The sequence below is a fragment of the Ambystoma mexicanum genome, chromosome 8 (genome assembly GCF_040938575.1).
Source record: "Ambystoma mexicanum isolate Mex_15411 chromosome 8, UKY_AmexF1_1, whole genome shotgun sequence".
NCBI classification, from domain to species: domain Eukaryota; kingdom Metazoa; phylum Chordata; class Amphibia; order Caudata; family Ambystomatidae; genus Ambystoma; species Ambystoma mexicanum.
This window is the reverse complement of record NC_090929.1, coordinates 494,697,171-495,785,697: the sequence shown is the minus strand read 5'-3', so window position 1 is coordinate 495,785,697 and position 1,088,527 is coordinate 494,697,171. Positions and strand designations below refer to the sequence as shown.

Here is a 1,088,527-nt window from a genome sequence, read left to right as displayed (position 1 = left end):
CAACACATGAAGTATTATATACACGCAGAATTATAACAGCAAGTGATCTGCAATGTTGATTCTGTAAAGTTATACCTGAAACTTTGAAACATTTATGTACCGAGTGTCCAGTGTTATTATCTCAGAGAATCATGTTTTTTGACATTTGTTCGAAGGCTATCAAAATGTAACTAGTGCAAAAATGTGGGAATTACTATAACAACTTTTTATATAGTTTAGGTTTGTTAGAAAAATCAGTAATTGTAAGCAAATTATAATCTCTTAATTGCAAAGCATGATTATTATATGCTTTCTTTTTATTTTTTAAGATGTATATTTTATGATATCGTATGATGTATTTTAAAAATTGATTTTTATCTGCTAGATTTTGAACTGCATTAAGCATGTGAAATTTCTTTTAACATATTTGTTCAAGTTGAAAAATCAAGACTTCTTGATTAAAACAGCTAATAATAAATAAAAATGTATAACCATATGTGAATTTTGCTGGCTTTTTAGAAGCTCTTGCTTAAGCTGTTGTGTTTTGTTCAGACAGGGTCATTGTAATATCTGTTAAATGCTGCATTGTAGAGGACTTTCCGAGTACTATCTGGTATGTGTTGTTAGAATTGGCTTTCTATTTGTCCACCATATATCTGGCAGATCTCCAATCCCCCTACTTGGGTGTGCTTGATACTTACTGTTAACTGAATGTTGTTGCCCTGACAAATGTGTTCAGCTCATTCATTACCTGTGTATCTCAATGTTCTCCTATTATCTTTAAGGCCACAACTCGCGTCTCCTTCTCTTCTCTTCAGTGATTGATTTTTCTATTTTTTTACACGTAATTTGTACTTTCTTTTTATAATGCATAGTCTTTCTACTCAAGATTCACGGGCTGGTTCAATTGTAGAATGAGGAATTTGGTCTCAGTGCATTGCCCTATTTTGTATTTGTGCCCTATCCTCTTAGGGCGCAAGTCTTGCATTGCCCCTTCTTTGCTACAAATGTATTCTACCTCCAGGGAATAGGACCCTCGTACTTGTGTGCTGTTTTTATTTAAAGATACACAGTGAAAGGGGTTTTTCGGGCAAACATGCTGTTTTTGGGATGTCTTCTTAGCCAATTGATTTCACTTTCTGCTAGCCATGAAACCATCTTTAAAGGGTATACATTCCAGTTCTGGTTTTGCGACCAAAAAAAGCATTGAATTCTCACATGTCATAGTCCCTCTTTTCCGTGATGTTGATTGATTGATTGTTTATTTATAAAGCGCCTATACACAATGTGTTTCAAAGCGCTTCAAAGAGGGAGGGAAACATAGGAAAATACAGTTACATTCAATTAAAGTCCTTGAAACAATACAGAATGTGAAAAATAACTATCGTAATAGGCCTGTCGACATTTCGGATAGTGCAAGTGCCTAGAACAAATAAGGCAAAGAGGGAGGGGAAAAGAAGGAGAACAAAACAAGCAGTAACATTACTATGCCTGACGACAATTGATGTAGTGCAAGAGGTATACAAGAGGAGGGGTGGGAGGGGAAAACGGGGGGGATAAGAGTGGGGAGAAGGAGATGAACAAGACACGCTACTGTGCAAATTTGTCAGCGACAAATTAATAGAGCAGGGGTGAGGGAGGAAGGAGAAGACAAGGAGGGGAGGAGGAGAGACAGACAAGCTGCTATCAAAAGTCACGAGAACAAATGATAAGAGTAAGTGCTAAGTGGGGGGAGTATGAGAGAAGGGAGAAATATAGTGGGGTGAGGAGTAGGAAGGTGGCAAAAGAAGAGGGATTTGTGGAGGGGGGACGGGGCAGAAGGCAGTTCAAGGGGGGCAAGTTGGGACTGCAGATCACATAAGTGGAGCATTGTGAAGTTACTATTGTAAGCCAACATGCATGCATTAGAAGGCCTCTTCTTGGCCTTGCCACTACAGTGACCATTCACCAATCTTCCCCAATGCAAGTTAAGACCTTATGTTTAACTGAGTGCCACACCAGCTGTGACAATATTGCTTTTTCCAGGTTGTGGAGTTAGTCACTTCCAGTTGGGTTCTCGAGTCCTCTTCAAGTCTGCTGCACATGTATTCAAGCACAAATCAAGTTATCCCTGTCCTCCACTATTCAGTGTCTGATGATATTTGTGTAGTTAGTTCCTTGGTCTAGATGCTGTTTGCATGGCTGTGCACTGTGAAAGGGCTTGCCTTTTTAAATACTAATAATTCTTCAATAGGTGCCCCCTGCCAAATGTTTATCAACTATAGAGGAGAACCTATTAAGAGAAAGCTAAGAATGTATTTCACACCATGCAAAGAGGTTTCACGCTCCATCATTGTAGCTCCAAAGTAGGCAAATAAACTTGGTCCAAGAACCAGCACTGATGCCCTTGTGGCCAGATGTCATTTTATAGTGTCTAGCAGCAGATATAGCAGGGACTATAACCAAGATTTCTGTGGGCATTGTCACTGCTGAATGCTTCAAGATGTCATGAAGACATAATGTTAACATAATGCGGTCTTCTCAGTCTCCTATATTTGTTCTTGCTTCTCATCTTTGGTTTTTTAAATCATGTCACTAGTTACACAAGCACTCCGAAGGTACAAAAAAAGCTAGCAAGAGTACAAAAAAAACATAGCAAGACCAAAGACGCAGAAGAGGTAAACCACCATTATTCCTTTATCGAAGCCTGCCAAAGGTTTAGAAAGTGTTCCTAAGGCTTTTAGGTGATTTGCATGTAGTGGTATGTAGGAATGCTGCTTCGCCTCATTCCTCTGTGAAAGTCAAGATCTGCACTAGTGCTTAGTTATTGATATTGATATTGATATTTTATTTATATCGCGCTCATACACATGTGTTTCAGAGCGCGACCAGGCAAGGGAGGGGAATAGGGGGAGAAGACAAAACAACAATCTTACTAGGCCCAGTGACATTGAGAACGCGCAAGTGCTTGGGAGAGGGTGCTGGGGAAAAGGGCAATGGAGGAGGGAGAAGTGGAAAGTGCAGAGCAAGGGGAGAGCAGAAATAAATACTGATAATTACATGATAAAAACAGCAAACACAGAAAATAGTAGTGCATCAAGCAAGTGCTAAGTTGAGGGAAGCAGACAGGGTAGGTCTGTTAAGTGCAAGGGACGAAGAGGGGGGACTGTGTGGGTACAGATACGGACCCCAGTGCAAAGGGTGGCCGGGAGGTAGTCCAGGAGGGTGGAAAAGATAAGCAGCAGCCTGGGCCCAGTGGACAGAGGGTGGCCAGGTGCACAGTACCAAGGGAGACCAGAATCAGCGGAGGAGAGGGGGGGTGAAAGCAGAAGCAAAGAGGATGGTCTTAAAGTGCTTCCGGAACCGGAGGTGGTTCTCCTCAAGTTTTAGGGCTGTAGGGAGGCTGTTCCAGAGGGAGGCTCCAGCCAAAGAAAGAGATCGGCCCCAAGCTTGTTTCTTAGAAGAGCGTCTGACCCTGAGGGAATTAGAGGTAGAGGAGCGGAGAGCTCGAGAGGGGAGGTATTTGCAGAGGGATAGCTGAAGGTATTTTGGACCCAGGCCCCAGTAAGCCTTGTGGATAATGCAGAGGGTTTTGAATTTAATCCTTGAATCCACTGGGAGCCAACGAAGAGATTTCAAGGCTGGAGAGATACAATCCCAGGGCTTAAGGCCAAGGACAAGTCTTGCAGTCCTGTTTTGAATTAGTTGCAGAGGGTGGAGAGTAGAGGAAGGTAGATTTAGAAAGAGGCTGTTACCGTAGTCCAACCTAGAGAGAACCAGAGCTTGGGATACCATGAGCTTCTGAGGGAAGGAGAGGAAAGGTAGAGTACCTCTGAGGAGATGCAGTATGAAGTTTGACTTTTTAGAGACCTCCGAGATGTGGGCGGAGAAGAAAAGGGTGGAGTCAAAGATGACCCTGAGGTTCTTAGCCACACAGGTAGGGGTTGGTGGAGGGCCGAGGGAAGCAGGCCAGAGAGTGAGGGGAAAGGATGGTGAAGGTGTGCCGATGAGGAGGATCTCCGTCTTGCTGGCATTCAGACAGAGATCATTGGTGGCACAACAATCTTGAATGGCAGTTAGGCATTCAGAGATAAGAGAGGGAGAAGAGGTGGCCAAGGGCAGCCTGAATATTAGCTGAGTGTCGTCAGCGTAACACTGGAAATTTGAGCAGAAGATGGCAATGCAGTGGGCGAGAGTTGCCAGGAATTGGTTGAAAAGCCAGGGTGAGAGACCCCTGAGGGACACCACATGTAGAGGAAGATAGATGATAGAAAGTTCCCAAGTTGGGCCTAGGAGGGTCAGTCAGAGAGGAAAGAGGTCAGCCAAGCCAGAGCCTGATCAGTGATACCCAGGTTATCACGGAGACGGTTGAGCAAGATGGTATGGTTGACTGTACCGAAGACAGAAGAGAGATCAAGGAGGATGAGGACAGAGGGAATGTTAGAGTCAAGGTTGGAGAGCAGATGTTCACGGATGTTCAGGAAAGCAGTTTACGTGTTTCTGGCTGCTCTGAAGCCAGACTGGTGGTCGTGGAGACAGCCAACAGAATTGGAGTGAAGGTTAAGCTGGGAGATGGCCAGCCTTTCCAGGAGGTTGCCCAGAAAGGGAGTGATGGAAATGGGGCGATAGTTAGCAGGATCGGAAGGATCCGCTGCGGGTTTCTTGAGAAGAGGATGCACAAGGGAGTGCTTCAACGAGGAGGGGAAGGATCCAGAGGTAAAGGAGAGGTTGCAGAAGTCGGCAAGGGTCGGAGCGAGGGTGTCAATATGTTCCTTGATGGTTTTGGAGGGACAGGGATGAACCTGTTTTGATGAGTCTTTCATAGATCGGACTTGTCTGGCAACCTCATCAGGGGAGAAAAGAGGAAAGGACGTGAAGGTGGGTGGGGGGGTGTCTGAAGGAGGGTCAGAAAGTACAGATGTAGGGGGGCAGAGGGGATAGGGAGGAAAGAGTGGATAGGATGTCTTGAGTTTTTGAGATAAAGTTGGAGGCAAGGGCATTGCAGAGAGCCTGGGAGGCAATAGGGGGGCGGGGGGTAGAGACTGCAGCAGGGTTGGCCAGCTCCTTGCAGATTTTAAAGAGTTTGGCTGAGTTGTTAGATGCCGCAGAGACACAGGCTTGAATGTGTGCTTAGTGCGAACAGAGAGTCGGTATAGCCTTTTAACCAAGCTATAGAGTGTTAGTCAGATTCTCCAGGACAGTCTGCAACTCATCCTAGCATAGACATTTCAGTGTTTTTTGTTTTTGTTTTTTTGCTCCTCTTATCGAAGTTGGTCTAGATAGCCTTTGTGAACTTTCAATCACAGACTGCAAATCAAAACCTCACTTCAAGGAATTTTAGCTTTATGCTTTCCTCTTCAGGGCATCATACTAAAATAATTTGTTCTACAACATGCATGTTATTCTTGGCAACAATGCATTCAATTTAACAAATTATTCAGAATTCACTAGCCACATAAAGACCTTTTGGTTTTCTTCTGCATACACAACAAGGAATCCAAACTCATGATCTTGGGCCTCATTACGAGTCCGGCGGTAACCTGCTGGTTTTTCCGGCTCGGTTACCGCCGGACTCGTATTACCATTCCGCCTCCGTGATTCCTGGAATTACCGGGGCATTACAACCCCAGTGACCCGGGAATTCCGGAGGCGGAAATCGGTAAATCCACATTCCCATTGAGTCCCGTAGGACTCAATGGGAATGGGGACCATAGAAAAACCGGCACCATCTCATGATGATGCTGGTGTTTCCACGTCCACCTGCAGGCGGGCGGTGTTAAACCCGCCAGGTCAGACCTGGTGGGAATGACACCTCCGCCTGCAGGACTCTAGATCACCCAGTATGGAAACAACGGTGGCGGCGGGTTTAACGCCACAGTTATTTCCATAATGGGGGATTCGTAATGAGGCCCCTTGTCTTCATTGGGAATTATCGCAATGCAATGGAATTGAAGGCTATTTCTTCACAATAGAGAATTGCTGCAATCCCGAAATGTTAATTGTTAACAAGGTCTTGTGACAACTCTTCATTATCAAATGATTCTGTGTTTTAAGGCATCATGTGTTGAGGTAGTTTCTTATGCCAGAAAAATTATGCACATTCAGTTGAATGTGGCAAAGAATACTCTTTACAAGGTCGCCATGCTATAGTGACAATCAGATTGTGTGGTTGTTCATCACAAGTCCTTGTTCCAGTGCTCTGTTTCATATCCCATATAGCTTTTAATTCTGCTCAGATAGTCTTGTGCTGAATATTTTTAGCAGGTACAGGTGCATATCTAAGTTCTACAGATCAAATGTCTTTATTCCATTGATCTATTGATGGAGGCATTTTTATGATTTTCATTTTTATACACCTTTTAAGAAACGCCCTCCTCAGCAGGACTTGAATATAATCTCGTCTGTTATTTCTCACAAACCATTTGATCCTTTACCTACTACGGATATTAAATTGGTCATTTGGAAGTGGGACCCTCTCATCGCTTTAGCATTTGACAAAAAGATAAGCAAAGTGTGCACACTCTACAGTTGAACTGTAAACGATATTTCATTATGATTCACATCTGAAAGCACATATTTGTCCTTTTGTGTAACCTGATATTTAACTAAATGAGGGTATTTATCGTCCGGCCGTTTTAATTTTTTCCTAATTACTACTGTTTCCAAGAGACTTTTACAATTTGTCATTAAGGACATTAGATAGACTGTAACCTTTAGACATCTGAACCTCAGCAGTTGCCTCTCTAACGATTCTGTAACTGGGCAGATGGTTTATTGTAATAATGACTTCTACAGAGTTATTGGTTTATCTCCTGTTGAATGATTGACCATCTGGTCAGAGGCTTCTTCTGAAGTGTACAACTTTTTACTGTAAGTGATTTCAATCCGGCACACACCCAAGTCAAGCCCAGCATGTAGTGCACAATTCAAACCCTTCTTTATTTTTATCAGTAAGTTCAGTATTCTGAACGATATACCACTCATATCACACCCTTCTCCTGGAACCCCCTGCCCTCGGTCACACTGAACCAGGAATCAGGCGTGTTTGCAAAGGTAAATTTTTATGTATGTATTTAGAATTTAATCACAATCTATTTAAATAGGTAACAACAATCACCAATGGGGTGATAGAACACTGAATAATATCTTTAATGCACTAGGAATCAAGTAATGAGCACAAAAACAAATGCAGCACAGAAAATAATACTGCTGAGTTGGTTTACAACAGATGGCACTATGGTTAGAGGTTCCCCCTGCAACACCCCTCAACCCCTCAATAGGCAATGAATAGATGTGAGGAGAGAGCAGGTATTCAGGAATAGCACAAATCAAACAGAATATCACTCACACCTTCCCCCTTCAACACAAGAGAAAAACGGAATTGAATTTTCAGCTGTCAGATGGCTTTGAAATTGTCTTTGGAATTGGCTGGGCAAAAACACCAAATGTGGACAAAAATACTTAAATTGTTATAACTTCCTATGGGAGCCACTTTGAACAGTTGCACACAATCAAAAACAATGATTTAGTCAGCAGAAAACTTTTGAAATCTCAAAGTCCAAGTGGGAAATAAATTAAAGCTATTTCACACGTATAAAATTTCTCAGAATGTAAAATCGTGGCAAACTTTTCCTTGCGCGATATTTGTGATAGTGGAGGAATCGCACTGTTTGGGTTCTATGGATAGCTAAGGATGTTGGGTACAAGTAGGAGTTGAAATTTCGCTTCTATCATGAAAACTGAGGGAGTTATAGAGGTTTTAGTAAAGGTCGTTTTTGAAAAATAGGAACAAGAATGTGAAACAGAAATGCACTTTGAAACTGACACATGGGTTTGATCACACTATATTATGACTATGAAAAAGAGGATGCCACACATGAATCTCCACTGGGCCTCATTAGGACCCTGGCGGTAAGGGGTTTGCGCCAGCGTTAGCTGCGCCGACCCCTTACCGCCAACTACGAGTTCCCATAGCGCCATGGTCATTTTTCCGCCCGCTTTTTGCGGGCGTAAAAATCCATGGCGCTATGGGACCTTGGTGTTAATTACGCCACCGTAATTTACGGTGGCGTAATTAACTCCTTCCCCACTCCCATTATACCCTATGGGGCCGAAATGGGAATGGGGAAGGGTAAATGGGTCAATGGGGACTTACCGCCCCGCCGACCTCGGAATGGGGCGGTAAGTCCACCATCCGCCATGGCGTAAACGGACTTTACGCCATGGCCGGAAAGTCCGTCGATGGCGGAAAAAATCCGCCAGGGTCGTAATGAGGGCCACTGTTACGTGGCCAGCGTAACCCTTCATGTAGTGTATACTCAATTTCTTTCTGGGATTCACTTTAGTTACTCAAAAACACTAATGACTTATGATTGTATAAAGCAAATGAGAGAAAATCTGCAGAAGAAAGGTTCTGACAATACTATGATTCTGAATTTACAGATAGGATGGGTTGAGATTGGGATAAGACAATGCAAATATACTATGGGTCACTGTTCTCCCTATTAATACTTACAGTCCTTTGTAATTAAATGGGACCGTCAGTTCTGGTCATTGGATTGGGTCTGGTCTAGGAAGGACAGCATATCAGGTGCGGAACTGGGTCAGCTAGGCTGGTCACCGGTTTTGCACAGGATCTGCCCCTCTTGTTTCTGGGTCTTTCAATCAGCTGGATAGCGAGTTCCTCAGGCAAGCCTAGTGGTAGCAAGCCAGAGAATTTCAGGATGCTAGTTCAAAAGGCATTCTTACACCACAGCGCTTCACTAGGTTGCAAGAATAAGTTAGAGGATTTAGGCCTTGCAGAAAGTCAATAGTTCTCTACTGCTTGCAAGAGTCTTGGCATCTGGATCTGGAAGGATGTTAAAGGCTGGATTTAGAATGCTGGATCAGAGTGCTTCGCCGGAATCAGGAAAGTTATTGGATCAGTCAGCCCCTATGTGTTGTCAGCTGTCTCTATTTATCCTTTGAAATGACATCACAAAGTGGGTGTATGGGCCGGCTTAGCTAAGATTGCCCCTGTGATCTGGGATTGGATCAAAACTTCATCTCTCCCTTGCATTTGAGTGATTGGATCAAGGCCGGATGATGTCACATTTTATGGTTTGCTTTTCAGTTCTTGGAAACCTCCCTTTAGCTACTGGTCTCAAATTCGGATCTCATCCTAAATACACATTTCTACATTGGTCACCTTTACACAAATCACACACAAAGATTCCATATTTTATGTAGCATCTGTTCCTCAAAACCCTGCAACTGTGGGATCTTGTCTCAACTTTCTACAGAATTTTGTCCCTTTTGCTATGAACACAATGTCCAAACTTTATGCAAATTTCCACAAATGTGTGTGTTTAACATAGGGATGTGTGTGTAAATTCTACGATTAATCCATTTCACATAAAACCACATAAATTGCCATTCCTGTCCAGAACATGTCACCCAGTTCTGCCGCCTCTTAAAACATGCAGCCAACAATTAGACTAACAGATATGTCCTTGGTATATTTTTCACCACTTTGAATCAAAAGTTATGAGTCTTTAAAAATTGTTCTTTGTTCATTCTTAACAGCAGATGGTCGCTTGGCTCCACCCCTTTGTCTCTCCTGGGAGTACAGGAGCATCCCCCTCCTTGGGGAAGTTCCTTCCAGGAGCCATTTACGACCCTCTCACACCTCCGTTTCCTGGGCTGAAGGGTCTGCCATTGTTCATTCCCTTTCTGTAAACAAAAGTCTCGGGTAACCCACTATTATATTCTACCAGTGAGTTTCAGCTGAGAGAATTTCCCTCCCCCTGGGAGAAAACTGTTTGTCCACTTCCAAAGGGTTGCAGCTCAGCCAAGCTAATTTATTCTTCATTAAAGATCCAGGAAAAACCAAACTTGTTGCATCAAACATAAATACATTACTTTCTTAGCTTTAACTCTGTGGGATAAAAAGCAACTGAGATCTGTATTCTTTTTAGCCACAATCCTTTTTCTGTTTACAAATCACTTTGTTGTTTTAGTTTAGATCACTTTGAAGTTTCAACAGTAACTCATCTGACAGCTGTCATTCAGGTAGCCCAAGGTACTGCACCCAGATTTTGACAGGGGCTGTCAGTTTACAGACAATCCAGTTTGTATGATGAATGTTTAGCTCTTCACATTAGGACTTTGTATGTTCGCAATGCTTCATTAGATTACATGAATTGTAGCGCCAAGCAAGATTTTGAATGTTGAGAAGTGTTGTGTTGTAGGCATTTTGGAGTTTTAAGCAACAAAGCAAATGTCATTTATAGGCACATTTTGGAGTTTCATTTGCAAAGCGCTGCTTCTCTCTCTGCACTCTGTTGGCTGGTCATGGAGCCCACGGCACATTTTCCGCAGTTTGTGCTCTATTCCACCACACATGCACCATGGGTGTCTGGTTGTGCATCCATCTTTTTGTGTGCTTGAGAATGCGTTTTTTGTAGTTTTTTGGCGCGCCCAAGAGTTTTGCCGTCATTGTTGCTGTTTCTTGCACCATACTATCAGAGTGATGCCGGATAGCGGAGTGGGTCAATACATCCCACATTACGTTAGACTCTACCTCTAAAGTTACAACTTGGATTCCACATGGTTTTTTTGGAATCATTTGGCCTTAGACACTAGATTAGGTTCAGATGCTGGATTTGGCAGATCTGTTATGCAGGTGTTTTTTTGATGGTGCATTGTCTGCAGTATAGGCCTGCTACAACTATTCTTACAAAATGTGCGTCTTCCAAAGAGTAGGAGGGAAGGGGAACATGGACATGGGAAAAATGTTACTTACTGTTCCCCTAGTTTGTAGTCCTTTGTTCACCATACAACCCTTCGTCCCTTCCCACTGTCTAAATGGATTCATTGAATTTCGGAAAACTAAGGACTGAAAAGAGAAGCCAATAGTCGCTGGAGGTGGCTGGGACTAGAATTGAACAATCATACACATATATGCACATTAGCTGCCACTTGTACTTTTGCCAAGCCCCGCTAAACGGTTTTCCTGCCCCTGGGCTCGAGCATCCTAAGAGTATTGGGCAGTGGGGGGGAAGGATCACAGATTAGATCTGTAGCCTAGCAATTTCCTGTGAGTAACTTCATCAGCTGTTTTCTTTTGGGTTTTGTCAATAGCTCCCTATGCAAACAGTAAACAATAACCTAGCTTACGATGTGAAACCAGAAGAACTGGACATAACCTTGCTATGGGCGGTCTGCTTCAGGTCACTGCAATTCATAAATGGAAAAGGCTGTGGGACAGACCAGCAGAGCCCACACAAATGTGTCAACTTGTGCTCAGGGCAGGTCACGTGCAGGTTGCTCATCTTTCTCGCCTATGCCCTTCTGTCTAAATGCCTGTGCGTTGGTGTACCAAAATAGAATGATCTGTCAATGGCATGCTGGCATGCTGCCATCTTGGAAGGGAGCTTATTGCTGGAGAAAATGTATGAAAGAAGGGGTGGGAGTGTTTCGTAACCTTCATGCACTATGAATTGTTTGAGTGGCTTGCAGAAAAATAATCAGTTATATTGTGCATTATGCCACTCTGTGGAACTGTACCAGTGTAAGTCCCTCCTAATTGGCTCTTCTCCACTGCACACCCACCTGGGCAGCGGGGTAGTGGCAGCTGCCATTCCTTTGTTGTGACCACTCCATCAGCACGTGTCAGACTTTTTTCTTTTGGCTGTCTGCTGCTCAGCTGCCACCTCTGACTTGTTTTCTAATTGGCGTTCTTCAGATGCTTAGGAGCCATGCACAACTATTCAAATTACCTTTGGTGGGGGTGTCACCCCAAAATGGAGGATGGGGCATTCCAGGTAATGCAAGGTCAGCCACAGCTCACCTGCAGTCTACTTGCTGATAACTCTCCCTGCAGCAGCCATGTGCCTTTTCATTGAAAGAATTTATCCTCTCACATATTTTGTGTTGCATATAGTCTCCCTGGCCCTCATACATCTTCCATGCGAAGGTTTTTCCTAAAGGAAAGGTGCCTTATCATTTCTCTCTATTTTGCAAAACATGTGTTAGGCTCCGTGACAAGTATTTTTGCACGGCCAAAAGTGAAAGCTTATCCCACTCTTGGCAATACTATTGTGAGTAAACACAAGTGGGTGCAGGTCCTCTTAAAAGTCGAGGAAGGCAGAGCAATGACCAGTGTTTGGTATTGGGGAGTGCAGAGATGCTTAAAACATTTTCTTTGTGTATGCAATAAGTGGGGGCAAATGAGAGACCACTTTGAGTAGTTGCATTAAAAAGAGACAGAATTGATGGTGACTGGGTCTTTGTGAAGGGTCTTTGACTGTAAAATTGATAATGTGACCATAATGTGACCACCATGCTAATGCCCCTTGCTCAGTCTGTGGCCTGTTTTCAATCTTGTTTTTCCCCTTTTTAATGTATATCGCAAGTGGTATACAGCATTTTCTTTGTGTCTACTCAAACCTCGTCTTTGTGAGTCCATGGCTATGAGCTACTTTTTATTATCCCAAGAGCACTAACAGTTGAATTCACCTCTATTCTTAAAATAAAACCAAAGAAGCCTCTATGTCTGACCAGGCAAAGAAAATGTGGTTCATAAAAACGTTACACGTAACTGTATTGTGCCTTGCAGGGCTTGCTTAATAAACGGTGGGCCTCATAAGTGGTTTTTGAGTGAAACCAAAAATGTGTCTGCGGGGTCCTAGAACCTCTCAGGAAGATCTGCTACATTCCTCGTAAAATGATCCTTCCTGAGGGTTTCCGTAAAACCTGTGGACAATCCTTGATTGGCATCCGTGATTTGCAGCCAAACGCATACGGCCAGCGGAATACAGCGACCCATGGATGCGTAAGCATATATACTATTCCCTGGGGATTGGGCATGAAGGGAAGACTGAGAGCCTCTGTAGTAGGGAATAAAATCGAACTATTTCAGGCTTGACCTAGCCATGGGTCACTTAACGCACATGAAGTAGGCATCTTATTAACGTCTTTCCATTATCAATTTGTTCTCCAAAGGGGAGCGCAAATTGTTTCAAATAAATTGAAATATTTTACATCCTAGTGGATTCCATCTGTGTTTAGTATTGGAAAATATTTTAGTAAAAAAGTGCTCAAAAGGGATGCCGAAATCTTTATTTGTAGCTATCACTTGTGATTAAGTTCTGAGGTTTCCTGTTCAAGTGCTTTTTAATGTGTTCAATCAGATCTTTAACTGCTTGCAACATGGCTTCAGAAGAGATCCAATGGTCGGTGTAATTTACTTCCACTTTTCGGAAGTGGGTATTGTGATCTGTTTTTAGGGAACCAAGAGTGAAGGCCCCATGCTTGATTTGGAATATTTGTATGTATTTTCTATTTCAAACATGCATTTTTATCATAATCGATGCTTAGGTTTTAGATTGTAATGACAATTTTTCATTTAAATGCCCTCCACTCATCTGGCATGAATACCAGAGTGCCTCCTTGTGCAACTGTTCCTTTGATACCACTGATCTGTACATGGCAGCAGAGCATTGTAGGTAATAGCTGGACAAAGTGGGTGAGCTTTGTTGCCTTGGTTCTGTGCAATGGAATGACCAGTACTTTCCTTCTGTTCAGATCTGGCTTGGGCTATGTACTTGTTTTCGAGATGGGGGCAGGGTGGGTGAGAAAAATATTGAACATATACTAAACGTCCTTTGTAAATATTAGTAGCTGCTTCCGTTTAATGTAAGAGTGCAACAAACACTAAAAGCACTGTGTGCTTAAATTGTCTGTGGTTTGTGGAACCTGTGGAACTATTCCTTATCAGAACTATGACGATGAATACAAATATTTTTAAACACAGAACTAAAATGGAGATAGCAGACCTTTCGAAAGGATTGTGGCCTCTGACGTATTCCACATCTATGACAGTTGAGTCCCACAGCTGTGCACTTCGGAAACTTTTCAGCAGAGGGCGTCTTGCATCGATGGCGTCGATCCCATGTCCCTCGAGGGCCTCCGTCGAGGGTCGACGTCACCAGATGTTATATATAGGATGCATGGCACCCGTTGCCTCAGTTCTGTTTTTTCTGACAGCAAACATGTAAGCTTTGTGAAACTCAGCGTGCCTCGTGGATTCTTCGAATCTCTTATGATGTCTATTTCATCGAGCCCTCTGACTCCAAGGTCCGGGTTCAAGACTTGCCGGGACTGCAAGTCCAAGATGCTTTTGACCGACCCACACCGTATTTGCTTATGGTGACTGGATGAGTCGCACGACACCGACGACTGCTCCAAATGCCAGTCTCTTACAGCCAAGGCCTTGCGTGAAGGGAAGGGGAAGCTCCGTGCAGGTAAGCCATCGAAAAGGTCCTGCAAGACCGGATCGAAGTCTAGGTTTTCCACCGATGACTGGAGGGGCGACTCTCCGCGTCGGGAGGAAGCTCGAGATTCCCGGTCCGGGAGTGGTTCCCGCCATTCCTCGTCTTCGCGGCACTCTCGGAAGCGCCGACACTGGTCGCCTTCCCCGTCCTCTTTGGGGGATGGTGCCGTGCATATGGTTGCCTGTCCCACAAAGTCCTCGACGCCGGAGGAGTGGGCGGCATTTAAAGAGCAAATGATGGCGATTTTCCAGTCACAATGCACGGTACCTGTCGCACATTCTCACGAAGCCGGCAGAGAACGTTCTCTATCCACGGCTCGCACGCCTTCGGGCTTGGGCTAGCACCACGACTCGCACTGGGAGCCCTTGAGGTCCCGTGCATATAAGAGCAGTCGCAAGAGCCATGCATCAAGGTCTCGGTCCTCGTCCCCAGTGAGACCGGTGCAGCCTGTGGATGTACCGACGCTGGCGTCGACTCGTTCGGCACCGGTCCAGTCGGACTCGGATGATGCTGTTCCATCCTATCAGCCCACACCTGTAGCGGTGTCGACACCGAAACCTTCGGCATCGATTCTATCAGGGCGGATTCCGGCGTCAAAGCCGTCAGCGGTCTCAACGTCGATGTTCTCGATGCCCTCGGCGTCGAGGCTCTCGGCGCCCTCTGCGTTTTTTGGGCGTACTGTGTTTGGGGAGTTTCCTGGGGCTTCCTCTACGGCTGGAAGGCCGGTATTCGGCTCCAGGCCCTCTTCTGTCGCTTTGTCTGGGTTTTCCGAGCCTTTGCCTGACATTTTTGAAGAGGAGGAAAGATCAGATATTGGAGATCCTGTTTTTCAGGATGAGGCTCCAGGATTGTTGGGTGACAGTCCATTGGAGGAATTGAGGCAGTTCCTACATGACGCCAGTGGCCTGGATACTTCTCCGGAGGTTGAGTTTGGTAGGCTTGAGCCGGGGGCTCATACAAACTCTTCCTACAGGCGGCTCATGTCTAGGGTTTGCGAATACCTGGGGTGGTCCAGTCCTCCTGAGGATTTTATTCAGGATGACCTTATTGACATCTTGGACCAAGGTCCCCCCTCTGACCCGGTACTGCCCTTCCATCTTACATTAAAAAAAAAGGGTTGCATTGGCTTGGCAGGCCCCGGAATTGCTTCCGGCGGTCAATAAGAATTTGGTGAAAAAGTACCGCCCATCAGTTAGGGACCCCAGCTATTTGTCTACTCACCACATTCCTGAGAGTTTTGTGGTTCCCGAGGCTACGGCCACCTCGAGGCAGCAGGCGTTCCCTATCATCCCTCCGGATAGGGACGCAAAGCGCTTCGGCGGATGGGCACGGAAGGTCTTTTCGTCAGGGAGCATGGCACTGAAGGCTGTCAACTCCACATGTGCCCTTGCAAGATTTACACACACTCTGTAGGACCTGTATTTCCTACCCTGCTGAGCATATTCCCGAGGGGGAGGAAAGGAATGGCTTCCTAGCCATCTTGCATGACGGCAAGGATGCTATGTGTGAATCCCTTCAGTCGGGGTTGGACACGGCAGACTGTGTCAGCTGGTCCATGGCTGCGAGCACCGTACTATGCAGGTTTGCGTGGTTGCGGAAGTCGGGGTTTGCTCCTGATGCGCAATCCCGTCTTCTGAACATGCCCTTTGATGGCGTTCATTTATTTGGCAGGAAGGCTGACGAGAGCCTTGAGAGGTTGCAGACCTCCAAAGCTGCAGCAAAGTCTTTGAGCGCTGCAGTACGTCAACCTCTGCCTTTTCGGCCTAGGGGACAGCAATGGAGGGGAGGTTCCTTTCGTTTCTACTCCTCTTTTGGTAGATCGAGAGGAGCTGCCAGTCAAAGGTGCCACTGTAAGAGTACTTGTGGTGGAAAACAGGGTACTCGGGGTGCCAAAGCCGCTCGGGCAGTTGCCTCTTTGCCCTCAGGTACTGCCACAGCCACGCCAGCTCAGTCATGAGGCTATGTCCCATGGTTCGCCGGTTGGGGTCAGACTTGCGCAGCATCTTGGAGAATGGCGTGCCATTACTTCAGATGTGTGGGTTCTGGATATCATAGCCCACGGCTACTGCCTTGCCTTCATTCAGCAGCCTCACGACAATCCCCCGGGGAAGCTCTCTTTAAGCGTCCGGCTCCGCTCCTTGCGCAGGAAATCCTATCCCTGCTGGAGAAAGGCGCCATAGAACTGGTGCCCGTAGCGGAAAGGAGCAAGGGATGGTGTTCCTCTCATTTTTTTATTCCAAAGAAAGACGGGGGCTTGAGACACATCATGGACTTGCGTTGGTTGAACAAGCTTCTCAGGAAGGTCAAGTTCTAGATGGTCACTCTTTCTCAAGTCCTCCAGGCCCTTCAACTTCAGGATTGGTTGGTGTCTCTGGACCTCAAGGATGCTAACTTTCATGTGCTGATTCATCCAAAGCACACGAAGTACCTGAGGTTCGTGGATGGCGACTCGCACTTTCAGTTTCGTGTCCTGCCATTCGGATTGACCTCCGCCCAAGGGTCTTCACCAAGCGGATGGTGGTGGTGGCAGCGTACCTCAGGAGAGGGGGATTCACGTCTACCCCTACTCGGACGATTGGTTGATCACGGCGCGCTCTCCGGAGCAAACCCTGGATCATCTCTCCATCACCTGACATTCCCTTCACAAGCTAGGCTTCTCCCTAAATTTAAAGAAGTCACAGTTGACACCTTCCCAGTGGCTCCAATACATTGGAGCAGTGCTTGACACGTCCCTGGGGCAGTTTCTGCCTCCCCAGGTGAGGGCTGATCACATTCTGCAGATGGTGGACAAGTTTCAACGTGCCCAGAGTCTCCCAGCTTTCGAATTCTTAAGGTTGCTCGGCCTCATGGCATCCTGTATTTTTCTAGTGCCAGAGGCCAGACTGCGGATGAGATCCTTGCAGTGGGCCCTCAACATGCAGAGGTCGCAGTTCTCCGGCAAGATGTCGGATCCTGTTCAGATTCCGATCTCGGTCGCCCAGTATCTTCTATGGTGGGCCGACGAAGGCAATCTGATGAAGTGGGCACCGTTTTGGCACCCATGGCCGGAGGTGACGATCGTGACGGATGCCTCCCTCACAGGATGGGGCGCTCATGCCAAAGAGTTGACAGCCAGCGGCCGTTGGTCTCCGTCGGAGTCAAGACTACGCATCAATCTGTTAGAGCTGAGAGCCATCAGGCTGGCCCTGAAGGCTTTTCTGCCGTCTGTGCGGGGGAAGACTGTCCTGGTTATGACAGACAACGCAGTGGCCATGCATTACCTCAACAAAAAGGGGGGGCAGGTTCACTCCCGTTGTGCAGGGAGGCGATGCAGCTCTGGTTCTGGGCCATTCAACAGGAAATCTTGATCTTGGCAGTTCATCTGGCCGGAAATGAAAATGCTGTGGTGGACGCTCTGAGCAGGCAGAGCGCGGTCTCTCACGAGTGGGAGCTGGCTCATAAAGTCCTCTTGGAGATCTTCGCCCTTTGGGAACCCCACAAGTGGATCTCTTCGTCACCAGTGTCAACCGGAAGTGCGAGAGATTTTGCTTGCAGGAATTTCCCCCAAGAAGAGCCTTAAGGGACGCGTTCGTAGTGGAGTGGTCCTTCCCACTACTGTACGTGTTTCCTCCAGGGCCCGTCATTTCTCAAGTGTTGCGGAGGTTACGGAGGTTCGGTTCCCGAATGATCCTCATTGCTCCGGATTGGGCCAGGAGAGCGATGTACCCGGACCTTCTCGACATGTCCATCTGCCCTTCACGCCGTCTTCCCTAACGAGACGATGTGCTCTCATGGGAGGGGGGTCAAGTTCTCCATCCAGAGGTCACGTCGCTCAACCTTCATGCTTGGTATCTGAAAGGTTGAGATACAAGGATTGGGACCTTCTGGATGACGTGATGGAGCTGTTGCTTTCGGCCAGGCGGCCCGCAACGAAATCCCTGTACCGTTGCCGTTGGCGGAAGTTCTGCGACTGGTGCAGGGGTCAGAATGTGGATCCTTTCCAATGTTCCATTCCTATGGTGTTGTCTTTTCTGCTTTCTGTAGCCCACAAGGGCCTTCAAGTGAGTACCATTAAGGGTTACCTGGCGGCGCTGTCTATATTTAAGCGCTCGTCTGAAGAGTGTTCTTATTTTAAGATTCCTTTGATTTCACAGTTTCTGAAAGGACTACCTAATGTGTTTTCACCGTCCCCTTTCCAGGTGCCGGGTTGGGATTTGAATTTGGTTTTAAAGTTCCTGATGGGAGCTCCGTTTGAGCCATTACACTCTTGTCCGCTGAGACTGTTGTCTTTTAAAACTGTGTTTTAGGTTGTGGTTACTTCCGCACGCAGAGTGAGTGAATTGCATGCACTTTTGCCAAGCCACCCTTTAACTTTTTCAATAAGGACAGGGTTGTCCTTCGGGTGCGACCTTCGTTTCTTCCGAAGGTTGTGTCTGAATTTCATTTGGGCCAGAAGGTGATTCTTCCGGCTTTTTATCCTCCTGCACATCCTGGTACGGAAAAGGAGAGGCTCCATAGGTTGTATCCTAGGAGAGCTTTGAGCTTTTATCTTTCACGGATGTCCCGGATCAGAGTGGACGATCAGCTCTTTGCAGGTTATGCTGGACAATGCTTGAGTCAGGCTGTTTTCAAACAGACCTTGTCCAGATGGATTGTTTTGACTATCACTAAATGCTACCGTTTGGCGGGGAAGGACCCTCTGGTAGGCTTACAGGCTCACTCTACTAGCGGTATGGCCACTCCACTGCTCTACAAAGGGGTGTTCCTATTCACAATATTTGTGAAGCAGCCACATGGGCCTCTGTCCATACTTTTGTTAAGCACTATTACCTGGACTCTATCCTTGGGCAGGATTTGGCCTTTGGTAAGGCAGTCCTCTATTCAGCCATTTGATTGGGTACTCTAAATTTCACATTCTAAATTCTTTCCCTCCTCCATAGTGTGGTACTGCTTTGGGAGTCTGTCATCGATGTGGAATACGTCAGAGGACACAATCCCTTCGAAGAACAAGTTACTTAACAAGCTGGTAATGTTCTTTCGATGGGATGTTCCTCCGACGTATTCCACATTGCCCTCCAAGCATGCCCCTCTGGAGAATTTCCTCTGTGATCACAGCTTCCATTCCGCAAGGCTGTAGGCTGTTATACTGTCCGGAGACTGGTGTCACATGTTCTGAGGGGAAAAAAACTAAACTGAGGCAATGGGCACCGTGGGTCCTATATATAACATCCGGTGACATCGACCCTCGAGGGAGGCCCTTGAGGGACATGGGATCGACGCCATTGACGCAAGACGCCCTATGCTGAAAAGTTTCCGAAGTGCACAGCTGTGGGGCACAACTGTCATAGATGTGGAATACGTTGGAGGAACATCCCATACTTTTGTTAAGCACTATTACCTGGACTCCATCCTTGGGCAGGATTTGGCCTTTGGTAAGGCAGTCCTCTATTCAGCCATTTGATTGGGTACTCTAAATTTCACATTCTAAATTCTTTCCCTCCTCCATAGTGTGGTACTGCTTTGGGAGTCTGTCATCGATGTGGAATACGTCAGAGGACACAATCCCTTCGAAGAACAAGTTACTTAACAAACTGGTAATGTTCTTTCGATGGGATGTTCCTCCGACGTATTCCACTGTGCCCTCCAAGCATGCCCCTCTGGAGAATTTCCTCTGTGATTACAGCTTCCATTCCGCAAGGCTGTAGGCTGTTATACTGTCCGGAGACTGGTGTCACATGTTCTGAGGGGAAAAAAACTAAACTGAGGCAATAGGCACCGTGGGTCCTATATATAACATCCGGTGACGTCGACCCTCGAGGGAGGCCCTTGAGGGACATGGGATCGACGCCATTGACGCAAGACGCCCTATGCTGAAAAGTTTCCGAAGTGCACAGCTGTGGGGCACAACTGTCATAGATGTGGAATACGTTGGAGGAACATCCCATTGAAAGAACAATGACATCAGAGCAAGACTCGACCCTGACATAATAAAACAATGTTTCAATGATTTCAAAGATCAGATGACTGAAATGCTCCAAACACAACTTGCTTTTATAAGAACTGAACTGGCACAGTCAATACAGGAGGTAAAAGATGTCAATGATCTAGCTGAGCGTGCAGAAACAAATGAGACTGTGATTCAGGAACTATCGGAAGACACACGCAAAATAGATTTATTGACTGATCAGTTGGCAACCGTGACTCAAAACATTGAAATCCAGATGGAAGATCTAGAAAATAGATCAAGGAGATCCAACATTCGGGTGAAATTACTTTCAGAAACGATTGAAGATCGGGACTTAAAATTAACAATGCAACAGGTGTTTGGTGATTTGTTAGATGTGGAAAAAGGGGGGGATGTTCTGATTAATTGAATCCACTGTGTGCGCCCGAAACATAGAGATCTGGGAGCAAGGCCTAGTGATGTAATTGTCGCAATCCAAAGGTGTGAACAGAAAGAGGCAATTCTGCTAGCAGCAAGGAAAGCAACTCCCATTAAGGTTAACGTATTAGAAATTCAACTTTACCAGGATCTGGCGCAAGTGACGCTCTTGAAACAAGATTGATGGGCCCGGTAGTACACATTTTAATAAATGACCAGGTTCAGTATAGATGGGCATTTCCTTTGGACTTTTCATGTGGGAAGGACAACAACATAGGGTTAATTTGTGCGAAGAAGGCTTGCAAATTTTGAAGTTAGAAGAAGAGGGACACCATCAGAAGGAATCTTGAAAAACCCAAGATTCACAAAATGGGAGTGGACTAAAACAGCTTGGGATAAAACATTGTGAGTTGTATTTTTAAGGAACCACTAATCATTTACAACATCCAAGGTCACGGAGAGGGTAAATGTGAAGACTATTGTTTTAAGATTACTAATCAATAAAGTGTGGGATCAATGTGTGGGTAGTAATAAATGGTTATGTTGAGGGGGATAAAAGCGTAGAGGTAAGAAGTGGCAGGAGCTAGGGGGTTGTAGTATTCAGCGCTTGGAATCGAGGGGTACTGGGTACAGGTAAACCCACGCAACTAATCTCCGAGTGTGCATTGGGGTTCGACCTCCATGGCTTAATGCCTGAAAGGAAGGGGAATAGGTTGGGTTCAACCGGCGAGAAGGAAGGGAAGGGGTAGGGTGGTTAAGGTTGGGGGGGTTATGGTTTTTACATTGGGGTAAGGGGGTGGCCAGCTGACAGTGATATTAATGGAGTAAATTTACACAGATAGAAGGAGTAAAAACACTAATAGTCCTATCCTTAAACATTAGGGGATTCAATTCTGCAGTCAAGACGTAAAGTTGGGTCATACTTGAGATGGGAAAATCCAGATGTAGTAACGTTACAAGAGACTCATGTGGCAAGAAAAGATGCGAATCAGTTGGAAATATATGGATACCCACATATTATTCAATCGAAAGAAAGGAGGGGTTTTAATAGCCTTGAAAGGATGGGTAGGTCAGAGCATCCTGGCACAGGAACTTGATAAAGAGGGTAGTTATTTATCAAAATACAACTGGCAATAACGAGATATACTATTGCTACAATCTATGCCCCGAACTCGGGACAGGATGTATTTTTGCAACAAGTACTGGGTAAACTCGAGCGGTTTGCAGAAGGACAAATTATACTAACGGGGGATTTTAATATTGCGTTGGTCGCCCAGATAGATAGGAGTAGGGCGAGTCAGACAATCCAATGACTCCCAACAAAAATATTGAAAAAGATCATGACCAATCTATCACTAATAGATGCTTGGAGAGAAACTGTCCGTGACCACTATTAAGGGCCACAAGTTGTGCCACAAAGCAAGCACCCACAATAGCCCTAAGGGCCTTCAAACCTCTGCAAAAGGGCTTTTGGAGCCAGTCCTGGTGCCTCTGGCGCCAGGCTCATATGCTGTAACGAAGACACATAACAGGTTTGCTTTCAATTATAAACATGGGAACTTTAAATCCAACATGGAGGCCACCGCATAGCTCAGTTCTTAAGAACCAAGCCATGCGGTCTAGTGCTTTGGGTGTGGCTGGGCCTGGAACTACCTTGCATGGAACTACTTTACCTGGGCTATTTAAACCACACCCAGACAGCAGAACACGCTTTGCGTTATTCTGCATCTAGCAGCGTGACCCTCACCGTGTTCAGCTCCTGGTCTTCAGCAACTCCCTGCAGTCCTGCAAGAACAAGATTACTCTGCCTTACCTGTGAGTACACGATTCAGCATCTCAACCATCCCTCGCTGGAAGACCGCAACCTGTGGAAATAAAGAGAGAAGAAACGCATCAACATCACTCACCTCTGAGTGCTAGCTGGAGGAATTCCTGCAATCCACTGTCGCAGCCTCCGCTGGAACATCGCAACCTGATATAACAAGAAAGGGAATAATATGAAAACGCGCACGGTTTCAGAGCATCGAATTTCATTAGTCTTACCTGAATTCCGTCACGCTACGTTGCGCTTCTATCCAGAACACCACAGCAGCATCCTGCAAGGAAAAGGGAGAAATATTCAGGTTCGCTTTCAACATTTAACAAACGCGCTGCGCTCTATGCATTACTTACCTTATTGGATTCCTGGGCACAGTGGCGTGTGAGGAGAAGAAGAGGAGAACACAGGTTAGCTTTAAATAGACAATAAAAGAACGCTGCGCTTCGCGCTCTTACCTAAAGCGTGCATCTCCACCCGGCACACCAGCACCAAAAGACTTTCACACCTGTAAAGAAGGAAATAAAGACATTAATGAAACTTCTGCAAACCACCATATAAGAGCAGACAAAGACTGATCAAACATCAAACCTACCTGTCTACAGCAGGCTTGAGGTCACAGCAGGCCTGGACCTGAAGGAAGGTGCACTGAACCAGTGAAGTAATTTGATCGGAGCGCCAGCAACCGCTAAGCGCCCCTGCACAAGAAACGCAGGACAGATAGCTCACCATACTCAAAAATAAGGTGAGAAAGACTCAGTGGGAGGGAGATCGGTTTGAGGGAGGTGGGAGATTCACCCACTAAAGACAGTTATTACAAATCCTTCCTCCTGTATTGCAGATTCATTATTTCCACGTTGGGCCACTACTTATCCAGGGTTCCAGACCTCAGAGCTTTCCAGACACCCCCGGGGATATCAGGTGAGCATAACAGAACGTAAAGCCTTACACCTTATCCACATGTGAAACCGACCAGTTAGCTCAGCCTTTGGGACAATTACGCGCCGAGGTACATTCAGCCCGGCAAGAAACCAATGCTTTGAGAAGTGAATTGATAGTCACGAAAGACCGTACTGATGAGCTAAGCAAACAGCTACTACAATCACAGGCTGGGCAGGCTCCATTGCCCGGACTTGAACCACCAGTTGCAACACCATCATCGGTCAACCCAGTACAGATAACGCTGCCTGGAGCAGTACCTCTGGCACCACCAGAGTGATTTAATGGAGGCCCCAAAAAATATGCAACATTCATGAACCAGTGCCGTCTTAATTTTCTTTGTAGACTCTTTGTAGACCTGGGGCCTTCCCAAATGACCAGTCAAGGGTGGCCTTAGTTTTATCATATTTGAGTGGCAGTGCTGCGGACTGGTCGGTACCTTTAGTGAGCCAGGATGACCCATTACTGCAGGACTTCAGGGGTTTTCAACAGGAGATGCAAAAACTATTTGTTCGAATCTTGCATGGGCAAGCTTTAGATAACGAACTCCTGTCCCTCCATCAAGGAAATTGGTGCTTTTAATAGACTTGTCGTTCAAGCAGGATGGCCTGAAGATAAAAGAACCACATTGTTTCACCGGGGCCTACGAGGAGACCTGAAGAATGTCCTTGCTCAAGTGCTAGACCCACCTAAAGACTGTGCAGAGTTTATTAATCTTGTGGTGCAGTTGGATCGTAGATTGCAGGATCGAAGAATAGATCGAAATAGATTTGAAAACTGTGCCGTGTACGTATGCTCAAATGTTCACCAGACAATACTACAGAACCCATGCAGATCGGGGGAGTGCGACCCCCTTTAACCAAGATTGAAAGAGACAAAAGAAGACAGCTACAGTTATGCCTGTATTGCGGTAAATCAGGTCACTTCCTCAAAGAATGTCCAGTGAAACCTCCAAGGAAGGTAGTAGGCGCTACAGAGAAAGAAGATGATGGGAAGGAGTCGGAAAACTACCAGGCCCGGCAAGCGTAGAGGTCCGTTTGTCGAGCGAGAAGGATAAGTCACAGATCTCACATTTTGCTCTACCAGTAATCTTGATTAATCATCAACGGCCATCGTGGGTGCATGCCATAGAAGCATATATAGACAGTGGAGTAGTTGGAAATTACATGGACCAAGATCTGGCAGTTGAAATAGGGCTTCTCTTATGCACAGAATCAAAAACCGAAAAGGTAACTACTGTTGATGGTACAGAAATAGCCTCTGGTCCAGTAACACAATGCACAACAGAATTAACACTTCTGTGTCAGGGTGGACATCAAGAAGCTATCGCGTTTGACCTCATTAAAGCTCTTCAATTCTGGTTGATTTTAGGGATGCCATGGTTAGTAACTCACAATCCTTACATAGATTGGCGTGCAAAGAGATTGGCCTTTTCTGACGAATGTTCTAGCACTTGCTACCCAAAACTATACCACAATGAAATCCAAAAATATCTGTTCAAGGAATAGTGTCGGTTGTGGGAGCAAAGGATACCTTACCAAGAGAATATCAAGATTTTCTGGATGCTTTTCAGAAGGAACCGGCTAACACTTTACCACCACATAGACCGTACGACAGTCAGATCGACCTTATACCTGGCGCACAAATTCCATGTGGTCGAATGTATGCGCTCATTGAAACCGAAAATCTCCACTTGAAGTCTTACCTGGACCAATACCTGGCAAATGGGTTTATGGTTTATCCGCCTGTCTAAGTCACCGGCAGCCTCCCCCTTATTCTTCGTACCAAAGAAGGAAGGAGATTTGAGAACTTGTATCGACTACCGCGCACTTAATGAAATCACAGTAAAAAAACGCTAGCCTCTGCCTCTTATCCTGGAACTTCTGGACCAAGTCAAGGATGCCAAAATCTACACCAAATTAGACCTTAGGGGAGCATATCACCTTGTACCTGTGAAAAAAGGGGATGAATGGAAAACCACATTTCGCACCAAGTATGGCCTGTATGAATATCAGGTAATGCATTTCGGGCTTTGCAATGCTCACGCAGCATTTCAGTATTTCATGAATGACGTATTACAAGAATTAATCGACGTCTGTTCCCTGGTCTATATTGATGACATCCTGGTGTACTCTTCCTCTGAACAAGATCACATCAAACATGTTTGCTCAGTCCTTGTAAAACTTCGCCAGCACAAACTGTACGCGAAACTTGAAAAATGTTCCTTCGATGTCACGGAGGTTGAGTTCCTCGGTTTTGTCCTCACGCCAAAAGGAGTCAGGATGGATATGCACAAAGTAGATGCCATACTTAATTGGCCGTCACCTTCATCGCTCAAAGGAATCCGAAGCATGCTCGGCTTTGCGAATTTATATCGCCGATTCATCCCAGGTTTCCCACAGATAGTGCACCCAATCACTTCGTTACTACGAAAAAACAACAAGAAATTCCAATTGACCGAAGAAGCAGAACCGGCCTTTCAGGAACTCAAGAGAAGATTCACCTCTGCGCCGATATTACAACATCCTCGCCCAGACCTCCCCTATGTAGTGGAAACAGATGCCTCCAGCGTGGCTATGGGAGCCGTTCTCCTTCAAAGAGATCCAGAAACGGGCCAATTGCATCCCGTGGCCTTTTGGTCACGTAAATTCTCACCACCAGAACTTAACTATGCCATCACAGACAAAGAACTGTTGGCAATAAAATCAGCCCTCAAAGCCTGGCGGCATTATCTATTAGGTGCCAGACACCATCACAGTAATCACAGATCACCGGAACCTTCAATACCAAAAGTCAGCAAAGGCTCAATCTTCACGACAACTGCGATGGGCTTTATTCTTCGCAGAATATGATGACGTAATCACATACCGACCGGGAGTTCGGAATGGTAAGGCCGATGCCTTATCTCGCATGGGGGTTGAAGAAAAAACAAACATTACACCGGACCCTATTGCCATCATTCCAAGTGACAAATTATTAGGACTTACTACCACATTGACTCTAAGCAAACTTCAAGATAAGATACAACTCTTAATGAACCCCGAGGCCTTACATAAATGGAACACCCGAAGTGAAAATCATACAGTGCTGGATGGATTACCCTACTTCAGAGGGCGACTATATCTACCAAATAAAGAACTGCAAGAGTTGGTCATATCTGATTATCACGATTCCCTGATTAAGGGCCACCCCGGAATTGCTAAGACTCTAGCCAAGGTTAAGCAAAATTATTGGTGGCCAACCTGGCGTAAAGACATAGCTCAATTAATTCTATCTTGTGGGGTATGCGCACAGAATAAATCTCAAAAGCAGAAACCATCTGGCCTTGTACAATCAGTGGATATTCCACTGGCTCCGTGGCATACTCTCTCCCTTGATTTTATTACAGACCTACCCCCCAGTCAAGGATTTGACACCATCCTAGTGGTGGTAGACCTGTTCTCCAAAATGGCACATTTCATTCTGTTCAAAGGACTTCCTAAGGCTACCGGTTTGGCTAAGGTATTTCTTGAACAGATTATAAAATTGCATGGTTTCCCATCAATCCTGATCTCAGATCGAGGAAGTCAATTCATGTCTAATTTCTGGAAGAAATGTTGTACGATGACACAAATCGACATTCGATTATCTACTAGCCATCACTCTCAAAGGATGGACAAACAGAAAGAACAAACCAGACATTAGAATATCTACGTTGCATGCTGCATCAAGTGGAAGAGAGTTGGAAGGACTTATTATGGATAGCGGAATACGCATACATACAAGCACAGGACAAAGCCCTTTCTACACAATATACAGAAGACACCCACGTACCTCTGAACTAGATTTCCCCCACGGCCTTGGAAATGCCAGCAGTCAAGACCTTGCACAAAAGTATAACTCAGGCCTTCAGAAAGGCAACCGAACAATTACAGCAAGCCAAAGAAAGACAAAAGAACATTTCTGACTAACATCGAAGGAAAGCTCCCGATTACCAAGTTGGGGACGAAGTCTGGTTAGCATCACAAAATGTGCCCATAAAAGGAACTCAGACCATTCGTCCAAGGTATCTAGGACCCTACACCATCAAATCAGTGACTAATCCAGTGGCCGTCAAATTGGCCTTACCATCAAGCATGCGAATTCATCCGGTGTTCCACGTATCACTTATAAAACCTGTTCAGCCCGGGACCCGAGTCAAGACGCCACCAAAACCAGTGCTGGTCGATGGAGAGCCTGAATTTGAAGCCATCCTGGACTTAAAACGTATTATACTATTTAGTGGATTGGAAAGGGTACGGGCCTCAAGACAGAACATGGGAACCCAGTGAACGTATCCATACACTGCGTTTGATTAAGCGATTTCACCATAATCACCCCACCAAACCAGGACCGGACAGGAAGAATACCCTGGGAGGGGCTTTGGGGGTGGGGGGAGTGTTGTCATGACCACTATTAAGGGCCACATGTTGTGCCACAAGCAAGCACCCACAATAGCCCTAAGGGCCTTAAAACTTCAGCAAAAGGGCTTCTGGAGCCAGGCTCATATGCTGTAAGGAAGACACATAGCAGGTTTGCTTTCAATTATAAACATGGGAACTTTAAATCCAACATGGAGGCCACTGCATAGCTCAGTTCTTAAGAACCAAGCCATGCGGTCTAGTGCTTTGGGTGTGGCTGGGCCTGGAACTACTTTGCCTAGAAGTATTTTACCTGGGCTATTTAAACCACACCCAAACAGCAGAACACGCTTCGCGTTATTCTGCATCTAGAAGCGTGACGCTCACCGTGTTCAGCTCCTAGTCTTCAGCAACTCCCTGCAGTCGTGCAAGAACAAGATTACTCTGCCTTACCTGTGAGTACACGATCCAGCATCCAGCATCTCAACCATCCCTCGCTGGAAGACCGCAACCTATGGAAATAAAGAGAGAAGAAAAGCATCAACATCACTCACCTGTGAGTACTAGGTGGAGGAATTCCTGCAATCCGTTGTCGCAGCCTCCACTCGAACATCGCGACCTGAAATTACATGAAAGTGAATAATATTAAAACGCGGGTGGTTTCAGAACATCAAATTTCAATATTCTTACCTGAATTCCATTGCACTACGTTGCGCTTCCATCCAGAACACCACAGCAGCATCCTGCAAGGGAAAGGGAGAAATATTCAGGTTCTCTTTCAACATTTAACAAACGCGCTGCGCTCTATGCCTTATTTACCTGAACAGATTCCTGGGCCCAGGTTTCATCGTTCTCTCGTCCATTCGTAGCTCCACAGTGGCCTGTGAGGAGAAGAAGAAGAGAGCACAGGTTAGCTTTAAATAGACAATAAAAGAATGCCGCTCTTCGTGCTTTCTCTTACCTAAAGCGTGCATCTTCACCCGGCACGCCAGCACCAAAAGACTTTCACACCAGTAAAGAAGGAAATAAAGACATTAATGAAACTTCTGCAAACCACCATATAAGAGGAGACAAAGACTGATAAAACATCAAACATACGTGTCTACAGCAGACTTGGGGTCACAGCAGGCCTGGACCAGAAGGAAGGCGCACTGCACCAGTGAAGTAACTCGGTCGGAGCGCCAGCAACTGCTAAGCGCCCCTGCACAAGAAACGCAGGACGGATAGCTCACCATACTCGAAAATAAGGTGAGAAAGACTCGGTGGGTGGGGGATCGGTTTGAGGGAGGGGGGAGATTCACCCACTAAAGACAGTTATTACAAATTCTCCCTCCTGTATTGCAGATTCATTATTTCCACGTTGAGCAACTACTTATCCAGGGTTAAAGACCTCAGAGCTTTCCAGACGCCCCCAGGAGTATCAGGTGAGCGTAACAGAAACCCAACAGGGGGAGCAGGGATATACATTTTATTAATCAGTCCATCGGGCGTTTTCAAGAATTGACTGTGGGTTTCGGTATCCTTATTGGGGGTGCAATCAACAGACTGAAACTGGTCCAATAACTTTATCGGATCGTGCACCATTAAAGTTAGAAATTATTGTAGACAAGGAATGGTCAGGTCTATGGCGATGGAAACTTCCAGAACAGGTAATAAAAGAATGGGTAAGAATGGGTAATGGGTTTAGGAATTAAAGACAACATTAAAGAATATTTTGAACTAAACTGGCTCAAGACACACCTGAAAGATGAGGTTGGGATGCTTTTAAAGCAACCATGAGGAGAGAACTAATTTACATTTTTAACAAAGCCCAAAGGGAGAAAGTTTTAATAGCACGCCAACTGGACCTAAAACTAAAATAAAGGCGGTCATGAAGGAAATGTAAACCAAGCAAGGGCCACACAATTCGTAAGAAACTGACTTTTGAGGGGATAGTTAGATCTCCTACAGACACGAAATGCTGAGAGAGCCCTGTTATATTATATTTAAGGCAGCAATACATATGTCAAAGCCAATGAGGTCAACTCCCTACTAGCACAACAGGTCAGAATGAAAGAAGAAACTAGGATTATACATACCATAGAATCCAGCCAAGGTAAAGTTAGTTCCTCTTCCCATCACATAATATAGGCGTTCACAGATTACTACTCAGCTTTACATATTTCTGACAGCCCAGACTCTAAAGTACAAATGTCTTATCTGCAGAAATGTTGGTTAAATAAATTAGATCAAGCTGATAGGGAAGGTTTAGAGGGCGCTATAACACCGGAGGAAGTGCAGAAGCGATTAAATCATTGTCCTTCCATAAGGCCCCTGGTCCAGATGGTTTCACAGCAATATTTTATGAAACCTATACTGAATTGATCCCATTGTTGACAAGGGGGTAGGGTGAGATGACACCCTCAATGGAAGATGCAAAGGTGTTGCTCTTCCCTAAACCAGGGAAAGATAGGACACAATGTGAATCCTACCGTCCTATAGCTCTTATCAACATTGATGCTAAGCTGTATACAAAGATTTTAGCAACAAGGCTGGGAAGGCTACTGCCCGTTTTGATTCAGCCCGATCATTCTGGGTTCGTTGCGGGTAGTCAAACTTTTGACAACAGCAGACGTGTAAGCCATCTGATAGAGAAAATGAACTAGATGAGATTATTGGCTAGTGTATTAACGTTAGACGCTGAGAAAATATTCCATCGGTTGAATGGTCTTTTTTATTTTTAACAATGGAAAATGTGGGATTTGGACCTGGGTTTATGCAGATGGTAAGAGCAAATTATAAAACCCTGATTTTACGGTTGGCTATCAATGGGTACTTATCTAATGAGATTCGAGTAACTAGGGGGACCAAACAGGTCTGATACTGTATGCATTACACCTGGAACCTCTACAATCTAGAATCACGAACAAGGAGAATATTAAGGGCATTCAATTTTGGGGAGAAGATCATAAAGTAATGGCTTTTGCAGATGACTTATTGTTAACACTGATACTCCTTCATCCTTAGAAGTTTTAACATCAGAAGAGATGCAATTTGGTGAGGTAGCGGGTTTAAAAATTAATATGCAAAAATCAATTCTGCTGAAAATTCAAGATCGGCAGACAGGAAAAAGGGAAGGCTTTGAAAACCAATGTATATCAACGACACAGGACATGCGATATCTGGGTGTGCAACTAACAGGCTCCTTGAAGTCAATGTGCAAAGATGAGGCAGACAGCAGCTGGCTTGAAGGAACTTAAAATAGCCTTTATTCAGGATAATAATTAAAATAAAACAAATGATGGCTCAAGGTTCTTGAATAGCCTTCTTTCTTCTTCTGTGATAAGGATGTACAATAAAAAGGTGACGCTTAGTCCTCGTATGCCCAGATCGTCTCAGGTGCGGTTCTCTCTCTCTCTTCCCCGGTGTTCTGCAAGAGAATCGGAAAAACACACTCAGTCCTTCATCAGTTTCACCCTTATATAGGGGTTGGGGCTGTTTGGACCAATCAGGGCTGCTCTGGGCTCTTTTTCTATAAATATTCCCCCAAGCCCTGCTCCCTTTCTCTTTGCCCGTGGTTTGCCATCCAGCCTCTGCTGTCAACACCGGAGATTTGCGGGGTTCCGCTGTCCCCCTGCAGGACGATGTGACCAACCCTTCCGTAGCATTGTTCTTCAAACAGGCAGGTGAGTAACATGTGGGAAATGAGGACCGGGACATGTTCATTACTGCGACTGCATCAGTTACTTGCTTTTGTTTGTTTGTGGGGAAAACCTTGTGGCTCATGGCTGAATGGGAGACGGGAGCGTGCATGAGACAGTGACCCCCTGCCCGACGCTCGCTCTGGTTGGGGCCTGCGGTCACACGCGACGGCTCCCCGTTAGCTGCGTCCTCCTCGTAAAATGACTCGCCGTGAATGAAGGGAGCGGGAATGGCCGGGTCCTCACTGTTTGTTTCTGCTATTAGTTCGGCTCCATACGACAAGGGAGCGGGAACCGCCGGGTTATCACTGCCTGTCTCCTTGGCTCCAAGCGATGTTGGGTTCAGCCCGGGAAGGCGGCGCCGCTGTTCCCTCTCTCGGTGGTTTCCCAGCTGCCTTTTCTCCCCTTCTTCCCGTTCCTCCCGTTCACAAACCCCCCCCGAAGAATCGAGCCGCTCGGGTCGATCCATGCTTCTGGAGAGATAATCTGGGACCACCTGGAATGATGCTGGTTTATGTATAGTCTTGAAGCAAAAAGCTTGAAGGATCAGAAACCATCTCAGAACACGCTGGTTTGAGTCTTTATGTATCGCCAACCACTGTAGCGGCGCATGGTCTGTAAAGACAGTAAATGTCCGACCCAAGAGATAATATCTCAGAGTTTCCACAGACCACTTAATTGCCAGACACTCTTTTTCCAGAGTTGAATAGGATTCTTCATGAGGTAGTAGTTTTCGGCTTATAAAGGCCACTGGGTATAGATCTTCCTCCACTCCCTGGGAAAGAACGGCTCCCAACCCAACTCCAGAGGTGTCAGTCTGTAGGAAGAACTCTTTCTTGAAATCAGTGCAACACAAAACCGGTAGAACTGAAATAGATTTCTTTAGGTGGTTAAAAGCCCTAAGGGCTTCCTGGTCCATGTGGATGGACTTGGTGTAGGTACTTTTCAAAGCTTCTGTCAAGGGTGCGGCTACTGTGGAAAACATGGGAATAAATCTCCTATAGTATCCCACGAAACCCAAAAAGGCCCTGATCTGCTTCCTGTTGTTTGGCATTGGTAACTTCAAAATGGCTTCTACTTTGTCTGGTTGAGGTTGGATTTTTCCACCCCCAACTAGGTATCCAAGATACCGGGTTTGTTGGGCTCCTATGGTCATTTTTCTCAGGTTGATTTTTAAGCCTGCTCCGTCCAATTCTTTGATGACATTTCCTAGATGAATAAGATGTTCTTTCCAACTATTGCTGAATACTATAATGTCATCTAGGTATGCCGAACAATAGGCACTATGAGATCTAAGCACCTGGTTCATCAATGACTGGAACGTGGCTGGAGCCCCATGAAGTCCGAAAGGCAAGACCGTAAACTGTTATAAACCCGATGGTGTGGAGAAAGCGGTTTTGATCTTGTCTTCTTTTCTTAAAGGTATCTGCCAATAACCTTTGGTAAGGTCTATAGTCGTGAGATACTGTGCTCCTCCCAGCCTTTCCAACAATTCATCTATCCGAGGCATGGGATAGGCTTGGTAGGTAGAAATGTCATTTAGCTTACGATAGTCCATACAAAACCGGGTTGAGCCATCCGGTATAGGGACCAGCACTATCGGGGAGGACCAATGACTGGTTGATTTTTCAATGACTCCTAGTTTCAACATCTCTTCAACTTCTGCCTGTACTGCTGCCCTTTTTGTTTCTGGAAGTCGATATGGTCTTATTCTGACATATTGGTTTGGTAATGTCTCTATTCGATGTTCTACTAGGGTGGTTCTTCCAGGGTAGAATGAGAAAACACCACTTAAGGGGTTAAGAATTTCCATTAATTCTTTCTTCTTCTCTTCTGTTAAGCCAGGACCCGACTGAACGGCCTGCAGCGCGGTTGGTTCTGACTCGTTGTTTAGCCCATCCCTGGATAGTGAATTTATCCCTGTTGGTGTTTTATTGGGCTCCTTCCAGGCCTTCAGGAGGTTGACATGATAATTTTAGTTTTTTTCTCTCCTGTCTGGCTGCTCTATTAAGTAATTCACAGGACCAAGCACGGCTACCACTGTATATGGACCTCTCCACTGGGCCAACATTTTATTGTATGATGTGGGTAACAATACTAGTACTTTGTCCCCTTTCTGGATGTTCGTACCCGGGTAGAGCGATTGTAATATTTTTCCTGATTTATCTGTGATCGTCCTAGATTCTCCCTGGCCAGTTCTCTTAACTTTGTTAAGTTGTCTCGAAGATTAATAACATATTCAGTAAGTTGGGTCTCTTCTTCCTGGTCTTCCCATTCGCTTCGGGCTATATCCAGCACTGTCCGAGGCTTGTGTCCGAACAACAATTCGAATGGGGCGAACCCGGTCGAGGATTGAGGGGTGTCTCTTAAAACCATAAGTACCCATGGTAACACTTGATCCCAATTAGTGCCCGTAGGCTCAGTCAGTTTTATTAACATATGTTTAATTGTCTTATTATATCGTTCCACCATGCAATCTGTTTGTGGATGATAAATCATGGTACGAATCTGTCTTACGTTCAGTTGTTGGCATACCATCTGCATCACTCCAGATACAAAATTTCTTCCCTGGTCGGTAATTATCTCGGATGGTAGTCCCACACGGGCAAAGAAAGGTACAAGCAGATTACAGACTTGTTTTGCACTTATACCTCTCATGGGGAAGGCTTCAGGGTATCTTGTGACATAGTCCACAATGACTAGGATGTATTGGTGTCCATGGCTGTTACGTTCCAAGGGTCCAACTATATCCATTCCGATACGGAAAAAGGGTTCTTTTATTAGGGGTAAAGGTTGCAAGGGGGCTTTGGGCGGAATTCGCGGGTTGGTTTTCTGGCAGACTACACATTCTTCGCAATACCTTGTCACATCCCGATAGACTCCTGGCCAATAGAACCTTTTTAGGACTTTTTCTTGAGTTTTGTCTCTTGCCAAATGACCCCCTGTCTTATCATCATGTGCCAGTTTCACTATGGTTAGTCTGAAACTCAGGGGTACTAATAACTGTTCCACTTCGAGGTTTGCTTTGTCTTTGGTTACCCGATATAGTAGACCCCTTGATGATTTAAACCAAGGATAAGACGTACCCTGTTCTGGTGGGATCACGGCCTACTCCCAGGCAGCTCTTAAGGTGGGATCTGTGCTTAACTTGCTTTGAAAAGTAGTTTTTTTATCATCTGGTAACCAGTATATGAACCATGTAAATCTCTTCTCTTCTGCCCATTCTCTTTTTCCCCTTCTTACTTCACTCCTACTTTTCCTTGGAGACCTGGGTTCTACATGATTGAATTCAATTTGTGAAAAGGGAGCTGTCTTCAACCATTCTGCATCTTTTACACAGTCCGGCAAGGAGGGCAGGTCTGTCCCTAACAGTACCGGTGTTGGCAAGTGAGGCATAATGGCGGCCCTCATCTTGGACTCGACCCCTTTTACTTCTATGGTAACCTCTTTGGACGGATATGCCTTCGTGTCCCCATGAACACACTTTATAGGTATGGTAGTTTCCAACCCAAACCCTTCCCCACTTACTTCCGGTCTGACTGCTGTTTGTTCGCTTCCGCTATCGAGTAAAGCCTGCCGGGGAGTGCCATCCACACGTACATCTAGGAAATAAGGATCTCGACTTCTCCGGTACTCTCTTCCTTAGATGAATCCGATTCCATTGGTACTGCAGGTTTAGGTTTCTTGGGGCAAAACCTTGCTATATGCCCCCAGTCTCCACAGTCGAAACACTGTGGCTGTCGGCTTAAGGTTGGCCATGGGGTAGGCTTGGATTCCAATCTTGGTGTCCTTTGTTCCCCTGCTCCCTGATTTTTTAGGGTGGAGTTTCTTGTAAGGGGGAGGTCAGTGGGAGGCACACAAACAGATCCCGCTTTCTGGAAAGCAGAAGCAATATCAATGGCTTCCGCCAGCGTGGGTCGGTGGTGTTGTCGTACCCAACGTTGCATTGAAGAGGGTAGGGCTTCTGTGAACTGTTCCAGTTTTACTCTATCCACTATGTCTTGGATACTGCTACTGCTTGGTTTGAGCCATTTTTCAGTCAGGTCTTGGATACGATAGTACAACTGTCTGGGTGTCTCCCCCAGTTTCAGTTTTGTCTCTCGGAGCCTGATCCGATATGCTTCTTCATCCATGCCCATACGTTCCAGTATGGTCCTTTTTATTTCGGCGTACGCCGTGTCTCCAGCTGGATTGGCGGCTTGCTAGGCCCCTTGCATAGTTCCAGTCAACAAGTGCGCTGTAAAGTGTCCCCACTTTTCAACGGGCCATTGGGCGTTGCAAGCAACTCTTTCAAAGTTGGTAAAAAAAATAGCATGGATCTTCGCCTGGTTGGAACCTCTGTAACACTGCCGTAGGAGCCATGGGGGACCCTCTGCTTGTTGCCATGGCGTCCGTGACTTTCTTCGGTGCATCTTGATTCGCGGCCTGAAGCTGGAGCGCTTGTTGTATGGTTTGACGGTCCGTTTGTGCCTGGTGGGACTGGACCTGGATAATCTGCTGGAGCTGCTGTTGTCCTTCGGCCAGGGTTTTAATGATGCCTTCCATGGCGTGCTGCCTATCCCACCACTGCCACCAAATTTGTAAAGATGAGGCAGACAGCAGCTGGCTTGAAGGAACTTAAAATAGCCTTTATTCAGGATAATAATTAAAATAAAACAAATGATGGCACAAGGTTCTTGAATAGCCTTCTTTCTTCTTCTGTGATAAGGATGTACAATGAAAAGGTGACGCTTAGTCATCGTATGCCCAGAGCGTCTCAGGTGCAGTTCTCTCTCTCTCTTCCCCGGTGTTCTACAAGAGAATCGGAAAAACACACTCAGTCCTTCATCAGTTTCACCCTTATATAGGGGTTGGGGCTGTTTGGACCAATCAGGGCTGCTCTGGGCTCTTTTTCTATAAATAATCCCCCAAGCCCCACCCCCTTTCTCTTTGCCCGTGGTTTGCCATCCAGCCTCTCCTGTCAACACCGGAGATTTGCGGGGTTCCGCTGTCTCCCTGCAGGACGATGTGACCAATCCTTCTGTAGCGTTGTTTTTCATACAGGCAGGTGAGTAACATGTGGGAAATGAGGACCGAGACATGTTCATTACTGCGACTGCATCAGTTAGTTGCTTTTGTTTGTTTGTGGGGAAAACCTTGTGGCTCATGGCTGAATGGGAGACAGGAGCGTCCATGAGACCGTGAACCCCTGCCCGACGCGCACTCTGGTTGGGGCCTGCGGTCACACGCTACGGCTCCCCGTTAGCTGCGTCCTCCACGTAAAATGACTCGCCATGAATGAAGGGAGAGGGAATGGCCGGGTCCTCACTGTTTGTTTCTGCTATTAGTTCGGCTCCATACGACAAGGGAGCGGGAACCGCCGGGTTATCACTGCCTGTCTCCTTGGCTCCAAGCGATGTTGGGTTCAGCTAGGGAAGGCGGCGCTGCTGTTCCCTCTCTCGGTGGTTTCCCGGCTGCCTTTTCTCCCCTTCTTCCCGTTCCTCCCGTTCACACAATGTATCGCACAAATTATCTTCCTCTCCTAGAGTCAATTAGGCAGTGGCTTAAAATACGCAACTTTTTGACAGTATCATGGATGGGAAGAATAAATGTTATAAAAATGATGGTTCTCCCAAAGGTGTTATATGTTTTCCAGGTATTACTAATAAAGGTCCTCCTCAAATTTTTCAAGACGCTAAATAAGATACTGAAGGACTACATCTGGCAGGGCAAGAAATCCAGGGTTGCATAGAAGATAATGATAACATCTGTACAAAAAGGGGGGATGGGATCCAGAATCTACAATTATATTACCAAGCTGCCCAACTGTGGATTATTAGAGAATGGTTCAAATGGGATTTGGAAAAGATTTGGGTACGCATTGACAGAGCAGTAGTTGGCAAACATATACAGATACAGGAAGTGCTATGGTGTCCAAAACATGATCAACCCCTTAATATGTATAAAAGTAAAATAACATCCTTGGTGGCGCAGGTTTGGGATACTGTGGTGAAGCAATCAGAGATTACTATGTTTCCCTCTACTTTCATCCCCTATTTCATAACCCCCAGTTTACCCCGGGATTAGAGCCAAAAGCATTTAAGAACTGGGAGGAAGCGGGATGCTTGAAGATGGGCGATATGTTTGAAGGTCAGGAGATTAGATCATTCCAAGAATGCACACAGGTTTTGAAGTTGAATGAAAAGGAAAGACTAAGGTATGTGCAATTACGCCACTGGCTAATGATTAATAAGCATTTTATATTGAGGGACTTGTCCACATTTGAGAAATATATTACAACACATTTAGGCAATAGTCATATGGTTGGGGCACTGTATAAGATAATTAGTGAGAGTTCGACTCAAATGGAATGGGGATACATAAAACTATGGGAGAAAGATATGGGTGTTTCTATGACAGAGACCCAGTGGCTGATGGCTTGAAAGGGAATCCAAAAACTGATGTGGGCACTTCAAATACCTGAAATGTGCGTGAAGGTACTTGTACAATGGCATTTAACAACGGAAAAACAACATAAGTACTATAGGAATATATGTGATGAATGTTGGCGGGATGTAAAGAAAATGGAACATGGGTTCATATATGGTGGCAATGCCTGAAAATGTGAGAAAACTGGGGAAGAGTGAATGAAGCACTGAAAGAGATTTTTGGTTCTCAACTATGCAGGGACATAGGGGAAGAGGTGTTAGGTTTGGATGGCGTATTGAAGCTACTAACTGGAAAAAAACAAAAGGAAGCATATATGATACTGTCGGTAGCTGCAGTTTCTCTTATAGCCCAAAAATGGAAACAACATGTGGCCCCAACAGAACACGAGTGGCTAATGAAAATTTGGCATTATGTCTCATTGGAAAGCGTCACTTATGTGGTGCAGGTGGAACAGAAGAAATTTAAGAAAGATTGGGGACTTGCATTGGACTTTTTGCACAATGACAATCGTGAAAATTGATGCCCTCAAAGACTACGGATTTTGGACTTGTTTAATTAGAACTTCCACTATCTGTGTTATGAGCCGGGGATGTGCAGGGGGATTGGAGGGAAATGTGTGGGTGTGGGAGGGGGGGGTGATTATGTTGATTTTTGTATTATTTTGTTTTGATAAATGAAAATAGTTGAGAGACCACCAGGGGGCGCAGACGACATGGCTGCCTGAGCCTTCATCATCCTTGGAATCCGCACGATGATGGCGGCAGCTGAGAGTAAATTCAGCTCAACTCATTTGCACAGTGCGGGAAAACAAGGAAGAAGCAACCGTCCACCTACTAGCATCAAGCGAGTCAAACCGGCAGGGAGAAACCGACGAACATCGCCCGGACTTGTGCTCCCCGGAGAGGCCTCCAGACCCTAGTGTGGTGTCACGTGTCCCGAGAAGCAGGGTCACGTGACACACTACAGCCGGATGTAAAAATAAAGGTATCACCGGAACTGGCGTGTTAACGCCAGTCCGGGTTTAGGCACCTAAGAACGTAGTTGTGTGTTTGATTGCTGCGCCGCCCCCGCGCACCGCGACACCAGCGCAACCCCCGCGCGAGGGCCTCGCTCACATCTGTCCCTCCTGCCGTGCCGGCAGGCCTACATCACACTGGCGACGAGGCGGTAAGTGGGTTGCAAGCCCCGACAACAACGGAGGTCTTCGCACCCACGGACCCGCGCTTACACAATCGCGGAGCCGGCAGGATAACGACGCCGGCCCCGCCCACCATCGGAGTCAACCTCCAGCAGCGGCGAAGAGTGGCCCCAGCACCCCAGGGCCCCAACAAGACAAAAAAAAAAAAAAAAAAAAATCACATCTAACAACAGCCCAGGTAGCAGCCTCCTCAGCCCTGGCAGCTGCATCCAGCAGCAAATCACCACCCCACGACAAGGGAGAAGCAATCCACGCAGGCCTACCCTGCCAAGACGCCGCACGTGGGACCACGCACTGCACGCTCACCAGGCCCAACCACCACCACACGGTAAGCTGCAACTCAGCGCCGTAACGCCGCACAACACAACATGTCCGACCCGACGTCCAGCCCATCAGAGACCAGCGCCAGGTCCACATCGAGGAGGAGCCTCACCGAGGAACGCACAGACCCCTCGCTAACCACGTTCATGCCGCCTTTCGACCCGTTCACCAACGGAGCGGCCATCAGATGGGAAATATGGATACAACAGTTCGAGATGCACCTCGACGCGAGAGACATCACTATGCCCAAAAAAAATGCGCACCTTTCTCCTCCTCAACATAGGATCTGCCGCCCTGCGCCTATTCAACGCCACGCCAAACAGAGGTAGTGATGCCAACTACGCTGCAGCAAAAGCCGCCCTTTCCAACATGTTCAAACCAGACCTCAACCCCGACTACGAGCGGTTTCACTTCTGCCTGGCGAGACAACGAGAAAAAGAGACAGTGGACAAGTTTCACGCTCGCCTTCGCGAAATGGCCGTGGGCTGCGAATTCCCAGACGAGGAATTCGCCATCCGCCTCCAAATCATCAACGGTATCTCATCCGAAAAGCTGAGGAGGGCGATACTATCAGAGAAGAATGTACGGCTATCACGCATCCTCGAGATGGCAAGACTCTGCGAGCAAACAGAGGACCAAGTAGCAGTAATGGAAGCAGCCATTTAGAGGCTTCCGCTAGACAACCCGAGACCAACAGAAGACGTAGCAGCCATCTCCCGACACCAGGACACCCGCCCGAAACAGAACCCGAGGATGCAACCACCACAAAGGCGTGACCAATCGTGCAAGTGGTGCGGAGGCCCATGGCATAAAGGGGATTCCTGCCCAGCGTGGGGGTCAACATGCAGAAAATGCAACCGCCTTAATCCTCCGAACAAGAACGACCGTGACGCAGACCCGCGGCCATCACAAGAACCACGTAGGAGATTCGCGCCCAAGGAAACCCGCCAACCAACGCGGAGAGGGAAAGCTAGGGCAGTAGACGAATCACAAAGAACCCAAACCACGAGCGAAAGCGACGAAAGTGACAGCGACTCATCCCCCGAAAGGCAAGGCAAAGAAAGGAGAAAGAAAGGGAAAAGGCGAATACACCGAGTGCACCTAATATCAGCAGTGGACCCACGGAAATCACGACAGAAGAGGAGACCAACATGCACCATCCTCTCCAATGGAGACCCACTGAAAGTTATCATTGACACCGGTGCCACAGTAAATGTCATGCCAGTGACAGCATTCAACAGTCTCAACCCCAGACCAGAGCTCCTCAAGAGGAAAGTCAGGCTATACGCCTATGGATCAAAGAAACCCCTGCCTGTGCGAGGATCGTTCAAATCCAACTTCGCTCACAGTAACGCCAGCTGCCGAGCCCGAATATACGTGGTAGACGCCGGGTGTGAAACCCTCCTAAGCTGCAAAACAGCCGAAAAGTTGGAGCTGATACACTTCGCATTCAGTGCGCAACACGATGAACTTCACGACCTCTTGGGGCGACACAAGAAACTGTTCCAAGGCATCGGGCGCCTAAAAGGGAGAACGGTCAAGCTACACATAGACCCCACCATCGAACCCAAAGCAGTACGGCACAGGCGAATCCCATTCCACCTGAGAGAGGCCGTAGAAAAGGAGCTACTCAAGCTCGAAAACGCAGGGATCATCGAGAAGACGTCTGGACCAACCCCGTGGGTTTCGCCGATGGTAGTAGCCCAGAAGCCAAAACAACCAGGCGCAGTAAGGATATGCATCGATATGCGGCTCCCCAACATAGCTATCGGCCGTGAGCGCCATGTCACTCCCACCATTGACGAGCTCATTGTAGATCTCACGGGAGCGACGATCTTCAGCAAGCTCGACCTCCGGTCCGGCTATCATCAGCTAAAACTATCGAAAGAATCCAGATACATCACAACATTTTCGTCCCATCTTGGCCTGATGCGATACAAGAGACTCAACTTCGAGAGATCATCGGCGGCGGAAGTATTCCAGCATGAGATCCGGAAAGTCATCACGGGCCTTGAGGGAACCACTAACATCAGTGACGACATCCTTGTATATGCATCGAACAAAGACGACCACCACCAACGCTTAGCAGCAGTCCTAAAGAGACTCGAAGATGCCGGACTGACCCTCAACGCAGAAAAATGCGAATTCAACAAAAAGGAACTCTGTTTCTTCGGATACATTTTCAGTGCAGCAGGCGTGTCCCCAGACCCATCAAAAGTACAAGACATAAAAGAATTTGAACCACCAAAATCAGCCTCAGAAGTGAGAAGCTTTATGGGAATGGCCACCTACTGTGCACGGTTCATCCCTGATCTTGCAAGCATCGCCAACCCACTCAGGGATCTAACCAAGAAAGATCGAAAGTGGGAGTGGACGGAGGTTCACCAACAGGCCTTTCAACAGATAAAAGACTCCCTGTCCGCCTCCACCACCATGGCGTTCTTCAACGTAGACCGACAGACCGAACTTCTTGTCGACGCCAGCCCAGTTGGCCTAGGGGCCGTACTGACCCAAACAGATAAAGATGGCACGATATTTTGAAATCGCGTTTGCCAGCAGAGCCCTCACCAAACCTGAACTAAACTATGCTCATATCGAAAAAGAAGCCCTGGCCATTCTGTGGGGATGTCGCCACTTTAAAGTCTACCTGTTAGGGAAACAGGCGAAAGTTTTCACTGACCACAAGCCCCTGGTCCCGATATTCCGAGGCTCCGACCCACACCCTCCCGCCCGCATTGAAAAGTGGATGTTGCAGCTGCAACCCTACAACATTGAAGTAGAATACCGCCCAGGATCGAATAATCCGGCGGACTACCTGTCCCGCCATCCGCGGCCAGCCACTGACAAAGAACAGCACCACGCAACAGAAACGGACGAACACGTCTGTCACGTGATAGCATGCGCCCGACCACGAGCACTGACACTGCAGGAAGTGGTACAAGAAACAGCAGAAGACACAGTCCTGAAACATACAGCCGCAGCCATTCAGTCAGGCAACTGGAAAACCTACCTCATGTCAATGGCTCACCGAACAACCACTGCCCAAGCCAAACTCAGGGCCCTGTTCGGCATCAGACATGAACTATCTGTAGCCCCTGAAGGAGTAATACTGAAAGGACACAGGAACATATTTCCAGAATCCCTCGAGGCCAGGGCGCTCAAGCTGGCCCACAGTGGACACCAAGGGATTGTCAAGTCGACCGCCTACCTAAAGTCCCGAATGTGGATGTCAAACATGCACCAGAGAATTACGGAACTCGTAGAATCCTGCACAGCATGCCAAGCATCACGGAGACCAGCAAACCCCGAACCACTCAGCTGTGCCCCCCGAAGCACAAAACGATGGGAGGCCGTCAGTATGGACCACTGCACCATCGCTGGAAAAGGATACCTGTTAGTAGTAATAGATGAATTTAGCAGGTACCCGGAAGTAGAGCATGTGGCCTCGACAAACACAGAAACCACCATCCTCACATTGGAGAAAATATTCGCAATTCATGGCATTCCCAAGAAAATTAAAAGTGACAATGGCCCATCGTTTGCCAGTCAAGAACTAAGGGAATTTTTCAAAGAGGTCAACGTTAAACACCAACGCACCACCCCAAGATGGCCTCAGGCAAACGGTGACGCAGAGCGTTTCATGGGATCACTGAACAAGATCATCAGGATCGCCAAGGAACAAGGACACCCCTGGTTGAAGGCTGTATATCAGTTTCTGAGGACACACCGACAGACCCCACACTCAGCCACAGGGATCAGTCCGGCGGCCCTCATGTTTGGAGTTCCCATCCAGGCAGAGCTACCGATACACCCAGACTGGACAGCGCCAGACCCGGACATCATCGAGATGGAAGCAAGACGGGAAAGACACAACGAGCGAGAAAGCATTGCTCGACGAGCACACCACAGAGAAATAAACCCGGGGGACACGGTCCTCGTCAGGAACCGGGCAACACCGAAGAAAATGTCCCTCAATTACGAAGCACGCCCGTGGACTGTCACGACCACCAACCACAGCATGATTACGGCAACCCGCGGAAAAGAGACGGTAACCAGAAACGTCTCCCACTTCAGGAAAGTGCCTCAAGAAATGTGGGAAGAGCAACGGTCACCCCAGAGGGGTGAAGTAGTACACTCACCCCAAACACCCGCGCCACAACAGACCACAGAAGTGCCGGAAGAGGCAAATGGTGAAGTGGAGGCCGCCACGGAAGACGCGCCACGAGAAAGAAGCACCCGATACAGTCTGAGAGAAAAGCCAGACCGTCTTCCCGCCTTCAAGGGTATGTGGTAGACGAAATATGCCAAAGAAGACGGCAGCAGAGACAGAGACATTCACCTATTCAGAAGTAAGACTCAATGTAAAATGTCATGTTAACATGTGGGAATTTTGCCTCCAACTTGGGGAGGAATGTGGTGTCACGTGTCCCGAGAAGCAGGGTCACGTGACACACTACAGCCGGATGTAAAAATAAAGGTATCACCGGAACTGGCGTGTTAACGCCAGTCCGGGTTTAGGCACCTACGAACGTAGTTGTGTGTTTGATTGCTGCGCCGCCCCCGCGCACCGCGACACCAGCGCAACCCCCGCGCGAGGGCCTCGCTCACATCTGTCCCTCCTGCCGTGCCGGCAGGCCTACATCACACCTAGTGATGCGGGACCATCCGAGGCAGCAACTCCCGAGTGGCGCAGGTCCTGGAGCGACCTCGGGTGCAGCGGCAGTGGGGAAAAGCAGCTAGGTGACAGCGGGGGACCGAATCCTGCTCTCACACGTCCCTTTTTAAGGGACAGGAGAAAAATGCTTGCAAACCCGGTGCCAGAGTTTATTACAAGCGCAGGCATTCAGTGCGATGTGGGGGCCTAATCTCTGCCGGCACTGAGGCAGAGCCCTCCGCAACAGACAGTGCCCTCCATGCCCTGAAGATCTGGTAACAGGCTTCCCACACCTTCATGGTGCATCGTGCAGCCGACCCAGGAATAGTATGGCGTAAACTCAGCTCTCGCGTGTGAGGCCACCGGACCAAGAGGCACAGCATGCTGCGCAAAGCAACACGTAAGAGGAGCCACATGGGATGAAGGTAGGAAAAGCAGACCAGCCTGCACGTTTAGGGACCGCCAAAACGTACAACTTTCAAGGCAGTGTGACGACTCTAGCGTCACTACAAAAACTGCTATTGACACCCAATGAAAGGCAACACACCAGCAGGCATGATTTTACAGTGGGAATCAGCCCTCATTGGCCTTCACCCGGTGCAGAGATATGAGCTGCAATCTGCCCTCGCAATAAGGTGAGCTCCCAACCGCAGGTCAGTGCACCACCACGCTCCTCTTGTAAGCAGGAAACTGCAACACATGCCCAGGACGTTAAGCAAGGCCAGTTCACCAAGCACACTGTGGGGCACCCGGGGCCTATGTAACACTCCGCCTGACCAGACCGACAGGGCGCCGAGAACTAGCTGTGGGCCGTGGCAGAGGGAGAGGAGAGTGAGCCGGGCTCTCAACGCAGAGAGACCCTGCCGAACCTCACCAGGCACCCAAGGTGACCAACCAAGGGGCTACGCTAAAGACAGGGGTTCTGTCGCACAAATCCAGAAATGGAGTCACCGCCACCCCAGACCCACCAATAATTTCAGGGGGAGATCAGGACACAGCTACAAAAGTGGGCATTCGCCTGCTCCTGGAGGAAATAAGATCGATGAAGAACAGCTTGGCAACACCAGTGACGGCCCTGCAGATGAGTCGACAAGATGGAGGACAAGGCATTGGAGAACTATCAGCAATCCACCGACTTACTTGAGATGAGAGCAGCAGGACGCTTCCAAGATCTGGAGCAAAAAAACCTGGACCTAGCAGCTAAAGTGGATGACCTGGAAAATCGCGAGAGAAGGTCCAATATTTGCATGCAGGGCTTGAAGGAGATGCCAAACGACACACAACTGAGCTTGGAGAGAAAGGTGAAATCTCTGGTGGGCTCCATGTTTGACACCCCCCTTTCGCCAGAATTGGAGTTTGACAGAGTGCATCGGGTAGCCTGACCCCCTAATGGCCCAAGATCAGTCCTGGCAAAGTATCATCATTTTAGCCATAAAATGGAGATCGTGACACAGGCAAGACAGAGAGATCATATTGACTGAGGGCTCTCGCATAAACATTTTCCAAGTCTTATCAGCGGTCACATTGGCCAAAAGAAAAGACTGTCGCCTACTAACCACTTGGCTGCGGGAGCAAAGAATTCACTACAGATGGGGTTCCCCTTCGTACTGTTTTTTGAACATGGCAATGAGGACTATCGAATTGTCTCTGCCGATGAGGCCAACAGCGTACTGCAGGGCCTGACGGCCGGGGCAAACGGTGCAGAGATGGAGGCACACCCATCCTCCGAAGCTCCCAGGAAACCAAAGGGCCCCATGTCCGGAAGAGGGTGCACCAATGGGACCAAAAGGTTCAAGCGGTTAAACACGCCTCGACCAAGAAAGAATGGACTGTCGGACACGGCAAGCAGGCTACCTAGCCCTCGATGAACATCGAGAATCACACAGCCCCTCAGTATTTAGGGATATGTTTGTATTTTAGCTTTCAGGCTGGGCCAGGGCACTCCCCATCTTCAGAAAGCAGATTGCCCGCATCTTGTATTCTAAGCACTCGATGATGGACAGTAAGTTACATCGCCAGCAAAATGTGTGTTATTCAGTAGTTAATCCTGTTGTGGGTTCCAAGGAGTCTCCCACAGTGCGCCCCTATGTTTTCCTTTAGGCGTCTCCCATTACAGGGGGAACACCAGGGTTTCTCCTTTTACAGCTTGAGGGGGGAACAGGGGTAATTTTAAAAGGGACGAGAGGAATAAGGCAAGGCACGGGACACTTCAGCATTGCACGCACTGGCATATAACTTGGGAGTCTTCTGACAAAGCTGACACAAAAGAACAGAGGGAAGGCTGGCAAACAAATAGCGACCCTAGAGGTGGAAAGGCAGGTATCAAAGTCTGAAATGTGGAAATGCATGGCAATATTTGAGGGATGAAACAATGGTAGCTGACGTAGTTCGGTTCGGGTCCCTCAACGTGAAGGGCCTGAACTCTCCCCAGAAGCAATCCCTGTTAGCCAGGGCATTCAAACTATCAGGTTTGGACATCATTTAGACAAGAGACAAAATTCCGGAAAGGAGAAGAGTTTAACTAACATCAAAGGAAGGTAGCTGGGTCGGGGGCAGTGTTGGCATCGGGACCAGAAAAAGGGGGCATGGGTGTGCTATATCGAGCATCACTGGGCGTGCAAATCGCTCAAATCCATAAGAATGTTGATGGGAGGTACCTAGCGATCAATGGGTCATTCGGTCTGAAGCGGTAACATTGTGTTTGGTATATGCTCCAAACAGTCACCAGATCCCCTTCAGTAGAGAGCTCTTGGCCTTCTTGGACGGGTGGAAAACGTCAGTGTTAATCTGTGGCGGGGACTTTAATATGTTGTTGGATCCCATGTTGGATTGGATATTATAGAGAGGGAGCGACACCACCACCAGTGAAAGAGTTTTTTCAAGCCCTCCTTCAAGACAACTTTTTATAGGCACAACACCCATGTACCAGAGCATACACGTTTCATTCCCCCCTGCACTGCACGTTTACCCGGATTCATTATATATTCATAGACGCAGCACAAGAGCATAACATAGTTAAAACGGGCGGCAGGGGTCCGACAATATTCGCAAAACATAAGATCTAATTGCGTCACTAACCACTCAAGACAAAGATCCTACCCTGATCTCGGTCAATGTTGAAAAGGCATTTGACCGGGTCGAGTGGCCATTTATGTTGGCAGTATTCCAAAAGGCAGGCCTGGGTGTGCATTGGATAAGAGGTACACAGGCCTTATAACGACACACAAAGGCAAGGGTAGAAGTCAACGGCATAGCGTCTCGCCCCTTCACCCTTTGTTGAGGGACCAGGCTGGGATGTCCACTTTCGCCCCTAATATTTGCATTGGTCATGGAGCCACTCGCCCAAAGGATGTGGAAGAACGCTGCAATCAGCGGACTTACTAAGTTTGGGAAGGAATATAAACTGGTTTTATTCACAGACGATATGTTGGTGTACCTGTCCCATCCGACCCAGTCCATCCCGGCTCTCCTTGCGACAATCAAGGAATATGGGTCCTATTCAGGCTTTTGCATCAACGTAAACAAAACAGATGTTCTGCCTCTGCTAGGCAAGGCACCTCCTCCGGATAGCTCATTCACCAGCTGGGGTATAAGGCACAGGCACAATGACATTCGATATTTGGGGGTTACCTTCACGAAAACATTTGAGGATCTATACCAAGCTAACTTCACCCCATTATGGGCCACAGTTAAAAAAGACATCCAAAAATGGGCAAAACAAACTTTCCTGGGCTAGGCGGCTGACCATGATCACTTGCTCTCCTTGCCCTGACATCGCCACCATGAGTGCGGGACCTGCCGCATCGGAATTGCGGGCCGCCGAAGAAGCCATCCTGCCACCACCCCAAAGGTAAGCCCATCTGGACTCTACATGCTGCCAAGAGTGTGCTGCTGGAAAATTCCCGCTTAATTCATCTTTGCCCAGATATTGCACAGAAGTGCTCCTGTGATCTGCCCACACACAAATGTATTCTACACCCAACAACCATTGTGGATGTGATCTCAATGGCGCTTTCTGAACCATAGATGTGCCTGCCGTATCTTTCATTACTACAGCCTACCAAAATGACTGCCCGCTTCGCCTGGGTGCAGAACCTTGCCTGACTTCCCGTTTTCAGGCACAAGGCCACTCTGATTGGCCATCTGAACCGCAAAAAGATCACATTGTGAGCCCGCAGGCGTAGCCGGCCACCCACCTAAGGCCCACATACAAGGCCCTGGTAATGCACCTCTTAGCGCACTGGTGCGCGAGGAGCTGACTGGCCTACCCATGTCCCTCTAGGGTAAGTGATACCTAATGCTCCCTACAACCTTTCCTGCACAAACGCTGAGATCTATCATTGTTAGGCAGAATCCTGTGCAGTGCCCTTAGGGACCACTACACACAATTAAGACTACAGGTGGCAATACAAGTTTTACCTTTGGTACAAGCCTGTACTACTATGTCAGAGTGGTAGCAGTGGCGGAGCAGCCAGGCTTATCTCAAGAGTATATGAGCAGTAGCAGAGATTACACAAAGGGACCACAATTACTGTGACTCAAGCAAAGATGACTCAAGGTTTCACGTAAAAAATATAAGTACATTTATTTTTAAACCATTCGTTATAAACACAACACTTCTATTAAACTCAAATAAAAACCACACGTTAAATATACAACTAACCAATTCACTTTGTACAGTAAGTCTCAAGGTAAGTACCCTGTGTTTGAATGACCGGTGTTACGAACAAAACACATTACCGCAAATACAATTGCGATCACTTTTTGACAGTTCGGTCTACTAACTAAACGCGTATCCGTGACATGAAATGCTACCTGGGCAAAAACACACTTAGCACCTGACATACCCAGAGGGAGCTGGAGGCGAAAATCATAGGCAATATTTTGGTTAGGCAGGCAGAATCAAGAAACACTCAGAGACAGGAGTTCAAAAGTCAAGGGGCCGGAGCCAGGGTCGGAAGACACTGGGGCCTGTTGCCAAAGATCACGCAGTCAGACAGTTCACGATTCAACATAGCCAAAAGTACTTCGATATTGTCAATGTTCGGAAGCAAAAGTTATAAGAAGGAGGGAAGACAAGGGCAAGCCTTGGAAAATGAAAAAAAGGGATTCACTCAGTTTCCTCAAGGAGAACACAGTACCTTGTTCCAATGGTGTAGCTGGTGCCCTGGCAGTTGTTCCTGTTGGTTTCCCGCAGACCCACGATTCCTGTAGCTTTGTTGTGAAGGAGGACGTCTGAAGGGGGTCTGCACCACACAGGGATGAAGCCGGCAGCAGCACCGAGGAATAAAAGGTGCGCTTCTTAAAAACAGTAGAGGCTCTTCAGTTGGCTATCCGGACCACTACGGCAGTGTGCAGCGATTTCGACCAAGGAAGAGGATCTTCTGGCTGTAGAAGATGAGTTGGTTGTCCCCACCAAGCTCAAGGGAAGAAGACTCCGGACTGGATCTTCTCTAAGTCGTTGAAGGGAAGATAGCTCAGGACTGCAGCAGGGCTTCGACGGGACTGTGTAGTTGCAGCAGCCATCGTTCTCTCCGCTTCTCTTTGGTTCCTTGTAGTTCCAGTGGCGACTCTCTGACTTCTAGCCCAAGAGACCTGCCTTTTATGCGAAAAAACACCATTCACACAGCCTGGCTGTCAATCACCCAGAAGGGGGTTGTCCAGCCCGGACAACTACCCTGGCAAATCATGACAAAGTGCAACTTGGGTTTCCTAGGATACCCTGTGCAGGGGGTGACTACACCCCTCCCTCACATTCAGCCCACCTAGACACCCAGGAGCCTGGCGGAGGGATTCTGAGCAGAAAGCCTGCCAAAAGACGGTGAACAAAGAAGGTGAACCTAGTTTGCCGCGCAAAGTAAAACACAAGAAGGACTTTAACAAAACGGAATGGCGAATAAACCCAACCAGGGACAAAAGAAAGACGATTTGGTCAAGCAGGTTTCTGTTCGAGGCTAATATAATAGCCAAGAACAGTAACACGTTTATCTAATATAATCGCGGTAGATACCACTGCCACCAGCCAAGTCTAAATGTTAAAAGAGTGAAACAATGGTCTAGGAGGTACAGATAAAAAGGGATAGGAGTTAACCCTTTCCAGTACTCCATGGAAGATGGGGTGTACTGGATCTGTGATAGATTGACTAAGTAAAGTTAATGGTAACTTTACCCTTTCTTGGGGGATGGTAGTCGCCTCAGAAATGGAGTCGAGGGAAGTCTCAAAGACAACCCTGTGCCACGGCACTGAAGGTGCTGTGTGACATACAAAAAGAAGAGGGCTACTGAAGTGATGTACTTCAGAGTCCATAATCACAAAAACAGGTAGAAACACAGCAAAACACAGGTAAGAGTGGGGGAAAAGCTCTCACTCTTGCCAAGTGGAAAAAAATAAACTCCAGAAGTCCAGCAAAGCTGCTGGGGGACTCACTAGGTGAGGGAAATTAGCCATAGATGAGAATTCTCCCTAACACTTGCCCCCCAGACTAAGGGACAGGAGGATTTAATCCACTCCTGGATAGACCTCATACCTCTAGTCGGTTACAAACATCCTAGAGAGACCATCAGCATTTTGGTGGTGACTTCCTGCTCTGTGTTCAATGGAAAAATCAAATCCATGTAGGCAGATTGACCATCTGAGTAATTTTGGGTTTTCCCCTTTTATTTGCACCAGCCATCTCAAGGGTTGGTGGTCAGTCTGAATGGTGAAGGTAGATCCATACAAGTATGGTCTAAACCCCTTTAGTGCCCACACAATAGCAAAGCATTCTCTTTCTATTGTTGCCCAGCTTGTCTCAGGATCCTTTAACTTCCTGCTGATGAAACAAATGGGGTGTTCCCTACCTTTCTCATCCAGTTGACTAAGGACTGCACCTAGACCTACATTAGAAGCATCAGTTTGTACAGTGAAGGGTTGGTGATAGTCAGGAGTTCTTAGGACTGGAGCTTGACAAAGGGCTTTCTTTAGACCTTCAAAGGCTTGATTGCACTCCACCTGACCTTTTTAGGAAGTTTGGGAGAGGAGATGACATTCAAGGGAGAAGCTATGGTCCCATAGTTCTCTATGAAGTTCCTATAATACCCAGTGAGACCTAGGAAGGCTCTCACTTGGGTTTGAGTAGTAGGGGTGGCCCAGTTTTGTACAGCTTGTACTTTGCTAGGCAATGGCCTTATTTCACCTCCGCCTACCTCATGTCCAAGGTAGACCACTGAACTCTGACCAATTTGACATTTGCTTGCCTTGATGGTCAGATGGGCCTGTTCAAGAGCCTGCAATACATAACCTAGGTGTTCAATATGTTCTTTCCATGTCGGGCTGAACACTGCAATGTCATCCAAGTATGCCATGCAGAAGTCCTCCATCCCATTCAGAACTTGATTGACCATCCTCTGAAATGTAGCAGGTGCATTCTTTAATCCAGAAGGCATTACCTTGAATTGGTAGAGGCCAGCTGGGGTGGAGAATGCAGTTTTCTCCTTGGCATGGTCTGTCAGGGCTATTTGCCAATAGCCTGACTTTAGGTCAAATGTGCTGAGGTACTTGGCTGCACCAAGTTTGTCCACCAGCTCATCTGTCCTAAGCAAACGATGGGCATCAGTCGTGGTGACTGCATTTAGAGCTCTATAGTCCACACAGAATCTCAATTCTTTGGATCCTGCCTTTGGTACAAGCACAACTGGGCTAGACCATGGGCTAGTAGAGGGTTCTACTACCCCGAGTTCAAGCATCTTGTTGACCTCATTGCTTATGCGGGTTCTGACATTGTCTGACGTTCTGTACCCCCTGCTTTTGACAGGCAAACAGTCACCAGTGTGTATGTCATGTTGGCCCCAAGGGGTCAAGCCTGGTGAAAGTGAGAACAGGGAGGCAAACTGATTTAACAGTAACTTGCACTCATCCTGTTGGTCATATGTGAGACTGGAAGAGAGATTAACTCCTTCCACTTGCTCATCTAAAGGTAAGCCTCTGAGGAGGTCAGGCAGAGGTTCACTCTCCTCCTCCTCCTGAGCTGAAGCTAGAAGCAAAGCTCCTATGTCAGGTCTGGAGACATAAGCCTTTAAACGGTCGGTGTGAAAGACTCTTGGAGCCTCCTTAGGATTGCCTAAGTCCACCAGATAGTTCACCTCTCCAAGTGTACCCACAACCTTGAAGGGTCCTATCCATTTGTCCTGCAAGGCCCTCTGCCTTGTGGGGACCATAACAAGAACAAGCTGGTCTTGAGTAAACTCAACCATATTAGCCTTCTGGTCATGCCAATGCTTGACCAGAGCTTGACCAGCCCTCAAGTTATCACTTGCCTCTGCCATCATGTGTGACATTCTCCTCCGGAGACCTATCACATAGTCAGTCACTCTGACTGGCTTGGGAGAAGGAGCACTCTCCAACCCCTCCTTAATCAGGGCCAATGGACCTCAGACTGGATGGCCATAGAGAAGTTTGCAGGGACTAAATCCTACTCCCTCCTAAGGGACTTCTCTATATGCAATGAGAAGGCATGGCAGTAGAAGGTCACACTTTCTTCTAAGGGGTTCTTCTAAAGCACCTATCATGTTCTTCATAGTTCTGTTAAACCTCTCTACCAGTCCATTGGTTTGGGGGTGGTAGCAGTTGAGAACTTGTAGGTGACTCCACAGGTTTTCCACATGGTTTGCATGTAGTGGGACATAAAATGTGATCCCCTGTCAGATATCACCTCCTTAGGAAAACCTACTCTGTAAAAATACCAAGTAGGGCTTTAGCCACAGCCGGAGCTGTAACAGTCCTCATAGGTATGGCTTCAGGAAATCTAGTGGCATGGTCCACTACAACCAGGATAAACCTGTTGCCTGAAGTTGTGGGAGGGTCAAGGGGACCGACAATGTCAATCCCAACCCTCTCAAAAGGAATTCCCACCACTGGGAGAGGCACTAAGGGTGCCACATTCTTGGATCCACTCTTGCCAGAGGTTTGGCAAGTGTGGCAGCTTCTGCAGAATTTGTCTACTTCTGTACCCATCTTAGGCCAGCAGAAGGGCAGAGATAGTCTTTCTTTGGTCTTCTTAAAACTTAAATGACCAGCCAAAGGTACCTCATGGGCTAACTGCAGAAACTGGAGTCGGTTCGCTAGAGGTACCACAAGTCTTTTGTAGTCTCCAGGGGTTGACTCAGTTGGTTCACTGTAGAAGAGGCCATCTTCCCAGTGCAATTTATACTTCCCAGGCTCAGTCCCATTGAGCTGAGAAGCTGCCTGTTGGCGAAGACCTTCCAAGGTAGGACACTCTCTTTGTCCTTTACTGAAATCTTCTCTGTTGGGTCCACCTTCTGCCAGTAAAGACTGAAGCTCAGGATGGTCAACAGGGTCAAGATCTCCTACCAAGGTAAGATCCTCTTCTAGATCTGATTCCTCAGTATCTAGTTTGACCATACAGGGTTGAACCTCACGCGCAGCCTCAGCTGGTGTGGGAGTCACAGGGGTGACTTTGGACAATCTCGGAGATGTCCTTCCGGGCACAGGAGTGCTTGCTGTTTTCTTTCTCGCAGACTTAGGTTTCCCCTTAGTTTTTTCTTGCCCTGCAATGGCAGTAAGTAAGTCCTGTGGACTTGGGGTGATAGCTTCCTCTATCATGTCCCCAGGAGAGCCTCTTAAGGTTCTCTCCCATGCAGACCTTGTGAGCTCCTGCTTCCTTCTGCTGGGGGGCCTGGGGTTGCTGGACACAACTCCAAGAGTTTTGAGGTCATTACCCAACAGGACCCTCCCAGGTACGTTATTCTGCACACTTAAAGGTATTCTGACAGTCATGTCATTACACTGGATGAGAGCTGGTAACTGGGGAACCATTTGCACAGGGCCTCCAGCTAACTTGGTTAAGTGTTTGGGTGCCTTAGCAACATCCTCCACTTTGAACAAACATTCATCAACCACAGTTATGCTGGCTCCAGTGTCTCTAATGGCAGGGGTCTCCTGACCATTCACAAGAACACTATCTTTATAATACGCTTTAGTATTATCTGGGATTGAGTTATAGACATCTAAGTTCTGTTGTTCCCAAAGACCCAAGGACACTAAAGAAACACTAGCTGCGACTCTCATGGGCTCATCAGCTAGTAGCTGAAAGTGTCCACTGTTCATAGGTACTTCATTCACCTGGGAGAAGGCTAAGGAGATATGTTGATCCCTAAAGGTTTACCCTTACACTTGGGATCTCCTTTCACATGGCCATGCAACCCACAAACAAAGCATTTCCCAAATGCTCTCTGGAATGGGGGTTTGCCCTGGCCTCCATCTGGTGTGGAACCAGGTGGTACACTAGCCTGATTCGGTTTACCTTGTGACTTACCCTGGTTATGTTTGGGGCCCTCTTTTGGATTGGAATTATTGGAATTCTCTTTGTTGTCTTTCTTTGGCTGCTTCTCCTCATCCTTCTTCTGAGTAGCCCCAGAATCCTTGTGAGTGGCCCTGTTGGCAACCCATAAGTCAGCAGCCTTAGCTAGCTTCTTAGGATCTATCTCATTTGAATCAGCCAAGTGCTGTCTAAACTCAGGAGAGCAGACATCAAAAATAGACTCCAACATTACAAGATTCCTCAAACCTTCATAAGTGTTCACTTTGTAACCCTTAACCCAACCATCTAAGTTTTTCAAACATTCACACACCCAGGTAGCCTAAGGGGTACCATCATGTTTTTTGGTGGTTCTAAACCTCTTAAGATACTGGGAAGGGGTCTTCCCAAACCTAGCTATTAATGCTACTTTCACACACTCATAATCCTGTTTATCCTCCTCCCCCAACTCCATTACAGCATCAGCAACAGGGGGGAGCCTAGAGAAAAGCCAAGGAATCAACTGATTCCCTGAGATACTTTGAATCCCATGATTGTACTCAAACATTGCTAACCAATCCAAAATATCAAGTTTAGTATTATACATACCAATCATTTCCTTTGGCATACAGGGTCTCTTAGGGCTGGAAGACCTAGAAGACTCTGGGAGAGAAGCATTTTCTAGAGACAGTTTCTTTATTTCTAGTTCATGGTTCAGCTCCATTTCTCTGAGCTTTAACTCTTGATGTTTCATGGCAGTTTGTGCATCAATACGTTTCACTTCCAATTCAAGTCTCATTTTCTCAAGTGCAATACATTCAGGAGTAAGTGTAGGACTTGTGGGGGTCCCTGTGGAGACAGACAGGGGTTGTTCATTCTGAGCAGGTAAGGGAGTTGCAGGGTTTCCTAGCAAGGACTCTTCTACTTCTTCACAATTAACACTCTCAGAATCAGAAACATCAAAATCCACATTTGTTGGAGGGGTAGGTCCTTCTGACCCACTCTCCAGACTTTTTCCCATTAACTTTGCAACCAGTTCAGATTTTTTTCCTTTACCAGAGATATTCTTATCCCTACACATGGTTCTCAGAACCTCAGCAGTATAGAGTAAAAGACTCTCTTCAGTGTAGTTTTCCATATTTGACATGATTTTTAGTTAATTAGAATTAGTGGTGTTAGCCTTGTGGTTAGTTGAACCCAAGCAACAGCAGCACTCTAAGTGCAATCACTCTACTTCCAAATCCTTACCGCTGTACACCAGTGTTAGGCAGAAGTGCAGTGCCCTTTGGGACCACTACACACAATTAAGACTACAGGTGGCAATTGTCATGATGCCTGCCCCCGGAAGACCAGACCAGGCCCAGCAGCCCCGGAAGCAGGCATCATGCCACTTGGAGCATGCCCAAAAGCCCCAGTTAGGGGCTGTTTGGGTGTAGTCCTGGCGCCTATGGCGCCAGGCTCATAAAGATAAAGGCAGTCCTGGCGCCATGGGCGCCAGGCTCATTATTGATAACTTACCTGAGGCAGACCATGCTGCATGAAGGCTCAAGCCAAATGAGGCTTAGGAGGGACTATTTTACTGAAGGGACTATTTTGTTACTTGGGTGGGGCTGTGGAAGAATACTTACCTGGATCTTCTTCCAAGGCTATTTAAACCACGCCCGGACAGCCACACGTGCTTCGTGTTATTCTGCTTGCTGCAGCGTAACGCTCACCGTGTTTTCAGCAGCTCCAGTCTTCAGCCACACCCGCTTCAGTCCTGGGACTCCTGAAACAAGAAGAAAAGAAGGATAAAGGTTAGAACAGGAGTTTTAACTTTAATCCTTACCTGAATCCTGATCCATTTCGCCACGGAGCTGAAAGACAGAAGTCTTTGAAGCATCGCTTCGCATTCCTACGGCGCCGCGCTGAACTCACCTGCTTGGCGGTACTTCAGCATTCCATCACGCTTTCTCCATCTCGCGGCCGCCCTCCGACTCCTAAGGAGGCAAAGACAGCAAGGTGAGCAAGGGGACTCTCTAGGCCAGGGGTGCACAACTGATTTTGACAGAGGGCCGAAAGTACCTTACATGAGGGCTATAGTGGGCCGAAAAGTAAATGTGGGCGGGGCGGTAGGCGGGGCGTGGCAGGAGGCTTTTTAAACCCCCAATTTGTACTAAACACATGGAAAAAGAATGTTTTTGAGGGGTAACGATTTTTATTTGCATTTCAAACTTACATTTTGTACTGCACATTTTCCATTGTTATAATTTATTTCTATTTAGTTATTGTATCTCGCCTGTTTAATTAACTTATATATATTTTATTGACCCTAGATACACTATGCCCCATGGCCCCCTCACCCCAACCCAACACTATGCCCCATGTCCCTCACCCCCAACCAAACACTATGCCCCATGGCCCCCTCACCCCCAACCAAACACTATGCCCCATGGCCCCCTCACCCCCAACCAAACACTATGCCCCATGGCCCCCTCACCCCCAACCAAACATTATGCCCCATGTCCCCCTCACCCCAACCAAACACTATGCCCCATGTCCCCCTCACTCCCAACCAAACACTATGCCCCATGTCCCTCACCCCCAACCAAACACTATGCCCCATGTCCCCCTCACCCCCAACCAAACACTATGCCCCATGTCCCTCACCCCCAACCAAACACTATGCCCCATGTCCCTCACCCCCAACCAAACACTATGCCCCATGGCCCCCTCACCCCCAACCAAACACTATGCCCCATGGCCCCCTCACCCCCAACCAAACACTATGCCCCATGTCCCTCACCGCCAACCAAATACTATGCCCCATGTCCCTCACCCCCAACCAAACACTATGCCCCATGGCCCCCTCACCCCCAACCAAACACTATGCCCCATGGCCCCCTCACCCCAACCAAACACTATGCCCCATGGCCCCCTCACCCCCAACCAAACACTATGCCCCATGTCCCTCACCCCCAACCAAACACTATGCCCCATGTCCCTCACCCCCAACCAAACATTATGCCCCATGGCCCCCTCACCCCCAACCAAACATTATGCCCCATGGCCCCCTCACCCCCAACCAAACACTATGCCCCATGTCCCTCGCCCCCAACCAAACACTATGCCCCATGTCCCTCACCCCCAACCAAACACTATGCCCCATGGCCCCCTCACCCCCAACCAAACACTATGCCCCATGTCCCTCACCCCCAACCAAACACTATGCCCCATGGCCCCCTCACCCCAACCAAACACTATGCCCCATGGCCCCCTGACCCCAACCAAACACTATGCCCCATGTCCCTCACCCCCAACCAAACACTATGCCCCATGGCCCCCTCACCCCCAACCAAACATTATGCCCCATGGCCCCCTCACCCCCAACCAAACACTATGCCCCATGGCCCCCTCACCCCCAACCAAACACTATGCCCCATGGCCCCCTTACCCCCAACCAAACATTATGCCCCATGGCCCCCTCACCCCCAACCAAACATTATGCCCCATGGCTCCCTCACCCCCAACCAAACACTATGCCCCATATCCCTCGCCCCCAACCAAACACTATGCCCCATGTCCCTCACCCCCAACCAAACACTATGCCCCATGGCCCCCTCACCCCCAACCAAACACTATGCCCCATGTCCCTCACCCCCAACCAAACACTATGCCCCATGTCCCTCACCCCCAACCAAACACTATGCCCCATGGCCCCCTCACCCCCAACCAAACATTATGCCCCATGGCCCCCTCACCCCCAACCAAACACTATGCCCCATGGCCCCCTCACCCCCAACCAAACCCCCCAACTCAGCACACCCACAAACATGCACCAATACAGACCCGAACCCCCACCCCTCAACTCAGCACACACACAAACATGCACCCATACAGACCCGAGCCCCCCACCCCAGCACACAAACATGCACCCATACAGACCCGAACACCCCACCCCCCAACTCAGCACACACACAAACATGCACCCATACAGACCCGAACCCCCCAACCCCCAACTCAGCACACATACAAACATGCACCCATACAGACCCGAACCCCCCACCCCCCCAACTCCAAACCCCCACCCCCAACTCAGCACACACACACTCAAGCATGCACCCATACAGACCCGAACCCCCCACCCCCCCAACTCAGCACACACACAAACATGCACCCATACAGACCTGAACCCCTCACCCCCCCAAATCAGCAAACTCTCAAACAAGCACCCATACAGACCCGAACCCCCACCCCCCAACTCAGCACACAAAAAACATTCAAATCAAAACATTCATACACATCCGACACACATCCGACACCCCCCCACCCCCGCATCTCAACATACACACAAAATACATTCAAATACAAACATACACACACCCCCCCACATCTCAACATACACACAAAATACATTCAAATACAAACATTCATACACATCCGACACACCCCCCACCCCTGCATCTCAACATACACACAAAATACATTCAAATACAAACATTCATACACATCCGACACACCCCCCCACCCCCGCATCTCAACATACACACAAAATACATTCAAACAGAAACATTCATACACATCCGACACCCCCCATCCCCGCATCTCAACTTACACACAAAATACATTCAAATACAAACATTCATACACATCCGACACACCCCCCCACCCCCGCATCTCAACATACACACAAAATACATTCAAACACAAACATTCATACACATCCGACACACCCCCCCACCCCCGCATCTCAACATACACACAAAATACATTCAAATACAAACATTCATACACATCCGACACACACCCCCCCGCAACATACACACACAAACATAAAGCAAAACAAACCCGACACACAAACACAAACAGACCACTTACCGGAGACGTGCTGGAAGGCAGGCAGGTAAGCGGCAGGTAAGCTGGAACGCTGGAATCGCACTACGACTGGCGTGGTCAAAGGCTGAAATGCCTTCCGGCATCAAGCCTTATGGACCACGCCAGCCGTAGTGCTGGCCCTCCATTGGTGCAGCACACATGCATTACGTGGCTCGTAGGAGCGACGTGATGCGTGTGTGTGCTGAGCCAATGAGGGCCAGTGTTTTCACTGGCCCGGAAGACAACAAAGACTTTCCTAATGGAGGGCGGCCGCGGGCCGCCCTCCATTAGGAAAGTCTTTGTGCCTCGCGGGCCGGTCAAAAGGGCATGGCGGGCCGCAACTGGCCCGCGGGCCGTATGTTGTGCACCCATGCTCTAGGCTATACAAGCTACCCCCAAGGATTTACCTGATTTACCACGGGAGGTACTCACCTCATCTCGGGTCGGCGCAGTCAACTCTGCTTCATCGCCGTACCCCAGCCCCTAAGGGGAGAAAGCAAAGACAATACCAGTTACCCCCCACAAAACTTATCTGATTTACCACGGGGGTCTCACCTCATCTCGTGTCAGCACAGTCAACTCTGCTTCATCGCCGTACCCCGGCCCCTAAGGGGAAAACCACAATAGACTTACCTGAATCTTACCAATTGCCATTTGGAAATCTTCGAGTGGATTAATCGGCAACCTGCAAGGAATCGGACAGAGTGAAGATCAGACATTTGAACTCTTATGAACAATTGGACTTTAGAGTCAATACTGGAACTCACCAATTCCTCTACGCCAGTGAAGTAACTGGTCATCAATGCGCCTCTGCGGTCGACGCAGGATGGAGAGCTCATCCTTCCAAACCATCAGGTGAGACTAAGGAGGGGACATCAAGAGTGATCTGTGGGAAGACAACGGGAGTGGGGAAGGTGGGTTGACACTCAATTCCACGGGTGGTTAATTCCTCTTCTCCTTTGCAGAAGAATATTCTTGTGAGCCAGACAAACTAGGCTGAGCAGGCCAGTCCAGTCAGTCATCTCGGCGCTACACGTCACGCTGGTGGAAACAACAGCGGCCCAGTTCCGGTCGACGCCCCCGTGGGAACCAGGTGAGCGTAACAGCAATACAAGTTTTACCTTTGGTACAAGCCTGTACTACTATGTCAGAGTGGTAGCAGTGGCGGAGCAGGCAGGCTTATCTCAAGAGTATATGAGCAGTAGCAGAGATTACATAAAGGGATCACAATTACTGTGACTCAAGCAAACACTGACTCAAGGTTTCAGGTAACAAATATAAGTACATTTATTTTTAAACCATTTGTTATAAACACAACACTTCTATTAAACTCAAATAAAAACCACACGTTAAATGTACTACAACTAACCAATTCACTTTGTACAGTAAGTCTCAAGGTAAGTACCCTGTGTTTGAATGGACCGGTGTTACGAACAAAACACGTTACCGCAAATACAATTGCGATCCCTTTTTGACAATTCGGTCTACTAACTAAACACGTATCGGTGACATGAAATGCTACCGGTGGAAAAACACACTTAGCACCTGAGATACCCAGAGGGAGTTGGAGCAAAAATCATAGGCAATATTTTGGTTAGGCAGGCAGAATCAAGAAGCACTCAGAGACAGGAGTTCAAAAGTCAAGGGGCCGGAGCCAGGGTCGGAAGACACCGGGGCCTGTTGCCGAAAATCACACAGTCCGACAGTTCACGATTCAACGTAGCCAAAAGTACTTCGATATTGTCAATTGTTAGGAAAGATTTCTTAATTGTGGGTAATTTTCCTTCCATGTGGCAACCCCTAAACTTTTTGCTGTTGTTTTCACCATGATCTAGACTTTGCCAGAGAAGTGCAGCCTTCTGCCGCACTCCTCTGGGCTTTCGCTCCATTCTTACATGGAAACTGACATGCCCTTAAGACAGTCAGTACCGGGAAACCTTGTTTTCCGTAGTTTCTTTATCATGTTGCAGCTTTCGCGCAACATGGCACAAGAGGGCACTGTAAGCTAAGTTACTGCTCTCTTGGGTCTCTAGTCTTCTACAGGCCCTAGATACTCTCTTTGGATTGTAAATGAACGGTGCAAGTGAATCACGGACGGGACTGGTGGCAGCGATCGTTTCTTTGTGTTTTTGAGCTCCTTTTGGCGTTTAAGCGCGTTTCTCGCGCTTAGCCCAAAATGGTGGCCTGACTCCCAAAATGGCCAGACCACGAGGCTCTTTGTCCTGTCCGCTGACCGTCTTGCCCCCTTCACCTTCCCCCAGGTCAAGCCGACTGGGGCCTTCCTTATTTGGGCATGTACTTTCCCGCGAAACACAGATGCTTTTGCGGGCTTCTACAGGCCTTGTGTGTGCCTCCAGGATGTGGGCTGGGATGTCTGGTCCCAATACACATCCTGGGTGCCTGAGAGTCTAGGGTGGTGTGAACGCCTGGGACCTCCGTGGTCCGTGATAGGTCCACGTATGGTGTGAGTGTTTTGTGAGCAGATCTCCCATTGGGTCCCCTCCGTTTTGGTGCGAAGGGAACCGTGGATAAGAGAGGGCTGGAAACACCACTACCATGTCGATCTCCTGAGTTCTCACGAACAAAGGAATACAGGAGCCAAGTATCCTGCAACCACGAGGCTGAACCGAGGAATCGCTGGTGACCTGCTGAAGGACTGCTCCTCTGCACTGCTGTCGCCTTGCGAAACCTTTTCTACCCCGGATCGAACGAGAAGGCCTGTACTGGTACTTCGACCCTTGGAATAGTGGGAACAACTATTCTCGGCATCTTCACCATCTCCTGCACGTAAGCCTTCGGAACTGTCTCTGGGCCATCCAGCAGACTGACCAGCCTACCCAGGAGTCTTGCTCTGTAACCGCCGTCAGGTTGTGTTGTATTACGAGTCCTTGTCACTCTCACACGATTCGTGCACTTGGCATTCCCAGGTCTGAAGTGAGTAGTGTACATTTGGTTAAAATACACACGGCCGCTCCGTTGCCCTGCTGTGGCAACAAACTTTGCGGGTTCACTGCGTTTGAGACCTCCTCAACTCAACTTCTGCTGCTGCGGAATCTACACGACGACGAGACGTCCCCTGCTCGTATCTGAACCTGCACTGAAACTGACGCGGAGAAGCCTGGGTCTGCTTGCATCGGGGACCGGTGAGTAGCATCGCTAGGAACTGGTCGCCCTCCTGCAGGAGCCCATAGCTTTTCCCCGCTGTGTCTAACAGCACGCCTTTCCGTACTCGCGCTCTGCTTCTGCCCACAGTGGAGGCTGCGCTTGAATCGCAGAGCTCTGTTCATCTTCATTTGTTCACCGAACTAAACTGCCTGATTCCCTCGAAGAGACTCCCCTTTTTGCCCGTTGGCACCAGCGTGTGCAGGTACTTTTGAGCACAAGGCTCCACTCTTCGTAGGGCTTGAACTTCCTTTTAGTTAGGTGCCTCAGAAGGCGGACTGGGTCTAATTATTATTCACACTGCCTGTTTTCCTCCCCATCTAGGTGGTCTACACATTTCGTGCGTCTAACTCGTTAGACTCGTTTGTATTTGTATATATATTGTATTAGTTTGGTATGTGTTGGTTTACTTGAGTTTTATTGTGATTTCTCGCTACGGTCAACGTTACAAAGGCCTTGTAATAAATGTGTATATATTTTTTAATATAACACCTGCTTGGAGTAATTTGTAAGTGTCCTTGCTTTGTGTGCTCATTGCGGGCTTTCAGTCACCCTCACCCCTCTTGAGACCTAGTCTTGACCGCCGCGATCGCTACCCTGATTGGTCTGGCTTGTCCAGAGGTTACCCTGTTCCAAGAAACTAGGCTAGCCTTCTGAACCTCTGCCCCTCCAGGACAGAGTTCAGAAATCCGTTTTAACAAATTGGTGTACAGCGGTGGGATACGACTGAAGGTATCCAGTGTTGCGGACGAGCGAAGGCATTTCAAGTTATTCCTACCAGGACACGTAGTGAATTGTCGGAGTATAACTTTTAAAAGGCCATAGTCCTATCTAACAGTATGGAAACAAATACCTTGTTAACTTTAAATGCTTCTAAATCCGAAACATTGAAAAAGATGTGTGCGGAGAGAGGTGTCTCCTCTCAAGGCACCAAATTGGATATGATCCAAAGAATCGTGGCGTGGCAAGAAGCGCAGCTTGACGCTATATCTTCTGAGGACAGTGCGAAAGAAGGTGGGGCTGCTCTCACTGGTAGAACCGACGGTTCTGCCGCTGCACTGATCCACCGCGACCACGAGGAAAGGGAGGATGAGATGTCTAATGTTTCCTCTGCCAGTGTCGATGGGGAGGCCATGCTTGAATTCAAGAAGCAAGAGCTGCTGTTTAGGCAGAAGATGCTTGATTTCAACATAACCAAACTAAGAATCGAACAGGCAGAAAAACAGAAAGACAGGGATCACCAGTTGGAAATGGCCAAGCTTCAGGTTGCAAATGGATCCAAGGGTCCTGGACATGGGTCTGGGGCCTCCTCTCATCCACGGTTTCCAAAAGATCTGCTCAGTGTGTATGAGGAAAAGAATGACATTATGGACTGGCTGAATACGTTTGAGTATGCATGCGAAGTTCAACAATTTGACAATGCTGATAAGATTGCCTGGTTACTCTGCAGACTGCCCCATTCTGGCTGCAGTGCCATTATGGAAATGTCGAAGGCTGAGCGAGCGGATTTCGCAATGTTAAAGCAAACTCTAATTTTAAAGTTTGGAAAGACTCCTGCCCAATATTTAAAACGATTCAGAGAGTACAAGAAAAAAGAAGGTGGTACTTGGGTATATTATGTAACTGAATCAGGGGCGTAGGAGACACATAAAATCTGGGGGGGACAGGGGACATCTTGGGGACTTTTCTTTATTTATTTATTTATTTATTTATTGTGTTTTAGTCAAAGAACTCGACTTTTCACAAAATTAGAATTAAAATAGCAGTACGTATTAAATTACAAATATCACTGTATAAAACAAGAAAAAAGAAGAAAAGAAAACCGAAGAAAATTAAAGGATGCAGCAGCAAAGAACATGTCTTTGTATGTTGCATTTCTGGATTTTTCATCTGACTATGAGCTCATGGTAAGAGAGAGGAAATTAAAATGACTTCCAGTGGGTCACAGCTAGGACGCCAGCTTGTTAAGAAGCAGATCACCTGTAAGTGGACTCCTGACAAATAAAGGAGTTGCAGCCTTTTCTACCAACTGCAAGTTGCTACTTTTTTTGTGTGGGGCAAGGAGACGTGTTTGTGTGTCTTGGAATGGAAAGATGGGTGTTTCAAAGAAAGAGGAAATCTTGTTTGTAACTCTGAGTAAGCCCTGTTATGGGAGTAGAGGGACCAGGTGTGTGATGTTGCTGCTCTGAGTGTCCTCCGGGGGGGGGGTACAGCAAATAAGGAGGATGAGCGATCGCAAGCCCACCCCCTTATAAGCACTCCCCAGGTCTGCGGCTGGATGTGACAGACCCAGGGGATGCCTAGTAGGTGGGGTGTATGTGGACCCAAGGGGGTGGCCAGAGGGGCAGCCCGCTATGTAGGCTGCCCCTCTAGCGCCCCTGCGAGGGCCTGGCCAGCCTCTCACGATGAGTCTGGTCCCTCTTATTACTTCTCATGCTAGCTTCAGAGCCTAGCCTTTCTTTGCCTTTGTTATTCTGAATGCAGAGCTGGACTCTGTTCCTTTCTCGTTTAACATTTTCTGCAAAGCCTGATCTATTTGATTCTCTCATATGTTACTAGGACGGCAGAGCATGGGTCCTCTGCCCTGTTACATTATTCAAAGAGCCCCTCTGGCCTTTCTTTGCCTCTCCCTTGTCTCACTGCTTGCTTAATAGCTACCTCCTTGTTTGAACACTCAACCTATTCTCCCTAACACAGCAATGGCAGCAGCAGTCTGTCTTAACTTCTATTTGTTCCGTGTCTTGAATTGGCCTCTTATTTCCGCTTTTCTGTTTGCAGGGGAAAGGCATTTGCCAGTCACTGCCACAATGGTTCTACCTGGCCATAAGAGGGCAACAGCTAGCCAATATTGGAAGAACATGGGCATATTATGCCAGAGGCTGGCAACTGCTTTCCTAATGCCTACACAAGAGACACAACTCTTTCCTTTGTTTCTAACAGTAATTCAGTGGATGAAGAAACGCGAGAACACACATATTGTTTATAAATGAAGGGGATGATGTCACACTTGGTTAAGACATTTTGATCACGCCAGGAGCTAATTTCCAGCTGCAATTAAGCGATTACCTTTTAGACTTCTGGCTTTAAATAACTTTAGTATCACCTGAAAAGCACAGAGGTGGCTCAACAGGGTTCCTAAAGCACGAGGGCTACCCTACTCGTGGGCATGGATGATTGGCGGGCATTCTTGCCCTGGTTTGGAGCCTAGCCCATACAGCCATGATGTAGGGAGGGGCCTATTACTTTTGGTTGTACGTACCCTTTGAGGGTGGGCAGACATTGCCTCCTGCTTTAGCCCACTAACAGCTCTGCTTTGCAACTTTATCACACATACCTGTCAGGTGACATGTAACTCAATGCTACTAATGTTATCAGCCTCAGAAGTCCGGAATCCTTTGCCACATCAACTAGGGTACAGGCTTGCCACCTGAGACTTACAAAGTCGGCATCTGTCGCCCTGTGGGGAACACACACACAGAAAGAGCAGGGAACAGTTCCCTTGTGGGTTTTTCACACTTCTTCCTCAGGGTAGGCACAATTCACTCTGCAGAGAAAGTGGCACATGCAGGGCAACATTCTCCCACTTTTACAATGTCACCCAAAGAGCAAAATTGGCCATTTGAAATACCTCTGTCGACTTATTATTGCGCAATCCACACTGATGGGTTTAAGCACCTGCTTAACGCGAGATGGCAATTAAGGGCATTTGCCAACGCACTCAAGAAGCACAGGACACCCTCTTACCAGCGACATGCCATGCTCACTCATTCTGATCACGAATTGCCAAGTATCTGAGGTCATGTTAAATGTATTTATTTATTTATTACATGTGGAGCATCACGCAAAACCCCCAAGCATCAAGGCGCAAAGTAAACTGCATGGAGTGGACCACTTCCATTGGCGCACATTTTTACTTTTCCGCCACAAAATGGAAGCTTTTAGCGTAAAAGGCAGGTGAAATCACATTGCTTTTCCACTTTGGAAGAGTGTAATTACCTTGCGCAATTAGTGATTGCTGGCGAAATTGACAATGGCTTCCTCTGGATTCCGTCCGCTTTTACCAGGTTTAATTTCCAAGCAGATCCCAAAGGAATCCCTTTCCTTATTTCCAGCATGAGAATCCATGCTGGCATTAAGGCCACATTTGTCTGGAGGAGTGGGAAATACAGAGGGTCCTGGTGTGTCCACTCGGCTCCCGAATTCCACCCAGAAAATGCACGAAAATGTGGCCATTTAGAAATGCGACAGTAATAGTGTTTTCCACCACTTTTTATGAACCAATTGACCTGGAAAATGCTGTTGCATCGGAAGCTGAATGCATTCACTCTGCCTTTTATCCCACCGGAAGATTAAGCCAGGTGCTGAACACAGGTGTTACATATTCCTGTGCACAATCTGCATTTGGAGCATTTACTAACTGAGCTACCTTACAAATGATATCTCCTCTGGGGCTTTACCGTCTTAACCCCTTAACTGCCATGGGTATTTCCCCCCAGTGCCAAGGCCTTTTTTGGTGATTTCGGTATGTTACCATTCAATCCCTTGGCTCCTTTTTTCCCACATGTAGGCGGTCGTAACGCCACCCAGGAATCCTAGTTTGCTGTAGGGGGCTGAGAGAAAATGACCAAAAAGGAGAACATTTGTTTTTTTTCAGAAAATGGCAATAAAATGTTGTACAAAGAAGCCTGTGGTGTTTTCCTTGTAAGATAATAATTCAAAATGGCAGGTTGCCCTTTAGCGGGGCTGATGGGCCCCCTACACCACTGGGGAATTTTCTAATGTGAAGAGGGCTGCACCTCTCCACCCCCACCCCAATTGGAGGGGTGGCACATCTCATGTAGCCCTCCCCGGGGGCAGATAAGGGGGAAGCTGTCCTGCACTCCTCCCTGGCCTAAGGCGTACCTTCCTAGGAGCATATATCTGGTCCCAGGGAGGGCTGCATGACATGGCACCCACTCCATTGCGGGTGGGGGGGTCAACACCCCATCCTATTAGAAAATTCCCTGTCCCTTTGGGGTGCCCCACAGCCCCTCCTAAAATGCATTCCACCATTTTCCCTTTTTTCCTTTGGTAACCCAACTCCCCTTGGCGTAGAGGGGCACATTGGTGTGCCAATCTGGCCCCGGGGTGCTCAAACCTTACTGCCCCACCCACTGGGGGGCCTGTCCCACCATTTTTGGGGCCCCTCTCCCCCTTACCCCAAATGGGTGGCGGGGCACCTCATGCAGGCCTCCCTGGGCCTCCTACAAACGGCTGTGTGAGGTACACCCCCCTCCATTTTGGGTGGGGGGAGAGGGCTCCCAAAAATGGTGGGACAGGCCCCCCAGTGGGTGGGGCAGTAAGGTGTGGGCACCCCGGGGCCAGGTTGGCACACCAATGTGCCCCTGTCTCCTCATTGTGAAGAGAGAAGGTAAGAAAATGGCTGCCGCTGTGAAATTTACTTTCAATTTCATGTCGGCGTGTGTCACGCACGCCAACGTGAAATTGAAGGTAATCCAACCCCCGGGCAGTGAAGGGGGACCTCCCCCTCACATAGCCCGGGGGTTGGATTACAGTTTTGTGCGATCCCTGCTTTGCAGGGATCGCACAAAACAGAGTGCCTGAAAGGACGAGGTATCTCGTCCTTGGCAACAGGGATGGAATCCCAAGGACGAGATACTTCGTCCTTGGCACTAATGCCGTTAAAGTGGCCAAGGAGGTAAAGACCCTTGGTTTCTATCTCGATTCCACTCTCCTTCACCAAACAAGTGAACGCCATGGCCTCTGCCACCGTTTACACTTGTAAGCTCATTAGAACCGGCAAACCGTTTCTCTCTGATGACAGTTGCATTATCCTGGCCAGAGCCCTCATACTCTCTAGGCTGGACTATTCTAATGCCCTTTACATTGGTGCCAACAAATCGATTAACCAGAGGATACAAATCCTCCAAAACAATGCCCTAAGAGCGGCCCTCGGTGTGGCTAGAAGATCACATAAATCTGAGACTAGGCGTCAAAAGAATTGGCTCTCAACCCTTAACACAATCCAGCTAAAAACTGGATCCCTTACCCACAAAGCACTGAACAACGCTGCCCCCAGCTATCTCAAGGGCAAATTCCACAGATAACACCCATTAGACCTACGAGACTAGTCAACACCAACTGCCTCACCATCCCTAGATTTAAGCTCTCTAAGGTTGGGGGCTGCAGCTTCCCTGTCAAAGCGGCCCAACTCTGGAACTCACTGCCACCCCCAATTAGAGAAGATCAACCCTTTCTGAATTTTAGACTTCGCTACATCAACTGGCTCAAGTCTACCTATCTTTAAGGCCTGCTTGTGTGTGATTTATACTCTTGTACCATATCTGTATACTCTCTTCAGTTTATTTATTGACCGATTCTTGTTCTGTACGTGTACTACCTCTGTTCATCTTGTGTAACTTCTAAGCCTTGCATATCCTGTAATTTCTGCGCCCTGATACCCCCGGGTCTGATGTGCATTATAAATGAATAAACAAACATAAAAATGTACATTCTCCCAAGGTTTCTTTTCTTATTCCAATTGCTCCCAGTAGCACTCAGACTCATACCATGTCGAGATAAAACGCTCCCTTTTGACCTTTTTATGGGAGGTGGAAAAAGCCCTGTTTTGCATCTGAAGCCACTATAAATATGGTAGAACTTTTCAAAATCTGCAAGGAACTCGCCAACTCTACTGCAGTCTCCACTTCTCTCCTGCCCTCCCTGGCACACTGCACTTCAAATGGATTGTGTCCTCCCACGTATTCCTCATCTTATGATATCTCCATATCCAGGTTTAGCTGCTTCAGAGTTTCTTTTCCAGCAGGGTGCACTACGTGTCAATGCCTGTCAACTCTACGTCCCTCGAGGGCCTGCGTCTTGGTGTCAACGCCATCAATGGTATATAGCACGCACAGAGGCCGTTGGCTTCAATTCCGTTATTCTGCGAGAGCTAATGCTTTGGATTATCAGCACGCTTCGGTTCCTTGGCTAAGAAACATTTTGTTTAATGAAATGACATTGTCGTCGGCATCCTCTTCTCTGAGATCGGGGTTCAAGAAGTACCACGACTGTGGGGTGAAAATGCCCCTCATGGACAACCATCGGGTGTGTCTATGGTGCCTGGAATCCTCTCGTTCAACTTCGGAATGTGGGTCTTGCCTATCGATGACAGCGAAGGCCATGAAAGAGCGTAAAGGCAAACTAACTGTAGGTAGGTCCCATAAATCCCCTTCGACAAACCTGTCTGACGTGTCGGGAAATTACTCTCCTCGTCGGAAGAAAGTTAAAAGGTCCCGATCATGCAGTGGCTCACGCCACTCGTCATCTTCCTCATGGTGGTTGAAGAAAAGGTGCAATAGGTCACCATCTTCATTGTCGAGTTCCTGCCCAGAATCGGTCTTCTGCCGGACCAAATTGCAAATTGGTCTCACCAGCCGAGTGGGAGAAGTTCAGACTAAAGATGCTCGAAGTATTCGAGAAAGCGGCCTCGACCCCCTCAAAGAAAGATAAGAACCCTATCAGTGTCGACAAGTGTGACAAAACCTGTGCGCCTTTGGGCCGGGGTGTCCGGGAAAAAACTCCTTGAGAACCCTCAGAGGTTTCCTCGAAGGAAAATGCTCCATCTAAGCCACAATTGATGCAATCGCGCCGAAAGACTCCACGTTGAGTCCTAAGAAAACTTTGATGCCACAACCATCGAAGGAGTTGAAGACTTCAATGCCATTGTTGACGCAAATCCCAAAATCCTCGAAGGATGTCAAGAAAATATACACACCCCTCCAAATCCCTTTCCTCAGTTGGAGGATAATGAACCATCTTCAGGTGAATCTCGTCCATTTGGATTGCAGTATGGGGCACAAAATGTTCCAGAGGCCTTAATTTCTGAGGATTCAAGATTAGGGGATCTACATGACACCCTGCAATCTGCAAGTGGATTGGACACATCCCCAGAAGTAGTTTGGCAGGCCAGATCCCTCTGACAATTGATGTCTTAAGTGATAGAATATCTAGGATGGAGCAGGCATGCAGCACTATTTGAGCAGGATGACCTAACTGATATTCTAGACAAGGGCCCTTAGGAGAACCCTATTCTACCATTCCATGTGGCTCTGCAAAAGAGAGTTTATCCCAGCTGGGAGATGCACGAGTTACTTGCAGCTGTGAACAAAAAAATAACCAGCAAGTACAATGCGTCAAGTAGTGACCCGTACTATCTAACAAAACATCCAACTCCTGAAAGCTTGATAGTTCAGCTGCCACTTCTACACTCAGACAACAGGCATACCCAACCACCCCCCTTGACAGAGATGACAAGCGTTATGATGCTTGGTCTAGAAAGGTTTCCTATGCAGGAGTATGGCCCTTTAATCAGAAAATGCCATGTGTGCACTGGCCAAGTTCACTTTCATAATATGGGATTGTGTAGCAATGGCGGCTGAACATATGCCCGAAGGGGAAGAACGAGACAGGTTTTAAGCATTGTCAAGGATGGGAAAGATGCGATGTGAGAATCCCTCCAAACTGGTCTCGGACAGTATCAGCAGAGCAATGGTGGCTAGCACTGATACTGTCCGAGTTTCCTGGTGGAATCATTCTGGTTTTACACCAGATGTACAGTCCAGACTTCTTAACATGCCCCTTCATGGCCCTCATTTACTTGGCAGCAATGCTGACGAGATCCTGGAGAAGCTGCGGAGCTCCAAATCTGCAGCCAAATCCCTTGGCTCAGGAGTCAGACAGCCACCTACTCGCCCCACTGCTACAGCTTGGAGGGGCAGGTCCTTTCGCCATTACTCCTCAGTTGGAAGAGGGAGAGGACTGTTGAATCAAAGAGGTCAGAAAGGATTCTCCTGTGGTGGATGGGGAAGAGGTGCTAAAACCACCCAGACAGGGGCTGCTTTACCCTCAGCCGCTGCATTAGCCGCCTCAAAACCTCTCTGAGGCCTTCCTCCACAAGACCCCGGTGGGAGGCAGACTCTCACAGCATCTGAATGAATGGCAGGGTATTACTTCAGATGCATGGGCATTGGAAACAGTGGGCCAGGATTACTGCCTTCCCTTTCTAAAAAGGCTGCAGGACCATCCACCGGGGAACAGCTCTTTCAGAGTTCCAGATCCGCTTCTTATGCAGGAAATATTTACCCTGCTAGAGAAAGGTGCTATAGAGCCTGTACCTGTAGTGAAGAAGAACAAGGGTTTGTACTCCCCTTCCCTCTTAATTCCCAAGAAGGACAGAGGATTGAGAACCATCTTGGACAAAGAGACTTGAACAAGTTCCTCAGGAAGGACAAGTTCAAGATGGTCACACTTTTTCAGATCCGTTGGGCCCTCCAGCTTCAGGACTGGATGGTATCATTGGACCTTCAGGATGCTTACTTTCATGTAACAGACTAAAGGATAGGGAATTAAAGCAGGAGTGTGCATACACTGGTGTTTGTTTTGTGAGAAAAGTTATGAAAGGAAGTAATGATATGCTGCAGTAGCAGGGGATCTGGTGACTTCCCTATGTCACCTAATGGGATAAAGTAAGCACGAAAATGAATGTCCACTGCTTCCTGCGCTCTACAACTGAGTTACTAACAGGATACTCAAGAGAAAATGTAATTATAATTGTCGGCCTGTGTGGCTGTGTTTATTTGTAAAAAGCAATCAAACAATATTGCAATTCAACAGAAAGTTCCTGTATTATAACATTTCCTGAGTTGACATCCCCTGTTTCCCAAAATAGTTTACATGCAAAGCATATGGTGAAACCTTGAAAAGTTTCTTTCCCAAGTAAAACTTCAGTTTCAGGTATATGGAATCGTATCACAAATAACTGTAAATGCTTGGCAAGTTCAAAACATTACCCAAAAAATTATTCCAAACAAATTCTCAGTTTGGGATGTATAAACTTAGATTACAAATTGCTGCCTACACGTTTTTCGACCAGCTAAGGTCGTCATCAGGGCTAAGAGAGTATGAAGGACAAGGTTTTCCACCAAGCTAAATCAACCTTGCGGTATGGAAAAATAGGGCTTGTTTAAATATGAAGTCGACTGTTGGATGCCATGTAAGCAAACTTCAAGGAAAGAGGACACTGGACTTTTAAATGTATACTCCTGATACTGAGATCCCAGATTAAAGGGAGCCCAGATCTGTCAGGGGTGAGGTTTCTGACTCTGTAAGCAATATGGGTTGCAGTGGCAGCCAGAGATTCACAGCTTTCAAATGCTTGTCAACAGCATCTAATGTCTATCTAATCTTGTGCTTCTGGCGCACCTGAGCTGGGGTTAGTGTATACGGCTCAGGTATGCCAGTGCTTGAGTAAACAGCCAGACTGCCAGAGGCTCTCTATACTTAAATGGTCAGCTCACAAAATGTACTGCTCAAATTGCAGGCTAGCGCAGTCCACACGGCAAAGACACTGAATTTCATGTACCAAGCCATCTCAAGCACAGAAAGTACCTGAAGTTCGGCCGTTTCATTATCAATTTTGAGTTCTGCCTTTTGGGCTGACTTGCACCTGAGGGTTTTCACTGAGTTGATGGCGCTGGTGGCAACGAGTATGAGGAGACAGGGGGGGGGGGGGCGGTTCACATCTACCCCTACCTGGACGATTGGCTGTTCAGGGCTCGCTCTCCCAAACAGGCCCTGCAACATCTCAGCATAACCTGCCACTCCCACCACAGACTGGGCTTCTCCCTCAACTTCAAGAAGTCCCACATGATACCATCTCAAAGGCTCCAATTCATCAGAGCTGTCCTAGACACTTCCTTGGGAAATGCCTCGCCACCCGAGTTGAGGGCTCAAGACATTCTGCAGATGGTCATCTAATTCCAAATTGCCCACAGTCTTCCGACCTTCCATTTTTTTGAGGTTGCTCTGCCTCATGACATCCTGCATTTTCCTAGTGCCAGAGGCTCGCCTGACAATGAGATCCCTCCAATTGTTTTTCAGGACTCAATGATCACAATTCTCAGGCAAACTGTCCAACCTCCCACGGGTTCCAAGCAGAGTAGCACAAGATCTTCTGTGATGGACCTACCAAGAAAATATTTTGAAGCTAGAAACTTTTTGGCAACTATGGCCAGAGATAATTGTAGTGACAGATGCCTCACTCACGGGGTGGGGAGCCCACACCAACGATCAGCAATCGTCTCCATCGGAGTCCAAACTACACATCAATCTTTTGGAGCTGAAGGGGATCAGACTAGCGCTGAAGGCCTTTCTGCCCTCTGTACGGGAAAGAATGTCCTGATAATGACAGACAACACAGTAGCCATGTACTACCTCAACAAGAGAGGAGGCATAGGGTCACTACCACTGTGAAGAGAAGCAGTGCAGATCTGGTACTTGGTAATTCAGGAAGTAATCTCTCTATCAGCAGTTCACTTAGCCGAAGAGGAGAACACAGCAGCAGACGCTTTAAGCAGACAGAGCACAGTCTCCCACAAGTGGGAACTAACTCAGGAAGTCTTTCAAGAGATCTTCACCCTTTGGGGAACCCCTCAAGTGGAGCTGTTCGTGACCAGTGTCAACCACAAATGCGAACTGTACTGCTCCAGAGAATTTCTCCCAAGCGGAGCTCTAGGGGACGCGTTCATAGTGGACTGGGAGTTTACACTCCTGTATGAGTTTCCTCCAGTCCTCGTCATTCCCCATGTCATCAGGTAGTTGAGAAAGTTTGAGAAATCCATGATCCTAATTGCTCTGGACTGGGCCAGGAGGACGTGGTATCTGGACCTTCTGGGCATGTCCATCTGCCCTCCAATATGTCTTCCACAAAGAGAGGACCTTCTCTTGTGAGAGAAGGGCGGGTTCTCCATCCAGAGGTCAAGACACTGAACCTTCACGCATGGTTTCTGAGAGGTTGAGATATAAGGATTGGGACCTCCCGGACGACGTAATGGAGATATTGCTTTTGGCCAGAAGGCCAGCAACCAAGTCCTTGTACCACTGCCGTTGGAACACGTTCTGCAGCTTGTGCAGGGATAGGAATGTGGACCCTTTTACATGCAGTACACCTATGGTATTATCATTCTTGTTAGACTGACTAATCTGGGGTTTCAGGTTGGTACAATTAAAGGGTGTCTAGCAGTGCTATCTATTTTTAAGCTCTCCTCTGAAAAGGTTTCTTTCTTCAAGATCCCACTGAATACAATTTTTGAGGGTATTGACAAACTCCGGTCCCCTTTGAAGTCCCATTTGAGATCTCATCCTAGTTCTAAAATTCCTAATGTGTGCTCCATTCAAACCTATCCACTCCGGTCCTTTAAGGCTGTTGACTTTATAAAACATTATTTTAGTGGCCCTTACATCAGCCCGTAAGGTGAGTGATCTTCAAGCCTTGTCCCGAAAGCCTCCTTACAGTCTTAAGGTCAACAAGACCCAGGCCAATAGGCACCGTAGACCCGTTCCGGGTTGGGATGTCAGATCTAAAGTACTACTTTCAACCAAATTTTTACCACGATGGGTACGCCCTTCCAGGTTGTCCCCTAAATTCATTGGTCCTTATAAAATTACCCACAAAATAAACCCAGTGGCATTCCGCCTCCAGCTCCCTGCGAGTTTACGCCGAGTCCACCCGGTTTTTCACACTTCTCAGTTAAAACCGTTTGTGGTCGACAAGTGGACTCGCGAATCCAGAAACACCCCTTTGCCCCCAGATTCTTCTAAGGAAGAATACGAGGTGGCTCAGATATGTGACTCCAGGTATCACAGGGGACGATTGGAATATCTCGTACATTGGAAGGGTACCCTTGGTCTGAGAACTCGTGGGAACCCAGATCCCATTTGAATGCCCCAATACTGTTGCGCAAGTTCCACCTGAATCATCCGGGTAAACCCGGGGTTGTAGGTCATGGGAGGGGGCATACTGTCACGATTTGGGGCAGATGGCGGGTTTGGAACCGAAGGAAACATAGTCTGCCATTGAAGTTTCCATCACTTTCCTTGCAGCGTCGTGTGCAGGTCTAGTGTTCAGTTGCTACGCGTCTGACGGCGGTTGTTTTCTTCCCCCACTTCCGGCTATCGGACGCGTTGCAACGTCCCTTGGTTTTCGGCTGCTGCTGTTGCCTGGGCTTCCTGCCCTAGCTTGTGCCCACTCCTGCTCGTCTTCCTACCCTTCCTTGTTGTTCCCTTCTCTCTCTGTTTTTTCTCCCATCCTCCTTGCTGCCCTCGCTCCCGTGTCTCCCATTCCCTCCATTCCTTCCGTCATCCGTTTCATTTCTCTGGTTCCTTCTTGTTATTCTTTCCTTCCTGTGTCTTGTCCGTTTGCCCGTTGTTATTCTTTTTCCCGTCTTCCTGTGTACCGACTCCTGGCCTGCCTTTGGATTTGCTTGGCCTTACCCATTGTTTTCATGCCTCATCTCGTGTGTACCAGACCTCCGCCTGTCCCTGGATTGCTACTTCCTGACCCTTCTGTACTACGTTCAGTTCTTGTGCCTTGATCTGCAGCCGTCTTCCGTTTGGCGGTATACTCACTTTGGGCCGCCTTTCCACAGTCTCATCGCCCTGTGTCAGTTTTTATCTACCAGACTTCTCACGTGGATACACTTCAGAGTCAACCCGGAACCCAGCAACAACATTGAATTCCGTGGAGACTCCATTGGGGTTTTTTGTGCCTCTGGCTTTTTCCCCACATTTGGCTACCGCGGAGGATTGCCCACAGCCCTCCTCTAAGGTGACGCTGTGGCGTCCTTCTGCGGCCGCCCCTATCTACATTTAAAAAAAAGGAGAGACCCGGACCCAAAGGAAAGAAGAAGCCGGCACTCAGGTGGAAAAGTAGAGGTGAGGAGGAGGGGGAGTTGGGAGAGACGGAGTCCTCAGTAGAAGAGGAGGATATTTCTGACCAGCTTGACAAACACTTACCAATGGCGCTGCCATTTATGTGAAGAAGGTTTTGCCTTTTTTCTACTGAACATTTAAACAGAGCAAGGGGTAGCCTCCGTACCTTCACGCGGCAGACAACAGCACTATAGGCGCAGAGAAACTTTTGTTGATATTTCAAGACCCCAATGGTTTCAAGTAGTACCTTGCAGGAAAGTATACCAGGCAGGCACAAGTCTGCAAGTGTGTGTGTAAAGCGAACCACGCTGAAAGCCCTGGCAGGAGAGTATACCAGGCCAAAGCTAAAGTTTGCAATTGTAGAAAAAAAAAACCACCCAAAAAAAATGTCCTGGCACAGGAATACACAAGGTAAAGCCAAGACAGAGAATGAAGTGAAGTTGAAGTGGAAAAGAACCTGGCAGGAGAGAACACCAGGTATCCTGTATAATTGGAACTTATATCTAAAACTGTTTTGGAATACAAAGTGTTTTTGTTATTAACCAAGAAACCTCCAATGAAGTTTTGTGCCTTTTGGAATCTTGAGAAATCTTGAACAGCAACCTGGAGAAGGGAGCCATCCCCTGGAACTGTGCACCTTATCCATTGGGAACGTTTGTGTTGGAGTACATTTATATTTCTTTCAAACTTGAACATGTGTGTACCTTCCAAGACTGGAGATATTGGGCCTCATTACGAGTGTTACTGGCACCTTTTCTGGACCGGTCAGTTGGAGTCTGCCGGTGGGGACACTGAACAACCGGCAGGCCTGACTTGCTGGTAGTTCAGGCCCCTGCCAGCTGAAAATTCACTGAGCGCCAGCACCGTTAACAACAGTTCTGGTGCTTCAGGGTTCTCATTCCCATGGTGCCATACCACTGCCGCCACCTGTGATATTATTTTGCTCTTGCGGCATGCTGTGCGGAAACTGTACTCAGTTGCTTTCAGAATTGTTGCCCTCTCAGACTATAGATCCCTGCTTTCTGAAACCATACACTTATCAGCGGACCCTGTGGATAGAGGAGCTCCCTTAGTGTGTGCCTTGTAGAATCACAGGCTCAGGGGTGGGGTGGGGTGGGTGTTAGGGACAGCCACACCAGAAATACTTTCCACTAAAGTGAGGACCTGCCAATGCCCTCCTCAGGCTCCCTCCCCCAATGTGACAACTGGATTTCTTCCTCAGACAAGCACTGTTTTGAATCTAAGAGTAATTTTTGTCAGTCATGGTTCAGAAACTGTGCCCTGCAGCTTACAGAGCTCAGTGCCCCATTTCCTTTACCTTTAACTTTGTGTATATTTTTTGTACTCTGAGCAGGTTATTCCAAATCCAACCTATCTCCCGTATGCTGCTGGATAAAAGGCCTTGGGACTGTGGAGACCAAATTATAGAATCCTAGAAGTGATGGAATATTAGCACATGGCAGCACATCAGCTGGCAGTTACAATTTCACATCACTTTCCACATAATTGCACTTTTAGACATGAGCGGGATGCAGAGATTGGTCCAGAATAACACCATGCTGATCAGGTACTGAAGCTAGGATTTAAATCGAAGTGTCTACGTGCTAAGCTCAGTAGTGTGGACACTGGGCCACACATCCCTAATCATCATCACTGGAAAGAGCTCCTCAGGCTCCTGGCTGGCTGTCCTTCTCTGTTAGGCAGGCTGCACGCAGCAAAGTGAAAGTGCTGATCGTGGGGGAAAGACAAACAGTAACAGTGGTAGCAACCTGCTTCACCACACTCCAAGGGAGGACAGAGGCAGAGCAGCGGCCTCAGGCAAGCTGCTGCAGTGTGCCAGCCGCACAGGTGGAGGGGAAGCATCCGATCCAAGGCAGGCAGGAATCAGGATAGAAGCCAGGGCCTGCTGCCTCTCAAAGTGTGGGCCCTCGTGGTGCTTTACGCTGATGCTTGTGCAGTTGCGTTCACTCGCTTTTGCAGCCATGGCCACACCTAGCAGTCAAGGAAGGCAGAGAGAACAGTGACAAATGATTGTTGCACTGCAAGGAGTGGTGGAGATTTCTGAAAATCCGAGCACCTCCATTTCAATCATCATTACTGTTTTTTTCTTAAGCACCACCTCTAAGCCGAAACTATTATATTAGAGTGCAGATATGGAAAAATTGCATGTGAGGAGGGACACAAAGCCTGTAGGTGTTGTTTGGTTATTTGAGCACCCATGGACTGCCCATGGTCATGCTAATCACTATGGCAATTCCCACCCTTTTCCTACCCCTCCCCACCCAAAACACCTCATCATGGGAACTCTTTTAGCTCTCTTTAATTAAGCCTTACCATCAAACGTTGCACCTGAAAAACCTGCCAGTGCTTTCTCAAAGTAGTCTTCTGAGATTTAATGACTTTATTGGGGTAATAAACATGCTACTGATGAAATAAAATGTCTTAACCAGGTCTACCTTTAGCCACTGGATTAATAAGCACTATGTGTGTCCTTCACTGAAGGCGTGTTAGAAACAAGTATTGGCAAAGCCAACCGTTTTTTGTCTTCTGTATAAGCATTAGGCATTTACAGGCACTGCTATTAGATGCCCAGGTTCTCACACCATTTTGCACCTGCTACCATCAATAGCCAGTTAATAACACTGTGGCAGTGCCTGGCAAGTACCTTTCCTATGCTTACACAAAAGCCCAAACTGTTGAGCATTGCCAATGCTTGTGTTTTTTATATCTTCCTAGTACCTGGCTGTTGTCCTCACTCTGGCGCCAGCAGTGAGCCGCACGTGTCCAATTCAGCAAACTGATTGGTTGCTGTGTGGTCCGGGCTGCGTGGTCCGATGAGCAATGAGTCATCTTATTAGCTTGGGCTATCAGATGGCAGAAACACCTATAAGCCAAAACTATTGCATTAGAGTACAGGCAGGGAGTAATCGCATCTGAGGAGGGACACAAAGTTTGAAGGTGTTTGGATATTTGCCCACCCATTGACTGCACATGGCTATATTGATCCCTATGGCCATTTCTTCACCGTTCTCTTCCCTCCCCACCCAAAACACCTCCTCATAGGAACTCTTTCACTTCACTTTATTCAAGCCATACCATCAAACTTTGCTCACAAAGCGCATGCCATTGTTTTTTCAAAACAGAGTTAATTACTTAATTTGAGTTGTAAACACGCTACTGGTGTAATAAAAATGTCAAACGGGTCTGCCTTCAGCCACTCAGTTTATAAGCACTATGTGTGTCCTTCACTGGAGTCCTGGTAAAAGCAGGCATTGGCAATACCAACAGTTTGGGCTGGTGGAGGCATGGGAAAGGCATTTGTCAGGCACTGATATTAGATACCCAGGTACTTGCACAATTGTGCAACGGCTACCATTAGTGGCCAGTCAAGTGCCTTTGCCATGCCTACACAAGCCCAAACTGTTGGCATTTCCAATGGTTGTTTTTTGTGTGTGTGACAAAGGTGTCTGACGGCATGCACGCAAAAAGAAAATGTTCTTTTCAGTGTCTAAATGATGTAAATGAGAGAAAGAAAAAAAAGCACCCAAAATGTTTTCTGGCCTCTTGACATGGCCACACATCATGAAGTGCCCCCGCCTTCCAAAAGAGTGCCACCCCTACACCCCCCAACCCCCAAGTTGGGCAGCAGTTGCCCCCCGCACCTCAAAGCAGGGCCAGCCTTAGCATCAGCAAAGCATCAGCACCCTATTCACATGATTACCTCCCCGCTCCTACATGGGAGCCAGGCAGTTTGCCTTGGAATAGGGTGCTTCAGCAGGAGCGTCCCATTCCAGTGATTAGCTCCCTGTGAGGCGCCGGAGCGAGGAAGTAGAAAAAAAACTGGTGCATCCTGCTGCCCCCTGACCAGAGCCACGCCACGGGGGGGGGGTATTGGGGCATGGGCAACTCGCCCAGGGTGCTGCTGCCGCTAAGGCCGGCCGTGCCCCCCAAGGGTGAGGGCCCACGGGAACGTGCCCCGTTTGCCCAGCCCTAAAAACGGCTTTGAATGAGGCCACCTGACTGATGACCATGAAAGTCTGCCAACTATTCTCTGTTGAGTAGACCTTAAGGCGCAATCTATTCTGCTGCTAAGAATATTCCAACAACTTCGCCATTTGTCCTGTCTGTTCCTAGATCTGAATACTATTCTGAACGCTTTGTCTCATGCCTACTGATTTATTTTCGGAGCAAAGTGTCTACAAACGTTTCATGCTGATAACAGTATATCTGATCCTTCAGGCTGACAGCAGACGACCTTCCTTTAGCACCGCAGCCTGGTGCTTCCGGTCAATGAGAGTACTCAAGCTGCAGCTGTAATGGCCAGTGCAAGACAGTGTTCTAAGCATGCCCGCATCTCAACTATCCCACCCGTCAACATCCTGTACCCATCACCTGTTTTATTTCTAAATTAAAACAAATGTGTTTCCACTTATCTTATGCTGTTCCCGCAGCACTCTTTTCATGCCTAACCATGTTTTTTTCATGGCAGCCATTTAGTTTTGTGCTCATTTTTCTATTATGAAAAGACGCTCAAGGGTTTTCATCACAGAAAAATGTTGTTTGTCCAGTAACCATAAGTAACCTGGACATGGTGCCAGAGTGGTTGCTAAGGGCAATAAACCCCTCGGGCAGGCCCCACCATCAAAGGTTCACCAGTGTAAAAAGTTCAGCAACCTTTCTATGCACATAAAACTTGTAATTTTTCTACCTGATCCTGGCATGAAACAAGTGCCTAGATACAAAGGAGTTTGACCAAATGAATCCTGCTCTGCAGGAGTGGAGGGATGAGGAGTTGCGAAACAGACTACTCTGCCTCACACTTCTACAAGCCAACAGTGATCACAATCATAAAGGCGAGACTGGCCCAATTAAAAGATATTCCTCCTTTGCCTCGGCTTCTCAAACGTATCTTAATCTATTCTTGGCAGTTTGACAGCATCAAACTGGGACTCTTGGTTCTGTTCTTGCTGGTTGTACTGGGTTATAGTGCGGGAGTCCCATTGATGTATGCAGTGTGTCAGTGTTCAGTGGGGTTCGAAGCCGAGCTCGATGCAACATCAGAACAGTGTAGTTTGAAGAGTCCAAAGTAGGTTCAATGATCGAGCTGGTTCGAGATGATGGGTATGGCTGGGTCAAGTCGGCAAGTGACCCGATGCTTCCAGCGGTACGGGTCGAGTCAGTGAAAAGATCTTGGCAGTTCCAAGTGCAGTTCAAGCCGTCCGCCTCAATAAGCTTCTCTTTGAGCCGAAGAGGCAATGAGTGCAGCTGGTGCAATGCAGCTTCAAAATGGTTTGAATGATGCAAGCAGACGTTTGAGGTTAGATAAGAGTGCCAAAGGCAGCACTGTGGGTGTTGAGTGGTTTGAATGCTTTGAAACCCGGCTGGAATTGGTTTAAGGACAGTTTAAAGCATAGAAAACGGGAGTCCAGCTGCTTTGGGCTTCTCAGAGTGCTGTGAGTCCCATTCCATGGGTTATCCGTCATGTTGAGCCTGTTTTCTCTTCACACCCAGTCCAGGGAGTTTAGCTGGCACCTTCATGGTCCTTTACCTCCAATGAGGAGCCTGGTTCCAGTGCAGGCCTTGGTCCAACAGAAAGTCGGCACCAATGTTCTCTGGGGATGGTTAGGGGAAAGAGCTCATCTCTACCTCTGAACCACCCTATCTTCACCTCATAACTGGAGAACTCTCAAATGGACTGCACTCCCAATAGAGGTCCAATGAATTCTTCTGATTTTTTTTTAAAGTCCAAAATGGCTCAAAGGAGGAGTAGGATAAACCATCCTTATAAAAGCGAAAGGGCAGTGGGGATTGGACAAAATGAAGCCTGATTTAAGAGATCCGATCCCTGTCACTGTGACAGGGACACTTGTCTTTGTGCATCATACCCAGAGTGCCTTGCAGGAGGTGCAGAATACGGAGAAGTTAGAGAGCCCCATAGAAAAGCAAGATGACAAAAGCCTTCTCTGTCCACTCTGGCTATTCTAAACCTGCAGCTTCAAAAGCTCTTCAGTATGCAAACCCCTGGTCTGAGGCACGCCTTTGCTATGGGGGTGACTCTTTGCTTCCCAGGCGATCTCCAGGTGAGAGCTCCTGTGCTTGAGTACATGTGTTAGCCACCTTCCCAGAGAATCAAAGAAGAACAGCATCCTGCCTTTTGTCACACTTGTTGAAGTAGAAACAGGCAGGCTAGCCATGAATTCACATAGCCTTGCCATAGCTGACCTAAACTCATAGGGTTGACATTTGTATGATAAAAATGTGATGTGCCTTTAATAATAGTGTGCACTATAAACCAGGTGTGGCCTATTCTTGGATTTTCCAATGCCACAGAAATGGCCACAAGTATCATGTTTTGGAGCAGAGGTTAAATTCAGCCTTTGTCTGCAGTGACTTTCTGTCAACAGCAACTGTTAAGAAGGCACATGTGACATTTGACCTTTCCTGTGCCACTGGAGACCAGGCTCTGCAGATGTCAGGAGACTGATGCAGCAGGCCACATGTGTACACTTGGCTTTTTGCATTGAAGTTTAGGAAAGGGGTGTCTGGTCAGCAGGCCACCGTTTCTAACATGGATTACCTGCCTGATTGTATTAGTCATTTATTAATATTTAAACAGTTTAAAAAAATCTCAGGCTATCCCACCATTTCCAGATGGCAGTCTTTTACAAGAAGTCTATGACGTTTAGAGGAATAAAATGAGAAACTAGACCATGGAAAAAATGGTACTCGCGAGCTTGTGGGAAAAAACATTTTAAAAATCAGTGCAAACATCCGAAGTTACAGAATAGGGGCTGTTTTCCATGATTTCGTACTTAAAACACAGTCAACAAACTAAAACCACAGGCTAAAGCAAGCTTTGTCAAAGTAAATAGTTTAGGTGTTTGGGGTATTTGTTGCATTTAACATTTGTAGACATTTCTTTTGTTGGCCCCAAAAAGAACTATCCCAGCAAAAAGAAAATGTAAGCTGAATGGCTGGTCATTAAGAGACTATTATTATGTAAACTGTTAGCCCCCTGCTGCCTGATTAAACACTTCTAACATTTTACATTGGGAGCGGAGGCATGAAGCCTGCAGATCATACAGCTTGTTATGGAGGCCCATAACATTGTTTTGATCTGTAGCCCATCTGCCTTGGCATCATCAATAATGTTAAAGGATAGTTCCGGGACTTTTTTTTTATTGTCCCTACGGTTCGGCCATGTGTTTTTAAGCATAAATCGGTAGATCGTAGAAAACTTTCCTATGGACCATACCCGACTTTTCGTCCATTAACGCACTCGAAATCAGCCGCCATTTTCTGATAATCCTCTCACTTGCCGCATCGCCCTGGCTCACCTGCTTTTGCGGCACTAAATCAAATCCCCCGCCCCTGAGCCTGACATCAGCAGACGCGTACCGCCCATTTCCCAACGCCAAAGCACGTTTCGTGTCAACAATCGCTGCGCCTCAGCTAATGACGTGTCGCCATGGAAATGGCAGGACGCCTCTTTCCTCAATAAGTATAAACACACCGTTTCACAACACACAGCAGCAGATTTTCGATTCCATTACTCTCTCTGTGTTACTTTGAGTATTCTGTGACTCGTTTCTGTGCTCTGGTCAGCTACCTTCGCCACTTCTAGGCCTTGTGAACACCTGTACCATCTCTGTAAATTATTTTACTTTCTTTACCACACAATGGCTACAATAATGCCGTATATGTACGAGCCCGAGTACACCGAGGAAGAACTACTGGAAAGGCAAGCACGCGAAAACGATGGGGATTCGGACGGCAGTTGGGAGGACCAGTCAACGGATGAAGAGCCTGGACCATGTCGCATGGACGGCGTCTCCACCTGGTGCACGTGCAATCGGTGCGAGCTAATGCCAACTGAGGAGGAGAACTGCTGCTGCCGTGAAAATTCCGGGTGCTTGGCCTACATTTCGGAAGGCGAGCCAAGTCCGCAATGCATCACCGAGCTGCCAGAGTTCAGGGAAGCCTGCCTCTCACGGACCGTGTTGAGGATGATGATGGTGCTTATGCACGAACTTCGCGGCACTGTTCGTCCGCGTAATCCGAGTAACGAGTAAGTATACTCTGGTTTTGATGTCAGTGATGCCACTACTATGTCATGGTCGTCTCCCACATATAAAATTACATCTACATATCATTCGAATGCATGTAAATTGGGTCCATATTGTGCATTTTCTAGATAGAATTTTTTTCAAAGCAGAATGATAAGAAAGTTTTGTCATTTTAATACAGTTTGCATCTTTCATTTTCACAGGTGGTACAAGCTGGTGGCCTATCGTTGCTTCACTTGGTGGCTTCACGGGAGGCTCGGACACCGCGTTCGGAAAGTAATACCTGCCTGTGCGGTACTTGCCATTAGACAACATTTCCCAAGCGACAGTGGACAATACCGCGGATTTTCCCTGGATGTGCTGCAACCGGAACTTTACAATGTGTAATGTTTATTATTTATGTTCAATTGAAATTAAGATCTAAAATAAAACCCAACATATATTTTAACAATGGTTGTTTTCATTTTTTAAATGAATCTAGTGTGTCTCCATTGAATAGTCTTCCTGTGCCTTGTCTTGTCACACCACATGTCTCCGGCCAGCATCCTCCCTCACGCTGGCCGCCCACCTTCAATCCACATAACCTTTGCACCCATATATTCTCCTGGGAGGGTGAGGTATTTATAAAGTCACCCCCCTGCCTTCCATGTACTAGATCCTGCAGCCTGCCTCTTACATGCAGTTAGATGGCCTCTCCTTGGTGAGGCCCTGCGGCAAACGAGTCTTGTCTGCACGACCACCGCCCCAATCCACCCCCCCGCCCTATCAAAGGCAGTTCGCACCGGGGTACTTGTGCTGCCAAGTGGAGCTGTCAGGGAGCGATAAAGGCCAAGAGGTGCCAAAGACCATGTACACTTCAAAGTGGTCTATAGAGCATGGGTTGTTGTTCCCATGTCTACCTCCAGACCCTGTGTCTCCTGCCAAGCATCCCCCCTCACGCTGGACGGCCCCCTGCAATCCACATAAGTGTGTCTCCATTCACAAGTCTTCCTGTGTCTTGTCTGCACGACCAGCGCCCCAATCCACCCCCCGCCCTATCAAAGGCAGTTCGCACCGGGGTACTTGTGCTGCCAAGTGGAGCTGTCAGGGAGCGATAAAGGCCAAGAGGTGCCAAAGACCATGTACACTTCAAAGTGGTCTATAGAGCATGGGTTGTTGTTCCCATGTCTACCTCCAGACCCCGTGTCTCCTGCCAAGCATCCCCCCTCACGCTGGACGGCCCCCTGCAATCCGCATAATGCCACAACATATAGACGTCATTCATTCACAAACACACCCCTGTTTCGAATTCTTTATAACCCACTTCATATTTCTAATGAGCACTTCTTTGCGCTTTGCTAGTCAACCCGTGAAGGTGCTGGTTATCTGCTCTTCGTCTCTGTGAACTTCCGTGACCACTCCGAGGAAACTCCTCAGTTTGCAACCGGTGAACTGCTCCCTGTTGTACGACAAGAAAGTACTCTGATCCCTGCATCTAACTGTTTGTTCGTCAAGGTAAGGCCATGTACCATAATCATTTTGCGTCCAATTTCTTTTTGTTCAAGACAGTACATGCAAGGAACTAGTCACATGTTCTGAGTTTACATTGGCATTCATAGAGAATTGTTGATCTTTACTTTTCAGAACTTTCCACAATGCCTGCCTGTTCCATTGGCGGTTGCCCTTCGAAGACCCATAATAAATCTGAAGGTACTATAATGCATGTTTTCCCTAAGACAATAGATCAGATAAGAGAATGGGTCCGATATTGCGGATATCCACCGTCTGAGCTTGAAAGTAGAGTCCTAGAAGTCTTTGCGGACAAGAGGGGTGATCGATACCGCATCTGCAGCAGGCACTTTAGCTCAGACATGTACTCCACATCATTGCTAATAAAGAAGAACACACCGCGAGCGAGGCGAAAATTGCTCTCAACCGCTATTCCCACTCTATTCGTCCACATCCCTCCACTGGTGAGTCAAGTTTACGTATTTATCTCTCGGCCTTGCGGTAGTGTGTAGCATTAGCTAACAATAATTTCCCCATTTATGTATCCACTCAATATGAAGGCGGAAGATTCTCCATCCGTGTCGTTATTGCAGTCATCAGCCACTTTAAGCGCCTATCGGGTAATCTTACTTGGCTATTCTGCCACTGACTTTTTTTAGGCATGTAAATCAATAGTTTTAATTTATCGTGTAATTATTTTACCTAATGGTACACCCTTGTACTCGTCCTCTAGTCTTTGTTTTCAGTTATAATTATTGTTATCCAAAATAATGCAAGTACTGTCTTTCAGGGAGATGCTGAGGAGTCCAACGTATTGACGACAACCGTTGATGTCACTCAGATGCTCGAGGTACGTTTCCGGACAGTTCCTTCGATGGAGATCATCAGATCTTGCATTCTTGTAGCGTGATTGTTACACACAATGTTTCTTTCGTTTTTAGCCATTGATATGTCCTTCTGTTGTCGCCCTCCTATGTGTCTTCTTTTTTCAATATTGTGTTCATTACTAATGAAAGTCCTACGTTTCAGGGAGTCGATGGAGCATTAGTCCAAGAAGAAGGGGGAGCATGCAGTTACGGGTCGGCGCAACAGCTTGCAGAAGTGTGCACCGCAGTTACATCGTCCCTTGATGTTCTTATGCATTTCGAGGTATGGATACTGACAGTTCGATCAAGCGAAATCATATGACGTGATTACATCCGCTATACTTCCATCTTTATTAACGCAAGTACTATGTTTCAGGGAGATGACAGAGCTTCTTCTACAAGGACATCACCCCTAGTAGTTGATGCAGATCTCTGGGTGGTGACACTTCCAACGATCGAGCAAATGGAATCATATTTACATATCCATTATTTATTTTAGACAACTGATCATTTGTGCAGGTCTATTTAGATGAGCCGTTGACGCCTGCACAAAGTTTATGTTCTTTTTAACAAAATAGAAAACCATACTAATGCAATTACTGTGTTTCAGGGAGTTACTGAAGCATCATCTTCAATAATATCATCAATGGAAGTCTATGAGGAGCCCGAGGTATGGATCTTGACAGTTCCATCTAACTAGATCAACAATGCGTGAATAATTGTCGTTTGAATGTTCTACACAAAGCGTTCATTCGTGTTTTGCTATTGAGATGTACGTGGATATTGGTCCCCAAGTACATTTTGTGTTTTCAATATTATTATACATACTAATGAAAGTTCTATGTTTCAGGGAGTCGATGGAGCGTCAGTGCGTGATGGATGTGCTTATCATGAAAATATAGTCGTTGCAGCGCAAGAGGAAGTGGAGACATGCACACACGAGTCGGAGCAACAGCGTCCTGATGTTGAAGTTCGAGGCAAGAAAGTTTCAAAGAAAAGAAAGCAAAAGAAGGTTAGTGTCCTGGTCACTATATTATGTTGTTTTTCACTGTTAATAGTTCAATACTGTAAGTTGTGTTTAAACTGAACATCCCTTTTCCAATCTGTCCTCTAGTTGCGAGTGGGTGTACGAACTAGATCTACACAGACAGTGAAGCGAACGAGAGATGTTGCTTGTCAAACCTTTTGGCAGGGACTTGAGACTGGAGATGCATCGTGCCAATGGGAAGAATATGAAGTGATTGACAACGGAGCTATACCACATCCAGCCATTGATAGTGAATGTCCTCCTGGTAGTTCGGATGCAGTCGGAGATCAGTTCACAGAATCCACACCCGCAAAAACTAAGACCGCGAGAAAGTTGAAGAAATTGTCTTATTCACCCATCGCCGGAGAAGGAACAGATGTTGCAATGGAAGAGAATGAAGTGTACGACAATGAAACACCATCAATATCACTGAACATAGCGGAAGACGATATCATAGATTCTACCTTTCATGTGAGTGACATGTCCTCAACGTTACAGGCCGAACCAGCTGGGATGCAGAGTGACAGTATAAGGAAAGAGGCCAAATTCATTGTATTCGATAGTTGTTTGATTGATATTATTATTCGGATGAAATGTGGGCATTCGGTTGGTGGGGAAGTATGTGGGGAGCCATTGATTAATGTGACTCGTGCAATTCGAGGCACTAACCTTAAAATACATGCCACCTGTACAAAATATCATCCTTTCTCATGGTCTGCACAACCCATGCTGGGGCAACTGCCAGCAGGCAATCTACTTTGTGCAGCGGCTGCACTTTTTAGTGGTTCAAGTTTTAAAAAGTTAGAGTCTTTCTTTCAGTTTGTGGGAATCCATTTCATTGCGAAAACTCAGTTCTACAAATACCAAACCGATTATCTATTTCCAGCCATTAGCGAAGCTTGGAGAATGGAAAAAATGTCTATTGATAGTACATTCGCGGGCAAACGGTTCAGGCTAGCCGGTGATGGACAGTGCGACAGCCCAGGATTTTCAGCCAAGTACTGCACCTACCACTTTCAGGACATGGAAAGTAAGAAAATTGTGAGTTCGGTGGTCGTGCAGGTGTCACAAAGTACATCCTCAGTGGCCATGGAGAAAGTTGGCTTTGTAGCATCATTGCAAGAACTACAATCGCGGGGAATGGTGATCGACCTGATAGCCACGGACAGACACGTTTCAATTGGCAAGACAATGAGAGAAGAGTACAAAAATATAAATCACCAATTTGACGTTTGGCATCTTGCAAAAACAATCAATAAAAAAATGTCTGCTGCAGGTAAAAAAAAAGAAACGCAAGGTATTTCACAGTGGTCCAAGTCAATCAGCAACCATCTTTGGTGGAACTCAAAAACATGTGGAGGGTCGTTGGAAATTCTACTGGAAAAATGGCGGTCAGTAATGCTACACTGTACAAACGTTCACCGTTGGAACACAAACCAACATTTCCACAATTGTGAACATGGCCATTTGTCCACAGAGGAGGCACGGAAGAAGAAGTGGTTGATTCCTTCATCACCCACTCACAAAGCCATTGAAAAGATTGTATTTGATAAAACTATAACAAGAGATTTGAGGGGACTCACGGAATTCTGCCACACAGGAGATTTGGAGGTGTTCCACAATATGTGCCTAAAGTACAGGCCAAAACGATTGCATTTTGGCATGGAGGGCATGATAAATCGGACTCTTCTAGCGATCTTGGCACATAACCATAATGTTGGACGTCAACAAAGTAGGACGACCGGAACTTTAGGGACGCTTCGCTACAATAAGGCCTTCACTAAAAGAAGTAAACAATGGGTGATCAAACCAGTGTTTGAGGATATGCAATATGAGTTTATTGAGAGACTTATTGTTGACGTCCTAGATAGGCACATAAATGGAGTTGTGAACGAACCTGTGCAGGGGACAACTGCATTGCCACCCAACATTGCCTCTGTTCCATGTCCACCTAAAGAAGAGCTCATTGAGAAATACACATCACGGTTTAAATGATTGTAATTTGATTGTCTGTTCTCTCGAGTCTCCTCATGTCGCAGGCCCATTGAATATGTGTATCTATGTAATGTGTAAATTAAAGTGATTGCTCAGTGTACATGCAATGTGTCTATCCAACCTTGTTCATCTGCGCATTAAATTAAACCAAACAGTATTATAAATCATTTTTCAAAAAATATAGAATGTCTCCGTATTTATGGTTCTCTGGGGCTGCAAAGCACACAGACAAAATGCAAAAATGGAGTGTAAATTTCAAGTCCTGTGAGATGGCCTTACACTGAATGTAGCTAAATAGGAATGTGCGCTCGTTCAAAGTGAAGGTCAGCTGCTTTGATTTTTTGCTTGGGTGCCGGAATGGCCCACGACTCAGTATAAGGTTGTATTGTTATTTGACCTTGACAGGCCGGGACCATCCCGAAAGACTTCTTTTTGGGGGTGTGGGGCAATAACGTAAGAAACGATAATGAAGCCATTTCATGTTCGTTCATTACAAGAAATAACGTCGGCATAGAAGGAGTGGTATTTCGGGGCTGCCCTACGCACAGACACAATGGAAAATGCAAATATAATGTAAGTAACTCTTTAGATGAGTTTATACCGCAATTTAATTACTATACAGTAGCTTTAAAGACGGGTTAAGTTGTACTTGTTCGTTCTATGTGGCATATTGTTTTGTACCGCCACTATCTTGAGGAGAACCATCTCCTTTTACGGAAGCACCTCAAAACCTTCCTCTTTGCTTCTGCTTTCTCTCTCCCTCTCCCCTGCTACAACTGGTCCACTGTCTGCGACCTCGGTCCTGGGCCCTTCCACTCTCCACCTGCACTGCCTCCCTGTCAACCCCTGCACTGGGGGACTGTCTCAGTATCCTACAGCCACCCCTTGATGTATAATACCCAGTTGCACTGTCCTAGCTATGAAATAATTTCCCGACCTAATATATAAAATGAATAATTTTAATAAAGATCTGATGGTGAGACTAATTTCATTTTTTATGTTTTTCAAACAGGTACATCATGCATTACTGCATGTGTCACGAGTACCAGACACCGGCGGATGGTTTTTTTAACCGCCAGTTGCTTCTCCGCGTGAACAACGTTACCACCCTGACCATTTTATGGGACGATCGCCAAGTACAAGTATGCCCTTACGCGGTACTAACGGCTAGATGCAACATACAGACCGTTGTGGTGGCCTAGTGCCTCGTTGTTGGAACAGCCATGCGATTATCAGTGCGACCGAAGAGCTTATTTTATCGTAAACCAACACCCTGTGTACTGCACACGAACATAGCTTGCCTCAAGACGAACTATTTTGGATCGAGAGCAAAGAAAAATGCAAATCCCAGAATATTCTCTAAACATTTGATGTCGAATAAATGTACTTTGCCAAATGTACAATCTTGCCGTTTGCTTTTAAACCACAGTTTCATATTCCGAATTGTGGCGCTGTATTGTGAGATGATCTAAGACCCTGTGTACAGCAAAGGAACATCGCGTGCCTCAAAACGAACTTTTTGGAACGTGAGCAAATAAAAATGAAAATCGCTGAATATTCTCAAAACATTTGATGTCAAATAAATGTACTTTACCAAATTTACAATCTTGAAGTTTAATTTAAAAGTACAGTTTCATATTCCCGATTGTGGCGCGCTGTGTTGTGTGAGCTCATCTGTGTGGATTTCCGGGTTCTGTGTGGAGTCGCGTAGAAGACGCCTGGGCGCGTTTGCCTACGCAGCTCAGTCACGTCACGGATAGAGGCGGGGAATATGAATGTTTTGATAAAGTCTGTTTCAGGGGCGGGGGATTTGATTTAGTGCCGCAAAAGCAGGTGAGCCAGGGCGATGCGGCAAGTGAGAGGATTATCAGAAAATGGCGGCTGATTTCGAGTGCGTTAATGGAAGAAAAGTCGGGTATGGTCCATAGGAAAGTTTTCTACGATCTACCGATTTATGCTTAAAAACACATGGCCGAACCGTAGGGACAATAAAAAAAAAGTCCCGGAACTATCCTTTAACAAACACATACAAGCTCTAATTACTCAGGGGCATGAACAAAGGGGTACCAGAATGGGGTACCAGAATAGGGTACCAGTGGCAATCTCTTTACCTCAGGGACCAAAAGTAGGACCAGACAAAATATACTAATAATATTCGATACCCTTTTTAGCTTTGTAGGACGGCTGGGTTGATAACTACAGTATGCAGAAAGATTAGAGTACTGTGCCGTTTCAAGACCCAGCACCAGTTTCCCAGCCATGCTCACGCAAAAGGGTATCCGCAGGTGTGTAAACATGCTAATTATAACTGTTGTAAGATCCTATAGGGCCATATGCCCATTTCTGACTGAGAAACCATTGGGCACCATTCATACATTACCATGTACCTTGGGTACAACTGGAGCAACTACTCCGCTCAAAACCTGTCTGCAAGTTTCACAATTATATTTGTATCCTTCCAACCAAGAGAAGCCTCTCATTTGCAAAATTTAGAAGTGCCACATGCACCCATTTTAATGCTGTGGCGGGTGGGGTGTTTCAGCACAAGGGAGCAAAAATCGTATACATCCAGCATCCAACCCCATTTCAAAAACTCCATGCAGCTTTCAATTTTGTTTTCTCACATCACCTTGCCTTCTGCCATTTCCATCTTGAGCAGCACCACACACCTCTCTGAGGGAGGGAAAGAGAGCAACCAAGGGGGGAAAGTGATAAGGGGAGAGACACAGGGGAAAAATTGACATACGGAGAAGAAAAGAAAAGCTAGCTGAAGTGATGCGGGTGGGGGTGAGAGCCAGGTTGTAACTGATAGACTGAGGCCCTGTGACTCACTGTGACTGGGACTAAGGACAGACTATGACTGAGGGACTGAAACTACACTAACACTAGAACAGAGGGACTGTGGCTAGTACTGATCAAGGACTGAGTTTTCAGTCCTCATCTCAGTCTGTCAGATTGGCTAGGACAGACCAGCCAGGGCTTACATACCCTGTCTAGGTCTTAGAATGTAGGACAGACTAGGGTTTGGGCTTAGATACCCTGACTAGGTCTGAGATTGCAACTAGGCCTTGGATTAGAACTGATAAAACTGTGACTAGGGATGAGGGACTAGCTAGGAATTGGGCTCGGACTGGCCTATAGGGCAATAGGCCCATGGACGAACCAAAAACACAAAATGCTGGTGTGGGACAGTTTTTTGGTCAATGTGGGCCAGTTTGATGAGTTACTTCGCTATGCGGCTAGTAGTTTTGACCAGTGTTGCTGAATAAATATTCTTTAAAATGCACAATTTGCATCACATTTTTTTGAAAATTCAGTTTTATTTAAGTTTTTAAGGTCACAACATCAACAGAACAGCAATAGAACCATTCGAGTCCATACAAAATCAATCACAACCTTTCCTCCCCCAACCCTCCCTCCCCCCTCCCTCTTCCACACCATGGATCTCTGGATAACAATATTGTCAGCGGAGTCCAACACAGAATTTTGTGGCACATTACATGCAAGAGGTAGTTCACATACAAACGCTCAAAACGCAGGGCACCCCAGTTGAAAATCGGGTTCTCCACCACATCGGGCCCCCAAAGTCGCCAGGAAGGGGTGACCTGAGGGCAGTGTTCAGACCTAACAAACTGTCTTACTGTGTTCATGTCCCTCAGGTTGCTCTCCCATATTTGTCAAAGAAGGGGAGCCATAGGGCCTCGATATTAGTTTTAGATTCATCGATCAGATGGGCCAGAAACTCCATGTCATATATGGCTCGTAATTTGGAGACCCATTCTCTTTCCCCGGGGGGTCGGGTGACTTCCATGTTTGGGCCCAACAGGATCTGGCGGCCACTAGCATGACCTGTACCATGTGATCGTGCTCCACCTTCGGCCCTCCCTCCACCTCGATGCCAAACAACATTAGCCAGGGGGATAGAGTTCTTTCGATTCCGTCAACATCCTTTATCCAAGACAGCACCTCACTGCAATAGGTTTGCGCCACATGACACTTCCACCACATATGCACATAGTCCCCCCTTTCAGTGTGACACTTCCAACAGTGAGGATCATAGCCCTTTCTCATCCTAGCTATCCTCTGTGGGGGGGTAATGCCATCTATGAATCAGTTTCAAGGCCTGATGGCGGTATTGAGGCGCAGCTGTGGAGCGATTGCCCTGTCTACAGATCTTGGTCCATCTCCTGTCGGTGATGGTGGTACCTAGGTCTTTTTTCCATTGTATCTGAGCAGACGGGGAATCTCGTGGGGCGGAGAACAGCAAGAAACCGTAAAGTTTCGATTTCACCCCTTGGTCCGCTTATATGAGATTATAAATTTCTCAAAATCTGTTAAGTCTCGCCTAAGAGTATCTCCGCATCTGCTTTCGGTAAGGGCTTCCTTAAGCTGTAAGTATCGGAAAGGAGAGAGGTTGGTGAGGCCCAGGGTGTCTTTCAGGTCTCCCAGGGATATAAACACTCCATCCACCCATAGCTGCCCCGCCCTGCTTAGACCCACCTCGTACCACTGTTGGAAGGCTAATGGTTTGTTAATTCCATCCCAGAGTGGAGGAGCCCAGATGCAGCTTAGGGGTGAGGGCCATGTCGTGAGCCATCTAAGATAACCCCCCTTTTTCCATATGGACCACAGCACCCCCAGGACCGGATGATTCAAAATTCTCCTCGGATATGTTCCTTGGGGACCCACATCCATTTGGCGAGTGTAACCGGGGAAAAGAGCACATTGTCCAATGCCACCAACTGTTTCTTTGGGCCCATCACCAAATGGTCAACCAGGACTCGCAGCTGTGATGCTTTATAATAGGTTTCTAGGTCTGGAAAATTAACTCCCCCCTCATCTTTGGGCCTTATCAATGTTTCGTAGGTGATTCTATGGGATTTTCCTGCCCAGAGATAGCGGAGAAGGGCCCACTTTACCTCTTCAATGAACAGCTTCGGTATCTGGGTCGGTAGCATCTGAAATAGGTACAGGAACTTGGGGAGGATAACCATTTTAATGGAATTGAGGCATGCCAGCCAGGAGAGGCCGGACTTCTTCCATTGCATCACATTTTATCAAAAAACTCCCCCTTGGGTACTATTAAAACAGTGTCACAAAAGGAATGAATAGCCATTTGCAATTGTGGGCCACTTTTTCATTGGCGCCCAAGACACTTTTATGGCCCAGTCCGACCCTGCTAGGAATGAGACATTGACTAGGACTAGTACTGAGAGACTGTCTAGGACTAGGTTTACGAGTGTGACTATGCCTAGACATGAGACTGTGACCTGGACTGAGGGGCTCTTTAGGTCTGAGAGATGGACTATGAGTGAGACTCTGACGCTGTGACTAGGACTGTGAAACTGACTAGGACTGAGGGACTGGGTGGTGGGTGTTAGGCATTAGGACTGAGAGGCTGGGACTAGGACTGAGAGGCTAGGATTGGGACTTCAGAGCCTCGAGTTAATGCAACCAGGATGACCAAGCAAAAGCATTATCCAGCGCTTCTTATTTCTTCATTGTTGTGTCTTTTTAAATGGATCTCCTGCTATTGTTTCTTAGCAGACTTACGGTAAGTCACATACTTCATATGCTTAAGCAGTTTAAATTTCATAGGGTTACAGGAGAACTCTTATCCCCCTCAGGTGCTAGCACTAGTTTCATGAATTTGTACAACTGTAGGTGAATGTCTAATGTTGCAACACAAGTGCTCTCTAAATACATATCAATTGTGACTCCTGAAATGGCAACATTTCAAACATGGGAGATGGGCTTGTATCTAATTCCAAAATCTGATATCTGTGTGAAGTTCAAGGAGCAAAATTACATATGCCCTGGAAAACTGTTCATACTTGATGCAACAAATGCTTTAGGTGGATTACAGGAAGATCAAGGGGGTACAGAAGGATGTGATGGGGCCAATGAGTAATCCAAAACCTGAGATATTAGTGCACGCCAAATTAATCAAGCATAGGTGGTTGGTCAGTACGTGTGTAGAGAATTATACAGTCCCACACCTGTGTCATGGATCATTTGTAGTAAGACCATTGCAGTACAGTGTGTTCTTTATAACAGTACCTAAGGAAACTGTGATAACGGTTGAAGGACTAACATTGCTCTATGTAGATGGAAATGTATGGGAAGGAAGAGTGGATAAAATAGAGTTATTCCAATCAAACAAACTTCCTATGGATCCTCATATAGAGTATCACCTGAAACATAAGGAAGCACATACAATCAAGTTGAATATACAAACGGTTAATATTACAGTAAGTGACCTGAGTTTGGCAAATTAAGATATAGGTGCATGGAAGGAGTTGCAGTGTACAGAGAAATTATTGATAATTGTTGGTGTGTCTATATTTATTATTATAACATGGTTAATGACACTTATAGTAAACATTCATGACAATGCAGCTAGAGTGACAGCCAAAGAAAAAAGAAAATACTTAAATGTGGCGCATGATTTCTAACTATAGAGGCTATCACTCTGCAGAGTCCCCATATTTTGAACAGTGTCATCCGCAGAAAAGGGTACAATGTTAGAGACTTTTATGAGATAAAGTAATGGTGCAATGGATGCATTAACATTTGACATTAACATTTAAAATGGGGAGTAAGTAGAGTGAGGTTAGATGTAATTAGGACCGGGACATGCTAGCATAGCCGCAGGTGCCAAAATATAGGTGCATTTCGGAAACCCAAGTAAAATCAAACATGAAGAACAGTTCCTCGTAAAAGAAAAGAAAGATTCATAGCAGCCAAGCAAGTAGCAGAAGTGAGATTGGCCTTGAAAAAAACAATCATTGTTTGTGTAAGTTATGAAAGGAGGGAAAGAAAGGGATGCAAGAGTGACATTATTCAGCGAGCAGCATGAGATTGTGCTAAATGGAATTCTGTTCAAAAGTCGCTGTGGGTCGATCTAGGAGCTGGAACATTATAAGAGCTGGCACGTGATGTTGTGAAAGGTGACATCATATGAAGAAGGTGGGGATATTTAAAGGAAATGCATAGAGAGGCGTGGAGAAATGAAGGGAGTTGAAATAGAGGGAAAAAAGGGATTTATAAACATGGTGGTTGGAGTCCAAGCTGGCTGACGGCTGGGCTGGAATTTGGAGTTTACTGAAGGCTGTGACTGGGAGAATTTGAGGTCTGGCTCAGGGGCGTAGGCCCAGCAAGGAAGAGCTAAGGCCGTTCTAGCTGCAGGAAAGGAGATTACTGCCTGTGAGTGTGGGGGAAGAAAAAGCCAAAGAGCTGGACGGTCCATCTAAGATGCGGAGAGACAAGAAATCATTTGGATGGTGAGTATAAAAGATAAATAAATAAATAAAATCCCTCTTGCAGAATAATTGGTAAGGTATCAGATTTGACGCAAAGCAGCATTCATTAACCTTTACGGTACCAAAAGGTTAATGATGTAAATTGAATTCAAATTTTGGGTGGGAGATTTTCCCTTTATTGCAGAGAGATAGAGTATAACACGCCATCCAATAATAAGGCATCAGGGGAGGGTCACAGAAGGTTGAAAATTAAATATTTTATTTGCATTAACCAGTGAATGCAGAAATCGAACTAATCGTATATGTTTTGAATGCCTTGCCAACGTAATTGTTGATTTGCATGTGTACCTTAAAATAGCTGTTTCATGTGTGTTGGTGTCTATACACAAGTTATGGAACAAAATTGATTGATTCAAGCTGATGGGATTCCTTATATAAAGTGCATAATTGTGACTGTGTGTAGCAGTCTTTATTTGCAGCTAGAAGTGAATACAGTACTAAGTCTGATGGTGCATAGCTGAAGGTCTAGAATAAAACAATAAGAATAGCAAAATTCAAGAGATAAGCTACTTCCAACATATTGCTGTTTCAAAGCGAAGGGCTCCCCAAAGAGATAGTGACCGACAACGTTGATTGAGATGGCCAAATGTATGCGCAACAACAACATAAGGCAGATCAAATGAGCTTTATATCACCTCAAGCCAATGTGCTAGTGGAAAAAGCAAATTGATTCATTAACGGAGCCATTCAGCTAGCCATGGCATCAGGTATGGACCCACGCAAGACAGTGAAAGAGGCAGTGGCTGCTCACAGATTCCCTCTAAATGGAACCACCATGGTGTAACCATTCTACATGGTGCGAGGCAGGAGAGCTGCATCTATGTTAGTGCCCCAATAGCTGTACAGAGTAAGAGAGGATGACACATCAAACATGGAAGAAGTAGTGTGGGGATCAAGAAAGTAAGGATCACATGAAGAAGTGGCATGACAACCTCAGTGCAGTTCAAAGAACAGAGGTAGAAGGGGGAGGTATTGTAAAAGTCAGGCTACCTCACAAGGACCAGGTGAACCTATTAGGGTTAAGACTATGGGCACAAATCATGTCTGCACCCAAGATGGTAAAAGGTGGAATTTAGAGAGAGTGGCAGTGTTTGTAAAAGGTACTGTGGAAACAAGCAGTGCATCGCGCCACCCCCAAAACAAGCATAAGAAGTGTCACAAAGAGAGAGAGAGGAAAGCAGTGAGAGGTATGAACCAGGTCCGGTTGGCGAACCAATGGACAGAGAGGGGTCTCAGGGAAGAGCAGGTGGAGCCAAGTGACATGGCACACACAGAAAGCAATGAAGGGGTTGATGAAGAATGCACACCCACGAAGTGACTGATGGCGGCGGTCCGCAGCGAGTGAGAAGAAAGCTGATGTAAGTACAATGATTATGTGGTGGAATAAGGACATCACGCTTCTCAAGTAAAGGAGATATGTGGAGCGTTAATCTTGCAAGAGCAACTCCGGCCATACTCTCGCGTGACTTCTTCTGCACCATCGGCAGGAGCTGCGGAAGGCAGAGAGAGAGTAAGCGCCCGGGAGGAGTGCATTCACATGCACAGAACTCCTCCTCCTCACAGGTGCAATCCTATATGAACCTGCAGCATCTCAAGTCAGTGCAGGGGACTCAATTATCTATGACAGTGAATCCAACTGTCCTTGCTGTACATAGTTCAATATGCAGATTAAAAGTGTCTTACTACACTACTATAGCTCTCAACCTTTTGAGGCCCTATAGCGGCTGAAAACACCCTATTTTGTTTTTGGTGGGTGAAAACCCATTGACTTATATATATATATTTTTATTTGTTTAGTTGATAAAATCAACCTTTGCAATTACATTGCAATTTTCCATTTCAATATACATTTAAAACATTTAAAAAACATAAAAACAACCAAATTTTCTATCCACCAGATGGACAAATTATAAAATCATAATTTTCTTCAAATAAATAACACAAGTCATTAAACTGTCCTATGAATTTGCACAATTCATTTGCAATTTTGGCTTCCTGTTTCTGGATAAATTGAATCCAAGAACTGTACAATTGCCACTCTCATGGCCAGTTTTGTGCACAAAAAAATATGTTACCATGCGTCCATTTGCACACTCATATTTTGCTCTCCCATTAGGTTCTTAAAATACAATTTTCGTTGCAAATTCAGCTGGGGCCAGTGTACTATGCAATGTTTCAGAGTTTCTCTTTGGCTTACATTTTTACAAAATCGACAATGGTTTTGGTCTTTTGTAATTTGTTTTCTTCTGGGCAACACATCCAATGTTGGCCATAGATTCAAACGAAAGCGAAAATACTTGTACCGAATCTTTGGTGAAGGGAATTTAACCAAATAGTCTGCGGTTTCTCGATATGGCTTATAACCAAACAATTTCCGGTCAAAGTCTTTATAGTGCAAACATTTGGATTCATTCACACACTGTTAGGCAGAAACCTGTGCTGTTCCCTCTGGGACCACTGCAAAAGATTCAAGACTACAGGTGTTTGGCAGTAAACCCACTTGGTAACAGTCTGCACCACACAGATTCACTTGGTAGCTGTAGCTGAGCAGTCAGACTTCCCTCAAGAAGAGTTAGGCAGTATGCAAAGTATACACAATAGGCACTCAGATACAATAGTACAAGCAAACACTGACCAGAGCTTTGGTATCAAGGTATATAATTATTTATTTAAAAACACACTGATTGAAACACTCCAGCACTATTATTGTAAATCACTCTCAACACAGTGGGCCTCATTACGACCCTTGCGGAAATGGAAAAATGATGGCGGAAATGCAATACCGCCATCGAACACCGCTCGTTGCGATCATGACCCGTCACCGTAAAGTACGATGCCATTAGCGACACCGCAGTGAACGGCAACGCTAACTGCACCAAGTACGCGCACGCGCGCCTTGCAAAACCGGAATCACCGCCATGGCGCAACGGTACGCGAATTCTGACCCTAGCGGACATGTACTGAACGCCATCAAGCACGTCGTAAAGTACCATTCCGCCATGGCGAGAAATACGGCAACGCGAACCAACCGTAAATGGCCCACTGAGTGCCTGTACTCCACTCCCTGGCCTCATTGCACAACTCCTGGCAGGCGCAATGTACTCACACTATGCAACCAGTGAAATCCACAATTCACCCATGCATGCCAACGTAGAAAAGCATGCAGGGGCTCAAAGCGTGGGCATCCATGTACGGCATGTCACCATAGCCGTACTGACGCAGCACAGGCATGTGAAGGTACAATACATCAAAATGAAAATCAAGAACACATGACACAAAACAACAGTAGTCCCCCATCGCTTGCCACCAGCGCAAGGCAACATCCAAAACAGCATCCTGAGGGGGATTGCACCAGCCCTGTACTCATGCCAGTAAACAAACCAACCATCAGCAGAAGCATGTACCACACAAGTCGGCAGAGTGACTGAGCAGCCAGGCTCATCCCAAGAGGGGCCGATGGGAGCTGCAGGGCACAGATGGCATCAATACAGAAGCTATTCCAATGGACATGACCCCAGTCCCCCTCCAACAAACGCACGCAAACACAGTCACCTGTGACCAGCCACATTCTGAACAACCCATCATTCCACCAATCGACCTGGCTGACAGGCACCAGTCGGCCAAAAGCCAATCCCCCGCCCCTGAACAGCACATCATGTAAACAGTCACAATGGCAGCCCCTATCCGTGACCATACTGTGCTACGTAGGCAAACGCGGCCAGTACTGTACCACACAACTCAACTCAGAAGGCGGAACACAATGCAGATCATCACGCAATACATACCGCCACAAAGCGAAAATCGCCACATCACCTGCAAAGAACAACGCAACACGACAAATATCGGAATACAATTTAAATGCACATCCAAATGACAAAGGCCCCACAGCAATTTGCAAAATACCACCAAAACAACCATCATCACCGAGGGCTGCATCTGCAATAATTGACCGGCTTCCACTTGTGTGACGCCCTGTACCATCATGGCACACAGGGCCTACATCAACGTTCCAAAAGGCAACATGGAAGCGGCAAGAACCGCAGGTCCGTCCCATGAGGCAGGCACTAGTCGAGCTGAAAGGCCGAAATGTTGCACCTAGCCACCAGTACAGCGTAAGGGCATGTGGCCCATTGGCGATCGTCCCATATGATCGAAATGGTGCTCCACTGATTCACCCGAAGCTGCAGGAGTCGAGAGTAAAAACCATCTGGAGGAGTGGCGTAGAGATGGCATCTGCAATAGGGCAGGAGATACCTGTCACCCAAAAGAAACACAAATCAACCGATTGCATTACGGGACTCATGATGCATTACAATCTTCATTCAACACACCAAATCCACACCCATATGCATGCTAGCCCACTCCAAAGGAATATACACACCCCTAAATCAGTATCGAATCATAACGAAACCAATCGAGCTAAATACACCATTGTCAACGTCGGTTACTGTGCATGCGTCCGTCAAGATAGAACCCATGACATGGGATTAGTAACGTGCCTAGACACAAGTGTATGAAGGCGCGTCGAGACAGGGAGGATCCGACAAGGGCAGATAGACGTATGTCCCACTATGGCAGCCTTGCATCACATAACGCAGGGGAAGGGGAGTGAATCAAAAAACCCATGTACATGGCAGACCCTAAACGGAATCATCAGTCCATGCATCCACACATCATTCCCTCATCCCGCAATGAAAACGCATGAATATTCACTCACATAATATGTGAAACTTCCATCGCGTCTGTGCGTAATGCAGTCCGCAAAAACCACTGTGCCCCTGGCCGGATCTGTAGTGTTGTGAAGCAAGATGGATTTGGGAACGTCCTGCCTTATCGTCCACTACGCTGTTGCGCATCCCATTCAATTCATATCATTCATTGCCTGCTCGTTATGGGCCATGTCCCAAGGACATTCTACAATAGAACGTTACATTTCCAGCCAGACCTGTGGGCGTATCCTCGCCGCTACTTCAAAACCCAAAATGCTGGCCTTCGAATTCCTCACTTGCAACATTACGTCGAAAAGGCTTCTGTGAACGCTTGCATTCACAATTACATCAATGTAGTGCGGCTGTGTGTCATGATGCTAACTGGCTGCAATCACAAATGGCACGCCACGCCCGTCGGTGAAGTACGTTACTGTGCTGCATGAGGGTCGGCCATCGATCGAGCCCTACATACCACTGACTCTTCACAGGTATGTAAGCGGCTGCAATCATAGCATGTGTAACAATGGGAGCATAGCATGAAGATCAGTCAAAGTACATCACACTGCCATCGGGATTTGATACATGATTCAAATCCCAAGATGCCATGCGGCCAAATGCAGCCTTACGTGCGGGACGTGCTCGGCCAGAAGGGATTGCATCTGCCACAGATTCATTCAATCAGCACAGGTGGAGGCCATACAGGCCGACAGCACATATATTGCAGACCCAAACCCCTCCCACAACCACTCCCACTCCAAAATGCTACCGGCAGGACTAGCGATGTTGGGCCTGGGGTACCAGATAGCACTGCAAGTGCTACAACTACAAGAAGACGACGAACAACAACAGGTACAACAACCGGGCGCACAGGGGAGACGGAGGAGAAGGAGGAGGAGGAGGGCAAGGCAGGGTCAGCAAGGCCCACAAGCACTGCCACTACCACCACGCAGGCGGCCCGCAATCCCACACCTCCGAGCCGATCCGTTCAACCTCACTGCTGAGCAGATCCACACCCTCTACCGTTTGGACCGGGACACCATAATCGCCATTGTGGACATGACACATGCTGACCTCGTGAGCATGATAGATAGCCCAACCGCCATCCCACCCCTACTGAAGGTGGTGTCTGCACTCCACTTCCTGGCCACAGGCACCTACCAGCACACAGTGGGACAGTTGCATGGCATTTCACAGCCACTGTTCTCACGGACACTCTTCCAAGTGCACGATGCCCTCCTGAAGCACGCCGACGACCACATCACACTACCACGCACGTACCAGGAGATTACCAACGCTAAAGTGGGATTCCATGCACTTGGCGGCATCCCGGGTTGCATTGGTGCCATCGACTGCACCCATGTTGAATTGGTTGTCCCACATGCCATGGAGGTCCAGTACCGCAACCGGAAACAATTTCATTCAATCAATGTGCAAATGGTGTGTGACTCCAACAAGATATTTACGCATTGTTGTGCCAGATTTCCAGGATCTACCCATGATTCTATGGTCCTGAGGAACACAAGAATACCACGCTACATGGAGCGACACGCAGGGCACAGATCCTGGCTACTCGGTGAGTCTCATTCCATGCATGACATCGTGGCCCATTTGATGCGTCAATGACCTTGCAGGGGGGGGGGGGGGCTACTTAGCACTATCATTCCACTGACACCCTTTATTCGTCTCATACAGGTGATGCCGGGTATCCACTGAAGAGATGGCTCCTTACACCAATCCGGAACCCACAGAACGAGCATGAGGAGGACTACAACCATGCCCACTCACGTACCCGTGTGGTCATTGAACAGGCATTCGGCCTACTGAAGGCTCGTTTCCGCAGCCTCAGCAGGTCTGGCGGGGCACTCATGTACAGCCATGAGAAGGTTTCTAAGATGGTCATGGCATGTGTCATGCTGCACAACATGTGCATACGTAGGAATGTGCCCATGCCCCCTGACGCTGTACTGCATGCACCTGAAGATGATGATGATGATGAGGGTGGGGATGTGGAGGCACCTCAAGGAGTCCATGAGGCACAGGATGTACGTGCAATCCGACAGAGCATCATAGATGCATGCTTCTAGCAACCACGCATGGTGCCTATTACACGGAAAGGGGACCTGTGGCACTGTGTGTGTGTAGTACAGGCACATTGTGGACTGTACGCCTATGAAGGCCTCGTACGCAAATATCAATGTCCACACATGTCATTGGATGATAATGAGGTGCTGTATTGTTAATGTGATTTGATTTATACACCCTATGGACCCGCCACCCAGTGAAGCCCAACACACCCCCTCCACCCTACTACCTCCCCCCCCAACACCAGTGTCCAAATATGCATGCTGTCCGTGGGTAGACGCTATTGCAAGCCCCCTCTACGGGTATCAGGGGCACCCCTGCCCGTGGAGCGCAGGTTCCTGCCAGATCTGCGTTGGGGGCTGCCCTGGACGGAACTTGCCACGGATGATGTCTCTGCCTGCTCGCGTCCATGCATGTCTCTGAGGGTTTGTGAGAGCTCCGAGAGCACACGGCGCACAGCAGCAAGTTCAGCACAAACGTCTTTGGACGTCGCATGCAGTTCCCCCCTCAGGCTCTCGGTGCTTTTCTCCATTTGTGCTCTCAGGCTCTCGGTGCTTCTCTCCATTTCTCCCCTGAGGCTCTCACTACTTTTCTCTATTTGTGCCCTGAGTGTCTCGGTGGATGTTTCCATGGCTGCCCTGGAACCCCCGCATTCATTTGCATGGTCCTTGAGTAGCGTGGACGCTTCCTGCTGTTGCTCGATCAGCAGGTCGAGGGACTGTTGCCTCTGCTGGGCCATGGACATTTGCGGTGGTGTGACAGGGGGGCTGCTCAACACATGTTGCCTTGGCACAGGACTTGTGGGGGTTGGCCAGTCGTCGTCTTCAGGGTGCCCCTGCGTGGTTTCGTCATGGTGTAGGGGATGGAACATGCAGGGGGATTGGGAAAGGTCATGGATGGTACCTACGTCGCCAGCACTGTTTTCCGTGTCGGAGCATGCTGGCATGACAGCTGTGTCACCTATGGTGCTGCTACCACCAGAGGCAGTGCCATCAGATACGTTCTTTGGGGGGACCTGTGGTGCTGGGGTTGTGGACTTGCTGGCTGCTGGGGTGCCTGTTGCAGTCCCCTCCAGTGTGCTGCCACTTGATTCCTGCTGCTGCCGTGTCTTGATCCTTGCACCTGAGGTGGAGGCTCTTGGGACGTTGGTCCTGGCCCTCTTTGCAGGCGTGCTGGTAGGGGTGTCCTGCAGCTCGTCGTTGGTATCGGACCCTGTGGTGGAGTAAAGAGGGGCGAGCGTTAGTTATGGGTCTGTCGGATTTGGAATGGCAACGTATCAAATGCATTGGGGTGGTACATGAGGCTGATTTGGGACTGGGCCTTGGAGGTGGTCTCATTTTCGTGTGGATTGAGGATGCATTCATTTGGCTGCCTGCAGTTAGGGGGTGCATGCTGCACATGTAGGGGTTGTTTATGGCTTCTTGATTGATTTGTTTGTTCATTCTGACTTTTAGAGGGCGCTGTCAGGGCAAAGTATGTATTGCACTATGGGGTCACATGGTACTGCACATGTTCGTGGTTTGTGGATTTCGCATTGTTTCTCTTGGCCAACCTACCTGATTCTCCGGATGTCGGCACTCCTTTCTCCATCCCTCCGACTCCCTCTATGCTCTCCATTCCTATGGTGGAGGCGCAGATTTCCTCCCAGGGGGTCAACTTGATGGGCGACTCTGAACCCCCCCCGGTAGCTGTGGCGATGTTCCTGTTCGCAGAAAGTATGCTGCGTACGCGGATCCGCAGGTCGTCCCACCGCTTGCGACATTGCTGTGGCGTGCGGGGTGTTGTCCCCACCGCACTTACGCGCTGTGCCACCAGGGCCCATATGGCCTTCTTGTTGGCAAGGGCCGTCCTGGTCATTTGACTGGAGAAGACGACGGCGGAATTTTCCTGGAGGGTCTCGGTGAGCACGGTCAGTTCCTCTCGGGAGAAGTGTACCTGCCGCTTGCGGTCACACGCTTTCTTGGCTACCTTTCCCATATTTATTTTTTTAACTGGGGTTGCTAACGGGTTGGGATGTGTGTCAGGGTCGGATTTTTTATGGTTGTGTTGGGATTCGGATTTTATAGTTGTGCGGCGTGCTGTTTCCCGTTCCGGCCACATGCTTTTACTTCCGTTTCCGTATATTTACGGTGGCCGTAATTTGCGGTGCACGCTCGTTACGGTGACCGCTCATTACGGTGACCGCTAAGATGGGTGGCGGTATTGCACCTGGTGCAGCGTACGGCGGCGGTAAGGGCCGTTTTGGGGTCATTTCCGCCATCGCAGCCTTTCGGATTCCGCCATGGCGTAATGCTCGTGCCCGATGGGTCGTGATTGGCCGCACTTTGCTCCTTCGTGCAATGGCGGAAACGCTATTTACGCTGTTGCGGTCCGGTCAGTCACTTTCCGCCAGGGTCGTAATGAGGCCCAGTTACTATTATTATATATACATCCCTTATTCCTTAGCAGACAAGTCTTAGTTAACACCACTTATTTCCAGACAGAGGTGAGCGCTTAACTATAGATGGCACTCCAATAAGTTAACGAAAAAGGGAGGGAAAAAGGCAGAATGTAGGAAAATACACCACACTAATATTTAGGAACTCTTAAGCAAGGCAGAAAAGTCAAAAGTTATTTGTGAGCCAAAGTCCATAGGCCGGGCCCACTCTTGGAGAGAGCAGGGCACAAATGCACCCAAGATCACACAATGACAACAGGCTTAAAAAGTCTTGCAGGGAGTTCAGAAAGGTTTTAGTTAGGCTCAGAAAAGTTTAGCCAGGGTGTCCCAGGCTAACCCAGGTTCGAAAGCCGGGGGCTAAATCTACCCCGTACAGTCGGTTGCAAGGGAAGCCAGGCAGAACACGGTACCTTATGTGGAAAGGATCCTCCAGCGGGGGCAGTTGTTCCTGGCAGCGGGTGCAAGTCGCAGCGTCGTCCAGAGGAAGAGAAGATCTCGACGTGGAGGAAAGATGAAGGTTGTTGCATTGCCAGGGAAGAAACCAGCCGCAGAGTTTTCCGGTTAAAGGTACTACCCTTTGATTCGCGGTAGTGGTAAAACGTGGTATCCCGGTTGCCGGGGTGCTTGGCACAGGCAAGGCAGCCACGAGATGCTCCAGGAAGCGAAAAAGGAAGCAGACCGGTTATCCCCACCAGTCTAAGGAAGAAGACTCTCCGGGCTGGAGATCTCCTCTGTCGTTGGGAAAAGTGGTGAGTCGGTTCAGCAGGGCTCCACCGGTGGTGTCGTCGTAGCAGGTCGGCTCAGCTTCTCCCTCATCGGATTCTTAGGTCCTGTGGCGACTTCTAAAGTTCCAGTCCCCAAAGCCCTGCTTTTATGCAGAAAACCCCCATTCACTCAGCCTAGCTGTCACTCAAACATGCTAAGTGGTGAGCTGGCCGGCTCACCACGTGGGCCAATCAGGACGGAGTGCGACTTGAGTTGCCTAGGCAACTCAGTCCAGGGTGCCTAAATCCCCCTCCACCCCTCCTAAGTAACCCAGACAGAGTGGCACCACTTTGGAGGGCCTCTGTGGAGATGCCTGCCAAAAAGTGGAACAAAGGGCTCAACTTTAGAACCGAGTTCTGGCAAAAAATACCAACCAGAGAATTAATATTAAATAAATAAACTGGCGGTATGTTCGAGGCTATAGGAATTAAATAATTAAAGTTGGTAGCCTCGAACAATGGGAAACCCCACAGAGATATATTCGCGGTCGAATATAAAAAGTAATATCCACTGCCACCAGCCAAAACTCGATCAGGGGGGACGGAGACGTGCCCCCTCGACTAACAGACCCCGGGGCAATCGAATTGCCCCGGCCAGTACGTCCACAATATGATGGTTTGTACTGGTTCTGTTCAGAATTTGAGACTAGTAAAGTCAATGGTGACTTTACATGCCCTGGGAGACAGTAGTCAGTCCCAGGGTATGGAGTCTATATTGGGGGGGTCACTATGACACCCCTGTGTTACTGCACTGAGGGTGCTGTGTAACACACATCACAAAAACGCATGAAGCCCTATGGAGTAAAAGACCCCATAGCCCATTAAACACATCTAGAGTCAAAGAAACACACTCAAATCATGCCCAAGAGTGAGGGTAAAAGAGTCTCACTCTTGGCAGGAGAAAAAAATAAACCCCAAAAATCCAGCAAAGCTGCTGGGGGACTCACTAGGTTAGGAAATTCAGCCTAAACAGAGAATTCTCCCTAACACTCACCCCCCCCCCCAGACTAAGGGACAGGAGGATTTAATCCACTCCTGGTTGAACCTCATACCTCTAGTCGATGACATACATCCTAGAGAGTCCATCAGCATTTTGATGGTGACACCCTGACCTGTGCTCAATGGTGAAATCAAACCCTTGAAGGCAGATTGACCATCTCAATAGTTTGGGATTTTCCCCTTTCATTTGCATCAACCATCTCAAGGGTTGGTGGTCAGTCTGAATGACAAAAGTAGAACCATACAAGTATGGCCTAAACTTCTTCAGTGCCCACACAATGGCAAAACATTTTCTTTCAATTGTTGCCCATCTTGGCTCAGGATCCTTCATCTTACGGCTGATGAAGCAAATGGGGTGCTCCCTACCCTTCTCATCCAGTTGGCTAAGGACTGCACCTATACCTACATTGGAAGCATCAGTCTGTACAATGAACGTTTGGTGGTAGTCAGGAGCTCTCAGTACTGGTGCTTGGCACAGAGCTTTCTTCAGGTTTTCAAATGCCTGATTGCACTCCTCATTCCATTTGACCTTTTTAGGGAATTTTGGAGAGGAGATTACATTCAGTGGAGAAGCTATGGTCCCATAGTTCTCTATGAAATTCCTGTAATACCCAGTGAGGCCTAGGAAGGCTCTCACCTGGGTTTGAGTAGTAGGTGTTGTCCAATTCTGCACAGCTTCGATCTTGCTGAGCAGAGGCCTTATTTCTCCACCTCCTACCTCATGCCCAAGGTAACCACTTTACTCTGTCCAATTTGGCATTTACTTGCCTTTATGGTCAGATGGGCCTGCTCAAGAGCCTGCAAAACATGTCCTAGGTGGTTCACATGTTCCTCCCAGGAGTGGCTGAAGACTGCAATGTCATCCAAGTATGCCATGCAGAAGTCCTCCATCCCAGCTAGAACTTGGTTTACCATACTTTGAAATGTAGCAGGTGCATTTTTCAGTCCAAAAGGCATAACCTTGAATTGGTATAAGCCAACTGGGGTAGAAAATGCAGTTTTCTCCTTGGTATAGTCTGTCAGGGCTATTTGACAATAGCCTGACGTAATGTCAAATGTGCTGAGGTACTTGGCTGAGCCAAGTCTATCCACCAACTCATCTGTCCTTGGCAAAGGGTGGGCATCAGTCTTGGTGACTGCATTAAGAGCTCTATAGTCCACACAGAATCTCAACTATTTGGATCCTGCCTTTGGTACTAACACAACTGAGCTAGACCGTGGACTAGTAGAGGGCTCTATTACCCCGAGATCAAGCATCTTCTTGACCTCACCTTTGATGTGGGTTCTGACATGTTCTGACATTCTGTACCCTCTGTTTTTGACTGGCAGACAGTCACCAGTGAGAATATCATGCTGGTCCCAAGGGGTCAAGCCTGGTGAAAGTGAGAACAGGGAGGCAAACTGATTTAACATAGATGTGCACTCTTCTTGTTGCTCAGGTGTCAGATCTGAAGAGAGATTAACTCCTTCAACCTTTTCGTCCAAAGGTAAGCCTCTAAGGAGGTCAGGTAGAGCTTCACTCTCCTCCTCCTCTTCCGATGAAGCTAGAAGCAAGGCTCCTACTTCTGGTCTAGAGACATAGGCTTTGAGGCGGTTGGTGTGGAAGACTCTGGGAGCTTCCCTGGGTTTGCCTAGATCCACCAGATAGTTGACCTCTCTAAGTTTTCCCACAACCTTGAAGGGTCCCATCCATTTGTTTTGCAGGGCCCTCTGCCTTTTTGGGAGCATAACGAGAACTAGCTGGTCTTGAGTGAACTCAACCATGTTAGCCTTCTGATCATGCCAATGCTTGACCAGAGCTTGTCCAGCTTTCAAGTTGTCACTTGCTTCTGCCATCATGTGTGACATTCTCCGTCTGAGACCTATCACATAGTCAGTCACTCTGACTGGCTTGGGGGAAGGAGCACTCTCCAACCCCTCCTTGATCAGGGCCAATGGACCTCTGACCGGATGGCCATAAAGAAGCTCAAAGGGAGAATAACCTACTACCTCCTGAGGGACTTCTCTATAAGCAAAGAGAAGGCATGGCAGTAGAAGGTCCCACTTTCTTTTAAGGGGTTCCTCTAAAGCACCTATCATGCTCTTCATGGTTCTGTTAAACCTTTCTACCAATCCATTTGTCTGAGGGTGGTATGCTGTTGAGAACTTGTAAGTAACTCCACAGGTTTCCCACATGGCTTTCATGTAGTGGGACATTAAATTCGACCCCCTGTCAGAGATTACTTCCTTAGGAAACCCAACCCTGGTAAAAATATCAAGGAGGGCCTTAGCCACAGCCGGAGCTGTAACAGTCCTCATAGGAATTGCCTCAGGGTACCTAGTAGCATGGTCTACTACAACAAGGATAACCCTGTTGCCTGAGGAGGTTGGGGGATCAAGGGGACCAACAATGTCAATCTCTACCCTCTCAAATGGGACTCCCACAACTGGGAGATGCACTAAAGGTGCCACATTCTTGGAACCAACCTTACCAGAAGTCTGGCAGGTATGGCAGCTCTTACAATACTTATCTACTTCAGCCCCCATCTTTGGCCAATAAAAGTAGAGAAAGAGCCTTTCCTTGGTCTTTTTGAAACTCAAGTGACCAGCCAAAGGTATCTCATGGGCTAGTTGTAAGAACTGTTGTCTGTTTTCTTGAGGTACTACAAGGCACTTGTAGTCTCCAGGTCCAGACTCAGTTGGTTCACTGTAGAAGAGGCCATCTTCCCAGTGTAACCTGTACTTCCCAGGCTCTTTCCCATCAGCCTGAGAAGCTGCCTGTTGGCGGAGACCTTCCAGAGTTGGACATTCTCTTTGGCCCTTACGGAAAGTTGATCTGCTGGGTCCACCTTCTGCCAGTAAAGACTGCAGTTCAGGATTGTCAGCTGGATCTAAATCTCCAATAAGGTCTTGGCCTCCTACTAGCTCTTCTTGAGAGTCTAGTTCAACCACACAGGTTTCAACCACCCTCTCAGCCTCAGCTGGAGGGGGAGTTACTGGTGTAACTTTGGACAACCTAGGAGAAGTCCTTGTTGGAAGCACTGGAGTGCTTGATGCTGGATTTTTCCTTGGAGTCTTGGGTTGCCCCTTGGCTCCTGATCTGGTAGTCACTGCAGTAAGTTGCTCCAAGGGGAGAGGAGTGATCTCTGTCATCATCTCCTGAGATGACCCTCGCAGGGTTTTCTCTCTTGCAGGTTTAGTGAGCTCCTGTAACCTTTTACTAGGAGGTCTGGGGGTATGTGACACAACTCCAAGAGCGTTCATGTCATTACCCAACAGAACCCTTCCTGGCACCTCGCATTGTACACTGACAGGTATCTTTACAGTCATATAATTGCACTGGATGAGAACTGGTAACTGGGGACACATCTGCACAGGCCCTCCAGCTAACTTGGTGAGGCATTTGGGTGCCTTAGCAACATCCTCTGCCTTGAAAAATGATTCATCCACCACAGTTATGCTGGCCCCAGTGTCCCTAATGGCAGGAGTCTCCTGACCATTCACCTGGACACTGTCCTTATAATACTCTTTAGTATTATCTGGGATAGAATTATACACATCTAAATTTTGTTGTTCCCACAACCCCAGAGAGACTAAAGAAATACTGGCTGAGACTCCGATGGGTTCATCAGCCAGCGGTAGAAAGTTTCCACTTGCCATTGGGACTTCCTCTACTTGAGCGAAGGCTAAGGAGGCAAGCTGGATCCCTGGAGGTTTACCCTTACATCTGGGATCTCCTTTCACATGGTCGGTGGCCTTACAAACATAACAAGAGCCAAAGGCTCTCTGGAATGGAGGCTTGTTCTGACCTCCTTCTGGTCTGGGACCAGAAGGTACACTAGCCTGATTTGGCTTCCCTTATGGCTTACCTTTATGGTTTTGTTTGGGGCCCTCTTTGGAATTTGCAGTATTAGAATTCTCTTTGGAGTCCTTTTTAGGCTGTTTCCCCTCATCCTTTTTCTGAGTTACCCCAGAATCCTTGTGAGTGGCCCTGTTGGCAACCCACAAGTCAGCAGCCTTAGCTAGTTTTCTGGAATCTAATTCCTTTGAATCAGCCAAGTGCTGTCTGAGCTCAGGAGAGCAGGCATCATAAATTGACTCCAACATAAACAGATTTCTCATACCTTCATAAGTGTTCACTTGGTAACCCTTAACCCATCCCTCTACGTTTTTCAACCCTTCACTCACCCAGGTAGCCCAAGGGGTACCATCATTCTTTTTGAGGGTTATAAACCTCTTAAGATACTGGGAAGAGGTCTTCCCAAATCTAGCTATCAAAGCTAGTATCACACATTCATAATCCTTCTTATCCTCCTCCCCTAACTCCATTACCACATCAGTTGCAACAGGGGGAAGCCTAGAGAACAACCAGGTGAGTAAGTCATTTCCTGTGATGTTCTGGAGCCCATGATTATATTCAAACAGAGACAACCAATCCAACACATCCAACCTAGGCTCATACATACCAATCAATTCCTTAGGCATCCGGGGTCTTTTAGGACTGGAACTTCTAGTCAGAGAGAGAAGCATTGTCTACAGATAATTTCTTCATTTCTAGCTCATGCTTGAGCTCCATTTCCCTTAGCCTGAGTTCTTGATTCAGTTCCTGGTGTCTTTGTTCAGCCTGAGTATTCAGTCTCTTGAATTCTAATTCAAGTTTCATTTTCTCTAGCTCAATATATTGAGGGCTAAGTGTGGGACCTGGCAAAGGTCCAGTAGGTACAGCTGGCAGAGCGGACAGAGGCCTAGGGGGGGCAGTCACAGCAGCCTCACCCTCCTCTTCTGACTCTTCCTCCAGATTATCATCATTTTGATCAACATCAATCTCTATACTGTTATCTACAGTTTCTGGCATGGTAGGTTCCTCTGAACCATCATCCAGACTTTGGTTAGCTAACAACCTTTCTATCAATTCCATTTTCTTGCCTTTAGTCAGGAGATTCTTATGCTTACAGAGAACTCTTAAACAATCAGCAGTTTTTGTAGCAAGGGACTCTTGACTATAATTTTCCATAGTTGAAATGTTAGAAAGATTACTTTTCAGTGCTAAGATTTGTGGTTAGTTGCACTAAGGTCTCTTAAAGCACTCTAAAATGTATACTCAATACAAATCCCACCGCTGTACACCAGTGTTAGGCAGAAACCTGTGCAGTTCCCTCTGGGACCACTGCAAAAGATTTAAGACTACAGGTGTTTGGCAGTAAACCCACTTGGTAGCAGTCTGCACCACACAGATTCACTTGGTAGCTGTGGCTGAGCAGTCAGACTTCCCTCAAGAAGAGTTAGGCAGTATGCAAAGTATACACAATAGGCACTCAGATACAATAGTACAAGCAAACACTGACCAGAGCTTTGGTATCAAGGTATATAATTATTTATTTAAAAACACACTGATTGAAACACTCCAGCACTATTGTTGTAAATCACTCTCAACACAGTTACTATTATTATATATACATCCCTTATTCCTTATCAGACAAGTCTTAGTTAACACCACTTATTTCCAGATAGAGGTGAGCGCTTAACTATAGATGGCACTCCAATAAGTTAACGACAAAGGGAGGGAAAAAGGCAGAATGTAGGAAAATACACCACACTAATATTTAGGAACTCTTAAGCAAGGCAGGAAAGTCAAAAGTTATTTGTGAGCCAAAGTCCATAGGCCGGGCCCACTCTTGGAGAGAGCAGGGCACAAATGCACCCAAGATCACAGAATGACAACAGGCTTAAAAAGTCTTGCAGGGAGTTCAGAAAGGTTTTAGTTAGGCTCAGAAAGGTTTAGCCAGGGTGTCCCAGGCTAACCCAGGTTCGAAAGCCGGGGGCTAAATCTACCCCGTACTGTCGGTTGCAAGGGAAGCCAGGCGGAACACGGTACCTTATGTGGAAAGGATCCTCCAGTGCGGGCAGTTGTTCCTGGCAGCGGGTGCAAGTCACGGCGTCGTCCAGAGGAAGAGAAGATCTCGACGTGGAGGAAAGATGAAGGTCATTGCACTGCCAGGGAAGAAACCAGCCGCGGAGTTTTCCGGTTAAAGGTACTACCCTTTGATTCGCGGTAGTGGTAAAACGTGGTATCCCGGTTGCCGGGGTGCTTGGCACAGGCAAGGCGGCCACTAGATGCTCCAGGAAGCGAAAAAGGAAGCAGACTGGTTATCCCCACCAGTCGAAGGAAGAAGACTCTCCGGGACGGAGATCTCCTCTGTCGTTGGGAAAAGTGGTGAGTCGGTTCAGCAGGGCTCCACCGGTGGTGATGTCGTAGCAGGTCGGCTCAGCTTCTCCCTCGTCGGATTCTTAGGTCCTGTGGCGACTTCTAAAGTTACAGTCCCCAAAGCCCTGCTTTTATGCAGAAAACCCCCATTCACTCAGCCTAGCTGTCACTCAAACATGCTAAGTGATGAGCCGGCCGGCTCACCACTTGGGACAATCAGGACGGAGTGTGACTTGAGTTGCCTAGGCAACTCAGTCCAGGGTGCCTAAATCCCTCTCCACCTCTCCTAAGTACCCCAGACAGAGTGGCACCACTTTGGAGGGCCTCTGTGGAGAAGCCCGCCAAAAAGTGGAACAAAGGGCTCAACTTGGGTTGGAGTCACAGAAGCGAACACAAACGCCATTTTAGAACTGAGTTCTGGCAAAAAATACCAACCAGAGAATTAATATTAAATAAATAAACCGGCGGTATGTTCGAGGCTATAGGAATTAAATAATTAAAGTTGCTAGCCTCGAACAATGGGAAATCCCATAGAGATATATTCGCGGTCGAATATAAAAAGTAGTATCCACTGCCACCAGCCAAAACTCGATCAGGGGGGACTGAGACGTGCCCCCTCGACTAACAGACCCCGGGGCAATCGAATTGCCCCGGCCAGTACGTCCACAATATGATGGTTTGTACTGGTTCTGTTCAGAATTTGAGACTAGTAAAGTCAATGGTGACTTTACATGCCCTGGGAGACAGTAGTCAGTCCCAGGGTATGGTGTCTATATTGGGGGGTCACTATGACACCCCTGTGTTACTGCACTGAGGGTGCTGTGTAACACACATCACAAAAACACATGAAGCCCTATGGAGTAAAAGACCCCATAGCCCATTAAACACATCTAGAGTCAAAGAAACACACTCAAATCATGCCCAAGAGTAAGGGTAAAAGAGTCTCACTCTTGGCAGGAGAAAAAAATAAACCCCAAAAATCCAGCAAAGCTGCTGGGGGACTCACTAGGTTAGGAAATTCAGCCTAAACAGAGAATTCTCCCTAACACACACCAATCATATTGATGGATCTTCAATTTTGCATATCCTTGATTGGTTAGAAGAAGTTCCAAATCAATCGAGGCGTCCGCCATCGCATTCAAAGTAAATTGGCACCATGTTCGAGAAAAATGCTGATTCCGATCTAACAAATGGTTCGCCATTATACCCAATATGTTAGGACGGTCTAATCCTAAAAGACATTTTCACAACAATGCACAGTATTTCCAAATTACATAAGAGTACATGGGAAGTAACCCCAATTCAAAATGAATTAATGGTAATGGGGTGGAAGAAGGGAGATGCAGTATTTGCTTCCAAAACAAGGATTCCAATTTATCCCACCACTTGCAATCTTTTGGCTTTAAGGCTTCGGTGCCATAGGTCAGAATCGGGATCACATTTTGGTAATAGAAGATCATGTTACACTCACCTGGCTCCTACAGAGGCGTCGATCGCAACTGGACAGCTGCAGTCTCCACCAATGTGACACTTAGGGCCGAGATGACGGACTGGACTGGCCCACCTAGCTTCGTTTGCTTGGCCCGTAGGAATATTCTTCTGTAAATGGAGAAAGGGAATTAACCACCCGTGGTGTTGAGCGTAAATCCCCCCACCCCCGGTGTTCTCCCCACAGATCACCTTTGATGTCCCCTCTTATAGTCTCACCTGATGGTTTGAAAAGATGAGCTCTCCATCTTGCATTGAGCACAGGGGCGCATTGATAACCAGTTGCTTCACTGGCTCAAAGGAAGTGGTGAGTTCCAGAACAATATTGACTCCGAAAAGTATGTAGTTCGTAAGAGTTCACATGTCTGACTTTCACTCTTGTTCGATTCCTTGCAGTTTGCAGCTTGGCCCCAGCGAAGAGTTCCTCGTGTTAGCTGATGAAGTTCAGGTAAGGATTTGGCCTTTCCTACACAGTTCAATAAAATAAGGCCAGAATGTAACCTGTGGCTTGTTCCCTTATTCAGGTGTGGAGAGAAAAGATGAAGTTCGGGGAATAATGCCTCCGGCGGTAAAATTAGGTAAGTCTATTGTGGTGAAAAGAGTTCCCTTTGTTTGTCCCTTCATCTCACCTTGTTGTTCTTTTGTTCCCCTTAGGGGCCGGGGTACGGCGAGGATGCAATGGAGACTGCGCCGACTTGTGAAGAGGAATAGTCCCCCCGGCGGTAATCAGGTAAATCTAAGGGGGTAGTTACTATTGCCTCTGTTTATTCCCTTGGCTCACCTTTGCTGTTCTTGTGTTCCCCTTAGGTGCCAGAGTGTGGCGGGAACGTGCAGAAGGATGCGGTGGATCGTGAGGATGCTGCGAAGGCCGGTGAGGTCAGCGCGGCGCTGCAGCAGGCGAGGCGGCGCACGTAAAATGCTTCTTTCTTCCAGCTCGAAGGCGCGGTGGATCCGGAATTCAGGTAAGGATCGAAGGTTTTGCTCTTATTCTAACCTCTTCTACTTTTGTTCCTCCCTTTTTCTAGGAGATGCAGACTCGAGGGGGGCGTGGCAGAAGACTGGATGCAGGCTTGCAGACAGAGTGAGCTTTACGCTGCTGGATGCAGAATAACGCAAAGCGTGTGCTGCTCTTCGGGCGTGTTTTAAATAGCCTCCAAAGTAGTCCCAGGTAAGTATTCCTCCCCAGCCCCACCCGAGTGAAAATAGTCCCTAGGTAAAATAGTCCCTTCCAAGCCTCATTTGGCTTAGAGCTCTGCAGCATGGTCTGCATCAGGTAAGCTCAACTCTATGAGCCTGGCGCCTGTGGCGCCAGGACCGCATCCAAACAGCCCCTAGCAAGGGTTTTTGGGCTTGCTCAAAATAACTTGATGCCTGCTTCCGGGGTTGCTGGACCTGGTCTGGTTCCCCGGGGGTAGGCATCATGACAGATCAACACATGCATTACTGAGAATTTACCAAACTTCCCCACTAATATTTTTTGCTTGTGACACCAAGGTATGTAATTCGCCTCTTAATTCTGGCTCATAGAATGTGATTGTCAAAGCATCGGTTAACGTTATTCCCAAAAACCTATATTGGGGTACTTGTAAAAGTTCAACACTCTGTAATTTCCACTTGCATGATTTTACCTTTGTACAAGACTTCGGTTTACAAACCATAATTTGTGTTTTGACTGTGTTAATTGCCAGATGATTTTCATTTACATAAGTATCAAGACCATTCAATAAGTTCTGCAATCCTGCATGGGTTTTGGACACCAGCACTAGGTCATCTGCATATAGCAGGTAAGTGATTTTTTGATTACCTAGGTTCGGCGGATCACTTGGGATCTGTCTTAATGCAACTCCCATATCATATAGAAATAAATTGAATATTGTAGAGGCAAGAATGCACCCTTGTTTTAGACCTCTATACGTGGGGAATATGGATGACATTTGACCTGCCAGTGATAACCTGACTTGCATGGTTGTGTTTGTGTGTAAGAGAGCAATCAAAGCCAACAGAGATTGTGGGCAATCATATTTTACCAATTTATTGTACAAAAGAGTCCGATCAACGGAATCAAAAGCCACCCGGAAATCAACAAATGCAAGGTATATTGTTTGTTTCCGGGCGGCGTAGTGCGATTGGAGCATGTTCAATGTGATAATGTTCGGAATTTTACCCAGACCCACAACGAAGCCTGACTGGAAGGGATCTTTATAATGGGATTGAGAGGACGAGGCATTCAACTCTCTCAGAATAATGTGCGAGAAAATGTTCCCAGGGGCGTCCAACAACGCAATGGGTCTATAGCTGATAGGCTCTTTCCTATCCCCCTTTTTATAAATGGGAACTACTATAGAGTGTTTTCAAATTGGGGGCAGGATTTGGGTCTTGTTGATGATGGAAAATATATCAAACAATATCTTTGCCAAAATTTCCGGATGGTTTTTTAAGATTTTGTTGGACAAGCCATCAGGGCCGCAAGCTCTTGATTAGCTGGCTTTTTTAATATATAGTCTGATGTCATCCAAATCAAACTTCAAAATTTGCAGGGATTGATAACGATTCTAGTTTTTGTCCACCTTCTGGGACCCTGTAGAGGTTAGAAAAATGGTCAATCCAGGAGTGTTCTGCAACTTCGTTAGGTTGTATAATTACTTGTGAACCCACACAAGTTTGATTTAATAGGGTCAAGGTTTTGGCTAGATTCTTGTTTTGCACTGCGCTTAACATTGTCAGGCCATCTGTTTGATATAGTTTAGCGCGCCTACTCTTTAGCCAGTTCTTATATCTAGTTCTGATGTTAATTAGATTTTTCAACCTGATCTCAATCGGTTGGTTCATTGCTTCTCGTTTCTGTGATCTATACAAGCTTTTTCTTAACTTCAGTTTGTGGTCATACACGTGGATCTTTGGTAAAGCATCTGATCCCTCTGTTTTCTGGAGCTTGTGTTCATGTTACTTTGAAAGGCCTGCATCATGTCTGAATATATCACACAATTGGCGCAATCTCTCGAAGGAACTCTTAATAATTCTTGATTCAAACATGACTGAAAGTTGCCCAAAGACTCCTCCGATCATCATAGTCTGTTACAGCCGTTATTTACTGTAAGATATCTTTGATGATACGTATCTCTCTACTGGATAGCATCACTTTGCATTAGCCACCTGGCTGTTAATTGCTTATGATCACTGGCTGTTGTTTCAACAATTTCAAAGTCCGTAAATGCATGAAAGAATTCCTTGTTAGTATAGATGTCGTCAATAGTTGAATAACACGCCCCTCTCTGCCAGGTCACACGGGGGGGGTATCCAACTTGAATGCTCCATTTAACTTATACAAGTTGTGATGTTTTACAAATTGGTTCCACTTAGCGAGTCTGATTTTGTTATTACTTACTTTATCATTTATGCAGTCAAAGTTCAGGTCGCCTGCAATAAGAAATTTCGAAACAGTGGTATCCATTGTGATCAGATTTAACAAATCGCTTAGATCTTTTAAGAAGCATTCATCTGATATTCCCACCGGGTTCCAGTACACATTTATTATGGCATACGTTGTTGCATACAGTTGTAATCGAGCCATTTGCATGTAAACATTTGGTGACACCCAAAGGTTGATGCTAATGTCGGCACTTGCTTGGATGGCTAATAACAGGCCAGAGGTTGGTCTTCCACAGAGGCCTTTTTGGGCAAGGTTCAAAAGCACGTCATGCTTATCCCATATTGGAGGTGATGTTAGCCATGTTTCTTGCAACATTATTACATTGAACTTACATAGGGAGCTATTGTTATTATTTAGCATATGAGAGAATCCCCTAGCATTCCAACTAATTAGGGCAAATTCTCTAACTGTTATTTCTTGTTCTAGTTTATTTTGTCTACTCATGCAATTGCATTCCTTATTTAGTTTCTGGCCACCAGATACACTTTGGTGTATTGCTTGATAGTTTTTCTTTTGTAATTTTGATTGATCCAAGCCTTGATCATCAAGCGCAACTTCTTCAGTTAAATCAAAGCCCATTTCAAACAGCTGTTTTTTTGCTGACCACATAGTGTTTTGGATGACTCTGGATTGCATCCAGATTCTGACAGAATGAAGATTTTGACTAATTGGAAATTCAACTAGTACTATATCATTAGAGCTGATGTCCTCTAATTGAGGAATATCAGAAAAGATGGACAATATGGATCTACGATTTAGATCATATTGTATGATTGGTTTGGATCTACAAGCCAATTTCAAAGAGTAATTGGCTTGTTGTTTTTTGGCAAGGCTGCTAGTTTTTCGTTGTATTGTCATTGAGGGCATTGCTATTGGGTTTGATTGAGGAACTGAGTGCTTAACATCTTTATTCAGCACTGTTTTGTATCAATTGAAGCAGCTCTGGGGCTACTTCTGCTAGAACTGTGCGATTTCTTTCCAAGGAAGTCAGCTGATTTTGATGAGTGGCGCCCCCCCGCAAGTTGTTTATGATCTATGTCACTATGTTTGCAAGGTAGCACCACCACGCTGCTCGCTACTTGTGCCATGCTTTGATGAGTCAAAGGCAAAGCCTGCTTTTGTTGTATTTTTAGCTGCTCCACCATATTAGGTTCTCTATTTGAGAGACCAATGTCTTTCTTGTCAGACAAATGGTGACCAGCCATATATGCATCAACTGCACGTCTAAGTTCTAGGCAATGCAGCTCAGTTACAGAGTGTTCGGAAGCAGCACCTCTTTTAGAGAGTGCGGTCGAAGATTTTTTCATTTGTACGGAGTTTATTAAGATGTTCTGATTTGGGCCAAACGCCGCTGCCTCATTTACCAGAGCATCCAAAGGTGCATATGGTATTACGGGCTTATTTTTATTAGAGTGATTGGAAATAGTGCGAGCGATTGCCAGCTGATGGTATTTCTTTGATACTGCATTTGATGCAATTAAAGCACTTTTTGGAGGAACATTTAAGTGTCGGAAAAAGATTTTAGTTTTCGAAGTGTTGTCCTTCTTCGAATCTTTTTCATTTTTTGTCAATTTCTGTGTAGGGGGCTGCTTGTGACACTTTGTAGCACCCTTGGTAAAAATGGTATAGGCAGTAATCCTAGGGATTGTGTCCACTGCTTGAAGATCCACTGCCCCTCCTTCCACAACGGACGGGGAGCACTGGTCATTAACATTTTTGATGATTCCTTCAATAAGCGGAACTGCCATGTTGTGTATGGGTGTTTTTGTGTTTGTTAACTCATTGGCCCGACTCACAGCAGCTATTTCACCTAAAGCGGTTTGGGTACCAATGTCCGCCGATGGCACCGCCAAACCCTGCACTTTCCCAATTGGAAGCTGGAAAGTCGCTTTTTGTTTTAGTAGCAAACTTAATTCAGTTTGCCAAGACTAATTAGTTTGTCCAATTGTCTTGTTTGTTTAGAAATGTTACCATCTAGGGTTTCAAATCGTTTAAATAGCGACTGCAGCGCAACATTCATAGCATTCAAAGTTGTTTTTACTAAGTTCTTTTCTCCATCCAATTGTTTTTGGGTAAGATGTAATGAGGAGGGACTTTGAGGCCGACGTGGGGTCGGAGCAAAGTATGAGATTTCAATTGCAGAACAATCGAGGTCAATATCAGAAAACATTATGGGCGATTTTGAAAGATTTTTTGACATGTCATTTGATAACAGTTGGGTGAAAAGCCTGATTTACTTATATTTAAATCAATTATCGCAATATCAGGACAAGTGGGAGGATTCAAAATGTTATCACATCTTGGAGGCGCCGTGGTCAATATATTATTGAGGAACACGCTATCTGATCATGAACATGGTTTGTAGAGCCAGCATATCTCATCTTTGATACATTCGAGGTCACAATGATTTCAGTCGTGTTAATTACAACATCATTCAGATTCAAATTCCCTTCATTCACGCCCTTAGACAAACCAATGTTAGGAAGCTGTGTATCCAGAGGCAATCCAGTCTTAGAAGTGGTTTTCTCTTTACTCGAATTAGTAAAGTTGGATTTCAAAGGGTCTTTACAGAATTTACGTATGTCCACCGTGGGGACACCTTTGGGACCGACTCTCGGGACTTTCCCAGCTCGCAAGGCACCGGCGTTGAGCTAGAGTGAGAGGGCGGTCCCCTCCGGCGATTAGGTGTTGAGGAGCTTATGGGGGCTTGATAGAGTACGGGCAGGATGTTAGCCAGCATTCCCGCCTTAAGGGAAGGGAGCCGCGCCTGCATTATTGGTGAACTCACACTATACCCAATTGTCAGTGCCCCATTGAAAACCCATTGACTTATAAGGGTATGTAAGGGGCTTCGCGGGTGAAACAACTGCTTATGTGGTGGGTGACACCCACCAAAAGCATTAGAGATATGCACTACTGTGTGAGGTTCTTCATTGCCAGGACACAACACCTGCTAATTCCAGCATACATGCCAATCCTCCAGATTTAGGTTGGAGGGTCTTGATTTTCATTTGAAAATATTGCTACGTTTTATAAGCCTGGAAGTGTTTTAGTGCAGGGAAGCGGTGAAGGTAAGTGACAGGACGAAATAATGAAAGTACCATAATCATGAGACCAGACAGCCAGGCACGGTGGAAAAACTTTGGCCACAAGCTTTATTGTATAATGAGCTATGTGTATTAAAAAACAACCAAACAAAAAACATAATGATAAAACAAAACAATTTTGGGGAACATGGGATCTGGGGAGCGGGGACCCTACTCGACCATAGGGCCACCTCAAGGCTAATCCCTGCCGCCCTTCATATTAGGTTTGCGACTTTCTAATGACCCAGCGTTGAGCCATGTCTGGTTTAATTTTCGCCACTTGTTTCTTTCTTTTTATGTGGCCTACTTCCCTTTTTCCCCTTGCCTCTTGCAAGGCGTTAGCGCTTCTCTGGGTTTATCCCCTTTCCATTTTGTGTTTTAGTTATATGTTGCCTTCCTTAATTAGCCACTGGCTTCATTCTTTTTGCACAGCTTGTTTCACTTTTACATTGCCTCTTGCGAGGCGTTCGCTTTTTTTTTGGAATTTATCCTTTTTCCATATTTAAGCCTTAGTTAGATGTAGCCTTATTTAATTCTCCATTTGCTTCCTTCATTTTAACCATCATATTTCACTTTTTTGTATAGCCTCTTGCGAGGCATTAGTAGTTTTCCGTACTCATCCATTTGCTTCCTTCATTTTCTCCATCATATTTCACTTTTATATGTAGCCTCTTGCAAGGCGTTCGTAGCTTCTTTCCTTTATATTTCAGAGATTAGACTTTTTAGTGGTGTTTGTTTTACCTCTTTACAGTTATCCCAGCGGTAACTGACGCATTGTGTCATTTATTAAGGGTGCTACCTACATCTTGCACTACTTATGTAAGAGAGGGAGGGAGTTTTTTTATTCCGTTTTGTTTTGACGTGCGCCGTCCTTGGAAGCACAAAGCTCCCGTGCTGGAGGGAAGGAGAGTACTGAAGGGGCTATCTTGCCCTCCTCAGATATTGTCCAAAAAAGGGCCCGAGGGCAGGTAGCCCCCTTTGTTACATCAAAGGCCCTGTGTCCTCCCATCCATCTGGATGGGGGGGGCTTTGATGTAGCTGTCAGGGGCAGGGACCACCTGTTTGAGAGGTGTATGTTAATTGTCCCTGCCACCTTCCAGCCTGCTCGGGCACCCAGTAGTCTGGGTACCCTTTGTCTGGGTGGCCTGGTGTACCCTCCCTGCGCACCTGGGTGCAACTGGACAAGCACCTGCTAAGTGTTGCCCATATCCCCTCTGGAGGGGCCCTTCCTCCTGCAGGCCCACCTCCCACCTTATGCCTCTGGGCCTTCCACCTCCGGGGGCCCATGGGAATAAGCCTGGAAGTGTTTTAGTGCGGGGAAGCAGTGAAGGTAAGTGACAGGACGAAATAATGAAAGTACCATAATCATGAGACCAGGTAGCCAGGCAAGGTGGAAAAACTTTGGCCACAAGCTTTATTGTATAATGAGTTATGTGTATAGAAAACCAACCAAACAAAAAACATAATGATAAAACAAAACAGTTTTGGGGAACATGGGATCAGGTGAGCGGGGACCCTACTCCACCGTAGGGCCAACTCGAGGCTGATCCGTGCTGCCACCATGAGGGGCTGCACGGCCCCTTAGGTCTCCCCAAAATGGACCTCTATGTACAGCCCCTCTCCGCCAAAGACCAAAAGATGTCCCTTGTAAAAATATCCATCCCTTCTATGGAGAGGTGTACCCCATTGCAGATGAATAGTTCTTTATTATTCAATGTGATACCGTGTTTTATGAATTTGAGGCCTGTGAATGTGCAAAAGTTGCATAATGCCTTGTTCAATTTACTTGGTGCTCCTTCACACTTCCACTGTCTCCCCCACCCCATTGTCCCTGTCCTCCTCCACCCCATAGTGCCGCAGTTGTGGCATTCCCAATTTGTTGAATATCTCCTGTCCTTTACCCCTAGCCGGTGCCTTCACTGGTGCTTGAACGACCACCTTATTTATTTTTTTTTCCTCGTCAATTTGCCGCTTCTGGGCTGTCTCTCTGCCCACCATTGGGCTTCAATTCCCACAATTTTATCTAGTGCCTTCTGGACATCTTTTGGTAGTCCCCTCTTTACAATAAAATAGAAAAATTGTACTGTCTCAACTCTCCACATTTCCTGTAACTTAAGAATAAACCTAACTGGGTCCTCATCATCACCCATTGTGCCTTGCATTAGAGAATGTAAGTCAGGAGTATCTGGGTACATCCTTCGTAGGGCAGCCCATACCCTTACCCTCACCTCATCAAAGGCTGCTCCATCATGTTCACTATCTGCAAGACTTAACCCAGCCCTTGCCCATATGTCCCCAGCCTGGCCCCCAACTATGGTGACCAGTAAACAAGTCTCCAACTGCTAAGGCTACCCCGGCTGTTTGTTTTTCAAATTCATAGATCCATTTACTAGCTCTGTCTATAAGCTGGGGGAGAGCTTTAATCAAATTATTTTTGTCCATTTGAGGCCATGGCACATACTGCGTTATCCCTACTTCTTTATGTATTAGAGGCATATGTATATCTATTTTGTTTTCTACCCCTTTAGTATTCTTCTGATCTTGAACTACCATGATTAAATCTGGTCTATTTCTTGGTCTGTCCCTCCTCACTGCCTCTTGTGGCAGGGACGGGTTTCTCCCTGCCTCCTCTCCTTGATCTCCTTCTTGCCCTGCCACTTCATTATTTCTACCTCCTTGATCTTCCCCTCCATTATCCCTTGCTTGTTCTACTTCTTGTCCCAGGACCGTCCCCGTGTTTAACCTGAACAAAAAATCTCCTGACCTCCAATCCCCTGTTTTCTGTACCAGTACCCTTATTTCTGTTGATACTTCTTCAGGTTCTTGTAACCTGACCAACCTTTCCTGCAATGCTCTTAACTCGTCTGTGTCTACTTGTGGACCCTCTGGGTACACCAATGCTATGGGCATATTAGCGCTTGTATGGGTTATATGGAGGTACAAAAGCTCTTGAGTCCCCCCTCCTAGTTGATAATCCTGATAATCCTGTTGACACTCTCTCTACCACTGGAGGCTTATAGACTGGGTTTTTATACCCTACTGCAGGTTTAGGAATTGCGGCGTATATCCCCTTACAATGGATCTCTTTTTCACCTTCCTGACCTTCCATATTCTTAACCAATTGCCTGAGATCTAGAAACTCTTCTCTTTTTTGGGACTTGTTCACTTCATATTTTGCTGCTACAAAGATGGACATTTTTTCTAGCATGTTTCTGTTATGGGAGTCCTGCTCTGGCCAGGAGCAGGACATTCCCCCTTCCTTTGTTTCTACTATCAATTGTTTATTTATTCTGTCACAACACAGTGGCAGAACCCTATGCATGTGTTTTATTGGAGTTTCTTCCTACATAATGTTGCGCGCGTGCCTAATGCTTCACTTAAACCCTACTGCTATGCTGCACGTGCTTCAAAAATATAGATCAAGCCACTTTTTTCCTCCACCCACCGCGTTGAAGCTGGTTGCTGCCAGTTCTGCCATCTTTTCCTGGACCAAGTCCATGCCATGGACTGCTTCTGCTGCCTTGGCCCATTCCAGGAGCAGCGTCTCCTTAAGTCATAGGGCGTCAGCCATCCTTTTTCTAGTTTTTAGCAGGGGATAGGTGGTTCTGCCTGTTGGCTGGGCGCCCTGTGATCTTCCGCTGTTGCTTTTGCCCCAGTGGGCATGCCTGTGTAATCCTCCTTTTCACAGACTTCAGGTGCTGCTTTGCACTACCCCGTTCTTGCTTTTTGTGTTTGGTAGTTGCTCCCGCCTTCATCGGGGTCGACAGGGTGCAGCTTGTTCCCCTCTGCTGGGACCCGTACTTCAGTGAGCCAAATTGTGGAAACCGTATTTCACTGAGCAAAAATTGTGGAATGCTCTGTATACCAGTCCCCGACTTAATAGCCTGTTGGTAATGGCCCAGTGTCGTTGCTCTGCGACATCTTGCTTCCAGAAAATATGCTTCTGGAGCAGTAGCACACCGGAGATGCTCTCCTTATGGGCCAACTGGCGCTGCAGGGTTTGAAAAGACGGTAAACTCGTGGGCTCGCTATATGCGGAGCTGCCGGGATGCAGGAAGCTGTGCCTCTACTCTGATTGTTTTAAATGCACATGTAAAAGTGGGTTGCTCCACTGTCGTTCTGCTTACGGACTGCGCCCAGCTCGCTCCTCTTTTGGGCCGTAGTGCTCAGCACCTCACAATGCTCAACCGCTCACTCAACGGTGCCTGAGGGGCTGCTCCTTGTCTTCCTGCTCCTTATCTCAGACGGCGTGCCCACCCCGGGCGGTGTCGGAGCGTGTTTGTTTTCTGCCACGCTGATGCTGTAATAGTGGCATAGTGTAGTAGTTAAAATTACAGTGTCCGGTGTTGCCGTGCCACCAATTGCAACCTGCTTCTCTGTTCTGTGTCGTCCTTGTTTTAATTGGCGCTCTCCGAAGCTTTTCCTCGACCGTATCTCAGAGTGCCGCGGATTGTGACACAAGTTCCAATCTTTGATCTGGAACTGCCAGGGCCTGAGCGGGGAAATACTTTGCTGCTCAGCGTTTTCAGCACCTTTCTTGCACCTTTCTTGCACCACGGTGGATGCACTCGGAGCAGGTACAGGAGTCTGTTGTATGCCTGTCAGGAGAGAGGCACTGAATGAGAGGGGCTACCTTGCCCTCCGTGCTTATAGGCCTATTTTTGCCTGAGGGCAAGGTAGCCCCTCTTTGAAAATCCGTCCAGATGGGGGGACCTTTGATGTGAGGTGTCAGGGCCTACCTGTTGTCACCTGCCCTGCCACCTCTCTTTCCTGGAGGGCACCCTGAAGTCTGGGTGCCCATTGTTCTCGGGACTCAGCTGCCTGCCCTTACGCCCGCATGCTAAGGTGCCCGACCGAACCCACAACAAACGCCCCACCTCCCAGTTTACGCCCTCGGGTCTCCCATTCGGGAGGGCCCATGTTTATTTCTTTTGACATGCGCCATCCTTGGAAGCATGAAGCGTCTGTGCTGGAGGGAAGGAGAGTACTGAAGGGGCTACCTTGCCCTCCTCAGGTATAGGCCAAAAAAGGGCCTGAGGGCAAGTAGCCGCTTTGTTACATCAAAGGTCCTGTCTCCTTCCATCCTCCTGGATGGGAGGGGGGGCCTTTGATGTAGCTGTCAGGGGCATGGACCACTTGTTTGACAGGTGTATGTTAATTATCCCTGCCACCTTCCAGCCTGCTCGGGCGCCCAGTAGTCTGGCATACACGCCAACATTCCAACGCACCTAGGAGGGAGTTTTGGGAGAGAAAATCGGGAGACCTCGTTTTCCCCATAGGAATGTATTGGAAACAATATTTCTCACTGAAAAGTTGGGAGTCTCCAGCCTAAATCGGGAGGGTTGCCATGTTAAATAGCACTGTTTTGAATGAAAAAAATCAGGAGTCTCCCACCTAAATCGGGAGGGTTGGCATGTATGCATCATGTATGGTCTGGGTCCCCTTTGTTTGGGTGGCCTGGTCCCTCCCTGCGCATCTGGGTGCAACTGGACAAGCACCTGCTAAGTGTTGCCCATATCTCCTGGGGAGGGGCCCTTCCTCCTGCAAGCCCACCTCCCACCTTATGCCTCTCCTGCTTTCTGTTAGACAATCTCCCTCCAAAGTGATGCAGAATGTTGGCATGTATGTTCCACTCTGGATCGCATTTGTAAATCTTTTTGGGAGAAAAAGCTCAATGTATGCTGTACTCAGAGAAACACATCAAACAAATCAAATGGAAACTTTAAATTCTTCAAGTTTCATTCTCAAAATGTTGGCATGTAAAACCTTATATTTTATACACGCTTTAATGCTAGAATTCGGAGTAGAAGGGAGTGACGATCGGCATTTTTTTTTGGCGCAGATACCTCTGGATCCATGGGGTTGTTTTTGTCCACTAGTATGTCGTCTTTGGTTGACACATTCTATGAAAGAATGTTAGCTCTCTAGCTCTTACGTACTCCGTGTGTGTGTGTGTGTGTGTGTTGGCTACGCAGGAAGTGACAACGATTGTTTCGCCGGAAGTTGGTGGATGTGACGCGCTGCTTGGGCGCCCGGCGGCTTCTCTCACTGTTTCGGGGCTGCCGTGGTCCTCTACTGGTGAGTAGTGATCATCATGATGGGAGGGTGCGGGAAAAGGAAACCGGAAATTGTGGTATAGGCAGATGCTCAAGTCATAGCCAACCTCTCGCTGCCAATAACATAAGGATATGCGTTTCCAGCCAGGGTCATACATAAGACGTGTTGCTAGTGGAGCTAAGGCAACTCTCGCTTACAACGAAAGGGTGTGATACAGAGGTGTGGACCTACATTGGAGGAGTAGAGCTGGCAGGCCTTTTATCGCTTTCGGTAGAGGATAGTTGAAAGGCGTCACTCGTTACGGGAGCAGATTGTTCACTCCTTCGGATGGGTTGGCTTATAAATCTTAACTTCTCGTGGGGACGGAGTGGAGTCAAAACGTATTATTCACCTTAGGAGCCTATACATCGCATGATATATTTGTAAACAAAGTTGGTGTTTATTGTGTAAGTACAACAACCAGAAAAGTTAGAAGCACTTTGGGCCAGAGACCATTGTCAGCACCTGTTGTGATTTAAATGCCGCTTTAAAGCTAACTTTAAGTGATCGCTGCCATGGATTATTTTTTTTTTATCGTGAATGGTGCGTTCTCAAGCACACTTTGTTAGTGAAATTAGTCCAGACAGCTCTTTATCCAGTGTAATTATCACCTTACAGTTTAATTAAGCGTGGTTTACTGGCGAGTGTATTAATAATAATTTAGCATTTATATAGCGCTACGAACCCTAAGGCATCTGAGCGCTGCTTATTACCCACGGTGTGTGGTGCTCATTTATCGACCTTGGAAGGATGAAAGGCGGTTTGGCAGGCTCTGCACAGATGTCAAAGCGAGCGCTCTACTCGCTGTGCTATTGGATCGGCTTTGTGGACAAACTGTACCTTGTGACGGTGCCGTAAATGTAAACATGTTTGGGGGGGGAGGGACTGTGGCCACAGGGTATGGCCCCCGGCCAGGTTGCTCATATCTTCATGGAACCCAATCCAAGCGATTTGCATAAAAGCAAGAAGCATTATGGGAACATACTGTGCACCATTTTACATGTTAAATACGTATTTATATTGATTCAGTAAGAAGCCCTTTTAAGTGAATAATGGACTATTCTGTTTTTATCACAATATTGAAGAGAAGTCTGCAAATATCAGTTTGGACAGCTGCAACACTGTTGGTGAGGCTTTGGCAGTTTACAATGCCAAGACTTCATCAAAGCTTGTTGAAGAGCTGGTTACTCGTTCATGCGATAATGCAGCTTCAGATATGCTTGGTAGCTGTTTCTGCGAGCCCCTTTCCCTAGGAAAAAGCAGTACACAGTCGAGTTATAGCAGGCGTGACCCGAGCTTTCACGAGCAGACTGCTTTCAGAAGACTAGGGAGTGCTGCGTGCTGATGTTTAGATAACATTGTAGGTGTAAATGTTTTGCAGTAGTTGTGCGGGTACCGCTTGTTTGATGATTTTACCCAAGGAGGGGACGATGGTGATGGGGCTATGGTTGCCTAGGTTGTCGAGGTCCAGAGTGGGTTTCTTTAGTAGGAGGATTTGCCATGCTTTAGGGTCGATGGTAAGTTGCCTTGAGTAAGTGAGCTGTTGACGCAGGGAGGGTTTTGAGGATGGCTACTGGGAGGATGCCATCTGTATACGATGGATGCTTTGAGGACGGCCAGGATTTCTACCCGGTTCTGTTGTCGAGAGTGTCTTGGATGTTCCTTTCCATGTGGGGATCTTCTTTCACCCCAAACAAAACATGTTATGTATGTTACTTTCAGAAAAAGCTAACGTCTGAAAAAGATAACCCTGATGTGGACCTTTTAAGAAGAGGGGCCTGGAGCCTCCTTATCCATATGCACATTTCCTGTCGGGAATCCTAATGCACGTATTAAAAATATTTGTATTTCACACAATGTTGATTTTAGAGGAATATCCGGGACTCAAATGTGCACTCTTTGATATGAACTGTGCACTATGTTAAATGACCACCACTAGAGGAACACCTACCCTGTCGAACAGAATCTGGAACACATCACCCTCCCTGCACACCATTTTGAGTAATGCATAACCATCGTATGCACTATTTCAGCAGGCCTGTTTTGGAACAGACCCTACAGGTGGCACAAATTTCTCCTTGCCATCTCATTCTTGTCACCACCAAATGTATGGCTGGTACAGGAAGTACATGTGCTTATGAATGTATTGTGCTCAGCAGCAGAGATGAATATAGCGGTAGAGAGCCTGGCACCAGTTCTCTTCAATTTTCTGTTGCAATATCCTACTGTATTCACTATTCTTTTGATCATTTCAACTTGACCCATGGCTTTGGGATGATCTGTAATTGAGTTTTATACCATGATCACTGCTTTTCACAGGGTCTTGGTGTACGGACATACCTGAAAGATGTTTGTGTCTTTTTCTAGGTGGTTACGGACCGAGAGTCCTTGAGGTATGTGTCCAGAGGTGAGCTTTGTATGCCCATAGTGCGATGATGCATTGGTCTGGGCTATGAAATGTAACTTGGTCGTCATAGAGGTGTGTTCAATTTCCTTGTGTGGGTGCCTTAGTTGGTATACATATTGTGTGTTGCGATGCACCCTTGTGTGGGTATTTTACACTGCAAACAATATGCAGTGCCTGTACTAAATCACATTGGAGGAAGACATTTGGGAGCAGGCAGCAGTGGATAGCAATTCAACTGTGGAAGGAATGCCTTTAGGGAAGACACCTGGCAGCAGAATTGCTGTGAGGCCCTGAAGAGCAACATCAAAACAGAACCATTCCAGTGGGGGCGCCCGGGCCAAAATTGTATGCAATATATTAGTGAGGCACCTGGGAGCAAAATCACAGCAGGACAAAATTACATTGAGGCTGAGGAGCAGAACATCCGTGGGGACACTTGACTCGTAGGGTTAGTATAGTTTATGGTTGAGTGGAATAGTTAGCAGGTTAGTGCGGGGTGGAAACAGTTAAGAAGCTGCATGTAGCAAGACATAAGAATGCTTTAAATCATTGCAAGGCATGAAAAGGCCTAATTGGGCAAAATATCTCCCCTCTGCACTGCTACGCTCGGTCTCTGCACACGTCTTCCATTTCTCTTTCTCAACGTGCCACTGATGACTGTCTTTTGTCCTTTCTCCTTGATACACTACTGTCTTTATAAGAATATGGCAATTGGCAGATGAGAGAATAAGGCTGACTGGTGTCTCTTAATATTAACCTAAGCGAAGTGGTAAAGGTTATGGGAGGCATTCACTTTTTAGCTCTGGGGTAGAGCTGCTTGAGATATAAAACCTGGGGATGCCTGTTTCTCCAGGGGTCGAAATTAGGATTTGTTGACCAGGAGCAAAAAAGTAGCTCCTGGGTATAAGGCATCACACGATAGGCAGAAACTACCTCTGGGGAACCAGCAGCTAGTGCGCAACAAATCAATCTTGCGTGCAAGATGTAAACAAACTTTACCATTTTATATTGTGGAATATGCTTCAAATGTCCCTTAGGTGAGTCATTCTTTTTTTTTTTTAATACATATTCCCTAACCCTCACAGTTAATATCACATAGCTATACTATGTTTGTATAGCAAACCTTACATGTGGAGTCAAAAGTAGCTGCTGGTTTCAAGCTAAACAGGCTCCCTCGGTCTATAACCAGGCGCAACATAGCTCCCGTTCTTGGCAATTTCGAACCGTGTTCTCCATCCTTAAGTTGGATGGCAGGCTGGGAGCCCTCTCAAACTTCACTCTAATTTGATCAGGTACTATGCTCAGTAAGGCATGCTGGGGTTTTTGCCCATCAGCACAGCAGGCCATATTTGTTATGTGATCAGGGCAAGGGTCAGAATCCCTGGTCACGCCTCACTGATGCAACCTGCCTCAGTGTCTACACCAGGCCACAAACACCTTTCAGGTGTCGCTCAGTCCTAGGCAACCTACTCCTTTTTGTTTATAGGCGCACCTCCCTCAATAGAAATTTCAAGAATGACATGTTTCAGTAAGGCTGTTACTCCAGAACGTTTCGTCCCTTGGGTAAATATTGCTCGATATGTGAGGGAAACAGGTGGATGCTAAAGGAGAGTGCATTAGATGGGTGGGGTTTATGTATTCCTCTGCTCTTCGGGAAACCCAATGTTTGACCCATTTGCTGCTTGTACTTTGGTGGCTTCTCACGTATGGTTTTCTCAAGCTTGTGAAAACACATTTTCGTTGCCGATTACAAGATGTGCAAAGGCTTCCTTTTTTCTGTAAATCCTGGAGTTTTACTGCCCCTTCATTGAGATTTTGAGGGGAGCTTGAAATTCCGAAAGTAGGCTGTTGTGCTCTCTCTGGGGCCATAGATGTTTTAACAGATTGCTCTCCTGAAAAGCCACTCGACTCCCGCTTGAAAAGGAGGGAGATGGAGTTGAGCACCCTCTTACCGCCTTAGGAAAACAGAGCTTGAATAGTTTACCTTGGACGAGCGGAGTTGTTTCGTCTTTGCTTCAGCCTAGAGGAAGTTGAGCTGCATCTCGCATGCCCCTGCTTCTTTAAGGTAGGATATCTCGCCCTCCTCGGAGTGGGGCAGAATTAAGGAGTCCAACATTTTTCACTTTCGTAGATGGGTACCTGCTCAAGATGTTTTATCCCTTGGGCATCTGTGATGCCTGTCATGTCCTCTGTAGTCAGACCTTGGATATTTTATCTACTTAGAATAAAATAGATGAGGATAGTTTCTCGGTGGTGCAAAATTGAGCCCTTGCCCTTGAACTCTGGCGTATTTAGGGTGGCAGCAAAGTTGTTCCGTTTCATCCATTCCTGTGAGTGTCAGGAATATGTAAGCGTTTGTTAAAAAAATAAATATATACATTTTTTTTGTTGTAATTCTGAAGTGCTTTGTGTCTGTAGAAGAAGCATTGTAAACTCTTGGAGCATGAGGGCAGCAAGTCTGAATAACAGCTGAGATTTGAGTCTATGGCCACAAGATGGGGGCCTGGCATCTCCCAAATTCGCAAAATTGAAAACTAGTTTGCTGGCCTATTCCGATGGGTGGTCTTGGACCACACACAAGTGGGTCTTCAGCGCCTACTATCGGCTTTAGCAAACTATGCCAAGTGTAATGACTTGAAAATTAATCCAGAAAAATCTAAAATCCTTGTATTTAAACATCCAAAAAGGCTACTTAAGTCATTCACCTGGGTGTTGGAAAAACAGGTAATTGAGGTAGTTAATGAGATCACCTAGCTAGGGGCTAGCATTGAATCTTTTCTGACTATGGGCCACATTGTTGAAACAATTGAAGGGAAGGCACTTAATCTGAGAGCACAGATGAAGAACATTCTTTGTAAATTCTGTAAGTTTTGTATCTTGCCTAAGATTAAGTTCTACATAGGCAAAGTAGTTCCGGTCATTGTTTGGTTTGGATTTTAATCCCTTATCTTTTATTATAGTTTGGGACGAAATCGAGGCCAAACTGCTAAAGAAACCGTTGAACTTGCCTGACTGTGTTCCCATCAGTTGTCTAAGATATGAATTGGCTCTGACCTCGTTAATGGCAATTATGGAGTGGAAATGGGTCTCAATGTTGAGGTTAGTCTTGGACCCTCCTAAATGTTCATTATATGGGGATGCAGCACTGATGAGGCAGAGAGGAGGTAATTCCTTCCTCAACAAATTGGAAGCAAAATGTCAAGAAATACTGGCTAATTCGGATTGTTAAGTAGAACTACTTGTCCAGAATCCTATGAAAGTCAAAATGCGTATTCAGCAAGTAGACTGGATTAGGACGATGGACAAAATGAGGCAGGCGAAACTCTCTGCTTCTCATAACAAAACTGCTAAAGCAAGAGCGTTTTTGCCACATTACTTAAATTGGTCATCAGATTCAGCAATTAGATCCATTTTTTTGAGATTCAGACTGAATTTACTTCCCACACGAGAAATTCTATCAATAAGATACAGTGAGGAAGTTCTGAATAGCAGTTGTAATAAATGTGAGGATAAGGACGCTCAGTCTCTTCACCATTTTTCTAAATGCCCAGGGACGGCTTTGAGTGCAAATGGCGATAAGACTGTGGTGCGTATTGTTATTGTTATTTTGCATTTATATAGCGCCTTATATACCATTGGTATGGTCTGAAGGTGCTGGTAGGTTGAACGCCCTTGGGAACCGAAGTTCATATCAGTAGAGAGAGTAGAGATAGTCAAAAGGTGCGTGTGAGCACCGGGTATGTGTACAGCTCGTGCGGCATCGGTGTGATAGCTGTTTTCTAGCGGTGGGTGTGGTGGTTGAGAGGTCAGGAGTATGTGTTAGTTCTGGCCGGATTTATCCAGATCGGATGTGGCTGCGTTAGGCCTGAGGAGAACGCCTCGCTGGGGGGTGTGTAACCAGCAGTGATTACTTAGAATGATGTTGAGTAAGCGGCGAATGTTGATATGAGAACAGTTATACCGAATGGTGTCATAGTATCTCTGTGTTCTAGTTCAGTGGTGATGTAAGGAGAGAGTAAGCGTGTTTGTGAGATATGATGGGTTACATGCCCTTTCGGAGACTTCTAATTCATAGAGAGGCTATTGGGCATGCTTCTAAAATTCACAGAGAGTACATTTCTGAATTCAACTTTCACCGAGAGGCTAATGGGCACATTTCTGAGTTCAGCTTTTCACAGAGAGGCTATGGGGCACACTTTTAATCTCGGCTTTCACAGAGAGGCTTTTGGGCGCACTTCTAAGTGCAACTTTCCACAGAGAAGCTATTGGGCACACTTCTAAATGCAGCTTTCCAATTGTACTTCTGAATTCAACTTTCCACAGAGATGCTATTGGGCATACATTTAATTCAGTTTCACAGGGAGGCTATTGGGTGGACATCAGAATTCAAATTTCACAGGAAGGCCATTGGCCACACTTCTAAATTCAACTTTCCACAGGGAGGTTATTGTGCATACATTTAATTCTGTTTCATCGGGAGGCTATTGGGTATACTTCTAAATGCAACTTCTAAATGTACCTCTAAATTCAACTTTCATACTCTTCAAAAATTCACCGTCTAACTGCACTTCTGAATTCAACTTTCCACAGAGAGGCTATTGGGCATACATTTAGATTCAACTTTCACAGAGAAGCTATTGGGTGTACTTCTAAATGCAACTTTCTAATTGTACTTCTGAATTCAACTTTCACAGGGAGGTTATTGGGCACATTTCTAAAATCAACTTTCCACAGAGAGGCTATAGGGTACACTTCTGAATTCACTTCTAAGTGCACTCCAAATCAACTTTCACAGAGAGGTACACTTCAAATGCAGCTTTTCACAGAGAGGCTGTTAACAGTCACCTTTCTGTCTAGATGCGACGCAAGCTAGGGTTCAGAGTCCCGAGTGAGGGGCATGCTAACAGTCACAGTTCCATTTCGATGCGACGCGAGCTACAGTTCAGATTTAAGTGCTAGTGTGGCACAAGCTAACAGTCACATTTCTGTCTAGTTGCGACACAGGCTAGGTTCGGAATTCTATGTGCGGTGTATGCTAAGAATCATATATGCTAACAATCACATTCTGTCTAGATTTGGCGCAGACTCAACTTGAGAAATTCCATCTAAGTGTGGCATATGCCAACAATCACAATTCTGTCTAGATTTGGCGCAGACTAAACTCAATTCCGTCTAAGTGTGGCATATGCTAACAATCACATTTCTGTCTAGATTTGGGGCAGACTAATCTTTGTGGTTCTCTCGGGGTATGGTACTGGTTAACATTATACTGCAGGCCATTGAAAGGTAAGTTAGAGTGGCAGGAGCTTTTTGGAGTAGAGTAATTGCTCTACTCCCCACCTATGCCAGCACTTACAGTTTTGTCGGTGTCTGGTGGCTTCATTGGCTTCCCCTGCTGACACCTGCAGACACTCTCTGGAGCCGCCATTGTGGGAGCCGCCCTTGGCCTTGGTGCCCTTAGCCGCAGGGGCTGCCGGGCAGAGGGCTGCCCTGGGAGGGTTCAGGATATTGGCCCGTTGACCAATCAGGGGGCGATGGGAGGGTTGGGAGGTGGGATTGGGCTTGGGAAGGAGGGGGAAGGAGGAAGGGGACTAGAGCGCCGGGCGCGCAGGATTCCGGCGCACCAGGCACCAGGAAGAGGGGGCAGCCAATCGGGGAGGGTGTGGGCGGGCAGACAAGGAGGGGAGGCGGGCGGGAGAAAACAAAGGGAAAAAGTTACCGGCGAGCAGCGAGCCGGGCCCAGGGGGCCGCCGGAGGCACACTACGGGTCAGGATGGGGGCCCAGGAGGGTCTTAGCCGTGTTGGAGAAGCTGCAGCACCCGCTCACTCCAGGATGGAAATGGAGAGCGCGGTGCGCAGGATTCCGGCACACCAGGCACCAGAAAGAGGGGGCAGCCAATCAGGGAGGGTGTGGGCGGGCAGACAAGGAGGGGAGGCGGGCGGGAGAAAACAAAGGGAAAAAGTTACCGGCGAGCAGCGAGCCGGGCCCAGGGTGCCACCGGAGGCACACTACGGGTCAGGATGGGGGCCCAGGAGGGTCTTAGCCGTGTTGGAGAAGCTGCAGCACCCGCTCACTCCAGGATGGAATGATGTACTTGAGCTTACCTGGCTCAAGCTTGAGGGCCTTTAATGGCCCTGACTACGCTCGAAAGTGGCACTTGACACTATAATAAACATATTGTATATCCAGGATGGGCAATGGCCATTTTGTTCACCTGAAGCTGACAATTGCCCTGCCTGCTGTGGCACCATACTACATATTAACGCCAGCAGAATATTACAGAAACCTTCTAAATCTATCACTAGCAACTGGAACTGTACCGAGGACCTTCAAATCAGCATATATAAAACCACTTCTGAAAAACACAAGTGGCGACGTAGAAGACCTCTCCAACTACAGGCCGATCTCAAACATCCCCTACCCGGCAAAACTCCTGGAAACCTAGGTATACAAACTAACCCAAGAACGCGTAGAAAAACGCCACCTCCTAGACCAAGCTCAAGTCGGTTTCAGACCTGCAAGAGGAACGGAAACAGCACTACTATCCCTCTGGGACGACCTAAAAACTAACGCAGACTCAAACACAACCTCAGCCCTTATTCTGCTCAACCTCTCCGCAGCCTTCAACACAGTTAGCCATGACACTTTAACCAAAAGACTAGAAGACATGGGCATAACAGACACAGCACTGTGCTGGACTTAATCATTCCTAGCAGACAGAACAGAAACCGTATGGATTAAAACCTTCAAATCCACCCCACGAGTTAACGACTGTGGAGTGCCACAAGGATCTTCACTATCAATCACCACTGTACTTCAACATCTACCAGACCCCAGTTATCAGAATCTTCAAAAAATACAACATTACATGCTGTTAGGCAGAATCCTGTGCATTTCGCTTAGGGAGCACTACAGAAGATTAAGACTACAGCTGAGAGCAATAAATCCCCTTTGGTATCAGTCTGTACCACAAAGACTTAGTTGGTTGCCGTGGCTGAGCAGTCAGACTTATCTCAAGAGGGAGATGAGCAGTATTCAAGGTTTACACAATAGGCCTACAGTACTATGGCACCAGGAAACACTGACCAAAGCTTTGTATTAAAAAGTAGATATATATGTATTTTATACACGTCTAATAAAACACATGTATCACAGCCATCAAGCAAGTTAAATTAAGTCAAAAGAAAAATATACACACTCCCAAGTTAAATTGTAGACCAAGTGGACCAGAGTGAAAACTGAGCAAACATTTTTTTTAATTTTTTTTATTGAAACACCAGTCTGACATGTCTCAATGCGAGCATTGTGACATCAGACTTTTATTACAATGTAATCATATGTATGCAAAAAGAAAAAAAGGACTTCTCCAAAACAAAGCAAAGGTCCATCAGACTATTACCGTCCCCTCGAGCCACCTCAGAAAATCCTGGATGAAACATTGTTTCAAATAAAGTTTGTCGAGACGTAGAGAGTCCATGTAGTCAACTACGGCACAGCTTAATTTTGTACAGTGTCCGGCTGCCGCATATGACCACCAATCTCGATTATTACAGTCCACTGGAATAAAACGTCCCAGATGCGTCATCCGTTTGGCGGTGGTTTCTTTGCATCTAGTGAGATGTTCAGAAGTTTCGGTTTCACAGTGACAGAAACGACATATATTGTCACTCACTTCTTTAAAGTGACGGCTCCACATTTCTTTTGTTTTTATGGCATTTAAACGAAACCTTAAAAACTGCTAACGATGATGTCGAGACGGGCAGTGTTTTAGGTAGTTGCTTGTAACATTTAGCTTAAGTGCCCCAACTCCAGCGTCTAAGGTGGTCGGTTTCAAAAGACGTGAATCATTGTTCGAAATCCAGCACCATTGTTCGTACTTTTTTTTTTGCTAGTTGTGGTCTCTCTAGTAGATCGTTCAGGTTGAGATCAGCAGTGGCTAGAATTGTCAGCATGATTTGCTTCCACTCATCGAGAAGTTTCGAATTCCCTGTGTTGCTTGTCACAGAGAAAATTTGGAATGCAGGGGCTGTCGGAGACAAATTCATCTTTCGCATTACTGTTAAAGACTTCCACATTACATGAGAATGTAGAGAATTCAGTGAAAGTTCGTATCTGATTTGGGTCATTGATATATAGGTCGGAAGCTTCAGAACACGCCGCCAGAAGATTCCTTCCAATTTTTGCCAAAACGAGACATCTATGTTCCAACCGGATTCTGATCCAAAGGTGATTGCTGGAACTACCTTTTGGGCATAGAAAATAAAGACCGGTGTTAAAGTGAACTTGCCAAATGTTTTGTTCAGCAACTGTCCCTGAATGCCAAATTGAGTCATACGATTCACCATGTCAACCTTCCAGTGATGTTCGCGGACTGAGTTGTTAAAGATGATTCCCAAATATCTGATTGAATTGACTGTTTCAAGACAGATGTCGTCAATTTTCCACTTGAAGGTTTTTTTGTCTTTTCGGATGATTTTGGCCAATAATAATCTTAGTTTTTTCAATATTTAGCTCCAGGTCATTTTTGTGCAGGTAGTCATGAAGGTTTGTTAGTTGGCGTTGCAAGCCTATCTCGGTTCTGTCTAGTAAAACCACGTCGTCAGCGTATATTATGCATCCTACTTCGATGTTGTTCAGTTTTGGTGGAAAACATCGCACATCTTTGCGATGAGCAGGGATGTCAGAAATAAACATTTTTAAAGAGTTCAGTAGCTAATGGGCATCCCTGTTTCACACCTATGCTAGTTGTTATCCGCTTGGATAGGGTGCCTTCGTTGTTTAGTCTTATGCTGACGGTGGTTTGCGTGTATAGTGCTCTAATTGGCTCGATGAGGTTTCTTGGACAATTCCAATTTGCCAGTTTTTGCCACAGTTTGTTACGATTAACACTGTCGAAAGCACCCCTCAGATCTATGAAGGCGAGGCATAGTCTTGCCTTTGCCTTTTGGCTTTCTAATTTAACAATGTTTAGGAGCACCAGATTCACCTCCACCCCCACGCCTTTGGTAAAACCTTTTTGTCGGATGTCAGAGATTTGTTCTGACATAGACCACGCAGCCAGCCTTTGACGTAAAAAAGATGCAAAGATTTTACCTATAGTGTCCAACAGGGCAATCGGGCGATAGTTGATTGGATCCGCCCGATTGTCAGGTATCGTTGCTGGTGTAAGCACACGGGCGAACAATAGTTGGATGAAAATTGCCCATTGCTCCTCGTTCTTTTTCAACATCATGTTTGATATTAGATATGGGCCTGCTGCGTGAGCATTTTTCAAAGATCGTATGGCGAGTCTTATGTCTGGTCCTGTTATTCGAGGTTCCCAAGATATTGTCTCTTGTGCAAGTTTACTAGCGTCCTAATTAGATGTTTTGCAAAGAATGTTGCCATAATGCTGTTCCCATGAGTCAGCATCAATCTCGTTCGATGGTAGTGACTGGTGCTTCGAGTTTCCTGCGTTCAAAATTGCCCAGATTTCTCGGGAATTCTTTTGGACTAAATGCCTCATCAGGTACTCAGCTTGATCTTGCTCAATTATCGATTTTCGTGATTTTAACCAGTTACGGTATTTTTGGCGACATATGCGTATGGCGTTGTTGATTGCATTTGTGTCACTGTCCGATTCGTGGGACTTCTTTAGGGTTCTTATATCTCGTCTCATCACTTGTTTTGCTTGTGTCAGGATTGAAGATGAAAGGTGTTTATGTTTAGAGCCCATGTACGATCAGCGGATTTAACTGTGATGAAATCAAATAGTAACGGTGCATAGTTTACAGGCTGTTCAGAGGTCCGCCGTAATTTCTGGCTTATTTTCTCTATCGTTGGTCTATCCATCTTCAGCCGGTTTCCGCCACTGTTTACGGAAATTACGAGATCGTATTTTCTTTGCTCAATCGTCCATTCCACCATACAGGCCAACTGAAGCATATTGTGATCACTACTTGACATTGAGCTTATTGATGGTTTTAATTCACTTTCAAAGAAACTTTTTGATACCCAAAAGTAATTAATTATTGATTGGGCGTTTGGGGATGACCAGGTTTTTTGGGGTGGTTTGTCGCCCGGAACTTGTCCATTTACCATATTGCAATTTCTATTGCATAGCGCCTGCCTCCATTTGGACTCCTGACTTTTTGCATGATCGAATTTGAACCAGGAGCAGTTTAAGTCGCCTGCACAGATTATTGATATATTCTTGTAGTTTAGCAATGTCTGATCAATGCAGGTTATTGAGTCTATGAATTTTTTGGTGCTTATTTTTGCCGGATTCCAGTAACTATTTATAATAAGCAGATGTTTCCTGCTTTCCTGATCTTCATCTTTAGTTTGGAGCAGTGCACTTTGTACGAACGGATTAGGACTGGAGGAATCAACAAGGCGCCACCTGATGTTTATTTTGATCATGATGACCAAACCAGAAGAGGGTCGCCCTTTGCATTTTTTATTGCAGGATTTAATAGAGTCTGGAATCCGTCCCTCGATGGTGGCTCACACAACCATGTCTCCTGAAGACAAATGACAAAGACCTTTTCCAGGTCAGCCTCAAATTTGTTGAATTGATGAGTGAATCCTCTAGTGTTCCATGAAATAAATTCACAAATACACTTTTTACTGCTGACTGATGGCTAACGTCGACCAGAGATGTTAGTGTGGCTGCCATTTTTCACTGGATGATTAAGATTTGTGCATGAGGTTTCTGAGATTGCCATTTCTCTACGAAGCTCAGCACGTCGTTGTTCTTGGGTCCCTTGAAAGGTACCTTTTGTATTGGACATCTGCGTGTCGGACCTGAAGCTCTTAGGTTCCACCGATATGTCGAACCCAAACATTAACAATTCGTCTAGTGCATTCAGAATTGTATTTCAAACTGATACTGAGGAAATGTGTAGCAGAACCTGGTCGCAACACTTTTCAGAAGCGTACTCAACTATTTGAATGTCCTCAGACAAAATCGTTCTGAGGGATGGAATGCAAGAGAACAGTTTCAGTACTTTTTGCGCTTCAGGTTCAAATCATGGTCTTCCCGATGTAGATTTTGTAGTTTCAATTTGCAGTTTAGTGAGCTAGTTCCAGATCTCAAAGATGTGGATGCTTTTGATGAATATCGAACCTGCTTTTTTTAATGTCGGGGATTTTTTGGATTGAGGCATATAGGTAGATTTAAACAGTCCTCAGGCTTTGTCCACCTGTTATCATAAGTTGTCTCCTGTCCCGCTCTTGGATTTAGCCTATGCGGGGATTCACGTTGGATGTCATCGGTGGCCATATTGGAAGGGACGATTGAGTGATCGGCTGTGACTTCATCAGAGTAAGTAGAAAAGTTGGATATATCAATTACTGATCCCGATGACTTGCTCATGGGACTTTCACGGTCTGCGTCAACTCTGTCTCTTGCTTGCCGGAGCGACATGACGGCCTCCTCTACTGTGGTTTGTGACTTCCTGAACAATTTTTTTGGCCATCAGTTTTTGGCTGTTGAGCTCTTTCGAATAAGCCAGCTCTAAAGTCGTGAGTCACGTTTCTGATGAATTTCTGTGACTTTGAATGCTGTACATGTTTTTTAGGGTCTGGCAATTTTTTCCCAGGCTCTGACTGCCTACCTTTCGGTTTCTGGGTTGTTTGAACTTGCCTCGTGGAAACCTTTAACGATTTTGCCAGACCTTCGAAGATTCCAAATGAGGCTGTAGATATTTCGGAAGTCAGTTTTGGATTGAAACAGTTTGCTTGTTCGTTCGGAAAAGACACAGAGCCACACTCGGGAGGTTGCACGACCTGAGCTCTAACTTCTTGCTGGACGGTCGTAGATGAAGATTCACTAGCTGCATCAGTGTTGTTCGAAATTAAAACATTAGCATTTGTATTCTGTTTGAACTTGCAGGTTGTGAGGATCTTTGCTCGATCGTGAAGGCACTTGAAGCTGTGTAGGTTCGATGCTTGGGTTCATCATGGCTGAAGAATGTCTCATCCATTTAGTTATTATGAGTGACGTCTGGTCTTTGTTGGCCTCGTGGAGTCATTCATACATTTTCAAAAACGGAAGGAGTGCCGCAGACGAGGCTGCTAGAACATTATTGTAGATCTGCATTGCAGCTGCTGAGGACAAACTTGGTTTTGACTCAGTGCTGGTTTTGTCTGACAGACTTAAATGTGAACTGTTTGAATTCTCCAAATTGGGATCGTTTGCCGGCGTCGAGGTCGCGGCCGTGGTAATAGGTAATTCCTGAGAAAATTGTAATGTTGTAGACTTTAAGTTCGCATTTCTCAATTTACTGGAGGGGTCCATGTTAAATGTTTGACCTCCAGGCTTGACGTGAGGTGTGCTCGAGGTACTTTCTCCTGTACCATCGCCATTTCGTTTGTCACGTATTGGCGAACAGATTTTGTTGAAATTCCCCTTCTGCATGCGTCCCATGTTGTCAAACGATCTGTGAAGGGAGATCAGCATGGTCGTTGTGATTGCGACTGTCGTTGGAATGTATGTTGCTGACTGCCTTTTGAAGTCGTGTAGCCATGGAGAGACTGAATGGTATTAGACGTCGTATGTTCCTTGGATTGTAGAAACCGAGGAGCTCTCAGCGGCGTGTCGACAATTGCCGGAATGGTTCTTACAGTTGCATGGTCTGTGTCTGAGGTCTGTGTAGTTAATATTATTTCATCAGATTCAAGTAGGCGCCCGTTTCCCTCCTCATCTTGTGAAACTTCCATTAGTTCTGCATCCGTAAGTTCAAAAGGGGAAAAAAAATTATCAGCTGTTTCTGAGGTGATCTGGTTGGGCGTGGCTTGAGATGTATTGTTAAATGAAAATGTTCGTCACAAATTTAGGCCAATCGGAAGTAAGTTGTCAAGAGTTGGTAGTGGCCTTTGTTGAGGTACATTTGTGTGTGGAACGGCCTTCTCTAGAATCGTTTGTTTCGGCGTCCCCAGGCATGAGTGCCGGCACAGATCCCTCAGACCCCGCAACTCCCACTGCCCCCTTAAGGATGGCGTCAAGACGTAGTGTGTCCGCCTCCATCAGCTATCTGATTACCAATAGTTTGTAGTGGCAATACGGGCAGCGCAGGAGGTGGCACAGGAGCAGTAGGATTAGCATGAGCAAGAATTGTCAGGGTAAGAGGATTTTCGGAGTTTCCTGGTGACAGTCATTTGTTACTCGTTCTGCCACCTCTTTGCTGTCTGCTGCGCACGTCGTGTTCGTTGTTGGAGCATCAAAGGATTTATCATGTGAGGGAGAAGTCATAGAGGGATCAGAAGGGGACACAGCAGCTAACATTGATTGCTTTATTCCTGTTAGATCAACAGTTTCAGGTAGCGCTTTAGACTCGTGTTTCCGTGAAGCAGTGCTTACCTTTTGAAGTGTCTGAAGCCACGTCTGCCTTCAAGGCTGTCCACGGATTCTGCATCCGTCGTCGTTGAATCGTTTTTCTCCTTGTTTGGGGCCCCCCCTGGCCTGATTGAGCAGTCATTGCAGAGAGTACAGTAATGCTAGCCGCAAGCAGACCAGCTGGATCCACCTAAAGTACTCCATATAGCCTGTGCGCGCTGCACAGAGAAAGTGGGCGCTCAGAAGGGATCAAAGAGGTAATTCCTCCAGTCTCCCTGATTAACGTGCCACCAGCGCCAAACAACCGCTCAACAGCCTCCTGGCCTTTACCCCTGTCGGGCTTAACGCCGCAAGGGTGGTAGCCTCTGTCCTTTGTAGGAGCCCACAATCACGTGATCAAGTCACGTGTCCGATGTTGCCCCGCCTCCTGGCAGCGCGGTGATGCAACGATGTCGGCAAGAGCCTAGAGGCAGCTCGCAATGCCGGGTGAGTAAATAGCAGCTTCTTGTCAAAACGAAAAGTTCTCTTAGAATGAAGCAGCGCAGAGGGCGGGCGGCAGCCTCTGTCCTTTGTAGGAGCCCACAATCACGTGATCAAGTTACGTGTCCGATGTTGCCCCGCCTCCTGGCAGCGCTGTGATGCAACGATGTCGGCAAGAGCCTAGAGGCAGCTCGCAACGCCGGGTAAGTAAATAGCAGCTTCTTGTCAAAACGAAAAGTTCTCAGGAAAGCGGCGCTGCAAAAAGGAATCAGGATTCTGGGGAGGATGTCTGAATACTGAGCAAAATGGCACAGTGAAAACCACACACAAGGGATTCTCTAGCAATTTCTCACAAGGGAGGGAAAACACAAGTTATTCAGAAATACCTTCTTACACACCCTAGCAACACTTCCCATAAGTTTGTGAACCAGTTTAAGCAAGACGGTGCATCAGTATAGAAAATACTTAAATGAAAATTGAGCAAAATGGCATTTCACAAGGTTTAGAAAGGGGAAGAAAAGGGTACTCATAAGAAGTAGGTGCACCAACACAGTTCTAGTTGAGAATCAATCTAAAGAAGGCAGATCTAACTAATGTAGCCAGAGTCAGTAGGCCTGTGCCAGAGTCAGTTGTACAGGACAAGGGCCCAGGAGCAAAATGTTTTTGTAGCTGCAGTCAAGTCTTTGGTTAACGATTTTGAAAAGGTGGATGCAGAAGGCGAAAGACAATGTTAAGAGAGAGGGGCGGACAACCCAACAGGTAGGTAAAGGATTTAAAATGCCTTTAGTTCTACCGCGAAGAAAGGGCAGCCTGGCGGAACAATGTACCTTCAAAATGAAGTCCTGCGGTGGCGGTTGTTCCTGGTAGTTCCTGCTGGGTGATCCAGCAGAGGAAGAGAGGTTCTCGTCGTGGAGGAAGGTTCGAGTTACTGCACTACCCAGGGATGAAACCAGCCGCGGTGTTGCCCGACGACTAAAATGTACGCTCCTTTAAATCGCGGTCCGGGTGGACTGGTGCCTGGCTATGCGGCCTCCGAGTTCAGGGTACGGGAGATTCGACCAAGGCAAGTCTGGGAAGGCGATTGGCAAACTGGTTGGCCCCACCAGCTCAAGGGAAGAAGGCTCTTTCAGATGAAGATCTTCTCTCGTTGTGTGGAGAAAAGTGGTGAGACGCTGCAGCATGGCTTCACCGGTGGTGGTAGTCGTCGCAGGTGTCTTTGGCTTCTCTCCTGTTCGGCTTCTTAGTTCCAGTGGCGACGTCTTGCTCTTCCAGTCCTCGGGACCCTGCTTTTATGCAAAAAGATCTCCATTCATACAGCCTAGCTATCACTCACACAGTGGAGTGGTCATCTTGGCGGGAGACCCTCCAGCCTATCAGGATAGAGTGCGACATGGGTTGCTGAGGGAACCCTTTCCAGGGGTCCTACCCACACACACAATGCACCCACTCCAGACTCAGTGGCGCCGAAAGGAGGGCTTCTCGGTAGAAGCCGACCAAAACGACGAACAAAGGATCCCCGACCTGGGTTAGGAGTTTAGAGAAAGACACGAGAAAGAAGTTATATTAAAGTTATGGCAAATAAAACCTACCGGAGTCAAGTTAATATTAAAATGCACCGGCGGTATGTTGGAGGCTGTCAGAAAAAGTGGTAGCCTCGAACAATGGGAAAATCCCATCGAGAAATATTCGAATATTTATGGTAGTAACCACTGCCACCAGCCAGAAACTTTTGAGAGAGGGACTGTACGGTACCCTCTCAAAAATGAACATAAGGGAAAAACTATTAACCCTTTCCAGTACCTCCATAGTAAGATGGGTTGTACTGGTTTAGTTCATAGGATCTGACTAGTAAAGTCAATTGGGACTTTACATGCCCTGGGAGACAGTAGTCAGTCCCAGGGTATGGAGTCTATGTTTGGGGTCGCTACAACACCCCTGTGTCACTGCACTGAGGGTGCTGTGTAACACATGTGAATAAAGATGGTTCCTATGGGGTTGAGAAAATCACATAGACATTAAACACTAAAAGTAGCCTAGAACACACATAGCAAAAATGCCTAAGAGTGGGAAAAAGAGTCTCACTCTTAGCAGTAAAAAGAAACAACCCCCTCAAATCCAGCAAAGCTTCTGGGGGACTCTATAGGTAAGGGAAATTAGCCATAAAATGAGAATTCTCCCTAACACATGTTACAGCTACGCAGATGATACTCAAATCTACAAAATCAAAGACACCCACGCAGATCATTCAACCCTAATCGACTGTCTAAAAGAAGTCTTCAACTGGATGAATGCCAACAACCTGAAAATCTGCCCAGGAAAAACAGAAGTCATGATCATATCCAAAGACCAAGAGAACGAAACGCCATCCCGTGGCCAACGGAAATGGGAACCGGACCATCTAAGGTAGTAAAAAATCTGGTAGTCCTGATGGACAACACCCTAACCTTAGAACCACCAATAAATGCATCAGTCAAATGTTTCTTCCTCCTCCACACGGCAAGAAGAGTCCTACTTTTCCTCTCCTTGATGCACAAAACACTCCCTATCGTCGCCCTCATCATGTCAAGAATCGACTATGCAAACAGCCTCTACCTCGGAATACCTCCTGAAGAAACAACGGATCCAAAATACAGCAGCCAGACTACTCCTCAAACTATCCACAACAGACCACATCACTCCTGCCCGAAAAACACTACACTGGCTCCCAGTGAAACATTGCATCACCTTCAAAACACTGTCCATAAAGCACAGGGCATTCTGTGGACAAGGAGCAGAATTCCTACAAAAGAAAATAACAATCTACAAGCCAACGAGACTCTTCGGGTCAAGCAACGAAATCCGCCTGGAACTAAACCCATACCTTAAGAAAAAACTTGGAGGCACCTCCTTCTACCACTTAGCTGCAAAAACCTGGAACAACATCCCAAAAGAAATAAGAAACACCAAAGTTCTCCTAAAATCCAGAAAATTACTAAAAACCTGGTTCTTCAACACCACAGACTCCAACTGAAAACCGAAACAGAAAGGAAAAGAATGACTAAGCCGGAAAGGACACTGACAAGCTCCCAGAACCGACTGAGAAGCACTCGCGGCACCTGGACAGGTGACGCCGGGTATAGTGGAACACAGGCGACACCCATGGAGATGGAGTCAACAACCCCAGCCAATCCCATCCAACATCTTCACTCGCCCCTTAGTTGCTACCAGGTACCACAGTGTTGTGGAATTTGCGGGATCTTGCCAATCACCACGCTAACTGAGTTGTGGACACTGGCAGGTGCACTGGCCATATAAGTGGGAAGGGAGGACAGCTGGGGTTGTGAGGGAGGCTGGAGGAGGTGGGAGCGAGATGTGAAGGGGACCTTGAATCCCGGACAGGCTCAGATCAGGACATAGGCACAGGGTGCACCTGCACCTTGTCTGAAGAGATTACGCAAGCCCAACACGTCAATTCATGATAGAGTTGCCAACTAAACATTTCCACTAACAATTTCCCCTTCTGCATACACCTCTCAAACTCCAAACCAAACCCAACCACAAACCTACAGCACAACAAACCGCACAAACTTCACTACACTGCAACAACAAAACAAAAAAACTCAGACTCGCACAACAGTACATGACGACTACCGGCCGCAAACACCCCAGGCCCAGCCAACGGACCCACCGAGCTGAGGCCTCCAACAGCACATCACTGCTCTCTTGCACTTTTCCAGCTTCCTCCCACTAACTCACCCTTCCTTCCTCTTTCAGAGCCGCCAGGGGACCACTCCGGTGGTGATGGTGCGCGGTACAAATGTCCTTTAACACATTTAGTCTCATGCTATGACATTCCTTTGCCATGGTGAAATTTAATTTGTGAAACTTCTGAACTTCTCCTTACACAGCAGATGCTGGGTCAAGCATACAGTAAACTGGTCACAAAGCCCTGTGCAACACTGACTGCACCTTGCTGCTCAGATCCTTGCACTGAAGACTGTTTTCAGAGCCTTTTTATCATGACGAATTGTGTTATTCATGTAGCTAGCCTTTTGCGTTTTGCAGATGCTAATCTCGCTAGTGATGCTTAGTTTTCAAAGGGGGTAGATGTATCTTCAGCTGGGGCCTCCCTCTGGAATAGCCTCCCTTGCACTCTGAAACTTGAGGAGAACCATCTCTGGTTCCGGAAGCACCTCAAGACCTTCCTCTTTGCTTCTGCCTTCACTCCTCCTCTACGGCATTCTGCACTGGCTTACCCTCTGACCTTCGGGCCCAGGTACCTGCTAACCCTGCCACCCACCCGCACTTCCTGGCGATCCCTTGCACTGGGGTCTGTATTTGTAACCATACAGCCCCTGCCTTTCTTTTTCTGCACTTATAAGACGCAACCTGTCTGTTGCCTTTTCTTTTACTATTTGTTTATTCTGTATGCCTTTGCTCAGCACTTTATACTTCTCCCCATCCCATGCGCTTTCCCCTTTCCCTCTCCCATGCATATGCACGTTCTCAATGTCACTGGGCCTAGTAAGTTGTTTTTGTACTCCCTTGTTCCCTTCCCTCATCGCTCTCTGAAACACTTGTGTATGAGCGCAATACAAATAAAATATCAATAGTGTCTTGCTTCGGCATTGCACAAAAATGTTTTATTGTTCTTTGTGTTATGAGTACAAATGACTTCTGGTGGCATTACAAATATTGGTACAGCGTTGCTGATCAACATTTGTTTGCTAATCTAGAAAAGTTTAATTGGCAAATTCTGCTGATCAATTTCTTTTTAATGTATGCCTTAGTCTGATAACTGATGCAGTGGTATATAAGTGATGAATTGCCATCTGACAGTGGTGTGAAAGCTGTCTTTAAAAAAATAAAATAACATTTAGAATGATAAAATGATGCAGGTAATTCCATCTCTGAAAGGTTAATCTGTTTGGATTTCCCTTTGATGGGCTCCATGCCATGGGAATGATGCGTATCGGTGCCTTGCCTCATCTTTATCCTGATTTGCAGCACCTTCTCTGCCAGTGGCTCAGAGCAGGTGCAGAGGTCATGCCTGCCTCTGCACCTGTCAAATGGACAAATAAGTCTCTGCAGCTCAGAGGCTGTATTTCGGATGTGCACGCCTGTATCGGAGCTAAGATCATAAGCAGCCCATGTTGGTAGCAGGGTAAACATTAAATATAAGCCATGCATGGGTTAATGGTGAATGGCCCTACTCATGAACATTGTGGCCACATCCAGTGTGATATTCCGCATGTTGGCTTCTGTGAGCGAGCTCAGCTTTGAAAGGTGATGTGTATTCTGACCAGACAGGTTGATCCTGCCAGCTTTGAAAGGTGATGTGTATTCTGACCAGACAGGTTGATCCTGCCAATGTGACAGGACAGGAACCTGAATGGCCATGCCTCACTAATGTCTGTCTTACAAATCACTTCTGGCAACATTAAAAATATTAGTACCAAATTGCTAATCACCCAAGCTCTCCCTCACATACTAAGTGATCCCCACTGTCTCTTCCCCTGGTAGCTTGGTGATCCCTTTCTGCCAATTGCCCACCCTCCCCTGTTAGCCCCCCTGCTCCCTTTTCTCCGCTTATCTCTGTGTTTTTCCCCCTGTTTGTTCAGCTCTCCATTGCTTCCCGCAGCTAGTGCTGCGCTTGATAATAACCTAATTCGGCACTTCAAATTGGAAACCAATCCTATGCTGGCAAAGCTGGATCATGAAGGGGGTGTTGAGGAATGGGGGATGTCTTAACAAATGAATATATGGTGAGATTTGCTACATTGCGTTGTAAATTTCACTTGGGAAAGCGTGAACTGGAAACCTATACGACACTCAAACATCTTAACTCATAGGCTGGAATGATCGACTTTCCACTGGCCATCAGGTCGGTACTTTGTAGGACATTTGACTTGCCGCCCCAAATGGTTTCAGCCTTTCTTAACATGATGCCTGTAAAGCCTGCATATGCTGTATGTTGGCACAATTTACGGCAGGTTTGGGCAATGGAGATGAATAGTGATATTTCAATACAGTATTGCGATTACTTAATGAGAGTGGGATTTAAGGCAAAATTGGATTTAAAACTACGAATCATTCAGTGGACAGTCCTAGGACGGCTATACTGGACTCCTGTGCCAATTAATATGTTTGGCTTACTGGACAATGTTGCTTGTTGAGGTTGTGGTAGGGAGAAGGGAACATTACTGCACACATTGTGGGAATTTACCAGGGTTAAGGATTTCTGGAAGAATGTATTGGATAGGCTGGATGTATTTGCCTATTCAGGTTATTTTGTTGTCAGTTATGAACAGATACGAAATTGCTTGTAGTTAAAGGTGGTGGATTGATAAGGCTTTGGTAATGGAAAAGCAAATACTGAGTGTTTGGAAAACTATGAAAAAGCCCCTAGTGGAAGACTGTCTAGCTGAATTACACGTTCTCCCTACTTATGGAAAGGTTGTTTTTTAAACAAGGTAGGGAGGACCTATATTTGGAAATGTGGGCACAGTTTCACGATCTTGTATTGTAGTTGACAATTATGTAGCTCCCATTACCTTTTTATATAGTTTTAATGCGCTATTGGTGGGAACGCCCTTAGTGACCGAAATCCAAAAGGTTGGAAATCAAGGAGTAGATTTAGAATGCGTGTGTGCATTTGGCCACGATAAGATTTAGGAGGGCTGGCTGGGCGCTGCTACAAAGCAACCCACGAGGTCGGCCATGTGACTGGGCGCCAAGAGTGGTCAGGAGAAAGCGTGAGTGCGAGAGACTAGTGTCCAGCTGGCCCAAATTTGTCGTAGGTCTTTGCTGCATACTGCGGTCAGAGGTGTAATTTGGTGTATGTAGGCAGAATAATTGTGACCAATGGGACTGAATCTGTTGTGGTCGTTTCTGTATACTGATGTATGCGTGTTGCCATGCCTGCTGCCAGTGTCCACTGGAATGGTGCGCTTATATGTACTGTGGGGGGCCAGGAATGAGACGCGGACACGTGTTTGTGGTTATACACTTTTATTAACAAAAATAGGGATTGGAAAATACCTCAATATCCCTAATCTAGAAGGAATTTCCCTACCTCCACCAAAACTAATGAATCTGTCCAGTATCACGATGTCCAAACAAAAGGTCTGTCCTGTGTCTGTAATCCTAAAACTCCAAGGTGTAAGGGTTTTGACTCTTGAGTTTTCCAAGTGTTCAAATTCAACACAAAAGTTCCACAAATTGCAACACATTGCCGAACATAAAGTCTTTCCAAGTGCAGCAGGGCTGTAGTTTTATCACATCTTTGATTGTGATTTGCTTGTTTTTTTATACATAACCGGTACATTGACTAATCAATTTTGTGAGATTTCATTGTGTGAAACTGGGGCAGTGAGGGAGCCGGTTATCTTATTGATGCGGTTTGGGTGGTGGGGGCTGTCGTGAGACTTAAAGTTGCTGTGGGCTAAGGCTTTGGAGGCAGTTAGGTTGGATTACCTGACCAACGTAATCCCCTTGAGAGAGGGGCATGTGAGAGGGATTACATTGCCCAGGAAGGGGTACAATGGCAGGCGGTTAGTTAATATTTTCCTAATGCTTAGGGATGTATATCGTGGTATGTAGATGGATTCTTTAGTGGTTTGTGGGTGTTCCTCTGCGGGGCACCACCATGATTGCTTGTGTCTGCCTAGTGGTGCTCGAAAACCAAGATCGGGCTTGGGGTTTGATAGTGTGGGAGGTCGGGTCTGCCGTGATAATGTCTGGCAATGTCTTGTGGTGTGAGATCGGGGCGGATGTGAAGAGTTGTGGTTTGATGTGAGATGTTTTGAATGCCTCTAAGAAGATACCAGACGAGAGAGAGTTATTGATGATGGAGCAGGCAACACTGCCTGCTCAGGTGATAGTAAGGATCCTTTTTTGTACGAGAGGGTGGGCTAGGATCTCCTGGGGAGCCCGAAGGTTGACTTAGCGCTAGTAGATTGTTGAATTCGGAGTGGGAAATAGGTGTGAACGATGAAGCGGCTGGAAGGGTGGGTGTGCAAGGGTTTTGTTCAAGAGAGGGCAGGTCGTCGGACGATCAGAGCTAGTTTGACTATGGTGTGGTGTTCAAGCGCAGTGTTATGAAAGTCGTCAGATAGTTACTTCAGAAGGCTTTTGTATTTCGGAAAGGGTGGGGGGGCGGGTTTACACAGCTAGTGGACCTTTTTCACCTAAGATTTAGTGGAGTTCCCTGCATGAATTGTTGGAGTTGGGAGATTTGGTTCCATAGTTCATATTTTTTTTTTATTTTTTTTTTTTTTGCTCTGTTCAGTCTTGCAAAGGCTGTTTTGTGGAGTGGGGTAGGTCCTCCAAGATAACTCTAGCCAATGGTTGAGGGTTTTGAGAGATTTGAGGGCAGGGGTGTACCACTCGGAGTGTGGGCTTGATTGTTGAGAGGGGCGACAGGTCGGCGTGAGGCGGGGGTCAGAGGTTTGGAGAGCCGTTAATCGAAGAGGTCCGTGGTGTCCTTTCTTGCAAGAGAGATCAGGAAGTGTAAGTAGTAGGGAATTGGCCAGGGCAGGGTTGATCATTTTATTCCATAGAAGGGTGGTGGGGGTTGTTAGAGATGTTTGCTGGAGGTGGGGGAAGTGGGGCAGGAGCAAGAAAAGTATATAGCGTGGTGATCCGTCCAGATAAGAGGAGGAGGCGGGAGTAGAGAGACTAGGTCTGAAGTGCAGAATGTGTTCAGGGTGTGCCCCGCAGTGTCAGTTGGGATATCAGCTGTTAGGCCGAGAGCTTCCAAGTTGTTGGCGAGGGAGCGGCTCATAGGATTGGCAGGAACAAGCAAATGGCCTTGATCTCCTTGAAAAGTGAGCGACGGGTGCTGAATCGGCATGACTGAGAGGGAGTCACAGAAGGAGTTGGCGAAGTTCCGGTCATAGCCTGGTTGCCTATATAGGAGAAGGAAGCTGTGAGAGCAGGAAGAACTGAGGCAGAACTTTGCTAGAAGTGATTCGCGTTCAGTGCTGCAAGGTAGATTCTCGGTGGATATTACTGAATGGTGTTGCTTCTGTAGGAGGGCTAGTCCCCGTCACCCCCCCCCCCCTCTCCCTGCCCCGCTCTTCTGGGCCTGTTTTGGACAAGCAGGGAGTAGTCGGACAGAAAGGCCTAGTGCGTGATGGGGTTGTAGTAATCAGTGAACCAGGTTTCAGTGATGAATAGGATTGTGAAGTCAAAGATGTTATCTATTTTTGGAGACCAATCTGACGTTAATGATTATGCAAGATGGCTTAAGGTAAACGAGTTGGAGGATTGGGCGGGGAGGGGGGGGGTTATGGGAGTGAATGGTGGGATGTTCAGAGGGTGGGAGTTTGAGGGGGATGCTGGTCTGCAAGGGAGTTTTTGGAGGGGAATTGAGTGGCTCAGACAGGGTTGGGAGTGGGGGGGAGAATGCTGGTGAGCATAGCCAGTGGCTCTAGGAGAGAAGTGTGTTGTGATGGTCTGCGATGAGCAAGGCTTGAGCGATTTGTGGGGTGCTTGCGGGGTATAAAGTGTGCTAGATATTTAAGGATTTGTTGATGGGGTTGTATTGGCATGAATGGCTCTTGCTGCACTGAGGGAGGAGGGGAGAGTTGCAACAGTGCCAGGGGAAGGGAACAGGGTGAGTTTGGCAGGGGGTGGGGGAGTTATGGTGCGAGATGTAGGCTGGTGTGTAATGATGGGGGTTCTGGAGTGTTGCACGCCACCAAGCTGCATTATTAGCGAATTGTGGGGTGTAGGATCGGAAGAGTGGTACGTCCAGTGCCAGCATGATGGGGCGATGAGTGAGTCACCAAGCAGTGTGAGAAACTATGCCCTGGCTATCTGAGTGCACCTGGGAGAGCAATGCAACACAATGCATGTGCTTGCACAATGCCTATTACTGAGCGCTGCCAAGACGAGAAATTCAACATTGTGCAAATGTTTACAAAAATTCCTCTCTGAGGGCAGCTGGGAGCCAAAATTCACCCCAGTGCAAATGCTTATTCAATGCCTATCTCTGAGCGCATTAATAGACTTATTAGAATACAACTTTGGCAAAGCAATGAGAACCAATTAGGTTCAACTTCAGGAGAACTGTGAGAAACTGGATAGATGCTACTTTACCAGAGCAATGAATACCAGTTGGATTAAACTTTGGGGAGCAGTGAGAGACACAGGTAAGTTACTAATTTGACGGAGTATCAAACACAATAAAAAATACTTTCAGTGGAGTAGTGGCTTGCAGCAGGAATCAGACTAACGGCAGTACTTTGTAGGTCTGAGAATGGGTAAGGGGTATAGAGCGGGTGGGTGTCCTGGGTGGAGGACTAGTAAGGGGGTCCTTCTGGCACGAGACCCTCCGCTTAGGTCGATATGGATTTGGAGCGGGGAAAAGGAGGCAAATGATGGGCACACGTCTGTATGTAATCAAGGCTATGTGTAACTTGCATCGAAGTGTTAGGTTTGTTTAATTGAAAATATATGGAAGATTTGATGTAGTAAGAGGTGGGGTTTTAATGGAGTACCGTAATGGCTGTACTGCCTACCCACACCACACTTACCTTCTCAGCTGTAGGTTGTCAGTGTCACGGCATCCCGGGCGAACAGGGGCAAACTGGGAAGGAGCAGCTCTTGGCTCTGGCCCTTTGCTAGCTGCCCTGGGGCATCACTGGCGATGGGACCTTCCGGCCACGTGCACAGCTTCTAGACCAATCCGGTTCAGGTGTGTGGGAGGGGGCTTGGAGCAGAAGAGGGCGGGGGGAGTCTCCCCAGGCACGGCAGAAACGAAAAAATGTATAAAACATTACCCAGGTGCGGGAGTTTATCCTGGGGAGCCGAGGGAAAAGTAGATGCCATTGCAGAAAATGTGTTTGGTTAATGTTAAGATTTCATGTTCTATTGTGAGTTTGGAATAAGTAGAGGCCGCATTGTTTTTTGATTGTGTCGTTGTCGGTTCTGTGTTTTGTTAAACTTCGCTACGGGATTGAAGTTTTAGGAATTTACGGATTGTCCTTGTGATGTCATAATTTACTGTTGGAATACTCCTTGGTGCAATGTGCTTTCCTGTTTTCTAAACTATGTACTGTTTATTGTATTCATCATTTGTTCCCCCATAATGAAGTTCCATTGCTTGTTTATTTTAAATGCGAAACATAGTCAACAAATATAAATACCCTAATTAATATTACCACTTTGGTTTCTGTACCCATCCTGTTATTACTGATGGTATGCACATCATCTATAGGATATTGGATGGGTACCAACTAGTTTAATTCTTGGAAGACAAATGGAACTGGTTGAAGACACTGCAGTGTTTATATTTTTTTTTAATTTTATTTTTTACCAACTTTATTTAACCCCTTCAGTGCCAAGGGTGAGATCTCGTCCTTGGAATTGCATGTGCAGTGCCAAGGATGAGATGGCTCGTCCTTTTTGGCACCTTGTTTTGAGCGATCCCTGCAAAGCAGGGATCGCTCAAAACTGTAATTCAACCCCCGGGCTATTTGAGGGGGAGGTCCCCCCTCACTGCCAGGGGGCTGGATTACCTTCAGTTTCACGTCAGCATGCGAAGCCAGCAAGGAAAACGGGGAACCCCATGCATTTCCCAAAAGAGGACACCCGTGGGAATCCAGAGGTTGACTTGTGCAAATCGGCTCAGAATCTACTACCCAGAAACCCCGACAAATTCCAAATTTGCGGGTAAAAAACACAATTTCCTGACATTTCACTCTGCTCAACCACCGAAACACGCTGCCAACAACAGATGTCATACCTTCCCGCATTCCCACAGATGTCCTAACGAAAACGGTACCTCACATGTGTGGGTTCACCAATCTAGCTGCAAAGGGAAAAGGCCACAAAAGGGTTTGGGGAGATACCTACAGATTTGGGTATAGGGTGTCCAAGCCACCAAGGAAAACTGGGAACCCCATGCATTTCTGAAAAGAGGGCATCAGTAGGAATCCACAGAGGTCCAACTTGCGCGAAGCAGACCAGAATGTTTACCCAGAACCCCCGACAAAGTGAAAAATGTGGGGGGGTTTTCGGCACATTTCAGACTTTGCCAGGGCTTCTGGGTAATACATTCTGGGCCGATTTGCACAAATCATACCTCTGCGGATTCCCACGGGTGTCCTCTTTTTGGAAATGCATGGGGTTCCCTGTTTTCCTTGGTGGCTTGGACACCCGAGGCCCATATCTGTATGATGTGCCCGTCTGCAGAGAGTATGACATTCAGGTGTGAAAACAGACTTGGGGTTACTTGTGTTTTAGGCTTTCCCCTTGGCGCCCAGGTAGGTGCACCCACACATGTGAGATACTGTTTTCATCGGGACACCTGTGGGAACGCGGGACGGTAGGCCATGTGGTGTTGGCGGCGTGTTTTGATGGGTGAGCCGAGTGAAATGTGTGGAAAATGCAGTTTTTTTCCCACAATTCGGACTTTGCGGGGGTGTCTGGGTAATAAATTATGGGCCGATTTGCGCAAATCATACCTCTGCGGATGGTGTCCTCTTTTTGGAAATGCATGGGGTTCCCTGTTTTCCTTGGTGGCTTGGACACCCGAGGCCCATATCTGTATGATGTGAGAGTGTGAAAACAGACTTGGGGTTACTTGTGTTTTAGGCTTTCCCCTTGGCGCCCAGGTAGGTGCACTCACACATGTGAGGTAGCGTTTTCATCGGGACACCTGAGGGAACGCATGAAGGTATAACATTTGTTGTGTTTGGGGTTTTCATAACGTTTTGACCCATTTGCTTGTGCCCTTTGTCACACAACCCTTTCATTTCCCAAATGTGACCTACATTTAGTCGCTGCTTTAGGCACCATACAATTTTGTAACCTGCACAAGTCACCTACCCTTGAAAAGGTCTGCCTGTGCTCTTTCAAAAAATGTATGCTTGCCGTTCCTCACCACATTGGTTTTCCGATTTACACATGCTAAGTGTGTCTGTTCAGGCCGTGATCATAAAACTCCTGTGTACCATGGCTCAGTGTTTGGCTTGTGGTATTGCTTGTTTTGTAAAACACTACAAAAAGTGTGTGCTTTCCTAACTGCAAGAGTCGGGGGAATGTAGCGGAACATTGCTTTTCTCAAAATTCATAGAAGCCATTGTCGTACCAAGCCAACCATGTCCAACACAACTTTTTTTTTTGGTCATTTTCCCGCTTTTCCCCCCGATCTATGGCATTTTTCCCTACCTAGTTGTTGCTTGACCTACGCAAATCACCCCTTCCTAAACTTGGAATTTTGTCTTCTTTTCAGAAATATATGCCTTTCTGTCCTCCAATTCGGCTTTCCTACCCTTTCATTCTGTCCATGCATGTCCAATTGGCAAAAATGGCCAAAATCGCCTACCTCTCCCAAAACAGTTGGTAACCACATCAAAATATTTTTTTTTCGTTTCCACTCAACCTGTTCTTGAAAGCCAGGAAATTGGGGAATTCAGCACAGCAAACCATTTGTTCCTAGCTCTTACAAGGAAAAAAACACAGGCTTCTTTGTACATCATTTTATTGGCATTGTTTGAAAAAAACCAACATTTTCTCTCACCCCCCTACAGCAACCTAGGATTCCCGTGTGGCGTTACAACCGCCTACATGTGGGGAAAAAAAGGAGCCAAATTTGGCCGAGTTATCTCATGTAACAAACAAGTTACACAGCATTGAATGGCCACATACCGAAATCACCAAAAAAGGCTCTGGCACTGGGGGGGAAATGCCCATGGCACTTAAAGGGTTAACAATTATATAGAAAATAATACAACTGAGTAACAATAGAATGGGAACAAGTAAAAGATTACTCCATATACATCAGTGCAACAAAATGCAAATTACTACTAAATTAACAGTATTTCAGAAAGAAATCTGAAAACATTCCCACCCTCCTATCCCAGATCCTTCTCTTTGTTCAGGTGAAACTGTGACATCTTGGCTTTTAGCATCCTTTGTTTTGGGGGACGTGCTTTATAGATACTGCGGGTGAACGCGGTTGCAGCAACCTTTTCTCTGTTGAGCATCTTAAAATAATTTCTGTTGCTCTTAAGAAAATAGTAATTGTAGCTGCATTTGGTGCCAGGAAAAAGCCTGCCTGCCGCATCTCCACTTTTATTTTAGGGTTATCCAATGCATATGTAATGCAATGTTCAAGAATGCTCGACGTCCGGCACAGAGCACTGTCAAGCTAAGGGAAGGCATGTTTACATAACCATATTATTGTCTGCGGTCCGCTATTGCTTCAAAGTTGGTTGTATTTCTAAAAATACATTGCAAGTTACTATTGCCACAATCCGACCCTCCCTGAGGTTGCTACCGGACTACCAAGACTCGTTGACTATGGGTTAGTTCCCTCCTGATTTGTCCTCTTCCCTTCTGCGGTCCTTCACTTCCCTCTCTGCTTGTTCTCCCTGTTATGCTCTCAAATGCACTTGCTTCTGCACTCCCGTTTGACTTCTGATTCATACTGTGATTCTATACCTACTGTGCCCTAGCATTTAACTTTGAAATCCAGACGTGGGTGTGTTTTGCATTTAACTTTGGCCATTGATTGTAACCTGCTAGCCCAGTGACTGTTCCATACAGCTGTAAATGAATACTCCTCCCACTCCCTCCTCTTTACTCACCCATGGCGCTTTGTCTGTCCTATCTACTCCAATTGCTTCTCTATCAACTTTCCTTCCCTTCTCACTAAGTCTGGTAAGAAGTTGTTTAAAAAAACTATCTTGGCCTCCAACCCAGGTCTCCCCATCACTAATGCCTATTCCAGCGCCTCTTCTAGACAGACCCTCACCGACATCCTCTTTGTCGTTCCTTCGCCAGATCTATGGGCCCCTCATATGATCTGCTCTGTCCTGTCTCCTCCTCCTCCCATTAATGGCGGCACCCACTGGGAGGTCCTCATAGATTCCTTCAGAGTCATCATTAATGTCTACCTAAATGGCACTTTCATGGCCCAAGGCCCTCGGGCCAATCTCCTCCTCTTTGATATGTGGTTCCCTCGCCTCATCAACTTCCTTTCATCTCCTGCTATTCCCTCCTCTCCTCCCTTGGCTATGTTGCCCTCTCTTCCCTCCTCCTTTGCCTCACCTCGGGCTCCCTCCACACCTCCGCAGGGAGTACCTCTGATTTGTACCCCTTCCCAGAAGGTTGTGAAGGCTGGCAACCTTCTTCATCTTGCCACTCTCAATTCTCGCTCTGCTGTCAAACACTCTTCTGACATCTGCCACCTCTTGAAAGAACTTGACCTTGATGTCCTCGGTCTCACAGAGACATAGTTCATGGCCAGCTCTGTCACTAGCTATGACACTCTCCTCCCTGATGGCTACAAGAACCACCCCCCCCCCCCGTGCCTAGGTCCACCTGGCCCAGAGGGGGTGTAGCCCTCCACTTTCCTGAGTGGATTCCTGCATCTATCATTCCCACTCATATTTACTCCTCTTTCGAATGCCTTGTCTGCAGGCTCTCTCTCCTAGCCACTCACTTACTGTTGCTACCCTTTACCAGCCCCCTGGTCAAATCACGTCGTTTCTGAGTGGGCTGGCCTCAACCACTCAACTCCTTCTCCTTGGTGACCTTAACATCCATCACGATTCTCCCTGTTCCTCATGTGTGCTCTTTTGCGACCTCTGCGATTCCCTTTCTATCCTCCCCTCTGGACCAACTTACTCTGCCCTCCCCCTTCTCTTCCACTCTGACTACTACTCTCTCCTGGAGCGATCACTGCCTCCTCCTGCCTCCCCCACCCCAAAGCAAAGCCTACCCCAACACTGCCACCTACCTTCTCGGACATCCGGTCCATGAAACGTGTGTCAATTGAGGCTTTCACTGCCACCTTCTCTCTCCCTTCACCTCTGGCTGACTCTCACCTGGACACAGCCCCATCCCTGCTCTGCTCTTCTATCTCTGATACTATTGATGCTCTTTCCCCTGTCATGAGGATACGTTTGAAGTCCAAAGCTAAGTGCAGTTCATGGTACGACTCCGACCTAGCTACACTTAAACGTAAGTGTAGGGGGACTGAGAGGAAATGGAGGACTTCTTGTTCATCCTCTGACAAACTGGCCCGTCGCCTGCTCCAAAGGCAATACTGACTGTCTGCACCAAGAAGAGTCCACATTCAAGCCTGTCTCTCTGTGGCATCTAAGAACTTAGCCAAACTCTTTAAAATCTGCAAGCAGCTGTCCAACCCTGCTGCAGTCTCTACCCCCCCCCCCCCCCCCCACTTGCCTCCCAGGCTCTTTGCAATGCCCTTGCCTCTCACTTTATCTCAAAAACCCATCCTGCCACCCTCCCCTCCCCCATCTTTGTCTGAGGTTGCTGTCCCTCCTACAGTCACCTGTCCACCCTCCCTCATACTTTCCTCTTTTCTCCCTTGATGAGGTCGCAAGACAAGTCCGATCTATGACAACTTCGTCAAAACAGGTTCCTCCCAGTTCATCTAAAACCTTCAAGGCCCTTGCCGATTTTTGCAACCTCTCCTTTGCCTCAGGATCTTTCCCCTCCACTCTGAAGCACTCCTTTGTGCATCCTCTTCTCAAGAAAACCACAGCTGATCCATCGTGTCCAGCTATCGGCCAATTTCTATTATTCCCTTTCTGGGTAAACTCCTGGAAAGCTGGCCATCTCTCAGCTTAACCTTCATTCCGGTTTTGTTGGCTCTCTTTATGACCACCAGTCTGGCTTCAGAGCTGCCAGAAGCACGGAAACTGCTCTCCTGAACATCAGTGATGATCTGCTCTCCAACTTTGACTTTAACATTCTCTCAGTCCTTATCTATCATCTCTCTTCTGCCTTCGACACAGTCAACCATATCACCCTGCTCAACCGGCTCCTTGATAACCTGGGTATCACTGATCAGGCTCTTTCCTCTCTGATCGACCCTCCCAGGTACAACTTTGGTCCTTCCTATCCTCCCTCTCTACCTGTGTTGTTCCGCAGGGGTCTAACCTCTTGCCATGGCTTTTCAACCAATACCTGGCAACTCTCGCCCACTACATTGCCATTTTCTGTGCAAATTATAAGTGCTGCGCTGACGACACTTGACTCATTTTCAGGCTGCCCTCGGCCACCTCCTCCTTCTCTCATCGCCTAACTGCCATTCAAAATTGGTGTGCAGCTAACTATCTTTGTCTAAATGCCAACAAGACTGAGATCCCCCTCATCGGTACACCTTCACCATCCTTTCCCCTTACTCTCTGGCCAGCCTCCCTTGGCTGCCCTCCTGCCCCTACCTGCGAGTCTAAGAACCCCGGGGTCGTCTTTGACGCCACACTTTCCTTCTCCGCCCACATCTGTCTCTAAAAAGTCTACTTCCTACTGCACCTCCTCAGTTACTCTTCCTTTCCTCTCCTTCCCTTAGAAGCTCACTGTCTCTCAAGCTCTGCTTCTCTCTAGGTTGGACTACTGTAACAGCCTCTTTCTAAATCTACCTGCCTCTACTCTTCGCCATTTACAACTAATCAAGAACAGGACTGCAAGACTTGTCCTTGGCCTCATTCCCTGGGATCGTATCTCTCCAGCTCTGAAATCCCTTCACTGGTTCCCAGTGGATGCAAGGATTACATTCAAAACCCACTGCATTGTCCATAAGGTTTTCTGGGCCCTGGGTCCAAAATACCTGCAACTATCCCTCTGTGAATACCTCCCCTCTCGAGCTCTTCGCTCCTCTAACTCCCTCAGGGTCAGTCGTTTTTCATAGAAACGAGCTGAGTGTAGATCTTTGGCCTCCCTTTGGAACAGCCTCCCTGCCACTTTGAAACTTGAGGCGAACCATCTCCGGTTCCAGAAGCACCTCAAGTCCCTTCTCTTTGCTTCTGCCTTCGCCCCCCTCTCCCCTGCTGATCTGTTTCTCTCTTGGCACTCTGCACCTGACCACCCTCTGTCCTCCGGGCCCAGGTACCTGTACACACTGCCACCCTCCTGCACTGCCTACGGGCCACCCCTTACACTGGGGTCTGTATCTGTACCCATACAGCCCCCCACCCCCTTGCTTTTCTTTCTGCCCTTATCAGACATACCTTGTCTGCTACCTTAAACCCATCACTTGCCACTTGCTGGCTGCACAGCACTGTTGATTGCCGTTACTATTTATTTCATTTATTATTTGTTTCTCCTCTGCACTTTCCACTAATCCCCCTTCCTTGCACCTTTCCCATGCACTTGCGTGTTCTCAATGTCACTGGGCCTAGTAAGATTGTTTTGTTCTCCCCTGTTCCCCTCCCTTGCATTGTTGCGCTCTGAAACACTTGCGTAAGAGCGCGATATAAATAAAATGTCAATATCAGTTAATAATGTAGGTTGTTGAACAAGTTTAATGTTGGTGCTTCAATGACCATTTACAGTTGTCCTAATGCTAGCCTTCCATGAATGTTCATTGATGCTCAGCTGTGTTTTAGGTCAAGTCATTAACATAAAATATATAATCTTCTAAAGGAAGAAGCAATACAGAAGAGGATGCATCATTGAGTAAACAAGTGTTGGCAAAGCCAAGAGTTTGTGCTTTTGTTTAGGTATGTAATAGGAATTTGCTAGGTACTGATATTATGGTACTAGTTGGCCATAAGATCTCAACTGCTGGCAAATTATGTGATTACCTGGCCATATGATAACAGTGCTTGGCAAATGCCTATTTAATACCTGTACATATGCCCCAGATGCTGGCTTTGCAAATGCTCATTTTTAACAAGACTTCAGTACAAGGAATCAGGCACACTTGTTTATAAGACATGTTTATTACACCATTAGTCATTTAGTGGGAGGGAATGGCCATAAGGATTTGCATTGCGATGGGCAGTCAATGGGTGGGTAAATGACCAAACACCTACAAGCTGTGGGTCCCTCCTCAAATGCCATCTCCTACTTAACTGTACTCTTAATACAATATCTTCGGCTCCCCAACCTACTAAACGAATGTACTGATTAATGGGGTGTTCTGGGCATGTTGTGAAATAGTTTCTTCGGAGGTCTCTAAATCTAGGGATGTGATGTTGATTGATCTCTATAGTAAATGGAGCTTTGTTTCCCCTTGTTTCATGGCATGGAGTAAGCCTGTTTCTGTGTAGTTTTTTCAATGTATGTGTGTTGGGGTGAGCTCTGTTTCCAGTGGAGGCTTTGTTTTTCCTAGTAGTTGCTGTCTGATTCTGATTTGAAGAGCCACATTTTAAGATGTTTTCTGAATTTCAGGTGATCCTTTTGTATTGCGTATGTTTTTATTCGAGGCAATTTGAAGTTTTTGCTGCCAGTTGGGAGAATGATGGCCCTCTAAATGTTATTGTATGATTTTGATTTTAGGTGAAAGTCGTTGCTTGATCCGAGTGGCCTTGCTGGAAGGTAGATGCTTATTTTCTTTTGTAGGAATTCTGCTCCTTGGCCGTCGGTTTCTCTGTGCGTTATGCCCATTGTTTTGAACGTTGTTTGATTTGTAGCCAAGGTTGCATTTTTAGCGTTGGGGTGATGTGTTCCCTTCAAGTTAGTCTGAGCAGGAGTCTGGCCACTGTGTTTTCGATACCTAGTTTCTTTAGCAGGGGTTTCGGCTTTCCAGGGTATAGGCTATTGGCGTAGTATATTCTGGACAGGATGAGGGAGATGATGGTAAATGTTCTACGGGTGAAGGAAAGGAATGGTAGGATCCTTTTTACTGTGTGCAGGAGGAAGATGCATGTCTTGCTTATTGTGTTCACTTGTGGTTCTAGTGTTAAATCGTTGTCCATCAAGGCTCCCAGATTTTTCTGTTGGTGCTGTTCCGAGTTCTGTTGGCATTGGGATGTAGTGGTCTCTTTTCCCCGTTTTTGTATAGAATAATTATTTCTGTCATGCCTGGGTTGAGTTTGAGGCCGTTTTTTTGTTTTCATCCAACCGAGTTCTTGTAACAGTCTTCCAGCTTTGTGTTTTTCATGTATCTGTGTCATCAGCGTAGTTGTAGCATGTTAAGCCGTGTCTTTTTAATTAGCTTGATTAGTGTAGTCCAGTAGATGTTGAAGGGCAGTGGAGATGAGGACGATCCTCGTGGTACTCACCAGGTGGTTTCTCTTGGAGTGGATTTAAATGTTTAATCCAGACAGTTTGTCTGTTAGGAATGATTTGATCCAGGGTAGTGCTAGGTCAGCGATTCCCATTTCTTCCAGTCTTTTGATGAGGATGTCATGGTTGACTGTGTCGAATACTGCAGAGGTCCAGAAGTATTAGAGCTGAACTTGTTGGAGTCTCCCTTTGTGCTTAGATCATGCCAGATTGAGAGGAGTGCCGTTTATGTTCCTCTTTGGTCTGAAGCCGACCTGTGCCTGGTCCAGCAGTTGGTGTTTTTCCATGTGTTTTGTTGTTCTAGAGACATAGGTTTAGATTACATTAGTAATCAACCAAAGATATGACAATAGAGAGGACTTCTCTAGCAGTGGTTTCCAGGAATAAACAGCAAACGTATTGTGAGAAAAATACATGGCTTAATAATTCTTTTGATGTTTTTTTATACCACATAACTGCATGCAAATATGAACAGTTTGACTAGAAAGTGCGCCTTATAATGTGAAACTATGTGATAAATGTATTTATAATTGACACAAACACAGCAAAGTGTTATCAAAAACTGTTACTGACTCTAGTCTGTTTCATGTATGACTTTTGTAGTATTTATTTTTGTTTAGTGCTGTTTTTTTTTGTTGTTTTTTTTAATTCTGCAGTTCAACATTGTCCTTCATTTCTTATCACACAGCTCCCTGGAATTCTCGTTACTGTCCTTCACAGCATTTGAGTAGAATTATTTTGGCAGACATGAAGGCCCATAATATTTGTGCCTTGTTTCTTAATGTATACAAAGTTGATTCCAATAGCGTATTAGTGTACGATTCGAGTTCTTTGATATTGCTGTAATACATAACATTTTTGAAATTATGTACATTTCCAGTTTCCAGAGATCTTTCTGTATATTCTGGGATTGGGGACATTTACACATTTAACTGCAGTCCATGACTTTAAGTAGGTTGTAAATAGCCAGGACAGGACCCCGGGACGCTGCAAAAACCTTGCCTGGGCACGAGCCCTGCATTTCCGTGTGTGTGGGTTTATAGTGATAATATCGAATACAAAAATGTCAAGTCATAATTTCGAAAAAATGTCGGAGAAAAAAAATCGAATTTCTTTTTCACTATTTTTTATTCAAAAAGGGGGGTTCTCCCCATTCCCTTTTTTTTACATTTTTTTTTTATTTTTATTTTTTTTAACTGGCGAACCCCCCCAAAAAATATATAAATAAAAAAATAAAGAATTAGATATTTTTTCGACATTATTTTTTCGAAATTCTTTTGACATTTTTTTTCTCGGTATTATGACTGAACACCGTGTGTGTGTTGAGGAATCTCAGGGCGTCCTCACTTCTCTGCCCAATATAAATCCTCATTACAGGTGGCCAGGGAAAGGCATTCGCTATTGGATCCTGATCCTGGGGGTGGATATGCGAGGGAAGATCACCTGGGTGGTGGTGACTTGGAGTGGGGATGAGGCACACTTGGGTGTGACACAGTATCACCAATTTCGCTTTTTCTAAAGGGTCAAATGTCCTCCAGGCCCTTGTAGGTTACTACCGGTCCCTTCCCTATCTTTCAAATAAATCCTCTCCCAGTAAACACCAGTCCGGTACCGGGACGAGGAAGAGACACACCTGAGACATACATCCTCTCTTTATTGAATCTTATCCACACAAAGACCACTTTGGTGCTGGAACGAGGAAGAAACATCAAACACTGAAGAAAGACTGTTGGTTTGACAAGGAGCGGTCTAGTCTTTCTGAAAACTTAATTTATGCCGGGAACTTTAAAATGAGGACGCGATGGCAAGAGGACGACTTCTTCCTCCTGGGAAAATGGCGGGACGAGAGGCTGCAGCAGCAGAGGAGCGGGAACCAGAGATAAACCAGGTTGAGACTTGCGAGTAAGCCGGGGAAGCGGAATCCGCATTGTGGAATGCTGTAGAGACACCAGGAGCAGAGAAGCTCCCTGGGCCTTTGCAGCTGCAGGACCGCGAAGACCGTGCTTACCGGTGGTCGAGGGAAGGAATTGGGGTGAAGCGAAGTCCCTTAGAAGGGAATCTGAGGCCGTGGATAAGTGGCGCGAAGCAGCGAGAGCCAAAAGGAGGTTTTTCCACATCGACCGAAGCGGCCAGACACGTAACTGGAAACCAGTGAGGCTGGCCAGAACGCAGGGGACCCTGCTGCACAAAAGAAACTAAGAACACTTGAATATAGAAGACGTCCGGTGAACAGGGCACTGTCATAATCACCTCCAGGCTTGAAGGTTTGGGACCAGGTATGCAGGCTAGAAAGGGTTCTTTGGGCCGATCTGTGGGGGCTAGATGGTTACTAGCACAGCGTACCAGGTATTCTTCACAATCCTCAGTATGAGATTCACAGTGGGCTCCCATAGAGATCTAATAGTTAACCAATTCCCTTAAGATGGCCGCCCTGCGGGTCGCAGACTGAGTAGCAACAGAGTACTAGTAGTTTGGCATGGAGGACTATAGAAGCCCCGCCCGCGCACTTCACGTTCGTTCCGCTGACAGCAGTGTAAGGCTCACCGGCGCTCTGCTCACAGACCTGTAAAGACAACAGAAAAGTTATGAATTTATCGAGTGAACAGAAAATCCACAGACCAAAGTTTCAACGTACCTGATGAGAATTTCCGCAGCAGCAGTCCTCCAGCAGTTCGAATCTTCCTCAGAGTTCCGCGGTTCAGTCCGCTACTACTACTTCAGCCGCAGCTTCACTGTGGATCCTTCAACCTCCGTTTAACCTGCAAGACAAGGTATTACAGTTATAGAAAAACATTTAAACATTAGTTGCAAGCGAAAATAAACTATGCGCTTACTTTCCCGAAGCTCCTACAAACTTTTCTGAGCTTTCCAAAACCTGGCCTCTAGAGAGGGAGAATGTTCCTCTTGGTCACGAAGGCACATATCGCTGCGCGCCTTTCCAATTACGTGCGCATACGTACCTCAAGAGAAGACTTCATGTTTTTTCTTCGACGCTGTGTTTCCTCAAGTGCGATTCTCTCCTCATCGACCCTGCAAAAGAAAGATATTTTAGATTTTGTTCAAGAGAAGCGATCTCCATCTCTCCAACACCCAACTGACTACAGCAAAAGCCCAAAGCATGAAGACACTTGGAACAGCTTTTCAACGTTTTCCAGTCTGGAATATTCTTGTGCCTCATTATCAACACACCCCTGCCCGAAAGCAGGACGGAGAGCTTCCTAACAAAAAAAGCACTGGTGAGAAGGGGAACGGGACATTCAGACATTATAAGGGCACTCAGGGTGGAAAGGAGAGAGCCATAGTATAATGACCTGCATTAGATTAATTCCACCCCCACCCCTTTCTCTCTTTTGGTGACTGGGGAAATTCCTGTTAATCCAGTATTTGCAGATCATGAGGATGTTCAGGCCAATTACGCTCCTACTGAGATAAGGTAAGCGTTAACAGGCACCGAGAACTGTTAAAGAAGTCTTGCCAAATGTCAAGCAGACATCCTTAATTATGACTGAAAGAAATGAATGGTTGTGATGAACATTGGAGAGTCAAGCAAGCATTGCAGAGAGTCGAGCAGAAATGAATGGTTGAGAAAAGAAAACCTGTATGCAAGAGTAAAGTACGATGAAACCTGGAAAGGGACGCCAGATGCTTTGAACAAATGAACTTAAACCGGTTTCCTAGCCGTAGTGTGTACTGGGAAGCCTATGTTGGTCTTTGCAAGAAAAAGCTACTAAACCAGTGAATGGTGGCAAAACCAGCAATAATAAAGCATCAAGGGCATGTGAAATGTCAATGTCAAGCCAAACTGTAAAGCTGAAACTGTGGCAAGATACCAATGAAGCAGACACAAGTGAGGTGTTGGTTGCGTGATCTGTAATGGGTGTGCCGTGTGTTGCGACAACTGCGTCTAGAGCAAATACACCCACCTAAGGAAAAGCCACTTTGTGATTGAATAACTGAAAATGTATGTGAACTGAAATTGAGGCACTGAACTTTATAAATTGGTGCAAGGTAACCAAACGATAAGTATCCCAAGAAATTGTTATTTTGGAACATTGACAGACTTGAAAGCCTGGGAAAGGGAATCCTTCTTTGATAACGTGAACTATTTGAAACTTGGGTAAGGGAAACCCCTTTTTCACCCAAGAGGTAAAAGAAGCTCTGTACTTTTATTTGCACACTTCTCATTTGATGCGAACATCCCTAAATATTGCATACAAACAGATGTGAGGGCAAGCATAGGTTTTGCACACAGACAAACTTTTACTTTGGACTTTTTTTGTTCTTGTTGATCTGGTGCCGTGTCTCCATGTGCCCCCAGGCACCACATGCTGCTTTGTTCCCTGACTCTTTTCCCTTCCTCTTTCTTGGCCCTCCCTCCACTTGTGATTGGCTACTTGGACTTGCACTGTTAGAGGCATGGAGCTACACCGTAGGACGCCATTAACAATGCGGTGTTCCCAGGTGAGCTGATGTGACCCCTGTCCCATCTGGCCCTTTTTTTGATCTGGTGCTGTGTCTCCATGTGCCAACAGGCCCCATGTGCTGCTTTGTTCCCAGACTCTCTTCCCTTCCCCCCCTCCACTCGTGATTGGCTACCTCTCCGGTCTTAACTAAACCTCCCAAAGCAGCCCTCTGCCTGGCAGCCCCTGCGGCTAAGAGTCCAAGGCAAAGGGCGGCTCCTACAGAGGAGGCTTCAAGAAGTGTCTGCAGGTTTCTGCGGGGGAAGCCAATGAAGCCAGCAGCTAACAGACACCAACAAAAGAAACTGTAAGTGTGGCATGGGTGGGGTGTAGAGCAATTACTCTACTCGATAAGCCCCTGCCACTCTACCTTACCTTTCAATAAAGTAGAATGCCATAGACTTATACTTGTGACCACCAGCCTAAATCTACTCATGGCTGGACTGTAAATGTTGCCTGCATTACATACTAACATACTTGCCAATGTTAACTAGTGGCACACCTAGAAAGAACTGTGAAGATTAGCCTGCGTCGCATCTACATAGAGATGTGAAAGTTAGCATGTGCCACACTCAGATGACATTCTTAACTTTAGCCTGCGTCACATCTAGATAGAAATGTGAATGTTAGCATGCACCACACTTCAATGAAACTGTGAATGTTACCAAGTGCCGCACTTAGATGGAATCGTGATCACTGGCCTGCCTCACATCTAGATAGGATATTGAATGATGGCAAGCATCACACCTAGGCATAATTGCAAGGACAGCAATGCCAATTAACCAATCCACTAACAATTTCACCCCTCTGCATACACCTCTCAAACTCTAACCATACACAACCATAAGCCTTCAACACAACAATCCGCACAAACTTCACTACACTGCAACAACAAAACAAACCACACATTTACTCACACAACAGCACACGGCGATTACCGGACGTAAAACACCCCAAGCCCAGCCAACGAACCCACCGGGCTGAGGCTGCCAACAGGACATCACTGCTCTCTTGCACTTTTCCAGCTTATTCCCACAAACTCGCCCCCTTCCCTTTTTCAGAGCCCCCAGTGGACCACTCCGGTGGTGATATTGTGCGGTACAAATATCCTTTAACATTAACATAGACTACCATTGGTTTTATTTATGCAGGGAAATCCGTCCTTATCATAGGGCAAGTTGGGCCTTTTTCCAACCCTACTTTTTAGTTAATACAAGTTTATAGCCCAAATTCTCTTTTCTGTGTCTACTTCTTGATGCCCTAACATTGTACAGAAGCACATTCCAGGAGACTTCTGGGAGTTGTGAATTGCATGCACCTCACCCAGTGAGTTATTTACAAGCTGTGAGATGAATGCTATTAGGGAAAGGAAAAGTGGTGCTCTGTTGAAGTAGGACAATCCAAACCTCACTTCCTTGATGAGCTGTGGTGGTCTAAATGGGAATGTGGTTTGTAGGTTGCAGAAATGTTTCTGTTGGGGGCGAGTTTTGTGAAAATTGAAATGAGCTGTGAGCATTACATACACCACATATTGGATTTTTGATCCATTATTACAGATCTGTGAAATATAGCCGGGTGTGTGGTCATTTTTCTGCTACCTGATTTATAATTAATCGATATCAATTTTTTTTTTTTTTTAATGATCCTTGCTGTTTGTCCTCTCATAAGTGATTTATTTACAGAATGCGATAAGAAAGCAGGATAGTTGGGTAAGGTTCCACACTGGAATTGAACTATATTCAAAAGTATATAAGAAAAGGGATTTAGTAATAGAACACGTCTGGCCTTAGGTACTTAAATACAGCCCTAAGTCGACGTAGGCGAAGTAAGCCTTCCTAAGCCAACATCCTCCAAATGTCGGCAGGTGCTAATGTTTCTCCCATGACCAGGCTTTGTCAAGGCATAGCAAAAGAATCAAAACGGTGTAAAGCCAATTCAGCTGTCTACTAGTACAGGTAGCTATGTCCTAGATTTGTTTGTCATACATTGTGCTCTTAGTGTGTATGACATTCCATTGAATGTTTAACCATCCTGACATTGTTACTACACAATTTAAAGATGCCATCAACCATTAGTTTGTCTTATTTTGTCCCCGATTGCTGCATTGTTACATATATTCTTAATACATAATCAGAATACATTCACTTTGATGTCAACCATCCGCATGTATTATTACAAAGTTACTTTAGAATTGGCTATTGCCCATGTTCTAAAGAAACCTATGAAAAGGAGGTAAGGGGGGGGGGGAGAGAAAGATGAAAGATATGAGGGGATATATAATAAGTCTGTACTGTATTTAATTCTTAGCTATTTAAGTTGACTCTGGTGTACAACTAATCATCCTGCTTATCTAGTTTCGTTTCTAAGAGTCTCGTGGGCCATCACAAAATCTCTAGTTTATAGTCTAGTCTTGGGCACCAACGTAAGGATAAATTTGAAAGTGAATGTAACATTATGACATGCAATCTGTTACTATTCTATACTTTTGCATCAATGCATACTGTTGTAGGGGACAAATTATAAAAGTGCTAATACTATTAATTTGTTCCTGTATTAAGGTAAATTGCTGCATAAATCATTAATGACCTTATGCCTCTGGAGTCTTGAATTCTTTTAATTCTGGCGCAGAACCTTACCCAACTACCCTTTCTTATCTTTCTTGGACTAAGTGAATATCGGTCACAGTTTGGTATCTGCAGCCAAGAACCCCCCTTACATGGTACATCAGACCAACTATACGTGATTACTTTCTTAGTGGCGCGCAGACCTAATATTCACTCAACCTTTTGACCCATTTACAGAACGAGTTGAATTGTTCATATACTGAGCGTGACAGTGACTTGTAGGCCATGCCCCTTGTTTGAGCCCCTCTCCTGCTCTTGCCATTTCTAGCACCCCTCAATTTCTGGTGTTACTTGAAGCAATGCTGCAGCCCTCCAGTTCTTGGAGAAAGTGCTGAATGGTAGTCAAGCAGAAATTGGGAACATATATTTTAAATGATTTTATTGAATCCAGCTATGTTATTACTGGATACTAAATTGTCTAATTTGTCAGCAACTACAAAGCCATCGTGAAGGAAACCATACAGCACAACTTTAAATGAATACACGCCAACAGAGAAAATCAAAGAGAAGGCAGTCCCAATCCTACACAAAGAACACATCTGAGCGTCTCAATTCATCCCAAGTGATGTAGAAAACTGTGAATCCCTCCTCATCCAAGACCCAACTCGACTACCAAACCAACATAGGATTCCTTCTGATCTACTGACCACCATCTTACAACCTCGCAACAATTTGCTCTAGCTGCCGCCTTTATCAACCTATCACGACAACCTAGTCATTCTGGGAGACTTCAACATCTGGTTTGAAAAACAAAACCACATCAAACTCGCTCTGCGCACTCCTGGAAACATTGAATATCAAGCAAATAGTAAATGGATTCACCCACAACGCCAGACAGACCTTGGACTCAATTTTCTGCAGAGAAGGACTATGCGCATCCACACCACCTACACCAATGGTATGGAGCGACCATTACTTAATAACATTCTACATCTCACTCCAAACCTGGCTACCAGCCCGAAAGGGTGCTCCATGCCAACAAGTAAAGAAACTGGAAGAACCTAGACCTTGAGGCCGTAACAAACTTACTAGACTCCACCCTTCCAAACAGAACGGAACCCATCGAAACAGCCGTAGATGCAGCAGAAAACGCAACACCTGGATCACCAAGGCCCTAGACCACCTGGCACCAGCAAAACCATTCAAAGCCACACCAAAAAAACCTGACAGCAAAATGGAGAACAATGCAACCGACAAGACAAAGTAAAATACTGAAGGCCGCTCAGACTATATAAATCAAAAAAATACTATCATGCCACAAGAACAGAATCGACAAACAACCACAGAAAGAACTCTTCAGAATCTTAAGAGATTTCTTTAAAAAAAAACTCCTCCTGCAAGAATTCCATCATCCCAACACAAGCACTTTGTGCCGAAATAACCAATCACCTGAAATCAAAAATAGGTGCAGACCATCAACACAAGCCGGGCAAATACAACTTCTGAACCACTGGGTGAAACACAGACTATAGCAAAACCTCACATGCCTAGAACAAATCACGGAAGAAACCTTTGTCACACTGATCAAGGACACCAACCTTGCAGGATCCCCGAGGGACCCCTGCCCCTGACATCTGGGTTCTGTGGTCCTTGACCACAGAAACCCAGCAACACACTTACTGAACCAATTACTCAAACGAGGAATCGTACCGTCCGCCTTAAAGTCAGCATACATCAAATCACTGATAAAAAAAAGGAATCGGAAAGCTCACACGACACGAGCAACTACAGACCAAGATCCAACCTGTCCTATCCAGCAACAATCCTGTGCAAGATCGTACTAAAATACCTTGAAACAAAAAAATACTAGACCGGTCACAATTTGGCTTCAGACCAATGAGAACGGAATTAGCGCACCGGGATGATGGGGGGGGGGGGGGGGGAGGATGAACGCCGACAATGCCCAATCGCCCCTCATACTATTGGACATATCAGCGGCCTTATACACAATCAACCATGCAATACTACCAAAAAGACTAATGGAGTGTGGCATACAGGAATCCGCACTAGGGTGGCTTACCTCGTTCCTAACAAACCACACCAGAGGAACCTACCTACCACCTTTCACCCCCAACACCAAAAATATAGTCTGCAGAGTTCCACAGGGATCCAGCCCCTCTCCTCTGCTTTTCGACATCTTCATGGGCCCACTGATAAATCATTCGAGCCCACATACCAACTCCCTGTAACTTGCAGGCGATGCACAACTGATTGTGAAAACAAACAGAACCCAGGAACAAAATAGTTGCCTCACAGACGTCTACAATTGGATTACCACAAATGACCTTAAACTGAACCTGGAAAAAACGAAAATAAGGCCCTCACCCGCAGGATTCAACACAGGCAACCCTCAAATGGACTAACCGGTGGGCATGGGAGTACAACCGGAGACTACTGATGTAGTAAACAGCCTAGAAATACTAGTGGACAACGGAATATCCCTGGGGCAACAAGTCAATGCAATCATCAAAAATGTTTCTTCCTCCTAAGACTACTCTGAGGATTTCTCCCCTACCCCTCCTTCCCTCACAATCCTATTCCTGATACTCGCAAGAATTGACTACTGAAACAGTCTCTACCTAGGAATGCTGGAATGACTCACCAAGAAACTCCAAAGGGTTAAAAATACAGCATCCGGGATCCTATTAAGACTTAACAGAAGAGACCACATCCCTCCAGCACAAAAAACGCATACAATTCAACGCACTTTGCATCACACACAAAGCCTTGCACAGACAAGGAGCTGAATTCCTCCAAGACGAGATCAGCTGGTACCACCTAAGAAGCGACCTAAGATCCAGCAACGACCTACAAATGGAGACAAAACCATTTAGAGAAAACGAATTTCGGCGGAAGAGCATCATGTTTAATTGCAAACCTCTAACACCATGCACATAGATATTGGAACCCCAGAAGACCACATCACCTTCAGGAAACTACTCAATATCTGGTTATTCAACATACGATGGCAACTGCAGAGGGACACCGTCAGCAATAATCATCATAAACTAACTAGAGAGTAGGCGAGATGGGTCAGCACGCCACAGCTAAGAACGTAGGTAAATGCCAAAAAGCAGCAATCGAAGAGTCGCACCAGAGGCTCCAACAAACCGATTTACGAATCCATTTCCCCTTCCTGCTCCTCTCAGATAACCAATGCTACTATACTAGACCATGGCCTATTCACACTCCACCTCTACACCACACATCCCAATCACTTCAATGTCCACACCCACCGTCTCCGAGATTCTGAAAGCACAACCAGAGTGAACCACCCAACACCTTGTCCATAAAACAGTCAAGACACCAGATGTCGTACAGCAACCGCCACCAGCGAATCTGGATCCCTTATGGACACAATCCAACCAGTGTACACAACCCACTCCAACATCACACTGACCTGAAAAGAAGCCTAATTTAAGACAGTTTTTCATATCTCATGCTGCCTGTAGCCAGTGAAACAATGACAAATGTAGAAGACAGCTTTTTCATATGTCATGCGACCAGCAGCCATTGATGGCCGAAGAATGTTCGTCAAACATACAGCGCACGTTTACACAGAAGGCTAGTGTGCACACTTGCTGGATGAATATTCTTGGCCTCACCGAGGTCCAGGAAGTGGTGCTTTCCTGTTTTTGCAGATGAGCAAACAGCTGCCTGCTTTAACTGCACACCAGTAGGTTGTGAGCGTTGACGTCACACCATTAGGTGTTATCTGAGATCAGCCAATGGACTTTACAAGGGGAAGTGTTATATCTGAAAAGGATTCGCGAACAGACCTATCGCGCACATCTGCCCAGTTAAGGCCCAGGGGGTGCAATAAAAACTAAGTAACAAGTGAGGGAGATGTCTCCAGACAACAGATATATGATGCAGAGCTCCACGGATGCCATAAAGTGCAGTGAAGGCATTCACTGAGGGGCGTGAAAATCCACCTAATGTAGTTTTACATAGGAGACCTAACTCTGCGAACACAGTGACCGGCTCAGCCCTAGGCTTTACTGTTCCAGATAGTGGATATGAAGAACACACACAGGCAGGGAAACCATGTTCCATCATACATATAAGGCCCAAGCAGAAAAAGGGAAAGGAGGAATATTGGCAGATTTGCCAGGACATTGAGGCCTGCAGGGCCGGGGAGGAGTGCCGCGCAGAGGAGTCCTGAGCAGCAGCAAGGAGGAGACAGCCGGGCCCAGCTAAGCAGAACTCAACCCCAGAAGGAGCTGTTTAATTTAAAGCACATTCTGCTCTTAAGCTTGAGTGAAGGGTTGGGGCTTGCTGAGTGCATTTAGACTGATGGCGTGTAGTATAGCTCCATGAGACATAAAGGTTACACATGCTGTTAACCTTAAACCACCACTTGTTCCATTATTTATCTCTTCCAACATTCTCTTTGCCCACATGGCAATCTTGTTCATAGGTGTGTTATGTTATATCTGCTTTTGCTTTAGCTTGTTTAATGAACATAACCCTCAGGAAATAGGGGTCATATTAAATGCTTTACATGATAACTTCTGTGTCAAGTGTATAATTCAGAGTAATGCGTCAAGAGTGATATCTCCTTGTGTCCAAGGACTTTACACTTCCTGGCTGTATATGTTTAATCATGTTGATGAGCACACAAACCTAGGCAGGCCTGTCTTTTAGCGTTGAGACACAGCCTACGGTGAATGTTGACATAAGTGACTGATGATCAATGGTCTGTTTTTACAGCCTCAAACGAGGTGGAGATGAGGCTCATGGTCACGCTTAACTCCTAGGAAATAGTCAGTGGCACCCTGCATAGATGGGACGTCTTGGACATGACCGTAGCATTGCTAATAGTAAAAAAAAACTCATGCCCCAGTCACGATAAATTTACCAGGCAAAAATATGTTTTCTAAAAAGCTTTTTAATCAAGAGGTTAGGTGGGTACAGAAGATGGGCAATCAGGAAATCAATATTCCCATCAATTGTAGGACGGGGCTGTTAGAGTGGGTTAGGGCATCTCACTGTCAGGGCGTTAATAAGAAGTGGCGATAGGGCTACTAGGAGGGCTACCTGCTGAATCACTCTTTACTTACTTGAAAACCCCAGTCAACAAGGTAAATAACATGTATGCAACACTCCTAATAAGGGTAGACTTCAACACCATCCAATATAACCCATACCAATTTCCTGAATTGGCTTTGACACATACAAATCATGTCAACTGGTTTGGAGGTAATCTAGTTTATCCACCAACAAATGCTAGACATGGACCGTTAGCCACACCCCATTTTTAGCCCGGTTTCTCACACACCGCAGAGGCCACTTTTTACAGACAATCAATTACTAGCTACACATTTTGACACTGTGGGTAACCTTGCATTGCAATGTGCTGCGCAGCATGGCATAGCGCCTGCCTGCAGCCACAAGGACAGATAGATGCAGGAGGAGTCAGCTACAGACATTGAGAATTATATTGGGGTCATTCCCTTCCAGAAATGGACACACCCAAGTGGTATTCAGAAAAGCTAAGACAGCTGCAATCCGCCTATACCCAGGTTACACCATAGCATTGGCATAGGGCACTAGCCATGTTCCTTCTCTCTGGCTGCACACCGCCTTTAGCGAGCTGTGACAGCTGGATCTCAATTTATAGCTGGCTTTGTTTACAGCTGATAGGCACTCGTCTATCACATCGCTAGCATTAATATTGGCAGACATTATGGGAACACAGGCCACCATGAACTTAATCTTGTCCATAATCAATGGCTAAAAGCATAATTCTACCCTTATTGAAAGGAGAGCCTGCAAGGTTAGAAGTTCATAGAAAACTGTCCCAGTTAAATGAGCAAGAAAAAATGGAGCAATTTATGGACATGGGGACATCTACTTATCAATCACCAGGCAGAGATCACCTAGGCAGGAGACCTGAAGCGATACGGAAGGAGGCTAACAAGGATAGTAAGGCAGACAAGGAGACATACCAGGAAGGGAAACCTTCAAAAACAAGGGGATTGTTTCAAGGTAAAAAGGGTGGTAGAACACTTTCACCAATGGAGGAAGAAAAATGCCCGGAGCATGAACCAAAGATTGAGAAAACTACAGAAGATGGTGATGCCCCGCAGTGGCAAGGCACTCGCAGGGGTAGACTATCTTGGGGTCAACCTAGGGGGCAGTCCCAGTTTAGACTAGCTGACTATGCAGAAGACACATGAAAAGTCCACAAAAGTATGGCACTGATGAGTTCATCTCGTTCCTCACAGGCAAAGAGGCCATATGGTTCTTAAACTGAGGGGAAGGATGTGAAAGTTGCGAAAAAACATACTGCAGCCCTACGAGTCTTACAACAGAATGCAGAGCCCACACACTCGGCGAGTCACTCACAGGAATAGCTCATTGTGAGGTTACCTTCTTAGGGTTCACTCTTAAATATGAGGGCAGAGACTTGTCTAATTTTGCCGAACTAACTAGTGTATGATTGATAAAACCCAATTTCAAAGTGGCTCATTGGTTGCCAGAGCGCACTCTCATTATGCACCATGTGTACTTGTTAATGACTCAAAAGGTCCTTTGCAAGACAGAAATACTAAAAAGACTTTGAAACTTGTTGATGGGAGATGATGCTTTCACGTGCACAGTTTGTAATCTAGTGGCGAGTTAACCAATTGCATAGATTGTTGCTTGCCCAATGCAAACGCATGACATACTAGATGGATTCCGTGGTCAGCATCTCAAAATGTTCCAGATGTAAAGTATCACATTATAAAGCAGAATTGCTAAGAATGAGTCGATTGACTTGGACAATAATGGACACAGAGCCAGACACCTCACTGCCTGACATGCCATTGTTTGTTTTTTTTTTTCATTTTTTTTTCTTCAAATTTACTGTGATGGCTCTGCCATACCAGCTGTTGTAACATGGTCCAAATATGCTGCTGCATGTATAGCAGTGGTAGGACATTTTTCACATGATATTGCAACAAAGCATCTGGGAGACATGTCTGCCCAGACTGCTGAATTGCATGGATTGTTGCTTTCATTGCGCCAAGCCGACTCGGGAAAGCCCACACTAGTAGTCTTGGATTACATTAGCAGGGTTTATAACACTGATTTGCATTGCTGGATTCAAAATAATTTACGAGACATTAGGCATAAAACTATTGCTTCCAGGCAACTCTGGAAACAAGTTTGGGACCTTAAACAGACTTGCCCTTTGCTATGGGTGATGCACACAAGAGCACATACTAAAGGGCACATTCATAGCATTGACAATGCATTAGCAGATAAATATGCCAAAGAGCACACTGAGAAAAACGATAGTAGCCATAACTCACTCGGCAACTGCAATGGATGAGGAAATAAAAGAAGCTTGTTTAAATATTATACCTCGGCCAAAAGGTTTCCTAAGTAATTACATGTATGACTTTGAGCATAATAAAGCAGTCACATTTGCTATGAAAAAAGGGATCAAATTCAAAGATTAATCCAGAATGGAGCAGACAGGGAAATACTAATTGCAGCCACTAATACTGGACTTGCATCTACCCATTTTGGGGTTACTACAACTGCATCGCTGCTCCTTGATGGGTATTGGTGGCCAGGATTAAGGCAACAGGTTAAAGTATACATGGCGCACTGTGACTCATGTCTGAAGACAACTGTGGACAACAGCAAAAAACCTAAAGAAGCTCCTTTTTTAAGAAAGGAAACCCTCGCCTTTTGTGATTGAATATCTGGATCATATAGGCCCACTACCAGCAATAAATAAGTACAGATATATTCTAGTAACCATGTATTCTTGCACTTGGTTCACCTGAAAGATTCCTCAAAAGAGAGCAAACTGCAAATCGGTCATACAGACACTCTAGGGTGTAGTAGCCATGACAGCAACTCCAACGCTCCATGCTGATGATGGTCCAGCTTTCACAGGGTGGACCCTGAGACGGGCATTAGAGGCTTGGGGATCAAAGCTGCACTTTTCTAAACCCATATTATCTATAGATGAAACAGGCTGATGGGAAAGGCAAACCACTCAATAATGTTGTGCTTGACTAAATACATCATTTTGATGGGGGTTCTGGTGTAACTGGGTAGACCACGTGCATCTAGTTAGCAGAAGTTTAAAAATTTACCACGCCAGTCTCTATGCAACTGTAAGACTCAATTTTGAACTCTAGTTTGGGAGAAAAATGTGTGTCTGCCCTGCACACACTCCCCAGCCTCCTCTCTAGGCAAGAGCAACTGCTGGCGACAACGCTGCTGAGGGAATCCCTCCAGGTGGAAGCTTCTGAGGCCTGTCCTGAGACCACTCTACAAGCAGGAGAAGATCCATGGTAAGACTGTTCGGCCCGTCCTACAAACCAGCAGTGCAAGTAATCCAAGTGAAAGGTTCCAGAACTGCTGTCCTGCCCACAATACCACCCAAGAGAGGTACCAGACAAGTTTGTGGATCACCTAAAACCCGCTACAGATGGTTACTGCAATGTTTCCATGCAATTCTCTTCTTTTTGAGGAGCCTGTAGAAGAAGAGATTGAAAGCAAACATATATGAAAGGCATTATGAATTTAAATGACAGTACAACATTAAGAAAGTTGATACAAATAGAACAGAATCAATAAGTGAAATTATCCAAATATCCCCATTGAAATTTAACAATAATACTTTGTAATGACAGTCGAAAAATAAGTGGAAAATATAATATGTAAAAAACACAATACCACACAAGACAAACATAAAATCATCTCATCAAATTAACCACTCTAAAGTTGAATATAAAACAAACAGAACCTGTTAACACTCATTTCAAGCATAGAGCTCATTAAAAGCATTCCATTTCTCCTTATAAAATTCTTCTCTATTTAAAGCACAATACTTAATCTTTTCAAACTGTGAGAGCAACTGCACCTGCAATAACATTCATCAATACATGGCTTTTTCCTCGTCTTCCAGAGCCGCAAAATTTGATGTCGCCACCAGAAACACTTTAGTAACCCAGAGTCGCATAACTCGGATGGCGCGTGCCAATTGGTGATTTTCAAAAATACTGAGAACGGTGTCCTAGGAAAGGATATGTTCCAAACCAAGTAAACTCGATCTAAAATATCACTCCAAAAACCCCTACGCCTTAAACAATCCCATAACATGTGAAGCATACTGCCTTCTTCCTTAGAGCAACTCCAGCATTTATTATCCTCTCTTAAACCAAATCTATGCATTCTAACCGGGGTCCAAAAAAGACACCTCAGAATCCTCTGCTGAATATACCGTAGATTCAGATAAATCTTCATTCTAACTGGGACTTTCCATAAACCTTCCCAATCCTTCATCGTAATTTCCCCACCCAATTCATCACACCACGCAAGGCGTAGAGCATTCCATGAAAATCTGATCTTTTCCTCTTCCGGGAACAGCTTTAAATAACTAGACCATACACGAGGAGCAACTACAAGAAAACTACACCTTTCCGGTCTTAGTAACAAAGGTTCATCAAGCATTAATAATCAGATATCAAACCTTTCAACAAGTTATATCTCCTTAGTTCCCTGTTATGGAGTGCAAACCTCCCCTTCAGAAACTCAAACGACAACATTCCCGCCTCACCCCAGACATCCCTTTTTATAAGCAATATACCTTTATTCATCCAACTTTTCCAACATATCATCTTATTATCATTCTGCAACCCTGGATTCTGCCAATAGAGGCCTCCTTATATAAATATAGTCCCTTTCCCCCACCTATAATCATTGATGTGACTGCATCTTTGGTAGCAAGCACAGCCTGCAAATTACTGACCGATCTAGGTAATTTACCAAGTGAGTATAAGGATTCAATTCGGAAAGGTCTCATTTTAAATTTTTATCTGAGCCCATATTGGAACCCCTGAATCATTAATCGAAAAATAGATTTACTTTTTTACCACACCACTTGCAAGCAAAGAAGTTGTTCCAAAGCCTTTACGTTCTTCACACATGTTGGAGAAAAGAGATCTCCAAGAGCCAGGAACTCTAGCCTCCATACAAATGTTTCCTCTAACCATGGGTCCTGTGTGGATGCCATCATTTACGACATTTAATGCAAGTTCACCCTTTTTCTGTGATTGATGAATACAGATTGTTTGTACCCAGTAATCCTGTGTCCAGAACATACAAAGAACTGTTAAGAACTAGGCTCCAGACATTTGTGCAAAATGCGTTGCTTGATGTTTTTGATTATAAGGAATCTCCATGAGATGGGGTTCCATGTGTGTTCTGTGCGATATTACAATGCCTTTTTACTTGTCAAGCATGAGCCCATCCTGTGGCCCAAATACACTTTCTGGGAACACTGTGCAGTGTCTCTTCACAGCACATGTATGTTGCAGATTCAGTTACTTTTGACAGTATACTTTTCAAACATGACTGAACAAATATGGCAGGAAACTGTCCCTCTGTGGTCTACTTGGGGTCAACAGATAACACAAATCAAAGGTGTTCACACATTCGACATGGTATGTAGATGACCATATTTGATCTATTTATTATATGCCGTTCCAGGCCACTTGCCGTATTAGGAACTTAATTGAGCTTTTACCCAGATTGGAAGAGGGAAGAAGGTGAGTTCTGGAGTGCATCCTATAGAGAAGAAAAATAACACAATGGCACCAAGCATATTACCTCTGCATCAGGGAGGCCTGTAGTCTGGGCGGTTCAAGAAAATGAATGCAATAAATGAAAAGCAGAAAACAGTGTGGGCCCATATAGGGCTTGGAATACCCATAACACTTCCCTGACGCAAGCAATCAAGTCAACACAACACACTAACACGAAAAACTAGTACACAGCCGAGGCACTGAGTCTTACCCATATGTTTACAACACACTGGGCCTCCCCCACCAACTCCCACAATGAGCCGCCAGCTCCTCCTGGTTCTGAACCTATCCTCTCATTCTAGCCTTACTAACCCCCAAACGTCCCCTTTCTTGCAGAGCCACGTGAGCTCCTGGAGACTGCCTGTGGGTGGTAGCGGTGCGCGGTATATAAATCTGGTTTGTCCAACCTTTTTTAATGTGGGGCTGAAGCATTAACCTTTTTTCACCCAGGGGGCCGACGAGGCAAAATTCAATGCCCTCACCGAAAGCAGTATCACTTTAGGAAGGTATATTGTGTGACCCTTCACACAATATGATAGCACAGGCAGTGATGTGGCATCCATTCTGAAAGATAGCTTTTGGTGTCGGGGGCAGTGAGTATCTAAGTGGGGGCCCATCCATCATAAATGATCAAAGGTCAGTGGCTTGTGATTTCTTTGTGTGTAGGTGTTAATATTCTCCTGAAATAGTTATGTTGATTTATACTATAAATCAACCGAATATAACAACCTATATGAATCGTGCAATATATTGTTGCAACGTTAAAGCTGGAATGGGCAATGTTTAATATCACCTGCAGTCTTGAAAGAATGTTCACTTTTGTATTGGAACATGTTCTTTAAAGTAGATAGTAGCGTTACAGCATTCATCCGTATGCCTGTTTTGCTTGATTCTTCTACCCTGCTCCCCCTCAACCTCCTCAACCTCCTCCAGCCTACTTCTGTAGGAGTCTGTCCTGATACATTCTGGTTTCACCATCACCGTCTTGTGGCCAATGCTGGATTTGACTTTTATGGACTTCATTCATTCACGGTGCGTCACCCTTTCTCAACTCTCATACTGGACTTCCTTTGCATCTTGTATTCATGGTGGCCTTGAATCATGCTGCTCTCATCTTAATCTTGTATCCTGGATTGCAACATTATGTGTTACTGCTGACTTCTGCAATTGTATTCGCTCTCCACTCTTGCTTCTGCACTCTTTTGACTGCTTACTCTCGGTCCTCTCCTCCTTTCCCTTCTCCCTTTTTCCATCTCCTCCCCTTACTTCTATGCACTTACTCTATCAGAATTGTACCTGGACCTAATATGATAGCAACCTCGTCTGTTTCCTCCACCCTCCCATTACTGTTTTTTTCCACCCCACCCCCACTAGCACTATCTGAAATGTCGTCAGGCATAGTACGATAGTCGCTTTTTTGTTCCTCCCCTCCCTTCCTGCACCCCTCTCTCACCTTTTGTTTTCTCCGGCTCTACCAGAAATGTCGTCAGGCCTAGTGCGGTAGTCGCCTGTCTGTTTCCATTTCCTTCCCACTCTCCCCCTCCCTTCCTTATCTATGTCATAGCTCTTGCACGATCTGAAATGTCGTCGGGTCGAATACGATAGTTAATTTCACATCCTTACTGTTCATGGCCTGTAAGAATGTCATTGTATTTTCCCTTGTTCCCTCCCTTGCCTTGAAGCGCTTTGAAACACATTGTGTATAGGCGCTATATAAATAAACTATCACATCCTATGACTCCTATCCGCATTGGCATTCGTTTCCCTGTGGGTTCTGCATGACTGTGCTGGTCTACAGATACTGACTCATTGCACAAGTCTAATGGCTGCTAGTGACAAAATATCTACCATAAACTGTTGAGGCATGCTAGTCTGAGACGTAATAAAGATTTGGTGAGCAGGTGCTGAGCCCAGCTCTTGACAACTACATCCTTCTAATCTAGTCCAGACACAGATGCACTACTTCTGGACAACAAGGTGTTAGTGGATGGAGTGCTTAAATTCTAAGTCTAGACTGGAGGCTCAGATTATGCTTTCTCTCTCTACTTAAATCTCGAGCAGCATATAACAAATACAACTCATTAAAAAAATGACGCATCCATGTGTAGTCCATTTTTTCATATGTCCATATGACACTTCTAGCCAATCGCGTCCCACTGTCCCTTATCTTCCTCTTCATTCCTGTGTCCTTCCTCTTTCTTTGCTGCTCGGGCAGCCAGTTAAGTACTTTCATTGTATTTAAGATCTTGATTATGAGGGATAGTTTAATATATAATGAATTATAGGATCAGGAATGCATGCGTGAGACGTGGAAGCGGTTGGCGGAGCATATCCGCAGTCATTAGTTTTACTACTGGAGTACAAACTTGCGACAGGACTTACGGATATGGCGAGTGCAATGTCCTCTTCTGTGAGGGGGCACTGAGAACACAGAAACAACCCTGAGCCCGACGGGACCGTTTGAAGTTCTGGCGCTCAGTGGTCGTAGTTCAGATAGAGAAGGAGCAAAGTAGCAACACTCCGCTCCGGAGAAACGATCAAATTAGATCAGATCCCAGGGTCCGAACTGGATCAAACGTGCGGCAGTGCATAATCTGGTCAAAGCTGACACGAGTCAGCAGAAATAGTGACCGGAGCGGAGTGGCCAATTAAAAAAATACAGACCAGGAACAAGTCAGTCCAGGGGAATTTCCCTACTGTCATTCAAAAGAGGCAGCAGCTGTCATCTAGAAACGGCAAAGCACAGTATACGGACACAGACCCAGGTTAAACTGGTTAATTAAATAACCCAGATCCACTTGGCTGCAATTTGAGACGGGGGCAGGCCCAGGAACCCTGCAAAGAACCCACCAGCATTAAAATGCACGTCTCCAGTGAAGATTGCGAGGAGCCCCATACCAGCAGGTAGTGGACAGCGTCCAACAGAAGCCGAGCAGTACAATGTGTACTGGGAGCGGGTTGGGGGGGGGTGGGAATTGGCACAAAGTAGGAGCTTGGTGGAGGACTTGATTAAGTTTTCCCAAGGGATGGAAGCCCTGAGGGAATACTGAGGGGCAAGGGGGAAAGAAAAAAGCATGAAAGGACTGCAGCAAGCGAACCGCTGCCCCCCGGGCACACCACATATGAGAAAAGGGGGTGAGAAGAGTGTCATAGGAGAGGCCAGGGGTACACAGAGGATGAGTCTTACTCAGAGGATGTAGAAGAGGCGGAATGGGACGAAACGTCTGAAGTAAGCTCAGAAGAGCGTAATGCATCCTCCTGACAAGCGCAAGGCTGCCAAGAAAAGAAAGACAGAGGAAGAGGAAATGGGCGAGGCATTCGACCCAGACTCTCGTACATCCCAGGTCGGTGAAGTGGGAGCCCCCTGCCAAGATTGCCAATTACATGAAGAGAATCCGTAGCACCCTGTCTAAAGAAGCCAGGAGCAAACTACGGGCAGAATGCTCCAGGTGCCGGAGAACATGGCGGAAACGCCAGAAATTGAGAAGGTGCTATCATTCATGGGGCGCTACGGCAGGGACCTCAAGAAGGGGATAGATGGATCCTGGATCGTGCTAGGATAAACTCCTAGATGTTCTGGGCCCGTTGACAAAAATTTGGCAGATGTCAGAAGAAGCAAGAAGTCTGATCAGAAAGTAGACCCAGAAATGTTAGCGACCTGGGCGCAGAGAGCAGTATGCCTACTCGGCAATGCTAACACCGCCCTAACAACTGAACGACTGAGGTCCATCTCGTCAAGATAGACCCCAAGATGAGCGAACTAGCTACTGCAGAATAAACAGCCAGCAGTAGAGGAGAACTGTTGGGGATGCGTTTGTTAAAGAAATGGCGAAGTTTGCAAAAACGTATGCCGCGATAGACAACGAGCAGGGATCACTGAAGAGAGTCTTTGGCCATAAGGTTTTTGGTAGGGCTGCCAGAGGAAGGAGCCGCTCGGCCAGCCAGTTCGCCTCTTACAGGCCCAACTTCAATACCAGAAATGACTGAAGAAATCAAGAAGAGCGCCGTCCCAATCCCTTCTTCCAGTCGAGGGATAGAGGCAGAGGCTGGAGAGGCAGCACTCGAGGCCAACAGACAAATGCGGGTGAGACTGAACACAGATTTACACAGACACCTGGCGGTAGCAGGCACCCCAGCGGTAGGGGGGGAGAACAGCACAGTTCTTGATGGAGAGAGTTATCGGGAGATGCATGGGTCTAGGAAACGGTACAGGATTTTCACCTAGAATCCTGGCAGGAACCAGTACAAACAGAATGCCCGAGGCCCGTAAGGTTCACCATAGAAGACAAGAGTTATTAGGGAAAGCAATGGCAGAGCTAGAAAAGAAAGGTGCCGTTGCTCGGTCGTCCTACTCCTTGAACGGGTATGTGAGCAATATGTTCTTAGTCAAGGGCAAAAAGGAGAGACCAGTGATAAACATTAGAAGTTTAAACAAGTCCATATTATACAGGCATTTCAAGATGGAGGGCATCCATCTCCTATGGGACATATTACAGAGGGAAGACTAGTTAGTCAGGTTAGACCTCAAAGATGCTTGTCTGACGATCCCAGTAACGAAGGAAGATCAGAGATTACTACAGTTATGATGGGGCGGCCAGACTTGGGAATTCACATGCCTCCCATTCGGTCTAGCATCAGCTCCTTGGGCCTTTACGAAGTTAATGTGGACATTAGTGGGTATCCTCCGAGAACAAGGCATCAGACTCATAATATATTTAGATGACTTTGGTCTGATGGGACCGGACAAGAAGAGACTGGTAGAACAATCAGAGGAGACCATCCAGTTATTACAGGAGCTCGCCTTTTTAATAAATTGGGAAAAATCAATGTTAAAACCGGTATAGTCAATAGAGTTCCTAGGCTTCGTAATAAACACAAAGACAGCCACACCCAGTCTACCGATGGAAAAAGTGAATGCGATCAAGAAAGATCAGCTCAATAATAAGGAAGAGTTGTCCCTCAGCTAGCCAGACTAGTGGGAAGACGAGCATCATCCATTCAGGCGATCTTCTTGGGGCTGTTGCATTACAGGGTTCTCCAATGCCTGAAGATCCAGCACCTGAGAAAAGGGTTATCGTACAAACAAAGGGTGTCGATCTCCGCCGGGATGAGGACGGAGCTATGGTTCAGACACATGGAGGCCTGGAACGGGAGAGCGATATTTGGCTCATCCCTGGACCTCGTCATAGAATCTGATACCAGCCGCTGGGGAGCCTGTTGTTGGGAGATGGCGACGGGAGGCAGGTGGTCAGGAAAGGAGCTGGAACTCCACATGAATTGTCTGGAGCTACTGGCGGGGTCATTTGCAGTGAGATGCTGGACCCAGGACAGGGTGAACTGTTGCGTAATACTAAAGGACGACTGTTCAGCAGTACGGTACATAAACAGGCTAAGTGGGAAAAAGTGCAGGATGCTAGCGGAGCTAGCGAAAGATTTCTGGCACATATGCCTGGAGAACAAGATCAGCATCACGGCAGAGTATCTCCCAGGTCTGCAAAACGAAGAGGCAGAGTGGAACTCGAGACACCCGTGATGCCATGATTGGCAACTGGACAGGACAGTATTTGCGTCCCTAATGGAAATGAGGTTCATGTAGGACAGTTCTGTTTGCATTCAGGTTGAACACACGGCTGCTGCGATTTTTCAGCTGGAGGCCCGATCCAGCAAAAGATGCATTCCTACAGGTGTGGTGGCCGGACAGGGAATACACGTTTCCCCCCCCCTTTGCATTGATTCCGAGAATGATGGCACAGGTCAGGAGACAGCCGGTGACAGTAATTTTAGGGACACCAGACTGGAAGAGTCTGTTATGGTTCCTGGACCTACTCGAACTGTCAATCGACAATCTACTGGTGTTGCCTCAGTTCAGGGATTGAGTCAGAATCCAGTGGGGGAGTATCACCCACTGAACCAGGAAGGGGAATTGAGACTGATCGCATGGGTGATTTCAGGACAACCTGGCAGAAGCCTGGACTTTCAGGAGATGCTGCAAAGTTCGAGGAAGCATGGGCACAAGGTACCAGAAAGGCTTACAGACTGGCCTGGGCAAGGTGGACTAGTTGGTTGTGGAACGGCATATACACCCAATAGAGCGGATGTAATTTAGCGGCATTGGCAGCTCAGGGTAAGGCAATATAGAATAGTAAAGGCATGTAGATCAGCCATGTCTGCCGGCCACCTGAAGATGGAGGACAGGGTGGTGGGATAACACCCACTCGCATGTAGACTCCTTAGAGGAGTGAGACTTCTAAGACCACCGTTACCAAAATCCGCACAGACATGGGACGTGAACACGGTCCACTGGCCAGACAACCATCACTTGACAAGGAAAGCTATATCGGCAAAGCTCATCCCACAGCTCTGCCTCATATCTTGCAAAAGAGTGTCAGACGTAAGAGCACTCGAAATAGACCGGAAGTCATTCAACCCTTCGGGGGGTCACATTTCACTTTAGACTGGTATCAAAACAGTTTCATTTCCGGACCAACATAAGTTATGCCCAGTCTGGTGTCTAAAACAATACGAAGAGTTGACTAGTGCGCTTGGGGCCCCAGGAGTGATGGTTTAGATGGTGTATGCTACAGGCAGGCATTGACATTGAAACATACAGGGAGCATTCCATTAGGGGCACAATGGCGCTTAAGGCCTACAATGCAGGAGCTAGATTGGAGGACATCTTAAGGGCAGCAGACTGGTCTAAGGAGTCGACATTTAAGCAATTTTATTTCAGACCAATAGAGATGTCTGCGTTGCTGGTAGGTAAGCTTAGAAGAAGCATAATCCGAGCCTCCGGTCTTGACATAGAATGCTGATTTTCCATACTAACGTTATAGAAAATCAAGATTCTATTAAAGAGACAGAGGCGAAGGATTATCCCACCCGAGCAATTGTTCTATGGAAATGCAGTTTGGTATTGGTTGAGTTTGTGGCAGACTTGTAATACATATGACCTAAGGTGCTAAAGTAGTGCGGTTTGATGGTGACTTAATGATTAGCCACCCTATTACAGCTAGACTCATATTGTTTGATTACTTTACAGTAATGGAGTTGAAGAATAGAGGAGCTTGAGTAGGAACAGAAGTCCAAGGATAAAGGCAGCGTTTACCGGTTGGGGGGCAGAAGTTCAAGTAGGAGACAGACCAAGAAAGAGGAATGACACAGGAATGTAGAGGAAGGGACATGGTGCGACATGATTGGCTAGCTGTCACATGGTTTTATGGACATATCAAAAAATTGACTACACAAAAAAGACTATTTCTGGGAAATGTAGCTTTTGCATGGCATTTTTTTATATGCGTTGTATTTTTTATATGCTGCTCGAGTTTGATGTAAAGAGAGAAAGCACAATCTTCGCCTCTGTGTCTTTAATAGAATCGTGACTTTCTATAACATTAGTATGGAAAATCAGTATTATAACTTCTATATGATATGCAAACTTGTATAACCTTTATATCTCACCCTTTGTTGGAATGTCTGGCAGGTGTGTCCTAGTGTCATTACGCTTTCCCAGATGTATTATCCTACTGGTATGCAGAATTTTAGAAATCATTTCTTGTCACACTCCAGGGATTGAAATTAAGATTAGGTAAGCAGGCGATAAAAGCCTTCCCCAGCAGTTGCCCCTGGGGAAATCTGTCATAGTGGCGAAAATCTCGCTTCCCCGTGATTTGATGCAACTATACACTTGTTTTTGTGCATTCCATAAGACCTGTTGCGCACCTTTTGCATGCATTCCCAAACACACAGTTAAATGCACCTCTTCTCTGACGGTCTGCTATGCAGGAATTGTGTGCCACCAATGATCTCTGCCTTAATGCCAGTAAAACAGAGATTATGGTCATCGGCACATCTGCACCCTCCTTTCCTGTCACTCCCTGGCCGGCCTCCCTTGGCCCTCTTCCTGCTCCCACCTGTGAGGGTAAGAAGCTCTGGGGTATCTTGGACTTCACACTCTCCTTTGCTTCTCACATCTCTGTCTCTAAGAAGTCAAACTAACAACTGCACCTCCTCAGAAGTATTCTTCCCTTCCTCTCCTTCCCCCACACCCCCCAGAAGCTCACTTTGGAAGGGATTGTGTCCTCCGACGTATTCCTTATCTTAGAATATCTCCTTCCAGCTCTGCTGGCCTCGTAAATTTTTTCTCTAGAGGGCGCTGCGCGTCGACGTCCGACGAGTCCATGTCCCTCGACAGCCGGCGTATCGACGTCGACGTCATCCTGCCTATAAAGGCCGCGCGCAGCGTCCGTTGCTCAGTTCCGTTTTTCCGCGCTTACTCAGTGCCTCGGAATACCGTTGCTCAGTTTTGTCAATTTAATCCTATTTACCTCGAGATATTCGATCCGTACTCAATGGCTTCCTCGTCGGAACCGACAACTCCTCGGTCCGGCTTCAAAAAATGCCGAGATTGTGGGAAAAAGATGTCGCTGACTGACCCTCACAGAGTTTGTGGTGTTTGGGAGCTGAACACCATTGTTCGGAGTGCGAGGACTGTATGTCCATGACAGCTAAGGCCCTGAAGGAGCCTAGGGGGAAGCTGGAGAAAGGTAAGACTTTTAAAGCTTCTTCTTCCTCGACGAAGTCGAGACATTCGTCTCCTCGTCACCATTCGCGCTCCAGGTCTCGGAGTGGGCCCATCACTCCTCGAGATCGAAGCACTCGAAGAGGAGACGTCGAAGATCCCCTTCTCCGTCCTCCTCTTCCTCTGTTTCTCCAAAGAGAATCCTTGCCCCACGAAACATAGTTCCCGTGCTGAATGGGAGGAATTCCGCAAAAATATGATGAGCGTCTTCGAGAAAGCGGCCTCGAACTCTCGAAGACTGCCGAGAGCGATGCTCTGGTTGAAAGACCCGAAGGTCAAAAACGCTGCGAGTCGCAGTACCCGGCGAAGGAAGCTTCTCGAGTGCGTCTCGAACCCTCGAGTAAAGCTATGACCTCAAAACCTTCTTTGAAGGTTCCGTCGACGCCATCGACGAAGATTCTGTCGACGCCGAGGTCGGTGTCTTCCACGCTGTTGTCGAAGGGACCTTCGACACACGGGTCTGTCGACTCGACGCCATCTTCGACAGCGGCGTCGACGCCAAGAAAAGTCACGGTTACGACGCACCCAGTGGCTATCCCCAGGTCCTCGATGACGATGGCGTCGAGGTTGTCGACTTCCTCGAGCAGAATCCCAATTCTGTCAAGGTCATCGAGGCCTCCGCCTTTGTTTTTCGACGCCACGCCCGAAGCCTTCGGCGTCGACGACATCGACGTTTTCGAGGCCGATTATGACAAGTTTGGCACCCTCTGCCTTGGAGATGGGGTTTACACCCTTTGTGAGTTCAGAACAATTGAGAACTATATCCTCAATTATGGAAGAGGGTGAACTATCTGAACAGGAAGACACATTTGAGTTGCAGGGACCTGCAACCCCAGTTAGAGAGGAGTTACCCTCAGAAGAACGCAGGTTAAAAGATCTTCTTGATTCCTTACATGAGGCAAGTGGGTTAGACACTTCCCCTGAGGTGGAGTTTGCTAGGCCAGACCCGGGGGAGCATGCTGAAACCCCCTATAGAGCCTTAATGGCCAGGATCACAGAATTTATGGGGTGGTCTGCACCTTCAGTCTTTCCAACAAGATGACCTCACGGATATTCTTGACAAAGGTCCACAGGAGGATCCTGTAGTGCCCTTTCATAAAGCTCTTCAGAGGAAGATTATGACGAACTGGAACCCCAGATGTCGTCCCGGCAGTAAATAAAAAACTGTCTACAAAATACAGGGTATCTTCTGCAGACCTGGAATTTTTGTCAAAACACCCATCCCCAGAAAGTCTGGTGGTACAGGCAGCATCTTCTACTGACGTCAAGACTGCTTACCCTACCGTCCCACAGGACAGGGACGATAAGAAATAGGATGCTATGGCAAAGAAAGTTTTTTCGGCATGTAGCATGGCGTTAAAATCTGTTAATGCTATTTGCACCCTTGCTAGATTCAGCCATACACTTTGGGAGTGTGCTTCTACAGCGGCTGACTGCATCCGGGAGGGAGAAGAAAGGGAGGCGTTCCTGAATATCATACAGGACGGTAAAGACGCTATGTGCGAATCCCTCCAGACGGGCAGTGATTCGGCTGACCGTATCAGCAGAGCAATGGCGGCAAGTACAACAACCAGGAGATTCGCTTGGTTGAGAAAGTCTGGTTTTGCCCCAGATGTGCAAGCCAGGATCTTGAACATGCCATTCGATGGCTCTTCTTTGTTCGGGAAAAAGGCGGATGACAGTTTAGAGAAACTGCAAACATCAAAAGCAGCAGCAAAATCCCTAGGTGCTGCAATCCGTCAGACACCTTTTCGTCCCACAGGAACCTCTGAGAGGGGCAAGTCCTTTCGCTTCTACTCCGCATACGGAAGAGGTAGAGGACGACCGGCTCAAAGGGGACAAAGAAGAACTACCCGAGGTGGACGGGGTAGATATTCAAAAGCCGCAGCAACAGCAGGTGCCTCTTTACCATCGGCATCTGCATCAGCTGCCCCAAAACCACTCTGAGGACTTCCCTCACAGGACACCTGTAGGAGGCAGGTTAACTCAACATCTGGCAGAATGGCAGGCTATCACGTCAGATGCTTGGGCATTGGAAACAGTTGCCCAAGGTTAATGCCTGCCTTTCCTACGCATACCTCAGTCATCCACCGGGGATCAACTCTCAGAAAGCTCCAGATCCGCTCCTCTTGCAGGAAATTTTTGACCTGCTAGAGAAAGGTGCCATAGAACCGATACCTGTAGCGGAGAGGAACAAGGGCTGGTACTCCCCTTACTTTCTCATTCCAAAGAAAGACGGAGGACTGAGACCCATCTTGGACTTGCGAGAATTGAACAAATTCCTCAGGAAAGACAAATTCAAGATGGTAACTTTCTCAGATCCTTCAGGCCCTTCAGTTCCAGGACTGGTTGGTATCTCTGGACCTTCAGGATGCTTATTTCCATGTGCCTATCCATCTCAAACACAGGAAATACCTGAGGTTCGCAATTGGCAACTCTCATTATCAATTTCGAGTGCTGCCATTTGGGCTGACCTCCGCCCCGAGGGTCTTCACCAAGTTAATGTCGGTAGTGGCGGCAAGTCTAAGGAGGGAAGGGATTCACGTCTACCCCTACCTGGACGATTGGTTGATCAGGGCTGTATCTTCGGAACAAGCTCAGATCCAGCTAAATCACGTTTGCCACTCCCTTCACAGACTGGGCTTCTCCCTCAATTTAAAGAAGTCACAAATGATACCATCGCAGAGACTCCAGTTCATCGGAGCGATCCTGGACACTTCCCTGGGAAAAGCCTCGCCACCAGAGGTGAGGGCTCAAGATATTCTACAGATGGTTACAAAGTTCCAAGTTGCCCAACGTCTCCCAGCCTTCGACTTTTTGAGGTTGCTAGGCCTCATGGCATCATGCATTTTCCTAGTGCCAGAGGCTCGCCTGAGAATGAGAGCCCTCCAGTGGGCACTGAGGACTCAGTGGTCACAATGCTCAGGGAGAATGACAGATCTTATTCAGGTTCCCGACAGGGTGGCTCGAGACCTTCAGTGGTGGGCCTGTCAGGAGAACATTCTAAAAGGAGAACAGTTTTGGCAACCCTGGCCGGAGATAACAGTAGTCACGGATGCCTCACTCACTGGGTGGGGAGCCCACGCCAACGACTTGACTATCAGCGGTCGTTGGTCTCCATCGGAGTCCAGACTACATATCAACCTGTTAGAGCTGAGGGCCATCAGACTTGCGCTGAAGGCGTTCCTGCCAGCTGTACAAGGGAAAAATTTCCTGATAATGACGGACAACACAGTGGCCATGCATTACCTCAACAAAAGAGGAGGCGTAGGATCACTACCCCTGTGCAGAGAGGCGATGCAGCTCTGGTTTTGGGCAATCCAAGAAGGAATCTCTCTATCGGCAGTTCACCTAGCCGGAGAGAAGTTCTTGACAGCGGACGCTCTGAGCAGGCAGAGCACAGTCTCCCACGAGTGGGAACTAGCTCAGGAAGTCCTTCAAGAGATCTTCTCCCTTTGGGGAACCCCTCAGGTGGATCTATTCGCCACCAGTGTCAACATGAAGTGCGATCTGTTCTGCTCAAGGGAATTTCCCCCGAGAGAAGCTCTGGGAGACGCGTTCATAGTGGACTTGGAGTTTCCGCTTCTGTACGCGTTCCCACCGGTCCCTGTCATTCCTCAAATGATCAGGAGGTTGAGAAGATTCCGGAGAACCATGATCCTAATTGCCCCAGATTGGGCCAGGAGAACGTGGTACCCGGACCTTCTAGACTTGTCCATCTGCCCTCCAATTCGACTTCCACTCAGAGAGAACCTACTCTCACAGAAGGGAGGTCAGGTTCTCCATCCAGACATCAAAACCCTCAACCTTCACGCTTGGCTTCTGAAAGGCTGAGGTACAAGGATTGGGACCTCCCTGATGATGATATGGAGGTGTTGCTTTCGGCAAGGAGGCCAGCAACAAAGTCTTTATACCGCTGCTGTTGGAACAGATTTTGCAGCTGGTGTAGAGAAAAGAATATCGACCCCTTTTCATGTGGTACACCAATGGTTTTGTCCTTCCTACTCTATTTGGCGAACTCAGGCCTTCAGGTTGGCACCATTAAGGGCTATCTCGCAGCGCTATCCATCTTTAAGCGCACTGCGGAAGAACCATCCTATTTCAAGTTACCCTTGGTAATACAGTTTCTAAAGGGGTTAACCAACGTTTATCCCCCAAGACCATTCCAGGTTCCCCTATGGGATTTAAACTTAGTCCTAACTTTGCTGATGGGCACACCTGTCGAACCACTCCATTCTTGTTCGTTAAGATTTCTTACCCTTAAAACTGTTTTATTAATAGCACTTACATCTGCTAGAAGGGTGAGCGAGTTACGCGCTCTTTCTTGTAAACCCCCTCATACAATCTTTCACAAAGACAAAGTTGTCCTGCAAGTAAAGCCTAATTTCCTCCCAAAGGTGGTTTCTGAATTCCATATCACTCAGAAGATTACCCTGCCATCTTTCTATCCTCCTCCTCATCCGGGGAAAGAAGAGAGGTTACACAGGCTGGACCCTAGAAGGGCTTTAAGTTTTTACATCAGTAGACTAGCCAGGATAAGACAAGCAGACCAGCTGTTTGTAGGCTACACAGGTCACAAGCTGGGGTTACCAATAACTAAGCAAACCATTTCCAGATGGATCATTCTAGCCATTTTGGAATGTTATAAACTGGCAGGAAAAGAGCCCCCTCAAAACCTTAGGGCTCATTCGACCAGAGGTATTGCAGCTTCATCAGCCCTCAAAAGAGGCGTGCCGGTTAAAGACATTTGTGCGGCCGCCACATGGTCGTCTATCCATACCTTTACACAATTTTACACCTTGGATTCCTCCTCCAGTCAAGAGACTAGGTTTGGAAGGGCTGTATTGCACTCTATTCATCAATAGAAGACCGCGTGAAGTCAGTACTCCCACCTCCAATAATAGAATACTGCTATGGGAGCCTATCTAAGATGAGGAATAAGTCGGAGGACACAATCCCTTCGAAGAACAAGTTACTTCTTACCTTGTAACGTTCTTTCGATGGGATGTTCCTCCGACGTATTCCTTATCGACCCTCCCATCCATCCCCGCAGTTCTACTTCCCTTGTTGTTGCAGCTTACGCTCCTTCAGGGTGATTAGTCTAGTCCAGACAGAAATACTGTGGACTACAAAACGGAACTGAGCAACGGACGCTGCGCGCGCCCTTTATAGGCAGGATGACGTCGATACGGCGGTTGTCGAGGGACATCGACCTGGCGGACGTCGACGTGCAGCGCCCTCTAGAGAAAAATTTCCCGAGGCCAGCAGAGCTGGAAGGAGATATTCTAAGATAAGGAATACGTCGGAGGAACATCCCATCGAAAGAACGTTACAAGGTAAGAAGTAACTTGTTCGTCTCTAGAGCTCTGGTTCTCTCTAGGCTGGACTACTGCAACAGCCTCTTTCTAAATCTGCCTGCTTCTACTCTCTGCAACGCCTCCAGAACAGGACTGCAAGACTTGTCCTTGGCCTCAAGCCCTGGGATCGTATTTCACCTGCCCTGCTTTCTTACTCGAGCTCTTCGCTCCTCCAACTCCATCAGGGTCGGTCGCTTCTCCAAGCAACAAGTTGGGGTAGATCTCTATCCTCGGCTGGGGCCTCCCTCTGGAACAGCCTCCCTGCCTTTCTGAAACTTGAGAACCATCTCCGGTTCCGGAAGCACCTCAAGACCTTCCTATTTGCTTCTGCCTTCACGCTCCCTCTCCCCTGCTGATCTCTCTGCTTCGGCAACGGGCACCTCGTTACCCTCTGATTTTCGGGCCGAGGTCCCTGCCCACCCAGCCACACACCCTCACTGCCTCCTGGCAACCCTTGCACTTGGATCTGTATCTGTAACCTTAGTCACCTTACCCGCACTTATCAGACACCCCTTGTCTGCACTTCTGCACTTTAACCTTGCACTGCCACCTTGCTGGCTGCACTACCAGTTGTTTTATCCCTTGCTCAGCACTTTTCCACTCCTTCCCTCTCCCATGCACTTGGGCGTTCTCAATGTCACTAGTAAGATTGTTGTTTTGTTCTCCCTTGGTCCCCTCACTCTGCAACACTTATGAGCGCGATACAAATAAAATATCATCATATCTGACATGATGGATAATCTTATCTGTATGTTACCTGTTGGCGGAGTACAAAGTTGCATCTGGTAACTCTTGGTGTCAAGCTAATTTAACTGTTTGAAACATCAGCTAACTAGCGGTCCTTGATTTTGATTTATGCTTGCTTAACTTTTCATTTTTTTTGGGTCGCAAAATACTCCTTGCCCTGTTGCATACTGGTGAGGAAACCTTTCAGGTTATCAATGCCTTTAACATAAGAATGTGTCATGTGATGGAATACTCATTTGTTTTTATAGGAATAAAACAAGGATATAGTTTTCCAATGTGTACATTATGTTTCTGATATTTAAGTATTTAATTTTCACTAGCCCAATGGCCAGTGTCAAGTGCACATTTTGAGGTCTTGCTCAGTTAACTTCCATCCAATTTCTGAGCTTATACTCCAAACCATCGGGTTCCGCCCACGTATAGACAGTTTTGTGCACCATTTTGAATGACCTGTACGCCACCTTGAGTGGCGTACAGGTAGTGTTGCGACTTTGATCTTATTAGACCTTTTTAGCTGCATTGCAGAGTCGACAATCTGCTTTTAGTATTTCCCCTTTCTCAACTAGGTGTAGGAGGATTGGCTCTTGAATGGATTCAATTCTTTTTATCTGGCTGGTCAGTCTTGTTTCGTTACCCCCTTTCTCCACACATTGTTGCTATGTGTGGGGTATCAGAGGGGGGGCTGTTCTTCCACTTTTATATCATTTGTTACTCCACTGGCTTTACTGGTTGTTTCCTTTTGGGTTTCATTTTGTGATGAATGCTAATGACATCCACATTTTGGTGCACCTGGATGCAGAGCGGCACATGCCTTTAAACGTTTGTTGTGTATGAGCTATTGACATCTGGATGTGCCCCTTCCGCTTAAACTGAAATGCTCCCAAATGAAGATTCATGCTCCGTTTGAGCATCCCGCTGCCACGTCTCCAGCCTTTTTGCCTCTTTGCTTATAATCTTGCCCCAGTCGGTAACCTTGAAGTACTGTTTGACGCTTCCCCAACTCTGTTTACAAACTTTTCTTCTGTGATCCAAGTGTGCTTTTAAACAATTTTTATTATTTTATAACACACCAAACATTACAATAATTAGGACTTTCATGTTCAAGTTTAACAATAGAACATTACAAATTACGTTCTTCAGTCCCACTCCCTCCCATCCTTTAACTTGAGCCACTGTGTCCGTGTCATCAGCCTGTACTTCTTCAGTCGGGTCTATCGTCATCATGTTATCCGTATCATTGTCACTGTGATTGGGCTGGGGGGGGGGCCACCATGGTCGCCACCAACTGCCTCCATTCGATTAGGGGCCCTACCTCCTCCTCCTCCCCCCCTCCCCTGCAGACCACTTCAAACCAAGCAGCCGTTTCTGCCTCAGCCCATTTCATGAGGTCAGCCCACCACAACTCCATCCTCTGCCCATGGGCTGCCTTCCAGCACGTTGCAATCCTCCGTTTGGTCAGGATGCATGCCAGGTCTTTCATTTTGCTCTTAGGTTACGTGGCCTAGGGAACCCCCCCCCCCCCCCCCCCCCAGCATGCATGCCCAGGCCGACTGCACCTCCAGCGTGATGCCTTTTCCTGCTAAGCGTGTCTTCAGTTCTGACCCAAATGTTCCCACCGCCGGACAGGCCCAGAACATATGTAACATCCAGGCTTCCTCCTCCCCACACCTGGGGGCACCTCTGAGCCGTCTGGCCACCAAACCTGGTGATCTTACTGGGGGTCAGATATGCTCTATGTGTGACATATAATTGGATCTGCTGGAGCCTTGCATTCCGGGACACTTTCTTAATGATATCTTTGGGCTCTATCCCTTCTCTAAGGAAGTAGGGAGCCGGTTCCATGCACAACAGCCTGGTTTCAGCCGTTTCTTCTTCAGACAGCCATTTCTTCTTCAGACAGCCATCTCGCAACATATTGCAGCTCTCCCGCCAAATATAACTCAAAATTCGGCAGGTTTATTCCCCCCCCTATCGCACGAATTCTGTAGTTTCCAAAGAGCCACCCTGTTCCTGGAGCTGTGCCATATAAAGCCCTTGCACAAACTGTGGAGACTAGTGAAGAAGCGACTAGGGATCACGTGCGGGATATTTACAAAGAAGTGTAACAGTCTGGGCAGCACTACCATCTTAAGTAGAGCAGCTCTCCCCATCATGGCCAGGGGTAGTCTGGACCAAAATCCCATGCTATTTTTAATGCCTTCTACTGCCTTTTCCGTTTTGTATTTATGTTCTTCTCCTGTCGTGTGGTATATGTCAATTCCGAGATATCTGAACGACTTGGTTCGCCATGGTATTGGCAATGTCGGCAAGCCCCTAGGTAGGACAAATCTATATCTCCCCAGGGGGAACATGCTAGATTTCTTGGGGTTTACTGCTATGCCAGAGAGGGCAGCATATTGTTCCATCACCTCCAGAATGTATTGTATGTTCTCTTCTGGGAAGCGCAGATACAAGAGTATATCGTCAGCCTATAATGAAATGAGATGCGAACCACTTGCAGTGTTGATCCCTTTTTCCGCATATTGTTGTCTAAGACAGACGGCCAGTGGTTCCAACGCTAATATATAGAACATGGGTGACCAAGGGCAGCCCTGCCTAGTGACCCTGCTAAGTTCCCATTTGTCTGAGATAGTAGCCCCCGTTTTAACCCTCGCAATTGTAGCACTGTATAACCATTTAACCCACCTGAGATACCCCGGCCCCATTCCATAGCCTCCCAAAGTCGCTAACAGCCAGGGCCATCTTACTTAATCGAAAGCCTTGGCTGCGTCCAGCGAGACGATCACCAGTTCACCCGGGTCCTTCTTTGTTTGATCAATAATGTAATGTGACGCGCATTTAGCTGAAGTGCATTTCGCTCAAGTGTTTTTGAGCAACTGCTGTCTTGCTGTTGGGCCGAACCGTTTCTGCTTGCTCCCTGCTAACTGAAGTGGACGATTTTGGAATAGCATACAACGGACTCATGTGATGCTGCCAGTGAGAGCGAGCATCCAATAGGACTGTGCGACGCTGCCGTGCACTATCCCCAGAATTCTACATAAGCCTAACGCATGCTCATTTGCGCGCGCGCATTTAGCTGAAGTGCATTTCGCTCAAGTGTTTTTGAGCGACTGCTGTCTCGCTGTCTAGCGAGATTAGTGAGAGGCGTGAGGGCTATCTATCTATTTTTATTTATATTTGTATTTGCTTGTATTTGTTGACTTTTTTAATTTTTATTTTGGTGTATATTTGTATATGCTTTGTGTTCGCTCTCTGAGCTCATAATAGTACTCTGTTTGCACAAACGAACTTTAACTCTATGAAAACAGGAGTTAAAACAGAATTCGTTGTTTATATTGTAGTTTATGTAATCTAGTTGTTATTGTCATTTCATATTGATTTGGCTCGTTCTCTTGGGGAACTCATTCTCCAGTGTAAAGAAAGGTGCATACCGCCTGAGGAGTTTTTACAGATATTCACTGACTATATCATAAGCAAGTGAAATCATGTCATTTACCTTGAAAACAGGAATGCCAGTAATAAATTTAACGTTAGTTAAAGATGGAGCAAAAGTAATTCATACCCCTTTGGTTCACGCCACGGCTACTCCATTAAAACAGCAAAGGAAAAATCCTGCGATTCGCATGGGTGATAGGAAAATGGCAAATAAAGCTAGAAACCTTTCTGTCACCAAAGGATGCGATATTCGCCAATATTATAATTTGGGGGCTGACACTGGCGCAAGGGATAACTAATTGCTCCCAATTAAAGCTATGACTGGTAAACTTGCTAACCTCGATGAATTAAACACCCGTCTTGCTTTTGAAGTGGCTGCCATCAAAAACAGTGCTCAAACAACTGAGTGCACAAAGGGAGCAAGTATGATTTCAGACACTACAATGGAAAATGAAAGCAAACGTTGTGAGAATGATATTCAAGGTCTAGGTAACAGACTTGGTACAATTGTTGAAAATCCACTTAAGGCATGTACTGTGGCTGCTCAGCATAGACTAAGGGGGAGGCCTTTCATAACACACGTATAACTGGTCAAGTAGATGAGGATGCTCTTAACTTTATGAACCTATCAGGGATGTCTTCTAGTGAAGAGGAAGTGGTCTTTGTGCATTCTAACACAGGTGATCTTATGCAGATTGATAATTTGTCGCCAATTAGGATGCAAAACATAAGTAATCAGGTTCCACCAGAGGTGTATGATGAAGTATGCGAACCTCAAAGTCCGACAAACAAGATCCCTCAGGCTTCCCCTGATACATCACTAGTTTCTGACAAAGATGCCTCCATAGGTCCATCATCATTGTCCTACCTACTCCGAGACAAGTAAAGAAACCCTGGGAAGGACATACTGCTGTGGGATGTAGTAATATCCATTTGGAGGAAAGTGTTGTACATGGTAAAATGAGCTCAACCCTTCTGGCAATGAACTCGGCCATACTATCACTGGCTAAATTTATATGAAGCCATGGATCAAAAAATTATCAGACGATATTATTGACTAATTTAACAAACACATTCAATGAAAGAGAGGGCGTGTCCAATTCTAGAGCTTGTGAACCCCAATTTAAGATTTTCAGACACTGTAGTGTAAAAGATTGAGTCACAAACTGAGAGTCTGATTGGTAATGGCAGCCAAAGGCAAGCTCAGCCTAAGCATATTGTTTTTGGTGAATGCAAAGTTGTTACAAATGGGAGTCTACAGTTGGAGTCAGAAATTCAGACTGACTCAAATTGTGAGGGCTTGAAGAGTATAGTGACCGGCCCAACTGCAGTGATATCCAAAGATGCCTTCAATAACGTGGGAGGCCAACCTGAGCTAACTGATGTACCAATACGAAAGTTGGCAGGTGATCCTCTCAGCAGTAAAAAAACTGATCCCATCAAAAAGAAAAAAATCAACAAATCACGGGCAAAGCCCAGACGATTCTTAAAAATAACTAATGATAAGCATGATGAGGTTCTGAAGGTTGGGAAGAATGATGGCTGTAAAGTCCAACTAAACTAGCCGTTAGTGGCAAATAAGGGGAAACTCTTCTTTGGGTTATGTTACAAACCTTTGGATGACTTGGTAGCTGCAGGTGAGGAGGCTAAAGTGAAGGAAGGTGTTAAATTGAAGTCCTCTCCTGTCAACCCGCCCTCGTCAGTACAATCGGAGGATGACGGGTGTGGGCGGCTTGATGCGCAGATGCGTGAGGAAATAAAAAGGGCAATTGAACGGTACATTGCAGAAAGGCAATTGGAAAATTGTAAAAAGGACTCCGATCAGGCAAATCCAATGTCGTGGAAATCTAATCCTGCTTCCGTGCCCTCCCCTCACAATAATGAAAGGGACTTGGTGGAGACAGGGAAAACGACCCAAGGAGGACAGTGGCAAGCAAGTATTAGATCTGCCCGCTTACACTCCCCAAAGCCGAGAGTAATGGGTCAAAACAACTATCACGGTTTCATTCTAGAATGTAGAGAACACCCCCATGATCAATATGATCTCAATCGTTCATGTATCCATAACATCTGTGAAGAAATACCTGAATTGAGAAACATATTCCAGTCTGACATTGACAGAGTGGAATTTTTGAGTGACAAAGATCTGGATCATGTTTCGATCAATAGTTTTGGCTGATATAGTATGGGAGGCCAGAAACTCATTTTTCCATATGGGTTTCAATATCTACAGAGAAGAGTGTCGGGAAACAGGAAGTGAAAGGATAGGTTCAAAAAAATGGGCTCTGCACATTTTTGGATTAAACAATAGAGGCCAAAATACCCACAGAAATGAAAGATTTGACCGTGCATAACAATCCATCACTAAAGAAAAAACAACCTTGTATGCTGGAATACCCGGGGTTTCAAGCATTTCATCAATACGAATAGTTCAGAGCTCGATGAGTTTGATATTGTAGTATTACAGGAAACTTGGTTGATTTGCCCATCTGGAATGGATTTGATATAGTGCTAGAACCTGCAATTTTACCACCTAGGGGAAGGCCTATGGCTTGTTTACTTGTAGCTATAAGGAAATCCAAAGGTTTTAAAATTGCAAACTTGAATTCTGGTACACCCTTAATTCAATTTATCAAATTGTCAAGTGAGGCCCATACCTTCTTGTTAGTCATTGGGGGAAAGCTAATTTGTCATCAGAATGTTTCTTCGATCATCTAGGGGAAATCTTTTTGAGAATTGCATTAGAAAAAAATGTTAACTTTGTGCTAGTGATGGGAGACATTAATCTGCATTTGACGCTTCAAAATAAGAGAAAACTAGCGAATGATGAAATAAGGTGGAATCAATGTATGGAAAATATACAATTGGTTATGGTCAATGGTGCTGTGGAGGGTGATATCCCCTCTGTTAGTACATGGCATAATGGTCTATTCGAGGCTACTCTTGACTACATTTTTGTAAACAAAGCAATGATGAACATGATCCAGTCCCTGAATATAAGATCTAATATTAAAAGTGACCATCATCTTTTTTTAAAGTGGGAATTGGAGATTGAACCCTCGGTAAAGCATGGGGGAACTTATAATGGCAACATAATTGCCAATAACGCAAGAAATCGATTGAAATGGTCTGATTCTTTAATATGCTTTGATAAACATCTGTCTTGCAATTCAGGGAGGGATTATGTTTCCTCAATGCTTCAATATGTGTCAATTAAAAACTCTGTACAAGGTCAAAGCCATAAACATACACATACATTTGATATAGAGGTGAAAGATAAAAAATCAGAGCTACGACATCAGATTCATATGTTAAAACATCTACCGAGGGAGGAAAGGATGCTAAAAACTAAGCAACTCCATAATGAGATACAGAAACTGGCAAAAAGGAAGGAAAGCATTGTGCTTTCAAAGAGATAGTGAATTCATGTTAGGAAAGATCGCCTCCAAATCGACGGCTGAAATATGGGGTGTGTTAAATGAGGCTACCTATATGGACCAAAATTCTATTCAGATAAACTCCATTCCAGCTGAAACCTGGTGTGTGTACTTCCGCCAGATATATCAAACTCCTTTGAGAGATAGCCAGTTTGCCCTTGAAAGAGAAAGCAAACATTGGAATCATCTATTTGCATTTGACCGGGACGACATATTGATGTATATAGCAAAACTTACCAGCTCGAGGGCTGCGGGTCCTGATGGACTTAATAACAAAATGCTTATGGAGAATCCCAAAATATGGTCAAGTATACTCACACAAATATTTAAAGAAGCAATGAGATCTGGGGTCGTGCCTCCCTCATAGAGAAAGTCCATTCTTATACCGTTATATAAAAAAGGCAATAGATTAGACCCGGCCTCTTACAGGCCCATAGCCCTCCTTGACTGCCCGGGAAAATTCTTGGCACGTTTAGTGCTTTGTGAGTTTAATGGATGGCTTGATGGCGAGGGATTAAGCGATCCATGGGAAACGGGATTTTTAAAGGGTCTAGGCACAGGAATCAACTTGTTATGCATACATGCGATCATTGCTAAGCATGCCAAGTTAAAATCTCCATTGTATGTGGCTTTTGTAGATTTTAGAACCGCTTTTGATGCGTTTCCAAGGGAACCTCTCATTATGAAGTTGATGAAAAATAATTGCCCTTGGAACATTCTTAAATGGATCATTGATCTACACTCTCAAACCTCATTACAAATTAGACTGTCCAACGATGGGAGCTTATCCGATTTACAGCTCCAGAGGTCCTAAGCAATGGTGCATCCTTGCAACATCTATTTTCAACTTCTTTATCTTTGATATTGGTAAAGACTTTGATGACATCATGACTGACTCCCCAAAGTTGGGCTCGTGTGAGGTTAAATGGTTGTTATATGCCGACGACCTCCTGCTGTTATCCAAAACGCCAATGGGTCTCAGAAACATGCTTTGTGTCTTGTAGAACTATGCAACGTGTTATTAATACCAAGAAAACCCAGGTGATCCAATTTAGCAGTTGTAAACAACAAAACAAAAAAATAGAGTGGAAATTGTATGGAGAGACTGTAGAATCAGTATCTGAATACGTATACTTGGGCATAAACATCAGTAATAATCCCCTTACGATTCCAGTCTAAACTCAAAGTGGGAAGAGCCTGATATCCCAGTCAAAAATCATTAGGGGTAAATATTGTAAGTTTACTATTGCCCCCCTTCTAGTTTTCTATAAGAAAAAAGCTTTGCCAATTCTGTTATACGGTGCAGAAACTAAACCAATTCAAACCAACAGCTTTTGGGACAAGAAGGAAGGGTTCTATTGGAGATATGTATTATGTCTGCCTCAATCTGTACCTTTTGCCCTGATAAGGCATGAATTGGGGTTAACATCTTTATATGCCACCTACAAATGGAAAGCGTGTATGCTTTATCCTGGATTCGCACCGGAACGGTCTTGTTGTGCAACTGGCTCGTTACATACAAACTTCTAATGAGCCTACATTCTTCAATGGAAACTACAGGTGCAGAAATGTATGCAAGATGCAGATATAACAGACAACCTACTTATCTCCAATCCTGACAAAGCCAAATGTAAAATGTGAGATGGATTGGATAGAGAATCGTGCCATAAGTACACATTTTTCATCCAAAATCCCTTTGCCCTTAAGCTTATGGTAATACTGAGATGTACCTTTTAAAAAACCCCAGTATCATGCATCGCGCAGGACTTTTGCGACTAAGACTGAATTTATGGCATACGAGAGTAGTAACAGCTAAATGGGCTAAAGACATAACAGTGACTACTACATGTCGGTTTTGCAATGTTGAGGATGAATCCTTAGGAGCACATTACGAAATGTGATATGTTAGAGGGGTTAAGAAATAAGCATTTTAAAACCTTATTTGAATACAAACTACACATGGGAGCAGAAGATCTATGGAAGTACATATGCCATGTGTACTCAAAAACAGTTGGGTATGCATCAATAAACTTTTTGAATGAGTTCAAACTTGATACAGATGATATGGATGACAAAAAGGAAACTTCCTCATAGTGACAAAACAGTTAGGTCAGATGTAAGTGGCCCAAAGTTTTTAGTCATACTTTGTGGTGATAGTTTGGAAAGTCTGAAAAATGTTGGTTTTTTATTTTTTTTAAATAAATATGTATTTTTTGGTTCTATGTACATGATGTAAATAATTGTTTTGTAATGAGTGTTAAATTGTATTTAAATGACATGTAAAAATAAACCTATTGGAACCCCCAGCACACAACATGGGGGGAAACAATAGACAAGATCTAGGAGACCTACGACAAAATAGACATCGTCATATGCGGGGACTTGAACGCAAACTGTTCCAAAGCCACAGACGATCCCTCTTACTTGATTCCACAAGGTCCAGCAGCAGATAGAGGAAAGGCTTGGATAAGAATAACCAATCCAAGAAATCTTCACAACATAGCTTCACTGTTTCCTCAGCAAACCAAAATCCCGATGTGGGAATGGTCAAACTCAAAAGCCACCTTGAGGAAAGGCTTGGATAAGAATAACAAATCCAAGAAATCTACACAACATAGCTTCACTGTTTCCTCAGAAAACCAAAATCCGGTCGTGGGAACGGTCAAACTCAAAAGCCACCTTGGATTATATCTATGTGAGCCAAGGTCTTCTCCCGACGGTAAAAACCTTCAATGTACAGAGAACTGTGCACAGTGACCATAACCTCCTCCATTGTGCATGGCAAGAAAAGCCACTACCGAAACAGTCATACAAACACATCGCTATAAACAACCAGCTATCAAGGCTTCGTCTCACCTCAACAGATGTGAGGAAGATAAATGCCAACTACAACGCAAAGGGTTTCTTGAAGGAACAAGAGGACAAGTCCGTAAAACGCAACTATCTTCCATTCCTACTGTCCCACAGAGTCTCAGTACCTGGACAGAAAAAGCAAAAGGAACAACCAAAACATGTATATGACAAATTGGTAGTTGAGAAAAGGAAAGTTTTGTGGAAATTGAAGAGAAGGGCCATGAAAACGAACACAGCCGAAGCCTGGAGAATTTGGCAAGAAGCTAAAACATACACCAGCTGGTTAAAACCTCGAAGAGCGGCATTATATCAACACGACTCTGAAGAAATGCTGAGAAGACTGAGCACTAAAAGATCCAGCGACTTCTGGGCTTTGATCAAAACGATGACCAGACAACAAGATCTCGAACTTTGTCTCGGAAGCACAGTGGATAACACATTTCACTGCTCTTTGACTCCCCCAACTCTAGCCTACCTATTACCAACCGGGAATCCACCACTTCATGGGCAGATGTGACAAATGCAGACAAGATCGAAAAGCTGATCGCCAAACTCAAAAAGTCGCGAGCACCTGGCCCAGACGGTTTGACTAATATAGACCTGAAACAGTCTCCGAAAGCATGGGCAGCAGTTATCAGCAAAATCTTCAGTCACTGTGGTGGAACTAAAATGATCCCAGAAACATGGCTGAGGGTCATCATTGTACCAATTTTCAAGAAAGGAAGAAGAGAAGACCCGGAGAGCTATAGACCAATAGCTCTCTTAGACATCATAGGAAAGATCTACGCTTCGAGCCTACTTGAACTCTTTAGAAGGTGGACAATAAATGCACCATGTAACGATCATTTTCAAACCGGCTTCCAGAAAAATGGCAGTACCACCGTCAACATCTTGCTACTAAATATTCTGAAACTCAAAGTTAAAGGCGTGCCGAAAGTATACCTAGCCTTTGTGGATCTATCAAAAGCTTTTGATAAAATCGACAGAGATAAACTTTGGGCCAAACTAGAGAACTGTGACTGCCCCAACGAGATTCTGGTGCCAATCATCGCCCTGCACGCAGACACGAAGATCCGGATAAAACTAAACGGGCAAGGCACGCTGTCGGAGGAAATACCAGTCAACAGAGGAGTCAAACGGGGTTGCCTCCTTGCCCCGGCGCTTTTTCTCTCTTTTCTAGGTGATTACCAACAGTGGGAATCAAAAATAAGGGGTTACTCCCCTAAAATAGGGACAACATCTATACCAAGAGTGCTGTATGCAGACAATGTGATCTTAATAGATCAAACCCAAATTGGTCTGCAAAGAAAATTAGAGAGTCTGTCCAGATACATCGAAGAATACAATTTGGAAATTAATAAAACAGGAAAACAGGCACCGAAAAAACCAAAACTGGTATCTTGACAAAACAAAAATTGAAGTGGTAAGAAACATCAAATATCTAGGAGTAACAATCGCTGGTTCAGCCAGAGAAAACACAATGCAAGACCTGCTCTGGGAAAAAACAAAGTGGCTGACAGCACAGACCAAACTGGTTAACAACAAATTTAGAACATTTTCACTCCTTCCTTCCATCCAATTTTATAGAACAAAAGTGGTGCCGTTGTTAATCTACGGAATGGACGCTTCTTTAAACATGCCCCAAACCGTATGGAACAAACTGGAAGGTTATGTTTGGAAAGCGGTCTTGGGTTTACCGAAATCAACACAAATGGCAGCAATTAGAGGGGAATTGGGCCTTGTCTCCTTGGCAGGCCTAGTGGACCAAAGTGCAATGCTACTCTATAGGAACATCTTAGTAGCAGACACACTGCCTATAATACAACAACATTGCCAAAGAAGTTAAAACCGAAAAATGTAAGGCCCCAAAGACATGGGCAGCCCGACAAAAAGAAACATTGAGTGAGGTGGACTGCTCGGAGGACGATCTGAGATGTAATCCGCAAAGAGTAAAAAAAAAAAAATGGACCTTAAAGACTGGATCGATACCATCGAAAAGGCAAGCGCAAACAAACTGCTGGCACATCTTCCTCCTACTTTTAACAAAGTTAAAGTGCTGCTAAACTATTGTATCAAATTTTCAAAGAAACGTTTACGGATACTGTTTATGAAAGCAAGACTAAACCTGCTACTAACACGGAAAATCCTGTCAATCAGAACATCATCGGCTAAAAACGGCTGCCGCCTGTGCAAGAATCGGGAGTGTCCCGAAACACTAAACCACCTGGTGCTGGTGTGCCCGGAGACAAAACAGAACCATTACATCTACCTGAAGCCATTACTCATCGACACTGTAGCGGTAGACTTTGATTCTGTATGGAACAGACTGATATCCGGTGAAACCAAAAGATGGACCATAGCAGCTGTTAAATTAATAGATCTAGCGCTAAAAATGACATACCAACCCACGAAAGAAACTACGGGTTATGGAGCACCCCAGAAGTCTCCATAGGTCTAGAGTCGACTGATGAGAAACTAAATAAGCGGACAAACTCCTAATTTGTCCTCACTTGGAGGGAGAGTCGCCTTTACGAAACCTTGTAAAAATCTTTTTCTTTTGATTAAAATCAAGTAAATAAAAAATAAAATAAAAGTCCACATTTTCTGGTTATAGTACTCCAATTGATTCACCTGGAAGCCAAGACTTGCGTGCGCTCTGTCCTCCAAGCCATTGTTCTTGATTTTCGGTGGAGTTTGGGGTAAGACAGGGTTCTGTACTCGCACCACTACTTTTTTCTTTGCACATCAATAACTTATGAGACGTTACTTAACTGTGAGGCATATGTTCCACATTTTGGTAATCTAAGCATTCCAGTACTTGTGCTTATGCAGGCGATACAGTGTTGATTACGAGAACTTACATTTCTCTTCAATGCCTTATAAACAAGTACTGGGAATTGATAAACAACTTAGTTTCAAAATCTGCAGTCATAGCTTGCTCACAGCGCAGCAGGGCTTAGAAGGTACCAAACCTTTATGTCGGGAACAAAATAATTCAACTCCCTTCTGCCGATGAATATCTAGGCGTTCAATTTATTTCAAAGCCCGAGGGAGATCCACACTTTGAAAAACAATCCACGAGAATAGCTGCTAATAGGGAATATTTAGGTTTCAAAACCAATATAAGGATAGTCCAGTGGACATTTTGTTGAGAATATATCTAGGTAAAGTAAAACCAGTGGTGGGATATGGAGCTGAAATCTGGACAATTCGAGAAACTCTTGATGCTACAGACTCCCAGATTCTGCAACAAACTTTGCAACACAACTAGTTGAGCTTACCATTTTAATCATTTTTGAGAATGAGCTATGAATTGAACCCATAAATCTGTGGAGAGTTGGGCCAAATAGAAAGGCACTATTGACTAATTAAATATTACACCATACCGTCTCATCAGACATCAGAACATAATCTGCTACGCAACCCTTGCCTTTTGTGCATGAATCTGTTACAGAAAGTCAATTTTGGCTGATGTTTTACCATCCCAAAGAGCAGTAATAAGGCATATGATGCTCTTATTAAATCCAGCCTCTTTGAATGTATCTCTAGTGGGGGAGCAACCCATGAAATTTGGAAACCTTTCAACTGTTTGCATGTCATAGTGGTTAGTGACTGAATACAAATATATCTGATCTGCACTAAATATAAAAATGAATTATTAATTAAGGGAGCAAGACTACATTTAATTCCCTTGTGAGTAATTACAGCAGGATGGGTAAACTCATTGAATAGTGATTATAAATGCACATTTTGCTGCACGGTTCGGAAGAAAAGCTGCACTTTGTTTTGCCCAGTATACCAATCTATTTGACGCAAAACCATAATTCTTTTATTTTGTGACTTGTATTTTAGCTAGTGTAGACCTGCGTTAGTTATATTTGCTTTCTGCTGGCTCGCCGGTAGTGGCTTGGACACCTTTGACTGATCTACAGCAAGCCTGGAAACTCGGGGAATCCATTTCTAATCTGATTGTATAGACATTGTTCTGCTTGATTAGACAGTGGTTGTTTTTAACTATTCACAAATGATTTTTCCTTTATTTTTTATGTATTTGAGTTTAAGTTAATGATTCCTTTCAGTGATTACAGTGTATTTATTGTTATCTAGAACTTTGATAGCACCTGCACTTTGACTTATTAGAATTCTAACTTGGGCTTATTTAATGGGAAATTACATGTTTGTGATGCTCCAATAACTTATATGCGTTGCTGGCTTTGCTGAAATAAAGTACTGTGACTATATAAGATATAACATCGATTTTAATAAATTGCCCATATCCACAAGCTGGGACCATTTCATACTACTAACATTTGGAATTTATGCCCTGCAGAATTGCTAAAGTAACACATGTTGGCCACTTTCACTTTTCATTCTCTGATCACCTGACCAATGTCATGAAAGGCAGTGCCATAGAGAAACACCACACACGTACACATACGCGTAAATGACTGACAGTTTGAGCTCTGCTTCCATTGTAATGGATTGTGTGTTACACCTGTATTATGATGTGGCATTTATAACGTACCTGTACACAAGTGTTTCTAGGCGCGACAAGGCAAGGAGGGGAAAACCAAAGGAGGACAAACTAACAGTCTTACTAGGCCTTGTGTGATTCAGATTGCGCAAGTGCAGGGAAGATGGAAGGGGAAAAGCGGCAGGGGGGCTGGCAAGGGGGAAGTAGTTAAATCTCGTGCATCCAGTGGGTGGCTCATAAATTCAGCGAGAAGGGACTGTAGGGATCCAGATACAGACCCTTAAGTGCTGGGGAGCCCAGAGGCAGTGCAAGGTCAACTTGACATGCAGGAACCTGGGCCCGAGTACAGAGGGTGACCAGGTGACCAGTGCGCAGAGCCGTCGGGTGCATCAGCAGGGGATAGGAAGAGGGAAAGCGGAAGCGAAAAGGTAGGTCTTGAGTTGCTTCTGGAACCGGATGTGGTTCTGCTCAAGTTTGGGAGAGGCATGGTGGCTGTTCCAGAGGAAGGCCCCAGCCGAGGAGATATATCTGCCCACAACTCTGATTGGAGAAGTCCGACAGTCGGACGTGGGTGAGCAGAGAGCTCGAGAAGATGTTTTGGAAGAGAAAGTTGGAGGTAGTCGTCCCAGGCCCCAGAAAGCCTTGTGGACGATGCAGAGGGTCTTGAAGTTGATCCTTGCAGGCAGTGAAGAGATTTCAGAGCTGGAGAGATAAGATCCTGCGCTTGAGGCCAAGGACAAGTATTGCAGTCCTCTTCTGGTTAAGTTGTAAAGGTAGGACGTTTTAGAAAGAGGCTGTTGCAATAGTTCAGCCTAGAAAGGACCAGAGCTCTGGAGACGGTGAGCTTCTGGTGGAAAGTGAGAAAAGGAAGAATACCTCAGAGGAGTTGCAGCTGATAGTTTGACTTCTTAGAGACGTCCGAGATGTCAGGAGAGAAGGAGAGGGTGGAGTCGAAGATGACACCAAGGTTCTTAGCCTCACAGCAAGAGAGCCCTGAGTGGGCGGCCAGAGAGCGAGTGGAAAGGAGGGAGCAGGTGCCGCAATGAGGATCTCCGTCTTACTGGCATTAAGGCAGAGATCATTGGTGGCATACCATTCCTGAATTGCGGCCAGACAGTCTGGTATATGAGAAGAAGCAGAGGTGGCTGAGGGGAGCCTGAAAGAGAGCTGAGTCATCCGCATAATATTGGTAATTGGAGCAGAAAGTAGCGATGTGGTGGGCAAGAGGTGCCAGGTAGTGGTTGAAGAGCCAGGGAGTGAGGTTGGAGCCCTGGGGAACATCGGAAGTAGAGGGAGAGATAGAAGAGAGGAGAGCCCCCAGTTGGACCTGAGAGGGTTGAACGGTGAGAAAGGAGGTCAACCAGGCCAGGGCCTGATCAGAAATACCAAGGATGTTGCGGAGGCGATTGATCAGGATGACATGGTTGACCTTGTCAAAAGCAGAGGATATATCGAGGAGGATGAGGACCGAAGGTAGTCAAGATTGGAGAGCATATGAAGTGTGCTTATTGCGACACGCACTATTTTACAAAAAGCACTGGTAAATATTTTGTCACCAGTAACCTCAGGGCAAGTGCATTTCTCTTATATTGAGTATTTTTAAGAATTTGCAAGGCCTGCAACAGATTCAGTATATAGATTAAGGTGGGAGATGGCCAGCTTTTCCAAGAGTTTGCCTAGGAAAGGGGGGATGAGATCGGGCGATAGATAGCCGGAGAGGAAGGATATTTTGAAGGCGGTGCACAAGGAGTGCTTAAGGGGGAGGGGAAAGTTCTAGTGGAAAAGGAGTGATTGCAGACATTGGCCAAGGCTGGAGCAATGGTGTCGATGTGGACCTTGATGGTTCTCGATTAGCAGGGGCAGAACCTGCTTTGACAAGACTTTCATAGATCGGACTTGTGTAGAAACATCGTCAGGGGTGAACAGGAGGTAGAGGAAAAGAGCGTGGACGGGATCTGGTGAGTTTTTAGTAGTGAAATGAGAGGCCAAGGCTGTGTAGAGGGTGTGGGAGGGTACAAGAGAGGTAGAGACTGCAGCAGGATTGGCTAGCTCCTTGCAGATTTGGAAATGTTTGGCAGAGTAGGCTCTCTTCTTAGAGAGGACAGAACAGAGTCTGTATTGCCTTTAGAGCAGGCGACAGGCTATTTTGTCAGGGCCTGATGCCCTCTGCTTCATCTGCGCCGCCCTACACTTGCGTTTAAGGGCATTGGGTTGGAATCGTTTCACCCCAACAAAGGACCCCTGGGTGCCTGCACCACAGCCAAAGTCCAGGAAAACAAATGTTGAACCTATCTCCAACAAACTGCAGGGCCCCTTCTCTCGTGCCAAGCGGAGGATAGTGTCCCGATAATTCAACAGGTGTGCCATGATGGGGAGGAGGGCTGGTGGGGGGTTCCGGCACAGACCTCAACGCCGGGACCCGATGTGCGCTCTCAACAAAAAATGGGGACGAGAGCTCCGCTTCTTTGAAAACCGCGCTGCAGAGAGACTCGACAAATCCCTCCATTCTGGACTGGCCCTGCTTCTCACGGATCCCAACTAATGTGATGTTGTTCATCGGCCTTCCAAGTCCTCATTCTTGACTGAGACAGACTTGAGCTGTGCCTCCAGCGTCAACACCTTGCCGAAAGCCCTGCTGCCCCGTCTTCCAGACCAGACACCCTGTGCTCGACCTCATCCAGGCGATCGCCATGCTTGTCTAGCTGGTGCTGCAGAATATCCACCTTTGGGGAAAGTGAATCCAGTTTAGAGTCCAGTCCCCCCATGCCGGCCTTGAGATCAGGCAGGGTCATCCTAATTTCCAACTCCGACTCCAGGGCCGCCCCCCACCACCCCATCAGTGGCATCCACCAATTTTGGGTCGACCTGCTGGGACTGGATGGAGGGTGTCTTGGAGCAGGACCCCACCTCAAAGGAGAGTTTTTTTTTTCTGTTTTATCGGTTTTCCCCATCTTGCAGAGCACTGGGTCCAAACAACAAGAGCAGCAGGGCCGCAGACCCCAGCCAAACGGAGGACCGTCAACTTCTTTTGTAGTAAGGAGAAAACCTACCACCAACCGCAGGGCTCATTCTTCCACCCGACACTGGTTAAACAGTCCCTTACTCAGATGGGCCACCACACCTCATTCCAGGCCTCCAACGCTCCACAGCAAAGATTCTCGGTGGCCGGTCACCGACCAGCAGAGGCCACCACGCCCATAGGCCAGTGAGCCAAACACCACCCAGCCAGCACCTCGCTGATCAACGGGCCTGCAGGGACCACAGGAGCTGCGCCAACCCACGCCAGCCAGGACTGCCGTTACACACACACAGACCCCCCCCTCCAATGCTCCAGTGGTGCAGGGGGCCAGCAGTGGCAACAAGCCCAAGAAAATAGTTTGCCCCACTTCTAGTTCACAGCCAACAGGCACCGGGTAGCTGCAGGCCACGGGCTCCAGACCACCCCTGCCTGCCACTGCAGAGTCCTGCCAGCACAGGGCCCCACCCAAGTTGCAGGCAGTCGCTGCCCCAGCCCGCCGCTGGGAGTCCCACGTTGCACAGATGGAGCTCACTGTTGGGCGTCCAGGAGAGCCAGCCCGCAGCACCAGCGCCAGGGGTGCGCAGCCAACACAGGCACCAGAGTACTCAAGTAGACAGATTCTTTACTGCCTCTGTCCACCACAGGGGCTCCGTTACCTCCTCCAGCCCTGCAGGGCTCAGTCCGTGCACCGCCAACATTCCCGCAATGAGCTGGGGCGCGATTCTCCTTTCCACCAGCCAGACCGCGGGTCGCCCCTACAACCAGCTCTTGCGCTCCTTATATCACTGCGGGTTGACTGCGCTCCCCCACCGGGGGCTGTCCTCTTGAGTGCGGCCCCAAGAAGGCACCTGCAAACAGCCAGCAGTTCAGGCCCCCTCCTGCTGCACAACAGGGCGGTCAAGCAAGCCCCAAGTGAGATGTAACTGGCACCCCGCAACTTCCGACCCCCTCTGACACCGGCAAATAGTGTTGGTTCACCCCGGTGCCAGAGCAAACAAAACTGCTCTTTAGGTCCTATTGGACCCCAGTCAGATTGTTTAAGACAGCTCATGGACAATGAACTCGGTTGGAAGTGTAAGGGCACTAGAGGTTCCCTCAGTCATCTGATATGGCTCTGTCCTAAAACGAAGAAATTCTGGGAGTACATTTGTGAGAGGTTGGGACTGGGTTTGAGCTGTACGATTCCCCTCTCTGCTACCTTACTGATTCTAGGGGATGTATCAAAAATTGATATCATCTCCTTTGGGCAGGCGACCTGGATACTAAGAGCCAGTATGATCGCTAAGCGGATGATATTGAGATCGTGGAAGTCGAGCAGCTCCTTTTAACATTGATGAATGGGTGGATGAACTTTTGACTGTTTCTATTTACGAGAAGGCAATTTGCAAGAATGCGAATGATATTGAGAAATTCTGGGACATTTGGAATAGGTTCCTGGAGGTCTAGTTTTAATTTTATTTTCTGTACACAATGAGCTGTTTCTGTAGTTGGAAAGTGTTCTTGCAGTGTTAATACTTGTACTTTTTTGGTTCAATGTTTCATTGATTCTGCATTGATGATAACTTTGGCTAGCCAATTGTTTTCTGTCCTTTCCTGGTTTCTGACTTTCTTTCTTCTATCCTCTTGTTTTCTTTTCTTTTTTAATTTCCTTCATCTGCAGATTTGGTTTTTCTATATGCTGTTAATTATTTGTCTAGAAAATGTATTGCTCGCTTGTGCTGTTTGTATTTTGTAGTGTTGGAATAAAAACTTAAACAACGACATGTGGGGGAGGAGGAGACGCATACAAATCTGGCTCCTGCTCTGGGAGCTCCCAGGGAGTCGGCCATTCATGGTCGGGTTCTCTAGCACCACCTCACTTGTCTCTTAATGTAATCTGGAAATAAAAGGTGCTTTCCCCTGATGCCCTTGTCAGTCTGTCTGCACTCATGGAGGATACCTGAGAAGAGCACATCCATGTTTTTTTCAGTAACCTCAAACTAAATTAATTTGGTTATAACTCCCTTACCAGCCACCCAAGTACCCTTGTGCATGGCATCCCACCCTCATTCAAGAGCATTTATATCCCCACTAACAAAGTGGATACATACTCACTAGTCACTTTATGCTGTAGCACCCAACCCTCTCTCTGAGAGCAGGCCACTTGGCTTGAATCCCCTTTAGTGTTGAATCCACCAATCCTTTTTAAGGAAAAACTACTACCGGTATCCATCCTAATTGGTTCACGGCAGTGTTGATGAATGTGGCATCCCCCTCGACCAGAACTAATTTCTCTCCATAGCAGGCAGATAATGTTGCATCTGGATCGAGTGATTTCTCTGCTTCCTTTTTGGTACTTTGCATGAGGGCCAAAGAGCAGGAGCCAAATGGTATGACTGCGTGCATCTTTCACACACCTGTACCATCTTAATTGGACTGAGATTATGATTATCGATAGGCAGCCACCAAATATCATCAGAGCTGGAGTGATGTAAATGGGAAAAATCCTGTATTCTTCATAAGGCTTCTCCTGACATGGAAGTAGAACATATCTCGTTCCATCATGGAAAATATTTGGTTGCATCCTTTTGTTAGTTGTGAGTGAAAATCCTGAGGCTCTAAGTGTAGGGTCAGATAGCGTTGGAAGGACGAGCACAGGACGTGTAACGCCGGTCTCCCGCTAGAGCACGACGTTACACGTCCTGTGAAGTACCGGGTCCCGGACGCGGCCCCCCTGTGCCTCCGGGCGCAGCCTACCCCGGACTCCGTCGTCTCCGCGGCGGCCAGGAAGAAAGCGGGGGGGGGGGGTGCGGCCTCCACATCGACTTCCCCACCGGACGGCGAGGGAAAGAAATTGGACGCTATGGGACGCAGGGTCATCTCGTCTGCAGCGACGACGATTAAAGCGGCCAACGCCTTGGCTATCGTGGCCCGCTACGACAGGGAGCTATGGTACAAACTGGCTCCCCTGCTGGACTTCCTACCGGACGACAAGAGGGCGGATGCCCTGGAGATCCTACAGGAAGGTGAGGTGGCGTCGGACCACGCCATCACTATTGCGACGGACATCGCCGACACTGGGTTTCGCCAGTTGGGCAACGGCGTGTGCCTTAGGCGGCGTGGATGGCTCAAGGCTACGGACTTCCGTCAAGACGTACAGACCAGAGTCCTGGACAGGCTGTTCGATGGGAACAACCTGTTTGGGAAAACAGTGGACGATTCCCTTCAGGCAATTAAAGCGGACACTGAGACGGCCCGGGCCCTTGGGGTTCTGCAGCAATGACAGACGCCCTTTCGGAGCAGCGGAGGCAAGGGCGCCTCCAAAGGTTCCGGCGGCGGTTTCTCCACCTACCGTCAAGCGGCCCGCTCGTCGTCTCAGGAGGCCTACAGAGGACGAGGCAAGTCTGGCGGACCCCGCCGTCGTCGCCAAGGAGGTCAAGGCGGCAAAGCCTTGTCGAAACAGGATTGAACCGGCCGTGGGGTCGGGCCCCCACCGAAGCACCCCGGTGGGAGGCCGGCTGGCGAGCTTCATCAGCGCGTGGGAGTCCATCTCCACCGACCGTTGGGTGCTGGACGCCTTAGCCCGGGGCCACGCGCTCGAGTTTCAAAGAAGGTGCCCGCGCGTCCCCTCCGTGGCCAGGAAAGAGCTTCACGTCCCTCAGCTTCTCCTGGAGGTAAAGGCGATGCTCAGGAAGGGCGCCACCGAACTCGTCCCAAAGAGGCTTCGGGGCTCCGGAGTTTACTCGAGATACTTCCTCGTGAAGAAGAAGACGGGAGGATGGCGCCCCATCCTAGACCTGCGACGTCTGAACAAGTTCATCAAGGCGCAGAAGTTCCGGATGGTCACCCTCCAGCACGTCCTGGGTCAGCTGGCGGAAGGAGACTTCCTGTCGTTGGATTTGGAGGATGCCTACTTCCATATTCCCATCCTAAAGGGGCACCGAAAATTCCTCAGGTTTGTGGTCCAAGGACACTACCAGTTCAAAGCCCTCCCCTTCGGACTACGGTCGGCACCCAGGGTGTTCACCAAGTGCCTTGCACCGGTGGCGGCGCAGCTGCGCCGCGAGGGGATCCACGTCTACCCCTACCTGGACGACTGGCTCATCCGAGCCAAGACGAGGGAGCTCGCCGTGGAGCACACGGCAAGGACCGTCCAACTTCTCACGGACCTGGGATTCTCCGTGAACTACGCCAAGTCCCACCTGGTACCCGCGCAAAACGCACTGTTTCTGGGAGCGAAGCTCGACACAGTGTCCCTTCTGGCCTCCCCTTCGGAGGAAAGGACCAGGTCCATCCTGGGCAAGGTACAGCGGATGTTGGTTTCCGACGCGGCCAAGGTGAGGTCCATCAAGTCCCTCCTCAGAATGATGTCTTCTTGCATCTACCTCATTCCCATGTGCAGGCTCCGGATGCGCCCGTTGCAGGAGTTCCTGGACGCGCGCTGGATCCAAACGACGGGCGGCTTCGAGGAGAGGATCACACTCGACGAGAGTTTCCGCCGAGCGGTCCGGTGGTGGGGCAACCGCGAGCATTTGACGGCGGGCATGGACTTCCAGACCCCAGACCACCAGGAGACAGTGACCACGGATGCCTCCCTGGAAGGGTGTGGAGCGCACACCGAAAATCTGCACGCGAGAGGCCTTTGGCTCCCGATGAGAAGTCCCTCCATATCAACGTCCTGGAGCTCCGTGCAGTGTTCTGGGCCCTCAGGTCCTTCCTTCCGTCCCTCAAGGGCAAGGTGGTGAGGATCTTCACCGACAACACCACCACCATGTTTTACATCAGGAAACGGGGCGGAACCAGGTCCCCAGCACTGTCCAAGGAGGCGCAGGACCTGTGGCATTGGGCCGTCGCCCAAAGGATGTTTCTGGTGCCGTTTCATCTGGCAGGGATAAAAAACACCATCGCCGACTCACTCAGCAGGGAGCTGCGCTCGTGCCACGAGTGGGAACTACGGCAGGATCTAGTGGATCGCCTCTTCTGACGGTGGGGCACACCCCAGATCGACCTGTTCGCGACGGCGACGAACTCCAAGTGCCGGAGGTTCGCCAGCAGGTTTCCCCAGGCGAGGAGCATGGGCGATGCTTTCTCGTTCCCTTGGGAGGGCCTGTTCCTCTACGCGTTCCCTCCTTTGCCACTGCTAATCCGGCTCGTCAACCAGCTCAAGAGGTCATGGTGCAGGATGATCCTCGTCGCACCTGCGTGGCCGAGGCAGATATGGTTCCCGGACCTTCTGGACTTGTCGGCGTCCCCGCCAATCAAGCTGCCGGTGGACGCGGATCTACTCTTCAGGGAAGGAGGCGCCATCCTCTACCACGACCCGAAATCGCTGAACTTGCAGGCCTGGCTCCTGCAGCGCTAGAGTTTGGAGGATACGACATACCGGCCGACTGCAGAGAGGTTCTTGCAAAGGCCAGGGCGTCCTCGACTCTTAAATGCTACGGACACAAATGGAAGAGGTTCTCTGTCTGGTGCCACGCACAGATTAACCCTCTACGGATTACGGCTCCCCAGGTACTGCCGTACCTGCTGACGCTGGCCAAAGCTGGACTGGCACATGCGTCCATCAAGATTCATCTTGCTGCGATCTCCCGATACACCAGAACCACGGGCCGGACGTCCTTGTGGTCTCATCGTCTGGTGAAAGAGTTCATGAAGGGACGGTTCAGATCGTTCCCGCCGGAGAAGGCTCCGGCCCCGGCGTGGGAGCTCAACGTGGTGCTGACCGAGCTCATGGGACCTCCGTTCGAGCCTCTGCACTCGGCCCCGTTGAAGTTTCTGTCGTGGAAAACAGCGTTTCTTGTGGCCATCACCTCCGCACGACGGGTGGGAGAGATCCAGGCCCTTTCCTGCAAGGCCCCGTACTTGACTTTTCACGACACGAGGGTAGTGCTCAGGACGCACCCCTCCTTCATGCCCAAGGTACCGTCGGACTTCCATCTCAACGAACCCTTGGTGTTGCCTGTGTTATTCCCGTCGCCTTCGTCGCCGGCTGAGAGGACTTTGCACTCGCTGGATGTGGCTAGAGCGCTGAAGTTCTACGTGGACCGCACGAAGTGTTTTCGGAAGACGTCACAACTCTTTGTGAACTTTGGACCTGTCAATCAGGGGAAGGCTCTTTCGAAGGCTTCCATTTCCAGATGGCTCTCCGGCTGTATCATGTACTGTCATCGGTTGGCAAACCGACCGCTGCCTGGCAGTCCGAGAGCCCTTTCCACCAGAGCGATCGCAGCTACCACAGCGTTCCTTTCTGGTGTGCCCCTGCTGGACATATGCAGGGCTGCTACGTGGAGGTCGACGCACACCTTCACGAAATTCTACTGCGTCGACCGGGATTCCAGGGAGGAGTCCAGGGTCGGCCAAGCAGTGCTGCGCAACCTGTTCGCCTGAGGTGAGCCTGGTGAGGAGGTAAGATGCTTAATGTTGAGTTTGATGTAATGCTTAATGTTGAGCCTTTGCCACCTCCCGTGGTTGTGCATGTGTGTACTGCTATGTATTCTTTATTCATGAGCATGTGAATCCATGCCAGACCCCATGCTGGAGAAGGAACAAGTTACTTACCTGTAACTGTTGTTCTCCAGCATGGGTCTGGCATGGATTCACATGCGAACCCTCGCGCCTACCCCTCTGCGGCTCTTCACTTGGTCATACTGCCACTTCACGTGCTTCCAAATCTGAAGATGGCTGCCAGAGGCGGTGCTTAGGTAGAGGGCAGTCATTGGCTGTGGTCAGTATGACGCAGAGACCAGTGATTGGTTGTTACTACGAAAGACAGATCAGAAACAAAACTGATACTGGTTTTTTCTTTACCGAGGATTCCCAGCCTGACGACGGGGAATATTCATGAGCATGTGAATCCATGCCAGACCCATGCTGGAGAACAACAGTTACAGGTAAGTAACTTGTTCCTTATGCCCTTACCGAACCTGAGAACCTGCATTTGAGATAATATTTGGATTAATACCTCGCCAATGGTTTTATTCGCCCTTCAAAGTCCCCGGCATCCTCGGCTTTGTTCTTCGTGCCTAAAAAAGAAGGCGACCTTAGAACTTGTATCGATTACCGCGCATTGAACCAGATAACGGTTAAAAACCTTTTTCCTCTGCCTCTGTTTCCTGAACTCCTTGACCAGGTGAAGGACGCTTGCATATACACCAAGTTAGATCTCCGGGGGGCATATCATCTGGTGATAGTAAAAGAAGGCGACGAATGGAAAACAGCCTTCCGTACGAAATATGGATTATTCGAATACCAGGTAATGCCTTTCGGGTTGTGCAATGCACCTGCTGCCTTCCAATTCTTCATGAATGATGTCCTTCGGGAACTCATCGATGTTTGTGTTGTCGTCTATATCGATGACATTCTAGTGTACTCCTCTTCGGAATCAGATCACAGAAAACATGTTAGGGCAGTTCTGGAAAAACTGCGCCAACACAAACTATTTGCTAAACTGGAGAAATGTGTTTTCCATACCACAGAAGTTGAGTTTTTGGGTTTCATCCTGACACCCAAAGGAGTCCGAATGTACTCAAGAAAAGTGGATGCCATCCTCAAATGGCCATCACCTAGCTCTGTAAAAGGGGTTCAAAGCATGCTCGGCTTTGCCAATTTCTATCGCAGGTTTATCCCGGAATTTTCACGCATAGTACAACCCATTACTGCACTCTTGAGGAAAAATAAACGTTTTGAATGGTCTGAAGAAGCCGAGCAGGCCTTCCAGGATTTAAAAGCTAAGTTTACCTCCGCACCTATATTGAAACACCCACGTCCAGATCTCCCGTATGTCGTCGAAACTGACGCATCCAGCCTAGCCATGGGAGCAGTTCTGTCTCAAAGAGATCCTGAAACCAACCAACTGCATCCCGTAGCATTTTGGTCCAGAAAATTCTCGGCACCAGAGATTAATTACGCAATCACTGACAAAGAACTGTTAGCCATAAAGTCCGCTTTGAAAGCCTGGCGGCATTACCTGCTTGGCGCTCGACATACCATCACGGTGATCACTGATCACCGGAATTTACAGTATTTGAAAACCGCCAAGGCTCAGTCATCACGGCAGCTCCGATGGGCTTTGTTTTTCGCTGAATTTGATTTCGTGATCACCTGTCGACCTGGCTGCAAGAACGGCAAAGCAGACGCCTTATCCCGAATTGGAATGGGAGAATCTGATACAAACTCAGAACCAGTACCAATAATTCCCGAACAGAGAATTCTAGGCATGACTTCGTTACAGACGCTTGAAGACATTCAAGTCAGAGTGAAACAACTCCTGGACCCTACAGTCCTACAGGATTGGATACAAAAAGGATCAGACTTTACCATAGATAGTGGTTTACCTTATTACCAAGGACGCTTATTCCTGCCGCACAAGGATTTACACGAACTAGTTATTTCAGGTTATCATGATACATTAATAGAGGGACACCCCGGAATTGCCAAGACAATGGAAAAGGTGAAACAACAATTCTGGTGGCCCTCTTGGCGAAAAGATGTTAAATCTTTTTTGATGTCCTGTGGTGTTTGCGCCCAAAATAAAGGTCAAAAGAAAAGACCAGCCGGTCTCCTTCAACCTCTAGACATACCGCCAGCACCCTGGCACACCCTATCAATGGATTTTATTACGGACTTGCCTCCTTGTTCGGGATACAATACCTTTCTGGTAATTGTGGATTTGTTTTCCAAAATGGCCCACTTCATTCCTTTGAAAGGTTTACCTTCAGCTTCTATCCTAGCCAAAGAATTCCTCGAAAATATTGTTCGGCTACATGGATTCCCATCTATACTAATCTCTGACCGGGGAAGCCAATTCATTTCCCACTTCTGGCGCAAATGTTGTCAAATGGCACAAATCGACGTAAGATTATCGACCAGTCACCACTCTCAGACCGATGGTCAGACCGAGAGGACAAATCAGACCCTTGAGCAGTACTTACGGTGTATGTTACAGCAATCTGAAAGCAACTGGAAAGACATTCTTTGGATAGCCGAATACGCATATAATAATTCGGTACACTCTGGAACTGGCCATAGTCCTTTTTATACCTTGTTTGGACATCACCCTCAAACCTCAAACCTCGACTCACCTCAGAACCTCGGAGTGCCCGCAGTAGAACATCTGCGTTCTACCATTACCCGAGCCTTCAAAGAGGCAACCACGCATTTACAACAAGCCAAGAGAAAATACAAGGAGAATGCTGACCTACATCGGAGTGAAGCACCTGCGTATCAGATTGGGGATCAAGTGTGGTTAGCTACCAGACATTTACCGCTCAAAGGGCCTCGAACCTTTAACCCAAAATATCTGGGACCTTACTCTATTACGGCAATAATTAACCCAGTAGCGGTTAAACTTGATTTACCAGCTAATATGCGAATTCACCCTGTTTTTCATGTGTCACTTCTGAAACCAGTGGTCCCCGGAACCCGACTACTCAAACCTCCAGAACCTATTCAAATAGATGGGGAACCCGAATTTGAAGTGAAAAACATTTTAGATTCAAAAATGTTTAGGTCAAAGATTTTCTACCTAATTGATTGGAAGGGGTACGGACCTCAGGAGAGGTCGTGGGAACCCAGTGACCATGTGCATGCACCTCGATTAGTCAGGAAATTCCATCGACTCTTCCCAAACAAACCAAAACCCCCCGGAGGGAGGGGCCTTGGGGGGGGAGTGCTGTCACGATGCCCGAAAGCGGACATCAAGTCCCCGGGGAAGGTCCCAGCAACCCCTTATAGGGGCCCTTTGGACAGCTTCCTGGCGCCTATGGCGCCAGGCTCATAGAAAACGTCAGTCCTGTCACCATAGGCACCAGGCTCATTATGAAAGTGTTTGGGTGCACTTACCTGATGCAGATCGTGCTGCAGAACCCCGGCCTCCTTGAGGCCTGAAAGGAACTACTTTACCTGTGGGACTCATTTACCACCCGGGCGTGGTCGGGGAAGGATACATACCTGATTGGAGGAAGGACACATTCTAGGAACTTCTTCCAAGGCTATTTAAACCACACCCGATCAGCCACACATGCTTCGCGTTGTTCTGCATCTAGCAGCTGGACGCTCACCGTGTCTGCTCCTGCATCTTGACTTCTGCCACACCTGCCAGCATCCTGAATCACCTGCAAAGGAAGGGAACAAGAGAACCGAAGAAGGAAAAGGCCTCGCCTGCTAAATCTGCATCCCAGAGACATTTCGCTGACAATCCTGAAAAGGAAGACATTTATTTTTAAAAGCACATCGCATCGATCGCTGCAGCGCCGCATTCTACTCACCTTTACAGGGCGCCTCCATGTTCAGCAGCGACCATCCGGATTCGCAGTCGCGCCCCCCCGCCTAGGGAGAAAAAGACAAGAACAAAGGTGAGAGAAAGAAGGGAAAAGGGAAGCTAAAACTCCATGTCAAGACTTACCTGTTGGGTCATTCCCTTTTCATTTCGGGTCCGCGCCGCTTCCAGGCATTTTCGGACCCCGGCCCCTAAGGGGAAAAAGACATCAGCGTTAATGGGTGAATGAAAAGACATTACCAAAACACTCATTAAAGACTTACCGGATTTCCAATAGGATTTCACCGCTCACCTCGGGTCGGTGCCTGTTCCCCGGCATTCCGTACCCCGGCCCCTATGGGGAAAAAGACACTAGCATTAGAACATTAATGCATGGACACAAGGGGAACCACTTATAGAAAAACTTACCTGGAAGCCAAGCAAGTTTGGTTCTCACCCATCCGAAAATCCAGTGACGTAATTGAATACCAACGCGCCCCTCCATCAGAAGCAGGATGGAGAGCTCGTCCTTCCAGACCCTAAGGTGAGACACGGGGAATCCCAGAAGGGTTTTGAGGAGGGTGAGAGGGGTAAGTGGGAGGCCGATTGCATTACCCCGCAGACAGTTAACCCCCTATTCTCACCTACAGAAGGATACTTCTGCGAGTCAGACAAGTTAGATCTGGGGCCCGGTCCAGTCCGTCTTCCGAACCCTGCGCATCACCTTAGACGAGGTCACAGCAGCGCGAACCAGGCCAGCGCCCCCGTGGGAGTCAGGTGAGCATTACACAGATCGACCAAACCGTCACATTCCGCGATTAAGTGAGCAGTTGTCTCGGGCTCATTTTCGCTTTTACAGAATCTGCAGTCTGTCGACAACACATGTTCCTTCGCATATATTGCCAATCTAGCTTTAGTTGGTAGAAGGTTAAAGCGAAAGCGTAAAAATGTATCTGCATAAACTCTATCGGAAAATAGTTGGATGTACAGCGGTATTATGTTCAGTGTTTTACATAAGAAGGAGCCAGCTCTATAAACATTATATTTTGAGCATCTAATTCCAGTCTTGATCCAATCATTCCTGTAGATCTTTAGTTTGGCTTTATTTGGAAATTGCATTAGTAGATCTAATTTAATATCTACAGCATCTAAAAGCGATTCACACTGTACTTCCCACTTTGACAACAGAGTGTTACCGCTATTTTTTAAAATATTTTTTAGAACAGGGAACAAGTTCTTTGCTAGGGTAGGAGGAATGTGTATTTTCCTATAGAGGGCGACCATTGCCCAATGCACTACCACTTCTAGCGATTTCAAACCCATTTCATAGTGGATTAGGGCAATCGGAGTGCTCGCAGGAACTGGTAAAATCATTTTCCCCAAAATTCCTTCTAAAATATCCCAGTTCACAGCTTTGTCAATTATTTTAGTCTGGGCACCATAAGTAATACTAGGAACGGCTTTTTGTAGATGTTTCGAGCAGGCAACAAGGAGAATTTACCAAATTTCCTCTGAATAGCTTTCGCCTAGATTGCCAGCATTCTCATTCTCGTTAACAAGTCCTCTTTTTATGATTTCTCAAAAGGGTATGAGTTAACATTGACTCCAAGATATTTATATGAGGTTGTATGGGCCAGAGACTGTTTGGCCAGGATCCAGTTAAATTTATTTTTGGATCTTTTCTTGGCATTGCTGAATATCAAAACATTCGACTTTTTTGCATTTATTTCCAGGTTATTTTGTTCCGCAAATGACAGGGCCGTTTGCTTCCTTTGGAGCCCAATCGGAGTCAAGTCGAAAAGAACCAAATCGTCTGCATAAAGCAAGTTCCTGGATGTGGTTGGAAGGAAGGAGCGAGTATTCTTCAGGGAATGATAAAAATCGCTAATATAAAAACTGAAAAATGGCGGCAAAGGGACAACCTTGTTTCAGACCTATATTCGTTTCAATGGATTCAGACAGGAGGTCTTTCGTTGTGAGCTTAATTTTGATCGATGTATTAGAATAAAACTGTTGAATTAAAAATAAAATGTAAGAAGGACAATTAGCTAAAATAAGTTTATCCCATAAAATGTGTCTCTGAACTGAATCGAAAGCTTGTTTAAAATCACCAAGAGCAACATAGACTGGGTGTCTATCTTTTATTGCTTGCGCTTTAATCGCCGAAATTGTTAGGTTTAGCTCAGTCCCGATCCCTGGGACAAACCCAGATTGATGTGGATCTAACAAGTCATCGTTAATAAGCCAGTTAGTAAAATCAACTAATAAAAGCCTTGCTAAAATCTTGCCTGGGGCATCTAAAAGTGCAATAGGACGGTAATTACAGGGGTTAGTTCCATCCCCCTGTTTAAAAATAGGAATTACAATAGCAGTCTGCCAAGATGGTGGAATTACCTTGGTCTTAATTACAATTTGAAAGATTTGATATAACACCTTCGCCCACGCCTGGGGATTGGTTTTAAAAATAAAATTTGTGAGCATATCGGGGCCTGGAGCCCTTGAGGGACTCAGTTTTTTAATAATTAATAGAATATCTGTGGAATCAAACTTAAATCGATAGGTCAGGCTGCTCGCAGGTTATATTTAAAGGGATTAAATCTTGATTAAAAAGATTTTGATAGTGCGCTTTCCAAGTGATCTCATCAATACCATTGAGTTGATTTAAAGGCATTCCCAGGAACCAAATTAATTATTCTCCAAATCTCAGAGGCGGATTTCTGTAATAAAGCTTTGAGCATTGATTCAGCTTTTTGTTTCAAGGTATGGGTAATTTATCTAATTTTATTTCTATGTCACTTTCTATGACTTTTTTTGTTGCAAGCTTCCTATTTTGGGGAGTTTACGAAGCGCTATACGTAATTTTTTAAGATCATAGATGGAAGAATTCCATTTATATTTGTACGTAAATCTTGGTTCGAGGGGGATTGGGTCCTCCGTATTCCATATCTATGACAGTAATCACCACAGCTGTGCTGCTTCGGAAAATCTTTTGGCTCCTGGGTCGATGACGTCGATACGCCGCCCTCAAGGACCTCCGCCGACGTCACTGGATGTTTTAAGTAGGATGCACGGCGCCCGTAGCCTCAGTTCTGTTTTTTCCGCGAATGTGTTCGCTTCGGAGATCTCGGCGCGCCTCGACTCTTTGGAGTTTTTTCTCGGTTCTTCGAACCTGTTTCGTTTTGTGAGTTCTTTCTTCGTGAAGATGTCTACCTCGTCTTCCACACCCCGTACGGGCTTTAAGAAGTGCAGGGACTGTGGGTCCAAGATGTCGATTACGGACTCGCACAACGCCTGCCTCTGGTGCCTCGGGGAGGCCCATGACACGGATGACTGTGTCGACTGCCAGTCGCTCATGTCTAAAGCCTTGCGGGAGTGAAAGAAGTTATCGGTAGGTAAGGTGTCTAAGCCACGGAAGTCGAGGTCTGCGGATCTTTCGACGGACGATTCGAGGGGCGACTCTCCACGTCGTCGTCAAGTCCAGTGGGTCTTGGTCCCAGAGTCGGTCCCGCCACTCCTCTGCCTCTTTGAGGCACTCCCGGAAGCGCCGTCATCAGCCGCCTTCCCCGTCCTCTTCCGAGGACTCTGCCCGTCGGCGGGTAGCTTACCCTTCCAAGCAGGCGACGCCGGAGGAATGGGCTTCCTTCGGGAAAAGAATGTTAGCGATTCTCGAATCGCAGGGCACCGGTCCGTCCGTGCCTCCGAGTGCGGTCGGTCGTGATCGGTCGAGAGACATTGCTCGCACGCTTTGGAGCTCGGGTGGTCGGCACGATTCGCGGGAGAGGTCCCGCTCGGACAAGGGGAATCGTTCTCGTCATGCCCGGTCGAGACCGTGTGAACCTGTGATGTCTTTGAGGAAGATGTTGACGCCGAGGTCGTCGACAGACTCTTTCGAGGCCCCGCCTCCGAAGAAGTAGTCGAGCCATCGGCGCCCAGGCTGTCGAAGGACACGCTCGGGGCTACGGCCTCGAGGCCTGTGTCGACGCCATTGATGCTGTTGGCGCCGCGTTCGGCGTCTACACCGATTCACTCGATGCCCTCGACGCCTTTCGAGGCTGTCAACTGGGTTACCCCGAGGCTCGGTGGAACCCCCTAGAAAGGCTCTGGCCAAGGTAAAGCATGGTTTTGGTTCACATTCTGTGCCTTCTTACCACCATCTTGAGTTTATTTCAGAGGTGGATGAGGGCTCTGATGGTGGCATGGTTCCTAATACAGTGCCAGACGAGATTCTCTCGGGCCATAGCCAATTTGAGGACCTGAGGCAGTCCCTGCACGATGCTAGTGGGCTGGACACCTCTCTGGAGGTGGAGTTTTGTAGGCCTGAGCCTGGCACTCATGCCGACTCCTCGTACCGGCGCCTTATGTCGAGGGTCACAGAGTACTTGGGATGGTCTGCTCCCCCGGAGGAGTTTCTTCAGGATGACCTTGCGGATATCCTCGACCTTGGTCCACCAACTGACCCGGTACTGCCGTTTCATATGGCTCTACAGAGGAGGGTGGCGGTGGCTTGGACTGCTCCGGAGAGTCTGCCGGCAGTGGGCAAGTCTTTGCCGCGAAAATACCGCCCAGCCAGTAGCGACCCCTGCTACTTGTCCAAGCACCCCACTCCGGAGAGTTTGGTGGTGCAGGCGGCTACGGCCCCAGCAAAGCAGGCGTCGTATCCTACCATCCCTCCTGATAGGGACGACAAGCGTTTTGACGGCTGGGTGTAGAAAGTGTTTTCTTCAGGGGTTATGACGCTTCAGGCGGCCAACTCCGTATGTGCCCCGTCACGTTTCACGCACACTCTGTGGAACTGTTTCCTTAGTGGCTGAACATATTCCCGAAGGGGACGAACGGGATGGTTTCCTTGACATGGTTCAGGATGGCAAGGATGCCATGTGTGAGGCCGTTCAGTCGGGTTTGGACATGGCAGATTGCATCAGCCGGGCCATGGCGGCGAGCACCGTGATCCGCAACCACGCAAACCTGCGTAAGTCGGGGTTGGCTCCTGATGTGCAGGCCCGGCTCCTCAACATGCCCTTTGACGGGGAACATCTTTTTGGCAGCAAGGCTGACGAGAGCCTTGAGAGGTTGCAGACCTCAAAAGCTGCAGCGAAGTCGTTGGGTGTTGCAGTTCGACAACCTCCGCCTTTTCGTCCTAGGTGACAGCAATGGAAGGGAGGTTCCTTTTGTCGTTACTCATCCTTTGGTAAAGCGGGAGGAGCTGCCAGTCAAAGGGGCCACCATAGGAGTGCCAGAGGTGGAAAACAAGGTACTCGAGGTGCCAAGGCTGCTCGGGCTGTTGCCTCTTTGCCCTCAGACAACGCCGCAGCCGCTTCAGCTCAGTCATGAGGCCAGGTCCCATGATTCGCCGGTTGGGGGAAGGCTGCCGCAGCATCTTGTAGAGTTGCGCACCATTACTTCAGAAGTGTGGGTTCTGGAGATCATAACCCACGGCTACTGTCTTACTTTCCGGCAGAGGCCTCAAGACAATCCATCGGGGAATCTCCCTTTGAAGAGTCTGGATCCGCTCCTTGCGCAGGAAATTCTATCCCTGCTGGAGAAAGGCGCAATAGAACTGGTGCCTGTAGCGGAGAGGAACAAGGGATGGTATTCCCCTTATTTTTTGATTTCCTCGAAAGACGGGGGATTGAGACCCATCATGGACTTGCGCGGTTTGAACAAACTCCTCAGGAAGGACAAGTTCAAGATGGTTACTCTCTCTCAAGTCCTCCAGGCCCTTCAACTTCAGGACTGGTTGGTGTCTCTCGACCTCAAGGACGCTTATTTTCATGTGCCAATACATCCAAAGCACAAGAAGTACCTGAGGTTCGCTGTTGGCGACTCGCACTTTCAGTTTTTGATCCTGCCATTCGGATTGACCTCCGCCCAAGGGTCTTCACCAAGCTCATGGTAGTGGTGGCAGCGTATCTCAGGAAAGGGGGGATTCACGTCTACCACTACCTGGACAATTGGTTGATCAGGGTGCGCTCTCCCGAGCAAGTCCTGGATCATCTGTCCGTCACCTGCCACTCCCTCCATAAGCTGGGCTTCTCCCTCAACTTAAAGAAGTCCCATTTGACACCAACTCGGAGGCTCCAGTACATCCCTGGGGTAGTGTTTTCCTCCCCAGGTGAAGGCTCATCACATTCAGCAGATGGTGCACAAGTTTCAACTTGCCCAGAGTCTCCCAGCGTTTGAGTTCTTGAGACTGCTCGGCCTCATGGCAACCTGCAGTCTTCTGCTGCCAGAGGCCAGGTTGCGGATGAGATCTTTGCAATGGGCACTCAAGCTCCAGTGGTCTCAGTCCTCTGTCAGGATGTCGGACCCTGTTCAGGTGCCGTCCTCGGTCTCCCAGGACCTTCTGTGGTGGGCCGACGAAAGTAATCTGATGAGGGCGGCTCCATTTTGGCTGCCCTGGCCGGAGGTGATGATCGTGACGGACGCATCCCTCACGGGATGGGGAGCTCATGCCAACGAGTTGAAAATAAGCGGTCGGTCTCCGTCGGAGTCCAGACTCCATCTCAATCTGTTGGAGCTGAGGGCCGTCAGGCTAGCCCTGAAGGCTTTTCTGCCAACTGTGCGAGGGAAGAATGTCCTGATCCTGACGGACAACATGGTGGCCATGCACTACCTCAACGAAAAGGGGGGGGGCAGGGTCACTTCCTCTGTGCAGGGAGGCGATGCAGCTCTGGTTCTGGGCAATCCAGCAGGAGGTTTCGATCTCGGCAGTTCATCTGGCCGGAGACAAAAATAAGACGGCGGACGCTATGAACAGGCAGAGCGCGATCTCTCACGAATGGGAGTTGGCTCAGGAGATTCTCCTGGAGATCTTCGACCTTTGTGGGGACCCCTCAAGTGGATCCCTTCGCCTCCAGTGTTAACCGGAAGTGCGAGAGGTTCTGCTTGCGGGAATTTCCTCCAAAAGGAGCCTTAGGAGACGTGTTCGTGGTGGAGTGGTCATTCCCACTGCTGTACGCGTTTCCTCCAGTCCCTGTCGTCCTGCAAGTACTGCAGAGGTTACGGAGGTTCGGTTCCCAGATGATCCTCATTGCTCCGGCGTGGGCCCGGAGGACGTGGTACCCGGACCTTCTCGACTTGTCCATCTGCCCTCCACGTCGTCTTCCCTACCGAGACGATCTGCTCTCATGGGAGGGGGATCAGGTTCTCCATCCAGAGGTCAGATCCCTCAACCTTCACGCTTAATTTCTGAAAGGTTGAGGTATAAGGATTGGGACCTCCCTGAAGACGTGATGGAGATGTTGCTCTCGGCCAGACGGCCCTCAACAAAGTCCCTGTACCATTGGCGTAAGTTCTGCGACTGGTGCAGGGTTAAGAATGTGGATCCTTTTGCATGTGACATTCCCATGGTTCTGTCTTTTTTGCTTTCTTTGGCCCACAGGGGCCTTCAAGTGGGTACCATTAAAGGTTACCTGGCGGCGCTGTCCATATTTAAGCGCTCGTCTGAAGAGTGTTCCTATTTCAAAATTCCTTTAATTTCTCAGTTTCTGAAAGGGATCAGTAATGTGTTCCCTCCGTCACCTTTTCAGGTGCCCGGTTGGGATTTGAACCTTGTTATCAAGTTTCTGATGGGTGCTCCGTTTGAGCCTTTGCATTCATGCCCTTTGAGACTGTTCAGTCTTAAAACTGTATTTTTGGTTGCGGTCACTTCTGCTCGCTGAGTGAGTTACAGGCACTTTCAGTTAAGCCACCCTTCACAGTGTTTCATAAGGACACGGTTGACCTTAGAGTTCGTCCTTCCTTACTTCCGAAGGTGGTGTCGGAATTTCATTTAGGCCAGAAAGTTGTTCTGGCGGCGTTTTATCCTCCTCCACATCCTGGTAAGGAAGAGGAGAGGCTCCATAGGCTTGATCCTAGGAGAGCGTTCAGCTTTTATATTTCACGCATGTCCCGGGTCAGAGTGGATGATCAACTCTTCATTGGTTACGCTGGAAAGCGTTTGGTACAAGCTGTGACGAAACAGACTTTCTCGCTGGATTATTTTGGCTATTTCTGAGTGTTACCGCTTGGCGGGTAAGGACCCACCGGTCGGCTTACGGGCCCATTCTATCAGGGATATGGCTGCCTCTACTGTGCTACAGAGGGGTGTTCCTATTCGTAACATCTGTGATGCAGCCACCTGGGCTTCGGTACATACTTTTGTACGTCACTACTCCCTCGATTCCATCCGGGGGCAGGATCTGGCCTTTGGCAAGGCAGTCCTTTACTCCGCAATTCTATTGGGCATTCTAAATTTCTGTTTACTAAATTCTTTTCCCACCTCCTTGCATTGGTACTGCTTTGGGAGTCTGTCATAGATATGGAATATGTCGGAGGACCCAATCTCCTCGAACAAGTTACTCTCTTAACTGGTAACGTTCTTTCGAGGGGATGGTCCGACGACGTATTCCATATCGCTGTCACGACCCACACTCTGAAGACCCCCTGGCCAACCTATGGGCCAGGGAGAGTCTTGATTCCAGTCCCCACTAAACCCAAGAAATTGCAGCCTAGGCTCATGTTTGAATATGGACTTGTGTTTGGGAACTACTTTTCATTAATGCCAGTCATGTGGAGGCACCCTCATAACATGGCTCCTTGAAACCAGGCTTGCAGGGTAGTGTTTTTGGGTGTGGTACCATGGGGACTATTTTACCTGGACTTCTTTCTTGAAGCTATTTAAACCACACCCGAATAGACTGACACGCTTCGCGTTAGTTTGCATTACTGCAACGTAACGCTCACCGTGTTCAGCTTCAGCCACGAACCTCGTAAGAACAGCACCTGCAAAGGACAGGAGAAGACATTGTGAGAAAAAGGCAGCAGCTTTCCTGAACTTCATCGCCAGCGGTCCGCAGCTCTTCCGACCATCATCCTGGAACCAGCGCTCCTTCGGATCGACTGACCTGTAAAAGAGAAGAAACAAGGCATTGGTCTTTGTACAATTAACGAACTGTGCCGAAAGGCTTACCTCGCCAGTCGCTCCTCAATCAGCATCACTATGGAAATTCCATACTCCGGCCGAGTACCGCGACCTGTGGAGAGGAAAAGATAACAGGTTAGCAAGGGCAAGGCATCTTAAGCGCAGCGCATAGCGCCTACTCACTGCATCAAGGCGCTCCAAAAAAACACCTATACATACCGGCAAAACAGAGTCAGCCTTGGCACATATTGGACTTCCGTGTATCTAGGAAGAAAAAGACATTGTTTAAAAGGCATGCAAGAACAGCAATATTCACAGCAATAAGACCTACCTGAAAGACTCAGGACGGGCCGACATCAGTGAAGCAACTCGATCGCCATTGCCCACCAAGCTCCACGCACCCCTGCCAAGACGGCAGGACGGAGAACCCACCAACATCTAAAACAAGGTGAGGAGAAGTCCAGAAGGGTTGCAGACTTCCGGGATGCGGGAGGCCATTTACCCCGGTTGCCCAGTCCTGAACATAGCTTACCTGTATTCCAGGCTGAACTCTTCCGCTGGTCGCATCTGGGCATCGTAGGAGGGACATCTGAACCCCAACTGCTGGGTGGTGCCCCCGTGGAACCAGCTGAGCGTAACAATCTATCCCTCCCTGCCTTCCCCGCTACAGAATTTCTTATGCGATTGCAGCTTACGGTTCCGCAAGGCTTTGTGTGGTCAGACTGGCATAAGACTGGTGCCACACGTTCTGGGGAAAAAAACTACAACTGAGGCTATGGGCGTTGTGCGTCCTACTTATAACATCCAGTGACGTCGGCTGTCGGAGGAGGTCCTCGAGGGCGGCGGTATCGACGTCATCGACGCAGACGCTGAAAGATTTTCCGAATCAGCACAGCTGTGGTGATTACTATCATAGATATGGAATACGTCGTCGGACCATCCCATCAAAATAACGTTGCCAGGTAAGTAACTTATTTATTACCATCATTAAGAGATTGGGCAATGATCACAATACAGTCATTATAGAATGTTCGAGAGATTATTACATTGTCTTCTGCCAAATAAGTTACTTTCCACTGGAGGGAAGCAATTTGTTTAGGATTCCATCTAATCCGGTTCTGGGCATTATTAGTTTAGAAGTTACCCTTAAACACAACGACTTGGTCGACCAAATGGGGGAACCACACAACTTCCAATAACTTGTGGTCACTCGCTTGTGTAAGGATAACTTCAAATGCAGAGACCAGAATATTAGCATGTTTTGAAATGTATACAAGGTCGAGGATCGAATTGGATTGACCTCTAGACCAAGCTGAGTGGGGAGGTGAGTCCTTTGCATGGGAACCATTCAAGTAACAGAACTGTCTCATTTTCATTACCTCAGCCCATTTATCGGGTCTAGAGCCTGGTCCATTTAACAAATTCATATTGAAATCTCCGGCAATGATGGTAAATGCATTATTAGCATCTAACAAAGCTTGGTCCAACGGAGCCCCGATCCTACTTATGAACAGGATTCTGTTGAGGCCAAGGGATTCCAATATATATTCAGAACTGTCACCATTGGGAAGAAAGGATGGTTACTATTTGAATTCCGAATGATGACTGGTTGGATTCCATGGTCAGGAGACTCAAGTTTTTGTATGGATAGTTGCAAGTCCAAACGAACCGCGATTAGGAAGCCAGCTGCAGGTCTACCCCTGGACGCCTTAGAAGCCGGTACTACAGCAACGGAGTGGTCCGGCCAAATAGGAATCTGCATCATCCATGTTTCTTGCAAGAGTATTAGATCATATTTTAAGAGTAATTTTGCTTTAGAGGTTAATAAATGGGAGAATCCACGAGTGTTCCAACATAGCATGGAGCATTCCCGATAAGCTCCTAAAACTGGTAGCTAGCGATTGGACCCTGTTCCCATCTTATTCTGAGCAAGCCAGGCCCATTTAGATGGCTCTTTTTGGGGAGGTATAGACGGGACTGTTTGGCAGTTACAACATTTATGAGCTTCCCCTGACCCGCTGCCCGTGGAGACATCAGCACCCATCAAATTAGGGGCAGGAATTGTGGCCGCACTAGTTGGGGGAGGGTCAACCATGTCTAAAGCTAGACCTTTCTCAAGGAGGAGATGTCTCTGCTGCCAAACGTAGTTCTTGATTATTCTCGACGGGATTATTATGTCAACTAAGTCTTGATATGCAGGCTTCGGGTAGGAAACCCTGGCAATATCTTTAGAATTAATATGGCGAAGGGTAGGGATAAGATGGAATACTGCCAAGATTGTTGATCTGCTTGGAAATGGGTCAGAGTAAACCCGATCTATCATAGTGATTCTTATTATTTCACCCTGCAAATTTTCATGACTAATGGGAACACCCGTTACTGGGCACGAAGTTAGATCAGTTAAGATAGCATTATGATCAGTTGGTTCGGCACTAGGCAGAACTAGGGATACTCAGCCTGTGTTCCACAAGAATTGCCGGAGGCGATTTTATGAACAGAACTCTTAACATTAGGTCATTTTTCTTTTTTGCTCGAGTGTTCTAAAAGCCAGTCCCTCAAAGTTTAAGTTGACACAGAACTTTGGGCTCATAGGTTGAGGAACAGGATTGTTCTCATGTAAACTTTGATGAATCGCCTCTTGCAGACTTGAATTATTAGAATACACTGAGAGATTCATCAGGTCGGCATCGAAGGCATACTCGTCCACTGTTACCGGCATGGGAGAGGCAGCAGTAGCGAAGTCCGACAGCACCTTCTCACCCTCTAATATCCTAGCTTTTGACTGAGGCAATTTAGAGCATTCAAGGGCCTCAACCTGAGGAGGAGGTGGTGAGTTTTTTTCCGAATCCAACTTCTCAGGTGACTCCGGAGGGGAATTTGTATCAGAAAGATTAGCCACAAAGGCTTTAGATTTGATTTTTTTTTGTTTTTCTTAGGGATAGGGAGGTTTTGGTTTTTTTCTGTTTAGGTTGTTTAGGAAGTGGGAAGTGGGGGAAGTGAAATCCAGATCTCTGCCAGATGTTCTTTTTCTATTTCTTTTTCTGCGGTTATTTTGGGGACGACGGCAGAAGACATCATACAATTGGATCTCCGGGACGTGTAATTCGGGGATCACTTCCTCAGGCTCTAGGTTATTCGAAGGAGCTTCCGAGAGGGCAGAAGCAATCACAACCACTGACCTCCCAATATCAGACTTTGTGGATGGGGAGATCAAAAGAGTTTGTTCAGTTTCCGTAGGGGGCACTGGAATCAGATTCCCTACACCAGCATCACAAGCACCCCGTGTGGCATTATCCAAGATATATGGGAGGTTCAATGCCAACTAATCTAGTTTGTTCATCAGGGCCATTGAGATTTCTTGAGGAGAGGCTTTAGCTTCAAGTATTTCAAGTGGCTTTGTAAGTGTAAACATGGAAGTATTGATAGCCGTTAGAGCTGCCTCCAGAGCCTGGTTGTTAACTGCCGGAAAGCCAAATGAAGGACGAGCCAGTGGCTTCGCGAAAGAGGAGTCTGAGAAAACGTTAGATGGAGGGGGAGATGAAATATAATCTGGAGCATCAGTAGGATAAAGGTCTGGAGAGATAGAGAGCGAGAGCCTAGCATCTTTAAGTGACAAACAAGAATCATCTACCATAGAGACGGAGGCCAAAACCATTTTTTGAGTTGATTGGTCTAACGGAGGATTTAAGGTATGAGTTGCAATCTGATATTGAGATGAGGGCATAGCTTGAAGGGACCCAGAATTATTCATAGGAACATTACTGCTAAGAACCTGAGAATATAGTGGGGTAGGAGTCGGAGGGATCATTAGTTGGGAAGAGCTAGCGTCAAGTTCCGCAATAAAAGGAGGTATGGCATCAAGATTCCGATCTCCAGCCACATCATGACACAAATTGCCATCGGATGCTAATTTGTGCATTGTATGATCATAGAGAAATTGTGCTTATGAGGTTTCATTTGAGGCCATTATTCGAAATTCAGAAGGTAACCTTTGTATACCTATAAATGGCAAGAGGTGACGGGCCCCGAACTGAACCGTCCATGACACCCGCAATATGAAGGCCTGGTCTTAAAGATATCGGCATTCGATAGGGGTGACAGGAGGGCATGCCAGTAGTAAGTCTCATTTTTTAGCAAAGTACTTAAGGAGCTTGAGTTTAGTTGGAGCGAAAGAAAATAAGAGTAAAGGAGACAGAAAAGGGAAAAAAAGATAGAAAATAAGTTTATTTTTTAATTTTTTATTAAGTGGGTAAGTGAGAAGAAAAAATAAATTCTAAACAAAAACAGAACGTAAGTTGAGAAGACAATGGTTTTAGGATAGGGACCTAACCAGTATGCGACAGTACAACTATGACTATGTGGTGAAGCATACAATAGAATGATGAACTGTTCACAGGCTTACAACACACTTGTCAAACTAGTATCAAAACAAGGTTTACTAAATATTGGTAGCAAGGCTTGTAGCGGCGCGTGGTCAGTTAATGAGCAGCACTTCGCTTAAATCTGCAGCGCGTGGATATATATTAATCGCGCAAAGGACTGATCAAGTAAGAGTACGTTGATCAAGCCAGGCTGGCAGCACGGGCAAATGTGCTCAGCTACATAAGTATCGATTACACGGGCATAAATGGGTATAGGGAAAGTCCTGGGCAGATTTACTTCAAAAAATGAGAACAAACGGGCACAGTTCGATTAAGCTGCTTACAAAAAGAAAATGTGGAACCAACAAGCCCCATCAGCCACCGAAACAATGAGCTAACACGTAGCAGAAACTGGCGACTAGGATCAGTTTGCAGGCATTCAGGGGAGGTCAAGAATCACAAAGGGGAGTTCTTATAGTTCTAAACACGGCCAACGAATACTAAATGAGCAGAATGACGACGGAACAACGGTCAGCGGACGACAACTGACAGTACTCGCTCGTGGTGCGTGCGCGCCATGAAATTTAAGGCACTTCCTGGTGACGTAGGGGGGTGAGGCCAAAGTCCAGTGATTATCAGCACAGTAGTTAATGATCCATATACAGGCAGAGTAGTCCAGCGACGGGCAGAGACTGCAGCCGGACAGCTGACAGTACTCGTCTAGTGCTCGCTCGTGGTGCGCAAAATAAGAGGCTTGTTCAGGTATTGTACCTAGGCCAAAAGGTTTCCCCAGTAATTATATGTATGACATTGAAAATAGAGCAATAGTCACAATCCCTATGAAAAAGGGGATCCTATTCAAAGATTAATAACAAATAGAACAGACAGAGAAAAGCTGATTGCAGCCACACACGCTGGACTTGCATCTACCCATTTTGGGGTTAGTGCAACTGCACAGCTGTTCCTTGATCGCTTCTGGTGGCCAGGGCATCGACAACAGGTGAACATATATATTGCAAACTGTGACACATGTTTACAGACAACTGTGGACCACAGCAAAAAACCTAAGGAGGTTCCTTTGAGAAAGGCAGCCTCGCCCTTTGAGATCCAATATATGGACCATATAGGCCCACTACCAGCAGTTAACAAGTATAAGTACATTCTAGTAATAGTAGATTCTTGCACTAGGTTTACCTGGATGATTCCTCAAAAGAAAGCAGACTGCAAATCCGTCATACAGCAACTCAAGCGTTCCATGCTGACAATGGTCCGACTTTTTGGGGGCGGCCCCTGAAGAGGGCATTAGAGGCGTGGGGAACAGAGATGCATTTCTCGCACCCATTCTCACCGAAATCAAACGGAATTGTGGAGAGGGCAAACCAGTCTGTAAAAATGGCCTTGACTAAAAGCATTCTGTCATTGGGGGGTGGAGGGGACACTGGCTAGACCATGTACCATTTAGTAATCAGGAGTGAGAATAATTTACCACGCCAGTCTCTATGCAACGGTAAGACCCCATTTGAACACTTGTTTGGGAGAAAGATGTATATGCCTGACCTGCATGCTCTTCCCAGCCCCATACTCGGGAACAAGCGACTGCTGGCGACAATGCTGCTGAGGGAATCCCTCCAGGTGGAAGCTGCTGAGGCCAGTCCTGAGAACTCTCAAAGCAGGAGATTGGGTCCTGGAAAAGATCCATGACAAGACTCCATTTGGCCTGTTTTACAGACCAGCAGTGCAAGTAATCGGAGTGAAAGGTTCCAGAACTGCCATCCTACCTGCAATACCACCTAAGAGAGGTACTAGGCATGTTTCTGTGGACCTCCTAAAACATGTGCCAGATGGTTTCCGCGATGTTTCCACGGAACCTCCCTCTTGTAAGTGATGAGCCCACGGAAGATGAAGAAATGGAGATCCGGCAAATGATGATAGGTGTGCAAGATGGGGAAGAATATGCCAATCTTGATTACACGTCCACAATTCAGGAAAGTACTGCCAAGTCTGCCAATTTGGAAACGAAGCCTTCCAAGTTGCTAAAGGGATGAAAGATTTCTTTTTGACAGACTTCCTAAAACGATGTTCTAAATTGCTGGCAGTGTATTTCCTCCTCCTGTGGTTCAGCCTCATTTTATTCTTCATCTCACAGACTTCTGGCCATTTCCTGAGCAAGGTTTCCACTCCACCTGCAAGCAAATAAGTTGTTCTGAAGCCTTTAAGTTCTTCACACATGTTAGAGAAAAGAGAGCTCCCAGAGCCAGGAACTCCTGTCTCAATACAGATGTTTCTCCTAACTATGGGTCACGTGTGGATGCCATCATTTAAAACCTATAATGGCCCAGCAACACAGCTACAAGTCCACACCTTTTCTGTGATTGATGAATCCAGACTGTTTGCACCCAGTAATCGATTGTCTAGAACATGCAGAGAACTGTTAAGAACTAGGCTTTAGACATTTGCACAAAATGCATTATTTGATGTGTTTGATGTGGAGGACCTCCATGAAATGGGGCCCCATGTGTGTTATGTGCGATATTACAGTGCCTTTTTAATTGTCAAACGTGAGCCAATTCTGTGGCCTAAATACACATTCTTGGAACACTGTCCAGTGCCTTTCCAAACTGATGGTGCTGAATTCAAAGCACAGTTCCCATATATTTCACTGAGACCATATCAAGCAGGGGATTACATGTTTGAAAATCGGTACAAATTACCTCCTGAGCCACATGATGCACAACATATGTATGTTGCAGATTCAGTCATCTTTGACAGAAAATACTTTGCAAACATCACTGAACAAACATGGCAGGGAACTGTCCCTCTATGGTCTACTTGGGGTCAACAGATATGGCAAATCAAATTAAAGGGGTCCACATGTTAGATATGGCTTGTAAGTTTCCACATTTAATGTATTTCTTAAATTATACGCAGTTCCAGACCACTTGGAGCATTAGGGACCTGAGTTGCTACCCTGAATTGGAGAAAACGGAAGGTGAGTTCTGGGGTGCGTCCTATAAAGAAGCAAAAGAACGCAATGGCACGAAGCATATTACTGATGCATCAGGGGGACCTGTGTTATAGGCGGTTCAAGCAAATGAATGCAATATTTTTGAGTAGTGATTCATAATAACGTCTGAGTCGCAACAAACTACACTATTTTCTGGCTGTATTTTTGTTAAGTACGACAAGGGATGCAGAACTCGAACTGTCAAAAGCGCTAGGCCGAACCCCTGAGGCGCCTCTCGTCATGACTCAAGACTTGTGATTCTGTGCCCACCCCACACAGCCCTACCTAGCGGTCGAGGGAGGCGGGCAGGGAATCATGCCCTAAGGGGCAATCCAAGTCATCCTAGCACAGGAATAGACTTCTGCGCTCATGTCCTGTGGGTACCTTTTAACTCCCTGAAGCAGCCTGGATGACATCTTGGGGGTGTTCTTGCTCTGAAGGTTTGGTAGTTGCTTGAGGATATTTGCTTGCAGACCTTCCTGTCAGGTTACACCATCATGTATTTTGTACTCCTTTCTTGTAATGGCATTTGCTGTGTTTCTTCAGGAGAAAGGACTTCAGTTGTCAAATCCCATTCAAGGTTTCCTCACTGAGGTTCCCCTTCATTGTCCACTGAAGGTAGTCTTTTTTTGCAGCTCCCCCAGAGATTGTGGTGAAGTTTACTTACCTTTCCCTAGAACATGGAGCGCGTCATGGGCGTTGCCCTGTTCTTTTGTTACACAAGGAACTTTGTCACTTAAAAACTGTAACAGAAACCCCAAAATATTTTTCTTTTGAAATGAATACCTTTCTGCTTTAAAATGTACTGCATCTTCTGGACACTTCTACTGCAAGACTGCTCTGCCACAATATCGAGGTGGGGGCAAGGACTAACTAATGGAGATGAGGGGAAATCAAATGCACAAAGTTGGTCTTCCTTAGCCAGGGGGCAAAATGCACCACACAAATCCCATATAGTGGGCTTAACTATCCCAAAAGTGAATGGGCTGTAGGGGCTTCAGTGTGTGAATTTGAGTTAAAAAAAAAAAAAAGAACCTGGGTTTTAAGGGATACTTTGTATTTGACTTTTTTAAATTTATTTTTTTATTTTTACAGTAACACAGGATTCTGCAACCTGTAGCTCTCCACATGTTTTCAACTAAAATTCCCATATTTCTTTACGGACAATGCTGCTAGGGCTCATGTGAGTTGTAGTCCAAAACATCTGGGGAGCCAAAGGTTGCAGACCCCCCTGCTAACACACAGCCTATTAACAGCATTACCGCTGACTGACAGAATTTAGGCCACACAACACTTAATCATTAAACTCATGTGACTTGGAGGGCCATAATGTCCTGAAGGGCCACATTTGGCCAATGGGCCGCATGTTGTGCACCACTCAGTCATAAGCCTTCTCCAGAAGACTTTTAAATAATACTCCTTAAACACTCAAACGTTCATTCCTTTGAGCCTTGCTTCCCTCTTCCTTTTACCCATCTTTGCTTTGCCCCCTCCCAACCACTCTCTTTGCTTTGCTCCTGCTGCCCCTTTCCTGTAGGTCTTCATTCTAGACGGGTATTTTCAAGTCAGTGTATTCGTTAACTTTGGCATTTCTTTGGTCAATCTGCCCAGTATTCCTTGCAGCTCTCAAGATGCTGTCCTAGTCCCTGTATTAGAGGTACTTGGAAATATGTGTCTGTCCCCAGAAGCAACATGAGCTGAGTGGAGTGGTGCACCATCTGCACGATAAAAGGAGTCTATTCTCTAGTTTAGTCAGGGAGGTCCTTTTGGGTCACAAATATCTTTTCACGGTTCCTGTAAAGCAAGTTTTTCAGAACTTACTCTGAGGGGTTCTGAGAAGCCAACTTCAGAGCTCAATTTTCCTGTGACCTTGTACGAGAAAACCATCCAGTTCTGTTTTTTTTTTCCCTTTGGGATTCTGGGACTTGTAGTTTTCCTATACTTGAAATGGGAAAGAAAAAAAAACTCATGTCCAGAATTCCAAGCAAAACCATAACTAGGGGGCCGTCTCATAGAGAGCTCTGCAACTTGACGGGCCAACAATGTTTACTGTTCAGTCTTTCCAAACTCCATTTTAGTATAGCGGGGTGGCAAGACTTGCACTCGGGAGGAGGTAGGCTTAGTGTGAGCTATAGTTCAGTTTCAAAACACACTAGCAACGCAAGTAAAATACTCTAAACATAAATAGACTCAATTTAGTAACCCCATGTGGGCTACAGATCACGTCCGGTACTAACGAGCTTAGTGGGGAACAAGAACTATTTTTTTTTTTTATTTTTTTTTTATTTTTTGTATTTAATCAATAGATTTTTACAAAAAGACATTTTGTCATAAAATTCGCATTTAAACAGATGGTCTCGCTAAGTGAAACAGATGGTCTCGCTAAAATGTGCCGTCCTCGCCGACTATGGTCGTGGCAGATTGAATGATTCTAATATTTTGTATGTAGCTATCTGCCATTTTGTCTTGTCTCCTCCCATTAAGCGAGCCCAACAAGTGTCTTCGTCAGCTATGATGAACTCTGAAAAAATATGTCTCAAATAACGGTTTCTCACTTGTTGGTTTGCGGCACATTTTAGCAGTAAATGACGTATTGATTCTGTTTCTTGTGTATTGCAAAAACGACAGAAATTAGATGCAGTTTTGCCTCTTATTGCCAGGATCTCATTTGTAGGCAAAAGATTGAGGCGAGCACGTAGCAGCATGTCTCTCCCCTTCTGCAAGGGAATTTTTTGATGAATTCTTGTAATTCGTTTAGTCTTTTGACATTTGGTGGCAGGTGTGCAGTTAGCTTGTTTTTTTCCGCACTTTCCAGAGTTAGTATCCAATCATATTCTCGTAGTTTTTTGAGGACTTGTTTCGGATTGGTGATTAATGTATCTTCGTTCACCTGTATTTGTTTCAACACCCGGATGTTGTCGTTTTTCCATTTCATTAGGCTTCCGGTAGTAGTTCGTTCAAGTTCCTGATTTATTAAGTTATAAATTGATGGAGGCTCCGCCATCCGGCATTTCCTATAAAGCATCAGTTTTGCCTGTTCTACGGAGCTTTTAAGGGACGGCAAACTAAGCTCTTTACGAATCGAAGCACCCGCTGTTGAATTTGGCAGCATGAGGACTTTTCTCCAAAACTTTGCCTCCATTTTTGTCCAGATATCTAATGGCAAGTTTATCATTAACTATTAAACATTAAATCACAAGCCTTGTCAATTAAAAGGTACTCAAAACACTTTTTTTTAAAATGTATATTTATAGATTATTTAATTACTCTCATATAAGACCAAGGACTAGAGATGCAATACATAAACCTATAAAAAGCCAATTAAGTACAGTGCATCTATTGTAAAAACCGAGTTCTAAATAATCAGGCGAAAAATAGAGAGGAAAGAAGGGGAGGAATAAAGGTAAACGTTAAGCCAAACTTGAACAAAAGGTGCCCATCAGCAGTTTTTTGTTGTTTGTTTTTTTACGTACACTGTATGTCCCATCAGGCAATTAAGCTTCCTTTAATTGTGCCTCACTGAGTCTGGCTGATCCACCTCAACGTTTAAGTGGGTTCCCGCTGTTAGCAGCCGTTGCGTGTGAAAATCTTCTTTAGAGCAGAGAAAAAAGGCACCCGTACTCCCGATCTGCTTTATCTTGAAAAGGAAGGGGGATAAACCAAAATGACGCGCTGTGCGTCTGCAATGCGCTGCAGTGGCCTCGCTGGCCTCTGGGTCCTAGTGCCTGCCAACCCGCCCGCTGACGAGTAGCCATCGTTGGGAGAGTAGGACCGGCTGCCAAACGTGGGCGCCTTCGCTCATGGCTCTGGTCCCGATGTGCACTGAATGGCCACCTGGGGATAATGAATTGCGTCCCTCGATATTGCGCACGCACGCTAAACATGAAGAGCGCTGGTGAGGCAAATTAAATGAGCATTTACTTACGCTTGTATGAAAAATAAGCGGAATTAAGCGAGAACCAAATACAAATATATAATTACATAGAGGTTTCCCTCCCTACTTATCTCCATGAGAGCAGCAAAAAGAACAAGGAAGGGACCCTAGCAGGATGTGAGGTGTTAAGGTGTTCTGACTGCTGATAGGTTCATGTGGAGAGCCTCAGGACTAAAAGAAGCAAAGAACTCTTGGGACTTGATAGCCCTTGGGTTGTGTTTTTCCATTTACCTTTTGTTTAAAAAAAGAAAAAAATGTTGAATACATAAAGTTGATGTTTTGAAGTGCTGGGAGTTGCAGGAATACAGACAGTATAGCATAATGCTCGCTTCTGGTCTTGACATGGAATGTAAAAAGAAAACATTTTACATATATAAATCAATAAATGGACCCCATATAACATTCCAATCATCTAGAGATTTGTTCCACATGAGACAGCTTTTCCTTTGCTGACAATAAAACCATACCATGCGTCCATTCTTCATGCAGCAGCTTATCCAAACGCTTTCGTTTTCTTAAGACATTTTCTGTCAACTAGTATTTAGTCTAATAAGACACATTCGGAATCAATGAGAATTGACCCAAAACAATGAGCATTGGCAACCTAGGAATATTACAATTTGTCACGTCGCCATACTTTTAATAACTTCCCAATAATCTCCAACTTTGCTACATTCCCTAGACATAGGCAAGTTTGTGCCCCTCACAGCTTTTCATGACCAGCATAAATCCATTGGTAACAGTTTAGTCTTGCATCTTTGGTGGCGACCAATACAAACACAAACAATACTCTGATGCAAAACACTGTCCTTAAGACGTCCGGTCGCTTATATTGTAAAGCAGAATTAAGTAGTAAAGTGTTCAGTTTTAGTTTTCTGGCTCTGGAAAATTCAGCCTACCAATTTTTATGTTCTAAGTGACAGTAAAAGAACTCCTGACCCATGATCCATCCACCTTTTGCCCTATAAATATGGTAGCAACTATAAGACTTTTATACCCAGCGTACTCCAGTGGGGATGGGATGGTTAAGGAGATATATGCGATCTCAGCTCAAGTATCCTGCATGAAACAATCTACCCCAGGCAATGGGAGATTCGATGAGGATTGCGGGATACTAGTTTATTCAGCCGCAGAATGCTTAGTCACCGGCTCAAGCAGTCTGTCGATGGTATGATCAGGCTCCTGGTGAAACCCCACCAAATGTGAAGTTGCCTTAATTTCACTGTAAAGGGGGGACTGCTCAGGAACAGCAGATGGAGTCACAGTGGAGACCAAGAACCAGGTTTGGAAGAACCTTTTGGAGTAGTGCCGATTAACTTCAGTCACAGGCAGGCCTTCCTTCATGGTGCATGATGGCAGGAGCAGGCTGGTGAGGTACTGCAGAGAATTCCAGCAGCAAGCCCATCTGCAATACTGGAAGGTGTTCATGCGTCGGTGCTGTCCAGTGCCAGGTGGGACCTGGCAGCTTATACTACTTTAGGGAGGCAAGGAATGCAGAGCAGGGTTTCAGAAGAATGGTTGGTCCCACGAGTTCTGAAGGAGGGATGCATCTGTGTCTGGTCCCCCCCTCACCCCACCCCCCCCCATTGAATTTAGGGAGAGGTTTGTGATGCTGTGGTTATCTTCAGCCAATACAATTCCCTGCAGCAGCCGTCTTCCATTGCTTCTCAAGCAGTCCTTCAGCGTGTGATGCTTGGATCCTGTGGTCCACCCTTGAATGGCTCCAGGTGCCCTCCATTCATCCCAAATTCAGACTGGCGGAGACCCTGGCCCTGCACTGACTGGAGGGGGAGGCTGCCAAATTTAGACATGTAGAGTCTGTTTAATCATGGATCGACAGCCACCCCACAATCTGTCCAGCAACCAGGCCTGTTCTGGATGGGATGTGGATTGGGATAAGAAAGTCCCAATATCCATTTACACAAAACCTTGATCTGGAGCCCTGCTTAAGCCTCCTGTGCAAGTGCGTGTCATTCGATTGTAGGTTCAGAGATGAATAAGTCAGAAGGAAAGCTGGCACAAAGAACAGGGCATACACCACTAGAGGCACCCATTTGAACTATCTGGTACTGAAACATTATTGCGGTAAAATATGCACTCCAAAGAGTAAAAATCAGTTTACTACCACCAGCCTGTCCTATACACATCACAAAAGTAACTAAAATATTAACAAAAAGAAAATGGGACACCGTATCACTGCAACACTTAGCTTAAAGTGGCTTGTGATGTAATTCGAAAATAAAGGAAAAAAGAAATGGGAGAAACTCCCTGAGCTGGGAGTCTGAATGACTCGAAGTGTACCCCAAACAAAAGGGGGTGAGCAGGTGACTGTGGCTAAAAAAAGACTTCCTCAACCCAACATGCTTCTTAATCCAACAATATGATATATATATGTTAGGTTGTGTAGGCGGGTGGGGGATCTGTTGGTGTTTGGGCATGGAAGTTAGTGAGGGAAGAACGTAGAGAGCTTGCCACTTTTTTTTTGTGATGTAACCAAGCCTTGGTTTTTTACACTATTTCAATGTGACACAATATAAAAATACAGTACAGCCATTTCAATTCAGACTTCAATTCCACTTAACAAACTATTTAGAACAGTATATACAGTCGGGTAAATAAAAAAAGAATATAAACAATTCTTTCAATAACAGAAGAACAGCAGCAAGAAGACACAAGGAAATAAAAAAAACACAACCCTAAAGAATAAGTTCGAGAGAGAGAAAATTGAGTTCACATTCCTCACAGGAGGGAAATTTACCAGAATTCCTGTGGAATAAACCCTGTCTGCTGCAGAACTCTTACCACATTGTGTTAATTTCTTCTTGTGTCCTGAGATCATTCTTTCCCGAAACGTATTTGATGAAAGACAAAAACGGTCACTAGTCTTGATGAAAGGGGCCAAATGTTGTACCCTGCTGTCCCAGGTCCTCCGGCAAAACCTCAGTAGGTGAGCCTGTCCTTATCAGGTTAAAACGCAGTCTGAGGAAGTTCTTCCTAGTTTTAACATCAGGGAACTTCGTAAGATATCTAGCCAAATAGCCGTGTTTTTTTTTTTTACCATACATAGAAAATGAGGTAGGGATAGAAGAAGCCCTCATGTTGTCACTTGTAGTAATCCAGTCCCTTAATGAAAGGGCTTTTTTTAACCTTTATAGGATTAGTGAGCAGTGTATGTTTGTTGTGATCACAGTAAAGTAAGATCACTTAAGGTATATGAAGAGTCAAGATTTAGATGGACGTAAAGATCTTCAAAAAGCGTGTTATCAATGGGGTCTGCAATTGATCTAAACAAGGGAAGGAGATTCCAATCCATTTGCATCTTTAGAGATCTTAAGCCCAACTCATACCTCAGTACAACCATTTGTAGGCTTTTGGGCAAACCCAACACCTGCTTCCAGATCACGGCTTCAATTTTCTGCCAGTCAATTGACTATAGTAGTGGTTTAGCCTCTATACCATAAAGTAAAACTGGTACCACCTTTGCCACATAGAATCTAATTAATCTTCACTTGGCACGACTTTTTTAAAGGTATGGTGCGCCAGCGCAAGTTCCCAATACTGTGTGCCATTGGCCCCTTCAGTTCCCTTGCAGGGTTTGAAATTGAGATTCGGTGTGCAGGAGCTAAAACCAGCTCCTTGATGTTCGGCATCACCCTGGAGGCAGGAGCCGCAAAGGGGACCAAGAGCTAACAGATATGCTCATTTAACATTTTGACCATTTTGTATGAACCATTGTGTTTAAATGGGATCTGCGTGAAATGACAGTTTAAAAGTCCGACCACCAAAAGTCTTAATTCCCACCCTCCCTCCCCCCATTTGTTTGCACATATATATGTGAGGGGAGACCCCCACACCTTAAGCCTATACATTTTATATTACCTTTACCCCCCCCCCCCACATATTTCTATGCGAACAAATGAGGGTCAGACTTTTGGTGCTCAGACCGTTTAACCTCTGTCATTTTGGTCATATTAGATGTGTTCTAATTCTTCTTTATTAACATTCTCAAATACTCAGTTAATGTCACACTTACATGTTTGGAAGGCACCAGTTGGCCCTGTGAGCCAAAAGTAGTTCCTGATAGCTATTGGTTTCAAGTTAACCAGGCTCTCCTAGGTTAGCAGCAGGAGCTAAATAGCTCCCAGCTCCCCTCAATGTCGAACCCTGCTTATATAATCCATGTCCCTTACTGTGCCCACCACAGTGCTAATTTTCTCATTAGAGTCCAAGGCATCCTGCAGTGGCAGCCATCCACTACCGTTACTATATTTTGATGCTTAATTCATCTACGTTTCATGCAATATTCTCTCGGATGTCCTGCTCCTCTGTCATTGCAAGTTCTGCTTCATCTTGGTGATATGTGGTCTCCACATTCCTGTCACTATTTACATTCCCACCTGGTGTGGAGGGTTCGCAACTTGAAGATTATTTAAAATATTCCACGTTATCTGCTTCTTCTCAGACTAATACTTTTCCTGCTGAAACACTTTGTTTATCCCCCTTGATGTTTTTACAGGAGGACCAATGTGCACAAGTATTTGCAAAACTACACAATACTGACTAATGCTTCCTAACTGAGCAGAAAGTTTACTGTCGATCGAAGAGTGTTACATCATTACCGAACGTTTTAATGGTTGCACAACATGGTTTGCTGCTGTGAAGTTTAAATTGATTCCTTTGTTTTAATGAAACCTGTTAATTATTTTCTACGTTTTGTGTCCTTAGTGTGTTCTACTTCAAATGGGGGATGAGAAAGACAACTGGAAAGTGAAAACGTTAGATGAGATACTTCAAGAAAAGAAACGCCGCAGGGAACAGGAAGAAAAAGGCGAGATAAAGCACACGAAAAACGTAAGAAATGCTCCCACCAAAAAATTAATTCTGTATTCCATTTAGTGCAGAGACTTTTTGTCGGCCTTATTGAATGTGCTGGTACTTCAGCATGTAACCATTGTTGCCCAGTGAGCAATTTCTTACCATGGTTCTAAGCTTCATGACGTGCTTTGTCATTCGCCTGTTTTAGTGTATGCAGTGCAACAGCATTTAATAACTGTTTTTTGGCATGAAAACTTTGCCACAGTATTTAAATGTGTTTCGTTCAATGGCTCTTTGCCCAGTGTTGTGCTTTCCATCTAGCTGTCCTAAAGTCCTTCTATTTGTATCACTCTGATGGGCCTTGATAGGTGTTCATCTTGTCCTTTCCAGTTGTCTTACGTGAAACATAAATTAACCTTTTTCTGATCACACCTACAAAAGCTGCTTGCTCGCATTATAGCGCATTACAAAATCCCAATAAAATAAGTAAATAAAGCTATCATTCAGCCTGCTTTTAAGCACTAATTTTAACTTCATCACGAGAACTTAGTGTTTTTCTAAGTTAAGACAATGTAGCAAAATGGTTAAACCTACATTAATTTAACTCCACTTGAATATTCACCCTCTCCAAAAGAAATTAATTTGTTAAAGCATTTGAGTTCCTATTTTCTGTTAACTACTGGAGCTTGATGGTTGGCCATTTTTCTACCCTGTGGAATAACTCAGGCACGTGTTGACAACGGGGAAGGTGTTATTTGTCCCGCAGCTATCTGTGACACTACCCAGCAGCACCCTCACAGGACAATTAAGTGCTTTAAGGGTGTGCTGAAGCGGATTGTTAAAGTTTTATACACATTCCAATTTGAGATATGTGGTTAAGTTTTCAGGCCGGAATCCTGCTTCTAATGCTTCTAATTCTTTAAATTAACCAATTTTGTGGTTTCCTACAACCGAATGGTGTTTTCTTGCAATTTATAGATAATTATGGAATACTGGGTAGCGTAGAAACAAAAAGTAGCACGAATGTGGGCTTTTAAGCAACATGTTTTGTTTGGTTATCGTTATTAGTTTGGAAAGGGAGCACTTTACTTATTTCTCATTTGAACGCTGGAGGGTGGTTTCCGACAAGCTGCCTTTCGTTTTCTGTGAAGCTCAGCTGTTAAAATCACTACTCAATTGCTCTAAATGTTCTATAAACGTATGTTGAAAATGACTGTGCTTGTTTCTTTGACCATTCCTATCAAAGTAATCTCATACGTCTCTGTGAAGTGCGTAGGTGCCCTTTAATTTCACCTTTTGTCTGAGGGTCCTTAACTTTGTACCGTTCCAACCCATATGAATTTGAGCTTTTTCATCAGCATGCGGTTAATGTATTCATTTATTTTTAAAGCACTCCGTGCCCTTTTTTACAGGGCCTCTGGGCACTCCACAGACACTGTCCTCCGTTTCTGGAGGGCTGGACTCCCCTCTAAGGAGGGGAAGGGAACCGGTACGGGGAAAAGGCAGTCAGATGATGCTTACTCCTATCCCCAGTAAAGACGATAACGAAAAACAAACCCCGAAGAAAATTATCCTTCCCTCTGACAAAGTAGGTTTGAAGCAAAGTAAAGTTTTTAGCCATAACATAACTAATTCATAATATTGTGTATGAGATTTTGGCTGCCAGAATTGAGTGTATGGAATGCATATTTTGTTTAAAAATCAAATTTTCAGGAGGAAAGTGGTCTTGGACTTGTCCAAGCAAGGCTTGTAGCTTGCTCTGCAACCTGTTTATGATGTAGTACGTTTAAAAAAAAAACGTAGTTTTATTCAGAGTACTTATTTGCATACTTAGTGTTTATTCATGGCAAACATATATTTTTTTGTGAACGCCATTTTTAAGATCTTGTTTTATTGGAGGAAATTACTTTTACTGTAGTATGTTTTCAAATATGGATGACCGGTTTAGTTCATGGTTGAAAATGGTTCTCTGTGCTATAAAATCTAATCTGATAACTCATTCTGGCAGTGATTCTTATTAGATTTATCTTTTCACTAAATGTAATTTCAATACATTAATTACATTTGTTTTTCCTTCATACAAAGGTTCCCTTTCCGCCATTTTTCATGAAATTTCATTAAGTAAAAGTCTGATGCAAAGCCTAACCCCCCTTTTTTTAAAATTTAAAATCAATCTTTTGTGCAAATATTTGTAAGGTGCTCAACAAGAAACATTTGTAAAGCTTTATTTCAATGTATGTTAAGTTTCTAAAACCTAAAGATGTATGCTTTAATGCTAAATTATTTTGATGCTTAGTGTACACAAGGAATGTAATCATTTGTTTTCCCTTTTTATGCATTTCAGTCTGATGATCGGGATTCTAAAAGGGATTCTTTGGAAGAGGGTGAGCTGAGAGATCATAAAATGGAAATCACCATCAGGAATTCTCCGTACAGGAGGGAGGATTCTCTAGAAGATAGGTAGGACAAAGAAGTGAATTTGATGGGAGTGTAATATGGACACAAGTGAGAAAAGGAATGGGCTGTGATCACTTGTCCCCTTAGCCTAATGGTATATCAAGATGCGTTTCCTCCTAGTTCATATTTCCGACTTGGTAGCTCAAGGGTGCTTGTAGCTACCAGGATCGATAAGGCAACACAAGTATTATGACATGGAGGGTCCTCCTTGGTCTACAAAGCCATTGAGCAAGGTCTTCCAGCTTTCCAATAATTCGAATGTTAATGCGGATTACAAAAGTTGACAGTTGCATGCATTATCCTCATGCTAATCTTCTTTTAGGACAGAAATGAAAGATTGACCATTCAAATAAAGAGTTAAGCAGTTTAATTCCTCTTCCAACCTAGTGTGGTCAGCGTATGCTTTTCAGTCGTGTTTGCCCTGGTCTATATAACCTTTAGCAGGTTGCTCCGTGACACTTTGAATCTTGTAAGAATCACTGCCCTGGAATGGAATATTTTCAAGAAGTATTGCTCGACATGCTTCATGGTTAGAAAAAGGACAGTTTTGAGTTTGTAGACTTTACCAGCATGCACTATTCAGCAATACAGTCACACTGTTTGACATGCTCACCACTCCAATACAAGGCATCAAATAAGCAGTGTTGCATAGCGATTTGGTATCTAATTCTGCAGGTTTGCTAATAATTAAATTGACACTTGTTTAGCACAGCTGGCAATTTAAATTACTCTGTTCAATGAAAACACAGCTCCACTTTTACCCTTAGTACTTCCTTCCTCTTTATCTATAACCCAATACAAAACCTAGAAGAACTCTTCGAGGACGACAACCCGAAACCTACACCTCAACAAGATCAGAAGACGACCCTAACAAGGAAAGCCAAACTAAACCACACCTCCAAACTACACTGCAATCTAATAAACACAAGATCCATGTCAAAACACTCTACAGAGATCTTCGACCTACTCGATGACAATGGTATTGACATCCTATTCATCACAGAAACTTGGCTGGACAACAACTACAAAATCACACTCCAAAGCTGCCTGCCAGCAAACTTCAAATGCCTACAAACAAACAGGAAAAACAAAAGAGGAGGAGGCATCGCGATAGCCTTCAAAGAACACCTTACAATAAGAACAGACGAACCACTCAACATCCTCAACTGCGAATCCATGGTCATACACCTAACAGCGAGCCCAAAAACCAACATCACATTCATCCTGGTGTACAGACCTCCAACTTATGATGCATCCTTCGTCGACAACTTCATAGAAGCCATCACCAACATAGCCATCCACCACGAACATCTAATCATCCTGGGGGACTTTAACATCTGGTTCGAAGACGATCACGCCAACTCCCAAAACTCACTGACTGAACAACTCACCACCATGAAACTACAACTAGTAAAAGGGGCAGGACACACTCTGGATGCAAATTTCGCTGAGGAAAAACTCATCACCACTGCACCACCAATACAAATACTATGGAGCAACCATCTCATCATCCCATTCATAATCACTCTGCCTACGCAAGTTTCAATCCAACCCCCTAAACTCTCACCCACCACAAAAAGAAACTGGAAAGACGTCAAAGAAAGCAACCTATTCGAACAACTGGAGTTAACCAAACCGTCAACAGAACTAGAGCTAGCTGATCTAGACGGGAAAGCAGAGATATTACACAAATGGATTGCAGATACAATTGGCAGGATAGCCCCGGAAAAACCGTTTACACAATCAAAAAAGAGAAATGGCTAAGTGGTTCACCCCACTATTAAGCACCATGAAAAAGGAAAACAGAGATGGAACTTGAATGGAGAAAACATTACAACCAAGACAAACACTGTTCTGGAAGCAAATCCGTGCATACAAGAAGGAAATTCTAAAAGCAAAGAGAAGGCACTATGATGACAGAATCACAAAGGCCACCAACACACAAAAAGAAATGTTTCACATCATTAAAGAAATGAGAAACCCACCAGGCTGTTTCAACACCCCAACCCCCTCGGAGAAACTCTGCAATGACCTTGCAGACCATCCAAAATCAGTGACATCCGACAAACCATCCAACAGAGGCCAGCCAACAGCAACATACAACAAAACAAACCTACCTCAGAACCCCAACAAAAACTCAATAACTTTCCTGAAATATCAGCAGAGGCATTCGCAATGCTGGTAAAACACAGCAAGAAAGCGGGTTCACCGATGGATCCCTGTCCCCCGGACATCTACAAATCAATCCTCGCACAAGGAACGCCAGCAGAATACTACAGAAACCTTCTAAATCTATCACTAGCAACAGGAACCGTACCAAGGATCTTCAAATCAGCTTACATCAAACCACTTCTGAAAAACACAAGCGGCGATGTAGATGACCTCCAACTACAGACCAATCTCTAACATCCCCTTCCCGGCAAAACTCCTCGAAACCTACGTATACAAACTAACGCAAGAATACGTTGAAAAACACCAGCTGCTAGACCAAGCTCAAGTCGGCTTCAGACCCACAAGAGGTACAGAAACAGCACTACTATCGATCTGGGACGACCTAAAAACAAACGCAGACTCCAACACATCAGCCCTTATTCTGCTCGACCTCTCCACAGCCTTCAACACAGTTAGCCATGACACCCTAACCAAAAGACTAGAAGGCATAGGCATAACCGACACAGCGCCACGCTGGACTAAATCATTCCTAGCAGACAGAACAGAAACGTTTGGATTAAACCCTTCAAATCCACCCCACGAGTTAACGACTATGGAGTGCCACAAGGATCCTCACTATCACCACTGTACTTCAACATCTACCAAACCCCAGTTATCAGAATCTTCAAGAAACACATCACATGCTACAACTACGCAGACGATACTCGAATCATCTACAGCCGATCATTCAAACCTAACCGACTGTCTAAAAGAAGTCTACAACTGGATGAATACCAACAACCTGAAAATCAACCCAGGAAAATCAGAAATCATGATCATATCCAAAGACCAAGAGAAGGAAAACACCATCCCGTGGCCAACGGATATGGGAATCGCACCATCACCATCTAAGGTAGTAAAAAATCTTGGAGTCCTGATGGACAACACCCTAACCTTAGAACCGCAAATAAATGCAACAGTCAAGAAATGCTTCTTCCTCCTCCACACGGCAAGAAAAATGCTACCTTTCCTTTCCTTCACACACAAAATACTCACTATCGTTGGCCTCATGTCAAGTATCGACTATGCAAACAGCCTCTACCTAGGAATACCACAATACCTACTAAAGAAGCTACAACGGATCCAAAACACAGCAGCCAGACTACTCCTCAAACTATCCAGAAGAGACCATATCACCCTTGCCCTAAAAACACTACACTGGCTCCCAGTAAAACACCGTATCACCTTCAAAACAATGTGCATAACTCACAGGACAATCTGCGGACAAGGAGCAGAATTCCTTCAAAAGAAAATAATCTACAAGCCAACGAGACCCCTCAGGTCAATCAACAAAATCCGCCTGGAACTAAAACCTTACATCAAGAAAAAACTTGGAGGCACCGCCTTCTACCACTTAGCTGCAAAAACCTGGAACAACATCCCAAAAGAAATAAGGAACACCAAAGATCACCGTAAATTCAGAAAATTACTAAAAACCTGGCTCTTCAATACCAGAGACTAAAACCGAAACAGTAAGACAAACGACTAAATGGGAAAGGACACTGACAAGCCCCAGAACCGACTGATAAGCACTCAGGGCACCGGGAGGGGTGACGTCAGACAGAGAGGTACACATGCGAGACCCATGGAGGCAACTACCCCAGCCTATCCTTACCATCCCCTACCGCCCTATAGCTACAACTAGGTACCACTGTGTTGTGGAACTGGCGAGATACCACCAATCACCTCACTAACTGAGATATGGACACTGGCAGGTGCACTAGCCATGTGGGTGGGGGTGAGGAACGTGCAAGGTTGTTGAAGGAACAGGTGGAAGAGGCAGCGAGATGCTCAAGGGGCCTCGAATACAAAACGAGCACGAACCTCCAGAGACGCATGGTGCCCAAGCTCCTCATCAAGCGAGATTACGCGAGCCCAACGGGTCAACCAAGGATAGAGATGCCAACTAACCGATACCACTAACAATTTCCTCCTCTGCATACACCTCTCAAACTCCAAACCAAACGCAACCACAAACCTCCAGCACAACAAACCGCACAAACTTCACCACACTGCAACAACAAAACAATAAACGCACATAGACTCGCACATCAGTACACGACGACTACCGGCCGCATACACCCCAGGCCCAGCCGACGTACCCACCGGGCTGAGGCAGTCAACAGTACATCACTGCTCTCTTGCACTTTTCCAGCCTCCACCCACTAACTCACCCGCCCTCTCTCTTTCAGAGCCGCAAGAGCACCAGGGGATCCCTCCGGTGGTGATAGTGCGCAGTACAAATGTCCTTTAACATTAACATATTTACTGCAAGTTCAAAGGGCTAATGCAGAGCGAGTGCAGCAGTAATCCTCTGCTCTATTCTTAAGTATCAAAGGTCTGTGTGGGTTTGCTAGCCAAGAAAGTTTGGTTCTTGTAAACATAATTGCAAACCAGAAGTAAATCGGGTGATACTTTTATCAACTACATTCAGTTTGGCAAAGTGTTGTCGTTTTTTTTTAAAGACACTCCTACAATTCCATTCCTAAACATTTAAGTGATTACATGATGCATTATTACAGTATTTCTACTGTAAAACTGTTTTTTCCACGTTTTTCAGTAAAGTATAATTTAAATCTCAGTGACGACTGCATTCCATTTTGTTGGGGAAGGTGTATCTTATTGAGTGAACACTTTTGATTGCACAACCATATGCTTTTGATGGGAAAACCTAGTTGTGTGGCCTGCTTGTTGCATACATTTGTGCATCTCATGCTCAACTCATGAGCTGATCCGAAACTCCTCGACATTCTATTTTATCACCCTGTTGCTTTATTCCAGCTACCCTGAAAGTGATGTCGGCAAAATACAGTATTCCACCTAGTTCTCTTCCTGCTATGTCATCTACTCTTAGTCCCTTACTATCTTTGCTTTTAAATAGTGAATACACAAATCTTACTAAATGTTTCCGCAATGTAGTAATCCATAGATCTATTCAGTCTGTACATCTACCGACCTGCAATACCATACACTGAAGTTAGTTTCCTGAGCTTGCTTTGCTCAATGATTGATTGCATTCTAGATTTGCATATGGGGTTGAGATCTTACCAATCAAGGGTCTGGAACCACAAGTGAAATTTGCAAGCAGCTGCCCAAATTTCGTGGAGGCCCACTACTCCTCTGCCTGGCCTTTACCTTGTCCATGGAGGTGGGGGCCTCAGAGCGAGTCTTCACTGGAGTGCCTCACCTTGAATTCGCCTCCTTACAATCCCCCAAGTCACTGCCCCTTCACCTGCACACCACCTGGCCCTCCTCTATGCACTGGAAGTCGTTTTTTCCAATTTTGGACAGATGCGATTTCAGACAAATGCCATGTATTTTTAAGGGCCACATGAATTGTGCAAAACCTTGTTCCCTCAAAAACAAAGAAACAAAAAAGAATCTGCACCCCAGATGGCGGTTCAGAGTGCTAAAAGTGAGAAATACTGCTTTTGTGGTCTTGCAGGGTTGGAATACTGTGATTGGGCCCATCTGGCTTGGGCTTGAGGGCTGTTACCAGCCCTGCCCTCCTGTGAAAGTGGTAATTGAACACTATATTGAAAACAGTTGATATCAATGACTAGCAAGTGCCCTCTTGTCCACCTCAAGTTGACAATTGCCTTGCATGCTGCAATGCCCTATGTACTGTCTCCAGTTATAACTTTCCTTTAACATTGAACTTTTTGTTTTAACTTTTCCTTACACAGTAAGGAAAAGCATACAGTAAATGGGACACTGTGCTATGCAACACCAACTCCACCCAGCTGCACAGAGCCTTGCACTGAAAACCTTTTTTTTTTTTTAAATCAATTTTTGTTGGTTTTTAAGGGCAACAGAGCTTTATACAACATGTCAACATTTGGGCATATGCCCAACATAACTCCAAAAACAAACCATGATTCCCTGATGTATTCACCCCCCCCCTCCACTCCCCCAAACCCATTGTCTCGGGACACAGACAGCTTGTCCATACCAGACCTCCTTGGACGGCTCCGACCCGGCTTAAAACCGTCAGTGGTTAACCGACTGTCATGATTCCTGCCCCTCATGTCCCCAGCCCTCCAAGATGTCAGGCTGGAACCAGGTCACGATCACCTACATGGCCCTCAAGGGCCTCTCCATCCCTCCAAAGACCCACTTGGAGTCAGACTTGGCGCTTGTGGCACCAGACTCACTCACTCTCATAGGATAACATTGGGGATTGGACTTGTAGTGCATTGATGGGGACAAGATGGATGCCCCCACATATTTCGGTTCCCAGAACTGCATGTGCGGTCTAGTCTTTTGGGTGTGGTTCAGCCCAGAGACACCTGGGATACCCAGAGACTATTTAAGCCACACCCAGGCTGAGAAACATGCTTTGCGTTTTCTGCACCTGCAGCGTGACACTCACCGTGTTCGGATCGGTCTCCAGTAGGCCTGCATCTTTCTTCTGCGCTCGGCTCCTGCAAGAACAAGAACACAGTTAGGAACAGCTTTACCTTGCGGCGCTTCTGCCCATCATTCATCGCTCCTTCTGTTCTGCGGGCATCTTCGGCGGTGTCATTCCCATCCCGGCACGCCACTTCCCAAGAAAAGAATTTTAAATACTGTACGAGCTTCAAACGCTTACCTGAATCCCAGCCGCTCTGGGGAACTCTGTCTCTGGAAATTCTCATCCATCTGCAAGAAGGAAAAGACACTCCAGTTTAGCGTGGAAACGTCTAGAGGCGCTGCATACCGCGCTTACCCACTGCATTTCTTCATAACCGGCATCCACGTTGAAAACGTCGCGGCACCTAAAAGACACAGAAAAAGAACTGTTTGTTTTATTATTTAAATAGCTCAAAAGACCCAGGGGTATTCGGGCGCGAAGGCAACAAGAGGGATTGTTCAGCTTAGGTTAAAGGTTACAGATTAAACATAGAGGTACAGCTACGGTTACAATGGTGTAGGCATGTAATGTCAAGGAGTCACAAAGTATTTACAGTAAATTTACAATAAGACAGGAGTGACATATAAGGAAAGCAGAACGGATATACAAAATATACATGAGATCTCAGATGACAGTAGGGTGAGGTTAGGCATCATGTTCTTTTAGCTGTTGGATCAGATTAGATCTGATTTGCCGGTAGGGGAGATCTTCCCTTAGGGCAGGGGGAAGGGAGTTCCAATATTGTGCTGCTTTGACAGTGAAGCTGCTCCCACCAGATTTAGTGAGTTTGAATCTGGGTACTAGTAAAAGGTTGGAGTTGGCTTTGCTTAAGGGGCGAGAGGCTGTTTGTCTGGTGAATCTGTCTATAAGGTATTGCGGGGCTGCTTGGTTAAGGCATTTGTGTGTAAGGGAAGCTGTTTTAAGGAGGATTTTGTCTTTTGTGGAAAGCCAGTTAGTAGATCTCCTAAGGTCTGATGTGGGCGTTTTTAGGGAAGGTTAGGGCGGCTCTCAGGGCGTTCTTTTGAAGTGTCTGTATTTTGGCGGTGATGTGTTTGTTGTTACCTACGTAGAGGGCGCTGCAGTAATCAAGTTTCGACAGGATTAGTGCTCTTGCTAGTGTGACACAGTTAGTAGGAGAGAGGAAGGGCTTGGCTGCTCTAATTAACTTGCAGGTGTAGGAGGTGGCTGAGGCCATGGCACTCACTTGTTTACCAAAGGGTAAGCGTGGAGTCTATATAGAAGCCGAGGGTTTTAACTACTTTGGCCACCGTAATGTTATTGTCAATTATGAAGGAGTCATAGTTGGGGCCTAGTTTTTTGATGTTGGATGAGGTGCCTAGGATGAGGAGTTCAGTTTTGTCATCATTCAGGCATGGACCGTGAGAGGCCATCCATGCCTGGATGATGAGGTAGATTCTATTCACAAAGGCCAAATCCTTGTCATAATCTCCCGTCAACGGGATGAGGATCTGTGTATCATCTGCATAGTTGGTGTAGGTGATACCTAGACCGTCTAGATGAAAAAGGGGCTTTGTGAAAATATTGTAAAGGTTAGGGGATACACATGATCCTTGGGGTACGCCGCATGAAATAGGTGCGGGGTCTGCAGCTGCTAGAGGAGAGAAGACTCGCATTGTCCTGTTTAAGAAGGACTGGATCCATGCGACTGCTTCATGGGAGAAGCAGGCTGCTGTGACCAGGTGATTGCAGAATATTGCATGGTCTACCAAATCGAATGCGGCAGAGAGGTCGAGGAGGAGGAGGAGGAGGAGGAGGAGGAGGAGGAGTAGTAGTAGGAGTGAGGGCGTACCTTTATCTCTTAGTGTCTCTATTTGGGCCTTAAGGTCTAGGAGTGCAGTCTCAGTCCCGTGCTGTGGTCTGAAGCCAGACTGTCGAACTCCTAGGAGATGGTTCAATGCAAATACGAAAGGGGTGCATCGTGCTCTCACTCGCCCTCAGCGCTACTCATCTCGGCAGCACGCCGCCATCCCGGACGCCGGCCATCATTTAAGGAAGGAAAGGAACGAAGTTAGCGAACTGTTCAAAAGACTCATTATACTTACCTGTCGGACTCTTTCCAGTGAAGTAACTAGGCAGCAACGAGCCCGCATCAATCAATGCGCCCCTGTGATGAAAGCAGGACGGAGAGCACACTATCCAAGAAAATAAGGCCCAGTCTCCAGTCAAATAGCCTCCAGGTAAGGGTTCGAGGTCGTAAGAGGTCAGAACAGGCTGAGTGACGTCCCCGTGGATACCAGGTGAGCGTTACACCGACTCCCCCAGGTCTGGAGCAAAATGTAATGTACTATGGCAGGTTTCGGGCCGGGTCGATGGCCCATGTAGTTCTCAGGCCGTGTCCTCCGTATGGCCAAACACCTTTATAAACTGTAGCCAGTCCATCTCTATCTGCACACTAGAGCCGTGTATCGCTGCTCTAAGTCTTTCCATGAAATAAATGTCCTTGGCCACTGCTACCCACTCTCTTCTCGTGGGGAGGGCGGCCCTCTACCATGTTCTAGCTCGAGCTGCCAAGAGTAGAGAGTGTCAGGTCCAGGAGTTTTTCCCTTTGCTGCAATCCAAACATTAACAGGATTGGGTCTTGTGGGTAAACCCCCTCTCCCGCCTCCCTTAGCCAGTTAGGACTTCCGACCAATAAGCTTTAACTTTCTTGCATGACCACCACATGTGCCAATTGTTGGCTTTTTCCCCACATCCATGCCAGCACACCGGGACGACATCAGGGAACATTTTAGAGAGTGTGATCGGGTCATACTGCCACCTATGGAGGAGTTGGATGGCATGTCTTACATTGGCAGGAGATCGATGTCTTGAATGCCCTACTACAGCTTCGTCCCCAGAGACCGTCCCCTATACCACAGCCCAGGTCCCGCTCCCATTTCCTTCTAAGGCTTTTGGTTGTTCCCTCCCGGGGGATCATAAGTGCTCCATAAAGGAGGGAGATGAGTCCTTTCGTTTCTACATGGGAGTCTAAGATTTTTTCGACCGCAGTGAGCTTTCTTTGTATACATGGCTTTAGTTTCAACTTCATTAAGACTCCCTTGAGCCGTAAATATAGGAGCGGGGAGAGTCTACCAATTCCCAGTGCCGCCTCAAGCTCCTGGATGGTTATAAAGGTGTCCTCCCTCACCAACTGGCCGACTCTACATAGTGCAGCGTTGAACCAGGATTGGTAATGTTCATGGCCTGGGATTTCTTCAAGCACCGGCGTGGACCAAATGTGGCTCAGTGGCGAAGGCCAAGTGGTCACCCTCTCTAGTTCCCTTCCCTGCTAATGCTTTCCACATTGGTCCGAGTGTAGGGTGGTCTCTGATCCTTTCTGGTAGCTTCTTTAGTGAGACCCATAGCCATTTCCCTACCGTGACTGGGCGCAGGTAAAGGTTTTCGAGGTAGACCCATTGTTTGTTGGGGTCCTCCCTGAGGTGTGGGGCCAGCGCCCTAAGTTGGGCCGCTCTGTGGTATGTCCGCAAGTCTGGGAACGCTACTCCCTCTCTTTCTTTAGGGAGGGTGAGGGTCTCTCATCCTACTCTAGGTCTCTGGCCCTGCCATATTCGTTTTTTGGCTTCTCTGAGGTAGGGTTCTGGGGCCTCCAGTGGTAGCATCTGGAAAACGTATAGCACCCTGGGGAGGAGATTCATCTTTATGGCGTTTATCCCTCCCATCCATGAGATTTGCCCCTTCGCCCAGGCCTCCATGTCCCTGAACAATTTATCAAACAGAGGGGGGTAGTTTGCCTGACTCAAATCCTCATTGGGTCTTACATTATTAATTCCCAAGTATTTTAATCCCTCGGTGCAAATTTGGAGGCCCAAGGGGGTCAATTCGACCAAATTCCTTTCCATATCTGGTGCAAAAGGGAAGACCATGGACTTGCCTACATTTATCCTGAAGCCTGAAAAGAGACCAAACTGTTCAGTGACCTGCAGGGCAGCTGGGACTGACCTAGCGGGCTCCCTCAGGTGTAGTAAAATGTCATCTGTGTAAAGGCAGAGTTTAAAGGTACGGTCTCCCACGTCGATACCCCGTACCATCGGGGAACCTCTGATGTATTCTGGCAGTATCTCCATGGTCATGGCGAACAGGAGCGGGGAGAGGGGACAGCCCTGCCTCGTCCCTCTTTGGAGGCGTAAAATGCGTGACAGGTGTCCGTTGACCGTGACTCTAGCAGATGGGGCTGCGTATAGGGCCTTAATGGCTTGTCTGATCCCCACTCCAAAACCCAGCTTCTCTAGTACCCCTTGTAAGGACTCCCAGTCGAACGTCTTTTCGGCGTCGATTGACACCAGGACCAGATTATCCCCCTTCAGTGCTGCCTCCCTCATGACATGCAGTGTCTTACGAAGGGTGTCCGCCCCCTGTCTCCCCTGTATAAAGCCCACCTGATCGGAGTGGATTAACCCCGGCATATGCCCATCAAGCCTCGTAGCGATGATCCTGGTGAATAATTTTGCATCTACGTTCAGGAGAGAGATTGGTCTACAGGAGCGGCAGTCTGCTGGATCCTTCCCCCTCCTTCGGAATCACTGTTATTAACGCTTTGCTAAAGGACGGGGGTGCCCTCCCTGTAGTCATAATGTTGGAGAATAGACCTGCCAAGAACCCAGCCAGCTGCCCGAGAAGGCCTTGTGAAAGCCTGCAGTGAACCCATCTTCTCCCGGGGCCCTTCCCAACCTCAGGCCTGATATAGCCTTGAGTACCACCTCCTCTGATATCGGGGCGTCCAAGGCGGATGCTTCTGGGGTGCCAAAGACGGGAAGGGTGACCCCATCTAGATATGCATCAAGTGCTTCCCTGTCTGCCTCCCCCCTCCCATATAGGGTTTCATAGAAGCCGGCTAACTTCTCGGCTATGCCTTCAGGATCTGATCTTTCCCCCTCGTCCCCACTTGCAATTCTTGCCACCCATCTGTCCGCCCGCTGGCCTTGAAGTTTGGCTGCCAACATGGCGTCGGCCTTATCGCCTTTTCCGTAATATCTTTGATGTAGGTGTTGGAGTCCCGCTACAATTTTGCCCATCTCTAGTTCCCTCAGTTCTTGTCTCTTCCCTATTCCAGTACCTAGATCCCTCTCCCTCTCCACCTCACCCTTCCCTTCGGACCTCTCCAGTGAGAGTATCTCTGACTTCAACCTGTGAGCCAGGAGAGTCCTTACCCTTTTTTTGGAAGCCCCTTCACCAATCAACCTACCCCTCCAGGTTGCCTTCGCCACCTCCCATACTATCTCCTGGCCAACTTCTCCAGTATCATTTAGCTCAAAATATTCTCTGATCGCCGTTATCTCCTCTTTAAAAACCACATCTCTAAGGAGGAAGTCGTTATATCTCCATAGGGATTCCCTGGGTTTTAAGCCGATATGCTAATGTCAGACCAGACCAGGTCGTGGTCCGAACAGCTGACTGGGCAGATCTCAAAGCATTCTATTCTACTCATATACTGGTGCCCCGTGAATAGATCTATTCTTGTTCTAGTACCATGGACTGCGGATTAGAAGGTATATCCCTTCCCGATTGGATGGATCTCCCTCCATATGTCCATCAACCCCTGCTCCCACATTAGGTCTCGAAACCCTCCGTAGAGTCGTCCCCCTCTATTACCTAGTGGAGTGGACTTTCCACTGTGGTCCAGCTCCCGGTCCGCCCACATATTGAAATCCACTCTCCCCCCCCCCCCCCAGGAGGAGGAGCCCTTCCACTTTGGCCATCACCTCGCCCAGGATTCCATCTGACCCACATTAGGGCAGTACATGGCAGCTAAGGTGACTCTGGAGTTATGTAAATTGCCACCATGGCTCTCCCATCCGCCCTTCCCCACCAGGTTACCTCGGTCAGCTTTTGGTTCCTGTGTAATATGATTCCGACTCTGCCTCTCTTAGTGTGGCCGGATGCCCAGAAGGTCTGACCCACATGAGATCCCGGGATAGACCTCTCATCCCCCTTCACTGTTCTAGTTTCCTGTACAAAGAGAACACCCACTCTCGCATTTTTCATTTCCTTCCCCAGAAGTGAGCGCTTTGTTGGGGAGTTAAGCCCCTTAACGTTGAGAGAGCCTATTCTGAGTGTCTCGATCCGGCCCTTCCTCTCATTGTCTGCCATTGGTTCTTTGCCTTGTGTTCATCATTTTCCTGGTCCTGTGGTGATTGCCCTGTTCCCTTTTGGAGCTGGATCGATTCTGAGCCCGAGAACCCCTATCCCCACCTCACTCCCCTCCCCGTTTTGGGACGCCTGCCAACAGGCAAGCCACCAGGGTGAATGTATGTCCATCCGCGCAGGTCCCTTAATGAACTCTGTATCCCCGGCCGGGGTTGCCAAACTAGTGCCCTTGCACTCCCTGATGGAAAGTCTTTATTCGCCTAGTCCTCCCCAGCCAACGACGACGGGGTGTTTGGTTTCTTGAATTTTCTTCTGCCCTTAGTCGTCTTTTTTGTGGACCAGGGGCCCTCAGGTTGTCTCCTGGTTTCTGGCCATGCTTGTGCCCGCTTTGTTTCCTTCTTCCAGGGCATCACCCTTGAGCACCTGCAGTACTTGCAAGGCTTCTTTGCCACTGGTCACCCTGTAGTCTACGCCATTACGTTCGAAGGAGAGGGCAAGTGGGAAAGACCACCTGTATCTTATGTCGTGGCTGGTGAGCCACTGGGTGAGCGACCGACACTCTTCTGCGGGTGAGCATGAGGGTGGACAGGTCTTGGTAGATCTTAATTGTATCGCCTTCGAAGATAAAGCTCCCAAGCCATTTTGCCTTCTCCGGGACCTCCATTTTCTCTGTAACGGAGGAACCGCACCACAATGGTCCTTGGGCCTCCTCCTCCACCCCCACCACCTCGATGTGCTCTTTCCGTCTGGTATTCCTTGCCCCCTTCTAATGTAAATTTGGTTGATCAGACCTTGGACTTTCCTCCCCACATCGGCCGTCGTCTCCCCTCTTTGCTGAATCACACCCATAATGCGTAGGTTATTTCGGCGTTCTCTGTTTTCCAGGTCATCCACCTTCAAAATGATGTCCTCTCATTTCTAGGTCTGTTACCCTCGCCTCGCATTTCATGTCCAGCAGGTCTGTCTGAAGGTGGTTGTTTTCCATTCCTTCCATTTTTTTCCTCCAAGATGTCAACTCTTCCTCTGAGGTCCACTATAGAGGCCTGTATGTCGGTGCGGATAGCTTTGATCTCCTGGAGAATGTCCTTGAGATCATCCTTAGTTAGCGCTGCGGGAGGGGGGTCGCTGCCTGAGGGCATGGTGGCTCTGTGGACCTCCCTCAGGGTTGTTTGTGAACGGCGAAAACGTTGGAGTGAGACGATTACCCTGGCGGCCGGGGTCTGCTCCAGGATGTTGCTCTTTTGGTGCCCCTTAGTGTGGTGCCTCTAACGGGACTCTCCTGTTGGAGTCCCAGGGTTCAGTACGGCGACCCCGGCCTCGTTGTTGACCGGGTATCAGATTCCTGGTTATGAGCCTTAGTGTTGTGCCGGGGGCCCTGTGGGGCTTCGAATTCTTGAGGCCGGGCCTACTTTTTACGGCGGGCCTCTGCTGTATGGACTGGGGGAGGCGTGGTGCTTTTGAAGAGGTGGAAGCCGCCTTATCCCTCTTTCTGGGCGAGCTTATCACCAGGTTGTGGCCCTGGAGTGGTTGTGGGGGGATAGGGGGGTTGACACCCCGCCACTATTTCCACACTGTCCCGCTTCCCCCCACGGTCTCCTCACCTCCTCTCGGTAGCTGTCCTCGAGATGGGCCGACACTCTAAGCCTGGACGCCTCCTCTTGTCGGCGCTGCTGTGTAGATCACCGTGCAGGCTTTCCCGCTCAGGGGTAGGTTGGGGGGGGCCCCTGCACAGTTTGAATGGGGGCTCTTAAAGTCCTATTGGGTTCTCGCCTCGACCCCCATGCTCCGGCGTGCTGTCTGCGGGTGAGGGGCCCGGGCTGTGCTCTTCTCAGCCGCCGGTCTCCCACAGAACCTCTTCCAGGCGGGGTCTGGGCCTCCGTTTGGGGCTATGTGCGCAGGGGCGGCACCCCGTGTGCTTGACCCCCAGACGTTTTCTATGGGTGCGGGGTGGGACCCCAACGCTCCTGGCCTTACCGCAGTCCCCCGGGCGAGCCGCCTCCGGGGTCCTTGGCGAGCCCTGTTCCCAGTCGCCGATGTCCTTGTGGGTCCCTGTTCGGGCTGCTCCGCTCAAGGAGTAGATTTGGGGGGGGGAGGGTGCACCCACTCAGCTCAGGTGGGCAGCTCTTGTGGTCCTGTCGGGCGTTCGCCTCGACTCCCCTGCTCTGGTGTGCTCTCTATGGGTGGGGGGCCCGGGATGTTGTTCTCTCCGCTGCCGGGCTCCCGCGGAACTCCCGTCTCGGCAGGGTTTTAGTCGCCGTGCCCTTCGTTCGGGGCGAAGTGCGCAGGGGCATCGCCTCCAGCGCCTGATCTCCAGGTGTGCTCTGAGGGTGTAGGGGGGGGACCCCAGCACTTCGGTCCTCACCGCGGTCCCCCGGGGGATCGATGGCGCAGCCGGGTGAACCGCGCTCGGGGTCCCAGGCGTGGGCTGGTCACGGCCGCCGGCGTCCTTCCGGGAACCTTTCCTTGGCCCCTTGGCTCGGGTCCGTGTTGGGCTGGAACCCTTGGCCCACGCACTCAGTGGAACTAACCACCCGGGGCGCGGGTCCCCTCGTCTTCACTGAATAATCCCGGCCGGGGATTGGAACAAGGCACTAGGCCCTGCGGCGTTGGCGGAGCGCGAGCCTCTCACGTCCGACATGCTCCGCGCCCCCTGGTGGTCTCCTGAAAACTGTTTTAAGATCCTTTTGTATCATATTTATTTAATCATGTGCATTTATGCAACTAATATTTACATTTTACAGACACTCACCTTACTAATGTCTTACTTCAGAGGTGCCCAAATATGCTGTATTGCTGCTCATTTTGTGTCTTGGGTACAAATAACTTTGGTGACATCAAAAAATATGAGTACATAATTGCTAATACAATAATATTGTTCGCTAATAGAATTTTAAATAGCAAACACTGCTAATATATTTTTGAAAACTCATTTATGCCTTGCAGCGGCCTGGCAATATAACAGTTGAATGTATTTTGTCTTTCAAGACTTGTTTCCCAACATGCAACATTCATGCTGAATAACTGTTCAGTGCTTGATTTAAAAAACGTTTGCATCATCCGATATTCTACTCATAAAGCTTTGTTTGGTCATGGTACTTTGGCCTCAGCTATATCTGTTGAGGCAGTTTTGCCTATGCTTTTATGAAGTTCCTGTCTTGCACCATTGCCGCTGGCCTTTCTTTCATCTAATGGCAAGTGGTTGTTGTCGACAAATTTTCCTTAACTGGTTTTTTTTTTTAAGTGGTTCTGGTGCTGCTTCTGTGGTCAGCTGGTCAAGGCAAGCGAAAGGCACAGCTCTTTTCTTGCCACAGGTACTCTTTGTAGGTGATTTATTACTTAATTGGTTTTTAGAGATCTTGTGTAGGTTTGCCCTTGAATTATGCTGTTCTGGTTGAAAGGGCTAGTCCCTTTAACCAGCCTGTTGCAGCCTATTTTGAGTTAAATATATTCTACAACCAGTAATGCAGTGGTCTTCAAAGTTTTGTTGTGCTGAGTTTTTGGGTAATGTTGTCAGTTGGTTAAATGGTTTGTGATTCACTGTATATAAAGGGTGCTGATATTTCGAGAATAACCATAACTGCATCCTTTTGTCTGTCCTCAAAGTGATGACTTCATGCTGTCCTTGTGATGGAATCCAAAATACAGCTTTGCCAAAAGTTTTGGTATTCCAGATGAACATTGAATTGTCCTGAAATGTATACCAATTTTGCGTGGTACATTTTCTGATAAATTAAAGCTTAAAATATTGAAAGGACAGGATAAATCTCCTCCATAATGTTCTGACCTTTTTGTTTATTCCAAAATCCTCTTCCAAAGATGTAGAATTAAGCTAAACAAAATAAACAATTGCATATTCATGAGGCAATGTTGAAAACCCTTTCAACTCAAGGCATTAAATGTGGTAATGTATTGTGACGCATCTGAGCAATTCGTCCCTTCTCCCAGAGGGGAGCCCACCCTCCTTTGAGGCTTGGGAGGTGAGCCCGCTACCCAAGACCCTTCCTAGGGGCTGAGCAAGTGGGACATCGCTGGTAGTTGACTCCATTCTTGGGCTTGGGGGACGAGGACGCCCATTCCAGAATAGAACTCCCAATTCAAACCACCTTGTATGCATATATGAATATAGAGAAGACTTCTCCCCACAGTAAATGGAGTCCTTCTTTACCTCTCTTGACTGCAGACAATCCTGAACACCCTAGTCAACGAATGGACAACACTGTTTCCGCTATCCCTGTGATGTGTATAAGAGGACGGATTGTAAAGCAGCAGGGAATTCCTAAGGAGGTAGGCAAGCTGCTACGCAAAGGCAAGCCTCTGCAGTCTTGACATCCTGGAAGGGCAGAGCCACGTTGTGCCGCGGGGCCAGTGGAAGCAGATGCTTACCGCCCCCTTGCAGGTTAGTGTTCTATCCAATCGAGAAGCCCAGGTCGGAACAGGTGCAAAGGCAGAAAGATAGTTCCCCCGTCTGGTGGCACAACCACAAAGGAGCTGTGGTGGCCTGGAAAGCCGGCAACGGACACCAAGACCAGACTGTAGGAGGGAGCTCTGATCCCCAAGATCTGCACACGTCTGACCGTGGTTGCAAATACATGTAGCCATGGGGAAAGCCGACGAGATTTCAGGAGCCTGAGAAACCTGACGAAAACCTACTGCTACAAGGTACGAACATTGTAAATAATGATTGTAAAGCATATCAAGGTTACGGGAGCCTGAGAAACCAGAGTGGAAAAACCCCATAAAAGGGTATTGAGCGAAATCCAAACCTCAAAATGATTGAATGGTGAAACTATCAGATTACAAGAGCCTAAGCAACCAGAATGTGCAAACTAACTATGAAAGGGGGACTGAGAGTAAGAAGAGTACTGGAAAGACCGCTTGAAAAGCAATTCAGGTTACGTGAGCCTGAGAAATCCAAGAGTAAAAATACACTAAGAAAGGGGGGACTGGGAGAAGCATCAACACTCTGAATAATGGCTGGGAAGCGATCTAGGTTACCGGAGCCTGACAAACTGAGTGAGCAAATACCCTAGAAATGGGGACGAAAGCAAGGATCCGGAGTGTGTGTGCTCCACATGGTGAGTGCCAATCCAGGTGGGACGAGCATGAACACATGGAGGGCGAACACTCCCGCTGAGAGAACGTCTGTTAAGGCAACAAGCTGTGGAGGCAGACTGCTGCAACCATTCCTGGTACAAAAGACTAGGATACGGAAGCAAGCACAAGACCCAGCACAATCTAGAATGAGTGTTGATAACTTTGCATATCAAGGCTGGAGAAGGCACCGGCAATGTGAAAGCCAGAAAGCATGGGATGGGCATGCAGCCCCATGTTAAGAGTGAACGAGACACAAGCGATATCTAAGAAGGCAGCGGAAGCCATATTCAGTATCAGAAAGTAAGATTTATATGGGCTCACAACTTGTGGACCAGTGTGTCAAAGGAATACATGTGATTGTATCCAGGCTGGGATACCAAGAAATGTATTAAAAGGGTTTGAATTGAGAGGTAGCAAACGTATCACAAGCCACTTGACCTTGTGGAGTCCCAGTGACGCAAGGTGAAGCAAAGAAGAATATATGAAAAAGTAATCTTGTAGGGATTTTTGCTGCTGGTAAAAGCTAAATGGATCCTGGAGGAATTTAGCCAGTGGTAAAAAACGAATGAGCTAAAGCAAGAAGAATTGTCTCTTGGTTCCCCAGAGCTGGAGAAGAACAATAACTGTATACAATATACTCCTATTTTAAGTTACGAATTGTACATACGCACTGGATATCTTGTAGGGATATCCTAGTAGTACTTTGAGAATGAAGTAAGTACACCTCCAAGAACCATGCAGAGGTTGTTCTGCAAGCCTTTTTCTTTTGATAGGTTTTTCTAAAGTGGTAGGGCCAACAGGTTTTTCTAAAGTGGTTGGGCCAATTAGGAACTTGGGGAATTTGGCCAAAGGACTCTTTAATTTGGATTACGACGAGCAGTTTGTTTGTGTTTTAGAAGGCAGGGAATATCCCTCATAGTGATGGGCTCTGTTAGGCATTTTCATTTTATTTTGAATAAACTCATATATAACATAACCCATTGTTGTCAGAGTTCTCATTCTGGTTCACCACAGTACATGAGAAATGTCCACCACCCGCCCGGGGAAGTCTTGAACTCCAACATTTCACGGCTTGAGATCTAGTGGGTGGAGGTCGATGATGTTGTTTAGTGTAACTTGCATTCGTACATGTAATAGACACAGGTCATGATGGCAGAGAATCCACTATTTACCTGCAGCTAGGTGACCCTAAAGGACTGGACCATCAACTGGGTCAAAGTCTAAGGACCTGGGAAAACCTACTCGCAAGGCTGACACCGTTGCCCTTCTGAGTGCTATACTTTTAAGCCTAGTTTAAGAAAGTAGTTTTCCATACAAAAGAAAATCTGAAGTCACTAAGATGTTTGACCTGTGTAGGATTGAAACATCAATGGAGGGTATGTTGCAAAAAGCAAACATTTCCTAGTTGGTGGGAGTGGGGGTGGTGAAAGGTGTTACTTCATAGTTTGGGCTTCAAGGAGCTTCTGATAGTAGCAGACGGGGATATCAAAACATAGAGCAATATTAATTAATGGATTTTTATACTGCCCCAGTTCACCATAGTGGCCTCAAAGTGCATGCTGGAGATGCCATTGACATCGATGGAGGGAAAGTTGTAAAATAACTATTTGCTTAACAAAATATTTGGGGGCTTGGGGTGATGTGCTAATACATAGTTTGAACTGTAAGGCGTTTCAGGGACTACCTTCACAATTAACTGGTTTGCGGCAATAAAAGGGGAAAATCCCAGGTTTCTCAGGTGGTTCTTTGGCCGGCGAGGGTTCAACTTCACGGTTACGTGTGTTTTATAAAGACAACAAAAATGACAATTTTTTTGCGACCCCTAAATTAATTTGGCGGGGGAATCCCTCCAATCCCCTGTTTATACAGCTTGTTTACCCCCAAAGTACCCCCACCCATTTCATTGATGAAGTCATGAAAACGTGCGTTAGGAGGAGAAGCTAAAGACTGATAACAGAGCGTCTGCCTTCACATCTTTAAACATTGTTCGAGGAGTCCCGGCCTCACAAGGCAGTGCAGCAGGGCCATCATGCCTTACATTGGAGAGCCACAACCATGGCTTTCCCCCTACCCCCATCAAGGGGAAGATTTGTGCTATGGAGGGAGTTGTTTCCAGTCAGCTGCCAGCAAAATCAAGTGCGAAAAATACAAGTACCAGAATCCTCAGAGCTAATTAACTTGTCACACCTGAAACAGAAATGCAGACCCGCCTGAAAAAACAAAGAAACTCAGCCGCCCTGAAAATTAAGTCATGAAAACGTGCATTAGGAGGAGAAGTTAAAGACAGATAACAGAGCACCTGCCTTCACATCTTTAAACAGAGCTTCTGATAGTAGCAGACAGGGATATAAAAACATATTTTCTGATGTTTGTTAATCTGCTTAGAATCACATGCTGTGCATAGGTCCGACATCCAGTGGTCACTGCGGAGTATTGCATTTTGTTTTTCGTAGTCGAAAAGGGGACGTCGACAAGGCGTGTCTGTAACACTATCCCTATAGTGACGTGCGTTGTACCCACAATCCCTCACGCGTCGAGGTCCCTCAGATTGTTTTTTTCCGCCCAGTTTCTGGTCGCCTTTCGCGGAGCTCCTAGAGAGACATTGCTATACTTACCACGGACCTCGGTCCTTTTGTCATAACTTAATATACTGATAACAATCCCTCCCCCTCGACGTTAGCTGTGAAGCTGTTTCTCCGCCGAACTGATTTTCGACGGAGAGGAAGAGCGGAGGAGATCCTTCGGCGCTGCCGAACACGTGGCCTGGCCTCGACGGCCAACTTACAGTAGGGAGAGTGGGGGTTAGAACTTTGTCTCTTCTCTTTGAGAATGTCTTTCTTTCTCCCTTTTCTTTCCCTTGGGGTTGTTATCGCCAGCTATTATTGCCTCAGCTATGGAGAGGACACCATTTAAGTTTTGCCCACGCTGCAGGGGCAAATATACTTGGAAAGATAAGCACAAGCTCTGTAATCGTTGCTTACCCCTCGATCACATAGAGAACAGCTGCGCAGCCTGCAAGCTCTTAAAACCCAGGACTCTTAAAGAACGTAGGGTTTAAGAGGTGGGCGGACTACGCGATGTCGAAGTCAGTTTCCTCACCCGCTGCCGCTGTTACTGAAAGTGACGAGGAGTGCGATAACTCGACGTCCGTTACGGAAGTCATGAACCCCCAGAAGGAGCGCTCCCGCTCCTCGTCGTCCGTCCCCGGCCCCGACGGGCTCGGCTCACGCCCTGCTTATGGGGATGAACACCCCGGCGACAAGGACGCACACAAACCCCATAAGGCTAAACACACTACCCACGGCTCTTCTTCGTCGAGAACGAAGGATCCATCAGCGCCGAAGGGGACGCAGGGCACTCCGGCGTCTACCGCAGACCATAAAGGTCACAAGCCCCACCCGCAAACGCAGCCGCGACCAGCGATTGGGCTTCCATCTAACACGGGCGCTACCCCAAAAACATCCGACGCAACGCTCCATAGAGCGACCGTCGAGGTACAACGCGCAACGCACACAACGTCGACACCAGAGCCCTCGACGGACAAAATCGTGGCCGAGAGCCTAGCGAGAATTGTCGCCGAGGACAAACGTACGCGGACGACGAAACAAACGTCGAATACCGCGTCGAAAAAACACGAAAGTAGCCAGGAACTGCCCCTTTCTCCAAAGGACGCTTCCGAACTACCTGAAGGCTTTTCAGAAGGAGACGGGAACCTCTCGTCGACGTTGTGGGAGCGTTCGAAACGATTCGAAGGCGAAAACACTAATTTCCCCCCTCTAGACTATTCAGGGGTACCCCATGAGACCCTTGAAAGACTCCATTCTTGCATGGAGAAAATGGAAAGGTTTCTAGGAAACCAAGACCCACCCACTCACAAAAGACAAAGAGAATGGCCACAGGATGACTCTAGAGTCAAGATTCCTAGGCTGGTTGACCTCACTGAGGAGGAGCAATACCTCCAAGAAGATGAGGAGTGTTTGGGTGGAGAAGAAGAGGTAGAACTTGAGGAAGAGGGGTTCGAAGAAGATCCTTACACCACTGCTACAGGGTTTGAAGAGGATACAGCTACCTCGCAGCCCTGGCATTCACCGTCAGTGCAGCCTTGGCAATCCCCATCAGTACATTCAGACCCTGATGCCTTTCTCCCTTCTCCTCTCAAGGATTCACATGGGAACTCCTCCCCCATAGATGACCAACCTTCCCTCAATGCACTATTGCGCAAGGCAGCAGCGCATTTTGAGATTGATACAGGGGAAACGCTTCCAGACATTGACTTTGTAGAAAAAGTCATCAAAGAAAAAGCCCCTGTTAGCCAATCTATTCCACTCCTGGCTTCTATTAAAAGAAGAATTTCTCCTTCCCTTACTAACCCAGCTTTAGTAAGAGGGGTCAACCCTAGAATAGAAAAGCTCTTCAGCCCTTCATCCTCTGACCCTTTATACATCAGAGGACACTCTATTCCTGACTCCATTGTGGTTACCAACACAAGAAAAAGAGCAGGGGTGCCACTATCCACTAGTGAAGCACCTCCAGACAAAGAAGGCAAAAAACTCTACGCACTGGGGAAGAGAATCACGACCTCCGCCGCCTTCTCTACTAGAATTGCTAATAACTCACTTTTAGCTAGCTACGCAGACGCACAGTGGAACAAGCTGCGCAGCGAAGCAGAGGAAGCACCTGAACCTCTGCGTTCTCGCCTGCTAGCTATAATATCAGAGGGCACACTGGTAAACCAGGGCATCGTTAAAAACTCCCTAGGTGCCGCTGAGACGGCTGGCCGCTCCCTAGTGCAGGGAATACTTCTCAAGCGCCACGTTTGGCTACGCAATTCAGGTTTTAAGCCCGAAACCCAAGCCTCCCTCATAAATAAACCCATTGAACAGACGCATCTGTTTGGGAAAGCAGTAGATGAGGCCCTAGAACATGCTAAAAAAGAGTTTGATACCATCAAGACTCTGGATCAAATTTCTAGGCCCCCTAACAGGCGAGGCTATGGTAATAAACGCTCCTTTCGTGGCCAAAGACAGCAGCAGAACCAACAACAACAATATTACTCTGGCTCCAACTGGCCCACTAACCAGGGTAACACCCAGTTCAGTCAAAGAGGCCAACGCCGTGGCAAAGGAAGAGGTCGTGGCTCCAGCCCCAGAGGTTCCACGCCCAATACCAGCAAATGACCTGAAAATTCGGGTCCCCTCCCATGCATCACCGGTCGGGGGCCGGCTAACATCGTTCCTTTCAGCATGGGAGGGAATCACGTCAGACCGTTGGGTATTATCCACCATAGCCCACGGATACTGCATCGAGTTCAACGGTTCCCCAAAGTACAAACCCCCACGGAACCGGCGCATGACACCGCAACACCTCTCCATTCTTCTTCAAGAGGTGGAAGAACTACTGAAGAAAGAAGCTATAGAGCCCGTCCCCCTATCACAGGTAACAGAAGGTATTTATTCAGTGTACTTCCTTGTACCCAAAAAGGACTTAACCATGCGCCCTGTATTAGATCTGCGCCCCGCGAACATATTTGTCAAACCCCAAAAGTTTCGTATGGTGACCTTACAGGAGGTAATCCCACTGTTATCACAAGGGGATTACATGACAACACTGGACATGAAAGATGCATACTTTCATGTTGACATCGCACAGAAAATACCTCAGGTTCAAAATAGAGGACAAACACTACCAGTTCAGAGTACTACCCTTCGGGATAGCATCTGCACCAAGGGTATTCACGAAAGTACTGGCAGTGGCAGCGGCCCACCTGCGCAGATTATCCATCCCGGTATACCCTTACCTCGACGACTGGCTCATAACAGGGGATTCTTACGAAACATGCTTCTCCAATACCCAAAAGACCGTAGACCTTTTGTCCCAACTGGGCTTCTCCATCAACGAAAAGAAGTCCAGCTTAGACCCCAGCCAAACCAAACAATTCCTAGGGGCTCTAATTCGAACAAAGGACGGCCTCGTATTCCCCTCCAACGAGAGGGTCCAAAACATGCTGTTTCATATTCCCCATTATGTAGCAGGCCGAGAGGTGACGGTACGCAAAGCAATGCGCTTGCTAGGGATGATGGCGTCATGTATTTATTTGGTACCTCACGCGCGCCTGCGCATGTGCCCAATGCAAGAGTGGCTCTACAGCCAGTGGTGTCAGGCCAGCGGACAATGGGACGATCTAGTGGTGGTCTCGCAGGCCTTGGTTCTCTCGCTACGGTGGTGGACAAAAGAAAACCTGTTATTAGGGAAAACTTTTGCCACACCCGCAGTGGAACCCACTCTAACCACAGACGCATCCCTTACAGGATGGGGGGCTCACCTATCCCATCAGACGGCACACGGAGTGTGGACTCCGAGTTTAGCATCCAAGCATATAAACCTGCTGGAACTACTAGCGGTGTTCAAAGCACTGAAAGCCTTTCAGGAACACTTACAAGGAAAGACAGTGATGGTCCTCACAGACAGCACCACAGCCATGTACTACCTCAACAAGCAAGGGGGCACTCACTCTCCAGGACTGTCCAAGCTGTCCCAGAATATATGGAAGTGGGCTCTCAAACACAACATGTTCCTACTATCACAACATGTACCAGGGGAACTCAATCTGCTAGCAGACGAACTCAGCAGAGACTTCCCCCTGCCCGAAGAGTACGAATGGCAATTGCACGAAGACATCGTCTTAGACGTCTTCACGCAATGGGGATTCCCGGAAATAGACCTGTTCGCAACCCTGGAGAACTCACAATGCCAAAGTTACGCCTCCAGGTACCCCCAGAACCAGTCCAAGGGGAACGGTCTGTCGATTCAATGGTCAGGGAAATTTGTTTACGCCTTTCCCCCGACTCCCCTTCTCAACAAAGTGGTGCACAAGATGCACCAGGAGCAGGTTACCATGATACTAGTGGCCCCAATGTGGGCCCGGCAGCCATGGTTCGCTCACTTGATGGAGATGTCCCTATCTCCCCCAATAAAACTTCCCTGCCCGTACAACATGCTGTCACAAGACAAGGGCAGGACACTGCATCCATGCCCTCAGACCATGAATTTAGCAGCCTGGCTCCTGAGATCATAGAATTTGGACATTTACAACTCACACAGAGATGTATGGACATCCTCAGGGAAGCCAGAAAACCTAATACTCGACACTGCTATTCTAGCAAATGGAAAAGATTCGTTATCTGGTGTAGAGGTACTAGCATCAACCCAGTTGACTGCTCTCCTACTGACATTATTCTATACTTGACCCATTTACTGGATTCAGGTTTAGTGTTCAATTCCATTAAAATCCACCTAGCGGCACTTTCTGCATACACCACTTCCCAACTTAAAGTGTCGTGGTGGAAGATACCAGTTATCAAAGCCTTCATGGAGGGGGTAAAGAGGATACACCCTCCGATAGCTAACCCAGCTCCCGGATGGGACTTAAATGTGGTACTTTCCAGACTCGTGGGCCCTCCCTTCGAACCCATGCACAAGGCAACTCTTAAAGATATCACCCTTAAGACTGCTTTCCTAATAGCTATCACCTCCATTAGGAGAGTAAGTGAACTACAGGCTCTTTCTGTACTAGACCCCTTCGTAACAGTTCACAAAGATAAGGTGGTTCTACGCACACACCCAAGGTTTGCACCTAAATTCATCTCGAAATTTCATGTAAACCAAACTATAGAACTACCAACGTTCTTTCAAAACCCTTCCAGCTCGGGAGAAAAAAGTCTGCATACACTAGATGTATGCACAGCTGTCATGTTCTACAAGGAAAGAACCAGACCACTGAGAAAGACTAGATCAGTTCTTTGTCTCGGTGGCAGCAGGAAGAGAAGGAGATGCGGTCTCAAAATCCACTATATCTAGATGGATTGTTCAATGCATCACTCTCTGTTACACTCTTGCTAAGAGAGAACTACCCTTCAAGCCAAGAGCACATTCCACTCGAGGCACTGGGGCTTCCATAGCATTCATTGCAAATGTTCCCCTTGAGTCCATCTGCAAAGCGGCTACCTGGAGTTCTGTGCACACCTTTACAAAACACTACTGTCTAGATGCACACTCTAGATCTGACTCCCAGGTGGGACAGGCAGTATTAAGACATCTTTTCTCTACTGTTCCTTCTCATAACCCACCGCCAACTCCGGGTACTGCTCGCTAGTCTATGCACAGCATGTGATTCTAAGCAGATTAACAAACATCAGAAGACAATGCATTACTTACCGTAAAAGCATTTCTGATGGTTGTATCTGCTTAGATTCACATGCGCCCACCCTTCCTCCCCGCTCGGATGGAAGGAACATAGACTTCCTTTTATATCTCTCTTTTCTGTACTCACTCACGTCTATAAGGCTCCCTCAGGGCAGAAAAATACAAACAGAGGGACCTCGACGCGTGAGGGATTGTGGGTACAACGCACGTCACTATAGGGATAGTGTTACAGACACGCCTTGTCGACGTCCCCTTTTCGACTACGAAAAACAAAATGCAATACTCCGCAGTGACCACTGGATGTCGGACCTATGCACAGCATGTGAATCTAAGCAGATACAACCATCAGAAATGCTTTTACGGTAAGTAATGCATTGTCATACTGCCCCAGTTCACCATAGTGGCCTGAAAAAGGGCATGCTGGAGATGCCATTGACATCGATGGAGGGAAAGTTGTAAAAAGGAACTATTTGCTTAACACAATATTTAGGGGGTTGGGGTGATGTTCTAATACATAGTTTGAACTGTAAGGCGTTTCAGGGACTACCTTCACAATTCAAACTGGTTTGTGGCAATGAAAGGGGAAAATCCCAGGTTTCTCAGGTGGTTCTTTAGCCGGCAAGGGTTTAACTTCACGGTTGCATATGTTTTATAACGACAACAAAAATGACAACTTTTTGCGACCCCCTAAATTATTTGGCGGGGGATCCCTCCAATCCCCTGTTTATACAGCTTGTTTACCCCCAAACTACCCCCGCCCATTTCAATCCCTTACACCACACCCCATATATACTTTTACTAAAACATTCGATATTTTGTTCGTTATTTCGGTGTCACTGAAAAAGTGTCATTTATTTTTCGTTAACACTGTATACCAAATTCACTGAGCATAGAGCTGAGATTAGTCATGGGAACACGGGTTGACTTTTTTTGAAAGTTTCTCTAGTTTATTTTTATTTATTGTGTATTTGTAAGGTGCTTGTACATCAAGTAAATTGGGTTTGAAAGCGCCCACAGGGCAACGGGGAGGAAACATGGGAAAGAAAAGCAAATATAACAATGAAAGATAAGAGGCGGACCAACTGGGCCTTGTGAGCATTAAGAGCGTGCAAGTGCAGTGAAGTACAATTAGAACAGTACCACCCCCTGTTGCTAATCAGAGAAGTTGGAGCTGTGATGTTGAAAGTGCAAAGCTGTACCTCGATTTGCCTAATAAGTCCTTATCCAATGCCTCATCAGGGGCACAACTCTGAGGCCCCAAGTTTCTCAGGCATAGAATGTCCCAAATACACGCCATTTCCTTACTTTTTTACTCTATTTAGATTTTTCAAAAGAAAACCAAATGGTTACAATCGAGCAATAAGTTTCAATCAAAATCTGTATTCTATAAGGACCACAATGATGCATCTTTGTGGTTGGTTGGGTCCAAGCTTAAAGGGGCCAAACGGTTTCAGCCTATGTCGTTTGCCTCGTAAACACAATGGGCATACACTTCCAAGGTATGGCCGATGCCAAGCATCATGCACCTTTTTAGGGAGATTTATCATTTTTATGCTTAATGCCCCCCCTCTCTTAGTGAGACCCCGAACACTTTTTTCTGGAATGAGGGGATCCTTTTTCCTTCCTCATTCCTTCTTATTTGCTCTGACCTTTGGAACTCTGTTCTTTGTGTTTACCTTTACTATGGAGTCTGCTTTCCTCCACATCTTTTTAAAGGCAGCTGTGTGTAACTTTTGCTGCACAGAGGACCCTATGTGCAGTGTTGCTGGGAACCCTTTGGGTTCTCCTTTGAGATTCTTTCACTATCCTTAACTACTGTGCTTAAGGATAGAGGGATACTTTGTATCCTTCCCCAAATGTTATCCTATGAGAGATTAGCACACACCACCTTATGTAGAGTGTTAAGGGGATACCTAGTATTCCCCCCGCCCCCCTCTCTCTGCTCCTCTGACTTTTCAGTCACAGTGACAACCCTACAGTTCTAGTTGGTGGCAGTGGACAAGTCCTACCAAGTATTGTGCTATTTTATTTACCGCGGACTGTATTCACAGTTCCATTTATGCACAAGAGGGTCACCTATGTCCTAGCGTGGTGGCTTCTTTCTTTTTTCCACTTAACAGTGAGATGGAGACTGTATGGACAGTTCAAGATGCTGCACAGGTTAATTAATAATCCTTCAGAATATATAAAATATATTTTAGTTAACAAACATCAATGACTGATACATACACATGTTAAAATTACAAGACACTTAAGATTAGTACAACGATCAGCGACTGTGAAATAAGTATGATATAAACAAATGTTAATTTAAAACATGATGGGCTTCTTGTTCAGTACACTCAGAACTCGAAGATCTAATTACAGTTGTTTGTATTCGAAGTCTTATCTCTGTAAAGTCGCAGGTTAGGATCTCGACATGTTTCTGTTCAATTAAAACTACTAATGATCATTCTTCAGTTTTTCACCCAATTTATATTGTTTCGCTGTAGTAATAACAATCATTCAAATCTCATAGTTCTTGTAAGTACTGGCCTGTCAATAAAAACAAACGGAACAGTGCAAGCTTTTATTGCTTAGATTCTATTTAAGTTCTAGCATTGAACATTGACCCTTAGTCTACAGGCAAATTACCTTCACTGGTTCTGTGGGGACGCACAACACTGTTCATAGTTGTTGGGAGGACTACACTGTGTCCTGTTACGTGCCTGTTGCAAGGAAAGCATAAAAAACTGCTTTTAATGTTGCCTTAGTAGTGCTCAGGGGCTCTACCAATATTAAGTAGGAAACTGCCACCTGGCATGTGTTAGGTGGATTCAAATATACCCACATGGTGGTTAGGTTTGCAGATTAAACCTCATGAGGACTTGGCCCGGAGGCTGTTCAAAATAATTCTGTATTCTGAGTAGTCAGACAATAGTCTGGGTTCTCTTCCTCCTGTCTTCCTAATGGCTATTGGCTCAGTGGAGAAATCTCCTGTTAAAAGATGTAGGATGGAATATTTTAGAAGTTGGGGTATACAGTACGGAGTTAGCAGGACTATCCTACCTTTGGTTACTCATACGGTGCAAGTTAGCGTGTTTGTAGTCTACGTCTGTTTATAGCGCTGAATTATAATTGGCTTTGGTGTCCATCTGACTCGAATTCCAGCTGTGCACAAGGCACTGTGTCATCGTGGAACTCGGGTACATGTTTTTCTAAGCGGCAGGCATATGCTGGCTTACATTCTGCGCATCGAGTATTACCTGGAATAGTTTAGCTCTCAGGTCGCAGCGGCTGTCTACGGAGCTGTGTAGTTCAGTCCTCCGTTCCTGCTGTTAGTGCAGTTATACAGCGGGGTCACTGCTGTTCTAATGTTAGTCGAGATAGGGCATTGGTTGCCTAAGAACTGGAAATGCTTTTTTTTAATGTCTTGTCCGTTTTCCATGTTGATGGCTTGTGCCCACGCAGTCTGCCATATTGGAATGCCCGAATTCGATTTTTAAAACCAGTTTTCCTTGGTGGTATTATTCCCAATGAGTTAGTATTCATTCAAAATCGACTGAAACTGGACCTAGTGGTTCTACCGTCCTCCATCGGATGGTTCTAAGTGGACAAGTATGTTAATATTCTCATTCCACTGGGGTCGAGCAACCCTTGGACTCCGGGGAATGATGTTCTATGTCCTAGAGGTGTGCTGAATGCGTTAATTAACTGTTAATGCAGTTATATCCGTATTGTTTCTTTGGCTGGTGATGCGGGCTCAGCATTTTATTTTATGCCACTCAGTGGCCTCATTCAGTCCTCTGTCGCTTTTCATCATATAAATCATCTCTTGTTGTTTCTTAAATAGACTTTCCTCCATTTGGGGTGAATTGTCACCTCTTATGACTTGTAGAACCGTAAATTCTTCTTACCCATGATTCTTCAGCATGAAGTGTTTCACCATTGGCGCTTTGTCTGTTTTGTTACATAGGCGGCTGCAGTGTTTAATTATCCTAGTTTTTACTTTTCTGTTTGTTTTGCCCATGTCTGGTAACCCGCATGGGCATTTGATGAGATAAATCACATGATCTGTATTGCAATTGTAATCGTACTTGGCCTGATGACATTTCAGATAGTGCAAGAGCGAAGACATAGATAAGGAAGGGATGGGAGAGTGGGAAGGAATTGGAAACGACTGCCCTACTAGGCCTGACGATATTTCTGGTACAGCCGGAGAAAAACAAAGGTAAGGGAGAGGGGTGCAGAAAAGGAGGGGAGGAACAAAACAAGTGTCTATCGTACTAGGCCTGACGGCATTTCAGATAGTGCTGGAGGACAAAAAACAAGTGGAAGGGGTAGTGGGAGGAGACAGATGAGGTAGCTATCATACTAGGCCCAGGGACAATTCTGATAGAGTAAGTGCATAGAAGAAAGTAAGGGGAGGAGATGGGAAAAGGGAGAGGAGGAGAGAACAGAGTAAGCAGTCAAAAAGAGTGGAGAAGCAAGAGGGGAGAGCGAATAAAATTGCAGAAGTCAGTAGTAACACATAATGTTGCAAGCCAGGATACAAGATGAAGATGGGAACAGCATGATTCAGGGCCATCTTGAGTACAAGATGCAAAGGAAGTCCAGCATGAGAGTTGAGAAAGGGTGACACACTGTGAGCTATTAGTTCCAATGTCAATGTATTTGCTTTTTCTGGTTAGTTTGCCACAATTCCCACATGGATGGTGTCCCGTGGGTCGGTCCATCCCCCATAGTGTGGTGATGCTCTGTGTATGGACGGGGTTGGTTCTTGGCTTGCTGCAGCTTACCCTATTTCCAATTGAACTACTTTTTTTGTATGCAAAGATGGGGAGTTCATGGGGGTCTTGGTTGTTTCGAAGATTCTCCAATGTTTTTGGATGATGTTCCTTTTAGGCTTAGAACGTTGACTATGTTCACGCATACTATTCTTTCTTCTCGTTTTTCCATTTTGCCTTCTAGGAGTGCGCCTCTATTATTGTATGCCCTTCTGGCTGCCTTCTTAATCATCTTCTTAGGGTAGCCGTTTCGTAGTTTGGGCGAGAGTATTTTTGCTGCTTCATGAGAAACGGACCGACCGGAAGGTTGTCACGTAAATGTCTTCCATGGTCATTGGTGTAGTCTAGTAGTGAGTTTGTATCTGTGGATTTATGGTACAGTCTCACCATTAGTTTTTAGTTTTCCATTCTGTTGAAAGATAGTGAGGTCCATGAAGTTGGTAGTCTGGTTATTCACCATCATGGTGAATTTGAGATGTGGGTTAAGCGAATTAAGCCATGTAAAGAACTCATTTGCTTTGTCTCTAGATCCCTCCCAGATGACTAGTATATCATCGATTTACTGTGTCCATACCTTGATGTTTTCTCTAAATGGATTTGTTATTGTAGATGTTGATTTTTTAAAAATTTTTATGTTTCAACATATAGGTTGGCTAGGCTGGGCCCCATTGTCTGTCCCATCGCAGTTCCTTCGATCTGTTGGTAGAATATTCCTTCGAATTTGAAATAATTTTCTTCAGTGCTCGCTCAATGCACCATAAAATGAAGGATGTGGGTACCGGGTCGTCATCTGTTCTATTGAGGATGATTTCTTCTACCGTCTCAATTGTCGCTTGCTGTGTGATAATCGTGTAGAGTGAGACTATATCGAGGCCCATGAGTAGCAATGTTTTGGGATTAAATTCCATATTTTCAAACTGTCTGATAGCATCTGTAGTGTTTTTTTAAATAGGATTTCATTTTTTCACGTATCGTTTGAGGTAGTAATCCGCAGATTTTGATAGTGGCTCTAGCACTGAATTAATTCCAGACACTATCGGTCTCCCTCGTTGTTTCTCGTGTTTTATGGATTTTGGGGAGGCAGTAGAATGTAGGTATGGTGGGTTTGGCATGCATGAGATATTCTGCTTTTTTCGAAATTCATCCTCTTTCTTGTGCCTTTGAAACTTTATCCGATATGGTTTTCGTAGATCTTTGGTAGGGTCTTCACGTAGTCGTGTGTATAGTAGTTGGTATTGCCTAATTGGCTGTGGCATTCACTAATATCCTCCCGTTTTAGGATCACGATCCTGCCTCCCATGTCTGCTTTTTTAATAAAGATTTTCTGATTTCCTGCTCGCGATTGAATAGCTTCGTTCTTTGGTCCGGTTTTGAAAGGGTTTTTGTTTGTCCTTTTCTAGTTTGTCTAGGTTCGCAAGCACTCTTGTGTTCGAACACCTGGGATTCAGGAGAACGGCTGAAGACTGGTGGGCAGAAGGTAGATGGGTTCTGCGAGCCTGTGATATTGCTTTCTCTTGTGAATGTTCTGTTTTTTTCTCTTTTCTCCTTCAGATGGATTTTACTCCGTTTGTTTAACTCGATACAGAATTGAAAGGGGTTGTGTTCTTTTGTAATGACGAAGCCTAGGCCTTTGAGGACCTGTTCTTCAGTCTTTGTCTGGGTGTAATTGGACAAATGAACTAAAAGCTATTCCTGCTTCTTGTCTGTCGTTTGTCTTCGTCCCAGTTGCCTCTGGATTGGCCCGGTATAAAAAAGGATTTGTGGTTCTCCGGCCACTGTTCCCTTGTCTCCTATTATGTTGACCTCTACCTCTCATGTATGTTTTGTTGTTCGATGTGCCTTCTCCTGCGTCGTCCGGGTCGCTACTGTCATTGCTAATGCTGTGCAACGTACCTCTGAATCTCGCACGTCTATTGTATTTGGTTTGGCCCATTTGTTGTAGTTATTTTTGTAGTCTTCTTTCACGTATGGAAAGGCTGATTCCGGAGGCAGTATCAAAAAGCAGGTTGCAGGCATCCGGGTCCCGGGAGTGAGGAGGAGCACCGCTTTGTCTGCACGTCGCGAGGTACAGGGGGAGGGTAACTCTCCGCGCCCACGATGCCAGCAAGGTCTAGGTGCACTGCGGGCCGCCCCAGGGGAGCCCCTGGAGGAAGCAGGGGCCTGTCGGAGGTGCAGGGCTCGGCGATTGGCGAAGGCTTCAAAGTGATCAGGCCGTCCTCGCTTCCGTCACGGCTCCTGCCGGGCAGCCGGAGCACCGAAGAGTACTTTCATGCGGGATCGTCAGCTGACGTTCCGCTTCGCTATGGCTTTGGTGACGGTTGGCCGAGCCGTTCGGTGATGGAGAGCAGGGGCCCCCCTGGGACTTTACTTAAGATGGGAAGGTTACACTCAGGGCTGGGTCTCTCCCTACTCTCCACTTGTGGCACCTGTCTGCTCCGCACGATGGGGGATCAGCTGCATTCAGGTGATCCGGAGCAGGTTAGTGGCCCAATCCATCACCATCTGTGCCCCCAATGTTCCGGACAACAAGCAGTCTTCTCTGCTGATTTTCAAAGGCAGGAATCGTGTCAATGCTATGCAAACAGCAGGCTTCGCCCGGATGCCATTAGTGGAGCAGCCTCCTCGATGGCGCTCCAGGCCCACGGCCTCCCCCTCAACCCCCCAAGCCTCTCCTTTTATGCAGATTTCTCCCATTCATTCCAGCCTAGCTGTCAGTCACCCAGCAGGGTGGCTGTCCGTGACGGACAATCGCCTACGAGTACATTCCTGTCTCCTAGGAGACTAAGCACAAGGAGTTTCGGGCACCTCCTGTGCCGCCAGACACCCTGGAGCCAGAGGCAGGCTTCACTTGTGAATCCCGCCAAAGGAAAAACTAACAAAGGGACTAAACCTGGTTTGCCGGCCAGAGTAAATCTCAAGAAGGACCTTTCCACAAAGAAATGGCGAAAAAACGAAGACTGGGGCCATTTTGACAAAAATGGCACCCTTGGGTGCTTCACTGCAGCTGCGAACGCAGCCCGCGGTAGAAGCACACCACGGTAGTTAAAAGTAAACAACTGCCACCAGCCATTCATCGAGGAAAGGGTAACATAAAATTGTTACTTGAGAAGCTAGACAAAGAGGGTACTAAGTAACCCCTCCAGCACCCTATTGTAAGAGTGTGTGTGCCTGATCTAGAAAGGTAAAAGTGTAAGTAAAGTCAGTTTCATTTCACTGCTCTTGGAAACAGTATTTTATCCAAGAGAAGGTATTTAAACCTTTGGGAAATCTAAAAGACGTCCCTGTGCCACTACACTGAAGGTGCTGTGTGATGCAATGTATAGATGATGCCTATGGAGTTTGTCAGACTCCATGCTTAACAAAGAAACAGAGTTAAAATCACATTAAAATACATGAGTGGGGAAAAAGGGTCTCACTCTTTCCAGGTTAAAAATTGAAAGTCCTAAAATCTAGCAAAGTTGCTGGGGGTCTTCAAGGTAGAGAGGAATTAGCAAATTTCTGAGAATTCTCCCTAACACTGCGACTAAGTAGCAAGGCCCGTCAATCTCTCCCAGACACGCTGCACCTCTGCGAGAGTCTCGCAAACATCATATCAGTGGCGAGTAGACATAAAGACACGTCAAGACACCGGGATGGTCAGGAAGAATATTCTGATGGTTCCCAACCCCTGTATAAGACCTTGTCAGACAAGGCTCGACAACCTGAAGACACAAGGCCCCAAGAAGAGCCCTTGAACCTCCAGACCCCTCTGGGTCATCCCTATGGACCAGAGACAGGTTTGAGGGGTACATGAATACACTTTCTAAATTTGTGGACTTTTCAGAAAAATGTATCGCCCCTAAAAGGACAAGAGAGGAAGACTATCATCTTACTATGGCTAATCTTCAGAGGACCTCCAGTTATACGCCTCGTGAGAGGTTTGATCTAACAGAACCAGAGGAGAACCCTCAGGCTCCTTAGGATCAGGGTGAGGACCCCTTTGATGAACCTGTAGACAACTCCCCAGACTGGGGTGACGAACAACCTGTGGGTGAGGCACCCTGTCTGTCACCGTCCACTACCCCGGATCCAGATGCACTGTCCATAGATCCTCCCGCTTCACCTCCCACCTCTTAGAAGACCAGCATCTCCCATTGATGGCCAAATGGCATTCAATGTTATCCTTAAAAAAGCAGCTGAACACTTTCAGATTGCCACTCAAGAGGCGGTGCAAGACACTGACTTTGTGGAGGATATTTTGAAAGAGAAACCACCTTCAGTCAGGCGATAGCTCTGTTAAACTCTTATCAAACGGCGTATCGCTCCTTCGTTGCTGACCCCATCGCAAACAAGGGCAGTAAACCCACGGGTTGAAACTGTTTCGCCCCTCGCCTACAGATCCACTCTACACCCGGGGACATGCCACTCCCGATTCCCTAGTGGTAACGACGACTAAGAAAGAGAGCAGGAGTACCCTTGTCTACGGACAAGAACTGCAAGTAGTTGTATGCCCTGGGGAAGCGCATTACAACAGCAGCAGCCTATTCCACCAGGATAGCTAACAATACAACATTGTTGGCCAGTTACAGTGGCATCCAGTGGAATCTGATACAGGAAGGCCTGCAGGAAGTCCCAGAGCCAACACGATCACACCTGCTGGCGATTGTGTCGGAGGGGAGGCAGGTCAATCATAACATTCTTAAAAACACCCTGGATGCTGCAGAGACAGCAGTACGAACACTGGCATGGTTGAAGAATTCGGGATTCAAACCAGAAACACAGGTGTCCCTCATTAACAAGCTGGTAGAAGAATCTAACCTGTTTGTAAAGGCGGTGGAAGAAGGTTTAGAGACTGCAACAAAAGGAACATGAGACCTTGAAGTCACTAAACCAGATAACTCGGAGACCCTATCAGCACTGAGGGGATAGCTACTGCTGTTCCTTACGCTGACAATCTTTCCCATGTCCCCCCCCCCCCCCAACAATTGGAACAGGAAATACATCATGGTCCTCAGGACAGGGGGCAGCTCCCTCAAACGAATATCGGCCAAGAGGACAGCGCTGTGGCAAAGGAACGGGTAGAAACACCACCCCAAGAGACTCCCCGCCCTCAAATCAAAAATGACTTGCCGATCTGGGTCCCATCCCATGCCTCCCCGGTCGCGGGAAGGATGACATTCTTCCATGCATGGGAGGGAATTACCACAAACCAGTGGGTGCTCAAAACCGTCAGCCACGGTTACTGTATTGAGTTCAGCCGACCACCTCGATACCGGCCACCAACGTCCAGGCGATTGTCAGCAGAACATCTGAAGATCCTACTACAAGAGGTTGAGATCCTGCAAGAAAAGGGTGCGATCGAAGTCGTCCCCGTTTTTACAGGTAGATGAGGGTATTTATTCAGTGTACTACCTTGCACCCAAAAAGAATCTCACCATGCGCCCTGTGCTAGACTTGCGCCCAGTCAACAAATTTGTCAAACCACAAGTTTTGTATGACAACACTGCAAGAGGTAATCGCGCTACTAAAACAGGGGGATTGCATGGCAACATTGGACATGAAAGATGCATACTCTCAAATTTCAATGCTGCCAGCGCACAGAAAAAGGTTCATGATAGAGGACAAACACGATCAGTTCAAGGCCCTTCTCTTCGGCATTGCCTCAGCCCCAAGGGTATTTACAAAGGTACTGATGGTAGTAGCAGCTCACCTCCGCAGGCAGTCCATCCTTACCTCGACGACTGGCTAATAACAGGTGATTTGCACGGAACATGCCTATCGAACACCCAAAAGGCAGTAGATTTTCTCTTCAGTCTGGGATTCTCTATAAATGAGAAGTCCAGTCTAGGCCCCTGCCAAGTCAAGCAATTTGTTGGAACTCTTATTCGGACAGAAGACGGCCTCGTCTTCCCCTCCGAGAGGGTTCAAAACATGCTGTTCTAGATCCCTCACTATGTAGCCAGTCGTGAGGTGACTGTACGCAAGTCCATGCGACTGTTAGGGATGATGGCTTCCTGCATTTACTTAGTCCCACATGCACGTTTGCGCATGCGCCCCATGCAAGAGTGGCTCAACAGCCAATGGTGTCAGGCCAGCGGACAATGGGACGATCTAGTGGTTATCTCGGCAGCCCTCGTTCTCCCTCTGCACCACTCCCTCAGTAGAAGCCACTCTCACTACGGACGCATCTCTGATGGGGTTGGGGGCTCACCACCTTCATTGCACGACGCAAAGCGTTTGGTCCCCAGCAGTAGCATCCAACCACATAAACCTGTTGGATTTGTTGGCAGTGTTCAAAGCCCTAAAAGCTTTTCAGACACAACTTCAGGGGGAAGACAGTACTGGTCCTCAAGGACAGCACCACGGCCATGTATTACCTGAACAAACCAGGGGGGCGCGCACACACTCCAGTGCTATCCAAACTGTCCCAGAACATTTGGAAGTGGGCTCTCAAACACGGGATGTTCCTCCTGTTCCAACACGTTCCAGGGGAAGTCAATCTTCTGGCAGACGTGCTCGGCAGACACTTTGCTCTGCCCACAGAGGACGAATGGCAGCTACACAAAAACATAGGGCCTCATTACGAGTTGCCTGGTAAAAGCGGGTTCCTTACCGGCATGCTGGAATGAGCGGGTCCGTGCTCGTATAAACCCGCTAACAACGGGTGATTACGAGTGCGCGAGCACGCGCGTTCCCCCATGCAGGTAGTGGCAATACCGCCATGCCGGTAAAGGGCCACCAACCCCCCTATAGCGGCATTGCGGGGCCCGCCCATAGCGTTACCGCCTCATAACAACCCCTAAATACCAGCACGGTATTACCGTGTTCGCAAAAAACGGACCTGGAAATTACGTCATCGCTCAGGAACGGGAAATGGGCCGGCGACCATCTTTAAAAACACAATCCATTGCCATCCTCCACAACCACCAGTTCTTTCGTCTTGTTCTGTGGCAGAATAGAAGCAGGATGTCCAAGGCTACCAAGAAGGCGACCCAAAGGAAGAGAAAACAGCATTTTTCAGACGCTGAACTAAGCATGCTTGCTGACACCCTGGCCCAGCATGCGGACACGATCAGGAGCACTGACCTGAAGCATGCGGCCCAAACCAAAAAAAAAGTCTGGCAGGAGGTCGTACAGAGGGTGTCGGCAGTGGGAACCACCCCAAGGAGTGTGCGTGACTGTAGGAAGCGGTGGGAGGACCTCCGCCTCAGGATGAGGAAGATCCTGGCAGAGACCAAGAGGGCCGCAATGGCGACAGGCGGGGGCCCACACTCCACAGTGAAGTTGACGGCATGGGAGGAGACCGCCAGTACCTTCATTGACCCTGAATCCATCGAGGGAATTGGAGACCAGGAGGTGGGCGCTGCATCATCCACAGAAGGTGAATGACCCATCACATCCATGTAGGCTAAACCATGATGTGGCACAAGCGATGTGGAAGTGAGAATAGGCAAGGCAATGCATGTCCCAGGCCCGCATCAACATATCCAATCAAGAATGTGTGGCACACCCTGCAACACACGCATGCTGAGTGCCAATCCCAATGCCAACACAAGGGCAACATGACCCAACCGTGCCCATGGAACTCACCACACAGACACCATACCAATGCCATGCCACCAGCCATGCATCAATTGCCCACATGCCCCCTCAGAACACCAAATGCCACACCCCAGAAAAAATGTGATGCATGAATGTATGAACATATCGCAGCGCAATACATCATAGCTGCCATGTGACACCATCACTGATGACCTGCATCTCTTCTATCCCCCAGGCACCGATGAGGAAGATTGAATGCAGGACAGGGGTGCAAGTTCATCCACTGCACGGCAAGGGACCAGGGCCACCGCCACCCCGCAGCCCAAGAAACTGCCCAGAGCAACAGGCAGTGTGCCACACCGGGCAGTAACCCTGCAGGAGACACCTGCAGCCACAGTACAGCAGCAGCCACCCACAACAGTGGGAGGCGTTTCCATTCCCGCTTCGCCAGCCATCGCGGACGTTGTGGATACAGAAGTGGAGAATGAGGGTGACATCATGTCCGACACACCCACCTCAAGCCCCATTACCGCCTACCCCACCCTACAGAGGCCGAGAGCATGGACAATCCCTGCCTCCACGACTCGGACCTTTGAGACTCAGACACAGGCCTCTTTGAGGAGGACTGTGTCCTGGACGTGGGCACAACGCAGGAGCCATCCACCACCCTGCCATCCACCACCCTGCCTACCACCGCCCCGCCCACCAGTACTCCTGCAGCCAACGACTCCTTCGAGGCTCGCCTGTCCAGGGTTGAGGCCCGACAGGAGTCGATGCTCGAACTCAGGCGGCAACAAATATCCAACGGGAATGACTCCATGAGGGCCATTGCTATAGCCATTGCAGCCAACACTGCTGCTGTTGAGGCATCAACACGTGCCTTGAGGGAGTGTATGGGGGCACTTACACAGGCCCTGCTTGCGAATCTACCTCAAACGCAGTGACCACACCCTGGGGCAGGCATGGGACTGATCGACACCTCCACTGCCACAACCCCTTCTACCTCGGCCCAATCGAGCCCTGTGCGGTTGACGCGGAGGAGTGCACGGCGCTTGACCATGGCACCCCCGGATCCCAAAATTGCAAAGAAATAGAGTGGGCAGACAATGACATTTTGAAAATGTACGTTGGTGAAGGGACCAGTGTTTGTTGGACATATGGGGACATTTGGGGTTTGTAGGGTGGGGTCAGGGAGTTTACTTGGGTATTTTTGGGGTTTGTAGGGTGGGTGAGGGAGTTTACTTGGGTATTTTTGGGGTTTGTAGGGTGGGTGAGGGTGTTCACTGGGGGTTGTGAGGGGATTTTGTTCACATTATCACGTGTCTGGAAAATACACCCGTTGTGTGCAAGAAAATCATTGGCTGGACATACTTATTTTTGTGCATGTACATTTAATCTGTGATGGTGTACAGTGGGGCAATTCTAACAAAACAAGTGTGCATGTCCACATGCAGACAGTGTGTCACAGGCACATTACATTTATGGTCCCTGCGTTTCAAAAGTATTCGTCAATTAGTGCTTGGCGTACAGCATGGCCATCCCGTGCACCACGTACTGGCAGGGGGGCTCCTTCGCCTCAGTCTCCATTCCCTTCATCCTCACCCAGCCCATGCATGTCAATGTCAGGTGGCAGTGGTACATTCCTTCGGACGCACATGTTGTGCAGCATGACACAGGCCATGGTGATCTTTGCCACCTTCTCAGGCCTATATAGGAGTGCCCCACCAGACCTGCTTAGGCAGCGGAACCGCGCCTTCAACAGGCCAAAGGTCTGCTCAATCACAACACGGGTACGAGTGTGCACACAATTGTACTCCTCTTCATGGCTGTTCTGCGGGTTCCGTACAGGGGTAAGTAGCCACGGCCTCAAGGGATATCCTCCATCACCTGCAAGCAGATACAAATAGGTGTGCGTCACTCTGAACTGCCACCTTCAGGGAGCACAGTCATGGCAGCAGCTATTTGGTGTGGGCAAGCACGTGTCCCTGTACGTGTACAAAATAGTCACCTAGATGCAGTGTGTACTGTAATGAGGTGTGGCACACTGGATGGGGTTCAATAGATGATGCAGGGTGTAATCATGCATGCTCTGGCAGATGTGCTGTGGTAGTGCGAAAATGTTTGGCCTCCAAATCATGCTGTATATTCTTTACTATGCATGGTCACACTAGCCGCATTGCCACTGTTGCCATCCTATTTAGTCGTGCATTGCTTGCCATCACCAGGGTGCCCTGGTTGTGCTTCTTACTTGTCATCCATATGCAATATTTGTGATATGTGGCCCAGTGATGTGTTAAGCTCCGTTTGGCTGGTTCAGGTGAGGAGTGTTTAGCTCTGCATGCATTCTCCACTCACTGGCTAGTGCCACCCAGGTGCACTATCTCCCACCCCCCCCTTCCAACCCAGGTGCACTATTTCCCCCCCCTTTACCACCCGGGTGCAGTAGCCCCCCGATCGCCCCGTCCCCCCCCCTTCTGCATCTGCACACATCAGTCCCCCACAGCATGGCCATGGCCCTGTTGTGCAACTCACCGAGCAGCCAGGCACATGGTCCAGCATGTCGCTCCATGTGACGGGGTAGCGTGGAGTTGCACAGTACCATGGCATCATGTGTGGATCCAGGAAATCGGGCGCAGCCATGTGTGATGATCTTGCTGGAGTCGCATACCATTTGCACATTGATGGAGTGGTATTGCTTGCGATTGCCGTACACTGCCTCTATGGCATGGGGGACTACCAATTCCACATGGGTGCAGTCGATGGCACCAACACAATTAGGCATGCCTGCCAGTGCATGGAAGCCTACTTTGGTTTCGGCTATCTCCTGGGCAGTCCGTGGTAGGGATATATGGGTGCTTGTGTGCTTCAGGAGGGCATCCTGCACTTGGTTCAGCATGTGTGAGAATAGTGGTTGTGAAATGCCATGCAGCTGGCCCACTGTGTGTTGGTAGGTGCCTGTGGCCAGGAAGTGTAGCACAGACACTACCTTTAGTAATGGGGGATGGCAGTGTGTATTTCTATGTGGCTGGCAATGTCGTTCTGTATCATGTCCACTATGGTGGTGATGGTCTTACGGTCCAACCGGTACAGGGTGTGGATCTGCTCAGGGGTTAGGTTGAATGGGCTGGGTCTGGTGCGAGGGATTGGTGGCTGCCTATGAGGCACTGGTGGCTGCGCTGGTGGTAATTGCTGGGCCTGTCTCACCCTCCTTCTCCTCCTGGGTCACCTCTGTGCTGCCTGTTCTTGATGCTGTAGTTGTTGCTGTTGTTGCTGTAGTTCTATAGGCATGTCCTCCAGCGCCATGATTGCAACTGCTAGCAGTAGCATTTTGGTGTAAGAAGGGGTGTGGTGTGTAGGTGTGCTCCTTTTGTACTGGGCCACTCTACATTGCCTACACCTGTGGGGGACGAAGGGGGGGTTGTGGTGTGTTGATGTGCTCAGTTTATACTGCACAGCCCCCATTGTCTCCACCTGTGGGGATTGTGTGCACCTGTGGCAGCTGCCTTGTATCCTGCTTGCTGTTTGCGGGTGGTCCACGATGCCTGTATGGCCGGCATCGTGCAGCCTGTGATTACCGGCTTCGCGATGCCGGTATTTGCATGTATGCGTGGGTTGGAATTACCCCCTATTACCGGCATGCTGGTATTTGCTCCCTGAAGGGGCGCGTGTACGCGCCTATGCCGCTATTAGCGGCACCGCTGTTTAGTGTGCCGCTAATACCGGGTTTGCGGGTCGGAATGCAATGGGACGGTAAACAATGCCGGTATTACCATGCCGGCATCGTTTTTGCCTTACCGGCATACCTCGTAATGAGGCCCATAGTCTCCACCATCTTTGCAGAATGGGGCTTCCCAGAAATCGACTTGTTCGCAAGTCTGGAGAATGCACAATACCAATAGTACACCTCTAGGTACCCCAAGAATCGCTCCAAGGTCAACGGTCTCTGGATAACATGGTCTGGGAAATTTGTCTACGCTTTTCCGCCAGACTCCCCTACTTAAGATAGTGCACCAGAAACCAGTCACAAGGATTCTGGTGGCCCGCCAACCCTGGTTCTCCCATCTGATGGCAATGTCAATCTCTCCTCCAATGAGATTACCTTGCCCATATAACATGCTCTTACATGTTCTCACAAGGCAAGGGGGAGACACTCCATCCTTGCCTGCAAACTCTGAACTTGGCGGCCTGGCTCTTGAGGTCCTAGAGTTCGGGCATCTCCAATTTTCTCAGAAATGTATGGACATTATTAAAGAGGCAAGAAAGCTTAACACCAGACATTGCTACTTCGATAAGTTGAAACACTTCGTCATCTGGTGCCATTCTAAGAGCATCAATCCCATTGACTGCTCTCCTACTTGCATTGTGTTATACCCGAGTCATCTGCTGGACTCTGGTCTGGTTTTTAATTCACTGAAGGTCCACCCTGCTGCACTTTCAGCATACGCTACGTCCCAAGGGTTGCGGTGGAAGATCCCAGTGATCAAGGCATTTATGGAAGGGGTTAAAATACTTTATCCCCTCTATTTCAAACCCAGCCCCTCGGTGGGAACTAAATGTGGCATTAAGTAGACTAATGGGATCTCCCTTTGAACCTATGCATAAGGCTAGCCTTAAGGCTCTCACTTACAAGACTGCATTCCTAGTGGCAGTCACTTCAATTAGGAGAGTCAGTGAATTAAGGGCCCTTTCTGTTCAAGACCCATTTGCCACAATTCACAATGATAATGTGGTTTTGCGCACTCACCCTAGGTTTGCGTCTACGTTTATTTCAATGTCCCATGTGAACCAATCAATAGAATTGCGCACCTTCTTCCAGAACCCCTCTAACGTGGCAGAAAGAAGCCTACACACACTTGACGTGCGTAGAGCGGTCATATATTATCTGGAAAAGACGAAACCACTAAAAGACCAATCAGATTTTTGTTTCAGTGGCATTTGGTAGAGAAGGGGACCTTGTCTCGGTCAGCCATCTCAAAGTGGATTGTAAACTGCATCACACTCCGCTACTCTCTTGCCAAGAGAGATCTGCCCTTCAAGCCTAGAGCACATTCTTCTCGGAGCACTGGGGCTTCCATAGCATTCATTGCAAATGTTCCCCTCAAGTCCATTTGCAAAGCAGCAACCTCGAGTTATGTGCACACCTTTACACAACACTACTGCCTAGATACCTGCTCATTCTAGGTCTGATTCTCAGGTGGGGCAAGCGCTACTAAGACATCTCTTTATTATTGTTCCTTCTCACACCCCACCTCTGGGTACTGCTCGCTAGTCTATGCACAGCATGCGACTATAAGCAGGTTCACAAGCATCAGAAGACATGCATTACTCACTGTAATAGCATTTCTGATGATTGTATCTGCTCAGATTCACATGTGCCTACCCTTCCTCCCCGCTCGGAGTAGAAGGAACATAGAAATCTTACTACTTTCTCTCTATCTGGACTCGCGTTAGTCGTAAGGCTCCCTCACGGCAGAAAAAACACAACCAGACTGACCTTGACGCGTGAGGGATCTTGGGTACACTACATGTCATGTTAGGAATAGTGTTACAAGCACGTCCATGTCGACGCCCCCTTTTGATCCTTGTAAGACCAGATGTAATACTCTGCTATTACCACTAGATGTCTGACTATATGCACAGAATGTGAATCTACGCAGATACAATCAGAAATGCTATTATGGTAAGTAATGCATGTCTTATGCTAACCTCACTATTATTTTAAATGGCTGGTGGCAGTGGTTTAATCTTCCTACCATTGTGCTTTTCTACCGCAGGCTGAATCCTCAACTGCACGATAGCACCGATGGGTGACCATTTTTGTCACAATGGCCCTGGTCTCCATTTTTTTTCCCGTCATTTTCTGTTTGTGAGGTCGGTCTTGGGTTTTACTCTGTGCGCTGAGGCCCAGTTGAGCCCTTGGTGCTTCAGCCCTGAAGCCCGTCTCTGGCTCCAGTGTGTCTGGAAAGGCAGGATGTGAGGGAGGTTCCCGAAACTCCCCTGTCCTTTGTCTCTAGGAATGCCTGAACGCAACCAGTCCTGATTGGCTGGCTGCGCTTTTAGGACAGCCACCCTACTGTGTGATTGACAGCTTAGGCTGTGCATGAATGGGAGGAACCTGCTTAAAAGGCGAGGGTTTTGGGACTAGTCAGTCGACCACTAGGAGAAACACCCGGCAAAGAAACGGTGAGTGAAGCTTGCTGCATCCTCGTGGACCTTTGAATTGCCCGGTGAAGCCCCGCTGCTGTGTAGAAACTCCTTTTTCTGATCGACAAGAGAAGCTCCGGAAGGGACGACTTCTTCCATTGGGTTAGTGGGACCAACTAACCCCGAGATCAACTCTACTGGACCATCTTCCCTGATTGGCTGTACTACTTCGCTGCTGCAAAAACCGAGTGCCAGGGGTCTAGAAATCCATAGTCTAGTGCAAGGTCTGCAATCCAGCTATAAGCTCCAGGAGTCTCCTAAGGACCATCCAGAAGCTTGAGTCCCCTCACCAAGGTGCAGGAAGCCCAACTGGTATCCGAGATCCGCAGTGGTGCTGTTTACAGAGCGATGAAACCGCAAAGTGCTGTTGATCTGAAAAGAGCCTATAGCTGCCGACGACCTCCAAATTGCTGTCGCAGGAGCCCTCCAGGCGTCCTCCCTCTTGGCCTCACGGCTGAGGCTCGGGAACCCAGGCTCTGCACCGCTACAACAGGACAGAATCCAGCTGGACCACTCTTCAAACCAGAGGTGCTGTTTAGACTTGGGATTCTTACCACAGTGTCTTTTTGAGCCGTGCTTTTCTCAGTTGAGACTTGCATTGGCACACCTTAGAGTTGATTCCAACTCTGCTTTTCATAGGCTTAACAGATTGTGACCCTACAAAACTCTCTAACTTTGTGCAATACTTTCATTATCTAAGAAGTGCCTCAGCTCCATAGACTGTGCTCCAATGGACTTTGGCTGTCCTTGCTCCCTGCAGACTCTTCTAGTCCATTGACTGTGATATTTCTGTCCCTCATAGGTGGTAACTTGTTTTAGACTGTTATTGCTGGGAAAGGCTTGTCTAGGCTTCATTGGAAGATTGAAGTATACTCTCATGCCCTGAGAACCTGTTTAACCTTTTCCTTCCTCTAACCTTTCCGCAACCTCAGAATCTGCGAAGTGTAAATAGTGATATATAAATGCCGTTACTGTCCTTGTGAATGAAGTAACTCCGGGTGTAGGAAGTGTGTAAAAAGCATATTCAAAGAGTATCCACTAAGTTATGCTGATTCTGGAAAAGTATTTTAAAGTATATTTGATTGTTAAATGTCTTGGCCCTTTTTAAAAAAAACGCTTATTTAAAAATGTATGGTAAATGAATACCTAACTATTTATAACAAACCTTGAGTGTAAGTGTTACTTGGCTACTTGTATTTGAACATTTCATTGCTACAGCTCACATTTACCCCTCTTGAGATAGGACTGGCGGCTCGGTCACACTACCAACTTGTGTAGTACAGACCTATAACAAAAGGTGGGTTACCTAATAATGAGCAGATAAGTGTTGTGTAGTGTCACACTGTGTTACTTCATCAATTCTTAGCTTACACCCATATAGTGTCCCATAAGGACCAATATGCTTCTGTTAAGCATGAGGAGCGGAAGAAACAAAAAGAGAAAGAGGGTGGGGACAACTGATAACTTCCTCCCAGAACACCCACAAAATGTTTAAGGGTAAGTCACAAGATGCTGAAATGGGTCGGGTAGTGGGACTAACTATCCAAAGCAAAAAAGTGATTACTCTAAGCCTCCCATGCCCTAAGGTCCAGTGGAACCTGTGGAGCAAGTGACCATGTGAATGGGACACCAGATCTAAGGGAGAGACCTTGGGAGTCCACTCTTTAAATCTGGCCTTATCGCATGATGATGATGATGAAGAAATTATTTGTGCAAGGGCATCCTTCTCTTCAGACTCCTTCCCCTATGGAATAGGATGGAGTTCCTGAGAACCTAGAGTTGCTGAGGCGTATGCTCCATACCTGATAATACAATGCATTACTTTAAGGATAGTGTGCTGGTGGATGGTGTAGACACCTCTGCCATTAGGGACACTGTGGCCTGCAGAACTGTAATTGATTCCATACTGGTAAATTTAAAGGAACTGGCCAGAGCTTCTCTGCCCAATAAGTTGGCTGATGGACCCTTCTCAAGTTTTCAGTTATGCTTGTAACACTTGCTGTGAATACTGGAGTACTAAGGATGCCTGTCGTTGTGCATAGGCAAGTCCCTGGAAATGTTCTGCTAAAGAATTTCCTCAGAGACTCTGGTTTTATGGGGGACACTACAGAACGTCCACACACTAGATCTCAGACCAAGGCTGCCTGGGCCAAGTCCAAGGCCCCGCCAAAGGGGAAAAGTAGTAAACAAATAGAAAAGAGGCAGAGAGAAAATTCTCAGTAGCTCAACTACCACTGAGGTGGAGGTAGTTGGCCAAGCCCCTGAACCAGAAGAGGGACTGCTTGAAGGGCTCAACCCTCATGACCACCCTGAATTGTAAAGTTTGCTTGCAGAATGGGTGGGGTCTATGCAGGGAAGAGTGTAAGGGCCAATGTGAGTGCTCAGCTTTGGAAGCCCTCAGAAGATAGTCCTGTTCTCAACTTGAGGGTGAACCTCATGGGAAATGCAATCTATTAGGAAGGTGGTCTCCTGTACAGTGAGCTCGCAGTCATTTTGTAGGGGACCATAGGAGGTTGGTGGGTCCCCTTCAGGTGAGATCCTTCCTCTTGGAGCTGGCACTTGAAGTGTACTTTGCAAGTAATCTTAGGATCAAGAAGACCAAGGAGAGCTCATCATGCACTTCTATTGGCCGAAGGTGGGAGCCCAGATAGACAGTTGAACTGGAGAGCAGTGAGTGTGCACAGCGATTGTAAATTATTTCTTATGTTGGTAATATAGCATAAACTTCATTCTCAGAGTGGGTTACAAACCCAGTATTAGGTGCCTCCGTGAAAAGCACTCAGTGGGACAAAAAGAAAAACCTTGGCAAGTCATCCAGCGGTGTGGGCTGTACACCCAAATGTCCACTTAGTGGTTTCCAATGCTTATTGTAATTGAAAAGAACGGTACTAGAACTCTAAAAAACCAACAGTCTTGGTTTATTCGCCAATAAATATCATGTTAGTAAATAAATTGCTTGTAATGTAGAGTTAGAAGCGCAATTGGACCTATGCATTTTGGACAATTGTGTCCTTCGTCAGGGCCTATACAATCATCTAGGTAAGTTTGAAAATATATCACTACATCATCCATGGTAAATCCTCACAATGAAATAGCAATACAACGTATCGGCACATAATAATTGCATTGTAAACATTGCAGTTCACACTCATAGTATATTATGACCAGAAGGCTTTACTCTTTCATTTTACTTCAAGCCAGGAAATCTTATTCATGAATCCTGTAAGGCCTAGATCTTTAAAAGGACAAATGGTCGGGTCCTTACAAAGTGGTGGAGAAACTTGGTGAGGTAAACGATTTAGTGGACTTTAGGAGACCTGGTCAGGCTCCTAAAGCGTTTCATGTAAATAGACTGAAGTCATTCATCCCTACGGTTGAAATGGCTGCTCTACTCCTTGCTTCAGACGGGGAGAAAGAGGAATCTGAACCGCTGCCTGATCTGTTACATGGCAGTTCTTCAGATGGCTACGTTGGGGCTGTCAAATTGTCCCCTCAGCTGAGGTAAAAACTTTGCTTAGAGGTTCCCCCTTGTTTTCGCTCATTCCATGTTTGTCAACTTGGCTTTGATACTGGAGACAGTGTGCCTACTAAAAGTAGGAGTTATGGAATGTCAGACCAGATCAGATCCCACATCAAGTCTGAGGTCAACAAAATGTTGGTTCTTGGCGTGATTGAGCTCTCTAGCATTCCTTGGTCTAGTCAAGTGGTTCTGGTACCAAAAGAAGGTACATCTGATTTGAGATTCTGCGTGGACTATAGAGCGCCGAATGCTGTTACCAAGACAGATGCTCACCCTCTACCAAGAACTGATGAGCTGATAGACAAGCTGGGTTGTGCCAAGTACCTGCGCACCTTTGATATCACTGCAGGGTCTTGGCAAATATCCCTGACCGAAGGTGTCCAGGAGAAGACCGCATTTTCAGCTCTTCAAGGTCTTTACCAGTTATGGGTAATGCCTTTTGGGTTGAGGAATGTACCTGCCACATTCCAAAGGTTGGTCAATCATGTTCTGAATGGGTTGGACGATTTCTTCATTGCTCACCTGGATGATATGGCAGTCTTCAGCCCCACTTCCAAGGAACATGTTGCACACCTGGAGATTGTGTTGCAGGCTATTCAGAGGGACTAACTGACCATAAAGGCAACCATGTGCCAGAATGGTCAGGGTTTAGCGTTCTGCCGTGGGCATGAAGTTGGTGGGTGCAAGATTGAGCCTCTTCCCAGTGAAGTACAGGCTGTGCAGAATTGATCAACCCACACTACTATAGCACCATAGCTGCCCCTCAGATTTCCTTCACTACTCCAAAGAAACCTAAGAAGGTGTCTTGGTCTGAGGAGTGAAAGAAGGCCTTCCCGTTGTACATCGGAGGCCATTCTATTCTGGACTCCCTCGTAGTTACTAATACAAGGAAAAGAGCAGGGGTACCACTATCCACTAGTGAGGCACCACCTGACAAAGAGGGCAAAAAGCTCTACGCACTTGGGAAGAGAATCACGACGTCCGCTGCCTTTTCAACTAGGATTGCAAATAACAATTCCCTACTAGCTAGCTACGCAGATGCACAGTGGAGCAAGCTGCGCAGCGAAGCAGAGGACGCACCAGAACCCCTGCGTTCACGCCTGTTAGCTACAATCTCAGAAGGAACTCTTGTAAACCAGGGCATCGTTAAGAACTCCTTAGATGCCGCAGAGACGGCTGGCCGTTCCCTGGTTCAGGGAACACTTCTCAAACGACACGTCTGGCTGCGCAATTCGGGATTTAAGCCGGAAACCCAGGCTTCCTTGATAAATAAGCCCATAGAAGAAACACATCTGTTTGGGAAAGCAGTTGATGAGGCCCTAGAACATGCGAAGAAAGAGTTTGATACCATCAAAACTCTTGACCAAATTTCTAGGCCCCCTAACAGACGCGGCTATGGCAATAGACGCTCCTTTCGTGGCCAACGCCAGCAGCAAAACCAACAGCAATTTTACTCTGCTACCAACTGGGCCTCTAACCAGGGTAACAACACCCATTTCAGTCAAAGAGGCCAACGCCGTGGCAGGGGAAGAGGTCGCGGCTCCAGCCCCAAAGGTTCCACGCCCAATACCAACAAATGACCCGAAGATTCGGGTCCCCTCCCATGCATCACCGGTCGGGGGCCGGCTAACATCGTTCCTTTCAGCATGGGAGGGAATATCGTCAGACCGCTGGGTATTATCCACCATAGCCCACGGATACTGCATCGAATTCAACGGTTCCCCGAATTACAGACCCCCACGGAACCGACGCATGACACCGGAACACCTCACCATTCTTCTACAAGAAGTAGAAGAGCTACTGAAAAAAGAAGCTATAGAGGCTGTCCCCCTATCTCAGGTAACAGAAGGTATTTATTCAGTGTACTTCCTTGTACCCAAAAAGGACTTAACCATGCGCCCTGTATTAGATCTGCGCCCAGCGAACACGTTTGTCAAACCCCAAAAGTTTCGTATGGTGACCTTGCAGGAAGTAATCCCACTGTTATCACAGGGGGATTACATGACAACACTGGACATGAAAGATGCATACTTTCATATTTTAATGTTGCCAGCGCACAGAAAATACCTCAGGTTCAAGATAGAGAACAAACACTACCAGTTCAGAGTACTACCCTTCGGGATAGCATCTGCACCAAGGGTATTCACGAAAGTACTGGCAGTGGCAGCGGCCCACCTGCGCAGGTTATCCATCCCGGTATACCCTTACCTCGACGACTGGCTCATAACAGGGGATTCTTACGAAACATGCTTCTCCAATACCCAAAAGACTGTAGACCTTTTGTTCCAACTGGGCTTCTCTATCAACGAAAAGAAGTCCAGTTTAGGCCCCAGCCAAATCAAACAATTCCTAGGGGCTCTAATTCGAACAAAGGACGGCCTCGTCTTGCCCTCCAACGAGAGGGTCCAAAACATGCTGTTTCAGATCCCCCATTATGTGGCAGGTCGAGAGGTGACGGTACGCAAAGCAATGCGCTTGCTAGGAATGATGGCGTCATGTATTTATTTGGTACCTCACGCGCGCCTGTGCATGCGCCCAATGCAAGAGTGGCTCAACAGCCAGTGGTGTCAGGGCAGCGGACAATGGGACGATCTAGTGGTGGTCTCGCAGGCCTTGGTTCTCTCGCTACAGTGGTGGACAAAAGAAAACCTGTTATTAGGGAAAACTTTTGCCACACCCGCAGTGGAAGCCACTCTAACCACAGACGCATCCCTTACAGGATGGGGGGGGCTCACCTATCCCATCAGACTGCTCACGGAGCGTGGACTCCGAGCTTAGCATCCAAGCATATAAACCTGCTGGAACTACTAGCGGTGTTCAAAGCACTGAAAGCCTTTCAGGAACACCTACAAGGAAAGACAGTGATGGTCCTCACAGGCAGCACCACAGCCATGTACTACCTCAACAAGCAAGGGTGCACTCATACTCCAGGACTGTCCGAGCTGTCCCAGAACATCTGGAAGTGGGCTCTCAAACACATGTTCCTACTATCACATGTACCAGGGGAACTCAATCTGCTAGCAGACGAACTCAGCAGAGACTTCCCCCTGCCCGTAGAGTACGAATGGTGGTTACAAGAAGACCTTGTCTTCGACGTCGTCACACAGTGGGGTTTCCCAGAAATAGACCTGTTTGCAACTCTGGAAAACTCTCAATGCCAAGATTACGCCTCCAGGTACCCCCAGAACCAGTCCAAGGGGAACGGTCTATCGATTCCATGGTCAGGGAAATTTGTTTACGCTTTTCCCCCCCGACTCCCCTTCTCAACAAGATAGTGCACAAGATGCACCAGGAACAAGTTACCATGATACTGGTGGCCCCTATGTGGGCCCGACAGCCATGGTTCGCTCACTTGTTGGAGATGTCTCTATCTCCTCCAGTGAAACTGCCCTGCCCATACAACATGCTGTCACAAGACAGGGGCAGGACACTGCACCCATGCCCTCAGACCATGAACTTAGCAGCCTGGCTCCTGAGGTCATAGAATTTGGACATTTACAACTTCCACAGAGGTGCATGCACATCCTCAGAGAGGCCAGAAAGCCTAACACTCGTCACTGCTATTCTAGCAAATGGAAAAGATTTGTCATCTGGTGTAGAGGGAAGAGTATCAACCCCGTTGATTGCTCTCCCACACAAATTATTCTGTACCTGACCATTTACTGGACTCGGGTCTAGTATTCAATTCTATTAAAGTACACCTGGCAGCGCTTTCTGCTTACACCACTTCACAACTCAAAGTATCGTGGTGGAAGATCCCAGTAATCAAAGCCTTCATGGAAGGGGTAAAGAGAATACACCCTCCAATAGCAAACCCATCTCCCGGCTGGGATCTAAATGTGGTACTCACCAGGCTCATGGGGTCACCCTTCGAACCCATGCACAAGGCAACTCTTAAAGATCTCACTCTTAAGACTGCTTTCCTAATAGCTATTACCTCCATTAGGAGAGTAAGTGAACTAAAGGCCCTTTCGGTTTTAGACCCCTTTGTAACAGTTCACAAGGATAAAGTGGTTCTACGCACACACCCAAGGTTCGCACCGAAATTCATCTCCAAATTCCATGTCAACCAGTCTATAGAACTACCAACGTTCTTTCAAAATCCTTCTAATCTAGGAGAAAAAAGCCTGCATACACTTGATGTGCGCAGAGCTGTCATGTTTTACATGGAAAGAACTAGTCCACTGAGACAGACTAATCAGTTCTTTGTCTCGGTGGCAGCAGGAAGAGAAGGAGATGCAGTTTTAAAAATCCACTATATCTAGATGGATTGTACAATGCATCACTCTGTTACACTCTTGCTAAGAGAGAACTACCCTTCAAGCCAAGAGCACACTCTACTCGAGGCACTGGGGCATCCATAGCATTCATTGCAAATGTTCCCCTTGAGTCCATCTGCAAAGCGGCAACCTGGAGTTCTGTACACACCTTTACAAAACACTACTGTCTAGATGCCCACTCTAGATCTGATTCCCAGGTGGGACAAGCAGTATTAAGACATCTTTTCTCTACTGTTCCTTCTCACAACCCACCTCCAACTCCGGGTACTGCTCGCTAGTCTATGCACAGCATGTGATTCTAAGCAGATTAACAAACATCAGAAGACAATGCATTACTTACTGTAAAAGCATTTCTGATGGTTGTATCTGCTTAGATTCACATGTGCCCACCCTTCCTCCCCGCTCGGATGGAAGGAACATAGACATCCTTTTTTATATATCTCTTTTCTGTACTCACTCACTCACGTCTAGAAGGCTCCCTCAGGGCAGAAAAATACAAACGGAGGGACCTCGACGCGTGAGGGATTATGGGTACAACGCACGTCACTATAGGGATAGTGTTACAGACACGCCTTGTCGACGTCCCCTTTTCGACTACGAAAAACAAAATGCAATACTCCGCAGTGACCACTGGATGTCGGACCTATGCACAGCATGTGAATCTAAGCAGATACAACCATCAGAAATGCTTTTACGGTAAGTAATGCATTGTCATGTTTCATCAGCCGCAAGCTGAAGGACAGAGCTCAGGTGTTTTACTGTTGAAAAATAATTGTCTTCCATTGTGTATGGAGCCTTAGGAAGCCGAGACCCTACCTCAATGGGACTCATTTCACTGTGCAGACTGACTATAGGCCCCCAAAGTGGTTGAATATGAAGGGAGAGAATCCTTAGTTGCTCAAATGGTCCGTAGGTTTTTAAGGCTTTGACTTCACCATTGAGCATAGGCCAAGTGCTCAACATTGCAGTGCTTATGGGCTGTCCATAATGGATTAGTGCCCCCTGCCCCTAGGCTGGAGGGTGCAAATGTTAGGAACATTCTCTTCCATATTCTATGGACCTCCAAACGTTTTGCTTTTGTTTTTACACCGTGTCCTGACTTTTTAGTAAAGTGAAGCCTTTGGCTTCAGTCGACTGACCTTTTGCTCATTTGTTATGTGGAAACTGACTACTCCTTCAGACTCAGAACTGGGAAACGGTTTCTCTTAGTCTTTTGTCTTTGTTAGGCAAGATTTGGAGTAGTACCCTTTTGGGTGCACTACAACAACCTTTACCTCCTGGCAATAGGAGTAGCAACCTTTGTTATAAGTCTGTACTACACAGGTTGGTAGTGTGGTTGATCAGCCAGGCTCCTCTCAAGAGGGGTCAATGTGAGCAGTAGGGTGGTTACACAGAGATTCACAGTGACAAGTTTCCAAATAAACACTTACACTCAAGGCTTCTTGATTAAACCATTATTAATTTAACAGCCCGTTAGAGTACGCCTTCTTCAGAAGGGGCAATATAATAGTAGCACACACATACACACTCCTAATTTCTCTAAATCGGCAAATACGCATTTGGGATGGCACACACACTTCCTACACCCTCAGGTGGCTTAAATAGCTAGGACACTGTGGACATTAATATATCACTGGTACATTTAGAGCAATACTGAGGTGAGTGTTAAAGTAAAGAGATTTCAGAATAAAACCAGAGATCACACAAATATCCTGAAGCAGGTAAGTACTTTTGAACTCCCCCTCCCCCCCAATGCAACATAAATTAACCCTTTCCCGGATTGAGACCAGCCAATGCCAACCCACTTCTGGCTTCCATCACACATGGCCTGCACTAGCCTGCAAATTTCCCGGGCAAATGCATGACCATAAAAGGAAATTCCTGACTTGAGACCGCAGGAAGAAGCGCAAAGAACAGAATGGCCAAACAACAAGCAAGACATTTTGTGGCACGGCCATCTTGGGACACTAGCCACTGTTAGTAGCCAAACGTGGTAAGTGCGAGAAGGCCAACAAAACAAATTGCAAAAATGGTAAAAATGTAACTGCTGCCACTAGCTTGCCTTGAGGCACACTTAAAAGTAATCAACAATCCTTTGAGTGTAGGCCTAGGGTGATACAAAAGTATCACGATCACACTGCACTGTAAGGTGTTCTGTTCAATATGAAAACGTTACCCAAAAAGATACTGTTAGGGAGAATTCTCAGAAATTTGATAATTCCTCTCTACCCTAGAGACCCCCAGCAGGTTTGCTGGACTCAAGGACTTTTTTTAATTTTTAACCTGGAGCGAGTGAGCCCTTTTTCCCCACTCATGTATTGTAATGTGATTTAAACACCGTTTCTTTTTGGTTTTGGAGTCTGACAAACTCCATAGGCATCATCTTTACATTGTGACACACAACACCTTCAGTGCAGTGACACAGGGAAGTCTTACAGATTTCCCCAAGATTTAAATACTGTCTCTTGGATAAACTACTGTTTCCAAGAGCAGTGGAGTGAAATTGATTTTACTTACATTTTGTAACTTTCTAGACCCAGCACACACTATCTTACAATAGGGTGCTGGAGGGGTTACTTAGTATCCCCTTTGTCTAGTTTCTCAAGTAATATTTTTATGTTACCCTTTCTACAATTAATGGCTGGTGGCAGTGGTTTACTTTTTACTACCATTATGTGTTTTTACTCCAGGCTGCATGTGCAGCTGCAGTAACGCACCCATGGGTGCCCATTTTGTCAAAATGGCCTGGTCTTCATTTTTCACCATTTCTTGTTGGAAAGGACCTTCTTGCGATTTACTCTGCGCACCAAACCAGGTTTAATCCCTTTGTTCATTTTGTCTTTGGCGGGATTCACTGGTGAAGCCCGCCTCGGCTCCAGCATGTCTGGCGGGGGCAGGATATGAGGGAGGTGCTTGCTTAATCCCCTTGGTTACAGGAATGCACCCAAAGGTGATTGGCCGGCTGGCTGTCCACTGAGGACAGCCACCCTGCTGTGCGAGTGACAGCTAGGCTTGGAATGAATGGGAGAAACCTGCATAAAAGGCAAGGCTTTTTGATTGGAAGGCAGTCTCGACCACTGGACGAAGGAATCCGAAGAAGAACTTGGAAGAGATGCCTGCTGCAACTCCTGGACCGTTGGTTTGCCCGGTGAAGCCCTGCTGCTGTGCTGAAGCTCCAAAGTCACCTAGACTAGAGCAGCCCTGCAACGGATGACTTCTCCCCTTTGGTTGGTGGGACCAATCAACCCCAAAGTGAACTAGTCTGGACATCCTCTCGGAGCTGGCTGTACATCCATTGCTGATGCAGGAACCGATTGCCAAGGAGATGAACGCCAGATCGAGTGCATCGCTTTTAAGTCAGACCCGAGCTCCCATGAAGCAGGACTGAGCAAGCCGTAGCCACCTCAAAAAGAGTGGTAGACTCAGATGTGATGAAAGTCCATTAAGGTATCCGAGAACCTGCGGTGGTGCTATTTGCGAGACGCGAGGAGCTGAAACCGCGAAGTGCAGCTGATATGAAGTTTGTCCATTGCTGCTGTCGACTTTACATTCATAGTGCAGTAGTCCTCAGACGTCATCCCTCTTGTCCCCACGACTGAGGCCCAGGAAGACAGGATCTGCAGACCTACACAGGAACCTAAGCCAGATGGATCCACTTTTCTTCTAACCAAAGGTACTGTAAAACTAAGGGGACTTACCTCTTGTTGTGTAGCCTTGCTAGCTCTCAGTTGAGACTTGTCTTGGTTACCCTTGCAGACTTGCTTGCAGCTTTGCCCCTTCACAAGCCTCCCAGCTTGTGGCCCTTCAGTGATTTGCTTTCTACAAACCTTTCTATAAAACACTGCAAGACTTTTACTTCCCTGCAAGAAGATTATCGGCTCCCCTAGACTTTGCTCAACTAATATTGGCTGTCCTGGCTCCCCGAGAGACTCTTCTTCTGACTTTGTGCTTTTGCCTTTCCTCCAGGAAAGGGTTAATCTGCTTTGCATTAGAGGGTTCAAAAAGTACTGAACAGTATACACATTATTTGTTAACCTTTTGTTTTATTCCCATATCTAACCTTCTGTGGGGGATATTTTGACCCACTCAGCTGTGCTATGTTACATCACTTTACTGCATTGGTGCAAGAAACAGCACAAAATGGCCACGCTGACTCCTGTGCGCACGCGCCGAGATCTGTAAACTGCGTTTTTGTAACAACCAGAAAATAGCTGCACACCCTGCCTCATACCTTCCAGGTGGGGTGGAACAGAGTACTCACTGCAGGAACGTGCCAGTGTGCTCTGCAACATGGAACATGGAGTGAAGGAAAGAGGCAGCATTATTTTGCTGAAAACCCAAAATGCCTCTTTAAAATGACACTTTCTCAACCTGAAAAGTGCTGTTTGCCACTAAATTCATCAATTGCTCAGGAACCACTGTTTAAAAAGGCCCTGCAATGCCCAGGATCATGCATTGTGTCTCGGAGGAATCGGGCCTCATTGCAATGACAGCTCCTGTCAAATGTATCCTTGAAAAATCAACCAGGGGCCTTTTCATTTTACACTGGAAACGCGTCTATTTTCTTTGCAACAATATCAAGAATCAGATGTCTAGAGAAAGACTCTAGATGCCTGTACCTGTATCCATGTTGCATAACAACTCCAGCACTCAAGAAAAGAACTATAGCTGCGCAAAGTGTATATTTGCTGGAGATGGAAACCGAATTTAAAGAAATAGTAAAATGTGCTTTCTCCTGACTGAAGTGGGAAAATCGCCTATTTAAAAGTACATTGTTGTGTAAAGGCTTGATTACTTAGAAATGTAAAAGGATTTGTTGCAGATGAAAATACACCTGTAAACTGTTTTAATTCTATAGGTTTAAAGTTAAGATTTAAAAGGAGAAATTAAAAGCTAAAACCCAGGCTGAGTTGGCAAACTATATAAAAAAAAAAACTTGCTCTGCCAGTTGCTAGCCCTGAGAAAGGGTGACACCTCATAAACGTCTGGAACAGGAAAGGCTAATTACTAGCTTGGAGGCTTTGAATACCCAGGACAAAGGGACTTCCCAAGGCGTCGTCAGACATTTGTCTTTGCTCCAGGCTGAAACAATAGCAGGCTGAGACTCTCACCTTTCAAGTGTGAGGGGCAGTAAACTTCCATCAAGAGAGAGGCCCCTCATCCTGCTCCAAAGGAATTATTTGCTTGCAGTTGGAGAAAAGAAAAAAACTAAACTGATTAAGTGACAAAAGACTTCCTGTTGGTTTTAAAAAGCCTATTTTGCAACTGAACTTTAAAGACATTTAACTTTGCAGCAAGATTGAGGAAAAATATGAAAAGTTTGTAGTTTTTATATCTAATTCTATGCTCTTTCTGTGAAGACTTGGCAGAACGCCTTACTGCATAAGTAACAGAAGTTTTAAAGAATGACAGATCGCGGGGAAAGTATTGATATTGTGAACATAACGTTTTGTACACACATCCCAGGGGTAAATGCACATCTGTGTACAAAGTTGGGACATTTTTGGCCAAATCTTTCATGGTTAAAATTGCCAAAATGTAGCAGAAAGGCAAAACCAGGTCCCCCAGACTTTGGGTTTGGATTGAAATGTGCCCCACAAAATAGGTAACCCGTGTATCTGATTTTCTCAGGGGTTATAACTGTATAAATATGTATTTGTGGTCAAATTAGATTTTGGTTCCAGTAGCTAGGGGAGGTTTCTAGTCATTGTAAAAATCATCCCATAAACATGACATCCTATTCTGTGATCCAATCAGCGAAGAGCAAGGCGGAAACTATGCTCTTGCCCAATCCTAGCGTGATGGGTGTGGGTAGTAAGCCCTCCCCTGCCATATACTGTGGTGATGCCATTTGGCATGATAAATAAGGGAACCTGACAGCACGAGACTCTGATTTCTGACTTTCTTCCTGACTGGCGTCCTGTTCCTGATTTCTTCATGCTACTTGATCCTGATTCCAGATTTCATTGCAAAGCCAAGGCCTATGCATTGCGAAATCCATACTCAGCTAGCCTCAAATTCTAAAAATCCCAAAAACCCCAAGGGAAGCATCTTGATCCAACCTGGATTGCTACTACTAGATGCATGCCTGCTGCAAACTTGCCATCCCACTGATCTCCAGTAACCAGAAGGGCCATTCCAGTGTAGTTCAGTGACCAGAACAACCTGTTCCGCCAGATTTGCCCAGCTGTCCTTGGTTAGACCCGATCCGTGTGATGACCAGAACCCTTGTCGGTCCAAAATCCTAAATTAAAGTGCACTGTAAGTATTAATAGGAATTATAGAAAACCATAGCCTACCTTGCCTTGCCTCATCCCAATCTCTAAACCAGGTTGGATTCAAATTCTGTCTTCCATTCCTTATTCCGGATTACCTGCTGCTTCCTTATATCTAGTTAGGATTGTTTATTTGTGGGTTGAGGAATATTGCATGGGGACATCTTAACTTTAGTGCCATCTTTCCAAACCAGCCAAAAGTGTTATTTTTCTCTGGTATTTTCCTTCTGTGTTGCTAAAGAGTGAATTTAAGTGCATTGCATACCTTCCTGCCTGTTAGCTGCTCCCTATTCAAAAGTATATGTTTGATTTGAATTATAAATAAATATTACCTTTACCAACCAGCCGGATTCCTGGTCCATCGTGACCCAGGGTATTTGAGAAGAGGTGTGATATGATTGGTATATCACTCAGAATATTGAACCTTTATATATAATAAAATCAGCATTTCAGCTGTGCGCTGCATACTAGGCTTGAGACCAAGGTGTATTACATTATTGAAATACCAACATCTGCACCAAACTCAGTATTGCTCTAAATGTACCAGTGATAAATCAATGTCCACAGTGCCCTAGCTATTTAAGTCACCTGAGGGTGTAGGATGTGTCTGTGTGCCATCCCCAATGGGTATCATCTGATTAGAGAACCTAAGTGTTTTGAAGTATATTTTAAACTGTTACATTTTTTGCTCCCTTCTAAAGAAGGCTTATTCAACTGACTGTGAAATAAATTAATTGTTTTATCAAGAAACCTTGTGTATGAGTGCTTATTTGAATAAAGGACAGTGAAACTGTTACAACCTTGCAGCTCACATTGACCCCTCTTGAGATGAGCCTGGCTGCTCAGTCACTCTACCAACTTGTGTAGTACATGCTTATACCAAAGGTTGGGTTAACTATTGCCAAGAGGACAAGGCTGGTGCAGTCTCCCACAGGGTACTGCATACAATCTTGCCTTACTCCTACGTCACGTCCCCTTTCCTCCAAACTTGTGGGACATTCCGTCCTTCGGGACAGGACCAGATCACTTTTTAATAGCATCAACAAATTAACGTAATGATGTAGCCCACCTTCCTAAGCTCCGGCCCGCGCATCGCCCTTCAGTCCTTTTCTCCGCGCGGTCGGACACATTTACATCACAGGGAATATTTTCTTTTTGTTCCATTGTCCTTCATTCCTGCTCCGGTTCCACGGTCATCTTCTGTCTATGCCAGAGCATCTAGGATTAGTGTGCTGTTCATCGTGCGAACGCATTTTCGTGTGGGCGTGTCCCCACTCTTTGCCTGGAGTGCTTAGGCCTGGAACACGGGTGGGACTTGGGCTTCTACTGCGACTCCCTTTCCATTTGGGCACTCCAGCGACGGCTTGTCAGGTCGGAGGGGGTGTTTCAGTGTGTTCACCCACCACATTTACAGCAGTTCTTTAAAGACAAAAGCAAACAACTGGTATGTTTGTTCCTTTTTAGGGCACCCTGTCCAAGGGACTCCTTCCCGGGGTCTTCTAGGTCCGGGAGGGGCTCAAGCAGCTCTATTACCAGGGATCTCCCTGAGGTGTCCCGAAAGGGACCTAACTGGCGCTCCAAAGAGTCATCTGAAGACCCCTGCAAAGGGCTGCCAAAACCGAATCTTCATCCGAGGTTCCCCTTTTGGGGGCTAAAGTTAGGCCCATTACTTCTGGGGCTGTTGTCACTGGGGGTTAGCCCTGAGGTTTCAACATCTGGTACTAAGTGTACTGATTCTCGGCTTGAGGTCCCTCTCATGGTGACTAAACGTACCGGGGTTACCCCTGAGGTTCCCCTTCTTGGGGGCTAGATCTAAGACCAGCAAGATTGAGGGTTCTGGCTTCAGGGGATGACTCTAAGCCTTCCCACACTTGGGCCTGTGGTGGAACCAATCCTGCTGAGGGGGGCAGAGAAGTCAGTCAAGCTCTAGTACCGGCTCTGCTGAGGTTCCCTCTCTTCGGGCTAATTCATCAGCAGTCCCTAAGGTGTCTCAAACACTCTAGATCTGCTAGCACTGGCTTTGCTGAAGTTATGATGCTGGAAATGGATTGGAGGGACAGGGCCTCCGTATCCTTGTCCTTTACTGCTTTTTATCATGTGTTCTGTCGTGTTTTCCACGCAGGAGTTCATGTGAGACTCCTGGCGGTGCAGCTCTTTTGGTTTTGTTGAACGGACCCATGGGATACCCTTATGGCACCCATGGGTGGGGGTACAACCCTGTGCCCCTAGTGTATGTTTTTGGGCACCTGTGTGCAGCCCACAGAGCAGGGTACGTGCTGGTGGCAGCTCTGTGCTGAATTGACTGGTGCCCTGAGCGTCCTCCATTTTGGGACGCCCTGGCCCTGTCATTGTAATCGGTAGATTCCTGATGGGGATAAGATGGCCCCTGTGGCCTCTTGCCTTCCATCGCCTGTTACCTTGATCTTCCCGAAGTCCCGGGAAGCCCTGACTCTGTCCCTTCCCCCTGACTGGCTGTTGAGTGGGAGTTCCATATATGGTAGTGTGGGGGGGAAGTGCCGACCAGACTGGCCGAAGCCTTCCCAACGACCGTATGTTGTGAGTACACCTGTGGGTGGGACCTGGGTGAATGGGGTGTGACACGAATATGCACTTCTTGTTGTGGATGTCTAGTTTCTGGTGTTTGACACAATGACTGAGACAGCCCTGCCCGAAACTGGTATGAACGTAGTGTTGAATGGCATGGTTCTTGTCCGAATCCACATTCGGTGTTGGGAGTGCCTGGATGGAGAAGAATGGCCTGAATGCACCGTGCGCCTGATTGGCTGACAGACTGCTGAATGACCTTAATAGTGATTGGATGCTCGAGTGTGACCCAGCGGAATGAATGGGAGATCAACAGTATATCTGGGGACCTCTCACTGCTAGGAATCGTGTTCAGAGCTGAAGTCCAAACTACGAAGAGTAACTGGAGTGAAACTGACGCTTGATCTTGAAGCCCTGCTAGAAGAGAAGAATTGCTGTTGCTCTCCTTCATCAATCTGAAAGCTGCTGTGTCTCCAAGGACTGACCCAGAAAGGACCTGGTAAGGCACCCTCTTCCCGAGCTACGAGGGACCATCGTGCACTGGCTGATCTTTGCCAAAGCTCCCTGGTAGACAGACCTATGACAGGGTGCCGACCCGAGACGGGGACTGCCGCAGAATCCCAAAGAGAAGCGCCCGGACTGTTGTCCGCCACTGTCGACGACTGCAGTCGCCGACCGGAGCCGCCGTGCTCCCGTTGCCTAAGAACTTTTGATCCAAGGACGCTCTCGTCTGCATCATCGCCCGTCTGATTCCGCTGGAAAGGCCAGGTGTCGATGCGCCGAGGAGCATCCGTCAGTGGGTTTCCCGCCAGCCAAAGACCACAGACGCCAGCGACTCGACGCCCTTGCTGGGCCTCAGTTCTTCAAACTCTTTGCGGTCCAGAACTATTGACACTGAGGTGCCCCGCACGCCTCTTCCTCGCATGACTTTTACGCTTGTCCGTCGACGAGCACCGCTAGGAATGAAGCTGCCACTTCACCATCGTAGCTCACCCTGCTACCCGTCAGACGTTCGACCCGTGATTCCTGCCTTAAAGGGAGGGCACCCGGGAAGGGCTGTCGATTCCCCGATGAGGAACGCTACAAAGCCAGGTACTTTGGGGTTGCAGAACTATTGGAAAGTCTCTTGTGAACAATATATGGACTGGGCTTGTGATATATCTTTATTCTACAGATTGCCCAGGTGGGGGGGGGGGGTCCTCCACACAGAACTGTGACTCAGTAGCAGGGCCAGTATACTGCCAATTGTTCGAACCAACTGCTTTCTTCTTATATCCATTGTTGGTTTCCTTTACGAACTGATTTGTGTGACATTTAACCATACAGTTGATGCACTTTAAAGTGATCTAATAGTAATTGTGGTACCATGTAGAACTGTATATTTGCCATTATAGATATCCAAATACAAATTAGTTATTGTTATATTGTATATAACCTTGAATATTATATAAAGACTGTGTTTTAACCGATAGTGTGTGGACATTCCTTTGTGGGTGCTTTGGGACTACACTGTACTTAAGAACCAGCCTGCATTACCTCCTGAGAAGCTAGGCCTTGATTGCTCGACCACGTACCAATAATAGAGAATCTTGGCAGGGGTCCTCTGTGCCTCTCCTCTACCATATAGAGAGCGGAAGTACAGACCCCCCCCCCACCCTCCTCCAGTACCTCACAGAAGTTCCTTGTCACAAGGCTAAAATGGAACATAAGACCCCTGATTCTTCATGGTGACCCTGGCCTCACTTACACCTGTGACACAGTTCTCCGGCGTTGACAAAATGGCGGTCCAACCCCCTCGGTCCACGGTGGCCATTTAGACTACCTCTTGCACCAACATTCACCAATGCTGGTGCTGAGGCGCCGGTTTTTGGGCAGAGCATCCTTTTACTCGGTTTGTGGATAATAAAAACATGTTCTGCCCTCCAATGGATTGGGGTGATCGGACTCAGCTGCTCCCTTCTACGCGCCTTTGATCTACAGGGATCCAGTTGGTGGGGCACCATCCTGGCAACATCCTCTTTATGATCCTGGGGCTATGCCCCTTCGGAGAAGCCTCTGCCCATTCCAGTGCCTAGACCTTGGTCTGAGGATGCGTTTTTTGGCAAGTTTCAGACGCTTATGCATTCTGATCCCATGAAGGCGTACTTTAAGGATTCATTTAAGGAAATGTATCCTAAGCTGCCTGAACCGGTCCCTGCTCCGGCAATCCCTATGCAGCTTCCGGTAGTACCACCTCCTCCACCACTCCCTGTGGGGCCGCCTCCTCCACTTTCCCCTGTGGAAAAGACTTCTGCTCCCCCCCTTGCGGCGGATCAGACTTCTGCTCCCTCCTCAGTGGATGAGGACCAGGCGGACCACAACAGCGATGACCCGCCCCACTCTATTAGAGCTTTTCACGACCAGGAGCTGGATATGTTGGCATTGCTAGACATCGCAATACCAGAACCCCCGGCTCCACAAGAGGGGCTAGTTTCTGGAGCCTTCACTCCGTCAACACAGTTCACCGGCCTGTTCCTTCAGAAGGTCTACCTGGCCGAAGCCCTTAAGGTCTGGCAAAAACCTAATTCCGGGCTGCACCTAAACAAGACAATTGACGCTCGCTACAAGCTACTCGCATCTCAGGACATATCCTTGTCTGCATGCCCACCCCTAGCCCCCCGCCCCCATCGAATGTGGTGGCAGCAGCTACGCTCCCGTCGAAACTGGCCTCTACACCCTCCACTGCAGTGTCCCAGATCCTTTGCAAAGGGGACAAGCTTCTTGATGCCATTGGGGAAAAACAGGTTTTTCCAATTCGGCTCTTCAGCTGCGTCAGGCGAATACTGAGCTTATGCTGGTGGCTGCTAATGTCAAACTGTGGAAGGAGTATGCCGAGTTTCAGGAATGTATTCCTCCTGATGGGTTCGAAGACTTTAAGGGCAGCTTATCTGATGCCAGGGTTCTGGCGCAGGATCTACTGGAGGCTTGCGCCCATCATGTAGATGCCGCCGTTTGAGGCCTTATGGTCAGAGTAGACCTGTCCCCCCAAGCGTGGCAGCATGCAACAAAGTATTTGAAGGAGTTTCAGGACAAGGTGCTTGATCTCCCCCTCAAGGGTAAAGAACTGTCCATCTCCTCCACTTAGGAGGAACTCGCGAAGACCAAGGCAAGTACTCAAACTGCTAAGTCATTGTCGGACATTGCGAAAACACCAGCAAAGGCACCTTATACTCAGAGGTTCGGGTCTCAAACGAGGTCCTTCTCTGGTTTCAGAGGCAGTCAGGACCGCTATGCGCGCCGAGCTGTGGCTCCAGCTGGCGGACCCTCCGTAAACATCAATGGCAAGGTGGCCAGTTTTTCTCTCGGCCAACAGCCTCCTCTTCAGCAATGAGTGGGCTCTCCGCCATTAAAACATCTAAATTATATTTTCTATCGGTCGCACAAGACTCCGTTGGGAGGACGAATTTGGTCTCATCTGGAGGCGTGGCAGACAACCACAGAAGACTGGTGCGTTTCGTCAGTCGCTCGTTCAGGCTTTTGCTTGCCCCTCCCCCATCCCACCCTCCTCTCCAGCATACTGGGTCGCCCTCTCTGAGCCGAGCTACAGAAACTTAGACCTCATAGCATTGGAACCTGTTCCCTTGAGGGAGCAAGGGGAGGGCTATTGCTTCCGTCTTTTTACAGTGTCCAAACCCAACCAGGCTGGCCTGCGCACTATCCTCGACCTATCAAAGTTCAATCTCTTTCTACCACACAAGAAATTCAAGATGATTACGCCCTGCCAGATAGTCCTCTCTCCGGAAGGGCGATTAGCTCGGTGTGGTAGACCTTCAGGATGCATACATGCGTATTCTGATCTGGAGCCTGCATCGAAAAATCTGCAGTTGTCAGTCAGAACGGAACACTTCCAGTATTGTGTGCTTCTGTTCAGTCTCAGCTCGGTACCGCATGTCTTTCGAAGATGTCGGTCATCGCAGCATTCCTCACAACTGCAGGGGGTTCATGTATATCCATACTTGGACGATTGGCTCCTGTGCAGTCCTTGCCCACAGACCACTATGGCCAATCTCAGTCACTCCTTCAGCTCCTGTTCCATCCTGGGCTGTCGGTGAACTAGTGGAAATTGTCTGACGGTCGCTCAAGACCAGATCTTTCTGGGTTTCCATTGGGATACTGTCCGTGCCAGAGTGTTCCTGACGGAGGACAGGATTGCAGGGTTCCATGTCATTTCATCGCCTGCCTTTTCATCCCCAGGCTTTTAAACGTGCACATTCCATCGAATGTGCTCATCGTTTTTTGTTTTTTGGGGGGGGGGGGGGGCCAAAACCCGCTCCCACACTTATTTTTTGCCATTTCCCACCCAAACCCTTATCTGCCCTTTCCCACCCTCCTTTAAAAAATTAAATTCGATGAGCACATTCGATGGAATGTGCACTTTGAAAAGCCTGGGGATGAAAAGCCTGGGGATGAAAGGACGTTGTACCAATTGCAGACCTTTCAACCACGTTCCAGCTCTGCCTGCAGTGCTCTTGCATGTCGGCTTGGTGGTTCCAGAGACTCCTGGGCCTCATGGCCTCTTGCATGTTAGCTCTACCTCCTGCATGCCTGTAAATGAGGTGCAGTCAGCTTGCTCTTCGGAGCTGCTGGTCCCAGGCTACGGAACCGAATTCCAGGAAGTCCCATCCTGCATGATGGCGGATCTTCAATGGTCATCCGCCAGCAACCTTTCAGTGGGGACCTCCTTCCAGGAGCCCTGCCCACAAGTAACGGTTACTACAGACTCCTCCCTTCTGGGGTGGGGAGCTACACTGCATCACCTCGAGGTGTACGATTTATGGACACCTCAAGACAGGGGGTTCCATATCAATTACGTGGAGTTCCTGGCAGTTTGTTGGGCGGTCAAGGCTTTTCAACCCTCTATCACCAACAGTGTGGTTCGAATTTGCACTGACAATTCCGTAGCAAAGATCTTAATCAACAAAAAGGGGGGGTACCACGTCTCCCCTCCTCATGGACCTTGCTATACAAATTTGCAATTGGGCTATCCAACACAATGTCTGGATCCAAGCTGTGCACATTCCGGGTCACATCAATGTGACTGCAGACTACCTCATCCGCCTATCTGCGATGATTTACGACTGGAAGAACACCAACCAAGATCTTTCAGCAATGGGGTACTCCAGAGGTGGACCTCTTTGCGATATGATCGAACAGGAAACTGCCTCTTTATGCTTCCAGGGACGGGCTCGGGGTGTCTTCCTTGGGGGACGTCCTCGAGATCCTGTGGGAAACCATGAAAGCGTATGCTTTACCTCCTTTGCCACTGATTCATCAGTCACTTTGGAAACTCAGAAATGCATGAACTGCACTCTCCTCTTCATAGCTCCTTGGTGGCCTGCCAGGTTCTGGTTTTCGGAACTGCAGCACCTGTCTGTGTCTTCCCCGATCAGGTTGCCGCAGATTCCCGACCTTCACGAGAGCAATCGCCAGTTGTGACACCGCTCCCCACAATCGTTCAGCTTGGCAGCCTGGTGCCTGTGCTCCGATCATTAGCGCAGTTCAACTGCTTCGAGGACAACATGCGTATAATTCAAGTGACACGAAAGCCCTCTACAAGAGCTCAACACAGGAGCAAGTGGCTCAGTTTTTGTCATTGGTGTCTAGCCAAAGAGCTTGATCCCAGGCCTGCTTCTATGGACACCGTTTGTCTTTTGTATCTGACCTTGCAGCCTCTGGCATACATGTCTAATCATAGAGGACATATTTGTCTGCCTTTGCGGCTTACCTGTTTACAGACAGTTGCTCCTTTTCACTGGCTAATCCAGTCGTCAAGACACTTTGCAGGTCTTCTTTTTCTGCCGGATCGGGTCCCTCACCCCAAATGGGATCTGTATGTGTTCCTCACCGGGTTGGTCATAAGCCTTTTGAACTCATGGCCACTACCAAACTCAAAAACGTGTCTTGGAAGGTGACTTTTTTGATTGCGGTAACATCTGCAAGGCAAAGAAGTGCGCTTCAGGCTCTTTCTGTGGAACATCCTTACCTAAATTTCCATAAGGATGAGGTTGTGCTTCCTTCCTAAAGTAGTTTATAAATTCCATTTGAAGCAGTCAATATCTTTACCGATCTTCTTCCCAAACCCGGTCTTTGTTGCAGAAAGGGTCCTGCACAACCTAGACGTCAGACAACCTCTGAAGTTCTACCTCGATAGAACGAGCAAACTCAGCTCTTCACAACTCTGTTACGTTTGGTGACCCAAAGGGAAACCAGCCTCAAAAACATCAATCTCCTGCTGGATAGCTTAATTTATTTCCGAGGCCTACAAGCTTTAAGGGTTTCATGTAATAATGTCCCTGCAAAAATGTCTACTGACAAAAAGTTCCTGTTTTTTGCAGAGACATTAGATTGAACATGCGGGGGACACCCACCCTGCAACCCCGAATACATTTTTTTAAAAAAAAATTAAGACGGCGAATAGGGCACATCCCTGACACCCGTCCCCATACATAATGTCACCATATGTCGACAATGGCTATTCCCGGTGACATTATGTATGGGGACATTATTACCTGATACCGATTCAAGGCCTTCAACCATGAAAGAGCATTTATGCACATCTGGTCCGTGGCAAAGCAGCTGCTGTTGCCTTCCAAAAGTACGTCCCTTGGGAGTCCATTGCCAAGGCTGCTACGTGGGCCTCCCCATCGGCTTTTTGCAAACATTACTGGCTTGACCTGAGCTCCCAGGCTGATGCCCAATTTGGCCAGGCAGTTCTTAAGAATTTGATCACATAGTCTGTACTGGGGGTCGTCCGAGTCCAGTTCATTCATCCCTTTCAGATTCGGTTTTCAGTTTGTCTGTGGTGTTGAAGAGCCATGTTTTTAGTAACTTTACTAAAGTTGCATTGGTTCAGTAAGTTTTGTGTTTGTTGCAATAATAGTGAGTTCGTCAGCCTTGGTTCTAGGAGCTGTCTCATTGTGACTGCATGAAGAGGGTTGACCTAAATAGTGAGGTTTTTAGTTTTTTTCTGAACGACCAGTAAGATGTGTCATTTCTAAAATGCATGGGGAGTGCATTCCATATTTTGGGTGCAATCACTGTAAAGCTTAGACCTCCTGCTTTCTGTATCTGGGAATGGCAAGCAGGTTGGTGTAGAAGGATCAGGTGGGTCTATTAGTACACCGCCCTCGAGGACCTCCTCCGATGACTGACGTCACTGGATGTTATAAGTAGGACGCACGACGCTCGTAGCCTCAGTTCTGTTTTTTCCGCGAACGTGTTCGCTTCGGAGATTTCGGCGCGCCTCGACTCTTCTGAGTTTGTTCTTTCTCGGTTTTTCGAACCTGTTTGTTTGTGAAGTTATCCTTCGTGATGTCTACCTCGTCTTGCACCCCGCGTCCGGGCTTTAAGTAGTGCGGGGACTGTGGGTCCAAGATGTCGGTGACGGACTTGCACGACGCCTGTCTCTGGTGCCTCAGGGAGGCCCATGACACGGATGATTGTGTTGACTGCAAGTCGCTTACGTCCAAAGCCTTGCGGGAGCGCAAGAAGAAACTGTCGGTAGGTAAGGTGTCCAAGCCACAGAAGTCGAGGTCTGTGGGGCTTTCGACGGACGATTCGAGGGGCGAGACTCCGCATCGTCGTCGCAAGTCCAGTGGGGTCTCGGTCCCGGAGTAGGTCCTGCCACTCCTCTGCCTCTTTCAGGCACTCCCGGAAGCGCCGTCATCAGTCGCCTTCCCTGTCCTCATCTGAGGACTCCGCCCGTCGGTGGGTCGCTTATCCCACCAAGCATGCAACGCCGGAGGAATGGGCTTCCTTCGGTAAGAAAATGCTAGCAATTCTCGAATCGCAGGGCACTGGTCCGTCCGCGCCTCCGAGTGGGGTCGGTCGTGATCGGTTGAGACACACCGCTCGCACGCCTTCGGGCTCGGGTGGTCGTCACGATTCGCGGGAAAGGTCCCGCTCGGACAAGGGGAATTGGTCGCGTCATGCCTGTTGCAGGTCCTGGTCCTCGACGCGCTCGAGACCGTGTGCACCTGTGGTGTCTTTGAGGAAGACGTCGACGCCTGTGGCGCCGAGGTCAATACTTTCGAGGCTCAAACTCTGAAGAAGTCCACGCCATCGGCGCCCAGTCTGTTGAGGGACACGCTCTGGGCTCTGCCCTCGAGGCCTGTGTCGACGCAGTCGATGCTGTCGGCGCCGCGTTCGGCGTCGATGCCGATTCACTCGACACCTTGCAAGGCTGTTTCGACGGGGGTACGCCGGGGCACGGTGGAACCCCCTAGAAAGGCTCTGGCCAAGGTCAAGCATGGCTTTGTTCCCCATTCTGTGCCATTTTACCGCCATCTTGAGTTCATTTCGAAGGTGGATGAGGGCTCCGATGATGGCATCATTCCTGATATGGTGCCAGATGAGATTCTCTCGGGCCATAACCAAATTGAGGACCTGCGTCAGTCCCTGCACGACGCCATTGGTCTGGACACCTCTCCGACTCCTCATACCAGCGGCGCCTTATGTTTAGGGTCACTGAGTACTGGGGGGGGTGGTCTGCTCCCCCAGGGGGATTTTCTTCAGGATGACCTTACGGATATCTTCGACCAAGGTCCACCAACTGACCCGGTACTGCCTTTCCATATGGCTCTACTGAGGGTGGCGGGGGCTTGAACTGCTCCGGACAGTCTCCCAGCAGTGGGCAAGGCTTTGCTGCGAAAATACCACCCAGCCAGTAGCGACCCCTGCTACTTGACCAAGCACCCCACTCCGGAGAGTTTGGTGGTGCAGGCGGCTACGGCCCCAGCAAAGCAGGCGTCGTATCCTACCATCCCTCCTGATAGGGACGACAAGCGTTTTGATGGTTGGGCGAAGAAAGTGTTTTCTTCAGGGGGTATGGATCTTCAGACGGCCAACCCCGTATGTGCCTTGTCACGTTTCACGCACACTCTGTGGAACTGTTCCCTTAGCGGCTGAACATATTCCCGAAGGGGACGAACGGGATGGTTTACTTGACATGGTTCAGGATGGCAAGGATGCCATGTGTGAGGCCGTTCAGTCGGGTTTGGACATGGCAGATTGCATCAGCCGATCCATGGCGGCGAGCACCGTAATACGCAGGTTTGCATGGTTGCGGAAGTCTGGGTTTGCTCCTGATGTGCAGACCCAGCTCCTCAACATGCCCTTTGACAGTAAACATCTTTTTGGCAGCAAGGCTGACGAGAGCCTTGAGAGGTTGCAGACCTCCAAAGCTGCAGCGAAGTCGTTGGGTGCTGCAGTTCGACAACCTCCACCTTTTCGTTCTAGGGGACAGCAATGGAGGGAAGGTTCCTTTCGTTATTACTCATCCTTTGGTAAAGCGAGAGGAGCTGCCAGTCAAAGGGGCCACGGTAGGAGTGCCAGAGGTGGAAAACAAGGTACTCAAGGTGCCAAGGCCGCTCGGGCAGTTGCCTCTTTGCCCTCGGGCAACGCCGCAGCTGCTTCAGCTCAGTCATGAGGCCATGTCCCATGGTTTGCTGGTTGGGGGAAGGTTGGCGCAGCATCTTGTAGAGTGGCGTGCCATTACTTCAGATGTGTGGGTTCTGGAGATCATAGCCCACGGCTACTGTCTTCCTTTCCGGCAGAGGCCTACCGTCAATCCACCGGGGAATCTCTTTGCAGAGTCCGGATCCACTTCTTGCGCAGGAAATTCAATCCCTGCTGGAGAAAGGCGCCATAGAACTGGTGCCTGTAACGGAGAAGAACAAGGGATGGTATTCCCCTTATTTTTTTATTTCCAAGAAAGGCGGGGGATTGAGACCCATCATGGACTTGCGCGGTTTGAACAAACTCCTCAGGAAGGACAAGTTCAAGATGGTTAATCTCTCTCAAGTCCTCCAGGCCCTTCAACTTCAGGACTGGTTGGTGTCTCTCGACCTCAAGGACGCTTATTTTCATGTGCCGATCCATCCAAAGCACAAGTACCACCTGCGGTTTGCGACTCGCACTTTCAGTTTTGGGTCGTGCCGTTCGGATTGACCTCTGCCCCGAGGTTCTTCACCAAGCTCATGGTAGTGGTGGCAGCGCATCTCAGGAAAGGGGGATTCACGTCTACCCCTACCTGGATGATTGGTTGATCAGGGCGCGCTCTCCCGAGCAAGTCCTAGATCATCTGTCAGTCACCTGCCACTCCCTCCACAAGCTGGGCTTCTCCCTCAACTTAAAGAAGTCCCATTTGACTCCAACTCAGAGGCTCCAGTACATCGGAGCAGTGCTCGACACGTCCCTGGGGCAGCGTTTTCTTCCCCAGGTGAGGGGTCATCACATTCAGCAGATGGTGCACAAGTTTCAACTTGCCCAGAGTCTCCCTGCGTTCGAGTTCTTGAGATTGCTCGGCCTCCTGGCATCCTGCATTCTTCTGGTGCCAGAGACCAGGTTCCGGATGAGATCTTTGCAATGGGCACTCAAGCTCCAGTGGTCTCAGTCCTCCGGCAGGATGTCGGACCCTGTTCTGGTGCCGTCCTCGGTCGCCCAGGATCTTCTGTGGTGGGCCGTTGAAGGCAATCTGATGAAGGGGGCTCCCTTTTGGCTACTCTGGCTGGAGGTGACGATCGTGACGGACGCATCCTTCACGGGATGGGGAGCTCATGCCAACGAGCTGACAGCGGTCGTTGGTCTCCGTCGGAGTCCAGACTCCATATCAATCTGTTGGAGCTGAGGGCCGTGAGGCTTGCCCTGAAGGCTTTTCTGCCGACTGTGCGAGGAAAGAATGTCCTGATCCTGACGGACAACAGTGGCCATGCACTACCTCAAGAAAAAGGGGGGGGGGGGCAGGGTCACTTCCTTTGTGCAGGGAGGCAATGCAGCTCTGGTTCTGGGCAATCCAGCAGGAAGTTTCGATCTTGGCAGTTCAACTGGCTGGAGACGAAAACGAGACGGCGGACGCTCTGAGCAGGCAGAGCGCGCGCGATCTCTCACGAGTGGGAGTTGGCTCAGGAGATTCTCCTGGAGATCTTCGCCCCTTGGGGGACCCCTCAAGTGGATCTCTTCGCCTCCAGTGTCAACCGGAAGTGCGAAAGGTTCTGCTTGCGGGTATTTCCTCCAAGAGGAGCCTTGGGAGACGCGTTCATGGTGGAGTGGTCTTTCCCACTGCTTTATGCGTTTCCTCCAGTCCCCATCATCCCGCAAGTGCTGCGGAGGTTACAAATGTTCGGTTCCCAGATGATCCTCATTGCTCCGGCGTGGGCCTGGAGGGTGTGGTACCCAGACCTTCTCGACTTGTCCATCTGCCCTCCACGTCGTCTTCCCTTCCGAGACGATCTGCTCTCACGGCAGGGGGGGGGGGTCAGGTTCTCCATCCAGAGGTCAGATCTCTCAACCTTCACGCTTTGTTTCTGAAAGGTTGAGGTATAAGGATTGGGACCTCCCTGAAGACGTGATGGAGGTGTTGCTCTCGGCCAGAAGGCCCGCAATGAAGTCCCTGTACCGTTGCTGTTGGCGAAAGTTCTGCGACTGGTGCAGGGTTAAGAAAGTGGATCCTTTTTCATGCGACATTCCTAAGGTTCTGTCTTTTTTGCTTTCTTTGGCCCACAGGGGCCTGCAAGTGGGTACCATCAAAGGTTACCTGGCTGTGCTGTCCATATTTAAGCGCTTGTCTGAAGAGTGTTCTTATTTTAAAATTCCTTTAATTTCTCAGTTTCTAAAAGGGCTCACTAATGTGTTCCATCCGTCATCTTTCCAGGTGCAACTAAGCAGACTTTGTCTCGCTGGATTATTCTGGCTATTTGAGTGTTACCGCTTGGCGAGTAAGGACCCACCGGTCGGCTAATGGGCCCATTCTACCAGGGGTATGGCTGCCTCTAATGCCCTACAGAGGGGTGATCCGATTCGTATTATCTGTGATGCAGCCACCTGGGCTTCGGTCCATACCTTTTGTACGTCACTACTCCCTCGATTCCATCCGTGGGCAGGATTTGGCCTTTGGCAAGGAGATCCTTTGCTCCGCAATTTGATTGGGCATTCTAAATTTTATTTTCTAAATTATTTTCCCACCTCCTTGCTTTGGGAGTCTGTCATAGATATGGAATACGTCGGAAGACCCAATCCCCTCGAAGAACAAGTTGCTCTCTTACCTGGTAACGTTCTTTCGATGGGATGGTCCGACGACCTATTCCATATCGCTCCCTCCCTGCCTTCCCCCGCTACAGAATTTCTTATGCGATTGCAGCTTACGTTTCCGCAAGGCTTTGTGTGGATTATAACATCCAGTGACGTCAGCCGTCGGAGGAGGTCCTCGAGGGTGGCGTATAGACGTCATCGACGCAGGACGCAGACACCGAAAGATTTTCCGAAGCAACACAGCTGTGGTGATTGTCATAGATATGGAATACGTCGTCGGACCATCCCATCAAAAGAACGTTACCATGTAAGAGAGTAACTTGTTCGTCTTCGTCATCGATGCCGACCACGACCCCGAAAAATGCAAATCGTGCGGCTCAAAAATGTCGATTACCGATCCGCACCGAGCGTGCTTATCGTGCCTTGGAGAAGGCCACGACATGGAGGCCTGTATGAAGTGTCGAGCGATGACTGAGAAAGTCTTGCGAGAGAGGAGGGGAAAACTGCATGTAGGTCGTAAGTCCGACCGAAAAGCTTCTAGCGTCGAGTCGAAGTCCCGTGAGGAGAAATCTCCTCTACTCGAAAGGCATCGGTCCAGGTCCCGAAGCGATTCCCATCGCTCGTCGTCTTTGACGAAAAAATCGAAGAAACAACGCCACAGATCCCCCTCCACTTCATCTTCAGACGAATCCCCGAAAAGGATGAAATGTCCCACAAAACATTCATCATCCGAAGAATGGGAAGCATTTGGAGTAAAAATTATGGTGTTCGAGAAAGCGAAGCCTCGGTCTGCGCCTTCTTCGGAAGCCGACCGGGAGCGTTATCGCTCCGACACTCATGCGCCCTCGAGCCTGGGTGATCGAAGGAGGAAGGATAGAGAACCTTCTAGGAGCTCGAGCGAAAAAGATCGCTCGAGTCAACCGCTCAAGGTCACCAACGCCGTCCGAGACCGAACATACCTCGAAGAGCAAGTCTTCGAAGAGTGCCTCAATGCCGTCGAAGTCAGGTACTACGTCAACGTTATCGACGCCTTTGCCGAAGCCCTCCACGCCGAAACTTCCAGCTCGACCAGATGAGCTAGGAAGAGAGAAAGAAAAGGCTAAAACACTTGGGTTGCATTCAGGACTCATTAGCACTACTCCTGTACCACCTCCAGAGAAGGTTTTCAAGCCTCTGCCTAGGAAGGAGTTTTTCAAATCCCTGACCTCAATTTTTGAGGAACAAGAAAGATCTGATGAGGAAAATGTACCTTTTGGGCTTGAATTTGTTAATCCAAATGTTCCTGAATGCCTGATTTCAGAGAAAAGCAGGATGAAGGATTTGGTTGAATCATTGCACAATGCCAGTGGTATTGATACGTCCCCAGAAAATGAATTTGGTAGACCAGAGCCAGGTGAACATGCCAATCCATCATACCTTCGGTTAATGACTAAGGTAGTAGATTATTTGGGCTGGGCCAGGCCTACAGCCCAATTCGTCCAAGATGATCTTACAGACATACTGGACTATGGTCCTACTGAAGACCCAATTCTACCTTTCCATATGTCCTTACAAAATAGGGTGGGCAAAAATTGGGAGACGCCGGATTCTATTCCTCCAGTGAATACATCCCTTACTATTTTTTTATTTGTTTATTGTTCATAGTTAATTAACTTTTACAATATTATTTTCCTATACAAAATTAGAAAAAAATATTTTTCATTTTTACATATTAATAAAATTCAATTTTATTTTTACATACTAAAGAATCACACTTAAAACACACTTCAGATAACTCATAATTCAAAAGAATAATCAAATTAATACAAATTAGAATAAACAGTCAATGCTACAGTCTTAGATCTCAGCTTTCAAGAGTTACAATAAAACGAATAAACAATACAGGAAAAACGAAATTATAAATCGGTGCAAGATTGTAAATTCAGCGCATTCAGGAAGTTTACAGTTGCAATTCTAATTCTCACTAGACGAGCAGAAAAGATAATTTTCCATCTTAACTCTTTGCTAATTTATACTCTTTTCTAGCAGATATTAACCAAGTGTGTTTTCCTCAAGAGAATTAGTTGAGAACAATCCATAATGAGATGTTTAATGGTTTCTTGCTTCTCTGGCAATTTACAGAAGCGACAGATGTCTGCTTTCTGAATTATGCATCTCTCGGCTAGTACTTCCTCTGTTGGCCATAGATTAAATCTTAGACGCATAATTGCTGATCGAACTTTCGGAGATGGACTTTTTACTAAATAAGGTGACCTAGTTCTGAACTTTTTATCAGTCAACATCAAAATGTTTGTCAAGCCTAACTCTCTAGTATGAATCCAATCGGTAGTGAAAATTTGAAGTTTAACTTTCATCGGATTCTTAACTAGAAGATCAATTGACACATTTGCGTTCGCAAGCGTATGATAAATGCATCGCAACCATTTCCTAGCGAACACATTATTGGACGATAACGAGTGAGATGATATCGTCTTCAAAACAGTAGTAGTGTCATTGCACATAAGACACTTCCTAAAGAGTGCACATAGGCGCCAATGGTATTGAGCAGCTAATGAGATCAAGCCCAGTTCATAACGGATCCATACTACTGGAATTCCTTGGGGTAAATGTAATGTCTTTCTCCAGAATAATGCTTCCAGTTTATCAAGGATGTGGTCATCAACTAATTCCAACGCTTCCATTCCATATAGCAAAACTGGAGTGCATTTTTAAGTGTAATAGATCCATGCAGGCATAATTGAGAATTTTCCATACTTTCTCATTATAATTTTCATTTGAGATATTGCTGTTTGTAACTTTTGTTGCAGTCGGTCTAAATGATTTTGATTGCGTTGGCTCATATCAATTATGATACCTAGATAAACATATTGGTTTACAACATCAATTCTGACATTTTGTATGGATTTGTATGAATCCCTTACTTCAAAATACCGCCCTGCCAGTAGCGACCCCGGCTCTGTCTAAACATCCCACTCCCAAAGGTTTGGTCATACAGGCAGCCACAGCTTCTAACAAACTTGCGTACCCGTCTATCCCTCCAGACAGGGAAGATAAGCGTGTGGATGGCTGGGCACGGAAGGTATTTTCAGCTGGGAGCATGGCATTAAAATCAGCCAACTCCACTTGTGCCTTGGCAAAGTTTTTGTACACTCTTTGGGAGTGCATTGCAATGGCGACGGAGCGCATACCAGAAGGGGACGAAAGGGAAGGATTCCTAGCCATTGTTTGAGATGGAAAGGAAGCTATGTGAGCAGGTCCATGGCCACGAGCACAGTAATGCATAGATTTGCATGGTTAAAGTCAGGTTTTGCACCAGACGTACAGAACAGTCTTCTGAACATGTCCTTTGACGGGTCTCACCTTTTTGGTAGCAAGGCTGGCGAGAGCCTTGAGAGGTTGCAGACCTCAAAGGCAGCTGCCAAGTTGTTGGAAGCTGCTATCAGGCAACCTCAGCCCTTTCGTGCGACAAATCAATCTTGGAGAGGACGATCCTATCGTTACTACTCCTCAAATGGAAGTACGAGAGGAATGGCCAGTCAAAGGGGCCAAAGAAAGGCCACTCGCGGTGGACGAGCAAAACGTGCAAAGCCAGCACCAGCATCTTTGCCATCAGTGGATGCAGCAACCGCCACAAAACCACTTTGAGGACTTGCATCACAAAACACCTGTAGGAGGCAGGCTGTCGCAGCATCTGCAAGAATGGTGAGCCATTGCTTCAGATGTTTGGGCTCTAGAAATAATAGCCCAAGGTTACTGCCTTCGTTTTCTAACGCAACCTCAAAGCAATCCATCAGGGAGACACCCTTTGAAGTTTTCGGACCCGCTCCTACAGCAGGAAGTTCTAACCCTGCTGGAGAAAGGTGCTATAGAACCGGTACCTGCAGCGGAGAGGAACATGGGATGGTACTCCCCATATTTTTTGATCCCCAAAAGACGGAGCACTGAGACCCATCCTGGACTTAAGAAACTTGAACAAGTTCCTCAGGAAGGACAAGTTCAAGATGGTCACTCTTTCTCAGATCCTTCAGGCCCTTCAGCTTCAGGACTGGTTGGTTTCATTGGACCTCCAGGATGCTTATTTTCATGTGCCGATTCATCTCAAACACAGAAAATACCTGAGGTTCGTGGTTGGCGACTCACATTATCAGTTTCGAGTCCTTCCATTCGGATTGACCTCCGCCCAGAGGGTCTTCACCAAATTGATGGTAGTAGTGGCAGCACACCTCAGGAGAGGGGGGATTCATGTCTACCCCTATCTGGACGATTGGTTGATCAGAGCACGATCTGCCGAACAGGCACTGGATCACCTGAAAGTCGCCTGCCATTTCCTCCACAGTCTGGGCTTCTCCCTCAATTTCAAGAAGTCACAAATGACACCTCAACGGCTCCAATATATAGTAGCTGTGTCAGACGCATCCCTGGGAAAGAGCTCGCCTCCCAGGTCGAGGGCTCAAGACATTCTTCAGATGGTTTCCAAATTCCAAAATGGCCAAAATCTTCAGGCTTACGACTTCTTAAGGTTGGTCGGCCTCATGGCATCCTGCATCTTTCTGGTGCCAGAGGCACGCCTGAGAATGAGATCCCTTCAATGGGCTCTAAAGACTCAATGGTCCCAGTTCTCAGGTCGAATGACGGATCTTCTCCAGATTCCGAACAAGGTTCACCAGGATCTTCTATGGTGGACTTGTTCAGAGAATATTCTGAAAGGAGAACCCTTTTGGCAGCCATGGCCGGAGATTACAGTAGTGATGGACGCCTCACTAAAGGGGTGCGGAGCTCATGCCAACAATCTGACAATCAGCGGTCGTTGGTCTCCATCGGAGTCCAAACTACACATCAACCTTCTGGAGCTGAGAGCAATCAGACTAGCGCTGAAGGCTTTCCTGCCATCTGTCAGAGGGAAGAATGTCCTGATAATGATGGCCAACACAGTGGCCATGCATTAGCTAAACAAAAGAGGTGTAGGGGCAATGCAACTCTGGTATTGGGCAATTCAAGAAGGAATCTCTTTAACGGCAGTTCACCTAGCAGGGGAAGAGACTATGACGGCAGATGCTCTGACCAGGCAGAGCAGTGTGTCCCACGAATTGGAACTGGCTCAGGAAGTCATTCTAGAGATCTTCGCCCTTTGGGGAACCCCTCAGGTAGACCTATTTGCAACCGGTATAAACCGAAAGTGCGAAAGGTATTGCTCAATGGAATTTCTGCCGAGAGGAGCCCTGGAGGATGCGTTTGTGGTGGAGTGGAATTTCGCACTATTGTATGCGTTCCCTCTGATTCCCGTCTTTCCTCAGGTCATCAGGAGACTGAAACGGTTCGGGAGCCGCATGATCCCAACTGCCCCGGATTGGGCCAGGAGAACGTGGTACCCGGACCTTCTAGACATGTCCATCTGTCCTGCAGTACGTCTTCCTCAGAGAGAAAACCTCTCTCAAATGGATGGTCAGGTTCTCCATCCAGAAGTCAAAACGCTCAACCTTCATGCTTGGTATCTGAAAGGCTGAGATACAAGGATTGGAACCTTCTAGAGGACGTTATGGAGGTGTTGCTTTCGGCAAGAAGGCCAGCAACAAAGTCTCTATACCGTTGCTTTCGGAAAAAGTTTTGCAACTGGTGCAGAGAAAAGAATGCCAATCCTTTTCTATGTTCTATTCCGGAAGTGCTATCTTTTCTTCTGACCCTAGCACATAAAGGTCTAAATGTTGGAACCATTAAAGGTTATCTTGCGGCACTTTCCATCTTCAAGCGCTCGTCGGAAGAATGCTCCTACTTCAACATTCCTTTGATAGTACAATTGTTAAAAGGACTCGCTAATGTGTTTCCTCCTCACCTGTTTCAATTACCGATTTGGGATGTCAATTTGGTCCTAAAATTCTTAATGTGTGCTCCTTTTGAGCCTTTGCACACGTGTCTATTAAGATTTCTAACATGGAAAACTGCTTTCCTACTTGCTTTAACATCTGCAAGAAGAGTGAGCGAATTGCAGGCACTGTCTTCTGGGCCACCCTATTCTGTGTTCTATAAGGACAGAGTTGTGTTGAAGGTTAAACCCTCATTTTTACCAAAAGTGGTATCAGAGTTTCACTTAAATCAAAAAATTGTGTTACATGCATTCTATCCTCCACCCCATCCTAGTAAGGAGGAGGAAAGATTACACAGGTTGGATCCAAAAAGAGCTTTAAGCTTTTATCTCTAGGCTTTCTAGGCTTAGATTGGACAACCAACTGTTTATTGGCTACACAGGAAAAAGAATGGGTCAATCAGCAGCAAAACAGACAATATCACGCTGGATTGTGCTTTGCATTTCGGAATGCTACAGACTGGCGGGAAAAGACCCACCAGAAGGTTTAAGGGCTCATTCCACCAGGGCCATTGCTTCGTCTACAGCCCTGCAAAGAGGTGTTCCTATAAGGTCCATTTGTGAAGCAGCGACTTGGTCATCGCTGCATACTTTTTCAAAGTTCTACAACCTAGATGCTTCCCAATCTAAGGAGCTAAATTTTGATACAGCAGTCCTATACTCGGCCATCTGAAGATATTTAAAAAAAATAAAAAATCTAATCCACTCGAAGAACAAGTTACTTACCAGCTGGTAACGTTCTTTCGATTGGATGTTCTTCCAATGTATTCCTCATCGCCCTCCCAACCTACCCCTCTGTAGACTTTTCCCAGGCTGTTGCCACTCCAACTCTCGCAAGGCAAAATACCCATCTACCGGCACAGTCTGCACAGTGGAAAATCGATAATGAAAGGGGGAAAAACAGAACTGAGGCCAACGCGAGCCGCGCGTGCTACTTATACACCCTATGACGTCACCCTCGACGGAGGCCTTCTAGGGACCATCGACGCACGGTGCACTCGGCCAAAAAATAAATCCGTAGCAGCTGAAGCTGGATGGAATACATCAAAGAGGAGGAATACGTTGGAGGAACATCCAATCGAAAGAACGTTACCAGTTGGTAAGTAACTTGTTCTCCATTGCGGAGGAAACAGTTTAGGCCATGTCTCTGGAATTTCTTTGCAATTTGCAATGAAGGAAGGACTTGCGAAGCTCGTGGACATGTTGCCAAATTGTCAAATAGTTTTTCCCTGTATTGCACAAAGACAAATATGGCTGTGTTCTTCTGCTTTTGGTCCACAAATGGAGAAAGCGAGACGCAATGTGAATAAGGCTGTTTGTGCCTTTTTAAGAGATGTTGGCATGTCCTCATTCCACAATGAAAACATTTTGTTTCGCAGCTCTTTCATTTTCCGCAGAGATGGAGTCATCTCACATATGCTGGCAATCAGATTTTTCTTCGCAGTGTACAAAATGCCTTGCAACCTCTTTTGGATTCACAATAACCTATGTGACAGTCCGTTTTCTCCAATCCACACTTTTGACCCACACAACACACCACCGAAAGGCTCTTTGCAGAGCCACCACTTACTCCCAGCGTACACTTCATTGTGTTTGCTCCCCTTGCACCCTCCTTTTTTTTTTTCCCTACGACTGTCTGCGAGCTTTTCCACAACTTCGCGGGGGTCTACAGCGGTCACTTCATAGTTCTATTGTTAAACTGAGAAAGGCGGCTCTGAAAAGAGCCTTTTCTGTAATTTTTGTTTTCACGTTTATTGCTTCTCAGCACACGACACACTAGGAGAGGAGGCCAAAGGAGGGTAAGGAAGGGACACCAGCCACGGGGATAAGAAAGGGCAAGTGGACAGATAAAGATATAGGGTGAGCTTCACTTAGGGAAGGAACAGATTTTCTGGTGCTCCGTGACCGTAGCCTCAAAAGCACTTCGAAAACTCTCCCCCCTGCAGAGTACTACGTCACAATACATACACACTATTGTCACCTTTTGAAAGGTAAGGGTCAACAGTATTGCGAATGGCTTGTGAGGCAGCTGGAGGGAGGCGCTCCCCCACAGGAGTGTTTCTTGTGGTGGGAAGATCGGACTCGGAGGATGCTGTGGAGGAACTCAATTGACTATGCTCTTCACATGGCACCGCCTTGCGAATGTCCGCAGTGTGGAATGAAGTGAGGTGTCGCTTCATGGTTATCGTACCAAAGCTGTACGCACCAAATCTCCTGTGACTCAGCACCACCTCGCACTGTTTATAACTCACCAGGTTCGCACGTGCTTTTGGTACGTTCCCATAAAGGGAAAACAACCGCCACACCCACGACTCCCAGCCAGTGCTCCTAGTGCGGAGTTCCTCCACTTCATTCTCTTCCTCCTCTTCTTCCTCACTCTACATCCTCACCCGTATATCTCTCTGCAGGCCCTTGGGGAGGTGTGGTGGTGGTGGTGGCGGGTTTGGGGGTGGTGCAGAGGCTAATGAACCAACAGCAGCCATACCGATTACTTTCCTTTTGGTCACTACAGCAGTAAAGGCAATACACCTCAATCTGCTATAGCTAGAAGTATAATGAAGATGCATTCGGGGGTGTGGCCATTTATAGGGGTTTAGGTGTGTGCGCCTCGTGACCGTCTTCATCCCTGCAAAGTCCTCTGGTAAGTTATTGTCTGGGATATGTGAAAAGATATTTTTACACTCATTTTGTCTTGTGTCTACACGTTCTTTTGTACTGCTTTGGAAGCACACGAACTTCGCAAATTAGTCCACACGCTCAGCGTGGGTGCGGTCACATGATGACGCCCTCGACATATCCGCAACAGAAATGGGAGTCCGCTGGACAGCAAATGCAGAGTAACAAACGTGCGCATGCGCGCAATTGTCCTATGGACAGTGTTCGTGTTCCCAAACTAATTCAAAGTGCGACACAAGTGAGACGGACAGTTAGGGACAGGCGAGATGTTTGCTATACTTACGGTTGTACTGCACATGTGCATACATGATATGCTCACTATACGGACAGGTCCAGTGTCCTTAGGACAACTCCATTTTGTTTGACTACGAACTTTCTGGCCATCACATCTGTTCTACGGATGCCACCATATTGGCTGCGGACGATACGGACAGGTATACTGTCCTTAACACACTCCCATTTTGCCCATTTAAAACCATCCCGGACACCTGGCGTGTTCTACGAACATGTTTCCTGTCGTTTGTAAGCTGCACGGCGAGGTATAATGTCCTTAGGACGCCCCTTTCTGTTTCTGTGCGCACAACTTGAACAGATGTTGCGGTCAAACATCAACTCCATCTTACTTGACATTAGCAAAGGTAGGTGTACTGCCTTTACAACATCCACATTCCATTCCTTGCGGACAGGTCGAACAGGCACGCTGTTCGAACATTTTAAGGCCTTTTTAAACAAAAAAAATAATTCCACAAAACTCTACAACTACTATACAAAAACATTCCAAACACACACACACACACTTCAATCCAAAGAAATAGCAGGGTGAAGCAGATACTGACACAAATATAGGGGAATTAGGATTCAACACAGGCTGGTTATGAGGAGAAGATTTCTGAGGGGAAGAAGGGATGGATATTTCATCAAAACGTCTATTTTCTTCTTGAAGGTTTGGGGATGGTTCTCTAGGAAATGGGGAAGCGGGGCAGGTACAGGTGGGACAATGGTAACGTACGTTTCCTCTCACAAAGTCCCTTTAAACTTTTAAAATTCACAGTACATCCATTTTCTGCTCAATCCTTTTCATCCTGTCTTCTTCTGTCTCGTTTGTTGGCCTTTATTTTCTTCTTTTCTGGTCTGTACAAAAAAATATACATATATTAAATTCCTATAAAATAGTATTTTGCCTACGCAGAGCAGTGTGTACCATTATTGTCGCTGTCTTCAGACATTTCCTCATGCGGAAAATTCTCCTCCAGCCACTCCAAAGTACTAGCCATTTGTGTCAAAACAGAAATAAATTATTATTTCTGCACCACATACTAAAAAAATTACACACACATACAAATAAATGACCTCCACTCACTATTTTGATGTCATTTCCCTTCGTCCTACTGCGTCCGTCCACTGTCGGTCCAGGCAGCAGAGTTTCTGTGAAGTGCTTACGATGGAGGCATCCTTTTTTTTTTATTTATGGTACCATCCATTTCATTCTACATGGTTATTAAATGTGTCGTTTTCATTTCACACCTTTAGGTTTCCGTATTTACTTATTACTACTTATGTCTGTGTCTTTCTTCTACGGTGTGTATTTTTTGGGTAAGACAATAATACATTTTCAGATACCCCCTGCATCTTTGGGTAATGTTCATCCCGTCCGCCCCCTGTCCGCAAACAGGTGCTCAGTCCGTCCCTTTCTAATATCAATAGGGGGGGGTTCTGTATGTTCTATGTTAAATGTATATCAAGTATGTACATTATACTACATATCTCCCACAATCACATGATGACAGTGTATATTCAGCACAACAACTTCATTGACACAAAGTTATGGTTAAGTTGCCCTACCAAAAACCTGTGTACTTCATTAAAAAAAAAAACATTCTACCTCCCAATTATGGTTCACACGACAAGGTTACCGTTTTGATATGCAGCACCTTTTCAATTTTTATATTGCGATTGTCAGTGAATAAAACCACCTGGCCACGTAGATGTTGCGAGTTATGGTTGCTGAGCTTACCATAATGGGGGAATGTGCAGTGTTTTCTGGTTTCACTGTTAAGTATAACATCCCTTTAACAAAGTTTTTTTTACTGAATGCTTTCGTTCTCTGCCACACATATATATGTACAAAGAGGCTAAACATGTGATGTCAGTGATGTCATCAATAACATTTGTTATGCCGTCTTTCATGTTCTGGGTGTTAGTGTTAGCAGTGCATAGTGGTGATGGCAGGTATGGGGGCTTAGTTTACCATAACTGGCGAATTTCAGGGGTTTTTCGGTTTTAATTTGAACCATAATGGGGAGGTAGACTTTTTTTTTTTAATGAAGTACACAGGTTTTTGGTAGGGCAACTTAACCATAACGTCCCCTCAACAAAGTTTTTTTTGTAGTGAGATATATATATATATATATATGTATGAAAGGCGGGCAGGCAATTTTCTTCGTTATTTCATTTAATTTTATATTCGTTTAAATCGCATGAAACCGTGTATCAGACTGTTTGCTCTTATTGTTGGCTGTGAGGAAAGTTTGTATTTACACAAAAGAAAACACTTCATAATCATGTAACTCATGCAAAGATATGGCAACTGAATGATTTTCTTTTTTAGAGGGGAGGAAGATGATTCTTTAGCAATCAAACCCCCACAGCAAGCTTCTCGCAAGGCTCATCACAGGAAGGATGAGAAAAGGAAAGAAAAGCGCAGACATCGCAGTCATTCCACAGAAGGAGGAGGTACGATATACTGTGCTCGATGTCTCTTCTGGTATTTTTGCAAACCTTTTATTTCAAAATGAAAGTATTTATTCTGCTATTCAGCCACCAACTGAAATTGCAGCTGGTTGATATGCCATGTGATGCTTTTTGCCTCCTAATGTTATTTAAACAGCTAAACGTTGGCTAAACTCCCCTGCTTACCTTGCACAAATAGTGCATTTGAGACTTATAAAAGGTGCACCTCCAGTAGTCTGTGGCGTAGTAGGTATGTGCTTTATTGTGCATGTCAGTGCAGCCCTTGTGTGGTTGGTTTGTTATTACAAATTCAATTTTGTTTCCCTATTCTTGTGGTAGCTTGTAGTTCATTAATTTTGTCATTTGTTATAGCGCCTTTCATCATAATTGTGGTCCCAACACACTTTTGGTTGAACGCCCTCGGAGGGCCCGGAGTCCAAAAGTTTGGGGAGTGCCATTATGCATGTGCGTTTCAGCTAGGGGGAATTAAGGGGGGGGATAAGTCCCATATTTATTTTAGGGAAAGAAAACTGAAAAATGCAAATTAGTTCAGGCTGCTTGTACTAAGCAAACATGACATGGGTACTATTTGGGATATATTCCAGGTATCTTGGCACATTACTGCTTCTTTGTGAAGACTTTTTTAGCAATGACAGTGGAATTGACAGTTTACTTATTGAATAGTTTTGTTTATTTGTTTTACTCTGCTTGAATTGCTTTGTGAACACCAAATGCGTAGCAAAGGTAGCGCATGGGGGATGTGTCTGCAGTGTTAAGGCAATTTTCAGAAAATGGGCAAACTAGGTGGACATGTCTGTCAAAATCTGGGTGCATAACGTTACTAATGTCTTTGGCAGGTAAACATGGACGATCCAAGGAGAAAGACCGGGACCATGACCGTAGGAAGAGGCAGAGGGAGGAGCAGGACAAGGCCCGCATGGAGTGGGTGCGACAGAAGAGGCGGGATTTGGCCAGGGAACATTCCAGGAGGGAGAGGTGAGTTCAGGCCATCCTATCACTTCTGTGCATGGAAGTGTTTGGGAGCAGCCTCTGTCTGCCCAGATGCTGTTTTAATACAAACTGTAGCATGGACTGTTTACTGCACATCTGCTTATAGATAGGATTGTATTCCATCATTCATTCTTTTCTTTCAAGGTTGTTTCTTTTATTAATGCAAATCCCATTCTGATCTTTCTTGGGATCGTCAAGGATGCAAACTGTTTCTCTCAAAGCAGTGTTGAAGGATTGCTTTGTTTCTTATGGAGTCATAACTGTGGCATAACCACATTCACTGTATCCTCTCCAATTGAAAATCTGCATAAACCCAAGACCCTGACTTTCATGTCACAACCTATAACAATGGGCGATTTTGTGTGTATTCTCTGCCTTTGTCCTCATACAGTAAGCTTAGTTTCCCAAATCAGAGTAACCCTTGTTGACCAACTTCTGGACATAAATTGGTTGAGAATTAAAGGCACTACAACTATTCAGAGTTGTGGGTTTCCCTAAAGTCCTCCACAAAGTCCTTGTCAGGTCTGCGTACAAATTCTGATTGAAAAAACGAGATTCTTGGAGCATTTCAATATCATATGTTTCATTCACCATACATAGCTGCATATTTGGATTTGCTATTCACAATAGACCTTTATCTTTTTAAAACCAAAAAGAGGCTGTGAGTGTTAAGGGAATCTCCCAGCGTAGTCTTCAGAGTGTGGGGTTACTTTCCTCAATGTAGTCGGAAACACAAGCCTTAAGCTTTCTTTGGTTTACCTCGAGAGGAACTTTCCTCTAGCTTTGGTCTCATAATCAAGACCAACTATTAGTAGGGCTGCAGGCAACCCCAGACCTGACTAAGGGCTTTGACATGGTTGACAGTTCTCGACTCTTAACAATCCTTATACACTTGCATTCTGACTTGCATACTAGACTTTGAGCCAGTTTAGATATTAAAGGGTCAGTCTCAAAAGCAATCACTACTGTGATGGGTTTAAGGCAGGGGTGCTTTCTGGCCCCTTGCCCTTTTAATTTCGACATTTCCGACTTGGGTGATTATTTGGAACCCATTGCTTTTATATCCCCGTAGATATCCAATCTAATTTCCTAGCTCCGCTATGCTGATGACGTGCTTTTATTGGATCGCACCCAGGTGGGATTGCAGCAACTCTTAACCAGCTTCCATAAATATACTATTTTGAATAATTTGACAGTAAACTCGCAGAAGACAAATGTGATGTGTTTCATTGTAGTCATCAGATATGAGATGGTGTTGGCATCAATGTGTTCATTTGTGAATTATATAGAAAAATGATGGGATGTGGAAACGGTTTATATCAATTCCTTGGATCACAAATTGAGATGAGTAATCCGGGATGTGTCAACCAATTTTTTGCCAATACCAAACGGATGATGATTTAGTGCTTAAGTTCAGTGTTTCAACTTAATCATAATCCCATTCCTCCCTGTGCAACCAGAAACGATCAATGGTAGTCATAGGAATGTAGGCGGATACTCAAGATCCAGGCTTAGTCCATCAGCTGTTAAGCAAGGTTTCTTCATCTCACGTTCAGGTCGATAAATATTTGTTCAAAGTACAGAAAGTTACGGAGCAAGGCAGGTTTGTGATAGGACTGATCTTTCTCCGATGCAAACTCATGAAATAGGTGCCACATGGTCACACATTTCTGGTATTTACCTGTGGCCAAAGCGAAAAAAATGTCCATGGCCATAATTCCCCACATTGCTACTATCGGGCCTTGTGCATACTTCCAATTATGGGCCAACGTAATCCTTGCAGTGTGCATGTGTGTGATTGCTGTGGCCCGTGGGCCTCTTGCGTCATACAAACACTCTGCCACTGTTCCCAACAATATTCCCTTCAGGTAGAATGGAAGCTGTATCCCCAGAATCTCTCGTATATGACTCGGGATTTCTTTCTGATAAATCCTTGCCTTCTGCCCCATGTCCCCTACCTGATCGCACTCCCTTCAGCATGCAGGTGGAATTTCAGGGTTCATAGTGTGTAGTCTATATGGTGTCATATATCACTTATCACTGCATTTAGATCTTATGCTGATTCCTTAATTATGGAACATCGAGAGCTCTTGAGCGCGTGCATCCAGATCTGCACCCATTCGTCTTCTGTAATCGTTACCCCCAAGTCACGCTCTAATTTACTCATGTATGGTAAATCCTCCCCTGGTTTAGCACCATCTAGTAAGTGGTACAATCTCGAGACACACTTTACCGGAGATCCCTCCTTCATAATAACTTCCAGACCCACTGGTGTTCTGTTGGCCGCATCCTTGTACACCCTATTCATAGCCCAATGTCTAACCTTTGTATAGTGGAACCTTTCTCGTTTGGGAAGCAAAATGTTAGTTCTAAATTCTTCAAACTGTAAGGGCATACCAATTTGGAAAAAGTTGCTCAATGTTAGGGTTGCTTCCTCCAACCTATTCATCCAAAAGGCTGGACATTTCTCTGGTGAGAAATTGAAATGTGTACGTGTACCCCATCGGAGTAAAGGGCCCCAAACCCTGCTTATTTAGCCCGCAGTGCGTTGTCCCAAAAGCGAAATGTATTTGTTGTTGAATCGAACAGTAACGCCCCCCCCCCAATCTCACGTGCCCTTGATTTCAGAAAACCCAAGTGGAATTATGGTAGCGTGCTGCTCTAGCTCACACCACCTCTCCCTGCTGGCCTATGAAGTCCAGTGTAACATTGGGGCATTTATGGAACCCCCTGTTAGGCAAGATTGGGGGCAGTAGTACCCTTTCGGTGAATTACATCAACCTTGACCCCCTGGCCATAGGGACCCAACCTTTGGTATAAGTCTGAACTACACAGGTTGGTAGTGTGACTGAGCAGCCAGGCTTCTCTCAAGAGGGGTCAATGTGAGCAGTAGGGGAGTTACACAGAGATTCACAGTGACAAGTATCCAAATAAACACTTACACTCAAAGTTTCTTGATAAAACAATTATTAATTTAACATTGTTTGAATAAGCTTTCTTCAGAAGGGGCAATATAATAACACACAGATACACTCCAAAATACACACTCTTAGTTTCTCTAAATCGGCAATGACCCATTTCGGATGCAGCACACACTTCCTACACCCTCAGGTGACTTAAATAGCTAGGACAACTGTGGACATTCATTTCTGATGCTTGTTAATCTGCTTAGAATCACATGCTGTGCATATAGTCCAACATCCAGTGGTAACTGTGGAGTATTGCATCTTGTCTTTCGGCGAACGAAAGGGGACGTCGGCATAGGCGTGTCTGTAACACTATCCCTATTGTGACGTGTAGTGTACCCGAAATCCCTCACGTGCCAAGGTCCCTCAGATTGTTTTTTTCCACCCAGATAACTGGTCGCACTATAACGGAGCTCTTACAGAAGAGACATTATTTCTTATAACGACTTGTCGGTTATTCCCCGTTAAATCACTTAGGTCACAAGAACATCTTCGACGAAGACTGCGGGGGATTCGTCTATGGCGGTGGATTTCGGCGCCTAAGATCCGGCGGCCGGATTTTCGACGGGGTCGGGCCCTCTGGCCGACCTTTACAGTAGGGAGAGTGGGGTGGGGGTGGCCATATTTTCGCTATGTCTTTCCGCCTTTCCCCTCTTTACCCTTTTGGTCTGGTCATCTTCCCCTTTGGCTATGGAAAGTACTCCTTTTAGGTTCGGCCCCAAGTGTAGGGTCAGATATCCTTGGAAGGATGAACACAGGACTTGCAACTCCTGTCTCCCCTTAGAGCACGACGAAAAGCGGTGTGCAGCCTGCAAACTCCTTCGGCCTAAGACCCTTAAGGAGCGCTGTGTAAAGCTGTGGGCCGCGTACGGTATGTTGCGGGTGGAACGCCCTTTCCCCACCGCCACACCCGCTGAGAGTGACGGGGGCACCTCAGATGACCAAACCTCCGTTGTGATAGACCTTGAGGCGGACACTTCTAGGTCTGCCACGCCCGTCCCCGACCCTTTAAGGACTGACTCTGGTCTCGCTTCAGGGACAACACCCGACGACAGGGGCATACAAACGCATCACACTAAGAAGACAACCCCTACACCGGTTTCAACATCTTTGTCGAAAAAGGTGAAAGCGCCAACAGGGCCGCCGAAATGTTCGACTGTTTCCTCGGATCGCGCAGATCCAAAGCCTTGCCCACATCCGCAGCAGCGTCTTGCGACTGGGCAATCAAAAACAAGTAAGGGCGCTATTCCAAAAAGTTCACACGTCGAAGCGTGGAAATCTGACGCTGCAACGGTCCCGAAGGCCACGGTAGGCCCGAAAGCTACGACTAGGCCTTTTTGGCGCCGTAGGGCATCCAGGTGGATGTTGAAGTCTCCAAGGAGGATTTGAGTGGTCGAGACCAGGAGGGGAAGAGGAGAGGTTCGCCCATTCAGAGGAAGGAGAGATCTGATCAGGTGGCCGATAGATGTTAGCCACAGTAAGGGAATGGCTAGGAGAGGGAGAGAGCCTGCAGACGAGGCATTCGAAAGAGTAGGGCTGCGTAGGAATGACGGAGGCAGGAATCTACTCAGGGAAGATCAGGGCTACACCCCCTCGAGAGCGGTTGGTCCTGGGCGCAGAGAGAATCTTGTAACCATCAGTGAGGAGAGTGTCAAAGGTAATGACAGCGCTGGCTGTGAACCATGTCTCAATGAGACCAAGGACATAGACGTCAAGTTCTTCAAGGAGGCGGCAGATGTTGGAGGAGTGTTTGACAGCTGAGCGAGAGTTTAGAGTGGCAATATGGAGAAGTTTGCCGTCCTTGAAAGACTTCCGGGAAGGGTTACAAATCAGAGGTACGCCCTGCAGAGGTATAGAAGAAGCCTGTGAGGGGCAGAAGAGGAAGGAGAGGGCAATGTAGCCAAGGAGGAGATAGCAGGGGGGCGGCAGGGAAGTTGTGGAGGGAAGAGAGGAGAGCTGGAGAAGGAAATTGATGAGGCGCGGGAAGCGTCTATCAAAGAGGAGAAGATTGGCCTCGGGGCCTTGGACCAAGAGGATACAGTTCAGGTAGGTAAACATTAATGATGACCTTAGAGGAGTCGAAGGAGGCAAGGAGGGTCTCCCATTGGGTGCCACCATTAATGGGAGAAGAAGAGAAAGCACTGTAAGGGGATTCAATTCAACACTACAGCTAAGTCAACGCCTAGTCTATAATACTGAATGAAAACCCTTATTGATATATCTTTAGGTCCAGTTCATGCGTTCTGGATGACTACCCCTATATAACACCCCTCTCTTGGAATCCCCCTGACCCCACTGAGCCAAGAAGTAGTTCTGTTTTGCAAGTTTAAAAGGTTTATTTGATAAATTAAAATATATATATATATATCACACTTTATAATAAATTAATAATTGACTAGCACACTTAATCTGATATGATAAAGATTAATAACGGAGAATCTGGCACTAACACGCTTCTCTAAAGTCAATAAGGAGTTGAAATGGATAAGGTAGCACACTGGTAAATAGGTACAGAAGTATAATGTGGTAGAGAATGCTTTATAAGGTTCAAGCAAATGCAAGGTTGAATGAATGAAATGCAGTATAGAAAACAACTTGATATGATTTCAGCAAAACAATGTAATCACTTTTCTCTGGCAATCCCCTTCCCCCCTTGATGCAAGGCAAGGAAATGGAAGGAAGCACACAGTTCTCAGAAATGCAATCAAATGTGATTCAGTTCACCCCAGCAAGCTTAGACAACAGAAGTTTAAAAACACAGGCCCAAATTGCTTTGATATGTGCTGGCAATGAATTAAAAAATATGCTAAAATGCTTTTAATTCCCTTTCAGAGGTTCAGGGTGAGTGATAGCTACTCTCTATGAATTCAGGATCACCTTAACAATGCTTTAGTAGTAACGAGCAGGTAAACGAAGTTTTTGGCAAGGAAAAGCAAAACTGCTGTCTTTTTACACGTGAAGAAATTTGCAAATCGCGGCAAAATTCGCGGATGCGCCGAGCGCTATTACAGAGGAACCACAAGGACTATCTCTATCGTTTTGGGGTCCTAGGAAATGAAAGTTACTGCAAGTCTCTAGCACAAACGGTTGCGGAGATATGAGCGATTTTGTGAAGGTCGTTTTTCAGATTTGAAATTTTAAAGTTCAAAAAGACAAGTGCAGCTTGCAACTAGGAAATGACAAGTGACAGCTTTACAAATGACAGGTGACAGTTAGGAGGCAGTTCTACTTAGATTAAATAGATTGAATTATATTATTTTAACTAAGAGATTGGTTCTGCACAGTTTTGCTATGTACTCACACTATATTCTTGAGTGAAATGGGCCTCATCACGGATCTGGTCAGGGTTTTAGACTGGGCTCGGGTCTCTCTCTGGTTCTCTGGTCTGGGTCTCTAGTTCTGGATAGATTGAAGTCTCTAGTTTGGCTCTCTGGAGGTTTGATGGAGGTAAAGTATGGATTTTTCCGGCAGAGCGTCCCGCTGCAGATGGAATTGAAGGTCCCTATCTGTCCTGTCTGTCTGCTTTTATGTGTTTAGAATGTGGGTGTGTTCTAGCATCACTGACCCTACCTCTCTCTCAGCTTCTAATTGGTCAAACTTCCATTTATCATTTGATTGGGGAAGGAAGTGTGTGTCAGCGTGATGTCATTTTATGGCTTGCAGATAGGACACTCCTCTGTCAGATTGCACATATTCTATATTTGATGATAAAAGACATATTTCACAGTTACACAGTTGCTTGAAATTACATATACATGGTGTGGCTGAATTTAGCCATGTCTCTGTCCAAATCTGCTGTTTCTAAGAGCTTGCATTCAGAAATGGCACATAATTGACTTTTTAACTGATTTTTCAATTTCTGACATTGACCCAACTTTACATACATGTGCGCAGGGAGTATGGACATTAACCGATGAAGTTTCAGATTTTTCACATGCACACATTTTGAGTAATATCCTCTTTTCCGCTAAAACCCCCCTGAACACGCCACCGGGTCGAAAAACCTCTTAAAATGTGGGCAGAAAAATCACAAGAATTATGGTGTCATTTATAAAATTTTCACATGTCCGCTCTATGAATGATCCATCTTTTTCTAAACAATATTCTGGCTACAAAGGGGTGTGGTTTCCTCTCAGCACAAGGTAGAAATACTGGTTTTTCCAGTTCTGCCAAGCCAGCTTGCTCTCACAGGCAGTGCCCCTCCCCTTTCCTCAGGAGGAAGCCACTTTTTACGACCATTTACGACTCCTGCCAATAAAACCTTTGCCTGAGCCAGGACAGGGCTTTGTTCACTTTCCTGCAGAGCACAGGTAATTCAATTATCAGATAGATGGCATATCCTTAGTGTGAGCAGCAAAAGGGCAGCTAGGCCTGGGAACACAGCTGTGACTCAAGTTTCACTCCTGATGGGGGTAGTTGCCAGGCAAATTGGAATCTCTTTAAGCTGTCATTTCTGTTCCCCAGTTTCTGCATTCAAATAAAACTAAACATTTTCACATATGCAGCTAGAAGGCTGATTCTAAGTTTAAAACTATGACATTTAAACAGTTACAAAGGCATGTGACACCAAACATAGGTCACTCATTTAATCTAAACATTTTCGATTTTAGTGTCTTTAAATCCAGTGCAACTTAAACTGCTGACTCCATAGCAGTTTTGTTATAAGCATTGTTTTGGGCTCTTCATTTCCCAGATTTTGTAGGCACACAACACTCCATTCTACCAAATGTCTGCTGGTGTCCAGTGAGTTTTTAGATGTGTTGCAATGTTTAAAATAGACATTTTGAGCCTGCCTTCAGAGAAACACAGGGTGGTTTTAAACTGCCGGCTTTTGGATAGTGGTGAGTACTGGTACTGCACCCATTTTTGGGATTTAAGAAAATGAATTCCCAACAATTCTAGGTTGCATTTGGCAATCAGCATTGCCATTCCCAATGGTTTCAGACTACTGTGTGGGTAGTCCAATAGTGGTTTTAGGCAGTTTCCTTCTGTGCCCATAACATCGGCAAAAATGAATGGCAGCCTATTCTTCATGCATTTCCCTGTGCATTTTCTGAGAAGCTCTGGCCATCATGATGTTTTCCATGTCAGTACTGCACAGTTTTGAGGTACGGCTCGGATGCATGGGTAAATACATCCCACAAGCCCCCCTCTTGCGATGGCCCTTCTATTTCACGAATGGGACTCGCAAGACCTGGGATGTTTCCTCATCTTCTTCCAATAGATGACACAGTTCAGCATCTTTTCCTCCATCCGGTACTGATCGATCAGTTCTCCTCGCCGGTCCTGATGGGAATATTGGGCGGTCCACTGGGCCCATTGGATCTTCGTTCCCGGTCTCCGTATCATCCTCCTTGGCCCGTCTTCAGATTTTCTTTCTCCTAGGACGACAAAGGAAGAGCGGCAATACCTACTCATAGACGTTTTTCCACCACTGTTGGGATAGTGGGACAGCATATGCATTTCATCATGACGAAACATTACATTCTTATTTTGATAAAAAACAGTATAACTAAGAGACAGTTTCATGCAAATCACAATATTTTAGAGACTAGATGTGGTATGTTTTATGATTGGAACTGAATTAGTCTGAGACAGTACCCGCTAGGATTCCAGAGGATTCCTCCAGTTGTTGCAGAGTGTGCCTGGGATGGCAACATTTCAACTGGTTTATGTGGACCCACTTGTCTTCCCCCTCTGCCGAACCGCCTTTGGGGATGCGGATCTTGTAGGCCACAGGGGAGATCTTGTCGATGATCTCAAAGGGTCCCTTCCATGTAGGCAAAAATTTGCGCTGCTTGGCCTGGTTCGTTTGGAAGTTGTATAGATAGACCCGGTCTCCCACCTGATATTCCTTCCTGGAAGTTTTCAGGTCATAATGGGTCTTCATGCTATCAGCCGATCTTTCTAGATTCCGCTGAGCATAAGCAAAAGCATGTTGGAGGTGTTTCCTTAAATTCTCTACATACTCATGAGTAGTGGAGGCATTTATCAGTGTCTGCTCTTGAGTCCTGTAGAGCAAATGCTGAGGAAGCACCATCTTGCGCCCAGTCATCAACTCAAATGGTGACATTTTGGTTGCAGATGAAGGGGTAGATCTGATAGCCATTAGGACCAGAGGTAATCGGATATCCCAACTTGGCCCAGAATCTGCCACAAACTTCTTTAATATGCTCACAATTGTCCGATTATATCTCTCTACTGCCCCAGAAGAAGCTGGTCTATAAGCAATATGCAGCTTTCTCTTGACCCCCAGTATCTCCCACATCTTTGTCATTACTTCACTGGTGAAGTGGCTACCTCTGTCTGACTCAATCCTTTGAGGTAGACCAAAACGGGAAAAGATGTGGTTAATCATCAAGGCAGCTGCCGTTTCTGCCTTGCAATTTGGGGCTGGGAGACATTCCACCCACTTGGTAAACAAGCATGTCACAGTCAACATGTACTTATTCCCCCTAGCCGAGCGAATCACAGGGCCTACAAAGTCGATTTGTAAATCTGACCATGGCAGTGTCATCCCCCTCTTTTGTAAAGGCGCCCGGTGCGTGAGGGATGATGGCTGAAATTGTGCACACACAAGACAACCCTTCAAATATTGGTTGAGGTCCTGGCCCATGTGTGGCCAGTATGCAACCTCTCTTAAGATTTCCAGTGTTGTGTGAAACCCCCTATGACCGGCGGTGGCCGCATCATGGGCGTGACTTAACATCAGGCTTCGGAATGAGGTAGGAACCACCCACTGATCGTGGCCAGCTTTTTTATTTCCTTACCAGCAAACCGTCTTGGATTCGGAACATTTTTGGACATTTCATCAACACTCTTAGGTCCTCTTTCCCAATGTAATCGGTATCCGTCAGGGGAAAGTTCTCAGGGTCCTCAAGGTGCTGGTAAAATTTACCAATTATTGGATCCCCCTTCTGAGCAGTAATCAAATCAGCATCAGGGGTCTCCTTACTCCATTGTGCAATTGAAAGGTCATTGTGAGCATTTGTCTGGGACCTAGTGATGGCAGTGACCTGGATTTCCCCCAACAGGGACTCAATCTCAATTAGATCCCCTTGGATGGCTCCGGTTTTGGCCAGCTGATCGGCTAAGTCATTTCCAGTTTTGTCTGGTCCCTCTACTTTGGAATGACCCTTAATCTTTTTCCAGTAGATGGTCATCCCATTCGATGTGACCAGATCATCAATGTTTTGGATCAACTTCCCATGTTTCAAGGGTTTGTTGTTAGCACATAACATGCCTCTGGTTTTCCAATTAACCAGGTGCTCCACGAACCCGTTCCGTACATAATCCGAATCTGTGATTATGACCAGTTCGTGGAGTTGATGCTGGACAGCAGTGAGGATGGCATGATGCACAGCCATCAATTCTGCCACCTGACTACTTCGGGGACCAATTTTGTATCCAGCGGAGGGTTCTGGGGACTCATTCACCCATGCATTCCCTACGCCGGCCACTAGTTCTTTCTCCCCGTCGTTGTCAACATGGTAAGAGCATCCATCCACATACACAGTGGGCATTCCCTCACACTTGTCTTCTTCAAAGACTTTGTGGGGGGAATTAAGGTATGCCTCCATGTTGTCCTTTATTTTTAGACTTTCGTCCTCGAGACAGTTTTCTCTGGCACAATCATGCAAGTCAGCCAGACCTTGCGCGAGGGGACTCTTCTTGTTTTGGCCATATCTGACCTCCACAGGAAAGCCTTGCATTGACAGAATCCAGGAAGTAATTCGGGAATTACTCACATTTCCGGCCCGGATTCTGTCACTTTGGAGATATTGCAGAGGCTGGTGTGGAGTCTCCACTATGATGTGTTCCCCCTGGATAAACGGGCGGTAATTCTTCAATGCCCACACCGTTGCCAGGAGTGCCTTCTCACAATCGTTGAATTTTTCCTCCACAGAGGATAAAGTTTTGCTCGCATAGGAGATTACTTTATTAACCTTGTCATGCTTTTGATATAATACTGCCGTCAAGCACGTATTAGAGAACCCTGTCTCCAGGAAGAACTCCTTGTTTCTGACCGGGTAAGCTAGGCAAGGCGCTTGTGAGAGGCTTCTATTGAGTTGTTTTACTGCCTCGGCTTGTTCTGGACCCCATTCCCACTTGACCCCCACCCCTTCAGGAGATGAATCAGGGGTTTGGTGATCTCTGCGTAGCCCTCAATGAACTTTCTGCTGTAATTAGTCAGTCCAAGGAGGCTCCTTAGTTCCCGCAGCGTTGTGGGGTCTTTCAGTTTCTGAAGTGCTTCCACTTTCTTTTCCTGGGGACAAAGACCCTGAGGAGTAATCTCATGCCCCAAGAAGTTAACACGGGTTTTACACCACTGTGCTTTCTGAAAGGAAAGTTTTGCTCCGGCGGCCCTCAACTGTGTCAGAACATAACGGATCTCCGCTATGTGTTCCTCAACAGTTGAGCTTTTGATGAGGACATCATCTACATAAGCCAGGTTACCCCTTGCACCCAAGTCGGGCATGGCCTTGTGTAGAAAAATGTTGAATTCATTGCCGGAGTTGAGGTATCCGAAGGGAGTCCGGGTCCATGTGTACTGCTGGCCCCAAAGATAAAAGCCAGCTTGTATTGGTCCTCCCTACTGACAGGCACAGTCCAGTATCCATTGGTCAGGTCTATTGCAGTGAATACCTGTGACCCCTGGATCTGGGCCAGCCCTTGGTCAATGTAGGGCAGAGGCCATCGGGAAGTATGGACCCGTTTGTTGAGCTCCCTGAGGTCGGCGCAGAGTCTCCACTGGCCGTTTGGCTTCAATATCCCCAGCACCGGATTATTGAAGGTGCTGTGGACTGGACGGATTATTCCCCGGGACTCAAGGTTCTTAATTATTTCAGTAAGGGACTCCATTGATGCGAGAGGCAAGCGATATTGCTTCACAAACACAGGAGTCATGCCAGGGTCCGTGGGGATTGTGGTTGTGTGGATGTCAGTGCGACCACAGTCATATGAGTCTACCGCAAAGAGATCTTGGAAATCCAAGAAAACTTGTTTCAACTTTTGCTTTTGTTCCAGAGTCACACAGGCATCAGCTAGGTTGACTCTCTCTTCCACCATCTGCCTGAAGCCTGGAAAGACTTCTGGTTTGGCTATCTCCGCGGCCTCCTCCAGCTGGGTGGAGAAGTCCCTGGTCAGAGTGCTGATTTGGACCGGAGGCTTCAGGTGGGAAAGGCAGCCCTCATGGACCTGGAAAATCACCTCATCCCTCCTGAAGTCACACGTCACATCTTCCTTACCATAAGGGCAGGAAGTGTACACCAGGAAGTTCCCCCCATGCCGGGTAAAAATCCTGTCTGGTGTTGTATTGTCATCACTGTCACTGTCAAAACAGTCCTTGGGGATTGGTCCTAACAGTTCATTTACTAAGTCGATGGAAAAATGTCGGTCATCAACCGCCATTCCAATAATGGTGCCTGCGGCTAGAGTAATACTCTTTAAGTCGCTGTTATCCACCTCTATTAGAATGGTGTCATGTTCTATGTTGACTAATGGAGTGGGGTTTACCCCCAACCCTTGCTGTTGGAGAGAAGCATTTAGATGTATGTAAGCATCAGGGTTTTTCAACTCTTGTCCCCTTTTAACTTTCACTTCCAGGGAGAATTGTCGGGTCCTTTCTGGGATGGTGACTTCCTCTTTAACCTGAATTTCAACTGCATAAGGTAGCAATTGAGCTGACCTAAATGCTTTTTCTGGATCATCAAAGCCCACGGGATTATCCGCTAATCGGGACCAAGCTTTGAAGTTTATTAGGTCCAAACTAATGGCAAAGCGATTGAGAATGTCACTGCCTAAGTAAAAGGCGGCAGGGACGTCTCGCACGACCCAACAATTGTGGACTATGCTCTTGTTGCCAATGGAGATTTTGAGCATACACCTGCTTGGCAGGAGATGTTTTGAATTGGGTGCTTCCAGGTCCATTTCCCATTTGTCTATCAGTTTGAAGGTGGGAATGGCTGGATCTTTTGGGAGTTGGCGGAACATGGCTTCGCTGATGAAGCTCTTACCGTTGTTCACACACACTCGAGCGAGAACAGAGTCCTTCCCATCATTTAACTGGACAGGGATGAACAACTGCTCTCCAATTTGCTGAATATCAGCCAGGCTCTGAGCTGATTTCACATCTTTCTGGACTATAGGAGTGGGAGTTTCAGATTGTGGATTGGTATAGAATTTCAGAGTGTTTCCTTCCAGCGTGGAATACCACCTTAAACTGGAAGGAAGGTTGATTTTCAGAAATAGAGAGGACCCCCCATCACCAGTCTGTTGTCCTACTGCTATTACTGTCACGTCTGGAATTTGGCTATTCTGGAAGTGAAATTCTACTTGGTCAGATTTTTGTTCAACCATGTGGCAGGTGCCGTTTAAACTAACATGGTTGACACTCTGTTTTAATTTTATTGGTCGGCTAGTCTGGGTCCAGAGGACCTTGTTTACGCAATCTATTAGGGGTGACAACCTTCTCAGGAGGTCATTCCCTAGTAAACAAGGGGTGCCCTCTGGGGTCACAACTATGACCGGGTGTTTCAACTTGTGTCGCCCGATCTTAATGTCCAAGTCTGCAGTCCCCTCCACGGGAATTTCCTTCCCGTCAAAGTTCTGCAGTTGTCCAGGAAGAGAGGTGAGAGGAATTTGGTAATTCTCTCCCCTTCCTGCATTCAGTTCGTCAAAGGCCCTTCTGGACAGAAGGGTAGCTTGAGATCCAGTGTCCACCAGTGCCGAGATTGTACCCTGCCCCTGTACTTGTACCGGGGCATAATATCTTCCCTCCTTCTCCTCAAAGGGGGCACAGGTAATGTACATTTTTGGACAACTGGTGGGCTAACTTTCTGGTTTTGGACATTGCTAGCGAAGAGATTTGGGCAGAATTCTGTGGAGAGCCTTGGGAATCTGAAAGAAAAATTTGGCAACTGGAGATCAGAGCCATTGTGGGTTCCCCTGGCTCCGGTTCTGGGCCGCCCCCCCCTTTTTGGAGGCAGTCACCAGGATGGGTTTGAACCAGGGGATTTTCTTGCTGTTGGTTCTGGGATGAGATGGTGGGCGGCGGTAGCTCAGTCTCCACATCTCCCCAGTCTGGATTTGCATCCCTAGGGACCCATTTTTCTTTGGGAGGAGTTCCCCCCTCTCTGAAGGAGAAGATCCTTTTCCCAGGATCCTCTGAGGATCCCTCTCCCTCAAATTGGAAGATCTGTACCTCCTCCTCAAACTGAGTCTGTTTGGGTCTTTTGTTTCTCCTACCCCCCCTCTGCTCCTTAGGAGGCAGACTTTCAGGGGCCAGAGATTTTGTTTCCGGTTCCTGGGTTTCCAGGGGCTGTTTACAAGTGAGGAAGGAAGCTTCCTCCAAGGCTTTACACCCCCCTTCCCTTTGTGCCTCCTCCCTGGGAACCGGTGAGTTATCGGGGTGCTGCCCCCGTCATTGTTCTGGAGCACCAGGTCCAGAGTTGGGTGCGTTCTGCGCCGGCACGCCCATCTGAGGGTTCTGCTGAGCCCTCAGTATGTGACCCAGATCCCGCGCCATGTTTTGAACCTGGCGCTCTAACTGGGAAACCCGCTCAGGCTGATACGGGGCCCTGTTTTCTCCCCTGGGCTGATCCCGGGAAGGGTAGCTGTCCCTCCTCTGGTAATACCCCGGGTTGGGAAGATTTGGGTACCCCTCCACCCTTGGCCTCCCCTCTCCCGGATTCAGTGGTCTGGGCTCAGGGAATTGGGGAAAGAAGGATGGATGGTTTTGGGGCTGAAAGTCTGGTGGATATCTGGGGAAAAAGTTCTGCCCAGGGTTTGGTAAATTTCTGCCCTCCTGTGGGAAGTTTTGGAGGGAAGTTCCCTGGGTTAGGTGCTTGGCTGGATCCCCCCCCTTGGGCTGGAGGAGTCCACACATAACCCAGGATGGGTCGATTTCCCTTGTAACGGGGACTTACATAATCAGGAGAGCGAGGGACCCCATTTGCTCCCTGTCTGTGACTGGCCCGAGGACCTTCTGGGCCTAGCATTATTAGGTGCAGGTAGGTTTTTAGGCCCCCCTATCTCCAAATCCAAAACAGGGGTGACCTTTACCTCTGCCACCTTGGCAGCAGCAGGGGTGCTGTTGGCTTTGGGGTTTTTCTGGGCATTACTTTTGCTATCTACCGGTTTCTGCACCTCATAGATCCGGGTAGCCTGTTCAATGACCCAGTCTAAAGATCTTTTCTCGTGAAAATCCCTCACGAGCTGGGTCATGATATATTTGGGCAAGGCATGGAAAAACGTATTAATAAACTCTCTACTATCTGTGCGCACCCTTCTGGTGGTTTGTGCAAAAGCACGCTTTAACTCCTGCACAAATTCTTGTGGGGCCTGATCCTCCCCACATTGCAAATTGTAGGCTGCCCTGCGAGCCTCTTGAGGATTTCTGTGAACAGAAAAATGTTTCAAGATGGCCGCCTTATAGGTGGACCATCTTAAATGATTTTGGTCCTCCAGCCCCGCAAAGAAACTGGAGTATTCCGGGGAGAAGGTCCACTTTACATATTGAATACAGCTTTGGCTGTCCTTCAAATGGAAAGTCTCCATCATTTGTTCAAACAACTCTAAGTGCTCCCAAACAGAATACTTAGCGTTATTATGGTAAGGCGTGATGACGCTCCTGATCGCCTTAATCTGCTTTAAGGGGTCCTTAAGCAAGGCCCTTTTTGCCTTATTGGCCTTTTTGGTTCGGGTAACCCTTGTTCATTCTTCCTCGGACTCAGAGGCACTGCTCCCAGAGGTTCCCGTCTGTTCTTCCAGGTTTTCCCGGATTCTGCGAGCCTGGGAATGGCTGGCAGAATGTGGGGACCTGGTCTCCTGTGTCCTGCGCAGTTCAGAGGAGTCTTCAGATTCCTCCTTGCTGCCAGGATTTGATGGGTACCCCCTCCACTGACCTAACTGGGCAGAGGTTTTCAGGATGCCCTTAATGGGCCTACTCTCCTGGGGTTCCCCATTGAACTGTACTGTACTTGGGTGCCCATACCCGGATGCCCACCCCTCCATTCCTGAGTGGTACTGGCCTATGAGCCCCATACTCTTAGCTGGATAGTAATCTGCCATCCCTGCGGCCCTGTGCTCATGTGCGCCAGGGGACATGGGGGTGGTAGAGTCCACGGACTGGGGGAGATGAAACTGGGGCAAATCGCGGCAAAATTCGCGGATGCGCCGAGCGCTATTACAGAGGAACCACAAGGACTATCTCTATCGTTTTGGGGTCCTAGGAAAGCCTAGGATCTCAGCTTCAAAATGAAAGTTACTGCAAGTCTCTAGCACAAACGGTTGCGGAGATATGAGCGATTTTGTGAAGGTCGTTTTTCAGATTTGAAATTTTAAAGTTCAAAAAGACAAGTGCAGCTTGCAACTAGGAAATGACAAGTGACAGCTTTACAAATGACAGGTGACAGTTAGGAGGCAGTTCTACTTAGATTAAATAGATTGAATTATATTATTTTAACTAAGAGATTGGTTCTGCACAGTTTTGCTATGTACTCACACTATATTCTTGAGTGAAATGGGCCTCATCACGGATCTGGTCAGGGTTTTAGACTGGGCTCGGGTCTCTCTCTGGTTCTCTGGTCTGGGTCTCTAGTTCTGGATAGATTGAAGTCTCTAGTTTGGCTCTCTGGAGGTTTGATGGAGGTAAAGTATGGATTTTTCCGGCAGAGCGTCCCGCTGCAGATGGAATTGAAGGTCCCTATCTGTCCTGTCTGTCTGCTTTTATGTGTTTAGAATGTGGGTGTGTTCTAGCATCACTGACCCTACCTCTCTCTCAGCTTCTAATTGGTCAAACTTCCATTTATCATTTGATTGGGGAAGGAAGTGTGTGTCAGCGTGATGTCATTTTATGGCTTGCAGATAGGACACTCCTCTGTCAGATTGCACATATTCTATATTTGATAATAAAAGACATATTTCACAGTTACACAGTTGCTTGAAATTACATATACATGGTGTGGCTGAATTTAGCCATGTCTCTGTCCAAATCTGCTGTTTCTAAGAGCTTGCATTCAGAAATGGCACATAATTGACTTTTTAACTGATTTTTCAATTTCTGACATTGACCCAACTTTACATACATGTGCGCAGGGAGTATGGACATTAACCGATGAAGTTTCAGATTTTTCACATGTACACATTTTGAGTAATATCCTCTTTTCCGCTAAAACCCCCCTGAACACGCCACCGGGTCGAAAAACCTCTTAAAATGTGGGCAGAAAAATCACAAGAATTATGGTGTCATTTATAAAATTTTCACATGTCCGCTCTATGAATGATCCATCTTTTTCTAAACAATATTCTGGCTACAAAGGGGTGTGGTTTCCTCTCAGCACAAGGTAGAAATACTGGTTTTTCCAGTTCTGCCAAGCCAGCTTGCTCTCACAGGCAGTGCCCCTCCCCTTTCCTCAGGAGGAAGCCACTTTTTACGACCATTTACGACTCCTGCCAATAAAACCTTTGCCTGAGCCAGGACAGGGCTTTGTTCACTTTCCTGCAGAGCACAGGTAATTCAATTATCAGATAGATGGCATATCCTTAGTGTGAGCAGCAAAAGGGCAGCTAGGCCTGGGAACACAGCTGTGACTCAAGTTTCACTCCTGATGGGGGTAGTTGCCAGGCAAATTGGAATCTCTTTAAGCTGTCATTTCTGTTCCCCAGTTTCTGCATTCAAATAAAACTAAACATTTTCACATATGCAGCTAGAAGGCTGATTCTAAGTTTAAAACTATGACATTTAAACAGTTACAAAGGCATGTGACACCAAACATAGGTCACTCATTTAATCTAAACATTTTCGATTTTAGTGTCTTTAAATCCAGTGCAACTTAAACTGCTGACTCCATAGCAGTTTTGTTATAAGCATTGTTTTGGGCTCTTCATTTCCCAGATTTTGTAGGCACACAACACTCCATTCTACCAAATGTCTGCTGGTGTCCAGTGAGTTTTTAGATGTGTTGCAATGTTTAAAATAGACATTTTGAGCCTGCCTTCAGAGAAACACAGGGTGGTTTTAAACTGCCGGCTTTTGGATAGTGGTGAGTACTGGTACTGCACCCATTTTTGGGATTTAAGAAAATGAATTCCCAACAATTCTAGGTTGCATTTGGCAATCAGCATTGCCATTCCCAATGGTTTCAGACTACTGTGTGGGTAGTCCAATAGTGGTTTTAGGCAGTTTCCTTCTGTGCCCATAACATCGGCAAAAATGAATGGCAGCCTATTCTTCATGCATTTCCCTGTGCATTTTCTGAGAAGCTCTGGCCATCATGATGTTTTCCATGTCAGTACTGCACAGTTTTGAGGTACGGCTCGGATGCATGGGTAAATACATCCCACAGCACCGAGACAATATGAAGAGTCCATAGGTCTGGCTAGAGAATGACAAAGAAGGTGTTGTGAGGGTTTGCCTAGAGGAAGCACTGGTATAGGTGTCGGCGATAGGGAGGCCTTGGTTGGAGACAGGATGTCCTTTTTAAACTTCTTCCTACCAGATTTAGTGAGGAGAGCAGGATAGTTCAAATAGAAGCAGTTAGAAAAGATAGAATAGGACAGGGGGTGGGTGAGGTGGGGTATGGGCGGGGAGAGCACTAGGGAAGGACGCAGGGAGGGTTGCAAGCAGACTAGACTATTGAACAAAGCGACAATGGCTCAGTCGTGGAACAGTTTGCTAGGTGAATGCTTTGCTAAGAAGGCAAAAATCAAAGACTGCACTAATTTCACAATGTAGTTTAATGGAGAAAACACACCTAGGACTAAATCCTGTATAGTTTGAGAAAATGCTAAGTTTCACAATGTAATTTAAATACAGCAGACGGCAAAAAATATTCAAGTGTAGGTATGGTTGCTATGTGGCAGGGTTTTCAGGGTAGTGTGAGGCTCTTTTCCTCACCTGGGCCTCTCCTATCTTATTAGTCGCTGATGGTTGACTGCATGCTCATGAATATTCCCCGTCAGGCTGGGAATCCTCGGTAAAAAAGTTTTTTCAGTTTCGTTTCTAAACTCTTTCCCCAATAAACCAATCATTGAGCTCTGGGTCATACTGCCCTCTATCTAAGCCCCTCCTCTGGCAGCCATCTTCAGATTTTTACCGCACGTTCAAGTCGAGTTTTCTGCGTTTTTGGTAGGAAAACTCTGGTTTCTGTTTATTCGAGCCAGTTTGCTCCATCGCTTTCCTTCCGCTTAAAGGGGACCCGTTTTTCGGCTTCTTTAAGCGCTTGTCAAGGGCAGAAATCGTTGAGTGTTCTGCTTGGAAGCTTCAGAACTCTTCAGGCCTACACCGCGCCGGATCATGTTGGAGGAGAAGGACGGAGCTTTTCTTCAAGCTGTGCAGCAGCTGTGGTTTGCGGAATGTTTTTACGGATGACAAGCATTCCCAGTGCCTGTATTGTCTACACCCGACGCATAAATAAGATTGTGAGATCTGCCGTGACTTCACCAAGCACACGATGAAGGATCAACATGTCAGACTGGCGGTGTGGCTCAAGACCAGGGCCTCTACCGCAGGTGATTCACAGGTGCATGCCTCTTCAGATTCAGCCAACATGAGCAAGCTTTTAAGTCCTTTGAGGGCACTCCATCCATGGGGGCCCAAAACAAGGCCAAGCACTGCAAGTCCGTTTCAGTCGGGGTTAGCGCGCATGCGGGTATCACGATGGCCAGGGCGCATTTGTCGGCTCGTCTTTGCCTCGATTTCCAGCCACCGATCCAGCTCTTCGTCCAAGAGGAAGTCGGCTACCCCGGGGAAGCTGCGGGAGAAAACTGAGGGGGCCAAGCAGGACAAGGTATCCATCCTTTCAGCTAAGGGCCAGGCGGTCCTGACTAAGACGTCATCTTCCATTGAGATCGTGGCTGCAGCCCTCTGGAAGTTGGGGGTGCTGACCCAGTCCAGGGTGCCCTAGCGATGGCCAGAGTGGTGCTTCCTCGGAGGTGGGAGGCTTCGGCCAAGCTGGTGGAGAAGACGCTGGAGAAGAAGATGCCGGATCTTAGCCCGGGACCGACCCCCTCAGGACCCGAAGAGGGGGGACGGAAAAGAACACCAAGGCACAGACATTTCTTCATCTGACATACTTTCTGTCCACACCATCCAGGGGGGGGGTGATGACTACGATGGCGACGTCAGGGGTTTGGGGGGGAGGGGTTGGCACCCGCCGGGGACGACATGGGCGCTCGGCTGAGTGACCCTGTTCCCCCAGGTGCCTCCAAGAGCCATATCGCAGGACATCCTCTCAGCCCTCCACGCGCTGGTGTCGGAGATTCAGAGGAAGCCGCTGACTGCACCACCAGCGGTGACCCCATTGACATCGGGGGAAACCCCCCACCTTGCCCCCAAAGGTCATTGGACACGGACGACGACCCAGGCATGGGAGATCCTGCATCACCGCCACCAAGAGATTCTACATCGGACGAAGTGGGATCCTTTCATTCCATGATCGCTCGTGCGTCTGAGCTTTTCCAATTCGCTCCTGAAGAGAAAAAGGAGGGCTTCCTGTACCAGCGCCGGGATGCGGAGAGGAAGACAATCCTGTCAGTCCTGCTCCTGGATGACGTCTGGGATAAAGGACTGGCTCTGCTGAGGAATCCCGTCTCAGCCCCAGCGAAGAGAGACCGCCTTGAAAAGAAGTGTCGGGTGCTGGAGTCTGCACCAAAGTGTCTACCGTCTCAGCTGTTGCCTGACTCTATGGTCTCAGCGGCCTCCAGGAAGAAGTCGTCGAGTTCGTCGTCTTCATCTGCACCTCCGGACAACGAGGGAAAGAAATTGGATTCCATGGGTAGAAAGGTCATCTACTCGGTGACGACGGTCAAGGTGGCCAATCCCTTGGCGATTGTGGCGTGATACGGCCGGGAGCTTGCTCCACTCCTGGATTTCCTCTCCGATGGCAAACTGGTTGGCAAGGTTTTGTCGGACCATGCTATCAGAGTGGCCCCGGACATTGCGTACACAGGCTTCCACCAGATGGGGAAATGGGGGTTTGCCTCTGCCGCTGTGGCTGGCTCAAGGCCACCAACTTTAGACAGGAGGTCCAGCCGAGGGTTCTTGACATGCCGTTCGACAGACAACCTATTAGGGAAGGCTGCCGAAGAATCCCTACAGGCCATCTAGACTGACAAGGAGACGGCCCATGCCTTGTGTACCCTGCAACACCGGTCGTCCTTTCGTTCCTTAGGAGGGATGTCTAGCAGGTCTTCGAAGGGTTTCGGCAGAGGCTTATCCTCTTACCGCCAACCCTCCCGTTCCTCAACCCAGGCCGCTACAAGGCCTTTGGATTTGGCTGCCGTTGTCGAGGCTCCCAGGGTGGTGTGCCAACCACCAAGGAGTACTGAACCGGCCAAGACGTCGGGCCCCCACCCCTGCATCCCAGTGGGAGGCCGGCTGACTAACTTAGTCAGCGTGTGGTAGACCATCTCCACCGATCGATGGGTGCTGGACGCTCTCGCCCACTAACATACTTTAGAGTTTGAACGGTGTCCGCGCGAATACGACCGGTGGCCCGACAGGAACAACACGTCCTTCAGCTGCTGCTGGAAGTTTGGGCCATGTAAAAAAAAAAAGGCCGATAGAGCTGGTTACAAAAACGACTCCGGGGCTCCGGAGTTTAGTCAAGGTACTTCCTCATAAGAAAGAAGACCGGGGGCTGGAGGCCCATTCTTGACATGCGACGGCTCAGTAATTACATAAAGTCCCAGAAGTTCAGGATGCTCATTCTGCAGCATGTGTTCGGCTAGCTGGAGGAGGGGGGACTTTGTCATTGTTGGATCTAGAGGACGTGTACTTCCATGTCCCCATACACAAAGGACACTGCATGTTTCTGCGCTTCGTCGTTCAAGGGAAGCATTATCAGTTCAAGGTTCTCTCCTTCAGGCTGAAGTCTGCACCCAGAGTCTTCAAGTGCCTGGCTCCGGTGGCGGCTCATCTACGACTGCAAGGGATCCATGTCTATCCTGGCCTACCTGCACGACTGGCTCATCCGGACCAAGTCCAGGGACATTGCAGTCAATCACACAGCATAGACTGTCCGACGGCTGACGGACCTGGGGTTCTTAGTGAATTATGCAAAGTCCTGCTTGACTCCATCGCAGGAAGCGCTGTTCCTGGGATCCAGGCACCACACGGCATCCTGCCTGTCGTCACCGTCTGAGGAGAGGATAGTGGCCGTTGGCACTGAGGGTTGCCACGGTGATGACTATCAAGTCGCTGCTCAGCATGTTGTCCTGCATATACCTGATTGGGCTCTGCAGATTGCGGATGCGCCCACTACAGGAATTCCTCGACGCCCTTTGGGTCCAGGTGTCTGGAGGCTTCCAAGGCAAGATCGTGTTCCATTGAGCAATAAGGTGGTGGGGCGTGCACTCCAACCTCGCCAGAGGCACAGACTTCCAGAGCCCCCTGTACCAGGAGACTGTGACGCCAGATGTCTTCACGCCGGAGGTCTATGGCTGCTGGAAGAGAAGGCCCTAAACATCAACATCCTGGAAGTACGGGCAGTGTTTTGGGCCCTCAGGTTATTTTTGCTGTCCTTCAAGGGCAAAGTGGTGAGGGTCTTCACGGACAATAACACCACAATGTTTTACATCTGGGAACAGGGGGCACCAGCTCTCCAAAGAGGCGCAGGACTTGTGGCACTGGGCTGTCGCCCAGGGGATGTTCCTCATCCCGTTTCACCTGGCAGGAATAAAGAACACTGTCGCTGACTCTCTCAGCAGGGAGCTGTGCTCTTGTCACGAGTGGGAGCTTCGGCAGGATCAAGTGGACAACCTTTTCCTCAAATGGGGCAGTCCCCAGATTGATCCGTTTGCGATGGCGACGATCACCAAGTGGCAGATGTTAGACAGCAGGTTCCCCCAGCCGGGGAGCATGGGGGGCGCATTCTCATTCCCCCTGGAAGGCCTGTTTTTGTATGGCTTCCCTCCGTTGCAACTACTACTTCCGAGTCATCAGTCAACTCAGACGGTACCAGTGCAGGATGAGCCTCATCACACCAGCGTGGCCGAGGCAGATCTGGTACCTTTTCTGCATGTCGGCATGTCTGCGTCCCCTCTAGTCAAGCTGCCAGTGGTCGCAGATCTTCTCGCCAGGGAAGGAGGCACAATTCTGCACCATGGCGCAGGATTTCTGAACCTGATGGCCTGGCTCCTGCAAAATTAGAGTTTGGTGGCTACGATCTTCTGGCGGACTGCTGGAAGGTACTCGCCAAAGCCACGGTGTCTACTCTGAAGTGCTAGGTACACAAATGGAAGTGTTTTGCGACTTGGTGCCTGTCGCAGAAGATCAACCCTCCGAGGGTCACGGCCCCTCAAGTACTTCCGTATTTACTGTCATTGGCTAAATCCGGGCTGGCGCGCGCCTCCATCAAACATCTGGCGGCTATTCCTGCTACACCAGGTCTCTGGGACGGTCTTCACTGTGGTTGCACCGTCTAGTCAGAGTTCATCAAGGGACTGTTCTGGTCATTCCCGCCGGTGTAGGCTCAGGCCCCGGTGTGGGAACTCAACGTGGTGCTGACTAGGCTCATGGGGCCCCCATTCGAACCCACGCATTCAGCCATGCTCATGTTTGTCATGGAAGACTGCTTTTCTTGTGCCCATTACCTCTGCAAGACGAGTAGGTGAGATCCGGGCCCTGTCCTGCAAGCTGCCTTAATTGACTTTCCACAAGACGAGGGTGGTGCTGCGGACGCACCCCTCCTTCATGGAATTTCATCTTAACAAGCCCTTGGTGTTACCTGTGTTTTTTCTGACGCCTATGTCGCCGGCTGAAAGGACTTTGCACTCACTGGATTTGGCCTGAACACTGAAGTTTAATGTGATCCGCACAAAGAGTTTCTGGAAAACTTTTCAGCTTTTTGTGAACTTTGGTCCTGTGAACCATGGGAAGGCCCTGTCCAGGGTTTCCATTTCCAGGTGGCTCTCCAGCTGTATCACTTTGACACCGGTTGGCAAACCGACTGCTGCCTGGCCGTCTGAGAGCTCATTCTACCAGAGCGATCGCTGGTACGACGGGATTCCTGTCTGGTGTGCCACTGCTGGACATTCGCAGGGCTGCTACGTGGAGGTCAACGCACACCTTCACAAAATTTTACTGCATCGACAGGGATTCCAGGGAGGAGTCCAGAGTCTGCCAAGCAGTGTTGCGCAACCTGTTTGCTTGAAGGTTATCCTGGTGAGGAGTTAAGAGATTGCTTCTGTTGAGCCTTGCCACCTCCCGTTGTTGTGTATGTCCTGCTATGCAGTCTTTATTCATGAGCATATGAATCATGCCAGGCCCCATGCTGGAGAAGGAACAAGTTACTTACCTGTAATTGTTGTTCTCCAGCATGGGTCTGGCATAGATTCACATGCAAACTTTCCTGCTTGCCCCTATGCAGCTCTTCTCTTGGTTCTACTGCCACTTTACCTGCTACCAAATCTGAAGCTGGCTGCCAGAGGAGGGGCTTAGGTAGAGGGCAGTCGTTGGCTGGGGGCAGTATGAACCAGAGCTCAGTGATTGGTTTATAGGAGAAAGATGGTTTAGAAACCAAACTGACATTGTTTTTTCTTTTACCAAGGATTCCCAGCCTGACGACAGGGAATATTAATGAGCATGTGATTCCATGCCAGACCCATGCTGGAGAACAACAGTTAAAGGAAAGTAACTTGTTCCTTCCCTGTCCTTTGTCTCTAGGTGTGCCTGAGTGAAACGGTTCTGATTGGCTGGTTGGTTGTCCTGGAGGACAGCCACCCTGCTGGGTGATTTACAGCCTAGGGCTGTGAATGAATGGGAACTTGCTTAAAAGGCAAGATTTTTGGGACTAGCGGCAGAGTCGACCACTGGAGGACAACATCCAACGAAGACGTGAATTGATGCCAGCAGCAGTCCTGGACCGTAAAGTGCCCGGTGAAGCCCTACAGCTGTGCTGAACCCGTTTTCGTTTTGACTGAGAAGACCCTTACGGAACAACTTCCTCCCTTAGGCTGGTGGGACCACCTAGCCTCAAGACAAACGCTATGTAGGCGCAACCCCCGACTTGCTGTGACTTTCCAAGGCTGCAGAATCCCAATATCCGGTGTCCCCTGATCATCTGCGAGTGCATTGTCTTCTGAAGTGCAAATCCGTCCAAAACTTTGTGGGCATCCAGAAGCAGGAAATCGCCCAGAGCGTCCTCGCCAGAGTCCAGGACCGAGGAACTTCCTGCTGGAGCTATCTGTTCTTCGTTGGCGCTGAGAAAAAGGCACCAAAACCACAAAGCCGCTCAATCAAGAAGAATCCATTGCTGCAGAGTCCCTCTCTTGAGTATTACCGCAGGAGCCCGCCAGAAGTCCTCCCTTTCATCACCACGACCAAGGACCAGGAACAAGGGTCTGCTGCACTGCAACCGGAAGGCATACAGCTGGAACACATTCTTCAGTTCACAGGTACTGTGGGTCTTGGGGTACATAAACCTTTTGCCATTTGGGTTGATTCCTACCTTTGGGAGGTGCGATTTTACCCTCTTCTGAGGTGACTACCCCCTCAGTTGCTGTGATCTATTTGAACTACTGACTATTTAAAAACATTTTCTAAGAAGAGAGCATCAGAACTTTGAACTGGATAATTGACCTTGGCTGTCCTGGCTCCCTGAGGTCCCCTTTCTGAACCTATTGGTTTTGGCAGTGCTTGTTCCCTTACAGGTTTTAATTGTTGAACACTATTATTGCTGGAATAAAAGATTGCCTGCATCCCTTTGGGAGAATCGAACTGTTTTTGTAGAATACCAGTATGTTCTAATATAACCTTTCCCTCCTTTAAAACTCAATACTGCAAAGGTGATAAATAATTATAACTGACCTCAAATCACGTCACCCTTGGTGCTGAAAAATGTTTAACATACGAAAGAATTACTCACCTGCTTTATTCACTTTTTGAATTGAATCCTAACTTGGTATTAATGTTGCTATTAGTTGCTGCTTTCTAAAGAATGCTTTGAATATCTGTATATCTATATTTCTGAGGCTTGTGGAATCTGCTTAATCTGCTTAGATCACATGCTGTGCATAGGCCGACATCTAGTGGAAGCTGCGGAGTATTACAGTTGTTGTTTTCGAAACTCGAAAAGGGACATCGACAGGGCGTGCCAGTAATACTATCCCTAGTGTGAGGTCCACTGTACCCAGGATTACATGGCAACACTGGATATGAAAGATGCTTATTTTCATATTTTCAATGTTCCCAGCGCACAGAAGATTCTTACTTGGATGACTGGCTCATAACAGGGGAATCGCCTCTGATTTGCAGACAAAACATTCAGACAACAGTCAACCTCCTCTTTCAATTGGGCTTCTCGATCAACGAGAAAAAATAGTCTGGTGCCCAGCACCTCCAAACAGTTCTTAGGAGCTATCCTAAATACAGAGGAAGGATTAGTCTTTCCCTCAGAAGAGAGTAAAGAACTTGTTACTGCAAATACCACACTATCAGGCCGGCCGCCAGATAAGGGTACGCAAAGCAATGCGTTTAATAGGAATGATGGCATCTTGCATTTACCTGGTTCCCCACGTGCGCCTGCGTCCCATACAGGAGTGGTTGGCGAAACAATGGTCTCAGGCAAGCGGTCAGTGGGACGATCTAGTGGTCGTTTCGCCAACACTGGTACAAAATCTTCGCTGGTGGACGAGAGAGAATCTGACCAAGGGGAAACCCTTCTACGATCCACAGATACAAGCAGTGGTCACAACAGATGCCTCACAAGCTGTGTGGGGGGCGCACTACCTGCACCACACAGCTCAGGGTCTGTGGTCTCACTCCACGGCGCAGAACCACATCAACGTGCTGGAACTTCTACCAGTGTTCAAAGCCCTCCAAGCATCCAAACCCCATTAACAGGTCTGTCAGTGCAGATCCTAACAGACGGCACCACAGCAATGTTTTATATCAACAAACAGGGGGGGGGGACACATTCTCCAAATCTATCCAGACTTGCACAGAAAATCTGGAAATGGGCACTCAGACGGAAAATGTTCCTGCATCTCAACCTGTTCCAGGGGAACTCAACGCTCTAGCAGACTCGCTAAGCAGAGACCCCCCTGCCAGAAGTACACGAGTGGCGTCTACACGAAGAGGTCGTAGAACACCTCTTCTCCATGTGGGGTTTTCCAACTATAGACCTATTCGCCACAAGCGAAAATCGTCATTGCCCAGACATAGCGTCCAGTTTCCCCCAACCAGGCTCCAAGGGGAACGCCCTATGGATGAATTGGTCAGGGATGTTTGCCTATGCTTTTCCACCAACCCCACTGGCGAGGAAGGTGGTGAACAAGATCCACAAGGGACCGATGACGCTCATCCTAGTTGCTCTATGTGGGCGAGACAACCATGGTTTCCACACCTACGCAAGTTGGCGGTGTGCGATCACATCAAACTCCCGTGCCGGAACGACCCACTTTCCCAGCACGAGGAGCTAACAGTGCATCCTCAGCCCAACTCAATGAACTTAGCAGCATGGCTCCTGAAGTCATAGAGTTCGGACATCTCAATTTACCCCAGAGATGTATGGATATCTTGAAAGAGTCGAAAACCTAACACAAGGCACTGTTACTATGATAAATGGAAACGATTTATTTGGTGCCAGAATAAGCAAATCAACCCAGTTGATTGTACTCCTTCTAATGTCGTTGCCTATATGCTCCACCTATTGGATGCAGGGTTAGTGTTCAACTCCCTTAAAGTGCACCTGGCTGCTTTATCAGCCTACACCGCTTCTCACAACAAAGTGTCATGGTGGAAAGTGCCAGTGGTCAAGGCATTTATGGAAGGGGTAAAGAGACTCCACCCTCCAATTTCTAACCCACCACCAGGTTGGGACCTTAATGTGGTACTTACTAAGCTCATGGGCCCCCCCTTTGAGCCCATGCACAAATCTAGTATCAAACATTTGACTTATAAAACTGCCTTCTTAGTAGCCATCACTTCCATAAGAAGAGTCTGTGAAATCCAAGCTCTGTCAGTGCAGGATACTTTCTTTACTATACATAAGGACAAACTGGTTTTGCAAACTCACCCTAGGTTCTCACCCAAGTTCATTTCCAAATTCCACGTTAACCAGTTTATCGAGCTACCGGCTTTCTTCCAAGAACCCAAGAGCTCTGCTGAGTTAAAACTCCACACACTAGATGTGAGGAGGGCGGTCCTCTACTACCTAGATAAAACCAGGCCGCTAAGAAAAACAGATCAGCTGTTTGTCTCCATAGCTCCAGGTAGAGAAGGAGATCGGGTCTCTAAAAACGCCATCTCAAAGTGGAAAGTCCGATGTATCCAACTGTGCTATTCCCTTTCAAATAAGACGCTGCCTTTTACACCCAGGGCCCACTCCACCAGAGGTACTGGAGCCACGCTGGCCTTCATTGCAAATGTTACTTTAGACCGTATTTGCATAGCAGCTACATGGAGCTCTATACATACTTTCACTCCGCACTATTGCATTGACACCCATTCCAAGACCGATGCACAAGTGGGACAAGCGGTTCTAAGGCACTTATTCGCTCACGAACCTTCTCACGTCCCACCTCCTTCCACTGCTCGCTAATCTATGCACAGCATGTGATCTAAGCAGATTCCACAAGCCTCAGAAGTGATACATCAGTCACCGTAATCGTATTTCTGATGCTTGTATCTGCTTAGTTCTCCAGCATGGGGTCTGGCATGGATTCACATGCTCATGAATATTCCCCGTCGTCGGGCTGGGAATCCTCGGTGAAGAAAAAAAACAGTATCAGTTTAGTTTCTGATCTGTCTTTCGTAGTAATAACCAATCACTGGTCTCTGCGTCATACTGACCACAGCCAATGACTGCCCTCTACCTAAGCACCGCCTCTGGCAGCCATCTTCAGATTTTTACCGCACGTTCATGTGTTGGGATCCTCGTGCTATTGCTCTCGAGCGTTAGTGCTATTTTTTCACGTTTTTTCTCAAAAACTTCGTTTTTTTCGGTCAAAAGAGCCTCAAGCTCCACCGACTTTCCATCCGATCAACGGGGACCCGTGTCGGATTCGTCTGCGCCCCTCAAGGGTGAAGATTTCGTCGAGCTACGCTTTTGGAGGACTCCAGAAGCTTCTCAGGCCCGGACATGGCCCAGGAGAAGGGAAGCTCGACGCCCGGAAAGCTGTTCAGGGTCTGCCCTGGATGCCAGCTGCAGAACGTCTTTAAGGAGGACGAACACTCCTTTTGTCTCTACTGCTTACATGAGGACAAGACGCACGTGGAGAAGGACTGTGCGTTTCGCGGCAATATGTCGGAGCGGACCATGAAGGACCGCCATCAACGTCTCGCCAACTGGCTGGAAGGGAAGAGCCCGTCAGGCGAGAAGAAGAGGAAGAAATCCGAGCGGTCTTCTAAGACCTTTGAGGACGCACCGGCGACGGGGGTCCAACACAAGGCCAAGCACCACGAGTCCGCTGGCACCGGGAGCGCCGAACGGTCGGGCTCTACGGGCGCCAGGCAGGGCGCACCCTCCCCGGCACCTTCAGCCACGAGCCAACGCTCTGGGTCGGGTAAGAGGAAGGGCGAGCACCCGGCGAAGCTCCTGGAGAGGCCCCGGTCGAGCTCGAAGGCCCCATCGGAGGGGGAGCGAGGCAGTGTCCCCCCCCCCTCAAGGATAAGGCGGTGAGCGCACCTAAGGTGGTGAAGGCCTTAATCCATCCGGCCAAGCCCTCTATCGAAACTGTCGCGGCGGCCCTGGCTCAGCCTGTGGAGGCTACACCAGTGGTGGCGACCTCGGGGCTCAGTCTCCCTGCCACCTCGGAGGGAGTCCTCTTTTGTGCCCATCGATAGGACCCCCGTGAAATCCCCGGCGGGGAAGAAAAAGGGGGGGGCAGGGCGTCGTCGTAGATTCGGCTTCAACCTCGGAGGAAGAGCTGATCGAGGTCTTAAGCCACGGCCTTGGCGTGGAAGAAGACCGGCCCGTCGGGATGGATCCCGACGCAGGTGACGACGACATCGTCGAGGGTGCCGACGGGGCCCCTGATCGCCCGTCGGATTCCCCTCTGCCAGCGCCGCAAGACAACTCGGCGGCCATTTTGTTGGCTATACAGTCCTTATGTTCAGAGATAAGGACGAGACTAAAGTTGCCGACGGAGGAACCTCTCCCGTCGGGGGATCCTGAACCGGGACCTTCTGGTGTTCCCCCGCCCAAGAAAAGGATTCACCCTCCACCTCCTTTTCAGCCGTTGCGCCCCGTCCAGCCCTCCTCCCCGTCCACCCGAGGGGATGATACGGGGACTGACACGGCAGCGACGGGTACGGACGACGAGGTATACGACTAGGATCTACCGTCGTCACCTCCCACCAGGGCTTCTCCGCCCGACGAGATTGGATCGTTCCACTCCATGATCGCCAGGGCATCCGAGCTTTTCCAACTCTGCCCTGAGGAGAAGAAAAAGGAAGGATTCCTTTATCAACGGCGCGAGGCCAAGAGGAAGACGGTCCTCGCGGTGCCTCTACTGGACGACATTTGGGATGAGGGCCTCGCCCTCCTCAAGAACCCTTCCACGACGCCAGCTTGAAGAGACCGGTACGAGAACAAGTACCTGGTCCCGGACGCGGCCCCCCTGTGCCTCCGGGCGCAGCCTACCCCGGACTCCGTCGTCTCCGCGGCGGCCAGGAAGAAAGCGGGGGGGGGTGCGGCTTCCACATCGACTTCCCCACCGGACGGCGAGGGAAAGAAATTGGACGCTATGGGACGCAGGGTCATCTCGTCTGCAGCGACGACGATTAAAGCGGCCAACACCTTGGCTATCGTGGCCCGCTACGACAGGGAGCTATGGTACAAACTGGCTCCCCTGCTGGACTTCCTACCGGACGACAAGAGGGCGGATGCCCTGGAGATCCTACAGGAAGGTGAGGTGGCGTCGGACCATGCCATCACTATTGCGACGGACATCGCCGACACTGTGTTTCGCCAGTTGGGCAACGGCGTGTGCCTTAGGCGGCGTGGATGGCTCAAGGCTACGGACTTCCGTCAAGACGTACAGACCAGAGTCCTGGACATGCCGTTCGATGGGAAGAACCTGTTTGGGAAAACAGTGGACGATTCCCTTCAGGCCATTAAAGCGGACACTGAGACGGCCCGGGCCCTTGGGGTTCTGCAGCAACGACGGATGCCCTTTCGGAGCAGCGGAGGCAAGGGCGCCTCCAAAGGTTCCGGCGGTGGTTTCTCCACCTACCGTCAAGCGGCCCGCTCGTCGTCTCAGGAGGCCTACAGAGGACGAGGCAAGTCTGGCGGACCCCACCGTCGTCGCCAAGGAGGTCAAGGCGGCAAAGCCTCGTCGAAACAGGATTGAACCGGCCGTGGGGTCGGGCCCCCACCGAAGCACCCCGGTGGGAGGCCGGCTGGCGAGCTTCGTCAGCGTGTGGGAGTCCATCTCCACCGACCGTTGGGTGCTGGACGCCTTAGCCCGGGGCCACGCGCTCGAGTTTCAAAGAAGGTGCCCGCGTGTCCCCCCCGTGGCCAGGAAAGAGCTTCACGTCCCTCAGCTTCTCCTGGAGGTAAAGGCGATGCTCAGGAAGGGCGCCATCGAACTCGTCCCAAAGAGGCTTCGGGGTTCCGGAGTTTACTCGAGATACTTCCTCGTGAAGAAGAAGACGGGAGGATGGCGCCCCATCCTAGACCGAAAATTCCTCAGGTTTGTGGTCCAAGGGCGTCACTACCAGTTCAAAGCCCTCCCCTTCGGACTACGGTCGGCACCCAGGGTATTCACCAAGTGCCTTGCACCGGTGGCGGCGCAGCTGCGCCGCGAGGGGATCCACGTCTACCCCTACCTGGACGACTGGCTCATCCGAGCCAAGACGAGGGAGCTCGCCGTGGAGCACACGGCAAGGACCGTCCAACTGCTCACGGACCTGGGATTCTCCGTGAACTACGCCAAGTCCCACCTGGTACCAGCGCAAAACGCACTGTTTCTGGGAGCGAAGCTCGACACAGTGTCCCTTCTGGCCTCCCCGTCGGAGGAAAGGACCAGGTCCATCCTGGGCAAGGTACAGCGGATGTTTGTTTCCGACGCGGCCAAGGTGAGGTCCATCAAGTCCCTCCTCGGAATGATGTCTTCTTGCATCTACCTCATCCCATGTGCAGGCTCCGGATGCGCCCGTTGCAGGAGTTCCTGGACGCGCGCTGGATCCAAACGACGGGCGGCTTCGAGGAGGGGATCACACTCGACGAGAGTTTCCGCCGAGCGGTCCGGTGGTGGAGCACCCGCGCGCATCTGACGGCGGGCATGGACTTCCAGACCCCAGACCACCAGGAGACAGTGACCACGGATGCCTCCCTGGAAGGGTGGGGAGCGCACACCGAAAATCTGCACGCGAGAGGCCTTTGGCTCCCGACGGAGAAGTCCCTCCATATCAACGTCCTGGAGCTCCGTGCAGTGTTCTGGGCCCTCAGGTCCTTCCTTCCGTCCCTCAAGGGCAAGGTGGTGAGGATCTTCACCGACAACACCACCACCATGTTTTACATCAGGAAACAGGGCGGAACCAGGTCCCCAGCACTGTCCAAGGAGGCGCAGGACCTGTGGCATTGGGCCGTCGCCCAAAGGATGTTTCTGGTGCCGTTTCATCTGGCAGGGATAAAAAACACCATCGCCGACTCACTCAGCAGGGAGCTGCGCTCGTGCCACGAGTGGGAACTACGGCAGGATCTAGTGGATCGCCTCTTCCGACGGTGGGGCACACCCCAGATCGACCTGTTCGCGACGGCGACGAACTCCAAGTGCCGGAGGTTCGCCAGCAGGTTTCCCCAGGCGAGGAGCATGGGCGATGCTTTCTCGTTCCCCTGGGAGGGCCTGTTCCTCTACGCGTTCCCTCCTTTGCCACTGCTAATCCGGCTCGTCAACCAGCTCAAGAGGTCACGGTGCAGGATGATCCTCGTCGCACCTGCGTGGCCGAGGCAGATATGGTTCCCGGACCTTCTGGACTTGTCAGCGTCCCCGCCAATCAAGCTGCCGGTGGACGCGGATCTACTCTCCAGGGAAGGAGGCGCCATCCTCCACCACGACCCGAAATCGCTGAACTTGCAGGCCTGGCTCCTGCAGCGCTAGAGTTTGGAGGATACGACATACCGGCCGACTGCAGAGAGGTTCTTGCAAAGGCCAGGGCGTCCTCGACTATTAAATGCTACGGACACAAATGGAAGAGGTTCTCTGTCTGGTGCCACGCACAGAAGATTAACCCTCTACGGATTACGGCTCCCCAGGTACTGCCGTACCTGCTGACGCTGGCCAAAGCTGGACTGGCACACGCGTCCATCAAGATTCATCTTGCTGCTGCGATCTCCCGATACACCAGAACCACGGGGCGGACGTCCTTGTGGTCTCATCGTCTGGTGAAAGAGTTCATGAAGGGACTGTTCAGATCGTTCCCGCCGGTGAAGGCTCCGGCCCCGGCGTGGGAGCTCAACGTGGTGCTGACCAAGCTCATGGGACCTCCGTTCGAGCCTCTGCACTCGGCCCCGTTGAAGTTTCTGTCGTGGAAAACAGCGTTTCTTGTGGCCATCACCTCCGCACTACGGGTGGGAGTGATCCAGGCCCTTTCCTGCAAGGCCCCGTACTTGACTTTTCACGACACGAGGGTAGTGCTCAGGACGCACCCCTCCTTCATGCCCAAGGTACCGTCGGACTTCCATCTCAACGAACCCTTGGTGTTGCCTGTGTTCTTCCCGTCGCCTTCGTCGCCGGCTGAGAGGACTTTGCACTCGCTGGATGTGGCTAGAGCGCTGAAGTTCTACGTGGACCGCACGAAGTGTTTTCGGAAGACGTCACAACTCTTTGTGAACTTTGGACCTGCCAATCAGGGGAAGGCTCTCTCGAAGGCTTCCATTTCCAGATGGCTCTCCGGCTGTATCATGTACTGTCATCGGTTGGCAAACCGACCGCTGCCTGGCCGTCCGAGAGCCCATTCCACCAGAGCGATCGCAGCTACCACGGCGTTCCTTTCTGGTGTGCCCCTGCTGGACATATGCAGGGCTGCTACGTGGAGGTCGACGCACACCTTCACGAAATTCTACTGCGTCGATCGGGATTCCAGGGAGGAGTCCAGGGTCGGCCAAGCAGTGCTGCGCAACCTGTTCGCCTGAGGTGAGCCTGGTGAGGAGGTAAGATGCTTAATGTTGAGTTTGATGTGATGCTTAATGTTGAGCCTTTGCCACCTCCCGTGGTTGTGCATGTGTGTACTGCTATGTATTTTTTATTCATGAGCATGTGAATCCATGCCAGACCCCATGCTGGAGAAGGAACAAGTTACTTACCTGTAACTGTTGTTCTCCAGCATGGGTCTGGCATGGATTCACATGCGAACCCTCCCGCCTACCCCTCTGCGGCTCTTCACTTGGTCATACTGCCACTTCACGTGCTTCCAAATCTGAAGATGGCTGCCAGAGGCGGTGCTTAGGTAGAGGGCAGTCATTGGCTGTGGTCAGTATGACGCAGAGACCAGTGATTGGTTATTACTACGAAAGACAGATCAGAAACGAAACTGATACTGGTTTTTTTCTTTACCGAGGATTCCCAGCCTGACGATGGGGAATATTCATGAGCATGTGAATCCATGCCAGACCCATGCTGGAGAACAACAGTTACAGGTAAGTAACTTGTTCCATTCACATGCAACCCACCCTTCCTCCCCTCGGAGAGAAGGCGCATGGGTGCTTATGAGCTTGTCTGATAAGTATCTGCTTGGATATAGCTGTATTTACGCTACACCTCACCAAAAAGATTCATGGCAACAAAAATTTCTTCTTTATTAGTGTTTATGCGTCAGGAAAGGAAAACATCCTGGTAGAAAAAACGACGCGTTTCGCGGTATGCAAACCGCTTGGTCACGAAGGTTACAAACAACACAGATGATGGACTATAGTTTTAAAGCCTTGACAACTCTGATTGTGTATAGAGAGTGTCTACCTGCTATTAACCGCTTTTTTTCTCGTATTACCGAGCGGACATCTTTAAACATTCAAAAAGATACATGATCATCTTGGGTAGTTACACATAGAGTACATTTTCACATAAACCACAAATCTAAAAAGTATTAAGATGCAGTTGCTGTTTTTTAAACTAGCATGATGAAAATAATGTGAAAGCTGTATATAGATAAAACGACTTTGTTGAAAACATTTGAAAGTATGATGCTAGAGTAATGTATGCTAACCAGCGAAAATGGGCAATGCTAAAAAGGCATGATAATATTGCCCGTTCAGTTCGGCTGCGCAAATATGCAAAAGATAGAAAATACAGAAGTTAGTGCAAAATGCATTTTAACACTGAAAGGGTTTATATTTAATAAGCAGCGAGAAATAAAGTGCATAGTGCTCTCCGTCCATGCATGTAATCCATAAGTATGGTGCTCAATAGACAAATGTTTGAATATAGATACAAATATCCTAATATTTATTTATCTATGGGAGCTATCAATACATGCATGGACTGCTTGCTTTTATTTTTTTTATTTTTTTTTAAAAGAGGGGGGGGAAGAGAAAAAACATTCCCTCTTTTGATAAAGTTCTAAGTGCGTGCAAATGTTGCATTGATCTAAAGTGCAAAGTGCATTACATATCCATATCCATATTCTTTTTAAAAAGGAAAATTGTTTTTGCCTATAAGTCATATTGAATAAATATTTGCCCATATTCATGCATCAAATTGTAAGTTAAAAATACAATAAATCTCGAATGTATTTAAAAATTACCATGTGGTTACGCCCATTGGCAATGATCTCGAATTTTAGCAGTAAGACAACTAAAAACAAGTCCAAAAATCTCTGAGTTGAAAGGGCGCTTACAAGAAGTACCTAAACCTATACAGCTACCTATCTTAAACAGTACTTAAAAAAAGGGGAAAAACACCACTCTATCTATAGAGAAAACAATCCAAACCAACAATGTATATAAGTTCACACAGAATAACTCAAAAATCAAAAAAAGGAAAGTATTCATACATAAAATACTCCAATATAGTTAAAAAATTCATTTCATGTTTCAAGGAACAGCAAAGACTACATTTAACCCAATCTATACCTAGAAAGGAATGAATAATTAGTAGACCACAGTAAGATGCATATAAATACATTGCAAATAGTTCTAAGAAAGATTCTGAAAAAGGCCTCAGGTACCCAGGAAGGTATATAACTCCTCATCGAGGTTGTGACCCATGGGTTTTTTTGTTTCGAGGTCTAAAATACATTTGGTTTCCAAATGTCTTAGTGTAAGTTCACGGTTACCCCCTCTTAGTGGTTTATTGACGGCATGAATTCCAAAAAAGGTGAAACCCTCTAATTTACCACCATGTTTGTTCTTGAAATGGAGGGCCATAGGGTAGGTTGGATCGGCATTCTTAATAGCCCTAATGTGCTGTAGCACCCTCCGTTTCAGTTTACCTTTGGTGCTGCCCACATTCCACTTATTGCATGGGTAGTTTAAAAAGTATACCACAAATTCAGTTTCACAAGTAATCCTAGATAAAATCTTAATGTCCTTGCCTACAATAGGATGTAGGTAGCAACTGGTATTAACAGCGTAAGTACATGCTTTACATTTAGAACATTTTTGGAAGCCTGTCCTTTTGATATTCATCCAACTGGCTCTCAATTGATCGTGAAGAGGACTCGGGGAAACTTGGTACAAGGGTATCTTTAAAAGAGGATGATCTACGGAAAGTGATGTTCGCTTTGGATGCCAGTAGTTCACCAAGGTGTTCATCCAACTGGAGAACATGCCAGTGTTTCTGTATCACCTGGCGAATGTTCTGTGCACCACTGCCTTAGGTCAAAATTAGACGTGTGTCCGTATTGTCAGTGATCTTAGCTTGGACAGATTTGGAAACCAAGAGTAGGGAGCGATTCATGTCGCTTGCTTTTAAAAATGCTCTTTCCAATACTTTGATTTGATACCCGCGGTTTTTAAACCTGTGGGCCATCGGGGCACATTCGCTATCAAAGACGTCAATGTTGGAACAATTTCTTCGAATGCGAACAAATTCTCCATAGGGAATGCTCCACTTCAGGGCCGTGGGATGACTGCTCTTCGCATGTAATTCAATATTGGAGCTAGTGGGCTTCCTATATAGGCTGGTGGTGAGTTCGCCGTTTGCCACAGAGACTTTTATGTCCAGGAATACAATATCCGTCTTACTGTAACTTTCAGTAAATTTAAGGTTGAGCTCGTTAGAGTTTAATACCCTCACAAAGTCCAACCATTCCTGATCAGTACCATCCCAGATGACAAACAAATCATTAATATAGCGTAGCCAGAGTGCGATTTTGTCTGTATATTTGATATTACTGGGATCCCAAACAACAAATTTTTCCCACCAGCCCATAGTCAGATTCGCATATGAGGGGGCAAACGTAGTGCCCATAGCAGTGCCTTGTAGCTGGATAAAAAACTTTGACAAAGAGAAAACAGTTATTGGTTAAAGAGAGTTTAATCATCTCTAGTATCATTAGGTTGTGTTGCAGGTAATTCATGGACGTGGTGTACAAGAAGTGCTCACATGCTTTAAGTCCATCAGAGTGTCTAATTGATGCATAAAGGGAGACTACATCTAATGTTAAAAGAATTCCCATGGTATACTTTCGATCCTACTCAAGAAATCTTTAGTGTCTCTCAAATAGGAAGGTAAGGTGATGACAAAAGTGATCAAGGTTTCATCAACAAAACGTGAGCGATTTTCCAACAATGCCCCACATAGTGTAACTATTGGTCTGCCTGGTGGTTTGGACAGGCTTTTATGGACTTTGGGCAGAAAGTAAATTGTAGGAATGATAGGAAACTTGGGATGTAAAAATGTACATCTGTCTTCATCTAGTAAGTCTTTCCCCTTCCAAGTTTGTAAAAGATGGAATAGTTGAAAACTCATGGCTTGTGAAGGATCTACCTGCAGTTTGACATAGCAATTCTTGTCCATTAGTTGTCTATGGGCCTCCTTAATATAGTCAGTCCGATTCATGACTATATTAGTTCCCTTGTCTGCCGGTTTGATTATATACTCAGTCATTGCACTTAGTTGTTTCACTGTGTGTTGTTGTGCAAGGGTGAGGTTTGTTCTCACTGGGGCCCATTTTTTTCTGGATCTTTTTAAGATCATTGATGACCAGGTCCTGGAATGCCTCTACATGGCCTCCCGGATTAAATTTAGGGTTAAATCGAGATTTAACTTTAAGTGCTGTTTTCCCTGGCCAGCTAACATCAATATTCATTAGTTCAAAGTTTTGATCAATGGTATCAATGTGGTCTGTACATTCACATTCCAAATCTTCAAGATCATGCAAGAGGTGAGTGTCCTGGATCGAGATATCTGTGTATCCCTGATGGCAGACTTTAGGTCTTGGCTTAGGCGGGTACATTGCGAATAATTTTTTTTGCCTGATTTTTCGCATATATTTGTCAGTCTATGCGGGTTTCGGCATAGTCATAAACGGACGTAGGACAGAAGTTTAACCTCAGTTTTAGTACTTGTTTTTAAGCCGAGGTCAGTACATGTGTAGAGAGGTTAATTATGGACATATCTGCTGTTGCAGGAGTGATTAACTTCATTTCTTTGTTGCAGTACGTGTTAAACGCTCCGGTTTTTCCACATTCATTGCGGATACTGCGCCTGCCTCTCATTGTTTTTTTCTTCCTCTTTGGCCTACTGTTTTGCCACGTCCTCTGCCTTTTGTTTTTTTGCCATTGTTTAGTCTGCCTTCCATGCCCAGCAGTCTCATCTCTTTCTGGGTGGTTGTTCGCTCTCACTTTCAGTTGTGTCGATGTCTGAGGATGATGGTTCTGTAGAGCTAGCATTTGTAGTAGTAAGCGGTTGAAAAGGGAGTTTTTTTCTAAATGCGTCAAAGCGTTTTGCAAAGGTTAATACTCTCCCTTGTTCATAATCGTTCTTATCTCGAATGAATTTCCTCTGCTTACGTAGTTTAATATCTTCCTCGAATGTTTTGTATCCCTTTTCCATGTTAATACGCATGTTTTTACCCTCTTCACTTACCTCTATATGCTGCAGCTGTTCCTCAACTTCCTGTATTTTGTCCAGTATCTTATATCTGTCCGTTCTGGCATATTTAATCAAAATATTAAGGAAGTTTACAGAACAGGTGTTGCTGGACTCTCCCCATTCTTGTAACATGGCAGGGTCTTGTTCTCCGAACAAGGGTGTGGTGAGGATATGTAGACCTCTAGGGATGCGTCCCACATCAATGTAGTTTTGAAGAGAGTATTCCTCCCACCATTTACTGATTTCTCTTTTTTGCAGCTTCTCCAATTCTCGTAAAAGTTTAACTTCATTGTTGGGCTGTGGTTCTGATGCTTGTTCCTTGGGTGTGTCTTTATTAGGAATGGATTGCTTCTCACAAAAGAGTGATGCCGCTTGTGCTTTTCGCAGGTTTTCCCTTTCCTGTTGTGTTGTCATAATTGATACGCACTGTGTTGTCAGTGAGGTGCTTGCCCCTTAAAAACTTGAACAAATGTTCGCTCTCATGCATGTACAGCCAACACCAGTGTGCATAGGCTGTATTTTCTTTAACAGACTGCCACGAAGTCTCACGAAGCTTGTGTATAGAAAAACAGGAAGGAAATGCGCGTTTACAGACCTGCCACCTCCGATATGTGCTCCACGTGTCCGTCTAGTGGAAGCTGCAGAGTATTAGTTTGTTTTTCGAAAATGGGCGTCGACACAGGGCGTGCCAGTAATACTATCCCTAGTGTGACGGCCGCTGTACCCATGATCCCACACGCGTCTAGGACTCTCGGATTGGTTTTTTCCGCTATACTGGTCGGAAGCATTCCGCGGAGTTCCCTGGCCTTAGCCATACTTTTGCTAAAATATTGTTATTTCCCCATTTCTCCACCCCAATGTCGAGTCACTAAACATCCACACTCAACGCCGGCACGGAGAAAGAATTGACCGTCGAGAGCTGCACGACGGATTTGGGCCTCGGAAGGCCTCTGGCCTCGGCCCGGGCCTCGGAAGGCCTCTGGCCTCGGCCCTGCAAGTAGGGAGAGTGGGGGGTGGACATACTCTACACTCTTTTGGTATATAGGTACATTCTTACATATTCCTACACTTATTAGCCCGCTGCCACAAGGTGCGTATGGAGGGTACCCTTTTCCAATTTTGCCCCAAGTACCCTTGGGTTGACAGGCACGCCACGTGCAATCTCTGCTTACCGAGGAACCACCCCGAGGCTAACTTCAGAGCGTGTAGTAGGTTCAAACAGAAAACACTCAAGGACTGTTCGATCAAGCGTTGGGCCCACCACGCCAGGCGTCAAGAGGCCATGGCAGCGGAGGGCGCCTTCAGCGATGGCAGCGACGCCGTGCTTTCGGACGGTGAGGGCAACGTGGCGTCAATTGACAGCCAAGCGCAAGTCCCTGACCTCGGAAGGTCATTCGGCAGGGTGGCTATGGGGAAGACCCCCGGCGACACAAGCGCTACCCAAAGCACTTCCACAAAACACATGAAGTCCAACCGAGACTCGACGCGCACGCAGAGTACTCGGAAAGAGGCACATACAGAACGGTCCGATTCGGTGTCCTCTGGGCGTTCTCAATCTAGATCGCCACATGACTCCAGGCAACCATCCACTGTTGCCAGAAGTGCCTCGCTCCCCAAGGTAACGGAGGTTCGATCGTCAGAAGACGAAACAGACCTCTATCCCCAGTCCGCACTCCAGGAGTCGGCGTCAACAGGCCGCGCAACGGCTGCTCCCGAATCCCAACCTCCGCTATACAGAGATAGGGACACTACCCCTGAACCTCGGCGCCAGGCGTCGAAAGACTCCGGGGGGAGGAGGGGAAACAGGGTAAACACTATTCCACACACAGTGAAGGTGAAAAACGACAGAGGAAGCAGTCTCGGCCTACTTCCACAACTCAAAAACTTTCTACCCCACTTAAACAGATGGACAAGTCTCGGTCTTCTTTTACCCCAAAGACCCTTGGTCAAACCCGTAGGTCTAGTCTAGATAAGACAGGGAAAGGCCTTCAAGAAAAAATAATTCCCAGTTCAAGAGAGTGGCCTACTGATGACATACAGTCATGTCAAGGATGTCATCATTGGCAGATTTCTACGCCAAAAACCCTGAACACTTTCTCTTTTACCCCCGACGGGTCAACTCCCTCAGGCTCTAAGGATCCTATACCCCCAAGTAAGAAGTCCTGGGTTGAAGCTCCTACTTCAGACCCCTTCAGTATACAGCCCTATTCTCAATATCAGGGAGATCCATCCCTTTATGAGGATCCAGATTTGGGCATGTTGGAAGAACAAACTGGGACAGGCTACTATGGGGATGACGAGGACCAAGAGGAAGAGGAGGACAACCCAGAAACCTACAGGCTACATTCCCCGGTAGAAAAAGAACCCCCTGTTACCGACTCCCCTGTCGATAACCAGCCTCTTTTGAATTAAGTGCTGTCCAGAGCGGCAGAACACTTCCACATTGACACCCAGGGTGCTCAGAAAGAGAGGGATTTTCCGAGGGGTTAGTCGGAGAGAGGAGACCTGTTGCTCAGGCCATCCCTATCCTTAAGTCTATACAAAGGAGGATAGACCCTTCCCTTGTTAATCCCCATCTCACTAGGGCGGTTAACCCCAGAGTTGAGAAGCTTTTCGGGGCAGCCCAAACAGACCCACTGTACATAAGAGGGCATCTGAAACCGGACTCCCTGGTAGTTACTAACACCCGTAAGAGGGCGGGAACACCCTTGTCATCGTCGGAAGCTCCTCCCGACAAGTAGAGCAAAAAGATTTATGGCTTGGGCAGGAAAGTAGTCTCCACTTCCGCCTACCAGGCAAGGATTGCTAACTCCACCACCCTGCTGGCGAGTTACAACTGCCACCAGTGGGAAGAAGTCGCGGCATTCATAGATTCCGCCCCAGAACCCTAAAAAAGCCAATTGGCACGAGTTTCGGCGGAAAGAGGAGCCGTGTCCGGTTGCATATTAAAAGCAACCTTTGATGCCGCGGATAACGCCGGCAGATTGATAGCAGAAGGTACTGTTATCAAAAGGCATGCTTGGTTGCGACAGTCTGGGTTCAAAGCAGAAACCCAGGCTTCATTGATAGACACACCGGTGGAGCAGGATCTATTGTTTGGAAAGTCGGCCGAGGACGCGCTGAAAAATGCCAAGGACGAGTATGAGACACTCAAAGCCCTAGGCCAACTAACCAATAAACCCCCTAATCAGAGAGGGAATGGCAATTTTCGTCGCCCACGCGAACAAAATTCCCAGAGAGGGTCTAACTATTCCCAGGGGCAGGGTACACAATGGAACAACAGCCAGCAGTCTACCCAGGATTATGGCAGGGGTAATGAGAGCGGGCGGGGTAAGGGTAGAGGCAGCCCCAGTAGAGGCGGCGGCACACCTCCACCGAAAGAGTGACGTTCTGTTCAGGGTCCCTTCTCACACATCCCCAGTAGGGGGGGACACATTTCCAACTTCACCCAAGCTTGGGAAGGGATCACTTCAGACAGATGGGTGCTGTCTACAGTGTCCGCAGGATACTGCATAGAACTGTTAGAGCATCCCCAAAACCACCCTCCACGACAAAGAATACATTCTTTGGACCACCAGAAGATCCTCCTCGAGGAGATCGTCAATCCTCTAGCAAAGGACGCAATATAACTCATCCCGGGATGCTAGGTAAACGAGGGAATTTATTCAACTTACTTCCTTGTGCCAAAAAAAAAATTTGACAATGCGCCCAGTATTGGACTTACGGCCTGCAAACAAGTATGTCAAGCCCCAAAAATGTCGCATGACTACTCTCCAGGAGGTAATCCCCCTCCTAAAAAAGGGGATTACATGGCAACATTGGACATGAAAGATGCCTATTTTCATATTTCCATGTTCCCAGCGCATAGAAAGTACTTGCACTTCAAGGTGGACAGTCGGCACTACCAGTTCAAGGTACTGCCCTTCGGGATAGCCTCGGCTCCAAGGGTATTCCCCAAGGTATTGGCGGTGGCGGCAGCACACCTACGCAGGGAGGCAATCCCGGTGTACCCTTACCTGGACGACTGGCTCATCACGGGGGAGACCCCAGTAATTTGCAGAACAAACATTCAAAGGACGATCAACCTCTTCTTTGAATTAGGCTTCTCAATAAACAAGAAGTCAAGTCTGGTGCCAAGCACCTCCAAACAGTTCCTAGGAGCTATCCTAGACACGCAAGAGGGGTTGACCTTTCCATCAGAGGAAAGAATTTGGAATATACTGCTGCAAATTCCGCAATATCAGGCCGGTCGCTAGATAACGGTACGCAAAGCAATGCGTTTGCTAGGCATGATGGCGTCATGTATTTACCTGGTCCCCACGCGCGCCTGCGCATGCGTCCCATGCAGGGATGGTTGGCGAAACAGTGGTCTCAGGCAAGTGGTCAGTGGGACGATCTAGTGGTCATTTCGCCAACACTGGTACAAAGCCTTCACTGGTGGACAAGAGAAAATCTGTCCAAGGGGAAATCCTTTTACGATCCCGAGATACAGGCGGTAGTCACAACCGATGCATGCCTGACAGGGTAGGGAGCTCACCTCCTCCACCACACAGCTCAGGGTCTCTGGTCTCACTCAGTGGCCAAGAATCGCATCAACCTGCTAGAGCTTCTGGCAGTATTCAGAGCGCTTCAAGCGTTCAAGCCCTACCTGCTGAATCTGTCAGTGCAGATCTGGATGGACAGCACTACAGCCTGTTTTACATAAACAAGCAGGGAGGGACTCGTTCGCCAAATCTGGTCAAGCTTGCCCAGAAAATTTGGATATGGGCACTCAGACGGAAGATCTTCCTGTCATCTCAACATGTTCCAGGGGATCTCAATTCTCTGGCGGATGCTTTGAGCAGAGATTCCCTCCCAGAGGAACACGAATGGTGTCTACACAGAGAAATCGTAGAAGATATCTTCTCTCTGTGGGGTTTCCCCACTATAGACCTATTCGCCACAAGCAAAAACAGACAGTGCCCAGGATTTCCCCCAGCCAGACTCCCAGGGGAACGCCCTGTGGATGAACTGGTCACGGATGTTTGCGTACGCTTTTCCACCAACACCTCATCAGGCAGGTGGACAAGTCAATGACACTTGTCCTAGTTTCTCCCATGTGGGCGAGACAACCGTGGTTTCCACACCTACGCAGACTAGCAGTGTGCGAACCCATCAAACTCCCGGGCTGGTACAACCTACTGTCCCAGCACCAAGGTCAAACAGTGCATCATCAACCCAACTCCATGAACCTAGCAGCATGGCTCCTGAGGTCATAGAGTTCGGATATCTCAGATTATCTCAGAGGTGTATGGACATCCTAAAGGAATCTAGGAAGCCTAACACGAGGCACTGCTACTTTGACAAATGGAAACGATTTATCTGGTGCCAGAATAAGCAAGTCAACCCAGTTGATTGCACTCCTTCCACAATTGTCACATACATGCTCCACCTGCTGGATGCAGGACTGGTATTTAACTCACTGAAGGTACACCTGGCAGCGCTGTCAGCATACACCACATCCCATAACAAGGTGTCGTGGTGGAAGATACCAGTGGTTAAAGCTTTCATGGAAGGAGTAAAGAGACTTCACCCTCCTATTTCAAACCCACCACCAGGATGGGACCTTAACGTAGTGCTATCTAAACTCGTGGGGACCCATTCGAACCCATGCATAAAAGCAGTCTCAAACACCTGACTTATAAGACGGCCTTCTTAGTAGCAATAACATCTATAAGAAGGGTCAGTGAAATTCAGGCTCTGTCAGTGCAGGATCCATTCTTTTCAGTTCATAAAGATAAACTGGTTTTACGTACACACCCTAGGTTCTCACCTAAGTTTATTTCTAAATTCCACGTGAACCAGTCCATCGAGCTTCCGGCTTTCTTCCAAGACCCACAGAGCTCGGCTGAGGTGAAACTACACACCTTAGATGTGCGTATGGCGGTCCTCTACTATGTAGACAAAACCAGACCGCTAAGAAAAACAGATCAGCTGTTTGTCTCAGTAGCTACAGGCAGAGAACGAGATCGCGTCTCTAAAGGTGCCATCTCGAAGTGGATAGTCAATTGTATCCAGTTGTGTTGCTCTCTTTCTGAAAAAAACTCTGCCTTTCACGCCAAGAGCCCACTCTAATAGAGGCATTGGGGCCACTCTGGCTTTCATTGCAAATGTACCGCTTGACACCATTTGCAAAGCAGCTACTTGGAGCTCTATTCACACTTTTACTCAGCACTACTGCATTGTCACCCATTTCAAGACAGATACTCAAGTGGGACAAGCGGTTTTAAGACATTTATTTGCTCATGACCCTTCTCACATACCACCTCCTTCTAACACTGCTTGCTAATCTATGCACAGCATGTGATCTAAGCAGATTCAACAAGCCTCAGAAGAGATGCATTACTCACTGTAATCGTATTTCTAATGCTTGTATCTGCTTAGATTCACATGCAACCCACCCTTCCTCCCCTCTGAGAGAAGGCGCATGGATGCTTGTGGTCTTATCTGCTTGGATAAACTGTACTCGCGCTACTCCTCATGTCAGAAAAAATACAATCTGAGGATCCTACACACGTGAGGGATCATGGGTACAGTGGACGTCACACTAGGGATAGTATTACTGGCACACCCTATTTTGACGCCCATTTTCGAAAAACAAACTAATACTCCGCAGCTTCCACTAGATGTCTGCCTATGCACAGCTAAACAGATACATTACTCACCGTAATCTTATTTCTGATGCTTGTATTATATATATATATATATATTCTCTCTGTATTTACTGATTTCATTGTACAGTTCACATTACCCCTCTTGAGATAAGCCTGTCTTCCGTCACACTACCTACTTGTGCAGTACAGGCCTATATTAAAAGGTGGGTTACCTAATACTAATAGATAAGTTGGACTGCACTCATTCTTACCTAACAAACACCCTGTATCACGGAGGAACAACAATCCGTCATCTGCGTATAATGCATTTTAGGTTTGCTCCCCTTGAAATCCATCCACTTTAGTGCTGGGTCTGATCTAATTCCCTGTGCGAAGGAGCTCCATTTCCATAGCAAAAACAAGGGGCGACAGTGGACAACCCTGCCTGGAGCCCCTCCCAATATGGATGGGTGTCCTTTCTCTGACCCTTTTTCTCCCACTTCCTCCTTTGCTTCCACACTCTCCTCACCTGAGCTGCTTGAGTCGAAGGCTTCGGTGGACAGGTTTTACCTGGCGAGGTAGTCTTTCTCCTTTTTTGATGGTAATTGCCTGTCACGGAGGGAAGTCACAGTGAACGCTGATGGAACAGCACGCCTGTGGCTCCCTCACCGGGAGCAAGCCGATACACAAGGGAAAAAGCCAAGCGGCAGAAAAAACCCTGGTCAGGCGCCGAACTGCACTCTGTCCGACTCCCAAGTAGGAACTTCCAAAGAGATGTAGCAGGAAGAGGTGTAGGCTCAAAACGGCAGGGGTCCGTAGCAAACGTGAAGCCAGAAGGCGTAACTGGTATCCAATGCAGCCCGGCAGGACACAGGAAGTAGGGGACTCAGGTAAGAGAAGAGAAAGCTGAATAATAGGAAGTAGACTGGAATCCAAATTGGAGAGGAACACAGGGTAAACGGAGAGGAGAGAGCAGAAAGAGCAAAGGTACCGGGTCTCAAAGGAGAGAGACGCGGGACGAAGGAACCGGAATGAAACCGGTAAGAGGCAAAGTACCAAAGAGAAGGAAAACTTTGTGCAGAGGACAAAGTTTACAGTAGAACAAAAGCACTGACGATCCAGACGGAGTGTCAGCAGCAAGCGTAAACCCGGAAACTGGGAAAACTATCCAGAGGGGTAGCAACGCAGCGTCCACCGGAAAGAGGAGGAATAAATACTCCCGGCAGGCTCTGCGCTGAGGGATCTGGGACGGCTGCTAGAGCCATTAAAATAGAGAAAGGACTACCAGTCTCTAAACCCATACTGCCAGCCATACCGCGGAAGTATCCGCCAGTCTCGACGGCGGCGGATGACAATGGGTCACGAGAGATTCACGTTAACCTATTGTTTCAAGGTTTGGATTTGAAAATTTGCCAAAATCATTCGCGTGAAGGTTGCACCCACACCCGAACCCCTCCAGTGTAAGGCTAAGGTAATTCCAGTCCATACTGTCCAACGCCCTCGTGGCATCCAAATATAGCATGGACATATTTTTTGGCCCATTCTCCTGCCCCATGTTGTTGGGCTCCCCGCCCTCCGGACGTTATCCTGTGAACCCCACCTGATCTGGATTTATAATTTTGGGCAGGACGTCATCAGGCGAAGGGACCAGACCTTTCTCCCAGAAATAGTTTATCAAGGTGTCCTTTGCATGTGTCCGCAATGGCAAATCCTTTAATAGTAGGGCTTTCAGTTGCCTAGGTTTATGATCCCCCTCTCCCCCCTGGAGCAATCACCAGTGGTTCCAAATGAAGGATCAATGGGTCCAATAGGTACCTCGTCCCAATATACAGATTTGTCATCTGGTGGATGAGAATGTTAGAGACCAACACCATATCAATGCTGGAGAATCCGCTGTGCACTGCCGAATAATGTGTGCATGCCCTGAACTGAGGGTGTAAAAAGCGCCAGGTCCCTGAGGTGCAGTTTCCTAAGGAATTGTGCCAGAGCTATTCTAGGTCTACCATCATCTTGGGTGGGAGAGTCTTGTCCATGGGAGGTTCCCTCAAGCAATTAAAATCCCCCCTCTACCCCATAACCCTTCCACACATACCACCCAGACAATTTTCCCCACAGATTTGCAAAAAGTGTTCTTGCTTCTCATTGGGACCATAAACCGCCACCAACTGGCCTTGTAGAAGCCCCCCACCACCAGAAAATTACCCTCTGGGTCTGTGGGAAAAGTGTTTAGTGGATTCCACCTTCTTAGCATCAGTATTGCCACTCCCCCCATCTTTGTGCCACTGGAGGCGAAATGTTTGGGGAAATGCCCCATGTTAATGTTAAAGGTATTTGTACCGCGCACCGTCACCAACGGAATTGATGCTCAGGCAGATTTGCAAACAAGAAGGTGGGAATGGCTTAGTCAGGTGAAGATGGAGTAGGAAAGTCGTATGCTGCTGATCGTTTCAGTTCGGTTTTCACTGTGCGCTGTGCTTTGATGTGAATATCAGACTGATGCAAGACCTCGTATGCTGTTGGTGCGGTTTGCGTTTGTTGCAGTTTGCGTTTGTTGTTGCAGTGTAGTGAAGTGTGTGCTGTTCAAGAAACGCTCCTCATCTTTAGGGAGCAAGTGTGCTTCCTGCCACTGTGGCGTGCAACTCGGTTAAGTGCCTCAATATGGAGCGTCTCTTGACTGGCGAGTTTAAGCCCTGAACGTTTAAAGAAACCATATGTAGATCAGCCATCACCCTATCCCATTGCGTGTACCGTGAATGAATTTCAGCAATGGCTCCACCCCTCGAGTAATAACCCAAGACTCCCTCACCAACACCACCCCACTACCCCATGGAAACCAATAACTAGAACCCCCCCTTGTCCTCCCCCCACCCCTTCTCCAACATCCCCATAGGTCCTTGACCACCCGCAACTGGTATCGGCACCACACAGAATGAGGACTACTCCGGACAATCTTCCCCTGTCCCCCCTCCCACCGTTTGGAAGTGTCGGGAATCCATCCCAAAGCGCAATGACATAATGTCAAGGCCCATTCTCCATTTGCCAACTGTTCTGTGGTAACTTCAATTAGAATACCTGCCACCTTTCTGTCCTCGATGAGGTCAGAGCAGCGTATGTCTCCCTTGGGCTGTAGGCTACCGACATCTATCGTTCTTTCTTTGCCTGAGGTAGTTTCTTCCTAAGCCTCATGACCCTCTTTCAGTTTTTATGGGTGACCTTCTACACCCCCCTCCAATTCAACCACTTCCTCTTCCCTGGAGATCGAAGATTGTCAACCTTGCAATTCAAACGGCAAGCCTCAGCGGAACATCCATTGGTAACGAGTCTTATTTGAGAGGAGCCAGCTTGTCACCACTCGCCGGTGTTTGTGTCACAAGTGTCGTCTATGCCAGATCCTGATATTGCGCCAGTGGGGTGTATCTGAACCTCACGGGTTCCTGTTTCCCGGCTTCTCTCATTACTTCATTCACCTGGAACAGATGGACTCTGGTCAAAACATCCAGGGCTAGATTCCTGCTTATTTGGAATGAGGAGTACACACTGTGTGCACTGTCAAGCATTATCTCTCGCTGCACCTCCTACCCCACAGGTCCTTCATGTACTCCTGCAGTTTGGCGCCCGCCACTAATTTGGTATAGGTTTGGACTCTTACGTCCCGTCCCTTTTCCTTCATACCGCATAGGCGTCCCTTCCATAAAAACCTTCCCATTTAAAATTGGAGGCGCACAGGGGTGCGGCCCTGGAAACATGTGCTACCCTGACTCTGCCCACCAGTGCTCCTCCTGAGTCCCCTTTTTCGCATCGACGGCAACGGCCGATTTCACCAGCTCTCCTGGGTTTGGCCTTGCCATGGAATTCCACGCGCTCTTCCCCTGATTCTGCTCCTATCTTTTTGTCTTTATTTATCATCTAGGTACTTGGTCCTCCGGCGTCACGCTCCTCCCCGGCGCATGTGAACTTCAGCAGGTGTCTAGCCAGCGAAGAGCTCTTTTCTACGTCTGACCCCCACGCTCTTTGCCTCCGCTGCCTTAGCCCTGACCACGGCCGGGAAGGTTGTACCACGTGTAATGCTCTGATTCCGCGAGCACTGAACACAGTCCAGCTAGGTGGAGGGAGCTCTTCAAAGGGTTGCCTCAAGAGGACTTGAAGTTTGTCAAGCAGAGATTCAGGCCCAAGGGAGGGCCGTTGTTTTCCATCGCATTCCGTAAGGGCGACTCCTTCCTGAGGAAACCCCCAAGCGGGAGGAACCGCTCTGATTCTGTTACCAGCACACGCACCGGGGCTAACCCAGCTACCGGCCTTGCGGCCGAGGGGTCTTCGGATCCTACCGGTATCGGTGCTGAGGGACTGCAAGGTTCTTCTACCAGGTCTACACCCGAGGGGCTATGCCCTAGTACCGGATCTATGGCTGAGGGGGCGTCTGCACCCAGCACTACCGGCAGCAATGCCGAGGTCAACACGCCTTCCAGGCCCAGACCTGAGGTGCAGGGTAGACCTCATGCTCCACAATCAAGAGTCCTGGATGAGGCCAGGCCCAGGGAGCCAGGCACCACGACTTTGGCATGCAGCTTGACAAAATGACTGCCGCACCAGAAAACATGGCTGCTTGTCCGATGCCACTCCTAGGAACCGAGCAGGCGGTTGAACGAGTTTCAAGGTTGGACTGGTGTCAAACAGGTACGTGGCCTACAGTTCATCAGCAGCGCAGGGCAGTTTTCCCCCTGCTACCTAGACAGAGTAAGCTCTGGCCCCAGCAGCCCCCAGCCACTCCGTCATTATCTCCTGCCTCCGAAGACAGGTTCTTCGAAAGGTTCTTGTCGCTGAAGCAAACCCCCCAGATGGGGCCCATCCTATGGGATGCTGTAAGGGACATGCTCTCTCCAGTCATTCCACTGGCGCCCATAGTCATTCCTCCTATGGCTCTGACGCCACAGGCCCCAGCGCAGCCCCCGCTGCCCCTGCCGACTCCTTCGATTCTGGCTCCCCTGCCTCCCACAGTACAGGCGGTTCCACACCAGCCTCTGGCTCCGGTCTACAGTCCGCAGCCCACGGGACCCAGCACTCCACCACCCGCTCCGGACCAGTCATACACTCTGCTGGACACAGACGAGGAGCACCCTGACACGCCGTCAGCGAAGGCCTTCCACGACAGGCTTGCAGGTTTGGCAGAATATTTAGTCCTTCCTCAACCTGAGGTTGAGCAGCCCGAGGAGGGGGTTCCTGGCAGAGGTCCTCACCCTACGACCCCTTACCAAGACGGTATCCCGATGCAGAAGGACGTTGTGGCTCTCGGCAAGACTGGGTGGCTCAAGCCACACTCGGCCCAACGGGTCAATCAGCGCCTCAATGTCAAGCATTGACAGATGGAGGGGATACTCTTGTTATCAACACCCCCCCCCCCAGCCGCATTCTTCAGTGATCGCTGCGGCGTTACTCTACGCCCCAGTAGTTCTCAGTGCTGTTAGGCAAGGAGGAGAAGATCTTGGAGACGTACTGGAAGAAGCTGTACTCGAACGCCTCCCTGCACCTGCATCAGGCCAACGCGGATGCCATGCTTGGTGCAGAGCCGGGCACGGTTCAAAGCGGGTCTAGGAGAATCCAGGCTGGTAGTGCAGGACATCATGGAGTCCACAGTGGCCTACATTGATGCCTCTTTCCATGCCATTTGCATCGCCACGAACATGAGGATGACGGCCTGGCTTTGGGCTACTAAGTTTAACCCCAATGTCCAGGATCGCATATTGGACCTTCCGTTCGAGGCTAGTGACCTCTTCCATGCTACCACAGACGAGGAATTGGATAAAAAGAACAGCTTGCAGACTGCAAAGTCTTTAAAAGCATACACCCATTTGCATCAATGCTCTGACAAGGGGCAGGCGTTTGGTGGGTTCCGGGGCTTCCACGGGGTCGAGACAACCGGACCGCTCGCAGAGTCAACATCGGCGCAAGCAGCAAAAAGTGGGGTAGGGGGAGAAGCGAGGGCTTCTTCCAGTCCCCCTTCTCGGCAGCAGCCTCAGATGGTAAAAATGCATGACACGTCTTTTTGGGTCCACGTGTCTCCAGTGGGTGGCAGACTTGCCTCGCGTGCTTTTCTGGTGCCAGAACTGTACGGACCCCTGGATCCTCTCTGTAGTATCCAAAGGGTTACTGCCCATCGATACCTCCCTCTCCTCCTTCCTCCCCTCCCACAGATTGGCATGGCAACTCTGTTGGCAGAGATCCTGTCGCTTGTTGAGAGCCAAGCAGTGGAAGAAGTACCAGTCTCTGCGAGAGGGTTAGGCTTCTATTCCAGGATTTTCACCATGCAAAAAAAGAACCAGGCTGGCCTGAGAGTTGTGTTGGACCTATCCACCCTCAACCTCTCCCTCCCTCTTAGAAATTCAAGATGGTTACACCAGCACTCGTTGCAGAGACACTAGACAGGGGAGACTGGATGTGCTCCCTGTTTCTGAAGGGCACCTACTTGCGCGTCCCGATTTGGCAACCTCATTGCTCCTTCCTATGCTTCAGGATCACGGGCTGTCATTTCCAGTGCAAGGTACTACCCTTTGGCCTCAACTCAGCCCCCAGGGTATTTACCAGACTCACGAAGGCAGTGGCAGCCCTCCTCGGGGCCCAGGGCCATCAAGTCAACCAGTACCTGGACGACTGGCTCGTCAAGGCGAGATCTGCTTATGAACAGTCTCCACGACCTGGGGTTCACTGTCAACCTCAAGAGGCCTCAGCTGCAGCCCACACAGAGCCTCTCCTTCCTGGGCCTCATCTAGGATACAAGCTCCGCAAAAGCTTTTTCCCTCCGAGACTAAGATTACGCCTCAAGAGGGCTGCAACGCACTTCCTTACCAGAGCAGTGACGCCGGCCTGGTGGTACCAACACCTACTGGGCATCATGGCAGCAGTCGTCCTGGCTGTGCCACATGCGAGGCTCCGGAGGCGGAGACTACAGCTGCACTTCGCAGCCTCATGGAATCAGGAGAAGAGCTCCCAAGCGGAGCTGGTCAGCATACCTCCTTCTCTCCACTCGGACCTCACATGGTGGTCCAGGGACTGCAACCTGCGGAGGGGCAGGCCCTTACGGCAGTCTTCCCCCGCAGGCCACCATCACTACGGACTTCTCCCTAGAGGGCTGGGGAGCCACTCTGGACATCCACACCGTCCATGGAGTATGGACCCGGCAGGAGTCACATCAACTGGCTGGAGCTGAGGGCCATTTGGCTAGCCCTCAGAGCCTTCCTTCCGCTCATTGAGGGCAAGACTGTCCTTATCCAGACTGACAACTCCACCAGCATGTACTATGTCAACAAGCAGGGGGGTACCAGGTCACCTCCGTTGTGCCGCCTAGCAGTCAGCATGTGCGAATGGGCCCTGGAAAACATCTACCTCACAGCCGTCCAGCTCCCGGGGGGAGGCCAACTTGGAAGCGGACAGACTCAGCATGCTGGGAGTGGACAATTACGAATGGCAGTTGAAGGACCAGGTGGTCTTCAACACATGGGGCCATCCTCAGGTGGATCTATTTGCTTCCTTGAAGAGGAAGTGCCATCAGTTTGCGTCTTGGCAGGGGCTGGGCCCTGGGAGACGAATTGCAGATTCAATGGGAGGGCATGACAGCATATGCCTTTTCGAATGGATTGTGTCCTCCAACGTATTCCACATCTTTGACATCTTTGACATGCAATGTCCACAGCTGTGCACTTTTCAGCAGAGGGCGTCCTGCGTCGATGACGTTGGGTCGATGTCCCTCAAAGGCCTCCGTCGAGGACGACATCACCGGGTGTAATAAATAGGACTCACGGCGCCCGTAGCCTCAGTTCAGTTTTGTCCGGAAACGTCTTGCTTCGTGAAACTCGGCACGCCTCGTGTGTTTTATCATTGAGATGTCTTTTTCTTCGACACCTCCGACTCCGCGGTCTGGCTTCAAGACTTGCTGGGACTACAAGTCGAAAATGTCAATCACTGACCCGCATTGTTTGTGGTGCTTGGGCGAGAGTCACGACACCGACGACTTCACAATGCCAGTCGCTATCTGCCAAGGCCTTGCAGGAGCGTAAGGGTAAGCTCCAGGTAGGTAGGGGTTATAAGCCCAGTAAGTCCCGTAAAACCAAGTCGAAATCCAAAGGGGTGTCCACCGACGACTCGAGAAGCGACTCTCCGCGTCAGGAGGCGGCCTGGGGTTCTTGATCCCGTAGTGGTTCCCGCCATTCTTCTTCCTCGTCGCGGCATTCTCGGAAGCGTCGTCGCCGCCGCCATCCTTCTCGGAGGATGGAGCCGCGAGGAAAGTGTCATGCCCGACGAAGTCCTCGACTCCGGAGGAATGGGCTGCCTTTAAGGAGCCAAATGTTGGCAATATTTCAATCGCAGGGCACGGGTCCGGTCCCGCCTTCTACCGAAGCCGGCCAGGATCGGTCTCATACCGTGACTCGCACGCCTCTGGGCTCGGGTCTGCGACTCGCATCAGGAACTTTGGAGGTCCCGTTCGGACAAGACTTCGGATGGTCGCAAGAGACTTGCTTCTGGGACTCGGTCCGCGTCCCCAGCTAGACTGCTGCAACCTCTCAAGGGCTCGAAGCCGGCGTCGACTCAGTCAGCGCCGTCTCCGTCCAACTCGGACGTCGACGCTTTGCCATCTTATCAGCCCACTGCGCCGTCGGCACCAGTGTCGACGTCTACGCCGAAGCCTTCGGCGCTCACAACGCCAAGGTTGTCGACGCTCTCGGTGTCGAAGCCTTCAGCGCCCTTGACGCCCTCAGGGATATTTGCCCGAAATTTGCCATTGGAGTACCCTGATGTGGTGGATCCTCCTAGGAAGGCTACTGGGAAGTCTGTGAGGCCAGTATTGGACTCCAGGCCCTCTTCTGTCCCCAGGCCAGGGTTTCAACTTCCTCTCGACGACATATATGAAGAGGACGGTCTGAATTTGAGGAACCTGGTGAGATGTGGCTCCAATCTTTTCTGTAGACAGTCAATTGGAGGAGTTGAGTCAAACCCTTCATGATGCCACTGGGTTGGACACTTCTCTGGAAGTGGAATTTGGTAGGCCTGTGGCTCATGCTGAGTCTTCATACAGGAGGCTCATGGCTAGGGTCTCAGAGTATCTGGGCTGGTCCAGTCCTCCTTAAGACTTTGTGCAGGATGATCTAACGGACATCTTAGTTCAAGGTCCGTCCTCTGACCCGGTGTTACCGTTTCATCTCACCTTACAGAAAAGGGTGGCAGATGCTTGGCAGTCACTGGAATCTCTTTCGGCTGTTGATGAATCTTTGGATAAATAGCTGGGGTCGCTAACTGAAGGGCAGTACTTTTTTTGTCACCCACCCCACTCCTGAGAGTTTGGTTAAGGTGGCTACGGCCACCTCTAGGCAGGCGGAGTACCCCACCGTTCCTCCTGATGGGGACCACAAACGCTTCGACGGTTGGGATTGGAATGTATTTTCTGCAGGGAGCATGGCATTGAAATTGGCCAACTCACTTGTGCCTTAGCAAGGTTCTCACACATATATGCAGATTTGCGTGGTTGCGGAAGTCGTGTTTTGCTCCAGATGTGCAAAGCTGTCTTCTGAACATGCCCTTTGATGGCGCCCGTTTGTTTGGCAACAAGGCAGACGAGAGCCTTGAGAGGTCAGACCTCGAAGGCTGCAGCAAATTCTTTAAGCGCAGCCATGTGTCAACCTCTGCCTTTTCATCCTAGGGGACAGCATTGGAGGGGAGGTTCTTTTCGTTACTCCTCCTCCTTTGGTAGAACGAGAGGGGCCGCCAGTCAAAGGGGCCAGCGAAAAAGTACCTGTGGTCGTTGGGGGGGGGGGGGGGGGGGAGAATAGAGGTGCCAAAGCCGCTCAGGCAGCTGCCTCTTTGCCTTCAGGCACTGCCGCAGCCACTTCAAACAAGACTGTCTCAGCATCTCGAAGAGTGGCAAGCCATTACTTCAGATGCATGGATTCTGGATACCATAGCCCACAGCAACTGCCTTCGCTTCATAAAGCGACCTCACGACAATCCACCGGGGAAACTCTTTGAAGCTTCCAGATCCGATCCTTGCCAGGAAATCTTAACTCTGCTGGAGAAAGGAGCTATAGAACTGGTGCCTGTAGCGGAGAGGAACAAGGGATGGTATTCCCTTTATTTTTTGATCCCCAAGAAAGACTGTGGATTGAGACCCATCCTGGATTTACGTCGGTTGAACAAACCTCTCAGGAAGGACAAGTTCAAGGTGGTTACTCTTTCTCAAATCCTCCAGGCCCTTCAACTTCAAGATTGTTTGGGGTGTCTGGACCTACAGGATGCTTGCTTTCATGTGCCGATTCATTCCAATCACAAAGTATCTGAGCTTTGCGGCTGGAGACTCTCACTTTCAGTTTCAGGTCCTGACGTTCGGATGGACCTCCGCCCGAGGGTCTTCACCAATCTAATGGTGGTGGCAGCGTATCTTAGGTGAGGGGGATTCACGTCTACCCCTACCTGGACGACTGGCTGATCCGGGCGCGCTCTCCCGAGCAAGCTTTGGATCACCTCAGTCTCACCTGCTGCTCCCACCACAAGCTGGGCTTCTCCCTCAATTTCAAGAAGTCGCATCTGACACCTTCCCAACAGCTCCAGTACATCAGGGCTGTGTTAGACACGTCCTTGGGGAAGTGCTCGACTCCCAAGGTGAGGGCTCATCACATTGTGCAGATGGTGGACAAGTTTCAACATGGCCAGAGTGTCCTGGCTTTCGAATTCTTAAGGTTGCTCGGCCTCATGGCATCCTGCATTTTTCTGGTGCCAGAGGCCAGGCTGAGGATGAGATCCCTGCAATGGGTCCTCAAGATGCAATGGTCGCTCAGGCAAGATGTCGGATCCCGTTCAGATTCCACTCCTGTTCTCCCAGGATCTTTTGTGGTGGGCCACCGAAGGGAACTTGATGAAGGGGGAGTTGTTTTGGCAACCATGGCCGGAGGTGACTGTAGTGACGGATGCTTCCCTCACAGGATGGGGCGCTCATACCGACGACTTGACCGCCAGCGGTCGGTGGTCTCCGGACTCCAGACTCCACATCAACCTGTTAGAGCTGAAGGCAATCAGGCTGGCCCTGAAGGCATTTCTGCCGTCTGTGCGGGGGAAGAGTGTCATGATCATGACGGACAACTCTGTGGCCATGCATTACATCAACAAAAAAAGGGGGGGTGGGATGGAAGGGTCACTCCCGTTGTGCAGAGACAATGCAGCTCTGGTTCTAAGCCATCCAGCAGGTAACTTCAATCTCAGCAGTTCATCTGGCCGGAGAAGAAAATGCGGCGGTGGATGCTCTGAGCAAGCAGAGCACGGTCTCTCACGAGTGGGAGTTGGCTCAGGAAGTCCTTCAGGAGATGTTTGCCCTTTGGGGAACCCCACAAGTGGATCTCTTTGCCACCAGTGCCAACTGGAAGTGCGAGAGATACTGCTCACGGGAATTTCCTCAGAGAGGAGCCTTAGGAGACTCATTCGTAGTGGATTGGTCATTCCCACTGTTGTACTAGTTTCCTCCATTCCTCAAGTGTTATTGAGGTTCCTCATTGCTCTGGATTGGGCCAGGAAAGTGTGGTACCCGGCCCTTCTAGAAATGTCCATCTGCCCTCCTCGCCGTCTTCTCTTCCGAGAGGATCTGCTCTCGTGAGAGGGGGGGGGGGGGTCAGGTTCTTCATCCAGAGGTCAGAACTCTCAACCTTCACGCCTGGTATCTGAAAGGTTGAAATACAAGGATTGGGACCCCCCGGATGACGTGATGGAGGTGTTGCTTTTCGGCAAGGCGGCCAGCAACACAATCTCTGTACCTTTGCCATTGGTGTAAGTTTTGCGACTGGTGCAGAGGACACAATGTTGATCCTTTTCAGTGCTCCATTCCTATGTTTTTGTCTTTCTTACTTTCTTTGGCCCACGGGGGCCTTCGGTAGGTACCATTAAGGGTTACCTGGCGGCACAGTCTATCTTCAAGCGCTTGTCTGAAGAATGTTCTTACATTAAGATTCCTTTTGATTTCCCAATTCCTTAAAGGACTGACTGTGTTCCCGCTGTCTCCTTTCCAGGTGCCGGTTTGGGATTTGAATTTGGTTTAGAAATTTCTAATGGGTGCTCCGTTTGAACCCTTGCACTCTTGTCCTTTGAGATTGTTGTCCTTCAAGACTGTGTTCTGTGTTGCGGTTACTTCCGCTCATGTTTCTCCAACGTATTCAACATCACCCTACCATCCTGCCCCTCTGGAGAATTTCCTATGCGATTGCAGCTTACGTTTCCGCAAGGCAAGATGCAGTCAAGCAGGCATGAGACTGGTGCCACACGTTCAGAGGGAAAAAAACTTAAACTGAGGCTACGGGCGCCGTGCTTCCTATTTATAACATCCGGTGACGTCGCCCTCGACGGAGGCCTTCGAGGGACATCCACGCAGGATGCCCTCTGCTGGAAAAGTTTCCGAAGTGCACAGCTGTGGACATTGCATGTCAAAGGACATTCAGTCGAAAGAACTTTACCAGTTGGTAAGTAACTTGTTCTCGTCCACACCCCTACTCCCCAGGGTACTCCGCAAGATGATGGAAGCTTGTCACCTCAGCATCATCCTAATATCTCCTTGGTGGCCAGCGAGACCGTGGTTCTCCGAACTGCTCAGCCTCACAGACAGCTCACCCTTGCACCTTCCACTGGGCCCGGCCCCCCTCTTGTCCCAGCAGGGGGTGGGCAGGGTCCTCCACCCTGTGCCCCAGAAGTTAGCCCTTGCAGCGTTATTCCTGAGCAGATAACCCTCATGCACCTGAGCCTATCTCGGGCCAACCTGGAGATCCATCAGGGCGCCCGAAGCAAGGCTACCAGAAGCCAATATAAAAGCAAATGGAGCAGGTTCTGTTACTGGACGGACTCTAAGGAGATCGACCCCCAAACGTGCATGCTGGACCGTGTGCTCTCCTCTGCGCTCCTTGCACACTCCGGCATTCAGGTGGACACATGTCGCACTTATCTGGCAGCTATAGGGGCCTACAAAAATCAAATTGTCAAGCATCTAGCGGGATTGTCCAGAGGCCACACCCGGTGTGGGAACTCAATGTAGTGTTGGGTGCCTTGGCGCACAAACCATTCGAGCCTATGGCGTCCCCGGACATCAGGCTGGTCACCATTAAGACTGCTTTGCTGGTGGGACTTGCCTCCACTCGCAGAGTCGGCGAGATCCTGGCTCTGGTGGCCTCAGAACCTTACTCCACTTTCCACAGGGATAAGGTGGTCCTGCAGACCCACCCTGCATTCCTGCCTAAGGTACCCCGCGTCTTTCATCTAAACGAGGAAATAGTCTTACCTATGTTCTTCGCTGACCTGACCCCAAGGACCAGGTTCAGAGAGTCTTGCACTGTCTGGATGTCGGACACGCTCTGAAGTTTTATCTGGACAGGACCAGGGTCTTCCGCAAGTCGGATGCACTTTCACCTTTGGGGGGCTGCAGACCCGGTTTTCAGGCATCCAAGGCTTCCTTTACATGATGGATGGTTGTGGACACCAAAGAGGCCTATGAAGGGCAGCACAAGCCATTGCCAGCAAACATGCATGCTCACGCGGTCGGAGGCAAGACCACGGCCATCGCCTTCCAGCGGCAGGTTCCGTGGCAAGTCATAAGTAGGGCGGCGGCTACCTGGGCCACCCCTTCAGCTTTCTGTAAGCATTACTGTTTGGACGCAGGCGCTAAATCAGACGCGGCCTTCGGACAGGCGGTTCTAAGGAATTTATTTGCTTAAGGAGGCTCTCCGCTCCACCCTGGGGCTACATTCAGTTGTAATCGTCCATGCAGTATCGAGGAAAGGGGACGCGACGCAAGAGTAATTGTTACTCACTGTAGTGACTAACGTACCCTTAGTCCCCTTTCCTCCATGCATCTCACTATCCTGCCCCCTAATAATACTGGTGTAATTAGGCAATGTTAAATATTGTTGACGCATCAATGGGGACTGAGGAGTGGCGCCGGTGGGCGGAGTCATGGTAGCGCATGCTCCCAATGCCGCACCTCTAAATTTAAAGGGGAAGAAGGTTTTTTTCTGGTGAAGAAGGTTCAGTCTACAGTCCCTTGGACTTGGAAGGGAAGCCCTTGCAGTATGGAGGAAAGGGGACTAAGTACGTTAGTCACTACAGTGAGTAATTCATAATTACTACACAAGTTGGTAGTGTGACTGAGCAGCCAGACTTATCTGAAGACTGGTAAATGTGAGCTGTAGCATTGAAATCCACCAATACAAGTATGCAAATAAAGTTAAAATAATTATTTAACGGTTATTTTTCAAAAAATAGTCTTCAAAATACTTTCTCAGAATCCACCCAAAGCAAGTAGATACTCGTTAGAGATGCTTCATACACACTTGCTACACCCTGAGGTGACTTCATGAACTAGGACAGTAATGGCATTTATGTACAGTTTGTAAATTCTGAGGTTGGCAGGAAGGAAAGGGTAAAGGAAGGAATAAGGGGAAACCGGTTTAAACAGAATGTGAGCACTTTATATCTTCCAATGAAGTCTAGATAAAAACCTTTCTCAGCAATATTAGTTTAAAACCAATGCATCACCTATCAGGGACAGTAGGAATCGGTGAATGGAATAGAAGAGACTGCAGGGAGCCAGAACAGTCAGTCAATTGGAACAAAGTCTATGGACCTGAGGCACTTCTTAGATAGCAAAAGTCTTGCACAAAGCTAGAGAGTTTGTTGAATGAAAAAATCACTGTAGTGTCACAAGCTGTTACACTTGTGAAAGTTGGAGCCGAGTTCAAATCTAGAAAACGCAGCTACTGCAAGTCTCAACTGAGAAGAGCAAGCTACAGACAAAGCGGTAAGTACCCCAAAGTCAGAACAGTACCTTTTTGTTAGAAGAAGAGGATCCAGCTGGCTTCCGTCTGGTTGCAGTGATGCAGATCCTGTGTTCCTGGGCCTCAGTCATGGGGACCAAGAGGGAGGATGTCTGTAGGACTCCTGCACAGCAATTCAAAGGTTGGCGTCAGCTACGGCCGTTCTTCGGATCAGCGGCACTTCGCGGTTTCAGCTTGGGTCGTCCTTCTTCCGGAGGGTCCTCGGGAGACTCCTGGAGCTTTTGGCCGGTTTACAGATGTTGCACTGGACCATGTATTTCTCGACGTTGGCACTCATTTCCTGCATCAGCAAAGAAGTACAGCCAGGTGGGGACGGTCTTCCACCAAAGTTAGTCTCTGGGTTAGTTGGTACCACCAACACAAGGGAGTAAGTCCTTTCCGGAGCTTCTCGTTGGAGTTTGAGCACAGCAGCAGGGCTTCACCGGGCAGTTCAACGGTCCAGGAAGATGATGCAAGCTTTGTTCATCTTTTCTTTGTCTGGATGTCCTTCCCAGTGGTTGACCCTGTCCTCAGTCCAAGAAACCTTGCATTTTAAGCAAGTTTCTCCCATTCATGCACAGCCTAGCTGTCACTCCCACAGCAGGGTGGTTGTCTGACAAGGACAGCTGCTAGCCAATCTGGACTGGGTGCATTCAGGTAACCATGAAGACAAAGGACAGGGGAGTTTTGGGCACCACCCTCACTTCCTGTCCTTGTAGACACACTGGAGCCAGAGGCCGGTTTCAGTATTGAATCCCGCCAAAGGCAAAAAGAACAAAGGGCTTAAACCTTGTTTGGGGAGCAGAGTAAAACCCAAGTAAAACTGCACAGACAGAAAATGGCCAAAAAAGACGACCGGCCATTTTGACATAGTGGTCACCTTTGGGTGCTATACTGCAGCTGAGGATTCAGCCTGCGTTAGGAAAATGAAACCACTGCCACCAGCCATTTAAAGTAGTGGGGTGGGGGGGACATAAAAAATGTTACACGAGTAAGCAGGAAAAGGGGCTACTGAGTAACTCTCCATAATAAGATGGGGTGGGCTCGACATACAAAGAGAAGGTAAGTAAAGTCAATTTCACTTTACTATTCTTGGGAACAGTAGTTCTCGCAAGAAAAGGTATTTAAACCTTAGGACAAATCAAAAGGATTTCTCTGTCAGTACACTGAAAGTGCTGTGTGTGTCACCATACAACAAGTAGATGCCTATGGAGTTTGCCAGACTCCAAAAACAAAGGAAACAGAAAATCCAAATCAGATCAAATTACACGAGGGAGAAAAAAGACTCACTCACTCCAGGGTTAAAATTCAAAAGTCCTAAAGTCCAGCAAAAGAGCTAGGGGTCTCTAAGGCTGAAGGGAATTAGCATGGAAATTAGAATTCTCCCTAACACCTCCCCAACCTGCTGTTCTGCACAGGCTCCTCAGTGTCCTGCTCCAGCCCCGGGCACTCTGGAACCATTCCTCACCGCACCCCCCCACTTGTGGGGGATGGGCCATTGCCCAGTTGGTCCCGGCGATGTCCGTTCTGCAACCCCCCCTCACCCACCCCAGTGTGCCTTATTTAACAGTTGCTGTGATGCTCACTGTGACCAGAGCCGTGAGAATGCTGCCCCCTCCTCTGTGCACTCATTCAGATTTGTGAAGCTCCGCCACACGTGATGCACCTTCGCTCCCACGGACCAAGTCCATCTGCCATTTTGAGGGCTCACCGCGGTTACCTTCAAAGGCCCCTTGTTCAGCTGCCGGGAGCCACTCCAAACTTTCCACGGAATGTCCGCAAGCCATGGGTGTGCCTTCCCGTTATTTTGGGGCCTTGACCTGCTCAACGAAGCAGGGGGGATTCAGGGCACAGGAGAGGTTCAAAACCGGAGCTCAGTGGAGAAGCATCTTCTGGTGTCTCTGGCTAGCCACACCCCTCAAGAGCGTCTCACTAGATTTAAATGTATTAATATGTCAGTGAAAATAGTTGAGGAATCCCTCATTCTAAATCCTGAAGATGTGAGGGAGAAAATGTATACTCGTGACTAGATCCAAACGTGATAAAAGGGGCACCCATAAGCTGTGTGGGTATATTGGGCTATAAACTAAACGTCTTGGTATTGTGCCGTTGTGTCCAACTCCATGCTCGTACGGCGTCTAGGTTTTTTTGAGACCAAGGCTTAACTTACTACATACTCATGAGAAATTGAATATTAGGTGCTAAAGTGTACAAAATAATTGTAGATTCTGCACTCTGCTATAGACTCTAAAGCAAGGAAGGATAGCTCAAGGGCAACGCATTTGTATTGGAAGCAGGACAACGCAGCACAACATGTGCTCTGAAGCCACTTGTTGGTATTCAGCGTGTTGTAACTGAACAGTTATAATTATCCATTGTTCCTCAGTACAGTCTCTAAAACAGCATTTTTTGCAGTTTGTACATGTTATTTACCTAAATTAACTTTTCTTTTGGCACAGGATTTTTAATAGTCACTCAACAGCTCTTTTAATTGCTACTGTTTCCTTTTTAAACCTTGAAATTGATTTTTTTAACAGGGATTGATATTTTCTCTTTGGATTGCCTCACACTTTTTTTTAACTTGCTATTCTTTTTGTTCTTGTGGAAATGTATTTTGATGATTGTATACAGCTTTTATTATGCTGTGTACTCTGCATAAGGTTTTTATAAAGCATTACAATAAAAAAAGAATGCAGCATGAGCATCTGTATGATTTGGATTTAAGCAATATCTACGCACTTATGTTGCATTTTGTAATTATTAGAAATTGGTGAAAAGTGCTAATCACAAACTCTTTACAGTAGCTATACAGCATAGAGCAATCCCATTACAGAGATGCTGTACTTTGGTTTTAGTAGGATTTTCCTTGACACAAAGTTTAGTAAGACCAATCCTTTTTATGCTTTACTCTCCAAGGGGTAAAAGTAGCTTAGCAGCCAAGGCAATAACCTTGCAGTATATCATGAAAAATATACATTGAATACAAATATACATTCTATACAATTTTGGCAAAAACTGTTACGCGATTACTTGCATTCAAGTCATTTCATAGGTCGGTGTATTAAGCAGTTGTTACTTGAAGTCGATCAAGTTCACGAAAGTACTTTCAGGCTGAGTTTTCAATGTTTTTAGGTCAAATGTTTTGAACTTGTAAAAGTTCAAATGGGATAAACCTAAATTCAAAGCCTGAGGTTACTGATAAAAGGGGATATCAAAAACCATAAGCAATCAGAATAAGCCTAGGTTGTTCACAGCTTGTGGGGCTGCAAGGTTACTCTGTGGGGGGGAAGCAGGAGCTGTCTCAAGTCCTAATTCAGCTGTGGAGGTGCAGGGTAAGTACCCACTGCAAGGCAGCTGGCAGATGGACTGCAATGTAGTCTCTACACTCAGGGGAGGTGATGTGTTTGTGTACAGTGCAGGAGCTTCCAGCATCGAGATTATAGCCTCTTGGTAAGCAGCACTGCACGTGAAGACAGAGCGGTTCAGTTGCAAACAGATGCTGAAGCAGTCGTAGTTCTTAAACTTGCGATTTAGCAAGGCATCTTCATGGAGAAGATGGTACTGGAGGATTGTAACCCAGTTGTGCCTGCCGGGATTGGTGGAAGGGAGCAGAGACTTCATGATTCCCTCTGGCCTTTCAGTTCGATGTCTACAGAACTTGACCATCATCATGTGATATTAGACCGATGAAGAATCAGAGCTTCCTTGTGGTCTTTGAGTTGGAGATGTCTTTTTAGGTGCTAAGGGATTCCTCCCAGCAATTGACAAAGGTGATGTTCACATTCCACTGTTTTATAGGAATCTTTGGAGCAGAGTGCAAAATGGGCTCCAGTCACAATTGTGCATCCTTTCAAACATTTGTCAACCTCCCAATCACTTGTGTGTGGAGGGGTGGGATCGCTGCCACACTCAAATTTTCCCCAGGTCAAACACACAAGTTTTGGATATGTCATTGTGCCCCAGATATCCTTCTCAGTCGCTGGCAAAATGTGGTCCTGCCTCATGCTTCCTCAGGACATAGTTGCCATGACACACAACTTTGGAACTCCTATTTAGTTTACAGTAAAAGTCACCATCTACAGTTGTTTCAGAAAGCCCTGCTTTGTTCCCAAACTGTGAGTAAAATGTTAAACAGTCACCAGTCTGGGCTGGGCAGGGTTGCACACTCAGGGGAGCACGGCGCCCTTTGTGGCACCCATCCCTGAGAGGATTAAGATCTCTGTGGCTTAGATGAATGGCAGCTCTAGTCGGGTTTTGGTGAAGTACTCGCTGGGGAAATTGGGTTGTTGAACTAGTTTAGATAATCAAGTTCAGAGCTACAGCTTAATTTCTTCTGCTCAAGAGTTTCCACTTGAAACAGCTGGTTCTGACATGAAACTAGAACTGACACTGACGTTTGACTTAGCGAAATTAGGATGTTTTTATTCAGTCACCCAAACTAACTGCTTTTACTGGACAGTGTATGCAAACCTATGGGATTTGTGGCCTATTTCTGAGATTGGACCTCTAGTTAACATGGGTTCTGGAGCATCAGGAACTGTCGTGCTCAGCCAATCTGTAGCCCCTGCATTACTGACAGGGGCTACTGATTGGTACTTGAAAGACTGGTATGATTTTTTTATTTCGGTTGACCCTTACCTGTATTGTCACTACTTTTGCACATTAAAAAGACTGTCTCAAATATTTTGTACCTGTATCATGCACCACATTTTTCTTCTCTATGGAAGATTAAGTATCTCTTAACGTCTTTGTGTGGAAACTCCCTTATTGATCAGTATGTTTCTACTATATATTGAATTGGTTTGCTCCTTTCAAATGCCATTGACTGCTCCGCTTGCACTTCACTAGGCGAGCCACAGCACTCTTGCTGAAGCTGTGATCTAGCCATGATTTAGTGCCTCACTCTCTGAACCCAATACTGATGCAATCTGTCGCAAAAGCGAGGGATGACGAAGATTAAAATGGTTTTGATTTGAGGAGTCGTGGTCTGTACCTCAGTGGGAAGGGATGTTTGAATCCAGCCAGTATGGTTGTGGGCTTTTCTCCAAGGTTATAGGGGGATTTTCTACACAGCCCTTTGGTTAGGGGTCTAAAACAACATATCCTAATAGAAAAACAGGGTTCCAACAATGTTTTGGGTGTTTTCCGAAAGTCCACTTCAGGTAAGACTTCATAAAACTATCCCTTGGCATACAAGTCCCCAACCCTTAGTAGAAGTCTCTACTATTCAAGGAGAAGTCAGGCTTATCATAGGAGGAAGATGTGAGCTGTAGGTAAGTACAGTGAACCCAGTACAGTAAATACAATAGTCTAAAGAAACACTTAAACATAAATTGTTATATTAAAATATACATTTCTTATATTTACACAAGGAAGGTAGATGAATATTTAGTTCACGTAACCAACACGCACAGGAATTCTTATTCTCTGGCATTGTTAGGCAAGATTGTATGCAGTACCTTTCGGGTGCACTACAATAACCTCGACCTCCTGGCAATAGGGACCCAACCTTTGGTATAAGTCTGAACTACACAGGTTGATAGTGTGGTCGAAGAACGGGCTTATCTCAAGAGGGGTCAATGTGAGCAGTAATGTTGCGACAGGGTTTCACAATACAGTTATCCAAATAAACACTTCTACTCAAGGTTTCATGATAAAACAATTATTAATTTATTTCAGTCAGTTATGTCTTCTTCAGAAAGGGAGCACATGTAACACTTAAACATACTTCAGAACACACTTGGTTTCTCTAAATCAGATGATGCGCATTGGGGATGGCGCACACACTTCCTACACCTTCAGGTGACTTAAATAGCTAGGACACTGTGTACATTGATTTATCACTGGTACATTTAGAGCAATTCTGAGTTTGTTGAGAGATAGAATAGAGGAATAAAACAAAGGTTAACAAGTAATAAACAGGGAAGTACTTTTAGAAACCTTTCAATGCAGAGTAAATTAACCCTTTCCTGGGGGAAAGGCCAAAGCACAAAGTCAGAGGTAAAGAGGAGTCTCTCAGGGAGCAAGGACAGCCAATGTTAATTGCACAATCTCAAGGGGAGCTGAAGATCATCGTTTGCAGGTAGGTAAAAAGTCTTGCACAATGTTTGTTGAAACGTTTGTAGAAAATAGAACACTTGAAGGGCCACAAGCTGAGAGGCTTGTGAAGGGCAACGCTTTAGCAACTCTGCAAGGTAACCAAGACAGGTCTCCACTGAGAGCAAATAAGGCTACACAACAAGAGGTAAGTTCTCTTAGACTTTACAGTACCTCTGGTTAGAGGAAATGGTTCCAACTGACTTCTGTTCCTGTACAGCTCTGCAGATCCTGTTGTTCCTGAACCTCAGTCGTGGGGACGAGAGGGAGGACGTCTGGAGACTCCTGCTCTGCAATGGGACAGTCAGCGGCAGTAATGGGCAAACTTCAATTCAGCTGTCCTTCTGTGTTTCAGCTCCTTGTGTTTGACAGCAAATAGCAACACAGCAGTTCTCAGATGCCACTTCAGACTCTCCTCGCATCTTTGGTCCAGCACTCTGTTGAGGTGGCTCAGGCTTGGTCAGTCCTACAACGGGGAAGTCAAGGGGATCTTCCTAGCGCTCGGGTCCGACTTAAAAGCAACGCACACAATCTGGTGTTCCTCTCCCTGGCTCTTTGGTTCCAGCAGCAACTGCAGTGGAAATACAACCAGCTTCGAGAGGATGTCCAGACGGGCTTACTTTGGAGTTGATCGGTCCCACCAACTCAAAGGGGGAGATGTCCTTGCAGGGCTTCTCGAGGCGAATTCGGAGCTTCAGCACAGCAGCAGGGCTTCACCGGGAAAACCAACAGTCCAGGAGTTGCAGCAGGCGTCTCTTCCAAGTTCTTCTTCGGATTCCTCCGTCAAGTGGTCGACACTTCCTTCCAAGCCAAAAAGCCTCTCCTTTTGTGCAGGGTTCTCCCATTAATTCCAGCATAGCTGTCAATCGTACAGCAGGGTGGCGGGCACCTCCCTCACTTCCTGCCCCTGCCAGACATACTGGAGCCAGAGGCAGGCTTCACTTGTGAATCCTGCCAAAGACAAAACTGTTGATTTGCTGCTCAAAGCTGACCCTGCGTTAGTAGTACCTGCAGCTTTAGATTAAGTAGTATCCTCCCATTGGGCTTAGGGAGTTCTCTTGTGGGTGAAGTTTGGACTCCAGCACTGTCTTGGCCCCTTGCACATTTTAGCCCGCTGGGCTCTTTTCTACTCTGCCACACAGTGCCACTTGTCCCTTGGAAGGCACCTCCTCACCAGGGAGCGCTGGGTAGGTCTCAGTCCCTGCTATTCAGAGTTCTCACTGTGGTGATGGCCTACCCCCGTGCTGTTGGTCCCCAAGCGCTCCGCAGGCACTGGCAAGCCCCCCCAACCCCCCCCCCCTCCTGTGCACCTCTTATCAAAATACTCTTATTGCCGTGGGTCCACTCGCATCGTCTCAACTTCAGATTGTGCCACTTCTAAGCAAGGACCCTTCTAAGCCACACAGGGCCCTTCACCATTCTCCTCCTGGCTTCCCCTGCATTACTTTAGGCAGCGTGTTTTGGATGGGGGAGGGCAGACACTGCATTCTATCCAGACTGCTGGTGACACGCTGGGGCCTGCAGCCTCAGATGTTCCGGGGAGGCCGCAGGCCCCCACTGAACATACCAAGCTGCTGGAGGGGCTCCCCCTGCACCAGTTGTCGTTGCCAGCCGCCGGACCTTCTATTGGTCGTGGCCCCATGGCAGCTTTTCCACCCGCAGGTAGAAGATTCCTCTTCCGAGGCAGCTCAAAGCTATGTTGTAGACCTCCTTGTCGGCACCCAATGATATACGAGGCACTCCCTCCTTTTCCACAGGGGTTCTGCAGTTGTACCCTCTGATTAGCCGCTGCACCGGTCCTCTAGCTGTCTCCTTTGCCTCAGCGGCTAGGCTCTGCTGTGCAGAACAGCAGTTTCCGCCTTGGTGGGGGCTTTCCGCTGTGTCCATGGGGTGGGGGGACAATTGCTTTTTTATATACCTTTAGGAGGGGGTGAGCCGTGATTAGCACGTCTTCCCCCCAGTGAGCAGACACCGTGGAATGATTGCTTTGATTTTATGCCAGCCAGGATTTGATGTGCTTTTTCTTTCATCACCATGGCACTTTCCATATGAGATTTGTTTACAAAATGAGGACGATTTTCTCACTGTTTGAAATGTTTATTTACTGAGTGAGAGAATAATTTATGAACAAAAATGTATTAACAAATGTGCCAAAGGAGCATATGTACAATATGCACACTGGATCACACTCCCAAGATCATGCTGAGTGAGCCAAAGTACATGTTAGCCATGTCTCATGGTTTGTGGGTGGTGTGTTGGGGGCAATGTTTTGGGGGTGGGCGATAGTTGTGATGTGTGTGTTTGGGTCAGGTATGTATGTTTCTGATGCTTGTTAATCTGCTTTACGACCACATGCTGTGCATATAGTCCGACATCTAGTGGCAATCGTGGAATATTGCATCTTTCTTTTGAGGATCGAAAGGGGGACGTCGACATGGGCGTGCTTGTAACACTATCCCTAACGTGACATGTAGTGTACCTAAAATCCCTCGCGCGTCCTGGTCCCTCAGATTGTTTTGTTCTGCCCAGCTAGCTGGCGGCCATATGCAGAGCTTGTAAGAGAAATATTGCAAAACATAGAACTACTTTGTTCCACGACCGTTGGTCGTCTTAACTTCGACTGCTGTGGATCCCTATGCCGGAGACGTCTACGACTTTTGGCGACTGGTTCTTCAGTCGACTGTCGACCGCTTGGCTTCGGCCTTCCGGCCAGGCCTATTCAGTAGGGAGAGTGGGGCCCGGGGTTTGATTCTTTAAGAATGTATTTCCTTTTTCCCCTCTTTTCCCTTCTTGTCTGGCTGCTGTCCTTTACATCTACTATGCAGAGGACAGTTCTGTCCGTCTTGTAATGGAAAGTACCTGTGGAAGGACAGTCGTCGAGTGTAACAAGTGTCTGCCTTGTGATCACGACGAGCGATCCTGCAAGTGTTTGAAACTGTTTTTGTCCGGAAGACGCTAAAAGATCAGACGAAGCAGTGGGCGACCTCCACCATGCAGCAGGCTGAGGGTAGTTCCCCCACCTCCCGTCGGCGAAGGTGCCTCGATTGACGAGGACTCAAGCAGCAGCTGTGGCTCTGATGTGGAGGCCATAGACTTACCCGAGGAACCATCCGGTTCCCAGTTGCCCAGACCATCAGGCAGGCTGCTGGTACTGCTATGGGGAGGATACATCCCGGTGACAAGGGCACACCCGCACCACTAGGATATGCACACACCACCACACGCTCCCTCGACGGATACGCCTAGGAAGCAACAGATGACAACAGGCCTGTCAAAGACTTCGACGGTGCCTTCCTAGCCCTTGGATCGGCCGCCCTCCCTGCATCCGATGTCTCGGCATGCATCTGGGGATTCAAGGCATAAGGGTACTTCTGCTAAAAACACGAGGCCACCCACGCGCTAAGAGTGTGTCCATCACAGAGATTTTGGCGGTGCTGAAGACCTCAACGATGCCTACAGGTGTGCCAAAATCTCTCCCGAACCCGCCGGAGCTACGTGAGTGTCTCTAATGTTTTGGTGCAGAATAAGCCAATAACTACATCCACTCGTCGAGGGTAGTATTCAGAGGGATCCCAGCCCCTCTCCAAGACTCTGGCTGATAAGGCTACTTACTCTAGGGACACCTTTTCTCCTGAAGAGCCTTTTCCTCCTTCTGGGCCCTCTCCATGGACCATGGTTAGGTTTGAAAACTGTTGGAAAAGCTGTCCGGAAAAGACGGAGGGAGGAGGATTCCTGCCCTAGTTTTCCAAAGGTACAGAAACTCTCCAGCCCGATTCCACAGGAAGAGGTTGTTGAATACTCAGAACCTGAAGAGGTCTGAGCATCCCTATGACCAACAAGACAATCCCTTTGGCCAGGATTCACCTGAGCCGTGCCCAGATTGGAGCCGAGATCAGCCTGCTGAGCAAACACCCTGGCTTTCACCGACCCAAACACCTGACCCAGACACACTGTCTTGATCCCCCCCACCCTCGCCTCTACCGAGACAAGCTTCACCCATTGATGTTCAAATGGCATTCAGTGCAATCCTAAAAAGGGCAGCAGTACATTTTCACATTGCCACTCAGGAGGCTTTACAGGATACTGACTTTGTGAAGACATCCTAAAGAAAGAAACACTCCAAGTCAGGCAATCCCCCTGCTGAACTCGTTCAAGAAGCGCATTGCACCTTCTTTACTGTCCCCTTCACTGCCAAGGGCTGTTTACCCTAGGGTCAAAAAAACTGTTTTGCCCTGCCCCTTCTGACCCATTGTACATCCGGGTGCATGCCACTCCAGACTCTCTAGTAGTTACTACTACCACGAAAAGGGCTGGGGTGCCAATGTCTACTTACGGAACAGCCACCGACAAAGGCTGAAAGTTGTACTCCCTCGGCAAACGCAACGCAACACAACTTCAACGGCATATTCCACCAGAATTGAGATTAACACTACACTCCTCGCAAGCTATAGTGATGGCCAATGGAATGTACATCAGGAGGGTCTCCAGAAAGTACCCAAAACCTGTACTATCACGCCTGCTGGCGGTTGTCTCGGAGGGGAAGCCGGTCACCCATTACATCCGCAAGAATACGTTGGCGGGGAGGAGCATGGCCCACTCGCTCTTCTGAAAAGGCATGTCTGGCTCAAAAACCCAGGGTTAAAACCAGAAATCCAGGCCTCACAAACAAGCCAGTGGAGGACTCTAATTTGTTTGGGAAAGCTCTGGACGATGCCCTATGTTAGGCAAGATTGTAGGCAGTCCCCTTTGGGTGCACTACAATAACCCTGACGACCTGGCAATAGGGACCCAACCTTTGGTATAAGCCTGAACTACACAGGTTGGTAGTGTGGCTGAGCAGCCGGGCTGATCTCAAGAGGGGTCAATGTAAGCAGTAATGTAGAGTTTCACAGTAGCAGTTATTTAAATAAACACTTACATTCGAGGTTTCTTGATAAAACAATTTATTTCACAGTCCGTTGTATAAGCCTTTTTCAGAAGGGAGCAATATATTTAACAATTAAAATACACTTCAAAAACACGTTTAGTTTCTCTAAATCAGATGATACCCATTGGGGATGGCACACAGACACTTCCTACATCCTCAGATGGCTTGAATAGCTAGGACACTGGGGACATTGATTTATCACTCGTACATTTTGAGCCATACTGAGTTTGGTGCAAAAGTTAGGGGAATAAAACAAAGGTTAACAAATAATTTGCAAACAGGTAAGTACTTTAAAAAACCTTTCAATGTCAAATAAGTTTTAACCCTTTCCTGAGGGGAAAAAATAAAGCACAGAGTCAAAGGTAAGAAGTGTCTCGGGGAGCCAGGACAGCCAATGTTAAGTGCACAATGTCAAGGGGAGCTGAAGTAGTTATTTGCAGGTAAGTAAAAAGGCTTGCACAATGTTTTTAGAAATGTTTGTAGAAAATAGAACACTTGAAGAGCCACAAGCTGGGAGGCTTGTGCGGGGCAAAGCTATTGCAACTCTGCCAGGTAACCAAGACAGGTCTCAAATGAGAGCAAGCAAGGCTACACAACAAGAGTTAAGTTCTCTTGGACTTTACAGTACCTCTGGTTAGAAGAAATGGTTCCAACTGGCTTCTGTTCCTGTACAGCTCTGCAGATCCTGAGCCTCAGTCGTGGGGACAAGAAGTGGGACGTCTGGGGACTCCTGCTCTGCAATGGGAAGGTCTGCAGCAGCAATGGGCAAACTTCAATTCAGCGGTTCTTCAGTGTTTCAGCTCCTTGCTTCTGACAACAAATAGCAACACTGCGGTTCTCGGATACCACTCTGGACTTTCCTCGCATCTGGGGTCCAGCACCCTGTTGAAGTGGCTCAAGCTTGGTCAGTCCTGCAACGGGGAAGTCCGGAGGATCTTCCTGGTGCTCTGGTCTGACTTAAAAGCAACGCACACAATCTGGTGTTCCTCTCCCTGGGTCTTCGGTTCCAGCAGCAGCAGCAGTGCAAGTACAGCCAGCTCAGAGAGGATGTCCAGACAGTCCCACCAACTCAAAGGAGAAGTCGTCCTTGCGGGGCTTCTCTAGTCAAATCGAATTTGGAGCTTAAGTACTGCAGCAACGCTTTACTGGGCAAACCAATAGTCTAGGAGTTGCAGCTGGCGTCTCTTCCAAGTTCTTCTTCGGATTCCTTCGTCCAGTGGTCGACTCTGCCTTCCAAACCAAAAAGTCTTGTCTTTTATGCAGGTTTCTCCCATTCATTCCAGCCTAGCTGTCAATCACCCAGCAGGGCGGCTGTCCTTGCCGACCAGCCGGCCAATCACCCTTTGGATTCATTCCTGTAACCAAGGGGATTAAGCACAGGGAGTTTCGGGCACCTCCCTCACTTCCTGCCCCTGCCAGACATACTGGAGCCAGAGATGGGCTTCACTCGTGAATCCTGCCAAAGACAAAACTAACAAAGGGACCAAACCTGGTTTGGCGCACAGGGTAAATCTCGAGGGACCTTTCCAACAAGAAATGGTGAAAAAAGACGGGGGGCATTCTGACGCAATGGGCACCCATGGGTACTTTACTGCGGCTGCGAGCGCAGCACGCGGTAGAAACACACAGTAGTAAAAAGTAAACCACTGCCACTAGCCATTAATTGTAGAAAGGGTAACATAAAAATGTTAAATGAGAAACTAGACAAAGGGGATACTAAGTAACCCCTCCAGCACCCTATGGTAAGATAGTGTGTGTTGGGTCTAGAAAGTTACAAAATATAAGTAAAGTCAATTTCACTCTACTGCTCTTGGAAACAGTAGTTTCACCAAAAGCAGGTATTTAAACATTTGGGAAATCTAAGAAACTTCCCTTTGTGACACACAGCAGCTTCAGTGCAGTGGCAATGTAAAGATGATGCCTATGGAGTTTGTCAGACTCTAAAGTCAAAGAGAAACAGAGAATAAATTACATAAAAAATACAAGACAGATAAAAAGTCCCAAAGTCCAGCAAAAAGAGCTGGAGGTCTCCAAGGTAGAAGGGAATTGGGACATTTCTGGGAATTCTCCCTTACACCCTAGACTCTGCGAAAAAAGAGCACAAGACTCTTGTCCCTTAACCAAATTACTGCTCGCCCTTACCAACAGCGGGGAGGTAACTCTCGCCGCTCCTTTCGGGGACAATCTCCCCGGCCTCCGCTCAGAAATAACTTGACAGTCCGGGTCCCTTCCCATTCTTCCCCGGTCAGGGGACGTTTAACATCATTTCTTCACGCATGGGAGGGTGGTCACTACAGACCAGTTGGTGCTCAAGACCATAGCCCACAGTTACTGTTTCGAGTTCCGCCGGCAACCTCAATACCGTCCCCAACATCCAGACTCCCATCGCCAGCACACCTGCAGATCAGGGTTTCAAAGCCCTCCATACCAGGAGACGGTCACCACTGATTCTGGTGAGCCCATACCAGACAGCTGCACGCCAGAGGCTTGTGGCTGCCGAAGGAGAAGGATTTCCACATCAGTATCCTGGAGCTACGGGCAGTGTTCTGGGCCCTCAAGTCTTTTCTTCCGTCCCTGAAGGCAAGGTGGTGAGGCTCTTCACGGACAACGTCACTATGATTATCTACATCAGGAAGCAGAGGGGCACCCGATCCCCTGCGCCCTCCAAAGAGGCACAGAACTTGTGGCACTGTGCCATCGGACAAAAGATGATCCTCATCCCCTTTCACCTGGTGGGAGTCTAGAACACCATTGGCGACTCCCTCAGCAGGGAGTTGCGCTCCTGCCATAAGTTGGCACTTCGGCAGGACCAGGTTCACCGCATCTTCATCAAGTGGGGCAAGCCCCAGATTGATCTGTTTGCGACAGCTGCAAACTCCACATGCCAGAAATTTGCCAGCAGGTTCCACCAGCCGAGGAGCATGGTGGACGCGTTCTCCTTTCCGTGTGAAGGCCTGTTTCTATACGGTTTTCCCCCGTTGCCTCTCCTGCGAGTTATCAGTCAAGTCAAAAAGTGCTGATTCAGGATACTAGTCGCCCCGGCGTGACCAAGGCAGATTGTGTACCCAGACCGTCTGAGCCTATTAGCGTTGCCTCCGGTCAAGCTCCCAGTGGTCACGGATCTGCTCACAAGAGAAGGAGGCGCAATCTTGTTGCCCTAGAGTTTGGACGATAAGAGTTGCCGGCAGACTGCAGGGAGTTGCTTGCCAAGGCCAGAGCATTGTGAATTCTACAATGGTATGGTCACAAGTGGAAGCGTTTCACTACTTGGTGCCGGTTGCAGAAGATCACTCTTCTTAGCGTCAGGGCCCCGCAGATCCTTCCGTAATTGTCCTTGGCCAAGGCGGGGCTGATGCACGCCTCTATCATGGTGCATCTGGCGGCTATCTCCCTCTACACCAGGTCTCCTGGACGATCTTCTCTTTGGTCACATCGTCTCATCAAGGAGTTCCTCAAAGGACTGTTTCGATCTTTTCCGCCAGTGAAGGATCCCGCCCCGGCGTGGGAATTACACATGGTGCTGACGAGGCTCGTGGGAGCCCCCTTCGAGCCTATGCATCAGGCCCCTCTCAAGTTCCACTTGTAGAAAACTGCTTTTCCTTGTGGCCATCGCCTCTTCCAGGAGGGTGGGTGAGATTATCTGTCTTTCCACAAATCGAGGGTGGTGCTACGGATGCACCCCTCCTTCATGCCAAAGGTTGTCGGAATTCCACCTCAACAAACCTTTGCTGTTATCTGTGTTTTTTCCAAAGCCTTTGTCTCCGGCTGAAAAGGCCGTGCACTCCCTGGACGTTGCTCAGTCCCTGAAGTTCTATGTGGCATGCATGAAGAGTTTTTCGGAAGGCGTCGCAACTGTTGTGAAATTTGGTCCTGTGAACCTTGGGAAGGCCTTGTCCAAGGCTTCCATCTCCAGGTGGCTCTCCGGCTGTATCACACAGTCATCGGTTGGCCAACCGACCGCTGCCGGCTGGCCGAGAGTCCATTCCACTAGCACGATCACTGCGACGATGGTGTTCCTGTTTGTGAGCCTCTGCTGGACATCTGCAGGGCTGCCACGTTGAGGTCTACACACACCTTCACGAGGTTCTACTGCTCCAGGGATTCCCGAAAGGAGTCCAGGGTCGGCCAAGCAGTGCTTCGCAACCTGTTCTCTTGTAGTGAATCTGTTCAATAGGTAAGAGTTGATTGCTTTTGTTGAGCCTTGCCACCTCCCATGGTTGTGTGATGTGGTACTGCTATGTATTCTTTATTCAGGAGCATGTGACTCCATGCCAGATCCCATGCTGGAGAAGGAACAAGTTACTTACCTGTACCTATTCTCCAGCATGGGTCTGGCATGGATTCACATGCAAACCCTCCCTCCTACACCTCTGCGGCTCTTCTTGGTCATGCTGCCACCTTACATGCTTAACAAATCTGAAGATGGCTGCGAGAGGAGGGGCTTAGGGAGAGTACAGTGATTGGTTTAGTGGAGAAATACAATTTATAAGTGAAAGTGAAACTGTTTTTTCTTTTAGCAAGGATTCCCGGCCTGACGGGCTGATTATTCCTCTTCACATTAGGCCCTGCACATTATCATGAATACTCAACACATGACCCAATGCATAAGTTGTAGCACAATGACCAATTGAAATGTCTGTAACACCAGTATGATGTTCTGTAGTATTCATAATGTATCAACGACCGCCACTATGCCTGTACCTATGTAACTAAGTTTTTTGCAAGTAACAGCGCCTCATGCCCATGGGCTGCTTGTACGCTATATAAAAATAAATAAATGCATGTTAATGTTAAAGGATAATTGTACCGCGCACTATCACCACCGGAGTGGTCGCCTGGCGGCTCTGAAAAAGGGAAGGGGCGGCGGAGTTAGTGGGAATAAGCTGGAAAAGTGCAAGAGAGCAGTGATGTGCTGTTGGCGGGCTCATCCCGGTCACTCTGTTCACTGAGCTTAGTGTGTTCTGGTCGATAGTCGTCTTGTGCTGTTGTGGGAGTCTGTGTGGTTTGTTTTGTTTCAGTGTAGTGAAGTTTGTGCGAATTGTTGTGTTGTAGGCTTGTGGTTGTGTTTGGTTGGAGTTTGAGAGGTGTATGCAGAGGGGTGAAATTTTTAGTGGATTGGTTAATTGGCATTGCTGTCTGGAAGCGAGGCGCTAAACTTCTGCATTCTCTCCAGGTGGGGTGCGCGGGCATCTCTGCATCTGCGTCCAGATCTTGGACCGTCCGACACACACAGTCCCTATCATGGCATCCACTCATTCATAACCTTGCCCAAGTTCGGCCCCGGCCACCTACGTGATGCCTGTCTGTATGAGGGGCAGGCAGGCGTTTGTGCGTCCCTTCAAATCCGGCCCAGAGAGCATTTCTAATCCAGTGGTGCGCTGCATCGGTCGGCCAAGGCTACTCCATCCATATGTGGTGGCTGGTCGGCATTCATCATCTTATTCAGTTGCTCATGCAGGCTACCGCTCCCAGTCCCTTCGAGACGTGGCACATGCCAACGCTTTCAATTACGTCCAGGGCGGCACCTGCCTTCATTCACAACTCCATCCGGTCGATTCCCATGCCAATGTCCAAAACTTAGTTCAAGTGTGGCAAGTGCTAACATTCACACAACTCTATACAAGTATGATACCTGTTGGCAATTATGGAGCGGGTGAGGTTGTAGGCTGGAGTTGGTTAGTGATGTCGATTTCTGTCCTCATGGGTGTCGCTGTGTCCTATTCGACCGAGCATCATATCTCTTGTTTTAGTAGGGAGTTTCCTTTTATAGTCGGTTCTGGATGTTGTCGGTGTCATCCTACATTTGTCATCCTTTTCTTTGTGTTTCCCGTTCAATTGTTTTATTTTTATTCAGTTTGAATCTGTAATGTTGAAGAGCCAGGTTTTTAGTAATTTTCTGAATTGTAGATTGTCTTTGGTGTTCCTTATTTCTTTCGGGATGTTGTTACAGGTTTTTGCTGCTAAGTGGGAGAAGGCGAAGGTTTTTGTTCCAGGAGGATTTCGTTGCTTGATCAGAGGCGTCTCTTTGGCTTGTAGATTTTCTTTTGTAGGAATTCAGCTCCTTGTCCGCTGATTGCCCTGTGTGTTATGCACATTGTTTTGAAGGTGATGCAATGTTTGACTGGGAGCCAATGCAGTGATTTTAGTGCTGGAGTGATGTGGTCTCTTCTGGATAGTTTGAGGAGCAGTCTGGCTGCTGTATTTTGGATCCGTTGTAGTTTCTTCAGGAGGTATTCTGGCATCCCGAAATGGAGGCTGTTTGCATAGTCGATTCTTGCCATGATGAGGGCGACGATTGTGAGTTTTGTGGGTGAAGGAGAGGAAAGGTAAGATTTTTCTTGTTTTGTGAAGGAGGAAGAAGCATTTCTTGATTATTGCATGTATTTGTGGTTCGAAGGTTAGGGTGTTGTCCATCAGGACTCCCAGATTTTTTTTACTAGCTTAGATGGTGTCGGTGCTGTTCCCATTTCCGTTGGCCATGGAATGCATGTGGTGTTCTCTTGGTTTTTGGATATAATCAAAATTTCTGTCTTTCATGGTTTGATTTTCAAGTTGTTGGCATTCATCCAGTTGAACACTTCTTTTAGACACTCAATTAGGGTTATCGGCTTGAGTGTCTTCGATTTTGAAGATGATTTGAGCGTCATCTGCGTAGTTGTAGCATGTAATCTCGTCTTTTTTGAAGCTTTGATTAATGGAGTCTGGTAGATGTTGAAGTACCGTGGTGATAGTGAGGACCCTTGTGGTACTCCACAGTCGTTAACTCGTGGGGTGGATTTTAAGGGTTTTATCCATATGGTTTCCGTTCTGTCTGCTAGGAATGATTTAATTCAGAGTAGGGCCATGTCCGTTATGCCTATGTCTTCTAGCCTTTTGGTTAGGGTGACATGGCTAACTGTGTTGAAGGCTGCGGAGAGGTTGAGCAGAATCAGGGCTGAGGTTGTATTGGGGAGTGGGTTTGTTTTTAGGTCGTCCCAGATGGATAGTAGTGCTGTTTATTTTCCTCTTGCGGGTCTGAAACCGACTTGTGCTTGGTCTAGCAGGTGGTGTTTTTCTACATGTTCTTGGGTTCATTTGTATATGTAGGTTTCAAGGAATTTTTCTGGGTAGGGAATGTTTGAAATCGGCCTGTAGTTGGAGGGGTCGTCTACGCTGCCACTTGTGTTTTTTAAAAGCGGTTTGATATATGCTGATTTGAAGGTTCCTGGTACAGTTCCTGTTGCTAGTGAGAGATTTAGGAGGTGTCTGTAGTATTCTGATGGCGTTCCTTGTGCGAGGACTGATTTGTAGATGTCAGGGGGGCATGGATCCATGGGTGATCCTGCTTTTTGTGGTGTTTTACCAGCAAGACTAATGCATCTGCTGATATTTCAGGAAAGTTTTGGAGTTTGTGCTGTGGCTCTGTGTTAGGTCCGGTTGGTTGAATGTTATGGTTGGTCTGTTTTGTATGATTTTTCGGATGTCGTTGATTTTGTTCTTGAAGTGGTCTGCTAAGTCATTGCAAAGTTTCTCTGAGGGTGTTGGGGTGTCGCAGCCTGGTGGGTTTCTCATTTCTTTAATGATGTTGAACATTACTTTCTGTATGTTGGTGGCATTGGTGAGTCTGTCATCATAATGCCTTCTCTTCGCCTTTTGTATTTCCTTCTTGCATGCGCGGATTTGTTTCTGGAGCAGTATTTTCTTGCCTAGGTTGTATTCTTTCCTCCATTCAGACTCCATCTTCTTGTTTTTTTTTTCATGGTGTTTAGTAGTGGGGTGAGCCATTTTGCCATTGCCTTTTTTTTTTGATGGGGTGAATGGTTTTTCCGTGGCGATGTTTTCAATTGTATCAGCAATCCATTTGTGAAGTAGCTCCGCTTTCGCGTCTGGGTCAGCCAGCTCTAGTTCTGTAGTTGAGGGTTTGGTCACCTCCAGTTGTTTGATTAGGTGGATTGCTTTGACGGTTTTCCAGTTTCTTTTTGTGGTGGTTGTGAGCTTGGGCGGCTTGATGCAGACTTAAGTTGGTAGTTTGATCATGAATGGGATGATATGGTCGCTCCACAGCATTTGTATCGGTGGTGCCGTGGTGATGAGTTTTTTCCTTGGCGAAGATTGCGTTGAGGGTGTGTCCTGCCGAGTGTGTTGCCCCTTTGACCAGCTGTTGTGGTTTCATTGTTGTAAGTTGTCCAATCAGTGCGTTTTGGGAGTTGGTATGACTTTCTTCAAACCAGATGTTGAAGTCCCCCAGGATAATTAGATGTTCGTGCTTGATGGCTATGATGGTGATGGCTTCTATGAAGTTGTTGATGAAGGTTGCATCATATGTCGGTGTGATGTTGGTTTTTGGGTTCGCTGAAAGGTGTATGATCATGGTTTTGCAGTTGATGTTGAGCGGTTCGTCTTTTTTAAGTTTTAGGTGTCCCTGAATGCGATTGCTAGGCAGCCCCCTTTTTTATTTTTTTGCTTACTTGAAGGCACTTGAAGTTGTTTGGGAGTCAGCTTTGGAGTGTGATTTTGTAATTGTCCAGCCATGTTTCTGTGATGAATAGGATGTCTATTCCATTGCCATAGAGAAGGTCAAAGATGTCTGTTGAATGTTTTGACATGGATCTTGCATTTATTAGGTTGCAGTGGAGTTTATAGTTATAGTTTGATTTGAGCTTTATTGTTGGGGTCGTCTTCTGATCGGTATTGAGGTTTCCTTTAAGGTCTATCGCTAGTTGAGGTGTTGGCACAGGTGCGTCTGTGTCGTCAAAGTTCTTCTAGGTTCAGTCTTGTTTTTTTTTTTATCCGGTTCTTCTTCCAGGAGTTGTGGGTGTCGAGTGGAAGTTCCCCTTGTTTTGGTGATGTATGGTGTTATTGCGTCAGTTATGTTTTTGTTATTTCTAGTGTCGTCCGTTCTTCTACGTGTTTGTTGGGTTGTCTGCTGTTGCTGATTCTCGTGTTGGGTTGGTTCGTTCTGGTGACCAGTTGTTTGCGAGGTATGGCGTTTAGTAGAGGGATTTGTCTCTTCTCTCGGCGTTGGCTCGGTTGTCGTAACTGTGGGAATGTGTTCTGCAGCTGTGACTCTCTGGTGCTATTCTAGTGTGTTTTCTTTCTGCTCTTTTTTTCTTTCCCTTGGTCCAGGTCGTTTGCGCAGCATTTTGAGCTTGAGAGTTGTATTGGTCTTTATTTTGTTTGTTGATCCCCAGTTGATTTTGGTCCGGCTGTCTTGTGGTGTAGTATTGGCTATAGGGAATTGTCCGCTACAAGTTTGGGCTCCGTCTGTAGGTGGTCTTGTCAGCTGGTATTCACAACTTGTTCAGTCGCTGTCTTGAGTAAGGTTGGGGAGGATTCTTGGGGTTTTATCGTTGGGTGTTATCGGTGGCTGTCCTTAATGTGCGTCTCCCTAGACGAGGTTCACTGCGGTGAGCCAACTATGTGGGGTTAGGAAGGATAGCTAGTAACTACAGAGTTGTCCTAATGGGCGTAACTGACAATCACTGTGTCCTCTCATGAGGCACGAGCCCATAATCATGGTATCACTCCACAAACATTAGCCGGTGATCTGTCTCACTCCATAGTGATGATCTCTAGATGTGAGTTATTCAGACACAAATGAGCATCCTGTACAGTGGGTGAGAGGCCTACAATCAACAATGCAACTTAAATAGGGAACAGTCAGATTTGTGCGTCCCGCATAGTGGGAGAGAGGCCCACAATCAATGAAATTTATAATAGGGCACCGCTAGATTTGAGCGTCCTGTATAGTAGCGGAAAGGCCTATGCCTGACAGATCAAATGGGTGCAGTGCTAAACAGAGTTAGGTTTGAAACACAGGTGACCAAATGATTACTATACTAATGAGGCAGTGGAGAGCTATTGAGTGACACATTGTTGTGAGACCGTTCCTAAATTGCTGGGGATAAGGAGAAAAATATTTGTTTCAGCAAAAAGGTGATGGTGAATTTCAAAGGATGGGATAAGCCTTCCTAGGGCAGAGGTCAAGAGGAGAGGTCCAAGAACTGATCCTTGTAGGATGCAGACAGGTAGAAGGGGTCAGGGTCAGAGGTTTGCGAGTTCCAGCAGATTTTAAAGGATCAATTTTATGGATTACCGTTCATACCGTTCATACCGTAAAGTGTGCTTTTCAATCTGATTTGGAAAGGCTGCAGCAAGCAAGTGCTGCGCAGTCTTGGTCTTGCACTTTTGGATGTGCCGTCTGCCAAGTAGTTTCAGTTGGAGCAGTTTTTAATGCCATTCCATAGACCACACGTGCCTGACACAAAATCAATATGTTAGCAATAGGAAGAATAGATTCAGTGCCAAGAAGGAAAAGGGTCTACTTTGGGTTGGCGGCTTTGGGGTTTATATATTTATAATGGATAATGTTCTCTAAACATATGGCAATGGGGTATTTCTCAGGTTCTATCATTGAATTTACATATAATAAGTCACACTGCAAAATTCACTCATCTCTGTGGGTATTCCCTGCTGCCATACCAAAGGGTAACACGTCCGTGATTACTGAACACCTTTTGGCCCGCAAGTAAACTAAAGGCTGTAACGTAAAGAGAATGCGCGCGCATGTGTGTGTGTGTGTGTTCGTTCATCTTCACCAGTAGCCAGTGGGAGAGCATAAAGCCTAAATGACCACTTAAGAAAAGCTATTCAGTTTGCTTTGCCAGTTGCAGCAGGGCTCCCCCTCTCCTCCTCTCCACACGTGTGTTTGGTGGAAGCAAGGCATTTCAGTGGAAAGTATGTTGAAAAGCCCAATTCCTGGCCCTGGTTGCCTGGTTTTGTTTGTGGTGATAAATCTGTCAATTTATGACCTTTTAGAAAATATTTGTTAATATTAGTTAACTCCACCTGCTGTACCGCGATAACCATGATATACCGTCATTTGGCAAGAAGGTGATCGTACCGTCATAAAACTAATACCGTGACACCCCTATTGCTGGAATGTTTGGGTCAGCAGTGTGTGTCTTCAATAGGGGTCAAACATTTGCAGGTTTGAGTGAAACAGTGAAGAGTCAAGCTGAGAGAGAGGTTAAAGGGCTCAGAGATGAGAGCAAGTTGTTATCTTGCATTTGTATAGCAGCTCCCTTTGTCTGCCAGAGAGGCAAAGGAGTATGGTGGAACATTCAGTAGTGGTAAGGAAGAGCAAAGACTGGTAGATAGTTGGGGTGATGGTGAGGGATAGATAAGATTCTCAGGAAGGCATGGGAACAAAAAAGGTAGAGGAACTGTGTACAATTGGCTGAATATATCATGGGACTCAACTGTGTTCTAGGGGGTACAACTTTGAAAGGAGAGATGGCTAGATAAAGTTTGCCATACAAGCGGTTATGTCTGGAATTCTCATCCAATAGTGAGCCCATGTATGTTGAAGCCATGCCCCAGAAGACACAAATGGCAAAGCCTGTCTACCTACTTCTTTTCCTATGCCCCAACAAACATTTGAGGGGGGGGGGGGGCTTGTATGTCAGAAATCCAAATTTCCCAAGCTTGTAAAAAAGCTCCCTGAAAAGAGTAAAAACAACCTTTTATTTTTTGGGGGATTGTGGGGAGACGGATGGGGGAAAGAGTTCTGTATTTATTTAGGTCATGATTCCCAGAAGGATTTTCCCACCTTAGGCTTATGATTCTATGTATGGTGCATAAGGATACAAATTCATACACAAAGTATGGAGAGTCCCATAAGCAACAGTGGATTGGGACATTAAAGTAAGGAAAACACTAAGATCAATTATGCAATAGAGGTACTTTGATTATTTAAATTAACTTCAAATTGATATGTATCTACTAGGATATCGCAAATATTTAGAGCCTTTTACATGCTGAAATCAATCAAAAGGATATTTTACACATTTTTCAATTTATTTGAATAAGAGACCAGAGAATTTTTGTTTAAAATGGAAATACATGTATGAATAAGCAATGAAATCCAAGGGGGGGAAAAAGACAATTTTGAATGTCAGCAGGAAACGTAAACCTCTGTTTCAAAAGTATGAGTAAAAAATATTTGTAAAGAAATAGATTTGGGCCAACATTGCTAGGTGTGTAGAAAAAAGATTGCAGGTAACAGATTGTTACAAGTGTCCTTACCTGAACAAGATCAGGCTGGAAAGGCTGAAAATGGACGTGCTGCGCACAAATGAAATGCTTTGCGCACAAATGAAATGCTTTGCGCACAGAAGAGTAATCCTTGTTTATGTATCGTGGCCGTGTGTCCATTAACATCACTTATAGGAGCAACATAAATTATGATTGAGACCAATTCCTGTGAAAAGTGAGAGGAAATGATGATTTAGGCACCCCCGGAACAGATTGCTACATGTCATTTTTCGCATGTTGAATGGAGTTTCACTCGCGACTAAGAAGCGGCCATACAGTCTCAAACTTTTCCTGTAGGTCTTGCAGTTGCCGTGGGTGACGGGGAAGCCTGGCTTGTAGCGAACACACAGATTTGTTCCAACTGGAAGGTATTTCGGCTTGACACGTTAGATACGTTTTGTCGGCCTTTCCTCTAACGAGTAACAAAGACAGTAGTCGAGGACCTACCTACTTTCGGAGCTCCAGTGATTGAAGTATTGAAGGTGACGGCGTGGACCCTTCCCCCAAGCTCTGGGCTCGAGCCCTGGCAGGTGACCTGAGGCGGAAGGCGGAGTTCAGTGCAGAGTCCAGTCTGCCTCCAGTCCGCCTCCGCTGCCGGCGCTCGGACGAACGTCTTTGTTTTCTGGCTTCTGGTAAGAAACAAATATGGTGATTGAGACAAGGCCGCAAACTCGTCTAAAGACAATGAATGCTCGCAGCCGCGGCAAACTCTCTAAATACTGAGTCCATGGCACTCGCAGTGACTGGCGAAATTGACTTGTCTCCTCTCAACCCTCCTTCCTTTGTCCCCCCTCCCTTCCCTCCTCACCCTTCCCTTGCTCCCACTGTCGATGTCAGCCAATCTGCCAGCTTGCAAACAATGGTCGGTGTGGACGCTGAGGCTCGCCTAGATAAAAATGTTACAGCTCTTACAGCCGCTGCGTTAGCAGCTGATGTGTATGCTAGACATAGCACATCTAGCATTGGAAAGCGAAGCATGTGAAAAGTCTGTGTGTGCAGCGGCAAATGCAAAACGGAAATACATGCCACCGTTTTAACAGCTGTAGTGCTGCTGGCCGACGAGAATGTGGCAGGCATAGCAAATTTAACACAGAGAAAAGTGTGTGAAAAGCCAGTATATGCGGATTTAAACGGAAATATAAATGAGCTTTCAAAAGCTGCAAATGATATTCTGACTGTGACTGAACCTAAATCACCATCGCTTCCAACCAATCTACATACAGTCGACATTGGAAGTAATATAGCTCAGACATTAGAGATGAGCGCTATGGTGGAAATTGACACCGCTTCCTTGCAAACGTCCTTTGATGTTACAGACACCAAACTTTTGGCCCTAAAACTACCGAATGGATTGGGTAATTATACAAACTTTACTTTTGTTCCTCCACTAACCACTGGCAGAAAAATCTCCATCTCAAATGTTGATTGTAATAATTCACATCTACCTAGTAGAATGATAAATCAAACTGCAAAATAGCGTGGGTGTATATCTGAACCAACAGGCATTTTACTAAATGAGCATTCTCAAAATTCAAACTGTAATAACAATGTTGCACATGCTAATGTTGAGGTCATCATACATGACCAAGTGGCTAGAGATGCCCCACCAATGGCTGCAGTACAAACTTTACTACCTGGAATTGTTGCCGCAAGATCATAAAGCGTGATTTATACTGGAGACCAGCCTTCTGGTGTGCCAGCATGGCCAAATGCTGCAGACGAAATCATGGTAAACAGAGCGATGTCAGATTCTACCGACGCTTGTGCAGCACGCCCTATCACAAATTGTTCATCTCAAACTTTTCAGCCGTCAAACATCTTAAAAAAAAAAAAAAGTTATAATATAGATCTGGCAGGGCGAGAAGCACGGTTGACAGAACGTCTTACTGCTGACTATCAGATTGTAAAAGACAAACTGAGTCATAGCTTCTCCAATGCCTCATTAGGCATGTCGATTGTAAAAGATAATTATCTCTTCATTCTGAGCAAGGTGAGAAGTCTCTTCAGCAACAAAGGGCCGAGACTTAAGTCTCGAACTAGTACACCTCATCAAAAGGAAGCTCATTGCCAGTTAAATATGGTTAATGCCTCAACGGTAAATCAAAACTCTAAATCTACAAAATAGCGCACCTGTTCTCGAGATCACGGAAATACAAAAGCAGTGCTACAACCATCTACAAATGACAGTCGCTTGAGCCAACGGGCAGAACCTTCGATTCAGGAACCAGATGCGGAAACAGTCGATAAAGAAAATGTATCAGTGGCAGCTGGGATACAGATCCAAAACAATGTACTAGCAGCAACATCATTAGCCCTGGTACCATTCATTAAACTATATGAAACACTGAGTGAAACAGCAAAGGATCAAAATGCCCTGCTGCACAATTTGGTCTCGAAAATATCACTTGAAGAATCTAATGTTCATTTATTGGCAAGAGTCGAACGGGAAGCAGAAATTTCGTTTCAATGGCAAAATCGCCAAGGTGACCTTGCAATGAGAGACCACACTGATAAAACAGATTTAATGGAAGCCATCCTTGAAAGACTTAAATGGGTTCGGCATTCCAAACAAGTGAGATCGACGTCCTTGGACTGTGAGCAAGAACAGAGACAATTGCTACATACAGTGAGCAGAAGTGCAAACTCAACAAAAACCATTCTAGTATCATGTGAGAAGAATAAAACTAAGAAAATTAGTGCTCACGAAAAGAATAACGGAGATTGCCAAACTATTGAGGCAGGTTGTGTGCCCACCGTTGCACCTGAGCAAAAGGAGGCCGAAATGTTAAATGTTCCTTCTGAGGATGTTCTCCTGTCAGGAAATCAATCCCTGACCTGCGACTCAGCAACAATAAATAACTTACCAAATGTTGCTCCTTTGAAAGACCAACTGAATACCGCCGCTGCACCTCTCCTGATAGGGAAGTTGAACACTTTTGGTATCTTCATGGGGTCTGCAAAAACACTTGATTCCACACATCAGACAAAATCATGTGAAAAGGTGACAAATGCATCGACCAGTAAAAAAAAATCTGAGCAAGAGAAAATCCAATGTGAGTAAAAATAGACTAAAAACTAAAGTTTGTTAGGAATCTTTCCTCTCCACAGAAGCTTGGTCTCTTGTTCTCATTGTCCACAAAATGCTCAGTTGGGCGGTACAGGGAAAGACGCATCAGTTGTGTCAATGCCAAATGCGACTGTAAACCCAACTGTGGTGGAAAATAGTAATCCACACAAGAGTCAGACTCGAGTTTAGATCGAAACGACCTAAGTGTCACCGATTTATGTGATCTACATATTCAGTTGAATCGGATGAATTGACATCGCCTTCCCAAGATCCTGAAATTCCACACCTTACCATGAAGAACACCCAACCACCTGTTAAAAAAAATCCAGCAAGCCACTAAGGTAAAAGGTTATCTAGATAATACAGTAAAGCGTCCAACTTCAAGCCCTTCTCTTGGCAATGTAGTAAGTCAAAAACAGAAAATGGTTGGGGACTTCGATCAAAAAATAAGAAAGATCTCGACAAAGTTAAATCCTAAGATGACAGCCGCACAATGGCGTAAACAAAATCTAACCAAACTAACTCAGTTACTAATTCCATTGTAGACAAAAGATCACATGCACTGGAAGATCAGGCTGGAGAACATTTTTCCTGATGAGAATGAGGTGAATTTAAATCGCAGAAATGTGATCTGTCTCTTGCACAACTTTCCCTCATTAAGAACGATAACTTCTAAAGATATAGCAATCGTCGAATACATTACTGAGGTCTCACTAGACAAGGTCTACTTACACATCAATTCCCAAGCTGTTGAGAATACATTAATCACAGCAAAAGACGAATTGCTGTTGTATGGCTTCGATCTGACATTAGAAGCCAAACCAATTAAAGAAATAATTGGGAATGGAGCATCAGAAGACCGTGATCCCACACATGGTCAAAGAGGAGAAGCTCTTAGGAAACAATTTAACATAAATAAAAGAGCAGATCTTGAAAGGAACTCACCTTTGTCTGCGCAGAAAATGCCCTCACTGTATGCCATGCAAAACAAATCTCAAAGATGTTAGCTAGCTCCAATAAGTAAAGAAGAAGAAAATGTGCTGATATCATGGAACACCAGAGGTTTTCGACATTTGTTTCAGAATTTTGAAGTACCGTTGAAAAACAACTTTGCTACACGTCTCCAGGAGACGTGGCTGCGAGAGGTGCCATCGGGGGACGGATATTCCATGATATTGAATCCAGCAGGGAAAAACCAATGTGGCCGTCCTTATTCTGGACTGTTGACAATGATAGATAATGCAGGCGGTTGGGAGATCATGCAGTCCTTTTCCCCAAACCTATTTGTCCAAGGTGCAATTCTGCGGAATAAAAATGGTTATGGTATAAAACACAGATATATGTTATTACTTAATACATAGTGGAATACTGCAATGATCTCCTCTTGTCATTTCATACAGTCGATAACAAAACTGATTGATGAGAGCATGGAAATTTATATTGATCTAAGTGTGATCCTGTGTGGTGATTTAAATTTCTCTTGGTTTGATGATCGTGGGACTATTATAAAGCCTAAGCATCAAACTATTGACACATGCAGAGGTTACCAATTCCAAACAGCAATGACTGCCAGGAACTGTCAGATGCTGAACGGTCAAAGGGAGATATCCCCCCCGAATTACACGTGGCACTGAGATGGGTGCAAAAAAATTGATTACATCTGGGCCTCAAACACGATGTGCAATGAGATTGAATATCTGAAGATTTTGGTTTCAACGCTCAGTGATCACAATCTGTTAGAACTAACTTGGACAACGCCATCAATAATACCTGCAGCAAAATTTACTCAATCTTTGGAAATAAATCGGAGAGGAAATATACTTAAAATAAATACTCAACAAATCATGATAACAGAAAATATGTCTTCAGAAGTAGTATCCGCAAGAGATGAACTAAATTACACTTCACTGCTGTCAAAATTTCAAATCAAGTTTAATCATTTGAACAACTGTACCTATGTAAAGAAATATGAATTCAGTGTAATGGTATCAACAAAAAAAAACAATTGCATAAAGATCTTCGAAAACTGAAAAAAGGATCAGATCCTTATGAGCCAGCTTTAATAAAACATCATAAGATGAAATACCGCAATTGGTCGAAGTGCTTTGCAACTACGAGAGACCAAGAACGTGGTGAGCGAATCCTAAAATTGATTATTTGCTACCAGACAAACTAGCTATGGAACGTAATAAACAACAAAGCTGTATTTCAGAATGCAAAGATTCATCAAGGTAAATCAAAAGTAAGTTGGCAACATTTTGCGAAGGACTTTAAAATTGACGAAAGCAGAAAATTTGACAATTCCTTCCTTCATTCGTTCATTCTTGGGGGACAATAGAATCTAGAGAAGACATTATAACAGCAATCAAACATCTAAAGAACTCTCGAGCTGCTGGCCCCGATGGCCTAATGAATGTGATGCTAAAAACTAATAAAGGCCGCCTTCATTGAACACTTGTTTCGCTTGATAGCAACTATTAAACTGCTTCCACAATCATGGAATTCTACCATCATAGTTCCTATATTCAAGAAGGGTAATCTGGACGATCCGGCAAACTATCGCCCCATTGCCCTTCTGGACATTATAGGCAAAATATTTGCAACCTTCCTACAGTAAAAGCTCTCAAAGTGGGCATTAGTATCGAGTCACTTTGATGTACGCCAGACTGGATTCACCAAGGGTGTTGGCACGGAATTGAATTTGATCATACTTAATGTGTTGAAGTTGGAAGCACTTAAAGTAAAAATCTGTTTATTACATTCATAGACATGAAACAAGTATTTGATTCACTTAACCGACATAAATTGTGGGCAAAATTGAAGAAATGGTCATGCCTGTCAGAATTACTGCAGACAATAATGGCACTTCTGGCCGCCCTTCTTTTCAAACTCTTCATATCCGATGTCCCAGACGCATTTTCACAAGTGCGATGTTTCCCACTAAAAATAAATGGCCAGACCATTAGTTGGACCATCTATGCTGATGACATTGTTCTTTATTTTATTTTTTTTATTTTATTTTGCATTTTTAAAGCGCTCACACAGCCCGCGGGCACGGAGGCGCTGTTACAGGAATTGTTTGTTTTTTCAGTTGCGTAATTTTTTTTTTCTGTTGTCTTAGTTGCGTATTTATAACGCGCTTAAACACCCAGAGGTTTCTAAGCGCGGACCCGGGGATCGAACCTGTGTTGCTTTGTGTCGTCTTGCTTCCAAGGCGCGCACGTTGCCGTTAAGCTATCCTCCCGGGACAATAGATTCAACACCAATTGGTCTTCAAAGACTCTTATTGGCTTTAGAAAGGATATTTAAGTGATAACGACTTGGAAATTAATATAGACAAGACAAAGATCATGGCAATTGGAAACTCATCCAAAAGAATAATTAAGAATTTCAGATGGAAACTTGCCGATGTTGAAATTAAGCGTGTTCCAGTGGTACGATATTTAGGCATACAACTTAATATCTCAATCAGAGAACACGAATGGATGAAAGACCTAAAACAACGCATGGTGACGTTCTCGCTGCAAGGGGCAAAGCTACATGCCGAATACGGGAAATTTACTCTGAAACCTGTAATCATTTTCTACACTCAAAAAGTGATTCCATCAATCACATTTGGCGCTGAGGCTGGGTGGAACCTAAGTCATAAACTATGGTTGTCTCTTGAAGGAATATTCTGGAGACGTATTCTCAAATTGCCCACAGCTGTCTCAATGATTGCTATAAAGCACCAGCTGGGAATCGAATCCATGTACAATATAGTTGTTTGGAAATCGCTGGCTGTCCTACGGAAGATGTCGCTAGAAGATCAAGCTCCCGCATACCGTAATGTTATTATCAGACCCACCAAACCAACATCAGGGCATCTTGCTGGAATGGGCAACAAGATTAAAATTGATACTGGACTATGCGGACATAAAGTGGGAAACACTTTTAGCAATGCCACAAATTACTAAAAAAAAAACTGAGAGAATGGAACTGGATTAAAAATCTGGAGCAAAGAAATCTTCTGAAATCTTCAATTGATTTGGGACTTGCAATAAATAGCCTTGACCAAATACCTAAATATCTTCAGACATTTCCATCTAGAAAACACCGAAATCAATTCCTAAGACTTCGGCTAAATGTTTATAGAACAAAGGAGATCCTATGGTGTAGATGTGATATAAATGTTACCAATAGTCTCTGTAGGTTCTGTGAACAGTCAACTTAATCATTGAAACATCTGATTACTGAATGTCAACAATTAACGCAGTCGAGATCTCGTTATCTTGGAAATTTTGCGCCTGCTGATGGTGATACTGTCAAATGGTGGCATTGGGTTCTATCTGGTAGCAATGTACCACTTACCTGCGCAGTATGTGATTTTTTTTATTTTTTTAAAAAAAAAATGTTTAGAGGAAAATATAAACGATAAACTTTACTCTATCGAAGGTTTTGTTGAACAATTAACTTATTGATACCAAACTTATAAGTTTGAGGTGATTAACTGTACAGAGATTTAAATGAGAAACTGATTGTAATTGAACTTTCAATACAAACTAATTGTTACAAATAAAATAAAAAATAAATTTAAAAAAATGTCTTCTGACGCGGAGTAACTGTCAAATGACCGCACGCCGGTCTTCCGATGTGATTGATTGGGGCAGGAACATGTCACTTCTTACGTGGCATCCTTCCCAAGGAATTCTGGATCGATGCTGCCATAGGATTGGCTAATAATGTGGCAAGCACCTAGGTTTTCCGAATGTTTGGTTGCATACTCTTTCTCCAAAGTCAGACAGGCATTTTTGTATAGAAAAGGCTGCTGAAGCAGTCCTGCTTCGCTAATGAGTAAAGCAGCAGGATCTGGTTGGATTCTGATTTGCAAAGTGGAAAAGGTACCGGTGCAGCCGAAAAATGCATCTGCTTGAAAAAAGGGGAAGCCATTTTACAGTGAAATGCCAGGCTCTGATTGTAGAATAGGAATTTTGAATTAGAGCACGATTGGTGCGTGCACTCGTAATTTAGAAAAAAGATATATCTGAGAGGCATCAAGCTTTGAACTGTTAAGAGTGCATGGGGGCACTTGAATGAAAATTGAAATGGAAAAACATACCCAATTAATAAGTACGCCTGTTTCATGAAAATGAAACTTTGTTTTGGGCAGATGTCCCACTCTTAAGTTTTGAAAAAATGGAGCATGATTGTTGTGTGGGTTGTTTCCTTTGTTGCATAAGAGAGACCAATGCTGTCAGCAAAATGCCTTGAACTGATCACAAAATGTATATATGATCCATATAGAAATGTGTGCACAAGAAAAAGGAAAGGATTCCTTATTAAGACCATGAGTGTAAGTTTACAATTTATGAATCTGTCGTGCCCCTTTATGCAGTAGGCAACATGCTGTGATTCAAGATTCCTTGATGCCATATGGTAGAAAACAAATAGTGTATTCAAGTGAGAGGTAAAAATTCCTCAGACTATGGGGTGACAATTTGTGAATCCATCGTGCCTCTTTCTGCAATAGGCAACGTGATCTGTTTGAAGATTCTTTGACAACATCTAGGATCCACCACTTGATATAATTTGCAGTGTGGTGTTTCAATGTAGTGATGGTGTAGATATTGTTTTGCACCTAATCCTAGACCGGTGTTCTGAAATTCTGATGTGGGCAGGCCGGCTGGTCTGCCCTAAATACCGTAAACCACACGGATATTCGATGCAATAGATGACTTGTTTAGATTTGCAATTGGTGAGAGAACCTAGGACCCATGTTTTTGTACCAATTTTAAAATCTTTCATTTTTTTGGTGAATTGGCAGACTGAGCAAGAGCCACATGGAAAATGGCCAACAGTTGTTCTTAGACCCCAAAGACCAATTCTAGATGCTGTCTTCTTGAAATTAGAGTGCACAGGTTTGTCTCGTATGTTTTTCGCGCTTTTAAAAGCTAATCTTGGCAATGGACTGTCTCGCAGAATTAGTTTGACAATTGGCCAGTATTTGGAAATACATTTTTTTTTTTTATTATTTGAAAAGTCTGGGAGTCCATGAGTGATCACACAAGTAATTTTGTCTGACTCTGTGGTTTTATTGGGCATGGTATCTGGAGCTAATAGAATGTCCCGATCTGTAAAACAAGCACTTTTTCTTGCTTTAGAAATGAGCTTCTTGGGATAGCCTCTTTCAATTAGACAAATGCCTAATTCGTCAGATTGATGATAAAAATCCCAAATGTTGGTACAGTTTCTTCTTCTGCGAAGAAATTGGCTATAAGGCAAATTTTCCCAAAGATGGTGTGGGTGGTTTCTAGAGAAGTGCAGCAATGTATTTCTTGCTGTAGTTTTTCAATATAGACAACATTTGAGCCTTCCAGCGTCATGTTTTATTTTGAGGTCTAAAAACGCAATTTCTTTGTTACTTTGTTCCATCGTGAATTGAATATTGCTGTCGGTTACTGAGCCAAATCAAAAACAGTTCTAATAATGACGCTTGGCCATTCCATATGGAATTAATAACTATATAGCGTCTGTCCCATAAAATATTTTCTGATTCATAGTTTGACATGTACAGAATCGCAAGACTGGGGGCAAATGCTGCCCCCATTGCAGTGCCTTTGGTCTGTAAATAAAATTGACCATTAAATTCAAAATAGTTTTTGCATAATGCCAAAGGCATCAGTTCAGGAATGAAATTATGTGGGACGCGTTCCTGTAGATCGAATTGGGTAAGTAACTGGCACATACACTCAATAGCTTGTTCTTGAGGGATGCTAGTATAAAGGGATTTAATATCCATCGTAACTAGTCTGAGTGTTGGGATCAAAGATTTGGTTCTCAAATATTTGAATCGTGTAGGTTGTCCCCCTCAGGTATGTTTAGGTATTGACACTTAGAGGATTTAAGAAAGTATCAATAAATGTACATAGGGGCTCGAGTATTGACCAACATCCTGAGACTATAGGTCTCCCTGGTGGTCTTTCTAAGTTCTTGTGTATTTTCGGTAAGGCGTACATTGTGGGTGGACGACCTTGACTTGTGGCTAGAAATTTTGATTCCTTGTCCGTGATCCAGTCCCGGTCATGAGCATACTTCACTGCACTCTCCATCTCTGATTTTTGGATGCATAAGGAAGCAAAGCCTGTTTATGGCTCTGCATTGGTCCGAGTGCATTGGTCCGAGTTTAAGCCTTCAATAGTTTCATGGTGAGCCAAGGCATGTAGAAAACCATGCCCAAGAAAACCACATGCATACATTTCCTACTCGTTCCCCTTTAGCCCCAAACAGTCATGTTCTGTGGTTGGGAAAACTGGAAGGAAGCATGGGCACATTTAACAGAGGATGGTATGTCGACAATGAATTCCCTGGGATCAGAAGCCCCAGTCCGGCCTTCCTGTAGATTCCTGAGTCCTGCTAGGACCTTCGTGGGAATGGTTACATTGGTGTGTAAGGCAGGATTCCTCTTAGGCTGGGTGCTTATGTGAGTTAATTTACATAATCCATCCTTTGCCTAGCCTTCTCCTCCTGGGCAGCAGTTACTGCTTTTTGTTAGTAGTGGGTATCATGCAAATGTTAGGTTAAACCAGATGTGTAGGGTCTAGCTAACAGATTAGGTTTCCAGGTCTACTCTGCTGTCTTGCAGCTTCTTCAAAGGCGCCTGAAGGTACACCATTTAAATCAAAAGATTATAATGAAACCTCAGCATAGTATAACATGACCTAACAAGCTAGTATGAAAGGGAAACGGGCATCATATCCCCTCACCCTCCTCAAACGGAGTGAATGAGTACCTACAAATAGATGTAAAAAAACAGCATTCTGTTAGATTTTAGTTAACTTGCTTTTAGCTTTGGGAACAGAGCAAATTTATCCCAACAGAACAAGACGTACAATCGTGTAACATACCAAACTTAACTAGTCACTAGGGAAAATCGGAGTCGGAAGGATAAGTAATTGTTAAGGTGGATTTCTAAACTGTGGCCTGGTGGACATTGAACAGGGAACATATCTGGGAGTTTAGTCCAACCAATCTAGGCAGAATGGAGAGTGGCCAAGGAGAGATGTGTGGTCAGGGGTCCACAAGGAGTCCACACAGCGAAGCAGTCGAGGACTGGAAAATAAGTATAAAAATACTTTATTCATTATAAGCCCAAAACACCCTAGGAAAATGAATAGAACGTGTAATATTACACAATACTACTAATACAAAATATATATGCAGTCACTGTTAGTCGATGCAAAGTAAACAGTTGATCTCCCCTCACCCCACTATCTGAAAGGAAAGTAATTAACAGTTGCACGAACGGTCCACAGGGAAAGGAACCCTAACGTGCAAAGTCCAACCCTTAGTTGAATGGGCCCTTGTGTTCAAAAGTTCTCAATACTTTTAGGAGTGGAGGAAGAAGTTGGGGATAGGTTCCTGTGGATGTGAAGATTGGTCCAGAAGATAGTTAAAGAAGTTCACTGGTCAGTAAAATGCCTTTCTATCTTTTGAAGGACTTTTGGAACAAGTGTTGCCAAAGCCAAGAGTTATAAAATAAATCCATGTTCTTCACAAACTTTTAAAAGTGTGAAGAACAGGGGCACTGGTAAGTATTGTTACTACTCATCACCCATACTCCGGTTTTTCCTCAGACTTGGCAGGGTGACGGATTGCGGCTGGAGGTTGTTTTTCCCACTGTTGGTTCCAGTCGAAGATGGCCAGGAGCTACGGGTGCAAGCAAAGTTCTGGTCGGGTCCAGGAGCTGAGTGTAACCCTTTCCAGTGAAGAAATGCAGCAGGCACCGATGCAGGACTCTTCAAGGCACTTAACCAGAAGGGGGAAGGCCGGTTCCAGCGACAGCAGGCGCCTCAGTAGTCGTGGTTAGAGAAAGCCTTCCAGTTACAGATCCCTTGATGTGAGGATGTTGAAACCTTGAAGAAAGGTGACTTAAGGGACTAGCTGGAGACCCCTGAAGATCCCGGCAAAAACCTGGCAAAGCGATTAGTCTTGCGTGGTAGCCCAAAATGGAGCTGTCCAGCTCACAAGTTGGCCCAAGGACACTTCCAAAACTCCAAACTGCAGGGTACCGAGAAGACGTTGAGACTATTTGGTCCAACCAGTCCAAAGGGTTTAAGCACAAGCGAGGGTCTTCTGATCTTACTAGCCAGACAGGGCTTCGCCGGCACATCAGCAAGAGTTGATCGCCAGGCTTCTTCAGGACAGGTCCTCGGGTTGTCCTTCATCTACAGAATTACGCAGGATACTTTGCTCCTCTTCAGATCTGGAGAAATGGCTGCATGACTCCTCTTCTTACCCGAAATTCAGTTGAGCACAGAAACTCAGCCCAACCAATAGGAAGATCTGCCCCACACCAATCTACCAGCAGTGGTCCAATCAGGGACCACTGTGGGGCCAACTCATGCATACACTCTATACACACCGAAACCAATTTATGGATTGGTACCAGCCAGTCTCGACCCACTTCCTGGCTTCCAACACACATGACCTCCACCAGCCCATGAATGGCACTGCTTTCCAGGGTAAGTGCATGACCATATAAGGACCTTTGTGACATGAGAAGGCAAGAGGCCAAAGAATAGGCTAAAACATTCATGCACTGGCCATTTCTTTTATTTTTTTGTTTGGAGAGCTGTGAAGTGGGTGGGTATACAATCTCTAATGGGTCACCCCTGTCTTTTATCTATCGAAAGGACCCCCTATTCTTACATATGGGGAAACAATGAGTGAAGCAACAACATGGAGTAGGTCACCCTGGTCGCCTATTGCTCGATTAGACACCGTCTGTTCCTTTCTTTATTGCTAGATGATCAATCTAGTGACATACTCTGCTCCTTTTTAACCTTTTTAATTGTTTCCACAAATCTCCCAAACAATTATGAATTTATTAAAAAAACATTTCAACATTTTGTTTAATCACATCATTCACATCATTCAACAATACATATTTAGACAAATGGTCTCTTTCCAAAATACAGTAAAGTGCAACAAAAGTACACCAAAACACCACGAAGTGCAAGTGCATCAAGGTGCTGTTTCAGATACATCATTTTCAAATTGACTATACTGTATTTAATATCCTGACAAGTCTTACATGGTCAAACAATGATCACATGCAAAATCCCCAGTACTTCTGGTCGTACGCTACTATCCGTACAAATGTTGAAGCCAAAATTCCCCCTTTGGGCAACAAAATCCCGCAAAGGATGACAAAGTTGAAATCATACCTATGACAACAATTATATAAGTGTCGACACTGTGTTTCGGACGTACAGAAATGGAATACTCACCATAGTATTTCCTAGATTGATTTTGAGGGCCTTCATTAGGACGTGGAATAATATTTAACACTGAAATATATTCCATGCACTTCTTGGATTTGAGACCTTTAATACAAAGCAACATCTGTAAATAAGACACAACGATTTGTGAGAAAGCTAGAACCTCAGTGTTTCTTATCGCTGAATAGCCAGTTAAATGCAGACTAACCTTACTAGGTGTTTCATTTGGGCATATGGCTTATTCATTTTATTTTACTAGCCAATGGGTGTCCTTAAGTTCTTTTGAAGGGTCCTCCAACAACAAATAATTCTGGGCTTGTTTGAGAAGAGAACTGTCAATAAATAAAACTTTTGTGCAAATGAAACGGTATTGTATAAATGTTGTGCAGAATAAATCCACTCCATAATTACATTTCTGATGCTTGTGTAATCTGCTTAGATCACATGCTATGCATAGGCCGACATCTAGTGTAAACTGCGGAGTATTAGTTGTTTTTCGAAACTCAAAAATTGGGTGTCGAAATAGGGCGTGCCAGTAATACTATCCCTATTGTGACGTCCCCTGTACCCATAATCCCTCACGCGTGTGGGTTCCTCAGATTGTTTTTTTCCGCCATTGTGAGCGGTCGCTAAATATAAGCAGAGTCCATTTTCGGCGTACGCCGTTGTACTTTATTAAGTTAGTTACTGTGTCTTCCTGTCCTTTTGCCGACGCCGTGATTCGACGCGGTAAAGATTGAATAAGACTTTGAAGCTGATCGTCGGACGAAGACTTCGACGGTGCCACCCGGCCTTGGAAGGCCCTTTCGGCCTCGGCCTTACAGTAGCGAGAGTGGGGGAGTGGACATAAACATGTATATTCCCACCCTTTACCATAGTCGCCCAGCTGCCTACATACGTTATGGAGCGTACTCCTTTTAAGTTCTGCCCCTCTTGTAATAGGAAGTTCACGTGGGTCGACAAGCATAGGGTCTGTAACCTCTGCTTGGATAGAGACCACGACGAGGCGCATTGTCGGGCGTATAAACTACTCCAACCGAAATCCCTCAAGGACAGGCGAACAAAACGTTGGGCCCATCACGCCATGCAGGCCGAGCCCTCCATAGACGTCGAAGAGACATCCAACAAGGGCAGCGATGCCGTCCCTTCGGACGGCGAGGGTAATGCGGAGCCCCAGCGTTCCCCAGTGCCAGCCCCTTAACCTAGTAGACAGGCCAGCGGTCCTGTCATGGGGAAGACACCCGGCGGCAAGGGCACCACACTCCCCCACAAACACACACCCCACGGCGATGTGAGTAAGGTCGCACACCAAGAGTCGATGGTGAAGGGCAGATCATCTGATCCATTGTCCTCTGGGCACTCCGAGCGGCCGCCGCATGACAAGCCCATCAAAACCAAAGTCACCCGACTCGATACTCCCCCATCCGGCCACGCAACGTCAAAAGACGCCGCGCAAGCCATCCTCGCGGTTGAAGTTCGGCCTACATCCGGGACAAGTTCAGGGAGTCCTTCTTAACCCCCTTTACGACCCCGAGCTCCAAAAAATCATCTTCTAAGAGTAGGGACCATAAGGAGAGAGACAACTCCAGTTCCTCTAGAGAAAGGAGGCAAGGAGAAGATTAAAAAACCTTCTGACCAACATAAAAGTATGCCCTTTCAGGATACTACAATACAGCCTGAAGAAACACATCAACCTGTCCCTATAAATCTTGAGGAAGAGGAGGAACATACACCCTCTACCCCCACTCCTGTCTCCACCTACCCTGGGGTAATACCCAGTTCGGCCAAATGGTCTGCAGACGACATTGACCGAGCCATGAATCGCATGACTTGCCTAGCAAATTTCTTTGAAAAACATCCTCAAATTCTGCAGAACTTGAACACCACGCCTCTGACTACACAGGCGTCTATTTCCAACATAACACCACAGCCTCAGTCCCAGGCATCAGGTGTACCCTATAAAGAGATCTCTCCCCACTATAGAATTGGCGGTTGAGCCACCACACAACTCCTCGTCTCTCCTATGATCTTTATGATCAGGATGTAGGGGATGAGGAATACTTAGAGTGAACCCCCTTATCCGGGGAAGAAGACGACCAAGACCAGGAAGACTCTTGAGTCTGTAGTTTTTGCAATGGACTCTCCAGTCCTGCAAGAGCCTCTTACCAGACTGCCCTGTTGATAACCAGCCACTATTTAATTATATACTAATAAGGGCTGCAGAGCATTTCGGCATCGAAACACAAGAGGTCCAACAGGACAAAGATTTTGCTGAGAATATGTTAGCCGATTAAAAAAAGGCAACCCAGTTCATCCCCCTGCTCAAATCGGTCCAAAGAAGGACCCAACCTTCCCTAGAAAAACCTAACGATACCAGGGCAGTAAACCCTAGGATCGAGAATCTCTTCAGACCTGCACCTTCCGACCCTCTGGTCGTTACCATCACCCGCAAAAGAGCTTGTACCCTCCTTGTCGTCCTCCGAAGCCCCTCCGGACAAGAAGAGGAAAAAATGATATGCCATGGGCAGGAAGATAGCGTCCACTGCAGCATACCAGGCGCGTATAGCAAACCTCCACCTTGCTATGCAGCTATGATTGCACAAAGTGGGATCAGGTAAAGGCACTAGCAGAGTCAGCGCCAGAGCCACTGAAAGCAAAACTCTCCCTTCTGGCTGCCGAAGGCAGAGCTACAGCAGGCGTCCTCTTCAAGAATAACTTCGGCGCAGCTGACAACGCTGGACGTGTTATTGCAGAAGCCAACATTTGAAAACGACATGCCTAGCTTCGACAATCGGGGTTTAAACTTGAGACTCGAGCTACCCTACTGAATATGCCAGTGGAGCAAAACGTATTATTTGGGAAGGCAGTTGAAGACGCCCTCAAGTCTGCCAAGGCTGAACATGAGACCCTCAAATCACTTGGTCAACTGACTAATAGACAGCCACAAAGAGGTGGTAGTAATTTCCGTCGCTTTCGGGGGCAACGTGTGCAAAGAGGAACAGGATACAACCAAAACCAAGGTTCCTCTTGGAATACAAAACAAGCCACCCAGGGTTACCCCAGGGGTCATCGCAGGGCCCGTGCAAGAGGGAGAGGTTCCCCCACCAGAGGTGGAGGGTTACACTCTAAGCAATGACGCCCCGTTACGGGTCCCCTCCCATGCCTCCCCAGTCGGGGGACGAATATCATTTTACACCCAAGCATGGGCTATAACATCGGACAAATGGGTGTTATCAACGGTGAATGGGGGTTATTGTATAGAGCTTCAAGGGAGACCGTCAAACCTCCCCCCACGCCAAAAGAAACCATCGCAGGAAGAACAACTTATCCTGCTAGAAGAGGTGAAAGCTCTTCTCATCAAGGACGCCATCGAGCTCGTGCCACAACGAGGTAAACAAGTTTTGACCATGCGCCCGGTACTAGAACTGCGCCCTGGAAACAAATTTATAAAACCACAAAACTTTTGCATGACAACTGTACAAGAAGTAATCCCTCTATTAAAAAGGGGAGATTACATGGCGACATTGGACATGAAAGATGCCTATTTTCATATCTCAATGTTCCCAGTGCACAGAAGATTCTTGCGATTCAAAGTAGCAGACCAACACTATCAGTTCAAGGTGCTGCCGTTCAGTATAGCCTCGGCTCCAAGGGTGTTCACTAAAGTACTTGTGGTGGTGGCAGCGCACCTACGCAGGGAGTCAATCCCAGTGTACCCTTACCTGGACGACTGGCTGATCACGGGAGAAAACTACCAGCTTTGCAAGGCAAACACGCAAAGGACAATAGACCTTCTCTTCCAATTGGGCTTCTCAATAAACGAGTCAAGTCTAATACCAAACTCATCAAAACAGTTCCTAGGAGCTGTATTAGATACAAAGACAGGCTTAGCCTACCCATCGATGGAAAGAGTGCAAAATATGCTTCGGCAAATACCCCAGTATTAAGCCGGACTCCGGATAAGTGTACGCAAACCAATGCGCCTGCTTGGTAGGATGACCTTGTGCATTTACCTAGTCCCCCACGCGTGCCTGCGACCAATGCAGGAATGGTTGGCGATAACAATGGTCTCAGGCAAGTGGTCAGAGGGACGCTCTAGTGGTTGTTTCGCCAACACTGGTTCAGAATTTACGCTGGTGGTCAAGGGAAAATCTACTCAAGGGCAAGCCCTTCCACGAACTGGAAGCACAAGCGGTCCTCACGACGGACGCGTCCCTTTCCGGGTGGGGGGCCCACTACCTTCACCACACCGCACACGGCCTGTGGTCACAAGTGACTGCATAGAAACACATACATGTTCTGGAGTTATGGCCTGTGGTCACAAGTGACTGCATAGAAACACATAAATGTTCTGGAGTTAATGGCAGTCCACAAAGCCCAACAAGCCTTCGAAGAACATCTGACGAACATGTCGGTACAAGTCCTAACAGACAGCACAACCGCAATGTTCTATGTCAACAAGTAAGGAGGTACACACTCTCCAAATCTGTCCAAACTGGCACAGAAATTATGGAAGTGGGCGCTCAGACGAGGGATGACCCTGTCCTCCCAACATGTTCCAGGGATACTAAACACACTAGCGGACTCTCTCAGCAGAGACCCTCTACCAGAAGGTAGAGGGGTACCCCTCTCTAGACTATTTTGCTACAAGAGAAAACAAGCAATGCCCAGATTTCACGTCCAGGTTTCCCCAGCCACTCTCCAAGGGCAACGCCCTATGGATGAACTGGTCAGGGATATTTGCTTACCCTTAGAGACATTACATATAAGAATGCCGCCTTAGTGGCGATCACTTCCATAAGAAGAGTCCGCAAGATCCAAGCCATGTCAGTGCAAGACCCCTTCTTTGTCATACATAAGGACAAATTGGTTTTACAGACTCACCCTAGGCTTTCACCTAAATGTATTTCTAAGTTTCACATAAACCAGTCTATTGAGCTCCCGGCCTTCTTTCAAAGGCCCACTAGCTCAGCTAAGGTCAAACTCCACACACTAGATGTAAGGAGAACGGGTCTCTAGTACGTAGATAAAACCAAACCGCTTAGGAAGATGGATCAACTGTTTGTCTCCATGGTTACAGGCAGACAAGGAGAGTGCGTTTCAAAGAGAGCAATCTCCAGATGGATAGGCAAATGTATACAGTTATGCTATTCATGATCACAAAAGACACTGCCTTTTACACCTAGAGCGCACTCTGCAAGGGGCACCTGGGCTACGTTAGCCTTTCTTGCAAACGTACCATTAGACAACATTTACAAAGCAGCTACATGGAGCTCAGTTCACACCTTCACTCGGCACTACTGCATTGACACACATTCCAAGACAGATACACAGGTGGGACAAGCGGTTCTAAAAACGTCTATTTGCCGCTACTCCTTCTCACAGCCCACCACCTTCTCATAACACTGCTTGCTAACCTATGCATAGCATGTGATCTTAGCAGATTACACAAGCATCAAAAGGAATACATTACTCACCGTAATTGTATTTCTGGTGCTTGTATCGGCTTAGATTTACATGCGCCCATGCTTCCTCCCCTGAGAGAAGGTGCATAAATGTTGAGCTTTCCATGTATGTATGTATCTGTTTAGGAACTCTGTATTTGCTCTACTCCTCATGTCAAAAAAATACAATCTGAGGAACCCACACGCGTGACGGATTATGGGTACAGGGGACGTCACAACAGGGATAGTATTACTGGCAAGCCCTATTTCGACGCCCAATTTTCGAGTTTCGAAAAACAACTAATACTCTGCAGCTTCCACTAGATGTCGGCCTATGCATAGCATATGAATCTAAGCAGATGAAAGTACCAGAAATACGATTACGGTGAGAAATGTATTCCTTCTAGTACATGTGGCAAATTATTTCATTAAGACTTATTTAAGCTGCAAAGCATGCTACAACGGATGCCGCTTGTAATTTAGTACTTCTAGTTTGCCTAAAACTTATTTTATGTAAAAATCACTTCTTGGTTCCACCGATTTATTTTTTTTTTTTTATTTTCCTTAAAAGTATGTAACTAACCTGAAGACATACTCTGATGGTATATTTTAATTTCCATGGATTTGTGTGCATGGAGGCTGCATGGCTGCTTATCTTTAAGCCGCAATAAGGTGAACGAGGTCTACCACCGTGCATCCTGTAGAAATTCAAAAGGCACATGTAATGCCCGCCAGCACAAGTAACATTGGGTAGTGTGCGATTGTTTTTCAAATAATAACACATGCAAGTTAAAGAGGCACCTTGAGCACATCCCATTTGTGATCACTCTGCCTTCTCAAGTCTGCATCGAACCCCCTAAACTCACAACCACTACAAAAAAACTGGAAAGACGTCAAAGAAAGCAACCTATTCGAACAACTGGAGTTAACCAAACCCTCAACTACTGAACTAGAGGTAGCTGACTTAGACGGGAAAGCAGAGCTATTACACAAATAGATTGTGTATTCCCTACTCCGCTGCCTGTTATTTTTGATGTATTACTGATTGCGTGTCCACTTGACTGTTTGCAAGGCACCTACCTTTCATGTATCAAGTCATTTATTTCTGTGCACTTGTACCTAAGAGACCAACTCGGTCACCTGTAACCTTCCTAATGACACTTTCCTGCAAGATTTCATGTAACAGCGCCTCGATGCCCTAGGGTAGTAAGTGCGCTATACACATGCAAATAAATAAATGCACTTCTGATGCTTGTTAATCTGCTTAGAATCGCATGCTGTGCATATGGTCCGACATCCATTGGTATCCGCAGAGTATTGCATCTTGTCTTTCGGGGACTAGGGCATGTCTGTAACACTATCCTTATCGTGACGTTTAGTGTACCCAAAATCCCTCACGCGCCGAGGTCCCTCAGATTGTTTTTTTCCACCCAGATAACTGGTTGCCCTATAGCGGAACTCTTACTAGAGACATTGTTGATCTTTACTGAATTGTCGGTTATTCCCCTTTAAGTCACTTCGATCACAAGAAGATCTTCGGCAAAGACTACGGGGATTAGTTTACGGCGGTGAATTTCGGCGCCTAAAATCCGGCAGCATTTTCCACGTGGTCGGGCCCTCTGGCCGACCTATACAGTAGGCAGAGTGGGGTCGGGGTTGCCATATTGTCGGTATTTCTTTCCTCCTTTCCCCTCTTTTCCCTTTTGGTCTGGTCATCCTTCCCTTTAGCTATGGAAAGGACTCCTTTTAGATTCTGCCATAAGTGTAGGGTTAGATATCCTTGGAAGGACGAACACAGGACGTGTAACGCCAGTCTCCCCCTAGAGCATGACGAGAAGTGGTGTGCGGCCTGCAAACTCCTTCAGCCTAAGACCCTTAAGGAGCGCTGTGTAAAGCGGTGGGTCGTGTACGGTATGTCGCGGGTGTAACCCCCTTCCCCCACCGCCACACTCGCTGAGAGTGACGGGGGTACTTCGGATGACCAAACATCTGTTGCGGATGTTATAGACCTTGAGGCGGACACTTCTAGGTCCGCTACCCACGTCCCCGACCCTTTAAGGCCTGACTCTGGTCTCGCTACAGGGACAACACCCGGCGATAGGTGTGTACAAGCGCATCCCGCTAAGCAAACGACCCCTACACCGTTTTCAATGTCTTTGTCGAAAAAAAGGTGAAAGCGCCAACAGGGCCGCCGAAAAAGTCGCCAGTTTCCTCGGATCGTTCAGATCCAAAGCCTTCCCCGCATCCATAGTAGCATCTTGCGACTGGGCAGTCAAGATCAAGTAAGGGCGCTACTCCAAAAACTGCACACGTCGAAGCGCGGAAATCAGACACTTTGACGGTCCCAAAGGCCGCGGTCGGCCCCAAAACTACGGCTTGGCCTCTACCCAGAAAACCAACCGCTAGGCCCTCTAGTGCCGCGGAAGGTAGTACGCCTACTGATAAACTATCGGAGCCATTGTCTCACGCCGATTCGGCAACTATCGAAAGCAGCATCGAAAGAATTACGGCAGCGGTGGGTCTTACCCCGGTTACGCCTAAAGTTATGGGACAAGCCGCGGAAAAGGTTTCAGATGCGGATTCGGATCCCGACTCTTACGAAGATAGTCAAGAGCCTCTTTCCAACATCCTAAGACTTTTCGACGCTGTAGGGCGTAGAACGCTGTTCTTCCACCCATAGGCCCGCTTGGGTCCACTAAATGGACTACAGAGAAGTTCGAAGGGTGTATGGATCGGCTGGAGAAGATTATCAGTTTTTCTGATCATCCTCCCCCCGAAAAGGGCTCGGGTAGACCCTACCCTCCAAATTCATGAAGATCAGTCTCCTGCCTTTTAGCAGGAAGACGTTGTCCACATGGACACATATAGGGCCGTTTATAATGAAGAAGCAGCTTCATTTCTACAAAGTTATGAGGAAGAACAGGATACTACGGACAACTGGGAAGAAACCCAGCAGGAAGGTCAGGACCCATGGACACAGCAAGATCAGGACACTGATGTTTTGTGCCTAGATTCTCCTCTGTCCACCCCGGCTCGCCAGACCTCTCCTGTAGATGACAAAATGGCATTCAACTCCATGTTGAAAAAATCAGCTGAATACTTTAAAATTTCAACTCAAGAAGCTGTGCCTGAGCAGGATTTTGTAGAGGATATCCTTAAGGAGAAACCTCCATCTAGCCAGGCCATCTCCCCTCATTGGTATCACCAGCTCAAACTCGAGCAGTGAACCCAAGAGTCAAAAAATAATTTCGCCCTTCCCCTTCCGACCCTCTATACATTAGAGGGCACACCGTCCCAGATTCATTGGTAGTGACTATTACTCGGAAAAGGGCAGGGGTACCCCTTGCCACGGGGGGGAATCTCCGCCAGACAAGGAATCCAAGCGACTGTATGCCCTTGGCAAACGTGTCACGTCAGCGGCCGCATACACTATGCGGATTGCTAATAACACAACACTATTGGCAAGATATGCTGACGCCCAATGGAACTTGCTCCAGGAAGGCCTCCAAGAAGTTCCTGAACCCGCCAAATCAAAGCTTCTCTCCATTGCAATGGAGGGAAGACAAGTTGGCCAGCATGTGATCAAAAACACCCTGGACACTGCAGAAACTGCAGGTAGGTCTCTGGTCCAAGGGACCCTACTGAAAAGACACGTTTGGCTGCGTACCTCAGGTTTTAAACCGGAAACTCAAGCCTCCATCAATAAGCCCATTGAGGAATCTAACATCTTCGGGAAAACGGTGGATGAGGCTTTGGAAACAGCCAAGAAAGAGCATGAGACTTTGAAGTCTTTGCAACAGATCACACAGAAACCTTCCACCCAGAGGGGTAATAACTCTCTGTGGTCCTTTCTAGGGCAAGCCCGTGCTGGTCAAAACAACTACGTCATGGGGAACTTCAACTCAGGACAAATTTCTGGAAACCCCGGATACTACCCGTCAAGGGGTCAAACGCGGCAGAGGTAGAGGCCCCAATCCCAGAGGAGCCACAGCCTCTGGTCGGAAATGACAATCAAATCCAGGTCCCCTCCCATATTACCCCGTCGGGGGGGGGGGGGGGGGGGCGATTAACATCTTTCCTCATGGCATGGGAGGGGATAACTTCAGACCAGTGGGTCACAAAGACGGTCGCCCCCGGTTACTGCGTGGAATTCGCCCAACCGCCACAATTCAGACCGCCGCGCTCACAGTACCTTTCACTGCACCATCTGGAGATCCTGAATCAAGAGGTAGAAGACCTGCTGGGAAAGGACCCCATAGAAGCCGTCCCTATTCTTCAGGTAAACAAGGGTATTTATTCAGTGTACTTCCTTGTACCCAAAAAGGATCTCATCATGCCTCTGTTCTAGAACTGCGCCCAGCGAACAAGTTTATAAAACCCCAGAAGTTTTGCATGGTAACACTGCAAGAGGTGATCCTATTGCTGAAACAAGGGGACTACATGGCAACATTGAACATGAAAGATGCATACTTTCATATGTCAATGTTGCCAGCGCACAGGAAATATCTAAGGTTCATGATCCAGGACAGGCATTACCAATTCAAGGTACTCCCCTTCGGCATCGCCTCAGCGCCATGGGTGTTTACCAAAGTCCTGGCAGTGGCGGCAGCACACCTTCGCAGACTCAGTCCCAGTTTACACTTACCTCGACGACTGGCTCATTACGGGGAACTCGTTCGATGCATGTTTTTCGAACACCCAAAAAACAGTAGATCTCCTTTTCAGCCTGGATTTCTCAATCGATGAAAAGAAATCCAGTTTAGTCCCCAGTCAAAGAAAACAATTTCTGGGAGCTCTAATTCCGACAAAGGACGGTCTCGTCTTCCCCTCCAACGAGAGGGTTCACAACATGCTTTTTCAGATCCCTCATTATGTAGCCAGTCGGGAGGGGACGGTGCGCAAGGCCATGTGCTTGCTAGGAATGGTGGCGTCATGCATATACTTGGTTCCCCACACGCAGCTGCGCAAGCGTCCCATGCAAGAGTGGCTCAACAGCCAGTGGTGTCAGGCCAGCGGACAATGGGAAGATCTAGTAGTTGTCTCGCAAGCCCACGTTCTCTCTCTGCAGGGGTGGTAATGAGAAAACCTCTTGAAGGGGATGACCTTCACCATCCCTGCAGTGCAGTGGAGGCCACTCTCTACAGACGCATCTCTCACAGGGTGGGGAGCTCAACTGCTTCAACAGACAGCGCACAGAGTTTGGTCTCCTCAAGTAGCCATGTAAACCTACTGGAGCCTAATAGCGGTGTTCAAGGCTTTGAAAGCCTTTCAAGTGCAACTGCAAGGGAAGACAGTGCTGATTCTAACGGATAGCACTACAGCTATGTATTACCTGAACAAACAGGGGGGCACTCGCTCTCCATGGCTATCCAAGCTGTCCCAAAACATTTGGATATGGGCTCTCGAACACAAGATGTATTTGTTGTCCCAACATGTTCCAGGGGAACTCAATCTTCTGGCAGACGTACTCAGCAGAGATTTTCCTCTGCCCGAAGAATACGAATGGCGGCTACACAAAGACATTGTGTCCAACATCTTTGCAGAATGGGGTTTCCCAGAGATCGACCTGTTCGCAACTCAGGAGAACGCCCAATGCCAAGACTACGCCCCAGGTACCCCCAGAACCGATCCAAGGGGAATGGTCTCTGGATAACATGGTCGGGGAAATTTGTCTACGCTCCCCAAACCCCCCACACTCCCATTCTTAACAAGATAGTGCACAAGATGCACCAGGGACCAATTACCATGATTCTAGTGGCCCCCATGTGGGCCTGCCAACCCTGGTTCGCTCACCTGATGGAAATGTCACTCTCCCCACCAGTGAAACTACCTTGCCCGTACAACATGTTGTCTCAGGACAGGGGGGAGACCATACACCCATGCCCACAAACTCTGAACTTGGCGGCATGGCTCCTGAGGTCATAGATTTGGACACCTACAATTCCCTCAGAGGTGCATGGACATACTCAGGGAAGCTAGAAAACCAAATACACGTTATTGCTATGCCAGCAAATGGAAACGTTTTGTTATCTGGTGCAATTCCAAGGGAGTCAATCCCATCGATTGCTCACCCACACACATTGTGCTGTACCTAACCCATCTGTTGGACACTGGGTTAGTCTTCAATTCCCTAAAGGTTCACCTGTCTGCTCTGTCAGCCTACACAACGTTACAACAAAAAGTGTCATGGTGGAAAATACCAGTGATTAAAGCCTTTATGGAAGGGATTAAGAGGATTTATCCTCCCATTTCTCACCCGACCCAAGGATGGGATCTAAATGTGGTTTTAACCAGGCTCATGGGAACTCCCTTTGAGCCTATACATAAAGCAAGTCTGAAAGACCTGACTAATAAAACAGCCTTTCTAGTGGCTATCACTTCTATTAGCAGGGTTAGTGAACTACAGGCTCTTTCTGTTCTAGACCCCTTTGTTACAATCCACAAAGATAAGGTAGTTCTGCGCACACATCCTAGATTTACACCTAAATTTATATCAAAGTTCCATGTGAACCAATCAATCGAACTACTCACTTTCTTCCAGAACCCTACTAGCATGGCCGAAAGAAGCCTACACACACTAGATGTGCGCAGGGCAGTCATGTTCTACCTAGAAAGAACTAAACCACTGAGGAAAACAAAACCATTCTTTGTTTCAGTGGTAGCTGGTAGAGAAGGGGATCCTGTCTCTAAATCAGCTATCTCAAGGTGGATTGTCAAATTCATCACACTGTTACTCTTGCTAAGAGAGAACTGCCCTTCAAGCCTAGAGCACATTCTACTCGAGGCACTGGGGTATCCATAGCATTCATTGCAATCGTTCCCCTTGAGTCCACTTGCAAAGCGTCAACCTGGAGTTCTGTACACACCTTTACAAAATACTATTGCCTAGACACCCATTCTATGTCTGATTCTCAGATGGGACAAGCAGTACTAAGACATCTTTTCTCTACTGTTCCTTCTCACAACCCACCTCCAACTCCGGGTCCTGATGAATGTGATTGTAATGAAGTCATGCCACTGAAACCGGTCGACGGTGTTTGCTACATCTAAAAAAGGCAACAGTTAGCCTATTTGTGATTGTTTGAGCAAACCTTTTTAAATTACAGTTTACACTCGATTATGCACAACATAATCTATTAAGGGTAATATCCTGTTAACTTTGTAGAATTTGCCCTCTTGTCTAATAACAAGGGTTTTAAGGAATGTCAGGATTGTGGGTCGAAGATGTCCATCACCGACCCACACCGCATTAGCCTGTGGTGCCTCGGCACGGAGCATCAGACGAAAGAGTGCAAATCCTGTCAGGTGATGACTGACAAGGCTCAGAGAGCGTAGAGGTAAATTGGCGGTGGGTAGAATTCCTAAATCCCCCTCTGTTTCAAAAAATGTACTTCGAAGGGATTGTGTCCTCCGACGTATTCCTTATCTTTGATAATACGTTTCCAGCTTGCTGGCCTCGGAAATTTTTTCTCTGTACAGGGCGCTGCGCCTCGACGTCCGCCGAGTCGATGTCCCTCGACGGCCACCGTATTGGCGCTGACGTCACCATTCACATAAATAGCCACGCGTGGCGTCCGTTGCTCAGTTCCGATTTTCAGCGCTTCGTGGGGCCTCAGAACATCATTGCTCAGTTCAGTCAGATAACTAATCTACATCTACTCGAAATATACCAACTTGTTCTCGATGGCATCTTCATCGGAACCGACAACGCTGCGATCCAGCTTCAAAAAATGTCAAGACTGCGGTAAAAAAATGTCGATAACGGATCCACGCAGGATCTGCTTGTGGTGCTTGGGAGCCAAGCACCATTGTTTGGAGTGTGAGGACTGCATGTCCATGACGGCGAAAGCCTTGCAGGAGCGCAAGGGGAAGCCCGAGAGGTAAGTCAAGTCAAAACCTCCTCGAAAGTTTCTTCGGTCAAGGCATTCGTCTCCTCGCCGTCAAACATTCCCATTCTAGATCTCGAAGTAGCTCCCACCATTCGTCGAGATCAAGACACTCAAAGAAGAGACGTCGAAGATCCCCTTCCTCGTCTTCTGTTTCCCCAGAAAGGGTCTCCTGCCCCACAAAACACAGCTCTCAGGCTGAGTGGGAGGAATTCAGGAAGAAAATGTTAAGCGTCTTCGAGAAAGCGGCCTCGTCCCCCTCGAAGACAGCTGAGGGTGATACCCCGGGTGAAAAACCCAAAAAATCAAAACACAGCGAGTCGCAGCACCCGGCGAAACATTCCACCCGAGAGCGCCACGGGCCATCGGGTAAGAAGGCACCGTCTTCGTCGTCGAAGATCCCTTCGACGCATGGTTCGGCGCCATCAACACCGTTGTCGAAGGGTTCTTCGACGCATCGATAGATCGACTCGACGCCATCGTCGACGCCGACAACGCCGATGAAAGAGAAGACCACGGCTACTCCACAGCCAATGGTGATTCCAAGAGCCTCCGGCACGACGCTGAGACCGTCGTCGATGTCCTCGAGTAGGATCCCGCTCCTCTCGAGTTCTTCGAGGCCTCTTCCGGTTTTCTCGACACCCTTTTCGGCGCCTTCGAAGCCTGTCACATCGGCATCGACGTTTACTTGCCCGATAATGACAAATTTGGATCCTTCTGCCTTAGAAATGGGTCTTATACCATTTCAGAGGTCAGAGTACCCTGGGTTATCTTCAATTTATGAAGAAGGGGGAAGATTCTGACCAGGAAACCTTCGAGTTGCAGAGGACCACACTACCTGTTTCATAGGATTTCCCCTCTGAGGAAAGAAGGTTGAAAGACGTACAGGAGTCATTACATGAGGCAAGTGGGCTGGACACTTCCCCAGAAGTGGATTTTGTTAAGCCAGACCCCGGGGAACATGCCGAAACACCCTATAGAACCCTGATGGCAAGAATTATTGAATTCATGGGTTGGTCTGCGCCTTTGCCTGTTTTTCAACAGGATGACCTGACAGACATATTAGACAAAGGTCCACAGGAGGATCCTGTGGTCCCCTTCCATACAACCTTACAAAGAAAAATTGCATCTAACTGGGAAACTCCTGAAGTTATCCCTGCTGTCAATAAAAGATTATCAGCCAAGTATAGGGTAGCTGCTGCTGACCCTGAATACTTATCGAAACACCCGACTCCAGAGAGCCTGGTGGTCCAAGCGGCAACTTCATCAAGCAGCAGGACCGCTTACCCTACTGTCCACAGGATAGAGATGACAAGAGGTACGATTCTATGGCAAAGAAAGTCTTCTGTGCTTGTAGTATGGCGTTGAAGTCCATCAACGCCACCTGTACGCTCGCCAGGTTCAGTCATACACTGTGGGAGTGTGCTTCATCAGCGGCTGACTGCATTCCCGAAGGAGAGGAAAAGGAAGCCTTCCTTAACATTATTAAAGATGGCAAAGATGCCATGTGTGAGTCACTTCAAACTGGCATCGATTCCGCTGACAGTATCAGCAGGGCCATGGCGGCAAGTACAACAATCCGCAGGCATGCGTAGTTGCAAAAGTCTGGCTTTGCTCCAGATGTACGGGCCAGACTTTTGAATATGCCCTTTGACGGCTCTTCTTTATTCGGAAAAAAGGCTGATGACAGTCTGGAAAAGTTGCAGACATCTAAAGTAGCAGCAAAATCTTTAGGAGCTGCTATCCACCAAACTCCTTTTCGCCCCTCGGGAACCTCTGAGAGAGGAAAGTCCTTCTGCTATTCCGCATTCGGGAAAGGCAGAGGACAGCCGGCTCAAAGAGGCCAAAGGAGATCCACCCGAGGTGGACGGGTCAAAAGTACTAAGGCCGCAGCAGCAGCAGGTGCCTCTTTACCCTCGGCATCTGCATCAGCCACCCCCAAACCACTCTGAGGTCTTTCCACACAAGACACCTGTAGGGGGCAGGTTAACTCACCATCTGACGGAATGGCAGGCTAGAACGTCAGATGCTTGGGCATTGGAGACAGTTGCCCAGGGATACTGCCTACCATTTCTACACATCCCTCAGAGTCATCCACCGGGGAACAGCTCTCTAAAAGTTCCAGATCCGCTCCTCTTGCAGGAAATTATAGACCTGTTAGAGAAAGGTGCCATAGAACCGGTACCTGTAGCGGACAGGAACAAGGGCTGGTACTCCCCCTACTTTCTCAATTTAAAGAAGTCACAGATGATACCATCACAGACTCCAGTTCATTGGAGCGGTCCTGGACACTTCCCTGGGAAAAGCCTCACCACCAGAGGTGAGGGCTCAAGATATTCTACAGATGGTCACCAAGTTTCAAAATGCCCAACGTCTCCCAGCCTTCGTCTTTTTGAGGTTGCTAGGCCTCATGGCATCCTGCATCTTCCTTGTGCCAGAGGCTCGCCTGAGAATGTGATCTCTTCAGTGGGCACTGAGAACTCAGTGGTCGCAATTCTCAGGGAGAATGACAGATCTCCTCCGGATTCCGGACAAAGTAGCCCGCGACCTTCAATGGTGGGCCTATCCAGAGAACATCTTGAAAGGAGAACTGTTTTGGCAACCATGGCCGGAGATAACAGTAGTTGCAGACGCCTCACTCACGGGGTGGGGAGCCCATGCCAACGACTTGACCATCAGCGGTCGTTGGTCTCCATCGGAGTCCAGACTACACATCAACCTATTGGAGCTGAGAGCGATCAGACTAGGGCTGAAAGCTTTCCTGCCATCAGTACAGGGGAGAAATGTCCTGATAATGACGGACAACACGGTGGCCATGCACTACCTCAACAAAAGAGGAGGCGTAGGGTCACTGCCACTGTGCAGAGAGGCAATGCTGCTCTGGTTTTGGGCAATTCGGGAAGGAATTTATCGGCAGTCCACCTAGCCGGAGAGAAGAACTTGACAGTGGACGCTCTGAGCAGGCAGAGCAGTCTCCCACGAGTGGGAGCTAGCTCAGGAAGTCCTTCAAGAGATCTTCACCCTTTTGGGAACCCCTCGGGTGGATCTGTTCCCCACAAGCACCAACAGGAAGTGCGATCTGTTCTGTTAAAGGGAATTTCCCCCGAGAGGAGCTCCAGGGGACGCGTTCGTAGTGGACTGGGAGTTTCCACTCCTTTACGTGTTTCCACCAGTCCGTTATTCCTCAAATAATCAGGAGGTTGAGAAGATTCCGGACTGGGCCAGGAGAACGTGGTACCCGGACCTTCTAGATATGTCCATCTGCCCTCCAATCCGTCTTCCACTTGAAGATAATCTTCTCTTGCAGAAGGGAGGTCAGGTTCTCCATCCAGACAACAGAACCCTCATCCTTCACGCTTGGCTTCTGAAAGGGTGAGGTACAAGGATTGGGATCTCCCTGATGACGTCATGGAGGTGTTGCTTTCGGCCAGAAGGCCAGCAACAAAGTCTTTATACCGCGGCCGTTGGAACAAATTTTGCAGCCTGTGTAGGGAAGAGAATATCGACCCTTTTTCATGTACTACACCAACGGTGTTATCGTTTCTACTCTACTTAGCAAACTCGGGCCTTCAGGTTGGCACTGTAAAAGGCTATCTCGCAGCGCTTTCAATCTTCAAGCACACTGCGGAGGAACCATCGTATTTCAAACTACCTCTAGTGATACAATTTCTCAAAGGATTAACTAATGTTTATCCTCCAAAACCATTCCAGGTTCCCTTATGGGACTTAAATGTAGTCTTAAACTTCCTAATGGGCACTCAATTCGAACCACTTTACTCTTGTTGGCTGAGATTTCTCACGCTTAAAACTGTCCTATTGGTAGCACTAACATCTGCTAGGAGGGTGAGCGAGCTACAAGCTCTCTCCTGTAAACCCCCACATACGATTTTCCACAAGGACAAAGTTTTCCTACAGGTGAAGCCTAATTTCCTCCCAAAGGTGGTTTCTGAATTTCATATTACTCAGAAAATTACCTTACCTTCGTTCTACACTCCTCCCCATCCGGGGAAAGAGGAAGAAAGGCTACATAGGCTGGACCCAAGGCGAGCTCTAAGCTTTTACATCAGCAGAATGGCTAGGATTAGGCAAGCAGACCAACTGTTTGTAGGATACTCGGGTCACAAGTTGGGACTACCCATAACAAAACAAACCATTTCCAGGTGGATTATTTTGGCCATTCTGGAATGTTACAAACTGGCAGGGAAAGAGCCACCCCAAAGTCTTAGGGCTCATTCAACCAGGGGTATCGCAGCCTTTTCGGCTCTCCAGAGAGGGGTACCGGTCAGAGACACATGTGCGGCTGCCACATGGTCGTCCGCACATACATTAACAAAATTTTACAACCTGGATTCCTCCACTAGTCAAGAGACCAGATTTGGCAAGGCTGTATTACATTCGGTCCATCCCTAAAGGGATTCTAACATTCTTTCGAGGGGATTGGGTCCTCCGACGTATTCCATATCTATGACATGTAATCACCACAGCTGTGCTGCTTCGGAAACTTTTTTCGGCGTCTGCGTCCTGCGTCTGACGTCGATGCGCCGTCGTTGAGGACCTCGTCCGACGTCATCCGATGTGATAAGTAGGACGCACGACGCCCGTAGCCTCAGTTCCGTTTTTTCTGCGAACGTGTTGCTTCTTGAATCTCGGTTAACGCCTCGACTCTTTGGAGTTCTGTTCTTCTCGGTTCTTCGAACCTGTTCGTTTTTGTGTAAATCCTTCGTGTGAAGATGTCTTCTACTTCGACCCCGCGTCCGGGCTTCAAGAAGTGCGGGAGTGTGGGTCCAAGATGTCGGTGATGGACTCGCACGACGCCTGCCTCTGGTGCCTCGGGGAGGCCCACGACACGGATGACTGTATCGACTGCCAGTCGCTCACGTCCAAAGCCTTACGCGAACGTAAGAAGAAGTTGTCGGTAGGTCGGGTGTCCAAGCCCCGGAAGTCGAAGTCTGCGGGGCTTTCGACAGATGATTCGAGGGGTGACTCTCCGCGTCATCGTCGGAAGTCTCGTGGGTCTCCTTCTAGGAGTCGGTCTCGCCACTCCTCAGCCTCTTCGAGGCATTCTCGGAAGCGCCGACACCGGTCGTCTTCCAGGTCCTCTTCGGAGGACTCTGCCCGGCACGTCGCTTACCCCACCAGCCGTGCGACGCCGGAGGAATGGGCTTCCTTCGGGAAGAAAATGCTGGCGATTCTTGAGTCGCAGGGTACTAAGCCGTCCGCGCCCCCAAGTGGGGTCGGTCGTGAGAGGTCGAGAGACACCGCTCGCAAGAGTGGTCGGCACGAGTCACGGGAGAGGTCCTGTTCGGACAAGGAGACTCGTTCTCGACGTACCCGTTCTGGGTCCCGGTCCTCGACGCGTTCGAGACCGTGTGCACCTGTGAGGTCTTCGAGGAAGACCTCGACGTCTGAGGCGTTGAGGGCGTCGACAGGCTTTCTCGAGGCTCCGGCTCCGAGGAAGTCGTCGAAGCCGTCGACGCTCAGGTCGTCGAAGGACACGCTTGGGGATTTCCTCGACGTCGATGCCGATCCTCTCGGCGCTGATGCCTGTTCTCTCGACGCCGGCGCCGATTCGCTCGACGCCATCGACGCCTTTTGTGTCGGAGGTACCCCGTGGCACGGGAGAACCCCCTAGGAAGGCTCTGGTTAAGAGCAAGCACTCTCGGGTGCCTTCTTTTCGCCACCTGGAATATATTTCAGAGGCGGATGAGGATTCTGATGGCCTGGTTCCTAGTCAGGTTCCAGATGAAATTGTCTCGGGTCATGGTCTGTTTGACGATTTGAGGCAGTCACTGCATGATGCCAGTGGACTGGACACCTCTCCGGAGGTGGAGTTTTGTAGGCCTGAGCCTGGCTCTCATGCCGATTCCTCGTACCGGCGCCTTATGGCTAGGGTTTCTGAGTACTTGGGATGGTCTGCTCCCCCAGGGGAGTTTGTGCAGGATGATCTAACGGACATCCTTGATGTTGGTCCCCCAACTGACCCGGTACTGCCGTTTCATATGGCTTTACAGAGAAGGGTGGCGGAGGCTTGGACTGCTCCGGAGAGTCTCCCGGCGGTGGGCAGATCCTTGTCGCGAAAATACCGTCCAGCCAGTAGCGACCACTGCTACTTGACCAGGCACCCCACTCTGGAGAGTTTGGTGGTGCAGGCGGCCACGGCCCCGGCGAAGCAGGCGTCGTACCCTACCATCCCTCCTGATAGGGACGACAAACGTTTTGATGGCTAGGCGAAGAAAGTGTTTTCTTCTGGTGCTATGGCGCTTCAGGCGGCCAACTCCATTTGTGCCTTGTCTCGTTTCACACACACTCTGTGGAACTGTGTTGCGTTAGCGGCTGAAAATATTCCCGAAGGGGACGAACGGGATGGTTTCCTTGCTATGGTCCAGGATGGTAAGGATGCCATGTGTGAGTCCGTTCAGTCGAGTTTGGACTTGGCTGAATGCGTCAGTAGGTCCATGGCGGCGAGCACCGTGATACGCAGGTTTGCGTGGTTGCGGAAGTCGGGGTTTGCTCCTGATGTGCAGTCCCGGCTCCTCAACATGCCCTTTGATGGTGAACACCTTTTTGGCAGCAAGGCTGACGAGAGCCTTGAGAGGTTGCAGACCTCAAAAGCTGCAGCGAAGTTGTTGGGCGCTGCAGTTCGCCAACCTCCACCTTTTCGTCCTAGGGGACAGCAGTGGAGGGGTGGTTCCTTTCGCTATTACTCCTTCGGTAAAGCGAGAGGAGCTGGCAGTCAAAGAGGCCAACGCAGGGGTACCAGAGGTGGACGACAGGGTACCCGTGGTGCCAAGGCCGCTCGGGCTGTTGCCTCTTTGCCCTCAGGTAACGCCGCAGCCGCTCCCACTCAGTCATGACGCCATGTCCCATGGTTCGCCGGTTGGGGGAAGGCTGGCGCAGCATCTTGTAGAGTGGCAAGCCATTACTTCAGATGTGTGGGTTCTGGAGATCATAACCCACGGCTACTGTCTTCCCTTTCGGCACAGGCCTCGCGACAATCCACCGGGGAACCTCTCTTTGCAGAGTCCGGATCCGCTCCTTGCGCAGGAAATTCAAGCCCTGCTGGAGAAAGGCGCCATAGAACTGGTGCCTGTAGCAGAGAGGAACAAGGGATGGTATTCCCCTTATTTTTTGATTTCGAAGAAAGACGGGGGATTGAGACCCATCATGGACTTGCGCGGTTTGAACAAACTCCTCAGGAAGGACAAGTTCAAGATGGTTACTCTCTCACAAGTCCTCCAGGCCCTTCAGCTTCAGGACTGGTTGGTGTCACTCGACCTCAAGGATGCTTACTTCCATGTGCCGATACATCCCAAGCACAAGAAGTACCTGAGGTTTGCGGTTGGCGACTCGCACTTTCAGTTTCGGGTCCTGCCGTTCGGATTGACCTCCGCCCCAAGGGTTTTCACCAAGCTCATGGTGGTGGTGGCAGCGCATCTCAGGCAAGGGGGGATTCACGTCTACCCCTACCTGGACGATTGGTTGATCCGGGGGAGCTCTCCTGAGCAAGTCCTGGATCATCTGTCCGTCACCTGCCACTCCCTTCACAGGCTGGGCTTCTCCCTCAATTTACAGAAGTCCCATTTGACGCCAACACAGCGGCTCCAGTACATCGGAGCAGTGCTCGACACTTCCCTGGGGCAGTGTTTTCCTCCCCAGGTGAGGGCTCTTCACATTCAGCAGATGGTGCACAAGTTTCAGCATGCCCAGACGCTCCCAGCGTTCGAGTTCTTGAGGTTGCTCGGCCTCATGGCATCCTGCATTCTTCTGGTGCCAGAGGCTCGCCTGCGGATGAGATCTTGGCAGTGGGCACTCAAGACGCAATGGTCGCAATCCTCGGGCAGGATGTCGGACCCGGTTCAGGTGCCGCACTCGGTGGCCCGGGACCTTCTGTGGTGGGCCGTCAAAGGCAACTTGATGAAGGGGGCTCCATTTTGGCTTCCCTGGCCGGAGGTGACTATCGTGACGGATGCATCCCTCACGGGATGGGGAGCTCATGCCAACGGGCTGACAGTCAGCGGTCGTTGGTCTCCGTCGGAGTCGAGACTCCATATCAATCTGTTGGAGCTGAGGGCCGTCAGTCTAGCCCTGAAGGCTTTTCTGCCGACTGTGCGAGGAAAGAGTGTCCTGATCCTGACGACAACACAGTGGCCATGCACTACCTCAACAAAAAGGGGGGGCCAGGGTCACTTCCTCTGTGCAGGGAGGCGATGCAGCTCGAGTTCTGGGCCATCCAGCAGGAAGTTTCGATCTCGACAGTTCATCTGGCCGGAGACGAGAACGTGACGGCGGACGCTCTGAGCAGGCAGAGTGCGATCTCTCACGAGTGGGAGTTGGCTCAGGAGATTCTCCTGGAGATCTTTGCCCTTTGGGGGACCCCTCAAGTGGTTCTCTTCGCCTCCAGTGTCAACCGGAAGTGCGTAAGGTTTTGCTCGCGGGAATTTCCTCCAAAAGGAGCCTTAGGAGACGCGTTCGTGGTGGAGTGGTCATTCCCGCTGCTGTACGAGTTTCCTCCAGTCCCCGTCATCCCGCAAGTGCTGCGGAGGTTACGGAAGTTCGGTTCCCGGATGATCCTCATTGCTCCGGCGTGGGCTTGGAGGACGTGGTACCCGGACCTTCTCGACTTGTCCATCTGTCCTCCACGTCGTCTTCCCTACCGAGACGATCTGCTCTCACGGGAGGGGGGTCAGGTTCTCCATCCAGAGGTCAGATCCCTCAACCTTCACGCTTGGCTTCTGAAAGGTTTAGGTATAAGGATTGGGACCTCCCTGAAGACGTGATGGAGGTGTTACTTTCGGCCCGAAGGCCAGCAACAAAGTCTCTGTACCGTTGGCGTAAGTTCTGCGACTGGTGCAGAGTTCAGAGTGTGGATCCTTTTGCATGCGACATCCCCATGGTTCTGTCCTTTTTACTTTCTTTGGCCCACAGGGGCTTGCAAGTGGGTACCGTTAAAGGTTACCTTGCGGCGCTGTCCATCTTTAAGCGCTCGTCTGAAGAGTGTTCTTACTTTAAAATCCCTTTAATTTCACAGTTTCTGAAAGGGCTCACTAATGTGTTCCCTCCGTCACCTTTCCTGGTGCCCGGTTGGGATTTAAACCTTGTTCTTAAGTTTCTTATGGGTGCTCCGTTTGAGCCTTTACATTCTTGCCCTTTGAGGCTGTTAACTCTGAAAACTGTGTTTTTAGTTGCGGTTACTTCCGCTCGCAGAGTGAGTGAGTTACAGGCACTTTCAGTTAAGCCACCCTTCACTGTATTTCACAAGGACAGGGTTGTCCTTAGAGTTCGTCCTTTTTTTCTTCCGAAGGTAGTGACGGACTTTCATTTGGCCCAGAAGGTTGTTCTTCCGGCATTCTATCCTCCTCCGCATCCTGGTAAGGAAGAGGAGAGGCTCCATAGGCTTGATCCTAGGAGAGCTTTAAGCTTTTATGTTTCACGCATGTCCCGGGTCAGAGTGGACGATCAACTCTTTATTGGTTACGCTGGAAAGCGTTTGGGGCAAGCTGTGACGAAACAGACTTTGTCTCGCTGGACTATTTTGGCCATCTCGGAGTGTTATCGCTTGGCGGGTAAGGACCCACCGGCTGGCTTGCGGGCCCATTCTACCAGGGGTATGGCTGCATCTACTGCCCTGCAGAGGGGTGTTCCTATTCGCAACATCTGTGATGCAGCCACCTGGGCTTCAGTACATACATTTGTACGTCACTATTCCCTCGATTCCATCCGAGCACAGGATCTGGCCTTTGGCAAGGCGGTCCTTTGCTCTGCTATTTGATTGGCTATGCTAAATTTTGATTCTAAATTCTTTCCCTCCTCCTTGCTCTGGTACTGCTTTGGGAGTCTGTCATAGATATGGAATACGTCGGAGGACCGAATCCCCTCGAAGAACAAGTAACTTTCTTACCTGGTAACGTTCTTTCGATGGGATGGTCCGACAACGTATTCCATATCGCTCCCGCCCTGCCTTCCCCGCTGCAGAATTTCTTTTGCGATTGCAGCTTACGTTACGCAAGGCTTTGTGTCTGACTGGCAGTTGACTAATGTCACACGTTCTGGGGGAAAAAACTACAACTGAGGCTACGGGCGTCGTGCGTCCTACTTATCACATCGGATGACGTCGGAGGAGGTCCTCAACGACGGCGCATCGACGTCATCGACGCAGGACGCAGACGCCGAAAAAAGTTTCCGAAGCAGCACAGCTGTGGTGATTACATGTCATAGATATGGAATACGTCGTCGGACCATCCCATCGAAAGAACGTTACCAGGTAAGAAAGTAACTTGTTCTACTCCCACCTCCAATTACATGCCACTGCTATGGGAGTCTATCAAAGATAAGGAATACGTCGGAGGACACAATCCCTTCGAAGAACAAGTTACTTCTTACCTTGTAACGTTCTTTCGACGGGATGTTCCTCCGACTTATTCCTTATCGCCCCTCCCATCCATCCCCGCAGTATTACTTCCCTTGTGGTTGCAGTTTACTCTCCATCAAGGACAATAACCAATTCAGGCATGACTTTTCTTATGCTACAAAACGGAACTGAGCAACGGACGTCGTGCGTGGCTATTTATGTGCATGGTGACGTCAGCGCCGATACGGTGGCTGTCGAGGGACATCGACTTGGCGGACGTCGACGCGCAGCGCCCACTACAGAGAAAAAATTTCCGAGGCCAGCAAGCTGGAAACGTATTATCAAAGATGAGGAATACGTCGGAGGAACATCCCGTCGAAAGAACGTTACAAGGTAAGAAGTAACTTGTTCTTCTGATGAGTCGAGAGATTCTCCTTGTTGAAAAAGATAGAAGAAATCTCGATCGAGAAGTCGTTTACGTCGTTCATCTTCCAAGAAGTTGACGAAAAGACGTCCTAGGTCTCCGAGTGACTCCTCACCCGAGAGAATCACATGTCCAACGAAATCAGACTCCCCAGCTAAATGGGAAGAGTTTCGGAGGGACATGCTGGAAATCTTCAAGAGAGAAGCCCCTACTCCCTTGAAAGAACGAAGTAAAGACCATGTCCCGGTTGCTCTTCAAAAAGACAACAAAGGGAAGTCTAAGGCAAAACCCTGTGCACCCTCTAGTTTGGGATGCAAACCTAACAAGCATCGAGAGCCTTCGAAGCCTCAAAAGAATGAAAAAGTGCCGAGGACTTCGACAAGTCGGGAGTCCAGCCCTTCGAAGGCTTTGTCGAAGACCACTTGAACAACAAAATCTGTTCCATTGACGGCCGCTGTCGAACCTTCGACACCCATATCTAAGCCATCAACGCCTAAATTGAAGACTTCGACACCATAGGCCTCGAAGCCTACTCCGAAGACTTTTTCAGAGCCATTGAAGGCAACACAAGAGAAATCTGATAAACCTCTGCCATAAAAAGATTTATTCAAATCTTTTTCTTCAATTTATGAAGAACATGAACCATCTGACGATCAACCACCTTTTGGCCTTCAATACGGCACTCCAAATGTGATCTGTATGAAAACCTACAAACAGCCAGTGGGGTAGATGCATCTCTTGAGCTTTAATTTGGGATGCCAGATCCTGCAGATCATTCTGATGGCTCGTATAGAAAATTAATGAGCAAGGTAGTGGAGTATTTGGAATGGAGTGTAGACCTGCTCCTCCTTTTCAACAAGATGACTTAACTGACGTATTAGACCAAGGACCACAGAGGGATCTCATTTTGCACTTCCATATTGCTTTGCTAAAAAGGGTTGCAACAAATTGGGAAACCCCAGATTCTATTTCTGCAGTTAAAGAACTTTCCCCAAAAAAATAGGCCATCCAGCAGTGACTCAGATTATTTAACCAAGCAGCCATATCCACAAAACAATACGCTTACCCTACCATTCCTACAGCCAGGGATTGTTAGGGAGAATTCTCAGAAATGTGCTAATTCTCTTCTACCTTAGACTCCCAGCACTTTTGCTGGACTTAATTTCTAACTTGGAGAGAGTGGGACCTGTTTTTTCATTGATTTGAACTTGGTTTCTTTTGACTTTTGAGTCTGACAAACTCCATAGGCATCATCATTTTACTTTGTGTCACAGAGCACCTTCAGTGCAGTGACACACGGAAGTCTTCCAGGTTTCCTAAAGGTTTAAATCGCTTCTCTTGGTTAAACTACTGTTTCCAAGAGCAGTGAAGTGAAATTGACTTTACTTACATTGTAGCTTTCTAGACCCAGCACACACGGTCTTACAATAGGGTGCTGGGGGAGTTACTTAGTATCCCCTTTGTCTAGTTTCTCATGTAAAATTTGTGTTACCCTTTCTACAATTAATGGCTGGTGGCAGTGGTTTACTTTTTCCTATCATTGTGTGTTTTTACCGCGGGCTGCAATTGCAGTTGCAGTAAGACACCCATGGGGGCCCATTTTGTCAAAATGGCCCGGTCTTCTTTTTTCGCCATTTCTTGTTGGAAAGGTCCTTCTTGAGATTTCTCTGTGCGCCAAACCAGGTTTGGTCCCTTTGTTGGTTTTCTTTGGTAGGATTCACTGGTGAAGCCCGCCTCTGGCTCCAGGGTGTCTGGCAGGGCATGAAGTGAGGGAGGCTCCCAAAAACTCCCTGTGCTTAATTCCCTTGGTTACAGGAATGCACCTAAAAGTGATCGTCCAACTGGCTGTCCTTGGAGGACAGCCACCCTGCAGTCTGAGTGACAGCTAGGCTGTGAATGAATGGGAGAAACCTGCATAAAAGGCAAGGCTTTTGGCTTGGAAGACACTGGACGAAAGAAACCAAAGAACTTGGAAGAGACGCCTGCTGCAACTCCTGGACCGTTGCCCGGTGAAGCCCTGCTGCATTGCTGAAGCCCCAAATTCGCCTCGACTAGAGAAGCCCTGCAATGAACGACTTCTCCCCTTGGGTTGTTGGGACCAATCAACCCCAAAGCGAACTTGTCAGCCTCTCAGAGCTGGCTGTACTTCCACTGCTGCTGAAGGAATCTATTGCCAGGAAGAGGAACACCAGATCGAGTGCATCATTTTCAAGTCAGACCCGTGCTCCGGGAAGATCCTCCGGACTCCCATGAAGCAGGACTGACCAAGCCTGAGCCACCTCAACAGAGTGCTGGACCCCAGATGCGAGAAAAGGCCAGAAAGGTATCCGAGACCCGTGTGAAGCTGAAATCGCGAAGTGCTGCTGATCTGAAGTTTCCTTATTGCTGCAGCTGACCTTAAATTCGTAGTGCAGGAGTCCCCAGACGTCCTTTCTTCTTGTCCCCATGACTGAGGCCCAGGAACACAAGATCTGCAGACCTACAACTGGAACAGAAGCCAGTTGGAACCAATTTCTTTAAAACCAAAGGTACTGTAAAACTAAGGGGTTGCTAACCTCTTGTTGTGTAGCCTTGCTAGCTCTCAGTTGAGACTTGACTTGGTTGCCTTTGCAGAGTTGCTTGCAGCTTTGCCCCTCACAATCCTCCCAGCGTGCGGCCCTACAGAGATTTCATTTCTACAAAGATTTCTAAAACATTTTGGAAGACGTTTTACCTACCTGCAAGAAGTACTTCAGCTCACCTATACTTTTGCTCAACTACCTCAACTAAGATTGGCTATCCTGGCTCCCTGAAAGACTCTTCTTACCTCTGACTTTGTGCTTTAACTATCCCTCAACAAATGTCACACATTGGATAACTTGTGTAGCTGGGAAAGTGTTAATTTACTTTGCATTGGAGGGTTCAAAAAGTACATACCTGCTGAAGAATATTTGTTAACCATTGTTTTAGTCCCTTGTTTTTTCCTTTTGACACTAATTACAGTATTGCTTTAAATGTGCCAGTGATAGATCAATGTCCACAGTGTCCTAGCTATTTAAGATCACCTCAGGATGTAGGAAGTGTCTGTCTGCCATCCCAAATGGGGATCTACTGATTTATTGAAACTGAGTTTGTAGTTTTGAAGTATATTATTGTTACATGTTTTGCGCTCTTCTAAAGAAGGCTTATTCAGCTGACTGTTAAATTAATAAATAATAGTTAAATCAATAAACCTTAAGTCTGTGTTTTTTCTTTTTTTAAACAATTTTTATTAATTCCAACTTGGTAACCATACATTATAGCAGCAATTATGCATTTCGGTTCTCATGTACGGTTTGTCGCTTTCTCCGCCTCCCAACCTTCCCCACCCTCCTTCCCGTACCTACCACCCCCTCAGCCTTCCACAACCCCTTCTACGGGCATCCCTCCTTCCTCTCCCCCTGAAGGGCTGTCTTCCTCCGGGTTTGCCCAGTCACTCTGAAAGTGTAGCTACTATTTGCTTCCAGGCTATCACCTTGTCCGCTTCTCCCCCCTCGCTCATTTCTGGAGATCGTGCCACTAGGCTTCTACTTTCGGTCTTCTACTTACTTTCATTGCTATCCTTCCTATTGCCAGTATATACGCCAGGTCCTTGAGTTTACTCATGTGTTTAAGTTTACGCCGCCTGTGGAACCCCCCCTAACATGCACGCGCAAAGGGAGTTTACATCCAAATGTATCTCTTTCCCCGCCATGAGGTGGGCCACCTCCCTCCAGAATCTCCTTATTTCAGGGCATGCTCAGAACATATGTACCCTACTGCGTTCACCTCCCCACATTTCGAACAAGTTTGTATTCCCGCATTTTTAAACTTGGCTATCTTCTTGGGGGTCATGTATGCTCTGTGGGTGACATCATTGAATCTGTTGCAACCTCACTATCCTTGATAGTTTCTTGTGGTATCCCTGCACCCTGACCCACAACCTGTCTTCCATTGATTTCCCCAGCCGCCACCCCCCAATCTCGTCTCGTCTGGATCACCCCCTTCCCCACCTTAGACATCAGCAATTCATATATTCGGGAGACCTCATGGCCTCCCTCTGACACATCATAACATTTTTCTATGGCAGTGTCGCGCTATCGGGTCAACATTGCTTCCGACCATGCACCTTTTATCATCCTAATCATCCTAGCGTATGTGATGTATTATCCTCGATGTAAAACCATGTCTTCCACCAGAGCATCCAACTCTATCGCCTTCCCGTCTTGCCATACATCCCGAGGGTCTTTATACACGTTGGCTCCCATTGCCTTCTGATGATCCTCATTTTCCCATCCAGTGCCACTAGCGGCATATGTGGAGAGCACAGGAACGGGTTCTCCATTACCTGGCAGGCTCCACGCCACATCTCCCCCCCCCCAGATCCAACAGTCTTGTCCCCACTTCCCACTGCGATTTAGGCAGCCATATGCATTCGTTCAGAAACCAGCTCTCAACAGTCTGGACTCTGGTGTAGGATCCTCGGATAGCCACCTTGCCACATACTGAAGTTGGCTAGCTAAATGGTACACTTCAAAATTGGGCAATCTAATGCCCCCTTGTTCATATGGGTTTTGTAACTTCCACAACGCTATTCTATTCCTGGAGTTGCCATATGAACCCCCTCCATACGCTTTGAACTTTAGTAAAGAATCATTGGGGTATCATATATGGGATATTCGCAAAGTAGTGTAATAGCCTGGGCAGTACCACCATCTTTAGCAGTGCCACTCTACCCATAATTGTCAGAGGTGGGTTGGCCCAAAATGTCGTGCTATTTTCAATTGTAGACACCGCATTCTGTGTTTCGCTTGTGTTCAACTTCGACATTGTGGTATACATCTATTCCCAGGTATCTGAACGTCTGTTTACCACCTTATCTGTAATACCGGCAGTTTGTCGTGGTATTCCCACATATCTACCTAGGGGGAATATGCTAGACTTTTTGGGGTTGATAGTTATGTCAGACAGCCTCTCGTATCGCTCCATAACCTCCAAAATATACTGTAGGTTTTCCCCAGGATACTTTTAAGTACAACGGCATATCATCTGCGTACATCGATATCAGATGTTGCCCTCCCTTTGTGCTGATCCCTACTTCTCTATATTGGTGCCTTCGCTAGTATATCGCTAGGGGTTCCAGTGCTAAAATAAAAAGCATTAGGGACCACGGGCATCCCTGTCTGGTACCTTTGCCAAGTTGCCGCTGTTCTGATATGGTCGCTCTCTTTCTGACTCGAGCCAATGGTTTGCTGTATAACAGTTGGACCCACTTCAAATATGCAGGTCCGATACCATATTCCTTTAAAACAGCCGTTAACCAAGGCCATTTAATTGAGTCGAAGGCTTTCACTGCATCCAATGAGATTATTGCCACCTCTTGGGAACCTCCCTCCGTTTGCTCTAACGTAATGCAGCCTCCTAAGGTTGTTGGATAAACTCCTGCGCGGGACGTACCCCGTCTGGTCAGGGTGTATGAGTTTATTTGTAACAGGTCTCAACCTATCGGACATCACTGCTGTAAGTTTCTTGCTGTCCTGGTTGAGCATTGATAGTGGTCTATACGATCTGCAGTCCGTGCTCGATTGGGCTTAAGGTGTGGAATGATGATCGCCTCTCTAAGGGATTCTGGCAACGTACCCCTGTCAAACGCCTCGTTTAACATTTCTAGCATTGGGGGGTGAATTTCTGACCTGTATATTTTGTAAAAATCACTTGGGAGTCCATTCTCCCCTGGGGCTTTATTAGTGGGTAGTAGCTTAATCACTTGTTCTAATTCTTTTAACGTAATTGGAGCCTCCAAGTTCTTTCTCCTGCCTCAAGTTTGGGAAGATTAATCTCTGTCAATGCTTCCAGCACATCAATTTCCTCCCCCTCGGTTGTGTCTGTGTACAATCTCTGATAGTACTAAAAAAAAAAAGTGTTCACACCTTCTTGGGTATCTCATGTCTGCCCATCTATCCCTTGCATTGCTCTAATCGTTTGTCTGGGGGTCTTGCTTTTATATAACCAGGCTACTAATCTGCCCGGCTTGTCTCCTTCTGCGTGTTGCCTTTCTACGTATTCTTTGTAGTTTAGGTTGCATAGTCTTTCCCAGTGATCCCTGCAATCTTGTTGTAGTTACGTATGGTCTCATCCTCCAGTGGGGAACGCCCACCCTCTCGCATTTTGGTCTCCACTTTCCTTTCTGCATCATGCAATTCCTGTATTATGCCAATTTGCAACCCTTTTGATTTTGATAATGCCGCCCCCCTCACCACTACCTTGAATGCCTACCAGTGTGTGCCAGCCGATCCTACACTACCCGTGTTGTGTTCAAAGTACTCTCGTATTTCTTCCCTCTGGTCTTCTCTAAACACCATCTTTTAGTGCCTCTGCTCGGAGTCTCCATGTCGGGATTCTCGCCCTATGAGGCAAGTACTGCCATGTTACTATCAACGGTCCATGGTCTGAGAGGACCACAGCTTTGTATTCTGCTCATCATTTCTCCCGTTAGCTTCGATGCAACAAATATATAATCTAATTGGGTGTACAGGTTTTGTGGGGCCGAATAATGAGTATTTTCTACTCTGTGGCTGTTGCATTCTCCACACATCCACTACCCAAAAATCCCTCAATAGGGTCCTCAATGCCTTTGCTACTGGGGTAGGCCTCTCGACCTTCTCATCTGATCTTTCAGGCTTTGGGTCCTCTGTACAGTTGAAGTCCCCCCAACCTCCATATAACTGCCCCAATCTTATAACTGGGCTAATCTTCCTAAAGTAACCAGTGGTGTCTTGCTTCGGAGCATAGATGTTAATGATGTTCACCTCTATTTTTTATCAACCCTCTAGCACCATCCTCCCGCCTGTCTCTATGGCAGACTGTAATAGCTTAAACAGGACGTGTGGTGCTATCCACGTCATAACCCCTCTGGCATATGCTGAGTATGTTGCTCCTATGGCGGTCCCTTTCCACTTCCTCCCCACACCTCTTGCTTATCTTTGGTCAAATGAGTTTCCTGTAACAAGGCAATATCTATTTTCTGTCTCTTCAGGTACATCACCACCTTATTCCATTTTGATATAATTATTTAGCCCCCGCAGATTCCAGGTCACTATCTTCAGGTCTCCCATCGCATCTGTTCCCTACTCCGCCCTTCTCATCTACCCTCCTCTTCTTGCACACTGGCTTGTGATTGTAGGCTCGTCCCTTCATAATGCCCCAAACTCCCCTCCCTCCCACCTAAACACCCCGACTTCCCCAACTCCCACCCGACCCTCCTCCCCAATTATCCCCAACTGATGCCCAGCTCGGAGCTCAGAAGGGGGATACCGTACCACCTGTATCCCAACTAAATTATCTATTGGGGATGCAAGTGTGTCTCCTGGTGCTGCTGATCTCAAGCTGCACCACTGGCTCCTGCCTTAGGCTATCAATATACTGCACTATTTACGCACATCAGCCTCAAGTTTCTTTACACTCTGCATTATATTCAGGTCCCAAAGTCAATGCCTCTGCAATGGTCGTTAGCACATGTCAGCTTGGCTAGCATTACTGCTCGGAAATATCGCGGATTCCCTTATCCCAGTGTACATGTACCTTATCCCCCATACAACCTTTCCTCTCAATCACGACACAATCTGCATTATAGTCTAGTCCCAAAGTCTACCTCTGTGTAATGTTCATTGCTTTGAAACATCTACTTATACAACAGTACAGCCATGGAACCCCAGATTCACTTATCCGTTCCGCTCTCCATCTGGTCATCCGTTCCCGCTGGACCGATCCTTGCGTCCAACCATGCCGTCACGTCCTCTGGAGTCTCAAAAACAGGGCTTTGTTCTTATGAATTACAATTGCGTCCTGCAGCTACCAGTCTTTAACTCTGTCATTACCAAACTACAGACCGATTTCAAACATTCCCTACCCAGCAAAACTCCTTGAAACCTACGTATACAAATGAACCCAAGAACATGTAGAAAAACACCACCTGCTAGACCAAGCACAAGTCGGTTTCAGACCCGCACGAGGAACAGAAACGGCACTATCCATCCATCTGGGACGACCTAAAAACGAATGCGGACTCCAACACAACCTCAGCCCTGATTCTGCTCGACCTCTCCGCAGCCTTCGACAGTTAGCCATGACACCCTAACCAAAAGACTGGAAGACATGGGCATAACGGACATGGCACTACTCTGGATGAAATCATTCCTAGCAGACAGAACAGAAACCGTATGGATTAAAACCCTTCAAATCCACCCCACGAGTTAACGACCACCTACATTCCATGGCCAACGGAAATGGGAACCGCACCAACACCACCTAAGGTAGTAAAAAATCCTGATGGACAACACCCTAACCTTAGAACCACAAATCAATGCAATAAACAAGAAATGCTTCTTTCTCCTCCACACGGCAAGAAGAATCTTACCTTTCCTCTCCTTCACTCGCAAAACACTCAATCGTCACCCTCATGTCAAGAATAGACCATGCAAACAGCCCCCATCTCGGGATACCAGAATACCTCCTGAAGAAACTACAACGGATCCAAAATACAGCAGCCAGACTGCTCCTCAAACTATCCAGAAGGGACCACATCACTCCAGCCCTAAAAACACTGCACTGGCTCCCGGTCAAACATTGCATCACCTTCAAAACAATGTGCATAACACACAGGGAAATCGGCGGACAAGGAGCAGAATTCCTACAAAAGAAAATAACAATCTACAAGCCAACGAGATTCCTCAGATCAAGCAACTAAATCCGCCTGGAACAAAAACCACATACCTTAAGAAAAAAACTTGGGGGCTCCTCCTTTTCCCACTTAGCCGCAAAAACCTGTAACATCCCGAAAGAAATAAGAAACACCCAAGACCACCTACAATTCAGAAAATTACTAAAAACCTGGCTCTTCAACATCACAGATTCAAACTGAAAAACCGAAACAACCGAACGGGAGAAACAAAGAAAAAGATGACTAAATTTAGGATGACACTGACAATACCCAGAACCGACCAGAGAAACTCTTACTACAACTAGAGAGACGATGCTAAGTCAAATAGGACACAAGCAACACCCCTGATGACAGAAATCAGCATCCCTAGCCAACTCCAGCCAAAAACCTCACCCACCCCATAATTGCTACCAGGTATCATACTTGTATAGAGTTGCGTGAAAGTTAACACTTGCCACACTTGAACTAAGTTGTGGACATTGGCATTGGAATTGACCATATGGAGTTGTGAATGAAGGCAGGTGCCGCCCCTGGACATAATTGCAAACGTTGGCATGTGCAACGTTTAGAAGGGGCTGGGAGCTATAACCTCCATAAACCACTGAACAAGATGAGTGCCAACCACCCACCACATAAGGATGGAGTAGCCTTGGCTAGTCAATGCCGCGCACTGACTGGATTGTGAATGCTCTTTGGGCCAGATTTGAAGGGACACACAAACGCCTGCCTGCCCCGTATACAGACAGGTGTTGCGTAGGTGGCCGAGGACGAACTAGGGGAAGGGTATGAATGTGCGTGGATGCCATGTGTGAAAGGGACTTTGAGTATCGGATGGCCCAGTACAGGACAGGCGCAGAGATGCTACCGCACCCCACCTGGAGAGAATATGGAAATTCAGAACCTCACTTCCGGACAGCAATGCCAATTAACCAATCCACTAACAATTTCATCCCTCTGCATACACCTCTCAAACTCCAACCAAACATAACCACAATCCTAGAACACAACAATCCACACAAACTTCACTACACTGCAACAACAAAACAAACCACACATACTTGCACAACAGCACACGGCGACTATCGACTGTAAAACACCCCAAGCCCAGCCAACGGATCAGGTTCTCGTCCTATGGATGTATGTAATATGATGCTGATCAACGTGAACGCCACCCTGAAGGAGTGGAAATGTGCATCACGCGTTACACCCTCATGTGTCTATATGTGGGTTTTGTTAGTGCCCACATCCGCGCCTTTCTTGATGTACATACAAAATGAACATAATTGTAAATAAACCTTTGAAGTGAAAATAAACATCAAAAGAGGGACTGGCAGGAGATGCATCCAACCACATGTCCACATCATAACGAGGCTTGACTGCGCTGTTCCCTGCTCCCAACAACAATTGGATCCGTTGGACGTGGAACCTCATCAAATACTGCCATACCTTTTACAATTGGCAAAAGACGGTTTGTCTCACTCATCCATCAAAGTGCAATATTGCGTCAATCTCTGCATACACCAGGAAGCAAGGAAAAGCTCCCATTTTCAGAGCCTGATCGTTAAGCACTTCATGAGGGGTCTAATCCGCACTTAACTCCCTCAAAAGAAAATACCACCTCAGTGAAGCTTAAACACTGTGCCGTCAGCCCTCATTCGAACCCATGGCTACCCCACACATAAAGTTTGTGTCCTGGAAGACTGCTTTTCTAGTAGCAATCACGCCCTTCTGACGGGTGTCAGAAATGCATGCACTATCCGTTCGACCTCTGTATCTATGGGTTGAGAAAAACAAGTTCACTGTAAAAACAAACGCTACGTTTGTTCCCAAGTTGTTGTCCAGCTTCCACCTGTAAACTGAAGTAACCCTACCAGTTTTCTTCGTACATCCGTCCACACCAGCTGAACACGTGCTACATGCGCTCCACCTTCGAAGAGTCCTGAAATTCTACATAGGTAGAACTAAAAACTTTCCAGGTACATCTCAACTGTTTGTGGCATTTGGAACTCCCCACAAAGGTCGACCGATTTAAAAGCAAGGTATTGCCAGATGAGTTTCCACCTCAATTTCCACAGCGCACACCCAGGCCAGGCGACCACTGCAAGGACCCGTTCGTGCTCTTTCCACTATTGCAGTGGGGTCTTAGGCAGCTCTATGGGCATGGCTTCCCCTGTCGGACATAAGCCGTGCACCAACCTGGGCAGTTCCGCACACCTTTGTCAAGCAATACATGGAGGGACAAGTAGAAGCTGAAGCAAAGGTGGGAAGAGCCGTTCTACAACACTAAAGATTTGACTAATCATATATGGGAAAACATGGTCTTGGGAGCACACATGTTTCATTTCAACATCACTGCATAAACTAATTGGATGGGCGTTTTCACCAAGGTTGTTGGTTGATTAATAGCACTGATGGGCTACCCAACTGTCTGGGAATACTTTATTTGCAATGTGCTAACATGGTTGTATACAATGTCCTGCCCTCGTCAAAATGGTAGACTCTAATTTTGACGTGCTAGAGGAATGTTGAGGGGTTATACTTAATTGCTCACATTACATGTGATGAAGCGATTATCATGGGCTTTATCTTAGAAAATCAACAGAAGATTTGGAACTGCAACACATGGGATTCGACCCTGTTATTACTGCATTATGGGATTCAACCCTGTTACTACTGCATGTTGTTGGGATTTAACCCAGTTACTATTTACATTAAGAATGTTTGACTGGGAACTAGGGTGCGCGCCTGACCTACTTTTTTCGCTTTATCATATCGCCGTGGCTATATGCCAGGACTTTGAGTGAGGGTGACCTCATTTGGTCTTGAATGATGTGTGTAATTCAATGACAAGTCTAACATGATCATCGTGGTGGGATGATTTAAGATGTATTTGGAGGTATAATTCATATTTATTTATAATGTGATGGAACATATGTGGATTTAACAAGTGTGAAACACTTAATTCTATCCTTTTGTCTCCCTTCCCCCTTCACCACCTCAAGGCGTAAATTAGTTTAAAAACAATTGATTAGCAGAGTTTGCTAATTAAAATGTTCTTGATTAGCAAACAAACCCATTTGATTAGCAATGGTATACTAATATTTTTAATGTCACCAGAAGTTGTTTGTACCCAAGACATAAAATAAGCAACAATACAGCATTTTTGAAAACCGATGAAGCCATTAGTGAAATAGAGTAAGACCTTGCAAATTCTCTAAAATTCTGCTAGACCTGCAGGTATAGTAACTTGTTTACCTACTCGACCTAAGAGAACTGCACTCGACCCTTGGCAACAGATGACAAACACATGTAAATACACTTTCTGTAAAATTGTCACAAAATACCCACTATGTTTGGCACGCTGCTGCCACCCAGGGGTCAGCCATGCTGCAAACAAAAGTAAATATTAAACACAAATTTCAGGCGCCCCCTGCAAGTGGTAACTCGCCCTTCATAAAATCTGCTCGACTATATGAGTGGGTGAGTAGACTTTTTGTGCCCTAGAAAATTGTCTGTAAAATTAGCTCCATGAATGGACACAAATAGATATGATAAATAGGCTCTGAAAACCGTTCGGCCACCTCTTGTTTGTGCTATTGTACAAGGCAATCATAATCATAGAGCATTTGAGCTCTGGAGGCTAAATATGGTGGATGCTATTGTAGATATACAGGCTGGATGGAACTATTGATCACTATTTTGCGTACATGCCTAGTTTGTTTTGTGTATTCATTGTGTAAGAGCAAGGAAAATAAGAGACTAAGAAGAGTGGATGGCGTAACAGGCAGAGAACTGGGCAAAGTCGGTGGAAACTTGTAGTTTGTGGCCATCTCACTTACATACCAGCGGTATAAAACAAAAGGGTGATGAGAGAGACTGTTCAGGAGAACGGGTTCTGCTCATGGGTTGAGCCCCAGTTGCAGATGTATCAACCAGTTGGTCACAGAACTAGGTTTACCATCCAAAGTATTTGGCGGTGTAATCATGCACATTTTCAAAAGTGTTAACTAGCCTACATGATGCATCTTCCCCGATAAAATTAAATCTAGTCAACACTGAGATTTAGATATACTAACCTGAACTTTACTGTAAAGCATGGAGACACTGCATGGTTTTAATGCAATTATGCATCATGTAAGGAATCGAACTGCATGACTGTCTTAAAATAAATATAAAGTTAAAACATACTGGTCTTTTCCAGACAGGATATAGTTGGCCTAATGAAAAAGTGTCATTCCGATTACTTCTGGCCTGCAATTATTTGAAGAAAAAGAAATGCTGGTATAGCGATCCATCACAGGCCTTTTGCACTTAGTGGAGGAGATGATTACTGCAATGAACAGAGGAAAAACTGGGTAGAGAGGCCAGAGGGCAAGAGAGGAATGCAGGGTGAGATGTGCTTTCATTGAACCGGGTAACTTAAATAGCTATTTTTGCTACACAAGTGTCAATTTAATTAGCAAACCTATAGAATTGATTAACATTGCTATACGACACTGCTTATTTTATGCCTTGCCTCCTGTTGCTCTCTTAATGTCTTGATTGTGCATAAATTGCACCATTGCATTGTAATGTGTGGAACAGTATTATTTGATTAATTGTGAATTACAATTTGATACTGTGCCTTGAGAAATACCTATTTAGGTCGAAGTGACTTGAATCAGTATTTGATTAATTGTGAAATATGATTTGAAACTGTGCTGTAACAATCTATTCAAACCATGGGAATCCACAGAGGTTCCAATGCTGGAGAAGGAGTATGTTTCTTACCTGTAACTCTTGTTCTCCAGCATTGGTATCTTTCATGGATTCACATGCGCCCAACTGCCACCCCTAAGGGCGCAAGGCTAAATGACACCAAGTCGCATCCCTATGGGGTTGGAATCTGAAGATGGCCTCCTAGGTGGGGCTGCTCACTGTCCCATTGGCTGAGGTAGAAGGCACCCAAGGGGACATTGCTGGGCTACTAAAGTAAGCCTAAACGTTCTATTATAAGCTATAATAAAGTGTTAGAGGATTCCCAGCCTGTCGGTGGGGAATATTGAAAGCATGTAAATCCACGAAAGATACCAATGCTGGAGAACAGGAGTTACAGGTAAGCAACATACACCTTAGGTGTCAGAGCCACCTGTAAGCCGAAACTATTGCGTTCGAGTACAGATGGGGAGAAATGGCATATGAGGGACACAGCTTGTTAGGTGTTAAGTTATTTGCTACCCGTTGACTGCCCATGCTAATCCTTGTGGCCATTCCGATTCAGTTCTTTCCCGTCCCATAACACTCCCACAGGGGAACTCTTTAAGCGCACTTTAATCAAGCATTACCATCAGATTTTGCACTGGAAGTGCCTGCCAGTGTTTTTTCATAGAGGTCTTCTGAGAGTTAATGACTTAATTGGAGCTGTAAACAGCTACTAGTACAGTAGCAATGTCTAAACCGGGTATGCCTTTAGTCGCCCCACCGCCCGTACAGCTACAACTAGGTACCACGGGGTTGTGGAATGGACGAGATACCACCAATCACCACACAATCTGAAGTATGGACACTAGCAGGTGCGCTGGTCATGTGGATGGGGGTGAAGAGCATGCGAAGTTATTGAGGGAGCGGATGGAGGGGACAGCTTAAATGCTCAAGGGGCCTCGAATGCAAAACGGGCACCTTCTGAGGCACATGGTGCGCAAGCACCCCGTCGTGTATGATTACACGAGCCCAACTGGTCAATCCAGGGTAGAGATACCAACTAACCAATACCACTAACAATTTCCTTCTCTGCATACACCTCTCAAACTTCAAACCAAATACAACCACAAACCTCCAGTACAACAAACCGCACGAACTTCACTACACTGCAACAACAAAACAAAAACACACATAGGCTCGCACATCAGCACACGACAACTACCGGCCGCATACACCCCAGGCCCAGCCAACGGAACCACCGGGATGAGGCTGCCAACAGCACATCACTGCAATCTTGCCCTTTTCCAGCCTTCACCCACTAGCCCACCTCTCCCTCCCTCTTTCAGAGCCGCCAGAGCGCCAGGGGAGCACTCCAGTGGTGATAGTGCGCGGTACAAATGTCCTTTAACATTAACATTTAACATGTATAAGCATTGTGTGCTTCACTGAAGTCCTGTTAATAACGAGCTTTGACAAAGCAAACAATGTTGGCTTCTGTAGAAGTATTAGGCATTTGCCAGGCACAGTTACTAGATGCCCAGCTACTCGCACCATTTTGCACTTGCTACCTTCAATGACCAGCTGATGCCAATATGTTAGTGCCTGGCAAGTGATTTTCCCATTCATCCAAAAAGCCCAAATGCTTGCCATTGCCAATGCTAGTTTCCTTTAGTTGGTTTTCGCCTCCTCGTGGGTACCAATCACACACTGACTGAATACTTGGAAAGAGTTAGTGTGCTGAATATGATTGGCCATTAAAGGGGAAAGATATTTTTTGGTACATTTCAAACCACTTAAGATTAGAATGAAAAAAATGTGAGCATACAAAGAAATCTTTTATTATTTCTTTGTATGATAAATGTGCAAATCAATTGAAGTCATTTTGTTGGGGGGGGATAACACTTGCATTTCAAGTAGTAGAGTAGCTTTAACTCTACTGTCCAGAGTTGTTAAACCTATCTACTTGACACGTTTCCCCAGTCTTTTTTCTGCCTTACGTGCCTGGTTGATGGTTGGGTGACCACTACTCTCTTTACGGGCCTCCCGTTTAAAGGCTTGGGCACAGTTTTCAGAGGGTGACCCAGAGGCCAATAAAAACGAGAAAATGTGGCTTTCTTTCCCTGTAAATGTGACAAGGGGTGGGGTAATTCAAATAAAGGCATTCATTGTCTTCACATCCCTTGATGGTTTGACCCACTTCAAGGTTTCGGAATTGTGGTAAACACTGGTGGATGATGAACTACATACAAAATTACGCAGACGTGTTAACTAATGTGTACAGTAGCATCACGAGACCCGTGTTTGGCTAAGACCGTGGTACTGAACTTGGAAAAGTAATGCTTCAATATTCTATTTGGCTAGGGGGCACAGATTTATTTCCACAAATTCCAACAGCAGTGGGGGATGTTGAAGAACAGGGTATAGCTTGAAAGCAGCACTGTTTGATTTTCCCAGTTTTTGGCCTATCAGTACCCAGATACCTTGCATGTGTTGGGGTCCATACCACATTCCTTTCTGTAATGGCAATGGACACTTTAGCCCCTCTCGTTAGAGGTTAGCCCCATCCATATGCAACTTAAGTGGCATACTTAAACATCAACATATTGCTACAGCATCCATGTTTCCCTGGTGGCTTTCCTGGACATTGGCATCCTGCTGCGGGTAGCTTTTGCAGCCTTGCCAACTGCAGTTTGTTTTATGAGCCTTCATTTACTCGGGGGTAAAACAGATTTAAGTTATGGTACCTTCCATGTCTACTGCTAGCATTTTTCGAAAGCTAAACGGGAAGCTCTCTGAAAAAGGTAATTTGATGGCTAAAAGTGTCCCGTTGCAGTTCATATTTATGGTACATCTCAAGGCGTCCAAGCTGTAGGTCTTGAGTTCACAGTTCTGACATGCTCTGGCCTCGTGATGCTTCTGCGTCATCTGTAACATTATCAATATAAAGTTGACAATGAAGCATTAAGACAACCTCTTTATAATCTGACATTAAATGTGAAAATTTTAGGGAGCCCTTTAATGTTTGCAGGGAACGCCTGGAGCAGCTGGAGAGGAAGCGGGAGCGAGACAAGAAGGCTCGGGAGCAGCAGAAAGAGCTAAAGGAACGGGAGCGCAGAGCAGAGGAAAAACGCAAAGAGCGTGAAATGCGACGTGAAGGTACCGCAGCAATGGCATGTCTGTGTTTAATTACGAAGGAGTTACTGCATGTTCTGAAGCAAAAGTAAAATGTTTTATTTTTTCACACACATTTTTCTGATTGCTAGCGTTTTCGGGGTGAGGAGGGGGTGTCCTTTTGTCAGGCTAGGCCTGGAAAACTGATTGCATCAGCTGAAACACGTATAAGTGCTTTCATTGCACGTAACTTTCTCGCATTGCACATGTAAAAACAAAACCCACTCTGCACTTCGGCCTCAGCGAGTCTTCTCAGAAATATGGCAGTTAAAAGAGCCCCATTGTAAAAGCAAAACGGGAACATTTAGCTAGGAAGAGTCTGGATTTCATTTCAAACTGGAATAGTCCGATTTCATGGACCTCGCTACTTAATCGCAAAGCTGTTCTATCATTACCATTCACAGTTCTCCATTTCTGTCTTAAGGGATATGTTTTCTGGGATGCAAATGCAACTTTTTACTTGTAGGCGCAGCTATAAGAAAATGGACATTTGAGATTAGATTTCTGGTTCTTATTGGTTTTGATATTTGAATGTTGAGGTGCTGCTAAGAGTGTTTCCCTCAACATAAAACAATTGGATCAGGTTTTGAAAATGAAAAAAGTTGTTTGAACAATTTGGATGAATACATGAATACTACATGAAATATGAGTGTGCCAAAGAGGATGGATACTTGAGTAATTTGATAAAGTGAAGTTGCTTGGAGGTTTTATTTACTACGGTGTATTGGCAGAAGTGAATAATTGTACTTTGCTCAAGTGCTTATTGGAACAGGGGGTGCTTCTGGCATTGTTCACACATGCAAGTGGTCCAAGAATCAGCACTGGTGAAACAATGTAGTGGCTGTTAGAATCGTGGTTCTTTGTGGATGTACTACTGAAGATGGTATCTGAGGGTATGACCAGTGATGTCTTACCTGGCCCAACATGAATACCTCGCTGGATAAGTCCTTTGCAATTAATCCAATCTGCTGATCAGGTTTGCAGAATAGTTTTATTTTTGGGTGTTCACCAATTACGGTTATCCAACAAATGATGGCCCTCAAGTGCTGATTGTAATCAATCCTTTTAGCATGTTCATGTCGTGCTCTCGTCTGATGGTGATAATATTGTGAGCAAGACTACACTATCCCAGCAGATATTACAGCACTGAAGAGAGTAGGGGGGCTGGGTTGCCACTTAGTATGTATCAGGTGTACATCCACTAACAATAGAGATGATTTCAATGCTGTGTCTTGGTTCTAGCCCAAGGATTATTTGCTGCCCCCTCAAAGTCCAAACGCAGTCCACTGACCAGAAACCATTTGAGTGCCACAACTTGCTTATTACACTATCAGCCCAAGAGGTGTAGCTTGTCGGATGTTCTTTTGATTCCTCTATATTAAAGTGTTCTACTTGGACACTAGTTAATGAGCTGTCGAGCCTATAACAAGAATACCAACCAATGTTTTCTTGACTGTTTTCTTGGAGATTTAGGAAAGACTTTGTGCCTGTTGGACTGGAACTGCTAAAACCACTGTTGGTTTTTGGCATCAAATAAATGCATCAGTATTCTCAGGCACTCTTTCTGATGTGTAAGCAATTGTGACATTATCCTTCTAGTTATGAAGCTAAGTGGAAGACGCGTCATTAATGAGCAGAGCACCTCGGTGTGAGTTTCTAAAAGGTATCCTGCCAAACGGAGAGCGTGTACGTTTTACTCTAAAAGAAGCTATCAAGTTAGAAGAATTTCATTGAAGGACCCAATTTAGTTAGAAAAAAACCTGTTCGCAAAAGAACTAAAATATTCAGTGCTGAGACTGTTAAAAGCCTATATTGAAATATATTGTTACAATATGTTTTGCAAAGAGCTTACTAGTTGCTGGAGTGGCGGTTACTGGGCCAAATGTACACACATGGGTGTATTCCTAGCAAACACATGCACAAACGGGATCATTGTCTCCTTTAAGCTGATGCAATCTGCTTTACGGTTCTGTCTTGACATGAAGGATATTTTGGGGTTACTTGTGGTTGTGAGCGAATAAGCCAACTTCATTGATCAGCCTAGTTCCTCGTAGATCCTTTCCCAGGAAAAGTTACCTTATAAAAGGCTCCCAAATTAGACCCTTGTGCCACAATGTTGTAAATATGGTCTTCCTGTATTGTTGGCCATTTAAATTATGCAACACATGGACAACGTAATAGAGATTTTCATGGGATTAAGCCTGGATGCCATGTTGGAAGAGGTACTGAACATTGCTTCAGAGATTGTTCATAGACGTCCCACGAACGCTTGGCCCACCGTTCACAGAAGTCATACATGGCAATTCTAGTTAAGACATCTTTGCCTGAAATTGCACTTTAATTGGGGTCCCACTCTCCCAGCCCCCAAGGAAAGCTTTTAGTGAAATGTTAATATCCCAGTGGGTGGTTGGGGTTTCGAGGGTTTGGAAGTAGGTATGTCATGTTTTCATTTTGATTCACGATTTCCTGGTGAACCTCTACCCACTACCTCCCGATATTGAAGTGGGAACAGTATACAAGGGAATTTTGTGACGATTTCATTTTCGATTGCATCACACTTGAGCTTTGTAAAAAAAGATTTTAAAAAAGAATAATTAGTTGATCAAACTTTAAACGTGCGGTGTGCCTGCCTTCCAGGGATCGCAGGATCTGTGCAACCGCTGCGCAGAAAGGCAGAAATGTTGCCAGAGAGCGAGAAAATGCAGTACAGTTCTGACTTTCCCATTGCAGATGCAAGGATTCTTGTAGAGTTTAGCACACAACGTAAGTTTTGCTTTTTATAATGTTACCTTATTACATGGCAATGTGCCTATACAGCAATACAGCCTTTTAGCTGCTGCTTTATATCGGATTTTTATTTCCTTAATCTGTGTTGTGACTTTTTCTTACAAACGTGCAAGATTATTGTCCTGTTGGTGTATTACTGGTGAGTTTACGCTGGTATTGTTAGTTGCCGATGGATAAAACTGAATACTGTAAGATCATTTTGTCTTATTGCAAGATTACCTCTATAATCATCAAAAACCGAATTTGAATTGGGTTATAATAGTTTTTTTTATACCAATGCCTCTACCCTCAAACAATTGAGTCTTTTGTCTTTGCAAAACTACCTGAAAGCAGCTACCATGTTGAAACATCATGAGCCGAAGTTCTTTAATTTCTGGGATTGTGTAAAGGGGGATGTTTGTGGTTCCCAAAAAGATTTATACTCAAACATAAAAAGGTAATGCAAAAGTCAATGCGGGTCCCGGAAGTTGGCCTTCTGGATACTACAACATACTGGTTAACGACCTTCTTTGGGTTGAGAGAGGTTCAACAGGTTGCAACTATTTACATCTTCCAGGTCAGAGCTTTACCACTGTACATGCCACTAAAATGTACAAATATACCTGGCTAGTCCTGAAGTAAATTTCTGGAGGCCCTATTCGGTGTAATGTGTTTAGCTATGAATAGTGCAACTCCTGAAGAATAAAGACAGACTGAGCCAGTTGCACAACAATAGTGCCTGGAGGTCCCCGGAAAAGAAGCTGCAGAATCAAAGCGCACATGCTGGAGGAAAGAAAACAAATGGAGACGAAATTAAGACCTACATGTTCTTAAATTAATTTAACAGTGAGAGGGCGAATGCTTATCAGCGTAGGAGCGGTGGTGGAAATAGAAGACCTTTTAAAGAGGGGTTTGGCGGAGGCGGTGGAGTTCAGAGGGAGCCGACCTGGCAGTTTAACTCCACTCAAAGGAAATGTTCAAAATAATAGTTTAAAAACGCTGCGATGTGTTTAATCCTGCTTCTTTCCAACTCCACACTGTACATCACTTTAAATCCCTTTCATGGTAGTGGTGCGCCCAAAATACCGTTGTTAACGCAGTGCCTTTTAGTACATTAAACACCCTCCCCACACTCTCCCGCAGGCAGTAGCAGTTCACAAGAGGGGCTCTGCTGCTTTCTTGGACAATTCGTGCTTTTTCTGGGGGAGGCCACTCTCTCATCTTCCAAGCAATTGTGATTCTCTTAAGACAAATACCCCTTCCCAGCGGCCCATCAGACACTGCAGGCCCTATAATTACTGCTAATGACTTTCTTTGATCTAGCTTAGCTTTTAAGTCTGCAGTGATTTGCAAGTCATGGCTCATTTAAGAGACCATTGTTTTGGGCAAGGCATTTCCTAGTTAAGAAATTAAAAGGGTCATTTTTATTCCAAAAGAATACACAAAACGCCATATAGCTGCCTACATTTACACCCCCCATCAGGCAACTTAAAATATGTCGCAGAGCTGTTTTAAACTAATGTTCAAATGTTCATATTTAACACAGCAAAAATAGTAAATGTTTGGTAGCATGTAATATTGTCATCAGACTATTTGTCAAACATTGAAACGGGTAAGCAACCTTTTATCACACTATTCTAAGTCTTGAAAGTACATTTTCAAAACTCACAGGCCATTTATTTATATTTGTAAAGCGCACTACAGCCCACGGGCATCGAGGCGCTGAGGACTTTGAGGAATAAGAAGGCTTACTTAAAGGGTTACAGTTAAGCCGCCCAAGGACACTTGAAAGATACAGTACATGAATGCTGAGGACTTTGTGGAATAAGAAGGCTACTTAATGAGTTATAGTTCAGCCGTCCAAGGACACTTGAAAATGACGGTACATGAACATTACACAGATAGATAGATACTTAGCCACAAACGCACATAAGAGTGACTATAGGTAGAGGCAAGTTTCGATGGCTTTGCGGAAGGAGGCATGGGAGTCAGTTAGTCTAATGTGCGGTGGAAGGGTATTCCAAGTGGTGGCAGCCACAGCAGGGAAGCTAGACCCACCTGCACAAACTCTACGTGTCCTGGGTGCAATTAACGTGTTGGAGTATGCAGACTTGGAGGGTCTGGCAGCAGGAGGTTTGGCCTTCTGCTGAATTGCATTCTGGTATTTGTAGTCTCCCATTCAAGAAGAGTATAATTTCACAATTGTTACCTAACCTGTTTCTATAAGGATGTATATATTTGTGTGTACTGTTTAAGCCATATTTATAAATTCAGAGCACCTTTCAAAGCCAACCATGGGCGCAAGCTCAAACGATGAGCAGGCAAGCATGTCATTTATATATGCCCAGGGATTGTAATCTCAGATATTTTCCCTCATTGTGCCCATGTGTGTTTATTTTTTTTTTGTGGCATAAGTAGAGTATGCATGTGGGTGGGAACACTTATTTCAGAGCGTGGCCACTAACCCGATTTGGTATTTTTGAGTCTGGAAAACTTGCTCAAGTGTTCTGCTACAAGGATTTCACCCAGGTTGTCCAAGTGCAGACGCTTACCCACAAGACCACAGAAAAGTGTCATCAAAACAAAGGTCTCTTACTGGGATTTTGTTTTCCTGTGCATATTTCACTATAGATTGTTGGGATTAAAAGGTGGATATCGTTTACACTTTGACCGAATAGTTATTAGAAAATCTTCCTTCTCGGGTCATTTTCTGCTGTTGATTGTTTTTTAAAATACCAATGCTGTTTTGTTTAATTTATTATTAGAGCGCTCCGGACCCGTGGGTAGAAGGGCTCTTTAAGGATACGTTTACAGTCATGAAATATGCATTAACATTTACAAGGTACATCAATTTACAAAGAAAGATTTACCTTGTGCACTTTCTTCTAAGGGGAAAGGTCAATTGAATCAAACTTGTATATTTCTTTTTAATGTATGTACACTTACTGTGCATATATTCATAGGTGCCATCTTTTGATTTTTGCTATGGGGCCAGAAGTTCCCACACCTTGTGATGCAAGTGAATTGTATCATCCCATAGTCAAAACACCACATTTGACAACAGCAATGGGAAAAAAACATATGTTTTACAGGAAGAGATAAACCTAACATCTCAGCACCACCTAACCTGCTCAGTTGCCATTGCAACATTCTGTTATGGGATTCCCTGCTTCCCCTTTTAATTTACTGCATCCTGCCAAACAGTTGTGGCCTGCTCACCTCCTCCAATGAAGGCACAGGGGTTACATTGAGGAGGCTCCCTTCTCATTGTGTCTGCTACTACAAATGAAGGCACAGGGGTTACATTGAGGAGGCTCCCTTCTCATTGTGTCTGCTACTACAAAATAAAGCCTCACTCCTGATCTTGCCACATAGGTAAATGTCAACAGTGACAAATATACTGGGCGTCGCATTGTATTTGTCTCCTTCCTTATTAATGGCAAAGTGTTTTTAATGGAACTACCCATGATATTTTGTATATTAAAGACTCATTCTGAGAAATAATTTTCTGTAATATCACGTGCCACGGTGAATGCAAATAAGGGGCCCCCCTGCACATCGTATGCTACCTATCCTAGCACTGCCCCTGAAGGGACCCATAGACATGCTCTACAGTAGAAGGCTACTAGGGTAGCTCAGCAGATTGTGAGAGACCATTGTTGAGATGTTGTAAACTGGTTCTTAATCGTATGATTTTGCAATTCCTTATTAAAAAAAAACAAATGCTTTTAAATGTGTTTGGCCAGGGCATGGGTTGGGCTGGTCGCTTACCTATGTTCACGTCAGAGGTATTTCTGCCCCTGTAGTGAAAATCAAAAATTGGCACCCATTGACCCACAGTTTTATTTCCTGGTAACTGTCATTTGTGATTTAAGCAGTTGACAAGCATATAAAATCTTCATAAACATAACCTGTGAGAAAAAAACGCAAAGGAAAGGGTACAGAAATTACAAGGTATTTGTGTGGTAGTCCGACCAAAAAAAACATTTAAAAGAAAACGAGTGAATGTTTTTAAGCAGCATTTTTGAACTTGGAACACGCTACCCCTCCCCGCCCCCCCAGCCCCCCCCACTCCGCACCCTCGGCTGGGGGAAGGAGCTCAGACTCGGAGGAGCCCCCAGCTTCCCTCATTTCTCTTTGAGCGAAGGAAGAGTTCAGACTAACGCATGTCGTCTGGACGCGGGAAGGCCAGTGCTAAGGCCAAGACTTGTTCCTCCCGGGCAGGCATGCAGTTCCAAGTAGGCCGACGGCGGACTGGTCTAGCCGTCGTGCTATCTATCCTCCGTCTTGCCGGTAACGCTGCCTGGGTCGACAAAAAGACCCGCATTATCCCCAGTCACCTACAGCTGACTTTCCGCAACGACGAAGAGCCCAGGCATCAAGCTTCTGGTCAACGTTGCTATGCCCAGGGCCGGGCGGTGTCCTGCCCCAAATCCATGCTGTGCTGCTGCCCAAGAAAACAGAGCGCCATACGCAGAGGACAAAGCCAGCAAATAACACGAGATGCATTCGCTTGCATTTCCCCCCGCGCCCCTCCACACCCCGCGAAGTTTCGGGGCTCGGTAAACCCTTGTAGGGCGGAGGCAGGCCGCGAGACAGCTGATGCTGGATCTCTCGGACCCGGCCCATTGACATGCGCTGCTAAGAGTACTCTTAGTAATAGCGAGATTGTCCTCGGTCAGTCGGTCTCCTATTTAAAGGCACACTGTCCTTCGTAGATTCAGTTGTATTCCTTCATATCAGTGGAACATTTTCCTAAGGGACTGCTGATGACTTTGCCATGGCTGTCTTTGCTCGTCTACACCGACGGTAACTGTTTTGGCAGAGCCCGGCTGTTGACTAATAAACGGTTGAATAATTGATTTGTTCTGACTGGACTTTTGTGGTGTAGTAATTAGAAGAATCTCCTTTTGGGGGGAGACACGTGTTTGCGATGTGTTAAAACGAGGACTTAGCCCGGCAAAGGGTCTATGCGGGTGGATAGAGCAAATAACCGGTCATTAGCCACAGTGGTGTAAATTGACAACATTTACTGGGGGATCTCCCCAACTCCTTCCCGTTCGCGCGGCTGCAGGCGGATTGTCAGTGGTGTGGGCGGGACTGGGGGGATGGAGCTACATTTTGAAAGATGTGCATGCCCTGAATATAGGATGCTGGCTGCTTTCCATAAAAAAAAGGGCATTTCAGTAACATAAGAATAACCACCAATTTATCAAACATGTCAATGCTAGTAAGTCAAACGTTCACTCTTTTTGAACATGCAGTGCACACTTGATATGAAGGTGACGAAGGGGAGTGCAGCGAGTGGAGGAGGCACCCCGATAACCGGGGCAGGGGCCTTACTCCTTTTCGCTCTCTTGCCCCTCCCCCCCGAGAGGAGGGCGAAAGAGCAGAGGAAAGGGCGCCAAGAGCCCCGGAAAGCCCGCGAAGGGCAACAAAGAAAGAGGGCGTGGCTTGGCGCATAAGTACAGCGGGCGCCCGGCTTGGGAGCACTTGCAGCTCTTCCAGCAGCCGGGCGCCCGCCAAGAGAGGAGGACTTCGTTCGGGCTCAACTTCCCCCCAACAAACGGCGCTCTCCCAGTCCGCAAAGACCTGCAGGGGCAGGCGGTTTCTCAGACTCGAAGGCCTTGGGGGAGTTATGCCTGCAATCAGTATGGAGAAAAAGGGGGAAGCAGGACGAGGAGCAGTCGCCACACCTATTGGATCAAAAGTTTAATACCTGTTTGCAGTGGTTTTTGTATATGTAAAAAATAAATCTGCGGCCTTGTTATGCCAAACAAAGGAAATGTCTCATGCAGCACCTTACTAGAGGGGAAACGAAAGGGGCTGATAAAATGAGTAATGTTGGAAACAAACGGCATAACTAGTGGACAAATGCCCAGGTTATGGTGCTTCTTTCCTCTATCTGAATAGTCACCTTGATAGTAAAATGGGTGCAAACCATGAGACATGCATACAGCTTTGGGCTGTTTAATTGTTTGAGTTTGGGCTGTTGAGAAAGGGACGACTTTCAGATAGTCTGTGAAGTCGTTGCATATCGCCGCTCAGATGTACGCTTGAAAACACTCTAGCACTGTCTCTATGCGTGCAGCGATATGCTACTAGCGCCGCGAACCTCCCCTCTACACCCCGATGGTCAGGAAGCTCTCTGCCCCCGACTACCGCTCGCAGCAGTTTACTGGCTGATGTGTCTGAGATACAGCGAGACATTAGGCAGTTTCCTGAACCTAGCGTTAAGGAAACTCATGGGAGTTGAGGGCAGAGAGCTTCCTCAACTGGTGTTGGGGGTGAGGAGGGGTTGGGGACTTCGTGTGTACACGGAACTACGCCACGGCAAGACTGTCTCGGGAAGTGGCTCGCTCTCTCGGTACGTGAAGCGCTCGCTCTCGGGCCGTGGTGTGCGGTCTCTCGGAAGTCGTGCGTGCTTTCTCCTCTCGGGTAGTTGTGCGATATCTCTCTCGGAAGTCATGCGCTCTCTCTCGAAGTCGTGCGAGTGCGCTCTCTCTCGGAAGTCACGCGTGCGCTCTCTCTCGGAAGTCACGCGTGCGCTCTCTCTCTTTCTCGGAAGTGTTGCGCTCTGTCTCTCTCTCGGACGTTGTGTGCTCTCGTGCGCTCTCGCTCGGAAGTCGTGCGCTCTCTCTCTCGGGAAGTCGCGCGCGCGCGCTCTCTCTCTCGGGAAGTCGCGCGCGCGCGCTCTCTCTCTCGGGAAGTCGCGCGCGCGCGCTCTCTCTCTCGGGAAGTCGCGCGCGCGCGCTCTCTCTCTCGGGAAGTCGCGCGCGCGCTCTCTCTCTCGGGAAGTCGCGCGCGCGCTCTCTCTCTCGGGAAGTCGCGCGCGCGCGCGCGCTCTCTCTCTCGGGAAGTCGCGCGCGCGCGCGCTCTCTCTCTCGGGAAGTCGCGCGCGCGCGCGCTCTCTCTCGGGAAGTCGCGCGCGCGCGCGCTCTCTCTCTCGGGAAGTCGCGCGCGCGCGCTCTCTCTCGAAGTCGCGCGCGCTCTCTCTCTCTCTCTCGGGAAGTCGCGCGCGCGCTCTCTCTCTCTCTCTCTCGGGAAGTCGCGCGCGCGCGCGCGCTCTCTCTCTCTCTCTCTCTCTCTCTCTCTCTCTCGGGAAGTCGCGCGCGCGCTCTCTCTCTCTCTCTCTCTCTCTCTCTCTCTCTCGGGAAGTCGCGCGCGCGCTCGCTCTCTCTCTCTCTCTCTCTCGGGAAGTCGCGCGCGCGCTCGCTCTCTCTCTCTCTCTCTCTCTCTCTCTCTCTCGGGAAGTCGCGCTCGCTCGCTCTCTCTCTCTCTCGGGAAGTCGCGCTCTCTCTCTCTCTCTCTCTCTCTCGGGAAGTCGCGCTCGCTCTCTCTCTCTCTCTCTCTCTCTCGGGAAGTCGCGCGCGCTCTCTCTCTCTCTCTCTCTCGGGAAGTCGCGCGCGCTCGCTCTCTCTCTCTCTCTCTCTCTCGGGAAGTCGCGCGCGCTCTCTCTCTCTCTCTCTCTCTCTCTCTCTCTCGGGAAGTCGCGCGCGCTCGCTCTCTCTCTCTCTCTCTCTCTCTCTCTCGGGAAGTCGCGCTCGCTCTCTCTCTCTCGGGAAGTCGCGCGCGCTCTCTCTCTCTCGGGAAGTCGCGCGCGCTCTCTCTCTCTCGGGAAGTCGCGCGCGCTCTCTCTCTCTCTCTCTCTCTCTCTCTCTCTCTCTCTCTCTCTCTCGGGAAGTCGCGCGCACGCGCGCGCGCTCTCTCTCTCTCTCTCTCGGGAAGTCGCGCACGCGCGCGCGCTCTCTCTCTCTCTCTCTCTCTCTCTCTCTCTCTCGGGAAGTCGCGCGCGTCCAGAAACACGTTGCCTTGGGGTGGACAGGGGAATGGGATCCAAGGATTTTCTGAGGTAGTATGGTTATGCAGGTATGGTGGTGTCGTGTGTGTATGTATGTATGTATGCATGCGTTATTTGCTGGGGGGGCAAGAGTGTGAAAATGCTCGACACCAGGCTTGGGGATGGTGACGGGCTGAAAGGACAACGGGTATGGCTCTGTTTGTGGAGGCGACAGTACACAGGTATGGGTTCCTGCATTATAGAGATTGGGTGCATGTGACAAGGTGCCTGATATGGGTTATATGTTTGAAGGTGGGGGTTGTAGAATGCCGGGTATGGGTACCTGTGTTTGGGGATATGCAAGGTCAGGGAAGGACATAAGGCATTGATTGGCTACTGTTTGGTAGGGTGGCGGTAAGACACCAGTTATGGAACCCCCTTTTTGGGAACTGGATGAGGAACAGATATTTTTACTTCCCACATCTCTTCCCTCCGGCCTCCAGGTAAGAAAAAGCCTTCGGCCTTGCTTTCCCCAGAGCCCACATCCTTGCTACATCCACAGCTCCCAGTCCTCTACTTAAATCCTTGTCTCCTCCTTGACCCTTCCTTGTCCAGCCCTCCCCAGCCCTCCCCAGGCCCAGATTGGTGCTGCTGGGTGTCACAAGATCCAGAACAGCACTCTATAAGGACCCGCCCAGGGCAGCCTTGCCTGGGCGACTGGCGAAGGATGACCGCCTGTTTGCCTGGCATTCAACCCTTCTTGGTAACCCGTGCTGACTCAAAGGATCACAGAGGACCAAGTAAGGGATACAGTAACTCAAGACTTAGCTTATTCACTGCAACTGCCTTATCCGGATTGTAATACCTTAAACAGCAGTAATTTTTTGTATACATCTCACCTTTGTATAGTATGTTTGTAATGGTATACTTATGCTGGGAATGGAACCTAAGACATGTTTATGTATATTGATGCTGTGATTGTAACCTAAGATATGTACCCAGATGCCTTCGGGCCAGGTGCGCTATATAAATAAATACAATACCATACCGAGAACATTTGGCCAATATGAGGGTTTTACCACTGAGATTTTGCCATTGGGACATTTCTGCCCCTGTGCCACTCTGAGGCTTTGCCCCTTTTGAGATAATACAGCTGAGGTCCTGCCACTGAAGTTATACCACTGTGAAACTCTCCCACTTTGAAATTTCCCATGGTGAAGTGGTGCCATGGTGCCAGCGAGAGCACTTTACCGTTGTGAATGTATGCGTCTGTGAAATATTATTGCACCCCTGAGATTAGACCCTGATCTCTTACCCAAGCGACACAATCCCCAGATAAAATTTCACCCAGTTGATTTCATGGCCCTGTGATAGTGTTCCCTCGTAAGTGTGCCTGTGGGTAATTTACCTCTGGGCGTAGTGTGGGTGGACTAAGCACAAAGGGTGCATTATCACAATCTCATTTTGAGCCCTGAAACAACTCCAGCCCGATGGGCCCCGTGGCATTTATTTTTTATCCTATGTTGGGAAAGATTTCTTTTTAGGCAACTTTCCTTCCATAGTCTATGGACCCCAAGCCTTTTTTTTGTTTTACACCTTGTCCTGGCTTATTACAGAGAAGGGAATCCTTCTGCTTCACTGCCCTTTTGCTCATTTGTTATTCGGAAACTGTTTAGCCCTTCAGACTGTTGGTATGGGGGACACTGTTTCTCTTTTGACACGTTACCTGTTTGGTTAACTTTTTCATATTGCACACAGCATCTTCCAATGCAGTGCAATTGAATACTTTTGAAGACTTGCTGGTGGCAGTAGTTACATTTAGATACCCTTTTATAATATTTGCTATATTTTCAGTTGGCTCATTCATGTTAACCGCTTCTGGCTATTAACTGTAGCTAGTGTCCTAAGATGATCGCTTGTTCTTTGGCCATTTTGTTCTTTGGCTGCCTCCCTGCCTTCTGAAGTCAGACATTCCTTTTTATTGTCATGCATTTTCCCAGGAAAGCTGCTGTTTTTTGCGTGCTAGTGCATCCCATGTGTGCATGGGCTCAGGAAGTGGGCGAGGACTGTCTGGTCCCAATCCACATACTGGAGCCAGTATGCCTAGTGTGCATACATGAGTCAGCCCTACAGTGGTCCCTGATTGGACTATTGCTGGTGTACATGAGTGGTGCAGATGTTGCTATTGGAGGGCTGAGTTTCATCACTCACCTGAATTTAGAATAAGAGGAGTCCTGCAGCCATTCCAGCAGATCAGAAGAAGAGCCAAGTATCCTGTGTAGCTGTGCAGACGATTGAAGATAAGAGGACAAATCCTGATGAGGCCTGGTGACCATTTTAGCTGCTGTCCCGGTGAAGCCCAGCTGGACTACCTGATCTCAGGAGACCCTTGGACTGGTGGGACAAACTAGTCTTGATGCCTTCTTGTGATTCTGGAGCCTTCGGAAGTGTCCCTCGACCACCTGGTGGACCGAGGAGCTCTGTTTAAGGCTACCGTGCTAGAAGCGCCACCGTTCAGTGTTATGGGCCGGAATTTCGGTGGTCTCCAGCTAGTCCTACAAGTCGCCTTCCTGCCAAGTTTCAGCGTCGCAGCATAGACCGGGGTCTGTTCTGAAAGGCTTCCTTTTTTTTAGACTGAGATGCCTGCTGTTGCCAGTGTACTGTGACTGTCGCTGGAACCGGCCACCCCTCCCCCCCCCCCCCCCCCCCCCCTGTCTGCTACATTGTCCTGAAGAACCCTGCATTGGTGCCGGCTGCATTTTTAATCTGGAAAGGGTTGCACTCTGCTCCAGGATGCGACCAGAACATTGTTTGAATCTGCAGTTCCTGGGAGTCTTCTGCTGGATCCAACATTAGGAAAAGCTACCTCCAGTGACCTCCTCCTGCCCCCCAATTCCACCTACCAAGTTCTTTGTAGAAATCGGAGTAAGGGCGATGAGTAGGCTCAATACTTACTGGTGCCCCTAGCTCCTCCATTAGAAAGTTTTCAAAGAACTTTGATTTGTACTCCCATTGATTTTAATACGTTTGTTGCAAAAGCTGCTCTAGAAGCTAGGACAAGTTTTTTACTTAACTGTATAGCCCCTTTGAAAGTCTTCTGGACTAATCTTCACACCCACAGGAACATTTCCCAACTTTTTCCCAACTTCTAAAGCTACTTTGTGAACATTTATTCACAAGGTCCCATTCAACTTAGGGTTGGACTTTTAAAGTTAGGGCTTCTATTCCTGTGGACTATTGATACATTTGCCTAACTACTTACATTTTCGTTCAGGTATATGGTGAACTGTATTAACTGTGTTTAATATGTAGAGTGTTGTGTGCTAATACCCGCTTGATTTATTTTTCATAGGGTGTTTTTGGGCCTATAATATAGTATTTTTGTACTTGCTGTCATTGTATACTTAATTTTGTGGACCCCTGACTCCTCGCCTCTCCTGAGACTTGGCATTGACCATTCGCAAAGCTTGCCTTGATTGGTTTGGCTGAACTCCCAGGGGTACCCTGTTCACTATAAACTAGTGTGGCCTCCTAAACTCTGTCGACCAGGCCAGAGTTTAGAAATTCATCTCAACATCCTACAACCAACAAAATACAAACCGCTGGATTGATAGCCCTACAAAATACTGCTTAAACAGTACCACCCACGGAGGCACCAGCTATCCAGGAATATTGACCAAGAAAATAATTTCTCCAGCATTGGATCTATCATGGATTCAGTCTATTAGATCATAATTAAAACACCCCCGAATCCAAACATGGAACAAACAACCAACCAGCAAGCCCCGACCCAACAATTAAAAACCTCAACAAAATGTCACATTTTGACGACGGCCGCCGGTTAGAGTGGAACACAGGAGACACCCACGGAGACTGAGTCAACAACCCACCCTAATCCCACTCAACACCCGCACTCGCCCCTTAGTTGCAACCATGTACCACAGTGTGGCGGAATTATCGGGATATTGGCAATCACCACACTATCTAAACTGTGGACATTGTCAGGTGCACTAGCCATATGAGTGGGAAGGTAAGACAGGTAGCGCTGCGAGGGAGGCTGGGGGAGGAGGGGACCAGATGTGAAAGGGACCTGAAGGCCGGACGGACCCAGATCAGAAAAGAGGCGCAGAAGTGCTCCCGAACCCCACCTGGGGAGATTACAGAAGCCCAGCGCCTCAATTCAGGATAAAGATGCCAACTAACCAATTGCACTAACAATTCCCCCCTCTGCATACACCTCTCAAACTCCAAACCAAACACAACCACAAACCTACAGCACAACAAACCGCACAAACTTCACTACATTGCAACTAAATAAAAACACACATTGACTTGCACAACAGTACACGACGACTACCGGCCGCAAACACCCCAGGCCCAGCCAACGGACCAACCGGGCTGAGGCCGCCAACAGCACATCACTGCTCTCTTGCACTTTTCTAGCTTCTTCCCACTAACCCCCCCCCTCTTCCTCTTTCAGAGCGCCAGGGGACCACTCCGGTAGTAATAGTGCGCAGTACAAATGTCCTTTAACATTCTAGGATCAACAGACGCACAAGAAGACGCCTCAAAAGAATCCAACAGGAAGACCACCAATCATCTCAACCTACCACCTCAAACAACCAACTAACACCAAATAAACTACATTCAATGGCTTCTTGGAAGAGAGCTCTTTTGCGAGAGCACTATCTACCTACAACTCACCTCAACAATCGCCACCCATAAACACTTAAACAACACAGAGCGGGACGCTGGAAACACAAGGGACAGACCTGACCGGGATAGAAGAAATATAGTTGAACCAATGACTACACATACTGTTCCTCAACCAACTGGCGAGAGCACAAGATCCATCCCTGCGAACACAGACATTCCCCAAAACCACATCAACTCAAAAAACACTACATTCTTGAACTACATAATGAAGAAATGTAAGCAACAAACGACTGCCACAACTCCCATGCCAAATCGCAACATAGAATCAAAGGGAAAAAAAAATTCTTGCTAAATCCAGTTACCGACACCACGCTCAACAGACATACCTCGGGAAACAAAGATTTGCTGCAACCTAGTTGACACCAGAGCGATGTCCAAACACAGCACAGAGAGATACGATCTTGGTGATTGCGGAACGGATATCCCATCTCTCACTATATACTGGCTAACGGGAGAGTTCATAGTAGCTGCACACAAATCGACACCCAACAACTTCAAACTGAAACAAGCAAACTTTAAAGGAAAAAGAGTAGGTGGTCCCGCCGTTGCACACAACGATCACCTGAAGATCAGAGCAGCACCATCACTAAACATATCAAGCTGTGAATCTCTCCTCCACCTAGCCATTGACCACCAAATGAATCTTTCATTTATGCTAGTCTACAGACGGCCCTTGTACAATTCGCCTTTCACAGACTCATTTGTAGATGCCATACCCAAACATTTTCATCAAATAAGACCACCTGATCATATTCGGAGACAGAAGTATGTGGTTTGAAGTAGAAAACATCGACTCAGCCAAATAACTAGCATCAACTATTAACAGTGCATTGGCAACAATTGATGAAGTGACTCGCTCAGCTGGGCAAACCCTAGATGCAACTGTTTGCAAAAGAAACCGGTTTACATTTTCTTGAGTGACAACCTAATATTTGTGATCCACCCCCCAACACAAATACAAACCGACCATCTAAAAACCATTCCAATTCTGAAAAAAATAGAATCACGAAATACCATGGTTTTCAACAGACTAGAATCCACAAAACCACCAAGCACCATTTTAGACATGCTTCAGATGGACGAAAGAACCGAGACAAAGGATCATTGAAACCCTAGATGTTTTTGCGCCAAAAAAACCTTCACCCCTTTGCAAAAGCAAACTATGCAAGGTAGTTTACACCCAGCCTCAGAGCCACCAAAAACATAAACAGAAAACAGGAACAAGCGTGGAGAAAAAAACTACGACCAACGGGACAAGCTTGCATACCATAAATGACTATACAAACGTCGAACACATTTCAAAAGGATACAACACCCAGAAAGATGTTCGGCATAATCGACTTACGAAACCTTGGCTACAATGATGACCTTGCAAACCAATTAAAAAGCAAAATAGTAAACATTCAACAAGTCATTGTGAGTATGTTCTAGAACACAAATGGCAACTCCACTAACCAGCAAACCTCTGATTTAATTACAAGACTAAACTACTTCACACCAATTTCGACAAAGAATTTTGCCAACCTTGTGAAACAAAGCAGGATAGCCTGAGACCCTTGCCCATCATATATCTATAAGATCGTCCTCATCCAAGAGACTACTGTGGAATACTTGCGGAATCTCATGAACCATTCACATGCAACTGGAGCAGTACTTGTCTCCCCACAACCCTATATTTCTTAAAAATGTCCCCAAAATTGGAGAAATAACTGCAAAAAAGATGCAGTCATTTCTACATTTGACACTTTTCTCCTGACTTTTTGTATGGATACCATACAAAAAAAATCCTGGAACATGTAAAAAGCAAACGGATACTAAACCTGGCACAAGTTGGTTTCAGACCTATGGGGGGGAAAACGTAGTCAGCACTAGTATCCATCTTGGACGATCTAAAAACGAACGCTGACTCCAACATCACCTCAGCACTAATGCTACTAGACCTCTCGGCAGCCTTTGACGTGGTCACCACAGACCCTCATCAGAAGTCTCCAATAAATGGGAATTGGCAACATGGCTTTGCTATGGTTACCAAAGTTCCTTCCAAAAATACAAAAAAGGTGGACAAAGACTGATATGCAAATGGAAATTCTACCTTTGTGAAAAGTACAGTGATCAAAAAGCGATGGCGGCAGCCTCTCAAAGTGGGTAAAAACCACAGAACAGGTTGTCATGCCATGTTCTTTCTATAGAGGGGCGCCTGCTACTTTTCTTTTGTTGCTTCTAGCCGGATTCGTTACAGCATCAGATGTTTCATTCGACTACAGATGACTCGACCCCTGGCATTCGGTTCTTAGAGCAACAAAGTAGTACAGCCAGTCGGGGAAGATGGTCCAGTGAAGTTTGTCTCGGGGTTAGTTGGGCGCACTAACCCAAGGGGAGAAGTTGTTCCGTCCGGAGCTTCTCTGTCGAAATGAAAAAGGCGTTTCAGCACAGCAGCAGGGCTCCACCAGGCAATTCAAAGGTCCAGGCGGATGCAGCAAACTTTGTTCATGGTTTCTTCGTCTGGTGTTTCTCCCAGTGGTCGACTCGGTCTCTAGTTCCAAAACCCTTGCCTTTTAAGAAAGAACAGCCAACCATCCAATCAGGACTGGTTGCATTCGGGCATTCCTCATTCCTAGAGACCAAGGACAGGACAGTTTCGGGAGCCTCCCTCACATCCTGTCCTTCCAGACAAACTGGTGCCAGAGGTGGGCTTCAGGGCTGAAGCCGGCTAAATGGAAGACAAAGAAAGGGCTCAAACCTGTCTAAACATGCAGAAAATGGTGAAAAAAGAAGACTCAGGGGGGGGGGGGAGGGGTGGGGGGGTCGGGGAGCGAAGGAGGGCGGTGCATTTTGACAAAATGGCCATGCATGGGTGCTGTACTGCAGCTGAGGGTTCAGCCTGCGTTAGAAAAGCGCAATGGTAGGAAAAAATAAACCACTGCCACCAGTTATTTAAGTAGTGAGGGTAACACAAACAATGTTACATGAGAGAGTAGGATAAGGGGCTACTAGGTAACCCCCAGCACTCCACATAAGATGGTGTGTGCTGGACCTACAAAGAGAAAAGGCAAGTAAAGTCAATTTCACATTAATATTCTTGGGAACTGTGGTTCACACAAGAAAAGGTATTCATACCGTGTGAGAAATATAAAAGGATTTCGAATGGATTGTGTGCTCCACCGTATTCCACATTTTTGACATGTAATGACCACAGCTGTGTAGTTAGGAAACTTTTTCGGCAGAGGGCGTCCTACGTCGATGGCATCGGGTCGATGTCCCTGGAAGGCCTCGGTCAAGGGCGATGTCACCGGATGTTATAAATAGGACACACAGCGCCCGTAGCCTCAGTTCCATTTTTCCGCAAACGTGTTTGCTTCGGAGACTCAGTGCGCCTGGTGTTCTACCTTGTGAAGATGTCTTCTTCGACCCCATCTGACTCAGCGGTCTGGCTTCAAGACTTGCCGGGACTGCAAGTTTAATGTTGATAACCGACCTGCATCGCATTTGTTTGTGGTACTTGGGCATGAGTCACGACACCGACGACTGTTCCAAATGCCAGTCGCTGACTTCTAAGGCCTTGCGGGAGCGTAAGGGAAAGCTTTAGGTCGGTAGGGGTTCTAAACCCAGTAAGTCACATTAATCTAAGTCCAAGGGTATGTCCACCGACGACTTGAGGGGCGATGCTCCCCGTCGGGAGGAGTCCTAGGGGTCTCGGTCCCGGAGTGGTTCCCGCCATTCTTCATCCTCCTCTCGGCATTCTAGGAAGCGCTGTCACTGGTGGCCTGCCCCCGTCCTCAGAGGATGGTGCCACGAGGAAAGTGGCTGGTCCGACCAAGTCCTCCACTCCAGAGGAATGGGCTGATTTTCGGGAGCAGATATTGGCGATTTTTTTCAATTGCAGGGCACAGTTCCGTCCGTGCCTTCTGACGAAGCTGGCAAGGAACGGTCTACTAACGTGTCTCTCCGCCTTCGTGCTCGGTTCCTCGATACGACTCATCGGGAACCTTGGAGGTCCAGTTCGGAGAAGGCTCAGGATAGTTGCAAGAGACATGCTTCCCGGTCTCGTTCCTGGTCTCCAGCGAGACTGCAGAAACCGGGCAAGGGCTTAAGGGCGGCGTCGACTCCATCGGCGCGTGTCCGTCGGATACCGACGTCGAAGCTGTACCTTCGTTCCAACCCTCGGCGCCGTTGTCAACGCCGAAGCCGTTGGTGTTTTCGATGCCGAAGCCTTCGACGCCTTCTGGTATTGCCTGAAATTTACTGATTGAGGTCCCTGATGCTGTGGATCCTCCTCAGAAGGCTACTTCTAAGTCTGTGAGGCCAGTGGTGGACTCCAGACCCTCTTCTGTCCCGAGGCAGGGTTTATATCTCCTTCTGGATGACTTATATGAGGAGGGGTCAGACTTCGATCTGGACCCTGTTGAGCCTGATGTAGCTCCTGTCTTTTCAGGAGACAGCCAGTTGGAAGAGTTGAGGCAAACCCTTCATGATGCCAGTGGTTTGGACACTTCTCTGGAAGTGGAATTTGGCTATAGAACTGGTGCCTGTAGCGGAGAGGAACAAGGGTTGGAAAGACGGAGGATTGAGACCCATCCTGGATTTACGTTGGTTGAACAAACCTCTCAGGAGGGGTAAGTTGAAGATGGTTACTCTTTCTCAAGTCCTCTAGGCCCTTCAACTTCAGGATTGGTTGGGGTCTCTGGACCTACAGGATGCTTACTTTCATGTGCCGATTCATCCCAAACACAGAAGGTACCTGAGGTTTCGCGGCTGGCGACTCGCACTTTCAGTTTCGGGTCCTGTCATTCGGATTGACCTCTGCCCAGAGGGTCTACACCAAGCTAATGTTGGTGGTGGCAGCATATCTCAGGCGAGGGAGGATTCACGTCTACCCCTACCTGGACGACTGGCTGATCCATGCGCGCTCTCCAGAGCAAACATTGGCTCACCTCAGTCTCACCTGCCGTTCCCTCCACGATCTGGGCTTCTACCCTCAATTTCAAGAAGTCGCATCTGACACCTTCCCAACTGCTCCAGTACATCGGGGCTGTGTTGGACACGTCCTTGGGGAAGTGCACACCAACCAAGGTAAGGGCTCATCATTGTGCAGATGGTGAACAAGTTTCAACATGCCCAGAGTCTCCTGGCTTTTGAATTCTTAACGTTGCTCGGCCTCATGGCATCCTGCATTTTTCTGGTGCCAGAAGCCAGACGATGAGATCCCTGCAATCGGTCCTCAAGATGCAGTGGTTGCAGTTCTCTGGAAAGATGTTGGGTCCCGTTCTGATTCCACTCTCGGTCTCCCAGGATCTTCTGTGGTGGGCCAACGAGCGGAACCGTTTCGGCAACCATGGCCGGAGGTGACAGTAGTGACGGACGCTTCCCTCACAAGATGGGGAGCTCATGCCAAGGACTTCACCGCCAGCGATCGTTGGTCTCCGTCAGAGTCCAAACTCCACATCAACCTGTTAGAGCTGAGGGCCATCTGGCTGGCCCTGAAGGCTTTTCTGCCATCTGTGCAGGGTAAGACCGCCCTGATCATGACGGACAACACCGTTGCCATGCATTACCTTAACAAAAAAGGGGCGGGGTAGGGTCACTCTCGTTGTGCAGAGAGGCAATGCAGCTCTGGTTCTGGGCAATCCAGTAGGAAACGTCACTCTCTGCAGTTCATCTGGCTGGAGAGGACAATGCTGCGGCCGACGCGCTGAGCAGGCAGAGCACGATCTCTCACAAGTGAGTTGGCTCAGGAAGTCCTTCTGGAGATCTTCGCCCTTTGGGGAACCCCACAAGTGGATCTCTTCGCCGCCAATGCCATCCGGAAGTGCGTCAGGTTCTCCATCCAGAGGTCAGGACCCTCGACCTTTACGCTTGGTATCTGTTAGGTTGAGGTATAAAGATTGGGACCTCCTGGATGAAGTGATGGAGGTATTGCTTTCGGCCAGGCGGCCAGCAACAAAATCCCTGTACCGTTGGCCTAAGTTCTGTGACTGGTGCAGAGGACAAAATGTTGATCCTTTTCAGTGTTCCGTTCCCATGGTTTTGTCTTTCTTACTTTATTTGGCCCACAGGGGCCTTCAAGTTGGTACTATTAAAGGTCACCTAGCAGTGCTGTCTATCTTCAAGCGCTCGTCTGAAGAATGTTCTTACTTTAAGATTCCTTTGGTTTCACAATTTCTTAAAGGCCTCACTAATGTGTTCCCACCGTCCCCTTTCCAGGTGCCGGTTTGAGATCTGAATTGGTTTTGAAATTCCTTGTGGGTGCTCCGTTTGAGCCTTTGCCCTCTTGTCCTTTGAGGTTGTCTTTCAAGACGGTGTTCTTGGTTGCGGTTACTTCCGCTCGCAGAGTGAATTGCAGGCACTTTCATCTAAGCCGCCCTTTACTGTGTTCCTCAAGGATAGGTTTGTACTGAGGCTACATCCATCCTTTCTACCTAAGGTCGTGTCTGAATTTTATTTGAGCCAGAAAGTGGTTCTTCCTTCTTTCTATCATCCTCCTTATCCTAGCAAGGATGAGGAGTGACTCCATATGTTGGATCCTAGGAGAGATCTCAGCTTTTATATTTCTAGGATGTCCAGGGTCCGAGTGGATGATCAACTCTTTGTGGGGTATGCTGGTCACCGATTGGGCCAGGCTGTTACAAAACAGAACTTGTCTAGGTGGATTATCCTCACCTTTACTGAATGTTACCGTTTGGCTGTTAAGGACCCTCCTGATGGGTTGCGAGCTCATTCCACTAGGGGCGTGGCTACTTCCACATCCCTGCAGAGGGGAGTTCCTATTTGGAACATTTGTGATGCAGCCACATGGGCTTCTATCAACACCTTTGTTACACATTACTCCCTTGATATACTTCATGGGTCAAGATATGGCCTTTGGTAAGGCGGTTCTTTATTCTCCCATCTGATTGGGTACTCTAAATTCTTTTCCCTCCATTTTCTGGTACTGCTTTGGGAGTCTCAAAGATGTGGAATACGTTGGAGGACAAAATCCATTCGAAGAACAAGTTACTTACCAACTGATAACGTTCTTTCGACTGGATGTTCCTCCAACGTATTCCACATCGCCCTCCCAGCCTGCCCCTCTGGAGAATTTCCTATGCGATTGCAGCTTACGGCTTTGCAAGGCTGTGCAGCCAAGCGGGCATTTGATATGTGCATGTCACACGTTATGGGGGGAGAAAACATAAACTGAGGCTACAGGTGCCCTTGCGTCCTATTTATAACATCCGGTGACGTCGCCCTCGACGAAGGCCTTCGATGGACATCGACCTGACGCCATCGACGCAGGATGCCCTCTACCGAAAACATTTCCAATTTACACAGCTGTGGACATTACATGTCAAAGATGTGGAATACGTTGGAGGAACATCCAGTCGAAAGAACGTTACCAGCTGGTAAGTAACTTGTTCTTCTCTGAGACACTGCAATGAAGGTGCTGTGTGTCACCATACAAAAAGTAGATGCCTATTGAGTTTGTCGGACTCCAAAAAAAGTGGAAACACAAAATACAAATCGGGTAAAAACACATGAGTGCGAAAAAGGTCTCACTCCAGGGTTAAAATGAAAAAAAACCTAATTCCAGCAAAAGAGCTGATGATCTCTAAGATTGAAGGGAATTAGCACAGAAATTAGAATTATCCCTAACATTGGGTACTTCCACCCTTCTTTATAAGGCCACATGCACTTATTCTGCCCTTACTGACTAGCCCCAGCAAACCCTCTACCTCCAGGGATCTTCCGTTCGGGCTCCAGCCGTTCCCAGAACTCAAGTTTTTCTGTCAGATACTCTGCATGGTCCGCTCCAGCTACTGCACTTCTAGTAGTTGCCACTCCCTGCTGTCCTGCCTTTCTGGTATGTACCACGTGGTCCCTTCTCTTTCTTCAGGATTGGTAGACTGCTTCCAGTTTGAAGAAGGGTCCTTTATATCTTCTCACCCTTCTAGGAGGCTTCACCTTCTTGCCTCGCGTCTCGGGCCCCCAAGTTTCGCTTCACCACACCTCTGACCCGCTTGCGGCTCCTGTAGGGAGGTCTGAACACCATTTTCAGTTCTTCCGTTTTTATGTTCCAGTTACTCAGATTGTCCATATTGACTGGAATGCTGGTTTTGGTTCCAGGCAGCTTTCATTAATTTGTGGCTCTTCAGCTGGGTACTGATGTTCTCAACTGGGTTACTTGGCTTCTTATTCATCAGTCTTCCTGCATGACTCGCATAGAAAGTCCCTACTCTTCCTCATCTCAGTACATTTTAAGGAGGTTGGATTATCTACCTTACATAAGTACATGGAAGTATGGGGAATTATGGCACATTGCACAGGGTAAGAGGATGAGGGAGGTTGTGGCACAGTCTTGGTATGCTGCGTTCTCCCCGGCTAGTCGTGCCTAGTTCCATAGGGGGATCCCTCCCCATGAGAGTCTCCTGTTGAGTACCAACCCAAGGGGGAATATCAGGTAGCAGCCTCGCCTCTGTGGCCTCATGGGAAGGGGCTCCCCCTAGGGTGGAAGGGACGATATCCACAGATTTATCACAATATACATGACCCCACTCAAGCGCCTCAAAAGACAGGGACTGACTTGGTTACAATTACACAATTGACACACCACCTATCAAATCCATGACCCCGGATAACTAGACCCAAACCCTCACCAACTGCCTCATAGAAATCAACTAATGGATGAGCACCAACAGCCTTAAACTCAACCTGGACAAAACAGAATCCTGATCCCAACAAATGACCGATCGAACCAACATCACATCCCATGGCCCATTGAAATGGGAAACCAACCAGATTCGACCAAAGTAGTTTAAAAATGTTGTATTCTTGTTGGCCAGCAGGGGGCGCACGGATGAGCAGCACCTCCGTGTGAGCTCCGACACGCGGGCCCCAAAAGTGACCTGAGCCCCCACTTTTGACCCCGCCCCTGCGTGCAGACTTGGTGCCCCATGCTCCGTGAACCGGTCCTCCACCAGGGGATCGAAGTTTCGGCGGAAAACAGTGACTCTAGTGCGGAGCAAAGACCCACGGCGTGAGCCTCCCCTCCACAAGCACACACGCAGCGGATGAAGACTCGGCAGCACGGAAGCGGGCCCTGGAGTACCCATCCCCTCCACCCCCCCCCCCGCCGCGTGTGGAACGCAGACCTTGCCGCGGTCCCCCAGAGCAGTCGGAGTCTCCCTGCCCGCACCGAGGATATTATGGTTGCTGACGGGTGTGCGACGGGGAGGCCCATGCACTACCCCAGTCTCCCCGCCTGGGCAGTGTCTGGGCCCGGCGCCACAGAGGAGGAAGCATTGCAGCGGAGCGGGTAGGTGTCCCCCCCGCCCTCCCCTCGGAACGTTCCGCGAGCCCGACCCCCTGACGGGGCCTCGTCTTCACCGGGAGTGCCTCCCGTGGGCTCGCTTGTGGGGGAGGAGCCCCTCCCGCTTCCCGCCCTCGGCTGAGGACGGGACGCGGAGGGATTCGGGCCTTGTCCCACACCTCTGGCCGTAAGCGGCGTCATCTGCTGCCCGGCCCCTTCAAGAGACATTCCTCCACGGGGACCTCTCTACGGGGGTCTCCCCCAACATCCCCCACCCTAACGAGGCCCGGTGGGCCCCCATAAACAGTGAATAGAAGGCACGAAGGAGGTCCCCCCGGCCCCCAACAAGTGATCCGGGTACCCCTCTTTAGCCCCAACACAGGCCATTCAAACAAGAGATTTTCCATAGGGTACACCGCACCCAAAGGAGCTGCTTCCCCCCACAGTCCCTGTGGGGGGGGCTTGTGGCCACTTCGCCCACCCAGGAGGTGGCAACGGGAGACCGACCTTCCATCCCTCTCAGGTGGTGTTCTACAGACAAGACCACCCCACGCTGAGATCTGCCCCCCACCAACTGCAAATATCGCCTCAACCTACAGCCTGTGACCTAACGCACATCCCTGGAAGTACGTCTCTTGCGCTTTCCCCTGGGGGCCACGCTTTAAGACAAAAGAGGTTAGCCTCTGAGCGGAGGCCTACGCTGAGGGTTGGGCCCCCACCAATGGGGCGTGTGCCCTCCTTGGCGTAACCCAGGACCAGATGCCCCCGATGAGAGCCGCACAGGCGGACCACCAATAAAAACAAACAAAATACCTGGAAGGGGTCCCCCTGAACCTCGCCAAGGCCTGAGCCCTCAGCTACAAGACCCACTTATTACGACTCCTCTAGGACCCACCAACAAGATTGGCCCCCTGGCATTACAGCGGTCTCCGATTCTAAAAACGACACAAGCGCAGGGTACGGCCCCTGGTCTCAGGGCGTGTGCCTCCTCCCACCAGCATCACCCCACCATCCCGGACTCCCGGAATCACATTCCACTACGTACCTTGAGGTCTCCATACTAGACCAGTGCAGAGGGTAAGGCCCCCATCCTAGGGGAGTGTGCCTCCTCGCATACAGGCATCATATGAACATCCAAAGCAAGCTGGCCAGGTTCGCCTACACCTCACCACACCTGGAACCGGAAATAAACGCCACAATGTCAGTGGAAGCGTCGGAGACGGGAGCGGCAGCCACAAAGGGAGACATCGCCACCCTCCTGAGCAAAATTCGAAACATGGGCTCAAATCTTGGTGGCAAAATTGATAAGATGACGCAAAGAGTGGACAAGACTGGAGGGTGTCGAAAATGATCAAGCCTCAATAGATACATTAGAAACCCAGCTAGACCTCAGAATGCGCAACATAGAGAGGAGGGAGGACGAAATTCGCCTGAAAATGGACAATTTAGAAAATAGAGAAAGGAGAAATAACCTACGATTTTTCAGAATTCCGGAATGTGAGGGGGAAACGGAGGAAGATCTCAAGCAAACGGTACATGGCAGCAGATGAGAACATCGATGAACCGACAATAGAGAGAATACACGGAGCCGGGGGTCCCCCGGGCGGCCCGAGATCCGTCCTTGTCATATTTCACAAATACCAAGACAGATCCAGGATACTCACGAAGGCCAGGTCGTGCGTCGCTCTCACCATAGGGGGAGCCAAGATAACTATTTTTCAAGACTTATCCTCGCTCACCCTGGCCTTGCGGCGCCCTAATGAAATGGTTTAAGGAACAAGGGACCAGAGACAGATGGGGATACCCCTTCTCCCTCATGTTTGAGCATGGAAGCAGGAAGGTAACCCTCCGCTCCGAAGAAGAAATCCTTGAGTGCATCGCAGACATTCTCAGAAATGCCCCAAGCGAGGGTATGCAAGAGTAACCATCACAAAACACAGCGAGATGGGGACCACAAGGCCCGAGAAGGAAAAAAGTCAAGGGATCAAGAAAGTACAGACGGCCCAATGACACACCAGACAGCAACAAATGAAACAACATTAGGTGGTCCTCCATCGCGGCGAAGCACGACCTGACACCATTATCCAGCGTCCACCAGCATTTCGGAACTTAGTCCAGTCGCCTGGTCTTTCCTGGCACATGATGAGACCGCCATCCGAAGCGCAGAGACTAACAACTGGTGGGGTTGAATCTTGAAACTACACGCGTTGATGCACTAATCAAGTTCACGGTAACAGTTATTGTTTTGTTAATATGTTGTTGGGAGCAAAATGAAAAAGGGGTGAGGGGGCTCGGAAAGTTACATAGATTACATAGATGATAGCCGCGGTTGGGGTCGTGTGGTTACGACCCTCACTGGTGGTCCAACAGTAAACCGGCTGCATGCATCTGGTCCAAATCGGACGCCATCAATCTGGGACACAGACCCCCATGAGGAAAATGAGGGGTGGACAGCAGAATCTGGGGACAATGGGTATAAGGTTTAATACCCATAGAGGGAAGGGGGGGAAAGGGCACACCAAGTCGTAAAGCCTCCGTTAAGTAGGGGCAGCTACTACACAACTTCCATTATGGCAATTCCCTGCAATGGGCAGCGTGACGTTGCGACTGATTTCTACCAACATATCAATGACCCACAGTCATAACGAATTAAGTGACAGGCAGGGCATACTCAAAATTGGCACGCTGAATGTTAAGGGACTTAACTCCCCCCACCAAAAGATCGCTGGTAACGAGAGTTCAAGAGAGCCAAACTAGATATATTCTTTTTACAAGAAACCCGATACAGCAAGGGAGAAGAGAGGAAGGTTTTATACGCTAAGCAAGGCTCAGAATACTGGGGCTCTGGCCCACTAAAGAAAGTGGGAGTCGGCATATTAGTCAATAAAATGATCCAATTTGAACTCTTGAACTCCTGGATGGATGTCAGCGGCAGAGCACTAGTCCTAGTGGGCAGGATACAAGGCACCGTCATCACCCTTGCGTCAGTGTACCCCCCCAAATACAGGTCAAGCTAGATTCCTGCAGCGGATAATCCTGAAAGTCCTGAATGAAGCAGAGGGCGATCTAATACTGGGGGGTGATCTGAACACGTGGATGGATCCGAATCCGGATAGACAATCAGGTCGCACAATTACGGTCCCTCGAGCGGGCGTCGGACACCCACAGGCTGCAGAAATGATGGATGCCTACAATCTCACCGATGCGTGGAGACACATGAACCCCAACCGAACTGGCTTTACTTTCTTCTCAGCACCGCATGCAACATTTTCCAGAATAGACTATATATACCTAACCGCAGACCTCACCACGGCGATGACTGAAGCCTCCATAACCCCTGTCTCACGGTCAGACCACAATATGGTCATGGTCATCCTTGATCAAATGGCCCTCCCTCGAAGGAGCTCCAAATGACGTTGCATCGAGACTCTTTAAGGACTCAATTTTTCAGGGACAACTTGAGCAGGGCATCACCCAATACTTTGAGCTTAATGACATGGGCGAAACTTTCATGAACACAGTTCGGGAAGCTGGCAAGGCTACCTGGAGAGGGCTACTTATTAAAGAGGGAGCAGCGAAAAAAAGAGAACGCCAACTGATAGAAAATAGGCTCAGAAACGAATTTACCCAACTTGACCTCATAGCACAGTCAGCTGACCAAGATAGACCACAAAAGATTAAGGAGGCCAACGACAAGAGGGAAGAACTACGACAACTGGAGGCGGGTAGCATCGCGCGCAAGCTTCAATGCCTGAAGCAGAGGCACTATGAACATGGGGACAAAGCAGGTGCCCTACTAGCCGCAAGACTCAGCGGTCAACGTCAAGAACGGTGGGTGCCCACGATCCAAAACGAAGGAATTCCCCGCAACCCATATCCCCCCAGTGTCCCTGAAGACTTTGCCGACTTCTACGAGGAGTTATACACATCACACGCTGCCCCGCATCCAGAAGCGATAACAGATTATATGGACAAAATATCCTTGCCCACTCTCCCGTCCGATACAGCACAAACCTTGGAAGCTCCCATCACAGGAGAAGAAATCGAAGAAGCAATCAAGACTTCCCTTAGCCCCCGGGAACGACAGGTACACAGCGGGGTTCTATAAGACCTTCAAAGATGCATTTCTCCCATTCATGGTTGACCTATTTAACAACATCCTTCAATCCGGTGTGGCGCCTGAATCCTTCTCTGAAGCACTGATTAAGCCACCCCCAAGGAGGGTTAGGACACAAAACTGTGGGCCTCCTACCACCCAATATCCCTTCTTAATATCGATGCCCAAATTTATATGAGAATCCTTACTGCAAGACTGGAGTCACACATGCCCGCAATAATCCACAATGACCAAGTGGGTTTCATCCTAGGCAGACAAGGCGCGGACTCCACCTGGAAAACCCTGCACTTAATCCACGAGGCCCAAACATCGTTGAACAAGCCAGCGTTATTCTCAATTGATGCCGAGAAGGCGTTCAACAAAGTTGAATGGCATTTCTTGGAGGCCACGCTAAAGAAGATAGGCCTTAGCCCCACACTCCGTCGAGGGATCAAAGCTGTCTATACAACCCCAAGAGCATCGGTGACTGTGAACTCCCAATTCTCCCGCTGGTTCCCTCTCAGCAGGGGTACGAGACAAGGTTGCCCCCTTTTGGCAATACTTTTCGTGCTGTCCCTGGAGCCTCCCGCCGTAATGCTTCAAGCAGATCCTGCAGTGGAAGGGATTCAGGTGAATGGCAAATATAAGCTAGCCTTGTATGCAGATGACATTCTGCTCCATGTGTCGAACCCAACGTCTTCCATCCCACGAGCGATCCATCTGATAGAGGAATACGGCACACTCTCAGGCTTCAAAATTAACAAAACCAAATCCATTCCTTTTCCACTCCATGATCCATCTCCAGAACACCAAATAGCCCTCGAGCACCTTGGGCTGATCATCGGAGGCCCAACACTGAGATACTTGGATCAATTTAACGCGGCACCTCGACAACCTCTACAAAGCAAATTTCCCACTTCTTCTCGAAGCCCTCAAGGCTGATCTCACGAAATGGAAACCACTGACAATCTCCTGGATGGGACGCCTAAACGCAATCAAAATGGTGAAGCTTCCACGGTTCCTATACCCCTTTCAGGTCTTGCCCATCACAATCCCTGAACATTTCTTCAGACAAGTTAAAAAGGCCATACTATAATTTCTGTGGAATGGAAAGAAACCCAGAATCCCCTACGATGTTTTAATATTACCAAAAGACCTAGGGTGAGTGGGCTTACCGGACATAGAACGCTATTATCAAGCCACACAACTCAGAATTCTGATCCCACGTTTGCGAGATAGGACCTACAATGGGTCCAACTGGACAACATTTTAGCCACCGTAACTCTGGCAGAATGGCTATGGGTCCTCAGACCGAAACTCACGAGAAGATTGCGCAACCACCCGATATTGGGCACAATGTGGAACATATGGAAGAAGGGGAAAGCGATGTTGGGAGTCACCACGTGGCCTTCGCCCCTGAGCCATCGCTGGTCCCCCGGGATCAGAGAAGGAATCCCAGAACACGCTAGATACCAAACTTGGTTCAATGGCGGCTCGAGAGAGTCGGTCATCTCTGGAGAAAAGGGAAATTCATCTCAATTACGGAACTAGAGGAAGCCCTCCAAATTCACCCAAAACCAGTCTTCTTGTACTTGCGACTGAAAGGTGTACTATCCAGAAGGGAATGGAAGGTCACCACACAGAGAACTAACGCCCTTTGAGACGATCCTAGACACGACCAACACCTCCAAAGGCCTCATAGTGCGAATGTACACGGCCATGAAGCGGAATACATGCAAGAACAAATCTCCATTTGGAGACCGAAACTAACCTTGAGATCTAGCAACATCCACCTGGAACCAAAGCAATACTCAAGCCAATCTGAAATATGGTGGATCGGCCTTCTCCTGCATCTCAGCAAAACCATGACATTCATTCCTCAAGTAACTACAGACAATAGAAGAACACATACAATTCAGAGAACTGGTAAAACCCTGGCTCTTCAATTCACCAACCCAACTGTCCTACAAAGAGATGCCACAAACCATGGTACCATCAAAACCCATTCAAACGGGCAGGCCAAACAAAAAGGCATATAGCCAAATGCCATATAATAGAATGTTGCCCAAACTAACCAATGCAGCCTATGAGGGGACAGGCCTTTCTCACACCAACCCGGCTAAAACATTCCATATTCCCACAAACACATAGTTCATACACCAAACACAGCACACACCTCTACCATAGCACAAACTTGAAATCACATCGCCAACTGGATACCCCCTTCCAATATCCCACTCAATCAGATCACTAAATATCCACTACACCACAGACACCATACCATTTTTTGCAGACTTTCATCAAACCCATGCCATCTATTCTATTTGAGTGCAGACCTAACTTCGAGACGCAACAGAGAACTTTATAGTCATCGGGGCGGGGGGAGAGATCATGGCAACAGAGAAAAAAGTGAGTGGGTTGCTAACAGGGCACGAGGAAGTTGGGCAATTTGTAATCCAGGGATCTACAAGCGACCACAGGGGGCTAACAGTGGGGGGGGGGGGATCTTATCACCCAGTTTCAGGTAGGGTGGATCTAGTTGTTAGGGAGGAGCTGTTTCTATTGGAAGCAAACCCAACACACACTGACAGATTTTTCTGAACTGAAGCTTCCAACAGAACAGCATAAGCTCTCTCCCTCTAACACTTTCCTTTTTAGATGTGCCAGGAGAACATCTTAGCAATGCTCAATATAAATCTCAATAACACAACATATGGAGGCCTGTATTTTAGCATGGGGTGGTAGGATTGGGGGATGATGGGGTGGTTTGTGGGTGGTTGGTGATGGAAAAGAGACAACAATTTTATATCCAGATGGAAAACCCTTTGTGTTTGGCTTGTTGGGGTTATTTTACAGATGGGCTAAGTTTGCAAGTTGATTTGAGAGGTATAGAGTTGTTAGTGTTTTGGTACGGAAATAGGATGTTGGTTGATGAGCATGTGGTGAGTGCTGGGGGCTTAGGGTGAGGTTGTTAGCAAAGTTTGTTTCTGGCAGTTGCTCGTCATGTTTCTACAATTGTCATTTGGCCGTCTTGATTTTTGGCAGTCGCCCACCCGTCTCATCCTGGAAACTCACAAATTAAAGGCATGCCTTTGTTCAGGATCCATCCTTGGATCCTTGGATTCCTGGTCCGTCTTTGTGTGACTGAAACTGGCGTTGGGAACTGTCTAGCACCGTTCTGCATTGCTCCCAGTGGGCCTCTGTTGCTAGGCAGATGAGGGGTAGCTGGCTGTCCGTGATTGGACAGTTGCTGCCAGTTTGGATGACTTGCATCCTTCCAATTGGTAGCATCCCCCTGCCTGCATTGTGACTAAGAGGAGAGGGTCTGGAGCCATGCTTCATGTTCTCCACTGGAGCCAAGTATCTGAGGAGAGAAAACTGCGCTGAAAAGAACTTGTGGGCAGTAACAATGGCATCCATCATTGCCAAAGGCAATAACCGGGGAACCCATGCTTCATCTCCAGTTACATGGGAAGACCATAGTTGGACGGGTCAACCTAACCAGTTGTGTCCTGGGATCCTGTCCCTCTGTTGATCGACTTCAGAAGTGTCTCTGGATCATTCCCGCGTGCTGACCATCTATTCAGCAAACTTAATCACTCCTTCAGTTCTAGACACAATTTGGAACTTGTGATTTTGCACGTCTTCAGCAACTATGTTGCCTTCACAGGTTGTCCTCTACAATGAAGAATAGACTGTCTGGAGCACGTGTTTCACCACGGCCATATCTGAGCCTACTAATTCCTGACCGTTTCTTTGCCTCCTTAAGTTTCCTGTCCTGGGGCTCTTCCTTCGTCGGGGGAGTAGCAGTGGGCTTTGGCCAAGGACTGTCTCAATTCATCTGGAACGGCATCTTCTTTGAAGAGTGCAACCGCCACTTGACTGAATCCAAACCAGAAACCTCCTGTACATGCGACCCATAGACCTCCGGCAATAAAACCAGTGATGGGAGAGAGGGCCCTCGTCTCAAAAGGGTTGCTTGGCATAAAGTCCTCTCCCAATTGTTTTGAACTACAACTCGCATGAGCCATCAACGTTGTCCGTGCTTGCTAGTGCTGATGGGTGATGTAGTTAGATACATCAGGAGAGCCAACCGCTGTAGACCACTGCCTTAGCACTACCCTTACCTGGCCACAGATGATGGAATTCTGGCCTAGTATTCCTCTCTGGGTACCTTCCCGGATTATTGGAATTGGGAGTGCTCCCTTCCTATTTGTAAACCTATTTTTGTTAGTGTGCTTTTACCTTTTTTAAACTTCTTACTGGGTGCTCCAGATCCGATTTGGAAGTTGGTGTATTTTACTCCCTATTTTTTTAAAGTAGGGAGTAAAATGATTTTGAGGGGATTTGGTCCTCCGACGTATTCCATATCTATGACGGTAATCGCCACAGCTGTGCTGCTTCGGAAAATCTTTCGGCGTCTGTGTCCTGCATCCTCGAAGGCCTCCGTCAAGCCGACGTCACCAGATGTTATAAGTAGGACGCACGACGCCCGTAGCCTCAGTTCCGTTTTTTCTGCAAACGTGTTCGCTTCGGAGATCTCGGCGCGCCTCGATTCTACTGAATCCTGTTCTTTCGGTTCGTCGAACCTGTTTCTTCATTGCTAATCGGATATGATGTCTTCCGCTTCTTCCAGCCCACGGTCCGGGTTTAAGAAGTGTCGGGTGTGCGGGTCCAAGATGTCCCTGACGGATACGCACGACGCTTGCCTCTGGTGCCTCGGGGAGGACCATGATACGGACGACTGTCGACTGCCAATCGCTCACTTTGAAGGCCTTGCGGGAGCGTAAGAAGCTGTCGGTTGGTAAGGTGGCCAAGCCCTTGAAGTCGCGTTCCACTGGTCTTTCGACGGACGATTCGAGGGGCGAATCTCCGCATCGTGGTCATGAGTCCGGGGGTTCTTGTTCTGGGAGTCGGTCCCGCCATTCCTCTGCCTCTTCGAGGCACTCCAGGAAGTGCCGTCACAGGTCGCCTTCCCTGAACTCTTCCGAGGACTACGCCCGTCGGTGGGTAGCTTGTCCCAACAAGCATTCCACTCCTGAGGAATGGGATTCGTTCCGAAAGGAGATGTTGGCGATTTTTCAATCACATGGCTACGGTCCGGCCGCGCCGTCTGAGGACGCCAGTCGAGGCCGTGCTAGAGACATTGATTGTCCGCCTTCGGGCTCGAGCAGTCGTCGCGACCACCGGGCACCTTGGAGGTCCCGGTCGGACAAGGATGGTGGCTCTAGGCATGCCCATTCCAGGTCCCGGTCCTCAACGCCATCGAGACCGCGAGACTCTGTGAAGTCTTTGAAGAAGACCTCGGCGCCGCCGGCGCCGAGGTCGTCGACGGACTCTCTCGAGGCCCCGCCTCCGAGGAAGTCATCGACGCCATCGGCGCCCAGGCGGCCGAAAGACAAGCTTGGGGCTCCGCCCTCAAGGCCTGTGTCGAAGCTGTCGGCACCGCGCTCGACGTCGACGCCCATTCCGTTGACGCCCTCAACGCCTTTCGAGGCAGCCTTGTCGGAGGTACCCCGTGGCACGGTGGCACCCCCCAGAAAGGCGATGGCTAAGGCTAAACATGTCTTTGTGCCTTTTTCTCTACCCTCTTTCCAGCCTCTGGATTATATTTCTGAGGTGGATGAGGGGTCTGAGGAAGGTGAGGTTCCTGCATTGGTTTCTGATGATTGTTTCTGGTCACAGTCAGAGAGTCTCCGGGCAGTAAGCAAGTCCTTGCCGAAGAAATATCGCCCAGCCAGTGGCGACCCCTGCTACTTGACAACGCACCCTACTCCGGAGAGTTCGGTGGTGCAGGCGTCGTATCCTACCATCCCTCCTGATGGGGACGACAAACGTTTTGACGGCTGGGCGAAGGTGTTTTCTTCTGGGGGTATGGCACTTCAGGCTGCCAACTCCGTTTGTGCCTTGTCTCGTTTCACGCATACTCTGTGGAACTGCATTTCGTTAGCGGCTGATCATATCCCCGAAGGGGAGGAACGGGATGGTTTCCTTGCTATCGTGCAGGATGGCAAGGACGCCATGTGTGAATCCGTTCAGTCGGGTCTGGACATGGTTGATTGCGTCAGCCGGTCCATGGCGGCGAGCACCGTAATGCGCGGGTTTGCGTGGTTGCGGAAGTCGGGGTTTGCTCCGGATGTGCAAGCCCGGCTCCTCAACATGCCCTTTGATGGTGAACATATGTTTGGCAGCAAGGCTGACGAGAGTCTTGAGAGGTTGTAGACCTCGAAAGCTGCAGCAAAGTCGTTGGGCGCTGCAGTCTGCCAACCTCTGCCTTTTCGTCCTAGGGGACAGCAATGGAGGGGAGGTTCCTTTTCGTTATTACTCATCCTTTAGTAGAGCGAGAGGAGCTGCAAGTCAAAGGGGCACGAGTAGGAGTGCCAGAGGTGGAAAACAAGGTATTCAAGGTGCCAAGGCCGCGCAAGCAGTTGCCTCTTTGCCCTCAGGCACTGCCGCAGCCGCTTCAGCTCAGTCATGAGGCCCATGCTTCGCCGGTTGGGGGAAGGCTGGCGCAGCATCTTGCAGAGTGGCGCACCATTACTTCAGATGTGTGGGTTCTGGAGATCATAACCCACGGCTACTGTCTTCCTTTCCGGCAGAGGCCTCGCGAAAATCCACCAGGGAATCTGAATCCCTGCTGGAGAAAGGCGCCATAGAACTGGTGCCTGTAGCGGAGAGGAACAAGGGATGGTATTCCCCTTATTTTTTGATTTCAAAGAAAGACGGGGGATTTGAGACCCTTCATGGACTTGCGCGGTTTGAACAAGCTCCTTCAGAAGGACAAGTTCAAGATGGTTACTCTTTCTCAAGTCCTCCAGGCCCTTCAACTTCAGGACTGGTTGGTGTCTAGACCTCAAGGACGCTTATTTTCATGTGCTGATCCACCCCAAGCACAAGAAGTACCTGAGGTTCGCAGTTGGCGACTCGCAGTTTGTTTCGGGTCCTGCCGTTCGAATTGACCTCCGCCCGAGGGTGTTCACCAAGCTCATGCTGGTGGTGGCAGCGTATCTCAGGAAAGGGGAGATTCACGTCTACCCCTACCTGGACGATGGTTGATCAGGACACTCTCCCGAGCACGTCCTGGATCATCTGTCTGTTACCTGCCACTCCCTTCACAAGCTGGGCTTCTCCCTCAACTTGAAGTCCCACTTGACGCCAACTCGGCGGCTCCAGTACATCAGAGCAGTGCTCGACACGTCCCTGGGGCAGTGTTTTCCTCCCCAGGTGAGGGCTCATCACATTCAGCAGATGGTGCACAAGTTTAAACATGCCCAGTGTCTCCCAGCGTTCGAGTTCTTGAGGTTGCTCGGCCTCATGGCATCCTGCATTCTTCTGGTGCCAGAGGCCAGGTTGCGGATGAGATCTCTGCAATGGGCTCTCAAACTCCAGTGGTCGCAGTCCTCTGGCAGGATGTCGGACCCCATTCAGGTGCCGCCCTCGGTCGGCCAGGACCTTCTGTGGTGAGCCGTCGAAGGCAATCTGATGAGGGGGGAGGCTCCGTTTTGGCTAGGCTGGTCGGAGGTGACTATCGTGACGGACGCATCCCTCACGGGAAGGGGAGCTCATGCAAATGAGTTGACAGTCAACGGTCGTTGGTCTCCGTTGGAGTCCAGACTCCATACCAATCTGTTGGAGCTGAGGGCCGTCAGGCTTGCCCTGAAGGCTTTTCTGCCGACTGTGTGAGGAAAGAATGTCCTGATCCTGACGGACAACACAGTGGCCATGCACTACCTCAACAAAAGGGGGGGGGCAGGGTCACTTCCTCTGTGCAGGGAGGCGATACAGCTCTGGTTCTGGGCCATTCAGCAGGGAATTTCGATCTCGGCAGTTCATCTGGCCGGAGACAAACGAGACGGCGGACGCTCTGAGCAGGCAGAGCGCGATCTCTCACGAGTGGGAGTTGGCTCAGGAGATTCTCCTGGAGATTTTTGCCCTTTGGGGGACCCCTCAAGTAGATCTCTTCGCCTCCAGTGTCAACCGGAAGTGCGAAAGGTTCTGCTCGCGGGAATTTCCTCCAAAAGGAGCCTTAGGAGACGCGTTCGTGGTGGAGTGGTCCTTCCCACTGCTGTATGCGTTTCCTCCAGTCCCCGTCATCCCGCAGGTGCCGTGGAGGTTACCGAGGTTCGGTTCCCGGATGATCCTCATTGCTCCGGCATGGGCTCGGAGGACATGGTACCCGGACCTTCTCGACTTGTCCATCTGCCCTCCACGTCGTCTTCCCTACCGAGACGATCTGCTCTCACGGGAGGGGGGTCAGGGTCTCCATCCAGAGGTCAGATCCCTCAACCTTCACGCTTGGCTTCTGTAAGGCTGAGGTATATAAGGATTGGAACCTCCCCGAAGACGTGATGGAGGTGTTGCTTTCGGCCAGACGGCCGGCAACAAAGTCCCTGTACCGTTGCCGTTGGAGAAAGTTCTGCGACTACTTCAGGGTTAAGAATGTGGATCCTTTTTCATGTGACATTCCTGTGGTTCTGTCTTTTTTACTTTCTTTAGCCCACAAGGGCTTGCAAGTGAGTACCATTAAAGGTTACCTGGCGACACTGTCCATATTTAAGTGCTCGTCTGAGGAGTGTTCTTATTTTAAAATTCCTTTAATTTCTCAGTTTCTAAAAGGGCTCACTGTGTTCCCTCCGTCACCTTTCCACGTGCCCGGTTGGGATTTGAACCTTGTTCTCAAGTTTCTAATGGGTGCTCCATTTGAGCCTTTACATTTTTGCCCTTTGAGACTGTTAACTCTTAAAACTGTATTTTTAGTTGCGGTCACTTCCGCTCGCAGAGTTTATTAGTTACAGGCCCTTTCAGTTAAGCCACCCTTCACTGTATTTCATAAGGACAGGGTTGTCCTTAGAGTTCGTCCGTCCTTTCTTCCGAAGGTGGTGTCGGAATTTAATTTAGACCAGAAGGTTATTCTTCCGGCATTTGATCCTCCTCACATCCTGGTAAGGAAGAGGAGAGGCTCCATAAATTGGATCCTAGGAGAGCTTTAAGCTTCTACATTTTTCGCATGTCCTGGGTCAGAGTTGACGATCAGCTCTTTATTGGTTACGCTGGAAGGCGTTTGGGACAAGCTGTTACTAAACCGGCTTTGTCTAGATGGATTATCTTGGCAATCTCTGAATGTTACTGCTTGGCGGGTAAGGACCCTCCGGTAGGCTTACGGGCCCATTCCACTAATGGTATGGCTGCCTCTACTGCCCTGCAAAGGGGTGTTCCTGTTTGTGATGTAGCCACTTGGGCTTCGGTCCATACTTTTGTACGTCACTACTCCCTTGATTCTATCCATGTGCAGGATCTGGCCTTTGGCAAGGCGGTCCTTTACTCTGCAATTTAATTGGGCATTCGAAATTTGTGTATTCTAAATTCTTTTCCAACCTCCTTAGTTTAGTTTTTATGTTGGTACTGCTTTGGGAGTCTGTCATAGATATGGAATACGTCGGAGGACCCAATCCCCTCGAAGAACAAGTTACTCTCTTACCTGGTAACGTTCTTTCAATGGGATGGTCCGATGACGTATTCCATATCGCTCCCTCCCTGCCACAGAATTTCTTATGCGTTTGCAGCTTACGTTTCCGCAAGGGTTTCTGTGGTCATACTGGCAGTAGATTAGTGCCACACGTTCTGGGAAAAAACTACAACTGAGGTTACGGACGTCGTGCGTCCTACTTATAACATCCAGTGATGTCGGCTCGACGGAGGCCCTCGAGGACGGCGTATCGACTTCATCGACGCAGACGCCGAAACATTTTCGGAAGCAGCACAGCTGTGGTGATTACTGTCATAGATATGGAATATGTCGTCGGACCATCCCATCGAAAGAACGTTACCAGGTAAGAGTAACTTGTTCTTTTTAGGGAGTAAAACACGAAGGCATGTTTCAATGGGAGTTTTTATAAGCAAGTACAATGTTTTAACTGTAAAACAAATGTTTTTGTAATACATATTTCTATTCACATAGTTATTTATGCACATTAATAGAAACATATTTACCTCTTCAGACCAGGCAGAATTAATAGTTTCTTCGTGTCACTGTCTCTACTACTGGGTCAAACATATCCATTAAGCTTTTTGAGTGACATCGGATGGTTAGGCACCTATGTCTGTTTTTCTTTTAGTTTATAAGCCTTTATGAACACATGTAATCAAAAACCGTATGTAATTTATTTGTCGTGCTTGCAAATCTGCTGAGATTCACATGCTTTGAATAGGCCGCCATCCTGCTACACTAGCCCTATCCAATGTGTACGGTTACCCATGATCCTTCATGCCTCGACATCCTTGGATTGTTTTATATACGCTCACTCTTAGAAATAAGATTGCATATTCATTACTTACCCATAATAGACATTTTACTAATCTGATGCAGGAAACGCAGAATAGTTGGAATAAGCACAAACCCAGTTGCCTCTCCTATGAAAGCCAACCATAAGATGTATGGGTCTTGGTACCCAAAAGCCACGAGTTCCAACTATGGTTTATTCAGGGAAGGTTTTTCAGAAACGATGCAGTGGGCTGTGGAGGTGCTTTGAAAGTTCATTAAAGTAAGGTACGGATTTACATTGAGCTAGGAAAGTACCCTACTCTATCGTATTCCCAAGGTAAGCCATAGGAAAGGATCTTTCCCCATGTTCGATCACCAAAGGCCAGGCCAGACGATGTTTAGGGACATGGGCTCTATACCCAGTGTTACCCCGTGGGGGAGATGGAGGGACAGAAATAGTTATGTTCACTTAACCCCTGACTCCAATTCTTCCAGGTAACACTGCAGGTCTTATTGAATTCGTTGGGGACACAATCTTCTGTCCTTGGTTTGGGTGAGGGCAGTCTAGGGGTCGTGGTGCAGAGGCCACTTTTTGGGTCTGTAGTGGGTTGTAGTTCACTAGATGGTTCCAGGCAACCCCTTGAAGACCCCAAAATGAAGAAAAGATGCATACTTAGGCAATGCAGACCCTTCAGGACACCGCCACGGGATTGCAGAGGGATGGTTCAAGCAGAGGTGGCCACGCTCAGGCAGCAACATACTATCTTCCAGTGTTGAACAAAGAAGCAGCCCCTGCACATCTTCTCTTGTCGTGAGATGGATGAAAATGCAGAGATGGGCCACTTATGGTGTTAGGCAAGATTGTATGCAGTATGCTTTGGGTGCACTACAATGACACCGACCTCCTGACACTAGGGACCCAAACTTTGGTATAAGTCTGAACTACACAGGTTGGTAGTGTGGCTAAGTAGCCAAGCTTATCTCAAGAGGGGTCATTGTGAGCAGTAGGGAAGTTACACAGATGCACAGTGACAAGTATCCAAATAAACACTTATACTCAAGGTTTCTTGATAAAACAATTATTCATTTATTTCACAGTCCGTTATATAAGCCTTCTTCAAAAGTTAGCAATATATGTAACACTTATAATACACTTCAAAACACACTCTTAGTTTCTCCAAATCAGATGATACCCATTGGGGGTGACACAATCTACTTCCTACACCCTCCGTTGACTTAAATAGCTAGGACACTCTGGACATTGATTCATCACTGGTACATTTAGAGCAATGCTGAGTTTGGTGTAAAAGACAGAAGAGAGGAATAAGACAAAGGTTAACAAATTCACAAACAGCTAAGTACTTTTAAAATCCTTCCAATGTAAAATAAATTTATTAACCCTTTCCTGAGCGAAAAGATAAAGCACAGAGTCAAAGGTAAGAAGAGTCTCTCAGGGAGTCTGGACAGCCAATGTTAATTGCACAATGTATAGGTGAGCTGACGATATTCTTTGCAGATAGGTAAAAAGGTTTGCACAATGCTTTCAGAAATGACTGTAGAAAAATAGAACACTTTGAAGGGTCACAAGCTGGGAGGCTTGTGAGGGGCAAAGCTATAGCAACTCTGCAAGGTAACTAAGACCGGTCTCAACTGAGAGCAAGTAAGGCTACACAACAAGAGGTACGTTCTCTTAGACTTTACAGTAGCTCTGGTTAGAAGAAATGGTTCCAGCTGGCTTCTGTTCCTGTACAGCTCTGCAGATCCTGTTGTTCCTGAGCCTCATTCGTGGGGACAAGAGGGAGGATGTTTGGGGACTCCTGCTCTGCATTGGGAAGGTCAGCGGCAGTCCTTCATTGTTCCTCGCGTCTGACAGCAAATAGCAACACTGCAGTTCTCGGATACCACTCCGGACTTTCCTCGCATCTGGGGTCCAGCACTCTGAGGTGGCTCAGGCTTGGTCGGTCCCGCTTCAGGGAAGTCCGGAGGAACTTCCTGGCGCTCGGGTGTGACTTAAAAGCAACGCACACAATCTGGTGTTCCTCTCCCTGGCATTTCCTTTCCAGCAGCAGTACAGCCAGCTCGGAGAGGATGTCCAGACGGGCTTAGTTTGGAGTTGATTGGTCCCACCAACTCAAGGGGAGAAGTTGTCCTTGCAGGGCTTCTCTAGTCGAGGGGAATTCTGAGCTTTAGCACAGCAGCAGGGCTTCACCGGGCAAACCAATGGTCCAGGAGTTGCAGCAGGCGTCTCTTCCAAGTTCTTCTTTGGATTCCTTCGTCCTGTGGTTGACTTTGCCTTCCAAGCCAAAAAGCCTCGCCTTTAATGCAGGTTTCTCCCATTCATTCCAGCCTAGCTGTCAATCGCACAGCAGGGTGGCTGTCCTTGACGGACAGCCAGCCGACCAATCACCTTTGGGTGTATTCCTGTAACCAAGGGGATTAAGTACAGGGAGGTGCGGGCACCTCCATCACTTCTTGACCCTGCCAGACATACTGGAGCCAGAGGCGGGCTTCACTCGTGAATCCTGCCACCAAAGACAAAATGAACAAAGGGACAAAACCTGGTTTGGCACGCAGAGAATCTAAAGAAGGACCTTTTCAACAAGAAACGGCGGAAGAAGACGACCAGGGTCATTTTGATGAAACTGGTGCCTTACTGTGGCTGTGAACGCAGCCCGCAGTAAAAACACACAATGGTAGTAAAAAGTAAACCACTGCCACCAGCCATTAATTTTAGAAAGGGTAACATACAAATGTTTCATGAGAAACTAGACAAAGGGAATACTAAGTAACCCCTCCAGCACCCTATGGCAAGATAGTGTGTGGTAGGTCTAGAAAGTTAGAAAATGTAAAGTCAGTTTCACTTCACTGCTCTTGGAAACAGTAGTTTCACCAAGAGAAGCTATTTAAACCTTTGGGAAATCTAAGACTTCCCTGTGTCACTAGTCTGAAGGTGCTGTGTGTCACAAATGTAAAGATGATGCCTGTGGAGTTTGTCAGACTACAAAGTTAAAAGAAATCACATTAAAAATACATTACAGAGTGAGAAAAAGGGCTCCCTCTCTGCAGGTTAGAAATTAAAAGTCCGGAAGTCCAGCAAAATAGCTGGGGGTCTCTAATGTATAAGGGAATTGGCACATTTCTGAGAATTCTCCCTAACACATGGCATAAGCTGAAGATCTTGAAGTCCCAAGGATCTGCTCAGAACAGCAACGGTTGCAGCAAAGTAGCCTAAAAGGGAGCTGGACAGTCCATCAGCCAGTCCAGGGACGATTCTGAAGTCTTTCAAGGCGTGGATTCTTGTTGGGGATATTTATCATTTTTATGCCAGATCCGCTCTACCTGTGAGACCTCCCTTTTCTTGTTCTCCTGAATGAGGGGTCTTTCCCCCCGCATTCATTCTTTTTTTTCAGACCAATTCAGACCATAGGAAAGCCTGTTCACCGTGTTTTTACTTTGTTGTATGGAGTCATGCTTTCTTCCGTACTTTTTAAAGGCAGCCGTGTTTCACTTTTGCAACACGGCACCATTTGTGCAGTGTTGCTGGGTGGCCTTTGGGCTCTGCTTTTTATAATCTTTTTTTCCTTAAAAACTATTCTCAAGGTTAGAGAGGTATTTATTTTAGCCTCCTTAGCTTTTCCTTTTGAGAGATCAGCACATAACACCCTATGTGGAGTGCTGAGGGGTTACCTAGTATCCCCTTTATCTCTGCTCCCGTCACATTTCTCTTAGTGACAAGCATACAGTTATGGCTGGTGGGCGTGTTCTACCAACTTTTGTACAATTTCTGCTCGCATGTTGCAGCTATGCACAAAAGTGTCACCATTCACCCAAAATTCAGTTTTTTTCTTTTATCGCCATTTGGTGTTTGTTTTTCTTCCACTTTCCTGGGTCTTTTTTCAGGAACCTTTTGTATAGCCTGTCGAGGTTCCAGTGTCTGTGGACAGGAAGCAAGGGAGGATCCCGAAACAGCTATCCTTTGTCTATTGGAATGTCTTGATTAAGCGTGGGGGTGGAGGTGGCGGGGAGCTGGCTGTCCTGGTTTCTGTAAACTGCAGGGAGAAGTTGCAGAGGATGCGAGAGAAATCCTGATAAAAGGTGAGGAACCTGAGGCAGAAGACCAGTCGACCACTGGAACAGAAGATCCAAAGATGACAGACATACATGCAGCCGCTTCCATCAACCGAGAAGAGACCATTACTGTCCTGGCCCTGTTTTCAAATTGAAAGAGGAGCTCCAAATAAGATGAGTCCTTCAATTTTTCTTTTCGGACCAACTAGCTATAAGATAACCTGCAAAAGGAGCCATCCCGCGACATGCTGTGACCTACCTGGGCTGTAAACCGCCAATACACTGGGACCTCTGATATTGCAGTGCATTGTCTTTCTGTGAACAAATCCTCCCAGAACTTTGGTGATCTTTGGTTGGACCTTCAGAGACAAGCTCCTCAAAGTCCCCTCACTAGAATGCGGGACCAAAGAATTGAGGCGGATTAACTGGGCGGTAAACGCTCATCCCTGGAGCCTCTGAAAAGTTGCTAAAACTGCAGACCGATGTTGGAGCACAAAGAATCCTTTACGGAGAGTCCTTTCTCTCGACTGCTGCTGCGACAAACCTTCCAGAGTCCCTCCTTTCATCACCATGACCAATGAACAGGAGGCTGGGTCCTCTGCTGCTGCACTGTGAAAGAATCCAACTGCATCTTCTTCCATCACTCCTCTTGTGCTGTGGGACTTGTGGTAGTACATATCTCTTGTCAGCTTGTCACTGCTGGAGTGCCGATTCCAGTGTTTGGGTGTTCATCCATACCGTTTGTCCAGGCCTTTGCACTTTTGCACCTATAAGGGAGCCTTTTCCAAGGTGCCTGAAACCTTTTCGACCCAACAAAGTTGTTTACTAACCTGTAATACAAAAATCCTCTGGAGCTTTGCCTTTTCTGCTGCTGTGCCTTACCTCCAATCAGACTTTGAAGAACTCGCACCTAGATGGGAATGGACTGCTAAAACCTTAAGGCCTCTTTTATAGTCTTGAACTTCTATTGCTGGTGCTGAATAACCCTTTTAATTCCTACAACAAACATTTTCTGAGTTGCTTTTTTAGTTACCATTGAACTGTGTACATGATCTGTATAATTCCTTACTATTTGTTTACTCGAAGTGGACCTCAAGTGGCTGTTAGGCTGTGTCGTGCTCTGTTGTGCTGTGCCTGAATGCCGTCGGGAAGAGGAAGTTTGTATCTAGTGGAAACGTGATACTTCAACTGCACCCCCTCACCCCCTCTTATCTCCCTCCTTGCCTTTAATCACTGCGGCCTGCATTGCCAATTATCCGCAGGTCTAAACTGTAAATACTGAACGTGTTGTTCTTATTGTAAAAGCACCATAGTGGGTTGCACTTCTGGTAAAAATAATATAGGTAATTCTTTGATTGCTGTTCCAAAAAGTTAGATTTTATTTTTTAAACTTGCATTAATTTTCATGCAACTTTAAATTTCCTTCAATGATTTGTAAATGTTCATATACACATACTTTTTTCCTTTTTTCCATTCACATTTCTTTGTTCTCAACACGTGTTTCCCCACGGTGATTATCCGTGGTTCTTCAGGAGAGATACTAAAAGGAAAGTATAGAAGAAAAAAAATAGAATAGAATAATAGTCAGAATTTGAATCAGAAAATATTTGATCAAAATGGTAGGGCGAAAGAATAATCTACAAATACATGAAGGAAATTTAAAGTTGCATGAAAATTAATGCAAGTTTAAAAAATAAAATCTAACTTTTTGGAACAGCAATCAAAGAATTTTTTTACTAGAAGCGCAACCCACTATGGTGCTCTTACAATAAGAAAATTGTTTTAGGATATTGCTGCAGTCGCAATAAGCACTTAGGGTGCAGCATCTGGGTCAACAAATAAATTATTTTTAGGGACATTATTGATATCGCCAAAGTAGGAAAATAAAGCCGAAAAGGACTGCAAAATAGTTAAACAAAAACACTGAACGCGTGTATAATTATACACAATCTTAGGTTATTGCTGGAGTTCCTGTAATTACTGACCGGGACTGGCGCTCTGTGGATATTGTGAAATTGACTTTTAACACTCTTGTTTAATGCATTGTGGGTTACTATTTGGTTGACATACGTGATTCTGCTTTGATTATAAGTGTCGTCGGCTTGGCTCACGGGGAGCAGGAGGGGGTGGGACCCGTCTCGTAATCTATTACGGTCGGTTGCTGAATTATTTTAGATACGTTCAGTCTAGTTCTTGTTCGTTTGCAGAAGCCCCTTTTCCCTGAAATAAGACCGGTTAGCCCCACTTATATACTGAATTTGCTTTTTTGGAAAAACTACCTTATTGCTTCCCAATGAGCATGGTGGGCCCACTAAGGAGTGGCAGATTGCGAACCACTCGATCCACTAAAAAAGAAATGCCTAAGAATAATATTGACGATGCAGTGAATAGAAGCCTATTTGATAACAACTCTGACTCTCAGAGTGTGTATCCTGAAAACTGGTATGCCTTTGCCCAACTCCATAAAAATAGACCCTGTACCCAATTCCAATGAACATATCTCTATGTGGAGATGCTGTTCACAACATTCAACAGTTTTATTGATGTAAAATTAGAAAAGGGGATTATGAATGCATTTCCCCTTAATACAGTTTTGGATCCAGATTTGGCAATTCAACATAGCTTTTTAAGTGTACAGGAGCGCTGTCTTCACTGAGTCCACTGCCCTTAAACCGAGATTCCCCTCTAACCCTCCCCTGGATTCGTCAATGATGGCTCCAGTAGTAAGTGCTGAACTGGACAAACAGATACGGTTTTCTCTGGGCCCATCGACTCCAATACAGTTGAGGGCGGGGGGCATCGATAATGTCCACTTCCATAAGTACAATCAGAAGAATTCATCTATGACTCCCCGACCAGAACCCCCCCTTTCCACAACAGATGGGAAACACCTTATGGAAGTTTCCTGGTCACTGTGCAAAAAGTGAAATCTCCTAATATTGACAGAGAAGAACCAGAATTTAGAAAGCAGCTGCACTCATGTTCTAATCTCCTTCAATCACACCCTTCCATAAATTTACAGATTCCACAAAAGGCGGCTTCCTTATTTGAATCATCATTTCTGCAAGAGCATCAGGAAGCCGAAGTTACATTTCCATTCCTGATGCGTATTTTAAACCTCCTCCTTGATAAGGGGCATGAACGCACCCATCAAGAAATCAAAGACCTAAACCTGAGGCTAGTGGATGTTCTAACAATAGTGAGTAAACTAGAGTCTCACCTCCATCCTGGAACTTGTAAGAATTATTAAGGCGGTCTCTACCCCTGATGAGGGTATCTCCTTAATGTTATCTACGTGCACCCAAACGCTTAATCAAGATAGGAAAGAGAACTCTTGTCAAACAACACTATTGTTGGAACCCAATGATAGAAACTATGCCCAGGCAGTTCAATTAGCCTCTATAAATCAGCCAACGGGGAAACAAGCTGAATTAGACCTATTGGCACAATTGGTCAACCTTAGTCAACTAAATGATGCCAGCAAAAAAAGCTCTGGATTTAATAGATAATCCCCCTAAGCGGGTAGAGCAGCCGCCTATGGAAGTGAGTGAAAGAACAGCTGTGGGAAACATTGATATCTTATGTAAAAGGGATGGTGGGGGCCTTGGCTAGTGACACCCTTTCCTCAGCCCTAAAATCAAAGTGTCATTCTAAAAATGTTAAGGGCAAACAAAAAACATTACCACTTGAGCAGATCTCAGTAAGCTCTCAAAATAATCCTTTTTTATAAAAAAAAGCAAGCGGGCCTGTGATTGTGAAAGAACAACTTAATGATTACTCACCTAGCAATGGTGAGTTGGACATAGTAAAGCTAGATAATTTGTCCTTAACGGACTCCTCTATACAGAGATCTATATCGGCGAAAAACACGTTTCTCCTCTAGCCCCCTCGTATGCATCTGAAACCACAATTGGAAAGGGCAGAAGCCCTCGTATGGGTACCCCTACACCTAAGGTTCTAGGGAAATTCCCATACCATGAAAGGGGAGCAATTTCAATTTTTGCCCCCTACATACAACTATAGAGGGCATTGGTACTAACCGAAAGCAAGAGGAGGGAGTAAGTTCACCTATAGTTGACCCTCATATCATTGGTTTGGGGAGGGAAGAATATTTAAAAATCAATACTTATGTCAGTGATGAGTGACTCAGTGATGAATAGAATGGGAGCTTCAAAGGTGATAAAGAGCCACTAGAAGTAGATACTGAATCTGCTGTTAGAATGGTGTTGAAATCGATGTTTGCAGAGCATGTTAAGGCAGCAAATGCCCCATAAGAGGGGAGTCAGGGATTTAACCCAATAATACAAGGTGTGACTGTGCAATCAATAGCAACGAATATATCTCTTCCAGTCCCACAATCTGTATTAAATTCAGTAGTATATAGGACAGATAGGGCGTCAGTTAGCTCCCTAAACACTGAAGTATACCTGAATCGAGCTGAATTTGAGGCTGCCCCTAAGCGCAACCCCCCCCAAATACCTTGCTTAATTGTAATTTAGATATCAGATTCAGTGGAGAAAGCCTGCCCATCCCGACTACCCGAGTGTATTGTTATACTATTTATTTGATCATGATGGCCCAGAATCATTAACAAGAGGTAGAGTGTTGGCTTTATGTAATGAAATCCAATCCTTGAATTGTTTCATCAGCTGACATTAAACTGGTGGATTTTATCCACCTGGAACGTCTGGATTGTGTCCGCTTGGTGTTCCATAGAAGGGAAACATATGAGGCTTTTCTAGCAGTTACCGAAGAATTTAACAGGCTGGGCTATGATATGTTGTCTTTTCCGACGGGCAATATGCCCCCAGATAGGAGCACACAAGATAAAACTAAAATTGAAAAAATGGGGCTGGCCTCAGGACAGGCTAAGAATGTTGACTCTGTGGATGATGAGACTAGTTGGAGGTGGTGAACTCTGACTCTAAGAGATTCATTTACTCAGCTACAGGAAATGAAGGCGTCTCTTTAAACCCAGTGGCGTTTCGCTAATTTCCTGGAATTCTTGGGGCCATTCCCATCTGATAAATTCATCGGTAATCTGTGAAGTTAATGCAATATTCCATGATATGTCTGCAAGAAACCTGGTTGACTGTTCCCTGTATACTGGACGGCTATGAATGTTTTCAGGAATATGCTATACAGGGTCTCCAGGGTCGTCCTTTTGGGGGACTCCTTATGGCTGTTCAGACAAAAGGATCCTTTAAAGTCTGTAATTCTAACTTGGTAGCTCCAGGGTTTCTTTCGGTACATCTTGAAGTTACTACACAGAAGGGAAACATTCCAATGTTATTAATTAATGTATATTGGTCTCCAAAATGTAACCTTGAAGATGCTCTACAATCACTGAATGACTTTGTTTCCTCCGAAATGTCTATTCATTCTGGTTTACAAATTGTGGTAGTGGGTGATTTTAAATGCTTACCTTACCCAAGATTAAATCTTGGGCAGGTTTCAAATTTCCATCACTTCATATTACCCAGTGGTCTATTGAAAGATACTAGAAAAGTGGAACAAGGAAAGCTATGGCTTAACTTCTTTACTGACTGGGGATTATCCTCAGCCAGGGTAAATATAGATTAAAAAAAGCTTGACTCCAACTTGGTCGAATGGTACTTATACATCTATCATAGATTATATATTTGTTTCACAATTATTGCTAGAGGCAGGGTCTACATTTTGGATACTTAAGACACAGTACAGTGACCATAGTATGCTGACAGTAACCTGGAATTTGGGCTGCCCACAGGAACTATCTAGGTTTACTGGTAATCTTGCTGTAAACTCCTCTAGATCAAGACTAAAGTGGCATGATGGGAATATTTTGAAAGTTAACAGACTTTTTTTGGGAAGAAACTAAAGTAGAGGAAAAGATGTCTCTCTACAATCATAATATCTTTGCAAACCATATTGGGTCTGCTTAAGAATCACTCTAAAACAAAATCACTTGTAAGGCCTCATAAGGCCGTCAAACACAAACATGTCTATGATGACTTGCTGAGGAGAAGGAAAGCCATCCTTCAAAAAGAAAAAGTTCTCTTAAGAGATCTAACTCTAATTTGGATGATCTTAAAATCAGTATTAAAAAGCTAAAACGGAATCATAAAAATTGTCTAATTAGTTACAAACATACTCTTTATCAGGCTGATAAGTGATGCTAACAGCCTTAAAGGATGGCTTGTGTAGACAATTCTGGTTATTAGTGAATAGGCTAGAAACATCTCAAAATAGGGTCCAAACTAACCCAATCTGTGAACCCGGTCTGGATTGGTTACTTAGGTCTTATATACAAGCAGAGTCAGCTGAGTCTTGGAGTCTTCATTGTGCTGGAAAGAACGTTCATTGTATCCTAATATCACTGATCCATTGCTTTGCCTGGAGGCGGAGCCTGTCTGCTGCTATACTACAAAGACCCTGACACTTCGCAGAGCGAACGCAGAGTCGTGGGATTCATTGGGAGGAATGGAGGAAGCGGTCGCCTTGAAGAAGGTGGAACTACGAGCTACCCTGCAATTCATTATGCGCTCAGACGCGACTGTTAAAACAACCATACACACGGCTGCGGAGGGGAACTGTGGGCTCTGACGCCACAGCCGTCATTAGAGAAGTGGATGGTGCTACTCTAATCTCGCAAGTAAGTTTTTGCTCCGCTGACTCAGGAAATGACTGCGTTTACCTGCGGAATGGCAATTATGTCCACATATATCACAGACTGAGAAAAGTCAGCATGAGCTTTACAATGAGACTGTGGCGAAAAATGCAGCTTGCTCTGTGGGAGCGTGCTCAGTAGGGGTGTATTTGCTACCTGACTTGGCGTTGACTGAGGACACCCAACACACACGCGAGCATCCCACTGGAAATGGAAGCAGGCAAACCGAATTGGGCTCTGAGGATGTGTTTGAATACACAGAAGAGCGTTTTACTGCCTTTACGTCCGCCTCTTCTACGGTAACACAAATACATCTCACTGACCCCCCCCCCCCCCCCCCCCCTCAAAATTACAACCTTCTGTGCTGCATTCTGCAGCGAAAAAACATGGGATGTGCACTACTGCTTTGGGCATTGCACCTATCACTCCTAGTTTGACGGCCATCGAGAACTTAGAATACCCATCCACCTTAGAAACTCCGACAAGGAAAAATTTGCTGGAAGTAGTAAACAAATTATTGCAAGATTTAACAAATCTAAATAAATCAAGAAGGGAGAAAAAATTGGCAGATCTGAACAAATCTAACGATGACCAAAGTGCTGGAGAGAGAACCACAAACTTAACATGTAACAATCACATGGGTGGCACCTGCAAGCAACGGCGGCTTGACAGTGATTCTGTCGGAATGATCTGCTCACAACAGAGTTCAAAAGAAACGCTCACTACAAGCCCTTGACCGCAACCAGATTCCAATGACGACTTTGAAAAGTGTTGTCACTTCCATACCCATAATTCAACAGTACTACACTAATGAATCCTCAACAGACCCCTCCTCGAGTGATTCATCCATCATCGAAAGAGACTTTCCCAAAATAAGGCGCTTACAACATAAGACTTACCTTCGTAGGGCTGACGCCTCTCTCCTCCCTGAAACTATTGCCAAAAAACATATTCAAGAGATACAACCGACCTTGATCTCGTCTGTCTGACAATTTGTCCATTTATTAAAATGTATGAACAACTGAAAGACAGTGTAAACGACCTGAGTACCTTGGTGGCTCTGATGGACTCAAAGATGAACCTAGAAAACGACGACAATCTGTTTAGCAGTTGATTCATGACGCGACTAACAAAATTGACGACTCACTGGTTGTGCTTGCAGATCAAAAACGGAACAGCAGCAACGACAAAAAATTATTGGCAGAAGTCGTGAAAGAAGCTCTTGGTCTTCTAAAACCACATAACTGCAACGCAAAGTCTATTGGCTGCCATACTGAGACACATAGCTCTAATCCTGGTAGCAAAGTTAACAAGGGCACCTCGACATACGTGGCAACCACAAATGCTCAGAGACAGAAAAACAGGCTTTGACCATTCTGGGTAGGAGTCAACTAAAACTCTGAGCTCATCTGAAATTCTGCCTAGAGCAGCAGAACCAGTGACCATCTCAAACAAACCCGAGATGATTATCCTCAGTCCTAGCATGCATACAAACGCCTTGCCAAAATGTATGGACGGAAATTCAAAACAGCATACTTGTGGGTATGAGATGGAGTTTCTCGGAGGCAGTCATAAGTGCCCTATCTGGAAGAAAACGTGCAAATGGAGATGTCCAACTTCCAAACTGCTCAGCTAAACAATCAGACCAAACTGGAGGCCCAGCAAACATGTATGAGGATGTTGTGACACCAGACACCCCAAACTCTTCTGCTTTCCCGATGTTTAATTTCAAACTTAATCAGGGGACAAAACAGGGTGGTCTGAAAGTGGTTCAGGCAAAGAAATCTAAACGCCAAAACAAAAACTACAAGATTGACGAATAACTCAAAGTTCTTGCGGAATATCAAAGCTGTATATATGAACTTGCAGGCGGTGACTGGTACAGACCGGACTAAGAACACAGTCCACAAAGATGGAGCCGTTGTTTATCTTACTCGAGGACTAACCGGGAGTCCAGCCGTAAAAGAACCAGAAGCCGCAGTCGAAAAACAACCGGAAGAAGCAAACCCACTAACTCCGAAAATTCTATCAACTAACTTGACTTGTCAACGTATGATGAGAAAGTGGAATTTGAAGCTCCTATTGTCCAACCGATTGTAACTACTCCAATGGAAGATGTATTGCCGGCTGTAGTACCCTCCTCTCAAGGCGCTGGAAGGTGTGCAGAGTGTGCACTATAGTTGTGCCCGTGACTATAGCTGAAGATTCCCTGCACGGTCCCACAAGTCCTCTGTTCGTGACCATGAGCCAGAAACGTGATAAGTTAGTAGAACACAAACTCGTGAACAATTCAAGCACTCTGCGCAGCAACTGGGTTGTTCCGAGCGCCCTAAAACTGACGAATCATCCGACACAATGGAATTTGAGCGAACTGTAAACAAAAAGCTGCAGAAGAGCGCCCTAATGGACTTAATACTGCTTGATGCTGGAGCGCATTGAACACAACAATGACAACTTAGTTCTGAACCGCAAAAATGTACTACGCCTACTCCACTATGTACCGTCACTAAGAATGATTGAGACAAATGATATAAAAGTCATTGACTTTTATAATGACTAACGGCACGACGTGGTGAGGCTGCATATTGACTCGAGAATTGTACGCAACACACTGCTGGAAGCCGCACCGGTCTTGATCTCAATGGGCTTTGACATCATTGAAATACAACTAAAGAAAAGGTTGTAAGGACAAACCCTGAAAGCAATGCCAAGGAAGTAGTGAGAAAGAATAAAAACACTCACAAGGCACTGACTTTGGTACAATAGAACCTGATTGTGTGGCTTGCCTGGAGAAACGGACCAACAAGGCATCGGCCGAAAGATCCATCTCCCAACCCAAAACAACGCTTCTGCACTCAATTCAACAAATCAAAATGACCTTTGCCCAAAATATCAGTTTGCCCGTGATCAACGCTAAAACCTCAACTTCTGGTCCCTCAGATGGATGTCCCAAAGACTGGAGTTGGCTTTCGAAAGCCTTGTCAGAACATCATGAAAGTTTCTGAAACGGATTGTCCTGGATTAAATTAATATAGGCTTCTGGAATACCTGTGGTCACGTGCATTTGCAACACTCAAACTGGTTAGAAGATCTTGACATTGACAATGTGCGGACAATGTGCGGAAACTGCAACTTATGATTGAAAGTGATACAAGTCTCAATTGCTGTACCGGCACGGAAATAATCCGAGAAATGGTCTCATGACACAGTCGTGGAGTCTAATCTGGTTCGACTATGACTGACTGAAGCAAAGACGAATAGAATAAATGCTGCCTTCCAGGAGGATAAAACCCAACTAGAATACCAACACATTTTAGAAAACTATAAAGAAAAAAAACAAGGGCTTAAAAATCGCAGTTTCAAAAACACACGTCTTTGACTTATCGGTCCTAAAAAAAAAAACGAAAGATGAGAGGCGACATTAGAGCATGTAGCGGAAGTTATACTAATGAAAATGCTCAGAAGATTCAAAGCATAAAACAAGCCTACAAAAACTGGCTTAAACTACACAAAACTGCGATGATACAAACAGACGCCGAAGTCATGAAAAATGGGAACCAATACACGTGAGTTTTGGAGCCTTATAAACAATCTATCAGGTTCTCAAACTGCTCTCCAAACAAACATGGTCACTAAAAACGATTGGCTAATTTACTACAAGTCGTGCACGAAAAAGGAGTCGTATCAGATTTGGCACTTCCCTCACTAGAACACTGGGATTTGACGTTCTCAAAAGAAGATATCCTAGAGACGATTAACATCTTAATTATATCACGAGCACCTGGTCCCGACAGACTTACAAACTTTATGCTCAAAGAAAATCCTCAAATCTGGGAACATTTTTGTCATACCTTGTTCAAGAAAATCGCTATAGACCGCTTGACACTAATATCATTGAAGAGTGCAATTATTGTACCGGTGTTCAAAAAGGGTAACAGATCAAACCCTAAAGATTACCGCCCGATTGCATTGCTTGCTGTCTTGAACAAGGTATATGCAACCTTGCTGAAAGACAAACTGATAAGAACTGGGTCTAAGACATACCTTGCTATAATTGACTTATTCCAAGCCTTTGACAGTATCGACTGTGAACTGTTATGGGCAAAACTAATCAAGTTGAAGTGCCTGATCGAACCCCCTCCCCTCCAGCCCCCCTCAAACACCCACTGTCGTCTTGCTGCTATAAAAGATCTGCACACTAAGACTGAAATCAGAATACGACTTGATAGACTGGGGACACTCTCCGCCACCATTCCAACACAATGTGGAGTCAAGCAAGGGTGCCCACTCACAGCCATTATCTTCAATCTATTTCTCTTTGACATCGATCAAACAATCCACAGCGAAGGTTCCTTCTCACCCAAAATTAACGGTTTGCATGTAAGCCATCTACTCTATGCAGATTACCTAATTCTTCTAGACGCAACACCATTTGGCCTACAAAGGAAACTAACCGCACTTGAACGATATGTTAAGGAGAACGCTCTGAGCATAGACATAGCCAAATCTGAAATACCAGAGTTGAAGGACTCGCGAGGTCAAAAACAAGTTAAGCAAATGACCTTTAAATGGCACATAGAGAAAAAACACAGCTAAAGTCTATAGCACACACGAAATACCTGGGGATGAAGATCAGCTCAAGCCTGAACGATGCACCATGGGTAGAAGGCACAAAACTGAAATGTCGACAGCTGGCCACCCAGGCCATGGTGTTAAACAAAAAATATGGCCTGTACTCTTACTTCCCTCTTTACTTCCTGTTCTGGCCTTCTTTAAACAAAAAGCGACTCCAGTGTTAATCTATGGTGCGGAGTGTGCCCTGGGCTGCTCATCTGATCAATGGAACACATTGGAAACCAACTTCTGGTCCAAAAGTCTTGGCCTACCCAGAGGTACACTGTCATCATGCGTACGATATGAACTGAGTCTGATATCAATCAATGCAAGAGTGACCTTTAATACACTCGTGCTGTATCGTAAAATGACCTCACAACACATCTTGCCACAGTTCAAAATCCTTGAAAATCCCAGAGAAAATAACAAGAACTGTGTGTTGTACTTATGGGTGCAACGTTGTAAAATCTTGCTCACAGAACTAGATGCAGACACTGACACGCTGCATAACAATCCTGACCAAGTAAAAAAATAAATAAATATGTAGAAGAGACTGGTGTGAGTCCTGCAACCTCATAATCATACAGACTTGTGCAAGATGTCCCCGGTGAAAAACGAGCCCTAAACGAGATTCACACTGCTTGGAAACTTTTTCCTGATGTGAGAAGAAGACTGTACATGATGTTTCTTATGAACATGTTCAAAACAACAGAAAGAACAAACTTATGGTTAGTAGACGAACCAACACCAGACCAATGTAGACTGTGCAATGACTAGAAAGAAACCCTAAAACACCTCATGCTCTTCTGTGTCGCCCTCACCGAGGAAAGAAAACGCCACTTTGGGAAAGTCATGACTAAAAAACAATATGTGCGAAAGATTGGTGGCAGAAACTGTTTGATGGGACTGATCGAAAACTAACCATAGCACTAACTTTTTTCCTAGAATCAATGGTCAAACGCTTGGACTGTGTCCAGGCAGTGGTGGGAATCAACATGTTGGAGTCTAATGTCAACGGCAACTGATCATAGTCTTATGATGGAGGCGTTGTTTGGTGTCTATGGGTACAATTCTGTCTATTTCTAGTTTTCGTGAAAAAAAAGGTGTTGTAGAACCTGTAGTTTTTTCTTTTCTAGTCTCACTGTAAAACATGTACACTTTTTGTTTTTGTATTTGCAATATGAAGCACTTTTTTAAAGGTTTGTAAAAAACCAAATAAAAAAAATATATACAAGCATGCTATTAATCCTAAAAATTGGAACAAGGCACTATCATTAGCGTGGCTACTAAATTTTCATGTAACTGAAATGGTCATGAATAAGTCGGGCAAGTAGTTCGAGAGCAGTGGGCCCTAACGGTCTCGCTAATGTGACATTTAAAGGTAATCCGGGGTGTGGGCCAAAATTCTTTATCTTCTGCTCAAAGACATCATTAGAACGAAAATTGTTCCAAAATCCTGGCATCTACCCTATATCATACCCATTTACAAAAAGGGAGATAGGAACTCCCCCCAAAACTACCGCTCAATTGCTATACTAGACGCAGATTCGAAGATATTCGCAGGGTTAATACTGACTAAAATAAATAGTGGATGGAACAAAAATCCATTTTGCGACAACAACAATATGGATTTAGAAAATCCACTGGGTCGGACGTTGGGGGCCTTATATTGACAATTTTACAAATTAGGGCTTGGAAGGCAGACTCTACTCCTATTTCTCCAGCATGGGGTCTGGCATGGATTCACATGCTCATGAATATTCCCCGTCGTCAGGCTGGGAATCCTCGGTAAAGAAAAAACCAGTATCAGTTTCGTTTCTGATCTGTCTTTCGTAGTAATAACCAATCACTGGTCTCTGCGTCATACTGACCACAGCCAATGACTGCCCTCTACCTAAGCACCGCCTCTGGCAGCCATCTTCAGATTTTTACCGCACGTTCATGTGTTGGGATCCTCGTGCTATTGCTCTCGAGCGTTAGTGCTATTTTTTTTTTCACGTTTTTTCTCAAAAACTTCGTTTTTTCGGTCAAAAGAGCCTCAAGCTCCACCGACTCTCTATCCGATCAACGGGGACCCGTGTCGGATTCGTCTGCGCCCCTCAAGGGTGAAGATTCGTCGAGCTACGCTTTTGGAGGACTCCAGAAGTTTCTCAGGCCCGGTCATGGCCCAGGAGAAGGGAAGCTCGACGCCCGGAAAGCTGTTCAGGGTCTGCCCTGGATGCCAGCTGCAGAACGTCTTCAAGGAGGACGAACACTCTTTTTGTCTCTACTGCCTACATGAGGACAAGACGCACGTGGAGAAGGACTGTGCGTTTTGCGGCAACATGTCGGAGCGGACCATGAAGGACTGCCATCAACTTCTCACCAACTGGCTAGAAGGGAAGAGCCCGTCCGGCGAGAAGAAGAAGAAGAAATCTGAGCGGTCTTCTAAGACCTTTGAGGACGCCCCGGCGACGGGGGTCCAACATAAGGCCAAGCACCGCGAGTCCGCTGGCACCGGGAGCGCCGAACGGTCGGGCTCTACGGACGCCAGGCAGGGCGCACCCTCCCCGGCACCATCAACCATGAGCCAACGCTCTGGGTCGGGTAAGAGGAAGGCCGAGCACCCGGCGAAGCTCCTGGAGAGGCCCCGGTCGAGCTCGAAGGCCCCATCGGAGGGGGAGCGAGGCGGTGTCCCCCCCCTCAAGGATAAGGCGGTGAGCGCACCTAAGGTGGTGAAGGCCTTAATCCATCCGGCCAAGCCCTCTATCGAAACCTTTGCGGCGGCCCTGGCTCAGCCTGTGCAGGCTACACCAGTGGTGGCGACCTCGGGGCTTAGAGTCTCCCTGCCACCTCGGAGGGAGTCATCTTTTGTGCCCATCGATAGGACCCCCGTGAAATCCCCCGTGGGGAAGAAAAAGGGGGGGCAGGGCGTCGTCGTAGATTCGGCCTCAACCTCGGAGGAGGAGCTGGTCGAAGTCTTAAGCCACGGCCTCGGCGTGGAAGAAGACCGACCCGTCGGGATGGATCCCGACGCAGGTGACGACGACATCGTCGAGGGTACCGACGGGGCCCCTGATCGCCCGTCGGATTCCCCTCTGCCAGCGCCGCGAGACAACTCGGCGGCCATTTTGTTGGCTATACAGTCCTTATGCTCAGAGATAAGGACGAGACTACCGTTGCCGACGGAACCTCTCCCGTCGGGGGACCCAGAACCGGGACCTTCTGGGGTTCCCCCTACCAAGAAAAGAAGGATCCACCCTCCGCCTCCTTTTCAGCCGTCGCGCCCCTTCCAGCCCTCCTCCCCGTCCACCCGAGGGGATGCTAGGGGACTGACACGGCAGCGACGGGTACGGACGACGAGGTATACGACGAGGATGTACCGTCGTCGCCTCCCACCAGGGCTTCTCCGCTCGACGAGATTGGATCGTTCCACTCCATGATCACCAGGGCATCCGAGCTTTTTCAACTCTGCCCTGAGGAGAAGAAGGAAGGTTTCCTTTATCAGCGGCGCGAGGCCAAGAGGAAGACAGTCCTCTCAGTGCCTCTATTGGACGACATTTGGGATGAGGGCCTCACCCTCCTCAAGAACCCTTCCACGACGCCAGCTAGAAGAGACCGGTGCGAGAAGAAGTACCGGGTCCCGGACACGGCCCCCCTGTGCCTCCGGGCGCAGCCTACCCCGGACTCCGTCGTCTCCGCGGCAGCCAGGAAGAAAGCGGGGGTGGGGGGGGTGCGGCCTCCACATCGACTTCCCCACCGGACGGTGAGGGAAAGAAATTGGACGCTATGGGACGCAGAGTCATCTCGTCGGCAGCGACGACGACGATTAAAGCGGCCAACGCCTTGGCTATCGTGGCCCGCTACGACAGGGAGCTCTGGTACAAACTGGCTCCCCTGCTGGACTTCCTGCCGGACGACAAGAGGACAGAGGCCCTGGAGATCCTGCAGGAAGGTGAGGTGGCTTCGGACCACGCCATTACCGTTGCGACGGACATTGCCGACACTGGGTTCCGCCAGTTGGGCAACGGCGTTTGCCTTAGGCGGCGTGGATGGCTCAAGGCTACGGACTTCCGTCAAGAAGTTCAGACCAGAGTCCTGGACATGCCCTTCGATGGGAACAACCTGTTTGGCAAAACAGTGGACGATTCCCTTCAGGCCATTAAAGCGGACACTGAGACGGCCCGGGCCCTGGGAGTTCTGCAACAACGACGGACGCCCTTTCGGAGCAGCGGAGGCAAGGGCGCCTCCAAAGGTTCCGGCGGCGGTTTCTCCACCTACCGTCAAGCGGCCCGCTCGTCGGCTCAGGAGGCCTACAGAGGACAAGGCAAGTCTGGTGGACCCCGCCGTCGTCGCCAAGGAGGTCAAGGCGGCAAAGCCTCGTCCAAGCAGGATTGAACCGGCCGTGGGGTCGGGCCCCCACCGAAGCACCCCGGTGGGAGGCCGGCTGGCGAGCTTCGTCAGCGTGTGGGAGTCCATCTCCACCGACCGTTGGGTGCTGGACGCCTTGGCCCGGGGCCACGCGCTCGAGTTCCAGAGAAGGTGCCCGCGCGTCCCCCCGTGGCCAGGAAAAAACTTCACGTCCCTCAACTTCTCCTGGAGGTAAAAGCGATGCTCAGGAAGGGCGCCATCGAACTCGTCCCAAAGAGGCTTCGGGGCTCCGGAGTTTACTCGAGATACTTCCTCGTGAAGAAGACGACGGGGGGATGGCGCCCGTCCCTGGACCTGCGACGTCTGAACAAGTTCATCAAGGCGCAAAAGTTCCAGATGGTCACCCTCCAGCACGTCCTGGGTCAGCTGGAGGAAGGAGACTTCCTGTCGTCGTTGGATTTGGAGGATGCCTACTTCCATATTCCCATCCTAAAGGGGCACCGAAAATTCCTCAGGTTTGTGGTCCAAGGCGTCACTACCAGTTCAAAGCCCTCCCCTTCGGACTACGGTCGGCACCCAGGGTATTCACCAAGTGCCTTGCACCGGTGGCGGCGCAGCTGCGCCGCGAGGGGATCCACGTCTACCCCTACCTGGACGACTGGCTCATCTGAGCCAAGACGAGGGAGCTCGCCGTGGATCACACGGCAAGGACCGTCCAACTTCTCACGGACCTGGGATTCTCCGTGAACTACGCCAAGTCCCACCTGGTACCCGCGCAAAACGCACTGTTTCTGGGAGCGAAGCTCGACACAGTGTCCCTTCTGGCCTCCCCGTCGGAGGAAAGGACCAGGTCCATCCTGGGCAAGGTACAGCGGATGTTGGTTTCTGACGCGGCCAAGGTGAGGTCCATCAAGTCCCTCCTCGGAATGATGTCTTCTTGCATCTACCTCATCCCCTTGTGCAGGCTCCGGATGCGCCCGTTGCAGGAGTTCCTGGACGCGCGCTGGATCCAAACGACGGGCGGCTTCGAGGAGAGGATCACACTCGACGAGAGTTTCCGCCGAGCGGTCCGGTGGTGGGGCATCCGCGCGCATCTGACGGCGGGCATGGACCCCCAGACCACCAGGAGACAGTGACCACGGATCCCAAGGTGGTGAGGATCTTCACCGACAACACCACCACCATGTTTTACATCAGGAAACAGGGCGGACCCAGGTCTCCAGCACTGTCCAAGGAGGCGCAGGACCTGTGGCATTGGGCCGTCGCCCAAAGGATGTTTCTGGTGCCGTTTCATCTGGCAGGGATAAAAAACACCATCGCCGACTCACTCAGCAGGGAGCTGCGCTCGTGCCACGAGTGGGAACTACGGCAGGATCTAGTGGATCGCCTCTTCCGACGGTGGGGCACACCCCAGATCGACCTGTTCGCGACGGCGACGAACTCCAAGTGCCGGAGGTTCGCCAGCAGGTTTCCCCAGGCGAGGAGCATGGGCGATGCTTTCTCGTTCCCCTGGGAGGGCCTGTTCCTCTACGCGTTCCCTCCTTTGCCACTGCTAATCCGGCTCGTCAACCAGCTCAAGAGGTCACGGTGCAGGATGATCCTCGTCGCACCTGCGTGGCCCAGGCAGATATGGTTCCCGGACCTTCTGGACTTATCAGCGTCCCCGCCAATCAAGCTGCCGGTGGACGCGGATCTACTCTCCAGGGAAGGAGGCGCCATCCTCCACCACGACCCGAAATCGCTGAACTTGCAGGCCTGGCTCCTGCAGCGCTAGAGTTTGGAGGATACGACATACCGGCCGACTGCAGAGAGGTTCTTGCAAAGGCCAGGGCGTCCTCGACTCTTAAATGCTACGGACACAAATGGAAGAGGTTCTCTGTCTGGTGCCACGCACAGAAGATTAACCCTCTATGGATTACGGCTCCCCAGGTACTGCCGTACCTGCTGACGCTGGCCAAAGCTGGACTGACACACGCGTCCATCAAGATTCATCTTGCTGCGATCTCCCGATACACCAGAACCACGGGCCGGACGTCCTTGTGGTCTCATCGTCTGGTGAAAGAGTTCATGAAGGGACTGTTCAGATCGTTCCCGCCGGTGAAGGCTCCGGCCCCGGCGTGGGAGCTCAACGTGGTGCTGACCAAGCTCATGGGACCTCCTTTCGAGCCTCTGCACTCGGCCCCATTGAAGTTTCTGTCGTGGAAAACAGCGTTTCTTGTGGCCATCACCTCCGCACGACGGGTGGGAGAGATCCAGGCCCTTTCCTGCAAGGCCCCGTACTCGACTTTTCACGACACGAGGGTAGTGCTCAGGACGCACCCCTCCTTCATGCCCAAGGTACCGTCGGACTTCCATCTCAACGAACCCTTGGTGTTGCCTGTGTTCTTCCCGTCGCCTTCGTCGCCGGCTGAGAGGACTTTGCACTCGCTGGATGTGGCTAGAGCGCTGAAGTTCTACGTGGACCGCACAAAGTGTTTTCGGAAGACGTCACAACTCTTTGTGAACTTTGGACCTGTCAATCAGGGGAAGGCTCTCTCGAAGGCTTCCATTTCCAGATGGCTCTCCGGCTGTATCATGTACTGTCATCGGTTGGCAAACCGACCGCTGCCTGGCCGTCCGAGTGCCCATTCCACCAGAGCGATCGCAGCTACCACGGCGTTCCTTTCTGGTGTGCCCCTGCTGGACATATGCAGGGCTGCTACGTGGAGGTCGACGCACACCTTCACGAAATTCTACTGCGTCGACCGGGATTCCAGGGAGGAGTCCAGGGTCGGCCAAGCAGTGCTGCGCAACCTGTTCGCCTGAGGTGAGCCTGGTGAGGAGGTAAGATGCTTAATGTTGAGTTTGATGTAATGCTTAATGTTGAGCCTTTGCCACCTCCCGTGGTTGTGCATGTGTGTACTGCTATGTATTTTTTATTCATGAGCATGTGAATCCATGCCAGACCCCATGCTGGAGAAGGAACAAGTTACTTACCTGTAACTGTTGTTCTCCAGCATGGGTCTGGCATGGATTCACATGCGAACCCTCCCGCCTACCCCTCTGCGGCTCTTCACTTGGTCATACTGCCACTTCACGTGCTTCCAAATCTGATGATGGCTGCCAGAGGCGGTGCTTAGGTAGAGGGCAGTCATTGGCTGTGGTCAGTATGACGCAGAGACCAGTGATTGGTTGTTAGTACGAAAGACAGATCAGAAACGAAACTGATACTGGTTTTTTCTTTACCGAGGATTCCCAGCCTGACGACGGGGAATATTCATGAGCATGTGAATCCATGCCAGACCCATGCTGGAGAACAACAGTTACAGATAAGTAACTTGTTCCTTATCTACCTGCTACGGACCGAAGTATGACTTTTGACCTTGTGGACAGAGACATACTTTGGGGGAAATTGAAACTATTTGGGATGCTTGAGAATCTTTTATCTATACTTGTTCATCTCCATTCTCAGATCCAGATTAGGCTTTCTTCTCCTATTAAAATCTCAAATGGACTAAGACAAGGGTGCCTCTTTGCCCCAACGCTCTTTAATTTGTATGTTTCTGATGCAGGGAATTGTCTAGAGCAGAGCGTTTTTATTCCCCCAAAAATTGGAAGCTCAACAGTAGCGTGGATAACGGTGTCCAGTCAATTGGTCGACTGCAAACTGGTCGACTGCAATTTGGTCGACACCATTTGGTCGAAAACCAAATGGTCGAATTTTTTTATTTTTATTTGTGTTTTGTGGGTTTTCGTGTGGGGGAAAAAAAAAGAAAAAACGGGGGTTGGGGGGGGGGGGGGGGGGACCCCCCAAAAAAACCAAGAAAGGGGTAAAAATAAAAAATAAAATAAATTCAACCATTTGGTTTTCGACCAAATTGATTCGACCAGTTGTCCAGTCGACCAATTGTTTTCGACCAAATGACCTATAACCGTGGATAACCTATGCGGGCGATTTTCTTTTAATAGATCAGTCTGCTAAGGGTTTACAGCGCAAGATAACTGCCTTTCATAGTTATACGGTCGCAAACCAACTTAGTATTAACGCAAGCAAAACAGTTATTATGACTTTCTAAAATACAAAAAAAAGAAAGGAGAAAGCATGGTTTATGAACCATGAAAAATTACAGGTTAGACCAGCAATTATATATTCAGGCTTTCCGATTTTTAATTAGAATAAACAACATATGATTCGGGAATACCGTCAACAAAAAGGCATGTCATTAATAGCTCAATTGAAAAAAATTGATAATATATTTGGGAAATTTTCAATAAACCCATAACTGTGATACTTTAAGTTGAAGGTGACCCGGAAAATGGTGTATGGATTAGAAATATTTCCTGATGCCGTGTCCTCCGAAATCTCAAATAGAATCTAAAATGCTGAAAGCGATTATGTATTTATTGGCTACCTAAATCAGTCCCTATAGAAGCAATTCGATATGATATGACTTGTGACTGTTTACTTGGAACTATTGGGTTCTATTGCATAAGCTGTCTTTGTATAGGCGACTAGTACATGACTCTGAGGGTGGAGGGAGTGGGGGGTGTGGTGGGGTAGGGGGGAGATAACCTATACAGAATTGTGGGAAGTGGTCTTAAGAGTGCAAATTCAGGAATTGACCAGCTTCTAAAATTAGAGACCCTAACTAAAGAAACTTTGGAGAATTTGGGTGTTGGAATGGAGACCTTGATTAATCCTCAACATGTGAAAAAGCTATTGAAATGTGCGGACTGGTCAATACTAAGCTGTATATTCAGCTAGTTACACATCAGAAAGCAGTTGGTTATAAAGACCATACTTATTAAAAAATCCAAGTAAAAACATCTGCAATGGGATTACGATTCAGTTTTAATTTATGCCTTACGGGAGAAATCCTTAAAAAAAAAAAAAAAAAAAAAAAAAAGTCTGTAAAAAAACAAATAGTTGCACAATATGCATTTCCCATGCAGGTGCTGCCATCATCAAAAGGAAATCGAAACACTGTCAACTTTTGTTGGATTGTAAGACTTTAATGGCTGAACGGATAAAGTATTTTTCCAAATTTGTTAACACTGCAAGGGTTGCCTCTGATAGGTTATGGTGGGAAATGAAGCATGGTAGTGTGATATCTTTAAAGATAGCTGTGGTTCCGTTTTAGACAAATGTGTGTGGTATTCTTTAGACCGAGTTAGATATAAGCAATTATTCCGATTCTGACTGATAAATGAACTAAGAATTGAGGATGAACTTATTGTCTTTTAGGTTTATGTGGATTATGTGAATTTGCAATACGCTCTTTTCCTCTTGTTTTAATATGTGTAATAATTGATCTGTATGATTCTGAAGATTGTTTGTTTTTTATGCTTGAAAATTTCTTTTAAATTTTTGTAAAGGTTGGTTTTCAAACCAAAGACAAATAAATAAAAAATAATCATTGTTTGCTCACCAAGTTTTGCTTATTTTATCTATTGTCGATTAGTTAAAATAGTACTTACTTACCTGAATATAACATTACCTTTTGTATATAACATAAACACCTGTTTTACTTTAACTATATGCATGCAAGAGTTTCTTTGGGCCGATTGTTGGGTAAGATTTTCATATCAGTGATAAATCTTCCTGACTTGTGGCAACCCCAGAACTTTTTGCTGGACTGGTAAATTATTTTTCCCTAACTCAGTGAGTGGAAACCTTTTTCCAGTGTCTTTTTTGTTTTTTTTTGTTTTTTTTTTGGGTGTCATTTTTAAGACTCTCCATAGTGCCTCTATAATTATATCCACTTTGACAACTTCTGGCACTTACTGCCTATTGTTGGTGGGTTGCACTTAGGGCTCCCCTTTTAACTCTCTGGCTAACCTTGTGAGAACTACAGTTCCCAAGGGTAGAAAAGATCTTTCAATCCTTTTTACATTTTATTAGGGTTCCATCTAATAATGTCCCCGCAAAAATGTCTCCTGACAAAAAAGTTGCTGGTTTTTGTGGAGAAATTACATTGAACATGCGGTCGACATCCCCGCAACCCGTGCCCATACATAATGCCACAGTATATAATGTCACCAATGGCTTTTCCCTGGTGACATTATGTATGGGGAAATTATTACCTTACGTCTTTTATTAGGTGAGACCAGCATCCTCAGCCTTATGTGGAGTGCTGGGTAGACGCAATGTATCCCTGGTCTCAATCCAACTTTAACATTTCTGTTACAGGGACAAGCTTGCCTTTAATGGCCGGTGGCAGTGAACCTTTTAACTAATTCGGTCCACCTTTACCACAAGCTGTTGCCACAGCCCATTAAAGGCACCCATAGGTGCTCATTTTACCAACAATGTTTTCGCCATTTTAGTGTTCCTTGTCCTTGCTTGTTCCTTCCTAAAACCTCCATGGCGGGAAAATCCTTTGTCAATTATATCTTCGGCGGGAGATCTCAGTCAAGCCCTCCCCAGAGTGTCTGTGAAGGCAGGAAGTGAGGGAGGTTTCCAAAACTCTGCACCCCTTTGTCTTCCAGCCTGACTGCGAGAATCAAGTTCAAACTGGGAAGCTGACTGTCCTGAAAGGACTGCCTGCCCCCTCCCCCCCCCCCCCCAGTTTGAATGTTGCATGGCTTTTTGATTGGCTGGGTGCTTACATAAAAGTCTGATCCTGGAAGTCGAAGAGTTGTAGTTGACTACTGGACCTGATTCCAAAGAGGAAGAAAATGCAGCAGAAATTTTCGGCGACCGGAGAGCCGGCTGTGTAACCGTAGCCTGCTGGAAGTCAAAGGGCTGCAGAGTTTTGGAATAGACCATGCTTTCACGATCCCTCTCTTGATCTCTCAATCGGTCTCTCTCGATCGTTCGCTCGTTCAATGGTTCGATGTCACTTGCTCTCACTCTCTCGTCTAACAACTCTATTTATAAAAAGCAACCTTCTTGTTTTCAGGAATATTCTCTTATAACAGTCTTTTCCTCAACGTATACTTGTGTTATGCACTGGGAAACTGGTCTATTTGCTATTTTTATGTTTTGATTAGGAATATATCTAAGGTTTAATTTTATATGGGGTGATCATATGAAAGGTGGGGAATAAGAAATGTAACCATTACTAATGGATCCTTTACTTCTCCAGCATGGGGCCAAGCATGGATTCACATACTCATGAATATTCCCAGTCAGGCCGGGAATCCTCGGTAAAAGAAAAAAGTTTCACTTTTGTTAATAAACTGTCTTTCTCCTATAAACCAATCACTGAGCTCTGCGTCATACTGCCCCCAGCCAGTGACTGCCCTCTCCCTAAGCCCCTCCTCTGACAGCAATCTTCAGATTTTTACCGCACATTCAACTGTTGGGAGTCCTTGTGGTTCGCTCTTCGAGCTTTTTTTTTTTTTTTTTTTTTTTTTTTAGGAAAACTGTTTTCGGTTCAGTCGAGCCTGTGTGCTCCATTGCTTATCCATCCGATTAAGGGAGACATATTTTTCCGGCATCTTTCATCGCCCGTCGAGGGCAGTAATCAAGTGTTTCTTCTTGGAATTTTCCAGAAGTCCATCGGGCCCACACAGCGCTGGATCATGTTGAGGGAGAAGAACAGAGCTTCCCTCTTCAAGCTGTGCACAGGCTGCGGTTTGCGGAATGCTTTTCCGGAAAAGTTTCCCAGTGCCTGTATTGTCTACACCCGATGCACAAGGGAGAAGATTGTGAGATCTACTGTGGCTCCTCCAAGCGCACAATAAAGGATTGGCACGTCTGGCTGGTGACGTGGCCCAAGGCCTCTACATCGTGTGGACCACAGGGGCATGCCTCATCTGGATCCAGTCAGCCAGAGCGGGTTTCTAAGTCCTTTGAGGGTGCTCCATCTGTTTGGGGGGGCAAGACCAGGCCAATCACCACGAATCCGCTTCCATTGGGGTCGCCGCACAAGCGGGCCCGCGATGGTCAGGGCGCATTCATCGTCTCCATCAGCCTCAATCTCCAGCCATCGCTCCAGCTCTTCCTCTGAAGAGAAAGTCAGCTACCCTGGTGAAGCTGCGAGAGAAACTGGAGAAGGTCAAACAGGACAAGGTGTCCGTCCTGCCAGCCAAGGCCCAGGTGGTCCAGGCCAAGACGTCCTCTTCCATAGAGATGGTTGCTGCTGCCGCCTCGAAGGCGAAAGGGGCTGACCCGGTCCAGGGTGCCCCAGTAGAGGCCAGGGTGGTGCTCCCTACCCAGTGGGAGGCTTCGGCTAACCCAGTGGAGAAGACTCCGGAGAGGAGGATGCCGGTCCTCAGCCCAAAGCCGACCCCCTCAGGACCCAAAGAAAGGGCGTGGCATAGAAGAACTACAGGGCACAGATATTTCTTCGTCCGATAAGTAAGACATTTCTGTCCACACCATCCCAGAGGAGATCAGCGACGAGGAGAACGTAGTGATCGCCGGCCGGAGGGGACGAAGAAGACTAGATAAGGGGCAACCACATAGGCGCTGGGCGCCTGGGCCCAGCAACCCTATCTCCTGGGCACCTCTGAGACCTGTCGCATGATATTTTCTCGACCATCCACACACTGGTGTCGGAGATTCAGAAGAGGATGCTGATGGCACCACCAGCAACTCCACCAGCGACGCCCCCGCTGACACCGGGGCCACCACCCTCGAAGAAAAGGAGGACGCACTCTACGCCTCCACTCCAACTGTCATTGCCATCCCCTAAGAACACGGGGACGGCTACGACTGACACCGACGGCAGTCGACGCTCTCCGCCTCCAAGGGCTTTTCCGCCAGACGAAGTGGGATCCTTCCTTTCCATGATTTCCCGTGCGTCAGAACTTTTTCAGCTCACCCCGGAAGAGAAGAAAAAGGAAGGCTTCCTGTACCAACGGCAGGAGGCGAAAAGGAAGACACTTCGGTCGGTACCGCTCGTGGACGACGTCTGGAATGAAGGGTTGGCACTTCTGAAGAACCCCTCCTCGGGACCAGCACAGAGTGACTGGCTGGAGAAGAAATATAGAGTGCCAGAGTCTGCGCCCAAATGCCTGCGGTGTCAACCATTGCCAGACTCTCTGGTCTCGACTGCGGCAAGGAAGAAGTTGTACAATCAGTCGTCTTCAACCTCTGTTCCCTGGTCGGCAAGGCGAAGAAATTGGACGCCGTGGGACGGAAGGCGGCCAACGCCTTGATGATCTTGGCCAGGTACGACTGGGAGCTATGGTACAAGATGGCTCCAATCCTGGATTTCTTCCCCGAGGACAAGCGGGTAGAGGCAGTGGAGATCCTTCAGGAAGGTGAGGTAGCGTCGGACCACGCCATCACCGTGGCCCTGGACATTGCAGACACTGGGTTCCACAGATGGGTAACAGGGTTAGGCTATGTCGTCGTGGTTGGCTGAAGGCCACCAACTTCAGGCAAGGGGTTAGACGAGGGTCCTGGGCATGCCGTTCGGAGACTATCTTTTGGGCAAGGCAGTCATCAAATCTCTTCAAGCCATCAAAACCGACAGACACGGTCCGTGCCCTGGGCATGCTGCAACAGCACTGTCTGTCCTTTCGTCCCTCTGGAGGGTAGTCGGGGAGGTCTTAGAATTTCGTCGGTTGTTAGGGAGAATTCTCAAATGTGCTAATTCCCTCTACCTTAGAGACCCCCAGCAACTTTGCTGGATTTTGAGGACTTGGTTTTTTTTAACCTGGAGAGAGTGAGACCCTTTTTCCCACTCATGTATTTTTAATACTGTGCTCTTTTTGGTTGTAGAGTCTGACAAACTCCATAGGCATCATCGTTTACATTGCGTCACAGCACCTTCAATGCAGTGACACAGGGAAGTCTTTCAGATTTCCCCAAAGGTTTAAATACCTTCTCTGGGATAAACTACTGTTTCCCAGAGCAGTAAAGTGAAATTGACTTTACTTACATTTGTAGCTTTCTAGACCCAGCACACACTATCTTACAATGGGGTGCTAGAGGGGTTACTTATTATCCCCTTTGTCTAGTTTCTTCTGTAACTTTTTAATGTTAACATTTCCTCGATGAATGGCTGGTGACAGTGGTTTACTTTTTAACTACCGTGGTGTGCATATACCGCGTGCTGAGTTCGCAGCTGCAGTAAAGCACACGAGGGTGCCATTTTTGTCAAAATGGTCCTGGTCGCCATTTCTTTGTGGAAAGGTCCTCCTTGAGATTTACTCTGCGCGCCAAACCAGGTTTGGTCCCTTTGTTCATTTTGCCTTTGGCGGGATTAACAAGTGAAGCCCGCTTCTGGCTCCAGGGTGTCTGGCGGGGGCAGGAAATGACGGAGGTGCCCGTTACTCTGTGCGCTTAGTCTCCTAGGAGACCCAAATGTACTCTGTGGTGATTTGCTGGCTGACTGTCCGGCAAGGACAACCACCCTGCTGGGTGAATGACAGCTAGGCTGGAATGGATGCGAGCAAGCTGCATAAAAGGCGAGGCTTTTTGGCTTGGGTGGCAGTCAACCACTGGACGAAGGAATCCGAACAAGAACTTGAAGAGGGCGCATGCTGCAACTCCTGGACCGTTGGTTTTCCCGGTGAAGCCCTGCTGCTTTGCTGAAACGCCAAATTTGTATCGACAGAGAAGCCCCTGCAAGGACGACTTGTTGCTTTGAGTTGGTGGGACCAATCAACTCCAAAGTAAGTCACCTGGACATCCTCTCAGAGCTGGATGAATTTCCACAGAGGTGCTGCTGGAAACCGAATAGCCAGGGAGAGGGACACCAGTTTGTGTGCTTTGCTTTTAAGCTGGCCAAGAGCTCCAGGAAGATCCTCCGGACTCCCAGGAAGCAGGACTGACCAAGCCTGAGCCCCCTCAACAGAGTGCGGGACCCCAGATGCAAGGAAAGCCCATCTCGACAGCTAGGAACCGCTCTGTTGCTATTTGCAGTAGACGCAAGGAGCTGAAAAACCAAAGTGAAACTTGTTTGAAGATTGCCGGTTGCAAGCAGTGACGATCCCATTGCAGTGCAGGAGTCCCCAGAAGTCCTCACTCTTGTCCCCACGACTGAGGCCCAGGAACAGTGAGATCTGCAGAGCTGGACAGGAACAGAAGTCATCTGTTGCACTTTTTCTTCAACCTAAAGGTACTGTAAAGTCTGAGAACTTGCCTCTTGTTGTGTAGCCACTTGCACTCATTGGAGACTTGCTTGGTGCATGTGTAGAGTTGCTGTCAGCTTCTTTACCTCACAAGCCTAATCAGCTTGTGGCCCTACTTTGATTTCTTATATTCTACCAAGACTTTTTAAACATTGGAAAAGACTTTCTACTTACCTGCAAGAAGTGCTTCAGCTCACCTTGACTTTTGCTAACTTAACATTGGCTAGCCAGGCTACCTGAATGATTCTTCTCTCTTCTGCTTATGTGTTTTGCCTTCCTTCCAGGAAAGGGTTAACTGACTTTGCATTGGTGGGGGGTTGTTTAGAGAGTAATAACTGTGTGAATAATTGTTTTATTCTGAACTCTTCTCTTTAACATTACTCCTAACAATATTCTAAATGCACGAGTGATATATTAATACACCCGAGGGTGTAGGTAGTGCCTGTGTGGCATCCCAAATGGGTATTTGCTGATTTAGATAACCAAGAGTGTGTATTATTGGAGTGTATTTGTATGTTGCTTTATATTGTTGCCTTCTGAAGGCTTATTCTAACTGATGAATTCATATTTGTTTATCCAAGAAACCTTGTGTGTAAGAGTTTATTTGAATACTTGTCACTGTGAATCTCTGTGTAACCCCCCTACAGCTCTCATTGACCCCTCTTGAGATAAGCCTGGCTGCTCAACATGCTACCAACCTGTGTAGTGCAGACTTATACCAAAGGTTTGGTTCCTATTGCCAGGAGGTCAGGGTTGTTGTAGTGCACCCAAAAGGTAGTGCATACAATCTTGCCTAACAGCGGTGGATCGTCCTCTTAACTCCAACCCTCCTGTTCTACGACCCAAAAAGCCTACCGGTGTCGTTCCAAGGCCTTCCAAGGTGGCCGCTGCCGCCGCCGTCAAGGCTCCCAGGGCGGCGCGCCGGCCGCCAAGCAGGAATGAACCGGCCAGGACATTGGGGGGGGGGTGGGGGGACCCCCTGCACGCTAGTGCGAGGCCGCCTGGCAAACTTTGTCAGCGTGTGGGAAAACATCTCCACCGATCGATGGATGCTGGATGGTCTCACCCACGGACACACTTTGGAGTTTCAGGGGAAGTGTCCGCGAATACCGCTGGCCCGGCAGGAACACGGCCCTCAGCTGCTGGAGGTTCGGGCCATGTTAAGAAAATGGGCAATAGAGCTTGTTTCCGAAGCGACTCTTGGGCTCTGCAGTTTACTCAAGATACTTTCTGGTAATTAGGAAGACCGGGAGCTGGAGGCCCATCCTTGATCTACGACGACTCAACAAGTACATAAAAGTGCCAAAAGTTCAGGATGGTCCCGCTGCAGCACCTGCTCGGCCAACTCGAGAGGGAGACTTTCTGTCGTCGTCTGATCTGGAGCACGCATACTTCCACGTCCCCATTCACGTAAAACACTGCAAGTCCCTGCGCTTCGTCGTACAAGAGGAGCACTACCAGTTCAAGGCTCTTCCCTTCGGACTGAAGTCGGCACCCAGAGTCTTTACAAAGTGCCTGGCTCCGGTGGTGGCCCATCTGCGACTGCATGGAATTAATTTGTGCACCCTTACCTCGACGACTGGCTCATCCGAGCCAAGTCTAAGGACATCACCGTCGATCACGCAGAGAGGATCGTCCGGTTGCTGACTGATCTGGGTTTCTCAGTGAACTATGCAAAATCCTGCTTGACTCCATCGCAGAACGCGCTGCTCCTGCGGTCCCGGGTCAACGCTGTGTCCTGCCTGGCGGCTCCGTCGGAGGAGAGGATAGCAACCATTTTGGGCAAAGTGTTAGCACTGAAGATCACCACGATGAGGACCATCGAGTCGATGCTTGGCATGATGTCATGCATCTACATGGTTTGGCACTGCAGATGCGACAGCTCCAAGAATTCCTGGACTCCTGTTGGATCCAGGTGTCCAGAAGCTTCAAAGACAGGATAATACTCGACAATATGTTCTGTCGAAAGATGAGTTTGAGGGGCGTGCGCTCCAACATCACCAGAAGCATGGATTTCCAGGGCCCTGCATTCCCAGAGACGGTCACGACTGATGCTTCCCTGGCAGTGTGGGGAGCTCACACCGGGTGTCTCCACGCCAGAGGCCTGTGGCTGCCGTAGGAGAAGGCGCTACACATCAACGGAACTACCGGCTGTTTTGGGCCCTCAAGTCGTTTCTTCCCTCCCTCAAGAGCAAGTGGTGAGGGTCTTCACGGACAATAACGCCATGGTGTTTTACATCCGGAAGCAGGGGGGCACGGGAACCCCGGCACTCCCCAGAGAGGCACAGGAGTTGTGGCACTGGGCTGTTGCCCAGGGGATGTTCCTCATTTCGTTCGACCTGGCGGAATCACGAACACTGTTGCTGACTTCCTCAGCAGGGAACTGCACTCTTGCCAGGAGTGGGAGCTTCGGCAGGATGAAGTGGACAACCTCTTCCTCAAGTGGGGCAGTCTCCAGATTGATCTGTTTGCGACGGCGACCAACAGCAAGTGCCGGGGGTTCGCCAGCAGGTTTCCCCAGCAGGTGACCATGGGGACGCTCCCACCTCCCGTGCTGTTACTACGGGTCATCGGCGTGGCCGAGGCAGATCTGGTACCCGGACCTTCTCAGCATGCCCTCCAGTCAAGCTACCAGTGGTAGCATATCTTCTCGCCAGGGAAGGAGGTGCAATCCTGCACCACGAACCGGGATCGCTGAACCTGAAGGCCTGGCTCCTGCAGCATTAGAGATCGGTGGCTACGAGCTGCCTGCCGAGTGCAGGGAGGTCCTCGCCCAGGCCATGGCGTTGTTGACTCTGAAGTGCTATGGACACAAATGGAAGCAATTTGTGACTTGTTGCCGGTCATAGAAGATTAACCCGCTGAGGTTCACGCCCCCCACCCCAGGTCGTTTCATACTTGTTGTTGTTGGCTAAATTGGGACTGGCGCACGCCTCCATCAAGGTGCATCTGGCGGCTGTCTCCTGCTACATCAGTTCTCCGGGGCGGTCTTCTCTTTGGTCGCATTGTCTAGTGAAGGAGTACATCAAAGGACTGTTCCGTTCGTGTCTGCCCCAGCATGGAAACTCAACGTGGTGCTGTCTAGGCTCATGGGGACCCCATTCGAACCGATGCATCTAGCCCCACTCCTGTCTTGGAAGACAGCTTTCCCTGTGGCCGTCACCTCTGCCAGGAGAGTGGGTGAAATCCAGGCCCTGTCCTGCAAGCGGCCATACTTGACTTTGCACTAGACTAGGGTGGTGCTACGGACGCACCCCTCCTTCATACCCAAGGTTCAGTCGGAATTTCATCTCGACGAGTCCTTGGTGTTGTGTTTTTTCCGACACTTTCGTCGCCAGCTGAAAGTACTTTGCACTCGCTGGATGTGGCTTGAGCGCTGAAGTTTTATGTGGCCCGCACAAATGGTTTCCGGAAGACTTCTCAGCTTTTTGTGAACTTTGGTCCTGTGAACCATGGGAAAGCCTTGTCCAAGGCTTCCATCTCCAGGTGGCTCTCTGCGTTGAGCGTCGTGCAGCGTCAAGTCTTGGTCTTTGCATCCGTAGCGTCCATCTTGATGTTGACGCTGGTATATGATACACGTGCGTTAAGTTACCTCAGTTCTGTTCTTTCTGCTTTGCTGCGTGCTTTCGGAGCTACTTGCCTCAGCGAAATTTCTATTGCGTTGATACTTCAATCAAGTATTCAATACGTGTTTGGCATGTCCTCGACACCCAACACTGGTTTCAATTGGTGTGCAGAATGTTGGGCAAAGATATCCATCACAGACTGGGACAGGCCGCAATGTGGACAACTGTGGCTCATGTCGATCTATAACTGTCCAGGCCATGCGGGAAAGGAAGGGGAAACTTGATGCAGGTAAGCCCTCTCCCAAATCCACATCTTTTACCCCGTCCAAAGAAAAACGTCCCCTGAGTCGAGGGATATTTCCCCAGAGAGAAAGCGTCCGATACATCGGAGACGTTTGAGGTCCGTTTCACTATGCTCATCCCTCTTCTCGCAAGTAGAGTATGAAACAGCGTTGAAGGTCCTAGTCATCGTCCTCTCCCAAAAGGTTTTGTTCCCTAAGAAAACTTCGACTCCCGACGGAACGGGAAAACCTCAGTTGAAAAATGGTTGACATTTTTCAGAGGCAAGCTCCTCAGTGTGCCCCTCTGAATGAGTCAGGGAAAAGCAGACATCCCTCCGTGTATGACGAGACCAGTAAGGAGTCTCGTGTGTCTCCTCCTCGCGCTTCTAACAGCCTGGGAAGTGATGCTCCTCGACGAAAGTCGAAGGAGTCTTCGACACACAAACATCCTGTTCCTACCCCCTCGAGGCCTTCAACTCCGGTATCTAAGCTTTCTTTGAAGCTATCGAAACCGTTGAGTGTGTCTCCTGAGCCTTCGAGGCATGTGATTCATTTAAAGACGTCGAAGCACATTAAACAGTCGGCCCAGTCACTGACTGCTTCGAATAAGTCGTCGAAGCCCTCGACACCATCAGAGCATTCAGTGCTTCCACAGGTTGCTAAACCTTTTACTGAATAGATCAAGTCGTTCAAACTCATGCATCGACCGGATTTCTTCAGGCAAATGGGGGATCCATCTTCGATGAAGATGAAAGGGAGGAACAGCTTTTTGGATATGACTATGGAAAACCAAATGTTCTCCTGAGTCAAAAAATTGAGAATCTGGTGGAGACCCTTAAGGAAACCAGTAGCTGGGAAACCTTGCCAGAGACCGAATTTGGTAACCCAGAGGTAACTGGTTACGCTGAGCCTTCGTACAGATCAGTGATTTGTAAAGTGGCTGAATATCTGGGGTGGTGTAGGCCAGCAGCTACAATTAAAATGGATAACTTTACGTATTAGACAGTGGTCCAGTGAAGGAGGCTGTGCTACCTTTCCATGCTGCCTTAAGGGTAAAGGTTATGGAAAGTTGGCTGAAGCCAGATTCCGTTCCCCCTGTGAATAAAATCTTGACAAAGAAATACAGACCAGCTTCTGTGGACCCTCCTTTTCTGAACAGGCATCCCCCTGATTGCCCCCCAAAAGCCAGATCGGCCTAGGTCCTGGATCCGCTCTTCCAACAGGAGATTCTTATCCTGTTGGAGAAAGGTGCAATAGAGCTTGTACCTGCAGCGGAGAGAAACCAGGGTTGGTATTCTCCCTACTTTCTAATTCCGAAGGAGGACGTGGGAGTGCGACCCACCTTGGACTTGAAGCTTGAACAAGTTCCTCAGGAAGGACAAGTTGAAAATGGTAGTTCTCCAGCATGGGGTCTGGCATGGATTCACATGCTCATGAATATTCCCCGTCGTCAGGCTGGGAATCCTCGGTAAAGAAAAATCGGTATCAGTTTCGTTTCTGATCTGTCTTTCGTAGTAGTAACCAATCACTGATCTCTGCGTCATACTGACCACAGCCAATGACTGCCATCTCCCTAAGCCCTGCCTCTGGCAGCCATCTTCAGATATTTACCGCACGTTCAAGTGTTGGGATCCTCGTGCTATTGCTCTCGAGCTTCAGTGCTTTTTTCGCGCTTTTTCTTAGGGAAATTTTCTCTTTCGGTCAAAAGAGCCTCAAGCTCCAGTTTCTTTATCCGATCAACGGGGACCCGTGTCGGATTCTTCTACGCCCCTCAAGGGTGAAGATTTTGTCGAGCCACGCTTTTGGAGGACTCCAGAAGTTTCTCAGGCCCATCTAGATCATGGCCCAGGAGAGGGGAAGCTCGACGCCCGGAAAGCTGTTCAGGGTCTGCCCTGGATGCCAGCTTCAGAATGTCTTTAAGGAGGACGAACACTCCCTTTGCCTCTACTGCCTGCATGAGGACAAGACGCACGTGGAGGACTGTGCGTTTTGCGGCAATATGTCGGAGCGGACCATGAAGGACCGCCATCTGCGTCTCGCCAACTGGCTGGAAGGGAAGAGCCCGTCAGGCGAGAAGACGTCGACGTCGTCCGAGCGGTCTTCTAAGACCTTTGAGGGCGCCCCGGCGACGGGGGTCCAACAGAAGGCCAAGCACCGCGAGTCCTCTGGCACAGGGAGCGCCGAACGGTTGGGCTCTACGGGCGCCAGGCAGGGCGCATCCTCCCCGGCGCCATCAACCACGAGCCAACGCTCTGGCTCGGGTAAGAGGAAGGCCGAGCACCCGGCGAAGCTCCTGGAGAGATCCCGGTCGAGCTTGAAGGCCCCATCGGAGGGGGAGCGAGGCGGTGACCCCTCCCCTCCCCCCCCCCCAAGGAGAAGGCGGTGAGCGCGCCTAAGGTGGTGAAAGCCTTGATCCACAGGGCCAAGGCCTCTATCGAGACAGTCGCGGCCGCCCTGGCTCAGCCTGTGGAGGCTACACCAGTGGTGGCGACCTCGGGGCCCAGAGTCTCCCTGCCACCGCGGAGGGAGTCCTCTTTCATGCCCATCGACAGGACCCCCGTGAAACCTCCGACGGAGAAGAAAAGGGGGGGGGCCAGGAGGTAGTCGTGGATTCGGCCTCAACCTCTGAGGAGGAGCTGATCGAAGTCTTAAGCCACGGCGTTGGCGTGGAAGACGACCATCCCGTCGGGAGGGGATCCCGACGTAGGAGACAACGAGAACGTCGAGGGTGCCGACGGGGCTCCTGACGCCCGGCAGAATCCCCTCAACCAGTGCCGCAAGACAACTCGGCGGCCATTTTGTTGGCTATACAGTCCTTATGCTCGGAGATAAGGACGAGATTGCCGTTACCACCAACGGAGGAACCGCTCCCGACGGGGGACCCGGAGCCAGACCCTTCTGGGAGCCCTCCTCCTAAGAGAAGGATTCATCCTCCACCTCCTTTTCAACCATCGCGCCCTGCTCAGCCCTCCTTCCCGTCCACGACCCGTGGGGATGATACAGGGACTGACACGGCCGCAACGGGTACAGACGACGAGGATCTCCCGTCGTCAACTTCTCCCCGGGCTTCCCCGCCCGACGAGATTGGATCGTTTCATTCCATGATCGCCAGGGCATCCGAGCTTTTCCAGCTCTGCCCAGAAGAGAAGGAGGAAGGTTTCCTTTATCAACGGCGCGAGACCAAGAGGAAGACGGTCCTCGCTGTACCTCTACTGGACGATATCTGGGATGAGGGTCTCGCCCTCCTCAAGAACCCATCCACAACGCCGGCTAGAAGGGATCGGTACGAGAAGAAGTACCGGGTCCCGGACGCGGCCCCCTTGTGCCTTCGGGCACAGCCGACCCCGGACTCGGTCGTCTCCGCGGCCGCCAGGAAGAAAGCGGGGGGGGGGGGGGGGCTCGGCCTCTACGTCAACCTCCCCGCCGGACGGCGAGGGAAAGAAATTGGACACGATGGGACGCAGAGTCATCTCATCGGCGGCGGCGACGATTAAGGCTGCCAACGCCTTGGCTATCGTAGCCCGCTACGACGGAGTTGTGGTACAAAATCGCCCCCCTTCTGGACTTCTTACCAGACGACAAGAGGGCGTAGGCCCTAGAGATCTTGCAGGAAGGAGAAGTGGCGTCGGACCACGCCATTACGATAGCGGCGGACATCGCTGACACTGGATTTCGCCAGTTGGACAACGGCGTATGCCTTAGACGGCGTGGATGGCTCAAGGCAACTGACTTCCGTCAGGACGCGCAGACCAGAGTCTTGGACATGCCGTTCGACGGGAGAAACCTGTTTGGGAAAACAGTGGACGATTCCCTGCAAGCCATCAAGACGGACACGGAGACGGCCCGGGCTCTTGGTGTTCTCCAGCAACGACGGCCGCCCTTTCGGAGCGGCGGAGGGAAGCAGGGTGCCTCCAAAGGTTCCGGCGGCGGATTTTCCACCTATCGTCAAGCGGCCCGTTCGTCGTCACAGGAAGCCTACAGGGGACGAGGCAAGTCGGGCAGACCCCGTCGACGTTGCTGAGGAGGACAAGGCGGCAAAGGCTCGTCGAAGCAGGACTGAACCGGCCGTGGGGTCGGCCCCCCACCGAAGCACCCCGGTGGGAGGCCGGCTGGCGAGCTTCGTCAGCGTGTGGGAGTCCATCTCCACCGACCGTTGGGTGCTGGACGCCCTGGCCCAGGGTCACACGCTCGAGTTTCTAAAGAAGTGCCCGTGCGTCCCCCCCGTGGCCAGGAAGGAGCATCATGTCCCTCAACTTCTCTTGGAGGTAAAGGCGATGCTCAAGAAAGGCACCATCGAGCTCGTCCCAAAGAGGCTTCGGGGCTCCGGAGTTTACTCAAGATACTTCCTCGTGAAGAAGACGGGAGGATGGCGTCTCAACCTGGACCTGCGACGACTGAACAAATTCATCAAGGCACAGAAATTCCGGATGGTCGCCCTCCAGCACGTCCTGGGTCAACTGGAGGAGGGCGATTTTCTGTCGTCGTTGGATTTGGAGGATGCCTACTTCCATATCCCCATCCTAAAGGGACACCGAAAATTTCTCAAATTCGTGGTCCAAGGGCGTCACTACCAGTTCAGAGCACTTCACTTCGGATTGAGGTCGGCACCCAGGGTGTTCACCAAGTGCTTCGCACTGGTGGAGGCGCGGCTGCGCCTGGAGGGGATCCACGTCTACCCCTACCTGGACGACTGGCTCATCCGAGCAAAGACAAAGGAGCTCGCCGCGGAGCACACGGCGAAGACCGTCCAACTACTCACAGACCTGGGATTCTCCATAAACCACGCCAAGTCCCACCTGGTGCCCGCGCACGACGCACTGTTTCTGGGAGCGAAGCTTGACACAGTGGCGCTTCTGGCCTCTCCGTCGGAGGAAAGGACGAGGGCCATCTTGGGCAAGGTACAGCGGATGCTGGTTGCGGACGCGGCCAGGGTGAGGTCCATCAAGTCCCTCCTCGGAATGATGTCTTCTTGCATTTATCTCATCCGCCAGTGCAGGCTTCGGATGCGCCTGTTACAGGAGTTCCTGGACGCTCGCTGGATCCAGACGACGGGCAGCTTCGAGGACAGGATCACATTCGACGAGAGCTTCCGACGAGCGATCCGGTGGTGGGGCACCCGCGCGCATCTGATGGCGGGCATGGACTTCCAGACCCCGGGCCACCAGAAGATAGTGACCACGGATGCCTCCCTGGAAGGGTGAGGAGCGCACACCGAAAGTCTGCATGCGAGGGGCCTTTGGCTGCCAATGGAGAAGTCTCTCCATATCAACGTCCTGGAACTCTGTGCAGTGTTTTGGGCCCTCAGGTCCTTTCTTCCGTCCCTCAAGGGCAAGGTGGTGAGGATCTTCACCGACAACACCACCACCATGTTCTACATCAGGAAGCAGGGCGGTACCAGATCCCCAGCCCTGTCCAAGGAGGCGCAGGATCTGTGGCATTGGGCCGTCGCCCAAGGGATGTTTCTGGTGCCGTTTCATCTGGCAGGAATAAAAAACACCATCGCCAACTCGCTCAGCAGAAAGCTGCGCTCGTGCCACGAGTGGGAACTACGACAGGATCTAGTGGACCACCTCTTCCGACGGTGGGGCACACCCCAGATCGATCTGTTCGCGACGGCGACGAACTCCAAGTGCCGGCGGTTCGCCAGCAGTTTTCCCCAGCCGAGGAGCATGGGCGATGCTTTCTCGTTCCCTTGGGAGGGCCTGTTCCTATATGCGTTCCCTCCTTTGCCGCTGCTGATCCGGCTCATCAACCAGCTCAAGAGGTCACGGTGCAGGATGATCCTCGTCGCACCTGCGTGGCCGAGGCAGATATGGTTCCCGGACCTTCTGGACTTGTCAGCGTCCCCGTCAATCAAGCTGCCAGTGGACGCGGATCTTCTCTCCAGGGAAGGAGGCGCCATCCTCCATCATGACCCGAAGTCGCTGAACTTGCAGGCCTGGCTCCTGCAGCATTAGAGTTTGGAGGCTACGATATACGGGCCGACTGCAGAGAGGTTCTTGCAAAGGCCAGGGCGTCCTCAACTCTTAAATGCTACGGACACAAATGGAAGAGGTTCTCTGTCTGGTGCCACGCACAGAAGATTTAACCCTCTACGGATTACGGCTCCTCAAGTACTGCCGTACCTGCTGACGCTGGCCAAGGCTGGACTGGCGCACGCTTCCATCAAGATTCATCTTGCTGCGATCTCCCGATGCACCAGAACCACGGGACGGACGTCTTTGTGGTCTCATCGTCTGGTGAAAGAATTCATGAAGGGACTGTTCAGATCGTTCCTGCCAGTGAAGGCCCCGGCGCCGGCGTGGGAGCTCAACGTGGTGCTGACCAAGCTCATGGGACCTCCGTTCGAGCCTCTGCACTCAGCTCCGTTGAAATTCTTGTCATGGAAAACGGTGTTTCTTGTGGCCATCACCTCCGCACGACGGGTGGGAGAGATCCAGGCCCTTTCCTGCAAGCCCCTGTATTTGACTTTTCACGACACGAGGGTAGTGCTCAGGACGCACCCCTCCTTCATGCCCAAGGTGCCGTCGGACTTCCACCTTAAAGAACCCTTGGTGTTGCCTGTTTTCTTCCCGTAGCCTTCGTCGCCGGCTGAAAGGACTTTGCACTCTCTGGATGTGGCTAGAGCGCTGAAGTTCTACGTGGACCGCACAAAGAGTTTTCGGAAGACGTCACAACTTTTTGTGAACTTTGGACCTGCCAATCAGGGGAAGGCTCTCTCGAAGGCTTCCATTTCCAGATGGCTCTCCGGCTGTATCATGTACTGTCATAGGTTGGCAAACCGACCGCTGCCTGGCTCTCCGAGAGCCCATTCCACCAGAGCGATCGCAGCTACCACGGCGTTCCTATCTGGTGTGCCCTTGCTGGACATCTGCAGGGCTGCTACGTGGAGGTCGACGCACACCTTCATGAAATTCTACTGCGTCGATCGGGATTCCAGGGAGGAGTCCAGGGTCGGCCAAGCAGTGCTGCGCAACCTGTTCGCCTAAGGTGAGCCTGGTGAGGAGGTAAGAATTGCTTAATGTTGAGTTTTGGATGTAATGCTTAATGTTGAGCCTTTGCCACCTCCCGTGGTTGTGCATGTGTGTACTGCTATATATTCTTTTATTCATGAGCATGTGAATCCATGCCAGACCCAATGCTGGTGAAGGAACAAGTTACTTACCTGTAACTGTTGTTCTCCAGCGTGGGTCTGGCATGGATTCACATGCGAACCCTCCCGCCTACCCCTCTGCGGCTCTTCGCTTGGTCATACTGCCACTTCACGTACTACCAAATCTGAAGATGGCTGCCAGAGGCGGGGCTTATGGAGATGGCAGTCATTGGCTGTGGTCAGTATGACGCAGAGATCAGTGATTGGTTACTACTACAAAAGACAGATCAGAAACGAAACTGATACTGATTTTTCTTTACCAAGGATTCCCAGCCTGACGACGGGGAATATTCATGAGCATGTGAATCCATGCCAGACCCACGCTGGAGAACAACAGTTACAGGTAAGTAACTTGTTCCCTCTTTTGCAAATCCTTCAGGCCCTTCAACTTCAGGATTGGTTGGCGTCTTGGAACTTCTGGATGTTTATTTTCATGTACTCATCCATCAGAAGCACAAAGTATCAGAGGTTCGCATTTGGCGATCTCGCTATCCGTTTCGAGTCCTGCCATTCGTGCTCACCTCAGCCCCAAGGGTCTTCACCAAGCTTATGGCAGTGGTGACAGCAAGTCTAAGGATGGAGGGTATTCACATCTACCCCTACCTGGATGACTGGTTGATCAGGGCTTGTTCCTCAGAACAGTTGCAGAATCTGTCGCACTTGCCACTTCCTCCACGAGCTGGGCTTCTCCCTGACCTTCAAGAAGTCCTCCTCGACACCTTCACAGAAGCTTCAATTTATTGGTGCAGTCCTGGATTCAGCCTCGTCAAAAACTTCTCACCCGAGTAAAGGGCTCAACAACTCTTGCAGATGGTCCACAAATGTCAGACTGATCAGCATCTCCCAGCCTGCGACTTTTAAAGTTGCTCGGCCTCGTTTTTCTGGTGCCAGAAGCCCATCTGAGAATGAGATCCCTTCAGTGGGCTCTCAGACCCCAGTTGTCTCAATTCTTTGGCAGAATGACAGACTTTCTCCAGCTCCCGAAAAGGGTCGCCCGGGACCTCTTGTGGTGGCCCAACCAAGAGAATGTGATGCTAGGAGAACCTTTTGACAACCATGGCCGGAGAGGAGTTGTGACAGATGCCTCCCTCACAGGATGGGGAGCGCACATGAGATCTTTCAATAAGCGGACACTGGTCCAGACGCCATATCAACCTGTTGGAGCTAAGGGCAATCGGACTACTGCAGATAATGACGGACAACACAGTGGCAATGCACTACCTCAACAAGAGGGGGTATGGGGTCATTGCACCTGTGCAGGAAGGCAATGCAGCTCTGGTTCTGGGAACTGAGAGAAGCAATCGCTCTTCTGGCAGTTCATCTGGAACACAGCGTGGATGCTCTGAGCAGGCAGAGTGTTGAGCAAGATTGTATGCAGTACCTTTTGAGTGCACTACAATAATCTTGAACTCCTGGCAATAGGGACCCAACCTTTGCTATAAGTCTGAACTAGACACGTTGGTAGTTTGGCTGAGCAGCCAGGCTCCTCTCAAGAGGGGGCAATGTGAGCAATAATGTTGTGACAGAGTTTCACAGTAGCAGTTATTCAAATAAACACTTATACTCAATGTTTCTTGATAAAACAATTTATTTCACAGTTTATATAAGCCTTCTTCAGAAGGGAGCAATATATGTAACACTTATAATACACTTCACAACACACTTAGTTTCTCTTAATCAGATGATACCCATTGGGGATGACACAGACCCTTCCTACACCCTCAGGTGACTTAAATAGCTCGGACACTGTGCACATTAATGTATCACTGGTACTTTCAGAGCAATACTGAGTTTGGCTTAATAGATAGAAGAGGAGAATAAAACAAAGGTTAACAAATAATTCACAAACAGGTAAGTACTTTTAAAAACCTTCCAATGTCAAATATGTTTAACCCTTTCCTGAGGAAAAGATAAAGCACAGAGTCACAGGTAAAGGAGAGTCTCTCGGGGAGCCAGGACAGCAAATGTTAATTGCACAATGTCTAGGGGAGCTGAAGATCTTCTTTGCGGGTAGGTAAAAAGTTTTGCACCATGTTTTTGGAAATGTTGGTAGAAAATATAATACTTGAAGCGCCACAAGCTTGGAGGCTTGTGAGGGGCAAAACTATAGCAACTCTGCAATGTAACCAAGAGAGGTCTGCACTGAGCAAGTAAGGCTACACAGCAAGAGGTAAGTTCTCTTAGACTTTACAGTACCTCTGGTTAGAATAAATGATTCCATCTGGCTTCTGTTCCTGTGCAGCTCTGCAGATCCTGTTGTTCCTGAGCCTCAGTCGTCGGGACAAGAGGGAGGACATCTGGGGACTCCTGCTCTGCAATGGGAAGGCCAGCGGCAGCAATGGGCAAAATTCAGGCTTCGTCAGTCCTGCTTCAGGGAAGTCTGGAGGATCTTCCTGGAGCTCGGGTCTGACTTAAAAGCAATGCACACAATCTGCTGTTCCGCTCCCTGCCACGTCGGTTCCAGTAGCTGTTGAAGTACAGCCAGCTCTGAGAGGATGTCCTGATGGGCTTACGTTGCAGTTGTTTGGTCCCACCAACTCAAGGGGAGAAGTCGTCTTTGCAGGACTTGTCTAGTTGAGGCGAATTTGGTGCTTCAGGATAGCAGCAGGACTTCACCTGGCAAACCAAAGATCCAGGACTTGCAGCAGGCATCTCTTCCAAGTTCTTTGGATTCCTTCGTCCAATGGTCTACTCTGCATTCCAAGCCAAAAAGCCTCGCCTTTTATGCCGGTTTCTCCCATTCATTCCAGCCTAGCTGTCAATCACACAGCAGCGTGGCTGTCCTTGCCGGACAGCCACCTGACCAATCGCCTTTGGGCGCATTCTTGTAACCAAGGGGATTAAGCACAGGGAGATTCGGGCACCTCCCTCACTTCCTGTCCCTGCCAGACATATTGGAGCCAAATGCGGGCTTCACTCGTGAATCCCACCAAAGGCAAAACGAACAATGGGACCAAACCTGGATTGGCGTGCAGAGTAAATCTCAAGGGACCTTTCCACCAAGAAATGGCGAAAAAAGAATACCGGGCCATTTTGACGAAATGGGCACCCATGGGTGCCTTACTGCAGCTGCGAACGCAGCCCGCAGTAAAACCTCTCAATGGTAGTTAAAAGTAAAACCCTGCCAACCGCCATTAATTGTAGAAAGGGTAACATAAAAATGTTACATGAGAAACTAGACAAAGGGGATACCAATTATAACCCCTCCAGCACCCTATGGTAAGATAGTGTGTAATGGGTATAGAAAGTTACAAAATCTAAGTGAAGTCAATTTCACTTCACTTCACTGCTCTTGGAAACAGTAGTTTCGCCAAGAGAAGGTATTTAAACCTTTGGGAAATCAGACTTCCCCGTGCCACTGCACTGAAGGTGCTGTGTGTCACAATGTAAAGATGATGCCTATCGAGTTTGTCAGACTCAAAAGTTAAAAGAAACAGAGTCTAAATCACATTAAAAGTATATGAGTGAGAAAAGGGGTTGACTCCAGGTTATATATTAAAAGTCATGAAGTCCAGCAAAATAGCTGGGGGTCTCTTAAGGTAGAAGGGAATTGCCACATTTCTGAGAATTCTCGCTAACACAGAGCATGATCTCCCACGAGTGGGAACTAGCTCAGGAATCCCTTCTGGACATCTTCGCACTTTGGGGAACTGCTCAAGTGGATGTGTGCACAACTAGTGTCAACTGGAAGTGAAAGCTTTTCTGCTCATGGGAATTTCCACAAACAGGATATCTAGGGGATGTGTTCGTGGTGGACACTGATTTTCCACTTTTGTACGTGTTTCCTCCAGTCCCCGTCATTTCTCATGTCATCAGGAGGTTGAGGAAATTTGGGAAAACCATGATCCTCATTGCTCCAGATTGAGCCAGGAGAACGTGGTACCCAGACTTTCTGGAAATGCCCATCTGCCCTCCAATTAGTCTTCCCCCAAAGAGAGGAACTGCTCTTGCAAGAGGGAGGTTGCATTCTTCACCCAGATATCAGAACTCTCAATCGTCACGTCTGGTGTCAGAAAGGGTGAGATTCAAGAACTGGGACCTTCCGGGAATACGTAATGAAGGTGTTGTTTTCGGCTAGGAGACCAGCAACTAAATCACTGTACAACTGCTGTTTGAGAACGTTTTGCAGCTGGTTCAGGGAAAATAAGCTTGATCCTTTCACATATAAGATTCCCCATGTTTTATTTTTGTTTTGTCTTTATTTGCTCCACCTGACCGATTTTGGGTTGCAAGTGGCCATGGTAAAGGGCTATCTAGCGGCACTATCAATTTTTAAGAGTTCTCCGGATGAGGGATCGTACTTAAAGGTGCTGTCAATGGTACACTTAAGGGCCTAACACATTTGTTCCCGCCTACACCCTTCATTGTGCCATCATGGGATTTAAATCTAGTACTAAGATGTCCTATTGGAGCGCCAGGAGTGCAGACTGCCGCAAATGCAGCTGGCCAATGACCCTGAACAAGGCCTTGACGTGATCAAGATGGAAATGTGCGCAATCCGGCTGACGTTGCAGAACCTCTACATGCAGGACATCACCAACATAATAGGCCCCCTGCATGTCCTCAGCACTCACATGTAAACAGAAACTGGTATACAGTAGAGTGATTGGTTTGACAACCTTTTTTCTTGGGCACATTCCTGGATGGGGGCTATCGTGAATATGCTGGTTCCTGTGATTGTGATCTTCTGCACCTGCTAGGTGGGGCTTCGATGCTGTGCCAAAGCAGTGCTTGGCAGTGCAATGTTGATCTCACTTGGGGCACAGGAGGCTCCTTGTGGTACAATAAAATGGCGCAGTTCAAACTGATCAACCCGACAAGCCACGCATGGTTGCAATAGAGCAACGTCTTCACCCACCAGGCACCACCACAGTTCCCCCCACCTGACCCCGAGAATTGCACAGAACTCTGGGTAGATTTAGCAGGGGTTGAAGGGTGTATATATGAGACATGTACTCCAGAGCAATACGCACAAGCAGGGGAAGTGTACGGTCCGTATGCAGGGTATGGGTACCAAAGGAGGGGTCACGTCTATACTTGTAAAATGAAAGATTCGAAATGAAAAGAATGGAGGACGAGAAGCTCACCTGGGAGTTTGTTAATGTAATGTTAACTAAAGGGAGGAATGTTGGGAAGGAGGGACGACCGTCCCAGACCCCCAATTATTTTCGGATGAGGCAGAGGCCTGGAAGTGTGCCGTTGGGGCTCAGGGAGGTTACAGGGAGCAGGGGTTGTTGGCAGGGGCTATAGTGCAGGGAGGGGGTGGTGCATGCTTCGGTTTCAGAGTACATTGGGAATCAAACCCCATCTTAGATAGCAGCCATATTGAAATAAAGGTCTAGCTTTGCGCTGCAGGCCTGAGCCACACACATGGAAAAAAGTGTTGTCATGTGGGAATAGGTTGTAGCTTGGGCACCGTTGAGCAAGGCAAGAGCAGCAGAGATTCATAGCCCCTTCATTGTCTCATATTGCCAGTATTCGTATCCCAGAAGGAATGTGCCCTGCAAGGCCACGAGGGGCTTGATGGCTCTCTATGAAAAGTGATCCCATTTGAAGGAGGGGTACGAGCCGCCGACCTTCCTCATCCCAGCTCTAAGTAATAGCACCAAGATGCCCCCGCCCCAAGATCCCCAGCACTCCAATGTACCAGTTAGTCCCTGACCATCGACCATAAAACTGTGAGACCCCCCAATCGATCAGAAAAGACCAGAAAGCCCATACCAGTTGCCTTCACGTGATTTGTGCGGCGAGGTGCCGGGAGGGGCAAAACAATCTAAAACTATGGTTTGGCGCTTTGGACGGGCACTGACGTGTCTGGAATGAAGCTGCAGTCTGTTGGATAGAATGACCCCGAAGTATCCTCTTGGTCCTTGTCTGCAGTACAAGGTGCACATTAGTTTAGAGAGAGAGCATGTATTGTTTTTCTTCGTATAATGACCAATTAATTGTAGCTTCATTCCTGATGAGCAAGAAGGAAGCCACGTGGAGGAAGATGGACAGAAGGGGCTGGGACCATTTGCCTGGCATCCCTTACGAGCCATTTGGATTTGTATATCATGTAATCTTAAGTTACTGATGATGCTGTGAGCCTCATAGTGTTGCTTGTACTGATTTTGCCTGAAAGTTCCATGGCAGCAGAGTGCTTTGTTGGCGCATCTCTAATGTTGTGGAAATAAACCTTGTTCTCATTGCAAGAGTTGTGCTGGGCCTTTTTTCCCTAGTGTTTTTTTTTTCTTCTGGTGTGAGCATTAAGGGGTTCTCTACAAATCTTAAACGTGTGGAACAGTCCTGCTTCTGCATTTTCAGCCTTCTTGCATGAATGGAAGCTGTGCTGGGACTGCTCCTTTGTTTGTCCATTGAAGATAGCCTGTAGCCGTTTGATCGTGGTGACTCATGTTACAACTCGTCTTCATCGCTCCCTGGAGGTGTCCTGTGGTGGTCTGCTCCGCAGAAGTCTTCATCTTTTCTTTCTTTAGGTGTTCTGCTGGAAGGTGTCTGGAATAGATTCCTAAGCACTGTCACCGATCAAATCTAACTGCTGCGTCCGAATGTGACCTCTACACCCTCGACCTCGCTCAATGGAACCAAGCACAGTAGTCCCTATTGCCCCCTCCCAGTGTCCCCCAACGGAATCTGGATCCTGTGCAGTGGTATCTGGAGAAATCTGAGTCTGGGGGAGTGTAAGTTAACGCACCTGTTTTCCATAGGTTTTCATGGGCAAAAAGCCTTGTCCCTAAATCACACTTTCCTGACTTTGGTCGGTGGAGGCCTGGCCAAGGATCCTTTCCCAGGCATATCCTACTGTCTGAGATTGAGTGAGTTAACTTACCTACACTTTACTTAATTTTTCGACTCCTTTAATCATAACCACTGGCATCATCAAGCTCTTAATAACCCCACCTGTGAAGTATAACTGCCCCTAAACCTTCTTAGGGTTGAGCTTTGTTAGTTATTTGTTAGAGATAGGCTACTCTAAAGTATCTTTGGTAGTTTTCATACCTCAGCGGACTTACTTGTGTTGCACTGGTTATTGAATCACATGCTCTCTAACTTGTCCTTAAGGTGAATGTATGTGTCCCCTTTGTGTTGGTGTGACAATATTTGACTAGAAGTTTGTACTTGCTTTGTGTGTATTTTAAAGACCTAATAATCCTTGTATATTTTTGTACTTGCCTGTCTAACTGGTATTATTGGTGTTGCTCTGTATGGATTCCTTGTAGCCTTGGACCACACTTCCTGAGTGTAAACCTTGCCGTTCTGCCTCCTTACCTTAACTGGGTTGGCTAGACTCCAGTGCCTTTCTGTTCACCATATTAGGTTAGCCTCCCAAAACCCGCTGCTAGGGTTGAGTTTTGTTAATCTTTTTTTAACTGTAATCTGCTAGTCAATATTACCATTTGCATATTTTTACTCTCCTACCAACCCTGCCAAAACCTTGCTAAATGCCCAGTACCTATACTGGTGGACAATGCCAGAGGGCAGAGTCGGCATGGGTGGGTATGGTCTCGGCTGTCTTTTCGCATGCATTCCAGAATACATTTCTTAGTGGTAATAATTTCATTTTGTTCTGGTTTGCTTTGATGAATTGAAATAGGGAATGCTATTGCTCCGAAATGTCATGTTTTCAATGGAATTGGGGACTAGATATTGGGTAGTTCAGTAGGATATCCTCCTAAATGAAGTTTTTCACTGCATTGAGCAACTACATAAATATTTCAGGTGAAAAAGGTATTGCGGACATTGGTATTCCTAGGCAGAAGTAACGAAAATCTAAATGGAAATGAAAATGATGCATTGGCGCCCATGGTGAAAAAAGGAAAATGCATGAGAAATTAACATTTGGAATGTTTTGTTTCTCTCCCCCCCCCTCTTCATTTCCTCAAGCCTTCGACACTAAATGTAGTGTCTCTAGACAGGCGTGAACCTTCAACGTGCAAGAGAAAAAGGAGCATTCAGTTTTAGTTGTGTGCTTTGAGCCTTTGAATTAAATCTCAGTTGTGTTTTTAGATGACTGTGGTGGTTTCGAGCTGACTTGCTTTAGGGCAGGCTATTAATTATCAAATTGCCATTTATTCTTAGTACGGAACATGCTGTATATTCTTTGGGGCTTAAAATGTAACTTCTGCTCATTGCAAATCCCTCCGCCCCCCAAATCCTTGCTTTTCTTTATATTATGTTTATTTCTTGCATTGTTTTCTGCTAGTTGCCACTCACCATAGAACAGCAAGAGAGGAACCTGGGCCAGGAGACAAAGTCAAGATAAATTATCGCAGTCGAAGCCCTCTTCAGCAAGTGAAGCCACGTTTTGAGAAGGGAGATCTTAAGAATCCAGGTACGATGATCGGTTCAAAGGAACCCAATGCTGTGACGATAGTAAAAGCTGCTAATGGCCCTCTGTACACTGGGGCCCTACCACGAGGTTACTTCAAGTAGACTGTCCATAAAAAAACGTAGTCTTGAAATTTCTTTTTTATTCGGTTGATCGCCAAATGATCTCCTTTTAATAGTGCCTTTGTGTCATAGAATCTTTGCTATGTTTAAGTAAAAATCTGGATTGTGCTCATTTAAATACTCTAAATAAGTGATACTTATCAAGGGTGCAGCATTTTTGACAAGTGGAATTCCTGCACCTTTGCAGTATCTTTTCCAGCTCTTAGGGGCCTCACTTGAGACCATGCTGTTGCTTAGCATAGAGACCACAGCCTTTTGAATCAGCGCAGCAGATATCAGTCGATATTTTCTCAAGGCTGTAGGAGTGGGCCTTTTGATCACCGTAACCAAAAGCAGGCCCACCCTTAAATAGTACGTACACACTTTGTCCGTAAAGCAAGTTTATTGTACAAAGGGCCGGAGGGGTTAGATGACATCAAGGTCAAACTAACCTGTGTCCCTGAACCATACAAACAGGCATTTTATACAATTTGCAACAGTTAAAGCACGCCCAAAGGATTTGTTAGTCAATCCTCCCACACATCATTGGTTAAACCTATACAATTTAACCATATTCCCTTCAGTTCCCACACTTCTTATTGGATACATTCATCTAAGCACCATCCTCTTTAACTTATAATTGCCTGTTTCATATTTAGACTACACCCCTCTTTAGGGCCTTTCCATATTTGGGCATAGCCTCATCCCCTAGTTAGAGTTCACACAACTTAGTTTCATTTATCACAGGTTCCAACTGGTTAGAAACCTTTACCCCATTATATGAAATTCAATAACCGACTCCTATATACTTAGATTGCATCTCCCCTTCACAGTGCACCTGTTTTGCCGCAGAGTTCTGTGTTAAATTAGGAATTGTGCTGGCTGAAAACCTGGGTTGGGCAATTGAACTGTGTGACTGAGAAGAACAAGTTACTTACTCCCGGTAACTTTCTTTCGACTGGATGTTTATCCCACTGATTCCTCATCTTGGATATCTCCAATATTCAGCTTCAGCTTCTTCGGAAAAAAATGTCGACAGTGTGTGCTGTGGGTGGATGCAGTCAACTCGATGTCCCTCGAGGGCCTCAGTCTCGAGGATGTCCTCACAGGCATATATAGCACGCACAGCGCCCGTTGGATGCAGTTCAGTTTTTCCGAGTAAGCTTACGCTTCAAGAACTACAGCACTTCAGAAATGTCCTCGAGAAATATCCAGAAATGTCTTAGTCCTCGACACTGACTATCCCGAAGACCTGGTTTAAAAAGTGTCAATACTGCGATGCCAAGATGTCGCTGACTCTTCTGCATCGAGTATGCTTGTGGTGTCTCGGTGTGGACCACAAGACCACGGCCTGTTCAAAGTGTCAAATCGATGACCGAAAAAGCTCTGAAGGAGTGTAAGGGGAAATTGGTGGTGGGTAGATTCCCTAAGAAATCCCAATCGACTGTGCCCAGACGTAGAAACCTTCTGACGAAGCGAGAGGTGACTCTCCTCAAGGAAAGAAGGCAAACAAGTCCAGCTCAAGGAGTGGCGTGAGATTGTGTTTAGTATCCTGTGGAGAACTACAGCAACCTTGACCTCCTGGCAATAGGAACCCAACCTTTGGTAGAAGTCTGTACTACACAGGTTGGTAGTGTGGCAGAGCAGCCAGGTTTATCTCAAGAGGGGTCAATGTGAGCAGTAGGGTTGTAACCGTTTCACAGTGACAGTTATTCAAATAAACACTTGCACTCAAAGTTTCTTGATTAAACAATTATTAATTTGTTATATAAGCCCTATTCAGAAGGGAGCAAAACATGCAACAATTATAATACACTTCAAAACGCACTGTTTCTCTAAATCAGATGGATACCCATTGGGGATGGCACACACACTTCGTACACCCTCAGGTGACTTAAATAGCTAGGATACTGTGGACATTGATACATCACTGGTACCTTTAGAGCAATACTGAGTTTGGTGTGAAGGTTAGATTGGGGAATAAAACAAAGGTTAACAAATAATTCATAAACAGGTAAGTACATTTTAAACCTTCCAATGTCGAGTACATTTAACCCTTTCCTGGGGTAAAGGTAAAGCCACAGAGTCAGAGGTGAGAAGAGTCTCAGGGAGCAATGTTAGTTGAGCAAAGTCTAGGGGAGATGAAGATCTTCTTTTCAGGTAAGTAAAAGTCTTGCACAATGTTTTTAAAAAAGTTTGTAGAAATAAGACTCACTTGAAGGGCCACAAGCTGGGAGGCTTGTGCGGGGTAAAGCTGCAAGCAACTCTACAGTGGCAACCAAGACCAGTCAACTGAAAGCAAGTAAGGCTACATAACGAGAGGTAAGTCCTCTTAGGTTTACAGTACCTTTGGTTAGAAGAAATGGTTCCAGCTGGCTTCTGTTCCTGTGCAGCTCTGCAGACCCTGTTGTTCCTGAGCCTCAGTCGTGGGGACAAGAGGGAGGACGTTTGGGGACTCCTGCAATGGGAAGGTCGGCGGCAGCAGCAATGGGCAAACTTCAATTCAGCGGCACTTTGCGGTTTCGGCTCCTCGCATCTACAGCAAATAGCAACAGTGCAGTTCTCAGATACCACTTCAGACTTTCCTTGCATCTGGGGCCCAGCACTCAGTTGAGGTGGCTCAGACTTGGTTAGTCCTGCTTCAGGGAAGTCTGGACGATCTTCCTCGCGCTCAGGTCTGACTTAAAGCGATCCACACAACCTGGTGTTCCTCTCCTTGGCACTTTGCTTCAAGAAGCAGCAGCAGTGGCAGTACCGCCAGCTCAGAGAGGATGTCCAAACAAGTTCACTTTATGGTTGATTGGTTCCACCAACCTAAGGGGGAGAAGTCATCCTTGCGGAGCTTCTCTAGTTGAAACTAATTCGGAGCTTTAGCACAGCAGCAGGGCTTCCCCCGGGCAAACCAAAGGTCCAGGAGTTGCAGCAAACGTCTCTTCCAAGTTCTTCTTCTGATTCTTTCGTCCAGTGGTCGAGACTGCCTTTCAAGCCAAAAAGTCCTGCCTTTTATGCAGGTTTCTCCCATTCATTCCAGCTTAGCTGTCAATCACACAGCAGGGTGGCTGTCCTCCGAGGACAGCTAGCCGGCCAATCACCTTTGGGTGCATTCCTGTAACCAAGGGGATTACGCACAGGGCACCTCCCTCACTTTCTGCCCCTGCCAGACTCATTGGAGCCAGAGGCGGGCTTCACTCGTGAGTCCTGCCAAAGAAAAAACGAACAAAGGGACCAAACCTGGTTTAGCGCATCTCAAGCACCTTTCCAGCAAGAAATTGCAAAAAATGCAAACGCAGCCCGCAGTAAAAACACACAATGGTAGTAAAAAGTAAACCACTGTCACCAGCCGTTAATTGTAGAATGGGTCACACAAAAATGTTACATGAGAAACTAGACAAAGCGGATACTAAGTAACCCCTCCAGCACCATATGGTAAGATAGTGTGTGCTGGGACTATAAAGTTACAAATTGTAAGTAAAGTAAATTTCACTTCACTGCTCTTGGAAACAGTAGTTTCTCCTAAAAGAGAAGGGATTTGAACCTTTGGGAAATGTAAGAGACTTCCCCGTGCCACTGCACTGAAGGTGCTGTGTGTCACATTGCAAAGATGACGACTATGGAGTTTGTCAGACTCCACAACCAAAAGAGAAAACAGTACAAAATCACTTCAAAATACACGAGAGAGTGGGAAAAAGAAATCTCCCACTCTCTCCAGGTTAAAAAAAATCCTCAAAATCCAGCAAAGTTGCTGGGGGTCTCTAGAGGGAATCAGCACATTTCTGAGAATTCTCCAGCATGGGGTCTGGCATGGATTCACATGCTCATGAATATTCCCCTGTCGTCGGGGTGGGAACCCTCAGTAAAGAAAAAATCAGTTTCATTTCAGAAACTATCTTTCTCCTAACAACCAATCACTGGTCTCTGGGTGATACTGCCCCCAGCCAATGACTGTCCTCTACCTAAGCCCCTCCTCTGGCAGCCATCTTCAGATTTGTACTGCATGTTCAAGTGTTGGGAGTCCTCGTGCTATAACGCTTGAGCTTTTACTGCGTTTTGCAATTTTATTTATTTTTTTCCGAAGAGTTTAGCTTTTTTTTCGGTCTATAGAGCCTCAAGCTCCATCGATCCACCTTCCGATTAACAGGGACCCCTTTCGGATTCTTCAGCACCCCTCAAGGGCGAATTTTGTCGAGTTAACTTATTGGAGGATTCCAGAAGCTTCTTCAAGATCTACGCTGCGTGGACATGGCGGATGAGAAGGACTCGGTGCCTCTTTTCAAGGTTTGCCCCGACTGCAACCTGCGGAATGTCTTTTCGGCCGGACATTCCATGTGCCTTTACTGCCTGCACTCAGACCCGACGCACGTGGAGGATGACTGTGCGTCTTGTCAGGAGATGGTACCCCGCACGCTGAACGATCAGCGCAGGTGTCTCAATGAGTGGCTGCAGGCCAAGTCTCCTGCTCTGGGTGAGTTCCATCAGCGTGCCTCCCCTGCCCAGAAGAAGAAGAAAGTTGAGCGGTCTTCTAAATCCTTTGAGAGCCCCCCTCCTGCGTGTGCTCAACATAAAGCTAAGCACCGCAAGTCCACTGCCACCGGGAGGGCCGTTGCAACAGGCTCCGTGGTGGTGTAGCACCGCGAGTCCACTGCCACCTGGAGGGCCGTTGCAACAGGCTCCGTGGTGGTGTCAGGTTTTCACATTTTGTATCTCACATTGGCAAGGGCTCTATGAGAATAGGCTGTGTTAAATATAATTTTAGGAAAGGTAGAAAAGGGGGTTAGTTAAGTATTGTACAAGCCCTGGGTAGAGAATTAAAAGATTTCATTTTCTTTTCTAGACTTACTCGATTTTCTTTAACTCACTTTCATTATAGAAAGAGGAAAATCTTCCAAGTCAAGATGGTGGAACACCTAGCTAGCAGTGATTGGTTTAGTTCATAGCAGGAAGCATTGTGTTGTCATTTGGAATGTTCTAATTAGTTCTAAACTACCTTTCATTAAAGTATTCATTAGAGTAGGTCATGTTTTCCTTAGCTCTGTGAAAAATACAGTAAAAGTATAATTAAGATAGTAGAATCTCTAGTTGTAAGTTTAGATTCAATAACGAAGCAGAAAATTAGTGGAAGAATTTCCAGCATAAACCAGGAAGCTGAAGTTGCAGAGTTCTTTGCACATCTTTCAAGGACTGAGCTAAGTGAATTCCCTATTGTGAAATATTCAAAGTATGGACTGTATAACTGAGCTCAATTGAAGTTTTAGGAGAAACCTGTTTTGAATGTGTTATATTAATTTTGAGTTTCAATATTTATTTTGAAGAGTAAACAAGTTCCTTAAGGAAATACACCAAAAGACATTAGCGATTTATTCTTTGATGTAAATAATTGTATTATATTAACAAGGTGTGCGGATCGCTACCGTCGCGTTACTAATGTACATAACAATTCTAAAACAAAGAACTAACAGTTTATAGTGGTTCTCCGTACGAATGTTTCCCGGCGCGTATTGTATTTATCTACGAGCGAGCGCAGACATTGGAAGAAAGGACCATCCGACGCCGCGGCCATTTTGTGGACTTCCAACGCTCTTCGTTCAGTTTTCTTCGTTGCTCATTGTACGAACAAGATCCTATGGGAAGTATATGTTGTTTACTCAGTGTTTGTTAGATAAGCAGATTTTAACTTTCCACAGTTATCGGCATCTTCAAAATATATATAAATAACAACCAGAGACATGCTTTGAGTAGCATACACAGCGCGAACGAGAAGGTGTCAGTTTCAAGTAGCTTATCTGATGAGTGTTCATCCACGCAGAAGGGCAAGTGAGAGCAGCTGACCAGAATTTTACTAAGACTATATTTAGAAGAACTCGCAGCAGTCTATTTTGGAAAATTCCTTCTAGCTGAATGTAATAAGGGCTACGACGAAAATACAGCAGGTAATTTAGATTAAGAAGATAAGTTATCATTCACTATAGCCTGTAAGGTATCGCCATTAATCACAATGTTTTTTTTGGAAAAGGATTCAAGAGGTAATGAGATCAAGGGAGAAGATAGATGAGTTGAAGATAAAGTATTGAGAGTACCACAGTCATCTTAGACGTCCCTAGAAGCAGCCTAATGGCAATGCAAGCTTAGGCTACAGGTAATTGGAATCAATAGACAGTGAGAAAACATCAGATGGATGAATAGAAAGACAATATGTTTTAAAAGGTGTATTTTTCTTTTAGGAACCCTACTGAATTGAAAGTTCCAGTGAGGAAAGTCTGAAGTACCTGCAGTGGGAGTTCTTGTCTTTTGTTGTTTTCTCCATTCCCCTTTCCCCTTGGGTTTGCCTGGCCAATAGTTTTATAAAGTTGGATTGTTGAGCAGGCAGGCTTAGGGGGTTTGGTGGGCCAGCTTCACTCCTGCAGGATCCAACTACTTCAGTTCCTTGACAGGTGGGCAGGGAGAGTACAGCGTCTCCAGCGCCTTCGACCAAGAGCCAATGCTCCGGATCTTCAAAGAAGAGGAAGTCGGACCATCCGGGCAAGCTCTTGGAGAAGACCCAGACAGGCCCTACAGAGAAGGCCAAGGGGGAGCGGGGCTCAGACCCTCCACTTAAGGTGAAGGCCTTCGCTTGACCAAGGCAGTGAAGGCCCCTTCCATCGAAGGAGTAGTGGCGTCCCTCGCGAAGGCCGCTGAGGCGGATCTGCAGGGCATGACCCCGAAGGCAAGAGTATCCCTGCCTGACAGGAGGGCGGGGGGAGTCTTTTCAGCCCATCGAAAAGACACTGGAGAAAATGCCTCATTTCACCGAATCGTCTCCCTTGGTTGCAGAGGAGGGGGGGGGTACGCTAGCCCTCCAGGGCACGGATATCTCCTCAGAAGAGGAGCTTACCAACCTCCAGACCTTTCAGGAGGAACGATGCGTCGAGAGCAAGCCCTACGGAAGGATCCCGACGGGGGCGATGACAAAGGTGACTACGAGGAGCTGCAGGGCGTTGAGGGCCTGGAGGACCAGCCTAAGCCGCCTTTACCAGCGCCGCGAGATGAAGACCCCACTTTTGATCCTGCTCTTGGATGACATTTGGGACGAGGGGTTGTCCCTCATGAAAAACCCTTCCTCGGCCTGGCGAAGAGGGACCCTTATGAGAAGAAATACAGGGTGCCGGACTCTGCGCCCAAGTGCTTACAGCCATCTCAAGACTATGGTTTCGGCAGCAGCCAAGAAGAAATCTTCGGGCGGCCTACTCCCCTCCCCCCCCCCCCAGACAGTGAGGGAAAGAAGTTGGATGCCATGGGGCGAAGTTATCACGTCGGCAGCGACGACCATCAATGCCGCAAATGCCCTCGCTATTGTGGCACGTTACAACGGGGAGCTCTGGATCAAGATCGCTCTCCTCCTGGACTTACTTCCCGAAGACAAGAGGGTGGAAGCTTTGGAGATCCTACAGGAAGGCGAGGTGGCTTCGGAACAACGCCATTACAGTGCCCACAGACATTGCCGACTCACTCTTCCGCCAAATGGGCAACAGCCTTTGCCTTCATCAGCGGGGCTGGCTGAGGGCCACTAATTTTCGCCAGGATGTTAAGTCGAGGGTGTTGGACATGCCGTTCAGGGAAAATTTGTTCGGTAAGACAGTGGACGAGTCTCTTTAGACCATCAATGCGGACACAGACGGCTCGTGCCTTGGGCACGCTCCAACAATGACGGCCGTCCTTTCTGACTTCCGGTGGAAAATCCCAAGGTTCTTCCTAAGGATTCGGTGGAGGTACTTCATCGTACAGTCAACCCTACCACTCGTCGGCCCAGGATACCTAGAGGGGGCGTGCCAAATCTGGATGAGGACGTCTTTGTTGTCAAGGTCCCCAAGGCGGTGCTTCAATGTCAAAACAGGATTGAACCGACCGTGGCGTTGGGCCCCCACCCGTGCACCCCAGTGGGCAAATTTCATCAGCGTGTGGAAGACCATCTCCAACTGTTGGGTGCTGGACGCTCTCGCCCACGGACATGCACTGGAATTTCAACGAAAGTGTCCACGAATGCCACCAGTGGTCCGGCAGGAAAACCACATCCCTCAGCTCCTGCTGGTGGTGAAGGCCATGTTAAGGAAGGGCGCGATAGAGCTCGTCCCAAAGAGGCTCCAGACTGTACTCTCGTTACTTCCTCGTCAAAAAGACGACTGGCGGATAGAGTCCCATCCTACACCTCCGTCTTCTGAACAAGTACATCAGGTCCCAAAAGTTCCGGAAGGTGACTATTCAGCATGTTCTACGACAGCTAGAAGAGGGAGATTTCCTGTCGTTGCTGGACCTGGAGGATGCTTACTTTCACATCCCCATCCACAAGGGGCACCACAAGTTTATTCGCTTCGTGGTTCAAGGCCAACATTACCAGTTGAAGGCCCTTCCCTTCGGATTGAAGTCGGTGCCAATGGTTTTCATGGGAGCTGTTTCTGGGAACCCGACTCGACATGGTGTCGTGCCTGGCGTCTTCGGAGGAGAGGATAGCGGCCATCTTCGGCAAGATAGCAAGGGCGAGGTCCATCAAGTCTCTGCTCGGCATGTTGTCGTCATGCATATACTTCATTCGATTGTGCAGGCTGCGGATGTGTCCATTGCAGGTGTTCTTCGATGCCCGCTGGATACAACTGTCGGAAAGCTTTGAGGACAAGATCACACTCACTGAGAGTGTCCGTTGAGCGATACGGTGGTGGGGGAGTTTGCGCGCATCTGTCGGGCCGTGTGGATTTCCAGACCCTGCCTTACCAGGAGACAGTGACGGACACCTCCCTGAAAGGATGGGGAGCACACACTGGAAGCCTTCACGCAAGAGGCCTGTGGCTGACGGAGGAGAAAGCGTTGCACATCAACTTTTCGGAGCTGCGGGCAGTGTTTTGGGCCCTCAAGTCTTTCCTTCTGTCCCTCAAGGGCAAGGTGGTGCGGGTCTTCACGGAGAACGCCACCACCATGTACTACATCAGGAAGCAGGTGGCACCAGGTCCCCGGCGGTCTCCAAAGAAGCGCAGGAACGTTGGCACTGGGCCGTCACCGAGGGGATGTTCCTCATGGCAGGAGTGAAGAACACAGTTGCGGACTCCCTCAGCAGGGAGCTCCGCTCTTGCTACGAGTGGGAGCTTCGGCAGGACCAAGTGGATCACCTGTTCCGCATATGGGGCAATCCCCAGATTGATCTATTTGTGACGCCGACGAACAAAAAGTGCGGGAGATTTGCCAGCAGGTTTCCCCAGTCGGGGAGCATGGGGGACGCAGTCTCATTCCCCTGGGAAGGCCTGTTCCTATATGCGTTTCCTCTGTTGCTTCTTCGACTAGTCCATCTCGGACGGGGCCGGTGCAGGATGATCCTCGTGGCACCGGCGTGGCCGAGACAGATATGGTACCCGGACCTTCTCGACATGTTGGTGGCCCCTCCAGTCAAATTTCTGGTGGTCGCAGATCTTCTTGCCAGGGAAGGAGGTGCAATTCTGCACCACGATCCAGGATCGCTGAACCTGCAGGCCTGGCTCCTGCAGTGTTAGAATTTGTGGGCTACGATCTCCCAGCGGACTGCAATGAAGTGCTTGCCAAGGCCAGAGCATTGTCTACTTTTAAATGCTACGGACATAAATGGAAAAGGTTCGCTGTTTGGTGCCGTGCACAGAAGATCGAGCCTCTACTAGTCACGGCTCTGCAGGTACTTCTGTATTTGCTGTCGTTGGCCAAGGCTGTACTGGCCCATGCTTCCATCAAAGTTCATCTGGCGCTATCTCCTGCTACACCAGATCTCCTGGACGATCATCCTTGTGGTTGCATCGATTAGTCAAGGAATTCATCAAAGGACTATTTCGCTCGTTCCCACCGATAAAGGCCCCGGCGTGGGAGCTCTGTTCGAGCCTATGCTTTCGGTGCCCCTGAAAATCTTGTAGTGGAAAACAGCTTTTCTTGTGGCCATCACCTCCGCACGGCGAGTGGGAGATATCCAGGCCCTCTTGTAAACCACCTTATTTGACATTCCACGAGACAAGGGTAGTGCTGCGGACGCACCCCTCCTTCATGCCCAAGGTGCCGTCGGACTTTCATCTTAACAAGCCCTTGGTGTTACCTGTATGCTTCCCGACTCCTTCGTCGCCGGCTGAGAGGATTTTGCACTGCTGGATGTGGCTAGAGCACTGAAGTTCTATGTGGACCGCACGAAGAGTTTCTGGAAGACTTTGGCCCTGTGAACCATGGGAAGGTCCTCTCCAAGGCTTCCATTTTCAGGTGGCTCTCTAGCTGCATCACCAATTGTCACCGGCCGGCAAACCGACCATTGCCTGGCTGTCCGAGATCCCATTCGACCAGAGCGATCTCTGCATCTACGGCGTTCCTGTCTGGTGTGCCCCGGCTTGACATCTGCAGGGCTGCTACATGGAGGTCGACGCACACCTTCACGAACGTCTACTGCGTTGACAGGGATTCCAGGGAGGAGTCAAGAGTCGGCCAGGCAGTGCTGCGCAACCTGTTCGTTGGAAGGTGAGCCTGGTGAGGAGGTAAGAGAGGTTTAATGTTGAGATGCTGAGATGCTTAATGTTGAGCCTTGCCACCTCCCATGGTTGTGCATGTGTGTACTGCTATGAATTCTTTGTTTGAGCATGTGAATCCATGCCAGACCCCATGATGGAGAAGGAACAAGTTACTTATCTGTAACTTTTGTTCTCCAGCATGTGTCTGGCATGGATTCACATGCGAACCCTCAGCGGCTCTTCTCTTGGTCTTACTGCCACTTTACGTGCTACCAAGTCTGAAGGTGAGGGGCCTAAGTAGAGGGCAGTCATTGGCTGGGGCAGTATGACCCAGAGACCAGTGATTGGTTGTTAGGAGAAAGACAGTTCAGAAGTAAAACTGAAACTGATTTTTTTCTTTACCGAGGATTCCCAGCTTGTCTGGGAATATTCATGAGCATGTGAATCCATGCCAGACCCATGCTGGAGAACAACAGTTACAGGTAACTTGTTACTTCTCCCTAACACAAACCAGTTCAAGGTAGCAGTGACGAGTGGTCTAGGCTAAGTCTCAAGGGGTGGTGAGCTTGTAAAGGGTCCACTATGTGTACATCCAATGGAAGTCTCAAAGTACACTTGGACAGTAGTATACAAATATTTATTTATGGCCAAATATCACTATGAAAAATGACTGCTAACAGGTAGATGTATCACACAACACTAGTAATAGAATGCATATATACAGTCACTAGAGTAGGGCATAATGTTTGTTTATTGTTTTTGTATGGCGCTACATAGAACAGGAAAACAAGATTGCTTAAAAACTTAGTTGCAGGCATAGTATAAATATACACATTACATCACATGAAAAAGAAAACAGTTGGGAGATAAACATATGTATAGTCAGGTTAATAGGTAGGGATAGTACTTGATTAGTCGAGGGGATCATTGGACTGTAGCCATGCGAGAATATTCCGTCTGAAGCTATAGTACGACTGGTCTGTTCTGATGTCAAGTGGGAGAGCATTCCAGTATTGGGCTGCCTTAACTGGGAAGCTGCTGCCGCCGCCTGTTTTTTTTTTTTTTTAGTCTAAATTTGGGTTTCTGAAGGAAGTAGGAGTCGGCGGCTCTGGTGGGGCGGGTGGAAGTTTTTCTTACAATTCTGGCTGCTAGGTACGGGGTGGGGCTGTAATATTGAGACATTTGAAGGTGAGTGAGGCTGTCTTAAGTGAGATTCTGTCACTAATTTTGAACCATTTGTGTTTTCTTCTAGTGTTGAAAATGTGTTCTTTAGAGGGTAGGTTGAGGGCAGTTCTAAGGGCATTGTTTTGCAATGTTTGAATTTTGTCAATGATGTATTTGTTAGCTCCCAAATACAGAGCATTGCAGTAGTGAAGTTTGGAAAGTATTAGGGCATTGGCAATGATGATGCAGCTGGCTTGGGTGAGGAAAGCTCTACTTGCCCTAATAAGTTTACACGTGTAGAACTTTATAATACAGATAAAACCCCTGCAAAGGAAAGTATAGATCTGTTTATGCACTACAGGTTCACAGAGAATTAACCCCAACTTCTAAAATCCTTGCCTAAGTTGTCTGCCCAAAAGTTCAGGAAAAGTTCTGACACAATTTGTAATGCTGGAAAACATGAAGTTAGGGTCTCTGGGGTCCAGTGAAAGATTCCAAGGGTTAGAGGACAAGTTATTCTAACTAACAAAAGTGTCCCCAACTTTCAGAAGGCTTATGTGAGTAAGCAATGGCAAAGCCAAAGTATTGTACAAGTTTTAGAAAAGTTAGCAAAACTTTTAAAGGGAGTTTAGGGGCAGGTAAGAACCACTGTAACTCCCCCTCCCCCCGTACTCTGATTCTTCACAGGACTTTGCAGGTCGATGGAAGATGATCAGAGGTTGCTGTTCCTGCCGTCCGCCTCAGCCTTTCAGCGCAGATCTCTGGTCGGTATTTTTAGCTGGTGCAAGGACTCTCGGATGAAGAATGCTGCAAAAAACGATGCAGGACCCCTCTCAGGACTGGACTCGGGTAAGGTGTTTCGGACAGTGGTCACCGCAGCACGGCGACGCAAAGGGACTTGCTTGTCACGGTTGGACCCCCCTCCTATCTCTGGTCCCCTTGAAGCTAGGACAACGAAATCTCTCAGAGGTAATTCTTGTAGGACAAGCTGAGGATCCACTAGGTTCCAGGCCTCAACGCGGATCAGTGACTTCACCAGCACAGTAGGCCAAACTCAGAGCTGTTCAGCGACAGGGCAGTCACAGGACATTACCAAAGGCTCTTCTTCACAGGTTACTGAGCAGACGTCTGGAATGGATGTTCCCTCAACTCCAAGGGTTGCAGCTCCTTCGCAGGACTGCTGGAAATCGTCAAGACGGGGCTCTTCCAGGACAGAAGCAGAAGTTGGTCGCCAGGCCTCCTTTAGATTAGATGGGTCACTGGTCTTCTCATGGGTTTCACAGCTGGACAGAAGTCTTGGCTCCTTCAGGTTTCTCCAGGATCTCTCTAGAGTTGGTGCAGGTGTCCTCTTCTTATCCCAAAAGCCAGGTAAGAGTAGAAACTCCAACTAGCCAATAGTAGAACTAGACAGACCGACTCGGACACACACACACATCACTCAGACACACACACACATATATCTCAGACACACACACACATATATCTCAGACACACACACACATATATCTCAGACACACACACACATCACTCGGACACACACACATCACTCGGACACACACACATCACTCGGACACACACACACACACACCCACCCCATCCCCCCAACCACTCGGACACACACACACCCCAACCACTCGGACACACACCAACCACTCGGACACACACACATCACTCGGAAACAGGCACAGAGGCACACAGAGACGCACACACACCTTTGTGGATTGGGACCAGACAGTCCCAGCCCACATCCTGCCAGCAAACACACATAGACCTGCAGTAGCTCCTCCAAAAGCCTCTGCTTTCCCGGGCACTGGAAGTCCATATGAACATTTTCCTGAGCCCACAGGTCAGGAAGAAGGCTAAAATACAAGATGGCTGGTGGACAAGCGACAAATCTTGTGACATGGCAATGTTTGGTCACTAGCCACAGTTGGTAGCCAAACGCAGTAAGGCTAAAACGAAAAGCACCAAAAAGCAGAGGTACTGTTTAGACTTGGGATACTTACCTCAGCTGTGCTCTTCTCAGTTGAGACTTGCATTGGCTACTTTGTTGGAGTTTATTCCAACTCTGATTTACACAACTGTAACAGCTTGTGACCCTACAAGCAATTTCTACAAAACTCTCGAAGTTTGCGCAAGGCCTTTTATTAACTAAGAAGTGCCTCAGCTCCATAGACTGTGGTTCAATTGACTTTGGCTGTCTTTGCTCCCTGCATACTCTTCTAGTCCACTCTTCTAGTCCATTGACTTTGATATTTCTGTCCCTCATAGGTGGTAACTTGTTTTACACTGTTATTGCTGGGAAAGGCTTGTCTAGACTTAATTGGAAGATTGAAGTATACTCACATTCCCCGAGAACCTGTTTAACCTTTTTCCTTCCTTTAACCTTTCCTTTATGCAACCTCAGAATCTGCAAAGTATAACTAGTGATATATAAATGCGGAATGTGAGCAGTGTCAGGTGTGGCTGCAGAGGGTACCCGATTGATTACCTTTGCCTTCATTCATATTTGGAAGAAACCAGAATGTCTTTATTGCAAACCTTTACTGCATAGAACGAGGAACAATACAGTCTGCTTTGTTTGTCTACATCCACTGAACTCCAGCTACGCTCGCTTTGCCATAAGAACTGCCCCTCTAGCGAAGCGTAACTAAGTATGAGCAGAGTGTCTGGTGGGCCGTGAGCACCGGACCCCATGGAAGAAGGCAGAACTTTACGTAGTTCCAAAAATAGGAAAGACAGTGATCTCGGCACATCCACAACGCCAGACGTTTCTCTGGATATAGTGGCAATACATGCCCTTCTGGACCCCTCGCCGCATCCTCAGAGTGAATTGGGTAAGAAAAAACATACAACGTTGAATATCTCTCTTCTGCCATCTCCAACGATACAACACACTGTATCCATTAATCCTCACTGATGGACTTTAGTCGATATAGTTCCACATCCTGTGGCTTCTTTAAATTCTACATTGTTGCTAACAGACTATTGTAGAAAGGGTGGGGGATGGTTGACTTGGAAATGTCAAATGATTACTTGGCTGTGCGTCCCCTCACCCCTGAACCAAATACTACATTGACCGTGTTGCCTCCGACGACCTTGGCACCTCCTATTAAAGACCTTGCCATGAATGGTATTCCTTCCACAAATCCGGATAAGGTCATACCTCAGAGCCCTGCGACACTTCCGACCCCTGCAGCATGTTCATGGAGCCCTTCCCTGTGTTTCCGCGAGAGCTGCAAACTCATAAAGCAGGATGAGGCTCCTACTGCAACTCTTGCGCTGACTCCCATTGTGATGCCTGATGCAACTTTACCCCTGGGAGCTGAGCCGTGACTATGGAAGCTCAAATGCATAAAATTCCTCCTGAGACTATTGTCCAAGACAGCTTGATGGAAAACACCACGCCTGCTGTCCAACTAGAAGCTCGGCATGAACCAGAAGTAACTAAGAACTGGCAAGGTCCCACCGCAAAAAGTGACCTGTTGGAAAGAGTTGCTCTTGCATGAAAACCAGGGTCCGACCCAAAAGTCGGTAAAACACCTAAAGAATAATGAACGACCGGGATACAGGTATTCAACAAAACAATTCCCATGTTTCACACAGAATTGAGGTACGTCATTGCCCACACGTACCACAAAAGAACAATTTAAAATACACAATCAACCTAGGATATATATAAAAAAAAAAGCCCTAGTGAGAGGCCGTGGGCGGGTATACCGTTCCCCTCCACCAACATGTTTAAAGCACCTTGCGCAGCAGAGGCCCAAATATTGGATGATCCATCTGATGCGGAAATTCTGGAAGGCATAGCAGCTTGCAGTGTTCTACCTGGCTCAACAGACAACCCCATAATGAGACTCCGAACTCGCACCAATTCTTACAATTTTGTACCTTTTTTTTTTTTTTAGACCAAACAAAAACAACTCTCTTCTGCCGCCTTCATTTACTTGGGGCCTCAAGAACAAAGCACCCCACGTGCACAAGGCTGCCCCAAGAACCCAAGAAATGAGCCATTCTGCGGAATCACTAGAGGATTATTTGAATGAGAACAAGGACCCGTTGACTAAAAATCTGACGGATGATGCGAAGTCTGATCCTTTAATGAGCCATGTTATGCTGATGATGCGAAGTCTGATCCTTTAATGAGCCATGTTATGCCGAACGCCCAAACAATGTCATCATCACCGGTCACCAAGGGTTATCCGCTATATGAATCGGCAATTGACCAGTTCCTTGCATCAAACCCAAACTTCTCCAGTACTAATACTGAGGCTTCCCAGCTTCAGATAGTAGAGATCCGATATCAGACCTAGAGTCTGGGATTCCGGACCTGACACATCCAGACTCTTTACAAATCACATCTGCTAATCCTGTGCATCAGAATCCAAGAACTTCAAATTCATACGACACTCCTTTGGGGGCAGGAGCGAAGTTCCCCTGCAAAACAGATTAGTAGGAAAAATAAACCCGACCTACTCACTATGATGTCGACTATTACCATCGCCCTTGTTCCTTTCATGAAACTGTATGAGCATCTTAATGATGCTCTTAAAGATCACACCACTCTGCTGGCTATGACCCATTCCAAGCTAGTTTTCCTTGAGGGGTATGTTACAGCTAATGGTTTGCGGGGACCAAGTGACCAGTTACAATGTGATTCGATGAAAGCCCACTCGAAATCTGGGTCAACCATAAGTGTATCACAAGGAACACAGACTACCATTGTGACTCAACAAGTAGATTTAACGGACGAACCAGGACACATTCAAACAAGCTGCATGCCAGCTTTAAGCAAAGATCCAGCCTCAGAGCAATACGAGCAAAGCAAGGACCCATATGTCGGCTCTGATCGGGGCCTTGAAGAAATCTCGACAGATGAGACCTTGCCAAATGAAGTAAATCCGGCATTTGTTATATTTACCACGAACAAACAGAATGGACTAGACAAAATGGCCTTAGCTAAACCCCGTCCCAAGACACGTTATCATTAAGAGCTAAGGTGTCATCTACATCGCAACTGAACAAGAAAGGTGTCCCTAAACCAGCTCCACAGAGAACTCCTTTCCTCTCAAAAACAAAAGATGTCCAAGACTGTAGTCTCAAGAACTTCACCAAAAGCACCTGCGCTTGTAACCAAGAACTTGACTAGTGTAACAAGTCCGTTGTTGCAATCGTTGTTGGATGTCTCAACATACACTATTGATGAGTCGCACATAGGTAACGATCTGCGTTACCTAGCTGTGCCTCTCCTGATCACAATAGAGAATGAGGTCAACACAAGCCCTGCAATGGTAAGCCCTTCATCACCTCCTTTTCTTACTAAGGCAGAAAAAAGGACAAAAAGCATCCATGGTTCAATTTATGACAAGCTGCTTCATGAAGATGCTTCTAGGAATACATGCCTAAAACCGCCCGCGCCTCCAACACTATATGTGGAACAGACAAGAACAGCTTCGCTTTGATAGGATCAGTGTCTTTTAGGTCCGAAGGGAGCTTTAAAAATTGTTGAGCACCCACCAGTTAGCAGAGCCACTAATACCACCAATCCACACATCAAAGATAGCAAAAGAATGTCTGTCTACTAATCGGGTGACCATGTGACAGGGTGGAGGTTTTATGAACAGAAAGACTGAAGGTCCGCCGCTGCAAGATCCGAAATATCGCACCCTGAAACTTGAGCGAATTTGGGACAAAGATAAGTTTATCCTCCGAGGACCATATTAGATCTTTTTCATTGTATTCCTAATTTGAGGCAACTTAGTTCAGAAGACGTAAGATTAATTGAATTTGTGGACGACCAATGAACGGACCGAATCTATCTACACTGTCATCAAGAACATGTATCAATGTATGTAATCAACGCGGTAGAAAGCATGTTGATGCTGGGATTTGATTTAACAACATAAAAAGATTCTGAGTGTGTATAAGCCCCTTGTCAGGCGGTTGGTATTACGCACAAACAACAAGCCTAAAGAGTTTCCGGCCACAACAGCTAACAAAGAAATCAAACGCGACAATCCTGAGGTAAAAGTACCTTTTAAAGAGCACAAAGGGACGCCCGACGTCGGGCTTGTTAACGGCCATTAAGTCTGGAAGTTCGCTGACGTCAATTAAATCTGTTTCAATGTCCCATTTGTCCCAAGAAACTCTATTAACCTGGGACATGTTGAAAAATGGTTTGGACCCTACATCAACAGCTAAGCTGGTTGTAATCAACGTCTATTTCAATCCGGCTGTTACAACCAACTAAGGATTCATCAATCATATATCTGACCTGATGGACAACTCTTATATTGTTCAACAAACACAGAACGTAATACTCTGCTGCGATTTAAACACCATGTATTCCCGGCAAACACAGTGACCAATTAAATTTACACCACCTTGCTCAAAACTCTAGATCTAGCATGTGGAACACCCTAATGGCGACGTAAGACATGCACATGCTTAATTGTAACACCAGAGAAGATATGCCCCCTAATGCGACTTGGGAAAACATGGGCTGTTCTTCTGTGATTGACTACATCTTTGTATCCGGTCACTTATTACCTCAGGTGACCTCATTCAAGATTCTACAAACAAAGAATAGTGATCACCATGCGTTGTATATGGAATGGTCTGGATCTGCTCGGAATCCCCGACAAAAAATCACGTCCAAAGTATGTCACTGGTGGAGGTACACGTCTAAAATTGCTGAATGCCAGCATGACGAATCTCGCAGCATCCTTCAGGTCAGAGGGCGAACCGGTTGAATATACCCCACTTCTTTAACCTTAAACTTCTAGTTCCTCCAAAAAAACCTAAATCGCGTCTCAACCACATCCATGTTTTCAAGTTAGTTGAACGTAGAAAAGTGGTGAGAAGGCTCTCCAAAGTAGCCAAGAGATCAGGAGAACCATCTGCCATTGAAAATCTTCAAACAGGAAAAAACAAGAACTGGCTTTATGCTTTCAGACGGTCACTATACCAACAAGGCTCGTAAATCATGCTTAAAATTCTAGTGGGAAAAAAAACAAATGACTTTTGGTCCCTAATTAAATTTGTGGGACAACAGATGCATGACTACCCGATGAATCCCATCATTGAATCTGTTTGGATTGAATATTTCGAGACTCTATATGCCTCTGCTTCCGACATTACTGCATCTAACATCAGTGCTGTTGATAGTGTCCCTTGGGTCTCCTCGCTGTCCATCGATTACATACAGTGTCGGATTGCAAAGTTAAACAACTCAAGAGCTCTGGGACCTGATGGACCCACTAATCCTATCCTCAAGGAACATCAGGCTAAATGGGCACCCCTTATTCACATACTCCTGCAACAGATCTCGAACTCCTGCACAATTCCGATCTCAGAAGAAGGGAGATTGTGGTCCCCATTTTCAAAAGTGGGCACCTTAATAACGCAAAGAACTATCGACCCATCGCCCTCCTCAATGTGATAGGTAAGCTGTATGGTACAATTATATTGGATAATTTCAGCATCTGGCGCCAGGAACCAGAGAATAAACAATCCATTTCAAACTGGGTTTGTGAAAGGCGTTGGGACATCTGCCAACATCTTCATTCTCAATATGTTGAAAGGCCGAGCAAAGCAAGGCAAAGCTAAAATCTTTTTACCCTTTTTAGATCTGGTTCAAACATTTGACCAGATCGACTGCCGAGGTTGTGGAGCAATTTGGAAGCAAAAAAGTGTCCAAAGTCGTTATTGGGCCCATTGCTCTACAATCTTTAGTTTGCGGCTAAACAAAGCGGGCCTGCTTGTCAAGGAAATTCCAACAGCTAAAGGAGTTAAACAGGGGTGCCCAATGGCTGCAGCCTTATTTTAACTTCTTTTTGGCCTACATCAAGAATTCAGACCCTGCCCTCAGAGCCTTCCCTCCGACTGTTGGCGGAGTCTTACTACCATGCATACTCTACGCCGACGATATAGTCCTAATAGATCAGATGCCCATAGGACGTGCCATAAAATCTTAAATATGGGCGATTTCCATCCTTCCGGTGCATGTCTTTTACAAATCAAAGGCTGTTCCAACTCTCACCTATGGACCTGACGCAATGCCAAATATTCCACATACGGTTTGGCCACAACTAGAAGTTTTTTTTTTTAAAGTGTGAATTCTTCTGTCATCAACTTTGATTCATACAATATGGCGAGAGTTGGGTTTGTCATTAAAATCTATTGTTGACTGGAACAACCTTGCATTTCTACGGAAGTGTTTGCTATCTGAGTGCCTAGAAATCCTAAAAATGTTGCATAAAGTGATCATTTCCTCTAACACTGTCCTATTGCAGAAATGGAGAAAGAAAACATGTAGTTTGTTGGAAGAGACTCAGTGCTCATTCAATGTTCTTCTTACTAACCCTATGATGGTCAAACGTAAGCTGCGCTAGCTGGATTGGATCACCACTCTTGATTTGGCAGCGAAATGCAAACGGACCGGCCACATTCCAGCTGAACCAAGGAAACTCTGTGGTTTGTGGATACTTAAATCAATCACTGGATCGAAAATTGAGACCGCAATTCCTTCGTACAGGTCTTCATCCCTATCATATGAATAAGATTCAAGCAATCTGCAGGCAATCGGTCACCGATAAATGCAGATTCTGCAAAGACACTTTAGCTGTGGGTTTAATAAGCATTTGGTGACTTTGTGCAGAGCTTTAGTGAAGATCTGCACCAAACATTTTAGACATTTGCTAACAGACTACCAGAGCGAAGTGAACGATACCTGGTGGTCATTGCTGATAGCAGGGAACACAAACCGTGTCGCACAATTGCTTTAACTCAATTTCTGAATTCTTTATTTTCCATGCGAATTTCATTGCTACAGCTCACATTTACCCCTCTTAAGATATTCCTGGCTGCTCAGTCACACTACCAACTTGTGTAGTACAGACCTATATCAAAAGGTTGCTTACCTAATACCAAGCAGATGGGTGTTTAGTCTCGCAGTGTTACATCAATTCTTACCTAACGGGGGGTCATAAAAATGGATGGAAAGTTGCAGTAAATGGAAATCGTTCCTAACATGTACCACCACCAGCAATTATCGAATGGAACCTAATTGGAGACCCACATAGCCATTAACATGCAGTGGTCTGAGGCACAATTAAACCTTACTTAAAGATCAGGCGTCGCAGCATTGGTTCCTTTTTGTAAGACCTCTGGTGATAGACCCCGTCTTATGCAGCAGCACATTCCTCCTGCATGAAGGCTGTGTAGAGGTGGAGCCAAGTACCCCACCCAAGCTCCTCCCTCATTCTGCCTGTATGTTGGCAGCCAGAGTTTGGGACACGTGCAGTACCAGTGAAAATACCTATACCAAAGAGAATCCTGGAAGTAAGATTCCCATTGAGAAAGCCATACATGCATTCATGACAATATGATTTCCATTTGAATGAAATCCCGGAGGAAGTGTGAAAACTGAGCAAAAGGGAAGACTGGTGACGTCATGAAAAGCAGAGCTGACACACCCAGAAGAGATGCAAAGACGAGAGAACATAAATATTGTATAGGCTCTAAAGAGGAGGTGTTAAAGATGAGCAACATTTCGGGCTCGATGAAGCTGCTCATACTTCAGAAATAATTAAGATATCAAGTCATTTTATAATTGTACAGATGCAGTAACGCAAGCAGACAAAGTATTCGTAAAGGCTGGCTATGTAGTGAATAGATTGCGGCGATGCACCAACCTATATGAATAGCATATGTAAGGACTATGGATGAATCCATAATGTACTTTTTCAGAGCTGGATCCCATGAGCAGAAAGACTTTTTCAGGTTGTCGCAGTTAGAAATTGATAACTTAACCATGGAGGTGAATCAAAGAAAGGCTTGGTTGCCCCAAGATCAGGATGTGAAGTCCACTGCGAGCCTGAATGTTCAAGCAGTGGTTACAGAACATGTGAAAAGAACAAACTCCTGTCTTGGGTGAGAATCGAACATTGAAGATGTCAGAGGTTCATCATTTAATAGTATTTTAAATGCTGCAAGATTCGAAAAGATGGTCTGCAGTCACGTGGTCAGATGAAAATACAGTGGGATGAACTGTATCGAAACAAAGAAGACAGAGTATGCCTATACTCCCTCATATTCTCCAGAGCAAAGAACATTTCGAAGGCCAAGTTCAAAGCCTAATTAACTAAACGGGCTGCAAGAGTGATGAAAGATGACAGGCTAATTGGTGGGAAGCTATGGTTATGACCAGCCCACCAGAACCTTGGTGGCAGCCTGCGTGCTGCTTACGTGAGTGGAATATTACAGAGGGGCATGAAGGTGCCAACCAATTATAGCGGTCCAACCCCACCGACAAGTGCAACTGCACCAGAGGTGACTTTCTAGGGGCCTCACCAGGCATACTTCCAACCTCCGGAACCAACGGACTCTGCGGCAGTGGCAGCCTCGCATCCAGTTTCCCCAACAATGACTGGAGCGTGTTCAGCACCTGTAAGGATAGCAGGGATTGAGGATTTACCAACAGGTAAAGGGGCGTCCCAGCCCCCACCCCACTCGAAGTCGACGGCAATGCACTCTGCAGACCCAGAGCTGACGGATCAAAAAGCGACTCGGAAACAGAATACCCAGCCAGTTCTTGTTGCAGAATGTCCACAGGAAACATGGGCTCAAAGCTGGCAGACTGCCACGGCCCACCGGTTGGCAACAAGCCTTCCGAAACCATCTGCGTCGACAACAATAATAGCTGACAACTGTCAGTCAGTCGTGCACAGAGCCGACGACACAGACGACGACGGAAAACCATAATGTACGCCCACCGTCGACGAGGGAACATCAGTCGACGCTCTCGTCGTCGGGACCGCAGTCTCCACGGTCTTAGTCTTCACCAGTGACCCGGACTATCTGGAAGATGAACCGGAATGGTGCTTCGAAGAATCCCAGCTGGACGAGGACCTATGATGATCTTTAGACAACAAGTGCTTAGTTGAAGACTCCTTAGGCTTCACCTACCCTTTGTCCGACACCTTTGACTTCTCGGGCCTACCACCAGACCCCCTTGGACTTGTCAGGCCGATCTGACTTGGATAGCGAGGAACCACTCGCCCCTGTCGAATGATGCAGCCTGGACGTAGAAGACTTGCTTCCTCTCCCCACCTCCGACGTAGGCAACTCTGCCCGCTGCTTCTTAGTGGGGGGTTCCACCGTTGGTGCTCAGGGGCCTTCTATGCCCTCACCGAAGCCTGGCTCACCCGGGCCGAATCCCACTTCAGAAGCCAGGTAAGTGCCCTCGTTTGGCCAACAGATTAGCTGGCGGTTAGTCTTTCAATGTCTTCGGCGAAAACCCCTGGCATATCTCGCAGGTATCTGCTGAATGATGGGGGTATGGACAGTAGAGACAGTCTGTATGGCCATTCCCTTCGAAGACCACCTTTAGGCCGCAGGTAGCACAAGGCCTAAACAGAGATTGTTTCTGGGCCACAGGTGACATACTGGCCGGATAAAAAACGCACATGCAAAACACGAAGAGAAACACAAGGTGATCCCAACAGTTTGGAGACGGTTGAAATCTGAAGGGTAGCCACTGGGGCAGGGCTATTTATATCAGATGTCCTGTAGCCTAAAGCACCCAAAAAGAACGTCAGTAGGACACTAAAGTGTCGAAGTTTTCCATAAGAAAATGCTAAGTTAGTTACCGAGGTTTCCCAACCTGACGGGAAATATTCACAGCATGTGAATCCATGAAAGAGACCAACGTTGGAGAAATGGAGTTACAGGTAAGAAACCACTCCCTTCTCGACCCCTGGCACTCTGTTCCTGCAGCAGCAAAGAAGTACAGCCAGTCGGGGAAGGTTGTCCAGTGGAGTTCGTCTCGGGGTTAGTTGGTCCCACTAACCCAAGGGAAGAAGTCGTCCCTTCCAGAGCTTCTCTTGTCAATCAGAAAACAGAGTTTCAGCACAGCAGCAGGGCTTCACCGGGCAAATCAAAGATCGAGGAGGATGCAGCAACCTTGGTTCACGGTTTCATCGGGTTGTTCTTCTGATTGGTCGACTCTGGCTTGTGTCCCAAAACCCTCTCCTTTTAAGCAGGTATCTCCCATTCATGCACAGCCTAGCTGTCACTGAAACAGCAGGGTGGCTGTCCTGAAAGCACAGACAGCCAGCCAATCGGGACTGGGTGCTTTCAGACATTCCTAAAGATAAAGGACAGGTGAGTTTCGGGAACCTCCCTCATTTCCTGCTTTTCCAAACACACTGGAGCCAGAGCCGGTTTCAATACTGAAGCCCGCCAAAGGCAAAATGTACAAAGGGCGCAAACCTGGCTTAGCATGCAGAGTAAAAGGCAAGAAAGACCTCAGTCATAAAATGGCAAAAAAAAAGACCGGGCCATTTTCACAAAATGGTCACCCATGGGTGCTATACTGCAGCTGAGGATTCAGCCTGCGGTAGAAGAACAATGGTAGGAAAATTAAACCACTGCCACCAGCCATTTAAAGTAATGAGGGGTAACATAAAAAATGTTACATGAGTAGGTAGGAAAAGGGGCTACCCCCCAGCACTCCACATAGGATGGTGTGTGCTGGACCTACAAAGAGAAAATGTAAGTAAAGTGAATTTCACTTTACTATTCTTTGGAACAATAGTTCACCCAAGAAAAGGTCTTTCAACCTTATGAGAAATCTAAAGGATTTCTCTGTAACGCTGCACTGAAGGTGCTGTGTGTCACCATACAAAACGTAGATGCCTATGGAGTTTTTCAGACTCCAGAAATAAAGGAAACATGATCCAAATCAGGTCAAAACACATGAGTGAGAAAAAGGGCTCACTCAATCCCAGATTAAAATTTAAAAGTCCTAAAGTCCAGCAAAAGAGCTGGGGGAGGGGGGGGTCTCTAAGGTGGGAGGAATTAAGTACTAAAATTAAAAATTTCCCTAACACCCCATCCCCCTGCTCGTTTTAGGAAGCTGCGGTATATGCAAAATGTGGGAACTGCTCTCCTCTAGGTCTTGCAAAGCCACTGCCACATGTTTAGCAGCGTGCGTTTTGATTGAGGTTAATGCGCGACGCTTTGGCAGGACGGAAGAAGGGTGCAGTCTAATGGCAAATGGTACCAATCCGGTGGGTGCTTTTAGGAGTACAGGGAGCGAGCAAAAAAGTTAGAAAGGTTGACGTGCACCGGACCTGATTGTACCAAAAACCGCAAGAGGTGGTTTACATGCAGTGGAAAGGTCGTCTTCCTCCTTCTCTTGTCTTTCTTTTTCTTCATGTTAGTAACCGTTTTCGGTAACAATGGTATGATTGGTCAGATGCAGTAGGTTATGGGCAGGCACTGGTTTGATTCACCTCCTTCCTAACTGACCGTTTGTCCAAAACCATTCTGGCCCCTTTCTCCTCCCCTTCCGCTACTTGTGCCGTCCCCCAGGGCTCCATTCTTTCGCCCTGGCTCTTTTACATATACCTTTCTCTGCTGGCACGACTCATTTCCTCCTTCTTTCCAGTGCTACGCTGACGATACTCTTCTTCAAACTTCACACTGACGCCCTTGCACCCCACCTTCATCCCTGACTGCATCTCTGCCATCCAAGACGGTGCACTACCTATGACCTCTGTCTGCCAGCAAAACAGTTTCTCCCTATTGGGTCCCTGCACCATACTTCTTCCCTGCACTCTGGCCTTCCCCCATGGGCCCCCCACCCCCTCCACTCTAGCTTGGAATCTCGGCGTCATCTTCGACTCCTCCCTTTCCTTCATCCCTCATATTCATGACATTGTCAAGAAGTCCCACATTCAGCTCTTCCTTCACAAAGGAACTCTACCCTTTCTCACCTTTCCCCAGAGACTCATGTTACCCGCGCTCTAGTTCTCTACAGGCTAGACTACTGCAATAGCCTCTTCCTTAATCTTCCTTTCTCCAGCTAATCCCAGAATAGGGCAGCAAGACTTAACCTTGGCCTCAAGCCCAGGGGCCGCATCCCTCCTGCCCTACAAAGCCTTGACTGGCTCCCAGTCTCAGCACGGATTAAATTCAATTCCCTCCATCATACACAAGGCTATTTGGGCCCGGGGACCACTCTATCTTCAAAGCTTCTTGACCAAATACTCTCCTCCCCGACTCCTCAGTTCCTCTGGCCCCAACTCCCTGCATGTTAAGCGCTTTGCTAAACAGAGCTGGTTGGCGATCACTTTCATCGGCTGGCTTCCTCCTGTGGAACAGCCTCCCTCTCCGGCTGTGTCTTGAGCAAAACCTCCTTAAGTTCCGAAAAGGCCTCAAGACCTTTCTCTTTACCTCTTCCTTCTCCTCCTCTCTTCCCTGCTAATCTTACAGCAGCGTGACTAATGTGCAGGGCCCTTATCTGTCCTTAGGGCCTTGTCCCCCACCACATCTCTCATCCCCGCCGCTGTCTTTCTGCTGCGCTTAATTGGGCTCACCCTACCCATGGGTGGTTGCACTTCTCCCCTTATTTTTTTATTTTTTGGATTTGTAGAGCGCACTGCAGCCCACAGGCATCGAGGCGCTATAAAGGATACTTAAGAAGGCAGGCTTGTGGGTTACAATAAGCGGCCCAAGGGAAAAGAAAGCTTAGACAGTTGCTTACAATGTTGGTTACAGAGTAAAGTATTCTAGATTGCATGGTATGTGCAGTACTGTTCAGTGAAGTAGCATCTGTAAAATATCGCACATGGCGGGATAGGCCCTTTCAGACAAAGAGTTTCGTTTTTAAGGCCTTGCGGAAGGCAGCATGAGACTCGATTGATCTGGTCTGGGAGTTTGTTCCAAAGAGTGGCAGCCATTGTTGGAAAACTCGAGCCCCCAGCACGCACTCTATGCGTGTGAGGAACCATGATGCGGTTGGCATAGGTGGTCCTGGAAGGTCTGGACGCTGTTTATCTGGTGATTCTTTGCACTAGATACCTAGGAGCGAGATCATGAAGACATTTGTGGGTTAGGGCTAGAGTTTTGAAGACAACCCTTTCCTTGATAGGTAGCCAATGTACCTGCCTCCTGAGCGCTGAGATGTGTTCCCTACGTGATATGCCTGTTGCGGCTCTTAAGGCATTATTCTGGGCTATCTGGAGTTTAGCCAGGTTTCTTTGGGAGGTACCAATGAAGAGGGCATTGCAGTAATCCAGTCTGGACCCGATGATGGCTCTGGCTATAGTAATGCAGTTCTTTTGGGTCAAGAATGGTCTGACAGCATTGATCAGCTTGGAGTGGTACGCTGCAGAGGAGGCGATGGTATTGACTTGCCTGTCCATGGTCAGGCTTGGTTCGAGGTACACGTCCAGTGTCTTAATCGCTTGAGATACTGTGATGGGGATGTTGTCAATAGTGAAGGTGTGATGCTCCTTGTCGAGTTTGCTCGGTGTGAATGGAGATCCAATCAACAGGAGTTTGGTTCTTTCACTGTTTAGACAGAGCCAATTGTCTGCCATCCAGGATTGGATGGGGGAGTAGATGAAGTTGGGGGTGTTTGTGTCAGCTAGATAATCCCCAGAGAGAGGTATGAGCACCTGGGTGTCATCAGCATAATTGATATATGAGATGCCCTGTGAATCCCAAGATTCTGAACAGGGGTCTTTTGAAGAGGTTATAAATGGTGGGGGCTATGCACGAGCCCTGTGGGACTCCACATTTAATAGGACTTGGGGGGCATTAGAAGATTCCGAGAAGACCTTCATTACTCTCTCCTGGAGGAACGAGTTGATCCATTCACATGCCTTTGGAGAGAAGTTTGCCATGGAAGAGAGATGGTGGCATAAGGTTTTGTGCTCTACCAAGCCAAAGGCTGCAGAGAGGTCTAGGAGCAGAAGGAGGTCAGGTTCGCCCGCGTATCTAAGGTCATCTATTTGATTTTTCAGGTCAAGTAGTGCCGTTTCGGTGCCATGACGCGGTCGAAAGCCGGACTGGCAAAGTCCAAGAAGGTTGTCGTCTTCGGTACATTTTTGAACTTGTAGGTAAGCTGCTTTGTCCAAGATCTTTAAGAGGAACGGGACGGTGGTAATTGGTCTGTAATTCCCAGGTGTCAGCGGGTCGAGAGATGTTTTTTTTTTTTTTTAGTAGTAGTGGTCTGACCCAGGCTTCTTTAAGAGAAGTGGTTACGTGAGCCGATTGGAAGGACGAGTTGATGAAGGCAGTAACAAAGGGGGTGAGGGCTGGCGCACAATCTTTGATAATGTGAGCTGGTCAGGCGTCCCCTTTACAGTTGGAAGGCTTAATGGACTTTATAAGTGACGTGACTTCTGATTCGCTCATGGCAGAGAATTCAAATTGTGGTGCCTGGTTGGCTGTGTTGCATGTGGAGGGTGCCGTGTGGGAGGCTAGTAGGGAAGAGGGAGCTTGTTGATGGGCTAGAAGTTTGGTGTGCAGGGAGTCGAGTTTGTCAAGATCGCTGCTTGAATTTGGTTGCACCAATTCTCGTCTTTGACAATGGTGGATGGTGGAGCTGAAGGTGATTCCAGTTCCCTGAAAATTTCAATGATTTCCTTAGTCCCCGAGTTTGCATTATTAATCCTTGTGTTGTAGGATTCAGCTTTGGCATGTGTGATAGCTGTTTTATAGTCTTAGCACTTCTCCCCTTAGCACTTCTCCTTAGCACTTCTCCATGAGCATCAAAGCACCTTATCCCTCACCCCTCTGCACTTGCACGTTCTGAACACTCGCAAGGCATAGTAGGTACATCTCCCGTTCCCTTTATTCTCATTACTTGTTGTACTATTTTTGCGATTATTTATCCTTGCCGTAATTCATTGTCTACCTTCCTCTGTCCCCACCCTGTTTGCCCTGTGGCCGCTTTGAAACAGTTTTCAGCTAACTGTATAAGCGCCTAATAAGTGACCAATTAAATAAATAAAATAAAGTGTGTGAGGCACTTTGACAGAAGATCTTCACTCTAGCGCTTTAACCCCTCCATCTCACCACAGTCACAATCATGCTAGCCTGCGGCCAGCCACACTGTTTTTTCTTTTACTTATGTAGTTCAAAATAAAACTCCAAATAGCACTTTCGCCTTCACTTACTTTCCAGTAGTGAGCGTTGAAAGTTCACGGTGCGCTTTTCCCCACCGCTGCCAACGTCATTTGCTCAGTTGCCAGTTGGCCTCCCACCACACAATCGCTTTGCGACAGCCCTGGTGTTTTAAAGCCAAAATCCTTAAAGCTACAGCAGCCCAATTTCAGCAACACATCCACTGGAGTGTTACTCGTAGCGCTCTCAGCCTGTAATGAGGGACACAAACACTTAGGGTATGTCTGTTTGTACCTCTGTTGAATTCACAGGATATTAATATGCCTCATTTGTCCTAAAACACAAGAGTTTTTTTTTTCTGCCGCCACCGTAGATGGAAACGGTCTCAAATATTAGCATTTGCAAGTGAGACGTTAGCAGTGGGGCGAGAGCCCTCTGTGCGTATGGATGCTTTAATTTTAAGAGACAAACCTAGCTCTTTTCTGCTACCTCGTGTCCATTGTGGTTTAGTTGATAAAACCATTTTGCAATTTTTTTTTGTTTTTGTTAAGCACGTACCCAATAAACCTCTCAAGAAAGGTGCAAAAGTTTCAAACTGTAATAAGACTCCCCCTCTTGAGACTGTTGATTACATGTCCAGAAAGTGCTATTTATCGAGCATCTACAATGGAACATATTAAGCACCACTGTACGTCAATTAATTTGGACGTGGACAGTAAAATAAGGCATTGTTTTAAACAAAGCACAAACACGACACAGTTCAGAGGGGTTAGAGGCTTATAAAATGGACTCGAGACGGAAGGAGCGGGTATATATTATAAATAGTTTAAAATATCTCATTGGCGTGTGTGCTTCACCATGACTCGACCCTTAAATTATTCAACCCTGCGCTATAAAACTCACATGAAACCCATATGCACTGTTATGGAGAATTCTCAGAAATGTGTTAATTCCCTTCTTCCTCACAGACCCCCAGCTCTTTTTGCTGGACTTTAGGACTTTTAATCTCTCATATGATTTTTATGTGATTTATTCTGTGTTTCTTCTGACTTTGGAGTATGACAAACTCCATAGGCATAATCTTTACATTGCGTCACACAGCACCTTCCGTGCAGTGGCACAGGGAAGTCTTAGATTTCCCAACTGTTTAAATAACTTCCTTTGGCGAAACTGTTTCCAAGATCAGTGACGTGAAATTGACTTTACTTAAATTTTGTAACTTTCTAGTCCCAGCACACACTATCTTATCATAGGCTGCTGGAGGGGTTACTTAGTATCCCCTTTGTCTAGTTTCTCATGTAACATTTTTATGTTACCCTTTCTACAATTAATGGCTAGTGGCAGTGGTTTACTTTTGACTAGCATTGTGTTTTTACCGCGGGCTGCGTTCCCAGCCACGGAAAGGCACCCATGGGTGCCCATTTCGTCAAAATGGCCCTGGTCATCTTTTTTCGCAATTTTTTATCAGAAAGGTCCTTCTTCAGATTTACTCTGCGTGCCAAACCAGGTTTGGTCTTTTTGTTCATTTTGTCTTTGGGATTCACGAGTGAAGCCCGCCTCTGGCTCCAGTATGTCTGGCAGGGGCAGGAAGTGAGGGAGGTGCCCGAAACTCCCTGTGCTTAATTCCCATGGTTACAGGAATACACCTAAAGGTGATTGGCCGGCTGGCTGTCCGGCAAGCACAGCCACCCTGCGATGTGATTGACAGCTAGGATGGGATGAATGGGAGAAACCTGCATAAAAGGCGAGGGATTTTGGCTTGTGTTAGGCAGAATTGCATGTAGTACCCTCTGGGATCACCACATACAATTAGGACAACCGGTGTAAGCAAAACCAACCTTTGGTAGAAGTCTGTACTACACAGTTTTTGGTAGCGAGCTGAGCAGCCAGGCTCATCTCAAGAGGGAATGTGAGCAGTAAATGAGGTTACACAGATGTCTTACAATCACAGTGGTTCAAGTAGACAGTTACACTCAAGGTTTCTTGGTAAAACACTTAATTTATTACACAGTCATTTAGAAAACATTCACTAGAAGGAGGCAACTTAATATTATACACACACACTTCAGTACCAAACATTTCTGAGTGAATTAGGCTCCCCTGAAATAGGAGCAAAATGGCATTTCAGTCACTTTAAATAGTAGGACAAAGGCACAAGTTAATAAAATAGATCACAAATACTTTCTTAGCCAGTTCAAATAGTTTCAGTTCACTAGAGGACTCAATTCAGTTCAATAGGCCTAGGCCAAAGTCAATGGGCTAGTGTCTTGGATGGGAAAGAGCAGCTCTTGTAGTAAACCGTAAAGTCTTTGCAAATGTTCTCAGAAGTAGTTTGTACGAAAAAAGAATCATATGTTGTCACATGCTGATTAGGCCTCCACGTTGGGAAAGTTTCACGAACTTTCACTGCGAGAGGTAAGTTCTCTCAATCGGGTTGGCACAGTACCTTAATATGAAGAAAAGATGCAGCTGAAGACATTGGTACATGGCAGTTCCTGCAGATCTCTGTTCCCGAGCCTCAGTCGTGGGGACAAGAGGGAGGACGTCGGGGGGACTCCTGCACTGCACGAGGACTGGTCAAACAAGCTGGCAAATGGAAGATCTTCCGTTCGAATAGCTGTAGTCGAGCACACAAGCTGGTGTCCTTCCCCCTGGTTAAACCTAACAAGCTCCGAGAATGGTATCCAGGTGGCTTACGAGTTGATTGGTCCCACCATCTCAAAGGAAGAAGTCCTTGAAGGGGCTTATCTGTCGAGATGAACTTGGCAATTCGGGCCTGCAGCGTGGCTTCACCGGGCAGACCATCGGTCCAGGAGTTGCAGCAGCCGTCCTCTTCCGGCTCATCTCCTGTTCTTTCGTTCCAGTGGTCGACTCTGCTTTCCAGTCCAAGAGACTCGCCTTTCAAACAGTTTTCTCCCTTTCATTCCAGCCCAGCTGCCACTCACCCAGCAGGGTGGCTGTCCTTGCCGGACAGTCTGCCAGCCAATCATGCCAGAGTGCATTTGGGTCTCCTAGGAGACTAAGCACAGGGAGTTTTGGGCACCTCCCTTACTTCCTGCCCACCCCAGACACTCAAGCGCCAGAGGCGGTCTTCAGTCCTGAAATCCCGCCAAAGGCATACGAACAAAGGGACCAAATCTGGTTTGGGGCGCAGACAAAAACTCGATGGACCTTTCTAAAAAAACGGCGAAAAAAGACAGGGACCTGTTTAAACAAAGGGGCTTAAGGCACCATCTCGAAAACCATGGCTCCCGCAATTTTTACTTACCGGTGTTCGCGGTTGGGAAAAATCATGGTAGTTCGTTGTAAAACCACTGCCACCAGCCATTTGAATAGGAAATGGTAGCATTTGACTGCAACATTAGTTTCTAGACACAGGATCTTGGGTAACCCCTCCAGCACTCTATAGGAAGATAGTGTGTGCTGGTTCTAAGAATTTAAAAAGACTAGTAATGTCAATTTAACCTTGACTTCTCTGAGAAACAGTAGTTTGTCCCAGAGAAGGTATTTAACCCTTGGGACAGCCTAAAAAGGCTTCCTTGTGTCACTGCACTGAGTGTGCTGTGTGACACAAATGAAAAGATGCCTATGGAGTTATCTAAAACTCCATAACCAAAAGAACTAAACACAGAAAACAGAGTTAAAAAGTTTAAAGCCCCAAAGTTTAGCAAAGGAGCTGGAGGGCTCTAAGGTAGAGGGAATTAGCACATTTATGAGCATTCTCCCTAACAGAGGAACTTGGAAGAGACGCATGCTGCAGCTCCTCGACCGTTGGTTTGCCTGGTGAAGAACTGCTGCTGTGCTGAAGCTCTGAATTTGCCTTGACTAGTGAAGCCCTGCAAGGACGACTTCTCCCTTTGCGTTGGTGGGACTGATAAACTCCAAAGTAAGCCCATCGGGACATCCTCTTGCAGCTGGTTGCATTTCCACTGCTGCTGCTGGAACTGGAGAGCCAGGGAGAGGAACACCAGATTGTGTGCGTTGCTTTTAAGTCGGACCCGAGCTCCAGGAAGATCCTCCGGACTTCCTAGATGCAGGACTGACCAAGCCTGAGCCACCTCAACAGAGTGCTGGACCCCAGAAGCAAGGAAAGTCTGAACCGCGGTGTTGCTATTTGCAGTCGGACTCAAGGAGCTGAAACACTGAAGAACCACTGAATTGAAGTTGCCCATTGCTGCCGCTAACCTTCCCATTGCAGAGCAGGAGTCCCCAGTCGTCCTCCCTCTTGTCCCCACGACTGAGGCTCAGGAACACCAGTATCTGCAGAGCTGTTCAGGAACTGAAGCCAGCTGGAACCATTTCTTCTAACCAGAGGTACTGTAAAGTCTAAGAGAACTTACCTCTTGTTGTGTAGCCTTACTTGCTCTCAGTTGATACCTGTCCTGGTTACCTTGCAGGTTTTCTGAAACTTTGCCCCTCACAAGCCTCCCAGCTTGTGGCCCTTCAAAGTGTTTTATTTTCTACAAACATTGTAAAAACATTGTGCAAGACTTTTTACCTACCTGCAAAGAAGATCTCCAGTCCCCCTTGACATTGTGCAATTAACATTGGCTGTCCTCTTTACCTCTGACTTTCTGCTTTGACACCCCCCAATCCCCTGAAAAGGGTTACTCTTATTTGACATTGGAAGGTTTTCAAAAGTACTTACCTGTTTATGAATTATTTGTTAACCTTTGTTTTATTCCTCTATTCTATCTTTTGCACCAAACTCAGCATTGCTCTAAATGTACTAGTGATAAATCAATGTCCACAGTGTCCTAGCTATTTAAGTCACCTGAGGGTATAGGAAGTGTCTGTGTGCCTTCCCCAATGGGTATCATCTAATTTAGAGAAACTAAGTTTTGAAGTGTACTTTAATTGTTACATATATTGCTTCCTTCTGAAGAAGGCTTTACAACTGACTGTGAAATAAATTTATAATTGTTTTATCAAGAAACCTTGTGTGGAAGTGTTTATTTGAATAACTGCTACTTATGAAAATCTGTGTCACAACCTTACTGCTCACATTGACCCCTCTTGAGAAGCCTGGCTGCTCGACCACACTACCAACCCGTGTAGTTCAGACTTGTACCAAAGGTTGGGTCCCTATTGCTAGGAGGTCAGGGTTATTGTAGTGCACACAAAGGGTGTACTGCATACAATCTTGCCTAACACACTGAATAAATGCAATTTGTATCTCTTCTGTAGCTCAACCCTTAACTGTGCTTGGCACATCGCCTTCCACATTTCGAGTTTAGCAAAATCAAACAATTCCCAGGATCTGTCCAATAGTAGCATTCCTCTGTTTCAGTTAAAACATGTTACTGAAATTGCTTGTGACTCAATTGCACTTTAAAACTTACAGGGTCAGTGTCCAAATCGGAGGAGGAAGAGGAGACAACCAGTGAAGGATCAGAAGAGGAGGAAGAGGAGGAGGAGGAGGAGGAGGAGGAGGAGGAAGAGGAGGAGGAGGAGGAAGAAACAGGAAGTAATTCTGAAATATCTGACCAGTCTGCAGGTAAGCAGCAATTATCCAAACTTATATTTTCTGCTATATGCCGTTACCTTAAAGCCTCTGAAAACTTGCTGACGTTTACATTGTGTGAGTATGATGTGAGCTGGGCTCAATTAGCAACGTTTATTCAATATTATTTTACGTGGATAATAGGAGCACTGAATCTTTACAATCTGGAAAAGCATAATTTGGTACTGACACAACGTGGGTATAGAGCAGTCTAGAACGAAAATTAAGGAAATGTAGGATTTCTTTGTGTTTGTATTTTAGATATTTTTAAAATAACTGGAATTGGATAACTCTTCTATTCTTAGTTAATCTCAGAAGATCTTGGTTTGTTCAGGAACAGAGAAAGGCGATCATATTGAGTCTCATATGATCAGGACCAGGGTACTAAGTTAATGTTTTTCATCGGGAGAGGTGCTCAGTGAATCATGCTTTAATCATTTACAACTTAGTAACAATGTATAACCAGCAACAGAGCTCTCTGTGCTTGGGTAGAAGTTGGATCAGAGTGCTTGGTTCGTCTGAGTGTTATCTGGACCATTGCCCAGAGCCTGGATATTATTGATAGCAGAACCGAGTGAGTCTTAGTAAAAAAGGACCTTCAAGAATGCAAGTATAATCCCAAACAGATTTATACATCTGTATTATCAAGATCAAATGTCTGATTGCATGAAATCTCACTTCTATTTAATCTTAAAGATGTTTGTGAACCTGGGTAATTAGTACCAGAGCTCTAGCTATTCGGAGCCGATCAGAGATCTGACTTACTCTGGTTATGATCATGCACACAGCCAAGTCAGGGTACAACATGAACAAGGCACTCTACTGAGTTTGGTTTTAGTCTAGGAAAGCTCTGAGAGGGAATTTGCCTGACAGCGGGGTTAAACCCCTAATTGATTGCATTTCGATAATCAGGAGTTGATCATGGCGTGGAACAGGAGGCTGAAAAGCCAGTATTTCTGTTGAATTATCTGAGCAGAAAGTGTTTGGGTTTAGCCATGGTTCTGTCCAAAATGTGTTAGGACTTTGCTCTTGCTAACATGAGGACTCCCCTTTTTGTTTTGCTTTTTGGTTTCTGAACTTTTTTGTTTTCATAGGCACACTAACTGAAGTCCCATGCAGCTGCAATGCCATTTAGGTGTGCTACACCTAATAACAGATATGGCTGCTTGGGAAGGGGTATTTCCAGAGCAACCGTTTTGTCCCTGTGTGCATTCTCATCCAGAATGGTTTTGAGAAGGCAGCTATGTATTTTTATTTTATCTACACCATGTTGTATCCTTTTTACATTGTTGGTGTTAGGCAAGAATTGATGATGTAACCCTGTGGGACACTACACAGCACTTGTCCTCTTGGCATTAGGTAACTCAACTTTTTGGTATATGCCTGTACTACACAAGTTGGTAGTGTGACTGAGCAGCCAGGCCTATCTCAAGAGGGGTAAATGGGAGCTGTAGCAATGAAATACACAAATACAAGTAACAGCAGCAGATCAGATGAAAAAGAAAGATGACATCTTTCTAAATAGATTGAGTTCCTACTGTAAAAACATACTAGTAACAGCAGATACCACTATTGATACTCTAATCCAGAACCCTCTAATGGTCAAGAAATATCTAAGGCAAATGGATTGTATTAGAACCATCTCTAAGATGAGAGAGGCAAAACTATCTGCATCCTGGACGAATATTGATAATCCAATCCCTCCCTGCATATCTTAACAAAATCGCTTAACCAAAGAATATCATCAAACTTTTTAAGATTTAGGCTAAATTTGGTTCTCACTCTAGAATTGCAGCATATTAGAGACCCAATAGCTTACCCGTGTAACATCTGTGATGAATATGAAGAAGGTGTAAAGCAAACTACGGCCCATTTGCTTTCAGAGTGTATGGGAACATGGCCCGGGAGACAGAAAAGATTTCAAAGATTCGTGCATAATCCGGAATTCTTGAACTCTACTCTATTTTGGGAGAGACTTGTGTGCAAGGTCAAGAAACTTTTCTTGCATATGAAGTAACCTGCTGCTTAACTGATATGAGTTTATTAGTAAATGTGACCTAGATGAGCCTGCGATTTTGGAGGATGGATAATTAAATGTCTATCTGTATGTCTATGTGCATTTTTTATTATTCTGTTCTATTTCTGACCAGTGAAGATTTCCTTTAAGGAGGTACTGGTGGGTTTTTGTTTCATGATAAAGTTTTAATTATGTATTTTGTCTGTGTAAAAAGTCAAATTTTGACTACTATCACAATAATAAAATTAAAATAAAAATACAAGTAACACACTCAAGGTTTTAGTTAAAATAGTTATTTATTTAACAGCAGTTTTTAAATAAGCATTGTTTAAAAAGGGCAATGTTAAAGAGAATTATCATAAATGCGCTAATTCCCTTCACCTTAGAGACCCCCAGCAACTCTGCTGGATTTTGAGGACTTGATTTATTTTTACCTGGAAAGAGTGTGAGCCTATTTTCCCACTCATGTATTTTGATGTTTTTTACTCTTGTGTTGTTTGATTGTGGGGTTTTAGATAACTCCATAGGCATTATCTTTTCATGTGTCACACAGCATCCTCAGTGCAGTGACACAGGTAAGCTTTTTAGGCTGTCCCACGGTCTAAATACCTTCTCTGGGATAAACTACTGTTTCCCAGAGAATGTAAGGTTAAATTGACTTCACTAGTTTTTTTTTTTTATTCCTAGACCCAGCACACACTATCTTCCTATAGGGTGCTGGAGGGGTTACCTAGTATCCCCGGTTTCTAGAAACTCAAACTCATGTAGCAGTCAAATGCTAACCTTTCCTATCGAAATGGCTGGTGGCAGTGGTTTTACAACGAACTACCATGACTTTTCCCGACCGCGAACACCGGTAAGTAAAAATCACGGGAGCCATGTTTTTCAAGATGGCGCCTAAGCCCACTTTGTATGAACAGGTCCCGGTCGTATTTTAACGCAGTTTCTTTTTGCAAAGGTCCTTCTAGAGTTTGTCTCTGCGTGCCAAACCAGGTTTGTTCCCTTTGTTCCTACGCCTTTGGCGGGCTTCAGGACTGAAGACCGCCTCTGGAGCCCGAGTGTCTGGGGTGGGCAGGAAGTGAAGGAAGTGCCCGAACCTCCCTGTGCTTCGTCTCCTAGGAGACCCAAATGCACTCTGGCGTGATTGGCTGACTGACCGTCCGGCAAGGACAGCCACCCTGCTGGGTGAGTGCCAGCTAGGCTGGAATGAATGGAAGAAAACTGTTTTAAAGGCAAGTCTCTTGGCTTGGAAGGCAGTCGACCAATGGAACGAAAGAACCGAAGACGAGCTGGAAGAGGACGGCTGCTGCAACTACTGGATTGTTGGTTTGCCCGATGGAGTCCTGCTGCAGGTCCGAATCTCCAAGTTCATCTCGACAGATAAGCCCCTTCAAGGACGATTTCTTCCTTTGAGTTGGTAGGACCAATCAACTCGTAAACCACCTGGATACCATTCTCGGAGCTGGTTAGGATTAACCAGGGGGAAGGGACACCCGCTTGTGTGCTTGAAGAACAGCAACCGGAATCGAAGAATTGCTAATTTGCCAGCTTTGTGACCAGTCCCCATGCAGTGCAGGAATTCCCCAATGTCCTCCCTCTTGTCCCCGCGACTGAGGCTCAGGAACAGCGAGATCTGCAGAAATTGCCCGGAACAGAAGTCTTGAGCTGCATCTTTTTCTTCAATATAAGGTACTGTGAAAACCCGACCGAGAGAACTTGCATCTCACTGCGAAAGTGCGTACAACTTTGGCAACTTGCAGGCCTAGTCAGCTTGTGACCTGACATACAAACCTTTCTTCTGTGAACTACTTCTAAGAACCGCGGCAAAGACTTTTCCGTTTTAAATACCAGAATCGTTTTTACCTATACAAGACACTAGTCCATTAACTTTTGCCTACCTATTGCTTTGAATCAACTCCTGTTGAACTCAAAGTATTTGCACTGTTTTTTAGAGTAAATGTAATATTAGTTTTATTAACTTCTGCCTTTTTATCGTCTACTTCAATGCTATTTTGCTCCTACTTAAAGGGAGCTCAACTGCTTAGTATTCAGTATTGTAGTATAACTTTAGTGTGATATTGGTTGTCTCATTTAGTGAATGCTTTATAAATGATTGTGTAATAAATTAAGTGTTTTTACCAAGAAACCTTGAGTCAAAGTGTCTATCTGAATACTTGCCATTGTAGACCTTAGTGGAACACCCTTACAAGCTCACATTCCCTCTTGAGATAAGCCTGGCTGCTCAGCTCGCTACCAAAAACTGTGTGGTACAGACTTATACCAAAGGTTGGTTTTGCTTACACCTGTAGTCATAGTTTTATGTAGTGGTCCCTGAGGGTTCTGCATGCAAACTCTGCCTACAATCAAATATACTTTAAAATACTTTGCCAGAATCACCACAAAGCTAGTAGATCCTCTTTAGAGATGCCTTTTACACACTTCCTACACCCTGAGGTGACTTCACTAACTTGGACAGTAATGGCATTTATATAGCACTAGTATACTTTGTAGATTCTGAGGTTGGTAGAAAGGAAAGGTTAAGGGGAGGAAAAAGGTTAAATGGGTTCTCAGTGCATGTGAGCACTTAAATCTTCCAATGAAGTCTAGACAACCTTTCCCAGCTTTAATAGTTTAACACCAAATTATCACCTCTGAGGGACGAATGGACTAGTCTGCAGAGAGCCACGACAGCCAAAGTCAATTGGAGCACAGTAGAAGTTTGGTTTTTGAAGCATTTAACTGCAATTGATTGCCTGCCATCCATCTCTTGATTTCTCTCATACATTGATACATTTTTTGAATGCATCTTTGAAATTCTCGATCTCGATGTAAATTTGGGTATCGTCTGCATAGGAGTGGAATTGCAGCCCATGTCTCCCAAAGATGTTAAATACCGGGCTAAAAGTGAGATTGAAAATGAAGGGAGACAGTGATGATCCCTCCAGGACTCCATTTCAACCAAATTAACTCTGAGACAAATCCTCCAAGGGCAACCTGTTGTGTTCTATCCTTTAGAAAGGAGCTGAAACACTGTGTCACTAATTCCGATGCTCTCCCAACTTCGCTTATGTGTTGGATTGCAATCTGATGGTCCAATGTGCCGTAGGCCGCTGACCGGTCCAGCATTAGCAACGCTGTAAGCTTCCCTCTGGCCGCAGCCTCCAACAGGTCATTTTGAACGGTCAACAGTTGGCGTCTGTCATGCCCCGTGGTGTAACACAAGATCTGGGGGCCCCCCTTCAAGCCATGCTGAGGGCCTCCCCCACCCCCAACTCAGCAACAAATCGTGAGTCGCGCCACACTCTGGGCCGGCCTAGATTACCACGCTTGCGCAAAACGCACTAACGTGCTGCTGAAGGGATATACCATGCACGGCACTAGGAAAAAGATAGAAATATGTGTGTTAAAGGGGTAGTCCAGCTAAACATTTTATTTAAAAAATAGATAGGCAACATTAAAAAAAAAAAATACTAGCACTTTTTTTTTAAAACTTCCTATTCAAGCTCAAAATTCGCAAAAGCAAGCACATGGGCGCATCCATTTTGTGAAAATGGATACCCGCCTGTGCTGGCTTTTGCTTTTGCGGCACTAATGAAGGAAAAGCCAGCCAGCTGTGGTAAACAAAAGCTACCACTGGGTGGCTTTTCCTTCATTGGTGCTATATGCGGAGGACGGGGACCGGAGACCAGAGCAGGAAAGCTAAATAACATTTTTAGCTGGACTACCCGTTTAATGCAATATACAGCACATTTTCTGGGGGAAAAATGGCTAAAAAGCCACAGTTTGCTATTGTTTTGTAGGGTAACTCCAATCCAGTACATGCAAGTCACCAACAGTGCACATGAACATTAATGCTTTGCTAGTAAAAATGCCATGCCACAATGAAACATTTCCAACTGGCTGCACAATGTAGACCAGTGTAGACACGTAATATTACAGTAATGCATGCCAGGCCACATTTAGACATACCTAGACTGGTTGCAACAAAATGCCAGTCGAAGCAATAAGACTCATCAAGAAGAAGCCTCTAACAACACAGCCAAACTCTTTAAAATCTGCAAGGAACTGGCCAATCCTGTTGCAGTCTCTACCTCTCCTATTCCCTCAACAGGCCCTCTGTACAGCTTTGGCCTCTCGCTTCTCTGCTAAAACTCGGGACATCCTGTCCACTATCTCCTCTTCCTCTCCCTCTCTCGGCCCCCTTTGGCCATCTCTCCCTCTCCCTCTCCTCCTTTCTCCTCTTTCTCTCTAACACCTGACGAGGTTTTTAGACAAGCCCCATCTATGGAAGTGTCATCGAAACAGGTGCTCGCCTGCTCCTCCAGAACCACCAAGGACCACAATGACACCCTTGATCCAGCCTTGGCCGATTTCTGTAATCATTCTTTTGCCATTGGAACTTTTCCCTCTCCCAAACTCTTGGAAAAGCTGGCCAACTGCCAGCTTACACTCCACACTGAATCTGTTGGTTGTCTCCATAACCATAAGCCTGGCTTAAGAGCTGCCAGAGTCACGCAAACTGGTCTCCTGAACACCTGTGAAGATCTGATCTCTAACCTTGATTCCAGCATTCCTTCTGTCCTCATCCTCCTTGAACTTTCCTCTGCTTTTGACACTGTCCGCCACGCCATCCTGATCAATGGACTCCGTGAGAACCTGGGCATCATGGATCAGGCCCTGGAGTGGCTGACCTCCTTCCACTTGGACCGCCCATCCCAGGTCCAACTTGGTCCCTTTCACTCTGCTACCTCTCTCTACCTGTGGCGTTCCCCAGGGCTCTATCCTCTCACCCTGGTTTTTCAACCTCTACTTTGGCCCCTTTGGCCCACCTGATCTCTATCTTCTCTAACTTTCAGTGTTATGCGGATGACACTCAGCCTTCATGCAGGCTCCCCTCAGCCTACTCTCCTCTCTCGGGTATCAGGTAAAATTATCCCCATGTATATATATGGTCGCAGTAAATAATATCGCCGGGAAAAGGTTGGAGTGATATTATATGGGTGACCATATATATGGGGACAGGGGCAAAAAAAAAAAAGTTTGGGGGTTGCGGGGGTGTCCCCCGCATGTTCCATGCAATAATGTCGCCACAAAAAACTGCCATTTTTCGGCGATATTTTTTGCATGGTGAGATTTTTGTGGCGACATTATTACGTGGAACCCTCTCTCGCTCATTCCTGGTGTCATCTTCAACTCCACTCTTTCTCTCCTCGCATCTCGGACGTCGCCAAGAAGTCCCACTACCAGCTGCACCTCCTCAAAGGGACTGTTCCCTTTCTCACTTTCCCCCAGAAGCTCACTGTCCATAGAGCTCTGGTTCTCTCTAGGCTGGACTACTGCAACAGCCACTTTCTCAATCTAGCTTCCTCTACTCTCCGCCCCTCTGCAGCTAATCCAGAACAGTACTTCAAGACTTATCCTTGGCCTCAAGCCCACTGGCTGTATCTCTCCAGCCATGAAATCTCTCCACTGGCTCCCTGTAACTGCAAGGATCAAGTTCAAGACCCTTTGCATTGTCCACAAGGCTTTCTGGGGCTGGGATCCACACTACATCCAACGCTCTCTTCCAAAATACTGTCCTTCTCGAGCCCTAAGGGTTAGATGATGCTTCAGGCAGAGAGTCGGAGGGGATTGGGGGGGTAGATCCCTCTCCCCTGCAGGTGCTTCCCTCTGGAATGGCCTCCCTGCCCCTTCCAAACCTGAGCCGGACCACCTGAAGTTCCGGAAGCAGCTCAAAACGTTCTACTTCTCCTCTGCTTTCTCTCTCTCCATACCCTGCTGACCTACCTGTCTGTTCTACCAACTGGTTGCTTGGTTACCCTCAGTCTCACTGAGTTCAGGCTCTTTCTTGATCAGTCACCCTTGCACTGCCTCCAGGCCTACCATGCACTTAGGGGCTGTGACTGTAGGGTTACAGTTACAGACCCTAACAGTTAGTCCCTTGTTCTCTCTGCACTACCCAGAGCCGCGCTGCACTTACTCAGAGCATTGCTGCCCTGTTTTCCCCTCCCCTTCCCCTTGCACTTCTTGTTGTCGCACTTGCACAATCTGAATGACACAATGCTTAGTAAGATCATTTGTCTTGTCCTCCCTCTATTCCCCTTCCCTTGTCGTGCCTAAAAGCACTTGTGTACAGGAGTGTTATATATGACTTAGCATATCATATATATAATTTTTATCACGGATGCCCAGAAAAATATACAGTAGCGCAGTAAGCAACGGCTAGACTGGCAGAATCCAAATGCCAGTCTAGTCAGGTAATTACACTTAGGAGGACTGCTTTATCAGAAATGCCCAGTTAAAAAAATTCATAGCAAACTGAGGAATGACTAGACGGGCTGCACCAAAATGCCACTAATACCACATATCATGCCTGTGTAGCATGGACATGGACGGCCATTATGATTTATTGCACAATCCCACCCCCACCACACATCCCTCTCTCTCCCATCCCCTACCCCAACCTCCAAAATCAGCTAATTGGCCCAGAAATTGTGGGCTATGTTGACTTGACCTGGCTGACCTACAGAGCAGTTGACAGACAGAAAAGGACACGGATGTTAAACGCCACCTGGATTTCGCTGTTAACAAGGGCCCAGCAATTACTAATGTACAGCATTTCACTTTTAGTACCTGCATTCAAATGCCAATTTTCGAAAGCAATAATTATGTGGGTTTAGTACTTGCATGCCAGGGGAGAGATTGGAAGTGTACAGAGGGAACATGAGACCAGTCATTCTCACAGCAGTCCATATGTGGGTGCTTTTAGACTTGAAGGAGGGAGTTAACTGCTTGTAACATTGAAACTGCACTAGAATAGTGTCATTAAACATGTGTAAAGAGGTTAGATGCCCCCACACAAATAAGTTTGCTCCTCCCCACCACATGTGAAGTTAGCACCGCTCCCAACATTTGAAGGGTTAGCCCCCCTGAAATTTAGGTTTTGCTGCACCCCTGAACACAAGCCCACACACCACTCACCATATATACACCCACACCCAGGCATCCATACATTTAAGTGTGCACTCTTTCACCATATAGGCACACGCAGGCTGTCGACCGTACATTTAAGTGAGAAACCTTTCACCATACAGGCAAACACACCCAGGCAGCCACCCATACATTTAAGTGTGCATCTTTACACACACACACACACACACACACACACACACCTTAAGGACTGAACCATAATGGAAATAATTTATTTATGAAGGCAGAGTGACTTCAAAAATAAACTATTTCTTTTTGAAGACATAGGGCTTCCCTCACCCCATGACATGGCGACCTCCAGCCTAGGGTTTTCATGTCATTGGGTGGGGGGTAGCCCCCGGACTTCCCAAAAAAAGTTTCATTTTGTATTCACTCTGTCTTCATAAAGAAATTATTTCTGTTACAGAAATAATTTCTTTATAAATGCAGAGTGAATCGAAAAAAAAAAAATCGAAATTTATTTATTTATTTTTTTAACTCCAAGTGGGGGCCTCCTCCCAGGACATGTTGTCGTGGGGCCCCCCACACCGTGGGGGCCGCGGTGGCCCCTGTTACGCCAGTGTGCATGCCTGGTTGAAAAAATCTGGGATCAAGCCAGAAACTTGGGTGTCATTAATCAACAAGCCGGTGGAGGACTCCAACCTGTTTGGCAAGTCCGTTGATGAGGGGCTGGAAACAGCAATAAAGGAACACAAGACTTTGAAACTTTGAACCAGATTACTCAAAGACCCTTTCAACAGAGGGGGAGGTTGTCGCTGCTCCTTTCGTGGTTAGTTTTACTCTTGCTTCCCTTACAACCAATATGGTTCCGGGAACAATTGGTCCTCAGGACAGGGGCCTGCCTCCTCTACCCCGTGTCCACCTAGGGGACAACACTGTGGGAAAGGAAGGGGTTTTAATTCCACCCCCAGAGGCTCCCTGGCCTCCAGTCAGAAATGACCTTCAGATCTGCGTCCCCGGTCGGGGGACGTACAACTTCATTCCTGAATGCGTGGGAGGGGATTACAAACCGTCGCCCACGGTTACTGCATAGAGTTCAGCCGGCCACCTCGATTCAGACCTCCGAGATCAAGACGCCTACCACCAGAAAACCTGAGGATCCTGCTGACGGAGGTCGAGATCCTTCAGGAAAAGGGCGCTATCAAAGTCGTCCCTCTTCTGCAGGTAAACAAGGGTATTTAGTCCGTGTACTTCCTTGTACCCAAAAAGGATGTCACCATGTGCCCCGTGCTAGACTTGCACCCAGCAAACAAATTTGTCAAACCTCAAAAGTTTCGAATGGTAACGCTGCAAGAGGTAATTCCTTTGCTGACACAGGGGGATTACATGGCAACATTGGACATAAGATGCATACTTTCCTATTTCAATGTTGCCGGCACACAGGAAATATCTAAGGTTCATGATAGAGGACAAGCACTACCAATTCAAGGTTCTTCCCTTCGGCATTGCCTCAGCCCCAAGGGTGTTCACAAAAGTACTGGCTGTGGCAGCAGCACACCTGTGCAGGCATTCCATCCGAGTTCATCCTTACCTCGACGACTGACTCATAACGGGATTCCTACGGAACATGCCTGTTGAATCCCCAAAAGACGATAGACCTCTTATTCAGTCGAGGATTCTCCATAAATGAGAAGTCCAGCCTAGACCCCAGCCAAGTCGAGCAGTTTCTGGGGGCCCTAATTTGGACAGAAGACGGCCTTGTCTTCCCCTCCAACGAGAGGCTCCAAAACATGCTGTTTCAGATCCCTCAGTATGTAGCCATTTGAGAGGTGACGGTACGCAAGGCAATGCGACAGTTAGAAATAATGGCATCATGTATTTACTTGGTTCCTCACGCACGTTTGCGCATTTGTCCCATGCTAGAGTAGCTCAAAAGCCAGTAGCGTCAGGCCAGCGGACAATGGGACGATCTAGTGGTTGTCTCGGCAGCCCTCGTTCTCTCTCTTTAGTGGTGGTCGAGGGGAAAACCTCTTGAAGGGGAAACCTTCACCACCCCCGCAGTAGAAGCCACTCTCACAACGGACGCTTCTCTCACGGGCGGGGGGGGGGGCCCTCACCTCCTTCAACAGACGGCGCACCGCGTTTGGTCCCCAGCAGTGGCTTCTAACCACATAAACCTGTTGGAGCTGTTAGCAGTGCTCAAAGCACTGAAGGCCTTTCAAACACAGTTGCAGGGGAAGACAGTCCTGATCCTCGGACAGCACCACGGCCATGTACTACCTGAACAAGCAAGGGTGCACTCACTCTCCAGGGCTATCCAAACTGTCACAGAATATTTGGAAATGGGCTCTCAGACTCAATTGTTCTGTTGTCTCAACACGTTCCAGGGGAACTCAATCTGCTAGCGGATGCGCTCGGCGGAGACTTCCCACTGTCCTTAGAGTACGAATGTCGACTACATGAAGAAATCGTCTCCAACATCTTTGCAGAATGGGGGTTCCCAGAGATCGACTTGTTCGCAACTCTAGAGAACTCACAATGCCATGATTATGCCTCCATGTACCCTCAGAACCGATCCAAGGGGAACGGTCTCTGGATAACATGGTCAGGGAGATTTGTTTACGCTTTCGCCCCCGACTTCCCTAAAAGATGCACCAGGAACCAGTCACCATGATATTGGTGGCCCCGCTGTTGGCCTGCCAAACCCTGGTTCACCCATCTGATGGAGAGGTCGCTCTCTCCTCCAATTGCAACTTCCTTTCCCATACAACATGTTATCTCGGGCGGGGGGGGACACTACATCCATGCTCGCAAACTCTGAATTTAGCGGCCTGGCACTGCAGTCATAGAGTTTGGGCTCCTCCAACTTCCTCAGAGATTCATGGACGTAGTTAGAGAAGCAAGAAAGCCTAAGACCATCATTTCTACTCCAATAAATGGAAATGCTTAGTCATCTGGTGCAATTCCAAGAGCATCAGTCCCATTGACTGCTCACCTACCCATATTGTGTTGTACTTTACTCACTCACTATGATATATGATGTTTTATTTATATTGTGCTCATACACAGGTGTTTCAGAGTGCGACCAGGCAAAGGGAGGGGAATAGGGGAGAGAACAAACGCAACGATCTTACCCAGTGACCTTGAGAACGTGCAAGCGCATGGGGAAGGGAAAAGGGGGAACGTGCATGGGAGGGGGCAGAAAATGGAAAGTGCAGAGCATAAGAGAGGACAAGATAAAAAATAAGTAAATAAATAAATAGTGATCCAAAACGGTGGTAGTGCAGCCTGTGAGGGCCAAGTGCAAGGTTAGTCGGATGGGAGTATCTGATCAGTGCAGACAAAGATTGGGGGGGCTGTATGGGTACAGATACAGGCCCCAGTGCAAGGGGTGCCCAGGGGGCAGTGCAGGAGGGTGGCAGGCTAAGCAGGTACCTGGGCCCGATGGGCAGAGGTTGGCCTGGTGCAGCATTGCTGAGAAAGCAGATCAGCAGGGGAGAAAAGGGGCAAAGGCAGAGGCGAAGAGGAAGGTCTTGAGGAGTTTCCAGAACTGTAGATGGTTCTCCTCAAGTTTCAAGGCCTGGTTTTTAATTCCCTGAAGGTTCACTTAGCTGCACTCTCAGCCTACACTATGTCCCAACAAGATGGGGTTGTGGTGGAAGATCCCAGTTATTAAGGCTTTCATGGAAGGGGTAAAGAGAATTCATCTCCCCATTTCTAAGGCGGCTCCCGGATGGGACCTACATGTGGTATTAACCAGACCTCTGGGGTCTGCTTTTGAGCCTGTGCATAAGGCAAGTCTCAAGGCTCTTACTTAAAAGACCGCCTTCCTAGTGGCAGTCGCTTCAATAAGGAGAGTCAGTGAACTACAGGCCCTTTCAATTCTAGACCCTTTTGTTACAATTCAGAGATAAGGTGGTTCTGCGCACCCACCCTCGGTTTGTGCCCACATTTATTTCTAAGTTCCATGTGAATCAGTCTATAGAACTGCCAACCTTCTTCCAGAACCCCACTAACGTGGCAGAAAGAAGCCTACACACACTAGATGTGCACAGGGCAGTCATGTACTACCTGGAAAGAACTAAACCACTAAGAAAGACAAACCAGTTTTTCGTTTCAGTGGCAGCTGGTAGAGAAGCGGATACTGTCTCTAAATCAGCCATCTCAAGGTGGATTGTCTATTGCATCACACTCTGCTTCTCTCTTGCCAAGAGAGATCTGCCCTTCGAGCCTAGAGCACATTCTACTCAGGGCACTGGGGTTTCCATAGCGTTCCTGGCAAATGTTCCTCTCGAGTCCATTTTCAAAGTGGCAACCTGGAGTTCTGTACACACCTTTACAAAACACTATTGCCTAGATACTCACTCTAGGTCTGATTCTCAGGTGGGACAAGCAGTACTAAAAGACATCTTATCACTACTGTTCCTTCTCACATCCCACCTGCACCGCCAACTCCGGGTACTGCTCGCTAGTCCATGCACATGTGAGTCTAAGCAGATTAACAAGCATCAGAAGAAATGCATTACTTACCTTAATAGCATTTTGAATGGATTGTGTCCTCCAACGTATTCCAAATCTTTGACATGTAATGTCCACAGCTGTGCTGCTTTGGGGAAATTTTTCGGCAGAGGGCGTCCTGTGTCATTGGCGTCGGGTCGATGTCCCTCGAAGGACTCCGTCATTGGACGTTATAAGTAGCACACACAGCGCCCGTAGCCTCAGTTCAGTTTTTTCCACAAACGTGTTTGCTTAGATAACTCTGCGCGCCTCGTGTTAACTACTTCGATAATGTCTTCTACCCCGACGACGCCGCAGTCTGGCTTAAAGAAATGGTGGGACTGTAAGTTCCAGATGTCCATCACTGACCCGCACTGTATCTGCTTGTGGTGTCTGGGCGAGAGCCATGACACGGACGACTGCTCGAAGTGCCAGTCATTGACTGCCAAGGCCTTGAGGGAGCGTAAGGGGAAATTGCAGGTAGGTTGGGTTTCCAAACCCTGTAAATCCAAAAAGACTACTGGTCGTTCCACTGACGACTCGAGTGGGGACTCTCCCCATTGGCGGGAGTCCAGGGGATCTCGGTCCCGGAGTGGTTCCCGCCACTCCTCCTTGTCGAGGCACGCCTGGAAGCGGCGTCACTGTTCGCCTTCCCCGTCCTCGGATGATGGCGCCGCGAGGAAAGTGGCTTGTCTCATTAAATCCTCTACTCTGGACGAATGGGAGGCAGTCAGGGAGAAAATGCTGGAGATTTTTCAATCTCAAAGCACTGTTCCGTCCACGCCTTTGGTTGAAGCCGGCAGGGAACAGTCTCGGTCCGACGCTTGCATGCTCTCTGTCCTGGGCAGTCGGCACAATAAACATCGGGAACCATTAAGGTTCCATTCGGACAAGGATCCGGAAGATCGCCAGAGACGTGCCAGGTCGCGGTCTTCGTCGCCAACGAAACCGTCGAAGTCTGTTAAGGGGTCGAGGAAGACGTTGACACCGTCGGCACTGCGTCCATATAGTGCGGCTGTCGGGGCTTTGCCCTCGGGCCTATGGGCCAGAATTTGCTGTTGGAAGCCCCTGTGGCTGTGGATCCTCTCAGACGCTGTGTCTAAGACTGTGAAGCCTATTCGTTAATCCAGGTCCACTCCTGTCCCTAGGAAAGGGTTCTTTCATTCTCTACAGAACATATGAGGAGTGGTTTGATGTTGAGTTGGAGCCTTTTGATATTACTGGTGAAACACCTGAATCTCCTGACATTGTCTTTTCTGGAGACAGTCAGATGGAGGATATGCGTCAGTCTTTACATAATGCCAGTGGCCTTGACACATCTCCTGAAATGGAGTTTGGGGCTCATGCTGAATCATCCTATAGGCGATTGATGTTGGGAGTTACGGAGTACCTACGTTGGTCCGGCCCTGCAGTTGAATACGACCAGGATGACCTGACAGACATTTTAGATCAGGGTCCGTCCACTGACCCAGTGTTGCCTTTTCACATGGCGTTACAGAAAAGGGTGGCTGCTATTTGGAACACCCCAGTGTCTCTTCCGGCAGTCAACAAGCCGTTGACTAAGAAATACTGCCTATACAGTAGCGATCCCAGCTACCCATCCACACACCCCACTCCTGAGAGTTTGGTGGTTCAGGTGGCCATGGCCACCTCGAGGCATGAAGCCATGGCCACCTCGAGGCAGGCGGCGTACCCTACAATCCCTCCTGATAGGGACGACAAGCGCTTCGATGGATGGGCAAGCAAGGTCTTTTCGGCTGGGAGTATGGCACTGAAATCGGCCAACACCACCTGTACCTTAGCGAAATTTTAGCACACTCTGTGGAATTGTCTCTCTGGCGGCTGAGCATATTCCCAAAGGGGAAGAAAGGGATGGGTTTCTTGCTAATGTGCAGGATGGCAAGGATGCCATGTGTGAATCCCTTCAGTCTGGGTTGGACACTGCTGATAGTGTCAGCCGGTCCATGGCTGCGAGCACCGTGATACGCAGGTTTGCATGGTTGCGGAAGTCGGGGTTTGCACCGGATGTGCAGGCCGGTCTTCTCAAAATGCCCTTTGACGATACACAATTTTTTTGGCGGCAAGGCTGACTAGAGCCTTGAGAGGTTGCAGACCTCCAACGAAGCTGCTAAATCTTAGGGCGCAGCTGTGCGTTAACCTCTGCCTTTTCGTCCTAGTGGACAGCAGTGGAGGGGTGATTCCTTTCGTTACTACTCCTCTTCGGTATAGCGAGCGGAGCAGCCAGTCAAAGGGGGCCAATTTAAAGTTCCTTGGGGTTGGACAGGGAAAAGGTACCAAGAAGCTTTCTCTTTGCCTTCAGGCACTGCTACAGCCGCTCCAAAACAGCTATGAGGCCAGGTCTCATTGTTCGCCGGTTGGGGGCAGACTGTCTCGACATCTCAGAGTGGTAAGCCATTACTTCAGATGCGTGGGTTCTGGAAACAATAGCCCACAGCTACTGCCTACCCTTCCTGAGTCGGCCTCACGACAATCCACCGCGGAAGATCTCTTTGAAGATTCCGGATCCGCTCCTTCTGCAGGAAATCTTGACCCTGCTGAAGAAAGGTGCTATAGAACTAGTGCCTGTGGCGGAGAGGAACAAGGGCTGGTATTCCCCGTATGACTGACAACACAGTGGCCATTCATTACCTCAACAAAAAGGGAGGTGTATGGTCACTTCTGCTGTGCACAGAGGCGACGCAGCTCTGGTTCTTGGCAATACAACAACGAATCTAACTCTCTGCAGTTCATCTGGCCGGAGAGGTGACTGTGGCGGCGGACGGCCTGAGCAGGCAGAGCGCGGTCTCAGGAAGTCCTTCAAGAGATCTTCGCCCTTTGGGGAACCCCTCAAGTGGATCTGTTCGTGACCGGTGACAACTGAAAGTGCGAGACATATTGCTCAAGGGAATTTCCTCCGAGAGGACCTTTAGGGGATGCATTCATCGTGGATTGTTCATTCCCACTTCTGTATGTGTTTCCTCCGATCCCTGTCATTCTTCACGTTCTAAGGAGGTTGCGGAGGTTCGGGTCCTGCATGATCCTAATTGCTTTGGATTGGGCCAGGAGAGTGTGATACCCGGACCTTCCAGAAATGTCCATCTGTCCTCCATGCCGTCTTCCCCAGAGATAGATAGATATATATATATATCTCTCTCGCGCAAGTTTTACGACTGGTGCAGAAGGCACATTGTTAATCCTTTTCAGTGTTCCATTCCGATGGTTCTTTCTTGCTTTCTTTGGTCCAGAAGGGTCTTCAAGTGGGTACCATTAAAGGTTACCTGGCAGCGCTATCTATTTTCAAGCGCTCGTCTGAAGAATGTTCTTATTTTAAGATTCCTTTGATTACCCAATTTCTAAAAGGGCTCACAACTTTGTTCCGGCCGTCCCCTTTTCAGGCGCAAATTCTTCATGGGTGCTCCGTTTCAAACTTTGCTCTCTTGTCTTTTAAGACTGTTGACCTTCAAGATGGTTTTCTTGATAGTTACATCTGCTCGCAGGGTGAACGAGATGCAGGCACTTTCGTCTAAGCCACCCTTTACTTTGTTCCACAAGGATAGGGTTGTACTGAGAGTACGTCCTTCCTTCCTACCTAAGGTAGTGTCTGAGTTTCATTTGAGCCAGAAGGTGGTTTGTCCTGCTTTCTATCCTCCTCCTCCTCCTCATCCTAGTAAGGAAGAGGGGAGGCTCCATAGGTTGGTCCCTAGGAGAACTTTCAGCTTTTATATTTCTAGGATGTCTAGGGTCAGAGTGGACAACCAACATTTTGTGGGGTGTACTGGACACAGATTGGGCCAGGCTGTTAACAAACAGGCCTTGTCGAGGTGGATTATCCTGAATGTTACAGATTGGCTGGCAAGGACTCTCCTGAGGTTTTGCGAGCTCACTCCACCAGGGGCGTGGCTACATCCACATCCCTGCAACAGAGAATTCCTGTGAAAAACATTTGTGATGCTGCAACGTGGTCTTCCATCCACACCGTTGTCATGAATTACTCCCTGGATACTTTCCATGGTCAAGATATGACCTTTGGTAAAGCAGTGCTTTACTGTGCCATCTGATTGGGTATATCTAAATTCTTCTCCCTCCTCCAATTACTGATACTGCTTTGGGAGTCTGTCAAAGATGTGGAATACGTTGGAGGAAACAATCCATTCAAAGAACAAGTTATTTACCATTGTGTAACGTTCTTTCGACTGGATGTTCCTCCAACGTATTCCTCATCGCTTTCCCAGCCTGCCCCTCTAAAAAATGTCCTATGCTATTGCAGCTTGCGTTCCCACAAGGCTATGTGCAGTCAAGGATGCATTGTGTGCGGGTATGTCACACCTTGTGGAGGGAAAAAACATGTACTGAGGCTACGGGCGCCGTGCGTGCTACTTATAACATACGATGCGTTGCCGTCGGCAGAAGCCTTCGAGGGACATGAACTCAACGCCATTGATGCAGGACTCCCTCTGCTGAAAATTTTCCGAAGCAGGACCGTTGTGGACATTACATGTCAAAGATGTGGAATACGTTGGAGGAAATCCATTCGAAAGGACGTTACCAGTTGGTAAGTAACTTATAGCGGACAGTCGCCCTCACCCAGTACTACACCACAAGACCGCCAGACCAAAGTAAAACGACCCAAAATGCCACGCAAACGACCTTTACTGAGTGGAAGAAAAAGAGCAGAAAGAACTAACACACCGGAGCAACAACAACAGACACTCAACTGCAGAAAACACTCAATCACAGGAACAACACTCAAACCAATGCTGACAGAAGAGAAAAATCCCTCTACTTAACTCCATTTCTCGCAAACAACCAGTCACCAGAACAAACCAACCCAACGCGAGAATCAGCAACGGCAGACAACCAAACACAACCACGCAGAAGGTCAGACAACGCCAGAAATAAAAAAAAAACATAATCGACGCAATAACACCTGACATCACCAAATCAAGAGTAACTTTCACTCGACGCCCACAATTCTTGGAAGAACCACCTGAGAAAAACAAAAACCAAAGACTGAACCTAGAAGAACACTTCGACACAGACGCACCTATACCAACACCTTAAATAGAGATCAACCATAAAGGAAACCCCAACACTGATCAGAAGATGACCCGAAGAATAAAGAGCAAACCACACCTCTAAACTCCACTGCAATCTATTAAATGCAAGATCCATGTCAAAACATTCAACAGAGATCTTTAACCTCCTCGATGACAATGGCATTGACATCCTATTCATCACAGAAACCTGGCTGGATGACAACAACAAAATCACACTCCAAAGCTGCCTAGCAGCCAACTTAAAATGCCTTCAAATAAACAGGAAACATAAAAAAAGAGGTCGTCTCGTGATAGCATTCAAAGAACACCTAAAAATAAAAACAGACAACCCTCTCAACATCAACTGCAAAACCATGGTCATACACCCATCAGCGAACCCAAAAACCAACATCACATTCATCCTGGTTTACAGACCACCTTCATATGATGCAACCTTCGTCGATAACTTCATAGAAGCCATCACCAACATAGCCATCAAGCATGAACATCTAATTATCCTGCGAGATTTCAACATCTGGTTTGAAGCAAGATACGCCAACTCCCAAAACTCACTGACCGGACAACCGACAACCATGAAACTACGACAGCTGGTCAAGAGAGCAACACATATGGCAGGACACACCCTCGACACAATCTTCGCCCTGGAAAGACTCATCACCACGGCACCACCGATACAAATACTGTGGAGCGACCATCTCATCATCCCTTTCATAATCGGACTACCAACTCCACTCTGCATCCAGAACCGCAACCACCACAAAAAGAAACTGGAAAACCGTCAAAACAAACAACCTCTTCGAACAACTGGAGATGAACAAACCCTCAATTAGAGCTGGCTGACCTAGATGGGAAAGCGGAGCTGTTACACAAATGGATTGCTAATACAATCGAAAAAATAATCCCGGAAAAACCATTCACCCCATCAAAAAAAAGAGCAATGGCAAAATGGTTCACACTGCTACTAAGCACCATGAAAAAGGTCAACAAGAAAATTGAGCTGGAATGGAGGAAAGAATACGGCCCAGAGAAGAAAAAAGTTACAGAAACAAATCCGAGCATACAAGAAGGATATACAAAAAGCAAAGAGAAAACACTAGGACGACAATCACCAATATAACAAACTCACAAAAAGAAATGTTCAAAATCATTAAAGAAATGAGAAACCCACCAGGCCGCGGCAACACCCCAACTCCCTCTGAGAAATTCTGCAACGACCTGCCAGACCATTTCAAGAACAAAATCAATGACATCCGACAAATCCTACAAAACAGACCAATTAACCACAACCTCCAACAAACCTAACCTAACACAGAACCACAACACAAACTCCAAAACATTCCTGAAATATCGGCAGAGGCTTTTTTCTTGCTGGTAAAACACAGCAAGAAATCTGGTTCTCCCATGGATAGATGCCTGCCTGACATCTACAAATCAATCCTTGCACAAGGAACAACATCAGAATATTACAGAAACCTGCTAAACCTCTCACTAGCAACAGGAACCATACCAAAAACATTAAAATCAGCATATATCAAACCACTCTTAAACACAAGTGGCGACGTAGAAGACCTCCAACTACAGGCCGATCGCAAACATTCCCTACCCAGCAAAACTCCTGGAAATCTAAGTCTACAAATGAACACAAGAACAGAACATGTAGAAAAACACCACCTACTGGACCCAGCACAAGTCTTCAGACCCACAAGAGGAACAAACAGCACTATTGTCCATCTGGGACGGCCTAAAAACAAACTCTGACACAACCTCAGCCCTGATTCTACTCGACCTCTCCACAGCATTTGACAGTTAGCCATGACACCCTAACCAAAAGACTAGAAGACATAGGCATAACAGACATAGCACTACTCTGGACTAAATCCTTCCTAGCAGACAGAACTGGACTGGACTTGCCCTCCTAATCTTGTCTGCGTGACCCGTAGAAGTATTCTCCTGCAAGTGGAGAGATGGATTTAGCCACCATGGATTCAAGTGATGCCTCCCCCCCCCACAGTCCTCCCAACTAATCACCTCCGAGGTTCTCTCTCAGCAATCTCACCTTATATTCTTGAAAGATGAGCTCTCCATCCTGCATGGATTGCAGGGGCGCGTTGATGCCAGTTACTTCACTGGTTTGAAGGCGTGGGAGAGTTCCGGAGCGTATTGACTCTGAGGTTCCTGGCAAGGTCCAGTAAGTATCAAGTTCATAGAGTTCAATATATCCGATGCTTCACTCTTTTCCCCCTTTCCTTCCTTGTCTTGCAACTGAGATCGTGAGAAGATGCTCTTGTAGCAGCTGGTGGAGCTCAGGTAAGAGTCTGTATTACCCGACGCTGTCTGGTAAATGTTGCACGTGTTTAACGTGTTGTTTTCTCTCTTTGCAGGTGCGGCACATGAAGATGTGGAGAGTTATGGGATAATGCCTCCGGTGGTAAATCAGCTAAGTCTATGGTGATAAGAGTTATATTTGTTGATTTTCTCGGCTCACCTTGTTGTTTTCTTTTGTCCCTCAGGTGCCGGAGTTCGGCGAAGAAATGATGGAGGCTGCACCGAATCGAAAGATGCTGCGAGGACTGGTGAGTATAGCGTGGCGCTGCAGCTGGAAATGCGACGCGTACAGAAATGTTCTTTCCAGGTCCGGAGGCGAGATGGATCCGGAATCAGGTGAGGAATTCGAAAATAGTTTGTTTTCTAACTTTGTCCTTTTCTTTCCTCTTTGTTTTAGGAGCTACTGATTCGAGGCGGGCATGGCAGAAGACTGGATGCAGACTGCAGGCACGGTGAGCGTTACGCTGCTGGATGCAGAATAACGCAAAGCGTGTGCTGTTGTTCGGGCGTGGTTTAAATAGCCTCCAAAGTAGTTCCAGGTAAGAGGTTACCTAGAACCACGCCCGAGTAAAAAATAGTCCCTGTAATAAAATAGTCCCATCCAGGCCTCACGTTGGCTTGGACTCACTAGCAGCATGGTCTGCATCAGGTAAGTAAAGTTTGAGCCTGGCGCCTATGGTGCCGGGACTAATTTCTATGATGAGCCTGGCGCCTAAGGCGCCAGGACTGAACCCAAACAGCCCCCAGCCGGGGCTGTTGGTGTTTTAATAAGTGTCTGGATGCCTGCTTCTGGAGCTGATGGGCTTGGTCCTGATGCCCGGGGGTAGGCATCATGACACCGCATCAACTCCTTCTAAGGTAGTAACAAATCTGGGAGTCCTGATGGACAATACCCTAACCTTAGAACCACAAATCAATGCAATAACCAAGAAATGCTTCTTCCTCATTCACACAGCAAGAAGAATCTTACCTTTCCTTCACCCACAAAACACTCAACAATCGTCGCCCTAATCATGTCAAGCATCGACTATGCAAAGAGCCTCGATCTCGGAATACCAGAATACCTCCTGAGGAAACTACAACGGATCCAAAATGCAGCAGCCAGACGACTCCTCAAACTATCCAGAAGAGACCACATCACTCCAGCCCTAAAAACACTGCACTGGCTCCCAGTCAAACATCGCATCACCTTCAAAAGAATGTGCATAACACACAGGGCAATCAGTGGACAAGGAGCTGAAGTCCTACAAAAGTAAATAATCTACAAGCCAACGAGGCTCCTCGGATCAAGCAACGAAATCGTCTGGAAGAAAAACCATACCTAAAGAAAAAACTTGGGGGTTCCTCATTCTCCCACTTAGCCGCAAAAACCTGCAACAACATCCCGAAAGAAATAAGAAACATCACAGACCACCTACAATTCAGGAAATTAATAAAAACCTGGCTCTTCAACACCACAGATACAAACTGAAAAACCAAAAACAACAAATGAGAAACACATTGGAAATGATGACAAATATAGGACGACAATGACATAAAAAATAAATAAATAAATAAACTCCTGCTACAAAAGAGGCAACACTATGTCTAATAGGACACAAACGACATGCATAAGGACAGAATCCAGCGTCCCCGGCCAACTCCCAGCGAACAAATCTAAGACGACAATGACAACATCTACAACCAAATAAAGAAACTCTTACTACAACAAGAGAGGCAACACCCATAAAGACAGAATCCAACGTCCCTAGCCAACTCCCAGCGAACAACCTTCACTTGCTCGATAAATGCTACAATAGATCATACCTCTATAAAGTTGGATGAAGATTAGCACTTGCCACACTTATTAAGCTATAGATATTGGCAGAGACATGGACCAAAGAGAGTGGTAAACGCAGGCAGACGCCGCCCCTGGACATAAATGCAAGCGTTAGCATTTCGACACACCAAAGGGGGTAGAAGCGATAACTTGAATGAGCAACCGATAAGATGAATGCCGAGCAGGCCTCAACACATGGGAGTAAAACCCGGCCTACTGATGCCAACTTCCCACTAGATTAGGAATGCTTTCTCCCACTAGATTAGGAATGCTTTCTGGGCTAGACTTCAAGGGACGCACTAACACCGACCCGCCACGCATACAAACAGGGGCCAAGTAGGCAGCCGGTTGCCCAACCTGGGCAAGGTATGCATATGAACGGATACCATATGGGAAAGGGACCGTGAGTGTCATACAGCCCCGAGCTGGACATAGACACAGAGATCCCTAACACCCGACCTGATTGGAAACATGAGATTTGCGCCTCACTTCAAGCCATGCATGCCAACTAACCAACCCACTAACCACTTCACCCTCTGCATACACCTCTCAAATTCTAACCAAACCCAACCACAAACTTACAACACAGCAATCCGCACAAACTTCACCACACTGCAACAACAAAGCACGCATAGACCCGCACAACAGCACATGACGCCCTCTGACAGTATAACACCCCAAGCCCAGCCAACGGAATTCTGTGTTGAGGCCGCCAACAGCACATCACTGCTCTCTTGCACTTCTCCAGCTCATTCCCCACTAACCCCTCCCCCTCCTCTCTTTCAGAACCGCCAGGTGACCACTCTGGTGGTCATAGTGCGCGTACAAATATCCTTTAACATTAACATTGTATCTGCTTAGAATCACATGCGCCCACCCTTCCTCACCGCTCGGATGGAGGGAACATGGACATTTTACTACTATTCTCTTTTCTGTACTCTCATGATAGTCAAAAGGCTACACGTCACGTTAGGGATAGTGTTAGAGGCACACCCATGTCAACGTCCCCCTTTCAGTCCTTGAAAGACCAGATTCAATACTCAGCGGTTACCACTAGTTGTCGGACTATATGCACAGCATGTGATTGTAAGAAGTTAGAATCATCAGAAATGCTATTACGTTAAGTAATGCATGTCATATGTATCTAATTTTTAGTATTGAGTGACATTACTGGTTTGTAGTCATTTTCCACTGTGTTTTGGCCATAAGTAAAGTATTTTTATACCGGTTTGTCTAAGTGTGTTACTTGACTGCTGCATGGTTTGTGCTCATTGTGGACCCCTTACAAGCTCACCACCTCTTGAGATTTAGCCTAGATCGCTCACCTTGCTACCTTTAACTGGTTTTGCTACAGCTCCCAGAGTTGTCCCTGTCACAGTACTAGGTTACAATACTGGGATGGCCTTCTATACATCTGTGCACCAGGCCAGCGTATAGAAAATCAGTCCTAACACCCATTAAAAAGAGTTAACGATTCGGTGATTGGGGAAAAAGATTCCCAATCACCCAGGAACATGGAAAAAGAAACATCAAGTCCAGCTAAAAGTTCTGGGGGTCTCACAGGTCTGGAAGATTTAGCATAGAAATAAAAATCCTACCTAACTCATCCCTAATCTAAGGGATTTCTTCCCCAATGTACTTTGGATGCACCTCTGTGGCCCCATGGGAAAGGTCTCACCCTATGGACGAATGGACAACATCCTCTGCTTCGTCACAGTACATAGTGTCTTTCCTTTCCTTTGGAGCTTTACTTATCTTAATGCAATTTTTTGGTTAAGAAATAAGTATATTTTGTACTTTCCTGTGTGAACAAGGCATTAGGTAAAACCCTGCGTTTGCCAATTGCATATTACAACATTCCACTACCTCTTACCCTGTAATCCTTAAGTCTCAGTCAAAATTTCAAGTAAGTTTTTCGTTAGACTTGTGTTTTTACCTTTGCGGTCCACTAAGGTTGGCATACCAGGATCCTACCCCATTAGTGTTTCTGTAAAACCCATTTAACAGTCTTGCAGATTAAAACTCAGAGAAACTTAAGTATTTTACTGTCATAGAATAGTTGTGTGGTCCCTTCGCGTCCTTCAAGCAGGAAGTGGTTGGATAAAGTGGTAAAATGTAAGCAACCATGATTCATTGACATGGAAGAAGGATCCTTCTGAAGTATAGTTGTCTATGGAGAGCATTACTGCAAAAAGGATGACTGGTCATACCATTCATTTTTGTCAAACATACGGTTTGTTTTTTAATATGGATCACGTTTTTGAAAATTGTGGTTTATGCACTCATTAGGTATGATTTCAAAGTGTTTCAAATGGGCTGCTTACTGTAGGTGGTCTTATCTGTATGAGAAAACAAATTATTGTAGGCTAAATCAGGAATTTTCAAACAACTGTTACTTGTGCAGCATGAACAACTAAAAAAAAGAAATCCGCAGTGAGGTATGGAATCGAGATTGTGGCAGTAATTAAAGGGGGATAGTCCATTTTTTAACTGTGATCGAAGCTGTGATGAGAAGAGATAATTCACTGGCAACAGCTGCATTTCCATATATGCAGTCTGCAGCTTTTTGAGTGTCGTTAGGTTGCCCAGCAATTTCTGTTGCAATATTATTTTGCCACTTTGCAGCTTGATTACTCTGCTGCTGCCTGCATGGGTGGAAATGAACCTTTAGTAGACCAGGCCAGTGATTACAACGCTGTTGATACTTTTCAGTTGTCCTTAGAAGCACTGCATGCAATAATTCAAGCCAGAACTGCCTGTGAGCCATGGATAGTTCTGACTGGTTGACTTTCTTCTCTTGGTATGTAGAAGAAGTCAGTGACGAAGAGATGACGGATGACGATGAGCAAGAAAATGGAAACCGGCGTCCAGTTGGTAAGAACAGACTGCTTTTTCATTGGAGCAACAACGGTTTCGTGAGATGCATGTGCTCCTGGCATGTAGTCTGTTGGCATGCTATTTTTACACCCTGAAATACCGCTGAACATTGGATCGTACTATTTTTGCTCTTCAGTTGAGTTATATTTATTCAATATCAGAGCATGTGATTGTTGGTTTAGAATAAGTGCAGTCCAACTGGTATTGGACTACACAAAACTCAACTCTTGGTATTCAGTAACCCACCTTTTAATATAGGCCTGTACTACACAAGTTGGTAGTGTGACTGAGCAGCCAGGCTTATCTTAAGATGGGTAGTGTGAGCTGTAGAGCTGTAAAATGAAATCAGTAAATACAGGTATCCAAGTAAACACTCACACATTTTATTTATACACAGATATTTAAAGCATTTTTAAAAAGCAATAATTGGCTCTAACATTAATCCCAAGTTAGGGTTCAATTCAAAAAGTAAACAAAGCAGCTGAGTAATTCTTTCATATGTTACACATGTTCCAGCACCCAAAGGAAACTCCATTTGAGGTTCGTATAACACTTCTTTTGAATCACATTTGCAATTTTGAGTTAAGGAGGCACAGGTTAGGGTTAGATCAGAACAGACTGATATTCTATCAAAACAGTTAGATTCTACCAAAGGGTTGCAGGCAGTCTATTATCCCAGCATTAAAGTGTTCAACTTTTAAGACATGTAAGAGAACAAGCACTGCCAAAGCCAATAGGTTCAGAAGGGAGGCCTTTAGGGAGCCAGGACAGCCAAAGTCAATGGACAAAGTCAAAGTTCTGACGCTCTGATTCTTAGAAATGTTCTTAAATAGATCAGTGTTCAAAAAGAAATCACAGCAACTCAAGAGGAATTGCTTTCAAGAAGCACAAGCTGAAAGGCCAGTCTAAGTGAGTTGAGGTCAACTCACAGTACGGTTAAATAGCACTTCTAAATGGCAAACAGATATTATACCCGAAAGCTGCACAGTACGTTTGAACTGAAGAAGTTGTTCCAGCTGGATGCCTTCTGGATGCAATGCAGCAGACCCTTGTTCTTGGTCATGGTGACAAAAGGGAGGACGTCTGGCAGGCTACAGTGCAGCACTCGAGAGAGGGACGCGGCAGCAATGAATTTCTGTCGATTCAGCGACTTTGTGGTTTTGGTGCCTTTTTCTCAATTCCAAAGAACACACTGCTCTGGTTAGAGGTTTCTTGATCCCTTTGTCCTGGACTCTGGTGAGGGGACTCTGGATGCAGATAACCTCCTTCTGTACGGTCCTCTGGATGCCCAAGAAGATTTGGCTGGATTCGCATTTTGGAAGACCATGCACTTGCAGGTGGTTGAGGAACCCCGGGTATTGGGCAAGTCGGGGGATGCGCCAAAATAGTTTGTCTTGTGGCTAGTTGGTCCCACAAGCTTAAGGGAGGAAGTCGTCCCGTACAGGTCTTCCCCCGTCGATTCGAAAACTGGGTTAGCACAGCTGCAGGGCTTCATCAGGCACTTTGTTGGCCAGGATGTTGCTGCTGGCGTCTCGTCACTTCGTCGTCTTCGGATGTTCCTCTCCAGTTGTCAACTCTGCCCCTATTCCCAAAGACCTCGCATTTTATGCAATTTCCCATTCATTCACAGCCTATGCTGTCAATCACACAGCAGGGTGGCTGTCTTTTCACGACAGCCAGCTGACCGGTAGGAACTGGTTTCGCTCAGGCACACCTAGAGACAAAGGACAGGGGAATTTGGGGACCCTCCCTCACTTCCTGCCTTTCCAGGCACACTGGAGCCTGGGAGTGCTTCGGGGCTGAAGCCGGCCAAAAGCAAAACACACAAAGGACTCACCACTTCAACTAACAGAGTAAAAGCCAACAAGAAACTAACAAACAGAAAATGACGAAAAAAGATACCGGGCCATTTTAGGAAAATGGTCACCCGTGGGTGCTGTACTGCAGCTGATGGTTCAGCATGTGGTAAAAGTGCACACTGGTAGTAAAACTAAACCACTTCCACCAGCCATTTAAATGTATGTAAGTGTAACAAAAAATGTTACATGGCAAGTGGGATATGGAATTACTAAGTAACCCCCCAAACCTCCAGCACTCCACATAGGATGGTGTGTGCTGGTCCCACAAAAAGAAAGGTACGTTAATGTTAAAGGATATTTGTACCACACACTATCGCCACCGGCGTGGTCCCCTGGGGATCTGGAAAGGAAAGGTGGTGGGGGGGTGAGTTAGTGGGGAGGAGCGGGAAAAGTGCAAGAGAGCACTAATGTGCTGTTGGCAGCTTCAGTTCGGCTAACACCGTTCGCTGAGCTTGGGGGTGCTTTCCGGTCAGTATCCGTTGTGTGCTGTTCAAGCTATTTGTGGTTTGTTTTGTTGTTCAGATGTGAAGTTGGTGCGGTTTGTTGTGGTTGTGTTTGGTTAGAGTTTGAGAGCTGTATGCAGAGGGGTGATATTGTTAGTCGGTTGGTTAATGGCCTCGCTAGCTAGAAGTGATATGTGCTAAATTACACATTCTAGCTAGATGTGGTGCGTGAATATCTCTGCATTTCTATCTAGATCAGGCACTGGCTAATATTCACAATCCTGTCTATATATAACACATGCCAATATTCATAATTATATCCGAATGTGGCACTGGCCCACCTTCAAAATCCTGTCTAGATGTGAAGCAAGCTAGCATTCACAATTCTATCTAAATGTGGCGTTGGTAATATTCCCAATGCAGTCTAGACGTGGCAATGGCTAACATTCACAATTCTATCTAGATGTGGCACTTGCCGACATTCACAATCCTTTCTAGATGTGACGCATGCTAATGTTCACAATTCTAAATATTGTGGTACTTGCTATCTATCATTCACAATTCTATCCAAGTGTGGCACTTGCTAACATTTACAATCCGATCTAGATGTGATGCACGCTAATGTTCACAATTTTAACTAAATGTGTAAGACCAGGATCATCTTACTATTCTTGGGAACGGTAGTTCACCCAAGAAATTCTTTTTATCATTCTGAGAAGTCCAAGGGACCTCTCAGTGGCACCGCACCTCAGGTGCTGTGTCACTATTATAATTGTTTATTTGTAAAACGCGTATACACAAGTGAAGTGCTTCAAAGCGGGAAGGGAACAAGGGGATATCGTTGTCATTCTTAGGCCTTGATTCAGAATGATCTAACAACAATAATAAGCATACTGGGCCATAGGCATTTTTACTGGTATAAGTGCGTGACAGAGTGAGGCAGGGGAGAGAGGGAGAAGGACATACAGAGACAAAAAGGCTGGTCATCAATGCGCCTATGCATGAGTAGTTCAAATACAACCAAGCTAGGGAGGAGCGACAGAGGGAGGACCGGACAGACAAACCTGATAGGCGTAGTACATTCAATGGCGTGCAAGCACGCAGATAGGAAGTAGGAGGGAATGAGAGGGGGACAGGTGCGCCAAGTCCAGCAGGGGCCTGTGTTAAGTGCAGAGTGGTTGCTGTGGAACATATTCCGAGTCCTGGCAAGTGCAGGAATGGCGGGGGAGCCTGGGACCTGTGATGCTCTGGAGGTGCACCAGGCAACCAGTCAGCGAACTGAGCAGGTTGGGAAGAGAGTGAATGAGGGAAGCAGGAGAGAAGAGAAAGAAGGTTAGCAGGGGAGAGGGAGAGAGGAGGAAGAGAAGAGGAAGGTCTTGAAGAATTTCCAGAACTTAAGGAGGTCTGGCTCAAGACGGAGAGAGGAAGGGAGGCTCTTCCAGAGGGAGACACCTGCAGAGGGTTGAAGGCGGCCGAGCGGAGGGCTCTGGAAGGAGAGTATTTAGGAAGAGTGCGTTGAAGATATTAAGGGCGCTGGCCCCAGAAAGCCTTGTGGACTCCGCAGAGGGACTTGAAATTGATCCTTGCAGCCACGTAGAGCCGTAGAGCCAGTGGAGGGATTTCAGCGCCGGAGAGATGCAGTCCCTGTGCTTGAGGCCAAGGATTAGTCTTGCGGTTCTGTTCTGGATAAGTTGAAGCGGTCGGAGAGTAGAAGTATACATATTGAGAAAAAGACGGTTGCAGTAGTCCAGTCTGGAGAGAACCAGGGCTCTGGAGACAGTGAGCCTCTGTGGGAAGGTGAGAAAATGTACAATACCTCTGAGGAGGTGCAGCTGGTAGTGGGACATTTTGGACATGTCTGAGATGTGAGAAGAGAAGGAGAGAGTAGAGTCGATTATGGCCCCCAGATTTGTTGCCTCACTATTGGGTGATTGCGCAGGACCAAGGGTGGCTGGCCAGAGTGAAAGCGGGAGCAGGGGTCCCAATGAGGATTATCGGTCTTATGGCATTAAGGCAGAGATCATTAGCAGCACACCAAGACTTAATTACAGACAGCCAGTCAGGAATGAGCGAAGTAGGAAGAGGCCGAGGGAAGCCTGAAGGAGAGCTGTGCGTCATCTGCAGAACACAAAGTTGGAGGCGAAAGCAGAGATCTTGTGGGCCAAAGGGGCCATGCAGACCGTTGAAAAAAACAGGGGGATAGATTAGATCCCTGGGGGACACCACAAGTGGAGTGAAAGCTGAGAGAAAGGACCCAGGTTCCACCTGAGAAGGACGGTCATAGAGAGAGGATGCTTGTCGCACCAGGACATGATCAGTGATACCCAGGGTATCACAGAGACGGGAGATCAGGATGTTGTGGTTTACCGTATCGAACGCAGAGGAGAGGCCAAAAAGAATGAGGACAGAGGGGAGGGTTAGTCGAGGTTTGAAAGCAGGTCTTAACAGGTTTTCAGAAGAGCAGTTTCCATGCCTCTGGATGCTCTAAAGCCAGACTGATGGTCATGGAGGCATCCAACAGATTCAGTGTGGATGGTAAACTGAGAAATGGCTATTTTCCCCAGGAGTTTGCCCAGGAACGGAGTGGTGGCGATCGGACGATAATTTGCCGGAATAGTAGGGTCGGCAGAGGGTTTTTTGAACAGAGGGTGCACAAGAGAATGCTTGAGGGAAGTGGGGAAAAGTCCAGTGGTGAAGGAGAGGTTGCAGAGGTCTGCCAAGGCTGGAGCTAGAGTCTATGGTGTCCTTGGTTTGGTAGGGCAAGAGTCCCACCTGTTTTGAAGAAGCTTTCATAGACCGGACTTGTCTAGAGACCTCCTCAGGTGTGACGGGGGCAATGGAGGTTAGGAGAGGCGGCGTGGTGGGGGCGGCCCAAGAGAGGATGGTGCATGAGTGGGTGCGGAGGAGAGAGGACAAAATGTCCTGTGCTTTGGTGGTGAAGTGTGTAGCCAGGGCCCCACAGAGGGTCTGGGTGGGTGCACTAGAGGATGAGGCTGCAGTAGGGTTGACCAGTTCCTTACAGACTTTGAAAAGTTTGGCCATGTTGTTGGCTGTTTTGTAGAGGTGGGCTTGAATATAGACACTTTTGTTGCACCGGATGCAGAGTCTATATTGTCTTTGCAGAAGGCGGCAGGCCAGTTTGTCAGAGGGTGCACCTGAAGATCCCCATTTCCGTCAGAGGGTGCACCTGAAGATCCCCATTTCCGTTCCGCTGCCCTGCACTTCTGTTTAAGGTCAGCCAGGTCAGAGTCATACCAGGAGTTCTACTTTTTTGGCAGGCTTCAGTCATACCCTCATGGCGGCAGCAAGAATGTTGAGTGTATTGGAAATGGAAAGGTGAAAGTTAGAGAGGGCTGTGTCAGGGTGGGAGTCAGCCGCAAGAGTAGGAGGAAAAGAGTAGGTGGTGGCAAAGGCAGCGACAACACTTTTTTCATGGGTTGGATGACCTCGAAGGTGGGTGGCAGGGTGTCAGTGCTGAAGGAGAGGAAATCTTCAAGTGAGAGGAGTGATCAGTCCATGAGAGTGGGGAGAGGGATAGAGAGAGGGATGTCCATGGAGAAAAGAGCGTCTAAGGTGTGGCCAGCACTGTGCGTTGGACCAGAGGTTAGAATGGAGAGAGCGAGCGAGTTGCATGAGTTGAAGAAAGCTCCTGAAGAGTTGGGAGAGTCAAAACTGATGTTGAGATTCCCCAGCAGCAGGAGTTGGGAGGAGGATGAAAGGAGAGAAAATGCCAGGTCAGCCCATTCCGTGAGGAAGAGGGTGGACATGCCCGGCGGCCGATAGGTGGCCAGTGTAAGAGAGGAGAGAGAAAGAGCCTGCAGACAAGGCTTTCGAAAGAGTGTTAGGCCTGAGTGGGAATGGTGGAAACAGGCATCCACTTTGGAAAGATAAGGACAACTCTCCCTCCTGGCCTGTTGAGCCTGGGTTCAGAGAGGATCTTGTAGCCTTCAGGGAGAAGAGTGTCAAAACTCAAAGACAGAGCTGTCCTCAAACCAGGTCTCAGTGCGAGCAAGAACATAAAGGTCCAGGTGTTCCAGGTGGTGGCAGATGTCGCAGGAGTGCTCGACTGTGGAGCGCGAGTTAAGCGTGGCAACGTCGAACAGATTGCCATACTCTAACGTCACGTCCCCTTTCCTCCATACTGAATGGGTGTTCCTTCCAAGGGACTGGAGACTGAACCTTTTTCACCAGAAAAAACCTTCTTCCCCCATAAAATCTAGTGGCGCGGCCCAGGGAGCATGCACTGCCCGGACTCCGCCCTCCAGCGCCACACCTCAGTCCCCTTTCCTGCGTCGACGGGAACGGGCCAAATTCACCAGCGCTCCTGGGTTTGGCTTTGGCCATGCACGGATACTTCTTCTCTTGGTCTTCTTTTTTGTCTTTTTGTAATTCAGGTACTCGGTCCTCAGGCGTCGACTTCTACAGGGTTCAGCAGGTGTCCAGGAGCAACAGGCTCTTCCCAACTTCAGACCCCCACGCCCTCTGCCTACGTTGCCTTGGCACAGACCACGGCTCGCTGTCTTCGAAAGCGCTGAAAAACAGACTAGGCAGGTGGAGGGAGCTCTTCCAGAAGTCTCCTCCAGAGGACCTCAAGAACTTTGTGAAACATCGAACCAAGGTAGGGCAGATATTCCCCATCACACCCCGTAAGGGAGACTCCTTCCCAGGGACTCTCCCGCGCGGCAGGGACTGGTCAGGTCCTTCTACCAGCATGTGCACCGAGGCTGCTGCAACTACCGGCCTCCGGACCGAGGGATCCTCTGATCCTCCCGGTGACAGTGTTGCGGGACCGGAAGGTTCTTTTACCGGGTCTTCACCCGAGGGGCTCCAAACTTGTACCGGCACCATGGCCGAGGGGCTATGCCCTAATACTGGCAATACGTCCAATGGGGCACCTAAACGCAGCTCTACCGATCCCCGGATCGAGGGTGCCACACCTACCGGGTCTAGGCCCGAGGAGCAGGGTAGGGCTTGTGATCCACACGCAAGAGTCTTGGACAAGGCACGTCTTGGCACGTGGCAGGCAGCTCGACAAAATGGCTGCCGCGCCAGACAGAGGCACCCGTCTGACTCCATTCCAGGAGTTCGGCGAAGAACGAGTGTCCAGGTGGGACTGGCCTCAACCAGGTATGTGGCCTACAGCCTACCCCTCTTTTGAACAGGGCAGCTTTCCTTTGCGTCCATATGGGCAGGGGATGCAGCGGCTCCAGCAGCTCCCCGCTAACCCATCAGCACCCCCTGCCACCGCCTCGGTCAGTGAAGAGGTCTTCTTCGAGAGGTTCCTCTGCCTCATGAAGTCCCCTCGGATGGGGGTTACCCTCAAAGACGGCATCAGGGAAGTCCTTCCCTCAATGCTAGCAACACCACAGACTACTCCGGCGCCCCAGGCCCTGGCGCAGCCGCCTCCTCCGGCTCCCCAGCCGACTCCTCAGGCGGCTCCATACCAGCCTCCGCCACCTCCTCAGCCTCCGAGCACGGTCCCTGTAACCCAGCCTCCGGCGCCAACTACTCCTACTACTCCTCCTCCTCCTCCACAGGATTCCCCCAGATCTACAGGATACGGCTGAGGAGGAGGATCCGGATGCGCCATCCTTAGCCAGGGCCTTCCACAAACGTCATCCTGTGCTGGATGAGTATCTGGGCCTACCCCAACCTGAGGTCGAGCAGCCGGCAGAGGGGGTTCTGGTGGAAGTCCTCACACAACCCCCCTTTGCCAAATCAGGGATTCCTCTGCAGACCGATGTAGTGTCCCTGGCCAAGAAGGGCTGGCTCAAACCCCACTCAGCCCAGCCGGTCAATCGACGCCTGGACGCCAAGTACAGGCAGATGGAGTGGGATCCACTCTTGCTCTCGGGCCATCCTCAGCCACACTCCTCGGTGATCGCTGCAGCATCACTATACTTCAAGCCTCAGTCATCCTCAGCTGCTTCCTCTGCGGCGCTGCTAGGCAAGTAGAAGATCTTGGGGGCGTACAGCAAGAAAGTCTATTCCAATGCGTCCTTGCATCTTTTTCAGGCCAACGCAGATGTCATGTTAGCTGCCACCAAACAAAGATCATGGCAGGAAATTGCGGACTTTCTTCCGGAACTCCCTACCAAGAGCCAATCACGCTTTAAGGCGGGGCTAGCCGAGGCTAAGCTTGTGGCGCATGGTCTCATGGAATCCACAGAGGCCCATATTGACACCTCTGGCCGTGCCATCTGTATCGCCACGGACATGAGAAGGACAGCCTGGCTCCGGGCAACAAAGTTCAACCTGGATGTCCAGGAACGCATATTAGATCTACCGTTCGAGGGGGGGGGGGGGATGGAGGGGGAGTGGCCTTTTCCACTCATCCACGGACGAAGAGCTAGGCAAAAAGAAAAAAAAGCTCACAAACGGCCAAGTCTTTATCCATCTTGACAAAGACCACACCCAAATCGTACACCCAATCTCAGCAGTGCTCCGATAGGGGTCGTACGTACGGATGGTTCCAAGGCTTCCTGGAGCGTAGATCCAGGCAGCCGGGCCGCTTGCCGTCTCAGAGCCGGCGCAAGCAACAAAAAGGTTGGTGGAGTAGAGGGGGGAGAGTAAGGGCTTTTTCAAGTCCCCCTTTTCCGCAACAGCCTCTGAATGAAAGAAGGCATGGCACGCCCCTTCGAGTCCATGTGTCTCTGGTGGGGGGCAGGCTTGCTCTCCATGCACATTTCTGGTGCCAGAATTTCACGGACCCCTGGATCCTCTCATATCCACGGGGTACTGCCTCCCTGTCCCAGCCTCTCCTCCCCTCCCACAGTTTGAGACAGCAACTCTTTTGGCGGAGATCCAGTCGCTGGTAGAGAGCCAGACAGTGGAGGAAATCACAGCCTCCCAGCGAGGATTTGGCTTTTACTCCAGGATTTTTGCCATTCAAAAAAAGAACCAAGCGGTCCTGAGAGTTGTGCTAGACCTTTCCACTCTCAACCTCTCCTTACCCCTTTCGGAGGCGCAAGATCAGGCTATCAGGCCTCCTAGGCTTTCGTATCCCGCTGGATGGTCTCTGCCATCAAGGAAGCGTATGAGGGCCAGCACAAGCCGCTTCCGGCCAACATGCATGCCCACGCAGTCAGGGCCAAGGCAACGGCCATCGCATTCCAACGCCATGTCCCTTGGCAAGTCATGAGCAGTGCGGCCACTTGGGCCTCTCCCTTGGCTATCTGCAAGCATTACTGTTTGGATGCCGGCTCTAGGTCCGATGCGGCTTTCGGACAGGGGGTTCTTCGTTACCTATTTGCTTAAGGAGGGTCTCCTCTCCACCCTGGGGCTACAGTCAGTTGTAATCGCCCATACAGTATGGAGGAAAGGGGACGGGACGTGAGATTAATTATAAATTACTCACTGTAGTGACTAACGTACTCTTAGTCCATAGCCCCCCTTTTCTCCATACGTCCCACTAAACTCCCCCCTAATACTGGTGTCATTAGGCAATGTTAAATCTATTTTTCGACGCGTCAACGGGGACTGAAGTGTGGCGCTGGAGGGCGAAGTCAGGGCAGTGCATGCTCCCTGGGCCACACCCCCGCGCGCCTCTAAATTTAATGGGGAAGGTTTTTTCTGGTGAAAAGGGTTACTTGGAAGGGACGCCCATACAGTATGGAGGAAAGCGGCGCAGGCGCCTGAAAGAGGCAAGAGAAGGCAGAGGGGCCGAAGGGAGTGCAGGCAAGGGAGCCAGGACAGTGGTAGATGGCAAGTGAGCCAGTGAATGGAGTTGCCACAGGGGGCAAAGGAGCCCCATATGCATCGGCAGTGGGTGGCAAAGGCACCGCTGTGGGACAGGCTGATGAGGTTGTCTGTGCCGAGTGTGGGCAAGGGAACCAGGATGGTAGAAGTGACAAAGACACCATGGTAAGAGAGGCAGTGTGATTAGGTGGGGGGCAAGGTAGCCAAGGTGTGCCTTGCAGACAAGCGAGCCAGGGAGGCCTTAAATGCAGTTGGCAAGGAACCCAGTGAGGAGGCAGGTGGAACGTTGATACAGCGATGGAGGAGCCTATCAAAAAGGAGGTTGGGTTGAAACCCTTGTACCAAGATGGTACCATTTCGATACATTCATGATGACCCTGGAGGTCGAGTAGACGGCAAGAAGGACCTCCCAGCGGGTGCCTCCATTGATGTTTGAAGAAGAGTAGGGAGAGAGCAGAGCAAAAAGCAGATGCCTATGGAGTTTGTCAAACTCCATAAAACAGAAAATCACAAAAATCCCAGTCAGGAAAAATACACGCGTGGGAAAAAAGTCCCACTCAGGAGTAAAAAGTCACAAGTCCAAAAAAAGAGCTGGGGATCTCTAAGGTTGAAGGGATGTAGCACCGAAAGGAAATTTCTCCCTAACACTCTGCAAACTACTTCTACGTTTTTTGTGTTTTTGATGGACTAAGGTTCTATTTTTGTTCCAAAAGAGCCTGTGTGCTCTTTTCTCCATCTGCCGACAGTGGGGATCTGTTGACGGTGAATTGCAGCGCCCCTCAAGGGCAAACCTTGTTGAAGATTCCAGAAGGCCATCGGGTCTACTTCGCGTCCTCCGACCTTGACGTAGGAGGAGGGAAGGTCCCTCTTCAAGCCCTGCGCCAAGTGCGGGCTATGGAATGTGTTTGTGGAAGACAAGCACCTGCAATGCCTCTACTGCCTGCACCCAGACCATAAGGAGGTGGAGTGCGTTATATGCCTCAGGTTCTCCAAGTAGATGACTAGGGAAAGGCACAGTCAACTGGCGGCGTGGCTTAACGCGAAGGCCTCTGTCCCGTGCTCCGAGCAGGGTCATGCCTCACGCAGTACCTGTCAGTTCACGGATCGTTTTTCTAAGTTCTTTGTGGGAACCTCATCCGTGGGTGGCCAAGACAAGGCCAAGAACCGCAATTGAGTCCACCGGGTTTGCCGTGGAAGCGGGTCCCAAGGTGGACAGGGCGTGATCGACGACACCCTCCACCTCCATGCCAGCTGGCAATCAAGCTCCTCCTCGAAAAATAATTCTAACACGGCTAAACTGCTCGGAAAAGTTAGAGAAGCCACGGACGGAGAAGGCCAAAAATCCCAAGCAGTTCCAATCGGCACAGGATAAGACTTTGTCGACGATAAAGTTGGTGGCAGCTGCTATCAGGACGGCTAAGCGAGCTGACCCTGTGAAGGTAGCCCCCGCAGCACAAAAAGTATCCCTGCCTCCAAGGCGTGACACCGCCACAATGTCTGCTGGCACGCCAGAAGGGGGGGCGGGAGGGAAACTGGCCCAGCCCCCGGACGACGAGGATCAAGAGTCCTTATATATGGTCCACGAGGACGTGGAAGCTGACGACGAGTGTGCAGGGCCTAGTTTTCCAATACCACCAGCTCAGCTGCGGGATGTGTCTCTGGACATTCTGTTGACCCTTCACACCTTGATGTCAGAGATCCAGAAGAGGATGCCACCGGCCCCGGTGGGCCCCCAGGCCCTCGTTCAGCCTCCAACAAAGAGGATGCATCATTTGATGCCCCATTTCTGTCTCCACATCCGTGTCGGGCCCCTTCTCCTCCAGCATACTCAGACACTGGTACTGGTACAGGGACGGATACAGCCACGACTATGGAGAAGGAGGATACCGTTGCAGCAGACGGCTAGTCTCTGCATTTGGATGTGCCACCTAGGGCGTCCCCACTGGACGAGGTCGGGTTTTTCCACTCCATGATTGCCAGAGCCTCCAAGCTATTTCAGCTTGGGCCCAAAGAAACCAGGCAGGAGGTTTTCTTGTACCAGATGCGCAAGACCAAGAGGAAGACAAATCATGGTGGTGCCACTTCTAAACGTGTCGGAAGAGGGCCTGGCCCTCATGAAAAACCCTTGCACGGCTCCGGCCAAAAGGGATAGGCTGGAGAAGAAGAATCTGGCGCCTGGCTCTACTTCTAAGTGCCTGAGTTTGCAACCATCGCTGGATTCGGTGGTATCGGCGGCAGCAAGGAAACGGTCGGCTAACCCGTCATCTTCGTTCCCTCCGCACAGCGAGGGTAAGATGGACGCCATGGGAAGGAAGGTGATTTACACCGCAGCGTCCACTATCAAGGTGGCCAACGCACTGGCAATCTTATCCATGTATGACAGGGAGCTGTGGTACGAGCTGGGGCCTATTCTGGAGTGCCTCCCCGACAATAAGAGGATGGAGGCAATCGCTCTTTTCCAAGGGGGGGAAGTAGCGTCTGATCACTCCATTACAGTGGTGTTTGACATCACAGACACAGGATTCCGGCAGATCAAGGCCAGTGTGTCTGCCTTTGTCAACAAGGCTGGATGAAGGCCACGAATTTCCGGTAGGATGTCCAGGCGAAGATTTTGGACATGTCTTTGAGTCCCTGCAGGCCATCAAGGCGGATACGGAGACGGCCTTTTCCGCAGTGAAGTGAAATTGACGTTAATTACATTTTGTAACTTTCTAGACCCGTCGCACACTATCTTACCATAGGGTGGTGGAGGGGTTACTTAGTATCCCCTTTGTTTAGTTTCTCATGTAAGATTTTTGTTTTACCCTTTCTACATTTGATGGCTGGTGGCAGTGATTTACTTTTGACTACCATTGTGTTTGTTTTTACCGCGAGCTGCGTTCGCAGCTGCAGTAAGGCAACTGTGGTAGCCCATTTTGTCAAAAAGCCCCCGGTCGTCTTTTTTCGCCATTTCTTGTCAAAGGTCCTTCTTGAGATTTACTCTGCACGCCAAACCAGGTTTGGTCCCTTTGTTTGTTTTGCCTTTGGTGGGATTCAAGAGTGAAGCCCGCCTCTGGCTCCAGTAAGTCAGGTAGGGGCAGGAAGTGAGGGAGGTTCCCGAAACATCCTGTGTTTAATCCCCTTGGTTACAGGAATGCACCCAAAGATGATTGGCCGGCTGGCTGTCCTGGAAGGACTGTCACCCTGCTGTTTGATTGACAGCTAGGCTGGTATGAATGGGAGAAACCTGCATACAAGGCAATGCTTTTTGGTTTGGAGGCCAGAGTCGACCACTGGACAAAGGAATCCAAAGAACTTGGAAGAGACGCCTTCTGCAACTCCTTGACCGTTGATTTGCCCAGTGAAGCCCTGCTGCTGTGCTGAAGCTACAAATTTGTTTAGACTAGAGAAGCCCTGCAAAGGACAACGTCTCCCCTTGGGTTGGTGGGACCAATCAACTCCAAAGTGAACTTGTTTGGACATCCTCTCAGAGCTGGCTGTACTTCCACTGCTGCTGGAACCGAAGTGCCAGGGAGTGGAACACCAAACTGAGTGGATCGCTTTTAAGTCGGACCTGAGTGCCAGGAAGATCCTCCGGATTTCCCGGAAGCAGGACTGACCAAGCGTGAGCCACCTCAGAGTGCTGGTCCCCAGATGCGAGGAAAGTCTAAAGTGGTGTCCGAGAACCGCTGTGTTGCCATTTGCTGTCCGACGCGAGGAGCTTAAACAGCAAAGTGCAGCTGAATTGAAGTTTGTCCTTTGCTGGCGCCGACCTTCCCATTGCAGTGCAGGAGTCCCCAGACGTCCTCCCTCTTGTCCCCACGACTGAGGCCCAGGAACACCAGGATCTGCAGAGATGTACAGAAACAGAAGCCAGCTGGAACCATTTCTACTAACCAAAGGTACTGTAAACCTAATAAGACTTACCTCTTATTATGTAGCCTTACTTGCTCTCAGTTGAGACTTGTCTTGGTTGCCCTTGCAGAGTGGCTTACAGCTCTGCCCCTCGCAAGCCTCCCAGTTTGTGGCCCTTCAAGTGAATCTCATTTCTACAAACCTTTCTAAAAACATTGTGCAAGACTTTTACTTACCTGCAAAGAAGATCTTCAGCCTCCCTAGACTTTGCTCAACTAACATTGGCTGTCCTGGCTCCCTGAGAGACTCTTCTTTCTCCTGACTGTGCCTTTACTTTCCCCCAGGAGAGGGTGACATTTACTTGACATTGGAAGGTTTTTAAAGTACTTACCTGTTTATGAATTATTTGTTAACCTTTGTTTTATTACCCAATCTAACCTTTGCACCAAACTCAGTATTGCTCTAAATGTACAAGTGATAAATTAATGTCTACACTGTCCTAGCTATTTAAGTCACCTGAGGGTGTAAGAAGCGTCTGTGTGCCATCCCCAATGGGTATCATCTTATTTGGAGAAAAGAAGAGTGTGTTTTGAACTGTATTATAATTGTTACATGTTTTGCTCCCTTCTGAAGAAGGCTTATATAACTGTTAAATAAATTAATCCTTGTTTAATCAAGAAACCTTGAGTGTAAGTGTTTATTTGAATAACTGTCACTGTGAAACTGTTACAACCCTACTGCTCACATTGACCCCTCTTGAGATAAGCCAGGCTGCTCAGCCACACTACCAACCGGTGTAGTACACACGTATACCAAAGTATGGGTTCTTATTGCCAGGAGGTCAAGGTTGCTGTAGTCTTCCAAAGGATACTGCACACAATCGTGATTAACACTGTCCTTGGAGGACAGCCACACTGCTGTTTGAGTGACAGCTAGGCTGTGTATGAGTGGGACAAACCTGCTTAAAAGGCAAGGGTTTTGGGACTGGAGGGAGAGTCAACCACTGGGAAGAGCCTGATGAAGAAACCCCAAAGCTTGCTTGCATCCTCCTGGACCGTTGAACTGCCTGGTGAAGCCCTGCTGCTGTGTTGAACCTCTTTTTTCTGATCTACAAAAGAAGCTCCAGAAGGGACAACTTCTTCCCTTGGGTTAGTGGGACCAACTAACCCGAAACAAACTTTGCTGGAGGAGGACCTTCCCCCCTACTGGCTAACTTCTTTGCTGCTGCAGGAACCGAGTGCCAGGGGTTGAGAAATCCGTAGTGGAGTGCAACGTCTGTAAACTGGCCAAATCCTCCCAGGAAGCTCAGCAGGACCCTCCAGAAGCAGGACGACCAGAGATGGAGTACCCTCACCAAAGTGCAGGACTTGAGGATAAAGGAAACCCAACCAGTGTTCAAGATCCTCAGTGGTGTTGTTTACCGAGCACTGAAACCGTGAAGTGCTGCTGGCCTGAAAAGAGCCTGTAGCTGCCGCTGGCCATCGAATTGCTACTGCAGGAGTCCCCAGACGTCGTCCCTCTTGTCCCCATGATGGAGGCCCAGGAACAAAGGATCTGCATCGCTGCAACCAGACAGAAGCCAGCTGGACCCTCTTCTAACCAAAGGTACTGTTCTGACTTTGCGATACTTCCCTCATTGTCTGTAGCTTGCTCTTCTCAGTTGAGACTTGCAGTAGCTGTGTTTTCTTGTTTTTTTTACCAACTTTATTTTCTTCTCATGGATTCATACTTAGACATTCAAGTGAGGAGTGGTATACTTAAGTCTTAATATTGTACTTTTCCCCCTTCCCTCCCTCCCTCCCTCCCTCCGGTTCGTTTTCAAACCTGTAGTGCGTCCATGAGTTTTAACATTTATAACCCCCCCACACCCCCTCCTCTTTTGAACTTCAACATGTTTCCCCTCTCAACCCCCCCCCCCCCAAAAGACTGGGCTGGTTCCGCAGTTATCCACCGTTGGATTGTGCTGTTACGGTTCGGGCCTTGTCTGCCTGTGTTGGTAGGTGGTGTGGGCCCTTCCGAGTTTCCCCTTGCCAAGGGGCTTTAGTTTAAAATCGATCTCAGCAGGTTAGGTCTATGAAAGTAGGCTTCCCTGTCTGTGACATAGTCTATGAACGTGTCCCACACTTCCCTGAATTTCAGGTATTTGTTGTCATTTAAGGCCCCTACTTTCTCCATTGCCAGTACGTGCCATATTTTGACCCACCACCACGCGACCACTGGTCCTTCGGGATTTTTCCATCCTTGGGCCAAAGTTATTTTTGCCGCGTTTAGCAGTTGAGTAATCAAGGTAGCATTATTGCCTGTCTCTGCGTAAACGCCTTCCACTGCGGTCCCCAAGAGAATTACCTTTGGATCGTATGGGAGTTGTTTCACCGTGATTTCCCTTGTGTCCCAGTATCTCTTTCCAATATATTTCGGCCTTGGGGCAGGTCCACCACATGTGGTATAGGTTCCCACGGTTGCCGCACTGTCTCCAACAGTTAGGGGGATAGGCTGGGTTCATTTTGTTTAGTCTGTGTGGGGTCAGGTACCATCTTGTATATACTTTATATGATGTCTCTCTGATCGTGGTACATTTGGATGCTTTCTGGGCCCTTTTCCAAATCTGACCCCATTCTTCCTCCGTGATAGGGGTCCCCAGGTGCTTCTCCCAGTTATCTCTGTAAGATATTCGGTCCTCCATTTGGGCACTGTCTAGGAGCTTCTATATCCGCGTTATTGCTTTGTAGGTCTGGCCTTCCTGTAGGGTGAGTTTGAGGCCTGTGGGAGTCCTAGTGGCCGCCTTTTTTACCCCTCCCTGGGAGATCCAGTGCCTGACTTGTATGTACTTGAATCTTTCCCTTTCCCCTATGCCGAATCTCCACTTGCACTCCTCAAATTGCAATAGGGCTCCTTCATGGTAGAGATCTTTTAGAAAGATCGGGTGTGTTCGCCCTCAATTTGCCCAATAAGTGTCTCGTCTCCCCGGGGTGAAGTCTTGGTTGTGTGCCATCGGTGTGAAGGGTCCCAATCCGGGGGTTATGTGATGTTTTCTAAGTGCTGTATCCCATGTTTTTAGTGAGGAGCGGGTGGATTCCAGTAGTTGTCCCTCCGCCTCTCTGGCCCCAGTCCGTAGGGCATGTAAGGTCCCGATAGGGATATTAGTTTCTCCCTGTTCTATTCCCACCCATCCCTTGTGAAGGTTTCCTCCCATCCATGCCAGCATGGGGGCTATCCGGGATGCCAGAGCGTATCTTTCGATATCAGGGAGTCCTAGCCTTCCCAGTAAGGGTCTGGTTTTTCTGTATCCTGGGCTTTTTCCCGTTCCATACGAAGGTCACCAGATCCTTCTGTAGCTTTGTACACATTTGGAGGGGGATTTCTATCGGAAGAGCGCTAATGACATAGAGGAGGTGAGGCAGGAGGGTCATCTTGAGTGCGATGATGCGCACGAACCATGAGAGTTCTTGGGCACCCCATCTCACAAGTTCCTCCTTTAGTTGTTTCCACAGTGGGACTATGTTTTCCCCGTATAAGTGTTTGTATTCCCGTGTTAGGTGGATTCCTAGATAGTCTATGGCCTTAGGCTCCCAGATCAGTGGGTACTGGGCTGACATTCTTAGGGGTATCGTTTCTTCTTCAGTTATGTTAAGGGCTTTTGATTTTGTATAGTTAATGGTGAACCTTCATGCTTTAGCGAATTCCTGGAGAATCCCTAGGGCCTTAGGTAGTGACTCGGCAGTGTCCCTTAGGAACAGGAGGATATCATCTGCGTATAGGGCGACTTTTTCTACCCCCCCTGCTAGTACCCCTTTTATGTCTCTGTCCTGTCTTATGGTTTGCGCTACTGGCTCCATAGCCATTGCGAATATGAGGGGGGACAATGGGCAGCCCTGCCGTGTACCTCTACGGATTTGTATATTTGTGGTGGGTTTGCCGTTGATTATGAATGTGTTGAGGGGAGTTTGCCAGGACCATCCTTGTGAAGGTGGGGTCACAACCGTATTTCTTCAGGGTTAACTCCAGGTATGCCCAGTCTAGGCTATCGAAGGCCCTGCGTGCGTCCAAGGCCGCTACAGAGAATTTCTGTTTTGTTCCCTATGTCTATGACATCCACCGCCCGCCTAATGTTGTCCTGCGTGTGTCTACCTATGATGAATCCCGCTTGGTCTTCGTGAATTATACGGGGTAGGACCCTTGCTAGCCTGTTTGCCAGGATCTCTGCGTATAACCTGGCGTCGCTATTGAGTAATGATATTGGCCTATAACTTGTGCAATCTGTGGGGTCTCTCCCTGGCTTCAAGATGAGAACTGTGGTTGATTTGCCCATGTCTGGTGAAATTGTCCCGGTTTCCCTAATGTAATTGAAAAGGTTCGTTAACGGCCCCAGCAGCTGGTTCCTGAAGGTTTTGAAATACCCATTCCCGAATCCGTCTGGCCCAGGTGTTTTATTATGTGGAAGGTGTGTTATGGCATCGCTTATTTCTTCGGTTGTTATGGGGGCTTGGAGATTTAGATTGTCGTCTTCTGATATCTATGGGAGGGTTATTTTGGCCATATAGTCTATTTGAAGCTGCGGGGATAGGTCCTCTTTTCCTAGGAGGTCTCGATGGAATTCTTCCATGATATTTAATTTTGCCTCTTCCAATGTACTTGCCCCCCCCCCCCCTTTAGGATTCTTGAGACTGACTATGTAATTTCGGGTTTTTTGTTTATTAAGTTTAGCTGCTAGGAAACTGTTGGCTTTGCCACCGTGTGCGTAGTAGGATTGTTTAGTGCGTAGTATGGATTGTGCGGTGTGTTCTGCCATGTGGGTTTCTAATTGGGCTCTCACTTTTCGGAGGTTCCTCACTGTTTTGTGTGTTTGCTTGGCCTTGTGTTGTGTTTCCGCCTCCTTCAGTTCTAGCTCCAGTTTCTGTTTGATAAGCTTTCTTTCCCGCGTGTATGCTGCGGTTTGTGATATGAACTCACCCCTCATGACTGCTTTCCCTGCGTCCCATATTACCCCCTAGTTTGATTCCCCTTTAGTATTGTCCCGAAAGTAGTTGTTCAGCGCTGCTTCCATGTGGGCTCTAAGGGCGATGTCTCTGAGTATGATCTCGTTCAATTTCCAGGTTCTGTGAGGGCGCGGTCTCTCTTTTTTATCGGGGCCATTTTTAGGATAACTGGGCGTGGTCTGTGAGGTATTGTACTCCTATTTGCACCTCTTCAATTTGCGGGACGAGTGTGGAAGAGGTCAGGATCATGTCTATCCTCGAGTAGCCCCTGTGTACCGGTGAGTAATGGGTGAATTCCCTTTCTGTGCTGTGAAAGAATCTCCAGGTTTCTATTACCCCTAGGTCTCTAAACAGTTTACCTAATGCTTGTCTGTTCCTGCCGCCTGCCACTGTATGAGGGAGGGTCTTAGCAAGAGTGGGGTCCATTATGCAGTTAAAGTCTCCCCCTATAATGATTTGTCCCTCGCATCGGCTACCCAGGTTTCGCAGATTTTCGCCTAAAATGATGTCTGGCCTGTCATTTGGCCCGTATAGTACTATTAGGGTGTATGTTTGTTCGTGCGGGGTCCCTTTGAGTAGAAGAAATCTGCCCTCTGGGTCCCTATATACAGACTTTTTCTTGAATGGCAGGTTGGTGTTTAGTAGGATTGCGACTCCCCTGGTTTTACTCCCCCCTTCCCTCGTGGTGGTGGGAACAAGGAGTCTCTGCGCCTTCTCCGGGTTCCCCCCGGAGCGATGGGTCCCTTGGTTCACCCGGTGTTCCAATCGCCAGGGCATTCCTGGGCTTGTTAAGAATTAAAAGATTCCCCCAATCCCCTCCCCTCTCCGCCCGGACTTGTTCAGTCCTTTCTCTGATTTTACCTTTCGTTGTGTTCCCTCTGCTATCATCAGCCTCACCTCCATTCCGGTCCCGGAGTTTCTAACGTGTCATGTGTTCCGTTCGCCAGTGTGCAGGGTCCACTCCTTTGGGGTTTTCGGTAATGTGGGGCCCTCTGGTGTGAATTCTCTTGTATGACGATGCCTGGTGCTGGGGGACTGTTCCCAACCTCTGGGTCCTCCCCCCTTTCTTGGGTGGTGTGTTTCGGTATTCCCCCGAGGTTCGTCGTCTTCTAGTTGCATCAGAGCCATCCCTTCTTCACATGTAGAGATCCTCTGTGGTTTACCTTCCCATGTGAATTGTAGTACGAAGGGGTATGCCCACCTGTATGCAATGTTTTGGGCCTTCAGGGCTCTCGTGACTGGTTGCATCAGTCTCCTTTTGTGCAGGGTAGATAAGGCTAGGTCCTGAAAGAGTCGGATTTGGTTACCATTGATGGTGATCGTCTGTTGCTTACGGGCTGCCCGTAAAATGTCCTCCTTAATCAAGTATGAAGACATTGCCATGACCACGTCTCTCGGCCTGGTGCCAGGGTCACTCTGTTTGGGTCCCACTCTGTGTATTCTGTCGATGGCTATGCTTTCTGGTGGGATGTCGTTGAGCATACTGCTGAAGCATAGCTGGAACGTGTCTTTGAGGTCCTTGTCTCCAATAGTTTCTGCCAGTCCTTTGACCCGTATATTGGACCTCCGTGGGCGATTCTCAAGGTACTCTGCCTGTAGTTCTAGATTATGTGTTGCTCTGGCGATCTGTTCTAGGAGGATGCTGTTCTGTTTTACTTCTTCTGTTGTGTCTGAGAGGCCTCTTTCCGCGGTGTCAACTGTTTCTCAGTTCCACCATATCCTTTTTTACCTCTTGGAGGGAGGACTTCAGTTCTTCCCGGATCGTGCCTAGTTGATTCTGGAGGGATTCCATCATTCTGTTTTCCATGTTTCTCACAGTCTTGCAGGTCCTCCTTGCTTCGTGCCATCGAGCTGGTGGCTGGTGTGTCTGTTTCTGGTTCAGTGCTCGGGTCTTCTGTGTCCTCGTGTTGGATTGCTTCCTGAGCTTGCCCCCAGTATAGCTCCAGCTGTCTGCTTCGTGCTTTTGTCGTGGATCTGACTCTTGCGGGGGTGTTTCTTTGTTTAGCGCCTGGCATCTGTTTCCTGGGGAGGTAGGGGGGGTATCCCAGCCCGAACTTAGATGTGATGGCGAGAGTTCAGGGGCCCCCGCCCGCCTTTGCGTTCGAGTCCTGCGGGATCGGGGCCGTGTGGGCAGGCAGGCGTTCCGAGGTGGAGCCCTCCGCGCTGGGCAGCTGTCAAGTATAGGTATTTCTGGGGTGAGCCCCCGAGTGTTTTCTCCTACCTGCGGAAGGGATCGCTGTCTGTCGGCCAGCAGTGTGTATAGCAGCTCAAGTTTGGGGGATGGTAGGGTCCGAGTACAGACCAGTATGTCTTAAACTGCGTTCTGGCCCGTCCCTGGGGGCATTGTTGGCCTGCGTGATTGAGCTGTGCCTTTCTTAGTGTCATGCGGGGTGGGGGCCGGGCCTGCCGTTGGGGCTTCCACTCACCTTAAGACAGCGTTGGTGCGTGGTGTGGGCTCCACGCCGGCGACAGGCGCTCCACCGAAAGGGACTGTTGAGTTGTGGTTCATGGGTGGAGATGGCGGTGGTTTAGAATTCTGTCAAATCCCTTTGTTTGGCTCCGATGTGTTTTGCGACTATCCGTGTGTTCGTGATTCTGAGGGGCTATGGCTCAGGTTCTCCGGTGCAGGGGAGGGCCAATCTCCTGGTTTGGGGTTGGTGCCGCGAGCTCTCTTAACGCTCCTGGATATCTGGAGCATACCACCCTGCAGCTCCTCCAGTGCCGCGCAGCCGTGTGGGTGGGGAGGGAGCTTCTCCGGGCTGTGCAGTGCCCGGTAGTGGTTGAGGCCGGGCACGTTCCGCCGCTTCTCAGGGTCCGGGCCGCTTCCAATGGGGTTTGCTGCTCGCCCCGTGTTCCGGGCCCTGCGGGAGGGGGGAGGGGGTTGTGAGAGAGGTGGGCGTTCGTCCACTCCGGCGGATACGTGGCGGGCCGCGCCAGTTTCGGGGGGCCTCGCCCAGCTGCTCTGTCCTCGGTACGACGGAGCCGGCGTGGGGTCCGGGAGTGAGAACAGTGTCTCCGGGCCCCTGGCGCTCCGCGACCCACGGGTTCAGACCCTCGGTCGCTGCAGAGTCTCCGGAGCAGGCTGGTTCCCAACGGCCTCGGCGCGCAGGAGCCGCTGGTCAGCTACATGGCGGCTCTCGCTGCGATTTCTGGAGCCTCCGCGAGGATGTCTTCAGTGCCACCGCGGTGTGCCCGATAAGCGGGGACCAAGAGCGGGGGAAGTATCCCCGGGCCTCCAACGCGCTGTCACTATCCGGCCTCGGGTCGCTGTGGTGTCTCCGCAGCGGGCTGCTTTCGCAAAGGCGCCAACTCCTCTCGGCTCGTCTGTTGAGATTTGTATCTTCCGGAGAGTGTTGCGTTAGGGTTCCGATCAGCTTCACAGGAACCGCCGACAATTTTATTGGGTATTTAAGCTGTTATTTCACCTTTATTTCGCCGCCCGGGCAGAGAGCGGGGACTGTGCGACTTCAGGGTATGGCGGCCATCTTGGAATCCCCGCAGTAGCTGTGTTTTCTAGAGTTGATCTGTTAAACAAGATTGTATGCAGTACCCTTTGGGTGCACTACAACAACCCTGACCACCTGCCAATAGGAACCCAACCTTTGGTATAAGTCTGTACTACACAGGTTGGTAGTGTGTTGAGCAACCAGGCTTATCTCAAGAGGGGTCATTGTCAGCTGTAGGGGAGTTACACAGAGGTTATGATATGGCAATTATAACGCGCCTATACACAAGTGTTTCAATGCACGACGAGGCAAGGGAGGGGGAACAGAGGGAAGGCCGACAACGATCCTGCTATGCCAGGTGTCCTTTAGATTGCTCAAGTGAAGGGGAAGGGGAGAAGGGCAGGGGAAGGGGGAGAAGTGCAGTACATGGGGATAAGACAATAAATAAGTAAAAGGACAGCTAGCAGGTGGAATGTGAGAGGGTAAGTGCAGACGTCCGGTATCAAGTGCTGGAAGTGGGACCGAAGGATACAGAAAAATGTCACCAAGTGCGGGGGTTGCCAGGAGGGCAGTGCAGGAGTGCGCCTGGCGGGGGAGTGGACCTTGGCCCGACATCAGAGGGTGGCCAGGTAATCAGTGCAGTTTCAGTGTCAGCCGGAAAATCAAGAAAGGAGAGGAGGAGAAAAAGCAGACGCAAAGAGAGAGGTTTTCAGATGCTTACGGAACCGAAGATGATTCTCCTTAAGTTTCAAGGAGGTAGGGAGGCTGTTCCAGAAGGAGGCCCCAGCCGAAGAGGGAGATCTACCACCAACTTGTTGCTTGGAGAAGCGACGGACCCTGAGGGAATTGGAGGCAGATGAGCGAAGAGATCGAGAAGGAAGGTATTTAGGAAGAGAGAGTTGAAGGTATTGTGGCCCTAGTCCCCAGAAGGCCTTGTGGACGATGCAGAGGGTTATGAACTTAATCCTCGCAGCCACAGGAGCCAGCGCAGAGATTTCAGTCCTGGAGAGATACGATCCCTGGGCTTGAGGGCAAGGATGTTACGCTCACCTGGTTCCCACGGGGGCGTCGACCGGAACTGGGCCGCTGTTCTTTCCACCAGCGTGACGTGTAGCGCCGAGATGACTGACTGGACTGGCCCGCTCAGCCTAGTTTGTCTGGCTCGCAAGAATATTCTTCTGCAAAGGAGAAGAGGAATTAACCACCCGTGGAATTGAGTGTCAACCCACCTTCCCCACTCCCGTTGTCTTCCCACTGATCACTCTTGATGTCCCCTCCTTAGTCTCACCTGATGGTTTGGAAGGATGAGCTCTCCATCCTGCGTCGACCGCAGGGGCGCGTTGATGACCAGTTACTTCACTGGCGTAGAGGAATTGGTGAGTTCCAGTATTGACTCTAAAGTCCAATTGTTCATAAGAGTTCAAATGTCTGCTCTTCACTCTGTCCGATTCCTTGCAAGTTGCCGATTAATCCACTCAAAGATTTCCAAATGGCACTCGGTAAGATTCAGGTAAGTCTATTGTGTTTTTCCCCTTAGGGGCCGGGGTACGGCGATGAAGCAGAGTTGACTGTGCCGACCCGAGATGAGGTGAGACCCCCGTGGTAAATCAGGTAGGTTTTGTGGGGGGTAACTGGTATTGTCCTTGCTTTCTCCCCTTAGGGGCTGGGGTACCGCGATGAAGCAGAGTTTACTGCGCCGACCCGAAATGAGGTGAGTACCTCCCGTGGTAAATCAGGTAAGTCCTTGGGGGTAGCTTGTATGGCCTTAGAGAGTCCCCTTGCTCACCTTGCTGTCCTTTGTCTCCTTAGGTGTCGGAGGGCGGCCGCGAGATGGAGAGAGCGTGATGGAATGCTGAAGTACCGCCAAGCAGGTGAGTTCAGTGCGGCGCAGTAGGAATGCGAAGCGATGCTTCAAAGACTTCTGTCTTTCAGTTCCGTGGCGAAATGGATCAGGATTCAGGTAAGGATTAAAGTTAAAACTTCTGTTCTAACCTTTATCCTTTTTGTCTTCTTGTTTCAGGAGTCCCAGGACTGAAGTGGGCGTGGCTGAAGACTGGAGCTGGTGAAAACACGGTGAGCGTTAAGCTGCAGCAAGCAGAATAACGCTAAGCATGTGTGGCTGTCCGGGCGTGGTTTAAATAGCCTTGGAAGAAGATCTAGGTAAGTATTCTTCCACAGCCCCACCCAAGTAACAAAATAGTCCCTTCAGTAAAATAGTCACTCCTAAGCCTCATTTGGCTCGAGTCTTCATGCAGCATGGTCTGCCTCAGGTGAGTATGCAGCATGGTCTGCCTCAGGTGAGTATGCAGCATGGTCTGCTTCAGGTAAGTTATCAATAATGAGCCTGGCGCCCATGGCGCCAGGACTGACTTTATCTTTATGAGCCTGGCGCCATAGGCGCCAGGACTGTACCCAAACAGCCCCTAACTGGGGCTTTTGGGCATGCTCCAAGTGGCATGATGCCTGCTTCCGGGGCTGCTGGGCCTGGTCTGGTCTTCCGGGGGCAGGCATCATGACAAAGGACAAGTCTCGCAGTCCTGTTCTGAATAAGTTGCAGAGGGCGTAGAGTAGAAGCAGGTCGATTTAGAAAGAGGCTGTTGCAATAATCCAGCCTGGCGAGAACCAGAGTTCTGTAGACAGTGAGCTTCTGGGGGAAGGAGAGGAAAGGAAGAATACCTCTGAGGAGGTGCAGCTGGTAGTGTGACTTCTTAGAGACATCAGAGATGTCAGGAGAGAAGGAGAGTGTAGAGTCGAAGATGACCCTGAGATTTTTAGCCTTGCAGGTGGGAGCAGGAAGGGGGCTAAGAGAGGCCGGCCAGAGAGCTACAGGAAAGGAGGGAGCGGATGTGCCGATGAGGAGAATCTGTCTTACTGGCATTAAGGCAGAGGTCATTGGTGGCACACTTCTCCTGGATAGTAGACAGTCGGAGATGAGGGAAGTACAGGAGGAGGCCGAGGGTAGCCTGAATATGATCTGAGTGTCATCCGTGTAGCACTGAAAGTTGGAGCAGAGAGCAGCTATGCGGTGGGCCTGGAGTGCCAGGTATTGGTTGAACAGCAAGGGCGAGAGGTTAGACCCCTGGGGGACACCACAGGTAGAGAAAAAGATAGCAGAGTGGAACGACCCAAGGTTCACAGACAAGTATTCAAATAAACTCTTACACACAAGGTTTCTTGATATTATTAATTTAACCATCAGAGTAAGCCTTCTTCAGAAGGGAGCAATACAATAGTAACGCACAAATACACACTCTTCGTGTTCTTCTCCAGGCGATCTGCAGGTGAGTGGGTAGGCTCCCCTCGGCCCTGCCATCGTGATTTTATCTTTTTTGGTGCCCCCAGCCCCTGATTGTGCTCTTAATCACCGGAGCCCATTGCCTTCCATTTCCTGGTTTCCCCCCTCCTCCCAACCCCCGCCTGATTGGCTAGTTTTACTATTGATGCCGGGCATAGTGCCTCGGCCTGCCTGCACGCCACTTCTCCAGGCAATCTGCAGGTGAGTGTGTAGGCTCCCCTGGGCCGTACCGTTGTGATTTGATCTTTTTTGGTGCCCCCAGTCCCCGATCACGCTCTTATTCACAGGAGCCCGTTGCCTTCCATTTGCTGGTATCCCTCCCACCGCCCGCCTGATTGGCCAATCCACCTGGTCATGAGTGACCACCCCAGGGCAGCCCTCTGCCCAGCAGATCCTGTGGCTAAGGGCCCCAAGGCAAAGGTCGGCTCCAGAAAGTGTCAACAGGGGAAGCCAGTGGCCAGCCGTCAATCAGCAACTACAAGGACCAGCACAGTAGGAGTGGCCTGGGCTGTGAGTAGAGCAACTACTCTACCCTGGAACCCTAGCCTCTTAAGCTGATCTAAAACACTGATTTTTTTCCACTGCCACCCTCTGACCCATACACTCAAATCTAGCTGTGTTTAGTATTGTACACAACTGCTTCATTAGACCCCCAAAACGAACTGCATTTGGCACTGTATTCAATTGCTCACCTGTCTCTCAACCCTTGCTGGATTGGCTATTATACTCAATTGTTCTGCTAGATGATCCTCAAATCTAGGTGCGCTTGGTATTGTACTCAATTGATCTTTTAGGCGTAGGCCTCTCTCCCACTATACAGGAATCTCAGATCTAGCTGTGTTTAGTATGTTACACAACTGCCTCAATTGACCCTCGAATGTAACTGCGTCTGGTATTGTATTCAGTTGCTCACCTGTCTCATCTCTAGCTGGGTTTAGTATTATTCTCCATTGTTCTGCTAGGTGTAGACCTCCCTCCCTCTATACAGAACCCATATCCAGCTGTGCTCAGTCATCACCTGAAGCCAGTCCTCTTCCGCTGTCTAATCACCCCAGATCTGGGCGCTGTAGTATCACCCCAAAACCCAGACCTCCCCGGAGGCCCAAACAGGCCCAGAACCAGCCACTGAACGTCCACCAGGGACAGTTTAAACAGAGCCCCGCCCATACGACCTCCAATTGAAGCGTTAAGCACTGTCCAACACTATTGATCATCTACACTGGTGAAACCAAGCCCTACAACCTGCCAATCCTGAGATTCATCACTACCTACCTCAACTGAGTCCTAAACCACCTGTCAACCCAAACGCCCAATACCGAATACCACCATCAGTACACCCATAGGAAACAATCCCGACCCTTCAACAGAAAGGACAGACTGAGTCTGACAGCACCCAAGCGTATTAAGACTAAAAGAAACATCAATACTGTGCGTGCACAATACATCAGAGGATCATCTACCCTGCTACCTCTGCATTGTAAACCAAAATGCCCCGACACAGAAAGGGACGCCAAGAAAGTGAGCAAGATTGTGCAACAATGGCCAAGGACAAACAATACCAACAGCAGCCAGCAGAAGCAGCCTCAAATGCAGGAAACACCCACCTAACACAGCTACCACCAAAACAAACTATGTAAGAGAAAAAACCTTATCTTACACCCTACCTCGCGACGACCACAGAGCCTCGATACCCTAATAATGGAATCTTGAGACACACACAAAGAATCCCCCGACACACCCGGAAAAAAGACGGGACCCCCTAAAAGAGAGTGGGATGATACTAACCCCCCTCACCCCATACATTACAAGAACAGAGGGGCACCATCGATACCCACAATATAGCAGACAGGTCGACGAAGCCTTGTTAAACAACAACCCTACCATTCACCTAACCGACCGATTTAATGAAGAAAAAGCCATGAAGCCATTGCTGATCTTCAACCAATCGCCATCACTGAAGAAGCACCATGATTAAACAGCCATGCTATCAACCTCGTGGACTGCTACAATGAAGAAGCAGCCGTCGCTGTTCTTCATCCAATTGACATCAATACAGAAACACCTTGACCAGACAACTACAAACCGGAACATGGAACAACCATCAAACAAAATCACACCAAAAGAATCCACTGTAATTTAATAAACGCAAGGTCAATGTCCAAACATTGAACCGAAATATACGACCTATCTGACGGAGGCATCAACATCCTATTTATAACTGAGGCATGGCTAGATGACAATTACAAGATCACCCTCAAGAACTACCTGCCTGAAAACTTCAAACGCATCCAAGCAAACCGAAAAACTAAGAGGGGGGGGGGGTGGCAATCATCCACAAGGAACAACTGCCTATCAGAATGGAAGTCCACTATACATCGATAAATGCAAATCCTTAATACTGCGTCTATCAGTAAACCCCCAAAACACACCTGAAATTCATACTGATATACAGACCACCCTACGATGCAACCTTCGTAGACGCCTTTACGGAAGCAATCACCATTCTAGCCATCAAGCACAACCATCTGATCATCCTCAGAGATTTCAACATCAGGTTCGAAGAAGAAACCGCAACCACACAAAAATCCTTAACTGCCCAACTAGCATCAGTTAATCTAAAACAACTAGTCAAAGGAGCAACACACTTTGCAGGCCATACACTTGATGCAATCTTCGCCAGCAATAAACTCATTACCACGGCACCCCCAATTCAAATACTCTGCATCAACCACCTCGTTATCCCTTTCATAATCCCAATGGCCATTCCAATAAACAAACAACAAGACAATCCGCCGGTCACCATGAAAAGAACTTGGAGAACCATCAAAAATTCCAACGTAACCGAACTCCTGGAACTCAGCAAACCGCAAGCCACAATTATGGAAGAAGCAGACCTGGACAAAAAAGTAGCCTTACTCCACACCTGGATCGTAACAACCCTAGACAACATCGCCAAAGAAAAACCTTTCACTCCCTCACGGAAAAAAACCATGGCAAGGTGGTTCACCCCGCTACTCGGCACCATGAAAAGAAAAAAACGAAAACTAAAATCAGATTGGAGGATCAACAACACTACAAACAAACTGAAATGTATGCAACAGATCAGCTCATACAAAAAGGAAATACAAAAAGCAAAGAGGAAACATTACGATAACCGAATCTTCAAAGCGCCAAACGCCCAAAAAGAACTCTTCAATATCATAAATGAAATTTTAAAAAAACACGGATGTAACAACACGCCAATCTCATCGACGAAACAATGCGAGGACCTAGGAGACCACTCCAAAAATAAAATCACTAACATTCAAACAAACCATACAAAGCAGACCACGCAATCGCACCATAGAACCCACATATCCTCGCGAGGACATCCGAACAAACTATGAAGATTTCCTGAAATATCAGTGAAGACTTTCGTCAAGCTGGTAAATCAAAGCAACAAATCGGGCTCTCCGGAAGACCCTTGCCCCCCAGACATGTACAAATAAATTGTCAAACAAGGAACTCCCATGGAATACCATAGGAAGGTCCTCAACCTTTTAATCTCAACAGGTAAAGTACCACAGGCTTTCAAATCAGCGTACATCAAGCCGCTAGTCAAAGACACAGCAGGAAACATAGAGGACTTATCCAACTACAGACCCATCTCCAATATCCCGTACATAGCCAAACTCCTAGAAATGTACGTTTACAGAACAACCCAAGAATTCATAGAAGAGCACTGCCTACTAGACCAGGCACAAGTCTGATTCAGACCAATGAGAGGAACAGAATCGGCTCTCCTCTCAATATGGGACGACCTAAAAACAAACGCTGACTCGGACAACAGTAATGCCCAGATACTTCTTGACCTATCCGCAGCATTGGACACTGTCAACTACGACATCCTCATAATGAGATTAGTGTTACGCTCACCTGGTTCCCAAAGGGGCGTTGATCGGACCCGGACATCTGCGGTCTCCACCAACGTGAAGCATAGTGCAGAGATGAGTCTGGACTGGCCCGCCTAATCTCGTCTGCTTGACCCACAGAAGTATTCTCCTGCAAGTGGAGAAAGGGATTTAGCCCCGTGGGTTTTAGTTATGGTCCCTCCCCACTGTTCTCGTTCTCCCCACTAGTCACCTCCGATATTCCCAATTAGTATCCTCACCTTATGTTTTTAAATGATGAGCTCTCCATCCTGCGTGGCATGCAGGGGCGCGTAGATACCAGTTACTTCACTGGTTTGGTATACTGGAAGAATTCCGGAGGAATATTGACTCCGGGGTTTATAAAGTTCAAAGAGTTCAATATGTCCGATGTTCACGCTTGCATCCCCTAGTTGAATTGCAGCTAAAAAATATTGTCTGGAGGCTACTAATGGCGTTCAGGTAAGAGTCTGTATTACCCAACACTGTACGGTAAAGGTTGCGTGAGTTTAACTTGTTGTTTTCTCTCCCTTTATAGATGCGGCATAAGAAGATGTGGCGTATTGAAGGGTAATGCCTCCGGTAGTAAATCAGGTAAGCCTGGTGGTAAAAGTGATTGTATTTGTCGGCTCTTAGACTCACCTTGTTATTCCTTTTGTTTTCCCCCCAGGTATTGGAGTTCGCCGAAGAAAATGATGGAGGCAGCGCCGAGTCGAAAGATGCTGTGGACTGGTGAGTATGGCGCGGCGCTACAGCTGGCGATGCGACGCGTGCTGAAGTAATGTCCTTTCAGGCTCGGAGTCGTGCTAGATCCAGAATCAGGTAAGGAATTAAAATGTCTGTGATCTAACCTTTTCTCCTTCTTTTCCCTTTTTCTAGGAGCTCCGGATTCGAGGCGGGCGTGGCAGAAAACTGGATGCTGGCTTGCAGGCACGGTGAGCGTTACGCTGCAGAATGCAGAATAACCTGAAGCGTGTGTTGCTGGTCGGGCGTGGTTTAAATAGCTTCAAAAGTAGTCCCAGGTAAGAAGTCCCTAGAACCACACCCGAGTAAAAAATAGTCCCTGTAGTAAAATAGTCCCCTCCAGGCTTCACGTTGGCTTGGATCCATTTGCAGCATGGTCTGCCTGAGGTAAGTAATGACTATGAGCCTGGCGCCTTAGGCGCCAGGACTGATTTCTATTAAGAGCCTGGCGCCTAAGGCACCAGGACTGAACCCAGATAGCCCCTAGCCGAGGCTGCTGAGGTTTTAATAAATGTCTGGATGCCTGCTTCCTGGGCTGATGGACTTGGTCCAGATGCCCGGGGGTAGGCATTATGACAATTAGGATTGGGAATAAGACACTGCCCTACTATGGATCAAATCCTTCCTAACAAACAGAACGGAAAACGTTTTTTAAATCCAACCCAAGAGAATCAACATGCGGAGTACCACAAAGATCCTCTTTCTCTACGGTCCTATTCAATATCTACTAATCAAAATCATCAAAAGACATGGCCTCCCCTGCTACAACTACGCAGACACACAATCTTCAAAATACAAGACACCCGAGAAGTAAACACAACACTAGAGATCTGCCTTTGTGAAATAGTCAATTGGATGAACATGAACCACCTCAAAATTAACCAAGGTAAAACCGAGATAATGATTGTCACAAAAAATTGAGGGGACATCAACTACATCCCCTGGCCAAGAGAACTAGGCACGACCCAACGCCATCGTAGATTGTAAAAAAAAACCTAGGGGTCCTGATGATATGATATATTTTATTTATATCGCGCTCATACACAGGTGTTTCAGAGCGCGACAAGGCAAGGGAGGGGAACAGGGGAGAACAAAAACAACGATCTTACTAGGCCCAGTGACATTGAGAACGTGCAAGTGCATGGGAGAGGGGGAGGGGAGAAGTGCATGGAAGGGAGGGAGAAAGTGGAAAGTGCAGAGCAAAGGAGAAACAGGATAAATAATAAAAGAAATAATAAAATCAGCACAAAGTGGTAGTGCAGCCAAGTGGCAAGTGCTAGGTTTGAGGCAGCAGATCAGGTGGGTCTGATAAGTGCAGGAGGGAAAAAACACCATGTTTGGGATGGACAACCACCTCACCCTAGAGCCACAAGTAAACGCTCTACTCAAGAAATGCTTCTTTCTCCTGCGAGCGGCAAAAAGGATACTACCGTACCTGTCATTTGCCAACAAAACTCTTAGCATCATTGCTCTGGTCATGTCCAGAGTAGATTATGCCAAAAGCCTATATCTGGGCATGCCTGAGTGACTTCTAAAATAACTACAACGCATACAAAATGAGGCAGCCAGGCTACTTCTCAAATTACCCCGAAGAGAACACCTCACACTTGCGCTAAAAATACTACATTGACTACCAATAAAACAGCGAATAAAATTCAAATCCATGTGCATCACGCACAGAGCTACACACAACCAAGGCGCAGAATTCCTGAGACACAAATTACGCCTACACCAGTCGACGAGAACACTCAGATCAAGCAACATCTGCCTAGAACCAAAACCCTATAACAAAAGAAAATTCAGAGGATCCTCGTTCTCTCACCAGACATCGAAAACGTGGAATGACCTACCAAAGAATATACGTAACACAAGAAACCACCTAGTATCCAGGAAACTGCTCATATCCTTGCGTAATCTGGGGTTGGCTGCGCCCTGAGGCACATAGGAGTGGAATCAGGGACCTGGTACTTCTCGTACCGGTCTCTCTTCGCAGGGGCCGTGGAAGGGTTCTTCAGAAGGGACAGACCCTCGTCCCATATGTTGTCTAACAGCGGGACTGAAAGAACGGTTTTCCTCTTGGCTTCCTGTCGTTGGTAAAGAAATCCCTCTTTCTTTTGTCCCCCGGGGCACAGCTGGAAAAGCTCCGAGGCCCTGGCGATCATGGCGTGAAAGGAGCCAATTTCATCGGGGGTGGACGTGGGGTAGGCCGGGCGGGAGACCCATTCAGTCGTTGCCACTGTCGTCAGTCCCCGTCGTCTGTCTCCGTCTCGTCCCTCAGACGAGGGGGTGGAGGCTGGAAGGGAGGTGGGGATGGACTCGCCTCTGCTTGCTCGGTGGGCTCCCTGACGTTCCAGGTGCCGCTGGATTGTCCGCTGGGGGTAAGGGCAACCTTGTCCTTATCTCCGCACACAGGGTCTGCAAAGCCATCAAGATTGCTCCTGAATTGTCCAGTGGCGTAGGCATCGGTTGCGACGGGAGTGCCGGCTGGGGTGCGGGGTCCTCCGTTCCTCCACGGCCCGTGGCTCCTCGTCTGCTCCACCGTTGCTCTTTGTCCGCCTTGTTGGGATCCTTCCCGTAGGTCCTGACCTCCTTGAACTTCTTGTCCAGGATAGCTTTGACGCCAGCCAGCTCATCCTCGGACGTGGTATCTGTGTCCATTAGGGCTACCGTGCCCCCCCCTTTCTCATCCCATCGTTTCAAGGGGGTCTTCTCGATAGGCAGGAAAGATGTTTCCCTCCGGGGTGGCAGGGAAACTCTAGGCCCGGAAGTCGCCTCCACTGGGGTAGCCACCGCAGGATTCGCCAGGGCCGCCACGACTTTTAATCGAGACCTTCGCTGGGTGAATCAGAGCCTTCACGACCTTGGGCGTGTCTGAGGCCTTCACCTTAGGGGGAGGGTCACCGCCTCGCTCCCCCGTTGGCTTTCTCCGTCTGGATAGACCGTAGCTTCTCCCGAAGCTTACCCGGGTTCTCAGACTTCCTTTTCACTGAGACAGAGCGTTGGCTCATGGATGATGGCGTCGGTGACATTGAGCCCTGCCTGGCAGACGAGGAGCCCGAACCAACGGCACTCCCGGTGCCCGCAGACTCGCGGTGCTTTGCCTTTTGTTGGGCCCCTGTCACCTTAGCACCCTCACAGGTCTTAGAAGACCGCTCGGACTTCTTCTCACCTACTGCTGTGCTCTTTGTCTCCAGCCAGTCAGCCAGTTGGCGAGTCGTTTATGTTGGTCCTTCATTGTCTGGATAGACATGTTCTTGTAGAACGCACAGTCCTCCACGTGTGACTTGTCGGCGTGTAGGCAGTAGAGGAACTGTGAGTGCTCGTCCTCCTTAAAGACGTTCTGCAGTCCACATCCTGGGCAGTTCCTAAACAGTTTGGATCCAGTAGGCGTCGAATTTCCTTTGTCCTGGGCCATGTCCGATCGGGTTGGGCCTCAAAGGTCTTTCGGAATCCTCCAAGAAGTGTAATTCGACGAAAATCCACCCTTGAGGGGTGTAGAAATTTCCGAAACGGGTCCCCATTAATCGGAAGAAGAATCAGTGGAGCTTGAGGCTCGAATTGACCAGAAAAATAAGAGTAAACTCTTTGAAAAATGCAATACACAGTAAAAGCTCGAGAGCTACGGCATGAGGACTCCCAACACTTGAACGTGCGGTACAAATCTGAAGATGGTTGCCAGAGGAGGGGCTTAAGTAGAGGGCAGTCATTGGTTGGGGGCAGTATGACCCAGAGACCAGTGATTGGTTACTAGTAGAAAGACAGTTCAGAAACGAAACTGAAACTGATTTTTTCTTTACCAAGGATTCCCAGCCTGACGATGGGGAATATTCATGAGCATGTGAATCCATGCCAGACCCATGCTGGAGAACAACAGTTACAGGTAAGTAACTTGTTCCTAATCGACCTCAAGACTCAAATCCAGAACTTGAAAGACAAGAGAAAACTAGCCTTGCTTCTCTTACTTGACCTATCAGCGGCATTTGACTTGGTGAACCACAAAATCTTATGTAAACACCTCATCTGCCACACATTTTTCAGACCAAGCGAACGCTTTGATCGAGTCCTTCCTCAAGAACAGACCCATGAAGGTCTTTGCACCTTCAGCCTCTGCCTCACCCACTCCAGTTACCTGCAGGGTTTCACAAGGGTCATGTGTGTCCCCTACTCTCTATAATGTGTTCACTAAGTCCCTCTTTGATAAACTTGACTATTTGGGAGTAACATACACTAATTACGCAGATGACACCCAGATAATCATCCCTATCTCTGGTGGTCACATTGTAGACATTAAGACCCTTAATTACATTGACCTCAATATACAAGCATGGATGGCGAAGCATGGACTCTGTCTCAACAACGAGAAGACAAGGCTGCTTCTCCTAGGATCCACAGCTAACCTGAACAAATTGGGTGCGATATTCTCCTCATTCAATATCGATGGCAACATAATTAAAGCTGCCAACGCTGTGAAAAAACTAGGAATCTACATTGACGCCGAGTTCGCTCTAAAGAGACAAACCAACGCTTTGACATCATCCACAGCTCATACCTGCAAGCTTATTACTACCTGCCGCCCCTATTTGACTACAACTAATTGCATCACGATAGCTAGAGATCTAGTCTTATCTAAGCTTGACTACTGCATTGCACTTATCTGGGCACCTCACAACAAAACCTCAACCAAATGCAAGTTATGCAAAACAATGCCATCAGAGCAGCTTTAAACATCCCCAGGACATAACATATCTCTGCAACCAGACACACAATAAAATGGCTTAACATTAAGCAAATAATAGACCTTAAAACACTATCCCCTACCCATAAGTGCTTATCCAACCAAGCTCATACCTACCTATCCAATGCCATTTCCAGACAATTGTCTACACGGCCCAGTCGCCCCGCGTCATCATTCCACGTTTCAAACAACAACGTGCAGGTGGGGTTAGCTTCCCAGTCCTTGCTGCTAAAAAATGGAATGCTTTACCAGTATCCCTAAGAGAAGGACCATCATTAATCCTTTTCTGGAAAAAAGGTTAAACTTAATTTGTTCGCATAAACTGATATGCCAATTGGATGCAATCACTATCTGATGTACATATGGAACTTTGTATATATGTAATTTTATCCTAGACATTATTGGCCTGATGTACCTTACTATTGACTTATGTATATTTGTAAATCTTTTATTGTATTCCTTTCTGTATCGTTTTGCAACTTGTATGAAAAGCTCCCTGATGCCCTTGGGCTTGGCCGCGCTGTACAAATAATGAACTAAACTAAACATTAAAATACATGAGTGGGGGAAAAAGGGTCTCACTCTCTCCAGGTTAAAAATTCAAGTCCTCAAAATCCAGCAAAGTTGCTGGGGGTCTCTAAGGTAGAGAGGAATTAGCACATTTCTGAGAATTCGCAATAACAATCTCAGCTCTAACTTTAACAAGAAGAGTAACAGTTTGTGACCCAAAAGTGATTTTTCTTCAACATACTCTTTAACTTTGTGCAAGACTTTTGCTATTTAAGAAGTGCTTCGGCTCCATAGACTTTGCTCCAATTGACTTTGGCTGTCCTGGCTCCCTGCATACTCTTGTATCCCTTTGACTTTGATTCGTACTGCCCCTCATTGGTAATAGATTGGTTTTGAACTAATATTGCTGACAAAGAATTTTATCTAGACTTCATTGGAAGATATAAAGTGCTCACATGCTCTGAGCACCTTTTTAACCTTTTTCCTTACTCTACTCTTTCCTTTCTACCTACCTCCAGAATTTACAAAGTGTACAAGTGATATATAAATGCCATTACTGTCCTAGTTAGTGAAGTCACCGCATGGTGTGGGAAGTGTGTATGAAGCATCTCTAAAGAGTATCTACTTGCTTTGTGTTGATTTAGAGAAAGTATTTTGAAGTGTATTTTTATTATTGCATATTAGGCAGGATTGTATGCAGTAACCTGTGGTAGACTACACAAGCCTTGTCCTCTTGGCAATAGTTAACCCAACCTTTGGTATGAGCATGTGCCTCGATGCCTCTGGGCTGCAAGTGCGCTATACAAATGCAAATAAATAATAAATGTACTACACAAGTTGGTAGAGTGACTGACCCCACTTCAAATAAGTCTGGCTGCTCAATGTGAGCTGTGGGGTTCTAAGATTCACATTGACAAGTATCCAAATAAACACTTACTCAAGGTTTCTTTATTAAACAATTAATTATTCATTTAACAGGCAGTGAATAAGCCTTGTTTAGAAGGGAGTACATTATATAACACAATAATACACCTCAAAACGACTCACTCTCATTTTCAATAAATCAGTAAATGCCCATTTGGGATGACACACTTCCTACACCCCGAGGTGACTTAAATAACTAGGACACTGTGGACATTGATATATCACAGGCACATTTAGAGCAATACTGAGATTAGTTTTGGAAGAAAAAGATGAGGGAATAAAACAATCGTTAACAAATATTCTTCAGCAGGTAAGTACCTTTTTTAACCCTCCAATGCAAAGTAAATTCACCCTTTCCCAGCTACCCAAGTTATCTAATGTCTGACTTTTGTTTATAGTTAAAGCACAGTCAGAGGTAGTAAGAGTCTTCCAGGGAGTTGAGACAGCCAATGTTAGTTGAGCAAAAGTCTAGGTGAACTGAAGCACTTCTTGCAGTTAGGTAAAAAAGTCTTGCACAATGTTTTAGAAATCGTTTTGTAGGAATTAAATCACTGTAGGGCCACAAGCTGGGATTCTTGTGAGGGCCAAAGCTGCAAGCAACTCTGCAAAGGTAAAAAAAGTCATCTCTCAACTGAGAGCTAGCAAGGCTACACAAGAGGTAAAAACAACCCCATAGTTTTACAGTACCCTAGGTTTGGAGAAATAGGATCTGCAGACCTCCAACTGGAAAGGAAGCCAGCTGGAACCAGTGTTCCTCGGCCTCAGTCTTGGAGACAAGAGGGCGAACGTCTGGGGACTACTGCACTACAAATTGAAGATCAGCGGCAGTTCAAAACAGCACCACAGCAGTTCTCAGATATTTCTATGGACTTTCCTCGCATCTGGGGTCCAGCACTCTGCAGCTCAGGCTTGGTCAGTCCTGCTTTATGGGAGTCTGGAGGATCTTCCTGGAGCTTGTGTCACACTTAAAAATGAGACACTCGATTCTGGTGTTCCTCTCCATGGTAATCGGTTCCTTTAGCAGCAATGGAAGTATAGCCAGCTCCGAGATGATGTCCAGACGAGTTTACTTTGCGGTTGATTGATCCCACCAACCCAAGGTGAGAAGTCATCCGTTGCAGGGCTTCTCTAGTCGAGGCGAATTCGGAGCATCAGCACAGCAGCAGGGCTTCACCGGGCAAACCAAAGGTCCAGGAGTTGCAGCAGGCGTCTCTTCCAAGTTCTTTGGATTCCTTCGTCCAGTGGTCGACTGCCTTCCAAGCAAAAAAGACTCTGCTTTTATGCAGGTTTCTCGCATTAATTCCATGCTAGCTGTGAAACACACCGCAGGGTGGCTGTCTTTGCCGGACAGCCAGCCGATCACCTTTGGGTGCATTCCTGTAACCAAGGGGATTAAGCACAGGGAGTTTTGGGCACCTCCCTCCCTCACTTCCTGCCCTGCCAGACACGCTGGAGCCAGAAGCAGGTTTCACTAGTGGATCCAGCCAAAGACAAAACAAACCAAGGGACCAAACCTGGTTTGGTGCATAGAGTAAATCTCAAGAAGGACCTTTCCAACAAGAAAAGGCAAAAAAAGAATAGGCATATTGACAAAATGGGCACCCATGGGTGCTTTACTGCAGCTGCAATTGCAGCCCGCGGTAGAAACACACAATGGTAGGAAAAAGTAAACCACGCCCACCAGCCATTAATTGTAGAAAGGGTAACATAAAAATGCTACATGAGAAACTAGATTTTGGGGAGGAGCTAGCGCCTTGGCTACCGACATACAGGCGTGGCCAGCCACTAAATGAAAATAGTATTAAATATAAGGTGAAAATAACCATTAGTTGAAAACACGTGTAAATGTTATTCTGTGTAGGTTTAAAATCTCAAAGCAGGCTCTGCCAGAAGGAATGCAGCCTGTGCTAAAAGTAGACTACAGGCATTGCGTGGGGCCCAGCTAGCTCCAGCAGAGCACATGAAGTTGCTGAGCAGCTGTTTCTGTCAATCAAAAACCCATGCAGACTAAAAGATTCAATGCACGACATTAGGGATATAACGGTATACAGTTAAAGATACCATGAACAACTTGAACAAAAATAACCGTCACGTTGTTTATACCGGGATACTGTTTATAACGTTAAGTGTGCTTTTCAATCTGATTAGGAAAGGCTGCAGTAAGCAACTGCTGCGCAGTCTTGGTCTTGCACTGTTGGATGTGCCATCTGCCAGGGGGGGCTTGTTTGGCAGACAAGGGCATAGGGAAAGTGAGGCCACATTAGTAAATGTAGCTTTGCTGCTGCAACCGCTCTTTCTCTGTGATCAGTGGAGTCAGGTCAAAGATCAGCCGACTTTGCGCAAATTGTGTTGAAAGCTGCCCAGTGCCTGAACCTTTGTGTTCCCCATGCAAAGCTGCTAACGATGAGTTGACTGACTGGCTCTATAAGCATACCGGAGACTCCAGTTTATAGACTCCGCCAGCCCTGAATTTCAAGGGCAAACTAGAACAAAGTTATTTTGTTTCAGGCATTATTTATTTGAAAGGCAGCATACAGATTTTAAACGTTTTCATAGTCATGCTGCTCCGCGTTACAGGTCAGATCTTCTATGGCGAGTGTCCCGATTTTCAATTTGCAATTAGCAAGAACATGGGGACATCACAAGGGTGAGCTGAGGGCCTGAACTGAAAGTGAGCATTTTATTTTTCCTTTTGTTCGTATGTAAACAAATGTAATAAAACGTTCAGTGACTTGCAAAACAGTGGAGCCAGGAGCACTTTGCTTAGCAAACACACAGCCAGCAGGAGCAGAAATGTCTATTCAGCCTGGCCCTGCATCATGTGCCATTAGTTCAGTAAGTTAAGGTCCTACTGCACTGAGCAAACACACATTGGAACAAATGTAAAATTGTACAAATTTAAAAAAAGAGGACGGCCAGTGAATTCATGCATATCGAATTACTCTCCCCAAGGTTTAGATTCAAGGAACTTAAGTTTCTCATGGTCATGGATCGGATAGCCATCCAGTTCTGTTGTAGCTTAGAATTCTGGGATTTGTAGTTTTCCCGCCAATTTGAAAGATGGGGAACTACACATCCCAGAATTCAAAGGGGGGAATGAACTGGGTGGCCGCCTGATGCATGTCCACAAACAACTTTAGCTCTGTAGACCAGGCATGAACTGGCCTTTAGGGCAATAGGCCCATGGCCAGACACAAAAAACGCGAAATGCTTGTGTGGGCACGTTTTTTGGGTCAAAGTGGGGCACTTTTTTGGCCAAAGTGTGCTAGTTTGATGAGTGACTTCACTATTCGGCTAATAGTTTTGACCACTGTTGCTAAATATTCTTTTAAATGTACAATTTGCATCACCTTTTATCAAAAATCTCCCCCATGGGTACTATTAAAACAGTGTTCCAAAAGGAATGAATTCCCATTTGCAAATGTGGGCCACTTTTATGTTGGTGCCCGAGACAATTTTATGCCCCACTCAGACCCTGCTGTAGACTGTAAACACTGGGCCTGTCAGTGCTTTCTGCTAGTAAATAAACTGCTCCCCACCCCCACTGTCATCTGTGTAGATTTGCACATTGGCACTGGAGTTGTTGTTTCTCTTGATCCTTCACCTACCTGCCTTCTGCATATGGCACTGGACTCAAGCAGGCAGGACAGATTCTACATTCAATTTGAAGTATCCAACAATGGGGGTGAAATATTTCTTAGGTCTATTCTCCATTTGTGACACCACCCATGAAGGCATTCTTCCCTCTGAACTCGTATCACAAGGGATCTAATGCACTCACACCTGGGGAAAACGGTAATGATGGGGCTGTGGTGAGGTGGTGGTTTAAGCCATATTTGTGCCGATATGTATTTTAACTGTCATTTTCAAAGTTTATTTTTATTGCCACTATCTTTAAGAAGCTAAATACACATGTATTGTAAGAATCAAGAAAGAAATCAACAGCACCCACTGAACGCTGTCCCTTTAGGATTACATGGTCAGTGGTGACTTCCGACATCAGACCTTCATAATACATGCAACCTTTCGGTGTGTCTGTGTTGGCTATGGCATTTTGACAAAAGAAACACAATGACATGGGCGTTCAGACCTCACATGAGTTACTTTTCTCCCTTTAATGGGATAAAGAGTTGTCAAAACAAACTTTTTGTCGCAACGAGGGGTTATCATGCCCATGCCATGTGGTTCCAAAAAAATGCAAGTCAAGGCCAATGTTCAAAGCGATGACCTGTGACTGAGCAGCAAGCTTATTGCTCAAAATGTACATTATAACACTTCCACTAGTCACTCTTTCATTCAAGGCGATCAGCAAGTGAGCGCCATGAAAGACCACTTCTGCAGCTGCCTTAGATTCCTGGAGGATCAGCTAAATATGTGCAGAGACAAGTTTCAAAATGCTACCTTGCTACAGCTGGAAAATCCTGCCTGCGTATTCGTAAGTTAACTAAAAAGCATTCGCTTAATGGTATGTTAAAGAACTTCAAATTCAAAAAGGCAATGTAAAAAAAAGTTTTTTTTAGTACAGGTAATTTCAGTTGGAGCAGTTTTTAATGCCATTCCGTAAACCACACGTGCCTGACACAAAATCAGTATGTTAGCAACAGGAAGAATAAATACAGTGCCAAGAAGGAAAAGGATTTACTTTGGGTTGGTAGCTTGGGGTTTTATATATTTATAATGGATGTTTTCTAAACATATGACAATGGGGGTTTTCCCTGGTTCTATAATTGAATGCAAATTGACAAGGGGGGGTCCTGGGAGTCTCTCTGCCAGACATTAGTCCTGGTTACGAGAGACTTCCCCAGTTTCTTTTGCTCATTCTCTTTCACAGAGAAGAAATATCCCAAACATATCAGTCTTTGTCCTGCCCTGGGGCAGTCCAGCACCGAAATGCTAGGCAATTCTCCTCTGAACAAGAGTACCAACAGCATCCCCAGACACGTGTTTTTAGGTCTGGTTGGACCTCATCAGTAGGGAGGAGCTGTGCCTCTCTAAGAATAGTGAGCAAGGGGTCCACGTCTGGATTCCCCTAGTAACTTAGGGTGAGACCCAAAGTTACTTAAATATGCAAATTGACAAGGGGGGGTCCTGGGAGTCTCTCTGCCAGACATTAGTCCTGGTTACGAGAGACTTTAAGTCTCTCGTAACCAGGACTATTGTCTGGCAGAGAGACTCCCAGGACCCTCCTTGACAATTTGCATATTTAAGTAACTTTGGGTCTTACCCTAAGTTACTAGGGGAATGCAGACGTGGACCCCTTGCTCACTATTCTTAGAGAGGCACAGCTCCTCCCTACAGATGAGGTCCAACCAGACCGAAACACGTGTCTGGGGATGCTGTTGGTACTCTTGTTCAGAGGAGAATTGCCTAACATTTCGGTGCTGGACTGCCTCTGGGCAGGACAAAGACGGATATGTTTGGGATATTTCTTCTCTGTGAAAGATAGTGAGCTAAAGACTCTGGGTAAGTCTCTCGTAACCAGGACTATTGTCTGGCAGAGAGACTCCCAGGACCCCCCTTGACAATTTCTATAATTGAATGTACATACAATAAGTCACACTGCAAAATTCACTCATCTCTGCGGGTATTCCCTGCTGCCATACCAAAGGGTAAAATGTCCGTGATTACTGAACACCTTTTGGCCCGCAAGTAAACTAAAGGCTGTAACGTGAAAGAGAGAGAGAGAGAGAGAGAGAGTGCGTGTATGCGCACACTACCATCAGCCTCCATTGATCTGTGGCATGCAGATTATCAAGATGGCAACATGTTCATCTTCACCAGTAGCCATGGGGGGAGCTAAACGCCTAAATGACCACGTAAGAAAAGCAATTAAGTTTGCTTTGCCAGTCGCAGCAGGGCCCCGCCCCCCTCCTCCTCCTCTCCACACGGGTTTGTGTTTGGTGGAAGCAAGGGGGGGCAATTCAGTGGAAAGTATGTTGAAAAGCCCAATTCTGGCCCTGGGTGCCTGTTTTTGTTTGTGATGATAAATCTGACAATTTATGAACTTTTAAGAAAATGTGTTAACTCCACCTGCTATACCGCGATAACCATGATATACCATCATTTGGCATGAAGTTTATCGTACCGCCATGAAACTAACACCGTGACACCCCAACACGACATACAGAGTACTAGGAAAACAAGTATTTTTTTGGGAAATTACTGGACCAGATAAAATATAAGAATATTGAGTGAAGTGTTGAAAGTATGGCGGGAAGGTGCGTTTATGTATGAATGTTTATAATCTAGAAAATGATGCTAAATAGGAGCTAGTGTATTCCTGCAGAAGCAGCAGTATGTTAAGTAGCTTGTGACCTGGCCATGCAACACTGGATACTGCAGCATCCCTTTTAAGGAATAGAAACTGTTTTGGATGATGTCAGCCGGTATCCAGTGACCAAGTTGAAGAGTATATAAAGGCGCCTGCTTGCCATTAGTCTTCAGGAGCCAGCCACGGAAGACAGAATGCTGGTCGGGGGGTGGAGGGGGGGATTACTTTGCCCTCTATCCTAATTTCTGTAAAGATTAAAGTGTGTTATCCTTGCCTTAGTTCCCTAGAGAGATGAACTTTAATCTGGTGTGAGCGTGATTAGGAGTACCCCAATATATTTAAGGGGTACAAGTGTGGGCTACCTTTCAGGGGCAAGGGCTGGGGTAGTCTTGCAGAAAATGAACATGATGGAGCAGCCTTTGATGAGGTAAGGGCAAGGGTATGGGCTGCCCTACGAAAGATGTACCCAGACACACCGGACTTTAATGCAGTGCACAATGGGTGATGAGGAGGACCCAGTTAGGTTTATTCTTAAATTACGGGAAATGTGGAGAGTTGAGACAGTACTATTTTTCTATGTTATTGTAAAGAAGGGACTACCAAAAGAGGTCCAGAATGCACTAGATACAATTGTGGGAATTGAAGCCAAAGGGTGGGCAGAGATACAAAGTATAATAGTCCACAATTGTAAGAGAATCGAGGAGCGGGACAGGGGGACAGCCCAGAAGCGGCAAACTGATGAGGCAAAACTAGTTGAAAAGAAACTTAATAAGGTTGCTGTTCAAGCACCAGTGACGGTACCGGCTCGGGGAGAAAGGACTGGAGAGACTCAACAATTTGCTGATGCCACAATTGCTGCGCTATGGGGTGAAGGAGTACAGAGACAATGGGGATGGGGGACAGTATCACAACCCACAGTGGCAGTATGAAGGAGCACCAAGGGAGAGAAGACTATTTCGATGAGCCAGAGGCTTTGGGAGGATAGGGCCCCTGGAAGGAGTATTGGGAACATCACAGTGCCGGTATTGCGGGAAATGGGGGCATTTGGCAAAGGGAGTGCAGGAACAGGCCTGGGATGAGATTTAATTATGGGCCATCGTCTCCAGGGCAGGGATTCCAAGGACCTAAAAAACTCCAAATTCGTATTGACAGAAAAGCCCCTGCAAGGACGACTTCTCCCCTTGAGTTGGTGGGACCAATCGACTCCAAAATAACCCACCTGGACATTCTCTCGGAGCTGGTTGCTTTTGCACAGAATTGCTACTGGGAACCAAATAACGAGGGGGAGGAACACCAGATTGTGTGTGTTGCTTTTAAGTTGGCCAAGAGCGCCAGGAAGATCCTCCCGACTCCCAGGAAGCAGGACTGACCGAGCCTGAGCCCCCTCGACAGAGTGCGGGACCCCAGAAGCAAGGAAAGTCCATCTCGACAGCCAAGAACTGTGGTGTTTCTATTTGCGGTAGTCGCAAGGAGCTGAAACACTGAAGTGCCACTTGTTGGAAAGATTGCCGGTTGTGAGCGGTGACCGTTGCATTGCAGTGCAGGTGTCCCCAGAAGTGCGCCCTCTTGTCCGCACGACTAAGGCACAGGAATAGATATCTGCAGAGCTGCACAGGAACAGAAGTCATCTGCTGCATTTTTTCTTCAATACAAAGGTACTGTAAAATCTGAGAGAACCTACCTCTCATTGTAGAGTTGCTTGCATCTTCTACTACTCGTAAGTCTAATCCGCTTGTGGCCCTACATTTGATTCTTCTTTTCTTCAAAGACTTCTAAAACATTGTGCAAAGACTTTTCTACTTACCTTCCAGAGGTGCTTCATCCTATATGACTTTTGCCCATTGACTTTGGCCTTGCCGGTTATACTGAATGACTCTGCTTAGGGGATACAAAAGTATTTGCCTGCTTAAGAATATTTTTGGTCTATTGTTTGTTCTAATAATCTTTTCTTTTTACCACCTTCTAACAGTATTCTAAATGCAAACAGTAAGATATTAATGTCCGCAGCACCCTAGCTATTGAAGTCACCCGAGGGTGTAGATTGTGTCTGTGGGCCATCCCAAAAGGGTCTTCACTGATATTAGAATATTAAGAGTGGCTGTTTTGAAGTGTATTTGAGTGTTACTTTTATATTACTCCCTTCTGAAGAAGGCTTACTCTAACTGACTGATAAATACATTAATAATTGTTTATTCAAGAAACCTTGTCTGTAAGTGTTTATTTGGATACTTACTTGTCACTGTGAATCTGTGCAACTCCCCTACAGCTCTCATTGACCCCTCTTGAGAAAAGCATGGCTGCTCAACACACTACCAAACTGTGTAGTACAAGCTTATACCAAAGGTTGGGTTTCCTATTACCTGTAGTCAGAGTAGTTGTAGTACACCCTTAAGGCACTGCATACAAACTTTGCCTAACAACTTCTAAGCACTATAGCACCGAGAAAGCTTTATTCATGCAAATATAATCACATACAGGCGTGGCCAGCCACCAAGTGAAAATAGTATTAAATATAAGGTGCAAATAGCCATTAGTTGGAAACACGTGTATATTATTCTGTGTAGTTTTAAAATTTCAAACAGGCTCTCTGCCAGAAGGAATGCAACCTGTGCTAAAATTAGACTACAGGCACTGCATGGGGCCCGGCTAGCTCTGGCAGAGCACACAAAGTGGCTGAGCAGCTGTTTCTGTCAATCAAAAACCCATGCAGACTAAAAGATTCAACGCACGACATACAGAGTTACTAGGAAAACAAGTTTTTGTTAGGAGAATTACTGGACCCGATAAAATATATGAATATTGAGTTAAGTGTTGAAAGTATAGCGGGAAGGTGTGTATGTATGAATGTTTATAATATAGAAAATTATGCTAAATAGAAGCTACAATGTATTCCCGCAGAAGCAGCAGTATGTAAGTAGCTTGTAACCTGGCCGTGCGACACTGGAGACGGCAGCATCCCTTTTAAGGAAGAGCAACGGTTTTGAATGAGCTCTGCTAGTATCCAGTGACCAAGTTGAAGACTATATAAAGGTGCCTGCTTGCCATTAGTCTGCCGGAGCCAGCCATGGAAGACAGAATGCTGGTCAGGTGGGTGGGGGGGGCATAGTACTTTGCCCCCTGGCCCCTATCCTCATTTCATGTAAAGATGAGTTTATCCTTGCAAGGTGACTCTTGGCCTTAATTCCCTAGAGGGATGAACTTTGATCTGGTGTAAGTGTGATTAGGGGTGCCCCGATATATATTTAAGGGGTACAAGTATGGGCTACCTTTCATAAACAAAGTGGATACTAAGTGACCCCTCCAGCACCCTATGGTAAGATAGTGTGGGCTGGGCCTAGAAAGTTACAATGTAAGTAAAGTCATTTTCACTTTACTGCTCTTGGGAACAGTAGTTTATCCAAGAGAAGGTATTTAAACCTTTGGGAAATCTGGAAGACTTGCCTGTTTCATTGCACTGAGATACTATGTAACACAATGTAGAAAGATGATGCCTATGGAGTTTCTCAGACTCCAAAGTCAAAAGAAACCATGTTCAAATCAATGAAAAAAATACTTGAGGGTGGGGAAAAAGGACTCACTCGCTCCAGGTTAGAAATGAAAAGTCCTACAGTCCAGCAAAAAGGGCTGGGGGTCTCTAAAGTTAGAAGGGAATTAGCACATTTATGAGAATTCTCCCTAACATTGAACATTTCCCTTTTAAAGAATGCTTATTTAAAAATAGCCGTTAATTTTTTTTAGTTAGAATAATTATTTATTTGGATACTTTTATTGATGTATTTCATTGCTACAGCTCACATTTACCCCTCTTGAGAAGTCTGGCTGCTCGGTCACACTACCAACTTGTGTAGTACAGACCTATACTCGTGGGTTACCTAATACCAAGAGGACAAGGGTTGTGTAGTCTCCCACAGGGTGACTACATCAATGATTGCCTAACAAAAGGTCAGCCATAAAAAGAGTAGAAGACTAGGTGAGAGGGGAAAAAGATTCCCCTTCACATAGGAACATGGTAATATAGTTACCTAGTCAAAGCAAATGTTCTGGGGTTGACACAGGTCAGGAAGATTGATCATAGATGTGAACATCTTATACACTCCAGACATACTGAAACCTGTTTGTGTATTGGGACCAGATAGTCCCCACATCCTGGCTTCCAAGTCATGTGGGCTGCACTAGCCTGTGAAAAGCACTGCTTTCCCAGCCCAATGCATGACTAAAAAAGGATTTCCTGATCTGGCAAGGTAGGAAAAAGGCCAGCAAACAAAATTGCAAAAAACGAGCAAACAACTTGTGCACGGCCATTATGGACACTAACTAGCCACAGTTAATAGTCAAACACAGTAAATGTGAGAGCTAAAATAAAATACAGTAAAAATAGTGTAAATGTAACTGCTGCCATAAGATTAGGCACAGTAACCAAAAAATCCTCTGGGTGTAGTCTAGGGTAATAAAAAAGGATCGCCATTGCACTACATTGGAAGATGCTGTGTGAATTGTGACAAGTTAGCCAAAATAGATAACCAGTCAAACGAAGGGAAAACGAGTTTCCTTAGTACTGACAGTCTTGAAGACTAGTCAGTTTCCCCATAACAAATGAGCAAAAGATCAGTGAAGTGAAACTTAAGGCTTCACCTTACTGCAAAAATGTAGGACCTGGTGTAAACGCAAAATGTTTGCGGGTCCATAAAATATGGAGGAAACGTTGCTCCTAGAGAGAACATTCCTAACACCTGTTATGATGTGTGGTTGAACAGCCCTCGGAGGGTTGTACAGAACCTGCCTTAACACTAGGTAAGAACCCATGGAGAAATGTGATTGTAATTTTATAAAGTTGTTCCCTTGCTGTCTCAAAAATTTAAACATGCAGCCTTTATGTAGGTGGACTATTTCCAGCGGCCACATCACTTTGGGGCTTGCTTGCTCTCAAAGATGTTAGTTTTTTAGGGCTCCTTTGGCCCTGAATGATTTTCTTTATTTCGGTTTTGAGGTGATAAAGTGGTTGAATTTTGAATGATTCCTGGCACAATTGTTGATTCTAACCTTTAAATCTGCAGAGTCGCGGTTTGACAATGATTCCGGCGAGACTGAGGAAGGAGAGGATGATGATGATATGGGTGATGACACCCCTCGTTCGAACGCTTTGACAGAAGGAGATTATGTCCCCGACTCACCAGCATTATCCCCATTGGAGCTAAAGCAACAGTTACCTAAATATCTCCCGGCCCTTCAGGTAAGGGGTGGCCTTCCCATCTTTAGAAAGCTTTCGTGTGAATTTAAAGTTCTGAAAATGACCTTACATGCTCCACGGAGCTCTTAAGTTGACTCTGGTATCGCTTCTCGTTTGTTAATGTAATCATGTAATCAGTCTGTTTTGGGATTTCTTAGGTATTGTCAAACATGGTTGTTTTGCGGGTGGCCTCTTGTCTTCCTCTGTATCAGTAGCTATCTCCCTGGTCTGCATACCTTAACCATGGTGCTATTATTTAAGGCCCCTATGGGTCATTGGAATTCCCCCAACAGACGTCCAGTGTAATATATAACCTCACTCAGTTTTGCTGTGCCAATGTTCACTTGTGGCGATTCAATTCTATGCACTGTGGAACATTTTGATTGGAATACTTATTGGAAAAACTCAAATAATGTCACATTGGCCTATGCAGTCATAACTTTCTAAAATGATGAGGACCGCTGCGCTTGGTTTAACAGTAAAAAAAAATTCTGATGCTTGTGAATTTGCTGTGCATGTAGTGCGACATCTAGTGCTAATCGCATGAGTATTGCATCTCGTCTTTCGAGGATCGAAAGGGGACGTCGACATGGGTATGCCTGTAACACTATCCCTAACGTGACGATTAGTGGAGGTGTTAGGGAGACTTTGCAGAAATGTGCTAATTCCTCTCTAACTTAGAGACCCCAGCACCGTTGCTGGATTTTGGGAACTTTAATTTTTCACCTGGAGAGAGTGAGACCCTTTTTCCCACTCACTCTTGTATTTTTCCTATGAATGGAGCACTGTTTCTCCAGCATGTGGTCTGGCATGGATTCACATGCTCATGAATATTCCCCGTCAGGCCGGGAATCCTCGGTATAGAAAAAAAAATCAGCATCAGTTTCGTTTCTGATCTGTCTTTCTTGGAAGTAACCAATCACTGGTCTCTGGGTCATACTGCCCCCAGCCAATGACTGCCCTCTCCCTAAGCCCCGCCTCTGGCAGCCATCCTCAGATTTTTACCACACATTCAAGTGTTGGGAGTCCTCGTGCTGTAGCTCTCGAGCTTTTGCTGCGTTTACGCGCTTTTTCAGGAGATTTTTCTCATTTTTCGGTTAAATAGAGCCTCAAGCTCAACCGTTTCTACATCCGATCAACGGGGATCTGTTTCGGAGTTTTCTACGCCCCTCAAGGGTGAAGATTTCGTCGAGTTACGCTTTTGGAGGATTTCAGAAGTTCCGAGGCCTACCCTGGACATGGCCCAGGAGAAAGGAAGCTCGACGGCCGGGAAGCTGTTCAGGACCTGCCCTGGATGCCAGCTTCAGAATGTTTTCAAGGAGGACAAGCATTCGTTATGCCTCTACTGTCTCCATGAGGACAAGACTCACACGGAGAAGGACTGTGAGTTTTGTGGGAACATGTCGGAGCGGACCATGAAGGATCGCCACCTCTGTCTCGCCAACTGGCTGGAAGGGAAGAGCCCGTCAGGCGAGAAGAAGAAAAAGAAGTCCGAGCGGTCTTCTAAGTCCTGTGAGGGTGCCCCGGCGACGGGGGCCCAACAAAAGGCCAAGCACCACGAGTCCGCGGGCACCAGGAGCGCAGAACGGTCGGGCTCCTTGGCTGCAAGGCAGGGCGTATCCTCCCCGGCGCCATCAACCACGAGCCAACGCTCTGGCTCGGGTAAGAGGAAGTTCGAGACCCCGGCGAAGCTTCTGGAGAGGCCCCGGTCGATCTCGAAGATTCCGGCAGAGGGGGAGCGAGGCTCGGATCCTCCCCCCAAGGTGAAGGCCCCAGGCGTACATAAGGTGACGATGGCCTTAATTCACCCTGCTAAGACCTCTATTGAGGATGTCGCAGCGGCCCTGGCTCAGCCTGTGGAGGCAACGCTAGTGGAGGCGACCTCAGGACCCAGAGTCTCCCTGCCACCGCGGAGGGAGTCGTCTTTCAGGCCCATTGAGAAGACCCCCACGAAGTCCTCATTGGAAAAGGTGGGGGAGGGGCAGGTGGCCATCGTGGATACGGACACGACCTCTGAAGAAGAGCTCATCGAAGTCGTGGAAGAGGCCTAGCCCATCGGGAGGGATCCCGACGAGGGCGACGACGAGAGTGACGGTGTCGCCGACAAGGTTCCTCAAGAGCCCTCGCGCCCGTCGTTTCCGGCTCCGCAGGACACTTCGGTGGCCATTTTGTCAGCGATTCAGTCCTTATGCTTGGAGATAAGGACAAGGTTGCCCCTCTCCCCGACGGAGGTACCTGAGCCAGACCCGACGGGGGAGCCGGGACCTTCGGAAAGTCCACCGCATAAGAGGAGGACGCATCCTACGCCACCTCTCCCACCTCTGCGGCCTGCTCTGCCTTCCCCCGGTCTACTACCCACGGGGATGATACAGGCACGGACACGGCTACGACAGATGGATCCTTTCATGCCATGATTTCCAGGGCATCCAAGCTCTTCCAGCTCTGCCCAGAAGAGAAGAAGGAAGGGTTCCTTTACCAACGGCGCGAGGCTAAAAGGAAGACGGTCCTCGCCGTACCACTTCTTGATGACATCTGGGATGAGGGGCTCGCCCTCCTCAAGAACCAGGCCATGGCACCGACAAAGAGGGACCGGTACGAGAAGAAGTACCGGGTCCCTGACGCTGCCCTCTTGTGCCTTCGGGCGTAACCTATCCCGGATTCGGTCATCTCGGCGGCAGCAAAGAAGAAAGCTGGGGGGGGGCATTGGCCTCGACATCAACTTCCCCACCGGATGGCGAGGGCAGGAAGCTGGACACGATGGGACGACGGGTCATCTCATCCGCAGCGACGACTATCAAGGCGGCCAATGCCCTGGCTATCGTAGCCCGCTACGACAGGGAGTTGTGGTTCAAAATCGCCCCTCTGTTGGACTTCGTTCCAGACGCCAAAAGGGCTGAGGCCCTTGAAATCCTACAAGAAGGTGAGATTGCTTCGGACCACGCCATCACGGTGGCAACGGACATCGCCGACACCGGTTTCCGTCAGTTGGGCAACGGCGTTTGTCTGAGACGACGAGGATGGCTCAAGGCGACAGATTTCCACCAGGACGTACAAACCAAGGTTTTGGACATGCCCTTCGACGGGAACAACCTGTTTGGGAAGGCGGTTGATGAGTCCCTTCAGGCCATCAAGACCGACACAGAGACTGCCCGGGCACTGGGAGTGCTCCAACAACGACGGCCGTCCTTTCGGAGCTCCGGAGGCAGACAAGGGGCCTCCAAGGGATCCGGCAGTGGCTCCTCCACGTACCGCCAAGCGGCAAGATCTTCGTCCCAGGAAGCCTACAGGGGACGCGGCAAGTCGGGTGGTGCCTGTCGTCGACAGGGAGGTCAAGGAGGCAAGGCGGCCTCCAAACAAGATTGAATCGACCGTGGGGTCGGGCCCCCGCCAAAGCACCCCGATGTGAGGCCGGCTGGCGAGGTTCGTCAGCGTGTGGGAGTCCATCTCCACTGACCATTGGGTGCTGGACACCCTGGCCCAAGGGCACGCCCTCGAGTTTCAGAAGAAGTGCCCTCGCGTTCCACCCGTGGCCAGTACGAAAAATCACATCCCTCAACTACTGTTGGAAGTAAGGGCGATGCTCAAGAAGGGTGCCATCGAGCTCGTTCCAAAGAGGCTTCGGGGCTCCGGAGTTTACTCAAGGTACTTCCTCGTAAAAAAGAAGACGGGAGGATGGTGCCCCATCCTGGACCTGCGACGACTGAACAAGTACATCAAGGCACAGAAGTTCTGGATGGTCATCCTCCAGCACGTGCTGGGACAGCTGGAGGAGGGCGATTTCCTGTCGTTGTTGGACTTGGAGGATGCGTACTTCCACATCCCCATTCTAAAAAGGCACCGAAAGTTCCTGAGGTTCGTGGTCCAAGGGCGGCACTACCAGTTCAAGGCCCTCCCATTCGGATTGAAGTCGGCACCCAGGGTGTTCACCAAGTGCCTCGCATCGGTGGCGGCGCGGCTGCGCCTACAGGGATCCACGTCTACCCCTACCTGGACGACTGGCTCATCCGGGCAAGGACAAGGGAGCTCGCCGTGGAGCACACTGCGAAGACCGTCCAGCTGCTCACGGACCTGGGATTCTCCATCAACTTTCCAAAATCCCACCTGGTTCCGTCGCAGGTCGCTCTGTTTCTGGGAGCCAAGCTCGACACAGTGGCGCGGCTGGCCTCGCCGTCGGAGGAAAGGACCAGGACCATTCTGGGCAAGGTGCAGCGTCTGCTGGCCACGGACATGGTCAGGATAAGATCTATCAAGTCCCTCCTCGGGATGATGTCCTCCTGCATTTATCTGGTGTGCCTTTGCCGGCTTCGGATGCGCCCCTTACAAGAGTTCCTTGACGCCCGCTAGGTCCAGTCGACGGGCAGCTTTGAGGACAGGATCCCTCTCAACGAGACGTTCCGTCAGGTGATCCGGTGTTGGGGTACCCGCTCTCATCTGTCGGCGGGCACGGGCTTTCAGACCCCAGCTTACCAGGTGACGGTGACGGTGACGACGGATGCCTCCCTGGAAGGTTGGGGAACGCACTCCGGAGATCTTCACGCAAGAGGCCTTTGGCCCTCAGGTCTTTTCTTCCGTCCCTAAAGGGCAAGGTGGTGAGGATCTTCACCGACAACACCGCCACGATGTTCTACATCCGGAAGCAGTGCGGTACCAGATCCCCTGCCTTATCCAAGGAAGCCCAGGATCTGTGGCATTGGGCCGTCGCCCAAGGGATGTTTCTGGTGCCTCTTCATCTGGCAGGAATAAAAAACACGACTGCCGACTCACTCAGCAGAGAGCTGCGCTCGTGCCACGAGTGGGAACTACGCCAGGATCAAGTGGATCGACTCTTCCGACGATGGGGCGAACCCCAAATCGATCTCTTCGCGACGGCGACGAATTCCAAATGCCCGAGGTTCACCAGCAGGTTCCCCCAGCCGAGGAGCATGGGCGATGCTTTCTCGTTCCCCTGGGAGGGCCTATTTCTTTATGCGTTCCCTCCGCTGCTGCTCCGGCTCATCAACCAGCTCAAGAGGTCCCGTTGCAGGATGATCCTCGTCGCACCGGCGTGGCCGAGACAGATCTGGTTCCCAGACCTTCTGGACTTGTCAACGTCCACACCAGTCAAGCTGCCGACGGACGCAGATCTTTTCTCCAGAGAAGGAGGCGCCATTCTTCACCACAACCCGGAGTCGCTGAACTTGCAGGCCTGGCTCCTGCAGCACTAGAGTTTGGAGGGTACGACATCCTGGCCGACTGCAGAGAGGTTCTTGCAAAGGCCAGGGCGTCCTCAACTTTCAAGTGCTACGGACATAAATGGAAGAGGTTCTCTGTCTGGTGCCGTGCACAGAAGATTAACCCTCTGCGGATTACGGCCCCTCAAGTATTGCCGTACCTACTTTCATTGGCCAAGGCTGGACTAGCTCACGCTTCCATCAAGATTCATCTGGCCGCCATCTCACGATACACCAGAACTACGGGACGGGCGTCCTTGTGGTCTCATCGACTGGTGAAGGAATTTATGAAAGGATTGTTCCGATCATTCCCGCCGGTGAAGGCCCCTGCCCCGGCGTGGGAGCTCAACGTGGTGCTGACCAGGCTCATGGGGGCCCCATTTGAGCCTATGCATTCGGCACCGTTGAAGTTTCTGTTGTGGAAGACAGCGTTTCTCGTGGCCATCACTTCCGCACGACGAGTGGGAAAGATCCAGGCCCTATCTTGCAAGCCGCCATACTTGACGTTTCACTACACGAGGGTGGTGCTGAGGACGCATCCCTCCTTCATGCCCAAGGTGCCGTCGGACTTCCACCTCAAGGAACCCTTGGTGTTGCCAGTTTTCTTCCCGTCTCCTTCGTCGCTGGCTAAAAGGATTCTGCACTCGCTGGACGTAGATAGAGCGCTGAAGTTCTACGTGGACCGCACCAAGAGTTTTCGGAAGACATCACAGCTGTTTGTGAACTTTGGGACTGTGAATCAAGGGAAGGCTCTCTCGAAGACTTCCATTTCCAGATGGCTCTCCGGCTGCATCATGCACTGTCACCGGTTGGCAAACCGACCGCTGCCCGGCCGTCCGAGAGCCCATTCGACCAGAGCAATCGCTGCTACCATGGCGTTCCTGTCTGGTGTGCCCCTGCTGGACATCTGCAGGGCTGCGACGTGGAGGTCAACGCACACCTTCACAAGATTCTACTGCGTCGATCGGGACTCCAGGGAGGAGTCCAGGGTCAGCCAAGCAGTGCTGCGCAACCTGTTTGCCTAAGGTGAGCCTGGTGAGGAGGTAAGAATTGCTTAATTTTGAGCCTTTGCCACCTCCCGTGGTTGTGCATGTGTGTACTGCTATGTATTCTTTTATTCATGAGCATGTGAATCCATGCCAGACCCCATGCTGGAGAAGGAACAAGTTTCTTACCTGTAACTGTTGTTCGAGGGGATTGGGTCCTCCGACGTATTCCATATCTATGACATGTAATCACCACAGCTGTGCTGCTTCGGAAACTTTTTCGGCGTCTGCGTCCTGCGTCGATGCGCCGTCGTCGAGGACCTCCTCCGACGTCATCCGATGTGATAAGTAGGACGCACGACGCCCATAGCCTCAGTTCCGTTTTTCCGCGAACGTGTTGCTTCGTGTTTCTCGGTTCTAAGCCTCGACTCTTTGGAGTTCTGTTCTTTCTGGTTCTTCGAACCTGTTCGTTTGTGAATTTCCTTCGGCGATGTCTTCCACTTCGTCTTCAACCCCGCGTCCGGGCTTTAAGAAGTGCGGGGAGTGTGGGTCCAAGATGTCGGTGACTGACTCGCACGACGCCTGCCCCTGGTGCCTCGGGGAGGCCCACGACACGGATGACTGTGTCGACTGCCAGTCGCTCACGTCCAAAGCCTTACGCGAACGTAAGAAGAAGTTGTCGGTAGGTCGGGTGTCCAAGCCCCGGAAGTCGAAGTCGGCGGGGCTTTCGACGGATGATTCGAGGGGTGACTCTCTGCGTCATCGTCGGAAGTCTCGTCGGTCTTCTTCTAGGAGTGGGTCTCGCCACTCCTCGGCCTCTTCGAGGCATTCTCGGAAGCGCCGTCACCTGTCGCCTTCCAGGTCCTCTTCCGAGGATTCTGCACGGCACGTCGGTTACCCCACCAGCCGTGCGACGCCGGAAGAATGGGCTTCCTTCGGGAAGAAAATGTTGGCGATTCTTGAGTCGCAGGGTACTCAGCCGTCCGCGCCCCCGAGTGGGGTCGGCCGTGTGAGGTCGAGAGACGCCGCTCGCAAGAGTGGTCGGCACGAGTCACGGGAGCGGTCCCGTTCGGACAAGGAGGCTCGTTCTCGCCGTACCCGTTCCAGGTCCAGGTCCCGGTCCTCGACGCGTTCGGGACCGTGTGCTCCTGTGAAGTCTTCGAGGAAGACATCGACGTCTGAGGCGTCGAGGGCGTCGACAGGCTTTCTCGAGGCTCCGGCTTCGAGGGCCTCGTCGAAGCCGTCGACGTTCAGGTCGTCGAGGGACACGCTCGGTGCTCCGGCTTCGAGGGCTGTGTCGACGCCGCCGATACTGGAGGCGCTGCATCTCACGTCGACGCCGATTTCGTCGACGCCGATCCTCTCGGCGCCGTTGCCGATTCGCTCGACGCCTTTCGTGTCGGAGGTGCCCCGTGTCACGGGTGTACCCCCTAGGAAGGCTCTGGTTAAGAGCAAGCACTCTGGATGCCTTTTCGCCACCTGGAATATATTTCGGAGGCGGATGAGGATTCTGATGGCCTGGTTCCTAGCCAGGTGCCAGATGAAATTGTCTCGGGCCATAGTCAGTTTGACGATTTGAGGCAGTCACTGCATGATGCCAGTGGACTGGACACCTCTCCGGAGGTGGAATTTTGTAGGCCTGAGCCTGGCTCCCATGCCGATTCCTCGTACCGGCGCCTTATGGCTAGGGTGTCTGAGTATCTGGGATGGTCTGCTCCCCCAGGGGAGTTTGTGCAGGATGATCTGACGGACATCCTTGATGTTGGTCCCCCAACTGACCCGGTACTGCCGTTCCATATGGCTTTACAGAGAAGGGTGGCGGCGGCTTGGACTGCTCCGGAGAGTCTCCCGGCGGTGGGCAGATCCTTGTCGCGTAAATACCGTCCAGCCAGTAGCGACCCCTGCTACTTGACCAGGCACCCCACTCCGGAGAGTTTGGTGGTGCAGGCGGCCACGGCCCCGGCAAAGCAGGCGTCGTACCCTACCATCCCTCCTGATAGGGACGACAAACGTTTTGATGGCTGGGCGAAGAAAGTGTTTTCTTCTGGTGGTATGGCGCTTCAGACGGCCAACTCCATTTGTGCCTTGTCTCGTTTCACGCACACTCTGTGGAATTGTGTTGCGTTAGCGGCTGAACATATTCCCGAAGGGGTTGAACGGGATGGTTTCCTTGCTATGGTCCAGGATGGTAAGGATGCCATGTGTGAGTCCGTCCAGTCGGGTCTGGACTTGGCTGAATGCGTCAGTAGGTCCATGGCGGCGAGCACCGTGATACGCAGGTTTGCGTGGTTGCGGAAGTCGGGGTTTGCTCCTGATGTGCAGTCCCGGCTCCTCAACATGCCCTTTGATGGTGAACACCTTTTTGGCAGCAAGGCTGACGAGAGCCTTGAGAGGTTGCAGACCTCAAAAGCTGCAGCGAAGTCGTTGGGCGCTGCAGTTCGCCAACCTCCGCCTTTTCGTCCTAGGGGACAGCAGTGGAGGGGTGGTTCCTTTCGCTATTACTCATCCTTCAGTAAAGCGAGAGGAGCTGGCAGTCAAAGAGGCCAACGCAGGGGTACCAGAGGTGGACGACAGGGTACCCGTGGTGCCAAGGCCGCTCGGGCAGTTGCCTCTTTGCCCTCAGGTAACGCCGCAGCCGCTCCCATTCAGTCGTGAGGCCATGTCCCATGGTTCGCCGGTTGGGGGAAGGCTGGCGCAGCATCTTGTAGAGTGGCAAGCCATTACTTCAGATGTGTGGGTTCTGGAGATCATAACCCACGGCTACTGTCTTCCTTTTCGGCACAGGCCTCGCGACAATCCACCGGGGAACCTCTCTTTGCAGGGTTCGGATCCGCTCCTTGCGCAGGAAATTCAAGCCCTGCTGGAGAAAGGCGCCATAGAATTGGTGCCTGTAGCGGAGAGGAACAAGGGATGGTATTCCCCTTATTTTTTGGTTTCGAAGAAAGACGGGGGATTGAGACCCATCATGGACTTGCGCGATTTGAACAAACTCCTCAGGAAGGACAAGTTCAAGATGGTTACTCTCTCTCAAGTCCTCCAGGCCCTTCAGCTTCAGGACTGGTTGGTGTCACTCGACCTCAAGGATGCTTACTTCCATGTGCCGATCCATCCCAAGCACAAGAAGTTCCTGAGGTTCGCGGTTGGCGACTCGCACTTTCAGTTTCGGGTCCTGCCGTTCGGATTGACCTCCGCCCCGAGGGTTTTCACCAAGCTCATGGTGGTGGTGGCAGCGCATCTCAGGCAAGGGGGGATTCACGTCTACCCCTACCTGGACGATTGGTTGATCAGGGGGAGCTCTCCCGAGCAAGTCCTGGATCATCTATCGATCGCCTGTCGCTCCCTTCACAGGCTGGGCTTCTCCCTCAATTTAAAGAAGTCCCATTTGACGCCAACGCAGCGGCTCCAGTACATCGGAGCAGTGCTCGACACTTCCCTGGGGCAGTGTTTTCCTCCCCAGGTGAGGGCTCTTCACATTCAGCAGATGGTGCACAAGTTTCAGCATGCCCAGACGCTCCCAGCGTTCGAGTTCTTGAGGTTGCTCGGCCTCATGGCATCCTGCATTCTTCTGGTGCCAGAGGCTCGCCTGCGGATGAGATCTTTGCAGTGGGCACTCAAGACGCAATGGTCGCAGTCCTCCGGCAGGATGTCGGACTCGATTCAGGTGCCGTCCTCGGTCGCCCGGGACCTTCTGTGGTGGGCCGTCGAAAGCAACTTGATGAAGGGGGCTCCATTTTGGCTTCCCTGACCGGAGGTGACGATCGTGACGGATGCATCCCTCACGGGATGGGGAGCTCATGCCAACGGGCTGACAGTCAGCGGTCGTTGGTCTCCGTCGGAGTCCAGACTCCATATCAATCTGTTGGAGCTGAGGGCTGTCAGGCTAGCCCTGAAGGCTTTTCTGCCGTCTGTGCAAGGGAAGAATGTCCTGATCCTGACGGACAACACAGTGGCCATGCACTACCTCAACAAAAAGGGGGGGGGCAGGGTCACTTCCTCTGTGCAGAGAGGCGATGCAGCTCGAGTTCTGGGCCATCCAGCAGGAAGTTTCGGTCTCGGCAGTTCATCTGGCCGGTGCCGAAAACGTGACGGCGGACGCTCTGAGCAGGCAGACCGCGATCTCTCACGAGTGGGAGTTGGCTCAGGAGATTCTCCTGGAGATCTTCGCCCTTTGGGGGACCCCTCAAGTGGATCTCTTCGCCTCCAGTGTCAACCGGAAGTGTGAAAGGTTTTGCTCGCGGGAATTTCCTCCAGAAGGAGCCTTAGGAGACGCGTTCGTGGTGGAGTGGTCATTCCCGCTGCTGTACGCGTTTCCTCCAGTCCCCGTCATCCCGCAAGTGCTGCGGAGGTTACGGAAGTTCGGTTCCCGGATGATCCTCATTGCCCCGGCGTGGGCTTGGAGGACGTGGTACCCGGACCTTCTCGACTTATCCATCTGCCCTTCACGTCGTCTTCCCTACCGAGACGATCTGCTCTCACGGGAGGGGGGTCAGGTTCTCCATCCAGAGGTCAGATCCCTTAACCTTCACGCTTGGTTTCTGAAAGGTTGAGGTATAAGGATTGGGACCTCCCTGAGGACGTGATGGAGGTGTTGCTTTCGGCCCGAAGGCCGGCAACGAAGTCTCTGTACCGTTGCCGTTGGCGTAAGTTCTGCGACTGGTGCAGAGTTCAGAATGTGGATCCTTTTGCATGTGACATCCCCATGGTTCTGTCCTTTTTACTTTCTTTGGCCCACAGGGGCTTGCAAGTGGGTACCGTTAAGGGTTACCTGGCGGCGCTGTCCATCTTTAAGCGCTCGTCTGAAGAGTGTTCTTACTTTAAAATCCCTTTGATTTCACAGTTCCTGAAAGGGCTCACTAATGTGTTCCCTCCGTCACCTTTCCTGGTGCCCGGTTGGGATTTAAACCTGGTTCTTAAGTTTCTTATGGGTGCTCCGTTTGAGCCTTTACATTCTTGCCCTTTGAGGCTGTTGACTCTGAAAACTGTGTTTTTAGTTGCGGTTACTTCCGCTCGCAGAGTGAGTGAGTTACAGGCACTTTCAGTTAAGCCTCCCTTCACTGTATTCCACAAGGACAGGGTTGTCCTTAGAGTTCGTCCTTCTTTTCTTCCGAAGGTAGTGACGGAATTTCATTTGGCCCAGAAGGTTGTTCTTCCGGCATTCTATCCTCCTCCGCATCCTGGTAAGGAAGAGGAGAGGCTCCATAGGCTTGATCCTAGGAGAGCTTTAAGCTTTTATGTTTCACGCATGTCCCGGGTCAGAGTGGATGATCAACTCTTTATTGGTTACGCTGGTAAGCGTTTGGGGCAAGCTGTGACGAAACAGTCTTTGTCTCGCTGGATTATTTTGGCCATCTCGGAGTGCTACCGTTTGGCGGATAAGGACCCACCGGCTGGCTTGCGGGCCCATTCTACCAGGGGTATGGCTGCGTCTACTGCCCTGCAGAGGGGTGTTCCTATTCGCAACATCTGTGATGCAGCCACCTGGGCTTCAGTACATACATTTGTACGTCACTATTCCCTTGATTCCATCCGAGCACAGGATCTGGCCTTTGGCAAGGCGGTCCTTTGCTCTGCTATTTGATTGGCTATTCTACATTTTGATTCTAAATTCTTTCCCTCCTCCTTGCTTTGGTACTGCTTTGGGAGTCTGTCATAGATATGGAATACGTCGGAGGACCCAATCCCCTCGAAGAACAAGTTACTTTCTTACCTGGTAACGTTCTTTCGATGGGATGGTCCGACGACGTATTCCATATCGCTCCCGCCCGGCCTTCCCCGCTGCAGAATTTCTTTTGCGATTGCAGCTTACGTTCCGCAAGGCTTTGTGTCTGACTGGCAGTTGACTTATGTCACACGTTCTGGGGGAAAAAACTACAACTGAGGCTATGGGCGTCGTGCGTCCTACTTATCACATCGGATGACGTCGGACGTCGGAGGAGGTCCTCGACGACGGCGCATCGACGCAGGACGCAGACGCCGAAAAAGTTTCCGAAGCAGCACAGCTGTGGTGATTACATGTCATAGATATGGAATACGTCGTCGGACCATCCCATCGAAAGAACGTTACCAGGTAAGAAAGTAACTTGTTCTTCTCCAGCATGGGTCTGGCATGGATTCACAAGCGAACCCTCCTGCCTACCCCTCTGCGGCTCTTTACTTGGTCATACTGCCACTTTGCGTGCTACCAAATCTGAGGATGGCTGCCAGAGGCGGGGTTTAGGGAAAGGGCAGTCATTGGCTGGGGGCAGTATGACCCAGAGACCAGTGATTGGTTACTACTAAGAAAGACAGATCAGAAACGAAACTGATACTGATTTTTTTTTTTCTATACCGAGGATTCCCGGCCTGACGGGGAATATTCATGAGCATGTGAATCCATGCCAGACCCATGCTGGAGAACAACAGTTACAGGTAAGTAACTTGTTCCGTCACCAGCCATTCAGTGAGGAAAGGGTAACATAAAATTGTTACATGAGAAGCTAGACAAAGGGGATACTAGGTAACCCCTCCAGCACCCTATTGTAAGATAGCGTGTGCTGGGTCTAGAAAGTCACAGATGTAAGTAAAGTCAATTTCACTTTACTGCTCTGTGAAACAGTAGTTTATTGATATTTTATTTCTCTCACGCTCGTACGCAAGTGTTTCAATTCTCATCCCAGAGAAGGTATTTAAACCTTTGGGAAATCTGAAAGACTTCCCTGTGCCACTGCACTGAAGGTGCTTTGTGACACAATGTAAAAGATGATGCCTATGGCATTTGTCGGACTCCACAACCAAAAGAAACACAAAGCTCAGAAATCACATTAAAATACATCAGGAGACCACTAGAGGGCGCAGGACAAGATGGCTGCGTGAGAGTGCAGCTCTCGCTCCCTCCAGCATATTAGTGAGGATATTGTGTGCCCAGACCTGAGACACGGCTTATTGGACGACAGCCGTGCCTGAAGCGCAACGACGTAGGCACCCACGGGTGGATTTGCAGCCCTGCTAGCCGTCCGAGTGAGTGGATTTGCTATGACGAACAGCCCGTCTGGCCTCGTGGGCCTGCGGGGGGGGGGGTCTAACGCCGCAGCTTAGATTAGCCGACACCTAGCGTTACGGAGAGCAGAGGCTGATGGCAGTTGCTCGCGGATACTGTGTAGCGTGGGGCGCAATGAGACAAACAGTGGCCCGGCACAAATACACGGTCCCGACAGCCCCCCGGATCACTGGGCGCTGGGCCCCCAGGCCGCACCAACGGCTGCCACTGAGCTAGGCGGGAAGCTGAAGAAGGCTTCAGAGGACGATCACTTCGTCCGGGAGGAACCCGCCATCGATCTCGCATAAGACGAGAAAAGTACCGAAAGTATTGTAACGGGCAGTATCGCGGACCGTGTCGCACCATCGCACAACCCATGCACAGTTAGAGAGTTAAGTGGCTACGGAGGTGGTGCCGGAGGAACGCTGTCGGTGGGGAAACAAGGCACGAGCGGGGAGGAGGGACGCTCCCGGTCTGCACCTGGTCCAGTGAAGAGTGCGGAGGACTGTGCAGCTCCCCCAGAGAGTTGGAGGCAGCTCACAACATGTCGCCTGGCGGAGACTGAGCGGTCACTCCCCCATCCGACGTGGGCACACTGTCACGGCCCTACAAGGAAGCGGAACATTAAGAGCTGGCTGCCCCGGGAGGAGAAGCGTGCGAGCTGGAAGATGCATACGCCGGTGCACGCTAAGAGGTACACGCTGCACCCCAGCCACCCCCCCCCCCCATCCTCACCCCGCACAGGCGAACAGAACCCAGAGGAGCTGAGCTTAAAAGCAGATGGGGGAAGGAAGCTGGGGGGGAATTTGAGCCCAGAGACATTTTTTGGACTGAAATCCCATGAATAGCAGCATTCACCGGACCCCACATTGCCCTGACTCATTGGAGCACACTCTATAGCAGTATGGAACCTTACTCCCGCACACAGTAGCGGGTGCCTGAGGAACTGCACGACTGGGGTGCTGAACGCTCTTTATTTGACCACCTTAGCAGCACCACCTGGCAAGCGCTCAGGACACACACGATTGCGGACCCACCCCGTGCACAGCACTGGTAGGAACAACGGAAGGGATATATTTGGCGACTTCAGAAACCAGAGTTGAGGAAAGGGCGTGTGGGGTAGAAGAGTTCGAGACAGCATAGCATTATTACAAATGTAGGTCAGCAGTGAGCATAAAGGCGAGAACTGGAACGACAATGGAAGGGAAGCCTACCTAGACCAGCGCCCACCAGTGCGGGTCAAACGCACGATAAGTCAAGGCGATGGCCTCGGGCATCGATTTCTCACAATTCTCCACCAAGGAGGACATAGGACATATATTAGCAGAAATAAAAGCCCTGAGAGGGGACATCCAATCCTCTTACTGAACTGACTGGGAGAGTGCGGCGGAAGGCAAGGTAGAGGCACTGGCGCATAATCGTCTCAGACGCCAGAATGACCGAACTGGACCTGAGGGAAAAGGAAATTTGATTCAAAATGACGATCTCGAAAACAGGGAGAGAAGAAATAATGTGAGGATAATGGGCCTGAAGGAGGCGGACAGAGAGAGAGAGGCAAGTCGAAGAGAAAGTCCAAGCACTGATCCACCAGCTCTTTGCAGTGGATGGGGGCAGGAAGGTACAGCTGGAGAGGGCGCACAGGGGAGGGAAACCCTATGCAAATGGCCTCTGTTCCGTTGTGGTCAGATTCCTGAGTTATAGAGATAGACAAGAGGTCCTAAAAAGAGATAAACAGCAGCAGGAGATGGAGTTTGAAGGCTCCAGAGTTTCTATATTCCCAGAATTCTCCTATTTCACGCTGGTGCGGAGAAGAGGCTGCAGACCGCTTATGTCTTGGCTGCATGAAAAGGAGATCCGCTACCGTTGGATACCTGTTCTCCCTGGAATTTGAGACTGAAGGGGTAGAATACAGGTTAACATCGATTGAGGCGGAGTAGGCCCTGCAACACCTTACATAGGATGGGGGAAATCGGGTGAGGGCCCACAGGACTCTGCTTCTGGAGAAGCATGTGCGCGATCGGCACCAGGCCCACAAAGGAGAGCCCAGTCAGGGTGGAGGAAATTTATGAGGCTTAATGGCCCGTAGCCAAGAAAAGACCAGATGCACCCCGAAAAGTAAGGAGACTGAAATGAATCAAGACTCACACAGGCGGCTGAACAGTAGAAGACGAAGCTTGGGCGAAAGCACAGGTATACTGGAACAATGGCTGGATGGAGGGCGTCCTACCCTCCCCAGAGTGGCCCTCGGTGACAGAGGTGGCGTCTCACACTCCATCGTTCGTACTTCCATGATGGAGGTATACATCAGTTGGACAGTTAAATGGTTAGGTATGGGGTTTAATTTGGTAACCGGCACTGACCGGGCTAGATCACGAAATATCGGAGGGTTCTCTGCAAAAAGACAATATGTGCAATGCTTGAGGCGATGCCAAACCCAGGCGCTGAGGTGGGATTGACTAGTGTTATGTTAAAGGTACTTATATAGCGCACCGTCACCAACGAATCGGTCCCCATGTGCTCTGGTGGATCTGTAAACAGAAAGGACGGTTAGGGTTAGTCGGGAGGAGGGGAGCAGGAGAGTGGGAGAAGTGATGTGCTGTTGGCAGCTTCAGCTCGGTATACACCGAGTGCTGGGCTTTGGTGCTAGTATCGGATCGGGCAGGACCTCGAGTGGTGTAGCTGGTGATTGTGTTGTTGATGCGATGTGGTAAAGTGCGTGCGGATTGCTGAGGGAGAGATGCTTGTGTGGTTTAAGTATGCAGAAGATTGAGGGTTGGGTTAGTGGGGTCTGTGTCCTGATTCAGGTGGTATTGATTCCGTTAGTTGTATCCCTGTGGATTGGGTTGATGCTGGTTCCTCATGGGCCGCCTCGCTTTGTTGGTGCAGCGCAGTCCCCGCTGTATCATAGTGAGTAATTGTTTGGATTGATAGGCGCGTCTGACCCTTTCTTCGGGTGTGGGACTGGGTTGGTAATATCTCTATTCTCTTGTTATCTAGTGTGACACTGGTCAGTTGAGGTTTTGAAAGGATCAGGGTCGGAGTGGTGTTGATTTGGCATTCTGGTGCTTCCGTCTTGGTGAGCCTGTGTATTCAGTCGTTCGTTTCCTCCTGTCATGACTGTCTTTCTGTTGGTTCTTTGGTTTCTGTTGGATGAACATCCTTGGGGATGTTGTTTGGTTGTAGTTTGTGAGATGGGGCTTTGTGCTGTGTAGTAGGTGGACAATGTGTAATGATGAAACATTGTTTCTCACCTACTGGGTTGGGGCTTGTGGTGTAGTGCTTCCTTTCCATCTCTGTTAAGAGATGGGTAGCTCTCTCATTGGTCACACCTGCTCAGACACGGGCTGTGAACCCGAGAGTCAAAAAGTTATTTCGGCCTTCTCCCTCTGACCCTCTGTATTTCAAATGGCACACCATCCCAGACTCAGTGGTAGTGACTACCACTCGAAAGAGGGCAGGGGTACCCCTTGCCACGGGACAATAACCACCGGACAAGGAGTCTAAAAGGTTGTATGCCCTGGGCAAACGTCACATCAGCAGCTGCATACAGCATTCGGGTTGCTAATAATACTACGCTATTAGCAAGCTATGCTGATGCCCAATGGAACTTGCTCCAAGAAGGCCTCCATGATGTGCCTGAACCCGCCAGGACAAAGCTTCTCGCCATTGTTGCGGAGGGAAGACTTGTTAACCAGAATGTGGTGAAGAACACCCTAGACACGCAAGAAACAGCAGGCAAGTCTCTTGCACAAGGGGCTTTTCTGAAAAGACACGCATGGCTGCGTACATCGGGATTTAGTTCTGAGGCTCAGGCCTCCCTCATTAATAAACACATTGAGGAGACTAACCTCTTCGGGAAAGCAGTGGATGAAGCATTGGAGACAGCCAAGAAGGAGCATGAGACTATAAGGTCTCTGCACCAAATTATACAGAAACCCTCCTCCCAGAGAGGTAATAACTCTCGGCGATCCTTTCGAGGGCAAGCCCGTGCCGGTCAAAACTACGGCACGGGTAACTTCAACACAAATTAAACATCTGGAAGCCCCACTTACTAACCCTCAAGGGTCAGAAACGCGGCAAAGGTAGAGGCAGAGGCCCCAATCCCAGAGAAGTCACAACCTCTGGTCAGAAATGACCACCCAGTCCAGGTCCCTCCCATGCCTCCCCGGTCGGGGTGCTATTAACATCTTTCTTCAAGGCATGGGAGGGGATGACTTCCCACCAGTGGGTCTTAAAGACGGTCGCCCATGGATATTGCGTGGAATTTGCCTGACCTCCACAGTTCAGACCGCCGCGCTCACGGCGCCTTTTACCGGACCATCTGGAGATCCTGATCCAAGAGGTGGAAGCACTGCTGGGAAAGGACGCCATAGAAGCCGTCCCTATTCTTTAGGTAAACAAGGGTATTTCTCCAGCATGGGGTCTGGCATGGATTCACATGCTCATGAATATTCCCCGTCGTCAGGCTGGGAATCCTCGGTAAAGAAAAATCAGTATCAGTTTCGTTTCTGATCTGTCTTTCGTAGTAGTAAACAATCATTGATCTCTGCGTCATACTGACCACAGCCAATGACTGCCCTCTCCCTAAGCCCCGCCTCTGGCAGCCATCTTCAGATTTTTACCGCACGTTTAAGTGTTGGGATCCTCGTGCTATTGCTCTCGAGCGTTGGTGCTTTTTTCGCGCTTTTTCTTAGGAAAATTTTCTCTTTTTCGGTCAAAAGAGCCTCAAGCTCCACCGTTTCTTTATCGGATCAACGGGGACCCGTGTCGGATTCTTCTACGCCCCTCAAGGGTGAAGATTTCGTCGAGCCACGCTTTTGGAGGACTCCAGAAGTTTCTTAGGCCCTTCTCGAGCATGGCCCAGGAGAAGGGAAGCTCGACGCCCGGAAAGCTGTTCAGGGTCTGCCCTGGATGCCAGCTTCAGAATGTCTTTAAGGAGGACGAACACTCCCTTTGCCTTTACTGCCTGCATGAAGACAAGACGCACGTGGTGAAGGACTGTGCGTTTTGCGGCAATATGTCGGAGCGGACCATGAAGGACCGCCATCAGCGTCTCGCCAACTGGCTGGAAGGAAAGAGCCCGTCAGGCGAGAAGAAGTCGTCCGAGCGGTCTTCTAAGACCTTTGAGGGCGCCCCGGCGATGGGGGTCCAACAGAAGGCCAAGCACCGCGAGTCCGCTGGCACCGGGAGTGCCGAACGGTCGGGCTCTACGGGCGCCAGGCAGGGCGCATCCTCCCCGGCACCATCAACCACGAGCCAACGCTCTGGCTCGGGTAATAGGAAGGCCGAGCACCCGGCGAAGCTCCTGGAGAGATCCCGGTCGTGCTCGAAGGCCCCATCGGAGGGGGAGCGAGGTGGTGACCCTCCCCCCAAGGAGAAGGCGGTGAGCGCACCCAAGGTGGTGATGGCCTTGATCCATCCGGCCAAGGCCTCTATCGAGACAGTCGCGGCGGCCCTGGTTCAGCCTGTGGAGGCTACACCAGGGGTGGCGACCTCGGGGCCCAGAATCTCCCTGCCACCGCGGAGGGAGTCCTCTTTCATGCCCATCGACAGGACCCCCGTGAAACCTCTGGCGGAGAAGAAAAAGGGGGGGCAGGAGGTCGTCATGGATTCGGCTTCAACCTCTGAGGAGGAGCTGATCGAAGTCTTAGGCCACGGCGCTGGCGTGGAAAAAGACCATCCTGTCGGGAGGGATCCCGTCGTGGGAGACGACGAGAACGTCGAGGGTGCCGACGGGGCTCCTGATCGCCCGTCGGAACCCCCTCAACCAGTGCCGCAAGACAACATTTTGTTGGCTATACAGTCCTTATGCTCGGAGATAAGGACGAGACTGCCGTTACCACCAACGGAGGAACCGCTCCCGACGGGGGACCCGGAGCCCGGCCCCTCTGGGAGCCCTCCTCTTAAGAGAAGAAGGATTCATCCTCCACCTCCTTTTCAACCTTCGCGCCCTGCTCAGCCCTCCTCCCTGTCCACGACACGTGGGGATGATACGGGGACTGACACGGCCGCGACGGGTACTGACGAGGTTTACGATGAGGATCTCCCGTCACCTCCCACCCGGGCTTCCCCGCCCGACGAGATTGGATCGTTTCACGCCATGATCGCCAGGGCATCCAAGCTTTTCCAGCTCTGCCCGGAAGAGAAGAAGGAAGGTTTCCTTTATCAACGGCGCGAGACCAAGAGGAAGACGGTCCTCGCTGTACCTCTACTGGACGATATCTGGGATGAGGGTCTCGCCCTCCTCAAGAACCCATCCACAACGCCGGCTAGAAGGGATCGGTACGAGAAGAAGTACCGGGTCCCGGACGCGGCCCACTTGTGCCTTCGGGCACAGCCGACCCCGGACTCGGTCGTCTCCGTGGCGGTCAGGAAGAAAGCCGGGGCGGGCGCGGCCTCTACGTCAACCTCCCCGCCGGACGGCGAGGGAAAGAAATTGGACACGATGGGACGCAGAGTCATCTCATCGCGGGCGACGACGATTAAGGCTGCCAACGCCTTGGCTATTGTAGCCCGCTACGACAGGGAGTTGTGTTACAAACTCGCCCCCCTGCTGGACTTCCTACCAGACGACAAGAGGGCAGAGGCCCTAGAGATCTTGCAGGAAGGAGAAGTGGCGTCGGACCACGCCATTACGATAGCGACGGACATCGCGGACACTGGATTTCGCCAGTTGGGCAACGGCGTGTGCCTTAGGCGGCGTGGATGGCTCAAGGCTACTGACTTCCGTCAGGACGTGCAGACCAGAGTCTTGGACATGCCGTTCGACGGGAGCAACCTGTTTGGGAAAACAGTGGACGATTCCCTACAAGCCATCAAGGCGGACACGGGGATGGCCCGGGCTCTTGGGGTTCTCCAGCAACGACGGCCGCCCTTTCGGAGCGGCAGAGGCAAACAGGGTGCCTCCAAAGGTTCCAGCGGCGGATTTTCCACCTATCGTCAAGCGGCCCGTTCATCGTCACAGGAAGCCTACAGGGAACGAGGCAAGTCGGGCGGACCCCGCCGTCGTCGCCAAGGAGGACAAGGCGGCAAAGCCTCTTCGAAGCAGGACTGAACCGGCCGTGGGAGGCGAGCTTCGTCAGCGTGTGGGAGTCCATCTCCACCGACCGTTGGGTGCTGGACGCCCTGGCTCAGGGTCACGCGCTCGAGTTTCTAAAGAGGTGCCCGCGCGTCCCCCCTGTGGCCAGGAAGGAACATCACGTCCCTCAACTTCTCTTGGAGGTAAGGGCGATGCTCAGGAAGGGTGCCATCGAGCTCGTCCCAAAGAGGCTTTGGGGCTCCGGAGTTTACTCAAGATACTTCCTCGTGAAGAAGAAGACGGGAGGATGGCGTCCCATCCTGGACCTACGACGACTGAACGAATTCATCAAGGCACAGAAGTTCAGGATGGTCACCCTCCAACACGTCTACCCCTACCTGGACGACTGGCTCATACGAGCGAAGAAGTAGGAGCTCGCCGTGGAGCACACGGCAAGGACCGTCCAACTACTCGCGGACCTGGGATTCTCCATAAACTACGCCAAGTCCCACCTGGTGCCCGCGCAAGACGCACTGTTTCTGGGAGCGAAGCTCGACACAGTGTCGCTTCTGGCCTCTCCGTCGGAGGAAAGGACGAGGGCCATCTTGGGCAAGGTGCAGCGGATGCTGGTTGCGGACGCGGCCAGGGTGAGGTCCATCAAGTCCCTCCTCGGAATGATGTCTTCTTGCATTTATCTCATCCGCCTGTGCAGGCTCCGGATGCGCCCGTTGCAGGAGTTCCTGGACGCGCGCTTGATCCAGACGACGGGCAGCTTCGAGGAGAGGATCACACTCGATGAGAGTTTCCGACGAGTGATCCGATGGTGGGGCACCCGCGCGCATCTGACGGCGGGCATGGACTTCCAGACCCCCGGCCACCAGGAGACAGTGACCACGGATGCCTCCCTGGAAGGGTGGGGAGCGCACACCGAAAATCTGCACGCGATAGGCCTTTGGCTTCCGACGGAGAAGTCCCTCCATACCAACGTCCTGGAGCTCCGTGCAGTGATTTGTGCCCTCAGGTCCTTTCTTCCGTCCCTCAAGGGCAAGGTGGTGAGGATCTTCACCGACAACACCACCACCACCACCATGTTCTACATCAGGAAGCAGGGCGGTACCAGATCCCCAGCCCTGTCCAAGGAGGCGCAGGATCTGTGGCATTGGGCTGTCGCCCAAGGGATGTTTCTGGTGCCGTTTCTTCTGGCAGGAATAAAAAACACAATCGCCGACTCGCTCAGCAGAGAGCTGCGCTCGTGCCACGAGTGGGAACTACGACAGGATCTAGTGGACCGCCTCTTCTGACGGTGGGGCACACCCCAGATCGATCTGTTTGCGACGGCGACAAACTCCAAGTGCCGGAGGTTCGCCAGCAGGTTTCCCCAGCCGAGGAGCAGGGGCAATGCTTTCTCGTTCCCCTGGGAGGGCCTGTTTCTATACACGTTCCCTCCATTGCCGTTGCTGATCCGGCTCATCAACCAGCTCAAGAGGTCACGGTGCAGGATGATCCTCGTCGCACCTGCGTGGCCGAGGCAGATATGGTTCCCGGACCTTCTGGACTTGTCAGCGTCCCCGTCAATCAAGCTGCCAGTGGACGCGGATCTTCTCTCCAGGGAAGGAGGCGCCATCCTCCATCACGACTCGAAGTCGCTGAACTTGCAGGCCTGGCTCCTGCAGCGTTAGAGTTTCGAGGCTACGACATACCGGCCGACTGCATAGAGGTTCTTGCAAAGGCCAGGGCGTCCTCAACTCTTAAATGCTATGGACACAAATGGAAGAGGTTCTCTGTCTGGTGCCACGCACAGAAGATTAACCCTCTACGGATTACGGCTCCCCAAGTACTGCCGTACCTACTGACGCTGGCCAAGGCTGGACTGGCGCACGCCTCCATCAAGATTCATCTTGCTGCGATCTCCCGATACACCAGAACCATGGGGCGGACGTCTTTGTGGTCTCATCGTCTGGTGAAAGAATTCAAGAAGGGACTGTTCAGATCGTTCCCGCCGGTGAAGGCTCCGGCCCCAGCGTGGGAGCTCAACGTGGTGCTGACCAAGCTCATGGGACCTCCGTTCGAGCCTCTGCACTCAGCTCCGTTGAAGTTCTTGTCATGGAAAACAGCGTTTCTTGTGGCCATCACCTCCGCACGACGGGTGAGAGAGATCCAGGCCCTTTCCTGCAAGCCCCCGTACTTGACTTTTCACGACACGAGGGTAGTACTCAGGACGCACCCCTCCTTCATGCCCAAGGTGCCGTCGGACTTCCACCTCAATGAACCCTTGGTGTTGCCTGTTTTCTTCCCGTCGCCTTCGTCGCCGGCTGAAAGGACTTTGCACTCGCTGGATGTGGCTAGAGCGCTGAAGTTCTACGTGGACCGCACGAAGTGTTTTCGGAAGACGTCACAACTTTTTGTGAACTTTGGACCTGTCAATCAGGGGAAGGCTCTCTCGAAGGCCTCCATTTCCAGATGGCTCTCCGGCTGTATCATATACTGTCATCCGTTGGCAAACCGACCGCTGTCTGGCCGTCCGAGAGCCCATTCCACCAGAGCGATCACAGCTACCACGGCGTTCCTATCTGGTGTGCCCTTGCTGGACATCTGCAGGGCTGCTAAGTGGAGGTCGACGCACACCTTCACGAAATTCTACTGCGTCGATCGGGATTCCAGGGAGGAGTCCAGGGTCGGCCAAGCAGTGCTGCGCAACCTGTTCGCCTAAGGTGAGCCTGGTGAGGAGGTAAGAATTGCTTAATGTTGAGTTTTGGATATAATGCTTAATGTTGAGCCTTTGCCACCTCCCGTGGTTGTGCATGTGTGTACTGCTATGTATTGTTTTATTCATGAGCATGTGAATCCATGCCAGACCCCATGCTGGAGAAGGAACAAGTTACTTACCTGTAACTGTTGTTCTCCAGCATGGGTCTGGCATGGATTCACATGCGAACCCTCCCGCCTACCCCTCTGCGGCTTTTCACTTGGTCATACTGCCACTTTACGTGCTACCAAATCTGAAGATGGCTGCCAGAGGCGGGGCTTAGGGAGAGGGCAGTCATGACGCAGAGATCAGTGATTGGTTACTACTACGAAAGACAGATTAGAAACGAAACTGATACTGATTTTTCTTTACCGAGGATTCCCAGCCTGACGGGGAATATTCATGAGCATGTGAATCCATGCCAGACCCATGCTGGAGAACAACAGTTACAGGTAAGTAACTTGTTCCTTATTCAGTGTACTTCCTTGTACCCAAAAAGGATCTCACCATGCGTCCTGTTCTAGATCTGCGCCCAGCGAAAAAGTTTATAAAACCCCAGAAGTTTCACATGGTAACACTGCAGGAGATGATCCCATTGCTGAAACAGGGGGACTTCATGGCAACATTGGACATGAAAGATCCATACTTTCATATTTCAATGTTGCCAGCGCACAGAAAATACCTAAGGTTCATGATCCAGGACAAACACTACCAATTCAAGGAACTCCCCTTCGGCATCGCCTCAGCGCCAAGGGTGTTTATTTACCAAAGTCCTGGCAGTGGCAGCAGCACACCTGCGCAGACTATCGGTCCCAGTTTACCCTTACCTCGACGACTGGCTCATTATGGGGGACTGGTTCGACGCTTGTTTTTCGAAAACCCAAAAAACAGTAGATCTCCTTCAGCCTGGGTTTTTCAATCAACGAAAAGAAATCCAGCTTAGTCCCCAGCCAAGTAAAACAATTTCTGGGAGCGCTAATTCAGACAGAAGACGGTCTTGTCTTCCCCTCCAGCGAGAGTGGTCAGAACATGCTCTCTCAAATTCCTCAATATGCAGCCAGTCGGGAGGTGACGGTACGTAAAGCCATGCGTTTGCTAGGAATGATGGCGTCATGTATATACTTGGTACCCCACGCGCAGCTGCACATGCGTCCCATGCAAGAGTGGCTCAACAGCCAGTGGTGTCAGGCCAGTGGACAATGGGAAGATCTGTTAGTTGTCTCGCCAGCCCTCGTTCTCTCTCTGCAGTGGTGGTCAAGAGAAAACCTCTTGAAGGGAAAGACCTTCTCCACCCCTGCAGTGGAAGCCACTCTCACGACAAGACACAAGACGTATCTCTCACGGGGTGGCGGGCTCACCTGCTTCAGCAGACAGCACACGGAGTGTGGTCCCCTCAAGTAGCTTCCAACCATATAAACTTACTGGATCTATTAGCGGTTTTCAAAGCATTAAAAGCCTTTCAGGTGCAATTGCAAGGAAAGACAGTGCTGATCCTAACCGATAGCACTACAGCAATGTATTAACCTGAACAAACAGGGGGGCACTCACTCTCCAGGGCTATCCAAGCTGTCCCAAAACATTTGGATATGGGCTCTCAAACACAAGATGTTTTTGCTGTCCCAACTTGTTCCAGTGGAACTCAATCTTCTGGCAGACATACTCAGCTTAGTTTTCCTCTGCCAGAAGAATACGAATGGCGACTGCACAAAGACATTGTGTGCAACGTCTTCGCAGAATGGGGTTTCCCAGAGATCGACCTGTATGCTACTCAGGAGAACGCCCAATGCCAAGACTACGCCTCCAGGTACCCCCAGAACCGATCCAAGGGGAACGGTCTCTGGATAACCTGGTTGGGAAAATTTGTCTATGCCCCCCCCACCCCCACCCCCTCCCCGGACTCCCCTTCTCAAGGTAGTGCACAAGATGCACCAGGAACCAGTTACCATGATACTTGTGGTCCCAATGTGGGCCCGCCAACCCTGGTTCGCTCACCTGATGGAAATGTCCCTCTCCCCACCAGTCAAGCTGCCCTGCCCATACAACATGTTGTCTCAGGACAGGGGGGAGACCCTACACCCATGCCAACAAACTCTGAACTTAGCAGCCTGGCTCCTGAGATCATAGAGTTTGGACATCTGCAACTCCCTCAGAGATGCATGGACATACTCGGGGAAGCGAGGAAACCTAATACACGTTATTGCTATGCCAGCAAATGGAAACGTTTTGTCATCTGGTGCAATTCCAAGGGCGTCTATCCCATAGATTGCTCATCCTCACATATTGTGTTGTATCTAACCCACCTGTTGGACTCTGGGTTAGTCTTCAATTCCCTAAAGGTTCATCTGGCTGCTCTCTCAGCCTACACCACATCGCAGCAAAAGGTATTGTGGTGGAAAATACCGGTGATTAAAACCTTTATGGAAGGGGTTAAGAGGATTTATCCTCTCATCGCTCACCCAGCCCCTGGATGAGATCTCAATGTGGTTTTGCCAGGCTCATGGTAGCTTCTTTCGAGCCTATGCATAAAACAAGTCTGAAAGACCTGACTTATAAGACAGCCTTCCTAGTGGCTATCACTTCTATCAGAAGGGTTAGCGAACTACAGGCTTTCTGTTTTAGAGCCCGTTGTGACAGTCCACAAAGATAAGGTAGTTCTGCGCAGACATCCCAGATTTGTGCCTAAATTCATCTCGATGTTCATGTGAACCAGTCAATCGAACTACCCACTTTCTTCCAGAACCCTACTAACATGGCCGAAAGAAGCCTTCACACACTAGACGTGCGCAGGGCAGTCATGTTTTATCTGGAAAGAACTAAACCACTAAGGAAGACTAAACAATTCTTCGTTTCAGTGCCAGCTGGTAGTGAAGGGGATCCTGTCTCTAAATCAGCTATCTCAAGGTGGATTGTCAAACGCATCACACTGTTACACTCTTGCTAAGAGAGAACCGCCCTTCAAGCCTAGAGCACACTCTACTCTAGGCACTGGGGCATCCATAGCATTCATTGCAAATGTTGCTCTCGAGTCCATTTCCAAAGCGGCAACCTGGAGTTCTGTACACACCTTTTACAAAACACTATTGCCTAGACACTCATTCTAGGTCTGATTCTCAGGTGGGACAAGCAGTATTAAGACATCTTTTCTCTACTGTTCCTTCTCACAACCCACCTCCAACTCCGCGTACTGCTCGTTAGTCTATGCACAGCATGTGATTCTAAGCAGATTAACAAGCATCAGAAGACATGCATTACTCACCATAATAGCATTTCTGATGATTTTTTCTGCTTAGATTCACATGCGCCCTCCCTACCTGCCCGTTCTGGGTGGAAGGAACATAGACGTCTTACTACTTTCTCTCCTTATGTACTCACTCACTATAGCCTTGGGCTCCCTCATGACAGAAAAAATACAATCGGAGGGACCTCGGTGCGTGAGGGATTTTGGGTACTACACACGTCACAATAGGGATAGTGTTACAGACACGCCTATGCCAACGTCCCCTTTCGGTCCCCGAAAGACAAGATGCAATACTCCGCGTTTACCACTGGATGTTGGACCGTATGCACAGCATGTGAATCTAAGCAGATACAATCATCAGAAATGTTATTACGGTGAGTAATGCATGTCATCCCGACTCCCCAGCCGAAAAGCTCCCAGGGAGGACGGATATACGATTGGGTTCTACAAGAAATACTCAGGCATCCTGACACCACGCCTGGTGAAACTATCCAATCACATCCTGGATACAGGGAAAGCCCTGGCATCGTTTAGTAAGGCCCTGATCTCAGTCATCCCCATGGAGGGGCGAGACCCATTGCACTGCTCATCGTACCACCCAATTTCTCTCCTGAATGTGGATGAAAAAATCTTCACCCGCATCCTAGCGACGAGGTTCGACGATAAACTACTGTGTATAATACACCCCGACCAAATGGGATTCATAGCGGGCAGGCAGGGACCAGATGCAATTAGGAAGACCATCAATCTGATGGAGCATGTGCGGGATTTCCCCGGGGAACGGGCGCGCCTGAGTTTAGATGCCGAAAGGGCATTTGATAGTGGAGTGGGCCTTCCTCTTCAGGGTTCTGAGGCACATAGGGGTGGGGGTAAAGATGTGTAGAGCGATCATAGCGGTCTATATGGGCCCGACAGCTAGAGTCGTAGGGAACGGAACCGCATCCAGTGAATTCCAGCTAACTAGAGTTACAAGTCAGGGCTTTCCTCTATCGCCCATGATCTTCGCCATGGCCATGGAGCCCCTGGGTGTGAAGATAAGGGTGGAAGATGGGATAAGGGGAATCGAAGTGGGGCAACAAATGCATAAAATCAGCATGTATGCAGATGATATCCTTATGTACCTTGCCGATACGGGAGACTCACTGCAGACTGCCCTGCGAGTCAAAAGGGAAAATGGGAAGGTGTCCGGATTCAAGATAAATATAGATAAATTGGTCATCCTCCCCATGGGTGAGGGCACACCGCAACAGTTGCTCAGATGGTCAGGACTGGGGATACCAATCGAAAGAAATTGCATAAAATACTTAGGGGTACGTCTAGCGAGGCAACTGGAGAGAATATATGAATGTAATTTCCCCCCAATTATGCACAGACTAACTGGTGAAATGGAAAAGTGGGGAAAGTTAACTATCTCATGGATTGGGCGTCTAAACGCACTTAAAATGCTGATTCTCCCTCAAATATTATACCTATATCAAGCACTCCCAATAGATATACCAGGAATCCATTTTGAGGAGTTGAGGAAGAAGATGCTTAAGTTTCTGTGGCAGGGGTGGCGGCAGAGGGTTACTTACAAGCTTCTGATCCAACCGAAAGAAAAGGGAGGGGTGAGCCTGCCCGAGATACAAACGTACCATAGAGCGGCTCAGTTCAGGGCCCTGGTCCCCCCCCCCCCCCCCCCCCCCCCTGCGAATGGATAAGGGCAAGCAATGGGTAGGGATAGAAAACCACTGCTTCCGCCCGGTCACCTTGGGGGAATGGTTATGGGCACCCACGAAATCGATGCCAAAAGGGATCCACTTACACAGGATCCTAGGCCTGTTACTGGCACTCTGGAGTGATGAAGTGGGTCACGACCTGGCCCTCACGTTGAGCCATATATGGGCTTCACCCATCCGAGATGCTACACCAGGCCATGAGCGTTTCCATGACTGGTTCGAAGCGGGGCTTGAGCGGGTAGGGCAGGTCGTTAAGAAGGATGGTTGTTTGGGATTAGCTGAACTTGAAACGGCCCTGGGGCTGGGGACCCTCTGTCTTTAAATATCTGCAACTGAAGGGTGCTTTAATGTCAGATGGATGGAAACAAACTGCACAGAGACCAGACGCCCATGGAGCGCGTACTCGACACGGCAGGGAGCACTAGGGGTCTCATCTCGAAGATGTATCAGGCATTATTAGAGGAAGGGGGGGTGAGGTGAGCGCACTCAAGAGGAGGTGGGAGGGAGACCTGGGTAAGGAAATAGACCCAGATCTATGGAAGTGGCTTTGCTTAAATGCCCATCGAACGTCAGTAGCCTGCCAATACATGCAACACAGGCTTAAGTTACTATACAGGTGGCAATGGGATCCGGCAAGACTGGGGAAGATGTACCCTGGCTCAGTCCCCCACTGCTGGAGGAAATGTGGACTCACAGCAGACTATTGGCATATGTGGTGGAAATGCATTAAGGTGCAGTGCTACTGGAAGGAAGTGTTGGGCTGGGTTAGGGACCTGGATGGGGTGGAAAATGAGATGTACCCACTGCTGATCCTGTTTGGAACTGAAACGACAGAAGAGAACTGGAGGAGGCTACCACATATGCCACACTTTCTCTTGCTGGCGGCAAGGGCATGCCTGGCCGGGGGGGTGGAAAAGGGAACCACTCCTGAGTAAAAAGGAATGGGCAGCAAAGGCATTGGACTTCTATAGGATGGAGGAACTGACGAGAATAATGCAGAATAGATCGCCTACAAAAGCCATTGAGTGGGCACCGTTCCAGGAGAAATACGACCCAGAATACCGGCAGGAGACGAGAGTGGGTGAGGGTGATGTCGGGGAGTCAGGGCTCCTACCACTGAGATAGTGTTGAAATCCGCACTAGCTGGACACTGGATTCAGAGATGCATGAGTGGGCAGAGAAGCAAAGGGGCGAAATCCTGTGAGCCACTGAACTCTGGGGAAACCCACCTGGACCCCTGAGCCTCAGAAAGCATATGAAAAGAAATGCGCAGAGAACCCGGAGAGAATGAACGAGAGATGACCCTGATATGGCCGGCACATTGTTGGGGATAGGGAGGGGAGTTGTTTTAGTCTGTTTGAGTGGGAGAAAATACAGAAAACAAATGGTATGTATAAATAAGTAGTATGCAGGTTTCCTGCACTGTATCGTTGATATGTTCATGCCAATAAAAATTTGATTTGCAAAAAAAAATAAAACACATGAGAGAGTGGGAAAAAGGGTCTCACTCTCTCCAGGCTAAAAAAATCAAGTCCTCAAAATCCAGCAAAGTTGCTGGGGGTCTCTAAGGTAGAGGGAATTAGCACATTTCTTTGAATTATCCCCAACAAGGATCTAGTGTCCAACAGGGCAATGTCAGGATAGGTTCTTAAGTAGCAAAAGTCAGAGTACCTTAGGAAGACTGGGCAAACAGGTGAGTACTTTAGAGTTAGAAGAGCATCCAGTGGCTTCACAGAAGACACCCTAGCAGGATTCTAGCAGTGGGACTGGGTGCACTGGATGAGAGGCATCCCCATCACAGAAAACACCCCACAGAAATCCTAAGGGACTTAAGGTAACTACATACCCAAGCCAACACAGTACCTCCGCATTGGAGAAGATTTTGCAGCAGGAGGACTTCAGGATCTGCAGCCAAATACCCGGTCAGTGGATTCCTTGTCGTGGTGACTGAAAATAAGACCTCAGAAGTAACTTTGCAGTAGGGATCGATGAAGAAAGCTCTAAGAAAGGTTTTCCTCATGGCTGAATGTGGTTCTGCAGATTTGGCGCATTTCCAAGGAGCACAGAAGTAGACAGAAAATCTCAGTTGAATTCTCGTTGTTATGAAAGTCCAGCACTCTGTTGAGGGGTCTTTTCGGACTCGATTCGCGTCTCTGGAGATCCAACAGGATGCCCATGAAGTTTCAGCGAGATTCGGAAGACCGTGCACCGCCCAGTGGCTTGAGGTGCCAGGGTATTGGGGTATTGCAGCAATGCAAGGTCGCAGCAACACGTGGGATGGCCGAAATGCAGGTCTTCTTGAGTCTAGTGGGTCTCACCAGGCTCCGGGCCGTCGTTTTTGGAGTCCCCAGGTCGATTGGAACGAAGGGTTACAGCAGGCTCCGGTTACACAGCAGGCTCCCTGGTGGCTGGAAATAGTTTCTGCCGCTTTTCCTTCATCCTCTTCGGTTTCGGTTCCAGTGGTTGACTTCTCTTCAGTTTCCAGGTTTGCAGTTTTAGCAGGAACTACAGCACAACTTCTGCATTCTCTCCCTGCATATTACAAGAAGGGGCGGTCTGGTTGTCCAATCAGGACAGCCAGCCCCCCACTGCGATTTGTCCACATTCAGGCAAGGAGGAAGACAGGGCTGTGGAGTTTTGGACTCCTCCCTCACTTCCTGCCCTCACAGACCGACTGGAGCCTCGGGGGAAGATAAAAATTAGGTGCTTTTACTGAGCTGTGCATACAGTCCACAGTAAAAGTGCACCAAATTAATACAACGTATCACTGCCACCAGTCATTGAAGGTAAGCTTGTCCCTGTAACAGAATTGTTAGTTTTAATGTGAAAGGGGATACACTGCATCTCCCCAGCACTCCACATAAGGTGGGGTGTGCTGGCTTCACAGAATAAAATGTAAAAGGGGCACCAAAGATCCTTTCTACCCTTGGGAACTGTAGTTCTCTCAAGGCTAGCAAAAGAAAGTTAAAAGGGCAACCCAGCAACAACAGGCACTTATTGCCAATAAGTTGTTGAAGAGGATAACTATAAAAAGACACTATGAAGAGTCAAAAACATGACACCCATAAAAAAAGAGTTAAATATTCTGTGAGTGTGGAAAAAGGTTTCCCCACTCAGAGGTATTAAGGAAAAATATCCCACTAGTAAAGCAAAAAGCAGGTCAGGAACATTTACCAGTTCGGTGAAAATCTTACCTTACACTGTTAATGCTGGGAAAGGCGTGTCTAGACTTCATTGGAAGATTTAGTTGTCCCAGCGTATATTGAGAACCTGTTTAACCCTTTCCTTCCTTAAACCTTTCCTTTCTGCAAAACTCATAATGTACAGAGTGTAACCAGTGTGATATATAAATGCCATTACTGTCCTTGTGATTGAAGTCCCCTCAGGAGTGTATGAATTGTGTAAGAAGCATATCCAAAGATTATCCACTGATTTGATCAGATTCTGAAAAGTAATTTTAAAGTATATTTATATTGTTACATGAATTGCCTTTTTAAAGAACGCTTATTTAAAAATTCATGTTAATGAAATAACTATTTACAACAGAAACCTTCAGTTTAAGTGTTACTTGGCTACTTGTATTTACGGATTTCATTTGTACAGCTCTACAGCTCACATTTACCCCTCTTGAAATAGGCCTTGCTGCTCAGTCACTCTACCAACTTGTTTAGTACAGACCTATATCAAAAGGTGGTTTACCTAATACCAAGCAGATAAGTGGTATATAGTCTCACACAGTGTGTCTGCATTAATTCTTACCTAACAGGAATTCACCATAAGAATAGTCACAAGGTGCACAGATGAGTTTCAGGTGTTTTTTTGCAATGATTGCCACACAGCCCCGAGCGAAGCCCAATGCTTGATTTTGGCAGGGCATCTCCTATCGTTCGAGGATGGCGAGAGAAATCTGGCCACTTGCCTCTGTGGCTCATGTTTCTGTAGGTCCAGGTCAAGAATGTAATTGTGGAGATTTGTAGCATGTTTCACAAGAGAACAGGTATTTAATAGAGCAAATTGCAATTGCATGCTCGAGAGAGAATTATGGTGCAGTGGAAATGAGATTGATCTCAGTGTCCGGTATATTGGGTAATAATGATGCACTTTCCTCATCAGTTTTGTTCTAGACTTTGTACAGTCAGTTTGACTAATGGAGGAGCCACTTCAAATTGTGGAGATAGAGGAGAGATGTGATTGCATGCCGTCAGTGTGGTGCAGATGGATATATGTGCCTTGGCTTGCTTTCTCACTGTACATGTCTCTACTTGAATATTGTCAGAGCTGTCTTGGTAGGGCCAGTGGTGATTGTTCGACTTGTGTACTGACCATACTATCAAGTTTCATTAAGAGATATCTGTCAACAATGGCCTGTTGTCTTGCTTTGTGGACGGCAAGCAGGAGATTTATTCTGTCGAGGTAACCCATTATCTTGCACAAATGGGTTTTGACCAGTTAATTGTGCTAAGCAATAGATTTCCTACTGGAGGCTTGAGCTGTACACAATGGTAAGTGGAGAGATCTACCGTCCAGTCATCGCGACTCGCCGTGGACCGGCACAGACGAGCTAGTTACTCGAGCTCCGGCTCTGAAGCACCTAGTAAGTAAACCAATAGCCACAAGAACTTACTGATGGGAACTGAAGTTCTAGGTTGCCTAATGTGACAGAGGGCAGCAATCAAGTTAAAAAGTGGTTTAAAACAAGTACGATATTTTGAAAATAAATGCTATGCTACAATTTCAAATCCTGGTTGCCAAAAAGGGCTTCAACTGAAATAATTGGTTTTTTTTTAAAATTATTTTACTTGATTCAATTTACAAAAGACATTTTTACAAGATAGAAAAACATTTTCCCTCCCTTCCACCTTCCAAGTTATCAGTTCGTCTGTTCCAGTCTATGGTGTGAGAGAGGCAGATAGCCTCCTCAGACGAAAGAAGAGAAAGAACAAGAAGTAGATAGAGGATGGGGAATAGCCCTCTATGCTGACACCAAGCCAGGTACTAGCTTAGCGTAGTATAGTACAAAAGGGTCTCCCACTTTTCTCATTCCAAAAGTTCCAGATTAAGGTTCAAGAGGAATTGTGTGACCGCTATAACATAGGAGGTGTTATCTCCCTCTATACGCTTGTTCCACCAGTCCTCTTCTCCACATGTGGTTGACTCTTTAAATATATGGCCAAGGTGTTTACTTCGCTGGACCCTCAGGTTTGTACATGTCAACAGCAGATGTCTCAGTGATTCAATTTCCGCTGGTTTTTTACAAAAACGACAGCTGTTTTCCAGTGAGATCTGTCTTATCGGCCTGATTTCGTTTGTGGGCAAGAGGTTCATGCGAAACGCATAAACGTGCTTCTTAGACGTCTATTTGGAAACTTTTTTAAATAATTTGGGTTGTCATTTATACCTCTTCTTATAGGTGGTTGGTGGTTTATTAGTTTGCTTCTATTTTCCAAGGACGTTGTCTGGATCCAATCTCGTTCCCACAGTTTTTGTCTAACTTTATTTGGGTTTTGGATCAGCTCTTCTTCAGTACTGTCAATCTCGGCGAGAGTATTTTGGTTTTCTGTCGCCCAGTTTGTGAGAAGGTTGCTTCTGTGGGCTTCAAGCTCAGCGTTGATGGTAGCTACACTTGGGCATTTACTGATTTTGATTTTTCTGTATAGCATTATTATATTTCTTATCACCATCGACTCGAGTGATTGTAGTCCCAGTTCTTGACGTATTGTTGAAATGGGTGTCGAGGTTGGTAGCTTCAGAGTAGTTCTCCAGAAAAGGCCTTCAATTCGCCTCCAGAATTTACATGGCATCATCAACATTGCATCGGCTCCATATATGAGGGCTGGAACCACTTTCCCCTTGTAAAATTGTATCAGGGGAGTTATTGTATATTTACAGAATCTTACGTCTATCATTTTTGCCTGGGTAGCCAATTTCCTTGTTTTTTTCCAGGAGATGAGCTTGCATTGCAGATTCCCGATTGTTGTTACTGAGGATTACCCCTAGGTATTTGAATTCGTTTACCTGTTCGATCTTTTCTCCATCCAGGGTCCATCTGAAGTTTTCAGCACTGTAGGTTTTTCTTTCCATGATCATCACTTTGGTTTTGGTTTTACTAATTTCTAAGTTGTTGTTCTTTACGTAAACTGCCAGCTCATTTAGTTGGCGCTGTAAACCGATTGGTGTAAAATCCAACAAAATGAGATCTGCATAAAGCAGTCTTGAGATTTTTGATGCTCCTATAGTAGGTGGAAATGCACGAGTCACTGATTCTCCTTCTTTGATGTCCCATAGATACGAATTGAATAATGTTGGGGCTAGGGGGCACCCTTGCTTCACTCCTCTAGCCGTAGTTATTTGTTCAGACAGGAGCCCAGCATGGTTTAGACGTACTCTGATGGTGGTATTTTGATGGAGGGCTATAATTGGTTCCAAAATCCCTGCTGGGCAGTTTTTCGCTCTTAATTTGTCCCATAAGGTTTCTCTGTTGACCTGGTCAAAGGCCTGGACCAGGTCTACAAACGCCAGATAGATTTTTGGGCTACCTTCGTGAATCCTGCTTTTTAAGGTGCTTAGTAGCAGGATATTAACAGCAGTCCCGGCGTCCTTCACGAAACCTGATTGTAGTGGGTCTTCATTGCCCGAGGTTCTTGCCCAATGTTGAAAATTTTCCAGAAGAAGTGAGCCAAAGATTTTTCCAATCACATCAAGGAGCGCTATTGGGCGATAGTTCTTAGGGTCCCCTCTCGGTTCGTGTTTATATATCGGCACTATAGTTGCCGTTGTCCATGAGGTAGGAATGGATCTATGGAGAGTGCACTTCTTTATTACTTCATGGATGAAGTCAGCCCATTCTTCTTTATTCTCTTTTAGGTCAACGTTTCTAATGCCATCAGGGCCGGGTGCCCTCGAGTTATTTAAACGCACCAATTTTCTCATAATGTCGTCCCAGTCCCATGTTGTTGTCCAGGGGGAGTCTAAGGTGGCAGATGTTATAGTATAGTATAACTTTCTGGAATAGGGCTCTAAAATGTTTCATCCAGGCCTCTTCTCCAACAAAGTTATTTGTTGCATTCACTTGCGCCCCAGAAGTTGTTCTGATCAAGGACCAGAAGTCTCTCGATTTCCTGCTGCATAGGGTCCGCAGCATTGCAGTGGCGTCTGCCTGCTCAATTGTTGCTCTGTTGAGTCAAAGCCAGCTTTTATAAGATCTTTCAGCAGATTTCACTTGATTCAGCAGCTCAAGGGTGTTTACTTTTTTTGCTGAACGTTTAAGTTTTCTTAATTTTTTTCTTTCCTCCACAATACTTTTATTGAATTCGTGCATATGGTTTTTTATTTCACGACTGGCCCACAGTTTTTTTTCTTTTTCTCAAAGATTTTTAGTACAGGGCGGTAGTCAATGTTATCTTTTTCCGTACTTAATCCTGTCGCTCGATTTGGTTTACATATGGCAGTATAGATGCTCGTGAGTTGTTCGTGTTCGACCGCCTTAGCTGGCAGTCTTAACCTTGTACCTCCACTGCATTCCTCGATTTTTGCCGTCATACTTGGGCTAGGTGATCTTATATTTTTCCAAGTTGCCTTTAATAAGTTGTGGTCGCTACTAGATGTTTTCACGACCTCGTAGTTGACCAATATTCTCAGCAATTCGTTGGAGACGAACATATGGTCAAGGTTTGCTTTCTGGTTATTACGGTCCCACGTCGGAATTGTTGTCCCTTCATTAAGCATAGATGTTTCTAAGCTATGGAGGTTCCACGCAGACATCTCCATCCATAGGAGTCCTCGGACCATATTTAGGGGTACTTTTTTCTGAAAATGGTATTTTTATTTCTACTGAAATAATACAATCCCAATAATTTTCTAGAATACAAATTTAAAACATGTGCAAAATACGCAAGTCTTGAAGTATGTCATTTTTAAATAGCACAAAATGGCAGCTAGCTCTGAAAGCTTTTGCTCCTAGTTATCAGTAGCCCGGTTAGCATTCAGACAGATATCATGTCCACCTGCATGTACTACCTCAACAAACGGGTACACTAGATGATCTCCTGTGTGCAGGCTAACAATCGACATATGGGAGTGGCCCTTAATGAACAACATATCGCCCTCGGCCATCCACCTGCCGGGCAGTCCATCCTAGAGGCAGATGGGCTCAGCAGGGTGGGGGATCGTCAATTACAAATGGCGACAGAACAAGAGGGTCCTGAGGGAGATCTTCAACAAATGGGGTCAGCCACAGGTAGCCCTATTTTCCACCTCGACCAACTGGAGGTGTCAGCAGTTTGTGTCCTGGATGGGGCAAGGCACAGCTTCACTGGGGGATGCATTGCAGATTCAGTGGGACGGCATGTGGGCACACGCATTCCCTCCTACCCCGCTAATACACAGGGTCATCTGCAAGGTCAGGGAAATTGGGCCACTAGGTCTCATCTTTATACCACCACAGTGGCCTGCCAGACCGTGGTTCTCAGAGCAGATATGACTGTCCAGTCAACCACCAGTTCCCCTACCAGTGGGGCCAGATCCACTACTATCCCAACAGGGGGGGGGGGGGGGGGGGGAGGTGGGCTTCAATACCGAACACTGGATAAAATTAAGGGTTGAGATCTCGAGGCAATGACTAGTTGGGTAGTGTCTCTGGAAAGGTACATCCTACAATTTGCCAGTACAACTGTGTTAATGTTAAAGGATAATTATACCGCCCACTATCAACACCGCAGTGGTCCCCGGGCACTCTGGTGGATCTGAAAAAAGGGGGGTTGTTTGGTACATTAATAGGACAAAGTTTGGAGAAAGAGCAAGGAGGCTGTGATGTGCTGTTGGCAGCTTCAGTTCGGTTTACACCGTTCGCAGAGTTTTTTCATGTGGTATCTGGTCGGTATCCGTTGTGTGCTGTTTAAGTCTGTGTGGGTTGATTGTTCCAGTGTAGTGCGGTGCGTGCGGTTTGCTGTGGTTTTAGAGCTATGGTTGCGTTTAGTTAGAGTTTGAGAGGTGTATGCAGGGGTGTGAGGTTTTAGTAGGGTTGGTTATTAGCATTGTTGTCTGAAGAGACGCACACTCACTTTGTGGGTCCTCTCTTAGTGTGACTCTAGGTAATATTCACAATCCTCTCTGGATGCGACGTAGGCTAATGCTGATGTTGTGTGGGTGTGCGGATCCTCCTCTGACAATCGCAATACGCTAGCGCTTCACCACTGTGGGAGTGGGACCTGGATTGACTGGATGGGTACACAGACTTACGTCAGTGTTACCATCTCCCTCAGAGTAGTAGCCTTCCCCACAAGCTGACAATGTCAGTGTGTGTGTGACTGGTACTCCAGTGCTTAAGTTACTACTTGATCCACCATACAGGCTGCTTGGAGGGCAGGTACACCTCTTATCTGGGACTGGCAGGCTCAGGAAGGTTCTGGTTCGTAGATTCTGCAAAAGGGGAAAGTTGGAATCCACATGGATAGGCATGGCTGTTGCTGTAGGCAGAAAATGGACAGAGGAGTGGAGCGCAGTCCTCCGAATACATGGGTGAGTTCAGTCAGAGAAGGTGCAGACGTTGAGGTACTCTTCACGTGATCAGGGACCTAGACCAGAATCACAGCGCCAGAAAACTGTAGACTTGGGAGGCAGTCCAAAATGGGGAAGGCAGTGTGGGAGACCCCAGGCAGAGCCACATCTTTGGGGCAGGGATTAACAGACCCGGTGAGGGTGCGTTGTGTATGCAGGCGGAATGGTCTCCCACCCCACCCCATAGCAGTACCAGGCAGGCTACACTAAAGAGGGCCAACACCAATGACGGCACAACAAGTCATTGTTCAGGTCAGAAATCCGAAAGAGATTTGGAACTGGCAGAGAAGTAGAAGTACCGGCAGAATAGGTTAGGCACACTGGACACAGACGATTGTCTGCATAGGTCTACTGGCACAAGGCGGAACATCAACAGCAGGCATACAGGCTAGGCACTGTTAGGCAGAGTTTGCATGCAGTACCCTCTGGGACCACTACACACAACCATGACTACAGGTGTAAGCAAAACCAACCTTTGGTATAAGTCTGTACTACAGTTTTTGCTAGCGAGCTGAGCAGCCAGGCTTATCTCAAGAGGGAATATGAGCAGTACAAGGATGTTACACAGAGGTCTTACAATCAGTGTTTCAAGTAGACACATTCAAGGTTTCTTGGTAAAACACTAATTTATTACACAATCATTTAGAAAACATTCACTAGAAGAAGGCAACTTATACACAAACACCCTTCAATACTGAACCAATAGGTTTCTGAGTAAATTAGGCTCCTCTGAAATAGGAGCAAAATGGCATTTCAGTTACTTTGAATGGGAGTAAAAAGGCACAAGTTAATAGATCACAAATACTTTCTTAGGCAGTGCAAATAGTTTCAGTTCCCTAGAGGACTCGATTCAGTTCAATAGGCCTACGGCAAAGTCAAGGGACTAGTGTCTTGGATAGGAAAGAGCAGTTCTTGTAGTAAACGGTAAAGTCTTTGCCGAAGTTCTCAGAAGTAGTTTGTGTGAAAAAGAATCATATGTTGGTTCACAAGCTGATTAGGCTTGCAAGTTGAGAAAAGTACCACGAACTTTCACCGCGAGAAGTAAGTTCTCTCAATCGGGTTGCCACTGTACCTTAATATGAAGAAAAGATGCAGCTGAAGACGTTGGTTCCTGGCAGTTCCTGCAGATCTCACTGTTCCTGAGCCTCAGTCGTGTGGGGACAAGAGGGTGGACGTCGGGGGACTCCTGCACTGCACGGGGACTGGTCGAACAAGCTGCAGATGGAAGATCTTCAGTTCGAGTAGCTGTAATCAAGCACACAAGCTGGTGTCCTTCCCACTGGTTAAACCTAACCAGCTCAGAGAATGGTATGAAGGTGGCTTACAAGTTGATTGGTCCCACCAACTCAAAGGAAGAAGTCGTCCTTGAAGGGGCTTCTCTGACGAGATGACCTTGCCAATTCGGACCTGTAGCAGGGCTTCACTTGGCAAACCAACGGTCCAGGAGTTGCAGCAGCAGTTCTCTTCCAGCTTGTCTTCGGTTCTTTCGTTCCAGTGGTTGACTCTGCTTTCCAGTCCAAGAGACTCGCCTTTTAAATAGTTTTCTCCCTTTCATTCCAGCCTAGCTGTCACTCACCCAGCAGGGTGGCTGTCCTTGCCGGACAGTCAGCCAGCCAATCACGCCAGAGTGCATTTGGGTCTCCTAGGAGACTAAGCACAGGGAGTTTCGGGAACCTCCCTCACTTCCTGCCCTCCACAGACACTCAGGCGCCAGAGGCGGTCTTCAGTCCTGAAGCCCATCAAAGGGACCAAACCTGGTTTGGCGCGCAGAGACAAACTCCTGAAGAACCTTTCCAAAAACAAACAGCGAAAAAAGACCAGGACCTGTTTAAACAAAGGGACTTAAGGCGCCATCTTGAAAAACATGGCTCGTGCGATTTTTAGCTACCGGTGTTTGTGGTGGAGAAAAATCACGGTAGTTTGTTGTAAAACCACTGCCACCGGCCATTTCAATAGGAAAGGGTAGCATATAACTGCTACATGAGTATTTAGACACGGGGGATACTATGTAACCCCAAATTAAGAGAAACTTCAGGGTGAGAGGTCACATAGTTCCAACATTATAGCAAATATAACAGTCACTTCCTACTGCATTATCTTTCACAAAATGTATTTAATGACATCTGGATAAGGTTGGTGGGGATAGAGCACCCAGAGATGTTTAGAAAAAACAATACATATAGGTATGATCCAGTAAGACAGGCTGGATCCCAATGCAATAACAACAACATATAACTGCTACTATTGGTTGATCATTTCAATTGTGCAGTCACAAGAATAAACATAAACCCACATCAATGGACATATATACAAAAAAGCACATTAACATTGCTTCAAATGTGCACTGTTTAAATGGTGATATCGTTGACACAATGGTGTTTCGGCCTCGAGGAGTTGTGTAGTGCAGCTTTATGGGCAGGCCTTCATTAGGACGTGTGATGGAATGAATGGTCCCGGGGTCTCTATCTATGAACAACAAATGGGAATGGGTGAGTGGAACAATGACCTCCAGTAAAATGATAATTCACAAAGCTCCCGTAGGATGCTTTATTAAAAACAGGACACTCCCTTGTGGAGGAGCCTAGATTTTACCAAAAACTTATCCAGTGTAAGGGTAAGCAAGAAAATCCATCATGGGTATAGATATCTTTGGGGCATTCAATTCGTCGTTGAGGGAACAAATGTTTACCTGTAACGACATATAAAGATCTGTAAGAATTCTATACAGATCGTGGTGTCTTTATATGAGTGAGAAAAATTGGGTAAAATCTTACCTCAAATCGTAAGATGTGTCTTCTAGGTTCAGAAAGGTGGAGACACCCACTGTAAATCGTGGTTCCTACCCCAGATTGTCCAAACTTGACAGTATCTGTGTGCGAAAAACGCGCATGAGTTAAGGAAACTAATCTGCGAGCCAAAATATGGGTCTGTAGGTATAGTGAGGACAAAGTGCTGTATTGGGTACTGTTGCGTGGCCTAGAATCAGAGCACATAGGATTGGCTTGCATTCGTACCTTCATGTGTTCGTCTGGGCTAGGCGAGGGAGCGCAGCGTCTCTGGACACGAATGTCTCTGGACACGATCGCCTTGAAAGTGAAACTGTAGCCATGACGACCTCGGGTAATCAAACCCGTCAGTTGTGTTGATTGGTTAGGAAGTGGCGCTCCCATGGTGAGGCGTCGTCCGTCCAGTAGCCAATCGTACACAGCCACAGGGACTCGAGGAGGCGGACTCTCTGGACGCCTCAACTGGGAGCGAAAAAAACGGTGTAAAGTGAGGCAAGCGTAGTGCGCGTTAAATGCACGTAAGCTGCAAGGTAAACGGGACAGCGATCAAACGCATTGATTTTAGCAGAGGTGATGTCATGGAATGGCCGGAGTTTGTGTGAAGCCGCCTAATGTTGTCAAGTGTGGCTTGCAATCTGTAATCAATCTAGACATGTAAATCACTTATGCATCATATTTCAGAGCAAACAATAATACATTCAGATAACTATATGTCCACGTTGATTCATGTGCACAATGGGTACCATACAGTGTAACTTGTAACAACCAAATATGTACATTGAAAATGACGTGTGGATGAAGGGTTGTTATTCCCCGGTGATACAGCCTCAAATAATGTACTCGTGGTACCAGAAATTCTAAGATCTGTTGAGGTCATCATAGAGGTTAGGCCGTTCATTAGAATTCACTGGCTGTAGAAGTGTTTCCATTCTACAGATATATTGAAACCTGTTCTAACAGTATCTAATTTATGGACTAACTGTTGCTCGAGTCTCGTCAGAGCTTTATCCCTGTCCCCTCCTCTTTTCTGCGGAGTGAGTTGCTGTATAATAGTCCAGGAAATGTCATCATTTATGTGTCCTAGTCGACTGAAATGGTCAACCAAGGATTTGTCCGGTACCTTGTTTTTGATGCAGGATCTGTGTTCTGAAATCCGTTGTTTCACTGGTCTAGTGGTTTTCCCTATATAGAGTAGGTGGCACGGACATTGTATTCCATAGATCACAAACCTGCTGTTGCAGTTGGTGTGGGTCTGTAGAATTCGATGGTATTCCTTGTAGTCAAAAGTTTTTGTCGGGATGGTATAGCGACACGCCACACAAGTACCACATCGATAGTGTCCCACCACACTCGGGAGGTCCCACAATGTGTTTGGTGTATGGTACCCATTGCGCACATGAATCAACGTGGACGTATCGCTATCTGTATGTATTGTTTGCTCTGAAATATGATGCATAAGTGATTTACATGTCTAGATTGATTATAGATTGCAAGCCACACTTGACAACATTAGGCGGCTTCACACAAACTCCGCCCATTCCATGACATCACCTCTGCTAAAATCGAGGCGTTTGATCGCTGTCCCGTTTACCTTGCAGCTTACGTGCATTTAACACGCACTACGCTTGCCTCACTTTACATAGTTTTTTTCGCTCCCAGTTGAGGCGTCCAGAGAGTCCGCCTCCTCGAGCCCCCATGGCTGTGTATGATTGGCTACTGGACGGATGACGCCTCACCATGGGGGCGCCGCTTCCTAACCAATCAACACGACTGACGGGTTTGATTACCCAAGGTCGTCATGGCTACAGTTTCACTTTCAAGGCGCTCGTGTCCAGAGACGTTCGTGTCCAGAGACGCTGCGCTCCCTCGCCTAGCCCAGACGAACACATGGAGGTACAAATGCAAGCCAATCCTATGTGCTCTGATTCTAGGCCACGCGGTACCCAATACAGCACTTTGTCCTCACTATACCTGCAGACCCATATTTTGGCTCGCAGATTAGTTTCCTTAACTCATGCACGTTTTTCGCACACAGATACTGTCACGTTTGGACCATCTGGGGTAGGAACCACGATTTACAGTGGGTGTCTCCACCATTCTGAACCTAGAAGACACATCTTACGATTTGAGGTAAGATTTTACCCAATTTTTCTCACTCATATAAAGACACCACGATCTGTATAGAATTCTTACAGATCTTTGTTGTTACAGGTAAACATTTGTTCCCTCAACGACGCATTGAATGCCCCAAAGATATCTATACCCATGATGGATTTTCTTGCTTACCCTTACACTGGATAAGTTTTTGGTAAGATCTAGGCTCCTCCACAACGGAATCTCCTGTTTTTAATAAAGCATCCTACGGGAGCTTTGTGAATTATCATTTTACTGGAGGTCATTGTTCCACTCACCCCTTCCCATTTGTTGTTCATAGATCGAGACCTCGGGACCATTCATTCCATCACACGTCCTGATGAAGGCCTGCCCATAAAGCTGCACTACACAGCTCCTCGAGGCCGAAACACCATTGTGTCGACGATATCACCATTTGAACAGTGCACATTTGAAGCAATGTTAATGTGCTTTTTTTGTATATATGTCCATTGATGTGGGTTTGTTTATTCTTGTGACTGCACAATTGAAATGATCAACCAATAGTAGCAGTTATCTGTTGTTATTGCATTGGGATCCAGCCTGTCTTACTGGATCATACCTATATGTATTGTTTTTTCTAAACATCCCTGGGTGCTCTATCCCCACAAACCTTATCCAGATGTCATTAAATACATTTTGTGAAAAATAATGCAGTAAGAAGTGACTGTTATATTTGCTGTAATGTTGGAACTATGTGACCTCTCACCCTGAAGTTTCTCTTAATTTGAGCATACCCACCTGGGTTTTTCAGGGCTCTGCACTTATCTTCACTCTACTATGTAACCCCTCCAGCTCTGGGTCTAAGAATTTGGAAAGACTAGTAAAGTCAATTTCACTTAACATTCTCTGGGAAATAGTAGTTTATCTCATAGAAGGTATTTGCACCTTGGGAGAGCCTAAAAGGCTTCCCCTGTGTCACTGCACTGAGGGTGCTGGATGACACAAATAAAAAAGATGCCTATGGAGTTGTCTAAAACCCCACAATCAAAGAACACAAGAGTAAAAAACATGTCAAAATACATGAGAGTGGGGGAAAAAAGGCTCTCGCTGTTTCAAGGTAAAAAAATCAAGTCCTCAAAATCCAGCAACGTTGCTGGGGGTCTCTAAGGTGAAGGGAAGTAGCACATTTATGAGAATTCTCCCTAACAGGCACACCCACCTTCATGGGACCCAGTGGCCTGTGGAGTACCCTTGGATGCAGAGGCGAAGGGCGGGAGGAGGAGACACCAAGGGAAGAAGGTAACAGTTGGAGTGGGACAATGTTAGGCAAGAATTTAAGTAGTAACCCTGTGGGAGACTGTAAAGACCGGAGGGGGGGGGGGGGGTCTGCACTTCTGCTCTCTATATGGTAGAGGGGAGGCACAGAGACCCCTGCCAAGATTCTCTACTACGGTAGCAATGGATGAGCAATCAAGGCCTAGCTTCTCGGCAGGTGATGCGAGCTGGTTCTTCAGTACAGTGTAGTCCCCAAGCACCCACAAAGGAATGCCTGCACACTATCGGTTAAAACAGTCTTTATATAATTAATATTCAGTCATATACACGAATACTCACTTTGTTCTCTGAAAATCAACAATGGTAAATATGTACAATTCTAAAGTGGTACCACTAACGTTATTAGATCTTAGTAAAGTGAATACGGTCAGAATGACACACAGATCAAAATAAAGAGGAAACCAGCAGTAGAGAGAGGAAGGAAAGCAAGATGGTTGAACAATAGGCAGAGTACTGGGCCCGTAACCTAGACACAGTTCTGTGTGGAGATCTCCCCCCCCCCCCCCCCACCTGGGCAACCTGTAGAAGAAAGATACAAGCCCAGTCCATATATTGTTCAACCTTAGGCTTCCCAATAGTTCTGCAACCCCAAAGTACCTTGGTGTTGTAGCATTCCGCGTCGGGGAAATCGACAACCCTTCTTGAGTGTCCTCCCTTTCAGGCAGGAGTCACGGGTCGTCGAACGTCCGACGGAGAACAGGTTGAGCTACGACGGTGAAGTGGCCATGTCGTTCCTAGCGGTGCTCGTTGACGGGGAAGCGTAAACGTCCTACAAGGAAGAGGTGTGCGGGGCACCTCGGTGTCGATAGTTCTGGACCGCAAAGAGTTGAAGAACTGTGGCCCAGCAAGGGCGTCGAGTCGTCAGCGTCTGTGGTCTTTGGGTGGCGGGAAACACACCGGTGGATGCTCCTCGGCGCGTCGACGGTCAGGCCTTCTCCAGCAGGATACAGCGGCGACGATGCGGACGAGAGCGTCCTTGAATCAATGAAGTTCTTAGGCAACAGGAGCACGGCGGCTCCGGACGGCGGTCAGCGACAGTGGCAGACAACAGTCCGGGCGCTTCTCCTTGGAGTTCCGCAGCAGTCCCCATATCGGGTCGGCAGCCTGTCAAAGGTCTGTCTACCAAGGAGCTTTGGCAAAGATCAGCTGTGCACGATGGTCCCTCGTAGCTCGGGAAGAGGGCGCCTTACCAGGTCCTCTCTGGGTCAGTTCTTAAAGCACAGCAGCTTTCAGATTGCGAAGGAGAGCAACAGCAATTCTTCTCATCCAGCAGGGCTCAAGGTTAAGCTTCACTCCAGTTACTCGTAGTGGACTTCAGCTTCTGAACACGATTCCTAGCAGTGAGAGGTCCCCAGATATACTGTTGATCTCCCATTCATTCCGCTGGGTCGCACTCAAGCATCCCATCATGACTACGGGCATTCGTGCAGGCAGGCAACCAATCAGGTACACGAGGTAGTCAGGCCATTCACTTCTCTCCAGACACTCGCAACAAGTTATGTGTATTGGGACAAGTACCAAGCCATTCAACACTCCAAACTGCATTCATACCGGTTTCGGGCAGGGCTGTCTCAACCATTGTGTCAAACACCAGATACTAGACAGTCACAACATAGAATGTATATTCGTCTCACACTCCATTCACCCAGGTCCCACCAACAGGCATACACACAACATACGGTCGTTGAGAAGGCTCCAGCCACTCTGGTCAGCACTTCCCCACACTACCATATACGGAACTTCCACCCAACAGCCAGTCAGGGGGAAGGGACAGAGGCAGGGCTTCCCGGGACTTCGGGAAGATCAGGGTAACAGGTGATGGAAGGCAAGAGGCCATGGGGGCCATTTTGTCTCCATCAGGAATCTACTGATTCCAATGACAGAGCCTGGGCATCCCAAAACGGAAGACGCTCAGGGCACCAGTAATTTCAGCAGGGAGCTGCCACCAGCCCGTACCCTGCTCTCTAGGTCACACACAGGTGCCCAAAAACATACACTAGGGGCACAGGGTTGTACCCCTACCCATGGGTGCCATAAGGGTATCCCATGGGTCTGTTCACCAAACCAAAAGAGAGAGCTGCACCGCCAGGAGTCCCACATGAACTCCTGCGCGGAAAACACGACAACACACGATAAGCAGTAAAGGACAAGGATACGAAGGCCCTGTCCCTCCGATGCATTTCCAGCATCACAGAGACTACCCAACACTTGTCCTCTTGAGATTAGGTAACGCACCTTTTGGTATAGGCCTGTACTACAGAAGTTGGTAGCGTGACTGAGCAACCACGCTTCTCTCGAGGGGTAAATGTGAGCTGTAGCAATGAAATTCGCAAATACAAGTAGGCAAGTAACACTTTAACTCAAGGTTTTAGTTATAAATGGTTATTTATTTAACATCAGTTTTTAAATGAGCATTCTTTAAAAAGGGCAATATAGGTAACAATGAAATATGTTTGTTTATATAGCGCTTTAACCCTTTAAGTGCCATGGGTATTTCCCCCCAGTGCCAGGGCCTTTTTTGGGGATTTCGGTATGTGTCCATTCAATGCCTTGTAACATTTTTGTTGCATGAGATATCTCAGCCAAATTTGGCTCCTTTTTTCCCCACATGTAGGCGGTCGTAACACCACCCAGGAATCGTAGGTTGCTGTAGGGGGGTGAGAGAAAATAAGCAAAAAGGGTGAAAATTTGGGTTTTTTTAAAAAAATGCCAATAAAATGAAGTACAAAGAAGCCTGTGGTTTTTTTCTTGTAAGAGCTAGGAACTAATGGTTTGCTGTGCTGAATTCCCCAATTTCCTGGCTTTCGAGAACAGGTTGAGTGGAAGCGAAAACAAATTATTTTGATGTGGTTATCAACTGTTTTGTGAGAGGTAGGCGATTTTGGCCATTTTTGTCAATTGGACATGCATGGACGGAATGGAAGAAAAGGGTAGGAGAGCCGAATTGGAGGACAGAAAGGCATATATTTCTGAAAAGTAGACAAAATTCCAAGTTTAGGAAGGCGTGATTTGCGTAGGTCAGGCAAACACTAGGTAGGGGAAAAAGCCATAGATTGGGGCAAAAGTGGGAAAATGACCGAAAAAAAAGTTGTGTTGGACCCGTTTGGCTTGGTACGGCAATGGCTTCTATGAATTTTGAGAAAAGCAATTCTCTGCTACATTCCCCCGACTCTTGCAGTTACGAAAGCACTCATTTTTTGTAGTGTTTTACAAAACAAGCAATACCACAAGCCAAACATTGAGCCTTGGTACACAGGAGTTTTACGCTCATGGCCTGAACAGACGCACTTTGCATGTGTAAATCGGGAAAACCAATGTGGTGAGGAACAGCAAGCACACATTTTTTGAAAGAGCACAGGCAGATCTTTTCAAGGGTAGGTGACGTGTGCAGGTTACAAGTGTGTATAGTGCCTAAAGCAGCGACTAAATGTAGGTCACATTTGGGAAATTAAAGGGTTGTGTAACAAAGGGCACCAGCAAATGGGTCAAAACGTTATGAAAACCACACAAACCCAAAAAATGTTATACCTTCCCGCATTTCCACAGGTGTGCCGAGGAAAACGGTACCTCACATGTGTGGGTGCACCTACCTGGGCGCCAAGGGGGAAGCCTAAAACACAGGTAACCCCAAGTCTGTTTTCACACCTGAATTTGACACTTTCTCCAGACAAGCGCAACATACAGATATGGGCCTCGGGTGTCCAAGCCACCAAGGAAAACGGGGAACCCCATGCATTTCCGAAAAGAGGACATCCGTGGGAATCCGCAGAGGTATGATTTGTGCAAATCGGCCCAGAATTTATTACCCAGACACCCCTGCAAAGTCCAAAATGTTGGGGGGAAAAAACTAATTTTTCGCACATTTCACTCGGCTCACCCATCGAAACACGCCGCCAACAACACATGGCCTACCATCCCACGTTCCCACAGGTGTCCCGATCAAAGCGGTACCTCACATGTGTGGGTGCACCTACCTGGGCGCCAAGGGGAATGCCTAAACACAGGTAACCCCAAGTCTGTTTCGACACCTGAATTTGACACTTTCTCCAGACAAGCGTAACATACAGATATGGGCCTCAGGTGTCCAAGCCACCAAGGAAAACAGGGAACCCCATGCATTTACGAAAAGAGGACAGCCGTGGGAATCCGCAGAGGTATGATTTGCGCGAAGTGGCCCAGGATTTATTACCCAGAACCCCAGACAAAGTGAACATTGTGTTTTTTCCCCACCAAATATCACACTTTGTCGGGGATTGTGGCTAATAAAAACTGGGGCAATTTGCGCAAGGCAGACCTCTGTGGATTCCCACGGGTGTCCTCTTTTGGGAAATGCATGGGGTTCCCTGTTTTCCTTGCTGGCTTCGACACCCTAGGCCCAAATCTGTAGGTTGCCCTCATGAACAAAATGGGATGTGCCAAAAGGCTTGGGGTTACCAGCGGGTTACCCTTTTCCTTTTGCCCCGCCGGTAGGTGCACCCACACATGTGAGGTACCTTTTTCGTCGAGACACCTGTGGGAACGCGAGAAGGTATGACATCTGTTGTTGGCGACGTGTTTCGGGCCTGAGATCAGAGGGTAGCCAGGTAACCAGTGCAGTTTCAGATTCCGCCAGGAGAATCACCAGGGGGAGAGTAGGCGAAAAAGCAGAAGCAAAGAGGAAGGTCTTGAGGTGCTTCCAGAACCGGAGGTGGTTCTCCTCAAGTTTCAGAGAGGCAGGGAGACTGTTCCAGAAGGAGGCCTCAGCAGAAGAAAGATCCACCACCAACTCGCTGCTTGGAGAAGCAACTCTCCCTGAGGGAGTTGGAGGCGGATGAGCGAAGAGCTCGAGAAGGGAGATATTTAGGAAGAGAGAGTTTAATGTATTGCGGTCCCAGGCCCCAGGTGGCCTTGTGGACAATGCAGAGGATTGTGAATTTAATCCTTGGAGCCAGTGGAGTGATTTTAGCCCTGGAGAAATCCAATCCCTGGGCTTGAGGCCAAGGACAAGTCTCGCAGTCCTGTTTTGGATGAGTTGCAGAGCGGGGAGAGTAGAGGCAGGCATATTTTGAAAGAGGCTGTTGCAGTAGTCCAGCCTAGAGAGAACCCAGTGCTCTGGAGATGGTGAGCTTCTGGGGGAAGGAGACGAAAGGAAGAATACCTCGGAGGAGGTGCAGCTGGTAGTGTGAATTCTTAGAGACGTCAGAGATATGAGGAGAGAAGGAAAGTGTGGAGTTGAAGATGACATAAAGGGTTTTAGCCTCACAGGTGGGAACAGGGCCAAGAGAGGCCGGCTAGAGAGTGACAGGAAAGGAGGGAGCAGATGTGCCGATGAGGAGAATCTCTCTTACTGGCATTAAGGCCGAGATCATTGGCTGCACACCACTCCTGGATGGCGGACAGATAGTCAGAGATGAGAGAAGAAGAGGTGGCTGAAAGGAGCCTGAAAATGAGTTGTCATCCGCATAGCACTGAAAGTTGGCGCAGAGAGCGGCTGTAACGCTATCCTGTCAAATCTGCGGGAACGCCAGAAGAACTCCCTGGAACTTCAGTAAAACACAATCCCTGTAGAAAGGATGACAAGATAACAACCCTCAATAATGTTCCTACCCTATTCTGAGAAAACTCTCCAGTACTGAAAATAGAATGATAACCAACATCAGGAAAACTCACCTAAGGTTCTTTTTTAGTGAGCCCTCCATCCTGCATTCATACAGGGGCGCATGTCCTGTAGAAACGGTGAAGTCTAGATGCCAATAGTATTCTTATATAAAAGAATAAAGGAGACTAGTGACAAGGGGAAGGTGTCGCTATTTAGTCATAAATGAGTGTAGCTGGAAAAAGGCCTTAGTACAATCAAACTGGAGGGCAATAGTGGAAATATAAATGACACTCTATTCCGTGTGAGAGGAGTAGCGCTGTCCTATAGGGAACTAACTAAACTACCAGCAGAGTGGAATGAGATGGAACCCCTTCTTGCAAAATGAATGTTGAACTAGCTACAACAGCTACACAACTTGGCAAATTTTCGGGCAGTGTGACAACAACCTGGCACAGCAAATGAGTTTCAAACATTGGCACACGGAACAACTGTGTATAGCATGAACCAAAAATGCGAAAATGCACAGTAACTAATCCGTTGCTAAAAACTCGCAACAAAGAACTAAAACACTGATAACCCACGGGAAACCTAGAAACTGGTACTTGCGTGTGTGTAAGATGTATTCCTCACGAAACTCTGACAGGAAAACTTCGGACTGGAACTGAGGACACGGTAACTAAGGGACAGCAAATAATAAAGAAAACTACTAACTGAGAGCAGTGAAGGAGACTATGGGACAGGACGAAGGAATTCTGACTGAAAATTTTAAAGGCGGGGAAACTCTGATTGGAATTCTACGGAGACCGCGGTGAGCGTCCGTACTGCAAGGCAGTCAGCAACGCGAAGCGCGAGTCTCCTCAGAAATTGAGTACTTGTAACAGAGGTCGCAAAAGACTAGACCTACAGATTAGTTCCTGGTTACACCACTAGGCGGCCATTTTGGAATCCCAATTTTCCATGACTTACTATATGGATCTGAATGGGAACAATACCTTATCTCAATGACAGAGCCATAATAACCTACGGAAACATGGGTTTAATCAGGGAACTCGTTGGGAAATCATGACAGTACCCCCCCTCAAAGATTTCCTTCCCGGCTTGGTTGGGTGGTTATGATATCTTTTTAACAATCTTGGGGCATGAATGTTCTCCAAAGGTTCCCAAGATCTCTCTAGGGGACCATAACCCTTCCAATCTACCAGGTAAAATAATTTATGACGCATTAACTTGGAGTCCAAAATCTCTCTGACTTCAAATTCTGGTTGATCGTCTTCAACCTCCACTGGGGGTGGGGCTGGTGGCAAACGTGTCTCTGCTTCTACCGGTTTCAATAGAGAGACATGAAAAACTGGATGTATTCTCATTTTCTTCGGGAGTGTCAACCTCATTACCACTGGATTAATAACAGCTTCAATGACAAATGGTCCTAAATATCTGGGAAGAAACTTCTTAGAACCCTTTAAGGCCAGATTTCTGGAAGACAACCAGACAGTCACCAACATGGAAACTGGGAGGAGTACTTCTATGTCGATCAGCGAACTTCTTTTGGGATTCCTTAGCCGTCACTAAGTTAGTTTGGGCCACCCTGGTTGCGGTTACAATCTTGTCATGAAGGTTCCTAACTGCCGGCATTTCTAGTGGATCCGGAGGGTCAAATGCAGATGTTCGAGGATGTCGACCATGCAAGGTATAGAACGGTGTGAGACCAGTAGAAGAGTGGATAGAATTGTTGTAAGCGTATTCTGCCACCCACAAAATGTCTAACCAGCAATCATTAGTTTGATGAAGCATGCAGCGTAAGTACTGTTCCAGGGTCTGGTTAGTGCGCTCTGTTTGACCATCCGTTTGTGGGTGGTGACTAGTGGATAGTCTAACATCAATCTGGGCCAGGTCACAACACTTTCTCCAGAATCTGGAAACAAATTGACTCCCCCGGTCAGAAACGACTATGGAAGGAAACCCGTGTAGTTTGACAATATTTTCTTAAAAACTCCTTGCCAGGCCAGCAGCGGTGGGAATCCCTTGTAGGGGCACAAAATGAGCCATCTTCGAAAATAAATCTACCACCACCAGGATGGTATTGTAACCTTCACATGACGGCAGATCCGTGATAAAGTCCATACATATGGTATGCCATGGATTGGGTGGAACATTTAAAGGTTGCAGAAGACCGGCTGGTTTCTTTTTTGAATTCTTGTTTTGTGCACAAATTCCGCAAGTCTGAATGAAATGAGTCACATCCTTACGCCAAGTTGGCCACCAGTAGTACCTCTTGATCTTCTCCAAGGTCTTGGTCACTCCGGGATGACCCTCAATGAGGGAGCCATGGTAGTTGGAAATTACTTGTTTTCTCATTGTCTCTGTAGGGAGATACATCCGATCTTGATAGTAAGGTAATTCATCTTGGACCTTGAATGGATTTCCTCGATTTACCCATGTTAGCAGCTCTTCTCGAGTAACGATTTCTTTAACTTCCTTCTTCAGGTTCTCGAAATATGGTTCTTCATTGTGCAATAAACCCAGGACTCTTTCTCCGGCGATGACGTTCATGGGAGCAGAAGAGACAAACGCTTCCTCTCCATTGCCAATTCGAGATAACGAGTCAGCCTTCCCATTCCGTACTCCAGGTCTAAACGTGATGATGAAGTCATATTCTGCGAAGAACAAGGCCCATCGCAGTTGGCGGGCAGATTGGGCCTTAACGGAACGTAAATACTGGAGGTTTCTATGATCAGTGAGGATAGTAATCGTGTGCTGAGCTCCCAAGAGATAATGTCTCCACTCCTTCAGGGCACTCTTGATGGCTAACAACTCCTTGTCAGTAATGGTGTAATTGCGTTCAGCTGGAGAGAGTTTCTTCGACCAGAATGCCACTGGGTGCAAGACCTGGGTTTCTGGATTGCGCTGCGACAGGGTGGCACCCATAGCAACATTTGAGGCATCAGTTTCCACGACAAATGGTAAGTCAGCTTGAGGATGTTGCAGTACTGGAGCCTCAGTAAATTTGGTCTTTAATTTCTGAAAGGCTTCCTCAGCCTCCTTGGTCCATTCAAATCTTTTATTCTTTCTAAGCAAGGACGTAATGGGGTGTACCAATTGGGAGAAATTATCCACAAAGCGACGATAGAAATTAGCAAAACCCAAAAAACTTTGGACTCCTTTCACAGACGTTGGAGCCGGCCAGGTGAGTATAGCCTCCACCTTTCGCATGTCCATCTTGACACCTTGAGAGGATAGTACAAAACCCAGAAATTCGACTTCGGAAACATGGAAAGAACATTTTTCTAGCTTCACAAAAAGAGAATTTTCTTGTAGTTTTTGAAGCACAGCTGTAACATGTTTCACATGTTCTTGGTGGTTTCTGGAGAAAATCAGGATATCGTCAATATAGACCACTGCACATACATCCAGCAGATCCCTTAAGACATCGTTCATAAAACATTGAAATGCTGCCGGAGCATTGCACAATCCGAAGGGCATCACTTGGTACTCAAACAGGCTATATTTGGTGCGAAAAGCAGTCTTCCATTCGTCACCCTCCTTTATTCGAATAAGAAGGTATGCACCTCGAAGATCTAATTTTGTAAAGATCTGGGCGCCCTTGATTTGATCTAACAAATTTGAAATGAGGGGAATGGGGTACTGGTTCTTGACTGTAATCTGGTTTAAGGCACGATAATCAAAAGTCCTGAGATCTCCTTCCTTTTTCGGTACAAAAAAAAGAGGAGAGGCAGCAGGGGACTTAGAAGGCCTAATGAACCCATTCGCTAAATACTGGTCTAGATACTTCTTCAGATGGGCATCCTCCTTCTCTGTTAATGAATATATTCGATTACAAGGAAGTTGACCTCCTGGAAGTAAGTCAATCTGACATTCGTAGGGACGATGAGGAGGCAATACCTCGGCCAATTTCTCTTCAAAAACTTCTTGAAATTTCCTATAATCCGTGGGTAAACTTCCAATCAATCCAAGCGTTGAGTCAGTAGATGCTCTCTCGAGAACTAATTTCTTTAGGTTACCAACCATAGAACAGGAGTCTTCACATTCAGCAGCAAAGGTGAGGGATCTGGAGCGCCAATCTATAGTGGGATTGTGTTTCTCGAGCCAAGGCATACCTAGAATGATTTGAAATTGTGGAGCACTTATAAGGTCGAATGTTATCCTCTCTTTATGACTTTCCTGGCAAAGCATGATAAGGTCACTCGTACATTGTGTGACTGGCCCAGAAGCTAAAGGAGTACCATCTACTGTAGATACATTGTCTGCTTCGGATTTGTCCACAAGGAAGAGATCTAACTTGCATGCTAGTTTAGAATCCCTGTAGTTCCCTATGGCACCACAATCTATGTAGGCTTGTAAAGCATGCATCTTAGTGGGCTGTTCTGGACTAAATAAGATAATTGGAAAGACAAAGTGAGAGGTCATTATCATGCTCGACAAGCTGACCTCTATACTTGCCGGGCACTGGAGTTTTCCGAAATCTGATTCGCTGTTTCCTGGTTGATGCCTCCAATAGGTTTTCTTGGAGGTTTCACAGGGCAATCTTTTAGGAAATGTCCAGGTTTGCCACAGTAAAGGCACAATTGCTGTTGACGCCTCTTGTCCCTCTCAGCCTGCGAAATGGGCCCTCTAACAATCCCTAACTGCATCGGTTCTGGGCGAGTATCCAGGCCAGCTCTTACTGGGTTTTCTTTAGGGCGCACAAAATAAGTCAGACTTTCGGAACGAGAACGATCCACTCTTCTATCTTGCAATCGCTGGTCTAACTGGATAGTAAGGTCAATAAAGTCGGCAATACCATCTGGCGGATTGACTACTTGAGCCAAGACATCCTTTAATTCACTTCGCAATCCTCTGTGAAACAAGGTTGTTCTTTTTTCATTGGGCCAATTGGATTCTGCTACTAGTCTATTGAAGGTTGCCACATAAGCCAGCAGTTCTTGGTTTCCCTGTCGGAGAGAGAGCAGCTCATTATCTAGGGCCTGACCCTGGGTATGTCGTGCAAATAATTTTTCCATTTCTTTCTGGAACTCTGATAGATTCCTCAAGATTGGGTCGTCTCTACTGACTAGGGGAATTGACCAATCCGCAGCATAACCACCCAGGTAGGATAAAATAAAGGCCACCTTGGCCTGATCAGTGGGAAATACTCCTGGACGACAGAGGAAATGTAACCTACACTGATTCATAAACACAGCAAATTTCTTAGAATCCCCCAGAAAAAGCTCAGGAGGAGCTAAGGGAATGTTTCCAGGAACAATTACTTGGACTGGAGCTTGGGGTGTAGCGGGAACAGGGGCTGATGGATTAGCTGCGGGTAAGGGAACTTGACCAGCCTGTGTTTGTAAAAGTTGGCGTGCCAATTCGTCTGTACGGTCCCTATTAACCACTAGCTCCCTACGCAATGCACACGTTTCAGAACGTGCGGCATGAACCTCTGCCCTCAATTCCCCCAATAACTGAGCCAGCTGGTCCACCTCAGGAGTCTCCATGGCGCGCAGGCAGATATTTTCAAAATGCGGCTTCGCGTTCTGTAACGCTCACCTGTCAAATCTGCGGGAACGCCAGAAGAACTCCCTGGAACTTCAGTAAAACAAAATCCCTGTAGAAAGGATGACAAGATAACAACCCTCCTTAATAATGTTCCTACCCTATTCTGAGAAAACTCTCCAGTACTGAAAATAGAATAACCAACATCAGGAAAACTCACCTAAGGTTCTTTTTTAATGAGCCCTCCATCCTGCATTCATACAGGGGCGCATGTCCTGAAGAAACGGTGAAGTCTAGATGCCAATAGTATTCTTATATAAAATAATAAAGGAGACTAGTGACAAGGGGAAGATAATGCCTATTTAGTCATATGAGTGTAGCTGGAAAAAAGCCTTAGTACAATCAAACTGAAGGGCAATAGTGGAAATATAAATGACACTCTATTCCGTGTGAGAGGAGTAGCGCTGTCCTATAGGGAACTAACTAAACTACCAGCAGAGTGTAATGCGGAATGAGATGGAACCCCTTCTTGCAAAATGAATGTTGAACTAGCTACAACAGCTACACAACTTGACAAATTTTCGGGCAGTGTGACAACAACCTGGCACAGCAAATGAGTTTCAAACATTGGCACACGGAACAACTGCGTATAGCATAAACCAAAAATGCGAAAATGCACAGTGACTAATCCGTTGCTAAAAACTCGCAACAAAGAACTAAAACACTGATAACCCACGGGAAACCTAGAAACTGGTACTTACGTGTGTGTAAGATGTATTCCTCACGAAACTCTGACAGGAAAACTTCGGACTGGAACTGAGGACACGGTAACTAAGGGACAGCAAATAATAAAGAAAACTACTGACTGAGAGCAGTGAAGGAGACTATGGGACAGGACGAAGGAATTCTGACTGAAAATTTTAAAGGCGGGGAAACTCTGACTGGAATTCTATGGAGACCGCGGTGAGCGTCCGTACTGCAAGGCAGTCAGCAACGCGAAGCGCGAGTCTCCTCAGAAATTGAGTACTTGTAACAGAGGTCGCAAAAGACTACACCTACAGATTAGTTCCTGGTTACACCACTAGGCGGCCATTTTGGAATCCCAATTTTCCATGACTTACTATATGGATCTGAATGGGAACAATACCTTATCTCAATGACAGAGCCATAATAACCTACGGAAACATGGGTTTAATCAGGGAACTCGTTGGGAAATCTTGACAGTGGCAATGCGGTGGGCAAGAAGTGCCAGGTATTGGTTGAACAGCCAGGGAGAGAGGTTAGACCCCTGGGGAACACCACAGGTAGAGATGGAGATCGTGATAGAGGAGAGGAAGGACCCAAGTTGGACCTGGAAGGGTCGATCGGCGAGGAAGGTCGTCAGCCAAGCCAGGGCCTGATCGTTGATACCCAGGTTATCACAGACGGTTGAGCAGGATGGCATGGTTGACGGTGTCAAAGGCAGAAGAGAGATCAAGTAAGATGAGGACACGGGGTGTTGGAGTCTAGGTTGTAGAGCAGGCCTTCACAGATGTACAGGAGAGCAGTTTCCGTGCTTCTGGCAGCTCTGAAGCCAAACTGATGGTCATGGAGACAACCAACAGATTCAGAGTTAAGATTAAGCTGGGAGGTGGCCATCTTTTCCAGGAGTGTTGGGGAGAATTCTCAAAAATATGCTAATTTACTTCACCTTAGAGACCGCCAGCAACTTTGCTGGATTTTGAGGACTTGATTTTTTACCTGGAGAGACTGTGACCTTTTTTCCCACTCTATCATGTATTTTGATATGCGTTTTACCTCTGTTTTCTTGGTTATGGAGTCTAACCAACTCCATAGGCGGCATCTTTTGCAATTGTCACACAGCACCCTCAGTGCAGTGACACAGGGAAGGCTTTTAGGCTTTCCCAAGGTGTAACTACCTTCTCTGGGATAAACTACTGTTTCCCAGAGTAAGTAAAGTGAAATTGACTTTACTAGTCTTTTAAAATTCCTAGACCCAGCACACCCTATCTTACATTAGAGTGCTGGAGGGGTTACTTAGTATCCCCTGCATCTCGATACTCATGTAGCAGTCAAATGCAACCATTTCCTCTCAGAATGGCTGGTGGCAGTGGTTTTACAACGAACTACCATGATATTTCCCGACCGCAAAATATTGGTAGCTCTGGTAACGTTAAATTACGGGAGCGATGTTTTTCAAGATGGCGTCTGAGCCCCCTTTGTTAAAATAGGTCTTGTTAAAATAGGTCCAATCTTCTTTTTTTTGCCATTTCTTTGTGGAAAGGTCCTTCTAGAATTTTTCTCTGTGCGCCAAATCAGGTTTGGTCACTTTGTTCATTCGCCTTTCAGGAGTGAAGACCGCCTCTGGCGCCCGAGTGTCTGGGGTGGGCTGGAAGTGAGGGAGGTGCCAAACTCCCTGTGCTTAGTCTCCTAGGAGACCCAAATGCACTCTGTGGTGATTGGCTGGTTGACTGTCCGGAAAGGTGAGCGACAGCTAGGCTGCAATGAATGGGCGAGAACTGAATAAAAAGCGAGTCTCTTGTCTTGGAAGGCAGTAGACCACTGGACGAAGGAACCGAAGAAGAGCTTGAAGAGGACGGCTGCTGCAACTCCTGGACCGTTGGTTTGCCCGGTGAAGCCTGCTGCAGGTCCGAATCGCCAAGTTTGCATCGACAGAGAAGCCCTGCAAAGGACGACTTCTCCCTTTGAGTTGGTGGGATCATTCAACTCCAAAGTAAACCACCCGGACACCCATCTCAGAGGCGGTTGAATTTCCTCTGAGTTGTTGCAGGTAGCCAAAGGGCCAAGGAGAGGGACACCAGTTTGTGTGCGTTGCTTACAGCCACTGGAATTAAGTTGGGAGCTTTTTGACCAGTCCCAGTGCAGTGCAGGAGTCCCCCGGCGTCCTCCCTCTTGTCCCCACGACTGAGGCCCAGGAAAAGCGAGATCTGCAAGATCTGCCAGGAACAGAAGTCATCAGCTGCCTCTTTCTTCATTGTAAGGTAGAACTTGCCTCTCTCTGTGAAAGTGCTCGACACTTTAGCAACTCACTCGCAGGACTAATCAGCTTGTGACCCAACATATTGCTAGGAGGCAAAGCTACAGAACGGTCCCACTTTCACAATGCAATTTTTAAAACGGGCGAAAAATGCACCGAAGTTTGAAAGTCTGCTATATTGTCAGGATTCAGGGTAGAGTGAGTTTCTATCCTAACCCAGGCCACTCCTACCTTCCTAAGTGGCTGCTGGTTGACGGCTGGCAGCTGGCCTCCCCTATTGACACCTGCAGACACTGGTTGGAGCCGCCTCAGTTGGAGCCGCCCTTTACCTTGGGGTCCTTAGCCGCAGGGGCTGCTGGGCAGAGGCCTGCCTTGGGAGGGTTAGCAATGACCAGCAAGGCCGCCAATCAGGGGAGCTGGGCGGGCAAAGGCTGGAGGGAAGGCAACAGGGAAGTGAGAGCCGGGGTGGGGATGGAGGGGAGAGAGACCAACGGGGCTCGGAGCGCAGGAACAATGCCACAAATTTACAGAAATGTTCAAGCACAGGAGGGGCTCTGGCAACGCTGACCTCACCTGCTGGCCGCCGGGTGCAGAAAGCGAGTCAGGGACTCGTAGGTGCAATACACCCACACACGGCAGCAAGGCAGCCAATGGGGGGAGGTGGGCGGACAGGAAGGCGGGAGGGAAGGCAAAGGTCATTTAAAGGCCTAAAGGGCACATGAACAGTTGGGATCGGTCACGAAGGGTGAACACCTATAGGTGCAATAGGGTCGAAGGGCTGTGGTTGGCTGAGGAGCACGTGGTGTTGTGATGACGCTCCTTGGGTCAATCGGTCAGCTGGGCTCATCGAATTGGTATGTGAGATCGGCAACTGTCACAATGTTTCTTATTAAATAACCATTTGACATTTGCGCTTGCGGTCACACATTTCCATTCATCCAACACCATAATCTGCTTTGTTCAACGTGCCCTGAGACCGGTAAGCTCAGACACTTAAGGGAAGACATTTCTCAAATACAAGTTAATATATCTTTGAGCATAGGTTAAGATACAGCTATTAAGTGCAGCGTTTGATCCATTGATAGGCAGGCTTAACTGTGTGTTAATACAATACAAGATACATTTGGCTAAAGAGGTGATACTTTTGAGTTCATTGTGTGGTCTGGAATGTTCATCTGATAAACAAAGTGGGCTCTAAATCTAAGGCTTAAATTACACATTTAAAGACTAGGTCACACAAAGGCGCATACTACCATGGTCATAAGTCTCATTGTGCGGGTTAAAGACTGGTTGTTTAAACATCATTAAATCTCTGCTGCTCTGACACTATGAAGGGTGGAGGGAAATCGAAACACCTTTGCGGGGTAGTTCTGCAATGCACGAAGGCGGGGCCTTCAAAAACAAATTTACATACAGGCTTTTTACACATGGCCTATTAAATATATTCTGCTTATATTTGTTTAAAGTATGTTATATTTTCTTTCTGGCTAAATGTTCTCATTATTACAGCACTCATGATGAAAATATGTGCATGCTTAGGTTATTGTCCATACTACGTTAAACAGTTCATGATTCAGGTTCTGCATATGCAGCCTTTATATATATATTTCTGAGGCCTGTGGGATCTGCTTAGATCACATGCTGTGAATAGGCCGACATCTAGTGGAAGCTGCGGAGTATTACAGTTTGTTTTTCGAAACTCGAAAATGGGCGTCGACACAGGCGTGCCAGCAATACTATCCCTAGTGTGACGTCCACTTTACCCAAGATCCCTCACGCGTCTAGGATCCACAGATTGTTTTTTTCCGCCATACTGGTCTGAAGCATCTTGCGGAGTCCCCTGGCCTTAGCCTTACTTTTGCTAATTATTGAAGTTTAAAATTATTTATTGACATCCTTCCCCACCCCAACGTCGACCCTCGACACTCGACGGCTGGAGAAGACATCGACCGTCGGCTGCTGCACGACGGATCTGGGCCTCAGAAGGCCGCTGGCCTCGGCCCGGGCCTAGTAGGCCGCTGGCCTCGGCCCGGGCCTAGTAGGCCGCTGGCCTCGGCCCTGCAAGTAGGGAGAGTGGGGGGTGGTACATACTCTTCACTCTTGGTATATAGGTACACCTTATATATTTCCAACACTTACCAGCCCGCTGCCTCAAGGTGCGTATGGAGGGTACCCCTTTCCAATTCTGCCCCAAGTGCAACCGCAAATACCCTTGGGTCGACAGGCACGCCACGTGCAATCTCTGCTTGCCGAGGGACCACCCCGAAGCGAACTGCAGAGCGTGTAGTAGGTTTAAGCCTAAGACACTTAAGGACCGTTCGACAAAGCATTGGGCCCACCACGCCAGGCAGGCGGCCATGGCAGCGGAGGGCGCCTTCAGTGATGGCAGCGACGCCGTACTTTCGGACGGCGATGGCATTACGGCGTCGAAAGACTGCCGAGCGCAGGTCCCCGACCTCGGAAGGTTGTCCGGCAGGGCGGCTATGGGGAAGACCCCCGGCGACGCAAGCGCTACACACCCTACACACACTAAGCACACTAAGTCCAACCGAACCTCGACGACGTCGACTTCTCGGAAAGAGGCACAGATAGAACGGTCCGACTCGGTGTCCTCTGGGCGCTCTCGATCGAGATCGCCTCATGACGCAAGGCAATCATCCACTCTTGCCAAGAGTGCCTCGCTCCCTAGATTAACGGAAGTTCGATCGTCGGAAGACGAAGACGACTTCCACCCCCAGGCCGCGCTCCAGGAGACCGAGGCCGCAGTTAACACCAGCGAGGCCCCACACTCGAAACCCACAGATACCTCTCCCGACCCTCGACGCCAGCCGTCGAAAGTCTCTGGGGCCTCCAAGGGGCAGGGAAAACATTTTTCCACGCACGGGGAGGGGGGGAAACAGCGGAAAGCACAGCCTTCCACTCCTGTAAGACCATCCTTCCACCCTAAGCAGACAGACAAACACAAATCTACTGGGACATCAACATCCAGCAAGGGTATCCTTGATAAGTCCTCTAAGTTGCCTACTAAAGTCATACCCTGTTCCAAAGAATGGTCCAGTGAAGACATAGACAGGGTCATGTCAAGGATGTCTTCCTTAGCTGATTTTTATGACAAAAACCCAGAACATTTCCTTTCGTATGACCCTCAAGGGGCCACACCCTCAGGCTCCTCTGATCCTATCCCCCTAAGTAAAAAGGCCCGGTTCGAAAGACCTGAACCCTTCGAGGTGCAGCCTTACTCTACTCCACACCCCAGATACCAAGGACAGCCTTTCCCTGAAGGGGACCAGGAGTTTAAAATTATGGAGGAACAAACCGGGACTGAATACTATGCGGATGATGAGGACCTGGAGGAGGTAGAAGATGAGCAGGAAATTTACAGAGTAGATTCCCCGGTAGAGAGCGAAGCCCCAGTTACCGACTCGCCAGTTGATAACCAGCACGTCCTTAATGAAGTTCTCGCTCGCGCAGCAGAACATTTTCACATCGACACCCACGGTGTACAGGAGGAAAGGGACTTCGCAGAAGAGTTGGTGGGAGAGAGGAGGCCGGTCGCTCAGACCATCCCTATCCTTAAATCCATCCAACGTAGAATAGATCCATCCCTGGTGAATCCTAACCTCACCAGAGCCGTCAACCCCAGAGTCGAAAAACTTTTTCGGGCAGCCCAGTCTGACCCTCTTTATATAAGAGGACATCTTAAACCAGACTCCCTAGTGGTTACCAACACTCGGAAGAGGGCTGGGACACCCTTATCGTCGTCAGAAGCTCCTCCCGACAAGGAGAGCAAAAAACTGTACGGGTTTGGCAGGAAGGTAGCCTCAACGTCCGCCTACCAAGCAAGGATTGCAAACTCCACCACCCTGTTGGCAAGTTACAACTGCCACTCATGGGAAGGGGTCGCGGCGCTCATAGCCTCTGCTCCTGAACCGTTAAAGGGCCAGTTGGCTCGGATCTCGGCAGAAGGGAGAGCCGTGTCTGGTTGCATATTAAAAGCAACTTTCGACGCCGCGGACAACGCAGGAAGATTGATAGCGGAAGGTACTGTTATCAAGAGACATGCGTGGTTACGGCAGTCGGGGTTCAAAACAGAAACCCAGGCTTCATTAATAGACAAGCCGGTGGAACCCGATCTATTGTTTGGGAAAGCGGTCGAAGACGCACTTAAGAATGCCAAGGACGAATACGAGACTCTCAAATCCCTTGGCCAGCTTACCAACAAACCCCCTAACCAGAGGGGGAACAGTAATTTTCGTCGCCCACGCGGCCAAAATTCACAAAGAGGCAACTATGCCCAAGGACAGGGTACACAATGGAACAACCAGCAGTCTACCCAAAGTTACGGCAGGGGTAACAAGAGAGGTCGTGGAAGAGGCAGAGGCACGCCTCCACCAAAGCAGTGACGCTCAGTTCAGGGTCCCTTCTCACGCAACCCCAGTAGGGGGACGCATTTCCAACTTCACCCAGGCTTGGGAAGGGATCACCTCAGACAGATGGGTGCTGTCAACAGTGTCCACAGGATATTGTATAGAATTACTGCAGCGTCCCCGGAACCACCCTCCACGACAAAGAATACACTCCTTAGAACATCAGAAGATCCTTCTCGAGGAGATCGCCATTCTGCTAGAAAAGGACGCGATAGAACTCGTCCCAGGACACCAGGTAAACAAGGGTATCTATTCAACTTACTTCCTTGTGCCAAAGAAAGATTTGACAATGCACCCAGTATTGGACTTACGGCCTGCCAACAAGTATGTCAAGCCCCAAAAATTCCGTATGACCACGCTACAAGAGGTAATCCCCCTCCTAAAAAAAAAGGGGGATTACATGGCAACCTTGGATATGAAAGATGCTTATTTTCATATTTCCATGCTCCCAGCGCACAGAAAATACTTGCGCTTCAAGGTGGACAGTCGCCACTACCAATTCAAGGTACTGCCCTTCGGGATAGCTTCAGCACCAAGGGTATTCACCAAGGTACTGGCGGTGGCAGCTGCACACCTACGCAGGGAGGCAATCCCAGTGTACCCTTATCTGGACGACTGGCTCATAACGGGGGAAACCCCAGGAATTTGCAGGTCAAACATTCAGAGGACTATCGACTTCCTCCACAAATTAGGCTTCTCTATCAACGAGAAGAAGTCAAGTCTGGTGCCAAGCACCTCAAAACAGTTCCTAGGAGCAATCCTAGATACTCAGAAAGGGTTGACCTTCCCTTCGGAAGAGAGAATTCGGAATATACTACTGCAAATTCCACATTATCAGTCAGGTCAACAAATAACGGTACGCAAAGCAATGCGGTTACTGGGCATGATGGCGTCATGCATTTACCTGGTCCCCCACGCGCGTCTGCGCATGCGTCCCATGCAGGAATGGTTGGCGAAACAGTGGTCTCAGGCAAGTGGTCAGTGGGACGATCTAGTGGTCGTTTCGCCAACACTCGTACAGAGCTTACACTGGTGGACAAGAGAGAATCTCGCAAGGGGAAAACCCTTTTACGATCCTGAAGTACAGGCAGTGGTGACTACAAATGCATGCCTGACTGGGTGGGGAGCTCACCATCTCCACCACACAGCTCAGGGTCTCTGGTCTCACTCAGTAGCCAAGAACCACATCAACCTGCTAGAGCTTCTGGCAGTATTCCGAGCGCTTCGGGCGTTCGAGCCCCATCTGCTAAACTTGTCGGTGCAGATCCGGACGGACAGCACGACAGCCATGTTCTATCTGAACAAACAAGGAGGGACTCGTTTGCCAAATCTGTCCAAGCTTGCCCAGAAAATCTGGACATGGGCACTCAGACGGAACATCTTCCTGTCATCACAACATGTTCCAGGGGAGCTCAATTCCCTAGCGGATGCCCTAAGCAGAGACTCCCTCCCAGAAGAACACGAATGGGTCCTTCACAGAGATATCGTAGAAGATCTCTTCTCTCAGTGGGGTTTCCCCACTATAGACCTATTCGCCACAAGCGAAAACAAACAATGCCCAGGATTTGCATCCAGGTTCCCCCAGCCAGACTCCCAAGGGAACGCCCTGTGGATGAACTGGTCAGGGATGTTTGCGTACGCTTTTCCACCAACTCCTCTCATCAGGAAGGTGGTGTACAAGATGAATAAGGAATCAATGACGCTCATCCTAGTTGCTCCCATGTGGGCGAGACAACCATGGTTTCCACACCTACGCAGGATGGCGGTGTGCGAGCCCATCAAACTCCCAGCCTGGTACAACCTACTGTCCCAGCAACAAGGTCAAACAGTGCACCAGGAACCCAACTCAATGAACCTGGCAGCATGGCTCCTGAGGTCATAGAGTTTGGGCATCTCAATTTACCACAGAGGTGTATGGACATCCTAAAAGAATCCAGGAAACCAAACACAATGCACTGTTACTTTGACAAGTGGAAGAGATTCGTTATTTGGTGCCAGAATAAACAAATCAACCCAGTTGATTGCACTCCTTCCAACGTTGTAACATACATGCTCCACCTGCTGGACGCAGGTTTGGTTTTTAACTCTCTGAAGGTACACCTGGCAGCCCTCTCGGCTTACACCACATCCCATAACAAAGTATCGTGGTGGAAAGTACCAGTAGTTAAAGCCTTCATGGAAGGAGTAAAGAGACTTCACCCTCCTATTTCGAACCCACCGCCAGGATGGGACCTCAATGTGGTGCTAGCTAAGCTCATGGGCCCCCCTTTCGAACCCATGCATAAAAGTAGTCTCAAACACCTGACTTATAAAACGGCCTTCTTAGTAGCCATTACCTCTATAAGAAGGGTCAGTGAAATTCAGGCTCTGTCAGTGCAGGATCCTTTCTTTACTATCCACAAAGACAAACTGGTTTTACGCACACACCCTAGGTTCTCACCTAAATTTATATCTAAGTTCCATGTAAACCAGTCCATCGAGCTTCCGGCTTTCTTCCAGAACCCGCAAAGCTCAGCTGAGGTGAAACTACACACCATTGATGTGCGTAGGGCGGTCCTCTACTATGTAAATAAAACCAGACCGCTAAGGAAAACAGATCAACTGTTTGTCTCCGTAGCTACAGGCAGAGAGGGGGATCGCGTCTCTAAAGGCGCGATCTCGAAGTGGATTATCAACTGTATACAGCTGTGTTACTCTCTTTCTGAAAAAACTCTGCCTTTTACGCCAAGGGCCCATTCTACTAGAGGCATTGGGGCCACTCTGGCTTTCATTGCAAATGTTCCCCTCGACACCATTTGCAAAGCAGCTACTTGGAGCTCTATTCACACTTTTACTCAGCATTACTGCATTGACACTCATTCCAAGACAGATACACAAGTGGGACAAGCGGTTCTAAGACACCTGTTTGCTCATGACCCTTCTCACATCCCACCTTTTTCTTCTGGTACTGCTCGCTAATCTATGCACAGCATGTGATCTAAGCAGATCCCACAAGCCTCAGAAGGGATACATTACTCACCGTAATCGTATTTCTGATGCTTGTATCTGCTTAGATTCACATGCGACCCACCCTTCCTCCCCTCCGAGAGAAGGCGCATGATTGCTTGTAGTCTTACCTTTGTCTATCTGCTTGGATTATCTGTACTCGCGCTACTCCACATGCTTCCTCATGTCAGAAAAAATACAATCTGAGGATCCTAGACGCGTGAGGGATCTTGGGTACAGTGGACGTCACACTAGGGATAGTATTACTGGCACGCCTGTGTTGACGCCCATTTTCGAGTTTCGAAAAACAAACTGTAATACTCCGCAGCTTCCACTAGATGTCGGCCTATGCACAGCATGTGAATCTAAGCAGATACAAGCATCAGAAATACGATTACGGTGAGTAATGTATCCTATATATTGATTTTACACAATATGCTATCATGCATGTATTTACATTGAACTTAAAAATGAGGTAGCTCTGTGCTGGCATGTACAGTGTTATGTTATGCATTTTGTTATTGCAATCCATTTCTATTAAACAACGTCATACTACACATTAATACACATCACACTTTTATAACTGAATCCTAAAGTTAGGGCTTTTGGTTACACATATATTATGCAGTGTGCTAATATGCTTGTTCTTCTACAATCCTGGCATTATTCTGCATGAAATGAGCAGCTTACTCCCATTGCATGCAACACAACACTTTGATTGTTCGTGCCTCAATAGAAGAAAAACAAACATACTTGAGGGTCACTTCTAACTTTCTGATCATGTTTTAAAGAATATGGGGATGGTATTCTTTATGGCCAGGGCCTGTTGGGTGTGGGGCAGGTTTATAGAGATTAACGACTTCTGTTGCTGGCCCCTGCGCTGGTCCGTGTCGGGGTCAATAAAGTAAGAAGGAAGACAGAAGATACAGTGTAAAGTTTATTGCATTCACGCGGCTAGTCTCATGAGAACCGGACAACTGCAGAGATGTCAAAGGGGAGGAGGAGGTGGGGGGGGAGCGGGGTGGTAGCTTGCTCACTGTGTGTGTCTGGCTGGGAGAGCTGCAGGCCTACAACTGGCCTGCCATTCTAAAATAACAAAATGGAGTCGGTGGACCACAAAATGGAGTCTAGTTCAACTCTGTTCTTATGCTGTCTTAAGGGTGGGGGGGGTCACAGTTCCTAAGGGTATTCCCGTGCAAGTGCTCCGGGGCCTGGGCCCTGAACCCAAAGCAGCCGCAACTGGGCCTATCCAGGAAGTATAAGAATGTAGGGGAGTGGGGGGGTTCGAAGACTCGTAGGAGCAATACACCCACACACGGCAGCAAGGCAGCCAATTAGGGGAGGTGGGCGGACAGGAAGGCGGGAGGGAAGGCAAAGGTCATTCAAAGGTCTCTGTTGGGTATCCAACTGGTTGGCAATTGTGGGAAGGGAATTTTGAGATAGAAGTGGTCCTGCAACAGGTTGAGCTAAACCCTGTGCACATTCAAAAGTATTCGATAGTTTGATGCAAACTTAAATTGGTCCGAGTCCGGCTGAGGGAGACACCATTTTTTAAGTGGAAGGACATGAGCCCAGCTAGGGGGATCCGGGGTGAATCTTGAGTCACCCGAGAAAGAATATTCTCTGAACATTGTAAAACGGAATATGAGCTCGGCTGAGGGGGATCCAGGGTTAAGAGTGAGTCATCCGAATTGAATACTTGTGAAAGGAAAATAACTTTGTTCGTTTTTTGATTCATCAGGCCCTCTGAATAAAGATCCTTTGATAAGGAAAGAGACTTGGGCACAGAAGTCCCTGATGCTGGTAATGGAACTGTATCATGTACACTACCCCACACTATTTTGTATATAGCGATAATGATTGGCAATAGATTTTTTTTAGTATAGGCCCTTTTTCTTTGACGAGACAACACTAGGTCTGCATTATTTGATGGTCGTAGCTTGCTCCCACTTGGATATTTAGGATTAGACAGGCGTTTTATCACACCCTTGTGGAAGGTCAGTAAACACCCTTGAACTGTGGTCACTTGTGTCTGTCTTACTATTGATACCATGCCTTCCCTGTTGCCCTGTGGGTGCTTTAAAACACAATTTACTTGATGTATAAGCGCCTTACAAATGTAAATAAATAAAATGCTGAAACCAAGTACAGCAAAGCATCAATGCAGTGACAAAATCCAGATTCACAGGCAGGGAAAAGGAAATATTCAGCCTCGTACAGTGCAAGATGAAAAATACATTTGGGAGAAACGAAAGTCACGCAATACATTTGACTCAACTGACATATATATATGAAACGCAAGTGGAGGTGCTCAGGGGGTCCACACATAGAGACTGCCATTTTCACAATGTATTACAATACTAATGTGATCAAAAGGGCTACAACAAAGTACAACTACCACCAGCCTAGTCAACATTTTTACAGGTGATAGAATCACACTGTGACCAAAATGGGGTCCTAAAAAAGAACCCTTGAACAGATAGCCATATCTTCTGCTACAGGGTTGCACACCATTTTGAGTTGCAGTGATGGGAACTGCAGTAGGAGCTTTTCTAAGACCAAAAAGAAAGTCAGAAATCCAAGAAAGCCAACATAAACTTGAGTAGATTCATAGTTGTAGGCAAAAGAATTAAAATAATGTAACTCTGCCCTAACGCATGGTCTACTGCTCTTAAGAGTAAAGACCAAATGTTCAGTCACGTCGATCATTGAGAGTTTGGTGTAACTTAAAGAAATCTGCGAATCCATTATGGGTTGGCCTTTCAAAATCCCTCTCCACCGGTGATTTAGAAAACTAAAAACTGTGCTTCTTGCCTGCCTTTTCAAATGAGATCTTGGAATCCTATCAGCCTGGCTCTTCGGTATTGATAGTTGTCTCTTTTGACTCTCAGACCATTTTATTCTGATGCATCTTGCATGGAATATTTGACTTGCATTTCATCTAGATTGGACCATTTGAGCTTTTATTTCTCTTGATAAGAAATAGAGCCTTAAACAAATTATGCTTCACAATATCCTAATTAATACAGATTGTCGTTTTAATCTGAAATTGCAATGCATCATAAAAAGGGTAAAATGAGAATGCATATGGAGGCACACATTTAATGATTTTGCTTTGGGCATCTGCAATTAAGAAATGACTTATGTCTTTGTTTTCTCCTAGGGCTGTCGCAGTGTTGAAGAATTCCAGTGTTTGAACAGGATTGAGGAAGGCACCTACGGTGTTGTCTACAGAGCCAAAGACAAAAAAACAGGTATGTGCAGACCTCCTGGTGTTGGTCAACATCGGTTATCGGCAGCATAGAGTACATATTCTAGGCTTTGCATGGATGTGACTGCAGGCGGCTGCCATGGCGATTTAGCAGTATTGTTCTGTGTTTAGTGGGCCAGCTACCAGCGCTCATTGATGGGTAAACATCTTTGGTTGGAGGGCTTCATGCTGCTTGTTCAGAGGTGTGTGCACTTCTGAAAAATGGATTCATGCTTTGTAATGCTATAGTTAGTTTTTGGTTAGTAAAAAATGGCACATACTTTATTGCAGAATGTAAACACTATGTACTGTTATTAGCATGCAGTATTTCTGACCTAGTTATGTAAAGTAGCATTGTACTTGATAAAATGAAGGAAGGGAATCCCATCACCCACATGGTCACATGAAATATTATTTTTACCAAAAAGGTGCTAGGTATTTTGAGCAATTACTCTAATAACTTCCTGTTATGGAGAATTCTCAGAAATGTGTTAATTCCCTTCTACCTTGGAGACCCCCAACTCTTTTTGCTGGACTTTAGGACTTTTTATGTCTCGGGTAATTTTAATGCGATTTATTCTGTTTCTTTTGACTTTGGAGTCTGACAAACTCCATAGGCATCATCTTTACATTGTGTCGCACAGCATTTTCAGTGCAGTGGCACAGGGAAGTCTTACATTTCGCAAAAGTTTAAATGCCTTCTCTTGGTTACACTACCGTTTCCAAGAGCAGTAAAGTGAAATTGACTTTACTTACATTTTGTAACTTTCTAGACCCAGCACACAAGATCTTACCATAGGGTGCTGGAGGGGGTTACTTAGTATCCCCTTTGTCTAGGTTCTCATGTAAAAAATGTTGTTACCCTTCCTGCAATTAATGGCTGGTGGCAGTGGTTTACTTTTTACTACCATTGTGTATTTTTACCGCGTGCTGCGTTCGCAGCCACGGTAACCAACCCAAGAGTGCCCATTTCGTTAAAATTAACCGCGGTCTTCTATTTTCACCATTTCTTGTCGGGAAGGTCCTTCTTGAGATTTACTCTGAGCGCCAAACCAGGTTTGGTCTCTTTGTTCGTTTTGTCTTTGGCGGGATTCACGAGTGAAGCCCGCCTCTGGCTCCAGTATGTCTGGCAGGGGCAGGAAGTGAGGGAGGTGCCCGAAACTCCCTGTGCTTAAACCCCTTGGTTACAGGAATGCACCCAAAGGTGATTGGGCGGCTGGCTGGCCGGTAAGGACAGCCACCCTGCTGTGAGATTGACAGCTAGGCTTGAATGAATGGGAGAAACCTGCATAAAAGGCTAGGCTTTTTGGCTTGGAAGGCAGAGTCGACCACTGGATGAAGGAATCCGAAGAAGAACTTGGAAGAGACGCCTGCTGCAACTCCTGGACCGTTGGTTTGCCCGGTGAAGCCCTGCTGCTGTGTTGAAGCTCTGAATGCGCCTCGACTAGAGAAGACCTGCAAGGACGACTTCTCCCTTGGAGTTGATTGGTCCCACCAACTCAAAAGTAAGCCACCTGGACATCCCCTCGAGGTTTATAGTGATAGTTTCGACATACATCTTGGCCAACTTAAAAGCAACACACACAAACGGGTGTTCCCCTCCCTGGCTCTACGGTTTCCAGCAGCAACTGCAGTGGAAATTCAACCAGCTTCGAGGGGGGTGTCCAGTCAAATTTTCGAAACCATAGTTTCGAATGACAATCATGCTGGCCCCAAGGAGGGTCAAGCCTGGTGATAGTGAAAACAGAGGGGCAAACTGATTTAACAGAGATTTGCACTCCTCCTGTTGTTCCAGTGTCTGATTAGAAGAGAGATTAACTCCTATCTTCCCATCTAAAGGTTGTCCCCTGAGGAGATCAGGTAGAGGTTCACTCTCCTCCTGAGCAGAGGCTAGAAGCAAAACTCCCACTTCGAGTGGATTGTGTCCTCCAACGTATTCCTCATATTAGATGTATTCCATCCAGCTTTGCTGCTCTTCGGACATTTTTTCGGCAGAGGGCGCCGTGCGTCGATGTAGTCGAGTCGATGGTCCCTCGAAGGCCTCCGTCGAGGGTGAAGTCATCGGGTGTATAAATAGCACGCCTGGCGCCTCTTGGCCTCAGTTCCGTCTTTCCGCAGTATACGTTGCTTCGGACATTCGGCGCGCCTCGAGTTCTGTGAGAACATAAAATAACGAAATATGTCCTCGTCATCGACGCCGACCACGACCCGAAATCGGGATTCAAAAAGTGCAAACCGTGCGGGTCAAAAATGTCGATCACGGACCCGCATCGAGAGTGTTTGTGGTGCCTCGGACAAGGCCACGACATGGAGGCCTGTACGAAGTGTCAGGCGATGACTGGGAAGGCCTCGCGAGAGAGGAGAGGAAAGCTCTACAGGTAGGTCGAAAAACCTCTAGCGTCAAGATCCCGTGAGGAGAATTCTCCTCGACGCGAAAGGCATCGATTGAGGTCCCGTAGTGATTTCCCATCGCTTGTCGTCTTCGTCAAAAAGATTGAAGAAACGACACCACAGGTCTCCCTCCACCTCAGCGTCAGACAAGTTTCCAAAAAAGATGAAATGCCCCACGAAACATTAGTCTGCCGAAGAGTGGGAAGCATTTAGGGTCAAAATGATGGAGGTGTTTGAAAAAGCGAAGCCTCGGTCCGCGCCTTCTTCGGAAGCCGGCCGGGAGCGTCATCGCTCCGACACTCGCGCACCATCGAGCCCGGGTGATTGAAAAAAGGATAGGGAACCTTTCAGGACGCCGAGTGGAAAACGCTCAAGTCGACCGCTCGAGGTCATCGACGCCGTCCGGGACCCATCATACCTCGAAGGGAAAATCTTCGAAGGTCGCCTCGATGCCCTCGAAGCAGACCCTGTCGACGACCACGGTGTCGTCGAGGCCGTTATCAACCTCAAAACCTCGCCGCCAAAGGCTCCAGCCAAGCCAGGGAAGCCAGAAAAAGAGAAGGATAAGGTTACAAAACCTGTATTGTCCTCAGAGCCAGGTACTAGACCTCTTTCTCCTCCTCTCCCAGAGAAGGTTTTCAAGCCTCTCCCCAGAAAGGAGTTTTTCAAATCCCTGACCTCAATTTTTGAGGAACAGGAGAGATCTGATGAGGAGAATGTACCTTTTGGGCTGGAATATGGCACCCCAAATGTCCCAGAATGCTTGATTTAAGAAGAACGCAGAATGAGGGACTTGGTGGAATCATTACACAATGCAAGTGGCATTGACACATCTCCTGAAAATGACTTTGGCAGACCAGAACCAGGAGAGCATGCCAGTCCATCATACCGTTAATTAATGACAAAGGTAGTAGATTACTTAGGATGGGCTAGACCATCAGCCCAATTCATCCAGGATGATTTAACAGACATATGGGACCATGGTCCCAATGAAGACTCAGTACCACCCTTTCATGTAGCCCTGCAAAATAGGGTGGCCAAGAATTGGGAAACTCTGGATTCTATTCCTCCGGTAAATAAATCTCCCACCTCAGAATACCGCCCGGCCAGTAGTGACCCCGGCTATCTGTCCAAACACCCAACTCCTGAGAGTCTTGTCATACAGGCAGCCACAGCTTCTAACAAACTTGCATACCCGTCTATCCCTCCAGACAGGGACGATAAGCGTTTGGATGGTTGGGCACGGAAGGTATTTTCAGCCAGGAGCATGGCATTAAAATCAGCCAACTCCACATGTGCCTTGGCAAAATTTTCATACACTCTTTGGGAGTGCATTTCAATGGCGGCGGAGCACATACCAGAAGGGGAAGAAAGGGAAGGGTTCCTAGCAATCGTTAGAGATGGAAAGGAAGCCATGCAGGAATCCCTTCAATCTGGATTGGACACTGCGGATAGTGTAAGCAGGTCCATGGGCACTAGCACAGTAATGCGCAGATTTGCGTGGTTACGGAAGTCTGGTTTCGCACAGGACGTACGGAACCGCTTTCTGAACATGCCTTTTGACGGTCTCACCTTTTTGGCAACAAGGCTGACAAGAGCCATGAGAGGTTGCAGAACTCAAAAGCAGCTGCCAAATCTTTAGGAGCTGCTATTAGGCAACCTCAGCCTTTTCGTGTGCAAGGACAGAGATGGAGGGGACGATCCTATTGTTACTACACCCCATATGGAAAGGCGAGAGGAATGGCCAGTCAAAGGGGCCAGAAAAAGGCCACTCATGGTGGACGAGGAAAACGTGCTGCTCCAGCTGCAGCCTCTCTGCCATCAGCGGCTGCAACATCAGCCACAAAACCGCTTTGAGGACTTGCATCACAAAACACCTGTAGGGGGCTGACTGTCACAGCATCTGCAAGAACGGCGAGTCATTACTTCAGATGTTTGGGCTCTAGAAATAATAGCCCAAGATTACTGCCTTCCTTTTCTAACGCAACCTCAAAGCAATACACCAGGGAGACACCCGTTGAAGTCTTCAAACCCGCTCCTACAGCAGGAAGTTTTAACCCTGCTGGAGAAAGGTGCTATAGAACCAGTACCTGCAGCGGAGAGGAACAAGGGATGGTACTCCTCGTATTTTTTGATCCCCAAAAAGAACAGAGGACTGAGACCCATCTTGGACTTAAGAAACTTGAACAGGTTCCTCAGAAAGGACAAGTTCAAGATGGTTACCCTTTCTCAGATCCTTCAGGCCCTTCAACTTCAGGACTGGTTGGTGTCATTGGACCTCCAGGATGCTTATTTTCATGTGCCGATTCATCTCAAACACAGGAAATACCTGAGGTTCGTAGTTGGTGACTCACATAATCATTTTCGAGTCCTGCCATTTGGGTTGACCTCCGCCCTGAGGGTCTTCACCAAGTTAATGGTAATGGTGGCAGCGCACCTCGGGAGAGGGGGATTCATGTCTACCCCTACCTGGACGATTGGTTGATCAGAGCGCGTTCTTCCGAGCAAGCACTGGATCATCTGACAGTCACCTGCCACTTCCTCCACAAACTGTGCTTCTCCCTCAATTTCAAGAAGTCACAGATGACACCTTCCCAACAGATTCAGTACATAGGAGCTGTATTAGACACGTCCTTGGGAAAGAGCTTGCCTCCAAAGTCAAGGGCTCAAGACATTCTTCAGATGGTTTCCAAATTCCAAAATCTCCAGGCTTACGATTTTTTAAGGTTGCTCGGCCTCATGGCATTCTGCATCTTTCTGGTGCCAGAGGCACACTTGAGGATGAGATCCCTTCAATGGGCCCTAAAGACTCAGTGGTCCCAGTTCTCGGGTCAAATGACGGATCTTCTTCAGATTCCGAACAAGGTCAGACAAGACCTTCTTTGGTGGACCTGTGCAGAGAACATCCTAAAAGGAGAAACTTTTTGGCAACAATGGCTGGAGATCACAGTAGTGACGGACGCCTCACTCCTGGGGTGGGGAGCTCATGCCGACGATTTGACAATCAGCGGTCGCTGGTCTCCATCGGATTCCAAACTACATATCAACCTTTTAGAGCTGAGGGCAATCAGACTAGCGCTGAAGGCCTTCCTGCCATCTGTCAGGGGAAAGAATGTCCTGATAATGATGGACAACACAGTGGCCATGCACTACCTAAACAAAAGAGGTGGTGTGGGGTCACTACCCCTGTACAGAGAGGCAATGCAGCTCTGGTATTGGGCGATTCAGGAGGGAAACTCTTTAATGGCAATTAATCTCGCCGTGGAAGAGAATATGACGGCAGATGCTCTAAGCAGGCAGAGCACGGTATCCCACGAATGGGAACTGGCTCAGGAAGTCATTCAAGAGATCTTCGCCCTTTGGGGAACCCCTCAAGTAGACCTGTTTGCAACTGGAATCAACCGAAAATGCGAAAGGTATTGCTCAAGGGAATTTCCCCCGAGAGGAGCCCTGGGGGACGCGTTCGTGGTGGAGTGGAATTTCCCACTATTGTATGCGTTCCCTCCGATTCCCGTCATTCCTCAGGTCATCAGGAGGCTGAGAAGGTTTCAGAGCCGCATGATCCTTATTGCCCTGGATTGGGCCAGGAGAACGTGGTACCTGGACCTTCTAGACATGTCCATCTGTCCTCCAGTACGTCTTCCTCAGAGGGAGAACCTTCGCTCTCAAATGGATGGTCAGGTTCTCCATCCAGAGGTCAAAACACTCATCCTTCATGCTTGGTATCTGAAAGGCTGAGATACAGGGATTGGAACCTTCTGAATGCAGGGATTGGAACCTTCTGAATATCGGAACAATAAAAGGTTACCTTGCGGCGCTTTCCATTTTCAAGCACTCATCGGAAGAATGCTCCTACTTCAAAATTCCTTTGATAATACAATTCTTAAAAGGACTCCCTAATGTGTTTCCTCCTCACCCATTTCAAGTACCGATTTGGGATCTAGATTTAGTCCTAAAATTATTAATGTGTGCTCCTTTTGAGCGTATGCACATGTGTCCATTAAGATTACTAACATGGAAAACAGCCTTCTTGGTTGCTCCAACATCAGCAAGAAGAGCGAATTGCAGGCACTGTCTTCTGGGCCACCCTATACTGTGTTCCATAAGGACAGAGTTGTGTTGAGGGTAAAACCATCATTTTTACCGAAAGTAATATCTGATTTTCATTTATGTCAGAAAATTGTTTTATCCGCATTCTATCCTCCACCCCATCCTTCGAAGGAGGAAGAAAGATTACACAGGTTGGATCCGAAAAGAGCTTTAAGCTTTTACATCTCTAGACTTTCCAGACTTAGAGTGGACAACCAGCTGTTTATAGGTTACACAGGAAGGAAACTGGGTCAATCGGTGACAAAACAGACAATTTCACGCTGGATTGTGCTTTGCATTTCAGAATGCTACAGGCTAGCTCACAAAGACCCTCCGGAAGGGTTAAGGGCTCATTCCACCAGAGGCATCGCCTCCTCTACGGCCCTTCAAAGAGGTGTTCCAATAAGATCCATTTGCGAAGCAGCATCTTGGTCTTCGCTACACACCTTCTCAAAATTCTATAACCTGGATGCTTCCCAGTCTAGGGAGCTAACTTTTGGAAAAGCAGTACTATACTCCGCCATCTAAGAGTATCGAAAAATCTACCCTCTCCTCCAGAGGACTTGTCCATACTGCTTTGGGAGTCTATCTAAGATGAGGAATACGTTGGAGGACACAATCCACTCGAAGAACAAGTTACTTACCAACTGGTAACGTTCTTTCGATTGGATGTTCCTCCAACGTATTCCTCATCGCCCTTCCGGTCCTACCCCTCTGTAGATTTTTCCAGGTTATTGCCATCTCAAATCTCACAAGGCTCATAACTGTCTGCCGGCACAATATACACAGTACAAGATCAAAGATAAAAAAAGGGGAAAAACAGAACTGAGGCCAACGGGCGCCGCGTGTGCTACTTATACACCCGATGACGTCACCCTCGATGGAGGCCTTCGAGGGACCATCGACTCGACAACATCGACGCACGGCGCCCTCTGCCGAAAAAAATTTCCGAAGAGCAACAAAGCTGGATGGAATACATCTAAGATGAGGAATACGTTGGAGGAACATCCAACCGAAAGAACGTTATCAGTTGGTAAGTAACTTGTTTGTTCTCCAGCATGGGGTCTGGCATGGATTCACATGCTCATGAATATTCCCCGTCGTCAGGCTGGGAATCCTCGGTAAAGAAAAAACCAGTATCAGTTTCGTTTCTGATCTGTCTTTCGTAGTAATAACCAATCACTGGTCTCTGCGTCATACTGACCACAGCCAATGACTGCCCTCTACCTAAGCACCGCCTCTGGCAGCCATCTTCAGATTTTTACCGCACGTTCATGTGTTGGGATCCTCGTGCTATTGCTCTCGAGCGTTAGTGCTATTTTTTTCACGTTTTTTCTCAAAAACTTCGCTTTTTCGGTCAAAAGAGCCTCAAGCTCCACCGACTCTCCATCCGATCAACGGGGACCCGTGTCGGATTCGTCTGCGCCCCTCAAGGGTGAAGATTTCGTCGAGCTACGCTTTTGGAGGACTCCAGAAGTTTCTCAGGCCCGGACATGGCCCAGGAGAAGGGAAGCTCGACGCCCGGAAAGCTGTTCAGGATCTGCCCTGGATGCCAGCTCCAGAACGTCTTAAGGAGGACGAACACTCCTTTTGTCTCTACTGCTTACATGAGGACAAGACGCACGTGGAGAAGGACTGTGCGTTTTGCGGCAACATGTCGGAGGGGACCATGAAGGACCGCCATCAACGTCTCGCCAACTGGCTGGAAGGGAAGAGCCCGTCAGGCGAGAAGAAGAGGAAGAAATCCGAGCGGGCTTCTAAGACCTTTGAGGACGCCCCGGCGACGGGGGTCCAACACAAGGCCAAGCACCGCGAGTCCGCTGGCACCGGGAGCGCCGAACGGTCGGGCTCTACGGGCGCCAGGCAGGGCGCACCCTCCCCGGCACCTTCAGCCACGAGCCAACGCTCTGGGTCGGGTAAGAGGAAGGGCGAGCACCCGGCGAAGCTCCTGGAGAGGCCCCGGTCGAGCTCAAAGGCCCCATCGGAGGGGGAGCGAGGCAGTGTCCCCCCCTCAAGGATAAGGCGGTGAGCGCACCTAAGGTGGTGAAGGCCTTAATCCATCCGGCCAAGCCCTCTATCGATACTGTCGCGGCGGCCCTGGCTCAGCCTGTGGAGGCTACACCAGTGGTGGCGACCTCGGGGCTCAGAGTCTCCCTGCCACCTCGGAGGGAGTCCTCTTTTGTGCCCATCGATAGGACCCCCGTGAAATCCCCGGCGGGGAAGAAAAAGGGGGGGCAGGGCGTCGTCGTAGATTCGGCCTCAGAGGAAGAGCTGATCGAGGTCTTAAGCCAGGGCCTTGGCGTGGAAGAAGACCGGCCCGTCGGGATGGATCCCGACGCAGGTGACGACGACATCGTCGAGGGTGCCGACGGGGCCCCTGATCGCCCGTCGGATTCCCCTCTGCCAGCGCCGCAAGACAACTCGGCGCCCATTTTGTTGGCTATACAGTCCTTATGCTCAGAGATAAGGACGAGACTACAGTTGCCGACGGAGGAACCTCTCCCGTCGGGGGATCCTGAACCGGGACCTTCTGGTGTTCCCCCGCCCAAGAAAAGAAGGATTCACCCTCCACCTCCTTTTCAACCGTCGCGCCCCGTCCAGCCCTCCTCCCCGTCCACCCGAGGGGATGATACGGGGACTGACACGGCAGCGACGGGTACGGACGACGAGGTATACGAGGATCTACCGTCGTCACCTCCCACCAGGGCTTCTCCGCCCGACGAGATTGGATCGTTCCACTCCATGATCGCCAGGGCGTCCGAGCTTTTCCAACTCTGCCCTGAGGAGAAGAAAAAGGAAGGATTCCTTTATCAACGGCGCGAGGCCAAGAGGAAGACGGTCCTCGCGGTGCCTCTAATGGACGACATTTGGGATGAGGGCCTCGCCCTCCTCAAGAACCCTTCCACGACGCCAGCTAGAAGAGACCGGTACGAGAAGAAGTACCGGGTCCCGGACGCGGCCCCCCTGTGCCTCCGGGCGCAGCCTACCCCGGACTCCGTCGTCTCCGCGGCAGCCAGGAAGAAAGCGGGGGGGGTGCGGCCTCCACATCGACTTCCCCACCGGACGGCGAGGGAAAGAAATTGGACGCTATGGGACGCAGGGTCATCTCGTCTGCAGCGACGACGATTAAAGCGGCCAACGCCTTGGCTATCGTGGCCCGCTACGACAGGGAGCTATGGTACAAACTGGCTCCCCTGCTGGACTTCCTACCGGACGACAAGAGGGCAGATGCCCTGGAGATCCTACAGGAAGGTGAGGTGGCGTCGGACCACGCCATCACTATTGCGACGGACATCGCCGACACTGGGTTCCGCCAGTTGGGCAACGGCGTGTGCCTTAGGCGGCGTGGATGGCTCAAGGCTACGGACTTCCGCCAAGACGTACAGACCAGAGTCCTGGACATGCCGTTCGATGGGAACAACCTGTTTGGGAAAACAGTGGACGATTCCCTTCAGGCCATTAAAGCGGACACTGAGACGGCCCGGGCCCTTGGGGTTCTGCAGCAACGACGGACGCCCTTTCGGAGCAGCGGAGGCAAGGGCGCCTCCAAAGGTTCCGGCGGCGGTTTCTCCACCTACCGTCAAGCGGCCCGCTCGTCGTCTCAGGAGGCCTACAGAGGACGAGGCAAGTCTGGCGGACTCCGCCGTCGTCGCCAAGGAGGTCAAGGCGGCAAAGCCTCGTTGAAACAGGATTGAACCGGCCGTGGGTCGGGCCCCCACCGAAGCACCCCGGTGGGAGGCCGGCTGGCGAGCTTCGTCAGCGTGTGGGAGTCCATCTCCACCGACCGTTGGGTGCTGGACGCCTTAGCCCGGGGCCACGCGCTCGAGTTTCAAAGAAGGTGCCCGCGCGTCCCCCCCCCCGTGGCCAGGAAAGAGCTTCACGTCCCTCAGCTTCTCCTGGAGGTAAAGGCGATGCTCAGGAAGGGCGCCATCAAACTCGTCCCAAAGAGGCTTCGGGGCTCCGGAGTTTACTCGAGATACTTCCTCGTGAAGAAGAAGACGGGAGGATGGCGCCCCATCCTAGACCTGCGACGTCTGAACAAGTTCATCAAGGCGCAGAAGTTCCGGATGGTCACCCTCCAGCACGTCCTGGGGCAGCTGGAGGAAGGAGACTTCCTGTCGTCGTTGGATTTGGAGGATGCCTACTTCCATATTCCCATCCTAAAGGGGCACCGAAAATTCCTCAGGTTTGTGGTCCAAGGGCGTCACTACCAGTTCAAAGCCCTCCCCTTCGGACTACCGTCGGCACCCAGGGTATTCACCAAGTGCCTTGCACCGGTGGCGGCGCAGCTGCGCCGCGAGGGGATCCACGTCTACCCCTACCTGGACGACTGGCTCATCCGAGCCAAGATGAGGGAGCTCGCCGTGGAGCACACGGCAAGGACCGTCCAACTTCTCACGGACCTGAGGACCAGTTCCATCCTGGGCAAGGTACAGCGGATGTTGGTTTCCGACGCGGCCAAGGTGAGGTCCATCAAGTCCCTCCTCGGAATGATGTCTTCTTGCATCTACCTCATTCCCATATGCAGGCTCCCGATGCGCCCGTTGCAGGAGTTCCTGGACGCGCGCTGGATCCAAACGACGGGCGGCTTCGAGGAGAGGATCACACTCGACGAGAGTTTCCGCCGAGCGGTCCGGTGGTGGGGCAACCGCACGCATCTGACGGTGGGCATGGACTTCCAGACCCCAGACCACCAGGAGACAGTGACCACGGATGCCTCCCTGGAAGGGTGGGGAGCACACACCGAAAACCTGCACGCGAGAGGCCTTTGGCTCCCGACGGAGAAGTCCCTCCATATCAACGTCCTGGAGCTCCGTGCAGTGTTCTCGGCCCTCAGGTCCTTCCTTCCGTCCCTCAAGGGCAAGGTGGTGAGGATCTTCACCGACAACACCACCACCATGTTTTACATCAGGAAACAGGGCGGAACCAGGTCCCCAGCGCTGTCCAAGGAGGCGCAGGACCTGTGGCATTGGGCCGTCGCCCAAAGGATGTTTCTGGTGCCGTTTCATCTGGCAGGGATAAAAAACACCATCGCCGACTCACTCAGCAGGGAGCTGCGCTCGTGCCACGAGTGGGAACTACGGCAGGATCTAGTGGATCGCCTCTTCCGACGGTGGGGCACACCCCAGATCGACCTGTTCGCGACGGCGACGAACTCCAAGTGCCGGAGGTTCGCCAGCAGGTTTCCCCAGGCGAGGAGCATGGGCGATGCTTTCTCGTTCCCCTGGGAGGGCCTGTTCCTCTACGCGTTCCCTCCTTTGCCGCTGCTAATCCGGCTCGTCAACCAGCTCAAGAGGTCACGGTGCAGGATGATCCTCGTCGCACCTGCGTGGCCGAGGCAGATATGGTTCCCGGATCTTCTGGACTTGTCAGCGTCCCCGCCAATCAAGCTGCCGGTGGACGCGGATCTACTCTCCAGGGAAGGAGGCGCCATCCTCCACCACGACCCGAAATCGCTGAACTTGCAGGCCTGGCTCCTGCAGCGCTAGAGTTTGGAGGATACGACATACCGGCCGACTGCAGAGAGGTTCTTGCAAAGGCCAGGGCGTCCTCGACTCTTAAATGCTACGGACACAAATGGAAGAGGTTCTCTGTCTGGTGCCACGCACAGAAGATTAACCCTCTACGGATTATGGCTCCCCAGGTACTGCCGTACCTGCTGACGCTGGCCAAAGCTGGACTGGCACACGCGTCCATCAAGATTCATCTTGCTGCGATCTCCCAATACACCAGAACCACGGGGCGGACGTCCTTGTGGTCTCATCGTCTGTTGAAAGAGTTCATGAAGGGACTGTTCAGATCGTTCCCGCCGGTGAAGGCTCCGGCCCCGGCGTGGGAGCTCAACGTGGTGCTGACCAAGCTCATGGGACCTCCGTTCGAGCCTCTGCACTCGGCCCCGTTGAAGTTTCTGTCGTGGAAAACAGCGTTTCTTGTGGCCATCACCTCCGCACGACGGGTGGGAGAGATCCAGGCCCTTTCCTGCAAGGCCCCGTTCTTGAATTTTCACGACACGAGGGTAGTGCTCAGGACGCACCCCTCCTTCATGCCCAAGGTACCGTCGGACTTCCATCTCAACGAACCCTTGGTGTTGCCTGTGTTCTTCCCGTCGCCTTCGTCGCCGGCTGAGAGGACTTTGCACTCGCTGGATGTGGCTAGAGCGCTGAAGTTCTACGTGGACCGCACGAAGTGTTTTCGGAAGACGTCACAACTCTTTGTGAACTTTGGACCTGTCAATCAGGGGAAGGCTCTCTCGAAGGCTTCCATTTCCAGATGGCTCTCCGGCTGTATCATGTACTGTCATCGGTTGGCAAACCGACCGCTGCCTGGCCGTCCGAGAGCCCATTCCACCAGAGCGATCGCAGCTACCACGGCGTTCCTTTCTGGTGTGCCCCTGCTGGACATATGCAGGGCTGCTACGTGGAGGTCGACGCACACCTTCACGAAATTCTACTGCGTCGATCGGGATTCCAGGGAGGAGTCCAGGGTCGGCCAAGCAGTGCTGCGCAACCTGTTCGCCTGAGGTGAGCCTGGTGAGGAGGTAAGATGCTTAATGTTGAGTTTGATGTAATGCTTAATGTTGAGCCTTTGCCACCACCCGTGGTTGTGCATGTGTGTACTGCTATGTATTCTTTATTCATGAGCATGTGAATCCATGCCAGACCCCATGCTGGAGAAGGAACAAGTTACTTACCTGTAACTGTTGTTCTCCAGCATGGGTCTGGCATGGATTCACATGCGAACCCTCCCGCCTACCCCTCTGCGGCTCTTCACTTGGTCATACTGCCACTTCACGTGCTTCCAAATCTGAAGATGGCTGCCAGAGGCGGTGCTTAGGTAGAGGGCAGTCATTGGCTGTGGTCAGTATGACGCAGAGACCAGTGATTGGTTATTACTACGAAAGACAGATCAGAAATGAAACTGATACTGGTTTTTTCTTTACCGAGGATTCCCAGCCTGACGACGGGTAATATTCATGAGCATGTGAATCCATGCCAGACCCATGCTGGAGAACAACAGTTACAGGTAAGTAACTTGTTCCTTCTTCTGGTCTAGAGACCTAGGCTTTGAGACGGTTGGTGTGAAAGACCCTGAGGGCCGCCTTAGGATTGCCTAAGTCCACCAAATACTTGACCTCTCCACGTTTTCCCACAACCATGAAGGGTCCAATCCATGTGTCCTGCAAGGCCCTCTGCCTTGTAGGTACCATAACTAGAATGTGCTGGTCTTGAGCAAACTCAACCATGTTGGCCTTCTGGTAATGCCAATGCTTCACCAGAGCCTGACCTGCTTTCAAGTTATCAGAAGCTTCTGTCATTGTGTGTCATTCTCCTCCGGAGACCTAACACATAGTCAGTGACTCTCACTTGCTTGGGGGAAGGAGCACTCTCCAACCCCTCCTTAATTGGGGTCAATCAACCTCTAACTGGATGACCATAGAGGAGCTCAAAGGGACTAAATCCAACTCCCTCCTGAGGAACTTCTCTATAAGCAAAAAGAAGGCATGGCAGTAGAAGGTCCCACTTTCTTGGAAGGGATTCTTCTAAAGCACCTATCGTGCTCTTCATAGTACAGTTAAACCTCTCTACCAACCCATTGGTCTGGGGATGGTAGGCAGTTGAGAACTTGTAAGTTACTCCAGTTTTTCTACATGGCTTGCATGTAGTGGGCCATAAAATAATTCTGATGCTTGTTAATCTGCTTAGAATCACATTCTGTGCATATAGTCTGACATCAAGTGGTGACCGCAGAGTTTTGCATCTTGTCTTTCGGGGACCAAACGGAGAAGTCGGCATAGGCGTGTCTGTAACACTATCCCTATCGGGATGTGTAGTATACCCAAAATCCCTCATGCGCCGAGGTCACTCAGATTGTTTTTTTCCAGCCCAGGTCACTGGTCGCCCTATAGCGGAGCTCTTCATAAGAGACATTGTTTATCTTTATACCGACTTAGTCGGTTATTTCCCCATAAGTCATTTCGACAGCGATTCAAGCAACTTCGGCAAAGACTGCGGGAAGTTTCTACGGTGGTGGATTTCGGCGCCTAAGATCGGCCGGCTGAGCCATCCACATGGCTGGGCCCTCTGGCCAACCTACACAGTAGGGAGAGTGGGGTCGGGGTGGCCATATCTTTCGTTATGTCTCTCCTCTTTCCCCCTCTTTGCCCTCTAGGTCTGGTCATCTTTGTCTATACCTTTTGCTATGGAAAGGTCACCATTTAGGTTCTGCCCTAAGTGTAGGGTCAGATACCCATGCAAAGACGAGCACAGTACGTGTAATTCTTGTCTACCCCTAGAATACAACGAGAAGCGGTGTGCAGCCTGTAGACTCCTTCGGCCTAAGACCCTTAAGGAGCGCCGTGTAAAGCGGTGGGCCGCGTATGGCATGTTCGCAGGCTGGATCCTCTTCCCAAACCGCCACACCTGCCGAAAGTGACGGGGGCACTGATGATGACCAGACATCCGTGTCAAATGTTATAGACCTTGAGGCGGACGCTTCTAGGTCTGCCACGCCCATCCCCGACCCCTCTAGGCCTGACAAGTCTCGCTTTGGGGACAACACCCGGCGACAAGGGTGCAAAGAAACCACACACTAAGCACACAACCCGATCACCGGTTTCGACGGTTCCGCCGAAACGGGTAAAAGCGCCAACAGGACCGCCGATAATTTAGACAGAATCCTCTGATCTCGTAGATCAGCAGCCTTCCCTGCATCCGCAGCAGCGTCTTGCGACTGGGCACTCCAAAGTTAAGGGCGCCACTTCTAAATCGGGTTTGGATGCCGAAGCGCAATCATCCAACGCTCCGGCGGCCCCTAAGGCCTCAGGAGGCCCAAAACCTACTCCTAGTCCCCCCTAGCCTTTCCGCAGGCAAAAAATCTACCGCTAGGCCCTCTGGTGCCGCAGTAAATCTACCGCTGACCCGTTGACTCACACCGATTCAGCGGAGATTGAGGACAGTCTTGCGAGGATTACTTTGGCGATTGGGCTGACGCCTAATTAACTGTCGAAACGCATGGAGCGTACCGCGGACAGGTCTAAAGACATTCCATGGCACCCCAGTACTCGCGAAACCTACGAGGACGTTTTTCCACCTTTTTTGCCCCTTCTGGTGCATCTAAGTGGACCAGGGAAAAGTTTGAAGGATGCATGGACCTCCCATAAAGGATTGTCTCGCGTTCAGAGCATCCTTCCCCTAAGAGATCTCGTGAAGACCCTCTTTTGGTGTCGGCTTCACGTTTCCCTGGAAATCTTGACTCTCAAGACCCTTCTGCTTCTGTCCCCCATGAAGATGTGGTCTAATTGGACACTTACCAAGACATCTATGACGAGGAAGAAGACCCCTCCTTCCTGCAAGACTACACTGATGACCAGGCGGATGCCATGGGCAACTGGGAGGAGACCCTGTAAGTGGAGACAGAGCCATGGGCGCTCCCAACGCAAGATCAGGACACTGATGTCCTATGCCTGGATTCCCCTCCTTCCACACCGGCCCGCCAGGCCTCGCCTGTGGACGATCAAATGGCTTTCAATGCCAACTTAAGGAAGGCAGCAGAGCACTTTAAGATCACCACCTAGGAGGCGGTACCTGAACAAGATTTTGTGGAGGACATTCTCAAAGAGAAACCCCCCTCAAGCCAAGCCATTCCTCCCTGAACTCTATTAAAAGAAGGTTGGCCCCCTCCCTGGCCACGCCAAAACAGACCCGGGCAGTGAAACCAAGAGTGGAGAAACTATTTCAGCCATTTCCTACTGACCCTCAATATATTAAAGGCCATGCCACACCTGACTTCTTGGTAGTCACTACCACCCGGAAACCGGCAGGGGTACCCCTTGCTACAGGAGAGTCATCTCCGGATAAGGAATCTAAAAGGTTGTACGCCTTAGGTAAACGTGTTACCTCGGCAGCTGCGTTCACCACACTCAAAGCAAACACTACGTTGCTTGCCAGTTATGCAGACGCACAATGGAACCTTGTACGAGAAGGTCTCCAGAAGGTTCCTGAACCCTCTAGGTCCAGACTACTCACCATTGTGGTCGAGGGCAGGCAGGTAAATCAAAATATAATTAAAAACACTCTGGACACTGCAGAGATGGCAGGCAGGTCCCTGGCCCAGGGCACACTACTCAAGCGGCATGCTTGGCTCCGCAACTCGGGTTTCAAGCCTGAAACACAGGCCGCTCTTATTAACAAACCTATAGAAGAGACCATTCGAGGGGATTGGGTCCTCCGACGTATTCCATATCTATGACAGTAATCACCACAACTGTGCCGATTACTGTCATAGATATGGAATACGTCGTCGGACCATCCCATCGAAAGAACGTTACCAGGTAAGAGTAACTTGTTCATCTCTTCGGTAAAGCGGTTGACGATGCTCTGTAGACGGCCTAGAAAGAGCATGAGACTCTTAAATCTTTAAAACAAATAACACAGAAGCTCCACCCCATCCCCCCAGAGGGGAGGTGGTTCTCGTCGGTCCTTTCGAGGCCAATCTCGTGCAAGTCAAAACTACAATACGGGAAACTGGAAATCTGGACAAGCATCCGGAAGCCCTGCCAACTACCCACCTAGGGGTCAACGACGCGGCAATTGCAGAGGCCCCAACCGCAGAGGAACCACAGCCTCTGGTCAGAAATGACCAACGGATCCAGGTCCCTTCCCATGTCACCCTGGTCGGTGGGCGTTTAACATCTTTCCTTGTGGCATGGGAGGGGATAACTTCAGACCAGTGGGTCATAAAGACAGTCACCCACAGGTACTGCATAGAATTCGCCCGACCACCACAGTTCAGACAGCCACGATCACGACGCCTTACGCCAGACCATCTGCAGATCCTGGTTTAAGAGGTGGAAGCGCTTCTTGGAAAGGACACCATAGAAGCTGTCCCCATTCTTCAGGTAAACAAGGGTATTTATTCAGTGTACTTCCTTGTATCCAAAAAGGACCTCACCATGCGCCCTGTTCTAGACTTGCGCCCAGCGAACAAATTTATAAAACCTCAAAAGTTTTGTATGGTAACGCTAAATGAAGTGATCCCATTGTTGAAACAGGGGGACCACATGGCAACACTGGACTTGAAAGATGCATACTTTCATATTTCAATGTTGCCAGCGCATAGGAAATATCTAAGGTTCATGATAGAGGACAGACACTACCAATTCAAGGTGCTCCCCTTCGGCATTGCCTCAGCGTCAAGGGTGTTTACAAAGGTCCTGGCAGTAGTGGCAGCACACCTGCTCTATCTGTCCCAGTTTACCCTTACCTCGACGACTGGCTCGTAACAGGGAACTCTTACGATACATGCGTTTTGAACACCCAGAAGACCGTAGACCTTCGGTTCAGTCTGGGATTCTCTATCAATGAGAAGTCGTCCAGTCTAGTCCCCAGTCAAGTAAAACAATTTCTGGGGGCTCTAATTCAGATCAAGGACGGCCTCGTCTTCCCCTCCGAGAGGATTCAGAACATGCTTTTTCAGATCCCTCAATATGTGGCCAGTCGAGAGGTGACTATACGCAAGGATTATGCGGCTGCTAGGTATGATGGCGTCATGCATATACTTGGTTCCGCACGTGCGCATGCGTCCCATGCAAGAGTGGCTCAACAGCCAGTGGTGTCAGGCCAGCGGACAATGGGAAGATCTGGTAGTTGTCTCGCCAGCCCTCGTTCTCTCTGCAGTGGTGGTCGAGGGAAAACCTCTTGAAGGGAAAGTCCTTCACCACCCCCGCAATGGAAGCCACTCTCACGACAGACTCATCTCTCACGGGGTGGGGGGGGGCTCACCTGCTTCACCAGACAGTGCATGGAGTGTGGTCCCCACAAGTAGCATCCAACCGTATAAACCTGTTGGAGCTATTGGCAGTATTCAAAGCCCTGAAGGGCTTTCAGACACAGCTACAGGGGAAAACAGTTCTGATACTTACAGACAGCACCACATCCATGTACTACTTAAATGAACAGTGGGGGCACACTCTCCAGGGCTATCCAAGCTGTCCCAGAACATTTGGATGTGGGCTCTCAAACACAAGATGTTCCTCCTGTCCCAACACGTCCCAGGAGAACTCAATCTTCTAGCGGACATGCACAGCAGAGATTTCCCACTGCCTTTAGAGTATGAATGTCATCTACACGAAGACATAGTCTCCAACGTCTTCGCAGAATGGGGCTTCCTAGAGATCGACTTGCTCGCAACTCAGGAGAACGCCCAATGCCAAGACTACGCCTCCAGATACCACCAGAACCGCTCCAAAGGGAACGGACTCTGGATAACATGGTCAGGGAAATTTGTCTAAGCCTCCCGCCCCTAACCCCCACCGCCCCCCCGCCCCCGACTCCCCTGCTCAACAAGATTGGGCACAAGATGCACCAGGAACCAGTTACAATGATAACTGTTGGGCCCACCAACCCTGGTTCTCGCATCTGATGGAAATCTCCCTCTCCCGCCCTGTGATACTACCATGTCCATACAACATGTTGTCTCATGACAGAGGGGAGACGCTACACCCATGCCTGCAAACTCTGAACTTGGCAGCCTGGCTCCTGAGGTCTGAAGATTCAGAGCTGGAAGAAGACCTTCCCCCTGTTGGAAAGGTTGATCCTAAAGTTCAACCTGAGCTAAAGTCTTTACTGGCAGAACGTGGCCCCTGTCAGGCAAACTTCATTAGAGGTCAAAGAGTGTCCTACTCTTGTTAAGTGCATCACACTGGTATACTCCTGCTAAGAGAGAACTGCCCTTCAAGCCTAGAGCACACACTACTCGGGGCACTGGGGCTTCCATAGCATTCATTGCAAATGTTCCCCTAGAGTCCATTTGCAAGGCGGCAACCTGGGTTCTGTATACACCTTTACAAAACATTATTGCCTAGACACTCAGACAACCAGGGTCCACAACAAACTACCTGCGCATGTGGTATTAGGCTGGGAGATTCAAATGGCACCTCAGGTGAGCAAGGCTAAATATCGTCTTGAGAATATTATACAGACGATAGTCGGAATTAACAAAAGTTTAAATGTAATTTTATTATGTTGCACATGGTAAAAAAATGGACAGGAAGGATGAAGCCCATTCAAGTAAAAACTTAACAATGAATCACATAAAAAACACAACAGAGAGAAACATACAAACTGGTATTTTTTGCCATTCAAAAAAGTGTTTGTGCTAAACCCTCAAAGTGGTGTTAGTAATTGGTAGGTGACTTAGTCAACAATTTTGTTATACAGAACGAAACAAAAGTCCCCACTCGAGGTGTGTCTGACACTTTTTTGAATGGCAAAAAATACCAGTTTGTATGTTTCTCTCTGTTGTGTTTTTTATGTGATTCATAGGAAGAAGTCGTCCTTATATGGGCTTCTCTGTCGAGGTGAACCAAAATCAAGGTGGTTGCAGATTCTGCCATAGATTTAGACACCGAGCCCACGGCCCAAATAATATTAAATAATTTAGTCAAATAAGGGGCCAATACACAGTGCTAAAGGTTTTAGAGAAACCTGTTCGTGAGGTCTGGGCCTGGGGCCTTCCCAGACGGAAGGGAACAAATTGCGAGCTCTGTTTCCATAAGTGTAATAGGTTCCTCTAAGCGATCCAAGGACTCCTGAGTCACCCGAGGCAAATGTGCCTTCTGTATGAATTCCTGGGCTAGTTTCAGGTCTGTCTGAAACAGAGCTGAGTGCTCCCTAAAATCTTTTTCTATAATTTGGAGTTTCCCTCCCTCTGAGTTGATAGATTTCCCATTGGCATCCTTCAGAGAATCAATATGATTTCGCCCTGCCTGCCTTTTCAGCTTGGTTGCTAGCAGCTGATTAGCCTAATTTCCTCTTGAATAATATTGCTTGGTTCTCATAATACCATATGCCGCCTGACTCATGTGATGGACTTCTAAGGCCTTGCCGGCCATTCACAAGTCCCTGAGCAGATGCCGGGATAGTCTCCTTTTGTACAGCTCCTCCCTCTCTTGCAGTTCCTCTTCCAGCCAAGCCTGAACCTTTCTCCTAATTTCCCACCTAACCACTGTTTGTGCTGTAATGTGCCCCCTAATGACCTCCTTCCCAACATCCCAAACCGTGAGATAATCTCGCCCCCCCAACCCTCCCTCCCCGTGTCATTTTCAAAAAAGTAGTGAACTATAGCTTCAGAGACACTATCTCGGAACTGAGGGTCACTCAACACTTCATTCATACGCCATAATCTCGTAGGAAGTGGGATTGCATGGAAAGGGGCCATTGTTAAGGATACTGGGGCATGATCGGACAGAGCCTGCAGGAGGATTTCTACATCTATTAACTGGGGAACCAATTTGTCTGAAATGAGGAACATGTCTAGTCTGGAGAAGCCCCCATGTGCCGCAGAACAAAAGGTATCATCCTGCTCCTCCTGATGAGAAAACCGCCATGCCTCAATAAGTGAGTGATCGTGAACAGAGAAGTGAGTGCTTAAAAATTATTTTTATCTGCAGCAGAGGGGGGCAAGGTCTTATCGACTAAAGGGTTAACCACAGCGTTAAAATCTCCCGCTATGAGTGCACCCTCAGCCTGTTCATACAATAGTTTCGACAAAGAAGCAAAAAACACCTCCTGATGGGATTTAGGCGCATATAGCAAGACCAAAGTAACTTTCCACCCCGTACCTCAGCCACCAGCATAATATATCTCCCATCCCTGTCAGGTAACACCTTCTGCACCTTCAGGGGGGACATCTCTACGCATCAGGATAGCCACTACTCGTTTCTTTGAGCCGGTAGAAGCGCAATATCTAGGGGGATAAGACTTTAAGCCGAAACTCATCTGATTGCAGGAGGTGAGTCTCTTAAAGAAACAAGAGGTCAGGATTAAGAGTAATTAATCTGTGGAATAGAGCTTTCCGCTTTAGGGGGGAGTTTAAACCTTGCACATTCAAGGTGAGGCAGCTAAAGTTCTGTCCCAGCACTCCTTTCACATACAATCCCCTGCTTAGCCCTAAAAACGAAATCTCCCCCAGTGAGGACCCACCCCCCTCGAATATCTCCCCTCATGTCGCCCCGCAAAGCAGCCCATTCAAAGACAGAACAATCTCCTCGCAATACAGCATTCTTAAGGACAGAAGTGAGCCCCACATCTCATCAAGAGAGCATCCGCACTGACATTATGATAGAAGCAACCAAAATAACATATTCAAATGGATTGTGTCCTCCCACGTATTCCTCATCTTATTATAATTCGTTATCTTCAGCTTTGCTGCTTCGGAAAAAAAAAATTCTCTCGGCAGAGGGCGCTGTGCTCGAGATCGTGGCGTCAATTGTCCCTGGACGGACTCCGTACTCTGACGACGTCACCGATGGTATAAATAGCTTGAGCCGCGACCGTTGCTTCAGTTACGTTTTTCCGATTGCTTCGCCATCGAGAACGGCGCGCTTGAGATTTTCTGTGAAGAAAATGTCGTCATCTTCGACACCCAAGACTGGGTTCAAGAAGTGCTGTGGATCAAAAATGTCGATCACGGATCCTCACCGGGTTTGTCTCTGGTGTCTCGGTTCCAGTTACCGGACCGACGACTGTGGTTCCTGCCACTCCATGACCGAGAAAGCTCTTAGTGAGAGGAGAGGTAAACTGTCGGTGGGGAGGGAAGCCTCTAAGAAGGCTACGTCCAAAAAATATAAGAAAGCAACTGAGTCGAAGGAATCGGATCGCCAAAGGCACTCCAAGAGATCTCGATCTAGGAGTAGATCGAGGCACTCTTCTTCCTCGTCCAAAAAAATGAAGGAGACGTAGATCTCCATCATCCTCTTCAGAATCGACCAAAGAAATTCGATGTCCGACAATCGGATTCTCCCAGAAAATGTAAAGCCATACCTCTAAAGTCGCTCCATTGGACGACAAAGGGAAGTCCAAGACTACCATGGTAAAAACCGGTAGTGTCGAGGATACTATAAAAACTCAAGTCGACGCCAAGTCGCCGAGGACTCTCTCGAGAGTCGAGCACCTCTCCAGTGCCATAAAAAAAACATAAGTCGTCGAAGGCTTCAACGATTTTATCGACAAAACCAAAAACAACCTCGACGCCCGTGTCGAAGTCATCTTCGAAGTCATCGAAGATTCCTTCGACAACTTTGAAGGATTTCTCTATTCATTCGACGCGTATGGTAGAGGAAGAAAGAAGATTCACTCCGTTGCCCAGATCAGAATTTAAGTCCATGCCCTCAATTTATGAGGAATCTGGCTCAGAGGAAGACGAAGTTACTCCTTTTGGAGTTTCATATGGCACAAAGCAAGTTCCTGAGGCACTCATTGATCAAGAATCTAAAATGAGAGACCTGAGTGACACTATACATTCTGCCAGTGGAATTGACACCTCCCCAGAATTGGAGTTTGCCAGACCTGATCCTGCAGAGCATGCAGACCCTGGGTACAGGAGTCTTATGACCAGAGTAATTGAGTAATTGAGTATATGGGTTGGGGTAACACTTCACCTGTTTTTGAACAGGATGACATGACGGATATAATTGTCAGAGGTCCTCAAAAAGATCCAGTTCTCCCCTTTCACAGGGCTCTTCAGAGGACGGTGGTGAAAAACTGGGAAAAGCCTGAGAGCATTGCTGCTGCAGATAGTAATTTTCCCAATAAATACAGACCAGCTGGTACGGATCCCGAATACTTAAACAAGCATCCGACTCCAGAAAGTCTAGTCATTCAGGCAGCATCCACATCAAAGCAAACTGCATATCCCAATATCCCTCCAGATAGAGAGGATAAAAAAGTTGATTCCTGGGTACGTAAAGTTTTCACGTCAGACGGTATGGCCCTTAAATCTACAAATGTCACCTGTACCCTGGCCAGGTTTACCCATACCCTGTGGGACTGTATTTCGGCGGCGGCTGATCATATTCCGGAAGGAGAGGGAAGGGAAGGCTTTCTGAATATAGTCAAAGACGAGAAGGAGGCAATGGGGGAATGTCTCCAGTCTGGACTGGATACTGCTGATAGTATCAGCAGATCCATGGCTGCAAGCATTGTGCTACGCAGATTTGCGTGGTTGAGGAAGTCTGGGTTTGCACCACACGTGCAAGCCAGACTCCTTAACATGCCCTTTGATGGCTCGAGGCTGTTTGGCAGCAAGGGTTATGAAAGCCTAGAAAAACTTCAGACCTCGAAAGCGGCGGTTAAATCGCTTGGCGCCTCCATGCGCCAGCCTCTAAAACCCTATTCCGGCTCATCATCTTGGAGGGGTCGTTCCTTTATTTACTACTCCTCATTTAGTAGAGGAAGAGGACAGGCTTCTCAAAGGGCAAAAGAAACTTCCCTCGTGGAAGAGGTGCAAAATCAGCCTCAGGAGCGGCATCAGTACCCTCAGCCACTCCTGCAGCCGCCTCAAAATCCCTCTGAGACCTTGTTGCACAAAACACCAGTGGGAGGCAGGATCTCTCAGCATCTGAAGGAATGGCAGGGCATTACCTCAGATGCTTGGCCACTGGAAACAGTAACGCAAGGTTACTGTCTCCCCTTCCTAAAAAGGCCTCAATCATCCACCGGGAGCCAACTCCTTCAAAATTCCAGATCCGCACCTGTTGCAGGAAATTTTAACCTTGCTAGAGAAAGGTGCCATAGAACAGGTACCTGTAGCGGAAAAGAACAGGGGTTGGTACTCCCCATACTTTCTCATTCCAAAAAAGGACGGAGGACTGAGACCCATTTTGGACTTGAGAAACTTGAACAAGTTCCTCAGGAAGGACAAGTTCAAGATGGTGACTCTTTCTCAGATCCTTCCGGCTCTCCAACTCCAAGATTGGTTGGTATCATTGGACCTTCAGGATGCTTACTTTCATGTGCCAATCCATCCAAAGCACAGAAAGTACCCGAGGTTCGCGATTGGCAATTCTCATTTTCAGTTTCAAGCTCTGCCATTCGGGTTGACCTCCGCCCGAGGGTTTTCACCAAACTGTTGGCGGTTGTGGCAGCGAGTCTCAGGAGAGGAGGTATTCACATATATCCCTACCTGGATGACTGGTTGATCAGAGCAAGTTCTCCAATACAAGCTCAGGAACATCTTTCGATCACCTGCCATTTTCTCCACAAATTGGGCTTCTCCCTCAATTTCAAGACGTCCCATATACCATCATCCCAAAAACTCCAGTTTATCGGAGCAGTCTTGGATACTTCCTCGGGAAAAGCCTCGCCTCCCAAAGTGAGAGCTCTCCACATCCAGCTGATGGTAACCAAGTTCCAGAATGCCCAACGTCTACCGGCCTTCGATTTTCTCAGGTTGCTCGGCCTCATGGCATCCTGCATTTTCCTTGTACCAGAGGCCAGGTTTAAAATGAGATCCCTTCAATGGGCACTCAGAACTCAGTGGTCCCAGTTCTCAGGGAATATGTCGGATTTTCTGCAAGTCCCGAGCGCAGTTGCTCAGGATCTTCTATGGTGGGCTTGCAACGACAACATTCTCGAGGAAGAATCTTTTTGGCAACCATGGCCGGAGATAACAGTAGTGACGTACGCCTCACTCACAGGGTGGAGAGCACACACCAACGATCTGACAATCAGCAGACGTTGGTCTCCATCGGAGTCCAAACTACACATCAACCTTTTGGATCTGAGGGCAATCAGACTAGCGCTGAAGGCCTTTCTGCCCTCTGTACAGGACAAGAATGTATTGTTAATGACGGACAATACAGTGGCCATGTACTATCTCAACAAGAGAGGTGTAGGGTCACTACCACTATGCAGAGAGGCAATGCAGCTCTGGTTCTGGGCAATACGAGAGGGAATCTCTCTATCGGCAATTCACCTAGCCAGAGAGAAGAACACGGCGGCAGATGCTCTGAGCAGGCAGAGCACAGTCTCCCACAAGTGGGAGCTAGCTCAGGAAGTCCTTCTGGAGATCTTCGCCCTTTGGGGAACCCCTTAAGTGGATCTGTTCGCCACCGAGATCAACCGGAAGTGCGATCAGTACTGCTCAAGGGAATTTCCTCAAAGTGGGGCTCTGGGAGACGCATTCGTAGTGGAGTGGAAGTTTCCACTACTGTATGCTTTTCCCCCAGTCCCTGTGAATCCTCAAGTAATCAGGAGGTTGAGAAAGTTCAGGAAAACCATGATCCTAATTGCCCCGGATTGGACCAGGAGGACGTGGTACCCGGACCTTCTCGACATGTCCATCTGCCCTCCAATACGTCTTCCGCAAAGAGAGGATCTTCTCTCTCAAGAGGAAGGTCGGGTTCTCCATCCAGAGGTCAAGACACTCAACCTTCACGTATGGTTTGAGAGGTTGAGATACAAGGATTGGGATCTTCCGGATGACGTAATGGAAGTTTTGCTTTCGGCCAGAAGGCCAGCCACAAAATCTTTGTACCAATGTCACTGGAACAGGTTTAGTAACTGGTGCAAAGATAAGGATGTGAACCCTTTTCAATGTGGCACTCCAGTAGTGCTCTTTTCTTTTACATTTAGCTAATCTGGGGCTCCAGATAGGAACAATAAAAGGATACCTTGCTGCGCTGTTCATTTTCAAGTGCACCTCGGATGAGGTTTCATATTTCAAAATACCATTAATAATTCAATTCTTATAAGGGCTTACTAATGTATACCTTCCAGTACCTTTTCATGTCCTAACTTGGGATTTAAATTTAGTACTAAAATTCTTGACTTGCATACCTTTTGAGCCTCTGCACTCCTGTCCATTGAGGCTTTTAACACTAAAAACTGTCCTTCTTGTGGCTCTCATCAGCCCGCAGGGTTAGTGAACTTCAGGCTGTCTCATGCAAACCACCATATACTATTTTTTATAAGGATAAAGTTAAACCTTCCTTTTTAACAAAGGTAGTTTCCGACTTCCATTTGTCACAAAAAATAATACTAGCAACATTTTATCCTCCTCATTTGGGCAAGGAAGAGGAGAGATTGCATAGACTACATCCCAAGAGGGCTCTTAGTTTTTACATATCGAGGATGTCTAAATACGACAAGATGACCAATTGTTTGTGGGTTATACTGGTCATAAACTGGGCTTATCAGTAACAAAACAGACCATATCCCGCTGGATCATTTTGGCCATAATTGAATGTTACAGATTGGTGGGAAAAGACCCACCAGATGGGCTTCGAGCTCATTCTACAAGGGGAATGGCTACTTCTGCGGCTCTAAAGAGGGGAGTCCCGGCAACAGATATTTGTGCAGCTGCAACTTGGAAAACAATGCATACTTTTATCAAGCATTACTGCTTGGATACTGCCTCCTCCAATGAGGGGTTATTTGCCAAAGCAGTTCTGCATTCTGTACATGAAAACTGTAATTAGTACTCCCACCTCCAAAATTGCCACTGATATGGGAGTCTATCATAAGATGAGGAATACGTGGGAGGACGCAATCCATTCGAAGAACAAGTTCCTTACCAACTGTAACATTCTTTCGACTGGATGTTCCTCCCACGTATTCCTCATCAACCCTCCCATCCTACCCGACAGTACAGTTTACGTTTTCTTACACTTTCCTCTCACGAAGAGTGCATCAGTTATGAGGCACGCCTGGGTGTTCCTCCTATGTTTCATCGAAAAAACAGAACTGAAGCAACGGGCGCGGCTCAAGCTACTCATACCATCGGTGACGTCGACAGAGTATGGAGTCGGTCGAGGGACAATCGACGCCACGACCTCGAGCACAGCGCCCTCTGGCGAGAGAATTTTTTTCTTTTATCGAAGCTGGAGATAACGAATTATCATAAGATGAGGAATACGTGGAAGGAACATCCAGTCGAAAGAACGTTACACTTGGTAAGTAACTTGTTCTTCAATATAAGTAAAACAATCTTAACTTAAAATAAATGAAAAAAAAAATAGATATGCCAAACGGAATAAAAACAATGAGAGCAGAACAAAAGGCCACATCGGCCTTCACAGAATATTGTAACATTGCACTCCGGCGATAAAGTGGACGCAATCCATATCTGGGCGCCCGGTCAAACACACTCCGTCTCGTCTTGAGTACAACTCAACACCCAACGCTCAACATATAACCATATTAACATACAACTTGACTTTCTGTCCATAGCTTCCTAGGAGGCAGAAAAGCTTTGGCATCTTAAACACCAAATTTTAGCTAAGCATATTTTATAAGAAAGTTGCCTCTGTCTAGCAATTAGGACCAAGATTCTATAGACTTCGAGAACCTTGTGTTGGAGACATTTCACCAGATCAGGGGGGTCCATATTCCCCGTCTCCCTAGCCTGAGAGCTCCCCAACACCGCCCAACCCTAGGGCTTCCTCTTCATGTCTTTTGGTGTAGGGCTAACTGATAGTTCCCTTGAAGCCCTGTGTCCCCCTTCAACACCATCAGCTTCAGGGCCTGCCATCATCTCCTTCGCTTCCTCCTCTGAGCCAATAGCGTAGGACCGGTTGTGCATCTCAAAAAGAAGCTTACAAGGGAACCCCCGGCGGTAGCTGACCACCTTCGCCTGAAGCCAGGTCGTAACTCTTTGGAGGCGCTTGCGATTTGCTAGTGTGTATGGTGATAGGTCTTGGAAGAAAGTCCATTATAGATCCCCTTAAGTTCACTGGCTCTGCCTTTCTAGCCGCTGCCATTATTGCCTCCTTTTGGTTGAAGAAGTGAACTCTAGAAGGAACATTGGGGAGGAGATTTTGTCTCTGCTGGAGTGAGGAGTAGACCCGATGGGTCCTGTCCAGAATCAAGTCCTCCAAGTCCCCAAGGGACAACAGGCTTGAAAAGAGCCTTTACGTAGTCGGGGAGGTCTTAATCCAGAATTTCTTAGGATGCCTCCCAAGCAAATGTTGTTCCTTCTTGAGCGGTTTTCCAAGTCTGCCTGCTTAGCCCCCAATTCCTCCAACCGCTCCTCAATATTCCTGACCCTCCCAGCAAGCTCCTCACTCCCATGTGTTTGCTCACAAGCCAAATTTTCTAGATCATTGACTCTGGCCTCTAATCCAGATAGGTGAGAATCCAGATCGGCAATGGAGCGAGCTAAAGAGTCTTTGGAAGATTTAATTTCCGATTTTATCTCCTGGTTGATGTCACGTTTAATGGATCTCAACATTTCCACAAAGCCTTCCATGGACAAAGAAGATTCCGGGGAAAAGTCTGCCCCCTGCGTAGCATGTACATCCGCTTTAGTAGTCTGCATCTTTTGAACAGCCGGAGCAGAAGGGGCCAAGTACGCTGTGATTTCGCTCCCCTTATGCTTGTGTGTAGACCTGGGCATTATCAGGGAGGACAAATGAAAACTAACTCCCCCAGCCCAGGAGGATGCACAGGACGAGGGCTCACCCGATGCCACCTCCAGCAATGCACAAGTGCATTGCACGAGCAGATTGTCACTCAGGAGCAAAACAGTATGGACAGAGTGCTATCCAGGATAGGGTTACCTGCCTCCAGCCCTAGAACAGCCCACTGGAGTTCCGGGGGAGCTAAGCTCCTTATCCAGCAAATTTGATGAATTCCAAGATGGTCCACTTTCGCAGCCACCCAAACCTCACAGACAGGTAGCACAGAGAGACAAATCTACACTCACAGACTACCAGCCCCACTTGCAGCTTTCACTCTCTCCTCTCCTTCCCGACAGCAGTGTTCAGCTTCTATTCTCTTCCCCTGTAGACACTCCGCCTGAGCCGAGTGTCCGCCGTGTCTCTCGGGAACCAGACAAACCGCTCCACTCATGCAGCAGGGTGGGCCTGTGCAGTCAATCAAGCAGGGCCAGGTCTGCCACCTCGGACCCCGCTGCTCAATGAGGCCCGCCAGGATCACGAGCCAGAGGCACCTGCTGTGTGGTTGGGGAGAGTGCGGGGGGGTCCAGTCGCTGTAGCAAACACATGTTAATTCGAGACAAGGACTCAGCTTGCCCCCCCCACATCACCTCCTACCTCTCCCGACCGCTGTCGTCCTCCGATCCATGTCCTCCAAACCGGAGCCGATCAGGCAGTTTCCTCCCACCGCACTCCCGATGGATGTCTCCAGTGCCGAAGGGAACCAGCGCTGCCGATCCGCCTCGCAGGGGGCCCGATCTCTCGCTCCTCCCATTCCTCGCCCGCACTGCTACCTCTCTTCAGGCGGCGCTCGTTCCAACCAACTCCCAGTTGCCATTCACTTCCACGGCCGCTGTCGTTGCCCCTCAGCACTGGGTCACCAGCTCATTTGGCAGCCGCAGCTCCGAAGCTCCAACGGTCCGCCCGCCACTTTGCGTAGATCTGCGCCTTCCCTTCCTGGAGTTGCAGGTGTCGGGCTCACTCAGGAGAGCGTCGAGCTGGACCAAAGTCTGTCTCCCCAGTCCAGAGAACCTGTCGCCAACTTTTATTGCTGAGTTGCAATAATAAGGGCATTTCAATATGCATGACCAGGGCCCTTCCACAGAGCCTACAGCAGCCGCGTCTGCATGGCGCGCTGCCTTGCCACGCCACCAGTGACAAAAGAAATGGTGAAAAAAGACTGGGACCTGTTTTAAACAAAGGCTCAGACACCATCTTGAAAAACATGGCTCCTGCGATTTAACTCAACCGATGTTCGCGGTCGGGAAAAATCATGGTAGTTTGTTGTAAAACCACTGCCACCAGCCATTTCAAGAGGAAAGGGTAGCATTCGACTTCTACGTAAGTTTCTAGACATAGGGGATACTAAGTAACCCATCCAGCACTCTATAGTAAGATGGTGTGTGCTGGGTCTAGGAATTTGGAAATACTAGTAAAGTCAATTTCACTTTACTTTCTCTGGGAAACGGTTTATCCCAGAGAAGGTATTTAAACCTGGGGACAGCCTAAAATGCTTCCCTGTGTCACTGCACTGAGGGTGCTGTGTGACACAAATGAAAAGATGATGCCTATGGAATTGTCTAAAACTCCACAATCAAAGAACACAAGAGTAAAACACACATCAAAATACATGAGCGAGTTGGAAAAAAGGCTCGCACTCTTTCCAGGTAAAAATATCAAGTCCCCAAAATCCAACAAAGTTGCTGGGGGTCTCTAAGGTGAAGGGAATTAGCACATTTATGAGAATTCTCCCTAACATCACTGCACCCAGTCCCACTACTAGAATCCTGCTATGGTGTATTCTGTGAAGCCCCTGCACCCTCTTCTAACTCTCAAGTGAAGTATTCACCTGTTTGCCCAGTTTTCCTAAGGAACTCTGACTTTTGCTACTAAAGCACCTATTCTGACACTGCCTGTTTGTCACTAGTCCTAGTGACGCCCCCTTCAACCCCCAACCACCCTCTTCTGCCACTGAGAACACTCATGCTCCAAGAATAAGGGAAAGACTGTCAAGGGATTGTGACTTCTGCATAGAAAAGAAAATAAGTGGTTAAAAGTTACTTACTTGTAAAGTGTTGGTTGGTAACTGTAATTCTAACAAGTTACAAAAGTTCTTACTGATGTTGAATGTGATGCACTATTCTTAAAAGTATGGTTGACATCTTTTCTTCCTTAGCAACTGTTTTGCCAGTCTAATAGAAAGTAGAGCTATTTTACTCTCCTGTGATTACGATGTGCCTCTTCCCAAAAGTAAAGTGTTGGTATCAAAGATTAGTCCTTTGAGGATAATTGTATGCATGTCCCCCAACTGGGTCTTGCTTCCACTGACTTGCAGCTAGCCTGTACAGGATAAGTCTGTATTGGGTTGTGCCTACCTAGAATAACTGTTCAGTAAAGTGGAACATTGGGTTTTACTTTCCCCTTCATTGCGAGATTAAAAAAGTAGGTGGCTTTTACTTACCTTGTGTTAGCTGTGTGCCATCCAAAGATAAGTTACAAGAGTTACTCATTACCTCAATCTGGGGTTCCCTGATTTCAAAAGCACCTGTAATTGAATATTACATCCTTAGGTTGTACTCAACTAGTATTACTGTGTGTTATCACAAAAGTAGTAGTTATAGGTTTTTACTGCATCTAGAATAAGTGTTCCACTATTCACAAAGAGTATATTGTCAAGTTGACTAAGTGATTTGTACTGAGAATCATTAGACAACTGGAAGGGTGTACTGCCCTTGCATTACTGAATGTAATTGTAAAAAGTAACCCTTGGTTTTTACTCCCCAAGAATAGGTTTCACTTGTACTGAATGTGTATGAAAAGGTTTTGACTCCCCTAGAACTACTGTTAGGTATTTCAAATAAGGTCTATACTTCGATCTTTGTACTTTCAAGTATAGTGTTGTGTTTTTATAGTGTGATTTCATATAATGTGTTAGTACTTACCCCTAGAATGATCTGGGCCTACCTGGATTTAAATAAATCCTTTATTTTTACAATACAAAGTGTTTCAGCGTTTCTTTGGATCATTGCCTGGCTGCTCTGTCTAAGCTACCATGAACTCAGGTGGTACAGCCTTATACTAAGAGTGGAGTCGTGTACTGCCTCAGTTGAATGGTTTTACTAAGCCCTTAGTTGGACTTCTGAAAAACTGTCCTAACAGTCCGTTGCAGGGCTTCTCTAATCGAGACGAATTCAGAGCTTCAGCACAGCAGCAGGGCTTCACCGGGCAAACCAACAGTCCAGGAGTTGCAGCAGGCGTCTCTTCCAAGTTCTTCTACGGATTACTTTGTCCAGTGGTCGACTCGGCCTTCCAAGCCAAAAGCCTCACCTTTTTATGCAGGTTTCTCCCATTCATTTGCAGCCTAGCTGTCACTCACACAGCAGTGTGGCTGTCCTCCAAGGACAGCCAGCCGGCCAATCACCTTTCAGTGCATTCCTGTAACCAAGGGGATTAAGCACAGGGGGTTTCGGGCACCTCCCTCAATTCCTGCCCCTGCCAGACATACTGGAGCCAAAGGCGAGATTCACCAGTGTGCACCGCCAAAGACAAAACGAACAAAGGGACCAAACCTGGTATGGCACGCAGAGTAAATCTCAAGAAGGACCTTTCCAACAAGAAATGGAGAAAAAAGACGACCATGGCCTTTTTGACAAAATGGGCACCCATGAGTGTTTTACTGCAGCTGCAATTGAAGCGAGCGGTAAAAACACACAATGGTAGTAAAAAGTAAACCACTGCCACCAGCCATTAATTGTAGAAAGGGTAACCTGAAAATGTTACATGAGAAACTAGACAAAGGGTCTACTAAGTAACCCCTCCAGCATCCTAATGTAATATAGTGTGTGCTGAGTCTAGAAAGCTACAGATGTAAGTAAAGTGAATTTCGCTTCACTGCTCTTGGAAACAGTAGTTAATCCAAGAGAAGGTATTAAACCTTTAGGGAAATCGAAGAGACTTCCCTGTGCCACTGCACTGAAGGTGCTGTGTGTCACAACGTAAAGATGATGCCTATGGAGTTTGTCAGACTCCAAAGTCAAAGGAAATGGAGTCCAAATCACAGAAAAATACATGTGAGAGTGGGGGGGAAAAAGATCTTACTCTCTCCAGGTTAGAAATTAAAAGTCCTAAATTCCAGCAAAAAGAGTCGGGGGTCTCTAATTAGAGGGTAATTCGCTCATTTCAGAGAATTCTGCCTAACACTCCCTAAAGGCCTTATTCTGAACCTATTGCCTTTGAAAGTGCTTGTTCCCTTACAGGTCTTAAATGTTGAACACTTTAATGCTGGGATAATTGACTGCCTGAAACCCATTTGGGAGAATCTAACTGTTCTTGTAACCTATCAGTCTGTTCTGATCTAACCCTAACCTTTCCTGCCTGGAAAAACTCAATATTGCAAAGGTGATACTATAATGAATGTTATACTGACCTCAAATGACCTCAACTCTGGGTGCTGGAACATGTGTAACATTTCTGAATTACTCTCTTGTTTTATTGTTCACTTTTTGAATTGAACCCTAACTTTAAATTAATGTTACAGCCAATTACTGCTCTTTAAAGAATGCTTAAATATATATACATATATATATATATATATATATATATATATATATATATATATATATATATATATAATAATTTATTATAACTGTGTAAGTGTTAACTTGGATATCTGTATTTACTGGTTTCATTGCACAACTCTACAGCTCACATTACCCCTCTTAAGATAACCCTGGCTGCTCAGTCACACTAGCAACTTGTGTAGTACAGGCCTATATTAAAAGGTAGGTCTAATACCAAGGAGACAAGTCTTGTGTAGTCTCATACCAGTTGGACTTCATGAATTCTTAGCTAACAAGCAGTAACTCTTTTAACCTGTTTTGGGATGGCACACTGCTAACACAAGGTAAGTAAAACCTATGTACTTTTTAAAGGAGCTATCCGCAACTTAACAGGTAAGTATAACCTTAGGCAGACCTATTCTGGACAGGCTAACAACAAGTCAGGGGAAGTAAGACCCAGTTGGGGACACTCATACATTTCTCCTAATGGGATTAGTAAAGTGAATCCAACAGCATTACTTTTGGGAAGAGCAGGACCCAATTCACAGGTGAATAAAGTAACCATGTATATACTTTTCAGAAAAGTGCAACACACATTCAAGGTAAGTAAGAACATTTGTAACTGTGAGTTATTACCAACCAACTCTTTCATGAGTAAGTATTTATCAATCCCTTTCCTTATCCAGTCCTTCCCTTATTGTATAGCTTGTGTTCACTTAGAGGCATAAGAGGGACCCTCGTGGCAGCTGTAGGCAGGGTGAGAATGGCTTCAGTTGTTCCAGAGTAAGTATTACTTTAAAGTTAGTCAAAGGTCTAGGGACTAAGACACAATAAGAGGATTACGCAGTGGGCCTGGGTGAACTGGATGAGTGGCCTCCCAATCATATCAAACACCCCAAAGCTATACAAAAATCACAAAGGCTTAAGGTAGGTAAAATACCCCAGCCAACATGGTTACCTCCGCACAGAAGAAGAGTTCCAGCAGGAAGACTTCAGGATCTGCAGCCAAAAACCTGGTCAATGGATTCCTTCGTCAAGAAGACGGAAGACTGGACTTTAGAAGGACTTTTGCGCAGGCATCACAGGAGAAGGCAAGAGTTTCCGTGCGGCTCGATGCTGCTCTGTGGATTTGGAACCCTTTTCGGGAACCAGGAAGAAGACTGAATATCGGGGGTCGGATTCTCGTCGTTTGCAAGGTACAGCACTCTGATGAGGGGACTTTTCGGACTAGATTCGCATCTCTGGGGGTCCACCAGGATGGCCACAAAGTTTCAGCAAGATTCGGAATTCCGAAGACTGTGCACCGCACAATGGCTCTAGGCCCCAGGGTATTGGTGTATTGCAGCCCTGCAAGCTCGCAGCACGACATCAGATGGCTTAAAATGCAGGTTGTCTTGAGTCTAGTGGGTCTCACCCGGCTCTCGGTCGAGGGGGGGGGGGGTTGTCATTTTCAGAGTCCCTGGGTTGATTGGAAGGAAGGCTAACCGGCTCTAGTTAATCGGCAGGCTCTCCGGTCGCTGGAAACGGTCTCAGCCACGTTTTCCTCCTTTTCGTGTTTGGTTCCAGTGGTCGACTACTTCTTCAGCTGTCAGGATCGGACGTTTATGCAGGAACCCAGCCAATCAAACAGCCAAGCAACATTCAAACTTGAGGGGGAGGGTGGGGTAGGGGGGTGTTTGGTGGGGAGGGCGGCAGGGCGGTTGCTGGGAAGGGGGGTTGGCAGTCCTTTCAGGACAGCCAGCCCCAGTTTGAACTGGATTCTCCCAGTCAGGCTGGAAGACAAAGGGATGCAAAGTTTTGGACTTCTCCCTCGCTTCCTGCCTTCACAGACACTCTGGAGCTGGGGCGGGGAATCCACAGGATTCCCACCGAAGGTAAGAAGATACAAAACACATAAAGTAGTTTCCCACCCTGGATGTCAGGCATGGAATAAGAAATGACAAAGGGCACTAAAATGGCGAAAAAAGAAAGACTGGCCATTTTGTTAGAATGAGCTCCCATGGATGCCGTGGTAACAGTCCGCAGTAAAGGTGCACCGAATTAATAAAAAGGTTCACTGCCACCAGCCATTAAAGGTAACTTTGTCCTTGTAACACAAATGTTATAATTAGAATAGGGAAGGGGGTACCCAGTATCCCACAGCACTCCACATAAGTTGGGGGTGCTAGTCTCCGCTAATAAAATGTAAAAGGGATACAAATATCCTTTCTACCCTAGGGAACTGTAGTTCTCACAAGGTTAGCCAGAGAAAGTTAAAAGGGGAGCCCTAAGGGCAACACCGCAGCAATAGGCAGTATGTGCCAAAAATGATACAATTAAAAAGACACTATAGAATGTTTTAAAACTGGCACCCTTGAAAAGAGTAAAAGGCTTTGGAAAAAGGTTCCCATTCACCAAAGCATAGGGACAAATAATCTACCAGTCCAGCAAAAATGTCTGGGGTTGACACAGGTCAGGAAGATTTATCATTGATATGAAAATCTTAACTAACACATGCCAATCCCCCACTGCTCCTCAAATTCACACTGATCAGAAGACCTTTAGCTGCCATGTGTGCAGCACTCCCCCATGCCATTTTCGATCTCCATTTGTGCTGCTGAAACGTTAAATATGGAACTAAACAACGAGGCTCCATCTAAACTCTGTAAACACCACCATCACACAGATTTGGGGAACTTCCTTTATTATTCGAGCAATGTTTTTATTACTTAAGCCATCTTAACAGGTTTATTTGCAGGCTCAAACTCAGAGCTTGTTGGAGGCACAGCCACCTTTCATCTGTCATGGACATGCTCTCCAAAATTATTTTAAGTGAACTTACCTGTATAGTTTCCAGTTAAATCTTTTGCGCTTGTTTATTTAAAGAGTATAATTTAACAAACCTATTGTATGGAACTTACCTTAAAGAGTGATAATCAAAAGGGTTTATTGTACATTTTAAATCGGTTCACTCCTTAATTGTTGCCTTGACTGTAAATGCCATTCTTCCACTTCGAGAGCTAGAAACTCCTTAAGTAATACCCTGTGGGCCAGGTAGAGGCATTTATCTGGGCCGTAGAAATTGAGTCTAAGAAAATATTACTCAAACAAGTGAGCCGCACAGTAACAGTTGGCATAGATGTTCATGAGCTGAGCTTTTTCACTGAGCTATAAGCAGAATGTGTATTAAATGAACGATTGTATCATGTCTGGATCTGTGAATTGACAAATCCTCTTTTGCAGATGAAATTGTGGCACTTAAGCGGTTAAAAATGGAGAAAGAAAAGGAAGGCTTCCCTATCACTTCATTGCGAGAAATCAATACCATCCTGAAAGCACAACATCCAAATATAGTTACTGTTCGGGTAAGGAAACTTTGTTTACTAAAGTGGAATGTAGTAAAGATGAAATGGAGGCGCCTGGAGGGAGCAGAGGTGTGGTGCTGGGGGTATTGATGCCCTCATTGTGTTTAACATATTACTGAAAGAATCCTAGTTTTGTGTTGAGGGGAGGACAAACATTTTAATTTGCCACTCAAATGTAATTTGGAGTCAGAGGGCTCATTTGAAACATTTTCCATGTTTCTCCAGCATGGGGTCTGGCATGGATTCACATGCTCATGAATATTCCCTGTCGTCAGGCCGGGAATCCTCGGTATAGAAAAAAAATCAGTATCAGTTTCGTTTCTGATCTGTCTTTCTTAGTAGTAACCAATCACTGGTCTCTGGGTCATACTGCCCCCAGCCAATGACTAACCTCTCCCTAAGTCCCGCCTCTGGCAGCCATCCTCAGATTTTTACCGCACGTTCAAGTGTTGGGAGTCCTCGTGCTGTAGCTCTCGAGCTTTTGCTGTGTTTTCGCGCTTTTTCGGGAGATTTTTCTCATTTTTCCGGTTAAATAGAGCCTCAAGCTCCACCGTTTCTACATCCGATCAACGGGGATCAGTTTCTGAGTTTTCTACGCCCCTCAAGGGTGAAGATTTCATCGAGTTACGATTTTGGAGGATTCCAGAAGTTCAGAGGCCTACCCCGGACATGGCCCAGGAGAAAGGAAGCTCGACGCCCGGGAAGCTGTTCAGGACCTGCCCTGGATGCCAGCTTCAGAATGTTTTCAAGGAGGACGAGCATTCGTTATGCCTCTACTGTCTCCATGAGGACAAGACGCACACGGAGAAGGACTGTGCGTTTTGTGGGAACATGTCGGAGCAGACCATGAAGGATCGCCACCTCCGTCTCGCCAACTGGCTGGAAGGGAAGAGCCCGTCCAGGCGAGAAGAAGAAAAAGAAGTCAGAGCGGTCTTCTAAGTCCTGTGAGGGCGCCCCGGCGACGGGGGCCCAACAAAAGACCAAGCACCGCCGAATGGTCGGGCTCCTTGGCTGCCAGGCAGGGCGCATCCTCCCTGGCGCCATCAACCATGAGCCAACGCTCTTGCTCGGGTAAGAGGAAGTCCGAGAACCTGGCGAAGCTTCTGGAGAGGCCCCGGTCGATCTCGAAGATTCCGGCAGAGGGGGAGCGAGGCTCGGACCCTCCCTCCAAGGTGAAGGCCCCAGGCGTACAGAAGGTGACGAAGGCCTTAATTCACCCTGCTGAGACCTGGATTGAGGAAGTCGCAGCAGCCCTGGCTCAGCCTGTGGAGGCTACGCCAGTGGAGGCGACCTCAGGACCCAGAGTCTCCCTGCCACCGCGGAGGGAGTCGTCTTTCAGGCCCATTGAGAAGACCCCCACGAAGTCCTCGTTGGAAAAGGTGGGGGAGGGGCAGGTGGCCATCATGGATACGGACACAACCTCTGAAGAAGAGCTCATCGAAGTCGTGGAAGAGGCCAAGCCCATCGGGAGGGATCCCGACGAGGGCGACGACGAGAGCGATGGTGTCGCCGACGAGGTTCCTCAAGAGCCCTCCCGCCCGTCGTTTCCGGCGCCGCAGGAAACTTCGGCGACCATTTTGTCAGCGATTCAGTCCTTATGCTCAGAGATAAGGACAAGGTTGCCCCTCCCCCCGACGGAGGTACCTGAGCCAGACCCGACGGGGGAACCGGAGCCGGGACCTTCGGAAAGTCCACCGCATAAGAGGAGGACGACGCATCCTATGCCACCTCTCCCACCTGCTCTGCCTTCCCCCCGGTCTACTACCCACGGGGATGAATCGGGCACGGACACGGCTACGATGGGTACTGATGACGACTGAGGCGATGACGGGACGTGTCCCCCGTCACCCTCTGCTCGGGCGTCCCCGCCCGACGAGATTGGATCCTTTCATGCCATGATTTCCAGGGCATCCAAGCTCTTCCAGCTCTGCCCAGAAGAGAAGAAGGAAGGGTTCCTTTATCAACGGCGTGAGGCTAAAAGGAAGACGGTCCTCGCTGTACCACTTCCTGATGACATCTGGGATGAGGGGCTCGCCCTCCTCAAGAACCCTGCCACGGCGCCAGCAAAGAGGGACCGGTACGAGAAGAAGTACCGGGTCCCCGACGCTGCCCCCTTGTGCCTTCGGGCGCAACCTACCCCGGATTCGGTTGTCTCGGCGGCGGCAAAGAAGAAAGCTGGGGGGGGCATCGGCCTCGACATCAACTTCCCCGCCAGACGGCGAGGGCAGGAAACTGGACACGATGGGACGACGGGTCATCTCATCCGCAGCGACAACTATCAAGGTGGCCAACGCCTTGGCTATCGTAGCCCGCTACGACAGGGAGTTGTGGTTCAAAATCGCCCCTCTGTTGGACTACCTTCCAGACGCCAAAAGGGCTGAGGCCCTTGAAATCCTACAGGAAGGTGAGATTGCTTCGGACCACGCCATCACGGTGACATCGGACATCGCCGACACCGGTTTCCGTCAGTTGGGCAAAGGCGTTTGCCTGAGACGACAATGATGGCTCAAGGCGACGGATTTCCGCCAGGACATACAAACCAAGGTTTTGGACATGCCCTTCGACGGGAACAGCCTGTTTGGGAAGGCGGTTGATGAGTCCCTTCAGGCCATCAAGACAGACACAGAGACTGTCCGGGCACTGGGAGTGCTCCAACAACGACGGCCGTCCTTTCGGAGCTCCGGAGGCAGACAAGGTGCCTCCAAGGGATCCGGCAGTGGCTCCTCCACGTGCCGCCAAGCGGCAAGATCTTCGTCCCAGGAAGCCTACAGGGGATGCGGCAAGTCAGGTGGTGCCCGTCGTCGTCGACAGGGAGGTCAAGGAGGCAAGGCGGCCTCCAAACAAGATTGAACCGACCGTGGGGTCGGGCCCCCGCCGAAGCACCCCGGTGGGAGGCCGGCTGGCGAGGTTCGTCAGCGTGTGAGAGTTCATCTCCACCGACCATTGGGTGCTGGACGCCCTGGCCCAAGGGCACGCCCTCGAATTTCAGAAGAAGTGCCCTTGCGTTCCACCCATGGCCAGGAAGGAAAATCACGTCCCTCAACTACTGTTGGAAGTAAGGGCGATGCTCAAGAAGGGTGCCATCGAGCTCGTCCCAAAGAGGCTTCGGGGCTCCGGAGTTTACTCAAGGTACTTCCTCGTAAAAAAGAAGACAGGAGGATGGCGCCCCATCCTGGACCTGCAACGACTGAACAAGTGCATCAAGGCACAGAAGCTCCGGATGGTCACCCTCCAGCACGTGCTGGGACAGCTGGAGGAGGGCGATTTCCTGTCGTCGTTGGACTAGGAGGATGCGTACTTCCACATCCCCATTCTAAAAAGACACCGAAAGTTCCTCAGGTTCATGATCCAAGGGCAGCACTACCAGTTCAAGGCCCTCCCGTTCGATTGAAGTCGGCACCCAGGGTGTTCACCAAGTGCCTTGCACCGGTGGCGGCACGGCTGCGCCTACAGGGGATCCACGTCTAGCCCTACCTGGACGACTGGCTCATCCGGGCAAGGACAAGGGAGCTCGCCGTGGAGCACACTGCGAAGAACGTCCAGCTGCTCAGACCTGGGATTCTCCTTCAACTTTCCAAAATCCCACCTTGTTCCGTCGCAAGTCGCCCTGTTTCTGGGGAGCCAAGCTAGACACAGTGGCGCAGCTGGCCTCGCCGTCGGAGGAAAGGACCAGGACCATTCTGATGTCCTCCTGCATTTATCTGGTGCGCCTTTGCAGGCTTCGGATGCGCCCCTTACAAGAGTTCCTCGACGCCCGCTGGGTCCAGTCGACGGGCAGCTTCGAGGACAGGATCCCTCTCAACGAGACGTTCCGTCAGGCGATCCGCTGGTGGGGTACCCGCTCTCATCTGTCGGCGGGCACAGACTTTCAGACCCCAGCTCACCAGGTGACGTTGACGACGGATGCCTCCATGGAAGGTTGGGGAGCGCACTCCAGAGTTCTTCACGCGAGAGGCCTTTGGCTCCCAGAGGAGAGGTCACTCCACATCAACATCTTGGAGCTCCGTGCAGTGTTCTGTGAGGATCTTCACCGACAACACCACCACGATGTTCTACATCCGGAAGCAGGGCGGAACCAGATCCCCTGCCCTATCCAAGGAAGCCCAGGATCTGTGGCATTGGGCCGTCGCCCAAGGGATGTTTCTGGTGCCTCCATCTAGCAGCAGGAATAAAAAACACGATCGCCGACTCACTCAGCAGAGAGCTGCGCTCGTGCCACGAGTGGGAACTACGCCAGGATCAAGTGGATCGACTCTTCCAACGATGGGGTGAACCCCAAATCGATCTCTTCGCGACGGCGACGAATTCCAAGTGCTGGAGGTTCGCCAGCAGGTTCCCCCAGCCGAGGAGCATGGGCGATGCTTTCTCGTTCCCCTGGGACGGCCTATTTCTTTATGCGTTCCCTCAAGAGGTCACGGTGCAGGATGATCCTCGTACCGGCGTGGCAGAGACAGATCTGGTTCCCGGACCTTCTGGACTTGTCAACGTCCACACCAGTCAAGCTGCCGACGGACGCAGATCTTCTCTCCAGAGAAGGAGGTGCTATTCTTCACCACAACCCGGAGTCGCTGAACTTGCAGGCCTGGCTCCTGCAGCACTAGAGTTTGGAGGGTACGACATCCCGGCCGACTGCAGAGAGGTTCTTGCAAAGGCCAGGGCGTCCTCAACTCTCAAGTGCTACGGACATAAATGGAAGAGGTTCTCGGTCTGGTGCCGTGCACAGAAGATTGACCCTCTGCGGATTACGGCCCCTCAAGTATTGCCGTACCTACTGTCATTGGCCAAGGCTGGACTAGCTCACGCTTCCATCAAGATACATCTGGCCGCCATCTCACGATACACCAGAACTATGGGACGGGCGTCCTTGTGGTCTCATCGACTGGTGAAGGAATTTATGAAAGGATTGTTCCGATAGGCCCCTGCCCCGGCGTGGGAGCTCAACGTGGTGCTGACCAGGCTCATGGGGGCCCCATTTGAGCCTATGCATTCGGCACTGTTGGAAGTTTCTGTCGTGGAAGACAGCGTTTCTCGTGGCCATCACCTCCGCACGACGAGTGGGAGAGATCCAGGCCCTATCTTGCAAGCCGCCATACTTGACGTTTCACGAGGACGCACCCCTCCTTCATGCCCAAGGTGCCGTCGGACTTCCACCTCAACGAACCCTTGGTGTTGCCAGTTTTCTTCCCGTCTCCTTCGTCGCCGGCTGAAAGGACTCTGCACTCGCTGGACGTAGCTAGAGCGCTGAAGTTCTACGTGGACCGCACGAAGAGTTTTCGGAAGACATCACAGCTGTTTGTGTACTTTGGGACTGTGAATCAAGGGAAGGCTCTCTCGAAGACTTCCATTTCCAGATGGCTCTCCAGCTGCATCATGCACTGTCACCGGTTGGCAAACCGACCGCTGCCTGGCCGTCCGAGAGCCCATTCGACCAGAGCGATCGCTGCTAACACGGCGTTCCTGTCTGGTGTGCCCTTGCTGGACATCTGCAGGGCTGCGACGTGGAGGTCGACGCACACCTTTACAAGATTCTACTGCTTCGATCAGGACTCCAGGGAGGAGTCCAGGGTCGGCCAAGCAGTGCTGCGCAACCTGTTTGCCTAAGGTGAGCCTGGTGAGGAGGTAAGAATTGCTTAATGTTGAGTTTTGGATGTAATGCTTAATGTTGAGCCTTTGCCACCTCCCGTGGCTGTGCATGTGTGTACTGCTATGTATTCTTTTATTCATGAGCATGTGAATCCATGCCAGACTCCATGCTGGAGAAGGAACAAGTTACTTAACTGTAACTGTTGTTCTCCAGCATGTGTCTGGCATGGATTCACAAGCGAACCCTCCCGCCTACCCCTCTGCGGCTCTTCACTTGGTCATACTGCCACTTTACGTGCTACCAAATCTGAGGATGGCTGCCAGAGGCGGGGCTTAGGGAGAGGGCAGTCATTGGCTGGGAGCAGTATGACCCAGAGACCAGTGATTGGTTACTACTAAGAAAGACAGATCAGAAACGAAACCGATACTGATTTTTTTTTCTATACTGAAGATTCCCGGCCTGACGACGGGGAATTTTCATGAGCATGAGAATCCTTGCCAGACCCATGCTGGAGAACAACAGTTACAGGTAAGTAACTTGTTCCTTACACATACTGATCTCTGACAAGTAATAGAGCCATGTGCTTAGTGGATGCTTGTAAAATATAAAGACTATGGGATGTAGAGTTTTTCTGAACGTACTCTGATTAGGTGTTAGGTTAGGTTTTATATTTATTCTAAATCTCCCTCACCTGCGAGACCCCCAGCACTTTTTGCTGGACTTGTTGATTATTATTTAAGTTTCTGGGTGAGTGGGAACCTTTTTTACTCCTACGTCCCGTCCCCTTTCCTCCATCCTGTGGGACGGGACCAGAGCACTTTGCAAAAAGCATCCAAAAAATGTTGCAATTTTTGCAAAATTTCTGCGTGGGGCCCGGCATGCGGCTGTAACCCCATCTCAGCTCTGCATCGCCCATCAGTCCTTTTTTCCGCTCGTTCGGGACTGGACGCACTTGCATCCGTGGAAGATTTTCTTCCCTTTTTCATCTCTGGCTCTCGCTAGCGATCGTGTACTAGTCTGTCTAATCGTTCAAACTAGACTTTCCAGATTGTTCATCGTGTCACCGACGCTTCGCGAGGGCGGACCCCCATCCTCTTTGTCTCGAGTGTTTGGGTCCGGATCACTGTTGGGACTCCTGTTTTTACTGCGATTCCCCATCGATCCGGGCACTTCAACGTCGGTGGGAGGAGGTGTTTCAACGGCTCCTCCTTCGCATTTTCAAGTGTTTATCGACGAAAAGAAGAAACGCCCAGTGAGTTCTTTAATTTTCAGAGCACCCCGGCCAGAGACACCTTCCCGGATTCTTCCCGAGCTGGGAGGAGCATTGATCAGGGCATAATAATTGCACCAGATTTTTCTCCGAGGGTCTCCGTTGGGGGCCTGTGGATGCCGGAGTACACTCAGAGGCCCCTCCTGTGGGGTCTACTTGTAGACCCAGTTCTACTGAGTCGTGGGGTACCGGAGCTTGCTCTGACGCCTCTTTATCGGCTTCCCTCAAAAATAAAACCCGGGGTACGCCCCAAGGCCTTGGCTGGGCTTGGTGTTACCGAACGGATGTTCGAGGCCCGCGCTAGTAAGGCTGTTACCGGACCTGGGTCCGAGGTCCCTCGTACAGAGGCTAAGGTTACCAACATTTCTGAGAGACCTGACAAGGCCTTATCGATGAAAGTCGTTTCTCACCGTTCCCGCTCTTGTGGCGACGCCAGAACTGTTGAGGGGGCAAAGAAGGAAAGTTCTTCCTTTACCGGCAGTGCCGAGGTCCTTCCTGGGAAGGCTAATTCGGCTTTTGGTATGTCGCAGAAACATTCCAGGCCTCCTAGTACTGGCTCAGCCGAGGTTCCTTATGTTAAGGCTAAAGTTAACACCCCTGATCAATCGACGGGGACCCCCTGCCTCACTTACCCTCAGGTGATGACAAAATGGCGGCCGTTCCCGCCACGACCACGGCGGCCATTTTGAGTGCTATCCCTAAAACTACGCCATCGGCCTCAGGTGTAGGGCTTAGTTCTGTGGGTGAACATAGAATTCCTTTTGCGCATCCTTTTCGTCCAGTTTACGACTGGAATGCTTGGATGCCCCTTCCGCACAATGTTTTGTTGCCTGCGGCGTCGGCACCTTTGATTTTTGTCGCTACATCGGGAGATGGGCCTGTGTGGCAACCCTCCCCGTTGCGTCCCTGGAATTATCCTCCTCATCAGAGGCCTCCTCCGGTACCAAAACAGTCCCAGGAGGACGCCTTCTTTGGCAAATTTCAGACACTCATGCGTACCGACCCCATGAGGGAATATTTCAAAGGGCTTTTTAGGGAGATATGTCCACCCGCGCCTCCGGCTCTACCCGCTCCTCTGGTGGATCCCCCGGCGCCGCCCTTGCCTACGGTGCCTTCCCGACCCTTCCGCCATTGCCCCCATTGTCCCCTGTGGACAAGGCGGTGCCCGACACGGTTCAGCAGGATCCTGACCTGTCGGATGAGGCGCAGGGAGATCAGGACAACGCTCTATTAGAGCTTTTTATGACCGGGTACTGGACATGATGTGCTTTTTAGATGTTCCGGTGCCCGAAGCACCTGCTCCGCAGGAGGGTGTGCTTTCTGGGGCGTTCACCTTGTCTCCTTTGGAGCGTACAGGCCTGTTCTTGCAGAAGGACGTTCTGGCCGAGGTCCGTAGGGTCTGGGAAAAGCCACACTCTGGACTTTTCGTCAATAAGAAAATTGACGCGTGATACAGGCTGCATTCTTCGGAAGAGGTGGCCCTGTCGTCTTTTCGGCCCCCCTCCTCCACAGTGGTGGCTGCGGCTACTTTCCAGTGCAGGCCTGCAGCATCCTCTTCAACGACGGCTACTCAGGTTCTGGGGAAGGAGGGCAAGCTCCTCGACTCCCTTGGGAGGAAGATTTTCGCTAACTCAGCTTTGCAGCTCCGGCAGGCCAATGCTGAACTAGTGTTAGCAGGGGGTGAATATGAGGATGTGGAAAGGTCTGTCGGAGTTTGAGGAGTTCATTCCGGTCGAGAAGCTGGAAGACTTTAACGCAGGATTATCCGATGCCAGGGTCTTGGCTCAGGATCTGCTGGAGGCTGCGGCTCACCACGTAGACACTTTGGCTCGGGGTCTTATGCTGGGGTTGATACCTCCCGACAGGCGTGGCTGCATGCCACCAAATTTTCAAAGGAAGTGCAGGACAAGGTGGTGGACCTTCCTTTTGACGGTAAGGAGCTGTTCCACTCTACAACGGATGTGGAACTGACCAAGACGTTGGACTACTCTCAGAAAGCTAAGTCCTGGTCTGTCCTGGTTAAAGCTCCCTTTAAGACCCAGAGGCCGTTTATAGCAAAGTCGACCCTCCTCTGGTTTCAGGGGCTTCCTAGACCGTAAATCTCGTAGAGTGGATACCCCTTTGGTTAATGACCGCCGGAGGCAACAACAGACTGTTTTTCTTCTGCTCCTCAGCCTCCTCCTCAGGTTCAGGTGGTAATACCACTGAAAAGCCTACAAAATGAGGGTTCTCCGTGCTCGCACGAGACCCCGGTGGGAGGACGCATTGCGTCTCATTGGGAGGCGTGGCAGACCACCACCGAAGACAGGTGGGTCTTGTCAGTCGCTCGGGCGTGCTTCCGCTTACCTTTACCCCCTACCCATCCCTTCAACCCTCCTTTCCAACAGTCGGGGGTCATCCTCCCTGAAAGCCGAGGTTCAGAAACTGCTGGACCTCAGAGCTGTGGAACCCGTTCCCCTCGGGGAACGAGGGGCGGGCTTCTATTCCCGGCTGTTTACGGTGCCCAAACCCAACCAGGCTGGCCTGCGCACCATCCTAGAGCTTTCCCAGTTCAATCTTTTCCTACCCCTCGAGAAATTCAAGATGTTCACGCCTGGCCAGATAAGGTCCTCCTTGCAGATGGGCGATTGGCTCACTGTGGTGGACCTTCAGGATGCCTACATGCATATTCTGATCTGGAATCCACACAGGAGATAGCTCTGTTTCTCTGTGGGTGGGGAGCACTTCTAGTTTCGAGTGCTTCCTTTTGGCCTCAGCTCGGCGCTGCGTGTCTTTACGAAGATGTCGGTGATCACGGCCTATCTTCGTCTGCAGGGTATCCATGTGTATCCGTATTTGGACGACTGGCTTTTACGCAGCCCTTGCCCGTTGAAAGCAGCGTGCAATCTTCAGTCTCTCCTTCAGCTCCTGTTCCATCTTGGGCTGTTGGTGAACTGGCAGAAATCTTCCATGATGGTCTTGCAGGACTTGATTTTCCTGGGTTTTCGCTGGACCACGATCGACTGCAGAGTGTATCTGACTGGGGACAGAATGGCGGATCTGTTGGCCACGTGTCAGATGTTTGCGCAGTCGGAGAGCATGTTGGCCTGTTGGTTACAGAGGCTTCTGGGCCTCATGGCCTTGTGTGTATTGGCTCTTCCTCTTGCTCGTCTCAAGATGAGGCGGACTCAGATGGCTCTTGGGAATTCTTGGCGTCAGGCTGTGGATCCGGACTCCAAGCTGATAATGAATCTGGCTTCCATGAGAGTGGACCTGGAGTGGTGGTCTTCTCTCAGCAACCTGTCAGTGGGTGCGGGGTTTCAGGACCCAGCCCCTATGGTGACGGTCACGACAGACTCCTCACTTCTAGGGATCTTCTTCAGGTCTCGATCTCTGGTCGCGTCAGGACAAGCTCCTCAACATAAATATGGAGCTTCTGGTGATATTCCTAGTGCGCAAGGCGTTCAGACCGATCATTGTCCGTGCGGATACGGACCACTTTGTTGGCAATGTGGTGTTGATGTATTACATCAACAAGCAAGGGGGAACCAAGTCTCTTCCCCCCCCACCCCCTCGTGGACCTGTCCATCCAGATTTGGGAGTGGGCTGTTCTTCATGGTGTCTGGCTGCTGGCAGTACACATCCCGGGCCAGCTGAATGTCACGGCGGATGCCCTCAGCTGGCGGACAATGGTCCTCTCAATGGACGAGTAGGAATTGATGGCGGAGGTCCTCTCATGGATTTTCCTGCATTGGTGCAAACGGAAATGGACCACTTTGCTACGACGGCAAACAAGAAGCTCCCTCTGTATGCCTCCAGAAGCGGGCTGGGAGCCTCCTCTCTTGGGGATGCTCTTGCGATTCCATGGCACAACATGAGGGCTTATGTTTTCACGCCTCTGCCTCTGCCTCTAGTTCACCGGACAATTTGCAAATTGAAGAACTCTGTGAACTGTTCTCTTCTACTCATGGTGGCCTGCCAGGTTTTGGTTCTCAGAACTTCAACACCTGTCGGTGTATCCGCCGATCAGGTTACTGGTGACCCCCACTCTTCTTCACCAGGGGGAACAGCAGCTGTGGCACCCCTCCCCACAATCGCTCAGCTTGGCGGCATGGTGCCGGAGTTCAAGTCTTTAGAACATCTTAATTTGTCGGCGGATAAATTGCGTATTATCCAGGCAGCCAGAAAACCCTCGAATAGGTCCCAGTATAGAAGCAAATGGCTCAGGTTCTGTCATTGGTGTTTAAGTAAGCAGTTGGACCCAAGGGTGGCTACAATTGACACAATACTGTCCTTTGCATCCTTCTTAGCAGAGTCGGGCGTCCACGTTCTGTCATGCAGAACTTATCTTTCAGCGGTTTCCGCTTACCTTTCTATGGACCAATGCTCTTACTCTCTGTGTAACCCAGTTGTTAGGAGGCATTTTGCAGGCTTGACACGCCTTTATCCTCCGATTCGTAGTCCGCACCTGACGTGGGATCTAAATGTGGTCCTGACGGCGCTGTGCCATAAACCTTTCGAACCGATGGCCCCGGTGGACCTCAAGCACCTGTCATGGAAGATGACCTTTTTGGTCGCCGTTGCGTCAGCAAGGCGGGCGGGTGAGTGAGCTCCAGGCTTTGTCGGCGGAGCATCCCTTCTTGGTCTTTCACAAGGATAAGGTGGTCCTACGGACAAAACCTGCTTTCCTGCCAAAGGTGGTATCTGAGTTCCATCTGAACCAGTCGATCTCCCTGCCGGTCTTTTTTATGAACCCTGCCTCAGAGGCAGAAAGGGTTCTGCATTGTCTCGATGTCAGAAGGGCTCTTAAGTTCTATCTGGACAGAACATCCGAGCTTAGGAGTTTTTCTCAACTGTTTGTGACCTTTGGTAACCCGCAAGGTAAGCGGGCGTCTAAGGCCACTATTTCTCGGTGGATCGCCGCCTGCATTACGGAGTCTTACACCGTCCAAGGGCTCAAGCCTCCTAAAGGTATTCATGCACACCTGGTGCAGGGCAAGGCAGCCGCGGTTGCCTTTCAAAAATATGTCCCCTGGGAGACCATCGCGAAGGCGGCTACTTGGGCCTTCCCATCTGCTTTTTGTAAGCATTATTGTCTAGACATGAGCTCAAGAGCTGATGCTCGGTTTGGTCAGGCTGTGCTGAAGAACCTTTTTCAGTAAGGGTTTTTTTTCCATCCACCCATAGTTCCTGTAAGGAGTGCTTGGGAGTCTCCCATAAGTATGGAGGAAAGGGGACGGGACGTAGGAGTATAACCAGGTTCCTCGCCGTAGTGACCACCTTACTCCTAGTCCATAGTCCCCTTTCCTCCATACGCCCGCCTGCCGTTTGGACCTAGCGATAGAAAAGGACTGATGGGCGATGCGCGGGGCGGTGCCGAGATGGGCAGGGTTACGGCCGCGTGCCGGGCCTCACGCAGAATGAGAGGAAGGGCTAAAAATGTTTGCAAAATATTTGGATGCGTTTTAAAAAATGCTCCTGTCCCGTCCCACAGGACGGAGGAATGTTCCATAAGTATGGAGGAAAGGGGACTATGGACTAGGAGTAAGGTGGTCACTACAGTGAGTAACCTGGTTATTCCCCGCTCACCCTTTCTTTTTACGGTTTCCATGGAAGTCCTTTTTGTGACTTTCCATGCTTTATTTTTGGAATCATGCTTTCCTATAACTTTTTGGGAATCTAAATTTCATTATTGCAGCACACATCAGTTTCTGTGCAGTGTTGCTAGGGAGACCATTGGGCTTCCCTTTCTATTTTCTCTTGGGTTCCTTGCATGAACTAATGTTCACAAACGTAGAAGGATACTTTTTATACTTTATACAATTCACATTGTGAGATCAGCACACCCCAGCTTGTTTGGAGTGCTGAGGGGGTTACATAATATTGCCTTTCGCACTGGTACTTTAACATCTGTGTTACAGAGACAATCCTACCTTTATGGCTGGTGCCAGTGGATGTTTTCTACCGACTTTTTTGTGATTTTTACTCTGACTGTGAACCCAGCCGCAGTAATACCCAGAAGGCTCACCATTCATCCAGAATGGGGACTGTAGTCTATTTTCAATTTTTAGTGTGCTTTTCCTTTCTTGGTGCTTCACCTGCCGTCCTTGGGAGGGGGCGTTCCTGGTTGGATTTGTCTTTGGCTGGAACCCTTTGTGTAGCCCACAGAGGCTCCGGAGTTTTTGTTAAGACAGGAAATAAGGGAGGAGTCCGAAACTTATTAAGCCTTTATCTTCTGGCAGGACTGCTGTTGGGTAGGATTTTCAGAATATCTTCCTGACCTGTGTCAACCCCAGACCATTTTGTTTGGACTTGGTAATTATTTTACCTTGTCCCTAGGTGAGTGGGAATCTTTTCCCTCTCACCTAGTCTTTTCCTCTTTTTATGGGTGACCTTTTCTTTTTTGTTCTCTCCATAGTGTGTGATTGGAGTTATTTCTTATGACTTTGGACTGACTGTAATGTACTACGGCAGCTCACAGCATTTCAAATGCAGTGGCTTGCCTTTTAATTCTCTTATTTCGAAGGGATTGTGTCCTCCGACGTATTCCTGATCTATGATATTTGTATCTCCAGCTTGCTGGCCTCGGAAAAAAATGTTCCCAGTAGAGGGCGCTGTGCGTCGACGTCCGTCGAGTAGGTGTTCCTCGACAGCCACCGTATCGACGCCGACGTCCTCATGCCTATAAATGGCCACGCGCAGCGTCCGTTGCTCAGTTCCGTTTTTCCGCGCTTCGTGTGCCTCGGAATACCGTTGCTCAGTTCGTCAGTCGAAATATATTCATATTTCCTCGAGAAAACCGACTCGTACTCGATGGCTTCCTCCTCCAACCCGACGACTCCTTGGTCCGGTTTCAAAAAATGCTGAGACTGTGGGAAGAAAAGGTCGTTGGCGGAACCTCACAGGATCTGTTTGTGGTGTCTGGGAATCGAACACCAGTGTTCGGAGTGTGAGGAATGCCTATCCATGACGGCGAAAGCCTTGAAGGGAGCGTAAGGGGAAGCTCGAGAGAGGTAAGTCAGTTTTAACTTCCTCGAAAGTTTCCGCGGTAGAGTCGAGACATTTGTCTCCTCACCGTCGAAAGCATTCTCGGTCTAGGTCTCGAAGTGGCTCCCACCACTCGTCGAGGTCTAGACACTCGAAAAAGAGACGTAGAAGATCTCCTTTGTCATCTTCTAGTTCCCCTGAAAGAGTAAATTGCCCCACAGAACACAGCTCTCAGGCTGAGTGGGAGGAATTCAGAAAAAAGATGCTAAGCGTCTTCGAGAAAGCGGCCTCGACCCCTTCGAAGTCAGCTGAGGGTGATACACCGGGTGAGAAGCCCAAAAATCTAAACGCTGCGAGTCGAAGCACCCGGCGAGAGTCGACCCGAAAGCGCCATGAGCCATCGGGAAGTAAAGCATCTTCGACGCCATCGTCGAAAGTCCCTACGAAGCATAGATCGGCGCCATCGACGCCGTTATCGAAGGGTTCTTCGACGCATCCGTCGATCGAGTCGACACCGACGCCGATAAAAGAAAAACCCACGGCTACTCCACAGCCAACGGTTACACCGAGAGCCTCCGACACGACGTCGAGAACGTCGTCGACATCCTCGAGCAGGATTCCGATCCTCTCGAGTTCTTCGAGGCCTCTTCCAGTTTTCTCGACGCCTTTGTCGGCGCCTTCGAGGATTTCTACATCGGCGTCGACGACATCGACCTTTTCAAGGCCACTGATGATGGCTCCCTCTGCTTTAGAGATGGGTTTTATACCATTTCACAGGCCAAAGCATCCCCCCTTAACTTCAATTTATGAAGAAAGGGAAGATTCTGATCAAGAAAGGCCTTTTGGGCTGCAGAGGACCACATCACCTGAACCAGAGACTTTTGCCTCTGAGGAAAGAAGGTTGAAAGACCTTCAGGATGCATTACAGGAAGCAAATGGCCTAGACACTTCCCCAGAAGTGGAATTTGTCAAACCAGACCCAGGGGAACATGCTGAAACCCCTTATAGAACCCTAATGTCAAGAATTATGGAGTTCATGGGTTGGTCTGCGCCTTCACCTGTTTTTCAACAGGATGACCTCACAGATATTCTGGATAAAGGTCCACAGGAGAATCCTGTGGTTCCCTTTCATTCTGCTTTACAAAGAAAGATTTTAACTAACTGGGAAACTCCTGAAGTTGTCCCTGCGGTTAACAAGAAGTTGTCAGCGAAATATAGGGTATCTGCTGCTGACCCTGAATACCTATCTAGGCACCCTACTCCAGAGAGTCTGGTGGTCCAGGCTGCAACTTCATCAGGCAGTACATCTGCATACCCCACTGCTCCACAGGATAGGGATGATAAAAAATATGATGCCATGGCTAAGAAAGTCTTCTCGGCCTGTAGCATGGCTTTAAAATCTGTTAATGCGACTTGTACGCTCGCTAGGTTCAGCCACACTCTTTGGGAGTGCGCTTCATCAGCGGCTGACTGCCTCCAGGAAGGAGAAGAAAGGGACGTATTTTTAAATATCATCAGAGATGGTAAAGATGCAATGTGTGAGTCCCTTCAAACTGGCATTGATTCTGCTGACGGTATCAGCAGGGCCATGGCGGCAAGTACCACAATCCGCAGGCATGCATGGTTGATAAAGCCCGGCTTTGCTTCTGACGTACTGGCCAGACTTTTAAATATGCCCTTTGACGGCTCGTCCCTGTTTGGTAAGAAGGCGGATGACAGTTTGGAAAAACTGCAAACATCTAAAGTAGCAGCCAAGTCACTAGGAGCTGCAATCCGCCAAACTAATTTTCGTCCCTCAGGATCCTCTTGGAGAGGAAGGTCCTTTCGCTATTATTCCTCATATGGAAGAGGCAGAGGACGGCCGGCTCAAAGAGGCCAAGGAAAATTTACCCGTGGTCGACTGGGTAAAGGAAAGAAAGCCGCATCAGCAGGAGCCGCTTTACCTTCGGCAACTGCATCAGCCGCTCCCAAACCACTCTCCCATCACAAGACACCTGTAGGGGGCAGGTTAACTCACCATCTGACGGAATGGCAGGATATTACGTCAGATGCTTGGGCATTGGAGACAGTTGCCCAAGGTTACTGCCTGCCTTTTCTACGCATCCCTCAGAGCCATCCACCGTGGAACAGCTCTCTGAAAGTGCCGGATCCACTCCTCTTGCAGGAAATTGTAGACCTGCTAGAGAAAGGTGCCATAGAACCGGTACCTATAGCGGACAGGAACAAGGGCTGGTACTCCCCCTACTTTCTCATACCAAAGAAAGACGGAGGACTGAGACCCATCCTGGACTTACGAGAATTGAACAAGTTCCTCAGGAAGGACAAGTTCAAGATGGTAACTCTCTCTCAGATCCTTCAGGCCCTTCAGCTTCAGGACTGGTTGGTATCTCTGGACCTTCAGGATGCTTATTTCCATGTGCCAATCCATCCCAAGCACAGGAAGTACCTGAGGTTCGCAATTGGCAACTCTCATTATCAATTTCGAGTTCTGCCATTTGGGCTGACCTCCGCCCCGAGGGGCTTCATCAAGCTAATGTCGGTTGTGGCTGCAAGTCTAAGGAGGGAAGGGATTCACGTCTACCCCTTCCTGGACGATTGGTTGATCAGAGCAGTTTCTTCGGAACAAGCTCGGATCCAACTAGATTATGTCTGCCACTTCCTTCACAAGCTGGACTTCTCCCTCAATTTAAAGAAGTCACAGATGATACCATCACAGAGACTCCAGTTCATTGGAGCAGTCCTGGACCCTTCCCTGGGAAAAGCCTCGCCACCAGAGGTGAAGGCTCAAGATATTCTGCAGATGGTCACCAGGTTTCAAAATGCCCAACGTCTCCCAGCCTACGACTTTTTGAGGTTGCTAGGCCTCATGGCATCCTGCATATCCCTTGTGCCAGAGGCTCGCCTGAGAATGAGATCCCTTCAGTGGGCGCTGAGGACTCAGTGGTCACAATTCTCAGGGAGGATGACAGATCTCCTCCGGATTCCGGACAAGGTAGCCCACGACCTTCAATGGTGGGCCTCTCCAGAGAATATCTTGAAAGGAGAACTGTTTTGGCAACCATGGCCCGAGATAACAGTAGTCACTGACGCCTCACTCACGGGGTGGGGAGCCCATGCCAACGACTTGACCATCAGCGGTCGTTGGTCTCCATCAGAGTCCAGACTACACATCAACCTGTTGGAGCTGAGAGCCATCAGACCGGCACTGAAGGCTTTTCTGCCGTCTGTACGAGGGAGAAACGTCCTGATAATGACAAACAATACAGTGGCCACGCACTACCTCAACAAAAGAGGAGGCGTAGGGTCACTGCCACTGTGCAGAGAGGCGATGCAGCTCTGGTTTTGGGCAGTTCAGGAAGGAATCTCTATCGGCAATTCACCTAGCCAGAGAGAAGAACTTGACAGCGGACACTCTGAGCAGGCAGAACACAGTCTCCCACGAGTGGGAGATAGCTCAGGAAGTCCTTTAAGAGATCTTCGCCCTTTGGGGAACCCCTCAAGTGGATCTGTTCGCCACCAGTATCAACAGGAAGTGCGACAGATTTTGCTCAAGGGAATTTCCCCCGAGAGGAGCTCTAGGAGACGCGTTCGTAGTGGACTGGGAGTTCCAACTTCTGTACGCGTTTCCTCCGGTCCCTGTCATTCCTCAAATGATCAGGAGGTTGAGAAGGTTTCGGAAGACCATGATCCTGATTGCCCCGGATTGGGCCAGGAGAACGTGGTACCCGGACCTTCTGGACATGTCCATCCATCCTCCAATTCGTCTACCATTGAGAGAGGATCTTCTCTCGCAGAAGGGAGGTCAGGTTCTCCATCCAGCCATTAAGACCCTCAACCTTCACTCTTGGTATCTGAAAGGTTGAGGTACAAGGATTGGGACCTTCCAGATGACGTCATGGAGGTGTTGCTTTTGGCCAGAAGGCCAGCAACTAAAACTCTACCGCTGCCGTTGGAATAAATTTTGCAGCTGGTGCATAGAAAAGAATATCAAACCCTTTTCATGTGGTACACCTGCGGTGTTATCCTTCTTACTTTATTTGGCAAATTCAGGCCTTCAAGTTGGCACTATTAAGGGCTATCTCGCAGTGCTATCGATCTTTAAGCGCACTGCAGAGGAGCCATCGTATTTCAAAATTCCATTGGTAATACAATACCTGAAAGGTCTAACTAATGTTTACCCTCCAAGACCATTCCAAGTTCCCTTATGGGACTTAAATCTAGTTTTAAACGTCCTAAACGGTGCTCAATTTGAACCACTCCACTCTTGTTCATTGAAGTTTCTCAACCTCAAAACTGTTTTATTGGTAGCATTAACATCTGCTAGAAGGGTTAGCGAGATACAAGCCCTATCTTGTAAACCTCCTCATACAATTTTTCACAAGGACAAAGTCGTTCTACAGGTGCAGCCTAACTTCCTCCCAAAGGTAGTTTCTGAATTTCACATTACTCAGAAGATTACTTTACCTTCATTCTATCCTCCTCCCCATCCGGGGAAAGAGGAAGAGACACTACACAGGCTGGACTCTAAGCGAGCCTTGAGTTTTTATATCAGTAGACTTGCTAAAATTAGACAAGCAGACCAACTCTTTGTAGGTTACGCAGGACACAAGTTGGGATTACCAATAACTAAACAAACCATCTCCAGATGGATTATTTTAGCCATTCTGGAATGCTACAAACTGGCAGGGAAAGAGCCCCCTTAAAATCTAAGGGCTCATTCGACAAGGGTTATCGCAGCCCCCTCAGCTCTTCAAAGAGGGGAACCAATTAGAGACATATGTGCGGCTCCCACATGGTCGTCCGCACATACCTTTACCATATTTTATAGCCTGGATTCCTCCTCTAGTCAAGAGACTAGATTTGGCAAAGCTGTGTTACACTCTGTTCATTCTTAGAGAGTAATAGGGCATCTCTTACTCCCGCCTCCAATCACATACCACTGCTATAAGAGTCTTATCATAGATAAGGAATACGTCGGAGGACACAATCCCTTCGAAGAACAAGTTACTCCTTACCTGGTAACTTTCTTTCAATGGGATGTTCCTCCGACGTATTCCTTATCGCCCCTCCCATCCATCCCCGCAGTAACATTTCCCTTGTGGTTGCAGCTTACGCTCCTTCAAGGGTAGTAACCATTCATGCAATAACTACCTTACTCTACAAAACGGAACTGAGCAACGGACGCTGCGCGTGGCCATTTATAGGCATGATGACGTCGGCGTCGATACGGTGGCTGTCGAGGAACACCTACTCGATGGATGTCGGCGCACAGCGCCCTCTACTGTGAAAGAATTCCGAGGCCAGCAAGCTGGAGATGCAAATATCATAGATAAGGAATACGTCGGAGGAACATCCCATCGAAAGAACGTTACCAGGTAAGGAGTAACTTGTTCTTCTTGGGGCAACTATTGGGACTGATTCTCCAGCATGGGGTCTGGCATGGATTCACATGCTCATGAATATTCCCCGTAGTCAGGCTGGGAATCCTTGGTAAAGAAAACAATTAGTTTGTTTCGTTTCTCAACTGTCTTTCTCCTAATAACCAATCACTGGTCTATGGGTCATACTGCCCCCAGCCAATGGCTCCCCTCCACCTAAGCCCCTCCTCTGGCAGCCATCTTTAGATTTTTACTGCATGTTCAAGTGTTGGGAGTCCTCGTGCTATAGCTCTCGGGCTTCTACTGCGTATTGCATTTTTATTTCTCAATTTATTTCGATCAATTGAGCCTCAAGCTCCACTGATTCATCATCTGATTAACAGGGACCCGTTTTCGGAAGCTTCTACGCCCCTCAAGGGCAAACTTTCATCGAACTTCACTTCTTGGAGGATTCCAGAAGATCTTTGAGGCCTACCCCGCGTGGACATGGCCGAAGACCAAGGAGACTCAACGCCTCTGTTCAGGATCTGCCCAGGATGTGGACTACAGAAAGTTTCCAAGGAGGATGGGCACTCCCAGTGCCTTTACTGCCTACACTCAGACAAATTGCACGTAGAGGGGGCCTGTGCATTCTGCAAGGACATGTCCTCCCGCACCATGAAGGACCGTCACAAGCGGCTCGCTGAGTGGCTAGAGACTAGGAACCCGGCGGCAGGTGAGCCTCGGCAAAGTACTTCTCCCAAGAGAAAATCTGAGCGGTCGTCTAAGACCTTTGAGGGCGCTCTGTCGACGGGGGCCCAACAGAAGGCAAAGCATCATGAGTCTGCAGGCACCGGGAGCACCGTGGGTACGGGCCAACGCTCCGGTTCAGTGAAAAGAAGGAAGTCTGAGCAACCGGGTAAGCTTCGGGAGGAGGCCCGATCGTCTCAGACGGAGAAAGCCAAGGGGGAGTGAGGTGCTGACCCTCCCACCACGGTGAAGGCCTCGGATGCGCCTAAGGTCGTGAAGGCCCAGGTTCACCAGGCCAAACTGTCTATTGAGGGCGTGGTGGCATCCCTGGTGAAGGCCGCGGGTGCACGTTCCCAGGAGACATCCACCAAGATGAGTGTTTTCCTGCCCGCCCGCAGGGAATCATCATTCGTGCCCATTGAAAAGACTCCTGTGAAGATGCTACTCATCTCCCCGAGACCGTCGCCCCTGGCTGGGAAGAAGGGGTTGCGGGGGGTTGCGGGGGGTTGGGGGGGTGCTGTGGTCCAGCTAGACTCGGATCTCTTCTGAGGAGGAGCTTTCAAGCTTGACAGTGCCTGAGAAGAGGGGGGGGAGGGGGTTGAGGACGGGCCCTGCAGAGAGGATCCTGACGAGGCGGATGGGGAGAGCGACGAGGGAACCAATGAGGAACAGCAGGGCGGGGAGGAACCGGACCCCAGGTCACTCCCGTCGCAGCCGCTTCCACTACCGATGGGCGATCCGGCGCCTCGACCGTCGGAGGATCCACCAGCTAAGAGGAGACGAGTCCATCCTCCTCCACCGTACCACCCCTCCCCTCCATCCCCTCCGCCCAGGGTCGAGACAGAGCCGGATACAGCGATGACGGTTACGGATGACGGAACGGATCTCCCGGTACCCAGGGCTTCTCCCCCTGATGAGATCGGATCCTTCCGTGCCATGATTATGCTGTTCCAGCTCAAACCCGAGGAAAAGGAGGGTTTCATTTATCAGCGACGAGATGCCAAGAGGAAGACCGTACTCTCGGTCCCGCTGTTGGACGACATCTGGGACGAAAGGCTGTCCCTCCTGAAGGATCCATCCTCGACCCCAGCGTAGAGACTGGTACGAGAAGAAATACCGGGTTCTAGACTCTGCACCGATGTGCCTCAGAGCGCAGCCGTCCCCAGACTCGGTGGTCTCCGCGGCGGCCAGGAAGAAATCTGCAGGGTCGGCGGCATAGACTTCCCCACCGGACGGCGAGGAGAAGAAGCTGGACGCCATGGGACGACGGGTCATCTCGTGGGCGGTGACGACAGCGACAACCATTAAGGCGGCCAACACTCTTGCTTTTGTGGCCCGCTACGATAGAGAGCTATGGTTTAAAATCGCCCCTCTCCTGGACTTCCTCCCAGATGACAAGAGGGTGGAGGCCCTTGAAATCCTACAAGAAGACGAGGTGGCTTCGGACCATGCCATCACGGTGGCCACGGACATCGCCGGCATGGTTAGCTCAAGGCCACCAACTTCGGTCCGATCAACCAGGCGAGGGTACTGGACATGCCCTTCGCGAAGCCAACTTGTATAGGAAGGCGGTGGACGAGTCACTGCAGGCCATCAAGGCAGACATCGGGACGGCCCATGCCTTGGGCACACTCCAGCAACGTCAGCCGTCCTTTCGGTCCCCCGGAGCCAAGTCACAGGGTGCCTCCAAAGGATTTGGTGGCAACTCTTCTTTCTACTGTCAAGCGGCCCGTTCTTCGTCCCAGGAAGCCTACAGAGGCCGTAGCAAGGCCGGAGGAAATCGTCAAGGGACCCGACCCAAAGTGGTACGCCCTCAGTGAAACAGGACTGAACTGGCCGTGTTGTCGGGCCTCCACCCGAGCACCCCGGTGGGAGGCTGGCTGGCGAACTTCGTCGGCGTGTGGAAGTCCATCTCCACCGACCGTTGGGTGCTGTATGCCCTGACTCAAGGACACACCCTAGAGTTCCAAAGGAAGTGTCCCTGTTTTCCACCTGTGGCCAGGAAAGAAAACCACATTCCACAACTACTTCTGGAGGTACGAGCAATGCTGAAAAGGGGCGCGATAGAACTTGTCCCAAAGAGGCTCCGGTGCTCCGGAGTATACTTGCGGTACTTCCTCGTCCGAAAGAAGATCATTGGTTGGCGGCCCATTCTAGATCTCTGCCGCCTCAACAAATACATAAAATCCCAGAAGTTCCCGATGGTCAACATTCAGCATGTGCTGGGACAGCTGGAGGAAGGAGACTTCCTGTTGTCGCTTGACCTGGAGGATGCTTACTTCCACATCCCCATGCACAAGGGGCATCAAAGTTTTCTGCGCTTCGTGGTCTAAGGGCGGCACTACCAATTCAAGGCCCTCCCCTTCGGTTTGAAGTCGGCCCCAAGGGTCTTCAAGTGCCTGGCACCGGTGGCGACGCGGCTGCGCCTGCAGGAGATCCACGTCTACCCCCATCTGGACGATTGGCTCATCCGAGCGAATTCAAGGGAACTCGCCGTCGAGCACACAGCGAGGACCATCTGCCTGCTTGCGGACCTGGGGTTCTCAATAAACTATGCAAAGTCCTGCTTGGAGCCATCGCAGGATGCTCGGTTCCTGGGAGCCAGACTCAGCACAGTGGCACGCCTCGCTTCACCGTCGGAGGACAGGATAAAAGCCATACTGGGCAAGGTGCAATGGCTGTTGACCATGGAAGTTCCCAGGGTGAGGTCCATCAAGTCCCTGCGCGGCATGTCATGCATCCACCTCTTTCGGCTGTGCAGACTGCGGATGCGGCCGCTGCAGGAGTTACTTGATGCCTGTTGGATGCAAGTGACGGGAAGCTTCGAGGACAAGATCGCCCTCAACGAGACATTCCGTTGAGCGATTCGGCGATGGGGTGTCTGCGTGCATCTCGCGGCAGGCAGAGACTTTCAAACCTCAGTGCATCAGGAGACAGTGACGACTGACGCCTCCCTGGAGGGATGGGGCGCACATAGTGGAAATCTCCACGCAAGAGGCCTGTGGCACCCAGAGGAGAGATCGTTGCACATCAAAGTTCTGGAGCTCCGAGACGTGCTTTGGGCCCTCAAGTCATTCCTTCGTCTCTCAAGGGCAAGGTGGTGCAGATCTTCACCAACAACACCACCACAATGTTCTTCATTCGGAACCAGGGGATACCAGATCCCCAGCTCTCTCCAAGGAAGCGCAGGACCTATGGCGCTGGGCCGTCGACCAGAAGATGTTCCTGGTACCCTTTCATCTAGCAGGAGTGAAGAACACTGTGGGCCGTCGACCAGAAGATGTTCCTGGTACCCTTTCATCTAGCAGAAGTGAAGAACACTGTCGCTGACTCTCTCAGCAGGGAGCGGCGCTCTTGCCACGAGTGGGAACTTCGGCAGGATCAAGTGGACCGGCAATCCCCAGATCGATCTGTTTGCGACGGCGACGAACACCAAGTGCCAGAGGTTCGCCAGCAGGTTTCCCCAGCTAGGGAGCATGGGGGATGCGTTCTCATTCCCCTGGGACGGCCTGTTTCTCTATGCGTTCACACCGGTGCTTCTGCGACTCATCAGTCAACTCAGATGGTCCCGGTGCAGGATGATCCTCATGGCCAAGGCACATCTAGTACCTGGACCTTCTGGACATGTCAGTGGTCCCCTCCAATCAAGCTTCCGGCGGACGCAGATCTTCTCACCAGGGAAGGAGGCGCAATGCTGCACCACAACCCGGGGTCGCTGAACCTGTAGGCCTGGCTCCTGCAGCGCTAGAGTTTGGAGGATACGAGATCCCGGCGGACTGCAAGGAGGTACTTGCCAAGACCAGGGCTTCTTCCACTCTTAAGTGCTATGCACATAAATGGAAGAGGTTCACCTTCTGGTGCAGTGCACAGAAGATAAACCCTCTATGTATTACGGCTCCAAGTGCTGCCGTATTTGCCGTCGCTGGCCAAGGCAGGGCTAGCACACGCTTCTATCAAGATCCATCTGGCGGCTATCTCCCGCTACACAAGAACTCCGGGGTGGTCTTACTGTGGTCGAATCGCCTGGTTAAGGATTTCATTAAAGGACTGTTGCGCTCGTTCCCGCCGGTGAAGCCTCCGGCCACGGCGTGGGAGCTCAATGTGGTGCTGACTAGGCTCATGGGTCCTCTGTTCGAGCCTCTGCATTCGGGGCCTCTGAAATTTCTGTCGTGGAATACAGCGTTTCTGGTGGCCATCACTTCTGGACAACAAGTGGGAGAGATCCAAGCCCTCTCCTGTAAGCCTCCGTACTTGACATTCCACGGAACGAGGGTCGTGCTGAGGACGCACCCCTCCTTCATGCCCAAGGTACCGTCGGACTTCCATCTCAACGAGCCCGTGATGTTACCTGTTTTCTTCCCGTTGCCTTAGTCGCCGGCTGAGAGGACTTTGCACGTGGACCACACAAAGAGTTTTCAGAAGACATCACAACTGTTTGTGAACTTTGGACCTGTGAACCAAGGCGTCCATTTCCATGTGGCTCTCCGGCTGCATCACGCACTGTCAACGGTTGGCAAACCAACCAATGCCTGGCCATCCGAGAGCCCATTTGACCAGAGTGATCGATGCAACTCTGGCGTTTCTGTCTGGTGTACCCTGCTGGACATCTGCAGGGCTGCTACATGGAGGTCGACGCACACCTTCGCAAAATTCTACTGCGTCAACTGGGATTCCAGGGAGGAGTCCAGAGTCGGCCAAACAGTGCTGCGCAACCTGTTCACTTGAAGGTGAGCCTGGTGAGGAGGTAAGAGATGCTTAATGTTGAGTTGTTGAAATGCTTAATGTGGTTGTGAATGTGTGTACTGCTATGTATTCTTTTATTCCTGAGCATGTGAATCCACGCCAGACCCCATGCTGGAGAAGGAACAATTTACTTACCTGTAACTGTTCTTCTCCATCATGGGTCTGGCATGGATTCACATGCGAACCCTCCCGCCTACCCCTCCGCGGCAGGCGGGCGCTTGTGAATCTATAAAAGGTGCCAATGCTGGAGAAATACAGTTACAGGTAAGTAACAGACTACTCCAGCATTGGACCTTTCATAGATTCAGATGCTTGAATAGAATACCAAGCACTTAAAACATGCCCACATCATATTACATAGATGTGCAGAAACGTCTGCGATCCATTGCCATGCAGCAACACCAAGGTTACATACCCAGGAAAAGGCGGAAGGAGGGCTGATCTTACCTTATGCAGAGAGGTGGCGGAGCACTCCCTGGCCAACTGTCGATTCTTTGTTGGTATCTTCCGTCAGGCAGTAATGCTTGGCGAACGTGTGCAGAGTGATCCAAGTAGCAGCTCTGCAAATGTCCTTCAGTGCTACCCCTGCATGAACTGCCACTGAAGCTGCTCTGCCTCTGGTGGAATGTGCCGCGGGAGGCCTGTTGAGGGGGTCGCCTTTAGACTGGTGACAGTGGATGATACACTGAGATACCCAACTTGTCAAACTTGGTTTTTAAATATGTTGACTTTTAGTGCGACCAGAGAAAGCACTGAACAATCTGTTGGAGGAGCGGAACTCCTTAGTTCTCTGCAAGTAAAACTTTAGAACCCTCGCCACATCTAGAGAATGTAAAGTTCTTTCTGCATCAGAGGTGTGATTCTGGAAGAAAGTTAGGACAATGCGCTCCGTGAGGGTCATCTCAGGCAAAACATTGGGCAGGAATTTTGGATGAGTTCTCAGAATGACGCAGTCTTTATGGAACAAGGTAAAAGGAGGTTCTGATGATGATAAAGCTTGTAACTCACTGATCCTCCTGGCAGATGTGATGGCCATCAAGAAAGCTATTTTCCAAGATAAGAATTTTATGTCACATGTATGAACAGGCTCGTAAGGTGGTTCCATTAGAGCTGTCTGTACCGTATTTAGGCTGCATGATGGCACCGATGTAGGTGAAGGAACAAGTTACTTACCTGTAACTGTTGTTCTCCAGCATGGGTCTGGCATTGATTCACATGCTAATGGATATTCCCTGTCAGGCTGGGAATCCTCGGTAAAGGAAAAAAAATCAGTTTCGTTTCTGAAATGTCTTTCTCCTATAAACCAATCCCTAGGCTCTGGGTCATAATGCCCCCAGCCAATGAATGCCCTCTCCCTAAGCCCCTCCTCTGGCAGCCATCTTCAGATTTTTACTGCACGACCAAGTGTTGGGAGCCCTCGTATTTCGCTCTTAGAGCTTTTCTGCATTTTTCACACTTTTTGCTGGCAAATACCTATTTTTGCTCGATGGAGCCCATGTGCTCTATCGTGTCTTCATCCGATTAACAGAGATCCGTTTGTCAGCACCTTTCTTCACCCCTCAAGGGCAGAACTGTCAAGTGTTTTTCTTCGAAGATTCCAGAAGGCCATCGGGCCTACACCGCATGCTGGACCATGTCGGAGGAAAAGGACAGGGGTTCCCTCTTTGAGCTCTGCACCAGCTGCGGTTTAAGGAATGTATTTGTGGAGGACAAGCATTTCCAGTGCCTTTAATGTCTTCACCCGACGCACAAGGAGGAAGATTGTGAGATCTGTCGTGGCTTTACCAAGCGCACCATCAAGGATCAGCACAGCAGATTGGCGGAGTGGCTCAAAGCCAAGGCCTCTACACCGTGTGGTTCACAGGGGCATGCCTCACCAAGATCCGGCTAGTCATAGCAGGCTTCTAAATCCTACTCTTACAACCCATCCCCTTTCCTCCATACTGCATGGGCTTCCCTTCCAAGGGACGGGAGACGGAGCCTTTTTCACCAGAAAAAAAACCTGCTTCCCCTTTAAATTTAGAGGTGAGGGGGGTGCAGGGTCGGCCCAGGGAGCATGCGCTGCCCTGACTCAGCCCTCCGGCGCCACACCTCAGTACCCTTTTCCGCGTCGTCGGGAATGGGCCGAATTCAACAGCGCTCCTGGGTTTGCTTCTTCCATGTAATTCCACACACGGATACTTCTTCTCTTTGTATTTTGTCTTTCTTATCATTCAGTTACTCTGTTCTCAGGCGTCACGCTCCTCCCCAGCGCATGTCGACTTCCACAGGGTTCAGCAAATGTCCATCCTGCACCGGGCTCTCCCCAACTTCTGACCCCCACGCCCTCTGTCTACGTTGCCTTGGCCCAGACCACGGTTGGCAAGCTTGTTCAGCGTGCAAGCCCTGTCATCGAAATCGCTGAAGAACAGACTAGCCAGGTTGAGGGAGCTCTTCCAGAAGTCACCTTCAGAGGACCTCAAGAAGTTTGTGAAACATCGAGCCAGGCCCAAGGTAGGGGCCTTTATTTTCCATCAGACCCCGCAAGGGAGACTCCTTCCCAAGGACTTGCATGCGTGGGAGGGACCGCTCAGGTCCTTGTACCAGCATGTGCACCGAGGCTGCTTCAGCTACCGAGCTTCGGGCCGAGGGATCCTCCCGGTGAGTGTTGAGAGAGTGTTGAGGGATGATTATCATCCGAGGGGCTGCGCTCTTGTACCGGCAGTATGGCTGAGGGACTATGCCCTAGTACCGGCAATACGTCCGAGGAGGCGCCTGAACGCAGGGTCGAGGGTGTCACACCTACCGGGAGTAGGCCCTAGGAGCAGGGTAGGCCTCTTGATCCACACACAAGTCTTGGAGGAGAATTGGCCCAGCGAGCCGAGCAACACGTTGCAGGCACGTGGCAGGCAGCTCCACAAGATGGCCGCCGTGCCAGACGGAAGCACCCGTCTGACGCCATTCCAGGAGTTTGGCGAAGAATGAGTGTCACGGTGGGACTGGCCTCAAACAGGTGCGTGGCCTACAGCCTATCCTCATGAGCAGGGCAGTTTCCCACTGCATCCATACGGGCTGGGTATGCAGCGGCTCCAGCAGCCCCCGGCTACCCCGTCAGCCCCTACCACCTCTATGGCCAGTGAAGAGGGGTTCTTTGAGAGGTTGCTCGGGCTCATGAAGTCACCTTCGATGGGGGTTATCCTCAAGGACGCCATCAGGGATGTTCTCGCTACGATGCTAGCGGCACCACAAGCTCCTCCTCCGCTGCTCCCGGCGCAGCCGCTGCCTCCGTCTCCCCAGCTGATTCTTCAGGTGGTCCCGTACCAGCCTTAGCCTCCTGCCGCGGTCCCCATACACTAGCCTCCGGCTCCAACTACTCCTCCACCTCCGCAGGATCCTCCTGATCCACAGGATACGGATGAGGAGGAGGATCCTGACGCACCATTCTCAAGCAGGGCCTTCCACGAATGCCTTTTAGGTCTAACGGAGTACCTGGGCCTGCCTCAGCCCGAGGATGAGCAGCCGGCATAGGGGGTTCTAGCTGAAGTCCTCACACGACGCCCCTCTGACAAAACGGGAATTCCGCTGCAAACCAATGTAATCTCCCTGGTCCAAAGGGTTGGCTCAAGCCCCACTCTGTACAGCTGGTCAATCGATACCTGGACGCTAAGTACAGGCAGACTCCTCGGTGATCGCTGCGGCATCACTATACTCTAAGCCTCAGTCGTTCTCGGCCTCCTCCTTTGCGACGCTACTAGACAAGGAGAAGATCTTTGAGGCATAAGGGAAGAAGCTGTATTCTAACACGTCCTTGCATCTTTGCCAGGCCAATGCCGATGCCATGCTGGCTACCGCTAACCAAAGGTTATGGCAGGAAGTTGTGGATTTTCTCCCAGAACTCCCTACGCAGAGCCAATCACGTTTTAAGGCGAGACTGGCTGAGGCCAAGCTGGTGGAGCAGGACCTCATGGAATCCACTGTGACTTATATTGACACCTCTGGCTGCGCCATTTCTATCGGACATGAGAAGGACAGCCTGGCTCCGGGCAACGAAATTCAACCCGGACATCCAGGAACACATATTGGATCTGCTGTTCGAGGGGGCGGGGGGACACCTCTTCCACGCTTCCACGGACGAAGAGCTGGAGAAGAAAAACAGCTCACAAGCGGCCAAGTCTTTATCCATCTTGACAAAGACTACGCCCAAGTCGTACACCCAGTCACAGCAGCGCTCTGACAGGGGGCATACGTATGGAGGGTTCCGCGGCTTCCAGGAACAGAGATCCAGGCAGCCTGACCACTCACCGTCTCAGAACCGGCACAAGCCACAAAAAGGGGGCGGGGTAAGGGCTTTTTCCAGTCCCTCTCCTCTGCGACAGCCTCCGAGGGAAAGCAGACATGACACGCCCCTCCTGGTCCACGTGTCTCCAGTGGGGGGCAGGCTTGCTCTCTATGCACATTTCTGGCGCAAGAACTTTTCGGACCCCTGGATCCTCTCCGTAGTATCCACGGGGTACCGCCTACCCATCCAAGCCTCTCCTCCCTCCACTCCCTCAAGTTGGGACAGCAGCTCTTCTGGTGGAGATCTGGTCGCTCGTCGAGAGACAGGCAGTGGAGGAAGTCCCAGCCTCCCAGCGAGGCTTGGGCTTTTACTCCAGGATTTATGCCATTCAGAAGAACTAGGCGGGCCTGAGAGTTGTTCTGGACCTTTCCACCCTCAACCTCTCCTTAACCCTGCAAAAATTCAAGATGGTTACGCCAGCTTTTATAGCGGAGACATTGTGCAAGGGAGAATAGATGTGCTCCCTGGATCTGAAGGACGCGTACCTACACGTCCCGATTTGGCAGCCCCATCGTTCTTTACTTCGGTTCAGGATCATGGGCTACCATTTCCAATACAAGGTCCTTCCTTTTGGCCTCAACTCGGCCCCCAGGGTCTTTACCAGGCTCATGAATACAATGGCTGCCCTCCTCAGAGCACAGGGCCTCCACATCTACCCATACCTAGACGATTGGCTCATCAGGGCTACATCTCTAGAAGCGGTTCACCACTCTTCCCATGCCCTTATGAACACGCTGCACGATCTGCGCTTCTCATTCAATCTCAGGAAGTTGCAGCTGCAGCCCACGCAGACTCTGACATTCTTGGGCCTCATCTGGGACACGTGCTCCGAGAAGTTATTTCCGTCGGAGGATAAGATCTCAGCAATCAAGAGGGCCTCCTGCCATTTCCTCAGCAGAGAGGTCACCTTTGCTTGGTGGTACCAGCATCTTCTGGGTCTCTTGGCGGCGGTCCTATTAGCCGTTCCACACACGAGACTGAAGATGAGGAGGATTCAGCTGCATTTTGCGGCCTCATGGAATCAGGAGCGGGCCTCTCAATCAGAGACGAACAACGTTCCTCCATCTCCCCACCCGGAACTAACATGGTGACCCAGGGACTGCAACCTACGTAGGGGCAAGCCCTTCCGGCCGCCCATCCCGCAGGTCACCATCAAAACGGACTCCTCGCTCGAGGGCTGGGCTGCCACCCTGGACGATCTCTCGGTCCACCACACCTAGACTCGACAGGAGCAGGAATAACATATCAATTGGTTAGAGCTGAATGCCATCTGGCTAGCGCTCGGAGCAGTCCTACCACTTCTCAGGGACAAGGTTGTCCTTATCCAGAAAGACAACTCGACCAGCATGTACTACGTCAACAAGCGGGGAGGCACCAGATCCCCCCCCCCCCTGTGCAGACTGGAAATCCGTATGTGGCAGTGGGCATTGGAAAACGACCACTCCCTCAGGGCAGTCAACATCCCGGGGAAGCCTATCTGGAGGCGGACAGGCTCAACAGGTTGGGAGCAGACAGTTACAGTTAAACGACCTCGTCATTCCGGAGATCTTCAACAAGTGGGGTCATCCCCTGGTGGATCTCTTTGCCACTTGGTACAAGAAGTGCCCTCAGTTCGTCTCCTGGCAGGGACAGGGCCCCGTTTCTGAGTGATTTGCAAGATCAAGGATTCTCGCCAACTGAACTTCATTCTAATAGCTCCATGGTGGCCGGCCAGGCCTCGGTTTCCGGAGCTGCTCAGCCTCTCTGAGATGCCTCCCATTCACCTCCCGACAGGCCCAGCACATCTTCTGGCACAGCATGGCGGCAGGGTCATCCACCCCGGGCCACAGAAACTAGCCCTCACATCCTGGTACCTGAGCAGGTAACGCTGCGGCACCTCCACTTCTCTCAGGCTAATCTGGAAATCATACAGGGTGCAAGGCTACCAGGGCCCAGTATAAAAGTAAATGGACCAGATTCTGCCACTGGGCAGACTCCAAGGAACTCGACCCACTGACATGTACTTTGAATGATGTGCTCTCCTTCTCGGCACACCTCCCCCACACTGGCGTGCTGGTGGGCACCTGCCGTACATACCTCGCAGCCATCGGGGCTTAACGGAACTCAGAGGAGGGGGATCTTCTCCTCCAATCCGATCGTCAAACATCTGACGGGCCTCGCAAGACTCTATCCAGGAGTTTCTGGAAGCCCGTTGGATCCAGGCGTCCGAAAGCTTCGCCGACAAGATTGTCCTGAATGAGGAGTTCCGTCGAGCGATAAGGTGGTGGGGCGTGTGCTCCATAATCGCCAAGGGCATGGAGATCCAGAACCCCCCTTAGCAGGAGACGTTCACCACAGACGCTTCCCTGGGGGACGGGGGAGCTCACACCAGATGTCTCCATGCCAGAGGCCTGTGGCTACCGGGGGAGAGGGACCTCCACATCAATGTCCTGGAGCTGCGGGCTGTGTTGTACGGCCTCTGGCACTGGATTTGTGGCACTGGGCCATTGCCCAGGGGATGTTCCTCATTCCTTTCCACCTGGCGGGAGTCAATAGCACCATTGCTGACTCCCTCAGCAGGGAACTACGCTCTTGCCACGAGTGGGAGCTTCGGCAGGATCAAGTAGACTGTCTCTTCCTCAAGTGAGGCAGGCCCCGGATTGACCTATTTGTGGCAGAGGCGAACACCAAGTACCAGAGGTTCGCCAGCAGGTTCCACCAGCCAAAGAGCATGGCGGACGCGTTCCCCTTCCTGTGGGAAGACCTGTTCCTGTATGCGTTTCTGCCGTTGCCCCTCCTGCTGCGAGTCATCAATCAACTCAAACGGTGCCGGTGCAAGATGATCCTCGTTGCCCCGGGGTTGCCGAGGCAGATTTGGTACGCGGACCTTCTCAGCCTGTCGACGTCCCCACCATTCAAGCTGCCAGTGGTCAGACCTGCTCACCAGAGTCGCTGAACCTGAAGGCTTCGCTCCTGCAGCATTAGAGTTCGGCGGGTACGAGCGTTCAGTGTACTGCAGAGAGGTCCTTGACAGGGGCAGATTATCGTGTACTCTTAGGTGCTACAGGCACAAGTGGAAGCGCTTCACGACGTGGTGCCGAAACAGAAGATAATCCTCTGAATAACGATGTGGGAACTGAAAGTGGTTCTGACAAGTCTCATGGGGGAGGAGAGAGGGGGTCCTTGAGCCTATGCATCAAGCCCCTCTTAAGTACCTTTCGTGGGCAACTGGTTTCCTCCTGGTTATCACCTCTGCTAGGAGGGTAGGTGATGTCCAGGCCCTGTCCTGCAAGCCGCCTTTTTTGACTTTGAACGATACGAGGGTGATGCTGCGGGCGCACCCTCATTTATGCTGCGAATTCTGTCTTAATTCCATCTCAACAAAGCTTTGAAGTTAACTGTGTTTTTTCTGATGCCTTAGTCACCTAAAGGACTGCACTCGCTGGAAGTGGCTCGTGCTCTGAAGTGCTATGTAATTCGCACGAAGAGTTTACGGACGACTGCCCTGATTTTTGTGAACTTTGGTCCTGTGAACCATTGGAAGGCCTTCTCCAAGGATTCCATCTCCAGGTGGCTCTCCGGCTGTATCACTCATTGTCACTGGTTGGCAAACCGACCGCTGCCTGGCCGTTCGAGAGCCCATTCTACCAGAGCAATCGCTGCAACAACGGCATTCCTGTCTGGTGTGCCTCTGCTGGACATCTGCAGGGCTGCTACGTGAAGGTCTACACACACCGTCACGAGGTTGTACTGCGTCAACACGGATTCGAGAGAGGAGTCCAGGGTCTGCCAAGCAGTGCTGTGCAACCTGTTAGCTTGAAGGTGATCCTGGTGAGGAGGTAAGAGTAATTGCTTCTGTTGAGCCTTCCCACCTCCCGTGGTTGTGTAAGTATGTACTTGTTAGGCAAGATTGCATGCAATACCTTGCGGGAGACTGCACCAGCCTTCTCCTCTTAGCAATAGTTAACCCAACCTTTCGTATAAGCACATACTACACAAGTTGGTAGAGTGACTGAGCAGCCAGGATTATCTCAAGAGAGGTCAATGTGAGCTGTAGGGTTATAACATAGATTCACAGTGACAGGTATTCAAATAAACACTTAATCTGAATGTTTCTTGATTAAACAATTATTTATTAATTCAATCGTCAGTTGAATAAGCCTTTTTTAGAAGGGAGCACTAATATGTAACACTTATACTTCAAAATACACACTCTTTTTGAATAAATCAGTACATGCCCATTTGGAATGGCACAGAGACACTTCCTACACCCTGAGGTGACTTAAATAACTACGACGCTGTGGACATTAATGTATCCCTGGCACATTTAGAGCAATACTGAGTTGGCTGTCAAAAAAAAAGGAAAAGGTTTGAGAATAAAATAATGGTTAACAAATATTCTTAAGCAGGTAAGTACTTTTGGATCCCCAATGCAAAGTAAATTAACCCTTTCCCAGCTACATTAGTTCTCCAGCATGAGGTCTGGCATGGATTCACATGCTCATGAATATTCCCCGTCGTCAGGCCGGGAATCCTCGGTATAGAAAAAAATCAGTATCAGTTTCGTCTTTCTTAGTAGTAACCAATCACTGGTCTCTGGGTCATGCTGCCCCCAGCCAATGACTGCCCTCTCCCTAAGCCCCGCCTCTGGCAGCCATCCTCAGATTTTTACCGCATGTTCAAGTGTTGGGAGTCCTCGTGCTGTAGCTCTCGAGCTTTTGCTGCGTTTTCGCGCTTTTTCAGGAGATTTTTCTAATTTTTCGGTTAAATAGAGCCTCAAGCTCCACCATTTCTACATCCAATCAATGGGGATCCGTTTTGGAGATTTCTACGCCCCCCAAGGGTGAAGATTTCGTCGAGTTACGCTTTTGGAGGATTCCAGAAGTTCCGAGGCCTACCCCAGACATGGCCCAGGAGAAAGGAAGCTCGACGCCTGGGAAGCTGTTCAGGACCTGCCCTGGATGGCAGCTTCAGAATGTTTTCAAGGAGGACGAGCATTCGTTATGCCTCTGTCTCCATGAGGACAAGACGCACACGGAGAAGGACTGTGCGTTTTGTGGGAACATGTCGGAGCGGACCATGAAGGATCGCCACCTCCGTCTCGCCAACTGGCTGGAAGGGAAGAGCCTGTCAGGCGAGAAGAAAAAGAAGTCCGAGCGGTCTTCTAAGTCCTGTGAGGGCGCCCCGGCGACGGGGGCCCAACAAAAGGCCAAGCACCGTGAGTCCGCGGGCACCGGGAGCGGCGAACGGTCGGGCTCCTTGGCTGCCAGGCAGGGCGCATCCTCCCCGGCGCCATCAACCACGAGCCAACGCTCTGGCTCGGGTAAACCCGGCGAAGCTTCTGGAGAGGCCCCAGTCGATCTCGAAGATTCCGGCAGAGGGGGAGCGAGGCTCGGACCCTCCCCCCAAGGTGAAGGCCCCAGGCGTACAGAAGGTGACGAAGGCCTTAACTCACCCTGCTAAGACCTCAATTGAGGATGTCGCAGTGGCCCTGGCTCAGCCTGTGGAGGCTACGCCAGTGGAGGCGACCTCAGGACCCAGTCTCCCTGCCACCGCGGAGGGAGTCGTCTTTCAGGCCCATTGAGAAGACCCCCACAAAGTCCTCGTTGGAAAAGGTGGGGGAGGGGCAGGTGGCCATCGTGGATACGAACACGACCTCTGAAGAAGAGCTCATCGAAGTCGTGGAAGAGGCCCAGCCCATCGGGAGGGATCCCGACGACGAGAGCGATGGTGTCGCCGACGAGGTTCCTCAAGAGCCCTTGCGCCCGTCGTTTCCGGCGCCGCGGCAGCCATTTTGTCAGCGATTCAGTCCTTATGCTCGGAGATGAGGACAAGGTTGCCCCTCCCCCCGGCGGAGGTACCTGAGCCAGACCCGACGGGGGAACCGGAGCCGGGACCTTCGGAAAGTCCACCGCATAAGAGGTGGAGGACGCATCCTACGCCACCTCTCCCACCTCTGCGGCCTGCTCTGCCTTCCCCCCCCGGTCTACTACCCACGGGGATAATACAGGCACGGACACGGCTACGAGGGGTACTGATGACGACGGAGGCGACGACGGGACGTGTCCCGCGTCGCCCCCCTGCTCGGGCCCCCCCGCCCGACAAGATTGGATCCTTTCATGCCATGATTTCCAGGGCATCCGAGCTCTTCCAGCTCTGCCCAGAAGAGAAGAAGGAAGGGTTCCTTTACCAATGGCGCGAGGCTAAAAGGAAGACGGTCCTCGCCGTACCACTTCTTGATGACATCTGGGATGAGGGGCTCGCCCTCCTCAAGTACCCTGCCACGGCGCCGGAAAAGAGGGACCGGTACGAGAAGAAGTACCGGGTCCCCGACGCTGCCCCCTTGTGCCTTCGGGCGCAACCTACCCCGGATTCGGTCGTCTCGGCGGCGGCGGCGGCAAAGAAGAAAGCTGGGGGGGGCATCGGCCTCGACATCAACTTCACCCGCCGGACCGCGAGGGCAGGAAGCTGGACACGATGGGACGACGGGTCATCTCATCCGCAGCGACGACTATCAAGGTGGCCAACGCCCTGGCTATCGTAGCCCGCTACGACAGGGAGTTGTGGTTCAAAATCGCCCCTCTGTTGGACTTCCTTCCGGATGCCAAAAGGGCTGAGGCCCTTGAAATCCTACAGGAAGGTGAGATTGCTTCGGACCACGCCATCACGGTGGCAACGGACATCGCAGACACCGGTTTCCGTCAGTTGGGCAACAGCGTTTGCCTGAGACGACGAGGATGGCTCAAGGCGACGGATTTCCGCCAGGACGTACAAACCAGGGTTTTGGAAATTCCTTTTGACGGGAACAACCTGTTTGGGAAGGCGGTTGATGAGTCCCTTCAGGCCATCAAGACGGACACAGAGACTGCCCGGGCACTGGGAGTGCTCCAACAACGACGGCTGTCCTTTCAGAGCTCTGGAGGCAGACAAGGTGCCTCCAAGGGATCCGGCAGTGGCTCCTCCACGTACCGCCAAGCGGCAAGATCTTCGTCCCAGGAAGCCTACAGGGGACGCGGCAAGTCAGGTGGTGCCCGTCGTCGTCGACAGGGAGGTCAAGGAGGCAAGGCGGCCTCCAAACAAGATTGAACTGACCGTGGGGTCGGGCCCCCACCGAAGCACCCCGGTGGGAGGCCGGCTGGCGAGGTTCGTCAGTGTGTGGGAGTCCATCTCCACAGACCGTTGGGTGCTGGACGGCCTGGCCCAAGGGCACGCCCTCGAGTTTCAGAAGAAGTGCCCTCGCGTTCCACCCGTGGCTAGGAAGGAAAATCACGTCCCTCAACTACTGTTGGAAGTAAGGGCGATGCTCAAGAAGGGTGCCATCGAGCTCGTTCCAAAGAGGCTTCGGGGCTCCAGAGTTTACTCAAGGTACTTTCTCGTAAAAAAGACAGGAGGATGGCGCCCCATCCTGGACCTGCGACGACTGAACAAGTACATCAAGGCACAGAAGTTCCGGATGGTCACCCTCCAGCACGTGCTGGGACAGCTGGAGGAGGGCGATTTCCTGTCATTGTTGGACTTGGAGGATGCGTACTTCCACATTCTAAAAAGACACCGAAAGTTCCTCAGGTTCGTGGTCCAAGGGCGGCACTACCAGTTCAAGGCCCTCCCGTTCGGATTGAAGTCGGCACCCAGGGTGTTCACCAAGTGCCTCGCACCGGTGGAGGCGCGGCTGCGCCTACAGGGGATCCACGTCTACCCCTAGCTGGACTGGCTCATCCGGGCAAGGACAAGGGAGCTCGCCGTGGAGCACACTGCGAAGACCGTCCAGCTGCTCAGGGACCTGGGATTCTCCATCAACTTTCCAAAATCCCACCTGGTTCCGTCGCAAGTCGCCCTGTTTCTGGGAGCCAAGCTCGACACAGTGGCGCGGCTGGCCTCGCTGTCGGAGGAAAGGACCAGGACCATTCTGGGCAAGGTGCAGCGTCTGCTGGCCACGGACATGGCTAGGGTAAGATCTATCAAGTCCCTCCTCAGGATGATGTCCTCCTGCATTTATCTGGTGCGCCTTTGCAGGCTTCGGATGCGCCCCTTACAAGAGTTCCTCCACGCCCGCTGGGTCCAGTCGACGGGCAGCTTCGAGGACAGGATCCCTCTCAACGAGACGTTCCGTCAGGCGATCCGGTGGTGGGGTACCCGCTCTCATCGGTCGGCGGGCACAGACCTTCAGACCCCAGCTCACCAGGTGACGGTGACAACGGATGCCTCCCTGGAAGGTTGTGGAGCGCACTCCGGAGATCTTCACACGAGAGGTCTTTGGCTCCCGGAGGAGAAGTCACTCCACATCAACATCTTGGATCTCTGCGCAGTGTTCTGGGCCCTCAGGTCTTTTCTTCCGTCCCTCAAAGGCAAGGTGGTGAGGATCTTCACCGACAACACCACCACGATGTTCTACGTCCGGAAGCAGGGCGGAACCAGATCCCCTGCCCTATCCAAGGAAGCCCGGGATCTGTGGCATTGGGCCGTCACCCAAGGGATGTTTCTGGTGCCGCTCCCTCTGGCAGGAATAAAAAACACGATCGCCGACTCACTCAGCAGAGAGCTGCGCTCGTGCCACGAGTGGGAACTATGCCAGGATCAAGTGGATCGACTCTTACGACGATGGGGCGAACCCCAAATCGATCTCTTCGCGACGGCAATGAATTCCAAGTGCCGGAGGTTTGCCAGCAGGTTCCCCCAGCCTAGGAGCATGGGCGATGCTTTATCGTTCCCCTGGGACGGCCTATTTCTTTATGCGTTCCCTCCGCTGCCATTGCTGCTCCGGCTCATCAGCCAGCTCAAGAGGTCCCGGTGCAGGATGATCCTCGTCGCACCGGCGTGGCCGAGACAGATCTGGTTCCCGGACCTTCTGGACTTGTCAACGTCCACACCAGTCAAGCTGCCGACGGACGCAGATCTTCTCTCCAGAGAAGGAGGCGCTATTCTTCACCACAACCCGGAGTCGCTGAACTTGCAGGCCTGGCTCCTGCAGCACTAGAGTTTGGAGGGTACGACATCCCGGCCGACTGCAGAGAGGTTCTTGCAAAGGCCAGGGCGTCCTCAACTCTCAAGTGCTACGGACATAAATGGAAGAGGTTCTCTGTCTGGTGCCGTGCACAGAAGATTAACCCTCTGCGGATTACGGCCCCTCAAGTATTGCCGTACCTACTGTCATTGGCCAAGGCTGGACTAGCTCATGCTTCCATCAAGATACATCTGGCCGCCATCTCACGATACACCAGAACTACGGGACGGGCGTCCTTGTTGTCTCATCGACTGGTGAAGGAATTTATTAAAGGATTGTTCCGATCATTCCCACCGGTGAAGGCCCCTGCCCTGGCGTGGGAGCTCAACGTGGTGCTGACCAGGCTCATGGGGGGCCTCATTTGAGCCTATGCATTCGGCACCGTTGAAGTTTCTGTCGTGGAAGACTGCGTTTCTCGTGGCCATCACCTCCGCACGACGAGTGGGAGAGATCCAGGCCCTATCTTGCAAGCCGCCATACTTGACGTTTCACGACACGAGGGTGGTGCTGAGGACGCACCCCTCCTTCAGGCCCAAGGTGCCGTCGGACTTCCACCTCAGCAAACCCTTGGTGTTGCCAGTTTTCTTCCCGTCTCCTTTGTCGCCAGCTGAAAGGACTCTGCACTCGCTGGACGTAGCTAGAGCGCTGAAGTTCTACGTGGACCGCACAAAGTTTTCGGAAGACATCACAGCTGTTTGTGAACTTTGGGACTGTGAATCAAGGGAATGTTCTCTCGAAGACTCCATTTCCAGATGGCTCTCCGGCTGCATCATGCACTGTCACCGGTTGGCAAACCGACCGCTGCCCGGCCGTCCGAGAGCCCATTCGACCAGAGCGATCGCTGCTACCACGGTGTTCCTGTCTGGTGTGCCCCTGCAGGACATCTGCAGGGCTGCGATGTGGAGGTCGACGCACACCTTCACAAGATTCTACAGCGTCGATCGGGACTCCAGGGAGGAGTCCAGGGTCGGCCAAGCAGTGCTGAGCAACCTGTTCGCCTAAGATGAGCCTGGTGAGGAGGTAAGAATTGCTTAAAGTTGAGTTTTGGATGTAATGCTTAATGTTGAGCCTTTGCCACCTCCCGTGGTTGTGCATGTGTGTACTGCTATGTATTCTTTTATTCATGAGCATGTGAATCCATGCCAGACCCCATGCTGGAGAAGGAACAAGTTACTTACCTGTAACTGTTGTTCTCCAGCATGGGTCTGGCATGGATTCACATGCGAACCCTCCCGCCTACCCCTCTGCGGCTCTTCACTTGGTCATACTGCCACTTTACATGCTACCAAATCTGAGGATGGCTGCCAGAGGCGGGGCTTAGGGAGAGGGCAGTCATTGGCTAGGGGCAGTATGACCCAGAGACCAGTGATTGGTTACTACTAAGAAAGACAGATCAGAAACGAAACTGATACTGATTTTTTTCTATACCGAGGATTCCCGGCCTGACGACTGGGAATATTCATGAGCATGTGAATCCATGCCAGACCCATGCTGGAGAACAACAGTTACAGGTAAGTAACTTGTTCCTTATAGAATGCGTGACTTTTGTTTGGGGATAGTTAAAGCAGAAAGTCAGAGGTGAGAAGAGTCTTTCAGGGAGCCAGGACAGTCAATGTCAATTGAGCAAAGTCTAGGGGAGCTCAAGCACTTCTCGAAGGTAAGTAAAAAAAGTCTTTCACAATATTTTAGAAATCTTTGTAGAAAATGAAATTACTGTCGGGCTACAAGCTGGGAGGCTTGTGAGGGGCAAAGCTGCAAGCAACTCTGCAAAAGGCAACAAAGGCACGTCTCAACTAAGAGCTAGCAAGGCTACAAGACAAGAGGCAAGTACCCCTTCGTTTACAGTACCTTAGGTCTGAAGAAATTGGTTCCAGCTGGCTTCTGTTGCAGTTGTAGTATGGCAGATCCTGTTGTTGCTGGGCTTCAGTCGTGGGTACAAGAGGGAGGACGTCTGGGGACTCCTGCACTACGCTTTGAAGGTCGGCGGCAGCAACGGGCAAACTTCATGTCAGCGGCACTTCGAACAAAATGAACAAACCTGGTTTGGCACGCAGAGTAAATCTCAAGAAAGGACCTTTCCAACAAGAAATGGCAAAAAAAGACTCGGGCCATTTTGACGAAACAGGCACCCATAAGTGCTTTACTGCAGCTGCAATTGCAGCCCGCTGTAGAGAAACACAATTGTAGGAAAAAGTAACACTGCCACCAGCTATTAATTGTCGAAAGGGTAACAATAAATTGTTACATGAGAAACTAGACAAAAGGGATACTAAGTAACGCCTCCAGCACCCTATTGTAATTCAAATTGCAGTCAATTTCACTTCACTGCTCTTGGAAACAGTAGTTTATCCAAGAGAAGGTATTTAAACATTTGGAAAATCTAAAAGACTTCCCTGTGCCACTGCACTGAAGGTGCTGTGTGTCACAATGTAAAAAGAAGATGCCTATGGAGTTTGTCAGACTCCAAAACCAAAAGAAACTGTGTTCAAATTAAAGAAAAATACATGAGTGGGTAAAACGGTCTCACTCCAAAATTCCTAAAGTCCAGAAAAAGAGCTGAGGGTCTCTAAGGTAGAAGGGAATTAGCACATTTTTGAGAATTCTCCCTAACCGTACTGCTATTTATTCTTTATTCATGAGCATTTGAAGCCATGCCAGACCCATGTTGGGGAACAAAAGTTACAGGTAAGTAACTTGTTGCTTACTATGTAACCCCCCACAGCACTCCACATAGGGTGGTGTGTGCTGGACACATAAAGTTAAGGTAAGACGGGGATCATTTTACTATTCTTTGGAACAGTAATTCACCCAAGAAAATGTAGTTAAACAGCGGTGGCACTGCACAAACAGTGCTCTGTCACAATGCAAAAAGCAGATGCCTATGGAGTTTACCAGACAGTGTAAAACAAACAAATCCTAGTCAGAAAACAGACATGACAGAGTGAGAAAAAAGCCAGAGTCACTTGGGAGTTAAAATTAAAAAGCCCTGAGTCAGCAAAAGAGCTGGGGGTCTGTAAGGTTAAAGGGAATTGCCACAGAAATGAAAATTATCCCTAACACTGACTACGCCTTTAGTTACTGCGCCCCCTCATGAGTGTTTACCCTGTGCCTCCTCATGAGAGTTTAGCCGTGTTTATTGGCTGATTTCTCTTGCACCTTCAGTACACGAGCAAAGATTAGTTCCCCTGAACTGTACACTGTAGATACTTGATTTTCACTTGCCCCATTGGTCAAAAGTAATTGTTTGGAGGACCTGTGGTTGTATTGTCCTAACAAACTTCCTATATTCTATGTTGTCCGTGCATGTTTGTAAGTATGGAACTAATGTGCTTCATTAACCTAAACGCCTCTATTGCCTTTCAGGAAATAGTGGTTGGCAGCAACATGGATAAAATCTACATTGTAATGAATTATGTGGAGCACGACCTAAAGAGTCTGATGGAGACGATGAAGCAGCCATTTTTACCAGGTATTTTGGGGAGTGTAATTGAAAGTTTTCAATTGTCAGAGCTTCATAAAATTCATAAAGATTAAATCTGTCCATGTGTGCATGATCTCAGAAAACTTGAATAGTGGAACACTTTTTAGAGCAGTCATAGAGGGCCAGTCTGAGCACAACAGGCATTGTAGACCTGCTTGTGGTTTGCCTGAACAAAGGAATGGCCCGAAACAAAATGGCAGAGTGGCTTACTTTGGAGTTGATTGGTCCCACCAACTAAAAGGGAGAAGTTGTCCTTGCAGGGGTGCAAAGTTTGCATGCAGTACCCTTTGATCACCACTACACACAACTAGGACTACAGGTGTAAGCAAAACCAACCTTTGGTATATATCTGCACTACACAGTTTTTGGTAGCGTCGCTGAGCAGCCAGGCTTCTCTCAAGAGGGGAATGTGAGCTGTAAGGATGTTACACAGAGGTCTATAATTACAAGTATTCAAATAGACTCTTATACTCAAGGTTTCTTGGAAAACACGTATTAATATATTTCACAGTCAGTTAAAAAACATTCACTAGAAGGAGGCAATCTCTATCACACAAAAATATACTTTAGTACTTCACAATATCAGGTTCCTGAGGCAACTAAACTACTTTGAAGGAGGAGCAAAATGGCATTCAGAGCATTTGAAATAGGTGCAAAAAAGCATAAGTTAATAAAACGAATATTACAGTTACTCTTAAACAGTGCAAATAGTTTGAGTTCACCAGAGGAGTTGATTCAATGCAATAGGTTACGCCAAAGTCAATGGGCTAAAGTTTTGTATAGGATTAAGCAGTTCTGGAAGTTAAACGGAAAAGTATTTGCCAAAGTTCTCAGAACTAGTTTGTAAAAGAAAGATTCATATGTTGGCTCACAAGCTGACTAGACCTGCAAGTTGCCAAAGTTTAAAGCACTTTCGCAGTAAGAGGCAAGTTCTCTCAGTCGGGTTTTCACAGTACCTTACAATGAAGAAAAAGATGCAGCTGAAGACGCCTGTTCCGTGCAGTTCCTGCAGATCTCTCTGTTCCTGAGCCTCAGTCGTGGGGACAAGAGGGAGGACGTTGGGGGACTCCTGCACTGGCACTGTTCAAAAAGCTGGCAAAGGTAAATCTTCAATTCCGGTAGCTGTAGTCAAGCACACAAACTGGTGTCCTCCTTCCTGGCTATTCGGTTTTCTGCAGCACTCTGAGGAAAAAACAACCACGTCCGAGAATGGTATCCAGGTGGTTTACGAGTTGATTCGTCCCACCAACTCAAAGGGAAAAGTCGTCCTTGAAGGTGATTCAGACCTGCAGCAGGGCTTCACCGGGCAAACCAACGGTCCAGGAGTTGCAGCAGCCGTCCTCTTCCAGCTTGTCTTCGGTTCTTTCGTTCCAGTGGTAGACTCTAGAAGGCCCTTTCCACAAAGAAATGTCGAAAAAAGACCAGGTCCTGTTTAAACAAAGGTGGCTCAGACACCATCTTTAAAAACATGGCTCCTGCGATTTAGCTCAACCGGAAAAAATCATGGTAGTTCGTTGTAAAACCACTGCCACCAGAGAAGGTATTTAAACCTTGGGAAAGCCTGAAAAGGTTTCCCTGTGCCACCGCATTGAGGGTGCTGTGTGACACAAATGAAAAGATGAATATGGAGTTGGTTAGACCCCATAACCAAAGAAAACACCAGAGTAAAACACATTTCAAAAACATGAGAGTAGGGTAAAAAGGGCCACACACTCTCCAGGTAAAACAAATCAAGTCCTCAAAATCCAGCAAAGTTGCTCGAGGTCTCTAAGGTGAAGGGAATTGGCACATTTTTGAGAATTCTCCCCAACAACCTCTTCCTTTATGTGGGTTCTTACATGGTCTGACATTCTGTAACCTCTGCTTTTAACAGGTAAACAGTCACCAGTGATAATTGAATGCTTGCCCCAATGGTTCAAGCATGGTGACAGTGAAAACAGAGGGGCAAACTGATTTGAGAGCGTTGCACTCCTCCTGTTTCAGTGTCGGATCAGAATAGAGATTTACTCCCATCTTTCCATCTAAAGGTTGTCCCCTGAGGTCGTCTGGTAGAGGCTCACTCTCTTCCTCCTCCTGATCAGAGGCTAGAAGCAAAGCTCCCAGGTCTGGTCTAGAGACATAGGCATTTAGGCGGTTGGTGTGAAAGACCCCGGGGGCCTCCTTAGGATTGCCTAAATCCACCAAATAATTGACCTCCACGTTTTCCCACAAGCTTGAAGGATCCAATCCATTTGTCCTGGTCTTGAATAAACTCAACCATGTTGTCCTTCTGGTCATGCCAATACTTCACCAGAGCCTGACCAACTTTCAAGTTTTCTGAATCTTCTGTCATCATGTGTCATTCTCCTTTGGAGACCTAACCTAGTCAGTGACTCTCGCTGGCTTGTGGGAAGGAGAACTCTCCAACCCCTCCTTGATTAGGGCCAATGGACCTCTAACCGGATGACCACAGAGAAGCTCAAATGGACTGAATCCAACCCCTTCCTGCGGCACTTCTCTATAAGCAAAGAGAAGGCATGGCAGTAGAAGGTCCCACTTTCTTCTAAGGGGTTCTTCTAAAGCACCTATCATGTTCTTCATAGTTCTATTGAAACTCTATACCAACCCATTAGTCTGAGGATGGTAGGCTGTTGAGAGCTTGTAGATCACTCCACAGTTTTTCCACATGGCCTGCATGCATTGGGACATAAACTTTGATCCCCTGTCAGAGATCACCTCCTTAGGAAAACCTACTCTGGTAAAAATACCAAGTAGGGCCTTAGCCACGGCCTGAACTGTGGCAGTCCTCATAGGTATTTCTTCAGGATGCCTGGTAGCATAGTCTACGACAACCAATATAAATCGGTTGCCTGAAGATGTTGGAGGGTCTAAGCGACCAACAATGTTGATTCCTACCCTCTCAAAAGTGACTCCCACCACTGGGAGGGGCACCAAAGGTGCCACATTCTTGGCTCCACTCTTGCAAGATGTCTGACAAGTGTGGCAGCTTCTACAGAATTTATTTACATCAGACCCCATCTTGAGCCAGTAGAAATAAAGAGAAATCCTATCCTTGGTGGTCTTAAATCTTAAGTGACTAGCTAAAGGAATCTCATGGGCTAACGGTAGAAACTGATGTCTCACCTCCTGGGGCACTACAAGTCTTCTGTAGTCTCCTGGGGTAGACTCAGTAGGCTCACTGTAGAGGAGGCGATCCTCCCAGTGTAACCTGTGCTTCTCTGGCGCTTGCCCTTCCAGCTGGGAAGCTGCCTGTTGGCAAAGTCCTTCAAGAGTAGGACACTCTTTGACCTCTGCTGAAGTCTGCCCTACAGGGGCCACCTTCTGCCAGTAAAGACTGCAGCTCAGGATGTCTTTAGGATGCAGATCTCCAACGGGGGAAGGTCTTCTTCCAGCTTTGAATCCTCAGTAGCTGACTCAACCTCTCCTGGTTAGATCTCACACTCAGCCTAAGCTGGTGGAGTAGTCACAAATGGGACTTTGGACTGTCCTCTCAGGGATGTCCTGGTGTGATGCACAGGAGTGCTATCTTTCTTGTTTCCTGAGACCTTGGGTTTCCCCTTTCTCTTTCTTCCTGGAAATAGAAGTTGGCTCTTCTTGTGGTCTGGGTGTTATAGGTTCCTCTGTAACAACCCACTGAGAATTTCTTCTTTAACTATCCCTCAACAAGAGTCACACATGCTATAACTTGTGTAGCTGGGAAAGGGTCCATTTCCCTCGCCACCATAGTCTTTGCCATCGCATTCTCTCTCACCATACTGGATCTCATCGTCACCCACCACATCCCCAGCCTCAAAACACCCCACCACCCATACTGTTTACCAGTACACCATTTCACCCTCCTACACCACTATGCAAGAACCCCAAGGTTCACACACAACCAGCTCACACTCTCTACAGAACCCCTCTACCATTTCCAGTAGACGCACCGACTCAGAGCACGCACCCTTACAATAGAACACAAATGCACCCCTCCTCCACCACCTCGCGCAGTCTTCGTGTAGGCTCTCTATTCACTCACAAATACAATCCACACATCAAACACCCTCTCTCTCTCCCAATCACGCATCCAGACCTAGCCAAACACATCACCTCACCAACACTCCCCCCTCCGTCCCCACATCCAGCCTCATCAATACCACCAAAACCACAACCATACAACCACCTCATCTAAAATGTGCTCTCCTCAACATCAGATCACTCACTGCTCACGCCCTAGAAATAAATGATCTCCTAACCAATCACAACATTGACCTACTAGCCACTATGAAACTTAGCTGTATGAAGCATCCGACCCTGCCATCACCCTGGCACTCCCAGAAGGATACACCATCCTTAGAACAGACAGACCAGCTCGCCTAGGAGGAGGAGTAGCTCTCATATTCAGGGAAACCCTCTCCCTCAGATCCATCAGCCACCCTTGGCAAAGCAACTCTGATATTCTCTCTGTGAAGCGCTCCCTGTCCCCTAACTGCACTATCAATGTACATGCGCTATATCGCCTCCCCCTGCCCCCCTTGACCCCCAGACTCCCATCAGACTTTCAGGACCAACATCAAAGGATCCACTAGGACTCACCTTCTTGGAGACTTGAATTTAGGACTCGATGACCCCAAAGACAAAGCTGCTGCCTCCCTTGCCAAAGAATTAAAAGACCTAGGATTCACACACAAAATCTCCACCCCCACACACAACAAAGGCCGCACCCTCGATTGGGTTGCAGACCATAACTGTCTCACCACCATCACCTCTAACACAGCTATACCTTGTACCAACCACAACCTCATTGAATTCACCTTGCCTACCATGTCAAGTTCCAAAAAGCCCACACCTGCACCTCCCACACTAGCTAGAAGCTCTAAAAAAACCCTCATTGGACAATCTATGCCCGTACATGAACACCCCTGCACTTGCCCACCCCTTCTCAGATGATCCCAACACCGTAGCAAAAATCTACAAAGACACACTATCCAATGCCATCAATGCTATCACACTGCTGGAAAAGGAAAAAAAGACTCTTCACTGTAACTCCTGGTTCACAGAGGAATTAGAATCCATGTGCTCTCGTAAGATCGAGGCCTTAAAAAGGTGGCAAACCAACCCCTGTGACAAAACAAAGAACTGCTTCAACCTCTACTATCCAACCAATACAAAGATGCTATCATTAAAGCTAACGCCTTCAACACCCGATCACAAATGCAAACTCGCAATCCAAAGAAATCTTTGCTATATTTAAGGAACTTACCTCTCCCCTAACACACCAGATGAGATCATCAAAGATGAAGCCTGGTGCGCCAGTATCCAGGCCTCCATGCTGAATAAAATCAATCTTCTGCAACAAAAAATGTAAACACCACCACAATGCACTACCCACTTACTCAGTCGTCAATCAGCCACAATCCACTCCTTCTCCCAACAAACCACTCTTCTCCTTCAATGACATCTCCAAACTTGCAGTCATTAACATCCACAACAACCTAAAACCCTCAATGTGTAAGGGAGACTTCTGTCCCCCGAAAACTCATCAAGGACTGCACTGACAGCCTTGCCCCTCTACTAACAGCCTTCATCAATGCCTCTTTCAGAACCGGCATTATCCCTGCAAGCCTCAAAGAGGCGTGGGTTTGCCCACTTCTCAAAAAACCCACACTAGACCCCACCCAACCCAACAACTACCGACCAATAACTACTGTACCTTTCCTCCTCAAGATTTTGGACAAAGCTGCCCACTGCCAAATCCAACAATTCCTTGAAGATAACTCTATCCTCGGAACTAGACAATCTGGTTTCCGCAGAGGACACAGCACTGAAACCGTCTTAGTAGATCTAAAAAACCAAATCGCACAAATCATGGACACATGAAAACCAGCCCTCCTACACTCCTAGATCTCGGCTGTGTTCCATATCGTGGACCAAAAGACTCTCACCTCACCCAATCAGCCAACTTCACCAAAGAAGCAGCGCTCTGGGTCACATCCTTCTTGAAGGGTAGATCCATGAAGGTCTTCTCTAACATTGCCAACGCAGCCCCCACCACCATCCACTGTGGAGTCCCAGAGGGCTCATGCACAGCGCCCACTCTTTACAATCTGTTTACGAAGCCACTCTTCGATAAGCTTGACGCCCTGGGTATTACGTACACCAACTACGCGGACGATACCCAGCTACTCCTACCTTTCTCTGGAGTATACCTCAAAGATGCCGAAGCACTCCACACAATCTTTTCCACCATCTAGGCCTGGATGGTGGCCAATGGCCTCTGCCTCAACGGGGAGAAGACCAAAATTATCATACTACGACTAAAAACGACCCTAGCCAAATTAGCCAAATTAGACAATACTCCAATTCCATCAACCCTGTGTCAACCTCTGTGAAAACCTTAGTTCACATTGACTCTACACCATCTATGACAAAGCAGGTCAGCACCATCTCCTCCGCACACACCACTAAACTCATAAATACAATAAAGCCATACCTTTCCAAAACCAATTGCCTATGTATAGCCAGAGCAACCATCTGTGCCAAACTTGACTATTGTAACGCCCTCCTAGCAGATACAACCGCTAAGAACATAAACCGACTCCAAATCACTCAGAACAATGCGCTAAGAGCAGCACTCAGCATCCCAAAAAGAGACCATATTACCCATGCCAGACAAGAAGCCCATTGGCTCCCAGTACAAGAATGCATCACATTCAAAATCCTCACTCACCCACAAATGCCTCACTCGCACTGCACCTTCATATCTATCGGACACCATAACCAAATCCTCCTCCACATGACCAGTCCGGACTCGCTACGCTAACCAAATTGACACCCCCCCACATACACAAAGCAATAGCTGGAGAGCTAAGATTCCCCTACATAGCCGCCATGTCCTGGAATTCTCTACCTGCCGACATGAGAGCTGAAAACTCGCTCCTTGCATTCCGTAAAAAACAAAAAACCACCCTCTTCACTTAACCCCACTCCTACACATGCAAAAGTCAATGTAACTGTAACTAAGAAGTATTATCTGTAAGTATGTCAAAATGTTGTTAACCAGTGATAATACCATTGTAACTGTTTAACCATTAAAGGGATGGTCCGGAGGAGCCTGAGAAACTTGGAAAGAAAAACCGCAGCGTTTTCCGACACAATAACGTTGTATTTATGTTTGCGGTCGCTTCAAAAGCGACCGCAAACATAAATACGTTTTTAAAGCTGCGGTTTTATTTCTAAGTTTTCCGGGCTCCTCCAGCCCGGAAAACTTAGAAAAAAAACCGCAGCTAGTGCTTATTTTTTGTAAAAAAAAAAATAAATAGCACTTATCGAGATTCAGCTGACGCTTTCCTGCTCTGGTCTCCGGTCCGCGTCCTCCGAGTCCCGGCACTAATGAAGGGAAAGCCACCCAGCGGTAGACTTTGTTTACTACAGCTGGCTGGCTTTTCCTTCATTAGTGCCGCAAAAGCAAAAGCCAGCACAGGAGGGCCTCCATTTCACAAAATGGCTGCGCCCCTGTGCTTGCTTTTTCGAATTTTGAGCTTGAATAGCTCAAAATTTTACACAGGAAGTTTTAAAACAGAGGATGCTAGTATTTTTTTTTATGTGGCCCATCTATTTTTTAAATAAAAATTTTTACTAGACCATCCCTTTAACAATCTCTAACTAAAAAAAAGTCTAACTAGCGCCACAATGCCCTTGTGCTGTTGCGCGCGCAACAAATGCGAATAAATAAAATTACTTTGCATTGGGGGGTTCAAAAGTACTTGCCTGCTTAAGAATATTTGTTAACCATTGTTTTATTACCAAACATTTTCCTTTTGACACCAAACTCAGTATTGCTTTAAATGTGCAAGTGTATTGCTCTAAATGTGCAAGTGATATATCAATGCCCACAGTGTCCTAGTTATTTGTCACCTGAGGTGTGGGAAGTGTCTGTAGGACATCCAAATGGGTATCTACTGATTTATTGAAACTGAGTGTGTGTTTTGAAGTATATTTAAGGGTTACATATTTTGCTCCCTTCTAAAGAAGGCTTATTCAACTGACTTTTAGTTAATAAATAAGTGTTACTCAAGAAACCTTGAGTGTTTATTTGAATACCTGTCACTGTGAATCTCTGTTATAACCTGCACAACAACGTTGTCTTGTGCACCGCGCATATCCACCCTGGGGACTGGTTATGGACATCCACCCTTTACCCATATATCGCGTTATTAACCTTATTGTTCTATCATCAATACATGCTTTTAAAACGCAACCCTATATCATTGCGCCTACACAGCCTGTCCTATACCACTGCCCACACCTGCGCTGAATAAGGTAACAGATCTATCCATACTGTGTCTGTCTTGCTGGCCCCAACGCTGCCTTGCTGGCTGTATTTGCTTGTATTTGTCCACACTGTGATTGCCTAGTATGTATAGGCACTGCCTTGCCGCCTAAACCTGTGCTATGAAAGCTGTATTTGCCCACACTGTATTTGCCCACATTGTGATTGCCTAGTATGCATAGCCGCTGTCTTGCCGCCTAAACCTGTGCTATGAAAGCTGTACCTGCCCACATTGTGATTGCCTAGTATGCATAGTTGCTGAATTGCCGCCTAAACCTGTCCTATGAAAGCTGTACCTGCCCACACTGTATTTGCCCAGTTTGTATAGTCATTGCCTCGCTGCCTGAAACTGCGCTATAAAAATTGCACTTGCCTATATTATGCCTGCCTCGTTGGCGCAGCAACCTTTTTGCCATCCTGAGACAACCGCATATAGCGAACTGTGGTCTCCCTTGCTTCCATGCTCATGAAAGCATGTCACCAAGCCCTCTCTAGCCTACTCAGTTGCCTGGCTAATTTAAACTTGCTTATACTACCATTCACCATGACTAGTCAACCTCCCCAGTCGCTCATGTACCCCTACACCCACCCTAAGGTGCCTACAGTTTGCTTATCACAATCATCTAACCTGCCACCATCTTTCTCCATACCACCATGCAGCTTGCTACCTCCTTACCTAGGTTACGCATCTGTATTGCCCCAAAAGATAACGTTATCAGGCCCCAACATCAAACCTATAGATCGGCATATGCTTAAAGCCCTTCCATTCAACAACACATGCACCATTGACTACCCTGTCACCACCAATAGCCTACTTTACCAAACACACCAACCTAATATATCCGGTACTCAGCCATGCTCTACCCTCCTCAGAAATTACAGATTAAGTACGAGATTAGCACAACAACGATCCACTTGTATCGCCAAGGGCACTAATTCAACAACCATCACAACTACCCCATCAGCGCCTAATACTTCTAAAACTAGACCAAGTCGCCCCAACGGAAAACAAAACAACTTTGTATCGCCCTTAAAAGCTGCCCTCATAAATGCCAGATCACTACAGGCACACGCCCTAGACATCGCAGACCTCATTACATCACATGACCTTGATTTCATTGCTATTACAGAAACCTGGCTGCACACAGCCTCGGGCCCCTCGCTTGCCCTTGCTATTCCGGAAAATTATTTGATTTTATCTGGGGAGATAGAGATGCTATCAGCTCCAAAGGAGGAGGTATAGCATTTATACACAAGACATCTTTAGGCTTGAAAAAGATCACCAATCACCCATTGCCCTCAGCAGAACTCCTATCTGCCAAACTATCTACATCACCCACCACCACCACCATCCGCTTGTGCCTTGTTTATCGCCCACCCGGTCCAGCCAGCACCTTTGAAAACGATATTGCACAGCTACGCTCCGCAAATCCTAAAAACAAATCACAAGTTATCATCCTGGGGGATTTTAACTTGGGTCTACACAACCACAAGGACCAGAAAGCCTGCACCCTTAAGGACACTGACACAACTCTGGTTCTCTCACCGCACCTACCCACAACAAAGGCCGAATCCTAGATTGGATTGCTGACCTGAACTGCAATATTGATACTCTGACCAACTCCCCCGGCGCTTGGACCGGCCACCATCAGGTTCAACATCACAGGAACTGCATCCCCCACGCCCTAACCTCTCCAAGCACCAGCCATGATGACTAGGAACAAACGTAAGTTTACACTAGACAAACCCATCCCATTACTGCAGCCACTTATCAACCCCACCACGACCACCAATTACCCTACAGCCCGAGTTGATTTATGTAATCACACCATCCTTAAGGCAATCAACACATTAGCGCCCATGAAACTTCGCATAGCCAAACCACGTACCCACCTCAACACTTCGTATACCCCTCATCTTAAGGTATTCAGAAAAACGAAAAGATCGCCCTATGGAAGAACAATCCCTCTTCCGGAAGCAAAGCTAACTTTGCAGCAGCCTCCCTCAACTACAAAATAGACACAATCCAAGCTAAAAAAAGATAGCTACAATGACTGTATCTGCAAAGCTGAGTCCAATACGAAAGAACTCTTTAACATCCTGAAGGAGCTAGAATCTCCAGCCCCACCCCCTGACACGTGTATCAAAGACACCCAATGGTGCACCAATATACAGAAGGCTCTCCAAGACAAAATCACCATCTTACAAAATAAAATGGCAATGAAGAAGTCCCTTATTCCGAATACTGATTCCACTCAGAAACCTAACCCAACATTCAATAATGTACAGCCTCAATTCAACTTCTCACCACTTTCCATCAAAGAGGTTGCAACTATTATCTCGTATCTCAAACCATCTAATTGCCAGGATGATGTGAAAGTGAACCCCAATTTATAGGGGACCCATAATCACCCTAAACCAGAGTAAAATACACCCCTGTAGGGAATTAAAAGCCATGCAGGTGATAGCAAGACTTTAATCTTTACAGATCATGAGGATTAGGGAAATGACAGAGGACTCTGCCATTCCATTCCAGGCCAGCATTCTGTCGTCGTCCTTCACGGACTCTCAGGTCCTGAATACTAGTACTGTGCCTGGGGTTTAAATACTCTTGGTCACTGGATACCAGCAGAGTTCCTCCTCTTTCTTGCCATACAAAGGATGCTGCAGTGTTTCCAGTGTTGCATGGCCAGGTTCCCTACTTAACATAATGCTGTATTAGCAGGAATACTTTGTCGCTCTTGTTTAGCATAATTTACTATGTTATAAACATTCATACATAAACACATCTCCCCGCCATTATCTCAGCACTTACGCCATAAAACTATATATTATCTGGTTCAGTATTTCTCATAAAAACACTTGTTCTTCTAGTACTGTCATGCTGAATCTTAGTCTCCATTGGCATGTGATTGACAGGAACAGTTGCTCAACTACTTTGTGCACTCCAGCCTGCCTAGTCTATATTTAGCACAGCCTGACTTTTTCCGTGTGCTATGAGCAAAGCTAATTTACAATGTACAACAGTTTTACAAATATATATATTTCTGATGTTTGTTAATCTGCTTAGAATCACATGCTGTGCATAGGTCCGACATCCAATGGTCACTGCGGAGTATTGCATTTTGTTTTTCGTAGTCGAAAAGGGGACGTCGACAAGGCGTGTCTGTAACACTATCCCTATAGTGACGTGCGTTGTACCCATAATCCCTCACGCGTCGAGGTCCCTCAGATTGTTTTTTTCTGCCCAGCTTCTGGTCGCCTTACGCGGAGCTCCTAGAGAGACATTGCAAATACTTACTATCGGACCTCGGTCCTTAATTATACTTATTATATTGTTAAAGATCCCTCCCCTCGACGTTAGCTGTGAAGCTGTTTCTCCGCCGAGCAAGTTTTCGACGGAGGGGAAGAGACGGAGGAGATCCTTCGGCGCTGCCGAACACGTGGCCTGGCCTCGCCGGCCAACATACAGTAGGGAGAGTGGGAGTTCGAACTTTTATCTTCTCTTTGAGAATGTCTTTCTTTCTCTCCTATCTTTCCCTTGGGGTTGTTATCACCAGTTATTATTGCCTCAGCTATGGATAGGACACCTTTTAAGTTTTGCCCACGCTGTATGGGCAAATACACTTGGAAGGACAAACACAAGCTCTGTAATCGTTGCTTGCCCCTCGATCATAAGGAGGACAGCTGTGCGGCCTGTAAGCTCTTGAAACCAAGAACTCTTAAAGAACGCAAGGTTAAGAGGTGGGCGGACTACGCTATGTCGAAGTCAGTTTCCTCACCCGCCGCCGCTGTTACAGAAAGTGACGAGGAGGGTGATAACTCGACGTCCGTTACGGAAGTCATTAACCCCCAGAAGGAGCGCTCGCGCTCCTCGACGTCCGTCCCCGGCCCCTACGGGCTCGGCTCACGCCCTGCTCATGGGGATGAACACCCCAGCGACAGGGACGCACACAGACCCCATAGGCCTAAGCACACAACCCACGGCTCTTCTTCGTCGAAGACGAAGGATCCATCAGCGCCGAAGGGGACGCAGGGCACTCCGGCATCTACCTCAGACCGTAAGGGTCTCAAGCCCCACCCGCAACCAGCGATTGGGCTTTCATCAAACACGGGCGCTACCCCAAAATCATCCGACGTAACGCTCCATAGAGCGGCCGTCGAGGAACAACGCGTAACGCAGGCAACGTCGACACCAGAGTCCTCTACTGACAAACTCGTTGTCGAGAGCCTGGCGAGAATTGTTTCCGAAGACACACGTAAGCGGACGACGAAACAAACGTTGAATACCGCACAAAAAGCTATAGAAATGCCAAAAAAGCATAAGAGTAGCCAGGAACTGCCCCTTTCATCTAAGGGCACTTCGGAACTACCGGAGGGCTTTTCAGATGGCGACAGAAACCTTTCTTCGACGTTGTGGGAGCGTTCTAAGCGTTTTGAAGGTGAAAACACTGATTTCCCCCCTCTAGACTATTCAGGGGTCCCCCATGAGACCCTTGAAAGACTCCATTCTTGTATGGAGAAAATGGAGAGGTTTTTGGGAAACCAAAACCCACCCACACCCAAAAGACTAAGAGTGGCCCCAGGATGACCCTAGGGTCAGAATTCCTAGGCTGTTCCCCCTTCTACAGACGTATATGACCTCACGGAAGAGGAGCAATACCTCCAGGAAGATGATGAGTGTTTGGGTGGAGAGGAAGAGCATGAGGAAGAGGGGTTTGAAGAAGATCCTTACACTAGTACAGGAGCTTTCGAAGAAGATACAGCTACCTCGCAGCCTTGGCAATCCCCATCAGTGCACTCAGACCCTCATGTCTTTCACCCTTCTCCTCCCAAGGATTCACCTATTGGAAACACCTCTCCCATAGATGACCAACCTTCACTTAATGCACTATTGCGCAAGGCAGCAGCGCATTTTGAAATAGACACAGGGGAGACTCTTCCTGACATAGACTTTGTAGAGAAAGCTATTAAAGAAAAAGCCCCTGTTAGTCAGTCTATTCCGCTCCTGGCTTCTATAAAGAGAAGAATAACTCCTTCCCAATCCTGCCTTAGTCAGAGGGGTCAACCCTCGGATAGAAAAGCTCTTCAACCCTTCGCCCTCTGACCCGTTGTACATCAGAGGCCATTCTATTCTGGACTCCCTCGTAGTTACTAATACAAGGAAAAGAGCAGGGGTACCACTATCCACTAGTGAGGCACCACCTGACAAAGAGGGCAAAAAGCTCTACGCACTTGGGAAGAGAATCACGACGTCCGCCGCCTTTTCAACTAGGATTGCAAATAACAATTCCCTACTAGCTAGCTACGCAGATGCACAGTGGAGCAAGCTGCGCAGCGAAGCAGAGGACGCACCAGAACCCCTGCGTTCACGCCTGTTAGCTACAATCTCAGAAGGAACTCTTGTAAACCAGGGCATCGTAAAGAACTCCTTAGATGCCGCAGAGACGGCTGGCCGTTCCCTGGTTCAGGGAACACTTCTCAAACGCCATGTCTGGCTGCGCAATTCGGGATTTAAGCCGGAAACCCAGGCTTCCCTGATAAATAAGCCCATAGAAGAAACACATCTGTTTGGGAAAGCAGTTGATGAGGCCCTAGAACATGCGAAGAAAGAGTTTGATACCATCAAAACTCTTGACCAAATTTCTAGGTCCCCTAACAGACGCGGCTATGGCAATAGACGCTTCTTTCGTGGCCAACGCCAGCAGCAAAACCAACAGCAATTTTACTCTGCTACCAACTGGCCCTCTAACCAGGGTAACAACACCCAGTTCAGTCAAAGAGGCCAACGCCGTGGCAGGGGAAGAGGTCGCGGCTCCAGCCCCAAAGGTTCCACGCCCAATACCAACAAATGACCCGAAGATTCGGGTCCCCTCCCATGCATCACCAGTCGGGGGCCGGCTAACATCGTTCCTTTCAGCATGGGAGGGAATATCGTCAGACCGCTGGGTATTATCCACCATAGCCCACGGATACTGCATCGAATTCAACGGTTCCCCGAAGTACAGACCCCCACGGAACCGACGCATGACACCGGAACACCTCACCATTCTTCTACAAGAAGTAGAAGAGCTACTGAAAAAAGAAGCTATAGAGGCTGTCCCCCTATCTCAGGTAACAGAAGGTATTTATTCAGTGTACTTCCTTGTACCCAAAAAGGACTTAACCATGCGCCCTGTATTAGATCTGCGCCCAGCGAACAAGTTTGTCAAACCCCAAAAGTTTCGTATGGTGACCTTGCAGGAAGTAATCCCACTGTTATCACAGGGGGATTACATGACGACACTGGACATGAAAGATGCATACTTTCATATTTTAATGTTGCCAGCGCACAGAAAATACCTCAGGTTCAAGATAGAGAACAAACACTACCAGTTCAGAGTACTACCCTTCGGGATAGCATCTGCACCAAGGGTATTCACGAAAGTACTGGCATGGCAGCGGCCCACCTGCGCAGATTATCCATCCCGGTATACCTTTACCTCGACGACTGGCTCATAACAGGGGATTCTTACGAAACATGCTTCTCCAATACCCAAAAGACTGTAGACCTTTTGTTCCAACTGGGCTTCTCATCAACGAAAAGAAGTCCAGCTTAGACCCCAGCCAAATCAAACAATTCCTAGGGGCTCTAATTCGAACAAAGGACGGCCTCGTCTTCCCCTCCAACGAGAGGGTCCAAAACATGCTGTTTCAGATCCCCCATTATGTGGCAGGTCGAGAGATGACGGTACGCAAAGCAATGCGCTTGCTAGGAATGATGGCGTCATGTATTTATTTGGTACCTCACGCGCGCCTGCGCATGCGCCCAATGCAAGAGTGGCTCAACAGCCAGTGGTGTCAGGCCAGCGGACAATGGGACGATCTAGTGGTGGTCTCGCAGGCCTTGGTTCTCTCGCTACGGTGGTGGACAAAAGAAAACCTGTTATTAGGGAAAACCTTTGCCACACCCGCAGTGGAAGCCACTCTAACCACAGACGCATCCCTTACAGGATGGGGGGCCTCACCTATCCCATCACACTGCTCACGGAGCGTGGACTCCGAGCTTAGCATCCAAGCATATAAATCTGCTGGAACTACTAGCTGTGTTCAAAGCACTGAAAGCCTTTCAGGAACACCTACAAGGAAAGACAGTGATGGTCCTCACAGACAGCACCACAGCCATGTACTACCTCAACAAGCAAGGGGGCACTCACTCTCCAGGACTGTCCAAGCTGTCCCAGAACATCTGGAAGTGGGCTCTCAAACACAACATGTTCCTACTATCACAACATGTACCAGGGGAACTCAATCTGCTAGCAGACGAACTCAGCAGAGACTTCCCCCTGCCCGTAGAGTACGAATGGCGGTTACAAGAAGACATCGTCTTCGACGTCTTCACACAGTGGGGTTTCCCAGAAATAGACCTGTTCGCAACTCTGGAAAACTCTCAATGCCAAGATTACGCCTCCAGGTACCCCCAGAACCAGTCCAAGGGGAACGGTCTATCGATTCCATGGTCAGGGAAATTTGTTTACGCTTTTCCCCCGACTCCCCTTCTCAACAAGATAGTGCACAAGATGCACCAGGAACAAGTTACCATGATACTGGTGGCCCCTATGTGGGCCCGACAGCCATGGTTCGCTCACCTGATGGAGATGTCTCTATCTCCTTCAGTGAAACTGCCCTGCCCGTACAACATGCTGTCACAAGACGGGCAGGACACTGCACCCATGCCCTCAGACCATGAACTTAGCAGCCTGGCTCCTGAGGTCATAGAATTTGGACATTTACAACTTCCACAGAGGTGCATGGACATCCTCAGAGAGGCCAGAACGCCTAACACTCGTCACTGCTATTCTAGCAAATGGAAAAGATTTGTCATCTGGTGTAGAGGGAAGAGTATCAACCCCGTTGACTGCTCTCCCACACAAATTATTCTGTACCTGACCCATTTACTGGACTCGGGTCTAGTATTCAATTCTATTAAAGTACACCTGGCAGCGCTTTCTGCTTACACCACTTCACAACTCAAAGTATCGTGGTGGAAGATCCCAGTAATCAAAGCCTTCATGGAAGGGGTAAAGAGAATACACCCTCCAATAGCAAACCCATCTCCCGGCTGGGATCTAAATGTGGTACTCACCAGGCTCATGGGGTCACCCTTTGAACCCATGCACAAGGCAACTCTTACAGATCTCGCTCTTAAGACTGCTTTCCTAATAGCTATTACCTCCATTAGGAGAGTAAGTGAACTACAGGCCCTTTCGGTTTTAGACCCCTTTGTAACAGTTCACAAGGATAAAGTGGTTCTACGCACACACCCAAGGTTCGCACCGAAATTCATCTCCAAATTCCATGTCAACCAGTCTATAGAACTACCAACGTTCTTTCAAAATCCTTCAAATCTAGGAGAAAAAAGCCTGCATACACTTGATGTGCGCAGAGCTGTCATGTTTTACATGGAAAGAACTAGTCCACTGAGAAAGACTAATCAGTTCTTTGTCTCGGTGGCAGCAGGAAGAGAAGGAGATGCAGTTTCAAAATCCACTATATCTAGATGGATTGTACAATGCATCACTCTCTGTTACACTCTTGCTAAGAGAGAACTACCCTTCAAGCCAAGAGCACACTACTCGAGGCACTGGGGCATCCATAGCATTCATTGCAAATGTTCCCCTTGAGTCCATCTGCAAAGCGGCAACCTGGAGTTCTGTACACACCTTTAAAAAACACTACTGTCTAGATGCCCACTCTAGATCTGATTCCCAGGTGGGACAAGCAGTATTAAGACATCTTTTCTCTACTGTTCCTTCTCACAACCCACCTACAACTCCGGGTACTGCTCGCTAGTCTATGCACAGCATGTGATTCTAAGCAGATTAACAAACATCAGAAGACAATGCATTACTTACCGTAAAAGCATTTCTGATGGTTGTATCTGCTTAGATTCACATGCGCCCACCCTTCCTCCCCGCTCGGATGGAAGGAACATAGACATCCTTTTCTATATCTCTCTTTTCTGTACTCTCACGTCTAGAAGGCTCCTTCCGGGCAGAAAAATACAAACAGAGGGACCTCGACGCGTGAGGGATTATGGGTACAACGCACGTCACTATAGGGATAGTGTTACAGACACGCCTTGTCCACTTCCATTTTTCGATTACGAAAAACAAAATGCAATACTCCGCAGTGACCACTGGATGTCGGACCTATGCACAGCATGTGAATCTAAGCAGATACAACCATCAGAAATGCTTTTACGGTAAGTAATGCATTGTCATCCATCTGCATAGTTGTTTGCACTTAGATTTCAATCCTAGCAATCTTTATTTAGTGTCCCTCCTCCCCCCTGGACTCTTGTAGTGCTTAGAAAACCGTTAACAGAAGCTTTGCCTAATTCCAAAATTTCCAAGCGCTTTTGAAATTAAGGAAAGCACTAAACTCCTTCCCAACATTCCCCCATTTTGTTACTTCTACAGTAACACTCATCCCCACCCGACATATCTACAACCCCAGAAATATTAATTTGATTTTTGGTGTTTATTGTATGGCAAGGTGTTTTAGATCCCTCAATTGATACCATCATCTTTGCACTATAAGTGACTATAGGAACACCTCATCGAAGACCCCATTGGCACGTGTAGAAGAGAGCCAAGAAGAACATGATCACAGGAACCTATATTTTTACTGCTGCCCCCAGCCATGACAGTACCCAATCAAAGGCAAGCGATAGCCAATCTGTGTTCTGAACGCCACCTTCTTTTTTCATTTAAACACCTAGATTGTGCACCACCTTGATGACGTGGGATAGTGACCCATTCTCGGCATCATCTGGGGGTAGAAAAGAGCAGCAGCTGCTTGTACCCCAGGAGCCAAAAAAGAAAGTCTCTGCTGAGCTAAAAAGTCAATACTTGTCAGGTATTCCTCTGAGCAGTTTGAGCTTTTCTTTCTTCCCCGCCTTTGAAATCGTCCTTTTTCTGGCAGCATACCAAATTCTTGTGTGATCTGCAAGCTTCCTTCTGTTTCTTTTAAGTGCTAGAGTGGCTGTTGGCACCTCGACAGGCATTTCTTCTCCATTCACATGTCCTTCCAGGATTACTACTAGCACTGAGTGCAGGGTGGCCAGTGAACACTTGCCCCTCCAAGATGGTAGGAGTTGCAAGTAGGCTTGTTGGCCACAAACCCAGTAGTAATCCTTCACTGCTGCTGTACCTTTTGTCATACCATGTATCACAAGAGTGTGGTTGCATTGTGTGTTTGCGCTACCAGGAACTGTCCCTTCATTGCTAAAATAATATTCAAAATGTTTGGCCCTGGTTTCTTCATTGTTGCAATCCGTGTCAGCCTTGTGATATATTGGGACCATACTGCAATATGGTCCTTGTAGACACTGGCAGTATTTTGTTGCCATTGCATAACTCTGGATCTAGATCAATGCTCCTCAAGTGCACACTATATGCCTGGAATGTGCCCTTTATCCCTTTATAGTGGAAGATGTACCAAGCATTGTGCCTCTGTAATTGGGACTGGATATGGAACTAAAACCTTAGAAACCCCTGATGTGTGCAGGATAAGTGCACACGTAACAGCTTTCTTTTATTATATTCCTTCCTGCAATGCGCATATGAGAGTACTAGCTATTCAATGTTTCTACATTCTGGATGTCAGAAATAGTGTCAAAACCCAACACCTTATGTAAATCATACGTCATTCATACTTCCCGTTTCATTCATCTAAGAAAACTTGTAGGGGTGGCCGGCAAAAAGTGAGACGTGTATTTCCTTTTTTATAGACATATTAGCATTTTCCTTTTCCAACTGTCCACCCCCTTCCCCCAGCCTCCCCTTGTATATGGCCACCCCATATAACAAACATCCCTTCATCTACTCCAACAACCACAACCAGTGTCATGCAAAACAAAATATTATTACTACATTTCTAGACTAAATAACATATTTATCATTATCCCTACATAAGAGAGGTCGGTCAGTCATCTTTGCTTATTACTGGAGAGGAGAAAAAAGGTTATCAAGAAAGAGAGAGAAAAAAACAACAAAAGAGAGAAGAAAGAGAAAAAAAGCAAGAAAAAAAGAACGAGGGAAGGAAAAAGAGACGCAGGGATCCCGAGAGAGACGCAGGGATCCCGAGAGAGACGCGGGGATCCCGAGAGAGACGCGGGGATCCCGAGAGAGACGCGGGGATCCCGAGAGAGACGCGGGGATCCCGAGAGAGACGCGGGGATCCCGAGAGAGACGCGGGGATCCCGAGAGAGACGCGGGGATCCCGAGAGAGACGCGGGGATCCCGAGAGAGACGCGGGGATCCCGAGAGAGACGCGGGGATCCCGAGAGAGACGCGGGGATCCCGAGAGAGACGCGGGGATCCCGAGAGAGACGCGGGGATCCCGAGAGAGACCCGGAGACGCATAATGAGACCCTTTTTCCACCATGCCCTGCAAAAATTATATAAGCCCAAAAAACTGCTACATTTCCTTCACAGTACTCGGCCTAGGGGCGGTGCGTACTGCTGCCGCCCTATCTGATAATTTCTTTCCCCATTACAAAAATAAGTTGTCCCAAGTATAGTCCCTCCTGTTGGTAGTACTGTAGCTTCTTTGTATCCGCCTTGCATCCTTTGTGAGCCAGCAATTACAATAATGCAACAGAATCCCCCTGATGTTTATTTTCACTACATCCCAACCGATCAACCACATACTGGATGATTTGTGCTAAGTACCTTACTTCAATGTAATCTGTACAGGGGTCACAGCTCTCAGTAACCCAACATCGTGTGGATTAACAGTCCATAATTGTGCTGGCACATATCCCATGTCCTCCTCAAAAATAAAAACATCTGAGTTACTACTGCCTGCCATCAGGGAGCACTGTACCTCCCTGTACTGCACCATGATATCAGAGGGGATGCAGATTCCCAAAATAATATCCGCATTTTGCTCACTGTCCTCAAATAACTCCTTATTCATCATTTCCTTTAATTACACTGTCAGGTCTATACATAATATTGTGTGCCACTTGCACCCGTCCTGGTATTTTCCAATAAGGACTACTCTTTTTCTGACACTATTAGTCGTTGCAAATCTAATGACAATATTGTCCCTTCCACCATCTCGGGTGGCACCATGGGTCGGAAAATAAAATCTGTAAGCACTCTCCAAGCCAACACTTGTTGCAATTTGAGGCACTGCATTTACTAATACCTTAATATCATAACAAAATATACATATATATTTCTGAGGCTTGTGGAATCTGCTTAGATCACATGCTGTGCATAGGCTGACATCTAGTGGAAGCTGCATAGTATTAGTTTGTTTTTCGAAACTCGAAAATGGGCGTCGACACAGGGCGTGCGGTAATACTATCCCTAGTGTGACATCCACTGTACCCATGATCCCTCACGCGTCTAGGATCCTCAGATTGTTTTTTTCCGCCATACTGGTCGGAAGCATTTCGCGGAGTTCCCCGGCGTTAGCCATACTTTTGCTAAATATTGTTATATTTACCCATTTCTCCACCCCAACGTCGAGTCACCGAACTTCCACACTCGACGCTGGCCCGGAGAAGAATTCCACCGTCGACAGCTGCACAACAGATTTGTCCCTCTGAAGGCTTCTGGCCTCTGCCCTGCAAGTAGGGAGAGTGGGGGGTGGACATACTCTACACTCTTTTGGTATATAGGTACATTCTTATATATTCCTACACTTACCAGCCCGCTGCCACAAGGTGCGAATGGAGGGTACCCCTTTCCAATTCTGTCCCAGGTGCAACCGCAAGTACCCTTGGGTCGACAGGCAAGCCACGTGCAATCTCTGCTTGCCGAGGGACCACCCAGAGGCGAACTGCAGAGCGTGTAGTAGGTTTAAACCAAAAACACTTAAGGACCTTTCGATCAAGCGTTGGGCCCACCACGCCAGGCGTCAGGAGGCCATGGCAGGGGAGGGCGTCTTCAGCGCCTGTAGCAACGCCGTGCTTTCAGACGGCGAGGGCAACGTGGCGTCAAGAGACAGCCGAGCGCAAGTCCCCGACCTCGGAAGGTCGTCCAGCAGGGCGGCTATGGGGAAGACCCCCGGCGACACAAGCGCTACCCACAACACTTCCACAAAGCACATGAAGTCCAACCTCGGAAAGAGGCACATAGAGAACGGTCCGAATCGGTGTCCTCTGGGCATTCTAGATCGCCGCATGACTCCAGGCAATCATCCACTGTTGCCAAGAGTGCCTTCGCTCCCCAAGGTAACGGAAGTTCGATCTTCGGAAGACGAAGCCGACTTCCATCCCCAGACCGCACTCCAGGAGTCGGCTCCCGCAGACTGCGTAACGGCGGCTCCCTAGTCCCTACCTCCACGTTCTAAAGATAGGGACACTACCCCCGAACCTCGACGCCAGGCGTCGGAAGGCTCAGTAGGGGCGAAAAGGCAGGGAAAACACTCTTCCGCCCACCGGGAGGGAGGAAAACAACAAAGAAAGCAGTCTCAGCCTCCTTTCACACCTCAAAGAATTTCCACTCCACATAAACAGACAGACAAGTCCCAGTCTTCTGTTATCCCAAGGACCCCTGCTAAAACCAGTAAGTCTAGTCAGGATAAGGGCAGAGAAAGTCCCAGAAAGGGTCATTCCCAGTTCTAGAGAATGGTTTAGTGATGACATAGACAGGGTTATGTCAAGGATGTCATCATTGGCAGATTTTTACACAAAAAACCCTGAACACTTTCTCTCCTATACTCCCGACGGGTCAGCACCCTCAGGCTCTAAGGATCCAATACCTCCAAGTAAAATGTCCCGGTTTGTAACACCAACACAGTCTTCGGACCCCTTCTATGTACAGCCCTACTCTCAGTATCAAGGAGAGACATCCATTTGTGAGGATCCAGATTTGGGCATGTTGGAAGAGCAAACTGGTACGGGCTACTATGGGGATGATGAGGACCAAGAAGAGGGAGAGGAAGACCCTGAAACCTACAGAGTAGATTCCCCGGTAGAGAAGGAACCCCCGGTTACCAACTCCCCTGTCGACAACCAACCTCTCCTGAATGAAGTTCTGTCTTGAGCAGCAGAACATTTCCACATTGACACCCAGGGTGCTCAGGAGGAGAGGGACTTCGCCGAGGAGTTAGTGGGAGAAAGGAGACCTGTTGCTCAGGCCATCCCTATCCTTAAGTCTATTCAGAGAAGGATAGGCCCTTCACTTGTAAATCCTAACCTCACCAGGGCAGTGAACCCCAGGATTGAGAAACTTTTCAGGGCAGCCCAATCAAACCCACTGTATATAAGGGGACATCTGAAGCCGGACTCCCTGGTTGTTACAAACACCCGTAAGAGGGCTGGAACACCCTTGTCATCGTCCAAAACTCCTCCCGACAAGGGGAGCAAGAAACTGTATGGTTTGGGCAGGAAAGTAGCCTCCACTTCCGCCTACCAGGCAAGGATTACCAACTCCACCACCCTGTTGGCCAGCTACAACTGCCATCAGTGGGAAGAGGTCGCGGCACTCATAGACTCCGCCCCAGAACCCTTAAAGAGCCAGTTGGCACGAGTTTCGGCGGAGGGAAGAGCCGTGTCCGGTTGCGTTTTAAAAGCAACCTTTGATGCCGCGGATAACGCTGGCAGATTGATAGCAGAAGGAACTGTTATCAAGAGACACGCTTGGTTACGGCAGTCTGGATTCAAGGCTGAAACCCGAGCATCATTGTTAGATAAACCGGTGGAGCCAGATCTGTTGTTTGGTAAGGCGGTCGAGGATGCGCTGAAAAATGCCAAGGACGAGTATGAGACACTCAAATCCCTAGGCCAACTAACCAATAAACCCCCTAATCAGAGAGGGAATAGCAATTTTCGTTGCGCACGCGGCCAAAATTTCCAGGATCTAACTATTCCCACGGGCAGGGTAGACCGTGAAACAATAATAACCAACAGTCTACCCAGGGTTACGGCAGGGGTAATAAAAGAGGACGTGGTAAAGGTAGAGGCAGCCCCAGTAGAGGAGGCGGCACGCCTCCACCAAAACAGTGACGCTCCGTTCAGGGTCCCTTCTCACGCAACCCCAGTAGGGGGACGCATTTCCAACTTCACCCAAGCTTGGGAAGGGATCACATCAGACAGATGGGTGCTGTACACAGTATCCGCAGGGTACTGCATAGAACTGTTAGAGCGTCCCCGAAACCATCCTCCACGACAAAAAATACATTCTTTGGACCACCAGAAGATCTCCTCGAGGAGATCGTCAATCTGCTAGCAAAGGACACGATAGAACTCATCCCGGGACACCAGGTAAACAAGGGTATTTATTCAACTTACTTCCTTGTGCCAAAAAAAGATTTAACAATGCGCCCAGTATTGGATTTACGGCCTGCAAACAAGTATGTCAAGCCCCAAAAGTTTCGCAAGACTATTCTCCAGGAGGTAATCACCCTCCTAAAAAAAAAAAAAGGGGGGGGGGTTACATGGCAACATTGGACATGAAAGATGCCTATTTTCATATTTCCATGTTCCCAGCGCACAGAAAGTACTTGCGCTTCAAGGTGGACAGTCGGCACTACCAGTTCAAGGTACTGCCCTTCGGGATAGCTTCGGCTCCAAGGGTATTCACCAAGGTACTGGCGGTGGCGGCTGCACACCTACGCAGGGAGGCAATCCCGGTGTACCCTTACCTGGACGACTGGCTCATCACGGGGGAGACCCCAGTAATTTGCAGAACAAACATTCAAAGGACAATCGACCTCCTCTGGGAATTGGGCTTCTCAATAAACGATAAAAAGTCAAGTCTGGTGCCAAGCACCTCCAAACAGTCCTAGGAGCTATACTAGACACTCAAGAGGGGTTGACCTTTCCTTCCGAGTAAAGAATCGGAATATACTGCTGCAAATTCTGCAATATCAGTCCGGTCGCCAGATAACGGTACGCAAAGCAATGCGCTTGCTGGGCATGATGGCGTCATGTATTTACCTGGTCCCCCACGCTCGCCTGCGCATGTGTCCCATGCAGGAATTGTTGGCGAAACAGTGGTCACAGGCAAGTGGTCAGTAGGACGGTCTAGTGGTCGTTTTGCCAACACTTGTACAAAGCCTTCACTGGTGGACAAGAGAAAATCTGTCCAAGGGGAAACCCTTTTACGATCCCGTGATACAGGCAGTAGTCACAACCGATGCATGCCCGACAGGGTGGGGAGCTCACCACCTCCACCACACAGCTCAGGGTCTCTGGTCTCACTCGGTGACCAAGAATCACATCAACCTGCTAGAGCTTTTGGCAGTATTCAGAGCGCTTCAAGCATTCGAGCCCTACCTGCTAAATCTGTCAGTGCAAATCCGGACGGACAGCACTACAGCCATGTTTTACCTAAACAAGCAAGGAGGGACTCGTTCGCCAAATCTGTCCAAGCTTGCCCAGAAAATTTGGATATGGGCACTCAGACGGAACATCATCCTGTCATCGCAACATGTTCCAGGGGATCTCGATTCTCTAGCGGATGCTCTGAGCAGAGACCCCCTCCCAGAGGAACACGAATGGTGTCTACACAGAGAAGTCGTAGAAGATATCTTCTCTCAGTGGGGTTTCCCCACTATAGACTTATTCACCACCAGCGAAAACAGACAATGCCCAGGATTTGCATCCAGGTTCCCCCAACCAGACTCCCAGGGGAACGCCCTGTGGATGAACTGGTCAGGAATGTTTGCGTACGCTTTTCCACCAACTCCTCATCAGGAAGGTGGTCAACAAGATGAACAGAGAATCGATGACGCTCGTCCTGGTTGCTCGCATGTGGGCGAGACAACCGTGGTTCCCACACTTACGCAGATTAGTGGTGTGCGAACCCATCAAACTTCCGGGCTGGTACGACGTACTGTCCCAGCACCAAGGTCAAACCGTGCATCCTCAACCCAACTCTATGAACCTGGAAGCATGGCTCCTGAGGTCATAGAGTTCCGACATCTCAATTTACCACAGAGGTGTATGGACATCCTAAAAGAATCTAGGAAGCCAAACACGAGGCACTGCTACTTTGACAAATGGAAGAGATTCGTTATCTGCTGCCAGAATAAACAAATCAACCCAGCTGATTGCACTCCTTTCACTATTGTTACATACATGCTCCACCTGCTGGATGCAGGACTGGTTTTTAACACACTGAAGGTACACCTGGCAGCTCTGTCGGCATACACCACTTCCCATAACAAGGTGTCGTGGTCGTGGTGGTGGTGGCGGTGGCGGTGGTGGTACCAGTAGTTAAAGCCTTCTTGGAAGGAGAAAAGAGACTTCACCCTCCTATTTCAAACCCACCACCAGGATGGGACCTTAACGTGGTGCTATCTAAACTCATGGGCCCCCCATTCGAGCCCATGCATAAAAGCAGTCTCAAACACCTGACTTATAAGACTGCCTTCTTAGTAGCAATTACATCTATAAGAAGGGTCAGTGAAATTCGGGCTCTGTCAGTGCAAGATCCCTTCTTTACTGTCCATAAAGATAAACTGGTTTAACGCACACACCCTAGGTTCTCACCTAAGTTTATTTCCAAATTCCACGTGAACCAGTCCATCGAGCTTCCGGCTTTCTTCCAAGATCCACAAAGCTCGGCTGAGGTGAAACTACACACCCTAGATGTGCGTAGGGCGGTCCTCTACTAAAGACCAGACCGCTATGGAAAACAGACCAGCTGTTTGTCTCCGTAGCTACAGGCAGAGAGGGGGATCGCGTCTCTAAAGGTGCCATCTCTAAGTGGATTATTAACTGTATCCAGCTGTGTTACTCACTTTCTGAAAAAACTCTGCCTTTCACGCCAAGAGCCCACTCTACAAGAGGCATTGGGGCCACACTGCCTTTCATTGCAAATGTACCCCTTGACACCATTTGCAAAGCAGCTACTTGGAGCTCTATTCACACTTTTACTCAGCACTACTACATTGACACCCATTCCAAGACAGATACACAAGTGGGACAAGCGGTTCTAAGACATTTATTTGCTCATGACCCTTCTCACATCCCACCTCCTTCAGATACTGCTCGCTAATCTATGCACAGCATGTGATATAAGCAGATTCCACAAGCCTCAGAAGGGATACATTACTCACCGTAATCGTATTTCTGATGCTTGTATCAGCTTAGATTCACATGCGACACACCCTTCCTCCCCTCTGAGAGAAGGCGCATGGATGCTTGTAGTCTTACCTTTCTATCTGCTTGGATTATCTATACTCGTGCTACTCCTCATGCTACCTCATGTCAGAAAAAATATAATCTGAGGGTCCTAGACGCGTGAGGGATCATGGGTGCAGTGGACGTCAAACTAGGGATAGTATTACTGGCACGCCCTGTGTCGGCGCCCATTTTCGAGTTTCGAAAAACAACCTGTAATACTCTGCAGCTTCCACTAGATGTTGGCCTGTGCACAGCATGTGAATCTAAGCAGATACAAGCATCAGAAATACGATTACGGTGAGTAATGTATCCCATATCCTGTACCACAGGAACCCCATGTACTACTGAGTCCCTTACTATTGCATTGATTATTACCATTGCTTGAGTTGCATACATCCCTGGAGTGCAACACACTACCCATGATCTGTGAATAATACAGTTCTCCAGCATTGGATCTTTCATGGATTCACATGCTGTGAATATTCCCCATCGTTAGGCTGGGAACCTCAGTCACTTTAACCTAGTGTTTTCCTATGGAAAACATCGACTCTTTAGTATCCTATCAACGTCCTTTTTGGGTGCTTTAGTCCCCACCCCTAGGACGTAGGGTATAATTAGCCTGCCCCGCAGCTTCCCTTCAGATTTCAACCGTCTCCAAACTGTTGGGATCACCTTTTGTTCGTCGTGTTTTGCACGTGCGTGTGCTATTTGAGTGTTGATATGGCTTCTGGGGCTCTGAAGTCTCTCTTCCGGCCCTGTGCGACTTGTGGGTTGGAGGTGTATGAGGGTGACGGGCATATGGATTGCCTCTACTGCCTTTACACCCATCATTCGGCAGACACTTGCGAGATTTGTCGAGGGTTCTCGCAAAAGACTCTTAAGGACTGCAATCGGCGGCTGGTCTGTTGGCTTAATGAGGGCACATACCCGTCCTCGGAGGTGGGGTCGGTCCGGAGCCTGTCCTCTGAGTGGCCTGTGTAGTCTGCGGAACATTCCTGGGGCGGCGTCGTCCGAGCATCCGGATAAGAAACCTAGTCCCGCACCTGTGTCGGAGGCGGGGGAGAGCAGTAGATCTTCGAGTAAGCAGCTGTCAAACGGTGCTTCTTCGTCGAAGCATGGCCGGTCGGACCATTCCCGAGGGTCTGGTGGTAGGCCTGAGAAGTCGACGGCGCAGGAGAAGGGCTTGGCCAAAAAAGACTCGTCGTCGAAGCGCTCCTCTTCAGGGGACCATCACAGGTCGTCCTCTAGCAGGGAGTCCTCTAAACACCGGTCCAGCGCTGGCACGCAGGCCGGGTCTCCAGTGACATCTACCCCGCAGGTGGTGGTTCCAACGACAACCTCGTCGACGTTGAGCCCATCGTCGACAGTTGCTCTTCACTCTACGGTTCCATCATCAACTGTAGTGTCGTCGGCTCAGGCAACGACAGTATTGGATAAAGGACCAATGCTTTTCTCGTCCACGAACGTGGACACGGAAGGATTGGTGCCTACGAGTGGGGCATGGCAGTCTTCCGCCTTTGACTCGCTTCTGCCTAACGCCATTCTACATCAGGAGACGGCAGCTTTTTCGGTGTCCTCGGAGGTGGATGACGACCGGGAGCCTGTATTGGGCCCGTCTGCTTTTGGACTGCAAAGTGTTGGGCCTTCGTCGGTGGGAGTGGGAGCTGGTCCTGCTAGTTACCCACTGGTGAACCCGCAGTCTATGTTGTCGCTCCAAGTTCTCTCCACGCTGCAATCGTTGGGCCAGCTGGATGCGAGGTTACCCCCTCTGAATGTGGTCCCGGTGGGGCCTGTATTGGAAGATCCTGGTGTTCCTCCACGTAGATCTCCCCCGGCTGGGTTGCCGGTGAGATAAGATCGTCCACGATCGTACCCTGAGGAGGGCAAACTGCCAGAGTCGGAGACGGGCAGTGTTCTGCGGGACACTGTCTACTGGTTTATCGTCACTGACAAGGGATGATGTGTGGGACACGGATGGGGAGGTGGAACAGCCTCAGAGTCCGGCGCAGCCTTCCCCTCCTGATGATGTTGGGGTGTTCCATGCCATGATGGCTAAGGCGTGTGTGGAGTTTGGTTTGACACCTGAGGATGAGCGGAAGGAGTGCTTCCTGTTCGATCACATGGGCAAAAGAAGGAAAGCTGTATTCTCCGTGCCTATTCTGGACCACGTGTAGCAGGAGGGCCTGCTCACGGTTACGTCATCCATTTTCGGAGCCGGCTGTCAAAGGTAGATTGGCGAAAAAGTTAAAGGCCCCAGAATCTACCCTGAAGTGCTTAGTGTCGCAGCCCTCTCCTGAATCTGTGGTGTCAGCGGCAGCCAGCCGTAAGGTCCGGAGTCAGCACAAGTGTGTTACTCCTCCGGACAGTGATGCAAGGTGATAGTATGCCTTTGGGAAGAAGGTTTTGACTGTTGGGCGACGACGGTGAAAACGGCAAATTCCTTAGCGATCATGGCACGCTATGATCGTGAGATGTGGCATAGGCTGGCGCCTATTTTGGAACATCTACCGGAAGAGCACCGCAAGACCGCCATGCTCTTGGTGCGTGAAGGGGAGGAAGCTTCCAATCACAGTATAAATATTGCCGTTGACCTGGCAGAGTCCGGCTTTAAGCAGATTAACAATGGGGCAGTGTTTCATCGGCAAGCCAGGCTCCAGTGCACTGACTTTCGCCCAGAGGTGCATTAATAAATTATCACATGCCCTGTGAGGGGGAGCATTTGTTTGGGGCGAAAATCGATGAGGCCATCAAAGGGATGAAGGAAGACACAGACTGGTATGTCCTTAGGGGCGTTACATAGTGGGCGTTCTTTTAGCTCCTTTTGCTCGTTCCGGGGGGCTTCGGGTAATGCCCGGTTTGCTTCCACCAGGGACCGGGGTTACGGTCGGTCAAGTTATTCCTCCCAAGGGTGTCGGGGATCGGCGCAGAAGAGTCGGGACTTTCGGGCTCAGCGGAAAAGGGGTTCGCAGTCCTCCGCCTCTAAGGGGAGGCAAGCTAAGACCGGTTCAAGAGTTCCTGGCGGACTGGTGGGCTCACAGTCGCAGCTCTTGGTCCGACAAGTTGGTGATCAACGGCACTCTGGTGGAAGCTCTTCACTCGTGGAAGTGCTCAGACAATCTGGTTCGGGGCATGCCGTTGCTGGAGCCGGAGTTCCAATTTACGATTGTGGCGGATGCCTCTCAGACGGGATGGGGGGTGCATCTCGGCGATTCGCAAGTTCAAGGCCTGTGGTCTCGGGAGGAATCTCGGTTCCACATCATTGTACTTGAGTTGAAAGCAGTACATTAGGCCCCCAAGTCGTTTCTGCCGCGCATACGCGGTTCGGCGGTGAGGGTGTTGACAGACAATACCACCACAATGTTTCATCTCAGGAAACGGGGAGGCACGCATTCCAGGGTTCTGTCAACGGAAGCACAGGTACTTTGGCATTGGGCTCTGTTGCACGAAATTGGCATTGTGGCTTATCTGCCGCGTGTTGAATGTGCAGGCAAATGCGCTCAGCAGGGATGTAGGCCAGCTGCACGAGTTGCAGCTGAAGGAGCAGCAGGTTTCCATGATCTTCCGGAAGTGGGACCATCCTCCATTGGATCTCTTTGCAACAGTGAAGAACAAACAGGGCACGAGTCTCTGGGGGATGCGTTCCTGTGGACGGGCCGGTTCACGTATGCATTTCCTCCATTTCCGCTCATCCGACGGACCCTCTAGTGGATTTCATGCCTTGTGATTCTGGTGGCTCCGTTATGGGCCAGGCAGCCGTGGTTTTCAGATCTCCATCACCTGTCGGTGGCAGAGCTGATTTGGTTGGAGGCAACGCCGGACCTTCTGTCTCAGGACAGGGGCGCTGTGTGGCACCACAATCCGGGGTGTCTCAGCCTGACGGCTTGGCCCCTGACTACTCAGAGTTTGGCCTGCTAAGGCTTTCCCGTGACTGTCGCCGAATTTTGGAGGCGGCAAGAGCACCATCCCCAAATGTCTCCTATGCATGTAAATGGAAACGGTTTTGTGTGGTGTAAGGGCCAGCCAGGGGTGGACCCTTTAAACATTTCCCCAGAACAGGTTCTCCCATACCTGTTGCAGTTGGCGGAAAGGGGTTTGGCGTTATCCTCCATAAAGGTTCACTTGGCAGAGATTTCTAGATTTACTCTGAGGTGGCATGCGGCTCCTCTGTTTAGTGATCGCCTAGCCAAGCATTTCTTGAAGGGGTTGTTTCGAACTTTTACTTTGGGAAGGACTCCAAAGGCACACTCAACGAGGTCTATGGCTTCGTCGGCGGCATCCTGGGCGGTGCCGCATACCTTTTCCCTGCATTACTGTCTGGGCCAGCAGCATGGTGGTGATGATCAGGTGGGACGGGCGGTCCTGCAGCGCTTTTTCAATAAGGTAAGCACCGCAGCTTCGGGGTGTTTATTTTGAACTTGATCACTGGATGGGTTTGTCTCATGTATGTGATTTTGTTTCTGTATTGGTTTGCCTTTACACTCCACCATGCATGATTGGTACTGCTATGTTATCTATTCACAGCATGTGAATCCATGAAAGATCCAATGCTGGACAAGGGAGTAGTTTCTTACCTGTAACTCCATTTCTCCAGCATTCGTATCTTTCATGGATTCACATGCGCCCTCCGGCTGCCCCTGCAGGCAAACCTGGTTCATGGTTCCCTCTACTTTGGAGGTTAAAATCTTAAGGGAAGCTGATGGGGGTGGGGCTATTTATACCCAGCGTCCTATTGGTGGGGACTAAAGCACCCAAAGAGGAAGTTGATAGGACACTAAAGTGTCAAGTTTTGCATAGGAAAACGCTAGGTTAAAGTGACCGAGGTTCCCAGCCTGACGGGGAATATTCACAGAATGTGAATCCCTGAAAGATGCCAACGCTGGAGAAATGGAGTTACAGGTAAGAAACTACTCCCTTATATTTATTGTTCTGAGCGGATCCCTACCCAACAAGTTTACAGGGGAACTCTGACTATAACAAGGGGGCTCATACTACCTCCCCTCCCACTTTTATATCCAGCTCTTCAGTCTATGGAACTGTAAAAATAGCCCCAGAGAATCCCTGCATGTAAAGAGTTTTTACCTGATAATGGAAAGTTCCCCTCCATGATGCATGATTTGGTTGCACCTGAATCTACCATAAATATAAATTGCCCGTTTCCTATTTCCTCTTCCACCAAGTGCTCCCCTTCGGGGTCTGCAGTTATCAATAGGATTGGGCATGCACGTGCTATCTGTGGGCTATCCTAATCGGAATATGTATTTGTCCTGGGGAATGAAAAAGGGCTGCTGTGTAATTTTAACTGCTTGAAACGGGATGCCTGTTCGCCCTGCCGTTCTGTTAAACTGTGTTCCTTCACCCTCCGGTAGGTATTGCCCACGTTGCCCTTGCCTGTCGGCCCCCATAGGGAAACTGATTTTGACCCCCTCGCCAAATTGCTGTTGTCTCCTTCCTTGAGGCCCTTCGAACCCCTGCCCTGAAGGTGATGGCCCATAATTAAATCTTAACCCAAGCCTGTTCCTGTATTCCCTTGCAAAATGCCGCCATTTCCCGTAACACCAGCACTGTGATGATACCAATCCTCCTCCCGAGGCCCTATCCTCCCAAAGCCTCGTGTCCTGCTCCTCCAAATCCTCCTTTTCCCCTTGGTGCTCCTTCATATCGCCCCTGTGAGTTTGGGGTACTGCCCCCACAACCGCATTGTCCCTGTCCTTCACCCCACAGTGCCGCAGTTGTGGCATTCCCAATTTGTTGAGTATCTCCTGTTCTTTCCCCCTGAGCTGGTGCCTTCACTGGTGCTTGAATGACAACCTTATTTAGTTTCTTTTCCACTAGTTTTGCCTTGTCAATTTGCCGCTTCGGGGCTGTCTCCCTGTCCTGCTCCTTGATTCTCTTACAATTGTAAACTATTATACTTTGTATCTCTGGCCACCCTTTGGCTTCAATTCCCCCAATTTTATCTAGTGCCTTCTGGACCTCTTTTGGTAGTCCCCTCTTTACATTAACATAGAAAAATGGTACTGTCTCAACTCTCCACATTTCCTCTAATTTAAGAATAAACCTAACTGGGTCCTCATCACCCATTGTGCACTGCATTAAAGAATGTAAGTCATGGGTATCTGGGTACATCCTTCGTAGGGCATTCCATACCCTTGCCCTTACCTAATCAATGGCTTCTCCATCATGTCCATTATCTGCAAGACTTGCCCTTGCCCATATGTCCCCAGCCTGGTCCCCGACTATGGTGACCACTAACCTCCTTAAAGTCTCCTACTGCTAAGGCTACCCCTGCTGTTTGTTTTTCAAATTCATAGATCCATTTACTAGCTCAGTCTATAAGCTGGGGGAGAGCTTTAGTCAAATTATTTCTGTCCTTTTGAGGCCATGGCACATACTGCGTTATCCCCACTTCTTTATGTTTTAGAGGCATCTGCATACCTGTTTTGTTTTCTATCCCTTTAGTATTCTTCTGATATTGTACTACCATGATTAAATCTGGTCTATTTCCTGGTCTGTCCCTCCCCACTGCCTCTTGTGGCAGGGACGGGTTTCTCGCCACCTCCTCTCCTTGATCTCCTTCTTGCCCTGCCTCTTGATTATTGCTACCACCTTGATCTTACTCTCCATTTTCCCTTGCTTGTTCTATTTCTTGTCCCAGGACTGTCCATACACTCTGCCCATCATCCTTTTCAACACAAACATTTCTTATTGCCACAGGGTTTAACCTGAACACAAAAATCTCCTGAATTCCAATCCCGTTTTCTGCACCGGTATCCTTATTTCTGGTGATACTACTTCAGGCACATGTAACCTGACCAACCTTTCCTGCAATGGTCTTAGCTCATTGACAATGTGTACATGTAGACCCTCTGGGTACACCAATGCTACAGGCATATTAGAGCTTGTGGATGGGTTATATGGAGGTGCAAAAGCTCTCAAGTCCCCCCTCCTAGTTGCTCATCTTGATAATACAGTTGACACTCTCTCTACCTCTGGAGGCTTACTGACTGGGTTTTTATACCCTACTGCAGGTTTAGGCGTTAGGGGGTATATCCCCTTCCATTGGCTCTCTTTTTCACCTTCCTGATCTCCCATATCCTCATCTAATTTACAGAGATCTAGAATCTTTTCTCTTTTTTGGGACTTGTTCCCTTCATATTTTGCTGCTACAAAGATGGGCATTTTTTCTAGCATGTTGTTATATGGGAGCCCTGCTCTGGCCAGGAGCAGGACGCCCCCCCTTCCTTTGTTTCTACTATCAATTGTTTATTTATTCTGTCACAACACAGTGGCAGAACCCTATGCATGTGTTTTATTGGAGTTCCTTCCTCCATAATGTTGCGCGCGTCCCTAATGCTTCACTTTAACCCTACTGCTATGCTGCACATGCTTCAAAAATACAGATCAACCCACTTTTTTCCCCCACCCCCTTTTACACTTTCTTCACTTTCATTTCACACATACACCGCGACTCATCCACCTTCCTTCCTTTTTTACCACAAAAGACAGCAAGAGAAAATATAAAAAATGGACTACAATCCAGGCCCATTCCTTTATAACGAGCCACTACGTAATACCACTTATTGCTTTTATCGTCATAATTGTTATTGTTATTTTGCACTTATATAGCGCCTTATATACCATTGGTATGGTCTGAAGGCGCTGGTAGGTTGAACGCCCTTGGGAACCGAAGTTCAGATCAGTAGAGAGAGTAGGGAGAGTCAAAAGGTGCGTGTGTGCACCGGATATGTGTGCAGCTCGTGCGGTACACATGTAATAGCTGATTCTTATTGGTAGGTGTGGTGGTTGAGAGATCAGGAGAATGTGTTCGTTCTGGCAGGATTTATCCGGAACGGATGTGGCTGCGTTAGGCCTGAGGAAAACGCCTGGCTGGTGGTGTGAGACCAGCAGTGTTTACATAGAATGATGTGGAGTAAGCGGTGGATGTTCGTATGGGAACAGTTATACCGAATGGTGTCATAGTATCTCTGTGTTCTAGTTGAGTGGTGATGTAAAGGAGAGAGTAAGCGTGGGGTGTGGTAAGAATGGTTATATGCTCTTTCAATGTGCAAACTTCTAAAATCACTTTCCCAGAGAGGCTACTGGGCGAACTTCTAAGTACAATTTTCCATACAGAGGCTATTGGGAACATTTCTAAATTCAGTTTATCAGCGAGGCTATTAGGCACACTTCTAAGTGTAACATTCGCGGAGGCTAGTGGGTACACTTCTAAATGCAAATTTTCACAGAGCGTCTACTGGGCTACATTTCTAAGTTCAATTTTCCAGAGAGGCTATTGGGCAAACTTCTACTTGAGACTTTCCAGGGTGTTTATTGGATGCACTTCTATAATCAATTTTCACAGATGCTATTGGTAGCACTTCTAAATGCAGCTTTCACAGCGTGGCTAATGGGCACATTTCTAAATGCCGCTTTCACAGAGGATATTGGGCCCATATCTAAATTCTATTTTCCACTGAGAGGCTACTGGGCGCATTATTAACTTCATTTTCCTGCGAGGCTATTGGGGATACTTATGAATTCAGTTTTCCAGCGAGGCTATTAGGAACTTTCTAAATTCAATTTACCAGAGAGGCTATTGGGCACACCTCTAGATGTAACTCTCATTGCGGCTAATGGGTACACCTCTAAATTCAGAGGGGTTGTTGGGCACACTTCTGAAAGCAACTTTCACAGAGTGGTTATTGGGAACACTACTAAATTCACAGCGAGGTTATTGGGTAAATTTCTAAATGCAGCTTTCCAGAGTGGCTATTGGGCTCACTTCTAAATGCATCTTTCACAGAGGATCTTGGGCACACATCTAAATTCAATTTACCAGAGAGGCTATTGGGCACATTTCTAAGCTTGACGGAGAGGCTGTAGGGCACACTTTCTAAATGCAACTTTCACATGCTAACTTTCACAATTCCATTTAAGAGTGGGCATGCTAACTTTCGCAGTTCCGTCTAGGAGTGGGCATGCTAACTTTCCCAATTCCGTCTAGGAGTGGGCATGCTAACTTTCACAGTTCTAGAGTGGACATGCTAACTTTCATAGTTCCGTCTAGGAGTGGACATGCTAACTTTCACAGTTCTAGAGTGGACATGCTAACTTTCACAGTTCCGTCTAGGAGTGGACATGCTAACTTTCACAGTTCTAGGGTGGACATGCTAATTTTCACAGTTCTAGAGTGGACATGCTAACTTTCGCAAATTCCGTCTAGGAGTGGACATGCTAACTTTCACAATTCCGTCTAGGAGTGGACATGCTAACTTTCATAATTCCGTCTAGGAGTGGACATGCTAACTTTCACAGTTCTACAGTGGACATGCTAACTTTCACAGTTCCGTCTAGGAGTGGACATGCTAACTTTCGCAATTCCGTCTAGGAGTGGACATGCTAACTTTCACAGTTCTAGAGTGGACATGCTAACTTTCACAATTCCGTCTAGGAGTGGACATGCTAACTTTCACAGTTCTAGGGTGGACATGCTAATTTTCACAGTTCTAGAGTGGACATGCTAATTTTCACAGTTCTAGAGTGGACATGCTAACTTTCGCAAATTCCGTCTAGGAGTGGACATGCTAACTTTCACAGTTCTAGAGTGGACATGCTAACTTTCACAATTCCGTCTAGGAGTGGACATGCTTACTTTCACAATTCCGTCTAGGAGTGGACATGCTAACTTTCACAGTTCTAGGGTGGACATGTTAACTTTCACAGTTCTAGAGTGGACATGCTAACTTTCGCAAATTCCGTCTAGGAGTGGACATGCTAACTTTCACAGTTCTAGAGTGGACATGCTAACTTTCACAATTCCGTCTAGGAGTGGACATGCTAACTTTCACAATTCCGTCTAGGAGTGGACATGCTAACTTTCACAGTTCTAGGGTGGACATGCTAACTTTCACAGTTCTAGGGTGGACATGCTAACTTTCACAGTTCTAGAGTGGACATGCTAACTTTCGCAAATTCCGTCTAGGAGTGGACATGCTAACTTTCACAGTTCTAGAGTGGACATGCTAACTTACACAGTTCTAGGGTGGACATGCTAACTTTCACATAAGAAGAATACTGGGTGGTACTACCTTCTCAACCTGTTAATAGCGGCTGAGGATCCCTTCTCACCCAGTCCTGATAAGCTGGGGATCCATTTTCTTCCCTTTCCATTATAAAAAGTAGAAAATCAGAAATACGTGACAATTTCAATACATGACCCACTTTTTATCCACTCTACTCCTCAACCTATCGCCTGAAATCCAATCTAACCTATCTGCTCTTATGCCTTATCACCAAAAGTCCTATTTTATACTTCATCACCAATACTTCATCACCAAAAGTCCTATGCCATAATACATCACTGAGTCCTTATTCCATTGACCTCGTACATCACCATACCATATCTGTCATGATGCCTACCCCCGGAGCACCAGGCCAGGCCCAGCACCCCCGGAAGCAGGCATCATGCCCTCGGGTAAAAGCCCAGCGGCCCCTTATAGGGGCTCTTTGGACATCAGTCCTGGCGCCATAGGCGCCAGGCTCATAAAGGGAAGTGTTTTGTGCACTTAGCTGATGCAGACCATGCTGCACGCTTCAGGCCTCCCTGAGACCTGAAAGGGACTATTTTTTCATAGGGACTATTTTTTCACTCGGGCGTGGCCAGGGAAGGATACATACCTAGTTGGGGAAGGATACATACCTGGGACGACTTTGGAGACTATTTAAGCCACACCCAGACAGCAGCTCATGCTTCGCGTTGTTCTGCTTCCTGCAGCTTAACGCTCACCGTGTCTGCTCCTGCTCCTGGACTCCAGCCACGCCCGCCTCCAACCTGGAAGACCTGCAAGGAAGGAAGAGAAGAGAAAGGTGAAAACCAAGGACTATTTCAAACTTCTTACCTGCATCCGGAATCTTCTCGCCAGCATCCCTGAAGAAAGACTTCCATTTAAAAGCATTGCGTTGCTCGCTGCAGCGCCACGCTTCACTCACCTGTCCTCGAGACATCTCCCGGCTCCATCGTGGCTGTCAGCATCGGACGCCACATCTCTGCACCTAGGGGAGAGAGGAAGAAACAAAAGGTGAGCAGAAGGAACACAGAAGGAAAGCCTGATTAACAGCCATAATACTTAACGGCTTTTCTTCCACATTTCGGGTCGGCGCCGCCCCGTTGGCAGGTACCGTACCCCGGCCCCTATGGGGAAAGGACAAGACATTTCAGGGGAATGATAAGGACATTTAGAGGGATCGCCCTCATCACTACTCACCTCGGCAGTTTAACCCCTCGACGCATCGCCTTCATTCTGCACCTGAAATAAAGGACAGATCACAGGTTAGAAAGACAACATAAAGGGGGCCTCACTTGAACTTTGAACTTTCATACTTACGGCGCATCGCTCAGGAAAGTCAAGTGGATTTTGCCAGCGCCATTCTGAAAACCAGTGAAGTAACTGGACGAACGCGCGCCCCTGCACCAGAAGCAGGATGGAGAGTTCATCCTTCCAAACCATAAGGTGAGCTTAAACCGGGGTTTGGAGGAAGTTAGAGAGGAACGAAGGGGGGAGCTAGCACACTATTCTGCAGACTGTTAATCCCCTTTCTCATTTGCAGAAGGATATTCCTACGGGCCAGGCAAGCACGATTTTGAGGTCCTGTCCAGTCGGTGTTCCGGGTCCTGCGCATCACGCTAGAAGAGGCCACAGCAATCCAGACTAGACTAGCGCCCCCGTGGGAACCAGGTGAGCGTTACAATATCTTTCACATCACCATACCATATCATACACATACATGTTCCCATTTTGTTATCACTTGTAAGAGTATACTCACGTGGGCGTTGTTCACTCGAGTTCCCTCTGTTCAGAAGCTGGCCTGTCGTTCTGGAGCCATGCCCTGCTTCAGTGAGCAGAGAGGATTTCTTTTAAAATGGCTCTTACTAAAGTCGCTCAAGAAACGCATGTTTTTTTATTTAGGGGACGGGTCACTATAATTGGGCGTGGCTGACTTAGCCTGGGGCTTCGCAAAGTCTGGGGAAGACTGAGGTCACGTCACGGTCAGCACTGAAAGCGAACCCCAATTTACAGGTGTGCCCCTTAAATACAGGGGACCCATAATCACCATAAACCAGAGTAAAATGCACCCCTCTAGGAAATTAAAAGCCATGAGTCTGTCTTGCAGGTGATAACAAGACTTTAATCTTTACAGATCATGAGGATTAGGGAAATGGCAGAGTTCTCTGCCATTCCAGGCCAGCTTTCTGTCGTCATCCTTCGCTGACTCCCAGGTCCTGAATACTGGTGCTGTGCCTGAGGTTTAAATACTCTTCCCTTGGTCACTGGATACCAGCAGAGCTGCTCCAAACTTGTCTTTCTTGCCATACAAGAGATGCTGCAGTGTCTCCAGTGTTGCATGGCCAAGTTCCCTACGCAGCCTGCAGCACTGCTGACGCGTTCTACATGGCTTTCAAGCACCGACTAGTGCCGCGGGTGCATTCGTTACTGTGCTCCAGAAGGAAAATACGAGCACGGCACGCAGTCGGCCTCGCTAGAGGACAGGACTCAGGACAAACACCCACGAGTTCCCCCAGGGTTTTACAGACCGCGAGTCCTTGGAGCAAAATGCCCCTCCCTGACATCCAGACAAGAGTTGAGGCTTGTCCCGAATCCCACGACTGAGCGATATCACGCAAATCCAGGAGTGGACCCACTTTACCCCAGATTTACAGAACTCAGAATCTGACCCTGGATCTGCGCTTCTCCATCCAGATTAACTTCGGCGGTTCTACCGCAAACTCTGGCAAACAGTTCTGTTGACTGCGGACTCCCGACCGGGGAGCCTGCCCCACTGAGAGTGTTTTTCACAAGTTTTCTGTGGGGCCACTTAGTCGCCCTGATGAAGGCGGCTATCGGGTACAAATACATATCCCTCTGCTGCAGTTCCAAGACGGATACTTTTGCCGCCGAAACGTCAAATTCATGCAAGGGGGACGAATTAACTTATTGTCTGGGGGACTTTGATTAATACTGTTCATGTGTTTATAACATGTTTGTTAATGAATCCAAACGTCCACCCCCCGCTATGTTCACCTTCCCCCTGCTACATTTATGATTATTAGAGGAAAACATTTTTTTTCCTTTCTGGAAGAATCTATTAGAATAGGCAAATCTATGACTGCTGGAACCCACTAGGCATCTGCAACATAAGGTGCACTTCACAAAAGCTTATGCCCCAGATACTTTAAACCTGGGCATTACCTTAAAGACAAAGAGTCTCACAGGCACTGAATCATTTGTGCATTTGATTTATACATGTGTTTTTATGTTCTTTTTTGTTATCTTGAAACCTTTTGCTTTCATTTTAAGAATTCAAGGGTCCCAACACTGTTCACATAGTTTTATTTTTTGTGATTCCATTATGTTTTCATCTACAATTTGGAATTTTGTTATATATGTAAGCGTTCACAAGAAAATGTTGTTTTGTCTCAATACAAATAATTTACACTCTCAGCCCCGGATGTGTGTCTCTTTTGTTCCTGGACAATTTCACGGGCTACAAACTTTGGGATACATTCCATTGGTATAACGGTCAAAGACTCACCAAAATGTTTTGCTGCATTCATTGACAAAAATTGGGTCGAGCCTTTCTGAGTAGCAGTACTACTTCTTGCGTTTTTTCAAGTTCCCTACTTAACGTAATGCTGTATTAGCAGGAATACTTTGTCGCTCTTGTTTAGCATAATTTACTATGTTATAAACATTCATACATAAACACATCTCCCCGCCATTATCTCAGCACTTACTCCATAAACTTATATATTATCTGGTTTAGTATTTCTCATAAAAACACTTGTTTTTCTAGTACTGCCGTGCTGAATCTTAGTCTCCATCGGCCTGTGATTGACAGGAACAGTTTATCAACTACTTCGTGCTCTCCAGTCTGCCTAGTCTATATTTAGCACAGCCTGTCTTTTACTGTGTGTTATGAGCAAAGCTAATTTACAATGTACAACAGTTTTACAAATCCATCCTCATAGTTGTTTACACTTAGATTTCAATCCTAACAATCTTTATTTAGTGACCCTCCTCCCCCCTGGACACTTGTAGTGCTTAGAAAACAGTTAACAGAAGCTTTGCCTAATTCAAAAGCGCTTGGAAATTTTGGAAAGCACTAGGCTCCTTCCCAACAGATGCATGCCCTGCCCCCCTCGTTAAGGAAGCTGCAAAGGAATTACCCCCTTTATCACCTCAGTCATTAATGCTTCTTTTAAATCGAGGATAGTACCAAATAACCTGAAAGAGGCATGGGTACTCCCACTTCTAAAAAAAAAAAACCTTCTCTAGACCCTAACACCTAACAACCCAGCCAATTACAGACCCATTACTACGGTTCCTTTTTTATTAAACATTCTTGACCGAGCTGCATACCTGCAGATACAAAAACACCTTGAATCTTTAGACCTAGACACAGAACTGAAACCGCCCTTATCAACCTTAAGTCCCAAATCCAGGTCATGAAAGACAAAGGCAAGCTAGCCTTGCTTCTCCTACTGGACCTATCTGCAGCTTTTGTCCTGGTGAACCATAACATTCTATGCAAACTCCTATCACCAGCTGCACACTTTTCAGACCAAGCTAATACCTGGATTGAATCATTCCTTAATAACAGATCGATGCGGGTCGTCTGACCCTCGGCTACACCAACTCCCGTCACCTGCGGGGTGCCTCAAGGTTCTTGTGTGTCCCCTACTCTCTACAGTGTATTCACCAAGCATCTTTGACGAACTTGACTATCTGGGTGTCACCTATACCAACTATGCGCATGACAAGTATGACAAGTTTCTATTCAGTCTAAATATACTTTTTCTAGCAACAGTTGTAGAGACAGCTTTTTGTTATGGCGAACATAAAGATCTTAGTTCAGCAAGGATCTCCTGTTCGTAAGAGAGAAACATTCCTTAATATGTGATCTATTTGTTTCTATTCATTAACCAAGGGTCAGACAGTTCTGAGGCAGAAAATACCACAGTCTCCGTGAAGGAGTACCGCGAAAAGAATATAATTCATGTTTTAACTGCCTATTGTACAGCGTTTGTAAGACAGGTCGGCACCTGGGCCGCTGATTAGATGCAGTTTCTGCTTGCCTCCAAGGACTTCATGAGGGAGGAAATCAATGTATTTCTGGATCGTTTGGCATTCCTGTCTGGGTTGGTCTTTCAACATGCAGGCTGTGGCCTCGCACTGTGCATGAGCTTGAAACAGAATACATTTGCAAAGCGTTTTGACAGAAAGGAAAAAAGCAAATGGCGGATATTTTCACAAAATTGACGCCCTCTGGTTAGTTACATTGACGATTCTGTGTTTGCGATGTTTGTCACATGATGCGATTGGTTTCCGGCCAACATAATATACATAGTATACATACTATAGGGTCGTTTCTGGACAAACCCTCCTTTTGGCCGTAAGCCAAGAACATCATCCATACATCGCATCTTCATCTGACCATGTGTCTAATTCTGAACTATGCATACTACTCATCATTTTCGTGGTGTGCACCTTCATTTAATATGCGGGGAGGTTTCGTTTTGATTGCGTGTACACATTCGTTTGCAAGTTGGGAGCAAAGGATTGGCAGGCATTGTATGCAACAACAACAGAACATGAGGATTCCTAATATCGTGACCAAAATTGCAATTAGTTTCCATCCCCATGATCGCAATAGTTCCCAAAACCATGAACTTATATTCGGATTCCAACCACCTGTGGGGACACGAATATCAGAGCTCAGGACATGCAATTTCTTGATTACTTCAGATATCGTGGGGGAGGAGTCACTTACGAACACACAGCATGCTGACCCCACGATTTTGCATACCCCCCACGATCAGCCAAAATTATGTCAAGGACCATTCTATTCAGAAGTATCATTAATCTAACTGCTTTCTCTTCTAGTGTCCTATTATAGAGTATATCTGTAGTTCCATTTATCCTAAAACCCTGGACAATTTCCTTATATTCCATGAATTTATTGCTTGTCCCCAAAATGGTATGAATGACTTTGCTATATCCCCTGCAATCAGTCCTGCAGTATCATCTCGCCGTGGCCTAGATCGGAAATATCAAAACTATCCAGAAGTTTGGGAAAGGAATACACCAGGAAAAAGTATACCTAAATAACCGGTCCCTTCCCAAGTTCTAGGTATCCATGGATAGGCTTGATCTCCACAAATAAAATAAACAGGACCTCATATATATAATGGTTTCTCTTCTTGCCCAAGTACTGCAGTATTCATGCATCTAGTAAATGTTCCTACTGGATAGGAGCCCTTTTTCCGTAAGCAAAATGGGACAGAATGTGGACTGTGTTTAATAGTAAAGGAGGGAGGCACAGCATCTTTGTTTCCTACTGAAGCCATGTTAAAAGTGATTAGGGATTTGTAAGGCCTAGAGAGCCTATCTACTGGATGCGTTGTTACCGTGTTTATTTTGCTTACGCTTGCAAATATAGAACAACCCACCGGTTGCAATACCACCCTTTCAAACTCATCTATATTTGTTTCATCAAACTGACCAGTATCACTGTCGTTCCATTTTCCATAAAATAACACTCTCAATGATGCATAACATGCAGTATTGAGTGGCAAAGGCTGTACATACCAACCCATTCCTTTTCCACCATGCTGGGGTTAATAAGAGCAGACCCAACAGTTGGACCTATTCAAGATAGCATGGGTCATAGTCATAATCAGAAGCAATGTATTATTATCATAGCCTTTTCTATGTTTCACTTCTTGTGAGGGGAGAGTCTAAGAGAGCACGTGTACTGGGCCACTCGTAGTAGGAGCATTGGTAGCAGGCAAAAGAAAATTCAAAGGATGCACAGTTTCCAGATACCAGAATATTGGGACCAGTGTAATCAGAATGCAAAGTGGTATCATAATTATTAGCATTTTCTTTCCAAACCAAGTTTTTCTCGGAACAGACCTAGTCTCTATTTCTACAATATCAGCATTAGTGCAGGAGGGAGCAGGAGTGAGTTGTAGGCATTGTCTGTAATGCTTATCTCAGGAAAGGTTTTCAATGTTCGTCGCGGAAAAGTTCTCCACAGCAACACATGTAAACAGCAAAGCGTCCAAGTAGCAGCAAAGCGTTCAGGCCAGTTCAGGCTAGCCTGCTTAATAAATGACAGTAAGCCGATGTGATTTTGCACAGAGCTCCAAAAAGGCAAGAGCAAGCATCAAGTGTGTCGATACCATATGCCCCCTGCTTGTCCGTACCGGGTCGCACTGTTCCTTCACTTTTCAAAGGTAGCACCGGGAAACCGCATTTCAGAGCTTTCAATTTGATGCAGCTTGATACAGCTCATGCGCTCCATTTCCCTAGGCCTCCGTTTCCCACTTCATCCATGTTGGGAAAAGAGGCAAAATAAACATGCAGATCATTTCCGATTTTTAGAACATAGATTGTAACTTATGGCTCCAGGTACAGTATGATCGATGAACAATGCACTCTCATTTCCAGATGCAGGATCAGTGCCAGCTTGCGATGCAATGAGTGATGATGCGACAGCAGTCGGACAAGGTTAAGGCACCTTTGGTGTTTCGATCTTTGTTGCAATCTCCCCAGACCCTTTCTCGGGCTTAGGAAGCACCTCTGGCAAAGAACTGGTGATGGTGTCTTTGTGATCAAGTGCAGCTGTATTTCTTTCGACATCAGGATCAGGCAGCTCTTTCAAAGGAAACTGAATTCTTTTCGTGTGTGTTGCGTGGATCCATGACTTGCGACCATCCACTCGGACTGCAGTCTGTGTAGCCAGGAGCACCTGTTGGGGGCCCCTTCCATCGTGGTGCGAGCAAAGATTTTCTCTCAAAATCTTTAATTAGTGTCCAGTCGCCAGGCTGCAGACAATGTCCGGGCCGGTATATCTGACAGGAAGAGCCTCCTGCACCTGCTGATTAATTCAACGCAAGTTTTGAGTTAACTATTTACAGTAATTAATAAGCAAAGGGTGTTCAATGTCTCAAACGTTTCGGCTGTGGAGCATTCCAAACATTTTCTGGTCTCCCCATTATTTCATAGGGGGAGAGTCCAGTCCTTGCCTGTACAGAGGTTCGCATGCACAACAAAGCTAGCGGCAATGAGTCTGGCCATTTCAAATTATTCCCTTCACAGATTTTGCTAATTTTATTTTTCAAAATACCGTTCTGCCGTTCCACCAAACCGGCACTCATCGGGTGTCTGGCCGAATGGAATAGTTTATCAGTTTGGAGACCTGCACAAATTTGTAGTATCACGGCTGCAATGAAGTGCGGACCGTTATCTGAGCTTATGACACGGGGCAGGCCAAAACGGGGGAAGTACTCTTTTAGCATAACTTTAGCTGTGGACATAGCTGTACAATCTTTCAGGGGATAGGCCTCTACCCATTTGCTAAATGTGCAGACCACCACAAGGACATATTTATGGTTTTGGCACCTTTCCATTTCTATAAAATCAAAATGGATAACTTCAAATGGCATATTGGTGGGGCCAAAACTTCCAACTGGCGTTGCTGTTCCCTTTCCAATGTTATGTTGTAAACAAGTCATGCAGTTCTGAACCATTCTATCAGCAGTTTTTCTAATGTGTGGATTCTGCCATACTGTATCTAGATGTTGAATCATTTTCTCAGCACATGTGTGTGTGGGACTGTGGGCCATAGTGACCATCGCCGTTACATTGGCATTTGGCAATATCCATCTTTTATTCTTTTTGTCCACCCAACAACCTTCAACGTCTAATTCTGCTGGACCCTCAGACCATGCTTTTATTTCATCTGCAGTGGCTTCTGTTTGCATTTCCTTAACTCTGGCAATCCCATTTTCTACCATGCATGGTACCGCTTTTATTTTTTTCAACGTTCATTTTTGTGTGTAAATCAGTGGCAGTTTGTTTCGCAATTCTGTCTGCAAATGCATTTCCCTTTCCAACGTTACATGTTACCTTTTTATGCATTTCGCATTTCATTATTGCTAATCGTTTGGGAAGCGCAAGTGCAGTCTCACTATCAAAGTGCCATGTTGGATTTTTGTTCTGTGTGATGTCAGGAAACCCCTTTCAGCCCATAATCGTCCAAAATGATGTACCACCCCAAGTGCATACTGGCTGTCAGGCTATATGTTTACATTGAGGTTTGCAGAAATTTCACATGCTCTTGTTAACGCTAATATCTCTGCTGCTTGTGCTGAGTTGTATGGGATTCTTTTGCCTTCTACAATACTTTTCAGTGTAGTGATGGCATATGCAGCAGTTGATGTACCATCGGGTAATTTAAAACAAGAACCGTCACAAAACAGTTCTCCATCTGGCTCTTTCTGTGGGGTATCTGTTAGATCAGTTCCTGTTAAGTAACCATTAGACAATCATGGGGCAATTCTTTTTCACCCCCTTTTTCATTGGGAGGAGGCATTAACTCGGCCGGATTCAAAGCGCAACACCTCATAATTTGAATATGCGTTGCAAAAAGGACAATTTCATACCTTGTTAATCTGACTGATGTAAGGTGTTGCATCTGCGTTCTATTTTAAAAGAACATCCACTGCATGGGGCACCATGACGGTTAAAGCGTGACCTAAAACCATACCCTCTGTTTGTTTTACTGACGTTGCAGCAACAGCTCGCAAACTGCACGGCAAAGCGCATGCAACAGGATCCAACGTGGAAGATAAGTAGCCGCATGGTCTATTTCTCCCTCCTTGTTCCAGAGTCAAGACAGCCAAAGCACAACCATTGTTTTCATGCACAAATAACTTAAAACTCTTGTCATAATTTGGTGTGCCCAAAACTGGAGCTGAACATAATGCAGCTTTGAGCAGGTCAAATGCTTCTTGACATTCCATGCTCCATGGCAAAGGTAAGGTAACATCTTTCCTTGTCAATGCCACTATTGGTTTCACAATCATAGAAAAATTGGGGATCCATTTACAATATAAAGCCAAGCCAATTAAAGCCCTGACTTCTTTCTGTGTATTTGGAATAGGTATATCAGAGATGCTTTCTATCCTTTCTGGTGTCCATCTTCTTCCCTCCTTCGAAAGGAGGTAGCCCAAGTAGGTTGCTTCCTTTTGACAATACTGGAATTTCTTTAATGATGCTTTGTGTCCATGCTTTGCTAAATGTGTGAATAGTGCAACTGTACTTTATTTACAAATTTCTTCTGTCTCTGCTGCTAGATCGTCTATGTATTGTAACAAAACACAACCTGCTGGTAATTCTAGCATATCTAGTTCTTTTAATGCTCTACTATAAATACTCAGACTTTCAGTGTAACCCTACGGAATTCGTGTGAATGTAAATGAACGTCCTCCTAGAGTAAAAGCAAATAAACATCTGCTATCTGGATGTACTGGAATGCTGAAAAAACGCATTCTTCAGATCTACAACACTAAAGTACGATGCAGATGCTGGGTTCATAGTCAAAATTGTAGTCACATCCGGGACTGATGGAAATTGCGGGTCAACAACTTTATTCAATCCGCGCAGATCAATTATGAAACGGTACGGTATGTCATTACCTCCTTTCTTGTAGACCAGAAGAATCGGACTATTGCAAGTGCTACCAGAAATTTCTTCAATTAAGTTTCTTTTAATTAAATCCGACACAATGCATTTCAATGCTTTCTCCCCTTCAGCCGAAATTTTATATTATGGAATACGTGGCAATGTAATTCCTTCTTTCAAAACAATTTTCACTGGTTTTACTTTTAAACAGCCAACTTTGTCGTTCACTGCCCATATACAAGCCGGTACTTTACTCAATTCAGTCGGTAATGGTTTAGATAACAATTGTGACACCGGAGTCTTTTGTGACGATATTGTCAAATACACTACATCAGGAGAACAATAAATAACTGCATTCAATTTCTTTAGCAAATCGAATCCCAACAAATTTTCACCGCAATTCTTCGTCAAAAGGAATGGGCAAGACTTGGTGAATGGACCTAGTGTTATAGGTACTGATTGCGACACTGGACTAATTACTGGTGTACCTGAGAACCCCACTGAAACATTGTTCTGCCCTGACAGTGGTATATCTGGAACCTGCTGATGGTCAATCGATCTTTTTTGTACACCTGTGTCCACTAGAAAAATGTGTTCCCTATTCCCAACCTTCATTTCTACGTAGGGCCCTTTCTGGTCCACGGGAATAGATACTGGTTCCAACCCCTGTCTTGGGCTGTCCTAGTAAAACAATACATCATCAGATGTAAAGTCGCCAGTGTAGTATGCATTGGACTAATTGTCAAAAACATTTCCATCTCCTGTGCTATTTTGCTGTTGCTGAGTCTTATTCTGATTCCCCTGGTGGTTCTGAAATTGTGGTGCTCTTTGGTTTCTATTCTCCCCTTGTGATCCCGGGCGACCTCTATTCTGCCTTCTCGGGAAAGTCCCATTGCGATTCTGTATCTGCGGGCACTGTGCTCGCCAATGGCCTTCTTGTCTACGATAGGCACATTGATTAATCCCTATTGGACCACCTTGCATGTTGGAAAATTGGCCTCTGGATTGTGCGTTCCCGCCACCTCTATTATTGTTTGCTACTTGCTGCATTAACTCTTGTTTTCAAATTCCCTTTGTCCCTTAGTTCGTTGTCCTTTTCTGCATTTACTGTGTTCTCATAATACTGGGCCATGTGTAATACTTCACTTTGTGTTTTTGCTTGCCATGCACTTTCAGATGACATTATTAAATTTTGCATTTTTCGGTAACAACCCTCGCAATAACTTATCAACAAACAATCTCTTACCAGGTTCAGTACTAAAGTCTTGACCCCTAAAATCTGCAAATACTCCTTCAAATCGATTAAAATAATCCGTCGCTCCTTCATCTTTGCCCTGTAAACAAGCAGTCAATTTATTCCAAACTATTCTCTTTTCGGGTACCAAAGTTTTCAATTTCTCTATTCGCACTGGTAAAGCCAACATGCTTTGCAGCGGTTTTTCTCCAGCCTTTCTCTCACCATCAATTCTAATCAAATTCTCCCATGTGTCACGTAACATCGTCGCGCCATTTAAATTTCTAACCTGTTTCCATATGTCTACAGGAAGAATCATGGGAAACAATAAATCAATGTCACTCAAAGTAAAAACAGAGGAATTCAAAATTGATCCAATTTCTTTATAGAATCCTGACTGGTTTTTCCTAATATCAGGGATCGTCTGCCTGATATTATTTACCTCTTGTCTAGAAAAAGGGACATGTACAAACTGCAGTATAATGTGCTTCTATCGTGTACGCTGCAACCGTTTCAGTGGCAGCAACTTCTACCTTCGGAACAAACGTGGGAGGCACTTCTCTCATGGGTAATTGCAAACTAGGTGTTTCTACATTCGTTTGTTTACTAAGCAATAAAGCTAAATCAAGATAAAAAGCAGTCATTCCAGTTTCAGGTGAAAATGCTCTTTTGTAGATAGTCATTAAATCAGCGGGACAACATGTCTTATTCTTTATATGTTCATCTTGCAAACACTCAACCATGACCTGCAATACCTTTCTCTGCATTTCTAGTGTATATTGACTAAACGGATCATGCACTTCTATTGGGGAAATGCAGACATCCGTAATCCATCTAAGCACATCTCGCATACAAATTCTCATCTCTTCACGAACAGGTTTCAACGGCAGCAAAAATCGTTGCTGGACATATGACACATGCGGTTTTATCTTTTTTTCTTTATTTCTCCATGCAATTGATCAAACTCGTGCTTAAACACAAATATTCGGCCTACATGTTCTCGTACTTTCGACGCATTATCCCGCAGATGTCAGTAAAATCACTCAATTTTTTCACAAGATAATCCCTCATGCATTCTAACAATACCTGCTGTTCACCAAGGCCTCCATGATCAGATATGGAAATTTGCACAGCTGTTTCATCGCTACCTTTGATATGTTTCTGCCCAAGTTCTCAGCTCTTCTTTCCCGTCTTTGCTAACCGTACTACGAGTCACTCTACTGCTTCCTTGCACAGGCCCCATCTCTGTAGAACTCCCTATCTGAGCGGCTAATTCACGCTCTTGACAGCGGTGGAGGAAATGGTGTCACGAGCACATGGGAAGGAGAACTTGCTACTGGTGCAGATGGAACAACGGGAATGGGAGGTACATAAGGAGGAGGTGCAACTGGGTCAGCACTACTTTGAGGGCCTTAATTTCTTCGCTCATTCAAGGTTTTGTTTATTAGCTCATCTGATGTATGCAAATCTTGTTGTGGATATATTTTCTTTATACCGAATTGGAAAGCCCTGTCCATTCTCCTAAGGTCCTCTGTCTGTTGATGCTCATCAACCTCTAACGCTTTTCTGCGTTTGTTTTATGTCTGCGCGCGTGTTTCACTCTACTTCTCAAACGGAGATTACCTTCATTCCTCCAGTCTCTCATGATGTTGAACGCCGCTGGTCTGGCTTTCTTACGTAGCAATACTGATTCTAAGTGTTCTATACGTGTTAATTCAAAGCTCCCATCATTAGGCCACTGAAAGTCTGATACATGTCTGGTCTGCTTATGCCAAATCGCATTAAACATTATTGCCCCTATACCATATTTTACATACATTTCAAATGCCGGCGACCCTGCAGGTGGCGCAACCTGGCCAGTTTACAAAGATTGTCTACTGCAGTGGAAAAATCCCACTAGGCAGGAAGACAATTTCCCAGGCATAATTAATCCTTACCCTTCTCTTATCCTGGGCGTTTGATCTTGCAAGAGAAACACTCAATCAATATCAGGACGTTTAAGAATCGGGGCACGACTCAACTGATCAATCAATTCGTCACTCAGTACGCAATTCGTCCGTATACAGGCGAGACCAAGAATTGTCGTGACTGCGTGTCTGGCTCAATTTGCCTCGTTTCAGGACCCTCACCTCGATGCTCTCTGGGCGCTGCTCGTCGATCAGGGACCGGCTGTGTGCAGATCTGCAAAGGAGTCTCATTACTTCTACGGGGGCGCCCGAACACCTTTTGAACCCGGCTTGACGGCTTCGTCCTCGACTTGTTCTTGCCTTCTTCAAACTTAACGTATATGAAGGAGCAAAAGGGGGAGGGTCCCTATTCGGGTGCCATATTTGCTAGGCCATAAAGACCCTGCATATGGAAACTAAGGCACAATAACCATATACTAGTGACATGATGGACACGAGGTTCGATTTGCCAAGAAATCTGGTTTATTTCAAAGTATTCTCAGTTGGCCGACTGCGGTCTAACCTCTCACAACGTGTGTACCCCGACCTCGTGAGACGCAAGAGAGCAAGCAACGCTCAGTCAGCAATATATATACATAACATGTAATCTTTGAAGGCAATTCAAACCGCCCATAATATATCTTTTAGGCTAGGGTTCGGTGATTGACAATCATGACAATTATGACAAGTTTCCATTCAGTCTAAATATACTTATTCTAGCAACAGCTGCAGAGACCGCTTTTTGTTATGGAGAACATAAAGCTCTTAGTTCAGCAAGGATATCATGTTCGTAAGAGAGAAACATTCCTTAGCACGTGATCTATGTGTTTCTATTCATGGAGCAAGGGTCAGACAGTTCTGAGGCAGAAAATACCAGTCCCCGCGAAGGAGTACAGCAGAAAGAATATAATTCATGTTTTAATTGCCTATTGCTACAGCGTTTGTAAGACAGGCCGGCACCTGGCCCGCTGATTAGATGCAGTTTCTGCTCTCATCCAAGGACGCTGTGAGGTAGGAACACTATGTATTTCTGTATCGTTTGGCATTCCTGTCTGGGTTGGTCTTTCAACATGTAGGCCGTGGCCTCACACCGTGCATGAGCTTGAAACATAGAATACATTTGCAATGCGTTTTGACAGAAAGGAAATATGCAAATGGCGGATATTTTCACAAAATGGACGCCCTCTGGTTACATTGACGATTCTGTGTTTGCGATGTTTGTCACATGATGCGATTGGTTTCTGGCCAACATAATGTACATACTATAGGGTCGTTTCTGGACTAACGCACCAAGCTGAAAAATGTGGTCGCATCATTTTCCTCATTTAACATTGACGGCAACATCATCAAAGTTGCTAATGTGGTGAAAACACTAGGAATCTACATCGACTCTGCTCTAAACTTGACTAGACAAATGCATTGGCCTCCTCATTTGCCTACACATGTAAGCTCATCACAGCGTGCCGACCATACCTATCCCCAGCGAACTGCATCACAATAGCTAGAGCCTTAGTGATCTCGAAGCTTGACTATTATAATGCACTATACCTGGGCACCTCACAATAAAACATCAATAAAATGCAAGTTCTGCAAAATAATGCTGTCCGAGCAGCGTTAAATCTACCAAGAAGTCGAACACATCACTGAAACTAGACTATCACTAAAATGGCTTGACATTAGCCAAAGAATAGCTTTCAAAACTGTCGCTCACGCACAAATGCCTCTCCAACCAGGCACCTATCTATTTGGCCAACACTATCTCCTGTTACACATAATCACGGCACACCAGAACGGCCTTAAGGCACAGTGTCAACATACCGAGATTTAGACTTCAACGTGCTGGTGGAGCCAGTTTCCCTGTCCTCGCAGTCAAAAAATAGAATACACTCCCTTCACATTGAGAGGAACCCTCCTACCACCCATTCCGGAAAAAGACCTAATCGTGGCTTCAAGACCAAGATACCTTATCCAACACCTAGCCTGTCGGATATAGACCGCCTTGCACACTCCTGTACACTATAAATGCTCTTTTTTTCTCCTTTTTCCTCTGTTTTAATCCACGCCACCTTATTGTTTATTGCATTGTTACCTGTATTTGATGTACTCCTTGTTTGCTATTTCATATAAATGTCTGTATTATTGCAACATGTAAGTTTAGCGCGCAGTTACGTAAGGGTTTGGTGCGCTCTATAAATGAATAAACTAAACAATAACACTACAGCTCACATTGATCCGTCTTGAAATAAGCCTGGCTGCTCAGTCACTGTACCAACTTGTGTAGTACATGCTATACCAAAAGCTGGGTTAACTATTGGCAAGAGGACAAGGCTGGTGCAGTATCCCACAGGGTACTGCATACAATATTGCCGAACAAGGCCCCAGACAATTTAGGAAAGGACAATTGAAGTTGAGGTTAAATCTCTGTGGAGTATTGGTGCATAATCTGATCAGTACTTTCCTTTACAGGGGTTTGATTTGTATTATGCCCTCAACCTGTGACTGTATATATGTAATCTGTTATTAGCATTGTGATATTTCTACCTGTTAGTCATTTTTCATCGGGTGGTTTGACCATAAATAATCAAATGTATTTTTATACATATTGTCTAAGTGTAAACTGTGATTCTCATTGTGTATACTCATTGTGGACCCTTTACAAGCTCACCATCTCTTGAGACTTAGTCTTGACCCTTGTCACTGCGACCTTGAACTGGTTTGGCTACAGCTTCCCAGGGTTGTCCCTGTCACGATATAGGTTGGCCTTCCATACATCTTTCCACCATGGGAATGGCAGTGGCCATCTTTTTTTAAAATATTTTTTTTTTTTTGCAGGAGATTGTGGTTGCGCAGTACCCGTGTAGCCCCTCTCCTGTAAAACAAAAGTTAAAACATGTAACGTTTTGCACCCCGGGCTAAGTCCAGGGTGTGAATACCCATCACCCCCTTGCCGGGGATGGATACATTGCCGGTAAGGGACTACATCCCTCACCTATGTACGCCCCCTACTTGGGGATGATAGATATGTCAGTGTGGGGTATTTTTTTGATCTATGTGTGGACCAGTTGCATGTTTGTGTCAGCCTCTTGTCACTATATGGGAGTTGGTCTTTTTTGCTGTCCCCACGTTACTTACCTTTGGGAAGATTGGCTTGCCTTATGTGAGCATTTTTTAAGGCCAGTGCTCATTCCCTCAACAGTGGGTGGTACAAATCATTGCTTAAAAGGACATGACTCTACTTCCCTGCAAGCCTTACTCTCTACTGATAAGCTTGATTGGTCTGCTACAACTCCCATTGGAGATTCTGGTCTCTCGTTTTGCGTGAAAGTGTTCTACCATTAGGTTAGATGGGTACACAGCCCTCGCCAGAGGAATATCCAAAAATCTCCCCAACGCAATGTTTGAGTTTTTCCAGCTGTAGGAAACTCCAGTTTCGAATGGATTGTGTACTCCAACTTATTCCACATCTTTGACATGTAATGTGCACAGCTGTGCACTTCGGAAACTTTTTCGGCCGAGGGCGTCCTGCGTCGATGGCGTCGGGTCCATGTCCCTAGAGTCCCTCCATCGAGGATGAGGTCACAGGATGTTATAAATAGGATGCACAGCGCACGTAGCCTCAGTTATGTTTTTTCCGCAAACGTGTTAACTTTGTGAGACTCGGCGAGCCTTGTGTGTTTTCTTCATTGAAGATATCTTTCTCTTCGACCCCTCCGACTCCACGGTCCGGCTTCAAGACCTGCCGGGGACTGAAAGTCTAAGATGTCGCTCACCAACCCCCGCCGCATTTGTTTGTGGTGCCTCAGCGAGTTGCACGACACCGATGACTGCTTGAAATGCCAGTCGCTGACTGCCAAGGCCTTGCGGAAGCGGAAGCACCGGGTAGGTAGATGCTCAAAGCCTGTTAAGTCCCGGACTTGCAAGTCCAAGGGGGTTTCCACCAACGACTCGAGGGGCGACTCTCTGCGTCGGAAGGAATCCCAGGGATCTCGGTCCCGGAGTGGTTCCCGCCACTTGTCTTCCTCTTCCTGGCACTCAAGGAAGCGCCGTCACCGGTTGCCTTCCCCGTCATCCTCGGAGGATGCTGCCTCGAGGAAGGTTACGTGCCCCACGAAGTCCTAGACTCCGGAGGAATGGGCAGCATTTAAGACATCCATGATGGCGATTTTTCAATCGCAGGACACGGGTCCGGTCGCGCCTTCTGACGAAGCCGGCCAGGATCGGTCTCGTTCCGCGGCTCGCACCCCTTCGGGCTCAGGTTCGTGACTCAACACACATCGGGAGCTGTCGAGGTCCCGTATGGACAAGGAATCGAAGGGTCGCAAGAGACATGTCTCTAGGTCTCGGTCTTCGTCCCCAGCGAGACCGCAGCTACCTATGGATGGCTCTATGCCGGTGTCGTGTCCGTCCGACTCGGACGTCGACGCTTTGCCATCATACCAGCCCACTGCGCCATCAACACCTGTGTCGACACCGAAGCCTTCGCGCTCCCAACGTCGAGGTTGTCGACGTTCTCAACGTCGAAGCCTTCAACGCTTTCGGCGCCTTCGAGAATAAAATCCCTGGAGTGTGCCTTTGGAGTTTCCGGACATCGTGGATCCTCCGAGGAAGGCTACATCGAAGTCTGTGTGGCCAGTTGTGGCCTCCAGGCCCTCTTCAATCACCAGACCTGGGTTTCACCTCCCTCTGGCTGACATTTGCGAAGAGGAGAGGTCTGAGTTTGAGGACCCTGGTGCACTGGATGAGGCTCCTCAATTTTCTTGTGACAGTCAGCTGGAGGAGTTGAGACAGTCACTCCATGATGCCAGTGGGTTGGACACTTCCCAGGAAGTGGACTTTGGTATACCTGAGCCTGGTGCTCATGCAGAGCCTTCGTACAGAAGGCTCATGTCGCGGGTCTCGGAGTATCTGGGCTGGTCCATTCCTCCTGAAGACTTGGTGCAGGATGATCTGATGTACATTTTAGATCAGGTTCTGCCCTCTGACCCGGTTTTGCCTTTTCATCCTTCCTTAAGAAAAGGGTGGCAGCTGCTTGGCAGTCCCCGGATTCTCTTCCGGCTGTTAATAAATCCTTGACCAAAAAATACTGCCCTGCTGTTAGCGACCCCAGCTATTTATCTACTCACCCCACTCCTGAGAGTTTGGTGGTTCAGGCGGCTACGGCCACTTCGAGGCAAGCAACGTACCCTTCCATCCCTACAGATGGGGACGACAAGCGTTTCTCCGGTTGGGCACGGAGGGTGTTTCCTGCTGGGAGCGTGGCCTTGAAATTTGCCAACTCCACGTGTGCCTTGGCAAAGTTTACACACACTCTGTGGAACTGTGTATCTTATGCTGCTGAGCGTATTCCCGAGGGGGAAGAAAGTGATGGTTTCCTTGCTATCGTGCAGGATGGCAAGGATGCCATGTGTGAGGCCCTTCAGTCGGGTTTGGATATGGCTGACGGTGTGAGCCGGTCATTGGCTGCGAGCACCGTTATACGCAGACTTGCGTGATTGCAGAAGTCGGGGTTTGCTCTGGATGTGCAATGCCATCTTCTGAACATGCCCTTTGACAGCACACATTTATTTGGCAGCAAGGCTGACGAGAGCCTTGAGGTTGCAGACCTCAAAACCTGCGGCAAAATCTTTAAGCGCTGCAGTGCGTCAACCTCTGCCTTTTCGTCCTAGGGGACAGCAGTGGAGGGGCGGTTCCTTTTCGTTTCTACTCCACTTTTGGGAGAACGAGAGGGGCTGCCAGTCAAAGGGGCCAGCAAAAAAGTGCCCGTGGTGGTCAGAGAAATCGTGGTGCCAAAGCCGCTCAGGCAGGTGCTTCTTCCTTCAGGCACTGCTGCAGCCGCTTCTAAACAGTCCTGAGGCCATGTCCCATGGTTTGCCGGTTGGAGGCAGACTGTCTCAGCATCTCGAAGAATGGCGAGCCATTACTTCAGATGCATGGGTTCTGGGTACCATAGCCCACGGCTACTGCCTTCCCTTCCTTCAGCAGCCTCACGACAATCCACCGGGGAAACTCTCTTTGAAGCTTCCGGATCCGCTCCTTGCACAGGAAATCTTGTCCCTGCTGGAGAAAGGCGCCATAGAACGGGTGCCTGTAGCAGAGAGGAACAAGGGATGGTACTCCCCTCATTTTTTGATCCCAAAGAAAGACGGGGGATTGAGACCCATCATGGACTTGCGTTGGTTGAACAAACTTCTCAGGCAGCACAAGTTCACGATGGTCACTCTTTCTCAAGACCTCCCGGCCCTTCAACTTCAGGATTGGTTGGTGTCTCTGGACCTCAAGGATTTTTACTTCCATGTGCCGATCCATCCCGCGCACAGGAAGTACCTGAGGTTTGCGGCTGGCGACTTGCACTTTCAGTTTTGGGTCCTGCTGTTCGGATTGACCTCCGCCCGAGGGTCTTCACCAAGCTCATGGTAGTGGTGGCAGCGTACCTCAGGCGAGGGGGGGGGGGGATTCTCGTCTACCCCTACCTGGACGACTGGCTGATCCGGGCGTTCTCCCCCGAGCTATTGTTGGATCATCTTGGTGTCACGTGCTGCACCCTCCACATGCTGGGCTTCTCCCTGAATTTCCAGAAGTCTCACCCAACAACATCCCAACAGCTCCAGTACATCGGGCTGTGTTGGACACGCCCTTGGGGAAGTGTTCGCCTCCCCAGGTAAGGGCTCATCACATTGTGCAGATGGTGAACAAGTTTCAACATGCCCAGAGTCTCCTGGCGTTCGAATTCTTAAGGTTGCTATGCCTCATGGCTGCCTGCATTTTTCTGGAGCCAGAGGCCAGGCTGTGGATGAGATCCCTGCAATGGGCACTCAAGATGCAGTGGTCGCAGTTCTCCGGCAAGATGTCGGATCCCGTTCAGATTCCACTCTCGGTCTCCCAGGATCTTATCTGGTGGGCCAACGAAGGGAACCTGATGAGGGGGGAACAGTTTTGGCAACCGTGGCCGGTAGTGACGGCTACTTCGCTCACAGGATGGGGCGCTCATGCCAATGACTTGACCGCCAGCGGTCGTTGGTCTCCGTCGAAGTCCACACTCCACATCAGTTTGTTAGAGCTGAGGGCCATCAGGCTAGCCCTGGAGGCGTTTCTTCCCTCTGTACAGGGAAAGAGTGTCCTGATCATGACGGACAACACAGTGGCCAGTGGTTGTGCAGAGAGGCAATGCAGCTCTGGTTCTGGGTCATCCATCAGGAAATTTCGATCTCAGCAGTTCCTCTGACCGGAGACAAAAATGCGGCGGCAGACGCTGTGAGTAAGCAGAGCACGGTCTCCCATGAGTCGGAGTTGGCTCAGGAAGTACTTCAGGAGATCTTCGCCCTTTGGGGAACCCCGGAAGTGGATCTCTTTGCCACCAGTGTCAACCGGAAGTGCAAGAGATTCTTCTCAAGGGGATTTCCTCCAAGAGGAGCCTTAGGAGACATGTTTGTGGTGGATTGGGCATTCCCACTGCGGTACGCGTTTCCTCCAGTTCCCGTCATTCCTCAAGTGTTGCAGAGGTTACAGAGGATCGGTTACCAAATGATCCTCATTGCTCCGGATTGGGCCAGGAGAGCGTGGTACCCGGACCTTCTGGACATGTCCATCTGCCCTCCACGCCGTCTTCCCCACCGAGAGGATCTCTTCTTGCGTGCTCGAGGGAGGGGTGTGTGTGTGTGTGTGTGTGTGTGTGTGTGTGTGTGTGTGTGTGTGTGTACGAACGAGTGTGGGGGAAAAGGTGGGGGGGGGGCAGGTTCTCCATCCAGAGGTTAAGACTATCAACCTTTACGCTTGGTATCTGAAAGGTTGAGGGATAAAGATTGGGACTTCCTGGATGACGTGATGGAGGTGTTGCTTTCGGCCCGGTGGCCTTCAACTAAATCTCTGTACCGTTGGCGTAAGTTCTGCGACTGGTGCAGGGATCACAATGTTGATCCTTTTCAGTGCACCATTCCTATGGTTTTGTCTTTCTTGCTTTCTTTGGCCCACAGGGGCCTTCAAGTGGGTACCATCAAAGGTTACCTGGCGGCACTGTCTATCTTTAAATGCTCGTCTGAAGAATGTTCTTATTTTTAGATTACTTTGGTTTCCCAGTTTCTTAAAGGACTGACTAATGTATTTCCGCTGTCACCCTTCCAGGTGCCGGTTTGGGATTTTAATTTGGTTTTGAAATTTCTCATGCAGTCCTTCTGCATCCCAACTTCACTGGTGAGTGCATCTTGCTGCAGGCCCACCCCGGCTGATGTTGGCCCCATTTGCATCCATTTTGTCATCCTCTGAGCTCCGTGCTTGTAGTGAGTAACTTCTCCCTTTCCCACTTCCTGACTCCTATTCCCACCTCACACCTGCCCTGATTGGCTGGTCGCTCGTGTGCCCCATGCCTAGTCTACCAGCACTGCAGCTCGCTCCCCCTTCTGCATCCCAACTTCACTGGTGAGTGCATCTTGCTGCAGGCCCACCCTGTGTCATGATGCCTACCCCTGGGGACCCAGACCACGTCCAGCAACCCCGGAAGCAGGCATCAAGTTATCCTAAGCAAGCCCAACAACCCCTGCTAGGGGCTATTTGGGTCCAGTCCTGGCGCCTATGGCGCCAGGCTCATATGGAGAGTCAGTCCTGGCGCCATAGGCGCCAGGCTCATAGATTAAAACTTACCTGATGCAGACCATGCTGCAAGAGCTCCAAGCCAAAAGATGCTTGGAAGGGACTACTTTACTTGGGGACTATTTTTTACTCGGGCGGGGCTGGGGAGGAATACTTACCTGGGACTACTTTGGAGGCTATTTAAACCACGCCCAAAGAGCAGCACACGCTTCGCGTTATTCTGCATCCAGCAGCGTAACGCTCACCGTGCCTGCAAGTCTGCATCCAGCCTTCTGCCACGCCCGCCTCTAGTTTGGAGCTCCTAGAAAAAGGGAGAAAGAAGGTGAAAAGGTTAGAATAAGAGCAATACCTTTAATCCTTACCTGAATTCCCGATCCATCGCGCCTTCGAGCTGGAAGAAAGAAGTTATTTTATGCGCGTCGCCTCGCCTGCTGCAGCGCCGCGCTGAACTCACCGGCCTTCGCAGCATCTTCACATTCCACCGCATCCTCCTGCATGTTCCCGCCGCACTCCGGCACCTAAGGAGAAGAAAAGAACAGCAAGGTGAGCTAAGGGAATACACAGAGGAATATTAGTTACCCTCCCCCCCCCATAGACTTACCTGATTTTACCACTGGAGGTACTATTCCTCTTCACGGGTCGGCGCAGCTTCTACTGCATCTTCGCCGAACCCCGGCCCCTAAGGGGAAACAAAAGGACAGCAAGGTGAAACAAAGGGACTAACAAGGGGAACCCTCCTCACCACAATAGACTTACCTGATTTTACCGCCGGAGGTATTATTCCCCAAGACTTCATACTTTCTCTCAGCGCCTGAATAAGGGAGAAAGCAACAGGTTACATATTGACTTTATTTTATCGAACTGTGTTGGAAAATGCAAATCCTTACCAGAATACTACCGGTTCCACGAGGAACTCTTCATTAGGGTCAAGCTGCAACCTGCAAGGAATCGGACAAGAGTGAAAGTCAGGCATTTGAACTCTTACGAACTTTATACTTACGGCGTCTTGCCGGGAATCTCTGAGTCAATATTGTTCTAGAACTCACCAATTCCTTCGAGCCAGTGAAACAACTGGTTATCAACGCTCTCCTGCGCTCATTGCAGGATGGAGAGCTCATCTTTTCAAACCATCAGGTGAGACTATAAGAGGGGACATCAAAGGCGATCTGTGGGGAGAACAGCGAGGGTGGGGGGGATTTACGCTCAACTCCACGGGTGGTTAATTCCCTTTCTCCATTTACAGAAGAATATTCCTACGGGCCAAGCAAACAAAGCTAGGTGGGCCAGTCCAGTCCGTCATCTTGGCCCTACGCGTCACATTGGTGGAGACTGCAGCTGTCCAGTTCCGATCGACGCCTCTGTGGGAGCCAGGTGAGCGTAACACCCTGGCTGATTTTGGCCCCATTTGCATCCATTTTGTCATCCTCTAAGCTCTGTGCTCGTAGTGAGTAACTTGTCCCTTTCCCACTTCTTGACTCCTATTCTCGCCTCCCGCCTGCCGTGATTGGCTGTTCGCCCGTGTTCCCCTGGCCTAGTTTGCCTGCAATTGGCTAGATTGCCTCACTTAACAGACCCTCCCAGGGCAGCCCTCTGCCCGTGCAGCCCTTTGGCGAAGGGCCTCGGAGGCAAAGGGCGGCTTCTACAGAGGCAGATCCAGATTGTATCTGCAGGTATCCGCAGGAGGAGCAAGAAGCCAACAATTAGTGTGGCAAGGGCAGGGACTGAAGCAACTACTTCACGCCATACTACCCTACCACTCATACGCCGAAAGCTTAACCGTTGTAATCTCTCCCATCTGTAGTTGAACTGCATATAGAAGTGTGCCTAACAGCGTTTCCCTAAATAGCCTCTCTGTGCATAGTTGAATTTAGAAGTGTGCCTAATAGCGTGCCCTGGTTGAATTTGGAAGTGTGCCTAAATATCCCCTCTTTGCATAGGGTTGGTTCTGTCTCCAAATTACATTGTATCAGATTGCATGGTTAGGCCTCTCAAATTTAGCAGGGGTTCTGTCTCCAAATTGCATTGTATGATGTTTAGATTGCATGGTTAGGCCTCTCAAATTTAGCAGGGGTTCTGTCTCCAAATTGCTTTGTATGATGTTTAGATTGCATGGTTAGACCTCTCAAATTTAGCAGGGGTTCTGTCTCCAAACTGCATTATATGTCTAGATTGAACTGATAGGCCTCTCTCCCACTCTACAGGCCTCTCAAATTTAGCTGGGGTTCTGTCTCCAAATTGCATTATATGATGTATAGATTGCACTGATAGGCCCCTGTCCCACTATACAGGTCTTTCAAACTTAGCAGGGGTTCTGTCTCCAAATTACATTGTATGATGTTTAGATTGCATGGTTAGGCCTCTCAAATTTAGCAGGGGTTCTGTCTCCAAATTGCATTGTATGATGTCTAGATTGCACTAATAGGCCTCTCTTCCACTATACAGGCCTCTCAAATTTAGCAGGGGTTCTGTCTCCAAATTGCATTATATGATATCTAGATTGCACTGATAGGCCTCTCAAATTTAGCAGGGGTTCTGTCTCCAAATTGCATTGTATGATGTCTAGATTGCACTGATAGGCCTCTCTCCCACTATACAGGCCTCTCAAATTTAGCGGGGGCTCGGTCTCCAAATTGAATTGTATGATGTTTTGATTGCACTGGTGGGCCTTTCTCCCACTGTACAGGTCTCTCAAGTTTGGCTGGGGCTCTGTCTCCAAGTTGCATTGTATGATGTTTAGATTGCACTGATGGGCCTCTCAAATTTACCAGGGGTTCTGTCTTCAAATTGCATTGTATGATGTTTAGATTGCACTGATGGGCCTCTCAAATTTACCAGGAGTTCTGTCTTCAAATTGCATTGTATGATGTTTAGATTGCACTGATGGGCCTCTCCCCACTATGCAGGTCTCCCAAACCTAGCAGGGGTTCTGTCTCCAAACCGCGTTGTATGATGTTTAGATTGCATGGTTAGGCCTCTCTCCCACTGTACAGGTCTCTCAAATCTAGCAGGTGTTCTGTCTCTAAACTGCATTGTGTGATGTTTAGATTGCACTGATAGGACACTCTCCCACTATACAGGTCTCTCAAATAATCTGACTGTGCTTCGTTCAATACTCTATCAATCCCAGAAACCCACCACAACCTAACTCGATTAAGCCCCATTCCAGCAGACCGTTAACACCCTACCCTCCTCCCCCCCCCCCCCCCCCCCGACAGTGCACCCTTAGGAAACACACCCTAACCGACAGAAATGCAACACTGAGCCAGAGAACACCCCAGCATATCCAGAGAAGGAAAAACCGAGGTCACTGCAACTGCACAACACAGCATAGAGGACCAACTACCTTACTATGCCTGCACTTTAAACTGGAAAATGGCCGACCCAGAAAAGGACGCTGAGAAAGAGAACAAGATCGTGCAACAAGAGACGCTAAAACACAACACCGACAGAACCCACAAGAAGCAGCCCCATTGGAAGGAAACACGCCTAACACAGCCATAACCAGAACAAAATCTACAAGAGAAAAATCCTCATACCTCACAATTTACCTCGCAACAACCACGGTACACCAACACCCCAACAAAGAAACCTCTAAACATGCAAAGAATTTCCCGAAACACGCAGGAAAAAGATGGGAGCACTCAACTAGAGAGTGGGAGGGCTCCGACCCTATTACCCCTTACATCACAAGAACAGAGGGGCAACATCGATTTACACTACATCCCGCACAATACGGCGAAGCACCGACAACCGGCAATGCTACCTCCCACCCAACAATCGCACTCAATGAAGAAACCACCACTGATCTTCATACGAGCAGCATCACAGCAGAAACACCAAGACTGATCAGCCTGGTTATCAACTTATTTGACCGCTTCAATGAAGAAGCAGCCGTCGCCGTTCTTCATCCTACCGACATCAATGCGGAAACACCACAAACGGACAAGTACAAACTTGAACAACAAATAACCTCAAAACAAAATCACTCCCAGAGAATCCACTGTAACCTAATAAACGCAAGGTCAATGTCCAAACACTCAACTGAAATATACGACCTCCTGTCAGAAGGAGGTATAGACATCCTATTTGTAACCGAAACATGGCTAGACGACAACTACAAGATCACTGTCAACAACTGCCTGCCTGAAGACTTCAAATGCATCCAAGCGAACAGGAAATCCAAAAGAGGGGGGCACTAGCGATCATGCACAAGGCACAACTGGCCATCAAAATGGAAGATCCACTAAACATCGATAAATGCGAACACTTAATACTACAACTTTCAGTAAACTCCAAAACTAACCTGAAATTCATACTGATATACAGACCACCAACCTACGATGCGACTTTCATAAACGCTTTCACGGAAGCTATCACCATCCTAGCCATCAAGTACAATCATCTGATCATCCTCGGAGATTTCAACATCTGGTTCGACGAAGAAACCACAACCACACAAAAATCCCTAACCACGCAACTAGCAGCCATGAACCTACAACAACTAGTCAAAGGACCGACCCACTCAGCAGGGCACACACTTGACGCAATCTTCGCCAACAAGGATCTCATCCCCACGGCACTCCCAATTCAAATACTCTGGAGCGACCACCGCATCATTCCATTCATAATCACAACGGCCACTCCAACAAAAAAGCAACAAGAAAAACGACCCATCATGATGAAAAGAAATTGGAGAATCATAAAAAACTCCAACCTAACCGAGCTCCTAGAACTCAGCAAACCACAAGCATCAACCATGGAAGAAGCAGACCTAGACAAAAAAGTTGCCATACTTCATACCTGGATCGCAACAACCCTAGACGACATTGCCAAAGAAAAGCCCTTCACCCCATCACGTAAGAAAACTACAGCAAAATGGTTCACCCCACTACTCAACGCCATGAAAAAAAGAAACCGAAATCTAGAATCTGAATGGAAGACCAACAACACCACTGCAAACAAATTGAAATTCCTACAACAGATCCGCTCATATAAAAAGGAAATACAAAAAGCAAAGAGGAAACATTACGACAACAGAAACTTCAGAGTACCAAACGCTCAAAAAGAACTATTCAAAATCATAAACGAAATAAAAAACCCACCGGGCTGCACCAACATGCCAATTCCATCGATGGAACTTTGCGAAGACCTCGGAGACCACTTAAAAAACAAAATAACCTCCATCCAACACACCATACAAAACAGACCAGGCGATCACAGCTCAAACCCCACAGGCACTGGCGAGGAAAAACCAAAGCAACAAATCAGGCTCACCTGAAGACCCTTGCCCCCCCGGACATATACAAAACAATTCTAAAACACGGAACCCCCATGGAATACCACAGGAACCTCCTCAACCTCTCAATCTCAACAGGTAAAGTACCACAGGCCTTCAAATCAGCTTACATCAAGCCGCTACTCAGACACAACAGGAAACGTAGAGGACTTATCCCACTACAGACCCATCTCCAACATACCCTACATAGCCAAACTGCTAGAAACGTACGTCTACCAAATAACCCAAGAATTCATAGAAGAGCATTGCCTACTAGACCAGGCACAAGTTGGTTTCAGACCTATGAGAGGAACAGAATCCGCTCTCCTCTCAATATGGGACGACCTAAAAACAAACGCAGACTCGGACAACAGTACCGCCCTGATTCTCCTTGATCTGTCTGCAGCTTTCGACACTGTCAACCGCGCCATCCTCATAAAGAGACTTGAAGGACTAGGGATAACCGACACTGCCCTACTATGGATCAAATCCTTCCTAACAAACCGAACAGAAACAGTATGGATGAAACCTTTTAAATCCAAACCTAGAGACTCCACGTGCAGAGTACCACAAGGATCATCCTTCTCCCCGCTTCTATTCAACATCTACATGTACCTATTAATCAAACTCATCAAAAAACACGGCCTCACATGCTACAACTACACCGACGATACTCAAATAATCTTCAACATGCAACACACCCGAGAAGAAAACACCACACTAGAGAATTGCCTTCGTGACATATTCAACTGGATGAACCTCAACCATCTCAAAATCAACCCAGGCAAAACAGAGATAATGATTGTCTCAAAAAAGGGAGGAGACATCAACTACATCCCCTGGCCAAGAGAGCTCGGCACCACACCAGAACCACCATCAACTGTAAAAATCCTAGGGGTCCTGATGGATAACAACCTCACTCTAGAGCCCCAGGTAAACTCTGTAATCAAGAAATGTTTCTTCCTCCTGCGAGCAGCAAAAAGGATCCTACCGTTCCTTTTGTTCACCAACAAAACACTTACCATCATCGCTCTGATCATGTCCAGAGTAGACTATGCCAATAGCCTATACCTGGGCATGCCCGAACGACTTCTAAAAAAAAAACTGCAACGCATACAAAATGCAGCAGCCGGACTCCTCCTCAAGCTACCCAGAATAGAACACATCACACCCGCGCCAAAAATACTACACTGGCTACCACTAAAACAGCGAATAAAGTTCAAGTCCATGTGCATCACGCACAGAGCAATACACAAACAAGGCGCATAATTCCTAAGCGACAAACTACGCCTACATCAACCGACTAGAACACTAAGATCAAGCACCGACATAGGCCTGGAACCAAAAACCTACAACAGAAAAGAACTCTGAGGATCCTCTTTCTCTCACCAGGCACCCAAAACCTGGAATGACCTACAAATATACGGAACACAACAAACCACCTAGCATTCAGGAAACTCCTCAAATCATGCCTCTTCACAGCGTAACCACAACAGAGAGGCACTAGAATGCCCAGACATTCAAACAACGGTGAAAATAACTCCAACCTCAGCCACCCTCAAATTGGACAAACACTCAACCTAAAGAACCGACCACTCAACAGAGCAGAAGATATCATGGAAAATAGCCACTAAAGGAAGGCTCCAGAGACTGATCACATACTTGGACCCAGATGAAAGCCCTCAAGTGACTCATCCACTCGTACGTACCGGACGAACCATATCCAGACCGGCAGAGACACTTAGACAGAATTGTAAATATTAGCATGGCCACACTTAGAATTGTGAATATTAGCCTGCATCGCATCTAGATAGGACTGTGAATGTTAGCATGCCCGCACCTATGCGAAACCTGAATATTAGCATATGCCACACTTAGAATTGTGAACATTAGCCTGCGTCGCATCTAGATAAGATTGATTGAAGGATAGCATGCCCGCGCCTATATAAAACTTGAATGTCAACATGTGCCATTCTTAGAATTGTGAACACCAGCCTGCGTAGCATCTAGATAAAATTGTGAATGTTAGCATGCCCACATCTAAACAGATTTCTAAACACTAGCCTGCGCCGCATCTAGATGGGATTGTGAATGTTGGCATGCCCACTCATGGATGGAATTCTAAACATAGGCCTGCGCTGCATCTAGATAGGATTGTGAAGTGCCACACTTAGACAAAATTGTGAATGTTAGCATACTAAAGGTCAGATAACTTACTGACCAATATAAGCTCAAACTCTGCATACTTAACTAACTCAAAAAACTCACACAACCATCTCTTGCACAACAAGCTGCATGCACTTCACAACACTGCAACAACACATAAGCCGGAGCAACAGCACACGCGGACTGACACCAATCCAATACCCGCACCAAAGCTCAGCACTCGGTGTATACCGAGTTGAAGCTGCCAACAGAACACCACTCCTCTCACTATCCTACTCCCTCTTCACCTTAATAACCCATCCCACCTTATCGTTTACATATCCACCAGAGCGCCTGGGGACCAATTCCGTTGGTGACGGTGCGCGGTACAAATACCTTTAACATTTAACATGTGTGCTCCGTTTGAACCTTTGCACTCTTGTCCTTTGCGATTACGGTCCTTCAAGGCTGTGTTCTTGGTTGCGGTTACTTCCGCTCGCAGAGTGAGTGAATTGCAGGCGCTTTCAGCTAAGCCGCCCTTTACTGTGTTTCACAAGGACAGGGTTGTACTGCGAGTACGTCCCTCTTTTCTACCCACGGTAGTCTCTGAATATCATTTGAGTCAAAAGGTGGTTCTTCCATCTTTCTACCCTCCTCCTCATCCTGGTAAGGAAGAGGAGCATCTCCATCAGTTGGATCCTAGGCGAGCTCTTAGCCTTTACATTTCTAGGATGTCCAGGGTCAGAGTGGACAATCAACTCTTTGTAGGATATGCTGGACACCGATTGTGCCAGGCTGTTACCAAACAGACCTTGTCCAGTTGGATTATCCTTACCATTACGTAGTGTTACCGGTTGGTGGGTAAAGTCCCTCCTGATGGGTAGAAGCTCATTCCACTAGGGGCGTGGCTACTTCCACCGCCCTCCAGCGGGGTGTTCCTATTAGGAATATTTGTGATGCCACTACTTGGGCTTCATCCATACATTTGTAAAACATTTTCTGATGTTTGTTAATCTGCTTAGAATCACATGCTGTGCATAGTCTGACATCCAGTGGTCACTGCGGAGTATTGCATTTTGTTTTTCGTAGTCGAAAAGGGGATGTCGACAAGGCGTCTGTAACACTATCCCTATAGTGACGTGCGGTGTACCCACAATCCCTCACGCGTCGAGGTCCCTCAGATTGTTTTTTTCCGCCCAGATATTGGTCGCCTTTACGCGGAGCTCCTCCAGAGACATTGCAAATTCATTTACTCGACCTTTGGTCATTATTTATTAATATATATTTACATAGGATCCCTCCCTCGACGTAGCTGCAAAGCCTTTTCTCCGCCGAGTAAGAACTTTGACGGCGGGGACGAGACGCTGCCTAACACGTGGCCTGGCCTCGCCGGCCATAAAACAGTAGGGAGAGTGGGGTTGTGGGACATTTCTTGTTTCACTCTGAGAATGCCTTTCCTTTTCCCCCGGGGTTGTTATCACAGTGAAATATTTCCTCAGCTATGGAGAGGACACCCTTTAGGTTTTGCCCGCGTTAGAAGGGCAAGTTTACCTGAAAAGACTAGCATAAACGGTGTAACCGTTGCTTGCCCCTCAACCACAAGGAAGACGGCTGCGCGGCTTGTCAGCTTCTTAAGCCTAAGACTTTAAAGGACCACAGGGTCAAAAGGTGGGCGGCCTTCGCCATGTCGAGGTCCGATTCCTCACCCGCCGCAGAAAGTGACGAGGAATGTGATAACCCGACATCCATTACGGAAGTCGTAGACCTCTCTAAGGAGCGCTCGCACTTCTCGTCTGTCCCCGGCCCCGACAAGTTCAGCTCACGCCCTGCTTATGGGGATGAACACCCCGGCGACACTGACGCACACAAAAAACACTTCCATAAACACATAAGCCACGGCTCTTCTATGTCGAAGACGAAAGAAACCATCAGCGCCAACGGAGACGCAGGTTCCACCGACGTCCTCCTCAGACCGTAAGAGTCTTAAGCCCCCCTCGCAACCCCAGACGCGACCAGCGACTGGGCTTCCCCCAGATAAGGGCGCTACCTCCAAACCGCCAGACGAAGCGCTCCGTCAGAGAGCGCCCGTCGCCATAGAACGCGCAACACCCGTAACGTCAATACCAGAGCCCTCCACAGACAGATTAGTCGAGAGCCTGGCGAGGATCGTTTCCGCCGATAGCCAGAAGCGGACGGCGAAAGATACGCTGAATACCGCTCCGAAGGCTAGAGAAACGCCGAAAAGGCCTGAAGGAAGGCAGGAACTGCCCCCTTCATCTAAAGGGACTCCTAGCCTACCAGAAGGCTTTTCAGACGGTGACAGAGACCTTTCTTCAACGTTATGGGAGAGGTCAAAGCGTTTTCAGGCCAAAGACCCTTCGAACCCCTCCCCCCACCCCCCCGACCGCTCTCGGGTACCTCATGAGACCATGGAGAGACTCCAGTTCTGTATGGAGAAGATGGAGAGGTTTATGGAGACTCAAAACCTACCACCACCCAAGAGGGCAAGAGAGGGACCCCAGGGCTAAATTCCCTAGGCGGTTTAAACCCTCACAAGTGGATATAAATGTATATGACCTCACTGAAGAGGACCCCCACTTTCAGGAGGAGGACAAATTTTTAGGCAACAAAGAGGAACAAAACCTAGAGGAAGAGGGTTTTGAAGAAAATCCAGATATAGGTGGGGGGGCTTCGGAGAAGACCCAGAGGAAGGGGCTTCACAGCCCTGGCCGTCCCCATCAGTGTTTTCAGACCCTGATGTACTAAACCTGTCCTCTCCCGAGGACTCACCTAATAGGAACACTTCACCTATAGACGATCAACCTACATTTAATGCACTACTACGCAATGCAGCAGCCCATTTCGAAATAGACACTGGGGAGATTTCTCCGGACATTGACTTTGGGGAGAAGGTAATCAAGGAGAAACCCCTGTCAGCCAAACCATTCCCCTACTCGCCTCAGTAAAGAGACGAATTAACCCTTCACTATCTACACCCGTGTTGGTCAGAGGGGTCAACCCGAGGATAGAAAAACTATTCAGTCCCTCCCCTTCAGACCCGTTGTACGTCAGGGGCCACTCTGTACCAGACTCCCTAGTGGTGACAAATACAAGGAAAAGAGCAGGGGTCCCGCTGTCTACCAGCGAAGCACCACCAGATAAGGAGGGCAAAAAATTGTATGCCCTGGGGAAGAGGATCACAGCCTCTGCTGCTTTTTCCGCAAGGATTGCAAACAATTCCTTGTTAGCAAGTTACGCAGACGCACAATGGAGCAAGCTATGTAAGGACGCCAAGGAGGTACCAGAACCCCCTATGTACACGCCTTCTGGCCACGATTACTGAAGGGACCCTAGTCAACCAAAGCATCGTGAAAAACACTCTGGATGCTGCAGAAACGGCTGGCCGTTCCCTAGTCGAAGGAATACTCCTCAAACGCCATGTCTGGCTGCGTAATTCGGGGTTTAAACCTGAAACACAAGCATCTCTAATCAACAAGTCTATAGAAGATGCCAACCTCTTTGGAAAGGCGGTTGATGAGGCACTAGAAACGGCAATGAAAGAGTTTGACACCATCAAAACCCTAGACCAGATTTCTAGGCCTCCTAACAAACGTGGCTATGGCAATAGGCGCTTTTTTCGAGGCCAACGCCAGCAGAAAAATCAGCAGCAGCAATACTCTGCAAACAACTGGTCCTCTAACCAAGGCACCAGTGGCCAATACAACCAGAGAGGACAACGCTGTGGCAAAGGGAGAGGTCTGGGTTCTACCCCTAGAGGTTCCCAAGCCACCAACACCAAATGACTCAAAGATTCGGGTCCCCTCCCGTGCATCGCCGGTCAGGGCCCAGTTAACATCCTTTCTTCCAGCATGGGAGGGAATAACTTCAGACCGCTGGGTACTATCAACCATAGCCCGCAGCTACTGTATAGAATTCAACAGTTCCCCAACGTACAGACCCCCAAGGGGACGACGCATGACACCAGAACACCTCGCCATCCTTCTCCAAGAAGTGGACCAGCTACTGGAAAAAGGAGCTATAGAGGTCGTGCCTCTATCTCCGGTAACGGAAGGTATTTATTCAGTGTACTTCCTTGTACCCAAAAAGGACTTAACCATGCGCCCTGTATTAGATCTGCGCCCAGCGAACAAATTTGTCAAACCTCAAAAGTTTTGTATGGTGACCTTACAGGAAGTGATCCGCCTGCTATCACAAGGAGATTACATGACAACACTGGACATGAAAGATGCATACTTTCATATTTTAATGTTGCCAGCGCACAGAAAATACCTCAGGTTCATGATAGAGGGCAAACACTACCAGTTCATAGTGCTACCCTTCGGGATAGCATCAGCACCGAGGGTATTCACGAAAGTACTGGCAGTGGCAGCGGCCCACCTGCACAGGTTGTCCATCCCAGTATACCCTTACCTCGACGATTGGCTCATAACAGGGGATTCTTACAAAACATGCTTCTCAAATACCCAAAATACTGTAGACCTTTTTTTCCAACTGGGCTTCTCCATCAACGAGAAGAAGTCCAGCCTAGACCCCAGCCAAGTCAAACAATTCCTAGGGGCTCTAATTCGAACAAAGGATGGCCTCGTCTTCCCCTCCAACGAGAGGGTCCAAAACATGCTGTTTCAGATCCCTCAATATGTAGCAGGTCGAGAGGTGACGGTACGCAAAGCAATGCGATTGCTAGGAATGATGGCGTCATGTATTTATTTGGTACCCCACGCGCGCCTGCGCATGCGCCCAATGCAAGAGTGGCTCAACAGCCAGTGGTGTCAGGCCAGCGGACAATGGGACGATCTAGTGGTGGTCTCGCAGGCCTTGGTTCTCTCCCTACGGTGGTGGTCGAAGGAAAACCTGGTAATAGGGAAACCATTCGCCACCCCCGCAGTGGAAGCCACTCTAACCACAGACTAATCCCTCACAGGATGGGGGGCTCACCTATCCCATCAGACTGCTCAAGGAGTTTGGACTCCGAGCATAGCTTCCAAGCACATAAACTTACTGGAGCTACTTGCTGTGTTCAAGGCACTAAAATCCTTCCAGACACACCTACAAGGGAAGACAGTGATGGTCCTCACGGATAGCACCACAGCCATGTACTACCTCAACAAACAAGGGGGCACTCACTCTCCAGGACTGTCCAAGCTGTCCCAGAACATCTGGAAGTGGGCTCTCAAACACATGTTCCTACTGTCACAACATGTACCAGGAGAACTCAATCTGCTAGCAGACGAACTAAGCAGAGACTTCCCTCTGCCCTCACACAATGGGGATTCCCAGAAATAGACCTGTTCGCAACCCTGGAGAACTCACAATGCCTACATTACTCCTCCGGGTACCCCCAGAACCAATCCAAGGGGAATGGTCTATCGATTCCATGGTCAGGGAAATTCGTTTACGCTTCCCCTCTCCCCCCCCCCCCCTTCCTCCCCCCCGACTCCCCGGTTCGCTCACCTGATGGAGATGTCTCTATCTCCTCCAGTGAAACTTCCCTGCCCGTACAACATGCTGTCACAGGACAAGGGCAGGACACTGCATCCATGCCCTCAGACCATGAACTTAGCAGCCTGGCTCCTGAGATCATAGAATTTGGACATTTACAACTCCCGCAGAGATGCATGGACATCCTCAGGGAGGCTAGAAAGCCTAACACTCGTCACTGTTATGCTAGTAAATGGAATAGATTTGTCATCTGGTGTAGAGGAAGAAACATCAACCCTGTTGACTGCTCTCCCACACAAATTGTTCTGTACCTGACTCATTTACTGGACTCAGGTCTAGTATTCAATTCTATTAAAGTCCACCTAGCGGCACTTTCTGCATACACCACTTCCCAACTTAAAGTGTCATGGAAAGTGTCCCAGTTATTAAAGCCTTTATAGAGGGGGTAAAGAGAATACACCCTCCGATAGCAAACCCAGCTCCCGGCTGGGACCTAAATGTGGTACTTGCCAGGCTCATGGGCTCACCATTTGAACCCATGCATAAGGCAACTCTTAAAGACCTCACTCTTAAGACCGCCTTCCTAATAGCGATCACCTCCATTAGGAGAGTATGTGAACTACAGGCTCTTTCTGTTCTAAACCCCTTTGTAACAGTTCACAAAGATAAGGTGGTTCTACGCACACACCCAAGGTTTGCACCGAAATTCATCTCGAAATTCCATGTCAACCAGTCAATAGAACTACCAACATTCTTTCAAAACCCTTCAAATTTGGGAGAAAAAAGCCTGCATACACTTGATGTGCGCAGAGCTGTCATGTTTTATATGGAAAGAACTAGACCACTGAGAAAGACTAATCAGTTCTTTGTCTCGGTGGCAGCAGGATGAGAAGGAGATGCAGTCTCAAAGTCCACTATATCTAGATGGATTGTTCAATGCATCACTCTGTTACACTCCTGCTAAGAGAGAACTACCCTTCAAGCCAAGAGCACACTCTACTCGAGGCACTGAGGCATCCATAGCATTCTTTGCAAATGTTCCCCTTGAGTCCATTTGCAAAGCGGCAACCTAGAGTTCTGTACAAACCTTTACAAAACACTGCTGTCTAGATGCCCACTCTAGATCCGATTCCCAGGTGGGACAAGCAGTATTAAGACATCTTTTCTCTACTGTTCCTTCTCACAACCCACCTCCAACTCTGGGTACTGCTTTCTAGTCTATGCACAGCATGTGATTCTAAACAGATTAACAAACATCAGAAGACAATGCATTACTTACCGTAAAAGCATTTCTGATGGTTGTATCTGCTTAGATTCACATGCGCCCACCCTTCCTCCCCGCTCGGATGGAAGGAACATAGACATCTTTTTATATCTCTCTTTTCTGTACTCACTCACGTCTCTAAGGCTCCCTCAGGGCAGAAAAAATACAAACAGAGGAACCTTGACGCGTGAGGGATTGTGGGTACACCGCACGTCACTATAGGGATAGTGTTACAGACACGCCTTGTCGACATCCCCTTTTTGCCTACGAAAAACAAACTGCAATACTCCGCAGTGACCACTGGATGTCGGACTATGCACAGCATGTGAATCTAAACAGATACAACCATCAGAAATGGTAGTAATGCATTGTCATTCCCTGGATACAATCCTTGGTCAGGATATGGCCTTTGGGAAGGCGGTTCTTAATTCCGCAATCTAATTTGGTACTCTAAATTCTTTTCCCTCCTCCATTTACTGGTACTTCTTTGGGAGTCTGTCAAAGAAGTGGAATGCGTTGGAGGACACAATCCATTCGAAGAACAAGTTACTTACCAACTGGTATCGTTCTTTCGACTGGATGTTCCTCGAATGCATTCCACATTGCCCTCCCAGCCTGCCCCTCCGGAGAATTTCCTATGCGATTGCAGCTTCAGTTTCCGCAAGGCTAAGTGCAGTCCAGCAGGCATCAGACTGGTGTCAAATGTTCTGGGGGAAAATCTTAAACTGAGGCTACGGATGCCATGCGTCCTATTTATAACATCCTGTGACGTCATCCTCGACAGAGGCCATCGACGCAAGATGCCCTCTGCCGAAAAAGTTTCTGAAGTGCACAGCTGTGGACATTACATGTCAAAGATGTGGAATGCATTGGAGTAACATCCAGTCAAAAGAACGTTACCAGTTGGTAAGTAACTTGTTCATAGGTCAAAAGTATGAATTCAAAAGGAAATCTTGCAAATATGGGAAAGCAGAGCCGTCTGAGTTTAAAATAGTATGCACAAATCCCGGTTAGAACTGCTTGCGCTTAATGCAAACTATCGGTCAAAGACTAAAGAAAGACCTTTCAGTTGGAAAAAGAAGCTTTCAAACATTCCATTGTCGGCAGGATAAATCGTTATTTCTTGTCCCAATTTCTCTTGTTGAAATGTGTACCTGGGTATTACTCATGTGCAGATATACGTAGGTATTTGATTGTTGGGGAGAATTCTCATAAATTTGCTAATTCCCTTAATCTTAGAGACCCCCGGGAACTTTGCCGGATTTCGAGGACTTGATTTTTTTACCTGGAGAGAGTGTGAGCCTTTTTTTCCCACTCTCTTATGTATTTTGATGTGTGTTTTATTCTTGTGTTCTTTGATTATGGGGTTTTAGATAACTCCATAGGCATCATCTTTTCATGTGTGTCACACTGCACCCTCAGTGCAGTGACACAGGGAAGCCTTACAGGCTGTCCCAAGGTTTAAAATACCTTCTCTGGGATACACTACTGTTTCCAAGAGAAAGTAAAGTTAAATTGACTTTACTAGTCTTTTTAAATTCCTAGACCCAGCACACACTACCTTCCCATAGAGTGCTGGAGGGGTTACCTAGTACCACCTGTGTCTAGAAACTCATGTAGCAGTCAAATGCTACCCTTTCCTATCGCAATGGCTGGTGGCAGTGGTTTTACAACAAACTATCATGATTTTTCCCGACTGCGAACACCGGTAGCTAAAAATCGCGTGAGCCATATTTTTCAAGATGGCGTCTGAGCCCCCTTTTTTAAACAGGTTCCGGTCTTCTTTTTTCGCTGTTTCTTTTTGGAAAGGTCCTTCTGGAGTTTCTCTGCGCGCCAAACCAGGTTTGGTCCCTTGGTTACTACGCCTTTGGCGGGCTTCAGGACTGAAGACCGCCTCTGGCGCCCGAGTGTCTGGGGTAGGCAGGAAGTGAGGGAGGTGCCTGAAACTCCTTGTGCTTAGTCTCCTAGGAGACCCAAATGCACTCTGTGGTGATTGGCTGGCTGACTGTCCGGCAAGGACAGCCACCCTGCTGGGTGAGTGGCAGCTGGGCTGGAATGAATGGGAGAAAACTGTTTAAAAGTCAAGTCTCTTGGCTTGGAAGGTGTCGACAACTGGAACGAAAGAACCGAAGATGAGTTGCAAGAGGACGGCTGCTGCAACTCCTGGACCGTTGGTCTGCGTGGTGAAGCCCTGCTGCAGGTCAGAATCGCCAAGTTCATCTCGACAGAGAAGCTTTTCAAGGGCGACTTCTTCCTTTGAGTTGGTAGGACCAATCAACTCGTAAGCCACCTGGACACCATTCTCGGGGCTGGTTGTATTTTCCACAGAGTGCTGCAGGAAACCGAATAACCCTGGAGAAGGGCACTAGTTTGGGTGCTTGACTACAGATACCGAAATCGAAGAATTGCCAGTTTGCCAGCTTTGTGACCAGTCCCCGTGCAGTGCAGGAGTCCCCTGACCTCCTCCCTCTTGTCCCCGCGACTGAGGCTCAGGAACGGCGTGATCTGCAGGAACTGCCAGGAACAGAAGTCTTCAGCTGCATCTTTTTCTTCAATATAAGGTACTGTGAAACACGACCGAGAGAATTTACCTCTCATTGCGAAAGTGCGTGAAACTTTGGAAACTGGCAGGCCTAGTCAGCTTGTGACCTGACATATGAACCTTTCTTCTAAGAACTACTTCTGAGAACTGTGGCAAAGACTTTTCCGTTTAAACTACCAGAACCATTGTTACCTATACAAAACTCTAGTCCATTGACTTTGGCCTACCTATTGCATTGAACTAACTCCTCTGGTGAACTCAAACTATTTGCACTGTTTTACAGTAACTGTAATTTTCGTTTTATTATCTTAAGCCTTTTTGCTCCTACTTCAAATGCTCTGAATGCCGTTTTGCTCCTCCTTCAAAGTAGTTTAAATGCCTCAGAACCGATAGAGCGAAGTACTGTAGTATATTTTTGTATGATATTGATTGCCTCCTTTTAGTGAATGTTTTTGAACTGATTTAAGAAGTGTTTTACCAAGAAACCTTGAGTATAAGTGTCTATCTGAATACTTGTGGTTGTAGACCTCTGTGTCACACCCTTACAGCTCACATTCCCTTTTGAGATAAGCCTGGCTCCTCAGCTAGCTACCCAAAACTGTGTGGTACAGAATTATACCAAAGGTTGCTTTTGCTTACACCTGTAGTCGTAGTTGTGTGCAGTGGTCCCAAATGGTACTGCATAACAATGATCAAGTGATTAGAAACTAAGCATATTATATGCTGGCAATTTTCTGTCACTCAGTCCATCACCACTGAATTTCTTGGAGTAAATCCCACCCCTAAGAAAGTGCATTGTTAGATCAGTGTGATGTTGGTGCTGAATGCATGCTTTTAAAATAACTTGCTACAGATGCTCTGTGAAGCTGTCCATTAATTTTTAGTATTTTCGTTTTTCACTCCACTGAACTGCATTTTTATTGTTGCAGGTGAAGTGAAGACGCTGATGATTCAACTGTTACGAGGCGTTAAGCATCTTCATGATAATTGGATCCTTCATCGAGATCTGAAGACATCCAACCTGCTACTCAGCCATGCAGGAATTTTAAAAGTAAGAATTTGCCCCTTGCGTAAATGTGAATAGTTCTAAATTACAAAAATATCTTTATTGGTGAAGAGCCTGCACATAACTAACTAAATGCATTTTTTAACATTTCTGAAGCACCAACCTTAAACATTTCAAACAGTTATGTTGAATTTGGGAACAGTACAGATGTCAAAAAATTAAATGTGACTGAGGAAGCACATTTAAAATTGCATGTTCTTCCTCTGAGTTGATGGTTAATTGTTACCTTAACTTGCTGAATAGTTAAGTTTGAAAGGGAATCCTTTCAGCTGCTTTTCTGACCAGTGTTGGGGAGAATTTTCATTTGTGCCAATTCCCTTTAACCTTGGAGACCCCCAGCTCTTTTGCTGGAATTGAGGATTTTTATCCTGGAGTGAGTGAGAGCTTTTTCTCACACTCATGTATTTTTATCTGATTTGGACTCATTGTTTCTTTTGGTTTTGAAGTCTGACAAACTCCATAGGCATCACCTTTTTGTATTATGACCCAGCACCCGCGGTGCAGTGTCACAGAGAAGTCCTTTGGATTTCTCTAAGGTTTAAATACCTTCTCTTGGATAAACTACTGTTTCCAGGAGTAGTAAAGTGAAATTGACTTTATTACCTTTTTCTCTTTGTAGACCCAGCACACACCATCTTATGTGGAGTGCTGCGGGGTTACTTGGTATACTCTTTGTCCACCTTCTCATGTAACATTGTTACCCTTACTACAATTTAATGCCTGATGGCAGTGGTTTAATTTTCCTAAGATTTTGCGTTTTTACCGCAGGCTGAATCCTCAGCTGCAGAACTGCACCCATGGATGCCCATTTAATCAAAATGCCCCCGGTGTTCCTTTTTCGCCGTTTCTTGTTTGTAAGGTCCTTCTTCAGATTTACCCTACGCGCCAAACCAGGTTCGGTACCTTTTTTCATTTTGTCTTTGTCGGAATTCACAGGTGAAGCCTGCCTCTGGCTCCAGCTTGTCTGGCAGGGCAGGAAGTGAGGGAGGTTCCCGAACCTCTGTGCTTAGTCTCCTTGGTTACAGGAATGCACCCAAAGGTGATTAGCAGTCAGGCTGTCCGGCAAGGACACCCACCCAACTGTGAGAGTGATAGCTAGGCTGCAAATGAATGGGAGAAACATGCATAAGAGTCGAAGTCTTTTGCAAGGAAGGCAGTCGACCACTGGACGAGGAGCTTGCTGCACCCTCCTGGGCGTTGGTACCCCCGGTGAAGCCCTGGCACAGTGCTGAAGCTCCAAATTTTGTATAGACTAGAGAAGCCCAGAACGGACCCTTGGGTTGGTGGGACCAATCGACCCCAAGACTAACTTAACTGAAACCCCTCTCCCTGCTGGCTGTACTTCTTTGCTGCTGCTGGAACTTGGTGCCAGGGGAAAGGAACACCAAGAACGAGTGCATCGTCTTTAAGCCAGACCCAAGTTCCAGGAAGATCCTACGGACTCACTCGATGGTGCTATTGACGGTACCTGAAACCGCGAAGTGCTGCTGATTTGGAATGAGCCCACTTCTGCTGCCGACCTTCAAACTGCAGTGCAGGGGTCCCCAGATCTTCTCCCTTTTGTCCCCCCAACTGAGGCCCAGGAACACAGGAGATGCAGGACTGCAACATGAACAGAAGCCAGCTGGACCCTTGTTAGGAAGAATTCTCAAAAATGTGCCAATTCCTCCCACCTTAGAGACCCCCAGCTCTTTTGCTACACTTTGGGACTTTGAACTTTTCAGTTCAATGTGTTTTCTGTGTTTGGTTTTTTTTTGTTATGGAGTCTAACCAACTCCATAGGCATCATCTGTTACAAATGTGTCGCAAAGCACCTTCAGTGCAGTGGCACAGGGAAGTCTTTCAGATTTCCCAAGGTTTAAATACCTTTTCTGGGATCAACTACTGTTTCCCAGAGCATTAAAGTGAACTTGACTTGAATTGGTATTGTACTTGCTATAGACCCAGCACACCCTATCTTACAATAGAGTGCTGGGGAGGTTACTTAGTATCCCCTGTGTCTAAATGCTCATGTAACATTTTTTTTGTTACCCTTTCCTCAGTTGACTGGCTGGTGGCAGTTGTTTCGTTTTGAACTACCTTGGTTTGCATTTACCGCGACTGTTCGCGGCTCCGGTAAAGTAACCGCGGAAGCCATCTTTTACAAAATGGCGTACAGCCATCTTCATCTTTACTATAATGGTGCCCAGTCTTCTTTTTACGGCCAGGTCTTCGAGTTTGAGTTTCTCTGTGCACCAAACCAGGTTTGGTCTCTTTTGTTAATTTCGCCTTTGACAGGGTTTTTGAGTGAAACCCGCCTCTGGCGCCCGAGTGTCTGGGGTAGGCAGGAAGTGAGGGAGGTGCCTGAAACTCCCTGTGCTTAGTCTCCTAGAAGACCCAAATGCACTCTGTGGTGATTGGCTGGCTGACTGTCCGGAAAAGACAGCCACCCTGCTGGGTGAGTGACAGCTCAGCTGGAATGAATAGGAGAGAACTGAATAAAAGGCAAGTCTTTTGGCTTGGAAGGCAGTCGACCACTGGACGAAGGAACCGAAGAAGAGCTTGAGGAGGGCCGTTGTTTGCCCGGTGAAGCCCTGCTGTAGTGACTACTTGCCAAGTTTGCATCGACGGAGAAGCCCCTGCAAGGACGACTTCTCCCTTTTGAGTTGGTGGGACCAATCAACTCCAAAGTAAGCCACATGGACACCCATCTCCGAGCTGGTTGATTTTCCTCAGAGTTGCTGCAGGAACCATATAGCCAGGGAGAGGACACCAGATTGTGTGCATTACTTTTAAGCTGGCCTAAAGCTTTTGGAAGATCCTCCAGACTCCCACGAAGCAGGACTGACCAAGCTTCGCCCCCCTCAGCAGAATGCGGGATCCCAGAAGCAAGGTAAATACACTTTGACAGCCAGGAACCGCGCTTATTGCTATTTGCTGTACCGCAAGGAGCTGAAACGTGAAACAGCAATTGAAAGTAAAGTTTGCCGTTTGCCAGTGTAGGAGTCCCCCGACGTCCTCCCTCTTGTCCCCACGACTGAGGCCCAGGAACAGTGAGATGTGCAGAGCTGCACGGGAACAGAAGCGCTGCATCTTTTCTTCTTTACCCAGGTACTATAAAACAAGTCTTAGAGAACTTAACTCTTACTGTGGAAGGGCTTGTAACTTCTGCAACTCACAAGTCTAATCAGCTTGTGGCCCTACATTTGATTCCTCTTTTTTAATCAAAGACTCCTAAGAACTTGTGCAAAGACTTTTCCATTTACTTAACTGAAGTACTGCATCCTATACAAAGACTTTTGCCTATTAACTTTGGATTAGCCTATTTAATTATATGACTCTTCTAAGAGGATCTGAAAGTATTTGCCGTGCTTAAGAATATTGGTGATCACTTGTGTTCTAATAACCTTTGCCTTTTACCAGCTGCCTGTTGTCGAAGTCCTTCAACAGTAGGACACACTCTTTGACCTCTGCTGAAGTCTGCCCTAGAGGGTCCACCTTCTGCAAGTAAAGTCTGCAGCTCAGGGTGGTCTTTAGGATCCAGATCTCCAACATAAATAAAGGCTTCTTCCAGCTCTCTTTCACCAGTAGCGGAATCACCATTTCCTGGTTGTTCCTCACACTCTGCCTCAACTGGTGGAGGGGTCACAGGTGTGACCTTGGAATGTCCTCTCAGGGATGTCCTTGTCCTTTGAACAGGTGCGACACCTTTCTTCTTTCCTGATACCTTGGGTTTCCCCTTTGTCTCCTTCTCTGTTCTTGAATTAGAAGGGTGTCCTTCCTGTGGACTCGGCGTTACAGGTACCTCTAACTTCCCATTGAGAGTCATATGAAGTTGCCTCTCTGGCCAATCTAGTTTTCTACTGCTTGCTTTTACTGGGAGGCCTATGGGTGCTTCATAACTCCAAGAGTTTTAAAGTCATTCCCCAACAGGACTCTCCCAGGCACCTCACTTTGTACACTGACAGGTATCCTTAGTCATATTGTTGCACTGGATGAGAGCGGGTAGTCTAGGAATCATCTGGAGTGGGCCACCAGCAAGTTTGGTGGGATCCTTGAGTGCCTTAGCAACATCCTCAGACTTGAAGAAAGTTTCACCCACTACTGTAATGCTGGCCCCAGTGTCTCTAATGACGGGGGTCTCCTGTCCATTTACAAGTTCACTGTCCTTGTAATATTATTTGGTGTTATCTGGAATAGTTATACACATCTACATTCTGTTGTTGCCACAGACCCAGGGACACTAAAGAAACACTGGCTGAGACTCCCATGGGATCTTCAGCCAATAGTTGGAAAGTTACCACTTGCCATATGAACAACTTCTTCAGGGATGAAGGCTAAGGAGGCAGTGTGGACCCCTGAAGGTTTACCCTTGCATCTGGGATCCTCTTTCACATTGTCAGTTGACCCACAAGCATAATATTTACCAAATGTTCTTTGGAATGGGGGCCTCTGCTGACCTCCCTCTGGTTTAGCACCAGTGGTTTCACTAGACCGACCTGGTTTCCCATGGGGTTTACACTTTTTCTTTTTGAGGCCCCCTTTTGGGTGATTGGAATTCTTTCATCTTTCTTGTGCTGCTTCCCCTCGTCCTTTTTGTGAGTGGCCCAAGAATCCTTGTGAGTGGCCCTGTTGGCAACCCACAAGTCAGCAGCCTTTGCTACCTTTTTGGAATCAATTTCTTTTGAGTCAGCCAAGTGCTGTCTCAGCTCAGGAGAGCAGGCATCAAAAATAGACTCTAATGAAAACAGATTTCTCATTCCTTCAAAGGAGGTCCCTCTAACGCTTAACCCAACCATCTTAAGTTTTTCAAACATTCACACACCCAGGTAGCACAAGGGGTACATCTGTTTTTTTGAGGGTTCTAAACCTCTTAAGGTACTGGGAAGGAGTTTTGCCAAATCTGGCAGTCAAGGCCCGCTTCACATTCTCATACTCCTGTCTTTCAAGATCACCCAACTCCTGTCTTTCAAGATCACCCACCTCCATTACAGCCTCAGTTGCAACCTGGGGAAGCCTAGACAAAAGCCAAGGAATTGGCTGACTCCTTGTGAGACCCTGAATCCCATGATTGTACTCAAAGGCACCCAACCAGTCCAAAATATCAAGATTTACATTATTACATACTCACTGCTTCTCTTTAGGCAGGCGAGGCCTCTTGGGACTGGAAGGCCTAGAGAACTCCGGGGTGGAAACATTTTCAAGAGACAATCTTTTCATTTCAAGAGCATGTTGCATTTCCAATTCCCTGAGCTTGATGCCCTGATGGTTGGCTTCAGCTTGAGCTTCCAACCTTTTAAATTCCAATTCAAGTCTCATTCTTTCAAGAGACACATTTCTGATGCTTGTTAATCTGCGTAGAATCACATGTGGTCCGACATCAATGGTAACCGCAGAGTATTGCATCTTGTCTTTCGGGGACCGAAAGGGGACATCGGCATAGGCGTATCTGAAACACTATCCCTAGCGTGACGTGTGTAGTACCCAAAATCCCTCACACGCCGAGGTCCCTCAGATTGTTTTTTTCCGCCCAGATAACTGGTCGCCCTATAGCAGAGCTCTTCATGAGACATTGTTTATCTTACCGAATTGTCGGTTTAATCCACGTTAAGTCACTTCGCCCATCAAGAACATCTTCGACGAAGACTACGGGGGAATCGTCTACGGTTGTGGGTTCCGGCGCCTAAGATCCGGCGTTCGGACTTCCACGTGGTCGGGCCTTCTGGCCGGCCTACAAAGTAGGGAGAGTGGGCTCGGGGTTTGCCATACTGCTATGATGTCTTTCCTCTTTTCCACTGCTTTCCTTTTTGGTCTGGTCACCCTTCCCTTCTGCTATGGAAAGGACTCCATTTAGATTCTTACCTGTGTGTAGGGTCAGATATCCATGGAAAGACGAGCACACGTCATGTAACGCTTGTCTCCCCCTAGATCACGACGAAAAGCAGTGTTCGGCGTGTAAACTCCTTAAATCTAAAACCCTTAAGGAAGGGGCGCCGGTTGAAGCGGTGGGCCGCGTACGGAATGTCACGTGTGGAGCCTCCCTCAACTGCCGCAAGACCTGCCGAAAGTGGCGGGGGTACATTGAATGACCAAACGTCCAACATGGACGTTATAGACCTTGAGGCGGACTATTCTTGAGCCGCCACGCCCGTCCCCGACCCTTCCAGGCTCGACTCCGGTCTTGCTACAGGGACCACACCCGGTAACAGGGGCGTACAATCGCACCGCACAAAGCACACAACCCAAGCGCCCTCCTCGACGACTTCGTCGAAGAAGGCAAAAGCGCCATCGGATCGGTCTGATCCAAAGCCTTCCCCGCATCCGCAGCAGCGCATGACGACTGGGCATAACAAACATAACAAGGGCGCTACTCCCCAAACTACACACGCTGAAGTTTCTGAACAAGAAACTTCGACGGTTTCCAAGGCCCGTACAGGCCCGAAAACTATGAGTAGGCCTCTACCCGAGAAGCCATCCACTGGCCCTTCTGGAGCCGCAGAAGACATTTTCACTGCCGACACTTCATCGAAGGCGTTGTCTCCCAAAGATTCGGTGAATATCCGCAAGAGCATCAATAGGATTGCTACGGCGGTGGGCCTAGTACCGGTTCCGCCCACAGTTATGGGCCAATCCGCCGAAAAGTTTTCCACGGATTTGGAAGACGATCCTGAAGACTCTTACGAAGAAAGCCAGGTACCCCGCTCAAGCACCCTGAGGAGATCCTCTCAACGCCTTAGGGCGGAGAACACGGTTCCTACTCAGCTATAGGTCCATTTGGGTCATCCAAGTGGACCACGGAGCAATTCGAGGGGGGTATGGATCGGCTGGAGCAGTTTTTCAGGGCTTCTGATCAACTTCCGCCGAAAAAAGCTCGGGTAGACCCTAACCCTCAAACACAAGATGCCCAACACCAAGTTGACTATCAAGAAGATGTCCAGATGGACACGTATAGAGACATCTATACAGAAGAAGAGGCTTCTTTTCTGGACAACTATGGGGAAGATCAAGGGGCAACGGACAACTGGGAGGACACCCAGCAGGACGATCACAATTCTGATATTGTTTGTCTCGACTCTCCCCATCCACCCCGATTCGACAAACTTCCCCGGTGGATGATCAAATGGCTTTCAAGAACATGTTGGAAAAAAGCAGCGGAATTCTTTAAAATTGCCACGCTTGAAGCCTTGCCTGAACAAGATTTTGCGGAGGACATTATTAATGAAAAGCCTCCGGCAAGCCAGGCTATCCCTCTCTTGAGCTCTGTAAAGAGACGGCTGGCTCCTTCCTTACTCACACCCGCTCAGACTAGGGCTGTGAACCCAAGGGTCGAAAATCTTTTCTGGCCCTCCCCCACCGACCCGCTTTATATCAAAGGACACGCAATCCCAGACCCGCTGGTGGTGACCAACACTCGCAAGAGAGCAGGGGTTCCCCTTGCCACGGGAGAGTCACCCCCGGACAAGGAGTCCAAAAGGTTGTATGCCTTAGGCAAACGAGTTACGTCGACGGCGGCCTATACCATCCGGATTGCCAATAACACGACGTTACTGGCAAGCTACGTCGACGCCCAATGGAACCTACTCCAGGAAGGCCTTCAGGAGGTTTCCGGAACCAACGCGAGCCAAGCTTCTCGCCATTGTCTCGGAGGGCAAACTTGCCAATCAGAATGTTACCTGAACAAACAGGGGGGCACTCACTCTCCAGGGCTATCCAAGCTGTCCCTAAACATCTGGATATGGGCTCTCAAACACAAGATGTTCCTGATATCCCAACGTGTTCCAGGGGAACTCAATCTGCTGGCAGACGTACTCGGCAGAGATTTTCCTCTGCCAGAAGAGTACGAATGGCGACTGCACGAAGACCTTGTATCCAACGTCTTCGCAGAATGGGGGTTTTCAGAGATCAACCTGTTCGCTACTCAGGAGAACGCCCAATGCCAAGATTACGCCTCCAGGTACCCCCAGAACCGATCCAAGGGGGAACCATGATTCTGGTGGCTCCCATGTGGGCCCGCCAACCTTAGTTCGCGCACCTGATGGAAATGTCCCTCTCCCCACCAGTCAAGCTGCCCTGCCCGTACAACATGTTGTCTCAGGACAGGGGGGAGACATGTGGGAGACTCTGCACCCATGCCCACAAACTCTGAACATAGCAGCCTGGCTCCTGAGGTCTTAGAGTTTGGACATCTGCAACTCCCTCAAAGATGCATGGACATACTGAGGGAGGCAAGAAAGCCTAACACACGTTATTGCTATGCCAGCAAATGGAAACGTTTTGTCATCTGGTGCAGTTCCAAAGGCGTCAATCCCACCGATTGCTCGCCTTCACACATTGTGTCATATCTAACCCATCTGTTGGACTCTGGGTTAGTCTTCAATTCCTTAAAGGTTCACCTAGCGGCATTGTCAGCCTACACCACGTCACAGCAGAAGTTGTCGTGGTGGAAAATACCTGTGATTAAAGCCTTTATGGAAGGGGTTAAAAGAATTTATCCCCCATCACTCACCCAGCCCCTGGGTGGGATCTAAATGTGGTTTTAACTAGGCTCATGGGACCCCCTTTTGAGCCTATGCATAAAGCTAGTCTGAAAGACCTGATTTACAAGACAGCCTTTCTAGTAGCTATCACTTCTATCAGAAGAGTTAGCGAACTACAGGCCCTCTCGGTTTTGGACCCCTTTGTTACAGTCCACAAAGATAAGGTAGTTCTGCGCACACATCCCAGATTTGTGCCGAAATTTATTTCGAAGTTCCATGTGAACCAGCCAATCGAACTACCTGCGTTCTTCCAGAGACCTACTAACATGGCCGAAAGAAGCCTTCACACACTAGATGTGCGCAGGGCAGTCATGTTCTACATGGACAGAACTAAACCACTGAGTAAGACTAAACAATTCTTTGTTTCAGTGGCAGCTGGTAGAGAAGGGGATCCTGTCTCTAAATCAGCAAAATCAAAGTGGATTGTCAAATGCATCACACTATGTTACTCTTGCAAAGAGAGAACTGCCCTTCAAGCCTAGAGCACATTCTTCTCGAGGCACTGGGGCATCCATAGCATTCATTGCAAATGTTCCCCTAGAGCAGAGGTCTTCAAACTGAGGGGCGCGCACCAGAGCCCAGCATGATTAGATTGGAGGAAATGGGAGGGGCAGATCACATGGACCATAAAACGGTCTTAGGCGCCAATGAAAACATGGCCAGCAGTTGCAAATGGATATTCAGTCCTTTAGTCACAGACTGAATAGTACCCAAGGGGTTGTTTTTTATTCAAATGTAAACAAATTGTGATATTTAAAGAATATTATTCAGCAACAATAGTCAAAACTACTAGCTGCATAGTGAAGCAACTCCTCAAACTGGCCCACATTGGCCAAAAAAGTGGCCCATTTTGATTGGCCTACACTAGCATTTTGCATTTTTTGTACAGTCATCGCCCTATTGCCCTATAGGCCAGTCCAAGCCTCCCGACTCATCCATAATGGGTGAGGAGGCATCCACCCACTGGCCACCTCACCCATTATGGAGGAGCCGAGGAGCCAGCGCAGTGAAACACTGAGCACTCCCTCAGCTGCTTTATCCAGCTGAGGGAGTGCTCCTGGGCCAGCTGAACTGTCAAAGGGAAACACGGTTTGCCTTTGACAGTTAATTTCCCCAGCCGCACATGACCACTGAGCCATGCAACGTTGGGGGTGTTTTGCTTCGCCAGCCTTGCATAGCTCATTGGAAATGCTGGCTGTTGCACTGCATGTATGTATGTGCGAGGGGGTGCTCCTGCGCCTCCTCGCACATACGGGCAGAGCAACCTGGAGCGGGGCATTATAGCAACCACGCGCAGGCCCCTGCAGAAGTTACATTTATGGCGATTTATTTTTTATTTAAATGTGTATGGATGTGTGTATGTTTGTGCTATGGGACTGTGGTGGGAGCAGGATGGGAAAGCTCCTTTCCTGGGACTCTTCTACCTCCTCTGACTCTTCTAAGACTTCAGAGTTAGACTCTGAACGATCATCCTCCTGATCAATTTCCACATTTCCTTGTTTAGTAGGTGTTACAGGCCTACTACCCAAACTTTGGTGTTTCAACAACCTTGTAATCAACTCATTTCTTTCCTTTTACAATAAGATTCCTGACTTTACACATTTCTTTCAGTTGGTCTACTGTTAAAATGATCAGGGCTTCCTGACTGAAGCTATCCATATTTGGCATGTTACAATTGCTGTTTTTTTTTTTCAAACTTTTTCTTATTTTCAACAAGAAAGAAACATATCAAGTACAATGCACATTTTACTAGGCCAACAGGGTATCATCCAGGTAGCAACATAAACCTGAATCAAAGAAAACAATAACCTCGAAATGTATATTAACCGCAACACATTTAAAAACGATTGCTGTTCTGATGAGCAAAGCTTTGTGGGGGTTTAGTTGAACATAAGCAAAGCAAAATACTCTATGTAACAACTCTACAATAGATCCTCACCGCCTGCCACCAATGTTAGGCAAGATTGTATGGAGTACCCTGTGGGAGACTACACCATCCCTGTCCTCTTGGCAATAGTTAACCCAACCTTTGGTATAAGCATGTACTACACAAGTTGGTAGTGTGACTGAGCAACCAGGCGTATCTCAAGAAGGGTCAATGTGAGCTGTAGGGTTGCAACATAGTTTCACAGTGATAAGTATCCAAATAACACTTACACTCAAGGTTTTTTGATTAAGCAATTATTTATTAATTTAACAGTCAGTTTGAATAAGCCTTCTTTAGAAGGGAGCACTTAAATATACTTCAAAAATGTACACACACACACACTCGGTTTCAATAAATTAGTAGATACCCATTTGGGGTGGCACAAAGACACTTCCTACACCCTGAGGTGACTTAAATAACTAGGACACTGTGGACATTGATCTATCACAGTACATTTAGAGCAATTCTGAGTTTGATGTCAAAAGGAAAAGGTGAAGGCAGAAAACAATTGTTAATAGGTTTCTCAAACAGTTAAGAACTTTTAAACCCCCGTGCAATGTAGATTAACCCTTTCCCAGCTACACAAGTAAAGCATATGATTTTTCTTTAGGTACAGTTCAAAACACTGAGTCAGAGGTTGGTCTTCAAGGAGCTAGGATAGCCAATGTCAATTGAGCGAAGTCTGGGGGAGCTGGAGTTGTTATTGAAGGTAAATAAAGAGGCTTGCACATTATTATAGAGTTTTTCTTGAAAAAGAAATAACTGTTGGGCCACAAGCTGGGAGGCTGTTAGGGAGAATGCTCAGAAATGTGCCAATTCCCTCCACCTTAGAGACCCCCAGCAACTTTTCTGGATTTTGAGGACTTGACTTTTTTACCTGGAGAGAGTGAGACCCTTTTCCCCACTCTCTCATGTATTTTAATGTGATCTCTGAACTTTGTGTTTCTTTTGGTTATGGAGCCTGACAAACTCCATAGGCATCATCGTTTTCTTTGTGTCACACAGCACCTTCATTGCAGTGACACAGGGAAGTCTTTCAGATTTCCCAAAGGTTTAAATACCTTCTCTGGGATAAACTGTTTTCAAGAGCAGTGAAGTGAAATTGACTTTATTTCCAATTTGAAACCTTCTAGACCAGCACACACTATCTTACAATAGGGTGCTGGGCGAGTTACTTGGTATCGCCTTTGTCTAGTTTCTCGTAACATTTTTGTTACCCTTTCTACAGTTAATGGCTGGTGGTAGTGGTTTACCTTTTACTACAATTGTGTGTTTTTACCGCGGGCTGCGTTCGCAGCCACGGTAAGGCACCCATGGGTGCCCATTTCGTCAAAATGGCACTGGTCTTCTTTTTTTGCCATATTCTGTTGGAAAGGTCCTTCTTGAGATTTACTCTGCGCGCCAAACCAGGTTTCGTCCTGTTCTTTTTTTTTTTTTGCTGGGATTCACAAGTGAAGCCCCTCTCTGGCTCCAGTATGTCTGGCAAGGGCAGGAAGGGAGGTGCCCGAAACTCCCTGTGCTTAATCCCCTTGGTTACAGGAATGTACCCAAAGGTGATTGGCCGGATGGCTGTCTGGCAAGGACATCTACCCTGCTGGGTGATTGACAGCTGGGCTGGAATGAATGGGAGAAACCTGCATAAAAGGCGAGTCTTTCTGGCTTGGAAGGCAGACTCGATCACTGCATGAAGGAATCCGAAAAAGAACTTGGAAGAGACGCCTGCTGCAACTCCTGGACCGTTGGTTTGCCCGGAGAAGCCCTGCTGCTGTGCTGAAGCTCCGAATTCGCCTCGACTAGAGAAGCCCTGCAAGGACGACTTCTTCCTTTTGAGTTGGTTGGACCAATCAACTCCAAAGTAAGCCAGTCTGGACATCCTCTCGAAGCTGTTTGTATTTTCGCTGCAGTTGCTGCTGGAACCGAAGAACCAGGGAGAGGAGCACCAGATTGTGTGTGTTGCTTTCAAGTCAGACCAGAGGACTAGGAAGATCCTCCGGACTTCCTGTTGCAGGACTGACAAAGCCTGAGCCACCTCAACAGAGTGCTGGACCCCAGAAGCAAGGAACGTCTGAAGTGGTATCCGAGAACCGCGGTTTTGCTATTTGCTGCCGGACGCGATGAGCTGAAACACTGAAGGACGGCTGAATTGAAGTTTGCCCATTTCTGCCGCTGACAGTGCCATTGCAGAGTAGTAGTCCTCAGGAGTCCTCCCTCTTGTCCCTACGACTGAGCCCCAGGTACAACAGGATCTACAGAGCTGCACAGGAACAGAAGCCAGCTGGAACAATTTCTTCTAACCAGAGGTACTGTAAAGTCTTGTTGTGTAGCCTTACTTGCTCTCAGTTGAGACCTGTCTTGGTTACCTTGCAGAGTTGCTAAAGCTTTGCCCCTCACTAGCCACTCAGCTTGTGGCCCTTCAGGTGTTCTATTTTCTACAAACACCCTACTGGGTGACTGACCGCTATGCTGTAATGAATGGGAGAAACCTGCATAAAAGACCAGGCTTTTTGGCTTGGAAGGCAGAGTCGACCACTGGATGAAGGAATCTGAAAAAGAAATTGAAGAGGCTGCCTGCTGCAACTCCTGGACCGTTGGTTTGCCCGGTGAAGCCCTGCTGCTGTGTTGAAACTCCAAATTCGTATTGACATAGAAGCTCCGCAAGGATGACTTATCCCTTGCAGTCGATTGATCCCACCAACTCAAAAGTAAGCCACCTGGACATCCTCTCGGAGCTGGTTGAAATTCCACTGCAGTTGCTGCTGGAACCGAAAGTCGCCAGAGGCACACCCAATCGTGTGTGTTGCTTTTAAGCTGGCCAATAGCTACAGGAAGATCCTCCGGACTCGCAGGAAGCAGGACTGACCGAGCCTGAGCCACCTCAACAGAGTTCTGGACCCCAGATGCAAGGAAAGCCCATCTCGACAGCCAGGAACCGCAGTGTTGCTATTTGCGCTAGACGCAAGGAGCTGAAACACTGAAGTGCCACTTGTTTGAAGATTGCTCGTTGTGGTCGGTGACTGTCCCATTGCAGTGCAGTAGTCCTCCCTCTTGTCCCCACGACTGAGGCCCAGGAACACCAACAACTGCAAAGCTGCACAGGAACAGAAGCCGTCTGCTGCACTTTTCTTCAACCTAAAGGTACTGTACAGTCTAAGAGAACTTACCTCCTGTTGTGTAACCTCACGTGTCCTCTTGGAGACTTGTCTTGGTTGCATCTGTAGAGTTGCTAACTGCTTCTTTACCTTGCAATCCTAATCAGCGTGTGGCCCTACTTTGATTTATTCTTATTCTACAAAGACTTTTAAAACATTGTGCAATACTTTTATTTACCTACAAGAAGTGCTTCAGTTCACCTTGAATTTTGCTAACCTAACATTGGCTGGCCTGACTCCCTGAATGACTCTTCTCTCCTCTATTTATTTGTTTTGTCTTCCTTCCAGGAAGGGGTTTACTAAATTGGCATTCAGGGTTACCAAAAGCACTTACCTGCTTCGGAATATTTGTATGATCTCTTGTTCTGTTCTAATAACCTTTTCCTTTGACCTACTCATAAGTCTGATTCTAAATGCAACAGTGATATATTAATGTCCCCAGGACCCTAACTATAGAAGTCAACTGAGGGTGTAGGTAGTGTCTGTGGGCCATCCCAAAAAAGTATTTACTGATTTAGAAGACTGAGTGTGTTTTTTTTAAAGTGTATTTGTGTTGCTTTATATTGCTCCCTTCTGAAGAAGGCTTACTCTAACTGACTGTTAAATAAATGAATAATTGTTTAATCAAGAAACCTTGTGTGTGACATCGTGAGAGGAGTATGCTAGACATTTCAAATACACGTACATTTATACATATAGTCCAGCCCCTCTTCGTGTCATACATTTATTTACCTAGGTTCATGGCCTATCCACATAACTTAAGTCATGTTTAAACATCTTTGAATAGTTTGTTTTCCTTTAAACACTTCAAATGTTTTCCAAATATAGGACACAAAGGTATAATTCCTTATTTTGCTCCCTTCGATGTGCCTATTATTTGTTCTTGAGTTTAAAGTCTGCTTAGTTTCAAGGAGTGAAAACAGATTTCTGCAAGAAGAGCACGCTCAACTATTCGTCATTCTACTTTGCTGTTTGAACGGGGAAGGCACTATTAGAACAGACGGTATCTAAATTACTGATTAGTACGTCTTTTGTTTAACTCCAAGGTTTCTCAGCATAGGACAAACAATCCACTTTAACAGCTTGAACATTCTTATCTACGTTCAGATCATGGACACAGTACAAAGTTCATTTTTGCTCTGCTGGAGCCAAAAACACAATTCTAAACATGGGATAGAAAGTAAGAGGCAATCAAAATGGCGGATAACTCAAAATGGCGGCGTAGTCAGCCTGGTCCAGGTTAATTCACTGCAATTTATAGTGTAATGGGAATGTGCTTAGACCAATCGTTTACTATCAGGCTGTATTCATGCAAAATATACTCTTACAAACCCTCCTTTTGGCCTAAGCGAAGAACAATAGCATCATCCGAAAACCACGTATCATCATAGCATCCTGAATCGCTATCTTCAAAAACATTGATCACCATTACTTCATTCATGGTGATGTCCGGCATTAGTAATTTTTCCGGGCCTATGTGTCTTAGGTTCAAGTTTACCAACTGCTTGTGCACAACTTCATCCCCCTATTATGTAACAGATGACAGGAAGACACTGTGTGCAACAACAGCAAAACAGTACAATGATCCTTTTTCATCATTACGACTGCAAAGATCTTCCAGTCACAGGATCATAACAAGTCCTAGAACCATGTGCCAATATCCAATTTTTCCTCTGGAACGTGTACTTCTCCAGCATGGGGTCTGGCATGGATTCACATGCTCATGAATATTCCCCGTCAGGCTGGGAATCCTCGGTAAAGAAAAATCAGTATCAGTTTCGTTTCTGATCTGTCTTTCGTAGTAGTAACCAATCACTGATCTCTGCGTCATACTGACTACAGCCAATGACTGCCCTCTCCCTAAGCCCCGCCTCTGGCAGCCATCTTCAGATTTATACCGCACGTTCAAGTGTTGGGATCCTCGTGCTATTGCTCTCGAGCGTTGGTGCTTTTTTCGCGCTTTTTCTTAGGAACATTTTCTCTTTTTCGGTCAAAAGAGCCTCAAGCTCCACCGTTTCTTTATCCGAACAACGGGGACCCGTGTCGGATTCTTCTACGCCCCTCTAGGGTGAAGATTTCGTCGAGCCACGCTTTTGGAGGACTCCAGAAGTTTCTCAGGCCCTTCTCGAGCATGGCCCAGGAGAAGGGAAGCTCGACGCCCGGAAAGCTGTTCAGGGTCTGCCCTGGATGCCAGCTTCAGAATGTCTTTAAGGAGGACGAACACTCCCTTTGCCTTTACTGCCTGCATGAAGACAAGACGCACGTGGAGAAGGACTGTGCGTTTTGCGGCAATATGTCGGAGCGGACCATAAAGGACCGCCATCAGCGTCTCGCCAACTGGCTGGAAGGAAAGAGCCCGTCAGGCGAGAAGAAGAAGAAGAAGTCCGAGCGGTCTTCTAAGACCTTTGAGGGCGCCCCGGCGACGGGGGTCCAACAGAAGGCCAAGCACCGCGAGTCCGCTGGCACCGGGAGCGGCGAACGGTCGGGCTCTACGGGTGCCAGGCAGGGCGCATCCTCCCCGGCGCCATCAACCACGAGCCAACGCTCTAGCTCGGGTAAGAGGAAGGCCGAGCACCCGGCGAAGCTCCTGGAGAGACCCCGGTCGTGCTCGAAGGCCCCATCGGAGGGGGAGCGAGGTGGTGACCCTCCCCCCAAGGAGAAGGCGGTGAGCGCACCTAAGGTGGTGAAAGCCTTGATCCATCCGGCCAAGGCCTCTATCGAGACAGTCGCGGCGGCCCTGGCTCAGCCTGTGGAGGCTACACCAGTGGTGGCGACCTCAGGGCCCAGAATCTCCCTGCCACCGCGGAGGGAGTCCTCTTTCATGCCCATCGACAGGACCCCCGTGAAACCTCCGACGGAGAAGAAAAAGGGGGGGGCAGGAGGTCGTCGTGGATTCGGCTTCAACCTCTGAGGAGGAGCTGATCGAAGTCTTAGGCCACGGCGCTGGCATGGAAGAAGACCATCCTGTCGGGAGGGACCCCTACGTGGGAGACGACGAGAACGTTGAGGGTGCCGACGGGGCTCCTGATCGCCCGTCGGAACCCCCTCAACCAGTGCCGCAAGACAACTCGGCGGCCATTTTGTTGGCTATACAGTCCTTATGCTCGGAGATAAGGATGAGACTGCCGTTACCACCAACGGAGGAACCGCTCCCGACGGGGGACCCGGAGCCAGGCCCTTCTGGGAGCCCTCCTCTTAAGAGAAGGATTCATCCTCCACCTCCTTTTCAACCTTCGCGCCCTGCTCAGCCCTCCTCCCCGCCCACGACACGTGGGGATGATACGGGGACTGACACGGCCGCGACGGGTACTGACGACAAGGTTTACGACGAGGATCTCCCGTCGCCACCTCCCACCCGGGCTTCCCCGCCCGACGAGATTGGATCGTTTCACGCCATGATCGCCAGGGCATCCGATCTTTTCCAGCTCTGCCCGGAAGAGAAGAAGGAAGGTTTCCTTTATCAACGGCGCGAGACCAAGAGGAAGACGGTCCTCGCTGTACCTCTACTGGACGATATCTGGGATGAGGGTCTCGCCCTCCTCAAGAACCCATCCACAACGCCGGCTAGAAGGGATCGGTAGGAGAAGTAGTACTGGGTCCCGGACGCGGCCCCCTTGTGCCTTCGGGCACAGCCGACCCTGGACTCGGTCGTCTCCGCGGCGGCCAGGAAGAAAGCGGGGGGGTGCGGCCTCTACGTCAATCCTCCCCACCGGATGGCGATGGAAAGAAATTGGACACGATGGGACGCAGAGTCATCTCATCGGCAGCGACGACGATTAAGGCTGCCAACGCCTTGGCTATCGTAGCCCGCTACGACAGGGAGTTGTGGTACAAACTTGCCCCCCTGCTGGACTTCCTACCAGACAAGAGGGCGGAGGCCCTAGAGATCTTGCAGGAAGGAGAAGTGGCATCGGACCACGCCATTACGATAGCGACGGAAATCGCGGACACCGGATTTCGCCAGTTGGGCAACGGCGTGTGCCTTAGGCGGCGTGGATGGCTCAAGGCTACTGACTTCCGTTAGGACGTGCAGACCAGAGTCTTGGACATGCCGTTCGACGGGAGCAACCTGTTTGGGAAAACAGTGGACGATTCCCTACAAGCCATCAAGGCGGACACAGAGACGGCCCGGGCTCTTGGTGTTCTCCAGCAACGACAGCCGCCCTTTCGGAGCGGCGGAGGCAAACAGGGTGCCTCCAAAGGTTCCAGCGGCGGATTTTCCACCTATCATCAAGCGGCCCGTTCGTCGTCACAGGAAGCCTACAGGGGACGAGGCAAGTCGGGCGGACCCCGCCGTCGTCGCCAAGGAGGACAAGGCGGCAAAGCCTCGTCGAAGCAGGACTGAACCGGCCGTGGGGTCGGGCCCCCACCGAAGCACCCCGGTGGGAGGCCGGCTGGCGAGCTTCGTCAGCGTGTGGGAGTCCATCTCCACCGACCGTTGGGTGCTGGACGCCCTGGCTCAGGGTCACACGCTCGAGTTTCTGAAGAGGTGCCCGCGCGTCCCCCGTGTGGCCAGGAAGGAACATCACGTCCCTCAACTTCTCTTGGAGGTAAGGGCGATGCTCAGGAAGGGCGCCATCGAGCTTGTCCCAAAGAGGCTTCGGGGCTCTGGAGTTTACTCAAGATACTTCCTCGTGAAGAAGAAGACGGGAGGATGGCGTCCCATCCTGGACCTACGACGACTGAACAAATTCATCAAGGCACAGAAGTTCAGGATGGTCACCCTCCAACACGTCCTGGGTCAACTGGAGGAGGGCGATTTCCTGTCGTCGTTGGATTTGGAGGATGCCTACTTCCATATCCCCATCCTAAAGGGACACCGAAAGTTTCTCAGATTCGTGGTCCAAGGGCGTCGCTACCAGTTCAGAGCCCTTCCTTCGGATTGAGGTCGGCACCCAGGGTGTTCACCAAGTGCCTCGCACCGGTGGCGGCGCGGCTGCGCCTAGAGGGGATCCACGTCTACCCCTACCTAGTCGACTGGCTCATCCGAGCGAAGACGAAGGAGCTTGCCGTGGAGCACACGGCAAGGACCGTCCAACTACTCACGGACCTGGGATTCTCCATAAACTACGCCAAGTCCCACCTGGTGCCCGCGCAGACGCACTATTTCTGGGAGCGAAGCTCGACAGTGTCGCTTCTGGCCTCTCCGTCGGAGGAAAGGACGAGGGCCATCTTGCGCAAGGTGCAGCGGATGCTAGTTGCGGACGCGGCCAGGGTGAGGTCCATCAAGTCCCTCCTCGGAATGATGTCTTCTTGCATTTATCTCATCCGCCTGTGCAGGCTCCGGATGCGCTCGTTGCAGGAGTTCCTGGACGCGCGCTGGATCCAGACGACGGGCAGCTTCGAGGAGAGGATCACACTCGATGAGAGTTTCCGAAGAGCGATCCGGTGGTGGGGCACCCGTGCGCATCTGACGGCGGGCATGGACTTCCAGACCCCCGGCCACCAGGAGACAGTGACCACGGATGCCTCCCTGGAAGGGTGGGGAGCGCACACCGAAAATCTGCACGCGAGAGGCCTTTGGCTTCCGACGGAGAAGTCCCTCCATATCAACGTCCTGGAGCTCCGTGCAGTGTTTTGGGCCCTCAAGGGCAAGGTGGTGAGGATCTTCACCGACAACACCACCACCATGTTCTACATCAGGAAGCAGGGCGGTACCAGATCCCCAGCCCTGTCCAATGAGGCGCAGGATCTGTGGCATTGGGCCGTCGCCCAAGGGATGTTTCTGGTGCCGTTTCATCTGGCAGGAATAAAAAACACCATCGCAGACTCGCTCAGCAGAGAGCTGCGCTCGTGCCACGAGTGGGAACTATGACGGGATCTAGTGGACCGCCTCTTCTGACGGTGGGGCACACCCCAGATCGATCTGTTCGCGACGGCGACTAACTCCAAGTGCCGGAGGTTCGCCAGCAGGTTTCCCCAGCTGAGGAGCATGGGCGATGCTTTCTCGTTCCACTGGGAGGGCCTGTTTCTATACGCGTTCCCTCCATTGCCGTTGCTGATCCAGCTCATCAACCAGCTCAAGAGGTCACGGTGCAGGATGATCCTCGTCGCACCTTCGTGGCCGAGGCAGATATGGTTGCCGGACCTTCTGGACTTGTCAGCGTCCCCGTCAATCAAGCTGCCAGTGGACGCGGATCTTCTCTCCAGGGAAGGAGGCGCCATCCTCCATCACGACCCGAAGTCGCTGAACTTGCAGGCCTGGCTCCTGCAGCATTAGAGTTTGGAGGCTACGATATACGGGCCGACTGCATAGAGGTTCTTGCAAAGGCCAGGGCGTCCTCAACTCTTAAATGCTATGGACACAAATGGAAGAGGTTCTCTGTCTGGTGCCACGCACAGAAGATTAACCCTCTAAGGATTAGGGCTCCCCAAGTACTGCCGTACCTACTGACATTGGCCAAGGCTGGACTGGCGCACGCGTCCATCAAGATTCATCTTGCTGCGATCTCCCGATACACCAGAACCACGGGGCGGACATCTTTGTGGTCTCATCGTCTGGTGAAAGAATTCATGAAGGGACTGTTCAGATCGTTCCCGCCGGTGAAGGCTCCGGCCCCGGCGTGGGAGCTCAACGTGGTGCTGACCAAGCTCATGGGACCTCCGTTCGAGCCTCTGCACTCGGCTCCGTTGAAGTTCTTGTCGTGGAAAACAGCGTTTCTTGTGGCCATCACCTCCGCACGACGGGTGGGAGAGATCCAGGCCCTTTCCTGCAAGCCCCCGTACTTGACTTTTCACGACACAAGGGTAGTGCTCAGGACGCACCCCTCCTTCATGCCCAAGGTGCCTTCGGACTTCCACCTCAACGAACCCTTGGTGTTGCCTGTTTTCTTCCCGTCGCCTTCGTCGCCAGCTGAAAGGACTTTGCACTCGCTGGATGTGGCTAGAGCGCTGAAGTTCTACGTGGACCGCACGAAGTGTTTTCGGAAGACGTCACAACTTTTTGTGAACTTTGGACCTGTCAATCAGGGGAAGGCTCTCTCGAAGGCCTCCATTTCCAGATGGCTCTACGGCTGTATCATGTACTGTCATCGGTTGGCAAACCGACCGCTGCCTGGCCGTCCGAGAGCCCATTCCACCAGAGCGATCGCAGCTACCACGGCGTTCCTATCTGGTGTGCCCTTGCTGGACATCTGCAGGGCTGCTACGTGGAGGTCGACGCACACCTTCACGAAATTCTACTGCGTCGATCGGGATTCCAGGGAGGAGTCCAGGGTCGGCCAAGCAGTGCTGTGCAACCTGTTCGCCTAAGGTGAGCCTGGTGAGGAGGTAAGAATTGCTTAATGTTGAGTTTTGGATATAATGCTTAATGTTGAGCCTTTGCCACCTCCTGTGGTTGTGCATGTGTGTACTGCTATGTATTCTTTTATTCATGAGCATGTGAATCCATGCCAGACCCGATGCTGGAGAAGGAACAAGTTACTTACCTGTAACTGTTGTTCTCCAGCATGGGTCTGGCATGGATTCGCATGCGAACCCTCCCGCCTACCCCTCTGCGGCTCTTCACTTGGTCATACTGCCACTTCACCTGAAGATGGCTGCCAGAGGCGGTGCTTAGGTAGAGGGCAGTCATTGGCTGTGGTCAGTATGACGCAGAGATCAGTGATTGGTTACTACTACGAAAGACAGATCAGAAACGAAACTGATACTGATTTTTCTTTACCGAGGATTCCCAGCCTGACGACGGGGAATATTCATGAGCATGTGAATCCATGCCAGACCCATGCTGGAGAACAACAGTTACAGGTAAGTAACTTGTTCCTTCCGTACTTAAGGTGTGTCTTAAATATGGTGGGGGATGAATCGGGTACAAAAACACAACATCCGGATTCCACCATTTTGCACACCCCACCATGCTCAACTAGAATGATGTCTAGCACCATCCTATTTTGGAGAGTCACTAATCCAATAGCCTTTTGCTTTGTTATGTTATACAGGATGTCAATGGTTTCATTGATGGTTTTCTCTAAAACCCTCGCCAATTTTCTAATATCTTGGGAGTTTATCTGTCCCCAAAATGGTACAAAGGATTTAGCAACTTCACCCAGAATCTGAGGGAGTGTCACCATCTTCATCCTGCCTGGGACGAGTTCTAGAAACTTCAGCAGTGCTGTCGACATATACACCTGGTAACAGTATTCCTAAATAACAAGTACCCTCCCAATCTCTTGGCAACCATGGATATGCTTCATTACGCTTCATTACTGCAAACAAAGTAAACGGGATCTCCTACATACAGAGTTCTATCCTCGCTGGTTAGTATGGCAGTATTCATACATCCCTCGAATGTACCCATTGGCTGGGAACCCTCTTTGTATGCAAAATGGAACAGTGTGTGGACTACGGTTAATGGTATAGGAAGGAGGCATGGCATTGCTATTACCTACTGTAGCCATTTTAAAGGTAATCATAGATTGGAAAGGTCTGGAGAGTCTATCAGAAGGCCTAATAGAAGCAACATTTAGCTTGCTCCTATTTGCAAACAGAGAACCTGCTAAAGGTGCTAAAAGTCATTTTTCAAACTAGTTGAGATTAGTCCCATCAAAATTCCCAGTGACACTATCGTTCCACCTGCCAAAGAATAATGCCCTAAGTGAAGTGAAGCATAACAAGCAGTAGTTAGAGGGAGAGGGTGGATATACCAGCCCAGTCCTTTTTCCCCATGTTGTGGCAGATGTGAACATATCCAACAATTGGTCTTATTTTGAATGGCATGTGGGGCGTTCATAATCAAGAGGGTGTTATGATAACCCCGTGTGTTGGAGGTCTCGAGGACGAAGATTGTGCGAATGCACATAAGGTAGAGACACTTGCAGTTGGCAATAAAATATCAAGCGCATATACACTCTCCAGATACCAAAATAAGAGTGTCGGTGTAATTACAATACAAGCTATTATTGTGATCAGTATCCATTTGGTCCTAGGGGACCATGGCCCTCGATGGGCGGACTCATTATCAGCAAAACGATCAGTATCATTATTGGTACGAGTGGCCCCAAACACAGGCATAGTTTCTCAGTGTCCGTTAGAAGCCTCACTGTTAGGTTCTTTTAGTTCATCTGTGGGTGGCACTTGTCAACGTGGCCTATCTTGATTGAAGGCAACTTTGCCGGTCTCTGCCTCTGATCGTATGCAGCAGAGGAATGACGAGGGACTGGCTCAACGTTGGTTTCTCGTGGGTACAGAATCCTAGCTGCACTTTCCTATTCTATTTTCATTAATGTAATGTCAGCAGGCCCTAAATCTAAATCCTGTTCTGTGGTTGCAGATTGTACCTTAAAACTCCAGGTACAGAATGATCAGGGAACAAAGCGTAGTTTCCTGAAGATGAAGAAGCAAAAACAAGATCGAACAACGGTGAAGAAGAAATTGAAGAAGCAATCACCCCAGGCCCTACGGGATCAGGAAGGACTTTCGAAGAAACGACAATCTCCCCAGGACTCAAGGGCTCAAAGACTTTTCGTGGCACCCTTGGTGTCGCTCAAAGCAGGCTCGTTATGAGCATTGGGATCATCAATTCCATTCTCTGCCAAAATTATGAACCACCACAAATGCGCATTGGCCATCTGTATATGTTTACACTAAGCCCTTCAGAAATTTCACAAGCTCTGGTTACTGCAATAATCTCTGCAGCTTGCGCAGTTATGTAGAATTTGTTTACTCTACACAACAGTACTTAATGTGGTGATTGCATAAGCAGCGGTAGATGTACCATCCGGTAGTTTAAAACAGGAGCCATCACAGAATAGCTCCCCTTGTGGATTCCTTAAAGGAGTATCAATTAAATCAATTCTGCCCTTTGTTTCTTTTTCTGTATTAAAGTGGCAATCATGTGACATTTTGTCACTGCAATCCTCCTCTTGTGGATGTTGGGGAGGAGCGAGCGCCTTTGGCTAGCGCCTTGCTGCACCTCTCAAGCGCTTTACAATTAGTCCAGACTTCTAAGCACTATAGCACTGGGAAAGCTTTTTTCATGCAAAATTAATCACACACAAGCGTAGCAGTCACTAAATAAAGATTGTTAGGATTGAAATCTAACTGCAAACAACTATGTAGATGGATTTATATGTAAAACTGTTGTACATTGTACATTAGCTTTGTTTAAAACACACGGTAAGGAGCAGGCTCTCTGCCAAAGAGGAATGTGCTTGCGCTAAGAATAGATCGCAGAGCTCGTGTGCGGTGTTGCATCACTGAATCTAAGGCTTGAAGTGAGAACGAAGTGGCTGACCAATTGGTTCTGTCAATCACAGGCCAATGGAGAGTAAAAAAGATTCAAGGCACGACAGAATACTATGGGAAAATAGGTTTTTTGTAGGAATTGCTGGACCAGATCAAATATAAGTTTAAGTGCTCCTGCCCCTCTTCAACCACTACAGGTGGAGCAGAACCACCTCGCAAAGAGGTCATACAATTCTTGTTCAATAGGTAGCTGAGGTTATACCGCTGGCAGTGCAAACGGAATTATGGGGACGGCAACTGTTGGCACGGGTGGAGGTGCAGGAGGAGGAACAACGGGAAGAAGAGGAACAACAAAGGGAGGAAGAGGAGGAACAACAGGAGGAGGCACATAAGGGGGTGGTGTAGTTGAAACAGTTCTACGTTCATTCAATAATGTATTAATTAACTCTTCTGAGGTATGAAAATCCTGAGAGGGCTATATCTTTTGCACATCTAGTTGAAAAGACCTGTCCATACTTCTAATGGATTCTGACTGATTCTGTTGATCATGCAACAATTCTTTCTCTGCATTCGTCATGTCTGCGTGCATACTTTTCTTTACTTCTAAGTTGCTGCATTGCTTCCTTCCTCCAATCTCTAACTGCATCAAATGCTGCAGGCCTAGCCTTTTTTCTCAACAATACAGATTCTAAATGCTCGAGGCGGGCAATTTCAAAACTACCATAAACTGGCCACTGCAGTTCAGAAACATGTCTGGTCTGTGCCAAATATCATTAAATACGATAGTTCCTAGGCCATACTTGCAATACATTAAATAAGCCGGCGACCCATCAGGTGGTGCCGGTTGGCCTTGTTTCAAAGATGGTCTTTTCCTGCGGAATAAAACCCTGCAACAGGATGACAGTTTCCCAGGCATAGTTAAATCGCGATCTTACCTGCCTACGTTTGTTTCAGCAGAGACAACACTTGCAACAAATATCCGTATTCTAAGAATTTGGGTATGACTCGCCTGATTTCAAATCAAAGGGTCCGATCGAACATCAAATCGTCGTGGCTGGCGGTTTCGCAAAACAGGCCTTGATACAGGGACCCTCGTCGTGATGCCCTACTAAACGCAGCTCACCGTCCAGGGATCGGCCGTGCAGTACTGCAGAGGAATCGCATGTCACTTTGCAGGGCGCCCAGTCACTCTCCGATCCCGATCTGGCAGCCTCATCTTCGTCTACCGATGTGACATCAATCTTGAGGGTCTCTATTCGGGCGCCATCTGAAAGATTAAAGAATATTAACGCTTAATACCACATAATAGAAATGCGCCAGTCATGAGTCCAAAGGTACCATGTACATTTATTAACGGGCAGCTGTCCGCAAAACCCCGCAATGTGTGCAAGCAGACACTGTGAGATAAGAGAGTGCTGGACATTTCAAATACACGTCCATTTATACAGATTTTCCACAATCCCGGACACATTGTACATTTACCTAGGGTTCATGGCCTATCCACATAACTGAAGTCATGATTAAACATCTTTGAATAGTTTGTTGTTTTCCTTTAAACACTTCATATGTTTTCCAAATATAGGACACAAAGTTAACATTCCTTATTTTGCTCACTTATATTTGTCTATCATTTGTTCTTGAGTTTAAAGTCCGCTTAGTTTCAAGGAGTGAAAAAGATTTCTGCAAGAAGAGCGCGTTCAACTATTTATCACTCTACTTTGCTGTTTGAACGGGCAAGGCATATGGTATCTAAATTACTGATTAGTTCGGCTTTTGTTTAACTCCAAGGTTTCTCAGTGTAGGACAAACAATCCACTTCAGCAGCTTCAACATTCTTATCTACGTTGACATCATGGAAACAGTACAAAGTTCATTTTGCTCTGCTGGAGCCAAAAACGAAATTCTAAACATGGGACTGAAAGCAAGAGGCGATCAAAATGACGGATAACTCAAAATGGCTGCATAGTCAGCCCGTTTCAGGTTCATTCAATGCAGTTTATAGTGCAATGCGAATGTGCTTAGGCCAATCGTTTAGGCGGTATTCATGCAAAATATACTTTTACATGTGTAACTTCCCTACAGCTCACATTGACCCCTCTTGAGATAGGCCTGGCTGCTCAACAAGCTACCAACCTGTATAGTACAGATTTATACAAAAGGTTGGGTTCGTATTGCCAGGAGGTCAGAGTTGTTGTAGTGCACCCAAAGGGTACTGCATACTTCTCCAGCATGGGGTCTGGCATGGATTCACATGCTCATGAATATTCCCCGTCGTCAGGCTGGGAATCCTCTGTAAAGAAAAAACCAGTATCAGTTTCGTTTCTGATCTGTCTTTCGTAGTAATAACCAATCACTGGTCTCTGCGTCATACTGACCACAGCCAATGACTGCCCTCTACCTAAGCACCGCCTCTGGCAGCCATCTTCAGATTTTTACCGCACGTTCATCTGTTGGGATCCTCGTGCTATTGCTCTCGAGCGTTAGTGCTATTTTTTTCACGTGTTTTCTCAAAAACGTCTTTTTTTCGGTCAAAAGAGCCTCCAGCTCCACCGACTCTCCATCCGATCAACGGGGACCCGTGTCGGATTCGTCTGCGCTCCTCAAGGGTGAAGATTTCGTCGAGCTACGCTTTTGGAGGACTCCAGAAGCTTCTCAGGCCCGGACATGGCCCAGGAGAAGGGAAGCTCGACGCCCGGAAAGCTGTTCAGGATCTGCCCTGGATGCCAGCTGCAGAACGTCTTTAAGGAGGACGAACACTCCTTTTGTCTCTACTGCTTACATGAGGACAAGACGCACGTGGAGAAGGACTGTGCGTTTTGCGGCAATATGTCGGAGCGGACCATGAAGGACCGCCATCAACGTCTCGCCAACTGGCTGGAAGGTAAGAGCCCGTCAGGCGAGAAGAAGAGGAAGAAATCCGAGCGGTCTTCTAAGACCTTTGAGGACGCCCCGGCGACGGGGGTCCAACACAAGGCCAAGCACTGTGAGTCCGCTGGCACCGGGAGCGCCGAACGGTCGGGCTCTACGGGCGCCAGGCAGGGCGCACCCTCCCCGGCACCATCAACCACGAGCCAACGCTCTGGGTCGGGTAAGAGGAAGGGCGAGCACCCGGCGAAGCTCCTGGAGAGGCCCCGGTCGAGCTCGAAGGCCCCATCGGAGGGGGAGCGAGGCAGTGTCCCCCCCCCTCAAGGATAAGGCGGTGAGCGCACCTAAGGTGGTGAAGGCCTTAATTCATCCGGCCAAGCCCTCTATCGATACTGTCGCGGCGGCCCTGGCTCAGCCTGTGGAGGCTACACCAGTGGTGGCGACCTCGGGGCTCAGAGTCTCCCTGCCACCTCGGAGGGAGTCCTCTTTTGTGCCCATCGATAGGACCCCCGTGAAATCCCCGGCGGGGAAGAAAAAGGGGGGGCAGGGCGTCGTCGTAGATTCGGCCTCAACCTCGGAGGAAGAGCTGATCGAGATCTTAAGCCACGGCCTTGGCGTGGAAGAAGACCGGCCCGTCGGGATGGATCCCGACGCAGGTGACGACGACATCGTCGAGGGTGCCGACGGGGCCCCTGATCGCCCGTCGGATTCCCCTCTGCCAGCGCCGCAAGACAACTCGGCGGCCATTTTGTTGGCTATACAGTCCTTATGCTCAGAGATAAGGACGAGACTACCGTTGCCGACGGAGGAACCTGAACCGGGACCTTCTGGTGTTCCCCCGCCCAAGAAAAGAAGGATTCACCCTCCACCTCCTTTTCAGCCGTCGCGCCCCGTCCAGCCCTCCTCCCGGTCCACCCGAGGGGATGATACGGGGACTGACACGGCAGCGACGGGTACGGATGACAAGGTATACGACGAGGATCTACCGTCGTCACCTCCCACCAGGGCTTCTCCGCCCGACGAGATTGGATCGTTCCACTCCATGATCGCCAGGGCATCCGAGCTTTTCCAACTCTGCCTTGAGGAGAAGAAAAAGGAAGGATTCCTTTATCAACGGCGCGAGGCCAAGAGGAAGACAGTCCTCGCGGTGCCTCTACTGGACGACATTTGGGATGAGGGCCTCGCCCTCCTCAAGAACCCTTCCACGACGCCAGCTAGAAGAGACCGGTACGAGAAGAAGTACCGGGTCCCGGAGGCGGCCCCCATGTGCCTCCGGGCGCAGCCTACCCCGGACTCCGTCGTCTCCGCGGCGGCCAGGAAAAAAGCGGGGGGGGGGGGTGCGGCCTCCACATCGAATTCCCCACCGGACGGCGAGGGAAAGCAATTGGACGCTATGGGACGCAGGGTCATCTCGTCTGCAGCGACGACGATTAAAGCGGGCAACGCCTTGGCTATCGTGGCCCGCTACGACAGGGAGCTATGGTACAAACTGGCTCCCCTGCTGGACTTCCTACCGGACGACAAGAGGGCGGATGCCCTGGAGATCCTACAGGAAGGTGAGGTGGCGTCGGACCACGCCATCACTATTGCGACGGACATCGCCGACACTGGGTTTCGCCAGTTGGGCAACGGCGTGTGCCTTAGGCGGCGTGGATGGCTCAAGGCTACGGACTTCCGTCAAGACGTACAGACCAGAGTCCTGGACATGCCGTTTGATGGGAACAACCTGTTTGGGAAAACAGTGGACGATTCCCTTCAGGCCATTAAGGCGGACACTGAGACGGCCCGGGCCCTTGGGGTTCTGCAGCAACGACGGACGCCCTTTCGGAGCAGCGGAGGCAAGGGTGCCTCCAAAGGTTCCGGCGGCGGTTTCTCCACCTACCGTCAAGCGGCCCGCTCGTCGTCTCAGGAGGCCTACAGAGGACGAGGCAAGTCTGGCGGACTCCGCCGTCGTCGCCAAGGAGGTCAAGGCGGCAAAGCCTCGTCGAAACAGGATTGAACCGGCCGTGGGGTCGGGCCCCCACCGAAGCACCCCGGTGGGAGGCCGGCTGGCGAGCTTCGTCAGCGTGTGGGAGTCCATCTCCACCGACCGTTGGGTGCTGGACGCCTTAGCCCGGGGCCACGCGCTCGAGTTTCAAAGAAGGTGCCCGCGCGTCCCCCCCACGTGGCCAGGAAAGAGCTTCACGTCCCTCAGCTTCTCCTGGAGGTAAAGGCGATGCTCAGGAAGGGCGCCATCGAACTCGTCCCAAAGAGGCTTCGGGGCTCCGGAGTTTACTCGAGATACTTCCTCGTGAAGAAGAAGACAGGCGCCCCATCCTAGACCTGCGACGTCTGAACAAGTTCATCAAGGCGCAGAAGTTCCGGATGGTCACCCTCCAGCACGTCCTGGGGCAGCTGGAGGAAGGAGACTTCCTGTCGTCGTTGGATTTGGAGGATGCCTACTTCCATATTCCCATCCTAAAGGGGCACCGAAAATTCCTCAGGTTTGTGGTCCAAGGGCGTCACTACCAGTTCAAAGCCCTCCCCTTCGGACTACGGTCGGCACCCAGGGTATTCACCAAGTGCCTGGCACCGGTGGCGGCGCAGCTGCGCCGCGAGGGGATCCACGTCTACCCCTACCTGGACGACTGGCTCATCCGAGCCAAGACGAGGGAGCTCGCCGTGGAGCACACGGCAAGGACCGTCCAACTTCTCACGGACCTGGGATTCTCCGTGAACTACGCCAAGTCCCACCTGGTACCCGCGCAAAACGCACTGTTTCTGGGAGCGAAGCTCGACAGTGTGTCCCTTCTGGCCTCCCCGTCGGAGGAAAGGACCAGGTCCATCCTGGGCAAGGTACAGCGGATGTTGGTTTCCGACGCGGCCAAGGTGAGGTCCATCAAGTCCCTCCTCGGAATGATGTCTTCTTGCATCTACCTCATTCCCATGTGCAGGCTCCGGATGCGCCCGTTGCAGGAGTTCCTGGACGCGCGCTGGATCCAAACGACGGGCGGCTTCGAGGAGAGGATCACACTCGACGAGAGTTTCCGCCGAGCGGTCCGGTGGTGGGGCAACCGCGCGCATCTGACGGCGGGCATGGACTTTCAGACCCCAGACCACCAGGAGACAGTGACCACGGATGCCTCCCTGGAAGGGTGGGGAGCGCACACCGAAAATCTGCACGAGAGAGGCCTTTGGCTCCCGACGGAGAAGTCCCTCCATATCAACGTCCTGGAGCTCCGTGCAGTGTTCTGGGCCCTCAGGTCTTTCCTTCCGTCCCTCAAGGGCAAGGTGGTGAGGATCTTCACCGACAACACCACCACCATGTTTTAGATCAGGAAACAGGGCGGAACCAGGTCCCCAGCGCTGTCCAAGGAGGCGCAGGACCTGTGGCATTGGGCCGTCGCCCAAAGGATGTTTCTGGTGCCGTTTCATCTGGCAGGGATAAAGAACACCATCGCCGACTCACTCAGCAGGGAGCTGCGCTCGTGCCACGAGTGGGAACTACGGCAGGATCTAGTGGACCGCCTCTTCCGACGGTGGGGCACACCCCAGATCGACCTGTTCGCGACGGCGACGAACTCCAAGTGCCGGAGGTTCGCCAGCAGGTTTCCCCAGGCGAGGAGCATGGGCGGTGCTTTCTCGTTCCCCTGGGAGGGCCTGTTCCTCTACGCGTTCCCTCCTTTGCCACTGCTAATCCGGCTCGTCAACCAGCTCAAGAGGTCACGGTGCAGGATGATCCTCGTCGCACCTGCGTGGCCGAGGCAGATATGGTTCCCGGACCTTCTGGACTTGTCAGCGTCCCCGCCAATCAAGCTGCCGGTGGACGCGGATCTACTCTCCAGGGAAGGAGGCGCCATCCTCCACCACGACCCGAAATCGCTGAACTTGTAGGCCTGGCTCCTGCAGCGCTCGAGTTTGGAGGATACGACATACCGGCCGACTGCAGAGAGGTTCTTGCAAAGGCCAGGGCGTCCTCGACTCTTAAATGTTACGGACACAAATGGAAGAGGTTCTCTGTCTGGTGCCACGCACAGAAGATTAACCCTCTACGGATTACGGCTCCCCAGGTACTGCCGTACCTGCTGACGCTGGCCAAAGCTGGACTGGCACACGCGTCCATCAAGATTCATCTTGCTGCGATCTCCCGATACACCAGAACCACGGGCCGGACGTCCTTGTGGTCTCATCGTCTGGTGAAAGAGTTCATGAAGGGACTGTTCAGATCGTTCCCGCCGGTGAAGGCTCCGGCCCCGGTGTGGGAGCTCAATGTGGTGCTGACCAAGCTCGTGGGACCTCCGTTCGAGCCTCTGCACTCGGCCCGTTGAAGTTTCTGTCGTGGAAAACAGCGTTTCTTGTGGCCATCACCTCCGCACGACGGGTGGGAGAGATCCAGGCCCTTTCCTGCAAGGCCCCGTACTTGACTTTTCACGACACGAGGGTAGTGCTCAGGACGCACCCCTCCTTCATGCCCAAGGTACCGTCGGACTTCCATCTCAACGAACCCTTGGTGTTGCCTGTGTTCTTCCCGTCGCCTTCGTCGCCGGCTGAGAGGACTTTGCACTCGCTGGATGTGGCTAGAGCGCTGAAGTTCTACGTGGACCGCACGAAGTGTTTTCGGAAGACGTCACAACTATTTGTGAGCTTTGGACCTGTCAATCAGGGGAAGGCTCTCTCGAAGGCTTCCATTTCCAGATGGCTCTCCGGCTGTATCATGTACTGTCATCGGTTGGCAAACCGACCGCTGCCTGGCCGTCCGAGAGCCCATTCCACCAGAGCGATCGCAGCTACCACGGCGTTCCTTTCTGGTGTGCCCCTGCTGGACATATGCAGGGCTGCTACGTGGAGGTCGACGCACACCTTCACGAAATTCTACTGCGTCGACCGGGATTCCAGGGAGGAGTCCAGGGTCGGCCAAGCAGTGCTGCGCAACCTGTTCGCCTGAGGTGAGCCTGGTGAGGAGGTAAGATGCTTAATGTTGAGTTTGATGTACTGCTTAATGTTGAGCCTTTGCCACCTCCTGTGGTTGTGCATGTGTGTACTGCTATGTATTCTTTATTCATGAGCATGTGAATCCATGCCAGACCCCATGCTGGAGAAGGAACAAGTTACTTACCTGTAACTGTTGTTCTCCAGCATGGGTCTGGCATGGATTCACATGCGAACCCTACCGCCTACCCTTCTGCGGCTCTTCACTTGGTCATACTGCCACTTCACGTGCTTCCAAATCTGAAGATGGCTGCCAGAGGCGGTGCTTAGGTAGAGGGCAGTCATTGGCTGTGGTCAGTATGACGCAGAGACCAGTGATTGGTTATTACTACGAAAGACAGATCAGAAACGAAACTGATACTGATTTTTCTTTACCGAGGATTCCCAGCCTGACGACGGGGAATATTCATGAGCATGTGAATCCATGCCAGACCCATGCTGGAGAACAACAGTTACAGGTAAGTAACTTGTTCCAATCTTGCCTAACAGCTGGGGAGCCCACACCGGATGTCTGCCCGCCATAGGCCTGTGGCTGCCAGAGGAGAAGGATCTCCACATCAATATCCTGGAGCTGTGAGCAGTGTTCTTGGCCCTCAAGTCATTTCTTCTGTCCCTGAAGGGCAAGGTGGTGAGGATCTTCACGGACAACACCACCACAATGTTCCTCAACAAGAAGCAGGGGGGCACATGATACCCAGCGCTCTCTAAAGAGGCACAGAACTTGTGCCACTAGGTTGTCGACCTAGAGCTGTTCCTCTTCCCCTTTCACCTGTCGGGAGTGAAGAACACCTTTGTTGGGCAAGAATTGATTTAGACTACATCAGTCTTGGCCTCTTGGTATTCGGTAACCCACCTATTGGTATAGGACTATAATACACAAGTTGGTAGTGTGACTGAGCAGCCAGACTTGTTTGTCAAGAGGTGTAAATGTGAGTTGTACAGCTATAGCAATGAAATCCACCAATACAAGTTTACAAATAACACTTAAACTCAGGTTTTTAGTTAAAATAATTGTTCAAGTTATTTTCAAATAAACATTCTTTAAAAAGGGCAATGTGCAGCAATCAAAATACACTTCAAAATAAATACTTTCTCAGAATCAACATAAAGAAAGTAGACTCTCTTTAGAGATGCTGCATACACACTTAAAATACCCTGAGGTGACTTCACTCACTAGGACAGTAATGGCATTTATATATCACTTGTACACTTTATAAATTCTGAGGTTGGTAGAAAGGAATGAAACAGGTTAAACAGGTTCTTAGAGCATGTGAGCACTTTCTATCTTCCAATGAATTCTAGATAAAAACCTTTCCCAGCAATATTAGTTTAAAACCAATGAGGGACAGTAATAATCAGTCAATTTGATTAGAAGAGTCAGCAGGGAGCCAGGGCAGCCAAAGTCAATTGGATCAAAGTCTATGGAGCTGAGGCACTTCTTAGATGGCAAAAAGTCTTGCACAAAGTTGGTGTTTGTTCAAGAAAATCACTGTTGGGCCACAAGCTGTTACACTTGTGAAAGTTGTAGCTACAATCAACTGTAGAAAAGCAGCTACTACAAATCTGACCTGAGAAGAGTAAGCTACAGACCATGAGGTAAGTTCCCCAAAGTGAGAACAGTACCGTTGGTTAGAGGAAGAGGGTCCAGCTGTCTTCTCTCTGTTTGCAACGATGCAGATCCTATGTTCCTGGGCTTCAGTCGTGGGAACAAGGAGGAGGTCTGGGGACTCATGCTGCAGCAATTCGATGGTCGTCAGCAGCTACGGCTCTTTTTGGATCAGCGGCACTTCGCGGTTTCGGCGCTTGTTAAGCAGCACCACCGCGGATCTTGGGACACTCGTTTGGCTTCCTTCACTCCTTAAGTTTAGCACTCTGGTGAGGTGACTCAAGCTTGTGTCGTCCTGCTTCTGGAGGGTCCTCAGGAGACTTCTGGAGCTTTTGCCCCGCTTAGACGTTGCATTAGACTATGGATTTCTCGACCCCTGGCACTCGGTTCCTGCAGCAGCAAAGAAGTACAGCCAGTTGGGGAAGGTCTTCCAGCAAAGTTTGTCTCAGGGTTAGTTCGTCCCACTAACCCAAGGGAAAAAGTCCTTTCCGGAGCTTCTCGTCGATCAGAAAGAGGAGTTTCAGCAAAGCAGCAGGGCTTCACCGGGCAGATGAATGGTCCAGGAGGATGCTGCAAGCTTCGTTCACGGTTTCTTCATCGGGATATCCTTACCAGTGGTCGACTGTCTTCAGTCCAAGAAGCCTTGCCTTTTAAGCCGGTTTCTCCCATTCATGCACAGCGTAGCTGTCACTCACACAGCAAGGTGGCTGTCCTGCAAGAACAGCCAGCCAACCAGGACTGGGTGTATTCAGGTAACCATGGAGAGATTGGACATGGGAGTTTCGGGAGACTTCCTGACTTCCTGCCCTTTCAGACACACTGGAGCCAGAGGCAGGTTTCAGTACTGAAGCCCGCCAAAGGCAAATCGAATGAAGGGGTTAAACCTGGTTTGGCGCGCAGAGTAAAATCCAAGAAAGACCTCACAAACAAGAAATGGCGAAAATAGAAGACCGGGCCACTTTCACAAAATGGTCACCCATGGGTGCTATACTGCAGCTTGAGGATTCAGCCTGCGGTAGAAAAGCACAATGGTAGGAAAATGAAGCCACTGCCACCAGCCATTTAATGTAGTGAGTGTTGGGGAGAGTTCTCAAAAATATGCTAATTCCCTTCACCTTAGGGACCCCCAGCAACTTCACTGGATTTTGAGGGCTTGATTTTTTTTACCTGGAGTGTGTGTGACCTTTTTTCACACTCGCTCATGTATTTTCATATCTGTTTTACCTCTGTTTTCTTGGTTATGGAGTCTAACCAACTCCATAGCATCATCTTTTGCAATTGTCACACAGCACCCTCAGTGCAATGACGCAAGGAAGCCTTTCAGGCTTTCCCAAGGTTTAACTACCTTATCTTGGATAAACTACTGTTTAAATTCCTAGATACAGCACACCCTATCTTACAATAGAGTGCTGAAGGGGGGGGGGGGTTCCTTGGTATCCACTGTGTCTAGATACTCATGTAACAGTCAAATGCTACCCTTTCCTCTCTGAATGGCTGGTGGCAGTGGTTTTACAATGAACTACCATGATTTTTCCCGACCACGAACTGTCTGCAGCTCCGGTAACGTTAAATCTCAGGAGGCATGTTTTTCAAGATGGCGTCTGAGTCCCCTTTGTTAAAACAGGTCCCAGTCTTTTTTTTCACCATTTCTTTGTGGAAAGGTCCTTCTAGAGTTTTTCTCTGCACGCCAAACAAGGTTTGGTCTCTTTATTCATTCCCCTTTGGCGGGCTTCAGGAGTGAAGGCCGCCTCTGGCGCCTGAGTGTCTGGAGTGGGCAGGAAGTGAGGGAGGTGCCCGAAACTCCCTGTGCTTAATTCTCCTAGGAAACTCAAATGCACTCTGTGGTGATTGGCTGGCTGACTGTCTGGCAAGTACAGCCACCCTACTGGGAGGAGTGACAGCTAGGCTGGAATGAATGGGAGAAAACTGAATAAAAGGAGTCTTGTGGCTTGGAAGGCAGAGTTGACCACTTGCCGAAGTAACCGAAGAAGAGCTTGAAGAGGACGACTGCTGCAACTCTTGGACTGTTGGTTTACCCGGTCAAGCCCTGCTGCCGGTCTGAATCGCCAAGTTCGCATCGACAGAGAAGCCCTGCAAAGGACGACTTGTCCCTTTGAGTTGGTGGGACCAATCAACTCGAAAGTAAGCCACCTGGACACCCATCTCGGAACTGGTTCAATTGCCTCAGAGTTGCTGCAGGAAACCGTAGGACCAGGGAGAGGGACACCACCAGAATTGAAGTTTGCCAGTGGAGCTTTTTGACCAGTCCCAGTGCAGTGCACTAGTCCCCCGGCGTCCTCCCTCTTGTCCCCACGACTGAGGCACAGGAACGACGAGATCTGCAAGAACTGCCAGGAACAGAAGTCATCAGTTGCCTCTTTTTCTTCATTGTAAGGTACTGTGAAACAAGACTAAGAGGACTTACCTCTCGCTGTGAAAGTGCTTGAAACTTTTGTAACTCGCAGGCCTAATCAGCTTGTAACCCAACATATGATTCTTCTTTTACAAACTACTTCTGAGAACTTGTGCAGAGACTTTACCGTTTACTTACCAGAACCGCTTTATCCTATTCAAGACTTTAGCCCATTGACTTTGGCCTAGCCTATTGAATTGACTCTTTTGGTGAACTGAAATTATTTGCACTGTCTAAGAATAATTTTAGTATTTTATGTTCTGATAACCTTTACCTTTTACTCCTCTTTGAAAAGTATTGAAGTATATTTGTGTTATTATATAATTGCCTCCTTCTAGTGAATGTTTTATAACCGACTGATAAATGTATCCAAGAAACCTTGAGTGTAAGAGTTTATTCGAACACCTGTGATTGTAGATCTGTGTAACATCATTACTGCTCACATTCCCCTCTTGAGATAAACCTGGCTGCTCAGCCCGCTACCAAAACTGTGTAGTACAGACTTGGTTTGCTTACACCTGTAGTCATAGTTGTGTGTAGTGTTCCCAGAGGGTACTTTTGTATTTGGTTGTTTGTATTTGTTTATTTGTATCGCACACCTAACCCTGAGGTAACTGGGCGCTCAAACTTTGTCGACCAAGGTTACAGGTAGGTCTGGCAGTCAATAAATGTAGATAAGGACATAGCGATCAGAGCAATGCAGACAAAATACAGGTCCATTGGCAGCCTGAGGCTTAGTTGTTAGACTTGTCAGTGAGCCAGAACTTTACTCTGGTTTTGAAAGCAATGAAGGAAGGTTCCATTCTAATGGTGGGGGATAGGAAGTTCCAGGATTTGGCAACTTGGACAGGGAAGCTGGCTCCTCCTGCCATTTTTAGGTTAAACCTAGGAACTAGGAGAAAGCGTTTTTTGGGAGGATCTGGTGGGTCGGGCTGGTTGGTATTTGGAGAACTTGTCTGACAGATATTTAGGGGAAGAGTTAGAGACATTTGTGGGTGATTGCCAACGCGTGAAGTAATATTCTACAGCGCACTGCTGGAGGCTGGAGATGTGGCTGGATCTAGGAATGTTTACAGCTGATCCTAAGGAGTTGTTTTATAAGACTTGAAGTCTATTGAGATTTTGTTCAGAAGATCCTAGGAATAGTATATTGCAATAGTCTATTTTGAGAGCGCTAAAGCTCTAGCTAACGTCATGCAACTAGTGGGGGACAAGTAAGATTTACAAGCATTGATGATTAGCTTGTTGGTGTAGGCTGTTGATGCAATAGAGCTCCCTTGTTTCTTTAACGACAAGGTAGAATCAAGATCAACTCCTAGTGTTTTTATCTCCTTTGTTGCAGCTTTGATCGGGTTCCTATCAATATTTAAGGACATATAACGCGTGTCAAGCTTGTTAAGGCGAGCTTGCATGCCGACAATCCGGAGCTCAGTTTTTTCCATCATTAAGGTAGAGGCTGTGGGCAGCCATCCATGCCTGTATTTCCAAGTAGGTATCATTAATTAGCTCAGTTCTGCTTTGTAACAACCAAACAGCGTGATGAGAACCTGGGTGTCATCTGCGTAGTTCGTGTAGATAACACCCATGTTGTCAAGGCGGTCGAAGAGGAGCTTCGTGAATATGTTGTATAGCGCTGGCGAGACGCATGAACCTTGGGGAACCCCACAGTGGATGGGGGATCAGGTCTGCTGAGGCAGCGGGCGAGAAGACTCTGGTGGCGTGATTGGATAAGTGAGACTTAATCCAATTGGTTCCGTTGATGGAGAAGGCTGCTGCTGTGGTCAAATGTTCAGTGTGGATCTGGTGATCGACCAGATCAAATGCAGCTGAAAGGTCTAACAATAGGATAATGGCCAGTTTGCCTTTGTCTTTCGCCTCATCATTCTGCATTTTCAGATCCAGGAGCGCTGTCTCAGTGCAGTGTCTGGGCCGGAATACGGATTTTCGGAGACCAAGTAAATTATTTTCTGATGCATGTTAATCTGCTTAGAATCACATGCTGTGCATATAGTCCGACATCCAGTGGTCACCGCAGAGTATTGCATCTTGTCTTTCGAGAATCGAAAGGGGACGTCCACATGGGCGTGCCTGTAAGACTATCCCTAACGTGACGTGTAGTGTACCCAAAATCCCTCACGCGTCGAGGTCCCTCAGATTGTTTTTTTCCACCCAGCAAACTGGTTGCCTTATGCGGAGCTCGTCCAGCGACATTGCTAATTGTTCCATCGACCTTTGGTCGAATAGATTTTATTATTCAAGATCACCCTAACTGTCCTTACTATCGATGGCTGTTCCGGATCTCTGTCGAAGCCTCCACGGACCCTCGACAGACTGTGTTCCAGTCGGCGTTGACGACCACGTGGCCGGGCCTTCCAGCCAGGCTACACAGTAGGGAGAGTGGGGTCGGGGTGGACATTTCTGTAAAATCTGAGAATGCCTTTCCTCCCTTTTTCTTCTCTGGTCTTCGTCACTTTCCTTATCCTCAGCTATGGAGAGGACTCCCTTTAGGTTTTGCCCCATTTGCAAAGGCAAATTTCCTTGGAGAGATGAGCATTGATCGTGTAACCTTTGCTTGCTCCTTGATCACGACGAGAAAGGTTATGCGGCTTGCAAACTCTTCTGTCCGAAGACAGTGAAGGAGCACCGTGTGAAGCAGTGGGTGGCCTACGGGATGTCGAAGGCCGAGTTCTCCCGCTGCCGCAAATGCCTATTGCGACGAGGGCATCAGTGACGAGCAGGCCTCCGACTTGGAGGTTGTTGACCTTTCGGTGGAGCTCTCCCACTCCGTGTCGTCTGTCCCCGGCCCCGCCATGCACGGCTCAGTGACAGCTATGGGGACTGTACACCCCAGAGATAAATACAAGCACTTGCAACTCACTAAACACAACCCCCAGCCAGTCTTTGAAGTCTAAGCGGACCACAGCGCCAATGGACACACTGGAAGTTTCATCTGTGACCGCCGACCGCCAGGATCGGCAGCCCTCCCCGCAGATGCACCTAGTGACCAGGCACTCTAAATTGAAGGGCGGTACCCCCAATATTCCTAGAACCGTCGCGACGCATTGTAAGAAGGCGTCCGCCAACGACAAGGTCCTGGTTCCGCCGAAGACTACACAACCGCAGTGCAAGGCTACGCGTCTCCCTACTGCGGAGGACGTTACCGAAAGCATTACGAGAATTGTTTCGGCGGACGCTCAGAAGCGACAAAGGATTTGACGACGCCCATGGGGGAAGCCCAAGGATTCATCGAAATCCAAAGATAGGCTGAAGGAAATACCGTAACCCTCTGCCAAGACTAAGGAGAAGCACAGGGACATGCATCCTTGGTTGGTCCCCCGGGAAGAGTTTTTGGAAGGCGAAGAAGGTATTTTTTCGGCACTGACACAAAAATCTCGACATTTGGTGTCAGAGGATCGTATACAAGAGCCCTTTCCACCTCTAGACCCCTCTAGGTCTTCTGTTTGGACTAGGGAAAAATGTGAGAGTTGTATAGAGAGGCTCGACAGGTTTGTAACCCTCTCGGAGCAATCCACCCCCCAAAAGACCACAGGAAGACTTTTTGACCCCTGTGGCTAAATTTCCAAGACTCTTTGATCCCTCTCAGGCGGAGGATGTGTACACTTACGACCTCACTGAGGAGGAGGTTCCTGCAGACACTCAGGATGATGATCCTTTCATTGACCTTGAAGCTGTGCATGACCCCATAGAGGGGTGGAGGGAAAACCCGGATATGGGTGACCCTCAGCCTTGGCAGTCTCCAAATCCTTCACCAGATACTGATACCCTGTGTTTAGATTCCCCCAGACCACTCCCACTAAACAGCCCTCTCCAGTGGACGATCAAATGATGTTTAATGCCATTTTGCGTAAAGCAGCAGAACATTTCAGGATCGCCACTGATGAAGCTGTTGCTGAGGCTGACTTTGTAGAAGACATTCTTAAAGAGAAACCGCCTGCCAGCCAGGCTATTCCTCTTCTAATCTCATTTAAAAAGAATCTGGCTCCTTCGCTATCGAGACCTGCCCTCACAAGAGCAGTTAATCCAAGGCTCAAAAAGCTATTTCGGCCTTTTCCCTCTGAACCCTTTTACATCAGAGGTCACTCCACCCCAGACTCACTGTGGTGACCAAGCAGGCTCCCCCCTGACAAAAATTAAAAAACTCTACGCCCTAGGAAAGAGGGTCACGGCTGCAGCACCTTTTACTACACGCATTGCTAACAATACTACTTTGTTAGCCAGCTACGCAAACGCTCAATGGGCCATGTTACACGAAGGTCTGCAGGAGGTTCCTGAACTGCTACGGACTCGTCTTCTGTCCACGGTAACCGAGGGCAGACAAGTAAACCGAAGTATACTGAAAAACACTTTGGATTCCGCTGAGAAAGCGGGTTGATCTTTGGCTCAGGCCACCCTCCTAAAGAGACATGCGTGGTTAAACACTGGGTTCAAGCCAGAAACTCAAGCATCACTTATTAATAAACCGTTGGAAGAATCCAACCTATTTGGAAGAGCAGTCGACGAAGCTCTCGAGACTGCAAAGAAGGAGCACGACACCCTTAAGACACTAGATCGAATCACACAAAAGCCCTCCACAAGACGAGGAACTAGGTCCAGATGCCTTTTTCGTGGCCAACTCTTCCCACAAAATCAGTACACCTCGGTATATAATTGGACCTCTGCACAAGGAACCAGCGGATACACCACCCTGCATCCCAAAGGCGTCAGAGCATCTAAGGGGCAGAAACTCTACCCCCAGAGGCTCCCCGGCCTCCGGTACAAAATGACCCGCAGATCCGGGTCCCCTCCCATGCCTCCCCAGTCGGGGGGCTGGCTAACATCGTTCCTTCAGGCATGGGAGGGGATAACTACAGACCAGTGGGTACTGAAGACCGTGGCCCATGGGGTACTGTTTCGAGGACTTCCGGTCCTCAAAGTTCAGACCTCCACGCGCAAGACTGATGTCAGACCATCTGTGTAGCCTTTTTCAGAAAGTCGGGACACTACAAGAGAAGGGAGCCATAGAGGTCCTACCTCTTTCACAGATAAACAAAGATATTTATTCAGTGTACTTCCTTGTACCCAAAAAGGATCTCACCATGCGCCCTGTATTAGATCTGCACCCAGCGAACAAATTTGTACGCCACAAAAGTTCTGCATGGTCACTCTGCAGGAAGTAATTCCCCTGCTCTCACAGGGGGATTACATGGCAACACTGGACATGAAGGATGCATACTTTCATATTACAATGTTGCCAGCGCACAGAAAATACCTCAGATTCATGATACAAGACTAACACCATCAATTCAAGGTACTACCCTTCGGCATAGCCTCCGCACCAAGGGTATTTCCAAAGGTACTAGCAGTGGCAGCAGCACACCTGCGCAGGCAATCCATCCCGGTTTATCCTTACCTCGGCGACTGGCTCATAACAGCGGACTCCTACGAAACAGGTCTGTCAAATACCCAAACAAGAATAGATTTTTTATTCAGTCTGGGATTCTCCAACGAGAAGAAATCCAGCCTAGACCCCAGTCAGGTCAAGCAGTTCCTAGGGGCTCTAATTTGAACAAAGGACGGCTTTGTCTTCCCCTGAAACGAGAGGGTCCAAAACATGCTGTTTCAAATCCCTCAATATGTAGCCAGTCGAGAGGTGGCGGTACACAATGCTATGCGACTGTTGGGAATGATAGCGTCATGTATTTATTTGGTTCCTCACACACACACTTGCATGAGTGTCTCAACAGCCAGTGGTTTCAGGCCAGCGGACAATGGGACGATCTAGTGGTTGTCTCGCCAGTTCTCGTTCTCTTGCTACGGTGGTAGTGGTTGAGGGAGAACCTCTTGAAAGGGAAATCCTTCATCAACCCCGCAGTGGAGGCCACTCTAACTACAGAATCATCTCTCACAGGGTGGGGAGCTCACCTGCTTGAACAGATAACGCAGAGAGTTTGGTCGTCAGACATAGCATCCAACCACATAAACCTGTTGGAACTGTTTGTATTTTGTATTTATTTTTGCTTATATAGCGCTTAACACCAAAGCGCTGCACATTTTAACAGGATACATATGACATTGACGTTATAACAGTAACAGTAGAAGCAATTTACAATAGAGAATCAGATCAACAAAACAATAAGTAGAGCAATTAACTGGATAGGAGAAGAGTAGTGCAGTAGAAGTGAGAAGGAGAGGGGGTAGGGCAGGAGGGGGGAGAGGGAGATGATCAAGGAGAAAAGGCAAGGTGGGAGGGAAGCAGGAAGGGGGAAGGGAATTCAAGCGGGGAATGGAGGAGGAGAGATTTGAGGGAAGTTCGGAATGTGGAAAAGGTAGAGATAGAACTGTTAGTGGTATTCAAAGCGCTGAAAGCTTTTCAAACTCAACTTCAGGGAAAGACGGTCCTGATCCTCAGACAGCACCACGGCCATCTACTATCTGAACAAACAAGGGGGCACTCCCTCTCCAGGGCTGTCCAAACTGTCCCAGAACATTTGGAAGTGGGCTCTCGATCACATGTTTCTGCTGTCTCAACATGTTCCAGGGGAACTCAATCTTCTGGCAGACGTACTCGGCAGAGATTTCCCACTACCAATAGAGTACGAATGTTGATTACACAAAGGCACCGTTTGCAACGTTTTCGCAGAATGGGGTTTTCCAGAGATCGACTTGTTCGCAACTCTGGAGCATGCTCAATGCCAAGATTACGCCTCCAGGTACCCCCAGAACCGTTCGACTCTGGATAACATGGTCAGGGAAACACCCCCCTGCCCCCCCACCCCCCGACTCCTCTACTCAACAAGATAGAGCACAAGATGCACCAGGAGCCAGTCGCAATGATATTGGTGGCCCCCATGTGGACTCTACAACCCTGGTTCGCTCATCTGATGGAGATGTCTCTATCTCCTCTGATGAAACTGCCTTGCTCGTACAACATGTCGCAAGACAAAGGGGAGACACTTCACCGATGCCTACAAACATTGCACTTAGTGGCCTGGCTCCTGAAGTTAGAGTTTGGGCACCTGCAACTCCCTCAGAGATGTATGGACATACTCAGGGAGGCAAGAAAACCTAACACTCGGTATTGCTATTCCAGTAAATGGAAGCGTTTTGTCATCTGTTTCAACTCTAAGAGCATCAATCCCATTGACTGCTCTCCTACACATTGTTTTGTACCGGACTCATTTACTTGACACAGGCCTGGTCTTTAACTCACTAAAAGTTCACTTAGCTGCTCTACATCACAACAAAAGGTGTTGTGGTGGAAGATGCCAATTATTAAGGCTTTCATGGAACGAGTAAAGCGAATTTACTCTCCCATTTCTAACCCAGCTCCCGGATGGGACCTGAACGTGGTGTTGACTAGCTTTATGGGGGTCTCCTTTCGAGCCCATGAATAAAGCAAGTCTCAAAGATCTCACCTACAAAACTGCCTTTTTAATAGCTATTACTTCCATTAGCAGAGTAAGTGAACTACAAGCGCTCCCAGTTCTAGACCACTTTGTAACAGTTAAGAGATAAGGTGGTTCTGCGCACTCACCCTAGGTTTGCGCCTAAATTCATTTCAAAGTTCCATCTGAACGAATCCATAGAACTACCAACGTTCTTTCAAAACCCCTCAAACGTGGGAGAAAGAAGCCTGCACACACTGGATGTACGCAGAGCAGTCATGTTTTACATGGAAAGAACTTGACCACTAACAAAGACAAATCAGTTTTTCGTTTCAGTGGCAGCAGGTAGAGGAGGGGACCCGGTCTCCAAATCTACTATCTCTAGGTGGATTGTCAAATGCATCACACTCTGTTTCTCTCTTGCTAAGAGAGAACTGCCCTTCAAGCCTAGAGCGCATTTTACTTGAGGCTCTGGGGTTCCATAGCATTCATTGCAAATGTTCCCCTAGAGTCCATTTGCAAAGCGGCAACCTGGAGTTCTGCACACACCTTTACAAGACACTAATGCCTAGACATTCTAGGTCTGATTCTCGAGTGGGACAAGCAGTACTAAGACATCTTTTCACTACTGTTCCTTCTCACATCCCACCTCCAACTCCGGGTACTGCTCACTATCTATGCACAGCATGGGATTCTAAGCAGATTAACAAGCATCAGAAGACATGCATTACTTACCGTAAATGCATTTCTGATGATTGTAGCTGCTTAGATTCACACCCTTCCTCCCCGCTCGGATCGAAGGAACATAGACGTCTTACTACTTTCTTTCTTTTCTGTACTCACTCACGATGGGCAGAGGCTCCCTCACGGCAGAAAAAATACAATTGGAGGGACCTCGACGCGTGAGTGATTTTGGGTACACTACACGTCACGATGGGGATAGTGTTACAGCCACGCCCATGTCGAAGTCCCCTTTCGATTCTCGAAAGACAAGATGCAATACTCTGCGGTGACCACTGGATGTCAGACTATGTGCACAGCATTTGAATCTAAGCAGATACAATCATCAAATGTTTTTATGGTAAGTAATGCTTTCATCCTCGGGTGTTTCTGGATTTGCAGGTATCCAACTCTGTCCAGAATTTTTAGAAGGAATGGGACGGTTGTGATTGGCCTATAATTTGTTGGAATGTTGGGGTCTAAGTTTTTTTTAAGAGGGGCATGACCCAAGCCTCCTTGAGGTTGTTGGGGACAAGGCTGGCCTTGAAAGAGGAGTTAATCACTGTGGCGATGAAAGGGGACAGCTCTTTGGCGCCTTCCTTGATGGTAGCCGGGTATGTATCTCCTTGACATCTTGAAGGCTGTAAACCTTGGATGATGTCCTCCATTTCCTTATGAGTGACCGGGGCGAATGTAAACGGCAGGCACTGAGGGAGTTGATGCACAGGAGAGTGTTTAGAGGAGGAGCTGTTCAAGAGGCTGTCCTTTTTGGCTTCTATGTTGGTTTGGAGAGAAGCTATTTTGTCCGCTAGGGCTTATTGTATTTTGACACCCCAGGCCGCATCTTTTGTGCAGTCCTCTGATTCCAGTTCCCTTAGGATGCTGAAGAGCTCCTTAGTCTTTGATTTAGCATTAAGGATTCTGTTGGATTTCTTTTTTGGTGGCGAGAGTGGCAGTTTTGTAGGAGGCAGCTGCTGTGGTGAACAGTGCCTTGTTATGAGTAGTGGGTAATTTACGCCAGGTCGATTCCGCCACTTTTTTTTTTTTTTTTTTTTTTTTTTTATTCCTCAAGATTTTTTGTTCTGGAGTGAACCAGTTGTTAAGATGGGCAATTGGTTTAGCCTTTTTTTGTTTGAGTGCTGCGATAGTGTTCAGGGCTGACTCAAAAGTATTGTTACAAAGGTCGACCAGTTTTCATCTTGTATCCTGGCTTTCAACATTGTGTTACTACTGACTATCTCCTCCTTTTCCTTCTCCCTTTTCCTATCTCCTCCCCTTACTTTCTTCTATGCACTTATTCTATCAGAATTGTCTCTGGACATACCTCGTCTGTCTCCTCATCCTCCCCTTACTGGTTTCCCCCTCCACCCCCAGCACTATCTGAAATGTTGTCAGGCCTAGTATGATAGTCGCTTGTTTTGTTCCGCCCCTATTTTTCTTCACCCCTCTCCCTCACCTTGTTTTTCTCCGGCTCTACCAGAAATGTCATCAGGCCTAGTCTGTTTCCATTTCCTTCCCACTCTCCCCCTCCCTTCCTTATCTATGTCTTAGCTCTTGCACTATCTGAAATGTCGTCAGGCCGAGTCGATTAATTTCACATCCTTACTGTTCATGGCCTGTAAGAATGTCATTGTATTTTCCCTTGTTCCCTCCCTTGCCTTGAAGCGCTTTGAAACACATTGTGTATAGGCGCTATATAAATAAACTATCATTTCGAGGGGATTGAGTCTTCCGACGTATTCCATATCTATGACCGTAATCACCACAGCTGTGCTGCTTCGGAAAATCTTCTGCGTCCTGCTTCAATGATATCGATACACCGCCCTCGAGGACCTCCTCCGACGGCCGACGTCACTGGATGTTAGAAGTAGGACGCACAACGCCCGTAGCCTCAGTTCTGTTTTTTCCGCAAACGTGTTCGCTTCGGAGATCTCGACGCGCCTCGACTATTTGGAGTTCCTGTTCTTTCTCGGTTCTTCGAACCTGTTCGTATTGTGAAGTCTTTCTTCGTGAAGATGTCTACCTCGTCTTCCACACCGCGTCCGGGCTTTAAGAAGTGCGGGGACTGTGGGTCCAAGATGTCGGTAACAGACTTTCACGACACCTGCCTCTGGTGCCTTGGGGAGGCCCATGACACGGATGACTGTGTCGACTGCCAGTCGCTCACGTCCAAAGCCTTGCGGGAGCGCAAGAAGTTATCGGTAGGTAAGGTGTCCAAGCCACGGAAGTAGAGGTCTGCATGGCTTTCGAGGGGCGACTCTCCGTGTCGTCGCCGGAAGTCCAGTGGGTCTCGGTCCCGGAGTCGGTCCCACCACTCCTCTGCCTCTTCGAGGCACTCCTGGAAGCGCAGTCATCGGTCGCCTACCCCATCCTCATCAGAGGACTCCGCTCGTCGGCGGGTTGCTTACCCCCACCAAGCATGCGACGCCGGAGGAATGGGCTTCCTTCGGGAAGAAAATGTTGACGATTCTCGAATTGCAGGGCACTGGTCCGTCCGCCCCTCCGAGTGAGGTCGGTCGTGGTCGGTCGAGAGACGCCGCTCGCACGCCTTTGGGCTCGGGTGGTCGGCACGATTCGCGGGAGAGGTCCCGCTCGGACAAGGGGAATCGTTCTTGTCATGCCGGTTCCAGGCCCCAGTCCTCAACGCGCTCGAGACCGTGTGCACCTGTGGTGTCTTCGAGGAAGACGTCGATGCCGGTAGCGCCGAGGTCATCGACGGACTCTTTCGAGGCCCCGCCTCCGAAGAAGTCGTAGACGCCATCGACGCCCAGGCTGGCGAGGGACACGCTCGGGGCTCTGGCCTCGAGGACTGCGTCGACGCCATTGATGCTGTACGTGCCGCGTTTGGCATCAACGCCGATTCACTCGACACCTTTCGAGGCTGTTTCGGGGCTCGGTGGAACCACCTAGAAAGGCTCTGGCACAGGTGAAGCATGGCTTTGTTCCACATTCTGTGCCTTCTTACCGCCAGCTTGAGTTTATTTGAGGTGGATGAGGGCTCTGATGATGGCATGGTTCCGGATACGGTGCCGGTCGAGATTCTCTCGGGCCATAGCCAAATTGAGGACCTGCGGCAGTCCCTGCACGATGCCAGTGGGCTGGACACCTCTCCGGAGGTGGAGTTTTGTAGGCCTGAGCCTGGCACTCATGCCGACTCCTCGTACCGGCGCCTTATGTCCAGGGTCACCGAGTACTTGGGATGGTCTGCTTTCCCAGGGGATTTTCTTCAGGATGACCTTACGGATATCCTCGACCAAGGTCTACCAACTGACCCGGTACTGCCGATCCATATGGCTCTACAGGGGAGGGTGGCGTCGGCCTGGACTGCTCCGGAGAGTCTCCCGGCAGTGGCTGTCTTTGCCGCGAAAAATACCGCCCAGCCAGTAGCGACCCCTGCTACTTGACCAAGCACCCCACTCCAGAGAGTTTGGTGGTGCAGGCGGCTACGGCCCCAGCAAAGCAGGCGTCGTATCCTACCATCCCTCCTGATAGGGACGACAAGCGTTTTGACGGCTGGGTGAAGAAAGCGTTTTCTTCAGGGGGTATGGCGCTTCAGGCGGCCAACTCCTTTTGTGCCTAGTCACGTTTCACGCACACTCTGTGGGACTGTTTCCTTAGCGGCTGAACATATTCCCGAAGGGGACGAACGGAATGGTTTCCTTGCCATGGTTCAGGATGGCAAGGATGCCATGTGTGAGGCCGTGCAGTCGGGTTTGGACATGGCAGATTTTGTCAGCCGGTCCATGGCGGCGAGCACCGTGGTACGCAGGTTTGCGTGGTTGCGGAAGTCGGGGTTTGCTCCTGATGTGCAGGCCTGGCTCCTCAACATGCCCTTTGACGGGGAACATCTTTTTGGCAGCAAGGCTGACGAGAGCCTTGAGAGGTTGCAGACCTCCAAAGCTGCAGTGAAGTCGTTGGGCGCTGCAGTTCGCCAACCTCCGCCTTTTCGTCCTAGGGGACAGCAATGGAGGGGAGGTTCCTTTCGTTATTACTCCTTTGGTAAAGCGAGAGGAGCTGCCAGTCAAAGGGGCCTCCGTAGGAGTGCCAGAGGTGGAAAACAAGGTACTCGAGGTGCCAAAGCCGCTCGGGCTATTGCCTCTTTGCCCTCAGGCAACGCCGCAGCTGCTTCAGCTCAGTCATGAGGCCATGTCCCATGGTTCGCCGGTTGGGGTGGGGGGGAGGCTGGCGCAGCATCTTGCAGAGTGGCGTGCCATTACTTCAGATGTGTGGGTTCTGGAGATCATAACCCACGGCTACTGTCTTCCTTTCCGGCAGTGGCCTCAAGACAATCCACCGGGGAATCTCTTTGAAGAGTCCAGATCCGCTCCTTGCGCAGGAAATTCAATCCCTGCTGGAGAAAGGCGCCATAGAACTGGTGCCTGTAGCGAGAGGAACAAGGGATGGTATTCCCCTTATTTTTTGATTTCCAAGAAAGACTGGGGATTGAGACCCATCATGGACTTGGGCGGTTTGAACAAACTCCTCAGGAAGGACACGTTCAAGATGGTTACTCTCTCTCAAGTCCTCCAGGCCCTTCAACTTCAGGACTGGTTGGTGTCTCTCAACCTCAAGGATGCTTATTTTCATGTGCCAATACATCCAAAGCACAAGAAGTACCTGAGGTTCGCGGTTGGCGACTCGCACTTTCAGTTTCGGGTCCTGCTGTTCGGATTGACCTCCGCCCTGAGGGTCTTCACCAAGCCCATGGTAGTGGTGACAGCGCACCTCGGGGAAAGGGGGGATTCACGTCTACCCCTACCTGGACGATTGGTTGATCAGGGCGCGCTCTCCTGAGCAAGTTGGATCATCTGTCAGTCAACTGCCACTCCCTCCACAAGCTGGGCTTCTCCCTCAAATTAAAGAAGTCCCATTTGACACCAACTCAGAGGCTCCAGTGCATCGGAGCAGTGCTTGACACGTCCCTGGGGCAGTGTTTTCCTCCCCAGGTGAGGGCTAATCACATTCAGCAGATGGTGCACAAGTGTCAGCTTGCCCAGTGTCTCCCAGCGTTCGTGTTCTTGAGATTGCTCGGCCTCATTGCATCCTGCATTCTTCTGGTGCCAGAGGCCAGGTTGCGCATGAGATCTTTGCAATAGGCACTCAAGCTCCAGTGGTCTGTCCTCCGGCAGGATGTCGGACCCTGTTCAGGTGCCGTCCTCGGTCGCCCAGGACCTTCTGTGGTGGGCCGTTGAAGACAATCTGATGAAGGGGGCTCCATTTTGGCTACCCTGGCCCGAGGTAACGATCGTGACGGACGCATCCCTCGCGGGATGGGGAGCTCATGCCAACGAGTTGACAGACAGCTGTCTCTGGTCTCCGTCGGAGTCCAGACTCCATATCAATCTGTTGGAGCTGAGGGCCGTCAGGCTAGCCCTGAAGGTTTTTCTGTCGACTGTGCGAGGGAAGAATGTCCTGATCCTGACGGACAACACGGTGGCCATGCACTACCCCAGTGTCAACCGGAAGTGCGAGAGGTTCTGCTTGTGGGAATTTCCTCCAAAAGGAGCCTTAGGAGACGCGTTTGTGGTGGAGTGATCATTCCCACTGCTGTACGCGTTTCCTCCAGTCCCTGTCATCCCGCAAGTACTGCAGAGGTTACGGAGGTTCGGTTCCCGGATGATCCTCATTGCTCCGGCCTGGGCCCGGAGGACGTGGTACCCGGACCTTCTCGACTTGTCCATCTGCTCTCCACGTCGTCTTCCCTACCGAGACGATCTGCTCTCACGGGAGGGAGGGGTCAGGTTCTCCATCCAGAGGTCAGATCCCTCAACCTTCACGCTTGGTTTCTGAAAGGTTGAGGTATAAGGATTGGGACCTCCCTGAAGACGTGATGGAGGTGTTGCTCTCGGCCAGACGGCCAGCAACAAAAGTCCCTGTACCATTGCCGTAAGGTTTGCGACTGGTGCAGGGTTAAGAATGTGGATCCTTTTGCATGTGACATTCCAATGGTTCTGTCTTTTTTGCTTTCTTTGGCCCACAGGGGCTTGCAAGTGGGTACCGTTAAAGGTTACCCGGCGGCACTGTCCATATTTAAGCGCTCGTCTCAAGAGTGCTCCTATTTTAAAATTCCTTTAATTTCTCAGTTTCTGAAAGGGCTCACTAATGTGTTCCCTCGTCACCTTTCCAGGTGCCCGGTTGGGATTTGAACCTTGTTCTCAAGTTTCTGATGGGTGCTCCGTTTGAGCCTTTGCATTCATGCCCTTTGAGACTGTTAACTCTTAAAACTGTATTTTTGGTTGCGGTCACTTCTGCTCGCTGAGTGAGTGAGTTACAGGCAGTTTCAGTTAAGCCACCCTTCACTGTGTTTCATAAGAACAGGGTTGCCCTTAGAGTTCGTCCTTCCTTTCTTCCGAAGGTGGTGTCGGAATTTCATTTAGGCCAGAAGGTTGTTCTTACAGCGTTTTATCTTCCTCCACATCCTGGTAAGGAAGAGGAGAGGCTCCATAGGCTTGATCCTAGGAGAGCGTTAAGCTTTTATATTTCACGCATGTGCCGGGTCCGAGTGGACGATCAACTCTTCATTGGTTACGCTGGAAAGCATTTGGGACAAGCTGTGACGAAACAGACTTTGTCTCGCTGGATTATTTTGGCTATCTGAGTGTTACCGCTTGGCGGGTAAGGACCCACCGGTCGGCTTACGGGCCCATTCTACCAGGGGTATGGCTGCCTCTACTGCCCTACAGAGGGGTGTTCCTATTTTTCTCCAGCATGGGGTCTGGCATGGATTCACATGCTCATGAATATTCCCCGTCGTCAGGCTGGGAATCCTCGGTAAAGAAAAAACCAGTATCAGTTTCGTTTCTGATCTGTCTTTCGTAGTAACAACCAATCACTGGTCTCTGCGCCATACTGACCACAGCCAATGACTGCCCTCTACCTAAGCACCGCCTCTGGCAGCCATCTTCAGATTTTTACCGCACGTTCATGTGTTGGGATCCTCGTGCTATTGCTCTCGAGCGTTAGTGCTATTTTTTCACGTTTTTTCTCAAAAACTTCGTTTTTTCGGTCAAAAGAGCCTCAAGCTCCACCGACTCTCCATCCGATCAACGGGGACCCGTGTCGGATTCGTCTGCGCCCCTCAAGGGTGAAGATTTCGTCGAGCTACGCTTTTGGAGGACTCCAGAAGCTTCTCAGGCCCGGACATGGCCCAGGAGAAGGGAAGCTCGACGCCCGGAAAGCTGTTCAGGATCTGCCCTGGATGCCAGCTGCAGAACGTCTTTAAGGAGGACGAACACTCCTTTTGTCTCTACCGACATTTGGGATGAGGGCCTCGCCCTCCTCAAGAACCCTTCCACGACGCCAGCTAGAAGAGACCAGTACGAGAAGAAGTACCGGGTCCCGGACGCGGCCCCCCTGTGCCTCCGGGCGCAGCCTACCCCGGACTCCGTCGTCTCCGCAGCGGCCAGGAAGAAAGCGGGGGGGGGGAGTGCGGCCTCCACATCAACTTCCCCACCGGACGGCGAGGGAAAGAAATTGGACGCTATGGGACGCAGGGTCATCTCGTCTGCAGCGACGATTAAAGCGACCAACGCCTTGGCTATCGTGGCCCGCTACGACAGGGAGCTATGGTACAAACTGGCTCCCCTGCTGGACTTCCTACCGGACGACAAGAGGGCGGATGCCCTGGAGATCCTACAGGAAGGTGAGGTGGCGTCGGACCAGGCCATCACTATTGCGACGGACATAGCCGACACTGGGTTTCGCCAGTTGGGCAACGGCGTGTGCCTTAGGCGGCGTGGATGGCTCAAGGCTACGGACTTCCGTCAAGACGTACAGACCAGAGTCCTGGACATGCCGTTCGATGGGAACAACCTGTTTGGGAAAACAGTGGACGATTCCCTTCAGGCCATTAAAGCGGACACTGAGACGGCCCGGGGCCTTGGGGTTCTGCAGCAACGACGGACGCCCTTTCGGAGCAGCGGAGGCAAGGGCGCCTCCAAAGGTTCCGGCGGCGGTTTCTCCGCCTACCGTCAAGCGGCCCGCTCGTCGTCTCAGGAGGCCTACAGAGGACGAGGCAAGTCTGGCGGACCCCGCCGTCGTCGCCAAGGAGGTCAAGGCGGCAAAGCCTCGTCGAAACAGGATTGAACCGGCCGTGGGGTCGGGCCCCCACCGAAGCACCCCGGTGGGAGGCCGGCTGGCGAGCTTCGTCAGCGTGTGGGAGTCCATCTCCACCGACCGTTGGGTGCTGGACGCCTTAGCCCGGGGCCACGCGCTCGAGTTTCAAAGAAGGTGCCCGCGCGTCCCCCCCGTGGCCAGGAAAGAGCTTCACGTCCCTCAGCTTCTCCTGGAGGTAAAGGCGATGCTCAGGAAGGGCGCCATCGAACTCGTCCCAAAGAGGCTTCGGGGCTCCGGAGTTTACTCGAGATACTTCCTCGTGAAGAAGAAGACGGGAGGATGGCGCCCCATCCTAGACCTGCGACATCTGAACAAGTTCATCAAGGCGCAGAAGTTCCGGATGGTCACCCTCCAGCACGTCCTGGGTCAGCTGGAGGAAGGAGACTTCCTGTCGTCGTTGGATTTGGAGGATGCCTACTTCCATATTCCCATCCTAAAGGGGCACCGAAAATTCCTCAGGTTTGTGGTCCAAGGGCGTCACTACCAGTTCAAAGCCCTCCCCTACGGACTTCGGTCGGCACCCAGGGTATTCACCAAGTGCCTTGCACCGGTGGCGGCGCAGCTGCGCCGCGAGGGGATCCACGTCTACCCCTACCTGGACGACTGGCTCATCCGAGCCAAGACGAGGGAGCTCGCCGTGGAGCACACGGCAAGGACCGTCCAACTTCTCACGGACCTGGGATTCTCCGTGAACTACGCCAAGTCCCACCTGGTACCCGCGCAAAACGCACTGTTTCTGGGAGCGAAGCTCGACACAGTGTCCCTTCTGGCCTCCCCGTCGGAGGAAAGGACCAGGTCCATCCTGGGCAAGGTACAGCGGATGTTGGTTTCCGACGCGGCCAAGGTGAGGTCCATCAAGTCCCTCCTCGGAATGATGTCTTCTTGCATCTACCTCATTCCCATGTGCAGGCTCCGGATGCGCCCGTTGCAGGAGTTCCTGGACGTGCGCTGGATCACACTCGACGAGAGTTTCCGCCGAGCGGTCCGGTGGTGGGGCACCCGCGCGCATCTGACGGCGGGCATGGACTTCCAGACCCCAGACCACCAGGAGACAGTGACCACGGATGCCTCCCTGGAAGGGTGGGGAGCGCACACCGAAAATCTGCACGCGAGAGGCCTTTGGCTCCCGACGGAGAAGTCCCTCCATATCAACGTCCTGGAGCTCCGTGCAGTGTTCCTTCCGTCCCTCAAGGGCAAGGTGGTGAGGATCTTCACCGACAACACCACCACCATGTTTTACATCAGGAAACAGGGCGGAACCAGGTCCCCAGCACTGTCCAAGGAGGCGCAGGACCTGTGGCATTGGGCCGTCGCCCAAAGGATGTTTCTGGTGCCGTTTCATCTGGCAGGGATAAAAAACACCATCGCCGACTCACTCAGCAGGAAGCTGCGCTCGTGCCACGAGTGGGAACTACGGCAGGATCTAGTGGATCGCCTCTTCCGACGGTGGGGCACACCCCAGATCGACCTGTTCGCGACGGCGACGAACTCCAAGTGCCGGAGGTTCGCCAGCAGGTTTCCCCAGGCGAGGAGCATGGGCGATGCTTTCTCATTCCCCTGGGAGGGCCTGTTCCTCTACGCGTTCCCTCCTTTGCCACTGCTAATCCGGCTCGTCAACCAGCTCAAGAGGTCACGGTGCAGGATGATCCTTGTCGCACCTACGTGGCCGAGGCAGATATGGTTCCCGGACCTTCTGGACTTGTCAGCGTCCCCGCCAATCAAGCTGCCGGTGGACGCGGATCTACTCTCCAGGGAAGGAGGCGCCATCCTCCACCACGACCCGAAATCGCTGAACTTGCAGGCCTGGCTCCTGCAGCGCTAGAGTTTGGAGGATACGACATACCGGCCGACTGCAGAGAGGTTCTTGCAAAGGCCAGGGCGTCCTCGACTCTTAAATGCTACGGACACAAATGGAAGAGGTTCTCTGTCTGGTGCCATGCACAGAAGATTAACCCTCTACGGATTACGGCTCCCCAGGTACTGCCGTACCTGCTGACGCTGGCCAAAGCTGGACTGGCACACGCGTCCATCAAGATTCATCTTGCTGCGATCTCCCGATACACCAGAACCACGGGCCGGACGTCCTTGTGGTCTCATCGTCTGGTGAAAGAGTTCATGAAGGGACTGTTCAGATCGTTCCCGCCGGTGAAGGCTCCAGCCCCGGCGTGGGAGCTCAACGTGGTGCTGACCAAGCTCATGGGACCTCCGTTCGAGCCTCTGCACTCGGCCCCGTTGAAGTTTCTGTCGTGGAAAACAGCGTTTCTTGTGGCCATCACCTCCGCACGACGGGTGGGTGAGATCCAGGCCCTTTCCTGCAAGGCCCCGTACTTGACTTTTCACGACACGAGGGTAGTGCTCAGGACGCACCCCTCCTTCATGCCCAAGGTACCGTCGGACTTCCATCTCAACGAACCCTTGGTGTTGCCTGTGTTCTTCCCGTCGCCTTCGTCGCCGGCTGAGAGGACTTTGCACTCGCTGGATGTGGCTAGAGCGCTGAAGTTCTACGTGGACCGCACGAAGTGTTTTCGGAAGACGTCACAACTCTTTGTGAACTTTGGACCTGTCAATCAGGGGAAGGCTCTCTGGAAGGCTTCCATTTCCAGATGGCTCTCCGGCTGTATCATGTACTGTCATCGGTTGGCAAACCGACCGCTGCCTGGCCGTCCGAGAGCCCATTCCACCAGAGCGATCGCAGCTACCACGGCGTTCCTTTCTGGTGTGCCCCTGCTGGACATATGCAGGGCTGCTACGTGGAGGTCGACGCACACCTTCACGAAATTCTACTGCGTCGATCGGGATTCCAGGGAGGAGTCCAGGGTCGGCCAAGCAGTGCTGCGCAACCTGTTCGCCTGAGGTGAGCCTGGTGAGGAGGTAAGATGCTTAATGTTGAGTTTGATGTAATGCTTAATGTTGAGCCTTTGCCACCTCCCGTGGTTGTGCATGTGTGTACTGCTATGTATTCTTTATTCATGAGCATGTGAATCCATGCCAGACCCCATGCTGGAGAAGGAACAAGTTACTTACCTGTAACTGTTGTTCTCCAGCATGGGTCTGGCATGGATTCACATGCGAACCCTCCCGCCTACCCCTCTGCGGCTCTTCACTTGGTCATACTGCCACTTCACGTGCTTCCAAATCTGAAGATGGCTGCCAGAGGCGGTGCTTAGGTAGAGGGCAGTCATTGGCTGTGGTCAGTATGACGCAGAGACCAGTGATTGGTTGTTACTACGAAAGACAGATCAGAAACGAAACTGATACTGGTTTTTTCTTTACCGAGGATTCCCAGCCTGACGACGGGGAATATTCATGAGCATGTGAATCCATGCCAGACCCATGCTGGAGAACAGTTACAGGTAAGTAACTTGTTCCGTAACATCTGTGATGCAGCCACCTGGGCTTCAGTACATACTTTTGTACGTCACTACTCCCTCGATTCCATCCGGGGGCAGGATCTGGCCTTTGGCAAGGTGGTCCTTTACTCCGCAATTTGATTGGGGATTCTAAATTTCTGTTTTCAAAATTCTTTTCCCACCTCCTTTCATTGGTACTGCTTTGGGAGTCTGTCATAGATGTGGAATACGTCGGAGGACCCAATCCCCTCGAAGAACAAGTTACTCTCTTACCTGGTAACGTTCTTTCGATGGGATGGTCCGATGACGTTTTCCATATCGCTCCCTCCCTGTCTTCCCCGCTACAGAATTTCTTATGCGATTGCAGCTTATGTTTCCGCAAGGCTTTGTGTCTCAGACTGGCAGAAGACTGGTGCCACACGTTCTGGGGGAAATAACTACAACTGAGGCTACGGGCGTCGTGCGTCCTACTTATAACATCCAGTGACGTCGGCCGTTGGAGGAGGACGCAGACGCCGAAGATTTTCCGAAGCAGCACAGCTGTGGTGATTACTGTCATAGATATGGAATACGTCGTCGGACCATACCATTTAAAGAACGTTACCAGGTAAGAGAGTAACTTGTTCATCTAGGTTATTGTACTTGGTATCGTCCAAGATGTTATTGATTAGAGGGCGTAGAGTTGGAAGTGTTACGTTTCGGGCGTTCCTGGAAAGAGATGGTGGGGCAATGATAGGACTCTGGGGCGTGTCCAGGCAATGGGTTCATTATGAAGTATTGTAATCGAGCAATTGAGGTTGGACACCCAATCTAGCGTATGCCCCTTGACGTGTGTGGGCTCTGTGATTCGATGATTAAAGCCGAGCTTGGAGATGGAATTTTCGAGAGCTTGTGCATTGGTGTCATTAGGGTCCTGGAACCCAAGGTTAAGATCTCCAAGAAATATGATTTGAGAACCTAGTTTTACATTGGATGTTAAGAGGCCTGTGATGTCAACCTCGAAGGAGGAGATGGGGCCTGCAGGGCCGTAGACTCGGTGTAGGAGGATGGTTTGGGTGGCTGTTAACGGGAGTTTAACTGATAGGGGTTCAGCAGATGGTAGGCTGGTGACGTTGGTATCTCTGAGACCCAGGTGGGTTTTTGCTAGAAAGGCGAAACCACCTCCTCTGCCTGAATTTGTCAGTGTTTAACGCTCTGGAAGGGCTAGGGAGAGTGCAGGGCCTGCCGCCTGGTGAAGCCAGGTTTCTGTGATGGTGAGAAAATCCAAGCCATTTTCTGAGATAAGGTCTGCAATGTTAGGTGCATGGGCAACTAGGGACCGTGCATTGATCAGTGCACCTTTAATGGTGGGTGGCATTGCTACGGCGAGTGGTCCACGCAGACTTGGTGAGACAGTAAGTGGCGGTTCCATAGTAAGGGTGGCAGCGGGAGTTGGTAGATTAAGTATCTCTGTCGGTACTGCCGAGTGAGTGGTAGGCAAGTATTTTTTAGATTTGGACGTAGGGGTTTGAGGATGCAATTGAGTATGTGTCATATGGATGATGAATCGAGATCCTAGTCTCTTGTTCCTGATATTCACAGGGCACGGTATCAGTGGTGTGGGGGGTGTGGTGAAGCGTTGGATCCATTCTGTGGGACTGAGTAGGTTCGTGGAAGTGACCCTAGAGAAGGAGTCGATGACAGGTGTGTAGTTCTTTTCAGTCTGGAATGGCCAGAGGAAGTTTGTGGGCGAGATGGAGTGGAATAGGGGGAGAATAGAGGCCATGGTGAGGGTGACTCTATGGAAGGCTGCCATGAGGGCAGACAAGGTGTCTTGCCCGTCGCAGCTGAGAGAGCACTGGTGAGGGCCTTGACGACACCATGGTAAGCCAAGCTGGTGCTCTGAGTTGGGCAGCACTATAGAGAGCGAAAAGGCTGGTGTAAAGTCCTACAGTACTTAGTGCATAGGACTCTGCACGTGTATAGACCCTAACGGCTAACAAGGTGCAGATTGTTAGGAATGAGACCAGGTATCCTTGGTTATCTTTGTTATAGCGCAATGTCCAGGCTAGCTAGCATGATACAATATGCATGCAAGTTAATACTGTGTAGTAGAAAGGCTGGAAAAGGTGCCTAGTCTAGGACAGACTAATGAATGTAAAGGCAAGCTAGACACAACATAACCTAATGCACAGGTATAATGCAGGTCAACATAGTATGATGCTGGGACTGGATAAAAGTATCATTGTGTATAGGCTAGGTCAAAATAATACACTTCACAGACCAACTAAGGCAACACAATACGCAGGCAAATTGGTATGATAAAGATCGTGGGATATCTGGGCAGGACACAGTGCACAGAGGAGAGATTAGTAAAAGAACATGGGCAAGCTGAACACAGTACAGTGCGCAAATAATTCAACCAAATGTAATGCAGAAAAATATAGTGTAATGCCAGCGTTGGGTAAGAGTAGCCTAGTGTAAGGGCCATATCAGCATAATACGAATCAGACCAATTACTGAGGTACAATGCGCAGGCAGATTAGTATAATCAGTAGCGCTGTAAGCTATGGGGCAATGGTACGGGCAACATGGGTATCCAATACTGATCAGGCAGTATGAGGTATAAGACAATGGTAGGGGCCACATAAGCATCAAATACTGAACAAGCAGTACACAGGCAGTATGTATTCAGAGGTTGTAAGCTATCAGGCAAGAACATTTACCGCATACAGTAGTTTTATGCTTAAAGAACGGTGTATACTGCGGACGCACCCCTCCTTCATGGCGAAGGTTCCGTCGGAATTGCACCTCAACGAGCATTTGGTGTTAACCGTGGTTGTGTAATATTGTACTGCTATGTATTCTTTATTCGTGAGCATGTGAATCCATGCCAGACCCATGCTGGAGAACAAGTTACAGGTAAGCAACTTGTGCCATACACCCAAAGGTCTTACTCGCCTAGTATAACTGTGTTATCCTGAATAATAGTTGTAGGTTTGTACTGTTCCTTCAACGAGTGTTCCACTACTCAGAAAAGTATACTTGCAGGTTGGTTTTCTAATTGATTCCTTAACCGAGTGTCGCTGCACCACTGCTTGGGTCTACTACCTTTGTATTAATGAAAGTATTTGGAAAGTAACTTATGGTTTTACTACCCATGAATAGGTGTGTCCTATACTAAATGTGTTTGGTAAATTCTCACTTTCCTAGAAATACGGTTAATTTTCTAAACAAGCTTTATGCTTTGATCTGTGTACCTTCAAGCATTCTGTCAGGTTTTTATAATGTGTTTGACTCTGACAAAGTATATACCCCAAGATTTAATTTGGCCTGACAAGATTTATAATAAACCTTTATTTTTTTAATACGTCTGATTGTAAGTGTTTCTGTTGAACCCTTGGTATAGTACAAGTTATTTGTACCTTTCTACAGCCCTCTCTCCCTCCTAAGAAAAGCCTGGCTGCTCTGTCTACGCTCCCATGTAGTCGAGTGGTACAGCCTTATACTTAAAGTGGAGTCTTGCACTGTCTCAGTTGTATGGTTTTACTAAGCCCTTAGTTGGACTGCAGAAAAACTTTCCTAACAATCAGCTACTCCATGAGCAATTGTTAGGATCTTGTAAAGAAAAATAGTTGTATCTGCGCATTGCTAATCTTTGTTTTGGTTGTTTTTGTTGCCTTCAGGTTGGTGATTTTGGGCTAGCACGCGAGTATGGATCCCCTCTGAAACCTTACACACCGGTGGTGGTAACACTGTGGTACAGATCTCCCGAATTACTACTAGGCGCAAAGGTACAGCCGTTCATACTGGTTTACCTGTGTTCACGTGTATGGCTTTGCATGCTCCTAATGTCTATTGCCTTTACATTGTACCCTGAACATGACATCCATCTCATGTTTAGATGTATTCAAAGTGTAGCCTATGTGTATACATCTTTTCTTTGCAATCTCCCCATACTCCATTTTGCTGTATTATCTACATTTTCACTCCTATGTATGCCCCAGCCCCCTCCCACCTCCACATCACATTAAAAAGAAATCTGTTAGGGCTCTTATTTAACAGTTTTCTGTAAGTACTGTTAGGTAAAATGTTCATAGCAATGATCAATCATCCTGACCTGTGTCCACCCCAGAACAATTTTCTTCACTGGTGGATTATTTTTCCCTATACCTCAGTGAGTGGTAACCTTTTTCCACACTCGGAGTCTTTTACTCTTTTTATGGGTATCCTTTTTAAGACTCTACATAGTGTCTTTTTAATTGTATTCTCTTTGACAACTTTTGATACATACTGCCTATTGTTGCTGGGTTGCCCTTTTAGGGCTCCCCTTTTAACTTTCTCTGGCTAACCTTATGAGAACTACAGTTCCCAAGGGGAGAAAGAATCTTTGTATCTCTTTTACATTTTATTAGGTAAGACCAGCACCCCCACCTTATGTGGAGTGCTGGGGAGATGGACTGTACCCTTTCTCATTTTAACTGTAACATTTCTGTTACAGGGACAAGCTTACTGTTAATGGCTGGTGGCAGTGAATCCTTTAACTAATTTGGTGCACCTTTACCGCCGGCTGTTTCCACAGCACCGGTGAAGGCACCCATGGATGCTCATTTTACCAAAATGGCACCAGTATTCTTTTTTTCGCCATTTCAGTCTTCCTTGTCCTTTCATTTTCCTTCCCCTGACCTCCAGCCCCGGAAATTCCTTTGTCACTTCTATCTTCAGTGGAAGACCTCGGTCAAGCCCGCTGTTAAAAGAAATTCTCATTTCTGTGCCAATTCCCTTAAATCTAGAGACCCTCAGCTCTTTTGCTGGACTTTAGGACTTTTAATTTTAACCCTGGAGCGAGTGGGACCTTTTCTCACTCTCATGTGTTTTGACCTGATTTGGATTGTGTTTTCACTGTTTTTGGAGTCTGACAAACTCCATAGGCATTTACTTTTTGTATGGTGGCACATCACAAATACCTTTTCTTGTGTGAACTACCGTTCCCAAGAATAGTACAGTGAAGTTTACTTTACCTACCTTTTTTCTTTGTAAGTCCAGCACACACCATCTTATGTGGAGTGCTGGCGGGGTTACCTAGTAGCCCCTTATCCTACCTTCTCATGTAACATTTTTTATTACCCTCAATGCTTTAAATGGCTGGTGGCAGTGGTTTAATTTTCCTACCATTGTGCTTTTCTATCCCAGGCTGAACCCTCAGCTGCAGTACAGCGCCCATTCTTCTTTTTTTTTGCCATTTTCTGTTTGTGAGGTCTTTGTTGGGTTTTACTCTTTGCGTTAAGCCAGGTTTGAGCCCTTTATTTGTCTTGCCTTTGGCGGGCTTCAGCCCTGATCCCCGCCTCTAGCTCCAGTGTGTCTGGAAAGGCAGGATGGGAGGGAGGTTCCTGAAACTCCCCTGTCCTTTGTCTCTAGGAGTGCCTGAATGCAACCAGCCCTGATTGGCTGGCTGTGTGATTGACAGCCTAGGATGTGCATGAAAAGGAGAAACCTGCTTAAAAGGCAAGGGTTTTGGGACTAAAGGCTGAGTCAACCACTGGGAGAAACTCCCAACGGAGACCCGGTGAACTAAGCTTGCTGCAGCCTCCTGGGCCTTTGAATTTCCCAGTGAAGCCCTGCTGCTGTGCTGAAACTCCTTTTTCACTTTGACAGAGAAGCTCCGAAGGGCCGACTTCTTCACTTGGGTTAGTGGGACCCATTAACCCTGAGACGAAATCCACTGGACGATCTTCCCTGACTGGCTGTACTACTTCGCTGCTGCAGGAAAAAAGTACCAGGGATCAAGAAATCCATAGTAGAGTGTAAAGTCTGAAGTCCGGCCAAAAGCTCCAGGAGTCTCCTAAGGACCCTCCAGAAGCAGGACGACCAAAGCTCAAGTCCCCTCACCAGTGTTTTAGGGAGAATTCTCATTTCTGTGCTAATTCCCTTCAACCTTAGAGACCTCCAGCTCTTTTGCTGGACTTTGGGACTTTTTAATTTTTACCTTGGAGAGTGAGCCCTTTTTCTCACTCTCTCGTGTATTTTGATCTGCTGATTTGGATTATGTGTTTCCTTTGTTTTTGGAGTCTGCAAAACTCCATAGGCATCTACTTTGTTTATGACACACAGCACCTTCAGTGCAGTGCCACAGAGAAATCTTTTAGATTTCTCATAAGGTTTAAATACCTTTACTTGTGAGAACTACTGTTCCCAAGTATAGTAAAGTGAAGTTGACTTAACTTACCTTTTCTCTCTGTAGATCCAGCACCACCTCATTTTATGTGGAGTGTGAAGGGGGGCGGGGGGGTTGGCGGGGGGTTTACTTAGTAGCCTCTTTTTCTACTTAATCATGTAACATTTTTTTTGTTACCCTCACTACTTGAAGTGGCTGGTGGCAGTGCTTGAATTTTCCTACCATTGTGCTTTTCTACCGCAGGCTGAATCCTCAGTTGCAGTATAGCACCCATGGATGACCATTGTTGCTCTTTCTTGGGTTTTACTCTGCACGCCAAATTAGGTTTAAGCCCTTTGTTCATATTTCCTTTGGTGGGCTTTGAGATACTGACCGCACCAACTAGATTGCACACTCGCATACATGGAGTGAGCGTTTTATATAAGAGCCATTTTAGCTTTGTTCTTGGAGTGGACAGTACGACTGTACCCTTTGCATTCCACCAACTAAGACCAATGGGCACAATTACATTTTTGCACTTAGTTTGGAATACACTGAGTAAACCTGGTCCGCAGGTTGCCAACACGCAGAACTGGCTGTGACAATCTAATACACAGTGCTGTCCTTTTCTGCAGTAGCCAGTCGGAATTGTTCAGAATTGATATTAGTGTTTGAAAAGGTATATGCCACCATTATAGAAGGTTAGGGACAGCTCTCTCCTCTATCCCTTTTAGATAGGCGTTGCACCACACGCCACCTAGTGTGAGGCTCCCCCAATAGGGTCAGGGTGTCCTTCCCCAGGGCTAGCTTTTAGCTTGGTTGTCTCCCCTGTTTTCATACTGTGTGATTATGTAAGATTATTTAATACACTATCTTTGAATAACCTCTCTCTCCTACTGAACCGTTGTTTTGTGCTACCATACTGTACCGGGTTAACGGTTAAGGACAATAACGGCTTGTCCGTCTCTCCTTGTGTTTTTTTACGAGTTTACCCTGTTTGTCTATATACAACCATTGCCACCAGCCATTAATTGTAGAAAGGGTAACCTAAAATTGGTACATGAGAAACTAGACAAAGGGGATAAGTAACCCCTCCAGCACCCTATTGTAAGCTAGTGTGTGCTGGGTCTAGAAAGTTACAAATGTAAGTAAAGTCAATTTCACTTTACTGCTCTTCGAAAAAGTAGTTTATCCAAGAGAAGGTATTTAAACCTTTGGGAAATCTAGAAGACTTCCCGGTGCCACTACACTGAAGTTGCTATGCATCACAATATAAAAAGATGATGCCTATGGCATTTGACTCCAATAACCAAAAAAAACAGAGTTTAAATCATAGTAAAATACATGAGTGGGGAAAAAGGTCTTGCTCTCCCAGGTTGAACATTAAAATGTCCTAGAGTCGAACAAAAGTGCTGGGGGTCTCTAAGGTAGACAGGAATTGGCACATTTCTGAGAATTTTCCCTAACCGTCCCCAAGTCCAGCGGCAGGTTCCCCATTCCTCCCCGGAGTTGACATCTGTAAAGCAGTACAGCCAGAGGTGCAGCCTGGGCTTGCGGACGGTCAACCCACATGGGAGACAGCCGCTCCCAGGGAAACACCAATGTTATGCTACCATGGGGGCCAATTTGTGTCCACTCCCACCCACATTGCTAACAATCCAGCCCCAGTCCCACCAACCCCACTGACAATGGGCCCTAACCGTAGAATAATAATAAACAGTAGCTGCTCGCGTAGAAAAAGCTGTAAACGAAAAAAAAATTTGTTACCTATGGTCACCCCAGCAAAAACAAATCAGAACTACTACTCTACGATCACGGCCCCCTTTCAAGCTATCTGACCCTCACCCACCATTAAAAACACATTTGCCCCTTCCTAGGGGCAGATTGCAAGATTGCACTAGCAATCTGCCCCCAGGGAAGGCTACATGCGAGCACCCCCCCCATCCATTTGAGCTGAGGGCCACTCCCTTTTCATTACGTAAGTCGCTGGTGGTTTAGGGTGCCCCCCACCAACAACTTTTTTGTTATTGATATTTTTTTACTGTGCCCATCTGCCCCAGGATGGGCAAAACATACTGCCACATGCTTGGGGGGGGGGGGTGGGGGGGTGTGCCAAGATTTCAGGAAGCCCTCTCCCGCCCACCTCAAATGGATGGGAAGCATCTCATGTCGCCCTCCCTGGGGCAGTTAAAGGCAGAAATCTGCTCTGCCCCCAGGGAGGGCTTCATGAGATGCCCCCCATACACTTAGGGTGGTGGGCACCCCCTTTCATTATATAAAATGCCTGGTGGTCTAGTGGCCCCCCACCAAAACATAGTTTCATTGATTATTTTTGTTAATTTGCCTAGGGGCAGATGGGCACAATGAAGTGTGCCAACCTTGGGGGGTGGGGGGGGCCTGTTCAGATTTCTGTTGGCCCTCTCCCCCTCAGCCCAAAGGATGGGGGGGGCATCTCATGTACCCCTTTCTAGGGGCAGACATCTGCCCCCAGGGGGGCTACATGAGTGCCCCCCATTCACTTAAAGTGGGGGGAGAGGGCCACCCCCCTTTCATTAAATAAAATGCCTGGTGGTCGAGTGCCCCCCCCTACCCTCCAAAACTGAATTTCATTTTTTTTTTCATTTTTTTTTTTTTGCACATTACTTATTTATTTATTACACGCCCAGGACCTTGAGGTATCACGGCGAGGTTACAGAGAAACTGCTATATCTGATCTATCAATACTGGTTGAATAACCAGGTTCTTAGCAGTTTTTTAAAAAACAGATAGTGTTTCTTCTTTTCTGATACTAAGTGGGATGGTGTTCCAATGTTACGGCGCTAGGTATTGGAAGCTACTCCCTCCTGCTGTAGTGTTCTTGAAACGGAGCAACCCTAGTAGGAGTTGGTTGTTTGATCTTAGGGTTCTGACCGATTCTTTTTTTGGCAATGGATTTGTTCAGATAAATGGGTGCTTTGTTATGGTGGCATTTGAATATTGTTGATGGTTAACGTGTCTTGAGAGTAGTTCCCTGAAAGTGGTAGAAGGATCTGGGTGTCATCAGCAAAATTGGTATAGAAGACACCCATGTCGTCTAGAGCTGCAAAAAGGAGCTTAGTATAAGCATTATAGAGTGCATGACCCTTTAGGTACTCCAATGGGGAGTGGGATAGGGTCTGCTGCTTCTTTACCTATAGCGACTCTAGTAGTTCGTTCTGCCAGGAAAGATTTAATCCACACAGTGTGCTGTCCCATCCTTTGGGGGGTCGGGCGGGAGAGAGAGCAGCCCCCTCTCCCCTCACTTCACAAACGGATCCCCGGTGGTCTAGTGGCATTGTTGGACGTGGATGGAGTGATCTGCGCCCAGCAATGCTTCAAATAAGGTGGTGTTGGAAAGGGGAGAGTCTTGCTGCCGCAGTGAAATTTACTTTGTTTCACGTCGGTACGCATTAAGATAAGGTGGTTTTGCACACACACCCATGCTTTACGCCTATACTTATCTCAACGTTCCATGTAAACCAATCCATAGAACTACCCACCTTTTTCCAGAACCCCACTAACGTGCCGGAAAGAAGCCTCCACACACTGGTTGTCAGGAGAGTGGTTATCTACTGTCTGGAAAAAACAAAGCCACTAAGCACAAGCCAGTTATTCGTTTCAGTGGCATCTGGCAGAGAAGGCGACCCTTACTCTTAAGTCCCGTCCCCTTTCCTCCATACTGTATGGGTATCCCTCGCGAGGGACTGGAGACGGAACCATTTTCACCAGAAAAATGTTCTTCCCCTTTAAATTTAGAGGCACGGCCCTGGGAGCATGCGCTCGCCTGACTCTGCCCACCGGTGCCATTCATCAGTCCCCTTTTCCGCGTCGACGGGAACGAGCCGATTTCACCAGCGCTCCTGGTGTTTGGTTTCGTCCGTGTAATACCACATGCTCTTCCCCGGATATTATTTCTTGTTTTTTCTTTTTTCTTCTAGATAATTGGTGCTCCGACACCACGCTCCTCCCCGGCGCATGTCGACCAACGGGTTTCAGCAGGTGTCCAGCCTGCGAGGGGCTCTTCCCACAACAGACCCCTTTGCCTCCGCTGCCTTGGCCCCGACCACGGCTGGGAAGGTTGCTCCGCTGGCAATTCCTTGACGTCTCGGGCACTAAAAGACTGCCTAGGTCCACCAGCATGTACTATGTGAACAAGCAGGCGGGTACCAGATCCCCCTCCACTGTGCAACCTTGCGATTTAGCATGTGGGAATGGGCCCTGGAGAACAACTTCTACTTCATCGCCGGCCACCTCCCGGGGAGTCCAATTTGGAGGCGGACAGACTCAGCAGACTGGGGGTGGGGGGGACAATTACGAGTGGCAATTGAATGACCTGGTACTGGAGGAAATCTTCCTCAGATGGGGGCATCCCCAAGTGGTTCTGTTTGCCTCCCATGACAACAATAAATGCCAACAGTTTGCCACCTGGCAAGGGCAGGGCCCCGTCCCCCTGGGCGATGCTTTCCACCTACTGTGGAACTACATGTGGGCGTACACCTTCCCTCCCACCCCCCTGGTCCACGAGGTGATCTGCAGGATAAAGCAATCGTGTCACCTGAGCGTCATTCTGATAGCTTCCTGGTGGCCGGCGAGACCATGGTTCTCCAAGCTGCTCAGCCTATTGGACAGGCCTCCCATTCACCTACCGCTGGGCCCAGCTCTGCTCCTGGCACAGCAGCGGGGCAGGGTTCTCCACCCTGCACCTCACAAACTAGCCCTCGCAGCGTGGTTCCTGAGCAGGTCACTCTGGAACACTTGAACCTGTCGCAGGCTAACCTGGACATCATTCAGGGTGCCAGAAGCAAAGCTACCAGGAGCTAATACAAGAGCAAATGGTCTAGATTCTGTCATTGGGCCAGCTCTACGGAGATCGACCCGCTCAAGTGCTCTTTGGATGATGTCCCCTAATTTTTGGCACACCTCGCACACTCAGGAGTGCAAATCGTCACATGCTGCACTTACCTGGCAGCCATAGGGGTCTACAGGAATTCAGGGGAGGGTCTTTTTTCCTCCTCTAACCCTGTGGTAAAGCGCCACCTGGCGGGCCTCCACAGATTCTATCTGCCCGTAAGGAGGCTGCACCGAGTCTGCTCATGGGCCTCACCTCAGCTCGCAGGGTCAGCGAGATCCAGGCCCTCATGGCCTCAGAGCCCTATACCACGTTTCACATGGATAAGGTGGACCTCCAGACTCGCCCTGCTTTCCTACCCAAAGTCCCATCCGCCTTCCACCTGAACGAGGAGATTGTTCCACCTACTTTCTTCTCTGATCCCAAAGATGAGCCTCAGACTCCTGCATCGCCTCGATGTCAGATGCGCTCTGAAGTATTACTTGGACAGGACCAAGGATTTCCGCAAGTCTGATGCCCTTTTTGTAACCTTCGGGAGGGCAAGACCAAGTTATCAGGCTTCCAAGGCCTCCATCTCTAGGTGGATTGTCACGGCCATCAAGGAGGCCTATGAGGGGGCAACACAGGCCGGTTCCGGCCAATCTGCATGCCCATGCTATCGGGGCCAAGAGCACGGCTATTGCCTTCCAACGCCATGTGCCGTGGCAGGTCATCAGTAGGGTGGCCACCTGGGTCACCCCCTCTGTTTTTTGCAAGCACTTCTGTCAGGGCTTCACCTCTAGGTCAGACGCGGCTTTCAGGCAGGCGGTTCTGAAAAACCTGTTTGCTTAAGGAGGGTCTCCTCTCCACCCTGGGGCTACACTCAGTTGCAATCGCCCTTAAGTATGGAGGAAAGGGGACGGAAGTGTAATTAATAGTTACTCACCGTAGTGACTAGCGTACTCTTATTCCATAGTCCCCCTTTCCTCCATACGTCCCACCATCCTCACCCCTAATAATACTGGTGTCATTAGGCAATGTTGCATATTGTCGACGCATCATTGAGGAGTGGCGCCGGTGGGCGGATTCAGGCGAGCGCATGCTCCCAGGGCCGCGCCCTGGCGTCTTTAAATTTAAAGATGATTTTTCTGGTGAAAAAGGTTCTGGCTCCCATCCCTCGCGAGGGAAGCCCATACAGTATGGAGGAAAGGGGACAATGGACGAAGAGTATGTTAATCACTTTGGTGAGTAACTATTAATGTCTCTAAGTCAGCTGTCTCAAAGTGGATCGTAAACTGCATGACACTGTTTCTCTCTTGCCAAGAGAGATCTACCCTTCACGCCTAGAGCGCACACTACTCGGGGCACAGGGGCCACCATAGCATTCATTGCGAGTCCATTTGCAAAGCAGCAACCTGTCGTTCTGTACACACCTTTACACAACACTACTGCCTAGATACACACTGTAGGTCTGATTCTCAGGTGGGACAAGCGGTGCCAAGACATCACTTTGCTACTCTTCCTTCATAGTTCCCACCATCATCTCTGGGTACTGCTAGCTAGTCTATGCACAGCATGTAATTCTAAGCAGATTCACAAGCTTAAGAAGACATGTATTACTCGCAGTAATAGCATGTCTGATTGTATCTGCTTAGATTCACAAGTGCGCCCACCCTTCTCCCCTAGTGGAGTAGAAGGAACATAGACTTCTTACACCTTCTCTCTTCTGTATTCGCTCACGCTGACCATAAGGCTCCCTCATGGCAGAAAAAACACAGAGGGACCTCGACGTGAGGGATTTTGGGTACACTGCATCTCACGTTAGGGATAGTGTTAGTCACGCCCATGTCGGCGTCCCCTTTCGATCTTCGAAAACAAAGATGCAATACTCTGCGATTACCACTAGATGTCAAACTATATACACAGCATGTGAATCTAAGCAGATACAATCATCAAAAATGCTATTACAGTGCGTAATGCATGTCTTATTAGTCTTGTGTGATCACTCTACTTGCTAGTAGTCATTTTTCATAGTGTGTTTTGGCCATAAATAACTGTATTTTTATAGCTCTGGTCTAAGTGTAATCTGTGATTCCCATTGTGTGAACTCATCGTGGACCCTTTACAAGCTGACTGCCTCTGAAGATCTTAGCCTAGACAGCCTGTCACTGCTACCTGAACTGGTTTGGCTACAGCTCTCCAGAGTTGTTCCTGTCACAGTATAGTTTGGCCTTCTATACATCTGTCCAGCAGGCCAGAGTATAGAACATCAGTCCTAACACTTCGGTATCTTTCATAGATTCACATACTTGAATATTCCCTTTGAGACTGTAAATCTCTGGTAATTTTGTACATTTTACATATAAAGCAATTTACATTGCTAACAAAGCCTGAGGCAGATGGGTGCATGTGAATCTATGAAAGATACCAACGCTGAAGAAATACAGTAACAGGTAACTGCTCTTCCATCGTGTGCTCCTTGGAGAGTAAGTCAGTATACAGAGAAGCCCTTGAAGAGAGGTGATTTGGTCACCCTGAGTCCTCATCCTTGGCTCTTGGAAAATCCCTCCTAAACTATCCCTTTTATTAGACAATGAAATAAAGAAACAATGTGGACATTGCTTCTGCATAGATATGCAATGTGGGCTGTACAAGGATCCTACACAGATCCACAGTTTGTCATGTATTAAAAACAAAAAGCTCAAATAAACAAGTTGAAGTACTCCAAACGAACCACTAGATGGATATTATGCATAGCATGCAAATCTAAGAGCAACATTACTGTTCAGGGAAGTAAGGTTTTTCATACATCCTTGGAAATTCTGATTTAACCTTTGATCTTCCAAGGTAGATAGAATAGGAGGCATTGAGTTGGAAACTCCTCATTTGGTATAAAGTGCTCTTAACCCCCAAGCAGACAAACTAAATCTTAACTAAGTATTGAAATGATGCTACAGCCCATATTTATACATATGACTGTTTCTTTAAAATCACGATTACCTGTTGGCAAGAAAGGCAGAGCTAATGTCACTTATGTTGGATGTGTCGGATCTCCTATGTACTTCTGTTAACATAAACATTTTGTGTTTTTTTAGGAATATTCGACGGCCATAGACTTATGGTCTGTGGGGTGCATCTTTGGTGAGCTTCTAACCCAAAAGCCACTGTTTCCTGGGAAGTCTGAAATTGACCAAATAAACAAAATATTCAAGGTAAAATGTTCAATGTTGAACCAAGAAAGATGATACTTGAAAGACATTTTTTGTGTACTCAATAGTAGTTTATTTTGTGTTTTTTCAATCGTCCACAGTTTTATGTTAAAGGGATGTTTTCTTTTTGCAGCATTTCTCCCATCATTCCCCATTGCTTCCAGTAGAACCCCCAACATGTCTGTTTTTGAATCTTAGCTCACCTTGGTGGTGAGTAAACGCTTTATAGCTTTACTCACTGCTCAACTCTTTCATTTTTAGTGCACTGGTCCGTCCCCAAGTCTGCCAGTCTATGAGATGTTCTCCATTTGTATTTTCACGTTGTGACACTTCCTTAAATTGAGTGTTGTATGGACACTGTACTTTATTTTTTTATTATATATATATATTTCTGATGTTTGTTAATCTGCTTAGAATCACATGCTGTGCATAGGTCCGACATCCAGTGGTTACTGCGGAGTATTGCATTTTGTTTTTCGTAGTCGAAAAGGGGACGTCGACAAGGCGTGTCTGAAACACTATCCCTATAGTGACGTGCGTTGTACCCACAATCCCTCACGCGTCGAGGTCCCTCAGATTGTTTTTTTCCGCCCAGCTTCTGGTCGCCTTCACGCGGAGCTCCTCGAGAGACATTGCAACTCCTCGACCTTTGGTCGTTTTTTCACATAATATTAATAATCCCTCCCTCGACGCAGTTGTAAGCTGTTCTCCGCCGAGCAAAATCTTCGATGGAGGGTCGAGCGGAGGAAATCCTTCGGCGCTGCCGAACACGTGGCCTGGCCTCGCAGGCCATATACAGTAGGGAGAGTGGGGTCGTGGGACATCTCTGGGTCTCTTCTGAGAATGCCTTTCCCTTTCCCCTTCCTTTCCCTTGGGGTGCTTATCGCGATTTATTGCCTCGGCTATGGAGAGGACACCCTTTAGGTTTTGCCCGCTTTGCAAAGGCAAATTCACTTGGAAGGACAAGCATTCACGGTGTAACCGCTGCTTGCCCCTCGATCACAAGGAGGAAGGTTGCGCGGCTTGTCGGCTTCTTAAGCCTAAAACTCTAAAAGACCGTAGGGTTAAAAGGTGGGCGGCCTACGCGATGTCGAAGGCCGAAGGTTCACCCGCCGCTGCTACCACCGACAGTGACGAGGAACGCGATAACACGACCTCCGCTACGGAAGTCGAAACCCCCTCTAAGGAGCGCTTGCGCGCTTCGTCGTCTGTCCCCGGCCCCGACGGGCTCGGCTCATGCCCTGCTTATGGGGATGAACACCCCGGCGACACTGACGCACACAAAGACTCACATAAGCACACAACCCATGGCTCTTCTTCGTCTAAGACGAAAAGAGCTTCGGCGCCCAAGGAGACGCAGGTTCCACCGGCGGCCTCCTCGGACCGTTCGGGTTCGAAGCCCCTCTCGCAACCGCAGCCGCGACCAGGGACTGGGCTTTCGGCAAATAAGGGCGAGCCCCCAAACCATCGGCCGGCGCGCATCAACAGAAGGCGCATACCGCCGCAGAGCGTTCGACACCCATAGCGTCGAACGCAAGCTTCCGCCGACAAACGAGTCGCCGACAAACGAGTCGCCGAAAGCTTGGCGAGGATCGCTGTAGCCGACGCTCAGAAGCGTACGCCAAAGACCACGTCGAGCGCTACGCATAAGTCGAAAGACACGCCGAAAAAGCCCGAAGAAAGGCAGGGACTACCCCCTTCAGTCGGGGGGTCACCCAGCACACCTGAAGGTTTTTCGGAGGGCGACGGGACACTTTCCTCGACGCTTTGGGAGAGGTCCAGCCATTTCCAGCTAGATGACTCTATTTTTCCCCCGCCAGACCGCTCTGGGGTACCCCATGAAACCATGGAAAGACTCCACCTCTGTATGGAGAGGATGGAAAGGTTTATGAATACCCAGACCTCTCAAACTCCCAAGAGGACTAGAGAAGGGCCTCAGGAGGACCCCAGGGCCAAAAATCCGAGGCTAGTCGATCCCCAGGTGGACACAGCCTCAGACTTCCATAACGTATACGACCTCACTGGGGAGGAAGAATACTTGGAGGAGGAGGATGTTTTCATGGACGATGAAGAAGGACAGAACCAGGAGGAATGTCTGGGAGACAGGCCAGACATTATAGAAGAAGGCTTCCGAGAAGACACTGAAGAAGGACCTTCGCACCCCTGGCAATCCCCATCAGTATATTCCGACACTGATGTCCTAAACCTAAATCCTCCTGACAATTCACCGGTTAGGAACACGTCTCCAATTGACGATCAGCCCACTTTCAATGCACTGTTGCGCAGAGCAGCAGCACATTTCAAACTGGACACTGGGGAGCTCTCTCCAGAATTAGACTTTGTGGAAAAAGTAATTAAAGAGAAACCCCCGGTCAGCCAAACCATTCCCCTCCTAGCTTCAGTGAAGAGAAGAATCATCCCTTCGCTGGCCACTCCCGCATTGATCAGAGGGGTCAATCCGAGAATTGAAAAACTTTTCACTCCTTCTCCCTCAGACCCGCTCTACATTAGGGGACATTCCATTCCGGATTCCCTAGTAGTATCTAATACTAGAAAGAGGGCAGGGGTACCACTTTCCACCAGTGAGGCACCCCCTGACAAGGAGGGCAAAAGGCTATATGCCCTTGCAAAAAGAGTAACTTCCTCGGCTGCCTTCTCAGCAAGAATTGCGAACAACAATTCTTTGCTTGCTAGCTATGCAGACGCGCAGTGGGCCAAACTGCGCAAGGACGCCGAGGAAGCACCGGAGCCTTTACGTACACGCCTACTTTCAACTATTGGCGAAGGAACCCAGGTGAACCAGAGCATTGTAAAGAACTCTCTGGACGCGGCAGAAACAGCGGGACGTTCCCTGGTGCAGGGAATACTCCTAAAACGCCATGTATGGCTGCGCAACTCAGGGTTTAAACCGGAGACACAGGCGTCTTTAATAAATAAACCTGTGGAAGACTCTAAACTCTTCGGAAAAGCGGTGGATGAAGCTCTAGAGATGGCTAAAAAAGAGTTCGATACTATCAAGACTCTTGACCAAATCTCTAAGCCCACTGCCAGACGCGGCTATGGCAACAAACGCTTTTTTCGTGGCCAACGCCAACAACAACAACAAAGTCAGCATCAACAATACCCTGCCACCAATTACCAGACCAATAGTGGGCAGTACAGCCAAAGAGGCCAACGCCGGGGTAAAGGGAGAGGTCGGGGATCCACCCCCAGAGGCTCCCAAGCCCCCAACAACTCCAAGTGACGCGAAGATTCGCATCCCCTCCCATGCAACACCAGTCGGGGGCCGGATAACATCCTTTCTTCCTGCATGGGAGGAGATAACGTCAGACCGTTGGGTACTTTCCACCGTAGCCCACGGATACTGTATCGAATTCAACAGTTCCCCATCCTACAGACCCCCGAGGGGACGTCGCATGACACCGGAACATCTTGCCATCCTTCTCCAAGAAGTACAACAACTGCTGGAAAAAGGAGCCATAGAGGTCGTGCCTCTATCTCAGGTAACGGAAGGTATTTATTCAGTGTACTTCCTTGTACCCAAAAAGGATCTAACCATGCGCCCTGTATTAGATCTGCGCCCAGCGAACAAGTTTATCAAACCCCAAAAGTTTCGTATGGTAACCTTACAGGAAGTAATCCCACTGCTTTCTCAGGGAGATTACATGACAACATTGGACATGAAAGATGCATACTTTCATATTTTAATGTTGCCAGCGCACAGAAAATACCTCAGGTTCATGATAGAGGGCAAACACTACCAGTTCAAAGTGCTACCCTTCGGCATAGCATCAGCACCAAGGGTATTCACGAAGGTGCTGGCAGTGGCAGCGGCCCACCTGCGCAGGTTGTCCATCCCAGTTTACCCTTACCTCGACGACTGGCTCATAACAGGGGATTCTTACGAAACATGCTTCTCCAATACCCAAAAGACAGTAGACCTTTTGTTCCAGTTGGGCTTCTCCATCAACGAAAAGAAGTCCAGTTTAGACCCCAGTCAAATCAAGCAATTCCTAGGGGCTCTAATTCAAACAAAGGACGGCCTCGTCTTCCCCTCCAAAGAGAGGGTCCAAAACATGCTGTTTCAAATCCCTCAATATGTGACCGGTCGAGAGGTGACGGTACGCAAAGCAATGCGCTTGCTAGGAATGATGGCGTCGTGTATTTATTTGGTACCTCACGCGCGCCTGCGCATGCGCCCAATGCAAGAGTGGCTCAACAGCCAGTGGTGTCAGGCCAGCGGACTATGGGAGGATCTAGTTGTGGTCTCGCAAGCCTTGGTTCTCTCGCTACGGTGGTGGACAAAGGAAAACATGGAAAAAGGGAAACCCTTTGCCACACCCGCGGCGGAAGCCACTCTAACCACAGACGCATCCCTCACAGGATGGGGGGCGCACCTATCCCATCAGACTGCTCACGGAGTGTGGACTCCGAACGTAGCATCCAAACACATAAATCTACTGGAGCTACTAGCTGTGTTCAAGGCGCTAAGAGCCTTCCAGGAACACCTACAAGGCAAAACAGTAATGGTCCTTACAGACAGCACCACAGCCATGTACTACATCAACAAGCAAGGGGGCACCCACTCTCCAGGCCTGTCCAAGCTGGCCCAGAATATATGGAAGTGGGCTCTCAAACAGGACATGTTCCTACTATCACTACATGTACCCGGGGAACTCAATCTGCTGGCAGACAGTCTCAGCAGAGATTTCCCCCTGCCCGAAGAGTACGAATGGCGCCTGCACGAAGACATCGTCTTCGACGTCTTCACACAATGGGGAATCCCAGAAATAGACCTGTTCGCAACCCTGGAAAACTCACAATGCCTAAGTTACGCCTCCAGGTATCCCCAGAACCAATCCAAGGGGAACGGTCTGTCGATGCAATGGTCAGGGAAATTTGTTTACGCTTTTCCCCCGACTCCCCTTCTCAACAGAGTGGTGCACAAGATGCACCAGGAACAAGTGACCATGATACTAGTGGCCCCAATGTGGGCACGACAACCATGGTTCGCTCACTTGATGGAGATGTCTCTATCCCCCCCAGTAAAACTCCCCTGCCCGTACAACATGCTGTCTCAGGACAAAGGCAGGACTCTGCATCCATGCCCCCAGAACATGAACTTAGCAGCTTGGCTCCTGAGATCATAGAGTTCGGACATCTACAACTCCCGCAAAGATGCATGGACATCCTCAGGGAAGCCAGAAAACCGAACACTCGCCACTGCTATTCTAGCAAGTGGAAAAGATTTGTCATCTGGTGCAGGAGTAAAAGCATCAACCCTATTGACTGCTCTCCCACACATGTGGTCCTATACCTGACCCACCTATTGGATTCAGGTCTAGTGTTTAACGCCATTAAAGTCCACCTAGCTGCACTTTCTGCATACACCACTTCCCAACTCAAAGTGTCGTGGTGGAGGATCCCTGTTATAAAGGCCTTCATGGAGGGAGTAAAGAGAATACACCCCCCGATAGCTGACCCAGCTCCCGGATGGGACCTTAATGTGGTACTTACCAGACTCATGGGCTCTCCATTCGAACCCATGCACAAAGCATCTCTTAAACACCTCACGCTTAAGACTGCTTTTTTAATAGCTATCACCTCCATCAGGAGAGTAAGTGAACTTCAGGCTCTTTCTATTCTAGACCCCTTCGTTACAGTTCACAAAGATAAAGTGGTTCTACGCACTCACCCTAGGTTTGCTCCGAAATTTATTTCTAAATTCCACGTAAACCAATCTATAGAACTACCAACGTTCTTTCAAAATCCTTCCAATTTGGGAGAAAGGACTCTGCACACACTAGATGTACGCAGAGCGGTCATGTTCTACATGGAAAGAACCAGACCACTGAGGAAGACTAATCAGTTCTTCGTCTCTGTGGCAGCAGGAAGAGAAGGAGATGCGGTTTCAAAATCCACTATTTCTAGATGGATTGTTCAATGCATCACTCTCTGCTACACTCTTGCTAAGAGAGAACTGCCCTTTAGGCCAAGAGCACACTCTACTCGAGGCACGGGGGCATCCATAGCATTCATTGCAAATGTTCCCCTTTAGTCCATCTGCAAAGCGGCTACCTGGAGTTCTGTGCACACCTTTACAAAACACTACTGTCTAGATACACACTCTAGATCTGACTCCCAGGTGGGACAGGCAGTATTACGACACCTTTTCTCTACTGTTGCTTCTCATAACCCACCGCCAACTCCGGGTACTGCTCGCTAGTCTATGCACAGCATGTGATTCTAAGCAGATTAACAAACATCAGAAGAGAATGCATTACTTACCGTAAAAGCATTTCTGATGGTTGTATCTGCTTAGATTCACATGCGCCCGCCCTTCCTTCCCGCTCGGATGGAAGGAACATAGACTTCCTTTATATATCTCTCTTTTCTGTACTCACTCACGTCTAGAAGGCTCCCTCAGGGCAGAAAAATACAAACAGAGGGACCTCGACGCGTGAGGGATTGTGGGTACAACGCACGTCACTATAGGGATAGTGTTTCAGACACGCCTTGTCGACGTCCCCTTTTCGACTACGAAAAACAAAATGCAATACTCCGCAGTAACCACTGGATGTCGGACCTATGCACAGCATGTGAATCTAAGCAGATACAACCATCAGAAATGCTTTTACGGTAAGTAATGCATTCTCATATATAGCAAGTGTTTATGCCTATGTGAGCTGCCTAGGACTGACTGGTAGTAGTGAACCATGTCTTAAAACTTTTTTTAGTGCACTTCCTTGAAGAATCTGTATTTGACCAAGATAATGCCATTTTGGGGAGCACATACTCAAAATGGCTACTCATCGTAGTTTAAAACCTATCCTTTTGCAATCTTGCTTTTTGTCTGCTCTCCAAGGCCAGAAATATCTAAATAACGGCATGCACTTTCACGCAACCCACTGTTGGATTCCAGGTCTGTCCTTTGTGTGAATCGAACTGGTTGAAACTGGGATTGTGATCGTCTGGCCAAAATCCACATTTTGAATGGATTGTGTCCTCCGACATATTAGTCATCTTATGATATTATCTCTCCAGCTTTGCTGCTTTGGAAAAGGTTTTTCCAGAGGGCGCTGTATGCAGTGTTGTCGCATCAATGTGTCTCGAGGACCTGCATCGATCGACAGCCCAAATAGCACATCCAGAGCCCATTGGCTTCAGTTCAGTTTTTCCGAGCTTACGCTTCGAGTCATTAACGGCGTGCTTCTGTTTTTTGCAAGAAAAATGTCTTCTTCTTCAACTCCTTCGACACCAAAGTCCGGTTTAAAAAAATGCCATGACTGTGGATCGAAGATGTCAATTACGGATCCTCACTGCGTCTGCATATGGTGTCTGGGCTCCGGGCACCGTACCAACGACTGTAGGTCCTGTCAAGCCATGACAGAGAAAGCTCTCAGGGAGCATAGAGATAAACTGGCGGTGGGGAGGTTAGCTTCGAAGTCGTCTTCGATGCGGGAGAAAGTCTGGCGAGTCTAGGGACTCCTGCCGGAGTAAAAAATCAAAGAGGTCCCGATCGAGGAGTCGATCGCAGCAATCTTTGTCTTCTTCCTCAAAGAAGGCAAAGAAGAGACGTCATAGGTCTCCCTCATCTGATTCCTCTACCAAGGTAATCGGATGCCTGACGAAGTGGGACGCATTTCATTCAGAGATGATGCTTATTTTAGAGAATGCGGCCTCAACCTCCTCGAAAGAAAGGCACAAGAGCCACCCACCAGCCGCACCCAAGGACTACAACGGGAAGTCGAAGGTTACAACTTCGGTGCCATGAAATAAGCCGGCATTGCGTCGAAAGTTCTCGACCCGACGAAAAGTCGTCGAGAGTATCGACTCAGCAACCGAGTGCTTCTTTGGTAGCACCAAAGAAGCATAAAGCGTCGAAGACCTAAATAACTGTCGACTCCATCGGAGCCAGACCTGTCGACACCGAAGTCAGCGCTGAGTAAACCGTGCCATTTTCAAATCCGTCTTCGACACCGTCAACGGCTACTTTGACTTTGTCAACGGTTTTTGGCATACAGGACAAGATTTACAAACATGTCCCGAACAAATACTTTAAGTCTGTCTTTGATCTATGAAGAGAAACAACCCTCTGATGAGGATTCCCCTCCATTTGGGTTCCAATTTGGCACCCAGAATGTGCCAGAAGAGCTCATTTCTGAAGAGTCTAAAATGAGAGACTTGTATGATCTCCAGTCAGCTAGTGGTCTTAACCACGCCGGAACTCGAATTTGGCAGGCCTGACCCCTCTGAGCATGCAGATTCGTCCTATATAAAGCTTATGACTAAGGGCACTCTGTATATGGGTTGGAGTAGAACTTCTCCTATATATCTAAGGATGACATAACTGACATCCTGGACCCGGGTCATCAGAAGGACCCAATGTTGCCTTTCCACCTGGCCCTGCAGAGGAAAGTCACTGCAAATTAAGAGGCCCCGGAATCTGGACCTGCAGTTAATAGAAACTTTGCAAGGAAGTACAAGCCTTCCAGCAGTGATCCAGAATACCTGACCAAGCACCCCACACCTGAAAGCTTGGTGGTTCCGGCTGCCACATCAACCAGGCAATCTACTTACCCCTCTATCCCCCCAGATAGAGATGACAAGAGGGTGGATGACTGGTCATGTAAGGTTTCCACAGCAGGCAGTATGGCCTTGAAATCTACCAAGGTGACTTGTACCCTTTCCAGATTCACTTATACCCTATGGGACTGTTTTGCTATGGCGGCTGATCACATCCCGGAAGGCGAAGAAAGAGACTGCTTCCTGGCCATAGTTAAGGATGGTAAGGAGGCAACGGGAGAATGTCTCCAGTCAGGTTTGGATACTCCTGACAACATCAGCAGATTAATGGCTGCTAGCACCATACCACGCAGATTTGCATGGTTGAAGTCAGGGTTTGCACCGGACATGCAGGCTAGACTGCACCACATGCCTTTTGACGGCTCGAGGTTGTTCGGCAGCAAGGCGGGTGAGAGTTTGGAGAAGCTGCAGACCTCGAATGTGGCGACTAAATCCCTTAGCGCCTCCATTTGACAACCTCAATAACCCCATTCAGGCTCATCCTCCTGGAGGGGTAGGCCCTTTCGTTTCTAGTCCTCAATTGGAACAGGAAGAGGACAAGCCGGACAAAGGGGCCAAAGCTTCCCTCTTTGTGGATGAGGAAGGGGTGCTAAATCGGCACCAGCAACTTTACCCTCAGGTGCTGCTGCAGCCGCCTCTAAGACACTGAGGCCTCGACCCACAAGACCCCGGTTGGAGGCAGAATTTCTCAGCATTGAATGAATGTTGGGGCATTAGTTCAGCTGCTGGGGCACTGGAAAACGGTAGCCCAAGGTTACGGTCTTCCTTTTCAAAAAAGGCATCAGGATCATCCAATGGGATACAACTGTCAAAATTCCAGATCCGCTCCTTGTGCAGGACATTTTAACCTGGCTAGGGAAAGTTGCAGTAAAACATGTATCTGTTACAGAGAGGAACAAGCGTTGGCATTCCCCCTACTTTGATTCCCAAGAAAGATTGAGGATTGAGACCCATCTTGTTAAGAGACTTGAACAAGTTCCTCAGGAAGGAAAAGTTCAAGATGGTTACCCTTTCTCAGATGCTTCAGGCTCTCCAACTCTAAGACTGGTTGGTATCATTGGACATTCAGGATGCTTACTTTCATGTGCCAATTCATCTCAAAAGTACATGAGTTTCGCGGTTGGCAGTTCTCATTTTCAATTTAGAGTTCTGCCATTCGGGCTGACATCCGCCAGAGGGTTTTTACCAAGTTAATGGCGGTAGTGGCAGTGAGTCTCAGGAGAGGGTGAAGATTCATATCTACCCTTACCTGGACGATTGGCTGATCAGGGCTTGTTGACCCGAACAGGCCCAGGAGCATCTCGGTATCACCTGCCACTCCCGTCACAGACTGGGCTTCTCCCTCAATTACAAGAAGTCCCACATGATACCATACCAAAGACTCCAATTAATTGGAGCAGTCCTGGATACTTCCTCAGGGAATGCTTTGCCTCCTGAGGTTAGAGCTGAACACATTCAGCAGATGGTAACAAAATTCCAGAATGCCCAGCATCTTCCAGCTTTCGATTTTCGGAGGTTGCTCGGTCTCATGGCAGCCTGCATTTTTCTGGTGCCGGAGGCCTGATTGAGGATGAGATCCCTTCAATAGGCTCTAAGGACTCAGTGCTCCCAATTCTCAGGGAATATGTCAGACCAACTGCAGGTTCTGAGCAGAGTTGCTCAGGACCTTCTATGGTGGGCTTGCAAAGACGAGGGAGAATCTTTTTGGCAACCATGGCCGGAGATCACGATATTGACGGACACCCCACTCACTCGGTGAGGGGGCCACACCAACAAACTGACAGTGGTCGTTGGTTGCCATTGGAGTCCAAACTACACATCAACCTTTTGGAGCTGAGGGCCATCAGACTAGTGCTGAAGGCCTTCATGCCCTCTGTACGGGGAAAGAATGTCCTGATAATGACCGACAACACAGTGGCCGTGTACTAACTCAACAAAAGAGGAGGTTTAGGGCCACTACCACTGTCAATGCAGCTCTGGTTCTGGGCAAATCAAGACAGAATCTCCCTATCAGTAGTTCGCCTAGCTGGAGGTCAGAACACGGCAGCGGACTCTCTGAGCAGGCAGAGCACAGTCCCCCACGAGTGGGAACTAGCTCAGAAAGTCCTTCAAGAGATCTTCACCCTTTGGGGAACCCCTCAAGTATATCTGTTTGTGACCGGTGTCAATCGGAAGTGCAAATCGCATTTGTGGTGGACTGGGAATTTCCACTCCTGTATGCTTGTCCTCCAGTCCCCGTCATTCCTCATGTAATCAGGAGGTTGAGAAAGATCGGAAAACACATGATCCTAATTGCCCCGTATTGTGCCAGGAGGACGTGGTACCCGGACCTTCTGGACATGTCGATCTGCCAACATGTCGATCTCCAATAAGTCTTCCACAAAGAGAGGATCTTCTCTCGCAAGAGGAAGGTCAGGTTCTCCATCCAGAGGTCAAGACACTCATCCTTCACGCACAGTTTCTGAAAGGCTGAGATACACGGATTGGGACCTCCCGGGTTAACGTAATGTTTGTCGCAAAAGAGAACGTTATCAACTTTCTATCCTCCTCCTTCAAGTAAAGAAGAGGAGCGATAGCATAGACCCGAAAAGGGTGCTACTTTTTTACATTTAAAGAATAGTTTGATTTCACCAGGTTGATCAACTTTGATATATGATAGGTTATTTAGAACGCGCTTAATACCCAGAGATTACTAAGCGCGGACCAGGGGATCGAACCTATGTTGCTCCGTGTCATCTTGCCTCCAAGGCAAGCATGTTGCCCTTGAGCTATCCTCCCGAGACATTTATTGGGAATACCATCACCAAATTGAGCCTTGCAGTCACCAAGCAAACAATATCCAGGTGGATTTTCCTGGCCATTGGCGAATGTTATAGACTTGCAGTAAAGGACCCGCCGGAAGGCCTAAGGGCTCATTCCACATGGGGCATGGCAACTTCTGCAGCTCTTCAAAGGGGTGTCCCAATAAATGACATCTGTTCAGCGGCCACTTGGTTGTCCATTCATACGTTTGTCAAACACTACTGCATGCATTCTTCCTCTAGTGATGGAGGACTTTTTGCTAACGCCGTCCTCCATTCGGTCCATGATTAAATTGATTGATACTCCCAGCTCCAAATTTCTACTGCTTTGGGAGTCTATCATAAGTTGAGGAATATGTGGGAGGACACATTCCATTTGAAGACCGTTACTTACCCCAGGTAACATTCTTTCAATTGGATGTTCCTCCCACATATTCCTCATCAACTTACCCTGCTGTAAAATGTACGTGTATTACACTCTACGCTTTGAGAGTCTACAGTCTTGGGTATGCCTGATTAATTCCTCTAAGAATGGGGATGGGAAAAACAGAACTGAAGCCAACGGGCTATGCATGCGCTATTTGTCCCTCGAGGGACATCAACGCAACAACACTTTTTTTTATTTTATTTTTTTGCAAAGCTGGAGAGCTAGAATATCATAAGATGGGGAATAGGTGGCAGGAACATCCAATCGAAAGAGCATTACCCGGTTAAGTAACTTGTTCTTCTCTAATTGAATGTCTGATGTGGAGTAACTGGCTGTTCCTGATCTGATAGCCCCACTACTTATTTGAAGATGCTGATCCTTCCTATTGTGGAACTGGGGTGTAAGTCCCAGTCTGAATTTTAGATAATAGAAGTATATTTTAAACATTCAAGAGTCCGTCCACTGGAGCCAGGAATCGGAAGAGATGACAGGCCTGAGAATGCTCTGACTGTTCAGAAGCATCCAGCATTGCCAAAGACAATCAGCAAGGACTCCGGGAGCTGTAGCCAAACCAGTTCTTGGAAGCAAGGTGAGTGGTCTAGGCGAAGTCTCAAGGGCTGGTGAGCTTGTAAGGGGTCCACAATGATTGCACACAGTGAAATAGCCAAGGAACACACTTAGACAAACAGGTATAAAAATACTTCTTTACATATGTTATGTTAAAGGTACTTATATAGCGCACCGTCACCAACGGAATTGGTCCCCAGGCGCTCTGGTAGATCTCTAAACAAGGAGGACGGGTAGGGTTAGTCTGGTGGAAGGGGAGTAGGAGTGTGGGAGAAGTGGTGTGCTGTTGGCGGCTTCAGCTCGGTATACACCATGTGCTGAGCTTTGGTGCAAGTATCGGATTGGGTGAGAGCTTGTGTGCTGAAGGTGCTGTTTATGTGTTTGCGTGTTGATGTAGTGTTAAGTGCGTGCGGATTGCTGGGAGAGAGATGGTTGTGTGAGTTTTAGGTGGGTTAAGTATGCAGAAATTTGAAAGTTTGGGTAATGGGGTCTGTATCCTGGTCCTGATGGTTCTTGTTCCATTTGAGCTGTATTCCTGTGGGTGGGGTTGTTGCTAATTACTTATAGGCCGTCTCCCTGTAGCGTGTGATGGTGCGGCGCGGACCCAGCTGTATCCTAGTGAGCATTTTATGGTGTGATAAGTATTTCTGTTTTCTCTTCCTCGGGTGTGGGAGCTGAGGTTGGTGCTACCTATTCTTTTGCTATCTATTGAGACATTTGTCTGTTGGAGCTTGGAATGGTTCAGGGCCAGGGTGCTGTTAATGAAACGTCCTAGTACTTCCGTTGTGGTCAGTCAGCCTATGTATTCAGTCATTAGTTTCCTCCTGTCATAACTATCTTTGGCCAAATAGCACAGTTAAAAATTACTGCTAACAGGTAATATTGTTACTCAATGCTAAAAATTAGATGCATATATACAATTACTGGAGTAGTGCAAAATATATATCAAACCCCTGAAAAGGAAGGTACAGATTAGTATTAGCAACTAGTCCACAGGGATTGAATCCTGGGGCCTTGTGCCCAAAGGTTCAGCAAAGATCCATACAGTTGTGTGGAGCTGGAAAAAATGAAAGTAGGGTTTCTGGGGTCCAAGGAACAGTCCCAAGTGTCAGGGGACAAGTTAAATTAGCTATCCAAACGTGTTCCCAACTTTCGGAGTGCTTGTGTGAACAAGCAATGTCAAAGCCAAAGTAAACAATAAAAGTTACTAAACTTATAAAAGGAAGTAAAGGGGTTCAGGTAAGCATTGCTACAACTCACCCTGACGTATGTGGATGGATGATGCATGGAGAAAGGATAACGTGGGTAGAACGAATGAAAGGAGCAGACCGGATGATGAAGTGATGACATGCATAGATCGGACGAAGTGCACTGATCAGAAGGAATACATAGAACTGATCGAACTAATTGTGTGCATGGAACTGAGCAAGTTCATGCAACGGATGGAATGCACGGAACAGATAGAGGGCACAGAATGGACACTGTACAAAAATGATAGAGTGCATGGAACGATATGAAGTCCATAAAATGGTTGGAGTCCGTGGAACGGTCGTAATGCATGGACCAGTCAGAGTACATGAACTATTGGAGTGGGCTCGATCTCAAGCACCTAAGGTAAACCACCATATCACATCTCCACGCGTACTCTTCTTTACACCACCACTCAACTAGAACACAGCGATACTATGACACCATTCGGTATAGCTGTTCTCATACCATCATTTGCCTCGTACTCCCCATAACCCTAACTTAACACTGCTGGTTACACATCCTCCAGCCCAGGCGTTCTCCTCAGGCCCAAAGCAGCCAGAATCGGTCTGGATGACAACCTGCCAGAACGAACACATACTCTTGATCTCTCAACCACCACACCTACCGCTAAGAAGCACCTATCACACGAATGCCACACCAGCTGCACACACATCCGGTGCTCACACGCACCTTATGACTCTCTATTCCCTCTGCTGACTTGAACTTCGGTTCCCGAGGGCGTTCAGCCTTGAGACCATACCAATGGTACATAAGGTGCTATATAAATGCAAAGTAACATAACATAACCCTTCGTATTCTGATTCTTCACAGGACTTGGCAGGTCGATTGAAGAGGGTCCATGGTCGTTTTTCCTGCTGTTTGCCACAGACCTTGATTGCCAGGGGGTTCAGGTTCGGGCAGCTCTCTGGTCGCTGTTTAATGCTGGTGCAAAGTCTCCCAGTTGAAGAATGCAGCAGAACTCGGTGCTGCACCTCTCTCAGGACAGGCATGGACGTAGGTAGGCAGTTTTGGACGATGGCCACCGATGCACAGTGACGCAAAGGGATTAATTTGGCGTGGCCAGACTTTCCCTCCTATCTCGGGTCCCCTTGATGCTAGGACTATGACATTCTGCAGAGGTAAGTCATGTTTCAAAAGCTGAGGATCCCCCCAAGTTCCAGTCCCCGACCCGGAACAGTGATGTCTGCAGTGTGGAAGCCCAAACTCAGAGCTGATCATCCACAGGGCGGTCCTTGGGCACTTCCGAAGGCTCTTCGTAGAACTCCTAGCTGGCATCGAGAATGGAGATTCTCTCCACTCAAAGGGTTGCAGCTCCTTCACAGGACTGCTGGATATCTTCCACAGGACAGGGCTCTACCAGAGCAGCAGCAGAAGTTGGTTGCCAAGCCTTCTTCCGACTGGTCCACAGTCTCCTTGCAAGTCTTGCAGCTGGACAGGGGTCGTGGCTCCTTCAGTTTCTTCCAGGATCTTCCAGGAGTGGGTGCAGGGGTCCTCTTCTTATCATAAAAACCAAGTAAGAGCAGTAACTTCCACAAGGCCAATAACAGATCTGCTCCACACACACCCCAGCAGTGATCCAATCGGGACCACTGGCAGCAAAGCTCATGCATACCACTCAGACACACTGGCACCAGTTTGTGGATTGGGATCAGTCAGTCCCAGCCCACTTCCTGGCAGCAAACACACATAGCCCTCCAGTAGCCCGCCAAAAGACTCTGCTTTCCCAAGCACTGGAAGTCCATATAAGGATTTTCCTGGTCACACAGGCCAGGAAGAAGGCTAAAAGACAAGATTGCTAAAGGACAAGCCAAAAACCTTGTGGCATGGCCATGTTTGACTACTAGCCACAGTTAGTAGCCAAACGCGGTAAGGCTAAAAAGAAATGCACCAAAAAATGGTAAAAGGTCACTGCTGCCCCCAGCTTGTCCATTTAGCACACCTAGAAAAACCCAAAAATACCCGAGTGTTAGTCTAGGGCAGTGGTCTTCAAACTTTTTTGGCCTAGGCCCCCCCTGAGCAAATTTTGGGCAGGCCGGGCCTCCCCAAATGTGCCAGATGAACTTTTGCGCGCCGTCACCGCACCCTACTCCCAGTACAGACCCTGGCCTCTCCCCACCTTGCTCCCACCACTATCCCAGTGCTCCTGCCCATCCTGCTCCCACCACAGTCCCATAACACAATCATACACGCATCCATACACATATTTAAATAAAAAAATAAATCACCATGAACATACTTTCTGCAGCGGCCTGCGTGTGTGGTTGCTAAAATGCCCCGCTCCAGCTTGCTCTACCCGTATGTGCGAGGAGGCGCAGGAGCACCCTTTCGCACATACATAAATGCAGTGCCCTAGCCAACATTTCCAATGAGCTATGCAAGGCTGGCGAAGCAAAATGCCCCCAGCGTTGCATGGCTCAGTGACCATGTGCGGCTGGGGAACTGAACTGTCAAAGGCAAACAGTGTTTCCCTTTGACAGTTCAGCCAGCCCAGGAGAACTCGCTCAGCTGGAAAAAGCAGCTGCGGGAGTGCTCAGTGTTTCAGATGGGCCGGCTCTTAAGCTCCTCCATAATGGGTGAGGGGGCCAGTTGGTGGATGCCCCCTCACCCATTATGGATGAGCCGCCAGACTTGGACTGGCCTATAGGGCACTAGGGCGATGACCGTACCAAAAATGCAAAATGCTAGTGTAGGCCAGTCAAAATGGCCCACTTTTTTGGCCAATGTGGGCCAGTTTGAGGAGTTACTTCACTATGCAGCTAGTAGTTTTGACCATTCTTGCTGAATAAACTTTCTTTAAATATCACAATTTGTTTACATTTGAACAAAAAACACCCCCTTGGGTACTATTCAAACAGTCAGTGACTAAAGGACTGAATATCCATTTGCAACTGCTGGCCACTTTTTCATTGGTGCCTAAGGCTGTTTTATGGTCCAGTCTGACCATGTGAGCTGCCCGTACCCATTTCCTCCAAGCTAAATTCTTGCATTGCATTGTACAATGATAAAAACTACAAGTGGTACAAAGTTACTAGAAGTAGTAACAAAGTAACTAGACTAAAAGAAACAATGTTTCCCAGTACTGACAGCCTGAAGGACATGTCAGTTTCCCCATAACAGAAGAGCAAAAGCCAGTGTAGTGAATCTTAAGGCTTCACTGCACTGTAAATAGAAAAGGTGTAGTAAAAAGGAATCTTTCCTAACATCATCGGCCTAGGAAATACCTTAGACATTGCCTCCTGCCCCCTCCTGCTTCCTAGAACCCACCCTCCCAAAAATACACTGGTGGACTAACCAGTCTTTCTGCAATGCTGTGGACTTTGGGAATGTTCCAGGAACTTTCTGGGGCTAACCATCCCTTGAAGTACCTCTGCTGCAGTGGACAGAGAGCCCTCATTCAAATGTGGGAATTGGCAGGTTGTTAGGCAACATTGTATGCAGTACCCTTTGGGTGCACTACAGCAACCCTGACCTCCTGGCAGTAGGAACCCAACCTTAAGTATAAGTCTGTACTACACAGGTTGGTAGCGTGTTGAGCAGCCAGGCATATCTCAAGAGGGGTCAATGTGAGCTGTAGGGGAGATTCACAGTGAAAAGTATTCAAATAAAATCTTACACACAAGGTTTCGAGGGGATTGGGTCCTCCGACGTATTCCATATCTGACATGTAATCACCACAGCTGTGCTGCTTCGGAAACTTTTTTCGGCGTCTGCGTCCTGCGTCGATGCGCCGTCGTTGAGGACCTCCTCCGACGTCATCCGATGTGATAAGTAGGACGCACGACGCCCGTAGCCTCAGTTCCGTATTTTCCGCGAACGTGTTGCTTCGTGAATCTCGGTTAACGCCTCGACTCTTTGGAGTTCTGTTCTTCTCGGTTCTTCGAACCTGTTCGTTTGTGAAAATCCTTCGTGTGAAGATGTCTTCTACTTCGACCCCGCGTCCGGGCTTCAAGAAGTGCGGGGAGTGTGGGTCCAAGATGTCGGTGACGGACTCGCACGACGCCTGCCTCTGGTGCCTCGGGGAGGCCCACGACACGGATGACTGTATCGACTGCCAGTCGTTCACGTCCAAAGCCTTACGCGAACGTAAGAAGAAGTTGTCGGTAGGTCGGGTGTCCAAGCCCCGGAAGTCCGTCTGCGGGGCTTTCGACGGATGATTCGAGGGGTGACTCTCCGCGTCATCGTCAGGAGTCTCGTGGGTCTCCTTCTAGGAGTCGGTCTCGCCACTCCTCAGCCTCTTAGAGGCATTCTCGGTAGCGCCGACACCGGTCGTCTTCCAGGTCCTCTTCGGAGGACTCTGCCCAGCACGTCGCTTACCCCACCAGCCGTGCGACGCCAGAGGAATGGGCTTCCTTTGGGAAGAAAATGCTGGCGATTCTTGAGTCGCAGGGTACTTAGCCGTCCGCGCCCCCGAGTGGGGTCGGTCGTGAGGGTTCGAGAGACACCGCTCGCAAGAGTGGTCGGCACGAGTCACGGGAGAGGTCCCGTTCGGACAAGGAGACTCGTTCTCGACGTACCCGTTCCAGGTCCCGGTCCTCCACGCGTTCGAGACCGTGTGCACCTGTGAGGTCTTCGAGGAAGACATCGACGTCTGAGGCGTCGAGGGCGTCGACAGGCTTTCTCGAGGCTCCGGCTCCGAGGAAGCCGTCGACGCTCAGGTCGTCGAAGGACACGCTCGGGGCTCCGGCTTCGAGGGCTGTGTCGACGCCGCCGATGCTGGCGGCGCTGCATCTGACGTCGTCGCGATTTCCTCGACGTCGATCCTCTCGGCGCCTATGCCTGTTCTCTCGACGCCGATTCGCTCGACGCCATCGACACCTTTCGTGTCGGAGGTACCCCGTGGCACGGGAGAACCCCCTAGGAAGGCTCTGGTTAAGAGCAAGCACTCACGGGTGCCTTCTTTTCGCCACCTGGAATATATTTCAGAGCCGGATGAGGATTCTGATGGCCTGGTTCCTAGTCAGGTTCCAGTCTCGGGCCATGGTCAGTTTGTCGATTTGAGGCAGTCACTGCATGATGCCAGTGGACTGGACACCTCTCCGGAGGTGGAGTTTTGTAGGCCTGAGCCTGGCTCTCATGCCGATTCCTCGTACCGGCGCCTTATGGCTAGGGTTTCTGAGTACTTGGGATGGTCTGCTCCCCCAGGGGAGTTTGTGCAGGATGATCTAACGGACATCCTTGATGTTGGTCCCCCAACTGACCCGGTACTGCCGTTCCATATGGCTTTACAGAGAAGGGTGGCGGCGGCTTGGACTGCTCCGGAGAGTCTCCCGGCGGTGGGCAGATCCTTGTCGCGAAAATACCGTCCAGCCAGTAGCAACCCCTGCTACTTGACCAGGCACCCCACTCCGGAGAGTTTGGTGGTGCAGGTGGCCACGGCCCCGGCGAAGCAGGCGTCGTACCCTACCATCCCTCCTGATAGGGACGACAAACGTTTTGATGGCTGGGCGAAGAAAGTGTTTTCTTCTGGTGGTATGGCGCTTCAGGCGGCCAACTCCATTTGTGCCTTGTCTCGTTTCACACACACTCTGTGGAACTGTGTTGCGTTAGCGGCTGAACATATTCCCGAAGGGGACGAACGGAATGGTTTCCTTGCTATGGTCCAGGATGGTAAGGATGCCATGCGAGTCCGTTCAGTCGGGTTTGGATATAGCTGAATGCGTCAGTAGGTCCATGGCGGCGATCACCGTGATACGCAGGTTTGCGTGGTTGCGGAAGTCGGGGTTTGCTCCTGATGTGCAGTCCCGGCTCCTCAACATGCCCTTTGATGGTGAACACCTTTTTGGCAGCAAGGCTGACTAGAGCCTTGAGAGGTTGCAGACCTCAAAAGCTGCAGCGAAGTCGTTGGGCGCTGCAGTTCGCCAACCTCCGCCTTTTCGTCCTAGGGGACAGCAGTGGAGGGGTGGTTCCTTTCGCTATTACTCGTTCTTCGGTAAAGCGAGAGGAGCTGGCAGTCAAAGAGGCCAACGCAGGGGTACCAGAGGTGGATGACAGGGTACCCGTGGTGCCAAGGCCGCTCGGGCTGTTGCCTCTTTGCCCTCAGGTAACGCCGCAGCCGCTCCCACTCAGTCATGAGGCCATGTCCCATGGTTCGCCGTTGGGGGAAGGCTGGCGCAGCATCTTGTAGAGTGGCAAGCTATTACTTCAGATGTGTGGGTTCTGGAGATCATAACCCACGGCTACTGTCTTCCCTTTCGGCACAGGCCTCGCGACAATCCACCGGGGAACCTCTCTTTGCAGAGTCCGGATCCGCTCCTTGCGCAGGAAATTCAAGCACTGCTGGAGAAAGGCCCCATAGAACTGGTGCCTGTAGCGGAGAGGAACAAGGGATGGTATTCCCCTTATTTTTTGATTTCGAAGAAAGACGGGGGATTGAGACCCATCATGGACTTGCGCGGTTTGAACAAACTCCTCAGGAAGGACAAGTTCAAGATGGTTACTCTCTCTCAAGTCCTCCAGGCCCTTCAGCTTCAGGAGTGGTTGGTGTCACTCGACCTCAAGGATGCTTACTTCCATGTGCCGATCCATCCCAAGCACAAGAAGTACCTGAGGTTCGCGGTTGGCGACTTGCACTTTCAGTTTCGGGTCCTGCCGTTCGGATTGACCTCCGCCCGAGGGTTTTCACCAAGCTCATGGTAGTGGTGGCAGCGCATCTCAGGCAAGGGGGGATTCACGTCTACCCCTACCTGGACGATTGGTTGATCCGGGGGAGCTCTCCCGAGCAAGTCCTGGATCATCTGTCCGTCACCTGCCACTCCCTTCACAGGCTGGGCTTCTCCCTCAACTTAAAGAAGTCCCATTTGACGCCAACACAGCGGCTCCAGTACATCGGAGCAGTGCTCGACACTTCCCTGGGGCAGTGTTTTCCTCCCCAGGTGACGGCTCTTCACATTCAGCAGATGGTGCACAAGTTTCAGCATGCCCAGACGCTCCCAGCGTTCGAGTTCTTGAGGTTGCTCGGCCTCATGGCATCCTGCATTCTTCTGGTGCCAGAGGCTCGCCTGCGGATGAGATCTTGGCAGTGGGCACTCAAGACGCATTGGTCGCAGTCCTCCGGCAGGATGTCGGACCCGGTTCAGGTGCCACCCTCGGTCGCCTGGGACCTTCTGTGGTGGGCCGTCAAAGGCAACTTGATGAAGGGGGCTCCATTTTGGCTTCCCTGGCCGGAGGTGACTATCGTGACGGATGCATCCCTCACGGGATGGGGAGCTCATGCCAACGGGCTGACAGTCAGCGGTCGTTGGTCTCCGTCGGAGTCCAGACTCCATATCAATCTGTTGGAGCTGAGGGCTGTCAGGCTAGCCCTGAAGGCTTTTCTGCCGACTGTGCGAGGAAAGAGTGTCCTGATCCTGACGACAACACAGTGGCCATGCACTACCTCAACAAAAAGGGGGGGGGCAGGGTCACTTCCTCTGTGCAGGGAGGCGATGCAGCTCGAGTTCTGGGCCATCCAGCAGGAAGTTTCGATCTCGGCAGTTCATCTGGCCGGAGACAAAAACGTGATGCCGGACGCTCTGAGCAGGCAGAGCGCGATCTCTCACGAGTGGGAGTTGGCTCAGGAGATTCTCCTGGAGATCTTCGCCCTTTGGGGGACCCCTCAAGTGGATCTCTTCGCCTCCAGTGTCAACCGGAAGTGCGAAAGGTTTTGCTCGCGGGAATTTCCTCCAAAAGGAGCCTTAGGAGATGCGTTCGTGGTGGAGTGGTCATTCCCGCTGCTGTATGCGTTTCCTCCAGTCCCCGTCATCCCGCACGTGCTGCGGAGGTTACGGAAGTTCGGTTCCCGGATGATCCTCATTGCTCCGGCGTGGGCTCGGAGGACGTGGTACCCGGACCTTCTCGACTTGTCCATCTGTCCTCCACGTCGTCTTCCCTACCGAGACGATCTGCTCTCACGGGAGGGGGGGTCAGGTTCTCCATCCAGAGGTCAGATCCCTCAACCTTCACGCTTGGCTTCTGAAAGGTTGAGGTATAAGCATTGGGACCTCCCTGAAGACGTGATGGAGGTGTTGCTTTCGGCCCGAAGGCCAGCAACAAAGTCTCTGTACCGTTGCCGTTGGCGTATGTTCTGCGACTGGTGCAGAGTTCATATTGTGGATCCTTTTGCATGTGACATCTCCATGGTTCTGTCCTTTTTACTTTCTTTGGCCCACAGGGGCTTGCAAGTGGGTACCATTAAAGGTTACCTGGCGGCGCTGTCAATCTTTAAGCGCTCGTCTGAAGAGTGTTCTTACTTTAAAATCCCTTTAATTTCACAGTTTCTGAAAGGGCTCACTAATGTGTTCCCTCCGTCACCTTTCCTGTGCCCGGTTGAACCTTGTTCTTAAGTTTCTTATGGGTGCTCCGTTTGAGCCTTTACATTCTTGCCCTTTGAGGCTGTTAACTCTGAAAACTGTGTTTTTAGTTGCAGTTACTTCCGCTCGCAGAGTGAGTGAGTTACAAGCCCTTTCAGTTAAGCCACCCTTCACTGTATTTCACAAGGACAGGGTTGTCCTTAGAGTTCGTCCTTCTTTTCTTCCGAAGGTAGTGACGGAATTTCATTTGGCCCAGAAGGTTGTTCTTCCGGCATTCTATCCTCCGCATCCTGGTAAGGAAGAGGAGAGGCTCCATAGGCTTGATCCTAGGAGAGCTTTAAGCTTTTATGTTTCAAGCATGTCCCGGGTCAGAGTGGACTATCAACTCTTTATTGGTTACGCTGGAAAGCGTTTGGGGCAAGCTGTGACGAAACAGACTTTGTCTCGCTGGATTATTTTGGCCATCTCGGAGTGTTATCGCTTGGCGGGTAAGGACCCACCGGCTGGCTTGCGGGCCCATTCTACCAGGGGTATGGCTGCATCTACTGCCCTGCAGAGGGGTGTTCCTATTCGCAACATCTGTGATGCAGCCACCTGGGCTTCAGTACATACATTTGTTCGTCACTATTCCCTCGATTCCATCCGAGCACAGGATCTGGCCTTTGGCAAGGCGGTCCTTTGCTCTGCTATTTGATTGACTATTCTAAATTTTGATTCTAAATTCTTTCCCTCCTCCTTGCTCTGGTACTGCTTTGGGAGTCTGTCATAGATATGGAATACGTCGGAGGACCCAATCCCCTCGAAGAACAAGTTACTTTCTTACCTGGTAACGTTCTTTCGATGGGATGGTCCGACGACGTATTCCATATCGCTCCCGCCCTGCCTTCCCCGCTGCAGAATTTCTTTTGCGATTGCAGCTTACGTTCCGCAAGGCTTTGTGTCTGACTGGCAGTTGACTAATGTCACACGTTCTGGGGGAAAAAACTACAACTGAGGCTACGGGCGTCGTGCGTCCTACTTATCACATCGGATGACGTCGGAGGAGGTCCTCAACGACGGCGCATCGACGTCATCGACTCAGGACGCAGACGCCGAAAAAAGTTTCCGAAGCAGCACAGCTGTGGTGATTACATGTCATAGATATGGAATACGTCGTCGGACCATCCCATCGAAAGAACGTTACCAGGTAAGAAAGTAACTTGTTCTTCTTGCATAAACAATTATTCATTTATTTAACAGTCAGTTTCAGTAGGGCAATATAATTGTCATGATGCCTACCCTCGGGGATCCAGATCAAGTCCAGCAGTCCCGGAAGCAGGCATCAAGTTATTCCAAGCAAGCCCAACAACCCCTGCTAGGGGCCTTTTGGGTGCAGTCCTGGCGTCTATGGCGCCAGGCTTATATGGAGAGTCAGTCCTGGCGCCATAGGCGCCAGGCTCGTAGATTAAAACTTACCTGATGCAGACCATGCTGCAAACTCACCTGATGCAGACCATACTGCAAGAACTCCAAGCCAAAAGAGGCTTGAAAGGGACTACTTTACCTTGGGACTATTTTCTACTCGGGTGGGGTCGGGGAGGAATACTTACCTGGGACTACTTTGGAGCCTATTTAAACCACGCCCGAAGAACAGCACACACTTCGCGTTATTCTGCGTCCAGCAGCGTAACGCTCACCTTGCCAGCAGTCAGCATCCAGTCTTCTGCCACGCCCGCCTCGAGTCTGGAGCTCCTAGAAAAAGGGAGAAAGGAGGAGACATGGTTAGAACAAGAGCAATACCTTTGATCCTTACCTGAATTCCCGATCCACCACGCCTTCGAGCTGGAAGAAAGAAGTTATTTTATGCGCGTCGCCTCACCTGCTGCAGCGCCGCGCTGAACTCACCGGCCTTCGCAACATCTTCATTATCCACTGCATCCTTCTGCATGTTCCCGCCGCACTCCGGCACCTAAGGGGAACACAAGAACAGCAAGGTGAGCCAAGGGAATAAACAGAGGCAATATTAGTTACCCCACATAGACTTACCTCATTTTACCACCGGGGGTACTATTCCTCTTCACGGGTTGGCGCAGCCTCCACCGCATCCTCGCTGTACCCCGGCCCCTAAGGGGAACAAAAGGACAGCAAGGTGAAACAAAGGGACAAACAAGGGGAAACCTCCTCGCCACAATACTTACCTAATTTTACCGCCAGAGGCATTTTCTCCCCGAGACTTCATGCTTACTCTCAGCGCCTGAATAAGGGAGAAAGCAACAGGTTACATACTGACATTATTTTATTGAACTGTGTTGGATAATACAAATCCTTACCTGAATATTACCGGTTGCCACAAGGAACTCTTCGCTAGGGTCAAGCTGCAACCTGCAAGGAATCGGACAAAAGTGAAAGTCAGACTTTGGAACTCTTACGAACTACATACTTACGGCGTCTTGCCGGAAATCTCATGTTCTGGAACTCACCAATTCCTTCGAACCAGTGAAGCAACTGGTTATCTACGCGCCCCTGCGCTCAATGCAGGATGGAGAGCTCATCTTTCCAAACCATCAGGTGAGACTATAAGAGGGGACATCAAAGGTGATCAGTAGGGAGAACAGCGGGGGTAGGGGGTGTACGCTCAACTCCACGAGTAGTTAATTCCCTTTGTCCATTTGCAGAAGAATATTCCTACGGGCCAAGCAAACAAAGCTAGGTGGGCCAGTCCAGTCCGTCATCTCGGCACTACGCGTCACATTGGTGGAGACCGCAGCTGTCCAGTTCAGATCGACGCCCTTGTGGGAGCCAGGTGAGCGTAACAATAATAGTAACGCACAAATACACTCCAAAATACACACTCTTTATTTTCACTAAATCGGTAAGTACCCATTTGGGATGGCACACACACTTCCTACACCCTCAGGTGGCTTAAATTGCTAGGACACTGGGACATTAGTATATCACTGTTGCATTTAGGGCAATACTTAGGAGTATGTCAAAGGAAAAGATTATTAGACTAAAACGAGATCTCACAAATATTCTGAAGCAGGTAAGTACTTTTGGTAACCCCAATGCAAAGTAAGTTAACCCCTTCCTGGAAGGAAGACAAAACACAATGTCGGAGGGAAGAAGAGTCATTCAGGGAGCCAGGCTGGGCCAAAGTCAATTGGGCAAAAGTCTAGGTGAGCTGAAGCAATTCTTGCAGGTAAGTAAAAGTCTTGCACAATGTTTTAGAAGTCTTTGTAGAAAAGAAGAAATCAAAGTAGGCCACAAGCTGATTAGGCTTGTGAGGTAAAGAAACTGTTAGCAACTCTACAGGCGCAACCAAGACAAGTCTCCACTGAAAACAAGTGAGGTTACACAACAAGAGGTAAGTTCGCTTAGATTTTACAGTACCTTTTGTTTAGAAAAAAAACTGTTCCAGCTGGCTTCTGTTCCTGTGCAGCTCTCCAGATCCTGTGTTCCTGGCCCTCAGTCGTGGGGACAAGAGCGAGGATGTCTAGAGGACTCCTGCACTGCAACGGGATGGTCAGCGACAGAAAAGGAGCAACTTCTATTCAGTGGCACTTTGCGGTTTCAGCTCCTTGCCGTCTCAGCAAATAGCACCACTGCGGACTCTTGGCTGTTGAGATGGGCTTTCCTTGCATCTGGGGTCCAGCACTTTGTTGAGGTTGCTCAGGCTCGGTCAGTCCTGCTTCCTGGGAGTCGGAGGATATTCCTGGAGCTCTTGGCCAACTTAAAAGCAACGCACACAACCTGGTGTTCTCCAGCATGGGGTCTGGCATGGATTCACATGCTCATGAATATTCCCATCGTCAGGCTGGGAATCCTCGGTAAAGAAAAAATCAGTATCCGTTTCGTTTCTGATCTGTCTTTCTTAGTAGTAACCAATCACTGATCTCTGGGTCATACTGCCCCCATCCAATGACTGCCCTCTCCCTAAGCCCCTCCCCTGGCAGCCATCCTCAGATTTTTACTGCACGTTCAAGTGTTGGGAGTCCTTGTGCTTTAGCTCTCGAGCTTTTACTGCGTTTTTGCGCTTTTTCAGGAGAATTTTCTCGTTTTTTTGGTTTTATCGAGCCTCAAGCTCCACCGTTTCTACTTCCGATAACGGGGACCCGTTTTGGAATTCTTCTATGCCCTTCAAGGGTGAAGTTTTCGTCGAGTTACGCTTCTTGGAGGATTCCAGAAGATCTGTGGCCTACCTCAACGGACATGGCCCCAGGACAAGGGAAGCTCGAAGCGCGGATCCAAGCTTTTCAGGAGCTGCCCACGATGCGGATTGCAAAATGTTTTCAAGGAGGACTAGCATTCGAGATGTTTCTACTGCCTTTATGAGGACAAGATGCACGTGGAGAAGGACTGTGCGTTCTGCAAGAACCTGTCGGAACGGACCAAGCAAGATCGTCGTTCCCGCCTCGCCGCCTGGCTGGAGAAGGGCACAGCAGGTGAGAAGGCGAAGAAAAAGTCTGAGCGGTCTTCTAAGTCCTGTGAGGGCGCCCCGGCGACGGGGGCCCAACAGAAGGCCAAGCACTGCGAGTCCGCGGTCGCCGGGAGCGCCGAAAGGTCAGTCTCCTCGACTGCCAGGCAGGGCGCGACTTCCCCGGCACGATCAACCACGAGCCAGCGCTCTGGTTCGGGGAAGAGGAAGCCCGAGAACCCGGGTAAGATTCTGTAGAGGCCCCGGTCGATCTTGAAGGGAGCCGAGGGGGAGCGAGGCGATGACCCCCCCCCCCCCAAAGCGAAGGCTCAGGACGCACCTAAGGTGGTGAGGGCCTTGATCCAACCGGCAAAGGCCTCTATCGAGGTTGTCGCAGCGGCCCTGGCGAAGCCGGCAGAGGCTATGCCAGTGGAGGCGGCCTCGGGGCCCAGAGTTTCCATGCCACCGCGGAGGGAATCCTCTTTCCAGACCATCGTTAAGACCCCCGTGAAGACCCCGGTGGAAAAAGAGGGGCGGGGGCCGGTGGCCATTACGGACTCGGATTCAGCCTCCGAGGAGGATCCGGTGGAAACCGTGAAAGGCCTCAACGAGAGGTTCGTAGGCCTCAGCGAGAGGTTCGAGAAGGTTCGATCCCAGGGGAAGGTTCCCGCTGATGTGATCGAAGACAGCGACGATGGCGACGACGAGGGCCCCAGTGGAGCAGCCATCCCGTCCGTCACAGCCATTACCCGAGCCCCAGGATAGCTTGGCGGCCATTTTGTTGGCGATCCAATCCTTATGTACTGAGAGAAGGACGAGGTTACCACGGACCCCGACGAGAATCCAGAACCAGGACCGCCGGGAAGCTCTCCGAACAAGCGGAGGAGAGTCTACCCTGCGCCGCCCTTCGTGCCCGCGAGGCCTGTGGACCCCTCATCCCCCTCGCCGGACCCTTAGGAGGATACGGCGACGGATACAGCGACTGGGACAGACGACGGCGGCGATGATACAACGGACATCCCGTCATCACCCACCCCATCGGGCCTCTCCGCCCGACGAAATTGGCTCTTTTCACGCCATGATAGCCAGGGCATCCGAGCTCTTCCAGCTCTGCCCTGAGGAACAGAAAAAGGAAGGGTTTTTTTTCCAACGGCGAGAGGCCAAGAGAAAGACTGTCATCGCGGTGCCGTTGCTAGACGACATCTGGGACGAGGGGCTGGCTATCCTGAAGAACCCTTCCACGACACCCGCCAAAAGGGACGGGTACGAGAAGTAGTACCGGGTCCCCGATGCCGCCCCCTTGTGCCTCCAGGCCCAGCCCACGCCAGACTCTCATCTCGGCAGCGGCCAAAAAGAAAGCAGCGGGTGCGGCGGCTTCAACTTCCTCTTCCCCGCCAGACAGCGAGGGCAAGAAGTTGGACTCCATGGGACGACGAGTCATCTCGGCGGCGACGACGATCAAGGCGGCCAATGCCTTAGCGATTGTGGCCCGTTAAGACAGGGAGCTTTGGTTCAAGATAGCTCCTCTGCTAGACTTCCTACCAGACGACAAGATGGCAGACTTTCTACCGGACGACAAGAGGGCGGAGGCCCTGCAGATTCTGCAGGAAGGCGAGGTGGCGTCGGATCACGGCATAACGGTGGCAACGGACATTGCCGATACCGGATTTCGCCAACTGGGCAACAGGGTTTGCCTCCGACGACGAGGATGGCTCAAGGCGACGGACTTTCGCCAGGACGTCCAGACCAGAGTGTTGGACATGCCATTCGACGGCAATAACCTGTTTGGAAAGACGGTGGATGAGTCCCTCCAGGCCATCAAGACAGACACGGAAACAGCCCGAGCCCTAGGAGTCCTTCAGCAACGGCAGCCCTTTCGGAGCTCCGAAGGCAGACTGGGAGCCTCCAAGGGATCCAGCGGTGGCTCTTCTACTTACCGCCAGGCAGCCCGCTCCTCGTCCCAGGAGGCCTACAGATGCCGCGGCAAGCAAGGAGGGTCTCGCCGCCGTCCGCAAGGAGGCCAAGGCGGCAAGGCCTCTTCCAAGAAGGACTGAACCGGCCGTAGCGTTCGGCCCCCACCGAAGCACCCCGGTGGGAGGCCGGTTGACGAAGTTCGTCAGCGTGTGGGAGTCCATCTCCACCGACCGTTGGGTGCTGGACACCCTGGCCCGCGGACACTCGCTAGAATTTCAAAAGAAGTGTCCTTGCAATCCTCCCGTGGCCAGGAAGGAGAATCTCGTCCCTCAACTGCTGTTGGAGGTAAGGGTGATGCTCGAGAAAGGTGCCATCGAGCTCGTCCCCAAGAGGGCCCGGGGCTCCGGAGTATACTCAAGATACTTCCTCGTCAGAAAGAAGACAGGCGGTTGGTGCCCCATCCTGGACCTGCGTCAGTTGAAGAAGTACATCAAGGCACAGAAATTCAGGATGGTCACCCTCCAGCACGTGCTGGGACAGCTGGAGGAGGGCGACTTCCTATCGTCACTGGACCTGGAGGATGCTTACTTCCACATCCCCATTCTAAAAGGACACAAAGTTCCTCAGATTCGTAGTCCAGGGGCGTCGCTACCAATTCAGAGCCCTGCCGTTCGGATTAAAGTCGGCACCCAGGGTGTTCACCAAGTGCCTCGCACCTGTGGCGGCGCAGTTGCGCCTGCAAGGGATCCACGTCTACCCCTACCTGGACGACTGGCTAATCCGTGCAAGGTCAAGAGAACTCGCCGTCGAACACACAGCAAGGACCGTCCGCCTGCTCAAGGAGCTGGGATTCGCCATCAACTATCCCAAATCCCATCTGGTCCCGTCGCAGGTGGCACTGTTTTTGGGAGCGAAGCTTGATACAGTGAAGCGATTGGCATTTCCGTCGGAAGAAAGGACGAAGGCCATTTTGGGCAAGGTGCAGCGCCTGTTAACCACGGATGTGGCCAGAGTGAGGTCCATCAAGTCCCTCCTCGGGATGATGTCCTCGTGCATCTTCCTTGTGCCCCTTTGCAGTCTTCGGATGCGTCCGCTACAAGAGGTCCTCGACGCCTGCTGGATTCAAACAGCAGGCAGCTCCGAAGACAGGATCCCGCTCGACGTGGAGTTCCGTCGGGCGATTCTATGGTGGGGTGCCCGTGTGCACTGCACGGTAGGCATGGACTTTCAGACCCCAGTGTATCAGGAGACAGTAACGACGGATGCCTCCCTGGAGGGATGGGGGGCCAACACCGGAGATCTCCACGCAAGAGGCCTCTGGCTCCCGGAGGAGAGGTCTCTCCACATTAACATCCTGGAGCTACGAGCCGTGTTCTGGGCGCTCAAATCGTTCTTTCCGTTCATCAAGGACAAAGTGGTGAGGATCTTCACCGACAACACCACCATGATGTTCTACATCCGGAAGCAGGGAGGCACCAGATCCCCAGCCCTATCCAAGGAGGTCCAGGATCTGAGGCACTGGGCCGCCGCCCAGGGGATGTTTTGGTTCCCTTCCACCTGGCAGGAATAAAAAACACCATTGCCAACTCACTCAGCAGGGAGCTGCGCTCGTGCCACGAGTGGGAACTATGCCAGGACCAGGTGGATTGGCTCTTTCAACGATAGGGCAAACCCCAGATCGACCTGTTTGCGACGGCGACGAACTCCAAGTGCCAGAGGTTCGCCAGCAGGTTCGCACAGCCGAGGAGCATGGGCGATGCTTTCTCGTTCCCTTGGGACGGCCTGTTCCTGTACGCGTTCCCTCCGTTGCCGTTGCTTCTCCGTCTCATCAACCAGCTCAAGAGGTCCAGGTGCAGGATGATCCTCGTCGCACCGGCGTGTCCGAGACAGATCTGGATCCCGGACCTTCAGGACTTTCCAGCGTCCCCACCTATTGATGCGGATCTTCTCTCCAGAGAAGGATGCGCCATTCTTCATCACGACCCGGAGTCGCTGAACTTGCAGGCTTGGCTCCTGCAGCACTGGAGTTTGGAGGATACGATATTCCGGCTGACTGCAGAGAGGTTCTTGCAAAAGCCAGGGCGTCCTCAACTCTCAAATGCTATGGACATAAGTGGAAGAGGTTCTCTGTCTGGTGCCGTGCACAGAAGATTAACCCTCTGCGGATTACGGCCCTCAAGTATTGCCGTACCTACTGTCGCTGGCCAAAGCTGGACTGGCTCACGCCTCCATCAAGATACATCTGGCGGCCATCTCCCGATGCACCAGAACTACAGGACGGGCGTCCTTGTGGTCTCATCGCCTGGTGAAGGAATTTATGAAGGGACTATTCCGATCGTTTCCGCCGGTGAAGGCCCCTTCCCCGGCGTGGGAGCTCAACGTGGTGCTGACCAGGCTCATGAGGGGGCCCCATTCGAGCCTATGCATTCGGCGCCGTTGAAGTTCCTGTCGTGGAAGACAGCATTTCTCGTGGCCATCACCTCCGCACGACGAGTGGGAGAGATCCAGGCCCCATCTTGCAAGCCTCCATACTTGACTTTTCACGACACAAGGGTGGTGCTGAGGACGCACCCCTCCTTTATGCCCAAGGTGCCGTCGGACTTCCACCTCAACGAGCCCTTGGTGTTGCCAGTTTTCTTCCCGTCGCCTTCGTCTACGGCCGAGAGGACTTTGCACTCGCTGGATGTGGCTAGAGCGCTGAAGTTCTACGTGGACCGCACGAAGAGTTTTCGGAAGACATCACAGCTGTTTGTGAACTTTGGACCTGTCAATCAAGGGAAGGCTCTCTCGAAGGCTTTCATTTCCAGATGGCTCTCTGGCTGCATCATGCACTGTCACCGGTTGGCAAACCGACCGCTGCCCGGCCGTCCGAGAGCCCATTTGACCAGAGCGATCGCTGCTACCACAGCGTTCCTGTCTGGTGTGCCCCTGCTGGACATCTGCAGGGCTGCTACGTGGAGGTCGACGCACACCTTTACAAGATTCTACTGCGTCGATCGGGACTCCAGGGAGGAGTCCAGGGTCAGCCAAGCAGTGCTGCGCAACCTGTTCGCTTAAGGTGAGCCTGGTGAGGAGGTAAGAGATGTTTAATGTTGAGTTGTTGTATTGCTTAATGTTGAGCCTGTTGCCACCTCCCGTGGTTGTGCATCTGTATACTGCTATGCATTCTTATATTCATGAGCATGTGTATCCATGCCAGACCCCATGCTGGAGAAGGAACAAGTTACTTACCTGTAACTGTTGTTCTCCAGCATGGGTCTGGCATGGATTCACATGCGAACCCTCCCTCCTTCCCCTCTGCGGCTTCTCTTCACTTGGTCATACTGACACTTTACGTCCTACCAAATCTGAGGATGGCTGCCAGGGGAGGGGCTTAGAGAGAGGGCAGTCATTGGCTGGGGGCAGTATGACCCAGAGATCAGTGATTGGTTACTACTAAGAAAGACAGATCGGAAACGAAACGGATACTGATTTTTTCTTTACCGAGGATTCCCAACCTGACGACGGGGAATATTCATGAGCATGTGAATCCATGCCAGACCCATGCTGGAGAACAACAGTTACAGGTAAGTAACTTATTCCTTCCTCTCCGTGGCTCTTCGGTTCCAGCTGCAACTGCAGTGGAAATACAACCAGCTTCTAGAGGATGTCCAGGTGGCTTACTTTGGAGTTGATTGGTCCCACCAACTCAACGGGAGAAGTCGTCCTTACAGGGCTTCTCTAGTCGAGGTGAACTCTGGGCTTCAGCACAGCAGCCGGGTTCACCGGGAAAACCAACGGTCCAGGAGTTGCAGCAGGCGTCTCTTCCAAGTTGTTCGTCGGATTCGTTCGTCCAGTGGTCGACTCTGCCTTCCAAGCCAAAAAGCCTTGCCTTTTATGCAGGTTTCTCCCATTCATTTGAGCCTAGCTATCAGTCACCCAGCAGAGTGGCTGTCCTTGCCGAATAGCCAGCCGGCCAATCACCTAGGAGTGCATTCCTTTCTCATAGGAGACTAAGCACAGGGAGTTTCGGGCACCTCCCTCGCTTCCTGCCCCCGCCTGACAACCTGGAGCCAGAGGCAGGCTTCACTCATGAATCCTGCCAAAGACAAAACGAACAAAGGGTCCAAACCTGGTTTGGCGCGCAGAGTAAATCTCAAGAAAGACCTTTCCACAAAGAAACAGTGAAAAAAGACGACCAGGGCCATTTTGACAAAAATGGCACCTTTGGATGCTTCACTGCAGCTGCGAACGCAGCCCGCGGTAAAAGCCCACCACGGTAGTTAAAAGCCCACCGCGGTAGTTAAAAGCCCACCGCGGTAGTTAAAAGCCCACCGCGGTAGTTAAAAGCACACCAGCCAGTCATCGAGGACAGGGTAACATAAAAATGTTAAATGAGAAGCTAGACAAAGGGGATACGAAGTAATCCCTTCAGCACCCTATGGTAAGATAGTGTGTGCTGTGTCTAAAAAGTTACAAAACATGAGTAAAATCAATTTCATAGTACTGCTCTTGGAAATAGTAGTTTCACCAAGAGAAAATATTTAAACCCCGGCAGTGAGCATCTGTTTCCCATGTGGGTGTACCGTCCCCAAGCACAGCGGCAGCGCCAGGGAGCTCCTGCAGGGTCCACTTTCCTCCCCAGGGGGAAATTCTGTAACGCAGCCCAGCCAGCGCTCTAGGATGGGCCGGGTGATGTCTCTGGCCTTGGTGGGCTGTCTCCCATATGGGTCAACCATCCCCAAGTGCAGCAGCTGTCCCAGAGAGCCCCGGCAGGGTCCCCATCGCTTCCCCAAAGGAAATTCTGTAATGCAGCTGAGCCAGAGCTCCAGGATTTGTCGGGGGTGATGTCCCGGCCTTTGGTGGCTGTCTCCCATGTGGGCCTACCGTCCCAAGTCCAGTGGCAGTTCTGGCAGGGTCCCCATTCTTCCGCAGAGGGAAAGTCCGTAACGCAGCCCAGCCAGAGCTCCAGGATGGGCTTGGGGATGGTCCACCCACATGGGAGATGGGTGCCCAAAGCCAGGGACATAACCCCCGACCATCCTGGAGGTCTGGCTGGGATGCGTTACAGAATGTACCTCTGAGACGGGAAGGGGACCCTGCCGTGGCTCCCTGGGACTGCCGCTGCACTTGGGGATTGTCATCCCAAATGGGCGACAGCCCACCCTCGGGCTCCCTGGAACCGCTGCTGGGCTTGGGGATGGTCAAACCACTCCGGATACAGCTGCCCAAGTCCAGGGACGTCACCCTCGTCCATCCTGGAGCGCTGGCTGGGCTGCATTACAGAATTTCCCTCGGAGGAGGTCTGGGGACCCTGCCGGTGCTCCCTGGAGTTGCCGCTGTGCTTGTGGACGGTACACCCACATGGTAAACAGATGTCCACGGCCTGGGGCATCGCCTCCACCCGTCCTGTAGTTCTGGCTGGGCTGCGTTACTTCTTTTCCCTTCGGTGAGGTATTGGCACACTGCCGGGACTCCCTGGTGGGGAAAAGCTGTAACAGAGGCCAACAAGAACTCTAGGGTGGTTGTAGGTGATGTCCCAGGCCATTGCAGTTTCTCCCTCCGGGAACGGTTGGGGACCCTGCCGCGGCTCCCTGAGACTGCCGTAGAACTTGTGGACGGTCGACACTTTCTTTTCCACTCAGGTAGGTGCACCCACAAATGTGAGGTACCGTTTTCGTTGGGACACCTGTGGGAACGCGGGAAGGTAGGACATGTATTGTTGACGGTGTGTTTCGGTGGGTGGGCAGAGGGAAATGTCTGAAAATTGAGGGGGTTTTTGTCGCCAAATTTCGAACTTTTCCAAGTTTTTCCAACTTTTTGTGGGTAATAAATTGTGGGTCGATTTGCGCAAGTCAGACTTCTGTGGATTCCCACGGGTGTATTCTTTTCAGAAATGGATGGGGTTCCTTGTTTTCCTTTTCCTTGGTGGCTGCAACACCCCAGGCCCAAATCTGTAGGTTGTCCACAAGAGCAAAATTCCTCAAAACTTTCTCTGCCTAAAGACTTGGGGTTAACAGTGGTTTAGCCTTTGTTCCCTTTGCGCCCAGGTAGGTGCAACCACACATGCGAGGTACCATTTTCGTCGGGACACCTCTGGGAATGAGGGAAGGCAGGACATTTGTTGCGTTTGCGTGGTTTTCATAACGTTTTCGAACATTTGCTGCTGCACTTTGTCACACAACCCTTTCATTTCCCAAATTTGACGTGCATTTATTCGCGGCTTTAGGCACTATACAGTTTTGTAACTTGAACAAGTCACCTACCCTTCAAAAGGTCTGCCTGCGCACTTTCAAAAAATGTATGCGTACCTTCCTCACCATATTTGTTTTCTTTACTTGCACATACTAAGTACGTCTGTTGCGGCCGTAAGCATAAAAAACCTGTGTACCATGGCTCCGTTTTTGGCTTGTGGTACTGCTTGTTCTGTGAAACATTACAAAATATATGTGATTTCCTAACTGGAAGAGTCGGGGCAATGTAGCGGGGCATTGCTTTTCTCAAAATGAACCGAAGTAATTGCCTTACCGGGCCAACCATGTCCACCACATACCTTTTTTTCTGTAATGATCAAGTTTTTTTTTTTGTTTTATTTTTCCCCCCGTCCCCAAAACTATGGAATTTTGCCCTGCATAGTTGTTGGCTGACCTGCGCAAATCACCCCTTCCTAAACCTGGAATGTTGTCTACTTTTCAGAAATGTATGCCTTTGTCTTCCCATTCAGCTTTCCTACCCTCCTCTTCCTTTCCGTCCACACATGTCCTTTTGGAAAAAAAGTGCAAAATCGCCTACCTCTCACAAAACTGCTGGTAACCATATCAAAATGTTTTTTTGGTTTCCACTCAACCTGTTATTGAAAGCCTGGAAAATGGTGAATTCAGCACAGCAAACCATTTGTTCCCATCTCTTACAAGGAATAAACCACAGGCTTCTTTGTACATCATTTTATTGTCATTTTCTGAAAAAAACCCAAATGTTATTATTTTTTGGTTATTTCCTCTCACCCCCTACAGCAAACTAGGATTCCTTGGTGGTGTTATGTCCGCGCCTACATGTGGGGGAAAAAGGGGCCAAATTTGGCAGAGATAGCTCAGATAACAAAGAAGTTACAAGGGTTTGAATGGCGACATAACAAAATCACCAAAAAAGGCCTTGGAACTAGGGGTAGGGGGAACCCTTAGCAGTTGAGGGGTTAAATAATGTTTATTTAAAACTTGATGTTAATTAAATAATTATGTATAACTGAAACCTTGAGTGTAAGTGTTAATGACTTGTATTGACGCATTTACAGCTCACATTTACCCCTCTTGAGATAGGCCTGGCTGCTCACACTACCAACTTGTGAAGTACAGACCTATACCAAAAGGTGGGTTACCCAATACCAAGCAGGTAAGTGTTGTGTAGTCGTACACAGTGTGACTGCATCAATTCTTAACTAACAATATGTACCATATTTTTAGTGTTGTGTGATATTATTAACGGTTAATCATTTTTCAACGTGGTGTTCTGCCATAAGTAAAGAAGTATTGTTATACTGATTTGTCCAAGTGTATTCTTTGACTGTTTCACTGTGTGCTCATTGTAGACCCATTACAAGCTCACCACCTCTTGACACTTAATCTAGAGCACTCACCTTGCTATCTTGAACTGATTTGGCTACAGTTTCCAGAGTTGCCCCTGTTACAATACTAGGTTGGCCTTGTATACATCTGTCCACCAGGACACAGTATAGAAAATAAATCGGTCCCAACACTGGGGCACTGCAGCTCCATATATACTAGCCGCAATGTCTGGTCTGGTGTGGCGTGGGATGCACAATGGTGCCAATGTGTGTGGAGCCTTGCTGCGCCATGCTGGTGGTTTAAAAGTTTCCAAAGGCAGCTGGTGCTTGCTATTAGGTATGTTTTTCTACAGTGCAGTTGAGATTGTAGACTCATCCCTTAGTTTCAGGGCTCCAACCTAGGCCCTGTACTACCCAAGGTTGGTAGAGTGGCAGAGCAGCCAGGCTTCTCTTAGGAGGAATGTGAGCTGTAAATAAGTACACAGGAATCTGAACATACACAGATCCAAAGAAACACACAAACTGAACATTATATCAAAAATAGTTATTTATTTTTATACTTGCATAAGGCAATAACTAAAGAAATGATGTGTCAACTACTATCATCAAATGCACATCAGGATAATAAGAAATAAAGCAGGTGAGTATATTATCCTGTACTTTTCTAGCCACACTCAGGTAAGTAAAAGCAACTATTTGAATAAACTCTGCATTAGTCAGTCAAGAATGTAAAGAAGCAACATTAACATGTAAGCAACACTGTAGCAATTATTTGTAAGGTTTAGGCAGTCTTTCCCTAACTAAACAAGATTTCTTCAGTTCAGGAATGGGAGATTGACTGTAGGGGAAACCGCAATGCCAAAGTTATTAGGAATGCAACCGTTCTGATGAAAATCTTCTTATTACAGTTATGTAGCAAATGAGTTGTTCTTTGAAAGGGCACATGAGCTTTGGAGAAGCCTTCCTGTAGGGGCACATACTGGTAAGCCTGGGTGACTGGATTTGGGTGAACACCCAAACGGCAAGAAACAGTACTCCCAAAACTAAGGAGCAACACAAGAGCCCCACAGTACCTTGAGAGTGAAATGATGATGCAACTGGACGCTTTCTCAATGCAGGTCTGAAAAACTGGTGTCCTAACCCTTGGTCACAGTGACAAAGGGGGGTGGGGGGGGGGGTCTTGGAAGGCGTCGGTGTGTGGTTTTGGTGCCTTTTTATCAGCACCAGGAGCAAACAGTGAACACCGGTTGGAATCTTCTCCTTTACTCAGTTCTGCACTCTGGTGAGGTTACTCGGAGGAGAGTATTCTTGCTTCTGGAGGCCCACACAGATGCCACTGAAGTTCCAGTGAGATTTATCAACGGCAAGATGATACACTTCAAGGTGGTTGAGATACCCCTGGTATTGGTATTCTGCAGCCCTGGAAGGCCGCAGGGCGTTGAGGGGTAGGGTGTGGCTCAAATTGAAGGTGGTCTTGAGGATGGCTATGCCCAAGAGACAATTGGAATGAGGATTCAACAAGGGAACCCTCCCGTCCCCTGCACACTTTAGGATGTTTGGACTAAGTCCACTACTGTTTTCTCTTGTTCAGTTGTGTGTTTTTATAGCAAAAGTTTATATCTAAAGTGTCAAATACACAATATTTCAAAAGGAGAAACATTTACAAATTCAAGAAGCAAAGCAGTACAATAGTAGGTCACAATAAATTTGCAACAATGGTGGAATCCAATTCATGTGGCGACGCGTTTCGAGGATACTTTCCTCTTCTTCTTATGGCCAAAATTGAATTCTTCATACAAAAGGAAAAAAACAAAGGGGAGAACGTTTGTACAAGTTTTTTATACCTTGAGGTAATTCATTAAACTCATGCTGTACATTTCAGTCTCATCTGATCTGTGAGCCAGAACAGACTACATTGTCAGAGAAATTGTAATTAATCTAGTACCACAAGGGCACATTCATTCCCAGTTAAATTCAGGGTGAGGGGATGGCTATGCCCCCCAGCCCAAAGTAGGAAGTCAAACTTGTGGAGCTTCCCTGTCGATTTAAAAATGGGGTCAGGACAGCAGCAGTACTTCAGCAGGTGCTGCAAACGTCTCTGGTAATCGTCTTCTTCAGAGCTTAAATTCCAGTGGTCGACTTAGCCTTTCTGTCCCAAAAACCTAAACTTTTATCCAGAAACCCATTCATTCAGGCCTATGGACCTGTCAATCATCTGGGGGTAGGGGGGACTGTCCTTGCAGGATAGCCAGCCGGCCAATTCAAACTTGTTCCAGCCAGGCACACTCGGACGAATGCATACGTAGTTTCAGGCTCCTCCCTCACTTCCTGCCTCGGCAGACACACTGAAGCCTTGGCAGACTTCACAAAGGAATCCTGCCAAAGGCAAAACTCAGGACCCAACCCCACCTGGATTGGTAGAAGGGCCAAGAAGGAACCTACAAACGTAATATGGCGACAAAGACTGGGGCCATTTTGGGAAAATGGTCACCCAAGGGTGCTGTTCTGCAGCTGTAGAAACATATTGCGAGTAACTTACACACAAATGGTAGACACATGTATCCACTGCCAGCAGCCATTTAGGTTTGTTTCTTATTGTAACTAAAAGATTACAGGAGCAGTGGGAAAGAAGTTATTGTGTAGCCCCTCATCACCCCACATAAGGTGGCGTGAGCTGATCCCACAAAAGAAAAGGTAAGATAAAGAAAAGTATTTTAGTGTCCTCGAGTACAATAGTTCTCATCAGAAAATAACAAAAAGAGGAAGCCCAAGGGACTTGCCAGCAACACTGCATATAGGGTGCTGTGTGTTCCAACAATTCATTACAGGTGCCTGTAGTGAAATACATGCAGGAAAGCATGACTACGTTAAAGTAAAAAGAATTGCAGTAGCAGTAAAGCAAAGAGAATGAGTGAGCAAAAGTCCTGCTCACGCAGGAGAACAGATCTAAAAATCTCAGAAGTCCAGCAAAAGTGCTGGGTGTCTCTCAGATTGAGGGGAATTGGAACAAGAAATGAAAATTCTCCAGCATTGGATCTTTCATGGATTCACATGCTTAGAATATTCCCCGTCGTCAGACTGGGACCCCTCGGTACACATATATAGCCTTTTCCAATAGGAAAACTTTCAACACTTTTGTGTCCTATCTACGTCCTTTTAGGACCCGCCTACGCATGCTCCGTAGGCCGTCCCAGTATAAGAGGCCCGCCCCCGCGGCTCCCCTTCAGATTTCAACCGTCTCCAAAGTAGTGGGATCTCCTCGTGTTGTCTTACAATTTTGTACAAGGTTGCATCACTTTCGAGTAAAGAAAATGTCCTCCATGTAAGGAAAGGCACTGTTCCGTCCATGCGCGACGTGCGGCTTGAAAAAAGTTTACGAGGGGGACGGACATATGGATTGTATATATTTCCTCCACCCTCATCATTCGGCGGATAACTGCGACATATGCAAAGGGTTTTCCCAAAAAACCCTCAAAGACCGGAGTCGACGACTGGTGGCATGGCTGAATGATGGAGCGGGGGCATACCCCCCTTCGGAGGTAGGCTCCACACAGTCGGCGAAAACATCACGCCGCGCTACCTCGTCGGAACCACCGGCGAAGAAATCTCGACCGACGGAAAAGGAGTCGTCTGGAAGTCACTCAACTAGAGATTCCTCGTCAAAGAAATCATCCTCATCAAAGCATGAAAAGGAAAGGAAATCCTCCTCGGGCGATCATCATAGATCGACCACGAGTCGAGAGTTGAGTAAAAGCAAGCATAGTGTGGAAAAGGCGGGACCGCCAAAACCACCTGCTAAGTCACCGTCGTCGACGGCGGTCCAGTCATCGGCCTCCACCCTGCCACTTACGCAGGTGGCATCCGCCGTTCCACCGACAACGGCGTCGACGATGTCCTCGTCGACGGGGGTCCTACAGGAGGCCTGGAGGCCTGAAGTTTTTGATCCAATCCCCCCGGATACTTTACTACAAGAACAGGCTGTGTTGCTGTCCTCGGAGGACGAGAACGAGAGAATTGCTGGCGCAGCAGACCTAGGGCTACGAGTGGCTGACAAGTCGTCGACGAGGGGATCCGTTATACCGGTATCTGCCCCTCTTCTCAAACCTCAATCGGTTTTGTCGTTGGAAATTCTGTCCACGCTTCAGTCTTTGTTAGTCGTTGGACCAGAGACTACCTCAGACAAACCTACCACAGTCACCCGTCGACGAACCGGGCCCGTCCCGTCAGCCTACGCACGCCACTCTCAGCACTGGCACAAGAGGAAGGTGAGCTGCCAGAGTCGGAGTCTGACAGGGGAGCCATGTCGGATATCTCATCATCCCCTTCCAGGGATCCAACCTGGGAGTCAGAAGTGGAGTTGGAAACCCCTGGAAGCCCAGCTCACCCGTCCCCTCCGGACGACGTTGCGTCATTCCACTCTATGATGGAGAAGGCATGCAAAGAATTTGGTTTGTCCCAGGAAGAACAGAAAAAGGACTGTTTTTTGTTCGACCACATGGGTAAGAGAAGGTCTGTGTTCTCGATACCAATACTAGACCATGTGTGGAAGGAGGGGTTGCAGACAATGCGTCACCCGTTTTCAGAGCCGGCAGTGAAAGGACGCCTGGAAAAAAAGTTTAAGGCTCCAGAGTCTACCCCCAAGTGTTTATCCTCCCAACCAACGCCGAACTCGGTGGTGTCGGCGGCAGCGGCGAGGAAGGCGAAGGCCCAGCACAAGTGCACGACTCCGCCTGAAAACGAGGCGAGACGCCAAGATGCCTTTGGCAAAAAAGTGCTATCCGTGGGAGCGACCACAGTAAAAGCCGCAAACTCTCTGGCAATTGTTGCCAGATACGATAGGGAGATGTGGCACAGGCTAGCTCCGTTGATTGATCATCTTCCGGAAGAGCATAGGAAGGCAGCGATGTTACTTGTCTGAGAAGGTGAGGAAGCCTCTAATCACGCAATAAACATTGCGGTGGACCTCGCTGAGTCAGGCTTCAAGCAAGTCAATAATGGGGTATTATTACGTCGACAGTCATGGCTTAAGTGTACCTACTTCAGGCCAGAAGTACAATACAAAGTCTTAGATATGCCCTTTGAGGGAGACCTTCTTTTCGGTGAGAAGGTGGACGAAGCCCTAAAGGGAATGAAAGAGGACTCGGACACGGCACGTTCATTGGGTGCCCTCCACAGTGGCAGAAGCTACAAGCATTTTCGTCCCTTTAGAGGGGCTTCAGGTAATTCAAGATTCTCTGCATCTGGAGACAGATCCTTTGGCAGATCGGCTTACCCCTCCCAGGGATACAGACGTGCCTCCCAAACGGCAAACCGTCGCCGGAACTTCCAGACTTCCAGGAAAAGACCATCATATCCGTCGTCATCGAGAGACAAGCAAAATAAAGATCAGCAGTGACATACAACACACCGTTCTGGGGGGAAGAGTTTCAGCATATGTCGACGAATGGGAACGAATAACGACGGATCAATGGGTGCTGGACACTATAAGAAACGGACACTCTCTACAATTCAAACACAGCCCTCCGCAAATTCCACCTGCGTTCACCGCTCATTCCCATCTGAAGATACTGCAGCAGGAGGTAACACTCATGTTAGCAAAGGGCGTGATAGAATTAGTTCCAACATCGCAGAGAGGTCAAGGAGTCTACTCAAGATATTTCGTCGTAAAAAAGCCGAACGGCAAATGGCGTCCCATTTTAGACTTACGCGATCTCAACAAGTCTTTAAAGAGCCTAAAATTCAAGATGCTCACTCTGCAGGAAGTGATCCGCGCCGTTCAAGAGGGGTATTTTCTAGCGTCCCTGGATTTACAGGACGCGTATTTACATATTCCAATGTGTCGGAAACACAGGAAATTCCTGAGATTTGTAATAGGGCGGACTCACTACCAATTCACGGTTCTTCCTTTTGGGCTCAAGACCTCCCCCAGAACGTTCACGAAATGCCTGGCTCCAGTAGCGGCCTGGCTAAGGAAACAAGGCCACCATGTATACCCATATCTCGACGACTGGCTGGTAAGGGGATCCTCCCCAGCGTCGACCAACACAAGTTTACAAGCCACCATGCAGCTTCTACAACAGCTGGGATTCGCCATAAACTTCGAAAAATCCTCTCTACGGCCATCGAGAACGCTGGTATTCCTGGGGGCACAGTTCGAGACCCAGTTAGGGCTAGTGAAACCTTCTCTCGACAGAACCTCAAGACTCAATCAACAAGCGTGCCGGCTACGGCGAAACACCAAGACCTCAGTGAGAAAATACGTTTCGGTCCTAGGGGCCATGGCATCCTGCATCCATCTGGTGGAAAACTGTCGCCTATTCATGAGGCCAATCCAGGAATTCCTCGCGGACCGATGGACGCAGGCTCAAGGATCGTGGTCAGACAAGATAACCATCGACGACGACAAGCTGCTTCAGACCCTTCAGTGGTGGCAGAGTTTCCACAATCTGCACCACGGTGTACCCCTACAGGAACCGGAGTTTCAGCTAACCATAGTCACGGATGCGTCCCTAACCGGATGGGGAGCTCAGATGGGTGCTCTCCAAACGCAAGGTCGCTGGTCTCCAACGGAGTCACTCCTACACATAAACGTGTTAGAGCTCAGAGCAGTACGATGGGCCTTGAAGGCATTCCTACCACACATCAAGGGTTCGCGAGTACGAATACTGACCGACAATACAACGGCTCATGTTTACCTGAGGAAACAAGGAGGGACGCGATCAAGAACTCTTTCCATAGAAGCCCAGAAAACATGGCATTGGGCATTAAAGCACGAAATTTCCATCGTGGCTCATCACCTCCCAGGAGTGAGGAACTCCCAAGCAGACTCCCTCAGCAGAAGCATGGCCCAGATACACGAGTGGGAAATGGACACAGTTCACCTGATGAAAGTGTTCGGGAAATGGGGTCACCCTCCTCTGGACGCCTTCGCGACCAAAGACAACAAGAAATGCGACCAATTCGCAAGCAGATGGCCTCAAGAGGGTTCCAGGGGGGAGGCATTCTCCTTCCCATGGACGGACATGTTCCTCTATGCTTTTCCCCCATTCCCCCTCATACGGAGGACAATACAGTGGATACGCAGATACAATTGCCGGGTAATCCTAGTGACACCATACTGGCCAAGGCAACCGTGGTTCTCCGACCTGCTTCACCTGTCGCTGGAACATCCCATAGCGTTTCCGAAAGTCCCGAACCTACTATCCCGGGACGAAGGCACGGTGTGGCATCACGACCCGGACAGTCTCAACCTTACAGCCTGGCTCCTGACTTTTCGGAGTTCGGTGCTTTAGACGTTTCGGAGGATTGTCAAAAAATTCTGCAGGCGGCTAGAGCCCCTTCTACAAACAAATCCTACTCCTATAAGTGGCGGAGGATCTGTGAATGGTGTAGAGGACAACAGGGCCTACAACCGTTGTTGGTGACGCCGGAACAAGTTCTACCTTACCTGCTCCTCTTGGCGGAGAGGGGATTATCCTTCACATCGATAAAGGTACACCTGGCGGCCATCTCGAGGTTCACAAGGAAGAGGCAGTCGTCTCCTCTATTTAGCGACAGACTTATAAAACACTTCATGAGGGGTTTATTTCGAGTTTTTCCCCCGGAAAAACGTTTTCCCCCGACTTGGAGTCTCAACACAGTGTTGGCAGGCTTAATGAAACCGCCTTTTGAGCCTATGGCCACGTCCGACATAAAATTCATTTAGTGGAAGTTGGCATTCTTGATTGCTATTACATCAGCTAGAAGAATCTCGGAAATGCAAGCGCTGGTCGTAGACCCGCCATACCTAAGATTCTTTAAGGACAAAGTAGTCCTGGCAACTAATCCTCGGTTCATCCCAAAAGTTCTGACAGTGTATCACAAACACTAGTCTATTGTCCTCCCTACTTTCTTCGCCACACCATCATCGGCAGCAGAAAAAGCTCTTCATACCCTGGACGTTAAGAGGGCTCTGAAATTTTACCTACATCGTACACAGGAACTCAGGTCTACTCGACAACTGTTCGTCGCATATGGTCCGTCGACGAGAGGAAAAGCAATCTCTAAACAAGGATTGGCTCGATGGGTCTCATCGACGATTGCGTTTTGTCACTCTAAGGCCGGAAGGCCACTGCAAGGGCATCCTGGAGCCCATTCTACAAGATCGATGTCCTCCTCCACAGCTTTATGGGCAGGAATTCCGCTGGCGGACATATGCCAAGCTGCGGCATGGTCAGTGCCCCACACGTTTACCCGCCACTACTGCCTTGCCAGGCAGCATGCGGACGAGGTGCAGATAGGAAGAGCTGTCCTTCGCCATCTGTTTCAATAAGGTAAGCTCCACGCTGTGGAGAATCTGTTGTCTACCTTTTTAATGACAGTATACTTTATGTGGGCAAGGTTATATGAGTTCTTATTCCTACTGTACATATGCATTGTGTAGATGGTGAGAGTACATTACATCACATTCTCACCGCCGTCTCGAGCGTTACTGCTATACAATCTATTCTAAGCATGTGAATCCATGAAAGATCCAATGCTGGAGAAGGGAATAGTTTCTTACCTGTAACTCCATTTCTCCAGCATTGATATCTTTCATGGATTCACATGCGCCCGCCAACCTCCCCGGAATGTAATGTATTTGATTCTTAAGTTTAACCCTTCCTACTTTGGAGGGGCCGAAATCTGAAGGGGAGCCGCGGGGGTGGGCCACTTATACTGGGAAGGGATACGGAGCATGCATAGGCGGGTCCTAAAAGGACGTAGATAGGACACAAAAGTGTCGAAAGTTTTCCTATTGGAAAAGGCTATATATGTGTACCGAGGGGTCCCAGTCTGACGACGGGGAATATTCTAAGCATGTGAATCCATGAAAGATACCAATGCTGGAGAAATGGAGTTACAGGTAAGAAACTATTCCCTTCTCCCTAACACTGGAGATGTGATATTGTACATAACTTTTAAGTAACATCCATCACAAAGAACATTACTGAGTGTTAAGCAATGTGTTGTTTCATTGGTTTTAGGGAGGTGAGTAGTCTATGCTAGATCCTTTATTGATTTTTTTTTTATCCGTCTGAGTTGTGTAGTAAAACACAATTCCCTCCTAGTGAACCTTGAAAATGAATAGTAATTTACATAACTGTACTTGCATTTTGTTCACTCATTTAGGAGCACTTTGGATATCTTTTTTTAGATCCTTTGTATTTTCATATGCCTTGTTCATTTTTAAAGTACTTATTTGAACTGAGATTGCTAATAAATTGTATTGAAGTGTATGTGTTTGTGTATATGCTTTCAGTATATATTATGATATGATATGGTATTTGTAACGCGCCTATACACAAGTGTTTCAAGGCGCGACGAGGCAGGGAGGGGGGGAAACAAGGGGAAGACAGACAAACGATCCTACTGGGCCAGGTGTCATTCAGATCGCGCAAGTGCAGAGGTAAGGGGAAAAGGAGAAAGTGCAGGGGGAGGAGGTGGGGGGGAAAGTGCAGTACAAGGTAAGCAGCGTAATAAAATAATAAATAATAATAAAAGGGCCAGCTGGTGGCAAGTGCGAGGTAAGTGCAGAGCAAGTGCTGGGAAGGGGGCTGTAGGGATGCAGTGACAGTCCCACAGTGCAGGGGGAGCCAGGGAGGCAGTGCAAGTGGAGAGTGGCTGGGCCCTGGACCGAGGTCACAGAGTGGCCCAGATGCAGGTTTAGTGCAAACTTCAGTGGGGAGTTTAGCAGGTTTAGCAGGGGAGAGGGAGAGAGAAGGCAGAAGCGAAGAGGAAGGTTTTGAGGTGCTTCCGGAACCGGAGATGGTTCTCCTCAAGTTTCAGGGAGGCAGGGAGGCTGTTCCAGAGGGAGGCCCCTGCTGCGGAGAGAGATCTACCCCCAGCTCGTTGCTTCGAGAAGCGGCTTACCATGAGGGAGTTGGAGACGGATGAGCGAAGGGCTCGTGAAGGCAGATATTTAGGAAGAGAGAGTTGAAGGTATTGTGGCCCCAGGCCCCAGAAGGCCTTGTGGACAATGCAGAGGGTTTTGAACTTAATCCTCGCAGCCACTGGGAGCCAGTGAAGAGATTTCAGTCCTGGAGAGATACGGTCCCTGGGCTTGAGGCCAAGGACAAGTCTCGCAGTTCTGTTCTGGATAAGTTGCAGAGGGCGGAGAGTGGAGGCAGGCAGATTAAGATAGAGGCTGTTACAGTAGTCCAGCCTTGAGAGAACCAGGGCTCGGGAGACAGTGAGCTTCTGGGGGAAGGAGAGGAAGGGAAGAATACCTCTGAGGAGGTGCAGCTGGTAGTGTGACTTCTTAGAGACGTCAGAAATATGAGGAGAGAAGGAGAGTGTGGAGTCGAAGATGACCCCGAGGTTTTTAGCTTTGCAGGTAGGGGCAGGAAGAGGGCCAAGGGAGGCCGGCCAGAGAGCTGCAGGAAAGGAGGGAGTGGGTGTGCCGATGAGTAGAATCTCAGTCTTACTGGCGTTAAGGCAGAGGTCATTGGCGGCACACCATTCCTGGATAGCAGACAGACAGTCGGAGATGAGGGAAGGAGAGGAGAAGGCCGAGGGTAGCCTGAAAATGAGCTGGGTATCGTCCGCATAGCACTGAAAGTGGGGGCAGAGAGCGGCGATGCGGTGGGCAAGGAGTGCCAGATACTGATTGAAAAGCCAGGGAGAGAGGTTGGATCCCTGGGGGACACCACAGGTGGAGAAAAAGATGTCAGAGAGGAAGGAGCCCATTTGGACCTGGGAGGGTCGACTGGAAAGGAAAGAGGTCAGCCATGCCAGAGCCTGACCAGTGATACCCAGGTTATCACGGAGACGGTTGAGCAGGATGGCATGGTTGACAGTGTCAAAGGCAAAGGAGAGATCGAGCAGAATGAGAACACAGGGAGTGTTGGAATCGAGGTTCAGGAGCAGGTCCTCACGGATGTTCAGGAGAGCAGTTTCCGTGCTTCCGTGCTTCTGCTGTTTATGATGTATGCTTGTATGGGACTGTGTGTGTCTCCAGAATGCTTAATAGAGCTTCCATTAAAGGAATAGTGCACTCAAAAATATTGTCCCAACAGATGGGCAATAACGAAAAACATGCATTGCACATTTTAGTGAAAGTTCCTATGTAAACTTTTGAGCAAACTAGGCACAAAGCATTTACATGGGAGCATTCATTTTGCCATTTCTGGCAGCCTCCTCAGCTCATGTTAAGCTCTGCCCTGGCGGCACTAAACAAGCAGCAAAAGCCCCCTACTGGGAGATTTTGCTTACTGCAGCCAGAGCAGAGCTGTACATGTGCTTGGGAGGCTGCCTTCACTTTTATTTATGTTTTTGGTGCTCCCCTAGGCCAGGGAAGCATAGAAAACGTAAAATGAAAAGCAAAAAGCCTAAGGCGCGCCAATTGTAAATACAGCGTTGTTGTATTTGTGATTGCTGTTGTTGGAAAACCACGGCAATCGCAAATACAGCAACGTTGTATTTCTGACTGCAGCAGCTTTCACTTTGAGTCTCCTGGGCTCCCCCGGGTCGGGGGAGTTCAGGAGACTCCAAGCAAAAGCCGGGGCAGTCAGAAATACAACTATGTATTTCTAAATGGAGCGGTTTTCTTTCTACGTTTCTCGGGCTCTGGGAAACGTAGAAAGAAATCTGCAGTATTTTTAAATACAACAACGTTGTATTTATGTTTGCTGTGGCTTCAGCTTTGAGACTCCTGGGCTCAGGTGAGCCTAGGAGACTCAAAGCTGAAGCCACAGCAAACATAAATACAGCATTATAAATGCTGCGGTTTTCTTTCCAAGTTAGAAAGAAAACCGCAGCATTTATTCTGCAGTGCTTTAAAAAAAGAATTAAATTTAAAGCACTTACCAGCAGCAGGTTGTGTTAATCTCTGCTCTCCGGCAATAATGAAGCAAAAGACACCTGCTGGTAGGGTTTGTGTATTACAGCTAGCTGGCTTTTGCTTCATTGGTGCCGCAAGGGCAGAAATGAACACAAGCACAGGAGTCTCATCCATTTCACAAAATGCAAAACCGAGGGGGAGTCTGGGAAACTCTACCAGCATGAACACAGCCCATTGACTTGTTCTTGGGTGGATAGCCCCTGGGAGAGTCTCAACCAAGTCTTTAGCTCACTGTTCTTTTCTTTTCACAGAGAAGAAACGTCCGAGCATATCAGTCTTTGTCTTGCCCTGGGGAAGTCTAGCACCGAAATGCTAGGCAATTCTCCTCTGAACAAGAGTACCACAGCAACCCCATACACGTGTTTCAGCCTAGTTGGGCATCATCAGTGAGGTGAAGCTGTGCCTCTCTAAGAGCAGTGAGCAAGGGGTCCACGTCTGGATTCCCCTGGTAACTTAGGGTGAGACCCAAAGTTATTTGGTATGCAAAACAGGGGGGTCTGGGAAACTCTCTACCAGCACAAACACAGCCCATTGACTTGTTCTTGGGTGGATGGCCCCTGGGAGAGTCTCAACCAAGTCTTCTCCTCACTGATGATGCCCAACTAGGCTGAAACACGTTTATGGGGTTGCTGTGGTACTCTTCTTCAAAGGTGAATTGCCTAGCATTTCGGTGCTGGACTGCCCCGGGCCAGGACAAAGACTGATATGCAAGCACATTTATTCTCTGTTAAAACAACAGTGGGCTAAAGACTTGCTTGAGACTCTCCCAGGGGCCAGCCACCCAAGAACAAGTCAATAGGCAATTAATGTCACTACTCAGCTGGCTCTTGATTAGTGCATTGGCAGGTAGCAATGATTATTTATTAAAAAAATACTTCTGACTGTGCGTTGTTTTAGAATGAATATACCGCCCTCAAGGTAGAACTATATTATTTATTTTGTTCTTCAGGACCTGGGTACGCCGAGTGAAAAGATTTGGCCTGGCTACAATGAACTTCCAGCTATAAAAAAGATGACCTTCACAGAGTATCCTTACAACAACCTGCGCAAGAGATTTGGGGCACTGCTTTCGGACCAAGGATTTGATCTCATGAACAAGTAAGAACTGGACCAGGAAATGAAATGTGACCATGTTGGGAATATTTTACTATTGTACTATGTAGATATTTCAGCTTACTTTGTGTAAAGAATGTTACTTAGGCATCCCTGACACTTTCAGATGGTTTCGTGGATGAGTGTTAGATAAGATTTTCATAGTAATAAATCTTCCGGACCTGTGTCAACCCCAGAACTGTTTGCTTTACTGGTGGATTATTTTTCCGTATACCTCTGTGAGTGGGAACCTTTTTCCACACATGGTCATTTTTAAGACTCTACATAGTGTCTTTTTGCCCTAGGGGCTCCCCTTTTAATTTTCTCTGGCTAACCTTGTGACAACCGCAGTTTACATAGGTAGAAATGATCTTTGGATCCCTTTCACATTGTATTAGGTGAGACCAGCACCCCCGCCTTATGTGGACTACTGGGGAGATACTGAGTATTCCCTTTCTCATTTTAAATGTAACATTTATGTTACAAGGACAATCTTGCCTTTAATGGCTGGTTGCAGTGAACCTTTTTATTAATTCGGTGCACCTCTACCGCAGGATGTTGCACAGTCCCGGTAAAGCCACCCATGGTTGCTCATTTTATCAAAATGGCCCCTTGTCCGGTAAGAATTGGTGCAGCACACTGTGTGAGACTACACAACACTTGTCCTTTTGGTATTCGGTAACCCACCTTTTGGTATAGGTCTGTACTACTCAAGTTGGTAGTGTGACTGAGGAGTCAGGCCTAGCTCAAGAGGGGTAAATGTGAGCTTTAGAGCTGTACAATTGAAATTCGTAAATTCAAGTAGCCAAGTAACACACTCAAGGTTTGTTATTTATTTACTGTTAGTAGTTTTAAATAAGCATTCTTTAAACAGGCATTTAGTTGTAACAATTCAAATACACTTTTAATTACTTATCAGAGTTAAATCAAGCTAGTGGATAATCTTTTGATATGCTTCAGACCCTACTCCTAGACCCTGAGGTGATTTCCATCACAAGGATAGTATTTGCATTTATATATCTCACCAATGCACTTTTTGTAGACTCTGAGTTGGAGAAAGGTTAGGGAAGTAAAAAGGGTAGAACAATTTCTCAGCAATTTTGAGGACAACTGAATCCTCCAATGAAGCCTAGATAAGCCTTTCTCAGCAGTACCAGTATACAACAAGCAACCACCTATGAGGGACAAAGTCAATGGATTTAGAAGAGTGCCTTTAGGGAGCCAGGACAGCCAAAGTCACTTGGACACAGTCTATGGGTCTGATGCACTGCTTGGATAAAAGTCTTGCACAATGTTAGAGAGTTCAGAAAGATCACTTGTAGGGTCACAAGCCATGAAGCCTGTGAGAAGGGAGTTAAAATCTACTAGAAAAAGGTAAGCCAATGCAATTCCCAAGTGAGTTAAGCGTGGCTAAAGGCAATAAGGTAAGTACCTTTTAGGGAGAATTCTCAGAAATGTGCCAATTCCCTCCACCTTAGAGACCGCCAGCAACTTTGCTGGATTTTGAGGATTTTTTTTACCTGGAGAGAGTGAGGCCCTGAGCGAGGCCCCTTTTCCCACTCTCTCATGTATTTTTATTTGATTTTGTACTCTGTTTCTCTTATGGTTATGGAATCTGACAAACTCCATAGGCATAATCTTTTACATTGTGTCACACATCACCTTCAGTGCAGTGGCACAGGGAAGTGTTTCAGATTTCCCAAATGTTTAAATACCTTCTCTTGGTTAAACTACTGTTTCCAAGAGCAGTAAAGTGAAATTGACTTTACTTACATTTGTAACTTTCTAGACCCAGCACACACTATCTTACAATAGGGTGCTGGAGGGGTTACCTAGTATCCCCTTTATCTAGCTTCTTATGCACCATATTTTATGTTACCCTTTCCTCACTGAATGGCTGGTGGCAGTGGTTTTGTTTTGAACTACTGTGGTTTGCATTTACCGCGATCGTTCGCAGTTCTGGTAAAGCAACCGCAGGAGCCATCTTTTTCAAAGTTGATAAAATGGCCTCCGTTTTTTTGCCATGTCTTTGTGGAAAGGTCCTCCTAGAGAGTGTCTGTGTGCCAAACCAGGTTTGGTCTCTTTGTTCATTTCGCCTTTGGCAGGGTTTCTGAGTGAAACCTGCCTCTAGCTCCAGAGTGTCTGGGGTATCCAGGAAGTGAGGGAGGTGCCCGAAACTCCCTGTGATTAGTCTCCTAGGAGACCCAAATGCACTCTTTGGTGATTGGCTGGCTGACTGTCCTGCAAGGACAGCCACCCTGCTGGGTGAGAGACAGCTAGGCTGGAATGAATGGGAGAGAACTGAATAAAAGGCAAGTCTTTTGGCTTGGGAGGCAGAGTCGACCACTGGACGAAGGAACCGAACAAGAGCCTGAAGATGACGCCTGCTGCAATTCCTAGACCTTTGGTTTGCCCGGTGAAGCTCTGCTGCAGTGCCAACTTGCCAAGTTAACATCGACGGAGAAGCCCCTGAAAGTACTTCGCCCTTTGAGTTGATGGGACCATTCAACTCCAAAGTAAGCCCCCTGGACATCCATCTCAGAGCTGGTTGAATTTCCTCAGAGTTGCTGCAGGAAACCGAATAGCCAGGAAGAGTAACACCACATTGTTTTGCTTTTAAGCTGGCCTTTTGGAAGATCCTTCGGATTCCCACGAATCAGGACTGACCAAGCCTGAGCCCCCTCAAGAGTGCAGTACCCCAGAAGCAGGAAAGTCCATCCAGGAACCGCGTTGTTGCGATTTGCGGTAACCGCAAGAATCTGAAACGCAAAACAGCCACTGAAAGTGAAGTTTGCCGGTTGCAAGTTTTGACAGTTCCAGTGCATTGCCGGAGTCCACCAACGTCCTCCCTCTTGTCCCCACGGCTGAGGCCCAGGAACAGTGAGATCTGCAGAGCTGGACAGGAACAGAAGTCATCAGCTGCATCTTTTCTTCTTGACCAAAGTACTGTTAAACAAGTCTAAGAGAACTTACCTCTTACTGTGAAAGTGCTGCAACTCTCACGGGCCCTACATTTGATTCTTCTTTTTATCAAAGAACTTGTGCAAAGACTTTTCCATTTACTTAACTGAAGTGCTGCATCCTATACAAAGACTTTTGCCAATTGAATTTAGCTTAGGCTATTGAATTGTATGACTCTTCTAAGAGGATCTCAAATTATTTGCCCTGCTTAAGAATTTTGGTGATCTCTTGTGTTGTAATAACCTTTGCCTTTTACCAACTTTTAAGAGTGTTCTGAATGCCAAAAGTAAGATATTAATGTCCCCAGCACCCTTGTTATTGAAGTCACTGGTGGGTGTAGGTGGTGTCTGTGGGCCATCCTAAAATGGTCTTGTCTGATTCAGAAACTCAGAGTGTACAGTATAGAAGTGTATTTGTGTGTTACTAGTATATTGCTCCCTTCTAAAGAAGGCTTTATACCCGACTGATACACTCAAGGTTTCTTGCATAAACAATTATTAATGTAAGAGTTTATTTGAATACCTGTAACTGTGAATCTTTGTGAAACTCCACTACTGTTCACATTTCCCCTCTTAAGATGAGCCTGGCTGCTCAACACACTACCAAAACTGTGTAGTACAAGCTTATACCAAAGGTTGGGTTGCCTATACCTGTAGTCATAGTTGCTTGCAGTGTTCCCAGAGGCTACTGCAACATTCAAACTTGAGTGGGAGAGGGGTGGGGGGGGTGGTTGGGCAATCCTTTCAGGACAGCCAGCCTTCTCGTTTGAACTGTAATTTCGCACTCATGCTGGAAGACAAAGGGCTTCAGAGTTTTGGACTCCTCCCTCGCTTCCTGCCTTCACAGACACTCTGGAGTCTGGGTGTGGAGTCCGCAAGACTCCTGCCGAAGATAAAAATCACACAAAGGAATTTACGACTCTGGATGTCAGGGGAAGGAACAAGAAAGGACAAGGAACACTACAATGGCAAAAAAACAAGATGGGGCGTTGGGGAGAATTTTCATTTATGTGCTAATTTCCTTCAACCTAACGAGACCCCCAACAATTTTAAACATGGAGTGAGTGATGCCTCTTTCTCACTCGCTCATATGTTTTTACGGCATTTGGATTTTGTGGTTTCACTGTTTTTGGAGTCTGACAAAGTCCATAGGCATCCGCTTTTTGTATGGTGACGCACAGCAGCTTCAGTGCAGTGTCACTAAGAAATCCTTTAGATTTCCTCTTAAGGTTTAAATACCTTTTCTTGGGTGAGTTACAGTTCCAAAGAAGAGTAAAGTGAAATTGACTTTACTTACCTTTTCTCTTTGTGGGTCTAGCACACACCATCTTATGTGGAGTGCTGGGGTTTACTTAGTAGCCCCTTTTCCTACTTACTCATGTAACATTTTTTGTGTTACCCTCAAGACTTTAAATGGCTGGTGGCAGCGGTTCTCTTTTTCCTACCATTGTGCTTTTCTACCGCAGGCCAAACCTGTGTTGACACCAGTTTCACCTTGTGACTCGTTCCTACACCCGCTCTGCTAGAGGAGGTATCGTGTGAGTTGCCATCTTGTTTGGCACAGCGGCCATTTTGTCGAGCTGCGTGCCACGTGCCAAAGTCGTGGTGCCTGGCTCACTGGAACCAGCCCAGTCCAAGACGCTTTGTGTTGGAAAATAAGGCCTATCCCGCACCTGAGGCGGGGGCCTGGAAGGCGTATTGCCCTCTGCAGAGCTTCCGGTAGTGCTGCGTGAAGGCTCCTCCATGGACATGCCAGGGATAGGGCGTTGCCCCTCAGGAGTAACCCTGGTAGAAGAAACCTGCAGTCCCTCAGCACTGATACCGGAAGGGTCCAGGGACCCCTACGCGGTGAGGCTGGTAGCTGGACTACCCTCTGTACCTGTGCTGGTGCTAGAACCCAGGAAGTTCCTTCCAGTCGGGTGCTTCCTTGGAAAGGAGTCGCCTTTGCAGGGTGCGATGGTGAATAGGGGCCCTGCCTTTGGCCTTTGAGCGATGTTTGACGAAGTCCTTTAGGTCCTCCGGAGGTGACTTCTGGAAGAGCTCCCTCCACCTAGCTAGCCTGTTCTTAAGTGCCCATGGTGTCAAGGCGTCGCACGCGGAACAGCCCTCCCAACCGTGGTCGGGGCCAAGGCAGCAGAGGAAAAGGGCGTGGGGGGGGTCTGAAGTGGGGGAAGAGCCCCTCGCAGGCTGGACACCTGCTGAGGTCGACATGCGCCGGGGAGGAGCGTGGCGTCGGAGGACCGAGTATCTAAAAGAAAAAAGACAAAGATAGAATAACAGGGCAAGAGCGCATGGCCGAAGCCAATCCCAGGAGCGCTGGTGAAATCGGCCCGTTGCCGTCGACACAGAAAAGGGGACAGGAGTGGCACCGGTGGCCGGAGTCAGCGAGCGCATGCTCCCAGGGCTGCAGCCCACGCGCCTCTACATTTTAAGGGGAAGAAGATTTTTCTGGTGAAAAAGGTACTGTCTCCTGTCCCTCGTGAGGGACGCCCATCCAGTATGGAGGAAAGTAGTCACTATGGTGAGTAACTTAATTTTCACCAAGAGAAGGTATTTAAACCTTTGGGAAATCGAAGCGACTTTGCTGTGCCACTGCACTGAAAGTGCTGTGTGTCATAATGCAAAGATGCCTATGGCATTTGTCAGACTCCAAAGTCAAAAGAAACGGAGTATAAATCACAGAATAAATACACGAGAGATTGGGAAAAGGGTCTCCCTCTCTCCAGGTTAGAAATTAAGTCCTAAAGTCCAGCAAAAGAGCTGTGGGTCTCTAAGGTAGAGAGGAATTAGCACATTTCTGAGAATTCTCCCTAACACCTGGGTTTGAGTAGTGAGGGTGGCCTGTACAGCTTGTACTTTGCTGGGTGTTAGGCAAGATCGTATGCAGTACCCTGTGGGGGACTGCACCAGCTGTGACCTCTTGGCAATAGTTAACCCAACCTTTGATATAAGCATATACTACATACGTTGGTATAGTGACTGAGCAGCCAGGCTTATCTCAAGAGGGCACAATTAACAAAATAATCAGGATGTGAGATCCTACAAAATGCGGTTCTGAACAAGTGAGTTTATTTCAAAACCAAGTATTATTCTTCAATTAGTGTACATAGCTTTCGATAAGCACGAAAGCTCGAAGGAACGGACAGGAGTGATTGTATCTGGTGGAATTACATAGTAGGTATCAACCTCTTTGGTATTGAGCTACAAAGCTACACTTCTGAGCACAGTAATATTAAACAGTTAGAAGAACATATATTTAAACAAAGTGCACCCGGGACATGGGGTGATCCAGGGCGTGGTAAACACAGGGTGTACACAACATTATCTACAAGACATACACGAAGAGGGGTTTATGTAGTTGTGTCACTGGGGATCCGACACAGGTGTGTTTCGGCCATGAAATGCAGTATTGTAGCCTGGATTGTGTTGGCCTTCTTCAGGATAAACACCAAATGTGGTGCTGTCCGTACCATCTGTGAATAGATGAGGATTTGTAAGGATCTCAGGATCTAATTGTCATTTATTACTTCATAAATGAGGGCTTAGTGGTGCCATCTCAAAGACCAGCTTACCTGCTGCTGTGGTAGCAGTGGTGTTGCTGTCTAAAGCCAGTCCATGCATTGTTGTTGGATGGTTGGTGCGGAATTGCACTTTGCGGAGACCGCGGGTTCCTGATGTATCAATTTCTGTCCGGATCCCATGGACCTAGGAAGGTCCCTGGTCTGGGGGGGTACAATAGTTGAATAAGTAACTGCCCAAACGTCTAGAATTTGAGTGAGGGTGTCGGTGACCCTAGTTTAGTACCCAGTGCTGGATGCCAGGCCCATCCCGCATTTGGATCGAGTGGTGGGTGTCTAGGAAATCCAGAAGGACGGTATTGTGCCTCGGCTAGAGCCCGGGGGACTAATCCGGTACTAGGCTCGTTTAGTGAACTGGGGCGTTTGTGTAATGGTGGAGACCATCGATGCACAAAAGCCCCAGGGCGTGTGGACAATGTGGTCTGACATATCTAAATGTCATGGACCGCTGACCGATGTTGCGAAGTCTGCAGTGCTGTTGTGGTCAAATGTGGGAAACACCCGTGTCCCATGTTGCAAGTCTAAATATGGACTAGTGGTGCGCCCGCGGTATTCTGATGATTAATGGTGCGCCAGCCCCGGAACAATATCGCAGTAAGTTATTAGTGCGTGTGTCTTCATAATTTATGGTGCGCGAACCCCGGACCAAAATAGTGAAGAATAGTTCTTGGTTCGGATTCTGATATTAGTGAGGGCAGAATCATGTGGAGGTCGTCACGCTACTCATGGTGATGAACGAGTGAATGGAAACAAACTGATCTAGAGTCCTGTGCCTATAGATGCAAAATTCAGACTTACCGCGAGCCGAGAAAAACGTGCGTCGTCGGGGGTTCCGCAGTTAGAATGGTTGCTGTGACACTGGACCAAAAGGTGCCTGCTGATAAGCTAGTCCCTGTGTGAAGCAGGGGCCAATGGCATGGAGGTGTGATGTGCTCGGACCAATCTGCGTGGTGTCTAAAGTAATAATTGGTGCATCCAATCAAAAACGACCCGCGAATGGAAAGTGAAAGCGGTCGCCGTGGTCGACTAGAACTACTGGGAGCGCTGGGGATGCTGGGACATGTGTTTCCCGGTCAGGGGCAGGTGAAATATTGCAAATCGTCTACGTTAAAATGCCATGTCATCGTGGTATGCATGGTGCTACCATGTTAGGGCTGCTCTAGTGGGCGTGTGTTGACCACAAGGGTGGAATACCATGGGAAGACCCATCAGGCTAAATTCGTAGGTGCCCAAAATACATGCGCTCACAGTTGTGTTTGAGGGATTGCAAAAAAGTAGACATGGGTCCATACAGTTTAGTGACAAAAATGTTCTCAGAATACAAACATTGCATGTGGGCGATATTTCTAAAATCACGGGAAATGAGTGTGTCAAAATGCTAGACACATCAGGCTAAATTCATGGGTATCCAAATTATATGTGCTCAGTTGTATTTGAGTGATTGCAAAACTAGTAGACATGGGTCCATACAGTTTAGTGACACCAATTTTCTCAAAACATAAACATTGTCTATGGACAATACTTCTAAAGTCACAGGAAGAGAGTGTGTCACAATGCTGGGGGATCTAGTGTGACCAGATTGGTGGTATGTGACCAGCATTGTTCTGGCACAGGAAGCACAGTACATGCGTGTGAACCAGGTATGTGTGGTTGAACCTGGTGGTCCCTGGTGGTGGGAGCAACGTCTGTGGAACCAATGGGAGCATGAGGGTGGAGCTTAATCCCAGAAGTGTTTCCACTCTACGGTGATGTTAAGGCCGTGGCGGACCGAGTCTAGCTTATGGACCCACTTTTGTTCCAGTTTGATGAGGGCCAGATCAATGTTTCCTCCATGTTTCTGTGGCTGTAGTTGCTGCACCACAGTCCAGGTGAATTGTTCGTGCGTATGGCCTTTTTTGTTGAAGTGCTCAACCAAGGGTTTATCCTGTACTTGATTCTTGATGCAGGATCTATGCTCATTGATCCTCTGTTTGACAGGTCTGATGGTCTTCCCGATGTATTTTATGTCGCATGGGCATCTGATGACGTAGATGACATATCTACTTTCACAGTTTGTATGGTTGTTCATGTTCCATGTGAAATGCTTGTAGGTGAATGTTTTGCTGTTGGTCGTGTGGCGGCAAGCTACACAGCGTCCGCAGCTGTAGTATCCCATGACTTGTGGCAGATTCCATAGTGTTGCTGGTGTCTTCGGGGGTTCCAAGAAAGTATGGACCAAAGTGTCCCTTAAGTTTTTGTTCTTTCTGAAAGCGAATAGTGGTTTCTTCGCCAGACTTGTTTCGTTTTTAATGAGGTGCCAGTGTTTTCTGATCGTGGTCTTGATGAGGTTGCTTACTGGGTTGAACGTTGTGACGCAGACAGTCCTGTCTACGGGATCCTTGGTTTTTGTGGTAAGACAGATGGATCGGTCTGTGTTCGCCGTTCTTTTTTTTTGGCCATTTTTGATTTCTTCGGATAGCCTCTTTGTCGTAGGCGTGTTTGCAGTTGTTTGGCGTGTAGGGTGAATTTTTCCTTGTCCGTGCAGTTTCTGCGGATGCGCAGGAATTGTCCGTAAGGGAGATTGTACCTCAACCCTTGAGGATGATAGCTCGAAAAATGGAGGAGGCTGTTTCTTTCAGTTGGCTTCCTGAATAATTCAGTTTTCAATTGGTTTCAAGAACGGTAGATGTGGAGGTCAAGGAAATTTATGGCTTGAAAATCCCAATCAATGGTAAACTTGTGAATTAAGCCAATGGTGAAAGTCCAAAAGTGATTCTTTGTTACCTTGCCACACCATAAGGACATCGTCGATGTATCAGCGCCAAACCTTTGTTTGCTCTGTAGGAGTTGTTGTCTTGGTAGATGTTGTCGTCCTCGTACTGCGCCATGTAAAGATTTGCCACGTCTGGAGCGAAGGTAGCACCCATGCTGACGCCTTTTATCTGTTGGTATAGCTGTTATCCAAATAGGAAAAAGTTTTCTCCCATAGCTATACGAATGCATTCCAAGATGAAATTGGTTGGGGTAGTGGTCACATCTGTCCTTTTCTCGAGGCAGGTCGCGAGTGCTTGTAATCCTTCTCGCTGTGGGATGGAGGTGTATAAAGCCTCGACATCCATGGTGACTAGGATGGAGTCAGTGGTCAAAATAACGGTGTCAGGATCTTGATCGTTTCTGTACTATCCTTGATGTAGGATTGCATTTTGCCGAAGAAGGGTTAAAAAAATAGTCTGTTTATAATGATAAAGGTTCCAGTAGGGAATCGCAAGCCGATACAGTGGGTCTGCCAGGTGGTTTGGTGGCGTGTTTATGTATTTTAGGAAGGAAATAGAACATTGGTGTCCGGGGGTGCATTTTGTTGAGAAAGATGCGTTTGTCGGGGCAAATCCATCCCTCTTCCTCAGCGTGTCTGGTAAGGCTACTGATTTCCTCTAGTAGACGTTGTGTAAGGTCCCTGTTAAGTTTTTTGTACGACGTGGTGTCATCTAGCAGGCGCTGGCATTCTTTGTTAAAGTCTTCGGTGTTCATGATCACGATTCCGCCGCCTTTGTCATCTGGTTTGATGGTTATGTTTTTATCCGAGTTCAGGTTTCTGAGGGAAATCTAAGAGACTTTGCTGTGCCACTGCACTGAAGGTGCTGTGTGTCACAATGCAAAGATGCCTATGGCGTTTGTCAGACTCCAAAGTCAAAAGAAACAGAGTATAAATCACAGAATAAATACATGAGAGAGTGGGAAAAGGGTCTCACTCTCTCCAGATTAGAAATTAAGTCCTAAAGTCCAGCAAAAGAGCTGGGGGGTCTCTAAGGTAGAGAGGAATTAGCACATTTCTGAGAATTCTCCCTAACACCTGGGTTTGAGTAGTGAGGGTGGCCCAGTCCTGTACAGCTTGTACTTTGCTAGGTGTTAGGCAAGATCGTATGCAGTACCCTGTGGGAGACTGCACCAGATGTGACCTCTTGGCAATAGTTAACCCAACCTTTGATATAAGCATATACTACATAAGTTGGTAGAGTGACTGAGCAGCCAGGCTTATCTCAAGAGGGGTCAATGTGAGTTGTAGGGTTGCAACATAGATTCACAGTGACGGGTATTCAAATAACACTTATACTCCAGGTTTCTTGATTAAATAATTATTTATTCGTTTAAACAGTTTGAATAAGCCTTCTTTAGAAGGGAGAAAATATTTAGTACTTAAATATACTTCAAAATACACACTCTGTTTCAATAAATTAGTAGATACCCTTTTGGATAGCTCACAGACACTTCCTACACCATGAGGTGACTTCAATAGTTAGGACACTGTGTACATTGATATGTCACTGGTACATTTAAAGCAATACTGAGTTTGATGTCAAAAAGGAAACAATGGAGACAACGGGCGTTGGCCACCAGGGGGCGCGGATGAGATCCTCTCCTGCGTGAGCTCCCGTCCCGAGGTCCCGAAAAACGGAATGAGCCCCCATTTTTAGACCCCCCTCCCCGGGGTAGAAACTTGAGATGGAGGTGTGGGAAGGTTGCCGCCGTATGTGGAAAAAAACCCAGGTGAAAACGGCCCCGGCTTCCCCCAGATACTGTTGTGAATCGGTGGAGCCGAAAACGAAACCAGACTCGCCCCCGACTTTGGCCAGAACTCTTGGCCTGTCGAGAGCGACCGCTGCGCCGACACCCATTGATATGCGTGCTGGATGCTGTGCCCTCACGCCCACACAACGCCACTCGGACGCAGGGTTCCGACTGGTCGGCCGGTGAACCGAAATCGCAGAGGGAGGAGCGGTGAGATCTTGGGAAGCGGTGTGACGCTGGGCGCCCCAGGAAGAAAGTGGAGGCACGGGTCCTGTGCTTCCTTTCTCGCCGAGACAAAGCTTTGCGGTGGGCCCTAGTTGCCTCCCCCTGGACACATCACACGAAGCAGGCTCCCTGCTGGATGGAGGTGCAACCCGGCACCCACGAGGCGAGGCGCTGGTGCTCCCTGCAGCCTGCGAGAAGTAAGTGACCGCCGTTGAACACCCCCCTCCGTGTACCCGCATCATACAGCGGTCTCACCCCCGAGACTACAGCAAAACTGAGCGCGGCCTCGCTGGCGCCTCACGGCCCGGAACGGGACCCTGCAAACCGTGCGGCCAAGACCACAGCTACACGCTGACACACAGCCGCGTATTAGATGCGAGGTTTCACCCGCATCAGGGACATTCTTGTACTACGCAACGGGCAGTGGAGGCAACTTTCCTGCACATCCCTGATCACAGCCCGAGGACGCTTCCTACAGTGGAATAAATAGGGGGCACAATATCGCCTTATCTGCACACGCCTTCAGACAAGCAACCTCACGGAATACAGAGCCTCGTTGTCCCACTGATGGCGGCAGAGGTAGGAGGTAAGCCGGCACAAGGTAAGCCACTCCCCGGGAGTCATATAGCCTCACGCTAACCTGCCCAACATAGGCTGTCGCGACCCACCGGGCCACTCGAAGAATTTGATCCTCCCTAGGGTAACAGCAAGGGACCAGGAATACAATAAACAAACTCCCCACCTGAATCACAGACCACCACGGGGAGGCGACCGCAACCCATTGGGAAATTATCAACAGCCCCGTCCAAGGCCTCATCCACGAGATAAGGATCTTACCCAGATTGTAATAACAAACGCATTCACCCCACAGAGGGAAAGGTCCCCTAACACGGTCCGTCTCAGACGGAAAGTAAAAGAAGGGAGCAAGGAGGGTAGGGGCGTGTGCCTCCTCTGTGGTATCAGACATTCCTGCAGCTGCACTGTCCGACACGTCGAAAATAAGTCATTCGGCGCATGAACGCCCGACAGAAACTTGCCATCTACGCATACGGTCCGCCGACCCGACGTCGGTCCTAAAATGGCCACATCGTCAATCACAGATACAGAAACCGCCGCTACAAAAGGAGACATAGCAGACTTACTGGCGGAAATAAGGAATATGGGAGCCAACATAGGAGGGAAAATTGATAAACTCACACAGCGCCATAGAGGATAGGGTTGAAGGTGTTGAGAACAACCAAGCCTCAATTGATGTCTTGGAAGCACAGCTGGCCCACAGAATAACTGAGCTAGATCAAATAGAGCAAGAGTTCAAACTTAATATGGATGATTTGGAGAACCGAGAAAGGAGAAACAATCTACGCTTCTTTGGGATTCCCGAGAAAGAAGGGGAAACAGAAGAGGACCTGAAAACGACCCTCCATGACATCATCAAGCTCCTGGTCGTGGACGACCATATTGATGAACCCAAGACAGAGCGCATTCACAGAGCGGGGGGGCCACCTGGAGGCCCGAGATCGGTTCTGGCACGATTTCACCGTTATCAGGATAGAACGAGAGTGTTGGAAAAGGCAAGGAGTGGAGGCACCATCGCCCTAAGCGGATCCCAAATAACGATATACCAGGATCTGTCCGCTCAAAACTCGTGACACGAGCTACAGATGGGGAAACCCCTTTTCTCTTTCTTTCGAACATGAAGGCACAAGAATCGGGTTGAGCTCTAAGCAACAAATCAAAGCGTGCATATCCGATTTACTAGGCTCGCAGGATCAGGAGGAGTCGCGTGACCATGCCCCCAAGGACGGGAGGGTATGGCAGACACAGGGCCCGAAGAGGAAGAAGGTGAAAGGCTTGAGAAAATATCATAGAGGTAACGGCTCTCCGAAAGGGGGCAGTTGACCTTCGGCGAGTATGATACACTTTGCTAGAATTGAAATTTGATAAGGGGAAGGCACGGGTGTCTGAGGACACGTGACTGAGACCTCTGCTCATTTTGCAGAAATGTGCTCACTCCAGGGGGAGGTTACCGAGGGCTCATTAGTTACGTTGATGTTTATTTTTTCAAGGGGACCGTGAGGTAACGGTCTCCACTGGTGGTTTGGTTCCGACCTAGTGTTTCCAACTGGGCTCGATCGGACACCACCGAACTCAGGGAGGGGAGGTGAGGGGGGGTAGGGGGGGCCAGGGACACGTGTCAAGTCACAGGTATGTTTAGGAACTATGAATAGTGAAATGGTTGCATGGTTACCTAAGCACCGAGGAAACGGGTTGAAATGGTCTGAGAGTATGTATGGATTTGGATTCCGTTGTCATGATGACCACTGAACCATGTAGCAGGGGCGCCATAAGGGTGGGAACTCTGAACGTCAAGGGTCTTAATTCACTGACCAAGAGATCACTTGTCTTTAGAGAATTTTGGAGATCGAAAATTGATATTGCAGGAGACTAAATATATGAAAGGTGACAAGAGGGTGATCCTGGGGAGGCGATCTGGGATAGAGATCTGAGGTTCGGGGCCATTGAAGAGGGGAGGAGTGGGAATACTCATCAGAAAAAGGGATAGACTTCAAGACCACAAAGGTTTGGTCGGATGCAGAAGGCCGAGCCCTCATTGTTTCAGGGACCATTGGGAATGTGTCCACTACGATTGCCACGATGTACTCCCCCAACGTAGGGCAAGTCAGATTCCACTCCAAGACAATCCCCAAAATCATGCTAGAGGCAACAGGTCATGTCATCCTCGGAGGAGATTTCAATACATGGGCTGATCCCACGTTAGATTGGAAACCTGGTAACCCAGAAACACGTGATAAACTTGGGGGAGATCACGCCCAATTCTGGGCAATGATGGAACTGTATGGTCTGACTGATATCTGGCGACGAATGCACCCTATGGAGAGAGCTTACACCTTTTTCTCAGCCCCACACAATACACGCACTCGCATTGACCACCACTATTTATTAAGAGATCTATGTGATACGGCCTCACATTCAGAAATCACACCGATCTCATGGTCCGACCATGAGATGGCTATTGCCGACATAATGTGGGAATCCCTACCAGTTAGTGGTGGAAAATGGAGGTGCAATGAGACCCTATGGAAAGACCCTGTTTTTAAGTCAGAGATGGAAACTGAAATTACTGATTACTTTTGATTGAACGACACCGGGGAGGTCTCCAAACAGGGGGTCTGAGATGCGGGCAAAGCAACCTGGAGAGGAATCCTTATGAGGAAGGGAGCCAATAAAAAGAGAGAGAACTCTGATTGAAAATAGACTCACCAGAGAAATCACCCAACTAGATAACGGAGCGAAGGAAAGGAAAGGGACGTCATAGACCATGAAAAATTTACTGAAGCCAGGAAATAAAGGGAAGAACTCTGCCTCCTAGAACATGATCAAATAGCTCGCAGACTTCTCCTCCTAAAACAAAAATTCTATGAGAAGGGAGATAAGGCGGATGCGTTGTTGGCGGCCAGGCTGCGAGCAGAACAGGCAGAACGCAGGGTGCAGTGAATAGTTGGAGGACCTAACACAGAAATAGGTCGGACCACTATCCCCAAAGCCTTTGCAGACTTTTATGAAGCTCTGTACACCCCAGAGACGGACCCAGACCCGTCTAGCATTCGGTCTTATCTAGCCGATATCGATATGCCCACACTGACATGCATTGAGTCAGAAACCATGGATGCCCCCATAACTGAAGAGGAGATTCAGGAGGCCATAAAATGACTCACACTAGGCAAATCCCCGGGCAAAGATGGGTATACGGCAGGTTTTTACAAAACATTTGCCACACAGCTCACACCCTTCCTTACTGAACTATTTAATGAGATCCTAGAGACAGGGAAACCCCCAGACTCATTCGCCAGGGCACTCATAACGGTCATCCCAAAAGAGGGGAGGGATCCCAAGAAATGTGGATCATATCGTCCCATTTCTCTGCTCAACATGGATGCAAAAATATACACAAGGGTCCTGGCAGCTAGGATTGAACCATTCATGCCCCGCCTCATCCACCCCGACCAAGTGGGCTTCATATTGACCCGCCAAGGCGCCGACACCATGCGCAAGACCCTGCACTTGGTACATGCCTCCCACAACCTGAACACTGATCCCTCACCATTTTCCATCAATCCAGAAAAAGCATTCGATGGGGTGGATTGGGACTTCCTAATGGCAGTTCTTTGCAAAATTGGAATGGGCCCCAACCTTAGAAAGGGAATTCAGGCAATCTACAAGACACCTACAGCCTCGGTATTTGTAAACTGGGAGTATTCTAGGTGGTTTCAGTTGAAGAGGGGTACCAGACAGGGATGCCCCCCTATCGGCCATCTTGTTTGCTTTATCGCTCAAACCTTTAGCACACAATATAAGAACGGATGCCGGAATAGAAGGGATGCACCTGGGACAACAGAGTACAAGTTAGCACTATACGCCGACGACCTACTTTTGCTTGTGGTCAATCCTGAAAGATCTATTCCCCGAGCCATATCCCTCCTTGAAGAGTATGGTCAGCTATCGGTGATTAGGATCAATCGCTCCAAATCCATACTGTTCCCCCTTCAGGGGGCAGCGGAGGTAAATGCATCGAAATATTCCTTCCTTGGACTAACGATTGAGCGTGACTCCATGCAATACTTATGGATACGAATTACCAAACAATTGGATACTCTTTATGAGGCAAACTTTCCGAAGCTCCGTGCCAAATTCCATGCTGGCCTGGCCAGGTGGGACAAATTGACAATCTCGTGGCTTGGTCGGCTTAATGCCATAAAAATGACCTGTCTCCCGAGGTTCCTCTATCCCTTCCAGATGCTCCCTATTAAGATACCGGAACAATATTTCACAGAGGTTAAAAAAGCGACTCTAAAATTTCTGTGGCGTGGGGAAAAAAGCCAGGATCGCCTACAACACATTGACGTTGCCCAAAGACAGAGGAGGAGTGGGCCTCCCAGACCTCAAGAAGTACTATGCTGCTGCCCAGTTACGGGTACTCGTCCCTCACTTACGCAACCACAAGGAACCACAGTGGATAGCGATGGATAATCACTACCTAGACCCAGCGACACTCTCGGAGTGGCTATGGGCTCCACGAAAGAGAATGTTAAGGAAGACGAAGGAGCACCCTCTCTTGGCCGCCATTTGGGAAATATGGAGGAAGGGTCCAGAGATGAGAGAAATCACAACATGGCCGTCTCCACTGAGTCATTTATGGTCCCCAGGCAAAAAATAACCACATCCCCAATGTTGAAAGGTTCCAGGCGTGGTATGAAGTAGGGCTAGAAAGGGTAGGCCAGCTTCTTCGAAGCGATTCCTTCATCACTCTCCCAGAACTAACAGAGGCCCTAAATATAGGCGTACTGTCCACTTTCCACTATCTACAGATCAAGGGTGTCCTGACGAAGGCAACATGGAAAGAAAAGCTGAGTAGGGAGCTCGCCCCTTTTGAAAAACTCCTAGACTCCAAGACTGATAGGAAAGGACTGATTTCCACCATGTACAAAATACTAGTAGGGGCGGGGAGAGGGAACACACATAACCTCAGAACACGATGGGGGAACGATATGGGGACGGAAATCGATGACATGTGGGACAAAATGTGTTGCATGGCAACACGTACTTACATATCGTGCCAATACAAACTCCACTCCATCAAACTCTTACACCGTTGGCAATACGACCCCTATAAATTATCCAAAATGTACCAATCATCCTCCCCCTTCTGTTGGCGTGAATGTGGACAAGTTGCAGACCCTTGGCATATGTGGTGGGGATGTCCCAAGATTAAGGTTTACTGGGATGAAGTCTTGGGGTGGATCAGGCACCTGGATGGGATTCAAAGAACTGCGGACCCCCTTCTTGTCCTGTTCGGTCTCGAACAAATAGAGGATGAGTGGAAGAGAGTCCGAGGCTTAGCCCCCCATCTGTTGCTTGCTGCTCGGGCTCTACTGGCCACTAAATGGAAATCAATCATGACCCCGACCGAGAAGGAGTGGATCAATGTTGCAATGAACATATGTACCATGGAGAAAATGACCGCATCACTTCACGGCAGGGCAACACAGTGTGAACTCTTGTGGTCAGATTGCCTAAGCAAATGCACATCAGACAGACACCCAATCCCAAATGGTAATAAGGCCCACGGTTTATAGGGCCTGATTGGTTCCTTCTCTTCTTGTCTGTCACTCCCCCTCTATCTGTTCCGAAGGCTCTTCCTCACTACCTCTCAGGCACCAGCAGAATCACGATGGCACACCCCCCTTGTGACAAGACCCCGATCACGCCATACCGAAAAATTCTCAGCCCGAGACCAGTGCATGACCACGAAACCACAACTCCTAGGTAACATGATTCCCTTGTCCGTGGGGCGTGGGGGGAGGGGGGAAGGTGTAAACGAATGGAAACGAGAACATTATTTTTTTTTAGCTATCTTCATTGTTATAATGTTGTCTATAGAAACAGACTTAAGCAATGTATACAGATGTTAATATGCTATTTGAAAAAGCACCTTACAAATATGTACCAATTGAGAATGCATATGTAACCTTTTCTTCGTTTTTCCTCATTGAAAGAATTGTTGTGTTAAAACCTAATAAAATCAAATTTTTAAAAAAAAGGAAACAATGGTTAACACGTTTCTCAAACAGGTAAGCACTTTTGAAACTCCCCCATTACCCCCTCCCCCCGCCCAATGCAATGTAGGTTAAGGTATGTATGACTTTTTGTTTTTGGAAGGATAGTTAAAATGCAAAGTCGGAGGTTAGAAGAGCCAGGACAGCCAATGTCATTTGGGCAAAGTCTCGGGGAGCTGAGGCACTTCTTGAAGTTAAGTAAAATGTCTTGAACAATGTTATAGAGTTTTATAGACAATTAAATCACTGTTGGGCCACAAGCTGGGAGGCTTGTGATGGGCAAAGCTGCAAGCAACTCTGCAAAGGGCAGTCAATGCAAGTCTCAACGGAGGGCAAGCAAGCTACACAGCAAGAGATAAGTACCCCTTAGTTCACAGTACCTTGGGTCTGAAGAAATGGTTCCAGCTAGCGTCTCTTCCTGTTGTGTATGAGCGCGATATAAATGAAATATCATATACTACAAGTGTTTCAGAGCGCGACCAAGCATAGGGAACGGAACAATGGAGAACAACAAAAAAAATAACGATCTTACTAGGCCCAGTGACATTAAGAACGTGCAAGTTCATGGAATAGGGAAAGGGGCAAAGTGCGTGGAAGGGGGAGAAGTGTAAAGTGCGGAACAGAGGAGAGTACAGAAATAAATGGGTTAAATAAATACATAAATGCAGTGAAAACAGGTAGTGCAGCCAGCAAGTGGCAAGTGCATGATTAGTCAGATAAAGTATATCTGATAAGTGCAGAAGAAGAGGGGAGAACTGTATGATACAGATCCCAGTGCCAGGGGTGGCCCGGAGGCAGGATGTTAGGGAGAATTCTCATAAATGTGCTAATTCCCTTCACCTTAGAGACCCCCAGCAACTTTGCTAGATTTTGAGGACTTGATTTTTTTACCTGGAGAGTGTGAGCCTTTTTTCCCCACCCTCTCATGTATTTTGATGTGCGTTTTACTCTTGTTTTCTTTGATTATGGAGTTTTAGATAACTCCATATGTATAATCGTTTCATGCATCACACAGCACCCTCAGTGCAATGACACAGGGAAGCCTTTTATGCTGTCCCAAGGTTTAAACACCTTATCTGGGATAAACTACTGTTTCCCAGAGAAAGTAAAGTTAAATTGACTTTACTAGTCTTTTTAAATTCCTAGACCCAGCACAAGCTATCTTCCAATAGAGTGCTGGAGGGGTTACCTACTGTCCCCTGTGTCTAGAAACTCATGTAGCAGTCAAATGCTACCCTTTCCTATCGAAATGGCTGGTGGCAGTGATTTTACAACAAACTACCATGATTTTTCCCGACCGCGAGCACCGGTAGCTAAAAATCGCAGGAGCCATGTTTTTCAAGGTGGCATCTGAGTCCCCTTTGTTTAAACAGGTCCCGGGATTTTTTTTTTCGCCATTTCTTTTTGTCTCTGTGCCACAATCCAGGTTTGGTCCTTTTGTTCCTACGCCTTTGGCGGGCATCAGGACTGAAGACCGCCTCTTGCGCCCGAGTATCTGCGGTGGGCAGGAAGTGAGGGAGATGCCCGAAACTCCCTGTGCTTAGTCTCCTAGGAGACCCAAATGCACTCTGGCGTGATTGGCTGGCTGACTGTCCGGCAAGGACAGCCACCCTGCTGGGTGAGTGGCAGCTAGGCTGGAATGAATGGGAGGAAACTGGATAAAAGGCGAGTCTCTTGGCTTTGAAGGTAGAGTCAACCACTGGAACGAAAAACGAAGACGAACTGGAAAAGGACAGCTGCTGCAACTCCTGGACCGTTGGTTTGCCCGGTGAAGCCCTGCTGCAGGTCCGAATCGCCAAGTTCATCTCGCCAGAGAAGCCCTTCAAGGACGACTTCTCCCTTTGAGTTGATGGGACCAATAAACTCGTAAGCCATCTGGACAACATTCTCGGAGCTGGTTGTATTTTCCTCAGAGTGCTGCAGAAAACCGAATAACTAGGGAGAAGGACACCAGTTTGTGTGCTTGATTACAGCTTCCGGAATCGAAGATTTGCCAGTTTGCCAGCTTTGTGACCAGTTCCCGTGCAGTGCAGGAGTCCCCCGACGTCCTCCCTCTTGTCCCTACAACTGAGGCTCAGGAACAGCGAGATCTGCAGGAACTGCCAGGAACAGAAGTCTTCAGCTGCATCTTTTTCTTCAACCTAAGGTACTGTGAAAAACCGACAGAGGGAACTTGCCTCTCACTGCGAAAGTGCGTGAAACTTTGGCAAATTGCAGGCCTAGTCAGCTTGTGACCCGACATATGAATCTTTCTATGAACTACTTCCGAGAACCGTGGCAAAGACTTTTCCGTTTAACAACCAGAACCTTTTTTACCTATACAAGACTCTAGCCCATTGACTTTGGCCTACCTATTGCATTGAATCAACTCCTCTGGTGAACTCAAACTATTTGCACTGTTTTAGAGTAACTGTAATATTCTTTTTATTATCTTATGCCTTTTTGCTCCTACTTCAAAGTAGTTTAAATGTCTCAGAACCTGATCGTCTGAAGTACTGTAGGATATTTCTGTGATATTGATTGCCTCTTTTTAGTGTATGTTTTCTGACTGTGTAATAAATTAAGACATGTTTTACCAAGAAACTTCGAGTATAAGTTGTCTATCTGAATACTTGTGATTGTAGACCTCTGTGTAACATCCTTACAGCTCATATTCCCTCTTGACATAAGCCTGGCTGCTCAGTTCGCTACCAAAAACTGTTGTACAGACTTATACCAAAGGCTGGTTTTGCTTACATCTGTAGTCATAGTTGTGTGTAGTGGCCCCAGAGGGTACTGCATACAAACTCTGCCTAGCACAGGGTGCGCAGGTACCTGGGTCTGAGGGACAGTGGGTGGCCCGGTGCACGATGCCAAGAGAGAGAGACAGCTCAGCAGCGGAGAAGAGGGGCAAAGGCAGAAGCGAAGAGGAAGGTCTTAAGGTGCTTCCGGAACCGGAGGTGGTTCTCCTCAAGTTTCAAGGTGGTCGGGAGGCTGTTCCAAAGGGTGGCCGAAGACGGAGATCTGCCCCCAGCTTGTTTGTTTGAAAAACGACCAACCCTGAGGGAGTAGAGGAGCGAAGGGCTCGTGAGGGGAGGTATTTACAGAGGGATAGTTGAAGGTATTTTGGACCTAGGCCCCAGAAGGCCTTGTGGACAATGCAGAGGGTTTTAAATTTAATCCTTGCATCCACTGGGAGCCAATGTGGGGATTTCAGAGCTGGAGAGGGTTACGATCCCAGGGCTTGAGGCCAAGGACAAGTCTCGTAGTCCTGCTCTGGATTAGTTGTAAAGGGCAAAGAGTGGAGGCAGGTATGGCAGATCCTGTAGTTCCTGGGCCTCAGTTGTGGGGACAACAGGGAGGACGTCTGGGGACTCCTGCACTACGATTCGAAGGTCAGTGGCAGCAATGGGCAAAGTTCAGATCAGCAGCACTTTGCGGTTTCAGCTTCTCTCGAATAGCACCTCTGCAGTTCTTGGGCACCTTGTAGGCTTTCCTTGCTTCTGGGGTCCAGCACTCTGTTGAAGTGGCTCGGGCTTGGTCAGCCCTGCTTCGAGCGAGTCTGGAGGATATTCCTGGAGCTCGGGTCCGGCTTTAAAACGATGCACTCGATTCTGGTGTTCCTCTCCCTGGAACTCGGTTCCTGCAGCAGCAATGGCAGTACAGCCAGCAACGGGAGGATTTCCACATGAGTTTGTCTTGGAGTCTATTGGTTCCATGAACCCAGGGCGGGGAGGTCGTTCTTTGCAGGGCTTCTCTAGTCAAGACGAATTCTGAGCTTCGGCACTACAGCAGGGCTTCACCGGGCAAACCAGCGGTCCAGGAGCATCACCAAGCTTCTCTTCCAAGTTCATCTTCGGATTCCTTCATTCAGTGGTCGACTCTGCCTTCCTTGCAAAAGACCTCGCCTTTTATGCAAGTCTCTCCCATTCATTCGCAGCCTAGCTGTCACTCACCCATCAGGGTGGCTGTCCTCCAAGGACAGCCAGCTGGCCAATCACCTTTGGGTGCATTCCTGTAACCAAGGGGATTAAGCACAGGGAGTTTCGGGCACCTCCCTCACTTCCTACCCTGCCAGACACACTGGAGCGAGACAAAACGAACAAAGGGATCAAACCTGGTTTGGCACGCAGAGTAAATCTCAAGCAGGACCTTTCCAACCAGAAATGGTGAAAAAAGAAGACTGCAGACATTTTAACAAAATGTGCACCCATGGGTGCTTTACTGCAGCTGCAATTGCAGCCTGTGGTAAAAACACACAATGGTAGGAAAAAGTAAACCACTGCCACCAGCCATTAATTGTAGAAAGGGTAAAATAACAATGTTACATGAGATACTAAGTAACACCTCCAGCACTCTATGGAAGATAGTGTGTGCTGGGTCTACAAAGTTACAAAAGGGAAGTAAAGTCAATTTCAATTTACTGCTCTTGGAAACAGATTCACATGCTCATGAATATTCCCCGTCGTCAGGCTGGGAATCCTCGGTAAAGAAAAAACCAGTATCAGTTTCGTTTCTGATCTGTCTTTCGTAGTAATAACCAATCACTGGTCTCTGCGTCATACTGACCACAGCCAATGACTGCCCTCTACCTAAGCACCGCCTCTGGCAGCCATCTTCAGATTTTTACCGCACGTTCATGTGTTGGGATCCTCGTGCTATTGCTCTCGAGCGTTAGTGCTATTTTTCGCGCTTTTTCACAAAAAACTTCGATTCTTTCGGTCAAAAGAGCCTCAAGCTCCACCGATCCTACATCCGATCAACGGGGACCCGTATCGGATTCATCTGTGCCCCTCAAGGGTGAAGATTTCGTCGAGCTACGCTTCGGAGGACTCCAGAAGCTTCTCAGGCCCGGTCTCGGAGATGGCCCAGGAGAAGGGAAGCTCGACGCCCGGAAAGCTGTTCAGGGTCTGCCCTGGATGCCAGCTGCAGAACGTCTTCAAGGAGGACGAACACTCTTTCTGCCTTTACTGCCTTCATGAGGACAAGACGCACGTGGAGAAGGACTGTGCGTTTTGCGGCAACATGTCGGAACGGACCATGAAGGACCGCCATCAACGTCTCGCCAACTGGCTGGAGGGTAAGAGCCCGTCTGGCGAGAAGAAGAAGAAATCCGAGCGGTCTTCTAAGACCTTTGAGGGCGCCCCGGCGACGGGGGCCCAACATAAGGCCAAGCACCGCGAGTCCGCTGGCACCGGGAGCGCCGAACGGTCGGGCTCTACGGGCGCCAGGCAGGGCGCACCCTCCCCGGCACCATCAACCACGAGCCAACGCTCTGGGTCGGGTAAGAGGAAGGCCGAGCACCCGGCGAAGCTCCTGGAGAGGCCCCGGTCGAGCTCTAAGGCAGAGGAGGAGCGTGGCAGTGCCCCCTCCCTCAAGGATAAGGCGGTGAGCGCACCTAAGGTGGTGAAGGCCTTGATCCATCCGACCAAGCCCTCTATCGAAACGGTTGCGGCGGCCCTGGCTCAGCCTGTGGTGGCTACACCAGTGGTGGCGACCTCAGGGCCCAGAATCTCCCTGCCTCCGCGGAGGGAGTCTTCCTTTGTGCCCATCGATAGGACCCCCGTGAAACCCTCCGTGGGGAAGAAGGGGGGGCAGGGCGTCGTCGTAGATTCGGCCTCAACCTCAGAAGAGGAGCTGATCGAGGTCTTAAGCCACGGCCTAGGCGTGGAAGAAGGCCAGCCCGTCGGAATGGACCCCGACGCAGGTGACGACGACGACATCGTCGAGGATACCGACGGGGCCCCTGCTCGCCCGTCGGATTCCCCTCTGCCAGCGCCGCAAGACAACTCGGCGGCCATTTTGTTGGCCATACAGTCCTTATGCTCCGAGATAAGGACGAGGCTACCGTTACCGACGGAGGAACCTCTCCCGTCGGGGGATCCAGAACCGGGACCTTCTGGTGTTCCCCCCACCAAGAAAAGAAGGATCCATCCACCACCTCCTTTTCAACCGTCGCGCCCCGTCCAGCCCTCCTCCCCGTCCACCCGAGGGGATGATACGGGGACTGACACGGCAGCGACGGGTACGGACGACGAGGCATACGACGAGGATTTTCCGTCGTCGCCTCCCACCAGGGCTTCTCCGCCCGACGAGATCGGATCTTTCCACTCCATGATCTCCAGGGCTTCCGAGCTTTTCCAACTCTGCCCTGAGGAGAAGAAAAAGGAAGGCTTCCTTTATCAGCGGCGCAAGGCCAAGAGGAAGACGGTCCTCGCAGTGCCTCTGTTGGACGACATTTGGGATGAGGGCCTTTCCCTCCTCAAGAACCCTTCCATGACGCCAGCTAGAAGAGACCGGTACGAGAAAAAGTACCGGGTCCCGGACACGGCCCCCCTATGCCTCCGGGCGCAGCCTACCCCGGACTCCGTCGTCTCCGCGGCAGCCAGGAAGAAAGCGGGGGGGGTGCGGCCTCCACATCAACTTCCCCGCCGGACGGCGAGGGAAAGAAATTGGATGCTATGGGACGTAGAGTCATCTCGTCGGCAGCGACGACGATTAAAGCGGCCAACGCCTTGGCTATCGTGGCCCGCTATGACAGGGAGCTCTGGTACAAGATAGCTCCCCTGCTGGATTTTCTGCCGGACGACAAGAGGGCGGAGGCCCTTGAGATCCTGCAGGAAGGTGAGGTGGCGTCGGACCACGCCATCACCGTGGCGACGGACATCGCCGACACTGGGTTCCGCCAGCTGGGCAACGGCGTTTGCCTTCGACGTCGTGGATGGCTCAAAGCTACAGACTTCCGGCAGGACGTCCAGACCAGAGTCCTGGACATGCCCTTCGACGGGAACAACCTGTTTGGGAAGACAGTGGACGATTCCCTTCAGGCCATCAAGGCGGATACTGAGACGGCCAGGGCCCTTGGAGTCCTGCAGCAACGACGAACGCCCTTTCGGAGCGGCGGAGGCAAGGGCGCCTCCAAAGGTTCCGGCGGCGGTTTCGCTTCCTACCGTCAAGCGGCCCACTTGTCGTCGCAAGAGGCCTACAGAGGACGAGGCAAGTCTAGCGGACCCCGCCGTCGTCGCCAAGGAGGTCAAGGCGGCAAGGCCGCGTCCAAGCAGGATTGAACCGGCCGTGGGGTCGGGCCCCCACCGAAGCACCCCGGTGGGAGGCCGGCTGGCGGGCTTCGTCAGCGTGTGGGAGTCCATCTCCACCGACCGTTGGGTGCTGGACGCCCTGGCCCGGGGCCACGCGCTCGAGTTTCAAAGAAGGTGCCCGCGCGTCCCCCCCCGTGGCCAGGAAAGAACTTCACGTCCCTCAACTTCTCCTGGAGGTAAAGGCGATGCTCAGAAAGGGCGCCATCGAACTCGTCCCAAAGAGGCTTCGGGGCTCCGGAGTCTACTCGCGATACTTCCTCGTGAAGAAGAAGACGGGAGGATGGCGCCCCATCCTAGACCTGCGACGTCTGAACAAGTTCATCAAGGCGCAGAAGTTCCGGATGGTCACCCTCCAGCACGTCCTGGGTCAGCTGGAGGAAGGAGACTTCCTATCGTCGTTGGATTTGGAGGATGCCTACTTCCACATTCCCATCCTAAAGGGGCACCGAAAATTCCTCAGATTCGTGGTCCAAGGGCGTCATTACCAGTTCAAAGCCCTCCCCTTCGGACTACGGTCGGCACCCAGGGTATTCACCAAGTGCCTCGCACCGGTGGCGGCGCAGCTGCGCCGCGAGGGGATTCACGTCTACCCCTACCTGGACGACTGGCTCATCCGCGCCAAGACGAGGGAGCTCGCCGTGGTCCACACGGCAAGGACCGTCCAACTCCTCACGGACCTGGGATTCTCCGTGAACTACGCCAAATCCCACCTGGTGCCCGCGCAAGTCGCACTGTTTCTGGGAGCGAGGCTCGACACAGTGTCCCTTCTGGCCTCCCCGTCGGAGGAGAGGACCAGGACCATCTTGGGCAAGGTGCAACGGATGTTGGTGGCCGACGCGGCCAAGGTGAGGTCCATCAAGTCCCTCCTCGGGATGATGTCTTCCTGCATCTACCTCATTCCCATGTGCAGGCTCCGGATGCGCCCGTTGCAAGAATTCCTGGATGCGCGCTGGATCCAGACGACGGGCAGCTTCGAGGAAAGGATCAAGCTCGAGGAGAGTTTCCGACGAGCGATACGGTGGTGGGGCACCCGCGCGCATCTGACGGCGGGCATGGACTTCCAGACCCCAGCCCACCAGGAGACTGTGACCACGGATGCCTCCCTGGAAGGGTGGGGAGCGCACACCGAAAATCTGCACGCAAGGGGACTCTGGCTCCCGACGGAGAAGTCCCTGCATATCAACGTCCTGGAGCTCCGTGCAGTGTTTTGGGCCCTCAGGTCCTTCCTTCCGTCCCTCAAGGGCAAGGTGGTGAGGATCTTCACCGACAACACCACCACCATGTTTTACATCAGGAAACAGGGCGGAACCAGGTCCCCAGCGCTGTCCAAGGAGGCGCAGGACCTGTGGCATTGGGCCGTCGCCCAAGGGATTTTTCTGGTACCGTTTCATCTGGCAGGGATAAAAAACACCATCGCCGACTCACTCAGCAGGGAGCTGCGCTCGTGCCACGAGTGGGAACTACGGCAGGATCTGGTGGATCGCCTCTTCCGACGGTGGGGCACACCCCAGATCGACCTGTTCGCGACGGCAACGAACACCAAGTGCCGGAGGTTCGCCAGCAGGTTTCCCCAGACGAGGAGCATGGGCGATGCTTTCTCGTTCCCCTGGGAGGGCCTGTTCCTCTACGCGTTCCCTCCCTTGCCTCTGCTAATCCGGCTCGTCAACCAGCTCAAGAGGTCACGGTGCAGGATGATCCTCGTCGCACCTGCGTGGCCGAGGCAGATATGGTTCCCGGACCTTCTGGACTTGTCAGCGTCCCCGCCGATCAAGCTGCCGGCGGACGCGGATCTACTCTCCAGGGAAGGAGGCGCCATCCTCCACCACGACCCGAAGTCGCTGAACTTGCAGGCCTGGCTCCTGCAGCGCTAGAGTTTGGAGGATACGACATACCGGCCGATTGCAGAGAGGTTCTTGCAAAGGCCAGGGCGTCCTCGACTCTTAAATGCTACGGACACAAATGGAAGAGGTTCTCTGTCTGGTGCCACGCACAGAAGATTAACCCTCTACGGATTACGGCTCCCCAAGTACTGCCTTACCTGCTGACGCTGGCCAAAGCTGGTCTGGCACACGCGTCCATCAAGATTCATCTTGCTGCGATCTCCCGATACACCAGAACCACGGGGCGGACGTCCTTGTGGTCTCATCGTCTGGTGAAAGAGTTCATGAAGGGACTGTTCAGATCGTTCCCGCCGGTGAAGGCTCCGGCCCCGGCGTGGGAGCTCAACGTGGTGCTGACCAAGCTCATGGGACCTCCGTTCGAGCCTCTGCACTCGGCCCCGTTGAAGTTTCTATCGTGGAAAACAGCTTTTCTTGTGGCCATCACCTCCGCACGACGAGTGGGAGAGATCCAGGCCCTTTCCTGCAAGGCCCCGTACTTGACTTTCCACGACACGAGGGTAGTGCTCAGGACGCACCCCTCCTTCATGCCCAAGGTGCCGTCGGACTTCCATCTCAACGAACCCTTGGTGTTGCCTGTGTTCTTCCCGTCGCCTTCGTCGCCGGCTGAGAGGACTTTGCACTCGCTGGATGTGGCTAGAGCGCTGAAGTTCTACGTAGACCGCACGAAGTGTTTTCGGAAGACGTCACAACTCTTTGTGAACTTTGGACCTGTCAATCAGGGGAAGGCTCTCTCGAAGGCTTCCATTTCCAGATGGCTCTCCGGCTGTATCATGTACTGTCATCGGTTGGCAAACCGACCGCTGCCTGGCCGTCCGAGAGCCCATTCCACCAGAGCGATCGCAGCTACCACGGCGTTCCTATCTGGTGTGCCCCTGCTGGACATATGCAGGGCTGCTACGTGGAGGTCGACGCACACCTTCACGAAATTCTACTGCGTCGACCGGGATTCCAGGGAGGAGTCCAGGGTCGGCCAAGCAGTGCTGCGCAACCTGTTCGCCTGAGGTGAGCCTGGTGAGGAGGTAAGATGCTTAATGTTGAGTTTATGTGATGCTTAATGTTGAGCCTTTGCCACCTCCCGTGGTTGTGCATGTGTGTACTGCTATGTATTCTTTATTCATGAGCATGTGAATCCATGCCAGACCCCATGCTGGAGAAGGAACAAGTTACTTACCTGTAACTGTTGTTCTCCAGCATGGGTCTGGCATGGATTCAAATGCGAACCCTCCCGCCTACCCCTCTGCGGCTCTTCACTTGGTCATGCTGCCACTTCACGTGCTTCCAAATCTGAAGATGGCTGCCAGAGGCGGTGCTTAGGTAGAGGGCAGTCATTGGCTGTGGTCAGTATGACGCAGAGACCAGTGATTGGTTATTACTACGAAAGACAGATCAGAAACGAAACTGATACTGGTTTTTTCTTTACCGAGGATTCCCAGCCTGACGACGGGGAATATTCATGAGCATGTGAATCCATGCCAGACCCATGCTGGAGAACAACAGTTACAGGTAAGTAACTTGTTCCTTACTGCTCTTGGAAACAGTAGTTTAACCCAGAGAAGGTATTTAAACCTATGGGAAATCTGAGAGTCTTCCCTGTGCCAATGCACTGAAGGTGCTGTGTGTCACTATGTAAAAAGATGATGCTTATGGAGTTTGTCAGACTACAAAACCAAATGAAACGCAGTGTTCAAATCAAAGAAAAATGCATGAGAGAGTGGGGAAAAAGGTCTCGCTCTCTCCAGGATAAAAATTAAAAGTCCTAAATCCCAGCAAAAGAGCTGGGGGTCTCTTAAGGTAGAAGAGAATTAGCACATTTCTGATAATTCTCCCTAATACTAGTCTTCCCCACACCCCACTGAAATCCCCCCCCCAAGACTAAGGCTTTAGTCCAGATTTAATCTGCGACTACCGACCCTATAACACATCGACTTAGCTTCCCGAGTGCCATGCCGATCCCACCCCTGCTATTTACTGCCGTGGCCCTCCAGTCCACTCCCTGTCCAACACTGGGTACACCTATTGCTCTACTCTGTAAAGATCCTGATTGTTAGGACTGTACCCTACAGACCATGGCGGACACTGTAGATGTCTTGTATTTATTCCCTATGTGGGCCTCTTTGTATCTGTAACCTGGTCAACAAGCTGTGTCGTCGGTTTTTTTTGTCTTGTCTGTACTTGTAGCAAATTAAGTATGCTCAACCTCCCAGATACCTGTGGGTTTGGTGCGCTCTACAAATAATAAACTAAACTAAGGGACGGGAGGATTTAACCCCCCCCCCTGGATGAATCTCCTTACTCCAGTCAGTCATACTTTCTGGAGAGACCATAATTTTGGTGATTACACCCTGACCTGTGTTCTATGGTGAAATCAAACCCCTGAAGGTTGATTGACCATCTTAATAATTTAGGATGCTCACCGTTCATCTGCATTGACCATCTCAATGGTTGGTGGTCTGTTTGAATTACAAAAGTAGATCCATACAAGTATGGTCTAAAGTTCTTCAAAGACCACACAATGGCAAAGCATGCCTGCAGGCTTCCGGCATGTTACAAGCAGACACATAACATAACACGTTCTATGGTTGCTCACCTTGTCTCAGGTTCCTTCCGTTTCCTACTGATGAAGCAGATTAGGTGTTCCCTGCCTTTCTCATCCAGCTGACTCAGTACTGCACCTACACCTGTATTGGAAGCATCTGTCTGTACAATAAAGGATCGGTTGTAGTCAGGAGCTCTTAAGACTGGAGCTTGACAAAGGGCTTGTTTCAGTCCTTCAAATGCCTTAGTGCGCTCCTTATTCCACCTGACTTTCTTGGGGAATTTGGGTGAGGAGATCACATTCAATTGCGAAACTATGCTCCCATAGTTCTCAATGAAGTTCCTGTAGTAACCTGTGAGACCTAGAAAGGCTCCCACTTGGGTTTGAGTAGTAGGGGTGTCCCAGTCTTGTACAGCCTGTACTTTGCTAGGCAATAGCATTATTTCACCTCCTCCTACCTCATGTCCAAAGTAGACCACTTTACTCTGACCAATTTGTCATTTACTTCTACCTATCTTTCTAATCTTTTCGATTGCGCCACTAACGCGAAGGCCTCAGGACGCACACAAAAGAGTGGAAGAAAAAAGTACAGACCACATATAACAAAAAAGAAATGGAGAGACAGGTAGACACGATAGACCAAAAAAAGCATCCTAGAGAGCCAGCAGAAAATGTTGGTAGATTTTACAAGAGACAAAGTAAGGGAAGTTGTTAAGAGCAGTCTAAGGAGTTACCTGTGACCTGCATCAATGTTTTTAACTGTCTTTAAAAGACAGCTAGTGAGCTGCTTTCCGCCAGGTCTCTAGGTATAGTGTGCCATCAGGCAGGAGCCCATAAATTGAAACTAGAACCACCAATTTTCTTCAATAAAGACAGGGGTTGGATCAAGGAGATGTTACAACTGGATCGTAGTATGCGTCCAATAGGTTTCTTTTTTATCCTGGCAGTAAGGTATGAAGGAGCATCGCCCTGCAAGCATTTAAACACAATAGACAGGCCCTTTGCCATGATGCCTACCTCCAAGGAGCCAGGTCCGACCCAGCAACCCCAGAGGCAGGCATCATTTCCCCCAGGGGAGTGCCAGCGGGCCCAAGCTGGGGCCCTTTGGACGCAGTCCTGGCGCCTCAGGCGCAAGGCTCATGTTGGACCCCTGTCCTGGCGCCTTAGGCGCCAGGCTCATAAAGCTAGACATGTGTTCAAGTGTTTTAATGTGCACTTACCTGATGCAGACCATGCTGCTACATCCAGGCCCTCTTGAGGCCTGAATGGAACTACTTTACCTGTGGGACTACTTTCTACCCGGGTGTGGTCGGGGAAGGATACATATCTGATCGGTGGAAGGATACACACTTGGAACTTCTTCCAAAGCTATTTAAACCACACCCGATCAGCAACTCACGCTTCGCGGCGTTCTGCTCCTCGCAGCTGGACGCTCACCGTGTCGGCTCCTGCATCTGGACCTCAGCCACACCTGTCAGTATCCTGGGTCACCTGCAAAGGGAGACAAAAGACCTTACCTGCTAAATCAGCACCACGGAGACATCACACCGACGATCCTGAAAAGGAAGACATCATTTTTAAAAGCATTTCGCTACGATCGCTGCAGCGCTGCATTTCACTCACCTATCCTGGACCCCTCCATCTTCAGCAGCGATCATCCGGATCCACAGCCACTTCCCAGAGCCTAGAGAGAAAAAGACAAGAACAAGGTGAGAGAAGGAAAGGAATAGGAAAAGCTCAGTTTCCTTCTAAGACTTACCTGTTGGGTCATTCCCATTTCATTTCGGGTCTTGCCTCTTCCAGGCATTTTCCGAACCCCGGCCCCTATGGGGAAAAAAGACAAAGACATTGAATGAGCAAATGCAAAGACAATACCCGAGCGCTCATCCAGAACTTACCTGTCATTTACTGGAACTGCACGTTTCACTTCGGGTCGGTGCCATATCTCCGGCATTCTGAACCCCGGCCCCTAAGGGGAAAAAGACTTAAGCATTAGCGCTTGCTGCAACAAGACAATGAACATTATTATTAAGCTTGGACTTTTGAACTTGCAGCAGAACTTTTGCAGCGCCTTACCTGAATAGTCAAGCTTACCTGAACTCCCATCAATCCTCAATCCAGTGAAGTAACTGGGTTTCAACGCGCCCCTGCATCAGAAGCAGGATGGAGAGCTCATCCTTCCTGACCCTAAGGTGAGACTTCACGGGGAATCGTGGAAGGGTATTGTGGAGGGTTGGAAGAGAGTGGGAGGCTTGAGCATAACTCAGTCAGTAGGTAATACTCCCTTTTCACGCACAGGGGAATATTCCTGCGAGCCAGAGAAGCCAGAGTAGAGGGGCCCTTCCTGTCCATCTTGAGAGTCCTGCGCTTCACCATTGAAGAAGCATCAGCACTCGAAGCCAGACCTGCGCCTCCGTGGGAATCAGGTGAGCGTTACACCCTTATGCTGCAGCTGCTGTTGAACAGGCAGCCAATGCAGGCTGCGCCTGGCCTCAGAGACGTGCATATTACGCTTGAGGCCAAAAACGGTACGCACAGCGCTATTCTGAACCACCTGCAAGGATTTGAGATTGGCCTGGGACGTACTGATGAAAAGACTGTTACAATAATCCAGTCGATGCTGCAATCAGGGCAAGATGTTCTTGAGACAGATAAGGCCGTATTTGCCAAAGAAGCTGAATGTAAAAATGGCAGGAAGATTTCCAGGGGCGTTGCTAGGGGGGGGGCTAAGGGGGCTATAGCCCCTGATCTTTTGGTTGTAGCCCCGGATAGAATCTCAGGAGCTACAGCCAAGACTAGCTAGCCCCCAGTCCCAACAGTTCCGACATCAGCTTAGCCCCGGGTCTTTTCCAGACCTAGCAACTCCCCTGAAGATTTCAAATAACTAGTCTGCCGATTGAAGGACAATTGGGAAACGGAAAAGACACCAAGTGTTTTAACAGTTTTTGAAACTTGGATATTATGTTGGCCGATCAAGAAGTTCTCCTATCTTGCATCCTGTTTCTTTAGCCGTTGTAGAGTACCCAGGATAAGCAGTTCAGTTTTGGCATTGTTAAGAGCCAATGAGTTCATGGCCATCCAGTTCTGGATTTCCATAAAGATCTAGTCGATACGCTCCTGGTCATGATGCTAGTCGCCAGTTAATTTAATGACAATTTTCGTATCATTGCATCATTGGCAAAATATATGCCCATGACTGACAGAAGTGCGCACAGAAGACGGGAGTAAATATTAAAGAGTAAAGGTGAAAGGCACGATCCCCGAGGGACACCACATAGGAGAGTAGAGGCGATGGAAAAAGCATTGTCTTTAGTTAGTCATATTGTGCGGTCCCAGGAAAGATTTAAACCAAGCAGTCGCTTCTTTAGAGCATTTGCCAACTGAGATTAATCTGTACGCCACACTTGCCTTTATGGTCAGATTGGCCTGCTCAAGAGCCTGAAATACATATCCTAAGTGGTCAATATGTTGCTTCCAGGTAGGGCTGATCACTGCAATGTCATCCAAGTATGCCATGCAAAAGTCCCCAATCCCATTCAGAACATGATTCACCATCCTTTGGAATGTAACCGGTACATTTTTAGGCCAAAAGACATAACCTTTAACTGGAAGAGGCCTCCTGGGGTGGAAAATACAGTTTTCTTCTTGGCATGGTCTGTCAGAGCTATTTGCCAATAGCCTGAAGTTAGGTCAAATGTACTGAGGAACTTGGGTAAACTAAGTTCGTCCACCAGCTCATCTGTCCTAGGTAAAGGATTGGCATCAGTCTTTGTGACTGCATTAAGTGCTTTATAGTCCACACAGAATCTCAACTCCTTGATTCCTGCCTTTGGCACTAGTACAACTGGACTAGCCCATGGACTTGTAGATGGCTCTATTACCCAAAGATCAAGCATCTTGTTGACCGCTTCCTTTGTGTGTTCTTACATGGTCTGACATTTTGTAACCCCTGCTTTTGACAGGGAAACGGTCACCAGTGAGGATATGCTGGCCCCAAGGGGGTCAAGCCTGGTGTTGGTGAAAACAGGGAGGCAAACTGATTCAACAGAACTTTGCACTCCTCCTGTTGCAGAGTCCGATCAGAAGAGGGATTAACTCCAATTTTCCATATAAAGGCTATCCCCTGAGGAGATCGGGTATTGGTTCACTCTCCTCCTCCTCTTGATCAGGTTCTAAGAGCAAAGCTCCTAGTTCTGGTCTGGATACATATGCCTTCAAACGATTAGTGTGATAGACCATAGGTCCCTCCATGGGGTTGCCCAAGTCCACTGAATGACTTTTGACAGGGCCACTGTCACCAGTGAGGATATCATGCTGGCCCCAAGGGGTCAAGCCTGGTGTCCATGATAACAGGGAGGCAAACTGACTTTACAGAGATTTGCACTCCTCCTGTTGCTGCAGTGTCAGATCTGAGGAGAGTTTAACTACCTCAATGGTTTCATCTGAAGATTGTCCCCTGAGGAGATCAGGGAGAGACTCACTCTCCTCTTGAGCAGAGGCTAAAAGCAAAGCTCCTAGTTGTGGTCTGGAGACATAAGCCTTCAAGCGATTAGTATGATAGACCCTAGGGGCCTCCTTGTCCACAAATAACATACCTTTCCAAGTTTGCCTATGATCAGGAAATCCCCAAGGTAGGGGAAACCCTACAGCAATGAAGTCGGGACACAGCTGAGAGGCAAACCAAGTTATTATTAAAGAGAGACAAACGGCAAAATACATAATGACAAGCGACAGGTGCAATCACTTGTCAGATAGAGAGCTCTTCCCGTGTTAGGTCATAGCATTTCTTATATAGCATGGCAAGTTTCCATGACGTTTGTAGACATTTGGTAATACTAGGAAGTAGAAATTTGTGAAGCCTTGCGGTTACATACAGGGTACATTGTGTAGCAAGATCAGGGCACAACTTTGGCGTACACAACTGAATACTCCTTATAAGGTGATATTTGTACACAGCTATGGAAAAGTATTGGGAGCTGGTGTCTCATGGGTGCTGAGGGAAGCATTAGGTTGTGGTTTGCCGAGCCAAGGTGGGGTGTGGGCATGACAGGCAAGCCAGGTGTAGCCAGAGGCCAAGCCATGGTGAAGGATCTGGGGTCTAGCAGTGGAGGGTGATTGCTAGGAGGTACAGTATCGGGACAATCCTGCCACATCAACCCCCCCAATTTGGTCGTCCCTGGTACAGATAAAGATCACAGGGTGCCCTTTTGGGAGGGATGGTACTGGAGAAGGAGGTGTAGCAGTGTATACTTGGCAGTGTATACTCTGATGGGGGACAACTCGTTTATTTATTTACATTTTTAAAGCAATGGCACAACCCTGGGGCATTGAGGTGCTGTTACAGAATTTTTTGTTGTTGTTGTCTTAGTTGCATATTTATTATGTGCTTAAATACCCAGAGGTTTCTAAGCGCAGACCCGGGGATCGAACCTGGGTTGCTTCGTGTCGTCTTGCTTCCAAGGCAAGCACGTTGCCACTGAGCTATCCTCCCGGGACAACTAAGGCCAGTCAAATTCAGGAAATAACACCGGGGTCCAAGGAATTCTTCCGCCAGCGTGTGTTGTGGTGTGTGCCCAGACATGACATAATCTGAGGCATCCATTACATCGGCATATGTCCTTGGGGAAATTTGAGGCGCGTATTGGTATCTGTGGACATGAATACTGAAGTGCTAGGCAGTTATCCCAGAAAAAGTCAGCCAGGGTAACATGTCTTATATGTGTTGGGGATACCAATGGCTGTGCTGGTGGTATTTAGTCCAGGCACTCCCAACTTGGTCAGTGTATATCACGGCAGTGTACCTAGAGATACTGGCGTGGAAAGACGTCAGGAGAGTAGCCTGTGAATGTGAAAAGTGAGCAGTAATCGTTTGTAAGACATTGTAGGTACGATAGGCATGTGATCAGAGAAACATCTGTTATGCAGAGGGCATGCTGTGGCAATAATATTCCTAACTTGTGCTGTCCGGCCCTACGCAGAATGGGGCCTTAAACCCAAAACTTCGAACCAATTTAGTTGATCCCAGAACCTGGGAAGCTGGATATAGCAGATGGCAAAGTTCAGGAAGCCAGCATGGTAGATGCTGGGTCAGGCGTGGAGCAGAAAGATAGCAGGTGAGCTCTGTGGGTGAATAGGCTGCCCAATAAATAAGACGGAGGACGCAAAGAGCAAGTATACAGATCATCTAGGAGGCAAAGACCCTGGCATGTCACATTGGTCCGGTGGAGCTGGTCTATGATGCAGGAGAAGGAGCAAAGGCAACTGCTGAGTGTTGGGGAGAATTCTAATTTCTGTGCTAATTCCCTTCAAACTTGGAGACCCCCAAATCTTTCGCTGGACTTTAGGACTTTGAATTATTTTCCTTGACACAGTGAGACATTTTTCCCACTCTCTCATGTATTTTTATTTGATTTGAACCCTAGGTTTCTTTGGATTTTGGAGTCAGACAAACTCCAAAGGCGTAATCTTTTTGTATTGTGACAAACAGTACCTTCAGTGCAGTTTCACAGAGAAGTCCTTTGGATTTCTGTTAAGGTTTAAATCATTCTCTTGGATAAACTACTGTTTCCAAGAGTAGTAAAGTGAAATTGACTTTACTTACCTTTTTCTCTTTGTAAACCCAGCACACACCATCTTATGTGGAGTGCTGGGGGGTTACTTGGTAACCCCTTTGTCTACCTTCTCATGTAACATTTAGTATGTTACCCTAATACATTTAATGGCTTGTGGCAGTGGTTTAATTTTCCTACCATTGTCCGTTTTTACGGCTGGCTGAATCCTCAGCTGCAGTATTTGAACCCATGGGTGCCCATTTTGTCAAAATGGCCGTGGTCTTTTTTCACCGTTTCTTGTTGGAAAGGTCCTTCTTGAGATTTACTCTGCGTGCCAAACCAGGTTTGATCCCTTTGTTCGTTTAGTCTTTGGCATGTTTCACTGCTGGAGCCCGCCTCTGGCTCCAGCGTGTCTGGCAGGGCAGGAAGTGAGGGAGGTGCCAGATACACCATGTGCTTAATCCCCTTGGTTACAGGAATACCCAAAGGTGATTGGCTGGCTGTCCTTCCAGGACAGCCACCCTGCTGTGAGTGACAGCTACGCTGCGAATGAATGGGCGAAACCTGCATAAAAGGCAAGGTCTTTTGCTTAGAAGGCAGAGTCGACCACTGGATGAAGGAATCCGAAGAAGAACTTGGACAAGACGCCTGCTGCAACTCCCAGACCGTTGGTTTGCCCGGTGAAGCCCTGCTGCAGTGCTGAAGCTCCGAATTGGCCTCGACTAGAGCAGCCCTGCAAAGGATGACTTCTCCCCTTGGGTTGGTGGGACCAATCGACCCCAAGACGAGCTCATCTGGAAATCCTCTCTACTGTACTTGCATTGCTGCTGCAGAAACCAAAGTGCCAGGGAGAGGAACACCAGAATCAAGCGAGTGTCTTTAAGTCAGACCCGAGCTCCAGGAAGGTCCTCCGGACGCCCTTGAAGCAGGACTGACCAAGCCTGAGCCACCTCAACAGAGTGCTGGACCCCAGATGCAAGGAAAGTCCAGAGTGGTATCCGAGAGACCGCGGTGGTGCTATCTGCTATAGACGCGAGGATCGAAAACAGCAAAGTGAAGCTTAATTCAAGTTTGCCCATTGCTGCTGCCGACCTTCAAATTGGAGTGCAGGAGTACCCAGACGTCCTCCCTCTTGTCCCCACGACTGAGGCCCAGGAACAACAGGATCTGCAGAGCTACCCAGAAACAGAAGCCAGCTGGAACCATTTCTTCTAACCTAAGGTACTGTAAAATTAAGAGGACTTGCCTCTTGTCGTGTAGCCTTACTTGTTCTCAGTTGAGACTGGTCTTGGTTACCCTTGCAGAGTTGCTTACAGCTTTGCCCATCACAAACCTCCCAGCGTGTACCCCTTCAGTGATTTCATTTCTACAAACCTTTCTAAAAACATTGTGCAAGACTTTTTACTTAGCTGCAAGAAGATCTCCAGCTCCCCTAGACTTTGCTCAACTAACATTGTCTGTCCTGGCTGCCTGAGAAACTCTTCGTACCTCTGACTTTGTGCTTTTACCTTTCCTCCAGGAAAGGGTTAATTTACTTTGCATTGGAGGGTTCAAAGAGTACTTACCAGTTTATGAATTATTTGTTAACCTTTGTTTTATTCCCCTATCTAACCTTTACACCAAACTCTGTATTACTCTAAATGCAACAGTGATAAATCATTGTCCACAGTGAACCAAGCTATTTGTCACCTGAGGGTGTAGGAAGTGTCTGTGTGCCATCCCCAATCAGTATCATCTGATTTAGAAAGAGTGTGTTTTGAAGTATATTTTAAGTGTTACATGTTTTGCTCCCTTCTGAAGAAGGCTTATATAACTGATTGTTAAATTAATAATTGATTAAGCAAGAAACTTTGAGTGTAAGAGTTTATTTGAATACTTGTCACTGTGAATCTCTGTGTAAAAACCCTACTGCTCACATTGACTCCTCTTGAAATAAGCCTGGCTACTCAGCCACACTATCAACCTGTGTAGTACAGACTTATACCAAAGGTTGAGGGTACCTATTGCCAGGAGGACAAGGTTGGTGTAGTCTCCCAAAGTGTACTGCCCACAATCTTGCCTAACACCTGCCAAAGACAAAAGAGCCATGGAGACCACCCACACCCAGCTAGGTAAAAGACCTCACAAAGGACAAGTCATCTAGAGATGGTGGGGAAAAAAGTACAGCCGCATTTTAAGGAATGGTGTACCCTGTGTTCCCTGTTGCAGCTGTGAAGACAGCCGACAACCAAAGTTCAGAAAAGTTGGTAGAAAAATATCCACTGCCACCAGCCATTCGGATAGCCTGCCCCTCTAACTAGAAAGTTACTGGTAAGTGGAAAAAGGGATACATTGTCGCCCCTCTGCACTCCACATAAGATGAAGTGTGCCGATTCCACAAAATAGAGGTCAGGGTTGGATAAAACGGATCCCTCTGTCCTGATAACAGAATGTTATCACTTAAAAGTAAAAAGGAAATTTCAAGGAGCTTCCCAGCAACACTGCACAGAAAGTTCTGCATGATGCAATAACAAATTACAGATGCCATAAAGTTGGAGGAAAGTAGAATTCCAAAAGAGTAGCCAAAGAGAGATTTAAAAAGTTCCCAAACTCAGAGTAAAGTGTGGAAAAAGGGTCCCACTAACTCAGCAGAGTCAGAAAAATACCTAGAGCCCAGCAAAAAGTGTTGGGGGACTCGCAGGTTGAGAGAATTTCACACAAAAAGGAATTCTACTTGAACTCTGAAGGAGGGCGAAGTGGACAATAAAGAGCACAAAAGAATGATTAATATGTAATAGTTTCTGATATTTTTGAATTAAATGGTATTAATGGAAGAAATGTTATACCTTGTTTTATTATTTTATTATGTTAATGTGTCTTAAAGACCAACCCATACCAAGATTGACCTTCGAGTTAAGATTTTACAGTTGGCATTGGGGGCAGTATTGTCCCGATTTAGTAGTTGGTTTTCTCTTATTGGCATTTTCCCTCTCCAGGTTCCTGACATACTGCCCAGCAAGGCGAATCACTGCTGAAGACGGCATAAAGCATGAATACTTCAAGGAGTCTCCCAAGCCCATCGAGCCTTCTATGTTTCCAACATGGCCTGCAAAGAGTGAACAGCAGCGGGTGAAGCGTGGCACCAGTCCTCGACCTCCCGAGGGTGGCCTCGGCTACAGTCAGTTGGTAAGTTTGATGCACAATGTGTGAATAAAGTGAAAGCGATTTGGATGGTTTTTTTTGTAACCTCACAGTAAGAGTTAAAATGTCAGATCAGTTTTCAATGTTTCCCATTTTCAAAGAACCTTCAAAAAGAACACCCGTATATCAATGTGTCTAGTGTGCTGATGAATTGTAACCACTGTTTCTACGAGACCTGAAGCAACTGCAGTTTTAAGTAATCAAATTATTAATTTTCTTAAGCAGACTCCTGGTCAGATTACATTTTTGCACACTATATTGAATTCAACATAGGAACGATAGTGCTACAAATTTTATATTGCCTTGAAAAAGCATGTTTATAGCCTTGTCAATGTCATTAGCACGAAATAAGTGAAAGCAGAATTCGAAGGGTTTTTTGTTTTTTATCCCATTTGTTTTTTTAGGATATTTGACTTATTTTTGTGTTCTGGTGGGATCTACTGAAGGCTCTTTCCCCTATAATCATTTTGTTGTATATGCTCCATATGTCTGCTATGACAGTGGTGGTTTTCAGCACCCCATTTTCCTCCACAGTTGATTGTATTGCCCTACATTGGTTTTAGCGAGTAGGCTGGTGGCAGCTGTAATTTATTTTTGGTTTCACCTGGGTGCAGCCAATTTTACCACATTAGTAGTTTAATATACATTTTTGATATCCATTTGCTAATGGGTCTTGTTTTTTGGGCTATTGCTTTGTTTGAGGAATCTACAGGGCAAGTCCTAAAAAGGCTATTGTGCAAACGTAGGCTGAGGTCAGCTCTAACCTCTATTGTGATTTGAATTGGTTCATAATCGTTACTGGCCCTAGACAGGCCAATATACATACTGTGTGGGTGGGCCTGTGTTTTTCGCCTTTTTTAGGGCCATCCGGAGTGGATGGCTATGAAAGCCTTTGTGTTGCTGCCCTTTTTGAGAGATCAGGGCTGGTTTAGCGCCACCCATGTGCGTTTGGGTATTAAGCGCCAGACCTATCTTCATCTATGCTGGGAATTTTATAGGTTTTACTTAATTGCTAGAGGATTTTAACAAAGCTGAGCTGCTGAAACGCTGGGGGCAAATTTGGTTATGCTGTCTGGGCTTTGTGTCCCATACCCTTGGCTCTAGTTTCCTATTTTTCCTGCTGGGCATACTTCCTGTGCTGTCCTTCATCCCCCTCCACCCCGATACTCCTGCCCTCGCTCCAGGTTGTCCTCACTGGTTGGGCTGGGAGTATCATGCTTGGACTGTTTCTGGACCATGTTCCTGCTATCTTCCCAAATGTATCCTCTTAGCCTTGCCCTTTGGGATGGGAAGCTGCAGTCATCAAGAAGCGTGGTGGAACACCACTGCCCGGCCTATGTATGTTTGTTTGAGGCCTTCCTAGACCACCTCCCTTGTCGATTCTATCCTGATACCGTTTTCTGTTGACTGGCTTGCCCCCGAACTCCCTGATCTGCTTTGACAAGTTCTAGTCTTCTTGGAGGCCTTTTTGATGTTTTCACTACTGGGTGAAGATGCCCCTGGGAAGTCATACTTTTTGGGTCATCTGGGTCATTGTTCCAGGGTTCAATTCTCTGGGTGAAGGGGCCCTGTACCTTCACCTGCAAAGGAAGTCTCACTAGGTTGTTTTACTATTCATGAGCCTTTTTTCTGAAACGGCTGCCCACAAGTACTTGCCTCTAGAACCTGGAATGGTAGGTTATTCTTGATACTTAATTCGAGCAGTACCCTAGTTCTGTGGTTATGGGTTTCTGATCTGTTAGGAAAGATTTCTCTTTGGCAAGTTTCCCCTCTATAGTTCTATGGACCCCAAATGTTTGCATTTGTTTTTGAACGTCTCCTGACTTTTTACAGGGAAGTGAAGCCTTCAGCATTTCGCTCATTTTCATATGGGGAAACAGATCAGTCCTTCAGACTCAGTACTGGGAAACTGTTTTGAGCTTTTATTTCCATTGGCCACACTTGTGTGGTGCCAGGGTAAGTTGCATCGGCAGCACCCTTCCATTAATTTTAAAAATCGGCACCATCCGCGCTGATTTGCAGTCCCTTGCAAAAGCCTGTTAGAAGCCCTCGATCCCCTCTCCTGCCTCCCTCCAGCCCACCTTCATTGATTAGTAGTCTGCTTTGTGTCGCGTTTGTCATGTTAATTTGTATCGCGCACCACTACCACCCAGGGGCACTCTCCAGGTGCTTGTGTGGCTCTGCAAAGGAGGGGGGGGGTCTAGTGCTGATAGATGGGGCGAGAGGATGGATTCAGAACCAGAAGGAACTGGTGTCTGTGAGTGTTTTGCAAGTGGTTGTTTGTGAGAGGCCTCGTGCATTGTAACCATATGGTGCATCAGGTGTGTGGTAGTATTTTGTGTTGTGTGTGTTATAATGGGTTGGTCGTGTGCCCTGGTTGGATAGTACCCATAAGGGATCCAGAGTCAAAGGTGGTTGTAGCTGTAAAATAATCTGGCATATTGGTGTGTAGTTGCATTGTTGATGGTTTTATGGACTATGTGGGTGTTCACTATAGGTGTGGATATAGTATTGGTTCTCTGTTAATGTAGAGTGTGGCTAGTCCAGGTCTGGTGTAGTGTTGTCAGTTATGTAGGAGGAGCAGGAAGGTAGAGTGGATTAGTAGGGTCGGTCAGTTTGTTGGAGCCTCTGGCACAGCCCTTTGGATGCTGCTTGGCGGTAGCTAGCAAGGTTCTTGTTTGTGGTTCTTTTGGCCTAGCACATCTCCTCTCTAGTTGTTTGTCGGTGGTAGTGTTGTTGGTGGTGGTGGTGGTGGTGGTGGTGGTGGTGGTGGTGGTGGTGGTGGTGTTGCTGTGTCCTTTTTGAGGTTCTCATTGTCTGCTCTAAAGCCAGGTTTTGAGCAGTTTCCTGAAGGTGATGTGGTCTTCTGTGGTTCTAATTTCTTTGGGCATGTTGTTTCAGATGTTTGCAATTAGACATGAGAAAGCTGTACTGCCAAATATCCTTTTATCGTAGTGCTTTGCCTCTATTGGCAGGTCATTGCTGGATCTTAGTTCCCTACCTGGGCGATACCGGTGTTAGGCAGAGTTTGTATGCAGTACCCTTTGGGACCACTACACACAACTATGACTACAGGTGTAAGCAAAACCAACCTTTGGTATAAGTCTGTACTACACAGTTTTTGGTAGCGGAGCTGAGCAGCCAGGCTTACATCTCAAGAGGAAATGTGAGCTGTAATGATGTTACACATAGGTCTACAATCACAGGTGTTCAAATAAACTCTTCCACTCAAGGTTTCCTGGTTAAACACTTATTAATTTATTCAACAGTCAGTTATAAAACATTCACTAAAAGGAGGCAGTTGAGTATCATACACAAATATACTTCATTACTATACTCGTTAAGTTTGAGGCATTCAGACTACTTTGAAGGAGGAGCAAAATGGCATTCAGAATACTTTGAAGGAGGAGCAAAAAGGAAAAGGTTCAGAACATAAAAGGATTACAATTATTCTTAGACAGTGCAGATACTTTGAGTTCTCCAGAAGAGTCAATGCAATTCAATAGGATAGGCCAAAGTCAATGGGCTAAAGTCTTGGATAAGATAAAACGGTTCTGCTAAGTAAACGGTAAAGTCTCTGTAAAAGTTCTCCAAAGTAGTTTGTAACAAGAAGAATTATATGTTGGGTCACAAGCTGATTAGGCCTGCTAGTTGCGAAAGTTTCAAGCACTTTCATCGCGACAGTTAAGTAATCTGTTTTGTTTCACAGTACCTTACAAATGAAGAAAAAAATGCAGCTGAAGACTTCTGTTCCTGGCAGTTCCTGCAGATCTTGCTGTTCCTGAGCCTCAGTCGTGGGGACAAGAGGGAGGATGTTGGGGGGGACTTTGTTCCAGTGGTCAACTCTGCCTTCCAAGCCAAGAGGCTCACCTTTCATTCCGTTCTCTCCCATTCATTCCAGCCTAGCTGTCACTCACCCAGCAGGGTTGCTGTCCTTGCCGGACAGTCAGCCAGCAAATCACCACAGAGTGCATTTGGGTCTCCTAGAAGACTAAGCACAGGGAATTTCGGCAACCTCCCTCTCTTCCTGCCCACCCCAGACACTTAGGCGCCAGAGGTGGTCTTCACTCCTGAAGCCTGCCAAAGGCAAATGAACAAAGAGAACAAACCTGGTTTGGCGCGCAGAGCAGAACTCTAGAAGGACCTTTCCACAAAGAAATGGCGAAAAAAGACCAGGACCTGTTTTTACATAGGGGCCTCAGATGCCATCTTGATAAATATGGCTCCTGCTATTTAACGCTACCGCTGTTCGCGGTCAGGAAAAATCATGGTAGTTGTAAAACCACTGCCACCTGCCATTCTGAGAGGAAAGGGTAGCATTTGACTGCTACATGACTATCTAGACAGAGGGGGATACTAAGTAACCCCTCCAGCACACTATTGTAAGATAGGGTGTGCTGGGTCTAGGAATTTAAAAGACTAGTAAAGTCAATTTCACTTTACTTACTCTGGGAAACAGTAGTTTATCCCAGAGAAGGTATTTAAACCTTGGGAAAGCCTGGAAAGGTTTCCCTGTGCCACTGCACTGAGGGTACTGTGTGACGCAAATGAAAAGATGATGCCTTTTGGAGTTGGTTAGACTAGATAGCCTAAGGAAACGCTAGTAAAACACACGAGAGAGTGGGAAAAAGTGTCACACTACCTCCAGCTAAAAAAATGAAGTCCTCAAAATCCAGAAAAGTTGCTGGGGGTCTCTAGGGTGAAGGGAATTGGCACATTTATGAGAATTCTCCCTAACAGGAAGGATGGCATTCACATCTGCCAATGCTACCAGTGCATTAACAAAATACTTGCATACCCTTTGGGGAGTGGCTGCGTTGGCAGCAGAGCACATACCAGAGGGAGGAGAGAGAGAAGGCTTTTTAAGCCTGATACAAGATGGTAAAGATGCCATGAGGCAATCTCGACCAGTAGAGCATGGCAGCCAGCGCAGTTCTTCGACGTATGTCTTGTTTAAGAAAATCTGTATTTTCGGCGGATGTTCAGGCACGTCTGCTAGACATGCCGTTTGATGGTACTTCTCTTTTTGGGGAGGAGACTGATAGCCGGCTAGAAAAACTGCAAGCTTCTTGAGCTCCAGAAAAATCTTTAGGGGCGGGAATAAGACAACCTCAATCTACAGGTCAAAGATTGAGGGGTAGTTCTTTTTGTTTCTATTCCTCCATATCTAGAAGTCAGTTTTCACAAAGAGGTCAAAGAAGACCTTATCATGGAAGAGGCAGAGGAGAAAGGACTCCCCGTTTAGCACCCGCCTAGTTACCCTCAGCTGCAGATGTAACAGCAAAATTACTCCTTCAGCCACAAAACTACTGTGGTGGGGGCCGACTGTTTTACCATGTCCAAAGTTGGCAAAGCATAACTTCGGATACATGGGTCCTTCAAACAGTAGCAGACGGATACTGCCTCCAATTCCTGAAAAGATCTCTCGATTGCCCCCCAACAGCAAACACAACCTTGATTCCAGATCCGCTCCTCCAACAGGAGATTTTCACCCTATTGGACAAAGGTGTGATAGAATTGGTACATGCAGCAGAGAGGAACCAAGGTTGGTACTCTCCTTAATTTCTAATCCCAAAGGAGGACGGAGGAGTGCGGCCCATCTTGGACTTGAGATGCTTGAACAAGTTCCTCAGGAAGGACAAGTTCAAGATGGTAACTCCTTCGCAGATCCTTCAGGCCCCTCGACTCCAGGATTGGTTGGTGTCATTGGACCTTCAGGATGCTTACTTTCATGTGCCGATACATCAGAAGCACAGAAAGTACCTGAGGTTTGCCGTTGGCGGTTCACATTATCAGTTTCGAGTTCTGCCATTCGGGCTCACCTCCGCCCAATGGTTTCACCAAGCTCATGGCAGTGGTGGCAGCAAGTCTAAGGCGGGGGGGATTCACATCTACCCCTACCTGGACGACTGGCTGATCAGAGCTGTTTCTCCGCAACAGTGTCCGTGTCATCTCAGGAGCACCTGCCTTCTCCACGAGCTGGGCTTCTCCCTGAACTTCAAGAAGTCCCATTTGACTGTAAAGACTGGAGGAGGGTATCTCTACTCCTGCTCTCTATATGGCAGAGTAGAAGCACAGAGCACCCCAGCCAAGGTTCTCTATAGGGTAGCATGGACGAGCAACCAAGGCTTAAGCTCTTAGAAGGAGATGCGAGCTGGTGCTTAAGTACAGTGTAGTCCCCAAGCCCCCCCCACTAAGAAGAAAGAAGAAATGTACACCCACTGTTATGTGCTAACAGTTCTTTATATAGAAATAAGGTTCAAGATATATACACAATTAATAACGCACTTTGTACTCTGGCAATTCTAATATGGCAAATATATTCAATGTCTAGGTGGTACCATATTGACACATTTTAAAATGAAACCACTGCTGACAGTTATAATGGCATACAAATCATATAACCATGTTTCTGATGTTTGTTCATCTGCTTAGAATCGTGTGCTGTACATATGGTCCGACATCCAGTGAAAACCGCGCAGTATTGCATCTTGTCTTTTTCGAGAATTGAAAGGGGACGTCGACCTGCGCGTGCCTGTAACACTATCCCTATGTGATGTGCAGTGTACCCAAGATCCCTCACACGTCGAGGTCCCTCGGATTGTTTCTTTCCACCCTGCATACTGGTCGCCTTATGCGGAGCTAGTCAGAGACATTGCCTATTGTCCCCTCGACCTTTGGTCGAATAGTTATATAAAATAATTCAGATCACCCTTATTTCGACGGCTGTTCCAGATCTCCACCGAAGACCTTCAGAACTTCGACAGACGGTGATCCTGTCGGCGCTGCCGACCACATGGCCAGGCCTTCCGCCGGCCTACACAGTAGGGAGAGTGGGGTTCGGATGGCCATTTCTGTACAATCTGAGAATGCCTTTCCCTTTCCTTCCTCTTTCCCTTTTGATCTTCGTCACTCTACCCATCCTCAGCTATGGAGAGGACTCCATTTAGGTTTTGCCCCAATTGTAAAGGCAAATTTCCCTGGAAAGATGAGCACAAACGGTGTAACCGTTGCTTACCCCTCGATCGCAATGAAGTAGGATGCACAGCTTGTAAACTCCTCCGTCCTAAGACATTAAAGGAGCGCAAAGTCAAGCGGTGGGCAGCCTACGGGATGTATGTCGAAGGCTGAGTTCTCTCACCGAATGTGACGACGGCGAGATTGAAGATCAGACCTCCGAACCGGAGGTGGTTGACCTTTCGACAAAACGCTCTTGTTCCGCATAGTCTGTACCCGGCCCCGCCAGGCACGGATTAGGCACTGCTATGGGGAAGCCACACCCATGGCGACAAAGACGAACATTTACACAGCACTAAACACACAACCCCAAGTCAATCTTCGGCCAAGTTGAAGTAGACTTCAGAGCAAACGGGTACACCGAAGCTCTGGTGGCATCCGCCGACCGTCTAGATCAGCAGCCCTCCCCGCAGCCGCATATGCGTCTAGCGACCGGTCCATCAAAAACAAAGGGCGCTACCTCTAATATCCTGAGTTCCGTCGAGACGCATCACAAGAAGGTATCTGGTGACGACAGGGTTCTGGTTCCGCCGAAGAAGGGGGTCACCGAAGACAAGGCCCCAGCACCGCCAAGGAAGGCAGCCGCTGAGGACAAGGCCCCGGCACAGCCAAGGAAGGCAGCTGCCGAAGACGAGGCCCCGGCTTTGCCGAAAAAGACTCCTTCACAATTGCAGGCTGAAGCTACGCGCCTCCCGTCTGCGGAGGACGTTGCCGACAGCTTAGCAAGGATTGTTTCCGCCGATTCTCAGAAACGGCAGTCAAGGGATTCTTCGAGGCCTACGGAAAAGGCCAAGGATCTGTCGAGATCCAAGGATAGCCTAAGAGGAGTACCGTAACCCTCCCATAAGACGAAAGAGAGGCACAGGAATGTCCCACCTCTGTCGGTCCCCCAGGAGGAGTTCTCTGAGGGCGAGGAAGGGATGTCTTCGACTTTCAGACAAAAATCTCTCGACATCTTACGACTGAGCGTTTTCAAGAACCTTTTCCACCTCTAGACCCTTCTAGGTCTTCTGTTTGGACTAGAGAGAAATTTGAAAACTGCATGGAAAGGCTGGACAGGTTTGTTTCCCGTTCAGAACAACCCACACCAAGGAGACCCTTTAGCAAAATTCCCAAGGCTCTTTGACCCCTCTCTGGAAGAGGATATATACAACTATGACCTCGCTGAAGAAGACATTCCTACAGACACTCAGGATGAGGATCAATTCACCAATCCTGAGGACATGCATGATCCCATAGAGGGCTGTGAGGAGAACCTGGATATGGGTGACCCTCAACCATGGCAGTCTCCAGATCCACAAGATCCTAATGCCCCATCTTTGGATTCCCCCCAGTCCACCCCCACTAGACAATCTTCGCCAGTGGATGATCAATTGACGTTTAACGTCATGTTGCGCAAAGCAGCTGGACACTTAAAGATTGCCACAGATCAAGCTGTCCCTGAAGCTGACTTTGTGGAGAACATCCTAAGAGAAGCCGCTGGCCAGCCAGGCTATTCCTCTCCTCAATTCAGTTAAAAGTCTGGCCCCCTCCTTATCGACACCTGCTCTCACAAGAGGTGTTAACCCAAGAATAGAAAAACTCTTTCGTCCTTCTCCCTCGGATCCCCTTTATATCAGAGGTCACTCCACCCCAGACTCTCTGGTGGTGACTACTACAAGAAAGATGGCAGGGGTCCCTCTGTCTACCGGCGAGGCAACTCCTGATAAGGAAGGTAAAAGACTTTACGCCCTTGGGAAGAGGGTCACGGCCGCAGCAGCATTTTCAACACGTATTGCCAACAACACAACCTTATTGGCCAGCTACGTGGATGCTCAATGGGCCTTACTACAAGAAGGCCTACAGGAGGTTCCCGAACCACTACGAACTCGTCTCCTGACCAGTCACTGAGGGCAGACAAGTGAACCAAAGCATACTTAAGAAGACTGGATTCTGCCGAAACAGCTGGTCGATGCCTGGGTCAGGGCACACACCTGAAAAGACATGCGTGGCTAGGAACTCTGGATTCAAGCCTGAGACGCAAGCATCACTTATAAATAAACCCATGGAAGAATCCAACCTGGAAGAAAGCGGTCCACGAGGCCCTCGAGACCGCAAAAAAGGAGCATGACACCCTGAAAACACTAGGCCAAATTACACAAAGACCCTCTACAAGACGAGTGTCTGGGTCCAGACGGCTTTTTCATGGCCAACGCTTCCCTCAACAATACTCCTCAAGAAACAATTGGAACTCTCCACAGGGAACCAGCAGATACACCACCCCGTATCTGCAAAGGGGTCAACGTCGTGGGAAAGGAAGGGGCCGGAACTCTACCCCTAGAGGCTCCCCGGCCTCATGTTCAAAATGGGTCCCCTCCCATGCCTCCCCGGTTCGGGGCCGGCTAACATCTCTCCTTCAGGCATGGGAGGAGATGACTACAGACCAGTGGGTGCTAAAGACCGTAGCCCACGGGTACTGTATAGAGTTCAACCAGTCCCCAACATTCAGACATCTACGAGCAAGACGACTGACACCAGACCATCTTCACATACTTCTTCAGGAAGTCGAGACACTACAGGAGAAAGGAGCCATAGAAATCATACCTCTGTCACAGGTAAAAGAAGGTATTTATTCAGTGTACTTTCTTGTACCCAAAAAGGATCTAACCATGCACCCGGTTTTAGATCTGCGCCCAGCAAACACATTTTTAAAGCCATAAAAGTTCTGCATGGTCACTCTGCAGGAAGTAATTCCCCTGCTATCACAGGGGGATTACATGGCAACACTGGACATGAAAGATGCATGCATTCATATTTCGATGTTGCCAGCGCACAGAAAATACCTCAGTTTTATGATACAAGACAAGCATTATCAGTTCAAGGTACTACACTTCAGCATATCATCTGCACCAAGGGTATTTCCAAAGGTACTAGCGGTGGCAGCAGCACATCTGCACAGGCAATCCATCCCAGTCTATCCTTACCTCGACGACTGGCTCATAACAGGGGACTCTTACGAAACCTGTCTGTTAAATACCCAAAAGACGATAGATCTTTAATTCAGTCTGGGATTCTCTACCAACGAGAAAAAAATCCAGCCTAGACCCCAGTCAGGTCATGCAGTTCCTAAGGGCTATAATTTGAACAAAGGACGGCCTCGTCTTCCCCTCCAACAAGAGGGTTCAAAACATGTTTCAAATCCCTCAGTATGTAGCCAGTCGAGAGGTGACAGTACGCAAGGCAATGCGACTGCTAGGAATGATGGCGTCTTGTATCTACTTCGTTCCTCACGCGCGCATGCTCCCAATGCAGGAGTGGCTCAACAGCCAGTGCTTTCAGGCCAGCGGACAGTGGGAAGATCTAGTGGTTGTCTCGCCGGCCCTCGTTCTCTCGCTGCAGTGGTGGTCGAGGGTGTCATGATGCCTGCCCCCGGAAGACCAGACCAGGCCCAGCAGCCCCGGAAGCAGGCATCATGCCACTTGGAGCATGCCCAAAAGCCCCAGTTAGGGGCTGTTTAGGTGCAGTCCTGGCGCCTATGGCGCCAGGCTCATTATTGATAACTTACCTGAAGCAGACCATGCTGCATACTCACCTGAGGCAGACCATGCTGCATGAAGACTCAAGCCAAATGAGGCTTAGGAGGGACTATTTTACTGAAGGGACTATTTTGTTACTTGGGTGGGGCTGTGGAAGAATACTTACCTGGAACTTCTTCAAAGGCTATTTAAACCACGCCCGGACAGCCACATGTGCTTCGCGTTATTCTGCTTGCTGCAGCGTGACGCTCACTGTGTTTTCAGCAGCTCCAGTCTTCAGCCACGCCCGCTTCAGTCCTGGGACTCCTGAAACAAGAAAAAAAGGATAAAGGTTAGAACAGGAGTTTTAACTTTAATCCTTACCTGAATCCTGATCCATTTCGCCACGGAGCTGAAAGACAGAAGTCTTTGAAGCATCGCTTCGCATTCCTACGGCGCCCCGCTGAACTCACCTGCTTGGTGGTACTTCAGCATTCCATCACGCTCTCTCCATCTCGCGGCCGCCCTCCGACACCTAAGGAGACAAAGACAGCAAGGTGAGCAAGGGGACTCTCTAAGGCTATACAAGCTACCCCCAAGGACTTACCTGATTTACCACAGGGGGGTACTCACCTCATCTCGGGTCGGCGCAGTCAACTCTGCTTCATCGCCGTACCCCGGCCCCTAAGGAGAGAAAGCAAAGACAATACAAGTTACCCCCCACAAAACTTACCTGATTTACCACGGGGGTCTCACCTCATCTCGGGTCGGCACAGTCAACTCTGCTTCATCGCCGTACCCCAGCCCCTAAGGGGAAAACCACAATAGACTTACTTGAATCTTACCAATTGCCATTTGGAAATCTTCGAGTGGATTAATCGGCAACCTGCAAGGAATCGGACAGAGTGAAGATCAGACATTTGAACTCTTATGAACAATTGGACTTTAGAATCAATACTGGAACTCACCAATTCCTCTACGCCAGTGAAGTAACTGGTCATCAACGCGCTCCTGCGGTCGACGCAGGATGGAGAGCTCATCCTTCCAAACCATCAGGTGAGACTAAGGAGGGGACCTCAAGAGGGATCTGTGGGAAGACCAAGGGAGTGGGGAAGGTGGGTTGACACTCAATTCCACGGGTGGTTAATTCCCCTTCTCCTTTGCAGAAGAATATTCCTGCGAGCCAGACAAACTAGGCTGAGCGGGCCAGTCCAGTCAGTCATCTCGGCGCTACACGTCACGCTGGTGGAAACAGCGGCCCAGTTCCGATCGACGCCCCCGTGGGAACCAGGTGAGCGTAACAGAGGGACAACCTCTTGAAGGGGAAATCATTCACCACCGCCGCAGTTGAAGCCACTCTAACTACAGACGTGTGTCTCGCAGGGTGGGGAGCTCACCTGCTTCAACAGACAGCGCATGGAGTTTGGTCGTCAGACATCGCATCCAACCACATAAACCTGTTGGAACTGTTGGCAGTGTTCAAAGCACTAAAAGCTTTCCAGACACGACTGCAGGAAAAGACGGTCCTGATCCTCACAGACAGCACCACAGCCGTGTACTATCTGAACAAACAAGGGGGCACTCACTCTCCAGGGCTGTCCAAACTGTCCCAAAACATTTGGAAGTGGGCTCTCAAACGCAACATGTTCCTGTTATCACAACATGTTCCAGGGGAACTTAATCTTCTAACAGACGTACTCCGCAGAGATTTCCCGTTGCCCATGGAGTACGGATGGCGATTACACGAAGACATTGTCTCCAACGTTTTTGCATTTTTGCAGAATGGGACTTCCCAGAGATAGATTTGGTCGCAACTCTGGAGAATGCTCAATGCCAAGATTATGCCTCCAGGTACCCCAGAACCGTTCCAAGGGGAACAGACTCTGGATAACATGGTCAGGGAAATTTGTTTATGCTCCCCCCCCCTTCCCCCACCCGCCCCCCCGACTCCCCTTCTCAACAAGATAGTACACAAGATGCACCAGGAACCAGTCACGATGATACTGCTGGCCCCCATGTGGGCCTGCCAACCCTGGTTCGCTCATCTGATGGAGATGTCCCTATCACCTCCAGTCAAACTGCCTTGCCCGTACAACATGTTGCAAGACCAAGGGGATGCTTCACCCATGCCCGCAGACATTGAACTTAGCGGCCTGGCTCCTGAGGTCATAGAGTTTGGGTGCCTGCAGCTCCCTCAGAGATGTATGGACATTCTCAGAGAGGCAAGAAAACCAACCACCCGATATTGCTATTCCAGTAAGTGGAAGCGGTTTGTCATCTGGTGCAAACCGAACTCCTTTACTTGACTCAGGTCTGGTCTTTAGCTCTCTAAAAGTTCACTTAGCTGTGCTTTTCAGCCTACACTACGTCACAACAGAAGGTCGTGGTGGAAGATACCAGTTATTAAAGCTTTCATGGAAGGAGTGAAAAGAATTCACTCTCCCGTTTCTAACCCGGCTCCCGGATGGGACCCAAACGTGGTGTTGACTAGACTTATGGGGCCTCCCTTCGAGCCCATGCGCAGAAGATCTCACCTATAAGACTGCTTTTTTAATAGCTGTTACCTCCATTAGGAGAGTAAGTGAACTACAGGCGCTCTGTCCTAGATCCCTTTGTAACAGTTCACAAGGATAAGGTGGTTCTACGCACTCACTCCAAGTTCCATGTGAACCAAACTATAGAACTACCAAAGTTCTTTCAAAACCCTTCAAGCATGGGAGAAAGAAGCCTGCACACACTTGATGTACACAGAGCAGTCGTGTTCTACATGGAAACAACTCGACCACTGAGAAAGACTAATCAGTTTTTCGTTTCATTGAAAGCAGGAAGAGAAGGAGATGCGGTCTCCAAATCCACTATCTCTAGGTGGATTGTCAAATGCATCACACTCTGCTACACTCTTGCTAAGGGAGAACTGCCCTTCAAGCCTAGAGCACATTCAAACCAAGGCACTGGGGCTTCCATAGCATTCATTGCATATGTTCCCCTTGAGTCCATTTGCAAAGCGGCAACCTGGAGTTCTGTACACACCTTCACAAAACACAATTGCCTAGACACTCATTCTAGATCTTATTCTCAGGTGGGAGAAGCAGTATTAAGACATCTTTTCACTACTGTTCCTTCTCACAACCCACCTCCAACTCCGGGTACTGCTCGCTAGTCTATGCACAGAATGTGATTCTAAGCCGATTAACAAACATCAGAAGACATGCATTACTTACTGTAAAAGCATTTCTGATGATTGTATCTTCTTAGATTCACATGCGCCCACCCTTCCTCCCCGCTTGGATGGAAGGAACATGGACATCTTACTACTTTCTCTCTTTTCTGAACTCACGATAGTCATAAGGCTCCCTCACGGCCGTAAAAATACAATCGGAGGGACCTCGACGCGTGAGGGATCTTGGGTGCACTGCACGTCGCGTAGGGATAGTGTTACAGGCACGCCCATGATGACGTCCCTTTTCGATTCTCGAAAGACAAGATGCAATACTCCGCGGTTACCACTGGATGTCGGACCATATGCACAGCATGTGAATGTAAGCAGATACAATCGTCAAAAATGCTTTTACGGTAAGTAATGCATGTCGTATCAGCATAGATCATAGGAAGGAAGACAAGTTGGGCTAAACAATGGCAGAATGCTGACACCCTCTGCTTAGAGGCAGTTCTGAATGGCGATCCCCTCACCTGGGCAACCTGTAATAAAGAGCATTGACAAGCCCAGTCCATATGTTTAAATAGTCTTGTTTCCTGGTCAAAATGTTCAAGTACCCCAATGTACCTGAGTTAGAAGAGCTTCTTCGACAGTTTGTCGACAGATCCCTCATTAGTGGGACTCCCTTTAGAGCAGGAGCCACAGGGCGTTGAGATTCCTGTGAACACTCATCGAGACAGCAGCTTCAACCTTCACAGTGCTTGTCGACGATCGATTGGGGATGTCCTGCGAAGACAAGACGTGCAGTGCACCTCGATGTAAAAAGTTTGGTACTACAAAGAAGACTCTGGGAAGAACGTAGGCCTGGCGACCATCGGGACTCGACCACAGCTGGCTTTCAGATCTTCTCGGCTGCGTCTTTGTGGACTTCAGTTGGCAGGAAACCCACTGGCGGACTTTCCTTGGTTGTCAACGACACCGACTTTCTCCGGCAGGTCGATTGTGCAAGGTGAAGCATTGTGGCTCCGTTCATCAAGCAGCATGTTGTCAAGCTGTCCCCGCTTCTGGGCAACACGACTCGACAGGCTTCCAGCAGTCAGAGATCCTCCGAACCCCCGGACAATGGGGATGGATGTGAATGGCCTCGATGTCCTAGTGCTTTACTTAGTTTCTCTGTGCAGCTTGTCTCCGGTCGACAGCCTTTCGGGACTGACTTCCAGGGTGCCTTGATGAAGATCAGCTTCTGCACAATGTTCCCTCGTAGCTTGGGGAGAGGTCTCCTAGCCAGGTCCTCTCTTAGATCAGTCATCGACATACTAGACAGCTTTCAGATTTCGTCAACAGTAGGCAGCAGCCAGCCTTCTTCTTTCAGCTGAGCTTCAAGGATAAACCGCTTCAAGTTTTTAGTTCAGCTTCTGAACAAATTGGTGAGAGGACCGCAGATATACACATCTGTCCCTCATTCACCTGTGCCAAGCTCAGTCAGCCAATCAGACAGAAGGGCATTGGTGCAGGCAGCCAATCGGGCTCACCGTGCATTCAGACCATTCACTTACACCCAGACACCCATAACAAGGAATGTGGATTGTGGTAAGCACCCAGCCTTTCAGCACACCACTCTGCATTTATGGCAGTTTCAGGCAGTCTCATTCTTTGTGTCACACACACAGATACGAGACACCCATAACATAGAATGCATATTGGTCACACGTTCTATTCTCACAGGTCCCACCCCACGGGTGTACCGAAAACATACAGTCACTGGTAAGGCTCCAACCAGTCTGGCCTTGACTTCTTCACAATACCATATATGGTTCTTCCACCCAACAGCCAGTCAGGGGAAGGGACGGAGTAGAGCTTCCCAGGACTTTGGGGAAACAAGGTAACACGTAATAGAAACCAAGGGGGCCACCTTCTATCCCCACTGATTCCTATGGCAGGGCCTGGGTATCCCAAAATGGAGGCTACTCGGAGCACCTGTCGAATTCAGCATGGAGCTGCCACCAGCCCATACCCTGCTCTGTGGGGCACAGGGATGTACTCCCACCCATGGGTGCCATAAGGGTATCTGAAGGGTCTCTGTTCACCATGACCAAAAAGAGGAAGAGCTGCACTGCCAGGAGTCACCATGGACTCCTGTGCAGAAAACACAACACACATGGGAGTACAGGACAAGGACATGGAAGCCCTGTCCCTCCAATGCATTTCCAGCATCACATTGACACCATCTCAGAAGCTTCAATTTATTGGAGCAGTCCTGGATTCAACCCCGGTAAAAGCTTCGCCATCCGAGTTGAGGGCTCAACATCTTTTGCAGGTGGTCCAGAAATGTCAGAGTGCCCAACGTCTTCCAGCCTGCGACTTCCTAAAGTTGCTCGCCCTCATGGCGTCCTGCATTTTTCTGGTGCCAGGAGCCTTTCTGAGAATGAGATCCCTTCAGTGGGCTCTCAGATCCCAGTGGTCTGAATTCTCTGGCAGAAAGACAGACTTTCTTCAGGTCCTGACAAAGGTCGCCCAGGATCTCCTGTGGTGGGCCAACCGGGAGAATGTGATGAGGAAAACTTTTGCCAACCATGGCCGGAGACGACAGTTGTGACAGATGCCTCCCTCTCAGGATGGGGCGCACACATAAGAGCTTTCAATAAGCAGACGCTGCATATGAACCTTTTGGACCTGAGGGCAATCAGACTAGCGCTGATGGCCTTCCTGCCTTCGATACAGGGGGAAAGTGTCCTAATAATGACAGACAACACGGTGGCCATGCATTACCTCAATAAGAGAGGTGGCGTATGGTCACTGCCCCAGTGCAGAGAGGCAACACAGCTCTGGTTCTGGGCAATAAGAGAAGGAATACCTTTTCTGGCAGTTCATCTAGCCGGAGAAAAGAACATGGCGGCGGACGCTCTGAGCAGGCAGAGTACAGTTTCCCACGAATGAGAATTTGCTCAGGAAATCCTTCTAAAGATCTTCGCCATTTGGGGAACCCCTCAACTGGATCTGTTCACGACCCGTATCAACCGGAAGTGCGACTTGTTCTGCTCCAGGAAATGTCCCCAAAGAGGAGCTATAGGAGACTCATTCGAAGTGGACTGGGAATTTCCACTCCTGTTTGTGTTTCTGCCAGTCCCTGTCATTGCTCACGTAATACGGAGGTTGGGGAAGTTCGGGAAAACCATGATCCTCATTGCCCCGGATGGCCATCATTCTTCTCCCAGAGATCAGGACTCTCAACCTTCACGCTTGGTGTCTGAAAGGGTGAGATAGAAGGATTGGGATCTTCCAGAAGACGTAATGGAAGTGTTGCTTTCGGCAAGAAGACCAGCAACTAAATCCCTGTACCGCTGCCGTTGGATTAGATTTTGCAGCTGGTGTAGGCAAAATAAACTAGATCCTTTCTCATGTAAACTTCACCAGATTTTGTCTTTCCTACTTCACTTGACCCATACTGGGTTGCAAGTAGCCTGGTGAAGGGCTATTTAGCAGCCCTTTCAATTTTCAAAAGACCTCCGGATGATGGATAAAATTTCAAAGTACCAATTGTGACGCAATATCTGAAAGGCTTAACAAATTTGTTCCCGCCTACTCCCTTCATTGTGCCATCATGTGATGTAAACCTTGTACTAAGAGGTCTTATCCGAGCTCCTTTTGAGCCCTTACATTTGTGCCCTTTAAGGATGCAAACCATAAAAACTACCTTTCTAGTGGCCATCACACCTGCCCATAGGGTAAATTAGCTTCAGGCTCTATCTTCCAAACAACCTTTCACGTCCTTCTCCAAGGATAAGGTAGTTTTAAGGGTTAAGTCATCTTTCTTGCTGTGTCAGAATTTCATTTGGCACAACGTATTGCACTACCATCTAGGGGGGGAAGAGAAACTACATCACTTAGACCCAAAGAGGGTTCTAAGTTTCTATAGCACAAGCACTGCAAATATTCACCAAGATGATCAGCTTTTTATTGGTTATGCTGTTTAAAGATTAGGATTAGCTGTCACAAAACAAACCATCTCAAGATTAATTGTTGTGTGCATAACTGAGCGTTACTCGTTGGCTGGAAAGGATTCACCAAAAGGTCTAAGAGCGTGTTCTACTAGAGTGGATGCTTCCTCAGCTCTTGAAAGGGATGTACCATTGAGGGCCATTTGCAGAGCAGCAACATGGAAGTCCCTGCATACATTATGTAAATTCTACTGTGTAGATTCTCCAGAACGACTTCTCCCCTTGGGTTAGTGGGACCAACTAACCCCGAGACGAACTCCACTGGACCACCATCCCTGACTTGCTTCGCCTCTCTGTTGCTGAGGCTCAGGAACCAGGGTCTGCACCGCTGTAGGAAGACGGAATCCAGCTGGACCACTCTTCTTCTAACCAGAGGTACTGTTTATACTTTGGGTACTTACCTTAATGCCATTAGCTGCAATTTCATTTGAGATTTGCATTGGCTTACCTTTTTCGAGTTGATTCCATCTCCTTTCTCACAGGCATCACAGCTTGGGATCCTACAAGTGATTTTTCTAAAATTCTTTAACTTGTGTCCAAGAAATGCATCAGATCCATAAACTGTTCAAATGACTTTGGCTGTCCTGGCTCCCTAAAGGCACTCTTCTAAATCCATTGACTTTGATACTGTTTGTCCCTCATAGGTGGTAGCGTGTATACTGGTACTGCTGGGAAAGGCTCATTTAGAGCTCATTGGAGGATTCAGTTGTCATCACACTGCTGAGAAATTGTTCTAACCTTTTTACTTCCCTAACCCTTTCCTTTCTGCAACTTAGAGTCTACAAAAGTATATTGGTGTGTTATTTAAATGCAAATACTATACCTGTGATTGACGTTACCACAGGGTGTATGAGTAGTGTATGAAGCATATCCAAAGATTATCCACTGGCTTTATTTGACTGTGAAAAGTAATTTTAAAGTGTATTTGAATTGTTACAACAAATTGCCTTTTTAAAGAATGCTTATTTGAAATTGATGTAAAATAAATAACTATTTATAACTGAAACCTTGAGTGTAAGTGTTACTTGGCTACTTGTATTTATGAATTTCAATTGTAGAGTTTAACAGCTCACATTTTCCCCTCTTGAGATAGGCCTGGCTGCTCAGTCACACTACCAACTTGTGTAGTACAGACCTATACCAAAAGGTGGGTTACCGAATACCAAGAAGATGAGTCTTGTGTAGTCTCACAAAGTGTGACTGCACCAATTCTTACCCAACACTATTGAAGACAGCAATCTTGTCAATTATACTTGTCAATTATACTCAGGGATTGCATGCAATTACAGGCATTTCATAACCAGTATGAAGGTAGTACACAGTACCAGAATGACCATGATGCTAATATTCCCATCCACCCCTATAACAGTTAATTAAATGTTATTAGCATATTGTTAAAAACTGTGCTTCAAGACGAAGACGCTGATGTACTTTTTGTGTCCCCCCTCCCAGGGTGAAGACGACCTAAAGGATACTGGTTTCCACCTCACCACTACAAACCAAGGAGCCTCTGCGGCTGGACCAGGATTTAGCCTCAAGTTTTAAACTGAAAGTCCACCATCTTCATCCCTAACGGCTCAAAACTGTTGATGTTCCAGAAAACCTGCTGTGCCAACATGAGAAAGTCAACTGCTATGGTTGCTGCAGTGCTCATGGACAGCTGTGCATTGGCTGCTTTTATCCAAAATCGTCCAGCTTCTTTTTGTAAGCCGACAGATGGTGTCACCCTTGACCTGTACACACAGAGGCGGCCGAGGGGTGCTATTTATTAAGAGACAGTGAACGCTTCCGCACTCAATCTATCCCTTGTCCTCCAAAATCCTGAAATGGGTGACTTGTGAAGTTATCCTGGACTTATATTTTATTATTCTTTTGTATATTTGTAGAGAGATTGAATCTTGGCCAGGATGGTTTCCCCCTTCCCAAGCCTGGGGTACCCTGTTCAAGACGACTTTGCACTGAATGGTGAAGTGGGTGTTTTATTTCTTCCTCTTTTTATTTTCTAAAGGAGATAATTTGGGCACACTTTTTTCCTGGAATTAAACCGTGGTTTGCTCAGGTAGAAAAGCCCTCTTGTTCAGGTTGGACACATGAATGTGTTAAACATTGCATATAAATGTATGTACATTATATATATTTTGTGTATATTGGGATCCAACCTTCATGCTCTTTTTATAGGCACAAATGGTATGCAATTTAATAAACCCAGCATCCTCCTAAATTCTCCCAAAAGGAGCAGTGGATTTTGGGTTATCAACAACACTTGTTTCCAAAGTTAAGAAGTTATAATTATGTTTTCATTATGTAAAGGTTGTAATGTTGCCCATTGTAAACCTTTCCGAAATGCATTTCCCTACCTGTTGGTGTGTAAGAGACCAGATTTATCTTGCAACATCTCCTGGTTTACGAAAGAACTTGAAAGGCAGATGCATCTGAAACTGAAAACTTCTAATTGCCATCTTGATTATTTTCTGATTCTTCCTCCCTTCACCTTTCTGTCCCCAAACATTGTGTGCATTTCTTGTGAAAGCAGCTCTACGGTCCTGAGGTTCGTCTGAGTTGGAAGATGCATCTACGTCTCGCTTTTCTCCCTCCACCAGTTACATTCATATCTACTGGCCACACACACACCTTCCAAAACTAAAATGTATAGTCCCATATCTTGGGGGATTGGGACTTTTTGGTTCTGCTTGAATTTGTTTTCAGTATTTGTGTCTCATTGGCCTTTCACAAAGTATACTACTACCATTGTATGCTCAAGGAATTTGCACTGGTTTGGTCAAGCCTTCTATTGTCAAACTTGAGCTTGATTTGCTTTTTTCTGTCAATGTGGTTAATGACCCTTTTAAAAAAATACTTTTTTTTAATCTAACGTGCTCTACTGATTTTAGTTACTACATAACCTATCCCTTTTTACTCCTACGGTTTGGAGGGTTATCTAGCATTTAAAATAGGGCACTGCCATGAACAGTAGCACAACAGGTTAAATGTCCTGCGTTGGCGTTCATTGGATCAGAAGACATCTTGGTGCATGTTTCTCTTCAGAAACTGAAGTTAGTTGTGAATCATCCAGTAGCAAAGTGGTGTTGTTAGTCAATTGTTTTTATCTTTTAAAGAGCCATCTGCTGCTATAGCAGGCTTCAGGGTGATGGGTTCTATGTTCTTACATCGCCAGGGTTTTTTTGTGCATGTTTTTAATATTTGGTGGCTTCCCCACAAAGCCCCCCTTTCACTATTATCTAGTACCTATTCCCCACACCCCCTACCACTTATATCCATCCCCTTACTCCCCCCAAACACGCTCCACTTTAATCTTTGGCAAAAACAAACCCAGGCGATGTAACAACATTGTACCGGGTGATAACTCCTCTGTACAGCAGTGTATTTCTTGCTATGAAGGATGTCACCAAAGTCCCCAAAGCCTTCAAACTATTGTGACAACATGTAGTTCCTTTTCTTCCTTTCTGAGCCGTAACATAATTGGTCACACCGCATACCCTGCCAAACCATGGCTTTAGCAAGTGTTTAGTGCAAACCTCATCTGTGAAGATGCACAACATCAAGTAAACCACTGATCTCTACACACTTCATCTCAGGCAGGCTTAAAAGCCACATGATATATCAACAACGTTTTTTTCACTGTTTTCATTTGACCTGTTTTTCAATTCCATGATACCTGCCTTTGCAAAACAAAGGTGATTTTTGAAACATCTGTATGATTTGTGTTTTTCAGCAGAACACATGTAACTTTGTGAAAGGGTTCGGTCTGATCTGCGGAGTTCCTTTCTTTCATATAAAGAATACAATTTCAACCTATTGACTCATGCAACCAGACGCATATTTTTAACTATCAGATGGCAGATTCTCTGTGGACCTTGACCGGACATGGTCTCATTTTTGGAACTGTTATGGTTTACAATTCAAGAAAGGACTTCCTTGACATTTGTTTATTTATCTTTAAGTTGCCAGCTCTTATTTTGCTATGTGCTGTTAAAAAGAAGACACCCGCAACCATTTTAGTGCAGTCGATTGTGTAAATTTAGAAAACTTTTAAAAGAGAGTAAATATTCTTGAAATAAAACTGAATGTGTGGATTTTGTCTGGGAACCTGTGGGTAACAGCTTCCTGGGGGGGAGGGGACCTTCTGTATGGACTTGTGACTTTTTCAGTAGTAGGGAAAGGCTCATGTAACATTTTAAACCAGATAACCCAGTATATGTACATCTCCCTGCACACATTTATTCTAACTTCTGCTGTAAATTGTCTTTGTGAAAGTCATAAAGGATATGTTATGTTACTTTGCATTTATATAGCGCCTTATGTACCATTGGTATGGTCTGAAGGCGCTGGTAGCTTGAACGCCCTTGGGAACCGAAGTTCAAGTCAGTAGAGAGATTAGAGAGAGTCAAAGGTGCTTGTGAGCACCGGATATGTGTGCATCTGGTGTGGCATTCGTGTAGCGGCTGCTTCTTAGCGGTAGGTGTGGTGGTTGAGAGGTCAAGAGTATGTGTTCGTTCTGGCAGGAATTATCCAGACCGATTGTGGCTGCATTAGGCCTGAGGAGACCGCCTGGCTGGGGGGGTGTGTAACCAGCAGTGATTAGTTAGTGATGGGGAGTATGAGGCAGATGTTAGAATGAGAACAGCTATACCGAATGGTGTCATAATATTGCTGTGTTCTATTTGAGTGGTGGTGTAAACTAGAGAGTAAGCGTGGAGATGTGAATATGGTGGTTTGCTTTAGGTGCTTGAGATCGCGCCCACTCCCATAGTTCCATGAACTTCATCCGTTCCATGTACTCCGACTGTTCCGTGCATTACGCCCATTTCAAGCACTCAGACCGTTCCTTTCAATGCTCTTTCAGACGTTCCATGCCCTCCAAACCATTCCATGTATGTCACACCATTCTGTGCACTCCAATCCATTCCATGCGCTCGTACCTGTTCCATGCGCTCGTATCCGTTCCATGTTCTCCTTTCTCCATGCATCATCCATACACATACGTCATCTTCACACGTTCCATTCACTTAACTAATTCCACCCATTTCACTCATTCCATCCACTTCACTAGTTCCACCCACTTCGCTGGTTCCAAGCACATCACCCGTTCATTCACCTACTTCATCCGTTCTACCATTTCACCCGTTCCACCCACTTCACCCATTCTACATTTGTTCACCCGTTCCATCCATACACTTCACCCGTTCCATCCACATACTTCACCCATTCCATCCACATACTTCACCCGATATAGGGCATCCACTTCACCCGCTCCATCCACATACTTCACCCGATATAGGGCATCCACTACACCCGCTCACCAGACTTTGGCACAGTGACGTTATTAGGGACACTGTCAAATTCCGCTATGCCAGAGTGGTGGTGTTATATACACTTCTAGAATCAACTTTGTACCGAGAGGCTATTAGGCACACTTCTAAAATCAGCCAAGGCACGCTAATAGGCACACTTCTAAGTACAACCAGGGCACGCTATCAGGCACACTTCTAAATTTGACTTTGCACAAAGAGGATAATAGGCACAATTCTATATTCAGGTTTGCATAAAGAGGATAATAGGCAACCAAAACAACTTTGCAATGGGGATGATATTAGGCAGCCAAATAAAAATTTGCGCAGTGACGATATTCAGCTAAGGCGCGCTAATGGGTACACTTCTAAGGTAAACCAGGGCGCGCTATCAGGCACACTTCTAAATTCAACCAGGGCACGCTATTAGGCACACTTCTAAAATTCTGCTTTTCACAGAGAGGATATTAGGCGCACTTCTACATTCAACCAGAGAGGATTTTAGGCAACCCAATTCCACTCTGCACAGAGAAGATATCAGGCACACTTCTGAATTCAACCAGGGCGCGTTGTTTGGCACACTTCTAAAATCAGGCCAGGCATGTTATTAGGCATACTTCTAAATGCAACTTTGTACGTAGAGGATATTATGCATACTTCTAAATTCAACCAAGGCACGCTAATAGGCACACTTCTAAATTCAATTTTGCACAGGGAGGATATTAGGCACACTTCTAAATTCAGCCAAGGCATGCTGATAGGCACACTTCTAAATTCAACTTTGCACAGAGAGGGTATTAGGCACACTTCAAAATTCAACAAGGGCACACTATTAGGCACATTTCTAAAGTCAACCAAGTTATGTTAATAGGCACACTTCAAAATTCGATTTTGCAGATAGGATATTAGGCACAATTCAACGAGGGTACGCTATTAGGCACACTTCTAAAGTCAACCAGGGCATGTTAATAGGCACACTTCTAAAGTCAACCAGGGCGTGTTAATAGGCACACTTCTAAATTCAACTTTGCACAGGGCGGATATAAGGCATACTTCTAAATTCACCCAAGGGACGCTAATAGGCACACTTCTAAATTCGATTTTGCAGATAGGATATTAGGCACAATTCAAGGAGGGCACGCTATTAGGCACACTTCTAAAGTCAACCAGGGCACGTTAATATTAGGCAAACTTCTAAATTCAACTTTGCACAGAGAGGATATTAGGCGTACTTTTAAATTCAACCAAGGCACATTCAGTAGGCACACTTCTAAATTTTATTTTGCACAGAGAGGATATTAGGCGTACTTCTAAATTAAACCAAGGCACATTCAGTTAATAGACACACTTCTAAATTCGATTTTGCACGGAGAGGGTATAAGGCACACTTCAAAATTCAACAAGAGCACACTATTAGGCACATTTCTAAAGTCAACCAGGGCATGTTAATAGGCACATTTCTAAAGTCAACCAGGGCATGTTAATAGGCACATTTCTAAAGTCAACCAGGGCATGTTAATAGGCACACTTCTAAATTCAACTTTGCACAGATAGGATATTAGGCACACAATCTAAAATCAACAGTGAATTTCCCTTTCAAGATGCAACGGATACGCTTTTAGGCACACTTTCTCGATGCAATAGTATCACAGCAATGCTATTAGGCAGGCCTTTAAGTGTAAGTGCACCATGTTATGCTGATTTTTACAGTAGTTTGGTTTCTAGGGTTGAGTGGTAGGGTAGTATGGTGTGAAGTAATTGCTTCTGTCCCCGCCCTTGCCACACTTACTTATTGCTGGCTTCTTGCTTCTCCTGCTGATACCTGCAGATACGACCTGGAGCCGTCTCTGTAGGAGCCGTCCTTTGCCTCAGGTCCTTAGCCGATGGACTGCCGGGCAGGGGGCTGCCCTGAGAGAGCTGGCAATGGAGGGGAATCCTCTCACCTGGACCAATCGGAGCGGGGGTGGGCAGGATGGGAGGCACGATGGAGAGAAATAGGAAGTGGGGTAGCGCCAAGGGATTCATGGGCAGAAAAAGGGCAGGGGATCAAGTGGATGGGTTTAGGGTTGCAGAGGTCCAGATGGAAAGAGGAGGCAGGAGGGGCAGAGGACAGTAATTGCTTCTGCAAAACTGTATATTCTGTATATTGCAAAACTGAGCTAGTTACGAAGGGATTGAAATGGCTCCTGTCTGCATGTAGCACTATATGTTAGGCAAGATTGTATGCACCACCCTTTGGGTGCACTACAATAACCCTGACCTCCTGGCAATAGGGACCCAACCTTTGGTATAAGTCTGAACTACGCAGCTTGGTAGTGTGGCTGAGCAGCCAGGCTTATCTCAAGAGGGTTCAATGTGAGCAGTAATGTTGTGACCCAGAGTTTCACAGTAGCAGATATTCAAATAAACACACTCAAGGTTTCTTGATAAAACAATTATTAATTTATTTCACAGTCCGTTGTATAAGTCGTGTTCAGAAGGGAGCAATATATGCAACAATTAAAGTACACTTCAAAACACACTCTTAGTACTCTTACGTCCTGTCCCCATTCCTCCATACTGTATGGGCGTCCCTTCCAAGGGACGGGACACGGAACCTTTTTCACCAGAAAAAACCTTCTTCCACTTTAAATTTAGAGGCGCGCAGGGGTGCGGCCCAGGGAGCATGCGCTGCCCTGACTCCGCCCTCCAGCGCCACACCTCAGTCCCCTTTTCCACGTCGACGGGAACGCGCCGAATTCACCAGCGTGCCTGGGTTTGGCTTCGGCCATGTAATTCCAGGCGCAGATACTTCTTCGCTTTTTCTTTTTTGGTCTTATCTATCATTCAGGTACTCGGTCTCCAGGTGTCACGCTCCTCCCCGGCGCATGTTGACTTCCACAGGGTTCAGCAGGTGTCCATCCTGCAACAGGCTCTTCCCAACATCAGACCCCCATGCCCTCTGCCTGCGTTGCCTTGGCTCGGACTACGGTTAGCAATCATGTTCGCCGTGTGACTCTGTCCTCGAAGGTGCTGAAGAACAGACTAGCCAGGTGGAGGGAGCTCTTCCATAGGTCGCCTCCAGAGGATCTTAAGGACTTTGTGAAGCATCGAACCAGGCCCAAGGTAGGGCCAATATTCTCTAGCGCACCCCGCAAGGGAGACTCTTTCCCAGGGACTCTTTCGGGCTGGAGGGACCGACAGGTCCTTCTACCGGCATGTGCCCAGAGGCTGCTACAGCTACCGACCTTCAGGTCGAGGGGTCCTCGGATCCTCCTGGGTGCAGTGTCAAGGGACCAGAGAGTTCTTGTACCAGGGTTACACCTGAGGGGCTACGCCCTGTTCCCTGCACAATGGCCGAGGGATCATGCCCTGTTACCGGCAGTACGTCTGAGAGGGCGCCTAAACGCAGCTCTACCGACCCCCGGGTCAAGGGTGTCGCACCTACCGGGCCGAGGAGCAGGGTAGGCTTCGTGATCCACATGCAAGAGTCTTGGACTAGGCCGGGCCCAGCGGGCCAAGCAACACGTTGCAGGCACGTGGCAGAAAGGGGCACCCGTCCGACGCCATTCAACGAATTCGGGGAAGAACGAGTGTAGAGGTGGCACTGGCCTCAACCAGGTATGTGGCCTACAGTCTACCCTTCATTCGCACAGGGCAACTTTCCTTTGCGTCCATACGGACTGGGTACGCAGCGGCTCCAGCAGCCCCCCGCTACCCCATCGGTACCCCCCTGCCACCTCTTTGGCCAGTGAGGAAGTGCTCTTTCAGAAGTTTCTCTGCCTCCTGAGGTCTCCTCAGATGGGGGTTATCATCAAAGACGCAGTCAAGGAAGTCCTCCCCGCCATGCTAGAGGCACCACAGACACCTTCATTGAGCCCCCAGGCCCAGGTGCAGCCACCTCCTTCGGCCCGCAGCCTCAGGATGCGGTCCTTGTACCCCCGCCTCCAGTGCCATCTACCCCCCCTCCTCCTCCTCCACAAGACCCTCCAGATCCGCCGGATAAAGACTAGGAGGAGGATTCGGACACGCCATCCTCAGCCAGGGCCTTCCATGAATGTCGCTAGCCTGACGGAGTACCTGGGCCTCCCCCAACCCGAGGTCGAACAGCCGGCAGAGAGGGTTCTTGCTGAAGTCCTCACAAGACGCCCCTCTGCCAACACGGGGATTCCACTGCAAACCGATGTAGTCTCCCTGGCCAAGTAGGGTTGCCTCAAGCCCCACTCAGTCCAGCCAGTAACCAATGCCTGGACGCCAAGTACAGGCGGATGGAGGGGGATACACACTTGCTCTCGTCCCATCCCGAGCCACACTCCTCAATGATCGCTGCGGCATCACTATACTCCAAGCCTCAGTCGTCCTCAGCCTCCTCCTCTGCGGCGCTGCTAGGCAAGAAGATCTTGGAGGCGTATGGCAAGAAGATCTACTCCAACGCCTCCATGCACCTGCGTCAGGCCAACGCAGATGCCATGCTAGCGGCTGCCAACCAACGGTGGGAAATTGCAGACTTCCTCCTGGAAATCCCCACCCAAGGTCAATCTCGCTTTAAGGCAGGTTAGCGGAAGCCAAGCTTGTGGCGCATGACCTCATGGAATCCACAGCGGCGCACATCAATACCTCAGGCCGTGCCATCTGCATACGGACATGAGGAGAACAGCCTGGCTCCGGGCACCAAAGTTCAACCCGGATGTCCAGGAGCGCATTCTAGATCTACAGTTCGAGGGGGGTGGAGAGAGGACCTCTTCCACTCCTCTACGGACGAAGAGCTGGACAAGAAGAACGGCTCACAAACTGTAAAGTCTTTATCCATTCTTACTAAGACGACACCCAAATCGCACACCCAATCTCAGCAGCGCTTTGAGAAGGGTCATACATATGGAGGGTTCCGCAGCTTCCAGGAACGCAGATCCAGGCAGCCGGACTGCTCGCCGTCTCAGAACCAGCACAAACAACAAAAAAGGGGTGGGGGTAAGGGCGTTTTCCAGTCCCTCTCCTCAGCCTCTGAGGCAAAGAAGTGACACTCCCCTTCGGGTCCACGTGTCTCCGGTGGGAGGCAGGCTTGCTCTCCATGCACAATTTTGGCACCAGAATTTTGCTGACCCCTGGATCCTCTCAGTAGTAACCACGGGGTACCGCCTTCCTATCCAAGTCTTTCCTCCTTCCTCCCCTCCACTCCCACAGGTTGGGACAGCAACTCTTTTGGTGGAGATCCGGTCGCTCGTAGAGAGCCAAGCAGTGGAGGAAGTTCCAGCCTCCGAGTGAGGCTTTGGCTTCTACTCCAGGATTTTTGCCATTCAGAAGAACCACCAGGCAGGTCTGAGAGTTGTGCTTGACCTTTCCACCCTCAACCTCTCCTTATCCCTGCAAATGTTCAAGATGGTTACGCCAGCTTTTATAGCAGCGACATTGCACAAGGGAGACTGGATGTGCTCCCTGGACCTGAAGGACGCGTACCTACACGTCCCAATTTGGCAGCCCCATGGTTCTTTCCTACGGTTCAGAATCATGGGGTACCATTTCCAATACAAAGTCCTTCCGTTTGGCCTCAACCTGGCCCCCGGGGCCTTTACCAGGCTAATGAACGCTGTAGCGGCCCCCTCCCTACGCAGACTCTGACATTCCTGGGACTCATTTGGGACACGTGCTGCGAGAGGGTTTTCCCGTCGGAAGACAAGATTTCGGCCATCAAGAGGGCCACCGCCCACTTCCTCAGCACAAAGGTGAACTCGGCATGGTGGTAGCAAAATTTCCTGGGTCGACTAGCGGCGGTTCTGCTAGCCGTGCGACACACGAGACTAAGGATCAGAAGGATTCAGCTGAACTTTGTGGCTTCATGGAATTAGGAGCGGGGCTCGAAATTTGAGACGATCAACGTTCCTCCATCTCTCCACCCAGACCTAACTTGGTGGTCCATGGACTGCAATTTACGGACGGGCAAGCCCTTTCGGCCCCCTTCTTCGCAGGCCACCATCACCACAGACTCCTTGCTCGAGGGCTGGGGAGCCACCCTGGACGATCTCTCGGTCCATGGCACCTGGACTCGACAGGAGCAGTAATACCACATCAATTGGTTGGAGCTGAACGCCATATGGCTAGCGCTCAAAGCATTCCTATCACTTCTCAAGGGCAAGGTTGACCTCATCCAGACAGACAACTCGACAAGCATGTACTACGTCAACCAGCAGGGACTCACCAGATCCCCTTCTCTGTGCAGACTGGCAATCAGCATGTGGAAATGGGCCTTGGAAAACGAAATTTACCTCTCGGCAGTCCACCTCCCGGGGGAATCCAACCTGGAGGCAAGACAGCCTCTCGGAGGTGCCCCCATACACCTTCTGACTAGCCCAGCACATCTTCTGGCACAAAAGGGGGGCAGAATCATCCACCCCGCTCCAGCGAAACTAGCCCTCACAGCGTGGTACCTTAGCAGGTAATTCTTCGGCACCTTAGCCTCTCACAGGCCAATCTGGAGATCATACAGGGCGCCAGGAGCAAATGGACCAGGTTCTGCCACTGGGCAGACTCCAAGGGAATTGACCCCTTGGCCTGCAATTTGGACTACGTGCTCTCCTTTTCGGCGCACCTCTCATTCGGGCGTACAGGTCGACACCTGCCGTACATACCTTGCAGCCATTGGGGCTTTCAGGAACTCGGAGGAAGGCATTTTTTTCTCCAACCCTATCGTCAAACATCTGACTGGTCTCGCTAAACTCTACCCGCCCGTCAGGAGACCGCACACTGTGTGTATCCTTAATATAGTCTTGGGCGCCCTGGCGCACAAACCATTCGAGCCAATGGCATCCGTGGACATTAGGCTGGTCACCATCAAGACAGCCTTACTAGTCGGTCTTACCTCAACTTGCAGAGTCAGCGAGATTCAGGCGCCGGTCGCCTCTGAACCATATACCACCTTTCACAAGGACAAGGTAGTCATGCGGAAGCACCTGGCATTTTTGCCCAAGGGTCCATCAGCATTTTACTTGAACGAGGAAATAGCCTTCCTACGTTCTTTCCTGATCCCAAGGACGAAGCACAGAGAGTGTTGCACTGCCTGGATGTCAGGCATGCCCTAAAATTCTACTTGAACAGGACCAAGGGCTTCCGCAAGTTGGACGCCCTGTTTGTCACTTTTGGCGGCTCGAGGCCAGGCTATCAGGCCTCGAAGGCTTCCATATCCCACTGGGTGGTCTCTGCCATCAAAGAAGCGTATGAGGTCAGGCACAAGCCGCTCCCGGCCAACATGCATGCCCACGCAGTCAGGGCTAAGGCAACGGCCATCGCATTCCAGCGCCATGTTCCTTGGCATGTCATAAGCAGGGCCGCCACTTGGGCCACTCCCTCGGCTTTCTGCAAGCATTACTGTTTGGATGCCAGCTCTAGATCTGATGCGGCTTTCAGACAGGCAGTTCTCAGGAACCTATTTGCTTAAGGAGGGTCTCCTCTCCACCCTGGGGCTACAATCAGTTGTAATCGCCCATACAGTATGGAGGAAAGGGGACGGGATGTAAGAGTAGTTATAAGTTACTCACCGTAGTGACTAACATGCTCTTAGTCCATAGTCCCCTTTCCTCCATACGTCCCACCAACCTCTCCCCTAATAATATTGGTGTCATTAGGCAACGTTAAATCTATTGTCGACGCGTCACTGGGGACTGAGGTGTGGCGCCAGATGGCGGAGTCAGGGCGGCACATGCTCATTGGGCCGCGCGCCTTTAAATTTAAAGGGGAAGAAGGTTTTATTCTGGTGAAAAAGGTTCCATCTCCCGTCCCTTGGAAGGGACACCCATACAGCATGGAGGAAAGGTGACTATGGACTAAGAGTACGTTAGTCACTACGGTGAGTAACTTCTAATTACTCACAGTAGTGACTAACGTACTCTTAGTCCATAGTCCCCTTTCCTCCATACGTCCCACCAACCTCCCCCCGCCCAAATTATACTGGTGTCATTAGGCAATGTTATATCTGCTCTCGACGCGTCAATGGGGACTGAGGTGTGGCGCTGGAGGATGGAGTCAGGGCAGCACATGCTCCCTGAGCCGCGCCCCTGCGCGCCTCTAAATTTAAAGCAGAAGAAGGTTTTTTTCTGGTGAAAAAGGTTCCGTCTCCCATCCCTTGGAAGGGACACCCATACAGCATGGAGGAAAGGGGACTATGGACTAGGAGTACGTTAGTCACTGCGGTGAGTAACTTATAATTTTCTCTATATCAGATGATACCCGTTGGGGGTGGCACACACACACTTCCTACACCCTGAGGTGACTTAAATAGCTAGAACACTGTGGACATTGATTTATCACTGGTACATTTAGAGCAACACTGAGTTTGGTGCAAAATCTAGATGGGGAACAAAACAATGGTTAACAAATAATTAGCAAACGGGTAAGTACTTTTCAAAACCTTCCAATGTCAAATAAGTTTTAACCCTTTCCTGGGGGAAAAGATAAAGCACAGAGTCAAAGGTAAGAACTGAGAGCAAGCAAGGCTACACAGCAAGTGTCATGACCACAGAATTATCCCGTAGAAGCTTCCCCAAGAAGTCTTGGTTGATGGCGTACCATTCCTGGGCTAAGGGCAGAAAGGACATTGTGGGTTACTCAAAACTTAGGCATTTCCTCATCACCCAATATGGCCGCCAGTTGGTCTTCCTTGATTGCTGCAGTGTTGACTAGTTGTGGTAGCTCTGCAAGTATTTAAGCCCTTCTCCAGCATGGGGTCTGGCATGGATTCACATGCTCATGAATATTCCCCGTCGTCAGGCTGGGAATCCTCGGTAAAGAAAAAACCAGTATCAGTTTCGTTTCTGATCTGTCTTTCGTAGTAATAACCAATCACTGGTCTCTGCGTCATACTGACCACAGCCAATGACTGCCCTCTACCTAAGCACCGCCTCTGGCAGCCATCTTCAGATTTTTACCGCACGTTCATGTGTTGGGATCCTCGTGCTATTGCTCTCGAGCGTTAGTGCTATTTTTCGCGCTTTTTCACAAAAAACTTCAATTCTTTCGGTCAAAAAGAGCCTCAAGCTCCACCGATCCTACATCCGATCAACGGGGACCCGTGTCGGATTCGTCTGTGCCCCTCAAGGGTGAAGATTTCGTCGAGCTACACTTCGGAGGACTCCAGAAGCTTCTCAGGCCCGGTCTCGGAGATGGCCCAGGAGAAGGGAAGCTCGACACCCGGAAAGCTGTTCAGGGTCTGCCCTGGATGCCAGCTGCAGAACGTCTTTAAGGAAGACGAACACTCTTTCTGCCTTTACTGCCTTCATGAGGACAAAACGCACGTGGAGAAGGACTGTGCGTTTTGCGGCAACATGTCGGAACGGACCATGAAGGACCGTCATCAACGTCTCGCCAACTGGCTGGAGGGTAAGAGCCCGTCTGGCGAGAAGAAGAAGAAATCCGAGCGGTCTTCTAAGACCTTTGAGGGCGCCCCGGCGACGGGGGCCCAACATAAGGCCAAGCACCGCGAGTCCGCTGGCACCGGGAGCGCCGAACGGTCGGGCTCTACGGGCGCCAGGCAGGGCGCACCCTCCCCGGCACCATCAACCACGAGCCAACGCTCTGGGTCGGGTAAGAGGAAGGCCGAGCACCCGGCGAAGCTCCTGGAGAGGCCCCGGTCGAGCTCTAAGGCAGAGGAGGAGCGTGGCAGTGCCCCCTCCCTCAAGGATAAGGCGGTGAGCGCACCTAAGGTGGTGAAGGCCTTGATCCATCCGACCAAGCCCTCTATCGAAACGGTCGCGGCGGCCCTGGCTCAGCCTGTGGAGGCTGCGCCAGTGGTGGCGACCTCAGGGCCCAGAATCTCCCTGCCTCCTCGGAGGGAGTCTTCTTTTGTGCCCATCGATAGGACCCCCGTGAAACCCTCCGTGGGGAAGAAGGGGGGGCAGGGCGTCGTAGATTCGGCCTCTACCTCAGAAGAGGAGCTGATCGAGGTCTTAAGCCACGGCCTAGGCGTGGAACAAGGCCAGCCCGTCGGAATGGACCCCGACGCGGGTGACGACGACGACATCGTCGAGGATACCGACGGGGCCCCTGCTCGCCCGTCGGATTCCCCTCTGCCAGCGCCGCGAGACAACTCGGCGGCCATTTTGTTGGCCATACAGTCCTTATGCACCGAGATAAGGACGAGGCTACCGTTACCGACGGAGGAACCTCTCCCGTCGGGGGATCCAGAACCGGGACCTTCTGGTGTTCCCCCTACCAAGAAAAGAAGGATCCATCCTCCACCTCCTTTTCAACCGCGCCCCGTCCAGCCCTCCTCCCCGTCCACCCGAGGGGATGATACGGGGACTGACACGGCAGCGACGGGTACGGACGACGAGGCATACGACGAGGATTTTCCGTCGTCGCCCCCCACCAGGGCTTCTCCGCCCGACGAGATCGGATCTTTCCACTCCATGATCTCCAGGGCTTCCGAGCTTTTCCAACTCTGCCCTGAGGAGAAGAAAAAGGAAGGCTTCCTTTATCAGCGGCGCGAGGCCAAGAGGAAGACGGTCCTCGCAGTGCCTCTGTTGGACGACATTTGGGATGAGGGCCTTTCCCTCCTCAAGAACCCTTCCACTACGCCAGCTAGAAGAGACCGGTACGAGAAAAAGTACCGGGTCCCGGACACGGCCCCCCTATGCCTCCAGGCGCAGCCTACCCCGGACTCCGTCGTCTCCGCGGCAGCCAGGAAGAAAGCGGGGGGGGGTGCGGCCTCCACATCGACTTCCCCGCCGGACGGCGAGGGAAAGAAATTGGATGCTATGGGACGTAGAGTCATCTCGTCGGCAGCGACGACGATTAAAGCGGCCAACGCCTTGGCTATCGTGGCCCGCTACGACAGGGAGCTCTGGTACAAGATAGCTCCCCTGCTGGATTTTCTGCCGGACGACAAGAGGGCGGAGGCCCTTGAGATCCTCCAGGAAGGTGAAGTGGCTTCGGACCACGCCATCACCGTGGCGACGGACATCGCCGACACTGGGTTCCGCCAGCTGGGCAACGGCGTTTGCCTTCGACGTCGTGGATGGCTCAAAGCTACGGACTTTCGGCAGGACGTCCAGACCAGAGTCCTGGACATGCCCTTCGACGGGAACAACCTGTTTGGGAAGACAGTGGACGATTCCCTTCAGGCCATCAAGGCGGATACTGAGACGGCCCGGGCCCTTGGAGTCCTGCAGCAACGACGGACGCCCTTTCGGAGCGGCGGAGGCAAGGGCGCCTCCAAAGGTTCCGGCGGCGGTTTCGCTTCCTACCGTCAAGCGGCCCGCTCGTCGTCGCAAGAGGCCTACAGAGGACGAGGCAAGTCTAGCGGACCCCGCCGTCGTCGCCAAGGAGGTCAAGGCGGCAAGGCCGCGTCCAAGCAGGATTGAACCGGCCGTGGGGTCGGGCCCCCACCGAAGCACCCCGGTGGGAGGCCGGCTGGCGGGCTTCGTCAGCGTGTGGGAGTCCATCTCCACCGACCGTTGGGTGCTGGACGCCCTGGCCCGGGGCCACGCGCTCGAGTTTCAAAGAAGGTGCCCGCGCGTCCCCCCCCGTGGCCAGGAAAGAACTTCACGTCCCTCAACTTCTCCTGGAGGTAAAGGCGATGCTCAGAAAGGGCGCCATCGGACTCGTCCCAAAGAGGCTTCGGGGCTCCGGAGTCTACTCGCGATACTTCCTCGTAAGAAGAAGACGGGAGGATGGCGCCCCATCCTGGACCTGCGACGGCTGAACAAGTTCATCAAGGCGCAGAAGTTCCGGATGGTCACCCTCCAGCACGTCCTGGGTCAACTGGAGGAAGGAGACTTCCTATCGTCGTTGGATTTGGAGGATGCCTACTTCCACATTCCCATCCTAAAGGGGCACCGAAAATTCCTCAGGTTCGTGGTCCAAGGGCGTCATTACCAGTTCAAAGCCCTTCCCTTCGGACTACGGTCGGCACCCAGGGTATTCACCAAGTGCCTCGCACCGGTGGCGGCGCAGCTGCGCCGCGAGGGGATTCACGTCTACCCCTACCTGGACGACTGGCTCATCCGCGCCAAGACGAAGGAGCTCGCCGTGGTCCACACGGCAAGGACCGTCCAACTCCTCACGGACCTGGGATTCTCCGTGAACTACGCCAAATCCCACCTGGTGCCCGCGCAAGTCGCACTGTTTCTGGGAGCGAGGCTCGACACAGTGTCCCTTCTGGCCTCCCCGTCGGAGGAGAGGACCAGGACCATCTTGGGCAAGGTGCAACGGATGTTGGTGGCCGACGCGGCCAAAGTGAGATCCATCAAGTCCCTCCTCGGGATGATGTCTTCCTGCATCTACCTCATTCCCATGTGCAGGCTCCGGATGCGCCCGTTGCAAGAATTCCTGGATGCGCGCTGGATCCAGACGACGGGCAGCTTCGAGGAAAGGATCAAGCTCGACGAGAGTTTCCGACGAGCGATACGGTGGTGGGGCACCCGCGCGCATCTGACGGCGGGCATGGACTTCCAGACCCCAGCCCACCAGGAGACTGTGACCACGGATGCCTCCCTGGAAGGGTGGGGAGCGCACACCGAAAATCTGCATGCGAGGGGACTCTGGCTCCCGACGGAGAAGTCCCTGCATATCAACGTCCTGGAGCTCCGTGCAGTGTTTTGGGCCCTCAGGTCCTTCCTTCCGTCCCTCAAGGGCAAGGTGGTGAGGATCTTCACCGACAACACCACCACCATGTTTTACATCAGGAAACAGGGCGGAACCAGGTTCCCAGCGCTGTCCAAGGAGGCGCAGGACCTGTGGCATTGGGCCGTCGCCCAAGGGATTTTTCTGGTGCCGTTTCATCTGGCAGGGATAAAAAACACCATCGCCGACTCACTCAGCAGGGAGCTGCGCTCGTGCCACGAGTGGGAACTACGGCAGGATCTGGTGGATCGCCTCTTCCGACGGTGGGGCACACCCCAGATCGACCTGTTCGCGACGGCGACGAACACCAAGTGCCGGAGGTTCGCCAGCAGGTTTCCCCAGACGAGGAGCATGGGCGATGCTTTCTCGTTCCCCTGGGAGGGCCTGTTCCTCTACGCGTTCCCTCCCTTGCCTCTGCTAATCCGGCTCGTCAACCAGCTCAAGAGGTCACGGTGCAGGATGATCCTCGTCGCACCTGCGTGGCCGAGGCAGATATGGTTCCCGGACCTTCTGGACTTGTCAGCGTCCCCGCCGATCAAGCTGCCGGCGGACGCGGATCTACTCTCCAGGGAAGGAGGCGCCATCCTCCACCACGACCCGAAGTCGCTGAACTTGCAGGCCTGGCTCCTGCAGCGCTAGAGTTTGGAGGATACGACATACCGGCCGATTGCAGAGAGGTTCTTGCAAAGGCCAGGGCGTCCTCGACTCTTAAATGCTACGGACACAAATGGAAGAGGTTCTCTGTCTGGTGCCACGCACAGAAGATTAACCCTCTACGGATTACGGCTCCCCAAGTACTGCCGTACCTGCTGACGCTGGCCAAAGCTGGTTTGGCACACGCGTCCATCAAGATTCATCTTGCTGCGATCTCCCGATACACCAGAACCACGGGGCGGACGTCCTTGTGGTCTCATCGTCTGGTGAAAGAGTTCATGAAGGGACTGTTCAGATCGTTCCCGCCGGTGAAGGCTCCGGCCCCGGCGTGGGAGCTCAACGTGGTGCTGACCAAGCTCATGGGACCTCCGTTCGAGCCTCTGCACTCGGCCCCGTTGAAGTTTCTATCGTGGAAAACAGCTTTTCTTGTGGCCATCACCTCCGCACGACGAGTGGGAGAGATCCAGGCCCTTTCCTGCAAGGCCCCGTACTTGACTTTCCACGACACGAGGGTAGTGCTCAGGACGCACCCCTCCTTCATGCCCAAGGTACCGTCGGACTTCCATCTCAACGAACCCTTGGTGTTACCTGTGTTCTTCCCGTCGCCTTCGTCGCCGGCTGAAAGGACTTTGCACTCGCTGGATGTAGCTAGAGCGCTGAAGTTCTACGTGGACCGCACGAAGGGGTTTCGGAAGACGTCACAACTCTTTGTGAACTTTGGACCTGTCAATCAGGGGAAGGCTCTCTCGAAGGCTTCCATTTCCAGATGGCTCTCCGGCTGTATCATGTACTGTCACCGGTTGGCAAACCGACCGCTGCCTGGCCGTCCGAGAGCCCATTCCACCAGAGCGATCGCAGCTACCACGGCGTTCCTATCTGGTGTGCCCCTGCTGGACATATGCAGGGCTGCTACGTGGAGGTCGACGCACACCTTCACGAAATTCTACTGCGTCGACCGGGATTCCAGGG

At 48.3% G+C, this 1,088,527-nt stretch overlaps 1 protein-coding gene across 6 annotated transcripts; it reads left to right on the top strand.

Annotated features, from left to right (window-relative positions):
• The first annotated feature begins 128,046 nt into the window (after positions 1 to 128,046).
• Positions 128,047 to 1,073,088, top strand: LOC138472139 (cyclin-dependent kinase 11B-like). 6 transcript variants are annotated; one of them, XM_069610149.1, is made up of 20 exons: positions 128,048 to 128,152; positions 249,093 to 249,218; positions 251,527 to 251,642; positions 335,965 to 336,089; positions 336,944 to 337,082; positions 474,450 to 474,577; positions 477,230 to 477,355; positions 563,389 to 563,517; positions 597,519 to 597,671; positions 623,131 to 623,196; positions 670,897 to 671,072; positions 739,412 to 739,502; positions 775,973 to 776,094; positions 817,426 to 817,531; positions 893,894 to 894,015; positions 952,892 to 952,999; positions 963,301 to 963,417; positions 1,012,012 to 1,012,160; positions 1,051,137 to 1,051,326; positions 1,070,460 to 1,073,088. In XM_069610149.1, exons 2-20 carry the CDS (start codon positions 249,108 to 249,110, stop codon positions 1,070,550 to 1,070,552), a joined length of 2,367 nt encoding a protein of 788 aa, XP_069466250.1. In that variant the 5' UTR covers positions 128,048 to 128,152; positions 249,093 to 249,107; the 3' UTR covers positions 1,070,553 to 1,073,088. The 6 variants fall into 6 exon arrangements, with proteins under 6 accessions (XP_069466252.1, XP_069466250.1, XP_069466248.1 ...); XM_069610147.1 differs by having other exon boundaries at positions 474,429 to 474,577; XM_069610148.1 differs by lacking the exon at positions 128,048 to 128,152 and adding an exon at positions 128,256 to 128,577 and having other exon boundaries at positions 474,429 to 474,577.
• Positions 1,073,089 to 1,088,527: the final 15,439 nt, after the last annotated feature.

Excerpts from the sequence above, each read along its gene's own strand:
- LOC138472139 (XM_069610147.1), top strand. The coding sequence starts at position 249,108 with ATGGGGGATGAGAAAGACAACTGGAAAGTGAAAACGTTAGATGAGATA. Across the intron at positions 251,643-335,964 it reads GAGGATTCTCTAGAAGATAG|AGGGGAGGAAGATGATTCTT; the intron begins GTAGGACAAAGA and ends TTTCTTTTTTAG. Across the intron at positions 563,518-597,518 it reads GGGAGATCTTAAGAATCCAG|GGTCAGTGTCCAAATCGGAG; the intron begins GTACGATGATCG and ends TAAAACTTACAG.